General features: G+C 41.7%; 6 protein-coding genes, 7 long non-coding RNA genes and 3 pseudogenes across 23 annotated transcripts; 8 read left to right on the forward strand and 8 right to left on the reverse strand.

Annotated features, from left to right (window-relative positions):
* The first annotated feature begins 211 nt into the window (after positions 1 to 211).
* Positions 212 to 65,774, forward strand: UBL3 (ubiquitin like 3). The gene is made up of 5 exons (XM_032314469.1): positions 212 to 1,278; positions 54,798 to 54,906; positions 58,712 to 58,798; positions 62,407 to 62,484; positions 62,794 to 65,774. The coding sequence occupies exons 1-5, from the start codon at positions 1,252 to 1,254 to the stop codon at positions 62,844 to 62,846; spliced, it is 354 nt and encodes a 117-aa protein (XP_032170360.1). The 5' UTR covers positions 212 to 1,251; the 3' UTR covers positions 62,847 to 65,774.
* Positions 65,775 to 77,153: 11,379 nt separating this feature from the next.
* Positions 77,154 to 92,279, forward strand: LOC116574346. Its single transcript, XR_004279231.1, has 4 exons — positions 77,154 to 77,476; positions 78,602 to 78,736; positions 81,800 to 82,004; positions 92,015 to 92,279. It is a non-coding gene; the product is annotated as an uncharacterized LOC116574346 (long non-coding RNA).
* Positions 92,280 to 116,674: 24,395 nt separating this feature from the next.
* Positions 116,675 to 152,667, reverse strand: LOC116573978. Its single transcript, XR_004279084.1, has 4 exons — positions 152,498 to 152,667; positions 139,357 to 139,896; positions 127,286 to 127,424; positions 116,675 to 117,852 (listed from the first exon to the last, which is right to left on the reverse strand). It is a non-coding gene; the product is annotated as an uncharacterized LOC116573978 (long non-coding RNA).
* Positions 118,864 to 123,465, forward strand: LOC116573979. The gene is made up of 3 exons (XR_004279085.1): positions 118,864 to 118,894; positions 122,252 to 122,348; positions 123,086 to 123,465. It is a non-coding gene; the product is annotated as an uncharacterized LOC116573979 (long non-coding RNA).
* A 26,833-nt stretch (positions 152,668 to 179,500) lies between the features above and the next one.
* SLC7A1 (solute carrier family 7 member 1) lies at positions 179,501 to 258,429 on the forward strand. 6 transcript variants are annotated; one of them, XM_032314452.1, is made up of 13 exons: positions 179,501 to 179,842; positions 217,832 to 217,931; positions 232,195 to 232,578; positions 235,562 to 235,720; positions 237,737 to 237,911; positions 243,903 to 244,024; positions 244,654 to 244,876; positions 245,867 to 246,006; positions 248,568 to 248,670; positions 250,441 to 250,658; positions 250,919 to 251,085; positions 251,754 to 251,862; positions 253,374 to 258,429. In XM_032314452.1, the coding sequence occupies exons 3-13, from the start codon at positions 232,209 to 232,211 to the stop codon at positions 253,475 to 253,477; spliced, it is 1,890 nt and encodes a 629-aa protein (XP_032170343.1). In that variant the 5' UTR covers positions 179,501 to 179,842; positions 217,832 to 217,931; positions 232,195 to 232,208; the 3' UTR covers positions 253,478 to 258,429. The 6 variants fall into 6 exon arrangements, with proteins under 6 accessions (XP_032170343.1, XP_032170348.1, XP_032170346.1 ...); XM_032314455.1 differs by lacking the exon at positions 179,501 to 179,842 and adding an exon at positions 179,867 to 180,111; XM_032314456.1 differs by lacking the exon at positions 179,501 to 179,842 and adding an exon at positions 188,070 to 188,144 and having other exon boundaries at positions 232,192 to 232,578.
* Positions 208,203 to 208,957, reverse strand: LOC116573977 (annotated as a pseudogene).
* Positions 258,430 to 261,982: 3,553 nt separating the features above from the next.
* On the reverse strand, positions 261,983 to 838,523 carry MTUS2 (microtubule associated scaffold protein 2). Of its 3 annotated transcripts, none has more exons than XM_032314531.1 (16): positions 838,433 to 838,523; positions 817,164 to 817,236; positions 646,467 to 648,928; positions 640,666 to 640,906; positions 598,359 to 598,556; positions 451,841 to 452,002; positions 416,961 to 417,065; positions 400,487 to 400,698; positions 327,978 to 328,044; positions 289,874 to 290,088; positions 282,332 to 282,437; positions 276,361 to 276,434; positions 273,435 to 273,533; positions 272,249 to 272,368; positions 268,990 to 269,087; positions 261,983 to 264,923 (listed from the first exon to the last, which is right to left on the reverse strand). In XM_032314531.1, the coding sequence occupies exons 3-16, from the start codon at positions 648,684 to 648,686 to the stop codon at positions 264,710 to 264,712; spliced, it is 4,131 nt and encodes a 1,376-aa protein (XP_032170422.1). In that variant the 5' UTR covers positions 648,687 to 648,928; positions 817,164 to 817,236; positions 838,433 to 838,523; the 3' UTR covers positions 261,983 to 264,709. The 3 variants fall into 3 exon arrangements, with proteins under 3 accessions (XP_032170422.1, XP_032170423.1, XP_032170424.1); XM_032314532.1 differs by lacking the exon at positions 838,433 to 838,523 and adding an exon at positions 838,100 to 838,377; XM_032314533.1 differs by lacking the exons at positions 400,487 to 400,698; positions 416,961 to 417,065; positions 451,841 to 452,002; ... (3 more) ...; positions 817,164 to 817,236; positions 838,433 to 838,523 and adding an exon at positions 339,351 to 339,867.
* On the forward strand, positions 297,529 to 305,735 carry LOC116574025. 3 transcript variants are annotated; one of them, XR_004279105.1, is made up of 5 exons: positions 297,529 to 299,269; positions 299,942 to 300,125; positions 301,638 to 301,739; positions 302,217 to 303,349; positions 305,281 to 305,735. It is a non-coding gene; the product is annotated as an uncharacterized LOC116574025 (long non-coding RNA). The 3 variants fall into 3 exon arrangements; XR_004279104.1 differs by lacking the exon at positions 302,217 to 303,349; XR_004279106.1 differs by lacking the exon at positions 302,217 to 303,349 and having other exon boundaries at positions 297,529 to 297,682.
* LOC116574634 lies at positions 330,328 to 330,428 on the reverse strand (annotated as a pseudogene).
* Positions 761,047 to 761,640, forward strand: LOC116574024 (ATP synthase subunit d, mitochondrial-like). The gene has a single exon (XM_032314534.1). It carries the CDS (start codon positions 761,099 to 761,101, stop codon positions 761,582 to 761,584), a length of 486 nt encoding a protein of 161 aa, XP_032170425.1. The 5' UTR covers positions 761,047 to 761,098; the 3' UTR covers positions 761,585 to 761,640.
* Positions 838,524 to 912,759: 74,236 nt separating the features above from the next.
* SLC46A3 (solute carrier family 46 member 3) lies at positions 912,760 to 929,289 on the forward strand. Of its 2 annotated transcripts, XM_032314425.1 has the most exons (6): positions 912,760 to 913,309; positions 913,724 to 913,936; positions 919,834 to 920,704; positions 922,369 to 922,452; positions 925,432 to 925,588; positions 929,108 to 929,289. In XM_032314425.1, exons 2-6 carry the CDS (start codon positions 913,748 to 913,750, stop codon positions 929,190 to 929,192), a joined length of 1,386 nt encoding a protein of 461 aa, XP_032170316.1. In that variant the 5' UTR covers positions 912,760 to 913,309; positions 913,724 to 913,747; the 3' UTR covers positions 929,193 to 929,289. The 2 variants fall into 2 exon arrangements, with proteins under 2 accessions (XP_032170316.1, XP_032170317.1); XM_032314426.1 differs by lacking the exons at positions 912,760 to 913,309; positions 913,724 to 913,936 and adding an exon at positions 917,020 to 919,748.
* Positions 929,290 to 942,599: 13,310 nt separating this feature from the next.
* Positions 942,600 to 958,722, reverse strand: POMP (proteasome maturation protein). The gene is made up of 6 exons (XM_032314427.1): positions 958,617 to 958,722; positions 955,972 to 956,069; positions 953,845 to 953,905; positions 950,662 to 950,763; positions 946,852 to 946,945; positions 942,600 to 942,780 (listed from the first exon to the last, which is right to left on the reverse strand). The coding sequence occupies exons 1-6, from the start codon at positions 958,617 to 958,619 to the stop codon at positions 942,713 to 942,715; spliced, it is 426 nt and encodes a 141-aa protein (XP_032170318.1). The 5' UTR covers positions 958,620 to 958,722; the 3' UTR covers positions 942,600 to 942,712.
* LOC116573966 lies at positions 951,040 to 953,427 on the reverse strand. Its single transcript, XR_004279079.1, has 2 exons — positions 952,010 to 953,427; positions 951,040 to 951,432 (listed from the first exon to the last, which is right to left on the reverse strand). It is a non-coding gene; the product is annotated as an uncharacterized LOC116573966 (long non-coding RNA).
* An 8,431-nt stretch (positions 958,723 to 967,153) lies between the features above and the next one.
* Positions 967,154 to 981,981, forward strand: LOC116573967. The gene is made up of 3 exons (XR_004279080.1): positions 967,154 to 967,258; positions 977,783 to 977,787; positions 981,969 to 981,981. It is a non-coding gene; the product is annotated as an uncharacterized LOC116573967 (long non-coding RNA).
* Positions 981,982 to 1,062,065: 80,084 nt separating this feature from the next.
* On the reverse strand, positions 1,062,066 to 1,062,594 carry LOC116574102 (annotated as a pseudogene).
* Positions 1,062,595 to 1,071,026: 8,432 nt separating this feature from the next.
* Positions 1,071,027 to 1,080,993, reverse strand: LOC116574451. The gene is made up of 3 exons (XR_004279318.1): positions 1,080,581 to 1,080,993; positions 1,072,032 to 1,072,340; positions 1,071,027 to 1,071,179 (listed from the first exon to the last, which is right to left on the reverse strand). It is a non-coding gene; the product is annotated as an uncharacterized LOC116574451 (long non-coding RNA).
* Positions 1,080,994 to 1,109,035: the final 28,042 nt, after the last annotated feature.

Below are 1,109,035 nucleotides of genomic sequence, written 5' to 3' on the forward strand. Positions count from 1 at the left end.
AGCTCCTAGGTGGCAGCCTGGCTAAAGCAAGCTTTCCTTTCCTAGCAACTGTTGCTAAGAGGGGCGTGGCTAAGGAGTCCAGCTAGGACGCGTTAGGCCGCCCCCCCCAGCCACGACTACACTTCCCATCATGCTCGAGGGTGGTCTCCGTAGTGACGCACTGGGTGTCCGAGCAGTGGGGAGGAGAGGCGGGGGCGGTGGCGGCGGCAGCGAGGAGGGGCCGTGCTCTCCCCGTGTCCCCGACTTGCGCTCGCTCAGGCAGCTGCCGCTGCCGCCGCCATGTTGGCTTGAGAGGCGATGACAGGAGGCGGCTGCGGCGTTTGGGACTGAAAAGTGGAGGAGAAGGAGAGACAAAGCTCCGAGAGGAAACCATTCCCGGGCTGAGGAGAGGGAGGACCCGGCCTCTTCCGGGGACCAGCCGAAGTCGGCGTCGGAGGGGAGGGGAAGGTGGCGGCGGGTGGGAGGCGGAGGCAAGAGAGGAGCGCGGAGAAACCGGAGACGATGCGCCCGGAGACCCGACGCTGCCCGGAGGCGCCCGCGGCCTGAGCCCCAAGGGGCCGTGGGGTCTCCCACCCGGCCGAACGCCCCGCGCCCCGCGCTCGCCGCCCCGGGCTTTCGCTTCGGCTCCCAAGTAGTTAAATGCCCTTGAGCGCGGGTTTCCGCGGCCCGGCTCCCAGCCCCGGCAGCGCGAGTTGAGCTGTTTCCCCGCGCCGTCCGCCGGCTCCAGCGCGGCCGCCACTCACTGCTCACGCGTCCATGTGTAGCCACATAGTTATCTATGTACATCCACGCTGGGGCATTTTCCTCCTGCTTAATGAGGACTTGACTCGGGAGCAAGTGTGAATCACTGCCGGGCTGGGAAAGGAGGAAGGCGGATTTAACCCCCTCCCACCCCGCTCCATGTCCGTGTGTCACTCGGCTGGGTCTACCTGGTGCGGCCGGTCCTGGGGCTGCTGCTGCCGCTGACGACGACGGGGGCTGCTGCTGCTGCTGCCGCTGCTACCGTCCCGGGAGTTCTCTCCGGCTTCGGCCACGCAGCTCCTGGGGATTGTTCTCTACGCTCGGAACCTCGGTCAGGCCGGCAATTTGGCTCCGAAATAACTTATTTTTTGGAAGGCACATCACGAACCAATCAAGATCGTTAAGGTTGATTGCTGTACCTTGAAGAGTTCTCCTTTTTGTTTGTTGTTGCTTTTTTTGTTTTTGTTTTTGCCCCCGGTAAACATCTCTGGGTGTATATCAAACGGCAAGATGTCCAGTAATGTCCCGGCAGATATGGTAAGTGAAGGATAAGTTACGACATTCTTTGATTTAATTGTGGTTTCCAATCTTATTTAATCAGAAAAGATGCAGGCGTGGGGTGAAGGTTTGCAGGGGACTGTTGAAAAGCCACGGTGCTGGGAGATTTGGAGAAGTTGGAGGAGGTTCTGGTTCCACCTCTTAGGAAGTACAGCTTTTAATATGGCTTTTCTCATTTGGTTGTGTTTTCTAAATCATCAAAGACAATGGAGAAGTAGGGGAAATGTGGCAGTGTAGGTCGAAATGGAGAAAATATCTCCCTCTTTGCCAGAAATCTTTGAACATTTGTAAAGCTTCTGAAAACGTCAGTGACAGGAGGCAGAGCTGAGGACGGGTGTCCCTACTACATACAGAGGTAGGCAGGGAAACTGGAATCTTGTTCTTTGACACTGACGAGATCATTAATGCAGTAGAGACAAACTTGATATTTTCAAGAAAACGGACGTGAATGTCTTCAAGAAAAAGTCTGCTAGAATTTGCTGTGAGCTTTTTGAAATGTCTGGGTGAACAACTATGGCAACAGAAATACTGAGATGTTTTGGAATTTTCGGAAATCTAGACTGACCGTCTATTGGTACTTAAGATTTTCCAGGACTTTTAGAACCATTACATCATTGGACTTTTAAAAGCTAATAAAACACAGTATTGAGCCTTGATCTTTGAATGTTGAGAACTTGAAACAAAAAGTACTATTGTTTATTGATGCTTTTCTTTCTGTTTCTAAAGGTTAATGTTTGTTAATGTTCTGAGTCTGTTGGCTAACAGAACCCTGTAGGCTTACAGTGAGGGGAGGTGGTGGATTTGTGAGTTGAAATTACACTTTGCAGTCCTAGGGACAAACATAATGCAATTAACAGGAAGATCTCTGAAGAATTGAAGTTAACATTAGTATTTGAGTGTTCGTGTATTCCAGTGAAAAAACAAAATTGAACTTGACCGATTAAATTTTTAAACGTCAGATAATTTCTGTAGGAGCGAACCTCATTTACAGACTTAAAAACAAACCTAACTGGCTGTAAATGGCATATTTTGACCTTGGTTTAAAGCCGTTTTGCTTACGTTTGATTTGCCATTTGATGTACTATTTTAATGTATAGGAACCATGGTGTTCTGTTGTGTGGCCACACAGCAACTTACACTCTTCTTCCTGAGTCTTAAAACTCGTGAATTGTCCCTTTAGTTTTTCCCTTCCCTCCTGGTGTGCACATGGGAGAATAGTCTCCTGACCGACTGAGGATAAGCTGGACATGGTTTCCTCTACCCCACTCTTGAAGTTGCCTGGAAGGGTGTGTGGACTGAGTTGGAAAATGTTATTTCCCCTGTCTGATGAGTGTTTGGGGGGCTAATCGCTTACAGCACAGATTTGTTCTCTAAAGTCTCCGTTTTATATTGTCGGTGGTGCAAGATATGTTCACTCTATTCTGTCATAGAAATTGTAATGAAATAGATTTGTGTCTTTAAAACAGTGCCACTACTTTCTTTAGGCCCAGTGATGAAGAAAAGCTGGAATGTGCGTAGCATCAGTTACAAATTGAAATGATTTGGGGAATACTGTTTCCAAGTCAGAAGAAGGTTCGGAAGCTAATGTTCAGAACAGGGGAATGGGAAGTAGTGGCAAGATTATATTAATAGGTACAATTATAAAATATAACTATTTCTGTTTTAGACTGTATTTTAAGGCCTTGATTCGGTGGTGCTTTGAGATCCCTTGATTAAAGGTGATATGCAAGGGCAAAGCAGTATTATGTAATAAACATATAATGCCCTGATGATGCTGTTTCAGAGTATGTCTAATCTACAGCTCAGATTAGATTGTTCTGAGTATTTTTTATGTCTCATTTTCGAATTGCTCAACTTGTTGGAAGTCTTGAGGTTTTTTTCCTGTGTCACAACCTCTTAAGCCTTCATTTACTCTTAATTATATCGCATTTTTGCTTAAAAAGTACCTTTATTTGAGAAGTGCCTGCGATTCTCCACTTTTTGAAATATAACATTATATGGTTAAAAGTTGTTGATTAAATGCTTTTTGTTTTGTTAAAGTCTTCATATCAGTAATTGACAGTTTGTGTTTACATTTATGACTTAAAGTAAGAACCATTTCAGCACTTTGAATCTTGAACAACCTTAGCCTCCCTACCCCCACCTCCTTCCACAAGCTGACGTTTCTTTTGCAACGTAACTCCTAACTGATAAGGATATGTACTCTTGGAAGTATGAATGCATACATTTTTTCAATGTGCAGTAAAATGTTCAAGTTTCTAATGGTGACAGTCTGTGCTATGTAGAAACAAATGTTACGCCCTTTTACATGTTAATGGTGCTTGTCCTTGTATAGGAAAATCCTAGTTGGGAGATGAGGTGGGGCAGTGAAATTATAACCTCTGTCATTTTTTCATTAGAGATAATTCATTGTTGAGCTACAGTAATTGCTAAATCATTTGAAGTTTTTGGTAAAGTCTTCATATGGCAATGATTGTGACTGACTTTAAAACCAATTTTTTTAGCATCTTTTTTTGTTTTGTAAATACAACTCCCATTTCAAATTTGTTTCTAAACATTCAGTAAGTTCTTGTGTTTACCATAAGGAGTCTCTCTTTTTTTTTTTATAACCTGAATTCAGCAAGTTAATCTTTTTGGAGAGGAGTGGCACCCCTAGTGAATGGATTGCTATAGTCTTTAAAAAAATTTACAGTTGGTACTTTAGCAATTAACATTCTGTAAATATATACTATATATAAGTGTATTTACATAAAATATTGGTTTTTCTTTAGCTGTAAGTGATTGAGTTTGAACCAAAAGATATACTAGCATTCCAGTATAATAACTTACTTGTGGAAAAAAAAAAACCCTAAAAATACTGAAGAGAATATCATTGTAGTACATTGTATTTAAATGATTCATTTCCTTTATTTTTTTTTTCCAGCCCAAATCATAATTCATGATGGGGCAGTATTCATTGTTGATAATTGTAGGACGAATTATGCTAATGACTATAGGTTTTCTGAAAGAAAATGTTTACTCTTTCTGTTAATGGTAAGGCCTAAGCCTGGATAGATAAGGTGGTAATTTTGTTTTCTGGACTGGGAAAATTATCAAGAAATAAATTATTTATAGGAGTATTATAGAAAACATCTGAGCTACTGTTTAGAGTTTTGAACTAAAATTATATTTTATGATATTTATAAAATTGAAAGCCCCTACGTAAAAAAGAAATGGACAGTGTGAGAATATTAGCAAAGCAATTCTGGTATTTGAAACATTTTAATTCATAAAACAAAGAAAAGCCCTGTATCTTTTTAAGCTATTAATATAGAAATTGTAATAGATACAACAATTTTTAGTCTGGGGTTAAGTATAAATAATGAGAATTTGAGTTTTTTCGTTGGTTAATGATTATTTTTTTTGTAATGTTATATCTCTTTTATTTGTGGAGAAATGTGGGAGCCCTCTGGTGGACAGGAAATTACTAAAATGAATTTCCTTTCTAATTGAACTTTTATCATTTTTCCAAGTTAAAGTAAAGTGACAGATGTAGAGTATGCCAGGGGACGATGTCATGCTAGAAAAAGGTCCAGAGAAAAGAAAATTTTTAACTTTGAAGAAAGAATATATTAAGATCTAGTGCCCCAGATATTCTCTTTACTTATAGCTTCTTTTAATTTTTCTTTCTCTTGCTGGAGCTCTTATTTCAAATATAAGTGGGGAAGTTTTATGAAGCTAAAGGGTAGATAATATGTTTACCTATGTAAACTTGTGACAATGAACAGTTTAATAAATAATATAGCTCAAATGGCATGTTCTTCTAATTGTTTTTACTTGAATATATCTTACATTTTATGTTCTGAATTAGACGTTTTTCATTAAGAAAATAGAAGACAATTTACTTCAGCTTTGAATGCCTTTTGCTTTCTGGCTCTAAATCCTGTTCCAGCTCATGTCCCCCTCCTGTGAAGATCGCTTTTAGTTCATTTCTAGCCCTCGAGTGTGAACCATTTTGTCTCAGTGTGTTTGAGAGTCTTCTTATACAGTGTCAAATTTATATGGATATCTGTCTTATATTACAACTCCCATGATTTTTAAAACAGACATTTAAAAGCCAGTGAGTGAGTTTCTTAACTCATGGAGCATTACTCTCTTTATTGTAAAAAAGTAAATATTGTTTCCTATTACTATTACTGATTATATGAAGTGTATGATGCCTGCTTCTGTTACTACTTTGAATATGGAAAATGTATTTTTAATATTAAATCTTGAAATTCTTTTAAATTAGTGGTTGGTTACTGATGGCTCTAATTTTCTTAATATGGAACAGTAGATATATTGTAGGAAACTCAAGTATATGCTTCCTAAATATATTCTTTAAGAATTCTTCTCATTCTGGGGGAAAAGCTGAAAGTGACTATAGAATTCCTGGTAACTGGAATCCCTCAGGAGTATCATTCTGAAACAGTAAATTTTCTGATTTCATGAAGGTTATATTGGAAACACCCGAATCTAACAAATAGGACTACTATCCTATTTACTTGAGCATGATATACTGCACATAATTCACCTTATTTTCGATGACCTAGAGCCATCATTTGAGTAATATTGATTCAGTTCAATGTATGTTCTTCGTTGAGTACTTCTCTGTGTAACATATGATTATTCTATAAGCTACAATTTCAGATCCTGAGCACTTAATATGGATTGTGAAGCTTTATGCCCCTTTACTGGGTCAATAAATTTACAAAGTGACATGAGGCAAGTCAGTTGAGATGTGAGAATAAAAATATTAGAATTCCTATTTATTATTTTATGCTCCAAAAAGAGGAATTAAGCTTTTGTATTAATACATGGATTGGCTTTGAGGCTTTTCTGGGTCCACATTCAGATGGTTACAACAAGTGTGGTTTGCTGAGGGAACTTGTGTGAGTTCTGTAATGTGGAGGCCAACAGCAGCACATGACTTTCTCAAAGTTTTTGTGGTTTTTCTGTTAGAGTATATTATATAGTTACTTTAAAAAATGCTTTTTAAAAGAATCTGTGATACTTTGAATTGAGATAGGGTGCAGAGGTTCACTGTCAGTGTTTAAAAGATTTGCTAAAAAAAAACAAGTAAAACTCAAAGCTGAATTACACATTTTTATTTCACAAAAGAGGAATATTATAGACGCTGATATTTTCCATGATGACAAGAAGCTATCAATATTATGCTACCTAGCAGATATTGTTGAGAAAACAAACACTAAGTTGTCTCTATAAGGCAAAATTGACATTTTAATCGATAAGTGAGACAGTATCTGTTTTTCAGAAGAGACTAAGGTTATAGAGAGAACATTTTGAAAACATGTTTAGACATTTCCAGTCTGTTGAAAAATCTTACGGAGAATTTCAGTGGACTTTGGACCCATTTGTTAGAAACCTAGAAACACATTCTACCGAGCTTTCAAAAATATCTGACATCAGGAAAAATAAAATTTTCATAACACTGACATCTGGTAACTGACTTTTAACAAAAACTTGTGTATATTTGGTGATAGAATAGAAGAGTGATATAATTTAGTAAAACAGTAAGTGACATATTCTTCTGTAAAGATCGGTGCATCTTTGTGAACTAAGTTTTTCAGTTATGACTTAAACAACAGTTTTTAAAATATCAAAGTACGTTGAACTTCACAAATTAGGAAAGCAAGATTTTGAAAAAATAAAGAGACATATTGAATAATAGCGCTCTCACTTAAAACGTTAATAGCAGTAGCATTTTTAGTGATTTTAAGATCAAAACAAACGAGTATTTAACATAGTTAATAGTTAAAACAATATTAAAATCTTTTAATTTCTATTTTAGTATTTGTTTTACAATATATATAAAATATTTACAAATGAATATACATATATTGGAGGTATATACTCAAGTATTTTATAGTTGGTATGTTCAAAAAAAAAAAAAATTTAAGAGCACCTGGGTGGCTCAGTCAGTTAAGCGTCTGACTCTTGATTTCAGCGCAAGTCATGATCTTAGGGTCTTGAGATCAAAACCCATGTCAAGCTCCCCACTCAACCCAGTGTCTGCTTGGGACGCTCTTTCACTCTCCCTCTGTGCACCACCCCCCTACATATGTATTCTCTCTCCCTAAATTGTTTTATTATTAAAAAAAATAATAAAACAAAATTTAGAAGCCATTGTATAAGATGACTTCAGATTTTTGAGCATTTTAAGTTTTTGTGCTTGATATTTAGGTTTAATGTTTCCTGCCTTGTTGAACAGTTACATTTTTGTGTGGTCAGTATGCCTACCTATTCCTCTCTAGCTATTTATAGTTGCTAATTCTAATTTGCTGTGGGTGTGGAAGGCAGATTTTCAAAGTTTATTAAAGTATATTAAAAACATCAAATGGTGTCCAAGTAGGATTTTCAGGAGTTGCCCTATAGTAAAGTGCATAATCTTTGTTTCATGGACTTAAGCATGTCTGTTTTGGCTGCTTAGAGTTCTCTTTACTTGAAGGGCTTATTTTCTGGCTCTTAACTCTGTTTTGTTTTGCAGAAATGTAGGTTTTTGATAGTGAAGAACTAGGTAGATGATTTAGAAAATAAAATTAACATGTACAGCTTTATTTTGAGCACTTAGGAGAGAGAAGGTAGTATTTGTTGTGCACTTGCTGCTATACTAGGCAGCTGCTTGGCATTTTACACAATAACATTTTATTTAATCCTCACCATGACCCTGGATAAATACAGTTGGTATATAGGGAAAGAAGCTGCAAGTGCCTGTCAGGAGGGGACCACCAGGAATGCAGCGGTAGTGAAACAAAGAAGGTTAATGACTTGCTGTAGTGAGGAAGAGCACACGCCTGAGAAAACCTTGCCTAGCCTCAGTAACAGGAAATGCGAAAAGTTTGGGGTAGGGTTTGGGTTGTGCTGAATGATTCTAATGAGAAACCAGGCAAAGTAGAAACTAGCTCTGGATTGTGGACTATGGGCCATGAAGTGGAGGTGGGTTTAGTAATTGGATCTGTCAGTGCTCTTTGTTCAGGAGGCAGGAGAAATGAAGGGGGCTGGGGCAGATCTAAGTCATTTTGGAACTCTAGTGTGGTGATGGGAGAAATTTTTGTTGCCTGTTGGTCTTCTGTTGGCCTTGTCTGTGTCTTTTAGAAACACCACAGTGTGATTATCAGCAGAGGTGAGTTTTACTTTCTCACAGTCTAGGTTTAGAGGGGATAAGGAGGTCAAAGAAGCTAGTAAAAAGCAGAGCCAGGATAGGAATTTGGGTCTGATGGCAATAGTGATAAACATGGGAAGTTCTTTCCCCCTACCATACCTGAGCTAAATCCCTGAGGCAGAATACCTTAGATTCCTTGCCCCAGGCATTCACCACTGGCTGGTCTGAGCTAGCCTGGTAGAGTAGAGATGACACCTGTTTTGTATACCTTCCCCAACTACTATGTAATCTCTGGGTTGGAATGATTTTAATGAGCATGGATTGTCTTGTTGATTGCTAAAATAAGGGGAGTTTTCTTTAAATTTGTTGGAACTCTGAGTCTTATGTATATACAATAAAATACAGTACAATAGAATTTTTTCTATAAAGGTACCACTTTTAATGTAGAAACTATTATTGCTTTATATATCTAACACAGATTTTTAATGGATTCAGTGCTTTCAGAGTATTTTGTTTTTGTTTTTATACTCTAGCTACTTATGTATGGTGCAGATTTTTTATTTTTTGGTGCAGATTTTCTATTGACTGATTCAAACCCAGTAGCATTTTTTTATGGTCTAAATAAAACATATATGTGGGCAATTTTCTATGACGAGATTTTGAGAAGAAAATGTTCTTTCTGCTGATGAAAATTGTCTAAGTTAGGCATTATATCTTTTGTTTATGAACTTAAATTAAGATGGCAGTTCATTGTGTCTAGACAAAATGTTCTCATGATATATGTTCAGTTTTTTTCACTTTTATATGAAATTAGTGTTTTTGCCTTAGAAATATTCCTACTTCTATATGCTGCTTTTTTCATTTAGTTGTGTATTCATGAACAGCTATCCATACAAATAAGTATAGAACCATATTACAATTTTGAACTGATTCTGATAGATGTACATAAATTGTTTAGCTAATTCCATATCCATGGGCATTTAAAAGCTATTATAAGCAATGATATAATGCATATTTTATTTATTTATTTTTAAAAGATTTTATTTATTTATTTGACAGAGAGATCACAAGTAGGCAGAGGCAAGTGTAGAGAGAGGGGGAAGCAGACTCCCCACTGAGCAGGGAGCCCAATGTGGGGTTCAGTGATCCCAGGACCCTGAAACCATGACCCAAACCAAAGGCAGAGGCTTAACACACTGAGCCACCCAGGCCTTCCTATGTAATGCATATTTTAAAACATAACTCTATGCCTTGCTTGACTCTTCCTTTTTTTTTTTTTTTAAGATTTATTTATTTATTTGAGAGGGGGGTAGAGAGAGACAAGAGAGCGTGCTAGTATGAGCATATGCCCATTGGGGAGGGGCAGAGGAAGAGGGAGGGAATCCCAAGCAGACTTCCGGCTGAACTTGGAGCCCACAGTTCTGCTGGATCTTGCAACCCTGAGATCATGACCTGAGCAAAAACCAGGGATCCGACGCTTAACCCACTGAACTACCCAGGCACCCCTGATTATTTTCTTAGGATAAAATTCTTAGGAATTTTAGTTGCTCTCTGTTAAGTATGTGTTAAAATTTGGGGAAGAGGAGAGTTACATATTAATTAAGTTTAAAACATCCTTGAATTTCTGGATAACCTTAAATTGTTTTTTATGCATTATCCTATTAATACGTTGTATTACATTTCATTTACAATGTGTGCATTTTTGTTCATCAAAAAGATTGACTAGTAAAGATTTAGTTACCAAACTTATGATGTCTTCATAAAATAGGCTGGGAATTGTTTTTTGTTCTTTGTAATAAAGACTGTGAAGATTAATTTTATTTCATTCATAAATGTTTGAAAGAATTCACTGGTGAAGCTGTCTGGATTTTACTTGTGGGGATTGTTGAATCTATTTCATATATATATATGACTATTCACAGTTTCTATTACTTTTGTGTCGGTTTTGACAAGTTTTACTTTTCAGGAGATTTGTCTATTTTATCTAAATTTTCCAACTTGGTTTATGATTTTACATGCTTTGTATTTATTTATTTTGATGTTCATAGTATCTAGTGATACCTGCTTTTTAAATCTGCTTATTGATAATTTGTGCTTCCTCTTTATCTTGCTCAGTTTTCAGAGAGCCAATTTAATTTTCAAATTTAAAATGTTCTTTATTTTCTAATTGGTTCTGCTTTTAGCTTGCTTTCTTCTAGTTCATTTTTCTATTTTTTTTTTTTGAATTTGCTGTTCTTTTTCAAGTTTCTTGAGATGGATGCTCAAATCATTAACTATCTTCTTTTTTAAATGTATGTATTTAAGTCTATGAAATTTCCCTCTAAGCAACTTTTCCAACAACTTTAGCTGGATCTCACAAGTTTGATACATCGTATTTTTATTTATCACTCAACTCAGAATATTCTAGAATTACCTTTGTGGTTTCTTCTTTGATCCATGGGTTATCCAGTAATCTATTACATAATATCTAAACATTTGGGGATTTTTTTCTAGCTATATTTTTTGTTGTTGATAACCAGTTTAATACAACTGTGGTCTAGGATTATTCTGTGATTTTACTTGTGTGCAATTAATTGACACTTGGTTTATGGCCAAGTTTTAGAATATTTGAGTGTGCTGTGCTCAGTGTCACTTAAGTCAATTATATTAATCATGTTTAAATCCACTGTATTGCTACCTTTTTCTTTTTTTCACTCAATTGAGAGAAGTGCATTAAAATCTCCAACTGTGTCCTCTTCGTTCTCTGAAATTTTGCCTCATATATTTTGAGACTAAATTACTGACTGCAAATAAATACACAATTATATCTTCCTGTTACTGTCATTCTCTAGTAATAATCTTTGTCTTAAAACTTATTTTTTTGGATGTAGTGTGCTTTTCTTTTGGCTTTTTCCCATCTTTTTACTTAAAATCTTTCTTTGTCCTTAGAGATGAAGATGAATCTCTTCAAGTATCATATAGTTGGGTTTTGTTTTTTATTAAACTTGATAATCTGTTGTTCTACATTTAATTGCCTTAATACATTTTGGGGGCTTAAGTTGACCATTTTACAATTTGTTTTCTACTTGTACTGTCATTTGTTTTAACATCCTCCCTCATTTCTTGCTTTCTTTTGGATTAATCAAACTTTTTTCCCCCTCATATCCTGGCTCTTAGCTTGTTGTTATAAATTCTTTTATTATTTCCTTATGGGTAACCTTAAGTTTGCAATTTACATCTTTAGCTTGAATCTGCCATCAGTTACTTCCTTTACCTTTTCCAGGAAAATGCAAAGGCCTTAAATACTTGAATCCCATTTCTCTCTTCCATGCTTGGTTTTAGTTTAAACCTCCAAAGACGTCATTATGGTTGCTGTTGAGATAATAGTAACACTAGTAGTAGTAGTAGTAGTAGTAGTAGTAATAACAATGTTGTTATTAAAATAGCCATTACTCATTTCACTTTATCCTTACATTTACCGTTTTGGAAGCCTTCATTTCTTCCTGTTTTGTTTTGTTTTGTTTTTAATATTTTATTTATGTATTTATTTATTTGACAGAGAGAGAAGTCACAAGTAGGCAGAGAGGCAGACAGAGGGGGAGGGCGAAGCAGGCTCCCCGCTCAGGCTCCCCGCTGAGCAGAGAGCCCCACAGGGGACTCAGTCCCTGAACCCTGAGATCATGACCCGAGCTGAAGGCAGAGGCCTAACCCACTGAGCCAGCCAGGTGCCCCCATTTCTTCCTGTTTTACTGTATTTACTTCTGGGTCATTTTCCTTTGATATGAGGAACTTTAGTATTACTTTGAGTGCAGGTCTTCTGGTGATAAATTCTCTGTCTTCATATGCTTTAAAAATGTATTTATTTTACCTTCATTTTTAAGGGGTCTCTTCTTTCTGCACCTTCAAGTTATTTTATGACTTCTGGCTCCCACTGTTTCTGTTAAGTCAGCTTTTGGTTTTACTATTGCTTCTTTGAGGTTAACGTGTTTTCCTTTGGCTGTGTTTTAGATTTTATCTTTGTCTTTGGTTTTCAGCAATTTTACTATTGTATGCTTATGTATGACTTATTGTAATTATTTGTAGAGTTTGTAGAGCACTTTGAGTCTATGGCTTGTTTTCTTTTGTTTCTTTGGGCGTTTTCTTAGCTGGTATTCTTTAAATATTGTTTCTATCCAGTTCTCTCCTTTCCTTCTGAGACTATAGTTATATGTATGTTAGGTCATTTCATAGTTTCTACTCCCACCCCTACTCTGTGTTAGTTTGGATATTTTTTACTTATTTCAACTTAGCATATCTTCTCTGTCTAATGTCCAGTTATACCCAATTATTGAGTTCTTGATTTCAGATTTGTATTTTGTATTTCAGGCCCCAAATTGACAAAGGCTTAAGTTCTCACAACATTTTCATCAGTTTTCTTGAGTGTATTAATCATTGTAATGTTCCTGTTTGATGACTCTGATACCTAGATTACCTATGAGCCTATTTCTCTTGCCTGGTTTTTGATCATTTGATTCTTTTTTGTAGGACACCTGGTAATGTTTTATTAACATTGTGATGAAAAATTATAGAGGATCTGAATGATGTTATCTTTCTCCAGGTAGGCTTTAATATTCTCTGGCAGGCAGTTAGAAAAACATAGGTCACTTTGATTCATCAGTGTTTGATATGACATGAGGCCGAATTCCGGGCCTTCAGGAAATTCAAATAGTCTTGAAGTACATAGCCCTTCTATGGTCTCCCTTGAAAGTTTGGAGTAATTACCAAGATGCTTCTTTTTTGATTAGCCTTGGCAATTTTAGGTACAGTGCACCCTGGAACTACACAGGTTTGAGCTGCACAGTTCCATTTACACATATGTATTTTTTCTTCCTGTGATTTTCTTAATAACATTTATTTTCTCTGGCTTACTTTATTTGTTTGAATATGTACATAATACTGTTAACTTAAAAATTATTGGTAAAGCTTCTAGTGAACAGTAGGCTATTAGTAAAGGTTTTGGGAAGTCAGAAGTTATATATAGATTTTTGACTGCTCAGAGATCAGCACCCGACCCCCATGTTGTTCAAGGGTCTCCTGTATTGTGAGGCTGATGAAAGGCCTGCTTAAGTTTTTAGTCTCTTTTAGTCTTTTTGCAGGGTTTTCCTGTATTTTAGTCCATGTTGTTTATGATTCAGCACATTTCTGGGAGGCAAAAACTGAGCAGAATGTTGGGCTTGTTCTTTGAAATTCTGTTTTATCTGAGATTCTCAATTCCTGGCTACCTTGGAAGTACAGAATTCCAGTTTCTGTCTTCCTAGTCCACTGAAACTGATGCAGACTCCAGGATGTTGCTTTCTGCTTGGCCTTTATGCCCTGTACTGATAGTTGGCAAATAACCCAAGGGGAAAAAGTAGAGATCTCAGCGTGTTTTCCTTCTCTCTGGGCTCTTGGCTCCTAATGTCCTGGTTCTCTTGATTGTCTTTCTATGTCTTCAAATAGCTGGGTTTGCTTGTTTAGTATTTTGCTGTTTTTTATAGTTTTCAGTGGGCAATATGATTGATACTGCTGTTCCCTCATAGCTTGACTAATTGCTTTTTTTTCTTTTTGGGGGGAAATTTTGGCTATACACTCACCAGCTAGATCTCTCTTTTATTTAGAATAAAAGTGGCAAAGAATAGCTACAATTAATTAAATACTTAATGTATGTTACTTACTATGCCACCATCAGTCAAGCAGTTGCTTTAAGTCAGACATCTAAGAATCATCTTTGAATCCTCCCTTTCCCTTATCCTTAGATCTAGTCCATTACAAAATATATCTGGAATCCATCAACGCTCTTTGTCTCCATACCACTACTCTGGTGCAAGCGTCATCTCTTTGTCCTGGACTACAGCATTAGTCTTAGAATTCATTCTTCCATTTCTATTCACATTCCCCAAATACATTTCCAAAAATAGCTTGAGTGATGTTTATAAGACATAAATTGCATTATCTTTCCCCTCCGAAAAACAGAAAACTTCAGCGGCTTTCTATTGAAGAATAAATTCCCATAGAGTAAAGTCACAAAACCTTACCATGGTCCTTCAGAGTCATCATCTGGCTCTTTCTTGTCCCTGAGATCTTCTCTCATTTGGCTTATGAGGCTTCAGTAATACTGAGTTCCTCTCAGTTCCTCAAATAAGCTCCAGGCTTTTTTCCACAGCTAGGCTGAGTCTTTGTATATTTTAATCCCTGTGCTTGCAACACTTATTAGTATACTTCTGTGCCCTCTCTATATGGCTAATGCCTTCTTATTTTTTCTCTCCACAGAGATACTTCCTGACCGTATCTAAAGCTGAAGTCCCTTGCTCTCTGGGTTTATGCCTCTGGACTCATTAGTGTCCTCCATAGAACTTGTCACACTTTGTATTTATTTGTCTTTCCCAGTAGACCATAGATAGAGTCTGTGAGAGTAAATACGTTATCTTTCGTTTGTCACTGTAGCTATTATCTAGTATGATTCCTTTTATATAGTAAGTTCTTTGTGAATAGTTGTGTATTAAAGGAATACATGACTCTTATAGGCACTGTACAAAGCTTATTACTCGAGAGGTTTAATCCTCTAAGAAAATTCTCAGAACAAGCCCATTAGGTAGGTAGTGTTAGTGTTAATTTATTCATAAGGAAAGTGGGATTTAAGATTTTGCTAATTTTCCTGAAGCTACCAGCTAGGTGGGCTTTTTGTGTTCTTGGATTGTTTTTTACTTCTCTAACTTTTGGACCTTTATTACCTTACTTATAGCATATCCTCTTGACTATGTCTTAATGCTAATTTCTGTGATTATACAAATATTCTGGTATTTTAACTTCAGCTTCTTGCCTTTACTTAAGGAAGGATTTTTGCGGCTATCAAGTATGGTGAATGATTTTTCAAGCTATAAAATCTCTCATTTTATGACTGTAAATAGATGTTACAATCAATTACATATATTTAAATATATTATATATATTAAGCACATATTAAAAGAAAACATTTTGTCTTTTTTACTTAAAGGACTATTCAGTTATACGGATTTTTTTAAATGCTCAAAATAATAAAATTTCTGTGATAGGTATCATTTTATATCTATATTTATTAGTCTGATATAATAATCCCGCCCTTTTTATGTATTTGCATTATTCACTCAATCAGCAAGTATTTGTTGAGCAAATGCTATATGCCAGGCACTGTTTTAGGCTTTGGTGTACAGTGGTGAATGAAACAAAGTTCCTCTCCTAATGGAGCTTACATTTAAGTAGTAGGGAGACGACATTAAACAAGCAAGTAAAAAGTAGAATATAGTAGGTGTTGGTAAGTACTACAGAGAAAAATAAAGCAGGAAAGGGGGTTAGAGAATGCTAGGAGAATATGCCTGTCTTGGCCGGTTTTAAATATTGTGTTCAGGGAAGAGCTCACTAGGATAATGACATTTTTATATGGATCTGAAGGAGATGGGGAACAAGCCATTCATTTATCTTAAGAAGTCGTATTCCAGGCTGTGGGAATACTGCCTCATGATTTCTTTGTTATTTGTTTGTCTCACTGTTTCTTCTGCCAGTCTTTACCTTAAATTTTTGTGTTTCTTACAAAACAAAAAGTGGTTTTTGTTTATTTTCCTTCTGTGTGAGCTAAGTGATTATTACCTTCCTCACAACTTTTTTCTTGCAACAAACATTTATTGGAGTCCTTTGTGCCAGATAGATTCTGTCAGTAGTTAGAGCTGATCAATTTTATCTAGTGTATCCCAAGTCTGTTTCCTCTAAATTATCTCCCACCACCTTCAACCAAGTCTTCATTCAGACATTGGTCCCCTTTATCCACTGCTATCCACCTTTCACTCAGGTTTGTCTTTTGAAAATACAGATCTTGTCCTTGGACTATTCCTCTTACTAATGGCTGGCTGTCACTTACAGGCCAATCCTGGCCAGACTCCATAGGTGGTAGCATTAAGGCTCTTAGCAGTTGCCTTCCATCCATCCTCATCTCTTGCTTTTACCCCTTTGTGTTGTGATGAACCCCCTGCTTGACACAAATCTTTCTGTTAACTTTTATGTTTCCCTCTGAAACTTGCATAGACTTCTCTTTCTTTACCAAATGCACTGCCCCTCCTTTTTGCACCATTTGTACCTGAGACTTGTTCTCAATTGCAGGGCTAATTCTTTGGTAATATCTTAAAACTTTGTCAGCCACTCAGTCACCCTAAGTATAGCACATGCTGGAGGCTCCAAACCAAGTGACAGTTGAGGCAAAGCTGCCTTCTAGGAGGGACCGGGGAATTAGAGTAGCAGGACGGATTTTTTTCCATCAAGTGTTGTCGGCAGTGTAAAGCACCAAGTCCAGAGAGATGGAGCTTACATCCTGGTTAGGGCTTAGCATCTCTGGTTCTAAGCCCAGAGATTTCTAGGTACTGATGAGTCAGCATTTCTTGGAGAACCATCATACCAGCAGACGAACAAGGCCCAGTCTACAGAAGTGCTAGGTGAAAGCATTGGAATCCTAGTTAATTGGGCTGGAATTAATCTTATTACCTCTACGCTAGTACTTATAAATATTTTTAGCTGCTTCTTCTGCTAGATGGGTGATCTGCTTTTTGAGGGCCGAGAGGAGCCTTATCTTACTCATCTCTCTATATACTCCTGTACCTAGCACAGTGCCTGTTATATAGAGAATACTCAGTGAATGTTGAATTAGCACTGCAGCTTTGTCCAGTAGAACTTTCTGCATTGATCAAAATATTTATGCTGTCCAGTAAGGTTGCTACTGGCTCCATGTGGCTTTTGAGCACTTGCAAAGTGGCTGGTGTGACTCAGGAACTAAATTTTTTAATTTCATTTTAATTAACTTAAATGTAAATAGCTATGTGTGGCTAATGGGTACTGCATTGGACAGTGCAGTTATATATGGTTTACGTAATTAATTCTCTCAGTGGGTTAAAAAGATCACTGGGTTTTTCGCTTATCTTCCAAATGGTCCCAAATTACTGAGCGTTTGGTTTTATTTTTTGTGTGTGATTTTTCTGTTCTCTTGGTGTCAGCATTAATTTTTTGCTGTTCTCATTATGTATACTGTCATCAGCCTCTCTTTTAGCTTTTTGGATGTTAGTCTAAGTGGCATAGAAAGACATGTAATCAAGCTTATAGCATTCTCTTTAAAAAGAGCAAATAGTGTAGGAACCTAGGAGTTGTCTTTGACCTCTCTTTAACCCTAGTAAAAATGTGAAATTAGCCCTAAGGAAAGAAGAGAGGGCTGAAAATATAAATTAGTGTGCACATTCAACTGAAGAAAAAATCCTATCGATATGACATTACATGAATTCATCAAGGGGGAGGTGGGACAGCCCAAAAGTACAATGCCTCCATTTAGAGATAGGAGAATTTAAAAATGAGAACAGGAATAGAGTTAAAGGAAAATTTTTTTCTAAGTTTCATTATTATGAAAGCCATGCAAGGAAAAACTCAAAGAGGAATAGTGGTGGGCTACAGCAGATATTGCAAGGAGGTGAAGAATAAGGACTAATTGAAGTCCATTTGGGGTAATGTGGTGAAGGCTAAATGGATCTTAACTCATTGTCAAGTATTTTACTGTGGTTAAGATAGTGTTTTCCTTGTAATTCTTCCATATTGAAGTGCTAGGCTTAGAAGGATTCATTATGGTCACTCTTTTTGAAGTCAGTACTATTTTTTAGTTTCTGTGTCCCACAGCTACCTTTTCTCAACCTTTTCTGTCAAAATGTTTTGCTTTGCTAGTGTAGAATCTGGATAGGCATTAATAGTACTTTTTGCTCTAAAATTGATTCTTTTTAATCCTGTACAGGTGAATTTCTCCATTACCTAATAGTAGGGCTGTTGTTTCAGTAGTGATCATTCAGTTCATGCTTTGATGCAGGGTTTACTAAGAGATAGTGGTTAGTGGTTTTTTGTTGTTAATTTTCCATACCCAGAGAAAGACCGTTTTGCTAAAAATTGGGGCATCTTGCCTCTTAGGGGTGCTTTCACATTCCAGCTGGCATAGGAAGCAAGCAAATGGCTTTTTCATTTCCCAAAGTGTTGTCTGCATTACTCCTTTGAGACTTAGGACAGGTAACCAAGGGGAAAAAAATGAGGAAAATATTTTTCCTACATATCTTTATTCTAAAGTAAAGACGAAGTCACTCTTAGGTTGTGCATAGTGCAGATGTAAGCGTATTGTGTTTTTATTTTCAAGTTAGGCCAAGACATGAGTCATTTTTGAAGTCTTTGTTACTCAATTAGAACCACTACCTATACAGCTGAAGTCTTCTAGAATAGTTCAAGTAGCCATTCCTGTTGGACGCAGGGGAGAGTCTGCCCTGAAATTGTAAAACTGCTTTCTTGTTTCCCAGGTGACTTGACTAACTTATGTAAGTTAGAGTTACCTGGGAAATGCACCAGATATAGTCACAAGTGCAAAAGAGATGTCTGAGAATGGGTACATCAGATAGTAAAGTGGCAAGAAGAATAGTGTCCGCCACTTCCATTTTATTTGAAAACAGCACAGTATATTAATTTTAGCTAAAGAATAACTTTCCTAATTTGAACGTCCTTGTTTTGTTAGCATCTCTTTTTTTAAATAAACTATTTAGAAGGAAAGGTAATCATAATTATGCATTATCGAGTAGGTTAATGAGCTTGTCACTCAGTAGTAAATGAATATAACATCTTACATAGTAAAATGAAATGGTATTTATCCTTTCTGTGATCTCTTTTTTAATAAGATATATTTAATTATTTTAGAGAGAGAAAGTGCACGCATGCGCGCATAGGGGAGGAGTGGAGGTAGCGGGGAGAGAGAATCCCAAGCAGACTCCCTGCTGAGGGCACTGAGCACAACACAGAGCCCAATGCCAAGCTCTATCCCAGGACCTTGAGATCCTGATCTGAGCGGAAATCAAGAGTCTGACACTTAACTGACTGAGCCACCCAGGCACCCCCTTTCTGTGATCTCTTCATTTACCTGACCAGTATTTTCTAAAGAGAAGTATTTATCTGGTTTGTCTTATTTTGCCATTTTTTGGCCATAATCTGTTTATTTAGTGTGTTTTTATTTACAAATCTGAATTTCATTGTTTTATTATTGTCTTATTCTAATTTTATACCTAATTAGAAAGCAGGAGAATTATTGTAAAACATTTTAAAGAAAATAATGCCATTTATAAACCATTACTTAGTACGGATGCTTAATGTTTTTGCTTTCTACCCTCTAGCCTTTTGGCGTGTGGTATGTGTGTGTATGCAGTTGATGATTCATTTTAGAGTGTTCTGATTTGGAGAGGTCTTAAAGATCAAATTTAACTATGTGTAGGCAGTTTATATTGACTCGTTAAAAAACCTGTAAGTCTATGAGTTTGTACAAAGAATAAAGTAAGTTTCTTTTTAAAACATCATATGTATACCATTACTTTCTTTTAAGATGCAGTCTTTGTGGGCATTCTGTAGAGTCTAATATGAAAGTGTCAGAAAACATTTTGCTAATTTTAATTCAGTAATTTCTGTAACATCAAATCAAAGCAATACTTCACCTAAACCAGAGTACTTTAGTAGAATCAAAAGGAGGAGGAGTTCGAGTTTATTTATAGTTGAGATTTGCAGAAATGCTTATTTAATGGCTTTCTGATCTCACCAAAGGACTCAACTTTCTTTTCTTTCTTTCTTTCTTTTTTTAAACCCCCTCCAGTTAGTACTTTGCTTTATCCTATTTCTAGTTTGGAAATACATATATGGTATATGATAAGATCTATATATATATGTCTTTATAGTACACAAGATTTTTTTTTAAAGATTTTATTTATTTATTTGACAGTCAGAGATCACAAGTGGGCAGAAAGGCAGGCAAAGAGAGAGGAGGAAGCAGGCTCCCCGCTGAACAGAGAGCCCAATGTGGGGCTTGATCCCAGGACCCTGGGATCATGACCTGAGTCGAAGGCAGAGGCATTAACCCACTGAGCCACCCAGGCGCCCCTACACAAGATTTTTTTTAAAAAATCCTATACTTTGAATTTTGTTATAGTTTATTTACTCCCCTGTCCACTTGTCAAAAATAAAGTGAAAACAAATTCTAAATGTATGCTTTACAAAATTTATACATTGTGTTTACTTTTTAGAAATGACATTTGTGTAAAGATTATGACTTACTGAGTTTAGTTTCTGCCAGTTATGAGCTACTTTACTTGCCAGATATATTCAGCCAAGGCAGTGTATTCCAGTGGTGGAATTGTTAGATCAAAATCAGTAACATCAGCACTGTTTCTCAGTAGTTCTGAGTGAGGGATTTCTACATCTAACGGAAGTAATTTAGCAAAAGGCTTTAAAAAGACCAGTTGCAGTCACCTGGTGACTACTTATAAAATACTTTTGGTTACATCTAAATTCCTAAAGAGCATGTTTGTTAATGATTCTGTTTGGGGAATTTTTGTACAATCAGGTAATTCAGATTATGTATTTCTTTATTATGTCAGTACAGTACCATTAACCAAAAGCAAGTTTAAAGAAAGTTAAAGTTTTTGTGTGGCCTTGTACTAGAGAAATATTAAGGAAGTAAAATTGGCATACCAAACCTTACTATCTGTGGAATATATATTCAGGAAATAAAGGATACATTCAATGATTAAAGAATGAACAAGAAAGATGGTAGAAAATTCAAAGAAGTTAGCACATTCTTTTGGGAAGAACAGAACCTTTAAATTCTGGGTGAAATTTAAGATCTGCAAAGAAGTAGTAGCACAATATTTATTTGAAAGGTTTTAAAGTAGCACAATATTTATATGAAAGGTTTTAAAGTTAGGTCTACCTAATAAACTTGCAGAATGGCTTTCTAAGCAATTTGATTAGTTATCCAAAAACTGTAATTACTGTGAAATGGCATAGTAGAACTGTAAATAGTAAACATAAACTCAGTCCTGGTATGTGTGCAGCTTTGCTATTTCATGAGGAAAGTATTTTCTTTTTCTCTGTGATGAATTTAGTGTAATAAATCAGATACGTCATCTGCAAATAATAGGTTTAAAAAGCACACAGGCCTCAGATATGTTGAAACTTTGCTCAGATTTCAGTCTTTTGGAGCTTAAGTCATTAAGCCTTCTTGTCTGATTTATGTTATTTTCAATATGTAAAGATGGTTTAGATAAGCACATACTGAGTGGCCAGATGGGCACTGTTCTAAGTGCATCACACATGTATTAATTCAATAAAATTTCCCTAACAGTGTCATGAGCGGGGTATTGCTGTTACCCCCATTTTACAGGTAAGGAAACTGAAACATGGAGAAATTATGTAATTTGCTTGTATCTGGAGGAGTCAGGATTCAGACCCAGTCCTTCTGTTTCTAGAGCCTATTATGTAACAATGTAACATCTCTGGGTTTCTGGGAAGTTGTGTTATATTATTAAATACTACATATATTAGAAATGAAGCAGTTCATTTTATGTATGCATGTGGTAATATTACAGAGCAATATGGCAGCATTGATTCAGCGAATAATAGCAAAAAAGCTAGAGGATTGACTTTAATATCTGTAGTATGCAGTTAAATTTACAAAGCTAAAGGGCTGACTTTTATTATCTTTAGCATGCAGTTTACTGTTTTTAGCATGGTTGTAACCTAACATGTTGATTTGAACAATGTCCACAGTTGATTTTTTTAGGTTGGAAGAGCAAAAGTAGCTTGGAAAAAAATCAAGAAAAAACAACAACAACAAACCCTTTAATATAATGTTTTAAAATGTCTAATACCACTTCAAATATAGGAACCATGATTGTACAATAAACTCCAGGACTGCAAGGAATCTGGGAGTAGCCTAAAATTCATTTTATGTTACTATAAAAAGTCTGAGGACCTTTCAGATGCTGCTGGTCTCTGGTACATCTTTGTTGCTGAGTCCCTACACTAAAACGAGGATCTTTATTAAAGATGCTACTTCCATGTGTTTGAAGTACTGTAAGTTAAGAGACATTGTTAAGCTTATCCAAACACCATGAATCATTCTATTAAGTTTATTCGTCAGATCTTTCATATTTCTAAAGTGGTTGATATTTCATCCTTGCAGTTGTCTATAGGAAAATCTTGGGGGAAGGGGGTAGGGGAAGGGGATGATTGTCCTTCCTTGTAATGGAAGTCTCTGGCCTTTTGTTTAGTTTTAAGTCTCTGGTCTTTTAATTCGCCTTTAACATTAATAAATGTTGCTCCTTTTGAGGGGTTTGGATTCTTTCTAAATTGTTTCTCTCTAAATTGTTAATACATTTCTCTCCTAACTCCCCCCACCCCTTAAAGTGATGTCTGTTCTGGTGGAATGAAGAGCACATTTTACTTTAGAAAACTGCTCTAAAAAAAGAAATCTACTTAATTTGCAGTACCCTAGTATTTTAATTTATTATTATAAGTAAGCAGTAGGTATCCGGGATAGGTTACAGAAAATGTAATATTATATCAGGTCTTCTAATTCCATGAATAGGTGGCTTAATTTTTTCCAAATACTTGGTCCTATTAAAACCATCTCCTTGGTTTATGGACTTGGCAGAAACTTGTGTTCACAGGTGGCTGTGTTTCTTTTGAACTATAACCATGTTTCTTTATTCCAGGACTTCTGGAATGGATACATACTGCAACAAAATAGTTAGTCTTGTTTGGCCTTTCCTCTTCAATCTTACACTGACTGCACATTTTCTGTCCCAGAGCTAAGTGATCAGTTGTACAGTTTGACCCAACTCTTTAAGATTATAACGTTGAGAGAAATGGAGAGAATAGTATGATGAAACCACCTGTATCCATGTCCCAACTTCAACAATTAGCAGCTAATGGTCAATAATGTATCATCTGTAAACCTACTCTAGTTGCTCCTCCTGGATTATTTTGAAACAAATACCAAAATTATGTGTGATATTATATCATATATGATATGAGGATAATATAGGATAATGACTCTTTAGAAACTACCACAATACTCATCACAGGTTTAGAATTAGCAGTAATTACTAAATTATTAATATTACTAATATTACTATTACTAAATATTATCGATATAAAGGTAAGTTTTTATGCTACCTTTTACCTGAAAATGCTGAAAAATTAACATTGCAAAACGTGTTTAGCATTAAAGTGGTTTTTGTCTTATGAACATTGAGAAATAGAAAATCCATAGGAAAGTTCTTTTTAAATCCCACTTTAGACGATATTCTTAGAGTTCTCAGTTTTTCTCTCGTACATCAGAAAGAAGTAAAAAAAAAAGTATTTTGACTGTACTGTCAGAATATATACATTGGCCAGTAATGTCAAGCACATACAAATTTGTGATACACGTATTTTGTAAAGTAGGATTTTTTTTTTTTTTAAAGTAACAAGCTCTTTGAAAGGCTAAAGAAATTGCCACAAGATTTAGAAATAGTTCTGGAACAGAGAAATTTCTTTCTGATGATTGATTGGCTTTAGTTTGGGAAATCATTAGGTTGCTGTCTTCCTTTTTTATTGAGAGGAAAAGGAAGAAAATAAATAGTATTTTTACCTCTGGTCAAGTGACCTAAATAGTTTGTTCTCTTTTTCCTTTGCTCTCTAATAGATTAGTATTTATTTAAATAATTGATGTTAAGTGTCCCTGAATTCCTGTGGTTTGAAGGCTTTCCAGATACTATTAACTTTCTCTTCCTGAGTGGAGGATGAGCATGATAGTATCTTTTTTACTTTTGGTCAGTCTAAAATTAGACTTCTTAATCATGAATTAAAAAGCTTGTGAATGTATGTGAACTAGAGGTAAAATATGGCTGTATTCTTAATTCTTCACTTTTTCTGCTTAACTTCCTTTTTTCACTCTTTGATGCAGTTAAGGGTTAATGGAGAGCTAAATATAAATGTTTATAAACAGCTCAAATTAGAAGTTATTTTTTGTGTAACTTTAAACTGAATAAAAGCAAGTGTTTAAAAAATTCTCTGAATCAAATTTAATTTGGAATTCTTGGCTTACAGAGAAAGCAGTTCTTTATGTCTGGTTGCCATTTACCAGGCTCCTGCTTTCCCATCTCTCAAAACCTTGACCCATTTCTGGACTGGAGTAGGGATTGGCCACATGTACTTGTGAATTTAACAAAATTGATCTTCTGTTGACTAGAGATTATTTTTTTCTCTGATTACTTTCCGCTTTTAGAGTTGTACCACAGATTGATATTTAAAAAATTAAAAACCTCTAGAAACCTTATCCTAATACATTTGAACTGTATTGTTTATGGCCCCTTCTTGTGACTCCCTTGACTCTGTTCTCTCGTTCCCATCACTGCAACTAGCCTTTTCATCATAGCCCTATATCTCTACCCCCAAGGTGGGTAAGGGACTAAAGCAGTGACTGAAATGTGAGAACAAGCCCAAAATGGCTTAAGTCATATTTTTAAGAATTTAGGGTTTCTGCTCCCTCTACATGCCTGCCAGACAGGAAGCAAGGTAAACAGGGACACTGAAATTTAATTATTACAATTTATATTTTCATTCTAAGCATTTAGCATACTACTTTGGTAACTACTAATCTTTCCTTATTGACCTTCAAAATCTAAACTAGAAAATACTCTTGTTCCTTTATTCCAGAATTCATGCAGTATAGCAGACAGATTAAATTTATGTTTTCACCTTCTATTCATGATTTTAAAGATGGGAGTGGCTTAGCATTTGGCACGGTAGCTTGGAATCAAACAGTCCTCAGCACAGAATGTCCAAGGATAAAGAGGACACATCATAGCAGCATTACCACAGGCTTTGTCTTGCTCTTGAGGATGTTGCATGCCCTCTAGGTAACTTGTGTTCCATATCTTGAATCAAGAAATGATGCAACATAGGATAGATAATTCCTGATTTGCGTAGTGTTTATGTGTATAGCAATCCCCGCTACCTACAGCTTAGTCAGGACTAACAGAAGAGCAGCAGAGGTCTCCAAACAGCAAAAAAACCACACCAATTCTTGTAACATTGATGAAGTTTATTACTAGAAGATTTCAGACTTCAGCATTGATGGCACTCTTCTAGATCCTTTTAAGTCAGTGTTGGTACTTTCATTTTAGAAATAGCTTATAACTGATTACCTCAGTTTTAAGATTAAGATTTTGATTATCTTGATTATCATCAAGAGATCCACTCTCTAGGTAAGACAGAAATGCTGCCCAACAAGGCATCTTCTCTGAAAAAACTCCTTACTATATTATTCATTGGTTCCAAAAGTAAATTCCCTAAATTATATTATTATAGTCCCTAACCTAGTCAGTTTCTTCAGTACATTGCTTTAGCCAAGGGGAAGAAGGGAACTTATGCAAAATAACATAGTAACAGTAACATTAATATTAAGTAATACCAAAAAATTGTAGTATATTTACAGAGTACTTTACAATTTACAAAATGCTTTCATATTCTTTTTATTTTTATTTTTAAAGAAGATTTTATTTATTTATTTGACACAGAGAGAGAGATCACAAGTAGTCAGAGAGGCAGGCAGAGAGAGAGGAGGAAGCAGGCTCCTTGTGGAGCAGAGAGCCTGATGTGGGGCTCCATCCCAGGATCCTGAGATCATGACCTGAGCCGAAGGCAGAGGCTTAACCCATTGAGCCACCCAGGTGCCCCTATCTTCTTTTTAAAAATAGATTTGGATTTCTTCTGAGTCTGAGAAAGGAAATCCTAAAAAGTGGCAAAATTCCTAGCATAGTGCCCCTGCAGGTTTAGGAAAAATATCCCTGAACACCTTCTTAATTGGTCCAAAAGGCATCATTGTATGATAAATATATCTACAGTGGCTATGCAGACTGATTATTTGATAGTTATTGAAGGATGCTAAGCATATCTGCATTAGAAATGTGTAAATTATGCAGCTGTTCACAACTTGAATTGACTTCAGAAGATAAAGCTGGTATAGGAATGTATAGGTTGTTTTCTTCATTGCATTCGAGTTCTTCAGACATCTTCCACTGAGTGCTTTTCTGTTTGGATTGGAGTCCATTTGATCAACCTGTGAATCATAGTCAGTTGTTTGCCCATGCATCGAACCTAACTTAGAGATAGATCTCATTGTGGTTCAGGAAGCACAATTGAGAATTTCCACAAAATGCCAGTAATGTTGCCTGAAAAAAAAAATTTTTTTTTAAAGAGTGCGCATGCGCACGAGGGGGTTGGGAGGGACAGAGGGGGAGAGAGTCTTAAGGAAGCTTCATAGCCAGCACACAGCCTGAGATCGCAAGACCCTAAGCTCCTGACCTGAGCCAAAATGGAGAGTTGGACTTTCAACCAACTGAGCCACGCAGGCACCCCAACTGGAATTTTTGCCCTGTGGTTCTCATTTGAGAAGATAATTCATATTTGGGGCATTCAGAAGACTGAATATAAAGTTGTATTTTTAGTTTTGCTGTAGGTTGTGTATATTCCATGGCTTCTGGCCCTCTCACGTTTATTTGTTCAGGAAATTTCTAACTTAGTGAAGTAGTTTTAATGTTAATATCTTTTGATTTATGGCAGATTGGTAATTCATGGCAATTTTGTGGGGTATGTGTATTTATAATTGTATAACATTCAGACTTAGAGGATTTCAGAAGTTTGAAGCAGGTTTATTTTAAGAAGTATCCCAACCCATCTCTCTCCCACTGCCCACCCCAACCTACTTCCCACTTGACTGACTCCTATTCTAGGTCTCAGCTTAGGAGTCTCTTTCTCTGGGGTACTGTTTTAGACCCTTTTAAGTCTGTGTTGGTGCTTTTTCTGTGTGCCTGATGACGCAAGATTTCTGTTGTAGTGTTGAGCTACATTTCAGTTGCTACTTTTTTGCCCAGAGTTAGGCCAGTTTATGTGGATTGGGAACTAACAACATTCTTTAAATATTTGCCTAACATATATTTAATGGAAAAGGATAAATTTTTTGTAATGTTTTTGTATAGGAACAAATACCTTATTCATTTCTACTGGTTGAAGCAAGATCAATTTTATAAAAATACTTGGACAAAACATTTCGCAAATCTTGGTAGTTTTAATTTATGATTTTTCTGAACCAGACAACTTTCTAGAGGGCATTTAAAATTTAGAAAAAATCTCTAACTGTCCACTTGTGGAACTTGAGCTCACTGCAGCCAAATAATGGCTAGTATATTCCAATGTTGCCTTAGTGTCCCCTGTAGATCTGAATTCCTAGACAACAAACAGCCTACCTGGGCCATGCTTTCATCAGACTCTGGTCTCTCCAATGAGAGCATGGGACACATCCAGCTTAGAAAAGAGTGGGTATTCAGTAAATATGGGATTAACTGTTGAAAGAGTATTAGTTTTTCAGTTACCCTGTCCAAAATTTGGCTTGGAATTTCAGAAATAAAATTTTTACCGTTGTTTCTTATTACATATTAGTGTGTATCTCTGTATATTAAGTGATTTATTTATGTGAAGAATAGGAAAGTTAGAGCAAACTTTCAGGTTGTTATCAAGAGTTTCATTTCTGGATTAAGTTTTCTTTTTGGTTCAATAGGAATTTGTTCTTTCTTTTTCTTTTTCTTTTTTATTTTTTTTCTTTCTTTCTTTTTTAGATTTTATTTATTTGAGAGAGAGTGGAGAGAGAACACAAGTGGAAGGGAGGAGCAGGCTCCTCTCCATCCCAGGACCCTGGGATCATGACCTGAGTGGAAGGCTTACCCAACTGACCCAGATGCCCCAGAAATTTGTTTTCTTTGTAAGCCAAAAAGTGGGCTGTTTTAGTTAAGGACTGAAGAGTAAAATATGTGAATATGTAAAGATTTTGTTGCTATGTATGATACTTGAGGTAATTAGATCAACCGATTATTGGCTGTAAAATAAATAATTTCACAAACTCTATATCCAAATTACAGTACGTAATTTTTTCCCCCTGAAGCTTCTAAGTTAGACCCAAAACTCATCTTTCCTCTTAGATTGGTTGTATTCATTCAGAATAGGAATGAATTACCGTGAATAAATTGAGGAGCCTGATTTGGATTCTTTCTTTTGTTACGGTAAACATTATTTCATCAGATAGGCAGAACAGTGTCACTAATATTCACCCATGACACCTTTTCCTCCAAGGATTTTCATCTTATTTCAAAATGATTTTGGTTTTCCTTCTCCAAAATATATGAGTATTGTGGTACGTTGATTAAAGTTGCTTTATTTTCACTGAAATAAATGAACTATGCATAGTGCAATAGAAAACGAGAAATAAATGAGAAAGAGCATTTTGAAGCATTGAATACAATTTTTTATATTTTCCTTAACTGAGTTTGCCTTTGTCTTGAGTTGTTTTAGTGTTTATCCAGGCTTTGATTCTTATTCGAGGTTACTTCTGAACTCATGACAACAAAAAAAAGGTGTGTCTTTCAAAAAGAAGAATAAAATCTGAGCAAAGAAAAAGGGAGAATACTAAGTAAGGGTGGGTAGAGTCCTGTTCCTGTAGACTCTTTACAATTATTAAAGTTTGGCTTTTATTTGGCTCTGAGCTTCCTGTGGGCAAAGCAAAAATGGATACCTCTTTTATAGTAAGATTAAAATTGTAAAGCAGAACTTCACCAATTACTTAGGAAAAGGAAATTGTTTTTGTTGGCACTAAGTGTGAAATTTGTGACATAGGTCTTTATAAAACAGACATCAAGAAATGTAGTAAGTAGCTCTCTCCAAGTAGATACAATAGGGAGTTTTGAATATCATAAATCCTATTCACAATTTGTTTAAAAATGATTATTTAAAGAACAGCACTGTCAGCAAAAATATAATGTAACCAAATATATGTAATTTTAAATTTTCTGGTAGCTGCATTAAAAAGTGAATGGGTGAAATAATATTTTAAACCCAATATGTAAAATACTATTATTTCAACAGGTAATTAAAATAAAATTAATGGTATTTTACAGGTTTTTTTTAATACCAAGTCTTTGAAGTCTGTTTATAGCATATCTCAATTTAGATGTTAAATATTCATCAGAAATAACTCAATCTGTATTTAGATTTCATTACATTTACATTGATAATTATAGTTGAATATAATATGGGATATATTCAATATTATTAAGAAATGCAGCCCCCTACAGTAGAAAAAAAAGGAGGTTATTACAGTAAAGCCTAAAACTGCTTCATTGACACAGAAGCTACTGAATAAAGTATTACTAATCATAAAACAAAAAAATGAATTATGAGTATGCACATGTATCACTGAGTCAGGAGAGACGACAAAGCCAAGGACAATATATCTTTTCAGACAATGGCCATGTATATATAGAAGCAAATTTTAGAATGGAGTAAGTGTTTTTTAATACCTTTTTATATATAGTTTGTATTAAAGCTAAAGAACTCCTCACTTAGTATTTATAATGAAGCAAATATTTTGGTATAATTAAAAAAGGCATTAGACTGGGATCAGTAAATATATGGCACCCTTACATTTTAGCTTTGCCCACCCCTATGGTCCCCTAGCCATAAACTTTGTCTAGGATAGATGTGGGGTAATCAGTCACAACTCATGTTATACTGAGCCCAGAGATGGCTTCAGAATCCTTCTAAATAGAGCAGTTTTAGCATCTGCTATAAAGCAGTAGGAATTGGCAAGAGTTCTAAACCCTGTTTTCCAGCCTGGCGTTAGATATTTTCTGGTTATTTTCTTTTCTAAAGTAGACTAATGTAAAGATTAGTATGTCATCAATAACCATGAAAGAGGAAATAACAACCCACTAACTGAGTAAAAGGCTTTTTTCCCTCCATGACACAGTTTTATCTAATTGAATGACTTCCGTGTAATTTACTAACTTAGGATGCAAGATGCTACTTAGGATGCCCACCAATTCATTTGAGAAAGGGATTTCCACTGTCCCTAGTTTTTTGTAAACCCTTCATAGTTTTCTTTAAAAAGTAGACTTGCTTATTAAGAATGTATTTTTAAATCGAGCCTGTGTGTAATTTAATGTTGGATTAATTGAATGAAAATGGCATACAGCGAGTATTTAAAATCATGCCCTATCATTTCAACTTCTTGAATGTTGTGAGGGTTCAGACATTCATTCAGTACAAACTGTGGCAGGACAAATTATGTGGAAATTTAGTAACAATGGAATTCATAATATTTCTTTCAGTTGTATTTTCTCAGATTGAAAGGGACTAATTTCTATGAAAAGATGCAAAGCATTTGTAGCCATGTTTCTCAAAAAGAAGGCAGTATTTAAGGTCCCTTTTCAAAGTAGAAATGACCAGGATTTCATCCAAGAGGACACATGAGAATTTCTCAAGAGGGGGTCCAGCCTATAAATATAATTTGAAAAGTCTCCCTACATGATTTTAAATCTCTACTGCTCGAGGGACTCTTGAGATTTGGGAATTTAAAAAATCTAGCTGGAAAATTAAAATTTGAGTTTATTTTTCAGACAGAATTTTAAGGTGAGAATTACTGTGGAAAGCTGGTGGGCCATTTATTTAATTGTTCTGTTGTCATGAAATAGCAGAAATGTGTTTAGTTTGACACTTATGTTTTTCATAAATATTAGTGTTTCTGAGATTTTAAATATGCTTCAATCGTTTCTACTCTCTATGGAGTTTTTTGTTTTTGTTTTTGTTTAATTTTAATTGTTAGTTTAGTTTAATTAAAATTGTCCTGTGTTTCTGAATCAGTTGACAGTTTTCATATTTAACTTTCTGGTTCTTTTGAATTAATTCTGATGCTTGCAATACAAGATTATGTGTTATCAAGTTGTTATGTATGTACGTACATATATTTGTGGGGCCAGATACACTTATATTTTGTATGTCAGGTCAAAGCAATGTAGAATGATTGAATATATCTTAAACTCTGTTTTCATAATCTTTGTTGTTTATAAAAGTATGACCATGCTTATTTTAGAAGTTTGGGAAAATGCAGAAAGGATAAAGTAGAATTTCAAAATCACTAATTATCCTATCAAAGGTATCCATAGTCCACAAATATTCATAGTATCCCAGAAATAAGAGCTATTAATATTTTACATGTTCCCTTATTTATCTTTCTGTCATGCTATAAATACAGTTTCATGTTTTGCTTTTTAAAATCAGCATTTTGGAATGTTCATTTTTTTCAGGATACTAAAATTCTTTAAAAACACTATTGTTGAGCCTTACTTTCATAAAATATATATATATAAAATGTCTAGCATAGTGTTGACACGTTAATAAACATGAAACAAATATAAGTTCTCTTAGGGTTGGAAAGGTCTACAGGTTATTTTGAGTCTAGTTTAGTATTCTAGCTAGTACATCAAACAAGTAGTTACTGTCTTGCCCTCTGCAAGCATACTTATCAGGAAGGAAAACTCTTTTCTTTTTTTTTTTTTTTTTTTTAAGATTTTATTTATTTATTTGACAGATTACAAGTAGACAGAGGGGCAGGCAGAGAGAGAGAAAGGGAAGCAGGCTCCCTGGCTTGATCCGAAGATCCTGGGATCATGACCTGAGCTGAAGGCAGAGGCTTTAACCCACTGAGCCACCCTGGCGCCCCAGGGAAACTCATTTTTTCATAAGCTAGCCTGTTTCTTTTATTTCTGGCGCTGATGATTTGCTTTCCTATAATCACCTCCCATTGGTCCCAGGAATGCCCTGAGAACTACCAAGAATTAGTCCATATACATTCCTCAGTGACAGATGTTCAAGTCCCTCTGAAGGTAATTTTCATGTCTACTTTTCCCAGTTTTTGCATCTCTCTTTCCCCACCTTCTAACTTTACTTACTAATGTAATTTTTAAAAAAATCAGAGTAAGGTCAGTTAACTCAGTCTCCCCTTTTCCACACAGATCTTTTCTTTTATAGGTTCAGGTTATTCTTATATAATTTAAATCATAGCTTAATTTAATATTCTACTTGATCCCAATTCTGATAAGTTGTGGGGTTTCCCCTTCTACCATTCTTTCTGTGCAGAATACGTATTTTAAAAATCATAATTAAGTTTTACTTTATTTTGTTTTAAGATTTTATTTATTTATTTGAAGAGATCACAGGTAGGCAGAGAGGCAGGCAGAGAGAAAGAGGGGGAAGCAGGCTCCCTGCTGAGCAGAGAGCCGGATGTGGGACTTGATTCCAGGATCCCGAGATCATGACCTGAGCCGAAGGCAGAGGCTTAACCCACTGATCCACCCAGGTGCCCTTAACTTTTACTTTAAAAGATATAAGTGCTTAATATCAATAGGTGTTTATTAGCTTTTACTTTTAAAGAACTAATTAAAACATACCAGAATTCAACTTTTAATATGAATTTTGCAGTTTCAGCATTTTTTTTTTTTCTAATACCAGATGAATCTGAGACAGTTCTAGCCTTTTCATTCATGGAAAGTTAAAAAAATGTTTTCAACTCTTTCCCCCACCCCATATGGGAATAACTCATAATAATAAACTATTCACTGAATTTTTACATTCAAATTTTTAAAATCGTGCCACGTAGACATGAACAAGGTAACCATCCAGTTCAGGTGGCATTTGGTCACAGGTTTATTTAGGTTGATTTCTGACTGCTCATCTGTTAAAATTTCTAACACATGCTCATTACCCAGATAGCTAATGCCAGTTAACAATGGTCATAAGCTAAAGCAAAAAAAACTAAAGAGAAGCTTAGTTTTATAACTGAAATATGTCATATCATAGGATATATCATATAAAATAAATGATAATCTTTCTTTGGTAGTGGTTCTTTGGTGTCTGCCTAGAGACTGATGAGCTTTTTTCCCTCAGCCTCTCAGTGTGCTAATTAAGAGAACATCATTTATTTGAATGAACACGTGTCTGTAGGGCACTGTTGCTAAGTTAGTTGACAGACTGGCTTGTATTAGCATACCAAAAGATTGGCTTGACTTTTTCCATCTATATTTTCCCATGTTTTAGAAATTTTTAATGGCTGTATTATGTTCCATCAAGCTAGTTTGCCATATTTTTCTTTTATCTTTTTTTTGGATATATTAAACCCATACTTGCTTTTTCATTTTTAAGATTTTTTAGAGGTAAAGATTTTTATGTCTTAACTTTGTTTCTTCTGCTTTTGTTTCGTAATGCCTTATATCAAATGAATTTATAGGAGTGGAATCGATGAGTAAAAGAGGAAGAACATTTTTTACAGATTATGATATTAATCACCAAATGACTTTCCAGGAGTGTTTACACTGTCTGAGCTCCTCTCCTGAAATTCGTCCAACCATCAGCCATCGGAGCTCATTCATTCATGTGTCTAGAGTCAGAAGTGGAAATAAGCAGCTGAAATGTAAACCCCTTCTCATTCATGCAGTTAAAGTGAGAAGGGGAAATAAGCTGAAATTTAAACCTGTTAGTCGTAATATTTTTTTGGTATCTCTTGTCAAATATATAGGAGAAGAAGATTCCAAAACTAGTATTTCAAAGACATTTTTAAAATTGTTTGTGAAATTCAGGGCGTCTGGGTGGCTCAGTGGGTTAAGCGGCTGCCTTGGGCTCAGATTATGATCTCAGGGTCCTGAAATGAGTCCTGCATTGGACTCCCCGCTCAGCGAGGAGTGTGCTTCTCCCTCTGCGTGTTTGTACTCTCTCTCTGCTTGAACTCTCTCTCTCTCTCTCTGTGTCAAATAAATAAAATCTTTAAAAAAAATAAAATAAATTGTTTGTGAAATTCAGTGACTTATCTGTTTGAATTGACTGTATTTGGAGAAGTAAAACCCTTAGATGATCATAAATATAAACATGACAAGGAATGACTGCTCAGCAATTGGACTTTCAAATAAGCTCTTGAAACCATTGGATATTAGTATAGTGATTACTTCCCGTTCCCCTTCATCCCAGAATCATTTTAGGAAGTTTTATCCTCAATCCATTTATTCTGCCATTGTATTAAATACTTTTACTCTTTGGACTTTTTCTTTCAGTATCCATATTTGTGGCAAGCCTTGTCCTTTAAGATCTGGGTTCATTTTGAAAGCAAGCAAAAGTCATTCAAAACAAAGTCTGAAATAAAATGATGATGTTAAATGGTGTAATATTTCTCTAGGCTAAAAGAAAAAGAAACATAGGTAAAACAATAAGGCAAAATTTGTTTATGTATATGACATGGAAAGGAGGTGATAACAAAAAAAGAAAAGTAGTCCTTAACTGGTCTGAAAATACTTTCAAAATGCGAATTTTGATTCCCCCCCAACAATGGCAGCAATGGCCTATATTCTATCTAATGGGTTACCTGACACTCATCTGCATGTAAAAAGGATTTTTTTGTTTTTTGTTTTTTGTTACAGAGTCATAATTTTATGGTCTTTCTATATGGAGCAAAGAAAATAAAATACAATAGTGTAATTTGTTGAATTTAAATACCATTATAACATTTTTACTTAACCATAGAATATCTTCAGTTAGTATTTTTTTTCAGTTGATCTTATTTCAGATGATTTGAAATAGCCTTTTTTGCTGTGTAGTTTAAAAGATGAAGTTACTCCATTGCCCTGGATTTCTCCAAGAATGTGGTTTTGGTGATTCAGCAAGTTAAAGTGGTTAGTCAAGTGTTCCTTAACCAAAGTGATATTGCCCCCTAGGAGACATTTGGCAATGTCTGGGGACTCTTTTTGTATTGCCCTTACTTCAGGGAAGGCCAGGTCCCACTGGCATCTAGTAGGGAGAGACTAGTGGTAATACTACACAGCCTTTTATGCGCAGAACAGCCCCTCACAATAAAGAGTTCATTCTAAAATGCCATTCATGGTGAGTTTAAGAAATCCTGTCTTAGCCTAAGGTCTTGGGCTCAGAGGTAGTCAGAGCTGTATTCAGTCTTCCACTTCACATTGGCAAGGTGTTTAAGCTCAGTTAAACCTCGGTTTTCTCATCTGGAAAATAAAGCTAATAACATCTGTTTAATGTAATTGTAGTTAGCATGGTTTCTGACATATGGTAAGCAGTCAGTAAATCTTATAATTGTTATGAGCACCACCAACAGTAATATCAAACATGTCAAAAACTACTAAAATGGTAAATTTTGATGAGTATTCAATGAGGATTGCACAGTTCAATTTCTTTGCTGAATTCCCTCTTTTGAAAAGTAATTCATTTATATAATCTCTGTGTAATAGCTGTGCTATAGCATATTTAATAGTTTTTGTTTTCTGTGTATCTTATATGTGTTTCAAGCTACCTTATTCAGATTTAAATTTTCGGAATAACCATTGTTTAAAGATTGAAAGATTTATAGAATGATTGTAGATGTTCCAAGGACCTTGAGTCTTTGGAATAAGGATTGTTAGTAAGCATATGGACTGTAGCTGCTTCTTTTTAGAGCTACCTCTTCTGTGGTTGCAATAGAGACTGCATTGGTGATCATGGTAATCATGCTATTTTTCTCTTTCTCTCTAATGGCCCCCTGATGATTTTATTGACGTATGTTGGGGAAGATAATCAACTGGTTCAGTACTTGTACCATGCCTTCATTAAGGATATTTAATAGTGCTACCAGAAATACCCACTCTTTGAAACACTGACTAATGGAGAGAGGAAGTAGAAGGAAGTAAAGACACAAATGCAAGAGATGGGATTGTGATTCTTGCCCTTGAGAAGTTTATAATCTAATTGAGGTGATAGAACTTACTTACATGTTTAATTAATATTCAAAGGATTTATAGGCCTAAATGTATGTCAACCTCACTTAAAAGACAGGAAGTAACTGAGCAAGGTTAGGAAAAGGATAAATCAAGGGTTGCCATTTTATTTTATTGAAGCCGATTATTTCTTTTACATAAATATGAGTCTAACAGCACTTTAAGGTCTTAGAATTTACAGCAAGTGTTCATACTTATTTTATTCAATCTTTGCAGTAGACATAAAAGGTAAAGTAATAGTTCTTAAAGTACTTCCCTAATATGCATGTAATGTGAATGAAATTGTGGATTTGAACATGTATTGGGGAATGTCTCTGTGGAGTACAAGAGTAATAATGTGTTTCCAGCACTGCCCTGGCCAGTGGACATGTGTTAGGAGACCTTAAAGAAGATTAGCAGTGTTCACCAGGTAACTCTATCTTTTCTTTTCTTTTTTTTTTTAAGATTTATTTATTTGAGAGAGAGCATGCCTGAGCGTGAATGTGTAAGTAGGGGGAGGGGCAGAAGGAGAGGGAGAGAATCTCAAGCAGACTACTCTGAGCACAGAGCCAGAAGGGGGACCTGATCCCATACCCTGAGATCATGACCTGAGCCAAAACCAAGAGTCAGGCACTTAACTGACTGATTGATTTCAAAAACTAAAACCTAAGTAAACTTTTAAAAAGAATTTTCTGTGTATAAAAACTACCCCTGCCACAGAAACTACCTCTGAGGGTTCCAGAAGCAACTCAAATCTTTAGCCAAAAGGCTAAAGATCATGGCTGAATTTTTATCATCTAATTATTTCTATTAGGCCAGCTCTAACATGCCTCTTCCTTTGCAATGGGTTTTTTTAAGCTTTATCTTTTGTTTTCTGTTTTCTTCAGTAGTTAAGAATTGAACAACAGAACTAAATTATTTTTGATGTCATTGAAAATAAAGACTTTAAAAACAAAACAAAACCCAAACACCTACTACTACTACTGCAGTTTTAAAAATGGTCCTCAGTATTAATTTTATAGCTAAATGGAAACTTTGACTTGATAGAGAGCTTAGAGTTTTAGTTTAACTTGTGATTGACTCAATTACTTTGATTGGAGCAATATTGAATAGGTTCCATTTGACCCTTGAACAACACAGGTTTGAAGTGCACGCACGAGTCCACTTACATGCAGATTTTTAAGAAGTAAATATATTGAGGGTGATGGGTGGCTCAGTTGGTTAAGCATCTGCCTTCGACTCAGGTCATGATCTTAGGGTCCTAGGATCAAGCCCTGCATGGGTCGGGGTTCCCTGGTCAGTGGGGAGTATCTGCTTCTCCTCCTCCCTCTGCCCCTCTCCCTGCTTGCGTGCTCTCTATCTCTCAAATAAATACATAAAATCTTTTTTTAAAAAGTAAATATATTAGAAAACTTTTTTGGAGATTTGCGACAGTTTGAAAAAAGACGTGCAGATGAATTGCATAGCCTACAAATATTTTTAAAAATATGTTTTGCCATGAATATATAGAATATATATACATACTATTCTGTTTTATCACTTACTACCAGAAAATATACAAAAATCTATTATAAAAAGTTAAAATTTATCAAAACTTATGCACACAAATGCAGACCATATATAGTGCCATTCACAGTTAAGAGAAATGTAAACAATAAAGGAGCAGTATTAAATCATAACTATATAAAATTAACTATAGTACATACTGTGCTACTATAATAATTTTGTAGCCACTTCTGTTTCACATTATCTTTTCATTTTTGATATCTATTGTTAGTAATACATATAGCATCTATAGTGTTTTGTATCATATAAGATAGTAGTGATGTAGGTACTGACATGATTCATCATATAAATAGATGACATAAGCTTACAGTATTGAGAAATATAATACTGTATATCTATTTTTTCTTATGATTTTATTAATAACATTTTCTTTTCTCTAGCTTACTTTATCGTAAGAATACAGTAATACATATAACATGCAAAATATGTGTTAATTGTTTATGTTATTGGTAAGGCTCCTGGTCAACAGCAGGCTATTAGTAAAGTTTTGGGGACAGTCAAAAGTTATATATGGATTTTTGACCCTGTTGGGGTGAGGAGATGGGTGCCCCTAACCCCCTGCGTTGTTCAAGGATCACAACTGTATATACTTAAAAGAAGCAATTTCAAGAACACCAGCATGATTTCAAGGAATTACATACTGTTTTCAGATAGATTTGATTACTCTGAAGTCAAGTCTCAAGACAAGAGAGAAAGAGGCATTGTTCCTAATTTGAGGGTTCACATGGTGTGATCAGTCATGTGTCCACTTCTCTTCCACCTGGAGGGAAATTTCCCACTAGTCTGTTCACTTATACCTGGGTTGAGAACAGGACTTTTATTTCACACTTGTGTCCCCACACAAGGTGGCCCAGGGATCTAGGACTGTTGACCTCAATTGTCCATGAGTTATGAGACCAACAAATAGTCAGTACACCCCTCGTCTTTGAGTCAGCGATTTCTTTTCCCTCTCATTTGGGGACTCTGTCTCTTCATTTCTTTCTCTCTTGTTTGAATCATCACTCAGCTTTCTCTCCATTTTCCAGCCCTTCACACCTGCCCCAATCTTCTTGTCTTCATGGAAAAACTAGTCCAGAACCATCCCACATGCATTGTAATACATTTTTCTGATTTGAACCTATGTTAGTACTTTGTTTGAATCTCTGTTTCTTGGGGTGAGGAGATGATGCTACCAAGATTTGTATTACCAAAAGCAGTCAGTTTTGGAGGGAAATTTACAGAAAATGAACAAATGAAAATATGAAGCTATAACCCTACCTCCCGTAACTATAACATACAAAACAACACTAGAATTGGAATCAAATGTTAATTCAGTATATTTCTAGAGTGATTTTATAGAAGTTGTGGCAATATTTGTTTGCCCTTACCGTTAACTTCCTAACAGGTGTTTTGTTTTTAAAGCCAGAACAAGTCAGATTTATTTATTTAGGAAGCATATGTTTTGGAGATGAATGGGGCAATCCAAGAGCTTCAGCTTACCCAGAAGCTTTGACATAGAGTGATCCTGAAGTAAATTCTATATATATGTATGTGAGCAATTAAGTAAATAACAGTGAGGGAAGTAATAAAACCATTGAACTTCAGAAGATCCTGAAATATCAAATGAGTCATTTGAAGTAAAACCATGATGTACTCTAAAAAATTTGAATGCTCTGCAGGTTAAACTACTTAAAACTTTTTAATAGTTATAGGTAATTTAATGTAAGGGCTAAAAGCAGGGTTGAGTTGAAACCCAGTTCTGGTATTTCATAGCTCTTGGACCTTGGGCAGGCTCTTGAGTCTCTGCTTCAGTTTCCTCCTCTGTTAAACATGGGCATAATGATAGTTTTCCTGTAGGGTTGCCACGAAGAGTAAATGCTAGATTCAGGTAAAACATCTAGAAGAGGAGCAAGCACACGTAGTAAGTTATATGTGTTTGCGATTATTTTCACTGCATATTAGGTATATTTTAGTCATATTAGTAGATAAAATAGACTCTTAGGAATTCTCTGGGAAATTGACAATGCATATATAGACTTTTTTCTATAGAAATGTAATCTAGGTTACAAACAGTGGATTTACAAATGAAACCTTGGGACATAAAAGTTCATAAATTAGAATTGGTTAGGATCCAAATTATTTAGTATTTGCTAAATTAAAGCCATTAATAGTAGTTGTTCCCTGAAGGCACAAGGTCCTATATACATAAAAGCTTATGTAAAAGTGATCAAAATCACTAACTCCATTCATGAGCGAATAGCCTGAATACTTGGATGTGAAAAGAATTGTTTCTAGTATTCAAAGTTTAAGAGCGGCCAATAAGAAATTATTTTGGCTTCAATAGGCAAGAACTATAAACAGTAACTTTGGGTAGAATTGTGCCTTTGTTATTTTGTAGGCCCGATGCATTTAGTTTTCCCCCAAAACTGCTGTCAGAAAACATAATCAATGCATAAGCCAATTTCATGACCTTAGAAGCATAAACTAAAGTGTACCTGCTAAATTCTCTTGCTTTTGGAGGTCTTGAATATTTAAGGATACGCATAGTATGCCTGTGATAAGTGCCCAGTATATATTTGTTGTATGGATGAGTTCTCATACACAGTTAATCCTGTAAGCATGGGAGAAGGGGACATAGAATACCCAGGATGACCAATGAGTAGATAACTCGTGATAATGGTCCAAAGTAGGATGTTGATAGAGGGAATGGGGGCTCGGGATAGGGAAGGAATAGATGCAGTAAACACTGCAGAAGAAAAATTAATCAAACCTGGTAACTGAGTAGCTATGGAAAAAATAATTGTGATCAAAATAACATTTAAAATCATATTCACTAGCAGCCTCCTTTGTTGAGGCATCATATGTTCTTCATATCTTCTTCTAACTTCTTAGATTCATTATCATATTCTCTACATTAACCTTTACCTGAGTAGTTACTTTTCACCTAGCAAACAGAACTAAGCTAGACCAGGAAAGGTCAATATACACGTGGGCATGTGCGCGCACGTGTGTGTGTGTGTGTGTGTGTGTGAGAGAGAGAGAGAGAGAGAGAGAGAGATGGGGGGGGTTGGGGGAGTGGTGTTAATAGAGAGTGCCTCCTAGCATTGTTGAATTGCTTCTGCAGAAAATTGGGAAAAAATGATTTTATTATATTACCTAAGATAGCAGCTTTTATGCCAATAGTCATACTTTATACAACTTTGAAGATGAATTAAGGACAGTACCTTAGGGATTGATAATTATTCAAACATGAACGTCATGAATATTCTGAAAATAAAAGGAAATCTAATTTAGGAAATGAAAGTGATAGGAACACTGTCATTAGTTCTTATAATAAGAGGTCCAGAGACTCATTAAGTATCTTTCCCAGACTTTTATATCTGTTTTATGGTGTTAGTTACTCAGAGTTATTGTTGATATAAGTCAGCAACTCCTAAAATTTCTCCCATATTCTTGCAGATGGTGTTTAATAGACAGGAACATAGGCTATTTCACTCGTTAAAAAAAAAAGCCCCAAAACATTGCTCAGCATCTAGTCCAAGTCCGAGAGTTGTTGTACTTAACTGAACTACATCAATTGAAGATTTCTGTCTCCTGGTTTCTTCATAACCTTACACGAATCTTCTTTATCTCTGAACCTGAATTTCTAAATTTGCAAAAAATATAATGTGGTATTTTCAGCTCAGTGCCAGGAGTCCTTTAGTTCTTGAATTAATTCTCTAGCAAGGATACTTCCTGCTCTTTTCTTGTCCATGTATTCAGATAATTATCTAATCTGCTCATAACAATCTTTCCTGTTTATAAATATTTCTTCTCTTGCTGTTAGTCATTTACTTTTTCCCAGGAGCTCACCTGACCCTTTCTTAAACTATTTCTTTGTGAACATTTCCCTTTTAGTTGTAATTTGTACTTTATTACTCTGTAGTTCTCTTTTTCCCTTCTTTGAAACCATCTGCTGTCATATGTTTTGCTTTCTGTATTGTAATACTAAATATTTTTGATGTTGCTGGCTTTATATTTTATAACAACTTTTTATGAACTTTCAGGTTTTTCATGTGTGTGGGTTTTTTTTAAATGAATAGTATGCATTCACCTCTAATGATTAGCACTCAATGATTGTGTTAATTAACACTCTTAGATAGTATATCCTGCATAGATCTTATGCTGTATTTTTCTGATTATTGTATCTAATGTTATTTGCTGATATGGATGCATTTATCATACTCGCTTGTTTTGTCCCCTGTTTGTTATGTAGAGCTCTGCTGCTGAATAATTCATCAGCCTAATCCTAAGTAAATCGATACATTATTTGTTAAAATTTCAAAAATTAATAAATAAATAATTAAAGCACGCTTGTATTCAACTAAGAATCCATGAGTATTCCAGAGACATTAATTTATAAGGGAGAGCCTCCATATTAAGAGCACATGAGGTCATGGCTATCTGGGGCACCACTAAGTGACAGTATCACTAGTCACAGGTTGAAGCAAATTGTCTGTGCGGGCTGAATAGGACTGCAAAGCACAGGCAGCCTGAAACAATTGTTTTCTTCATGGGCAGACAAAATGTATTCTTCTTAAATAGGAGAGCCTGCTATCACTTTTGAATAATGAGTTGACTGACAAACATATTGTAAAGAATAGGATGATTTTTTAAATGTCTTTTTCTTTCTGCCCTCTTCAGAGCAACTGTTTTTCATTACCACTGTGGTCTGTTTCAGGGCTTATATTCCATAATAGTTGTATATGGAAAATGGTGAGTCTGTCATCACCTAACTGTGTAACAGTAAAAAATACTAAAGTAAATTTTTTCTTGGTAATTATTGGTAATCTGCTTGTAATCTTGGTAATCTGCTTCCTGGTTATACTGTTAAAGATACATTTTCAAAATATTTTAAGAATATTGTCTGTAGTCTGGCATATTCTGGTGCATTATTCATTCATCTTCCAGCATATTAAGTACCTACTATTTTTCAGGCAAAGTAAATCATATGAGGTTAACTCTATGAATTAATTTAATATGCATTTTTCTTCTTTTGATCTAAAATGAAGATTCAGTTGGGAAACAAAAAACAGCCAAAGGCGTCTCATTTCCACAACTGCTCTTGTTGATATCAGTTAACAACTTCTGAAGGAAGAAAACTATAAAGAAGTTTCAAGATTGATTTACCACCCTCAAAGACCATGATTTAATTGGAGAGTTAAGACACATTTATAAAATGTATCTTGTTACAATAAATGATATGTGTAGGATGACCTTATAATGTATTATGTAGGTTGAGATACTTTTGAGAGCAAAAGGGAGCACTGTTCATCAGAATAGTAATACCACAAGTGTAAATCAGAGTTGTCCCAGGCAGACATGGATATATAGGACTACTTCAGCACATGCCCATGATTGGATAGAAACACTGAGTGAGGAAGGGGCAGTGCAGGCTAGAGTGGTCACATAGGCTTCAGAAGGAGGCAGTAGAACTGAGTGAGCAGAATCAGGAATTCATTCCTGTGATTCTCTCTCAGCAGGATAGGATTTATAATGAATTTATCAATTTGGCTGGAATAGAAATTTGTTAAGGAAATAGTAGTTGGATTGGACTGAGAAGTTTGGACTATGAGCTATGAGATCTTAAGTTACTTAATATCAGCATCCCTGCTACAACAGGGAACTGGTAATACCTAGCTCCTAAGGTTGTATAACATAACTGTATACCTCATGCAAAGTACTATATACTTTTGACTGCTTTTGAGTGATCAGTAAGTGATCAGTAAATGTAAGTGTAAGTGATCAGTAAATGTTAGTTACCTGTAGCATAATGACAAAATTTTAAACTGTCAAAATTGTCCGGCAATGTGCAAGATGAAGTTTGGGGATGAGAAAGGCAGCACAGAGAACTTGAAAGAATCTAGTAACCCAGTAAAGGGGGAAAAAGAGTAAACGATGACGCTGAGCCTTCAGGCCTGAGTAACCGAGAGACCAGAATTTAGCAGAAATAAGTAAGTCAGGAGGGATACCTCTGATTTAGGAAGAAAGAATTTTAAACAGATCAATTTTGAAGGGACAGCCGGCAGTTGAAGAAATGAAATTTGTGCCCCATGGAGAATTGGTTTGGGAATGTTCCACATAGGTGGCCATTGAATGAAGGGGGTTAGATGGGATCTCTGATAGAGTGTTGGAGAAGAAAAGATTGATGAGGGAACCTTGGAAAGCCCATATGTGGAGTATAAGAGGAAAAAGAACAACTGAAAGAGGTCAAAAGCAGGAATAGTAGTATTCCCCAAAGCATGTTTTACCAAAACCTAGATCTGTGGGATAGTAACAGGTACTATGGGAAAGAAAAATTGGTTCTATGGTTAAATACTGCAACTGTGTTAAAATTAGATGAATTTGTTCACTGCAAGAATTCTCTGGGTTTTTAATATGTTAACATATATGGCAAATTTACAAAACAGGAATATATGAAGCAGTGTTTTACAAATTCACCTGACCACTGAACTGTTTTCTCTCCCAGAATACTTCATGGAGTGTAGTGTTTCAGAAAATACATTTGAGGAATTACAAAAACCTAATGAGGAAAGACTTTCAAGAAGGAAGGAATAAATTGTGTCAAATGTTACAGAGAGATTAAGGAAGATGAGAAAGGAGAAGAAGCTATTTCATGTCTTTTACTAGATGGTCGTAAGTGACCTTCAAGAGTATGGTTCAGTAAGTGTGGTTTCAATAGGCAGATTTATAGGGAATTAAATATCAGAGTTAGTGATGAGGAAATGAAGGCACTGGGCTATTAATTCAAATAAAAAATGACTGATTGGAATAACCTGGTCATTATTGATTGCTTATGTATTCTACACATTTTTTTTATCATATATAGTAGAATTGTTATATTTCTAAATAACATGCCTATTTTATATTAGAGCTGGAAGGGACTTTTAACAGTCATCTAGGACAGTCCCTCAGAGAACCATTAGTTTCACTTTTATAGGGCAAAGGCACACATTAAAATTATTTTGTTTTCTAGCCACAGCCATGGCATCAAGTCTAAGCCATTTTCCAAAAAAAGGTTATGGAAAAATAAGGCTTTCAAATGTGTGTTTTCAAGGTGTCCATCTTAATGTGAGTTTTAGTCAAATATTAAAGACCATCTCTGGAAATATCTTATCCTTTCATACAGCAGTGATGCAGGTATTTAATTCACAGTCATAACTACAAAAAAAAAAAGTCACTTTGGCATCCTCTAACAAAAGGTATAAATAGGTTATTTTAATTAAAACTGTTTTAACATTTTTTATGATAAAATATTATGCCATAAGACTGATGACTGATTTTTCATTACACTCAAATGAGGCTCCACATCAACATATTATGCCCAACAAATTTGAAATTCAGTAAAGAAACTTTTTCAGCGGCTGCCTGTGTTAGCCCCACTGCCTGCTGAGGCAGTTGAATGCTTTATAGCAAATTCTGTACTGATTTTGTTTTGGTCATCTTTTTTTCTTTTGAGGCATCTAGCATAGTACGTTGTTTATAGTAAACATTTGTGTATTCCATCATTTGAAGTGTCATCTGAAAGTAGAATCATAGGTCCTTCTTCCCCTTATAGATTCACAAAGTCATTTTGGCATATGAAACATTCTGAGAAGTTTTGCAGTGAAGAAACTTGGAATTTTTTTGTGAATAGTTTTTGGCTTTCAAATTGTAGTAAAATACACATAATATTTACCATCTTAACTATTTTTATACTTTGTATAAAGTGAAATACTTCATTATATCAGAATTACTTAAATGAGATTTCTCTCCAACTGTTTTATTATATTTCAGTAATTTAAAACATCAGAGGATCAAGATTAATTATTAATGGGGAATTATTTTTTCAACAAACCATTGTCTTTGTGATCCTAGCCATTTTTAAATGTACAGTTCAGTGTATATTTGTAATGCACAACCATCACTGCCGTCCCATTTCCAGAACTCTTTTCATCTGGCAAAACTGAAAGTCTGTAATCATTAAACATTAACTCTCCATTTCCCTTCCCCACAGCTCTTGGCAGACATCTTGTTTGAATTTTTTAACCTGTCATTTCCAGATTTATTTTACAGTATATAAGAATGCTTTTTTTCTCTTAACATTTACTTATATTCCCTAGAAGTTCTGTCACTCAGAAAAATAGAATTAGTTTTCAGCTAGTGTGTAGCAGATTAAGGAGTATTTTGTCTCAAAAGTTGTATGAATCCTAAGAGAAAAGCAAGACCTTCTGGAGTGGCTATTTGAATGAGACTTAAGTCCAGTATTTAGGAGGATGTAGGAGGAGCTTGGGAGGGTGTTTGGGGAGACACTGAAGTGTGCTAGAACAAACCCTGACCTCAGAGAGAAAACCTGGGCTGTACTCTTCTGCTTCACCCATAACTAGCTAGTCTCCTGGGGCCTCTTTTTTCCCTTGTCTATTCGCTATCTGCAAACTGGATGCATTCTGAGACTCCTTCTAGTCTTAAGTATTAAAAGTTGAATGAGTGAAGAAAATTGTAAAAGGCATGAGATTTAAAGTAGTACTGAGAATTTGATAATGGCATAGAAGAAGTATGAGTGAAAGAATCTGGGAATTGATACCCCCAGCAAAAGGGCAAGCACTCACCTTGAGGGGAATATGGTGCAAGGCTCAAATGAGGACAAGCCCAGACAAACACAAGAGATAAAGAAATCTAAAAGATTCTTCCTGTGTCCTACCCTGTTTTATCGTAGTTCTAGGTGATTAGAGGCAAGAGAAAGAACTATATAGTAGATACTAAAATAGGATGTGTGCTAGAACTACTCAGATGAGATACTATCTGTAAGGAAAACTTCTGGTGTATAGTTGATATTCAGTAAATACTAATATCCTTCCCCATGATTTTAGGCTTTAAGCCAAAAAATGTACACTGTCCTATTTCTACTAAGAACAGGAGATAGAGAAAAGAAAATTGTCATCCTTCTGAAATAATGTGAACATAATGTTATGAATATAGGAAAAGGTACTCTCTTCCTTCCCCAGTGTCCTCCTTATTGCTTTGCCTTTGCCAGTTCTCTTTCTCCTATCTATAATTTAATATCTTCGGTGCTTGGTTGATAGAAACAGTTGTACTGAACGAACTGTTGTTCTTAATTAAGTGAGTCATAAGACCTGAAAGTCTTTCTCAAAACAAAGGTTTCCCTAGATACAGATCCAGTGTCCCAGAGAGACTACTTTGGTTTCATTCAAATTCACTATTTAGTTGATAGTATGTATAGGAAATTAGACAACTATACTTGCGTATTGAAATCTGGTTAAAGCAGCTAGTTTGAATCCTATAGTCAGGTTTTAAAGTGATATAGAACTGTAATTCAATTTCAGAACCCACATGTTTTCTATTTACAGAATTTGGAACTTGAAAAATTGTAATTTTAAGAATAATTTGCAGGGTTTCTCAAGAAAATACATTGTTCAGCCTTCACATGAAATTTTAATTATAAAAAAGTCTCCCAAACTTATTTTAAAATAAATGTGTATTATAAAGTATTTAAAGAGAGAGCATTGTATTGTTGGTATAATGTGATCTACTTAACTAATGATGGTTATGACGATGACAATGATTGATAACTTATGATAATAGCTAATTAGGCACTGACTATGTGCCAGGCACCAAATGCCTTATAAATTTTGAGTTACATTATTTGATTCTGAACTGTACTTATAAGAACCCAGTGGTTTCTTTGTTTCTTCACTGATGAGGAAAAAAAATTAATCTACATTTTCTAGCTGGCAAGTAGGCTAATTTAATATTGTTGTTAATTCATTTGCATAACTCAGCAGTTTCTTGTTTGTGTTCAGTGCTCAAAAAATAATTTAATGAAGAAATAGTTGACAGGGTCATATAATTTAAAAAGCATTAAATGTTGCATTGGAATGTTGTTCTCTACCTGTATTTTAAAAATGAGTTAAATATTCTGGAAATTCACATGCCAACTAAAATGAGATGTCGTAAAAGTTTTACTTGGGAACTTAAACTGGAGAACTGTCTCGCCTCCCCTTTGCCTATTGTTCAGGTTAGGTAAGTGTTTTTACAAATAAAAAGGAATTCCACTGAGTTTTTACCTATAAAGATTTCATATTTCATGTATATTAGAATCAACATCATGCTGAGTACTAAAAAGAATATAGAAAAAGATCCTGTAGTTTCAATCCATTTAGCAAATCCCAGTGTACCTTAGTTTATGACTCCATAAACAAGTAAATTCATAGACAAGAATTCGGGTGTATTTTCTTAGAAGTTAAAATCTGTTTCCATGGATGCTTTATATAACTTCTTCATAAATAGGAATGCCGCTATTCCAGTGGGGAATAGGAATGCTTCTTAGCTTCTCTAATTCTATTTTGAAATTCTTTTTCCATTTCTTCAAAAATTTAGTTTCATTATTTCATCTAGGAGGATGAGGCTCAGGAGGATTTGTTCATGCTGTCCTGTCTCAAACACATGGGAGCCAGAGAGTGTGTGGATTGGGGTGGGGAGTGTGGGGCACCAAGCATTCCATGCACAAGAAACCACCTGTGTAAAGGCCTTAGGACAAGTAAGAACTTGGCACTTTCGAGCAACTGAGAGAAGGTACCTGTGGTTGGACCATAGTGAGGGCAAGAGTGGTTGAGATGTTGCTGGAGAATAATATGGAGACATTGGTAAGGAGTTTGCTGGGACCACCTGGTTCACTTGACCCGAGTGGTTAACATCAAATATTGTGTTGTTAGCACATTCAGGTTCAAATCTTAGCTTGTCCACTTACTAAAGTCTCTAAATTCATTCCTACAACTCTAAAATGGGGTAGTAATACCTGCTTCAGAAATGGGCTAGGTGAGTCGTAACTAAGGGCAATACCCGATGGACAGTAAAACCACACAATAAATGGCAAGTGTTAGCATTTCTCCTTCTTTGTTCACTGGGCCATATAGACCTTACTCTGGAATGTCAGACTCACAGGTCCTCCTTTTGTTGTTTTAAAAATTAATTCAGCTAATATTTATGAGCACTTAAAATTTTATATCCTAGCTACCCTCTCCCCCATAATTATGTTTTTATGTCTCTCTCACAGCTTCAAGGTTACAAAATCCTTAAGGCACCAAGCACAGTCTGTTTCAGAAAATGCTTGAATAAATGAACAACTAAAACAAAGTTATGAAATATATGATTACCGGGCGCCTGGGTGGCTCAGTGGGTTAAGCCGCTGCCTTCGGCTCAGGTCATGATCTCAGGGTCCTGGGATCGAGTCCCGCATCGGGCTCTCTGCTCAGCAGGAAGCCTGCTTCCCTCTCTCTCTCTCTGCCTGCCTCTCCATCTACTTGTGATTTCTCTCTGTCAAATAAATAAATAAAATCTTTAAAAAAAAAATAAAATATATGATTACCATATTTTAGCACTGTTGTTTGAATAATTTGTTTTAAAACAGTCCTATGTAAAAAAAAAAAAAAAAAAAAGCACATTTCTCCCTCATTCCATTTTTCTGTAATGTTTAGTAAAAATTCAAAATATGTCATTTACAAATCTGTAACTCTAGGAACAAGAAAACATGCTTATCTATTTTTAAATTTATACATTGTCTTAAAATAAGTCACTGGTAGACTTATATCCTTTTTTCTAGATCAAGTAGCTATTTTCATACAATGTAATTTTTTAAAAAGCATTATTCATCTTCAAATGCAAATAAGAATAAGACAGACATACAATACTACATAAATCTTCAGCCAGTGCCAGTTTTTAAAAACATCTTATTTGGAGATATTTATAGATTCACATGCACTTGTTACAAGAAACAGTACAGAGAAATCCCATATACCCTTCACCTGGGTTTCCTTGCTGGTACTGTCATCTTACATAACTGTAGTATAGTCTCAAAGTCCACAGATTCATTCAGATTTCTCCAGTTTTTCATGCACTTGTTTGTGTGTATGCATTTAGTTCTATGTAGTTTTATCATATGTGCAGATTCATATGACCACTCAACCACAGTAAGAGACAGAACAGTTCATCCCAAGTGTCCCTTGTGCTTCCCTTTTATAGATAGAGCCACCCCTCCCCCTTCCCCTCTTCCTAAAACCTCACTACCACTAACCTATTCTCCATTCCATAGTTTTGTCATTTCAAGAATATTATATATTTGGAGTTGTATAGTCTGTAACCTTTTGGGGTTAGCTTTATTTACTCTGTATAATCCCCTTGAGTTTTAAATTGAGAGCTTTTGAAAAGTGACTTGCAAATAAAGTCTAACATCTTTCCACTGGCCACTTGCGCTTGCCTTTTAGCAAAGAAAGGCAGGAATGAGCACTACAAAGGCAAAAATTTCTTCATTTGAATGTTGGGAATTCCTTCCCTCCTTCCTTCTTTTTAAGATTTTATTTATTTGATAGAATATACTAGGGGAGGGCGGAATTCCTTTTCTGATCAACCTGTTGATCTCTTGGTAGAAAACAGTCACTTTTCTTTTACAGGGCATGGTCTATCTCCATACTTGTCTGTTTCATTTCCAAGGACCACTCCAGTTCATCTTCCACTTTCCCTGTTTACTTCCTCTTTTTTCAGCCTGACAAGTTGAAAACAGATTGTTGTGTGAATCAAGTTCTAGAGATGTCTCTAGATTGTTATAGCCTGACAAATAGAGATAACAATTTGATCAAAAACTTCTTTTTTTTTTTTTTAACTGAAATACATGCATAGGAGAGTTTGTGTCATTTCATTGGCCTTACAGGAAATGATTAAGGTTGCTACCTCACTAAAAGTCTTGTTTGGATTTTTTTTTTGCCTCAAAAGTAACTATGAAATGTATCTTTCATTTGGATAATCTGAACACCATCCCTTGGAAATTTTATTACATAATAGAAGCTCCATCTCATATCAAGTAATTTGGAGTCTTGATTAACAGTTTTATTTTTGGACAAGTATGTACATGTAGTGTATCACATTTTAAGCTGTAAATAAGAGTTGTTTTTAATCCATTGTCAATGTGTCAAGAATTCTAGGACCCCACAAGCAAAAGTTCTTTTAAGGTATTTTATTGACTTAGCATGGCTTCAAAGAAGTAAAAAAAAAAAATTCATTAATATTTAAATAAATGGAACATAATCTTTTAAGGGAAACTAGCTCACATGTATAGGAATTGCCATACATTTACTGAGAGGAACTATAATTGACATTATTTATCTGAATAAGCTTGAGAAAGTTCTTACTATTATATAGTAGTAATTAAGTACTGACCATCCTGTGTATCCAGATGTTTATCTGGGTGATTGCTTTCAAGATTTTTTCTAAAGAAAGCATGGAAATTTAGTGTTTTCCTCCTTTGGTGTTAACAGCCCTAAGGTACACTTGCCTGTGTACTGGGGCAGATGTATACTTCTAGTCTCGGAGGAAGGTTGTCACCCAGACATAAACACAGGAACAAGTCCAGATTCATCCAGTAATCTTCCATATCAATAATCCTGTCTTTAGCTTCATTTAAAAATTAGGAATAATCAGAATTAATTTTGCTTTTGAAAATGCCTTACTAAATTATAGTATTTTATATAAACATGTTACTGACAATGAAGATCCAAAGCCTAACAAATTAAGCACTGAGGTGTTTACATGTTGGAACTATCCCTCTGTCCATACAACTACTAAAAAATGATTATTAACCATTCCCATTCTTTTTTTTTTTTTTTTTAAGATTTATTTTATTTATTATTTTAAGAGTGGGGGTTGGGAGAGGTAGAGAGAATCTCAAGCAAGAGTCCCTTCTGAGCTTGGAGCCTGATGCTGGGCTCTATCTCACCACCCCTGAATTAATGACCTGAGCTGAAATCAAGAGTCAGATCCTTAACCGACTGAGCCACCCAGGTGCCCCCTCCCATTCCCATTCCACATAACACAACATTTGATAAAATACCCAGAATGCTGAAACCTTCATTTGAATCTTAGTGCTGATCTTTCCAGTCTACATTTCCACTTGCTTATTGAAACGAAAGAAACTAAAATACTAGTCAACAAATACTGAACACCTACTATATATCACCCATTGTACTAGGCAGCAAAAGTGTTTCAGGCAATGTGTGACTTCACTCAGCAATTTAAGTTTGTGGGTTTATTGTTGTTATTTTCAATTTGGGACATAAACTTCCTTCCTGAAGCAGTCTTTAACTGTTACTGTCAGTTTTAGATTGTTTTAAATGTAATATTTAATGATTTCTTAGATTTATGTATTTATAGACTTAGAGTTTTCATATTTTCTTTTTTCCCTACCCAAAGGGGTAATTAAGTTCTCAGTAGATTTTGAAATCTTACCTTGCATCTTGTTTTGAATTTGTAGCCCAGAGCTCTACCATGAGTTACAAACTTTAATGTTTTCTGGGGCCAGGCAGGTATCATAAGTGTGCTATGAAGAAGGCCAGTGTGAGTAAGTAGGGCTCAGGAGGGTCTGTGTCAAACTAAAACGTTTATGTCCCCCTGTAAACTTTAAAAAAAAAAAAAAATGTTTTTAAATCTGTCAAACACAGCGAAGGGCCCAAAGTTTCCAACATTCTGAAAATCTAGATGCACATGAATTCTTTAGACCATTGATTTTGAAACACAAAAATGAAATAATCATTTTACTGGTAACAGTGATATATATTAGTTTTAAAATAAATGCTGGGAATTTTGCTGCATGAACCATTTATGGTGTGGGTGATGTGTATTATTTAGTTTAATATATTGTGGACACCTTTCCATGTCACATCATGTAGATCTATACCTCGTGTTGTTTAACAACTAGAGATTTCTATAGTAAGGATATACCATCAGCTATTTTTCCATTTCCGTATTGATGGATAATAGGGAAAGACTGAAGTATGCTTTGGCATTGTCTTTGCAGATTCTAAGAATTAAGTCCTTTTTCCTCCCCTTTTTCTTTGTTACTTTTAAACATTATAATTTGAATAAAAGCCCAATAGAGATTAGTTCTAAACTTAAAAGACGATTCTGAGAAAAAGTAGATTTATATCATTTACCTAACTCTTAGGAAGCTTGAATTTAATTATTTTTTTTTCTCGTTAAACACATGGCTGAACCATTATGAGGGGCATAATTTCTTGGACATTAATGGCTGAAGAACCCTTATATAATAGTTTGATTCCATTAAAAGATTCCATATAAATTCAAAGTATATAGTATATATTTATCAATATCACATATAAAGAGACAGCTATAAATAGTATATCTCTTGAGAACTGAAATTCATATTGTAGAGATCTTGCGTTCCTTGCTTTAAGAATCACTCATTACTTGTTTTTTTTATAAAATAAATAAGTGGTGCTTCCTTTTTTTTTTTTTTAAGATTTTTTTATTTACTTATTTGACAGACAAGAGATCACAAGTAAGCAGAGAGAGAGGAAATGGGCTCCCCGCTGAGCAGAGAGCCGGAAGCGGGGCCCAGGACCCTGGGATCATGACCTGAGCTGAAGGCAGAGGCTTTAACCCACTGAGCCACCCAGGCGCCCTAAGTGGTGCTTTCTTAAAATTTAATCATTCTTATAAACTTACTTGAATTTTGTTCAGATGGAACTTAAAAAAGTTTCTGGATTGTATTACTGTATTACTGATTGTATTACTTCCTGTATTACGCTTTGGTCTAATTTCAAATTTCATTCTGGTTTAAAAAGGCAGCAAGAAATTCTTACTGGACATATAGAAAGAGCTTTTCACCTGGAATATAGATTTCTTTTTCTGTTATCTTCTAAAAAACTTTTCATGGAAATAGAATGCACATACAGTTAGAATATAATTTCTAGTATAGAGTCTAGTTCTCCTCCATCTAATGTGGGATCCAGTCACATCCCAGTAAATGAGAAATTGTTTGTGCTTTTAGCACTTTTCTAGAGGAGATATTTTATAACTTTCAGTACATTTGAGGCATTGGGAATGGCATTGGCCATGTTGGTGGTAGATAGTAAATCAGTGACCTGGCCTCTAAATGACTCTGTGGTAGGCACCAATTTATTCATTGTAGACTTGGCCATCTTAAAGATCTTCTGGTATTTTTTTAGAAGGAAAAAGTATTGGTAACTGAAGAAGAGAGCTTGGCTAACCTGGGACCAGGCACAATTCAAACCGGTACAATGACATTCTCTGTTCTTTATATATAAAGAAGCTGGGCTAGTCCCAGGACTCAGCTCTGGACTAGACTCAACTTTTGGGAAGGCCTTATTTCCTCTCTTAACAGAGGCCCAGAAGTATAGAAAATCCCACTTGCATTTCTGTAACTTATAAGGAAATGAGTGATTTCACGGTTTTAAAAAATAAATCATATAATTATATAATTATGGATAGAGAAAAAAATTTAAAAATGAACATTTAGAAATGTTTTACAAAACATTTACAGACGTATTTACTTGGAAGTGTAAATTCACTGGACCACAAAAATTTTAATTCCATTATTTACCTTAGGTTATTCACTGAGGATGAATCTCTGTCCTTTGTCACTCATAGCTTCTTCTCTGCCCTCCCACAATAAATGATCGGGCGTTTGGATTTAACATATTATTGATTCCTCCTTTAACCATTGTAAAGTTCTTTACTGTTTCTGGTTAATTTGTTTACATTTGAATAATTTTTGTAGGATAAAAAGTTATATTGGGGCGCCTGGGTGGCTCAGTGGATTAAGCAGCTGCCTTCGGCTCAGGTCATGATCTCGGGGTCCTGGGATGGAGTCCCGCATCGGGCTCTCTGCTCAGCGGGGAGCCTGCTTCCCTCTCTCTCTCTGCCTGCCTCTCCCGTCTGCTTGTGATCTCTCTCTGTCAAATAAATAAATAAAATCTTTAAAAAAAAAAAAGTTATATTCATTATTTCCCCTTTATTTTTTCTAAGTAGATTATCAACTAAATTTTTCTTCTGTTTAGTGATGTGACCTGCAGCATCACCACTTTTGTTAGTTTTTCAGTGGAAAATATGTATGCTAAAGTAATAGTGATAACCTACAAAAGCCCAACTCTGAACATTGTTGGAGTAGTTAAAATATAAAAGCATAATGAATTTTGGTTTTCCTTTTATTTATTATGACAAACATATCTGCCCCCCCATATATTTAAACAATGGAAATGAAATCATATGCCAAATTGTCATTCTTTTAAAAAAAAAAAAAAAAGTCTTTACAGAATTTAAATAGATAAAACCAGAACATAGCATTAGTAATAGTTCAGAATGTGATTGAAATGAAAAACCTAGGAGTCATTTCTATTTAATTTCAAAATTTCAAGATTTGTATTAAAAGAATCCTTGTCTTCTTTCAGATAAATTTGCGCCTCATCTTGGTAAGCGGGAAAACAAAAGAGTTCCTGTTTTCTCCTAATGATTCTGCTTCTGACATTGCAAAGCATGTGTATGACAATTGGCCAATGGGTGAGTGGTGTTTTTCTCTTGAGAATGAATAATGTTAATTCTTTATGCCCTACCTCATTTCACAAACATTTTGAAAAAGTTATGAAGATTTTAAAAAAACCAGATAATTGAGAGATTAGTCTTGGAAGTTAAAGGGGAAGGAACACTGTTATTTGTCACTTTGTTCTTCAGCTACTTTATTGCAAAATGGGATGGAGCCGGTATGCAAAATCTGTTTTTGCCTTAGAACCATTTTAATATGAATGAAAATTGTTTTTTAAAAAAAAACACAAAGTAGCTAACAGATGCACATAACTTTCATATCAGTAAATCTGTTTATATCAAAACACAAAGTAAAAGATAATAAAAAATTATTTTTAACAAGTTAAACTATTTTCTCATTGGTCTATCCTATCTATAACTATAACCTATTTAAAATTGAGTTTGACATAAGTTAATCTCTAATTCATGTCACTTCGTGTGTCCTCTGAACGACAAGGGCAAGAAGGTATAAAATCCATTTATGCATTGCATTTTCAAGTCAGTATCCATGACAAACAAAATTTGAGGGAATCGGGGAGTGGTATTCTTACTTTCTCTGATTCTTTACCATGTGATAGGACTTTGCCTTGCCATCCTACAGTGAGTCTTTAGCTTGTTTTTTTCCTTCGAACTTGCCCTAAGTCAGCTTGGTCCTTTTTAGGGCATGTATTATAGTGATATCAATGTTTCAGCTGATTTAACTTAATTTTATTGGCCAAAGCAGTTTGGACTTTTAAGGGACAAGACTCATTTCAACAAAGAACACAGTGTATTCAAAATGAATCAATCAGATCAGTGTTTCTCAACCTTAAATAATATATGGAACTCCTTTAGAGGAAAAAATTCCTATAGATTCCCTAGTGCTGACTTAAATTATTTTTATTACAATTTTTTTTTAAGATAGAAACATAAAACCCATTTAAGATGCTTTATCCTTATTAACGCATTTACAACCACAAGACTAAAACAGATCTAAAAAGAGAATGCAAATATAATTCTAAAACCAATAATGTTTAAAGTAACAGCATTAATGATATATTTTTGCTAAAATCAACTCACTGCTTGTGCCATGAATATAGATAGTACTGTTGAGATTGGCATGCCTCTGCTCCTGCTTGCTCTACAAGGACCCAGTTCTCTGCAGATTCACCACAAAACCTTCATTTACAGTGTGCCCGATTGTCATTTAGCCTTCACTTAGCAAGAATGCATTGTTTATGTATTTAGTGAACCTCTGTTCTTTTCTTATTAGCCTCTTGACAATTAAAGAAGTATGCTTGGCACCATAAACTGCATATCTGGGCAATAAATCCAAAGACTGTAGTTGGTTATAAGATGATTATTTGAATTATCTAGATAATCTCTTCCAGATTATCATTAAAATGAAAACATGGTTTAAAACTTTTTGAGGAGGGCTTTCAGAACCATGCCTCTGTTGTTCTTGAACTCAGGATTCATAGACATACATTTAAGAAAAACTGATTTGGACAAATACTTTCAATTGACTGGATCTTTCTTCCCTTGATAATTAAGGGACTAGTCAATGTTAGTTCCTAAATCAGATTAGAGGTAAGAAAGGAATTCAGAAAAGCTGAAGTAGACTAAACTTGGGGCTCTTAGGATATGGGAATTTCCTCATAGCCAGGCACAACAGTAACTAGGAAAAGCATTTGTAAATACTTGTCTAATAGTGATGTTATACTAAATGTGATGTAGAAGATTACTTTTGTGATATGGGGAGGAGAGGGTAAAGATCAGTTTTGACATCTATGGTATTGTAGAAAAGATTACACAAGACAAAAAAGGGCAGTTCCTCTAAAAAATTCATGTTTAGGGAGCAGCATTATAACTTGTGGTTTAAAAAAAAGTACTTTTACCTTCATAATTGTTTGACTTAGATATTAGAATTCCTTAATTAGAATTCCTTAAGAATTCCTGCAGGACTCAAATGCAGGTGTTTGTCATAAATAGTGTCCTAAATCAGTGAGCCAGCCAACTCCCAGCATTGGAAATTGATTTTATCAATCCCACCTTACTTAGTTTCACCACACAAATTTTTGAGCCCGACCTTTCCTAAGTTTGCCACTTCACCCAGCAACTTTGGGCAATGCAGGGAAAACAATTTTTATTTTACCTAAAACATTTAAATTAACAATTTAGTTCTACATTTTATCTCATAATAGGTCAGCAAATGTAAATATTTGTTGGCTCTAATAATGAAAGTATAGTGAATATTAAATCTGGTAGAAGAAAACACTTGGTGCCATATAATTTGGAAAGAGTTTTTCTTGGTCTGCTCTTAGGCAGTTTAGTGGAATATAGTTAATAGGTAGAATAGCTCTTACCAGCTCAGAGGTCCAAAAAAAAAATCTGCTAAATATATGTTACCAGTTGCTGAAATGCCTCCTTAAAACATTGTCCTGTAGGTCTCTCTAAATTACAGATCCTCTGAGAGGAAAAGGTAGATAGCATATTAAACCCAATGAAGTATGTAGAAATCACAACACTCTGTATAAAATAGTGAAGTATGTAGCTTCAAGTTTTGCATCTCAAAAAAATACTTACAGATTTTTAGAGTATTTTTTTCTAATGAATTAGACACTGTCATTTGTCTTTATATGTATAGACACTTCAATCTTGACCTGGAATAGTCTGTTAAATGGTAATTTTGGGAGCAATGAATTCAGAGTAATCCATACTGAGGCTTAGTTGATCTTTCTTCTAGAAGAAGAGTTACTTGGGAGCCCTAGTGTCAGAAGGCAACAGAGGCATACAAGTTGGGGAGGAAGGACCAGAAGAAAAAGCACCCGGGGCGGGGGTTGGGGGGTGCTAGAGAAGAAAGGACTCTGATTGATTTCTCCTGTCCTATTTCTGTTGTTCTGAGTCAGTGGGAGGCACACTTTTATCAAATTCATATTTATCATTTTGAACACTCAGAAGGAAAAGTGCTCTACTTACCTCTATTCTGTCGCTTCCCTTCAGGATATTTTAAACTCATCCTTGTGTTGACAGCTCCTTCTTTAGGAAACAAACACATCATACAAGAATTCTTGAGAAAGATGATAATGGAATTCTCAAATCTTTGTCACAATCAGAGCTTAAATTATTACATCTACCAGCTAGTGAAATCACTAACCCTCTACCCTATCACAATATAAGTGTCCTTAACTCAGTATTTTAACAGAGTAGTATTCCATATTTCATTATAACAGAAGTTGTACACAAAATGAAATATTCTGCTACCCATCTGCTATTCTGCTACCCATATTCTACTCACCAGTTTGTTTTTTGATTTTCTTTATAAGCATATTTGTGTATACCTTGTAATATTTTTCAGTCTTCTTCTTCTGAATATTTTGGGTAAAGTGAACTTAGAGTAGTATCTTCTATAATGTTTATCATTTGGTTTCAGAAGACAGAATAATAAATCAATATTATCCAAAAGTAAACATTGTTAATTTTTTATTTTTAAAATTTGTGTTCTCTAGTTTTATTGAGGTACATTTTTTTGTTGTTACTCTATCAGTATATTAAAATCTTTGTTAAACTACTTGTCTCTAGCTTCAAATATATATTTTAACAGGTACAAAAATTGGAACATTATAGTATTTTCTGTTAATTACTGGTAATAGTAATTAATTTTCAAATGACATTTCTCTTTTCCTAGGATTAGATTTTCCCCAACTCATTCATTTTAATCTTTAAACTTCAGGACTATAAACAATGCAATAATACCTTAACACTGTCTCGAAATACACCTAACAAGTTCACTGCTTCTTTTCAGACTGGGAAGAAGAGCAGGTCAGCAGTCCAAATATTCTACGACTTATTTATCAAGGACGATTTCTGCATGGAAATGTCACATTAGGAGGTAATAGTCACCTTTGTAATGGGATTTAATGTCTGTCTCATGGCAGTGGCATTCATTTGTTTGTTTCAATGCTGTTGGCTGATTTTACAAAAAAAATTATTTCAAACTCATGAATTCTGCCTATTTTGGTAACTCTACTTCTTTACATTTTGCATTCTGTTGAATTTCATTTTAGCACTGTGAGAAGTGTTTACTCACTTATAAAATAAACTCTCTCTCCTTAGATGTAGGAATCCATACCTATTATTTTGTAATTTTATTGTACTTCTGGATACTATATGTTAGATGTAATAGTTTTAACTTAAAGCCAGACACACAGAGTAGGCAAAGTTTATGATAATGCGTTTTCAGTCTGACTCTGTTATAATTGCCCATTTAGCAGAAATGAAGGTAAATGAGTTTCGCTAGAGAGACCTTGTAGTGTGAGGATTCAAAGAATAGATTTAGAACCTGATTACTGGAGTTGTGCCTTGGCTCTGCTGCTTCCTGCTGTGGAATCTTGGGGAAGATACTTAGCTTTCTTCATTGATAAAATGGGCTAACAATATTGCCTACCTCCTAGGGTTAAATTATATATTCAAAGCACTTAAAACAGTACTTGGCACACAGTGAACACTTCTTTGGTATCACTGCTCTTTATATGTGATTGGAGACATATAGCTCAATAGTGCCCCCTTATGGGGTACATTCTCTACCATCAGCAGGTTTATTTTGTTTTTAGTTCCTGTTTTTCAAATATACTCTGATAATTAGAAATTTGTAGGTAAATGAAGTGATCCACTTTAATATTTTTGTGTAAATATAGTCTGACTTTTTTTCTCTAAACCTATCAATGAAATTGATCAATATAGCTGGGTGTTTGGTAAAGGTTGAATAACATCCAACTATGTGGTTTTTTTGGTCACAATTTTTCTTTTTAGTTTCCCTGTGTTCTTGAATGTGAATAATAAAGAAGAGAGTACACAGGGTCATGGTAATTATCTTCAAATACTGGAATGGCTGGTGTTGAAGAGTAGGCTAGCTTTGTATGGCTTGAGACTTGCTCTGTATAACCTTGAATTAGACTTAAGACCAACAGCTCGGGATCAAATGCAGACAGATACTATTCACTACAAAATAGAATTATTTGAGCATGTCAGGTTGCCTCAAGAAAGAATAGACCACTAAGGGAAAAGAGTGAATTCCTTGTTACTGGTTACATATAAGCAGTAGGTACAGCCGTGGGTGGGGTTCAGTCATTTTGTGGACAGTTAAACCAGGAGACCTGGGCATTCTTTGCCACTCTTGGGATTTTACGGTTCCAGTAAGTTTCAGATTTAATTTCTTTGTTACCAGTTTCTTAAAACATAGCTCTGAATCCCCTTTTTTTGAGATAAAACTTTTTAGTTCCATAGTATTTCAGTCTACTAAAGAAAAGGTGTGATAACAGTCTTACTAAGGATAAAGAAGATCAGCTACAAGTTTGACACTCAATACATTGCTGTTCATTCCTTCCCAAAATGTGATGGAGACTGTGGCATTCAGTCAGGAATCAACCAGGATACTTACTTAGAAATGCAGATTTCTACATGCTGGCTAGTTGGAGGAGAGCTCTCTCTGTCTCTGCCCCTTTCTTGTCCCCTCCCCTTTCCCCCATCGCCCAGTGTACTGCTGAACTGAAATCCTGGGTGATTTTTATGTGAGGCTGAAAACTCCTGTTCTGGGAGCACCTGGGTGGCTCAGTCGGTTAAGCCTCTGCCTTCTGTTCAGGTCATGATCCCAGGGTCCTGGGAGTCTGCTTCTCCCCTTCTCCCTCTGCCTGTCCCCTGCAACTCGTACTCTCTCTTGCTGTTTCTCTCTCAAATGAATAAATAAAATATATAAAAGAAAAAAAAAAGTCCAGTTTTAGATATTATACAGAGTCAGAGTAGAAGCAGAAACATCCACAGTGAAGGAAAGAGAAAACCTTTTAAATTCTTCCTTTCCCTTCTTTGAAACTGTTATCATCCATATCCACTAATTCCAGTTAAAATTCAAATGGAAAAGAAAAATAATAATCCCCATCAATCAAATCTGTAGCCTCAAATGGTAAGCCACTCAGCAGCTTCCCAGGCCTGTCCAAACTTCCCTAAATGTACCTCTCCTCTCACTTACCTGTTTTCTGAGATCTGTCCTCCTCGCTTTCTCAAAATGAAGGTGATGATGAGGGTAATATTGACTGCGTGCTTTCTTTGTCCAAAGCCCTGATCTACACAGTGGTCCTTGACTATTTCAGTTAGTCAATACAGCTGTAAAGGACAGGTGATAGAATTACTGTCTGTGTTTGGGTAGAGGAAACTGAGGCCAGGGGAGCAGGTAGATGACTCGCTCATGACTCATCTCACATTGGCAAGTATTGGAGATGTGATTTTCAACCCAGATCCAGCTTACTAGAGTCCAGAAGATGATAGGAGACTGATATGCAACTTGAAGTTCAGTCTTTCCCAGTACATTTGACGAAAAACTTTATAATCCAAAGCTCTATTATTTGCATGTCAATGTTAAATCAGCCCTAGGGGATGATCCAAAAAAGGCCTCCTCTTATTTCATCAAAGTGTGTATTTATGGACCATCATACTTCATTTGAACTTGAGAACTTAAGAGAATAGACTAAATAATGGCTGGCCAACTTTAAGTGAGCTAGAAACTCACCTTGATTATGAATAATATTGAAGATATTTAGGAGCCTTTTTCAATCTACATGTTAACCACCATCCTATGGAGCAAGACTTAAGAAGCAGGTAGCAGGAGGATGGTACTTGCTAAGTGATAATGGATGTCATAACTAAATCATCTCAACTATGGAAATAACTTTAAAAAAGTTAGATATACTGGCTGCTTCTAATTTTACACACAGAATAACAAAGCAATTCACAATGAAACTTAATGTCTGTATTTGCTTAAGTGGTTCGTGGATACATGGTGTGTGTTATATCATTCTATGTCTGAAGCATTTCATAATAAATTTTCTTTTTATGAATGAAAAAACCTTTTAAGTTAAGACTTGATTAGATAACAGCGATTATTAGTAATGCCAAGATAGTGGTTCTCTTAAATTAACTGTTTAAAGAAAATTGTTTTCTCATTGAAAAATATAGGGTTGATAATAAATATTTAAAATTGAGTTTGTTGCTTTTTCTATTTCTACATTATAGTGGCCTGTTCAGTGCAGTAATTTTATTAGGTGCTGCATATTAGACAGATAATTAGATTCAGAAACAAATGTCTCTTAATCTAAACTTTTCCCTAATCTAGAAAAGGTATTCTCAGAAACTTTTTTTTAGCTCCTTTTCTCCTCTGAAGGTTATCTCCAATATTAATTAATGACATATTTTCTCTCGTCCCCTTCCTTCAACAGTATGATTATTGGTGTCAAACTAAGGGCCATAGCTGGGCAGAATAATTTCTGAGTTGTTTCTGATAATATTAACCCAGTTTCATTTTCTAAGAGATGCTCTAACTGGTAAGAAGTTCAGTCTGCTGAGGAGGTCCTGCAAAGAGCGATCAGTTCTTTAAATGGTTTCAGTTCTGATTAGTGATTTCAGTAGGTCAGTATATATGTAACAGACTATCTTCTGTTTTTCCCATAGCATTAAAACTTCCTTTTGGCAAAACAACGGTGATGCATTTGGTGGCCAGAGAGACGTTGCCAGAGCCCAACTCTCAAGGTAATCCTCACACTGCAGAGGCTTCTCGCTCAAGCTGCCGAGACAGGCACTCAAAAATGATTCCGTGTTTTTGGACCTTCTGAGGGAAAGGAAGTTTTCATTGTTTATGATCAGAGCTTGTTAAGCAAATAACCAGACATCCTGGAAACGGGCTATAATTAAAACAGCTATAATTATCATTATAGCTTTTTAATTAAAAAAAATTGCAAACATTAAAAAAAACATTCTTACTATGTTTGGATGCCCCCCCTCCCCCCGCCCCCTAATTTGAGCATTTTTATAAATCAGGCTTTTCTGCATTTTCTCCAGGTCAGAGGAATCGTGAAAAGACTGGAGAGAGTAATTGCTGTGTAATCCTGTAAACACTGTCCGCTATGTGTGCTGTGATGTAGTCTTTGTCTTTCATGCTGCTGGGACGGAAGAGACCCAACATTGCTTCAGAATCCCTTAGGGAGAGTCTGCCTGTAAACACATGGAACTGAATGATCTCATGAACACTGTCATCTTCTCGCATCAGAGTAAAAAGAACCAAGAACATTTTTCACTACGATTTTTTATTTCTAGTATCTTTGTTTATGTTGAGCAGTTTTAAAATATGTTGGTTTATGAATGCTGTCAATCTCCGGGGGCAGAGTTAACAAGTTACCTTCCCTAGCGGAAGCCATTTTGCTGCCACAGAAACGTTCATCACCAGAACTAACAAATCAATATAGTTTGCACTAAAAAAGATTGACATTATTTTCTTCATCAGCAGAATTTGCAACATGGTTTATGGCACCTAGAAATTCTCAGAAATACAATATTCCACACTGGAAAACACTCAGCAATTAATGGAGTTAATTAGTGGGCCAACTGGAGAGGGAGAAATGGAAAAGAAACTGAAATGTCGGGGGCGTTCTATCAGAGTCAGCCCCGGTGGCTGCACTGGCACAGAACACACAACTGAGTGTGACTGTTTTCATCGCAACACATGGAAAAACAAAATGTGCCTGCTGTTTAAAGCACTCAGCGGAGAGCTGATGAAACAAATTGCTTTTCCTTTCACATACGCACTCCTCAGTCACGCGGTCACCGAGTGCTTGTCCACGCAGCACAAAAGGAGTGCGAGTGCGCTTCCTAGCCTTAACGTGGGAGGGTCAATTCCATACTCATAGACTTGCATTGCCGCGCAGAGATAATAGAAAACCTCATTTACTCATCAGTTTCATGTATTTGAAGATCGGCAAATTGAATTTTTCCATAATTATTGCTCGTCTGTAACTGTGTCCAGTGTCACACTCACTCATTAGAGTTCAAATGAATTCTTAAAATTAAAATAGTTCTCCATAGTAACTAATTTTGTTTCTTTATGTAGTTTGCATTTGGTATTAGTGCTTGCAATTGTATTAAAATCAAAAGCTGACTTTTAAGGCATCCTACATGATTGAGGATGCCATTCTTTTGTTTTGTACCAATAATTTAAAAATTGATATGCTAAACCAATTTGCACAGCACTAAAGCATGAGCTAGTTTCATCTAAACCTGTAAAAATATAAAAGATTTTATATTTTTTCACTGGGAAGAAATTCTTCCTGGATGAAATTACAAATATGTGTAGAATATATTTAATAAAAAACTTATAAAATACCTAACTATAGAACTTAAATATAGATTGGCGTGTAGTATATAGAACAATATTCCATATAAATAACTTTAGCCTTTATAAAAACGAAGTTGCAGGCTGACATTATGTTCTGTACTTAAGTAAGTGTCCATGACCCTTAAAAACATTCAGTGTAAATGGTTTCAAAAGGTCAGCTTTGTCTAAAGGTAATCAGGTTATTTTGTTCATTGTCAATGCTTTGATGAAAAGGCTTTATATGCAGTAGATCTACGAAAATACTGTTCATACTGATCAGAATTAAATTTGTATAGAGCAGAGTTTTAAAACGAATGTAAATAGCACCAAACATTTTCTTTCTGCAACCTGTACTTATAGATTCTTTCTGTAAACTAAAAAAAAAATATATATATCGTAGTGCATTTCAGTGCTAATTTTAAAGGTCTTGGTTAAGTCAGTTATTGTTTAAACACCGTCTCATCTATTGTTTAAACACCGTCTCATCCATGTTAAAATTTGTTTTCTACTTTTGTTTCTGAATCTTTAAGAAATTTGTTTAATATTCTCTTGTTAGTTTCAGGAGTATTCACAATGTATCTTTGATATTTAACCGGGTTAATTTGCACACAGAGCAACAATGGATAGCATTATGCAGTCTCTGTTATTACTAAAATGTTGTATTCGGATGTTAAATATTTATATGCTTTGTTGACTAGCTCAAATGTGAATTCAGTTAGTGTTGACTTAAGAGGAAACTGATAGTTACTTAATTGGGCAATTAAGCCATTTATGGCTCTATTCTTCTTTTGTAAAACAAACTACTGGTAATTATTTTTAATACCTATTTTAATTCTAATTACTCTTCTGTCTTTCCAAAGTTAAAGACTATTAGTTAATTATGATTGAATTTTTATGATGGTTTAAAAATAATTATCTTTTAGTTTTCAATATATTTTTCTGTGTGTTCTCATGTTATAAATTTCCCTTTTACAAGACCTCAATTTAAAGTTTGCAAAATGGATAAACCGGTTCATTAGTAGAGAAGGAATTATGTCACTTAATTCCTGATAACATTAACATTGTTGTGCAAAATGGAGAACAAAATAAAATAGCAGTAAAATTATATACTGAAAACACCAAAAATTTAGATGCCTTAATAGTATATCCATGAAAATACTCAACTATCCCTTTGAAAATAGTTCCTTGGACTGCCTGAGGTTAAAATATGATTAATCATATCCAAGGCTACTATTTGAAGATCCCTCTGCCAAAAATAACAGCTCACTTACCGAGAGGTAAAGGCTGCATAGATCCGTAATGTAAATAAAGCCTGAATTATGGGCCTGTGACCCTGCCCAGTGCTTGGTATCTAACTCACCTCTTTTACCTAAATTATCCTAGACTTTCTTAAGTGTTCTGGACAAGGCAAAGCTTTTCTTCTTTATTAAAACCTCAGCATGTCTCCTTGATCTGAATTATTTGCTTTCTGTTCAAGATAAGTTGTATCTTATCCTATCATGAAAAATAGAGTATCTAACATCGTCAGTCACATTAAATGAGGTTTTCTCATAACAAACATTTATCCTTAGTTTTATGTCATCTTGACCAATGTTGCAGTAATTTCTGTTAGCTGATTGTGGTAAACAATGTTTAATGTGAAAACAAATTAAAACTTTCTTCATCTGTTGTAGAATATTTTCTTCTTTTAAATGACTTCTATTTGCAATTTTGGTGTATTTCCCTGTTCTTTGTTTCTGTTGCTTTTCTCTTCAATTTATTTTTATTACATTCTCTAGTAAAATCACCCTGCACCAGCCTTTATTCTTTCATTTTAACCAAAATCAAAGAGAAGTGATCAATCAGAATTTAGCATGCCTTCACACCATCCTTATTGGTTATTGTCACAGGCATGTCTTCAGTTTCTTTCCATTACCATTTTGTAATACAGTCGCTTGTTAGCCGAGCAACAAACAGGTAGGAGGAGGGCTTGAGAGAAGAGTATATAACCTAGAATCGCGCCTGAAACAAGTGTAGGCAGCTGGCTGCTCAGTATGGTCTCCCTGGCCCCGGGGGCAGTGGGCTTCTTGGTCAGGACAACAGGTGACCACTGTGCCTGCTGCCCCCCACCCCCCAGCCTCCTGGTGCGCTTTCTTCCCAAGACTGCAGCACACATGAAGCTCTTTGAGGGACTTGGTGGGAGGGGCATGTCTTCTGGAAGAGTTCACCAGCAAAATTAATGAGAAACATACAATCCTTGGAGAGTCAAGTTTAAACCAGCACTAGAATATGAAAAACTTTCACTTACCATTTGGTGGTCTTTGACCATTCTATGTCAAATGTTCATCCTTTAATATTATTTTGTGTGTTCTGCCTCTTTTTCAAAATCACAACTTTCAAGAAATACTGCGTAGTGACACCTGGGTGGTTCAGTTGGTTAAGCATCTGTCTTCGGCTCCCCTCATGATCCCAGGGTTCTGGGATCAAGCTCCGCGTTGGGCTCTCAGCACAGTGGGGAGCCTGCTTCTCCGTCTCCCTCCGCCTGCTGCTTCCCCTGCTTGTGCTTTTTCTCTCTCTCTCTCTAATAAAGAAATAAAATAATCCAAAAAAAAAAAAAAAAGGCAGACAGTGAGGAGTGCTTCAACATACTCCCCTCTTGCACACTAGCTGGGTTCTGGTGTTTTTACACCATTTGACCCTACCCCTTCATGTGGCCCAGCGAAGTGTGTTCTTCTCCCATCACCAGGGCTTAAAAAAACCCATTCCCTTTGGTGCGGTGGGTTCAGGAGTGGGCATGGGACCAATCCTGGCAAATGAAACTTGAAGGGAACTCTGCTGATGGTTTCTGGAGAAAGTTCTCACACCCAAGGTGGCCTTCCAAGAGTCTTTTGCCTCTGGACATGATTCTGTCTGGGTGACCTGACTGAAGCCACTGTGGTTTGGGGGCAAAGCCGGTACCCTGAAGTTGCAGAGCAGAGGGAGAGAAAAACACCTGGTCCCAGAGGACATGGCAGAGCTGTGGGGTTTGCCCACTGTGGAGCCCGAGGCTGTCTCATAAATTTATTAGGGTTTTTCCCCACTTCCACTCATACATTCCTAATGATACATAGAAAGGAATACTAGACAGCAACATATACTCCAACTTTATGAAATTAGCTTGCAAAAGGAGAAAAATGTATCTGTGTTCACATCTCTCAAAAGTAAATCTCTGACTAGATAGTTGCCAATTATCCCGAAGGTGAAGGAAAACAGAATTCTTAAGACACAATCATGGCCACAGCCCAGCTCCACAATCATATTTTTTTAAACGGCACAAGCAGAAAATGAGAGTTTGGACATGAGATCAAGATGGAGATAGTAAGTGTCAAACACCCCTGTGCATTGTGTCAGAAAAGCCTGGAATGAACTGGCATTGACCAAAAATAATGAAAAATACATGTTCACTGTGCTTGAAAGAACAAAGCAGGAATACACCACTGCTTGTCACTGGCTGGGCCTTAGAACCATTGAGGGAATTTTCATATATATATATATATATATATATATATATATATACACACTTTTAAAAAATATTGATGTCCAGGCCTCTCACATCAGCCAAATTAAATCTGCCTACTTGTGGCTTGGAGCTGTCGCCTGAATTTCTGCTGATGACCAAAAACAGAACCACTTCAATACCAGGAATACGAGGGAACACAGCGGAGGGGTGGGAGTCAGTACATTTTAAGTGGGACTGGAAACCCAGTGAGATGGTAGACACAGGAAGCAGGGGCCAGCTACTGTAGGCTCAAGCCCCCAGACCCAGACCACTAGCATTTCCCAATTCTAAGGGAACATGGGCGAAGGCCAATCCTGTTCTGTTGTCAGGAGCAGAGGGGAAGCCCCAGACCCTCTCCACTCCTAATGGCCTTGGCACATGCTGGGACCACAAGAAGGCCCAGGCAGCCCTCTCAGTATCCTCACCGCGATCCCCAACCCCCATGTGCCTAGAATGCTGCTTTGTGTTCCCCACTTCCTCTCCTCATTCCAGAAACCCTGTTACCTGGCCCTGCGGAATCCAGAATCCAGCAAAAGCCTGCCATATTGCCGCAACCTGGAAGTTCTTGTTCATCTTTGAACCCTCCCTTGAGGGTAGGGTACTACCCCTCGCCTGTAGTCCTAGAAGTACTGTGCTTTCAAAAGTGGCCATTGACTGAGTGCTTGCTTGGTGACAAACACCACTCTATGCTCCTGACCCGGGCTCATGCAACAGGTGACAAAACAGGCCCAGAGAAGTATAGTTTGTTTTTTGAACATCAAGGTTCACTTTCCCGGGCAGAGACTGTTCCTGAAAATATTCTTTGTTGTTTTCTTTTGTTTCTAAAATTAATCTTTGCCCATTGCAGATCATCTCATGACTACGGATGAGTATGAGGTGAAAGAAACTAACCCCATCATACAGAACCAATTACTAGTATCTTGGTGAATTTCTTCTAGTCCTCTTTATTAATATGTACACATTAAAATAAAAACAACAGACACATTATAACAAATTTATATACTATATAACAGACTGTATACTGAGTTTATATACTATTTTTCTTCTTTGACATAAGTATATCCCCAGAATATTAAATCTCCTTTGATAGCTATGTAATACTCCATTTATAGGCATATCATTTTCATGTATGCATTTAATAAATGTATACTGTTAAAATTACATTGGAATAACACTACACCCTCATCAGAATGGCTAAGGTTAAAAGGAATGACCATATCAAGAGTTGGCAAGGATTTTAAGCAATGCTCATATATTCTTGGTGAGAATGTAATTTAGAGCAACTGTTATACAAAACTATTTTGAGGTATCTACCAAAGCTAAAAATATGTATATCTTGTGACCTAAAAATTCTACTCCTAGATGAATACCCAACAGAAAAGAACATATTTGTCCATAAAATACATGTACAAGGAACTTTATAGCCACTTCATACATAAACAAGAAGCAGCCCAAGTGTCCATCCACAGTAGAATGGATTTTTAAATTATGGAATATTCATACAATGAAATATTATTAAGCAGCATAAAACAACAAACCTCTGCTCCACTATGTGCAACATTATTAAAGGAAGAAGCCAGACATGAAAGAATACACGCTGTATGAGCTCATTTAGGGGAACCTGGGTGGCTCAGTTGGTTGGGCAGCTGCCTTCAGCTCAGGTCATGATCCTGGAATCCTGGGATCTCGTCCCTCATCAGGCTCCCAGCTCTGTGGGGAGTCTGCTTTTCCCTCAGACCTTCTCCCCTCCCATGCTCTCTCTCACTCGCAAATAAATAAATAAAATATTAAAAAAAAAAAAAGAAATATTGAACATGTACTGAAAACACTCACCCCAGGAAACACACAGGCCATTGGGGATAGAGGTACAGTTGGCCCAGGGCACCTCCAAGCTTCATGCCCCTCACCCAGGCTTCTAATTATGGACACATAGGCAATTTCAAACATTTCTACACATAACCCAATACAAGAAAATACGAAGAGGGTACCCAGATGGCTCAGTCGGTTAAGTGTCCAACTCTTGATTTCATCTCAGGTCATGATCTTCAGGTCCTGGGATCAAGCCCCATGTGGGGCTCCACCAGGCTCCACGCTTGGTGTGGAGTCTGCTTGAGATTCTCTCTCTCTCTTCCCCGTCCTTTGCCCCTCCCTGCAATACTCACATGCACTCTCTTTTTCTCAAACAAACAAAAAAAGAATAAAGAAAAAAGGAATTACTAAGAAAATGTCAAATGTTTGACTATATGAAGAACGAAAATTTTAAAAATTTCCCCAACTTTGTATTTGAAAAATTACAAAACCTGCAGAAAAGTTGCAAAAATGGTCCAGTGAAAATGTGTATATCCCTCATCAACGTATCCATCATTTGTTACCATTTTGCCACCTTTGTTTTTTCTACATATAACTGTATAGAGAAAGAGGTACTTGGAATACAAAGATACAAAGAATTAGGGGTGAGTGCTGAGTCTTTGAAAGTGCAGATCTTTTATCTCTTTACCTGGAAATCCTATGGTATCTATTTTCTAAAAAATATTCAAGAAATTCCTTTCATATTCAGGAAATTTAAAGTATATTACTTATAAGACAGCTGATATTGAAATTTCCACAATTGTCCCAGTAACATCCGTTAAGCTGCACCTCCCACTCCCTCCACCCGCGTCAATCAAGTATCACACATGTCATTTGTCACATCACCTGATCTTTGTCCCAGGGGAATTCCCTGTGCCTTTTGTCTTTCAAGACATTGGTATTATTGAAGGGTCCAGCTAGTTGTGCAGCCTCTCGAGAGACTTTGGAATGTTTTTACCCCTGCTCCCTGTCCCTCTTGCTCCTGAGAGACCACTGTCCCTCCCCAACTGTGACTCTCTTGCCATCAGGCAAGAGTATCCACTAGCCTTTCTCTGCAGTCCACAACCGCACTGCAGGGAAATGGACTTCTGCGCTCTGGAAGTGGAGAGAGCCGCTCAGAGGTCTTCAGTCTGCACTCACGGCTGTGAACACAGACCACCCATCACACTCAGGGGCTGGGACCCATAAGCACAGCTGCCTAGGAAAGTACATCTAAACATAAGAAACAGACTACCACGAGCACTATTATTGCTTTGAAATCTTATTCTGAGAACATTATATTCTAAAATTGAATTAAGCGAAACTGGAGAAAAGTGAGAAGAAAGTAAAGCCATGGAATGTAAGGACCCCAGTCTCTTGTATGGAGCCTGATTCATACATGTTTTCTTTCCAGATTCTTTTCCCATTGCTGGCTCCAGGCAGCAGGGTGCAGAACATCTGTGTTGTACAAATATACCGCAGTTAAAAATCCATCCTACTATTGATGAGCATTTGGGTTGCTTCTTGTTTATGAATAAAGAGGCCGTGAAGATTCCTGTATGTGTATTTTAAGGACAAACACATTGTTCTAATATATCCCTCTTTCACCCCCATGTTGGATCAGAAAATTGGGCACATGTATGACTTGGTAAGCTATGTGTGATGACTAATTTTGTGTGTCAACTTGACCAGACCGTGGGGTTACCAGATATTATGCTGGGTATTTCTGTGAGGATAGTTTTTGATGAGATTAACATTTAGATGAGTAGACTGAGTCAAGCAAATTTCTCTCTCTGATATGGGTGGGCCTGGTCCAATCAGTTGAAGGTCTTAATAGAAAAAAAGTTGCCTGTCCTCCGAGTGAGAGAGAATTCTTCCTGCCTGATGGCCTTCAAACTGCCTTTGGACTATGACTAAAAACCGTACTTCCTACATTTCAAATCTGCTGGCTTTTGGAGTGGAGCTATACCATTAGCTTTCTCTGAGTCTCCAGTTTGCCAACTTCTGATCTTAGGACTTGCCAACTTCCCTAACTGCATGAATCAGTTCCTTATAATAAATCCCTGTCTCTACATGTACATGCATCCTATTGGTTATAGCTCCTGGGAGAACTCCAACATACAATGCAGCTGATAATTCTTAAAGGGATAAAGATTCAGCCACGTGGGGGTGGGGCTGCTACCATAATAGCTCCCAGGGATGTGACATCTTTAGAGATTCCTATCTCACTATTTCTTTTTTGTTTAGCTCTTTATTTTTGTTGTCTGCTTTCCGTAGCAGGTTTGAACTCTGGTAGGTCTGCATGTTAGAATGTGTGGGATTCTTATATTCTCTGACCTCAGTGGTCCAGCTGTGTTACTGGAATATGCTGCAACCTTGGACAAGAAATCTCTTTCCTAAATATAATCAAGTGTTGCCTGTGTCCTAAGCATTTGGTAAGCCACCAGGGATCCTGAGTGGAATGGAATGACTACTGCTCTAAAGAAGCCAATAGAAAGATGCCGAACAGTACTTACATGTCAGCAATTGTGGTACAACTTGAGAGATACGAGGGTATAGGCACAAGATCTCATGAGGACACAATGAGCATGTACGATTCAGGGATGGCTCCTTGGGGGAAGATAATGTCCAAGTAGAATCTTTAAATGAGTAGGATTTGTACATCATTGTTCAGTGTTCAGCCTTGTTCACAATACCGCAAAGGTAGAAGCTATCCAGATGTCCATCAACAGAAGAATGGAAGAGCAAAAGTGGTACTCTGTCCAATGGAATACTACTCAGCCTTGCAAAGGAAGGACATTCTGACACATGCTATAGTGTGGATGAGCCTAGAAGGAAGGAAGTAGACACAGAAGGACAAATACTACATGATTCTGCTTACACGAACGACCTTGAGGAGGCAAATACGTGGAGATAAATAGTAGAACAAAGGTTGCCAGATGCTGAGGGGAGGGGGGAACAGGGAGTTAGTGCTTAGCGGGGACAGAAATTCAATTTGGAAAGATGGAAACCGCCCTGGTGATGGATGGTGGTGATGGTGGCACAGCGGTGGGAATGTACAGGATGCCCCTTAATGGCACACTTAAAAATGGTTAAAAAGATAAATTTCGCGTTCTTATAATTTTACCACCATATAAAATAATAACAAGGGATTTTCAAAAAGAGGAGTAAGCATAATATAGGAAAAGGAGCATGGCCGAGTGTACCCAAGAGGGAAGGTAGAAGGGTGTGCACAATCAGAAATGAAGAGGCCATGAGAGCGGGCCACCTGGCTGGGAAATTATGAGTGGCTCAATATGCCTTCAGCATGGAAGGCATGACCTTCATGGAGGAATGAAGAAAGTGAGGGGTGCAAAGGTCTGCAAGGAATGTGACCTGGGGAACCTGGGGAGACCTGCCAATGACTTTGGACCTTTCTGGAGATGGTTGCTCAATTAGGTATCATCCACACTTGCATCACCCGGAATGAACTCCGGTCATCATCTTGGCACAATTCCGCCAGCCTTTCCATCATAATAAATGATAAATTATTGCTTTTGCTTTAAAAATCTTATTATCCAATCTCAGACCTATAAATACAGAGAACAAATGGATGGTTGCCAGAAGGGAGGAGGGATGGGCAAAATGGGTGCAGGAGAGTGAGAGACACAGGCTTCCGGTTGTGGGATGAGTAAGACGGGGATGAAAGGCACCACACAGGGAATACAGTCAATGGTGTTGTGATGGCGCTGTGTGGTGACAGAGGGGAGCGAAGCCCAGCATCACACAAAGTTGTCCAATCACTCTGTTGTGCACCTGAAAGTAGCATTATGTGTCAACTCTATTCAAACTTAAAGATTTTAAAAACAAAATAAAACAAAATATGTTTTGTCATGAAGAATTCAAACAGTCCTAATGCAGAGACAACCTCAAGCCCATCATTCACAAAGAAGAACATGATCTGAGTATTTTCTATTTATACAGCTGGTGGAGATAGTTCATGGGCACAATCAGTTTTACACACTTGGGATCATATCACAGAAGCTGTCTTTAATTTTTCAGGTATTTAGTATCAGTTGATAATATAAACCAAAGTGAAGCTGAAAGGTCATATAAAAGTTTTTAGGTCATATAAAAGTTTTTCAGCACAAGAGGGCTCTTTCCCAAAGATCCCTAAAGGATTAAAAAGAAAGTGATTATGAAGGAGAAAGGAGAGGCTGGGTTATTGTTTATTTCTGTAACTTTCTGAATCAGTTTCAGATAATACTGATTGACTCCCTTCTCTAACAGATGAAAATGTTCATACTTCTTCCATTCAACAACCCCTGAATTTTGTAGGTTGTGTGATAATTTCAGTATTTTCCAGATTCCTAAGGCGTACCCTGTGCTCTATAATTACATGTTCTCATAATTATTTAGTTTTGACTCTATATTTAAGTGAATTCCATATTTACTTGTCAGTCTTTTATCAGAGCTTCCTTACCCTTGATGGCTTTTGTTTGTTTTGAAACCATGATTTATGTATCAGTTAGTAAGGTTTTCATGTAAATTCTTTAAAAGAAGACTCATGATACTGTCTAAAGATGTCTGTTGCCTTTACATTTGAATGGCATCTGGACAGGTTATAATAATCTTAGGTCACACTTTGTTTCAGAGCTTGGCAGACATTGGTCCATTGTGTTGAGGCTTTGACGGCTGTGAGGCATTCTGAGGTCAGTCTCATTTGTTTCTGTTATAGTTGATGGTGATCTTCTGGATGCCCAAAGTTTTCCTCATGTGTGCCTACAGTTCAAAAGCTTCTTCAGGGTAAGCCTTGGAATAGAGCCTAGAGTATGGAAATCTCCAGGAATGTGGAGTTTGCTTTTAACCTGCACAATCAGTTCTGTCTGGGAAGTTTTTCCATATCTTCAAGTACATTTTTTACTTCATTTGTCAATCCTGTAGTTCAGGGACACCAATTATTCTTATGTTGGATTATCTTCATGTCTGCGCCACAGCTATTCTCTTCCCTGTTTGCTTTAACATTTGTGTCTTCTCCGTTTACATGCACTGAGATTACTGCAAGACTTCCTTCTGTGTCAGCATTTTGATTTTCAGCTATGTCTGGTCCTTTGGTTTTTAAATGTATACCTTAGTTCTCTAATTATGATGCTCCGGAGTTTGGGGAAGGGGGCAAGGGGGGGGGGGATGGAAAGAAAGAAAACTCAGCTGCAGTGGTGTGCAGTCCCTGTGGAGAAGTTCTACCCTGCCCTCTCCACCGGCATGTCGCTGAGTGTCTGGAGTCAGGGTTCCCTCCATCTGGCTGGGGGCACTGTACACTTCCATTTGGGGCTACCCTCAGGGTTCAGGCTGCTCTCCCAATGTAGACATAGTCCTGAAATTCTCATTTCTGCTGCAGAATCAGCTCCATTGGTTACTTTCTCCTCTTTCTCCCCCCCTCAAGCTCCTCAGTCTCTCCCCTGACTCTTTGTAAAGTGCTCTTTCTGTTTGCTTCTCAGGCTACTAGAAACAAAGAGGGGATAAGAGCAGCACTGGCTGACTTATTGCTTCAAGTAGTTATTTGCTCATCTGCCTTCTGACAATCACATCCCATCTTTGACTTATCCTTCTTGTTCACTCATAAAGCATATATTGAACACCTACTACAAGCCACTCATTGGGAGAGACACTGAGAGTCAAGGACAGACGTTACAGTCTCTGTATGCAGTTTAGGAGTCACTTTGTTACCCATCTCGTCAGTCATCACACATTCTCAACCTGCTGTTAGTTACTACTCTCCTCCTCTCTACCCCCATCACTCCCACTCTGTGCCATCAATATCTTTGACTTTAGAATATTACAGCAACAATCTCCTGCACAGTACTTTCTACCCAAGACTTCTTGGAGACAAATCTAGTCTGAAGAATGTTTTTCGATAAGTCTTTTCAAAATCACTGGCTTCCTAAAATACAGATTCAAAAGGGTACAATGCATCCTGATGTTTATAGCAGCATTAGCAATAATAGTCGAAGTATGGAAAGAGCCTAACTGTACATCAACAAAAAAAATCCATGGCTAAAGAAGATGTGGTGTATTGTAGACACACACACACACACACACACACACACACACACATAAGAATATTACTCAGCCTTCAAAAAGAATGAAATCTTGCCATTTGTAACAGCATGGATAAAACTAGTATGTATTATGCTAAGTGAAATAAGTCAGTCAGAGAAAGACAAATATCACATGATTTCACTCATATGTGGAATTTAGGAAAGTAAACAGATGAACATATGGGAAGGGAGGAAACAAAAAAAGGAGAGAGGGAAACAAACCATAAGAGACTCTTAACGATAAAAAATAATCTGAGGGTTGATGGAGGGAGGTTGGTGGGGGATGGGTGATGCCATTAAGGAGGGCATTTGTTCTGATAAGCAGTGGGTGTTGTAAGTGATGAATCACTAAGTTCTGCTCCAGAAGTCAATATGGTTCTGTGTGTTCACTAACTAAAATTTAAATTTAAAAAAATCACCGTCTTCCTGACTTCCCTCTGGCCAAGAGCTCATCAGCGACCGCTGACTTTGGACCCCATAAACCCAAGCTCCTAGGAGCAGCTCTCTGTCCTGGGACTCCAGGCCCTCCGTCTGGAGTGAACACTGTGGACTGGCTTCTCCAACATCCATTCCAAACCCTCCTAGCGTTCCTCCCTCAGCTGAACGAGTGAAGGCTAAAACCACATTTTCCAGACTCCCACACAGCTGGGTTCCAGCTCTGATTTAGGTACCCCCTGTTGGAGGAGGAGGCACCCCAGGGATTTCCATGCAGAAGTGAGGTTCTGGTTCTGGTTTGGAAGCAGTGTGTGCTGGCTGTGTGGCAGCGTCTTGTCTGGCAGCTTTCTGATCCTGACAGAGACCTCAGCTCTCCTGGAGCCAAGTCGCCGCAAGGCTGCAGGAGTCATTCTCGAAAGCTCAACTCAGAAACAACGGGCTTCTCCTTTCCCATAAGTGGGACATGCGGCTGCATCCCCTCTGCTTACCCAGCTAGCATAGGCCCTGGCTTCTGTAGTCATCACCTCTGACCAACATACTCAGCTCGGCTTCTCCCTTCTCCTCAGGCTGGCCTCCACCCTGGACGGGGAACCACTCTATGTGCTCCTGCTCCATGCCTGGCGGCTAACCCTCTCCCCCGGGGCCTCCAATTCCAGATCCAGAGCTAGCCCTGTCTCCTCTGAAGCTTTGGCCCCTTTCCACCACCACCCCCCCCTTGCCCTGTTGGGCCCCACTGGTCTTCTTCACTGTTGGGGAGCACCCGACTGACACAGCAGGCTGCCGTGTCACCTCTTCTGTTCCAGTTGTGATCCCAGAAAAGCTAGTCCTCCCTCTCCTCGGCCGTGAAATGGAGGCCTGACCATGTGAGCAACGCCTTTTCTTCCAGTTCCAAAGTCGTTGAGACTCTGAACCTCGCAGAAAAGCCACTTCCCAAGTCAAGAGAGCCAAGCTGCTCTTAAACACATTTCATGTCAGATTCTGTGGCGTCTTGATTTCCCGACACCTCTTCCCCAGGTCGGCTGTGCACATGTGGGATTGTTTATTTTAATTGGCGGGACGAAATCCCTGCAGCTGGCAGAGCCAGGCACCCGAGGGATGAGGAGCAGCATTCTTCCTTAAGGCCATTTCCCCCTCAGCGCGGTCCGGGTGTCCTAGACAAAGTGAGCAGCGCGCATGCGTCCGGTTACCCAGCTAGTCCGCCCAGCTCCCCCGACCCCAGGCCGGGCGTGGCCAGGGAGGGTCCCGGACAAGCTCTCAGTACATGTTCCACGGGACACGGAAGACCAGGCCCAGACGACAGGCTCTGGCCACCGCGGCTCCGCGGAGATCAGCGCTGAGGAGCACCCCTGAGTGAGCTGGGGGGACCGACCTGGAGAGCCACGAGGCCAATGTGACGCCATCAGTCACCCTTCTGCTCCAGAAAAACAGGCTGCTCCGATTCCCTGGCTCCCGCAGGGCCTCGGCGGTCACCGGGAGCGTGGGCTGCCACAGAGGAATAATCTCGGAGACCGTCCGCAGGTACGTTCAGCAGGTGGTCCAAGGACACTGGACCCCGCACATGCGCAGCTGCTTCCACACCCGTTTGTCCCGGCTCTTTTTAGGCGGCTCTACACCTAGGAGCCACATCCCCTGACTCGCACCACCCGCAGGAAGGGCTTCCTAGAACTAGACTGGGGTAAAGTGATGTAAAAAGTGGCCAGTTGGAAAATGTCGATGCCTGCTTATTTATACGTCTTTATATATGTACCCCAAAGCGGCTACTTAAAATGAACAAAACACATAAGCAGATGACCATTGGGTCAGGGTTGACTCCAGATTTGCCCTGTTTTCATCTGCTTTGACTTTTCCAAGAACTTGTTCCTGGGTTTATGGGCGCCCATGCGCACAACTCGTGCCCCAGCCCCAAACCCACATGACTTGGAGACCCAGCGCCAGCCTGGTGGTTCTGATTCTGGCCTGGCATCGCCTTGGCACCCTGCTTCGGGGGTTGCCACCCACCTGCCTACACTGCCCACACTCCCTGGTCACCTCCCACAACTGAATCCACTCCATCATGGCCCCCACTTTATCAGGGAAGGAGATCAGACAGTTCCTGAGCGGTGGGGGATGTCGGACATAATTATATCAGCGCCATAATTACCAAAGATGTTGAGTGAATTTGTCTCTTTTTCTTAATGAATTGCTTTGGTCTATTTATCAGAGGAGAGCCCAGCAATCTGTTCTTTGGCTGCCTGGAAACTCTCAGCTCTGTTTTATACCCATTTACAGCAACGATCTCTAGCCTACTTTTCTCTCCTCCTTGTCTGCACGGCCGCCCAGCCTTTATGTAACCTGTTGGTGATGTGGAAAAGGCACAGGCCCCACCGTCAGGCAGATGCGGTTTTTGAATCCCTGGCTTACCATAAACGAGTCAAATGAATGTGGGCACGCAATTTAACTTCTCAAAACATCAATTTCAACATGCGAAAATAGAAATGCAATACCTAGTCTCCAAGTGGGTTTTATCTTTCTCGAGATTCAGTGAGCTAACGTCTGCACAGAAACCCACACCTGGTGCGTGCCCCAAAGATGTGAATTCCATTTCTGTTTTCTTTTTTAAATGAACCCATCCTAGCTGTGTTTTGCTTACGGGTGCATTTGCAGATACCTGTGAGGAATCCATTGTGATCAAAAAAATCACCATTAACATCGGGACTGTGTGGTGCCTGGCCCATAGCAGCTAGGATACCAGACTTGTAAGCAAGAGAACATTCAGAAGCTAGCCCTCAACCGGATGGGGTAAGTGCGTGAGCCACAAATGCAAATTGGGTCTCTAGCTCAGTTCCCCAAAACTGCTATGGGGATCCCCAAGGCCAGCTCCAAGGAAGAAATGTAGCTGTGGCTGCAAAGCATCCAGAATGGTCTCTGAGCTGATAAACAAGCTGATAAACAAGCATGAGAGCCAGTAGGACCCCAGCCTGGCCCAGGAACACATGCTGCGCTCTTTGAAAATCTGTGCCTGCAAGTAGGTCTGTGTGGCTAAGTTTGAGGTATAAAGTATGTGTCTCCTCATCTGAGGCCTTCTTTGGGTTAGGCATGACTTGGAGCAAACGACAACTTCAGCACTCAAACACAAATGTTGATTCCCCAGAGGTAGAACGAGGCATTCTGGGCGGTGCCAGAAATAGGCCTTTTTCCTGTCACCCAGAAGCCCGTACCATCTTGTCAGGAAGAGAGACAGCCCCGGGGGCACAAGCCACTGAAGAGAATCCCATTCAACAGTTACTTAGAGGAAGGGGAACCACGTAGCCCCAGGATGCCTGCTGCCTGAGGACACTTTCCGTAAGGCTTTTTTTTTTTTTTTCCATTCTGTTTATTGATACACACTGTGTCAGTTTCCCCGGGCTCCCAGAAAGTACTACAGACTGGGTGCCCTACACACAGAAACTGATTGTTTCCCAGTTCTGGGGGCCAGAAGTCCAAGATCAAGGCACTGGAAGGACTGGTTCCTTCTGAGGCAGTGAGGGAGAATTTATTCCATGCCTCTTTCCCAGCTTTTGGCGTTGGCTGGTCATCTTTGACACTCCATGGCTTATAGAAGGATTGTGCCGATGGAGGTCCTCATGGTCACGTGGGTTTCTCCCCATCTGCAGGCCTGGGTCCAAATCTTCCCTTTTTTTAAGGACACCAGTCATTTTGAATTAGGGGCCCCCTAAGTTGCATGTTAGTGAAGCTGAGGGGGACTGAAGTATCTGAGATTTTATTTACCAGAACACATGTTTAGAGTGCTCTTTGGCATAACTTCTGGCCTCTTTGTAGAGTAAAACTACACAGTCTCCATGAAAGCTGATAGGCTATGGAACCCACACAGTCCGGTCTGGAATTCAAAATGAAAATGCTGGAAGTTTCAAATAATCAGTCATGGTAAGAGTATTATTTTAGTTTAAATTGTTTTGGAAATGTCTTGAAGTAAGGCTGTAATCAGCGTTCAGATGTTCATGAAGGATTGCTCTCCTCATGAGGTTTATTAAAATTGTGTGGCATTTGATAGAAGCAGCCTGAATTCCCATAAAATAAATAAAATAAAATGAACATCCTCTGGTGCAGGGCTGAATGGTGTCCCTGTGCCAAATTCATCAGTTGAAGTCCTCACCCCTAGGGCCCCAGGACATGACTGTAGACAGATAGGATCTTCACAGAGGGGATTCAAGCTACAAGGTAGCCTATAGGCCGGGCCCTAGTCCCATAGGACTGGTGTTCTTGTAAGAGGAGATTAGCACTCACAGGGGGAGCCCCCGAGAAGAGCACCCACACAGAGAAAAGGCCACATGAAGACAAACAAAGGGAAGAAATGCCGCCAATGAGAGAGGCTCGGGAGAAACCAAGACTGCCCACACCCAGCTCTCTTGACTCCTAGCCTCCAGAACTGTGAGAAACCAAATCTCTATTTTTGAAGCCTCTGGCCACTATTTTGTTGGGGCAACCGTAGGGAACTACTACATTCTTTGCTAGTTTAGGAGCCCCAGGGTTCTTGTTTGCTTGTTGGTTTGCACTTGGTTTTGCTTTGCTTCATAATAGCTAACTTCAAAATAAAATCCGAATCCTCACCTTTGTGCCCTCTCCCCCCACCATTTCCTCTTCCTGTGAAGCCCTTGTTATAGTTTGGAGTCTGTGAATCTATGCATCTAGAAGATTCTTTTTTTTTTAATAAATCTTAGGGCATTGTATATATTGTTCTACACATTCTTTTACTTAATTATATGTCTCTGGGATATGTTGTATTTTGACATTTCCTTATTGATATATTTTTACATTGTTTCCAGTGTTTGCTAAGAAAGCCTTTGTTTAAAAAAAAAAATAGCTCTTTGGGTCTAGTTGGTAGTTTATACAGTCCGGTTTCTTTAAACTCTTAGTAAGGGAACAGGAACAGCATTATCAGCTCGAATAAGCGGTCATGCCTTTGACAAATGCAAACATAACCAAATGTCCAAACCAACCATAACCAAAGTCCTCAGTTTAAGAATTCAATAGGGCCATATTCTTTAGTGGTTTCAGTGATAAAAACCAAAAAACTGAAACTCCAGTAGAACAATGCTCCTTTTTTTCAGCACATACAACTTATACCCAAATCCAAACTGGTTTCTGGTTTATTGGTGCTTAATTCCTTAAAATGTTGATTGAGGATGGCCAGTCAGGCCCGTGGGACTCCACTTCTTTAGTCTTCAGCTACAATCTTGGAAAGGTACAAGGCCGGATGACCATTTGCATTTTATTGTAAGTTGGTGTGGAGCCGAATTGCTTTGCATTAGAATCAACTCCTAGGTTAAGAAAGGCTGATATCATTTATTTCAGACATCAAGTGACATACAAGGTGTGACAGCCCCTCTGATTTGCCTTTACCTTGGAGAGATTTAACTGTGTTTTACAACACTTTCAGTGCATACCATTGTTTTATTCTGTTTCCAAAGGGCTGTTACTTTAACGAGTCATGAATGTTTTGTCAATTATTATTTGCACATTCTACACGTTCAATTGAGCAGCAACTAGCTTTTAGTGGAAGCCTGCAACAAAAGCCAACACAGGAATCTGAAAGAACGGGTGCCGATTAAAACAAATCTATGAGTTTCTTTTTTTTTTAAATCAATCTGAGGCAAGCAGTGTATAGCAGGTCCTAGAGCAAGTTGGTAGTACATTCCTACTAGGTTGTAGTTAGAATACACGACTTCAACTAAATACAGTGATAATTTAGACTTAATTATTTTAAATATTTAGAGGATCAATGAAAATGTGACTTCTGTGGTGCTGAACACTGAAAGCAAGAAAAGCTTTCATTTTCGGTTGTCATCTACGCTCCCGTATCAGAGCTCTGTCCAAAGCGCCACCATGTTCTCAGCAGAGTCTGAATCTACCACGAAGCTGCAGTCAAAGACCATTGAGCCAGGCATCTGAAAACCTTCAGCAGTGGAAGCAGTGACAGTGATGTTAGCAGTAGGAGCAGGAGTACTCGTGACCCAACTTAACAACGGGAACATCTGCCATTAAAATTTTATGGGAATTTGAACTTGAGGTAAGCCTCTGTAGGTGTTCCCATAGATGAGGTTCTTGTCCCACCAACCAGTGGGTTAACTATCCTAGGAGGCAGACGTGAGAAGGAGCAGACCTTTCTCCATTTTTTACTGGGCTAAGAGCAAGCTGCAGATGGGAGGGTGCCTCGGCGGGGGTAACCAATTCCGTTGTTGAGATTACTCTTCTCCCTCTGCAGCTCAGGACTTGGCTCTGAAGTTCCATCATGGTTCTAGGACAACACAAAACCAATTTGGCCCTTTTTCCTTTTCTCTTAGAGAGGCTGGGGCTGTGTTCTTGCAAAAGCACAATTTTGGGTGATTCCTGCCATGAGCTAGGGAGGCAGAGCCAAAAAGGCTTCGATGCCAGACTAGCAGGGTCTCAGTTCCTGGTTCCTATACTCAGTAGCTGTGGGATCTTGGCGGAAACTACTTGACCTTCATAAGGCCCAGTGCCACCCACCACATAGGGTAATGTAGTGATTGAGACACCTGCCATATGTTGCATGAAGGTCTAGGCTCTTCCTCTGGTTGAAAAGTCACACGACCTCAGTTTCGATCAGACATTCCAACCCAGTCAAGATCAGAGCAGGTGAGCTATGACACCTTCATCCACAAGCCCGATCAAGGTCAGACTCCAATCAGGATGAAGTGTCATGTCATAAACAGGGTACCCAGTGGCTGGCCAGTCTCCACCTCTCACTGCTGTGGGCTGCTGGGGCCAGGCAAGAATAGTGATCACAGAACTGAAACAAAAGAACAATGTGGGCGTGTTGTCAATAACACTTTAGATTTATAATGAAGTATTAACATTAACACTGATAATATTTTAAAAGATTTTATTTATTTGAGATAGAGAGGGAGAGAGAGCACGAGGGCATGAGCAGGGGGAGGGGCAGAGTGAGGGGGAGAAGCCAACTCCCCACTGAGAAGGGAGCCCTACACAGGGCTCAATTCCTGGACCCTGAGGTCATGACCTGAGCCAAAGGTAGATGCTTAATCAACTGAGCCACTCTGATGCCCCAGCATTAACACTGATATTTTCATGACTGCAAAACTTATTAAATAAAAAAATCAGTGCAAACAAGTATTTTACATCTTACACACAGAGAAATTATAAACATATTACAAGTAGCAATAAAAGCACATATAATTGTTTTATTATTCAAACATTAAATTATTAGGCAATCTCAATGAACACTGAAGTGTTTAGAAATAAGCAAAAGCTGCATAAAAGGAAGAACACTTAATTATCAATAATTGTTCTTTCTTTTCAGAGCTCAGTCGTAAGAAACAAATGGTCTAATCATATCACTGTTGATGATGAACATATTTTTGTTGAAATTTTTGCAGCTACTAGGAAAGCTCAGTTTTCAACTTATGCTTATTCTAAGAAATTGTTAGAAGATAACTATGAACCAAATTCCATCTTCAAACAGTCTTGTCCCCTATTTGATAACTCCAAGGATTCTTTGAAAATAACTTTTTGGGTTTTGTTGGGAGGATGGCCATCAGCAACTGAAAGTTATTGCTGACAGCAAGTCGTAGTTTTATTCCCCCAAAGACCATCTTGGTTTTATCTTTACCCTTTTCCTTTTGTTGCCTGTAGAGATTCTAATTCAGTTTCCATATTAATTTCAAAGCTATTCCACAGATATGCTACTTACTAGAAACTTTTATTATTGGAGTATGAATCTTCCCATAGAAATGTTCCTGCTCTAATGTCTTCTACAGAACTGTAGCTTTGTTCTACTTGAAAATTAATCTGGCATGGAATTCTCTGAGTATATCTTAAGACAGTGCATGATCCCAATTCCAGACTATTTAAATATTTTCCAAAAAAGGTCCACCAACACAAGTATCTATAGTTCAGTAGTCAAAACTAGAGCCCCAAGTGACATACTATTAGCTACCATTAATGCTATTTTTATGCATTCATGCAAAAACCATTCCTTGAGCCCATATGATCCACCAGGTGTTCTGCTAGCCATTAAGGATAAGTGACAGATGTTATTATCCCTGTCCTTGTGATGCTTATGGTCTAATGTGAGGTGCAGTAAACAATTAAATGAACAAATAATTGCAAATAGTGATTTGTACATGAAGGAAACAACTGAGTGCTGGGGCAGAGGATAATGTGATCAGCAAAGGTCTTTCTGAGGACGTGACATTTTGGCTGAGTCACAACTCAAAGATAGCAACAAACGGGCAATAGAGGAAAGTGGTCCAGGCAGAGGGAAGAGTGAGTGCAAAGGCCCTGGGGCAGGAAAGAGCTTTGTGTATTCTAAGAGTTTAGGGATGGCCTGTGTGCCTGGAATGGAGTGAGTGAGCAAGAGGCAGGCAGGGATAAGATCATAAATTTAAGAGGAGATGCAAGAGGAAGCACCTGGGGGATTTGGAGATGATACTGACCTTATTTTCAATAGACAATCACTCAAGGATTTTAAGTTGTGAAGTGACATAATTTGCCTTTCAAAGAATACTCTGTGGAAAAGTGGTTGAAAGAGGCAAAAGAGGAAGTAGTGAGACCAGTCAGGAGGCCGCTCAATTAACCACAGGAGACATGACAGTAGCTTTGACCCAGATGGTTGTGGTGGAGACCACAGGGAGATAGGCTCATAGCAGATCTGTCTGAAGGACAGCCAGCAGGACTTGCTTTGGGGTTGGATAGAGAAGAATGGAAATGCAAGGGGTGAAGGATGGCCCCCAGAAACTTGGGGACATTAGTAGTCAGGTGGATGATGGCAGATGCTTCATCCTGAGGAGTGGGAAAGAGCCAGATGTAGACTGAGGGGGGTGCGTCAAGGGTTCTGTAGGCCTGTTTTATCCATTAAGTTTGAGATGCTGAGGAACAATCAAAGTGTTTGAGATTGGTAAAGAGAATCACTCAGAAAGCAAGCATGGGGCGATGGTGTCCATGATCAAAGGAGTGAGACTGAAACAAAGTGAAGGTCAAGTCAAGCTTTATTTCGTACCAGCACCGAGAATCAGACCGACCGGCCGGGGTTGTCTCCTACAGAGAGAGCCCTCACCCCCAGCCTCACAGACTAGCTTTTATAGAGCAAAGGCCATGTGGTTGAGCCTGGCCAATAAGATTGTAACACACAGAGCAAGTTGTATAGTCATGTTAGGTCACACACAGGTGGCCAGTTGAATTACAGTTTACCCTATAGTAGCTGTTTGAACTAGCCTATCACTCTGGTCAGAATTGGCACCCTAGTTTGGCGCCCAGAAGGCGGGGTTTACATTCTTTGGTGGTTAGGGAGATGTGTATGTGTGCTTTACTGATTGGATGTCTCGACCTGGCCTGACTCGTCCTTGCATTCTGGACTCTGTTATCTCCTCCTGACTGACCCGCCCAGACTTGCTTTTAAGTAAGTTCCCCTGGGGGGGCGGGCAGGGTCAGTTTAAGTTTTACTGAATAAGCAACAAAATGGCTGTTTAACCGAGATGGAGTCGCTCTGGCTAAGTAGGCCCCTACAGGGAAAGACTGAAAGAGGGCCCAGACCAAGCCTTGACAGAGTCCAATACTGAGGGAACAAAAGGAGGAGAGAAGCCAGCAGAAGGGAGCCACAGAAGGGTCAGTGCAGTGGAAGAAGAACGTGGACAGCGGGGCGCCCTCGATGCCAAGGGAATAGTGCTTCAAGAAGGAAGAGGTAGTCGAGTGTGTCCAATAGAGCGACACAAAGGCCAACAAGTACATTAGATTGGGCAAAATGGAGGTTGTCGGTAACCTATCGAAGTAGTTTCACAGTAAAGGCAGATATGGCCAGTGGCTAGAAACTCCGGGCAGTGGGTTGGTGCAGCCTGTGTGAACAGCTCTCTTGAAAGCTTGTCCTTCTTGCCAAGCAGGGGGGTCCGACACAGAGCCCTGTACCACTGGGCAAGAGGACAGTCATTTTCCCCAGTTAACCACTCTCAATCCTTTAGCCCAGACACCTCTCCCAAACACCAAAGCCTCTTTGTCCCCCTTCATTGCCATCATCCTCATAATTACACTGGTGAGGGCAGGAATGAGACGGAACCACTTGTTTTTGACCTCTAAGGTAGACATCTCTTGTTTTGTTGGTCCAGATCTCGTCTCGCAGTTTTTCTCACATTTTTCTTTTTCACATTGTGTTTTGTTAAACTAACCACATTACCAGAAATTGCCAGTGGAGGAATATTGATTTTTCAAAGCAACGCAAAGCCTTAGGAAGAGATGACATGCTGTTATCACCATCACAGAATGGCTTTACTTTGTGCCCTCTGTGGTGGCCTGGGGGAAAGGATGCATACTACATTTAAGAAAAGGGATGGAAGGAATTTCATTAAGGGTACAATGCTAGAACACGAAGATTCCAGCTCTTACGTAACTGAAGAAGGATAGAAATTGCCTTTCAGGAACAAAAGGAAAGAAATGAAATAAGATGTCACAAACTTAACTGATGCTTGTCACCAGCCAGTTAAACCCTCCTTTGCAGATCAGGCATCTTTTCTCTGTTTGCAGCAAAACTTCAAAGCCACAGGCTGGCATTCTGCCATGAGAGTCACTCAAACCACAATGATGACATTTCTTGGAGTTCAGCATCCAACCCTCATCCCTCTCTCTCCTCATCGTCCCCATCCTGTCACCAAAATGAAGAAAGATAGTAAAGGAGAAAGCTGTGTCATTTCCCCTTTTAAAGCTCCCTGGGCCTCCCAGGAATGTAATATATCCCCCAACTTTCCCTAAATCTCCAAGTCCCAACACTTCCAGGCAGTTATAAGCCATGAGAATCGGAAGACCCAGAAGAACATATGTCTTTTGCTTTAAAAGCTCTTGTGGAAAGTCCCCCCTATTCTACAGGGGGAGGAACACTGTATGCTTTGTTCATTTTCTGTTTCCAATGCCTAGTACAGTGCCAGCTCCAGGATCGACAACCGTGTTTCTTTAATGAATAAACAGGCAAATGAGCGAAGCTTTCTAAGTGGACATATTCAAATGCTAAACACTTGGTCTCTATGTCCATGTGCTTCCACTGGCTCCTAAAGAACTTTCCTCTATTTGCTTTTGTATCTTTATTCCTGGGGAGCAAGAGAATCAAAACAGCAAAATGACTTTTTGCTGGATCACAAAGCATGAAAGTAAAAGTGTCAGAGCTTGGCAGGTCTGTGAGACTGATGACAGCTTTGATGGGTTGACTTCTCTTCCAAGGTCTGGTTCGTAATCTCTCCATCCCTCCCCACCTCTCCACTTCTTTGACTCCCTGCTGCCCCGCACTCCCCCTGATCTCTGGGGCTCAGCTGTGAATCCAGCTGCCTAACGTATAGTTCATGAAGACTAAATTCTTTTAGGATTACGTGAATTTCCTAAAAGACTAGGAAGATAAAAGATAGAAGATCCTTGAGCTCAAAGGAATAACACTGAATGTGACAATTTCCAAAGAGTGGGAGCAGGTGATTCAGAAGGACTTGATTGTCCCACCTCAAATTATTCCAAAATGGTCTCTATATATTTTGGCCATTCATAAGGCCCAGTCTGCTCATTGATCACTCTGATGGACCAAATTGGGTTAGGACCCAGAGTTGCAAGATCATTTTTAAAAAGATTTATTCATTTATTTCAGAGAGGAGAAAGAGAGTGCATGAGAGGGAAGGGCAGAGGGAGAGAGAGAATCTCAAGCAGACTCCATGCTGAGCACAGACCCTCATGTGGGGCTTGATCCCAGAACCCTGAGATCATGACTTGAGTTGAAACCAGCTGACCACACCCCACCCAGGCACCCTGCAAGATCATCTTTAATGAATATCTACCATTCCTGAACCCATCCATTCATCCATTTATCTCATTCATTCATTCATTCATTCATCCATTCTCTGAAGGGCAGTGGCGAGAAAAACAAGGACATATCAGATCACTAGCAACTTACAGACTCGGGGAGAGAGAGAGTAACCAAATAACCCAGCAACTGAAAGAAGCCCCTCAGATAAAAGGGGTTTATACAGAAGAACCACAGAGGCTGGGTGGGTCTAGAGGTGCCTCCCAGAGGAAGGAGGAGTGGGAGTCAAGGGTGGGTAGAAGGAAGGCCTGATTGGAGAAGGAGCTCCTTGAAGGTAGAGAAAGCAGCTGGAGTGACTGCCATTCAGACTTCTGGGTATACAGTTAGCTGGAGATGAAGGCAGAAGCCAGGCCATTTAGGCTCTTGGGGACCATATTTAAGAGTGTATTCTTTATCTTCAGATCGATAGGAAGTTGCTGAAGGGTTTTAAGTGGGAGAACAGGGGCATCATCCTGCCTGGATACATTTTCAAATATATTCATGTGTTGCTGTGCTTTTCTTCTTTTGCATTTCTAAATCAGCACCTCTATTCCTGGGGAGAATTAAGACTGTGCTCTTCTGGATAGCAAAGACAAAGACAGTGTCAAGGTTCAGCCACTGACTTTCACTTCAGAGATAATAGGTGTAAAAGCCAAAGCTTTGATTTATAAGAGCAGAGCTTTTAGTGAATCCAAAGGCAATGTCCAGAAGAGATTGGGGGAGGGGATACAGTTTACTTAAATGAGTAGATAATAAACTGGACTCTCGGCGGGGGAGGAGGGGAGTGATGAGAAGCAGGAGGGCTGGGGCCAGAAGGCCTTCGTGGCCAGCAGAAACCGCACAGAGGGAAGTGTCAGCATGGAGACCCCGCCCCACATCTGCCCTGGCAAGCATCAGAGAGCCAGGTGGGAACCTAGCAACACCTGCCGACTGTCTACCTGTTGGAGAGAGAGCAAGGTCTGAAGGTGGCCGGGGACGAGGAGCTTTCTTTCCCGCTGCCTGCACTTCACTCATCATTAGCCCCACAGGAGTGATTATCACCTTTCGACTCACACAAACTCTCCCCACCGGCTCAACAGCTCATGACACACGTCGGTCCCCTGCCCTGAGAGAGAACAGTCAAACAGTAACCTAGCTCTCGTCAAATGGGGTACAGCAATGCTGTGGTTGGGAAAGCCCCCTCGTTATCTCTCCCGGGGTGAGAATAACAGAATCACTCAGATCGAGAGAGTGGTGAAACCCAGCCCTGTTATAAATGAGATTGGCCATTTTCAAAGGTTAACCTGGTTGCTGGCTGGAGAGCCGAGAGAAGCCATGCAAGGATGAATCGTGAACAAACAATTCTATCTACCTTAAGAATCAAGGAGGCATTCTAGGTCTCTGGCTTGCCCAGCTAGGTAGAGTGTGGTGCCCTTTCTTTAGAAAGGAAACACAGGAAATGGAAAAGGCTTGGGAGAGGCTATGTGCTCAGTCTTGGATACTTGGTTTGAGGTGTCCTTGCATACAAAAGCGGCAGGAGCTACAGAGAAGCCTGATCTGGAGGGATGCATTTGGGAGATGACAGCAAAGACTGCCATCTACTTACTCCCTCTTCTTTAGCATTAGAACATCTCATTTTAGCTGGAGCTGGGGTAGTCGCCTGGCTAAATTTTAGCCAGTGAAATATAGGAAGTGTCTACGACTTTCAGGAAGTATCCTAACAGGATAGGGTGTGTCTTTCCTCCTGCTGTATTTCTCGCTGCTGGCAGAAATGTGGTTGTGGTAGCTTAAACCCAAGATGCCATCTTGGAGCATGAGGTAAAAGTCCAATGTTGAGTGAAGATGGCAGAGCAATGAGACAGAAGGAGCCTAGTTCCCTGAAAAGAAATACACTTTAATAGTGTTTTGAGTTACTGTCACCTCTAGTCAAACCCCATCCTAACAATCATCCTAACAACTCGTGAGAGCAAGGAAGTGCTGGAAACCACTGAATTTAATATCAAGATTCCAAGAAAAGAGTATGGAATCAGAAGTGAGGAGAGCCTAGGATGGAACTTCTGGTAGCTCCAACATGTCACCACCAAGTAGAGGAGAGAAATACCTTTGACACAGACAGAAAGACGCAGACTGAGAGATAGAAGCAAAGGTGAGACTGGTTGTCATGAGCATGAAAGGATGAGAGTGTTTTGAGGAGGAAGGAGTTGAAAGTTGGAATCTAGCCGATAATTCAATGGCAGAGGGTATGAACAAAGTTCAGAATATGACAAGGACATGAAGGCATCATGGTCTTTGATCTAGAGAATAACCTCTGAAAGACTTAGGAGTAAAATAAGACTCTATTAGGGCTATTAAAACACAATTCCTAAAAGAAAAACAACAACAACACATAATTCTAAATATTCTTAAACCACCAACTGTCCAGAGTACTACTGTTCAGGGTATATTCAGATACCTTCTGAAAGAAGATGAGCAGAGGTGATGGGAAAAAATTGACGAGACTCAACATGACTGTTTTTCCTGATACATCAAGTTTTCCTCTCCACTCCCCACCTTTGCCCCCACCTCCGCCATCATTAGGCCTTCAAACAAGCTTCTACCTTGCCTACCCCTTGTCGTGGGCCCACACTGCTTCTCAGGTTATTGTCTTACGAAAGATACGAGAACTTCACTCTTTAGCTCAAAATCCTTCCAGGACTCTCCACTGACAATCTTGCAAAGTTTCAATTCCTTCATCAGCCATATTAATATTAGTCTTTCAAGATTCAACCCTGACTTTCTGCTCTCACCTCTCTTACACATGCTGCCTCGGTCACATCAGAATATGAACTCTACACATGAGAAAACCTCCAGGGAGTACTACTCTTCTGTGACTAGTCAGAATGAAAAAACGTAAAACAATGCCGCTTTAAGACACTAAGTTTTGGGATGGTTTGCTCCACAGAAGTAGATAATCAGAACAGAAATGGGTACCAGCAGGGGGATGTTGACATTAAAAACTTGAACCAGATGACATTGGCTTTGGAACGGGCCATGGCCTCTGGAGTTTCAGAAAGAAGTTTATTGGGGCCCATAAGAACAGTGAGAAAATTATTGGCAGTGAGAAAATCGTTATTGGAAACTGGAGAAAAGACCCGAGAGGTGTGGCGGCAGAAAGTTAGCAAGGCTGTCACCTGCAGTAATGTGGAAAAGGAAATATATAACTAATGGATAGTGAAACTGGCTAAGGAGATTTCAGGCAGGCTGATGAAAGTGTCAGCTGACTCTTCTCAGCCATGATTGATAAGGGGCAGATAGAAATGAACAAAAAGGGGAAATTGTTAGGTTTCAGATATAATTCAGAGTACATGAAGAGAATCCAGGACTTTCTAGGTTGTGTCTTTCTAGGTTCAAAATTAAACAGCTTGACATTTCCATCCTCCCCAGAGAGTAAGTTATTCACAAAGTAGGACAACTGAAGATCCTTTCAAGGATGTGGCTCTATTTTAAGACTTCAGAAATACTTAAGGGTGTGCCTCCTAGACCTCTCAGCTAGTCAAAAGATTTCTGAGAATTTTAACAGTGCCACACAGAATCCTAACTTTAAGCCCAAACCAGAGAGGGTCTTGTCCTCAAAAATATTTCTGAATGTGGGTTTTGTAAACGCCACACAATTCCTAGGAAACCCACAATGTGTTTGTGAGTTGAAACTAATGACGGCACCATCAGACTGGACCAGAAGGGGTAGAGATGATTGAAAAAATGAAAAGAAGCCTCTGGAGCCTCAAACTTATATGGACAGGAAGCAGGCTAAGGAAGCTCTTCAGTGGCAAACATGAGCCACTTCTTGTAGCAAAGAAAGGGTGATTCAGAGGACAGAATCATGGGAAGTAACTCACTGAAGGTAGGACATGACCCAAGATAGAATAAGAGGAATAGCCCTGCATTGGGCTCTCCGCTCGGCGGGGAGCCTGCTTCCTCCTCTCTCTCTGCCTGCCTCTCTGTCTGCTTGTGATCTCTCTCGCTGTCAAATAAATAAATAAAATCTTTAAAAAAAAAAAAAAGGACAGGAGGCATATATGTAGCTAGATTTCTGAATTACTACAGACCAGTGACTGCTATATGCCTCCCATTCCCCCTACTCTTTTTGAGCAAGAGTGTCTCCTAAGGGCTAAGGGTATCTTGTACACCTCATTGTTTATTGGTGTGTGTGTGTGTGTGTGTATAGGGGGCCCCCCCCCCCATAGCCAGTCTTTAACTCACAGTATTCCTGTTGACAGGAAACAATTTGAGGAACCCCACCCAAGGAGGGAGCCATTTGTGCCTGCATTGTATTTAGATGACAAGATCTGGACTTTCCCATCAGATCCTCCTGAGTTTTGGGAGCATTGCAAAAGGGTTTGGATATTTTTGCTTGTGGCAAGGATGTGAACTATTGTGCCCGGAGGGCAGCTGGGATTTTTCAAAGACAGTCACAATGGTATCTCCATCCCACAAACTGCACTGGGAACTCGCCACTCCCTCATGAAGGGATGAAGATTATTTCTCTCTGCCTGCTTCTACTAGGAAGGCCCTGGGTCAGCTTGACCAATGGAATGCGGCAGAAATGGTGCTGGGCCTCTTCTGGGCATGGCAGCTTCCATTCCCTCTTGGGATTCCCTGCCTGAACCCAGCCTCCATGCTGGCCCTCCGTGGGAGGGCCCACAGAGCCCTCCACAGAGGGGCCACAGCCAACAACCCGCATGAACTGTCAGCCACATGAATGCGCCATCTTGGATGTCCAGCTGTAGCCGACCCCTCCATGACTGTAGCCCCAGCTGACATCTGACCAAAACCATGTAAGGGATCCACATGAGAACAACTCACTGAGCCCAGTCAACCCGCGGAGCCAGGAGAGATAATAATAAATTGTTATTTTTACGTTACTAGGTCTTGCAGTGGTTTGTTCAGTCCTTAATACTTGTTCATTGAATTTCCCACACAATTCACTGCAGCTTGGAATTTCTGAAGCAAGTAATGAAACTGGGAACAAACACAAATAATTTATACCACGTGCCAACGTGCAAGTTTATCAGCTTTCTGGCTTTAGGTGATAGATGACCCACCTGTACATGGCTTAAATTAGGGTTGGCAGACATTTTTGTAAAGGGCTAGAAAGAAAGTATTTTAGGCTTTGTCTCTGTCACAGCTATGCAACTCCGCCATTGCAGCAAAGGCGGCTGTGGTCGGTAAGTGAAAGAAGTGTGCCTGTTGCCCAAGAAGATTTCACTCATAGAAACAGGCCATAGGTAATTTGCCCCATGGGCCATAGTTTGCTGACTCCTGCCTTTAAAAAGAATAGGGATTTATTATTTCGTAACAAGAATTGAGATTAGTTAATTCAAACAGATCAACAATATAAGCATGAACGTGGGTTCTCTCCACCTTTCTGCTCTGTCATCCCCGGTTTTGTGGGTTTAGTTCTCAGGCTGGTCCCCACAGGCGGTCATGAGGTGGCCGCTCCAAGTCCAGGCATCGCGTCCGAACACTCACATCCCCAGTGGGAAGAGAAGAAGGCTTCTCTGCGTCCTATTTAAGAACCACGACAACTTTCCCAGAGGTCCTCTGGCACACTTCCACGCCTCATTGGCCAGAAGCGCATGGCACATCCATCGGTTAATCAGGAGCTGCCATGGACTTAGCCTTAGACTGACTCCTCAGGCTTCACCCCATCGGAAGCCTTGCCTGATACACGAACAACGTGGGGTTCCCTCAGCAAGGAGTCTAGCTACGGGGTGGGGGGGGGGGGACCAGCAATGGCTGCCAGCCACTCAGCAGGGCAAGTAGGGAAGGAAGAGACACAGAAGTCATAGCAGGTTTCAGACAGAGCAGGGGCTGGAAGATAGAAGTACAACAAGCCTTGGGCAACCTGGAAAAGAAAACAGTGAAGCAAAATAAAAAGATTCACTTCTGGGCAAGCATCCAAAAAGAAAACCGCCCTGGTGTGGGCTATAGCTGGGTGGAGTGGAGGACTTCACCCCTGCACAGCCTCCCTTCCCTGGCTGGGGAACAGCCCCATGGAGCCCCAGGATGAACGGGGCTGGGGAAACATGCGGCTGACACAGAACACCACGTTTCCAGCTGCATGTGCCCAACCCAGCAGCCGGTCAATAAAAAATAAGCCACACCACCCTGGGGTTCTGAATGGGCCTGGCCATGTCCCTGGGAGACCCGCAGTTCAGCACCCCAGGCTCGCACTGGGGACCTTGGTCCACTGCAGAACCCCACCTGGTGGGGGGATCTGCAGGCGCTGGGAGTTTGAGGAGGGATGGCCTCTGTGGGACCTAGGAGAAGTTTCCTTGTTTACAGAAGGGCAGGGAGGGGCCTGGCATGTTTGACGCGAATTCCTCCAAGCGGCAGCCTATGGATTGCAGGGGGCAAGAGGCATGTGGTTCTCGGGGAAACCCGGGCAGACGGGCCCAGTCAAGGCCACATAGACAAAAAGCTCCAGCCCTTCGGTGATGGCAAACAGTGCCATGTGGGCTGCCTGAGGGGCACTCGAATCTCCACGCAGATTCTCCTGGGCCTTCCCTCCTTTGGTCCTGGCACCCTCAGCCCTGGGCCCCACACAGTGTGCCTTTGGCCTGCTTGTCTGTGCACTGCGCGCCAACCCCCCAAACCTGGGACTTCCTTATTTGGACTTTACCTAAGGCTGCAGCCATTCCCCGGCCACAGAAGGCTGTCATCCATGTGTCCACCAGGGGCAATGGGTGGCTGAGGACGTCAGCTCTGCCAATCCCCTGGGTCATTAGCGCCATGGATGTCATCTCTCCCTCACTCCCCTGTGCTGAGCTGTGGCCTCAAGCTCGCAGGTTCGTGCACGTGAGCTAGGGGCCCGTCAAGCTGAGAAATCCACGAAGCTTGTTTTCCCTTCAGTTCTGGCCAGATAGGAGCCTTGTAGGCAACGGTGGGCAGCAAACTTTTAGAAAAGTGGGGCCATGGGCTTGACCCTTCACTCTTACCACGTTCCTTCAGATGGGCCCTCGGCCTTGCAGGATGACTTTCTGGTGGAATGTCGCAAGTCCTCAGCCTCGTTCTGGGGTCCCTGGCACATGGGCACCTGTCACACTATATAGGCTGTGTGTGCTTTGTCTGTCTCTCCCACACCATGACCAGCTTTGTGAGGCTTGATGTGTGTTCAGGATCGTTTCTGAGCCTGGGAAGCACATGATAGATGTTTGACGAACAGACGAACAGATCAATGTCAGTGATTGTTTCTGTTACATACACACTCCCCCCCCCTTTTTAAAAAGATTTTATTTATTTGAGAGAGACAGAGAACAAGCAGTGGGGAGAGGCAGAGGTAGAGGGAGGCAGACTCCCCTTGGAGCAAGGAACCCACAGCAGAGCTCGATCCCAGCATGCTGTGGGGATGACAGGAGCCAAAGGCAGATGTCGAACCGACTGAGCCCACCCCTTCCCGGCAACACCTCCCCCACACATACACACACCCACATTTCAATGACCCCAGAATCAGGTGTGTTGGAGAATGCTGGTGCCTTTTTTCTTTAACTAGCTAACTCCCTAGCTCCTCTGCACAAAGCCAGGGAGCCACCGCCGCCGCCGGAGAGATTTGAACAGAGAGCCCTTGCCAGGGATCACCTGCTGACCTACCCCGGGGCCTCTGGGTTCCCCAGCAGCCATACCCAGGGCTCACCTGGCCAGGACCATGCTGATGTGTGCTGTCCTGGAGACGTGGTGGGACTCGGGGGAGGGGCCAACATAGAGCCACCCCTCCCTCACTCAGGGGTGGCCGCCCTCCTCCTGTATCCTCCAGCAACACAGGCAGAACCCGGGTCCAGGCAACCTACAAGTCCCAGAAATCCTGCGAGGTACAGAGCTTGTATCGTTGCACTTCACACACCAGCTGTGATGGGAGGGTTTCACCCAGGCCCTGTCATTGGAAGTGGGTCCCAGCCAGTCACCGTGCTCTTGTTCTGGCCACTTTCTTGTGCTCCTGGAAGGATGGCGTCTGTGAGGTCAGGCAGTTCACAGAGGCCAGCCCGAGCATGGGGGGCCTCAGGAGCCCGATCGTTGCCATGCCCCAGGTCATGAGCAAAGGGATGCCCAAGGCCACGGGAGGGCCCCTGCCTACGTCTTTAGACCCCCAGCCCTTCTTTGGGAGGAAAGTCTGACTGGAAGTACAACCAGACGTGCCTCCCCTTCTGCATCCACCTCGTCCTCCTCATCCTTGTATTCAGCCACGTCTGAGACTCCCGCCCCTGTGGCCCCCGTGGCCCAGCTGGGTGACTTGGCCCAGCGTCACACACAGTGCATGCCGGGACCAGCGAAGCACCCTCAGCTTCCACAGCAGCTTCTTCCTCTTTCCAGGGGTATCTGGGATGTAAACAGATCACAGGGGCCCTAAACAGTGCAGCTCTACACCTCATGGCGAAGAATCATGGCCAAGTTCCCTCAGCATCCGTCAGCCTCGTGTCTTCCTCTGAAAAGGATGAAAACAGCAGCTACTTTACCTGAGACTGTGGCAAAGACCAAATGACAGACAGCATGGAATGCACTTTGCCCACTGCCTGGCACTGGGGGAGACTGCCTTTCAGGGTCCCCACCGGGGAAGCACGCTCAGAGCGGTGTGCAGCGGTGAGAAACGGCAGGGCACCTCCCCTCTGCTGGCTCAGAGCCTCTGTGAGCTCAGTGTGTGAGTGCGGGTCTCCTTGGCAAGTGTGACCCTCCTCCCTCCTACTGCAGAGGCTACCTTAGCAAAGTGGTATTTCTCAGAGTCTCTGTGCATGGGGCTCTGCTTACCCACACAGAAATTCAGCTTCTGGTTCCAAGCCACATCTGTCCCCAGAGCATGGCCTTCAGGGAACAATCACATTTGAGCAGAAAAGTTCAGCAGGGCTTTACCACACAACAGTGCAAACACACCACAGCCTTTACTTGTGCCAACATCAGCCTCGGCCTCCCCATGCCCACCACATACAGGGACTGCACTAGACTGCCCGAAATGCGTAGTCAGACCCAGCTTCCCGGTCTCCCACCTTGAGCACCATCTGGGGGAATCCCGGGGGAATTCTGTTGTGCAAAAAATGTCAATCCCAAAAGGCAACGACCTCGTGATCGCATCGATTTAACACTATGGACACAAGCAAACAGAAACCAGGGTTGTGGTTTGCGGGGGTTAAGTAGTGAGTGAGGGCTGTGGAAAGACAACCTGGGCAACCCCCGTGGGGACTGAAATGTTCTGTGTCTTGACTGCATGGGTGTCAATATTCCGGTTGTGATTTGGTTTTTTAGAATACCACTGGGGAAAACTGAGTCATCTCTCTGAATTATTTCTTGCAGCTGCATGTGAACCTATAATTATCTAAAAATTAAAACTTTAATTTAAAAATACACATAATGGTTATCTAGTTGGATCTGAAGTTTATAAAACAGCAACCGTGTTTACTGATTGCTCGCATCTGTTTATCTGTTTTGCTCATTTACTCATGCAATGTACCAATTGACCTATTTTACAGATAATAAAACTAGGTACTGGAAAAATTAAGGCCATAAAATGGTAGAGAGTCACTGCACCCAGGTCACCTCTGATAAGGACATATGGCACATTCAGGATTTGAACCAAGTGGGGCTTACTCCTCAAACCAATTCTAGGTACACTTAGTTAAGTGCAAGAATCACTGGCCAAGAGAAGACTAATTCAAAATTATTATTTAGAATTCCTTTGGGGGATGATGACAATGTTCTGGATTAGATGGTTATGGTTGTACATATCTGAGGATGTATTAAAAACCATACACAGAATCGCACACATTAAAAAAGTAAATTTCATGGTTGTGTGAATTGTCTCTCAATTTTTAAAATCAACACCCTCAACAAAAAAGTTCTTACTGTCTGGAAATGAAGAAGCTGATCTTTGGTGGTAGTGGTGGTGGTAAGAAAATCTCCAAGAAAGAATTCACTTATTAATTAAAGTAGGAACCATGACAAAGACAAGAAGGCATCTGAGGTCCTGCCTCTGGTGACAGGAAGAAAGGGGAAGGAGGAAAAGGAGGTCACAGAAGGGTGTGGAACTTGAGATAACAGCAGAGGACCTCTAGTAGACCATCAGAAGCCCACATTCGGAAGCAAGGGCACAGAGGTTTGGAACCCAAAAGCAGGCGAAATATCTCAGGGAGAAAGGATCAAGATGGTAGAACATTTATTAGGGAGAGAGGGTGGAAGGCATTAATCTCCAACAGAAAAATAGAGCTCAGCAGTAAAATCTGTCATCTCTAACCACAACTGTTCTTTCCTCCTACAAAAGGCTAAACCAGATCCATTGAGAGAACAGGACTCAGAAAAGCAGAGTAAGAAAAATCACATTCACTGGGGAAGGACATCACCTGGTTTCCCTCATCTACCTTTGTTATTGGAACATTTTGGTTGTCCCAGAGGAGACTCTGAGCACAGAGAAGGCAGCTTCGGTGTGGAAAATTAATAGTCCTTTTTTTAAGTTAAAATATTCTAAAACCCAGATTTTCTTGAGCTTTCAAGTTAAACTTAACGAATCTTATTACTTTACTTACAAATCTATTTAAAGTCACTTGACTATTTACAAAAAGACTTCAGAGCATAGTTAATTAAATTCCCTTGACCATTATGGTGTATCTTTATAATCTAAATAGATTTAATTTTCCTTTAAAATACATCAACTGTCAAATAAAACTTTCCTAAATATTTCAATAATGCTTACAAAATGAGTAAGTCAATCTTTATACATATGGTGAGAATTAGCTTCTTCTTCTTCTTTTTTAAAAAGATTTTATTTATTTATTTGGCAGAGAGAGAGGGAAGCAGGCTCCCTGTTTAGAAGAGAGCCCAATGCAGGGCTTGATCCCAGGACCCTAAGGTCATGACCTGAGCCAAAGGCAGAGGCTTAACCCATTGAGCCATCCAGGCACCCTGAGAATTAACTTCTCTTAAAAAAGGGGCCACTGGCTGCCTCAGAGGACCCCACAGAGCCTAATAGCCTAGGAGCAGCCTGTCAGGAGCTACTTTTAGGAGAGGCTGGGCTCAGAAAGGCAGCTGTTCCTCATAAAAAGCAAGAGAACCGGCCTGGAGAGGACGTGGTACAAACCTGCCCACAGGAAAATCGAAAGTTGTCTCTAGAATTGGTCCTATGTTAGGCCACACCTTGCAACAGGAGAACTGAGCAGAATGACCTTCTTGTACCTGATTCACATGTCAGATTTAGAGTACCATCCCTCTCTCGCCCTCTGTTTCTGCCCACCACTCAGCACATAGTCCAGACTTGTGTCTTTGACTACCCAGGTCTCCAGGAATGGCTCCATCTCTGAACTTTGGTTTGTATACTCTCTCTCTCTTTCTCTCACTCTTCTTTAAATATTCCAGATGTAAATATCCTATCAACAAATTCACACAGTTCTTAAAGTAATTTTTATCATTTTTAAAAGTCCCACAGTGCTTGTCACAGAGCTAGCCACACAGTAGAAACAGTATTCAACCCACACTCATCAACTGATGGGAGCCATAGTAACCATTGGTGGGGTAGCTATAATTCACTTTATTTTTTTTTTTAAGATTTTTTATTTATTCATTTGACAGAGAGAGAGAGAGATCACAAGTAGGCAGAAAGGTAGGCAGAGAGAGGGGGAAGCAGGCTCCCCGCTGAGCAGAGAGCCTGATATGGGGCTCAATCCCAGGACCCTGAGACTATGATCTGAGACAAAGACAGGGGCTTAACCCACTGAGCCACCCAGGTGCCCCTATAATTCACTTTAAAACAGTTTGGTATAAACTGCAGGATATCATGCAGTTGTTGGTTAGTTCAAGCTTCAATTCTACGGAAATCAGTTTCATTTTTGGGAATTCACACTCCAGGAATATTGGATTGATCCTCAACCCAAGCTCTGATACCCAAATCTTGAGCAATATCTGAGGCTTTAGGAACATGTAGGGTGAATGTCTGAAAAGCGTATTATTAGAAAAATTAGTCCCTAACAAATTAACATCATGAATATGAGAATGAACTTGTTGATACATGTGATCCTAGCCAAAAGGTCCAGAAGCTATGGACCTCACTGATGCAAATAGAGGTGTTCAGAACTACAAGTTGGCAACAATATTTGAAGGACACACTCCCACCCTAAACAGAGGGTGTAAGTCTCGTGGTACCCATGGCCTGCGCTGTTCAGGACAACATTCAAGCCTTAATCTGTGAACAGCCCTGTGTCCAGCCATGGATTTAGGAGCATTCCTGGGCCTGATGCTGACCATGAATGAGACAGAGCCTGCATTAGAATGTTGTTGTGTCTGTGTGTGTTGGGGGGGTGGTCAGATGGGATAGGAGGTCAGAACACCGAAAATATGGAGACCTGGGTCACCTGCAAACTTAAAAATAGATTGGATGTACTATTTTGTAACTTTTGTTAATTTTTTTTTAATGACCGTGACTGCTTTTAATTATAAGCTGGTAGGAAGGTTGTGGGGAGGGCTCTCTCCCATCAACATCTACCAGAAAAGACCCCAAGAGCTGGGCCTGTGCATGGCCCAACAGGCTGCCCTCTCTTGTTTCCAGGAGCCCATTGTTGGGAGGGTCTGACCAATGAAGGGGGTTCTGTGTTAAAAAAAAAAAAAAAAAAAAAAGCTTGGCAGGAAAAAATTCCTCTTTATTTTCCGCAAGGGTCCTGGCATATCTCTGAGGGAGAGGAGGCTCAGCCTTGGGTTATGGTCCCCTCTAAATCCAGCAGAACTCCACATGAACACAAATGCCTTTTGGGTCAAACTGCCTTCAAATGGTACCCATTACACTGCTGTAGGAAACCAACTCTTGGTGACAGACTTCAAAACGGATTTCCCTTTTTCCACATTCGAATCAGTAGTAAATAGCAAGAGTTCAGATCCTAGGAACATTTACCAAATACCTGATATGCATAAGGCAGTTGCATTTATGGTTTCTCCTTTGCTCCTCAGAGAAGTCTTGTGAGAAACTTCATGTTGTCCCCAGTTTGCATCCGAGGAAACAGAGGACTGAACAAAGACATTTTCTTTGCAGCAATTTCCATGCCTGATGCCCATTTGATGACAAGCCTCTTCCCTCCCTGTCATCTCTGAGCAATGACGCAGAATATTCGTTTGTCTGGCAACCCAAGGAAACCCAGATGCAATCCCTCAAACATATACATTTGGCCGGAGCCACGGGACAGTGCTTGCGATCCAGTCCAGAGGGTTCTGTATTCTTGGGGGGAACAGCTGGGAGGTCAGGAGGAGGCCACCAGTGTGCGCAGATGGTCAAGGCCCAAAAGCAGCAGCTCCAAGGCCAACAGGGAACCCCTCTCCCCGCCAGCTCGCCACTCACACTTCCACCGATTATTCACGCTTAATTTGATCGCTATTCAGGGAGGTGCTCAAAACTCAGGCACACTTTATTCTGGGTGAAATGTTGGACCAGAAGTCTGGGAGACTGTCATCACAGCTCCGCTGATGACTGACTCCTGCGTGCTCGGCCCACGCCAGCCGTGACCCCCCAGCAGAAAGCTGCTGGCATTTAGAGCAGGGCACACAGCGCGGTCCATGAGCACTCCTGCTGTCTCTGGCCCTCCTCACAGACAAGGCCCTACCGGTAGTGTCAGCAAGTGCAGATCTTCTGGTTCTAGGGCTGGGGATCTGTGGGCACTGATTTAATAGAAGGATAGACTTGGCCATTTAAAAAATAGATCTCTAAGACTATACTTCATTGGATTCTTGCCACGAGGGGAAAAAGGAGCAAAGCCTAACTCCTGCTGTCAGCGGGCTGGCCGCCTTGGGGAGGACAGAAAGCTGGGACACTCAACACCTTCTCCCAGGGAGACCCGGAGGATGCAGGGAGCTGGAACAAAAGGATCGAGGCACACAGAATTAGAGATGCTGCATCTAGTGGGACAGGTCAGGGAGGTGGTAGGAGGCCCTGGGGTCAGTCTAGGAATGCCAGTCCCTGAGAAAGAGCCTCAGAGATTGCCCTTGAATAATTCCCTGAACCCTTGACGCCACTTCAGCCAAGTCCAGGCAGTGGGGGCAGAACCATCTTCCGTCCTGGCTTCTCCATTGTGGCCAAAGCCTGAAAGTACAGAGGCCCCTCCCAAGCAGCTCTTGGTAGGAAGCAGAGAAGTCTCTACGGTAAAGGCCGACAAACCTGAGATGTATATACTCTCCCAATGTGTGGAACATAGAGGGAACCAAAGGCTTGTGCCCCAAGACTTCGTTAGGAAGCAACGGCCGTGACTATGGGTCTAGTCCGGGTAGTAACGTGGATCAGGGAGTAGCTGAGGTCTTAAAGCCCTTTTATGAACATGAACACAGGCTGACTATTAGGGGTGAGAGGCTGAGCAGTGTGCCCATGATTTTTAAAGCCTTCCCTTGAGAGTCAGGGTGACTTGGCTAAAAGGACGTGAAGGCAATCCCTTCCGATTTGCTGGGACAGTCAGCGTTTGCTTGCAATAGCTTCCCCTTTCCGTTGGAGCCCAGGGATGCATGGTCACTCTGCCTGCAGGAATCACTTATTTGGAAGTCATTTATTAATAGGAATCTGCACTCATATCTTTAAAAGAAAAAAAAAAAAGGTGTGTGCAGATGCCCATGTATTTGTTCAGATGAAAACCGCAAAGGTATTACTAACGGCGAGATGCAGGCAAGTTATTTACCTTTTTGGAGCCTCTGTGAATACTAGCTTGCAGGGGCTTGATTGGATAGAGCAGGGCAGTGCCTCTCAATTTTTAATGCATTTACAAATCACCTGAGATCCGGGTAAAGTGCAGATTCTGTTCCAGGAGGTCTGGGGGCCTGAGAGTCTGCATTTCTAACACGCTCCCAGGTGATGCTGCCACTGCTTCTGGTCAGGGGACCGCACTCTGAGGAGCTGCCCTACTAGAACACCGTCCTATGCAGGGTCTTCCCAAATGCTGCTCCCTCCCACAGGAAGGATCCCCACCTGTGGCCTGAGTAAAGGTTCAATACATAGTATCAAATGGATTATATACATACATACATATATGAACTATAACATAGTTTAGGGTAATGTTGACAATTGATAAACGAGAGCTAGTTTTATTTCACCAATAGCACTGGGACAGGGTAATACTTGATTCTTCTCTTTTCCTTAGACCCTTGGGCTAGTGGCTCCCCTGTGACTTTGGTCAGGGTGAGACTGTTTCTCTGCCCTCAGATTTGATCAGGGACTTTTCAGGCAGCCTGCATGCTGCATAGGGAGTGCTCCCTCTGGATCCCATGTGCGATGACTCCTCCCGCTGCTCCAATCCCCTGAACTCTCACTAGACCCATCCCACCGGGGGGCCAGGTGGAACATTCGGCAGACAACTGTGGGGGGCCATGAAGAGCTCTGTTTGAAGCTAAGAATTCTGGGAGATAACACAAGGCAGTGCACCCTGCCATCGGTAACTCCCTGCCTCAAATTCACCTAGAGGCTCATTTAAAATGCCGATTCCTGGGCCTCACCTCAAACCCATCTAAATGAGGTTCCTGGAAGTCGACTGGAGGGTCCTTTGTATGCTGGATTCTGAGACTTGCTTCTCTGTCAGCATCCGGGTACGGGGCAGGGGTGCAGGAAGCATTTATGTGAGTTTGGGAGCTGTGGATGGTTCTCCTTGGAGTAAGGAATTCTGGAACATCTTTATGTTTTCTCCGGGGACATGAACACCAGTTCTGAGCCCATCTAAGGAATCCATTTCCTTCCCCGGTGGTACGGAGATAAAACTTTTTCTCCTTGGAATGCCACACCCATTTCAGGGCAAGCCCCTTCCTGGACCTTTAGGATGACACTGGAGATGTTGGTGTTATCTCACACATGCAAGTTCCCTTGGGAATATGGAGGAATCTGGACACGAGCAACAAAGTGGGGAACCTCGTGCTGACAAGAAACCCCAGCTTGCCAGCCTTGAGGGATCAGGTGGGCAATCGCTATGAGACCCCTCTGCAGGGACTTGCCTTCCCTAGCAGGTGTGGGCAAGGACTATCACACCAGGAAAGAAGAGCCCCCTGCTCTATGCCAGACCTGCTGGCTGTGTCAGAGGCTGGGTGCTCTGACCAAAAAACATTTAAGACGTTTTCCACACTCGTATGAAATTGATGCCTCCCCCCACCCCCATGAATGGATTTGGAGATTGTGCCAGAATCAGAAAAGTTTCTGTGGATTTCGCCTAGAATTTCAAGGGTCTGTAAATCCTACAGCTGGCTGGGAGCCTACTTTGATTATTTTTAATGCAGAAGAGGATGTTTTTGAGCATCTGGCCCCCAAATCGACTAAATCTGTCTATAGCGTTAATTGGTTCGGAAAGAGCTGGAAGACACATGGAGGCTGGTGGATGTAAACAGGAGAAAAGGTGGCAGAAGGGGAGCCAGATGGGTGAGCTCAGACGTAAAACACATACAAACAAAAGCTGCCCGAGAGAGCAGAGGGGCACATTTGCATCTGGGGTCCAGAGTGGACTGACATGCTGGGCTGCCCTGGCTCGGAAGCATCCAAACCCAACGTCTGGTTCCCAGAACAGAACCTGTGTCTGAAGAGCAGGAGTCAAGGTCAACTTCCATCCGGGGCCACCCTTGACCGCACAGGGACAGGGGTCCCACGGGGGCCTTGCTGGTGAATTCACAACACAAAAAATCAGATGAATCATTCGGTTCCTTAGAGAGCTTAGGCTCAAGGCTGAGGCAGGGGTGTGGTCGGAGCCAAAGATGAGGGGCAACGACTTTTTGGTGACTTTATGTAATTGTCCCTTTTATGTGGTGACATTCCGAAGCAGCATGTAGCAGAGCATCTTGCACGTGGTGGGACATCAGTGCGTATTCGAAGACAGCGATGCTTCTGTTCGGCGATAAAGAGACGTCCTTGTTCTATAAAGCCTTGTTGTGGCAAGGAGGGAATAGTAGTTAGAAACATATCCCCTGATCTGTATCCCCTGCTCATCTGTTGAGAGCCTATCGTCCAACAGACACAACTTCTAGCTCTACCCCACAGAGACTATAATTAAAAAATAAGACATTTTTTGTTTGCTTACAAACACTGAAAACCCTTTCCAGGAGGAGCAGGAAGAACCTGGGAGGGAGGGTGGAAGTGAGAGGTGACATTGAGCGAGGCACCCGGTTAGCAGCACCGGAAATAATGACAATGGCCCTTTCAGAGCCATGACCATGACCGAGCCCACGAAGCTCCCGCCAGCCCCATTCTGATACCCTCTAGTTCACGACAGCCCCTTCACGCTTGTCATAACATCATTGTTTTCTGAGGCTGCTCCTTTTGGAGCTCCCACTGCACGCAGGCAAATTTCATGCTTCCAGGATGAAAAATAAAAATGCCAGTTCTCATCTCTTTAGAGGAAATTAGTCTTATTTCTCCCATAAATCACAAGCATGCTTCAGCTGTAAACAGCATTAGCAATTGTAAATGAACTGCGGTTCCCGGGGAGACCCGAGGTTCCAGATGGATTTGGTAGTTTCGACTTAGGGAAGGGGTGAAGTGGGGTTATTTCACCACTCTCTACCGAAGGCGGGGTGCACGCCTCTGCCAGGACGGCCCTGGTTTATGCCTTTGCTGCAGTGTAGGGATAAAGGGCACCAATCCCTGCCCCCCACCATGGAAAAAGTCTCAGTTTGGTTGATAAATTATCACTCCAGGAAAGCACAGATGAAGTAAGGAGCAAAGCCTTGTTTTGTGCAAGCAGCCAGACACAGAAGGACTCATGTCACATGATTCCATGCATACGTGGACATTAATATGCATTCCCTGTGAATTGTGAGGTTAAGCAAATCCATACAGACGGAAAGGAATTTAGCAGCAGCCAGGGTTTGGGGGTGTTGGGAGAAATGGGGTGTGACTGCTAATGGGTAAGGAATTTCTTTTGGGGATGAGGAAAATGATCTCAAGCCGATGATGGTGATGGTTGCAAGGCTCTGGGAATAGACTAAAAACCACTGAATCGTACTCTTCCAATGGGAGAGCTATGCCATATATGAATTATATAGCTCAGTAAAGCTGCCATATTAAATGGAAAGTTAATAAAGAGTTAACCCATAGAAATGCTAGGAGGGAAGATAGAAAAAGCTTGTGCTCTGTCTTTCTGCCAGTGGGCAAGCACTCTGTCCTCAAGCGCCTGTGTTTCCACCAGAGAGGCCAGTCAGTCATTCTGAGAGATGTTGTGACTCTTGTTGGCCTCTGGAGGGCCCTTCACACACAACTCCTGCATTTTTATGAGGCTCATCGGAACCAGAAAAGGAGGGTGAGGTTCCCCACGGTTGGTCACTGCTGAGCAGCACAGTGTGTGGGTTGGCCTTGAAATGGTGGAAGATGTCAGTGGGGACCAGCATCCTGAAAGCAGAGATGAGCAGATACATTAAGAGTCTAGTAACAATGGGTGGCTAGAGGGCAAGTGGCAGAAGATTCTGACTGGGACTTACCCTTCTTCAGTCATGTCCCTTACCAGTGGGCTCCCACTGAGGAAGGGGGAAGGAGGAGTTACAGGTGATGGTGGAAGTAGGTATGGGGAGAGGAGTTTGTCTCTCCAGAAGAATTCAACCTAGTATTTCTTATGTAGCACAGAGTCAGAGTGGAGACAGATCTGCCCACTTTGGTCAGGAACTCTAGGAAGCAAAGGGCAGCAATGAAGAATCTACTTGGCAAGACGACCCTTCAGTCCCAGGTCCTTTGAAAGAGATTACAGGATCTAGAATACACCCAATTCCCAATCCATCTTCCAGAATGGAGATCCTCGTTCAAGGGGAGGAAGTTGAACTTGAAACCTGGAAGAAGACTGAAATTTTACCTTGTACTCTTCTCTATCCTCAATCCCTGGAGACAGCCTGGCACTTTGCAGTGGCTGTTTGGGTGTGGACGATGCACACAGGGTTCGTATGAGCAAAAACAGCTACCTAGGTCTAAGACCAGGGTGTTGGGTCGAGACCTCCAATAGAGGGTGCTATACGCCTGGGTATAAGCCTGGGTCCGGCGCGAGAAGCATGGCTGGCATGGACAGATGATGGAGCTCTTGGCTCAGCGCAGACCCGAAGTGGAGATGTGGCATTGAGCACAGAGCTGGGGCAGCCGGTGAACTAAGTGACCACACACACACGGGGCAGGGAGGAGACAGGCCCATTCTCCTGCCCGGGGCTTTCCTCAGCAGTAGGGAAGGAAAGCCAACCCTTTGGGTGGTGGAGAGGATCCACATGGGTTTTGTTCATCAGTCAATCCGCAAGTGTCCAGCGTGATGCCTGGTGCAGAGAAGGCACACAGTACATATCTCTCCAATGGACTGAATGAACACATGAGTTGGGAAAACGAATCTCGGCTGGACCATATTATTCTCAGACTAGATCTCCATAGGTTCTTCGGCTATACCTCTGGCCTTTGCCTTGTCTGTCTCAGAAACCAGAGTTACACCTACGCCTTCCCTAGGCCACCAGTGGGATCTGACCCTGGGCTGGTCTTTCCACTGGATAGAGCTGAGCCCTGACAAGACCAATGGCTTTGCAAAGAGGGACATTTCTGGGAGATCAATCCCTACTCACCCATCCTCCCCACTCCCCAAACCACATGCAAAAACACTGGGTGGCCAGACCAAGAAGGGGCAGCAGGGGAACGAGAGCAAAGCCCTCCCACTGGGGCCACAATGTCTTCAGGGGACGGTGTCCATCTGACGTTGGAGATGCACCCAGAAGGGAATCCAGGAACCACCGAGGTGGGGCTGAATATGTCTGCTAGAGAGTACCTCCCCTGTTGGCTCCTGCTTTTTCACAGTCTTGTCTGTTTTTGCCTTTGTTGCAAGTCCTTGATTTTCCAGTCTATCTTTGTCATGGTCAAGGACATCTGAAAGAAGTGTGCAGTCAGGATGGATGGGAGGGCTCCAGAATGAGGAAGCAGAGGCGCTACACCAGGCCACTCTCTTCCCACCCTGGGCCAGTGGCAAAGCACAGCCATCCCCAGGCATCACCCTCCTGGCCACAGTCTTGTCTCTGGGAAGGTCACTCAGGGACAAAGTTCCTGAAAACAAAACCGGTGAGTCCCTCATAGCCAGCACATTCTACCTGAAAGGGTTGGTTGCTGTGGACAGTGAGAAAGAGGATCCAAATGGTTTCTTTTTTCTTGCAGGTTTGGAGTTCTCTGTAAGCTTGAGTTGTAGAAAACTCCTGTGAACTCATTATTTCTTCTCTTAAATTCTCTTGGAATGAGCTCCACTGAATCTTTTTTTTTTTAAAGACTTTATTTATTTATTTGACAGACAGAGATCACAAGTAGGCAGAGTGGGGAGGGGGGAAAGCAGGCTCCCCTCTGAGCAGAGAGACCCATGTGGGCTCAATCCCAGGACCCTGAGATCATGACCTGAACCAGAGGCAAAGGCTTAACCCAGTGAGGCACCCAGGCACCCCTGAGCTCCACTGAATCTTAAGATGTTAGCACTAAAGAGGACAAAGAGTAAGACTTTCAAAGTCTCTCCCTTTATTTACAGTTAGAGAAAGCCAACAACTTTGGTGACCAGTGACTGACTCCCACCTCAGTGCACACAGATACACCGCCCCCCTTCTCTAGGGCACACGCACGCGCACACACACACACACACACACACGCATGAAAGGGGAAAAAAAGAAGAGTAAGAATGACTCTTCTGTATGTTAAACACCAACTAAAGATCATCATTTTGGCTCCTTGCTTATGGCTATCCTGCTCATATCAGGGCGCCCTGTTGTACGCCATGGTTTTACGCACAAGTGGAGCCCTGTTGGCCATCTTACCAATGAGTGTGGAGTCCCAGCCACCCGGTGCCTCCCCTATTCCTCGATAACTAGGAAATTGTTCTTAAGTGAAACTGGAAAGTCCCCCTGTAAAGGATGGGATTAGCCACCTGTGGAAATGGTTGGTGAACACGACCAAAGACATTGGAATCATCCAAAACTCAAGGTGACCCCAGGAGGAAAACTGGCCTGTGCTGATAATGCAGTAAGTGGGGTGCTGCTCATGCCCTGTTCAGAGGAGGGTGTTGAGCATCGCGGGAGTGACCCTGTGGGCCTAAGTGCAGCACAAAAAGAGGAAGTCAGTGAAGCCAAATTGATCATAACACCCCAGCAGAAAGGAAGTCTGCTGGCTAGACCTCTGCACCCTGCCTGGTAAGGCTGACCCCTCCCACCAGAGCTGGGCTGGGAGAAGGGGGCCCTCTCCCAAGGCCTAAGCTGGGAGGCCTTTCTTTCTAAAGATGAACTGCAGCCAGCCTTTGATGTTCTGCCTTGGGCTCTGCCTGTCTCTGTTGTAGTCCTCACCATATGTAGGTAACCCCTGATTCTCAGAGTGTGTGGGGATGGGGTGACTGGTGAATCAGGCCCCGAGACAAGGAACAGTAGTCTCCTATGTGAGTTTCCTAGGGATGGCTTCACAAATGGACAAAAACTTGGTGGCTTAAAACAATGGAAATGAATCCTCTCACACTTCTGGAAGCCAAGCGTCCAATATCAAGGTGTCAGCAAGGTCAGCACACCCTCTGAAGGTTCTCGAGGAAAATCCTTGTTCTCTTCTTCTGGCTTCTGGTGGTTCCAGGCGTTCCCTGCCTCGTGGCTGCCCCACTCCATCTCTGCATCTGTCTTCATGTAGCCCCCTCCCTTGTGTCTGTGTTTCGAACCTTCCTCTGCTTTTATTTTCTGAGAACATCCATTATTGGATTTATGACCTGCCTGAAATTCAAGGTGATTTCTTCTCAAGATCCTAATACTCGTTACATCTGCGAAGACACTTTTGCCAAATAAGGTCACACTCATGGGTTCTGGGAGTTAGGATTTGGGCATATCTTTTGGGGGACACAACTGAACCAATAACCACACCGATGCACACCAGGGACCCCTCCTCAGGCCTGTCAAGCAGTGCCAGACTCTGAAAGGCGCAGACTTTCTCAGGGAGAGCCAACTCATGGGACTGTCTGAGAGACAAACTGCTTTCACTGAGGATGACCATTAATGTTGTGTCTTGCCCTTACATTAAACTGATTTTGCCATTGGATCTGAAAACGCCATTTGTTAGGACCTGGCTGGCCCACGGCCTCTTCTTAGACCAAATATTCAGTCTTGAGGATCACATCACAGGAGACAGGACCTACTTTAATAAAAGGTGAGGCAAATTTTTTCCTCTGCAGTTAATTTCTCAGCAACTACCTAGAAAGAAGCTTCTAGAGAAAGCTGGGCATGGAGTCCACAAGAAGCCCAGTTAAACTCGTTCATAAAACACAATTTTCTCATCTTTTCCCCTTAGGGGGTCATAAAAAGAATTTGGGCTGGCTCTGCCAATCCTATGTTGTCCTTCTGCTTTGGCTGTCAGCCCTGACAGTGCAGCTCAGTGCCTCCAGGATGGTGGCTCCTGCTTAGACAGGCCCCAGCCTGAGAGCAGCTGCCAGGAGCAAGGAGAAGTACTGAGAGGACACGTACTGCCGCTGAGTGCCTGGGACAGACATGAAGGGGCACGGCCTTTACTTACAGGCCGTGGATAAGTCCCTAGTCTCCAGAATCAGTCTGGGTTTGAATCTGAGATCTGCCACTGATCAATAGCTAAGTGATCCTAGGCCAACTCCTCAGCGCCCCCAAGCTTCATCTGAAGAATGGGTGGTTGAGAACATTGTTAATTTTCCAGGTAGACTGCTCAAAGTGTGCCTAGCTCTCAGTGTGTGTGCTCAGTAAGGGCCTGTTGATATAGTTATGACTACTCAGAGGAAGGAAACTGGTCACACCCCTTTATCTGACCCCCCAAAGCTCAGGGCTAATGGATTGGAAACAGAACCAGGAACCAGTGCCCTCCACCCCACAAATCCCCACTTTCTAGCCTAATTGTCATTACAAATGTTTTTTCAAACACATAGAGACATTGAGACGTTCTCTTCATGATCAAATTTATGTAAAACACAAGGTTGGTTCTAGATAACAGGGAGCCAGGGAAAGGAAGTTTTTAGAAAATGCTCTGCCTTGTCTCCTGACCATTTGTCCTGGATATCTGGAAGAGTTTCTGCTGCCTTCTCAATCTGCAGCTCTCTCATTATGTTCTCTGAACAGGAACTAATTTCTCTCCAACAAAAGAGCCCAGCATGGCATGTGGAACATTTGACAGAAGGCCTGGCAAGTAGAACTCCGCTCTAGTCTGTGGAAGAAAGGACCAAATGCCTCCCACAGGCAGGGTCCCGACCACATAGCATGACAGGGCCCAAGACACACGGCACTTGGTCCTATGCCTGCTCCCCAGCTGGGAAGAAATCAGGATGAAACCTGCCTCTCCTCACTTCCCACACAACACTGCAGGTATTGACGTGTCCCACTCACTCCTCACTTACCACCCCCTAATCATGCTGCTTTTCTTTCTTTTCCTTAAATGCCCAAGTTGTTCTTGTCTCAGGGCCTTTCCATTGCTTGTGCCTCCTGCTAAATATACTCTTCCTGGGACCTTTGCAAGGCTGGCCCCACTTCATCAATTAGGTCTCAACTTAGAGGTTGAGTTGACGGCATCAGGCGATGCCATCTAAATGCCAAATGCCCAACAAATATCTGCCATCCTTCATTTGCAAGTCAAGAAGCTTGTTTTCTTTTTCTTCTGTTGGGGAGCAAGATTTTTCTCTCTCTTTGAAGGTCCCTCCAGCAGGATTAAGTATCAAACTGACATGAGACAGCTTAATAGGAGAAAATCAAATTTAATTTTGTACCTACAGGGAATCCCCGCAGACCTGGGAATTCCAAAGTCAGGCAGGCAAAATGAGGTATATGGGTCCTCCTGAACAAAGGAGAAGGGGGTAGGGGAGTTCAAGGGGAAGGAATGCAACTCACAGGGAGATGAAAAAGAACAAATGTTTGGTCAAGAAATGTTTGCTGGGCCACTCGGAAACAATGGGACAAAGAGGACTTTGATCAAACAGGCCTTTCCAGGTCCCTCCCTGTCCACCATACCTGGTTCACAGTATAATGTAGTTATCTATGGGGCTAGCTCTCTTCCTGGAGCAAGTCCTCTGTCTAAATTCTTTCGAGGTGCTTGTTAGGGAGGGCCCTGAACCTGCTGGGATTTGATTGCTTAATCTTCATGACAAAGTGGCCCATCTCAGGGTGGGCTGCCCTTGGCCCCTACACTTCATAGTGCTCTGTATTTTATGTTGTCTTTCTGTATATTTTCAAGTTTACTGTCTATCTTCACCTCTGTGGAGGGCAAGGATATATGTCCTGGCAAGTGGTATGTACTGTAGGGTTTCCTGCTTGCTGAGGGTAAAGAAGAAGCGGGGGATACAAGGACAATCTCATGGGTGTGGTAGTTACTGAACTGTGAATATCGTCTGGAGAGCTGAAGAAGAATGGAGCACCTTTCCAAGTGACGGCACCAGTAGAAGTGAGAGCTCTGAGTCTGGGATGATGGTGAAAGTTTTGTAAGCACAGTGGGTTCATACTGAGGTTTAGTGAACAACATCTACTGCTATTGCTCTAGAACAACAAGTGCTCCCCAGGGCCTGGATTGGAAGAACAGTGAGGAATGCACCCAGGAGGGTTTTGGTGGAGTCCTGGAAGCCAGAGGAGAGGCCAGGGAACAGTAGTGGCTGAGGAGCAGAGCAGGAGACACAGGACCCTGGGGTCCTCGCCGTGTGCTGGAGCAAGCCTGGGAGCAGGAAGTGAGTCACCAGAGGCCCCCAGGGCAAGGACAAGCGGCTCCTCCAAAGTGAGAGCCCACAGTCAAGCTACAAGCCCTGACTCTCACTGGGAGGGAGGCGTTCTTTAATAGCTATCTGCTGAGTGAATGGCGGGTGAGTCAATCAGAAAGGGTGGGAGAGGCGAGCTCTCGCAGTGCTGATCCCTGGCTCCTCTCATGGAGTGCATCTGCCTCTCTGCCAGGAACCAAGGTTGCTGCAGCTCAGCAACAAGTAGCCTGTGCTTCTCTTTCTCTTTGTGGGATTAAGCTGAACAGTTTACTCCCCACCTGTCTCTTAAGGAAACTGGGAGGATTATCTGGTTAATCTTTCCAAAGCTCTTTGTAGACCTTTCATACAGAATGTACCAAAGATTTCTGGAAGAGTGATACTGTGTTTTGGATTCATGTGGCTTTTTTCTTCAGGAAAACTTGGATGGCCTTATTGGTGATGGAGTGGGTTTTCTCACAGTATGGTTCCATTTCTGTTTCTTCACATCCAGAGACTTATAAGCTGAACCGTGTCTTTATGATCTTAATCAGGATCATTTACTCACTTATTGGATTGTAAGCCTTTTTTATTACTGTGTTGTAACAGTTCCTGCCATGTTCTAAATATAAACCCTTTGTCAGATATAGATATAGTAGAGATATGTAGTATAGATATAGCAATTTTCCCCCAAATCTATGGTTTACCAATTTTCTCAATGGTGTTTTTTCATGGGTAAACATTTTAATATTATCAAGTCCAATTTATTCATCTTTTCTTTTATGTTTAGTGTTCTCAGTGTCTTAGCTAAGTCATCTTTTCCTCCTCTGAACTTGCAAAGATAATCTCCTATGCCTACTTCTAGGAGCGTTATAGTTTTGGCTGTTACATTTAGGTTTATAATCTATCCAGAATTAATTTTGGGGTAGGGTTAAGTGGGGTCAAGATTGATTTTTTCTATATGGACATCCAACTGTTCCAGCACCATTTGTCAAAAATATTTTCCTTTTCTCCACTGAATTGCTTTGGCCATCGTATCAAATACAAACTGATGATTTAATTGTGGTTCTGTTTCTGGACTTCACTGATGTACAGATATATCCTTATGCCAATACCGTACTTTCTTGGTTAATGTACCTTTGTCGTGACTTTGAAATTTTATTTAAAATTGTTATTATTTTACCATTTATAGTTATTTTAGGTAACTTTTGAATCTTGTTCAAAATTGAGTATTCTAAGTCCTTTGTACTTGCTTATAAATTTTAGAATCAGCTGGCAAATTTCTACAGTAAAAGCCTTCTTGGATTTGATTGGGATTGCACTGGTCAATCTCTTTATTGACCAATAAAGAGAAAAACAACATAATAATGATATTGCTTTCCAAACTACATACATGACATACTTTCCTATTTATTTGGATCTTCCTTAATTTCTCTCAGAGGTGTTTGTATTTTCCAGTGTATACATCTTGAACATATATATATTTGTTAAATTTATCTCTAAATATCTTGTTTTTGGTATAATTGTAGTGTTGCTGTATTAAATTTCATTTTTAACTGTCCTTTTTCATATATAAAAATATATCTAATTTTCATATGTTAACTTTGTATCTTGCAACCTTACTAAATTTGCTTATTATTCCTAACATTTTTTCATGAGGTAGGGGGTAGATTCTTTGAGATTTTCTAAGTATGCAACCATGTCAAATGTGAACAAAGACATTTCTCCTCCTTTATGCTTTCCTTTATTGTATTGTACTGTTTAAGCCCTTCAGTACTATGTTGTACTGAAGTGGTAATAGTGGAAATCCTTGCTTTATCCCCTATTTTAAATGGAAACACTGAATTTTGCATCAATATGATGTTAGTTGTAAATTTTCACAGATGTCTTCTCTTAGGTTGTTATGAGCTGGACGGTGTTCGCATTAACACCCTGCGCCTCAGATGGGACCATACGGTATGGAAGGCCTCCAGAGTATTTGGAGACAGGGTCTTTACAGAAGTGATAAAGCTAAAATGAATCATTAGAGTGTACCCTAATTCAACAGGACTGGTGTCTCTGTAAAAAGAGGAAATTAGGACTCAGGTGGATAGAGTGAATACCACGTGAGGACATAGAGAGAAGGCCATTTACAAGCCAGAGAGAGGCCTCAGAAGAAACCAAACCTCGTGACACTTTCATCTTGGACTTCAGGCCTCCAGACTTGTGAGAAAATAAGTCTCTACTGAGGAGGCCACTCAGTCTGTGGTACTTGGTTGTGGCAGCTCGAGCAAATAGAGACATTGAGGAAGTATCTCTTATTCCGAGTTCACTGAGAATTTGTATTTTTTAAACTTACAATCAAGGGTTGGATTTTGTCAATGCTTTTTTTGTTTTGGCTTCAACTGAAATGATTCTTTAAAAAATTCTGTTAATGAGGCAAATTACACTGATTAATTAAAATAACTAATTTGCATTCATGGGATAAATTCTAATTGATCATGTTATACTGTTCTTTTATATACTGCTGAATTTGGCTTGCTAATGTTTTGTCAAGGATTTTTGTGTCTATGTTAATGAGGAATATTGGTCTGTAATTTACTTATTTTTGGTAGTATTGTGGTTTTTTTTTTTAGATTTTATTTATTTGACAAAGATCACAAGTAGGCAGAGAGGCAGGCAGAGAGAGGGGAGGAAGCAGGCTCCCTGCTGAGCAGAGAGCTCAATGCAGGCCTCACTCCCAGGACCCTGGGATCATGACCTGAGCCAAAGGCAGAGGTTTTAACCACTGAGTCACCCAGAAAACCCGTTTTCTGGTTTTGATGTCCGTATCATTCAAAGGTGGTTTTGGTATCAGCATCATTCAAGGTTGAATCAGAGAAACAGAACCAGTAGGAGATGCATTTAAGATTTATTGCGAGGAAGATGTGATTGTGGGGGCAGATGAGGCAAGTCTGAAATCCATAAGGCCAACAGGAAGGCAGGCTAGGACTCCAAGGCATGAACTGAAACTGCAGTCCACAGATAGAATTTCTTCTTCCAGGAAACAAAAGCTCTGATCTGAGGGTCTTTCAAGTGATCAGATCAGGCTCACCCAGAGTATCTGGAATAATCTTCCTTGCCTAAAGCCAACTGATTATGGACTTTACTCACATCTACAAAATATCTTTGTAGCAAACTTAGTGTTTCATTGAATGAACATGTCTAGTCAAGTTAGTGTATCAAAAATGCCATCATAGTGTTATGCTGGCCTCATTAAATGAGTTCAAAAGGATTTCCTCTTTCTTTACTTTTTTTTTTAGATATAATTCGTATACCACAAATTCACTATTGCAAAGTATACAATTCTGTGGTTTACTGAAGATTTACAGAAGATTATTCAATGATCACCACCATCTAGTTCCAGAAAAGAAACCCTGTGTTCATGAGCAGTCATGAGCATTTACTCCTTCCCTCAGCTCCTGGCAACCACTAAACTACTCTCTATCTCCAGGGATTTGCCTATTTGGGACATCTCATGTTAATGGAGTCATACAAATAGGTGGTCTTTTGTGCTGGGTTTCTTTCACTGAGAATAATATTTCCCAGGTTCATTCATGTTGCAGCAAGTATGAGTACTTCTTTCCTTTTTAAGTCTAAGCAATATTCCATTGTATGAATGTACCGCTTTTGTTTATTCATTCATCAGGTGGTGGACATTTGGGAGAGGGAGAGGGAGAAGCAGACTCCCTGATGAACAGGGAACCTAGGGACAGGGAATCATGGGTGTGATCCCAGGACCCTGAGATCATAACCTGAGCAGAAGGCAGACGTTTAACCAACTGAGCCACGCAGGTACCCCTAAAATGCAATTTATTTAAATTAAAAACAAAAACGTTTCACTAATTTCTCCCACCCCTCCACCCACCACCATCTCTGGCACACCAATCTGCTCTCTGTATCTACGAGCTTCATTTCTTGGATTCATTTGTAAGATTCCACATATAAGAGAGATCATACAGTATTTGTCTTTCTCTGACTTATTTAGCATAAGGCCCTTGAAGTCCATCCATGTTGTCACAAATTGCAAGATTTCATTCTTTTTTTTTTTTTTAAGATTTTATTTATTTATTTGACAGAGAGAAATCACAAGTAGATGGAGAGGCAGGCAGAGAGAGAGAGGGAAGCAGGCTCCCCGCTGAGCAGAGAGCCCGACGCGGGACCCGATCCCAGGACCCCGAGATCATGACCCGAGCCGAAGGCAGCGGCTTAACCCACTGAGCCACTCAGGCGGCCCGCAAGATTTCATTCTTGATGTTATATCTCTTCTCTTCCTCCTCCTGTTCCTCCCTCCCCTCCTCCTTCTTTTTTGCCTTTCCTGACTCTTGTGATTACCTCAGTATTTCTTGGTATTCAGTTTTTCTTCTTTTATTCTCATTTTAACTCTACTTTTTTGTTTCATTTTATTCATTTATTTGTAATATATTAATAGAGTAATTGATTCCTTCATTGGGAATCTATCTCTTGAATCTCACACCAGCCATTAAATTTCCTGAAGTGGCATGAGCAAAATTAGTACAGGGAAGTTCCCTAACTCTAGGGACCTGGACCACAATAAAATGAGAAGATTAGAGAAGAAAAAGAGATTAAAAGGTGAGCAGAGAGATGGAGGGGAGAGCCAGAGGAAAACAGGGCGTTGGCGGACAAGAGTTTCAAGAAAGAAGTGATGGTCAAGATGTGACTTGAATAGACAATTGTCCAAAAAAGACATACAAATGGCCAATAAGTACATGAACAGATATGTTCAACAACACTGATCATTAAGGAAATACAAATCAAAATCACAATAAGATACGAGGTCACACTAATTAGAATTGCTATTATCCATCCCTCTACCTCCAAAAAAAACCCCAGAAAGTAAATATTGGCAAGAATGTGGAGAAACTGGAAACTGTGCATTGTGGGTGGCAATAATAAAATGGTTCCACCACTGTGGAAGAGAATATGGCTATTCCCCTCAAAATTAAACACAAAGTTACCATATGATCCAACACCCCCACTTCCAGGTGTGTACCCCAAAGAACAGAAAGCAGCTGACTCAAACAGAAATTTAAACACCAACGCTCATAGCAGCATTATTCACAATAGCCAAAAGGTGGAAACAAATAAAAAAGGCCATTGTCAGAATACTGGATAAGCAGAATGTGGTATATACTGAGAATATTATTCAGCCTCAAAAAAGAATGAAATTTGGATACATGCTACAACACAGATGAACCCTGAAGACATGCTACGTTAAACAAGCTGGACCCAAAAGGACAAATATTGTACCTAGAGTAGTCGAATCCATGGAGACAGTGGAAGAGTGGTGAGCGGAGGCTAAGTGTCAGTCAGAGTGAGGGGTTCGTGTTGAGTGAATGCTGAGTCTCAGTTTAGGATAATGAGCAGGTTCTGGAGCTGAATGGTAGTGATGACTGCCACAGTGTGAATGCACTTAATACCTAAAAGTGGTTAAAATGGAAACTTTTATGTTATGTACATACAAAGGAAGAAGTGCCAGCAAAGGCACTGCTTTCCTTATTTTCCAGATAAAGGAAACAAAACAGAGACATGGAAGAAACTACTCAAAGTTGCACCAGGGAAGGGCAGAACTCAAATTTGCACACACAGAGTGAGTTTAAAGGCTGTGGTCTTGACAATTCACTCTATCGTTTCTTTTTAAGGCATTTACTATGGTAATGTCTATAATAGCAGAAATATGGAAACAACTTAAATGTCCACGAATACAGCTCAGTTGTGAACCATCCATTTAGTATGAGTTTATAAAACCCTTAAATTTATGTTTGTAAAGAATTTTCTAATGACATGGATATTTATTTACCCATTAAGTAGAGAAATGGTGGCACACTAAAATGAATTTACATTGTGAACCAAGTTATAGATTTTTAAATATCCACACTTAGTTTAAGGATGTTGAGCACAAAAAGAAGGAATCCTATCCAAGTTATGAGAAAGTTATTTTAAACTTGTAAGATTTGAAGTGATTTCTTTTCCATCCTTTCCCTAGTGTTTTTCGTATTAGTTACCCAACTGCTGTGTAACAAATTACCCCCAAACTCAGTAATTTGAATACACAATGAGTACGTATTTTCTCTCCCAGTTTTTTTGGGTCAAGAATTTGGGAGCAGCCTGACTGGGTAGTTTTGACTTGCAATTTCTCATTGGGATCAGTCAGAGGTCAGCAGATGCTGCGGTCACTTAAAGCTTGACTGGGTTTGGAGGATTTGCTTGCAATGTGCCTCATTGCCATGGCCGGCAAGTGGGCTCCTCTCCACAGTTATCCTTGAGTGTCTTCACAACGTAGCAGCTGACTTCCCCCAGAGTCTGGGCTACCCTTGAAATTCAGCAGAATGGCTGCAATGGCAATGCCTTTTATGACCTAGCCTCTGATGTCACACACGTTCCTTCTACAATATTCTATTAGCCATACAGACTCATTCTGAGTCCTGGAAGGGGACGACACAGGGGAATGAATTCCAGAAGGTGGGCATCATTTTGGAGGCTGGCTCCCCCAGGTTCACACTTTGTAAATGAAAGGATGGGAAACAGCTGGAGAGTCATGATTAGAGGTCTGGGTTCTGGAGCCACACTAGGTAGGGCACATCCTAACTCATCCACGTAAAATGGTTGAATAGAATATCAAAATGTAGGGGCGCCTGGGTGGCTCAGTGGGTTAAAGCCTCTGCCTTCAGCTCAGGTCGTGATCCCAGGGTCCTGGGATCGAGCCCCGCATCGGGCTCTCTGCTCAGCAGAGGGCCTGCTTCCTCCTCTCTCTCTCTCTCTGCCTGCCTCTCTGACTACTTGTGATCTCTCTGTCAAATAAATAAAAAAAATTAAAAAAAAAAAAAGAATATCAAAATGTATATAATCCGGAGCAAGATACTTAACCCACATGCTCCTCACTCTCTTCATCTGTAAAACGAGAATGAATATAGTAACCAGCTTACAGGACTGTTGTAAGGATTTAATGAGTTAATATATGTAAAGCCCTAGAATCCCACGTAACCCGTTGTAAGTGCTACGTAAGTATTGGCTATTATTATTATTACTATTATTTTTAAATGTATTTATTTATTTGAGAGAATTTGGGGGGAGGGAGAGAGAGAATCCTAAAACAGACCCCCTTCTGAACATGGAGCCCAGGAAGGGCTCAATCCCAGGCCCCTGAGATGGTGACCTAGCCAAAATCAAGAGCTGGCCACTTAACCAAGTAAGTTACCCAGGAGCCCCCTAGCTATTGTTATTTATTACTTTTAAAATCAGAAAATTGATTAATGAACAATCATTTTAAAGTTGTTTGTAGAGTATGATTCTAATCATGTAAAAAATCTATGTATGCATAAAATGGAACTTCACCATTATGTTAATGTTACCTGTCTCTAAGTTGTGGGATTATGCAGGAGGTATGACTTTTACTGTTTTTTCCCCCCACCTATGCGATATCTGTGTTTTCTACAGAGGGAATTATTATTTTTATAATGAGAAAAAAATATTTTATAAACATTCATATGACATTCAGCACTCATTCAATTGTTTCTTTGTTTATATCAACAAACATGGAATAGGTGCACTGGAAATGATCTAGTTAAAAATTACTAGTTTCCCTCAACCCAGACTTAAAGTCCCCAAAGCCAACATCAGCAAAAAGAGCTGAGCTTCCTATCCGCTTGGGATGTATTTTTTCTTCCCATCAAAGTAAGTGGCAACTCCGAACTGGTAATAGTAACATGAAGCCTAGCAACTGCTTCTATGAGCTAAGTACTGTGGTAAGTACTTGAAGGGACTAGGTCTTCGTGTTTGTTTTAATATTTACTAGCAGAAAGGAATCGGATATTGTGATTTTGTGATTCTCTATGCCTCTAGCTTTGTAGGCTCAACCCCAAAGAAGTTCTTGCACTTCCCCCAAAGCTGATTATACACCATAGCTAGCTGTCTATCCTTCAACAAAGCCATGTAGATTAACCACGTTTAAACAAGATTCTAGCCAAAGAGCTGGTAGGAAGCATGGGGCCAAGTGGTCAGGATCAGGCCCTGCCCGAAGCAGGTGGTTCTCCTTGGCACAGATGACTTACCTTTAAGTTTTCAACCTTATTATGGTGAAAAGAAGATTCCTCTTGATTGCTACCATAAATCCAAATGGATTTACCTTATTTTACCTTTATTACCAAATACTTACCTTATTTTAAAATGCACTTCTTTTTTAAAGAAACTTTTTATTTCAGAATCATGAGAGTTGCACAGAAAAATGACAAATACAGAGTTTCCAGATATCCTTCAGGTGCTTTCTTTCTACTAATGTTACATCTTTATCACAATGGTACATTTGTCAAAACTAAGAAATAAACATCGGTACAGTACCATCAATGGAACTCCTAGACACATCTGGATTTTATCCATTTTTTTCACTGATGTCATTTTTCTGTTCTGAGGTCTCACCCAGGATCCTGCTCTGCACTTAGCAGGTCTCTTCAGGCTCCTTTGATCTTTTATTTTTTTTTTAAGATTTTATTTATTTATTTGACAGAGAGAGAGAGATCACAAGTAGGCGGGGGGGGGGGATGTAGGCTCCCCGCTGAGCAGAGAGCCTGATGCAGGGTTCAATCCTAGGTCCCTGAGACCATGACCTGAGCCAAAGGCAGAGGCTTAACCCATTGAGCCACCCAAGCGCCCCAGGTTCCTTTGATCCTGAGAGTTTCTCCATCTTTCCTTGTTTATTCATGAATTCGAGAGTTTTGAAGAATTTTGTCCAGATATTTTATAAAATGTTGCTTTTTTTTTTTTTTTAAATAAGATGTATTTATTTGAGAGAGACAGGGTGTGCATGTGAGCAGGAGGAGGGGCAGAGAGCACAAAGCCTGATGCTGGGCTCGATCCCAGGACCCCAAGATCATGACCTGAGCCGGCTGCTTAACCAACTGAGGCAACCAGGTGTTCCTAGAAAATGTTGCATAATTTGGGTTTGAGTGATGTTTTCTCTTGATTAGAATAAGGCCACAGGTTTGAGGAAAAGTCCACAGAGGTAAAGTGCCTGAGGGGGAATTTATATTTTCCAAGATTATTCAAGACTTTAACACTAATGGGATGTTATGTACGAATTCTCAAGAGGGAAAGCTATTTCTTAGGGAATAAATTTCAAGGAAAAATACCAAAAGGTAACTTTCTCATGTCTCCTTTGTTTTCCTATATGTTTTCACCCAGGTCACATTTGCTCATCGGATGTCTGAGTTTTCCTCAATGTGTGAAAGCTGGCTCAGCAATAAGGGTCCTGTAGCTCCTTCCATACTGAGCATCTTCAGTTGGGTCAGCTATAGGGGAAGGGGCTGGAGTCAAAGATGATTAACATAGGTCCCCACCCATCAGCTCACCTTTAGTTGGAGAGACAAAGTGTTGCAAACTGATCTAAACCAATTTGGTTTCATGATCATCAAGTCCCTTTTGGGGGATGAGAGTAGCTTCCAATGATTAGGGTATAAGGAAGGATACAGCTGTCCACTGGCCCACCCCCTCCTTACCAGGTGCTATGTTAAAATGAGGTCACATCTTAGGTCACTTTCCTTTTTTTTTTTTTAAGATTTGATTTATTTATTTGACAGAGATCACAAGTAGGCAGAGAGGCAGGCAGAGAGAGAGTCGGAAGCAGGCTACCCACTGCACAGAGCCTGATGTGGGGCTCGATCAGGACCTGAGCTGAAGGCAGAAGCTTTAACCCACTGAGCCACCCAGGCGCCCTCTTAGGCCATTTTCCACAAGGTGAACCAACTTTTATTAGCAAGCAAGTAAAAAACAATCTCTTAACCTATTCTATAATTTTGGTGAAGTTATTGGTCTCTGTTATTTCAGACTCTCTGACACCTTGCATGAAAGTTCCACTAGAGACAAAGGCAACTGCATCCCGACAATAGATCAACTCCATCAAATCAGATGGCAGAAGCCTCCAGTAAGTGCAGGACCCAGGGCTGAGTGGCGTTTAGATTTCAGGTTCTCTCTGTTCTGCCCACAAGAGGACAACAGATGCTATACAGGTCCTTCTGGTCCACTGTATAACCTGACCACCACCCATTCTATAAGCTAAAAATTATTTCCACATCCTGTACTCAAAAAGCACGTCATCTGGTGCAGACCTAAATAAGAACATTTGAAGTTGGGCATCTTTTTAAAAGTTCACCTACCACCCTTGGTATATTAACAAAAAGCACCAGGTTGTGGATGAATATTAATTCAGACACATATATTTCACTGTTAAAAAATATAACACAAAAGTTGAAACAAGTTTACCATAGTGTGACAGGAAGAGACGAAGGTCTCTATAAAGTGGTGTGAAAGTCCAAGCATGGAGCTGGGAGGGGTCCTGGTGGGGGGCACAGTAGGAGTGTAGAAAAGTTTACTGAGGGGTAGTCTTAAGCTGATTGGCTTTTTATCAGGGGGCCCAGGAGAAAGGGATTCTGGATAGAGGGAGCCGCCAAGAAAGGGCACAGAGGCTAGACAGTGTTTGGTATAGGCATGATATAGGACTGCAGAGGGAGGATGGTGATAATGGGCGCTGGAAAGAAAAGGAAGGTCCAAGTTTTGAAAGTTCCCGCAAACTGAGGAATATGGATTTTATCCAATGAGTAACAGGGAGCCCTTAGATTTTAAGTAGGGTTTTTAAGTACATGACCATATTTCTATTTTCAGGACATACTTGAGGACAGTGGGAAGCAGAAGGAACTGGAATTACAGTGACCAGTTAGAACTTAGGGTAAAGGTTCTGGCAAGACACGCAGACAACACAGCCAGTAAGGGAGAAATCATAAAGCCCTGACTCTGAGCTGGGCCCTATTCCAAGTATTCGCCATATATTACATCATTTCAACCTCACAACCTGAAGAAGCTGGTACCATTCTCATCTCATCTGAGAAATAAAGAAAGTGAGGCCCAGATCATTTTGTCAGATAAAATACTAGATGCCCAATTTTATGGAACCTCAGATAAACAAGGAATCCTTCAGGATAACTAGGTCCACGCAATATTGGGTTTGTTAAAGCTGGCACTCCTGGGTGCAGAAAGGTGAAGTAAGTTGCTCAAGGAGTCACAGCTGCCAAGGGGCAGTGCCAGAGTTGGAATGGGGGGGGCAGGTGGGAGCACACGCTGGGCTGTGCCCTCCCCACCCCGCTGCCCCCGCAGGTAGAGGCAGCCCAGCTAGGCTGTTAGTCATCAGGCAGCCCTTCGTTTGCTCTTTCAATCTTCCTCAGAGGGCCTATTTTCTTAGAACAGGTCTACAAACCTCCCATAAGCCACCTTAATGCTTAGAGCAAAATCCGTGCCCTGTGACTAAGTATCTAAAATCCCCTGGATCTCCAAAGCTCTCTCTGCCCTAAGGGTTCTGAACCTTTTTAAAGGTTTCCAGTTCCTCTCTCCAGCTAAGCACCGTAATTAGGAACTTATTCAGACCGGATCTGTACACGATATGCATTTACAGCTCTACCTACCTGTTGTTACTGGCCTGGGATATAAAACACAGAAACATTTGAACAGATTTAATAAGGTTTCACCAGAGGTGCACTAGACAATTGTACTTTCAATGTTGGAATGTTTCAAGTATTCAGCAAGTGAATGCTGGGTGCTGGCAATGCAGTGAGGCCCCGGGACAGGATTACTGCCCTTAAGACATTACTTTTCAGAGATTCACAAAAAAAGACAGATATAAAAAACAGACCCAGCACAATGCAATGGATATTATGATAAGAGGACGCAGAGGAGGGGGCAGAAATCCACAGCTGGGAGCTTCAAGCTTGGCCCAAGAAAAAGATCTGGAGGGGCCTGGATACTCATACTGTGATCCTCAGACCTACACCACCATTGGCATCGCAATGGATGTTAGCAAGGGAGAGTGGGGACCCCACCTGAACCTACAGAATCAGAACCTGCATTTAAATAGGACCTAGAGCTGACTCCCAAGCACACTGAAGTTCGAGAAGCATTTCCTTGGCGAACACCAGAGATGGAGGAATACATGAAGCTGATCTGGAAGGATGAACAGTTTTCCATGTGGGGTCCAGAAGCAAAGACCTTAGAGGGAGGGAAGAGCATAAGCAAAAGCATACAGCTGTGACAAGTAAGATATTCAAGAAATGACGAGAAAACCGTGGTCTATCTAGAGCCCAGTAGTACATGGGAGTAATGGACAGGGAGACTGGAAAGACTGGCAGACAACCTCAGAGGGGGCAAGATTGGGGGATGGCTTTGTTGCCATGGTGAAAGGCTTGAGTTTTTAAATAGAGTTTTCCAATCATATAAAGATGTGTAACTAAAAAGTACAAAATTAAAGAATAAGTGTAAGGTATAACGAAGACATTATAGACACAGCCACCTGTCATTCTCACCCTCCTCCGTTTCATTCACTTCCGTCCTTCCTAGACCTAACTACTCTTCTGAGTTTGGTGCTTAGCATTTTCTGATACGTTTTTATAATTTTCATACATATGTTTGTATATGCAAAAACTATGTACTTGACTACAACTTGATTTTTTGCTTCAACGTTATGTTCATAGTTGAGGATTATCTGCATTGATACACAAGGCTCTGGTTAATTCATTGTTACCTATCATACAGTACTTGTTTGGATGACTATGTCACTATGTCTGTGTCTATGTCTGTGACTATGTCTTTGTCCAGTCTCATAATGATGGATACTTTGTTTCCACCACAAACACTGCTTGAATAAAGGTATTAGGGGTCTCTTTGCACACATGCCCGAGTTTCTCTAGGAAACATTTCCAGGAATGGAGCTGCAAGTCCTCGAGTATCCTCTCCAGCTTTGCTAGATATCATCAGATTCTTCTCTAAAATGCTTGTACCGGTTTACACTCCTACCAAGAAAGTATGAAGGTACCTTTTTCTCTACATCCTCTCCAACATTTTAAAACTGTCACATTTTGGGCGCCTGGGTGGCTCAGTGGGTTAAGCCGCTGCCTTCGGCTCAGGTCATGATCTCAGGGTCCTGGGATCGAGTCCCGCATCGGGCTCCCTGCTCAGCAGAGAGCCTGCTTCCCTCTCTCTCTCTCTGCCTGCCTCTCTGCCTACTTGTGATCTCTCTCTGTCAAATAAATAAATAAAATCTTAAAAAAAAAAAAAAAGCTTTAAAACTGTCACATTTTAAAACTGTGGCCACTTTGATGAGAGTGGGGTGGTATATCTCACTTTCCTTTATCTCACTTCTCAATAACCAGTGAAGAAGAACATGACATTTTAAGTTGTTGGTTGCTCAGGCTTTCTCTTTGGTGAATTGCCAGTCAATATCCAATGCCTGCTTACCTACTGGCTTGGTTGACTCATACTGATACGTAGGATTATTAACATATTCTGGATGCTCCCCCTTATTAGTTAACTGGACTTAAATTTTTTCTCCCAGACTTTGTTTACTTTCTCATGTTGCTTTTGGTGTCTTTGGCCGCACTCAAGTTTTTAAATTTTGGCATAGTCGAATGAATCTCTGTTTTCCTTTGTTGTGTGTGCAAATCTTCGACTTTATTTCCTTCCTTGATGTTAAAAGATAATTGTACTAGATTTTTCTTCTAAAAGTTTTAAGTTTTGCTTTTCACATCTGAGTCCAATTTTTATGTTTTTGCTTATTGATAATCATTTGTCTCATGGCCATTTACTGAGTCTTCCATCCTTTCCCTCTGAGTTGCGCTGTCCCTCTGTCATTGACCATAGTTACATGGGTGCACCATCAGCTGCTGTTCTGTCCACCAGCCTGTGTGTCTTTTCTTGCTCCCATGCCACATGGTCCTACTGACAGAGCCTCATAACAAGGGACGGCATCGGAGAGGCAAAATTTTCAATAGCCCCAGCAATTCCTTTTTTTAAAAAAAAAAATTTATTTACTTTCCAGAGAGACAGTGAGAGAGGGAGCACAGCAGGGAGAATGGGAGAGGGAGAAGCAGGCTTCCTGCTGAGCAGGGAGCCTGATGTGCGGCTTGATCCCAGGACCCTGGGATCATGACCTGTGCTGAAAGTAGATACCCAATGACCGAGCCACCCAGGCACCCCTCTTTTTTATTTTATTTATTTATTTATTTATTTATTTATTTTAATTTTTAATTTTTTATAAACATATATTTTTATCCCCAGGGGTACAGGTCTGTGAATCGCCAGGTTTACACACTTCACAGCACTCACCAAAGTACATACCCTCCCCAATGTCCATAACCCCACCCCCTTCTCCCAACTCTTTTTTATTTTTTAAGATTTAATTTATTTATTTGACAGAGAGAGAGTGATCATAAGTAGGCAAAGCAGCAGGCAGAGAGGGGGGGGAAGCAGACTCCCTGCTGAACAGAGAGCCCAGTGTGGGGCTCGATCCCAGGACCCTGAGGATCATGACCTGAGTCAGAGACAGAGGCTTAACCCACTGAGCCGCCCAGGCGTCCCAGCCCCAGTGATTCTTGACCCTTTGCTCTTACACATGTGCTTTAGAGTTACCTTGTTAAGTTCCACAAACTCAGATGTGGGCACAGATGGACACACACATGGAATCACTGAAGTGATGACTTATGGCACTGAGCTTATAGAATAATTTGGGCGAGATCTGGTGTCTTTGAGACAGTCATGCCATCCACAAACACGGAGTAGCTTTTCCTTTGTTAGGACTTGTTACATTTACTATATAATGTTTTATAATCTTGTATGTAAAGGTATTGCTCATCTTCCAATTTTTTAAAATGCCTTTTATTTTCTCTTGCTATTGTAAATGATTTATTTTAAATTATGCTTTCTAGTTTTTGTTACTTTTTTGATGGTCTGTGCTTTCAGAGCAAGTAACTTATAAATATGAATTGATCATTATACTTATAAATATAAGTGGATTATTACCAGGTCCTGTTGCTGACTTACCTGTCCAGTGTTCAACTACTGATACAACCCTCTTGTACAAACTCATTTGGTCGTCTGCCCATTTACAAATCCTTCATGTCCCAGTCCCACCGTGCCGCTGATGGCCTCTTCCATTCATGAGCAGTTTCATCTTCCATTCCTAGAAAAAGCAATATTATTTACTTGGCTCTGTGAGTTCTAGATATATCCAAGAGTCATCTGTAAGAGCAGTGTTAGTTCAGTTAACCTCTTCAAGCAGCAAGGACTAAAGGAACCATCCAGGTGGCTCTTTCCACCTTCCAGATCAGCTCACAGGTTGAAAGCACATTCTATGGAGCTGCCCTGAACCCCTAGAGTCATGTCATTAAAACAAAGAGTTTCAGAAGAGAATTTTTTGACCCTCTAGGTCTTCGACCTTCATTTTAACTCTCCTGAGAATGTAAAACACTAGAGGCAGGAAAACTGTGATCTGCCTTGCAGCCCTCCACCCTAAGGGATAACCTGGACCCCACATCTCTCAAAAGGAAAGTTTGTACTGGAATATCAAGTCCCCTCCTCTCCATCCATCCCCACACGGACACTGCCTCATTCCAGCTCCCCTTACCTGCTTTTGTGGACTAATTTCCTATTGTTGCTGTAAGGAATTGTCACAAACTCTACAGCTGAAAACACTGTAGAGCTATCTCACGGTTCTGGAGGTCAGAAGTCCTATGGATCTCACTGAGGAAAATGAATCAACAAGACTACCTTCTTTGAGGACCCCAGGGGAGAATCTTACTCCTTACCCTTTCTATGTTGGAGAGGAATACGTTGCTTGGCTCAGGGTCCCCTTCTTCAAAGCCAGCAATGGCCAGCTGTATTACTCTGTATTACTCTGACGCTGATTCCTTCAACATTCCTTTCTCTTCCCTTTTCCCCTCATAAAGACCCTTGTGGTCATGGTGAGCTCACCTGGATAATCCAGGCTAACCTCCCATCTCAGGATCCTCTATGTAATCGCTTCTGCTAAACCCCTCTTGCTATGTGAGGCCACATATTCCCCGGGTCTGGGGATTAGGATACAAACATTTTTGGGTGTTATTACTCTACCTGCATGTGCTTAGGCCCATGTTTTTTAAGCTAAAAGTTGTGACTCTTAATCCATTTCATGGTTTGGAAGCTGTCTTTTTTTTTTCCAGTTTCATTGAAAAATAATTGATATATATCACATAAAAGTTTAAAGCAACCAGTAAGCCAGTTTGATTTACATCTATTGTGAGTTGATTACTGCAATATGGAACCAGCATTTAATGAACAGAGTGCTTTGTTTCTAGTAAGGTTTCATATTGTTTCATATTGACTAAGGTTTTATATTGTTTCATGGACTTCGGGTTTCACATAGACACATGCATACATATACAACTGTGTTTATGTGTGTGTGTGTGTGTGTGTGTGTGTGTGTGTGTGTGTGTGTGTTACTTGGTCAGTATTATAAATATAAAACCTATTTCTCCTGGGAATTTTGATGTTTAAAAAAAAAAAGGAAAGCAACTCTGGAACTTACATAATAGCCTTCTAATTGGTCTTTCTGCCTCCAGGCTCTCCAATCCATCCTCCACACTGCTGCCAAAAAGTTGTTCCTACCAACTAATTGGACATGTCACTCTGCTGAAAAATCTCTAATGGCTCTCATAGCTGAGCTAGATACTCTCTGCTTCTGCTCCAGATCCACGCTATGCACTGTCTCCCGTAGGGCAGACCATTATCGACACCTTGGCTTTGACTTCCGTTGGGGTGTGGACAGGGGGAAGCACTGGAAAAGGTCAGAGGGTTGGAGGAGAGAAGTTTAGGGCACTCCTCCTCAGTTGCTTCTCTGCTGGGTAAGACCAGCTTCATGGGACCTGTATAGCTGCAGAGTTTAATGCTCTGCTGGCATCATCTTGGAATTCTTATTCATTTTTGAACAAGTGGTCTTTTTCTTTTTTTCATTTTGCACTGGGCGCTGCAAGTTACATCACCAGTTCTGCTTTCAGGCCACACACTGTGGAGACAATGTCCCTTTACTGCACTGCTCCTGTCTGAGACCCCTTTCCTATGAATACAACCACTGGGTTCCAGTACCTGCTTATCCACCTGCCTCAGCAGTACTGGAGGTGATGACAGCTTCCTGCAGTTGCTGGTCCAGGGGTCCGTGGCCATCCCATGTGTGTTCTCTTTAGCCCTGCCCACCCTGGACACAGTCTCTTCATTAAATTTACTACCTCGCTTTCAAGAGTGTTACCCGTTTCCTCTCGGGATCTTCACTGATGGGCTATAGGATTATATCCACCATCTTGGCATTACTAAGACTTCACGAAGTAGGCCCTCCATATCTTGTAACTGATCTACCAACTTATCTTATTCACATGGTGACCCAGCTCCTACCTTCTTGTGGTTTCCACAAGTATGTTATTCTTTCTTAGGTCTTTAGTGCTCTTCCATAGAATAAAATTTCAGCTGGGCACATAGCTACACAGATTAAGACAACCTATCTCAGCTTCTCTTGCAGTAAGTGTGACCATGGGACTAAATGCTGGTGAGTGTTATGTAAGTAGAAATTCTTGTGTGTGTGGCAGATTCCAGGAATCTTTCCTAACAGTCTCCTAGAATACTTCCCTGGCTGGTTCTTCTTTGTCCTTTCTTCCACCTTGAGGTCTGAAATGTTTATTTTTTTTACTTAGTCATTTAAAGATTGGGCAGACTAAAAAATAATTTTGGGGGCACCTAGTGACTCAGTTGGTTAAGCATCTGCCTTTGGCTCAGGTCATATCTCAGGGTCCAGGATGGAGCCCCACATTGGGCTCCCTGCTCAGTGGGGAGTTTGCATCTCCCTCTGCCTCTGCTGCTACTCCACTTGCCCATCTGCTCTCTCTCCACTTGCCCATATGCTTGCGTGCACACTCTCTCTCAAATAAATAAAGTCTTTATAAATAATAATAATTTTGGATATAAAAGATCTGACTATTTTTTAAATGACATAATGCAAATACTCTATACCATAAAACAGATTTTAAAGCTTTTGAAAGTACCCATGTGCTAGGTATATGAAAGGTTAGATAGAGGGTATATGGGAAATCTCTGTACCTTTCCCTCAATTTTGCTGTGAATCTAAAACTGCTATAAAAAAGAATTTTTTAAAAACTATTTTCTGCATATCTTCATAATATCTTCAAACTTTAAATACAAGAAATGCCTTAAGAAATATATAAAGTATATAAAATATAGAAGTATATAAAATATATAAAGTATATAAAGGCCTTAAGAAGTATATGAAAAACATGTTCAAATAACACAATCTAATCATTATATTTTAAAACTAGAAATCACTACCACAAAATATCTCTAATTCTCTTAAATAATACACACATACCCATATATACACATCATACATGTTTCTGGGGTTAAAGAGAAAACCAAAATTGCATCAACATAATATTAAGAATATAGTCATAAAGAGGGGTAACTGGATGGTTCAGCTGGTTAAGCATCCAACTCCTGATTTCAGTTCAGGTCATGATCTCAGGGTCATGGGATTGAGCCCTGCATCGGGCTCCTCCCTGAGTGGGGAGCCTGTTGGAGATTCTCTCTCTCCATCTCTCCCTCTGACTCTCTACTTCCCAACCCCACCCCGTGCACACATATTCTCACTCTCTCTCTCATAAATCTTTTTTAAAAAAGGAATATAATCATAAAGAGACCATTACAGATCAAGGGATGAGGATTCCAGTTCTGTTTAGACGTACCAAGCTACAAGAGAATGTTGCTTCCACCCCTAACAATAACAGAAAGGCTTGATGATCTATAAAATCCTAGCTCTCTCTGGGATCATTTGAGAGTTAAGGTTGGAAGGTAAAAAACTGAATTAAATTCCAGTGGGTTATAAGCCTTCCAAGGAAGATGGGACACATGGACCATTTCACCTTTGTCAGAGTACAGGAAGAAGAAAACAGCTCAAATGTAATGCATTCTTCAAGGCCAAAAGTAGACTAGACATGACAGTTTGGAGTCCCTGAGAGCCCTAATTGCAAGGCGCATTCAAACTTCCTCATCAACTCTTTTCTGTCGGTCTCTGTCAGATGTTCACAAAAAAGACTGGGGCAGAGCAGGGGACCTGAGGGTGTTCCCTCCAGTGACACGCAGGCACAAAATCCTGCCCACTTGCCTGACATTTCTTTCCTGCCCTAAAGACCAAAGAGAAGAATCAGGGTTTCTAAGGAAGGAATAGAAGTAAAAGCTGTCTGATGCTGGGGCTGGGGAAGAACTCTGTCCAGGCAGTTGATCTTGAAAACAGAAGCAGTAACTCACTGCTGTTGGAGGAGGGGTAGGAAACCCTCCAAGCCCATCCCAGACAAAGGTACTGAGGACTGAGTGGAAGTGAGAGCCAATTTCCCAGGGGAAGGGTCATAAAACTATTGAAGCTGGGGGGAGGGGGGTGGGAGAAGGGGGGGTGGGGTTATGGACATTGGGGAGGGTATGTGCTTTGGTGAGTGCTGTGAAGTGTGTAAACCTGGCGATTCACAGACCTGTAACTCTGGGGATAAAAATATATGTTTATAAAAAATAAAAAAAAATAATAAAAAAAAAAAACTATTGAAGCTAAGGTCTTGTATTGACACAAAGCAGAGGTCTGCTACCCCTGGGAGAGGGAGAGGGAGCTCTCACCCACCCAAGACCACCCACAAATACACTGCAAAGTTGTCTATCCTTGGGAATGGGTACAAGAATACTGAGAAAGCCCTACCTCCAAGGTTCAAGTGCATAGGGCCTTCCTAAGACTACAGATACACCTGGTAATCCAAGAACTTGCCCCTTTGCCTACCATTAACCTCACTGAGTAACAAGTGGCAGCCATGTATCCCTGAGGGAAGGGGAAGAGCATAGAGAGAGACTCCCTCTGTGGCTCAGGTGTGCAAAACACTGAAAGCAAACCTGGCAGCTCAGTCCCCACCCTACATGCAGGTGCTTTACCTGGGTACTCTGAAACACGTACAGTATTGTGGGTAACTACAGTAACAACAAAATAATATTTTTATAGTAGCAGAAGAACTGTCAACCCAGACTTTTATATCCAGTGAAGCCATCTTTTAGGAATGGAAGTAAAATTAACCCATTCTCAGATGAAGGGAAATTCAGGTAATTGTCAACAGATATTCTCTAAAAGAAATGCTAAAGTTCCTTAGGCTGAAGAAATGATACCAGCAAGGAAATGGAATCCAGGAATGAAGGAGAAACAACTGGAGTGATAAATATCTGGGCAAAAAATACAATAGGTGACTTTTCCCCTCCAAAGTTCTTTAAAATATTTATGACTGTTGAGGGGTGCCTGGGTGGCTCAACCAGTTAAGTGTCTGCCTTCAGCTCAGGTCATGATCCCGGGGTCCTGGGATCAAGGCTCACATTGGGCTCTCTGCTCAGTGGGGAGTCTGCTTCTTCCTCTTAGTCTCTAAAATAAAATAAAATATTTTTGACTGTTGAAAACAAAAATTTATACATTATGTAGGAGGGTAATTTCAGTATATGTAGATAGAATTCATACAACAACTATAAAACAGAGGGGAGAGAATAAAGGAATCAATTTTTGTAAGACTTCCACATTTTATTTGGAGTGCTAAAATTAGCTCTAAACTAAAAAGGTACATAAAAATCTTACAGCAATCATTAAGAATATAAAGAGAGAGGCGAGAGGCCAATAAATAAATTAAAACAGAGGCACCTGAGTGGTACAGCTGGTTAAACATCTGACTCTAGGTTTTGGCTCAGGTCATGATCATAGTTGTGAAACTGAGCTCTGTCAGGCTCTGTGCTCATTGTGGAGTCTGCTTCAGATTCTCTCTCCCTCTGCCCCTCCCACTCATGTTCTCTCTCTCTCTGTTTCTAAAATAAATAAATCTATGAAAAATTTAATTAATTAAAATAGAATACTAAAAAAGGTTTAGGTAATCCAGAATAAGACAGGGAAAAAAGGAACAGAGGAACAAGAATTTGAAGAGGCAAATAATAATATGGCCTATGTAAATCAAATTATATTAATACATTAAAATATTGAAGATAAGGCATCTAAGAATGCCAATTAAAAACTAGTGTCAAGTTGGATTAAAAACAACTGCATGCCATCTTATAAGAAATGCACTGTGAATATAATGATAATGACATTAAAAATAGAAAGATGGGAAGAGTTAGTCCATGTAAACACCATTATGAAATGTTGAAGTGACTGTATTAATATCAGACAAAAGAAACTCAGAACAATGAAAATTACCTAAGATAAAGAAGGACATTACAGGGGTACCTGGGTGGCTCAGTGTCTGCCTTTGGCTCAGGTCATGATCCCAGGATCCTGGGATGGAGCCCAGTGTCAGGCTCGCTGCTCAGTGGGGAGTCTGCTTCTCCCTCTGCCAATCCCCTTGCTTATGCTCTCTCTCTCTCTCTCTCTCTCTCAAACAAATAAATAAAATCTTCAAAAAGAGAGAGACATTACATAATAATAAATGTTAATTCTCTAAGGCAATGTAACAACCCCATATGTGTATGAACTAAAAAACACAGTTCCAAAATAAATGAGGCTTAAAGAAGAAATAGCCAGGTCTGCACTTAGAGTTAGAGACTCAATACTTTCCTTTGTTCTATTTGATAGAACAAACAGATAGACCATCAATATGCATAGAGAAGACGTGAACAATGAATGCAACCTATCTGACATTTCCAAGTACTACACCCCAAAACAGAACACATATACTTTGCGAGTTCACATGGAACTTTCACTGAGACAGACCACGTTCTGTGCTCCAAGACTTACCTTAAATTTAAAGAAATTGAAATTATTCAAAGTATGTTCTCTGACCATAATGTAATAAAACTAAAAATTAATAGCTGAAAAATCCCCACATATTTTGAAATTAAACAACATGCTGCTAAAAACAGAACATATAAATCAGGAATATATTTCAAGAGAATTTCAACAAATTTTTGAACCAAATGAAACTTAAAATACAACACATCAAAATTTGTGGGATACAGCCAAACCAGTGTTTAAAGAGAAATGTATAGCATTAAGTGCTCACATTAGAAAAGTCAAATTAAACCTATTCCTAGCATAAGAAAGGAATTAATAAAATGCAGAAATCAATGGAATTGAAAACAGAAAAATACTAGAGAAAATCAATGAAATAAGAAATGGATTCTCTGAAATAATATTAAAGTTGATAAATCCCTAGACACATTAAGAAAAAAAGGAAGATACAAATTACTGATCTCAGGAATGAAAGAGGTGACATCACTATGTGTCTTACAGATATTAAAAGAACAGTAACAAAATTAGGAACAATGTTATTCTAATACATTTCATGACTTATATGAAATGGACAAATTCCTTGAAAGACGTAAACTTTCAAAAGTCACTCAAGAAGAAACATCATTGAATAGCCCTATATCCAGTAAACAAATTAAATTTATAGTTCACATTCTTTTTAATTGACAGAGAGATACACCAGTAAGCAGAGCAGCAGCCAGAGGGAGAGAGAAGCAGACTCTCTACTGAGCAGAGAGCCCGATGCAGGGCTCAATCCCAGGACCCTGGAATCGTGACCTGAGCTGAAGGCAGCCGCTTAACCAACTGAGCCAACCAGGCACCCCTATAGTTCACCTTCTTCCTACAAAAACCATCCCAGACCCAGATAACTTCCCTGATAACTTCCACCAAATATTTAAGGAAGAAATAATACCAATTCTACACAAGTTCTTTCCTAAAGACAGAGGAGGAGGGATCACTTCTCAATTCATATAATGGCACTATTCTGATACCAAAACATGATAAGAGCATCACAAGGAAACTACAAACCAATATCCCTCATGAACACCGGTGCAAAAATCTTGAGTAAGACACTAGCAAATGAAATCCAGCAAGAGAGGATGTCTTACACTCTTACAGACAAGAAGTATTTTAAGACTACAGGAGACATTTGAAAAGGGCACAGGAAATGCCTTAAAAGAGTTCCCACTGGTCAAACTTGGGACAGGTTTGAACATCAAAAAGAATAATAACAGTAATGTTTTATTGTGTATGGAATAAGAAAGAACATGTGAGTTTAATACTGACACTCAAATAAAAGTACAGGAATAAAAGGGTTTCTTTACAAAAGCACACTAGGGGCGCCTGGGTGGCTCAGTGGGTTAAAGCCTCTGCCTTCGGCTCAGGTCATGATCCCAGGGTCCGGGGATGGAGCCCCGCATCGGGCTGTCTGCTCCGTGGAGAGCCTGCTTCCTCCTCTCTCTCTCTCTGCCTACTTCTGATCTCTGTCTGTCAAATAAATTTTAGAAAAAAAAAAAAAAAAAAAAAAAAAAAAAAAGCACACTAGCTGGTCAGTGTAGATGGAATCCCAGCAAGTCTCAGGAGATCATGAATGACTGCTGAAATAATTGAGCAAAATGTTCTTGGATACTGGATATTCACAGGGTGTTGAGGTATCATCCTGCAGATTAATTATAAATTACAAAGATTAAAAAGAATTTTTACATTGGAGAGTTCTGGCAGATGACAACACAAAACAAGTAACCAAATTTATCAGTCATTGCTTCCAAAATACTGTATCATGCACCATCCCTAAACTCAATGACTTACAAATGATAGTCATTTATTTTGCTAATTCACATATCTGTGAGTTGGCTGGCTTTTGGCTGATCTAGGCTGGGCTTGGCGAGGTGGTTCTGCTGATCTTGGCTGGGCTCATTCAATTATAGCAGAGCAGACAGGGAGCTCTGCTCTAGGCTTGGCTGAGGCAGTTCTGATCACACATGTCTTTTCCTACTCCTGGACCCAGCAGCCTGGTCCAGACATATTCTCATAGCAATAGCAGATGTACAAGAGAGCAGGCCCAACCACATTAACACTTCCAAAGTTTTTGTGTCATATCTGTTAACATCCCACTGGCCAGAGCAAGTCACATGGCTGAGCCTAGGAGCGGGAAATTAATTACACCTTACGTCTCCATGGGATGGTGCTGGAAAATTATGTTTGACTTTGGTTTAATTAAAAGTTGAGGGAAAAGGAGGGGATGGAATTCAGAGATGCTAAGATCTCTTTGGGAGCTGACATTTTAGGATTGAACCATATGGCTCTTTTCCCAGGAATGGGGCAAACAAGAAGGGAGATGGACATAGAGCATGGGTTTTTTGCCCGCTTCAGGTCACTGGGGTTGCTGGAATGGTCCTGTCAATAATGCATCAGAAGTGCCCCTACCTGAAGCCTTAATCTCACTTAAGTTATCAGAGAAAAAAATATTCATTACATTTTATAAATACATAACCACTCACAACATATTCACATATTCATTCAGTATGTCATTTACAATTCAGAGTAATCATAGTGGTGTATTTTAAATCAAGCAGAGGAAGATACATAATAAATGCATGTATTTTTAGAAGCCTGGTTCAGTTTCATGGAAAAAAAAAAAACATATAGCCGAGGGACATAATTGGAAAAGAGATGTAATTCAGTCGAGGCCAGAAAATTTAATTCATTCTAATATGTGTAAAAGAACAACACGGTGGCTAGAGATTTCTAACTTCATTTCACGTGATTCATAGGCTGACTCATTTCAGTGTGCTGGCCAACATCAGGGATGGATTCTGAGGTGGCAAGGTGCTGCCCCATAATATAAGAATGAATAAAAATTCACATCACAGGTTCTATTATGAGGCTGTTGGTCTCTGTGGAACTGCATACGCAACCTCAGAGGAGACATTTGGGCAGCGGGGAAGGGAGAAGTAGCCTGCTTAAAATGAAGCCTCACAGGGTTCCTGGGTGGCTCAGTGTGTTAAGCCTCTGCCTTCAGCTCAGGTCCTGATCTCAGGAATTGGGCTAAGCCCTGAATTTGGCTCTCTGCTTGGCGGGGAGCCTGCTTCCCTACCTCTCTGCCTACTTGCGATCTCTCTCTCTCTCTCTGTCAAACAAATAAATAAAATCTGAAAAAAAAAGTGAAGCCTCATGTGTCTGAAATGGAATATTACGAACTCTAAAAATAGGTGCTAAGTAACCACTCTGTCAGGAAATGATGTATCACAAAGTTAAGCTTTCCGCTTAGGGAATGTAAAAGGACTTTTCTTTTTCTCCGTTGTGTTCTGTCTTATGGGGGAAAAAGTGCCTCTCAGAAAGAGAACTCAAAATCTGTACACGGGGATTCTGTACCTTCTTCATTCATAGCATTTTATTATTATTTTTTTAATGAGATGTTTTCGGATCCTTGAGCCGACAGTAGAGTCTCTGTTATATTCTTGGACCAGGGTTCTGGGGACCGGATGCCTATGAAGCCAAGGCCTTCACAACAAAATACCCACACCCCATCTTCACCCTCACCTTCAACCGGTGCTTTTATCAGGTAAGTATTGCTGAATTATTCCTTTGAATTACAGATCATCCAAACGTAAGCCATGGCCAACGCTGACAGGAAAGGGAAGGAATGTGGGTAAAAAGGATTGGGCAAAGGGAAGCATTATGGACTGAATTACGTACCCTCCTCCCCAAAATGCGTATGTGACACCTTAAGCCCCCATTTGGCTGTAGTTGAAGATGGAGCCTTTAAAGAAGTAATTAAGGTTAAATGAGGTTTAAGAGTGGGGCCCTAACTCAACAGAATTGTTGTCCTTATAAGAAGAAGGGACACCAGGACACTGGGATAGAGAAGAGGTCATGTGAGGACTTAGCAAGAAGGTGCCATCTGTGAGCCAAGGAGAGAAGCCTCCAGAGAACCAAACCTACCAACATACGCAACATTTGGGAGACATTTGGGCAGCAGGGAAGGGAGAAGTAGCCTGCTTAAAATGAAGCCTCACAGGGTTCCTGGGTGGCTCAGTGTGTTAAGCCTCTGCCTTCAGCTCAGGTCCTGATCTCAGGAATTGGGCTAAGCCCTGAATTTGGCTCTCTGCTTGGCGGGGAGCCTGCTTCCCTACCTCTCTGACTACTTGATCTTGGATCTCCAACCTCAGAACTGGGAGAAAATACATGCCTGTGGTTTAAGCCCTCCAGTATGTGACAGTTTGCTATGGCAGCCAGAGCAGACTAACATAGGAAGTAGCACTTATTATTCATGCACTGGGTGGTGAACCCTAGGATAAACACTCAATACATGTCATTAACTTAATCCTTCCTTTAACAGGCCTGTGAGCTGGGTAAAAGTAGCTCAGAGGTCAGGAGCTTGCTCAAGGTCACAGAATGGCAGACTCTCTCTTGGACCTCATGTCTACTCGATTTCAAAGCTCAAACTGTTTTTACTGCGTTAGAGGTTCTCAAATATTGGTATGCTTCAGGATCATCTAGGGAGCTTGTTAAAAGTTCAGAGGCCTCTATCCCACCCAAGATTACTGAATGAGCTTGAGGCAGAGGACCCAGGCTTCTGTATTTTTAATAAGTTCCCCAGGGAAGGCTGGCACCACCCCACCCCCACCCCGCCCCACACCTAGTTCATGTGGCTATGTGAGGAAGAGTTTGCTGTCTGGTGGTTTTTCAATGCTGCATGGGGAGACCAGCAGCTGTCTAAGACCAATAAAGCTTGTTTAGCATCTTTCTCAACCTCTCAACTTCACAGGAACTCCAGAAGCTCTAATTTTCATGAGCTTTTATTGGGGGAGGGTTGGTTTCCAGCAATGTCAATTTAAAATGCAAAAATCCACTCTGAATTGACACATGACCTTGGGTAATCACCTCAACTGATGGTCCTTGATTTGCTGAGGTTGTCTTACTCTACAGTCTGGGCTATTCATGCTATGACTCAGAATTTTTAACATGGCCATTTCTGTGTTCTCTGACCTATTTGCTGCTATCAGCCACATCCACTGCAACAAAGTTTCAGCAGGACAAAAATGCCAAATTGTTTTGGAAAGCTAATAACTGCTCCTTAATTCTTAATGTTTTATGAATTTGGAATTCTGTTTACTGTATTCCCATAAAGTTTTGTGCACCCATGGTTATTTCAGGCCACTGAATTATTATTTTGTGCAGGGAACCAGACAAATACCAGATATTCCTTCCCTGACAAGGCTTCCTGAACTGTCTAATTAATTTCAAGGAGAAAGATACTCACTTGTACAAGCCAGCCCATTATTTTCTTAACATCAAGGAATATCCTTTCTCAGCATATGTCATCCCTGAAGCTGTGGATTTGCAGGGCTGTCTCACCATCAGACAGGAACATAATTTGCTTCTGCGTGGTATTTCCGAGGCCCGATTTCTTATTTCTTGTCCACTATTTTAAGAATGCGATGAATTCAGAAACTCAGTTTGGCTTCAAGGATTGTTAGCTATTTCCTAACTGTCCCTCTAGGGAAAGAGGAAGTAAGAAGAACGGAGAAGGCAAAAATCAATAGAGTCTGCGTGAATTAGCTCTCTCCCTCCATCAGACACCATGAACCTGAGTGAAGTGCAATCATGGTGTAGCAGAAGCCAGTGGGCATCAAAGTGCCAATCAAGCGCAGGTGGGAGGCTATGCGGGGGCTCGGGCAGAGGCAGCCACAGGGAAGAGCTGACTTTCCGCTTTCTCGAAGCTCTTCTTTGCCAGGAGGAAACAATTACAGGAAGAATGTTGCTCCTCCAAAGAGTCTCTACAGAGAACAGCCTGCAGCACCTGGAAGAAAAATGGGCTCTGTTAAAGGAATCTATGTTAAGGGCACGGAACTATGCACCTTAAAATGTTGAACGTTACGGTATGTAGATTATTATACCCCGTTTAAAAGAGAGGCTGTAACTGGGGTGCCTGGGTGGCTCAGTGGATTAAAGCCTCTGCCTTCAGCTCAGGTCATGATCCTAGGGTCCTGGGATCGAGCCCTACATCGGGATCTCTGCTCAGCAGGGAGCCTGCTTCCTCCTCTTTCTCTCTCTGTGCCTGCCTCTCTGCCTCTACACTAAGGGATTTTGTTTTATATACACAAAACAGGAAGAGAGAAGTGTGAGGGAAGAGTAAGGAGACAGACAGACAGACACACACACACACACGCATGAGCACGCACGCACAAAGAACCCGGAAGTGCCAGGAGACTGGACACCTGGCTCTCCACTCACTGTTTGCATATAGTATGTGTTTACATATCCCCTGTCACGTGTGGCAACTCTTACCTTATGTCAGGGTCCTATAGAGTCAAAGGACAAAGAGCTTTGTCCCAAAGGCAGCCACAAAATGACAGGCTCCAGGATTTGACTAGCATTATTTATTGATTTGTCTTATATTATCACTAATTTGACCTATATCTTCTGTTAGTACCCATAGGATAAAAGGGGACCCCTCCTTAGGCTGGATCATGGGACCACAGCCTTGCTCTCTTCCTCTGTGACCCATGCTTCCCTCAGCAGTGGCTCACCAAACTCATGACCCTTATGAAAAGCTACTTCACCTTAATTATAAACTATTCACATTCACAACATCTTTGGGCTCAGCTTCGGTCATAAAACCAGCGTCTTTGCTTAGCTTTGTCCTGTGTATGCCTAGGTCATTCAGGTTCCACTTCTCAGTCACCAGCCCTCGAGTCAAGGCATATGCTGGTCCTTCAGGCACAAGTGACCTAAAAGGTTCTAAGGACCCCATCTTGGGACCACTGCCTACCTTGTTCCCTCACTTTCAATGTCCTGGCAAATCTCTGGGCACACAGTCTATGGCAAGTTTAACCAGTCATGGTTCTCTTCAAATATTTTCCTACTAAGCTCATAGCTGTCTCTCTCTCTCTCATTCAAGTTTTCCTTGCAGACATTCCTGTCTCTTCTAACCCAGGGCATCAGTCTTTTCTTCTTGCTGAACATAAGTGATCAATGCCCAGGACATTACACTTAACATTAAATTACATTTATACATATGTAAATATATGCATATACATATGTATATGTACATATATGTAAATATATGCATATATATGTGTATATACATATATATATATGAAATGGTCTGGGAGGAGATACATAGAGCCAGAAAGAGAGAGTATCTCTGAGAAGGGGAGTGAAGCTAGAACAGGGGCCCAAGAGGAACTACTACTTGGTCTTTGCTATTTGTTTCTATGTGTATCTTTATAATTTTTAAATTAGCATGAAATGTTTGATGAGTGAAAAAAATTTTTAATTGCATGAAATAATTCTTGCCTGAAGCTAAGAAAAGGGGACACAGACATAAATAACTTAAGAGGATCAAATTAGCTCCCCAAGCCCTCATATTTGAGTCTACTTTTCCTAAAAATAATACACTGTGCAGTAGTAAGGATATGCAAAAAAAAAAATCATAAAGAAGGTAATGATCCCAAGTCCTCCTCATCTAACTTAAGAAAACAAAGACTGCCAATACCATGAAAGTGTCCACCCTACAACCTCTTCCTTGTCACCGCTACTCAACAATTCCAAGAGAAGCAAGAACTACTTGTCATTCCATGACCAACATAGTAACTGATGTAGGAGCTGGCCTAAGTTTTGCAGATGGGAATTCCAGAAAATGCCTCTCAGGAAGCAGAGAGAAGGGATTTGAGCAAAGCCCTGGGCTGATTTGTTATCGTTTTGTGTTATCTGCATAATGCTCTCTTCCTTTGGCAAGAAGATATTAGTTGGGAGGATGTCTGAATCAAAGTCAGCAACAAGCTCTGTGGGCAGCAGCCCCCGCACCATGACTGGCCCTGCTCCCTGGGAACATGTTTTCCATGATCACTGTGTCCGCTGTGCCCATGGTAATGAGGAGTTGGCTGTCATCCACTCATTTTGTGTGTACGTCACGGCAGGCCACCTAATCAACATTCCACCGGAAGGCGGCTCTGTGACCCTGCAGTTGAATGACACTGTTGCTTTCCAAAAACAGTAAATCAAAGGAAATAGAGATTGCTGGTGAATGAAAGCTTTTATGTTCTTTTTTATTACCACTTGAAGTTGGGTTTTCTCCAGTATCTTTTTATGGTCTGCAAGCTCAAGTGTGATGGATATGTCTTTGGAAATTTGTGACGTAATTAAAGACTCTGTCCCCTCTGGATCACCTGCTGGAGAACCACTTCTCCTAAGAGTGAAGATTCTGTTTTTGATCATTCTAACCATCACCCCCCCTATTTGGGGGGCCAGTTATTATTTCCAGCTTTCTTTGTTGTTCGTTTTCCTAAAAGAAATATAATTTAAATAATGCTAAGTACATTAATTTACAGCATGCAAGTGCCTGGTGATAAGGCTTTTAGTTCCCCTCAACTTTATAACTGTATCTAGGCCATAACATAAATTGCCTGAAAAGTACCTAGTGCTCTGCCAGTTGGCAGCATCGGCTTTACATGTCAATTTGAAAAGGTTTAGATGTAAAGCTATGACATACTCATACCAGAATGATCCTTGTTATGTTCCCATAATTAAAGAGAGGTGTTCACTAGGTCTGTCTTATCCATCCATCATGGAGTCAGAATGGGGAATGGAAGTGGTTCATTGATCAAAATATCAGAATTAGATTGATCTTGGTTCAGATCTCTTCCCTTAACACCATCCAGAGAGTTACTAACTTTGAAAATTAAAAAGACACACACAAAAATTAGGTGAACAACTGAAACATTATTCTTACTATCTATCATCTATCTATCTGTCTGTCTGTCTATCATCTATCTATCTCTATCTGGAATCATAATAATGACATGAATAATCATATACATCTTACTATGTAACTTACTAAAAGTTATGTAACTTACTAAAGTTATATAATTTACTAAATTTACTTAACTCACTTACTAAAAGTTAACTTAAATATAGCCAAATAACCAGATATACCACAATTTCAAATAACAGTTATGAAGAATGGTCCTGTCCCCCGCCTGCCCCTGTCCCTGGCGTAGGGAAGCCCTTGCCAGGGCACAAGACAATGGGGTCTGGCTGCAATAATCCTTTTCCTTCACCTTCCTAATTAAGTGTGTCTGATCCACTTCTTAGTCTCATCCAAATTTTATGCTGATGTGGTCATAACATTTGTCCTAACAAATCAGATAATATTAATGAGCTGTAATTATTTTACCCTCATTTTATAGACAAAAAATGAGGCCAGAGATGCTCTGACTTGCCCAAGATCCTGTTAGTCAGTGGTGAAGTCAGAGGTAGAATTCCAAATTCCTAGCCCCAGTGCACTATGCTTCACCCCAGAACACTCTTATCTTATAAGACTGAAAGATACTAATTAAGAAAACACTAATTAATGCTGCACTATGGGGAACTCCCAACAGTACATTAAGGAACATCAAGAGAAAACATATCCTTGAGTAGACCTCATCTTTGACATCACGGATCTTCTTTGAGACAGTAAAATCACAGTCTTAGGATGTTTTTAGTGAGGATCAACACTTGCTAAAAGACTGTTTCAGAGAATCGCAGAAACTCTGAAGTCCTGTGGATTTTGTACCATGTTTGGATTTGTCATCAATTTCTCAGTGACTGTGTTAGCATTTCAAGCCAGCTGGGGATAGGCCAGAAAATGAGAAAATTAGCTAGAAGCATCCAATGCCCTTGATTTAATAGCTGATTTCATGGAGCTAACATCAGGCTCGTTTTTGACCAGTCATGATTAATTCTTGCAATGATTCAGTTCTCTTTTGCCGCGGTTCTCTTTTGCCGCGGCTTGTCTAAAATACTTGGCTTGCATAATCATCTGTCAGAACTTTACTGGTGAAAAAAAAAAAAAAAAGACTAAGACAACTAACTAATATAAAGGAAACTTTGTAGCCACCTCCACAGAATGAAGTTAAGCTCAGGACCCCGCTTCACCTTCACCCTGAACTGGACTAGTGCTCATGAGGTTCAACTGTGTAAGCAGAGCAGACGTGTAATCCTATCCAACTGAAGCTAACTGTCCTTTTCCCGTTGAGAGACGGTACCCCAGAAGCAGTTACAGTAGGCTGAGCTGGCCATTGCTCCAGAGGCAATGGGTTGATTGAGCCCCATAACCAACAGATCCACAGCTCACACTTGGATAAATTCTCTCAGCCGCACTTTGCAAGACAGTTCATGAGAGGGAAAGGTTATACCTCTACTTAAACATAATAAGGTTTTCGATGGGATGGAGTGGGTATACCCTCTTTGGGTTTATTCTTACGGTGTCTAAAGCTGATCCTAATTCTATCTAGACTCCAGGGAGTGATCAGGGCTAGACCCCCTGTCTCTTGCAGGCTAACAGGGCTCTGGAAGATTCGTGAGGTGCCGCCTCCTGGGCTGCATAGCTGGGTCCCTGGGATACAGTGTGGAGGCGTGGTGTTGGCATTTTCCACGGCACTGAAGCCGAAGTCTACAGATCTTCTGAAGAGGACAGAGGGCTGACCAGAAAAGAGGGCTTAAGTTTACAGATTCCTATTCGAAGCCCACAGTCTTCCTGTAGATGAAGGGATTTAAATATACAGTGTGCATGAGACAGGCCATACTGTCCTGCGGCCTCAAAAATAAATCCAGCCATCTTCAACCTCCAAGAGATAGCTCCCTCTCACATTTCACGTGCATCCAAGGTTGGCTGCCATTCTGCTGCACTGGTCCTCCCCTGCAGATCCCAGCTGCCATGGGGGCCCCTTCTTATGACATTGCTGGTTATCAATGCAGAGGGTAAAGAGGACACAGAAAGTCACGCATTGGCTCTCTGCTTTTGCTTGCATTTCCTGGGCCAAACCAAGGCTCATGCCCATGCCTATATAAGCCTCCCCAAGGCAAGCTAGTGGATATTTATGAACAATAAAACAATCTGTAGTAATAATTAAAATGCTCGATTCATAGTTTTCAGCATCTTCCATTCACAGACCTTTTGGTAGACCAGAGACTGTCAAGCCTGCCCATTCTTAGCTGTCATCAAAGCCACAATCTACTTGGTGCTTGATGTCTTTTGAACTCTGCTTATCTAAACTTCTTTTTTCCTTTACCTTTATTTATATAAATACTATGCAAATACGTTCTTGTGAAATATTTAAGTGATAAAAATAAAACAAGACAGTATGGTGGTTCCTCAAAAAAATTAAAACTCGAACTATCAAATGGTTCTGTAATCCCACTTCTGGGTACATATTCAGAAGAAAAAAAAGAGCAGGGTCTCAAAAAGATATTTGTACATCTGTGTTCATAGCAGGACTATTCACAATAGTCAAAAGACAGAAGCCACCCAAGTGTCCATCTATAAACAAAGGAATACACAAAATGTGGTATGTACATACGATAGAATATGATTCAGCCTTAAAAAGGAAGGAAATTCTGACATGCGCTACAACATGGATGAACCTTGAAGACACGATGCTAAGTGAAATCAGCCAGTCACAAAAAGACAAAGACTTCATGATTTCTCCTACATGAGGTATCTAAAGTAGCCCAATTCATAGCAACAGAAAGCAAAATGTAGTTGCAGGGGGTGGGGGTAGGGGAAGTGCAGAGCTGATGTTTCCTGGGGACAGAGTTTCAACTTTGCAAGATGAAACACTTCTGGGGATGTTGTACAACAGCATGCATATGCTTCATTCACAATACTGAACTCTATACTTGAAAATGATTAGGATAATAAATTTTGCTATTTTCATTACAATGAAACTTTAAATATTAAAAATAAAAGTCTCTTGGATGACCACTTTCAATTTCATTCACCTCCTTCGAGGTGCCATCTGTTTATTAATTTGATGCAACTATTTTTCTATGTGTTTACATACACACTTACATAAATAAAAAGGAATAAACAATTTGTGTGGATTTTTAAATTTAACATATATTACATTGCATAGCATATATTTTCATCAATATGCTTTTTTCATAATGCTGGTATATATTGATCCAGCTTTTTTTTTTTTTTTAAATTGCTACACCAACCCACAGTGTAGGAGTATAATAATATATTTAACCACACTACTTTTAATGGACATTAATGGTTTCTAATTTTTGTACTGTAACAATATCTCTTTGAGCTTATGTGAGAATATTTCTCTATACTAGATAGCTAGAAATGCATTTTTGGATCACTGGGTATGTGTATTTAACATTTTAATTTATACCACTGTGTTGCTATCCAAAACAGCTGAACCATCCACAGTTCAGGAAAATCCATTTCCCCACTTCCTCATTAACGCTTGCTATTATCAGTCTCTCCAATTTTTGCCAAACTGATGGTTGGAAACAATAGCTCATTCCTGTTTGATTTTCGTTTTTCTGACTGCTATTGAAATTGAAGATTTTTTCATTTAGTTGTTGGTCATTTGTGTGTTTTTCTCGCAATTGTCTTCCCACATCCTTTGCCCACTGCCCATTTTTCTTTTGTGCTTTCTCTTACCAAGTTGTGCTTTCTCTTACCAATTACTCATATATTCATCTCTTGTCTTTTAGAATATGGGTTGCAGATACCTTGTGCACCATTTATTTTCCAACAACATTTATTGAATTTTTTTACTTAGTAAAAATATATCAAAATATCACCTTTGTCATTTACTAAACTCTTGTATATACATAGGTCTGATTCTGGACTCTGTCTTTCGGACTCTATATTTAAGAGATCTGTTTATCCCTCACCCTTATGTCACATTTTGAAAATTACTATAGCTTATAATGTACTTTGATGCCTTCAATACTCTTCTTTTTCTGGTCTGGTTCATACTCTCTTTCAAATGAATTTTTGAAAATATTTGAGATGGGCTGGAAGATTTGGGCTGGGAAAAGGAGTTTTGGCTGATATTGCAATGGATTTACAGGTTAATTTGGGGACAGCTGACATTTTAAATATATTGAGTCATCCAAACTAGGAACATGATTTAACTCTCCTTTTATTCAAATGCTCCTTTTGGTCATTTAATAAAATGTAACAAGTCTTATATTTTGCTTGCTGCGTTTATTCTTAAAAATTGTAGAAGCTTTGTTGGTGTTGTGAACGGAATTTTTTTTTCAAGTACATTTTCTAATTGCCTTTGGTTAGCATACAGGGAAGCTATTACTTTTGATATGCTGATTTTATATCCATCCACACAGATACATTTTTATTGGCTAAATGGGTTTTAATGTATTCTTTTGGATTTTATGAGTGTATAATCTGTCAAACTATGTCAAAGACATTTTTGTCTTCCCTTTCCAATATTTCTATTTCTTATCAAATTGGCTAAAGTCTTCCAGCACAATGAGTGGTACAGCAGCCTTTTGCTGTTGTTGTTCTTTTATACCTCTAATTTTTTACCATTTGATATGGCATTTGCAGTAGATCTCTGGCACATATGCCTATGCAGACAGACTTCTAATAAGAAATTAATGGCATTCTGAAATAGCATAATCTGAGAAGAATTTGTTTATGAAGGGAACAGAGTTAATCCTCATCATTCATGATTCCATATCTGCAAATTCCCCTGCTTGTTAAAATTTACTTGTAACTATAAAGTCAATACTTGTAGTGCTACCACACTAATTCAGACACGTGTAGAGTGGCAAAAAAAATTTGTAACTGACATGCACCCTCCCAGCTGAAGCAGAACAAGGCGGCATTCTTCATTCTTGTTTTTGCTCTCCTGCTGCAAACAAGTGTCTTTTCACAGTCAACTTGGTGACACCTTTTTTGGATGTCTGTACTTTTGTTGACAATTTTGCTCTTTAAAAGGGCCCCCAAGCATAGTGCTGAAGTGCCGTCTAGTGTCCCTAAACACAGAACAGCTGCAATGTGCTGAGAAAATGTGTGTGTTCATTCAGGCATGAGCTATAATGTTGTTAGCCATGAGCTCAATGTTCATAAACCAACAGCATATATTAAATAAGGTGTCTTTAAAAAGAAAACAGATGTAAAACATGGTTCTGTATTGATCAGCTGACAAAAATGTTGTGACCAAAGTTTTGCAGGACTCTACCCCTATATTTCCAGGGGGAGCAGTGGTTTAGTATTCCTAATTCAGTGTTCTCTGCAACTTTATAGAACAAGACTACTGTAAATAAAGAGAATCTGTATTTACAAAGATTTGGGTGCAAAGTACCCTAAAGGTTAGTGCAACAACCCAGGTCTTAGAAGCAGCGACATTTTCATCAACTCTAAGTCAAAGAAAGGATGGAGGCAATGATTACCAGAACCCGGAGGGTAAGAGTCCTGGGTAGTCAAATGTCCTGAGAGGTATAGTGACAGCTCAGGTGACCTTGCAGGAATGAAAAGAGAGGAACACATCCCTTGACCTCACTCCTCTCCTTCCCTCAGACTTCTTGCTGATGTTCCTATGAGTCAATTTCAGCAGGAAAGCAGCAGATGCAGCAAGAGACCAGAAGTGCTCATCTTATCTACACAGATGAGTGAGGGCTGGACTTTAGGGCACAGGAAATACAGCAGATGATGTATCAACTGAAAGTGAGATCCTTATTTCTTAATTGGCTGCTGAGCTTTAAAAAAAAAAAAAATTACAGGGTTACGTGGGCGGCACAATTGTTTAAGGGTCTGCCTTGAGTTCAGGTCATGATCCCAGAATCCTGGGATCAAGCCCTGCACTGGGGCTCCCAGCTCAGTGGGGAGTCTGCTTCTCTTTCCCTCTGCCCCTCCTCCCTGCTCCTGCTGTCTCTCTCTCTCAAATAAATAAAATCTCTAAAAAAAGTTTAGGATTACTGCTGAATTTTATCAAATTATTTTTCAGCAACTATAGTTTCTTCCATGACTCTGTTAAGGTTGTCAGTTATATTAACACATTTTCTAATGTTAAGCTACCTTGTGTTACTAGGATAATTCAACTTGATCATCTTGCCTTATCCTTTAAATATACTGATTCAATTTGCTAATGTTTTAGATTTTCGCATGAATAATCACTCTAATTTTCTTTTCAGTTTTGTTATCTTGGTAAATCTAGCCTCCAAAAATTAAATTGGAAGGTTTCTATTTTTCCTAGACTCTGCAGTAGCTTTTATTACATGGGAATTATCTCTTCCTTGAAGATTTTTTAGAACTCATAACATTTTCTGGGGGTTTTCTTCTTATAGCTTTATCGGTTTCTTCTTCCCACTTCACTTTCTTCCCTTGTTTTTCTTTCTAACATTATTCTTTAATTGCCAGAATACATGCGATTGCTATAACATGCACAAAATTTCACAATATGTCTTCAAAATGATGACGCTTCCCCAACTCTTGCTGTCATTATCACCCACTAAGATGAACATTATTGATTAATGTGGGTTTGTCCTATCCCATCCTCACAACACTCACAGATATACGGAAATAGTGTTTCTTCAAAAATAGAACACACTATTGCAACCTCCTTTATACCCCATAAAAATATATAATATATATCCCTTCAGCTAACAAAGTATAAGCCTCCTGTATATCTCATGAACTATATAAAATATATATCCCTCAGCTACCAGATAAAATATAACTCATTTTTAATGGATACATAATATTCCATTATACATATATAGCATGATTTGATCAAGCATTTCCCTCATTCCTTTACAGATGGAGAGTTAGGTTCTCCTCTTTATCCTTCCTCCCTTTTTTCTTCCACCACAAATATTGCTTCTATAAATATCTTTATAGGCCAGTACTTCAGTTTCTATAGAATAGATCCCCAAAAAGGGCAAAGTCAGAGAGAATATAAATTAACGAGATGTAAAACAGGACTCAGTTTTCATCAGAGGTCCCAAGAATCTGAGAAAAAGGTTTCACATTCCACATGCCAACGGATATGCTGGGCTTGCAAAGATGGTGGTGAAAGCTGGTTTGGAAGCCTTTTGGCCAACACCCCCACGTAAGAGTCAGAAGTCGGGGTAGGAGAGGCAGGGGCTGAGAGACAGTTTCTCTGGAGAGAGTTCTTGGACAGCAGTGGTACCATCCTTCTCGTCACCCCAAGGGAAGCAGTGCTGGCATGTCCTTCCCACTTCAAGCTAGTGATGGCTTTTGGGAGACCACTGTAAGGACTCTGTGTGTGTCCTCTGGACTATAACGTCATGATGAACTGGTTTCTGACACTTGACCCCAAATAATTCTGCAATGAAAAGGTTGCCTGCCATCTGCCCTGTGCCTTGTTTCCACTGATGGAGAGGACAAGAAAATGTGGGTGATTCCCGAGGACCAGATTTGGTGTTTGTAGGATAAGGGAAGCCTAGAGCATGTTTACACTCTGCTCAAAAGGTGCCTGTGAAGCCAGGGGAATCTGCAAACAGAATGTAGAAGGCACCAGTCAGGCTGAGGTAGATATTAAATATGGCCCACGCAAGTGGCCCTCTGCATATTGTAGAAGTAGTGACTGGAGGTTCCTGGTGGCCAAACCCTGAGAAAGTGCTCCGTGGGAACAGAAACGTCAGCTCTAAGGCTCTACCGAGTCCAAAGCGCATCCATCCCTCCTTTTTAACAGCAAGTACCTAGACCAGCAATACCTCTCCTGACCTCCCCATCCTTACCTCCCCTTCCCTAACTCCTGCCTGGGCCAGGAGTGGAGGCATGCAGGGAAGCAGAGGAGAAGCCGGCCCACCCTTCCTTTCCCTCTGCAACACCTGCTGGGTGCAGGGAGAAGCTTTGCACAAAATCCAGGGTTTTGACTTATCTGCAGGACTGAACATATTAAATATTCTTAATAAAAGTGACCAGAGAGGCTTTTTTTCTTTTCAAGCAGGAAAAAAAGTTATTATGTAAACTACCTAAAATTTTAACTAGAGAGAAGGAAAAAAAATCATAGCAGAGGTCTGAAGGGCCAAGGAGGGGAGAGAAACAAGTTTCTTTTTCTTGCTTCCTTTGGTGGCCTGCTTCTTTACTATTAGGGGCAGATGAGTGGAGGAGACATTGCCACACTGCATAAGTTGTAGCAAACCACACACCTAGTGGCAAATCATGAGAATACTTCTTTCCCTGAACCTTTGCCAAGGCTACTTGTCTCCTCTATCAAAACCTGGATGAAAAAAAATTCTGTTGTGTTAATTTGCTGCTCTCAGCTCACAGATAAGATCAAGTTCATCACAAAAGGACGGCATTTGGAGGCTGGCCTGGACGTTAGAAATCCCAAAACTGAGAGAGACAGAGGGCCTCTCAAAGACTCGAAGTGAATTGTCACTACCGTTTATGTAGTAGAAGAATTCTTAGCTCTGTGCCATTCACTAGACACAAGATTCTTCCTGAAAATTCACCTTTTAAAAGGAAAGATAATCTGCTATGACCCTAAAATTTCTGGCAATATGGTCTCATCATATCAAGATCACTGATTATAGTTACTGGTTCCCACAGGATGCATCTCAAATATTTGGTGCTTAGATGTGCACTAACGTCCAGATATATTTAATGAAATCTCACTGACTTCTTCTCATTTCACTTTTATTTTGTAGCTTTCTCTAATTTGAAACCTCAAATTGTTCACTCTGAGAATCAAGGTAGGACCGTTTGTGGTTGGACAGATGACAAGTGTGAGGGCAAAATGGTCCCCAACGCGCACAGCTTTGTATAAAAGCCAGTTGCATAAGAGGCTGCCATTACATACATATTTTCTGAAAAATGTATCTAGCTTAGTGAGTTTTATGACTTCATGGTGCATAATTTCAAAGCCATTCACCTGTGCCTAGAAGGCAGAAGGAGAAGACTTCCCCTACGACCTCCCACCCATGCCTTCCTCTTCCTGTGGATCAGAACATGCCAGCCAATTGGACCAGAAAAAGAACAACAACCAGGGAAGATTTTTGAAGAGTAAAACATATAATTATTTACTCTCACACAGAGGAAATAAGAACCGACACACCACAATACATAGCGTGGGTTTCTCCTTCTGCAAGAGCCTGACTCTTCTTAAGCCTGTGGTATATTACCTCTCTCTCCCCACAAACACAAATTCATCCCAGTGTAGCTGGTCTTAATTCAGCACACATTCTTAGGATTTCTTTATGTCTGACATCCAGGGAGACTGTATAGATTTTGTATGGATTTTAAAGATATTTTACGCAACGCCCATGTTTACTACGCAATCTTCTCAGGTCAGCCTCCTTCCAATTAATAGCATATTATTATCACAGTTGAATTTGTCACATACACATTTCTCTAATATTATCTACTCTGCCTATGGCCAAAAGTTAAATCCCAAGTCCTGTTGCAGGAATATAAAATAAATAAAGCGATCCAATTGCTTCTGAGGGTCGTTCATTATGAATCACATTAGCTGAGGCACAGGTGGCCCATGATGGGGTTCATGGACTTTTCTAACTGAAGGAAACCATTTTAGTTTTCACAGAAATACAATCACTGATAGAGCTTAAGAGTACACATCTACAAATGAGAACACCTTCCTCTCCCAGGGGTATTTATTCAATACCTGCTCCATGTTCTTCCAGCTGGAAGCCAACCTTTGTTTCCTCACAGCCCATCTCAAACACGCTCTGTCTCTTGGATGACGACCGTGCCCTCACTTCCGCCCCCCACTGTGGTAGGACACACACCGTACCTACAGCGCATGCCCCGCCAGCGCTCCCAGACACGGCTTGGGCGCCACGCACGTGCCTACGTGCCCACGTCTGCCCGCTCGTCATCCACGTCACCACGCTCTCTATCGCCTTGGCAGTCGCTGCTGCCTGCGCACGCTTTCCTGATCTTGATCTTGAAATCACCTCCTTGTCTTCCCAGCTTGAAGGCGACTACCCTTCTCTCCCCTTCGCTTTACTTGGTACGTCTTTACTCCATTTATTCGTTTGTTTTGTTTTGAATTTCAGCAATGTTGTACAGCTTGTAAAAACGTCCACCGGAACCGTGGCGTCTGTGTGCAAAGCCCTCCACTGCATCTCTTACCGCCCCCCCGTCTCTCCCAGGAGCCACTGCTAACAGTTGTGCATTCTTATCAGTCATACTATGCAAACAAACGTCTGCTTTTGTAGAGGTCTTTTACCCTGATGGGAACCTTTACACAGTTCTGTGGATTGCTTGTTTCTTTTTTGTTGTTGTTTTCAAATCATTCGAAAAATGGAAATAATATAGAAGCATATGCTATACAACATAAAAGCCTCCCTTGTGGTATTTCCCCATGAATCCGAGTTATGTCATCATTCTGGGTTACACACACACACAAAGTGATAGAGAAAAAAAGTTCATTATCCAAAAAAGCCCATAAAACTATTTGAATCTTTATTGAAGTCTCTTTTTTTTGTCTTTGCAACTCCTTCCCTCTTTACACATGTGTGTATCTGTGCACACGTGCCTCCCTGCCCGCCCCCCTCCCCCAGAGTATTGATGGACATTCAGGTTCCTAGCTGATGACTAGCAGCACTGCAATAAACAGCTTCATGAATATCCACCTTTGTGACATGTGACTACTCAGCAGCACAGATTTTCAGAAGTGAAAATGCTGTATTAGCATTTAAGTGACATGCATTTAAAATTATATTAGATCTTGCCAAATTGCTTCTCAAAACAATTTGGTATCTCACTAGCAGTGAAGGAGACTATCTTCACATCCACATGAACACGGTGCTACCAATCTTTGTGAAGTTTTTTCTTTCGCCAATCTCATACATTTAAAGTAGGATCCAGTTATTTAATTTGAATTTTTTCCTTCCTTTTTTTTTTTAAGGTTTTAATTTATTTGACAGATAGGTATCACAAGGAGGCAGAGCGACAGGCATAAGGAGAAGGAGAAGCAGGCTCTCCACTGAGCAGTGAGCCCAATGGGGGGCCTGATCTCAGGACCCTGGGATCATGACTTGAGCCAAAGGCAGCTGCTTACCCGACTGAGCCTCCCAGGTGCCCTTGAATTTTTTTTTCTTCTGTTCCATGTTTTACAAGTATTGTCAATCAGCCTATTGTTTACCTTTAATTTCACTTGTGATGCCCTTCACTGTAAGGAAGTGGTTAACTTTAATGTTGTCAAACTTGTCAAGATTTGCCTTTATGTTTTCTTGTTCTCCTTTTGTCCTAAAAAATTCCTTCCCCAGGCTAAGCTTACTAAATACCTTTATAATTTTATATAAATACTAATTTAAAATGTGCAAAATGGATGTGTGTGTGTGTGCATGTCTATGTATTTCTGGACTTTTTTCCCATAATGCTATGAATTTCAGCAACAATGCCACTGTATTGTAGTTACTATAGTTTTATAGTTTGTCTTGCTGTCTGATGTAGAAAAATTCCACTTTATTGCTCTTCTTGGCCAATTTCAGGGAACAACTTGTCAAAATCCATATTTAAAGTCCCAGAAATTTTTAGTTAAATCTCCTTGAATAAAAATTATTTAGAATCAAGTCGATAGGGAGGGCGGTGAACATCTCCTACATGTTTCTGTGAACCTAAAAGACTATGTGTACATGTAAAGTTGTGTGAATGCCTGGGGTTGTGCACACTCCCAGGAACACCTGAAAGAGCCATATGTTCCTTCCTCTGGCTGATCTTCAACCTCTGTGTAAACAAGAACTAGGGCAGAGTTCTTGCAGGAGCTTTGAAGATGTGTTTCCACACACACACACACACACACACACACACACACACAACCAAAGAATGAGAAACATATTGGGTTCAAGGCCTATTAGCTTTAAAGGCATAAAGGTTAAGGTAGCTTTCCCAGAAATCCAACCCAGAGACTTCCATTGAAATCCCAGTGATCTGATCTAGGTCTTAATGCCCACATTTAACTATAAAGACATCTGGGAGAGTGAATGTTTTAGATCCACACACTGCTGTTTCCCAGGATGTCAGTGTTCTGTGCATAGGAATGGTAGGCTTATCATTGGCAGGGCAAAAAGCAGTACCTCCACAATGTATTCAATTTCTACTTCTTGGAATTATCTTGTAAACCAACAAACAGATTTTTCTAAAGGTCTATGTGGTATGAGTTAGATGGTTACAGATTTTTTTAATGAGTCAATTAAAACAAGATTCTCAATAGTATATTTATGTTCTTGATTATTGTTATCAGAAGAGATGTGTGAGGGGTGCCTGAGTGGCTCAGTCATTTAAGCACCTGTCTTCACCTTGGGTTATGATCCCAGGGTTCTGAGATCAAGGCCCACATCCGCTCCTTGCTCACTGGGGAGTCTGATTCTCCCTTTGCCTCTGCCCATCCCTCCACCAGTGTGCACTTGCTTGTGTTCTCTCTCCCTCTCCCCGGCGAATAAATAGATAAATAAAAATTTTTTTAAACAAGAGGTGTTTTAGTCTCTTGTCATGATTGTGATTTTTAGCTGGCAATACAAGTCCCTTAGAATGCTTTTACTGAGCATCATAGTTAACACTCCTAAAACACTTGTTCTATATCAAGTACTGTTTTCAGTGGTTGACATACATATTAGCTAATTTAAGTATCACAATAGCCCTATGAGCTTGATACCGTTACTACCTTCATATTAAGGGACGTATAAAGACATACAGAGATGTTGTTTAAGTTGTCCAAAGCAAATTAGTAAGTACTAGATAATAAGTACCAGAGTCAAGATTGCAACCAAGGCAATCTGGCTCTGGTATCTGTTGACTAATCCACTAAGTACCCCTCAAACCTGACCACCCATCCAGTTGTTCAGTATTTTAGGTTCTAGTCTGTTACCTTCATCCCCAAATTAGACATTACTTTCTTTTATTGTATACCATCTATATTTATTTATATTTAGCAATATCTTTGCTCACAATTTCTGGTCTCAGACATTCTAATTCCATCTGGTGTATTTTCTCCATCTTTCCTTAGAAGTTTCCTTTGTGGGTACTTCTTAATTTTCTCTTAGTATATTGAAATTAATTCACTGACTGTGTTATTGTCACTGAAAAATAAGATTTTACTCTCAGGACAGTTCTTGGTACGTAATCTGTTTTTTTTCCTTGTTGTTTTCCAAGTCTTCTTTTTATCTTTTAAGACCTACAGTGTCTCTGTGTTTTATCTAGCAGTGGACTTTTTTTTTTTTTTTTTGACTACTTGAGGTTCATTTGGCTTCCTGTATTTGAGAATTTAGATCTAGAAATACGTAGAAAAAATCTTAGTCATATATCTTTGAAAAATTGTCTCTTTGTACACGCTAGAACTTACAACTGTCATTTCCTTTTTGTTTGGTAGAGTTTCATATTTTACATGTCTTTTATTTTTATTTTTTTAATTTTTTTATAAACATATAATGTATTATTAGCCCCAGGGGTACAGGTCTGTGAATTGCCAGGTTTACACACTTCACAGCACTCACCATATCATATACCCTCCCCAAAGTCCATAACCCCACCACCCTCTCCCTACCCCCCTCCCTGAAGCCACCCTGTTTGTTTTGTGACATTAAGAGTCTCTTATGGTTTGTCTCCCTCCTGATTGCATCTTGTTTCATTTATTCTTTTCCTACCCCCCAAACCTCCAACGTTGCATCTCCACTTCTTCATATCAGGGAGATCATATGATAGTTGTCTTTCTCTGATTGACTTATTTTGCTAAGCATAATATCCTCTTGTTCCATCCATGTCATCACAAATGGCAAGATTTCATTTCTTTTGATGGCTGCATAGTATTCCATTGTATATATACACCACCTCTTCTTGATCCATTCATCTGTTGATGGACATCTAGGTTTTTTCCATAGTTTGGCTATTGTGGACATTGCTGCTATAAACATTCGGGTGCACATGCCCCTTCGGATCACTACGTTTGTATCTTCAGGGTAAATACCCAGTAGTGCAATTTCTGGGTCATAAGGTAGCTCTATTTTCAACATTTTGAGGAACCTCCATGCTGTTTTCCAGAGTGGTTGCACCAGCTTGCCTTCCCACCAACAGCGTAGGAGGGTTCCCCTTTCTCCGCACTTCCTTGCCTGCATCTGTCATTTCCTGACTTGTTAATTTTAGCCATTCTGACTGGTGTGAGGTGGTATCTCATTGTGGTTTTGATTTGTATTTCCCTAATGTCGAGTGATGTGGAGCACTTTTCATGTGTCTGTTGGCCATCTGGATGTCTTCTTTGAAGAATGTCTCCTTATTTACATGTCTTTTAGATGATATTCCAAGTAATTCCTTTAGTTCACTAATTTTTTATTCAGCTGTATCTAACCTGCTCTTAAATCTTACTGCTTTGTGACACGTTTTTGTCAGTTGTATGTGTTGCAAATACCATCTTCCATTTTTTGGCTTCCATTTATGTTCCCTATCTTTTAGTTTAATAATATCATCCTAATCAGGAGACAGTGGTAAAGCTTCACAGAGATGATTCTCTCCCTTACTATGAGTGTAACTTCCAGAACAGGGAAGTAAGGACATCTGTAAATTTACTTCTCCAGAAAAACAATGAAGACACTGACAAAAACTGGCAAAAAATAACTTTTTTTTCCAAAACCCTGGGAAGTAAGATCTTCAGCAAATTTATGAGTGCTTATTCAAGAAAAACAGCTGACTCTCAGTAAATGCAGTGGACTTGTGACATTTCAAGTTGTGCTCATCTCATTCACATCTCCCTAGCTTTTCAGTGGCCTTGAAAACTAAATATAGTAGCTCTGAAAATCAGCAACCTAACAGATACCAGAGGGGACAAAATGAGTATGGAGCTCCCAAAAGGACCACCCCTAAGAATTGTCACTATTCGATCTGTCTCTCAGCCTGCTGAAAAGTTCAGCTCTCAGAACTTCTTTTTCTTTGTCTTGTTCCTGATCTTAGAAGAGAAGCTTTCAGCTTTTCATCATTTATGATGGTAGCTGTGGATTTGTCACTTATGCCCTTTATTATGTTGAAGTATGTTCCCTCTAAACCTGCTTTATTGAGAGTTTTTATCATAAACAGATGTTGAAATTTGTCAAATGATTTTTCTGCCTCTATTGAGATCATAAGATTTTCATTTTTCAATTTGTTAATATGTTTTATCCTGTTGATTGATTTGCATATATTGAACCATCCTTGCATCCCTGGAATAATCCCACTTGATTATGGCATATGGTCTTTTATGTATTTCTGAATTTGATTTGCTAATATTCTGTTGCAGATTTTTGCATCTATATTCATCAAGGATGTTGACCTGTAATTTTATTTTATTTATTTTATTGTGGTGTCTTTGTCTAGTCTTAGACAAACTGGTCCTGGACTTTTGTTTGTTGAGAGTTTTTTAAATTACTGATTCAATTTCATTGCTAATAATCAATCTGTTCAAATTGTCTTTCTTCCTGATTTAATCTTGGAAGGCTATGTTTCTAAGAATTCATCTATTTCTTGTAGGGTGTCCAATCCGTTGACATATAATTATTCATAGTAGTCTCTTAAGATCTTTTACATTTCTGCAGTATTGATTGTAACTTCTCTTTCATTTCTGATTTATTTACTTTGGCTCTCTCTCTTTCTTTCTTTTTTGGGATATAAAATTCTGATTTATTAACATAACACAATAAAAAAATAAAATTCTGATTTATTTATCATGCTGAAGATAATTTTTTTCTCATCTACTGTTCTTTTGATTAGAGGGTCATATACATGGTTTAACAGTTACAGATTATTTTTTCCTGATAAACAAGTTATAAAACAAATAGGTTTTAACAGAAATAATTTAAGGCTATTTTATCTACATAGCCCTTGAAAAAAATATAAATCATATTATATATTAAGTGCCACAAATAGGTTAAAAATAAAAGTCCCATATTTTCTTCCCAGGGTACAATGTAGCTCATTGCTTAAAAAAATAATAAAAAAATAAAGACTATTTCTTTTTTGTTTTTATTTTTAATTATTTTATTTGAATTCAGCTAGTTATTGTATAGTGCATTACTAGTTTCAGATGTAGAGCTCAGTCATTCATCTGTTGCATATCACACCCGATATTCATTACATTACATGCCCTCCTAGTGCCCATCACCCAATTACCTCATCCCCCCCACCTACCACCCCTCCAACAACCCTCAGTTTCTTTCTTATAGTTAGGAGTCTTTTATGGTATGTCTCCCTCTCTGATTTCATCTTATTTTATTTTTTCGTCTCTCCCCCTGTTTTGTTTCTTAAATTCTGCATATGAGTGAAACCCTGTGATAAATTGTCTTTCTCCGATTGACTTATTTCACACTAAAAGAAGAGAAAAAAGAGCAATGAAACGAAGAGTTATTTCTTCAGAAACAACTGTTTCTGATATTTCTTCAGAAACAACTGTTTCATATATTTCTATTTTGATCTTTTTTATTTCCTTCTTTCTACTGACTTAGTTCCTTTAGGTGTAAGGAACTTAGATCATTTGAGATGTTTCTTGTTTCTTGAGGTGAGTCTATATCACTATAAACTTCCCTCTTAGAGCTGCTTTTGCCAGGCCCCATAGCCTTTGAACTGTTGTGTTTTCATTTTCATTTGTCTAAAAGTATTTTTTGATTTCTTTTTTGATTTCTTCATTGACTTATTGGTTGTCTAGTATCAAATGTTTCTTCCTCTTTATGACTGATTGATATTCCACTGTATGGACATATTACATTTTATTTATCCATTTATCCATCAGTGGGCACTTGGGTTGTTCTCCTTTTAGCAACTGTTAATGGTACTGTTATGAATGTTGATGTATAAAAATGTGTTTGAGTTCCCATTTTTCATTTTTGGGGGATATATACCCAGAAATGAAATTGCTGGATCATACAGTAGTTCTGTCTCATTTTGAGGAATTGTCAATCTGTTTTCTAGAGCAGCTGCACCATTTTACCTTCCTACCAACAGTACGTAAGGGTTTCGATTTCTCTATCTTTGCCAACACTTGTTATTTTCTGCTTGTTTGTTCTTAAAAATAATCATCCTAATGGATACAATCAATTAATTTTTTAGTTTCAGTGATTATATTTTTCATTTGTATTCATGTTTTTCAAACTCCTATTTTATTTTATTAAGCAACACTAAATATAATTCTGAATGTTGTATTTCTCATTTGAAGTTTTTGTATATCAATTTCTATTGTCTTTTTTACTTCTCATTTCACTCATGGTGTGTGTTTCTTCTCTGTTTAGTTTTTAAATTATTATTATGAATTTCTCATTTCCTTATGCATTTATCTGTGGGAATTCTTTGAGCTTTTAGTTGAAGGTGAGTTCCTCCAAAAAGGCTTTGTTTTTACTTTTATCAGCACCTGGGAGGACTTGATAATTTGGGCCTATTTTAAATTTAATTCTGGCTTGAGGTTGTTTAGATTCATAAGTAATATAAACTTGTACTAAAATTTATGTGGGGAGCAGACTGAGATTATAAATTCTTGAGACTTTTACCCCTTCAATGAACAGCAAGGTCAAGCTTTCTCCATTGTTTCTTTCTGCATGTTAGTTTTTATTTTTTTTTTCACCCTAATAGAGAATATCACTCTTGTGTCCCATTTGAATGCAGGAAGGAGTGTCTCCTTTATATTTGCTATTTTAGAAGGCTTTCAGCATTTTTTCCCCCTTGCCTGAACCATAATTAAGATGAGAGATATTTTACATTCCTAGTGGTAAAATAAACCACAGCAAAGGTACAAATTCTTCTCAAATTATTTTGTACTTTAAAGGAAATTCCAGTCAACATTCCAGAGTTATGTGTGGCAGGAAAGAAATATTGTAAAAGAATTCTAAGAATAAATTCAAGTGAAGGGGAAGAACTTGAGAAAGAATAAATAGGAAGAGGGAAGAATTTCCCTACTTGATATTGAGCTATATCATAACGCTCTCCAAAGGAAATAGTGTAATACATAACTAATAATAAGTCAGCCTAGGGGCACCTGGGAGGCTCAGTCAGTTAAAGCAGCTGCCTTTGGCTCATGTCATAATCCCGGGTCCTGGAATCAAGCCCCATGTCTGCCTCCCTGCTCAGTGGAGAGTCTGTTTCTCCTTTTCCCTTTGCCTGCCCCTCCCATGCTTGTACACACTCTCTCTGTCAAACAAATAAAATTTTAAAGAAAAATCTAAAAAAAAACCAGCCTAAATAGCTTAGAAGTAGACCCCATAAAACATAAGCTTAATGTATAAAGGAGAACTTATCACAAGTCAATGAGAAAAAGGTAGATTATTCAACAGATGCTGTTGGTCAACAGGCTATGTGGTGGGGGAGGTCTATATCCTCACTTTATTGTACATATTAGATAAACTATAATTGACAAATATAATTGACTATAGAAGCAGCTATAAAGTCATATATTGTATGAGTGACTCAATCTCTGGTCAAGAGAAGTTTCTGAAAACAAAAGAAACTGGAGACATAACACAAGGAAAAATAACTAGATAAAAATAGAAAGTTTGTATGGCAAAAGTCATAGAATTAAAAAACTATCACCTAGGGAAAAATCTTCAACATATAAAAAAGCAAAAACAATTTCTCTGTCCTTATGACATGTGACATTGCTTTGTTAAACTAAAATATTTTAGTTTCTGCTTTTTCCCCCAAACTCACTTATTTTCCACTCAAAATGTTGCTTCCAGGTATCAAAAGTGTGTCGGCTAACCTGGTAAAAGAATTATGACGAGATGCTTTCTTTTACTTCCTGTAAATTCAAGTCTCAATTCATTATAATGTCCCTTCAGCCCAAAGAACATTTTTAGTTTTAGGAAACACTAGTGCCAATCTGCTGGCAACGAATTCTTTCAATTCTCATTTATTTGAAAGACCTTAAGATATTTTTTTTCCTGAGCACAAAATTATGGGTTCACTGTTTTTTGCATTTTGTTTATTTGTTTGTTTTCTAAAATGTCACAGTTTATGATCTGATCAGAATCCATATTTTTTTTCCCAATTGTGGTATGTTCCTGCACTCCCCCACCTTAAAGAATATCTCTGAATTTCTGCAGTTTGACTAGGTAGGGTGTTTTTACTTTGTATTTGTCCTGTTTCTAGTTTGCTGAGCTTCTTGGATCTATAAATAAGTACTTTTCCTCAAATCTGGATTTTTTTTGCCATTATTTCTTCAAATACCTTTTACTGCTAAGTGTGTGATTGCAGGCAGCAACAAGTTTATCTTAGGGCCGCATAGTGTGGTGAAGGGGCTGGGATTGGGCTGTGAGGCCCTTTGGACAAATCATTTAGACATTTAATTTCCTCTTCTCTAAGACAGAAAATTGTAATCTTCACCTTGTGGGATTTCTTTGAGACTTAAATAGAATGGTGCTTTATAGTGGCACTTTGAAGGTATGAGTAAATGATGTGCCTTATTCTGTTTAAAGCATTTCTCCAGGAGGAGAAATACACATATATCAATACACATATATCATTTACATATAATCAGTTATCTTCTATGAATATCCTAAAAGACTCATTTGTTGAGTTTCCTGGAAAAAAGCAAGGATTATATATACATATTCTGCGGTTTTCAGAGGGGGAAACACAGGAGTTCCCAGCATGGGCTCTAGAGCTCTGGGAGACTTTGCAAAGGCAAATGGGCATACACATTCCAGCTTGTGTTCATCAGCAACCTGCCTTTCCCCAGCTAGGAGAACTGGTCCATTCATCCTTGCTATCAAATATGTACTGCACATGAAGGAATGTGCAAAACCAGAGATGTCTGTATTGTAGTCTCTGCTACCACAAACAAAACAGTAGGACAGATTTACCGTCGGAATTAATGTCTTCCAGGTCTCTCAGTTATCATTGGTTTAATCTGACAGTTGTTTGCTTTAGACTTTGATGCTTTGTCTCTGTGTAATTTTCAGTACCAGAAAAACATCAGGGTTGTAACTGCAAGAGATATATAAGGTTTCTAAATTACCTATTTCACTTCTCTATGTTGCCTAGGATGCTAATGTCAGTTTGGAAAGTTTGGCTTATTGGGAGGGAATGTGTGTGTCTGTTGGAGGGGAGGGCTCCTAAATTGCTGTTTCCTGAGTGATTATTTGTGTTGGGCCGATGGAGAGCAATGCTAGAGATGAGTGGAACTGAATGAATTCTACCGGGAGGAAAGATGTGCAGATTAGGGGATAGTGATGACATGTGTTGGAAGGCAGGGGAAGAGAATTCATGTTAGGTGAGAAGGAGAATGGGAACCTGGCCACAACATGAGTCTGCATGCTCATTTGCTCATTCTGGGTGAACGAGTGTAAAAATGTATTGAAATGCTGCCCATGGTCTCTGCCAACATCGATTTGCATATTATTGTTCCTTTTGATTGGCAATATGTCCCATGAATGGGAAGAAAGTTTTGGTACAGACAGAAAGTCAGGCACCACTGCAAATATACTTGGGTCACTGTAGATTCAATTAAGATGTTTATCTTTCACTTGAAAAAAATTCTACCCACAGTCAATTAGTAAGTCAACACTTATATTGACTGTACATCAGTGTTTTACATACAGGGCTTTAAAAACTTAAGATTATTACATGGGAACTGAGATAAACAAATCGAAGCATCTGCCCCCAAAGAAAGAAAATTCTAAGTAGAGACATTTGTACTTTTTGGTTCTGTGACAACCAGTTAGAATAACCACTCAGCCAACCTGATAGATGATCAATGGTGGAGTAATAAGCTATTCAGGACAACTAACAAATAAATCTGTCTGGTGACACTTAAATAGGAAATCGATTCAGAATAAAATATTCTTCTGAAAATTCTTTAAAACAAAACAAGATGAAAATTGGGACACCAGGCTGGCTCATCCGATTGAGTGTCCAGCTCTTGATCCTTGTCTGGCTCAGGTCATGATCTCAGGGTCTTGGGATCGAGTCTTGAGTAGGGCTCTGCACTCAGCAAGGGGAGTTTGTTAGAGATTCTCTCTCTCGCTTTCCCTCTGCCTCTCCTTCTGCCCCACCCGCTTGCGTGCGTGCACACTCTTACGGGCTCTCTCTCTCTAAAATAAATAAATAAATCTTTAAAACAAACAAATAAAAAAAAAAAAAAAGAAAGGAAAAGAAAACCCAAAAGTACAGCAGTGATCTCAGCATTATGGTATGCTGAGTTACCCAGTTTGATCTAGTAGGAGTGTGGGGTTGGCCTGCCTGAAGCTTACTGGCATGAGAGACAAAGGAAGCTTCTAGAATGGCACCCAGCCTAAGGAGAGAGAGTTCACGTCCGCAAGTTTGGTTCAAAGCCAGTATGAAAGAAAGAGGATATTTCTCATAATAGCCAGGTTGCTCACATTGCATCCTTCAGCCTTGTTTCCAGGATTTCGTGGGAGAGGAGACTAATTAATAGAAGGGGTAAGACATAACAAGTCTCCAGGCAGTGGGAGCACAGAGCAGCACTGGAGTGTGGTTTGTGCAAGTGTGTATCAGGACTAGCACAACTGAATATCAGGCATATTTTCTCCACCTGGTATAAGCTTGGAGCACAGGACAGATGTGACTGGGGAGACCCCTGGGTCTCCCCAGATGGGAGAATGCCCATGCAGTCTATAGATCCTTGTGGGCACACTGGGAATGGTTTGGGACACATCTGAGCAAGTAGAGGAATGGGAATAGGTAGTGCACAGCACTTTCTATTTTGTCTGCTCACATTCCTTCCATTTGGGAACTACCCCTTCCTCTATTTCCATGATACTGGTGGAACCACCATTCAACCTAGTCCCCGCATTGCCACCATGTCCCACAGAGGTACACATGTGACCCAGGCTAGCCCACAAGAGAATTCCATTTTGCCGGAATCAGGGAAAGGTGCATGTCTTGGGCTTATGACCCAAGTAGAGCATATCACAGTGTTTCTGTGGGGTTGATATAGATCCCATGCTGCGCCTCAAGGAGCATCGTTTCTATCCCTGGAGAGATTTGGCAGAAAAATATAGCTTTTAGAAAAACTGTAAGATGGAAGAAACAAGACAGACTTTGAGGACCTGACTTAAGCCTTAAGGCAAATCCTAAACTTTTCAGTTATATAACAATGAAATTTCAAAATTTCCCTACAGTTGCCTAAATTAGGTGCTATCGAGTGATTCTTGACTAACACGGAAAAGTGATCATTTGTTTCTTGTTTTGACTATTTCAAACTATGGTCAGATGTGACCAACAAAAACATGAATCTCAAAGAAAGAGGTCAGGAACAGATTGTTTTTTCCTCAGTTTTGTGCCCAGTGTCTCCTAGGGAAATTGTTAGTGAGAACAGCACTAACATCCTGGGACACCTGGGTGGTTTAGTTGGTTAAGCTGCTGCCATCGGCTTGGGTCATGATCCCAGGGTCCTGGGACGGAGTCCCTCATCGGGCTCTTTGGTCAGTGGGGAGCCTGCTTCTCCCTCTGCCTGCTGCTCCCCCTGCTTGTGTCCTTGTGCAGTGTGCACACTCTCTCCCATGAACACATAAAACCTTAAAAAAAATGAACAGCAATATTTATCTTTGGGCTTTTTAAAAAAACTTAATGGTTTAATGTGATAATTGCTAAATATGATATGCCCAAGAATATTTCCTCTGAAGTATCCACATTTCCCCTTTCCTTAATAGAGTCTCATAACTTGGAAGTGGGGACACTGATCTCAAACAGACCACAATGTTCTCATTGCCTCTGTTTCCCTGAGAAATGGGGAGAAGGGTTAAAAAGAAGTGGAAGACGTCTTTGGGGGAGAATAAGATTTCTAATTTGTATTCAGCTGGAGAGGAGTTGAGGAAAGACAGTGGAGCTTTATCCTTTCCATCATTACATCGGATAGAATCTATGATTCTTATCTGAAATCCCCTCAAGTAATTCATCATTCATGACTTAACAAATGTTTACAAGCCTCTTCTGGGCAGGCACTCTGCTTAGCACACAGCCATGGACAGGTAGGACAGGGCCTTGCCTTTATGAAACTTCAGCTTAGCTGGGGGAAGATAGATAATTAAACAATTAATTTAAATGAAATGTAATGTGTGTTATGAATGGGGAAGTACGGCATGCTAATCAAAACCCTTAATAACAAGTGAGAGAAACCAAATTCAAGCTAGTGGAGGTAAATGACAGTGTAACAACCCTGGGTACCTCTGTCTTCAGGCTTGCCTGGATGCAGGGTCCCAACAGTGTAATCCAGTCTCTCTGTCCCCATTATCCTCATTCCCTTACCTCTATCGCTGTCTGACCTTTGCTTTCTTCTATATCTTCTTCATTCTCAGGCAGGCTTTCTTGCTGGCAGAGGTAGCCTTGGTTAACTCTAGAAAAACATCACCTTTAGTACCTGAGATCTCCTAAAAAGAGAAATCCTTTTTCTCCCAGTCCCCATAGCAATCTCCTCAATTATTCGAAAAGCTTTTTTGGGGGGATCTATGCTTACTACTGTGTCAATAATTGTGCCCCGAACTTTGAGGTTTTACTCCTGGCAGGTCCTGTTTGTGGGTCTATCTTGAGGCTGCTCTAAGAATCTGTGAGGTGTACTCTGGAACATTTTTTGGCAATCCCTGCAGAAAACATGTGTACCTGGTTAAGAGTATCAAGAAAGGTTTATTGGAGGAAACTGACATGGGAAGGATGAATAACAATTCTTGTAACAATAGCTAACATGTATTGCCGGCTTGCTGGGTGCCAGACACTGTGCCGAGCAATTTATGTATGTATTCCCATTAATATTCACCACAACTTCTGAAGTAGGAGCGATTATTTTGTCCATTTCAGAGAAAAGGAAATTGAGGCACAGGGAAGTTAAGTAACATCCTCAAAACCCCACAGATAGTAAATGAACAGAGCATTAGATAAGTGAATTGGGAGGGGGGACATTCCAGGTGGGGAGCTGCATGGGGGCAGACCCAGAAGCGCCTCTGAGAAGCAGGCTTGGTGATAGCTGTGAGCATACTGGGGACTTTAGCATCCCTGTTTCTCCACAGCCCTTCACTTTCTTTCAGAGCTTCGTTTCCAGAGACTGATAAGCCCATTCAAGGACTAAGGACCCGGATGATAAATGGCATTAATTTCCCTACCTATATCCAGAATCTTGGCGTAGTGTTCTTACCAAACACCATGCCTCTAACTAAATGGGTCTTTTTGGGAAGGTTCACCATGGTGGCCTGTTATTTCAGTGGTTTTTTTTTTTTTTTAATCTTTTTTTTAAATTTTTTATTTTTTTTTTAATTTTTTATTTTTTATAAACATATATTTTTATCCCCAGGGGTACAGGTCTGTGAATCACCAGGTTTACACACTTCACAGCACTCACCAAAGCACATACCCTCCCCAATGTCCATAATCCCACCCCCTTCTCCCAATCCCCCCAGCAACCTTCAGTTTATTTGTGAGATTAAGAGTCACTTATGGTTTGTCTCCCTCCCAATCCCATCTTGTTTCATTGATTCTTCTCCTACCCACTTAAGCCCCCATGTTGCATCACCACTTCCTCATATCAGGGAGATCATATGATAGCTTTCTCCGCTTGACTTATTTCGCTAAGCATGATACGCTCTAGTTCCATCCACGTCGTCGCAAATGGCAAGATTTCATTTCTTTTGATGGCTGCATAGTATTCCATTGTGTATATATACCACATCTTCTTGATCCATTCATCTGTTGATGGACATCTAGGTTCTTTCCATAGTTTGGCTATTGTGGACATTGCTGCTATAAACATTCGGGTGCACGTGCCCGTTGCAACAACTACGTGGTTGCCTATGGCAGTTGTGTGATTCTATTTGGTAGATGGGCTAATCTTAGAGAGTAACTCAACCTAATTAATCTTTAGTTTTTCCTTGGATCCTGAATTTGTTGGTACTGCCATTCCCCGGGTGTTCCCCCATCTCCCTTTCCCCATGTTGGAGAACTGTTCCAGACATGGATCAAAACTGGTAACCACATTTATGGATGTCTTTCATGTAATAGGTCCCCATCTCTACTGCAAGCACTCTGGGACCCAAAGTCTGAAACCATTATTTGGAGAAACATGGTATGCATGCATCACCCTAGAGCCTGATGATACGTCATCAGAAGTGGTATATTTCTATTTACAGAGACATTTGGAGAAGAGTCAGCTCTTAACACCTGTTCTGCACAAGTCCAGAACCAAGTAAGTAGCTTGTGGTCATCATTAAGGACAAGCAATCTGAAATACCATATTGTACCGTAATTGGGAAAGATGAGGAAGAAGGTAACAGTGAGTGAAAAGACCATATTGAGACATTGTTGGAAGCCTTTGAGGTGGAATGACAACCATCTGACTTTTAACCACCATGATATTCTTTGGATGAACTTCGCCTTCAGTACATGAACAACTAAGATCTGCTTTAACCTTGGCTTCTTGAGAGAAACCTCAGCCTAAGGTTCACTGTGATGCAGGAATTATATTAAGCATATTTACCAACCAGTACGGCACAGGCACCAATCCATTGGAACAGCTACGGGACCATAAACAGTGGTTCGGTTGGACCAGTGCCAGCCAGCTGAATCCCAGCCCCACCTGCGGTGATCACATATTCCCTTTTCACCTAAGAGACAGCACTCAGTACCAAATACAAGACAGTCAGATGCCCCTCAATGCCAGTGGCTCTTAAAGCGGGGGTGAAAAGGGGGTGATTTTGCCTTCCAGAGGCCGTTTGGCAATGTCTGGAAACATTTTTAGTTGTCGGAGGGTGCAGCCGTCACCTAGTGGTAGAGGCCAGGGATCCTGTTGACTTTCGTACAGTACACAAGGCAATGAAGAATTCTCTGGCCCCTGACATCAATAGTGGAAAGAGTAACAACCTCAGCTGGGTACTGTTACCTCAGCTGTTACCTCTGGGTAATAACCTCAGCTGCCCCACAGCTGCCCATGGCCTGCATAAGGACCAGTCTTCTGCAGACAGCCTTGTTGCTTTCTGCTTCTCAACTTGGGGATGTGCCCTTGGTTCACATTCAAAAGCACTTCGTAAATACTATGCCCCTGTGGCTTTTTTCTCCACTAAGCCTCTTAGCAGTCAGGGGATAAAATGATGAGGCATTAATGAAGGTATTCTGCTGCTATTTCCTTTTATGTGAAGCTTGCATTGACTGAAAAATATTGATGATAGTAATAATAATGATGGGTAGCCTTTATGGAGTCATTATTATTATGGTCCAGGCACTGCACACAGGGCCTTTCAGGCTTTTTCTCAACTCTTACAGCAGCTCATTAGCTCATTAGCTCATTAGCTCTCCTCTATTTTTTTAGATGAGGGAACAAAGGCCTGAAGAGGTCAGTTACCTACTGAAAGTCCCCCAAGTAACTGCCTCTACCACAAGTAACTGTTCTCAGCCACTGCATGGGACTTGTGGCCTTGATGGTCCATTCTCGTAGGAGGAATGTTCCGTGTAAGAAGCAAATGCAGAGACCTCATCCCAAGGCTGTGAGGTGAGCGTAGTCAAGGTAGGCATGGCTAGGGATATGGCCACACCGCTGAGAAACCCAAAATGTCTTTGCATAAAAGTTCTACTTTTGTTTTGCCAAGTAGAAACTTCTGGGATGTTTGTGTGAGCTGAGATCTCATACTTTTTTTTTTTTTTTAAATCTTAATGCAGCAAGAAAAGTTTTATGAGCAATGAACATTTCCAGAGTGCAGGAACCACTGTGCTAGGTTTGGCTGAAGTTGGTATCTCCCTGAAAGTGACATGTCTTTCTAGAAATCCAAAAAAAGAGATGGCTTCTCCAGATCAAATTACTGCAGAAATTAGCTAAACCCCACAAAGGGTGATGCTGGTGAGCTGCCTCCAGGGGCCACGCAGAACCCTAATGTCTATAGGCAGACCTTCCTTGGTGTAGTCAGGCAGGTGGAAAGGGCAGTGGAAGAGAGTTACAAGTCTGGGTGTCAGGGACCATGATGTATTCTTTGATTGCTGTTCTTAGTCAGAATGGGAGTAGGAGAAAGAGTAGGAGGATAGAGGAAAGAACACAGAGTAAGAGGAATCTAGTGTTTGTTGATACCTCCCCTTTCACACATTATCACATTTTATCCTCTCAACAATCAGTCAAGGGTAGAGAATGTTGCCCTCTTTCAAGGAGACCGTAAGAGGTTAAATAACTTGATCAAAATCACAAGCTGATGAGCAATGGAGTCCAGAGTCATGCCCATGTCTGATGCCAAAGTTTGCTCTTTTCCCCACTCTGCCACTCTGCTTGCAGTGCGAAGTCACAGCTTTTTGAGGCTCATAGCAGAGGGTGCCCATCAGCTGAGAGCAAGTGGGCTTCCCATTATGGCAGCACAGCTAGGAGACTGCAAATGCTATAGACAAGGAGGATGTGGAGAATCTCGAAGGTTCTCCTATCATCTGCACTGGGCACAGGCGTCGAGTGGAAGAGAGCAGCTGTAGGAAACACCTTTATGGCAACATATTGAGTGATCTGGTCTTAGGTGTCAAAGAGCCCCACACCGCCAGTCCGATGCCCTGACTGTGCCTCCACTTGGTCCTATGACCAGCATGGGCCCCGCCCCACCCTGATTCTGCACAACCAGAGGTTTGCGCTGCTGGTGCTTAGGTCCTGACATTTGCAGCCCTGACAGTCCTTTGAAAATAAGATTTCTACCATATATTAACTTGCTAGGGCTGCCATAATAAGGCGGGGGCCCTTAAACAGCAGAGATGTATTTTCTCCCAGTTTTGGAGTTAGGGAGTCTAAGATCAAGGTGCCAGCAGGCTTAGGTTCTTTTCTTTTTTTTCCCCCCCACACATTAGAATTTTATTCTTGTGTACACATTTGTCTAACAGTTAACAAATTTCTAGGCCAGGTTCAGGTGGCAGAAGAGCCTTTATAATTAGTTTATATTGTTTTGATCTGAGGTAGGCCGCAAACACAGTCTGGAGTGAAATGGGAAATAACATCTTTCTAAAGCCAGACTTAGAAATTCTGATGCAAAACTAAGCCAGACTTAGAATCTTCTGATGCAAAAGGTGAAGATCTTTCTTTCCTCTGGTCACAGGGCTAACTTATACCTGGCTACAAGGCCACCATTCACAGGTAGAGCCAAGAAAACAGGATACAGACCCCTCACAATAAGACCAATCAATCGACTCATATTATGGTACAGATTTCACAATTCCAATCACCCGTATTCAAAGGTAAACTTAACCAAACCCTTGTAGGATGCTTCTGCCGTCAAAACTGGGATCACTGCCATCGGTGAGCCCACAGCTGTGATCAGCCATACAAGCCTGTGTCCCCCCTAAAGAGGAGTTGAAAGAGACTGTTTGCTGTGAGACCACAGAAATAGCATTGAGTCTAATATAGGTTGACCCATGCTCAAGTAGATTCTTTCTGCTCTGGGGAGTTAGTTAATTTTTCTGGTTATGATATTGATAATTAAGTTTTCCTTCTTCTTGTTCATGATTTTCCATCTAAAGCCTTATGCTGTCCTCACAGCAGCTGGCGCCTCCAGCAGTCTTCCCCGGCCACGCTGGGGCTCACTCCAACCTTTGCTCAACTGGCCCGAGTTCGGCCATCTTGGGCTGACACACGACTGAGGTGAAAGCTTAGTTTCTTTCTGAAGCTTGCCGATGGCCATCTTCTCACTGTGTCCTCACATGGCTCCTCCTTTGGGCTCACACATCTCTGATATCTCTCCGTTTGGCCTAATCTCCTTTTCTTATAAAGATGCCAGTCATGTTAAATTAGGGCCTTATTTAATTTAATCACTTCTTTAAAGGCTCTATCTCCTGGGGCGCCTGGGTGGCTCAGTGGGTTAAAGCCTCTACCTTTGGCTTAGGTCATGATCCCAGGGTCCTGGCATTAAGCCCCCAGTCAGGCTCTCTGCTCAGCGGGGAGCCTGCTTCTTTCTTTCTCTCTCTCTGCCTGCCTCTCTGCCTACTTGTGATCTCTGTCAAATAAATAAACAAAATCTTTGAAAAAAAAAAAAAAAGAAAGGCTCTATCTCCAAATACAGTCACATTCTGAGTTCTGGGGATTAGGACTTCAACATTAGAGTTTTAGGGGGACACAATTCAGTCCTTAACACACTTTATAATCCAGAACATTCTCATGTGTTTTCTAAATTTATATGTCAATGGATATAGTATTTGTGTGTTAAAGGACACAGTAAAAGTATGGGAAATTAGGTAAAAACCTTTTCATGGAGCACAAAAAACACTTTGGGAACCCAATAGGAAATATGTACCATTGGCCTTCACATTTGAAGCAATTTTAAACTGGAAAGGTGAGTGGGGATGATTCCTCTGTCTGTGCTGACTCTTGCCAGGGCTCAAGTTAGAGCTAACTTATTCTTAGTACTGGAGGGCTGGCCTGGCAAAGCAAGTCCAAGTCCAGGGCTCTAGTTAAACAGGGGCTCCAAAAGGTTTTCATATGAAGAAAACATAATGTTAAAGAAAGAAAAACCATTGAGGGTGGGGCGCCTGGGTGGCTCAGTGGGTTAAAGCCTCTGCCTTTGGCTCGGGTCATGATCTCAGGATCTTGGGATCCAGCCCTGCATCGGGCTCTCTGCTCAGGGGAGAGCCTGCTTCCTCCTCTCTCTCTGCCTATTTGTGATCTCTGTCTGTCAAATAAATAAATAATTCTTAAAAAAAAAAATTGAAGGGAATTGGAGCAGCAGGGGAAAAAATGGAAATGGTTAAACTTATTTATATTTGTTTATATGTATGTATAGTTTAAAGAGAGCAGGCTTGTGGGGGGGTGCAGAGGGAGAGAATCTTAAGGAGACTTCACACACAGATGGCAGAGCCCAATGTGGAATTCAGTCTCAGGCCCCTAAGATCACCACCTGAGCCCAAATCACGAATTGGTCCTTTAAATGACTGAGCCACCTAGGCACCCTATTATTTTAATATTTCTGTGTGTATGCAGGAGACAGGATATCCTCAACTTCTCAGAGCTCATGCTCTGGGTCCCTGGTTATCTGGCACTAAATGCTTGAAAAGCTTGTCGATAGTTGAACAGCAGGCCTGAGCTTGTTTCTTGACAAACCACAAAGGCCAGTAAGAGTTAAGGATGAAGGCATCGGTATTCTTTTACTACATAGATTTTGGGGGGAGGTGGGGACTGGAGGCAGAATTTTATCTTTTGTTTAGACTACAATTCTGATTTTTAATAACATCTATTGAGTTTGTTGTAAATTTTCAATGTAGAATATTGAGGTGAGTATACAAAACAATTAAAACTCCTTCTAGGGACAACATTTTTATATTTCCATCTTGTTTGTACATATTGTGTGTATAGAATATCTGCTTATCTACGTGGATATAAGTGCATGTGTATATATAGAAAATTTTGCAGAATTAGCCCATTCTTATAATCTGAGTACTTCCCACAGCATTAAATATTATTTAAAAACAAGAAATGTAATGGCGGCTTAATATCCTTTTCCATTTTATGAATAGATCTGAATGTATTTAATCAACTCTTCATATTTGCACACTTATGAACTTTCCTCTTTTGCTATTACAAATAAATTCATGTGGACATAAATCTTTGTGGGCATCTCTCACATTTTCTTACAGCTATATATTCTAACAAAGATATACATTGTAAGAAAGGCCCTTCTACTCAAGGATAGGCACACTGTCTTTTTGGTGAAGAAAAAGCACTTTCTACCATAACACAGTCATGTATACAGCTGGCTTCAAAGGTCTCCTGAAAATCGGGCAGAGATCCGATTTCATTCTCTGTCAGTTAAAGAGAGTCTAATCCCCTAAACCCAAGGGCTGTACTTTTCAATGCTAATGGATGCCAGGCATGTCACTGTCTCTTCCAGAGGGGCGATGTTTTGTCAAGGTGTTTATAATTCTTCCCAATCTAGCCCAGGGGAGAAAGTCCCTAAGATAGAAAAGCTGTATTAATCAGGTTTCTTTTGGATATAATTGACAGAGACCCAACACGAATGGCTTTGGCAGAAAGGAGTATCTCTCTGACTCTTCCCCAGGTGGACAGCCTCAGTGAGCACTGGAATGGGGACTTGGGGACTATTAGCACTCTCTGCATCTCTCACCTTAGACTTCTATGTGTCCGCTTCATTCTCTCGGGCTGGCTGATTCTCCACAGCTGCGACTATGGCTACTGGTGGCACCTGGCTGACACCTGTCCAGTTCTGCAATCAGGGAGGAAGGAGACTTCTCTTCTTTCCAATATTTCCTGTAGCCAGGAAATAATTGGCTTGGATCAGGGGCCTTCCACCCCCAACAAAATTTCAATGCTGACAGTGATGGGGTTCTGTGACCTGATCGTTCCTGCTGAAGATGCAAGAGTAGGGGAGGTTGGGAGAGACAAGAGCAGAATCTCCCAAGAAAAGGGATAGTCCTGGTTCCAGCAGAACAGAAAGGAGCTGGCCAGGTAAAAGCAGAGGTCTTCTGAAGAATGCAGTGATAACTATGTTCTTTCCCTCCCCACCTGGACCCGCAGGGAATTAGGAAAGAGATGGTTTAACCACTCAGTCCTTACAGGGTCACGTACTGACAGCCTTTTCCTGCAAAGTTTCTGGTTTTAAGAACACTCCTTTATTATGAATGGTGAAATGCTCCAATTTAGCATTTGCATGACCCCACAAATCAGTCTAGTTGTTGAACATTAATAGTAATGTTCTCTGGGTATTTGTTATGGTTCCAGATAGGATGTTAAAGGCTTTCCATGAATATCGTCATTCATTCATCACCAGCACCATAATCCTCGTTTTAGAAATGAGGAGAGTGAAACTCGGAGGAAATGAGGTAATTTGTCTAACTATTTGTAGCTTAGCAGTAGCAAAGTCAGGATCTAAAGCCATATTCTTTAACTCCAGAGTCCACATGCTTAACCAATCCAGGAAGGACACAGTCTTCAAACTGCAGAAAATGAAGCAACTCTGTTTCTTTGATCTGCTTAATAACAACTACTGCCAAATGAATACTTTCAATATGTAGACCTATACCAAGTGCTTTACATATGTGTGTATACATATTCATTATGCACACACATATGCACAAGCATATACATATATACATATTCATTATATTACATATAAATGTAGATAATATAAAATAGTTGATCCTTCAGCAACATATATGTGGATTTTTTATATCCACATATATGTGGAAAACTGTAAAAAAACCACATATATGTGGATATCCACATATCCACATATATGTGTTTTTTTACAGTATAGCACTGTATATATGCACATATATGTGGATTTTTTTACAGTATAGCACTGTAAATGTATTTCTTCTTCTTTATGATTTTTAAGAACATTTTTTCTCTAGCTTACTTTATTATAGGAATGTAGTATATAATACATATAGCATACAAAATATATGTTAACTGACTGTTTATGTTACCCATAAGACCTCCAGTAAATTGTAGGCTATGAGTAGCTAAGTTTTGGGGGCACCAAAAGCTATACACAGATTTTTAACTGCCTGGGGGTGGGGTGGGTGGTGGTGGAAGGCATTTGGTCCTAGCCCCATTTTGTTCAAGGGTCAAATGGGTAGTCTAATTATATATATATACACATATATATGTGTATATATATATATTTTTAATATATAATAAGTAGTATATATGTCAATGTATTTTATATATACATGGTATATACTATATACTATACATACCACAGTTTTAGGTTTATAAAAAAAATCGAAGATTATATAAGGAGAGTTTCCATATACTCCCTTTGCTCCACTCAGTTTCCCTTATTATCAACATCTTGAATTAGTTTAGTACACTCGCTACAGTTGATGAGCCAACATTCAATCTTATTGTCTAAATTCTATAGTTTTTTTTTTTAAAGATTTTATTTATTTATTTGATGGAGAGAGATCACAAGAAGGCAGAGAGGCAGGCAGAGAGAGAGTGGAGGAAGCAGGCTCCCTGCCAAGCAGAGAGCCCCATGTGGGGCTCGATCCCAGGACCCTAGGATCATGACCTGAACCGAAGGCAGAGGCTTTAACCCACTGAGCCACCCAGGCGTCCCTAAATTCTATAGTTTTTTAAAAAGATTTTTATTTATTTATTCCTGAGAGAGAGAGAAAGAGAGAGGCAGAGGGAGAAACAGACTCCCTGATGTGGGACTTGATCCCAGGACCTCAGGATCACAACCTGAGCTGAAGGCAGATGCTTAACACACCGAGCCACCCAGGCACCCAATTCTATAGTTTATATTAAGGTTTACTCTTTGTGTTGTACACTCTGTCGGTTTTGACAAATATATAATAACATGTATGCACCATTACAGTATCATTTGAAGTAGTTTCACTGTCCTAAAAATACCCTATGCTCCACCTACTCATTCCTCCCTCCCCCCATAAACCTTTGGCAACTACTGATCTTTTTATTTCCCTATAATTTTGCTTTTTTCCAGAAGTTCAAATCATATAGTGTGTTGCTTCTTCAAACTGGCTTCTTTCACTTAGCAATATACATGTAACTTTCCTCCATGTCTTTTCATGGGTTGATAACTCCTTTTTTTTTTTTTTTTCATCAAGAAACAGTATTCCATTGACTGGATGTATTGCAGTTTATTTGTTCAGTCACTTATTGGAGGACATCCTGGTTGCTTCCAAGTTTTGGCAATTATGCATAAAGCTGCTATAAACATTCGCATATAAGTTTTTGTGTGGACACAGCTCATTTGGGTAAATACCAAGGAATGCAGTTGCTGGTCTCTATGGTAGGACTGTGTTTTGTTTTGTGAGAAATTGCCAAAGTGTTTTACAAAGTAGCCGTACTATTTTGCATTCCCATCGGCAATGAATGAGAGTTCCAGTTGCTTCATATCCTTGCCAGCATTTGGTGGTATGTGTGTTTTGGGTTTTAGCTATTCATTGGGTATGCAGTGGTATCTCACCGTTTTAATTTGCAGTTCCCTAATAACATATGATGTTAAATAACTTTTAATGTGCTTATTTGCCATCTGTATATCTTCTTCAGTGAGATGTCTGTTCAGGTCTTTTGCCCATTTAAAAAAACGTGTTTTTTTTTTTCTTCTTATTGTTGGGTTTTAAGAGTTCTTTGTATCTTTGTATATTTTCTCATTGTTGGGTTTTAAGTGTTCTTTGTACATTTGTATACCAATATTTTATCAGGTATGTGTTTTGTGAAGATTTTCTCCCAGTCCACAACTTGTCTCTTCATTCTCTTAACAGTATCTTTTATAGAGCAGAGGATTTTAATTTTAATGAAGTCTAACTTAATCAATTTTTTCTTTTGTACAATGTGCTTTTGGTGTTGTATTTTAGGAAAAGTCATCACTAAACCAAAAAATCACTTAGGTTTTCTCCTCTGTTATCAACTTCTGGCATTTTTTTTTCATTTTTATTTTATATTTAGGTCTATGACTTATTTCGAGTTAACTTTTGTGAAAGTTATAAGATCTGTGTCTAGATTTTTTTTTTTTGCACGTGGATGTTCAGTTGTTCCAGCACCATTTGTTGAAGAGACTATTGCTTTTTGCTCCTTTGTCAACGATCAGTTGGCTATTTTGTGGGTCTGTATCTGGTGTCTCTTTTTCTGTTACACCTTCACGCATCTTTTTCTCCTCAGCTTTACCAACTACATATTTTTTATTGTCACCATGAACTTATGCCCATCTACCAGGTGTTAAATCCTTATTTTGCAGATGAGCAAACTGAGGCTGAGAGAGGACAAACATAATTTCCCCAGGCCAGTGGCTAGACAGAAGTAGAGGCAAAGTTGAAAACCACGTCTGTCTGACTCTGATTCTCTGCACGTTTGTACTCCCCCATGCTGCCTGATGGTGCTAGGCTGGGACTTGGTGTGTCAAGCTTAACCTTACAAGGGGCTTTCCAGGGCCTGAATGCCAGAGTCTCCTTTCTGTACCGGTCTTTGAAATAATGCTTCATCTGCTCCTTGATTCTAATCAAGGTTGCCCTTTGCTCATGGTCCTTCAGGACCTGCCATGTGAATCCTAATCTGCCTGAAATTTAGCTTTATTAAAAATATTCAGCCAGTTTATTTTTTTGAACTTTCCCCCTAACTTTTTGCTGAGATCTTGACCATAATTGTTTTTTTCTCTGGCTCACACTGAATCCTTTTTGCTGTGAAGTTGCTTGCTTAAATTCCTTATCACTGAGGTTCTCCTAACATCTTCCCGAAGACAAAGCCTGCTGGATTGGACTGCTAAACTGAGCATATAGCTAAAAATCCTCTTGGTTAAGTTCTCCCTATATACCCATCAGCGCCTGGAACACTTGCTCTCAGAATTTACACATCAACTCTACATTCCCTCTCTGTGTTGCCCAAACAGGGCATCTCTACAACCTACTAAATTCTATTTGACTGCCAAGAGTCTTTTAAAAAAATCTCACAATCATATTTTAAACACTAAGGGATAGGCTTCTGATAAGAACACAAGGTTAAAAAAATAATAATACAAGGTTTATCACTCCCAAACAGAGATGAAATAGCTTGCAGAAGATAACACAGCAAATGAGATGGTGGAATTGAGATTCTAATCAAGATCTGGCGCAAAGGCAACGAGGATGGTCCTTGAATCACAGCAGGCTTCCTTCTGTGGATGGCTATGTCAGCAGGTGAAGGGGGCTGTGTGGGATTCAGGAAAAGCCCCAGAACAGGAGGCCTCCATAATGCAACTCGAGGGCATCATTTCACCACCTCACAATTGAAACTGTTTTAAAATAGCACATACCTAGTTGCTTATTATGACTCCAAACTGTTCATTTTGACACTGTTCAAAGTGCTTTACCAATATTAGCTCATTTCTCTGTGTTCATGAATATCTTTCTGAAGCCAACACCATGCAGCTATGTATTTTATAAACTGCTAGTGTAGTTCCAAGACAGTTTCGTATCCAGTAGCTGACAGTGAGTCCCAATTACTGACCAAGGACACTGTACCTGGGGGGTGGGGGAGGGAGGGGGTTTGATGGTGTGGCGAAGACTCTGAGGCCATGAACACTGTGCTGTCATTTTTCTGTGCTTTTTGTTTTGTTGTGTGTGTTTGTTATTCACAAAGTTAGAAGGAGGCTGGCAGGATTAATCTATGATCGCTCACGTCTCCCATGGTACAGATTACTGGATCTCTATAGGTCGTAGTTCTTGTGTGGGGTTTTTGCAGCAAAGAGAGACAACAAAGAGGCAGCTTGTGCAGTGAGCACTGTGGGATTCGGTTCTAAAGTTTTTGCCATCTAGGGGAGAGTAACTCTGGAAGTAAGCCGCTTTGACTAGCCAGCCGGTCAGGTGTGCTTGTGACACAGGCCGATTCAGGCTTCAGGGCCCTTCCTGATAAGGGGCAGGAGTAAGTTATTTATTAAAAACAAAGGAATAGCAATAATAAAATAATCCAATGACAAGTGAAGATTTACTTAAAAAAAAAAAAAAGAACTTTTGAAGTGCTTCCCAGATGTTTTATCTCTGGAAAAGGAGCACTGGTGGCGAGTTCGGTGTCAGCTCCCTGGGGCCCGCCGCTCTGGGCAGCACTGCCCTGCGCGCTAACCCGGACCCGCGAGGTTCCGGCTGTCAGAGGACCCGGGGATGCGGTCGCGCCGCGGGCTCGGATTGGCGGAAAAATGGCAACAAGAGGGCGGAGCCGAAGCGAAGGCGCGGGGAATAGCCGCGGGCCCGGGGAACCCCGGCGCGGACACGCCCCTCTCCGCCCCTCCGCCCCGCCCCGGCCACCGCCTCGGGCCTGCCGTCCCGCCGCGCCGCGCTCCCATTGGTACCCGGCGGCTGAAGCGCGCGATTGGACGGGGGGGCTGCCGGGGCCGCGGGGCGGGAGCGAGGGGGCGGGGGCCCGGCGCGCGGCTGATGAAACCCGGCGCCAGAGCCCGCCCGCTCTCCACGCTCCATTCAGTCGGCGCGGGCAGGTGAACTGCCGGGCGGGGCGCGAGGCCAGCCAGCGTCCGCTAACCGCAGCCGCAGCTCCCGCTCCCTGCGCGCCGCGCCTCCCTCCGAGCAGCCGTCCTTCCAGCGGCGCGTGCCGAGCCCCTCCGCGGACTAGTCCGCATCCCGCCGCCCGCCCGCCGCCTCGGTGAGTGCCCGGCCCCCGCCGGCGCTAGGGCAGCTGCTCGGCCCCGGGTCACCTTGGAGGGGCCCCTGGCGCCGCGTGGGGCCGCGGGAGGGCGGCTCGGGGAGCGGCGTGGGTCCGGCGCCGGGGATGCTGGCATCCTCCGGGGTGGGCAAGGGCAGGACGGGCGCGGGGCTGTGCGCGCGGGGCCGGTGCCCATGCGGCTGTCTCCTCCACTGGAGTCCATTTTGGTTCCCTGAAGGCGCGCGGCGTGGTGCATGATGCAACACCGAGTGAGTAAGCGTGGACGACCTGGCGCCGCCGTGATGCCCGCCGCGCGCGCCCGCCAGCGACCCCGCGCCGGGACCGTCCGGGTGGTCGCGGTGGGCTGGAGGCGGGACTGGCCGCATCAGTGGGCATGCGGGCCCGGCCGGGAGGCATCCGGAGGCCTGCCCTTACATGGCGCGGAGCAGAGCACCCCGCCCCGCCACGAGGTCTGCGATGTGTCATCGTCTTGGTGGGAGCCCGCCCTGTGGCCGCGGGGGTGGTCCCGCGGCAGGTGGCCGGCCTGGGCACAGCGGTGCACCCCCGCACCCTGCCTGCGGCGCCCACCTCTTATCCCTAGAGCTCGGGTCGCGCCCCGGCCCGCCTACACCTCTTGTCTGAGTTTCCAGGGTGATTTCGGGGAAGTTCCCCCCCTGGGTGGGCTTCCTTGTGACCCGATTTGACACATGAAGGCTGAGTTCTTCAAGCCTTCCAGATGGTTTGGAGGGAGAGGAAGTTATTCCGGCTTAATAAAGACAACCTTTTCCCAGTGTGTTCCTTTCTGCGTAGTAGAAAACTTCCCAAACTGGGCAGGTCGAGCAGGCATTCTAAACCCGTGTGTACACAGAGCAGCCCTTGTGCTGACTACTACTACGAAGTGCTATTTTAGCTCCTTCCCCTTTTCAGTGGGTGTGGGAAGCAGATACTGGTGGTGTTTGGTGAGATTAGGGTAGTAGAGACATGTGCCTCCAGGAAGAAAACTGCACCTCCCAATACACGTGGTGGGGCTCGCTCTCTCTCCAGGGAAGAAACCTAGACTTGTGTGTAGTTATGGGAGGAGAGGGTTGGGATTTCAGTCCCCGGTATATTTCCTTAAAAATGTGCTCTTTAGGGGCACCTGGGTGGCTCAGTGGGTTAAAGCCTCTGCCTTTGGCTCCAGTCATGGTCCCAGGTCCTGGGATCGAGCCCCACGTTGGGCTCTCCGCTCAGCGGGGAGCCTGCTTCCCTCTCTCTCTCTGCCTGCCTCTATGCCTACTTGTGATCTCTGTCTGTTAAATAAATAATTTTTTTTTAAAAAGTGCTCTTCAAAATTTGGTCAGTGGAGACTTTTTGTTGGCTTGTGGCTGAATTTTCTAATTGTCTTTAATTTGAATTATAATTTACTTGGGAGTTGATAGTAACATTTCTTGCCCTTTATGTTTGGTTCAGATAGTAGGAAACCATGATACATTTATTCCCCTGATATTTTTAGTTGGTCTCAGTGGAAATTATCATTATTTTTATATGAACACACCCTTCTGTCATTAAAACAAAAGGTCTTATTTAAGCCACACAATCAAAATAGACGTTAGGGGACAAAGTCAACAATGGATTAACATAGTTTTCAAAGGTTTAGCATATTACAATCATGTTAATCATTATAGATAAATTTAAAGAGTGTCAAAGGAGTTCTGACTAAGCAAACAGGACAAAACTTAATAGAGATCAGAAATATACGCAGTTGGTTGAATCTGGATTTGGGCCAAACGAGTGCTCTTATCTATATAATTATTTGCTTTAGAAGGAAAAAGGCTTGGAAGGCAAGATTGCCAACCCTGGGGAGCTTGTATTCTAAGACACATGTTAATTATATTTGGTATAAGTACATGCTTATTGATTGTTCTAGTCTGGAGCTTTTTTTCTACTAAGATCAGTAAAAATATGTAATTATGTTGGAGGGCCCAGTATTATGTCTAATTGGATTAATCCTTTTTCATTATTAACCATGTATTTGGAGGTATTGGTTTATTAATCCTATGGGGGAATTTGAAATAAGAACAAGTAATGGAGAGAAACATTTTTCTATATCCCAGATGCATCTTGTAGCTGTTTATCATTTTATCTGGTTCAGGTCCAAGCAGGACCTGTGGATGGGACCCTAGTGTTTTTCTGTATGATTGGTCTCTTCACGCCTGGGGCCCATCAGTATCACTGCCCTCTTCCAGTTGAGGGCAGATCGCATGAACCATGAGGACTTTGCTTTTACTTTGGATGAGCTGGAGAACCCTCTGAGGATTACTTTAAATGCTGCATGGAGATTATATGGAGGTGCGGGAAGTGGGCAGGTATAGAAGCAGGGAGAAATGTAACTTAAGTCTGGAATACAATCCAACTTCATGTTGTATGTGCACAAGAGAGAGTGACCATATGTCATTTCCTTGAGCGGTGATGGCTTGGGCTGGGGTGGTAATGGTAGAGATGGGGGTGGGGGTTGAGTTCTGCTCCACCTGTAGACTTAACTACTTGTTCCAACTGTAGATTTTAAAGGGAGACTCAACAGGCTTGGCCCGGGAAGTTCACGTGAGGTGTGAAAGGTCAAATACGATTCCAAGAAGTAGAGCTGCCATATGGTATTAACGAGATGGGAATATGGAAGAATGAGCATGTTGGGAAGGACTCTTCTAAAAGTCACAACTGACTTTTTTTTTTAGACATTTCTGTTCTCAAGGTTGAACTCTGTCTGCTCAGGGGCCCCTCTCAGGTACATGACTGCATTATAGCCACCGGCCCCAGTATCGTGGCTTCCTTCTTTTTCACCTAGCTGTCTTGCTTCCTTGAACCTAATGTAGGGATCTCTTGGTGCTTGCAGACTCCCTGTGCCCCTCTGCCACCTTCCAGTAAGCACCTTGGCTGTGGGTTTGTCCCATGACCAGGACGGGGACCCTCTGCCACACGAGGTATACCTCCTTTTTCATTCTTGGGCCTTCAGGGCACCTGCTTCCAGGGGTTTCTTGTGTCTTGGGGCAGTGGCATTGGTTCCCAGGCCAAGGTTGTATCCACCACAAGGATTCAGGTCTCTTCCAGCCACAGAATAGAAGCATACTATCTCCCATGGGAAATTAACAGCCCTGTAGTACACTTGAGGAACATCTCTCTCCTCTTTGTCCATAATCTTTCTCCCCTGACCCCAAAGCATCTTTGAAAAGAACCATCCCTGCAGTTGTTAATACTGCATTGGAATCTGTCTTGGAAGGTTTAGTGCGTTTGCCACCTGTGAGTCAGAAGAACAGGTGACAGATTGGTAAAACAGTTTGGAGGACTGCTAAATATGTTCATCCCACTCAAAAGGCATTCCTTCAGATCTGTGGCATTGGCAGAGCTGTGAGGAAGGCTGGTTACTTTACCCTTGGTCTGGAGTCCTTCCTTCTAGGGACACCAGCTCTAGGAAAGACATTTCTGGACACTGGAATCGATTCTGGCATAGGGTTGACCCATCCTGCCACACCCAGTCTTTCCTTTGGCTTTTTCCCTCTGTTGATTGTCAGTAAGGGTTCAGACTGCCAGATGGTACATTTGGTGACCGAATGGCGTGAATGAATTCGAGTCATGTGTGGTTAGGGGCCTTTCCAGCTTCAGTGCAGGCTGAGGTGAGGTGCCTTGAAAGGAAGGAAGCTGCTTTGGGAGCTGAGGACAGGTAGGAGGCATGCTGGGAACAGCGCCCCTGTAGGCTTATGGTGTCTGGCTTGGCCACTATGTGGGCAGCCCGCTAGAGTGGCATTCAGACTCTCAACCCCGTGGACTCACTCTATCCATAGATGGGGGAAGCCTTCCCTCTCAGCTTCCGGATAACGAAGCTCACAAACTGCGAATTCCATAGTATTCTTTGGATGAATAAAGGTCCCGGAATCAATATTGAGAATTCTTTCATGAAGTAAGTTCTTTCTGTTACCAGTCTACTGTTCTGACTATGGCAACCAGAAATCAAGCTCAGGGAAGCCTTCAAAGGCTGCTGCCAGGGGGTTGTATCCAAAGGTGGAAGAGAGGATGTCCCACAGCTTCCCTGGGCTTGTGCGTATTTCTCTGTCCTCTCTCCCTTTCTCCCGAATGGATCGTGAGCTTGTTCTTCCCTTTTCTGGAGGCACAGAGGGCATGGACAGCTTTGTTTCCTTAACATCCTGTATTTCTCCTCTAGTGCTTTCTCCGGAATGTTTGTTCAGATCACTTGACTGTGAGAACGAACACATCCTTTCCCATTTGTTCAGGAGTGGGTCCTACCCTCTCAGTGCTCCATGTGTCACGAATTCTCTATTGTAGTGACCAGCTCGAAGTACTGACTCTGGGCTGCCGGGGAGTGGCCTCTGCTCGGCGTGGCCAGCCTGAGTTCTCCAGGGATCATGGGCTGTGGGGGTCACAAGAGAGGCCAGGGCCCCTTGTGCAGAAGGGGCTGGGTCCCCAGGTGGGGTCTACTGACAGGGTCAGTGCCTTTTCTAATGTATTCTCACGTGTAACTTCTTCACCATATTGTTTGCCTAATAATCAGCTTCTCCTGCCTATCTTATAGGATTGAGAGGATTTAAGTGAGGTATAATCTATGTTATGTTCTTGACACAGCTTCTGGCACGTATCAACAGCTTAAAATAAGTGTTAACTATTGTACTGGAAAGAAAAGTCAGTTCTTTGGTTTAGATGTGGAGGAAATAATTCTTGTAACAAGTTTGTTTTGCTCTCCCATTCTGCCAAGGGGTTAAAATATAATCCCTTTTCCTTGGAATTAGATTGCTGGGGGTGGATGGAGTGCCAAGGTGTTGGGGGGACATTGAGCCTCTGAGGCATCTGCTGACCCAGGTCCAGGATCAGTGAATGTGACCTTAGTTCCTGTACCATTGTCCCCTCTAGCCCTCTGGGGCTCTGTTCACCACTGACCTTTTACATTTGGGGTCATGGGGAGCATTCTGTAGCCTTTTTGCCACAATGGTGAAGGGAGACATGAGAGAAAGAACTGTAGTCTCTGGGCCTCTGCTGGCTCTGACTGCCTTGATGACCTTGAAGCCTTAAACTCTTTGGGGACCAGGGACCTCCCTGGGTGTGTGGGGAGTCAGATTCCTTTCCGTCTCAGACCCATACACTTTGGGTTTAGTCACTCCTCTGGAAAGCTGAGCTCATGGCTCCATTCCTAGTGCTTGCTTGTCAGTGTGTGTCTGTGTGCGTGTGCATATAACACTGAGAAAGTGTGTGTGTGTGTGTGTGTGTGTGTGTGTGTGTGTGTGTTTGGGGGGGCTTATCTGCCCTCATCATAGTCATCCTGACACATTTTGTCCAAATTACCCTGATGGCTTTGGGTATAGAAACCAAATCCAAACACTTCCACCTCTGTTTTCCACCTTATTTCATCCCTTTCCTGGAGGTGACAACAGAAGGTCCCCTAGGGCCTTGGGGTAGGGGTGCTAGGCACCTCCCCTGGGGCAGCAGTGGGAACAAGGGAGCAAATCCACACTTACCCACTCTTGCTGTTGCTTCCTTACAGTGTTGTAACTGTTGTCTTCCTATCTTTAGGTCTCTTGGAAGTGTATCTTCTTATCGGTCAATGAAATGCCATTAACCAGAGTCTGTTGCATCAAATAGGAAGGAAGGGAGAGGCCCAGGACTGGGTATGATCAGGACTCACCAGTGCTTACTGAGTGCTCACTGTGTGCTTGGCACTTCATGTGTTCTGGTAATCCTCACAGCTGCCCAGTAAGGTTGGCAATACTGTTTGAGTGACGTGAAGCAGAAGCTCTGAGAAGTGACACAAGTTGCCCGTATGTATGCACTTGGGCAGTAAGTGGCAGAGCGAGGACTTGAACCCTAGGGGCCTGGCTCCGAGTCCCGACCATCAGTGTGCCTTGGGTGTGCGGGTGGCAGCCTGTGCCAGGTGCCCGCCTCCCCTGGGACTGTGTCCTGGCACGCCATGTGCAGCGGGTAGTGCCCGGCCGGAGATATAGCACGCACACTCGCCGCGGCTCGGTCCCTCGCTCCCCCTTGCTTCTGAGTGAGCCCTGGAGTCGCTCCGCTGGACAGCACCCTGCTTTCCTTCCGCTCCTGCCGGCCTGGAACGCAGCGCAGAGCTTTAGTGCCTATAGACAGCCATGCGGGGCGCCAGCCAGACCTGGAGCTGCTGGTGTGTGTGGCGGACACTGGCGGGGTGGCAGGCTTCCTGGGTCGCGGTCTGGCATCCTGGTCAGAGCGGAACTGGATGTGGTACTTGCTGCCCAGGCCACGGGGAAGCCCTGTTTCACTCCTGCATGTCGGGCCATCTGGGCTCCAGGAGAGCCCTCTGCAGGACGTCCTGCGGGAACTGGGAACTTCATAGGGGGGCAGTCAGCCTCCTTCTGGGGACCACATCTTGACTGCTGACTTCCTTAGTGTGCTGTGGTAAGCTGCCCCAGCCAGGGTAGCAGTCAGGGCCCTCAAGCTGGCAGGTGTTGCAGGGACAACTTTATTACTTCTCCTGCCTTTCTCTTCCTTTTCTCCTGGGCTATTCCTGCCTTGTTTGCAAACATTGCAAACTTAAAGAAAAGTGGCAGGAGCAGTGCAAGGAGCTTTAGTCTACCCTTTTCTCAAGTTCACCCCAGTAGTTGTATTTTGCTTCTTCTACCCTTTCTATGTAGGTATCTATGGCTCCATCCGTCTGTCTGTACACACCCATATGTGTTTTTTTCCTGAATGATTTGAGACAGAGCTGAAGACATCATGCCCTTTTATTTACCCCTATAGACTTCAGTGTGTATTTCCTAAGAATAAGGATGTTCTCTTGCATAACCAGAGTATGATACCCAAATGAGGAAGTTGAACATTGATTCACATTATTATCTAGTCCACGGTCTGTATTCGACTTTCAGTTGTCCAAATACTGTCCTTTATGGCCATATATATGCATAAATACAATTTTTGTGTGTTGGGGAGAGGATCTTTCAAAGGAACTATGGTCGAAATTTCTATCTCACAAGCCTCTTTAAGAAAAAATGTTTCTGAAAGTTTGAATGCTCATTGTGAAAAATTTGGAAACTACAGAAAAATGAGAGAAGGGGAGAATAAAAATAATGTGTAATTCCAGCACAGAGGCTTAGCGCCGGGCTGGGTGGAGGGCTTGCGGCAAGGTAGGTGTGGACGGCTTTTGCACAGGAGACCTACACCCCAGACACTCAGGGCAGGAGCCCATGGTGTCCTTGGGCTTTGGGGAGGAACAGGCTCCCTGTCTGGAGCAGAGCAGAGGGGAGTGTTTTTCCTGCTCCTGCCCACCTCTTGGGTGGTTGCCTACCTGAGCAGGTGAACTTAACCACCTCGGGGTAGGGGAGGGTGGAAATCATTAGTGAATACCCAGAACTTGTTCAAGATGTGAAAAGAAATGATGCATGTCCTGCCTTGTCCAGTATATACCCCTGACTTCCTAGACCTAGCAGAGGGGGGAAGATGGGCATGGGCTTCAATCCAGAGAAATGGCGCTACCCTCTTGGCAAATACCTGTGGTTTTTTAATGTGCTTGTTAGGCTCGCCTCTTGTTGAACCTCTTGGGCCTCTGTGAGCGGGCCAGTGGAGAAATAGGAGGTGAAGTTCTAAATGGTGAATTTTGCTCTTTGTCTGTGACTTTGCTCCCCAAAAGTTCTTGGGGGAAGGTTTCAAAACTTTTCTATGAAGTGTAGATCTTGCTCCTGCATTTCATTTATCCAGGCTGCCCTCTTTGTCATCACGAGTGATAACTGAAAGAGGCTCACTTCTTTGGGCCCTGGAAGGGGTCTTCACTGAGTAAATCTGGACTCTAGAATGGTTTTGCTCCAAGAAGCTGCTATCACCTTGTCCATGGCTCCCCATCCTTTTGTACCTCAGTTTCCCTGAGCTGTAAACCTGCATTATGTGTGAAAAAGGGCATCTGCAGGGCGGGATCAAAAGCCTCAAGTATTTTTCCATGTGTTTATTTTTTCTTCTCCTGCACCAGACCCTCTCCTTGAAGGAGCTGGCCTTGAGAGTGACAGGGTGGGCAGCCGCCCAGACTGTGGACACCCTGCTGAGGCCACGGAACTCCTAACCTGGATGGGCCAGGACTGGAGAGCTGCTCTTCAAAGAAACCCTTTGAAGTGCAAACATTTCCTTTCCTGAAAAGAAGGGAAATTGAAATGAAAACCTATTGTTCTGTGCAGACAATGTTCTCTTGGATCAAAGAGAGAATGAGGCTTATAAAGGGAGATTCACAAATTAGACCTTAATGTGGTGCATGGTGATGAAGATGTGACTGCATTGGTGTCCACTGCCCACGCTCTGTGAGTTGGTAAGATCGTGTTTTCCTCCCCTACCTAAGGTCCTAAATCTAGGTTTTTCATGCTGTATTTAACTGTCTCTTGTTTGTGCTTTTGTCTTGTGGTAAGCATTTAGAAATGTCTTTTCGTAAATTGACACCATCCAGGATGGAATATTATGTAGCCAATGAAAATGGCATTTTCTTTTTCTCCCCCACTTTTTTTTTAAAGATTCACTTTTTCATTTTAGGGGGGCTGAGGGGCAGAGGGTGAAGGAGACAATACCAAGCAAACTCCCTGCCGAGCATAGAGCCCAAGGTGGAACTTGATTCCACAACCCCGAGATCATGACCCAAGCTCCAAGAGTTAGACGCTTAATGGACCGAGCCACCCCGAAAATGGCATTTTCAAAGAATACTTGATCTTATGGGAAAAACTTTGCTGTTAAAAGTTAAAGTAAGGTCTGGATGCAGTACTGTGTGTTCATTATTATGTTATCTGAGATATATATTTGCACAGAAAGGAAACACTGTTAAAATTGGACTTCGGTTTGTTCACTGATCTGTGTGTTGCACTTAAAATAGTGCTCAACAAGTCCTTGTTGGGTGAATATTTACATAATTAGTAAAAATAATATTTTTTTACTTTTATTTTTTTTTTAGAGAGAGTGCGTGCTCTTGGGGAAGGGAAGGAGGAGCACGGGGAGAGGGAGAGAGAGAATCTTAAGCAGGCTCCATGTTCAGTATGGAACCTGACTTGGGGCTCCATCTCACAACCTTGAGATCAGGACATAGGCCAAAATCAAGAGTCAGACACTTAACCGACTGAGCCACCCAAACACCCCAATAAAACAGTATTTTAAAGGCAGAAGTTTTTGGACTAAATAGTAACATTTTGGCAGGTGGAAAGAACAATACATTATTTTAAGTTTGTTGTACTGCTGCCCTGACATTTCAATTTGGGGTTTATTTTGTTTTTCGGTACAAATATGTTCCACATTTTGTACTTTGGTACAAATCATACTGAGAATGAGTGACTCTGACATTTCTAGTTTTGGAATAATCATCTTCTGTTGAAATTAGACTATCAGAATGTTAAAGTTTTTCCTGGGTTGGCTATGAGGCACTTTCACAGATTGGGTAAAATCGTATGTTTTCATATACTCTATAGCTGATGTACCATTGGAGCAGCTTATCTTGTCCTGTTGTTTTTGCTGGGTTCGTCCAGGATGTCTTATTTTTGAGTATTAATATTACCATGAGACATTGGATGTACATTGGCCTGGTTTTGTTTATAAGTTCTTTAAAAAACACAGCATCTCACCTTTACCTGCAATGTGAGTTAGCTTTGAAAATGGCCCTAGTGTTGGTGGATTTTTGCAGGGCAGGTGAATGGTACAGCCACCCGTACCTGGCCTAGGTGAGACCATTTCATTCCTGTCGGAAGGACACAGGTTCTTAGTTTTCAGAGCTGCATTGGAAGCCTTTCCACCGGGCCGTCTGCACAGGGTTCTGGAAGCCTGGTCTTTGGGAAGTCTTCCTTGGGGCCGTTTGCGATAAACTGGTGGCATCCACACACTGGTTCTCCTGTGGGTGGCAGCTTTCAGACTCCTGCGGCTGCAGTCCATCATAACAAATCAGTTTACACCATGATCAAGTACACATATCGGGGCACACCATGTCTAGAGATTAAAATGAAAGTTTTCATGAAGCGTCCTGCATTGTTGTACCTGCCGTGCATCCTGATAATTTTCCTTTTCTATTGCATGTTTAAAAAAAAAAAATCCTGCTGGCAACTTGCAGTTTGCAAACTCTGTTAGGCTTGGGCATGCTAACCTGCAAACCCCCCTGCCCCCTGCCCCCCGCCCACTTGGTGGCCTGAGTTTCAGGTTTGCTGGGCTGGGGAATGGGAGGAATTATCAGTCCAGGCTGGTTTGGACAAAGGCATTCAGACGGTAGAGGTTTCCTTTCGTGGTGATTTGAGGGTTTCTAACTGAAGTGGATATTCTTTTTGGTGATGATTCCCAAGCAGGTGAACAGGGACACAGGGCAAGACCTGTGTGAGTTCCTGGTGTGGTTTCCTGCTGATGCAAACGGTGAGCTCGGTCTTTTGCTCCCCTCACGTGCTGGTGCTTTTGAAATTGGCCTGGTCAGGTTTTTTCATGTGTGGTTTTTTTAGAGATGGCCTGAATGTTTGTTAATTCTATCACTTTGAAAAGTCTTTTTTGAGTATATTTTATTTATTGTGATTTGAAGAAGAACGTATCTGAATGATAAGCCTTTCAGAGTTAAAGATTTATGGGAAGATGAGGGAGAAAAGATACTCCAATAGAAATACTGATTTTTGGACTTTTAAGTCTGGTGGATTAAAATTGAACAGAGCATTGAATATATAATATTAGTAATAGCGGTCATATCATTAAATAGTTTGCCTTGAAAACTTTGAATGGATTTTGCATAAACTTAAATCTTGCTTGAGAGTTGTTTGATTTATTTATTTTTATTTATTTTTTTTTGCTTAGAAAATAAATATTTTTAGGTAAGAAGTCTGTGTACATTATTTTATTTATTTATTTATTTATTTGGGGGAGTTAGTGATGATGGGCAGAGGGAGAGAATCTCAAGCAGACTCCCCGCTCAGTGTGGAGCCCCATTTAGGGCTCAGTCCCAGGACCTGTGAGATCATGGCCTGAACCAAAACCAAGAATTAGATGCTTAACTATCTGAGCCACCCAGGTGCCCCTGTGTATATAATTCTTAAAACAATTGTAAATCAAGGGAATTGATTCTGTGAACTAGAACACAGTAACAGAACAGAATTAGAACGAGATAAGTTGCCTGCTTTGTTGAAACATTGTACAAAAGTCTGTCCTTGTTTCTTGTAAACTTCTCTTATTTATTATGCTTCTCAATAATAATAAATTTATTGTAAGAATTCAGAATACTTAGTTTATAGTCTTTCAAAAGTTCATCTGTAAGAAACAAATATTACTACCGCTACTGATACTATTAGGGAAAAATCCTCATGAACTTAATTTTATGCTCTTATATATGTTAATATTATGTGACATATGGGATAATCTGTTATTGTATTTGCATAACACATCCCTCGTAAATCTATAACCCCAATTTGTAGCAGCTGGTTTTGTTAAAAAAGAAAAAAACAAAGCATTTTTGTCAGGAGACATTTCTTTCTTTCTAGAGAGCAATCTTGGGTGATATTTGGCAAGAACACTCATTAATTCTTTGAGTAGTCTGAATTAACTAGGAAGAATGTCTCACTAGTCTCAGAGTTGGATACCGTTGGAATTTTGGAAATTATTAGGTGTCGTTCGTGGCCGGATTCAGTCCTAATTACTGAAGGGCTCTCTCAGGTCTGGGCTGATGAGTCAGGCAAGGGAATTGCCACCCTGGATTTCTTGGGTGATTTTGAGTGAGGGCAAGAGGCTGGGGAGGAGAACATACTCTGCACAAAGACATTCCTGTTGCTTCTGCCTGGCTGTTAATTGTATTGCCTTGACAATCTGCAAGGGAGTTCTTGCTGAATCACCTCAGAGAGCCTGTGAGCTGGTGGGAGGTTTGTTTGGAGCCTCTTAGGGGGGTGTTGGCTCCCCAGCAGGGGTCTTTTTCCAGTGAGGTGTGTGACTCTGTGCATGAAGGAAATAATATTTGCCCTGGAGAAATGGTGGGAGCAAGGATAGAGAGAAGGGGGGTGATCCCTCCATCCTGACGCTTTGTAGGAACAAGCAGCACTGTCCCAAGTTCAAATGAGTAACGACTCAGAAACCGTCATTCTCTCCCTTTCTAGAATTGCTCCTGCCACTAGACAGAAGCTGCTCTTGAGCTAACAGGACTTTTTGGCTCACTTTATTCTGTGTGTGGGCATGGATATAGGCTCCTCTAAAATTCTGTGGCCTGAAACCATAGTCCTGCTAGGTCTGGACACCCACAGGAGGCCCGCACTTACAGATGCACTTGTACACTAATCAGATAAAAACTTAAACTTAGGGACGAGACTAACCGTGTCATATTTTGTAGCGCACAAAGCAAGAGACTTTGACTGTATTGTGTATGTTGGATGGATTTTGCAGTATGTCCCTTACTTACTACTTTATTCTTCCGTCACTGTCTAGAAATCATGAAGGTAGGCACACACGTGGATTAGGCAGTTGTAATAGAGCAGATGTTAAGGAGAGAGCAAAGGGATGCATTTCAATAAGTATGTAAGTTAAATAACTCGCATAATGAAATAGTGCTTTTCGTAGCCTTAAGGTCAAACTTTAGGAGGCTCTAAACTACCTAGACCAGTATACATGCATACAGGTCCTTCCCTGGAGATCTCCCTGAAATGCATATCTGATTCAGCAGGTCTGGGGTAGGCATTTCTAACTGACTCGTGGGACCTCTTGGATGAGCAGGCATCTGCCTACTGCTAGAGCCTGGAACTAATCAAGGAGACGTAAGCTCCCAAAGACAGTGCCTGGGCACATTTGTCTTTGTGGCTCCAGTACCTGGGGGAAGTGCTTGGTATTGAGTAGAGGCTCAAAAGGTAACCTTTTCAAGAGCTCAAGCAGTTGTTGTCCCAGAGCCCACAGGCTTCAGGGCCCCTAGGATGGGAAGGGTGTGGGGGCCCACTGGTATACTCATTTCTGACCAGCCCGATTATCTGTTTACAGCCAATTGTAGATAGGAAGTGGTAAGTCAGATCGTAGAGGTGGGGCTTCTAACCCTGGAGACAAGTGATAGCTGGGGCCCTAGCAGTAGAAAGGCAGCAGAACAACATAAAAGGAGATGCAAGAAGTAAATAACCAGTGTGGTTTGGGATACTTAAGCACAGCGGCCCTCAGCCCTCCCCATTTCAGGATGTCTATGTGCACAGTTTCCCTGTCTGAGAACGGGGGAAAGTTACAGTCTCTCACACTGTAGACTGTGTTGAGGTTTAAATACACCAAGTGAGTTGGTATTCCATAAATGTGAGCTATCTATTTTGTATCAGGGTTGATATAGAAAGGGCATAGAAAGGGTTAAGCCTCAGCCATCAGGGAGGTTTCTGCCAAGTGAGAAATCCGGTTCCAGAGGCTGCACATACATGTGTTATTACTTGGCTGGTGAAGGAGTAGGTGTAAATTAACATGTGAGGCGATTCCTCCAGAAGGCTGGGGAGTGGTGCAGTGGGCTCAGGAGAGGTTCCTGCTTGTTCTCTCTTAGTCAGGAAATTCTTCATGCAAGAGATGAATGTCAGGAACTTTCTAATTAAGGGGCAGGGGAGATGTGCCAAGGGATGGGGCATGGCGGTGCCAGAGTGGGTATGGGAGGCGAGGTTCCACAGCCTCTGCTCAGAAGATATTGAGCCAGGATGCCACTTAGCAAAGGAGGGCATGCATTTGAGTGGATGCTCAGGTATTTAATCTTGCATTTCCTTGTGGTTGATTCAGAGCATTTGCAGAGATGGATGGCTGAAGGTCAAAGGGGTGCTCAGGCAGAGATCCCATCCACCTCCCAGAGGCACTAGGCTTAGCCAAGGGGAGAGACTTGCCTTTGAATAGTCGGGGAAGAACTTGGCTGCTTTTGATAACCATTCAGTTAGAGGCTCTGTGCCTAGTACACATATTGGCATTGGGGCATTTGAAGTTTAAGAAAGAAGGCAAGGCAGAGCAGTTTCTTAAAAAGCTTTGATACAGTCCTGTTCCTCCATGTTTCACTGCAAATGCTGTGAAAATGTCCAGAAGTCTTCCAAAGTCCTTGATCTGAATGGTATTCTTGCACCTCTTCACAGGGTGGGAAAAAGGGTGGGGTGGGGGGGAGAAGCCATGGGAATGTTATTAAATTCAGTGTGTATGATTTTTATTTTTTATTTTATTTTATTTTTTTTAAAGATTTTATTTATTTATTTGATAGATCATAAGCAGGCAGAGAGGCCGGGGCGGGGGGAGCGGTGGGTGGGAAGCAGGCTCCCCACTGAGCAGAGAGCCTGACGTGGGGCTCGATCCCAGGACCCTGGGATCATGACCCGAGCCGAAGGCAGAGGCTTTAACCCACTGAGCCACCCAGGTGCCCCTGTGATTTTTATTTTTGCTGTATTTCCTGGGTTCCTTAATTCATATGCTTATGAGAAGTCTTTCTGTCAGACGGCATATAGAAACATCCTTTACATTTTTCTATGAAATTTGACACTCGACATCACTTCTGTAAACACTTGTGAGCCATGACTGGACCTTCTTGGGAGCTCTGGGGATGGCGGTGGTGACGGTGGGCTCAGTGTGTGGGATTGGGGACTGACCCATGCCCTGTACTCCATGCCCTTTGGTAGTTTCTGCCTCCTGCCTCCCATATGTGTTGCCATTATGATATTCCATGATGGCCTCTTTTCTTTGGGACTGTCGGATTTTATTTATGGCACCTCATACAGGAATGTGGAGGGTGGTTTGCAATCAGCCTTTTTATACTTTTCAGTCTCAAGAAACCTGCACATTCTTTATTTGTCTCACCAGGCAGTAAGATGAGCGACTTATATTGGGTGAAACTTTGCAATCTGGTCTGTGAATAATCACTTTGCTTTTTAGCACTCATCATGTTGGCAGAGATAGGTCTCTAGTTAAGCAGAGTGGCCAGGTAAGGAAATGAAGGCATGTGCTAAGGTGTAAAAAATGCCTTGTAAAGAAGAAGGTGCAAGTTCCACTCTTCATGCACATCTGCATATTGTCTGAACACCACGAGGGGTAACTTCTGGAGTAGGGGATGTTTTTATGAACGTGCAAGGAAGTCATGTGTGGTAGAGGGACAGCAGGTGCCCTCAACACAGCCTGGGGAAAGGTTAGCTCCTGGAGCCCTTTGTCCTTTGTTGCCTAGACACAAGGTCCTCCTTGGGACTCATCACATCATCCTCTCCAAGTGCCCCCTGGTTTGAGCTCCCCCGTCAGCTAGACATGGCCTAGGAGTCTGGAGACCTCCATGCCACTGGCCTAGCCATGGACTAGTGCGGTTCTGGGCAAGACTGAGCACTCAGGGCCCCATTTTCTGCTTTTGAATTTAGAAGAGATTGGGTTAGGATACTGTCTTTGGGGGTTCCCAGTCCTTAGCAAGAAGTTGGTGACATTGCACAATTATGGAGCCACTAAAAAGCTCCACGTGGTTTGATGTCTATACTATAAAAAGTAGGTGTGGAGTGGGAATGGTGGTGATCTGCTATAGCAGAAAACAGAAGGTGTGGTGTTAGGTTGGTGCGAAGATCTTGACTCAGAAGGGTCACCTTGCCTGTATTAGCTCAGAAACAATGAGCTAGGCTACTAGTGCAGCCAGGGGAGCACAGTGGCTCCTGTAAAAAAAAGAAAAAAAGTACCAGGTAACCAGTACCCACATGGTCCGCCCGACTCCCACTGGTTCCCCCTCGGGAATGCTCCAGAAGAACCATGCTGGTCACAATTGTGTGTTTCCTAAGCTCATTTCTGGAAAGAGTGAGCAGTCCTGGACGCATGTTCATGGTCCCCTGCCGGGCTGGTGGCTGTTTATCCGGAGACAAGGGCAAGAACTTCCTAGCAGGGGCGGCCAGTTGCTGGGGTCAGGTGCTTGGCAGCAGTGTCCAGTTGTGTGGGGCATCTCTCGCGGAGGTTTTGGAATGTCGGGATAGGCCATGAGAAGCTTTAGTCCCAAAGGATCTCCCTGGGGAAGGAGCTTGAGAGAGGTGATTTTTCAAAGGACAGCCAACCACACACATGAAGACAGACACAGGCCCCATCACAGGAGAAAGTAAGCAAGCTGGCCCATGTTAACCTGCCTGGCTTGAGTTGGGCATAGGCTCTCAGCAGCAGCAGCAGCAGCAGCAGCAGCAGCGAGAGTGGTCCTCTGCTGGAGGCTGGGTTTCTGGAAAACACTTGCCGGTGTTCTTGCTTCTGCTTCGCCACTACCTCCTCAGAGAGACCTGTTTCTCCTCAATGGAATGAAGAAAGAGGTCTGATAGAGAAGGTTCCTGCTACCAGGAACCGTGTGCAGAGAAAAGGGAATATGGGACTTTTTAAAGTTTGCTGCTTTTGATGGGTTGTGACAGAGAACCCGTGTGGGAAGTATTGAAGGGTCACTGCTTTGCCAGTGGTGGTGAATCTTCCCGGGGCATGGAGCGCCTGACTTCCAGGAGGAGGTGGCAGCTGAGAGCTGAGGGTCAGCTGAGAGCCTCACATTGGTCTCTGCTGGGAAGAAGCCTTCCCTTTGTCGCTGCTCCTCAGCCCTCGCCATGTCCTGGAGTAGACTAGCTTAGGGACAGATGGTGGGACACCTGGCTCCTTTCATGGGCTTAACTGCAAGGGCCCTCTTCTAACGGCGTTCTGCCCAAGGTCCTTTAGATTCACCTTAGTGGATGCGATCCGGCTGATGACGGAGCTTTCTCAGTTAGATGTGCAGATGTGTGTGTATAAAAATAACACACCGGTGGATTGAACAGCGTACACTCAGCTGTGCCACCGAGTTCACATAAGGTTCAGAGGAGGACAAAGGATGGCAGATAGTCAAGTTTGCAAAAAAGAAAAGACTTCGCTTGTACAGCTGAAGTTCAGATATCTTAAATATCTGCTCTCTGGACAGAAATCCGATAAGGGTTGTATTACAGAAGAAGGGAAATTTCTAGTGTGTAAGTCCCAAAGAAGGCTTTGCTTTTGTTTCAGAATGGAGGGGGAGTTTATAAGACGGTTTGCTGGAAGATTTGGGACTGCCCGGTGTGGCAATGCCAAGGGAAGGGAGTTTGATTAGCATCTGAAACTCCCTGCAGGCCACGGCCAGATGAGCCGCAGATTCCTCAGCCAGCTCTTGAAGTTAGGTTGTCCCTTGTCCAGACTTTCAAATGTCTTCGAATACAAAGCAAATCATGCTTTCTGCCTCTGGTAACAAATTGACAGAAGCAGAGGGAGTAGAGGCTAGAAGGGAAGTGGGCTCAAGAAGAATGTCGTTACTGATAGGTGGATGGAGCCAGGGGTGTCTGGAGTTTATCACCAATCTTTTGCAAATGCTATCATGGGACATGCCTGCTAACAAAGCAAGCTTTGTGGCCAAAGACAGGACTCTGGGCTGGAGTGCACCAAGTCTGACTGAGATGTTATGTCTTACGTTCTTGGCTCTCCAAAGCTGGGCTGCTTGACATTTCGGACAGGAGCAGGACAAACTCAGGGCCTAGGATGCCCATCCAAGTTGTCTTATTTACATTCTGTGGTCCTTATAAAGTGAGTTGCAGCTGCAAGATGGACACAGCCCCCTCTTGGAACTGAATACCTGCAGATTCCCCAACCCTTTCTGGGTGTTCCCTTCCACCCCTCCTCCCTTACGTGGGACCTGAGAGGGCTGTGCCCACACAAGCACGGCAGCCCTGACCTGGTCCTCACCTCTTCGGCCGCTCTGTGTCTTCCGCACCCGCTCCCACCCCCAGTGCAGTGCTTGTCATTGGCTTGTGCATTTGGCTGCAAACGTGGGAGCCCACTGAGCAAGTCTCCCTGCTCCGGCTGACCCTGACTGAGCTGGGTGGGAGTATGGAGTTAAGAGCTGGAGTCCAGCCAGATTGCTGGCCAGAGCTATGGAGAAAGCTCGGGATGCCATCAGGAGCAGTTCCCACTGGAGGGAAGGTGGCCTCAGAGAAGAGGCACAGGAAAGGAGAGCCTTTAGCCCCATCTGACTGTCAGGTTCACTGCCCCTTTAACCAAAGCAAACCCATATGCTATGTATAGAACTTTATTTGAATTCTAGAATTGACCTTGTGTTTCACTGTTGATAATTCATAAAGTTTCATACTGGCATTTAAATGTAGATCATTAATTTAAGAGCTCAGCAATAGACATGACAAGACAGGGCTAAGGCCTCCTCCAACTTAGAACTACCTGGATGGACTGTGGTGCCAGACAGGCCTGGGTTTTGGCTCTGGCTCCAGTGCTGACCTTGCACAGGGACCTGCTCCAAGCCTTGCTCCGCTCATCGTTCAGATAGATACAGGCTTTCGGGGCATTGGATAACCCAGGGAGCGGCCGACCGGTGCTCTCGGCTCACAGCTACATCCTTAGCTGTCAGGCAGTGGATGTTGGTTCCCTGTGTATATCACTCCCCAGTTTTCTGTTTACCTTCTAGTGGTGGTGGGGATGGTACATTTGTTGTCCAGAAACGCACACCACAATATATGCTCCTCGCCCAGGGTTCCTCAGCCAATGAAAGGTAAGAACCATCAGTGCAGGTCCAGCGGACAGCTCCCTTGCAGCTTGGGTATTCTGTAGGATACACATGAAGGCGTGTTGGTGTCAGCCATTGGAAAGAGGGGAGAGTTGGGGATGTTAAGAAACATGTCAGTTGCATTAGCTAATTCCTAACTGTGAGAAAACTGGTCAGTCTTACATATCTGAGGTAGCTAATGGTTATTTCTGTAGAATGCTTTTTATTTCTTGCCTCTGCCCGTCTCATGAGTTGATGGTCTTATTCACAGTAGCAGTAGGCAACATTAAGCATTAATGATGTTTGTTGTAGGTTAATAGTAGAAGGTGTATCTTCAGCTCTGCCTGAGGAACTGTTGAGCCTTTTTCTGGAAGTTGTAAGGCAGGCATGTGGCTCCTCCATGTCAGGACAGAGATCTTCCCTTTGGACCAGCTTTGAAAAAATTAGTACTAAGAACATAGACTCCATTTGGAATTTAAATCTTTCAGGCATTGGTATGAAAAACCTTTGATTTTAATTTGCACATAAACTCCCTTTCAGCTTAAGTCTTTTAACTCGGTCATAAAATACCTAGAAGTCTAGCGGAGGCATAGAGTGTTTGTTTTATGCCAAGAATTAGCATATCCATAAGCTAAATACAGCTTTCACTTTGTCCGGGCAGGAGTTTGTTTGTAATTTCTAAATTTGGGGCCTTGTAGCACAGTGGAAAGTTCCACAGTAGCAAAGCAAATAAAGGGTTGGTTCTTTTCAAAAATTCCAAATATACTGTGGACTTATCCTAAGTTAGAAGAAGTATACAGTACTCTTTATAAAAATATATGTCCCCCCTTCCTTTTTTTCTTTTTCTGAAGTTTATTGTTTTAAAGCGTCCCTGGGATTTCTTCCAGCACAGATCAAGGGAAATTGGTGCAGGGTTGAAAATACTTTTATGTTTAAATAAGAAAATTGTGTTGTTCTTAGATGTTTGTTTGATTAAGGGCTCCCATAACTAAGGAACAGTTACAACAGTTACATAAAGGAGCATAGGAAAAAAATGGCATTCTGAGCTAGATTCACTTTAGTTTGGAGGTGGTGGCCTTTCTTCTCTGCTTTATTCATGTGAATCTTAACATGTGCTTCATCAGGCAGCATTGCAGGTGTTTTTGTTTGTTTGGTTTAGGTTCTGCCCAGACACTTGTGATTCCTACCACAAACAATCCTCTACTGACAAACTAAAGAGCAAAGACTATTAGCTCCTGTGGTGATGGCCACAAAGTGTTAAGATTCACCCCAGGCTCGTGTTTTCAATAATCATTATGAGAATTCAGATTTTTAAAACAAACTCTTCAAGAAGTGTAGAATCCATTCATCCGTTGAGCAGATATTGCTTGTGTGTGGAAGGTGCCAGCCCTGTGTTACCAAAGTGCTTGCCCTTTATGGGGCGGAACTCCTGGGGTTCTCTGCAGATACCGCAAAGATGCAAGAAATTGGCTGAGAACCCTGTTTTGTTTTGTTTTTTAAATATCTGATAAATGGATTTTTAAATTTTTAAATTATTTTTAAATTTTATTTTAATTTTCAGTGTTCTGAGATTCATTGTTAGAACCCTGTTTTTTTAATGATGAAACCAAGGAGAGTAAATGCCGTGTTTGATCTGAAACCAACTTTGATCTGAAAACTAAGCTCTTACTACTGTCCTAAAACTGCTCACAGTTGCCTCTCTTTCTAATGTGATTCAGTGAACTGTTACCATTCCTCACCCCCATTATCTCTCGGAAATAGTTAATATGGTTGGTTCCCTTTTCCTGCAGACGCTCTCCTTTTCTGGGTCTGTGGCAGAAGGCTCCCTCCAGCCCGCGTGAGCGGGAGTCACCACTCAGCTGCTGGGACCAGGGAAGAGCCTTTGTGGAGAGGCAGTCAGGACATTGGGGCTGATGGCTGTGGGCAAGGAAGACATGTGGTGGGGCTGAGGTGGTCAGGCCTGAGCCATCAGCACCAAGCTAGGGTTATCAGATTTCGCAAATGGAAGTACTGGATGCCTCATTAAATTTTAAGTTATAGATAAGCAATGGTTGCTTTTCTAGCATAACTTTTTTTTTCTCTAAGAAAAGTATTTTTTGGCATGCTTAGGTCACAATTGTGATACATTGGAAAGATACTTACACTAAAGCTTTATTCTTTGCGTGAAATTCAGATTAATTAGGTTTCCTATATTTGGTCTGGTAGCTCTCTGCCAAGCTAGCACGAAGACCTTCCGAGTCGTGGCTCCTGGAACCTTCGAAGGGTGAGGGTGTGGCCGGCCAGGAGACACATGGAGCCACACTCCTTACTTCAGAGAGTCCATCTGCTTGTGGACTTTTCCTAGAGTTGCTCTCTTCCTCTCCACTCCCTTCTTAGCCTCCCAGAATGCAAATGTTCCCCATAGTCTCTTACCTGCCTTGCTGTCTCCCAGGGAGCTCTGTCCCGTGAGCACGCCCCTCTCTCCGGGAAGCCCTATCCGGAGCCGTCATGTCAGACTCTCACGCGCCCAGCTGCTCGTGGGCAGCCCCGGGAGCTCTGCTGGACACACCGTTTTGATCTGAGGATATTTTGACTATGTGAAGATACACGTTTTCTTAGCAATATCGTCACAGATAAATTGTTGATGAAACTATTTCCCTGAGTGAATTTCAGTTTTAAGTCAGTTAAGTTTTTTTGGAGCACCTCTTAAATTTTGTATTTTTTCCTGAAAGCGCTCTCATCAGGTTAGATTATGTTCCATTTACATTTTCAGGAAAGGTCTTCTGCATCTGTCAACCATTCTCTGTGGCCGACTCTACTCAGTGTAGCTTCTGCTGCTGTGTGTTGTGTGCCTCTTGTTCCTTCCAAGTCTGGTTTTATCCTGGATCACATTTTGCAGAGTTGGGTTTTTCATACTGAGTTGTCCTCTGTTGATTGTGTGTACGAGTTGATTGTCTCTAGATGGTCTGTTTGGTCTACCATGTTGCTCATTTTTTTCTCTCATAGGCTTCTAACCTGTCGGTGTATTATGAACGGACGCAGAGAGAGACTGGTGGGCTCAAACGGTCAGGGCCTCGGTACCTCGGGCTGGCCTCATTCTCACCTCAGTCCTGATGCTTCCAATCCCAGACTTAGGATTCGCCTCCCAAAGGTGTTTTTCTTGACATCACTTCTTAAGAAATCCTCTGTGTCCCTGTCAAGCGTACTTGAGGTTTTAGAGTTCACTTTGACTTGCTGTCATCCCCTGCCTCTAATGTCCAGTCATTTATTGCATCCTGCTGACCCTCCCATTCCCCACATGCCTCTTCCTTTCGAGTCCCACTCCTATGGCAGTGACCTCAGCAGTAGTAGCTTTTGGCTTCCCAGCCCTCCATCCTTCGGAAATCCTCCTGTGTGTTCTCTTGGTACGTTTTTCCATACTTCCTTTCTGCTCTGTAAAATGATAGGCCCCCCCGGGACAGGAACCCCGTAGCTTTCTCCACGCCCTGCAGTTCCTCACGGAGTGCACAAGCCGTGGAATGCTCAGGAAAGGCCTCCTAGATGAAGGATCGTGCGCTGCCAGAGGGCCTGGGGCTGGGCTTCAGGACAGGGCTTCTGAGGGCGTGGGTGTGCCCAGGCGTGAGAGCAAGCAGTCGGCTGTGGGCCTCCTCACCTGCCTTTGGCACCTTGTCACACTGCCCACAGGTAACCTCAGTGCTGGGAGCTGGTGCCTGCTTGGCCAGTGGCCATCTGGCATGCTTCCCAGCGACATTTCATTTGACCTTTCCTTTGAAGAAGGGTTTTGAAGCAACACTGTACATGTAAAGGTCAACAAAGAAGAGTGGATGATATGCCGACAAAATGTGAGTTAAAAGGCAGGAAATGAGGCTGCTTGATATGACCAGGTTGGAGGCGATGAGCGGAAAAAAATGCCCCCGAAATAATTCTTTAATCATTTGTCTTTAGAGACGTAAAGTGGGACATGGAAAACAAACATTTCCATTCAATGTATACACAGTTTGGCAAAACAAATAACTGGGCTTTGTGAGCGTCCAGACCTCCCGGCAGGAGGAAAGCGGCCTCTTGACTGGGCATTCTTTCCCCACCAGAGTTCAGGGTGGAAGAAGTCAGAGGAGTTGCCCCAGTGGTAGAGCAGGTAAAGCAGAGCATTTTATTTTTCTAAATGAGAGCGAAAACTTCCAGATTTGTCCCAAAAGCCAAACTAGTGAAGAGGTCTCTGGGTGGCTTGGTGTCGTCCAGGGGAAGGACCTGCTGCCTGTGCCACATGACCTGCTCATTTTTAAAGGAGTGCTTGCTGAGTGTTTCCTGGCGTCCGAATGACATGGGGAGGTCTAGGACGGCCGGCTGTGGTCCCTGCCAACCCCCAGCAATGCACACAGCAGAGGAGATGTGTCTCAGTGCTACAGAAACCAGGATGTTTCAGTCTTTTAAAATAAAAATCAGTGGCTAAAAACTCAGTTATTGTTAATTATACCATTTATATAAAATTCATATATCTTATCTTATCTTTTTGATAGTTTTAAGCCAACTTAAAGATTTCTGGGCAACAGCCCTGAAGTCTTTTACCATCTGAATAAGGGAAGATAGAAATAAATCAATCAACTTATTTTTATGTTTTCAGCTATGTATTTGAATAGTGCCTTGTCAATTACTGAATACCTTCGTATTATAAAAGTGCAGTTATTTTGAGTATGTGATCTTCACATTACTTCGCAGGCTGGCTGGTAGTTAGATCTTTTGTAAATTAAGAAGCTAATAAAAACAACAGCAAACATATAGCACTTACTGTGTGCCCGGTGCTCTTCAGTGCAAATGTTAATTCATTTGGACCTCTCCCAAACTCTGAAGTGTCACTTAGTACTATTGTCGTCATCTTGCAGAGGGAAAAAAAGGAATCTGGTCTTATCTGAGACTTTAATTTCTGTCTCCCCTCTCTGTTCCTTGGTTCTCGCAGACAGGAGAAGGCAGGGGTGGGCTGAGGTATAGGTGAGGTAAGTAGTATCCTTATCTCAGTTTTCAGGTGAAACAGAGAAGTCTGGTGACTTGACCGTGATCGCACACCCGGGGTCAGGCAGGGCTCCTGATTCCTCAGATCAGTGAGCAGGTATAAAATGGGACAGAGAAAAGACTTTTCCCTCTCAGTATGCCTTCAAGTCAATAACATAGCTTGCTGGGAGTTGCCAGGCCTTCCCACCCAGGCGCAGGGAGCTCTGATGTTCTCTCCCACGTCAGGCTCCTAGACAGAGAATGTTCACAAGAGGGACGACTGCCCGCAGCCGCCATTTCATTTTATGCCGTAAAGACATGGTGAATGCGCCTGCCTAGGGATTTGCACTCAGGCAGGAGGTACTGGGTAGTTGGCTTTGTTGGCTGGTCCAGGTGATGGGCTGATATGCAGGAGGCTGCGGGTCAGGAGGCCTTCTGCACCCGACCCTGGCCTTCTCCGTATCGTGGGACTGGGCCGGCTGTGGACAGACTTGAGGGTGGCCTTGCTGTGTTGGCGAGGGCGCCGTGGGGGTGGTATGGAGGGTGTTGCTGGCCAGCCACGGGTGACAGAGGGGGCTTCAGGTTGGGGGGAACCTGGCTGAGTAAAGAGCATTTGGGGTGACACTCACACATCTGCTTAGTGACTCCCACACAACCGCTTAGAGCTCCGACGAGCACCACAGCCCCTCTCCGAGGCTCAGTTTTCTCATTGTTGATTGGCTGTGCGTCTGAAACTCCGAGCACAGAGTCTGTGACATACCAACTGCTCAGATTTTATTAAGTTGAAGGCTTAGGAAAAAAAGCCTTTTTAAAATGCGGTGTCTTGTTAAAACTCATCACTTGACTCTCTCTGGGCATTTTTGAGACCACACTAGGTCTAGGGCAGCTTGGGGGCAGCTCACTTTGGAGGAAGAGGGTGAGTCATCAGGTGGTCCAAGCCCCATCCAGCTGTGCAGTTCTATAATAGAGGCATTGTGCTCCGAGTAGGCCCAGGCGGCCCACATTCCCAAGGTGGCAGAAGCAGCTGCAGACATCCAGAGCTTGCTGCCCCTAAGGCCGGAGTCATCAGGGCCCCCACAGGGAACAGATGGTGCTCTCAAGCTGGGTAATTGGTGGTGAATTTAGTAAAGCGACTGTTTACAAAGTCAAGGCCAAGGTTAGGGGTGGTCCTACCGTGTTAGTGGTGTGGGCTGGCCTTGCCAGGGGGCCCTCAGTGGCCCCCTACCCTAGGCCTGGAAAGACAGGGGAGGGTTTGGTGACCACAGCTGGCTGTGTTAGAGAGTGTCTTCCTTCACAGAGTCTCTCTCCTCCTGCTGGCCCTGGAGAGCTCAGGGTGCACACAGGTGGGCTCCCGGTATGTACTGGAGAAGGGTGGAGGGTCCCTGGCTCTGGGCACACAGAAGAGGAGGTGATTTCAGGTATTGGAGGACAAAGACCATTTAGGTGAGTTGTGTATCCTGACATTTTGGTTTGCTTTAAATAAGACTCAGTTCTTAAAATGTGGTTCAGATGGTTGGACAGAGGTTCATTTTGAAAACATTTAAACTGATGGCTTCTTTGGTAAAATTCCTTCAGTTACTTAGAATCCTTAAGACCTGCATGCAGGTGCTTCTCAGTCATTCAGTGTGTCTGGATTTGGGTTGTCTCACTGGTAAACTTAAAGGGATGGGTTAGGGCAGGGCTTAGCAAACTGGTCTATAAAGGGCAGGTAGCAAATGTGTTAGGCTTTGGGGGCCAGATGTTTTGAATGAGAATCTTTCTCTTCCTCTTTTTCATCCTCCTCCTTAAAAAAAAGAAAAAGGAAAGAAAATTTAACTGTGAAAACCACTTTTAACTTCTGGTCGGTAACAAAAGTGAGCCACACGCTATAGTTTGCCAACACACAGACCGGGTCTCTGTTTCCCTAAGTGCAGTGTGTGTGCCATGTGTGCAGTTTGAGGGAGGGCACAGACAAACATTTTTATCTTAATAGTATGCTAAGTAGCAATGGATGTTAGAAAAAATAGACATGTCTGTGCTAACTACCTGTACAACTGTAGTCATCAGGGTCCCTGCAGGAAACAGACGGTCCTTCTGCTGGGTAACGGAGCTGAGCTGAATGTTTGAGTTCAGATCATTTTGGCGGTATCCATTTGAGAGTAATACAAAGCTTTCTACAAAAAATATTTAAATTACGGAAGAGGTGGATACCTTTAAGGAAGGATATTATAAAGAACGGTATGCACGCTACAAAGATAACCGCAAAAACTCACGAAGGAGGTGTGAGAATAGATGGGTTTGGAATGTATTAAATTTTCTTGTGACTCTTTCCTGCCACTGGCGTTTCTTGATGATTTTTTATTTGGGAACTGTTTTACACAGATGAAAATGTTCTCAAGAAGTGCCTCAAGAAGAGATTTTGTGTAAGTTAATGGGAGAAAACAAGAGGACAAAGCCGTTTCTCAATTGAGTCCCGGCTGATACACATGGCAGGCGTGTCTGGTGCCCCGCCTGCCTTGCTCCCCTCTCTCCCAGGGAGAATGGTTCCCTGGGTGGGAGCCCTGTGGAGTCCTAAATCACATCCTGCCCCCTTAGGTTTCCCTAAGCATTCCTGTATAGAATTGCTCTAACACAGCCTGCTATTTCGCCCCAGGAGAACAAATTAAGTCTATCAAAGTACAGAAATTCAGAGGGCAAGGCTTGCAAGTGCTTGCTTAATTCCCTCTGGTAATCACTGGGCTGGCGCAGGCAGGCTCCTCTTTTCCTGGACCTGTGCCCCTCCCCTGGCCACATGCAAGACTCATTTGTCTCCATCGGTTTCTTTAGAGCTGCCGCAGGGTCGGGGACATGTCCGTGGGAGGGCAGGGGCGGGCTGACACCTGCCTGCGTTGAGTTGTACCCAGGGCTTGTAAATGCCCAGGAGAGTAGTATGAACTCACTTGTTGGGTGTGCCTGGGCAGACAAAGGGCTGCCTCCAAGCCTCCTGAGCATGCCAAACATTCAGTGCAGGAAGTATCCCGAAATTTGTTTCCCATACATTTTTCCTTCTAGCTCCCCAAGTTGGACATGTCTTTTCCCTGCCTCACTGGTGATTTATCTGTCTTGGTAGCGCACCTTGATGATCTTTGGAAATTCTGCGCTAGTGCGGAAGAGACCTTATTGGATTTTTTTTACTGCTTGATGATCTTTCACTTCTGATCAGCTATGAAAACCTTCTGATTTTCTCTGAGATCCAGGCCACATACGCACAGAGTCAGGGGTGTTTCCCTTGTATCCCGTTGGAACTCAAAGCTTAACAAAGTATATTATGTAATGGACTGTACTCTTCTTCAGTTTTATTATCCTGTGCCCTGTCACAACGAAGTATCTTGGCCATGTGTTAGGCCTGGAGCTCATGTTTGCGGTGAAACAGAATGAGAAAAGACCTAGTGCTTGCAGGGAAGGTGTATTACGCCAGAGATAATTGCCCATTGGTGAAACGCTCAAAGCAAAATGACTGTTACGTACCGTAAACGCCTTGTGTAGGGAGGTGGAGCTCCTCTTACCAACTGCAACCAGCACTGTAATTATTGATTTCTGGGTCAGGGGGTCAGAGGTAGAATTTTGACTTGGGGTGGAATTGAAGTACATGGAGAAAGTGCTGCTGTTGCATGGAACTTGCATGGAAATCCTGGGATCTGCCCAGGTGCCCTTCGTAGGAAACCATGCCGCTGTCTTTGGTGGATTGGGCTCCTCCTAGCTTTTATTATTTTTTTTAAACAACTTTATGGAATACAATTTAGTACCATAAAGTTAATCCATTTAAAGTATAAATTCAGTGTTTTTTTTTGCTATAGCCACAGTTAGGCAACTATTATCACAATTTTAGAACATTTCCATCACCCCTAAAAGGAAGCCTGTATGCACTAACAGTCACTCAGCATCCCTATTCCATCCCCTTCCCAGCCCTAGGCAACCATTAATCAACCTTCCGTCTTTATGAGACATTTCGTATAAACAGAGTAACACAATATGTGGCCTCTCGTGACTGGTGTCCTTCCCTTAGCGTGGTATTTTCAGGGTCCATCCACATGGTGGCTTTTGTGTCAGTGTTTCACTCCTTTGTAAGGCTGAATAATGCTTCATTGCATAGGTATTTTGTGTTTTATTTATTCATCATTTGATGGACATTAGGGTTATTTAACCACTTCTTGGCTATTCTCAGTCATGCTGCTGGGAACATTTGTGTACAGGTTTTTGTGTGGATACATGCTTTCGTTTATCTTGGTTGTATATCTAGGAGTAAATTGCTGGGTCATATGGTAATTTTTTTTTTTTTTTTTTTTTTTTTAGGAATTTTCTTAGTTTTTTTTTTTTTTTAAAGCAACTCTGTTTTTTGTTGTATATTTTGAAGTGTATATTTCAGTGGCATTAAGTACACTCGCATTGTTGTGCAGCCATTACTGTGTTCCTCCCCATAGGTTTTTTTTTTTAATAGTGATAAAATATACTTTTATTTACTTTGTTGAGTTAGAGGGTTGTAAAAAAAATTATTGCTAAAGTAGATATCAGGCAAACGGAAAGGTGCTTTAGAAAGTCCAGTTACCTTGGAGTTTATTTAAACTAAGAGGAAAAGGTCATAATGTTTTTATGCAATACATACTTGGTTCTTTAAATAACCATTGTGACAAATAACAGAAAGAATTATGGAATGCTGCACTTGTGAGCCATACAAAACACCAACATTTTGGATTGTACATAATTTAAAGAAACATCTCAAACACTTTTTGAAATACTGTAGTAGCCAATACACAGAGGCATGCCGTAGTTGGGCACAGGAATACAGTTTATAAAAGAAAGAGAAACATCACACCGGAACTACTCAATTTCTTCAAAATCACTGAGCAAGAAAAGCAACATTGAACTTCCATACCGATTTTATACAACTTTTATACAGTACCTTGACTTAAATCCAAGACTCTCCTCCTCTGTTTTTGGTAAACAACTGCATGGTAAACTTAGATGACTTTTCCCCCTGGATTTTACCTGGGAGTGGCCGTTTTAATTTTTTATTTAAAAGAGGGCAGGTTTGGCACTTTTATTCTGATGTCACCAATGTTAATATTTCTTGGGATCTCAGGAAAATTCATATTCTTTACAGCTGATACAGCATGGGCTGGAGCTCCCGCTAAGCCAGCCTCAGATTTCTCCAGCTTATTTTGTGCATCAATTTGAGTAACAATCTCATTCATGTTGGTCTCCAGTACCATTCCCCCCATCACCATTTCTGCAAGAATATTGTGAACCTTGTCTACGTGGAAAATTAAATCCAGTTCACAGACATTTTCAAAACACTTGTCTAATGTTTCCACAAATACTTGAATTAGATCTAAAATGCCAAGTGCACTTTCTGAAGAATCCACACAGAAGACAAAATATAATGTTGCATAATGTCAGTTTGTTATCAGATCAGTTTGTTATCAGATCCTCCAATTAACAATCCTCCTTCTAGGAAATTACAAACATTTTCATCTCCCTTAGATACCAAATGGAATGTCTCCCTGATGATTTGCTGTTGTGTATCTTCACTGTAGGGCTGGTAGAACTTGGAGAGCCGCGGCTTCCCCTGGTTGTTGAAGAGGAGGATCGCCTTGATCATGGCTGAGCTGGGCCGACAGGGTGGGCGCTGGGGGCCAGTGGGGGGGGCGGGCGCGTGAGCCTCGCCTCAGGATCACACCGGCGATCCTTCCCCCCTCCCCATAGGTTTTTATGAAACAATCAGCATGTCTCTTGGCCCCCAGAAAAGAGAGTAACTTTAACTTTGACTTGGCAAAGGGAAGGATTAATAAAATGCCAAGTCACTGCCTTTTGAGAGGTAGAACAGGTGAAGGGTCCTTGGCTCAAAACCATAGGATCTGTCTGTATGGATGCTACTGCTTTCTTTTTTCTTTCTTTTAAACATTTATTTATTTATTTATTTTAGAGAGAGTGTGTGTGGTGGGGAGGGGCAGAGAAAAAGAGAAACCCAAGCAGGGTCTGTGCTGAGCACAGAGTGCAATCTGGGGCTCTGTCCCACAACCCTGAGATCAGGACCTCAACTGAAACCAAGAATCAGAAGCTTGAGCGACTATGCCATCCAGGTGCCCCTGGTTTAAAAAAAAAAAAAAAATGTTGGTTAAGAGCAGCACTAGGGAGGATGTGGGTGACTTGAAGAGGCTGCCTGAGAACTGGGAGTAGGGGAACTAGAGAGGTGGCTACTGCCTGTATTCTCTGGGGGAGCCCACTGAGTGTCTTGGAGCGATGACGCTGTCCTTCCCAGGCACCTCTCCAGGGCACACAGCATGAGTTCAAGAGCCTTATTTTCCTGCCTGGGCCCTTACAGGTGGCCCAAGAGAATCCTGAATAGAAGGGATCATTTGTAGCATTTACTGAGTCTCAGGAGAATGTATCAGTGTAGGGCTAAAATACGTGTGTGTGTTTTTAGGGGAAACCAATATAGAGCTAGAAGAGATCTTGGAGAAGGTTTGCATGGACCATGGCCAGGAGAGCCTTGACTTCCTTCTGTCCATGCCTTGGTGGGCTGGCCCCTTTGCCCTCTCAGGACCCCCTTGTGTTTTCCCACACCTCCAGATTTCCATGCTGCTCAGCCCTGTCTGGGGAGTGCCTACCTTCTTCCCTCAGCCTCGCCAAACCTTCACCTTGGCCTCTGTCTCCCCTGACCACTCCGTCCTGGGTCTGTTGCTCTGAAATTCCCCCGTGTCTCCTTTCTCTGCTGCTCATTTGGAGAATACCCTGTGGTTTTTGTATTGTATGTGTATGTTTCGTGAGTACCTCTTTTTTTCAATAATATGTCACTTCCTTACTGGCAATGATTGTATTTTATTAAACTCTTTGGGTTCAGTTACTGGCAGAGAGAAACAGAGGGTAAGTGCCACAGTCTACCCCCGCAGCTTGTAGTGAGATAATACTTTTAAAATATTGACAAACCGTGTAATTAAGAACTGATTATTCACACATCAAACAATCGTTCCCTTCAACTGGAGAATTTCTTAAAATAGCAGCTTCCCCTGGCTGCATTTATCTATTTATATCGCTCATTAGCTATTTGGTGGAGAAATTTCAAAACGCCAAACAGGAGCCAGTGCATATGCAGAACGGGATGAAATGAAGGCAGAGTATTTCTGAGATGATATCACTTATTCAGGGACAGTCTCCCAGGAGTGTAAGTACTTTAAAAAATACAGATTATATTTATATGCATAATCTCAATTTATTACTGTTTTTAAACAATTCCATGAGCTGTGCAGTAGTTTCCTCTTTGGAGAAGTGAGGAAACAGTTTCAGAATAATTTGCCCGAGCTCACTGAGCCGGTCAGTGGTTGAGCAGAGTTTGAAACCAAAGTCACCTTGAAGACCTATCTTTGCCTCCTCGCTCCCTCGCATCTCATTGCATTTGCTAAGTGGGAAGATCCTCCTTATGTCTGATTAAAGTTTTACTGTAATTATATCATGGCCCACTGCCATGGGGGACCGATTATACATTCACGTAGATTTTCAGTAGCATTAAAGGTAATGGAGCGTCCAAGTGGCTTTGGAGTCAGGTGCGCGCAGGTTTGAACCAAGGCTCGGCTTTAAAACTACTTTACAGGGCTGGCTTGCCCTCAGTAAGATGGGCGCAACAGCTGTGTAAACGTCAAGGCCTGGTTTGAGTGTTAGATGAGGTCGTGTACATAGAGCGCCTTACATGGGGCTGGCACCTAATAGCCATTTCATTGGAATGTGAGCCATTCTTACTGTTTTTGCCTTGGGGGATATGGCTGGCTTCAGATGCGAATGCATTACTCCAGATGGAGGCAGAAGTCAGAGGCTGGTTGGTGAGAGCTCCGAAGGGGGAGGGAGGCAGGTGGCAGCTTGGAGAGTCACTTCTCTGTACCTGCCCCCCCCCGCAGCACCGGTCCTCCCTTCCTCCCTCCTGCCTCCCCTCTCTCTCCTGTCAAACCCATGACAGCCTGGGGGGACTTCTGCATTAGGTGGTGAGTTGGTTACTTCCAACTCTTTGAATTTATTATTTCGTTTTTCAGATCTCAGGCATTAAGAAATAGAGGTTCATGGCTCCTTGGCAGGCAGAAATCTCAGGGAGAGAAGTGGCCATCCTCCTATGCTGAACACTGCCTCATCTCTGTGCTTTCTCAGAGCTGCAGAGTAGAGATATCTTTCCACTCCAACACTGAACCCATGTTTTGCAGAACAAGAGGACTGTTTAATGAAGTGGCAGTGGGATCTTTCCGTCACAGTGGGGTCCTTCCCTGAGCTCCTGCACCTCACCTGTGAGGTGGGATGAGGCATTCTTTCTGCGGCCCTTGTGAGCACGTGGGGCTCAGCCTGCTGGTTCCTTTCTCTCTCAGGGGACTGCCCTGGCCATCCCAGCTCTTCCAGGTTTGACCTTCACCTTCCAAGCAGAGTCATGCAGAGTGCCTGGGTCTCCAGCCTTCTACAAGATACTAACTCGCCCTTAGGAATGAGAACTCATTAAAAAGTGAAGCATGGCTTAGTCACACCGTGTTTTTTAATTGTTTACTCTTCCCTGTCTTCTGCTTGCCTCTTCGTTATTCTCAGCCCTGGTTTCGGGACAGTGGAGGGTTCTTCAGCAATGTTGTGACGAGGTTTCACTTTCTTAGTGAATATGCTTGTTTGCAGATGTTATTGGAAGCTTTAAGAAAAAAAAATCTTAAACCATTTCACTTAAAAAAGTCCATAGAACACTTTGCAGCGGACAGTTTCACACAGTAAAAGTCACACTTTGTCTCCCTCAGTGCTCTGTTGGTACTTCTCTGCTGCGGACGCTGCCCCGAGCGCCATAGGATGTTGAGTGGCGTTCCTGGCCTCTGAGCACTAGATGACGACAACACCCCCCTGCTCCTGACTTGTGGCAACCACAGGTATCTCCAGGCATTGCCAGATGCCCTTTGGCGGGAGCATAAGCAACCTTGGTTGAGAACCGTTGCCCTGTAACCTTAGACCTGGCCCCTCGCAGCTTCTCTTGCCACCCTTCCTCTTCCCTTGGCATCACCAGGAGACATAGGCCAAGGGGGAAGAACGGCCTTCACTGGCCTGTTGCAGTACAAAGAAGATTTGGGAGGGCTTTTTGTGGAGTATTTTGCCTCTTGGAGGAAGGTTGAGTCATCAAATTGTGAGTCCAGTGACCTTTACCTTGGTGTAGAATGGCTGTAGTTTTAATTATTGAAGGATTGTGGGGAGGATAAATATCTTGCTGTTATTTCCTTGACCACATTTCCTTTACCATATGAAATTTTTTTCCCCTCATAAATTTTAGAGAACCACAGATGTCTATATGGAGTCTGTGGTCTTTCAAACAGCATTTAGGCTGTAGTGTTATTGCTGTCTCAGGGAGGGGACAGAAACTGGTGTAGGTCTCCAGTACAGGTAGGATTCGGGTGGGCATTGGAGATTGGAAAAAGAGGTAAGGCATTCACATTCTCAGGTGGACGCTGGAATCCAGTGTGTGAGTTTTCCTGGGAAACCACTGAGTAGCAGCTGTGAAGCCCATGGTCAGGGGTAAGCCCTTATCATTGAGAAGCCAGGAAGCAAGCACGTGTTAGGTGGTCATGGAGCTGTGGTAGTCCCAAATGTGGGTCCAACTGAAGCATAGGGGAACGTGATCTGTCAAAGTATTGTGGTTTCTGGCGCCCTGCAGGTCTGCTCCTTGGGAGTGAATTATTTCAGTTAATAAGGGTCTGGCCATTCTGGGTAGACCTAAAATGCGGTTTTAAGACTGGGAGGCTGGAGGAGAGAGCAGGGATGGCTCCCATGTTCCTGTGGTCCTCTCTGCAGGGTGCAGGCACAGCCGCTGGGGGGTTCCATGCTTGCTGTGGTTCCTGCAGTACCCGCACAGCAGGCTCCTCGTGGAGCAGGGGATGGAGTCTGAGAGTCTCTGGGCACAGGGTTGGATCCTTCCGGGAGGCCTGGAGGCCTGCCCCGCTGGCTCTGGGGACATTGCACGCTCCTTTCTGGACTTCAGGCTTTCGTTCCATTCTCCACTTCTTCCCTTGGACAGAAAACTGATGTCCGTTTAACTACTTGGCAGCCTCTTAGCCTATGCTCCCTTTTACTTTTTTAAAATTTTAATAAATTTTTCAAAGATTCTTTATTTATTTGACAGAGAGATAGCACAATTAGGCAGAGCAGCAGGCAGAAGGAGAGGGGGAAGCAGGCTCTCTGCTGAGCAGGGAGCCCGATGTGGGGCTCGATCCCAGGACTCTGAGATCATGACCTGAGTCGAAGGCAGCTGCTTACCGACTGAGCCACCCAGGCGCCCCTGTTCTCTTTTAACCACCAAATATCTTAGGCTGAAATTTGAAAACTATTCATGCCAAAGAAAAGAATTAATCAGGGTTTGCTTTTTTAAACTACAAATGCTCCCCTGCCAGGATTTGGACATCCTCCATGCCCACTCAGGGACTGGCTTGGCCCTTCCATAGGCACTCAGCCATTCTGAAGGAGCTCTGTTCTTGCCAGAGATCTTGGTTCAAGTCAGTAGACATGATAGAGATCGCCTAGTTGCCTTGAACTGTGCTCCCTGTAGCTTTGTTCCTTACCACAGCCCTAGCATCTGCCCTTCTTGTGGGGTGGAGCACATATTTGCGTCACTGGAGCGCCTGCTGTATCTGAAAATCTCATGGAATTGCTTTAGGAGAGCAGAAGCATGCCTCTTCCAGTTACTATTTCACCCGTTCTCATTTTTCAAAGAGGGGCTTCCAGTCACAGAACCTAAGCTCCAGGAAGTCAGGGGTTTGGGTCTGATCAGGCCCCTGTTGCATCTCTGGTCTCTAGAACCATATCTGGCATCCAGAACATTTGTGGAATGAAGAACAGCATAAAAACACACTCATAGGCAAAGCAGCTTTTAAGTTGCCAGAAAGTTGGGCATTATGTTTAAAAAATGGCCAAACATTTTTGGTGCTTCATCAGTGTACCTAATGAAAAGATCTGATTCCTTCTGATATCTAAACTGTTCCATAGAAATACGCCTCTGATATCTAAACTGTTCCATAGAAATACACCATAGAAAAACGTGCTGTTTTCATGTTGCTGTGCATACATACGCCCTGTCCAAGTGCCGGGTGCCCCCCATTACACAGAGCCCCGGTGTCACGGCCTCACCTTTCCAGCCCAGCTCGTCCGGTGTGCTTGCTGCTGGCTGTGTTTATGAAATACAGGAGATCAAATCCTTCAAGTGTGAAGTGTATGTAGCATTCTCATTACTCTGTTTTTTAAAAAAAGTGAGTTGTCAAATCTGCTGAAATAGAATAAATCAGCTAGAACATTCTTGGATTAAAGAAAAGCGGTACTAATGAATGTATTTGCTATGCATTCCAATCCTATTAATCCTGATGAGTTCAGCCTGGATTAATGTATGGCATGCTTTTCTTCAGGACCTCTGAGTTGGGCATTAACTGCTTGTATACCAGGACAGGAAAGTGTGAGCAGAGTTTTGTGACATGAGCTTGGATCCAGCGTGGCCATGTTCGTTTGACTGGACAGCCCAGAATGCAGCAGTTCTCAAACCGCTTGGTCTTGGAACCTCCCTGTGCTCTGTAATTGTAGACTGTGGAGGACTTGAAGGAGTTTTGCTTATGTGGGTTGTATGTATAAATGCTTATCATGTTACAAATTAGAATCTAGAACAACTTCAAGTGTTTATATACTAATCCATCTAAAAATAACAACAGTAAATCATTTTATGTTAGCATAACATTTTTATGGAAAATACCTAGTTTCCAGAACAACAACAACAACAACAGAAAATTAGTAAGAGTAGCGTCATTTTATATACTTAGCAATCTCTTTAATGTTCAGCTTAATTGAAGACAACTTGATTCTTATGTCTGGTTATGCATCAGTCAATTTTGATGTGTTGTTTTAGTTGTAATATATAAAGAAAATGTGACCTTGGATAGGTACTTGGAAAAGAAAGAGGACTGCAGGAGTCTTTTTATGGACAATTATGGGTATTCTTTTTTGATACTGCACGAAAACTTGAAAGGAGATAGTTGGTTCCACAGTAGAATCTGAATCCATACTGATAGGCTTTTTTTTTTTTTTACTGGAAAATGGGTCTGTTTTGTACATAAAAAAAAATCCATTTTCTCCTTTGAATCAGTCATTTTTCCATGTATGATTTTGTTTCAGTGAATTACTGTCTTACTGAATTACACAGATCTTCCAGAGGTGGACAGATTTTATCATGTAATTGTTTTCTAAAAATCACATTTGTTAGTATCACCACCAGTATCATCAGAAAATTCTCTAAGTTTTGAGAAACTTTCAAGTTCTGGGTGACGGATCCAAGTTTCCCAAAATTTTAAGTTGTTTGTTTGTTTGAAAGGTCAAATTTATCAATGGCAACCAACATTATCAGTTGTTTTTCTTCTAGATTCTGCTCCTTTTATTCCAGATAGAGATCCGATCATGGCTCTTGGCTCTCTCCCTTCCCCAGAGAACAAAGTGTAGTTTTCTTGGCTTGGCCATAAGGGCTTGCCCCCATCTCCCAGCGCTTTGACAGTTTCCAGCCTTGTTTCCAGCCTCCACAGTTTTTTGTTTTGTTTTCTCATTCACTTAAAACCATACACATTTATTGTCTTCCAGTTCTGGATGGAGATCAGAAGTCCGAAATAGGTCTCACCAGGCTCAGGTCCAGGTGTTGGCAGGGATGTGCTCCATTCCTAAGACTCTGGAGAGAATTTGGCTCCTTGTTCTTCCCAGCTTCCAGAGGCTGCCTGCCTGCCTTGACTCCTGGTCCCCTGACACATTCAGAACTAGGGTGGCTGATGGGGTCTCTCACATTGCATCCCTCTGACACTGACTCTCCTGCTTTCTCTCCCATCTTGTAGGGACCCTCACTGATTCTATCAGAAAATCCTCCTATCTCAAGGTCAGCTGATTAGCATCTTTATTCCTCTTGCAACCTTTATTCCTCCTTGCCATGTAACCTAACCTAGTCACAAGTTCCTGGAGTTGGGATTTGGACTTTTGGGGGGGTGGGCAGTATTCTTCTTGCTGTCACATTCAAGCCACTCTGTTTTTACATTCAGCTCCTGCTCTGTATGTGTTGGCTAGACTCATCTTCTAAACATTATGTCATCGCATAAGCCTCTTCTCAAATCTCCAGGTAGAGCCTGCGGAGGTGGAGACCCCCATGTGAGCCACACCATCTTGGTGCCCTTGTCGCGGAAATGTGTCTGTATGTCGGTCTCCCCTGCTGGACCGTGGCCCTCTCAGGGCCCTTGTGGTTCTTGGCGCATGAGAGGGAACAGCAGTGTGTTGTTTGTTCTGGGCTGTGTTTGAGATGCTACCGAATGAATATCTGTTTCTTTGGTATGATAATGGCATTACACTTCCGTAGAAGAGTGCCGTTCTCAGCTTACCAAAGTGCTTAGAGGTCAAGTGTCATGGTAGCTATCATAGCTCACTCTCAAGTGGCTTCTGAGAACAGTTTATATTTATATAAAGATAAAGCAGATAATAGCAAATGTTAAAATTGGTGAATGTAGGTGAAGACTCTGTAAATGTTCATTTAACTTTTCTGAGGGTTTGGACATTTTCAGAACAGAAGGGGAGGAGAATGGAGTATTGATGTGGAATGAGTGCAGGTGAGGATGGAGTCGGATCTGGGTTGTGGGAAATCCGTGTGCTGCTGCCGAGGTTCTGGAACTCTCCGCGTTGATTTGCATCTTCTTGTGCCTCTTTGGCATACTGATAATCCTCTCTGGGTTCACAGTGGTGCAGATTGTATTCAGGAGGCTTCATTAGACCCCTCCAGCTCCTGGACAAGCCCATGAGTGTGTAAAGTAGAAATGGTAAGATGGAGGAAATGAAGGACTATGTGCTACTCCTCGACAAGCCTCTTCCTAGGACTCCCCCTGTGAAGGTGACTGATCCCACTTGCAGACGGTGGTGACTCCAATCACTCGATCGCATTCGTTGTGGGACTGTAGGGCACTCCGCCAGCTTGTCACGAGAGCACACATCCTATGTTTAGAGCATCCCAGCCCATCCTGGTGTCTGCCGAGCAGGGCTACACTTGAGCCCATTGGGTAGCTGCTCCGGGAGAGTCTGCTGCAAAATGCCTTTCACGGATGGTGTCCCCCTGTTTCCTAAAGGACCCAGCTAAGGCTGTCTACCTCTGCTGGTCTCAGTGCTCAATGCCATTTTCAGAGGGGGGATTCACTCCCCTCACAGCTCCTGGCGAGGGCCTCAGAGCTTGTACTCACCTGCCCCTGTGTCCTAGATCTGTGGAGGTGGCCTGTCTGGCTGATGCTTTGATACCATCCTTGTTTGAGATAGGATCATCACTGATGGAGGTCACGTTGTAGGATCACTGGTTTGGAAGCCACCTTGTCCAGTTTCCTGTCTTGTTCCCCACCCAGTGGTGCTTCACTCCGACCCTCACCTTCTCAGTTACCATGCCATTCATCTTTGTAAGGTGGGGTGTCCTTCCTGCCGCTGAGCAGGATGGAGTCATCCCTCCTTGTCGCAGCCAAAGGTGTGGTGGGGCCAACCACCAACCTGATGGGGCCTAATGATTCTTCTTTACTTTCCAGGAGCAAGAAGCTCCCATCTCATCCCTCCTGAGACGTCTTTGCTCCAGGACCCAGGTGATCCTCAGGTGACGAGGTGACGAATTCTTACGTCCTATTTCAGGTACATTCTGCCCACCTGCACGTCCTGCAGGACCGTCTCTTGGGTGCTAGAATATATTGTCCTTTTAGTCCTTCTGTTGGCTGTTGACTTTATAGGTTAAGGGACAGCTATACTCTATGTCATCGTCTTTTAAAGCTTATGACTACTCTGCCTTTTCAGAGTCCTCTAGGTCTTCAGGCCCATCCACTCAACAGAAGACAGATGTTTCTCCTCGCTTTCATGGTTTTATTGAATTCCTGCATTTCCTTCAAACAGAACTCGAAATACCCTGCAGATGGCAAGGCTTCTGAACAGAGGCCACCAAGGCATGCTGTGAAGAGATCTGCCAGAGCCTGCCCCTCCATCCTGGTGTAGATGCTGGTGTGCGGCGTGGTGTGTGGGACTTGGTGGGACCTGCTCTGGGCCAGGGCCCCTGTGCAGTAGTCCTGATGCACTGTGCTGTGGTCCTGCCTTTGACTCTTGGAGCCTTTGCTTCGCAAGGTCAAGGGCTGGCTCCAGTTGCCTTCCTGCTCTCAAGCTTTTCCTCTTGCTTCTACCCCCTCATTCCTCAGATTTTCCCTCTTTTACTTAGGGATCTTCCTGTAGCTTGTTCTTGGGTTCAGGTGCTGTAGTGATCTGCCATAGGTCAGTGTATTTCAGGTGGGTCCTTGGAGCCCCAGAGTCCTGAGGAGGCCAAGGAGCCAGGCAGGGAAGGTGGGGGAAGGTCAGGGCTAGCCAGTGGGGCACAGTGTCTCCTGTCTGTCTGTGTCAGAGTGGTTCCAGTTTTATCTGATTCTCACAGTTGGGTTCAGCAGAGGAGGTGGTTTGGGAAAGAAGGGTTCTTCTATTAAAATAGTTAAAAGCTATCACTCTGGTTATTTTTTGATTGAAGTAACAAGTTCACCAAGTATGGGCACTTCATTGTTATTGTCACTATTTTGTGCATTTAAAAAAACGGAGGTAAAGTTTTTCAGGCATGTGTGCTTATAAAAGAACCTCACCTGATGTTTCTCTCTCTCTCTCACATTCTTACAGTCCTTTGGGCCATTCAGACTCTTAATTCCAAATATAGCTCTATCAAGAATGCACCTATAATCAAGGTCATCCTTCATCAGAGGGACTTTGCAGGGGATATGGCCCATGACCTTTGCCACAGGGAAGCATCTTCAAGCAAGTGGCCTTGAAATTAGGAGGGCTCCCCATGGCTTCTATGTCCTTGGGAGACTCCCCCCTTGTTAATGAGGCTATTGCAACTGGTCAATGTCAGAACGAAAGTGTAGGTTACCAGGTGCACTTTTGCGAAGACAGTCAGGAAAGCTGGATCCTTGCCAGCAGGGTCATGGGAGGCTATCCTGCGTTGTGCCAGAAGCCATTGTGGACCTCGGATGTCCTTTTCTTTCCTTCTCCTTTCAGGTCGTATTTAGTCAAAGTGCTTAGAGTGAGTTCATTCTGCACTCTTCCTCCTCTTCCTGCAATAGGCAGATGTGTCTGTGCTGTCTTAACAGACTATTTTAGAACCTCTTCCTGTTACCAAATACCAGAGCTTGGCCTGTGTGTGTGTGGAGGGGGGTGGTGCTGAGTGTTCACCTTGGGGTGAAAAGTCTACATCAGATCTGTTTCTCGGATCAGGACACTGCGACAGAATGCGTGGGGAAGCCATCCTTGGTTCTCAGGCCCTTGGGCTTATGTCGTGAACTGCACCTAAATCAGGGGAACTAGAAACCACCAGGAGGTAGGCCCTTCTTGAGTGAAGAGAGTCCTACCAGGTGCCAGATGGTGACAGAGGTGGTACGCCCCTGGAGGCTTTTTGGTCTCTGCCACACTTGTTTGTGCTCCTTGGTTTATCATAACCGTCTTCCTGCCCAGAGGGCAGGCCACCAGGTCGCTTGGTTCCCTTCCCTGGTGTTTCCTCAGCACCTAGAAGGGCGGGGAGGCATAGAGTAGGCCTAAGGCAAATATTTGCCGAATGCTTTGATGCTTGCTTTAGTCTTCCTTCCCAGACTGTGTGCACTCTGAGCCCAGGGACGGTGCATTGCTTACCTTTATCTCTCCTATAACTCCCAGGAGAGGGGCCACATTCTGTGAAAATGACATAATAGTCATTTAATGCATGCCATTTTTCCAGAGGAGGAAATGGCTTTCAGATCACTTAGACTTAAAGAAAAATAATTGCAATTCAAGGAAACGTTAACGCCACCATTAAAACAGAGAAAGTTAAAGAAATGTTGGGCTCTGGTTTTTAGCTTCTTGAGGATTTAAAGAGAGAACGGATGCAGACTCACTCCCTGCCTCATGACTGGACCACGGGAGAATAACAAACCACCAACCCAGAGGCCTGAAACAACACCCATCTGTTTCATTGTTCCTGTAGTTAGAAGTCAGGGCACAGCTTCGCTCACAAGCCTGGAGTCAAGGTGTTGACTACGGTTTGGTTCTCATCCGGAGGCGTGGCTGGGGTAGAAGCTGCTTCTAAGCTCCCTCAGGTTGTTGGGCAAATCCCTGTCCTCAAGGTTGTAGGACCCCAGAGCCCTGGCCTTTTGCTGGCTGACATTCATGGCCATGTGGCTTTTCCAAGTGTGGCTCCTTGGTTCGTTAAGCTGGCAAGGAGAGGCTGCTAGCAAGATAGAGCCTCATGTCATGTCACGTAATCACCGAGTGACGTCAGCACCGTTGCCATGTTCTGCTGACTAAAAGCAAGTCCCAGTTCCCCCACACACTCAGGGAAACACCAGGAGTGGATCGTGGGGCCGCCTTAGAGACTGCCGACCACAGATCACCTTTACTTGCTCCTTGAAAAGCGATTGCCATCTACTGTCCATTTTTGTGGAAAGTTATTTTAAAATGCTCCTTTGTTTTCTCCAAAATGACCCATGCTTTAAATCCTTTAAAGGATCACAACTCTATAGGGTCCATTCCTTCTTCTAACCCACTCGGATGTCCTCTGTGCCGTCCTGACCCTGCTGGGTGGGGGTTGCCCCCAGAGCGCTCCAGTCCACAGCAGGAATGTCAGGTGAAGTTGCTGTTTGTGGAACCTGGCTTTGGATTCCACAGTCCAAGCTGGTTTGGGACCTGGCTGTAGTTTGTCACAGTGTTTGTGTAGGGAAATGCGGTCCTGAGTCTCAAGTGTGACTTACTGGCTGTGAACTTTTAGAAGGCAAGACGCCCTCCCAGTAATAATTTTTTTCTGTGGCAGTGTCTATGTAGACAGCGTTATTTGGGGCGTAAGTTGTGATGTCTGTGGGTTACCCTTTAAAAATTCCTTAAAAATAACAGGAGTCTGTGCTGTGTCTCCTCATTCTCTGGAGATGTGGACCCTGATTGTTATAAAGCAGTCACCAAAGAATGGAGAGTTTCGTGAACGGCAGTCTGGATGATTGACTGTTGTTACATGGAGAGGCTGTGGGGTCACATTCAGGTAGCATTCTGTAGGGGACAGGGTGATTGGATTGCCCTGGAGTCTCCCATGAAACACAGCAGGTGGCGCTGCCTGGGACAGAGGATGCATCGGTGCTCCATCTCACACGCTGCAGGAGCCCCCGCACACTGAATGCTACTCTCTGGTCTGGTGCAAGGAGCGACACTTGTCCAACTTCCTGGGCTGCCTTGCCCATCTGATGGCAGCCTGACCCGCTGGTAGTCCTCCACCAGCATTTGGTGGTTTGCCCCAGCATTTTGTGGTTTGCCCCAGCATTTGGTGGTTTGCCCCAGCATTTTGTGGTGCACGGACCCCTGTGGAACTGGCCATTTTCTTCCGGGACTTCAGAGTCATTTCTCGCCCAGAGAACAGAGACCATTCTGGCCCCACATACCGGAGGTTTCCTCCCAATATATTCTGGAAGGTAGATGAGTGCAGCAGGTCATTGCCAGACTTCAACAAGGAAGGTAGCTGGCCGCACAAGGAGGCTGTGACATCTCTTTCAACATTTACATGCTTTTCTTTTTGGGATGAGGGCTTGCGATTTTGGCTACTGGTAAAGTGTCATTACAGGAAGACCAACCATAAAATGTGGCATTTCCTGCTGAGGGGTTATTCGCGCATGACATATGCCACATAGATAATTCCCATGGTAACTGTGGGTGTGTGGAGTCTGTGTATCTCGGGGCTCTTTGAGGAGAAAGCCCAGACAGGGAGCAAATGGCAGGTGAATGTGAAAGATTAGAGCCTTTGCTTGTGCAAAAGTGCTTTATTAGTCAGATTAAAATATCATGCTCAAAGGCAAACATAATTGATTTGCTCCCCAGAGAAAGAAGGCTGAGCCACGAACAGTCAGCTGTCCCGGTGCTGTTTCCCTCTCCACTCTGTGTTTCCTGACAAGACCAGAGCAATCCTTCTAAGAGAAGGTTTTTGAGATGGTCTTCCTTCGCTTAAAAATTTCACGTCTGAGTGTCAGTTTCTCAGCTTGCCATTCAAGACTCTAGTAAAAGGACGGTCCTGCCCCACCCACCTGTCCACCATCGTCACCCCACTTCACCTGGGTCGTCTGATATGTGTCACAGGCAGTTCAGTGGGCCTGTGCCTTCCCTCCCTGGTCACCTCAGCAGTGACATGTGACCCACAAGACGAACTCATGTCCCTCATGGGTACACAGAACATGCACAAAACACACATGCCTACGAGTGTCTCTCTTTCAGCCACTATAAGCTCTGAAGAACCTCTGAATCACTCCTTTTTTTCCCCCTTAAATCTCTTCATTGGAACCCATGTTGCCTTTTCTGGTTTCAGTATGCTTCCCCAAATTTGATACAGACTTCGGCTCAGAGGATGTGTAGGAACAAGACTGGTAAGAGGTACGACGAGGTCTGCCTGTGACAAACCCTTTACTCGTGGCTATTTTTCTAGGTTAAAAAAAATAGCTGAATATTGATAATTTCATATGGTTCAACCTAATCCTGTGTTAAAGACTATTTAATTAGACTCCATGGCTTATAGCACTGGGGGACTCTTCCGGTCCTGGAGGTAGGGGTTGATAAAGGTTGTGGAAGAATTTCTTCTTTGTTTTCTGGGTTAGCCCTGAGTGGGTTCCTTTCTTTTCACATTCACTTTTGGAAATTTCCAAACATGCACAAATGTAGGGAGAAAGCGTAATGAAATCCCACGTACTCAATTATTCACATCTCCCAGGTAGACTGTTGACATGGATTTAACTTGTCTTTGGACGCTTATGCCTTCCTTTTTTTCCACTTGTTTGTTTGTTGGTTTTATTAGAATATTTCCTTCCCCTTAACTCAGAAGCAGTCCACACTCATAGAAAAAATTATCCATATGCAGAAGATAAAAAATGTCCTTAATCACCTGTTGAAAGACAACTACTTCAGTTTCCCTTCCAGGCCATTCTTTATATAAACTCATATTCAGTATGTTATTATTATTTCCCAGAGGTGCTATTTCATGTTTCTCCCTCTCTCTCTCTGTTTTCTTTTTCTTTTTTCTTTTTTTTTTTTTTTGACACTTTCTCCCTGCTTTTTTAAGGGATATAGTATCTCCAACATAATATCTAATCCATCTGCTTTGGCCTGCTCTTTCTAACACATACTTTTCTAAGCCTTGCTGTCTGTATACTTTCCAGAACATTCCCTGAAGCCTTGGTTGGGCGCTGGAACCCAAAATTCCCACCTTTCCTCACTCCCAAATAAAGTTCCTATTGCCTCAAAGCCCATGGGTCTTGCCCAGCAGCTGGAGGGAAGTAGCTGGATTATGTTAATTTACTCCACCATTTGAATAACTAATTGACTTAATTTTTACAGAGGAGTTGTCATTCAAGAAGAGGGTGTCACTTAACCCTTGTGAATCTTTTATTTGTAGGATCAGGTGACCCATTAAGAATTGTCAGCAGCATGGAGAATAAGTTTGGTCGAAGTTGAGTCCGTTTGGCACCTGGCATAGATAGGGTTTCTGGAATCCAATGCATATATATATATATACATGCATATGCGCACGTGCATGTGCATAAACTGCCTTCTAAACTCCACTCTTACTCTCCTGAGAGGAGTAACAATGCTACTGTTGGTCTCTGGTGGGGATTAAATGAATTTGCAATGTGTTTCTTTTGAGGAGCTGGTGTAGAATGTTCCTTGTTTCCCAAGAACCCTAACCTCTTTGTGAGTCTGTTCTCCAGCTCAGTTCAAGGAGCTGGATCTGATTTTTCACAGCTGCTTTGTCTACCTTGGAACCAGTGCATTTCTAGAAATTCCAGGTTTTTTTTCACAGAGTTGCTTGTGACCATGGGAAGATGGGGAAGCGTGGAAATTTACTGGAGCTTGGTGTCTAAATCTGTGAACTGCCCGGGTTTGTTGAGTGAATGCGTTAGTAAATGTAAAAGTAATGGGACTGTGAGTGTGCGGTGAAAGATCAGTTTTGTGTGGAATCCTCTGCTTTGCTCCGGTCTAGATTCCAGGTCTCCTTGTGCTTTTTGTAAGAGGACAGTTCTGGAAGGAGCTACAGAAAACTCTTTCAGGATACCTTGGAGGCCTAGAGAATTAAAGAAGCAATGTTGAGTTAGTAAGTTTGAATTCTGATATTAGGGGAACTTTATTTAAGCATTGCTTTTCTACTTGAGAGACAAACATGTAACAGCTTTTAAGGCCCAAGTGAAGTGCTTAACAGTTCATGTAAAGCTGACTTAATGAAATCCCCCACTCTGCAGGACCAGGCTCCTGTTCAGTTCTGGTTAATCAGCATTGTACTAGAGATGCCCACAGAGTTTGTAGCTCACTTGGCTTCAGATTCCAGATACAGAACGTTTTTGTCACATACTGCAAAAGTAGGTATGATTAAAGGCATGTATTAGAGGAGCTCTGAGCTCCTGAGGAATGCGTGTTTTTGTCGTAATGCATTTCTGTACACGGGGCCAGGGCCTCTGTCCTGATAAAGGACAGCCTTCCCTAGTGAGGGAAATGCCATCCAGAGACATAACTACTGTCTAATCACATCCTGTCGGCTTGAAAAGGAGCATTTCTAGATTGTATCTGGGTATCTGGTTTTTGTGAAAATGTGCTTAGTAGTTCTTCCCCTGGCTTCTTGTTTTTTATATCATTCTTTAATTTGACTAGATAATATTGAAAAGATTTGACTATAGCTAAGTTGGGCAAGTATCTGTGTCAAAGCCTCGCTTAAAGACAGCCCTGACGGCGGGAACCCTTCACTGATGGGGATTACCTGCCTTCTGCTACCGGGAAGCAGAGACAGCTGACAGTTTGCAAATTGATGTTTTGAAGAAAGAAATGAGAATGAGGAATGGCACACCAGAATGCCGACTGGTGTGGCAATAATAGCAGCTCTTTGCATTGGAAGAATAATGGATTTGGTTTTTCAGTGAGCTCCTTAATGCGATGTCTCATTTGACCCTCATGTGTACCTGCAACAATGGGACAACAGTGCCGTCTCATCTTTAGATCTGGAAACTGAGGGGCACCTGGGTGGCTCAGTGGGTTAAGCCTCTGCCTTCAGGTCATAATCTCAGCATCCTGGGATCGAACCCACATCGGGTTCTCAGCTCAGCAGGAAGCCTGCTTTCCTCTCCCTCTCTGCCTTCCTCTCTGCCCACTTGTGCACTCTCTCTCTCTCTGCCAAATAAATAAACAAAACCTTTTAAAAAATCGTTAAAAAAGATAGATTTGGAAACTGAGAACCCCAAACGCTGACTTAAAGATAATGAATTACAAAAGCCTAGGCTGAGGGTGTGACAGGTACTCAAGCTGTCCCACTGTGGAGTGGAGCGGGGAAGCTGTCGTTCAAGGTGAGACAGGAGATGGGGATAGAGCACACCCCGTGACACTTCCCTGTGAGGAAAATGGGAATTGTTTCAAGGCTTCGTAGACAAGACTATGTTGCATAGGTTGGATTTGAACCCAGCTGACAACTTTTTACATTTTTGTTTGTTTGGAGAAACAGAAACATACTCTTTAGTAACTCAGACCATTAACTAGTCAGCTGACAACATCTCTTTTGATAGAGAGACCCTCCTGAGTTGTTGGAGAGTAATGGCAGTGATTACCTAAGATGACGGTCGGTTTCCTATCTGCTTCCTAACACCGAGTGTCTGCTCTGGGTGCTCTGTAGGATGTGGTCCTGTGAACACTGCTCCATGCATCCTGTGTGCTAGGGGATGGAGGAGCGCTTAGGCGCCACTCTCGTGGTGGGACACACAGAGACCTTTCCCTCCGCCAGTCAGCCCCGCTTCCTGTCCCTGCTTCTCTCCTGTACCAGCTCTCCACACCCTCCGTGCCTGTTCTTCAAACCTGCAGATCCTGCTTCAGAGGATGGGGCAAGTCTTTGGGGCAGAAAGACTTGGGCTTGAACCCTGATTCCATTGTTCACTGGCTACATGCTCTTCGGCAAGAGAGAAAGTCAAAGGAATGACTTCGTCTATGGTGGGCTGGGCATCATTCATTTAAAAAATCTTACCATGTGATTCTCTTGCACACCCAAGGTTGTGAATGACTGTGTTCTGGTAATGCTGGGTTTCCTTATTTCTGGAATGCAGAGTATTGCCAGATAGATAAAGTGGTGTGAAGATTAAATGAAATAATTTATCTAAGGGATCTTTCATTTGGCTGATGTTCCAAAATGTTAGTTGTTATTAACTAGTGTTATTTGTTTTCTGCTTTAGAAAGTTAACACATCTCATCACAGGCATTATGACAAATACAGAAACGAAGAAAACAACCTGTAATCTAAAAGATTATCTCAGTGTTTTGGTCCTTTACACACCCCTCCCCCTCACCTACGTGCTCACTGGGGTAATAAAATGGGCTTTTTTACTTGATATTTTCCCAGAACATTAAAGCTGTTGAAAACGCTTGTCTGCCTGCATACCATTTTGGCAACAGATTTGCCCATGACAGATCTTGTTCTAGTTCTTTGGTTAGTATGGCACTGTCCACTCTCAGCCCCTTGGGTGCATGATCTGCTTGGGTCTCTGTGCTTCGTGAGCTCATGGGACTGTGGCACCACTCACAGCTACCATGGAGCCTGGTTCCCTGCGCCTTTGTGTTCCTTGCCTGGCTGAGGGGCCCTCTCATGGTCAGTGTCTGCATTCCTGTTCGCCTTGCTCTTTGCCATTTCTGCTTTGGAAGCTCTCTTGAGTACTTTCCTTTTCCCTGGCTGACTTCCTGACCTGTGCCGGGAAGCTGTGCTGCCCTGGTGGGTGTGCACCCGAGGTGGGTCCTCATGGCCGCCTCCTGGCCTGTCCCCCTGTGGCTTGGAAGTCAAGACCGAGGGGCAACACCTCTACTTTGCTGCCTCCTCCTGCTTCCCTCCGTCCAGCAGCTCTGCTCCACTGTGCAGACAGACTCAGGGCTTATGGCCACGTGTCGGGCTGTCCACACTGCTGCTGATGGGACATCAGAAGCTTCCGGCAGCTTTCTGCATTTAGCCCTGTGGAATCAGTAGAAGGAGGCAAGCCATGGACGGCTGGGCTCCTGGGGCTTTTTCTGATATGGCCAGAGTGTTAAAGTCACCGAGATTTGGACGACGGGTGGGCGCTGTGAGGGCATGTGATCACATTGGATCTTGTGCCTGCCCATGCCAGTGAGAAGCCACGTTATCTGTGGCCTGTGATAGAAAAGCATAAAGCATCTTTATTACTGAGGCTTCTGATGGAAGCAAGGAAATGCACGGGTGGACTTACGGACTGTACGCCTCTGTCCTTGCCTAATGAAATCACGCGTCTTTTCCTCAGGAAAGGACAGGTGTCCCATACTCTTTAAAGATTTGCATTATGACACTCTGCTATTACAAAGTACTACTTGTTTTTTATTAACCGAAGGAAATCGGAAGATTTTCGCGTTTACAAAATAAAGTCAAAAAGCAAAAATGGCATTCAGCATTTGTTTTGCGGCGCCAGAGCTCTGAACTGTATCTGTGAGTAGCTCTGCTCTATCTCGATTTTCTTGGTGTATCCATTAGCAAGATGTGTCCTAAAGTGTCAGAAAAGACTAATGGACGTGATTTTTTGGGGGTCTGGGAACGCTCAACAAGTTTTCCATGTAATTAATGGTTGTTTCTTTGCTTTACACCGTTTCACTCATGAAGGGTTCCATAACAACACGCTACTTTCAGATGGCAAGGGGGGAGGCCTGAAGTGGCCTTTGAGATGGACAGTGAGACCTTCTCCTTTGGAGTTCCATCACCTGATGGGCCCAGCTTCTGGAGCTGTCATGTGTGCTTACCTCTTCCCACCCTGACACTCAGCTTCCTGGGGTGGGACCATGGGTTTATGCATTTCCATAAATCCTGGCTGTGTTGAGCTTAGGGCATCAAAATGGGGTGAGATTGGTGAGATGTGGTGGGATTTAGTGTAGCTGTTGATCATTGTACAGATTCCTCCCCACAAGAAAGGATGACCTAATCTTCAGATAACACTTTCAAAACCTCTGTGGCAACTTTCTGCATAAACCCCAGCAGCAAGAAGTTCATAACAACCCACCATTGTGGGAATTTGAACGATTAGATTAGGTTTATGCAGATGGGTGTTCTTTCGTCTCCCTGTTGGTTGAATGACCACCTTTGGGGTTTCAGCATGAATAGAAATAGTGGCATAATGTGTACAAAATCCTGACAGTTGATGCCACTCAGAGAATATAGTTTTATGCTTCTAGGGAGATGGAAAGGATATTCCTTAAACTTGAACCCAGGACATGGCAATTATCTCATTTTCAGCTACCCTGCTACTTGGAGACTCGTGCCTTCCCTGGGCCATCCACTCCGGTCCTCCCAGTGGCATTTGGCTGCATTGTTTTTCCAGCGTCTTCCAAGGGAACTGAGCTTGCCCTTACCCCCGATGGCAGGTAGTACTTCAGCAGTAACCAAGACACGAGCATCACTTGTATGCCAACTGCACGGCAGTAGTAAAAACTAAATAAGAAAAAAACAAAAAGAAAAGTAACCAAGGTAAAAATAGTGGGAAGTCTCCTGTCACAAGTCCATTCTGTGCTCCCCACGCCGTGTTCACAGAGCAGTTCCCCCGGGCTGCTGGGGGCAAGGAAGGGGCCCAGAACTGTCCCTAGAGAAGAGAGATGCTGTGTGCCCATTTAGGGGAATTGAATTGCGCCTGTCTAGTCACATTTTGTACTCAACAAAGACTTCCCTTTCCACATTACGCTTGAAAACCAGTATCTGTATCTAGTTATGCAATCCAGTAAACTGCCCCCTTAAGTCGAAGAGGGTACTGCACCCCCAGCATTAGGAAGTGAGTTCCTTGAGCAGGTTTCTGGCTGACAGGCGCGTGCCCACCTGTTGCTGGTGGTTCATGGGCATTTGTGCTCCCCCTGCCCCCACAGCTCTGCACGTCCTGGGGGCTCGTTTTGGCCTGGCACGATCATGGCACTCTTGTTTGCCTTCTGTTCTGAGGAAGCTCAGAAGTGTGTCCCCCACATATGTCTGGGCTCCAGTAGCTTTTGCTTCTGCTCCAGACAACAACGGACTTTGGAGAAAGGAGTATAAATTATGGACCAGCCCTTCCAGAGCCCAAGACAGAATGGGTCTTATCTTTTAGAAGATGGCCGATGGCTCATCCCACCTAACCGCCTGGGCCCCCGCTCACTCTGTGAAAGCCCAGGAAAGAGGATGCTGTTTAATTGCCCTGTCCTTGCCTTGCACTGGCTTTTATTGTTTGGGGGGTGGGGTGCACTTACTTTAGGCAGAGGACTTCTAGGAGGGGCAGTAGGCACTCTCTAAATGTCAGTGGCATTTACCAGTCAGGTCAAAACCGGTGTGCGTCATAAGGAGCTTCCCCTAATCCGCTTCTCTTCCCTATGAGATTCCTGTCTACCTACAACACTCCCCTCCTGCCAAAAAGGATGTCCAGGAATGATTTTACAGGGATTTTGCACATCCCCTAGTGCAGCCTCTTCTGCCAAGGGTTGTGTTGAAATGTGGCCTCTTTAACTCATTATTCAAGCCATTGTTTCCTGAGAGTTTTGTTAGGATTTACAATCTGACTTGAATAAATCCAGTTAATCCCCTAAAGAAGAAATGAAGAAAAGAAAAGGCAGTTCCAGGAGGAATTACACCCTGGGCTCTCTCACCAGTGCTGGTCCTTCCCCAGGCCCTGGGTCCCCAGCAGGTCTTGACTCTCTGGGAAACCTGCTCGCCCCAGGTATCCCTCGCAGCCTCGCCAGGGTGCCTCGGAAGCAGGCCAGCATGTGGTCTGCGGGGCTCTGCCCTTGTTCTTCCCTTGCTCACAACGCCTGCCCTTTTCTGCTCCTGTCACACCCTCGTGTCTGGGGTCTTCCTGCTGCACTACGCTCCACAAATAATGTCGTCTTTCCTCATTTCCTTCCCACTTCCTCCGCACCTTCCAGCACAGTGATATCATTTCCTTCCCACCTGGAATGCCAGGGCCCTCGATGAGCACTTGGGGCCCAGTGCCTTCCGAGCTCCATGACCTGGTTTGACCCTCGACTCTCAGAGTTATTTTTCCTCGTCTTTATAATGAGATCAGAACACATGACTGTTATTCCTAGCTGAAAACTTCGGGGTCTTGAAGAAGCTTTTTTTTTGGTCTTCTCTTGGCCAGTCAGATGAAGTAGAGAGAGGCCGGTTCCCATTCCTGTGTGACCACATGGAGCGCCATGGCCAGGGGCTGGGGGTGGGGGGGTGGTGCCAGACCACTCTGCGCCCGGTGGCTGAGGCCACAAGGTGTGGGCGAGCAGTCGGCTTGTGGGTGGTTAGGTATGGACTTTGCTAGATCTGTCAGTCGCCTGTTAGATTACTGTGTTTTCTGGTGTCTTGATTGTAGCAAGGTGAGGTCAGTACCCATCCATGGATGATCAAAATGAAAAAGCAATGATGTTTTTTTCCACCTCAGTAGCTAGATAGCTTCTCTCTGCACAAGCTGTTTTTTTTTTTTAATAAACTCTTTAGTTCAGCACAGTTTTCGATTTATAGAAAAATTGTGGCGCCAGTACAGAGTTCCCATACTCTTCGCACCAGCTTCCTCCATTGCTAGCACCCTACATTAACGTGTGCCCCGATCTAACTAATAACCCTACTTTATTTAGATTTCCGTAATTTTTCCCGAGATCCTTTTTCTGTTCCAGGACCCCATGCAGGACCCCACATGACATTCAGTGGTCATGTCTCCCCAGGCACCTCTTGCTTGTGACAGTTTCTCGGACTTCCCTTGTTCCTATGGCCCTGAGGGTTTTGAAGAGCACTGGTTAGGTGTTTCATAGGATGTCCTCCATCTGCCATTTGTCTGGTATTTTTCTCCTGATTAGATGGTTTGGGGAGGAAGATCACTGAGGTCAAGTGCCCTTCTTGGCACATCCCATAATCAAATGTTTGTCGTGGTTGACCATGGCCCTGTGGTCTAGGCAGTGTAGGTAGAAACCTAGTTCGGTTTCTCCACTCTTTTCTGCCCTTTTCAGACTGGCCTCTGTGGAAATAAGTCACATGTGCAGGCTACTTGAGGCTAGGGAGCTCTGTTCCATGTCTGTGAGGGTGGGCGCTGGCATCCTGGCCCCTTTGGGATGAGCTGCCCAGGCAGGATTGGCCTGTAAGTTAGCGGACGGGGAGTGGTATGTTGGCACAGGGTGCGGTCCGTGGTCTGCACTCATCCTGGGACGGGCGCTCGGCTTGTTCCGGGTGACACGAGTTGGCTGACAGCAGCTTTTGGTGAATGTGTGCCCTCTTGTGATTCCTGCTCAGAAGTGGATCCTCTAGCACATTCTCCTAACATTTTAGTCCAGAAGAAAAGGGCTTCCTTGGAGGAGTAACAGTTATTCCTAACTTACAATAATTCAGCATTTTTTCTGTTCTGGACCTGTATTAACCTGGTTCTTGCTCTCAGGGGATCCAAGGAAGGTCTAAAAAAGCATTGCCATTGCTATTCAAGGCATCTGGGTTTTAATAATTAAAATATGGTTGGGTTTGTCTTCCATAACCTCATATTTGGAATAACATCTTGCTTTTCCAGGGGAATTGCGAGATTATTGAGGACAAGAATTATGTCATTAATTTGTGTTTCTCATACTGTGCAATTTCTGCCTATAGAAGGCTCTCCCTTAAGAGCTGCAGTAAATGTGGAAGTTCAGAAACCTCAAAGTCAAGGCCGCTGGAGGAATTGGCCTCCTGGGCATTTCTGTCCATGCTGGTTAGGCCTGAGAGGGGTAGAAGTCATAGGTGGATGTTCCGATGACCAGTTGTGGAATTCTGAGATGTAAAATATTTTAGCCATCAGTGATGACAGAGGACATGGTGGCTGTCTGTGTTGCAATAGGAGGAGGTTAATGCATTGGATAAAAGGCAATAATAAACGCTTACATTCTTTTTCTCTAGCAGAATTGAACAACACGATGGGGTGCAAAGTTCTGCTCAACATCGGGCATCAGATGCTGCGGAGGAAGGTGGTGGACTGCAGCCGGGAGGAGAGCCGGCTGTCCCGCTGCTTGAACACTTTCGACCTGGTGGCTCTGGGGGTGGGCAGCACGCTGGGTGCCGGTGTGTATGTCCTGGCCGGAGCTGTGGCCCGTGAGGACGCGGGCCCCTCCATTGTCATCTCCTTCCTGATCGCAGCGCTGGCCTCAGTGCTGGCTGGCCTCTGCTACGGCGAGTTTGGCGCTCGGGTCCCCAAGACAGGCTCAGCCTACCTCTACAGCTACGTCACCGTCGGGGAGCTCTGGGCCTTCATCACTGGTTGGAACTTAATCCTCTCCTACATCATCGGTATGTCCCAGGAGGCCTGGAGCCTGCCCCCTTCCCTTTCTGCTGTTCTCACCTCCAGACCACAGCCATACTCTCCTCTGCTCCCTGAGTGGACCGAGACTAGCTCCTCTCTACGACTGCCCTCCTCCCTTAACTGTGGTACATGCTTCCTTTCCCCTTTGTTAGGGGGGCCTGCCTCGGGGGTATCGCTCCTCCTTCTGGTATGTGCATCGGACCTAGTGGAGATGAGCCAGGCCAGCAAGGAGGTCAGTCCTGTGAACACAAGAGATGGAGATTCAGTGGGATGTCCTTACTGCTTAAAAGGAGTGTAGTCCCTTTCAGTATTTTTGATTATTGATGACTAGAGTAAACATATCACTGATAAAGAAAAATTTAGGAAATACAGAAAAATGCAACACAGAAAGTAGACATCGCCGAATCTTACAACCCAGAGAAATTAATGGTTATTCATTCACTCCTTCTCTCAGCAGCTATTTCTTGAGCTCCTCCTCGGTGCCAGGCATTATGCTGGATGTTAGGAACACCATGGAAGGAGAAGACGATCTCTATTCAGAAGAGTTTAGGGATCTATTAATATTTCTGTCAACTTAAATTTTTTTTTGTCCAGTATGTCTCTTTATTTATAAAACAACATATAATAAACATTTCTCATGGTATTAATGGTTTTTCCATAGTAATATTCCAAATGATTGCATATCATTATGTAGTTTTATATATGTAGCATAATTTTTTAGGTGTTCTCCTAGAGTACTTAGATTGTTTCCAGTTGTGTAATTATTGTTAAAAATAGTTTAATGTCATTTAATGTCTTCCGGCACGGCCATGATTTTTTTCCTTTAAAATAGTCTAAGAAGCAAAATGTGTAGGTCAGTGGGCCCGTGTCTTTTAAGGCCCATGTTGCCTGCAATCCTCCAGACGGCCACAGGCTGTCTTCCTCACATTCTCGCTGACCCTGAGCACCAGCATTAAAAACAACCAACAAACAAAAACACTCAAAATACAAAGTCTTCTTAGTATGGTAGGTGAAAAGCTATTGTTTCTTTTGATGTTGTTTGTATTTTGGTTACAACCAAGGTTGAACACATCTTAAAAGACTTAAAAGAGACTTAAAAGAGACAAACACCTGAATGTAAGAATAAGCAAAGGATATGAATGGCCAATTCCTACAAGTAGAAGTATAAATAGGCTCTAAACATTCCATTTCTATTTCAGCAAACTTTTTGTAATATTTTCAAAACACAGTAAGACGTGGTAAGTGGATCCCAGTAGGCTCCTGTGTTCCCCACACTGGGAATGGCGTAAGGGTCTATGTGCTGCCTGCGGGGATGCGGGGCCCAGGGGCTGTGTGGGGCACCTGCTGCCGCTTGCACAGGCTGGCTGGCGGAGGGCTCCTGCCAGGCTCTCTGAGCAGCACCTTCCCTCTCTTTTCTGGAGCTCGTGGTACCTAATGACAGCCAGCATAGCTTATGCTTCTAAGTTTGAAAATACAACTCATAATTTTTTTTTTTCAGTACAGCACTAAAATTTATAATCACAAATGCTCCTGCAAGCTCAAGTGTCTGAGTGGGAATGTAGCTGTTTTAAATGGGTTGTTGTGTTCCCTTCGGACTTACCTGGGCATAAAACAAAACCTGAGCAGGAATCGCCCTCTGCTTCTATACCAACAAAGGAAAGACTCTTTGCCAGCATGCTGTTTGCTTGTGTGAAACTGACTCATGCATGTGCTACTGTGGGTCATTCTCGGCCTCAGCTTTTGGGAAGGGTAGTTTTTCTCAGCAGACGTGGGTTTTTTTAAAGCTATGTTTCAAAGATGGGGAGTGAAGGAGGCCAAGAAGGAAGGCCGGGTAGCCCCTCTCACCCCTCACAGTAGGTTTCGGAGCCTGGTCAGCTGTGGGCTGGCCTCAGTTGGGGAGAGGGGAAGACCATTTTTTTCCCTTGGACTGGCGATGAGCAGAACTCGTAACAGCCTGGATGCTGAGGATGAAGACACATGGTTAAATTTTTGAGTTGTCAGACACACACTCAATAAGAGACCCACTAGCAACATTGAATCTCGTCCCCCAGCCATATTCTGTGGGTGATCCAGACCACAGTCACCGGCGAGGCCCCTTTTGAAAGGAAAGGAAAGTGCTATATGTGAATATTGGAACTGTAGTGACGTTTCCTTGAAAAGCAGTGATTTGATTCAGGTTGAAAGAGCATGCAGTCAACAGCTGTTGGCATTTGGGGTGCTGTGTCCGTTTGTGATCCTCAGGGTGGGGACTGTGGGATGGAGAGGGGGAAGGCTGGGCTGTGGCTGTGGTCAGACACTTGGGGACCTGTGGGCAGGTAGTGGGAGCCCAGGTTTGGGCACAGAGCAGCAGAGGGGGCCGGCGCCAGCTCCGGGGTGAGCAGGTAACTGTTGCTGAGGGGGAGGGTCAGCACACGTGGATCTCCTTGTTCCATTCTTACTGGGAGAACAGCATTCCCTGGTGGGTGGGGACCCTCAGCTCTGCTGTCGGGAGGGTCTTAGAAGAGAAGCTTCCAGAGCCAGATGTCTGAGGCTGCCCACCATAGTCCCTGAGTAGATCACGAAATCAGCTTCATGGCTTGCCACCAGTATTTTTTTTAATAATGAAATAAAATAAGTAGAGTTGAAAAATACCACCAGCGTGCCCCTCAGGTGGTAAGGGTAAATAGCACTGTTCTGCAAACTGTTGATTATTCAGTTGTATATTGGAAACACAGTACCGTGAACATACTGGGTTGTGGTGGGAAGTGTGTTTCTCTCCGGGCCTGTGAGGCTTCCCCAGCCCCATCACTTTGCTGCAGGCACTAACTGAGCCTCACTTCTGAGCTAGCACAGACCGGGGTCTGCCTGCCGCCACTGGGTCCCAGCGCGTCATCCACGACCCCTGGCATGGTAGCTGTGAAGCGGAGCCTGATGACAAATGCTGTTCATTGTTTTCCATCAGTTTCCTCTGGTGCATCTGTTTCATGACAGGTACTTCAAGTGTAGCGAGAGCCTGGAGTGCGACGTTTGACGAGCTGATTGGCAAACCCATCGGGGAGTTCTCGCGGACGCACATGGCTCTGAATGCCCCTGGAGTGCTGGCCGAAAACCCAGACATATTTGCTGTGATCATCATTCTTATCTTAACAGGTAAAGCCACGCAGTGGGACACCTCGGTTGGGGTAAGGGGCCTGAAGTGCAGGGCAGGCTCCCATGAGGCCCCTTTCTAACTTTTCCTCATCCTCCTTTCCCCTCCTCTTGTTTCTTTCTGTGATGAATGCAGGCATCTTGTTGGTCTTAGCAGCTTCTTGTACACACAGGGTGGACCCATTGACTAGCTGTCGAAGCTGCTTGTCATTTAATTTTAAAAAAATCTCAGGTATTTGTATAGCTGTTTGTAGAGTGGGATTTTGTTAGTATGGTGGGCTTTATTGTTTAAGTGACCCAGGAATTCCCCTGACTTAGTGGAAAGCATTTGTAAAGGCAAGTGGCATTCTTCCTCGGGGAACAGAGAGGGGAAGAGGTCGGGCTGGGCACCAGTATGCGCCTTGGATGCTCGAGAAGTCTTGGATGGTTTTACACCTAACAGCCAACAAAATGCCCATTAAAGAAATGTTTCACGGGACATAGAGGTGGCTCAGCTGGTTGAGCGTCTGCCTTTTGCTCAGCTTATGATCCCAGGGTCCTGGGATTGAGTCCCGCATCGGGCTCCCTATTTGGCAAGGAACCTGCATCTCCCTCTGTGTCTGCCTGTGCTCCTCTGCTTGTGCGCTCTCTCTCTCTCTCTCTCTGTGTCAAATAAATGAGTAAAATCTTTAAAGAAAAATTTAATGGCAGAGTCACGGGTACAGAATTTTAAAATTACAGATAGTGCTTGAAGATGACTGAAGGCAGCTTCCTCTTAGTGATGCTTATCCGTGTCCCGGCCTCGAGGATGGGAATTTTTTTTCCATGTGGCACTTAACTGTATAAGCATTAAGCTGAATGCAGATAAATCCCCCTTTGAGACTAGAAGATCTTGGATGTGTTCTAAAAACAACATGCCTTATTTTACGCACCATGTAATTGAAATCATCTTGCATAGGACAGTCTCAGCAGTATTTCTGGTCCAGCTGGCAGGAACGTGTATCAGAAATTAAGTTTGCACTGGGAGATTTTCATAAACACGAGAGGGAGGGACGCCAGAGAGAAATAGAGCACAGCACGAGGAGGTGTTCCCTGTGATTAATTGCTCACTTCCCTTCTAGCACCTTCATTTCAGAATCAAATCTTCTATTGTGAAATGCATTTTTTTATTTTAAGTTTATAAAAGGTGCGCATGGCAGGGCAGCAGTCTCAAGTCATAAGTGGTGGTCACCTGTCACTTGGACACCTTTCCATGTCTCTTTTCTTTCCCAGCCAGGAGTTTAGCCACAGCAGTCCCCAAATGGTATGTGTACCCACAGGTGATGATGTGGCCTAAGTCTCCGAAACAGTGTTGTCATGTGGTTTCCATGTGTTTTTATCACTTGGGTCTTTTTACTTTTTTTATGTGAGTTTATGATCCATCCGTAACTTGTCTAGCTTAGACATTGTTTTACATGCACTGAATCTGATGACGAACTTTATGGTTTGTGGTGCCGCAATCACAGAAAGCTGCCATTGCTCATACTGCTAACGTTGCACGGTGAATCTGAGTAATTTTCCATTCTACCAGCAAACTCAGCCAGATGTCTCCTCCTTGGAGAAAAAAAAAAATCCCGCTGTGCCCTCAGGGGAGTCCCAGGAAGTTATGTCAGTGAGTGGAGAGGGTGCTAGGAGAGGGCCTTCTCTTCATCCCTGGGAGGGGGTTGTGCTCCAGGAGGGTGGGCTATGGTGTTCCCTATCGCTGCAGTCCTTGGGTGCCTGCCGGGTGGCACCCTTAGCTCCAGAGGGGGCCTGCGAGACCAACTTTGATGGCTTTGTGAACCACTGTGTGGACTTTGGTTAGTTTGATCCCTGCCTCTAGAAAGATGATTAATTCAGCCCCATTCCCAGAAGCTCACAGAAATCTTAGGAGGTTTGGTGTCACTTGGATTCTTCTTAACTCACCCTCTCGTCCCATCCCTGTCCCTGTCCCAGGAAGGACTCCTCAGGCACAGAGTTCACACCATCAGGCAAACTTTTCTTGTTTATGCGCTTTTTCAGGACTTTTAACTCTCGGTGTGAAAGAGTCGGCCATGGTCAACAAAATATTCACTTGTGTCAATGTTCTGGTCTTGGGCTTCATAATGGTGTCAGGATTTGTGAAAGGATCGATTAAAAACTGGCAGCTCACAGAGGAGGATTTCCAGAACATATCCAGTCATCGCTGCTTGAGCAAGTGAGTTGTTTCTCCTTCCTCTCAATATGTGACGTTGATTCGTACTTGGTACTTAAACAGACACGCACGTTGGGGGCATGTAATTGGCCAGAACACTACATGCCTTTTTTTAAAAAGTAATTTGAATTTGAATTAATTTTTTTTTGTGTAGTAAAATAGCTGAGGGTGTTTCTTTGGTTTGAAATTTTGTCAAGTTTCATTTCCCTGAACTCGACAGTGTATTGTCTGATAAAGGAAGATATTCAGGAAAACAAAATCTTCGTTCTAATTCTGAAATTGTACATAGTTGAAGATCATTGTCAGACTCACTAAGTAATCTATTCCTCAAATTCTGTTTCTTGACCAACCTCTGAATTTGGTTTCAGAAAAGCTTTTCTCGGCAAAGCCATGGTGCTATCCCTTGATTATGATTCCTTCCTATTAATAACATAGACAGAAGAAGAAACCTGGAGGACTCTTATCACAGGCTTTTATCAGAGGCTTTCAGAATTACTGATTTATGAAAATGTGATTATAATAGTCTTTCTCCCACCCTCAACTTGGGGTGTGTCAGCCCTGAAAACCCCAACACCCTTATATTCTCTGACTCAGAATAACCAGGATGAGGGGCAGGTGACAGGCCAGCTCTTAGACCTGTGCTTTTTTAGGACCCTCAGGGAAGCCTCATCGACAAGCTCCAACTATCTAGAAAATAAAAGCCAAGCAAATTAGGATGTATCTTTTGGATCTTTTTAGGTCAGATTTTTTCAGGGGAATCTTATGGTCCTAGGATAGAGAATGGGGAGTGAGATTTTTGTCTACGGTTCTGTTGTAATTACAACCAAGGGTTACACAGCTCTGATAAGGAGAGCTTCCTAAAATGCAGTGTCTTTAAAATGATGTCTCAGCCCCTGACATGAGTGGCCCAGGTTGACTGGCCCACGAGGCTGCACACAGGCTTGCAGGAATCCACCAGGTTGCTCCATCCCACCCTAGGATGGGGTCCTCCTCTGTGTGGTCAGAGCTGGGCTCTCCTCGAGGGAAAGAGGGTATAAGAGAGAGTGTGACCATGCTTTGGAGGGCAGATCCGGAAGACACACGTATGTCCCTTCTGCCAACATTCTGCTGGTGAGAATCCAGTAGGTGGCCACATCTAGCTGCAAGGGAGACTGAGAAATGAGGTCATCCCACACTGGGGATCTGAGTGGTCACACGTGAACTTGGTCTCTGGTTCAGGCCCAGATGTATCTTACATTGATCTGGTCACTGGACAGGCATTGATGTGTGATGAGTTCACTACTAGAACACAAGCAGGAAACTGTTGAATGTATGACATATTATATGGTTAACTATTCAAATAAAAAAGAGTCTTCCTTTTGGAGACTAAATGACTACAGAGAAATGAGGATTTAAAATTTTTTTTTTTTTAAGATTTTATTTATTTATTTGACAGGGAGAGAGAAAGTTCACAAGTAGGCAAAGAGGCAGGCAGAGAGAAAGGGGAAAGCAGGCTCCCCGCTAAGCAAGAGGCCCTGATGCGGGCCTTGATCCTAGGACCCTGTGATCATGACCTGAGCTGAAGGCAGAGGCTTAACCCACTGAGCCACCCAGGTGCCCCTTTAAATTTTCTTTTTAAAAGTAAGTTCTATGTCCAAGTGGGACTAGAACTCCCGACCCTAAGATCAAGGGTCACATGCTCTACTCACTGAGCCAGCTGGGCCCCGCTGAGAAATGAGGGTTTTTAATGTAGCATTCCTAAGCTTTCCTGAATCCTATGTATGCCAGATTTATTGGTGCTCAGTATCTCAGGGTAGAATAAAGCCAGTTCAAACTAAGCTTGGGAGTAACAGTAGATTTTGAAAACTTGGGACGACTCTCTTGCTGGTGATGGTTCACAGGTCACGAATTAAATCTAGATGGCGTGTCTTTTTTCCTGGTGGTCGATGGAGATTGAATATTATTGTTTTCATGAAGAGCTTGTTTGTGCCTGCTGATAGTCTTTCCTGTCTTGGGTAGTCCTCACACTCTGGTCCCGGTGACAAAGGACTGTGCTGCCCCCAGCCCCCAGAGCACTGCCCTGAGGTAGAAGGCTGCCAGTCTGGGGCACAGCTTGCTCTTTGATTTTGTCAAAACCTAGAAACTTCTTTCTTCCCCTTTATTTGCAGCCGTAGATTTGTATTTCTGAGCATGGCCACGTAGTCTTTCATGAAATTGCTTGTCTCTCTGAAATAATAGGGCATTTCCCAGCCAAACCATGCAGCTTGGAGAGCTTCAGCCACAGTTGGTGGCCGTTCTCACCCCACTGGGTTGTGATTTTGTGATCTGGTCTCCATGACTTGGCTGTGGACGCCCCCGTGAACCTGGAGTCTGTCTGTGGCTTGGCCTGGACTGGGAATATGACCCGACAGCCTGGTGGGTTCCTTGCCGCCTTCGTCTCCTGCTACTTCTGGCTTTCTTAGCCAGAGTCCTGCAGATGGGCCACAAGTGTAGCAAAGTGTAAAGCCACAGCACGACTTGGAACCCCGCTGGGAAGGTTATGTTGCATATGGTTTCTTGTCAGGGAGGATGGAAACCCAAAAATAACATTGGCTTCCACGAGATAAAGGTTTCGTTCTCTTAAGTCAACATCTGCAGGTGGTCAGTCCAGCGTATGGCTTCGGTGGGCCGGAAATCCAGTTCTTCCGTCTGACGGCTCTGTCCATGGCCCACATTCCCAGCGTCACTCCAGGGTCCAAGATGGCGCCCAGCAGCAGGAAGGAAATGAGAAAAGGAGAGGAGCAGCCTCCCTCTCCACTTCATTTCCCTGATGTTTCTCAGGAGATGCGTATCTCATGTCTGCTCAAATCAAGGGGCCACAGCTCGCAGCTGGAGTCGGAGAAACACACTGTCTTTATTCCTAGTGTTCCTGTGTCTAGCTAAAATAATGAAGTTCTATTACTGTGAGGAAGAAGAGGGTATGGCTTTTGGGAACAACTAGCAGTGTATGTCAGGGTGGCCGATGGAAGTCAGAAGAACAGAATCTTAGCGCAGGATGCTTTCCACGGATGCTGTGGGAAAAGGCCACGCGGGGGAGAGGACCTCCCGCATCCGCACCGTGGAGGCTGCCTGTCAAGACCTCACCCCAGGCTCGCAGATGTGGTGGCCACAAGACAGCTTTTCCTTCCTTCCTGTGCCAGTTCCCCTCTTTGCTATCCTGGGTGACTGGCTGGGTGGCAGGCGGAAGAGCTGGGCAGCCCAGCTGCAGGAGTCGGGGCACCGGGCTGAGGTCTGGCTTTAACCTGCTCTGCCAGCTGGTGTTGGCCGGGTGTGGGCCACGGCAGCCCCTGAGAGCTTGCTTCCCCGGGTCTTCGTGTGTTGGTGGCTAGATGCTGACTGGGTGCAGCCCCCACACGCGGAGAGCACGTCGATGATAGATTCACATAAAGAGCCTTCACAAAACATTTGTAAATGCTTTGGTTTGAGGCCATGTAGAACAGGTTCTGTGACTATTTCATAGCGAGCCGCTGTCCCGGGAGCAGAATACCCAAGTTAAACATCGAATTTAATTTTTTGAGTATGTAATGTTTTCTCCTGGTTCATTTGTCATGATGTTATGAAAAGGTTTGTTTCGAGAATTTCTGTTCCCATTCCTTTCTTCATCTGCCTCATCTCCCACCCAGCCATGGGTAGTCATTTTTATAATTTCTGTGTGTAAGCTTCCAGCTTTTATTTGTATAAATACAAGCAACTACAAGTATGTATTTCTATTTATTTTGTATATTATGTATATAACTTTCATACATAATTTATGTGTATAGTCCCTCTCTTCTTACATAAAAAGTAACATTCTGTCTCCACTCTTCTGCACCTTGCATGTTTCCCTTACTAGCACATTCCACAGGGCTTTTGTACGGGGACTGTGTCCTTTGTTGCGGTGCGTGGTGTCTGAGCACCACGGGGCGATGGAGGATCCGGAGGAGCACCCACAGCTGGTTTCACGGCTGGTGGCTGCGGGAGCTTACATAGGAACAGCCCTTTCCCTGTGCCTCCCCTTCCATGGGATTCCTTCCCTCATCTCTCTCTGAGGAGCCGGGAAGGATGCCCTTGTCTTGTTCCAGCTCTCCATAACTCCGTGCTTTCACCGTTACTCCTGCTTCCCCCGGCTGCACGACAGAGGCGTGTTCCAGCCCTGGTCGTCTCTCGCAGGGCCTCTTTCTGGGGTTGGACATGTGTAACAGCAGTCCCGACACTCATTTATTCTTCGTGGCTGGTCCGTAGCTCTTGGTGTTAGAGGGCTTGTGGAGGCAGGCGGGCATCCAGAGGGTTTCCGTACCTGTCTGTCTGTCTGTCTGTCCCGGCAGGGACAGGGGAGCTGGGCCCAATTCCAGGTCTTGGCAAAGACCTTCCCATGTTCTAGTTGGGGTCAGAAGTTGAAAGGGTCTGCCAGGAGCCCCTCTGATTAAGAGTCCCCCTCTTCTTTCATCTTCTTATCCCCCTCTCCTGAGCTATTTGACTGTCAACTGTTTTGTTTTAGGCTTTGGCCTCAAACTTTTTATTGTAGGAGTCAGCTCACCAGGGCATTCTGTGTTCTTTGTGATTTATGGATGTGGTGGGCACGTCCTGTGCCTTGCCAACTTACTTGTCCTGGGCCTCCATTTTTGTATTTTGGGTGTGGGTGACTTCCCTTTGAGTCTGGCAACAGTTTTTCCTACATCTCTCACTTGTGGGTTTCTTGGCGTTTCCCTCACGTTGCTACTTACTGAACTGCCATGAGTCCCAGATTGAGGACCTTACTCATGTTCTGACTTCCAGATTGTGAAATCAAGGATCCTCTAGAAATCAGTACAAGGGCTCAATCCCCATTACGCAATAATTGGGACCAAAGTGGCTGTCTGTTTTATTAGTCAGTTGATGAATCCCTCTGAAAGCAAATTGGGCCAATGAGTTGCTAACCCAATTGACATCTGTTTATAGGACTAGAATATTCTGTATGTCTCTTCTAATGTTAGGAAGCCAGGTGGTCTGGGGCAGGTTGCCCTGCAGAGCTGGGCTGTCATCAGCCTGCTGAATTAGGAGAGGCGATGGGAAGGTGGTGACCATTCTCTGGAAACTGCATCAGGACGTCTGTAGCCCTGTGGCCAGCAAAAGGCATGGCTGGTGAGGGAGGAGCCAGGCCATCCTCCTGGGGCTGGGAATTGGGCTGTTTTTCAGGTGGTGGCAGCGGACCAGGGTGTACACGGCTTAGAGCCACTTCGTGATGGGCAGGGCCTGGAGTGGCCATCCAGAGTGTGAGTGGTGGCAAGCTGCGAGCTCATGTGGCTCTTCTTGGCGTGGGGCACACTGTTTTGAGTCAAGGTTCCACTTTGCTGGAACTATTTTCTGAACCTTAAAGGATTTCTGGGGCTGACAACCTGTATATGGCTGTATATTCATTACTTTAGCAATTATGTCCTGAGCCCCATCCATGTGCTCTTGCCCATATTGAGCTCTAGTCCCCACCCATGTAGACATCCCTGTTTACTGTGTGCATGTGAGTGCTTGTGGGCAGGAACCATTCACTTTCCTTCACTGCAGTGTCTCTGAAAATGTTTGAGACTGCAGTTACTGGTAAATATCGGAGACTTTTTGCATTGTGTCCCTGGGGTGGGGGCCACACACCCATTTGGCAGCTCTGTGTTCCAGAGTATATGTTCTGCATTTGACAGTCCTGGGAGAGAGGCCTCACTTGCTGGTTTCTTCCCTCTTTCCTGTTGGACACCCTGTGTCACAGTCTCTCCCCTGTCCCCAAAGCCAATATTCAGGGATACTTCTGGAAAGAGTTCAGTGGGTGCCCTTGTGGCTCTGGGCTATGTAAAGGAGGGAGGCCTGTGGCCCGCGGGGTCTAGGGACAGCTGCTTCGGGGATCATTTACTAAGCGTCTGGAGGGCCCCAGGCCAGCAGTGGCCAGGGGTGGAGGGGACACACGACTGTTGGGAACAGCTTTTCTTCAGGACTGTGAAGTGGGTGTTATGATCTTTGGCTCTTTTTTCCTAGTGACACAAAACAAGGGACGCTTGGCGCTGGTGGATTCATGCCCTTCGGATTCTCCGGTGTCCTGTCTGGGGCAGCGACGTGCTTCTATGCCTTCGTGGGCTTTGACTGCATCGCCACGACAGGTACGGCTCCTCCCTGCCCGCTGGACGGGTCCTCCTCCCTCGTCAGACAGGCTGGGCTAATTTTACCCAGGGGTGCTCTTTTCCTTCCTGTGGGGCAATGCCGGCTGCTGCTCTTTCACATGTGAGTAACGTGTAGATCTGTAGCTTCCTGCTAATCTTTTCCCCCCTTTTATCACTTCCCCAAGTGGCAGTGCCTGGCAGGAAAGCCTGCATCACGAACGTGACTAACTGGTGTGCTGCTAGGACAGGATAATGACAGCGTCGCTCAGCCCGATTTCATATCTGGGCGTCATCCGGGAGAAACGAGGCCATTAAAAATATTGTTATCCGGGTGATTGAATAGGCCGGGCTCAGTCGGGCCTCCTGAATTTTCTCTGCCAAAGGAAACAATTCTTTTTTCCTTGGCTGAACCAGGGCCTAGAGGCCGAGAACACCCTCCCTGGGCACTATGGGTCCTCTGATCCATGCGCGGAGGGCCACCCATGGTTCCCAGAAGCCCGAAGACTCCGGTTCCCATGGGGCTGAGCACGTCAGGGGTGTCATTTGTGGGTGGCGCGGGCATCTTGTGGGGCTGGGGGGTTGCCCCTCACTGTCTTGCCCTCCTGGACCCGATTACTTGCTGCTTCTAGGTGAAGAGGTCAAGAATCCTCAGAAGGCGATCCCCGTGGGGATTGTCGCGTCCCTCCTCATTTGCTTCATCGCTTACTTCGGGGTGTCGGCTGCCCTCACACTCATGATGCCATACTTCTGCCTGGACAAGGACAGTCCCTTGCCCGACGCCTTCAAGTATGTGGGCTGGGAAGGTGCCAAGTACGCGGTGGCCGTCGGCTCGCTCTGCGCTCTTTCCACCAGGTGAGGCCTTCGGAGGTCAGGCTCTCGGGAGGGTGAGAGGTGGTGGGCTGTGTGCGGCCTGACACACAGGCATGCCGCTAATCTCGCTTTTTTCCCCCAAAGAGCCAGCACCCCAACCCTGATGAGGTGGTTTCTCCTCCTGCTGTTAGCAACCATCCCGCAAGTTGTTCTTGGTATTTTCACCCTGAAGACTCTGAGGCCTACTTTCTGACATCTACTCAGCAAGGGTCTGGCTTGCTGTCCCCAGCCTTGGCCCCTACAGCAGGCCACCTCTTTGAACACTGTATTTTGGCCCTTAGTTTTATCATAAAGCAGAGGCTGCCTTAAAAAAGGGAATTAATGTCATTTTTTTTTTTAAGATTTTATTTATTTATTTGAGAGAGGGACTAAGAGTGAGAAAGCACAAGCAGAGCGGGAGGGGCAGAAGGAGAAGGAGAAGCAGTCTCCCCACTGAGCGGGGAGCCCGAATTAGGGCTCAATCCCAGGACCCTGGGATCCTGACCTGAGCAAAGGCAGACGCTTAGCTGACTGAGCCCCCCAGACAGCCAAGATAAAGTGGCTTTTAATAAGAAACATTTTGCCCCTGATGTTTGCTATTAGCCTGTACATACAGGAAATGTTTGCTAATCGTTGATTTACCACAGAAAAATCCTCATGAGCCCAGTGAGGCTTTTATATTCTGTTTGATTTAGCTAGAAATACTGTGGGAATAAATACAAAATTTCTTTTTCCTAAGAACTATGAAGAAGATCCCATGCATGTTTGTTAGGTTAAGCTGTTCTTTCACTGAGCACATACAGTAAGTGCTTTTTCTGGGGTTGATGCGATGAATTTTGTCTGCCAGTCATGGGCTTCCCCTAGTTTGGAGGGTGGCATTTCTCGGTGAGGAGTTCAGGGCAGCATGGTTTACCACGTAATGATCACGTTAGGACGCCTCTCTTCCTGATGGGATAGTGTTACATGTGCTTTTTGCCTTTCCCTCCCATGCAGTCTTTTAGGTTCCATGTTTCCCATGCCTCGAGTCATCTATGCCATGGCTGAAGATGGACTGCTATTTAAATTTTTGGCCAAAATCAACGATAGGACCAAAACACCAATAATTGCCACATTGACCTCAGGTGCCATTGCTGGTAAGAACTGGAACTAATCCCACCTGCCAGTATTTTAACAGTGGAGTTACTGCTAGTTCCTAGGGAAATACCTTGAATTGTGCTGGTCTGTGAGAAGTTAGAGCTGGTCTTCTTAACTTTTGGTTTTCACCCTTGGAACCTGATTTCCTGCAAGATAGCCACCCTTTTGACTAAAGGCAGAGGCCAGTTTTACGGAGGATGTGATGGAATTCTCAAAAATGTTTGAATCCTTTTATTATGATTATCCTCTCATTGGACAGAGCTTAGAACACCCACTATCCCTACAGAGCCACTTGTGTTTCCCGTTTTCTGAATGTTCCTCAGTAGACTTTGGTGGGATGACGTCTTCTTGCATGGTAACAAGCCGGAAGACTGTTTAGTTAGTACTGGAAGTTCATTCTCCGTGTCTCTTAGCCTGTGGATCCTCAGGGTAATGAGAAGCCCTTAAGATCAATGTTTTAGGAAATGTGCTACCTGTTCTCCAGGAGATATCGGGGGTGTTGCTGGGGAGGCCGATTGCTATAAGTTTATAAATAATGGCAGGCTTAGAGAAGATTTATCTTATCAAGTATCAGGTTCCCCACCAAGAGGACGGGTTTGACAGCTGAAATCCAGACACAAAGAACCTTGGGGCTGTGTGATATTCCAGGGGCCTCTGATTAAGAAAAGGGGAGCATCTAAGGACTGTGCTATTGGTTTTCTATATTTTCTCCCCCAATAATTGCTTCTCCCAGCCCCAAGAGACAGCCATAATCCAGCCTGTTGTACAGAGAGGTTAACACCCAGGAGACCTGGCTCTCGGTTCCTGATTTGTTTTTATGCCAAAGTGGCTGGCTCCTTCCACGGTCTTTTTGGGATATTAGGACATACGATACCAGTTCACCCTCTGTACCGCAGGGACTAGTCAAATAGCCACTGGTAAGACATTTGACCATCTTAAATGAATGGATTGTTGTTAATAGTATCTACCCCTTTAGCAAAGTGTGTTTAGTATTGTGGATTAATGTCACATAATGAAAGAAAGCTAGTTTTTCATTATTTAACAAATTTGTTGTGTAATTGTACATTCTTGACCACGATCTCAATGTTCAGGTTACGGGACACCATATGTCAGAATATGACCAATATATTTAAGAGATGAAGAACGGGAACTAGTTAATGTTCTTTCAGGATTTACATGTAATTTGATCATATTAAAGACTGGCCTTTAATTCCCTTCCTGTGCTGATCAGGGGAGCTCAAACTATAATCTTTAAAGTGACTATAAAGTACGTGCATTCACCAAACCAGGATTTACTCTTTCTTTTCATTTGGCAGGAGTGGTCAATGGGTATTTGGTTTTCTGAAATCACCCCACATGGAAAAAGTCTGGCTGGAGTTTCTTTGTGGGTGGGGACATAGGCATCTGCAGCCTGCACAGCTGGACACTGTTCTGACTATCCAGAAGGCCCGGCATTGCTCTTTGATCCTCTTATCTACCCTCAATGTAAATTTGTTTTAGTTGGAGTAGTCTGTAGGGGCTTGAGAAATATTTGTGGAAAAGGAATGGTTTTGTGTTTCTGTTTTAACTTGTGTTGATTGCCTATGATTTGAAAATACCCCAAAGTAGATGTATCCAAGTTGTTTAAATGGGAAACCGGACAAGTGTACCCATATAAATAGAGAGACTCTCACAAAAATTACAAAAGATTTTCAAATAAGCATGCATGTTGTAGATTTTTATAAATGGGGTCATAGTAGAGGTACCAGTATTGTTTGGAGATAGCACTGCTTTCCATACTCAGCTGTCTGGGTTAGGAGCCCCTGTGGATCCTCCCAGAGCACTGGACTTGACCTCATCCACCTGCTCATCACTGTTGCCACTGCTCACACTGAAGCCTGTGTTGGATGATATACTCGGGGAAGCTGGAGACTCTCTGGTCTGCCCACTTTGATGGTGTACATTTTTGCTGGGGTGTGCTGACCAGCGTATTCTCAGTGCGTGCCAGATGGATGATGAATGAATGGGTGGGTGACGGCCGAATGGATGGATGGGCGATGGGTGATGGATGGACAGAGGATGGATTGATCCATGGATGACGGGTGGATGGTGTGTGGGTAGATGGATAGATAACATGTAACTGTCTATGCGTCTGCACAGTGCAGAGAAAGACACACTGGGCTCCGCCACAAGAACCTAGTTGAGATCCTGACTTTTCCACTTCCTAGCTGTGTGACCTTCGATAAGTCTTCCAACATGTCTGACTTCAGTTTCTCTATCATAGTGTAGTGATAGCTTGCAGAGTTGCCATGACGATCAAGAAAGGTCATGTTCATGGAAGTGCTCTTCATATAAATGTTAATTATTGTTACTATCTGCTGAGGACCGTTAACGTGATTTAATCCTGAGCATTTCTTCTCTTTAAGCAATGTCGTCACAGTGTCTTTCCATGGAAAGGGCTGGGGTGAGGAAGCAAGTAAAAGCAGCTCCCCCTGTATACCCTGGATCGTGGGTGGGTGGTGGTTCTGGCTATCTGTGATTGTGGGCCATCTATGGATCCTGATGCTTGTCTCCTCCTCAGCTGTGATGGCCTTTCTCTTTGACCTGAAGGACTTGGTGGACCTCATGTCGATTGGCACTCTCCTGGCTTACTCTTTGGTGGCTGCCTGTGTGTTGGTCTTACGGTATGTATGGCTTCTCCGGATTCCATGATAGATAGTGAAGATGTACCCTGTTAGCCTTTTAAAAGTTCAGGTTAATGATTTATAAGGTGTAATTTCAGGTTCTTGTTAGTTCCTTTGGGAACTGCCCTAGAGAGTGTGGGATTTGGTGGTTGAGAGTCTAGTCACAGAAAACATCATTGAAAAGAGTCAGGGGGCTCACCTTTCACTATCACGTGCCCTCATTTTTCTGGCGGGATGTTAGGAGGAGGGAGGTGACAGCTTCTCAGCCTAACTGTTGGGCCTGGTCCAGGGAACAGAATTTTTGAAGGCTTAGGGTAATGATTTCAGTTTGGTCCAGGGTCTTAGCTTGGAGGGTACTGGGGACTAATCCTGGTGGGAATTGGGAGAATCCTTGTATGATTCTTAGGGCAGTGCTGTCCTATAGCAACACCGCAAGCTGCCCCAAGAGGAGTCAGTCCCAGACATGGCACTGAGTGGCCGAGGTGAATGTTGAGCAAGACTTCCCAGGCTCTGGCCGTGTCAGCTTTGTGGACGCTGGGCCAGCCCCCTGGATGGCCGAGGTAAAGCAGTTCAGGGCCCAGGAGTGGTCCTGTGTTCTCAGCTCCCTCAGTGTACCCCCTTCCCAGGCACAGCCCAGGGCTCCAGCTGTCCTTCGCTCTGAAAGGACAGGGTTCTGCTTCCTCACTACCAGGAAAGGCTCAAGGGAACATTTATCCTGAGAATATGGAGTCATGGAGACTCAGTGTTGGTCACCAGGGAAAAGCCTCATTACTTCTTTTCGGGCATTTATACTGGCAAGGGCATTTACTCCATTTGTCCCATTTCAGGAATGCTTAGCACCTACTCTGTGTAAAACTTGGGCTGAACCTCAGCCGTGGCCATGTAGCATTGGCTAAAACTAGTTTGCTAGTTCCGTGACCGTTTATTCCATCCTAGGGCTCAGCCCTGGAGTCTTCTCTGAGGTTCTCCTTACACTCTCATTTGACCAAAGGGTGTTGACATAAGTGAATCAGTAAAAAATGGTTAAATATCTTTATGCTCACACTTAGATTAGATGCAAAATAATTCAGAAAGCACTCTGGTTTTCGTCGCTGGTAGAAAAGATTGGAGCTCTGTTCATTTTGGGTGGGAAGATAAGGAGCCTCGTTTAAAATGAATGCTTTACTTGCAGGAAGCTTATGTCTTGGAAATCATGCCACAGGCCCAGTCTTTCGGCCAGCTCTGTAAAGTTGCTTATTCTAAGCCATTTGGAGTTTTAAAAATAAATTGATGCAATTAAGTCTCACAAAGAGAATTTCTCAAATCCATCAGCTTGCTGACACATTTCTCTGGCTCTTGGCACCAAACAGGATCCTAATGTCACAGCTTCCTATTTCTGTTTGTACTTTTAGCTCCCTTCAGCTGTAGTTTTGTTGGAAGTGGCCAAATATTATAAGCATCCAAGGGCCAGTACTACTACTCAGAGCAAGGGAAACCATCTCAGGATATTCCTTTGGGCTAGTTCATGGGGAAGGTCAAGTTGCCTCAAATTGAGACCCCAAGGAGGAGGGTATTGCCCAGAAGCAGAAACAGAAAGAAGCCGAGGACTCAGGTCTCCTCCTCTGTATCTACTTTGCCAGAGAATGCATCGTTCTGACCATCTTCTTCCCATTTTATGCCTTGTGTCCTGGGCAGTTTACCTTTGAAAGCTTACTGAGAACTTGAGTCAATATGTATCCTTTTGCCCAATGAAAGCACATTTTGATGGTCACACAATACCTTTCTTTACAGGTATCAACCAGAACAACCTAACATGGTATACCAGATGGCCAGAACTACCGATGAGCTCGATCAAGTGGACCAGAATGAATTGGTGAGCACCAGTGATTCCCAGACAGGCTTTTTACCAGAAGCAGAACGGTTTTCTTTGAAAACCATACTCTCACCCAAAAATATGGAGCCTTCCAAATTCTCCGGGCTAATTGTGAACATTTCAACCAGCCTCATAGGTAAGAGCCTGCCCTTCCCTGTAAGGTGTTTGGGGTCCTGCTTGTTGGTATTGCAGGGTTTCTTGTCCCGGGTGGTGGAGGCAAGTGCTGGAAGGGATAGAGATAAGCATCTGTCTTGCTCCTGGACTGTGATGTCAGCTGCTCTGCCCTTACCGTAATTGGTGGCTGCAGAAATGGAGCCTCCCTCTCCGTGGGTTTTGGGGCTATCTGTGGGGATCTGAAAAAAGATTGAATTGCACCCCTCTCTCCCTCCTTCTTAGCAATTCTTATCCTCACCTTCTGCATTGTTGCCGTGCTCGGAAAGGAGGCTCTGACAAAAGCGGAGTTGTGGGCCATCTTTATGCTTGCTGGATCTGTCCTCCTTTGCTCCCTGGTTACCATCATCATCTGGAGGCAGCCTGAGAGCAAGACCAAGCTTTCATTTAAGGTGAGCAGCTCTGCCCACAGGGAACCTCCTGGTAGGCTCTGTGGTAGGTGCCCCAGATCCCAGGCCTCCTGCGCCCTGCGTGAGCTCTGCCAGGCCAGGCTGTGTGGAGCAGAGGGGCTGGCCGGCCAGCCCCAGGGACAACGGGTGGGGACCCGACCCTGGAAGAAGGCACCCCTCCCTGCTGTAGCTCTTAGGTGTCAGTGACGCAGTTCACTGCTGGGGTAGCTCACATGTGTCCATCTAATGTATGTGTCTGGCGCATCGTATTACTAAGCCTTGGAGGTGACCAAGGTGTCTGCATTTTAGCTTACACAGGTAATGAAGTAGTTCAGTGTTGGAGATAAGGAGAAGTCCCTCTTCTAGCCCCTTCTTAAACAGGAGATTAGCAAGAGGGGAAAATTAGAGTAGAGTGCACGTTGGCACTTGGTAGCCTAGAACCAAACCCCCACCTATTAGAGTTTGCCGGTACAGGGGTGCGGCTGTGCATATGTGTGTGGGTTGGGGTGCACTCACCTTCTCTTCCCCATATAAAGAGCGCAGTCCATCTGTTTCGGGGGTAGGGGCTTTTCTTAGGGCATTTTTGCTAAATGACTCAAAGGCAACGCCCCCTGCACTCCACCCCCTACAGACTTGACAATGCACCCCCCTCACCCCACTCTTCTTTGCAGGTGCCCTTCCTGCCGCTACTTCCCGTCCTGAGCATCTTTGTGAACGTCTATCTCATGATGCAGCTGGACCAAGGCACGTGGGTCCGGTTTGCAGTGTGGATGCTGATAGGTATGTGAGGTCAGGGTTTCACTGTGATGGCCTCTCTCGGAGGCCCCTCTGCCCCAGGCCCCGAACCTGTCTACACTCGTCATTTGTCTTTTCTACAACTTGTGCCTCTTGTCACTGAGCCTCTCTCATTTCCAATCTCAAAGCATAATGAAAACACATGTAGTCAGGGGTTTTCCCTCAGTGAGGAGCTCTTGTACATTGTGGGTCTCCCCTCCCTTTCAGATACTTTTCATTTTAATTGCTCTTGCCTGAGCTAGTTATGTCATGGCAAGAGTTGAAGGTAACAAGAACAAGGCAATGGTCTACTGTTGACAAAGCACCAGTCTATCTCCCTCGACCATGACCCTCCCCAGCCCAGCAAGCCCCTGCCCACTGGCCCATGTGGGAGATTTGGGGTCACCGTTTGGGTGCTGGCCCTGTTGTAGGTCGCCCGTGGCCTATCCCCTACCTGGGTATCCAACCCAGGAACTGCAGGAAATGGACTCAGGCTCCTTCCTCAGTACTGGTGACCAAGGAGTTTCCTCTCACCCTCAGTGTTGGTGACAAGAGCTGTAACGCCAGGACTTTGTTTCTGCCAAAGCCTCCGCCCTGGGTCACCACACTTGGGGGCAGATAGCTGCCGCCTGGAGATCCTTCTCTGCAGGCCTCACATTGTCTGCAAAGTGTGGCTTGCAGCTGGTTGGACAGACGTCCCCTGTAGAGCCTTCCTGTGGGAGAGCTGGTCAGTGTGTGCAGTCGTGTGTGATCGGTACACATTCCTCCACACCGCAGGATGAGGCACACATTCCCCCGCGACGGCGGACGACCCCTGTTTTAAGCGTACCAGACATGAGTCTTGGGCTCCAAGCCGTTAGCTTAGTTCCAGGGCTTTGAGGCCTGCCCTCCTTATGTCTCTGGCATGAAGGTTGCCTCAGGGCCAGACGACGGTAGTGCTTGAGCGGATGGTTAGAAGCTCAGATCTCTGGGCCCCACCGAGGGACCTCTGGAGTCCCGGACACCAGAACAGACTGAACTCCTGTGTTACACACGCTTTCAGACGACTTGAATGCCGCCTCCTATCTGACAGCCACATATGTAGAGAAAACAGAGACAGTGGGCCTCCGGAGGCCGTGCGAACAGCTTGGGGAGCCGTGATGCCCGTTGGAAATCCCACCCTGGCAGGGAGCAGCACGGGCCCATCAGTAGCTCCAGGGCACAAGCTGGGTGGTGAGCAGATGAAGCTGCGGGAGCAGCACTCGTCCCAGGGCCCCTAGCCTAGCTGCTCCCCCTGCTCAGGATCCAGCCCAGTGTGAGGCTCTCCAGAAGGGCATGTGCCCTTGCTGCATGTAGAGGTGGGAGAGCTGCTTTTGCAGATGTTAGTCAAAGTCGTGTCATTTCTCCGAGGGCAGAAAGTTTGCCCATGAGGGCTGCTTGTGCTGAGTCGGGCCCAGGACAGGCAGCGTGGAGAGGCTTTCCTGGGTGGGCTCCTCCACCAGCTGTGTTCACATGGGTGCTCTGCTCTCGGCCTGCAGGCTTCATCATCTATTTTGGTTATGGTTTGTGGCACAGCGAGGAGGCGTCGCTAGCCGCTGACCAAGCAAGGACTCCTGACGGCAATTTGGACCATTGCAAGTGACACGCAGCCCCTCCCTCAGAGGTGACCACAACCCCGAGGGATGCCCGCAGAGGTCCTGGGAGCACCTCACTCTGTCCACCAGTGCGTCAGGACCCACCCACATCTACACAGCCCCAGTGCAGCAGACGCTGCAGCTACCTGAAACGCAGCCTTAGCCCACAGCTCGTGTGTCCTGCTTAGACTCGCTCTGCAGCAGGTGCACAAGGGCCCGTCATCTCGGACAGCTCCCCAGCAGGGGCCGCTTGGCCACAGCTAGCCACCGCGGCTCCTAACACCCCTCTGAACATGGAAAGCGGCCCCGTCCTCTCCATCTCCGTGTGCATGCTGCTGTGTGCTCAGGCAGAATGGAGGTCACTGTTTCTCGTCACCTTGGGAATCCGGGCCTCCCTCCCTGGGGACCATTCTGGTATTAAACATTTGCACACTCCAGACTCTCCATAGCCATCTCCCCAGGTGGCCCCCAAGGCCGGCCACAGAGGCAAGGTGAGTACTCCAAAACATACGTCCCCAGAAGTCTTGCCCCTGGAGCCAAAGGACAGCAGTTTACCTTAAAAAGGAAAAGCAAGACTGGTTTCCTTCTCCCATTCCTGTTCCCTGCGTTGCTTCCAGAAGAGGCTGTGAGGACTGTAAGCTCTCTCCTCCTTCCCCTTCCAGTCAGGGGTTTTGCTGCTTCACCGGACAGCCCCGCACCCTCCAGTGGTGCTGAGGGCAGGCGTTTCCGTCACTGACCAGGAGGAAGGGAGCGCCGCTGTGGGGACGCGGCAGCAGGACCAAGGCAGGGCCGCCTCTCCTCCTGGTGCCCAAGTGTGGGGACCTCCCCCAGCCGCACTCTCTCGCTCCAGGCCCCAGGCCGGTTCTGGCTGCTTCTGGTATCTCTCGCCAACAGTTGTGTGTCCCAAGCAACTGGAGTGTGGCACTGCATTCCTGTGGGACTGGCCTTAGATTAGTAGAGCTTAGAACGCTGTATTCTGTGGGTCTTTGCCAATCACTAAATCCTGCCCTCTGATGCTTGTGGGTTAGCATCTCGAGTCTTGTAAGGTTCTCAAGGCAGGTGTCCACTCATTCTGAGGTGACAGTGGCCGGCCCCCCTCGCTGCTTCTGGTCCCAACATGATCTGTTTGGCCCCTCCTTAGATAGAATCAAACCGAGTACTCTGTTAGCATCTGCGAATCACTCCAAATTAAGTTGGCACTTAGTGTTAACTTGGAAAATGACCAAATATTTCCTTGGTGTGTTGTTGCAAGCATGGGGTCTGCACGTGAGAATGTGGGGGTCATACTGCTGTCCAAGCGTTGTGGATTTGTATCTGGATCGTAACCTGGCCCTGGACCCCCTGCCTCTGTCAGTCACAGAGCCAGCTTGGGTCCCTGCAGCTCCATGCTCCGTGCTCCCTCCTCGGACCCTGCAGCACCCCACACTCTCACCCACTCTGCGGAGAGGAGCCCAAGGAAACGAGAACACTGACGCAGTCTTCCTTCCCATGAGAACGTGACCTGGGAGACAGAAGGGCCTCACGTGAACTGGAGGGGAGGGAGGAAGGCATGTGGACACCCTAGAAAATGTAAATGCTGCTTTGAAGCTCAGACTCCCACTTCTTCCCTCTTGTCCGACCTTTGACACAAATCTGGTAGAAATAAGCCTGGTAAATTGACGGCACTTGTCTGATCTCCCTCAGTAGGTTCGGAGAGAATTGCAAGAATTTGTGGGCCAGCCAAATGGCAGGGTCGGTCAGTGGAGGGCTGGTGGGCCGGTGGCCAAGAGCTTGGCCTCTGCCCCAGGCCCTGATCACCTGCCTGGAAGCTTTATTCTAAATATCATTTGTGAATGTTATAGAGGGAGGAGCATAAGGGCTCAGAGCATGGGTTTCCAAAGAAAGGTATTTAAATTTATGTAGATTGGTGCTGTATAATATTTTGATAAATATTAACTTATTTCATGGGGTTTTGGTTGTCTGCTGTCTTCTTAGAATTTGTTAGCTATTTGTTTGCTTGATTTGTCTGTTACTTTCCCACATAGGCAAAGAGAACTTGAGGGAAAGGTAATATCTGAGAAAAGTGTAGGGGAGAGAGAGAAAAAAAAAATTTTTTTTTTACCTTAATATCTTTTTCTGGCTGAAGTTTCTGTGCAAGACAGCAGGCAATAGACTGTATACAGATGACATTTCAGCTGGCAACATGTCTCCTTCTGCCGACTGACAAGGTGTGTTCGCTGATGCCATCCCACGGAATGCGAAGCTCCTGGAGTGGGAGGGTCCTCCTTCCTCACCCCAAAGTGGGAAGTGCCTCCAGAAGCCTCGGAAAAGGACACCTGAAGGTCCCGCAGAGAAATAGTCGTCATGGTCACTGTGCTTTTATGGAGACTAACTTCCGTTCAGTTGCCAGGGGTTTTTTCTTCTGTGTATGAGGGTGGTAATGTAAGGAATCATGTTTGGGGTCAGTCTCCCCAGCGCTGTTAGGCTTTTTCTTATCCCATCCTTCATTCCTTCCCCAGAAATAAACACATACACGCGCCGGGGCATGCACACACACAGGCAAGAAATAACCACCAGAAATGCCCAACAATTGGCTTCCCTACCCCCCAAGCGAGAATATGATTATCAGTTTCATGGCTTGGCCAGTATTTTCTATACCATCAGAAATTCCACACTTCTAGAGACATGCCCTTTGGAAATGTTGTGTCTGCTTTTATCTGTGGCCCAGTTGCAAAAAGCCATATTGGTAAGACCCATTTGTGTCAAATAAGCACCCCTTCCTGCCTCCCGAAGTGCCCTCTGCCCTTCTGTTTTTGTGACCCCATGAAGACTCACAGAGAAGCCAACAGCAGGACCTCAGGACCTCTGCTGATGATTGAGGAGTGTGAGGGGTCTCCAGGGAAGCAGTCGGACCCTGTGGGCCAGTGAGGCCGAGCCTGCTTCCTGGAGGGGGCCTTGGGCAGGAGATAGGGCCTTTGCATTCTCCTCACCCCACCCCACCAGCTCACACCCCTTCCACCCAACTTGGGGCCTGATTTGTTTTTCCAAACCTGTAAGAGTAGATAGGGCCATTTTTCCTAGGGTGTTTTGGAAAGACTCTAAATCAATACTGTTGTCAGAACCTCTCCCTCTCCAGCTCCCCAACCTGTGGTTTGGTTCCACTGAGTCATCTCTCTTAAGAGATCGGCCTCCTGGTCCTGTGTGCTGTGGTTTGGCTATCACAGGCTGCCTGCCTGCCGTGTGTGCACTCTGGGGGCTTCAGCTGCCCCCAGCTCTCGAGGCTCTGGCACACCCCGTTCTGTACCTTTGGCACAGCCTGTGTGTGCCCCTGGCTGAGGCCCCTGGCCCTTGCTTGTTGGGCTTCGTCCATGGCAGTGGGCACGAACTGAATTGCATGCCCTCCTCGCAACACCCAGCGGGTGTTCAGAGCTGAGTGAGTTCTGCAGTCTGCCCGGGATGGTCTCTAGCCTAACACCAGCCACGGCTGTGAGTCCAGGGTCCAAGGGTGGGTTCCTTGGGTAAGTGTGGACATGCCTCGGAACGACCCCAGCCAGAGTATAGACGGACTCAGGCATTTTGGGGCCATCACCAGGAGAGGACACCTGCCAGCTCTGTGCCGGGACCGTCTTCTGATCTGCGTGTCTCACTTGTATACATCTCATCAAAGTCGATTGTCCTGTCAGCACCCAAAAGCCATGATCACCAAGATGGGAGTGAGGAATCTTCGTGCCAGGCCCCATCGCCGATGTGTTCTAGCACGGACAGAGATGTGTGTCTGCAGGCCTGTCTGCACTCTGCTGGCCATAGGTGTGCAACATTTGTGTGCCTGTGTGTGGAACTGTTACAAAGTTATTGGCAGATGGAACTAAATATATGCTATGTATGGTTGTTCTGTATAACTTCAGATATATGTTTGACATCATAATGAGAGTATTGTATGTAAGGCTCCTCAGGGAGTGAGATAGACATTTTGTCAGACTCCTATGGACTTTTTTTGGTAATGAAATGATTCATTGATCCAGTGCTGCAAGAAGCTACACTCCATATTTCATCATCATGGTTATGATGCCTGATGGGTTTTTATGGCAAAAGAAGAAAATGTCAACTGACTTTGATATTCATCACTATAATCCAGAGTCTTTCTGTGCCCGTTGCTTCATGGAGCAGCAGTGCTCTTTTGAGTGGGACACCGACCGGCCAAGGGCCTCAGGGCACAGTTATCAAGGAACCCCCTCCCCCTGACCCCGATGGCCCTGTAAGTGTGTGGAACTGCTGGCCTAAAAACCCCCATGAGATCAAGACCTTGGCTGTGAAGTCCAGCAATTGATCTTCTCAGGGTATGAGCAGGGTCAGGAAGCAGGGCTGGGAAGATGTGCTTTGACTGTTAATTAATTAACAAGGTATACGATGTTGTGTTTCTTGATGACAAACTTTTTAAAGTTTGGGACTTATTTTCGATTTGAGAAGTTGTAATATATATTTAAAGTAAGTTTCCCGCTTAAGTTGTGCCTTCCAGCATCGATGGGTCTAAAGCATGGGATGATGATCCCAGTGAGGGCTGGTTTATTATCAAACCCACAGAGCTGTGGTTTCTCCAGTAAACTTTTTCTTCTACTGAACATGGAGCCATTATTAAAAGAATTGTGTTTCTTATTATGTAAATTGTATAATATTTTTGCTTGTTTGATGTTCTATTTTTCTAATAGTTTTCTTATAGTTTCTTATAATTGTAATACTAGATTTAGAATCTGATGCCCACTGCAAACCAGGCTGTCTCTGCTGGTCTCTCCTGTTTTTATTTTAAGGACAAGCGTCCATGTCCACCCCTTAAAAAAATGTGAAATTCTGCTCTGTATCCCATTTTTGCTGACAACACTGTATGTTGACAACTTCCTACTATATGTTGTAAAATCAAATTATTTTGTGGTACAGTATCTCATGCTTCTGCCAACTCTAATAAATTCTATGGCTTTGGCATGCACAGTGTGATCTCAAGACTCCCCCCCCCCGGGTAGGGTCCCCAAGCTTGGCAGCGCCTCACAGAGAGTTCCAGATCCTGCCCTTCCCTTCTTTAGCATCCTCTGTTTCTCCACAGCCGGATGTTGTGATGTTTCATTGGCCTTGGGGCATTTGGTGCAAATGCTCATTCCAAAGTCCAGTCCCTCAACCAGGGAATCCCCCAGCCCTTAGTTTAGGATCCTCTCATGCCATCTCCCCACCTCCCACTCCTTCCAGACCTGGCTTGGGTTTGAGCGGGGCTGTCTGTGCACCAAGATTGCTGCCTCCCAGGGGCATAAAGCCGCTCATCCACCGAAGCCCTTGGGTGCCCATGCGCCAGCCGCCTCGCACCACGTACACCTCAGCCCTGCCCTGTCCTCTGTGCACACAGTCTGTGCAGGAGGATGGGGTGGGGGGAGGGTTGCAGCTGTCCCTGGGGCTGCATCTCTCCCGCATCCCCTCCACCCCCAGGGAAGGAAGCCTTTTCTTGGACAGGAGGCCGACTCTGTCCAGGGGTCCTAACTCTCAGACGCTACCAGGCAGCGATTCAATGACCACACGGAGAAGTTGGTTGCCTGCGGAAGGCAAGGCCCAACCTGGGCGTGTTCTCAGCGGACACCGGAGCCCTAGGAGAGCAGGGCAGGGGGAGCTGCGACCGGTTCACACCAGGTTTACACGAGAATCAGTCTGCAAGCCAACCCCCGGCCCCCACCAGCGCCATCCTCCGCTTGGCACCAGGCCTCAAAGCTCGGACTGTGTGCCGCCTCCCTGCTCCACAGCAGCCAGAGTGTGCCCTGTGGCCGGGGTCGCGGGCTGGCAGGAGGCGGACCCCCGCGAGCGATCGCTCGGTGAGAGGTCCTGCCGACAGCTTGCAGGCGCCGGTGAGCCGAGCGCAGGGTCCCCGGCCCCGGGGAGTGGCCACGCGGGCAGGTAGCGTCTGGCTCCCTGAGCCACCAGGCACCCAGAGCCCACCTCCCAGAACACCAGCCCTAGCTCGGTTCCCGCGGCGTCGCAGCGCCACCTAGTGGCCAGCGCGGGGTGGGCAGCCCGAGGAGCAGCCCCGCCCCCCGGCCCCATCTCAGCCGTCTCTTAGGGAGCCCTGAGCCCCGACTGGGGATTCCAGGCGGGAGGTCTGATGGGGAGCCACCTGGAGCAAGCTTTCCCTGGAAGTGTGGTTATGAAACACTTCTGGGGAGTCAAAAGCTGCCTCCAAACATCTGGGCATCGGCAGCACCGGAGGAATCCTCCCGAGCTCCTCACTAGGCTGCGTATTCCTGCCCAGCCTTGAAAACCACCAGACAGAGCCGGCAGGGAGGGTTGGGACGCCAACTGGGTAACCCTGTACGCCCTTCTTCAAAAGGGTACAGTTTAATTTTACCAAACTCTGGCTGCCCACTGAGCCGTAAACGCTGCTGTTGAATAAAATGCAATGTGAATAAAGGCTCAGCGAATAAAAACAGGTGCCTCCGTTGCTAATGAAGGCAGCTCTCTGGCCAATCCGTCAGCTCCGGATCCCCGTGGCTCGGGACTGAGTTGGGGAAGAGATACCTGCAGGTTAGACTTTCCCATGGATGCTTGGAGGTGTTGCTCCTTGAAACGACGAAGTTACTGAGTGCCTGCGCTTTACAGTGTGGCGGGGGGGGGGGGGGGGGGGGGGGCGATGGCAGCACGGCTCCACTACGTTAATTTGGGTGCAGTTAAAACAAGAACACACTGTGCGGACAGCAGCAGCTGTACGGGGGTCTGGGAGTGGGTGCCTCAGGCCTGCTACCCTGGGCTGGAGGCACAGAGCACCAGGCGGGGCCCTTGGTCCCATGCAGCAGGCTGGTCCCAACTCAGAGCTGCACACCATCTGATCCCCGCTCGGTGCTGGCACGGGTGAAACTGGGAGATGTGGTGAGTGAGGCAAAGGAGCCCGTCCCTCCTGAGTGCATCTTCCCTCCCCGCTGAGGGGGAGAACCCGAGCTTGGTGGGGTGCTCAGGACACCTTGGGTGGCCCTGTTTTTGTTTCAGGAAGTTAAAAGACATTTCGCCAATTTAAGTGAATGAACACCCAGGAAAGGCTCCCAGCCTTTGGTGGTGGCTTTCTTTTTTTAAGTCTGGGGGCCCAAACTCTCCAACGGGCAGGACTCTGACCCTTGAGGACCATGGACGTGATGACAGGGTGTGGTCCCCGAGTTGCCACTTGACAGCAGGATACGGATGCTGCATCATGGGCACCAGCCATGAGAACAGCTCTCAACTCCACTAGCAGGCGGCAAGTGTCCGGCTTTGAGGTATCGACCCACACTTAACTCCTCCACCACTCCCCTCCTGATGTGCCAGTCCATATTGCCCCTTCGGGGGTGGCGGGCACAGAGGAGGGCACTGAATGAGCTGTCTTCAAAGATCTCCTCTGCCTGCTGCAGGTTACCTAGGGGAGGGGCCGGGGTTCTCTACAGGCAGGAGGAAGCCAGCGCTGACCTCTTTTCCTACGTGTGCCAGCGGGCGAGTCACTTCACTTTGGTGAAGTGGAGGTGCTGCTGGGCACCTTGTTTCCCTCGTGTGTAGGGGGAAGGACAGTGAAAAGTAATGGCTATAAAAGTGGAAGGCACAAGACACCCCGAAAGAAAAAAAGAAACAGTTTGGGACAGGTTGACAAGGTTTGATAGGTTGATGACGATTAAGATCGTTAATCAACAGGTAGTCGGCATCAACCATCTGAAGGCGTGGGTGGTTCAGAGGGAAACCACGGTGGTCCTGTCACACCCTGAAGTGACTTGACATGATTTATCGCCTGTATGGGGTCCCTTGTTCGGCAGCTGTTCTGGAGGGCGGGCTTGCTGGGGTCTCTGTAGAGTAGCTGTTTCTCCCACATGCCTGCAAAACCCGGGGGTCTCCCTTGGAACCCCAGGAAGGGGCAGGCCCACGTGGACACTACAGGGTCAGCTGGCCAACCTGAGGCGGGGGAGGGGTGAGGGCAAGTGCTTTCGGGTAGAAAGAGGTGTCCCGCCCGCATTTGGGGGAACTACTCAAGAGCCCCCCAGGGTCCTGTGCTCCCCCCACCCCAGGCCCCAGCCCCTCGGCTTGGGGAAAGAGCTCATGATAAGGAACTGCATGACAGTGGCCGTTGTCACTGGAGAGACAGATCTGCGTTGATCCAGATAAAACTGACAGGCTTTAGGACACATCATACTCTCTTTGGGGCAGAACCATAGATCTATTTAGGTCTGATTTTGAAATCAGTGGTGAGGGGATCGTCCTCATTCTTTTGTGTCCTTTTCCAGCCCTGTTCCTGCGGGAACATGCCCCAGCCCATGAAGATGACCTTGCCAAGCAGAGCCTCTGAGCTTTTCCCGAGTACAGGGCAGGGCTGCTGGGGGGTCTTTGCTGGAAGACAGCTGCAGGGCCCCTGGACCTGCTGTGTCTGGGGAGAGGGGTTCTTGGTGACCCATCAGCTGACCCTGACACACGCAGAAAGGGAACGCAGCCTGCCAAACTTCTCCCTGCCTGGGATCCCAGCCTCAATTTCCTGGAGTCCAACAGGGCCAGGCTGACAGGTACATCAAGTGCATATCACAGAAGGTCCCTCAAGTTCATTTTAATATGCTTCAAACACAAATATGCAACACAGAAACTGCAGGGGCCAGATAAATAAGGTGTGACCCCATTCCAATAATCACCAAGTGGGCCAGCCCGTCAGCTCCCTCCCCTCCGCGGACATTCCCCCACTCTCGCCCCGGAACCTCATCCAGTGTGTGGAGGGCAGGGGTGGTTGCAGGGCTCAGACATGTCTCCCAAATACTAGGAAGAGGCTGGTGAGGGTTGGTGGGTCCTAGGCAGTGGGGAGGCTACAGCGTCCGTCTGTAGAAACCACTCCAGCCCAGGAGGGGAACAGCCGGGAGATTCCATGTTGAGAGAGGTCCGGGTCCTAATGGTGTGTGGGGCGGGGTGGGGGGCAGGGGTTGTGAGGATGGGACACAGCGTCTGCCGTGCCCCCATGTTTGAGGTTAAGAGCAACACGTGATGGGTGCCAACGACGAAGGAACGAAGCCAGGGCAATGTGGGAATTAGCTCAAGTACCGAAGGGCAGGGCTGGTGAGGGCAACACTTCAGTTCACCCAGTGAGGGGTTACTTAGTTCTAACATCACTATGACTTTGACTGCAATAGGCTAACACACGGTAGCACATTCTAACATAACACTGACTTCTGTATTGCTGTGTAACTGCGTTTAGCAGGTGTCCAAGTGGTTCCTCCCGGGCGGAGCCGAGCAACCGCCAAGCGACGTTTTCGAAGGCGGTGCCTGCTCATAGAATCAATAATTGTGTATTTAGTCAACGTGGCATGATCTACTCTAGTGGAATGCCCAACTCAACATCACAACACCATGCAGAGCTGCTAAAGGAAAAGAGACATGTTTCTTCAACGGGGATCTACTGTGTATGTCCCGAGGATGGGCAAAGACCCTTGGAGGTTTGCTAGAAATGAGATGTCCCTGAGGCCAGCAAGCCCAACCTTGACTCACAGGAGGAACACAGACCGGGCCTATCTTCCGGCGGGCCGCGTGCGAGCCGAGCAGGCGGGGCCCCGGGTAAGGTGGCCCCTCCCGTGGAGCCATTGCCTCCTGGCTCTGGGGCCCTGGCACAAAGGGCATCCCTGCATGAGTCTGCTTGCCTCAGGCAGGCTCGGAGGCAGCCCTGTGCTCGGGACCATTCTGAGGGGCCGTCTGGAGAAAGTGCAGGGTCTTTGTCGCAAACAGGAAACAAAGGCATCGTTATTGTCACCATATCAACTGTTAAAACTACGTCTTTCTCTGTGTGTCATGCTCCTACCATACCACAGCACTACGGGGAGAGCGTTCGTTCACATTCTACGTCTACCTTTTCAAAGACAAATGCCAGTCCAGGAGCCAGGGACCGCCGGCTGGCCTTTCCATCAGGTTCCTCTGTTGGGAAGAACCTCCTGGGCCTAAGAAGGGACCTCTGTCGGCTGTGGTACTGCTTGGTCATCAGGCAGAAAATATGCCTGGCTTGGTCGTGTGATGGTCGAGCACAGCTTGGAACGGATCCCAGGATGGAAGGGTCGGTGTTCTGGAAGCCCCTGCTAGAACCCCTGAGCCATCTCAGAGTACAGTGATAGGGTTGGGTTATGGAACCAAACTGATGGGAGGCTGGTTGCCTATGAAATGGGGGCCTGCGGGTCATCTTATGGTGGGATGACCATTTAGAGAATCACATCGGAGCACCCCGGGGGGGATCCCGGAGGATGCTTTCCTACTCTGTGCTCCGTCCGAATACAGATCCTATCAGCAATTTCCCTTCTGGAGGATGGAGCGCGGACGGTCTTGGCCAACTCCAAGGTCATCCTCACCCTCACTCCAGAAGGTCATGCTCCTCCATATTTTCCGGAGGGTGTAGTAGCTTCATGATGGATTCCAAGATGCCACTTAGGAAAAAAGCAAAACTTGTGTTTACAAGACTGGGTGATTCGCTGTCGTGAGTACCATCGGCAAAACTGCTAAACCCTTCAGGGCTTCCTGCTGCTGTCCTTTAGGCACTCACGACAGGAGTATTAATAATCAAAACTCGCGAATGGAATAGTAGTGACCTTACATCATGTTGACTAAGAAGCAGACTGTTCCAAAGGCAGTTACCGTTCACAAATCGCTGGTGTTTGTGTTAGAGTACCACTTCGTGGTAGGCGGAAAGGCGCTTCTTCTTTGTATCTTTTTTTTTTTCCTTTTTCTATTTTGGGTAGAAATATTCCTGGGAAGCTAGATAGAAATGCATTTTCATATCCCAATAATTCTTAGGCACAAGTTAGAAAACTGCTGACCTTCACCAAAATATGTCAGCACATCATCTTATAAAAAAATGCAATTCAGAACCGCTGCATGTGTATATACGTGTATCTCAATATACACACAGATCGGTGCAGTACACATGATTATTCAATGTATATTCAAAACTGAGCTATTTGTAACTAACCTGAAATTCTGCAGTGAGAGTTCATTGCTCGAGAACAGCTGGGAGTTTCTTTCTTTTGGCTCTAACTACGGTCAAACGTTTGCACACCAGACACTACTGTTTACGCTTTCCTAAGTGCCAACACCAGGGCAGTCTTATATGAGGATCAGAAGAGGACTTTGCTTAGGACGCAGCTGTGCAGCTACTGAGCATGCGCGCAGGGCCCGCCGCGGGCCGGCCCCGGGTCATGACTGCCTCGGGGTGGAAGCTCGGGGTTCGCTGGAGCTACGGCTCCCGCAGGCTGCGTGGTGCGGCGTCATCTGGGCGTCGTGCTGACTCTGGCGGGAGAGGAGGGCCCTGAGGAGGAGCCACGGTAAATGGGGGACGTGGGGGAGAGTTTCACTGGGCTCGTTGGGTCCCCCGTTTGGAGCTTCCAAAGCAGCTCTTCGTTAGTTCGGCTCAATCTCTTCTTCTCCTGGGTTTCTTTCTCGACGTATTCCTGGAGATTAGCATTTTCCTCCGACAGTTGTCTGCGTGAGGAGAACAAGAAACAGTCAGGTAGCAATCCCGCGGGGGGGAGGGGGGCGGCGAGGCGCTGATCGTGAGATTCACCAGGCTGGTGGGCTCGGGGCAAGGTAGGAGGCGGTAGGCACCTGCGGGAGGACAGGGGCAAGTGGGACTGCGGTGACCAAGAGCCATGGGCCGAAGCGTGGTTTCCACTTGTCCCAGGAACACATCTGCTCCCAGTAGACTCCCCATCCCTCTGCCCCATCAGGGGAGGCGCTAGCTGTCCACCGGACAGAGCAAATGCTGAAGGCAGAAGAGGAAAGTAGGGAGGTGGGGAGCTGGTGTGGGCGTGCCGCCAGGAGGCTGGGAGAGAGCGGCAGTCAACACGAGGACAGCACGGGCCGGTGCCGTTGGCCTCAGGGCCCCTCCCGGCCTCCCTGCCCCTGGTTGGGGTCTCCATGATAGCACTGCCTTCCCTGGCTGCAAAGGCTGATCTGTGCACCTGACCGCCTGCTGGACCGGGAGCGCAGGGGGACAGGGACCAGAGCTGCCTTCTTTGAATCCACAGCGTCCAGCCGGGTGTCTGGCACAGAACAGATGCTCAGTTGATGTTTGTTGAGAAAAGGATGTGCTAAATGAAAAACGAATCAAGGCATCCGTGCCATCGGTCGTGAAGTGTGAGTTGCTCGATTTGTCATATTTTTTTTTTAATAAATGACAGCACCTGTGAGGAACCGAGAGGGCGAAGCCCATTATGTATTTTGCAGCTGGGTGAACTTAGCCCGGGCAGCCAGCTCACTTGGATCAAGCCTGGACTGGCTCTTTGAACCAGGGTGCCTCTGTGATTTCCTGGGGAGGCACAGTGGCTCAGGTAGAGCAGTGGCTCAGGTAGAGCAGAGGCTCCGGCCCTCCTGCCAAAGTGGGGAGAAAGACCTGCTTCCTTTACATGGTCTCCCCTGTAACCCTCTGGGATGGGAATGTGCCGCCAACACCCCGAAGTCAGCTGTAGGGCAATGTGTGTGAATGTGTGAAAGCATATGCGTGGGACCTGGGAGGGGGGTACACAAAAGAGCGTGTGTGCATTCGAGGGAGCATGACCGTGCAAGTCTGAGAGCGTGCACACGAGTGTGCATGTGTGTGACAGGAAGCACAAGGATGTGTGTGAGTGTGTGCACAAGTGTGTGCTTCCCCCAGTGACCCACGTGGATCCAATAAGGAGTACAGTTGAGGAGTGGGCCAGGGCTTGGGCGTGGGGCTCGAGGAAAGGGCTCTGTCCTCCTGGACAAAATGCAGGCACACCTCATGGTACCAGGCTTCCCTTTACTGAAACTTGGCAGACACTGTGTTTTTTTCTAAGTTGAAGGTTTGTGGCAGCCCTCGGGAGAGCATGGCTGTCGGCGCCAAGCTTCCAGCAGCGCTGGCTCACTTCACGTCTCTTGAGTCATATTTTGGTAATTGTTGCAATATTTCAAACTTTTTCATTCTTGTTATATTTGTTAGGATCTGTGGCCAGTGATCTTTGAGGTTACTACTGTAATTGTTTCAGGGTGCCACGAACTGCACCTGTACAAGATCACAAACTTAACCAATGAATGTGTGTGTTCTGACCGCTTGGTCGACCAGGCTTTCCCCATGGCTCTCCCCTCTCCTTGGGTGTTGCCCTATTTCCCGAGACACAACAGTATTGAAGTTAAGCCAGCGAGTAACCTGACAGTGGCCTCTAAGGGTTCAAGTAAAAGGAAGAGTGGCATGTCTCTCCCTTTAAACCAGGGTTTAGTAAGGAAGGCATGTTGAGAGCATTGATGGGCTGAGAGCTGGGGCCTCTTGTGCCAAACAGGCAGCCCAGTCGGGAGTGCTAAGGAAAGGTTCTTGAAGGACATTAAAAGTGCCGCTTCAGTGAATACATAAATGATAAGAAAGTGAAACAGCCTTTCTGCTGATACGGAGAAAGTTCGAGTAGTCTGGAGAGAAGAGCAAACCAGCCCCAGCATTCCTTTAAGCCAAAGCCTGAGCCCGAGCATGGCCCTAGGTCTCTGTGATTCTGGGAGGGCTGAGAGAGGTGAGCAAGCTGCAGAGAGAAGTCTGAAGCTGCAGAGGCTGGTCCATGAGGTTGAAGGAAAGAACCAGCTCCGTAACAGAAGGTACACGGTGAAGCAGCAAGGGCTGGGGGAGAAGCTGCAGCGAGTTCTCCAGAAGGTCCAGCTACAACAGCGATGAAAGCGGCTACACTCCAGTGTAGACAAGACAGCCTTCTACTGGAAGAAGATGCCGTCGAGGACTTTCAGAGCTAGAGAGGAGAAGTCCGTGCCTGGCTCCACAGCTTCAGAGGACAGGCTGACTCTCACGTTAGGAGCTAATGCAGCTGGTGACTTCAGCTGAAGCCGGGGCTCACTGACCATTCCGAAAACTCTAGGGCCCTTCAGAATTACTCTAAACCTACTCTGCCCGTGCTCTAGAAATGGAACAATGAAGCCTGGGCGACAGCACGTCTGTTTACATGTTTTACCGAATATGTAGAGCCCCCTGTTGAGAGCTACTGCTGAGAAAAACGATTCCTATCAGAATGCGCCTGCTCACTGACAACGCAGCCGGTCATCTGAGAGCTCTGACGGGGACATACGAGATGAATGTTGTTGTCGTGCCCGCTGACACAACAGCCGTCCTGCAGCCCCTGGATCACGGAGTAACTTTGACTTTCAAGTCTTAGTCTCTAAGAAACACATTCTGTAAGCCTATAGCCATACACAGCGATTCCTCTGACGGATCTGGACAACTGAAAACCTTCTGGAAAGGATTCACCATTCGAGATGCCATTAAGAACATTCATGATTGATGGGAAGAGGTCAAAATATCCACATTCACCAGAGCTTGCGAGAGGCTGGTTCCCACTCTCCTGGAGGACTTGGAGGGGTTCAGGGCGTCCACGGAGGCAGTCACCGCAGAGGTGGTGGGAACAGCAAGAGAACTGGAGTTACAAGTGGGGCGGGAAGATGGGCCCGCACGGCTGCCGTCTCATGATCAGACTTGGACGGACGAGGAGCTGCTTCTCGTGGATGAGCCAGGAAAGTGGATTCTTGAGCTGGAATCTGCTCCTGGCAGAGACGCCGTGAAGACTGTTGCAGTGACCGCAAAGGATTTAGAATCTAACATCAACTTAGATGAGAAAGCAGCAGCAGGGTTTCAGAAATTGACCCCAGTTTAGAAAGAAGTTCTGCTGTGAGTTAAATGCTACCAAACAGCATCCCACGCTACAGAGGAATGGTCAGGCGATGTAGCAAACTTCACTGTTTTAAGAAATTGGCACAGACCCCTCCGCCCCCACAGCCTTCAGCAGCCCCCACTCTGATCAGTCAGCAGCCATCCTCAGTGAGCCAAGACCATCCACCTGCAAAAATGTGACAACTCACTGGAAGTGTAGATGACGGCTTGCCTTTTTTAGCAGTGAAGTATTTTTAAATGAAGGTGTGTCCATTGCTTCTTTCGACATAACGGTATTTCACACTTAGTAAACTCTAGGAGAGTGTAAATGTGACTGTTCGTTGTACCGAGAAACCATTCATTTGGGGGAAAAGTCACTGGATGGCTTCACTGAAATATTTGCTTAACTGCAGTGGTCTGGAACCGGAACCACAGAAGCTTTGAAGCCGGCCTGGAAGCTGCACCTGGCTGATCAAGCCCAGACTCTGCTTGACTTCGCTCTGACAGCGGAGGGGAGGACCCCCGCATCCTTCCTGGAAGGTTGCAGCCCCTCAGAGCAGGGGATGGAGATGGGAACGGGGTTACTCAGAGCAGCTTCATTCGGCTGCAGGCTTCGCTGGCTTGGTCACTCCTTGCCGTCCCCACTGCCATGACAAGGCTGCCCCAGGACCACAGCTCGGCAGCCGAGGCCCCGTGGTCCCCGCGGCGTGTTTTCTTCTTGTCTTCCTATTCAACATGCCAAGAGCCTGTGTGGGGGGAAGCCTCCCAGCTCAGAGGAACGAGACGCAGTGGATGCCGGAATAAACACAGAGCCCTCCCAGGAGCTCAAGAGCAAAGCCGTGTTGTAGGTGATATGTGCTTCGTTAAGCTCAGACACCCAGGCCCACCTACCTTGTGACAACGGTGTTCTGGTCAATCCTTGCTTTGAGGTCTTCATTCTGCTGCTGGAGAACTTGGATCTTTTCTTCTAAGATAATGTTCTTTTCTGCCTACAAAGAAAGCAGTATAAGAGGTTCTCAGCGAGGCCACGACAAAGATAAAAGACCAGTGCCCTTGACTTCTGACCATTGGAGGATTATCAAGAATAGTGCTTTGTGGGGCACCTGAGTGGCTCGGTAGGTTGGGTGTCCAGCTCTTGATTTTGGGTCAGGTCATGATCTTGGGGTCATGAGATGGAGCCACATGTCAGGCTCCCCGCTGAGCCAGAGTCTGCTTGCCCCTCCCCCTTCTCACACACTTACTCTCACTCTCTAATAAATAAATAAAATCTTCAAAAAAAAAAAAGGAACAGTGCTTTGCAAACTGCAGTTTGCAATGTATTAGTGGGTTGTAAAATCAAGTTAGAGAGACGGGAGTAGCATTTCTTTTTTAAGCAAAATAAAACAGAAAATATCAGAGTGCACTCTATATAGTAAAAGTATTTCTTATTCATATTTTAGCTATACATGTTTTTTACATATATGTGTGTGTGTATCCATCAGGTTCCTGTGTAGAATACATTTTTTTAGAGATTTTACTTATTTGAAAAAAAAGTGAGTGAGAGAGCACAAGTAGGGGGAGTGGCAGGCAGAGGGAAAGGGAAAAGCAGACTCCCCGCTGAGCAGGGTGCTCGATACGGGCCTCAATCCCAGGACCTTGGGATCATGACCTGAGCCGAAAGCAGACGCTTAACTGACTGAGCCACCCAGGTGCCCCTAGAATATATTTCTTACAGTGTGTGCTCCTGCAGTCAGAGACAAGTTGTCAGACGTGAGTGGACACCATCAGGACCTAGTGTGGCCGATGGCCTCTGGTTCTTCCTGATAGTCAACTGCACAGCATCGGCTTCCCTGGCCCCGGCGTGTATGCTCGATATGACATTCTGAATTAACGGAGGGATAGAAATATAAATAACATGGACACATTTTTTTCCTTCTGAGCGTATGGGCAGCCAGGAACCTGAAACGTGAGATGGGTTTGATATATGATCCAAAAATAACATTTTCCATGGCTATTATTCTCCTGCAATTTATGCCTTTTTCTCTGTCTGTGTGTCCCTTAGGGCCTTGTGGAAGTACAGTTCCATTCTAAGATAAATTCAGAAATAAATAATAAATAATTTATTTATTTTAAAGGTTTTATTTATTTATTAGAGAGAGAGAGAATGAGAGAGAGAGAGAGCACGAGAGGGGAGAGTTCAGAGGAAGAAGCAGACTCTCCACTGAGCAGGGAGCCTGGTGCGGGACTTGATCCCGGGACTCCAGGATCATGATCTGAGCCGAAGGCAGTTGCTTAGCCAACTAAGCCACCCAGCCACCCAGAAATAAATTATTTCTTGAAGATAAAATGACAAATTCACTGTTGGGTCTTAATCTTTGAGGAGAACTGTCGCCCTTCCAGGACCAGGACTAGGGGTCAGAGCCAAAGGGCTGGGCTCTGTCCCACAAACTTCCCTACAGCCTTCATCTTTGCTCTCAAGAAATGGGAAGTGATTACACTGCTTCTTGCTTTATGCCTAGAAAGGTTTCTGGAAGGAGAAGTCATGCATGGTTGTAGAATGCCTGGAACATTCTGGCAAAAACCAGCCAAATAAACCCTAAAGTTTGTGGGGGACTAGACAACTGAATGCGGACGGCTCAGCCTGGAGGGTCGTCAGTCCCTGTGTGGGCCTGGCTGGGAAGGACAGGGCTCGGACCTTGCTGGGAAGCTCTGGGCTGTTGGGAGGCACCACAGGGTCACCACAGCCCAGGATGCTGGTTAGTGACAGCCATACTGCTGTCTGCCCCCATCCTACCTGATAAGCACGTGCGGTATGAGACATCTGCAAGGAGCGGGGGTGCTAGATTAAAAGGGGACATGACGGGCGCCTGGGTGGCTCAGTGGGTTAAGCCGCTGCCTTCGGCTCAGGTCATGATCTCAGGGTCCTGGGATCGAGTCCCGCATCGGGCTCTCTGCTCAGCAGGGAGCCTGCTTCCCTTCCTCTCTCTCTGCCTGCCTCTCTACCTACTTGTGATCTCTCTCTGTCAAATAAATAAATAAAATCTTTAAAAAAAAAAAAAAAAAAAAAAAGGGGACATGACAACTAAATTCAACAGGTGCATCTAGACCGGCTCCAGGGTTGAGAAATCCAGCTTCAAGGGATATTTCAGACACAAGCAGGGAACTTTACAAAGTAGATGAGATGATCCGTGACTGAGATGGCAAGTAAGATCTGCTGGCTGGGAGAAAGCAGGATACAAAGTTCTCCCTGTGTGGGGCATGTCCACAGTACCAAGGAAAAGTTCTGGGAAGTACTAACAGCACTTGGAGATATATTCTAATTTTCTTGATTTTGTTTATCTTCTAATTTTCATAAGGTATGTCTTTTCTTTTTATAGCATCAACTTATATTTAAATATAACAGTAAAAAAGGGGAAAAAAGGTCTATCTGAGACCCTTAGGCCAACTTCCACATCAAGATAATGTCTCCTTGCAAGCTAGCTTCTCTGCTACCAACTTCGAAAGACTTGTCTCCAGCTCTAGCTTTTGCACCACCCTTGTGCCTGCCGTGGCGGGGGGGGGGAGTGAGCTCAGGGGGGCTCCATTTCCCCAAAGGGGCGCCTTTTCTAGTTCTGTGGAAGCCAGCTTGAAGGGGAGGCAGAGGGTTATGAGACCAGGCACCGGGGCCTGGGTCTGCACTCCCAACCTCTGGGTGAGATGCACCCTCTGCCTAGACCTCCATCTGCATCTGAATCTATGAAAGGAGACTTTGGATGGTACCTGTTGCAGTAGATTGCTGTCTGGGGTTAAAGAACAAAGACTTAAAGTGCTTTGTGCAGTGCCTGGCATACACCTCCGTGATGCTGCACTTACGCTGGCTTACCACCCGTCCCTCGCAGGGAGGAGGGAGGAAGCAGCAGTCCGCCAGGGGAGGAGGGATGGATGGGGAATGGAGGCTGCAGTTAGGAGGCCTGCCCAGTTGTGCAGTACAAGGCCACCTCGGATTCCTTATCAGAATTCCTCCCTTCCTAAGAAGGTTCTTGAGACTTGGCCATGACATTTTCTGCTCAGGTGTCAGGGATGGACAGGGAAGGGCCCAGCCTCTGCAGACAGTGAGTGAGGACGTCTGTGAGGCCCACACGGCATACCACTCAGGTTACTGGGGCTCTCCCAAGGAGGCAGGCTGACTCACCAGTTTTTCCAGCTCAATAATCTTCTTTTCCTGCTGGTGTATTTGCTGATTCTTCATCTCTAATACCTGCTTCAGACTCTTCATGTCTTCTTCCAAGTGCTGATAGGGAGCCAATGCGATCTACAACAGCGGAGAGCGAGAGCTATTTACCAGGGGGCCCAGCAAAAGCCCAGTATTCCCCAGTGCCATGAATTCAGCAAAATCTAGCCTTCTGTAGCAAGCTTCCCGGTAGGCACTGGAGTGTGAATGTGAGCCCACTCACAGCCTTCCCTGATAAAGATGCTCACTGGTTTCCCACTGGAGATGCTAGGAGAAATCCAGCTCCCTGGGGAATGAGAGAGGTAAAGCTATCATCCACCAAAAAGTCTGGATTCGGGGAGGGCTGGATGTTACCAGCCCATCCCCCAACGGGAGCCCCTGGGGTCAAAAGTCTAAATTCATCACTAGCTTTTAACATGGACCCAGACTGCTTGATTCACCAGACAAGTTGTGATTTGCAGGTCTCCCCTGGGCCCACGCAGAGTGGGGGTGGGGCATCCTTGTAGGGGAAAGGAGCAAAGTAGTTGAAAAAGCAGAAAAGGCACTTTAGAAAAAGAAATGCTACAGTGAGGTTGCTGGGTATAATGACAAGAACGACAACAACAAAATATAGGACATTGAGTCAAGAGTTCCCAACAAACCACCTTTTTTTTAAAGTTTAAATATTACATGGGATATACTTATACTAAAAAAATTCACCTCTTTATAATTCAAGATTAACTGGGTGTCACATATTTTATCTGGCAACCCTCCATCAGTGGGAGGGAGTTTTGCCAGCTTTTCCGGAAACCACTCCACTTCCCCCACTAAGGCAGGTGTGAGTGGTGCCCCCTGTACCAGTGCAACCAAAGCTGGGGGAGAATGGAGCGGAAGGGGGGGTCCCAGCTGGGGTGCAGAGCTCCCAGGAGCTCCGGGACAGCAGCTGGGGAGCAGTGTGCCATCTGGCAGAGATAACATGTCACTGGAGAAACCCACAGCTGTCTTCTGTGTCAGAAGAGACACAGACAGGGTACTGACAGGGACCTCTTCTGGCCGGCTGTCACTCCGGCCACAGATCCACACAGAGGTCCGCTCCAGGGGAGATTGCTGAGGGGACTCCCAGGGTGAAGCCCCCCTGGGAGCCAAGAGGCCTGGGGAGCATGACTACCTCCAGCTGTTCTTCCGTGTTCTTCCTCAGAGCCTCCTCAAAGCGTCTGGCTCGGTCCCGCAGAGACTGGCTCTGGAAGGTCAGCGTGTCTACCTGGTCCTGCAGGGAATGACAAGAAGCTCAGCTTAGTCCGCCACAGACACAGTGGCCTGGGCAGCTATGAGGGGAGGGCTACCCGGCCTGGTGCACTCTCTGCGGGGTCAAGAGATCAGAGGCTGCTTGGATCACCTGTCCCACGGGCGTCACCAAGAGGGCGTCGCGTGGCATTGAGGCTGCGCACGAAGCGTCCTGACCCTGGGGTGTGGGAGAACTCAGAGCAGGTGTCTCGACTTCAAGGTGCCTCCCAACATGAGTGTGCTGCCCTTCCTCTCCAAATCGGCAGCTTGTTGAAGGGAGGCAACACACCAGCCATGGGGCAGCTCTCTGTGTGCAGGCTGAGATGATGGTGAGTCCGAGGAGGAACCATTTCCTGCCCTGGCTGCTGGGCCAGGTGCAACTGCCCTCAGCCTCCCTTGCAACCCCAGCAACGCCTGATCACTGCCGCCAGCAAAGGATGCCAGGCAGTGGGCTTTCTCGCAATGCTAGATGGTGCCTCGATTGCACAGAGTATCCCAAAGTTCTCCACCCCACGGCACCGTTTCTGTGACATTAAAATGAAGGGACTTAGGGTCTCCCCAGGAACTCTTCTGACAACAGAAACGGCCTCATCTCCCTCATGTAATCCCACATAAAAACCTCGTCCTGGAGGAAGCCCTGGCTTGCCTGCTTTCTCTATCTCCCCAGAGGACCCTGTTCTGCCAACCATCTTTGGCAGGTGCTTTTTCCTCTTTTTTTCTTTTCCTTCTTTCTTTATTTCCTTTTTTTGTTTGTTTGTTTCCAGTTATTTCCAATTTCATTTTTAAGAAAAAGAAAAGCCCCTACAGTGTCATTAAACACAAAGTCTGGTGCATTAGGGCGACAGAGTTGTCATGGGTGGTCTGCACACACACGGGAGCTGGGGAATGTAAATCCCAGCCCAGTGCAACCCCGGCTGGGGTCTGGCGGTGCGGTCATCTTCTAGAACGGGACGACACACAGCTGTACCACTACCCAGCTCCCACACCAAACTTGTCCACGCTGTCAAAACAATGAAAGACGCATCTGGCCAACGCCTCCTGGAGATGGATCTAAAATGTCAAACTGTGTTTTTTCTGCCTTATTCACCAGGACTCAAAATAGATCCACAGGCACACAATGGTGCCCTCCAGCAATCAGGCAGAAGAGACTGTTTTTCAGCTTGGGGTGGCTCCTTTGAGTCCAGCGGAGAGGCAGAAAGTCCCAGCTGGTGACCCAGCATAGCAAGGGCCACTCAGGAATTAACCAGTGGCGTGACAGTAACAGCAGTAAATGTAACAGTGCTGAAACTATCATGACAGTGACAGCAGCTCCTTCCTAACAACTACTGTGAGCCAATCTAATGCTCTGTGCTTTACATCCGTTACTTCCCTTAATCTGCTCACACCTTGAGGAATGTACTGTTATCGCCCCCATTTTACAGATGAGTAGAGCAAGGTTTACAGAGCTTATGTGACTGTCCATGATTTCAAAGCTACTAAGAGGAGGCACACTGGGCATTTAAACTCAAAGCTCACATCGCTGATCCCCAGACCTGTTGCCCTAACCACCAGGAGCCCAGAAAGTTTGGCTTCAGCAATCTCATCCTCTCTGTACCAAACAGCCCAGATGAATTCTGCCCATGGAGCATTACAACCAAACTGTGTACAGTTCATGACAATTTAATGTTAGTGGCAGAGTGAAGACTCACATGTGATAGAAAACTCTCACTTCTTTTGGTTTTGGGACTGGAGGGGTTTGTTACATCATGATGTGGTCTTGGTTTATGTCCTGGCAAGGAGTGCATCTGATGGTATGGGATGTGGGGCACACGAAGGCTGTTTGGGGTTAGATGCTGCAGCTGAGCCATGTGATGACTGCATGGGCAGAAGCATCAGTGGACGGATGGATGGAGAGGTAGGGGATGGGGGGGGTCGGTGGGCTCACAGCAGGTGGTTGCCCATTTTAAACTTCTGCCTAGTACATTCAGTAGCTGTGACGCTGGTTAGCTCCACAATCCTGGGTTCTTTTCTTGGAGAGCAGGCTCTGTGCAATGAACATTGCCAGGGTAAAGTACACCCTCAAAGAAGCAAAATTCCTACCTTTGTCTTACAGTTTTAGTCATCACCTTCCATAATTTCCAGATGTGAGTGCTCCTAATAATTAACAAATAATCTTGTTATAATTGAGGCAACCTTAGTTGGGAATGGAAGCCAGGCCACAGACCTTGCCCTTGCTTCCCAGGCAGCTCCGTCCTATGGGTGGGGGTGGCCTGGGTCTCCAGAAGGAAGGAGGGAGAAGCACGTGACTGGGGAGAGCAATCATTCTCCCCGTAGAAGTCAGAAGGAAGCCAGGCAGCTCCCTGGCCTCTGAGACCCACATTTTCTGCAGGTGGGCAGTGGAAGGCAAAGAAGGTTCTTTCCATCTCACCCACCTCCAGGTGATTAAAGCCCCTTTTGTAATTCCCAGAACATATGCTATGAATGACCCCTCTATTCCCCCTGCCTGGAATGTTCTCCTCCTCAAGTCCTCCCTTTCGTTTGGACACAGCTCAGGTGCCCCTCTGAGCATGGCAAGTGGGGAGCAGTGTCTTGGAACTCCTGTGTGCTCACTAATGGTATCATTCATGGGGTGTACGTCTGTGTTACCTTTTGTGTTGTCTGTCACTGTTCAGGTCACAGCTGTCTGAGCAGACAGTAACTTCTCAAAGAGCAGGGAGTCTGTCCCATTTACCTCTATATTCCAGCGCTTAGTATGGAATCCAATACACAGCAGATGCTGGGTCAATGTTGGCATTTATCTAGATATCAGAGTTAAGAGAATGAATATTAACCTGTAAGGACAGCCGCAGCTTTTCAAAATTTTCTTCCAATTCTTTCTTTTCAAGCTCATGGGTAGACATCAGTTCTGGAGAGAAGAGATCAGATAGTCAAGTTGGTCTTTTGAAAAGGATCAAACAAGATTCTGCCAGACTTAGGATGTAGGTAAATAAGGGACACTGGCCGATAGCTCCATACTTGGAAATCAAATGCAAAGACTAGGACAAAGAAGGGAAAGAAGAAAGAAATGAGGGAGGGAAGCAGACAGAACACAATCGTGTAGGGGCACCTTGGTGGCTCAGTAGGTTAAGCATCCAACTCTTGATTTCCTCTCAGGTCATCACCTCAAGATCATGAGATCGAGACCCACATTGGGTTTTACGCTGAGCATGGAGCCTGCTTAAAATTCTCTCTCTCCCTCCACCCCTTACCCACTCCCTCTAAAAATAAAATAAAATAAAATAAAAGCCACAATCATGCTCACAAGCACATACACACCCGTTCTTTCAACCTGCTCTACCACCACTCCGTATCTATCTGTATCTATCTCCACGATACTTGTCATTCTCCAAGTTTTCCTCAGGTAGAACAGCTGGGTCATCAATGTTAAATCACTCCCCTTTCCACCATGATGCAGCAATCTGGGGCTGAAGAAGGTGGCCTTCCAGGGAGCGTGTTGCTGTGAGCGGCCATGCTGCCAGCCTGGGCTTGCTGGGGAATAGCTGTGTGAAGGGGGCCAGGGCTGCATCTGCAAGGACACCTTGGTGGCCTCTGAGCCACACTTTGGAAACAACAGATCTCAAAGATTTGCTTGAGCAAAGAATTGATATTAAGACACTCGGACAGAAGGAAGGACTAATTGGACTGGTTCCTCTTGGAGAGTTGGGAACAATTCTATGCTGTGAAAAGTGTCATTCCAGTAATAATTTGCAAGTTATGCAGAAAGAGATGTCATATAAGAGTTATTAGTGAGTGGATTCTATTTTCCTCCAGATGGAAAGAATCTTATTAGCTGGGTGAGGTGTATCTCATTCTAGCTACACAAGCAATTTGTTTTCATCTCATAACTGCATGGAGGAAAGGTCCCATTAATCAGCCAGGATCACATGCTTAGAACAGGAGAGCACTGGAGGCCAGCAATTATGATTCTGGCTGGCATGAGCTGCAATTAGGAAAGACTTTGTGGTTTCCACTGACCCAAATCTTTTAAGTAAGGATGGCAAAAGTCTCTAAGAAATCCAGTTGTTTATAGCTGAAATTTACATTTGGGGGGAAAAAAAAAGTTTGTGCTGATTTCACTGACATAAAACCATGTAGGCTTCTGGTCCACTTAGCTCTGTCTACATGGTTAGTTTTAATAGTCATCGATCATAGTAATAAACCTGATCATAGTAATAAACTTCTTATCTCTATCATTAAATATGCCTATGTTCCCTTGACATCGAAATGACTTGGATGTGGTATCTAAGTGAGATTTCATTCACCAGAAAACTCTACCAGGTCTATTTTTATGAAAATACAGAAGCAAAAGGCAGCAAACATTGCGGTTCATTGCACTATTTCCATTCATATTCCCTTTCCAGAATTTTCCTACAGTGCAGTGATGGATTTTAGGACACTTTCAGATGATCCCCAAAACTCAAGATAAAAGCTAGTACCTACTCTGGAGATGGTATAAACCATCACTAGTATCTATAATAAATTTCATTATTTTACGGTCATTACATTTTGTCCCATGCTTAATACTGTGCTCAAAGACAATGGTTCTCAAATTTGGCTGGATGTTAGAATCATCTTGGGTAATTTTAAAAATCCTGATGCCTAGCCTGCACCCCAAAGCAATTAAATTAGAATCTCTGAAGTGGGATTTACACATCAGTATTAAAAAAAAATCCCCAGGTAGTTCCAATGTACAGCCAAGAGTGGGGATTGGTACTCTAAGTGGGAGACATGCTCTCAGGACACAGGTAATACATTTAAGTAGTTCTCAGGGAAGTACTCTTCCTTGCCTCCAGCCTGGACTTTTTTTTTTTTTTTTTTAAGATTTCTTATTTATTTGACAGACAGAGATCACAAGTAGGCAGAGAGGCAGGCAGAGAGAGAGAGAGGAGGAAGCAGGCTCTCCGTGGAGCAGACAGCCCGATGTGGGGCTCGATCCCAGGACACTGGGATCATGACCTGAGCCAAAGGCAGAGAGGCCTTAACCCACTGAGCCACCCAGGTGCCCCCAGCCTGGACTTTTTCATGTACAAATAAATCCCAGAGATGGTAGGGCTGGTGCTTGAGGGAAGCAAAACATGGGTACTGATTGTCGCACAGTGGGCTTTGTGGTTTTCAAAGAACATTTAAAAAATAAATTTAAAAAAATCTGATGTTGGGGGCACCTGGGTGGCTCAGTGGGTTAAGCCACTGCCTTCAGCTCAGGTCATGATCTCAGGGTCCTGGGATCGAGTTCCGCATCTGGCTCTCTGCTCAGCAGGGAGCCTATTTCCCTCTCTCTCTCTCTGCCTACTTGTGATCTCTCTGTCAAATAAATAAATAAATAAAATCTTCAAAAAAAAAATCTGATGTTGGCCACAAATCAATCAATGTGATACAACACATTAATAAAAGAAAGAACAAGAACCATATGATACTCTCAATAGATGCTGAAAAAGCATTTGACAAAGTACAGCATCCCTTCCTGATCAAGACTCTTCAAAGTGTAGGGATAGGGCACATACCTCAATATTATCAAAGCCATCTATGAAAAACCCACTGCAAATATCATTCTCAATGGAGAAAAACTGTTTTCCGCTAAGGTCAGGAACATGGCAGGGATGTCCATTATCACCACTGCTATTCAACATAGTACTAGAAGTCCTAGCCTCAGCAATCAGACAACAAAAGGAAATTAAAGGCATCCAAATCAGCAAAGAAGAGGTCAAACTATCACTCTTAGCAGATGATATGATACTATATGTGGAAGACCCAAAAGACTCCACTCCAAAACTGCTAGAACTTGTACAGGAATTCAGTAAAGTGTCAGGATATAAAATCAATGCACAGAAATCAGTTGCATTTCTCTACACCAACAACAAGACAGAAGAAAGAGAAATCAAGGAGTCAATCCCATTTACAATTGCACCCAAAACTATAAGATACCTAGGAATAAACCTAACCAAAGAGGCTAAGAATCTATACTCAGAAAACTATAAAGTACTCATGAAAGAAATTGAGGAAGACACAAAGAAATGGAAAAATGTTGCATGCTCCTGGACTGGAAGAACAAATATTGTGAAAATGTCTATGCTACCTAAAGCAATCTACACATTTAATGTAATTCCTATCAAAATACCAACCATTTTTTTTCAAAGAAATGGAACAAATAATCCTAAAATTTATATGGAACCAGAAAAGACCTCAAATAGCCAAAGGAATATTGAAAAAGAAAGCCAAAGTTGGTGGCATCACAATTCCGGACTTCAAGCTCTATTACAAAACTGTCATCATCAAGACAGCATGGTACTGGCACAAAAACAGACACATAGATCAATGGAACAGAATAGAGGGCCCAGAAGTAGACCCTCAACTCTATGGCCAACCAATCTTTGACAAAGCAGGAAAGAATGTCCAATGGAAAAAAGACAGCCTCTTCAATAAATGGTGTTGGTTTTGGGAAAATTGGACAGCCACATGCAGAGAAATGAAATTGGACCATTTCCTTACACCACACACGAAAATAGACTCAAAATGGATGAAGGACCTCAATGTGAGAAAGGAATCCATCAAAATCCTTGAGGAGAACACAGGCAGCAACCTCTTCGACCTCAGCCGCAGCAACATCTTCCTAGGAACATTGCCAAAGACAAGGGAGCAAGGGCAAAGATGAACTATTGGGATTTCATCAAGATCAAAAGCTTTTGCACAGCAAAGGAAACAGTTAACAAAACCAAAAGACAACTCACAGAATGGGTGAAGATATTTGCAAACGACATATCAGATAAAGGGCTAGTGTCCAAAATCTATAAAGAACTTAGCAAACTCAACATCCAAAGAACAAATAATCTAATCAAGAAATGGGCAGAAGACATGAACAGACATTTCTGCAAAGAAGACATCCAGATGGCCAACAGACACATGAAAAAGTGCTCCATATCACTTGGCATCAGGGAAATACAAATCAAAACCACAATGAGATAACCTCACACCAGTCAGAATGGCTCAAATTAACAAGTCAGGAAATGACAGATGCTGGCGAGGATGCAGAGAAAGGGGAACCCTCCTAAACTGCTGGTGGGAATGCAAGCTGGTGCAACCAGTCTGGAAGACAGCATGGAGGTTCCTCAAAATGTTGAAAATAGAACTACCCTATGACCCAGCAATTGCAATACTGGGTATTTACCCTAAAGATACAAACGTAGTGATCCGAAGGGGCACATGCACCTGAATGTTTATAGCAGCAATGTCTACAATAGCCAAACTATGGAAAGAACCTAGATGTCCATCAACAGATGAATGGATAAAGAAGAGGTGGTATATATACACAATGGAATACTATGCAGCCATCAAAAGAAATCTTGCCATTTACGATGACGTGGATGGAACTAGAGGGTATCATGCTTAGCGAAATAAGTCCATCGGAGAAAGACATCTATCATATGATCTCCCTGATATGAAGAAGTGGAGATGCAACATGGGGGGTTAAGGAGGTAGGAGAAGAATAAATGAAACAAGATGGGATTGGGAGGGAGACAAACCATAAGTGACTCTTAATCTCACAAAACAAACTGAGGGTTGCTGGGGGGCAGGGGGTTGGGAGAGGGGGCTGGGGTTATGGACATTGGGGAGGGTATGTGCTATGGTGAGTGCTGTGAAGTGTGTAAACCTGGCAATTCATAGACCTGTACCCCTGGGGATAAAAATATATTATATGTTTATAAAAAATTAAAAATTAAAAAAGAAAAATCTGATGTTGGGCCACCGGGGTAGCGCAGTTGGTTAAGCATCTGACTTTTGTTTTGGCTCAGGTTGTGATCTCAGAGTTATGAGATAGATCCCTGCATCAGGTTCCGTGCTTAGTGTGGAGTCTGCTTGAGATCCTCTCTCCCTTTGCCTCTGTCCCTTCCCCTCATGCTCTCTCTCTTCCTAAAATAAATAAATACAACTTAAAAAAAAAAAAAACCTCCATGTTAACTTTCAAACTCTTAAAAATCATTAATCTATTTATTGAATTTCATTGCTTTTAATATGCTTTAACAACCAGTTAACTAGGGAAAAAGATGAGGTGGGGAGAGAAATTGAAAAATAAATCATATATACTAATGGAAATGCATGTCAAAGGTGTAAAAAAGCTTCTTTCACAAAGTAATAATCTTAGTAAGACATGGTAGATGTTGTTACTGTTGTCATGACCCACAAAAAACCTCTACATATTGAAAGATCATTCAAAGTTACAAAAAGTATAAAAAGAAAGATTTGGAACTCCATGGGGAATGTGGTGTCCGAGTATGAGGTATGGAGACCTAGATCCAGCTGGACTCTGCTGTGGCTCTGAACACACCACAAGTGTGGAAAAAGCCCACCCATCCCGGGGTCGCCATTTTGTTTTAAAAGGCTACAAGACAAGGTAAAACACAGGATTTCCAGGCCTACTTTGAAAGAGTGGTTCTCCAGCTTTGAAACACATTAGAATGATCTCAGGAAGCCCACAGAAGCTACATGGGATTCCCAGGTGGAACCCAGGCTGGTCCGTCCCCTGGCACAGCTCCTTGGGGTTCTCATATCCAGGCAAGTTTGACAGTAAATGCTTCTGAGGAAAGGAATAGTTACCTGGATGGATCCTGGATTTTTCATCTCTTCTTTCCATAAGAAGCAACACAAAAGACACACCAGGATGGAGAGGAAGGGGAAATGGGAAGAGGAGCAAGAGAGGAAGGGGGGCAGCAATGTCTTGGCTTGCATAGCCCACCACAAAAGGCTGCCCACATCGAGGCTGGTAGCTACCTTGGACTTTGTGGTGGTGGTCATCCTGTAGGATCGCAATGGCTACCGTGTGGTTATTTTCCATCTCTAGGAGAGCAGCCTCATGGCTGGCCGTGAGATCTTCTACCTGGAGGAGAACACAGCTATAGTTACACACAGAGATGGAGGAATGGGTGGCAGGAGTGTCCTCACTGCTTGGAGAACGCAGTTGGTATTCAACTAGTAGAGCGATCTGTGACCAAAAGGTCGAGGACAAGCCATTTCGCTGAGGTGACATCCATCTTGGTCTTGCACCAAGGCAGGGGAGCCAGGATTTGGTGATGATGTGGTAGCCCCCTAAGTCAGGGGGTGGTCACAGGGAAGTCACCGCCTCAGCCCAGCTGTCTGTAGGAGGCTGGCAGCTCCCAGTGGGGGACAGTTGCCTGAGCCAGCTCTTCACTGCCCAAGGCCTAGCTTCTGGCCCACCCCCTTCCCACTCCCATTCCTTCTACCAAGCCCATCATGGAGAAAATGGCAGATAAAGAAAAGAAGAGGGCCCTCTGCTGGATGGTTGGCTCTCTGTTGCCCAGTGGCAGGTGGACAAGACAAATGGAGGGAACTAATGGTCATTAAGCCACCTGCTATTGGTTCCTGCGCTTAACTCTCACAGTGACATCACGAAGTAGGTATTTTTATGCCCATTTTATAGACAAGGAGACCGAGGCTTAGAGGGGTTTGAAATGTTTTGCCAAGAGCTTGTAATAGGCAGAGCTGGCCATGCTGCCTAGGTCTGTCTGACCCCGCTGGGGAAACTCTCTCAAACACACCGTTGTTGTAGCCTACCCCAGCAAGACCCTCACCGGAGCTTCAGGATGCTCTCCCCAGCGCCAGGACTGGCCGGCAGATCTGTGTGTGCTCGGCGCCCCTGCTCCCGGTAACCTTACCCTCCAGATCGCAATTTGGACTCCCTCCACCCCCTGCCCTGGCAATGTGGAACTACACCTGTTTCTCTGGCTGAAGGCACATTTCTAGAATGTAATCACAGGCAGTGTGGCTGCTCCAGGATTTTTATTTTGACCCCTCCCGATCTCTGCAAACCGCCCCACCCCCAGTGTGTTTACTGTTTTTGTTATTGTGACTGTTGCTTTAACCTCCAATGGCTGACTTTAAGGAGTAATTTCAACACCACCCGCCCCCCCCCCCCCCCGCCGCCCCACAGTAGCAAACCAGAACAGCATTTTCCCAAAATTTTGTCAGTGAACCATTGTTATAAAACACCACCGTACCTTGCACTGTGCATGGGCACACACACAAAACCAAAGTTCCACGATACAGCCTGTTCCCTTCCTCCTTGAAATCACCTGGTCTTAAAATTTCTATCTCACTTTTTTTTCAAAATGCCGGTTGCAAGTCATGAAATGTATTTCACGGCCTACCAGTGTATCAAAGTCTGGCATTTGAGAAACACTGAACCAAAAAAAGGGCCCAGGGCCTGACGCTCTTGGACGGACACGTGAGAACACATTGCTCTGGCAGGTAATAGCCAGCCATCTCTTAGAGTCCTTCCTTTTTCTGGGGCTGACCTTTGACTCGAAGGGAGGAAGGGCACTCCCCAATAAAGAATGCCCACTAGGGGGGCGCCTGGGTGGCTCAGTGGTGTAAGCCTCTGCCTTCGGCTCAGGTCGTGATCTCAGGGTCCTGGGATCAAGCCCCACATCAAGCCCCACATGGGGCTCTCTGCTCAGCAGGGAGCCTGCTTCCCCCTCTCTCTCTGCCTGCCTCTCTGCCTACTTGTGATCTCTCTCTGTCTATCAAATAAATAAATAAAAATCTTAAAAAAAAAAAAAAGAATGCCCACTCGGGAAGTGGATGCATCAGAGTATTTTTATTTTAAAATGGGAAGGATTCCCATTCTGGATAGTGTAATTGCATAGGAGAATTTGTCGGACTTCTCTTTCCTATGGAAAATGAGAACTTTTCACTGGCAAAACCAACAATGAACTCTACCGTGTGAGGAAAGCTGCCCAATCATATGCAGACGGACATGGTATGCAATGATTTGCTTTTATTTGCCGGTCACTCTTGATTAAACAATCTTTTACTTGAGGCTCAGAGCTATGAATGTACTCGGCAGAAAGGCTGATTACCACAGTACTTAATTGTCCAATTCCTGTTTATATGAGGTTTTCATAGCATCTTTGTCCCGAGCCTTTTAGTCTCCTGGAAAAATAAATCACTGATTTAAAAAAATGAAAAAGATGGAGTATCTTTTCTTTCTGCTTTATTACTGATGTCAGTTAAGCCCATAGGACACTGTAGAAACAAGTAACTCCACATTATTTGGAGTTACGTTACCCAGTTTGGAATAAAGAAACATCTTTCATCAGTCCTTGGTATGGTTCTAATTTATTAGGCTCTTATGTAAATTGCCATAGTTGGTTTCAGGAAAGACAGATGAATGCAAAGGCTAGGTTCCAGAAGAGTCCCGTGTGCCCTCGGAGCTGAATATGCCTTGACTGGCAATTCTACGTTATGTTTGTGGCTAAACACATGCCCTTCTGGTTTGTTTGAAGGAGGGTCTTTCACTTACTGGTGATAAAATACTGCCCCCAATACGTGAAGGGCACGAGCTCTCTGTTACGGCCTCTCGGAGGTGCTTTTATGAATGAAATACTAAGTCCCTAACTCGGAAAGGGCATATGCAAGGAATGGAATGCCCAGTACCATTTCGAAGGTACTCCCAGTTTCGAAGGGAGCCAATAAGCCAAAATTTGGGCACAATAATCCTTACTCTTCAGTATTTAGTAATTTCAGTAAGTTCTATACATCTTTATGGTTTTTAAGGCATAGAGAAAAGAAGGGGCTGTCCACTCTTGGCATGCCCTTTCTCGTCATGGTATTAATCCCCACATTTCCCATGGCTCCTGGTTTCTTTCTGGAGCACAGGTTCCCCCTCCGAAGCAGCCAGTAAGGTCTCTCAGCTTGAGAAGACTGGAAACCTTTGGAAGGCAAGTGAGGAGATTCAGACAAGTTGAACCAAGGGAAATACAAGGTCATTTTGGGCATACAGATCACCCAGTCAGAGGCTAAAGGCACTAAATTAGCAGACTTACGCTGGGTGAAGCATCCTTCTTTTCCATCTAGAACCCTGGGTAGGGGTTCCTTGAACCATACCTGGGCCACCCTCCTCTCTCTAGCAGGCAGAGGGAGCTGTGGGCTGTGCCACAGAAGAGGCTATCGATGTGCCCTTGGAAGAGCCCTGGCGGGCCTTCCTTGAGGCAGCTGTTCCCTGAAGCTGGTTACACTCCCCCAGCTGCTTGCGTGGCTTAGCAGGGCTGAATTACAGCAGAGCAAAAGGTTGGAAAAACCACCCTCAGATGGGTAAGACTGCAGCTGTGGGGCCATTTGCAAAATACAGTTGTCTGAGGCTTTGGCAATTCACCTCGAAAAGACTGACCTTTAGAATGAGAAAGTCTCAGTTTCACTCATTAAACCCAAACCACATTCAACTCCCATCTGCACCCACCCCAGACTCTACATTCATAGCTGGTCAGACAGAGGGAGCCGGCCCATGTTTACTCTGCCCAGGGCTCTCTTGACATTCCTTTCTAGGTAAGGACAAGCACCTCCTTCCCTTCCGATCCTGGTACAGCCTCCCAGCCAGACTGCCCAGTGTGACTTCATCGCGTCCCTGGGGTCGCTGTCCCCATGCAGCCCAGCACGTGGGCAGCGCTGCCCGGAAGGCCCTATCTTCTCTGCACTGCCTCCCCACTGCATGCAGGGGCTCTGGTGCTGAAAGACAGCAGGCCCCCGGGGACGTCACTTGGTTTGATTAGGGACAGCGTGGTTTCTGCTGCTGGCCACTGAACACCAACCGCACATGACCGACGTAATGCAACATGATGGACAAAGTGGCCTCTGTTGGTCTTGATTAAGTGTTGGGAAGCTGAGCCTGCCAGCTAGTCTAAAAGGGTGATTTTTTTCCAGGAAAGGATAGAAAGTATGTCCTGGAGAGAAGGCTGGTGGGAACTCTGAAGAACCAGCACAGCCGCTCAAGAAAAGGCTCTGCTCAGACTTTACTGAGCAGAATCCATAATGCATCTAGGAACCCAGTGGTCCCCGGAGAAGAGTGACTTCAGGGCCAGGTCAGGGAATAAGACAAACTGACGAAGGGTCAGGAAGCACTGGGGTCAAAGGTCACAAATCTGGTCACTGACTACCAGGCTGTGTGGCTAAGTATCCATGGGGGACAGCCGCAGGCAGCCCGGAAGGGAGGGCGGCAAGCTGGACAGAGAAACCATGACGCTTGGGGTGCACAGGGAAAAGCATGTGCGTTGATTGTGAAAATCTGTCCTGCGTGCTCTATGTGCTTTGAGAAAGGAGAGCTTTGGCGATCTTTTATTAATGTGAAGCAAACTAGAAAATGAGAGCTGATTTTAATGACCTTTTAGTCCTGCTTTTAAAATCAAAGTCCTACTCTATCTTGGAGGTCACCGAGGAAAGCCAAGAGGCTTTCCCCATGCCCCCCGCTCGTGCCCCTAACCAGAGACTGCAGGACAGGGCCCTGCTTTTACAGACCAATGATGCCAGGCCCCCTCAGCAATTCTGATTTAACTCATGTGGGGTGAAGATGAGGAGGGGCGTTTTGTCAGAAGTTCAGGTGTAGGCAGAGACAGACAGTCTTTGCCCCTCCAGGCGAGCAGATGGCTGGATCTCTGCTACGGAGTGAAACTGCAGTGAACTCAGAGGTCAGCTTGCCCTAGCAGTGAATTCCTAAGTTGAGTTAAAGCCCCCCCAAATCCTACATGTTGAAATTGACACTGCCTCCCCATTGCCAGCCTGGGGCACTGGGGCACAAGGAGAAGCCAGATTGTTTAACTTGGTTTTTAAGGCTCCAGGAGCACAGACATGCTGCTACCTGCGGAGTTAGCATTGCCAAGTGTAGCTGTCCCTGATAAGGAAGACCCACAGGGTGTGGAAATCCCCACATGGGTAATTCACACCCCAGACCATCCAAATCTCCATGGTGGTCATGCCCTTGAGGCTTCTCCTGCACTAGACCAACGGGCATTGATTCTGTATGCAAACTGGGAATGCAGGACTGACATGCATTTCACCTTCCTCTCCACTGCCTGCGTGCTCTCTGCTGAAGAAGGGGAGGGTCAGGATAGCAACAGAACAATTCATAGATTTAAATCGCCATCCCTCACCCACCCCCAAACCAACAGGTTTCCATAGGTCAGGTTTACCCGCATAGAAAGTCTTCAGAAGCTATTTTCCTCATAAAGCTTTCCCCTCTCTTATAGCTGGAAGTAATCTAAATTCCTAAATGCGCCCTCTGTAATTCTCACCCAGTATTACGGTTCCTTGGGTCCTTGTCTCAGAACTGCCCCCGATCCCTAACCTGCAAGTCCACACGTTCTATATCTTGGTATCTCTCCCAGTCGCCTGCCATAATGCTTTGAGTGCAGTCGCATTTGCTAAATATTCTTTGCACTGATGAATGAATAAATGAACCTCTAGCTCTTATGAAGAATTGAGAAGAACAGAACTCAGAGCCTTCCTTAAGGTAAATCTTAAATGTGTGGCTTATGTAACTCATTCTCAAGGGGTTAAGTCAGGACCTTCTTTCTTTCCAATCCCTCCCAGTATTAAATCTCTACAAGGCTGCTGTGGCCCAGCCCAGAGGCCGGGTGAGAGCACATCTCCCAGCGAAACTCCGTGAGGCACCCCCACAGTGCCCCACCAGTGGACAGGCTCCACTCAGCTCTGGCTTCAGCTCTGTGGTTCCCATACACAGCAACCCGACATGACCTCTGCTCGGAGGACTCCCTCTAGGCATCTTCTCCTGCTGGTGACCACCTCCTTGCCTCCTGGCGTCTTCTCAACCAACCCCTAACTGCAGATCAAAAATCTTTTAGTGGCTACGGCAGAAAATACGTTCGTTCTGTGTAAAACGGGGAACGAACAGCCCAGGGATACAGAGGCACAGAACAAGTTGGTCTCTGCACGCATCTGAGAGGTACCGACGGGCCAGGAAATCAGGACGGCTGTGGACAGCAGCAGGTCAAACACCTGCTCAGGGGAGCGCTTCTCCGCAAACTTAGGAGGCAAGACGCTGGGGCGCAGTTTCTGATCTTTGCCGCAGTGGGTAGCCCTAGCTGCCAGCTGCTGTTTCCTGGGCTCAGGGTTTAATGCACCTCAAGCAGGCAGGTGTGTCTGGTTTCCACAGGCTTCTAGAAGAGGAGATCGCTAACCTGAGAAACCGAATAAAGGGCTGTCCAGTGAGAGATTTCAAATTACAATAGCAGTGCTTATTATTACTCTGAAATGATACTTGTGCCTTCTGCGTTCACAAGCCTCCGGGGACGGCCATCCAGGATGTCTGTCTGGAAGGTGTCCAAGGAGAGCAGCCCGGACACTCACTATAATGAAGGGCCGCTCAGCACACGCCCCAGCATACAAGAGCACTCTTCACAAATGCCAGTCTACTTCAGCGATGTCGCCTGCAGACGCCGTGAACTAACACACCTATTAGAAGCGGGCATTAGGGCATCAGAGCCTTGGAGGCTTGGAAGGAAGAGCAGAGGCAGGAGCTGAACTAGCTCTCAGGGGACCCATGTCTCGCTGCCCGAGCTGTAGTCCTGGAGGGGACCTGGCTTGAGGGGGTGGGCATGACCCCGGGAACCCTCCCCAGTTGCTCCAGGGTGCACTGCCCTCTCCAACAAGACTGGCCCGCTGAGGTTAACTAGAGGAAGTCATCCCTCATTCAGCAGGAGCGAGCTGAGGGCAGGCATGGCACAGGGCATGAGGCACCGATAGACCTGGCCGAGAATTCGAAGTTCGTGCTGGACAGCATGGGACCCCAGAGCCAAACTGAATTCCACCCTGACTTTTCTGTGCCCTGCCCTGTGAGTTCTGGCTGGTTATTTAACCTCTTGGTCTCGGTCTCCTCACCAGTAAGATGGGGGTGATCACGGTACCCACCTCGCAGGGCTGTTGCGAGGACTAGGTGAGTTAGTATATGAAGAGAGTTAAGAGCAGTCCCCTGGCGCATCACAAGTGCTAGGGGCATTTCCTTATGATAATCACTGCCCTCCGTGGAATATACAGATGAGAAACAGGGGACCTGAGTCAAATGCATAGTTTGTTCAACAGTGATACGCGGCTAGAGTAGGAAGGAGGCAGGAAAAGTGCGTATGTGGTGGGGGAGGAGCTGTAAGTTTCGAGAAACAAAGAGCCTCATGGAGAAAGTGACTTTGGAGAACAATCTGGATGAGAGGGAAAAAGGGAGCCATGGAATGTCTGGAGGGAGAGCATTCCAGGCAGAGGGAAAAGTACTCCCCCCCCCCCCCCCCCCCCGCCGCCCGCCACGCCCAGTGGGAGTGTGCCTGGGAAGTAGGGAGCTGGAGGCCAGGGTGTCTGTGGGGAGGAGAGGGGACAGCAGGAAGAAAGGAGGTCGGAGAGTGAACTTTCCAGAAGCTCACCTCCTGGAGCGGGGCTTCTTGCTAAAGCAGCGCTGGCTCCCCTCCACTTTGCACCCCTGTGTCCCGACAGCAGAGCCGGAGCCCCAGGCTGACTGACCTGCTCCTGGTGCTGACAGCGGACGTGCAGCAGCTGGGCGTGGTGCTCCTCCTGCAGCCGCACCATCTCCGCCTCAAACTGCAGCTGCAGCCGCTCCTCCAGGTCCTGCAGCTCCGCCTGCTGCTGCCAGCCCAGCTTCCGCACCTCCTCCTCGAACCGCCTCTCCAGGTCCTCCTTCTCCTTCTGTAGTTTCTCGCACTTGGCTGTGTGGAAGGCTGGGGGAGGAGGAGGGGAATAACCCCTTTAAACAATGGGTTACGGGACCAAAGGCATCACACCCAAGTGTCTTTAATCCCTACTGGTGGATCACCCCGGTCACCGTCACAACCTGTGCACATCCCCTGTGCAGGGGATGGGGACAACCAGGGCGAGCTCCTCTTACCCCTGCTTCTGGAGAGCTTCACTGTTTGCAAAACGCTTTGCCCTCTACCACATTTGATCCTTACAACAGATGCTGGGTGTTGAGGTCGAACCTGAGCCCCAGGGAGCTCATGGGACTTGCCCAAGTGTGCGGAGAGAGAGCTGCGAAGGCAAACTTGGGCTTTCTGACCGCAAGCCCTGTGTACCTGTACTACTGCAGGGCGTCTCCAAGAGCCCACAGACCACAGCCATCAAGATACAGGGTATTGGTTAAAAATGCCCGCTCCTAGGCATGCTCTGAGTGGGTCAGAGCCCCTGGGGCAGGAACTCAGGATTTACTTCTCACAAGGTCCATGGTGACTCATGTCCATTGAGGTTTGGGACCTGAGTGTCCCTGGAATCTGGGGACAGGATGGGGAGGGGGTGGGGAAGTGGGGACAGAGGGGAGGGAGGACGCGCAGATACTGAAGGCTGTTCCCTCGGGGCTGAAATGCCAGGCGGGACAATCTCAGAGAACGTGCAGGGACGTGGAGCTTCACAAAGCACCATTCTTCTCCGCCAGAAGGAACAACCGCTCAATACCCCTTGGCGTAGGCATGATACCCGGCAGAGCCGTGGTGGGTTTTCTGTGCAGGGGATGGGGACAGTGGCACAGCCCATACCCAGGCGCCCCAATCCTGCCCCTGCTCTGCTTAGCATTTGTGCTTCCCTAAGGCGGCAGGCAGGAGTGACGGCTTCTATTTTCAAGATCGCCGCCTCCACTGCTAACTGTTTTCAAGAAGGAGAAAAACAGCCTGACATCTATCTGCTCTGCTTAGGCCACCTGGAGCTGCTTACACCCAGCACACGCACACAGAAAGGTGCTCACACACAACATGTACGTTCCACAAACGCCCTCCGCTCTGCACGACCTGCTGGGGAAACACGGTCACGTACTTCGTAATGGTGTAAACGCCGGCTAAATGGGATCTGCACCGTGTGTGTGTGTGTGTGTGTGTGTGTGTGCAGGGGTGGGGGGGGTGGTCAGGAACACACCCCCAGGGGAAGCGAGACTGCATTTGAAACATCCTGATCAGAAGTCCCACCCTAAAGAGGCAGCTAGTTCAAAGACTCCTTTATCACGTTCTGCTCTAAAAACGTTCTTATTCAGCATAGGGATGTTTAAAAACATTCTTCCCCTGGTGAGATGAGTGGTGGATTGGCTGGACAGCACGCAGACCCGTTGCCCTATGAAAACAGTGTGTAAGCAGCAGGCCAGCCCAGTAGCCGAAGACCGACCCCAGCGGCCTTCCTGCTCTCCTGCTTCACCTGGCCTAGGGTCCCAGGTCCCGGCATCGGCTGGAGGATTCTGAAGCGTGGTCTGGAGAAGCAGTTTGCAGGATCTGCCAAGGTAATGGGGGGAGCCCAGGGTGGGACGGCGGGTGCTGTCCCCTCCAGGTGCGGGAAATCAGAAAGCATACCGTCTTAGAGAATTTAAAAGCAATAACCAAATAGACTTGGAGAACTCTCTGCCTTTTAAAATTACCTGGTACCAGCAATTTTGAAAAACGTTAGTGAAAAATAATCCTCCCCAACAAAAGTTGGCCTAAGTTCCAAACAATTACTATAGTTACTGTTGCGGTTTTTAAAAATAATTTTTGCGCTTCCAAAAAAATCACGGAGAAAACTTGTATGTACAGGACAAATGATTGTACACATGACATTTGTCCCCTGAACGATTTGAGAATAAGGTGCTACCTGTTGTCCCACTAACCTTGAATTCCTTAGTGTATATTCCCTGCAAACAAGGACATTCTCCCACACGACTACAATATATTCATTAAGATCAGGACATGGACCCCGATCCAGTAGTGCCATCCAATGCGCAGGCCCACTGAAATTTCACCAATTGTCCCAGTAATATCGTTTCTAGAGAAAGGATCCGGTTCTGAATCATCAAGTTGCTTTTAGGTGCATGGTGTCCTCACTCTCCTCCAGTCTGGGACAACACTTGGTCTGCTCTGGACTTTCTGGACCTTGGCACTTTTATTTTATTTTATTTTTTAAAAGATTTTATGTATTTATTTATTTGAAAGAGAGAGAGAGAGAAAACACACAAATAGGGGGAGCAGCAGAGGGAGAAGCAGGCTTCCCGCTGAGCAGAGAGCCTGATGTGGGGCTCGATCCCGGCACCCCAGGATCATAACCTGAGCAGAAGGCAGATGCTTAACTGACTGAGCCAGCCAGACACCCTGAACTTGGCACTTTTAAAGACTAAAGGCCATTATTCCAGAACATCTATCGATTTGGTGTGTCTGATGATTCCTCATTCCTAGGTTCGGGTCACGCGTGTTTGGCAGAAACGTCACAGAAGCAGCATTGCATTCTCATTTGAATGTTAACCAATAAAAATGAAATTTCTTTTTCAACTGGGTGTGTAGTGAGTTGGGAAGATAATGCTTATTACTGATTATTGCAAGGTTATACGGGAAGTGATCCATGGTATAAAGGAGCAATGTACGAATGATCCATCTGGAGCGTCACATACGCTAGGGATGTCCCTGAATATTGTTGTCACCTCCACTGACAGTCAATCTTTTGGGCAAGGTTTACCTAAGGGACAGGTTTCTGGGGCTGCTAACAAATACTAGCGTGAATAACAGACGCAGTCTGAGGCTTTCTGGTGCCTGGTAGTGAGGTTGTGGTGGAAAAGGTTGAGGGTTCTCCCTTACACCTGATTGCTGGAGGCTACGGTCCCTATAAAAGGACCTGACAGTAACTAACAGCCAAAGCGGCTCTGGTCTGGAAGTAGCAGTGGGGAAACACTTGCTCCCGGAAGTTCTGGCTCACTGGCTTTAACCTAGTTCTGGCTTTTCCCAAAGACCCTCCAGCCAGGGAAATTTATTAGCGGTTTCACCAGGGAATTTAGCTGGTAAAATAAATAAATAAATAAATAAAAAGGCTCTCAGGATCCAGGTAAGAGGTGTGTATATAAAGACAGGTTTATCCTGGGGTGACTGGATTTTATTTTTAAATTTAAAAAAATTTTTTAAAGGATTTTATTTATTTGAGAGAGAGCCAGAGGGCATGCGTAGAGAGGGGAGGGGCAGAGGGAGTGAAAGAGGGAGAAGTAGACTCTCTGATGACTGGGGAGCCTGACACAGGACTTGACCCCAGGACTCTGGGATCAGGACCTGAGCAGAAGGCAGACACTTAACTGACTGAGCCACCCAGTTGCCTCCTGGGGTGACTAGATTTTTTTAATAGCACAGAGCAAAGACCACAGAATGTGCATTTAAAAAATAGTGGTTGGAAAAAAAAATAGTGGTTGATGGACTGAGACAAAGTCGAATTGAACCAAACAGAGGGGTGCCTGGGTGGTTCAATTGGTTCAGAGTCGGGATCTAGATTTCATCTTGGGTCATGATCTCAGGGTTGTGAGATTGAGCCTCATATGAGGCTCTGTGCTCAGCACAGAGTCTGCTTGAGTTTCTCTCTCCCTCTGCCCTTCCCCCAGGTTGTGTGTGCTCTCTAAAATAAATAAATAAATCTTTAATTTAGTTATATTAATTATATTATTTTAATTTGGAGGCAAATAGAGGAGCTATAATTGTACCTACACTGGGGAAGGATGGGAGTAATCTGACAGAAGGAACAAGGACACCACTAGATGACAGCTGGGGACACACAGGTAGCCTCAGGGCAGTTTCTGGATTCCGGGGCCTGCTGGGAGGATGTTCTTTTTCCTGTAATTTGGGTGGACTAACTTCACTATGGTCTTTACCCCACGTAGCATGCACCAGTGGATGGGGACAAAGTAGTGACAATATGTTTGATTTTATTTAAAATAGGTCTACAAAGCACTGCATAGACAGGTGACAAAGATGGCCAAAAGGTCATGACGGTCAGCACCATTCCTGATTAAGCATATGCAAACCAAAGTAAGAAACGATCTTTCATCAATAAGTCTACAAAAGATGAAATATTCTGATAACACAGGGAAGATCTGAGAAAGTAGAATCTAATGGACCATTCGTGGGAATATGATGGATAAGCTGCTTCCGAGGGCAAGAACATCTTTCAACATTGACATGCGAGGGGGTGGGAGCCTTTGGGGTGTGACAGCTACAGAGCACGGGTTTTTTGGGGGGGTGATGAAAATGTTCTAAACAGATTGTGGTCACAGTTGCACAACTGCAGATACACTAAAAACCACAGAATTGTACACTTTAAATGGCATGATAGGGAAAATACCTCCGAGGATTAATGTAAATTTTTTTATGGAAGGAAAGGTCATATTCTGATTGGAAAACATCCGTATAACAAGGACGAGGATACATGCTGGCAAAATGAAACAGAAATGCAACCCCCACCCATTCACTGTCTTACACACACGCACACATACACCGATACCTGCGGAACATGACGGAACATGAGGGAAGGGCAGAGGGAGAGAGAAACTCAATTCTTATTGCCTCTGAACTAGAGCTAGAGCGAGCATATAAAGCTCAAATGAAAATAACAAAACATGCTAATCATGTATTTTGGTTTTGGTAAGTGCTATTTTGTATGGGAAAAATTTATTCATTATATAGTACTCCTATCAGTGTTGTTAATTCTAGGAAATTTAGGCAGTAAGTTGACGCTACAGATTGTGTAGTTGGAAAGAAGCAGGTAGAAAGGTAAAGAAACAAATGAAAACCAATCAGTTCACTGGAGAAAGAAATGACATGATGCATGCCCTTGAAGCCTACAATTTTGCAAGTGCACAAAGTAGCTCTCAGATGGTGACTGCAGCAGGATTTGCTTTGGGGAAGCAGTCTGGGCTAGTTATAGAAATGATCAGTGCAATATACATGTGGGACAAATCCTGTATATAAAGCGATATGGGTAACCAGCAAAAAAAAATTAGGTAAATCTTTTTGTGTCATTATGATATCTGTAACATATTATTAAACAAAAAAGGTACGATGCAGAAACAGTGTGATGATGTAATTCTATTGGAATGAAATATATCTGTATTTCCACTTCCCTTATTCAGGGGGTTTTGTGCTTAATTATAGGACTCCAGGTCCAATGAACACCTGCAACAACATACATTTAATTTAAAAAAACTATTATTTCTTTATGTTTCAAAAGTTAAAAAAAATTAAAAATTACTATCATAATTGGGACACCTGGGTGGCTCAGTGAGTTAAGGGTCTGCTTTCAGCTCAGGTCATGATTCCAGGGTCCTGGGATCGAGCCCCACATTGGGCTCTCTGCTCAATGGGGAGTCTGCTTCTCCCTCTCCCTCTGCCTGCTACTCCCCCTGCTTATGCGGTCCCCCTCTCTCTGACAGATAAATTTAAAAAAACCTTTTTTTTAAGAACTACTATCATAATGAAGAAGACAGGGTTTGAAAAGGTTATGGCATCCAGTGGTCAGAACTAACAAGACTCTTCTATCTTACTTGTTATTTTATTTATATTAGTGGCAGGATGATTCATGGGACTGGGAGTCAGAGACGATTGGTTTTCATCCAAGAGCTGTCCCTGAACTACACTGTTGCCTTAAGTAAATCATGAGCTGTGAAACCCCCCGTTTTGCTGTCTATAGGGTGGCAAAGTAATCATTTTTTTCACATAGAGCTCCAATCCCCAAATTCCCAGTTGCTATTAGGTACAAGTGAGGGGACACCTCTAATTTTCCCATGCCGCCCTGTTGTAAGCCCTGAGCCTGCAGAAGACACTAGATAGAAGAGCAGTTGGGACCCCAGGAGGACAGCTCCAATAAGGGAGTCCCCAGAGAAAGAAAAGTCACATCATGTCTTTCTTCTGGTCAATCTTCAAAAATATGTCTATTCGGACATTTTGTAGACAGATTAAGGCAGGCTAATTTAGTAGCCTTACACAACATCTGGAGTCTTACTTTCGTTCATTCTTTCTTTTTTTCTATTCTCGTGAAAGCATTTGGTACATTATAGTGAGAGACACACACCATGATAATACATCCTTAGAACCTAGGAAGCTGAGACAATAATTTTGAGAATAACAGGGTTTTGATTGGTTAAGAACATATAACACTTGTAATTCAGAAGCATGAGTTTGAAAAGCAAAAGCAGGATTAGAATCTGTGGTGCAGTTAAAGCCGAACACATAGGGTGGTATATGTAAGAAAGTATATGGTGGTGTGTATGTGTGCATATACACTATAAGACTATATAATATTATTAAAGCTGCATTTAGCACATCCCCAGATATACATAATACCACGATACCAACCCATCAGCTGGTGAGTGGGACACATGAAGATGTAGGGATCCTTGGGACACCGGCAGAGAAAACTGCTACGGCACCATTTGTAAAAAAAAAAAAAAAAAGTACTGTGTTGGGGTGCCTGGGTGGCTCAGTGGGTTAAGCCGCTGCCTTCAGCTCAGGTCATGATCTCAGGGTCCTGGAATCGAGTCCTGCATCAGGCTCTCTGCTCGGCAGGGAGCCTGCTTCCCTTTCTCTCTCTCTGCCTGCCTCTCTGCCTACTTGTGATCTCCCTCTGTCAAATAAATAAATAAATAAAATCTTAAAAAAAAAAAAAAGTACTGTGTTAACCACAGCTCATAAATCAACTGAAAGGAGTAGAATTCAGTGAGTAAGATCAATTTCCTGTAAACAAATGGCTGATGGTCTTTCAAATAATTACAACTTTTTATCAGTTTGCCCAAGAGGTAGCAAAGATAAAAAAAAGATAAAGGTAAATACCACGCAGGCTCTACCGCTCAGGACAAAGGTATAAGGAACGATATTACACTGCCTTCTGCATCATAGCAAGGGCTTTAGTGGACACAATTATAAAATCACCTAAATATAAAGAAAGGAGGGCCACCTGGGGGGCTTAGTGACTGCCTTGGACTCAGGTCAGGATCCCAGAGGAGTCTCTCATGGGGCTCCTTGCTCAGCAGGGAGCCTGCTTCTCCCTCTGCCCCTTCCCCTGCTTGTGTTCCATCTCTCTCTGACAAATAAATAAATAAATAAATAATGAGAGACGATACTCTGTTTATAAGTATTTGTACAGTATATAAGTATTATAATAGTATAAGTATTAATAGTAACCTTATTATTTACTAATATACTTAATAAGTATATAATAAGTATATAAATAATAAGCACCTAATAAGTATGTAAGAATCTAGTCTATTCTATGTCAGTATCTAAGTATTATAAGAGTCACTGAATTCCTACACTGAGCTGTTAACTCCCAGTACCTCAGGATGTGACCATGTTTGGAGACAGGATCCTCACAGAGGTAGTGAAGTTAAAAGGAGGGCATTAAGGTTGGCTCTAATCTAATCTGACTGGTGTCTTCACGGGACCCAGATGCCTGTGGAAGAAAGACGATGTGACAGAAGGGGTCCTTCTATAAAACCCAAGAGAGGCCCCAGAAGAATTAGCAACCTGCCAACACCTGGGTCTTGCACTGCCAGCCTCCACGACTGTGAGAAAATGGCTTTCTGTTGTTTAAGTCCCCCAGCCAGAGGGACATAGTTAAGAGCAGCCCTAGAAAACTGAAGGAGTCACCATCGTCACATACAGATGGAGCGAGATACCACAGTTACAGAGATGCTTCTTTGGGGAGGGGGGATGGTTAATTAAACAGACATAACAACTTTCAAGGAAAAAAATTAAAAATTAACCTTATTAATCTCCCTACATAGAAAAGATAAAATTTTCAATTGCAGGCTCCCTTCATAGCTGTTGCCGTGGTGTGAATTCTTAATATTCTATAAGGAAATGTCCTAATGCTTTTAGGAAGTATCCTGATGCTTAACATTTTCACGGCTTCCTTAGATTCCCCTGTTGATGTACCACAATTTATACTCCTTTATTGCTGGAAATATGGTCTATGTCACCCATATATTATTTTGCTTTTTCCATTAGGATAACTCCCCCGGAGTGGAAATTATACGGGGTTAAATTTTATGAGCGTCTTTACACTGTGAAGTTCTTCGTTTGGGTTTTTGTTTTGTTGTTTTGTTTTGTTTTTAATACGGTGATTTTGTAACCAACGAGTGCCCACTAGGGGGAGCCATACTGCCTGAAAAAATGCCCTCTGGTGGCGAATGCCTTTGTCTGCACTTGTCGGATCCCAGGGACAGGCAGAAGGCTAACAGGGTTGGTCTGCAAACAGGCTGCGTGAGTTCTGGCCACAGTGTCCTTCACAGCCCTACCCTCAGCTTCTCTGTAAGACCTTCGTTTTGATGAAAATGTCAAGGAGAGAGAAAAGGACATGAAAGTTCCATTATTGAGCAGAAAAGAGACAGAAGGAGTCAGGGAGAGTCCTTTACCTGCCTCTTTACCTGTCTGTGTTCCTACCAGTGGGACAGGGTCACACCCACAGGCAGGCCGACAGTCAGTAGACAGTGACTGAACTTACTGAGCACCTGCCCTGTGCCAGCCCCCCCGCAGCCCCCCATTCCATGGCACGGTGTGAATAAGACATACGTCATGGGTGTCACAAGTAAGTGAGCAAAACTTGTAAATAGCAATGTTTTAGCTAGCTAAAGCTTTTAATAACTACAGAGAAGTAAAAGAAGGATGACACTAACAAAGGACCAGTGAAAGGGCCGGTTAGGCTGAGGCGGGATGGACCAGGGAGGTCCCTCTGGGAAGGCAACAACCAGTTAGTTGTGAACGACAAGAGAGAGGCAGGGCACAGAGGGCTGGAGGCAGGGAGGCTCATGTGCAAGAAACAGCAAGTACAAAGGTCCTGAGCCCAGAATGTTTCGGGGTCCATAAGGAACAGAAAGACTTCCACGGGGCTTGAGTGTCTGTGACAGGGAGAGTAGAGGGAGGTGAAGTTCAAGAGACAGGCAGGGTCAGGTCGTGCAGAGCCCGAGGTGTCTGAGGAGGAGTTGGGGCTCTACTCTGGTATAGTGGGAAGCCCAGACAGTCTCACACGGGGGATAACAAGAGCTGAGTAAGCTTTTACAGGATCCCTCTAGCGGCTGCAGACTACAGGAGCCAAGGATGGGGACAAGAGCAGCAATGAGACGATGCGTGTGGAGCCCCGGCAGAGTTCATGGTGAGGGGAACTAAGTCTACAGCAGGCTGAGGGATGGATGAACGGGCGCTGTATTTGGGAGGCAAAGCCAAGGATTGGAGGAAAGAGATGAAGGAAGTCAGGCAGCATGAATCGGGTGACTGGTCTGAGCAGTGGGGGACAGGGGTGCCATTTGAGGAGATAGGAACATGGCGGAAGGAGTCCCACCAGAGGGAAACACCAGGCATTAGGCATCAGACAGAGCTCTCCTGGATTCATAGATGAATGCATACACACCAGAGGGCCCACAGTTCACAGAGGCTGGGGGGGTTCTCCTCTAGTCCATCGTACCTGGGAAGGGCTTTCCCTTCAGGATCTGAATTCTGACAAGCCACTTTAATGATGAATGAGGACAGGCTGTATTGCAGTGATTCGTAGGCTGTGGTCCATTTTATAAAAGTGTTGAGGTGTTCAAAGCCTGACCCCTCAGGAGAGATTCCAGTTAGTAAATCTCTCCCAGGGAAGCTAGGGCAGTTTGGCAGCCGTGTTTTCCTCCCTGTGGGGGTGGACATGGTTTCTGAAAGAATCCACAAGATCTGGCCGTGGCAAGAGAAAGAGCATTTTCCAGATGTTAGGAGTTTTGATAGCTATGGGACAGATACAGAAAGGTATCTTCCTGAGGTGTTTCACTCTGAACATTTCACTTACTTATAGGTCAAACTTTGGGAACACAGCCCCAAGAGTGGATGATGATATACAAGACACCTCAAGATTCCCGAACACACGTCATGATGCGCCGAAGCCCACTCCTCACCACTGACACGTTCACCCAGGACTGAGAGTGAACAAGTCTTCCTGTGCCCTGACCCTGAGAAGCACAGTCCCCACACACCAGAAGGTGAGGATGGTGGGTGCCCGGGGCGGGGGGCGGTGTTGTGGGGAGAAGGGCAAGTCCAAGGGGAAGGAGTTGGATGGCACCTAGGAAGGAGAGGGGACACAGGCAGCAAGCAGCCCGCAGGTGAGGCAAGGCAGGGGGGTAGGAGGGAAGGAATAGAGCTGGGCTCCAGCCTCTGCTGACACCGCTATGGGAGTTTTAGCACATCGTTCAGCCTCTCTGGGTTTCAACATTCTCATCTATAAAATGAGGAGGTAGGGCAGACACTATTCTGGTCTATGTCCCTGATCCCCCAGATGATATGTTGAAATCCTAACCCCCAGGACACCTCAGGATGTAACTGCTTTTGGAGATAGGGACCTTGAAGAGGTGATTAAGCGAAAATAAGGCCCTGATTTAGAGGGACAGCTGTCCTTCCAAGAAGAGGAAGAGACAGCAGAGATGTGCATGTTCAGAGGTCAGGTGAGGACCCAGGGAAAAGACATCCACCTACAAGCCAAGGAGAGGGGCCTCAGCAGAAAACAACCCAGGGGTGTCCAGCCTCCAGAAGCATGGGGAAAGAAATTTCTGTGGTTTAAGGCCCCCTGTCTGTGGTGTTTTGCTAGAGTAGTCCTCGCAGACTGATTCCTATGGGCACTTGGAGTGCTAAGCCCCCTTCCTCTCCTAGCCTTCTAGAATTCTATGGATATTATAATGGTGACCCAGATCCTCAAGAAGAGTCTTCCTTGAAGAAGACAGGGAAGAGTATATGAATTTTTGTTATGACCCTCCCCCAATGGTCCCCTAAAGAGATAAGTTTCATCTGCAGGGAAAATGTACACAATCACTCAACTCCATGACATGAGACATTAAGAGTGATAACAGTTCTTGGCATGTGTATGTATTTTCATTATAAAGTTCTTTAACACACAACACTACCTTGTTTAATCTTCCCAGCAAATTTCCAAGCTGGGCAAAGCAGCCATTTCTGCTTTGATTTTATAGAAGAGGAAACAGAGGCTCAGAAGGGTGAAGTCACTTGTCCAAGCTGACACAGCTAGAAAGGGACAGCCAGGATCTGATCCATGCGAATTTTGGAAGTGCTCTTTCCAGTAATAACCGGACTGCTATTCTGCCTTATATTTTGGAAGAAAGGAAACAAAGAGATATAAGGAAAAAAGATAGAGAAATCCCCATCAGTAAGGCTCTTTCACAGTAAGAAAAGCCTCGTGCCATTTTGATGTGTTCTTTAAGACAAAGGATGAGCATTTCAACAAATGGATAATGTCTAATCTCGTAGGTACAGATAATGTGCAATGCATATAGGTAATCTTCTTGGTCTGAGAGGAGAAAAACACAAGGATGATTTATGGAGGCAAAGAACGAAATGGAATTAAGAGGGTGGTTATGATCATGTGTTTTGAAAAGCAACACAATGCTGTCCACATGAGAACTAATAACATTACTGCCCATCAAGAGGAAATGGCTTGATGTGGAAAATGGTTTTGCACAGAGCTGGTTCTTCTTTTCCTCCAGGTTAATTTGGGCTTGTGGAGTTTTAAAGGCCTCTCCAGGGCACACGCTCATCTAACACACTCCACAGGGACCGTCCTGAAGGTCCAGCTTTAGATGGGACAGGTAATGGCTTCATGTGGTTGTCGGGAATATTTATTGCTTTTAATTTTTTTTTTCCCTTTGCAAAATGACATTGAAAAGAGGACCCTTTAATTTTATTTCAAATGAGTCCTTGTTACATAAATTGTACGAGTAATATCCTCTCTATGTAAAACATCCCTTTAGAAGAAAGTTTTAATAGTGTCCTGGAAAATGTTTAAACAGTATAAGCTGAAGTTCTGAGCTGCTCTTTATGATGGAGAAAACTTGCCCTACAGAGAGGTCTAGAAAATGAGCTCCCAGGACCCTATCATGTAAGAAGCCCCACAACTTGGAGTGACCCTATTCTAGAGCAAGTTGCTAACTTCAATCTTCTGTCCCAGAGTTTGGCTGGCCCCTGCCCCTTATTTGCTCCTAGATGAGTATGAGGATCAAATGTAGATAATACATTTTCATGCATTTGGTGGTAATCGGCTTAAATATATTCCTTCCTTCCTTCAGGTTGTCAGATACAGGCACCACCTGGCCTTGGGTATTCTGTGTTCTCCACGGGATTTGGGAGATGCCTCTTTGAGGTTTTCCCAGACCTGTGATCATCTTTATTTTCTGTCCAAGCCTTTACTGCCTTAATTTTTTCACAGGAATGGAAGATTAATGTTTTAAATCTTCAGGAGCTGATTTTTTTCAAACATGGTCATTCCCCTATGAACTCATCTCAGCCTCTCTTCATTACTACCAAATACAACAGATCAATTCTAAGCAATAAAATGCACCACCTCAAATTCTTCCTACCCACAAATTTTTAGATACAGATGCAGAAGGACCAGTTTTCACGCAGTCGGCCATAGCCCAAGAGTGTGTTTAGGATTAATGGAAACACCTGCCCGATGCCCTGGCTAGACCCATTGCCTTGACCAGTGGACTCCCACGCCACTTAGCAGAACACCAGGCTGCTCTCTGTAAACACATGCTTTCTGGAACAAGAGTGAGGGATCCCTCCCTGCTGAGTCAGTCGGTGCGGGAGAAGGCAGCATGGGAAGCTACTTCTCTTTCAGGAAGCCTGGAGTGTTCTCGCCTTCAGACTCCAGGTTATCCCAGTTCCTGGGCTGCTGTCTCTACGGTACGGGCAAACCCCATTTAATTGGCAACAGTGTCTCGGATAGAACAGCCACTTTACTGCATCCAAGGGAATCATGACCTCCTCGGTGGTGGCTTCCTGTCAACCTGCAGACTGTTCTAATTTATACGGTCACCAAAACTGAGGGAACATTCAGAAAAATGGCCTTCAACTAAAAAAATGAAGACAGCTGTACCTCACCGAACAGAGCCAGGATGAAATACAATCTGTGTGTGTGGAGCACCCGGCATGGTGTCTGGCTGGCTCAAGGCTCGCCCTCACTGGGCGGCGTGCTGATGACTTCCTGCTCCGAGTGTGGTCCCCTTACCTGCGCGCTTATTAGACATGCAGAAGCTCAGGCCCAGTCAGACGGACTGAATCAGAACCCGCATGTAACCAAGATTCTGGGAGATTCCCATGAGAAGCATTGTCTGAGGTCTATGGGATACCTGAGGGCAGGCGGGAGGTAAGATGTTACCTTTAGTGGCGGTCCTCTCTCTGAGCACACAGCTGCCAGGTAGGTAAGGAAATGGCTTCAAGACTGTTGATAAAGCAAAAATTCTCAGTCCTGAAAACCCACAAGTACGTCCTTTGGCCACAGTTCACATTTAGTGAGGACGTGTGGCACCAAAGCAGCCAGCCTAGACCAAGACCTGAACGGGGGCTGCAGGCGGCAGGGGGGTGGTGGCAGTCAGCATATAGGGTGGTGGTGGATCTGGCTTCATGAGCTGGTCAAGTAAGAGGAGGAGGGACTGATGAGCTTTAGAATACAAGCATGGAAAAAAAGGCAAGTTAGAGAAAATAAAATCTAAGAGAGACCAGATGATGAACCACACCAACCTCTTCTCTTGGTAGGAAATAGGGGCTGGGTGTGTGATCCCAAACAAAACCCAGCAATACCATGAAAAGGTTACAATGTTAAGGGTACCTTCCCGACAGTGAGGTATAAAGTATACAGAGACACCTGCCCCTGTGGCATTTCATAGAATACTGCAGAAAATACCAAGACAACTGTGTGTGACACAGTCCGAACATATGATGTGAAGGGGGGTACTTTTATTTTGGTTCTTTGCCTTGCCACCCTCTGCTGCTCAGAGATTGTGGAGAACCTTGGCTCACGAGCACAGGCCCTCCTGTTAGAGAAAGACAGAAGATTCCTTGATGGTGGAGGTGCGAAGGGCTTACTATCTCTGGCAATAAATAAGAAGTGGGTTAGGTGGTGGGTGGCCCATGCAGTGCCTACTATATCTGACAAATCTCAGTGGGATGCACTTGCTAGATGTAGGGGGTTCTTAAAGTTACTTCGAGCAAAGTCAAACTTAGAGAGCACTGGGAGAGATGAGAAATCTTAGCACACACTGACCTGGGGATGGACAGAAGGGAGCTTAGCACTAGGATCCCAGCTGGGTTGGAGGAGCCATCCAGCTGGCCTCAATAAGGGTATAGGTATCCTCAGTAGGGGACATCTGGAGATTCAGATCAAATCCACCTTGTAGCTCTTAAGGCAAGTTATGTTGTATTTGCAGTTAGGGAAGTTCCTCAGTTATTCGGTCATTCTTAGTTAATCCTGTTATTGTCTTTACACAGTGCTGGACTAGAGACCTCCTCCAAGTGCTGTGGCAGGAACATGGGCTGTAATGTCCAACAAATTTGGGCCTGAGTTTATTAGTTGATGCTTGTGTGAGGGGGATTAATCCACTGAGCCTCAGTTTCCTCTTCTGTAAAATGGGGTTCACACAGAGACTGCCTCTTAGTGTTAGTGTGAGGTTTACATGGAATAATTGAGTGTAGGTGCTTAGGATCTTGTTTGGTCTCTACTAATCACTGGATAAATGGTTAGTGATAAATATTAGCTGTTGATTATTTTGGGAGGGTCAAAGAATCGTTATAATCTTATAAATGGGAATATTTTCCACACTTCATGAATGTTTGGCTGGGACAAAGGATAAAAAAAACACACATTCCATGCACATATCTAGAGGGAGTGGGCCCAACTTGACCTCTGAAGGTAAGACTTGGGTACTCAATGAGGGTGTAGGAGGTCAGTGCTGCCCTAGCTAAAAATTATTTTCACAGTGTTTGTTATTATTGCTTTAGATTGCTGCACATCTGTACATACATATTGTTTGAGGACACAGTTACCAGTTAGGACCTGACAGCCCCATTCTGTGTCTCGTTAGAGGCTGGGGAGTGGCTGCCTGTATCAAAGCCAAAGCCTGAGATGACCATGTCCACCTTACCTAATGGACCTGAGGATGGTTGGAGGCAATCCTCATTAGCAGAGACCTGTGTGATAATTCTTAGAATCCCTGAGAAGATAAGTTCTCCATTTTGTTGGCTAGTTAAAATATTACATGTTTGTTTTAAAAAACCGAATCACAGAGAAGCAGGAGGGGCTTCTCAATCACATGAGGTCCCAGAAAATGCAAACATTTCTTTCTCTTCCAGTTTCCCAGAAAAAGGTCTCGGGTAGAAAGGAAGGAAAAGCACATCTGACCAGGAAAGGCACACCGTGGATGGCATCACAGCTAACAGGTACTGAGCCCTCTCCATGGGCTGGAGGCGCTCCTGAGTGCTCTACGTGGACAGGTTAACTGACCTTAACTGACCTGCTCAAAATCCCTACGAAGTGGGCAAGATCTCTACTCTGTGATCCTGTTTCATACAAGAGGAGCTGGAGCAGCAGAACCAAGTCAGTCCACATTTGTGGCAATCTCAAGTTCATGCTACTACAGGGTTTTGGCACCCAAAGCCAGAGGCTGTCAGACTTGAGTGGACATCAGAATCACACGCGAGGCTTGCGATTTAGTGGGTCTGGCGGGGAGCGGGGGGGCCGAGAACCTGCATTTCTAACGCGTTCCCAGGTGATACGTCACCTGCTGCTGGTCCAAGTAACACGTTGAGTTACATACCACCGGCTGGTGGAGGATGCTGCTGGTCTAGGGGCCACCCTTTGAGTAGAAAGGCCCTAGACCCAGTGCTCAGTACTCAGGCCTGTAGAGTGCTGCCTCTGCTGAGGGTTGTAGAAGACCCACAGCCTTGACCATCAGTCTGGTATCTATCCCAGGCTATAGAACCTGCTCATCGCTGCCATTCTGAGCCATCTATCTGTCTGACCACACACCTATCTGTTCTCTCTTACCTGGCCTGAGATTCCCTTGCTGACCTTGAGCCTGTGTGTTCAGACTTAGCTCTGAGGCTATGCCCTCTTAGATAGTTTGAGTCTAAGGATACTGACTTTCCTTCAAAGTTCCTGCCGGTGGCTTCCCATCTTCCTCCCCTCATAGGTGGAATCCTACAGTGACACCATAGCCCTCCCCACCATCATGCATCCTGGGCAGGATGGAGGCCGGTACGAGCTTGTAGCTTCCTCTCCACACCTATTTTCAGCCTCCCAGTATGTGCCTGTGACCACCCATGAATGGCCTGTCCAGGACCATGGCCTTCGGACTGTTCTCAGAGCTGGCAACCATAGACTTCACCAGCACTCCACAATGGTGGTCATTTCCATGCCCTTCCCTGGAGATGGCTCCAACTTAGCCTTCACCACCGCTCAATGTTGATCCCTTCAAATGCTCTCATTTCATTGCTCAGAAGCAGCTACTTGGAGAAGTGGTCAAGAGGGTGCGTTCTGGGGTCATACTGCCTTGGTTTGAACCCATTGTTGTGGTCTCAGGCAAGTTAGCTACCTCTCTGCTTGCTTCAGCTTCCTCGTCCATAAAGGACCCTCACCGGGCATGCAGCCTTGACTTCTACTTCACTGAGAAAACTGAAGTCAACAGGTGTGGAACCCTACAGTTTCCTATCGTGATACTTAAAAAATGAATCTTTACTCTGGAAGATTATGTCTTGTTGGAAGTAACCCTCCTTGTTGATTAGTTCTCCCACTCTCCTGTCTCCAACCCCTGCCTTCATTTCTTGCGGCTGCTGTAACAAACCTCTATAAAATTAATGGCTTAGGGCACTGGGTGGCTCAGAGGATTAAGCCACTGCCTTCAGCTCAGGTCATGATCTCAGGGTCCTGGGATCAAGTTCCACATCAGGCTCTCTGCTCAGCAGGGAGCCTGCTTCCTCCTCTCTGTTTCTGCCTGCTTCTCTGCCTACTTGTGATCTCTCTCTGTCAAATAAATAAATAAAGGATCTTTAAAAAATTCACTTAAAAAATTAATGGCTTAAAACAACTCAAATTTATTGTCTTAACAGTTCTGTGAATACAAGATGGGTCTCACCGGGATAACAACCAAGGTGTTGGTAGGGCTGGGTTCCTTTCTGGAGACTCCAGAGAGAATCCATGGCCTTGCCTCTCCCAGCTTCTTGAGGCTGCCTGCAGTCCTTGGCTCATGGCCCCTTCCTCTGTACCACTGAGTCTCAAGGTGGCAGCCAGAGAGAATCCTCGAAGACTGTATCAGCCCCTTGCTCTTCTGCATGAAGCCCTCACCTCACTCAGGGTAGAGGCCATGTCACCATGATGGCTTGGCAGGTCTGCCAGTATCTGGGCCCCATGGCCTTTGGACCTCGGCTCTCCTATCTCTCTGTTCACTCTGCTCCAGCTACACTTGCCTCTTTGCCACTCCTTGAATGCTTTGAGGACTGCGGTTCTCAAAGTATGATCCCCAGGCCAGCAACTTCAGCAGCACCCGATTACTTGTTGCAATGCTAATTCTTGGGCTCCACCCCCTAAGGGCTGACTCAGAAACTCTCAGTATGGGGGCTACAATCTGCTTCTCCAGCCCTCTTGGTGGTTCTGATGCTAGAGGGAGGACTGCAGGTCCAGGCACATTCCCACCCCAGGGCTTTTGCACTGACAGTTTCCTTTGCATGGAAACCTTTTCTCCCAGCTCCTCCCCAAACACCTGGCTCTCTCTCTTTGACCTGGCTCTCAGCCCAAGCTCCTCCTCCAACTCAGCGACCAGCACTCCCCAGCAGAGGTCTAAGGCTCAGCTCTGTGAAGGGCTTTAACCAATCTCTAAGGTTCAATCATTTTAACCTCAATCATTTCACCAGAGTACCTGCACCTTCTTCCTACACTTGCTACCTCCATGATACATCAGAGTGCTTGTTTTGCCTTTTGGTTGCCAATTTAACAATCATTTATGTTAAATTCTCACTGGTAAAATAACTGGCATGGCTTCTGCCTGCTGCCTGACCGGCCGTCTGGTGAACTCAGACTATAGGGAGAGTAAACACAATTGTCCTGCTCTCCCTATAGTGAACAGTGAGGGGAATGAAGGGAAAACCCCGTCATTCCAATAGGTCTCTGCCGAATGTGTTTTGATGTACACTTTCTTTATGTCTGGATGTGTGTGTGTGTGTGTGTGTGTGTGTGTGTACACTGTGGGGTTGTTTCCTTAGATTAAATGATTTATCTAAAATCAAGTCCTTTAAAATTCCCCCTATGAAGCCTTCTGAGTTAGAACATCACTGAAGAGAATAATCTTACAGAAAAGTAGGAAACTTTTCTCTGTACAGAAAACTTTCATCTTTTTTTTTTTTTCCAGATTGTTGACTTGGAGAAAAGGTAGTGGAATTACATTAAATATGATGAATGTTTTTGTGAACATTTTTTATGAAGAAAAAAATCAGTTTATCCCCTGATCTGACTAAATAAATGTCGAATAAATGTCAAGAGGGAGTCCCACACTTTTAGCTTTTTCTGGACACCAAGCATCTCCGTCTGTGGTCCCTCCGGTCCCTCCCCAACCCAAGTCCACCAAGATGTCACATCAGTGCAATAGGGGAAGCCTTTCATGAACTAACCCCTGCTGTGAAGAGCTGAAGAAGAAGAAACAGGGTTTGGGTAGAAAAGGGAAATAAAGCGGATGGCAGAGTAGGAGCAGAGCCTGTGCACAGAAGCTCTGATGGAAAGAAGAAAAGTAAACTCAGACCTAAATAGTGAGTGCACAGCCTGTTAGGGGCAGGGAGTGAGGCAGCAAGCCGTGGGAGCTGGTGCCTGTGTGTTTGGACTGTCTTAGAGTGAAGAGGTGCTCAGTCCTAACCTGGGAACCAATACATTTGAGTGGAGAGGCAGACAGTAAAACAGGACAAAAGCATTATGTCTGAACTGATGTGAGAGGTAGAACACTAAGGGAAAAGCAGGCATGGGTTTGGAGTCTGGGAACCCCAGTTCAAATCCCTGCGGTAGAACATATAACCCAGGGCAACTCGATGCTTGTTGCTCTGAGCCTCTGTGTTCTCATCTGTAAAGTGGGCGTACCTCGCAGGCTATTTTGATTATTAGAACCCATGCATTTACCCTCCTGGACATTTCACAGGCATACAATAAATGGCAGCTCTGATTATGTAGGGCGCAAGCCTTATCTGTAAGGATCTGCTGCAAATCACAGGGAAAGATAGCCTGGAGTGCCTCTGGTAAGAGATGCAAATGGGAATCAATGTAAATGTGCAGAATGGCATAAACATTATTCCACTGTACTATTTTATTTAGTGATGAGTTTTTCTTGTAAACTCCATCTCCCCGCATAATTTCCCCATGTGACCTTAAGCTCCTGGAATACCAGATCTCTTGTGCAAGGTATTCAGAAACTAAACACAGTGCTAAACACAGCCCCTTTCCTTGAGTGGCCCTGGTCTAGTGACAGGAAGTGAGAATCGGATGGATGGACGATCAGTGACAGCAATGTGACAGGAATACCATGTGCTATGGCCACAGAGAATTTGCCACTGAGGAGGAAGGCCCCGATAGGGCACTGTGGAGGTAATGGTTTCCCAGCAAGCCTGGGGAGGTTGGTGGGTGAGGAGAAGGAGACCAGTTCAGGAAGAAGCAACAGAAGCTGGCAGGACTGGGACGGGGAGTAGCAGGAGTTGTGTGTGGGAGGGCAGACAGCAATCCTGGTAGGCGTGCTACAAAGTCTGCATTCTATTTATTCTATCCAGGATATAAACCTACCAAAGGATCTTTCTGTATCATAGTGTTTCGATTTTCTGGATGAGACAAGAAAATTCAAATAACATGGAAGGAATATGGTGAAGAGTGATGGATCTTCTCACCCAGACGCCCTAGCTAGAGGCAACCATGTTCTTCTCACAGGCAAACGTGGTCCTGGTGACTGATGGATTTTAATCAGGAAAGGAAGAGAGAATGGACTCTAGGGGTAGGAAGGGAGGCAAGGGGACTTGTGAGGAGTTTTTTGCAAAAGGAGAGACTACATCATTATAGGAATTTGAATAAGGACATACTTGAAAAGTACAGTCAAGAGGAGCTAGTGATTTGAGTATCAAGTATGAGGAGTGGGAGAAACGATGAGGACTCCCAGCCTTCTGTGTTAGTGTATGCTATGAATACGCCGTCAAGAACAGGGACAAAAAGTTATGGTTGAGCATAACCGTCTCCTGTCTCCTTTTCTTTCTCTTATTCCCATACTTTCCAATTTTTTTTTTTTTTTTTTTTTTTTTTTTTTAATTGAAAGGGCTGCCGTGCCAGTCTCTCTGGTAGTTCTGTGTAGCCACGTGACTGCTTGGGCCAAAGGGATGTGAAGAAGTGATACAGCAATGTCTAGATCATATTTTTAGAAGGGAGCTCTTTGCCCTCTACTTTCTCTCCTTCATTTTCCCTCAGACCCAAATGCTCTCCTTCATGCATCAGCTCTAAACATTCAGAGACCATGGCTTTGAGGACAGTGGAGCACACTATCCGGATGCATGGCCACCCCTGGGTCTCTCCATCTTTAGACCGTTACATGAGAGAAAAATAGCCTTCCGTCTGAGGAGGGCTTGTTGAGTGTCTCACAAAATGGTACATCCATTCATGTGGGTGCCTCATTAGCTTAGCTTGTAACTGAATGAAATCAAGAACATAGAAGGAGAAGTAGAGATTTCATTTTGTTTTGCTTTGATGTGGGGAGTAGGGGTTGGGTGGAGATAAAACTATTTGACTATGAGGAGTGGTATTACCTGTGATTCACCAAGAGATGACCTCAAGAGAGACCACGGCTGGGGACCTGGACCGGGGAGGGAACAGCTTACATGGTTGTTGAAGCCATGGGAGTGGATGAGATCACTCCAGAGCTTGAAGAGACTAAAAAGGACAGAGGGCCTGGAAAAGCATCAGGAGCAAACAGATACTATAAGGAGAAAGCCACTTCTTTCCTTTTATGTTACAATCATCTGCTGCCATGCCTGTTTTCCCAACTGATTATAAACTCTTTGGGTTCATGGATTAAAACTTACTGATTGCTGAGTGAAACACCTAGAATACTTTTACACAGAGTAGGCATTCAAAATTATCTTAAGAACAGCACCTCAAAATGTTTTGTATCTTAGCAATAGATTTGCTTTCTATTTTTCCTATTCATGACTGTAGACCGTTCTGAGTCAGTCTGTAAGTGCTGCAATTTAGAAGACAGGTCACAAACACAAATGAGTGGGGCCCAAGGAAGGCTCTTGGCAACCTTGAGTCTGTGCGCCCAGGTGAAGGAGGTGGCAGGTGAAAGGGGTGGTGCCCAGGTGAAGGGGGTGGCAGCTGTCCAGTAAAAAGACAAAGAGCTCTCCAAAAAATGGGCAGCCAACACTTCACAAAAGACATTCAAATTGCCAGTTAGCACCTAAATGTGTGCCCAGGTGGAGAGGGTAGCAGCTGTCCAGTAAAAACACAAAGAACTCTCCAAAAAATGGGCAACCAACACTTCATAAAAGACATTCAAATGGCTATCTAGCACATAAAAAATCTTCAACATCACTAGTGAATAGGGAAATGCAAATAAAGACCACAATGAGATAGCATTCACACCCACTAGAATGGCTAAAACAGTAACAACAGAATTACTAACAATATCAAATGTTGACAGGACAAGGAGGAACTGGAACTCTCACTATTGAGTGTCTCACAAAATAGTACAAACATTTCGAGAACTGTTTGGCACTTTCTCCTAAAGTGGCGCACACATCTATCCTATGATCCAATAATTTATAATGTGGGAACTTAGCTGAGAGAAAGAAAACACAAGATTGTGCAAGGATATTCCTAACAGCCTTATTTATGAGAGCAAAAAAATAACAATCCAAATGTCCACCGCAGACACACAGACAGATTGATTTTGGTGTGCTCATGCAAATGCAACATACTAAGCAATAAAAAGGAACACACCACCGATTTACTCAGCTATGTGGATGAACCTCTCATGTGGAAGAAAAGCATCTAGGAACAGAAGAGTATAAAATATCTGATCCCATTTATAGGAGCTCCCAGAACAGGCAAAAACTGATCTATGTTGACAGAAATGAGAAAGTACTTGCTTTAGAGATGGGGGTGGGGGATGGAACTGACTGGAAAGAGGCATGAAGAAACTTTCTGGAGGGAGGTAAATGTCATAAATCTTATTTGGGGCCGTGATTACATAAATGTATTCACAGCAAGAGATGATCAAACTGAACATTTAAAAGTAAACAGATTAAGAACAACAAAACGAACAGACTTTTATATTTATCCACGTGTTTATCCTTTTGATAATCTAAATTTAGTCCTGTACATCCAAATTCTTACCATTTTCAAAGGATATTTTTCTCAGTATAGAATTCTGTGTTGATTTTTTTTTCTTTTCTGTTTCCTCAGCACTTTAAAAATGTCATTCCAGTGCCTTCTGGCCTGTTTTGTTTCTGATGAGGTTACCTGTCATTCATCTCCTTATTCCCCTGTATGTAATGTGTGTCTTTAACTAGTTGCCTTGAACATTTCCTTTTTATCTCTGGTTTTCAGTAGTTGACGAGAATGAGCTCATGTGTGATTTTTATGTTTGTATTTATCCTGTTTGAGGTTCATTAGCTTCTTGGGTCTGTGGATTGCTCTTTTACTTATTTTTTAAATTTTTTTAAAAAAGGTTTATTTTTCTATTTGAGAGAGAGAGAGATAGAGAGAATGGGGGGCAGAGGAAGAGGTAGAGAGAAACCCAAGCAGACTCTACACTGAGCGCACAGCCTGACATGGGGCTCAATCTCGCAACCCCAAGATCATGACCCCAGCCGAAACCAAGAGTCAGATGATCAACTGACTGTACCACCAAGGTGTCCCATGGGGGTTTCTCTTTTAAACCAAATTTAGGGCATCTATGCCCACCATTTTTCAAGTATTTTTTCTCTCCAATTTTTCTCTCTCCCTCCTCCTTTTGCCAATCCAATTACACACCTGCTACAATCCTTGATGGAGTCCCAAAGGTCACTGACACTCTGCTCATATTTTCAAACTTTCTCTCTATTCTTCTTTTTTTTTTTTAAGATTTTATTTATTTATTTGACAGACAGAGATCACCAGTAGACAGAGAGGCAGGCAGAGAGAGAGAGGAGGAAGCAGGCTCCCTGTGGAGCCGAGAGCCCGATGCGGGGCTTGATTCCAGGATCCTGAGATCATGACCTGAGCTGAAGGCAGAGGCTTTAACCCACTGAGCCACTCAGGTGCCCCTCTCTCTATTCTTCATACTGGATAATATTTGCTGATTCTCTCCAATTCACTGACCCTTTTTCCTGCAGTCTCCAGTCTGCTCTAAGACCTATCCAGCGGATTTTTCATTCAGAGCCTCTACTTTGTGGTTCTAATGTTTCCATTTGGCTCCTTTTTATAGTTTTCATTTCTCTCTTGTGCTTCCCTACCAGTTTACTCATTGTTTGCTTACTTTTCTAAAAGTGCTTGAATATGTTTATAATAGGTTTTACTATTATAAAATAATAAAAGTTCCAACATTGTGTTATTTCAATATGCATTTCTACCATCTTTTTCCTTGATTATGGGTCCTGCTTCTTTGTATGTCTAATTTTAAAAAATTATATGTTCAGCATAGTGGGTGATAGATCATGAGGAGTTTCCTTAATGAGAGTTGTGTTTTGCTTGCAGGCAGGTAAATTACTAGACTCCTTTGATTCTACCAGGCTTGGTTTCACTCTTTTTAGGGTGGGTCAGTTTCAGTCTGTCTTTAGGCTTAGAGAGAGGTCTTATTCCAACCAGGTCATGGCCCTTATTCCTAAAGCCTAGGCTTTCTCAGAGCTTGATAGATTGCTCAAGAGATCTCTCCACCTTGTCTGGGCTGGAATTCCAATGTCTTCCAGCATGATACAACCTCTGACACCACCATTCAGCTCCCAGCCCTGCAGCAGCCGCTCTCTGCCAGGCTTCCCAGTGCACACACAACCTACCCTTCATTGAAGAACACATGGGAAACCCCTATGCAAATTTCTGGGGCCCTCCTCTACTCAGCTCACTCCTTGCCAGGCTCAGTTCCACAATTTCTAGCCATTTTAATCAGCTCAAACTCTGCTATCTGCTTCTTCAGGTAAGTGAGATGGTGGTCACCATCTCTGAAGCCCTGCTCTGTGCCAGGGTCTGGGAAGTGGCCCCAGGCAGAAAGCTGGGGTGAACATGGGACTCACTTTGTATGTTTCCTTTTTCTCAAGGACAGTAGGTCTGTGGTGCTCCCAGTGCTTGGGAACAGGTATCTCATATATTTTGTCTGTTTTTATGGCTGTGTACAGTGGGAAGTTGAGTCCAGTACTGTACTGTGGCTGGAAGCAGAAGTCTGGACATGGGTATTTGGTAAAAGCCCCCAAGTGATGCTAATAGGCTTCTATTTCCTTCCGTGGGATCCCCGGCTAAGAACTGAGTCCTAGGAAAGAACACATCATGGAGATGACTGCCCAAGGCTATCTCAGCAAGATGCCATTATTATTTCCAGTAAATTTTTTACTTTGGTCCACTCAACAGTCTTTTTATTAGAATTTTAGCTTTCTAGAGAGACCTGCCTATGAGGGATATATTTGCCATTATAAACTAGTAAACTGTTATTTTTTGTTTTCACATCACTCTCTAGTGAACTTAGTAAAAAGTGTTTCCTTGAAAGTCAGAGTCCTTCCTGGTATACTTGCAAAAAAAAAAAAAAAAAAAAAAAAAAGCTGGATTACAGCAGACCCACGAAAGTAAATGCCCTGGACTCAGCTGCTGGCCTGGTCTCTCCACCGTCGTACCATCATTCTGATTAGCTGAACTCTGACCATATTTGTCATCATGAGCTTTTGGTTTATTTAATTTTGTTTTGTTTTGTTTTTAAGAACATAGTCATGCTAAGGAGCCCTGAGCTCATGATCAGGTTTGTTATTATTGAAACCTAGTAAGTCCTTACTTTGTTACTTGCAACACAGAAATAGTCTGTTTTTCATCTTCTTCATCAGAATTAACTGCCCCAAAACCTAGCTGAAGAAGTACAATTTTAATCAAAAGAGTGACCTGAATTACAAGCATATAATATACTGTAATTTATGGTACTTTGTCCAAATAAACTGCCAAATTAAGCATTAGATTAATAGTACTCTTGGACACCTGAATATGGCCCTGGTGATATTTGTAGCTATTTGAACGCATGAGAATAACTCATCATGTCATTAGACAAGAAAAATCAAATGTTAAAAAAAGTCTGTGAAAAGAGAATCATTGGAGTCTTATATCCCAAACACTGCAAATAATTTAAAGAGTTTCATAAACACAACTCATCTCATAAATCCAAACTCCTTCCTCTTCTTAGGAATAGCCACATGGAAAATCTGTCTTCACTGCTTTTCCCATTTCCCAGTGGAGAGACCAAATAAATGACATCATTAATGCTGGTTTTGTAATTGATCTGGTGGTATGGAAGAATCACTTCTTCATTCCTTCATTTCCTGTAAGCTCAGCTGTTTTACCCCAAAAAGCTTTTGCTGGATCCCTGTGTAGGTTACAACCCCTGCTCTGAGCTCCCAGACCTCTAGCCCCTTATTTAGTACACTGGATTTTAATTATCTGCTTATGTCTGTCTCTCCAATACATAAGGGTTCCACAAAATCAGAGATCACATCCCATTCCCCTTCCACTCCTGCAACACTGATGGGTACCTCTTCTGGGTTCAGTTAAGTTTATAAAGTGATGCAGTGAATGGTCCACATTCACGGCACTAAGCTCCGAGCCAGAGTACCCCACACAAAGAAAAACAAGGGGGCATCCACATATGAGAAATTCACAAGTGGGAAGCAATTATGCTTGCATAATTTGCATGTCATTTAAAATACATATTTTACAAAATGCTCTTCAGCAATTTTCAGGTTAAACTGATAGCATGTCATGTCTTTCTCTTGTTTTTTAAAATTATCTTCCTTTGCTATTAGTTGAGATCTTATAACACAAAGGCAGCATGCTATGGGCATGGTGGAATGAGAGAAGGACCCAGCCCTGTCATTCTTTACAGTTGCGTCACTGGGGGTGTGCTTCTACTTTTTATGGGCAACATTTACTCACTGTTAAAACAGTGGTGGCATTATCTATCTTACCTATCTCTTAGGGTTACTATTAGGATCAAATGAAATAATATAGGAAAGAGCTTTGTAAACCATACGCCACTTTAAATATCAGATTTATAAAGTCACAACTTTTATGGAAGCAGCTGCTTCTGAGTTTCAAAAAGTTACTTATCCTCAGGGTAATCCAGGGCAGCCCTCGGTATCTCGAGCTATTCTAGTCAGTCAATTCAGGTTAGTTAAGGATTAAACTGACAGAGTTAAAAATATTAACACGTATCAGAAGAGAAAATTATCATTATTTGTAGTATATATTTTAGGGAATTACCAAATGGACATCTCCACAAAAAATAACTAGGATGTTCTGTGTGTATTGACTTAAAAGTCCTTTATAACTATCAAAAAAACATGTTGCTGCCAATTGGAATAAATCATTGTCTCAGAGAAAGTAGCAGTTTGGTAAAATTGTAGCTGATCATGTATTTTCCATGGCAACCAAACCCAGCCTTTGGCATATTTAAGGGAGTCTGCAGTTTTGGTATTACTATGCACTGGTAAGCACCATTTGGGATAGAAACTAAAATGACTTTATAAAATTACATTTACTGGAATAAAATCTAATCATGTCAGTTGACATCACTGGTTTGAATTTTTCCCAGCTCAGAACTAATATAATTTCCCTATAGAGGGGAATGCATTTCCAGAACCTAGCCATGCTGAGTGGCTCATCTTGCAAAGAAAACAGTATATTTGAGGCTCTACTGTGATGCTCTGGTTTCTGACAGGAGACTAAACCTGTTAGATCAAACCCTCTTTCAAATAACACTGCTTACCTCCTTGTCAGAGAGCCTAGGTCAGTGATAGTACCTACTGGGTCTCTCCCACTTTGTTCAGCAAATTTAGTAAAAGATCAGCTTTGCAATTCAGAGAGAGTTTTGCATCCCAAGGATTTTGATAGATCATGTTTTTATTTTCATTCAGTTCAGTATATTTTCTAATTGACCTTGTGGTTTCCTCTTTGACCTGTGTGTTATTTAGAAGTCTGCTGTTTAATTTCTAAATGCTTGGAGTTTTCCCAGATATTTTCATGGTACGGATTTATCGTCTAGTTCTGTTATAGTCCAAAACATTTAGTATGATTTCAATTCTTTTATATTTGTTGAGGTTTTTTTATGGCCCAGAATATATTCTATGTTGCTTAATGTTCCATGTGTATTTGAAAAGAACGCGTGTTCTGCTTGTTGAATGGAATGTTGTATCAAGGTCAATTAGGTCAAGTTGGTTGATAGTGTTGTTCAGGTCTTCTGTACCTCTACTGATTTTCTTCCTGCTTGTCCTATCAATACTGAGAGAAGAGGAAAGTCTCCAAACTTAGTTGTGGATTTGTCTATTTCTCCTTTCAGTTCTATCCGTTTTTGTTGCATGTAATTTGAAACTCTATTGTTAATTACATCGGTATTAAGTACTGTTATGTCTTCTTGGTGAGCAGACTCTTCTGTCACTATCTTTCGGTAATTTACTGGTCTGACAGTTACTTTGCATGATATTAACACAGACACTCCAATTCTTGGTGTTAGCACAGCGTATCTTTTTCCCATCCTTTTAGTTTTAGGTTATTTATGTCTTTATATTTGAAATGTGTTTCTTTTAAGCAGCACATAGCTGTGCCTTACTTTTTTTTTTTTAAATCCAATCTGACAAAACTGTCTTTTAATTGGTGTGCTTAGAAGAGATATTTTTATAAATCAGAAAATGTGCATTATATTTTTGTGATCCCAAGATTCATTATTTTTTCTGAGATATCTTCTTGGTTTTGCATCTTGACTCAGGTTTTTTAAAGCTGTGAAAGGAAGGAAGACAGAATCCAATCTGACATTTAAGGGAATTATAGCACACTGAGCCCCCACTATTCTGCCAAACATTCTGCTAGATCCTTTGCTCTCAATCACCTGGTGCGACAGGACTGTTTCCTCCATCTCACTAATGGAGGCAATGGGGGCCCCCTAGCACAGGCTGATAACAGCCCCCAATACACATTCTCCCCTTCTTCTTAGTAACAAAATAATTCACCAAGGTCACCAAGAAAAAAAAGCACATTTCCCAGTCTGATGTGGCAAGGTTTGCCTTGGAACTTAGTTCTGGCCAATGAGATACAAACTGCAGTATAGATCCTGGAAACTTTCCCCCAAAGGCAGCTGACCCACGCTCTGTTTCTTTGTTCATTCCTTCCTCCATCCTATCACCTGGAATATAAATATAACGACTATAGCACCAACTGTCACACTGGGCCATGAGGAAAATGGGCACAGTCTTGGGGTGGTACAACAGTGAGCTGTAAAAAGACCTGGGTCCCCTGGGGACTTTGTAGTATAAAATCATACCTGCCCGTGGGAGCTTACCTCCTGATTTTTACATGAGAGTGAAGAAAAAAGAAAAACCATCTGTCTTGAGGAAGCTACCATTTTGGGAGGAGTCTGTTATTTGTCCTGAACTCAAGCTTAATGGATATAGCCTCAGGCTAATTACAATCACAGTGTTATATAATTACACTGTAATTCCTATTTTGACAGATTCATACTAACATCTCTTACAGTTTTGTGGGAAAGTTGTATAGAAGTGGGAGAAGCAGCTATTTTACTTTGTTTATTCGATTTTTCAATTTGCTAAATTAAAAATGACCAAAAACCAAAATGGTGGTGGGGGTGGGGAAGCCACGGTAAACTTAGAATTCCAGAACCTAACTCCGCCCAAACCAGCTGTATACACTTAGGGAAGTCACTTAATCCTTCTGAACCTCAAGTTCCTATAAAATAAAAATACCAACACCTACTTCCTTGAGTTGTCTGAAGAAGTAAATAAGACATATCATGAAAGTCAATTATCACATGGTTTCACGTATTTGTGAAACGTAAGGAATAACACAGAGGACATTAGGAGAACCAAGGGACAAATGAAGGCAGGGAATCGGAGGGGGAGACGAACCATGAGAGACTATGGACTCTGAGAAAAAAACTAAGGGTTTTAGAGAGGAGGGGGTGGGGGGATAGGTGAGCCGGGGTGACGGATATTAAGGAGGGAACGTATTACGGGAGCACTGGGTGTTAACATGCAAATAATGAATCTTGGAACACTACGTCAAAACTAATGATGTATGGTAGTGACTGACATAACAAAATAAAAAAAAAGTCTATTTGGGGGGCACCTGGGTGGCTCAGTGGTTTAAGCCTCTGCTTTCAGCTCAGGTCATGATCCCAGGGTGCTGGGATCGAGCCCCGCATCGAGCTCTCTGCTCAGCGGGGAACCTGCTTCCTCCCTCTCTCTGCCTGCCTCTCTGCCTACTTGTGACCTCTGTCTGTCAAATAAATAAATAAAATCTTTAAAAAAAAAAAGGTCCATTTTGTCCAATATACACAAACACACACACAAAAGACATATCATGTAATAGAGCTTGCTAAGTATAAGCACTACGTAAAGACAAGGTCTTGTGATCATAAAACCAGAAGACATTTCATACATAAAATCATCTCACAAATATACTTCCAGCGGTGGGTAGGTGTAGGTGTGTGTTGCTAGTTATAAATGAAAATAAACTGAAAAACCTCCTCTAGTTAGGAACTTAAGAGCATAATAAATAACACCTCAGTGCTTACTGCGACAAACTTAGATTTCTATATACCTTTATATCAAAACACTCACGACTCTTTAATATCTCCTTTTTTAAATCATAGAAAACATTTAAGTATTTTTTTGCTTTGTTTCAATAAGCTGACTTGAATCAAAATGTATTTAATAATTTAGCTTTCTCTATAATACCTTAGAAACTTAGCCAGAGTGATTGCTTTGTTAAACATTGCATGCTTTTTAAAATTTATTATTTATTTATTTATTTTAAAGAGTTTATTTATTTGACAGAGATCACAAGTAGGCAGAGAGCAGGCAGAGAGTGAGAGGGAAGCAGGCTCCCTGCTGAGCAGAGAGTCAGATGCTGGGCTGAGATCATGACCTGAGCCAAAGGCAGAGGCTTTAACTCATTGAGCCACCCAGGTGCCCTTGCATGCTTTTTTAAAAACTATATTTCATGTTAAGTGTTTTTAAAGTGTTCAAAAGAGATAAAAAGGCGAAGTCTATCTTAAGTCTGAAGCTGGCAGAAAAATAAAACCTGTGTGCCGGACTTGGGATGGGGACAGCTAGAACAGACCTTGTTTATAACAAGGTCAAGAGAGGAGGGTCTCATAGCTGGTGATGGAAGACGCACCGGAAGCAGAAGGTGGCTCTGTCCACCAGCATTAGGGCTTGGGGGCAGTGGCAGGTAAATAAAGCCAGAATGAGGGCTACTGGGGTGATCGAGAGCTTTGAAGACGAGAGGCAATTTCACACCAAATCAGAGAGTCCCAGCTTTGCGCAGACTGAGGCAGGAATCCGGGGGAAGGTGTACAGTGGGGTTAGTGTTGGTCCACCTCGAACCTGCAGGACTTCTGGCTGAGTGAGCATCAGTGCACCCGGGAGTGTGAGCCAGAAGGCTCAGTTTAAAGCCGGCTGTGCACGCATATGTTTTTTCTATCTGGTGGAGTTCATCTAATTCATAGATATGTTTTTAAGGAATTCATACTTTTCTTAAGGTTCAGGTTTCCTAATAAGGCAGCCTTGCTGGAGAAAGGACCATAAATACCCACCTGCCGGTGGTCAGTAACTTGAAGCACAAGATCTCAAAAGAAGATAATCTGTGTCTAAGAAGAACAGCTTATAAATCTATCTCAGCATTTACAAATATAAGTATGACCCTTCAATTATTCATTATTTGACTTCCCCATTTGGAGAGCACCACTTTATCTAAAAATCGAGGTTTATATTTTAAGAACTACATTTTCTGGGAATTTTAAAGAAGTGATTAAAAAATCAAATAGCTATTTCTAGCCTCTTTACTCTTTCTTCCCTGGATGTGGTGCTGGGTTCTGGTCCCCTGGAGATCTAAAATGCCCTTCATCCCACAATCACGACTGCTTGGCTCTTCCGAGGACAGCCCCAGTTAAGGTCAACTCCAAACACAAGAGAAGACCCCAAGTCCCTGAAGGGAGACTTGAGGATGAGAAGCTTTCAAGAGGAGGATGAGTGGAGAGCCTTGTCTCCACATCCACGGGAGACAGGACGTAACACAGCTGATAGCAATTTTAGCCACTCCGCAGGGACTCGACTCCTAGACCACAAAATGCGCCACCCCAAACTTCACCCTGGTACATAATCGGGGATTCCGGTTTCTTCTCAGGTGTGTGTGTGTGAGTGTGAGAGAGAGAGAGAGAGAGAGAGAGATTGGGGAGAGAAGAGACAGGGGGCGAGAGAGGAGAAGGAAAGGAGGGTGGGAGAGGGCGGAGAGAAATACTGATGGAAGTCCCTCTTCATAAGGCAACCTCGCTACTCGGAGACTAAATCCACCATAATCTTTTATCTTGGATTTATAGAAAAAATATCAGACAAACACAAAAACACTGGTGGAAGAAAAAGATGGGAGAGTGGTTATACTCAGTGTGGGCGAGGAAGGTTGTTTTGATTCTTCCTGGATGTATCTTGATATCTTTGTTAAAGGACTCAACTACCCTAAGATAAAGGGGGATTAAAAATTGGTTTACCTAAAAAAAAAAAAAAAAAAAAAATTGTTTTACCTATAGGGGTAGCATTGATTGGGGAAAGGGGATTACCTTAAAGTTTAACTCTATATGAATATTAGAAAATAAAAATAAAAAAGGAATAAACTAGACTAAACTAAAATTTAAAAAAAGAAATTTAAAAAATAGAAATGCAAAAGGAAAACACAGGTGTATGTATTAAAAAATTCAGGTTAGAAGGTTATTATGGAATTTGATGTACTGGACATCTCACTGTGATGGTAAATAGGTTAAAAAATTATCTATATAAAAAAAAAAATGAGCCAGAATAGTGGGAACAAATTAAAAACAAAAGTTGTCCTATGAAGTAGTGGTGGTTGTTCTCTTGTCTTTTTTTTTTTTCCTTTCCTGGTTGGTATTCTGGGAGAGGGGCCTGCCACTTGGGTTTTCAGTCAATGATGTTCTCTGAGTTAAGTCCTCCAGCGCCCCTCAAGGGGGTGGGCTCTGAGGAAACTGGTTTTTTCAGGCTTTTGTTCTCTGGAGGTTTTTATGTTTGTTCACTTTGGTTTTTCTCTCTCACCTTGACAGCTTTTGATGGTTTTTGTAGGTTTAGAGGAAAGCAAACTGCACCCTGATCTCCCTCTCAGAGAGAAGCCTCAGTCTGGCTGCAGAGCCCAAATAAATCCCCCCTTGGCCGCTGGCAGAGCAGGTTCCCAGTCGCGATCCCTGGGGACGCAGGATTTTTTGCTTGTACCCAAAACCATGGCAGAGGCGGCTGTTTGGGTAGCTCCAGACTGCCAGAGAAGTTCCAAGCAGCAATTGCACACTGAGATTTTCCCACTGGCCCCAGCTGGAGTCTGGGAGTACCTGGTCTTTCCGGTCTGAGAGCACCTCTCTCAGGGGAGGGCACGGGGCATGACTCGGACTCTGATGGCACTGCAGGGCACTCGAGTGGGGACAGCAAAAAGGCTGTGCCTCCGTTGGCTGGCGAGGCTCCCAGTCCCTCACGGGAGCCGGGCCCCAAGCACTCTCAGGCGCGCCGGTGGCTTGGGGACCAAGACCTGGTTTCTCCGCTGCACTCTCTATGGCTCTGCGCCAGGGGTGGCTGTCCTGGGTCTGGGGACTTAAGCCCCTGTCCCTAGAAGATGTGGTCCATATACACTATGGAGTATTACGCCTCCATCAGAAAGGATGAATACCCAACTTTTGTAGCAACATGGACAGGACTGGAAGAGATTATGCTGAGTGAAATAAGTCAAGCAGAAAGAGTCAATTATCATATGGTTTCCCTTATTTGTGGAGCATAACAAATAGCATGGAGGACAAGGGGAGATGGAGAGGAGAAGGGAGTTGGGGGAAATTGGAAGGGGAGGTGAACCATGAAAGACTATGGACTCTGAAAAACAATCTGAGGGTTTTGAAGGGGTGGGGGGTGGGAGGTTGGGGGAACCAGGTGGTGGGTATTAGAGCGGGCATGGATTGCATGGAGCACTGGGTGTAGTGCAACTGTTACGCTGAAAAAAAATAAATAAATTAACAAAACAAAGCAAAACAAAATATATCAAGGATCTGTCACATACAGATGAGTTTAGAACAAACGTGAAATCTATCCAAATGATTCGTCCACACTTTGAGACTATATTCCCAAGAAAATGACACGAGGACAACAGTAATTTGCATAACACTGCAAATAATAGCAAAAAATGGGGAAAATCTAAGGGCTTCAAGGAGAGATGTAACTTCTAGTTTGGCAGCATGATTAAATGTTTCATATAACTTTTAAATGGTAACTGTGGAAAGTCTTTCTCCTCCCTTTTTTTTTCGTTCTTTCATTCTTTCTTTCCATGAAAAGAGGGAACAAGTAGATTTTTTCTTTCCATAGGTGTGCAGAATGGGCCAGGCCTGTGCTCTGGTCATTCACTAGGGTAGCAGGTGCTCAGGAATTGTGCTCTTTCCTTTCTTACAGGCATCTATCCAGATCCTAGTCATCCTGCAAAGTCCATCTCAGACAGCCCCTCCTCCATGGAGCTTCAATTGTAAGCTACCTGAGGACACAAGTGAGTCTTGGTCACCACTGACCAGTATATAGTTCTAGGTCACAGCTAGCCCTCATGTTACCTTTGTGCAAATCCGAAAGAAGTGCTCCTTCCTCTGGTGGGAGTGGCCCCACGTCCGGGCACAGGGCTCGGTGAGTGGCTGAAATGTGGATGCATGTCATCCTCTACTAAGAGGGTGATGCCCCATTGCAGGGTACAAACGACCCTACCATCCATGGTGACCCTGCCTGGCCTGTGCTTTATCTATCCTAGGTGTTCAATAACCCAACTAGGGAGAAGGGAAGCTTGAGACTGGGTTATAAACACCCTTCCAGGCTGGCCAACGCATCAGGGAACCGGCAGAGTAAGCCATCTGGAGAAGACACAGAAGCTTCTGGACCCCCTAGCCCCAGGCCCCTACGTGACTGTGCAAGTCTTACATTTGGCTGTTCCTGAGTTGTGTCCTTTCTAATGCATGTAAATCAAGTGTTTTCCTGAGCTCCGTAAGTCATTCTGGTGAATTACTGGACCTGTGAAGGGGGTGGTGGAAACCCCTGGATTTGAAGCCAGTTGTTTAGAAGCACAGGTGGCCCCTGGAGCATGTGACCAACATGCAAAGTGGGGTGGGTCTTGTGAGAGTGGTCCTTAGCCTGTGGGGATGCCCTAACCCTGGACAGTTAGTGTTAGAATTGGATTCAGTTGTTGGACACCTAGTCAGTATGGAAAAAATCTCCCACACACTTCATGTCAGAAAACATCACACGTTAGGAGATGTTCTCGAAGTTTATGTAAATCAAGTGCCTACTTAAAAATCTATTATAATCAGGATTCTCCATCAGTGTGAGATAACATACATCAAAACCTCTGACTGAAGCACTAGTCAAAATATATACCTTCTAGACGATTCTGTGGTAGCTCCACCAGACAGGTCACAATTGAAAATGTATTGTTAAATATGAAGTGTGCCAGCAGACACACCAGGGATCCATTTCTGTGGTTGGTTCCTGAAAGCCCATCTAACGGAGCTGTGAGGGTCTCAGAGGCGGACAGCCCTAGCCTGACAGGCCAAGGCGAAGAAAGGGGGAGGATATTCTTTTCCTTTTTCTGGGACTCGGGCCAACTCGATGCATAATTTCAGAGCAGGTGGAATTTGTCCTCTGCATCTTCCCTTTCTGTACCTTTTCCGCTCCCACCTGGGCTTCTTTCCCTAGGCTCTCTAGCTGCCCAAAGCTCTCCACTGGGGGATCCCCACCCTCCCAGGACTACCCCATATTTCCTACAGCCCACTTCTTGTCTCTGATCAGAAATCCCCATTCCTTCAATGCAGTTCATTGGTTCTCAAATTTCACTGTACTTTATAAACAGCTGGGAATTAAAGGAAAACAAAACAAAAAAAACTCAAGCCCCATTCTCAAATATTTTGATTCTGTTGCTCTAGAGGTTTTGGGAACTGTTATTTTAAAAAGCATTGCAGGGGATTTTAATATGCCCCAGGGCTGAGACCCACCTCCTCCATCACCCCCTCCACCAGCTAAGGGGATTCTATCTAGATACCAAAACCCTTTGAATGCATTTATTCTTACCAAGGATGTAAACAACTGATGTGTACTTATGAGGAGAGGCTGGTGGAATTCAGGGTTCAAATACAACAGGTTTGAGTGGAATGTTTAGATCTGGGGCACAGGCCAGCCCTGTTCTGGGATCTGCAGTAAAGACTTCGAAACCATTTGGTTGGTTGCTGCTTCTTCCTCTTCCATGTCTGATTTCACAACACATGGAAATACCAGCTCCCCCCAGCCTCCCCGCTGCTGCCCCTCATGTCCCACTCCAGTGGCCCCATCTGATTCTGCTGACAGGGCTGCTGCTAAGGAGACAGGATTGCCCACCTCTAGATGGGCAGTCTCTAGACGACCATTCTAAAATCAACTTTATAAGCTTAGTTCCCTTTTCCCTTCGGGGATATGCCCTGCTGGCCAAGATCTGAGAACTCGCAGACTTTAGAGTTCACAGTAGCTCCCCACACTGCACTGTCTGTCTTCTCTCACGAATGCAGGCTCTGCATTGGCTAAGGAAGTTGCAGCCGAAGCATCCACTGGGCTGAGTGAGGGGTAGAACGGTCCAGGCCCTGCTGTTGCCAAGGCCTTCTGCACCCCCATCTCACCCCACCGTTGATTCATTTGGCAGATGATTTCTGGTTCTATTCTTAGCGCTAGGGCAGACATCAAATAAGACTGAAATACAAAAACTCAGTGTACTCCTTGCGTGGTTCCTGCTGACTTCAGAAGCTTCAGGAAAGGGCAGAGGGAAGCAGCACTGGATTGGACACATCCCATCTGGTAGGATCAGGATGCACATCCCAGAACCAAAGCTTATCCGTGGGGGTGCCGGCATCGTTCTGGGGAGAAATTCAGGTGACAGTGGAAGATTTTGTCCTCTATTTTCAGATTCAAGGTGCTCCACAACTAATAGGGAATCTCCTTTACAGACTGCTTCATCAGCATTACCCTCTTTAATCGACTTTCCTTTTTAGGAAGGGGAACCTGAGGGACAGAGAGATTAGCCAACTTGCTCGACCTGAACTTGGGTCATTGGCCTGCAAAGCCCATGCTCAGAACCACTAAGTCGCAGACAGTTTAAAAACTCCTGTGATAAACACACTCACTCGTGGCCCTGGGCTTCCCGGGAGCCCCTCTCACAAACTACCCTGCTCTGCAGGCCTTCCTTGGGAAACCTACTGTATAGGGGCTCAGGCACGGGGGCTCCTGGTCAGGGGATGGCCAGGGGCGGAGTCCCCTGCAGCTGGGTAGGGATCACACACAGGCGAGGCTAGGAAGGAGGAATGGTTCTTTATGGCTTTCCCACAGGGGCCTGCTCTCCCCAGAGGGGAGAAAAGCCCATCATTGACCTATCTCAATGACAAAAGAAGCAGGAAACTCACAGTGAAGTAGAAATCCTCAATTTAAAAAAAAAAAAAAAAAAAAAAAAAAAAAGGGAAAAAATAAAGGGGAGGGGAGAAGGGAAAACTGTGTCTGGAAATCACTGTGGGGTCCACTGCACATCTCAGGCCCACATTCCCCAGGGACGTCTGGGCTTCAGATTCAAGGCCTGTTTGCATGGCTGGCCTGAAGGAAAAGGTGCGATGCCACCTGCCAAGGGTGGCTGGGACCGTTCAGGTCCCTTCACTTGTGAAGGGAGCCACACCTGTGCTTGGTGGGCTGCCCGCACGACCACATGGGTTGCAGGTGAAGTGTTCTCTGGAAAGAGAAGAGAGCAGGCCAAGGGGGAAAGGCCACCCTAATTTCACCTTTGCTGACTGATTCCTGGGGAGACAGCCGAACACATCCCCAAGAGACACATGGGATCAAGAAATTGGAACACAGAGGGCTGCCTGGGTGGCTCAGTCAGTTAAGCAGCTGTCTTTGGCCCAGGTCATGATCCCAGAGTCCTGGGATTGAGTCCCGCATCTGGGCCCACCCCGCCTGCTCAGCAAGGAGTCTGCTTCTCCCTCTGCATGCTGCTCTGCCTACTTGTGCTTTCTTCTCTGTCAAATAAATAAATAGAATCTTGAGGAAAAAAAAATAAGAAATTGGAACATGGAAAATAGTTGGTCTGCTCTTTGGGTTAGAGGTGAAATCCCATCCATGTCTTGGACAGCCCCAGTCTGGGGACCATCCTGTCATCTGCAAGGTCTCTTCTGGTTCAGAGTGAGTATACCATAAACTAGCTAAAGACTAGGAGTTTCGACATGAACCCTAGCGTGTTTAATCCGTCCAGACTCATGTTTCCGATCTCGTTTTCTATCATAGCGTGTCTCATGGCTACGGTAGCAGGAAGCCTTGGGATATCCGCAGAGACAGACTGCAGAGAGCACCTCATGTTACCCAGCAAAGCTCTGCTGCTTCCTTTGGAGCTCTGCCTATGCCGGGGGTACCAAGACGCAGGGGTACTGCTCCCAGCACACCACACTGACAGATGTGTGTGCTGCCATCTGCAAAGAGTGCAGTCGAGGCCAGATTAGTTCCACCGTGAACTGTTTATGAAGCTGTCCTTGTAACAACAGAGACAAACAAATTACGGCTCCCTGCAAGGCTTCCCTAACCCACTGCTGTGCGGGAAAGATGCTTCATTTTTCCAGGCAGCCCTGCCCTGGCTGATCACAGGAGACATAATTGCTTTTGTTAACACACATTCACAGGTATCAGGAAAAGACAGTCTTTAGGCTCCTCATTGTCAATGCCCTACTTACCAACTTCATCCCTGATGTTTGCAAGCTCGATTGACAGCTCTTTTTCTTTCACAAGGACACTTTCATTCTGCGAAGACAAAATGGATACCGAGAGTCCCCTAGTTTTATGCTAGATAAGCATTTTCACATGTTTCATTAATGCATCATATTAAGCAAATATTTCTAAGTGTAGCCCATAAGGGGGGCAATTTTCTCATTATATGAGCATAGAAACAAATCACAAAGCAGAGTCTGACTCGTTCATTTGTATCACATTCAAATCGCAAAGCTTGCAATGTAATAATAATACCCCTGGTTGTGCTTTTCTCTGTATTGTTCTCTTGTCTACATCGTCCTACAATACTTTGTGAGCCTACGCCCCGCACAGTAATCACTTGGTAGGTGTTACGATACCCTGTTAATTGTTATCACTAGTAGGAGATTTTTGACCATGAAGACATCCATGCCGTACTTCTTGGAAGGGAAAATGCTTATTTTACCATCTATCCCCTTACACTTACCCTTTTGTCCATACATACATGGTCGGCTACCTAATAATGAACAGAAAACTTAACATGAAACAGTTTTCTTTGTAAGGAGCCCAACACCAGCATTCAAGGTTTCCAAGTTTTTTGTTGCATTTGTCTGCAGCACTAGAAGGAACAAAAGGAAAAGTCCCACTTAAATGCTCTTTAGTGCAAAGGGCGTCATATGTAATTAAATGACTGCTAAGTTGTTTTCAGATCATATGTATTCCCTGACATAAATCAGGAGTCCCTGAAGAAACGCTGAATTTGTAATCTGGGTTACGGAGCCACCAGAAATAGTGGCATGTGTTATACTTTCATGGTTACTAATAATAACGACGCAAGGTGAGCTATATAAATCCTCTTCACGTTAGAGATCCCAAAAATGTAGGCCTTGACAGAAAGTCTCTTCCTTCTGTAGAATGTACTCCCAGAGCAAACATTTCCCAAAAGGGAAGTGAAGCTAAAATGTGTACCATATATTTAGCATGAATATTATCAGGGTGTTTTTTTTTCTTAACCTCCTTTGACTCCGACCACAGCCCCTCCAAAGAACCGGTATCCAACGGAAATCAGCAGTGCGCACCATCTTATGTCTGTGGCTGTGGTGTCTACATCCAAGTAACATGTGCTACGTTGGGTCGATGGGATGGATGGTCCCAGGTTATCCAAAGGGTGTTTGCTATGCAATGTCATAACGTCACAATACCTAAGTAAAACTCTATTTGCATAATAAACTGAGAGCTATTATAGTTGCAGCCATCAATGATTCTTAGCTTATGTTTTCTTTTTTAAAGAATAATGTAGCAAAAATAAATCCTCTGAAGGACGGAGGACTTCCATTTTATTCATGAAGCCTCATTCCTTCCATCTCAGCCCACAGTATCTTTGTCTTTCCTGAATTTGAAAGCTAGCAAACACACTTGAGAGTAGATGTTTTCCTAATCACTAAACAATGCTGCCTCTATGTCATGCCCACCACACAGGGTCATTATGAGGGTTGAAGAAATTAATATGTGCAAAGTAGTTAGAAGGTTGTCTGACACTTAGCAAGCTCTATATAAATGTGAGTTGTTATTCTAACTCTGTTGTTTTCCCTTCATTTCATTTGCAACTGGATAATATCCTACAGATACTAGGGGCTTCTCCATATTTAGGATCTAAATGTGTTTAGAATGGGCATATTCTTATGTTCTGTTTTTGTTTTGTTTTGCTTTTTAAAATACCTTTTTGGGGGCACCTGGGTGGCTCAGTTGGTTGAGCGACTGCCTTCAGCTCAGGTCACGATCCTGGAGTCCTGGGATCGAGTCCCACATCCGACTCCCTGCGCAGCGGTGGGGTCTGCTTCTCCCTCTGACCTTCCCCCTCTCATGCTTACTCTCTCTCTCAAATAAATAAATAAAATCTCTAATACCTTCTTGGGGCGCCTTGGTGGCTCAGTTGGTTAAGCATCCGACTCTTGATTTCGGCTTAGGTCATGACCTCAGGGTCCTGGGATCAAGCCTTGTGTGGGGCTCTACACTCAGCACAGAGTCTGCTAATCCCTCTCCCTTTTGCTACTCCCCCAACTCATGCTCTCTGTCTCAAAAAAAAAACAAAAAAACAAAAAAACAAAAAAAACGCTTCTCGGCTCTGACCTGATTCTATTCTAAGTTTGAAGTCTGGTTAACAGGGAAAGAGTGAAAGAGTTCAATCAGGCAGATCACAGGGATTTTCTATGCTTGTTCTAACACAGCATAATGTGGCCAACTGATATTCAACTTGTTACTACAAATTAAGAAAATGTGGTATTCCAGAGAGGGTAAATTTCAGTATCTACCCTGAGATAATCTTTTTTTTTTTTTCCAAATATGGAATGGCTCATGGATTTGCATGTCATCCTTGCTCAGGAGCCATGCTAATCTTCTCTGTACCCGAAATAATCTTAAACTAGTGAAAAAATTAACTTGTTTCTACTATCAAGAATAATTTTTTGGGATGTCTAGATGGCTCAGTCAGTATAGCATGCGACTCTTGATCTTGGGGTTATGAGTTCGAGCCCCATGTTGGGTGAAGAATTACTTAAAAATAAAATCTTAAAAAAAAAAAAAAGAATAATTTTTGATCCTCAGTTCCTAAGCACAGCCAGAGAACAGAAATAAAGCTGACCATTGCACAACACAGGTTTGAACTTCCTCGTGATTTTTTAAATAGTATTTTCTTTTTCCCAATTTATTGTAAGAATACCATTATCTAATACATACAGCATACAAAATATGTGTTAATCAACCATTATCAGTAAGGCTTCTGGTCGACAGTGGGTTATTACTCATTAAGTTTTTGGGGAGTCAAAAGTTATACACAGATTTCTGGTTGTGCAGGGGGTCAGGGACCCTAATCCCCGTGTTCTTCAAGGGTTAACTGCACTATACTTATCAGTCCCAAAATAGCATTATTCAAGTATTCACAGTGAGACTGCCTAAAGATACAGACTTAGACGAGCTTAGGCAATGAACAACTAGAACTTGAAACACAACAAACCAACTCTAATTTCTAATGCTCTCATGTGGGCCAACACTTGCCTCAGCTCGAACAGCAGCACCGTCCCCCAATCTGGCCCCAGGGAAAGAAGCCCTGAGTGGATGTTAGCAGTGTCCTGTCCAGCCATCTCCCAAATGACCATAGATCCCTCTATACTTTCCAGTCACAGGAAAATAAGACATTTGAGGAAGGAGCGGCTTAGAGGTCCAGTAAGGAGGACAGGCCTCAGCGGGAGACAATGCTGATGATGGTAGAGCCTGCCGGTGACCTTCAGACTTGAACCACTTTGATGAAAAGCTGATGCCTATACTTCCCACCAGGCCTATCCCTCCCATCTTTGCTTTAGGAAAAACACGCCAAGAGAATATAAGAAGCAAAAAAAGAAAGGGAGTAGACGGGAAGAGAAGAGAGATGGAAGGGGAAATAGGCAGGGGCCAGGGAGACTACAGATCCAGCACCCTCTCCATTTTGGAAGGCAGCGAGGGGGAAGACTGAAGGAAGATAACCCGACCCCACCCGCCTCACCAAACGTTTGCAAGCATAGCCCGTAAGCCTGTAATACAACCAGTTTCAAACTAGAGTCCTCAAGTGGCGTACTAAAGAAGGACTGATCAGCTGTCAAAGACTAGCAACCAACCTGAAGATGTCAACGTCAAGGAGAACTAAACTCTCGTAAGGTCTGACGAGTTACTACACTTATATTAGTGTGAACCTTTCCAAACACTTCACTATGCAAGGCACAGAGCTGGGTAAGCCCTTGACCTCGCTTAGTCCTCCAAATGCTGTCAGGTGGGCCCTGGGTTCTATTTCCTAGTGGAGAGAATTGAACTGGGGCTCCATGGCTAAGCAACCAGCCCCTGCATGCCTGGTTAGGAAATGGTGAAGCCAGAGTCCATACTCTTTGCTGAACACTAACACACTGGGAGGGCCTCCTCCTCCCCATGCTTATACAGACACAGCATCAAGATCCAAATCACATGGATCCTCAGATGGGACCTGAGCACAGTTTCATACCTAACTCTGAGTGAGTCAGTGTCAGCTCCCGACTACTTAAAAAAAAAAAAAAATCCTTGGTTGGATTCACACCCATCCTACCCCTAGAACTACCATCCCATCTCCATGGTATTGATTTATGGGTCTCGTGCCAGTACCTGTCTGGTATAGCATACCAGGGCTGTATGACCTGCTAGGGTAGCTATTCTGTTTTCCCCATCAGCTGTCCCTAACCCCTTCTGGGGGCCCGCTAATTCATTCCTCCTGAAGATGCTGGCTCAGCCCAGCGCCGCTTGCTCAGGCCAGCCTGTGCGGATTGGCGAGAGTCCTTCCTTCTTAAGTGCTTGGTTTTGAAATGATACCAACTCTTCTAATTTATGAATTTTCTGCATCAGTGAAGTCACTTTTTGTTTCCTGCAGAATGACGTAAGGCTGCCCTGCGATGGAGTGAGTCAACAATGAGAACTGTAGGAACTCCCTTCCTTAAGGCAAGAAGGGAACCTCAAGGAACCTTCCGTTCTCTCCACCTGCCTCTAAGTTACCCTTCCACCCATCGTGGCTCAACAGATTCCAGCAGTGATCTTGCAAGACCCCTAGGTTCTGTTGAGTACCCAGGAGGAAGGCCGCCCCAAAGGCTCCCTTCAAAAGGATGTCATGCCACTGCTCCCCTTCGCTCCCCAACCTAAGCCAGTCCAGCGTGATGACATGGTGGGATGAAATTTGAGCAAGGCCTCCTCCGAGGGCCCAGTGTGAGATCAGTGCTTCCCTACATGGGGAATGAGTGGAAAATTCCTGACTGGTGCCAAGCACATGAGCTCCTGCTTTCACTCCAAAGGCCTAAAAATAGAACACAGTATTAACCATCCAAACTAGCTGGGTGATACTGTCCAGAAATCGCCAAGTCTAAAAGGCCATTCCTCTGCAAATACTGTTTACTCTAGGACAGGCTTAACTGGAAATGGACCCTTGGGGAACATTCATCTAAGCCCCATACAACAGCTGTGTCTTCTTAGCCACCTCTTTTATTTATTTGGTCACGCGCATACCCCTCTGTTGCACACTGAGTTCTCTATTCTCTTTAGCGTGATAGGCTGTATTCATAGATGGAATCTGAGAAGAGCTAGCCCCATAAAACATCCAACTCTCCCCCTCTACCTCTAGCCTGGAACAGACCACCGCAAGTCGGCTACAGCCGATAGCTACATTTCTTCTCATGTTTGGCTCTCCGTGCTAAGGTGCTCACAGACCTTGCGGGGGGAGGGTGGGCACTGCTTTCAATCTTTCCTGGCAAAGCATACAACCTGCTAATCATTCCACTAGCTTCAAGTAACTGGGTGCGTGGCCAAGCCCGAAGCTAGCCTGCCACATGCTGTTACTGTAATGTGCTCGGTCAACAGGAGTTATCTGTTCAGTTGGCCGATGTTACCCATGTGAACTTGGTGGTAACAGAAAGTGAAAACGTCCCTCCTTGTTAGCCTCACCCATGCGATTCTACCCTTGGGCATCTGCCACCTAAGCTCCTCCTTGAATCAGAAACCAACAGAACACTCCGCTTCTTATTAAAGCTGAACGTTGGGGGAACGGAGGTATCTTCACCCCCAACCCGTCAATCCAGAAATAGGGAATCCATACAAAACAGCACCGCTTTACTCAGTGCCTACTATGTGCCAGGCAGACATACCAGGCAGGATATTTCTGCCTTCAAGGAGTTGAAGAGTCTCCCAGAGAGTCAGTAAGTGAAAATACAATTATAAAACAATGCGTCAGAACTCAAGCCCGCGGGGCTGTCTCTGGAGAATTCCTGAGCGGAGGATGAACATGCAGGAGGAATGTTGGGAGCCCCCGGGTGAAAGCCGGGAGGATCCTGACACAAAACAGCACTGGAGGCTATTTCTGGGAACCTGTGTCACCTCTATCATACAGGTCCTTCTCTTTCTCTCCCCTGTTCCTGCCTCTGCTCTGTGATTCTCCATGAAGGAGTTCTTGATCAGCTACAAGGGGGCTGATGACAATTTCATAAAATTCACTACAATTCTGAGTGTTTTAACCAGCTATCCTCTACCCCAACCACACACACACATTAAAAATAGATACATGTTGGGGCATCTGGGTGGCTCAGTTTAGTTAAGCATCTGCCTTCAGCTCAGGTCATGATCCCAGGGTCCTGGGATCAAGACCCATATCAGGCTTTCTGCTCAGTGGAGAGCCTACGTCTCCCTCTCCTTCTGCCTGCTTCTCTGCCTGCTTATACACACTCTCACTCCCTCTCTCTCCCCACCCTCTGTCAAATAAATAAATAAAATCTTAAAAAAAATTAAATTAAATTAAAAATAAAAATAAAAATATATACATGTAAGCCCACAAACTCCCAACTATTATCTCATTTTTTTTCTGTCCTTTTACCCTGCCCCGGAGTCAATGCAGGTCAAACCAATTCAACTATGCAAGCTGGGCCACCTTCTCACAGGCTAAACACAAGAACCACACGAGGAATTAAATAAGACATCTATAGAATTATGCTGTTTGAAGAAACTTCCAGATCTTTTTTTATTGTGAATTTCTGAAGTTCAAAGTGGACATTCACACACATGAAGTTACAAAGAGGTTAAGTTTTTCATTCTTCCCAGAAACAATACTGCTTTTCACCCATGGCTCCATAAGCTCAGATTAGGCTTTAATTCTACGTGGCAGAACTTTGTCTTCCTAGGGAAATATTTTCTTTTGTATTTGAAAATGAACCAGTCACTAGGTGACATCAACAGAGCGCGTACGTCTTCAGTGTTGTTTTCGTACCACCTTTTGTGAATGCTGCATTCATTTTCAATATTAATACTAGGAAGATTGGCCAGATTCATAACATGGCTCTGTGGAAAATTCCTTTGGGAGGTGGACTGACCTTTTGTTTTTCATTTCAGTTATTATGGCTTTAAGGCAGCACCGATGCCCTGCTTTGACTCAGTCAATAAATATTATTTTTTCACCCATAATTAATATAAGGCACTGTATTTTTGTGTCTGCTTTTCTACTCTGCAATAAAATTTAATATAGACTGGTCAAGGGAAAGTATCCCTCACATTTAATATTCTTAATTACATGTCAGTGTCTACTTGTGTGCAAAATGAACAAAACCACATCTTGCTTTAAAAGAAATCAGAAAGACTAAACCTAGGGTGCCTCACCCAGGCTTTTTCCTGTGTATTGGTGATTACAAAATACCTAGCCTCCTAACATGCTGTACTTAATAAGGCAAGGCCATACCCCACCTGGATTACTAATCAACAACTAGAAAGGACAGACTCTTAGGGGCCGCAAGGTGAAGGAAAGAGAATCCACAGAAGTAATGCTGGGACATTCTGGATCTCAGGGAAAGCAAAAGAAAGGAAAATGAGCCAGTGCCATGATTTTTAATTCCTTTATGCACCCCTACAGAAATTTCTTGACCTTCCTGGATTTTATCTTATCACCTTCCCAAATTTATTACTGTCAGGTACTAGATGCCTGGGAAGAACAGTGAGGTGCCTTCTCCCAACCCACACCCCTCCCAACAGTGTAGAGAAAAGACCAGCCTTTGCCATTATAATCAACACATGTAAGATTAGGGTGGAGATATGCAAAGTAACCCCCAAGGGGATATAGCACAGTACCTAAGCCAGTAAGACAAGGTGATTTGTGGAGAGAGCAAAAGGAGCTTAGAAAAGGCCATCATCGGGGCGCCTGGGTGGCTCAGTGGGTTAAAGCCTCTGCCTTCGGCTCAGGTCTTGATCTCAGGGTCCTGGGATCGAACCCCGCATCGAGCCTGCTTCCTCCTCTCTCTCTGTCTGCCTGTCTGCCTACTTGTAGTCTCTGTCTGTCAAATAAATAAATAAAATCTTAAAAAAAAAAATCTGTATGTTAGTAAGTTTAAAAAAAAAAAAAAAAAAGGAAAGGCCATCATCAAGGCAGGTGACAATCACGTAGCCTTCTCAAGTACATTTCTGGCTGGAGGGGTGATGGAACATGGACACATAGGCTCTGAGGCCACTGAATGCCTAAAGACCGTAACTTGCTGGCTCAGATTCCATTCTCATCAAAGCTTCTTATGAAGCTGGACTTTTGACTCTAAAAAGAAATACATGTTTCTCAGGCTTGTTATCGTTTGTTTGCTTGTCAGTGACATTTCTTATTGTTAAAAAAAAAAAAAAAAAAACAAGTTGGCACTCTAGTTTACATCCTGTTTATCTGTCTCAATAACTCAATGCTCTTAAGAATGATCAGCTCTGGAAGGCTAAGGGTAAAGAGTTTCTGTGTGTGCAGGGGTGCTGGCTGGATCCTGCACCCAGACTTTGAAATCGATCTGTGTGTCCAATGGCCTTCCCTGGTCACACCTTTCCTTTCAAAATACCTATAGAAAGAGTCTTTCTATAGATTGCCTCTCTGTTCGAAATCCCAAGATGATTTCTACTGCTTATAACTCAAGTTTAAAAACTTGGGTCTGGCTTTCAGCCTGGAAAATATTTCCCCAACACTCCCTATGTGCCTGGGTTTCCCACTGGGTTTACTCTCATCTTTCATCAAACGGGGCTAACGCACCTTGACTCATGCACTCCTTGCTTAGAATTACATTCCTGTTCCTCACACAGTTCTTTAAAACTCCACCCCCTTCCTCAAAGTGTAGTTCATGTTGCATTTTTTCCAGGAAACCTTGCCTAAGATTCCAGCATGGGTTTCTCCTTTCCCTAGATTCCAGAAACAGGCATGGTCAGTATCACATGACTTTCATACTCCAGACTTCTACTCATGTATTAATTGGTCCACATGTGCTATTTTTGCCTCCCCAGCTTGTAATTTCTCTGGGCAAGATGGAAGTACGACCCACCAAACAACTGGTCAACTCCACAGGGCAGGCTGGGCCCTTCTGAGACTTCTTTGCAGCCCCCATAATAACTGGGCAATAAATCTTGTAGATACTGTAAACCAGTGATAAATATTGTCCATGAAGAGATTATTTGAAAAGCTGAAAATAAATAAAGCACAATCAGCTTTAAAAAACCACTTGTTCATTTAACACATTTTTATTTATTTTATACTTCAGGCAAGATTCTATACTTTCTCCCAGTAAATAAAGGCAAAAGCAGCATCTTCGGGTTTACATTTCTTAGACTCATCTCTGAAACTATTACTTTAAAGTATCTTTAATTGTCCCACAATCTTTATAGAACATATTGAAGCTACACTGTAATTAGAAATTGTTTTACCATTTCAAAAATTAAGTTCTCAAAATTAAGTTTTTTTATTTTGTGCCCATATAAAGTTCTGGGGAAATGTTTCTTTCTTTCTTTTTCTTTTTCTTTTTCTTTTTTTTTTTTTTTGTGGTTGATTAGGCTGGTCTAAAGGAAGCAAGATTTATCAATTATTTCATCAGGCCTCTTTGAAATGTTGATGCTGGGATTGTTAGAGCTAATGAACAGGCTGGTAGATTTTTTACCTTGGAATTTAAAGAAGCTGGAGACTGGAGAGGAATCCCGTAATACCCTCAGCATCCAATGCCTGGCCCTATAGGTAACCGCTGAAGAAACAAATGATTTTGGCATCCTTCCTGTGAAGGTATCCTTACGAGCAGTCAACTAAATAAAACAATGGCTTTTTTTAATTTTAAAAAAGAAAACCTCAATTCCTAAGATGAGCACCTATAACTATGTGGTTTCAAAACCTCCCTCCGATATGCTCCGAACTATGGCAAAGGAAAGTCAAGACATATGGTTTATACCTAATGAGAAAGTTGACAGATGGCAGTTTTTAAGTTTTCGTCCGGAAAGAATAATTTGGAATAAGTTTGAAGTTGCAAAGTAGAAACATTTAAAAGTTAACTTAAACATCATACTACTAAAGAGAAGACATACTATTTGACTTCCAAAATCTCCAAATTAAAGAATGACACAGGGATGATTATTTTCAAGAACTTGATTTGAAACCCAAAAGGAGGACGGAGTCACTTTAAACTGTATTTTCTCAAAGAAGGCCTGAGGATGTCAGCTTCTATTTCTAAAACCTTTGAACCATGACTTAGGAATCTGGACATTGTAATGCTGTTGTACATTCAACAAATTCTTCCCTTTTATTACAACTACCGTGATAAAGCTTCTTTCAACACCTTTTGATGACCACTTCTCTTGAAAAAGGGCTTAATAACTTCGATATCGGATTTGCAGATAATTGAGTGCAAATGTCTTTTATTTGTATTTGTTAAAAGCTCATGAATGTGTATATAAATATTTTAGTGCATACTCATGGTAATAAAAGCAAAACCCATTGAAATAGTTACCCCTACTGGAACAAAAGTACGGGTAACTTTTAAAATATCAGTGTAATTTTCCTAGGTCAAAGTTCATAAACAGAACTGATAACGAAGATGTTCCCAAGTGACCTCCTTGTAATGAGTTTTATATTAAGCTATTTATTTTCCTTCACCTGGTCACACACTATACCTCAAGCTATCTATAAAGCCAATGCCCATGTGGGTAGAGAAGAGGCAATTTCAGCCCTTTATTAGGTCCCATTTCATGCATCTTGGAGAAATCCAAATGTATGTGAGGAAAAAAAAAATCACAGAGACAAGATTTCGTGCTAACATAATTTCTAGTAATGAAATTAATAGCATCTCCCAACCTCTCTGTAAGCTCAGAAGCAAATGTCAAAAGCAAAGAAAGGCTTTGTGTTGGAATTGTCATACAGTTCTCACTTGCTCCTGCTCTATTCTCAGGTCCCTGGCTGTGAATTTTCCTTCCAGTGAAGACTCGAATACACCCTCGGACTCCGGGGCTGCTTAAGGTTTTGCCTCTATGTTATTCACCCCTGTGTGCTGCAAAGAGGTACAGTGAGGACAACAGCACCCTGCTTTCTTTTCTGAACTTAAGAATATAAATTACAAGGATGGATGTGGTTTATAAAAAAGAGTGGCAAACTTTCAAAGTTAGCAGTTGGCCAAAAGAAGCATGTCTAGCTCATCTAAATTCCCCACTGGAGCGTCTGGGGTTTCACAGGTACATTAAAATGCATTAGGAATATTCCAAGGATTTCTTGGCAGTCTGGATTTCAAGATGTTTGAGCGGAGCCCTGCTGTTTTGGGCAAATGCAACAGCTGCATTTAAGACTGTAGGGATAGAGAATTATGTAAGGCACTGCAGAGTAGGTGAGACCAAATGTTTCTGCAAAAGGCACTCACAATTCAGCACACTGGAACCCGTAAGGGCAGCCTTGGGCTCACCAACAAAGCGCACACACATAGGAGGGGAGAGAGACAGAGGTGGCTGGCTCAGGCTTTCTCTCTGCTCTTTCAAAGGAGGGAGGGGAGAGGAGGGAGGAGGAAGGCAAGTACCGTCTTGTCCAGGCACTGAAGGCAGTTATAAGGCTTGGAGCAGCAGTGGCCCATCCCGGCAGGCTGGCTGGCAAGGGGCCCTCCTTCATTCAGCGTGTCAGCGGGTAATTCCTAAGGCGAGGTAATGGCTCAGGCGAGAGGGGTGCGCCGCCGGGAGCTGTCACAACTTCCATGTGGTCCCCTCGGCTACCTTATTTCTCCTAATAACTTCAGGAATCCGGAGCCGGAGGAACGGGAGGAGGAGCGCAGCGCGGCGGCGGCGTTAGGCTCCTGCTGCTGGGAGGGGCAGGGCGGGAGCTGGGAAGGGAGGGACAGGCGGCTGGGAGGGTCACTTTGCCCCACGAATCCTCTGAAGGAGGCAAATCAATAGTCGCAGAACCAGCGAGCATTTCCCAGCGCCAGCTCCCTGGGAGGCCAGCCGCCTGCCCTTCCCGGGCGCCGCGGCCGCTCCCACCCTCCCCTGAGCGCGCAGATGCGCCTCTGCGCGCCGCAGACACGCCTGGAGAGGACGCAGGAAACACAAAAGAAGAGCCTGATCTTCCAGGGGAACTCTGGACTGAGCCCTGCGGAAGGCGCCGGGAGGGACTGGGCTCTGCTCAGATACAGACTTGCTGTGTTCCTGAGAAGTACAGAAACCTACAGGCGTGAAGTGTATGGTCTTTCCTCCATGGAGCTCCTCCTCTGAGTCCTGCTTGCTGCTGGGAACCACTCATTTTCAAATTTGCCTTATTTGATGGTATCTTTGTAATTGAGATATCAGTGTAGAATCGCTTGCGGAGGTAGACATGCACAGACCATTCAAGTGGTTTAACTAATTAAAACTGGGGTTGGGGGCAAATCTTTCTGCTGGGCATATTAGCATAAAAGCCCTAGAGGACTTGATCTTTCTAGGCGATGAGCAATTTTTCAAAACAGTTAAAAATCAGAAAGAGAAGGGGATGGAGGCAAAAGCCCCCCCCCCAAAGAGATGTGGAATTGAAAACATATATATTTATGTAATCTTAAAAATAAAAGAGGCAAATAAAAATAAAATAAAAGAGGAAAATGTTTACGAGGTCAACTTGGTAATTCCTGATAACTCAAAGAAGAAACCCTGCAATGTACCACATGAAGAAATGTACAATTACCCCTTGGCCCGCTAAATTTGTAAGATTATGAACAGACAATAGTTGTAAAAATTAGATAATTTTACTAACTTGAGATCTTCCAAGGAGGTTTGAATTAAGGAGTACAAGCTATTTCAATTTGCTTGGAGAGAGGACAAGGATATTTGGTGATCAAATAAATACAAACAGACTGAAAAGTGTGCCTTAAACTTGAAAAAATAAGTTCAAACCTTTCTTCAAAGCTCACCGGTAAACACTTGGGTAACAACTATACTCAAAAAAAACCAAAATAAAACAAAAACCTAACAGGTAACTTAGCACAGTTGTTTAGGAAGGAAACATGGCTGTATCCACCAAAATTGTATGTATGTATTTAAATTAAATTCCTATCAAAATTTTAAATGTATATCTCCTACATTAATACTCATGTAAATATGCAAGGATATATGCATAAGGATATTCCATTTAGCACTATTTCTAACAGCATAAAAATGGGAAACATCCTAGATATCCAGCACCTTTCCACCATATGGAAACATTGTTGAATGAGGAAATAAACTTTTATAAAACACAAAGCCAAACTATACACACAGACCCATTTGTAAATGTCCAAAAGAAAGCTTCTGGGAAAATGCACACTGTTCAGAGAAGAACATCTTACCCTTGGGAAATGGGAAATAGGAGTAAGGGAGCAAATTTCCACTTTTTTTTTTTTTTTTTTACCCTCTTGCCAGCGTGTGTGTGTGTGTGTGTGTGAGAGAGAGAGAGAGAGAGAGAGAGAGAGAGTTTTTAATAAATTAATTAATTAATTTTTATTGTTTCAAAATAGAGGACGCTGGTGGAAGACAGTGAGCACAGCCCAGGCTAGGTCATGTCAGAGGCAAAGCCTCCCTCCCTCTCACACAGGCTTGCTCTCTGAAGCAGGAAGCCTGGACACACCTCTCAGAGGGAGAGAAGCTCATGTCACCCTGAGCTGAAACCTGCACGGAGAGCTGTTCCTGGGACTTTTGAAACCTTGGGAGAAGACCTTTCTATTGCAAGAAGCAGTGCCTTGTTGCACCCAGGTTCACAGCAGTCCAAAGGCGGAACAACTCAAGTGTCCACTGACTGATGAATGGACAAGATGTGATTTATTCATACAGTGAAATATGATTCAGCCTTAAAAAGGAAGGGAATTCTTATGCATGCCTCTACGTGGATGTAACTTGGGGACATTAAGTGAAGTAAGCCAGTCATGAAAAGACAAAGAGACTGTATGATTCCACTTATAGAAGGTACCGGGAGCAGTCAAATCCATAGAGACAGAAAGTAGAATGGTGGTTGCTAGGGACTAGGGGGTGGGTATTTGCAAGATAAAAAGAATCCTAAAGATTGGTTGCATGAAATGCAAATGTGAGGCATGCCCCTGAGCTCAAGTCCACTGAAATGGTTAAAATGGTAAATTTTTTGTCATGTGTATTTTAACCACAGCTATCTATCTATCTATTTTAAAGTGGTGGTTTGCGTTCTACCTGGAGACAGACAGTCCTTGCACAAGAGGTACCTATCTGATCAAGTCACTGATAGAGCAAAGCCCCTGCTGTAGAAGTAACCAGCAGGACCTGGGGAGGTGCTAAGAAGAACCACCATAATGTACTTCTCCCCACAGTAATGTAAAGCATGATTTCTTTGGCACAATTGTCTTTCTGCACCTTAGGAAACTGTTTCTTTCTCCATTAGAATGTAGATTGCACCATACTAGAAAATTACTTCTTGTTCTTGGATGATGCATGGGAACGCTTGCCCACCCAATGGCCCATGGGAGATTAGGGGGGGATTCAGGAGGCTGCACAAGAAAGCCAGGATTCAGCTCCCCCCGCCCTTTAATTCACAGCTTATTATTTTTAACACTTACTAATAGGAGATATTTAAAACCACTGTACTTTTTAATTTGCATTTCTTTGCACAAGTAATTTGTTCCTTAGCAATACGCATTTTCTCTTTTGTGAATTATGTATCTATAGTCTTTGCCTGTTGGTATCCTAGGGTTTTTAAAGTTATTTCTGTAAAGCTGCCTGAATTTTCTTTTTTATCAGTTTCAGAGGTAGAATTTAGTGATTATCAGTTGCCTAAAACACCCAGTGCTCACGACATCAAGTGCCCTCCAGCTTCCCTTCTTGTGCAGAAGGCAGTAAGCGCAGTTGACTGGGGTGGCCCAGCCCATCCTACAGGGAGTTGCTGAGATCACAGGCATGGTAAGATCTCAGGGCAAATAACCGGGATTTTGAGAGATGCACTAATGTCCTAGAGTTGTGCCATGTTTCTTTCCTTATACGTTAAAAAGCTTGCAATCTACTCAAAAATGGAGAGATAAATACAAAGGACCTTCATATACCCATTTCTAGTTTCAACGGTGGCAGGCGAGAATTCTACCACTGAACCACCAATGCTCTGGTTTCAACAGTGGTCAAGATTTTGGCACATTTCCTCTATTCCCTTTTTTTCCTTTTTTTTTTTTTTTTCCATGCCTCCAACCCCCAGATTCAGCAATTACAGAGATTTTTCTTGCTTTATTTCCATGTGTCCCTTTGATTTTCTTAAAGTATTTTGAAGCAAAACCTGGCACACTTTATTATGCACTGGTAATAATTATGAACATTTTTATATAATCACAATGTCATTAAAACACCAAACAAACACCAAACAATACATCCTTGGCATCTAACGGCTACTTCATAACAAAATTTTCCTGATTTCTCAAATTATTTTACTGGTTTAGCTGATTTTCTTGAGAAACTAGGTCCACAAACTACACTTGGTGTTGTCTCTTAGACCTAGTTTGTTAACCCCAGTGCCCTCCCCCCGCCCTCCCTTTCTTTTTTTTTTTTTTTTTAAGATTTTATTTATTTATTTGACAGACAAAGATCACAAGTAGACAGAGAGGCAGGCAGAGAGAGAGGGAAGCAGGCTCCCCGCTGAGCAGAGAGCCTGATGCGGGGCTCGATCCCAGGACCCTGAGATCATGAACTGAGTTGAAGGCAGAGGCTTTAACCACTGAGCCACCCAGGTCCCCTACGCCCACCCCCCCTTCCTTTCTATCCAACTCCCAGCCCCGCCCCGGGAGCTGACTTGCTCAGAAACTGGGTTGACTGGCCTGTAGAATGTCCCACATTCTGGTTTTGCCTCTTTGCTTCCTTTGTCATGCCATTTCCCTTGTACCTACATCCCTGAAATGAAATGTTCTTGCGGCTGGATGAGATTCAGGTTTCATTTACTTGGGCAACAATATCTCAGCTGTGATGTTGTGTGCGTACAATATTATATCCCACCAGGAAGCACATGATATCTGGCTGGCCCATTTTTAGTGAGGCTACAGTGGATCAGATGTGACAGCTTCACCTCCTCTTTGTAAAATTCCCCATCAACATTTCCTCTGATGGTTTCATCTGTTAGTGATTATTCCTGAATCAATTATTTCACTGGGACTTAGAATAGGATGTTCTGATCCCATCACACTTCTGCATTTACTAGCTGGAATTTTTTACCTAAGAAAAAATTTTTCATCATCGACTAGAGTGACTTCAGTTCCCTGCAATACAGTTTATTACAGGAAAGATGGGATCAGTGCTCAATCCTTTCAAGTGCCAATTTTTTGAAGGAAGACTTGGTGTTGTGATGGTACCCAATGAGGTTGTTTTCTTTCTCTCATGCTTTCTTTCTCTCATGCTTTCATTTATAAACATATTTTTATGTTAATACACACAATGTGTCTTAGTCAGTTGCCTTTATTATCCTTTCTAGATGCTCAGTTGATTTCATCTCTGGCCAATGAGAGCACCTTCTTGTTGGTCCCTGTGCTCTTTTAACACAACTCTACACTCCTCGTCTTCTGTATCCTCGGCTCATCTCGGATATTTCCTGTTTAGATCTGGGAGCTGCCATGCCCTCCATGAGCCCTGGCTCCTTCTAGTTAGATATTAAAATCCAGTGCCTGTTTTTTGTCTTTTGAGGGCCACCTGGTAGGAGTAAGATTTTCCTTGCAGGAAGTGACCACTCCCCACCCACCGCCCCCAGACAAAACGTCCTTAGAAGAGGTCACTGAAGAAATCGGGATGGGGGCCCTGGGCTGGGGATAGGAAATGACAGCTCCTTCCCTTGGGCCTTTAGAAGTGGAAAAATGCTCAGTGAAACTTCCTTTGAGGGAGATAAACTGGACATGTAACATGGTAGCAAGCCCAGGGCTAGGGAGGGAGGTACCCTCCACCAAAAAAGGCTCACTAAGGAGTCTCCAAAGTGTTTGAATATCTGAAAAAAAAAGACTGAACTTCTTGAAGGCATACAGAATGGGGGTTTAGACTACTGTAATTTGGCATAAAAGGAAGCTATGACCTCATAGGCTGATGAAATCTGGGACATTTTAGTTCTCAATATTTTAAAAAGTTTGAGATGGTTTTAATTCTTTGCATATTTTCATACACTGGAACAGGAGTGAGCCTTTAGAAAAGTTAGAAAGTCTGTTGGCATATATCTTCAGAGAAAACCTTATAAATGCTCTATGTTTTAGAGCAATAACTAATTTATTTTAATTTTTAAATTGTATTTATTTTTATTTTTTATTTTTAACCAAAGATTTTTATTTAACTATATTGTTTCAATTTTGATAATAATCATACACTATCCTTAAAATTAAAAATAAATTTGAAAATTTTTGAAAAATATTGTCACTATGTACTATAAAAAAGCTATATAAAAACTGAGAAAATGTATGTTTTTCATTCATTTTTAAAGCTTTTGAAGTTTGAATTTTAATTTCTCTCTCTCTCTCTCTTTTTTTTTTTTTACCAATGATGAATATTCACTGATTATTAACAGATACCAAGCACTGTGCTCAGGGCTTGCAAAAACCCCTCCTGAAACCCTCACAAAACCGTATGAGATAAGCCCTATTATCCTCTGCATTTTGCAGACAAGAAAACGGAGGCTCAAAGATTGCACAACTTAACCTGCCAGGTGAACAATAGAGTGCAGTCTTCAACCCAGATCTGACTCCAAAGCTTACTCCCTCAGCTACTGTGTTTTACTTAACTGCATTGCACTTGTTGAGTTCAAGGCAGTTTTTTTCTTAAATCTGTAAGCCATATACAATTGCCAGTTTGTGTTATGTTTTAATCTAGATAAGGGATCTGAGCATATGAAAATATAAAAGGAAATTCAAACACATTTATGAAATAAATATTTTCAGAACTTGGAACAAGCGTCTCTACTGTAGTTTTTTTTTTTTTTTTTAACATACATCTACAAACCCATGCACAAATCACTTTAAATTGACATAGCAGAAACCATGTGTATGAGTCAGTGTTAAAATGTTCAATTTTATTTTTTCTGTTTGTCTTCCTTAAAGTTGGACTTCCTTACCCCTCTCCCACCCATGATCACCAGAGTAAGGTTCAAATCTCCTGCTCAGACTGGACTCCCCTGTCCCAGTCCAGCCACTTGCCCTCCTCTGCCCTGATCCTCCCATTTAGAGGGAATTTTCTCCTCTCTGTGACATCATGACATTCTGTAACCTTGCTCTTTCTTTTTTTTTTTTTTAAAGATTTTATTTATTTATTTGACAGAGAGAGATCACAAGCAGGCAGAGAGGCAGACAAAGAGAGAGGAGGAAGCAGGCTCCCGGCTGAGCAGAGAGCCCGATGCAGGGCTCGATCCCAGGACTCTGGGATCATGACCTGAGCCGAAGGCAGAGGCTTTAACCGACTGAGCCACCGAGGCGCCCCAACCTTGCTCTTTCTAATGACATTCTGCTTCATGTGGTAGTAATTGCTCCTATCTGTCTTCCCCTAAATATCACAGCCCCCTTGCCGTGTCTCACTTGTGTTCACACCCATCACACCCACAACACTAGCAAGCTGCCTGGACAACAGGTCCCAGAGACATTTCCTGGGTAATGTGGGATGGGACTTCCAAGAAATCAAACCAGATAAAGGTGGCTTTCCGGCAGAGGCATTTTCATATTTTGTGCAGTTTGTAAGCCATGGGGTCGCTTGCAGGAGGTTGACGAGGTAGAAACTGTATCACTGTCTCACTGTTTATTTCAAAAGAAAACCATGAAAAATCCTTATGAAAGAGCCTCTTACAGATTGTCAAGGCAACCATCTGTTTATTTTGGTTCCACAGTCTATGCCCCTCCTTTTCCCATGCATCTAAAGTACGAGCTGCAGTTCTCACACTGGATTATAGCAAAGGGGATCGCCAGGAAAATATGCGTATCTTTTACCAGACACAATCCATCTAGAGATTTAATGCAGTGGGACCGGGCCGAAAAGGGAAAATACAAAACAGAAATCTTGAACTGGAAATGATAGGGGCTTACGATCATCCGCATACAGACAAAAGATGCTCTCAATTACCTTTGATGTAATACCCAGGATTTAGAATATTAAAGCGATAATATGAAAAAAAAGAAACAAATGACACATGTACTGTTCTGTTCTTAGAGACTTGTAAAAACAGAGTCATAAAAATGGCATTTCTCTGTAATATCCAAGTAGGAAGGTTGCTACTTCTGTAGGACAATCTTTTTCCTAGTCTGCTGGTCTTTGGCAGTAACTATTATTTTTTTTTTTTCTGTTAAGTCAGTGAGCAGGGTGACTACAAGAGACGCATCCTCCTTAAGTTTCTGCATTATATTCAGAAGAACTGACAAGTCTTCGAAGAGCAGTGAAATTCAAAATGATCTTTACTAGCTGGATAAATAAGATGGACATGATTGGAAAACTGATGGGTAGAATCAGATACAGAGATGGGAAATAGCTGGCAGAGCCCCAACCTGCATCTGTTCATCTGAACCATATTAGATGAGAAGGCTGATCCCAGAGGACATAGAGCTGAACCAACAACCTAGCTGCCATTATTTAAAAAAAGGATGAAAGAATAGGGACATTTGAGTGGTATCTGTGACCGATCTAGTATCCATTCCAGCGCCCTCACCCTCCTTATTCTATTGTAGGGCAGCAGCAATTTCTCCAAGACTAGACTGGGGCCACTGTAGAAAGGGAGAAATGTGTCACTGATTTCAGCATATGGCTTCTTACCTTTGGTTAAGATTGTTCTTGACCCCTCAATGAGGTTAAGGTCCTCAGAGAAACCTCTATTTTTCCTTTGTAGCATTCCTCATTAAGGCAATTAAATAGTTATCCCATATGTTAAATGTCTGTCTTCCTAGTAGGTCACCAGCTTCATGAGAGTAGTGACCCCATCTGCCTATAAAGATATAACTATATCCTTAGCACTTAGCACAGTGCCAGAGACATAGTAAGTACCACTAAATGTTGAATAAATACATTAAAGGTTGAGCAGATTTACTCTAGTTAAGTTGAAGAACTTCAGGATAGCAAGACCTGCTGATATACAACAGCACAGCTATTGCTTTAACATCTGGAGGGTATTTAAAACCTTTGAAGAACCGTAATCCTCAGGTCCAATGGCCTTAAAGATAGATCAATAATCTGACCATCTCCTACTCCTCTGCTGTAAGTATCCTGGTCCAAGCCACCATCCTATCTCACTTGGATCATGGCAATAGTCTCCCAACTGGTGTTCCTGTACCTACGTCCAGTCTATTCTTAACAAATTTGACTAAAAGTCAAAGTGAAAGTCACTAGAAGTGAAAGTCAGAGTACGTCCCTCCCCTACCCTCTATCCTCTGATGTCTTCTCTTCCCTTCTCTTCTCACTCAGAATGAAACCCAAAATCTTTTCAATGGCCCTTCATAAATTGGCCTTCTTTTACCTCTCTGACCTCATTATCTAGCCTTCTCCCCATCAGTTAGCACAGGCCATGCTGTGCTAGCAGAAGGCCATGCTGGCCTTCTTACTGTACCAGCAACATAGCAAGTCTTTTCCCATGCTGGCATCTTGCTCCCATTGATCCTTATGCCTGGAAAACCCTTTCCCCAGATGCCCATATCTTGTTCCCTAACCATTGTCACCTTCTCAGTAAGCCTTTTCTTAACTACACATGTACATTTACAACATATCCTCATCTACTCCAGTACTCCCTACACCTTTTTCCCCTGATTTTCTTCTCCGTGGCACCTACCACAACATGTTTATTTGTTTGTTTCTGTTTACTTCTACTTTTGTTTAATTCACTGGGATTTTGGCAGTCTGTCACTGTTGTATTCACCACTTTGAATGCCTATTAGGTGTCTATTAGGAGTACTACCAAATAAATATTTATTGGGTTAATGAATAAATGAATAAAGGCTGAAAAGTGACTCAAGTTAAAGAGAAAAAAGGTAAAAGGTACAAATAATGTCTTTAAGAAAAAGGAGGAGGCACATTCTACTGATACGGTAAAGATACAAAAAAGAGAAAGAATAAAGACAATAGAGCTATGTCCATAGCTCCAAACATTTCTTCAAAATTGACAAGGCATAACAAAAAGGAAAAAATAGGATACATAAAAATCACATTCTCAACATAATTTATAATTTAATAATATTTATTTAAGAATATTTATTTAAGAATATAATTTAAGAATACAGAATGCTTAGATTCAAGTGTGGTCTAACAAGTAAAAACTTGTAGGCATGTATGATCTCAAGTGGCAGTCTTTGCAATGAAGAGCTGCTGGGAAAGCAGAAAGGCACAAATGAAAGGAGAAATACCTTACGGCAATTAGGTGGTGATGGGAAAAGAAATTTAGAGGGAAGTTTAGGGCCCTGCAAGATAAAGAACATTAAAAAATCAGAGGAGACAAATCCTTGGCTCCACTCGATGCCCCCAAACCATTTAAGAATCCGTACTTTGCTACACTGATGGAAGAGGGCATTACTACAAGAAGAGCCCAATCCTACAAAAATGGGCAGAAAGCAATGAATAAGCAAATACAGACTTCTTACAAATAATCCTAGTAAGATCAAAACTACCTCCACTGATTAAAATTCATGGAAAACAACCATGAAGCAGAAGAAAACTATAAAAGAACACTCAAAACTGAATTCAACATATAAAAAATAGCATTTGGAGACATGAAAGAAAAGATTTTACATGAGAAATACATGCACTAAGAGCACAAATGGACAAAACCAGGAAATAATAAAAAGATAGTGAGTTTCAAAATGGAAGAAAAGATAATTATCTCAGAAATGAAGATTAAATTACAAGGTGCCCAACAAAATAAAATTATTTAACAAAGATGCTTAGGTGGATCATTTGGTTAAGTGCTCAACTCTTGATTTTGGTTTAGGTCTTGATTTAAGAGTTATGAGATCCAGCCCAGTGTCAGGCTCCACACAGGGCTTGGAGCCTGCTTAAACTCTCTCTTTCTGTCTCTTTTCCTCTGCACCCACCTCCCCTGCACACACCTGCTAATGTGTGCCCATGACTCTGCTATCCTTTCCCTCTGTCTCAAAACTTATAAATAAATAAATAAGGAATAAATAAATAAGGAATAAATAAACACAAAACAACTTAATTTTTTAAAATGTGTAACAAGGATTTTCTACAAAGTCAAGCTATCCAAGTATCAAGGCCATAGGAAAAGTTGGGAACACATAGGACGTGAATCTTTTTTTAGGAATAACATAGAGCCTAGAGTATGAGGTTCATCAGACTAAGAGGTGACTGGAAAACTTGCAGCAGAAGAACTGATGTGAACATTTATAAAGAGGATTGTCTACCTAAGCCAAAAACAAATGTAAGAACAAGGGTAGAAGACTGATGTATAAATGCTATACATCATAACAAATAGAAATGATACAAATAAAAACTGGTAAGGGATGGAAGAGAGAATAAAGAAAGTAAAATAATCTTATTAGTTTTCATGTGGACAACAGGTGGGAGTTAAGGATCTAGTTTTAAATGACAAACCAGATGGTCAAACGTTACCTAAGAAACGAGGGACTTTGGACATTCTAAAAGGTGTAAGTATTAACATAACAATGTGAACAAAAATAAAATGCTCCTAAATTCTATTCTTTAAAATTATAGGACCATAGGGGCACCTGGGTGACTCAGTCAGTTAAGCATCAAACTCTTGGTTTCAGCACAGATAATAATCTTGGGGTCATGGGATGGGGCTCTGAGTTGGGCTCCATGCTCAGCATGGAGTCTGGTCGAGATTCTCTCTCCCTCTCCCATCTTCTTCCCCATCACCTGCTCACACAGTTGCATGCACTCCCTCGCTTAAATAAATAAATATCTTTAAAAAATTAAAGAAGCAACAACATGAATGGACCTTATGTTAAATGAAATAAGTCAGACAGAAAAGACAAATATTGTATGATTACACTTATATGTGGAATCTATAAAACAAAACAAAACAAAACAGAAATAGACTCAGAGTTACAGGAAACAAATTGGTGGTTACCAGAGAGTGGAGGGGTTGGGTGTGGGCTAGCCACACCCATTTACGAATGGTATAAACTTCCATTTACAAAATAAATAACCCATGGGGATGCAATGTATAGCATATGGGATATAGACAATAATATTAAAATAACTTTGTATGGTTATAGATGGCAACTAAACTAATTGTGAAGGCCATAAATTAAAGAGCAAAGAACACAAATTTTTAGAAAAAGCAGAAAATATAATATAATACATGCAATTATAAAATATAATAGAAACGAGATCTAACATATCAGCTATATTGATAAGTGTGAAGGACTAAATTTACCAATTAAAAGCAATAAGATCCTCAATTTTGCTTAAAATGTAAAACCCAATTATATGCTATATCCTCCAAATATATAAAACAAAATGATTCAGAAGAGCAAAATATAAGTAGATGGATAAAGGTATTCCAGGAAAATGGACACAATAACAAATAGTAGTAGCAATCCTGGTGTTCAACAAATAAGAATTCAAGCCTAAAAGTGTTAAAGATAATGAAGAAGGTAACTTTTATTGCTGAAATCCAAGTATACAATGAAGATATAATACTTATGAATATCTATGCTCCAAAGAACACGGCAACAAGATTTATGTAGGAAATTCACCATTCCTAGGTCAAGACAGATTAAGTGGACAAAGAAAACAAAACAAAACAAAATCAGTTAGGTAGGTCTTATAGATATATACTGCACTTTGTGTTTTGATAATGTAAGTAAACATACCTTTTTATCAAGGGCTTTTGAGCCATTCATAAAAACTGATCACTAGGAAAATATCTGAAGGTTCCATGAATCAAAAATATTACAAACAAAACTCTCTGATCACAATGTACTAAAGTAGAAATTATTTTTTTAAAGATTTTATTTATTTATTGGACACACAGAGAGAGAGATCACAAGTAGGCAGAGAGGCAGGCAGAGAGACTGGGAGGGAGAAGCAAGCTCCCGCTGAGCAGAGAGCCCAACTCAAGGCTCAATCCCAGGACCCTGAGATCATGACCTGAGCAGAAGACAGAGGCTTAACCCACTGAAGCCACCCAGGCGCCCCTAAAGTAGGAGTCCTTAACCAATGAAATAAAAACAGAAATCTTAAACAAAACTAAAAACAAAGAGGTCATCCATTTGAAAAATTTAAAAAGCCTCCTATGTGACCACTCTTACATAATAGTAAAAACACAAAGTGAAATCAGAGTTGTCTTTTTTAAGCACAAAAAACTAAAACACTAACACATAGGATACACTTAAAGCAGTTTTTGGAGAAAAACTCATAGTAGGAAATGCTTTCTTAAGTAAAAAATAAAAGGGTGTAAATAAAAGGATATAAATACTAAGCTGAAAAGAAACGAGCAAACAACAACAAAGTAGACCAAAGAACAAACTAAGAAGGAAATAGTAAAGACAAAAGCAGAAAGTAATGAAATAGAAAATAGGAAACCAGTAGACTTAATTGAAAAAACAAAACAGCAAACCACTAGCTAACCTGAACAATAAAAATAGAGGGAAAGCACAAATAAAATAAAAAATAACAAAGAGTGAATGGAGATAAGAATTCAAATCATAAGAGGCTTTATTGCAGACCTCTATACAAATATATTTGCAATTCTACCTTAAATCTATTATTTTTTTTAAAGATTTTATTTCAGAGAGAGAGGGAGAGAGAGCATAAGCAGAGGGAGTGGCAAGCAGAGGGAGAAGCAGGCTCCCTGCTGAGCAAAGAGCCTGATGCGGGACTTGATCCCAGGACTCTGGGATCATGACCTGAACCGAACACAGAGGCTTTAACTCACTGAGCCACCCAGGAGCCCCACCATGTAACTTTCATATAAACAAATGGTATCTAGAGAAAATATGGAAGAGAAACTCCAATTTACATTAACAACAAAGAAGATTGAATATATAGGAATAAAGTTACCAAAAATATATAAAACTTATAGGAAGAAAACTCAAAATTACTTTAGAAAGACATAAAAATAGGCAAATGGAAAAGCATCTCCCATGACTAAAGGGTGCTTCAGCATTCTAAAGATGCTGTAAAGATACAGCATTCTCAGTTAATTGATGCAATCCTATTAAAGATACCAACAAGCCTCCGTATTATGGAGTGAGACACATTGATACAAAAGATTATGCAGCAAAACAAACATGTAAGAATATTCAGGAAAATATTAAAAAAAGAAAATCTATGCCAGGGGACTAGACCTATCAGACATTGAAACATACTACAAATCTTGTAAAATTAAATAGTGTGGCATGGGCCTATGAATAGACCAGAGATCACAGAGCAGTAGGAGAGAACAGGAAGCCCAGAAATAGAAGTGAGGATGGATGGAAATTTAGTATAAAATAAAGATGGCATCTCAAATCATTGTGACCAAGATAAACTTTTAATAAAGGAGGTTGGGTAGCCATTTGGAAAAAGATACAATTAGATCTATACCTCATGTCATACCCAAGAATAAACTTCAGATGAATCAGAGGTCTAAATTTAAAAGAAAAGCCAACCACAAAAGTTCTGAAGAAAAAAAAAAATGAGTGGATTTCTCTGTAACAGTAGTGTGGGAAAGACTCTAACTATGACTAAAAATACAGAGGCAATAAAAAGTTTGTATAATTTTTTTTGTAAGTTTGAATGGTAAAAACTACCATACACATCATCAAAAAGCAACTATCAAACCAGAGGAAAATATTTGTGCATGTGTTACAGATAAAAGGTAATATTGCTAGTATATAAAGAACTCTTTGAAAATGCAGAATCATGGATCAAAAACCCAGAAGAAATAAAGGATGTCAATAATTTATAAAAAATAGAAAAATAGCCCTTAGACATAGGAAAATTGTTCAAAATTTCTTGTAATTAGAAGAATGCAAACTAAAACAACCTTGAGATACCATATTTTACCCACTGGATTGCTAAAATGAAAAATATGACAATATATTTCACTGGCAAAACTTTGGGAAATACTCTCTCACATTGCTGGTGGAAATACAAACTGGTACAAATCTTTCATGGGAGGGTTTGGTAAAATCTAACAAAACTATAGATGTTCTTACTTTTTGACCTAGAGATTGCACATCTGGGATTTTACTCAAGATAAATTTTTAACGACACACAACCTTGTTCATTACAACATTGTTTGTAGTCAAAACATACTAAAGAACAATCTAAATGCCCATTTATGGGAGAATGGTTTCCTAAGTTATGATACATTCATGCAATGGAGTTCTATGCAGTTTTTTTGTTTGTTTGTTTAAAATGGAATGAAGATTTATATACGCTTATTTAAAATGAGTTCTAAAAATGTTGCTAACTGGCAAAACAGAAACAAAAAACAAGGAGCAAAAGAATATCGATACTGGTAGTATGCTATCCTCCAAGTAAGAAAGAACAAAAGGAAATAAACATATATCTTTTCCTTTCTACCAAGGATAACGGACAAAACACTAATCTCACCCCTCTAGGGTGTTGATGGGAATGAAGTAGAAAGAATGAGGAAAGGGAGTAGGATAGAAGGGATGAAGAGAACAGCACCTCTCTAAGTATACTTTCTCATGTGTTCTGATGGTTCAAGTCATGTCAATACATCACATACTCATTAAAACAAAGAAAGAATGAAAATCAACAGGGATATGTGGGCAACTCAAAATGGAATACATTTTTGAATGTATGAATTATTATGAATGAATAACACGCCCACACTGAAGCAAAGGGGGAAGAAGAAAATACAGTAACTTTGGAACACATTATCTTGACTACATGTTATAAGGCTAAAAACAGCACTGTATACAAGTGGGTGAACAACTGAAACTACTTTGTGTTTATTCTAAGAAAGAGTGAAAAAAAATAAGTATATAGTAGACAATGAGAGCCATGTTTCTCACTGTTGAGGAGAGGCTAGAATAAACTCTAGAGTGCTGGGTTGGAATTGGAGGTCTCAGAACAAACCCATGTCTTAAATAAACCTAAGTACATAGAAACTTGGTAAACGACATTGATTTCATTACACACAAGTGAGAAAAGGATGGATTTTGGGGGAAGGATGGTGTACCATTTAGTTTTGTTCTTTCTAAGACACAACAAGGTACAAGCAATAAAGAAAAATGGTAAGTGGACTCCCATTAAAACTAGAAATTTGATCATCAAAAGACATTAAAGACAAGGTGACAATCAGGTCAGAAACTGGAAGAAAATTATTGTAATACATAAAAATTATAAATGATGAGTATTCAGAATATGTAAAAATTATATCTAATCAGTAAGAATAAGACAGCACAATGGAAAACAGAACAAAGAATCTGAAGAATCAATACTCAGAAGAGGAAACCCAAATGATTGGGAAATATAAAAAACATACTCAATCCATAAATAATCAATGAACACAAATAAAAACTACCATGAGATAACAATTCACACCAGCAGACAGATAAAAATTCGAGTCTGATATGTCTCTCTTGGTCAGGATGTGGAGTAAAGTGCACACTCATCATAGTTGGTAGAATAAATTAGTATAACACTTTGGACAACAATGTGATTGATTATATAAAAAAGTTGAAGATATACACACTTTGACTCAGTCATTTCACTTCTAAACATGTACCTTAGGGAGAAATTTTTGTACATGTACACAAGTTGACATGTTTAAGAATGTTTAGTTCATTCTTAACAGTGAAAAATGAAAAAAATATTAATTAAATACTGGATATCTTAATATGGTATAGTAACACAGTGGAATTCCATACAGCAGAGAAAACAGATGAATAAGATAACATGAATCAACATGGAAACATATCAAAATCATGAGTTTGTGTGTAGGATGATATATACAGTACAATGTTTCTGTAATCAAAAACATGCAAAAAACAATGTCACATATTGATTGTGTTATAAATATTTATGTGGTAAGAATATAAAAATCTTTTTGGAGTTGTAATACCAGCTTTCAAGATGGCCCCCAATGATTGTCCCTTCTGGTATTCATTGCATTGTGAAGTCCTGTCCCACACTGTATTAGGGTTGGTCTCTGTCATGAATAGTTCATGGCAGAAATGATGGTAAGTCACCTCCAAATCGGGTTATAAGAAACTGTGGCTTCCATCTTTAGCATCCCATTTTCAATTTCTCTCTGATATGTTGCTGGAGAGGGAAGCAAGTTTCCATGTTGTGAGCAGCCCCAGGGAAATGCCCACAGGGTGAGGACTGAAGTCTCCCACGAGCAAGGAACTGAGGCCTGCCCACGTGTGAATGAGCATGAGGAGTATTCTTAGCCCCAGCTGAACAGGGAGAAGTCTCAGACAACAGCCTGACAGCAACCCCATGAGAGAGCCTGAGCCAGAACCACCAGTCTCGACCAGCTAAGTCTCTCCTGCACTCCTGACACTCCTCCTTTGCTCCTCCCCACCTCCCACTCTCTCTCTGTCTCTATCTCTCTAAAATAAATAAAATCTTTAAAAAATTGTGATGCTTATAAACTTTCTAAAAAAGCCCTCATATCTGGATAATAAATACATCAAGAACAAGTTGTCAATATGCTTTAAAGCTGAAAATTTTTATATGGGTTCTGGTAAAATTATTTAATTAGGAAACAGATCAAAATACTTAAGCCATAGCTACTTAACATGATTATAAAGTGCTGATTATTCAAATGAAATCAATTAGTCACAAATTCCCCCAAGAACATAAAATTACTCCCTAGTGGCAGAAAAACTGGCAATTTACTCTTTCGTTAAATACATGCTGGGCTATTTTCTTTTCCTGAAAATATGGCAAGCAACTGAATATTTACTAATCAGTTTATACAGAAAGATCAGTTCTACAACCAATATAGGAAAGGTGAACCACAAGAAAAACTTCTTGGGGCCTTAATAACTCCATGTAGAATCTTTTTTAAACAGAAAAAACAAAACAAATGTCCTGTCATTAGTGAGATTGCCACCAGTGGCCCCTCACCTGGAGTTAAAGATTCCAGGAGAATGGGCTATCAGGAATGCAGAAGGAAAGCTGGCTTCCCTGCTTATTAGAAGTTTAGCTTAAAACCCCAATTTTGAGCATATCTACTTTTTGGTCATTGCCCAGCAATTTTTCCTTGCCTTCTGTTTTGTTACAAGCACAGGCACTAAAGGGAAGAGGAGAAAGCACATCTGGTCTCTACCCAATCTTCATCCTTTCTTTGTTATGTTCATAATCGAAGTCTACACTCCAGAAATGGTTCTGGAAGGCTGAGATGACAAGGGGATGACACAGGTGTTGGTGAAGAACTGAAACTCCCGGTTAGGTGGCCTCAGTCTGGGGAAAGTAAGCCATGAAAGCCTTCTGTGGTTCTAAGGGCAATGTTCAAATGGTGTCTCGGTAGAAAGAAATGAAGCTTGGATCTCAAGTCAAGTTGCTTGCCCTTTATTTTGCTGACACTCTGACCCTGGAGAGCATCTAGAAGATTTTTAATAGGGAAGGGACATAAGACTGGTGTTTTAGGTAGCTCCCTCTGTGAAGCAATCAAAACTTGAGACAGTTGACAAACTAGACAGTACATGGATGGTATGTCCTAAAAAGATAAATATAGATGTAAGAATATATATTTATGAGGAAAAAATTGGAGAGGAAAAAAGGCAAGGAGGGTTTATTAGTCCAGTATATGCAAACCAAGTTATGTATATAATGTATCATGTATAATTTTACAGAGTAAAAAATACTGTTCATGTAAAGAGATTTATTATGAGGAATTGGTTAATGAAAGCATGCATGTTGAAATGCCCCACAATCAGCTGTTTCCTAGCTGGAGACTCGAGAGGGCTGATCCTCTGGTTTTCATCTGAGCCTGGAGGCCTGAGAACCAGGAGGGCCAGTGTTTCCATGGAGCCCAAGGGCGGAAGAGGAGGGTGGACAGTGTCCCAGCTGAAGGCAGTTAGACAGAAGGAATTCTCTCTTATTCAGCCTTTTTTGAGTAAAAGGCTGTTTTGGATCAACTGACTGGGTGAGGCCCACCTACATTGGAAACCGCATTCTGTTTCAGGCAGTCAACTCTTTCAAGTGTTAACCTTATCCAGAAACATCCTCACACATACACCAGAATTATGTCAGAGCAAATATCTGCGTACTCAATGACCTAATCAGGTTGACATAAAATGAACCCTCACAGAAGGTTTTGATGACTATGGTGCCAAAATGAAACAGAATAAACAAGGTTAGGAGAATGGGGGCAGGAAACTGATGAGCGCTGTCTGGGATCTGAAACCACAGGAAAGATGGTGGATGTACAAAGTGGGATGGTCAGGGCTAGAGTTTGGGGTCACACATGTAGTGACCAGGACAGGATTACCCAGGGATGAAGTGAGAAAGAGTAAACCAATTAAAAAAGAGAGTGAGAGAAAAGGTAGAAAACAAGGAAAATCAGAAGAGTGTTGTATCAGAGGCTAAGGAAGTAGTTTCCACAATTCAGGGGTGACCACAGTGGTCAGCGAAGAGATTCAAGTTAGAGACTGAAAAATATCCTTCAGTTCTGGCAGTCAGGCTCTTGCTGAAGATGCCATCCTTCAGTGAAAGCAGTGCCCACAGGGAAGTGGGAATGGAAGCTGACAATGGGTGGAGGCAGAGGGGGGACGTGGAGTGCAAGCGCTGTATTTTTAGGAAGTAAGCATGTTTGGAACATGAGACCAGTTGGGGAGGAAGGAGAAGCTAAAGAAATAAGTGACCAGGGACGGTGAGTGGAACAGGGCCCCAAAGCAGTGGCCAGGGACTCTGATGAAGAGGACAAGCATGCATGTGGGGCCAAGGGGCAGGGGGAGAGGAATTAAATTAGAATCACAGGAATGTGCTACTCATCCTCTGAGACTGATGAGAAACAAACAAGAATTCATAGAGATGTATATGATTTTGTAGGGGAGCAAGGGTGGGAGAAACTGGGGGAGATCATGCTTAATAGTCCTATTCTTCATGAGGAGGCAGAGGGCAAGGCCTTTTTTGCTGAGAGAGAGGTGAGCCTTTCATTTAAGAGGGTGGGTGGAGGATATGTCTTTAACTCCCCTTCTTCCCTTCCAAAGTTCAGGTTTAAGTTTGTAAGTATTTATTGGAGGAAATACAGAGAAGTGAAAAGACAGTATCACAGACCAACTTCCCAGAGGACTGGAATATATAGAAGACTTAACAGCTCTGAATGGCTCAATAATATAAATTATTCAATAGGCTGTCCTGGCGATCTTATCATCCCTCAGTAACAGGTGTTCCTCCTCTTGCTACTGTGCTATACGAGCAATTCAGCATTTCCCTACACTTTCTATTTGTTTTCCTGCAACGGCTACATTTCCTTTCTCTTTCATGTTTTATACTTACTCATGAATTGCATTCCTTGCTGCTTTCTCTTTTTCAACTTTGGGTTCTACTATCATCTGCTGACTTGATTATTATACCTCAGAAACAAAGTCCTTATGAGGGAGGGTCCTTTGGTTCAAACAGACATTCTCTAGTACAGCACATGCCATTGGATAGAGTCCTTGTCTCAGGCAATGGTCAGATTTGTTGGGGCTTTGGGGTTGTTTCGGTACGAACCATGGTGACCTAATCAAAAGGCACTCAAATATCATAGGTAACCCTTACAGAGGTGGTTGTGAGCAGAATTTAAAAGGAGTAACAAATCCATGCTTGGATTTCATATTCAGAAATGTGCAGAACTAAATGAAAAAGATATGGATAATATCTGCAGTGCATATTATAGGTAAAATGCTAATATTTCTAATATGTTATTTATCATAAATCAAAAAAGCAAAAGACAGCCAGAAAGGGACAAAATGGAACAGAGGATGTGGACATGCCCTATCTCCTTTGAAAAATAGCAAAGAGCATAAGATTTGAAATTTTAAAAAGGTATAGCCATGCCTACTCTGCCAATGGACCATGTGTACCTCTAAATTACTAAGCATGCTATTTTCTGGGGAGAGAGTACGCTTAATACTCTCTTGATAGGAATGAATGCAGTTTAGCCTTAATCCTGGCTATTGTTGACAAAGGGACATCTTATGACCCCTCATTCAGTACATGAAAGAAAAAAAGGCCAGATTTCAGATTCCAGAGTAAATGATAATCTGCTCTGATTAGATATTGCTTTTTCAGTTTATTAAACAAATGTCACAGTAATAACGTCACAAGATCTACTCTTTCCCAAAACCTTGGGTCTTCACCTCTTCATAATTTCTGCGCTGTCCAGAGATATTCTTAAGGTCTCCAACACATTCATGAGTCCCTCAGATGCAAAGTCCACATCATTATGTCTTCTTTACTGCTGCCCTCTCCATTGTCTTACTGGAGTTTCCCATTCATACTTCATACTTGCTGATCACTTGCTCATATATACATCTATTTCCGGATACAGCATTCCTTCTTCCAAGTCAGACCTGCTTTCTGAGATTATTTTTTTCTCATTTGGAAGTTCATTTATTGACAGCCAGGAGATGGATGACATCTAAAGTTGTCTAAAAATGTCTTTTCCCCCCCAATTGTTGAAAGACAGTTTCACTTGGGAGTTCTGTAGCAGGCAGATGGGTAATTTTCCCCAGCATTGTTTATTCCACTGTTCTTTGATCTCCATCATCTCTAAGGAGATAACTCTCAGTCTGTGTTGCTCTTTTTTTAAATTAATTATTTATTTTTTTAAATTTCTTTTCAGTGTGCCAGAATTCATTGTTTATGTACCACACCCAGTGCTCCATGCAATACGTGCCCTCTATAATACCCACCACCAGGCTTACCCAACCTCCCACCCCCTGCCCCTTCAAAACCCTCATATTGTTTTTCAAAGTCTGTAGTCTTTCATGATTCATCTCCCCCTCCAATTTCCCCCAACTTCCTTCTCCTCTCCATCTCCCCATGTCCTCCATGGTATTTCTTATGCTCCACAAATAAGTGAAACCATATGATAAATGACTCTCTCTGCTTGACTTATTTCACTGAGCATAATCTCTTCCGGTCCCGTCCATGTTGATACAGAAGTTGGGTATTCATTCTTTCTGATGGAGGCACAATATTCCACAGTGTATATGGACCAAATATTCCTTATCCATTGGTCCGTTGAAGGGCATCTTGGTTCTTTCCACAGTTTGGTGACCGTGGCCATTGCTGCTATAAACATTGGGGTACAGATGGCCCTTCTTTTCACGACATCTGTATCTTTGGGGTAAATACCCAGTAGTGCAATTTCAGGTCTAGGGAAGCTCTATTTTTAATTTCTTAAGAAATCTCCACGCTGTTTTCCCAAAGTGGTTGCACCAATTTGCATTTCCCCCAACAGTGTAAGAGTGTTCCCCTTTCTCCACAACCTCTCCAGCACACATTGTTTACTGTCTTGTTAATTTTGGCCATTCTAACTGGTGTAAGGTGGTATCTCAATGTGGTTTTGATTTGAATCTCCCTGATGGTTAGTGATGATGAACATTTTTTCATGTGTCTGATAGCCATTTGTATGTCTTCCTTGGAGAAGGGTCTGTTTATGTCTTCTGCCCATTTTTTGACATGATTATCTGTTTTGTGTACGTTGAGTTTGAGAAGTTCTTTACATTGATGCAGAAAAAGCATTTGATAAAATCCAGCATTTGTTCCTGATTAAAATGCTTCAAAGTATAGGGATAGAGGGAACATTCCTCAACTTCATAAAGTCTATCTATGAAAAACCCACAGCAAATATCATCCTCAATGGGAAAAAGCTTACAGCCTTCCCATTGAGATCAGGAACATGACAAGGATGCCCACTCTCACCACTCTTGTTCAACATAGTATTAGAAGTCCTAGCAACAGCCATCAGACAACAAAGAGAAATAAAAAATATTCAAATTGGCAGGAAGAAGAAGAAGTCAAACTCCCTCTCTTCACAAATGACATGATACTTTATATGGGAAACCCAAAAGACTCCACCTTCAAACTATTAGAACTCATACAGCAATTCAGTAATGTGGCAGGATACAAAATCAATGTACAGAAATCAGTTGCTTCCTTATACACTAACAAAGAAAATACAGAAAGGGAAATTAGAAAATCAATTCCACTTACTATAGCTCAAAGAACCACAAGATACCTAGGAATAAACCTAACCAAAGAGGTAAAGGATCTGTACTCAAGGAACTACAGAACACTCATGAAAGAAATCGAAGAAGACACAAAAAGATGGAGGACCATTCCATGCTCATGGATTGGGAAAAAAAATTGTTAAAATGTCTATACTGTCTAGAGCAATCTATACTTTTAATGCCATTCTGATCAAAATTCCACTGGTATTTTTCAAAGAGCTGGAGCAAACAATCCTAAAATTTGTATAGAATCAGAAGAGACCCCGAATTGCTAAGGAAATGTTAAAAAAGAAAAGCAAAACTGGGGCATCACGATGCCTGATATTAAGCTTTACTACAAAGCTGTGATCACCAAGACAGCATGGTACTGGCATAAAAACAGACACATAGACCAGTGGAACAGAGTAGAGACCCAGATATGGTGATCAACCATATAATTACATGAATCAACTCTATGGTCAAATAATCTTTGACAAAGCAGGAAAAATATACAGTGGAAAAAAGTCTCTTCAATAAATGGTGCTGGGAAAATTGGACAGCTATGTGTAGAAGAATGAAACTTGACCATTCTCTTACACCATACACAAAGATAAACTCAAAATGGATAAAAGAGCTCAATGTAGGAGAACACAGGCAGCAACCTCTTTGACCTCAGCCACAGCAACATCTTCCTAGGAACATCACCAAAGGCAAGGGAAGCAAGGGCAAAAATGAACTATTGAGATTTCATCAAGATCAAAAGCTTTTGTACAGCAAAGGAAACAGTCAACAAAACCAAAAGACAACTGACAGAATGAGTGAAGATATTTGCAAACGACATATCAGATAAAGGGCTAGTGTCCAAAATCTATAAAGAACTTAGCAAACTCAACACCCAAAGAACAAATAATCCAATCAAGAAATGGGCAGAAGACATGAACAGACATTTCTGCAAAGAAGACATCCAGATGGCCAACAGACACATGAAAAAGTGCTCCACATCACTCAGCATCAGGGAAATACAAATCAAAACCACAATGAGATATCACCTCACACCAATTAGAATGGCTAAAATTAACAAGTCAGGAAATGACAGATGCTGATGAGGATGCGGAGAAAGAGGAACCCTCCTAAACTGTTGGTGGGAATGCAAGCTGGTGCAACCAGTCTGGAAAACAGCATGGAGGTTCCTCAAAATGTTGACAATAGAGCTACCTTACAACCCAGCAATTGCACTACTAGGTATTTACCCTAAAGATTCAAACGTAGTGATCCGAAGGGGCACATGCACCTGAATGTTTATAGCAGCAATGTCTACAATAGCCAAACTATGGAAAGAACCTAGATGTCCATCAACAGATGAATGGATAAAGAAGAGGTGGTATATATACACAATGGAATACTATGCAGCCATCAAAAGAAATGAAATCTTGCCATTTGCGATGACATGGATGGAACTAGAGGGTATCATGCTTAGCGAAATAAGTCAATCGGAGAAAGACAACCATCATATGATCTCCCTGATATGAGGAAGTGGAGATGCAAAATGGTGGGTTAAGGGGGTAGGAGAAGAATAAATGAAACAAGATGGGATTGGGAGGGAGACAAACCATAAGTGACTCTTAATCTCACACAACAAACTGAGGGTTGCTGGGGGGAGGGGGTTTGCGAGAGGGGGGTTATGGACATTGGGGAGGGTATGTGCTATGGTGAGTGCTGTGAAGTGTGTAAACCTGGCAATTCATAGACCTGTACCCCTGAGGATAAAAATATATTATATGTTTATAAAAAATAAAATATTTAAAAATAAACTAATAAAAAAAAAAGACCTCAATGTGTTGCTCTTTTCATAGATACTCTCCCCACTGCAATCCCCATGATTGCTAGAACAGTCTTCTGTTTGTTTTCTGTGTTCAGCAGTTACACCACACAGTACTTAGGGAGTGTATTTATTTTATTTACTTTGATTCTTTTTTTTTTCAGTCTGAGGATTCATGTCACTTATTAATTCTGAAAAATTCTTGGTTATTATCATTTTCAGTAATGCCTCTCCCAATTCCCTCTATTCCTTTTTTTTCTGGAATTCTCATGACATACATTGGTCTATTTCATTCTGTCTTCCAAGTCTCTTAATCTCATTGATATTTTCCATTTTTTTTTGTTCTTTTGCTACATCTTGTGTAATTTCTTCAAATCTGTAGTCCATGAATTATCTGTTCCAAAGAACTCCCCTATTAAGTTTCAATTATTATATTTTTAAGTTTGAGAATTTCTACTTGATTCTTTGATCACTTTTTACAGTCTCTAAATCATATTTTGGATTCTGTCTCTTTAAAAAACCCATAATATGCATACTTTTTTTGGAACACTGTTTATGATCATTTTAATATTGGAAATCTTCTGGACGTGGTTCTGTTGTTTGTTATTTCTGCTGACTTTAACATGAGACTTCTTGTGGATGTGTTTTGTGATTTTAAAAAATATTGTGTGCTCCTCATTTGGAACTCTATCCACAAGAATTCTTTGAGGCCTCATTTGAGGATGAATTCCTCTTGCGAGGTTTTGCTTTTCTCCAGACCCCAGGTCGTTTCAGATTTAAATTTTTGGCTTACAGTTTTTTAAGATTAGGCAAATAGTATAACGAGGAACATGTGGGCTGGCCAGTGGTCCAAAATTATTAGGAAAATTTTTCCAATTTTTCTTCGTACCAATGTGATCTTTAAATTTCATTTTAAAATTGTACAGTACAATGTATCCAATACGCAGAGAAGTATGGCAATTAATACAAGAGAGATGTGGACATATAATAATACTAAGATCAAATCAATGGTTTTTGTTTTATTTGTTCCACTTTTTTTTTCTTTCAAATTTAAAATTGTTTCACAATTCTCTTTCTTTCTTGGAAAAACATGTCAATTTGCATTAGCAAAATATAAAAATTGCGTTCAAAGAGATTGAATACATGAGCCAAGATAATGATTTTATTTGAATACATATTAACTCAGTTATTTATGAGTAGGATTAGGGATTTGCATTAGGGCTTGAAGGGAGTGGTACGCATTTGGAATACTTGAGGGGAAATGGAGGAGAGGATAAAAACAAATAAAAGGGTTGATAAGCAACAGCCCCGAGAGCACCACCGCCGTTGGAAGCTCACAAACAAGGACCCATGGGGCAATGTCCACATATGACTGTGGAGTTCTTGGTGTGTCTGGCAGAAGGACAAAGAGCTAGGGAACCCCTAAGTAGAGTTTCCAGAAGTGCTTCTCAGATTTAAGGTAAATACAAATCTGGGTATCTTGTTAAAATGTTGTATTTTGTAGAAAGGGAAATACCCAGACGTTCTGACAGAATTTGGATGCAAGGCCATGGTAGACACTGATACCCACTTTCCAGGTGCACCCCCTATTAGATTAGGAGCATATGGGAGTCAGATAATGGCATTGTGAACCAGGTTCAAATAAAAGTGGGTCCCCTGAGTCCTTGGACCTCCGTGATTATTTCCTTAATTCATAAACGTATGATCAGAATGTATGTACTTAGCAATTAACAGACCCCTCACATTGCTTCTTTTGCATGCAAAGTAAGAACTAGTGAAGGAGCAGTCCATAAATTGTCTCACCCTGAGTAAGGTAGCAAATTACAAACAGAATTGTATCCTAGAAGGAAGGGCAGAGGTTAGTGCCACTCTCAAAGACTTAAAGGATGCAAGGTCACTCTTCCTCATCATATCCCCTGTTTGTGTGTGTGTGTGTGTTTTAAGATTTTATTTATTTGTCAGAGAGAGAGAAAGTGCACAAGCAGGGGGAGCAGCAGGCAGAGGGAGAAGCAGACTCCCTGCTGAGCAAGGAGCCCAATGCGGGACTTGATCCCAGGACTCTGGGATCATGACCTGAGCTGAAGGCAGATGTTCAACTGATTGAGCCACCCAGGTGTCCCTCATGTGCCCCATTTAATTCATCAGTCTTGCCCCTGGGAGGGGGGGGTGGAACAGACGGATCATGGTGAAACACACTGCCCCACCATAAACCTAACCAAAGAACAGGCTGACTACACCTGGTGTAGTAATATTTACTAGAGTGGATGAACATAGATTCTGGTGTGTCATATGTGGCTGTTAAGTTAGTAAAGGCAGTCTTCATGCCAATCAGAGCAAAGCATCTGAAGCAGTTAACCTTCTATGGGATGAACAATATTACTGAGTAAAACCATGCCCCACCACCTTGATGGTTCTTCTGTTCACTGTCATAGTAAGGTCTGTGGACTTAGGCCATGGAAACATCTGCAGAATTGGGCCACTGAATTGATGAAATCATATTAATCCAACCAGATGGGCAAAAAGTGGCAAGTCTAGTGAAGTTCTTGTTAAGACACATGTGGTCCAGAAGGAAGTGATAAACTCTTCAACGATACAGGGGGTCAACACACTGATAATGTTTTGAGGGGCCCAGTGGTCTATGGCAAGGCCCAACATTTCCTCCAAAGTAAAGGATCCCTTATTGTACCTTGTACTTCCTAATGTTAGGAAAGAAATAAAATCCTTGGTAAGCTGCTTTGGGTTTTGGAGGCAGCATATTCCTCACCTGGAAATGCTGCTATGGCCCATTTACTAGGTGACATTCAAAGAATTCTGGAGTTGGTCTCAGCCATCAGAGCTCCTAAGAGCTCCACCATTTTGCTAGCTGGCTTTCCTTGCTCTCTTACTGGCTTTCTTGGCACACAATTCACTATAATTCATATGCTCTCAGATCTGTGTCTCAGACTGCTTTTGGAGCACTCAACCCAAGACCAGTTCATGGAAGGAATGAGGTAGTTACAGGTAGGTGGGGGAGGGCTGGGTTTTATTTGATGGTCAAGGAGTACAGCAATGAACACAAACCACTGTTATATGAAATTGGCCTCAAGTATCCTAACTGGATGCAGATCCTGGACAGGGGCTGCCTCACGGGCCTGGGTAAGGACTGCCTCCCAGTGAGCAAACAGTCTGAAAACCTCTTTCCGTTCCCTGGACGCCAGCTTGTCATCTCCCCAGTAGCATTTAGTTTTAGGAACTGCACACATGCCATACACATATTTGGAGAAAATAGTTCTGAACAGAGGTGCCTCAGTCCTTCCTGCAGTCCCGTGTGGCTGACTTGGATTTCTTCCTTGGATTCCACATAGGCACGATGGTAGCTACATAATAAATCCTTCTTGATTTAATTTCATTTAAAAACTCTATCTAGCATCAAGCACTGTGATAGTCACAATCTTCATTCCCAATATTACATTTTAAAAATATATGTTACAAATTGTGTGGTGTTTTGTAATAATTATTTTCATGTCATTAATTCATTCAACAAATATTACTCTATGTTTTCTATACATCAGGCACTATTCTAGGCTAAGCTAATAGTGACTCTGGGATTTTTGCCACACAGCATTTTACTATACAGATTTAAATGCCAGAGAACCGGAGTTATTATAGATTGATGGTATATTCTCTGTGTTTTTGTTTTTGAGTGTTTTGGGAGGTGGCACTCTTTCCTTCTTTAGATTATACGCTTCTAGATAATGCAAACCATGTGACTGTGCTTTTAAAAAGTCTTTCATCATGTCTGGCACTGTTCTGTCCCCAGTGGGTGACTGACTGACATCTTAACCACAACTGAGGACAAACACATAAAAATACAAGTTCCTGAGTCCGCAAACAATTAGGATTAGTTTCATGAGGCTTGTAGAAACAAGACCCCGAGACTGTCTCAGTGTAGTTGGGTGCCATTTAATCCATTTCAAATCTGACAGCATGAGAGACAGACAAGGACTTTTCTCTTCTCTTCTCAGCTTAAAACTGATGAATTTTGCAGGGCCCCAATTTTAAAAAGATCTGAATGACACCATATTTTGAAAGCACAACACAACAATATTTCCCCTACATAATGAATATATTAATGAATCCTGACAGAAAGAGTTATGTTCCTGTCTTCTTAAAAAAGCCATTTAAGCAAAACAAGTAGCATCCCCTGAAGGGTTTGTTAAGTTGCAGTACAGCAGAGCCTAGAGGCCTGATGATAAATATGGATTTCAGGCAATCTGATTAATAATCCTGGTCCTGCCATGCATAAACGCTGTGGATTTTCTTAATAAAGCAAAACTCAGCTGGGACTCCATAAGTACCTCTCCAGCGAGGACATCTTGCCTTCTCAAGTGGCCCCATCCCCCAGTTTTCTCGTCTCACTAAACAGCACCACAAATCACTCACCATCCAAACCAGGAACCAAGACGGTATCTCTGATTTCTCTCTTTGCCTTCACTTCCTCCCTGAAATCTAATCCACCCACACTGTTGGCTCCACCTTCACAATATATCCCAATTCACTTTTCATCCCCTGCACCGTCCTCCTGGTCTGACCCACCAGACCTCCTACTTGGGTTATGTTCCCCATCTCTAAACTGATCTCCCTGCTTCCCCTCTAGCCTCTCCCCCGTCGTCCTCCGCAAAGTGGCCTGGGTGTTCTCTCAAACACATAAATCAGTTCATGCGCTATCTATGTGAAAACCACCCAGCGGCACTTACCACAACAAATAAGCCACTTGATGGATGATCTGAGTCCTCCATAATGCTTGAGCTTTATTTGCTTCTATTTGCCCCCTTATTCCTGGCATGCCAACCACACCTTCTTGTTATTTCTCGAACACCTCAAACCCATTATTGTCTCAGGACCTGTGCATTTCATGCTTCCTCTGGCTGGAACATTCTTCCCTCCACGTTTTCACAAGGTTGACTCCTTCATAGCATTCAAATCACCTCTTCTCTGATTACGGCCAAGTAACCCACCTGACCCTCAGATACTCCTTATGCCATCACCCTGGCATTATTGTCTTGGTGGTATTTATAATCATATGAAATTACATTATATTGTACCTGTGTTTATGTCTTTCCCACTAGAATACAATGTCATGAGGACAGAAACTCCACCTTGGCTCTCCAGAGCCTAGAACAGTGCCTGGTATCTTGTAGGCATTCAGAAATATTTGTTGAATGAATTAATGATATGAAAGGAATCATTGTAAAATGATTTGTTGCATACTTTAAAAAATGTAACATTAAAAATAAGATTGTGGGGGCACCTGGGTGGCTCAGTGGGTTAAGCTGCTGCCTTCGGCTCAGGTCATGATCTCGGGGTCCTGGGATGGAGTCCTGCATCGGGCTCTCTGCTCGGCAGGGAGCCTGCTTCCCTTCCTCTCTCTCCGCCTGCCTCTCTGCCTACCTATGATCTCTCTCTGTCAAATAAATAAATAAAATCTTAAAAAAAAAAAAAAAAGATTGTGACTCTCACAGTGCTTAACAGAGACCTATTTTTTAAATTCTATTTAACTCAGGAAGGATTGGTGGCACAGTTACATGTGCTCATCACAGTACTGACCTTGTGGACAAAATCTAATGGGAAAACAACCTGAGTCCCATCTTCAGTGTCACCCAAGAACTGTGTCCTCAACCCAGGTAGGGTCTGGGTCTTGGTGACTGGTTGGCTACATGACAAGTGAGGGAAGAACTCGACATCTCACTGAGATTCTGCACATAGATCACAGGGAGATCTGCAGACCCACCAGTAATAATTAGGAAGTTAACGAGTTAATGGTGAGTATCCATTTTGGGGAGAGAAGGCTAAGCTAAAAATTTTCCAAGGTGATAGTTCCACTTGGTCTCCACAAAACACAGTAATAGGTTTGCTCAAGGTCATTCCAGGGATTACTGTCAGAAAAGGAAAAAACAGAGGGCTACGGCCTTTCGACTCTGTGCCACTTTCCAGATCGAAGTTTGCCAAGCTGGGCAATATTTTGGACAGGCCTAGGGATCACTAGAAACTGCAACATATCAAAACAATAATAAAGGAATCTAGAAGTTTTGGTTGACTACAAGTTGTTATCCTGCCTTCTTTGTGACTTTGCCTCCAGCTGGCCCTGGAAAGAAGACGTGTGTAGTTATATTACCTTCACTCACACTTCATTCCTGCAAATATATTATGTATGGATTTCTCCAATTCAGTACATGAAAAGGAACAGACAGTTTTTCTTTCTTTGCCTACAACCATTCTGGATTCTCGAATATCTACTGTCACTGAACAGGTGATACACTTAAAACCATTTTCAAGTGTACAGTTCGGTGGCACTAAGGACATTCATATTGTCATACAACCACCACCATCATCTCCAGAACTTTTTAGTCTTCCTGAAATGAAACTCTGTCCCAGTCACACACTAACTCCCCAGCTCCTGGCCACCACCAGCCTACTTTCTGTCTCTGTGAATGGGACTACTCCAGGTACCTCACACATACCCACTTCTCAGTTTTATCAACTGCTGAGCTAGGTATGTTTTAAAATGTTACTGCACCAAAACTCACATAAACGGGGGCACCTGGGTGGCTCAGTGGGTTAAGCCTCTGCCTTCGGCTCAGGTCATGGTCTCGGGGTCCTGGGATCGAGCCCTGCATTGGGCTCTCTGCTCAGCAGGGAGCCTGCTTCCTCCTCTCTCTCTGCCTGCCTCTCAGCCTACTTGTGCGCTCTCTCTCTCTCTCTCTCTCTCTCTCTCTGTCAAATAAATAAATAAATAAAAATCTTAAAAAACAAAAACTCACATAAATGTACAGCAAAAGTGTGAAATTTACGGTATGTAAAGGATTCCCCAATATATATACCTGACTTAATGAAAATTCTTGCTTAATTTCCCCAGGACCAGATTGGTCCAGAGAGGATGTGATGGGAGTTGACGACTCTTGTCTCAGCTGAATGTCCCTATGGTGTGGGGACTTGACTCTGTTTTCCCAGTGCTCTGCAGAGATCTTGAAGACCAAAAGTGCACATGTGACAACAAGGATGAACTTGGAGGACATCACGCTGAATGAAAAGTACCAGATGAAAAAGGACAAAGACTGTGTGACTGCACTCATCTGAGTATGAGCAGTAGTCAAATTCACAGGGACAAAGAGGAGAATGGTGGTTGCCAGTAGATGGGGGGAAGGGAAACTCGGAGTCAGAGTTTAATGGTAACACAGTTTCAGTTGGAGAAAATGAAACAGTTCTAGAGATGGATGGTGGTGAAGATTGCACAACAGTATACTTAACACAACTGAATTATATGCCTTAAAATGGTCAAAGGGTAAATTTTGTTTTATACTTTATTTTATTATTTTTATATTTATATTTCACAATTAAAAACTGAAAACATTTGAAAAAGAATGGAGAGTGTTATGAAGGTCCCTAAACCTCTCAAGGGTACTCCCAATCTAGGATATTCCGCCACTCCCAAAGCTGTCTAAAGATCAGACCTACCTAACTTAACCCTCCTGCGCACTACACACTGTATGTGACCACAGTAGAGTTCCTGTCACACCATCACCATAGCAGAGGACTGGGGAAGGAGTAACCCTGGTATTGTGACACTTGTTTCAGGTGTAACCAAAGCTCTTGGGGTTCCATTGAGCCTCAAACCAACCGTAACTATGAATAACTCTTCAGGGATTTCTCAAAAGTAATACCATCTGGTAGATGGTAGAACCATCTGTAGTGGCTCTGCTCCTAGCCAACACCTATTTCAGCCCAATAGGAACCCCAAAACATCTTTTCAGGCTCAGTGTGAGAGCAGCTCGCAAACCCACTGTTTGATCAATTGATTTCACTCACAAGCTATTCTTGATGCTCTCATAAACCCCTAACCCTACACATGATTCCCTATACTTTTTTCCTTCCAGAAGTTTGTATTTTAAAAAAAGGACTACTGTCAAAACAACCTTTGGCTTCTCCTTTCTATTGGTAAAAGGAAACTATGATTAAAGCTTAGATCAATTTCAATGAGAACAGAGGCATCGAGTATGTAACCATGTGCATGAGATCTTAATAAGCTTAATTTATAGGTTGTTACTGTTATGAGAAAAAAGGGGGTATGGAGATGCAGGTGGCCCTTTGTAACGGCAGTAAGAAATACTGCTGGGGGTGAGACAATAGCCTTGAGCAAGTTATGTACAGTAAGACATAAAAATGGATCTGTCTTTTTCAGTTCATATGGATACAAGAGCTGAGAATGTGTCCACCAAAAATCATACACCAATGGAGTCAAACTCAAATTCTACTCAGAGGTGATAATCCAATATAAGTCATTCATAAATCTAAATGTCCTAAGACATTTTCCTTATTTGCAATGCTGGAAAAGGTGGTTTAATTATTTTTCAGTTTTAAAATAAAATGACCTGTAATGGGAAAGTCAGAATTGACTTTAATGATTATAAAGAACAACCATTGGGAAAATGTCTATTCATGTCTTCTGCCCATTTTTTAATTGAAGTATTCATTTTTAGGGTGTTGAGTTTTATAACATCTTCATATGTTTTGCACACTAACCTTATATCAGATATGCTATTTGAAAATATCTTCTCCCATTCCATAGTTTGCCTTTTAGATTTATTGATTGCTTCCTTCACTGTGCAGAAGATTTTTTTTTTAATTTATTTTTTTTAATTTATTTCCAGCATAACAGTATTCATTATTTTTGCACCACACCCCGTGCTCCATGCAATCCGTGCCCTCTATAATACCCACCACCTGGTACCCCAACCTCCCACCCCCCGTCCCTTCAAAACCCTCAGATTGTTTTTCAGAGTCCATAGTCTCTCATGGTTCACCTCCCTTTCCAATTTCCCCCAACTACCTTCTCCACTCTAAGTCCCCATGTCCTCCATGCTATTTGTTATGTGCAGAAGATTTTAACTTGATGAAGTCTCATAGTTTATTTTTGCTTTTGTTTCCCTTGCCTCTGAAAACACATCTAGTCAGAAGTTGCTATGGTTGATGTCAAAGAGGTTACTGCCTATGTTGTCCTCTAAGATTTTAATGGTTTCCTGTCTCACATTTAGGTCAATTTTGCATTTATTTTTGTGTGTGGTGTAAGAAGCTGTCCAGATTCATTCTTCTGCATGCTGCTGTCCTGTTTTCCCCACACCATCTGCTGAAGAGACTGTCATTTTGCCATTACATTGTCTTTCTTCCTTTGTCAAAGATTAATTGACCACATAGCTGTGCGTTCATTTCTGGGTTTACTTATGGCTTTTCTATTCTGTTCCATTGACCCATGTGTCTCTTGTGCCAGTTCCATGCTGTTTTGACCACTACAGCTTTGTAATATAACTTGAAGTCTAGAATGTCTCCAGTTTTGCTTTGCCTTTTCTTTGCCTTGGCTATATGAGTTCTTTTGTGGCTCCATACAAATTTTAGGACTGTTTGTTCTGGCTCTGTAAAAAATGCTGTTGGTATTTTTTTAATTTAAATTCAATTAGCCAACATATAGTACATCATTAGTTTTTGATGTAGTGTTCAATGATTCATTAGCAGCTGTTGGTATTTTGATAGGGATTGCAATAAATGTGTAGATTGCTCTGGGAAGTATAGACATTTTAACAATATTTGTTCTTCCAATCTATGAGCATGGAATGTCTTTCCATTTGTTTGTGTCTTCTTCATTTCTTTCATCAGTGCTTTATAGTTTTCATGGTACAGGTCTTTTACCTCATGGTTAGGTTTATTCCTAGGTTATCTTATGGGTTTTGGTGCAATTGTAAAATGAGACTGATTCCTTAATTTCTCTTTCTCTGACTCATTATTGGTGTATAGAGATGCAAGATTTCTGTACATCGGTTTTGGAACCTGCGACTTTGCTGAATTCATCTGTCAGTTCTAGCAATATTTTATGAAACTGTTAAGAATTGCTAAACTGTACACCTGAAACTAATATTAACACTGTATGTTAACTAACTAGAATTTAAATAAACACTTAAAAAATAAACAAAAACCTCAGTTTTTGCTGTGTTGATAACTAAGAAGCCAAAATAAAATAAGAAACTCAAGCTCTGTGTGTGTAGACGGAGGCAGACTTTAGATCCTAGAGAACAAAGATTATTCTCAGTAATCTCTTTGCCTCAGTAGATTACCAAGGAAAGCAACTAGATGCCATTTTGTTGGCCTCCTATCTGTAGACATGATCTTCAGAGCCACAGGGCTGCAATTTCATAGGCCAGTATGACAAAGTTCTGTGCCCCCAGTAAATGCATGCACAGCGAAGCATCGGCACCATCATATGGATGTGACATGTATGCGCTATACATCTAGGTGTGACAGGTGAAGAGAGTTCTCGGTTTTTATATTAATAGGTGTAAATGTCAGTAACAGGATTTTAAAATGCTGACTGTGCTGATAGGACCTCAGTTCCCTAGACTGTGGAATGTACCATTTCAGTCTCAGTAAATGGCATCATCATCAGCCACCCAGCTAAGCAATCGGAAGCCAAGCTCTCCCTAAACACCTCTCCTAAGCAGCCCCAGTGCCAATGCTGCAACCAGTCCTACTGACTCCTACCACCCAGGTATCTCTTCATGTTATCTGCTTCTCCCCACTCCACCGTTATCCAGGGTGCTGTCATCTCTTGGATCCTCACTCTAACAGCCCCCTCCCCCACTGACCTCCCTGAATTCATTCTCTCGCTCTCCCTCCTAGGAGAGGTCAGCTCTGCTCTTATGTGTCCCCACTGTACCATGTGCCACTCCACGGGCCCACCCATTATAGTTCTGATCTTACACTTACCTGTAAATTCAATGAGTTGACTTATAACCTGTTACCCCCTCCCCACCAGCTCCATCCCCAGTGTCTACCATCCTGCCTAGCACACAGGAGGCTCTCAATAAATACCTGTGGAAAGGAGAAATGAAAAAGTCAAGATTCTGGGGATTTAAATGTTTAAATCCTTGGAGTGGAAGGTCTACCAAGACATGTGGCAAGACTTATTGGCAAAAAGAGCTGGTCCAGAGACACTTCCCTTGGTGTATGGGTGGGAATAGTCCTATCAGGGACAGTGAGACTGCTTTCCATATAGCTCTAAGCTCTGCCACACATTCAGGAAAGAGCTGCCATGACTTTTCTATTTCTAAAACCTTTATTTAGAATGCAGGCTTACTAGAGTTACTCTCTTCTGCGGGAGTAATTGGGGCAGCTGGACTCAGTTGCTGAAGTATATGATTATATGTACATATACCTGAAATGAATATAACACTGTATGTTAATTGTATTTGAATAAGAAAATGTAGAAAAAATTCAACTTCTCATTAAAACTTGCTGACAAACACAACATGACAAAAACTCTGTCCTTGACCAAACTTTAGTCCAGCTCTCATGAGTCCTCTTTATGACTAGGCTTCTGTGGACCTTCTTTTCAGCATGCCTAGTACCCTTTGGCCACCAAGAATCATACTTTATTAGTTTCCCAAGAATCCCCGCCTTCTCTGATATCTTATCAATCACCTTCCACATCTGATCAAATTGTTCATCACACCCTCGATACCTGATGGCCTTGGGCTGCCTTCAAGAAGAATCTAGTCAAGTCCTTTTAGCAAGAATCCTCCTGCCCTTGAGGTCTTCTCTTGGTAGTCTTCCATCTCCTCCTCCCTCACTCTGCTCCTAGACTGTAATTCCCAAGCTATCTTTGCTGTATTTGGAGTCAGTCCAGTCTCTTTCCTCTGTAGTGATAGTCATGACATCTGTCATGGAAGTCCTGAATAAAATCGTCCTTACCATTTTCACAAGTAGCAGAACAAGTGTTTTGTTTTGTTTTGTTTTCACAAAAGGAAAGCTTTACCTGGTGAGGGTCCTACACTTTGGTGTGTTCTCTCATTTGTTTATTCTACCCATTCGTTTATTCAAAGCATTCGAAGTAGGTAATTCTTTCATCCTTCTCACAATCAGTGAGGGCCTCTTGCAACAACAGGCTTCTTTTGCAATAAGCTCTATGTAGTGAAGCGGGGTGCCCTGTTTGAGACCTAGTCTACCTTTCCCAGTGTGGAAAAGTGCTGGGAAGGATTTGATCCAAAAGCTATATAACCGTGATTTTCTCTGAACTGGTGGGAGTCTCTCTTCTCTTCTGGCAAACCAGGAAATGCCTCACTTTGCTTCATGTCTGGATGAGATGTGGTTGGTGATTCTATCACTGACGGCTCTGGCACGCAGCAGCTCTGTCTTGTAGTCCGAGATGGTGTGAATGGACAGACCAGTAAAGGGAGGACTGCAGCAAAGGCCGGCAATAGGCAACCAGCCCTGAAGACTTGAGTACGGGGGATACTGGGACCCACTGCCAAGTGTGGCTGTGATGGGGTAGAGAGCTAAGGGAACTCTCTATCCCCCCTTTTCTGAAGGGTAGAGGAAGACAAATAAGGAAAGTCCTGGAGAAGGAAGAAACTGAAACCTTCTTGGTTATCCCTGACATCTGTACCTACTGCCCATTCTCTACCTGGGAACTTGGGCAACTAGATCCGGACAACTCAGTCATCTGGGAGTGTGGCATGTCCTGCACCCAGGGCTGTCCCACCATCATTACTCAGAGGACAGGATCAGGCCCATAGCGTTATCCTAGGGGCCAGAGGGACACTGAAACCAGAAATGATCTTCTGGTTGGATCATAAAAGAACATGTTTTGGGAAAGCATTCTGATAGAATGACCTTGTGTTTCTTAAAAAATGTTGACTTTATTTTCAGCCTGCCTTACGGGGCTCCTAAGACTTTATCTCATCTTGATAAACTGTACTCCGGAAGCTAGTCTGGTCTTGTTCCCTGTTAGACACTGCGGCCCCAACACCACGTCTGGCACACCTTTGACAAAGAAGAAGAAATTAAGGAATGGATGAATCTAATGGGTTGGGATTAAAATCCAGTCCCAAAACAGGTGTTACAAACTAATACAGTGGTTCCCCCTGCCCCCCAATCGTATTTTTAAAACTACACCTAAATGCTTTTAGGCCACTAGACTACTTAAACAGGAATTAGAATCTGTTTTCAGCTGGAAATAAGTAAGGTTAGATGGCTTCAATTAAGAAGGCTGGTCATAGGAGCAGGATCAGGAGCATTGCTGGCTGGGGTCCAAGCCTGGGGCTGCCATGTTTGACTGGTTTGCAAACTGAGCAGAGGAGGCTATGTCTTGTGGAGGCATTGGCTCTCTGCAGCATGTGTCCCTGGAGTGATGTCAGCAGCTGTGGCTGGACAGGCCTCACGTACCCAAGCTGTTGTCAGGACTGAGATAAGGGAAAATCCATAGAGAACATGATACTCAGCAATCACAAATGGCAGAGGCCTTGGTTTTCAAGCTGCAGCTCTCAAGGAACACAGACGAGTAATGGACATGGGAATTCTTCCGAGCTCTTCTCATCGACTCTTTGGATTCCCTCTCTCCGGACTGGAACAGTCCCCAGAGTGTGAATGCACACGCAAAATTCTGCATCCCAACCAGAACTTGGATTACAAAAATATGGTGCTTTTACTGAGTGTGGACGTAAATCATCGTTATATCAGAAAGGTCAGATAATATCAGGAGTCTGATGAACATAAGATTTCCCCTGGGCTTAGATAAGTAAATGGAACCCATCATTACTTTGTTTTGTTATTAAAAAAAAAAAAAAGTCTCTTCCAGGAGAAGAGATGATTATTCTTTTGGCTGTCACATTTCCCTTGTTGTTTTCCTCTCACAAAATATCTTCATGCAAAGAGATGTTTTATAAATACACACAGATGATTTTTCTCTCCTTCTTTGGGAATTTTGCTGTGGTGCACTGAAAAATATTCCTTAGCACAAATGCATTTTTCAAAATGCAACCCGTACTTGAGGTTTAATTATACACAATATAGGTCAACTTATTTTAAATGGGCCCCAAAGTGACTGTCCCTGAACTAGTTTTATGTTCCGCACCAGTAAGTTTCCCTATTACTGAGACAGAGTGGACAGTTAGAAATTAAAGACAAATGCTTCCTCTCTGCACGTGGCCTGTAGATGATTTCCAAGACAGTGTTAAGCTGAGGGAACCAGAAATGCTGATCTGCTGGGTGTTAGTCTCCTCTTCTAGCAGATTGGGAAGCAAGTCCTCCTTCAGCATAGACCATGACCACGGCTGCTGTCCCACTCTGTTCCCACATACATGCTTTCTGAGGGGCTCGAAACCCACAGGGGCCACACCGCTTCTGACCCCTGCAAGAGGGGACAAAGACAGCAGGGCCATGGGACAGGAGTGCAAAGCTGAGAGTCCCAGAATGAGAAATATTCTTTACACGGACATAATTTTTATTCAAATCAGAAGACATTTTTCCACATGTCTGAAAAATTTGAGAAGGGCTGCTATTCAGTCTTTCCTTAGAAGCACATTTCTGCCTTGGTTCTGTATGTTCCTTCACATGCAGGGTCTCCAGGTGAGATCACAGAGTCACCCCCAGCAGGCGCCCCCGTAGTCCCATAGATGGGACTGCGTGGAAATGGACATCATCTCCATTAGACCCTCACATCTATTTTAAAGTTTCATTTTTGCCAACTGCTTAAAGCCTTGCATGAGAAAAAATATATATATACATACATACACAGACTTAATTTTCATGTCATTTGGAACTTGTGTTTACCATTTTCAGTGAGTGACCTGTCCTTTCCCAAGACCAGAGGTCAATGAAATAGAAAGCCAATTCTAAGAATATACATCCTGTCTTCAGATACATCTCTGAGGCAAGAGGCTGGACTCTGTGACCCAAAGCCATCTCATGTCCACAGTGCCCATGGTTTTAAGAGTGCTGGTTCTATTTAGCCTACTTGACATCTTTGCCTGACGTCTCAGAGCCACTTCAGACTCTCTGTGTCTGACAACCCAATTTATGAACCTTTGCAAAGACCTCTTGTCTCTTCATTTCTACCTCAGCGAATGGCACCCCCATTCACCTGGCTCCCCAGCCAGACACCTAGACTTCAGCCCTGACAGCTACCTTTTCATGACCCTATTCCTTTTTTTAGAGTGGCAGGAAGGAGAGGCAGAGGGAGAGGGAGAGAGAGAATCTTAAGCATACTCCACACCCACCCAACACAGAGCCTGATGGAGGGCTCAATCTCACGACCCTGAGAGCATGACCTGAACCAAAATCAAGAGTTTGATGCTTAACAACTAAGCCACCCAGAAGCCACTACCCATATTCCAACTCATCACCACTCCCTACTCAACTTTCCTCCTAAACATCTCTCCAATCATCCATAAACTTCTGTCCCCACACCCGTCATGTTGGTCCCAGCCACCACTAGCCTCTCCCATCTAGACTACTTCCACAGCCTCGTGGTTGGTCTCCCTGCACATCTGTTCTCGAAATATGAGTCTTCTCAGATCACTATGTGGAGACTTCCTTTCATTTTTAGATAAGGACCAGGATCTCCATCATTGGTTAGACTCTGGACGATGTGGCCTGTCCACCACCTTCCCAGCCCCAGGCTCTATTGGCCAACACTCACCTCCTTCCACTCTATAAACCACCATATCCCCTCCCCCCTGGGGTGATTTTTGCACATAGCCACATCACCCCAACCCAATGTTGGCAATTTGTTCCCTGACCTCCTCCTTTATTCTCAGAGCCCACATCCCTGATCTCCCAGACTAGGTCATAGACACCACTACTGCTTTGTGTATTAATTACTGTGGCAACTTGACCCATCCTTCTACCAGAATCTGAGCTCTATGAGCACACAGACCTTGTCTGCTTTGTGCCCTGTTGTATTCTTCTGGGCACAGTTCTGGCCCAGAGCAGGTACTTGATGAGTATTGTTTGAGTAGACAGTCGTTGTCATGAAGTGGTAGCATATTTGAGCCACGTTCACATATACAGTCTCAATTCACCTTCATAAGAGTCTCATTTTACAGATGAGGAAACAGAGAGAAGTTCTATGAATCTCCCAAGTTACAGTGCTGATAAGGTTGGGGATGAGTCTGGTTTTCTGATCCCGAGTTCTGTGCTGTCTCTGCTGTGTTCTCTTACTTTCATCATACTAAGTGTCATGCTAAAGGTAAACTACTAGAGAGCAGCAGAAGGCAGCAATGAAAACGGGCTTTACCTTGAAAACTACCTTGCTCCAGATTTCAGCTCTGTCTTGACTTACTTATGTGACTTCATGCAAAGCAATTCACCTCTTGCTAATGACAGTGCCCACCACAAGGTTGGCGAAAGGACTAAACAGGACTATGGGCAGGGAGCCCATACCCAAGTGCTTGGCGCATGGTAAGCATAGAAGAATGTTAGCTAATGAGAATGACAGGGAAATAGTACAAGAGTCCCTCTTAGTTCTAATGCCTGTAAGTAATTCCTAGTATTCTGGCAGGTTATATTCCATCCTTAACTATGCTATATGCTATAAACTCTATAGCTTCTGATTACATAGTATCCAACCCCTTTGTTTCATTGCCCTAGAAATCTTAGCCGTTTTTCTTTGTTGGCCACAGTTGCAAACTTTCTCCTTGCTCAGTCTCGTCTACTTTATGTGCTCCAGATTTTTTTCCTGGCACAGAGCTTCCTCTCTGTTCCTCAACTCCAGCACCTCCTGCATCTGGGCAGAAGCCCAGAAATCCATCCCGTTAGGACCCTTGCTATAGATTTCTAGCAGCAGCAGAAAGGATTCTAGCCAGCTGCAGATTCTGATTTGTGCTGTTCCACTTCCACTTTCCTCACTATGTTCAATCCTCCTAAAGTCAAGGTAGATTTTCCTAGAAGGGAATGTGAAAGCAGGCAGTCACAGCTATCCCCAGCATGGGATTTATTCTGTAGCAGCGTAAACTGACCTCTGTTTCTTCTTTGCTGATAAAGGGGAGCGCCCCATAAGCCATCTTGAATCCATACTTGGATGCAAACTATTACAAGTAGAGGTTTATGGCACATCCAACACTCTACACCCCCCTGTTTATGCCAGAGAAATGAGTATGTTGGGGGAATCCCCCTTCCTCTTGGGAACTCTTCTCTTCAAAATCTGTTGTTTTTAAAGTTAAAGCAGATGTTAATATGTAATGTAATTTCATATTACAAAAACAGCTTCCTGGAATACCAATAAGGTCAAGGTTTGAGACTTTTCTCTAGTGTCAACTCAGACTTACAGCCGCCCAGTGGCAGGACGAGCTGGCCACACTGATGCCAGCATTACTGTGTCCTTCTCAGGCTCTCGACCTCCCCTGCTGTGGGATAGAGGTCCCATGAGAACTGGGTGACTGGTGATCTTCTTGCTGTGTGAGAGTGGTGTGGAACAGAGGGGAAGAACACAGGTTGAGGGCCAGGTGCCTTCAATTCCTGGCTCTGCTGGAAGCGTTGGCTAACTTAGCCTCTCTGAGCCCTGTTTTTCCAACTGTGGAAAGAGACTGCCTCATGTACATGGCTGTGGCTATAGCTCTGGGACCTCATCTGGCAGCTAGAATCTATTGCTGGGGCAAAAAGTCACTGAGGCCACCATTGTAACAGTTTTTTTTTTTTTTTAAGGTATGTTATAGATATGAACTTCAAGAATTCAAAAGTATTAAAAAAATTCTTACACTCTGCCCTTAATCTCTACCCTTGAGCCTCCATTTTCCCTCTGTATTGGGAAACATAATCTAGTTGCTTTTAGGTGAGAGTGAATCCCATTGTTTCTCAAGTTAGGTTTACATAACTCAGCCACTTTCTAGCTTAAAAACCCTCCTCCCAGGGGTGCCTGGGTGGCTCAGTCAGTTGGGTGTCTGCCTTGGGCTCAGGTCATGATCTTGGGGTCCTGGGATTGAGCCCTGAGTTGGGCTTCCTGCTCAGCAGGGAGTCTGCTTCTGCTTCTCCCTCTACCCCTTCTCCCCACCTCCCTGCTTGTGCTCTCTTCTTTTTCTTGTGCTCACTCTCTCAAATAAATAAAATAAAAAATTTAAAAATAAATAAACAAAAATAAAAACCCCCTCCTGTTTTTTTTTTTTTTTTTTTCCCCTCTCCACTCCATCCTGGGTTGATCCCAGGGGACTCATGACACTGATCTTGGTAAAGCAAGGACTTGCTGGCTTCTGGTTCTCCTTCCATCTCCTCTCTGGGCTGGCAACCTTTGAGCTATGACTCTTCTGGAATAATCCTGGGAGTGTGACCTTTCACATCATACCTGCTGCTGGGTAAAATTATACTTAAAGGTCTGTGGTCCCTGGCTCTGTCCTCACAGCATCCTAGAAGGGCTGAGGCCTCTATTTGTTGGGTTCATGCAGGTCTCCTTCTCTATCTTGTATTGGAAGATTCTCTATTTCCTGAAGCTTGCAGGATACTTGTTCTGCCCTTACTACCACTCTCTAGCAACCTCTGTTCCTACACTGTGGCTGCAGAGAAGTCAGTAAGGTTTGCAACTACCAGGAGTCCAAGTGGGATGAGCAAAGTAAAGGTCCCTACCACTCTGGGATCCCCTAAATTATGGTGGGGGTTCCACTGAGGTTTCAGTCCCTCCTCTAGGACTCAGCCCTGAGGCAGGTGCAAACAGACTAAGACTGAATCTTTAGATTCTTCTGGAACCTTATTTCTCCTTTCCAGCATGGATAATTGCACTCTAATTGAGGGAGAATGGGAAGCCAGATATTAATTTCAGCCCCTTGGAAGACTTCATGGTCTCTCAGGTTTTTCAGGATGAAGCTGTGAATATGTGTGCTCATTGAGCTCTGTGGCATGCTATGGGAAAGGTGCCTGTGGGCCCAGATGCCCAAATCAGGGGCAATAAATGCTTTGAATAGTACTTACCACAAATGAATACTTTACACCATGTCCTACTACAGATGCAACCTATTTCCATACAGAAGTGAAAAAATCACCCCCACCAAGCACCAACTACATTTGCCTTTCCTATAAGTTTCAACCGAGTAAGGCTTAAAGGACAATCAGAAAATGATGCAAATTGTTCTCTTTTTTCTTTTTTAAAAAAAATTTATTTTAAAAATTAACAGAGTAAAGCTGACTATGTTGTGTGTGCATATGTTGTGTGTGTGTGTGTGGTTCTATACATTTTAAAACATTTCTAGATTTATGAAACTACCATTGCAACCAGGACACAGAAGGTTCATCAGTCATAAAAAGTTTACTTTGCAACCCGCCCCCCAACTGACCCTTGGCAACTACTGATCTACCTTCTACCACTATAGTTTTATCTTTTAGAAAATGTCATATATATGGAATCAAACAACATGTAATTTTTTGAGACTCCCTTAGTTCACTCAGCAGAATGCCTCTGAGATTCATCTAAGTTGTCCATGTATTAATAACTTATTCCTTAAATATTTGTGGAGTCTGTGGGAATATCCCCTATTTCATTCCTAAAGCTGGTAAGTCTCTCTCTCTTTCTTTTCTTTCCTTCTCTTTGTTTCTTTCTTTCTTTTCTTTTTCTTACTTTCTTAGCCTCATGATAGGTTTATCAACTTTATTAACAGTCTCAACCAGTTTTTGGTTTTATTGAGTCTCTATTATTTTTCTGTTCCCAATTTCATTGATTTCTCTCCCTACCTTTATTATTTCCCTTAATTTGCTTACTTTGAAGAATTTTTGTGCTATAATTATGCTATATGCTATAAACATATATATTTTTTCATTCAGTGTCTTGAAGTGGAAACTTAGATTATTGATTTGAGAGCTTTCTTCTTTTCTGAGAATTTAGTGTTATAAATATCCTTCTAAGCACTATGTTAGCCATGTTCCACAAATATCTGAATGTTGTATTTTTATTTTTCCTCAATTTAAAATATTATCCAATTTCCCTACAAAAAAGACTGGGTTTTGGCCCATGGGTTATTTAGAAGTATGTTATTTAATTGCTAGATGTTTTAAGATTCTCCTGTTATCTTTCTCTTACTGATTTGTGTCTAACTTCATCAAAGTCAGACAACATACTTCACATCATTACAATTATTTTTAATTAACTCATTTTATGACCCAGAATATGGCCTATCCTTGGCAAATGTTCCTTTCTTATCCACTTGAAAAGAATGTGTATTCTGCTACTGTTGAGTAGAATATTTTATAAACAACAGTAATATCCTGTTGGTTGATGGTGTTATTCAGTTCTTCCATATCCATGTTAATTTTCTCTCTACTGCTTCTGTTTATCATTGAGAGAGGGATGTTAAAATCTCCAAACATAATTTTGGATTTCTCTTTTTTATTCTTTCAGTTTGCTCTATTTTTGCTTGATGTATTTCAAAGGTCTGTTGTTAGCTACACAGGCATTGAAGATTGTTATGTCTTCTTGGTGAGTTCACTTTTTTTATCATTATGTAAGAACACTTTCCACCCTGGTAATATTTCTCTGCTCTGTTGTCTACTTGTTATCAGTGTCTGATATCAATACAGCCACTCCAGTTTACTTCTGATCTGTGGTTCCATGTTATATCCTTTCACTATATGTGTGTGTGTGTGTGTGTGTGTGTGTGTGTGTGTCTGTCTTATTGACAGCATATAACTGGGTTATGTTTCCATACATACTCTGACCATCTTGATCTTTTAGTTGGCGTGTTTAGACCCAAGGTCAGTAAGCTTACTATAAAAGCCAGATAATAAATATTTTGGACCTTGTGGCCTTTATAGTCTGCTGGACTACTCAGCTCTGCTACTGAAGTGAGAAAGCAGCTGTAGTGAGTATAGAAAGGAGAGAGTTTGGCCATATTCCAAGAAAACCTTATTTATAAAAACAGATTTGGCCCATGGGCTGTTGTTTGCTGAAATCATTACATTATATTTAATAAAGTTATTGGCATGTTTAAATTCAGAGCTACCATTTTATTGCTTCTGTTTCTTCCTTCTGGTTTTGTTCTTCTTTTTCTACCTCCATGCCTTTTTAAAGATTATTTGAACATTTTTTGTACCCAATTTTAACTTATTCATTGAATTTTTGGCCACACCTCTTTGCATAATTTTTTAGTTGTTGATTTCAGAACTACAATACACAAATTTAACTTCTCACAGACCAGTTAAAATCAGTATTTTACTACCATGAGTGGAATAAAGAAAACTTACTGCCACATAGATCCCTCTGCCCAATTTCCTCTGTGTAGTAATCCTGTGAATCACATCTACGTATGCCAGAAACCCCATTAGATTATTTTTGTTTCCAGCTTTTACTGTATTTTATTTTTTAAATAAAATGTGAAATATTTCATTTATTTGAGAAAAAGAGAGAGAAAGAGAGAGCTTGAGCACAGGAGAGAGCCAGAGGGAGAAGCAGACTCCCCGCTGAATGGGGAGCCTCATGTGGAGCTTGATCCTCGAATTTTGGGATCATGAGCTGAGCCAAAGGCAGGTGCTTAACCAGCTGAACTAGCCAGGTGCCCTGATTTTACTACGTTTTAAAGAACTCAATAGGAAAAGTATAGTCCATTATACACCCAGCTATTTGTTATCTCTGTTGCTCCTCATTCCTATTGCTCTAATTCCTTCTGGAACTTGGATGGGTGTCATTTCCCATCTGTCTGGAGACTGGTCTTTTAGATTGGGTCTGCAGACAAAAAATTCCTTTAGGTGTCCTTCATCTAAGACTGTCTTTCTTTCACCTTATTTCTAAAGGATAGCTTCCCTGGCTACAGAATTCTCGGTTGATGGTTGTTTCTTCCAACATTATGAAATGTTCCACTGTCACCTGTCCTCCATGGTTTGTGATGAGAAGTCTGCAGTCATCTGAATTGCTGTTCCTTACAGGTAATATTCAATAAGGAATTTGAAATTCCTTACAGGTAATAATTTTTCTCTGATTGTTTTCAGTATTTTTTTTCTTTGTCTTTAATTTTCAGCAGTTTGATTATGGTATGTCTGGGCATGGATTTCTTTGAACCTGTTTGAGGTTTACAGAGCTTCTTGAATCCGTAGGTTTATGTCTTTCCCCATTTTGGGTGATTTGGGCCATTATTTCTTCAAAAATTTTTTTTCTGCACATACTCTGTCTCTTCCTCTGGTACTCCTATGACAGAAATACTAGGCCTTCTAATATTGTCTCACAGGTCCCCGAGTCCATTTTTAAAACCTGTTTTCTTTCTATTGTTCATGTTGGATGATTTCTAATGATCTACAATTTCACTGACTCTTTTTCCACTGTCTTCTCTATATACCAAGTTTTTTACTTTGGTTCTTGTATCTTTCAGTTCTAAAATTTCCATTTTATTCTTCTTTATATCTTCTATTTCTTTGATAAGACTTTCTATCTTTCAATTCATTTTGTGCATACTTGGCTTTACTTCTTGGAGCATTTTAAAAAGTGTTTGAATTTAATGTCTTTGACAAATAAATTCAATATCTGTATCATCCTGCCTATTGGCTGACTTTTCTCATACAAGTTGACATTTTCCTGGTTCTTTATATGTTGACTGATTTTAGATGGTGTCTTGGGCACTTTGAATATTATAATATATGACTCTGGGTCCTGTTTGAATCTTATGGAGACTTGATGGTAGGCAACTGAACAAGAAGAGTTCAGGCTACTAGTTTCATCCAGCCTTCTGTGGGTTGTGTTTCTAGAGCCAGTTTTGTGTTCAAAGCCTTTGAAGTGCCATTAGAATCCGCCTCGCTTGTGCACAAACAATGGCCAGTCTGGCAGGTGTGTAGTGGCCTATCCTGGAATCCAGTTCTCAAAGTCTATGTATGGTATTAGGGTGAGATTCACACATATATAACTCAGGGGTCAGCCCAGAGGTTTATAAACCAATGTTAAAGGGTCATTTTCCCAAGTTCCTTCTTCTTCCCAATGCCTCAGTTGTTTCCAGTTCTCTAGGGCTGCCCATTTTCATCCTGCATCCAGAAAACTGGGACTTTAATTATCCCACTGTGCTGTGTACCTCTCACCTTATGCTCATATCTGTGGCTAAATGACAGATGCGTAAAGAGGGAATAAAAGCAATGGGGATTTGCCTCACCCTCTTGGAATACAGTTCCTCCAAGCGGAGAGGAAAGCTCTCCAGCCTCAGGATCTGGCTTTGGCAGGTTCCTGCTGCCACCACTGCTGCAGTCATGACCACAGGCCATGTGTAGGTAAGGGGTAGGAGCAAATGAAGAAAGAATAATTTACTTAACTCTCCCTGAATACTAGGAGTTCTTTTGCTCACTTTTCTTGAAGCCCCCTCTGCTCATGTCCAGTCTATTTCCAGGTAGACTACACTGAGTGTAGTCCAGGAGATATTGGAGAGAAAAACTTGTAAACTCACACTAGTTCTGTGACACTTCAAATTCTGGTCTTCTTTCCAGTCTACCTGAACATATTACTTCTCAGAGTTCTCAAATAGTTACTCCATGCATTCTGTTCAGGTCATACAGCTGCATTCAGTGGGAGAGATGGGTTGGAATGTGAGTTCTCCATCTTGCTCAGAACCAGAACTCAATTTCGGATCTTTTGGATCACTTTCTTAGTCTTCCTATTGTGTTTTCACACAAGAAATGGTCATTCTGAAGGTTACTTATTGTCAAAATATAAATGAGGATCTGAATAAGAAAAAAATTCTGATCATTTATAAAAGAAAAATTTCTGAATATCTTAGGTCTGAAAAATTGCTCAGGTTTTTACTTTTGGGGGGAAATATAGCATCTCATGGATCTTATTTAATAGCCATCTGGGGCACCTGGGTGGCTCAGTGGTTAAGCCTCTGCCTTCGGCTCAGGTCTTGATCTCAGTGTCCTGGGATCAAGCCCCGCATCGGGTTCTCTGCTCGGTGGGGAGCCTGCTTCCCCCTCTCTCTCTGCCTGCTGCTCTGCCTACTTGTGATCTCTCTGTGTGTGTCAAATAAATAAATAAAATCTTAAAAAAAAATAGTCATCTGAATCTGTTTCATGACTTATCCTGGGCATGGCAGAAAGTCTTCCAAGGATGGGATGTCTCGAGGGGTGGAGCAGAGTCCCGATCCTCACAGTTAATCTCAGTATAGCCAACCTCACAGTTAATCTCAGTATAGCTACAGTTGTTACTTAATTTAGGTCAATAAGAAACCAGTAAGGTACAAGTGCTCCTTCACTCACCGTGCCAAATTACTGAATGAAGCATGTTTTATCATTGCAGCAACTGAACACTGTCCTTCATTGATTGTCAGAAGTGTGACATCCCAGCATGAAATCAAGATGCTCTTTTGCCCTGAGATTTTGTTCTGTTGGCATTGCCAGACATGCAGGGATAAGGAAAATCAAAGCAGAAATGCTCTCACCTCTGCCTGAGAAAAGGTTGTGTGTTAATACCCCAGTGGTATTGGGGAGAACTGTCACTTTCCATGCAGCCCTGGTCAGAGGCAAAGGCTGCATTAAATGTCCAACCTGGTTTCTTCTTATTGTAATGCTGGTCAGCAAAATGCCCTTCTGTGTTATTTTGACCATGGTAAATCAATTTGATGTTTTTGTCAATAAAATATCATGGTTAAAAAAGTGGAAGGAGCACGTAAATTGGAGGCAAGAGGCCTTAATTCTATCGCTTACTGGCCATCAGACCTTGGGCCAGAAACAACTTCTTTTTCTCTGTTTCTTTTTCTGGAAAATGGGAATACTCCCTTGAGCTCTCCCACCTGTCTTTCTGCTAAGAGAACAAAATGAGGTGCTGTGGAAACTCTGCTGTGGGATATCTGGGATTTTTAAAAAAGATTTTATTTATTTATTTGACAGACAGAGATCACAAACAGGCAGAGAGGCACATGGGGGGTGGGGGTGTGTGGGAAGCAGGCTCCCTGCTGAGCAGAGAGCCCAAGGTGGGGCTCAATTCCAGAACCTCAGACCATGACCTCAGCTGAAGGCAGAGGCTTAACCCAGTGAGCCACCCCAGTGCCCTGGGATATCTGGGATTTTCTTGAGGTGATACCCTGTATCATATCCCCTTCTTTATTCTGAGACTTTCCAGGTGTGTGTTAAATACTTGATGCATGAAATAAAAAGCAAAATGTTATGTGATCAAAGCAAGCTGAGTTATCTATAAAATGGGCATCAAAACATCTACATTAGAAGGTTAATGTGAAAATTAAATGAAACAATGTAAGATATATAAAGGTCCAAGCAGCACCCAGGATACATTTGATGTTTATTATTCCTATCCCCCACCCCCCCAAATCCTGAAAGCTTTACAGAAGATTTTTGAGACGAAAGCAACAAGGTTCTCAGGATTGCAACAAGTGAACATTATCTGAATGCAAAAGTCACTAGACCCAAACAGAGTCAGCCTAAAATACCAACAACTACCTTAATGCCTTCCTTGTCTTTGGAGAATTGACCCCTTCATCATTATAGTGCCCCTCATTATTGCCAATAAACTTCCTTGTTCTGAAGTCTGAGTCTCAAATTAGTATAGCTATTCCCTATTTCTTTTGATTAGTGTTAGCATGGTATATCTTTCTCTATTCCTTTACCTATAATCTGGGTCTTTATATGTAAATTGAGTTTCTTGTGAGTGGGTGAGCCTCAGTGGGCCAGTGGCCACCCCACACTCCTGCTGGCTACAAGCAAGCTCCTCAGAAGTGGGGGGAAGAGGGCAAGTGCTTTCATACCAGCCTCAGCCCCACTTAACATTCCTGGTCACCTGCTGGAAGGGACCTCCATACTGCCTAGCAATGCCCTGTTTCTTAGACCCCCCTGAAAGTCCTTCTGCCCCACTAGCTCTGCCCACTACCCCAACTCTGCACCGCATGGCCTGCCCACCTCAGCACACCTACAGGGGCCCCCTCACCATTGAAAAAGCAGAAACAGCAAGTGGTGCACCCCATCTTAGCCCCCTGCCATTAAATCCACAAACAGAAAAAAAAAAATAATAAATAAATTTAGGTTTCTTGTGGACACTTAAGTTTAAAAACATCATATATATATATATATAAATACATAATAAAAACATATAAAATAAATATAAAATATAAATTTAATATATAAAATATATTACTATTATATAATATCAATAATATAATATTATATAATTATAATAATATAATATTATATAATAATATATTTATATAAATATATAAAATTTAATATAAAAATATAAATATAAAATATATAAAAATATATTTTTAAAATGTATATATATATGTATATATACACACACACACACACATTTTGTTTTTAGAGGGAGAGAGCATGAGCAGGAGAGAGAGAATCTTAAGAAGGCACCACACCCACCATGGAGTCTGATGGAGGGCTCGATCTCACAACTGTGAGGTCATGATGTGAGCTGAAATCAAGAGTCAGACTCTTAACCAACTGAACCACCCAGGTGCCCCACTATCTCTGTCTTTTAACTGGTGTGTTTAGACCACTCATATTTGATGTGGTTATTGATAGACTTGGATTAATATCTAACCATCTTTTCCATTTGCTTTTCTAGGTACTTTTCTATTAATTGCATTTATTCTTTCTCCTCTCCCCCTTTTCTTGGGCCTCCTTTGTGCTTATAACATAAATATATCATTCTGTCTCTGTGTTACTTTTAAACAGAAACAAGGGGCAAAGTCAGTTAAGCATCTGACTCTTGATTTTAGCTCAGGTCCTGATCTTAAAGTGCTGAGACTGAGCCCCTTATCAGGCTCTGTGAGCAGCATGGAGCCTGCTTGAGAGTCTCCCTCTTCCTCTGCTCCTCCCCCTGTTTTCTCTCTCTTTCAAAAAAACATACATTTAAATTGAAACCAAAATTGGGGACATACTTTGAGCAGTTATATCACCTCCTATCTATTGTGTTAGTACAGACAGTATTTATGGTGATAAGTCTCTGTTTCCAAGACAACACTGTAATGTAATAAAGTCTCAACACTTTTGAATTTCAAATGTTTCTCTTTCTGTTCCTGGTAGAGCAAAAGTGGTGGGCTTTCTCTCTCCAGGAAGTAAATTACAGATACAGACTATTTGACTCTTGGGTTTGTGTGAAATATAATTGCTTTTATGAATTATCTCATAGGCAAACTGCTTGCAGTGTACAACATTTGTTTTAGTTTTGCAGTCTCAGTAATTTGATTGTCAGGAATAAAATGAAAAATAAAAGTGGTTGTGTGTTTTTAGTTTCAGACCCAGTTTTGATGAAGCTTGTGGAATAGACGGGTCTGTAGTTCACGTGTTCGTGAACAGGAGGAGGGCAGCGCTTGCTTTTTGTAAGATTTCCAGGAATTTACAGTAGTGTTTGGCATGTGCTCTTCTCTCTGGGCACAGACTTTCACTTCCAGACAATGCCTGTAGATGTCACCATTGCCACTTCTCCCAGGGTAAAGTGCTTGGCTTCAAGGTATTAAGGAAGAAAGCCCAAACTCTGAAACCAGATGATTGTGGAGAAACCAGGACAGTCTGGTTGTCCTTGCCTGTTCACAGGTTCTCCTCTGAAACTGTCAAACTCCTTCTGTATCACTTTCATCCTCTGTCTGGTACGGGGTATTATAAATCACTCTCCCCCTTGCACAAATTCCTCCCTCATTTGCCTTCTGTGAGGTGGGATTCTGCTGTGTTTACCACTCTTTTCTTTGTTTCCCTCTGGCCCTCACAGGAACGCTGTTGTCTTTGTCCCTCTGTATACACTCTCTTGTCACTCTCATTTCTTTCTATGTTGCTTCTATATAAACGGATCCCAAGTTTTCTAGAGCTTCTTTTTTTCTCTCTTGATATCTAAACCCATGTTTACCTCCCTAAGAAGACTCCAAGATCAGAAAACAGAAAGAATCTTGAAAATCAACCAAGGGGGGGGCAGGGGCTGTACCAGGCATGGAGGGAGGCAACATAGTCAGCACAGACAAAATGACAATCATCCTTAATTGAAGTAATTTAGAAGCAGAAATTCTGAACCATACTTAACTATATAAAAAATAGAAGCTTCTCCCACCAGAAATTCCTAAGAGAATAAGAGAGACCTAGGATGCTCCTGAAATGAGGAGTGGGACTCTAGACAACTTCTTCTGAACCTCAAAGAGACATGTGATATTTCAGTTAAAAGCATATTTTGGGGAAAAAATGCCCATCCCTAAGGGTCCTTTGGAGCTGGATCTTAAGAGTTCCTGGATACAGAGTATGCAGTTCCTAAGACACTTAAGAGAGAACCCATGATGTCTTTAAACATTTCTGAGTTATAAACACAGAATACCTCTAAAGTTCTTAACACTTTCCATGTCACAGTGTTGTGATTTTTGCTTGGGTGTTGTCGGCGTTGGGGTGGGGAGGGTTTATCAATCATCTTCTAGAACATCTTGTCCTGATTCAAGCCTCAACGAGCTCCCCAATTGGCTCACCACCTTCGTTCTTGGTCCTCTATCTACTCTCTCCTTCCCACCAGACCCCTGATCCTCATTCTGTCCCTCCTCACCTCTTGCCTGGATTATTAGCAATACTAGCAGAGCCTCCTAATTGTTTCCTTTCCCTGGATTTTTCTTTCTACCGTCCATCCCATATGCCGCTACCATAATGATCTTCCTAAAATTCAGCTTCAAACACTTTAGCCATCTGTCCAAAACTCTCAGTGCCTCCTGACTGCTCCAAAGAGAGTCCCCTCTCTTCACTTTGCTGTTCAAGTCCCCAAACCCTTCTGCCTCATTCCTGCATGTCATCAGTCCCAACTCCAAACTTTAGGCAAAAGACTCTCCCCCCTCTATAGAACTGTCCTGTCCTTTCCCAGGGCTGTACCACCTGCAGCATGGGATCCCTCCAGCTCCACCTGATGAAATCCTATTGCTGTTGGAGGCCACTTCATAAGCATCTGTCCTCTCTGAGGGACCCCAGTGACCCTGGCTGGAGGAATAGCTCCTTCCTGCGTCTCCCTTAGTGCCCTAAGACGTCCACGCATCATGATCTGAACAAGTGTATCTCCTCGGGAATTAGAAGTCAGGGTCTGGGGGCGCCTGGGTGGCTCAGTGGGTTAAAGCCTCTGCTTTCGGCTCGGGTCATGATCCCAGGGTCCTGGGATCAAGCCCCACATTGGGCTCTCTGCTCAGCAGGGAGCCTGCTTCCCCCTCTCTCCCTGCCTGCCTCTCTGCCCACTTGTGATCTCTGTCTGTCAAATAAATAATAAATAAAATCTTAAAAAAAAAGAAAAAAGAAGTCAGGGTCTGACACGTAGTTTTTAAATGTTCCATTTAACAAAGAGGTGTTAGGTAAAACAGTATGGTCAGGGTGGACAGGGAAGTGTCCTTGGAATGGGACATAATTTGGACTGTATAGGTTGAGGAAGAGGCAGAGTGCGAGCCATAGAGGGAGGCTCTCAGCATTATTCTCTGCAGGCAACAGGTGTCTCACGCAAGTCCATGCTCCCCACTCTTGCCCCTGGTGGAAAGGCACAGAACAATCCACCATGACACCTGCCCCTTTCAGGAAGCAGACAGATGTCAAAAGGAGGCAAGGAGAGGGCTCAGCCTCATTAGGCAGCTTTCTCTCTCTCCCAAGTAAATAAATAAACAAATCTCAAAACAATTAACAATCACTGAGATTTAGAAAAGTTAACAAACTCCTCTCTCACAGGAAAGAGTCTGGAGCTGAGGCACCCATATCTCCCATCTCCCAAGCCAGAATTGCTCCATTAAAGTTATCATTCCAGGGTGCCTGGGTGGCTCAGTCATTAAGCTAGCCTGCCTTCTGCTCAGGTCATGATCCCAGGGTCCTGGGATTGAGCCCTGCTCCCTGCTCAGCGGGAAGCCTGCTTCTCCTTTCCCTCCGCCTGCAGCTCCCCCTGCTCTCTTGCTGTCTCTGTCAAATAAATAAATAAAACCTTAAAAAAATAAAGTTATCATTCCTTTGACTTGCTTTTACTTGGAGGGATGCTTATAGCAATTCATTTATTTTAAAATAAATCTCCAGTGACACGGAAGCAGAGACCGTCAGAGGGCGTGGGTCTAGATCAGTTGAGTGGCATGGCCTTGTGACGTGCCATTTCCACCTGACTCTGCTGCCTCCCTGGCCTAGAGGAAAATGACACCAAATTCTGGATCTCAGCATATTTTAAAGGCATGCACTTTTACTACAGAACACTTTTAACCAGCTGCTGACCAGGCACTGGGGAAAACTTCTTCCTTTCAAAAGCAGCAAATGAAACTCATCTTTCTTCTCCCTTGGCATCCATCTGTATTCGAAAGGGGTATCATTTAATTTAAAAAAGGAAACTACTTATGACAAAGTATAAAAGATGAACTGAATGAGAACAAATTCTGCCTTAGTCAAATATCTATTGTTTCCTTATTTATTTATTTATTTACTTTTAATTCTGTTCAGTTAGTCAAGATATAGTACATCATTATTTTTGATGCAGTGTTCAACAATTCATTAGTTGGATATAACACCCTGTGCTCATCACAACACGTGCCCTCCTTAATACCCATTAGCCGGTTGCCCCACCACTCCAGCCCCCTCCCTTCTATAACCCTCAGGGAGAAAGGGGAGCCCTCTTACATTGTTGCTGGGAATGCAAGCTATTATTACCTTATTATGAAATTTATGATTTTATCAGTGAAGTATGATTTTATCAGTGAAGCTCTTATTAGGGACCAGTACTGGGTATCTTCCGAAAAAGCTGAGAAGACTTTGCAATTTTAAATTTTATTTTCTACCTACCATGATGTTTTCCATCATGGACATCTTATGCCAGGGGTTCTTATGACTTCAAAGAGCTACTTGGCTTGGTTGGGAGTTCTACTTTTTGATACTGGGAATATATTGAAGTTTGGGGGCTGTGCTAAGAATTTCCTTAGGCTAGAACCATAAAAGTAAAAGCAAATATTCACTGTTGTCCCAGGAAAGTACTGTAGCCACATTTACTTTGGTGACACATAACATTCTTCCAGAACAGCTATCACTGAACCGTCCATGTACTACTTTACTAGCATATCCCACTAGTTACGTGCTGAAGAATCATCAGAAGTGCTTGCAGTCTCTCTAAGCCTTCTTTAGTCAAGGTAAAATTAAGGGAAGAGAAGATAATCACAGAGCATTATCTGTAAGGAGAGGGACACCAAACACTATATTTAAATGGTCGTTTTTTTGGGATTTAGGGAGCAACAAAGAGCTTACTGCTTTCAATGCTGATTCAGCTCTGAGAGCTCCACTCAATGGAAAAGTCTCTAAAATACAAAATCCTTTGGCTGGAGGATATAATGGCTTCTCCCCTGTGTTTGGAGCTCTAGGGCAGACATTTATCCTGATAAATCCCGGGGTTTTAAAATCTGAATGTAGCAAATGGCCAAAGCCAGCAAGCATTTATTTTACGGAGGGATTCTCTGCCCGTCTTTTTCTCCTCCCCTTAGCCCACACCCTACTCTGACCAAACAAAAAAACCAGGTGCTCTGGAGCATAAAGATGAATCTGGGTGGTCTTCCTGATGAGGAGCTTTTGACCTGTTACAGAGTAATTACCGCATTTTGGAAACAATTCCTGAGTGCCTCGGTCCCTATTCATAAATCATTAATATACCTGGAGCTTAAAGAGAGGCAGGACAACAGACTTTGAGTGTCCCCTTCCCCCTTATGCATATGCTCTTCCGTCCTCTTTACTCACCTAGAATCCCACCCGTATCCATCCCGGCTCTTCCAAGTCCGCTTCTTAGACCACTCACAGTGGCCTTCCCATTCACAATAATTGGGCTTGCGCTTGTGCACATAACCCCCTTTTAATGGCAACAGGTTAAATATTGCCTTAGACAGTTTTCTGGTATCATCCTGTATAAGTGTTAACTTTGTGATAACTGTGTCACTTTCTGTTTCTTCTAATTATGTTTTTTTCTCCTTAATTACAATAAAGGCATCTTGAAGGTAAGAGAGGGAGAGGAAGAGATAGCACATAATCTTGTGGAAAAACATGGGTGTTGAATATGGAACAACCTGTCCTGGTATCGTGGCTCCCATCCCTTTCTAATTATGTGGTCTTTATTTATTTATTTATCTTTAAAGCTCTTATGTATTCATTTCACACAGCGAGAGAGGGAACACAAGTAGGGGGAGTGGGAGAGGAAGAAACAGGCTCTCTGCTGAGCAGGAAGCCCAATGCTGGGCCCGATCCCTGGACCCTGGGATCATGACCCATGCTGAAGGCAGACACTTAACAACTGAGCCACCCAGGGGCCCCTAATTATGTGGTCTTTGGAAGGGCTACATAATCTCCCTAGGCTCAGTTTCCTCACCTGTCATATCTAGACCAGGCAGGGTTGTTGTGAGGGTTATAATAATATAAATATTATAAATATTTATATAATATATATGATATAAATTATATAAATGTTATAAATATTTATATAATATAATGATATAAATATTATAAATATATTATATATAATTATATATCTTTTTTTCAGAAGATTTTATTTATTTATTTGACAGAGAGAGAAAAAGACCACAAGTATGGGGAATGGCAGGCAGAGGAAGAGGGAGAGGGAGAAGCAGACTCTCCACTGAGCAGGGAGCCTGATGCAGGTCTTGATCCCGGGACACAAAGGCAGACACTTGACTGACTGAGCCACCCAGGCACTTTTATGTCCTATGTATCTTATGTATACCATATTACATATATTGTCATATTTACAAAATATGCTATATTATGTATACATATATATACATATCAAATATATCTAAAGTGTGTAGGACATTGGAGATGGTCAATAACCAGGAGTGATATTCTTTTTAAGGAGTTCTGCCTTTTACTTTTTTTTTTTTTTTTTTAAGATTTATGTATTTGACAGAGAAAGACACAGTAAGAGAGGGAACACAAGCAGGGGGAGTGGAAGAGAGAGAGGCAGGCTACCTGCTGAGCAGGGAGTCGGATGCATGGCTCGATCACAGGACCTGAGGATCATCACCTGAGTCAAAGGCAGACGTTTAACAACTGAGCCACCCAGGTGCCCCTGCCTTTTACTTTGTTGAATCCTCCACGGATACATTGATACATTCATAGGGTAGAAACAGCGTTAATAAAAATCTACCAACAAAAGTGAGTTGAAATGCTGAAGTTGAAATATATAAACTATATTTAAAAATATACACCCTAACTAACAACAGAAACAAAGATGAAGTGAATAGTGAATATAGCAAAATGTTAATATGTATTAAATATAGATGATGGGTGTTCTGATGTTTTGCTTTCTACTCTTCTGAATTTAAAATTATTGTTTGATATAAGGTCAAACAGTAAAGGAAAAAGAAGGCTGATGCATTATGAGTTTTATTATAAGCTTATATAGTACACAAATGTTTGACATTAGTTTTCAACTCTTTTATGCCTAAACTATTTAATACTAAATTTAAAAAAAAAACAATTAAAACCCATCATCTACTATCACATTTATAAAGCCAAAGATAAAAATGATGCAAGTCAATGTGAAAAATACTGAAAAATATAATAAATCTTACTAAAAATAAGATAAATGCACCCTCAGATGTAACTTGTATAAAACCTGATGGTTACGTGGCAAGGCACACCACTTAACAAGGGACCGTCATCTGAATTATTTCCCGGATTGGCCACCAGGGGCTGCTAAAGAGTAGCATTCCCGGGAACCAGGCAGCAAGAAAAAGATAAAAATCATTCAACTTGACCCTAAGAAGTGCAGAGTCCGAGAGTGATGCTCATTACTACACCACCCGGAGGTCTGGCACCACAGATTTCAGCAGATCTGTCTGGCCTGTGGTGAGGACGATGCCTTGCCGCAGGGGCGGAGCTGCCTGGAACCAGAGCAAGCCTGAGGCTGCTGTTAGCACCTCAGTGTGGCAGCTTGGAATCCCTGGACACTGGGCTCAGGCTGTTCCCAGCTGACAATTTTCACAGCTGCTCTGCCAGGAGCTGTAAAGCATGGGGACGGAATGGAAGATTCTTATCTAGGCTTCTATCTCTTTTTTTCTAGGGACTTCACATACACTGAGACTTACTTTTTTCAATACTTCCTTACTGGTATCAGCACATTCTGGAAAAACATACATAGCAGCAGCTGAATAGCTAGACTTGAAAATTATTTCCATCCTAAAGTACACTCCAGGCCAAACTCTTTATGAACAAGTATAGCAAAAGAAGAAGAGCTTTGTAGGTCTAGTCTAGGTCTTATTCATCTCAACTGAGAGTAAAATATTTGAGGGCACAGTCTTGTCAGATTTCCTCATACTCAAAAAAGAAGGTTTTGCTCAATAATTATTTGAAGTAACTTCACTCACTCATTTATGACATTCTCACAATAACCTTGTGAAGCATTATTAACCGTATTTGAAGTTAAGGAAACATAGACTCAAGGATGACCAGTCAGAGGGGACTTGGCTAATGGAGCCGGAGCAAGGGCAAGAATATTACTCCTTTTGGTGATGTGATGAGGCTCAGAGAGGGGCAGTAACTTGCTCAAGGTCTCATCTGTAGACAGAGGCAAAGAGAGAGCTGACTCCTTGCTGGTCCCATGCCCTCTCTACCATGCCATGCTTTACAGACAGATCTGCTACGGTATAGAAATAATACAGGCGCAGACTTCCAAGACACATGGTTGAGCCTTCTAACCACAAAAGAAAAGAGATACTGCCTTTTCAAGCTGGCTATGGAGGTGTGCCTCTGTTTTCCTAGGTGCTCCCACCCCCACCTCCCACCTCCTGGTCTAATCTGGTACCACCGGGCAAACCTCAAATCAACCATCTTAACCATGTAGGACACATGGCAGCCTCTGTGGAAACCACTTCTGTTCAATTACAGACTTTTTTTTTTTTTTTAACACGCCCATTTTTAGTTCTGGGGTTTATCTGGGGAGAGACTTGAGATCAGAAAGACAGAAAAGCACACGAGGCTGTGTGGGAGGTGAAATGCCATGGTCGTTTGGGAGGCCTGTCTGGGGTTGCTGGTTGTGATTTACTGAAAAGAACATGAAATTCATGTCTGCCATCCGTCTTGCTGAAATGTCACGCTGAGTGCAACTCGAGTAGTAGGGAGGTCTGAAGGCGATGCCTACAAATCACCTGCTAGACCTTTGTGGTCTCTGATTTAAGAGCCATGTGTATTCTGTGGAGAAATAAAACTCTTGGTCCATGGGCCAACAAGGAATATTCCGGGTCATAGAACTACTTAACTATGGGGAACCAACCCTTGATTTCTGCCCAGGAACTCTCTTCTCTGCCATAATGCCATAAATGGGGTCCAAAAGTTCCAACTTGGGAACACAGCACATATTACCAATATGTTATATCAATGTCTGTTGATATGTCTAGCCATGGAAACATCTCTCAAGGATTGGTTACATGATGAATACTGGGTGATGTATGGAAGAACTGAATCATTATATTATACACCTGAAACTAATGTAACACTGTGTGTTAATTATAGTGGAATTAAAATTTTTAAAAAAAGGATTTGTTAAGACAAGTGTAGAAGTAACAGAAGAGCAGAGTAACGACATCAATGTTATCACTGACCCTTGATGGACAACCTCATTCTTTTCTCTTTATTAAAGTATTAAAGATGTGACAGTCAGAGGAAAATACATATCAAGCTAAAGAACAGAGATAGGCCTCTCTTTCTCTCATAAGAAAACTGCTCAATATGAACCATAGCAAGTCAGGCCCTTGGCCCCTCCAAAATGTGCCTGTAATTTTAATTCTTACAGGGTTGGGTGTAGAGTGACCTGAGCTTTTCAAGGCTGACACCCATGATATACCTGCTGGAAAGGAAGGTATGCAATTCAAAGTGGTCATTCATTGTGAACATTGTGGTTGGGAAAAATGCTGAAACTATGGATAAAACTGAATTCTGTTCTTCTTGTCTTTCACTACACCAACAAATTGCTAACTGGGTCTTTCTGCTGAAAGTCTCAAGCGAAACAGAAAACAACCACCACAACAAGGCAGGCTTCTGTACTGGGAGGGGTGGGTGGGGGTGCATAGGATGTCCTCCATACTTCAGTGTTCGGGTGGTAAACAACACCAGGGATGTAGGGCTATTTAACATTCTTCTGCTTTTCTTCTTTAAAGTAGCCAGACACTTAGCTAGCTCATTTTCTTATTTGGAGACAAGCATTTGCAAAGTATTTTTACTTCTTCCCATTTATAGTTACCAGAAGGTCCATATATGAAACTCAGAATGCCTTATGGGTTTTTAACATGCTGATTCATAATGTTTAAACCTCGAAGGTAAATGTTCATCTTCTCCCCCAAACATGCCTTGGCTATTTCTTGCTGGAACACAAATGCATTCCTTCAGACGCCAGGCTCCCCTTAACCTTTGTTCCACAACAACTAGCGGGAAAGCTGAGCTACATCATGGCTAATAACAGACTCAGTGTGTGGACGGCTCCAGGAGCCTCTGGACAACTTCTCTGCTGAGAAGGAATCAGCTCTCTGCATTTTCAGAGAAACCAAAAGAGCAGAGAGGGTGCCGTCCACCCCATGCTGCTCCGTGAACACCGTGAGCATGGCCCCAACTCCTCTGTCACGATGCCCCCAGACCTGGCACATCCCATCTCCTTCCAACAGCTATAGTGGAACAACACAGTGGTCCTGCCTCCCTTTTATTTGAAATGTGAGGAAATTTTAGAATTTGGCCGTTTCGTCCCTAAAATGACAATCTCATGTTCTGTTTTCTTCCAAGATCTCACCTTCAAAACATTCATTTATATCTTCTTTGTTGTTGTTGTTGTTGTTTTACAAAACTTTCCCTTTTGAAATCACGGTTACTCAGTCATTCTTCCCAGACCGATTTCTCTCACACATACGTATAAACTTGACTTCCAGGACGTTAGATACTGCTGCTGGAGATTTTGTATGACCTTCTGAAAATCAGATCGCTCTCTAACCCTAAACCCAAACTAAGACTCCCCCCTTTCACCCCCCACACAACTACCACCATCACCACCCTCTTCTCCAGCAAAAAGCCCCTCGACATTCCCCGAACATGGCCTCACCTTTCTGGAGAAATACTGAGTGGACACGGCGAGCGCCTGGAAGCCGCACACGGCTCTCCGCAGCTCCCCCTGCACGAAGCCCAGCTGCCGGGCCTGCTGCTGGCACCTCTCCTTTAGCCTCTGGACCAGCTGTCGCTCAGCTTCGCGGTTCTGCAGGTCTGGCTTGGGGGAAAACCCATTTCGGGGCGCGGTAGTCCTCTGTTTGGGGTATCCTGTAGAGAAAAAACAGAAACAAAAACAAAAACAGTTGCTTTGTGAAAAAACATTCATCCCAAATGTGACAAAAGCTCTCGGGTACAGAAGAGTTCCATTCAGAGCAAGTGGCTGAGAAGGTTGGTCATTTGGGTACTGACAAGAAAAAACAGAAATGGACTTCCAAAGTTTCCTCCATTTATGTGGTTCTCAGCTCAGAGTTTCACACTTAGGAAAAGATTAACAGACAAAACGGTCAGCTTCCTTCCAGCTCACTGCATTTCTTCTAGGTCTGCTTAGAGAGACGGAGGCAAGTTCTTGTTTTCTGTTCTTTGGGCTTTTGAGGTTTTTTGCTTTTTTCCTTCAAGGGGATTACTCTATAAAAATGTCTATGGGAAATAAGTCAGTCAATCCAGCTTGAAGTCCGAATTAGAACCTAGCGACCTTTGAATTGGGCATCCAGGAGTAATGCCCACGCGTCCCCCTTCCCTCGCTTGCTAGCATTGCTCTACAGACCCTCTCTTTGTTATGAGTCAAGCCATACCTCTCATAACCTCTGCTCCAGGGATTTCTACTTTAAATTCCTACAGCCTCAGTGTTCTCCAAGATATTCCCCCGACGTGTTCACTCACGCCACCCCAGGGCTAAAGGTCCAGTCCAAGCCCCCATAACCTCCAACTTCTACTGGGAAGCCCTGCTTCTTCTCATCTTTCCCTGCACCATAGTCAGAATGATCTTTATGAATAAGTACTGTATGGTGACTAACATAACATAATAAAAAAATTAATTAATTAAAGAAAAAAAAAAAACAAGGTTTAACCTTTCGTCAAAAGGAAAATAAATAAATAAAGCCATCCTTGACCTGTGTGTACCCCTCCCTGCTGTTGTGCTCCACTGAGGTAAAAACGAAGTGCTCCTTCCTTCCCATGGCCCACAAGTCCTCTGATGTCTGCCTCCTGCCAGGAAAACAGTAGGTGTGGGGAGGCCACAGAGGAAGGAACCAGAAACTCCACCTAGTACTGGGGATAGGGTAAGGGATGTTTTAAGGAGAATGACTATTAATTAGGTGGAAGGTTGGGGGGGCAGGTAAAGCAAGGCCCCTAGGAAGAGCTCACTGATACGCAGTGCAAAGGACAAATGGTCAAAGACTTGGGGGGTGAGCGAGAGTCTCTCTCAGAACCCCCGTGCTTCCGGTGTGAGGCTCAGACCCAGCCTGGCGCCCACAGAAAGCCTCGGTGGGGGACGGAGGACCTCTATTCCCCAAGAACATTCCTTCCTTTCCTCAAGTAGAGAACATAATGTGGTCACTGAGCACACAGTCATAAACAAACTTTAATATTTCAAAAGTTCTTTTGTCTCTCCAGTCCCTCCAAAATACCAGGAGTAACACAGAAAATAAATCAGACAATGGTCACTTGGGTACCTGATCTACTGAGAGACAAGGGTAGCAGGCTTAATCTATTGAACACGTAAGTGCCCTTATCTTTTAAGGGCAAAAAATGGTTAACTGATCTAAATACTTCTTCTGATTGTTAATTTAATGGCAACTGTGCTAATTTTAATTAAATCTTCCTCTTCTTAAGAAATCATCAGAGATTGTAAAAAGCAAGCTCACGTATGGCATATCTTCAACTATTATGGCTTAATGAAGTAGTAGAATGTGAAATTAATGCCTCTTTAAAATGATCTTTATGCCAGTGGAATACATAATAATCCAGAAAATTCACTTGCACGTTGCAGGCAAATGAATTTTAATATGTGCTCCATCCTGATATCCTCAATACTGATAACCAAAGAAAAATACTTATCAATGAAATGTGAGAGGTTTTACGGCTGCCTGCATTAAACTCAAAGACATAGCCTAAGACCCAAGGTAGATATTTTCATGATTACTGTTTTCCAGGTTACTGGTGGAGCTGATTTTATAAAACACTCCAGTGTTTTAATTAATGTGTTGGGGTACCAGGTGCCCTACACCATAATATGTATCTTATACATGTGTAATAGAAGGCATATCTTTTAGAAATCTAAAAGAGATAATGAAAGATACTTCTAGCTCAGTGAATTACAGCTAATTGCAATCTACAGCGTATAAAATCATCTCTGAATTTGTGCATATTGTAAGCACTCATTTTGTGTGGTTTTGGCTGTCAGATTTTTATCCTGTTATTATTATTATTATTACTATTCTTTTCATCATTATCCTTAGTATTAGGTTAGCAACGATATTCAGTGATGAATGGACAACATACAGAAGGATTTGGTGAACCCTATTCTTGGTGTTCACTGATACCAGTATTATTGTGATATTGCTTTAATTCCCACGTTCAAAAGTCCCGTGTTCTACTGAACGCCAGTACACTCAGTCCACATTCTACTCATGGGGCCACCAAATGAGCCAAGACAGATGTTCCCCTGAGAACATCAGCTTTTGGTATCAACATACCAAGTGTAAGATTTGCAGCTTTCTGACACCTTGTGAAACAAATCTTTGTTAGGGACTCCTGGCCAGCAGCACATTGACCGCCAATAGCACAGACTAAGACGCAGGCCCCGGCGCTAAGTCTTATTGGAAGGAAACCCAGAGACACAAGGTTGGTTGTGGAGTCGTCTGTAGCTTTAACTGAAAAGGGTCCTGCCATTTTCTAGATGGATTGGCAAGAAGTCTGTCTAGAACCAATAATCATTTCATTGTCAGTAGCACATTCTGGGGCCTCACCAGAACCAGTCTTCTTCCTTGTGCTGTCAAGGTGTGTTAAGTACTTCTATAGTTAACTCCCTGAAGTATTGTTCTGTCACTTACTTTCCTGTCCACCCACATGTCATACTGTTCCCAGGACGGTACGTGAGGACGGCTGCATGGCCTCATCGACCATCTTGGAGACAGAGAACTTATGTCGAAAGAAAAATGACTGACACACAGCCAGCTTCACCTGTTTCACTAAAGATTAAGGAGAATTTTGTTTGTTTCTACTGTCTTCTCCTAAAAGCCAGCACATAATGGAGCTACGATGCCAGTTGGCTTTGGAAGTGAGGCTTAGTTAAGGGAACATGACAGAAAACTTGCAGAGGGCAGTGGCCCCATGGAGTTCACGGAGCACATGCTCGGCCCTGTGATGGGATGTGCTAATGGTGCCTTACTTTACCTCCTACACCCATGTGTCTCTGGAAGAGCCAATGAAATGCTTTAACTGAGGGGTATGCTGTGCCACCTGAGCACACTTCAGGTGCTGGAAGGTTTTGTTATCATCTCCTTCAGTTCCTTGCAGTGTTTATATTACTTCCAGGGTGGCTGAAGTTTCGAAGTTTTGGAGGCACACCCCTGACCTCTCACCACAGTCAGACAGAGCCTATTCCCAGGTGTTTGGTCTCTTTCCCAAGAATTGGTCTCCTACAATAGCCTTCTGATTTCTACTCAGTTGAACAAGGAAGCTGATTTAATGAATATAGACCTTCCAAATAAAGCTTATTGATGGTTTTGGAGTCTTTAAATAAAGTGAAAAAGATTAGAAATAACCAGTTTTTTACTGACTGGTTCTGGTAGTCTTCCTAACTCTTCATGAGGCTTATCCCCTTAGCAACTCTTTGACATGAACTATATGAACAGAAACACCTAGACCAGTGTCTTGCCACGACCTACAAATGAGAGCTGATTTCATATGCACACTTCATATCTGTGTTTTGTGGGAAGCAAAATATTGGACTGCTTTTATTGAACACCTACTCTGTGGATGACCTGTGTAGTAAGCTCCAGGGGGAGGGCACAGCAATGAGGCCCCATCCCTGACCTGAAGTCATCCATGGTCAGAGGGGACCCTGCTGGGTCTGGATTCCACATTTCTAACTCCGTGCCCTCGGCTTTTCCCACGTCAGCACACTGTTGTCATCTCTGACAGATCTCGCAGGTTTGGGACATACTCTAAATCCAGAACATCCTCCCGTTATCTCAATCTCCCCACAATCCCAACTCCTCTTCAGAGATCCTACTGGCTGTATAACTCTGATTAGGGACAGATAGAATCTGTGATGATCCCAGCAGCAACTGGTAGCTCAGAGGAAAAAGCCAGTAACCTTAAATTCTCACAAAGGTGAATGCAAGCTGTTTGCGTGCAAAGGCAGAGCACTGGGGAGAACGCAGCCCTTGAAAATGGAAAGAGAATATTAAAAATTCATCCGCAGCCACCCGCTCACTATCTAGAGGATTCTAATGGATGGAAAAATGTGGTTTAATCTTAAAGCTGGAGGCTTAACTGACATGGCAAACAAACAGGCAGCACTGGAATCTGCCTATTTACAACATCTGAGAAGGCCCTTGACCTTAACCCTTGTAAATAAGAATGATAGGACGCAACTTGGATAGATGGCTTCCTGGCTTAAGGAAAAAGCACTTCATGAGTTTCGCCAACGTCCTAGCAGGAAGGAAATCTGATTCTTGCAAACTGGCACCAGCGGACCCCTTAGGAAGCACAGGTGCCCAGTTCTTCATGGTCTTGGACAGGCTTTATTTTTCTTAAATGGATCTAAATTTATTCCGGAAAATTTTGCCAGGTAGGACACTATTTTCCCACCTAGTTCTGACATTTGTTTCCCTGAGGTTGGCTAGTGGTGGGGGAGGTGGGCAGCAAATGGCGTGAGGGTAGGAATATTCCTTCCAGCCAGTCCTGAGCATGAGTGAGGGCAGGAATGACTAAAATGGGTATCAACCAGTAATGCTCTAGAAAGGAGACTTTCTCATTTCCCTTTCCACGGAAGGCGTAGATTCTTTGCTATACTGATGTATAAATGGACTAAAAAAAACCCCAGGAAGTTATAATCAGGGTTTCCAAAGCCAACTATGAAAACTTTGTCACTATCATCCACTCTCCAGGCAAAATAAAAATTGACATAAAAATATTCTCATTTTCAGGAAATTTCTTATTATTTATAAGAAGTACAAATATCATGGTAAATGTGAGTGTTTCTCCAAGGGTTAAAAATCATGGTTTAATAGTATTCTAACATTGCTAAAATTTTATATGAAAATAGAGAACTGCTTTTAGCCAAGACGGAGTGAGAAGGATCAAACTTAACCTCTGATCTGAAATTAACCCAAAAAAACCCTCAGTCAAAATAGATAAGACCGTGGTTTTCAAGGTATCAACATTAGGCAATGAAGCACAGGGATCCCTGAGCTGGAAAGCAAAGGAGATGATCAGCCAATTTCCTGGAGTGACTTTCAAGACCGGGGAATGAGGCTGGGACCTTGTGGTTTCCCTAACTTGAGAAAATGGAGTGGAGGGCTCACGGAGCCGAAGGTACAGAGGTGACAAGGCAGTATGGCAGGGAGAACATCAACACTGAGAGAGCACTGTGGACATGTGCAGAAGCTCCCCTTGAGTTTTCGGACAAGGGCATGACTGAGAAGGAAGTATACAAGGCCAGGGAAAAAAATTTCACAAAGGACTACAGGGAATAATTCCTGTGACCTTATGGTGGTCCAGAATCTGTTCCTGTTTTCATCAGCCAGAGTGGAAAACCTCATAATTCATGAGCAATAGGTTGAACACCTAGAAGGGTCTTGACTTGGTAGTTGGTAAAATTAGCTCTGGATTGATCCCTCATTGACCTGCCTAACAAAACTGACAAACAAAACTCCTTCCAAGTAACATAGTTTTATTTAAGAATAAAAGCTTAAGAATAGTTACAGGAATATAAAAAAAATCTACTAGCCAACAAGGAAAATTTTAGAATGTCTGGCATCTCAAAGAATTCTCAGGCATGCAAATAAGCAGGGATATATAACCCATAATAAGGAGAGATGTGATCAATTGAAGCCCACAAGAAATGACACAGATGATTAACAGTTATTTGTAACTACATTCCATATGTTCGTGAAGCTAGCAGAACTGCTGAATATGTCAAGTACAGACAAACCAGATTTTTTTAAAAAGGCCTAAATAAAAATTCTAGAGATTGAAAGCTCAAATGTCTAAGATGAAAAATACACAGAATGGGATTAAGAGTAGATGTAGACATGACATAAGGAAAGGTTTTAACATGAATGTTCAAAGCAGCATTACTCAGAGTAGCCCCAAACTGGACACTGCCCCAATGTCCATCCATTGATGAATGTAAACCAAATGTGATATACCCCCATAATGGAATGTTATTCAGCCCAAACCAGGAATAAAATACTGATTCGTGCTTTGACATGAATGAACATCAAAAACATTATGCAACATCAAAGAAATCAACATAAAAGGCCCCATGCTACACAACTCAATGTTTATGTAATGTCTAGAATAAACAAATCCACTAAACAGAAAGTAGAATAGTGGCTGTCAGGGGCCCTGTGAGCTGAAAATGGTTCCTAGCTGACAGCCAGCAAGGAGGCAGACACCTCGGTCCTTCAACTGTAATGAAGTGGTTCTATCAATAACCCAAATGCATTTGAGAGTGGATTTTTTCCCTAGAGCCTCCAGTCAAGAACTTAGCCCAAATGACATCATGATTTCACCCTTGTGATACTCTCAACAGAAAACCCACCCACACCAGATCTGGGTGTCTAATCTACAGAACTGTGACCAGTAGAAGAAACAAATGGGTGTTATTATTTCCAAAAAGAAGAAGGAAAAAAAAATTAGCAAGTATACCATAAGAAAAACTCTCCAAAATGAAACACACAGAGAAAAATGACTGAAAGAAATGAACAGTATTGGAGTGCCTGTCAGTTAAAGATCTGCCTTCAGCTCAGGTGGAGATCCCAGGGTCCTGGGATTGAGTGCCGTGTCAGGCTCCCTGCTCAGCAGGAAGCTGGCTTCTCCCTGTCTCTCTCTCCCCCTTCCCCTGGCTCATGCTCTCTCTCTTTCTCTGGGTTTCTCTCTCTCTCAAATAAATAAATTAATAAAACCTTAAAAATAAATGAACACTGTTATCTTCGGACAGAAGCTGTGGTCAACTTCAAGTGGCCTAAAGTTTGTACAACTGGAGTCCCTGAAGAGGGCTTAGGCCTGAACATTTCTGAAGTAATGATGGGCAACAATTTTCAAATTTTGTGAAAACTGTATATTCCAGCTCTAAGAATCACAACAAACCTCAAACACAAAACCAAGAAAAAGAAGATACCAAGGGGTAATGTAATCACATTGCTCAAACCAGTGATTAAGAGAACAGCTTCAGAAGAGCCCGAGTAGAAAAAGACAATTATGAACAGAGAAACAGTGATAAGGATAGCAGTGTGTTTTCACTGGACACCATTCAAACCAGGAGACAGCAAAACAACATCTTTAAATAGTTCGGGGCGGGGGGAGGCTAACCTGAATTCTGAACAAAGTGACAGTACTTATGAGAAATTAAGGTAAACAAAAACAGAAAGATTCCACCACCAGAAAAGATCCACCACCAAGAAAGACAAAGAAAATTCTTTAGGTAGAAGAAAAATGATACCAGATGGAAATCTGGATCTGCATAAAGGAACAAAAAGCACCAGAAATGAGAACTACGTGAGTAAATCTAAAATAACACTTTTCTTTTTCTTTTTTTGAACTTCCCCAGATGAAAACTTATTAAATAAAACAAATCTTACTTAAATTAGTAAGTAAAATAAATTAGTAATATAAATTTAATATGTATGTTAATCTGTTTCCTTTTGAGATACTTTTTTGTTATTGTTCTCTTTTTCATATTTAAAATTTAAACTTTATTTAACTATATCCAATTTCATTTTTTGTTTTTTTTCTGGATACTCTGATATTTTTTATTTGCTTTTAACTTGATCTAAGTGTTGCTTAACAAATTTTTAAAACTTTTTTTTTGCTGGAATATTTTTTTAAAATATTTCAGCTAGGGGGCGCCTGGGTGGCTCAGTGGGTTAAAGCCTCTGCCTTCGGCTCAGGTCATGATCTCGGGGTCCGGGGATCGAGCCCCCGCATAGGGCTCTCTACTCAAGTGGGGAGCCTGCTTCCTCCTCTTCCTCTCTGCCTGCCTCTCTGCCTACTTGTGATCTCTGTCTGTCAAATAAATAAATAAATAAATAATTTAAAAAAATATTTCAGCTATTAATTTCTACAAGTAGTGTACCATGGTTAAATAATCTCTACTATTTCTGTTTACGATAAATATTAAGTCCTTTTTTAGCTTGATAAGTAGCTATTTTTTCTTTTTTTTAAATAGCAATGGTTTATTAAAGTTACTAGTTAGACACATTTTTTTGTTCTTTTGAAATTTAGTTATGATTCTTTTACTTTTATTTTTATTTTATTTAAATTCAAGTTAGTTAACATATAGAGTATTATTAGTTTCAGAGGTAGAATTTCGTGATTCATTAGTTGCATATAACTCCAGTGCTCATGACTTCAAGTGCCCTCCTTGATGCCTATCACCAATTATCCCACCCTACCACCCATGTCCACCCCCCAGCAATCCTCAGTTTCTTCCCCAGAGTTAAGAGTCTCTGGGGAGCCTGCATGGCTCCGTCAGTTAAGCTTCAGCTCAGGTCATGATCTCAGAGTCCTGGGATCAAGCCCCGAGTTGGGTTCCCCACAGAGTGGGGAGTCTGCTTGTCCCTCTCCCACTCCCTCTGCCCCTACCCCCTGACTCATGCTTGTGCTCTCTCTCTCAAACAAATAAATAAGATTTTTTTAAAGCATCTCTTATGGTTTCCTCCAGCCCTGTTTCTATCTTATTTTATTTTTCCTTCCTTTCCCCTATATTCATCTGTTTTGTTTCTTAAATTCTGCATATGAGTGAAATTATATGGTATTTGTCTTTCTCTGACTTATTTCACTTAGCATTATACATTCTAGTTCCACCCGTGTCATTGTAAATAACAAGATTCCATTCTTTTTGTGGCTGAGTAGTATTCCATTGTATATATATATATACCACATCTTCTTTATCCATTCATCTGTCAATGGACATCTGGGCTATTTCCATATTTTAGCTATTGGGGTAATGGTTGCTATAAACATTGGGGAGCATGTGTCTCCTTGAATCACTATTTTTGTATCCTTTGGATAAATACCCAGGAGTGCAATTGCTGAGGCATAGGGTAGCTCTACTTTTAACTTTTTGAGGAAACCCCATACTGTTTTCCAGAGTGGCTGCACCAGTTTGCATTCCCACCAACAGTGTAAGAGGGTTCCCCTTTCTCCACATCCTCACCAATATCTGTTGTTTTCTGAGTTGTTAATTTTAGCCATTCTGACCTGTGTGAGGTGGTATCTCATTGTGGTTTTGATTTGTATTTTCCTGCTGATGAGTGATATTGAGCATTTTTTTGTGTGTCTCAGCCATTTGTATATCTTCTTTGGAAAAATGTTCATATCTTCTACTACTTTCTTGACTGAATTTTTTTTTGTTTTTTGGCTGTTGAGTTTGATGAGTTCTTTATAGATTTTGGATATTAGCTTTTTGTCTGATATGTCATTTGCAAATATCTTCTCCCATTTAGTAAGTTGCCTTTTAGTTTTGTTGATTATTTCCTTTGGTGTGCAGAAGGTTTTTATCTTGACGAAGTCCCAAAAATTCATTTCTGCTTTCATTTCCTTTGCCTCCAGTGATGTGTCTAGTAAGAAGTTGCTGTGGCTTAGATCAAAGAGGTTGCTGTCTGTGTTCTCCTATAGGATTTTGATGGAGTCCTGTCTCACATTTAGCTCTTTCATCCATTTTGAATTTATTTTTGTGTATGGTGTAAGAATGTGGTCCAGTTTCATTCTTCTGCATGCTGCTGTCCAGTTTTCCCAACATCATCTGTTGAAGGGACTCTTTTTTTCCCTGGGGTGTTTCCTGCTTTGTTGAAGATTAGTTGACCATAGAGTTGAAGGTCCATTTCTGGGCTCTCTACTCTGTTCCACTGATCTATGTGTCTGTTTTTGTGTCAGTACCATACTGACTTGATGATTACAGCTTTGTAATAAAGCTTGAAGTCAGGGATCGTGATGCCTCCAGGTTGGTTTTCTTTTTCAACACTACTTTGACTATTTGGGATCTTTTCTGGTTCTGTAAAAATTTTAGAGTTGTTTGTTCCAGCTCTGTGAAAAAATGCTGGTGTTATTTTGATAAGGATTGCAGTGAATGTGTAGACTTCTTCCGGTAGTATAGACATTTTAACAATATTTTTTTAAGATTTTTTTATTTATTTGACAGATAGAGATCACAAGTAGGCAGACAGGGAGGCAGAGAGAGGAGGAGGAGGAAGCAGGCTTCCTGCTGAGCGGGGCTCTATCCCAGGACCCTGGGATCATGACCTGAGCTGAAGGTAGAGGCTTTAACCCACTGAGCTATCCAGGTGCCCCAACAATATTTTTTCTTTCAATCCATGAGCATGGGATGTTTTTCCATTTCGTTGTGTCTTCCTCAATTCTTTCATAAGTGTTCTATAATTTTCAGAGTATAGATCTTTCACCTGTTTGGTTAGGTTTATTCCTAGGTATCTTACGGTTTTTGGTACAAATGTAAATGGAATTGATTCCTTAATTTCTCTTTCTGTTGATTCATTATTGGTGTAAAGAAATGCAACAGACTTTTGTGCATTGGTTTTATATCCTGCGACTTTGCTGGATTCTTATATCAGTTCCAGCAATTTTTTTAGAGGAGCCTTTTGGGTTTTCTACATAGAGTATCATGTCATCTGTGAAGACTGAAAGTGTGAGTTTTTCTTTGCCAATTTGGATGTCTTTTATTTCTTCTTGTTGTCTGATGGCTGAGACTAAGACTTCTAGTATTATGCTGAACAGCAGTGGTAAGAATGGACATCATATGGTTTCACTTACCTGTGGAGCATAAGGAATAACATGGAGGACATTAGGAGAAGGAAAGGAAAAGTGCATTGAAAGAAATCAGAGGGGGAGCTGAACCATAAGAGACTGTGGACTCTGAGAAACAAACTGAGGGTTTTGGAAGGGAGGGGGCTGGGGATGGGTGAGCCTGATGGTGGGTATTAAGGAGGGCACTTATTGCATGGAGCACTGGGTGTGGTGCATAAACAATGAGTCTTGGAACACTGGAAAAAAAAAAATTAAATTAAGATGTTAAAAAAAAAAAGATAAAAAGATAACTTTAAAAAAAAAAAAAAAAAAAGGAATGGACATCCCTGTCATGTTCTTGACCTTAGAGGAAAAACACTCAGTTTTTCTACACTGAGGATGATATTAGCTGAGGGTCTTTTGTATATGATCTTTATTACGTTGAGGTATATTCCCTCCACTTCAGCTTTGTTGAGGGTTTTTATTGTGTTAAGGATGCTGTATTTTCTCAAATGCTTCCTCTGCATCTATTGAGAGATCATCTGGTTCTTATCCTTTCTTCTAGTAATATAGTGTATCATGTTGATTGATTTGTGGATGTTGAACCACACCTGTAGCCCAGGAGTAAATCCCACTTGGTCATGGTGAATAATCTTTTTAAGGTACTATTGGATCCAATTAGCTAGTATCTTACTGAGAATTTTGCATCCATGTTCATCAAGGATATTGGTAAAAGACATTTTTCTTATTTAAATCTCCTTGAAAGAAAACAGCATTGATAACCAACAATGTAGTATAGGTTTATGGTGCATGTGGAAGGAAAGGGTTTGATAGCAGCACAGATGCCAGAAGGAGAGAGATGGAAGCATACAGTTGGAAGATTCTTAAAGTTGGCCCTTGAACAACATGGGGATTAGGGGTAATGATCCCACATGCAGTTGAAAATCCATATATAACTTCTGGTGATTCCCCCCAAATGGAACTACTAGTAGCCTAATGTTGACTAGAAGCCTAACCGATGACATTGATTAACACATATTTTGTAAGTTATACGTAGTAGATACTGTAATCTTACAATTAAGCAAGCTAGAGGAAAGAAAATGAAATTAAGAAAATCATAAGAAGGAGAAAATACATTTACAGTACTGTACTGTATTTACTGAAGAAAAGAAAATCGGCATATAAGTGGACCCATTCAGTTCAAGCCTATGTTGTTCAAGAGTCAACTGTACTATATGTGAAGAGATACAATATCACTTCAAGCCAGAATGTGAAAAGTTAAAGATAGAAACTATGAAGCCTAAAGCAACCATTAAAATAACCCAATAAGATACAGAGAGCTAATACATCAATAAAGGGAACAAATGGAGTAATAAATATTCAGTTAATATAAAAGAAGGCAGTAAAATAAGGGGAAAAAAAAAGAAAAAAGAACATGTGAATTGGATAGAAAATAATAGGAAGGTGGTAGACTTCCTCCCAATCAAATCAATAACATGATATGTACACCAAAGGCAGAGCTTTCAGATGGGAGAAAAAATAAAGGAGCCATTTACATGCTGTAAGAAACCACCCTAAATATAAAGAAAAAACAGATGAAAAGGAGAAGTATGGAAGAAGGTATGCCAAGCTGAACTAATGGAAAACTGGAGTGCACAACTAATACAGAATAAAGTAGATTTTAGGGAAAAAAATACTACCAGGAATAAAGAGCTTCATTTCCTAATGATAAAGGGGGCAATTCATCAAAATGATAAGCAATCCTCAATGTGTATGTACCTAGTAGCAGAGCTTCAGAACACAGGAGGCAGATAATGATAGAACCGAAATGAGAAACAGACAAGCCCACGATTACACTCTAAGATTTCAACAGCTTTTTTTAGATATGAATAGAACCTGTAGACAGAAAATCAGTAAGGATATAGAATACTTGAACTATGCCATCAGCCAACTTGACCTATGGCATCTGTAGAACACTTCACACAGATACAGCAGAATAGACATTTTTCTTAAGTCTGTATGAATCATTTACCAAGACAGACTTTGTTGTGAGTCATAAAACGTGTCTCAATAAATTTAAAAGGATTCAAGTCCTCCAAAGTATGTCCTCTAACCACAGTGGAATTAAATTAGAAATAAAATCACAAAGGTCTCTGCCAAGTCCCAGATATCTGCAAACACAATTCAAAATAATCATGAGCAAAGAAGAAATCATAAAAGAAAATTGGAAAACAGTTTGAATCCAATGAAGATGGAACCCAATATATCAAAGTTTGTGGACTATAGCTAAAGCAGTGAATAAAGGGAAATTTTTTTGTACTAAACGTACACATTAGAAAAGAAGAAAGATTTTGAACTAATGATAGCAGCTAGCTAAACCCAGCTGAAGCCCAGTAAAAGAAATCAGGAGCCCGATGTGGAGCTCGATCCCAGGATCATGAGATGGTAACCTGAGCTGAAGGCAGATGCTTAACTGACTGAGCCACCTAGGTGTCTCAACTTTAAATCTTTCAGAAAAAAATGTCGAAGAAAATCTTTGTGATCTAGGGTGACACAAAGATTTTTTAGATAACCTCAAAAACATGGTCTATAAAAGAAAAAAAATATCAGTTGGACTTCAGGAAACTTAAGAATGTGTACTCTTCAAAAGCACTGCTGGGAGAAGGCAAAACAAGTGTGGGGCAAGATTACAAATCATGTAGCTGAAAAAAATTGTATCCAAAACACATAAAAACTCAAAATTCAACACAATGGGAAAGCAGCCCAATAAAAATGCAAAATACTTGAATAGATATATATTTTTTAAGAGAGCAGGAGTGGAGGGGCTGGAGGGAGAGGGAGAGAGAGAATCCTAAGCAGGATCCTTGCCCAGCACAGTCTGAAGCAGGGCTCGATCTCACAACCCTGAGATCATGACCTGAGCTGATATCACTTAAGCAGACACTTAACTGACTGAGCCACCCAGATGCCCCTTGAATAGATATTTTATCCAAGAACATATACAGATGTCAAATAAACTAAAAAGATGTTCAACATCATAACACCATTAGTTATTAGGAAAATGCTGGTTAAAACCACAGGTAATATCACTTCATACCTATTACAATGCCTTTAATTAATTTGGCCATACCAAATACTCGCAAAAATGTGGAGGAACTAGATCTCTCACACACTACTATTGGGGATATAAAACGGTACAACCACCTTGGAAAACCTTTCAACATTTTTAAAAGTTTAAACAAATAACTGCCATATGACTTGGGCATTCCTCTCCTAGATGTTTACCAAGAGAAGAAAAAGCAGATGTCCCTATCAAGACTTGTACAAACAAGCAGAGCAGCTATATTTACAATACCCAAATCCTTGGGGTAGAAACCCAAAAGTGCCCTAATGGGTCAATGGATAAATTGTGGTATCTGCACACTGAAATTTTATTCACCAATAAAAAGGAATGGCCTACTGCAAGTAATCATGCTGAATAAAAGAAGCCAGAGAAAAGCAGAGCACATACTACATGATTCCACTTATAGGAAATTTTAGAAAATGTAAACTAATGTATAGAGATAGAATGCACCTCCCTTTATGGGGCGCAGAGGGATAGGAGGGCAGGATTACATAAGGACACAAGGATACGTTCTGGGATGACAGATATGTTTGCTATCTGGATTGTGGTGATGGTCTATGTACATTCGTGTCAAAATGTATCAAATTGTATGCTTTACAAATGTGTGGTTTATTAATTATACCACATGAAAGATTCTTTGAAACTGTAACACTGCACACTTCCCCTTGTTCAGTATTTACTTGGTATAAATATATTTCATGTTTAACCTTTCAATATTCTTCTATTTTAGGTGTGTACTTTGTAGGCAGTCTAAAGCTGGATTTCACAGCGTATACCGTGCATTTAATAAATACTTTTTGACTGTTCAATAAGTGAATGCAGGCTGGTAATCTAAATTTTTGATTTAGCCTAGAGAATTCAGTTCATAGACCTTCATTATGACCTCTCTAAATTCATTTCTAAGGTCTTACTCTATTCTTCCAACTTCTCCCCTCTCCCTTCCTTCCTTTTATCCTTCTTTTTTCTTTCTCCCCTTTTCGCCTTCACTCTCATTGACTGAAATATTTTTTTACCCCTCATTCTAACCTTTCCCTCTCTACTGGTTCAGAGCTCAATGCTCTCTTTTATTGATTATCCTAGAAATTTTAGCACATAGAGTTTGACTGAACAAAGTTAAAAATTACCCAATACCTTTACTCCCTTCCCCTGGAATTGAAGGACCTTACTCGGTGGCTTATTTCCTTGAGTGTATAATGATGTTTACATTTTATTCTGCTGTGTGCACACAAGAGCTACAGCGTGTTAAATTGAATTTTCAGACCACAGTGGCAGCATGGATTTCGGCTCTTAAGTTGAGGCAGGGCAGATTGGGGGTGAGGAATCCCTAATGGAGAACTTGTCTCTCTTCCTTACCTTCTCTCAGAGCCAAAGATACAAGAGGCTAGGCTCGTCCTATGGGTGAATTTTCTTTTTCTTCCTAATTCATCCAGTGAGGGTGTGGCCCTTTGGAAATTTCAGATGTATACACGGTCCTCCTCCCCGCCAACCTCTCACCCTATTTAGGCACACAGTTTTGTCTTCTGACCCTCTACCGTGGGGCTTGGCTTCTTTCCTGTACATTTTCAATTAACCGGAAATATTAGCTAGTTCTCTATTCTCCAGGCTTTCTGGTTAATAGAGTAGTGCCTAAGAATGCAGCTGTGGGATTCAGAGTGGCTGGAATCTAATTGAGTCTCTACTATTTCTTTCCTGTGGCTTTGGGCAAATTAATGAAAATCTCTGCACCTCCATTTCCTCGCATGTAAAAGGAGAGGCAATAATCATGCCTGTCCCAGGCCTTGCAAGCATGGAATAAATTAATACATTTAAAGAGCTTAGACCAGTACCCAGTGTCCTGGCTACAGTAAGAACTCAAACAGTAGCTGCTATTATTGCTACAATTTTTGTGCCTACAGAAAACATTCTGACGTTAGACTGCATTCTGTTCTGCAAAGGGGTAATGCCTCACGGTATGAATTTTCATGATATGAATGATTTTCAACTCTCAAATGATGTTACCTAGTTTATTCATCTCTAAAGGTAAATAAATGCTTTCCGTTGATGAAATCGCAAGTATTTGATATCTGTTGTTTCTCAATTTTTATTCTTTTTAGAAAATATGATTATATCTGGAGGTTAGATCTTCAGTCTGTTTTTCGATTATAAACTATTTCTACATGCTGTCGGAACAGCAGATACTCCTACACGAGAAGATTCTACCACTTAAAAGTAGCATGGTAACATTTCTTTTTTTTTCCAACGTGAACCAGATGATGATGCCAACAGCTGGTTCATTTCATCTCGAGTCAGAACACACCAGTGTAGTTACGTCAAGCTCTGGAATGTATCACACACATCACATGGGCTGGCACTGCTCTACTAATGACACGTGAACCAAAGAAATTACAAGTCCAAGCCTTCTCCCCAAATGGCACCGATCATATTGCTTAAATACCTGGTGAATGAAGCTTGGTGGCTGAAGTCACAGCTCTCTTAGGAGATGAAACAGCAGGTTTGTTAACATCTTGATCTTTCTGTCCTTCTTTCTTTGATCCTAGACCAAGTTGAAAGAGAGAAAAAGAAGGAAAAGAGCTAGTTATAATTAAAACGGTAACACAAGTTGTTTGTGGCAAGGGAGGCTTCACAAAAGGCAAAGGGAACAAAGTAATATTTGGCTGATTTGTTGCTATGGTCACCACCCCCTGTGCTCCAGGGAGGACATACGCAATTACAGCAAAGGGAATTTCCTTGCAGTGGTCAGGGGAATCAGCACACTGCTGCCGCTTCTGACTTGATGAAAAACACCCCTGTCTCTGGGGGTCACTGCACCCCAATGACTCTGACAAACTATCTGGGAATTAAACTTGTAGCGTCCTCAGCCACCAACTCAGTTTGTCCGCCTCTTCCTGCCCCAACACATTTTTCAGAAGACACAGATGGAAGCTGGAGCCAAACTCAGCTGCTAATGACTTCGGCATCCCTGAGACCCGAGCCACGGGGGACATGGTCTGCTTCTAATTAATTTCCACGCAGCTGGGCCACAGAGGTGACCTGGAAAGCCTCTGAGCTCTCTCGGCTGCAGCTGAGCCTTCGTGGGACCTGCTGGCAGAGCTGGCCCCGGCAGAATGGGGTAACCTGAGCACAAGCGATATAAGGACAGCATGTTCTTCTGTCCGGGAGCACAGCGCCGTTTCCCTGTGTATGCCGGCCACAGACCCTCACCTTCACATCATCTTCGTCAGAAAGGCCAAGGACCGTGGATGGAGGGGTAGAGAAATAACCCGGACCTGGACGTACCCAGACCTGCCTCCACTATTTATTATGTCATTTTAACAGTAAAGCTTGGGGATGGTTCCTGAGATACAGAACACATCCCAGTTCCCACTTCCCAAAGCCTGTGCTCTCATTCCTCTTCCACAGCTGTTGGTGGCGATTTGATGGCTATTCTTCCAGACCTCTTTTTAGGTACTTACAAATATTATCTACACAAATACAAACACAAGTGTTGGCTAGCTAAATGAATCATATATGGCAATTTCTTTTTACCCATCCACACTTTTAAAGATCTTTTTCCTATCAGTGTATTTATAGATCTTTTGAAAGTGCCACATATAAGTAGACCAAAAAATGCATTGTGATTTATTTCCCCACCATCCTACTGATGAACATTTCGATTGTTTGCAAGTTTTAGCTATTTAGATAGCGACATGTGCTGTAATACACATTCTTCTACTTGTTTCTTTGCACACAGAGACCAGTATCTTTACAGGAAAAATACATACAAGTGTTTTTGCTGGATTAAGAGTCTGCTCATTTGCTGTATTGCTAGACACAGTCCGGCTGTCTTCCACAAGGAGCTAGAAATTTATGCCCCAGCCAGGAGTGCATGAAGCTAACTCTTTCTGAATGCCTCAGACCCTACTGACATCAAAGCCTCAATCATTTTCACGTTTGCCGAACACTTAGAGTCTTTTCATATTGGTCATGTGCATTTCTTTGTTTGAAAATAGCCTAATTAAATCCTCTGCCTATTTTTCTTACTGATGTATTAGGAACCCTTCGTGTATTCTGGATATTAATCCTTTCTTTGTCTGCTATATAAATTATATTTTCTAGCCTTTCACTATTTGAAATTTATCTATAGTATATTTCATTGGACTGTGATTTTAAATTTTAATATGTTCAAATATATCAATTTTCCCCTTTCTATAAAAGCACCATTATAGCTGATTTATCTGTATGTGTGCATATGGATATATGATGGTGGGGAGAGATTATTCCAGGAGTTTGGAGAGAGGGGCAGGTATGTGGATCCAACCTCCCCATCTTTCATTCTTTTCTGGCCTGACTGGGCTCCCATTTCCCCCCACACCATCAGACCTGCCTCACTACCCCTTCATCCTTGCTCACCGGCTTTCTACTCATCCACGCACACACCTATCACCATCTCTGCTTTACTGCTTTTCAACAGACTCTTTTTGTCCCATTGATTGAACCCTTCTAAAGCCTGAATTCTCTCTTGTACTTCTCCCCCTTTGCTTTTTTCCTTCCTACTCTCAATATGCTTCACAGCATTTAGTTAACATACCCCCAGTCTTTCACATCACAGTAAGTGGCACCTTCATTCACTCACTGTGCTCAGGCCCCAACACTAGGAGTCATCTTGGTTTGTGACTTTTCTCCCTACCCCTCTTCAGCCCATTAGCAAAGCTCATTGTTTCTCCTCTGAGTACATCCCAGGGCTGCCCTCTTGCCTCCCCTCCCTGCCTCTGCAGAGCCCAATGCTACCACTTCCTTGTCCTCCCCCACAAGAGCCTCCTACCTGATTTACTGTTCCTACTCCTGTCCTCTGCAGCTTATTCTCCCACAGCAGCAGAATAATTATTTCAAATCTAAGTTAGCGCAAGTGATTCCCAATCTTGAAATCCTCCGATCACCTCCCAAGATACTCAGAATGAACTGTAAACTCCTTGTCACATCTATGAGGCCCTGGAGACTGCCTCTAGCCAACAGAAATAGAAAATGAGCAGCTTATATCATGTTAAATTTCCTAGTAACAACATTTAAAAAGTAAAAAGCGTAATGAAATTAACTGTAATAACATTTTTATTTCACCCAACATATTCAGTATCACTCTAACATCTGACACTGACCGCATTTTGAGTTCTCAACAATGGCCCATGAACCACCAGCCACCATACCGAGTAGCTCAGCCCCAGATGATATGGTCTCCTGCCTATGCCACAGACACTGTGGTAGCTAACTTTATGTGTCCACTGGACTGGGCCATAGGGACCAGATGTTTAGTCAAATGTTACTCTGGGTTCTAGATTAGATTAAATTTAAATGGTAGACTGAAAAAAGCAGACTGCCCTATCCAATGGGAGTGGGCATCCTATGATCCGCTGAAGGCCTGAGCAGAACAAAAGGCTGGCTAAGAAGGAACGCTGCATGCCTGACTGTTTGAGCTGGGACATCAGTCTTCTGCCCTCGGACTGGAACTTACACCACCAGCTGTCTCTGGGTGTCTGGCTTGCCCACTGCAGACCTGGGGACTTCTCAACCTCCATAAATATGTGAGCCAAAGCCTCATGAGAAATCTCTTTTTATATATAAAGTATTTACTTATAATAACAGATTTTTTATTACACGATACATAAATTATATATATTATAGCATACATATTTTCTATATAGTCTGTCTCTCTTTAAAATGTATCCCATGCACATGTATGCATATCCTACAGGTTCTGTTCTCTGGAGAGCTCTAACACACACTTGGCATCACTTTGCCCCTGCTCCCTCCCTCCGGCTATACTATAGTGCAGGCTGTGCTGAAGCCACGCCTCCTCCCATTCTCCATTCATCTCCGTTTAACTGGAGTTCCCTCTGCAGAGAATATGCTCCCCTGAGACCTTGAGCACAGTCCATGCATCCATTCATTCAGGTCTCTGCACAAATGATAATCCTCAGAGAGGCCATGCCTGATACTACAGGTTAAACAGCCCTCCTGCCACCTGCCACTCTTCCCTATACTTGCTTCATTATTCTTCATGACATGTATTGTACCCGTAACACATGATACCCTCCTCTGTTTGTTTATGGTCTGCCTTCCCCACTGGAACGTGAGTGTCAACCCTAGGACCACACTCGTCCTGGCCCAGTGTGGTCATTCAGTCAATTCTGCCTCCTGTCCCCTCCTTCCCACTGGGCTTCTTTCAAGATGTCCTGTCCAGGCACATGAGGGCTTACAGAAGGCAGGAACCTGGGTCCTGAAAGCCATCTCCTCACTCCACTGAAGCCAGCCCCACCCTTCAGAGGACCCCATCTATGGCTCACTTTACTCTTCGCATCCCGCCTTCTGCTCAGATTTTAGGTATCAACAAATATGGAAAACTAATGAGACTCATGGGAGTTGAAATGTTAAAAGCCAAAAGTATGCATTAAACACATTATTTCAAAAGAAAATTAAACATGAATATTTATTCAGTGTTTCAGTATTTTTTTTCATCCTTCATGGAGTGCAATTTGGCTGCTTCTATCAAAAATTTAAATACTGATATACTTGACCTAGCAATTCTGCTCCTAGAGATCTCTCTTTGGAACCTCTGAGTGTTACCTTCCATGGCTGTTGAGGTTTTGCTGCTGTGCTTAAGGGAAAAGGTTATGTGCAATGAGACTTCATACGTTATTCACAATAATAAAGGAGAGTAAATCATCAAAATGCACACTGGGAAATGGTTAAATAAATGGTGGTATATCCATACCATGTACTTATGCAGCCACTAAAAAGAATGAAGTAGTTCTATATTGTACCAGCATAGAAGATGTTCGTGATGAAGAAAAGAGCTAGCTGTGGTCCCATTTTTATAACACAAAATATTATCTGTATTATATTTTATATAAGAAGATTTGAAACAAAGGCACCAAATTGTTAATAATGGTTACCTCTGAGCAGCGGGATTGAGGAGATGTTACTTTTTATTTTGCCCTTTTTTATAATGACCACATGTTACTTTTATAATGAGAAATAAACAATAAAAGCAGTGAAACCAAAACCAAAATGAAAATAATCTGTCTGATCCATGAAAGGATGAGGAGAGAAAATGAACTTATGCAACTAATTCTGTAAGAACAACTTTGATGGAAGCTTTCACGGTCCCTCCTCCAGGAACACAGTGCTGCCTAGAAAATTCCTGCATGGTTCTGGGAATTCTTGATGGCACAGAAAATCACAGCAATTAGTCAATGCTTTCCGTACTTTTTCCAGTTTTCTTGCAATCCAGACTCAGCCTTAATGATTCTGAAGTGTACTGTGAGATTTCACCTAACTCAAAGATGGCTGAGCATCTAGGAATGCCAGAGTGGGTTGTGGTCTCGTGATTTTCCTCCTGTCCCTCTGGGCAGTCTCTCTTTTCTTCACTGCAGCTTCCACCTTTGCCTGTACTGGAGGAAAGCTGCCCCAGAGTCTCAGCTTTCTCCCATCCACTCCTCTGGATGTTCTCGACTGCTCAGCAGGCTTGCATCCCTAAGTTGCCTATGCTGTTGGACATCAACTCTGTCATTTCCAATCCAGATGGGCCCAGACATCTTTCCTGAGATCCAGACCTGTTTTTAGCTGCCAACTAGACATTACTACAAGCTACTAGAAGACCAGGTCACCATGCCCCACCTGGAACAAATTTTCTTCTTCTCAAATACTCCTCTTCCTAGATTTTGTTTCCTGGTCAGTCATTCCCCTGGTTACCGAAACCAGAAGCCAGCAAGTCCTCTTCTCTGTGCTCCATCAGCCATTACTTGTCTGTCCCATAAAGCAGCTCCTGAATCAGGCCTGGTCCCCATTCCCACTTTTTACCCTAGCTCAGTTCTCATCATTTCTCACTGGGACAGCTGGAAATATCTAAGTGATTCCTCAGTCCCCTCTCTCACCATCTTCATATTTACCTGGCTCATCCTTCTTACCAGTACCAGGAAGATCTTTCTCAATCATTACAGAGGCTACATGATTTTCCTTTTAAAGCCTTTCTAAAGCTTTCCATGGTCTTCACTAGAGAGTCCCAACTCAACGGCATGGGGTACGCAAGCTCCAGAGTTCTGCTTCCTCTGCCATGGGCCCCTGCAGTGACAGTAATTTCCATGGGACATCCTGTCTTCACCTGGGCTGTTGTCTCTGGCTGGAGCACCAGATCTCTCCTTTGTCAGCTTTGGCCCATTCCTGATCATCCTCAGATTCAGCTCACCTCTTTTCATTGAAGGCTTCTGTATTATTCCCTGTTGCCACTGGGACAGATGACCACAAACGAGTGGTTGAAAATAACACAAATGTCTTCTTTTACAGTTTATGGAGGCCAGAAGCATGCAGTCAGCCTCACTGGGCTAAAGTCAGTGCACCAGCAGAGCTGATTCTTTCTGGAAGTTTCAGGGATATATCTATTTCCTTGTATTTTTTAGCTTCCAGTGTTTCTTCATGTGTGGCCACCTCGACCATCAAGGCGTAGCACTCCGATCTCTGCTTCCGTCCTCACATCTCCTTCTCTAATGGCTCCCACCTTCTGCTTATCAGGACACCGGTGATTACAGTGAGTCCATCTAGCTAATTCAGGATGATCTCCCCATCTTAAGACACTTAACTTAAGCACAGTTGGAAAGCCCTAGTGGTCACGGAAGGTAATACTCAACGGTTCCAGTGACTAGGGCATTATTTAACCCATGATAATACCTTCTGTGTCTAACTGAATGAATAAATGAGGAAACTCTTTTTAACTCGCCAAAAGCACACTAATTTCTTGGTCCTTCCTAGTCTCCTGAGTCCCTATCACTTCTTTATGAAGCTTTCCTTATTTTCTCAACTCCTTTTGAGTATTTGTCTTTCCTTAAACCCTGTTCAGCCTTCCCTATTTTCTTTCCCCTAGTGCGGACTACATACCTCTAGTGGACATCTCCTGTTTGGCCTGATCAGCTTCTTTTAAAGCACCCATGCTCACATAAGGGGGACTAAATGGAGGGGGACTAACACTTCCCTCCTCATGGGCCATGTGAGGTATGTGTTGAGCGGGGGTGGGGGGCGTGCGCTGACACACCTGGATCTGGAGGGGGGCCTGTGACCCAGGCCTGCCCAGTCAGAGCTCTGCATCACATTGGCGTGATAGACCATCCTGGTTTGAGAAGGAAAACAAAACCCAGATTGAAATAATGAGAGCCTTTAATTTAGAAATTTTGCTGGAATTACTAGAAAAGGATTCTTTTTCTGATAGATGCCTGAACTGGTAGGATGGAAGCCTGAGCTTCCCTTGACTATCTCTGACTCTGTTTAGGAAGAGCCTTTGTGAGGCACCAGCCAAGAGAGGGGAACGTAGGGACAGTAGACAAAAAAAAACAACAAAAAACAATAACAAAAAAAATTCATGATGTCATTGTTTAAGGATCTGGGTACAGCCGTATCTCACATTAGTAATATCACCTGAACTTTTCAGTTATGTGATCCCAAATCCTTCTGACCTTTTGCATTCTTTTTTGGGTAAGCCAGTTTGATTAGGTTTTGGGGACTTGCAATCAGGCAAGGCCTGAGAAGGTCCACTGGAGAAAACAGCTCCTTAACAGATCTATATATGCTCATTTCTTATGGGTTCATAATTGGTCAAAGCTAATTCTTGTGTACCTCAGGCACCTGGAGACATAAGAGCTATATAAAAGAACATATGTATACAAAATCCAGAGCCCTCTCGTGCTTTTGGGGAGGAAGGAAGAAGGCGCCAGGAGGGGGAAGAAATGCCAGCCTCATTGGAATCAAAGGATGAGATCACAGTTTTGATTTGAAGCCCTGTTACTGCTCAGATCCACCCCAGACAATGACTGTACATTCAAATGGTCTTAAAGTATTAATGCCATACACAGAACGCAGCAAAAAGCCTCCCAAAGGTCTAAGTTGAAGGCTTCTGCCTGGCAATCCATATACAGTTGCTCAGGGGAAAAAAAAAGAAAAATAGTGTAAAAGCTCAGTTTCTCACGTGGACAAGACCCTCCACAGTGACATGAGTGACTATTGCAGCTGCGGGGAGAAGATCCATTTGGTGTTTTATTCCTGAGCTGGACATCATAAAAATAACTAACACCTCATTCATCATGGGTGCTTAAGGCAGAGACCACTAGTCAGGCTGCCTGGGAGTCACGAGAATATGAGGAAGGCTGCCCAGTGGAGAATGATGGGTTTGCTCTGAGAATGAGGTTGGTATCTTAGAAACAAAATATGATGGCAAATGACAGTGGGTCACTCAGAGCACCTTGAAATGGGGAAAAAAGAGATTTAAGATAATGGTTAGAAGAATGCTATATATGTTTTCATAAAACTCAATAAGCACGTTGAAAAAACTCAAAGGGGATTTTTACAGGCTCTGAACCTCACTCACAAGAGGCCACATGTGCGTGTGAGTCAATCTCAGTATAAGGAAGGAAAGACAGGAAACAAAAAAGGATAAAGAAATTTACACAGCAACAGACTTTATCTCCCACCTGTCTGACATGCACACACTATGCACTTGTCAAAGCTGACCCACTCCCAGATGAGGAACATGCAAAACCATGGAAGGAAGGTGGAGAGGAGCCAGAAGAAAACTGAAATGCGAATGTGGCAACAGCGCAAGCAATTATTATAGAGCCAGTGTAACCAAAAAGAGGTAAATAGGGAAAAAACGAAGGATGCAATCATGGAGCAGGGATTCTAATGTTACTCATGAGACAGATGGAATGTGGGAACATTTCAAGGGAAGATTTATAGAGTTTGAATAGAATCAAGCATAAAAACATTAGATAGGAATGTACCACATAATGTATTTCCCCGTCCCGTCCCCAACATAGGCTTACTCATTCATTATTAAGCACTAGATACACATCAGGCACTGTTCCAGTGAAAGTCAGTGGGATGAGCTGTCTTGGAGGTTATACTTTCGTTGAATGTACATATTCGTGTTTATAAATGCTGGGAACTAGCTTGCAGTTGCTTCTCGTATATTATTTCACTTTACCCCATTTCTAAACTCTGTTGCTGTTGCTGCCGGTATCATTACTTTGCAAACGAAGAAAGTGAAAGTATGGAGGTTGTAACCTGTCCCCATTTACCAGTCCATAGCTGAACCGAGCTCCGGACCTGTGACTTCCTGCTGTTATTTGATCCTGCAATTCCTTGCAATGGCCTCAGTGAGTCCTGAGACTTAAGGAATCCTATGGCCTGTCTGCCCACCTGTACTCAGAAGGACAACGAATCCGGTGAGTCTGACCCCATGTGAGAGGTAGGATAGGGTCCAGGTGAGAATATTCAGAGTGGAGTCAGGGGAGGGGGCAGGAGCATGTAGATGCTGAAAGTCTTCTATTTGGGGCAGGGACTAAGAGACCTAAGAACAGCTCAAGACATTTGCTTTCTAAAGCTAGAGGCCAATGAATCCCTACCTCCTTTCGACCCCATGACCCAGCCTGGGGTGGGTCTTTTTGTGTTCATAGTACTGGGCATGTGGTAGTTTTAGTCTACAAACCCTCATCTTCTGAGTTCTGGGAAATTTCTTGAAGTGGTACTCGGGCAATTTCCTCCCTTCTGACTTCTCTTGTTTCCCTTTTTATGGAACTCATATTATTTGTACTCCAAATTTATATCTGTCATTCAATCAATTGATAGAATTAAGTACACACACACACACACACACACACACACATCCATCCTATACATAAATGTCTCTTTTGGGTTCTCTCCCATGCACAGGACACTCAGTACACTCAAAATTGAACCTGTTACCTAACAAAATGTGTGTTTTAGGGTTAAACCAGAAACGTCGCTTTCATCCTCATATCCTCTCTTTTCCTCACTTCTTCGCATGTAATAAAATGCCAAGTCCTGTGAAATATAAGCACATCTCTCTCTTAAATTTAGTCCACTTCTGTTTTCATAGTTACCATAACTTCATTCAGACCGGTGTCACTTCTCTCGCAGAATTCTGGAGCAGCCTCCTTCAGCCTCTGGTCTCCAGTCAGCTCTGTTCCTCCTTATCCTTCAGATCTCGACCTAGAGGTCTCTAGATGCTGCTGTCATGCTCTGTGGCCACACGTTTCTAATACTCTAGACCTTCTACCTGTCTACATTCCCCATTAGACAACACATTACAGGAGAATTACCCACTCAGTAAACATTCATAGACAAATGAGTTGGTATTATTCCTAACTAATTATGTTCTTCCTCTGGGGGAAATGAAATCAACCTTCAGATCTGACGGATTCCTGACATTTTGAAATCTCTTATTTTCTTCTTATTTCTTCTCCTGTACTTCTCTCTCCCTACCTAATAAACAGGCATGTCCTAAGTGAGTTACGAGAAATCCCTTTACACACAGTTAGAAACAAAACGAGTGAAGCTCTGAATGTGACGGAAGGAAACAACCAGCTCTCCCGGGGCATCATGATACCACATGATCTCTTAGGTCCCGAAGAAATGTGAATAAGTCAGTTGTGGCGGGGAAAATGCTTTGTATTTTTGAAACTATACAAACAGAGATTAGGGTTTTTTACTCATTGTGGCACTTTCAGTGAGGTGAGGCTAAATGAAAGAAATGGTCTGGATTATTTGTCTCATTAGAACTTAAAGATTTACTTTCACATTAATTTGAAAGCATAATAAAATTGTGCTTTTCAGAGCTAACATTTTCTGTACATAAATAAAAGTCCCTATCATGGTCTACTTAGAATTAAATAAGTACCCTCATGTTAGTATTCTGCTGTTTTACTCCACAGGCTCCAGCAGCCCTTTCTCATTTTCTGAACTATTTATTCCTTAAAAGATCCTTCACTTTCCTTTACTCATTCATTCATCGTATATTTATTGGGTGGCCCCACTTTATATGGTACTGGCTGCTATAGATTCCAAGGTGAAAAGACAAAATCCTTTGTCTGAAAGTCCCCAATTAGTGGGACATGTAAATAAGTAATGACAAGAGAATGTAGCAAGTGCCAGCCTGGAGGCCTGAGTCAAGATTTCTCTCTGGGAGCTCCAAGGAGAAGCCGGGTAGGGTTTCCCCAACGAAAGTTACTCTTGAGCTGAGATGGAAGTATGCAGAAGAATTGCCAAGAAAGAAAGGGTACAGTCAGGATGGGGATCATGTACAAAGATACAAAAGGGTATGGGCCAGCCCACTCAGGGCCAGTAGGGTGGAGTCTGAGACTGGAAGCTTTAATTCTTGGGTCCAGCCTACCTTGTCTCTGGCCCTGCCAGCATCTCCCACTTCACTAGCAAGATGAATATTCTGTTTCCCTCCAGCATTTCTGAATTCCCCTGAAAATCCAATGCAAGGCTAAAAATTACCATGGCTGAGTTACATACTTAATATGCTACATATGTACTTGTGTCCTTTTTTATACATGTGAAATTATAAATGAGATTGAGGTTGCCAGTGAATGGAATGATGACTAATAAAAAAAAGAAAAAGGAAACAGGAAGTTGAACTGTGACTGGCTGCTGCTGCATGGAGTTTAAGTTTTCTGACTAAGGAGACAGATCAAGACTCAGTCGTCGCATGTCAATAAATATTTAAATACGTTACTTCCATTTTTATAAAATGTTACATGTTCATTGTAGAAAAATGAGCAAATACACTTTTTCTTCATTTCTGCCATTTCCTCACCTAACAACCGCCACTATGAACCCACTGAAATGCATTATTTCAGACCACTTATATGTGTATACATATATTTTTCTTAATATTATAATAGTTTCAAGCACTTTCTACTGTGAGACATACTACTTAGAACTTAGTCATACTGTTTAACAAGTAATTGAAAGCAACCATTCATGAAGTCGTCACACAGGTCAAGAACTGGAACATTCAGACATTACTGGCATCCAAAGCTCATCGTTTCTCAGGCTTCTTCCTTCTCACTCGAAGCCACTGTCATGCTGGTTTTGGTCATGATTCCTTGCTCTTCTTCATAGTTTTGCTACTCCACATGCAACCATAAACAATATCTTAAGTCTGCTAAGTCTTAAACTTTTTATCAGTGAGACCATACTGTAAATATTTTCCTGCTATTTGTACTGAACGTTGAACATTGAAACATTCATGCAGCCCTAGTCCATGGTCACTGCAAAACAGTGATCCGTGGTGTGCATATATCACAGGGTAGCTGTTTGTTCTGATGGAAATTTGAGTTATAAGCAGTGCTCCTTTGAACATACTTGCTGTGTCTTTTGATACGTGTGTGTGCACGCATCTCTCATAGACATACACACAGAATTCTTTTTTTTTTTTAATTTTACTTATTTATTTGACAGACAGAGATCACAAGTAGGCAGAGAGGCAGGCAGAGAGAGAGAGAGGAGGAAGCAGGCTCTCCGCGGAGCAGAGAGCCCGATGTGGGGCTCGATCCAAGGACACTGGGATCATGACCTGAGCCGATGGCAGAGGCTTTAACCCACTGAGCCACCCAGGCGCCCCATACACACAGAATTCTTAAGTCAGGTACAAACATTGTAGGGCAATGCCACAGTTTCCCAAAGTGGCTACGTCCATTTCCCTGTTTCCTGGCTAGACTGAAGAGGAGCTTGTCACATACTACATCTTCACCAACCCTAGGGAAGTTCAGATTTTAAAAGGTTGCTGTTCTGATGTGTGTACATCCCACTGTGATTTGAACTGCATCCTCCTGGTTACCGATGCAGTTCAACACCCTTTTCAGATATGTACAGGACATTTGTTTTTTTTTTCTTTCGTGGAATATTGGTCAACTCCTTTGTTCCTTTTTTGCCTGCTTTGTTTCGCACTGACTTGTACAAGTTCCAATATAATTTTGTGACCTTTTAAAAAGAACTTAATACGTTATGATCATCTTTCAATGAGAATACTCATCTACAATATTTTTCAAATGGAAGTTATTACTAATTTGGTAGCTTAACACAAAATTGAGAGGTAGACATTCTAAAACAAGGAAATGTGGTTAAAAATACCAATTATTTTAGGGGCACCTGGGTGGCTCAGTAGGTTAAGCCTCTGCCTTCAGCTTGAGTCATGATCTCAGGATCCTGGGGTCGAGCCCTGCATCAGGCTCTCTGTTCAGTGGGGAGCCTGCTTCCCCCTCCCTCTCTCTGCCTGCCTCTCTGTCTGCTTGTGATCTCTCTCTCTGTCAAATAAATGAAAAAATCTTAAAACAAATTATTGGAAATATTTAAGTTGGGAAAAAAAAAAGAAGTTGGAGTTGGAAGTAGGAAGAAGACATAATGGGGAGGAGGTTGTTTTTTACATTAGCATATCTGTTTAGGGCCCTGATGCTCAGCTCTATTGTTTGCTTAGTTGTGTGACCTCAGGCAAGTTTCTTAAACTCTCTGAGCCTTGTTTCCTCAGGTGTAAGATGGGAAATAATAACCATAGCCTCCAACACTAGGGAAGAATACAATGGTATAGTGCATTAAAAGTGTTTACCATGGGTCGCATGGGTGGCTCAGTGGGTTAAAGCCTCTGCCTTCGGCTCAGGTCATGTTCCCAGGGTCCTGGGATCAAGCCCCACATCAGGCTCTCTGCTCAGCAGGGAGCCTGCTTCCCTTCCTCTCTCTTTGCCTGCCTCTCTGCCTGCTTGTGATCTCTGTCTGTCAAATAAATAAATAAAATTAAAAAAAAAAAGTGTTTACCATAATGCTAGGCACTTTTAAGCATGCCAAAAAACAGTACTTACTAACAGTACTAACAAGTTAATAATTATTATAGGTATTTGTCTAGAATCTATAGATTATAAGCACTGTACTGGTGTATGAAATCATTAGTGAATGAGGTTGCTGTTATTCCCTTTTCTCCAGTGAGATATCCAAGGTCAGAAGGGTTCAATAATTAAGTCAAGGTCACATAGCTATTAGAAGTGTGACCACAACTGGAATCTGCATCTAACTTCAAAACGTATTCCCTAGTTCCTCTGCTATCCAAATTCTACATGATAGAAATTTACTGTAGTTTATTAATAAAGTTGTTCCACTCACTGGAAAAATTACATGGAGAAAGAAATGTCCAAGGTGGCTTTCATTTTTTTAAAACCTAAAGAGGTATAGCCAGTTTAAAAAAAAAAAAAAAAAGATCAAATTTTAAAATTTCAAATAAAGGTCCTAGAATTCTACCCACCCCCACCGTCCCGGTCATGTGCAAAAACGTGTTGCGTGCTGGCAGCCAGAGCAGGCTGGTCCTCTGGTGGATGGTGTTGGTCACAGCTGCCATGTGAGGGGGCTCACTCACTGTCCGAATTACCCAGAGCCAGGGCTACAAAATGGGCACCAGGTGCAAGTGAGAGCTTTGTAGTCTGCTGTCCAGGCTTGAATTCAACCCTGACCTCTGGTTTTGTTGCTTTGGGCAGATTACTTGATTTCTCTATTCCAGCTTTCTAATCTAGAAAATAGGATTAAGAAGAGTACCTATGTATCATGGGTTATATATGAGAAATGAGATGATGGGTATGCCTAAGTATACAGTAAGTACTCAACAAGTGCTGACGGTTATTATCATGGTTGCCCATCACTGAGCCTCACCTCGGTTTGACCTGTATGACATTGAACCCGTGGTCCCAGCTCAGATCCACAACATGACTTTGTGATGTTGGTTTAAGTTGCACATACTGAATAATCAGACATTCTACTCTATCCTTTCCCCAGCTTTCTCCTGCCATGTAGACTGCTCAAGAGGCAGAGTTTCTTCTGGGCCAGAGGACTCTGTATTTCAGAGTCCCATCTCCGGTGGCCATTACTGGCTTCTCACCTACAATATGGGGCCCAGGTAACCTCAGGGAAGCCACAAATAAATGAGATGACACATGGTTGCCAGCAAATTACTTTTCTTTATCTGACACAAGCATAGTTCTAACCACATTTAGGCTTCTTGGGGTCTCATCTTTCCTCTAAGCCCTTATATAACAAATATGGCTTCCTTCGTAAGAGGAATTCTACTTGATCTTCTTGTGATATTATATATTCTAAAGTCCTACATCTTAATCAACGTCATATTTAACCAACCAATCTTCCAATAGATAAATGAATGTAGGATGTTAGAAAAAGAAGAGGCTTTGGAGGGAGACCTCAACTAAAATCTTGAGTTGGCTACACAGTAACTCTGACATTGGGAAAGTCACCTTTCATCACTTTTAAGAAAAGAGGAAAGAGTTACTCCACAGTACTGCTCCTGTGTTTAGGAAGAGCATGAGTTTAAGGCAATTAGGGCAGAGTCTAGTACTTAATACTAGGCAAAAAATTGTAGAGATCATGTTCATGATGATGGTGGTGGTCATCAAGATGGTCAAGACTTAGGCTAGTGGAGGACTCATCATAACTAAGCAATCAATACATGGTCATCTTGAATGAGAATCAGATGTCTGGAAAGTGATTGGGAGAAGCAGTGCAAGGAGAAAGGCATCATAGAGAGAAAAGTTTGAATGAGGAAAAGCACAGAGACATAAAGTGCTTTGGCTTATTCAGGGAACCAGCAGTGTAATGTGGTGTCATGGAAGAAAGAAGGCTAAAGTGTTAGGCAGGCACACTCAGGAAGTGCCTGTGCCAGGACCAGTGACACCATACCCCACAGGGTTAATGAGTTTAAAATGGTCACCAGTAAGACCTCCATGGACCTCCCCCTTCTTCTTCAGAGGAACATTAACCCTATCTTTTAGAGGAATGGGAATGAAAGGGAAGAACTCTGGCTGGCCTAGACCCATGGCCTCAACCACTCGTGGCCAGATGGACCACAGGGTGTCTGACAGTTACCCCGCCTCATTATAATATTAAAATCTCCACCCAAGAAAGAGTATAAACCTTATTAACATAACATGATGCATGTATAGACGTGTTTCCTAAGTATGCATGTACCACCTTATGGCTACCTCTACATGCAAGAACAAGACTCCCTTTCTAAATATTTATCCTAACCCTAAACAAAAGAAACCCACTCACCCCACTTGGGGAGTCATGGCTTTGTAAGTTATTCCCCTCAACCTCATTTGCTGCAAGTAAAATTTACTCTGTGCCCCAACTCCACCTGGGGTAGTCTCTGCCTACAGCTCACCGAGGAGCAAAGTCAAGTTAGTTGGGTTACACACAGAGTCTGGATCTGTGCCTGGAAGTGGGCGTGGGGGGACCCACTCAAAGGTCCTAAGCAGGGGTGAAAGAGGATAAAATCTGTGTTTAGAAAGGTGAAAGCCTGCTGGTAGCAGTTGGGGAGAGTGACAGGGAGGGCATTAGATGCCCATGGGCTAGGCTGGTTGGGTGATTATTGATTAGTAAAGTGTGGGGTCCAAAGCAGTTACAAATATGCTGATTAATGCATTAAGAATAAAAGATCTGAACACTTTCTAATGTCCAAGAAGTAAGCCATTCTTCTTCAGTTATATTAGAAAATGGATGACTGGCATTTGTCTCTTTCTTATATTTGCATTTTTTTCTATTCCCCATGAAGATCATAATTAGTATGAGGCAGTTCACCAATGTAAGCTAGCCAGTAGAATACACAAATCTAGAGAGAAATGGAAAGTCTTAAACACTGACATGTAATTAAAAGTTCCACGTTCATCGTGCTAAGAGATCACACGACATCATGGTAGTGATTTGCATAACAACGCATTTAAAGCACCGAAGGCAGAGTTGTGAAACACATAAATGTCAGAAATCACAATGGAAAACGCAGCTCGGAAAGACCATTTGCATTCATTACTGCTGGGCCAGCTCCCGCAGCTCTTCGAGGCTGACAAGCAGAGTGGCCAAAATACCAGGTGCATAACCTTTTAGATACGTGCATATACTCTTAAACGAAAGTTGGGTTTTTGTGCCCTACTTTTGAGCATCCACCACAAAACAAAAGGTTTCACAACAGCCCACGGGGTGGCTTAATATCGAGGTGAATCATAGCATTTTATAAAGTCTCCTCTGGGACTATGGGTTGTCCCCTAATGCTTCCTAAATTGTCTATAATAGTCTTGTTGTTTTAATGAAGGAATTTGAAAGACAGCCAAGGAAGACAAATATTTCTTTCCCCTTATGGGATCATTCTATGGCATTTAATCAATTATAATTAGTAAATAACACTCTAGCCCACTAAACTGTCAACAGTGGATGAGGTCATCAAGAGTTCTAAAGCCAAGTGCCCTAACAACAACAACAACAACAACAACAATGAAACCATCCCAAGAACCTGTTTAAGGGACAATTTTTGCATAATGATTAAAACCAAGGTGGCCTCAGCAATAAAATCAGAGATGTTGAAGCAGTTACAAATTTGCTGCGTCATTTCTTCTTCATGTGGTCTTTTGACTATACCATAGCCAGCAAATTCCTCCATAAGAGGTGTGCAGGGGGGAAAGGTGTGTGAATAGCTTTTCAATTTCAGTTCTAATTGTTAACAGCCCTAGTCCATGATTTTGAGGGGAGTGCGCCTCAGGAACCCTAACACTGACAAAGATGAAATTGCTGTTTCACCTGCATGGAATGCTGTTCCCCACCACTGCTCTCCGGTACCTTCTACTGATCCTTTAGGTCTGTGTCTCTGTGTTTTCAGCACACTACGTTGTCTATATAATATGCCTTCATTGTACACTCATTCCCCTTTCACTGCATAAGTATAATTACATAATTTAGCATGGAAGTACACATTCTATGTTTTTCTCTTAACCCTCAGATCCACAGGGACAAAGACTGCCTGTCTCATATATATCATGATTTCCCCAAGTATCCAGCACAGCACTCAACTCAAAGAAAGGGCTCAGTCAATATTTGTTGAGAGAGCAGATGCTCAACAACCAAATTCGGCCTGTCCTCTCCCCACAGATGACTGTGAGTTGACACCAGTGTCAGAACTTGTGATTAACAGCACTTCTTGGCCTGCTGTGAGGGGCTAGGAACCACCCCACTGCCAGCCAGGAAGAGCAGCAAACAGTTCTTCTAGGACACCCAGCAATGATGAAGCAGACAGCTCCTCTTTCCAGACATTCCATGCATCATCCCAAGGTGTTTTTCTGTCTCTGTGACCTCATGCAAAGGAATGGTCTCAAATTTATTGTTTTTTTTTTTCTCCATTAAAGATTCTTTCTAAACACTTCGACTCTGCTCTACACTCCTCTATCCCCAACCTACTGCAGCTCCCCCGTTGGCTTCACAATGACAAATACATTGAAGCTGTGTTTGCAATGGAGACTCAGCCTCAGGCAGAACACAGTCAACACAATACAACAACACAGCTTAGCTGCTTTGAACTTGCCTCCTTCAGGGGCCACTCCAGGGAGGTTTCTGAACACTCCTGAGTCAACATGAGCTTCCATATTGTGAGGTGCCATGACTCATTCACTATCAGAATAACAACATGTTCTTGGAGCTACTTCTTTTAAAAGAGCATATATCACAGGCTACAGTAAGAACAATCTTCAAATCTTCTAGAACTAAGATTCCAGTAGCAGCTAAAGTGATCCTTTCACCTGCCCTGTTTTTTTCCTAAAGCGGAATATCTTATTTCATCAAGCTCTTCCTCAACCTCTTCATTTAAGACGTGCTCAGAAAGAGAAGGAATATTTGGCCAGACTAGAGGGATGGCGGGAGCACCCGGTGAGTAGCTCTCTCTGGCCCACACGCACGTCGAAGGCTCAGTAAACACACACTGTAAGACTGTGGACAAAATACTTAGATTTTTAAATGATAGTCTCCCTGGAAATACTTAAACTTGTGGAGTTTAATTCAGAAATAACAATCTGCTTTTAAAATCATAAAATGGAATTTTCATAATACAAGGGGAGTTTCTGTAGCTTGCAGAGTAACAGCCTCAGTATTCCCAGACCTTTTTTTTCCCTCAGACAACAAGCTACCAACTGTTCCTTTTCTATATAACAACAGGAAATCCTTCCATACCTTAGGCTGAATAAAGTAATTTTATTTTCTATAATATATCATGTCAACAACAGAATCAGAATGCATATTGACCAAGAAGTAATCGATCTTCAGATCAATATTTTCAACTGCAAGTATTTTCCTCTTTGCTACAACAGTTGCAAACCAGTTTGAAGAGTCAACGAGTGAAGTTATTGATGTAAAATTATAGGGATCAAGGCACTGTTGAGATTTTGTATTTGAAATAAACCACAGAAAAACTTTTCATGAGAATTTTGAGAAAAAAGGACTATTGAAAAACCAAGGCTACACTTCCAAAACTCTCAGGAACCTTCCTTTTGCACACCCATTGATAAGATACTCAGTATTTTTTTTTTAATGATGAGCATTCAATCTAAAACTTGCTGTTGTCATTGCACTGATGTCTATGAGGTAATGATCATGATTAACTTAACAGGAAGATAATATTATGGGAGTGGGTCATATTTTACAGCTCCAACCATATTTAGTACAGCTTAATAGCTCACAGCCTGTGTCTGAAAACCCAGGGAAGGAAGGGCATGGATAGACCATAGAATTATTGTAACAGGGTTGCCTAGGTGGCTCAGTTGTTAAGTGTCTGCCTTCAGTTCAGGTCATGATCCCAGGGTCCTCAGGTTGAGCCCCATATCGGGCTCCCTGCTCAACAGAAGCCCATTTCTCCCTCTCCCAATCCCCCTGCTTGTGTTCCATCTCTCGCTGTCTCTCTCTCTCTGTCAAATAAATAAAATCTAAAAAAAAAAAAAAAAAAAAAAAAAAAGAATTATTGTAGCAGGTCTGAGAAACTCTATGGGAGGTCACTAGCATTGTCCTACAAAGAAGAACTCAAGTCTCTAAGATGTAATTTTCAATGGTAGTTATTTCAATAAAATGTAATTAACTGGCCTCCACTGGAGTAAGACTATTTAAGGAGCATGGCACAGAGGTTAAGTATGCAGGTTTCAGAGTCAGACAGACCTAGCCTGATTCCCACTCTACTATACAGAAGCTATATGACCGTGGGTGGGAGGTGGTTATCTAATGTTTCAAACCTCCGTTCTAGAATTAAGTGAGGCAGAGTATTGAAGGAGCAGGAGGCTGGCTGAGGACAAAGCAAAGGCTGGCGCCTTGCACCACCCCCCTTCACCCGCTCCCCTCCATATGTGTAGCATTCCTCAGGCACCCCTGACTGCCATAAAACGATAAATAGTTAACTTGCAGAGATCACAGTCCTGCAAGGTAGGAGTCTCCCTTGGTTTGCAAATGTCCTTGAGATTTACAACAAAGAAGTTACCTTATCAATGGCCCAATTTCCAGGGACACAGAACTCAGTTCCTCAAGCCCTAATGTCACCCTCCCCTCCACGAAAACGGAAGGAGGCGGAGGTAGAAGGAAAAGTAAATAAAGTTCAATTTCTTCTAAACCTAAATCTCATTAACAAGGATGCTTGATAGCAGGAATGTAACATTCCACCAGGAGACTCCCAATTGTCTTTACTTGATAAGTAACCAGGCCTTCAATATCCTGGTAGTGCTTTTTTCGCATGCGTGGGCTAACCGGCCAGTTCTGCTTCTGTTAAGATTGCTTTGGCTGCTTTCGCGCGGGGTCCCCTGACCCAATCCACTGACGCCAAGTATGCCTGTTCAAACTATCAATCAATCAGCTCAGCCCCACCCGAAACTTGTTTGTATCTGTCTATAAAAATCCTGCACCAACCCAGCTCTGGACCTCTCGGCGTTATCGGCAACGAGCGCCGCAGAGGTCCAGGTTCGAACCTGCAATAAACGACCCTTGCTGATTGGCTTTGACTCACGTCTCTGGTGGTCTTTTAAGGTGGGGGTAATATTCAATTGGCATTACATTTGGAGGTTCCACCGAGATCTCCCCTTCAAGGCCACCAGACAACTGGTCAACGGGTCGCTGCAACCGATCGGTAAGAAAGCCGGCTTTGTCTTTTGTCTCTGTTGTTTGTATGCTTCGTTCTTATGTCCTGGTTGTGTGTTTTGTGTGTCTTGTCCTTTCTGTATTCCTGGGTTAGAGTCCCAGGGCGGTGACTGGCAAATACGCCCTGGCGGACGCGCTATAGGGTTGCCAGCGGGCCGACGGAGACGTCCCTCGTGCCCGGCGGGAACGGCTTCTCAGAGATCGTGGTTTCGAGTCCCACCTCGGGGGGCCAGCGGGGCCTCGCAGAGATCGTGGGTTCGAGTTCCACCTCGGAGGCCAACAATGTATGTCTTCATGTATGTCTCCATGTTATGTCTTTAAGTGTGGATATGTGTTCCTGGTACTGGTTATGAAGGTTACATTCTGTTTAAAGGGAGGGTGTCTAACCCGTTTGAATCTGAGGAATGCCTGACTGTATGAATGTGTTTGTGTGGCTCCACCGCTTCGGCTATGGAGTCTGAGTGGGCTGCACCCTGAGTCTCGCGGAGCGTCATACGGCATAACGGTCATCTACTCCATGGAGTAGCCTGGTCCGGGGTTTATATGGATAGACCTTAGCTAAGACGCTCCTAAGTTCCCGCGAGGGACGCAAGCAGGACAGCACCTGAAAGATCCCCCTCGCCTTGTCTGCAACATCGTAAATATGGGGAGGGAATATAAGAGATAGGTATTAAGAGCTAAAACCAGATTCAATGAGTCAGCTAGTAAATTTCCTCCTGACTTATTGGATGAAAATTACGTAAATAAGCCTTCTTCTAGTAAACCCAGGTTGCTGGGCCATCCCTAGCAAAGGGGACTCTGGCTTTATTTCTCTCTGTTTCTCCTAATAGATGTGGGAGCTTCTCCCTCACTCACTTCCCGTGTTAATGGCTGTAACTGGAGCCAACTGGGGTTGGTCTAACTCGAGACAGAGACTATAGGGAATATTCCCAAGCAGCTGCCGAAACTCTTTGTTTCAGGGAAGTTTCCCTGTGTTCTCTGGCCTGACTTGGACTGCCTAACCCCTCCCCACTGGCTGATGGGAAAGCATGGTGTCTGCTCCTCTGTTGGGCCTTATGAGCTCTAAAACCGGGAACCTTTTCTCTGCCTCCTGGCGGCACTTTGTTTCTTCTGTTTCACCCTTACGTGTTTCTGTACCAACGTGTGTGCAGCCTGCATGACTGGCCTCTAGATCATGCACCATAGCTCCTCTCTTCACTGTCAAGGAGCAAGAAGAGCAGCCCCTGGACCTAACACCCCCCCCACTCCAGATCTTCCCAACCATGTCTCAGGTAAACATTCATAGTGGAGTGGGTCCAGGTGGAACGTAAATCAGTGTTGGAACTAAGTTAAGTTTGTTGGTTTAATTAAGATAAGACCTGTCTTTTAAGTTATCAGCAGTAAATGTGAAACTTCAAAATTTACTGAAGGTCAAATAAGCTCATGTAATTTGTTAAAATTTGTTAGTAAAGAAATGACTAAACTGATGGTTAATTGTCTGTCTCAAAGTTTTAATGGGTAATTGCTGAAGTAGCTTTCAAAGTCTTTGGTAACCTGAAAGTTTTAAAGTTTTGCTTGGATGACAAATGGAATTAAATTGTGGACATCTGTATCTTAACCAAACAGGATAAAATGCTAAGTCATTAATTACTGGATGTAGGTTTGTGCTTTTGACTTCTTACTGCAAAGAAACTAAGAGTATTTAAATCTGCTGGTAAACTTGTTTTCCACTTAACTGATTCATAAATTTGCCACCTGAAGAATTCTGTTGTAGCAGTTCACAATTGGTTAATAACTAAAGGTGTTTCTAAGAATACAAAGTTCTGCTTAGTGTAACTAAGACTGATAGAAATAAAGGGAAACTGTATGTAGGAAAGTAGGAGATATGTAAGAAAGATTTAAGGAATGGGAATACATTTTGCTGAAGGTAAAGGAAGGTAATTTTGTCCTAAATGAGATGGTTGTTTGGAAGGAAATGGCTTGGGACAAAACCTGAATGCAAAGGAAAGTTGTAGAAGGTTTGTGAAGGGAAATCTTCAGAAAAGGAATTTTAGCTATGGTCAGGACGGACTAAGATGGACTAAATGAATGGGTTTTAAAGGTACATTGGTACAAGACTGAAATTGTCTCTGTTCAAAAGGACAATGTTTTCTTAGATCAATTGATCTGCTGTTAAGAAAATGTAAATGGTTTTCTCTTTGCCTGCCCAGAAAAACCAGTTTCTATGTTTTGTTTTATTAGGTGTTTAACATCCCTAATTATATTTAGGCATGTGCTTCAACACTTTCTAAGATTTTAGCAAATGTTGACAAGATTTAAATTGTAAATCTCTTTAACTCAGGCTTTTCCTTGGTATGTGAAGTTGCTCATGAAATACTACTGAACCAATGATAAACCTTGGATTACATTTGGGAAAATACTATAACTATTCTAGAGATTCTATGCACTTCCTAAAGTTTTAATCTTTTGAGAGATCACCGCTTGATACTGTAATTACAGAAATGTTATGTATCACAGAAATAACCTGATTTCCTTGCAGCTAAATTGTAAACTCCCATTTCTCTTTAGCTCTAACCATATCCATTCTGAGTTTTTGTCATTTATAATTGTTTTAATTCTCTTGTAAAATGAGTTTTATCTTCAAGGAGATTCCTATAAAGGACTTTCAGGACAAATACAGATATTTGATATGCTTGAAAATCCTAAAACTGAAATGGGTAAGAATTTCCAGAACTGACTAAAGCCGCATTCACCAGAATTAGTAACATGGGACTAAATGAACTATAAGATTATAGTGTTGTGTCTCTTACTTTAAACATTGCTGGTTCTCTCTAATGTTTGCTCTTCCAGACTAGGGTACTTCCTCCTAGTTATCTGTAACTTATAGAGATGTAAAAGTGCTCAAAGCATTCAAGCTTTTCTCTCTATATGAACCCTCTGAAACCAAAAGGTTTCAGTAAGCATTCTTCCATGGCAATCAGTCATTTGCATAAGTTCAATAAGAATCTGTTCTCCTTTAACAGGACACCATTGGAAACTGGTTATTTTACCAAGGCTTTGACTGGGATGTCATATTTGAAAAGACTCAGATATGACCAGACAGCTTTAAGGAACTAAGGTTGACTTTATGAAACCTGGAGCCATAAAGCCCCTTGGGACTGTTGGCCTGATACCTTGCTTACAGAGTTCCCAGCAGCCTCACCAGGTGAGTAAAGAATGTCACTCCTTGGTAGGTGCAGTCTCAGAAGAGGAATTCGCCCAAATCGACAGGTATTGCAGGCATGCCTGATGGCAAGTACAGGGCTTGGCTTCTGGCCCGGAGAGGCTACTAAAAGTTCAACCTAGAGATTCCTTATAAAAAGTTCCAGCAAAGCAGATGCTAAAAGATCTATTGATCACACTTAACTGTTCTTGCTGAGCTTATGGAAATAATGGGCCAAGTTTGTTAAAACTGGACTTGTTTCGCAAGTGAATTAGTCCTGATTTGGCTATCTCTGTAAATGAGGGTTATTTTAGAGAGAAAAAAAAAATTATGTTTTAGTAACACACCTTTATGGGTGTTAAATTCTAGATTTGATTGTCTTTAAATGTTGTTTACCTAAGCTAAACAATTTGAGGTAAACTTCAGAGAAGTTACACAATAGCTCATTTAGATGATCTTCTTTTTTTTTTATTTTTTGGGGATATTAGTAGAACCCCCTCACACATGATTAAACAACTGGAAAATGGGATTGATTTCCCTACAATTGTATAACTTAACTAACACCTTATGTGTGGCTGGGATAATGGAATTGCCTAAAAGCCAGCCTATTGCACTCCATAGGATTAACTATGGACTTGTGGAGACAATGGATGACCCCACTTTCTTTATGAGTGGATTGGATGATTCATGGGGGACTCCCCTTATCTCTTGACAGGTTTTCTCCCACTTGACAATGATTCTCTGTAATCAGGATATTGTTAAGGTTGGACCACTCAAAGGTCTTCTTATTGGTTTCATCCCTTAGTCATATTTATCCTAGAGGCCACCTCTGTTGAGGTGCAATTGCAAACAGATGCTTTAGCTAAGAATAGAACAGCCCTCATAAAAGTAGCCTCAAAGCTTACTATGGAACAGCCCTCCTCATAAAAGGAGCCTCAAAGCTCACTATGGAACAGTCCCTGACTGTAATGTTGTCACATCAGGTCCAGATTTAAGATGCCCCTGTTAAAAATACGAATGACAGTTGGTTTTCTGATGACAGTAGTTTTCATAGAAAAAAAAATAAGAAAAGCTAGGTGTGCCATAGTCACTAGCACTTTGCAATTGCCAAAGCCTAAGAATTAACATTTATACTGACTCCAAATATGCTTTCTTGGTACTACATGCCCATGAAGCTATTTGGAAGGAAAGGGGATTGCTGTCAAGCCATAACTCCCCAATCAAATATGGGTCTAAATTACAAGACCCTCCATATGGCTATACTAAGGATGGTGTATATCAAATCTAGGATGCATATTTGTGTTTCATACCCACACCCATTGGACAGCTCACTCAAAATGCAGTTTTATGCTGGGAACAAAAGAATCATACGAGTGGTACTTGGGCAAAGAACACACGACATCTGGGACGGCTATCACTATAAATGTGTTCCCAAGTAATAGTACTCCAGGCTACTGACTGGTTTGCTACTGACTGGGCAAGGCGACCTGGCATCAGATGGCCAGCTCCAAACGGAACCCACTGGATATGTGGAACCAACCTGTGGCCCTGGCTTCCTCCAGGGTGGATAGGTCACTGTACTTTAGGATTTGCCTGGATTCATGGGTGCATTATTAAAACCATTACAACCCCAGCTAATCTCCCCAACTTGAAACAAAGATGGACACGATCTGTTTTTAAATGGTATGATCACTTAGCATCCATTTTTGTTCCATCTGCGGGACTAGAGGATGTCATGTGGCATGTAGAAGCCCTTAATAAATATACTACAAAGGCGCTCAATGATTCCCTAAATAGCATCTCCCTGCTTAATACCAAAGTGTCACAGATACGCAAGGCAGTCCTACAAAATAGAATGGCCCTAGATGTCCTGACAGCAGCCCAGGGTGGCACATGTGCAGTCATCAAAACAGAATGTTGCGTGTACATCCCAGACTATCACAAAAATGTCACAGGACTAATAAAAGATATGAATGCCCAAATTAAGGCCCTACAAGATCCTTCTCTCTCTCTCAGCGAATGGTTAAGTTCCTGGTTTGAAGGAGGACTATGGCCAAATCTCCTTTTCGGGCTTCTCATTCTTATCGCCTTATTAACCTTAATATGTTGCTTTGTTCCATGTTTCTCTACTTGGTGCCGAGACTCCATTGCTACAATGACTACACCACGACAGATGATCCTTGTCGCGCGAGGACGGCTCTTCACTATCAGCGCTGGATTCAGCTGCCTCCACCTTTCGTAACTCCCTTATACACTCCTACCCTGATCAATATTGACCCCAGTAGGTAGGGACAGCTCTACGCCCCTATTCAGCACGAAGAAGTTATAGAAGATGAGACCTTCCACCTTCAACCCCCTTAAAGATTTAAGGGTCAAAATTGTTCAGGGGGGAATGAAGGAGCAGGAGGCTGGCTGAGGACAAAGCAAAGGCTGGCGCCTTGCACCACCCCCCTTCACCCGCTCCCCTCCATATGTGTAGCATTCCTCAGGCACCCCTGACTGCCATAAAACGATAAATAGTTAACTTGCAGAGATCACAGTCCTGCAAGGTAGGAGTCTCCCTTGGTTTGCAAATGTCCTTGAGATTTACAACAAAGAAGTTACCTTATCAATAGCCCAATTTCCAGGGACACAGAACTCAGTTCCTCAAGCCCTAATGTCACCCTCCCCTCCACGAAAACGGAAGGAGGCGGAGGTAGAAGGAAAAGTAAATAAAGTTCAATTTCTTCTAAACCTAAATCTCATTAACAAGGATGCTTGATAGCAGGAATGTAACATTCCACCAGGAGACTCCCAATTGTCTTTACTTGATAAGTAACCAGGCCTTCAATATCCTGGTAGTGCTTTTTTCGCATGCGTGGGCTAACCGGCCAGTTCTGCTTCTGTTAAGATTGCTTTGGCTGCTTTCGCGCGGGGTCCCCTGACCCAATCCACTGACGCCAAGTATGCCTGTTCAAACTATCAATCAATCAGCTCAGCCCCACCCGAAACTTGTTTGTATCTGTCTATAAAAATCCTGCACCAACCCAGCTCTGGACCTCTCGGCGTTATCGGCAACGAGCGCCGCAGAGGTCCAGGTTCGAACCTGCAATAAACGACCCTTGCTGATTGGCTTTGACTCACGTCTCTGGTGGTCTTTTAAGGTGGGCGTAATATTCAATTGGCATTACAAGTATATCAACTTCTAACCATCCTGCATGGTACATAGAGGATGCTTGATAAATAGATCTTTAAAAAGGAACAAAAGAACAGGAAAAAAAAAGGACTTAAAAAACAATTTTGTTACTTATATGCTTGGTATCTGAAACATTCTGCATCCTTCCAATCAGCAACAGAATACTGCACTTAAAACAAATTAATGTCAACTTCTTTGTCATCATAAATTAAACCGAGACAACTCTCCCTTGGGAGAGCCAGACTATGCATATGCTAACCATTTCCTTCTATGGCTTCTCCAAACTTTTGCTTATTGAGGAAGATTCCATAAAGGCACTCCTAGATCATATTATTTTAGTTTCAATTTTAAAAACCTCTTCAAACAATTTCTATTTAATATTGTATCATTGATTTAATTGACTTATGGCTATAAGAAATAGCTACTAGTCAAATTATGTCATGTGTAAAGCCATATTCCAGTGTGACCCAGTATTCCCATTTTTAGGAACCTATCATAAGAACACACATGCATGGGGATGGGTTCATGTAGTAGGCTTGGGCTGCTCAAACACTGCCCATTCTCAGGAAGGGCCTCTTTTAATAGACTGGCCCTTGGCCGGCTCCTGCAAGCTGAGACTTTGGAATGTTCTGACTGATAAAGTGTTCTCTAAGCCTTCATGAAGCCTTGAGTCACACTCCACCAGTTTGCCTAGATGGTTTGCACATTCAGTAGGTGGTACATCTCTGTGACTGACCCATAATAAAAACCCTGTACAATCAGGCTCGCATGCTATGCTATTACACATCACTGTGGGAGCAATTAAACACATCCGTGATATTCCACTGAAGGGATTCTTGGAAGCTTGTGTCTGGTTTCTTCTGAATTCTGCCCCATGAATTTTCTCCCTTTGCTTTTTCTTCTCTCCTCTCCCCTCCCCTGCCCTTCCCTCTTTTCTTTTCTTTCTTTCCTTCCTTCCTTTCTTTTTTCTTTCTTCTCTGGATCCTTTCACTGCTATAAATTGTAACAAGAAATATAGCAACCTCTGGGTCCAGTGAGTACTTCTAGGAAATCATCAAGCCCGTGGGGGTCCTGACAAACCCAACAAAATGTGCTTTTGCGAAATAAGTTTATTGCAATTAATTGTTTCATGATATTGAAACACTGAGAACAGTTTAAATGAACAGGAGATAAACAGTTCTACAAATTAGGGTAAATAGATATAAAGTTTTTGTAATATCACTAAAAGCAGCATTTTCATATATTTATCATGACATTGCAAAATGCTTGGGATATAAAGTTACCTGAAAAAAAGCAAGATCCAGAACTATATGTAAAGCTTCAATCTAAGTATGAAAAATTTCCCTACCTGTACAGAAAAAGACTAGAAGGAACTATGCTCATATATATTAGAGACTATTCATGGACAATGAAGTTATGAAATATTTTATTGCTTCCTTTTTTCTATATTCTTCATGCTTTCTCCTCAGAGCAAATTATTATCCCATTTTTACTGAGTTATTTTTATATATTTCAGTGCCAAATGAAAGATATGTATGGAAAAGTACTAACAATAGAGAAAGAAGATTAAAACCGAAAAATGAAAATTTTCTTCTTATTACAACTTCTCCTTTGTTGGATACCACTCTGCTAATAGCTGTTAACAACTTAAATGATACTTTCTACACTTTTTCTATAAATACGCAAAAAAGCATAGATGAAAAAGATCTTAGTTTGGGTTTAGCAAAAAAGAGATTTTCTGCAGCTTTTTTTCCTTTAACAACGTACTATGAACATCTTTCCATATAGAACTGTCTCATTCTGTTGAAAGATTACATAACAATCTAGTGAATTTATGTATCATAGCTTATTTAAATATTTTGATACTGACAAATATTTAGATTGTTTCCAATTTTTTAGTATTATAATCAATGTTGCAAAAAAAGTGCCTGTACTTACATCCTTGCTGCCTAAGCAAGAATTTTCATGTGAGAGATTCCCAGAAGTATAAACATTGGGTTACACATTATATACACTTAAATCTTCATGGATGACAAACTGCCCTCTAAAAGCTTATACAAATTTATATTCCTATTAATGCTACTATAGTGTTAATTTGCCATATTTTTACTAATGCTGGTTATAATAAACCTTTTTAATTTTTTCTAATCCAAATGAAAATGATGGTATGTCACTAAAAAAAAAAAAAAAAAACCACTGAATGTATTTAGTTACTAATGTTTTTGAACATCTTTTCATATGTTAATGGCTTTTATTTTGTACTTCTACTGTGTGAACTGCCCATTCATATCTTCTACCTATTTTTTCCAATTGGGTAGTATTTTTTGCCATTTGTTTTCATGTAACACTTTCTTGCAACATTTTCATTCAGTTTATCTTCTTAATTCCACGATGCCTTTCATTGTAGAAATAATTATTGAAATAATTATACAAACATAATTAAGTTTTTATATAGTTAAATCTATCAATTTTTAAACATTTCTAGGTTTCTTTTTTTTTTTTTTTAAGATTTTACTTATTTGTCAGAGAGAGAGTGTGTGTAGTGAGCACAAGTACGGGGAGCAGTGGGTAGAGGGAGAAGCAGCCTCCCCTCTGAGCAAGGAGCTCCATGAGGGACTTGATTCCAGGCCCCTGGGATCATGACCCGAGCCTAAGGCTGACACTTAACCAAATGAGCCACACAGGCCTCCCTCCAGGTTTCATATCATGTTTAGAAACGCTTTCCCTATTTCAAAATTTTAAAACTACGTTTTAATTATTTTATTGTCAGAATAGCTATGTTTAAGACAAAGTTGTCACTATGTTGTTCAACATACACATTTTTTAATTCACAGAAATAACTCTTAAAATCTTAAAAATTTGGACTAAGAAACAAGCTTCTCTATTCTGAAGAAGTGACATGATCCCTTACTCTGGTTTTTTTTTTTTTTTTCCATCCCAGATTGTTTCTTCTTTTGCTCTTGTCGTCAGGAAACTCTGGGCCTAGTTTTATCAGGGTTTTCTTTTTTTATTAATTGGAGTTTTATTCTTGAATCTGTGTTATTCTGTGCCCGTTACTGAATGCTACATTGGATCTTTTCTGAAGTTAGGAAAGAGTTAAATTTTAAATAAATTAGAAAAATGATTAAATAAATAACAAAGGGAAAGTGATTACATGAATAAATAATAAAAATCTATTATATTTAATTTAAACTTTTTCAGGTCATTGTTCTTAATCCACTTTACTATGAATTCTTGGTCTGCTAGAATTAACTGGAATCCTACTGATAAGATTATGATCTCTTGCTATCACTCTATTTATTAGTTCATAATTGTTTACCTTATTGTAAGCTTCTTAAAAACTAGAACCATTTTAATTATCCCTGAAGTCAAGTCACCCTATGGCTTAAAATAAGCACTTCGATGTTTCTTGTATGGAAGAACCAGAAAAAAGTCACTCACAAAAAGAAAGCTCACATCAGAAATCTAGTTTAAAGACTATAGCCAAAGTACTCTCCGGGTGTGTTCTATTGTGGGTATGTGTTGTATCTACAATTGTGGGTGACAGTAATTGAGCAGATGCCCTAAAGATACAAGAGTTCTGCCATCATTAGCCTAGACTCACCAAGGGAAAGAAACAAAACACTGTAGGTTAGAAATGTTTCCAATAACATGGGTTAAAACAAAGGTTGGCATTATCTAAGTAATTAAGAAACCCAAACCCCTTGCAGTCCCAAGAAATCCAATTATTTGGGATTTAATTGTAATCTGTATGCCTACCTCCTACTTTTTAAGTAGCAGATGACACAAGGCAATGTGAAAACTGATTTTGTTTCCAAAACTAGATTTTACTTAACTTAGACATCCAAACCAATGGAATAAATGCAAAGCTAAAATTCAGTGATAAAATTTTTCTTTTACCAATTTATTGTTTCATATCCTAAGCCTTGGTTTGCTTATCTGTAACTTGTAAAATAATACTTTTCTCCCTACCTCTCAGAGTTTTAAGACAAAATTAGATTTAGTACATTAAAATGTTTTTTTTTTTAAAGATTTTATTTATTTATTTATTTATTTTTAAAATTTGACCGACATAGATCACAAATAGGCAGGGGGGTACGGGGGAAGGAAGCAGTCTCCCTGCTGAGCAGGGAGCCCGATATGGGGCTCGATCCAGGACCCTGGGATCCTAACCTGAGCTGAAGACAGAAACTTTAACCCTCTGAGCCCCCCAGGTGCCCCTAAAGTGTATTTATAAGTAATACAAAGTAGAAGAGAATTCCTGTTATCAAGATCACATGGCTTTCAAAAATCTGTCATGTGGTTGAAACATTTAAAAAATTAATGAAATTTTATGGGCCTCAATACTGTCACTTCCTTTCTTTCTCTCCTCCACACCTGACGTATCTGATTTCCATTTAACTGGACTTCAACTAAAACAACCACTCTTTCAACACATTTTGCTCTATTATTACATAATACCTTCAGTATGTACTAGCGATGCTAGTCAAGCCAGTTTCATGTATTCTATTGATCAGCTTCAACAATGTGTAATATACAGTGTTGTTTCATGTTCTGTAAACACACTCACTCCACCTGCCATCATCCTGAGTTACTTCGAAGTAAATCTCAGAGAACCTATCATTTCAGGTGTGAATGTTTAAAATACGACTTTTTAAAAACATAACCACAATTACTACATCATGCTTAAAATACTAGCAGTAGATTTACATTTCCTCAGTTATCTTCAAACAAAGTTTTTTGGGCGTATTTATTTGAACTGGAATGCAAAATAAGATCCATATTTTGCAGTCCCCCTCCGTCTCTTTTTACCCCCCCAAATTGTTTCTTGCTTCTTGTTTTTTATCATTTTTGTTGTTGTGTAAATCAGTTGTTTTGTCCTATCACATTTCCCACCATCAGGGTCTGCTAATTCTATTTCCATGGCACTATTTAATATGCTTCTCTGCCCTCATGTTTCCAGTAAATTAGTAGTTAGATCTAGAAGCTAGTTCAGATACATTTTGCCCCCAAAACTAATTCACAGACAATGTACAGATTTTCATCAGTACAGTTTATAACACCCAATTGTATCTTTTATTACCTTCATCCCTGATTCACTAGCAGCTGTGAAAAGATATGCTATCCTATCTTGTTAACCAGAACACTTTTATAAGAGAAACTTCCCTTTATTAACCATTTGGTTGTCTTGAGGTACAGACCGAACAGAAGCTGAAATGTTCTATTATTTTCCCTATCTACCAGCTTTCAAAAATAACAGGTGGTTTCCAAGCATTCTCCAAAATGACTAGTTTCTGCCTATCTTTTGTATCATTATGCCCTTGTGGATATACATATATCTTGGTGAATATTAATCTGCTGCAGCTGTTATCTTATTGCTACTCAAACTTTTTTTTTTTTTTTTTAAACCAGTAGGAGCTTATTCGGTTTGATGCTTGAGTCCTTTTGATAGAACTCTAGCAGTCTTTGAATTCTTCTTGGCTTTCTGGAAAGGAAAGATGCTCTACAAGTCCCCGCAGAAGCAGGCATTTCTTCAAGGACCCCTGTCTCCCTCTACTGGAAATGTATTTAGATATCACAGTCTGGGCACTGTTTATGCCCTTTATTCTTCCTAGTCTACCTTTGGAAAAGATTCCTAGAAGTGGCACTGCTAAGTCAAAGAACAAAAATGCTCATGCGATTTTATTAGATAATGCCAAATTCCCTGCACAAGACGCGTCTTAGGTTGTATCCCACCCATGACGTATGAGGGTACCGCTTTCCCTGCAGCTTCCCAAAAACAGATGTTTTCAATCTTCTGGAATTTTGCCAATCTACTAGGTGACATATTATAGTCCATTGTAGATTTACTTTACATTGTTCTTATTATGAGTGAGGTAGATTACCTTTTCTTTCTTTTTTTTTTTTTTAAGTTTTATTTATTTGAGAGGAGAGAGAAAGAGCACAGGCAGGGGAAGGGGCAGGAGGGGTGGGAGAAGCAGACTTCCCGCTGAGCAGGGAGCCCGACATGGGGCTCGATCCCAGGACTCTGAGATCATGACCAGAGCGGAAGGCAGATGCTTAGCTGAGTGAGTCACCCAGGCATCCCTACATTATCTTTGCATGTGGCTTTTTCTAAGAACAACTGCCCAAATTCCTAGCCTATTTTTCCTACAACAGTGGTTCACAAAATATGACCCCTAGATCAGTAGGAGTAGCATCACCTGGGAATTCATTAGAAATGCAAATTCTCGGGCTCCATCCCAGGTCTACTGAATGGGAAGATGTGTACTACTAGAAGGTGATTTTGAGGGCCTATCATTACTTGATAAAAGCAAGGTAGAGAAAAGTATGTACAGTAGACTATCTTTTTCTTAAACAATAGGGACATTTTATACATGTAATATTAATAATTATTATTAATTACTGAATGAAATACTCTAGGGATAAGGCCCACTAATCCATGGTCTAACAAGCCTGACAGATGATTCTAATACCCGAAAATAGGAGAAACTTGCCTAAAGGGTTGACTCCACGCCTGTATTTTAACTTCCCTTAAACTTGCCTAATTATTTTCTATTGAAACTAAGGCCAAACGGTTAGTACACTGGAACTGAGAGAGTCAAACACCATGTGGCATTCATACATGCGTTGGTTGGTGTATCTATCCAACCTTGAATGAGTAGATGTTAAGGATCACTATAGATCACTGTGGCAGGCAGCGGGGATACCAGGCTAAAACAACACAGACATGGTCCCTGGCCCCCAGAAGATTTCCTTCCACTGGGAGAGAACAAAATAAGTAATTTAAGTCTTACCAAAGAGGGTTCCAAGGTGCTACTGCATCCTAGAGCAAGGGGCTCCTGCTAGTCTTGTGGTCAGGGAAATGCAAATTAAATGAACATTGAGGTAGTACTCTATTCCCATCAGATGGACAAAGGATCACACCTATTCCTTACAGGGATATGGGCGGACATGTAAACCACTACAACAACTCTGAGAAAGAATCGAGCATTACCTATCAATGCATCAAACACAGCCATCCATTCCCAGGAATCAGTCATGCAGAAAGAACGCCTCTCATTCAAGGCCATTTGCTGCAGCATTGTTCATAGGGGCAAAGCTAGTTACAGAGTGAATGTCCACAGTGGGGACATATGAAACATCATGTTATATCCACACCAGGCAGCCACTGAAAAGAATGAGCCACACCATGATTTGAAGGTGTTTCTATGATGTACTCTTTGAATAAAGAAAGCAACATGTAGAAAAGTGGGGATAATAAATCCTCAGTTTTAGAAACTCCCATAAGCCCATATGTGTATGCTGTACATGATTATTTGAGGATAGAAGAAAAATAAGGAAGACTAGATACCAATATGGATAAGCCTTCTACAGTGGATGAAGGCTCAACATACGTCTTCCCTTCTTCTTTGTGTACTTTCCTATCGTGCAAGAAGGTGGAAAGCTCAGAATTGCAAGCTCGGGCACCCCGCAGACAAACACATGTACTTGGGTGAGATGGGGGCCACATGTAGGCTGCCTCGACAAGCACCTTCATTTGTTACACCTTTGCACCAGCTGACAACCCTGCTTCAGGTCACTGGCTTCATGGGTGCAGAGGGGCAGGGCATCCCTTCTGCTGGCCTGGATCCAGCAGAAACAGCTTGGTTCTGGAGTCCTTCTCAGGTAGCTGCTACTCCTTGGATCCCAGCTTTGGAGGCATGAGCCTGGAGCCAGGGGTGTGGAACAGAACTCCCAGATCCCTGGCCAGCAGCTCGTGTGGGGTTCCATGACTCACCCCTGGAGGTGAAGTTGGAAGCTTGGTCCTATAGTCCTTCCAGTGATTTCATCAACATGGGGCTCCAGAACCAAATGCCAATCTGCCCTAAAATAGTTTGATTCTTTTTTTTTTTTTTCCTTGCAATCAAACTACATGATTCAATGGGTTACCAGCTGGGGGAGGAGTGACAGTTGTGAGAATTTAAACATACGAATATAAGAAAGTACCTTGAAAATAGTGGTATATTGTTGTTATTAATTTAAATGTCATTTAAAACTCATCTGTCATTCCATCTAAGTAACTGATGTACAAGGGGTGGGGGGGCTTTGAAAAGACTCTTTAATGTAGGAAAGGCACTCCACTGTGGGGTTTCTCCAGGGCACACAGTCTTACCAGCGGGTGTAGATGTGGATTTTGGTGCCGGAAGCAAACTCCTGCGGGGTGTTGTCACACTGGGGGTTGCTGGAGGGGCCGCCCGGCTGGCCCCCTTGGGTGTGTCTTTGGAAGGCAGAGCTGCCTTCAGAACCGGCTGGTCTTCATTCCCAAAGGTTGACCCTGTGGGAGGCAGACAGTGTGTTAATTATAACCTCATGAAAAATGGATGGACCCTTCTTGCCATGTGCAATTGCCAGCCAATCCCAACACCGTCATCTGCTTTAGAGCTTGATCTGACTCTTGGTGAGTGGCCTTGAAAAACGTTTCTCTGGGACCAGAAGTGGAGAAGAGCTCCCTTTAATCACCACAGCAAAGTCTGTCATTCAAATCCTCTGTGCAAGGGACACCACAAAAGACAAAAGCAGCCTCTGAAGATTTTATACATGTGTGTGTACGTACACACACGCACACATACTGACACACACACACACACAATTTGCTTATGTGGATGTGTAACTGTACATATGTACAATGTGCATTTATTTGATAACTCACAGAGGATGAGCAATCCTACTTTTGAAAACCAGTGTGTGTGACCCAGGAGAGGTGAGAGTAAGAAAAAAGACTCGTGCATGGGCTGCTGCTCCAAGAAGCTTATGGAGAACATCCTGACTTGCAAGTTATTTGACCTTCAGAACAAGAGGCTTGGGGTAAAGGTAGAAGGGTATGGAGCATGGGGACAGAGAATCTCTCTGACACCCATGAAGTTTTTTGCCTGAAAAGCTGAGGTGTCACCAAACTGTGAAGCCCTGAATTAGAGCCTAGCTTATTGCAAAGGCATACGATGCCTATTGATATTTCAGTTTACTATTCAGTATAGAAACAGACTCTATGTCTAAGGACAGTTTGTTTACAAAGGACTGCTCTGACACTCTGAACATACGGCATACTGGGATATGTGTCAGGTTTAAATGCACAAGGCCCCAAGTTTTCTTCCAGATCTTTCCAAACCTACTGTGGCTTATACGTCTGTCATCTCTTAAAGACAATGACACCATCATCTATTCCCTGTTAAAGGATCAGTCTTTTAAGTATACCTCTGAGTACAGCTGAAAGGCCTAACCCACAAAATTAAGCTTGAATGTATTGGAACCACGGCTTGTTTGGAATTAAACTATCCAGTTAGAAACGTGACCATCTACCGTGGAAAATATGCAATGACAGCTGGAAGAAGTATACAGAATTTTAGCAAAAGATTAAATTTTTTGTTTTCATCATTTTAAAAGGATAGGCATAACATTTTATTTAGATAGGGCCTGTATTAAATGATAACATTATTCAAATGGCTTTAATATTCAAAACATCCAGGAATTTTATTCAACCACTTAGTGTAAGAGATTACTGATTTCCTCCCTCTGAAGACCTGAAAGTCCATTTCAAATCGGTGAGATTTGTTTTGTTTCTGAAGAAAAGCATATTTACGAAAGAAAAAATAAAGAATGCCCTATTTCCCAGCACAGAGCCTATGTCCTACAGTTCTTTTCAGGTCTGTGCAAGCTTTTCCATAGTTCTAAACAGGGCTCAAGAATGCATTAGATCTATGCCAACAGAACAAATGCATCGAAACTTCATGGAAAGGATCTGCACTGTATCCTGAATGTCGAATACAGAAGTAAGCACCTGTTTGATTATAACCTCATGAAAAACTTCTTCAGGAAAATGGACACCATGAACCCGAAAAAAGTAAGTCTTAGCTTCTGAATCATTCAGAGGGCTCACTAGTCCAATCCCAGAATCTAGAGGCTCTCTGGAGGTTTGCAGGACATTACAGATGGAAGGAAGGGGCCACTGGATGGATTTCACATGGAACTCTGCACTGCTTAGCTAACCACTGACATACTGCTGGAATAATCTACTCACTAAAATATGTAGTGGAAGCTGAATTAAACATTAAAAAGTTTCATACAGAATCTTTCACTTAATTATTAAAGTTTCTTAAGAGGGAAATGTTTTGTATCATTTGTAAAGTTCAAATGCCCTTTTATCAAATCCTCTTGCACCTGGCGTCATCCTCGGAGGTGAAATTTATTATTCAGAGAACATGTCAATTTAGAGATTTGGCAGCTTTCCAGGCTGGGAAGGCAGCCTATTTGAAGTACGAAGTGTCAAGGAAGCTATGTGGGTGAGGTACGCTCCTCTGAGAGTGGTCTTGAATTAACAAAAAAGAAAAAAAAGTAAAATAAAATAAAATAAAACTCTATTCTTGTCTATCATTGTGGGACCCGACTGGCAGTTCACAGTATTGCTCTTTGAAAACCAGCTTAGGGCAGCTAGTAATTAAAGACTCATTATTTAGGAAATGGAAAGAACTCAGAGTGGCTGCTGAATTCTAGAACCGTTCTGGCTACTTCACAACCATGCAGGCAGCATTAAACCATTGCTTGATAAGAGGAAGAAAATAACTGGAAATAAACAACAATTTGTATGAGCCAGAAAAAGAGTGGCGGTGTCTCACAAGTCTAATCCAGTCCCCGAACCTGGCCTGAACGATCTAGGCTATCCCCTGGATGAAGGGTGGAGTCTGAGGAGAAGGACAGCCAGGGCTGTTTCTCCACCTCCCACCTCTCTGCCCCTGCATTTCTTCATCCGCAAGTGGGGACACTGGGCATGGACCTCACAGAACCATCGCGGGAAGTAAAAGAGTTAATACAAGTGGATTTTTAAGTGTCAAGGCAAGAGTTAGTGCAAGGAAAGGGTGGTGTCTGGTGCATAGTGAGCTCTTCTGTGTTAGTTACAAGCACACATGGGCTAGTTTTTAGTTCAGCAGTTGGTCATTACAGCAAATCAGTTTTTCGTGGGGAACTTGGAACAAATCCAGGGACTAATATCAGGTGGCGCTGCTCCAAGTGAAAAGAAAGGAAACACTAAAATAAATCTGACAGCAACTGCAGGATGTAAGGAAATATAGTATGATTGTCCTTAAAAACCTATGACGAGCTACTTGAGACACAGGAAAAGGGGAGAATCAGGACATAAGGGACCACCGGGCTTCAGAGTATTGGACGCTGCAGGTTCCACTCTGAGCGACACTGTTGGGACCCAGGGCATGAGCGTGGTATCAAAATGGCTGTCCGAACTGCCTGTCACAATTCGCACCCACCACAGGTACTGACTGTCAGACCTTAATGAATGAATGAAATTGGTTTTAATTTATACGTCTCTGACAGGCAGTGAGGTAGAACACTTTTTTTAAATTCAAGTTTTTTCTTCCATAAGATACCCACTCATAATCTATGCCCTTTTCCTACTAAAGTATTTTATTTTCCTAATTGACATATAGGAGGTGTTTTTGTTTTTGTTTTTTTTAATATTCTGGATATTGATCCTCTCTAGGTATATATTTCAAATATCCTCTCAGTCTTTGACTAGCCTCCACAGTGATGGTGCCTTTATTCAGAAGTCTTTCATTTTATTTATTTATTTATTTATTTATTTATTTATGCCTTTATTTACTTACTTGACACAGAGAGACAGCAAGAGAGGGAATACAAGCAGGGGGAGGGAGAGAGGGAGAAGCAGGCTTCCCGCTGAGCAGGGAGCCCTACTCGGGGCTCCGATCCCAGGACCATGAGATCATGACCTGAGCCAAAGGCAGATGCTTAACTGACTGAGCCACTCAGGCACCCCAGAGGTCTTTCCTTTTAATGTAGTTGATTTTTCTCAGTCTTTCCCCCACTTGATTTGTACCTTATGTGTCTTAGTTTTTCATTGTCTACCTCAGATAATAAAGATGTTCTCCTATGTATTCTTCTAAATGGTTTAAAACTTTGTTTTGCACATTAGATCACTAATTCACCTGGAACAGAGCGCGGAGTAGGGGCTGGATGTGTGGTTGCTATTTTCTATATAGACAGCCAATTATCTCGGCCCTGTACGTTGGACAGTCCATCTCTTCTGCAATATCTGTACTTCCTTCTGCTGTGTGTCAAGATTCATACAGGCCTGATTTTTAGTGCAAGCTAACAGCCGCCAAATTGAGGTAATCTAATAGGGTGCCTGGGTGGCTCAGTCAGTTAAGCATCTGCCTTTGGCTCTGGTCATGATCCCAGGATTCCATCCTGGAATGGATCCTCAGGATGGAGCTGAGCGGGGAGCCTGCTTCTCTCTCTTTCTGCCCCTCCCCACCCCCTTGCTCATTCTCTCAAATAAATAAATAAAATCTTTAAAATTTTTTTCAGTAAATCAACATAACAAAAGTTTCTCTCTCAATCATGAATCGTCTCACACAGGCAATCTGGATGACATGCCATCCTGGGGAGCTTTAATCCAGGCAGGAGCTCAGGGATTCTGGCTCCTTCCATCTTGTGTTTCTGCCCTACTCTGGGTTTCTCAAGAGACATTAATATGCACCTGGCATATGGGGAGGAAATGAATTATTCATGGAAGAATTTTGGGGGGTCAGGCCTGGAAGCAGAGTGTATCACTTCTGCCATGAGTCTAATGGCTGGGAAATGTCGCTTAGTTTATGCACAGGAGAAAAGGGGAATCATTGGGTAAACACCTAACCCATTCTGCCACATGAGGCTCCATTTCTGAACTCTATATTCTGTCTCATTGATCTCTTTCTCTATCACTATACCAATACCATAGCATATATATTTACTGTCATGCAAGACTCGTACTGGCATATTGAACCAGTATAAGACAAGTACCTCCAACTTGGTTCTTTTATTTTACAATTGTCTTGACCCAAATATTGGGTCATTGACCTTTCTCTTACATATAAATTCTAGTATCTACTTGTCAAGCTCTAGGAAAAGTGGCCAGAATTTCCAATTAGATACGATTACATCTTCTTTCTGAACTGCAACATGCTTGAAGGAAGAGCAAGCTCAGACCCCATGAAGAACAACAAACCTGTGCTGAGCGCCACTTATACTCTAGGAGCCATGTTAGATGAAAGAAATACAAAGAACATGGAGTTCCATGAAAAAGCAAACACCAAATAAGTTGTTCTATAAAGACGCAGCACTAAATGACACAATAAAATAATAATAACAAATAAATAAAATAAAAAGAGGCAGCACTGGTCCTTAAGGGATCAAAATCTGGGATACTTTGGGTTGAAGCAATATTGGCATCTAGTGGGTAGGGCTGTCAATACCTCTGTTGAGAAGACATGCAGAAATATAAGAGACCATGGAGAAAAGGGGCTAATAATTGTTAGCTGAAGGGTATAAGGACAGGGAGAAAAGATAACATTTTTTTGTAAACAGTCATATGTCATAAAGGGGAATTCTCTACACCATTCTTAACTCTGTGAGTTGCCAGCTTATTCTCCTTAATTCTTTCCTTGTAAATGCCAGTGGTGCACCCTGGACTTGTTACATTATCACCACTGAAATATGAAGGTATTCCTCTGATCATAGAAACTAAAGGACAATAGCCTCCTATTTCACTGCTGGACCCTGGCCATCTTTTTGTAAATACCCAAATCATCATATCATCAACTTACTGCTTGGAAGGTAAGCTCTCCTTCATTAGAGGTATATGTAAGGTATATGTTCTGCATGATTACAGACTCCAGCCAGGTCCATGTGAATATATAAACCAAATTGTGCTGTATTTTTCTCTTTAAACCACCAGGTTTGTTCAGCACTGAGAGTCCTAGGATCAAGTAATTTCTCTTTTCTCTTTCCAGTACCACTCCTAGAGTTCCTTCCCTGCAGTGCTTACATCCCTGAACTGATGGATCAATTCTATCAAAATCCCATGGAGTTGAACCCCTACCTCACACCATATGCAAAAACTAGGATCAAAGACCTGATGTAAGCACTAAAATTATAAAACTCTTAGAAGAAAACACAAATGTAAGTCTTAATGACACTGGGACTAGATAATCATTTCTTAGATATGACACCAAAAGCACAAATAACTGAAGAAAAAATAGATAAGTTAGACTTCATCAAAATAAAAGTCTCTGTGCTTCTGAGCATGCTATTAATAAAGTGAAAAGACAGCCTACAGAACTGAAGAAAATATTTCCAAATCACTTATCTGATAAAGGTCTAGTATCCAGAATATATAAAGAAGATTTATAACTCAACAATAGAGACAAGTAATTCAATAAAAAGTGAACATAGAATTTGAATAGACATTTTTCTGAAGAATATATACATATGGTCAATAAGCACATGAAAAGATGGCCAATGTCATCTTTTAGATGACAACAGGGAAATACAAATCAAAGAAACCATGGGAAACCCACTAGGATGGCTATAATAAAAAAGACAGACAATAGCAAGTTGTTGGTGGAGATGTGGAGAAACCAGAACTTCATACACACTGGTGGGACTATAAAGTGGTGCAGGTACCTCAGATGGCATAAGACAGAAAAAAAAAAATTCCTCCAACCCACTATTGCAGTCCATCCACTATAGCAAAACAGCAAGTTCAGACACGAGGAGTATGATACTCAACTCCTCCCTGAACCCCTTCACCCTCCTCATCTACTCTCACAAAATTAGGTGTAAGTCTGAGCTTCTCTGTCTGACACCACAGAGGGAGGAAGACACAGGCAAATTCAGGCCACAAAAGGTGGTCCTAGAGGCAGGCACTAGGGGGAGGATGTGTGAAGGTACAGGGTACCTAATATTCTCCTGCGAAGGAAGGAGAGATGTCTACTGCACCTTCTCAGACTGGTAATTCTGGCTATGACTGAGGTCAAGGAGAAAATTTGGGTTTTGTGATACATATTCCAATGTGCTCTTTCACTTCTTCATATATTGGAATGCCAAGAAATTCGCTTGATTCTTAGAAAGAAGAAAGAATGGCAATGAGAGACAGATGCTAACCAGACCAGAATGAAGTTCTTAAGAGGAAGGCTGTGGAAGAAAAGCAAAATTGTTATTAATAATATGAAGGCATTACAGCCAAACCTTAAGAAACATGTTTCATTGATTTTGAATATTTATACAGATTATAATGATTAAACTACTCTCTTCACTGATTTTTTTTTTTTTTTTTACAATTCTCGGCAATCAAGTTGTATAATGTTCTGGCTGCATGATTGCCTAATTGATGTATATCTCATTGATTTAGCAGTAGTTATCACTCAGTGGCAAAATTTAGTTTAATTATTAGAGTACCAACTGAATATTTCATTTCCCACCTTGTGCATATTTTAACCTAGGTGTTTTATTCTCACATTAAAGAGCTAAAGGGAACCCCCTATCTTAGCATTTCACCAAAGTTAGTTCTTTGTGAAAAATGAAGTAGACTAAGCGCCCTAGGTTCCAGGCTCTACACTAGGCAGGGAGCTCAGGGCAGACATGGTCCTGACCTCATACAATGTACCTTTTCCAAAAAGGGGACACCCAGACCACAAACAGGTACACAGACTGAAAGAAACACAGGGGGCAGAGCTAGAGGGAGACTCAAGGGTGAAGATCAAGTATTTGGAGAAGGCGTCCTAGAGGAGAGACACCTAAAGGAAATATTTCTCTCAGCTGCACGCTAGCACCGGGAACTCTTTTATTCTTTAATATTAATGATATCACCATCGTTCTAGAACCTTAGGATCAGAGTGCCAAAATCATCCTTGAATCTTTCTTTCCCTTTCTTCAACCAATGCAAGTCAATATGCTTCCATTTCCATGCCAGACTTCATATTTCTATTCCGGCTCTGCTCCTGTGGCTAGCCTCCAGGCAGTCCCTTGTCACCTCTTGCAGAGACAATGGTGTCCACTCCTCTCCTCCACCCACCCCACCCCATTCAGTTCAGCCTCTTCACTGTGCCCTGTTGTTCTTCCCAAATAGAAGTGGCTCAACATAGTCTTCCAAGTACCTCACAAACTGTTTTTTGCTGTTCAAACCTTCCCTTATGTGGTCCCAGCTGTCTTCCCTGCCTTACTTCCCGCTCCCACATCAAGGGCAGTATAAACTGGAGGCAGGATTCCCCTGGCACTTACTGCTCTGCTAGAATTAAGGCTCTGCTTGAGCCCTGCTGTAGGAACGAAGAAAGCAGTCAGTGCCACAGTGTCCTGGGGCAAGCGCTTCCTGTCACAGACACCTCTTTTTCTCAACTTCTGAGACCACGGGCTCTTGAAAAGCTTCGCATGTTCCCCAACTGCATCCGTGAATGTAGTCATGTGGAAGGAGCACAGCCAAGGTGGGCATTTGTTGTTTCAAAGGTGGGGATTGTCTGTGGTGAGGTACGGTGGGGTTTGCGCATTTGCGCACTTCTGAAGACAATAAACAGAAAGGCAAACATCAGCACTTAGGCAAAAATGGGTGAAGGGGAGAGGGAGGTAGAGGCTTCCAGGGGCAGAAAGAATAAGTCCTGGGGATGAAAGGCACATCCTAGGGGATAAGTCAGTGGTACTGTAGTGATGTGGTCTGGTGACAGAGGGGAGCTCCACTCCCAGGGAGCACGGCATAGCATATACACCTGTGGAGTCACTGTGCTGTACCCGAAGCTAATGTAACATTGTGTGTCCACCATATTCAAATAAAAATTTTTCTTTAATGTTCTTTGTCTTTCTGCCCAAGCACTATGATCTTTCTCCCCGAGAGGGTCCCATTTACCTAATCCTTTTCTTCCATTTCAAATTTTGCTTTGGTCTCATCTTAAGCATGAATCTCTGAGTTTTTTAAAGTTTGAAAGGCTAATAGGTAAGTGGTTAAATTGCCTGGGTTGCAACCCTGGAGCGACTTCTTACTAGTTGTCTGACCTGGACAGTTTGTTTAATTTCCCCGTGCCTATTTCATCATCTTCCAAGGGGGGGGGGGGGTAATAGCAGTACCTACCAGTTAGAGTTGTTGTATTGTAAAAGTTATTACATGTTCAGAATCAAGTGTTCAGAATAGCGAATGGCACACGTAAGTGCTCAGCAAATGGTAACATTGACATCTGTCCACTAACCCCACACGGAGCCTCATGTGAAGCCCATCAGCCCCATCAGCCTATCCCCTCCTCCCTCTTCTTCCAGCCCCCCATCTCTCATGGCTTTGTATCTTTCCAAGGCATTAACTGGGATCCCTTCTAGGGGTCTGGTTCTGAACAGGCAGCTCTAGGAAACTGTGGTTCTTTTGATAGCCACCTTTCCTCAGTAGCCTAAGTCCTCATGAAAGAAAGAGAAACATATTGTCTGTTTCGCTACTTCCTCTCGACCTAGAGCAAATGGTGACTTCTCACTAAGCCAGGAGAGGGCCTCACAGTCTTTCTTAACACACACTCCAGGAAGCCAATAAATGATCCCAGCCCTGGACCAGAGAACATACATATCTTCATACGGTATCTTCATATGCTTACCACCCTTACTGGGTGGGACTTATCCTCATACACTCAGCATTCTTACTAAGTAGCAGGGCATACTTCTCTAGGTCAGGGGCTGTGGGGGAGATGATTCCTGTAGGGCCAAACAAACTTCCTGGACTCCTGAGGCAAGACCTCAGCTCTTAAACTTTTCCGGCTGGGCTGTGACAGTAAGATTAACGGTAATAATAATAAAAGTACCATATAGCACAGTCATGAACACTAGAGGCTCTGTCCAAATTCAATGCCAGATTAGAAAGTTACTAGTAACATTTTCTTTAAAAAGAGCGTGTGTTGCGGTGAGCCTGGATGTTATGCACAACTAATGAATCGTTGAATGATACCTCAAAAAATAATGATATACTATATGTTTTTTTAAAAAGCTAATTAAGCCTCTTTTATGAAATGGCTTCTTAGGTACCCTCCATCTTTAGGTTACTCTAAAAATAAAAGGAGAAAGTGAGCATTAAGCACTTTTGCCGCATGTCTTATACTTGATAAATGGGAGCTCTCATCGGCAGTGGGAGCCCCGGCATCTGCAGGTAAAGCTCTCTTCTCAGCCGGTTTCTTCAAGCCCCCTGTCTATCCCAATGACACCAAATAGCACCACTGTTATGAGATCCTATTCCCTGCATCCCTGTGGAAGTACCCTCAAGACATCCCTAACCCCACTAGATCCCCAGCGGAAGTCGATGGTTCTAGCGAGTAGCGAAAGCCACCATCAACAGCACCTCCACCTTGGCAGATTCCTACCGCCCCAACAGGCAGTCTTCCCAGTGCCCCCTAGGCCAGGCATAATCCCCCATGTTTTCTTCTTTTGACCATGATCACAACTACAGCATCGCAGAAGAGAAAAATACCCCCAGTTGTCTATCCTCTCGCTGCCCCCAGGCACCCGAAAAAAGCTCCCACTTTTCCCTCCAGAGTCCATACTAATAGCAAAGAGGGTCTCTTTCCTATTTCTTTGCAGGAAATTGGGGGAATTGGGGTGCAGGTGAACTGATAAAGTGCGATTCAGAATGCAGGGACACAAATGTCAGAGGGAAAGCAGGCCTGGTGAATGGTCTCCCCGAGTCCCCCATCTGAGAGACCTGTCATATTCTGTCACTTGGGCAAGTCCATAAGGCCTTCACAGCCTGTTTGTTTGTTTGTTTATTAAAGATTTTATTTATTTGACAAAGAGAGAGAGCACAAGTGGGCAGAATGGCAGGCAGAGGGAGAGGGAGAAGCAGGCTCTCTGCTGAGCAGGGAGCCCAATGTGGGGCTCGATCCTAGGACCCCGGGATCGTGACCTGAGCCAAAGGCAGTGGCTTAGCCAACTGAGCCACCCAGGTACCTCCGTTCACAGTCTGTTTAAATGTCTCCTTCAGTATAGCATCTTCTCTCTGTTCCCTTCTAGGTAACAGAGCTAGTCTAAGGAAGACCCAGCTGGTTAACAAAGAAAGCAAAGGCCCAGGGTAATAAAAGCATCTCTCTTAAAACCCACAGACGTAGCCAAGGAAGATGAAAGCTGGCATCCCCCAGCCCAAGACTTCTGAACTCTCAGCACACAAATCACTTAAAACTTACTTTTAATTTGAGAAATTCTCTTTAATATTTACCGAGTCACATTTGCAAAGGAGAGGACGTAGTCAAATATTGATGGAGGTTAGTTACTTAAGAGACCGAGGGCTAATATGGCACATCAGGAGAATTTTGGGTAATTAAAAGCAACTTTTTACCATTCCCCTTTTATATCAATTAGACCAGTTGTAACAAATCCCTTTTCCCTATCTGAAGTGCTTAAAAGCTTGAGCCATCATCCATGAACACTCTGGTTCATCACTGTGTGAATCTTTTAGTAGTTAATACCTTGGGGAAAATATTTAAACTGGAGCATTTTAATTATACACTTAATATGGGAGTTGTTAAAAGATAAGAGCATCTGATTTGAACTCAATTTAAATTCTGCTAAAGTTATTAATATGGTATAAGAAATTATAGGAATGATCAAGGGCTTCTGTACTAGCTTTTATTAATAGAGCAACAAGAAAGTTTAGCTGTTCCATTTCTATAGCTCGGGTCTGGTGCTCTATTATCGTCTCCTTTTTTATGTCACAGATTTAATTAGCTGTTTCCAGGTACCTGGGGGACTCGTGGATTATTCCATGTCAAACATGGCTTTAGTGAGCCACAGTATGGCAGCAGACCAAGATCAAACCCTGAGAAAACAAGTCAAATGTTGAAAAGTGGCTCAGTGCAACTGAGCCCCAACCTCCTTTCCCATATATTTATCAACACTAGAGGGACTGCGAGAAGCAGTCAGATTGTACCATCTAGCAAGAAGTTGTGGCACTCTTAAAAAGAACCTTCCTACTTAGTAGTTTCTGGGGAATACGAAACTTTTAAGGAGCAGAGCCTCTTAGGAGATGACTAGCATATTGGCTTTAAGATGTGTGTCAACTTGTAAAGCAAAATAATATTCATCCCTTGGTCTCTACGAGTTTTCCGCTTAGCAACATCGCTGTTCTCTGTCCACTAGATACCACTAGCACTCTCTCCCTGCCCATCCCCAGATCGTGACAATCCAAAACTGTCTCCAGATGTTGCCAAATATCCTTTGGGGACAAAAACCTTTCCCAGTTGAGAACCACTGCTCAGGAAGAAAGACTAAAATATTTAGGCAAAATAGAGTATTTACTTGTCTTGGTGGAACATGAGACTAGTGATATCTAACATCTTGCTGGGTTGCCTTGATAACTAATTTTTTAATAATTCTCAATAGTGAATTTCTGGTTAACTCGTTGGATAAATGAGGACTATATAAATATGCTGCTTTGATATTTAATGATGTTTTAATAAAGCTCCCCTGCTTTTCCTATGTACACTCAGCTCCATCTCCGTGAAGACTGGGAAGCTGGGCTGCAATCTTCATATTTCTGGTGGCCTCAGTCCAAAACCTTGAACCCCCAGAAGCTGCACTAAAGTCCAAATTAAAATATCTTGAGAATATACATAGCAACTGATGTCAACTGAGATTGCATGGTGGGGGGGACCCCAAAAGGAGACAAATGGTGACACTCTTTGATGGGTTTAAATCATCATGGTTTAACAGAGAAGTGTCATTCCTTGGAAGCATCTCACTGAGAAATAAACAGTTTTTAAAGCACTAAGATTGGTGGACTTACAAGTCAAACCAAAAGCAAAACCCTTTGGTTTCCTTTGGCTGTCTATGTATTTCTGGCTATTGGCTCGGAGGAAAGAGGACCACGATCTTGGAACCCCATGAGAACGTGGTAGCCCTGAGACAACCATTTTTCACCCATGTCCCCAAAAGAAGCAAGCATGACTGGGATCAGCAGATCATGCATTTCGTATTTCATACCGGTAAGCACTAAATAAATCGTAGTCTCCCCTCTCCAGGGTTCTGAAAAACATTATGCTCATTTCTTAGCTTATGAACACAGTCCTCTCTTGAAAGCCTTTTCTAATACAAAGTTTCAAAAACTGAAAGTCCTATTTCCATTCTTTTTTATGGGCTTAGCTATGTCTGGGACGTGCTCTCCCCGCCATCATTCGTGTCAAATAAAATCTGCACTATTTAAAGGCTATCATAAAATCATTCAAGCATCATTCAAACTGTTTCTGCAAATTACGATAACCTAATAAATGGACTTTACAACCCCTTTAAAACTTTCCAGATTTGTGAGATATAAGCAAAGGCTCTAGTTGGCCACTTCACACAGGGTATTTCCTCAGGGAAGGTGCCAGCAGCCTCCACCTTAAGCCTAAGGCAGTGAAGCCAGGCCTGTCTCTTGCCTTCCAGATTTTATGAACCTCTGAAACCGAGCTTGTGCCCCACCTCCACCCGCCCCCCCGCCCCCCCCCCCCCGGGGAGCTTCGACTATTGTGCTCATTCCTCTCTCTCCCCGCATCCTGCAACAGAGCCAGTCTTGGGCCAGATAATGGTGAGGGGGCCACACCAGGCCCAGGCAAACACCTAGGTCTCCCCAAGTCTCTGATGGGCAGGGCATCCCACCATCTGTGCTGCATCTGGGAGTCACTATGCAATCATGCCTTCTCCCCATGTCAGCCCACAACCTGAGCAAGGACCAGCAGATGAGTTCCCTTAACCTTTTTGGTTTTGCTGTTAAAAAAAAAAAATCTAAAAGACTGGAGAATGTTTGTAAATAGAAAACAAGTATAAATATCTATTATTCATAGAGCTCAAAATTCATAAATCAAGGTTTATAAGAGGAAGTGTTTGAATTCAGAGTAAAATCTGGATTCTTCATTAGTCATAACATATGGCTGAAGAAAACAGAATCGTGAGAAAGCTTTGCCTTAATTAAGGGGCAGTAGCCGTGGGCCTGGTAGGTATGGGTAATAATGCCCAGAACCTTGTTGTGTTCCACCCTGAACAGTAACACCCCAAAGGCTGTGTGTGCAGAAAGGAAAGAATGGGAGAGTCTGTAGCCTTGGGGCTCAAGCAGTCTTGGAATAAATTGTTTCCTAAAATATGTATGAAATGCAGCACCTGCCAAGGTCTCCTTCCCTACGGAGGTTTCTGGTGATGTGGTAGACAGCAGATAGGAACAAAATGCTGGGCTACTCCAGCGAGGAAATTTTTTATTTTAAGTAGTGGCAAATTCTGACCATAAATGTGATCAAGGTGTGTGTGGTAAGCAGGATTTTAAGAGGTTTCTCAAGATGCCTGGTCCCTGGACTACATCCCTTGCATAATTCCCAGGGTGGTGAATATGATGGACACTACTCCCATGACTAGGTCATGTTACATAGGGCATTTGCCATCAAGAAATGGAGAATACCTGGGTGGGCCTGACCTAATCACATGTGTCCTTTAAAAGCACAGCATCTTCTCCAGTGGAAGGCAGGAAAGAAAGTCAGAGATTCGAAGCACCACAAGGACTCAATACACTGTTGATGTCCTGAAGATGGAACCAGTAACAAGGAAGGAGGGCAGACTCTGGTTGCTGAGGGTAGTTCCTGACTGATGGCTGGTAGGAAGAGGGGGAGCTGAGGCCTAGACCTGCAAAGAATAAATTCCGTCAACTGTATGAGCCGACAAGTAGATTCTTTCCCAGGTGTCGGCAGATGCTCTAGGGGCCCGGAGATCCGTCAACCGCAGAGCTTTGCAAAATGGCGCCTGGCGATTTGCCAGAAGGTGTGTCTAGAGTGACTGATCGTAAACAGGAAGTACTACCTATTGGCTGTTGAACTATTGCTATGCTATGGGTACTTGGTAACAAGCTTAAGGTTGGTGGATGCAGGGCGCCTGGGTGGCTCAGTGGGTTAAGCTGCTGCCTTCGGCTCAGGTCATGATCTCAGGGTCCTGGGATCGAGTCCCGCATCGGGCTCTCTGCCCAGCAGGGAGCCTGTTTCCTTCTCTCTCTCTGCCTGCCTCTCTGCCTACTTGTGATCTCTCTCTGTCAAATAAATAAATAAAATCTTTGGAAAAAAAAAAAAAGATTGGTGGATGCATATCGCTGTCTATACTAATTGGCTTAGCTCCCCTATATAAGTGATGGCCATATGAAATAAAGAGCCCACTTTTTTGGAAACCCAACGGGACAGAGGGTCGTTATTATCGCTGCTGGAAGGCGATACCCAGGGCCCTGGAGAAGAGATTTCAGCCCTCCTCAAACCTGGATTTCAGCCTTTGAGGTCTTAAGCAGTGAGTTCCATTCTGCCATATGCGAGCTAATAAGCAGGCGCTGTTTCAAGTGGCTAGATTGGGGGTGCCTCTGTTGGTTAAGTGTCTGTCTTCAGCTCAGGTCATGATCTCAGGGTCCTGGGATCAAGCCCCATGTTGGGCTCCCTGCTCTGCAGGGAGTCTCTCCCTCGCCTCTACCTCTCCCCTGGCTTGTGTGCTTTCCCACCACCTCCTTGAATAAATAAATAAAATCTTTTAAAAAGTTACCAGGTTGTGGTAAGGCAACAATAGCAAACCTCTGAAGGTTCCTAGTGTACTGGGCAGGCACACATGACCAGAGCTAGTCCAGCCTGGTAAGAGGAGAATGCGGTTCAGAGGAAGGCAGGGACAGACGGGGACCCATCCCGGCCACAGTGCCCCACGCGGACTTGTGGAGGCAACGCTGACCCCCTGAAGACGGCGACCCTAATAGAAAGTGCACCTATGCTACATAGTCTCAAAGAAACCTCTCAATCTTCCCGAATCCAAGCTTCCTCATCTGTAAAATGGGTTCTGGTACAGACTTAAAGAAATAAGCCAGATCAAGCCCCCAGCAGAGTTCCTGGGGCAGCAGATACTCACTGAAGGCTACCTTCTCTCTCGCTTCTAGTCTCTTTGCCATCCTTCTCGTTCTAAAACACAAAGTTGAAGTTGCCAACCATTCAATGATTCCTCACCTCTAATGTAGTAAAATCTAAGCTCCTCAGGAGCTCCGAGACCAACCCCCTCCTTGCATCTTATGGGCCAACCATACTGGACTAGTTACCATGCTGTGAATCAGTCAGATATTACAACTGAAGTCAACCGTTCTGAGAAGGTTGCAAACAATGGTCCTTCCACCATGCCTAAGTCCTCTGCACACTTATCTACATGTGGACTTGCCACATGGTTGTGTTACCAAGTTCAGGCTCAATCCTGAAGGAAACAGAAAGCCATTGAAGGGTTTATTCAAAGCAATGACATAGGTGCTCATTTGGGGAAGATCACCACAATCATGGAGTGGGAACATGGATCTGACTGGGATGGAACTGGAGACAAAGGAATCATCTGACGCTGTTTCATTACATTGGTGAGACAAAGTCAGGATCCAAATGAAGTAAGACCCATCGTAAAGAGTACGGAGGTACATTAACTGTTTTGGAATAATGACGGGAAGAAGACAACTTCAGGGAGGAAACATTTAGAAGCAGGTGAGAGGGGCCCACAGCTGTGCCCACATAGCATCAATGGTTTGAGAAGACCAGCTGGTCTAAGTCTTTAAGGGTCTACAATGTTTTCATGAGCCCTAATTTGGACCGGCTCCAAGCTGTGACAGGATCCTGAATGAGGCGTGAGGGAAGTTCATTTCCCTATAGAGAAAACCGGTTCAGGATCAATTAAGATAGGAGCAAATCATGGCAATTATAAATGACTTACTTGTCCTTCAGTAGAGGAGATGCTGTTTTCTTTTTGCAAAGTGTCACCCATTTTGAAACACTGGTATTAAGTCTCCTCTTTCTTTCCTTCTCTGTTTTTAGCAAATGAAATACCAATCTATTCTGTTCAAGATAGTCTCAGAGCCATATATACGTACAGATCTGATAAACACCTTGGTAGTGAGAATATAATGATGATGATCAAAGGCACCACCCTCTACACCCCCCTGCCCGGGCTCAGCCTGAGCCCCTCCCTGTGGCCCTTTGTGCCCTGAGCTGCTAGCACGGGGGCTCAGGCTCACCGACCTCCCCCCACAGGAGCTGGCACCAAGGCCCACTTCAATGCCTTAGTACGGAGCACTGTGCCTTCCTGGGGAGCTGGCTCAGGGCCAGATGTCCCAGCACTGGCCTCCAGATTCCTGCTCTGGAGTTGCTGTCTGGCAGATACAAAGACACAGCCCTATTATCAACTGGCTCTTCCTTGCTCTCCGCCCCCGACTGTCATTTTGATAAACTCTGCGCATAGCTGGGACACCCACCAAGTACCTTTCGTTTCTGATTTATTGCTTGATGCTACACTAATACTCCAGTCCCCTTCTAAGGGAAAGCCTGCCACTGCTCTGATGTCAAGGCCTGGGAGAAACAGGAGCCCGTACTGACCAAAAGGGCTAATGCTGGTCAAATATTTTTATTAAGCACCCATGTAGATAAACTCAATCTCTAATCTTCTGCTCATTTTGCAAAAACCGAAACTAAGGCCGGGTCATTTGAACCACACCAGGTTACAAAGGCAGTAAATGCAAACTTCATATTGAAATCTCTCTGACTCCAAAGTCCCAGTCCTTTCCACAATTCAAGCCAGCATGTCTGGAAACCAAAGGTGGCTGGGCCTGGTATCTATGAGTTCACCATCAAGACATCCCTCGCCCCAATCAAGAAATGGGCAGAGGACATGAACAGACATTTCTGCAAAGAAGACATCCAGATGGCCAACAGACACATGAAAAAGTGCTCCATATCACTTGGCATCAGGGAAATACAAATCAAAACCACAATGAGATATCACCTCACACCAGTCAGAATGGCTAAAATAAACAAGTCAGGAAATGACAGATGCTGGCGAGGATGTGGAGGAAGGGGAACCCTCCTACACTGTTGGTGGGAATGCAAGCTGGTGCAGCCACTCTGGAAAACAGCATGGAGGTTCCTCAAAATGTTGAAAATAGAACTGCCCTATGACCCAGCAATTGCACTATTGGGTATTTACCCTAAAGATACAAACGTAGTGATCCAAAGGGGCACGTGCACCCGAACGTTTATAGCAGCAATGTCCACAATAGCCAAACTATGGAAAGAACCTAGATGTCCATCAACAGATGAATGGATCAAGAAGATGTGGTATATATACACAATGGAATACTATGCAGCCATCAAAAGAAATGAAATCTTGCCATTTGCGACAACATGGATGGAACTAGAGCGTGTCATGCTTAGCGAAATAAGTCAAGCAGAGAAAGACAACTATCATATGATCTCCCTGATATGAGGAAGTGGTGATGCAACATGGGGGCTTAAGTGGGTAGGAGAAGAATAAATGAAACAAGATGGGATTGGGAGGGAGACAAACCATAAGTGACTCTTAATATCACAAAACAAACTAAGGGTTGCTGGGGGGAGGGGGTTTGGGAGAAGGGGGTGGGATTATGGACATTGGGGAGGGTCTGTGCTTTGGTGAGTGCTGTGAAGTGTGTAAACCTGGTGATTCACAGACCTGTACCCCTGGGGATAAAAACATGTTTATAAAAATAAAAAATTAAAAATCTCAAAAAAAAATAGATAAATAAATAAATAATGGTTAGGAAGTGAATGTAGATGTGCAGATGTTTTGTAGAATGCAAAAAAGATACTCTTAAATATGCCTAAGCATAGGGTATAAGAGAGATTTTAACCTTTTTAATAAACTCTTAAATTCAGCTAAAAAAAAAAAAAAAAGACATCCCTCGCCCCACATCCGGAGTTCCCACTGCCTCCGGCCAGCTCCCAGGCTGGGGCTGACAGCTACCACACAGCTCTGCCTCATGGACAAGAGTTTTGACCAGAGAACAGCGCTCTCCTGTCTTCTTCAAATCTCAAAAGCTGAATCCTAGGATTTTAAAGATTTGGTCCTTTGGAGAGGTTTTTAATTCCTCACAGTGTTACTTAGTCTTTGATTTGATCTTCGAGACAAATGTATCAGCATCACAGAACCACACCATCAAATGAACGGAGGAGAAATTTAGAACCGGTATTGAATATGGGTGAGTTCTTTTACCTTTGTGTGTAAACAGTCAGAATTTCAATTCTGGGATGACAGTTTGACAGATGGACCCCAGGGAGCTGCAAGCAATCAGCTCTCTAACACAGGAGGAAATCCTTACTTAAGCTTGTCTCAATGAAAAAGCCCCAGGATTAATCCCCAAAACAAAGGCCAAGGTTGATCCCCATCCTTGCCCTACCCCAACTCTTCATCTCCACTCCAGGGAGGCAGCTTCCCTTGCCAGTCTTGCTTACACCTGCCTCCAGCTCTGGGGGTGGGAGGGGGTGGGAGTGGGGGGTGAAATTAAAGTGGTGCATTCTGAGAGAGTATTAACCTAGGAAGAGCTTAATGTTGGGGCAACGTTGCACTGGGGGCAAAAATTATTTTGCTGGTAAGCTAGGGGATATTCAGAATTTGGCATCTCTCGGGGGGGGGGGAAATCAAAGAACACATTTGGTTCAAGTAAGCAATTCTGTGCGAGGAAAAAAAACCTTTTAAAGTGCTGGTATGGGTCTTATAACTTTAAAATGACTGAGCAGGGGAGAGAGGGGGAGAAGGAAGGAAGCAAGCGGCCTGTGAGTACCTGGGTTGACTCCTGGCTCAATGGGCCACTCTCTAGCTCGGGATCAACAGCACTGAAAGCGGAAAGCGCGCAGAAGGAGGTGAGGTGGAGGTAATCTGAGCTGGCAGTGTTTGCATATTCTGGGAAGTGCTACCCTATTTTCTTGTCACAAGGAAGGAAACACTGGGCCAAACACGAAAGATAAATGGATTGGAGGGTTAGAGGAGGTAAGAGGCACTTACTTTTAAACTGAGGTGGGAGTGGGAAAGTCATCTCAGAAGGGAAATCCCACTGCCTATGCCTGTAAAATGTGGAGAAGGCTTAAGGGTAAGCCTCTGTGAAGCTGCACCAATGGGTAAGTGCCTCCATCTTCCAGATAAGAAACCTCAGTGTCATGAAGCCTTAACTTGCATTGTACTCTAGGTCAAGGTCGCTAGACAGCCAAATTTGGCCGCCTGGTCCTGCCTTAAACAGTTCTCGAATCCATTCTTCCAATCCATCCCACAGCCTGGGTCTGGGTCCAGGCCATGCTATCTGTCTTCCTATCTGTTGTTTGTTTGTTCACTCATTTCACTTATTTATCTCATTCAATAGACCCCTTCTATGCCAGGGGAAGACCACAAAATGCAAGTCCCAGTGGAACCAAATACAGCACAAGGAAGACATTACACATGTAATAACACCAACAGCCCCCCTACCCCCGCCAACTTTGTCTCCACTCAGATTCCCTATTTGATTTAGTTCTTTTTTCTAGTTCTTGTCCACAGCTTTTCCTGGCTCACGTTTATTTATTTATTTTGAGGGGGTTTCACCCTGTTAGAATGGAAATCTGAGGGATGTTGTCTGTTTTGTTCACTGATACAGCTCAAGCACCTAGAACCTTGCCTGGTTTGTAGAAGACATCTGTTAAGTATCTCTCGAATGGATGAATGAACATGGTAAAGCCTATGGAGGAAAAGTATAAGAGATTTTGGGAAAGAGTAACTATAAATTCTAACCTAATCTGGGGATACGGAAGGTCTGGAAAGACTCTTCAAAAGTCACATGGAGACTGAAACCTGAAGGATGAAGTTAGCTAAGAAAATAGGGTGAGAAGCGTTCAGGGAGGTGGGGAGCATGTGCAAAGGCCCTGTGATGGGAAGGAAGGATGGCAATATCAGGAAATGGTGACACGAAGGATGGGGGGTGGTGATTCTGGGTGAACCTGAGTCTGGTAAGGCAGGGCCTAGACCACAGAGGCCTGTAGATTATGGTAACATATCTGGCTTTCAACCTAAGAGCTATGAGAAGCCACTGAAAGGTTCTCCCAGAGGAGTGACAATCTCATGTGCATTTTCCAATCATTTTTCACTCTGGTTTGGGGAGGAGACAGCAGGGCGGTTATGGAGAGAGAGGTACGTTTTTGTGGTAGTCCAGTCCTGACGTGAAAGTCATAATGGGAGAGACAGACAGGAGGACAGATTCAGGAAACATCCAGCAGGTAAAATGGACAGGAATTGGTCGTGAATGGATGTGGTGGAGGAGGAAGTTCTGGCAAATGTCTCCCAGGTGTTTGCCTTCAACAGCCTGTAGGATGGTCACATCACTTAGAAAACATGTCCTAGGGCAGCGGCCAATTGCTGGGAAAGAGGGCAAGTCATAGATTCAGCCTTGGGCGAACAGAGTTTCAGATGCTTGGCGTCATTCAGATAGAATTTTGAGAGAAATACTCCATTTCTGCTCAGACCTTCCACCTTCAGGGAAGTCTTCCTGAACCATCCTCAGAAACACCCTCCCCCAATTGTATGGAGCCTCTACTACCACGGCAGACCCCCCAGCAAGGACTGTATCTGCTTTGGTTGCTGCCATATCCGAGCATCTAGAACTGTGCCTGGAATACAGTGAGGACTCAGTAAAATGTATCAAATGAATAAAGGAGCTCATAAAGCTCATAAAGGAGCTCATAAAGGCAGAGGCTTAACCCACTGGTGCTCCACAATAAGTATTTTTTAAAAGACTATTTATATGAGAGAGATGGAGTAGGGGGAGGGCCAGAGGGAGAGGGAGAAGCAGACTCTCCGCTGAACACAGGATCCAAACTGGGGCCTGACCCCAGGAACTTGAAATCATGACCTGAGTCGAAATCAGATTCTTAACTACTAAGTCACCCAGGCACCCCATAAACAAATATTTCATGCTCCAACTAGAGCCATGCCTTGGAAGTACTTCTCCACCAATCTGGAGAAAAGTGCAAAACTAGTTTAGACAAGAGCTAAGGATGAATGGACAAACAAAATGTGATACTTACAGCCAATGGAATATTATTCTGCCTTAAAAAGGAATGAAATTCTGATCCATGCTACAACATGGATGAATTTTGAAGACATGCTAAGTGAAATAAGCCAGTTGTAAAACACAGATGCTCTATGATGCCACGTAGAGGAGGTACCAAGAGCAGCCAAATTCACTGAGACTGAAAGCGGGAAGCCTGGTGGCTGTCAGGGGCTGGGAGGGAGGGGAAAGGGGCAGGTAGTGTTTAATGGAGACAGAGTTTCAGTTTGGGAAGATGAAAGAGTTCTAGAGACAGATGGTGTTGATGGCTGTTGAACAGTGTGTGAACGTACTCAATTCTACTGAACTGTACATTGAAAAATGGCTAAAATGGCAGGTTTTATGTTATGCCTATTTTACTACAACTGAAAACATACAAGCAAGCAAACAAGCCAAAAACCTCATAACACTCCAGATGAGAGGCATTACTAGCCTGATTTCACAGGTAAGTAAGCCAAGGCTAAGTGATAATAAGAAACTCACCTGAGTTAGGTGCCGAGCTCTGGTGTTCATTTCATGGTGAATTATGTTGTTTGTACTAACTTGGCCAAGAGATCTGGTGTTCCCACTGCAATTTCTGACCAAGCATCATACACAGCTTTAAACTATAAAGCACATATAGTCACCTACTTCTTTTCCTTCACTTCGAAATGTCAGTGAAAACAGGGAGCATCTCATGAAATTTGACAGACCTGATGACTGAATGTCTGATGAACACTCGCCCCAAGACATAGGTTGATGCTATCGGCAGGGGAGTAGAGCTCCGTCGATATGGGCAGTCTGCTCAGGTCTATGGGGATCTCACACCTTCTCAGCACTGAACATTATTTTTTTTTCATGGGTAAGTGTTAAAATGGAATTTATGGACGATAAAAAAATTAGAATTTCTTGGTACTTAACTAAGAAATTTTCCAATGTATATTCAACTTGTAATTTTATCTGAAGAGACTAGAGAATGATGCCGGTCAACATTTTTTCAAACTGAGAAGATATATTTAAATGAAATTTAAACTCAAATTTCCAAAAGCCTAAAATCAACACCATTCCCTGCCCTCTGAAAATGAGGGCAAGGAGAGAAAAGTGAGCACTTCCACGTTCCGTGGACCCCAGTGTCTTCAGGCCCTCCCTCTAATGAGGCACAGTGCCTCCATGGGGAGTGGAACTCAGCGAGAAGCTCACAGGTGATCTCGGTGCAAAATTTGGCCATGCGGGAGAGAGAAAATAATTCTGTTGTTTCCAAAGACTTCATGGATGAAGACAATGGGGCAACTCTTAACTTTTCAAGTAAATGAGAAGCACATTGTTCTGAACAGCTGTGATCAATAGCCCTGTTCTGAGGCCTTTAGGAATGTGTGCTGGTAGTGAAGCTCATTGGTTTTCCTGTTCGAAATCATAGAGCCAAACTCTCTGGGATTTTGGTAACAGAATAAAATGCTCACTGGACAGGTCAGGAGTTTAAGAGTCAGTGCAATCACAACATAATCCAAACATTCTCCATAAGCATTTTTTTCCTCTTTCTCTGTTGAGAATACTATTTTGTCACCTGTTTGCCCCTACCCATTTCTATAAAAACCTCAATATTTCTCTTGCTTAATTTCATTGCTTACAAATCCAAGGGCCCTTCAGCAACAGTTAACTCAGAAACTTGTTCCTAATGGTGTGAGTGTTGGGAGGGAAGAAAGCCACAGCCAGGTGCTGGGTGGTTTCAGGACGGTGATGTCTGTGGTTGTCTCTCTCTTAAGAACCTTCATTAGTGACCACAAGAGCTGCTCACTCACTGCTTGGCAGCACACCCTGGAGAAGCCCTAGATTACCCGGCTCTTGCCTTGTCTCTGAGTTCCAAGTCTTGTGCACTGTGAGATCCAAGCCAAGGAGTTCTGGGAGCTTCTGGTTCTTGACATTCTTTTTGGGGGGACACTGGAGGATCTGGATTACCTAGGGCCAAGGAGGCTAGTCTCAGGGCACTCTCAGATAAGTCCTTTCTCTTCTCACACTTTCCATTCTCAGTCTCTGGCCCTGCCACCATATCTGTCTCCTTGCTTGCCAGAAATTTCACTGCATCTTGTCCTCTTAAACCATCCACTGGGTCAATACTTCCAAAAGCTCAGTCACTCCTGTACCACCAGTGCTATTTTTGCCGCGCAGCCATTATTTACTGAATATTCAGAAAATAAACTCATGTTGTAAAAACTTAAAATACATTTTTATAATGGGTCTTATATCACAGCATAAGCACACCACTATCATTTTCCATAAATGCAAGGTAACTATTCAGTGAGATGCTAACGAGACCATATCAAAGTCTAGCTCTATCCCTGAGGCTTATTCTCTCTTCTTCTCTGCTGGGGGAGGGGGGGAGACTATCTTGTGTTGGAGGGGGTCTTTAAGGAATGGCAGCAGAAATGAGGACTTTCTCCTTATTTAGCAGTAAGAATAGAAGGAAAACTGAAGCAGGAATCGAGTTCTTCCACTTAATGGTCCCTGTGACCTAATGCAGTTCTCATTTACTCAATGCCAAGCTGTGGGAATCACTTCCCTTCCACACCAGCTCTGCCTAGAATACACTGTGGACTTCCGTGCTTACCCAACACTGATCTCTTCGAAGGATTCCTTTTTCCTCTGCAGCCTTCTCCCACCCTCATTCCAATGCTCCCCTCATTCCAACCCAACCCATCAAGGAGCTGCCACCTTCTTGTGAAATTCTCCACTCACCTGAGGACCCACCTCTCCTCGTCTCAATAATCCTGTCCCGCTACGACAACTATTCAGTCTTATTCCTCAAAACAATGGCATCAGGCTCATCTTTTAACATCTCAAGTGAAGCCCCTAACAGGATACTTCCAAAATCCAAATAAATTATCCATCTAATACTCTAACCTAGTAGTTCTTTTACTTCTCTAATCCAACACACTTCTTACTTTTAATCCATCTCATTCAAACTTAACCACAGCCAAGCACCCCCACCTTGGACCTGATCCATATTAGACCGTAAATCCCAATATGCCACACCTGGAAGTTTCCATTCTTCCAGTGTTCCCTTGCCCCTAACCTCACAAACATTTTACTGGATGGAATCTCAGGGGCCCATTCAGTCTCCATACCCTCATGTTCTCCCAATCAGCCTCCTCCTGCTTTACTTGCTTCTCTGCTTATCCTAGATTCCGTGGCTGAAAACCGAACTGTTCCATCAGTAGGGTCTTTCACTTCACCGTCCCATCCTTACTGAGGCCCTTTTCGGCAAAATCAGGCCCTGGATTATGAATACTAAGTGTTTTCCCTCCTTGCTTTTGGGCAGCGGGAGGAAATGGCCCGCCCATGTCCATATATCTGTGTTAGAGCTGCAGTAACCCTTGTGTCTCTGACCGCAGAAGGGCTGCGAGCACCCGTGGGCCACCGCTTATCTGCCTGTCCACTCCCTTCAGCATGTATTTCAAAGTTTTGCCTCTTTTCCCAAGCCATCTAACCTCAACACCCCGCCCTGTGCGATTTGCCTCACCCTTCAGTTGACCAAGTGGAGGTAAATAGGCCCATACCTCTTCACCTTCCTACTTCTGCAACCATAAACCTGTCTGCGCACACAGCTCACCTCTGGTCTCAGATTCAGACACCCTCCTCTGAGTCGAGGCCGAACCCTCCACACTGTTATTAGTCCCATCTGCTACCATCTCCTTTAGAATATCATTCCATCAATTATCCCAGGGCTTTTCAACCCTGCTGCAAATTAGGATCACCTGGGGAGCTGCACAAAGTGTACGAACATCTGAGCCCTACTACCAGACCAGCTGCATGTGAGTTTCTGTTCTCCTTAAACAGCAAACCCCTTACTGCTCCCAGCCAAGTGGTTCCAATAGGCGGCTGGGGCTGAGAACGCCTCATCAGTCCTTCCCTCTTCTGTCTGCAACCCTCTTCCTTCCCTGGCTTCCTGCTTCAAGCTTATAAACACTCTCAAGTCGGTTATATTGAAAAGAAAATCTTTCCTTGATGTTCAGAGACTTCAAGACTTTAATCCATAAAGCTCTTGAAAGAGTGGCCCTTACTTGAGATCCTATCAATCACAACCCAGCAATTTCTAAAGCCACTACAAAATGGTTTCCCACATCTCAAAGCTCTGAAAACATGTGTAATCAATCGCCTCCACATTCCCATACCTAGGAGACATGTTTGGTCTCATCCTCCTGGTCTTTCCGTTGCGTTTGCTGCTGTCCCCCACCTTGACAGTCCGCCCAGGGGCTTCTGTGGCTCCCCTCTGAGGGACAGAAAAAATAATTCTTCGAAGGCAGGGATGATGACATATTCCTTTTTGCATCTGCAATACCTAGCACAAAGATGCTCAATATATGTTAATATGCACAGAAATAGAACCAGCAGGGCTTCCCAAGTGTTTTCTACCTTGGAAACCACCCGGGGGACAGGTTGGATGATAACCAGGGTAGTGAGGTAATTCAGAGAGGGAAAGGGACAATGAAATAAATATACACTGTTTTTGAAATATTTATTACCAAATAATCAGTTTTAAATTGTAATACAGTCCTATTCTTTTTTTTTTTTTAAGATTTTATTTATTTATTTGACAGAGATCGCAAGTAGGCAGAGAGACAGAGAGAGGGAGAAGCAGGCTCCCTGCTCAGCAGAGAGCCCAATGCGGGGCTCGATCCCAGGACCCTGGAATCATGACCTGAGCTGAAGGCAGAGGCTTTAACCCACTGAGCCACCCAGGCGCCCCTGTAATACAGTCCTATTAGCTGCATAGATAAAATGTGATATATCCATAAATTTGAATGCTACTTAGCAGAAAAAAAAAAAAAAAAAAGGAATGAACTACCAATACATATTATGACAAACCTCAAAAACATTATCCTTGGTGAAAGAAGTCAGACACAAGAGATGATATACAGCATGGTTTCACTAAGCTGAAATTTTCAGAAAAGGAAAACTTATAGAGATAAAAAGCAGATACCTGGCCGGCAGCATAAATGGGCATCAGGGATTTTATCAGGCAGGGTGATGAAAACGTGATAAAAGTGGATATGGTGTAAAACTGAGCAAATTTACTAAAAGATCATTGAACTGTGCACTTGAATTGGGGAATTTCATGATATGCAAAACATACCCTCATAAAGCTGTTAAAATTAGATACAAATTTTTTTCTATTTATAAAAAATAGAATCCAGTTTTAATAAAAACTACTTTCAAAAGTAAAATTACTTCTTAAATTTCAAAATAACACATATCTAAGATGACCACTAAACCGAATGGGACAATGAGGTGAGCAGAGGTGAACGACAGAACACCTCACAGACCAGCAACTCCCTGCCAGCAGAAACCGGCTGGTCTCTGGGATTAACGGGACAGAGCACCAGGGAATAAGTCAATTTACCTACTGTGTTAGCCCAACACCCACCATTTTTCCTTCACTTAAGAATTAAGCATCTGTTATATCCTAGCCATCATCCTAGATGTTAGGGATAGAAGATGAGTAAGGAAGGGTCCTTGCCCTACAGACACTTGATAGCTTACAGGACAAAAAAGACTTAAATGCAATCCAACGCAAGATGTGCTTTTTTAGAAATATGCACTGAGTAGGTAGGGGTTTGAAGATAGACCAAAGTGTCAATTCTACTTATGAGGAGGAGGAAGGCAGATTATAAGGCTTCCAAGGGGAGGTGACCCTGGAAGGAACAAGAGGGCAAGCTAGCATATGGCAGGCACTTTACAGGGCACCGGGCATGGAAATCCCTGTCCCTCTTAAGTGAAAAGGCAACAAATGAATACGCCTTTACAAAATGAGCTGATTGCTGAGAAAAGACAAGAGTAAGGTGTTGGGTGGCCTGATTTTCATTTAAAGTTGCTACAGGAGTATGTCAATTACAGAGTTAAGAAAAGAGAAACTGAGGGAAGTGGAGAGCTCTAGGTAACACAGAAGGTGGCAAAGCTCAGAGCTGAGAACAGCCTCTGGATAGTCTAACCCAGGTCTAGGGCGCTTTCTTGTTGAATGATCTCCTTTTCATAATTACAGATTAGGACAACTGCCTTTGATTTATGTTAAGTTTAAAATTATATTAACTTTTTTTTTCTCTTTTGTCAATATTATAATTTAAAAACAAATATTTTAACGTCTTTTAAAAAGCTAGCAAGAAAGAGAATGGAGGAATGAGGCATCTCTTGCCATTTAAAAAATATATATAATTTTTCTTTTCTGGAAGGTTCGCTTTTATGTATAAAAGTTCTCATGAAATTATCACACCTACTGACTCTTAACCAAAAACCAAAAAAAGCAAATCAAAGGTAAAAGGACAGATTAGAGGTAAAAACAAAAAGTTCATCGAAAATACTCTTTCTGAGATAAAAATCCCAAGGAAGGTAAAAATTGCATTTGTTTGCTGAGAATACTCATCCCATAATCAGAACCTCACCAGGTGGGAATTTTAATCACACAGGATCACTTGGCACTGAATCACTTACTGATGACAATACACTGAAATTTTTAGAGTGCACTGAGAATCCAATTAAAGAAAAAATTAATCTTTTATTTATTTTTGCCTTACACTGACAAAAGCTTAGCTCTTAGGGCTACAATTGTGATTCATGCCGTGCAAAGGCAATTAAATAACAGCAAAAGTGGGAGCAAACTTACTGGGCACTGGAAGCAAAGATCAGATATTCACTATCATGCTAAGATTCCTTCCATCATCATTACAATGGCATCAAGCTTGCAGATGGCTTCTACAGCAGCACATCAGGTAGTTGGGATTTCATAGGCTAGAATTCTTAGTGTTGACAAGAGTGCTAATTAGGCCAGAGTTGTCAGCACACTGCCTGTGGGGGTTGGGAGGGGGCTGGGTTTATAAACACCTCTGCGGTAGATAATGCTGGGGACCAGATTTAGACAGCGCTAGGAATAATAAAATGTATCTTGATGAAACACTGGTCATGTTGACTGCAATTCTCAAGGCACCCGTGGTGTCTGTTCACTGACTGGGCCGCTGAAACAAAATTATTTCTCTTTCCAGAAGGACTTGCAATCCAAACCTGACAGGTTTATCTTGCTTTGACTTCAGACTTTCCTAACCCTGAGAGGTCTAGAGAGGGGCTTCAGAAATCCAGAAACCATGTGCACATTGAGTATTTTCCTGAGAATCAGGTCCATAGGTTTTTGTTTGTTTGTTTTTTAAGATTTGCAAAGGAGTCTGGGAGCTCCCCAAAATTTGAGAATCTCTGGGAATGCACCCACATCTCTCTAGTTGGTGAGTTCAACCCCAAGAATCCCACAAATGGCCTGTGACCCCTAGTTACCCCAAGTAGCACAGAAAGAAATGCATACTCTGGGTATTCTAAACTCGCTCTGTCCCTCCCACTAGATCATGAATCCACTGGCGATGAAGCCTCCAATGCAGTAACAGCCCTGTGATGGGTTCTCAATAAGAATCAGTTAGATTTAACTGAAGCGAATTAGTAGAAGGAGCTATGTCATGTATAGATCATACAGCTATATATTTATAGAGGCCCCAACCCAAACCATTAACCATGGGATGAGTGTGATCATTAATCCAGGCTCCCAGACAAGGGTGTGCATGGGCCTAGAAAGTAGGGATGCTCTTCCCTTTGTTTCTCAAATGTGAAAAATGTGGATAAAATAGAGCAAAATAATTCTTAAGCCACATATTTGAGCTGAAACCAAGAAAGGGAAATTTCCAGCTATAAAACATCAAGAAAGAATCAATATCCCAGAAGCAAGCAGGAGTGGAAACCGAATGACTCAACTACCTACCATGCCTTTTGTGGGGTCCTGACAGCTCTGTGGGAGCAGAGTCCAAACCACAGACCACAGGAGCCTGGACTGAGCTACTCACCTAAAACAAGACATTCAAGGACCAGAGGATTCTACCTTCAACTTAGAGAATCAGCAAAGAAGCTTGCGGCTTGTATGAGGCCTGGGTAGCTGGGTCACCAGATTAATCAGAGCCCCTTGGCCTGAAGTGGGTTGGATACTGAGGCACAGGAAACCTGGACTGAGAAATGATCATAAAAATGGATCCAGAACTAGCCAAAGTCCCGGGGGGCCCTACTGGAGACACAAAATCATCTATAAGGGTATTTCTATGACCCAGAGCACACAGGACTGTTCTGGAAAGCCACTACACAGAACATGAGCTTACAGTCCATAAATTAAAAACTGTTAAAAAACTTTTAAATCACTTCCAATGTTCACTGTTTTATATAACTGGACATAAATACCTAAAAGAAAAGGGAACCAGATCTACTGGAAAGTTTTTATTTTTTACTTTTTAAAAATTGCCTTTTTTTTTTTTTTTAAAGATTTTATTTATTTATTTGACAGGGAGCGAGATCACAAGTAGGCAGAGAGGCAGGCAGAGAGAGGGGGGAAGCAGGCTCCCTGCTGAGCAGATTGCCTGATGCGGGGCTCTATCCCAGGATTATAACCTGAGCCATCATGACCTGAGCCAAAGGCAGAGGCTTTAACCCACTGAGCCACCCAGGCGCCCCATCTATTAGAAAGTTTTTAAATGGTTTTCAAAACAACTCTTAGATTAAGTAATCATCAAAACCACATGAAGACAGCAGACCTCTAGGAATAAACTATGCTTTTTTTTCTCTATTTATCTTTCTACCTATTTCCTGCTCTTCCCAATGCAGAATAAGAATTGGAGATTTTCTTGCTTGACAATACCTTTCTCTGTTTCTATTTCTCATAGTGCTGGGACTAGACTTTTCTAATATTGTATGGGATTTGGGTTTGCATTTTGAAAGGAGTAACATGGACCTTACTACTGCCATTTATTAGAAACTAGTTAAGTCTATTCTGGCTAGGAAAATTAGTGTTTTTTTACTGTTCATCCTAGCTTTCTGAGCACTTGAGTCCTCAGGAACCTTGTGGGAAAAGGTGATTGGCTGAAATTCAGGATTCTGTGTCTTTGTAGTTCTAGACAATAATATGATTAAATAGCACAATCTCACCCTAATTGTTTAATAAAACCTACAGAATACCCTCAAAGATGTATCCAGGATGAAATATACCTTCTGTGCTAAGAGAGAATGAAATAAATAAAGTAAACAATGAAGAGAAGAGGCTATAAAAAGTATAAGGAAATATGCCCCTGGAAAGCCAAAAGGCTGATTTAAAGACTTGAAGAAAGTAATTAACTAGGAAAAATGAAAACAAAAGATTGATTAATAAATTAGTTATTTTTTTGAGAAAACAACCTCATATGCACTACAAACCTCTAGTTAGCCAAAACAAACAAACAAACAAAAAAACAACCCCCCCCACGCACAAAACAAACAAACAAAAAAACCCCAAAACAAACAAATATAAAACATTGGCTATATGAAGGGAAGATGGAGAAAGAACTCTGTTCATGTGTTAGGGAATTTGAGCAAGGTGGGTAATTTTGTAGGAAAATGTGTTATAGAAATTAAGTGGGATACTTACATAGGCCAAAAAACAAAGGTGTAAAGTTTCGCAGGAGAGGTGAACCTAACACCAGGCAAGGTGGGCGCAAGGCAGTATTTATTAAAGGCACCCTCTGGCGAAGTTTCAGGGCTCAGGAGAAGGGGAGCCAGGAAAGTCGCATGGAGAGGAGGTGGGCACCCTCGGGCGAGGTTCTTCAACTCCGGAAAGGGGAGTGGGGGAAGTCGCACTGGGAGGGAGTTGGGGGGGTCTTTTATTGGGCCAAGGCAGGGCATGGGCTCACATCCATATTTGGTGATGGGAAGGTAGGAGTGAGGGCTCCTGATACTCCTGTCTCCTGCAGACGTGACCTGGGCGTACACCCTTTTGGAGGGAGAGTCTAGGGTTAAGGAAGGGGTGGGGGGGGACTGGAAGATGATGACCCCGGCGGTCATTCCTGTTATTCCTCCTGCATTCCCGAACCGCTGACCCAACAAAAGGAATCATTAAAGAGCTGGAAATTACTGATTTGTAATAAACTCCAGGCCAAGACAGTTTCACAAGTGAATTAGAAAGAAACAGTATGCCAATTGGTTCCTGAATACAGAGAAAAATAACTCAGTATTAGAAAAATCTTAAAAAAAAAAAAAATGGACTACATCAAAAATCAAGGAGAAAAATTACAGGAATCTGTTGATTATTGACCAAAGCAAATACCTGACAAAATTCAACATTTATTCCTGATTTAAAAAAAAAAAAAAGACTGAGTAAAAATGGAATAGGGATAATTGGTTAAAATGGCAAAAGTATGTATTTCTCACCATTAGCTTGAACCATTAAGATTTACACTAGAAGCATTCCCTAAAAGCCCAAAAATGTAATAAAAGTATTCATTTACCTCATTATTTAATATGACTTAAAAACTGCAGCCAAGTTTTGAATATTGGAAATGAAAATTAATTATTATTTGCACATGATATAACATACCTAGAGAGTCCAAAAACAACCAACTGAAAATATAATCAGCAAGCATTCAATTAAATGATGAGCTAAAAATTCAAATAACGTAGTTTTCTTAGTTTAGGGAAGAATGTAAAAGATCTCCTTCAAGCAATTTACAAATAAATTTTTAAAAATTATATACACATTTAAGAAAATGAGACTAATAATAAAAAGTACTAATTCCTCTTTTGGGGAGAAGTGACCTTGAAAAAGTGGTTGTGACAGCCCTTCTTGAAGAATAAATTTATGAGAGTAGCTGGGGGCATGCGGAATAGAAGAGGAAGAGTAGAGGGGGGTGTACCGCCACCAGGGATAAATGCTACAGTATTATATGGCGTGAAATAGAGAGAAAAATGGAGAGCCCAGAAGGAGAGCCCAGCAGGTGATAACAGTGGCATTACAAACTGATGAAATAAGGACCTATTCCCTAAATGTGTAATTGGCTGGTTATTTGACTCCAGATCAAGTTTGACCCCATTCTCAGGCTTTCCACCAAAACAAATTCTGGCTGAACCAAAGAGTTCTATTTTAAAGACTAGAAGGAAACTTGGCTGAGCAAAAACCAAGATCTGAACCAAAATAAATAACTGAATATTCCAGGAAAGGGAAAATCTTTGTTAGCAACATTAAACAACAACAAAAACAGAATTAAAGATGTATATATTTTACTACAAAAAAATAAAAACTTAAAACTCCTGCTGTGAATGAAATTAAAAATATAAACAATATATATGTAGGAAAAACATTTATAAAATATAAGATACACAGTTTTACTAATCCTAAAATAAACTTTCTATAAATTAATAGGAAAAAGATGAACATCCAAATAGAGAAATAGGTGAAATATACATAGGTAATTTATAAAAGAAGAAATACAAAAGGGCAATAAATGTGAAAAGACAGATTCATGGTTAATCAAGAACACACAGGTAAAATTATGTGATATCATTTTCTCCTCATCTGACTGGCAAAGATACAAAAGTCTGACAATAGTGAGTGAGTGTGTGGGTGTGTGAAAACAGGCAAACTTGTCCATGCTGGTGGAAGTATAGTGACCTTAGCATAAGGAAATTTGGTTAATTATATCAATTAGCATTTTGCATAATCCTTGATCAATTTAGAAGAATCAGTCTACAGAAGGCAACTGGTCATATACAAAGTTGAGGTATTGTTAATAACAGTGCAAAACGCCCCCAACAACCTCCCCCCTACACAAAATCAAAGACATGCATTAAACAGAGATTTCAGTTTCCAGTTCAGAATGTGAGGAACTTGGAAGTCATCACTCCCACCCACACAGCAAGAAAAAGCTGAACTTCAGATCAGCAATTCTTCTTAGATCCGTCAGAAAACCGAAGTCACAGGGCAAACAACTTCCCCCCAAACTGGAGAGTTGACAAGCAGATACAGAGAATCACAATGTCCCAGAGCAGAAGCCCGCAAGCAGGTATCTCTCTAGAAACCAGTGCAGTGGTATGAAGACCCATAATGTAATTGGGGGTGTTATTAGAAGCTTAGTGAGGACATGTTTGAAAGTTAAAAACTCCAGTGATATTCAGTCTTAAGGGAGCGCATATATTTCCTGTGAGTTTCATTTACCTCCAGGAGTCCTAGCAAGTTTTCACACTGATAATCAGAGGAAGAGCCCATGTCCTTCTGCCAGTGGGAGGGGCGAAGCAGGCATTTTAAAAATAAGCCCAGGGCCTTGTATTCTTCTTAACAAGGCCTGCCTGCAAGAGAAATACTTGACCAGAGCCTAACCAACTGATTGCTAGAAACATGGATGTTAAAGGCTCATCTGGGAGGTCTAAGATAGAAATGAGGAACATGTTACTGGAAACTAGGGGGAAAGTGATTGTTGTTATAAAGTGGCAGAGAACTTGGCTTAATTGTGTTATGCCATGTTGTGGAAAGTAGAGATTGTAAGTGACGCATCTGGATATTTAGCTGAGATGAGTTCGAAGCAGTGTTGAAGGGGAGGGCTGGTTTCTCTTTGCTGTTTATAGCAAACTACAAGAGGAGAGAGATATATTTAAGAAAGAAGTATTATGCAAAAAGGAACCAGAACTTGAAGATTTGGAACATTCTCAACCTATCTGTATTGCAAACAATGAGGAATCATGAGCCAGAGAGAACATGAAAGTGGCAGGTAGACAACCACTGGTTAAGGGCAGTAGGCATCCAAGTTGTGGGGCCAACCAAGCATCTGAGGAGAAGTCTATTAGTCTAAAAAATAGCAAAAGTAATTAAATAAATAAAAATTAATTCTAGAAACAATCTACATGTTTTCCAGTAGGAAACAATGGTAGAATCACACAACTGAACACTACGTTGTCATTAGAGTGTGATACATGGTTATATTCATCAGTAAACAATCTCCTGTCAGATCATATTATGTTACAAAACTGCTCATGTATTATGACACAATCTTGTACAAAATTAACTATCCTCCGGTTTATGTGCTTATGTCAATATAGAGCAAGGTCTGGAAGAACCAGGCAGTGGTCAGAGGGGGCAAGGACCATGCTTGTCTGTACATCACTGAATCCCCAACACCCAACCTGCACAGAGTAGGTACTCAATAGACGTGTCTGAAGGGAAAAATTGAAATAAATTCTTTTGTATAGTTGTGTATACTGTTTGACTTTTTTTTTTTTTTTTTTTTTTTTTAAACATGAAACCATACTATCACTGTAGTGGAACAGGGACTGGAAGCTATTTTCACTCTAGAAAAGTCAATCTACATACTTTAGAGCAAAACTGGTGATTGGCTCTTGACACTGTTTGAAATTCATTGAGTAACTGCTCAATTCCCTATTTTATCTTTGAATGTAGGTCCAGCCCTATGTAGCTTTTCTTTCCAGAAGCACCTTACAAAAATAATTGCCTATTACTTCTCTTCACCATGTGAGGTACAGCGGTGGCAATATTCCATTTCAACGGTTCAAATATCTTTTTTTCAGATGAGAATAACCTTCTGAAATGGGAACGACTAAAATGGCTTATTTTTTTTTTCCTTCCAAAGCATTCAAAGCAGTTGTATTCCTTCTTTTTCTGTCTATATCCTGGCGATATGGTAGATTTACCTCTCCCTTTCCAAATGATGGCAGAAATGTTTCCCTGGAAATAGCAACTTCTTAGAATTAAAAAGCTGAGATTGGATCACCACAAATACGGCATGTCTGTGTGCAACTGAAAATACAAAGTCACATTTCTGCCAGCACACACTTTGAATTACAGCTTGTCACGGCATCTCCAGCGGACTACTGTTCACCATTAGCGGTAATAAAATTGCTTATCTTTGTGCTTCAGCTTATTAAATTGATATAAAAAATCTATAATGACATCAACATTGACTACAATATTATCTACTTTACTTCTGGGAAAATTTACGTTGGGTGCATTGTCTGATTCAGTCCCAAGAAGCCAGTGGGGTCAGGGGTCACCATCTGCACTGGTGGCATCCTGTCTGTTCTCCCTTCAGGACTCTGCCTGGGCCAACTCCACCCCTTACGCACCTACTCCCCACCATGCCAGGCTCAGGATGCTTCCACATCACCAACAACTTTTTTTAAAAAGTGCAAAAACCAAAACCCTCGATAAATGGCACTGGGCAACAATAGTTGAATCATCTCCAGTCGGAAGGAACAGCGTGGAAAGAAAGGTTAAACTTTGTTTACCTAATTTCTAAAAAGGCTAACAGCAAGGCCAACATGATTGTGCATACACCTTTCCCGGGATATTTGTCAGCTCTGCTGTGAAACAACCTCAGAGTCAGTCCAGCCCAATGCCTTCATGTACCTCTGGAAAGGGCACTCTGAAAGTTTAGGACATTCTCTGTCAAGTCCGTCTGGGTTCAGCTGAACCACAACATTAAAAACAATAAAAACAAAAAGCAATTCTAAATTCAAACACCCTAACTCTTATGAGGAATGCTGTACTCCTAGAACAGGTCATGTGGACATTTCTCTTGGAATAGTGTTGTAAAGTAAGAAAAACAAAACAAAACAAAAACTAGCTACTTGAAAGAAAGCAAAAAGTGGGTGGTAATTATTCTGCTTAATTCTAGTTCTGATAATGTGGGAAACCCAGACAGTACTAACTCCCTCTTGTCTCCCACAGTCATATCACTTGGGGTAAAAATGAGAAAACATGGCTAGAACTCCTCAGTTAATTCAGGTAAAAAGCTGGGCATTTACAACCACCAATCACCAGACCTTGAACATTTTTGCTTTCACTATCTGGTTATAGCAGGTTTTTGCACTAATGGTACAGATCAAAAATATTTTCTACTAAACCTATAATGTCCTGAAATGGGAGTCAGGAGTCTAATTTCTGGTCTGAATTATTTCCCTCATCTGCTGTTTATTTTTGATAAGCCCTAAGGTTTCTTCCAGCTCCAACATTCTTAGAGTCTATGATCATTCAATACCAAGGTTCCAAAAGGACACCTGCAAGCCAGATCAGCCCAAAGACACGTTCTGTTTGGCCCACCCATTGTTTTTGGAAATTACAGAATTGATTAACAATATTCAAAATTGAGGGATTTCACCCCAAATCTGAATTTCTAGTTTTTCTTTTTGTTGTTGTTGTTTTAAATCACAAGATCTGGAAACACTAAATGATCCCCGGCTGGAGCTGGGCAATGGCTTCCATCCCTAAACAAGACACTGCCTCTTCAGTTTGCCACAGTCCCACTGCTCTCTACTGTCCACACAACTCAGAGGTCAAAGTCAGTTCTCATCAGTTGTCATGCTATGATGCTTCTCTTACACTTGAATGGAAAGAAGTGAAAAATTTCTTGTATCCATATTAAAAGCAGAAAAATGACAGATTCAAAGAGCTGAATGTGCCATAAAAAATGTGAGAAAGTAATATTCTTCACTTCCGCATAAAAATATGGTGGGTGTTTAATATGCAAATAAGCGTGTCTGCACTGGAAGAACACAACATAAACTGCCACTTTGAAATGAACCACAATAAATGCTGGCATTTGTGATGAAAATTAGTAAAATGAGAAAGCAACCTATTTTATTTGTTCCTATTAGACACCATGAGATGGGTTTCTGAAAGTGAAGGAAATGTCTGCCGCAACTCTGAAGGAATGGATTGGGTGAAAAAGTGTCTGGGCATTCAGCCTCTTAGGGGTGATGGGTTTACAAAAATGTCTATTGAGTGTAGTTATAGTTATGTATTCTGAACAGGCAGGAATGACCTTGTATAAATGTAAGTGCAATCTGAAACAGGTGTTCAGGATATTGACGAATTAATAGAAACTTACAAGCTACATGAAAAAGACAAATCACTTGAGATATTTTCTAGTGCGACTGATGAGAGCATCGTAAGCCACATTTATTTGTGGGGCAAAGACACTTTGGTGTGACTGAATTCTTAGACATGGTGCTCATGAAACGGCAGCAGGAAATTATTTTGGTAGGTTGAAAAAAATTTTAATGATTTTTTTTTTAAGAAGTTTAGCGTAGTAGGCATATCTAAAGATAATCTTTTTGTGGGTGGTAATTTCATATGTCATCAAACAACATATTCACGTTATGTTATGTAACATTCAACAATATTTTTTTTAAGATTTTATTTATTTATTTGAGAAAGAGGGGGAGAGAGAGAGAGCAGGGGAAGAAGCAAAGGGAGAGGGAGAAGCAGACTCTACAGTGAGCACGGGGCCAGACGTGAGGCTCAATTTCATGATCCTAAGATCATGACCTGAGCTGAAACCAACAGTCAGACACTAACTCAGAGGTATCCCTCAACAATATTTTGGAGAAAAATTTAAGTCACTTTATTGAATAACTCACCAAGAAAGGCTTTACCCTGAAGAGTTAAGAACAGAACATAATAAAATTCTAAGTTAGAAACAGTCCTATGGCTTGAACCATAGCAATTCAGTTCTTGGCTGGATGAACTGGATATATGATACAGTATTTAGCTGTGCTATATAAAGTCAGGTAGTAGTGCTGGATTTTTTTTTTCAGTGTTGAAAGGAATAAATTTATTTTCATCATGCAAGCAAAACTGTGAAGGTGAAAAAGTAGATCAAAGACGTGGCATTCTTGGTGATGCTACAACTCATCTAAAATACTTTGAATGCTCTTCTGTTTAGATACTCACAAGCAACACATGAATATAGGGATTGACGAGTAAAGTCATCCAATATGAATGATTCAGTTCATCTTCCTATTCTCTAATCAGTCTCCAGAAATTAAAATGAGGGCCTGAACTCTACTCCCCAAATTGTAAAGTTGAAAACAATTCCTCCAAGTTGTTATCTGACTTCAAAACTTATGAGAATAAATTACCAATGTGTAATTGACATTTTTCATTATTATATGTGTTCAGTCTGCTTCTAATTATGAAGGAGTAGCTTGTATCAGGTCAACTTTCCAAATGAAAATATCAACAACCATAAAAAATATACAAAATAAATAATTTAGCTTCTTGAAAGCATTAGAGAGCAATTAAAGTAGCCAGGATTTGAACAGACAACACACCAGCATGATGAAAAACACAGAAGATGTTTTTCTTAGATTTTTCCTGCTGCTTTCCCCTCTTGGAGCCTTTGCTGATCTGTAGTACAGAGCAGCAACCTAAGCTTCCAGCAGTCTCACAAGGTGATATTGTCTGTTTTTTTGTTTTTTGTTTTTTTGTTTTCCTTCTCAGATTTTGGTTATTTGGTCCTCTCTTCTGGAATTCCTGGTAATTTTTAAACATAATGCTACTCTTTATATATGAAACATCTTAGAGACAATGCTGTCTCATCAAGAAAGGATCTAGCTTTTCCTGGCTGCCAATAAGAGAATAGGCAGATAGACGATCAGATTTAGACAACATAAATAAAGAAGAAATGTACACAGATGAAAATGAGCCACCCCTGGAGATAGTAAGTTTCTTATGGTGATAGGCCAATGTCCAGAAATTTGACCAAGCACTCTGTGGAAGTGTTTCATAAAGGATTATGGTATGTGAAGTATGGCTGGATTAAATAATCCTTGAGATTCCCTTACAAAAATGATTCTATGGATTTTGGATGGCAAATAAACTAACATCCTAAAATGAGACAAAGTATAACCCAAACATCCAAATTCAGCTAGATTTCACGCTTCTAAAGCAACATAAAACAGGGAACAGATTCATCTATATCTCTGTTGTTAGCAATTATATAGCTGTTGTAGAAAGGTCAAGGGGAAAGGAAATTGGATTTAATATAGTACATATTAAAAGTATCCTTGATTCTGGATGGCATGGCAAAGCAGATCAAGAAGACAGGCTGTTCTTATTCATGATCAAGAAGAGAATAAAGGAAAAGATGAGACCAACGTGCTTTACAACAACAACAAAAGAATGGCTCAGATGCAAAAGTTACATAAAAGCTAGAGGTCAAGACATGATTAAAACCAATGACCAAGATGGAACTGAAGAAAAAACCAGGATTCACTGCCAAAAGCTAGAGGTCAAATCAAGTGATGCATCAAAGGTAGGAGAGCCATCAGAAACTGAGCCTCAGAACTAACGTACCGAAGTCTAGTGAGCCTTAAAAATGACCACAGCCGGGGCGCCTGGGTGGCTCAGTGGGTTAAGCCTCTGCCTTCGGCTCAGGTCATGAGCCTTTTACCTTTTACCTGGGATCGAGCCCCACGTTGGGTTCCCTGCTCAGCGAGGAGCCTGCTTCCTCCTCTCTCTCTGCCTGCCTCTTTGCCTACTTGTGATCTCTGTCAAAAAAAAAAAAAAAAAAAAAAATGACCATAGCCTACCTCCGTCAAGAAGCCCTTTTATGTTCATATCGTGGCAGAACCAAAAGAACTTCCCAAGAGTGCAGGTATGTTAGCAATTGGAGGCAGTGTAGTGGCTTATAGCCCTTACATCTTTACAGTATAGATGCTGCCATGCCCGTGTACAAGGCAATGTCCAACAGCTCATAGGGCCATGCTGTAATGGAGTAATGAAAATATGGGGCGCCTGGGTGGCTCAGTGGGTTAAAGCCTCTGCCTTCAGCTCAGGTCATGATCCCAGGGTCCTGGGATCGAGCCCCACATCGGGCTCTCTGCTCTGCAGGAAGCCTGCTTCCTCCTCTCTCTCTCTGCCTGCCTCTCTGCCTACTTGTGATCTCTGTCAAATAAATAAATAAAATCTTTAAAAAAAAAAAAAAAAAGAAAGAAAATGTAAAGCCACCTAGCATGAATTTTCCAAATTTGTAAGAAGGAAGACAATGTGTTTATTTAAAATTTGTATGACATATATATACCACATATACATTTCCAATTCCATGTAATTATATAAATGCAATATTTCCTTCTCTTTTTTGCCCTTTTTTTCTGTTTCCATGCCTCTCTCTCTATCTTTTTTTGCTTCTCTTGTCCTCTACTCTCGCTGCATCCTTTCTACTGCAGGCAGCCTGTTGATTTACTTACTTCCTCATGCAAATGTCATTATTTCTAAAACATACAGAAACATATAGGGTTATTTTGTCACCAGTCATTTTACATAAATGTCCTCTTATATGCACTTTTTTGCATTTTGCTTTACTCATAGATAGTCCTTCAAGTCATGTGGTAGAGTTCTAATTCATTCTCTCTTTTTTTTAAGGTTTGTTTATTTTAGAGAGAGTGTGAGTGATGGGAGGGGCAGAGGGAGGAAGGGAATCTTAAGCAGACTCCCCGCTGAGCATGGACCATGATGCAGGGCTCACTCCTACCATCCTGAGATCATGACTTGAGCTGAAAACAAGAGCTGGATGCTCAACAGACTGAACCACCCAGGCGCCCCAATTCACTCTCTTTAATAATCAAATTGGCAAAACTGATGATGAGGTGGCCCCATGATTAATAATGTATTCTATCACTTACTTGTTGAATGCCATTCATTAGTCCAATTTTCCCCATGTAGTAAATAGTGTTGGGTCGGTGGCTCCGGGAATGCAGGAGGAGCAAAAGAAATGACCGCTGGGGCCGCCATCTTCCAGCCCCCTCCCCCATCCCTTCCTCAACCCTTGACTCTCCAGCCAAAAGGATGTATGCCCAGTCACTTCCTCAACCCTTGACTCTCCAGCCAAAAGGATGTATGCCCAGGTCACGTCTCCATAGGTAACCCGATACCTATGCAGGCAACAGAAGTATCAGGACCCCCACCCCATACCCTCCGATCACCAAATACCCTACCATATATGGATGTGAGCCCATGCCCTGCCTTGGCCCAATAAAAGACCCCCGAGGACTCCCTCCGAGTGCGACTTCCCCGACTCCGCTTCCCAGAGTCGCAGAACCTCGCCCGAAGGTGCCCACCTCCTCCCGGCCCGACTTCCCTGGCTCCCCTTCTCCTGAGCCCTGAAACTTCGCTGGAGAGTGCCTTTAATAAATCCTGCCTTGCGCCTACCCGGCCTGGTGTTGTGTTTACCTTGCCTGCAAAACTTTACAAATACCATTATACATATATTTTACTTAGTAATGCTTCTACTTCTAGGAGGCAATTCCCAGGAGTAAGACTGCCAGGTGAAAGGGCACATATATTTTTAATGTTAACAGGTACTGCCAAATTGCTTACCAGAAGGGCTATAACAATTCACAAATGTAACAATGTAATTCTTTTAATATAAAACTGGATATATTTTGGAAAAAAATGCAAATTTCACATTATTTTTTTGGAAAACATATAAACCAACAATGAGTCATGGGACTTTGAGCCATCCACACCATAATATTCTCTAGAAAGTGGATTTTCCCTTCTCTGATATGTTTGAGAAGTCCCAGATTACATGAGAGAAACAGTGCGTTAACCTGTAGGAATGGTATGTAACTCTTGTTTGGTGGCGTGTACAACAGCAAGCCTGACACCATTCCACTTGGGGGACAAAATAACTTCTCTCTCAGAGATTAGAGTAATAGCAGCCCCTCCTGTAATTTTATCCTCCTGTCTTTCACAGAAGAGAAGACTCACAGCCCAAGTAGCACAAGTGTTACTCAAACTCTTCTCAGCATGATGGAGAGAAAGATGTCAAGGGACAACTTCTTAGCTCCTCCCTGGCTGGAAGAGAAGCCAAAAGGCTCCTGTCTCTCTATGCAGTCACGGGAAACAGGGCCTTAGGTCATCTGCCTTAACATTACAAATACATCCTCCGTGAGACAGGTTCAGCAGATGGCTGGATCTATTGAGATCTCCCTGTTTCCTGAGATAACAGGGACTTTTCCGTTGGCGATAGAGCCACCTCTGTTACCTCCAGATCAGGATCCCAGGACTAAGTGAAGAAAAGAAAGAACGCAAGGATTTCTGCTACCATTCAAAAAACTGTAACTGCTTGTCTTGAAAGAATTCTAAGATCAAACATTATCTTTACTATGGCTTAGTTTTAGCCTTGAAGTAAAGCTTTACAAGTCACAGCGCTTATCTCTGTGGTTGTTGATTTTCTCTATATATTCAAATGACTTTCTTTGGCTATGCAAAGACAGAGAGATCCCTTTTCCTCAGCAAAGATTTTAATATTAAAGAGGCCTCAGGTGTAAATAAAAGCAATTCAAGCTTTTAAGAATTTACTTCCACATTCTATGAACCCTGATGATCTCTACTGAATTCTACAGTCTTGGAAGCTTTGGAGGAAAAAAAATGTTTATTTCATGTTTAAAATTTAAAAAACATTAAAAAAAGAGAAAAGAATCTAGACCTTGTTTTGGGAATTCACAACGGAGCTACCTTGAAGTATCAAGTGATGGTGCGCTTTGACAGTGTGTCTAGCTCTCTGAATTCTTCATATGAAAAGCTTTGATATTTTAATATTAAAAATCTAGTGGTGTCATCTTTTCCTCTCCATGGTATAAATGAGAACATGAAAAGCAACTTAGAAGTTTAGCAGTTAACTTTGGCCATAATGTCAAATATTATTTGGCAGAACCCACAATAAATTATCCCCAAGTATTTTACACCATTTTCATCATTTAAAGGTGCAACTTTTCATTGAGCTAAAAGTGAACATAAATCTGAGAGATCTATGAAGAATCTGTAATGTTATCTTTTTTAATCTGAGAGGGGTTGTTTCATTAGCATATTCTAAGATAGGCTGACATGATGATGATGAGATACAGGCTAATATTAACTCAGCAAAACGCCATAAAAGTGCAGCCAGCACTAACTTAAATTTAATATAGCATTTCGGGAGACACATCCTTAATTCTAACAGACATACCAATTACAGGTTGATTCTATTGTTCCACTAGCATCGTGGAGTAATAAAAACAGAGTTTATTAAAGAGAAGCAAAACTTATCTACTTCGACTGTTGACAAATAGTTTAAAAACAATTACACAGGATTTAGTACATCCTGGATATGAATTACTCTTAATTATAAATGTCATCTTATTGTTCTTGTTCCAAAAGGCAAACCAGATATTTAGTAACAGAAAGTATTCTTTCCATCAGCAGATAACACGGTGATAATTTATCACCAGCAAAGCTGTTAGACTTTCTGACACCACCTTACCTAAACTGGTAAAAACACTTTGATGCTAATTTGGTAAGACAAGAGAACTAAAGAGAATTCATCTCAGTTATTTAAATCCTGTCACCGATGTCCATGCCTTATGGCCCAGATAAACTATTCAGATGTCTCTTTCTAATCGTGCTTCCTGAATTAATCTTTCAGCTGCTGGATCATGATATGATTCACTGAAAGAATGCCACCCTCCATTCTACGACCATAAAGACAGATGGAAGCAAGGGTTGAAAGGATACAGAATTGTACTGTGGTGATAGACAAATGTTAGGATAACACCAGACAACTTTGAAAATTATTATTTTTTTAAAATCAGGTTTGAGGACAAGTCGAGAAAGCAAAATATAATCACACTTTGATGTATATGCTCTGCTCCCAACATATGCCAACAACAGATTTAAAATATAAATAGAAGTAACCATGGTCATCTTCCAAATGAAGACAGAATTGTGAATCAGAATTTGAACAGAAAAGGAAGCTGTGGGAAGGACCCACAAGGCTCCCAGTCTGAAAGAAGGCTCCTATGGGACGAGGGACACACACACACGGCTGCACTGTCTGAGGCAGTCATCAGAGAAGAAGCTAGCCTTGTAAAGGATGCTGAACAAACCTGCTGCTCACTGCAGACCTACAGAAGTTGGAAGAAGCAGATAGAGCCTGATGACCGGGAACCAGCAGCCCCCTCACCTCCCATGATGTCCAGGTATGGTGACTGGATCAGAGATAATAGCATCATGGCACAGGGACTCAAATCCCCTGCCTGGGAAGACCTCATTCTGGATTGGAGAACCCAGAGTTCGGCAGGCAGATACAGCCATAAATAAGGAAGGTAAACATGGTGAGAAAAAGAAAAACCACTGTAACAACTAAATAAGTCTATAAACAAAAGCTGCAAAACACAGTAACACCTTTAATGCTAAGAAAGACAGCCACCAAAATCTACAGTTTACAGTGAATGAATTCATTTTACAGACTAGTCTGACAAAGGTTTAAAATAAGTATTTTCTGAGAAATAAGTTAAAACATACCCATTTTAAAAAAAAACAATTAACAATAAGACATTATGGGATGAGAAGAGGCAAAAATGAAACAACATATGGATACAGAAGGGAACTGATTGAAATTTTTGGACATGGAAAATTTAGCCATTTGAATAAATAAAGCCAGTCCATATGGGATTAACTCTAGTCTGGATAGTAGAAATGAGATCTGGTGAATCAGAAGAGTTCTGGGAAATCCATCACACTACAAAAAGACAAAGAGGTAAAGGGAATAGTTAAGCAATCTGAGATGAAATATAGGAGAAATATTTGAAGAGATAGCAGTTGGGAAATTATAAGTCACCCCAGAGAGTCATACAAAGGCTGTGAAGGACCTTTTTGAAGTAAATTACAAAATGTTACCAGGAGACATTAAAATACATTTGAATATAGGCAAGGATATACCATATTCAGGGAAAAGAAAACTTAATAGCATAAATATCAGTTCTCCTAAATCATTCTATTAGCTCGAAGAATGACTGGACAAAAAGCCTAATGCTTTTATTTTTTAGCTGAACAAGTTAATCCTGGATTTCACATGTGAGAACAAAGGTCCAAACATAGGCAAGATGGTAAGAAAGAGGAGTGAAAGAAATTTCCTTGTCAGACCTAAAAACTTAGCATAAAGCCACAGTAATTAGGACAGTGCAGCGTTGGCATAAGAATAAGGAGAATGCATCCAAGTAAAGGGCTCAGAAACAATCCTACACACATGTAAAAAGTGGTGATGTGGCAATGAAACACGGGCATGTATAAAGACAGACTCCTCAATAAATAGTTCCTGGATCACAGGCTATTTCAAAAGTGAGGGGCGCCTGGGTGCCTCAGTGTTTTAAAGCCTCTGCCTTCAGCCCAGGTCATGATCTCAGGGTCCTGGGATGAAGCCCTGCATCAGGCTCTCTGCTCAGCAGGGGGCGGGCTTCCTCCTCTCTCTGCCTGCCTCTCTGTCTCCTTGTGATCTCTCTCTCTCTCTGTCAAATAAATAAATAAAATCTTAAAAAAAAAAAAATAGACTATGTGTCCATCAGCAGGAGAATGGATATACATATTGGAGTATATACCAGGAACAACATAATGTCCATCAGGAAAAACTCAGCCTACATATCAATATGGATATATTTCACAAATATTGAAGAATTTTTAAAAAGCAAGCTGTGAATATTACATTTAGTCTGATACCACTGGTGTAAAAGTTTAACACATGTAAGAAATACATATTTTAAGTATAGGTACAAGTATGTGTGGCAAAATACGAAACGCAAGCGAGGGGCTGATAAGCAGCAAATTCACGACGGGAGAGGGGAGTGGGGTTGACAAGACGTTCACAGGAAAATCCAACTGAACTAAAATGTTTTATCTCCTTAAAAATCAAATTATGAAAAGTATTACTATCTGTTAAACCTTTCTGGTTGGAACATGGGTGTTTGTATTATTCTTTATACTCTTCCGCATGTTTAAAATAGCTCTTTACTTAAAAAAAAAAAAAAAAGATGAAAGAAATCCAAAAGTGTAAGTCTTCACATTTTCTGATCTGTCCCAGCTGCAATAGTTCAGTTTGTGTAATGTCGCCTTGATTATTCTGACAGCCTCTGTGATTCTGGGCTTGTAGCTCTCACATTCATCTTCCTCCCTTCCCTGTTGCCAGAGTGAGCTCTTTAAAACATAAATCTGATCACATTACACAGGTCAGCCTGCAGAGGAATGGTCTTTCTGATTCTCTGTAAGCACGCAGCCTTTGATGCAGCCCAGACATCCACGTCTAGCGTCATCTCCCAAGTTCCCCCTCACCTGGTGTTTCCAAAATGTCAATTTCTTTTAGTCCCTTTGAACACATTACACTGTTTTGCTACTGTCTTTTTGTTTCACTGTCCTGAAACACGGCTCTGCCTTTGCCTTCCTCAGCATGAACAGTTGATTGGTTCATGCTGGATTGGGTACCCTCCTCCTGCCTCCATGGAGCTTTTGACATGCCTCTCTTTTGGAATTTGACACTTTGTGTATCTTTCAACACCAGTCTGAAGGATGCTGACTTATTGGTTACTGTAGTTCTTCAGACTTATACAGTGCCTGGCCCAGAAGTACTTTTTTTTTTTTAATATTTTATTTATTTGACAGAGAGATCACAAGTAGGCAGAGAGGCAGGCAGAGAGAGATGGGGTAGGGGATGGGGAGCAGGCTCCCCACTGAGCAGAGAGCCCAATGCAGGGCTCAATCCCAGGATCCCAGGATCATGACCTGAGCCAAAAGCAGAGGCTTAACCCACTGAGCCATCCAGGCTCCCCTGGCCCAGAAGTACTTAACTGAATCGAACAGCGTGTTCTATATTTACTGCTACTTTGCTCTTTTCTGGTTCTCCCTGATTCAGTATGCTGTCTCAGTGCATAAGAAAACAAGAAATAAACTAAGGGACAGGGGTGGTCACTCTCCTATCAGCTCCTATATTGGTTAGAAACCAAAGAGAGACTGTCAAGGTATATTTTAATAGGATTTCTAAAGGTAGAAGACTGGAAATGACCCCTTTCCAGTGTTCTATTCATTGGCCTACAATGTAAACTTATGCTATTGACTCAGTCTCCCAAAGAGTTCATCTTGGAAGAAAATATGGAATGCGTTGTTTGATTAGATCCTCTCTTCCAGCACTTCCCCATAGCATCCTCCTCCCACCGCCTCCCTTCACACCCAGCGTGCCCTGCTGCCATTCTCTTACCTTTCAGTTGACCTTCCCTGCGCTTCTTCTACTCTGGTCCTTACATAATGAATTAAACTGCAGAGTGCTGTTTCCAGAGAGACCGTAGGCAGCTTGACAGACTATGGCCACAGAGATAATGTACCATTTAGGTTTAGAAATAAATGCCTGAAATGTGATGTATGGGAAATATGACATGCTTAGCATTTTTATGGGGCAGGTTTTGTGTCCTGAGCAGAATCACACACTGATTATTCTGTCTACTTACTAATCCAGATCTTTTCCAAAACAAATGTCTCACTAAATTGGACCAAAATATTTAAGATCTAGATGAAGTTTATGAGCATACACACAAACTTAATTACTTAATTTGACTGATTTACCACTCAATAAACTTTACCCAAGTACCATCAGTGCTATAATAAAATACTATGGCACAAAGTAAAATTTGAGATTTATGTTCATCCTTATGGACTTCGATGCTATTAACATCCTCTCCCAGCTTATTTACCACTTGGGAAATAACTCACTGCATTATGCTCACCGCTTTACTGACAAATATGTTTTTACAGAGGCCATGCACAGTCTTATTCTCCTTGTATTGGAGACTTCACTATGGTGAGAGGGAAGGTATAGAAATTGATGATAATGCAAGTTCATAGTCATGACCAGCTACCACACAACCACAGTCATTCAGAAAAAATCAGGGAAGACACTCAGGGAAAATATACCCTGGAGTATATCCATCCTTCTACGTCTTAATAGGAAGGTTCTTGTGAGCAGGGATAATTAGCTCCATCTCCAGAATTTCCCAGGCTTATCATCCGGTGAGAAGCCTGTGGGTTCAGCATCTCCTTGATCCAGCTGTGGTCTCTTGGGCATAACGGCCCAGTCATCCTATAGCCCTAACGCATCAACTGCACTCTAGGTAGCCTGCCTTCACAAGCGCTGCAAAAGAGTCTCCAGAAGCATAGAGAACACAGATATATGTCCCAGCTGCCAAGATATCAAAATCCCAGTTATGCTGATACCCAGGGAGATAGGCTTTAATTATCACCTTCTACCTTAACAACTACTGCTCATCACTGTTTTTAAACCTGTAATTCTGTTCCTCAATTAGATTCCCTGTGAGTCAATTATGTAAAAAAAAGACAAGAAAGAAAGAAAAACAAACATTTGTATATTGGAGATGTTAGTGGCGGCGATGGAATGCAAAGCCACTGAGACGCTGACATTCTTCCGCCATTTTCCCATTTTTCTACAGCTTATTGTTGTCTAAAGAGATGCCCTCAAACTCCAACTGGATTTCTGAACTCCCAACAACAGCGTGACTCATAATGAATACAACTTGGGCAAGCTGAAGCCCTAGGAAACTGTGGAAGGAATATTCCAGAATGTCTATGACCATGATCTTCTGGGCTTCTCCACTTGCAGCTGTGCAGCAGCTGTAAGGTGGTGCTACTGGCTTCTGCACAGGACTCCGGCAGCTCTTCCTGAGTGAGCACACCTACGTTGGCAAGCCAACAGTATGGAATCTTCTTAGGGTAAATCTCTTAAATTTGGTTGTCTGTATTAAAAGGGAAAAATGCGGAATGAAAGAAGTCTACTATGGTGATGATATAGATCACAGTAAATGTCCCCCTGCCAACCAGTAGTCAAGGTTTCACAGTCCAGGAATACCTGGAAAGCAGCCCTTTGCTGACACATTGCCACAACACTGTCTCCCTGGAATAACAATAAACTAAGTTATATATGTGCAATGCTCTGGCCTGTGAATGACAGTGTGGCAATTAGGAAAATAATGCCAAGGAAGTACACCTCTCTCCAGGCAGCACTGAACTGCTGCATCAGAAGCTAACATAGTGCATTTCCCTGTGCTCACCCATGCCCACCACCCACAGATGTCTCCAGGGAGTCACTGCCATGGCCATAGTGAGGCCAAACCAATTCCAAGACAGGCAAGTTTACCAATCAGCTCTTCGGCACAGACTTAGCAAAGGTGACAGAGCATGTGGACCATGAATTCTGGAGCTGTGTGACCTGGGTTTGAATCCCAGCACCACCACTTGCTAGCTTCATTAATCTGACAGGTTACTTAAGCTTAATTTACCTCAGTTTTTCCATCTGATTAATGGGTTTAAAATAGCCTGTAACCCATGGATGGCAGAGGGATTGAGTTAATATGTGAAAAGCACTTGGTATTAAAAGTGCCATGTAAGTGTCAGGTATCACTGTGTTATTTTTCTTGTGACTAGAACATATCAGAGCAGAGCAAACAGGTGGGTCTTTGAGGGCTAATCACTGAAGAAACTTTCTCCTCCCAGCACTATGAGCCTAACTGCCTAGGGTTCTACTCAGCTGTGAAATAGAGCCTACCAACTCAAAGAACAATAAATTATGGCTTCAGTAAAACAAAGTGAAACAAACCACAAGATATGTAGTTGAGCTACATAAAAGAGCAAAAGATTAGTCAAGTAAATTGGTAAATTAAATAATTAGAAGGGAAGTATCTCTTTTTTCTCCAGTGAATTCCTTTTTTAACTGCCCCCTTGCCAGGGCTAGAGAAAATTATTTTCATGTTAGGTGGATATTACCAGCTTTAATGGCTTAACTAAAACAAAGGTAGCTTTATAGTTTTATAGCCTTCATATTATGAGAACACAAAAAGTTATTATGACAGTTTAACTCATGGGACCATGGTATAACATAAATATTAAAAATCATAATTGTTTCTTTCCTGAGGAACAAAAAAGATCTCTAAGACAAAAAATTTACTTTTGGTTTTCTATCCTCTTTAGAAATTTCTAAAAGTTCCCAACAACGAATTCTGGGACCTAATGTTTTTGAAAATCCTGAACATTCTTTCCCATGGTCCTGTGAGCCACACCTTCTAGAGATGAGATAAACACATAATTATAGATGTAGCCCAACAGCCTAGGCTCTTGTGGGGGTTTCTGGGGACCTGCTGCATAGTGATCACCCACTGGTGTTTCTCATTTTGATGTTTTCTGACTTCCAGAATCTGTGCACGGTCTGTTTACCCCTATGGTGCCTTTGCAGGGGGTCGAGGAATTTCAGGGCTGAGCAAGAAGGAAGATGTGACATGAGGGGGGAGTAGCACACACATGCATTACTGAATGGTGCTCTGACAGCCTTGCATGCAGGGGAGGCTTCTCACAGCAGGAGACTGTCCAGAGGCTATTATACAGGGTTGCTACTTAAAAGGGAGAGAAGGCAAAGGAACTCCTTGGGAAGAGAGGGATGGGAGAGGGACCTTGTGTCAAGTTGCTCCGCGGCACATTAGAAGTCTTAGTGTCAGAGTGCTCTGCAGGGCAGCAGCTGCTTGGAGTCCTCACAGCCCACAGCTCATCTGTGGTTTGTAATGTTGGGCACAGTTTTGCTGGGTATGCGAAGCAGGCAGGCTCTAAATGGCTAAAAGTCTGCTTATTTTGGGTTTTCAAAACAATTAGATGTGTAAAAATTTATGTTTGGTTCTAGTGGGCTTTTGATCTAATAAGTCTCAGCCTGCTGTGAAGAAATAAACAGCTTGGGAGCCAAAATACAAAGGCCATTTTTGGCTCATTCACAGGACATACCTATTTGGCCAAAGGAACTACAAGACATATATCTTTGAAGATAATTGCAAATGACAGTACAGATAAAGGGCTATATAAAGAACTTCTTAAGCTCAACACCCAAAAAACAAATAATCAATTAAAAAAAAGAGAAGAAGACATGAACAGATACTTCTCCAAACATGACATATGAATGGTTAACAGACACATGAAAAAATATTCAACATCATTAGCCATCAGGGAAATTCAAATAAAAACCACATTGAAATACCACCTTACAGGGTACCTACGTAGCTCAGTTGTTAAGCGTCTGCCTTCTGCTCGGGTCATGATCCCAGGGCCCTGGGACTGAGCCCTGCATCGGGCTCTCTGCTCAGCGGGAAGCCTGCTTCTTCCTCTCCCACTCTCCCTGCTTGTTTTCCCTCTCTTGCTGTGTCTCTCTTTGTCAAATAAATAAAAATCTTTAAGAGAGAGAGAGAGAGAGAGAGAGAGATCACCTTACACCAGTTAGAATGGCAAAAATCAACAAGGCAGGAAGCAACAAATGTTGGAGTTGATGTGGAGAGAGGGGAACCCTCTTGAACTGTTGGGAATGCAAGTTGGTACAGCCACTTTGGAAAACAGTATGGAGGTTCCTCAAAAAGTTAAAATTAGAGCTACCTTATGACCCAGCAATTGCACTACTGGGTATTTACCCCAAAGATACAGATGTAGTGAAAAGAAGGGCTACATGCACCCCAATGTTCATAGCAGCAATGTCTACAATAGCCAAACTGTGGAAGGAGCTGAGATGCCCTTCAACAGAAGAATGGATAAAGAAGATGTGGTGCATATATACAATGGACTGTTACTTGGCTATCAGAAAGGATGAATACCCACCATTTGCATCAACAGGGATTGGGCTGGAGGCTTGAGGAGATTATGCTGAGTGAAATAAATCAAACAGAGAAAGTCAATTATCATATGGTTTCACTTATTTGTGGAGCATAAAGAATAGCAGGGAGGACATTAGGAGAACAAAGAGAAACATGAAGGAAGGAAACCAGAGGAGACAAACCGTGGGAGACTATGGACTCCAGGAAACAAACAGAGGGTGTTAGAGAGGAGGGGGTTGGGGGGATGGGTTAGCCCAGTAATGGATATTAAGGAGGGCACATACTGCATGGAGCATTGGGTGTTATATGCAAACAACGAAACATGGAACACTATCTCACAAACTCATGATGGTTACTAACATAACAATAATAATAATAATAATAATAATAATAATAAAAAGATATACATCTTCCTGACCAGTATAATTCATACTGAATGGCTAAGTCATTAAACCTAGGGACTTACTGGTAATTTCTGGTTCTTTTGCTATTCTAACACTTCACTTTTCTGAATAAAGCCATAGTTCCTGAGTGAGAAACTCATGTTTACTCCACTTCTCCTTGATGCCTTGCAGTTGAATCAAGTCTTAGAGAAGACCCATGGGAAGCACCTGAGTTCTTTGATAAAAATAAAGATTCTTGGATCCCAGCTGCCCAATCAAATCTGTATTCCTGGGAGGAGAAAAATCAGTAATCTCTAATTTTTTTAAGTTCTCCAGGTGATGGGAAGCCAGGCTGTAAGCCAAGATCCTAAGAACTTCCACGGGGAAATGCAAGATGTGATTTCTGCCCTGAAGCAATTTTCTTGTTGTTTTATTGAAGCAAGACAGATGCACTTTGGAAACAGAAGAGCAAGGGAAAATCTTCCATTTAGGCAACATAAAATCATGAATGAAACCACAGAAGTCAGCACAGAAAGTCACCACAGAATGGGCCATTGAGAAAAGCACCATAACCTCTATCAGAGGTGTGTATTGGGAGGTAATGAAATATTCAGGCTGGTAAGTAGGTTGGACTGGAGTCATACTATAAAGTTGGTCAGAAAAGAGAATACTAACCAAGTGTGGCAGGAATAAGAAAACATCAAAAGATAGGAGAGTGACATCAACAAAATACCAGTCTGAATAGAAAGCCTCTTGCCAAGACCAACGGGTGCACAGAAATGAAATGAAAGACTTGCTGGAACTTTGCTATTAGGAGAGGTTTCCTTTTGTCATGAAATGCATACTTTTTTTTTTTTTAAGATTTTATTTATTTATTTGACAGAGAGAAATCACAAGTAGATGGAGAGGCAGGCAGAGAGAGAGAGAGAGGGAAGCAGGCTCCTTGCTGAGCAGAGAACCCGATGCGGGACTCGATCCCAGGACCCTGAGATCATGACCTGAGCCGAAGGCAGCGGCTTAACCCACTGAGCCACCCAGGCGCCCCGAAATGCATACTTTTAAGATGCTGTACATTTGAAAGAAAAATAAAGAAAACCCCTATAGAAGCAATGTACTACGTGTATGATTAGAATAGAAACTGTATCTGAAATACTGGAAGTACATGTATAATAAGAAAACACATTGTTCAGTACTTGAAATGGGGCTAATCCAAACTGAGATGTGCTATGAGGGGAAAATACATAGTATGGAACAAAAAGATATATATAACATGTCATATTAATAATTTTTATATTGATCACATGTCACAATAATATTTTAGACCTACTGACTTACATAAAATGTATTACTAAATTAACTTCACCTGCTCCTTTTTACTTTTTTTAATGTGACTACCAGAAAATTAAAAATTACCTACGGGGCACACGTATGTCTACTAGGAAGTGCTATCCTAGAAGTTCTCCAGCTGGATTCTATGCCACCCCTGAGTATACTGGAAATTTCTTACTGAAACATCTTTTAGATGGTAAGACTATAAACCCAAAAATAAGATGTTGTGGTAGCAACTTTGGCTCACATAGTCTTACCTCTGGATATTTAGGAAACTTTAGGCATTGATGCTTCACTTGTCCCATTCACATTGTTACTGACTAGGCAATGCATATAGAATAATTAAGGAAATGGTGTAAGGGACCCACAGTGCATCAGCCTCCTATGTTCCCAGAAGCTATTATAATTATACTCTTCCTACCTGGATAGTATTCAAAACATACACAATTAAAAAATGTCTGTTACTGATGGCGGAGAAGTAGCAGGCTGAGACTGCTTCAGCTAGCCGGAGATCAGCTAGATAGCTTATCTAAAGATTGCAAACACCTGAAAATCCATCGGCAGATCGAAGAGAAGAAGAACAGCAATTCTGGAAACAGAAAAACAACCACTTTCTGAAAGGTAGGACCGGCGGAGAAGTGAATCCAAAGCGACGGGAAGATAGACCCCGGGGGGAGGGGCCGGCTCCCGGCAAGCGGCGGAGCAACGGCGCACAAAATCAGGACTTTTAAAAGTCTGTTCCGCTGAGGGACATCGCTCCAGAGGCTAAACCGGGGCGAAGCCCACGCGGGTTCAGCGTGGCCTCAGGTCCCGCAGGGTCACAGAAGGATCAGGGGTGTCTGAGTGTCGCAGACCTTGCGGGTATTGGAACGGGAAAGCCGGCTACAGAGACAGAGCCGACAGTAAGCTCACAGCTCGGTGTTACCTTGAACTGGTCGCAGGCTCGGAGAGCTCGGAGCGCGGCCGGAGGTCAAGCAGACGGGAGTAACTGGGCGCTGTTCTCTGAGGGCGCACTGAGGAGTGCGGCCCTGGGCTCTCGGCTCCTCCGGGCCAGAGACCAGGAGGCCGCCATTTGTATTCCCGTCCTCCGGAACTCTACGGAAAGCGCTCAGGGAACAAAAGCTCCTGAAAGCAAACCCGAGCGGATTACTCACCCCGGCCCCGGGTAAGGGCGGTGTAATTCCGCCTGGGGCAAAGACACTTGAGAATCACTACAACAGGCCCCTCCCCCAGAAGATCAACAAGAAATCCAGCCGAGACCAAGTTCACCTACGAAGGAGTGCGGTTTCAATACCAAGGAGAGCAACAGAATTCCAGAGGAGGAGAAAGCCAAGCACGGAACTCATGGCTTTTTCCCTGTGATTTTTTTTTAGTCTTGCAGTTAATTTAATTTTTTTTCTTTTTCATTTTTTGTTGTTTTTTTTTTTTTTTTTTTTTCCTCGCCTTCGGGTAAAATTTTTTTTTTTTTTTTAACTGTTACCTTTTTCTTTTTTAACGATTTTTTACTAGTTTAATATATATATTTTTTCTTTTTTACATTTTTCTTAGGTGTTTTCCTTTTTTTTTTTTAATTCTTTTTAATTCTTTTCTTTTCTTTTTTCTTTTTTCTTTTTTTTTCTTTCTTCCTTTTTGAACCTCTTTTTATCCCCTTTCTCCCCCCTCACGATTTTGGATCTCTTCTAATTTGGTTAAAGCATTTTTTCCTGGGGTTGTTGCCACCCTTTTAGTATTTTACTTGCCCCTTCATATACTCTTATCTGGACAAAATGACAAGACGGAAAAATTCAACACAAAAAAAAGAACAAGAGGCAGTACCGAAGGCTAGGGACCTAATCAATACAGACATTGGTAATATGTCAGATCTAGAGTTCAGAATGACAATTCTCAAGGTTCTAGCCGGGCTCGAAAAAGGCATGGAAGATATTAGAGAAACCCTCTCGAGAGATATAAAAGCCCTTTCTGGAGAAATAAAAGAACTAAAATCTAACCAAGTTGAAATAAAAAAAGCTATTAATGAAGTGCAATCAAAAATGGAGGCTCTCACTGCTAGGATAAATGAGGCAGAAGAAAGAATTAGTGATATAGAAGACCAAATGACAGAGAATAAAGAAGCTGAGCAAAAGAGGGACAAACAGCTACTGGACCATGAGGGGAGAATTCGAGAGATAAGTGACACCATAAGACGAAACAACATTAGAATAATTGGGATTCCAGAAGAAGAAGAAAGAGAGAGGGGAGCAGAAGGTATACTGGAGAGAATTATTGGGGAGAATTTCCCCAATATGGCAAAGGGAACGAGCATCAAAATTCAGGAGGTTCAGAGAACGCCCCTCAAAATCAATAGGAATAGGCCCACACCCCGTCACCTAATAGTAAAATTTACAAGTCTCAGTGACAAAGAGAAAATCCTGAAAGCAGCCCGGGAAAAGAAGTCTGTAACATACAATGGTAAAAATATTAGATTGGCAGCTGACTTATCCACAGAGACCTGGCAGGCCAGAAAGAGCTGGCATGATATTTTCAGAGCACTAAACGAGAAAAACATGCAGCCAAGAATACTCTATCCAGCTAGGCTATCATTGAAAATAGAAGGAGAGATTAAAAGCTTCCAGGACAAACAAAAACTGAAAGAATTTGCAAATACCAAACCAGCTCTACAGGAAATATTGAAAGGGGTCCTCTAAGCAAAGAGAGAGCCTACAAGTGGTAGGTAGATCAGAAAGGAACAGAGACCATATACAGTAACAGTCAACTAACAGGCAATACAATGGCACTAAATTCATATCTCTCAATAGTTACCCTGAATGTTAATGGGCTAAATGCCCCTGTCAAAAGACACAGGGTATCAGAATGGATAAAAAAACAAAACCCATCTATATGTTGCCTCCAAGAAACTCATTTTAAGCCCGAAGACACCTCCAGATTTAAAGTGAGGGGGTGGAAAAGAATTTACCATGCTAATGGACATCAGAAGAAAGCAGGAGTGGCAATCCTTATATCAGATCAATTAGATTTTAAGCCAAAGACTATAATAAGAGATGAGGAAGGACACTATATCATACTCAAAGGGTCTGTCCAACAAGAAGATTTAACAATTTTAAATATCTATGCTCCCAACGTGGGAGCAGCCAACTATATAAACCAATTAATAACAAAATCAAAGAAACACATCAACAATAATACAATAATAGTAGGGGACTTTAACACTCCCCTCACTGAAATGGACAGATCATCCAAGCAAAAGATCAGCAAGGAAATAAAGGCCTTAAACGACACACTGGACCAGATGGACATCACAGATATATTCAGAATATTCCATCCCAAAGCAACAGAATACACATTCTTCTCTAGTGCACATGGAACATTCTCCAGAATAGATCACATCCTTGGTCCTAAATCAGGACTCAACCGGTATCAAAAGATTGGGATCATTCCCTGCATATTTTCAGACCACAATGCTCTAAAGCTAGAACTCAACCACAAAAGGAAGTTTGGAAAGAACCCAAATACATGGAGACTAAACAGCATCCTTCTAAAGAATGAATGGGTCAACCGGGAAATTAAAGAAGAATTGAAAAAAATCATGGAAACAAATGATAATGAAAATACAACGGTTCAAAATCTGTGGGACACAACAAAGGCAGTCCTGAGAGGAAAATATATAGCGGTACAAGCCTTTCTCAAGAAACAAGAAAGGTCTCAGGTACACAACCTAACCCTACACCTAAAGGAGCTGGAGAAAGAACAAGAAAGAAACCCTAAGCCCAGCAGGAGAAGAGAAATCATAAAGATCAGAGCAGAAATCAATGAAATAGAAACCAAAAAAACAATAGAACAAATCAACGAAACTAGGAGCTGGTTCTTTGAAAGAATTAATAAAATTGATAAACCCCTGGCCCGACTTATCAAAAAGAAAAGAGAAAGGACCCAAATAAATAAAATCATGAATGAAAGAGGAGAGATCACAACTAACACCAAAGAAATACAAACTATTATAAGAACATACTATGAGCAACTCTACGCCAATAAATTTGACAATCTGGAAGAAATGGATGCATTCCTAGAAACATATAAACTACCACAACTGAACCAGGAAGAAATAGAAAGCCTGAACAGACCCATAACCAGTAAGGAGATTGAAACAGTCATTAAAAATCTCCAAACAAACAAAAGCCCAGGGCCAGACGGCTTCCCGGGGGAATTCTACCAAACATTTAAAGAAGAACTAATTCCTATTCTCCTGAAACTGTTCCAAAAAATAGAAATGGAAGGAAAACTTCCAAACTCATTTTATGAGGCCAGCATCACCTTGATCCTAAAACCAGACAAGGATCCCACCAAAAAAGAGAGCTATAGACCGATATCCTTGATGAACACAGATGCGAAAATACTCAACAAAATACTAGCCAATAGGATTCAACAGTACATTAAAAAGATTATTCACCACGACCAAGTGGGATTTATTCCAGGGCTGCAAGGTTGGTTCAACATCCGCAAATCAGTCAATGTGATACAACACATCAATAAAAGAAAGAACAAGAACCATATGATACTCTCAATAGATGCTGAAAAAGCATTTGACAAAGTACAGCATCCCTTCCTGATCAAAACTCTTCAAAGTGTAGGGATAGAGGGCACATACCTCAATATCATCAAAGCCATCTATGAAAAACCCACCGCAAATATCATTCTCAATGGAGAAAAACTGAAAGCTTTTCCGCTAAGGTCAGGAACACGGCAGGGATGTCCATTATCACCACTGCTATTCAACATAGTACTAGAGGTCCTAGCCTCAGCAATCAGACAACAAAAGGAAATTAAAGGCATCCAAATCGGCAAAGAAGAAGTCAAATTATCACTCTTCGCAGATGATATGATACTATATGTGGAAAACCCAAAAGACTCCACTCCAAAACTGCTAGAACTTATACAGGAATTCAGTAAAGTGTCAGGATATAAAATCAATGCACAGAAATCAGTTGCATTTCTCTACACCAACAGCAAGACAGAAGAAAGAGAAATTAAGGAGTCAATCCCATTTACAATTGCACCCAAAACCATAAGATACCTAGGAATAAACCTAACCAAAGAGACACAGAATCTATACTCAGAAAACTATAAAGTACTCATGAAAGAAATTGAGGAAGACACAAAGAAATGGAAAAATGTTCCATGCTCCTGGATTGGAAGAATAAATATTGTGAAAATGTCTATGCTACCTAAAGCAATCTACACATTTAATGCAATTCCTATCAAAGTACCATCCATCTTTTTCAAAGAAATGGAACAAATAATGCTAAAATTTATATGGAACCAGAAAAGACCTCGAATAGCCAAAGGGATATTGAAAAAGAAAGCCAACGTTGGTGGCATCACAATTCCGGATTTCAAGCTCTATTACAAAGCTGTTGTCATCAAGACAGCATGGTACTGGCACAAAAACAGACACATAGATCAATGGAACAGAATAGAGAGCCCAGAAATAGACCCTCAACTCTATGGTCAACTAATCTTCGACAAAGCAGGAAAGAATGTCCAATGGCAAAAAGACAGCCTCTTCAATAAATGGTGCTGGGAAAATTGGACAGCCACATGCAGAAAAATGAAATTGGACCATTTCCTTACACCACACACAAAAATAGACTCAAAATGGATGAAGGACCTCAATGTGCGAAAGGAATCCATCAAAATCCTTGAGGAGAACACAGGCAGCAACCTCTTTGACCTCAACCGCAGCAACATCTTCCTAGGAACAACGCAAAAGGCAAGGGAAGCAAGGGCAAAAATGAACTATTGGGATTTCATCAAGATCAAAAGCTTTTGCACAGCAAAGGAAACAGTTAACAAAATCAAAAGACAACTGACAGAATGGGAGAAGATATTTGCAAATGACATATCAGATAAAGGACTAGTGTCCAGAATCTATAAAGAACTTAGCAAACTCAACACCCAAAGAACAAATAATCCAATCAAGAAATGGGCAGAGGACATGAACAGACATTTCTGCAAAGAAGACATCCAGATGGCCAACAGACACATGAAAAAGTGCTCCATATCACTCGGCATCAGGGAAATACAAATCAAAACCACAATGAGATATCACCTCACACCAGTCAGAATGGCTAAAATCAACAAGTCAGGAAATGACAGATGCTGGCGAGGATGCGGAGAAAGGGGAACCCTCCTACACTGTTGGTGGGAATGCAAGCTGGTGCAGCCACTCTGGAAAACAGCATGGAGGTTCCTCAAAATGTTGAAAATAGAACTGCCCTATGACCCAGCAATTGCACTATTGGGTATTTACCCTAAGGATACAAACGTAGTGATCCAAAGGGGCACATGCACCCGAATGTTTATAGCAGCAATGTCCACAATAGCCAAACTATGGAAAGAACCTAGATGTCCATCAACAGATGAATGGATCAAGAAGATGTGGTATATATACACAATGGAATACTATGCAGCCATCAAAAGAAATGAAATCTTGCCATTTGCGACAACATGGATGGAACTAGAGCGTATCATGCTTAGCGAAATAAGTCAAGCAGAGAAAGACAACTATCATATGATCTCCCTGATATGAGGAAGTGGTGATGCAACATGGGGGCTTAAGTGGGTAGGAGAAGAATAAATGAAACAAGATGGGATTGGGAGGGAGACAAACCATAAGTGACTTTTAATCTCACAAAACAAACTGAGGGTTGCTGGGGGGAGGGGGTTTGGGAGAAGGGGGTGGGATTATGGACATTGGGGAGGGTATGTGCTTTGGTGAGTGCTGTGAAGTGTGTAAACCTGGTGATTCACAGACCTGTACCCCTGGGGATAGAGTATTATGCCTCCATCAGAAAGGATGAATACCCAACTTTTGTAGCAACATGGACGGGACTGGAAGAGATTATGCTGAGTGAAATAAGTCAAGCAGAGAGAGTCAATTATCATATGGTTTCACTTATTTGTGGAGCATAACAAATAGCATGGAGGACATGGGGACTTAGAGTGGAGAAGGGAGTTGGGGGAAATTCGAAGGGGAGGTGAACCATGAGAGACTATGGACTCTGAAAAACAATCTGAGGGTTTTGAAGGGACGGGGGGTGGGAGGTTGGGGTACCAGGTGGTGGGTATTATAGAGGGCACGGATTGCATGGAGCACGGGGTGTGGTGCAAAAATAATGAATACTGTTATGCTGGAAATAAAAAAAAAAAAAAAAAAAAAAAAAAAAAAAAAAAAAAAAATGTCTGTTACTGTTGTTTGGTGAATGCAAATAAGAATTATCTTTTAACATCTAGCAGCCAACTGGAGAGTGTTTTTCTTTTAAAACTAAGTTCTGCAAAATATATTATCAGTTTATATCTTAACAAATCATTGTTTGCGTGACTCCATTATTTTGCTTTTTCATCCTTGCTGCAAAAGATTTTTTTTAAAAATCACACTGAGTGAATGAAAAGTTCTCTCACTTTCTCAGAATGCCATAGTCAGCTTTCTTACTTTGCAATGCTTTGTTCAGTTGAGGATGTTATTTTTAAGGACAAAACACTTAATTCCAATTTTGTGTACTATATACACTCACGACTTCTAGTCAAATGTTAAAATAAAAGTTTAAACAGAAGCGTTACAGTATCTGGAGGATAGATGCTCTGAAATTCTTTTCTTACCCTTCGCCCACTGGAATAAGGAATTGCATTATTAAAGATACTGACCTACAATGAGTATCTAAATCTCTCTGAATAAACCTACATTACAAGGTCAAACTATTAACAAATAAGACATTTTAACATCTAAAAAGGGAATAATTATATCTTATATTGGCAGGGTACCTCAATTATTTCTAATATTTCATCTTTTCAAACCTTGTGAGGTAATTTAATTTTATTGATGAAGCATTAATTGATTTCCTTAAGGAAAGGAGGGAAATAAACACTTGTTGAAACTCTGTATGAGAATATGGATTAAGCACTTTCATAAAATTACTTCATTTAATCATATCTAATTCCAACAGCTTTGAGACAGGTGAAATTGACAATTTCTAGTTGACAATACAGAATCTCAGATGGCTAACAACATAATAGTGAGGAAGAAATTACAGATATCAACTCAGTTCTCTTTGTTCCAAATCCAGTATTATTTCCAGTGCTATGAAACTGAAAGCATACAAGAATTACATTAACTCTTTTTAATACAATGAAACTACTATGAAAAGGAAAGCAATCAAAGCTAGAAGACAGAAATGCACGAATTTGGAAATGAATCTATATAAGCATATCAGGGTTCTTAAAACCTTTTTTTGAGGGATAGCAGTAAGATTATTCATTCTGTGATTCAGTGGTTACTAAAGGAATAAAATGACAAGAAAAAAAAAAGAGAAACAGATGTGGCAGGAAAGCATAAAGAAGAAAAATGCATAATAAAACCTTGGAGGGGTGTCAATGCATTCAGAATAAGTCATACAGAAATGGGGACCATTTCTGTTCCAGTTTGTTCTAGCCCAGAAGGGAATTATACCAACAAGGTTGAGATGTCAACTGCAACCTTGAAATGGGGTAGAAGGAGGGAGCTAAGTTCTTGTTTCTTCTGGTTATTATAAGGCTGTCATTGAAGATTTTAGGGCAAAAGAATTTCAACATAGATTTTAAGTCTTTGTACAACCAGGTTCAGAAGTTAAACCAAATTAAATTAATTCTACTAACAGGTAAAGCAAACTGCAATGGGAACTGAAGTACCATCATGGGAATGTGTTGTGGCACGAAGACAGCTAGGAATGAGTAAGTTTCGGTGTAAAACTAGCTAACATTCATTTAGCAATAAGCATGGGCCAGTGCCTATAATAATAGCTTTATAAACATCTCATTTAATGCTCAAGGCAGTTTTCTTTCTAGGAATTTGTCCATTTTACCTACATGATCTAATTCTTGGTAAACCATTGGTTATAGGATGCCCTTATAATCCTTTTTATTTCTCTAAGGTTGGTAGTAATGTTACTCCCCTCTTCCATAGCTGATTTTAGTAACTTGAATCTTCTCTCTCTCTCTCTCTCTTTTTGCTGTTTGTCAGTTTTGTTTTCTTTTTTCTAAGAATCCACTTTTGGTTTCATTGATTTTCTCTATTTTTTCTGTACTCTGTTTCATTTACTTTGTCATTAAGGCTTAATTATGTCCTTCCTTACACTTGCTTTTTATCTTTGTCTGCTCCTCTTTTTCTAAGCATAGAAGGCTATAGATTTGAGATCTTTCTCATACTTTAATATAGGCATCCACAGCTACAACTTTCCATCTAATTATTGCTTTGGCTGTATGCCATAAGTTTTGGTTTGTTTTATTTCTATTCATCTCAAAGTATTTCCTAATTTTCCTTTGTGATCCCCCCCACTTTTTTTTTTAAACTCATTGGTTATTTAGGAGTGTTTGGTTTTTTAATTATCCAAATTTCTTTCAGTTATTTATTCCTAATATTATTCCATTGTGATTCAATAACATGCTTTGTTGTTTAATCAATTTGAAATTATACAAAACATTATTGAATGTTTCCATGGCCAAATTAATTTATGAAATAAGTTGAACCTTATAATTAAGAAAATTAATTTTAAATTGATTAAGGCTTGCTTTATAGCTAAACATATGGTTTGTCCTGAAGAATGTTCCAGTGCTCTTAAGAAAAATATATGTTTTACTGTTTATGAGAATGTCCTGCAGAAGTCTATTATGTCTAGATGATTTACAGTGTTAACAGTTTTCCATTTCCTTGTTGATCTCTCCAGGTGCTCCATCTATTATTGAAATATGAGTATTGACGTTTTCAACTATTATTGTTAAATTTTCTGTTTCTCTCTCCAATTCTGTAAGTTTTTGTTTCATGTTTTTCAGGGCTCACATTATTTGGTGCATATATGTTTATAATTGCTATTTCTCCTTGATAGATTGACCTTTTTTATCATTTTATTCTTCTCTCTAGTAACAACGTTTATCTTAAAGTCTGTTTTGTCTGATATTAGTGTAGACACTCCAGTTCTCTTTTAGATACTGTTTGTATATCTTTTTCCATCCTTTTATTTTCACCTATTTGTGCCAAAATTAAATGTCAAGTACTTCTTTTATAGATGACATACACTTGGATCACATTTTGTTTTGTTTTTAAATCCAGTGTTCAATTGCCTTGTAATTAGAGTGTTTAATCCATTTACATTTAGTATAATTATTGATAAGGCAGAATTTGTTTGCTGTTGCTATTTGTTTTCTATAAAATTATATCTTTTTTATTTCTCTCCTCCATTATTGATGGCTTTCTTTTGGGTTAAATAGGTATTTTCTAGTTTACCATATTGTTCCCTTTTCTTTTATTGAAGGACTCTTTTTAGTATTGCAGGGAAGGTATAAGAGTGACAAATTGAGTTTTTGTCAGTGTGGGAATATTTAGTTTCTCCTTTTTTATAGAACAGTAGTTTTGCTGGATTTTGGTTTATAGTTTTTTCTTTGAGCATTCTATTTCATCTACTGCCTTCTAGCTTCCATGGTTTTTGATGAGAAATGAGCTATTAATATATATGAGGATCCCTTGAACTTGTGATGAATTGTTTCTCCTTTTAAGATTTTTTCCCTTTGTTTTTTAAAAAATATTATTTATTTTAAAGAGAGAGGGGCAAGTGAGTACATGTGATGGGGGAGGGGCAGAAAGAGGGGGGTGAAAGAGAATCTCAAGCAGACCCCCACGAGCATGGTGCTTGACATGGGGCTTGATCTCATGACCCTGAGATCATAACCTGAGCTGAAATCAAGGGTTAGGAGGATATGGACACAGGGCAAGTAAAAATGCCATAAAACTCATTGGTCTTACTGAGATCTGGCTGTTTTCTTTCTTTTCTTTTTTCTTTTAAAAATATTTAATTTATTTATTTATTTGAGAGAAAAAGTGTGCATGAGCAAGGGTGGGGCATAGGGGCAGAGGGAGTCTCAGACAGGGCTCAATCCCAGGACCACGAGATCATGACCTGAGCTGAAGGCAGATACTTAACCAACTGAGCCATCCAGGTGCCCCGATTTGGTTGTTTTTCTTGAATCGACACTCCCAAGGTTGTTGTAAGCCTTTGGTCAATTTACAGAACTCTGAAAAGGTTGACTGTGATCATTTTTGCCAGTGTTTTCATTGCTTTTATGAAGGCGAATATTTTCAGTAATCTCTCTCCACTCTTTTTGCTAACATTACCCAGTCAAGTTTTCACAAAAGTACCAAAGCAATTCAATGAGAAAGGGAAAGCATTTCCAAATATATTATATTTGGCTAAGTTAATAAACTGGGTATTTCTTTTAAAAAATGAACCTTGGGGCACCTGGACTGGTTCAGATGGTTAAGCATCTGCCTTCAGCTCAGGTCATGATCCCAAGGTCCTGGGGCTGAGCCCCATATCAGGTTCTCTGCTCAGCAGGGAGCTTGCTTCCCCCCTCTCTCTGCCTGTCTCTCTGCCTACTTGTGATTTCTCTGTGTCAAATAAACAAATAAAATCTTTAGAAAGAAAGAACAAACCTTAACCCTTAATATTTACTATAGACAAAAATTAATTTTAAACTGAAAAGTTTAAAATATAAAATTTTTTAAAAGATTTTATTTATTTATTTGAATAAAGAGCAAGAGAGAGAGAGAGAGAGAGAGAGCACAAGCAGGGACAGTAGGAGAGGGAGAAGCAGGCTCCCTGCTGAGCAGGGAACCCTATGTGGGGCTTAATCCTAGGACCCTGGGATCATAACCCAAGCCAAAGGCAGCTAGTTAACTGACTGAGTCACCCAGGTGCCCCTAAAATACAAAGTTTATAAGGAAAACATTAAAGAATATCTTTACCACTGAAAATAGCACAGGTTTCTTTGACTCAATACAGAAAAGAAAACTATATGGGTTTCCCCATTAAAGAAAAAAGCATATATTTTAAGATAAAAGAAACCATAAAAGAAAAAAGCATATATTTCACTCAAAATTTTAAAATTCTCTCATCAAAAGACACTGGTCATAAAGTGAAGAGACAAACCACAGATTATGAGAAAATATTTGTAAAACATTTATCTGACAAAGAATTTGTATCTAGAATATATAAAGAGCTCTTACAACTCAGTAATAAAGACAAACAACCAAATAACATGGAAAAGTGTTCTGAACAGATATTTCACAAAGGACCATATATGAAAAGTCAATACACACAAGAAAAAGTGCTCAACATTAGCCACAGGGAAATGTAAACTGAAACTGCAAGAAAATAATAGAAACTCACCAAAATGGCCAGCACTGAAAAGACTGACAGCAACAAATGTTGGCAAGAGTCTGGAACTACCAGAACACTCATACATTGTCACTGTGAGTATAAGATGATACAATGACTTTGCAAAAAGTCGGAAAGTTTCTTCTAAATCTAAGTACATACCTATCTAGCAATTCTACTCTCATGGGTTTACTCAAAAGAGATGAAAACAAGGGTCTATCAAAAGGCTGAACATCCTTAAAACCACTAAATTCCAATGCGAAAGCAAGTAAACTAAGGACTTCTTGCCCCGAAGTCCTTTGTTTGGGGATTAAAAATAGTAACACTTTGCTTAGAAGAGCTATGGAGCACTGGCATTAAGACTCCACCTTCCTACAATTACAGTCTGCTCACATCAGGGCTGGGGTCCAATATGTTTAATGGGCAGACTCAGGGGTCTCTAGGAACTCAGGTGTTGATAAGGCACATGCAGCAGCTGGCCTCCCTGACCATCACATCATTCCAGCCAGGGTGTCAGTTTAGAGTGCCTGAAGAAAATTACACTTGTCCCCTATGGAAATGATGGACCTATCAGTGGGGCACTCTTTGCCACCTGGGGCTGACAAGACACACAGTTAGTAGTGAGGACCAACTTGCCGAAATGGTAACCACAGGGCTGGTCAGGAGAATGAGGTTGTGGTTGTCATGGCATCCATGCCTCACTCTCTGATGCTAGGTCTCCACAGTTTTTTGAAATGGTGAAAAGGGACAGAATTGCATGTTTGCTTTTTTGGGAAGATTTTAACACCTTTCAGATCTAGCCTACGAAAGAGAGGAGAGAGTGTTGTCACGGGTGAGATAAGGATTTTTTGAGGAGATACTAAAATGGGCAGACTTAAAATTGAGTGGATATACATAAAATCACTTTTCAATCAGGCTCTTAAGACTTACCATGAATATCTATGTAATAGAGGAGAACATATTTATGGAAAATTACCCTGTCATTAGAAGACACGGGCACAAGTATACTAATGAGGTCAGAAGGCCTACCTGGAGACATCCCCTCTTACTTGGCACTGTCCTACCATCAGTAGCCAAATCTGATAACACATGACCAACCCTGTCTCCTTGTTCGTAACAGACTGGACCAGAGGTGACCGCAGCACTCAAGGAAAGCCAGTCTGTAAGTTGGTCGGTGACCTGTGACCTGAAACTAAATGATGAGTTGGGATAATTGGAAGCTTGAAGAAAATAGACAATAGATCAGGACCACTGTGTCAAGTGCTGCAGATTTGTCTAAAGATATAAACATGTGTCCACAGATACCCATAAAAGTCCAGTCTCTCAGGAGAAAGATAAGGCACTTAGTTTCCAAAATTGTGAACTTAACTTATGATTTGCCAATGTAGGTCTGCAATTTAATTGAACCACAGCTTCTATCTTTGCCCTATATCCCATTTTTCCTTTTTTTATCCTAGGGATGTTTGCTTTTTTACAATAGTTGTGTTGGGCGATTAAAATCAATATTGTGTATATGTGTTCTGTGGCCTACTTCCTATGTGCTTGGAGGTCCTAGGGGTCAATGACCCACTAAGCATGTGCTTCATGAGGCATCTCATTGTGAGTGGAAAGATCAATCAGCCATGGCAAAGTGGTTATGAAAAGCCTTTGAGGAATAACTTCTCTCTCCAATATTAAAGATGCATAAATTATTCAACCCTATAGAAGAAGGTTTTACAGAGAAATATTCAAAGTTATTACAAATCACTTTTCCTTTTGAAAGAATATCTTCATTTGGAAACCAACCAAAGACAAAATAGTTAATCAACCAAACTTAGGACTGAAAAAGCTTTCTTGTCACTTAACACATTTTATGTTCTGATTTCTGGATAAAGTTTGTTCACCTCAAACGCCTACATGGTATTGATGCCTAAGAATACAGCAACTGTTACTAGTTTTTAAAGAATTTATTTATAGCTCATCTATAAAATTTCTCCTCAGTCTGAGAAAGAAATTCCAACTGATGTTTTTAAATGAAAGAACCTGTTTTTATACACCAAGTGACATAAACCAAAAAATGTGTAAATCTAAATAACCTGGTCAAAAACCGTAGGTCCAGAGGCGCCTGGATGGTTCACTTAGTTAAGCATCCTGGGATTGAGCCCTGTGTCCAGGGGGGTGTGGGGGGGGTCCCTGCTCAGCGGGGAGCCTGCTTTTTCCTCTCACTCTGCCCATCCCCATGTTCATTCTTTCTCTCTCTCAAAAAAAATAGGTAAAAATCTTAAAAAAAAAATCATAGGTACAAATTTTAAGCAACATTTTATCTACTGGAATCAAAGTGCAAATCAAAGGTATTTTCAGATTTTCCAAATAAATTAAATTTATATAATTATATATATTAGTATATATAATTATATTAGATAATTATATATTAGATAATTGTATATATTATATAAATTTAAAAAATCACTAATTTTTCAGTTTGTTTTTAATTGATTAAGAAAAATCTTTACTGTGGTGCCTGGGTGGCTCAGTTGGTTAAGTGTCTGTCTTCAGCTCAGGTCATGATTGCAGGGTACTGGGATCAAGTCCTACATCAGGCTTCCTGCTCAGCAGGGAGACTGCTTCTTTCTCTCTTTCTCCCTCTTCCCTACCCCACTGCTTGTTCTCTCTCTCTCTCAAATAAATAACTTTTTTAAATTAAAAAAAAAATTCACTTCCTTTTTTTCTAGAAAAACCCATGGGTTGACGATGCATAATGTCATTGTACAATATTTAGTTTGCTGAGACTAGGGATAGGAATTTCAGAGTCCCTAACTGAAAACCCCTCCTCAGTCATCCAGAGGGATGCTTTCCCTCTCTCCTCTAAGGAGAAAATTCTCCGTGGTTAGTATCATAGCTGCTGCTAAATATTTCCAATGTCATTGCCCCAAATAACTTTTTTTTTTTAAAAAAACAAAATTTGGTCCAGTAATCAGGACTAATCTGTTAAAATCTTAACTACCTTTATATTTAAGTTTGCTCATTTCTTTTCAGTCCCATACAACTACTTTGCATCAAACTACACTAATCCATGTTCATCAATCCCTTGTATGTGTTTAATGTAGAAGTAACCTTGGACAGTAATAAGAGGCTTATGCTTTCTAAATTCTTGGGCCTTTTCTTTCGGTTCATCAATACCCATGTGTTATTTCCCATTTTGACCTTTGGCCAATGTTCTATTAAACCAATGAATGCAAATAAAGTTATACTACAGAAATTTCAGAATGTGTGAGTAAAGATTCCCAGTCAATAGCACTGATCTCTGAAAAACAAAAAACAAGACAAAACCAAACCAAACCCAAAAAACACAGAAAACAGTGATGTAGGAAAGGCAAGGCAGACATCCACTTGGAGAGTTCACACATCTCTGGGTATGTATCACATCCAGCTCAGAATCCACTCTTGTGCCTGATACCCAATTTGTTTATATTCTGGTGCTCCTGCCTGATTTACCTAACCTTATTAAATCTTATTCCATGAGTATAAATCCCTACCACATAGTCCTAAGAGGCCACCAGATTTTCCTATATTATCATGTCAAATGTGATTTTGTCAATTAGACTCTCTAGTCCCCAGTGCTTCCCACATAGCAAGGAGAAGAAAAAGCATTTGAGAGACTTAAAATCTATACATATAAATGAGAATGTCTTAAGTATATCTCCTAGAGAGATTAGAAGTCCTTTATGTTCCATTAAACCAATGGTTTTCCATCAGAAATGATTTTGCCTTGCAAGGCAGTGCCTAGAGATATTGTCTATCATCACATCTGGGGTAAGGGTGACATTGGCACCTAGAGGGTGCCAGCCAGGGATGTTGCTAACCATCCTATAATGTACAGGACAACACCCCACAGAAATATGTTGGTAGTACTTGGTACTTTAGTACCAAGTAGTACGAAGTACTAAGGACTTCAGAAAGCTTGCTTTTACAGAATAATTCCTAACTCTATAGTTTTGCAATTCTTTGAGTATCTCTGAGCATTCAGGTATTTTTAATTTTTAAAACTAATTATAATTCATTTGAATTTGGAAAACAATATAAGCAATATGATCATCTGAGTAGGGCTCACCAAACAATGCTGGCAAGGCAACAAAACTTAACAAGTTTCAATTTCATGGATATAAATGTTTTAGCCAAATTAAACAATTAAAAAGATGCGATTAATGCTGCTCAGTATTCAATGTGGCTTGACTCATAAGCCAAATGTCCAATAGTTCACTGTGAAGTTCTATAAATAAAAAGTAATAAATATAAAGCAAATCAGGTGATTAGAATGAGCTCTCATGAAGGTTCACAGGCCAGTGTCTGGACTCTCCAGATAAGAATACAGTTCTAAGACTCAGACCTTTTATGTTTTGCCAAGACTCCCGGATCCTAGAGGGATTTACTGTCATCATATATTCAAGGCTTTGGATCTCTTTTATTCTCAGAAAGAATGGAAAGAAAGCAGTGTATAAGAGGACTTAAAAGATTCTGGGAGATAACGGTTGAAGGTCTCCTTATGTCTAGATTCCCCCAGTGATGTATCTCAGGGTCCTCTTCTGAGCACACTCTGGGGGTTCTCTCTGATGTCACAGGCAGTCCCATTGCCAGAGCTGTACTGACTCAGACTTAGAAGGACCCATTCCGGTCTGCAGATCATGGTTGGGTATTTTCAAGTGTTTTAGGACAGAATTCTCCAGGAAGGAAATGGGTTTACATTTTAATTTAAACCAATTGCTGTTCTTCCTACTCTAAAATCTATTTCAGAGTTGGCAAACAAGTTTCATTGTTAAGTGCCAATTTCAATCTGTTGAAAGCACTGTGTAGAGTAGTATATAAGATTTCAGGCCCTGGAGGAAAGAGTTCTGAGGTCAGTCAGTGAAGGTTGGACAAGGAGAAGTAGCTGCGCTTTTAGATCAATTTCCTGTAACTTTCAGGAATGAGAGTTTAACATCCCACCCAGCCCTACAGCCTATAATGATTTTCTTTAAGTTATGATTATTATGTATAGTAGCTTCTTCTCAGTTGTTTTCCTCCTTTAAATGAATTCATTTGTCTCTTCCCTTTTCTATCTACACTTAGTCTCCTTGTGATCTTATCCAGTCTCCTGGCTGGAAGGATGACTTAAAGCCTAATGACTTCTGAAATCTTATCTCCAGCCCAGACCTCTCCCCGCTAAACTCTAGACTTGTGTATTCAATTGTCTCCTCTACCCGTATGTATACTAGGCATCCCAAATGTAAGATGTTTAAAAGTAAACTTCTGATTTCCCCCTCAAACCTCTTCCCTTCTCCAACATGGTGGCCATAAGGAGAGTAAGGATGATATCTGGATAAATCATGGGATGAGACGACCCACAGCCAAATGCCCAAGTATTGGGGCATGGAAGAGGTCTGAAAATCTTTTCACAGTCTCTCTAAAGGAAACAGAAGACAGTTGAGGGTAAAAAGTCACCATGTCTGCTAACAGCCATGATATAGGGCATGGGAAGGGAGGGTCTCAGGGCAGCTGTGGTGCCAATGAAAGCCACGATATGGAGATGGCCCAGCTAACCCAGAGAGCTGGTTAAGCCCTGGGAGCAGTTCCATATGCCGCCTGCACCAAGAGAAGAGACAATGGAAACCACAGTGTTGCGGGTGCTGTGATCATAAACGCTGATATGAAAGGCCAACCAGGATGAGACCACTCACTGTGCTAGGACAGTATGTGAACCAGACATGTTTGTCCTTCACCATGATGTCACCTAACCTGCTCTCTGTAACTGACCAGTAGGGTAGGGGAAGGTGAAAGAAAAAATTCTAGAGGAAAAAGCAGTGTAGTTATAGAGTTTTAAATCTGTACTGCAAAATAAATAAATAAATATATAAATAAAAGGGAAAAAACCCTGAATGAATTGACTATTATCCAAAAGACATTTTTGACCCTCCAAAAAGAGCTATCTGAAGCAGCAAAACTGTATTATCTGTTATCAGCAGAAACGGCTCACGACTAAGTTGAGCTCAGCTATAGAGAAATGAAGGAAAATACGACTATCTTTATGACCAAGTTGGGACTGTAAATTTCAAACCCATTAAACATATAAAGAGAACATATAACTACACGTGGCTTTGGGTGAAAAGGCCAGTCTGTCTCTTCATACTTGTACTTCAATGTTTACAGAAGTTATAAATTGAAAAAATGTGTGAAATTTAAATAAATGCTCATCAGCCACCACAGGATGCAACCAAGTCTCTGTTCTAAGTTTTAAGAAAAAAGATACATAAAGCATGTTACTGAGAGACTGTATAATTGAGCTTTGTACTTCCAGAAAGCATTTGTTGACGTGCGCATGAAGCCAAAGGTCTATTTCTGTTAGTAATACCCTACTGTCTTGCTCAGAGGCAATCATTAGTGTGTTCAATACACCCAGTGATCTCACAAAACATGGGAAATATTGTAACCCTCTAATGCCACAATGCCTCCCCAAGTCATCAATGTCTGCACAAAGCAGCGAAGACAGATATCTACACAGGCTGCTTTCTTTGTTACCACCCTAAAGCAGCACCTTTGTTACCACCCTAATTTTTTTTCCAGCATACATATCAAGTGGAGACTATACATTGTCTAATGGTGATTGCAACAGAGCATTGTCATTTTCTCTTCTGTTAATGCCTGTGCAAGCTTCAAATGGAAATGGGCTATAATCATAAAAGGAGGGCCAACAAATCCACCTCCCTGGGGGAAGAGCAGAATCAAACCTCTCTCCTTTATAATTATCCATAAATATTTATGTTTTACTGCCCATTAATCTTTACATTCCAAAATAAGAGACATATTCTTATAATATGCCTTTCATTATTCAAAGAAAAAAATTAAGCTTCATGTTTGTAATGTACAAATAACATTGGATTTCAGCATCAATGTTTCTGTTTCAAATAATTTTCGGCTTGTAATAAAAGAAGGGGAATTTTCTAAAAATAGAATTAAACCAGGATATGGTAAGAATCTAAAAAATATGATTCTCAGGTCCTGGATATGTATAAGACTCGCATATTCCACCAAGATTCAAACTACCCATTTGATTTATGAACATGTTATTGGCTGAAAATATAACTGAGGCATAAAGAGGCTGAATGATTGTCAGCCAAAGGAATAGTGGGCTGTTCTAATTTAAGGGCTGTAAAGATGCTGGCCAGTCCCAGTGCAGCATTTTACATCTACTCTGCAAATAGTTAATCCTTATAAAACATAAATCTTAGGGAACTTAATTTTCATGAAACACTGGCCATAAATAATCATCATTGCCCCACTGAGACAAAGGAACGAGCCCTTCAATTTATTCCACCCAAGTTCTGTAATACTATGCAGAAGGGAAATTCTTGTCCACATCACCACTGAGTGTTAGAAGGAAACTATAATTTGCTGCAAACCAAATTAGGCAATAAAGTCCCTAATCAATGGAGGGCAAATATATTTATTAGGCAAATGTGGGGTAATTTTAGAATGCAGTACAGAATGAAGTTTGGCTGATCTTTGATTCACGGATCACTCATTTTTACAGTTCAAATCCAACCCTGTTTCCATGGAATAAAGTCTTCCTAAATTCCATAATTCAATGTGGACAACCATGACAAAACTAATGAACAGAGCCATGCAAGGTACTGTTCTTGTTCTGATGGCTCACTTTTTTTTTTTTTTTTTAATGTCAAGGCTTTAACAGTGTGAAGGATTTCTCAAGGGTAAAACAGTAAATAGAAATGTGCCAACTACCATGGGGCCTTCCTTCTTCTGTCATCAAGAAATTGGTTTCTTGATGATCTCAGAGGTAAACAGCATACATTAAGAGTGCACCCAAACAATATGTCCCATTATGCAAAATAAATGGGCTAGGCATATCGTTTCGTGTCCAGGTAGCACAGAAACATCTGGGATCAATGAAGCACAGTTTCCCATAAAGTAAAGAAAAGCTGATTTAAGGGGGAATGAGCATGAAATTACTATTAACTTATGGCATGTTGTTTCAAATTAATATGAAATCAAATGAAATCAGACCACCTTTGCTGATGCAGTCTGTATTCCCCGAAGAAAACCGGGAAATACTGTCTAAATACTCACACAGGAAGGTGAGACTAAAAATAATTAAAATCTGAGTTTAGGTCTAAGAGGCTATCAGAAGATAATATATATAAAAGATATGTTTTGCCATGTTAATTTCAGGAAATAAACAAAGGGGGGTCTTTTTAAAACAAAAGTTTATTTGAGGCACAAAATAAAAGTCAGAAGAGCAATATAATCTCTTTGAATGCAGTACCAATGCACTTATAATTTTCTAAGAAGGTTTCGAATAATTCATCATCTTGACCTTCCCTGGGTGGGAATCGATATGCTATTTCCATCCTACTCATTCATCCTGAGTTATATGTTTTTTTCCTAACGAAATGGGAGATGTTTAACACAGTACCAAAGGCCTCAATATCTCAGATTACTAAACTACATTTCCACTCATGGATGAAAAGTGCCGATAGCCACGAAGTAACCCAAAATCTGGAGATTTATAAGCCAATATATAAATTACAATGTGAGGTAGAACCAATTCTCAAATATTCAATGTCACACAGATTTCAGAAGTTTAGTTTATTTCCTTAAGACCATTAACATGGAGACCTAAAAAGAAAACAAAATGAACTCTAGAACTGAAGCAAGTTGCTGGAGAATTGAAACCAACAAGCCCTTTAGCCTTAGTTACTTAGTTCCTACTCTGGGATGTGAAATGGCCAAGTATCCCATCCTTTCTCATTTTCTATTTGCAAATCGAGAAACCTTCAGAGTGGAATGTCTCACTCCAAGAAGAGAAGATTGAGTATACAGAGATATTGATTTTAATCTCTTTTACCAAATATCAACAAAGAAAATTAAGCTACTGAAAAAGAATTGTAAAAAAAAAAAAAAAAAGAACAGGTGCGATTATTTTTAACCAAAACAAACAAGTCCCAGAGAAAGGAACTCTCTAGAAGGGTGCCTGGCACATACGAGGCAGGCAGAGACAGAACAGACGAATGGGAGAATGTCATTCAATGATTCCTATGCTCTGTAACTGTGATGTAATCTATAAGCTCCATCCCAAAATGAAAACACAAGCCCCCTTGTTTAAACATTATTGCCAATTTCAAGATGGTGAGAGCATAGCACTGAACCAAGCAGGGGGCTCTTCTGAATTCAGGGCTCAGTGTAGCTGCCAGGGGCAGCCAGGCTGGTCCTGTTCCTACCTGGATCATCTGAGCTGTCTCCTGGGGCTCTCTCATGCTTCCAGACCACCCTGGGTCTGAGTGCAGACACAGCTCTTTCCTCTTCCTTCCCCAAAGGTTCTAAACACACACACAGGGCTTCATCTTAATGTGCTCCTTTGGGTTTGGTCCTCAAATCTCCTGCCTTCCTTTCTCACTGCAGAATAGTACGATCATGCTATCTCCACTCTGTACCCCAGCCACCTCTCACCTACTCCCAGATAGCTTCTGCCCCCTCCGCAACTTTAACACCTTGCAATTTCTAAATCCAATGGACACTGTTTATTTCTTACTCATATTTATATACATTTGTTTACCACACATGCATTCATTTATTCAACATATACTCAGTAAGGGCTACTGTGACTCAGTTATGATGCTATATATTTGACAGTGTTGACAGTGGTCAAAAACAATAGTGCAGATGTGGGCAAACACACACAGACTGCTCCCAGTGGAGGGACTGTACCCTGACTTCCGTGAAGCATTCTTCTCCTGAATTCCCTCCTCCCTGTCAGCCCTCCTCAACTCCCTACATTAATTCTTCTCCCCCCTGAATGTTGCCATCATCCGGATTCCCCAGTCTATGCCCTCTTCCTGGGGCTCTGACATTCCCACCACTTACACACCAATAGTTTTTATGGCTACATATTTACTGAACTTGACCTAGTTCTCTGCCTACATATCCACTTGCCTGCTGTCTATTTTCATTTAGATGGCCCACATACACTCCAAACAGAGCCTGTCCTGATCTGAACTCATCTGTTTGAGCTTCGTTTTCCTTCTCTTTGTAGAAGAGATCTGCTGCATGGATCCCACCTTAATGCGATTCTGTGTGCTTGTCTGTGACCCCACACTAGCCTGGAAATGTCTCTTTGTCCCTAATACAGTGCCTGGGACTTGGTAGATGCTCTAATTTTTTTGTTGAGATAAACACTCTCCCTGCCTAGGGCTCTTTTTGTAATTTTATCTCCTTGAACGATTTCAAGCTTGAGTGTGCAATTGAATCTTATTATAATAAATTATAATGCTAATTTCAGTCAGAGCCAAGAATCCTAAATTGGAGAAGACACTGAACTGGGCATTGCCAACATTTAATTCCCCATGAAATATCAGGCCTGACTAATCCTTTAATTCATTACACCATTTTGTTCAGTTTATTAAATGCTTCAATTTACTGGGTGACCTTTTCTTTCACAGGCCAAAGTGCATTTACATGGACAATAGCAAGTCCTCGATGTATTGGATCCTAAATAAGTAAAACCATGAATTCTTTTGGTCCTGTTTTGATAAACCACTTTCAGGAGGAAAGAAGACGGTATGTTTGAGGGGGAAGTGACCTCAGAGATCATGGAGTTCTGCACCAATACTTTAAAAATGACAGGACTGGGGCTCAGTAAAGTGAAATGACCTGTCAGTGTCTCAGGGAGTTAGTAGCAAAGCAGTCATGAGATTCCAGACATAGATTCCTAATAGGAGGTGTTGTTTTCATGACCCGCATGACCCCCAAATCACCCTTTGTCTTCAAACCTGACGGCAGGGACTGCCGGCTCTTTCTCTATTTGCGCGTTCTCCTTTCACAGTGTAATATAACCCCATAATTTTAGTGTGGCACGTGGCCAGCTAGAAGAAAGAGAACACTTCTCAGCCTCCCCTGAAGTTAGGTAGGACCACATGGCTACATTCTGATCCAGGAAATGTTAAGTGGAATTGTGTTGAGCATCTTTCGGATACCACTACTCACTAGAATGCTGCCATAAGGATCAGAGTTCAGGCAGCCATCCTAGACCATGCGCTAGAGACACTGACCTGAAGCTGGCAGAGAAATATAATAGAAGGAGCTTGGCTCTCTAACGCCAAAACAGTAGAGTCTTCCAGATTCTCTAGGTCCCTTTCGCATTAGAGAAAAATGAATTTTATCTTGTTTAAGCCCTAATTATTATTATTTTTTTAAGATTTTATTTATTTGACAGACAGAGATCACAAGTAGGCAGAGAGGCAGACAGAGAGAGAGGAGGAAGCAGGCTCCCTGCTGAGCAGAGAGCCCAATGCGGGGCTCGATCCCAGGACCCTGGGATCATGACCTGAGCTGAAGGCAGAGGCTTTAACCCACTGAGCCACCCAGGCGCCCCTTAAGTCTTAATTGTTACGGATTTTGTGTTACAGGCAGACATCCCTAATCCTGACTGATAATAACCCACATGCCCTATCTTTTCCTCATTTCGCCTCCTCTACCTGTGGATCTCCCTTTTGCCACTACAATCAGGTCCATTTTATCTTCCTTACGGTTCCGAACAGCGTCATGTCTGCCCCTCCCACCACATAAATCTGTCACTGCTCACTCGAAAGAGGAAGTTGTCATACAGATTCTGTTTCAGCCTCATCACCTGTGCCTTCTACATCAACAGCACACGAAGTCTGCTGATGTTGAGAATCTTGCTCCTGCAAGATTCTTATTCACTAAATCAGGATTTAATTGTACTCAATATTCTATTTTTGTAGGACAAAGAGAACAATGAAACACTGCAGAAAGGTTTTTGACTAGAACCCAAATGAATAAAGATTCTTACCAGCTCTACATTAACTAGAAAGTCTAATTCACTAGAATCCCTCCCCGACCCCCACTCACCAAGCCTTCCAACAAAATCAAAATCCTGTATTTAAAAAAAAAAAAAAATTCTGTGTTTCCAAGTCATCCTGATTAAAATATGTACAATATCCACAGTTTACAGATGAAAAAGAGAAAAATGGAGAAGATATAGCATATTTCTAAAAGCCAAACCACCAGGCAGTGAACTTCTTATCTCTTCATGTAGACTGACAGAAAAGTGATTTTTGTTCCCTTTCAGTTCAAGCCTGGAACAGCTGCCACACTTTGGAAAGATGTTTTGTTTGTTTGTTTGTTTGTTTTTTAATCAATGGCCTCTCAATATAGAATTACTTTACTGCAACAGCAACAAAACAAGAGACACACACTTAATGAGGAAGAGAGCACCATCGTCATCTGGGGCTGGGGGTAAAACTGGGGTCCTTAGCATTTCTCCACGCTGCCTGTTAGCCCTAATGTGAGCTGAGAGCCTCACCAGATACACCAGAACCTGAGAGCAAATGCCCAGCCCCATTCAAGAGAGTAGGGGCAGTAGGGAAACCAGATAGGTGAGCTCTGTGGGATATGGACTTAAAATTACTAATACTTGTCCTCAGTTTTACAGACAAGGCATTTCTATATCCATCCTGTCACTTTCTTTTCTTTTCTTTAAGATTTTATTTATTTGAGAGACAAAGAGGGAGAGGGAGAAGCAGACTCCTTGTTGAGCAGGGAGCCCAACTCAGAACTCGGTCTTAGGACCCCAGGATCATGACCTGAACCAAAGGGAGACACTCAGCTGACTGAGCCACCCAGGCAGCCCTTGTCCTGTCACTTGATTAAAGAAATTCAGCCTCAGTGTTTCTTTCTGGAATGATGACTAGGAGCATAGGCTTGATGAACGGCAAGTAGAAATTGACCTCTAATGCGTAGTGCTCAATTTTGTGTAAGGGTGTCAGTTTCATGGGGAAAAGTTAATATAATAGTCACAGTGATAATAGTAAGAAGGTTACCGTGCAAGCTCCCTTGCATTTTGCAGGCACATGCTCTACCACTGAGCTATACCCCCGCTCCCTCACATTTTGGAAACCTATTATCCTATGTTTTTTGCTTCTCAGGTTGATTACATTCTTAGATGTTTTCCTCCACCTTTTCTAAATTAGTTGTTCTCCTCATACTTGAGCATCTTCCTGCCCAAGGCTATCTGTCTGTTTCAAAGTTCTCATTTCTACAGGTTATTCTATTAAGCTTTTCTGTATTTCTCCATGCTCTCACTAATCACTGCTGTGGCTCCTCTTTGAACATTTTTTAATGTATTGCCCCTTTGCAATGTTCCTTTGCAGTCAAGCGTCCAGGGGTCTCTTAACAGGGAAACACTCAAGAGTTGACCAGCTTAAAAGACGAGGTACTATGAAAGCCCATATACAAAATGTCCAGTCTTCCTTCTGGGAGTGTCTGCTCCTTGCTTAGCATTACCTTTACTTCCTACAGATTTGGCTGGATGTCCTTGTAATGGATGAGAGTGACCCATGAGGGCAGCAAGTGAGAAGTGGATGGAAATGTCCTCAACTGCTCATCAAAATGAAGTAGGCCAACAGAAAATTAAATATGTGTACAGTGAAGAAGTAGGTAAAATGAGGAATGTTTCTATATTGAGTGGAGCATACAGTCATACTTATATGTATAAAATATACACACATATCTAATTATCTATCAACCTACCTACCTAATCAATTTATAATTTGCCCCCGGCCCCAGCACAGTCCCCTGTATACAATGCAGATATCCCACTAATACTTCTGACATACATGCAAATTACAAGCCTGTCTCATCTGTCTCATCTTACTCCAGCAAATACTGTCTCTTATATTATTATTTTTTAAGATTTTATTTATTTATTTGACAGAGAGAGAGATAGGCAGAGAGGCAGGCAGAGAGGGGGGTGAAGCAGGCTCCCCGCTGAGCAGAGAGCCCGATGTGGGTCTTGATCCCAGGACCCTGAGATCATGACCTGTGCAGAAGGCAGAGGCTTAACCCACTGAGCCACCCAGGTGCACCGTGCCTCTCATATTCTAACATCCAATATAAAAGGATGAATCATATACTCCAGACCATTTGATTTCTAAACAACAATTTTTATTTTACATTTAAATGCTAAGAATGTATTACCTAGAGATCCACACCCTTTCTGTGTGCTTCGCTTTTGTTTCTGTGAAATAGAAGGACATTATACCAGCGGGCTTATGGAACATCCAATCCTGGGGTTAATTTTCCACTTTATGATCAAAGCTCACTTTGATGAAATGCCAGGCGATGATCTATCCTCTTGTCTTTGCCATCTCTGCAGTTTCAGGAGAATTAGCGAGGTCTACTTTGGATTTCATTTGCTGTTTTCCCCCCAACAAGCCCGGGGCACGGATATCAGAGCTGAGGCAGCTGTCTGTCAAAAGCGTTGGGCAGACAGATCACAAGCCTAACAGGAAAGTCACCTCTTTGGTGAGGACTCTCTACATATGATTGAGCTCCTGGTATCAGGGCCGGATTGACAAGCACATGACCTAGAAATGATAACAACGGTACATTTTTTTTTCACACACACACATGGATTAATCAAGTGAGAGGAGCCAAATGTGATGGTGTATGCAAAACATCAGCATTCTCCACCCCTGGGGGCAAAGCTTCAATGGCAGAATCAGGGTTTCCCAGCTTGAATTCTTCCTCCTGCTCTGAACTGTAATGAGTGATCCAGGAATAACAGGAATAAAGATGAAGGGAGGAATGAAGAAGGGGCAATTTGTTCACAAGCCTGGAAATAAAATATTTTGGCTGTCGGTCTTGTCACATTTGAATGCCTAGCCCAGCTTCCTGCCTGAAAATGAGGGCTTCCTTGTTTGTTCTGGAAATTACCAGATAAACGTGGGTAAAATTAAGTAAGCGAAGGTACAAGCAGAGATTTTTGAATTGTGAATTCTGACCCTGGCTTTCACACTGCCTAGGTATTGATAGGTTATTTAATCTCTTCAACTAGAAGATGAAAAGCGAAAGGCAATTGTGTTTCTTGAAAGAGTGCTGAGGGAGAGAATTCACAAAAGAACACTGGCTTGGACTGTCAAAGCCAAAGGTTTTGATAAGAACAGAGCATTATCTCATATTATTTACTGAGAGGCTGCAGAACGACGTGCTTTCCTAAGCACCCAGACGTGCAGCGCTCAGCTGAAGTCTAAAATGTCATCAACGTCCATAATAAGCACAAATCATATTCAAGGGCTGTGAGGTTTGGAAAGTCAGCAGTTTCTTGTTTAGTGGCCTAAAGTCAAAGGCAGTCATTTGCTTAACAAAAAATATTCAGATAATGTTCTGAATAAACTCTCCTCTTCATTTTCTGGGATTTAGTAGGTTGTTTTGGATTGTTTCAGTGTTAGCTCATTAATTTAAATATCAAATAAACTTGTCATAGTAGGTATACTATGTGTCAGCTGATGTAAATGAAAATGATAGTAGCCCAACAAAATAATTTTTTGCTATTTATTTTTATTTATTTTTTCAGTGTTCCAAGAGTCATTGTTTATACATCAACGCAGTGCTCTATGCAATATGTCCCCTCCTTAATACCCACCACCAGGCTCACCCATTCTCCCCACCCCCACCTCTCCAAAATAATATTTTTTACCATGTGCCTTTTGTTTTAATTGAAGTATAATTAACATATAATGTTGTATTAGTTTCAGCTGCACAATATAGTGATTCAACAATTCTATATATTTCTCAGGGCTCATCTTGATAAATGTTCTCTTAATCCCCTTTATCTATTTCACCATGCCTCCCCCACCTACCTTCCATCCCTCTGGTCATATTCAACTGGTATGTTCTCTGTATTTAGGAATCTGATTTTTTTCTTTTTCTTTGATTTGTGTTGTTTCTTAAATCCCACACATGAGTGAAATCACATGGTATTTGTCTTTCTCTGACTTATTTCACTTAACATTATACTCTCTAGATTCATCCATGTTGTTGTAAATGGCAAGATTTCATTTTTCATGGCTGAGTAATATTCCATTGCAAGTATATAGCACACCTCTTTATCCATTTATCTATCAATGGACCCTTGGGTTGCTTCCATATCTTGGCAATTGTAAATAGTGTTGCAATAAACATATGGTGCATGTATCCTTTTGAATCAGTATTTTCATTTTCTTTGGATAAACATCTGGTAATAGAATTATTGGATCACATGGCAATTCTATTTCTGATTTTTTGAGGAACCTTCATACTGTTTTCCACAGTGGCTGCACCAATTTGCATTCCCACCACCAATACAAGAGAGTTCCTTTTTTTTCCATATCCTTGCCAATACTTGTAATTTCCTGTGTTTTTGATTTTAGTCATTCTGATAGGATTGAAGTGATATCTTATTGTGTTTTTAATTTGCATCTCCCTGATAATTAGTGATGTTGAATATCTTTTCACATTTTTCTTTTGGCCATCTGTATGCCTTCTTTTAAAAAATGCCTGTTTAGGTCCTCTGCCCATTTTTAATTGAATTATTGGGGTTTTTGGTCTTGAATTGCATAAGTTCATTTTATGTTTTATATATTAACCCTTTATCAGATGTATCATTTGCAAATATCTTCTCCCATTCAGTAGGTTGCTTTTTTGTTTTGTTGATGGTTTCCTTCACTGTGCAAAACTTTTATTTTGGTGCTGTCTCAACAGTTTAATTTTGCTTTTGTTTTCTTTGCCTGAGGGGACGTATCTAGAAAAATGTTTCCATGGCTGGTGTCAAAGAAATTACTGCCTATGTTTTGTTCTAGGAGTTTCATGGTTTCGGGTCTCACATTTAGGTCTTTAATCCATTTGAGTTTATTTATGTGTATGGTGTAAGAAAGTGGCCCAGTTTCATTTTTTTGCATGTAGCTGTCCAGTTGTCCCAGCACTACTTATTAAAGTGACTATCTTTTCCCCATCATATATTCTTGCCTTTTTTGTCATAGATTAGTTGACCACAAATCACCATGTCCCTTTTGTACTTTGGTAAAAAGGACACAAAAGCAGTGGTTTTTGCTTCCCTCTTTTCTCTCTGTTCATATACCCCTTCTACTTCTTTTAGTATTATACATGCATGAATTTGAGAAGGTAAATGTAAAATTAGTTACACTCTTTATTGTGGTTTATTCTTAAAATATACTCTAATTTTAACTTGTCTGGTTGAAATAAGACAATTTAGAAGATTTAATTTTTTTTTAAAGATTTTATTTATTTATTTGACAGAGAGAGAGCACAAGTAGGCAGAGAGGCAGGCAGAGTGAGAGGGGAGAAGCAGGCTCGCCGCTGAGCAGAGAGCCCAACGAGGGCTCCATCCCAGGACCCTGGGATCATGACCTGAGCTGAAGGCAGAGGCTTTAATCCACTGAGCCACCCAGGCACCCCAGATTTAATTATTTTCTAATGGTCAAATTTAGAAGCCATGTAGATGTTCTTAGTTACCATATTGGGAGAAAATGCAGTACAATTCAACTTCCTTAAAGCACTAAGCTAGTTTCATTTAGAAAGCAGTTTCTTAAAAAGAGAGAGAGAGAGAGAGAGAGAGACTGCATTATTAGAAGTACTTTGTTTTATCCTAGAGGAGAACATAGATAGTAACCTCTTCAACATTGGCCACAACAACACATGTCTCCAAAGACAAAGGAAATAAAAGGAAAAAATGAACTTTTGGAACTTCATCAAGATCAAAAACTTCTGCACAACAAAGTCAACAAACAAAGAGGCAACTCACAGAATGGGAGAAGATATTCACAAATGACACTACAAAGGGCTGATATCTAAGATCTATAAAGAACTTGAACTCAACACACACAAAAGAGACAATCACATCAAAAAATGGGCAGAAGACTTGAACAGACATCTCTCCAAATGGCTAACAGACACATGAAAAAAATGTTCATCATCAATAGCCATCAGGGAAATTCAAATCAAAATCACATTGAGATACCACCTTACACTACTTACATTGGCCAAAATTAATAAGACAGTAAACAAGTGTTGGAGAGGATGTGGAGAAAGGGGAACCCTCTTAACTGTTAGTGGGAATGCAAGGTGGTGCAGCCACTTTGGAAACAGTGTGGAGAATCTTTAAGAAATTAAAAATAGAGGCTTCCCTATGAACCTGCAATTGCATTACTGGGTATTTACCACAAAGATACAAATGTAGTGAAAAGAAGGGCCATCTGTAACCCAATGTTCATAGCAGCAATGGCCACAGCTGCCAAACTGTGGAAAGAGTCAAGATGCCCTTCAACAGATGACTGGATAAAGAAGATATGGTCTATATATACTATGGAGTATTATGCCTCCATCAAAAAGGAAGAATACCCAACTTTTGTATCAACATGGACAAGACTGAAGGAGATTATGCTGAGTGAAACTTTCAAGCAGAGAGAGTCAATTATCATATGGTTTCACTTACTTGTGGAGCATAAGGAATAACATGGAGGACATTGGGAGAAGGAGAGGAGAACGGTGTTGGGGGAAATAGGAGGCAGGAGACAAACCATGAGATACTGTGGACTCTGAGAAATAAACTAAGGGTTTTGGAGGGGAGGGGGGTAGGAGGTTGGGTGAGCCTGGTGGTGGGTATTAAGGAGGACATGTATTGCCTGGAACACGGGGTGTGATGCATAAACAATACATCTTGGAACACTGAAAAAATAAAATTAAGTTAAAAAAAAGTACTTTGTTAAAAAAAAAAAAAAGTGTTCGGTAAAAGTTTTTGTTACCACTGCATCAACTTTGTGGAAATTCAATTTCTCATGGTACTTATCTTTTCCCTGCTGTCCTTAGTAGGAAAAAATAAAAGTGTGTAAGAGCAGTAGGAATAGCTTCTTAAATATTCTGCTTTCACCCAGAATTCAGTGTTGTTAATGTTGCATGGATAGCAGCCAATTTCTAATCCACAAAGTTGATGCAGTGGTGACAAAAACTTTTACTGAACACATTTTTTTATTTTTTTTATTTTTAAAATGAAACACTTATGTCAAGATACAGCTACTGGGGAAAACAGAATGCTGCCTTGACTGTCAAAAGAATGGCCTGGACACTCATCCTACTTAGAATAAGGATGCAGAGTTTTAAGTTTTGTGCAATATCTGTTTTTCTAGGACTAGGATTTTATGTTAAATAACGATACTTCTGGATTAGAAGCAGCCAGTGTAATTGGCAGCCAAATAAATAAAGAGAAGATTCTACAGTGAGAAGATGAGAGAGGGGCGCCTGGGTGGTTCAGCGGGTTGAAGGCTCTGCCTTCAGCTCCAGTCATGATCCTGGGGTCCTGGGATTGAGCCCCGCATCGGGCTCTCTGCTCAGCGGGGAGCCTGCTTCCTCCTCTCTCTCTGCCTGCCTCTCTGCCCACTTGTGATCTCTGTCTCTCAAATAAATAAAATCTTAAAAAAAAGTATTAAAAAAAAGATAAGAGAGACCTAATGCACAGCACAGTGATTATAGTCAACAATACTGTATTATGTACTTTAAGTTGGTAAGAGACTAGATCTTAAATGTTCTCACCGCAAAGAAGATAATTCTGTCACGTGCTCAAGGTGGTAGGTGTATTGAATTAACACACTGTATGCCTTAAACAGTCATGTTATGTGTCGGATAGATCTCAAAAAACTGTCTCTGCTACAGGGTCTTCTCATCAAAACACAAACCCTTTATCTGAAACATAGAAAGAATTCTAAAAGAAATTTCTTTATATCGATGAATTAGCCACTAAAAAAGGGACTGGGCTCACATTGATTGTCTTCACTTCCTTCCAAAATTTTTATTAAAGCGTCAGGATAGACAAAAGAGAGTATCATGATAAGCAGCTCTTAAATGACTCTTGGACTATATACAGGTTGAGAGAGATTATTAAACCATCTCAAATGTTCTAAAAGTGCAGCTCTGATAAAAGCTATGAAGGAAAGAATGCAAAGGGGATATCCTGTGTGTGGCTGGGGTTGTGCGTATGAGGGTTAATCTAGTGGAGAAGGTCAGGACAGGCTTTCCTGAGGATGAGATGCTTGATCTGAGATCTGTTAACTTTATGAAGAACGAAAAGAAACACATCTGGGGCTGGGAGCAGAATATGCAAAGGCCCTGGGTCAGCAGGGAGCATGTAAGCACCTGAAGAATGGTCAGGACTGCACTGGTGGGCAGAGTGAGGGCAACCTGGCACTAGAGAGCAGAGAGGAAGCAGAACTCATGGTACCTCAGAGATCCTGCTACTTGGAATAGTTCTTATTCTAAGAGCCATAGCAAGCCACCTAGGTTCAAGCTTTTCAAAGTTTTCCTGATTACAGAGAAATATTCAACTCTGTTCTTAAATATATAAACCTTTAAGAAGTTTTTCAGTACTTGTAATAATACATTTCTACCTCAAGTGAAACTTCTTTTCCATAATTTCAAGGGTTACATAGAAAAAAAAAATCTGTATGATTAATCTTTTCATTTATCTTACTAGTAGAGTAATAATTTTAAATTATGTTTACATAAGGTGGACAAAAATTATTTCCTACTTGAAATTGATTCATAAGGCTAATACATAATTATTTGTGGTGTTAGGATTTCCTCAGGGGAAAAATTTTTTTTTTCATGAAAGTACTATTTTAAATATTTAGTGAAAGAATCTTATCATTAGTCATTTTCTCTTTGCGATTATGTCACCAAAATGCTGTAAATTAAATTGTCATGCATATTACCCCTAGACGAAAGATGGGAATTCCTCAAACCATACGACGTGATAGATTGACACGAGAAAGGGTTTTCTCCAAAAACGCTATCAATAATCAATTTTAAGACCAACATCCTCGACTACTGCAGTAGTTTACACTCACTGAAATCATTAAGATTTATGTAAAACACCTGTCTTCCCACCATGGTTCACATTAGCCAAAATTGCTGTCAAAAGTGTAAGCTCAGTGCATAGTGCTGCTGAATTTAGGACAGAAATAACAACACAAACCATATGAGCAAATAAAATGCCACCAGGTAAAAACAGTGCTGAAGAAGCCTGGAAAGCAAAGGAAGAAGGGACCCTGCAGTTGAACGGGGGCACAGGGTCCCTTCTGGTTGGGATTCCCAGGGCAGTGTGTCTCGGGTGCTGTTAAATCCTGCTGTCCCGTTTCATCCTCCAGTCATCTTGCCTAAACACCCATAAGCAGGTTTGGGTAGATCTTGTGGTGTCAGGTAAGAGAAATGCCACATAACAATCCATTTATCTTCCCCTATTCTCTTGGGGATGGGGTCTGGGTGGGGGGGACCTGAACTACAGACTTGCTCTGGCTTCTCAGAGTTGTTTTCAGGGCAGTTAAGAAAGGGCAAGAACTGCAGGAATCAGCAATATTCAACAAAAGGGTGCTTGAGCTCTGGGCACAAGGATGTCCTCATCCACATAAGGATGGAGGACTCATGATTCCTGGTGTGGAGGGAAAGATCACAGAGATTATTCTCAAACCCTTTCCCTCATAGATATAACTGCCTTCATTGTGAATTCCAAACAAGTCACACATGTGGATTGCAATACCGGTTATAAGGAGCTATAGAGAATGGGCTGCACATCCCTATGTGGGCCTGCTTTGGACACCTGGACCACCTGGGGCCATCCAGGATGGACAGGCCCTTCTAGAGATGCTGAAATGAAGTCAAACCCTGGGGTTCCTCTTCATTTAATCTGCCCAACCTCCATGTAACCATTCAAAGAGGCCCCAGAGCCAAACCCAGAGGGGAAGTGAACACACAAACGCACGTATGGGCACACCCACAGGAGCATACATGTACACCAGTGTGCTGACCCATTTGCAGAGTGAGGCGAAAGGAAAACTGGGTGCTCCTTTAGAGCCTTAACTAAAACAGTCTCCTGTATTGTGAACCAAGTAGAAAAAGTTAATAAAAACTGACAACAAAAAAGTTAATAAAACTCGATACCCGCTTGCCTCAATCTGTTCCTACACAATTGTCAGCCTCATGAACCACCCCAAGGGGGGATGGAATGCCTGGCCACATGGACCAGGAACAGTTGGCTGTTTCCCATGCACAGTAATAGTGGGTCATAAACCAAACTAATGGCTTCTTTTAATTAAACATTTGGTATTGTTTGTTGTGATATTTTAAACATTATTATTTTTTTTTAATTTTTATTTTTTATAAACATATATTTTTATCCCCAGGGGTACAGGTCTGTGAATCACCAGGTTTACACACTTCACAGCACTCACCAAAGCACACACCCTCCCCAATGTCCATAATCCCACCCCCTTCTCCCAACCTCCCTCCCCCCAGCAACCCTCAGTTTGTTTTGTGAGATTAAGAGTCACTTATGGTTTGTCTCCCTCCCAATTCCATCTTGTTTCATTGATTCTTCTCCTACCCACTTAAGCCCCCATGTTGCATCACCACTTCCTCATATCAGGGAGATCATAAGATAGTTGTCTTTCTCTGCTTGACTTATTTCTCTAAGCATGCTGCATTACGAGATTACTTACTTGATTACCTCTGGTACCCAAGGTGAAGCCTTGCCCACCTTGCTCACAGTACACAAAGGCTGTACTGGACAAGATCTCACTTTTAGGGAGCGGGAGAGACAAGACACAAAGTATATTTTCCATGGCCTTCAGAATCCTTTTGGCTCTGCTCCTTCATAGCCCTCAGCAGACAAGAATAAGCTGTGTTAAGGACCAACAGCCAGCCTCAAGCACACTGGGTTTTATTGAGATCCTCCTGGGTTTGATGCACTCCAGTAACTCAACAGTCCACCAGAAAGCTGGACATGAGGAAGCTCTCATGTGCCATTTGCAACGGCGTGGATGGAACTAGACGTTATCATGCTAAGTGAAATAAGTCAATCCGAGAGACAATTATCATATGATCTCTCTGATAAGAGGAATTTGAAAGGCAGGGCGGGGAACCATGGGGGGTAGGGAGGGAGAAAATGAAACAAGATGGGATCAGGAGGGAGACAAACCATAAAAGACTCTTAATCTCATGAAACCAACTGAGGGTTGCTGGTGGGTAGTCATAGGGATAGGGTGGCTGCGTTATGGACATTGGGGAGGGTATGTGCTATGGTGAGTGCTGTGAAATGTGCAAGACTGGTGATTCACAGACCTGTATCCCTGGGGCAAATAGTACATTACATGTCAATTAAAAAAATAAAAATAAATAAAAATAAAAATTTAGGTTTAGAAAATAAATAAATAAATACAAATAAAAATCCTTTGCTCACCATACCTGTACACTCTCACTTAGATTTATGCTGTCCCTTATCACCAAGAACCTTATCAAGTTAACAGTGACATTTTCACTTTAAAAGAGCCAGAATAATATGATTTAGAAAACACAGTTTTTATTTTCAGTGGACAAATGAGGTCTCTGTTTGAACTTGATCACAGTGGTTTGTATTTGCCTATTTGTTCAATAAACATTGTCAAAGGAACTGACTGTCCACACACAGACCACCGCTGAAGGGTGTCAATAAGCTCCTTAAATTCATTATATGATATATGAAGGTGCTGTTTAATATGATTCTACTCTTTGCTAGGAACAGACAACCCCCTCCCCCGAATGTGGGATACATTCAGACCCAAGCAGAAAAAATTCCTGTCTCTAAGGAAATTAAATTCTGTTCCATGCAATAACAAAATAAATCAATTATAGAGTTATATGGTATGTGAACGGGTGGCATAGTGTCCTCCCAAAATTTATGACCATTGGGAAACTGTGAACATGACCTTATTTGGGTATAGGGTCTTGGCAGATGTAATCAAGTTATGTTGAGATCATACTGGCTCAGTGTGGACCCTAAGTCCAGTAAGACTGATATACATATGAGAAGAGGGAATTCTGTACACAGAGAAAGACATACAGAGGGAAGACAAATGATGCTGTTGGGCCTAAAGTGGTGGGGGTTATATTGACCTCATGTAGCTCACTGGTGGTTTCAGGATCCTTGGATAAAATCCTTATTAAAGTGGGTTCAAAAGAGAACGGAAGAAAATGGTACAATGAGTACAGACAACACTATCATAAAGTTTTGCTGAAAAGAGGAACAAATTATTAATGTTACCTTATAACAAAATACTGGAATATATCAAATTGGTCAAGTTCTTCAAGTGACCATATTAGTAATTAACCTATTTTTTATAAATACCAAGCCATAACAGAATACATATACTGTGTCATATATAAAAATAGATGCTAAATAATTATACAAATATATGCTACATCATTAATGCAAACATAAAAATTATGTAGCTTTTTAAATTGAGCTTTTTATTTTGCGATCACTGTGCACTCGCAAGCTGTCATAAGGAAGAATACAGAGAGATCCTGTATACCATACACACAGTTTCTCCCTGTGGTAATGTCTTGGAAAACTACAGTATAATATCACAACCAGGATATCACCATTGATACAACGGCCCAAAGTTCAAATTTCCCTAGTTTTACCAATATTCTCATTCATATGTGTATGTGTTTGTACACTAATTTTATCACCACCATAATTAAGATACAGAAGGATTGCTTTAGCTGTCCTGATAGGTGTGGGAAGTGACATTGTTGTTTTAATCTGCATTTTCCTAATAGCTAATGAACTTGAACGTTTTGTCACATGCTCATACACCATCTGTGTCTCTTCTTCAGTAAGATGGCTATTTGTGATTTTTGCTGGTGTTCTGTTTGGGTTTTTTTTACTGTGGAGTTGTAAGAGCTCTTTATGTATACTAGTCCCTTGTTAGATGTGTGGTTTGCATATATCTCCTACCAGTCTGTAGCGTGTCTTTTCATCCTCTTTCCAGTGTCTTTTGCAAAGTAAAAATTTTACATTTTGATGAGGTCTAATTTATCAATTTTTCCCTTCATAAATTGTTCTTCTGAAGTCCAATCTAAAAGTTATTTTCTTAGTCCTAGATCCTAAATATTTTTCCCCATTTTTTTCTTAAAAGTTTAATGGTTTTATGTTTTAAGTCTGGAGTATGTATGTGCACATGCATGTACATATGTATACACACATATGTATATATACATCATTAATGGGAGTCCAAAACTGATCATAAAACTACCCATTGTTTTTTGGCATATGTCCTTCTACTCTTGTATTTGTGTTATAAATTTTATACTTCTATGTTTTCTAAAAGTTTACACACACACATATTCATCAATGTATGTGTATGTAAACTTTAAAAACACAAAATTAAGATTATATCACCTGACTCTGTAAAGAAATTTTATTTATTTATTTATTTATTTACACAGCGTGAGCAGGGAGGAGGAACGGAGGGAGAGAGAGAATCTCAAGCAGACTCCACGGTGAGTGTGGAGCCCGACACAGGGCTCCATTTCATGACCCTGAGATCAAGACCTGAACCCAAATCAGGAGTTGCCACTTAACCAAGCCACCCACTCGCCCCTCACCTGATCTTTTCAATAACAATCATGAACATTCTCTGTAACAACGTTTTCAAAGCTTCACAGTGTCCCACCATACAACTGTTCCAATCCGTTTACTATATATTCCACGGTCAGTTTCCAAAGTGAGGTTGTTTCCAAAGTGCTGCTCTACCAAACTGAGCTTCTACATTTTCTACATTTTCTGGGCTCTGCTGATTTCTGCCAGGGTCTTCTGATGATATGCCTACTCTGGAGGTGGGAGCTTGGAGGACAGGCCAGGTGTGCTGAAGAAGAGACCCTGGTCTCTACCCTTGCTTCTCATTACTAACATCCTGGGACAATGGGTTCCCTGAGTATCTTGAAATTTAAAGAATTCAAAACTCCAGGGGGTAGTGAGGAAGGCTGGGGACAAGGACACCAGAGCGGATTTGGAAGCCAGCCAGCTGGAAGGAGTTGTTTTTCTTTTCCCCCCACACTTTGTCCCTTCTTGAGAGGTGGGCACAGTGTGTGGCTAAACCAGTGGACCGAGGCAGAAGTGACAGAAACATGTGTCCTCCTTATTTCTTTCAGACTTCCTGAATGTGACAAAAGCCAAGGAGGTGTTTCTTTTCTTCTGTGGCTTCCTTGTTTGACAGAAAATAGCTCTCCTGAATTGTTAGGCTTTTCTCTCCCAGTCCAGCCCTCTCTATACTCCTGGTACTGCCAAGATCTGAGAAAACAGCAGTGATTTCCAGCTTTCCAGACTAACCTGGGCTGAGCCCTGGATCTGCCATTTCCTACCTTCTAACTGGCAAAAATGAAGTAATAACTCACCTTATGGAATCATCCTGAGGATTAAATAAGAAAATAAGTGAAAAGAACCTAGTCCCCAGCATTTAGCAGGTCTTCTAGAATTGGCAATGTTTTGATCGATCTTGTTGGGGATTCCTCCCAGGAATCAAAGTATTCAGCCTCTTGGGGGCAGAGACACTTAGGGCCAGCCCCCATGAAAGGAAGCATTTTGATTGTGCCTGTGCAACTGCGTTTGCTGTAGTCACTAAGACTGTGATGTTAAAATCCACCATGAGGAGGCGCTCATGCCACGAGTCAGTGTTGAGTTTTAAAGCCCTTCAACCTGGTTTTCATGTTTCCTTAGAACTTCTATTTTTATTGTCTTTCAGAACGCTTTTAACAAACTTGTTACAATGTTAATTGGTGTTTTGTCCAACACCAACCTTTCCTACCTTGTTTTGAGAGCAGTGATTTACACGTGCTCACCTAAGTGTGAAGATTCACCTTCGGGATGTGTGTTGGAGATGCAGACTTCTGGCTTAGCGTTGCTGATTCTGACCAGTGGCCACACACAGTATTTCCTGTTTTGCTCCTGATTTAGGGAAGTAAGTCTCTCTAGGACAGAGCGAGATGTCTGAAGACTGTAGAGGTCGTGGTCAGGACAGGCAGTGTTGGAACTCAGTGTCATGGGTACTCTACCCCTTCAGGGTACGTACTGAGTTTGGTTACCATGGTTCAATGCTGAAACAAAAATATTACCATTTTCTACATTATGTAAAATCTGCATATTTATTTGTGGTTCCGTTTTTCATGTAAAGATATTGAAAAATCAAAACCACCAAGTGTGGGTGATTATGTGGAGAAACTGGAACTCCCATACACAGATGGAGGGAGTAGGGCGAATTGTCAGAGCTACTTAGAGAGCATTTTGCTAAATTAAGAAAGAGTGGAGATGTGGAGATGTGCAGGTGACCAAACAATTCCACTTCTAGACTCACAGAAACAGTCACACACACACAAGGAGATGAATGCAGGTAAGCTCATTAGAGCACAGTTTATAACAGCCCCACACTGGGATCAAACCTCAATGCCCACCAGAATGAGGTGAAATAGACACGAAGGAGTTTGTCGAGCGTCACTGCAGTAAGAAAAATTAGAGCTGTGGGTATGATGAACAGGAATGAGTATCACAAATGATGAACAAAGAACGGAATACAGACCCCTCTGATATCTCTATCTAGTATTTAAAGACAGGATACTCTATGTTATGCGATGATACACGTTATTTCCATGATGTGCCCAGGAAGTATACGCAGCAGTGTCAGACTCCAGGGTGCCTTGGGAAGGGGCTCTGGGGAGTGTGACTGGGAGAATCCAAGGGGCTTCCCCTCTGTCTGCACTGCTTTATGTATTTCAAAGGAGATTTCAAATAAATTTGGCAAAAGTTAAGATTTACTCACTGTGAGTGCCAAGTAGATGGATGTTTGCTATTCTTTAGTTTTCTGTGCTTGGAAAACCTTAGAATAGTTTTTAAAAGTGATCAATACAGATATTTTGCAATTCTAGGTACTACACTAGGTAGTGCAATTACCTAGGTAACCGCACTAGGTAATAATTCTTCTCATTCCAAAGGGCTAGGGAGCTTATGAGGCTCTCCACCGGGATTCTCAGGGTAGCCCTAAAGTAATCAAAGGGAAATGGCTCTCTTTGAAGCTCCAAGCAGCCAGTGACCCACTCTAGATCACACATCCAGCAAGAGGAAAGGCTAGGATTCAGACTCAGGTTCCAAACCTGCGCCTCTGCTCCCTCTTCATCCAACACCCTTCTAGACCCCTTTGTTAGTAATGAGCACTTCAGTGCCTTGTAGCGCATAATCTGAGATAACCTGAGAGTCTTCTGTCAATGGCAGGTAGAATTTTCATTTGATATATTCAAGCAATATATTCAGGGTCATATAGTAAAGCAGTGCTGGAACCTGTAACTGCCACCGATGAAACACTTTTGTGATTTATTCTTTTTTAACCACTGTCAACCTGTCAGTTTTTAGAACTAAAAACTAGGTTTATAAACATTTATAATCCAATTCTTAAAAATACTTTAACATAATTTGTTGGTTACAAGATTATTTGTGATCCTGAAAAATGGCAGCATCCTAGATTAATTAATAGTAGGGCAAGGGAAGGTAATGAACTGTGCCATTAACGTTTTAGTCATGGAAGTTGCAGCAATGGGTGAGAGTAGTAGTTAGCCAGTGTGCCTGTGCACTACTTACGGCTAGCATCCATTCTGATTAGTTCCTGCCCATTGCCTCCCAAGTCAGCATCTGTGGTCTACCAGTTGTTAAATATCTCAATATCACCCCACTGTGATGCAACACCAAGTGGGAAAAAAACAGAAGTCAAATTTTATTATGCTATGATTACAGTCATAGGACATATGTATACATATAAGAAATATCTGTACACACACAATTGAGTTAGGTGGTAAGAAAACTGGAATATGTGAAAAGAATGAAACTGCACCACTTTCTTATCCCATACACAAAAATAAACTGAAATGGATTAAAGGTCTAAACGTGAGCCCTGAAGCCATAAAACTCATAAAAGAAAATACAGGCAGTAATCTCTTGCAACATATTTATAGATATGGCTCCTCAGGCAAGGGAAACAAAAGTAAAAATAAACTACCGAGACTACACTAAAAAAAAAAAAAAAAAAAAAAAAAAAAAAAAAGCAAAAGCTTTTCCACAGCAAAGTTAAAGGTAAACCTACTGAAATGTGAAAAGGTATTTACAGGTGATATATCTGATAAGGACTCAATATCCAAGTTATATAAAAAGCTTATAAAACTCAACATCAAAAAAAGCACCCACGAAAACAAAAACAAAAAATCATCTGGTCAAAAAATAGACAGAAAACCTGAATAGACAATTCTCCAAAGAGGACATACAAAAGGCTAACAGACACATGAGAAAACAGTCAGCATCACTGATCATCAAGGAAATGCAAATCAATAGCACACTGAGACATCACCTTACACCTGTCAGAGTGGCTAGTACCAAAGAGACAAAAACAAGTGATGACAAAGACATGGAGAAATGGGAACCCTTGTGCACTACTGGTGGGAATGCAAACTGGTACAGCCATTGTGGAAAACAGCCATGGACTTTCCTCAAAAAATTAAATACAGAAATACCATATGATACAGTAATTTCACTAATAGATATTTGCCCCCCCAAAACACTAACTCAAAAAGGTACAGGCACCCCTATGCTTATTGAAGCATTATTTACCATGGTGAAGATAGAGGAGCAACCAAAGTGTCCATCAATAGATGAAGAGATAAAAAAAGATGTTTGATTTATATTTATTTATACTTTTAAATATATGTATGAAAAAATATGTGTGTGTGTGTGTGTGTGTGTGTGTCTGTGTAATATTACTCAGCCATAAAAAGAAAGAGATCTTGCCATTTGCAATAACATGGATGGACCTAGAGGGTACTATGTTAAGTGAAGTTAAGTCAAAGGAAAAAGAGAGGGGTGCCTGGGTGGGTTAAAGCCTCTGCCATCGGCTCAGGTCATGATCTCGGGGTCCTGGGATCGAGCCCTGCATCGGGATCTCTGCTCAGCGGGGAGCCTGCTTCTTCCTCTCTCTCTCTGCCTGCCTCTCTGCCTACTTGTAATCTCTGTCTGTCAAATAAATAAATAAAATCTTAAAAAAATAAAGAAGGAAAAGACAAATACCATATGATTTCACTTACATGTAGCATCTAAAAAATAAAACAAATGGACAAACAGACAGACTCATAAATAAGAGAAGTGGGGGTTGACAGAGGGTGAGGGATGCGTGAAGTAGTTGAAGGGGATTAAGAGGGACAAAATTTCAGTTATAAAATATGTAAGTCACAGAGAAGAAAAGTGCAGCATAGGGAATACGGTACATGATAGTGTAATAGTGTTGTATGGTGACAGATGGTGACGACACTTACTGTGATGAGCAGTGAGTACAGACTGTGTGGGATACCTGAAACATGCAACGTTGTATGTCAAATGTACTTCAATAAGAAAAAAGAGTAATGTTCTGAAAGAAAAATATGTCTACACACACAGTTGAGCTCGGGTGTTAGAATTCCTGGTGGTTTTCCCTCGACAATGCAAATTTTTTACAGTCTTACACTGATTTTGTAATTTGAAGATTAAATATTGGAATCCTTTTTTGGATGGTATCTAAGTTCTGAGTCTGCTGCTTTATGATCCTGTCCTTCCCTTTTCACTCCATTCTGCTTGTCCCGTGAGGGCACAGTGTGTGTGCTGAGGCACTGAAGCCTGGCGTGTCCCTGGAAGCTGGCAAACAATGGGTCTACTTTGTTTCCAGTGATAAGATCAAAGTCACTAGACTTACTTTATGTGTTTCTATTTTGCCAAGGGCACTACAAATTATATAGAGATATGGAAAGACCAAATGCTATCAGTCCCTTTTAATGAAATTCTGATCCTGTTAAGCTCCCCCCTTCACTCGAGTCTTATTTTCTTATTTTCCCTATTGGGGGGTGAAACTCACACAACTCTTCAAGACTAAAAAAGCACATGGAAGAAAATACAGTTTCATCCACTAAAGGTAAACCTTTCAAATCTTCTAAACCCTTGTGATGGTATTATATTTTATCTTGATCAACCTTCCTAACCATGAGAATGCATCCTTACAATTTGGAGAAATGAAATTGGAACTTTAAAGTATAGGTCCAGTTTTCTTGTTTCAGATCCCTATGTGTTTAGGATGCCTTGCTCATCTCATGGCATTTTATTCCATCAGCAGGAGCCGGCATCTGTGAAACTCACATTCTTTTTCACTTACAATGTTGATACAGGCTATTTTAATGTGACTTAATCTTTGTACCAATGATTTTTCTTCTCTTCTGGAAATAATCGGTTTCATAAAAATTATAGATTCCATATATACAGTTATGAATTGTTAATAGGTAATACATAAAACCCAATCTAGCCTCAGCCATATTAAATAATTTCAAGTGGGATAAATCTATCAGACAATTAACTATATAAGCAAAAGCTGTAGCATATGGCATAATGACAGGTCATTTGAATTCGTTTCATGCATTGCTTTTCCTGCAGAAGTATCTAGTAACGTCCCGGTACTTGGCCTTTTATCTGGCGTTCTAATATTAGCTGTGCAGAAATCCCATTCTAAACTATCACTGCAAAAGTATATTATTTATGAAATTGATTCCTGGCACATTGTGTTGGGAGAAGGTTAACGGTTAACTGATTTAGCCAGTGGAAGGATTTGCTATGTTTAATAATGCATAAGATGATGGCCTTTTAATTCACTTATATTTCTAGAAAGACCATAAACTTCCACAATGTTTTAAGAAAGATAAGTAAAATGATTATATAGATTAGTTCATGTTGCTTTTAAATATTTGAAAAGCATCTGCAAATTGAAGAGTAGCCAAACAAATGAATTCAGATATTAAACAATGATACAGGTCATGATGAAATTCCATAGTTTAAAACTTGTTTTCCCACAAATCTTAGATGTCCTCAATGAAGAACTTATTTTCTATTAAATTGGTCTACAAAACACAGTATTTGTGTGTAATTTTCATCCTTAGAACCAGTGAGTACTGTGACAGCAAAGTCACAGTTGGAACACCATCATAATGCACAGACCTCCAACATCTGAATACTTTAATTTGCCTCCCACCCTTCAAGACCTTTTGAATGAGGAATATTAGAATCCTTCAGGAGCCTACGGCTGGCTTTTCTTCCAGCCATGTGGCTACACTTTCGACTCTTAAAAAAAACCCTACAGCTCTATCTGTCTATGTTCCTTCCAACCAAATAAAACTCAGAGACTCTGAAATGCTACAAGATAAAATTCTACCTAATCCTTTTTCAACCAAAGTGAAACACTGTTAAATAAACTGCAAGGGGAGGAGAATTGGAGAGAATAAGGGAGGGGCATACCCTACTCACTCAGCAAGAGCCAAGCCAGAGAACAGGCAGAATGGGGTCAAGTCCATGGCATGCGGGCAGCCAGAAGCTGAGTTGGGTTGTCCCAGAGCAGGAGGCAATGCTGAGAAAGGGGGAGCCACCAAGTGTTGGGCACCCTTCTCTTCCAGGAGATGGAGGCACACAGTGGGAAAGTGTTATGGGCCAGGAGTCTCTGGGCAGCCTTTTCAAGCATTTGTAGTTTTAATACTAGATCAGGAGAGGTTCCCCATGATGGTAGAGAGATGTTGGCAGAGTGGCAGCCAGAATGTGTGTGTGAGGGTGGGTGGGGCAGAGTGGAATGGGCTAATTTGTTCTCGAAGGAAATAAAATATGTGTGCCTGAGGATGGTTAGTTAAAATTGATCTACCATGCAAAACTGGAAAATGTAAGTTTTTAAACTAGGTACTGAGATGTCTTTAGGCTCTTCATAGGTTAACAGTAATGACATGGCAATTATCCTGTCCTGTCTAACCAGAAAATTTAGCTTCTCTTTGAATGTACCACTACAGTTCACCCAAGTGTCAAGACCCACCAGCCAATTTAAAAAGAATTCTGGACCCTTAAGTGGAAAGCATTTATGGAATTCACCTGGAACAACTCAAATGTTGTGTGTGTAAACTTGAAATTCACAGGGTTAGGGGATTCTTCCAAGGTCACACAAAAGATCAGTCTCCTAAACCCATCAAGCTCTTTCCTTTCACACATTAAGCCTCCCAAATAAGAAAAATGAAAGCATCTCGATCATACTTTCAGGAAATTCCTCTCTATCCTAATGGCTCTTAAAATATTTATTATGGTGATTATTTAGTCCCATTCTTTAAAGAAAATTCATTGGAAACAATCGATTCAAAGTGAGTATTAGCATTGTGCATATAAAATCCTCTTTCACATGCTCTATGGTCTGGAATCCAGGAAGAATCTGGGTGCAGATTGGGACTCCGACAGACCTTTGGAACTACAGAAATCATACATGATCAGTTAGCTGATGGTTTCCATTTTATCAGCTACAGAAGTTTTCCAAGGAGAGGGTTGGTATGTGGATATCATAAGGTGCCAACCATGAATTTAACCTAAAGAATGTTCCTAGGCTCGTCAGATGAACATTACTTCCCCCTGAATGTACTTCACTGATGGTTAATGAGTGTGTCTTGAATCACCTGAGTAGCAGATTCTGCTTTGACCTCATGACATAGAGGCTGTATCTGAATTTCTTTTACAATGGGTATCATTACAACCACCTTGCTAAAGTTAACCAGAGTATCTGCATCCCTTGTGGCTACCTTTTAGTCCTTCCTTTGATAGCTCATTGGTGTTTCCATCCTGATTGGATGGACTGCCCCACAATAATAATTCCCCAAGGTATTTGTTCTTATTCATTCGTTCAACAAACATGTATTGCATACTTAATATATCCTACACTACACTAGGCATTCTGCACAAATTATCGTTCATCCTCAAAACAGTCCTGCAACATAGATTCCATTGTGCTTCCCATGTTAATGATGGGAGACCAACGAACTCAGGTCTGTGTACAACAGTGCACCCCAGTCTGCTTCACCAAGAAATGTGCAGATTACAAGCCAAATGTCATTAGTCTTCATACTGGCCCTCATTCACACTTGCATAGGTACGAAGCAGCCTTTCTTGTTGGATAATTTATTTATCCCAGTTGCCAAGCAAACATTTTACTCCTGGAGTGTTTACCCAACATTAAAAAGGAGGTCTGATGTGGAGTTCAGAGTGGCAAACACTGTGCAATTCTAACATAATGATGGCAGCTGCTAATTTGGTTGCGTGATTACCTAGAATATGAATTGTTTAGTAATTTTTGTTTTAAAAACATCTGTAAAGAGCTGACATCTTTGGATCAAGAAACAGGAGTGTAAATCTGTTTTAAATTATAGTAAGTGCTTCTCAAAGATTTAATTCCCAGATTCGTTCTTAAAATGATCTTGTTTCAAACTGAATAAGAAAACCAGGCATTGATAAGTATTAGCAATGAAATGCCTGATACCCCAGTTGCAAAAGTAGTAATATGTCAACAATATTTGCGTCTCATGTTGTGGTTGCGCACTTCGGCCAAGGCAAAGGGGAGACCCTCAGAGGTCATGATTCCCTCTTGATTACAAAGGTACTGGTATTCTTTGAGTAGGGGAAGGATTTATTTGACACTTTATTTTAACATGAATTTTTATGAAGTGAGTTAAGTAATGAAATGAGAGATCTAGAGACCAAAAACAACAATGAGGGTTTACAACAAATGCAGAGGCAACACTTCATAAGACAGTGGGAGACAGAGTAGGTTACGGCATCACTCCCCTGGGTCAGGTGGACCAGGCTGCCACTTAGGGACAGACGTTTTGCCCTGGTGTCTGAACCAACCATGTGAAGGTGTATATTTTGTGTAACCGTGGATTGGTTATGTTTGCTTTAAAATGATTTAGGTTGACCGTATTTACTATTGTAGCTGAAATACAAGTACACACAGAGAGATTTCTATGAAGACACTGAGTGTTTTGACAAAAATTACAGAGGTGAGTTCCCTAAAAATTTTATAGTATTCTTAGAAGACGATGAGAGGGCAGGGTGGGGGACAGTAGGCAATGTAACACTCTAGAAGCATTCTCTGCTGGGCTTACTTCAAACCTGTTTTTAAGAGCTGTTTGGCTGAAAAGAAAACTAAACTGAAACTTCACTTGTATCAAAGTTCATAAATAAAAGCAATGAGATTAAGTGGCAATAATAATTACCATAGTAATTGTTCTCATTGCTCTTATTTGTGAACTTTGATACAAGGTAACAGCAGAACAACAAAGTACAACATGAGGAAGACAGTCCTACCAGGTCCAACAATGAAGCCATCCAGTAACTTATATTTGAGGCTGTAACCAAAGTGCCAAAGAGGTAGATGAGTAACATATCTGATAACCTCCTGAATTTGTTTCTGATATACTCTTTATGGGGAAACCTCTAGTACATTACAGTGGCAGACAGACCCTAAGGTGTGACCATGCCTCGTAACTCTATCTCCACTGTTTACGAACTGTGTAGTCTCTTGATCTTGAACACAGGTAGGACCTGTGACTTGTTTATAAGGAATAAAATATGGCAAAGGCGAGGGAAGGTTGCCTGGAGATTAGTTATGCTATACAGTCAGTGTCTGTCTCAGATGGGAGCAAGAGTTTCTCCTTGCTGAGTCTGAGGAAGTAAGTGGTCATGCTCAGCAAGGCCATGTGGCAAGGAGCAGATAACTTTTAGGAACTGCAGGGGACCTCTAAGATTGCAGGTGGCTTCTAGGAGCCAAAGATGGCCTCTAGACACCAGCAAACAGCCCAAAACCTCAGTTACATAGCCTCAAGAAAGTAAATCCTGTCAAGGACCTAAGTCAGCATGCAAATGAATTCTCCAGTTGAGTGTCAGGTGAGGAAAGAGCCAGTCAACACCTTGACCACAGCCCTCTGAGACCCTAAGCAGGGAACCTGGCTGAGCTGTGCAGACACTCTTGACCTATGGAAATTGAGAAATAAGGTTGGTTGTTTGAAGCCACTAAGTTTGTGTAATTTGTTACACAGTAATAGAAAACTAATACGACTTACTCGAGGGGCGTATAGTCACATCTGTTTACTTTTCTATCCCTGTCACTGGACTATGAGCTATTTTTAAAAAAATAGGGGCTGTGTCTGGATTTACTTGTAGTCCTTACTCGCCTTGGTGTCTGACACACAGACAGTAGGCGTGTGCTGAATGAACAATCCAGTGAACAGGCGAATGGACGCATGAAGGAACGGCTACGGCGCTGTGGTGTTCCAGGGCATGTGCTGGCTACCATGACACACTGCTCTTCCCTCTCATATCTCTTGGTTAGTCAACATGCTGAGGAAACTGAGCCTATTTCCTTTTCTCAGCAAGTCATTTATCTTCATTAAAATGGAGTTGCTGTCCTATTTTCTGGTCATACTGTTTGATCAGATCCTTCTGGAATATTTTTGTAGAATTCTCTGTGGTTTTTCCCAGCCTACATAATTTGATGTCATCAGCTACTTCAATGAGCTAGCTACTTTCCTGCAACTAATTATTTCAAATGTTAGGCACCAATTCCTGAGGCACCCCATTAACTTCTTTCTATGAGGGGAATTTGCACAAATTTCCTTTCTCTGAACCAATTTAAATCCACATGAGAGCTTGATTTCTCATTCTGTCATTAGCAGTAATAATTGTATTCAGATTTTGGATGATGAAAATAACTTAAGCCAATTATTTTGTTTATTTGTGTCATACCCAGTGATAGCCTTGCTATGTAATCCCCATTTTTTAGATAAGACAAGAGAGACGGAAAATATTTTTGAAGTTAACGTGTAAGTCACGTATTTGTTCAACGAATAATTTAAACATTGACAATATGGAGCACCATACTTCGAAAGGAAGGAAGGAAGCCTGACAGATCTGTCCTGTCTGCCTTATTAAATTATAAGCTCTCCTGTTTTACTTGTGCTTTACCTGTGTCTTCAATTTTATTTTTTCTATTAATATTTCCACACAAAAAGCTAGACAGAAACCTTCATCACCTTATGCCTAGAAAAATACAACATCTTTCTGTTTGTCTTTGTGCTTCTAGTTTATCCTGGCCTTTGTTTATCCAACTCAGGACTTAGAGAATATCTTGCTAAGCCCAATTGTAATGCTTCTGAAGACCTTATAAGTGACTTTCTTAGGCCTATTATTCAAAACACAGGTATTTTGGTTCGTAAAAGACCCTTTCAGACATGTCATTCACCATTCCTTCCCAATCTAATATTCTCCATTAATTTTTTCCTTTATTTCATAACCAAGAATTCTCTAGGTCAGCCAAGATAACCAGCCTACTGCCTCTTGAAGCAAAACTCCTCATCTACTTGCATTCTGTGCCATCCCTTCAAGCTAACGTGGCCCCCCGGCTTGTGCTTAACAGTCTGACTTTTCTATCCTCCCCTAAAAGTAGGTACAACATTCACCTGTGATTCGCCTTTCCTACTCTCATTTGACCTTAACTCTTTTTCTCTCCTACATCTGAACTTTCAAAATGTGCCTGTATTTTTATCAGCGGTCCCTGGGCCAGCAGGACTAGCATCACCCAGGAACTTCTTACTGGAAACACAGCATTTTGGACTCCACTTCAAAAGCACTGAATCAGAAACACTAAGGGTAAGTCCCAGAAAATTGTTTTTACAAGCTCTCTACATGACACTGATGCACTTTAAAGTTTGAGGACCACGGACTGATACATGCATGTAAATATATAAGGAAAAATATCCACATGCACACATATGCATACACACACACATACAAATTCCAAATGGTTTGTCAATGTAAATAAAGCTAGATGCCCATTTATATTGTAAGCTGTTTCAGATGGCAGGAAACATAAAATTTAACTAGTATTATGATTGTTTTTTTGAATGCCCATTGCAGCTAGAACAGTTTCTTGCACAAATTCAATGCTCATTACATATTTGGCCAAATACCACTTGACTCTTTATCTTGGTTCATGAACATTTAAGCATCTTTGACCAAAAGGGCACACAGGAAAGAAAATAAATGAAGCACATTACTCCTATTAAGTATGTATTTGCAGCTCTGATTAAGGCTGGGAAGACCAAAATTCATCCTGCACACATAGCTCTTTGTCATGGGGTTCCTACACACTTGTGTAATTACATCTTCTTCCCAAGGCTCCTGTCACACTGAGCTGTTTGATACCTCCCCCAACAGCATCTCTAGGTATAACTTCTATCTGGAATGTCCCTCTCTTTTATTCCCTGTCTGCCTGGTAATTCCTCTGTACCCTCCACAGCCCATGTCAGGAAGTTTCTCTGCTCCCCATTCCATCAGAGTGAGGCACCCCTCCCTTGTGCTTCTGGAATACCCTCAATTTAGTCCTATTCAGTCACTAACCATACTCTGTTGTGAAAACATTTCCACCCATCTGCCTGTTCCACTACATCTCGAAGCCAGAGCTTCCACAGTCACACTCCAGGGTGTGTCATATAATTGGTGCTCCATATTTATGACTGAGAAAAAAACAAAACAAAACAAAACAACTGGTTAAGATTTATGTCAGGTGTAATTAAGTTGGCTACACTTTAATTTCCTCAAGAACCAAACATGAATATATTTCATTCTAGCAACAAATTTAGGTTCAGAATTAGAATGGAATTTATTTCCTTAGGTCCCTGAAGGGGCCGGGGAGACCCAAGGCTGTCTCTGTCCCACTCCTGATACCTAGTGCACGGGGACACTGACTCACTCCAGCAGGCAATACCAGTGGTCCAGAAGCATGACGTCAGACCTGGGATAAGCAAGTTCATAGAACTTCACTGTACTTTCAAGTACAAGCTGCCGCCACCATGGAGATGTTTGCATACAGCTGGCTCTCACGAGGAAACCCCTCTGACTGTCCACCACATGGGTTTTACTTAAAATTGTTCAGACCATGGGTCATCATGCCCAGCAGAGCATTCTCTATTGACTGGGAGTTTCTCATCCCCTCACAGGGCACGCAGGCGGGCAGAGGTGAAAGAACAAACGAAGACACCTTTGGGTGATCATCTCCCATACCAGGAAACTCTTGGTCTATCGCTTGGGACGGAGAACAAATTGTTCAGAACACCACCAGGCACTAGCGAGCCATTCCAAATTTAGCCGCAGCACTGAGGAGTAATTCCTGTTCTCCTTCACTGTCTCTGGCAGGCTGTCTGACAGGACACGGGACCGCAGAGAGGTCAACCTCACCGCGAAGTCATGTTTTCCTTGGCTCACCACGGTCTGTGAGCAGTGCCAGAAAACAAAGGGGCGCTTGGAGCAGCCCAGAGAGTCTCTGGGGCGGGTACCCCTGTGGGAAGTTTACCTTCACCTTCAGTGGGCACTGGTCTTTCTTCGCTTTTTCCTAAAAGTCTGAAGACTCCGAATGTAACGTTTTTCCTCATTTATTCTTTTTTTTTTTTTTAAGAATTTATTTATTTATTTGACAGAGAGAAATCACAAGTAGGCAGAGAGGCAGGCGGCGGGGTGGGGCAGGCTCCCTGCCTAGCAGAGATCCCGATGTGGGGCTTGATCTCAGGACCCTGAGATCATGACCTGAGCTGAAGGCAGAGGCTTTAACCCACTGAGCCACCCAGGCGTCCCTCCTCATTTATTCTTAAGTGAGGGTATTTTCCGCCTTTAAGAAACTGCTCATTTTGATGAAATCGGGAAAGATGTGATGCATGTATTCATAAATAAACTCCATCTCTATTTTGATAGGAAAGAGTTAAAACGAGTTTTTAAAATGGCCTCTGGTTAGCAGCCCCAGTGTTGTGTCTCATCCGTGAAAACTCAAAGAAAAAAGAAAACCCTCTACAAGGACAACCATGACTGCAGACAACCTAGCTTTTCAACCGAGTGTTTAGAAAAATAGTTGCTAATTACAGAGCAGGTGATGTGTGACAGAGAACATCCAGCCTGGGAAAGGCTGGCCGATGGACAGAGGGCCCAAGGTAAGGGGAGGAAAGTTACTCCTCTGCCTTCATCTACCCACTGTCTCAGACATCCACGACCTGCACTAGTCAGAGATGGAGGGGTGCAGGAATGAGGAAATCATGATGTATAAAATACCAGAGCTAAGTGTGGAAACCAATGCAAATAGATACGACTCTAAATAATTCGCAACATGGGACAGTTTTTCTTTAAATGTAATTGGTACCTAGATCTGAAGCCACAGAGGCCAAGAAGTGGAGTGAAGAGAAGAAAACAGAAGAGTACAAAACTCTGTCTCAACTAGGGCTGATTTGGTAAGAACAGGGCAGTCAGAGGGGAGGAGGGCAGGGGATGGGTGAAGCGGGGGATGGGAATTAAGGAGGCATGTGTCTGTGATGAGCACCTGGTGCCTATGGCAGTGCTGAGAAACTATACTGTACACCTGAAACTCATATTACACTGAATGTTAACTATCTGGAATGAAGATAAAAATAAAACAAACATTGCCACCTTATCTGGTAGTAAAATTCAAACTAAAATAAACACCATCAGGACTAATGTGAAATACAATATTAATAAAGTTACCAACTTTTTCCTGTTTCCAAGAAATAAAAAATATGTTAAAAAAAGGACCACCATTGGGCACCTGGGTGGCTCAGTGGGTTAAGCCGCTGCCTTCGGCTCAGGTCATGATCTCAGGGTCCTGGGATCGAGTCCCGCATCGGGCTCTCTGCTCAGCAGGGAGCCTGCTTCCCTCTCTCACTCTCTGCCTGCCTCTCTGCCTACTTGTGATCTCTCTCTGTCAAATAAATAAATAAAATCTTTAAAAAAAAAAAAAAAAAAGGACCACCATAGTCAATAAATATATATTAATTGATATAAGAATATAGTTATAACAATGGTAATACACATCTTGAATCAGTAGAGAAGAAAATGGATCATTCTACATGCTGTTTTAGAACCCCCCGCCCCCGGCCAATCATTTACTATAAATTAAAATTAGAGTCTTGCCCATACCCTCAAATTAATTCTAGAGAGCTTAAAATTTTAAATATAAAGCATGCAAAGTGCTAGAAGAGCACAGAAGTGAACGATGTAGAAAAGAGCTTTCTGAATATTACTCCACCATGAAATCCAAGAAAAAAAAATATTAATGTATAATCATGGGCCTCGTGTTTGGGTTTTCTTACCTGCAAGATGGGGTATAATAAAAGAACCTCTCTCCTCAGGGCTGTACACATGTGAACACATACAAGGATGCAGCTTACATGATGCAATACATGTTAGTACCAGCATAAGACCAGGCACAGAGGAGCTGCTCAATAAATACCAGCCAAAAAGTGGCAGGAAGAAATTGGATATGGCCTAAATATCCAGCTGGAATTTGGCTCCGTCTATTTGGTGAACATAATGCATCTGTTAAAAGTCGTGTGGTAGATATATATTTACTAATATGGACAAATATTTACTATGTATCACTGGGGATGGAAGGAAGGTGAAAATCCGTTTCCAAAACAGTAGGGTGACCCTTTTTCTATTTTAAAAAATTAACGCTATTTTAAAAATTGACACTTATTATCATCATCTTAATACCACTTTAATCTTCACTTTTTACATGACTTTGATAATTTTAATTCTTATTCCAAAGTATTATTCATGCGTTTTTGGCTTATTTGTAGCAAAACTGCTTACCCGTTTAGTTTTTAAGGGATTTGTGTTGACTTTGGCTGAGTTTTTGTGGTTTAAGATTTACTTATTTATTGAGAGAGAGAGAGAAAGAGTGTGTGGAGGGGAGAGAGGAAGGGAGAGAGAAACTCAAGCAGACTACTTGCTGAGTAGGGAGCCCTGCATGGGGCTTGACCTCACAACCCTGAGATCACAACCTGAGCTGAAACTAAGAGTAGGAGACAACCAACTCCACCACCCCATCGGTGTCCTGATTGGAGGATCTGTGCCCCTACCCTACTGTTTGAGCTCTACCAGCAGCCCTGCCCATATGACCCAGGTGTAACATCAACCCAGGGCAGGAGACACACAACATCCTGGTCAAAACTGGGCTTCTGATTCCATGTGACTTGGTTCAAAACCGTACTGTTATTTTCCAAAATGTATAGGCCTCAGCTTCCCTTATCAACAGCTACTTCCATGACTGGAAAGAACTTAGCTCAATGCCTGGAATGGAATAAGAAGCCAATGTTATCATTAATTATGCTGTTACTATTACTACTACTTAATCTATGAAATTCTTACCTGGGCCTCAAGGACTCCAAAACATCACCATGCTTTTCTGTTCATGGCATCCCCATGACACACACAAGGAATATCATAAAAGCAGATGGGTAACTGACATACTGAGTGCTTCACACATTCCATTCACCACCTACTTGGAGGCCTACTATGTGCCACGCACTGTTACAGGCACTTGGGATACATTGACGAAGAAAAGAGACAAAGACAATCAGTACACATGAAAAGAAGTAAATTAAAGGCTTATGCTAGATGGTGCAAAATGCTTGAGCTAAAGCAATGACAAGACATTAGGGTGTGCTGGGGGTGAAGGCTGTCATTAATGGGTGTTGATCGGAGCAGGCCTCATTGGGAATGGGCAATGTGACAAAGGGTAGAAAAGCAGACTTGAAGGTCTGGGGGAAGAAAGAGCTTGAGAGGCTTCAACCAGGAGTGAGCCTGCTGTGCGGCGGAGCAAACAGCAAGGAGGCTGCACTGGCCAGAGAGAGTGAGCGAGGGAGACATTCAGGGAGGAGGAGGGCCCCATAACATGGCAGCCATTTCAATAGGGTCTCTGGTTGCTGGAGGGGAGGTGGGCAGGGAGATGGGGTAACTGGGTGATGGGCATGGAGGAGGATACTTGAGGTCATGAGCGACTGATGAATCACTAAATCCTACCTCTGAAACTAATAATACATTATATGTTAATTAAATTGAATTTAAATTAAAAATTTAAAAAATGCAACTCTGGTGTGCCAGGCTGACTTGATCTTGGGGCTGTGAGTTCAAGTCCCATGTTGGGGGTAGAGATTACTTAAAAAAATAATAAAAATTTTAACATCTGCCCCCACCAAAAAAAGGATCCTGGCCTGACTCTGATGAAACTGGATATCTGAGAAAGGAGTAGAATTTGATCTGACTCAAATGTATTAAAAATGATCACTCTGGCTGCTATATTCCTCGCCTAAGAACTTTACATCTGCCTTTTTACTGAAAAACAAAACTGCAGCTTCTGCCCTAGCAGGGGACTATGATCTGTCTACTAACCGCAGCTATTCGGGGTTGAGAGACCATGGAAAAATTAACTACAGACAGACATGCTTCATTTTATTGCATCTTTAAAAAAAAATTGTGCTTTGCAGAATTTTTTTGCAAATTAAAGTTCTGTCATAACCCTGCACTGAGCAAGTCCATTGGTGCCATTTTTCCAAAGACATTTGCTCACTTTGTGTCTCCGTGTCACATTTTGGCAATTCTTGCAGTTTCAAACTTTTGTTATTATTTGTAATGGTGACTGGTGATTAGTAATCTTTGATGTTACTATAAGTGTTTTGGGGCACCAAAAAACACCAATATAAGATAGTGAAATTAAGCAATAAATGTTGTATGTATTCTGACTGCTCTATTGACTGACTGTTCCCCCATTCTCTCCTCCTTGGGCCTCCTATTCCCTGAGACACAATATTGAATTCAGAAATCAATAACCCTACAATGGCCTCTAAGTGTTCAAGTGAAAAAAAGAGTTGCAGGTCCCTCACTTTAAGTGAAAAGCTAGAAATGATTAAGCTTAGCGTTAAGAAAGTCCGGACAGGCCAAAAGCTGGACCTCTTGCACCAAACAGATAGTCAAGTTATAAATGGAAGAAAAAGTTACTGGAGGAAATTAAAAGTCCTACTCCAGTGAACACACAAATTAGAAAGTGAAATACCCTTACTGCTGATAAGGAGAAATTTCAAGTGGTCTGGAGAGAAGAGCAAACCAGCCCCAGCATTCCCTTAAGCCAAAGCCTGAGCAAGGCCCTAGGTCTGGGAGGGCTGAGAGAGGTGAGGAAGCTGCAGAGGAAAGTCTGAAGCTGCAGAGGAAATTCCGTTCAAGGTGAAGCAGCAAGGGCTGGGGGAGAAGCTGCAGCGAGTTCTCCAGAAGGTCCAGCTACAACAGCGATGAAAACAGCTACACACCACAGCAGGTTTCCAGTGTAGACAAGACAGCCTTCTACTGGAAGAAGATGCCATCGAGGACTTTCAGAGCTAGAGAGAAGTCAATGCTGGCTCCAAAGCTTCAGAGGACAGTCTGACTCTCACGTTAGGAGCTAATGCAGCTGGTGTCTTCAGCTGAAGCCGGGGCTCACTGACCATTCCGAAAATCCTAGGGCCCTTCAGAATTATGCTCAACCTACTCTGCCTGTGCTCTAGAAATGGAACAACGAAGCCTGGATGACAGCACGTCTGTTTACAACATGGTTTACCGAATATGTGACCCTCCCTGCTGAGAGCTACTGCTGAGAAAAACGATTCCTATCAGAATGCAACTGCTCACTGACAATGCAGCCGGTCATCCAAGAGCTCTGATGGGGATGTACAAGATGAACGTTGTTGTCATGCCCACTGACACAACAGCCATCTAGGAGTAACTTTGACTTTCAAGTCTTATTCTCTAAGGAACATTCTATAAGCCTATAGCTGCCATACACAGCGATTCCTCTGATGGATCTGGACAACTAAAAACCTTCTGGAAAGGATTCATTATTCGAGATGCCATTAAGAACATTCATGATTGATGGGAAGAGGTCAAAATATCCACATTCACCGGAGTTTGGGAGAGGTTGGTTCCCACCGTCCTGGAGGACTTGGAGGGGTTTAGGGCGTCCACGGAGACAGTCACCGCAGAGGTGGTGGGAACAGCAAGAGAACTGGAGTTAAAAGTGGGGCGGGAAGATGGGCCCGCACGGCTGCCGTCTCATGATCAGACTTGGACGGACGAGGAGCTGCTTCTCGTGGATGAGACAGGAAAGTGGATTCTTGAGCTGGAATCTGCTCCTGGCGGAGATGCCGTGAAGACTGTTGCAGTGACCACGAAGGATTTAAAATCTTACATCAACTTTGCTGAGAAAGCAGCAGCAGGGTTTGAGGGGATTGGCTCCAGTTCTGAAAGTTCTATTATGAGTGAAATGCTACCAAACAGCATCACAGGCTACAGAGAAATCATTCATGAGAGGAAGAGTTGATTGATGTGGCAAACTTCAGTGTTGTCTTATTTTAAGAAACTGGCGCAGCCACCCACCCTTCAGCAACCAACCCCCTGACCAGTCAGCAGCCATCGACATCAAGGTAGGACCCTCCACTGGCAAAAAGATTATGACTCACTGGAAGCTCAGATAATGGTTAGTATTTTTTAGCAAAAAAGTATTTTTTAATGATGGTTTGCACATTTTTTAGACATAATTGTATTTACTGCACACGTAATAGACCACCGTATCATGTAAACACAACTTTCAAATGCAATGGGAAGCCAACAAAATTCATCTCTTTTTTGTGATATTCGCTTGTTACAGAGCAAACCTGCAGTATCTTTGAGAGATGCCTGTATTCAAAATCTAAGTGTGTTCCTGCTCCCTTCAATAGCAGCTTCCAGGGAATGCTCAAATCCTGCTCTCCTCTTGGACGTTATCTTGCCCACCTTACGACAGGAGCAAACCCTATCTTGATCCTCCTGCTATGGCTAAGCAAAACTCATGGTCACAGAGCACTCTGAAAAGATGAATAGCCAAGTTTCCATGATAGCAGTGATTAACCAACAAGCTGAAGGGGCTACTCCAGTATTGACCAGTGTCCTGGGGTTTCATCTAAGTGTAAAAACCAACCCTCCTATGTAACAGGAGTACTGGCCCATGATTTCCCCTATTCCTGACCTCCATTTTCTTTCCTTTTCTAAAAATTACATGCCCAGAAGTTATTTTTAATTGGAATTTTATATACCCTTTGATCACTTTCACTCATTTTTCCATACCCTCTGCTCTGTCTCTGACAACTACACCAATCTATTGTTTCTACAAGCAATTTTTTTAAGATTCCACATATGAATGAGATCATACAGTATTTGTCTTTCTTGTCTGACTTATTTCACTTAAAACAATATTCATCTACATTGTCATAAATAGCAAGATTTCATTCTTTTTATGGCTGAATAATAATCCTCTGAGTGTGTGTGTGTGTGTATCTCATATTTTCTTTATTGATTCACCTATCAATGAATACTTAGGTTGCTTGCCTGTCTTGGCTACTTAAATAATTTTGAAATGAACAGGGGAGTGTAGATATCTTTCTGAGACAGTGATTTCATTTCCTTCATATTTATACCCAAAATGGAATTGCTGGATCATAGGGCAGTTCTATTTTACATTTTTTGAGGAACCTCCAAAGGTGGCTGTACTAATCTATATTCCCACTAAAAGTGCATTAGGGTTCCCTTTTCTCAGCATCCTCACCAACATGTTATCTCTTGTCTTTTTGATGAAAGTCATTTGAACAAGTATGAGGCGATTATCTCTTTGTTGTTTTGATGTGCCTTTCCCAAATGACTAGTGATGTTGGGCACCTTTTCATGTACCTGTTGGCTATTTGTATGTCTTCATTGGGAAAATGTCTATTCAATTCCTCTACCCATTTTTTAATCAAACTGTTGTTTTCTGTTGATGTGCTCTGTTGTATGTGTTCTTTACATACTTTGGGTATTAACCCCTTATCAGGTATATACTTCGCAAATATTTTCTCCCATTCTGTAGGATCCCTTTTCATTTTGTTGGTAGCTTACTTTGCTGCACAGCTTTTCAGTTTGATGTAGTCTTAATTTTTTTTCCCCCTTTTGTTGCCTTTGCTCTTAGCATCAAATTTAAAAACAAAATCATTGCCAAAACCAATGTGAAGGAGATTACCTCCTATATTTTCTTCCAGAAGTTTAATGGGTTCAGGTTTTATATTCAAGTCTTTTAATCCACTTTGGGTTGATTTTTTTGTGTGTGTGTAGTGCAAAACAGCATTCTTTTGCGTGTGACTATACAGTTTCCCCATCATTTATTAGATTATCATTTCCCCATTGTATATTCTTGGCTCCTTCATCATAATTTAAATGACCACATATAACTCCATCATGTTCTGAAGACAGTATTTCCTACTTCACAAAATTACCACCCCACACCAAACATAAGCAAAAGGGGCTGCCAAAACCATCATCCTAGGCACAGAATAACTTCCTTTACTAACCAGGGCTCATTTTGTCCTCCTGTCACTCACAGTCACCTTCCACCAGCTGCTGAAAGAGCATCCTTTCCCAACCAGGTGGAATCTCATTGTTTAAATAACGATGATATGCGGAACACCAGGAAAATGCATTCTAAATAGATGATCACCTGCATTCTGTTGCATAGGGAAGTCGGTCTTCAGAAAAGGTTGCCATCATGAACCAAAATTTTTGGCTTATAACTCCAATTGTGAAAAGAATAATAGGGTACTATCCTATAGAGTCTGGGCCCTGGTCCAATGACAGAAAAACAGAACTATAGTGTTCCCCAATAACACAGCTAAATGACAGTCAGTCCTTTCTGAATCTTAATGTCATTCCACATGAAAAAAAAGAATGCCAGAGAAAAATGGTTCCATGACAATCCCTGGGTTTATGAGTAACCACAGTACTAAATATTTACAAACCAGAGAAAGTGTACAGAGGGTCCATCATTCTGTAAAATCGTGCTTGCCACAACATTTGTAATAAAGAAATGCTCTACAAGGCCCCATGTTTAGGGCAATGATTTGAACAAAGCCTTTGTTTTATCATTTCCAATCTCCTTTCAAACTGGAGCCATCTTTTGATTTAGAATATAAAAGCATCAACAAGGAGACATTTCTTCTTTCTTCAATGTCTCATTTAATCATGAATATATATATATATATATATTTTTTTTAAGGTTTTATTTATTTATTTGACAGAGAGAGAGAGCACAAGCAGGGGGAGTGGCAGGCAGAGGCAGAATTCTGCAGGCTCCTCTCTGAGCAAGCAGTCTGACATGGGACTCAATCCAAGGACCCTGGGATCATGACCCGAGCTGAAGGGAGACCCTTAACTGACTGAGCCACCCATATGTCTCAATCACTGAATATATGTGTATGTGATCATTTTTACATATGAGTGAGACACAGGAGAATCAAAGCTGTAAATGGCCCTTTTTGATAAACAAAGATGAATGCAGTATGGCATTCTTTTTTATGTGTACTAATTGCACAAGTACTACAGGACTGTCATCAAAAGTTTTAAATAATGGTAAGAAAAAAAAGAAAAAATTAAAATTGCCACAGATTAAGAGATATTCACTATCTGATTTGGGGAAGTGACATTTATCTTCATCTTTGCTCATGCAGACATTGACAGGATTTTTCTTTCCTTTTTATTGAGATATAATTCACATTCCATAAGGTAGTGCTCTTTAAAAAAAACAGTATTGAGATTTCATCTATATTCAATGAAATCTATTTTTTATCCCTACATTCTAGGGTACTTTACAATTTAGAAAACGTGATAATCCCGAAGATCTCTTATACCCAGCCCTTCCTCCCCATCTGGCCACTGTCCGGTTATGGCCCCCGACACCTGTCCCTGGGCTACTTCCTGGTCTCCTCTCCTTTAGTTTCACCTTCCCCAATCCACTCTCTATACTGTCATTCATGTGGTCTTTTTAAATTCACCAATCTGAGTCATTCCTTACTGAACCTTCTTTCATAGGGTTCCGTCCACTGAATTGTTGCATTACCTCTAGTACTGAATGTCTTGCATGGCAGTGCACCTCTTAGGGTCTCATCCTTTTGGCTTCCCACACATCAGGCCTCTGTGAATTCACAGTGCTATTTTGTCTGTTCCATCTGAAAAATTCTGCTTTTCTTTCAAGCTAGTCTCGCCTCTTCCCCCACCTTTCCAATGTCCCAAGCAAACTACACACTTCTCCCATAGGCTCACTTTCTCAGTACACACTTCCCTTATAGCATCTTACAAACGTCTGCTTCATTGTTGCTCGCCCCAGCTGACTGCAGCTCTCATAAACTGGAGACGAGGTCTTTTCAGGTTGCTATATATAGCTGTACTAAGCATGTGGCATACAACAAAGAGCCGATAAAAGCGTTTGTTGAATAGATTAATGTTTTCTCTCCAGTTGTACTGAGGAGTAATTAACAAGTATAATTATATATATATATTTAAAGTGTACAACATGATGATTTGATATATGTATACATCGTGGAATGATTACCAAGGTCAAGATCATTAGCACAGCTGTTACCTCATACAGTTAACTCTTTTCTTTTTTGTGGTGAGAATGTTTAAGATCTAGTCTCAGCAACTTTCAAATATATAATACCATTAATAATAACTACAGTCACTATTAGATTCTCGGAACTTATTTTTCTTACAACTGATAATTTTTACCTTTTGGCCTACATCTTCCCATTTTGCCCCCATCCTCAGTTCCTAGCAACCACCATTCTCTTTGTTTTTATGAAACTGACAGCCCCCCCACTTAGATTCCACATATAAGTGAGATTATACAATATTTTCTTTCTCTGTATGGCTTATTTCACTTAGCATAATGCCAGCCAGGTTTACCTATATTGTCAAAAATGGCAGAATTTCTCTCTTTTTTATGGATAAAATGTTCTGGTGTGTGTGTGTGTGTGTGTGTGTGTGTGTGTGTGTATCACCTTTTCTTTATCCATTCATCTGTTCATGGACACTTATGTTGTTGTTTCCGTATCTTGGAATTTTCATATTACATCATATTATTTCATATTATTGTAAATAATGCTACAGTGAACATGGGAGTGCAGATATCTCTTGGATAGTCTGTTTTCCTTTCCTTTGGATATATATCCAGAAGTAGAATTGTTAAATCATATAATAGTTCTATTTTTCATTTCTTGAGGAACACCCCTACTTTTTCCTTAGTGGTTGTACCAGTTTACATTCCCAGCAAAAGATCACAGAGATCCCTTTTCTCCACATGTTCACCAGCATTTTTAATCTTATCTCTTGTCTTTTTGATAATAGCCATTCTAATAGGCATGAGGTGATACCTCACTGTGGTTTTGATTTGTATTTCCCAATTAATGATGTTGACGATCTTTTCATGTACCTGGTGGTTATATGTATGTTTTCTTTAGAAAAATATTTATTCAGATTTTTTGTCCATTTTTAAATTGAGTTATTTGTTTTTTTGTTTTGTTTTGTTTTTGCTTTTGGATTGTATGGATTCCATAAATATTTTGGATATTAACCTCTCATCAAACATGTGGTTGCAAATATCTTCCGTAGGCTACCTTTTCATTTTGTTGATACTTTTCCTCTGCTATGCAGAAGTGTTTTAGTTTGATGTAGAATGCCTTTTTTCTTTGTGTTGTCTTAAGTTTAAGACATAAAACTTACATCTTTAATCATTTTAAGTTTTGTGTATGGTGTAAGATAGGGGTTCAGTTTCTCCAACACCATTAACTGAATTTTCCCATTGTATATTCTTGGCTCCTACATCCTAAATAATTGATCATATACACATGAGTGTCTGTTATACGCCACTAACACACTGTTTTGATTAGTGCTATAGCTTAATACTATAGCTTGAAATAAGGAAGTGTAATGTCCTCACCTTTGTCCTTAGTTCTCAATATTGTTTTGGCTATTCAGGATATTTTGTGGTTCCATACAAATTTTAAGATAGTTTTTTCTACTTTGGACAAAATATCATTGAATTTTGATAGAAATTGGATTACATCTATAGATCATTTTGGGTAACATGTACATTTTCACAATATTAAATTCTTCCAATCCATGAGCATGGAATATCTTTCCATTTATTTGGGTATTCTTCAATTTTTTTCATCAGTGTCTTATAAGTTTTCAGTGTACAGGTCTTTCACCTCCTTGGTTAAATTTACAGTTAAATAAATCAGTTCAATTTCATTTAAAAAGTCTTTTATTGTTTCTATGGTGTTGTAAATGGGATTGTATTCTTAATTTCTCTTTGAGGAACAGTTCATTGCTAGAATATAAAAATGCAACATTTTTGCTTTTTTGTTTTTTAAAGTAGGCTCCACCTCCAGCCTAGAGCCTAATGTGGGGCTTAGAACTCATGACCCTGAAATCAAGAACTGAGCTGAGATCAAGTGATGCAGAACTGACTGAGCAATCCAGGCACTCCTGCAACCAATTTTTGTATGTTGATTTTGCATCGGCAATTTTACTAAATTCATTCGTTACTTCTAGCAATTTTTGGTGTAGTCTTCAGGGCTTTCTATACATAATATCATATCATTTGCAAACATATAATTATTTCTTCCTTTCTAATTTGGGTACCTTTCTTTTTCTTGCCTAATTATTATGATTAGAATTTTCAGTACTAAGTTGAATGGAAATAACAAGAGTGGTCATCCTTGCCTTGTTCGTGATCTTAAAGGAAAGGCTTTCAACTTTTCATCATTGAATATGAGATTAGCTCTGGACTTGCCAAACATGGCCTTTATTATGTTGAAGTACCTTCCTTCTATAATTTGTTGAGAATTTTTAATCATGAATGAATTTTTCAAATGCTTCATCTGCATCTACTGAAATAGTTTTATAATTTTTAATCCTTCATTATGTTAATGGCAGATCACATTTAATGATTTGGGTATGTTGAAAGATTTTTGCATCCCAGGGATTAATCTCACTTGATCTTGGTGTATGATCTTTTTAATATGCTCTTGAGTTCCATTTACTAGTATTTTGTTGAGGATTTTTGCATCTGACATCATCAGGGATATTGGCCTATAATTTTATCTTCTTGTGGTGCCCATCTTCTTTTCTTTTTTTATTCGGCTATAATTAACATAGTGTTATATTAGTTTCAGGTGTAGAATGCGCATCATGATAAATGTACTCTTAATCCTTTCACCTACTTCACCCATCCCCCCCAACCACCTCCCTGCTGACAACCACTAGGTTGTGCTCTATATTTAAATCTGGGTTTTTGTCTCTCTTTGTTTATTTATTTTATTTCTTAAATTCCACATATGAGTGAAATCATATGGCATTTTTCTTTCTCTGACAGACTTGTTTCACTTAGCATTATATTCTCTAGGTCCATTTACGTCATTACAAATGGCAAGATTTTATTCTTTTTATAGCTGAGCAATATTCCACTGTATATAAGTATATGTATATTGTATATATGATACTTTCTTTATCCATTTATCTATTGAGGGACCCTTGGGTTCCTTCCATATTTTAGCTATTATAAATAATGTTGCAATAAACATTGGGGTGATTTATCTTTTCAAATCAGTGTTTTGTTGTTGTTGCTTTTTACAATTATCTGGTGCACTTTATCAACTGTGGGAATTTATGTAGATAACTAACAATTTAACAAATGTTTAATATTTAACAAAACAGCCTTTATGTATATTTACTTTACTTTGTCCAACCAGCGGAAGCTTTCAAAGATAGTACCTTTGGAAAAAACCTTTTTATATTATTCTATTTTATGTCCATGAAAACTTGAGAACTCAAGTTTATAGAGTTTGGCAACATTTTAAAGACATATTTATCTCCTATTTTATTTTCTTTGGATAAATACATAGTACTGGAGTAACTGGCATATGGTAATTCTGTTTTTTATATTTTGAGAAACCTCCATACTGTTTTCCACAGTAGCTGTAAGAGCTTCATTCCCACCAACAGTACACAAGAGTTCCTTTTTTTTCCACAACCTAACACTTGTTCTTTCTTGTATTTCAGGTTTTGGCCATTCTGACAGGTGTGAGGTGATACCTCATTGTGACTTTGGCTTGCATCTGCCTGATGATTAGTGATGCTGATCATCTTTTCATGTGTTTGTTGGTTACCTGTATAACTTCCTTTGAAAAATGCCTACTCAAGTCCTCTACCCATTTTTTAGTTGGATTATTATTTGGTGTTGAGTTGTATAAGTTTTTTTTATATATTCTGGATATTAATCCTTACCAAATATATCATTTGCCAATATCTTCTCCCATTCAGTGGGTTGTCTTTTAGCTTTATTGATGATTTCTTCCACTGTACAAAGTTTTTCATTTTGGTATAGTCCCAAGAGTTTGATTTTGTAGTGCGCATCTTTAAAACCACACCATGTCACAGACAGGATGAAATTATTACTCCCATTTTCCACATGGAAAAACTAAAGTACAAGGTGATTTCATAACTTTTGTTTTACAAAGTTCTAAGTTCAAATTCTTTCTGTGGGACCAAAGCCGGCCTAAGCTGTTGTTAGGATGGGGAAACTCAACCTAATATCCTGGCTCTCTTCCAAGCTTTGTGTGGCAATTACATCTATGCCTTGTCAATCTGCATGGGGCCACCACATGCAAAGCTTGCATTCTGGTGGGGATAGCATTGCTTAATGTCCCATTAAATGACTAAAGTTCAAACCCAGATCACTTCCATATCCTAAGTCTCTCTTTGCCCTCATCTGTGTAGGTGGGGTGCCCTCACCCCGCCTCCTGCTTTCTCAGTCATCACGCTAAAGCTCTAATGATCCCCTTTGGTTCAGCCCCCTATACCTCTTTTTGGTGCTGAGCCCTTCCTTCTCTCTCAGGGCCAGAGGGGCACAAAGACTGGATAGGATCCTTGGAAGACACAAAACACTGGCCTCCACTGTCTGATCACACTGGCTTTCCCTTGGACTAGAACCAAAGACATTATTTCCCAAAAATCAGGAGGCAGAATGAATAGAGTTCCTTCCAAAAGGAGAAATGCCCAATACATTTCTCTCCCTGCGAAGTTATTTTTAGTTCTTCAAGTGTCTCTGAATCCAAACAGTTCAAGGAACTGCCCAAGTTCATAGTTTCAACACGTTCCAACTTTGACAAAATACATTACCTCATGCAGAAATAGATCCAACCAGTCCTAATTGTCTTGTGGACCCACAAAGCCAACTCAGAAATAGGATCTTTATCAGTCCTGGCAGTGTCTAACGATGATTTCTAAGTACTGGTGGCTCCCTCAGCAGTGAGTATCAGGACGAACAGCAGGGTTTGGCTTTGTACTAGATGGATAATCAATGAAGAAATAGCAGAAACAATTATCAGTGCAATACGACTTCCAAACAGAAAATAAAGATGGAACATTACAGAGAAATCTGAACCTTCAAGTAAGTACACATCACAAATCTACACAAGCATCCTCAAGAGCTTATCTGGCCTCAGCCTGGGTTTCAAAACAAACCTCCTGCCAAAATTTTCAAAGAATCCTATTATAGGAAGAGAAAAATTCTTATGAAGGATGAAGTAGGAAAAAGAGTCATCTGGCTTTTAACAGCTGTTTTATAAACTGTTCTCATCCAAAAGATACACATGTAGGAAAATTAAATAAGGGCTAAATCCCACCATGAGTCACAGAGAAGTGAAAAGGGTAAATCATGACCTCAGGTATCCCTGAAGCCAGTGGGCAAAGTGGAAGGCAAAGGTAACAACTTCAATGCCTAATGGCCAAGACCAGGAGTGAGAGAGAGACGGTTCTGCACGGACTCCATAGGTATGGGTAATGAGAAGTAATCTGACAATGAGGAGAGCTCCTCTCTATACATAATCCTTTTATTATGCTCAAGGATATGGAATTACACATTCTGACTTGCCTCAGCATTCATTTATTCAATATAAATTGAGTTGTGGGATTAGAAATGTGGAGGGACATAGCTCCTGCCTGCAGACAGCTGTCGGAGCAGAGGAGAGTCAAAAAACAGGGTACAATGCAGCATGTGCCTTCTAGGAGAGGCTGAATCAGCGAGCCCTCTCCCAGGGAACAGAACCAGTAGAAAATGAACACATGTATACATGTGTGTGCATGCATACACACATTTTCATACAAGTGCCTATATCTGTATCTACATATACACATACACACAGAGATACACACACACACATACAGAGAGAGAGATTTATTTCCAGGAGCTGACACAATCATGGGCTGGCAAGTCCAAAATTCCTACTGTAGGCCTGCAGAGCAGAAACTCTGAGGCAGGAGTCCACATTGTAGCCTTGGGGCAGAACTTCTTCTTCCTCAGGAAACCCTCAGTTTTGTTCTTATGGCTAGTAAAATTATTTGATGAGGCCCATCCAGATTTTAGGGGATGATTTCCTTTACCTAAAGTCAACCAATTATAGGTATTAACCACATCTATAAAATATGTCCACCGCAGCACCTGGAGCAGTGTTTTAGGGAATCACTGGTACCTAGCCATGTTGACGCAGAAAACTACCACAGGGTGGGGGGTGGTGGTCTGGGGAGCTACAGGAGAATAAGGATGAACTCTCACACTTGAACTGGTGTGTGTGTTGGGAGGGGATGTAAAAACAAGTAAGGCTTGTCTGAAGGAAGAGCTACTGGAGACTGAGAGGTTGGAAAGCCAGTAAAGTGGTGTGGGAAGGGCCAACTGCTAAAGTCATAGGCAGGAAGCAAGGGGGCATGTGAATGGGACCCCCAGGGGCCCAGAGCCAGCCCCAGAGGCAGAGAAGTGAAGGTGTTGGAGCTGTGCACCACAGTGTTGAACACAGATTGAGAACTATGTGCCAGACACCACTCAGTGTAGTTTACATGCATTCTTTCTTTGACTCCTCATAATATAGGAGGGAGGTACGCTACTAACCACCTTTTGCTGATGAGAAGCTGGTCTACAGAGAGGCCAGATAAATTCCCAAGGTCACATAGCATCTAAGCATATAGGTAGAATCCTAACCCAGGCCTTCTAATTAAGAGTCGCTGGGTTATAGAAGGAACTAGGTACAGATGGAGAAAGTGCTTTAGATTTGGATAGAAACAGGAAAGAAACAGCATCAAAGAGGCTTTCCAGAGAGTGGTGGAGGCTTAGAGTAGCCACTGTGGCTAAAATGGGGTGAGAGAGGAAAGGAGGGGAACTACAGCCACAGATAAGCATAGAGAGCAAAGATTTCAGAGGCCAGCCCCTTCCTGGTGTGCCCATAGGTGGGAGGTGTTAGTGTGGAATTGAAATTTACTGGAAGCACATAGGCAAGGAACCAAGAAGACAGGGACTGCATGGGTTGACCACCGGGGCTCCCAGGAAAGGGCAGAATTTAGGTTGAAGAAGTCCCAGTGCTATGACTTCCCACCAACCTGACTTTGGGCATTTAGAGAGGGGGGAAAAAAAAAAAAAGCAAGTGTCAACATTAGTCACATGCTTAACTATATCCGCACCACCCCCCCCCAGCAAAACACAGCTCTTGCTCTGAAAGGAAAAAGAATCCCCTTTCTTATTTAGGTATCCCTTTGCCAATCCAGTTGAGGGACATCAATGTTGTATATTTCCCACAGGCTCTATTTTTGTGGATCACAGGCATTAGTAAAGGAAATTTCGCTCATTTTAGTCTATTCTGTTACTCTGCATAGGAAGTACAATGAGTAATCTAAGTATTGTCTTCCCCGCCCCCCACCCCCCCCAAACCCCCCAACCCCTGCCTAAGCTTAACCAAAAAGAAGCCCTCTGGATTTAAAAATCCATCCTTAAAGAAGGTTTGCCATTTAGTGGCTTTATTTCGCTGGGTGATTTTAGAGCTTCTCATATAAAGCTATTAGTTCTCACAGTGTCAGTTCACATGTTACCTCCAGTCTCCTGAAAGCCCTAGTGTGCTTCAGCAGAGAAAACAAAACATGGAGCAACCTCATGAAACACTCTTCTTGTAGAAACAGCACAGCACTGTTCTCAACAATCCAAGTGTTTGTATTTTTAAATAGAGTAGGTAAAAATGAAAACATTTAGATTCAACATTTCTTCTAGCACCTTAAGAGCTATAAAATTAATGTCAGATTTGTTCTTCTTGTCAGCAGTGATACGTTGCTTGGCAACCCCAAGTGTTTCTTGGGTTGAAACGCAAACTACTGGAGCAGCTACTCATGTTTAAATCAATGAAGCTGCTCAAGAAGCTGAATGAGATGCTTATCACAGACCCACATCTCATATTAAACAGAATATTTATAGGTTAAGCTGCTCCCACTATTAGATGTAATAATGGTGCCCCAGTCACCCTACACACTCTTTCAAAGTCATCAAAATGACATACTGGCCCAGCTGATCAAGTTTTCTACATCCTCAGTAGCTACTATATCACTGGCTCTCCCAGATCATTTTGTTAATTGTGTTAAAATACACATAAAATTTACCATCTTAACCATTTTTTAAGGGAGATGTTCAGTGGTATTAAATACATGCACATTGTTACGCGACCATCACCATTATCCATGTGCAGAACTCTTCTCATCTTGCAAAACTGAAACGTTGTATCCCTTCAACAACCACTCCCTCAACCTCCTCCCCCAACCCCTGGCAGCCACCATTCTACTTTCTGTCTCCATGAATTTGACTACTTTAAGTACTTCATATATGTGGAATCACACAGTATCTGTCTTTTTTTTTTTTTTTTTTTGGTCTGACTTATTTTATTTAGTATTTCCTCAAGATTCACCCATGTTGTAGCATATTGCAGAATTTCCATCCTTTTGAAGGCTGAAAACTATTTCACTGTACATATATGCAACATTTTGTGCATCTCTTCCATCATCAATGGACATTTGGGTTGCTTCCACTTTTTGGGTACTATGAATAATGGTACTATGAGCAGAAATATACAAACATACAAATATCTATATATACAAGTATACATATATCTGCTTTCAGTTCTTTGGGATATATACCTGGAACTGGAATTACTGGATTATAGGGTAATTCTGTTATTATGGGGGGAACTGCCATATTGTTTTCCATAGTGGCTGCACCATTTGACATTCCTACCAGCAAAGCAGGAGGGTGCTAATCTTTCCACATCCTTACCAACACTTCTTTTCTGTTTATTTTTTTTCTTAAAGTAGCCGTCCTAATGGGCGGAAGGTGGCTACTGGATTTTATATATCCTTTATCTTTTCATTTCTCTACCTCTGCAGGCACTGTACTCTCTTGTAAGAATTCACATTAAGTGGAATATCTATCCCCTCCTCCACTAATCTATGACCTCCTCAATCACAGGAACCAAGTCATATTTATTCTAAATACCCCTCACTCAAAACAGAAAGCCAGCAATATGGAGGGAGGAGACAAGATGGTGGAGAAGTAGCAGGCAGAAAGCCAGCAATATAATATAAATTTCCTGAATATCTTCCCCACTGAAATATAAATTTCCTGAATATCTTCCCCATTGCTCATTACTAGTGGAACATAGTTTTCAATTATAAATTCACAGGATACTGAGAAAGATCTTGAATTCCAGGCTAAGATATTTACTCCATCAATAAGTACAAACAATTATTGTTATTTCTGCAAAAGTTTGCTATAATCAAACCATTGGGTGAAGTTGTGGTGACCAGAGCACCTAAAGTCAGAGTCTAAATACCTGGCTATGCAGTCACATCTCAGGTGGGGGCAGTGTGTGCCTGGACGTGGATGGCAGCTTAGAGAATGAAGCAGAAGCAACCAGGGGAGAACCAGGACTGTGTTCTGAGAAACTACAGTTTTATTCTGGAGGGGAAACGTCCAGTTTAACATAGAGGGTCTCAATTTATGATTCAAAAAATATATTTTTCCTATTTTTTAGTTTGTGAATATTAAAAGTAGAAATACTAATTTGGGATGTTAATAAATGATAAAACCTCAAAGTGAGAAGAAACAATGGAAATTGAAACTAAGCACGTGATGTATCACAATGCAGTTAAAAATCCATGAAAAACAAGAACATAGATTTGGTAAATGATACAAACAAGAAACAATCATTAAATATTAAGTCAGTGAAAGGAAACGAAAAAGATACTCATTAGAGAAACAAAATCAATGAATGCTGATTATAAACTTAAATGTTTCAAGTATTGATAGAATATTAACATAAAACAGGCATTAAACAACTGAGTCATATGAGAATCAAAGATAAAGAAAATAGGTCAGAAATGATCATTTTGATCCTTAACCACGTTTTTCTAAAATTACTTCCAATTTTTAAACATTTATGTAGCACCTAGAATACAGCAGGAATGGAATGAGCCACTGGGGACATTGCTGAGCCAGCAACTGGGAAGCTGACAGTCCAGCCAGAGGACCATCAAGTACTGGCCACAAAAGCTCCATGTGATCAAATCCCTGTGACAGAGCTTGAAGGGACTAATGGAAAGAAACAGCAATATGAGTGGGGACGTGAATTTGTTTTATCTCAACAAAGTGTCATCATTTAATTTCTTTTCTCTGTTTCTGATGGTTAGGCAGATGGAAGTTTCAACTCCTATCAGCATCTCCAAAGAGATAATTAAAGAGCTGTGTTTGAAGCCTGATTCTTTACTAACTTACCTATCTCCTTTCTTCAGCTAGGCACTGAGATTAATAGAAGTGGAAATACATGAAGTGGATTGTAGACATTATAAAAACATGATGTCTTGTTTCAATGAACAGATGCCACTGAGACGGGAAATAGAAGGAAGCTAGATCTTTCCAAAGTTGCTACAAATATGGATGTGAAAATTATGTCTTGCACTAAATAACAGGAAAACATATTCTCAGTTTAGTGATCAGCAAGTGAGAGGAAATGTGGCTGTAGGCGGTGACAACCCGGAAGGGTGAAGGCCAACTTGGACACCCTTCCTCACTAACTTCTCTGCCCATTCCGTCAATCCAAAGACCACTATCCTCTAAGACCAAGATAGCTTGGTGCCTTCTGCCTCCAAAAAGCCTCATCTGCTTAGCTAGGACAGTTGCTGCATTCTATTGAGTCTTTGCCCCCACAAGGCAAGGCCCCTTATCAGGGCAAGGACTCAATTCAGGGGAAACTGTGGCATCAAATGAGTACGAATCTATGCTCAGAATATATTTGTATAATTTAGTCATATTTGAACTACAATTTATAGCTTCTGCCCCCCAAAGATCCCCCAGTTCATGCTGTCCTTCCCACGACACAATGGAGAATGAGGTTTGGGCAGGTTTGTGGAGTGGGGTCTCCTCCATGGAAGTTCTGTGCTGTTTCCATGCTGCAGTATTAGCATGAACTACACCATGTGTGGAATCTAAGATTATTAGTACAATTCTTTATAAAATTTCCCATATTTACCTATATGACATGCCTGTACAAAATCAATCTATATATAATTCCTTACCTAAAATTAATTTTACACAAACAAGTCTTTTCTTAAAAAAAAAAATGCAACATAAATACAATCTCTTTAATACCTAGCCCTCAACTACTTGTATTTCTGCCCCATTACTCAAGGACCTAGCACAGGATGAAAGCAGTATTTAATATTTCTCAATATTTCTAGCGTTTTGTTTTGTTTTGTTTTTTTAATATGAGAGCAATCGGAGACATTTTCAGGGATCATGCCTGACAATATCTGAACCTGAACTGAGGTAGTTTTCTTAGGGATAAGTGCAAGTTATTTCTTATTGATGTCTCATAAAATATCTATATTGTTACCTCTTGAGAAGTAATAAGGAATTATGGGGAATTTTATCGTCACTGAAATAACATTCCCTTGAGAAATAGAGAAGGATGGGAAAACCTCAAATACTCTTACATTTCCTTAGGGAAGTGATGTGGTATTTTGTTCCATGCACTGTCTGTTCCAGAAGATGACATAACTTATAAAAGAGGCTTTTATCAAAGTCTTCTCTGAACATATGCAGCTTCTGCTTTTTTCTTGCTATATTAATTATTTTATACAGCCTGCTTTCATCTTTTAATTTTTTCAGAATGTTGTAGAGATTATTTCTGCCTCACTTTGATCTCTGCTGCCAGAAGCACCTGAATTCTATCATAGAAGGAATTATAATGCACAGCAGGCCCCTGGGGGGCATCAGGCCAACCTTAGGTGACAAACACCCCCTCACTTCACACTGAAATGTGAACTCCCTCTCAAGTCCCCAGCAATCCGGAGTCAGTTCACACGTTAGGGAAGGGGTTTTCTTTATGTCCTTCTTTTAAAGACGTGGTATATTTCTCTCTTATCTTCTCTTGTCTTTTTTTCTCTTCTCATTTCACTTGCCATGTTTAGAAAATACAAGTGAACAAACATTTTTAAAAGTTTCCAGTAATCCTATTAACATTAAAGTTGAAATGAATCCAGGCATTTACATTTTTTATTGAGATAGAATTGACATTAACATTGTATTCATTTTTGGTGTGTAACATACTGAATTCATAAATGGATGCATCAATAAATGGTCACCACAGTAAGCCTAGTTAACATCCATCACCTCACATAATGAAATTTTTTTCTTGCGATGACAACTTTTAACATTTACTCTTTTAGCAACCTGCAAATATACGACACAGTACTGTTAATTATCATCGCCATGCTTTATACTTACCTTTGTTTCATTAAAAAAAAAAGGTTCATGCATACATATTGATTTGATTTTTTCCACTTAAATTATCTTGGATATTTATGAATAAATATGTATTTATAACAACACTTTCAAAGTTTTCATGGTATTCAACGATAGGTATGTATATGCTTTGTTTAGCCAAATATTCTTTAGTTGTTATAATATTTTGCTGCTATAACAAGAATGAATGGATATGAAATACATAGATATATCTGTTGGACTACTTCCTTAAGATAAATGCCTTAAGTGGAATTGCTTGAAACAAGGTATTCATGATATTATTATTCATGATATTAAATATTTTAAATATTATGAAAGTACCTTTCTTAAATACTACACCAACTTGTGAATTCAATATCAGGGTATAAGGCACCCAGTTTCACAAACTTATTATTACTCATGTCATTCTTTTCAATCATTATCAGCCTAATAACAGGAAAATGATATTGTGTTTAACTAACTTATTTTATCATATCAAAAAATTAAAAGTTTGTTGGTTATTGGCTTCACTTTTTTATGAATGTCCACTTATGTTCCCTGCCCTCTTTGCTACTGAACATGATTTATTTATCTGTTTATTTATTACTAATTTACAAGAGTTCTTTAAATAGTAGGGATAATAATCATTCTTCACAATGGTTTATAAGTGTTTTCCACTTTACCGCTTGCCCCATAATATTTTTTATCATCTATAGAGGTTCTTAATTTTATTTGGACTAAAAAATTGAAAAGAACTCTCTTTTTATATAGATTGAAGTGACTCAAATGTTCTTTTAATCTTTTCCTGTATGGCTTCTGTTTTTGGTGTCATGATTGAAAGAACTTTCTCTACCCTTAGGATTACACAAGCATTTGCCTGTTCTCTTCTAGTGTTCTATTTTTGTTATGTTTATACTTAGGATTCATCTTGAAGTTATTTGTTGTGATATGATAGGTATAGAGATCTAACTTCTTTACCCAATTCTACTTATTCAAAAATCCACCTTTTCCATACTAAATATATAGCATATATAAGGGGTATAGATACTGTATATCTACTACATCTAACTGAAGAGACTGACTAACTGAGTGACTGATCTGGGTTTATTTCTGGATCTGCTATCCCACTCTTCCGAGATGACTATTTATATTTTAATAATTTCAAATCTTTCAAAACATTTTTTTATTTTTAAAAGATTTTATTTTATTTATTTATTTTAATTTGTTTATTTAATTTAAATTGTTTATTTAAAGTTATTTAAAGATTTTATTTATTTATGTGTTTATCGGACAGAGAGAGCACACGCAGGAGGAGGATCAGAGGGAGAGAGAGAAGCAGACTCCCCACTGAGCAGGGAGCCTGATGTGGGGCTTGATCCCGGGACCCTGGGATCATGACCTGAGCTGAAGGCAGCCGCTTAACCAACTGAGCCACCCAGGCGCCCCACCTTCAAAATATTTTGAAGATTTTACTTATTTATTTATTTTATTTAGAGAGAGAGAGAGAGAGCATGCAAGCAGGGGAGGGGCAGAGAGAGAGGGAGAGAATCTCAAGCAGACTCCACACTGAATGCAGAGCCTGATTGCAGGGCTGGATCAATCTCATGACCCCGAGATCATGATCTGACTCTTAACCGACTGAGCCAGCCAGGCAGCTCACTTTCAGAACACTTTAAACTGGAAGGGCAAGTGCATCTTCATTAATTTTCTGTTTTAAATATTTTCTGGTAATGTTCGTTCAGTTTTTCTTAGAGATGAATATTAGAATGCGTTTGTTCAGTCCTACAGGGAATTATCATTGCCACTGTGGGTAACACACCCCTTGGGTGAACAGAGGGGGAAGGTGTCCACAATCTTCTGACAGAACGAAGTTTTGCCATCCAGGAACAAGACATGAGCCTCCATTTATTCAAATCTTCTTTTCTATCTCTCAGCACCACTGTAGAATTTCCTTCACATATCCGATCGTTTAGTTTACTTTCTGGATTTTTGTCTCTTTGTTATGATAATTCAGAGCTCTTTTTTCCACCTTATACTTTTGGCAGTTACAGAAGAACTTTATTACTTTTTTTATCCTGAAGGCCGCAACTGGCCTCTTTACTAATCAGTTCCGAAAATGTTTCAGTTCCTTTGACTTTCCATGAACGAGATTATCATCACCAAAATGACTGTCTCCTCCTTTGCAGTATTTACATAATGTGACTTTTCTTTGACTAATTGGCTTTGGCCAACATTTTTAAAAACAATAGAAACTAACAGTGGTAATGGTAGATTTCCTTGCCTCACTCTTAACCTTCATAGGAATGATCTGGCCCTCTTCTGATATTTGCTAATTGCATATCTTTATGAAATTGTATCATCTCTTGGGGCTATAACTATAGACTGATACTTTGGATAAAATTTTACACAACCATATGCTTATAAACTAGACAACACACCACAGTGGCAAACATGAGGGTACTTTACAGTATCAGAGTCTGGCCAATCATCAGTCGCAGAGGCAAGTAAAAGCTTTCGAGGAGAGAACACTGAATTAGAAATAAGGAAAGTTCTTTTTGTTTCCGATTTTCCTACAGATTTTACTTAGCTTTTCACATTCACAAGATCATAATATAATTTCTATGTGTCAGACATGTAAGTTTATAAAACTTAATGAAGTAAAGTTTTAAAGTTCAGAAAAGATGTATTTTCAAAATACCACATAAAAGAATATATGAAAACTTTTTGTCATATGTGCTTCTGGAATTCAAATCTTACAACATTAGATCTGTAATTATATCACAGTATACACTAGACTATAGCCCCATACCTTTTTTTAATGAAATACATGTAAGATACAGCAAGAAAGAAAACTCTCAGTATAATCCTACCACTACTTAGATTTTTTTTTATGTTAGTTTTTAAGCTGTTTTTTCCTCAGTTAAAGTGGCTTACTGTATATTCATGCACTGAGACTTGGCACTTTATCCTCTAAGCAATGTTACTGAAAGAACTTAGGTTTTCTTATGTGGGAAAATGTAACATTAGTATTTTAGGGATATAGCTCTGTAATTATTAATTTTTACTGACAGCACTGTGTAGAGACAACACAACTTGTATGTTCTGAAAATGTGATAAAGGAAAACATATGGGAAACATCAAGGTTTTTCCTTACAGTTCTTGAATGAAAATGAGCAAAGGAACAAACTCATGTTCTAGGGGCATGGGAACCCCGAGAACCTTCTGCTCTGGGTCTTAGGGCCAGAGATGCAGAACCCATAAAGCATTTCAGAAACTATGTCCCAGCTCTCACTTTATAGGCAGGACACGGGGCACCAACATGGATCATGAGGTTTGTCCAAGGGGACAGTCCAGCTCCATTCTTACATCTGTGTTCTCCTAGTCACTGTTCCTTCCACCTCACTGCCTTCCCAGAAGTCCCTGAGGAGCACAGAGCCCCGATTTCTATACTTAGCTTTCTGTACACACTTAGATTTCTGTACACCTGCTCATACTCCCACCCTCACTGGCCTCTGGGAATTGCTCCCAGGGAACCACACTGTCAATAGGCTCCCATGCACTGGGGCCAGCTGCGCTCAGCTTCCTGTTGGTACTCGGCAAAGGAAACATCGCGGGAAAGGTAGACTCTAGTCACTGCCAATTCCTGTCATAGGACCTCAACGATGGCCTCTCCCAATTCTTAGACTCAAGTTACTCTTAGACCTAGTGCACCTTTCTCCAGAAGATCCCAGAGCAACATTTAGTGCCTTTTGCCCTCGTGTGCATCATGGGGGTAAGATTTCAGAGCTAATTCCCAGCCCTGGGTCCATGACTAACTCACCCTGGGATGGTGACAAAAGTCAGCTCTCTTCTCCTGACATTCGTCTTCTCCTCCAAATAGTGATAGTGATCACCTGGAGGATACCTAAGCTGCTAGTGTGGACATTCTGGGCTTCTGTGATGGTAAACAAGGAAGAGACAGCAGAGGACATGCGGAGAAGGGAGCCAGCGCTGTGTACTGAGGTGTGCCCAAGGGATATAAAGGACTACCTGGAAAGCATGTACATTCCCTGCAGAAGTAACCAGTCTCTAGCCACTGAGGACACCTTTCCTCGACTGCAGCAACTGCTGGAAACACTGCTTCTTGACCTCTGGCTTAATTAGCATATCTAGTCAGTGAAGCCCATCTGACAGGCTCCATCTGGGCTCGTTTGCCTCCCATAACAAATCTTACCAGTGGCAACGGACGTCTCCTATGTCAGCACCAACTTTAGAGGCCCACCTTGGGGCTGCCAGCTTCTGAGACGTGCTGGGGCTTTTCATTCTCTAATCAAAGGGGTCAGAGTAAATAGGTGTTGGCAGCTGACAGCTGAGGCTGTGTGTGGTGTCGACTCCTCGCCACACACGGTTTCTAATAAAGAGTGCTGGGAAAAAGATTTAAGCCTCAGATTTCTGTCACAGTGGCTGTGGTAAGAGATTCCGGGGTGGTCGCTTTCCCGTCACACTCACATGTGGCCAGGGCCAGAGGAGGGGTGGGGAGCCTTCACTGGGCCTTCGCGCAAACCCGCAGTGAGAATGTATGCATACACACAGACACACCTATATGTACAGGAATATGAGTGAGGATCCCCGGATTAGCGCTGTCACAGTTTTTGGTAGCCAACCTTAACCGGGGAGAGTGTGTCGGGGCGGGCACCTAATACTTAGCCACACCCCCATCCAGTCTCCTTAGCACACCAGCAGGGCAGTTACCTGGAAGGAGAGGAGAGAAAGGCAGCCCTTCCCTCCGCTCTTGGAGCTGCTGGTGGCCCCCCGCTGCCACACAGGGGTGCTTAAAGGGATGGGCCCTAGGCAGGCTCAGGCCAGGGAAGAGCAGGCTTACCCAGTAGTCCTCCTGACTGGCAGCAGGGAGATGTAAAATGCTGTGGCCACAGCCTCCACGTTTCTGTCAGACAAATCCATCCATCTTTACCTCAGACCCACATTAAGAAGCTACGTAAGGAAAAGGTTGTAAAATACTTCATTCTTTGCCCACAGAAATGTCAATACATGGAAAGAGGAAAAAACCACTCAAATTAGAGAAAACATCATGGGCACGGTAAAGAAATGCTTTCACGTGGAAAGGAAGAGGGGGATTTTCAGAACTTATTGGAGAAGTAACCCCCCTTAACAGTACTGCAACAGAACACTTTGCTTTGAGTCAACTTTGAATAGGTACATAAATAAACCATAGACCAGGGGCCCTGATACAAGAAACCAAAATTGCAATGTCTTAGCTATACTGGGAAAGGGATCTTACCAGTTCCTTGGGGAGGAAGAACTAGACATTTATATCAAAACCTACCACATATAATCTAAATCTATTGTATAAATTTAGGGTGAAGAGAATACATAGAAAATGCATCTAATCCAATCTTATACATTTAATTATTCTCAGCACATCTCAGTTAATCTTCACAAAGTTCTGAACTGCTTAAAAAGTGAGTATCAGAACTAAACCCCACAGAGCAGAGATGCTGGAGGTCGGCCAGCAGGTGTGGAAGCAGACTTATGGGAGGTTGGCTCACATTTCGTTTATGCCTTGATGTACTCTAAGTTCAAAATAGCACATTATTCACAGATATCCATACATTAAAACAGTAATGACTCATCAACGACGCTATAACACCCGCTTGAGCTGGTTGAGATCATATTCTGTTATGGCCTCACAACTATTCACTAGAATAAATACATACATCCTGTTGTTCAGCTTAACTTTATGAGACTTTTTTTTTTTTTAAGTCATTTAGAGAGGGGAATCTGGGTGGCTCAGTGGGTTAAAGCCTCTGCCTTCAGCTCAGGTCATGATCCCAGGGTCCTGGGATCGAGCCCTACATCGGGTTCTCTGCTCAGCAGGGAACCTGCTTCCTCCTCTCTCTCTGCCTGCCTCTCTGCCTACTTGTGATCTTTGTCTGTCACATAAATAAATTAAAAAATCTTAAAACAAACAAACGAACAAACAAAAGAGTCATTTGGAGAAAGGATTACATATCACCAAGCACAAATGCCTCGTCTGAAAAACCTGAGACCAAACAAGCGAAGTGGTTTGCATAAGGCCACAGAGCTCCTTAGTAAGAGAGCTGAGGTTAGGGCCCAGTGTCCCCAGGGACCCATTCGGGTCTTTTTACATATCACTACCTTGCTAATTAAAGGGGATGAGAAAATCACAGTGAAATGAATTTTCATATATAATTATGAAAGATGGATTTGATAGAAAGCTACCAAAGATACATTATCTTCAGTGTGTATAAAAACAATCTTTCCAACATTTCAACCAGTTTTCCTTTTGTGTGTGTGTGTGTGTGTGTGTGTCTGTGTGTGTGTGTCTGTGTGTGATTTTTGACAAGCCCAACTAAATTTAAAGGAAAACGAAGAACAATGCTAGGTCTTATGACTCTGGCTATTGGTTACCCCGAAGCATGTGGCTGGGAGGCATGCAGCCTGGTCAAAACCATCCTTACATAACAAAGTCAGGAAGGAACTTTCAATGCCAATGACAAATTCATAAGTGCATACACTGCACAATGACATTCAAACCCCAGCTGGTGAATCTATTTTACTGAAATCACCAAAGGAACCAAAGCTGTCTCATATAAAACCTACATATATGCAACTGTGTAAGAACATTCAACAAAATATGTCAGCTTAGCATCCAAAGTTATCACAGCCACCAGAGAGAAATTTTGATGTCTACTGGTTGAATAGACACATAATAACAGCAGTAATAGCATTAATGGGATCTAGACGCTCTTGATAATGTCTACAATATTCCATTTTAGTTGGTGGCACTTGCTAGCAGATAAAAAATCTATACTTCATTTACATGGTATGTTTCTCTCATATTCCGTCTTATTTTCTATTCAGGCTGCTCTTGTTCAAGAATGTACAATGCAAGGTGCCTAATGTGATTTAATAGTTCTATTATCTGCCCAGAAAATTCCACAGGGTGAGATCTGTATTTCACAGAAATGAAGTTCTCTTTTTAACTTTAAGCACCCACTTAAGAATTTTTTTCTGAACGGCTAAACAATATTTCATTACTAGTCCAGCATCTCTCTTACTTGAAAAATACAAATTTCTGCATCTCAAGAGATCCAAAAAGCTACCTGAACCCTGGGCTTTTGCTTTAGCTCTCATTGTGTCCCCACCTGGTGGGAAGGAAGGGCAGGGGAGCTGCTGAACCGGAAGTCTTCAAGACAACCAGAAAGAGATGGATGGGGCACTGACAGCTCCATATCCCTTTCTTGATTACTCCCCACCACAGATATATTAACTCTGCACCTCATTCCCCGCACTTTCATTCCTTCCTCTCCCCCTCCAGCTTTCTTTTGACCTAATATGTTATCTTTCCCATGCCCCTTTTCCCTTCTAGTTTGGATCCTATCTAACTTTTCCTAGATATAGTGGGATTAAGTTAATATATTTACATTCCATGAAGGTATTCTAAACAAAATGTTAAATTACACATACTCTGCTGTTTTTGTATGTTAAGACAATGACTCTGACCCCCATCATTATGGACGACTTATTCCATCTTCTATGACCTGGTTTTATGATCAGTGCTATAAACATATGAAACAATTAGTTAGGGGTACAGGTAGCATCTGTGGTTTCAGAAAGGTCTCCTCACCCCTAACTTCTACACAAGACTAAAGGGATCAAGTAAGAGATCTTTTATAGTCATTCCAAATCCCAAAGATGTTAGCATCAGAAATATTATTATATCTTTTAGAAAATCCAACGTGATTGGATGGCACTGTCCAATAGGATAGCCACTGGCCATGTGGCTATTTAAAGTCATTAAAATAAAAGGAAATTTAGAAGTCAGTTTCTCAGTTACCCCAGCCATATTTCAATGGCTCAGTAGTCCCATATGACAAGCAGTAGTCCCATATGACAAGTAGTCCCATATGACTGTACCAGGAGCACAGATACAGAGCACGTCATCTTCATAGAAAGCTCTACTAGGCAACAATATTCTAGAGACAGGTGAGGACCCTATTACAAACATGCAAGTATGAAAATCACTTTCTTGCAATAATAATTAGGATTTTTAATTTTAGAAGAAAATTTTACCCTTTTGACCATAGTAGAGAATTTTGTCTCCAGTTCTTGAGCCAACGGCACATTCTTGCCTTAAAACCAGGATTTCTGATGGTCATCCATAGAATCTCTCAGGGCTTGGTACAGCAAGACCAGACAGGGAAGGGGAGAGGCAGAGAGGGCTTGAGTTGCCCTACTACCCTTGTCAACCAGCATCTCTGTTTCCAAGGAGTTGTATTTAAATACCCATTTATGACTCAAAGCTCCTGAGAATCATTCTATATTCCCTCTGGAATTTGAATTGCTCTTACAGTATAACAGAGACAACACATGGGAGAGAAGTGTGATCCACCACATCACTGGAGACAGTCGTAAAATCTGATAGATTGTTTCCAGTACACAATCGCGTTCTCCAGCCTCAAGCTAGCCTTTCCCAGCCCCAAGATTCTCCCTCCACTTCTTATCGATGCACGATGCATACTATATTAATCCAGGTGACCATTACATGCCTTTCTACTTTATGAAATCCCAACTGCACCATGTTTGCTCTTTGCAAAAACCCTACTTTGTAATTACCTGGGACACATGAAGCTATCTCATGTGAAACTCCCTTGTGCTCTTTCCTCTTGTCCAGTTTTTCTCTCCATTCGTCTTTCATCCCTTTCTTTCTTTCTTTCTTTCTTTCTTAATGGTTACCTTTCTGAACTTGTATTTGATGTTATCCCCTCCTGTTTGCTCCAGGAATTACTCTATTCATCATCCTCACGGGCTTTTATCTTTCATGGCTTCTTCATCACTAGAGCCTTCCTCTTGGATCATAAACATTCTTATCTTTGCTTTTTAAAAACGAGGGGGAGGGTGAAACTAACCACAAAACAACTTTCTCTGCTCCTCCACTGGATCTTCATTTTTCTCCACCAAACATCCTAACATTCACATGTTTTCTCCATCCTCACCTGCCTTACCCCCTTGTAACCGGATTCCTGCCTTCATCTGTCTGTTCAAACTAACATCAAAGCTCCCAGTGACTCCTAATCACTAAATCTGCATTCCCACTCTTCTCCATGTTGAGAGGGTCAGTCTGTGCAGCACAGACTGCATTGACTGACCATCTCCTTTCCATGAATGTCTCTCCTCCCTGGGCTCTCCTGGTGCTCCCCCCCACTCGCTGACCATGCCTTCCCTGGTTGTTCCCTGCTCCTGATCTAGACGGTCATGCCCTGCATGTGTCCCATCCCTGTTCCCACCTGAGGGCAGTCACGGCTGCTCTCCTTAATGTCATTCCAGTGTGTATGTAAATCTGGATGAATTTATAGGAATGCTTTTCTGGGACCCTGACATGATGAGAGCCCCTCAGACCCCGCTCCCGAGCCCACAGTTCTGCAAGTGGTGCCCTCATCCTCATCCTTCCTGCCACTCACCCTCACAGTTGCTCTTGACCTGTCAGTTCTGACTCTCTCACATTCAGCCCTTTCTTTTCATCCCTACCACTGACCCCTATTTCGGGTTCCCACTAATCTTCTCCTCCCAACTGCTGCCTGTTATGGGACCAGAGAACCCACTGACATCATGAAATTTATTCTCTTTCTCACTGAAAGCAGAAGAAATTATCAATCTGTGACCCCTGTCTACCGCCTTGAGGAAGGTATTATTACAAGGATCTTTATGAACCTTCCCAGAAGACAGCCTGTGCGTGTTATGGCAATACAAGAAAGCATGTACTGTTGGCAAAGTTCCTGTAAGAAGTCAATATGAGTCTAAAAGTTATGCTCGATTGCTTTTTATTTCTCCTCTGTCACTGTCCCTAGTGGTGTTAAGTTGTGATGGAATGTTACCTCTGACCTATCCTTTCTGTGAAAGCTAAAAGCAATCAAGAGCATGAAAACCCCTGCCCCCACACTTCCCATCTCTTGTAGTCCTTGATGATTAATCCAAGAGGCGCCATATTAGGGAGAGTACAGGGGCAAAAAGGGGACTTCCAAGAACCTCACAGCCCTGCATCTCATAGATAAAAAGCAGGGCAGTAAAACCTTTGGGCTGCTGTTTGTTAGTGTTCTGAAATTTCTGTCTCATATGACAAGGAAAAAATAACAAAAGGAAGGTCTGGTCAGAAGGAAAGCATCCCTAATTTTGGCAGTGCTAAGACCACTCACACCCAGTCTCCCTTGTCCAAATGCCTTGGCTCACAATTATCACAGTAATTGTTCTCAAATACTCTTCTGATTATTCACCACTCAAGAATCGTAAATGGTTCCATAATTTTAACAGAGTGAAATCACAGGATCCTAGCTATTGAGAGCCAAAAGAGGCCAATTTGTTTAATTCAATCTCTTCTAAATTTATAATAAAAATTCTGAGTCCACTGAGGTTAACTGACTTTCCCCCAAATTATTCTATTATCATAAGTGCTGATTTGATGCATGTTATGTACATAAGTGTGGCATATTTCTTACCTTGACCACTTTTCCATAGTTCAAAGTATCCTCTTTTCATTAAATATCTTGAATAAGCTACAACATGTTAGACTACGGCACTTATAAACCTTTGAGGGACAATGTGACTTCTAACATTGTGGCTCACATATCTGAATCTAGGTGGATAAACTAGCAATAGCAATAAAGAAAATACTTTCACTCACAGGCAATGCTGCATAGAACTCAGAAGAACATCTTCCTGTGTAAATGAGTATGAAGGAAGAAAAGAAAGAAGAAAACTGAATGTGTGGGAAGAATCTGGAAAAATAACAGCAAGATTCAGTGAAAATGATTCTATTTTTTCCTTATAAAGAATACTTTAAATTACATAATTACAGATCCCAGGGAAATAGATATTTAAATCCATCAGTGACATGTGTTTGACTTCCTCATTTCCAGAAAAAATCAGAGGCTTATTTTGGTTTTTGTTCTCACTCTTCTCTTTTCCCCACCCACCTACACCAGACTGAGATCTCCGACAAAGTAAAACCCTAGTACAATAGAAATTAGACTCTAGCAAAATGAGAAGGTGAAGCTGCGTGAGGCTCTTTACACATGACAAAATCAAACGCTCCCACTTTTTCTTAGACATTAGAATGGCAAAGAAATAAAATCAGATCCAACTCTCAGTTTCTATTTCTAGCAGAGGTTCTAAATGCCATCAGCTTCAATTAATGGGCTATGTCTTAGTCACCTTGCATAAATATGTTTCATTTAAAGGGAACCCAAGTGAAGGTATTTCCTTAAATGATCACATGCTAAATAAGGGCTTGGCAGAACCCCTTTAGATAAAGAAAACAAAATGTGACTTTCTTTGCCCAAATTTATTAATTTCTGAACAGCCTGAAGCTTACAGCCCAAAAGAGACCCCCATGAAAATCGATTTCTAGAACTGTCACCTTCATGCCACATAAATGACAGATGTTTCATCTTAATGTTCAGAGACGTATTCACCATACATGGCAGACAGAGGGGAGTATAAAAATTTAGAAATGAAAAAGACGTCATCTCCCTGAATTCTATATACTCATTAACACGTTCTTTACCCCATGTCAGACACAGTTAATCCATCATGGTCATTTTTCCAACTGAGCTTTTAAAATCCTTCTCCACACAGAACTTTAGGCATGTGGCCAATGAATGGAAATGATGTTGAGCCACTGTCATTACGACTATACTAGGCTCTTTTCTGAACATGTGCATTCATTAATTCCATTTAATATTCCCAATCCTACAGTGTTTTGTTATACTTCCTTTTAATATTTTATAATGAGAAAACAGAGCAGGGAGAGATTAGGTAACTTGCCTGAAGTTACAGAGCTAGCAAATGGCAGAGGGGAGATGCAAACCCAGGTAGCCTACCTCCAGAGACGACATCCTTCACCACTATGCTACAAGGTTTCTTTTTTTTTTTTTTTAAAGATTTTATTTATTTATTTGACAGACAGAGATCACAAGTAGGCAGAGAGGCATGCAGTGGGGAGGAAGCAGGTTCGCCACTAAGCAGAGAGAGCCCGAAGCGGGACTCGATCCAGAACCCTGAGATCATGACCTGATCCGAAGGCAGAGGCTTTAACCCACTGAGCCACCCAGGCACCCCGCTACATGGTTTCTCAAGAAATGAAAGCCAATACAGAGGGAATATGGGATTTTAATCTTTTATGGAAATTTTCAAATATACAAAAAAAGTAATAGTACACGAAACCCTCATAGCTCCATCATCTAGCTTCAAGGATCATAAAAAATTTACCTATCTTTTTTCATCATTTTTGGGGGAGGAGATGGTGCCTGATTATTTTAGCAAAGCCAGAACACTGTCGTTACTTAAAATGTGGAATAATTAAGTCTGAAGATATAATGCAGTAGCGCTGAGATACCCAGGAGAGGATCTGAAGGGTGTGAGGACTTTCCTCACCCTCAACTCAGGAAGGTTAGGGCTCCCCTCTTCATATATCCCCTTCTTTTCCCACCCACCAAATGCTGTGCAATCTTCAGCCACAGCAATACTCACAGTTCCCTATATGGATTTCTTTTCATGCTTCTATCTCCCCATTGTATTCTAACTTTGCAGGAGTAAGATCTTGGTGTCCTGATCACAACAGCTGCAACACTGAGCTCTGTGCTTACCCTACAACAGATGTTGAAAGAGGGCTGGACTGGGGAAGGGAAATGGACAGTCCTGATAGTCACAAAACCAGATAGCCAAGAAAAATGAGGCAGTTCAACTAGACATGGTTTCTACCATAATCCCCCTACCATAACCCTACCTACCTATCACCCCCCAAATTTCACTTTATCTTACTTTAAACCAAAAATGGTCAATTTAAAAACAAAACAAAAGATATTCACATGCTAATCTCATCTCTGGGTGGACATGGACATGATCATCCGGAGTGTTTCAAAATGGAATGTACAATGTCAATGAGGCTGAAACTCAAATACGCAAGAGCGTCTCTGAAATCTGACCACACAGGTCCCTTTAGGTTCCTTTTATCATGAATAAGAAATGACTCCCTCTTTGCCAGCGGAACACGAGACAGATTAATGGTTGTTTTGGTAAGAGTTATTTATGATACTTCTTGCCAATCCTGAACTTACTTAAAATTCATGTTAGATACAGAAAAATCAAACGTATTATTTATGTAAATGTATTTTATGATATTCATGAGCATGAATGCTGAAGTTAACATTACAAAAAGCTTTCATATTAACCCTTATTTTCATTGATTAACCTTCTAAAAGGGCTAGTGATTTTCCATTTCAGATTATTATCCCTAGACCCCAAATCCTATTTGATAATTAAAAGAACATCTACTTACTTAAGTTTAAAATAAGAAATAAAACTCTAGGATTTAATTAAAATATCTAATCTCTTCAATTGAGAGGTCTGATTTTCACAACTCTGAAATTCTCTCATGAAAAGTCTCAATGGTAGGGTTTGGGGCCAATTCTCTGGGAGTAGCTAATTACAAGCAAGGAGATACATAGGTTATTAGATATATGTGAGACTATTAGGTCAATCTACATGATGATTCATCTCTAAATACACTTTAAATGGCCTATTATCTTTTCTACTCTTCGAGTAGCATAAAATATCTCTAAGTATACCACAGTCAAGAAAAGCAACATTTTAGAGATTCTAGAAAACTTTGACAGCCGCAATGATGATGAACTCCACCAACTATCAAGACCCATGAAGCTCTTAATTAAAGTGAAAATAAGTTCCCACTACAAAATATTTCTGAAAGCTGCTAAACTTACATTCAGGGGTCTCTCTTACGTAAGAGAAAATGTAAGAAAACTTCTATTGGGAAAGAATTTCTCCTGAAATTCTTCTACTGTAAAGGTCATTGTAGGTAGCATGAAGGATACTAAAATTATTAAAAGACATAGACCCTATCTTCAAAGAGCTTATGATCTGCAGGGTAGACAGCCCAGAGAAACAAATAAGTACAATGAAACAGCATGTGGTAATCCACAAAAGGGATGCAAGCAAGGAGCCATAGGAGTTCCCAGGAGAAAAGATGGCTTCAGGTTCACGGATGAAGGAAGATTTTTTTTTTTTTTTAAGAGGAAGTAGCATTTGAATTGCACATGAAAATGGCAGAATCTACAGAAAAATTTGGTTGGGTGAAGAGGGAGAGCATTCTGGAGATGGTTTACACCAACGCCACGAAGGCAGGAAAAGCACAAAGCCCTCAGAGAAAAAAGGGAACAATTCTGGTTGGGCAGTTGGGGGTGTACACGAGGGGATGATATATGGGAGAGGTAAGAAGGGAACCGGACAGGTCATAGAGGACCTGAAACATCCAACAAGGAATGGAAGTAAGCACAGGGGCACCATGGAGCCATCAAAACAGGGTGAAAGGAAAAATTGTTTAGGACCATGTGCCTTACAAATTACAGCATGACGATTTATGAGGAATGCTTTAGGTGAGAGGTACTATAGATTTAAACTAAGATAACGAGAAGAACAAGGATGGATTACATGACAGAATGAGACCTGACCAGATTTGATCGCTGAATAGAAAGGAAGGCAAAAAGAACGTGAAAAGCAATGCTGGTCCTAAAATTTCCAGGCTCAGTAGTTGAATCACAGATATAATTAACAGACAGAACAATGGTGAAAGGGGGTTCCAGTCTGTAAAAGATAACAAAATATTCATTTGGGGGAAATGTTCAGTTTGGGCAACCCGGGTCAGGCTGCTAAAGATGTCTGGCATCATATGAAATGGGGATGGGTAGTTCTAGAAAGAGGTCAGGGTGCAGATAGGGAGTTGGTAGTGTGGCCAAAGTGCTGAGAGCTGAAAGCATGGATAAGATGAGCAAGGGGAAGCCTAAAGAACTGGAAGAGGATGCACCATGAGAACAAACCTTGGGGAGCTCAAACATGTTGGCCTTGGTGTACAGAAGACGGGTGATGCTATGATGAACCGTCAGGTTGCACAAGAAATGGAAAGCCCTTTAATTCAGGAGGTTTTCTGGATGCACCAACAGCTCCCTTACAAAAGCTCTCTCAGAGCCCATCTGTACTTCCCAAAATGCAACCCCTCTAAGAAAGTCCCCGATCACCCTAATCAGAAACTAACCCTCTATCCCAACCCAGGAATGTTGATCCAGGTTTACATCATTTTAAAGCTGTGGACATATACCCTTGTGCCATGATCATTTATACAATGTCAGTCTCTCTGTCCCCCTCTCCAGCTGCATTTCTACCTCCCCCCACCACTCTACTACCTCCCTGCATCCAGGGTGGTAGAGGATGGATTCTACACGGCAGAGACTCAGGTCCGGGGGGCCCATGCTCTCTCCATAATCCACGTTCATTGTCACCCGCCCCCCAGGACCCAGGAAAACCAGAGAGAGAGAGTTGTAACTAAGCCAAAGTCATCCAAGAAACACTAAGTTCTTAAAGAATCACTGAAAAGTGTCCTAAATACAGCATGTTTCAGTCACTGTGAACACCGTTCAGACATTTCATACACACATGAGTATCTAAAAATATAAGCCATACACTTCCAAAGAGCTCCTTATTATAGTCATGCTTCAGATTTTGAGACACCTATTGTGCCACATTATAATTCCTAATGACTGTGGTATTCCTAAAATGAATCCTATGTGCATGTGTTGTTTGAAGAAAGGCCAATGTTCCAAGAAGGAAAAAGGAACCAATTCTGATATCATGCTAGCTGTTTTGATGACCTAAACCCACAAAGCTTTGCTCCTAGGGTTTGATTTCAGGACTTTCAGCTCTTTCAAAGGCTTCCTATTTTACTTAATCCTTATCATCAAAGCAGCATCTCTCCACTAAAAAACAGAAACAAAAATTTTTTTGACATTAAATCTAATAGCAAGTATAAGCAGAGTGTTAACAGTACTAAGATATCAATTCCAATAAATGAGAAGGTTTTCCATGGTCTATTGGTGAAGTACAAATTTTACATATAGTGAGGTGGTAAATAATTTCAAGTCAATTCTAATTTTTTTCTTTAAAATAGAATTCTGAATACATATTACCTTTATTTTTTTTCTTTTCAAATTTTTATTTAAGTTCTAATTAGTTAACATACACAGCAATATTGGTTTCTGGAGTAGAAGCCAATTCAGTAATTCATCACTTACATGCAATACCCAGTGCTCATCACAAGTGCCCTCCTTAATGCCCATCCCCCATCTAGCCCATCCCCCACCCACCTCCCTCCACCAGCCTTCAGTTTGTTTTCTATCATTAAGAACCTCTTACAGGCTTCCTCTCTCTCTTCCCCCCTCCCATATGTTCATCTGTTTTGTTTCTTAAATTCCACATATGAGTGAAATCATACAGTATCTATTGTCTTCTCTGACTGACTTACTTCTCTTATCATAATATACACTAACTCCATTCATATCTTGCAAATGGCAAGATTTTATTCTTTTTGATGGCTGAGTAGTATTTGTGTGAGAGTGTGTGTGTGTGTACATGTGCATGCGCCTGTATACCACATTTTCTTTATCCATTCTTCAGTTGATGGACATTTAGGTTCTCTCCATAGGTTGGCTATGGTTGATAATGTGGCCATAAACAGCAGGGTGCATGTGCCCCTTCAAATCTGTATTTTTTATTCTTTGGGAAAATACCTAGTAGTGGAGTCACTGGGTCAGAGGGTAGCTCTATTTTTAACCTTCTGAGGAACCTCCATACTGTTCTCCAGAGTAGCTGCACCAGTTTGTGTTCCCACCAACAGTGCAAGAACAACATTTCCCCTTTCTCCACATCCTCACCAACATCTGTTATTTCTTGTGTTCTTAATTTTAGCCATTCTGATGAGTGTGAGGTGGCATCTCATTGTGGTTTTGATTTATATTTCCCTGATGACGAGTGTTGTTGAGTATCTTTTCATGCGTCTTTCAGCCATCTGGATGTTTTCTTTGAAAATGGTCTATTCATTGTCTTCTGCCCATTTCCTAACCGGATTATTTGTTTTTTGGGTGTTGAGTTTGAGAAGTTCTTTATAGATTTGGGATACTAGGGTGCCTGTATTGGGGTGGCTCACTTGGTTGAGCCTGTCCTCGGCTCAGGTCATGATCCCAGGGTGCTAGGTTCCAGCCCCACAACCCCAGCTCAGCAGGGAGTCTGCTTCTCCCTCTGCCTCTCCCTTTGCGCGCTCCCCCTTGCTCATGTGCTCCTTCTCTCTCTCTCAAATAAATAAATAAAATCTTTAAAAAAAGATTTTGGATACTAACTCTTTATCAGATAAGTCATCTGCAAATATTTTCTCTCATTCTGTAGGCTGCCTTTTAGTTTTTTTATTGTTTCCTTTAGTGTGCAGAAGCTTTTCATCTTGAGGAAGTCCCAATAGTTCAGTTTTGTTTCTGTTTCCCTTGCCTCCAGAGACATGTCTAGTAAGAAGTTGCTATGGCTGAGGTCAAAGAGGTTGTTGCCTGTGTTATCCTCTAGGATTTTGATGGATTCCTGTCTCACATTTAAATCTCTTAACTATCTTGAATTTACTTTTGTGGATGGTGTAAGAAAGTGGTCCAGTTTCATCCTTCTGTATGTGGCTGTCCAATATTCCCAGCATTATTTGTTGAAGAGACTGTCTTTTTTTCATTGGATATTCTTTTCTGCTTTGTTAAAGATCAGTTCACCATATAGGCGAGGGTCCGTTTCTGGGTTTTCTATTCTGTTCCATTGATCTCTGTGTCTATTTTTGTGCCAGTACCATACTGTCTTGATAAGTAACAGCTTTGTAATGTAGCTTGAAGTCTGGAGCCATGTTGCCTCCAGCCTTGTCTTTTTTTCTTTTTTTAAAGATTTATTTATTTATTTTAGAGGGAACATGAGCACAGGGATGGGCAGAGAGAAGGGAATAGAAGCAGACCCTGCAACTGAGCACAGAGCCTGACATGGGGCTCAATCCCATAAGCCTGAGATCATAACCTGGCTGAAATCAAGAGTCAGATGCTTAACTGATTGTGCCCCCCAGGTGTCCCTCCTTTTCTTTTTCAAGATTGCTTTGGCTATTCGGGGTCTTTTGTGGTTCATACAAATTTTAGGATGTTTGCTCTAGCTCTGTGAAATATTCTGGTGGCATTTTGATAGGGATTGCATTAAAAGTATAGAATTGCTCTGGGTAGTATAGATATTTTAACAATGTTTGCTCTTCCAATCCCTGAGCACGGAATGCTTTTTCCAATTCTTTGTGTCCTCTTCAATTTCTTTCATAAGTGCTTTATAGTTTTCAGGGTACAGATCTTTTATGTCTTTGGTTAGGCTGATTCCTAAATATCTTACACATTTTTGGTGTGAATACGTATTACTTTTAATATGAAGTCTTTACAGTAGGAGTTGTTTTCCCTGGCACATTATGGCTCTTGTCTCTCAGGGTGCTCGGTATCCCTCTCTGGTGTCCTCTGAAGCAGAGGTGAGAGAAATGCCCTAAGTACACCTGGAATTATTCTGTCCACACCTGTCAGCTCTTCTTTAGCAAAAGCTGCTGCCATGGGAACAAAGCTCAATTCATCTTATCATTAATTTTTTAAGAAATCAAGATGTTAGCATCTTCCTTGGAAAGATATATACCATGTGAGGTTTTTCTGCTTGTTTGTTTGTTTTATTTTGTTTTAAATCCCTCATGGTCCCTCTAAAAGAGAAACATGCCACTGGGAATTTTACTACTAAAAACTATGACAGATAGTTGCTCCTCTATTTAAAAATTTTCAGACTGTCAATACACATACACACATCTAAAAATAGGAGTTCCATATTTGTAAAAAGTTCTTTATTGTAGTCACATTTCAGATTTGGAGACATCTACTGTGCCATGATGAAATCCATAATAACAAGGGTATTCCTAATGTGAATCCTGTGTGAAAGCAGGTCAGAGATGCAGCATACTGAGGAAACCAAGTGAGCAAAAAACCTCTCAGAAACTGCCTACAAACACATCCAGATATCATGTAATGTACTACTTTGAGGAATAACTAGGTAGACCAAAATTTAGAACTGTAGAAGTACAAATGTGGTGCACATCAGCTCTCTAAACCCAAGAAAGGCTAAAAAGCAAGCTCAGAGAAAGGAAATTAAAAAATCAACCTCACTCTCAAATTCTACCCTCACACCCCATCCTGCTCTCTGTCTCTTTCCATTACTACTTCAGCCTGATTCAACTACTGTAATCCCTCCCAAACAGCCCTGCACATGAAAACCTCTAAGACTTCCCCAGCCTTCCGGCAAGTTCTTGCTAACCAGCATCTGAGATGTCATGGCTTCAGATCCAATAACAATGACTTTGAAGTTGACAGGATGAGATGGGCTTTGGTCATCAAAGGCTCAGCTGAATGGGGCAGCCTCCAGATCTTTAGAAACAGTGGCTGTTTGTGATTTAGTCTGAGACTATTAATTCATATAACTTACAATATCAGTCTCAGGAACCAGGCCTAGAGTAGCATCTTTCAGCTAAAGGGCACCTTTCTGGGAACAGAGTGAAGAAGTTCAGCTGTGCCTTTTTAAAATTTTCAACATCATTTGGTTAACTTTTAGAAGTCCAGCCAAGTGTTCCACAAAATGAAGGCATTACAGGTAATCCCAGGTAACTAAAAGGATTCTCACCGCCACTAATTAATACCTGTTTCTTGTAACACCTGATTTGGATCTTTCTTTGACTTATGTAGAATCCATGGAGCAAAGGGCTCCTGGAATCAGTCCCTGGATAAGTCATTTTCTATATTTAAACGTTCTTTTCTAGCAGTCAACTCCTCCTAACTGAAAAAGGATAGGGCCAAACAGCCTTTTTTTCTTCAGTAGATTATTTTCTAAAATCCTAACAATGGTAGATTAAAATAGCTAAATCAAATCTTTCACACACAAAGAAATGAAACTATTACACCCGCATGCCAGTCCACCTGCCCCAGGACGGCCAGAGGGGCGTATCCCACTGGGGAGCAGCGCCCCGCCCACTTACGGTTGGCCAGCCGGCTCTGCTCAGGCTGTGCGCTGTCCACGGACTGGGTGCTGGAGACCGAAGACACGCTGGAGCTCCGCACAAAGCCAAACGCCGCCAGCTTGGCTGCAGGGAGACGTGAGTATCCGGGAGGACGAAGTCCAGATTTGGGTAGATTGGATTTTGCAGCATTTGAACCGGAGGCTTTCTTTAAATCCGCTATAGTGAAGGAAAACCAAGCCAAACAAACAAAATCAGTTGACAACAAGATAGAGAATACATGGACAGTCAATATTAAGATGGCTCTATCATAAACAGGCCACAATTAATCTTGTAGGATGTGCTTAAGCACATTCACAAACACACCTTTATGAAAAGGCCCCTCACAGTGGGAGCTTCACAGAACTCAAACAGAAGGAGAGGCAGCAGGCAGGTGAGACAAGAACAGACAGCTAGTCCTATGATATGACCATAAATAAATACAGTGCTTAGGAAGCTGAATGGAATGAACACTTACTGTTCCATGTTACCCAAGAATTGTGAAATTGACATACTTCTTGAAATCTGACATGCAGTGGGCAAAGAGCACCTTCGTGGCAAATATTCGTCAGGAATTTTAAACAGTATGTGATAATTCATGAAAGCATGTACAAAGAATCTTTTGCTAACATTCTGTTGGTTGTAGGAATGAGGTGGGCACAGACTGTAGAGCTGTTGGGGTTGAAATCCAGTCTTGTCATTTATTAGCCGCATAACCTTGGGGAGTTCACCCAACACTTTAGAACTACAGTTTCCTCCTACAGAAGGACTGGAGATGATAAAACTGGCCTCAAAGGTGAAATATAAATATTATTGCTTGTAACAGAACTTTATAGATGCTCCAATTAGTGTTAGTTTTTTTCTCTTTTCTCCATGATCTGTTTTTGTGTTAAACTAAAATTCAAAAAATAAGCTAAACTTCAAAATTAGTTCCCAGATATGTGCAAAGCCAGCTAATTTTGAAATAATAAAACATCATGCTATAAATCTACCATCTCAGCATAATGATATCCAAATTGGGCTCTGTTCATGGCCACTGCAATGATCATCTCCACTCTATAAGAAGTCTTTCAATATCAGACAGAACCAGGATGTTATCACACATAAATGCTCTTTAATATTCCTTAAAAGGAAAAAGAGTCAAACGTCCTAATATTCTGAAATAATTGTCCCAGTCAAGCCATTTAGCACCTTTCACCTGCACTATTTACTATGAGTGCTGATATACAGACCCTTCAGGAAATGTTCCTCATTCTTTATTATCTTCTGAAAGACTAACCAGGTTGCAGAATAATAATTAAAAAAAACACATTTCTTTTAAAAAATTGATTTCTAAAAATCAATGAGGAATCTACATTAGAAATAAATCTATGTATGGAAATCTGTGGAGAACCAACAGAGGCCAATCTGGTCCAATGGTGCCTCTTCCTCTACAGGAGTCCCCCTAGGAATGAGGCTGTAGCCAGTTGTATACCCAGATGAAAGCAGAATATGCACAACTATGGTGTCCTGACTTCTGGGTCAGGACTAGGAAGAGGAGGAATCAGATAAGTGCAGAGGGAAGAGGGAACAGGGATCTGGGGTTGCAAAATTCCCAATTCAGTTCTGTTCTTCTGCTTGGGAAAAATGTTCAAATATGATAAGAAATAACCACTGTTTATTTTATTTTTTTAAAGATTTTATTTATTTATTTGACAGAGAGAGAGATCACAAGTAGGCAGAGAGGCAGGCAGAGAGAGAGAGAGGAGGAAGCAGGCTCCCTGCTGAGCAGAGAGCCCGATGCGGGACTCGATTCTAGGACCCTGAGATCATGACCTGAGCTGAAGGCAGCGGCTTAGCCCACTGAGCCACCCAGGTGCCCATAATCACTGTTTAATAAGTAGTAATAGCCCTTCTGTAGCAGCCATTAAATGTCAGGTCAGTGTCTTCAATTGTTGTTCTACCATTTTGCATACTCTGAGATGATATCCCCAGGACAATGAAAGTGTCCCCATATATCAGATACATTTTTACAATAAATTTATACCAATGCAATTTTGGATTGCATTTGTATATCAGTAAAACATATGTTAAACAGTCACATGTGATTTCAATAATCATGTATAATAATCATTTCATCATGTTTTGATACTAATTTCAGTTATAGAGGAAAAGAGTATAACTTCTTTCCAAATCCAGTTAATCAATAACTGATTTAAAATGACACAAAATCAAGTGAGAAAAATATGAATAGATGTTTCTAGAAAACTCATATTTCAGAATGAAGGAAAGATCACAATTCCTAATAGGATACCTTGGCCTATAATACACATTCATTTACTATTTATTTAAGAATGAAAGCTAGACATTCCTGGGTGGCTCAGTCAGTTGAGCATCCACCTCTTGATTTTGGCTCAGGACATGATCTCAGGGATGTGGGATCAAGCTCTGCATAGGGCTCCATGCTCAGTCAGGATTCTGCTTAAGATTCTTTCCCTTTCCCTCTACCCTTACCCCAGCTTAGGCACTTGTACATGTGGAGTCTCTCTTATAAATAAACAAACAAATAAATAAATTCCTTAAAAAAATGAAAACCAAGATTATTAAATCATTACTTAAGACAATAAAGACACTGAAAATATTTGAAGAGGAATTTATTCTATCCTACCCTTACTTACATTTAATGATTGTTCATGTCATCGGTAGAAAGGTAGCCTGAGCATGTAGAGAGGATCTCAACACACAAGAACCCAAGTAGACATGAAGAAAGCAACTAAGGGAGTTCTGGGCTTTCACTTTCCCTAATCAATCTTTCCCTTTTATTTTTTAATTTATTATTTATTTGACACCCAGAGAGAGATCACAAGTAGACAAAGAGAAGGGGGTAAGCAGGCTCCCCGCTGAGCAGAGAGCCCAATGTGGGGCTCAATCCCAGGACCCTGAGATCATGACCCAAGCTGAAGGCAGAAGCTTAACCCACTGAGCCACCCAGGCACCCCCCCATCTTTCCCTTTTATTAAAGGCACATATTGTGTGTGTGTGTGTGTGTGTGTGTAGGTTACTTGTAGAAGTATGTCTTACCCCAACTGCCTACATAATTTTCCTAAATTTAATGTAATCCATACATCAAGTTACTATCCAGTGGCCTCTCATTCTACCAGATACATCTCACAAATAGTTTACATACCTTCAGGGTTTGGAAGAACAGGTCTCATTCTTTGGAAACCATCAGTGCCTAGCACAGTGGTTTTAACAAATTATTCAATCAAATTTAGCTAAATCTGCAGTAGCCAAGCTTGCATGACACTAATATAGCCTGTTGTGTCTCTCCTGAATGAGAACTATGCTGGAATGGGGCTCTAAACTTCACTTTCTAAACAAGCACCTCCATCATTCTCATTGAGGTAACCCACGGAGCACACTTAGGGGTGACAACATCAACAGAAGATGCCGTATCAGCCTGGGAGAGGTGCTTTTCATTACATATGGCTGCTCTGACTGAATGTGCCTTAATTTAATCTTAGTTTCTCAACAAAGGAATTTACTTATAAAAATGTGTACTTTACTATTTCTCAAGAGCAGCATGTCAGAAGAATATATTTTTTCAAGTATGTAGTGTCCTTGGACTATTTAAGAATACTGTCTTTGATGGAAATAGCATATCAAAGTGCAAAATAAGCCCTCAATAAACAAATGATAACAATTAATGTTAAAACTGAGCAGACACATAAGAGAGTCATCTTCCACGATGGTGACATGAGAAGCTGAGAAGCTTCATGGACACTTTCTTCAGTGAAACAACCATAATTAGTTAAAAAATTATTTTAAAAAAACCACCACCATTTAAAGGTTCTAGAAATTGTTCTAAGGGTATATAGCAAATAAAGAAATATTTATATATGAAAATATACTAAATCTCAGTATGGATGACCCTTGAGGCTGACCCACTCCTTTCCTCCTCTGTAACCTTGTCCATCTCAGCATGATGAAAGCTCTACTCTGGGTGGCTGGGACCAACGCAACAGCATTCCTCTCCCCCTGATTAAGAACTACCATGTCTCACTGGGAGAGGGAGGCCACCACCATTTCCCTTCCCTATGCCTTCCCACCAGGTCCAGGTTGCAGAGACTAAATGACATGAAAGCAAAAGGCTGAGGTTGGGGGCCCTTCCTTCACTCCAGCCCCAAGTAAAAGGACAGAGGCACAGCAACCCCAAAATACTGGGGCCCTAATCACTGTTGCCCTGGCTCACCTGCAGGCTAGGGGTTCAATATCAGGAGAGGTAAAGGGAGAAGGACAGAAGCTAGTGACCCAGCCTGGCACCCACCTGTAAATCAGGACTGACACTCCTACAGCAGCAGACCACTGTCCCCACCACACTCCCCCAGCAGAGACATAACTAAGTGATTTTCCCAAAGGCTGAGATAGGCCATAAGAGCAAAAATCACTGCAGCACTCTATAATGTCCATATTAAAAAAGAAGAAAGATGTCACATCAATAAAATAATCTTCCATCTATAGACACTGAAGAAAGAAGAGCAAACTAAATGTAAGCAGAAGGAAAGAAATAGTAAATATTACAATGGTAATAAACACAACAAAATAGAAAAGTAAAAGAGAAATTCAACAAAATCTAATTTGGCTTTTAGAATGATCAACAATGTTGACGAACTTTTAGTTACACCGATCAAGTAAAAAGGAAAGAAGACTCAACTTGTTAAATGAGGAATGAAAGAGGGTACATCACTACTAATCTTACAAAACTAAAAAGAATTATAAGGGAATATTATGAACAACCTAGCGAAATGAACATGCTCCAGAAAAAACACAAAGAAAAAAAAAGATACAGAAAATCTGAATATACTTACAGCAAAGAAATTGAATTACTAATCTAAAAACTTCCTCCAAAAAAAAAAAAAAATCCCAGACCCAAATGTATCAATAGAGAATTTTATCAAGCATTTAAGGAATTTGTACCTGTTCTTCACAAATTATTCCAGGGAGGATAGGAAAGGTAGAGAGAGAAACACTTCCAAACTCATTCTGAGACCACTGTTATTGATAACCAAATCAGACAAAAATATCATGAAAAAAAGAAAATGCTTACAGAAGCAAAATTCTCACCAAAATATAGCAAACTGAAATCAGTTACATATAAAAATCAGTTACATACCATAACCAAGTGAGATTTATCCCCAGAATGAAAGATTGGTTTAACATGGAAATCGGTATACTATGTCATATGAAGAGAACAAAGAAAAATCACGTTATCATCTCAATAGATGCAGACAAATCACTTGAAAAATTCCAAGAACATTTCATGACAAAATGTTTAACAAACTAGAAATAATAGAAAAATGTCCTCAACTAAATAAGGGGATGGAAAAAAAATCCACAGCTAATATAGTCAATGGAAAAAAAACAAATCCTTCCCCCATAGATCAGGAACAAGCCAAAGATGTCTGCTCTTATCCCTTCTACTCAGTATTTTATGGAAAGTTTTAATCAGGACAATGGCATGCAGGTTGGAAACAAGAAGCAAAACTTTATCTGTAGATCACACAATCTTGAATACAGAAAACCCTATGAAATCTACTAAAACCTTATAATAAATGAGTTCAATATACAAAAATCAATTGTATTTCTATGTATTGGCAATAACTAATCCAAAATGAAATTAATAAATTTTCATTTACAGTAGCATCAACTAAATAAAATATTTAGGAAATGTTGTAAAGGGTTGGACTCCGCCCCCCCCCCCCCCCCCCCCCCCCCGCTTTTTTAAAAATGTTTAACTGCTAAGGACTATCAGGTTTCAAACACCACACCCTTTTTACACTGCCCACCCCCTTCCAACCCGGTATCTAGAAAAGCTGATACAAAAGGCCAGGAGTGTCTCCTTTGGCTTTGGCAGGCAAGTCAAACTACACAAGCTCCTTCCCACATCCTTGAGAATTCTACCTTGATAACAATAAAGTAAGTTGAGTCAGTGTCCCTCCCTTGCTCTCTCAAAAGTCATTTCATATGTGTTTGAGAGGCCTGCACTGCTCGCTCCAGACACCTCAGTTATGTGAGTAAATAAAGTCCCTCTTGAGCCACTTTGTATATGGCATCATCGGTCTTGACATCCAAACCAAACGTTGGGTGGAGGTCCACCCTATCTCTTCAGGGTGACCACAACATCAGCTGGTATGACCAGGGTGCTGAGACAATGACCCCACCACCGGGAGCCTTTCTTCATGTTTTCTTGCTAGCTGACCCTGCTGCCTAATAGAAAACACACACTGGGCCACCTGGGTGGTGCAGTTGGTTAAGCTCCTGACACTCGGTTTTGACTCAGGTTGTGACCTCAGGGTCATGAGATCGAGTTACATATTGGGCTCTGTGCCGTGTGCAGAATCTGCTTGAGTTCTCTTTCCCTCTCCCTTTGCCCCTTCTACTTGTGTGGCTCTCTGTCTCTCTCTAAAATAAATTAATAAATCTAAAAAACAAAACAAACAAACAAAAACAAAAAGAGGAAAGAAAGCATGCACTTGGAGCTGCTGCTTGATGGCTAGCTTGTGATTTGAGCTGTGCTGCTCTGATCAGCATTGAGTCCTACAAAACCTCTGTCACAGATTAACCTGACCCTCGTTAGAAGTTTCAATAATTATTTGGTTTTTCAGAGACAGGAATATGATTGGGATGGGGTCCTTTGTGTGGCCTTGGGTCACGTATCTTGGCCTGCACCTGTGTTTTAGAATGCGGTTGTTAACTGATGGCAGGCTTGGGAGAAAGACTACCTTTTGCTGCATACAGGTCCCCTGGGCAATCACTCATGAAAAAGCAGTACTTGGAGGGAAAAACCACACACAAAAGAGAAAAAGCAGTTTGTGAAGTGCTGAGGTCTGCACTCCTGAAAGCAAATGGCTCCACAGGCCCCTTAATTACCTCTGTTGCTGCTGCTGCCTATGTGTCTGTCCCAACAAAAGTCCTGATCCTCGAGGTTAGAGAGAAAAACATCCAGGGCATCTCTGTAGTACAGGGTTAACTCAAATCCTCCTTAAGCTTGGGATCCTTAAATCCTATAAAATAACACTGTCATGGGAGAGGCCTCCAACCCTGATGATACCGATCAGAAGCTCCCGGCTGGGTGGGGTGGTGGTGGGGTTCTACAAATATAAGGGGAGTAGAGAGAACCCACAGTAAAAACAAGGGATAAAGGAATACAGGCGTGGAGGAAGGAGAAGGGAAGAAGCCTGGTTTTGGCAGACTTAAAAACAAAACAAAACTGAAGAAGATGTCTACATATGGACCCAATTGGAAATTGAAAATTTACTAAAAGAGTTTATACTCCAAAAGATAAAAGGGCACTGACTTTTGTACATCTTTTACATAGCTTCTGAATTAATCTTAATATCTCCTTAAATGTACTAATTGGCAAGACTATGACTTTAATCAATACTGGGGCTCAAACTATAGTTATACCTGGGGATCTCATTAAACTTAAATAATATATCCCCCATAATGTTTTATAATCTTAAGGGAGTTAATGAATCAGAAATAAAGGAAACATATATATGCTTCATCTTAACTATGAGAATTATCATCTTGCCTCAATTTCTCAGAGTCAGAGCATCCACTGCCCTAAAATATCCCATAGTGGGCATGAACACTCTGTGATTAATAAATTAAGAGAAAATTAAAGTTTTGACCCATAAAAACTTGGCTTGACAAAATGGAACCCTACAGACCATCAAGTTGAAGAAGTTGAAGAAGTTATTAGGACTTGCTATAAATTAAAGCAAGGCCTGCAAGAATTGAAACATGTTATATAAGACCCTACTGTTCATTTAACAAGACAGTCTGGCCCATTCTTAGTCCCTCAGTCCCAGTTTTCCTTCACTTCTGAAAGGACACAACATACCTTTACATAGTGGCTACCCCCACAGAACCTCCACAGTCTTGCCATTGCACACAATCTTTATGGGCTAGATCTTAACTGGATCCACCTTTCTCCAGGAGCATAGGTCTGATATTACAATGATGACATCTTCCTTTGAGGACATTTATATGACACTCTCATTCAAGACATATAAATACAAAGACACTTATCAAAAAGGGATAGGCCACTGTCTAACACTGTGTGCAAGGCCATGCCACCCTAATTAAATTCTTACAAATTATTTGGTAAACTGTGGGATACTCCATCCCTGACACTGTCATGAAACTGCTAGTGATTCTTTCAACACCCAAAATATTAAAAGAACTCTGGAGTCTTTTAGACTCCTTTGGGTTTGAGAGGTAAAATATTCTTCATTTGCAAATTTTACTTAAGCCCATTTACGCTGTTACTTGCAAAGTGGCTCACCTTTGGTGGGATCCCTTCCAACAGAAGGCTCTAGAATCTGTCCAAAGTGCAGTCAGTACATACTTTCATTAGTGCCCTCAGAGACACTTCCACTGTAGAGGCTTTAGCAAACTCCCTCATCCCTTTTAGAGTTCCTAGACACCAGTAATGGTCTTAAGTTGCTCATGGGTTTCTGGTCTAAGAAACTGACCTCCTTGGCCCTGCAATATAGAATATCAGAGTGGCACTGGCTGGGCACCTACTGGTCTCTCCTGAAAAGTAAAGCTCTCATCTGCCCTGAACTTGTAACCCTCCATACCAAGGTCCCCAACATGTCTTAGGTTATAAAAGTAGCATCCCATAAACTCAGCATAGGTAGCCTGTACTTCTTGCTACAGGATGGAACCAAACTTGGGCCCTATGGCATAGCCCACCTGCAGAAGGCAGTAGCCTCCCTATCCGTAGTCCCTTGCCTGATGTCATGGTGTTAGAGGACATCACTCTTCTCCCCAGACCCACTGGCTATCTGTAGAGCCTTTTAGAATCAACTGATGAACAGCAGTGGGAGTTGGTACACTTTATACAGGTGGAGCCCTAACTGTCACACATGACATGAGCTGCTGCTTTTCATCCTGTAACCAAGATGGTCCTGAAAAGGACTCAACCCAAGTGTACCACAATTAGACAAACTCGAAATCACCTAACACTGGATGCTCTGGTCAAAGTCAGACCCATCTGCACGTTTGTACACTCTTGGGCCATTGTCATTGGTCTGGCTGTTTGGTCCAGCCAGTGGCAGCAGCAATTCCTTATTCAGAGTTGTGCTCTTTAGGGTTAAAAAAATTTTAAATAAATGAGAATTTTTTATGTTACAGAGACCCAAACAATAAAATTGAGGTCACACATATTTCTACACTCCCTAGAGCCACAATGCAAGCTCTCACCATGACAGTCCTTATCCACTTCTGGAGTTCCAAAAATTACTGATAGTGAACAAGGCAATCATTTTGCTTCTCAGAATAATTAACACTGGGCTCTTGGACAAGACATTCAATGGACCTTTTACCTTCCTTAATGGCCTTAGACTGCAAGCCTCATAGAGCACTATAATGGCTTACTAAATAACTTCAAATTCAATTAAATACAGCACATTTCAATCACCAAACATCAGGGCTCTCTGGCTCCTTCCATCTGAGAAGGCTCACAGGCAAGCATGGTATTCCCCTCTTAGCACCTATGGGAAGTCAAACCACTCAAACACCGGCCTGGGTATGGTATACTCCAAATGCATCTCCTCTCTTTGCTCTCTTTCAAGCCATTTGGACCTCCTTGGAAGATGTGCTCTGCTCTCCCTGGAAACATGAATATGTACCTATGTTATATAGGTAATAAAGCTTTTCACATCCTCTTGAGGTATGTTTGTGGCATTACCAATCTCCACTGTGAAAGAGAAGCAAATGAGGGCATTCCAGCTCATTGTCTAAGGTAGCTATGCAATCGCTTCACTGGTAAAGTTCCAATTACAGTTGGACTTTAAACAGTACAGGTTTGAACTGTATGGGTCCACTTATACGTGTTTTCTTTTTTTTTTTTCAATAAATACAGTACAGTATTGCAAAAGTATTTTCTCCTTATGATTTTCTTAATAACATTTTCTTTTCTCTAGCTTATTCTATTGTAAGAATACAGTACATAACATGTATAAAATACAAAATATGTGTTAATCAACTGTATATTGGCTTCTGGTCAACATCTAACAGTAGTAAAGTATTGGAGGAGACAAAATTAACACACATATTTTTTATTGCACTGGGGAATTGGTGCTCCTAACCCCCACATTCTTGAAGGGTCAACTGTGTATGAGAACCAAGGTGGAGGTTTTTGGGGTTTTGGTCTGTATGAATTTTACTTATACCAGCAGGTTGAAAGTATGAAATGCACTGCTTCTACACTATAAATCTATTTAATGAAAAAGCTACTCTGTGAGATTTCATTTTGCTTTACTATAAATCAAAATTACCTGAGTATTTTCCTAATACTAAATGTGAATCTGAGCAAATGTGGGGGTTTATCTATATTTTTAAGGTGGCTACACCAGAAATAAACTTAACCAAGTGTAAAACAAATTCTCTGAAAACTAAAACATTATTAAAATAAATTAGAGAATACACAAACAGAAAACATTTTATGTCCATACATTAGAACATTCACTGTTGTTAAAATGGCACTACTCCCCAAACTGATCTACAGATCAATGCATTCTCTACCAAAATTCTAACTGGCTTCTTTGCATAAACTGAAAAGCTGATCCTAAAATTCATGTGGAAATTAAAAAAAAACACCAAATAGTCCAAATACTCTTGAAAAATAAAAACAAAGCTGGAGGGTTTATACATCTAATTTCCCAAAACTCAGTACAAAGCTAGAGTAATCAAGGCTGTATGGTACTAGCATAAGAACAGACACAGCTTAATTAAGAGAATTGAGTTTCTAAAAATAATCCAATATTTATGCATTTTTTGCATAATTTATTTTGCAATTTATATATATATAAAATAAGTTATATATATATAAATATTTGCAAAATTTTGCAATATTTATTGCATTTCGATAAGCTGCTGTGTCCATTCAAGGGAGAAAAGAACCGGTTTGTCAACAAATGGGTGCTGGAACAACTGGGTGTGCATATATGTAACAAGAACTGTAGACCACTACATCGTGTCATCTTAAAAACAACCTCAAAAATGGATTAGAAACTTCAACAGAGATGCTAAAACTATAAAACTCTTAGAACAAAACATAGTTATATATCTTCATGACCTCAAATTAGGCAATTTCTTATGTGTGACACAAAAAGCATAAGCAACAAAAGAAAAAAATAAACTGAATTTCAACCGAAGTAAAAGCTTTTAAAATTAAAAGCACCATGAGACAGCACCTCATGCCTGTTAGAATGGCCATCCCCGACAAGATAAGAGACAAATACCAGTGTGGAAGCAGGGATGAAGGAAACCTTGTGCACTGCACTGGTTTGGAAATTGGTACAGCAACTATGGAAAACAGCATAGAAAACTCGCAAAATGCTAAAATGATCCAGCAATTCCACTTCTGGGAATATACCCAAAGGCAAGGAACATTAAAAAAGATATCTGCACCCCCATGTTGATAGTAGTATCATTTACAATGGCCAAGACATGGAAACAACCTGTCAATAGATAAATGGATAAAGAAGTTATTTTACACAGACACACACACAGAGGAATATTATTCGGCCATTAAAAATGAGAAAATTTGTTGGGGCGCCTGGGTGGCTCAGTGGGTTAAGCCGCTGCCTTCGGCTCGGGTCATGGTCTCGGGGTCCTGGGATCAAGTCCCGCGTAGGGCTCTCTGCTCAGCAGGGAGCCTGCTTCCTCCTCTCTCTCTCTCTCTCTGCCTGCCTCTCTGCTTACTTGTGATCTCTCTCTGTCAAATAAATAAATAAAATCTTTAAAAAAAATTTTAAAATAAAAAAAATGAGAAAATTTGCAACAACGTGGATGGAATTTGAAGGCATTATGCTATTGAAATAAGTCAAGGAGAGAAAGACAAATACTGTATGATTTCACTTCAATTTTAAAACAAAACAACAACAACAAAAACACAAAATGAATTCACAGAAAAAAGATCAGACTTGTGGTTACCAGAAGCAGGAGGCTGCGAGAGGGGGAGCTGGAGAAAGATGGCCAAAAGGACAAACTTCCTGTTATATGATAAATAAGACCTGGGAGATGTCATGTACACCGTGAGGACTACAGCTAACACTGCTGCATGATATACAGAGAAATCACCTAGATCCTAAAAGTTCTTACCATAAGGAGATAATATTTCCCTTTATTCTTCTTTCTTTTTGTTGCATCTGTACAAGAAGATGGATGTTTAACTGAATCTCGTACAGCAACCATTTCATAATATATGTAAACCATACCATCATGCTGTATGTGTCAAAGTTGTACAGTAATATACATCAATTCTCAGTAAAACTGAGAAAAAAAATGTGGAAGTTTTATATTCAAAAGACACTATCCAAGAAGTGGGGGGTAAGGACCAACCTAAGAATGGGAGAAAATGTTTGCAAAATATATATCTGATGGATTTCTAGTACCCAAAATATATGAATAACTATGTAACTTGACCATGAAAAAAAATAACTGAATTTTAAAATGAGGTCATCATATGAGTAGATATTTCTCCAAAGAACATATACAGAGTGCCAATAAGCTTATGGCAAGATGCATAATATCCTTGGCCATCAGGAAAATGCAAATCAAAACTATAATGAGAAACCGCCTCATACTCACTAGAATAAATGTAATAAAAAAGACAGACATGCAGCCACTTTGGAGAACAGTGTGGAGATTCCTTAAGAAATTAAAAATAGAGCTTCCCTATGATCCTGCAATTACACTACTGGGTATTTACCCCAAAGATACAGATGTAGTGAAAAGAAGGGCCATATGTACCCCTATGTTTATAGCAGCAACGGCCATGGTCGCCAAACTGTGGAAAGAACCAAGATGCCCTTCAACGGACGAATGGATAAGGAAGATGTGGTCCATATACACTATGGAGTATTATGCCCCCATCAGAAAGGATGAACACCCAACTTTTCTGTCAACACGGACGGGACTGGAAGAGATTATGCTGAGTGAAATAAGTCAAGCAGAGAGAGTCAATTATCACATGGTTTCACTTATTTGAGGAGCATAACAAATAACATGGAGGACATGGGGAGATGGAGAGGAGAAGGGAGTCGAGGGAAATTGGAGGGGGAGATGAACCATGGGAGACTATGGATTCTGAGAAACAATCTTAGGGTTTTGAAGGGGCAGGGGGAGGGAGGTTGGGGGAGCCAGGTGGTGAGTATTATGGAGGGCACATATGACATGGAACACTGGGTGTGGTGCATAAACAATGAATTCTGTTACTCTGAAATTAATAAAAAAAAAAAGACAGACATTAACAAGTGTCGCAAGACTATGGAGAGAGTGAGACCTCATACACTGATGGCAGGAATGCAAAATGGTGCATCCTCTCTGGAAAACAATCTAGCAGTTCCTCAAAAAGTTAAACATACAGGTAGCATATGCTAGAACAATTCTACTTCCAGGTATATTCCTGAGAAAAATGAAAACACAAGTCCCCACAAAAGTTGCACATGAATATTTCATAGTGGCATTGTGCATAACAGACAAAAGGTAGAAAAATGCAAATGTACATCAACTAAGGGATGCATAACCAAAATGTGGAATGCCAATGCCAATATACTAAAATATCTTTCTTGCCATTAAAGGGAATTAAGTACTGATACATGCCATAGTACAGACGAGCTTGAAAACATTAATGAAAGCGAAAGCATCCAGACACAAAAGGCCACATATTGTATGATTCTATTATATGAAATGTCCAGAATAGGCAGATCTGTAGAGATAGAAAGATCAGTGGTTCAGGGGCTGGGGCTTGGGAAAATAAGGAGTACCTGATTATGGGTATAGGGTTTCTTTCTTTTGGCGTTCATGTAGATGTTCTAAAATTGATTGTGGTGATGGTTGCACAATTCTGTGGATATGCTAAAATCCACTGAACCATAACCTTTAAAAGGGTGTGTTCTATGTAGTATATGAGTATATCTCAATAAAGCTGTTTTACAAAACCAAAGTTGCTTTTTTTTTTTTTTAATGAAAAAACATCCTGTATTTATGGATTGGAAGACTTAATATTGTAAAGATGCCCAAACTACACAAAGTAATCTATAGATTCAATGCAATTTGTCAAAATCCTAAATGCACTACAAAACAAAAGTTTTTAAAGAATAGAGAATTCCTGCCTTTGGTTTAATGATAGGCTCACACTATGGTAGAGCAATGGCTATTCCAATCTCTACCAGTATCTTCCCTGTCAAAGGGCCTGTATCAGATAAAGAATTTGGCCTATCATTGTGAATCCTCCCCAGAAAAACGGGTAAGTGAATGTTATATTTGGAATAGCAGATCAGAAACCCTCCTAAATGAATATACCATTAACTGAGAAATTAATTAAAATGACTTCAAAATTCATAAACATCCAAAAAAGTCTTTTCTAGCATCCAATATCCAAATCCCATGCACAGAAGCCAAGGTATATTCACTTAGGTTTATCAAGGCTTTATATTCTTGCAATATTTTCTCAAGAGAAAGGATAAAAATTCCTGTTTGAACAACAAAAGAAGTTTTGCTGTCACTGAATGTTCAAATGACATGTTGCTCTTTCAAAGTAATACTGTTTTTCTTTAGAAAGATAAATCTTTGGAAGAATGCAAATCTTCACATTTCAATAACAACTGAAGCACTAGATTTGTTCTTACCTTTTTCCTTTTGTGATTCTACTCTGAGTATATATTTAAACAAATATCTCTGCAGAAATATCTTAATCAGCTAGAACCAGATTACAGCGCTTTTACGATTCAATATTTTATTGATAAACGTCCATCCATCCTTGTCCAGCATTCTTAATATCCCAGGCAGGAAAGCAGACTTTAAAAAAGTAAATGCATATTAATCCAATTCAATATGTATTCACAGACTCCTACCGGGAACAAGCACTTCACGAGGTGCTGGGGGAAATTCAGAAACAAAGAAGGAGTGCTCCTCAAGTGGGGCTTACAACCCTACTGATGCAGAGGCCCTGGCTCGCAAGTCCCCACAGCCTGAGAGAAAAGGGAGAGTGAGGCTGGAGCAGAGGTGGGCCCTAGTGCTACAGGAATGAAAGAACTAAACCAAGGTAAAATCAAGTAGAATGATTCAGGGTTTGTCTTCAAGGCCCATTTCTTCCTTATAATTTTATGTGGGAAAAATGCTTTTTTTTTTTTCCTGGCACATTAATAACCTATAATTAATATAGGGCAAGGTATTATTTGCACCAAACTATTTTATTTATTTTTTTTTTTTTAGATCTTATTAGATCTTCCTAGTTGCTTTGGTAAACAGCTTCTTTTTTTCTCAGATCTTCTGTAGAGAGGTGATTTGCTTAGTTCACAGGGCTGAGAAACAATTCCTCTCTCACCTTGCTGGGGACCAAGCACAAAGAGCAGCTGTTTTTACCAAGTCTCCTTCACAGGGGGAAGCTGTCAACAGAACTCTTTAGTATGAATTCTGCAACTCTCCCACAGGAGAAAAGAAGGACACAATTAAACAAAGCAAGGGAAGGGGCATATTTCAGGATTATACTCCAGATCTGGGTTTGATACAATTGCCCATCCAGTGTATAATCTCAGGCCAGCCTCAAACTCCTCAGTCCCCTCAGGATGGCTGTTCTCTATGATGATTTTCACCTCCTAGCATCCCTATCCTTATACAGTCCCCTTCCACAGTAAGTCTCCTCCTACTGACCTGTGTGACTCAGAGAACACTGAGGGCATGAAACTCCTTGGGCTATATTGTAAGCAGCTTGCTCCTCAGGTCTCTTGGGCTGCTCACCTTGTGGGAAGCCAACCACCATATCATAACCCTCAAGCAGCCTTGTGTAGAGACCCATATGGGGGGGAACTGAGACCTTCTGCCAGCAGCTAGCACCCACTTTCCAGCTGTGTGAGTGAGCCACCTTGGAAAAGGGTCCTCTAGCCTCCAGGTTACAGATGACTACAGATTAGCTGACATCTGACTCTCTGGATTTGAGGACATGGCTCAGCTCAGTGGAGCATTCTCTCTACCAGCTCAGGCATGTCTCAGCTTTACCCAGGGGTGGTCTCAGTTTTAGCTGTTAGAGTCCCAAATCTTGGGAAACCCCTGAACACCACCAGGCAGACCAGGATGGCTGATTGCCCTAGATTTATAGCTCCCAGGCTTAAGTAGCAACTTCAACATTCACAGCACAGCTGTGAATCCGGATATAAGTGGAAGCCCAGAGTGTGAAGAATGATGAAAATAAGGGAGATATGCCAATAAGAATGATATGGAATGAGCTGCCAGCCAGAGGGGAGGGCATATTCTCTGCTCTGACGATAATCTCCTCATCTCAGGAAAACCACTGTTAAATCATTAACACTGAAAAGAAGAGTGCCAGTGCTGGGAAAACTTATGAGTCACATACAAAAGGATGTAGCTGGACCCTCACTTCCCACCAAATGCAAAACTTAACTCAAAATGGATGACCGATCTAAATTTAAGAGACAAAACTCTAAAACTCTCAGAAGGAAAAACAGACCTAAATCTTCATGAACCTGAGTTAGGCAGGGCCTTCTTAGATATCATAACAAAGGCATAAGCAACAAAAAAAAAAAAAACAGAGAAACTGGACTTTATCAAGGATTAACAACCTTGATTAACAAACCTTGATTAACAACCTTGATTAACAAACCTTTTTTAATGACTTTTCTTGACTCCAAGAAAGTCAAAAGACACCCACAGAATGGGGGAAAATGTTGCAAGTCATATATATAAAAAAGAACTTGTACTGAAAATATGCAAAGAACTCTTGAAACTCAACCCAATTGAAAAATGGGCAAAGGTTCCAAGTAGACAATTCTCCAAAGAAGAAATACAAATAGGCAATACACATGTGAATTTTCCAACAAGCACATAATCCCATGCTCAACATCACTAGTCATTAGGGAAATGTAAGTGAAAACTGCAACGAGATATACTTCAAACCAAGAGGAGAGTTACAGTTTAAAAAGCTGAAGATAACAAATGTAGGAGATGCCGTAGAGAGATCAGAATCAGGCACTGACGATAGGAATGTGAAATGGTCCAACAGCTTTGGAAAACAGCCCAGCCATCCCTGAAAATGTTAAGTATGGAGTTACCTACAATAGCTCAGAAATCCTACTCTTAGCTACACACCCAAGAGAAGCAAAGACAAATATCTACACAAAAACTTGTATAGACACATTTACAGTGGCATTATTAATAACAGCCAAAAGTGGCTAAAAGAATTCAAACATCTATCAGCTAATGAGTTTACAGATAAACTGTGGCCTATTCATACAATGAAATATTATGCAGCAATGAAAAGGAATTGTTACGAATGGAATTGTGTTACCCCAAAATGCGTACATTGAAGCCCTAAAGCTCAGTGTGACTGCATTTGGAGACAGGCCTTTAAGGAGCTCAAATAAGGTTATAGGGATGGGGCTCCAATCCAATAGGACTGGTGTCCTTACACAAACAGGAAGAGACACTAGAGCTCTCTCTCTCTGTACATTTTTGCAGAGAGAAAAGACTGGGCAAGGACAGAGAGAGAAGGCAGCCATATGCAAACCAAGAAGAGAGGTATCACCAGAAACTAATCCTGCTGGCACCATGGTCTTGGACTTCCAGCCTCCCAAATTGTGAGAAAATAAATTTCTGCTGTTTAAGCCACCCAGTCAGTGATACTATGTTATGACAGCTGAAGCAGACCAATACAGGACTCACATACTTATATACGCTACAAATCAGATGAACCTTGAAAACATGAGGGCCAGTGAAAGAAACCAGACCACAAAAGGCCACATATTATAGACTCCATTATATGAAATGTCCAGAATAGACAGATCTACAGAGACAGAAGGCAGATTAATGGTTACCAGAGGCTGGAGTTTGGAGAAAAGTGAGGAGAACCTACTAATGAATATAGGGTTTCTTTCTTTTAAAAGTCACAAAAATGTTCTAAAATTGATTGCACAACTCTGTGAACAGACTTGAAACCACCGAATTTACAGTTTCAATGGGTGAATTGTATGGTATGTGAATTATATTGCAATAAAGCTGTTACTTAAGTTGTTATCAAGAGAAACAGAGAGACAGAGACAGATAGCATGAGAGCTAGCCAGCTAGTTAACTAGCTTCTGGAAAGGAGATTAAAAAGGCAAGACAGAGATACAGGAAATGAGGCAGAAGATGGATGACTAGATGAGACTTTTGCAACCCAAAGGAGAGATGAGTGACCAGAGGTATTTGTACCATCAGCCAGCAGCATGGACACTGGACACCAGCAGGAAGGGCCATGGAATGAAAATTGCCTCAAGGAGGGTAAAACTGGGGAAGTAGGAGTAAGAAGAGAAAGAGAAGAGAACTGTGCTGCCTCTGGCTTCACTCAGTGCAGCTGAGCTCCAGAAACACCCAATGAACCTACACCAGGTGTCCTGTGAGCTCTCGCAAAATAAAAATAAATAAATAAGATCTAGTCACCGCTCACATGGGCATATGACTCATATCAGAAAATCCCAATGAAATGTGCTCAGTGCAAGAGAAGCAGGAGCCCAGAACTGTGGGAGCACAAAGGGGACGAGGTGCTGAGCCCAGCCTGGGCCCACCAAGATCGAGCTGTTGGAAGAGAGAAGCTTGAGCCAGCTCACAAAGGGTACACAGGACCAAGCTGAGTGAGGTACAGGAAAAGGGAAGAGGGCGTTTCCGGGAGGAGGCTGCTGAGTAAGGCAGGGAGAGCCAGGTCTGATGGTGGAGAGGGAGGCTGGAGGAACATGACTGACCTTAAGGTGCTTGGGGCTTGGTCTCTCTCCTGACCAATCCTGAGCATTGCAGAGCCAGGAAAGTATTTTCAAGGAAGGAGAATGGGTTTGATCTGCTGTATGAAGGATGGGTTGGAGATGGGCAAAACTGGATATAGGAACTCAGCTGGGAGACAGTAGAGAAGGCCTGGCATTCTGAAGGCAGAAGGGAGTCGAGCAGATGTATTCAAGTTACAGACCCAGCAGGCTGTGGTGATAGATTAGCTGGGGGGCCGTGGGAGGGTGAGGAAAAAGTGATCGTCTCTGTTATAGGAACAAGAAAAGACCTACTACCTGCAAAATCTCGAAGGGAACCCTAGTAGTGAAGTCATGCCCCACTGAGATCATGCACACCTGAAAATATGGTAATTTATAGGACTTTAGGAAAATCCTTCTCACTTCAAAAAGAATTGAAGGGAGCTTTGGCCAGAAGAGTCCAATGGAAGGCTCTCCTACAGACTTGCTGGATAGCCCATGGGGTTCCGGCCTGTGCTCAGCCAGCAAACCCCAGAAAGATCCATAATGAAGAGCATGTGGACATGTGATGCCTGGACAGGCAAGGATGTGCACATATTGGTGGGGGGAAGGGGGGTCCGATCTTACACAAAAACTCTGTCTAGCCAGAGGTAAAGGGCAAAAATGCAAGAAGAGCTTTGGCTAACCTCATTACAGATCTGTCCATGATCTGAGAACAGTGAGAAGAAAAATGTAACTGATAGTGGTGACTCACTATATTATTGCTACTCAGGGCAGAAAATGCAATGACTCCAAGCTGCCTGGTCCAGGCGGGTTAATGTGTTTGGAGCTATGAGGAGATTGGTCAAAGGTGAAAACAGAACATTGTCCTAAATGAGCAATAGATCTGCAAAACCAAATGACCTATCCTAGTTATTCAGTGTGTCTTTAACTGAGGTCCAAATCTCAAGATTTAATATCTTATAATAATCTAAGAAGCCAGGACTAAGCATTTTTGGATGGTTCAGATAACCAGGATCTGAAGATCTGCATTTGCATTTGTCTAGATGCTGTTCAGTCATCTAAAGTGGCTGCATTTAAGAGAGTCACAAATATCCAGTGGCGTATTTTCCATTGCATTAGACTAAAACAGCCACTAGGGAGAGTTAACCTACGCATTTGGTCTGCGTATAAATGAATCAGAGTTTCCGCATAGGAAAAGGGACTCAGAAAGGGGTAGGGTCAGGAACAGGCATAAAAGAGTGCTGCAAGCAGGAAGGAAATCAGCAGAAGGGACAAGGAATGTAAATGCTACAAATGTCATACTTTTGATGCTGGACAGATCTGCTCATAAATAGAAGCTGTCTGAAAAGAAAGGTCAAACACCGATGACCTTGTACGAGGCACACCTTACGGAAGTAGAAGAATTCATTATGTTTAACTGATTGTAAATCTAATGCTCCTCAACTGCTGGGGGACACATGTGGATTGATAATGTCCTTGGATCCTGTTTCTGTGAGTGATTCTCAGGGAAATCAGCAGAGACTCAAAGCTAATTGAAAGGAACAATATTTTTATGAGCAAATGCTGTCGAATCATTGGTTTCTGACGAAAGGCTTTAGCATTTCAAAAATGAGGCAAATTTAAGCACTTGCTCTATCGGCTAAGGAAAAAAAACTCAGAAAATGATAACGTGATGACACAACATGTCTTTTCTATGGAGTGCATTTAAAAACACAGTTCTCATAAGACCTTTACCACCCTGAAGAAACAGATTCATTTTATGGTCCTGAACGGCACTCTGAGAGGGGCTGCTCGTCCACACTGACTAGATTTAAGAAGACTGCCAGCTTGGGGTGGTAGACAGAACACAGGAATGCTTACCCCCTTTAATCAAAGATGTCTTGCATTGATAGTCATTCAATTTTAAGAGGTACAAATAAGAAGAACAGCCAACATTTACTGCGTTCTTTCTACTGAGCACTTTACCTATTTCGACCTAGCATGACAGAGAGAGAAAAGAGAAATGTACTTACTAAGCCAGCTGTTTCAACAATTCTAGGACCCGGAGTGCAGATGGAGGCCCCTGGCTGCCTGGCCAAGGAGGAGAAGCAGAGCCTGCAGCAGACTAGAGAGCAGTGCTGCAGTGGAGGAAGCAGCCTGCTGACCTCCCAGCCGGGACTGCCAGGGGCACAGAGATGTACATCCCGGTGCGGGGTGGGGAGGTGAGGGGGGAGATCTTGGAAGTGAGTGAGGGAGCAGCCTCAGGGAGGCATGCAGTGTCCAAGACCCAGGTACTTAGTCCCCAACCCCCTCCTCCACCCCGACCCCCCACCCCAGCCCCAGAAGAAGAGGAAAAACACTTCTAAAGAGTTTGAGCAAATGAAATTCAAGTTCATCCAATTCCACAAGAGAATGATCACGAATAATTTCAGGAAAACTTCCAGCATAAAACCAACCACAAAAATTAAGAAAACAAAGAGAAAGAAATGGCCCTAAAGATAGAGAGAATTCAAGCAACAAAATCTATCTTTAAAGAAAGGTCTAATGAGTATCTTCAGAGAAATTTGGGAAGATATTACAACAATAAAACAAAGAACAATATACTATGAGAGCAGCAATCAGAAAAGCGTTCTTGGAAATTAGAAATACCAGAACAATTCAATAGCAGGATTAGAAAAGAAATCCAGAAAGGTTTTCTAAAATGAAGGACAGCATGAGGCAAGAGAAAACAGGTAAGGAAAAGCAGACACAAGTTATCACCTTGGGAGGTCCCCAGACTAAGTAGTAGAAAGTCTAGGAAGAAAGAGAAAACAGGGCTGTAGAAATCAACAACACAAGATGACTGCCCAAAGCTGAAGGGAGACCCAGGTCTTCTGACAGTTTAAGTACTTTGCAAGATAAATCAATCACTCCCTCTCTTTTCCCTCCCTTTCTCAGCCCCAGTCTCTCCATCTGTCCCTGTCTCGCTCCCCTACTCCTCCTCTCTGTGGACACATGAGCACACACATGTGCACACAGGCTTGAGCGCACACATGGAAATTTCTAAAACACTAAGGACAAAAGAAGACGCTAAATTTTTCAGAAAGGAAAAAAAAAAATCAGGCCTCCTACAAAAGAGTATTTCTCAGACTGGCATTAGGTTTCCTTTGAAACCTAAGCTCTGGGAGTCTTTACATTTTGAAAGAAAATCATTTTCTACCTAGAAAATAATTTTTAATCTAGCAAATGCAAACTAAAGATCATTTCAGAAATGCAAAAACTCAGCTAGTTTGCTTTCCGTCAACTTTCTTTTTGGATATCACTGAGGATGTATTCCAGCAAAACAAAAAAGGAAACCAAAGAGGTGGGGCACATGGATCTATCCAAGGAAAAACAAAAATGACAAGAAGTTCCAGAAGAACAACACATAGCTGAGAGGGCCAACAGAGCTGCAGGATTGAAAGTCCCAGAGAGGGGGACGAGGAGAAACAGAAAAAAACATTCTGAAATAGAAAGACCAGGACACAGTGGGTGTCCAGAAAATATTGATTACATGATTGCTTCTCTCACTCCAGTTTGAGATTCTACCCACACATACCACTCAATACTCTCCAACTTCGGAACCTGTGCTTTGAAGTCACGTTTTTATATGGGCTTGGACTAAAGAGAAGAATGTATAAAGATGTGGACATGGCCCCTTGCCATACTATATAAAATCTAGGAAGACAAACTTTGTGCTAGGGGCTCATACAAAATGATAAATCAGACACATGTCTTGAGATTCCACATCAACAAAGGTCAAAGGTGGTAGAACAATAAAATCTAGATCATGCGTCTTCATCTTCTCCATCATTTTAAAAAGCAAATAGTAATGGACCAAGAAATCACAAGGGCCATACCCTCAGCTGGGTCTCATTAGAATCAGTAGTGGATTTTTATGTCTGTACAGGTGGGCTATAGCTGGCATGCTCTTCCTTGATTTTTGTTCTTTAATTATTTCCCCTCCCAGTCTATTCTAGTGAGAAGTTCACTCACAGGTCATGAGTTAGTCAAATTCACCTCCTAAAACCCATCTACTACTCTCCAGCCCCCACGTACCACCGCCTGATAGGGGCTACCATTTCTGGTGCATCAGCTTCCTTAAATGGTCTCTCTAATACCTCTTAACCCACTCACCCCCCTTCCTGTCCCTCAATCCATTCTCCAAACCTCAGTCTAAGTGATATTTAAAAAAAAATTATATAGGGTCCTGTCAAGACATTGGTTAATACTCTTTATGGCACCATCCTGCTCTTAGGATGAAAAGCAAATTCCTTGGGCCACTTAGGTGGCTTCGTTAGTTAAGCATCTGACTCCTGATTTCCACTCAGGTCATGATCTCAGGGTTGTGAAGGGTTGTGAAATCAAGCCCTGTGTCTGGCTCCACACCCAGCATGGAACCTGCTTAAGATTTTCTCTCTCCCTCTAAAATAAATAAATAAATAAATAAAATAAAAGGGGCCCTGGGTGGCTCAGTTGGATAAGCATCTGACTCTTGGTTTCAGCTCAGGTCATGGTCTCAGTGTCATAGGATCCAGCCCTACATTGGGCTCCTTGCTCAGCAGGGAGTCTGCTCAAGGATTCTCTCTCTCTCCCCCTCTCGCTCTACCCTTCCCCCTGATCATGTATGCACAAACTCATGCTCTCTCTCTTGCTTTCTCTCAAATAAATAAATAAATAAATAAATAAAACTTTTAAAAAATTAAAAAAAAAAATTTTTTTTTAATTATTTAAAAAGACAAATTCCTTAACACAGCCTACCAGGTCTGCAACAACATCTTTTTTCTCATCTTTCCCTAATGTTCTACATTTCAGTCATACCCATCTTCACACATAACCATTCCTTCGGCCTCAAATATCCTCTCACTCCCACCATTGCCAGAGCCTCCCTCACTCCACACCTCAGGTCCTTCACCCTTTACACCTCACTACACTGAGCAACTTTCTTGGACCCACTCTAGGTTAGATTCCCCTCCCGCGTTCTAAGCTCCAACCATCATCAGCATTCATTCGCACTGTATCATAACTGCCTGAGGGATCTCTTCTGTCTTGTTCAGGGTTGTATCCTCAGTGCCTAAAACAACTTAACACACAATAAGTACTCAGTAAATGTTTATTAAATATACAAACAGTATTTGTCCAAGTAAATAGAAAAACACAGTTGTTATGCTGCAACCCACAACCACTGAAGTTGACCTCTAGGTCTGGGCTTTCTAGGTCTAGGTCTTGAATTTTGAATAAATGTCTCCAGGGCATGATCAGGCTTGCTGAGTTGCAATGAAAGTAAGCCAAAGCTAGGACAGCTTTGTTTGCTGAATGCACAATGAAAATACACCCACTGTCAACGTCCTTTCAATAGTAGGTAGAAATGGGTAATGTTGAGAGATATATGAAGACAAACAGCAGAACAAACTGAATGGTTCAAACCAAATTGGCTCTTCAGCAGTCTCCAAGATAAGTCCCAGGGCCATCCAGTGTCACTAAGACACCAAAGGAATTGTATTTAGGCGACATTCTCTTTTACCATCTCAGTAATTCACCAGTTTGTCTTGTGGGGGTGTTTTCCCATCTGACATAAACCTTCCTTGCTAAATTACAGTGCCTATGAAATTGAGTAAAGCCCGGTGATAACAATAGTGAAATGGCACTTAGGTGATGTTGATAAACTGTTCTAGTTCTTAACATGGGGATCAACACTTTGCCCACTCTGCTCTTCACCTATTCCTCTCCTTTGTCTTAGAAGAATCGATGTCCTACTTCTCTTCCAAGGTTTACCCATATGCATGAGACCTTGATCTCATTATTTACCACCTTCTGGGGATCCTGTTCTAACAGTTATCACCACCTCGCTCCAACTTCTCCCGATAGGCCACGCCCTTGCACTTCAAACCAGCTCCAATCTCTTCAACCACGCTCTAAAAAGTAAAACAAAACCCTCCCTGGCTTCCCCCTCCAGCTAGCTCCCATGGCTCTGTTATCCATCAGCACATTTTTAGAAACAGCAGAATCTATCCTCATTGCTTCCACTTCCTCAATTTTCATTCACTTCTCAGCCTACGAATAGGTGACTTCCACACCCACATTTTACTAAAATTGCTATTCAAAACTAGGTCACCAACTGCTTCCTAATTTCCAATCCCAACAGCCTCTTTGCATTTTTCCTAGCCTTCTTGTGTGAGACAGTTTTGACCATTTTCTCTTTAGGAAATTCCCTCTTCCTTAGATTCAAACACTACATTTTCCTGGAGTCTCCCTTTGACCTTTTCTTCATTTTACTTTCCCTTTCGGTTTCCCTGAATCTACACATCCACTGTCATAGCTTCAACTCATATCTAGAGGTAATGATCCCCAACGTTTACCTTTGTTCAGATTTCTCCCCAGTCCCAATTTATGCTTTTTGTAATTTTTGACCTAAGTATCCCCTAGAAACCTCAAACTCTGCATAGGTCAGATAACTAACTATCCATCACCACTCCTCATTCTATAAGATATCCCCTAGTGCTCCTTACTGAGTAACTGGTCCCTATAAGGGATCTGAATCACCCAAACTAGAACAGGTACACATACTATTTTTATCTCTTAGCCTGGCAACCTATTTTCCTTCACTCATCTCCTTTAGAAAATCTTTCCAGAGCCCCTATCTGCATGGGCAGAGTTGGGTACCCTTCCTCATGTGTATTCTGTATGTCTCCAAGTATTCCTCACCTCCTATTATAATTACAAATTCATCTCTCATCCCCACAAAGTCATGGACTATACCTTTAATCTCTGTAGCCTGATACACACCAGCAGTCCACATTCCATAATAGGTCCTCCAAAAAAAATCTTTGAATAATTGAATAGTTGAGTAAATAATATAGCGAATAAAGGAATGAATCTGATCATCTCAAAGATTGGCAGTTCTCTAGAACAGCTATCTATTGGTCAGCAAACTAGCCCACCACTACTACTACCATAGGCTAGTCATTTGTTTTTACAAAGAGTTTTATTGGAATATAGCTATGCTCATTCATTCACATATTGTCTGTGGTTGTTTTTGCATTACAAAGGCAGAATTCAGTACTAACAGAGACTGTATGGCATACAAAGCTTAAAATAGTGACTATCAACATTCTACTTCTATTAGTGCTGGAGTGCTAATGATACTGGAACATGTTTGCTCAATGAATTCATGCTTCACCAGGCCTCATTCTTTTTATTACTAACTCTGCTAGAATGAGAAGAGGCACAGAAGGTTCTGCTGTTCTCTGGGGTTATTTTGGATACTGGGGTATCCAAAGGACTTCACACCAATAATCCTTCACAGACGCTAAATTCGTTAAGAATTAAAATTAGTCTTCTAGCACAAATAAGAAGATTAAGAATTATTACGTTTTGGCACCAAAAAGGCAAAAGTCATAAGGGAAAAATAATGCCATGACCTTAGAATTCTTAACTTCAAAATACTGAGCATAAGCCTAAATTTTGCTAAATAACTGATATTACATGATGACCATGTAGACTTTTGAACAAATATTAACTGTGCTTGTGTTTTTAATTGCTCTGATCAAATTTACTTGCTCTTTAAGATATGTTATATTAGTTTCATTATCTGCATTTTAAAATGTGGCATGATTCATCCTGCCTTTAAAAAAATTAAAGACGGGGTACCTGGGTGGCTCAGTTGTTAAGAATCTGCCTTTAGCTCAGGTCATAATCCCAGGGTCCTGAGACTGAGCCCTGCATCAGGCTCCCTGCTCAGCAGGAAGCCTGCTTCTCCCTTTCCCATTCCCCCTGCTTGTATTCTCTCTCTCTCTCTCTGTCAAATAAATAAAAATCTTTTAAAAAAATTAAAGAGGAAAGCTTACACAGTATGTTAATTTCTAAAATAAAATTTCTTTTAATAAGCAGAATTCATAACAAAACTGTATGTAAGTTTGAGAAAACTTGCCCCAAGTTCTCTTATCTGATTGAACCCCTCTGGTTACTTACAGAATGGAGTAACATAAGAACAAGTCACCTTCTCAGCAACATCAGGTATATTTCTTTCCATGAGCACAAATTACATCCTGACATGCTGTACACTGTATAGGTTAACATATTTTACATAATGTTTTAGGTCATAAGAGAATTTTTTCTGGGAAAGAACATAAAATACATAGGTCTACTTAAAAGGCAGTGCAGAAAAGTACTGTCCTTTTAGTCCTTAGAAGTGAGGGACCTAATAACAAATTCTTTTATACATGATCTTGGGTTTTACTAACACAGATTTTATGTCCACCTGAAGGGAGATAAGAGTTCTGCTATATTCTGAGCACTAAAACAGCATGTTCAGTTTCGTACCCAGGCCTGATGACTAAAATTTCATAGACTTATGTATGACTGTGAAACCAGAAAGCACTGCATATAAAAACACAGAAATGATGTAAGAGGTAAGGAAGTGCTTAGGTTCATTTATCCCTCCATGGACGGTCATATCAAGATCTGTAAGACTAAAGAGTCTTAGGAAATAACATTAACTTAACGACATTGAAACTCTGGAAGAATCTGTAATGGGGGTAGTATGTACTTAATGCATGTCTCAATTCTTGGGCCCCTTTAAAGCCATGATGCACCTGATGGTACCCACTGAGTCAGCACAGGAGTGGAAACATCAGGAATTCTTCCTGAAGTCTAAGTCACAGCTTACTTGCCCGTTAAAGACCTATGAGTTTTCCTGAGAACTGAATAAATGTAAAATATGCAATTTCTGTATCAAACCAGGTCTTAGAATCCAGAATAAGGGAAACCACTTAAGTTTGGAAAAGTACAAATGCTGAATTACAGGGTGCAGCATAAGGGTTGTTTCTAGCTCTGGTTCTCATCTGCCAGTGTGATGATGAGTGACTATGTGAAATAAAGATATGAGAATAACCAAAGTAAGAATAACAAGGGAATCCTGACCTGTTGAATATGTGATTGAATATGTGATATCAGATAAGGACAAAATACAACCACATATAGACACATTTTAAAAGTATTCTTGAAATAGTAACAAAAAGAGCCCCAATAACCACTACATAAATAGCCTGGAACTGAAAGAGTAAACACAAAAAGAAAAAGGTTTTATTAGATAAAACAAACACTATCTGATGTTAACAATGTTTGAAGAATATGTAAAAAAACAGTTCCAACTGTGAAATTTTAATTGATACGGAAATTGCCATAAACAACTAGAAAACAAAACATATGCAACTAATGTTTTCAGAAATCATACAACAGCTGGCACAGGACTATGATCCCCTAGAAAAGAAAAACAATGAGGTGAGCCCCATCATTGCTGACCTTGCTGCTACGGAACACTTTCCACACCACAGCACAGGAAAGAGAGACTCAGAGAGTCCATCCACCACAGTGATTAAAGACACAGAGATCAAAGTTCAGAACCTCCAAGGCAGTGAAAATGTGCAGAGGGAAATAAGCAAACAAAATGTTCCAAAAATCTGCATTAGAGCCTCCCCTTGAGTTTTTGGATAATTATCAATCTGTGCATGTGTAAAGCCAAAATCCCATAAGACTAAGAACAAATTTTGAGGAAAGAACAATTATTAAGGAGCTATGTGAAAAACAATTCCCAGAATTTACACAGCTAGAAATTGTTCCACTTCCTTACAGGCAGAGTGGAGAGACCTTATTGAATGATGAGAACTCAACAGAGACTCCAGAAGTTAACTCAGATTAAAGATGACTTTATACCACCCAAAAAAATCTAAAACAAGCCTTCCTGGATCAAACTAATCAGTGAGTAACCAAACTGCCTGCCAGAAAAAGTTCAATACTCTAAGAAAATAGGACAAAATGCAGCATCAAACAAGGTAAGATCCAAATGTCCAGAATTACTAGAAATTGCTACAAATAATAAGATAGAAGTGTTACCCATAAACAAAAGAAAAACCCAATAGAAACAGACTTCAAAAAATGACAAAGATGATGGGATATTAGAAAAGGACATGCAAAGTTTTTAAAAACAGGCTCATATGATCAGAGAGGTAAATATAAAGCTGAACATCACAGGGGGGGAACTGAATTATATTTAAAAGACCTAGGGGTGCCTGGGTGGCTCAGTGGGTTAAAGCCTCTGCCTTCGGCTCAGGTCATGATCTCAGGGTCCTGGGATCGAGCCCCGCACTGGGCTCTCAGCTCAGCGGGGAACCTGCTTCCTCTTCTCTCTGCCTGCCTCTCTACCTACTTATAATCTCTATCTGTCAAATAAATAAATAAAATCTTAAAAAAAAAAGACCTAAATGGAATGTCTTAAGGAGAAATTTAAAAATATATGAAATGAAAAGAGAGACTGGAAGAAATCAGAGGCAGATTAGACACTGCAGAAGAAAAGTAAACTTGAAAACATAATAAAAACTATCAGAAATGAAGCACAGAGAGAAAAGGAATGACAAAAAATTAACAGAGCCTCAATGACTTATCAGGTCAACATATACATATATATGTATTTATATATATTTATATATACTATTTAGAAATACATACAGATATAAATATGCAAAGTACCTACATATATAAATAAATATATACACCTATATGTATCTACATATACCTACTATTTATCTATATATATCTACTTAGAAATACATATTTATATAAATATATAATATATATATAAAATACATAATATGTCTATACATGTGTGTATATATGCATTCTGTATAAATCTATAGAAATATACATACATGTGTATATACATATATACATATACATACATTGATACATATATAGTTATGTATATTGTGTATATATTATATATAGCTATATATTCAGAAATACATATACATCTGTATGTACAGACATATATATACACAGAAATAACACATACATAGACACATATATGGCTACATTTAAACATAAAATATAACGATATAGTATATAATATATAATATATTGTAACAGTATAAGATATGTAATATATCTAATATGTTTACACTATATATTTTATTTTATACATGTTATTATATATATTAGTACTTATGTATTTGTAATATTGTATATATTCACCATTTGATAACTAGAAATACACATATCAAAGAAACTTGATAAATGCTGAACAGAATAAACAAAGGAAACAAGCCAAATGCACATGCTAAGCAAACTGCTGGAAACCAGTGATAAAGAGAACCAGAGACAAAGAAATATAGAAGACTTCTTGTCTGAAACTATGAAAACCAAAAGACAACGGAAGAAAATCTTCAAAGTATTGGGAAAACATTTTCAATCTACATTTCAATACATAGTGACATGTTTTAAAAAAGAGAATGGAAAAAAAAGAAGAGGATGGAAGACTTCTATGGACTTATAAACAATGGAAGAACTAATCACCAGAAGCCCACATACGAACTTTAACAAGAAATGTTAAAGGAAGCTCTTAAGGTAGATAAAAAACGATACCAGATAGAAATATGGATCAAACAAAGAAATGAAAAGCAGCAGAGGGGTGCCTGAGTGGCTCAGTGAGTTATGCCTCTGCCTTCAGCTCTGGTCATGATCCCAGGGTCCTGGGATCTAGCCACACATCGGGCTCTCTTCTCAGCAGGGAGACTGCTTCCCCCTCCTTCTCTGCCTGCTGCTCTGCCTACTTGTGATCTCTCTCTCTGTCAAATGAATAAAGTCTTAAAAAAAAAGAAAAACAATAAAAATAGTAAAATATGTAGTTAAAAATAAATGATATTTTTCACATTTTGAAATCTTTTAAAATATAATAACTGTTTAAATCAAAATTAATAACAATAAATGTTAGGGATAATAATATAAGTAGAAACAAAATGTATGAAAATAGTAACAAAGAACAGGAAGGTTCAGAAATGGAAGTATATTGTATTGAGATTCTTATACTATCCATGAAATGGCATAATATAATTTAAAGGTAGACTATGGTAAGTCAAAGATGTATATCAAACTTGTAGAATATGGATTGATAAACTTTTTCTGTAAATGGCAAGGCTGTAAATATTTTAGGCTTTTTGAGTCAAACATCTGTGTTGCAACCACTAAAATCTGTCATTGTTGTATACAAACAACCATGGACAATATGCAAAGGAAAAAGCTTGGTTATGTTCCAAAAAATCTTTATTTACCAGAAAATAAAGCCCAATAACAAGTAACAAGGTAACAGGTAAACCGGTAGAAGCCTGACTTTTACCCATCAAACAGTATGTCGACCAGTGGCATAGGGCAGTCACTAAAAGAAAATAAGACAGAACTATGTCTAATAAGCCAATAATGGAGACAAAATGGAGTCTAAAGAATGGTTAATCTAAATGAAGGTAGTAAAAGAAGAAAAACCAAATGGTGAAGATATGGGTCAAATAAAAAACAAATAACAAGATGGTATATTTAAACACAACCATATTGATAATTTCAATAATTATAAGTGATCTAAAGACTCCAACTAAAGAGCAGAGATTAGTGCATTGGATTTTAAAAACCCACTTTAAATAAAAAATATAAATATATTAAAAGTAAAATAATGGGAAAAGATTTACCAGGTAAATACTAATCAAAAGAAACTAGAATGGTGCTATACTATTATCAGACAAAGTAGACTTCAGAACAAGGAATGTTACCCGGGATAAAGATGTATAATTCATAATGAAAGCAGTAATTTTAATAAAAAGCCATGAAAATTCCAAATGAGTTTATACAAATAATAACAGATCTTTAAAATATTAAGCAAAAATTAGTATAACTGAAATAATTTCTAAAATGCATGATTATCTTTATTAATTTCACCACTCCTAAGTAATTGATAGAATAAAATATAGTAAAAATAAAAGATCTTAAATAATACTACCAATCAACTAGACCTTCTTAACATTTATAGAAAATACACCAACATAAGCCTATTTTTGGTCATTAAAGTAACCTCAATGAGTTAATAAGGACTCAAATCAAATAAAGGATGCCCCCTGACCACAATGGAACTAAACCAATAATCAGTAAAAGGGTATCTGAAAAATGCCTAAATTTGGGGGAGTTAGCAACACAAACTAAAAAGTCACAAGAGAAATTAGAAAATCTTTTTAACTGAGTGATAACAAATACAAATACTCCAAAGCCACAGGATGTAGCTAGAAATTAAAACAATAAAAACAAAAACACCTTTAGCAATAATATAAAAGAACATAAAGTATATTGAGGTTTATACTTGGAGTAAAATGCACATGACATAAAATTTATCATCTTACCCATTTTTAAGTGTACAGTTTGTAGTGTTAAGTATATTCCCATTGTTGTGGCACCAATCTCCAGAAATTTTTAAACTTACAAAACTGAAACTCTATACCTAATGAACAACACCCCACTTCCTCCTTCTCCCCAGCCCCTGAGAACTACCATTTTACTTTCTGTCTCAATGAATTTGACTACTCTGGGTATCTCATGTAATTGGAATCATATGGTAATTTTCTTTTAATGATTGCCTTATTTTACTTGATGTAATTTCTTCAAGTCTCATTTATGTGTCAAAAATTACTTCATTTAAAAAAAACTCCTTCATTTTTAAGGTTGAATAATATTCTATTATATGCATATATCACATTTTGTTTATCCAGTCATACATGGTTACAGGGACACTGGTCTGCTTTTACTTCCTGGATATTGTGAATAATGTTGCTATGAATACACAGGAATTTTTTAAATGTCTGAAATGTTAATCAACTAAAAAGTCATGCTGAGAGAAATTAAAGAAGGTCCAAATAATTAAGAGCTAGACTATGTTCAAGGATTAGAAATCTTAAGGTTGTTAAAAATCTCAATTCTTCCCAAATCAATCTCTAGATCTTACACAGTCTCAATCAAAACCACAGCGTGTGTGTGTGTGTGTGTGTGCGCGTACACGTGTGCCTGTATACATACATATATAGATATGTATATGTATACACACACACATATATACCCCCACACACTTATTTATTTATTTATTTATTTAAGACATTGACAAGCTGACTCTAAATTATGACTGGAAACTTAGATAATCCACAATAGTCAAACAATTATTATGAAAAGAAATAACAAGTTGTGAGATTTATACAGCCTGATTTCAAGATTGCTTACAAATCCATAGTATCCAGAAGAGTGTGCTACTGGCATAAGGAGAGGCATGTAGATCAATGGAATAAAATGTAGGGTCTAGAAATAGACTTAAATTTACATGGCCAGTTTATTTCTCAATGAAAAAAAGGATAATACTTTTAAGGAATGGTGTTGGGAAAATTGAACATCTATATGACAAAACAATTAACCTTAATCCATATTTCACACCACACATAAAATTAACTCAAAATGGATCACAGCCCTAAAACTATGGAACTTCTATAATATACAGAAAAAAAAAAAAAACTTGGATACCTTGGGTTAGGCAAAATTAACTAGAAAAGAAACAAAAATCATAAATCACAGAAGAAAAATCTTAACTAGAATTTGTCAAAATTAAAAGACTATTTTTTAAAATGAAGAAAATAAAAAGAAGCAAATATTTTTGAAATACATATGTAAAAGAATATCTATATTTGGAATATATAAAGACCTTTTACAACTGAATAATAAGAAAAACAATCGGATTTTTTAAATGGTCACGGGATTTGAACAAATACTTCACCAAAAAAGATATATGAATGCAAATAAAGAGATAGAAGGATGGCCAACACCCTTAGCTTTAGTGAAATGCAAATTAAAACTAAACAGTCTTTGGGGTGCCTGGATGGCTCAGTGGGTTAAAGCCTCTGCCTTTGGCTCAGGTCATGATGCAGGGTCCTGGGATCGAGCCCCATATCAGGCTCTCTGCTCAGCGGGGAGGCTACTTCCCCCTCTCTCTCTGCCTGCCTCTCTGTCTACTTGTGATCTCTGTCTATTAAATAAATAAATAAATAATCTTTAAAAAAACCCAACAACTTAACAGTCTTTATAACTGATGCCCATTAGAATGGAAATATTAAAAAGACTAACAACACTAGATATTGGTGAGGATATGAAGCAACTGGAGCTCTGCAGACTCTTAATGGCTATGTAAGATAGGAAAGCCACTTTGGAAGATAGTTTGATATCATTTAAAATTGGACATATTATAAAAATCAGCAATTCCACTTCTAGGTATTTGCCCAAGAGAAATGAAACCCTATGTCCACAAAAAATCTGTATTTTCATCTGTTAACCAATAACTGACAAAGTCTATCAATAAGTGAAGAGATAATCGAATTGTGGCACCCCCATCCATTCAATACACAGTAATAAAAGGAATGAACTATGGAGAAAGGCAGCATCATGGGTGGATCTCAAAAATCTGAGCGACAGATGCAAAAACAGGACATACTATGTGACCTCACTTATTTGAAAATATAAAAATGTAATTTACAATAACAGAAAGCAGACCAGTATTTGTGTGGGGTGCGGCAGTAGGAGTGGGGATTATCTGGCAACGGGCAGAAGAGAAATTTCAGGAGGAGTAGAAAGACTCCTGTGTCATCTCTGTGGTTACAGAAGTACATAGAAGGTATAGAAAGGTATATTAACTTTGACAGGCAACCCTCTGAAAACTGGATCCTGGCATTTGCCCCTGGGGAAAGAGTGAAAGGGTTGTCTAGCTGCAGCTGAATGGCAAGGCTCTGTGATCCTGTGGATTTATAATGTGAACTGCTCACCATAAGATCTCTGTTTGGGTACAATTTCTCTGAATTATGAGATTTTGACTAGTAATGTTACTTTTTGACTAGATTTTGACTAGAATGTTACTTTATCACCTGAGTCGTATCTGTGGAACACAAAAAACAATGAAAAAAAAAATCACAGCAAGCAACCTCATAAGTTTATACACTAAATATTGTTTTATATAATAATCACTCTGCAGTTGTAATTATCATGCCTGTCATCATTATGCATAAGTTGTCAAAATAATTCTGTCTACAAGCTCAGCCTTAAAACAAGCCATTCCTCTCACTCTGCCATGACATGGTAACTTTTCTCCCCACAGTCTTGCACTAGGCATCTCTCCCTGCTCAGACAACAGCTTTCTTAACTTCTTTTTTTTAAGATATATTTTTATTTACTTGTCAGGGAGAGAGAGAGAGAGTGCGAGTGCGCACAAGCAGGGGCAGTGGAAGGGAGAGGGACAAACAGGCTCCCCACTGAGCAAAGAGCCCATTAGGGAACTCGATCCCAAGACCCTGGGACCATGACCTGAGCCAAAGGCAGACGCTTAACCGACTGAGCCACCCAGACATCCCACTTTCTTAACTTTCATTTATTTTCTGAAATGTTGTAGCAGTACGGCATTCAGATGCTTTATTCATTTGTGTGGACCATTTTCATTTAACCTTGTTATCTAGGCCGTCTTTTCCCAGCTATTTTGATTTTCTTAAAGCTGAGGAAACAGACCTTAGAAAATAACTCTAGGTGCTATTCAGTGTACTGACAGCAATAAAAGTATCAATTACCTGCAAAGTTAACGGATTTTTATTGTGACCCATAACACACTTGAGGTCAGCTGACAGTGTTGTCTCTGGGTCATATGCAACAGAGAAGCAGTTTCATGGGAAATTCTGTGCATTAGTGCACAGTCATTCCAAATTATCACAAATATTTTTCAGATGCTCTGAACAAAACAAAATCATTCTCGTTTCCTCAAATCTTGAAATAACTGCAAGTATCATCTAGCATTTCTGCTGTTTGCTTCTTACAGTCCATACACAGGAGTAGGCTACACTTGAGGGTCAACTTCCTTTTGTCTCTCCGGCTGAGCAGCCTTTTGTCCCCATGATTCCATTTACATCGCTCTTGTAAAGACAGTTAATGACTTCCACATCGCCTCCCTTTTCTGTCCTTTTACTACCCAATTCCTCAGTGGCTATCAAAATCTCTGACCATTCCTTGCTTCTTTGATATATTGCCTTCTCCTGGCTTTCAGGACAAAACATTCTCCTGGATTGCCACTTTCTACCCTGGCTGCTGATTCCCGGTCTTCTTTCCTAGAACTCTGTGACTCCCCGTTTCAACCGGTTTCTCTCCAGACAAAGATGGTTGTAGAGCTGCTTGTATTGTAGCGTCTCCTGACACCCAACCTTGCAGACTGATTGTAAAGATACCTATTTTCTCATTTAGCCCTGCCTCCCTGCTGTTCTGTGGTGAAAACTGGGGCCATGGACACTCCTGACTTCTGCACATGTATCCCACCCCATTGTTCCAAGCACAGATTCCCCACAGTGAGTCCCTGCTCTGTGGGCTCCACTGACCTGTCCCCAACCTGAAGCTAAAGGCATCCTCTTCAGGGGCTTTCCCCCTACTTGACAGCCCTTGCTCAATTATTGTGGTTTAGATACACAGATATTTCTACATTTGTTTAAGACAGCACCTACATTATCTTCCTGGTGTTTGAGGGAGAGACTTGTGAGAAAAGAAAATGGTGAAACTCCTTAACTCCACCATCTTAATTAAGGTCATCTCAAGAAAACTAGAGGTGTCAAAAAGAGATAGGAGAAGAAAGAAAGAGAGAAAGAAAGAAAGAAAGAAAGAAAGAAAGAAAGAAAGAAAGAAAAGAGAAGAGATGAGATAGGAGAATAGCCCTAGAGACTCTTCTAATGGTTCTTTCATTAGATTCTTTGCCAAGCATCTCCACCAAAGGATGTTTAAGACTGACATTTACACAGCTTTGATCCTGTGGCTCTCCAGAGGTGCATGAACTCCAGACTCTAAAGTTTACAGTCCCTGCAACCCCACTTTGCCTTTTTGGGGCCTCCCCAGAATCAGTACTCCACTATAGCCCCTGTTGCCTTGTGCAGGGTCAGCTAAATTCCCCAGGGAGAAAAAAAAATAAGCAAGCAAGCAAACAAACAAACAAAAAACAATGGATGTCCTTGGAAAATAGATTAATTTTTATTAAATGGATTACTAAAATTTAAATTCACCATGCCTCCCAGACATAGACTTCCATTGTGCCAAGAGTTTCAAAACCTTATAAACTTTTTCATATACTTCTTCAGTCTAAAGGGTATCACTGTAAATGGTAACTGATATTATAATTAGGCAGGTGTCGACAAACTTTTTTCTTAAAGGGCCAGAGAGTAAATATTTTAGGCTTCTGGGCAATATCTTATGTCTATTACAATGACTCAACTCCAAAGGCAGCCATAAGCAAAAGGAGAGAGAGTGGGTGAGGCTGTGTTCCATTAAAATGGATTTACAAAAATAGTTGTCTAGCCTAAGGACCGTGGTTTGCCAGAAAATCCATGAACACTGGTCTTATTCTTGTTTTATAAAGTAAAGATCCTGCAATGTAGTAAGATTTGACACAGGCAGTCTGATGATGTAGTCTAGCGTGGGGGTTAAGAACATGAACACAGAGACAGTCTTGAGTCAAACCTCTGCTCTAGTTTATAAGCTGCATGATTTAAGTTATTTCACCTAAATTCCTCTCCCTTCACTTCTAATACAAAAATAAGTCATACCTAGCTCAACCTAACATGTGTTGTATAACCCTCCAGCAGCACCCCTCTACCCCATTAACACTTCCACAGCAAGATGCACAGATATTCACACGAAGCAGTATGAATGAACATACAAAAATTGAGAATGGTTATGGTTATGGTCAGGTAATGCCAATGAATGAATGAAAGCCTTTTGTTTTCACAGTTTTAAATTTCAGAATTATGTATTTAGGATCTTTAAACTTGTGTTTATCGGTTATATCTTATTTTAAAACTCATTGTGGGTTTTTTTTTAAAAAGACTTATTTATTGGAGAGAGAGAGAGAGTACACACTTGCCCAAGCAGGGAGAGCGAATCCTGAAGCAGACTCCCCACTGAGCACGGAGCCTGACGCAGGGCTCCATCCCAGGACCTGAGATCTTGATATGAACCAAAACCAAGAGTTAGCCACCTAACAGACTGAGCTACCCAGGCACCCCTAAGTTCACTGGTTATGCCCTTTCATTGTCAGTCTATTGGAATCTTGATGTTTTTCTTCCTGATTTAATTGTATTGCTAAAGAGAAGTCAATTTTAATGTAGCCCAATCTGCCCACATTTACTTCTGTGATTTGGGCTAACTCACAGTAAATGTGCAATCAGGGATTACTGAGCAAAGGAATGAGTTTTTCTTTTCCTCCACAGCTCTGTGAATCCTAGCCTCTCCCCGGCTGGAAGATTTCTTTCAGGGAAGAAACAAAATGAGAGACTCCTTCCAGAGGTGGCCAAGAAGAGCACATGACAGGAGGTGATATTTCAGGCTGTTTTAACATGGAATCCTAGCTGTCTGGCTTTTCCTTGCCCTTTTTACTTCCTAAAGGGTGGTATGTAGCTATTTCCCTTCATTTCCTGGGAGAGTCAGAAAGTTAAGCCCTCCTACCTCTCAAGTTAAAAGACACCATTAGTAGTTTTTTGGCAGATAATGGCTGGTTCTGCATTTAATGGATCTTCATGAAACAATTTTTTTAAAAAAGATAATGTTGGAGGAGAAAGAGACTACCTCCTCAGAAAACATGAAGAAAAACAGAAGGATTTCTACAGAGAGAAAAGAGTTAAGTGAATCAAGCATATTGTCGGAGCAGGTCCTGGTAACCTGGGGGACTTGAGCAAAGTTGCCCAAGAAGGGAAAAGGCCTGCTGCCTGGAATACCCCAAGAAGACCAAGCAAAGGGCCACTGGCCTGGCTCCAGTGGGAGCACAGTCATCCACCCAAGCCCCCAGTCTCTGGAGTAAGAACTTCTCTGTCTCAGTTTCTAGTATCTGACAAGATCTTCTCTGTCTCAGAGCCTATGCCAGGTGATCCTTCCAACAGCAGGAAGAAAGGTTTTCACATTCTCAGTGTCCTGCAGGAGTGATACTCATCATCATCACAAGGCTTTGTTAGGTCCCTAACGATTATCCATGTAGACACATATGTCTCTAGGTATGTGAGATAGTTGGGAGTCTTGAAGGAGCAAGGGTGGAGGAGTCCCTTATATGCATACTTCTGGGGCTGAGCTGAACTCTGAAGCAGTGTCACCCTTAACACAAATGTGTGAACACAAATAAGTCATCCTCAGAAAGAGCTCAAGCTGCCCGTGTCTTCTGGGCAGTGGAATTTTTATGCAAATGGTATATACATAAAGACTTCTCATTTCCCAAAACTTGACTAGTATTAAATAAATCTCAACTAAGTGGGGTGCCTGGGTGGCTCAGTGGCTCAGAGGCTTAACCTCTGCCTTTGGCTCAGGTCATGATTTCAGGGTCCTGGGATCGAGCCCCACATTGGGCTCTCTGCTCAGCGGGGAGCCTGCTTCCCCCTCTCTCTCTGCCTACTTGTGATCTCTGTCAAATAAATAAATAAAAATTTCTTAAAAATCTCAACTAAGTTTATTTTTAAATTTTTCCAAATTTTATGCATAAAGTAAAACTATTAACCTTGGGTACATCATGCTATTTCAGAGCTCATAATCCAAACCCATATCAAATTTATCAGTTACTGGTGAAGGTGAAATCATGCTGGAGAGAATTGGTGGCCCAGTGGAGAGGAGCACCATAGCTTTAAAGACCAGCCATCTGCTGACAACTAATACTTTTGGATCTCCAGCCAGCCCTGTCCTCTCAACGCTGGCCTCCTAGATGCAATGCTTTATCCTATAGGATGGCTAAGGGCATTTCAATGGCAACATGTCCTGAGTTAGCTCCTATCCTCCCCTTCTAAACCAGCTTCTCTGCCTCTAAGTGGCAACTCCATTCCCAGGGAGTCATTTTCCACTGCCCTTTTTCTCTCAGAGCCCACATGCAGTCATTCAGGAGACCTGATGTGCTCTGCCTTCTCACTGTGTCCCATCACTGCCTGCGTGACCTCTTGCCTGCTCCTCCTGCTTCATGCTCTGTCCTCATAGACTCAGAGGGATCCTGTGTCCACAAAGGGCAGACCACGCTGTCCCAGGCCCAAAGCCTCCAGTGGTTTTCTCACTCAGAAAAAGTCAAATCCTTGGAACGGTTCTTGGGCCTTCTGTAATTCCCCCCTCCCTGACACACATGCACCCTGCCAACCTTCTCGTTTCCCACCTCCCCTACTCACTACCTACTATTCCCCTGCTCCAGCCTCCAGGCCTTTCTGCCACCTCAGGAGCTGTACCCAGGCTCCTCCCTCTGCCTGGACACTCCACCTCTGATAGGTATGTGGTTCCCTCCCCCACCTCCTCTGGGGACTGGTTTAAAAGTGAAGTCCCAAGCACCCCATTGAAAATTGTAATCTCCCTTCTTCCTTCCTAAACCCCCCCATATCCCTCCTCTATGTTTCGTTTCCTTCAATACTAGTTGCCTCTTCCAACACACCAGGTAATCTATCTGCTCATTAAAAAACAAAAAAGGCTGTCCCCATACTAAAATTCAAGCTCCACGGGGGCAGGGATTTTTGTCTGTTGTTACTGCTTTATCCCCCACACCTAGAACAGTGCTGACATGTAACAGTCCCTCAGTAATAATTCTTGAATGAGGGACTGAATCACATAATTAACTTACAGCACCTCTGATAATAAGAGGTAGGCCCATCACAATATACATATATCATGAGAACCATCAAAAATAATTTGATTTTTATGGAAGTGCTTGTCAAAAAAACCATTAAGAAAATCTACTTAAAAGTTATTCTCGGTCAATAATTACCTCAGTAAATGACAAATTTATGAAGTAATATAATGGAAAATAGGTTAAAAAAAGTTCCCTTCCACTGACAATAAAAGAAATGCAATAATAATAATAATAACAATAACAACAACAACAGAAGGAGGAGGAAGAGGAAAGGTGGAGGAGGGGTAATATTCAACACTGGCAAGGTATGCAAGAAGAACTTCCGAGAAACACTCGTATGAAAATAGTTGTTTCAAGTTTTCTAGAAAATTCCTTGGCCTTAAAAGAAGGTTTGGATATGTTTTTATCCAATCATTACACTTCAAATGACCGAGCCCAAGAAAACAATAGGAAAGAAGACAAATAAGTATATACAAAGACTCAAATCACAAAACTACTGAAAATAATGCAAAGTAAGCAGAACTCAAGTGCCAGTAATTGGGTAATGACTCAATCAATTTGGACACTATTCCCCAATTTCTCCCATTCTTCCCATTCCTCAAACAGGCTGCCCCTGCCTCCGTCCCATCTATATAATTCTTCTGGCTGTGATTTCTTAAAATACTGTGCTTTTTGCTTTCATATTTATAATTATATATCTATTTTTTGGCATTTTTGGTCTATTTTATCAATTAGACTATAAAACACATAAAAGCAGGGCTTCTCTGGTTTGTTCACTGCTGGAATGAACTTAATTTACCATTTCTGGCCCATCATAAGCACCCCAAATTTGTTGAATAAATGAACACAACAGAATATTATGCTGCCATTTAGTATTTTTGGAATACTGATGACCTAGGAAATGTCTACAATGTATTAATAGAAAAAAATACAAAATTCACATTCAGCATTATTTTAATTATAGAAAAATGCACAGAAAACAATCACACTGGAAGGAAAAACTCTGTAATAATAACTCTGGCTGGGTGCTAAAAATATGTTAAGTATTATTACTAACTTTGCCATATTTTTCTATGTTCAAAGTATTTTACATTGGGGATGTATTAGGTCTATAATAATACCTAAAGCCTAGAGGGAACCTCAGGAGAAGAAGACTGGAGACAGGCAACAAGTCAGTGCAGAGAGACTCAGGAGGGGACAATGGCCAGCCATGGTGGACGGAGCAGGAAGACAGGGCTGGGAGAGGCAGCAGAGCCTTTCTGTAAGTAATTAAGGAGCAGTCCAGATTTGTGAACAGATGAAGGGTGATAGGGTCAGTGCCGGGCTGTAGGAAGATCTCTCTGGCAAACTACAGCCCCCTCTCTGTTTCTGTGAATTAAGTTGTATTGAAACCCAGCTACACGCATTCGCTGATGGCTGTGGCTGTTTTTGTGTTCGGTAGTCACAACATTGACCATTATAGCCCAGAAAGCCTAAAATATTTACCATCTGACCCCTTACAGGCAAGCTCCACTGGCCCCTGGCCTACAGGCTGTATCAGAGAAAAAAGAAACCGCAGGAGGTGAGGAGGTGGTTGCAAAGGCCACCTTTTTTTTTTTTTTTAATGTATATTTTATTTATTTATTTGACAGACAGAGATCACAAGTAGGTAGAAAAGCAGACAGAGCAAGAGATGGGGAAGCAGGCTCCCTGCTGAGCAGAGAGCCTGATGTGGAGCTCAATCCCAGGACCCTGAGATCATGACCTGAGCTGAAGGCGGAAGCTTAACCCACTGAGCCACCCAGGCGCCCCCACAAAGGCCTCCTTTTTAAAGGTGATGTGGAGGATGACTGGTGCAGATGGATGAGTCTTGACAAGGTATCTGCATCAAGAGGCAGATGGAAGAGCAGAAAAGGGCTCGTCTCAGAAGGTGAGAGGCATTCGTAGATCAGATAGCTCCTGCCCTTTTAGAGAGTTACTATTTACAACTGCAGCTGGGAAAAGCAGTAATGGCTGGTTCACTTACCCGCAGAATCGGGGCTGTAGAGGCTGGCCGCTGCCGCGATGGGTCCCGGTGGGTGGATGGCACTCGCTGAGGACCTCTGACTCGCAATCAGGATCCTGCTTTTTGCAGATGGTAAACGGGACATTGCACCCAATCCCAACTGGGGCTTAAGGAGCATGGCTGACCGATAGAAAGTTGGCGGAACTTCATAATGAGTATAGGAAGGAGAGCAAAATTCTTCTTTTCCGGGCCGTTCTGTAACCTATGATAAATGAGCAGAAGCTTAATCAGAGAAGTTCCCATCCCAGGATGAGTATGGAACACGGTCCGGGGACCAAGGCGCCAGCAATGGCCACTCCACACCGCTGAGTTGCTCTGCCACTGATGACTTACCTTCTCTGGGCTCCGGGGTCTTCAGCTCTAAGTTAACAATACAACCGGATGATCTCGCAGCTCTCTTCCCATTCTAAAGCATTATGAATCCACATTTCACTGGGAAAACAACTCACTGTACATGATTTTTAAATCTGATTGCTACAAAATCATTGTGGTTTGGCCAAGTAGTCAGTCTATAAATACATAATTTCAGTGAAGCAAGGAAATAGTTCAGCCAATGTCCATAGATTATGAAAGTCTAAGGAGCAAGGGCACAATATTTACAGTAACCTACTCTTAAGAAAAGTAGCTGAAACTTACCAATTTCTGTTAGGTCTTTACCAGACTATTTAGGAAATAAAATATGCATTGTGAATGTGCGAGAAAAGGCTGCTTGGAAGAATAAAGCAGTTGATGGAAAAATATGTTTTCAGGCCTCTACAATTTGTTTACTAATTAAAAACGAGAGACTGTTAATCACCTCATCTGTCCTCCCTAGGAAGGTGGGGTGTCCACGAATGTTTGATAAGTTTCACTACAGTGGAAGTCCCAGGACAGAATCTTGTTGACTGCTAGAATGGTGCCTAGTACGTGAAGTTAATAAATACTTATTCAACAAAGGAATCATGTTTCCATTCTTACCTAAATTTAATAATGCAACAATCCCATTACATTTCCCTATAGTTAACAGTCTGGGCTAGAACACAACCTATATGCCTTTTATATGTATGTAATTCTGTATTAACAAAGACTGTTCATATTATCAGTCTTTCTTCATATTAAAAATGAAAAAAAATGAGGCAACTAAATAATTTTTATTTCCTTTAAGTTTAAAAAAATATAGTGCCAGAGGCTATGAACGAAAAGATAAATCTGTGAACTCTGCTCTATATCATAATACATTTCATGTGTCAAACGTTTATCCATTCAGGAACCACAAGCATTTAACAATATTCTTTAATAGGGGCTATAAAGCTTTGATCTAAGCTGCTGAAGAGAAAAACTCCTAATTTGATACTCTTTTAATGTTGAAACAGATACAAAGTTTTTCCCTAAAACCAACATTATTGAAACAAAAGATTAGACCTTTAAAGTTTTATCATAATCACAGTGTAACCCATGCACGATTGCTCTAGTAGATAGGCTGAATTCAGGCCACAGCAAATTATATTCCTGTGAAAGACATTCTATTTCTGCTCTCTGGTAAGACTTTCACCATTCCCTGCTTACCCTCTTACTATCAACCTTTGGCTTTTCTATTGTACTTTGTTCCTCTAATTTTTTTTGTTGTAGTTTCTAAAATTCTGGTGCCACTGCTCATTGCTTCTAGTACATTCTCTCAGGAAGAAAGGATCTCTATCCCACAGCTGTCAGGTTCCCAGGACTGCAATGTGCTGATGTCAGTAATTATTCAGTTCTTGGAAACTGGGGAGTAAAAAAACCATCATGCTGTGTCACTCAAAATGACCTTAATGATTTCAGCCACTTCATTGCCTGTCACTTTGTTGGGTAGTTTGTCTCTGATGAGATGTAACAAGTTCTTCATGAAGGTGAAAAGTATGCCTAATTTGTGTGTTTTTGACAAGACAAAGAAATCTACCAAAAACTTCACACTCGTTTCTTTCATCTTTATTGACAGAATATAACAGGTGTCACAGCATGCCTAGCGCTTCACCCCAAATGATTTTTTTCCCTCCTTCTCTAATGGAGTATTTTTAGAGAAATAATTTGAAAGCAAGCTAAAAGATCCTTGTAATTTCAAACTCCTAAAATCAATCAAGGTATACAAACAAGTTCTTAGCAGAACCAAGAACTTAGTTATTAGGCAGATTGAGTCCTTAGTAGATTGTCCTAGGTCATATGTGTCCTGTCCTGCTTTCAGTGTGTTCGGCTGGACTGGGCAGACACACGGTAAATGAGAAGGCTTATTTGAGAAGCCACAGAGAACCCATTGGGAGAGCTACTGGGAGAGAATTTGTGACAATCTGGCTAGGTCACGGTACGCAGATATTTGGTCAAAGATTATTCTAGATGTTTATGTTTTAAAGAAGAGATGAGCATTTATTTTTATATATATATTTTAAAAGATTTATTTATTTATTTGACAGAGAGAGAGAGAGATCATAAGCAGGCAGAGAGGCAGGCGGAGAGAGGGGGAAGCAGGCTCCCTGCTGAGCAAACAGCCTGATGTGGGGCTCAATCTCGCGATCCTGGAATTATGACCCGAGCTGAAGGCTTAACCCACTGAGCCATCCAGTTGCCCCGAGATGAGCATTTAAATCAGCAAGTCTTGAATAAAGCCAGTTATTCTTCATTATGTGGGTGGGTCTCACCTAATCAGCTGAATGCCTTAATGGAAAAAGACGGACCTCCCTTAAAGAAGACAGAAATCTGCCAGCAGGTGGCCTTTGAACTTGAACTGCACCTCTTCCCTACCCACCCTGCATACTTTGGACTGGCCAGCCTCCACAACTGCACAGGTCAATTCTTTCAAGTCTGGATAGATACTTACATGATACATACATATGTCCCTCTATTATGGGAGTAGGAAAGGAGATCAGCCCAATCAGATATCTGTATGTTGCAAGTAAATGACCTCACCCCTGACCTCTCACCCCTTCCCCCCTCTTCCTTACACCAAAAATGCAAAGGGATTATTGAAGGCATCAGTAGGAAAAAATGCCCCAGAGACTTCAGGATAGGTGCAAGCAGAAAACAGTCTAAACCAGGAAGACACCTCGCCTTCCCTGAGACACATATTTTATCATCCTGCCATGAGCAGATCCAAGACAATCTTCAAACCCACTTCTGGAAGCTCTAAATGCCTGTATTATTCCTGTCGATGAAGAAAGGACACCCTCTCTTAGAAGAGCCTTTCCTGGGGCACCTGGGTGGTTCAGTGGGTTAAAGCCTCTGCCTTCGGTTCAGATCATGATCCCAGGGTCCTGGGATCGAGCCCCGCATCGGGCTCTCTGCTCATTGGGAAGCCTGCTTCCTCCTCTCTCTCTCTGCCTGCCTCTCTGCCTACTTATGATCTGTCTGTCAAATAAATAAATAACAATCTTAAAAAAAAAAAAACAACAAAGCAATAAAAAAAGAAGAGCCTTTCTTCTGATTTCTTCATTTCTACTAATGCTAACCAGCAAGAATCCGTCAATAATGATGAAAGAGTCTGGAGCCGGTTTGGGTCTGTACTGTTAAGACTTTCTCATTTATTAAAAAGATACATGATTTCTACAATTAAAAAATACTTTCGTGGCAACTAATTAGAAATGTGTTCTTTCCCGTGAGACTGGGTGAAGACATCCTGTGGTAAGATGGGGTTCACTGGCAGGGAGGGTGGCTTTGGGATCTCCTGGCATCAAGCCTGAACACAGGAAGGGGACCCACTGGGTTTCCTCAAGTTACAGCTCTAGGAGCAACGGCCAAGGGCCAGTCTATTGATTGAAAGAGGATTACGACAGAAATTAGGTGGATAAGGTTTTAGAAATTTGAGAAAGACATTAACCAAGCTCAGAGACTGATGTATAAGAGCAGATGGAAATCTGTCCACTGCTGGTGAGAGACCATGGCCTAGGGCCAAACTCTTTATGTCCTTTGGCAAGAACATCCTCTCGCTACAGACCTCAGACCTCTGTGTGAGAAGTGCACCTAAAACAGGATAGCACACAGTCCTGAAGAGCAAAATGAGCCCTTGCTGCAAAGACTGGACCCCTAGTCTCTCTAACTGGCATTCCCTCTGCAGAGATGTGTGGAAGGAAGCCTCTCCAGCAGGCCCAGAGTCAGAAGACAGTGAGTGAGCTGTGCGATTCAGAGCTAGCAGCCTGCCCCAGGGCAGAACAGACGGTCAGCTGCTGGGACACCTGGTCAGTGCTAGCCTTGGTCAAGATCAGCTGCTTTAGAATAGATTCACCTCTTTTGTTGTGCTAGAGACAACTTCCACTCTGAGCTGTACATTTATAAATATGTCAATATACTCAGTCAACCTGAGGTCTAATTTTAGATTGAGACTTTCTATTTCTAAGAAGCTCTGATCAACTTTTGTTTGGACCCAACATACATGAGTTCATAATTCAGCCATTATTCAACATTTTCTGACCACATCATTATGTCAAGCAGTGTTCTAAATTCTGGGGATCCAGCAGAGAACAACAACAAAAAACCAAAATAAAACAAACAAAAAACCCCAGAAAGACATCCCTCTTCTCATGGATTTTACATTCTAGCTGATGCAGCAAAACCAGGAAAAGTATATATGCCTGATGGAGATAAGCACTAAGAAGAAACTAAACCAGAGAAAGGCATCTCAGGGAAGGCAAGGTGTCTCTCCAAGGAAGTGATATTTGAACAGAGAGAAAAAGTAAAGGAGTCAGCCACTGGGATGTCTGGAAGTAAAACTCCAGGCAGAGGGAGGTGCAAAGACCCCGAGGCACCAGAGGAAGAGAGGGTGAGCGGAGGAAGGAGAAGAGGTTGGGGAGGTTAGGAGACAGACTGAGTCCATCTTAAAAGCGGAGCCAGTCTACATACTTAAGCCTGTGTTCTGAGCTGGCCTGGGCAGACCTGAAGGATGTTAGGGAGAGAAGTGATCTGACCCAGCTTTTACCTGATCACTCTGGCTGCCATGAGGAGATTGGTTCAGGAGGCAAATGTGCTTTCTGAGCTCTGAGAGGAACTCACCATTGCACACAGAAATGGGGATAGCACAGTGACAGAACTGGGAGGGCGAGAAGAGCACCTCAGCACTGCCCTTCTTTTCTGTGGCTTTAGCTGAGTTACTCAAATCCCTCCAAAACTGCTTCTTCATGTATACAACGACAAAAACTGTAATCCTAACCTCCAGAAAATCACTCTAAGGACTAGTGAAGATTGATAAAGATGAAATGTTATGTTATGTAGGCTCAAGGCATAGTAGGTACTCAACTAAATGTTAGTTATAATCATCATTTTGACTCAAAACAAAGAGCCCAGGCCTAACTCAGTATTTGCTATTCACTGTGGTTTTCCCATGTACAAAAATGTGAGATTCTCCCATAAGGAAAATATTCCCCCTGAGAGGATGAAGTCAGACCAATTTGAACAATATATTTATTTTGGCCTTGTCCTCCCCTTGATCTGGCTTATAAAAGACTTATGCTGACTTGTTTAAACATGGAAGCCAATTGAAATGCACACTTATCTAACCTCTCATGTATTATGCTGAGTGGAATTCAAATGAGTCTCCTTAGATGTTAGCTACATCCCATCATGACCGTCAAGCTCTTCTGGTAAAAAATGCCCACTTGGCTACAAACTCTTCTAGTTAAGACATCCAGTTCTGTGCACGTGTGTCCATCAAAATCCGCAATTTGCCAAGAGAGGATATTCTGTTTTCACAGTTCACACTGAAAATGTATAACAAACTTTACAGTGTTTGACTGAAAGGTCACATCACAATGACATTCTCTTACCTCCTGCAAAAACTTTTCACTCATTTGACTGAAATGGTGTCCTGGGGGCTTGATCCCGGACACCATCAACCCAGAACTGAAGACCCGCGGCTTTTGCAAGTCTGGCTTGTACTTCTCGTAGAGGCTGGCAGGTGGCTTCAGCTCACTGCCTGCCACCTTCTCCTCTTTGGGAAGAGGCATGGTACATGTGGGCGGAGCGTAAGGAAGCCCCACCGGGAGCAGCGAGGTGTCCACCTGGCCAAGGGCCTGAGGACTCCTCCTGATGTAGGTGATGATCTTGGGCCTCACGTGCTTGGGCTTAGGCAGAACGACGGGCTTGGGTTCTGTCCTTTCTTCTGTTTTTTCACCCTGGTGGTTCTCCATCCCTTCCCGTGAGGAAGGGGTGTCCTCAGAATGTGGGAACACAGGCTCGGGGATCCCAGGGGCGCAGGTGCTCTTGTCAGGCACTTTTGGGGAGGTGTCCAACAACCGCGCATTATCGGTGGGGGGCGCGGCCGCCGAGGGTGACCGGGCATCTGCACCTAATGCGCCTGAGTCCTCAACACTGCTACTAGGTGGTGGAGGCTGGTGGGTCACATTCACAGTTGTCTCTGGGTGGAGGGGTGCCGAGCCACTGAGAAGAGCACCTGCTCCCCCTGGGGTACTTTCAGTCTTTGCTGCATTTTCTAGGAGGTTCCTATCTTCTGCAACAGATGTAGTGGTCTCTTTGCTGCCCCCTACTTCCGAGCTGCTGCTCTGAGGGCTGAGGGGTTCAGGGACCCCCGTGTTGCTCTGTCCAATGGAAGGATGGGAGGTACAAACCGCTGTGCTGTCCATGTCCCCACTGACCAGTGCGCCATCCTCACTGACGCCTGGGGGCCTGCTGTCAGGTGGCTCATAAGGAATAAAAGGTACACGCGCATCACCTGCTGAAATGCCAGCAGATGCCACTTCGCCCAACTTCCTAGCTGCACCTGATGACATTTTGCCAGTGGGCTGCTTCTCGGCTCCCCAGGAAGCAGGGCCTTGTGCAGGGGTGGTCGGAAGAGAAGCCTCCTCGCCTACGTGGATGGCTCTCTTGTCCTGCTCGCTGCTGCCTCTTCCCACACCAGTGTGGTGGCCACTGCCCTGGGACAGGACAAGGGCCCTGGGGACGGCCTCCTGCTGTGCTTTCCCAGTTGGCTCCTTCCTCTCGAGGGGTAACATGCTCCCTTCCTTGGGGCATCCCAGACTGGCCTGGATTGACTTGAGCTCCTGCCCAGCCTTGGGTGGGACCAATTTCAGCTCTGGCTTGAGCTCTCCCTTTCCTGGACCTAACTGTGCTTCTGGCTTACTCAAGACTCCCTTCAGGGCTGAAGCTGAATCTGGCCGGGGCTCTGGAGGGGCGGAATGTGATGTGCTCCCGTTGCTAACTTCTGGTCCATGCCCCCCCACCATCTGGGTCTCTGAGAGGGCAGTCTCCTTGGTTGCTGAGGTAGATGGTTTAGGATGACGTATGCTCTTTCCCTCCGAGGTGCTGTCTACTCGAAGAACAGTTGCCCCTGGAGAGGGGGCGATGCACATCCTCTGCGGCCCCTCCCCGCTCCTGGGCTCAGGACGTGGGGCTTCAGGGGAGTCGAGGGGCATGGGCTGCAGACGCTGCCAGGCCACACTCCCGCCACGCTCCCTCGTGGACCCGTCCATGACCATAGCAGGGCTGCCTGCTCTTTCCAAAGAATGCCTTCGCAATTCCTCATTGTCAAGGGTCTTTGCCAACTTATCCTTAGGAGCATGGCGGGGAAGGTCAGTGTCCCTTGTAGCCAAAACCTCAGGACTGGCCTCTGCCATAACGTTCCTCCAACTTGACAGACTTGGTCCCTGAACACTGCGAGGGGTCTGTAGGATATCTGCACCTCTCTCCACTGTGTGCTCTTCATTGAGTCCTCCATGGACAGTCGAGGAATATTTAAAGTCTTTCAGGCTGGCAGGGCCAGCCTGCGATCCTTTCCCAAAGCCCTGAATTTGGTGGAATTCCTTATTGAAATGGGTACTGTTCTCTGGCTCGCTTGAATTTGCATTTCCAATTTCATCTGCCCGGTCATGTGTCTCAGACTCATCATGAGAGGAACTGACCTCCAACATGATTTGATTGGCATTTGTATCTCCCAGACTTAGGATACTCTCATTATTATTTTTCACTCCATTTCTGTTGTCCCGCAACTGAGCATAACATGATTTCTTTGGAGCCACTGGGACGCTCATTTTCAGCCCTTCAGTGGGGGCTGCTGGCCATGCAGTCCTACTTAATGGAAAGGGGCTTCCTTCAAGCTGCTATTTGATTAACAGGAAATTGTCAAGCTGCTTGTTGCCTCCTGACAATGTCACGTTGCCATACTACTTTAATCATTTTCAGAGCGGTCTTAAAACCAAGCATTGTCTTGACATACAGGGGATGACTTATCTGTTAGGTTCCTGCCGAATGAGAGCCAATTAGTCCATACGACCTAGAGAGAAATAAAAATAAAATCGCGTTGTTGGCACTGACAAATAGAGATTCTCAGGAGAAAAAAAACATGGAAAATACAGATTTATTCATCACTTTCATATTATTATTTCACTCACTCAGCCCATAAATTTCTCAAAAACCTTTCCAATCAGGTGCCTGCTGGCCAAATATAGGGAAATTAAAACATAAAAATGATTAATGTCAGAAATGTGTTATAAAACATATTAAATCTTAAATTCAAATTTTAAAAATCCACAGGTTCATACTGAGACTGATCAAAAAGGCTGGAGGAGAAGAAAAAGCCCTTCTTCACAGAATAATACCAACTAACATGAGAAAAACCATATAGTTAATGAAAAAAAAATCACCATTTTGCAATCACCAAAGTAATCATTATCTTGCAACCAATGGTCGCTAAAAAACATCATGTGAAAGATGGTTGGGGAATAGCATATTCACAGAACCTTAAGGTACCATTCTCCAGATTGTTTTTATTTATTTTTGAGAGAGAGAAAGAGTGTGGGTGCATGTGAGCTGGGGGTGGGGAGAAGCAGAGGAAGTGGGAGAGAGAGAATCGGAAGCAGGCTCTAAGCTCACCATGCAGCCCAATGCAGGGCTCAATCCTATGACACCAAGATCATGACCTAAGCCAAAACTAAGAGTCAGACACTCAAGTGACTGAGCCATCCAGGCACCCCAAGGTTACTTTATTTCTTACAAAAAGATAATGTTATCTTTATAATGGAGAAATCTGGTAGATCCCTCCCTTAACCAAGTGATCAAGTTTAACACCCTTGACGGAAACTGATCTCATGTGCTCCTGATTTTAGGTAGTTCTCAGGGCCTCACAACACCTATCTGGTATTCTTGCTATAAACATTCAACCTCAATTTAATCAGAGGAAATAATCAGGCAAATTTAAATTGATGGACATTTTACAAAATAACTGGCCTAAACCTACCTGCAAAATGCCAGTGTGTATCTGCATATAATGTGTGCTCCCTGACTGGATCTTAGATTTAAAAAAAAAAAAAAAAGAGTTAGGAGTGCCTGGGTAGCTTAGTCAGTTAAACATCCAACTCTTGACTCTGGCTCAGGTCATGATCTTGGGGTGGTGAGAGCAAGTCCTGCATCGGGCTCCACACTCAGTATGGAAATCTTAAGATTCTCTGTCTTCCTCTCCCTTTGCCTTCCCCACTCCACCCCCACTCTCTTTCCCTGTCTCTCTCTCTCTCTCTCAAAAAAAAAAATAGTTAGCAAAGGACATGATTGGGACAATTAGAGATTTAATATGTATTGTATATTAGGTTAAGGTATTTGATCAGTGTTAACTTTCTTAGATGTATAACAGTATTGTGAATGTATCAGAGATCTTCTTTGACCTTGGAAGAGACATGCTTTTAAATACGACATGCCTTTAGACATGGCACATGGTAAATTACTCTCCAATGGTTCAGCAAAGAGAAAAGTGTGTGTGTGTGTGTGTGTGTGTGTGTGTGTGTGTGAGAGAGAGAGAGAGAGAGAGAGGGAGAGAGAATGGAACTGTGCCAAAAAATTTGCAAACTTAGGCACCCCACTCTACAAAACCTGTAACTGTTCTACAGGTTTGAAAATGTTCAAAGTAAGAATTTGCAGGAAATCTGATCCTAGCCTTCAGGGCCTGCATGATCCAGACCCTATACATCTTCCCAGCCGCACCCCCTACTACTCATTTTCTTACTCTACAGGCTACAGGTACACTGTCTTCATCCTTCACATTACCGGGCACCTCCCTTCCATTTCTTCCATACTCTCCCATCTACACAGAATGGGGACTCTTCTCCCAACATTATCTAACTCCTTTGTGGTCTTAAGTTTACAGTATGAATACCTCTTCCTCCAGGAAGCCTTCCTGACCCACTAGAACAGATTAGGTCCTTCTATGACAAACTGTCACAACATCCTATATTTTTACTTAAAAAAAACCAAAAAACTTCTAAATGTGTTAGACACTGAAGAAAATATTGTTCAGCCCCTAGCATATGCATTAGGTACTTCATATGTATTTGTAGCATGAATGAATGAATATATGAATGAGTGATGAAGATCAAGGTTATTTCTGCCCTCAAAGAGCTTCAAATCTAATAAGAGTATTTCAGTTTTGATCAAAGTAGATTCATGGATCATCAGTAAATCACTCAATTCAAGGCTAACATGGGTCTATGTATCACTGTAAGTGCCTTTTATTAGGCACTGGGGATGGGAGAGTTGAAAAGTAACAAGGTTCTGCTCCATCCCCAATTCCCCCAGGGGGGATTCAAATTAAAGTCTCCCATACCTTCCTCTTCATCCATAAAAACACACATGAATACATATGTACACACTACCTGGAAGATGGCTGTTATGTTTCTGCTGAATTAGGTTACATGGCAACCCACCTGTCTCCCTTCATCACTGTTTACTATGTAACTTCATCTATTCAAAAGATTACATGTGCATGCATACAAACATACATATTCATGTATATACAGACACATACATACATACGAATGGATGCGACCCAGAGAATGACATCACAAACCCGAGAACAGGACTGAAAAATCACAATATGCAGCTCCTTCCATGCTATTCTCCAGCCCAGCCCCCTCATCTCCTAATGTGATCTTTCATTTGACACCCTACCATTGGCATCCCCCAGAACCTCAGCTGATAAAGCGTTTTCTTTCATTTCTTTTGCATCTACTATATAAGCATGTACTTTTGACATAAATGAGATCATTTCCTACAAGCTGGGGTTTTGTGTGTTTTATATGCCCCCTTCCCCTCTCACCCCAAGACACATTAACATCCTGATGTGGATTTTTCTATTCTCTTCCCCACATCCGTCTAATCCTTCCCAAACACACACACCCACACACACACGAAGGCGTTTTTGTTGCCTGCCATACTGCTCCTCTGTTCCTTTCCTGTGGCACTGTCTCCATCCTCCCTCCTCTGCCTTCATCCCTGTCTCTCACATTCCTCTTGTCCTTCTCTGGCTTCTTCCAGGCCTATCTTCAGTAAGCCAGGGGTGCCCTGGGTCCAGCCCCACCACGATACAGCCCTCCGGCCTAACAAAGATGCTCATACTCTGATTGCGGCCTCAGTTCTCCGACACAGAAGGGATTCTCCGTGAACCTATCTTTATTTCTTTATTCAAGTTAAAAAGTGTTTTCCTTGAAGATACACATATCCTCTGGGCACAGATATAAAAAGCATGCAGGCAAATCAATAAGACAGCAGTTTAAAAGTATGCTCTCTGGATCAGAAAGCAGGTATCCCAGGAAGCCAGGGAGAGCAAGAAATCCCACAAACATGGGCCATCCTCAGAAAGGTAGTGTCTCTCATTCTCTGTGGGCGGAATTATAAGCATGAGACCAAGAGCCCTCAGGTTTGAATTATCAAGGCTGGGGGAAAAAAAAGAAATGAATTCTTCTCAACAATGATAAACAAAACCAGAGTATGGTACACAGCAATCCACAACGTGATTGTTAGATAATAACAAATAGGTGTCAAATCCCTGTCTTGCTAGAAAGAGCTGTATTTTAATTTTTAAGGAATTACATAATAGATACTTTTTTGTCAGTGAGCAGCAAACGTTACTGAATGGTAAGGGAGTGGAAAGCTAGAACCGCCTAGGGGCCAAGTATTGTTCTCAGTTAGAATATATATTTGTAAATTTTTTTTTTTTTTTTTTTTTTAAGATTTTTTATTTATTTATTTGACAGAGAGAAATTACAAGTATACTGAGAGGCAGGCAGAGAGAGAGAGAGAAGGAAGCAGGCTCCCTGCTGAGCAGAGAGCCCGATGCGGGACTCGATCCCAGGACCCTGAGATCATGACCTGAGCCGAAGGCAGCGGCTTAACCCACTGAGCCACCCAGGCGCCCCTATATTTGTAAATTTTAATTTAAATTTTAAATTATAATTTTATTTAGTCTTTAATTTTAAGGTAGACTATTTAATCTTTGTAATGGCCTCCAGAGACAGACCTTAACATTCCCTTGCTTTTTCCTTTCTTTCTGGGTAAGGACATGAAAGCAAAGAGAGGATAACATTTCCAAGGTCACTGAGCCAAGAAATGGCAGGACAGGGACTGAGACAGGAAAAGTAAAATCCATGCAGAAAGTGGAAGCTTTAAAAGGAAAAGCTGGGGCACCTGGGTGGCTCAGTGGGTTAAAGCCTCTGCCTTTGGCTCAGGTCATGATCCCAGAGTCCTGGGATTGAGCCTCATATAGAGCCCCACATCAGGCTCTCTGCTCAGCAGGGAGCCTGCTTCCTCCTTTCTCTCTCTCTGCCTGACTCTCTGCCTACTTTTGATCTCTGTCAAATAAATAAATAAAGTATTTAAAAAAAAAAAAAAGAAACAACCATTCAGGTATCTGTAAAGAGCTACTATGTTCCCTTCCTCCTCCAAACTGATTCTCCTTATTAAAGAACTTAGATTCTTCCAACTGTTGGAGCAGGTTTAAGAGACTCCCACCATCTAAATGTACACCTTCCAAAGCCTAGATACTCACAGCTGCATACAGTACTCCAGCTCTAGGGGAAAAGTCCAGGGTCTTGGGAAAGCAAGATCTTCGCTCACCTGGTCATACCTCTAACCACATGATCTAAGAGTGGCCTTTCCATGGAAAGGCCACATGAATCACCCTGTTAATTCCATATCATCAGTTAAAATGCCAAAGTACCATATGAGTCACCAATAAACTACAGAGACTCAATCCTAGAAATCTGTAACTGGCTTTATGGAGGACCATGAATTTATGGAATTTCATCTTGTTGGTCCAGGTTCACTGTTCTATCCTATTTAAAATTTGGGGGGCCCATCCTTAATTTTTGATCCAAAATATGTGCTATCCATTCTGTTTTCAGACTCTGAAGAAGTCCTGGTGCCCTCCTGATTATCATTCATTTCACTGATACCAATGTCAGCAAAATAGGGCAGGGGACAAAGCAGCAACACCTGGCACCAGGGAGAAGTCATTCCGTGATGGTCCTCATCTGCTGATAAGCATTCAAGGGGCACGTTCACACAGGCACCATTCCACCCACTGGGCCTGGCAGTTACTACCCATTCCCACGTTGCCCATGAGATGTTCTAAGAGGAGAAACTTCTAATGTGTTGTTGAAATAACTATAATGTTGCCTCTCCTCCAACAGAGAAGGAGAATAGACACAAGTGAAGAAATCTACTGCAGGGTGTTCTACACATTATTCAGTGTTCTCCCTGAGGATCACTGTTCATTTTTCTCGGTACTCATAACTCAACAGTTACCAGTGCTCTTTAAAATCCAACATGAGCTCCCCATCAGGTTCACCAGGATGTAGTTTCAGCACTACATTGTCCCATTGCCAACAAACAAAATGAATTTTTCCGTCTTTATCAATCAGTCATGGTTGTAGCTCTCCCCAGCTCACAGTCTCCCCTGATGGGTTTGACCATCTCATCCAGAACTCATTCGGTTGATGCATTTACATTTCTGAATCATTAAGTGAACTAAAACATTGTCATGCTCCTATGCAATCTCTTCATCCAGCTTGCACTTCAATTTCCTGTTACCATGTTTGTTCTGCCCAGCACAGCAGGAAAGGCATTCTCAGATAAAGAGAAACTCAGTAGACCTCTGTGCCACCCACTAACACGATCAGGAGTGGCTGAATGACAAACTTCCCAGCCTGACATTCAAGGTCTGATGACTGCTGGGCCCATATATGCTTCCAGACTTAATCCCCCTTGCTCTTCTACTTAAAATTACACCCCCTACCCAAGAGCTTCACCTTCTGAGCTCAAAGACCACCTTCTCTGTGAAAACTTTCCTAAATTTTCCCTCTCCCCTCCTAAGAAGGTCAAGAGGCTAGGTACTGTGTCTCCATGCCATGAATCCCCAGATCTTTCCTTTTAGCACTATGAAACTATGCTTTTTAAATGATAGTTATATATACCCTATTTTTTTTATAGTTAAGTATGTCTTTTTATTAGATACATGTGACTTATTTTTATTATAGTTACATATGTATTACTAATTTCTTTATTAAGCTACGAGCTCACCAGCTGGGAGGTTAACAGCTCAGACACTTCTGCTTCCCGTGGGGTGTCTGGGACAGGCACACAGGACTCAGGCATTCGGGATGAAGCAATCTCTTCTCAACCAGAGCTCATGTTTAAATCACTTTCAGGAAAGCACAGGCTCTATTTTTTTTCCTTTTCAGTCTTCTAAGATGAAGATTCTAAGGCCACCCTTCCCAGCAAGTAACTGATTAGGTGCCCTCACCCCAGGAGGATGGTACCAGAATATTCAAGGGAGATTATGTAGAAAAATATACTCTGATCATCATTATCTGATTCATATTTGCTATAATATTTAATTTGAAAATAAAGTTTCAAAGGGGATTTTCGTGGTATTAAAAAGGGAGCTGGGTTTTAAAAGACTGTAAAACAGTGTTGCACAGCCTCCTTTAGCTGCCAGGTCTGCCACAGAATTCTGTATCAGTGTATGAATTTTCATATAAATATTCAAGTGCTGTGCCTCTGAATATAAATGCAATTCCATCCAACTTAATAAAATGTATCTGCCAAAGAAGCTCCAGCTGCAACTCCTACCATGTGATAAATTATCCTTCAGAACTTCAGGATACTGGAAAATATATTAAGATAGGGACCCAATATTTAACAGTAAATATAACAACAAGGCAAAATAGTCGAATTCCCAAATTTCAAATTTCAGTTGACATTTTTTATGGACCAGAGATTTGGGGTCTATAATGTTCCACCCACATTTAGTAGGTAATTTTATGTGAAATTACTTGCGAATACTTACAAAGTCAATGTATTCATCTGCTTTAGAAAGTTCATCTGCCTTTTCTGCAACTGTAATTGCTTAACAACAGCCAGGTTCTTGGTCCTATCATAAGGCTGTGTTTATTTTCAACAGGCACAGTATAGACATCCTAAAAGGTGATGCACAGCCGACCAAATGTGTTACAAATTGTTTCACTACAATGTGGTTACAGGTTGAATTACTGGTTGAGGAATGGTAAATATGTGTTTGGGGATGTTGTAGCTATCTGTGGTGCTGAATTCTGTGAAAGCACGCGGAATCATGTAACAATATAATAGCTCTCTGGAGCCTACTTTATTCTCCTTATCGATGTACATCACATGAGTAGTACATCACATTTTATTCTAATACAGAAACAAGACTATGCTCAGAAAGAATATGTATGTATTGGGGGGGGGTGTGTGGTAGCAGAGGCTATTTTATTTTTATTTTATTTCAGTAAAAAAAGAGTGAAGAAGAAAATACATATAAATGAATTGCTGCTATGTGCCCCTTTATAGAGATCCAAGAAAAGGGGCAACTTGACTTTTTGTAGGTTAGATCAATCATATATTTAAGCAAAACATTAAACTGATACCTAAGGATTCTCCAATAAAAACACTGCATCTTTCTCTACAATAAGCCTCATTTGCATCTGCCAACAAAAAGTATTCTTTTTTCCCCTTAAAAAATGAATTCTTCCCCTGCAGGACAGAATTTCACTCAGAAAATATAGGGTGTTCATTTCTTGCCTATTATGCTTAATAATTATTTCACTTTTTTTTTCCTTAGATGACATTTTTTCCAAAATGGAAAATGCTTACATTGCCAGTTATCAAAAAAATGGACCTTATATTAAAAAAGAAGTTAAATATATCAAAGTCCCTTACTCCCACTCTAAGAACAGAGTTTCTCATTCAGTACCCCAGATTTTTTTTAATACTCAGGGAATGAGTTCTATAACTCCAATTTTTCACTTTGCATGTCATGGATAACATCTTCACATAAATACATATACTAAATATTCTTTATCATTTTTTAAAATGGTCACTTTTGGGGCACCTGGGTGGCTCAGTGGGTTAGGCCTCTGCCTTCAACTCAAGTCATGATCTCAGGGTTCTGGGATTGAGCCCCACAGCGGGCTCTCTGCTCAGTGGGGAGCCTGCTTCCCCTTCTCTCTCTGCTTGCTTCTCTGCCTACTTGTGATCTCTCACTCTGTCAAATAAATAAATAAAATCTTTTTTTAAAATGGTGACTTTTACCATAATTTACAAGCAATCTCCCTGTTGTTTAGACTTTATTTTCACCTTTGCCTTTTAAAATAGTTTTTCACAGAAAATTAGTAAATGCTTATGTCTATTGAATCCCTTATTTTCCTAAGATCTATTCCTTTTCTTAATTTTTAAAATTCAATTAGCCAACACATAGTACAGCATTCATACAGTATTTTAATACACAACTCTGAGCTCCCTGAGGGGTTTTGTTCTGTTTACAGGTACATGTCCCGTGCCTAGATTATATGCCAGGGCCTGGCACTTATGGATGCCCTGTAATAAAATGAAGACATACGGCTCTCAAGAAAAAACGTCTCTGGGCGCCTGGGTGGCTCAGTGGGTTAAGCCGCTGCCTTCGGCTCAGGTCATGATCTCAGGGTCCTGGGATCGAGTCCCGCATCGGGCTCTCTGCTCAGCAGGGAGCCTGCTTCCTCCTCTCTCTCTCTCTGCCTGCCTCTCTGCCTACTTGTGATGTCTCTCTGTCAAATAAATAAATAAAATCTTTAAAAAAAATAAAAAAGAAAAAGAAAAAACGTCTCAGTGTTCAGTCTATCCCTCCCTTCCTATTTCCTGTTCCATCTCCTCTCTCTAAAAACTTTGTAACTACAATGACCAGATCACTTACCATTCAAATAGGGGCAATTTTTTCTTGCTTATGAATTTTTTCTTTTTTTTTAAAATTAAAATATTATTTATAAAAAGTGAAGTTCACTCTTCTTACCACACAGTTCTGCAATTTTGGCCAACGTATATCGTCCTGTGACCGCTACCAGCACAATCTGCGAGCTCTTAAAAACTCCCAAAGCCCTTGTGCAAGTCAACCATTCCATGATCCCCAGCCCCTGGCAACCAGTCAACTGATTTCTGTTCCTACGGTTTTCCTCTTCCAGAATGTCATTTAAACATAACTACACAGTATGCAGACTTTGTGTCTAGCTTCATCCGTGCATCTGAGATTCAACACGGAGCCTCGTCTGTCAGCAGTCGGTTCCTTTTCAGGGCTAAATAAGTTTCCATGCTCTGTACCACAGTTGGATAATCTGTTCTCCAGCTGAGGGACATCTGGATTATTTCCAGGTTTGGGCAACTACAAATAAAGATACTAGAGCATTCACATACAAGTGTTGGTGTGACACTGGACCCCTTTGGAGAACTCAAACATGCCAAACCACATAGAATGCCGTGACACCAACCGTAAGCCAGACACATAGTCGCCCTGTGGAGAACACACCTCTTGCCACCCAAGATTACCTGACCCTTGTGTTTATCTGTCTGTTTATTATCTGCCTCCCCTCATCCCATATAAGCTCTGGGAGAGCAGGCCCCTGCTCCTCTGTTCTCCACTCTACTCTAAAGCCTAGAGCAGTGGCTGGCACACAGGAAGGATTCAAAAGCATTTTTTAATTGGATATCGTTTGCTTAACATTTTCAACACTTGAACACCATTTACTGCTACCAGGTGCTGTTCTCAATGCTTTGTTGCATTTAGTCCAGAAAAAATCCTCTAACTAGATATCATCACCTCATTTTACTGATGGGGAAACTGAGGCAGGCGGAGGTGATATAACTTCTGAAAGTAAGTGGAAGGCTTGGGATCTGAAGCCCCGTCCATGTTCTTAAGCCACCATGCCACGCTTCTGTGGAATCATCAATTTTTGAAGTTGAAAGGCTAAAAAGAAAAGCCTTGTCATTTTATTACTTTACCTCTGGGAAGGTTACATTTCATATGCCATTTGCATTTCTTCTCTCACACTACATCTCTCCAGAGTGAAATTATTACAATTTTTCAAAGAAGATTCCATGTCCAGTGTGGAGCCCAATGTGGGGCCCAAACCCATGACCCTGGAATCAAGACCTGAGCTGAGATCAAGAGTTGGAAGCTTCACTGACTGAGCCACCCGGGCATCCTGAAGTGAAATTATTTTTAACAGTAAACGTGGGAGACAAGCTCTTTCCAGAATTCAGAATTCTAGAAATTCTCTCTAAAGAGAGAACAAGGTATTCATGTTTAAGGATCCGTTCCAGGGAATGAGGGCCACACAAAAGACCTCCTGGCCACCCCCTGCCTCCCAGTGCCCATCCCCAGCCCTCCCAAGCACTCCCCTTTCTGGATTATTAATGCCATCATCTACCTCCTTGCCAAAGATGGAAATCTAAAAGCTTCCTTGCCTGTTTCCCTTCACTCACACACCACCCATCACTGAGGGCTATCGGATAGACTTCCCAAGGTCTTTACCAACCCATCCACTTTTCTCTCTCTCTGCCACCACATCATCTCCTGCATCTGCCACTTACAAATCTCCTACCAGATCTCCTGGTTTCCAGTCTTGCTTCTCTAATGAGCCATTTCGCCTTCACAAGGCATCCAGAGTGATATGCTGGCATGTGAATGCTCATTTCACTGCCACAAAGCCCTCCCATGTCGTCCTCGCTTGGACTTGTGTGGCCCTGCATGGTCCTATGAAACCTACCCTCTCCCCACATTTCTGCCCGGCAGCCTGTCCGCAGCCTCTGCATGGCTCTTCCCTGCTTACACACTCCATGTCTGGCCCTCCACATGGCTGGACCCTTCTTATGTGTCAGGCTGGTCCTAAATGTGCCTCCCCAGACAGGCTTTCCATAAGATTCATCCTCTGCCCCCAGTTATAGTCCCTGCTTCTTCCACAGCCCACCTTAGTTATTCTACATGTTTCTTTGTTCAGTGTCTTCCTCTCCCAACAGGACATAAGCTCCATGCAATAAGGATCATATCCACCCTGCTCACCACGGATCCGCAACAACCAGGACAGTGTCCAACACACCGTAGGCACTCAACAAACACTGTTTGGTTATTAATATGATACCATAATGGAATCTTTTCTAACTTACTTAGCTCCCTGGGTGATGCCTTGCTGAGCATGTATCCATCACAGAATATCACTGAGTATTTGAGATGGAAAGAAACAGAGACATTAATTAGTTCAAACCTCTCGTTTTTACATGAGGAAGCTGCAGCCCAGAGAGACTTAGTCCAAGTCCACCAGTTGAGGCCTGTCACAGCCGTGTGGGGGCCAGGCTCCCCACGTCCACGCTAGCACTCGGCCCCCTTCTACAAACTGCAGCTTCCCCGAAACACGGGAGAGGAAGGTGAGAGAAAAAAGGCAACAGGGACAAGGATTCAAAGGGCTTTGAGACACATCCAACTGACTGAGCATCAGTTGATAAAAAACACAGGACAGGGAACAACAGGAAATAAAAGATAAGTAAAAGAAAGGTCCTAATCCTCAGAGAAACTGCGATCTTCTGAGGGAAAGGGGATACAATGTATACACAGCTAATAACAGTGCTATTAAAAGCAACGCAGGGTGTAATAAAATATGCTGTTAAAGACAAAACAAATTCTAAGCACCACGTAACAGCAAGAAGAAAGCAAAAATTTATAATGAGGGGCTGGAGAAAATTAGGTATTTGCCCCTTCTTCCAATTTATGAATGTATGCATGTGGGGTGTGTGTGTGTGTGTATGTGTGCGCGCGCACGCACGTGTGTAGATGGTTTGACAAAGACTCCAGCCAGCCACCAGACACACACATACACCAGAAGTGTTGTAGCATTCAAGGCCTGGGTTTTGGATGTGTAGATGATGCTGTAGATGATCCTCCAGTGACCCAGTTCTTTACCATCTCTTAACAGGTTTTCCCCCACTGGTGAAGAGCCAAGAAAAGGAAAGTTTCCAGCAATTGCACTACTAGGTATTTATCCAAAGGATACAAACATAGTGGTTCGAAAGGGCACCCTCACCCCAATGTTCATAGCAGCAATGTCCACAACAACTAACCTATGGAAAGAGTCCGGATCTCCATCATCAGGTAAATGGATAAAAAAGATGTGGGATGTGTGTGTGTGTGTGTGTGTGTGTGTGTGTGTAATTTTATGCAGCCATCAAAAAAATGAAATCTTGCCATTTGTAATGACATGATGGAACTACAGGGTATCACACTAAGTGAAATAAGATAATCAAAGAAAGACAATTATGTGATCTCACTCATATGTAAAAATTAAGAAACAAAACAGAGGGTCATAGGGGAAGGGAGGAAAAGATAAAATAAGATGAAATTGGGAGGGGGGGAGACAAACCACAAGAGACTCTTAACCATAGGAAATGAACTAAGGGTTGCAGGAGGGGAGGGTAAGAGAGAATGGGATGGGGCAACTGGGTGATGGGCATTAAGGAGGGCATGTGGTGTAATAAGCACTGGGTGTGATATGCAACTGCTCAATCACTGACCTCTACCTCTAAAACTAGTAATATACCATATGTTAATTAACTTAATTTAAATAAAATAAAATAAAAATAAAAATAAAAGAATTCCAAGTCTAAAGAAAAAGAAAGAAAAGAAAAGGCTTCTATGAAACTCCAATCTGGTTGCTCCAGAAAGGATTTCATGAGGAAAGGGGACAGAACAATAGCTGAAATGAAGCCAGGGGATTATCTATGGCTCTCCTATCTGCTTACTAGAAAAACAAGCTTATCTGTTCTGGTGAAGGAAGAAAATGCTGTCATCTAGTTTAAAAAACTGGCAGCTTCAAAAGGTAGCAAGAACAACTGAATCTGACTGTCAAGAGCTGGTGATAAATTCTCCCCTGTTCTTTGAGACTGCTGAGAAAAGCTGATATCCTGAAGACTAATATTCTATCTACAAAATACTAGATAGGTTCCAAATTCCTGCAATAACATTATTAGGTGCTTGTGTTTATTAATAGGAGACTAAAAAGAGACAGAGACATTAAATCTAGACATTAAATCAAATACTTTTGATTTAAGAAAATGGGAATATATTTGCATATAAGCATTTCCACTGGCATCCCAAGGGCTCAGTCAGACGAGGGTTTTTGTTATAGTCTTGCTGGAGGAATGTTTCAAATATCGAGTTCAAGTATACGCTTTCAGGGAATATGCTTTCTCCTCCAGTGGCTAATTGGCCTTTTAACACACACCTGGCTGCTTCACTGCCTGGCACCGGAAGGCAACTGAGGACCTACTCTTAGAGGATCTCTTCTTACTTACCTGCCCAAGTACTCGTGTAACACTCTGGTATTCCTTAATATATTTCTTGCTTCATTTCTAACCACAAATACCTTATGTGACTATTCTCCACAAACCCACTCCCTTCTTTCTTTCCTGCCACTAAATTTTATGGCCCAGTCTTCTTCTACAAGGTGGATGATGGGCCACTGACTTACAGGAGAATCCTTAAATCTACCTGAGCAGGTAGGATGAGAAGCTGATTCCTGGCAGGGTGTCGGGAGTATGGTTTGGCTTCATGGACTCTGAGAGGGCATGCAGCTACTTCCTCAAAATCCTCTGCTAGGTCCCACTCAAACCAGCATCTCCAAATGGGTTTATTTCAGATCAGTAAGCATGCTTGAGCTGTACATCCTAGACTCTCTCCTGCGTGTGTGGGTAGGCCCTGAGAACGGACATCAACATTCCTGACAGTGATGGTACATGACCCTCATTTATGTGCAGGACCGCAGCCTATATGCCTCGGATTGTCCGCTATCTGAAAGGAAGTGAGAAATCTAACTTCATCAGGGATAAAGTGAGAATCACCTCCAGCTCAAAAGCCCGCACCGGGTCACTGAAGATGGGGCTCTTTCAAATCATTTTCTTTCTGGAAAATGAATTTCTTCTTTCATCAGAAGCACATAACCCATCTTCTGTCATATGAACTAGATAGTTAGAAGGATAAGGCTAAAAACTTAACACCCTGATGCAGCCCAAGCAAAAGAAGTCTGCAAACAACCGGAGAGCAGATAAATGAACAGCATGGTGACCTGCAAAAAACTCCAACTGCACGAAAAGGTATTTACTTTCATGCTCCAGGGCTTTTTGTTCCATGTCTCTGTATTTTCATTAATTACGCTATGTAACAACAAGGCATTTTGGATCGCCATGCTCGGAATGTCTTTATCTTTAAAGCAGAGATAAAGAAATGAAGATAAGCAGAAAAGGAAAGAGTATATCACTTAGTTTGGAACCAATTTGGCCTAGAAATATGCAAGAGCAATGAATGATATGTGCAGGGAAGAATGAGTAGCTTTCCTATACAACTGAGATAAAGGAATGATATTGCTTTAGTTGACGTGATGGAATCCTCCATTTAGCAGAACTTGAAGAAAAATAGTAAAAAACAAAAACAAACCAAAAAACCCCACAAAAACAAGCAAACCCTTATATTCCCAACAAAATTCAAGATAGCTTTCTTTCAGAGTAACATGTCCATGTGTATTCAAACAGACCCAAACTATAATCCCAGGGTGGAAAATTGCCTTGCTGGCACTTCCGGGGTAAGGCACAGGCTTCATGCATCCTAAGGATCAAAACAGATAAATTTCATAAGCAACAAAAATCAAACATTCCCAGAAAGAACAAACTTGAATAAGCAGAATTTTAATGGGCATGTTTTTAAGATCTAAAGTCACAGTTTAGAAATTCACTGTTAAATAACATGAGATACGCCCAACTCTATTTCAATCCAAGACTTTCAAAGAAATGCCATTAAGTCTCATGCTTATCTTTCAAATAAAACTGCCAAGAAGCTACTCATTGATTCACAGTCACATCCTCTTCTATGTATGATCTGTGTGGCATGGAAAAGGGAGCAAAGTGTTAAAATGCCTTCCCTGATGCATGGTTCTGACAGCTTCCAGAAAAGTCCCTGGCCCAGTGTCCCTGGGCACTTCTCCTCTGACCTGGGCATCTCTCCAAGGCTGCAAAAGCAACCCAGACAGTCCTCCATCCAATTTCTGGGACTAGCATATTTACACACGGACTAGTCTCCTCCTGAACAGAGAAATTTGTTCCAGTTTTACTAGTAGGGGCCCTTCCTAAACTAAAGTTTGGAGAGATCTCTAAAGGGCAGGAGAGAACAAGAAATTGTTTGACACTGCTCTCGATGGGAGTACTCTCTGACCTCAACAGGAGTCGTGGTGCCGTGAGCAAATCAGAAGAAAACCCCTCCCCAGCAGCTTCCTGACCACGCAGACCATCTGGGCACAGGGCTCCTGAGAGGGGGTAGTGGTGACCGGCTGGACTGCAGGAGAAGGAAGTTAGAGTGGCACTAGCCTGAGGAAGTAAAGCTCTGCAGTTTGAGATCCTGTCGGGGAAGAGGGAAGGAGAGTGGTAGCCCTCTACAACAGGTCCTCTCATTAATGAGAAAAGAACAAAATAATACTGGACAATTGATACAAATTTGCCATTCCCTGCCAAGAGCCAGATTTTGAGTCCAAGGAGGCCAGGGGAGAAAAGAGAAGAGAAAAGAAAAGGAAAACTCAAAGAACAATGAAGGCGAAAATGAAAATTTAGGGAGCAGGGATTCCCTACGTCTTTGCTTGGAATCCCAAGTGTGTCTGTGTGTGTGCATGCATACACGCATACACACTTGTAAATATTTTATAACTTTATAACCGTTCATCCCCATGCTTTCAACACCCCAGCAACAGCAAGGGCATACAACACAGAGTGCGTGGCTCCAGATGTCTATCTCATTCCTAAATATGAATGAGCAGCTAAGAATTCCCAAACATGTAAGAAAGCCTCTAATAAAAAAGACAAGGCATTTAAAAAATTCCAAAACAGAAGAAAACCTTCTAAAAACTCGTTTTAATTTATATAAACAAAATCCACTTTTGGGGTATAGTTCTGAGTTTTGACACCTGCAGAGTAGCCATCAACACAATCAAAATACATTACAGTTGTACCACCCCAAAATTCTCTCATGTCACCCCTTTACATTCAGCCTCTCCATTGAGAATAGATCAATACTGATCTATTCTCCATCCTGGTAGCTTTGCCTTTTCCAAAATCTTATACAAAGGTAGTCATAAAGCATGTAGCCTTTGAAGTGTGGCTTCCTCACTTTTAATATAGACAAAGGTAGATAATAGCATCATTACTAATAGTGTTAGTTAATAATAGTGTTTTGCTGTTAATAATAATGTTTTATATGAATATTATATGATTGTATGAATATTATATGGTTATATGAATATTAATGTGATTATATGAATATATGAATGTGATTATATGAATTATATGATTATATGAATATTAATATTCATACAGAATACATACTGCATTCTAGATCTATCCACATTATTATATGTATTAATAGTTTGTTCCTTTTTATTACTGAGTGGTAGTCCCCTGTATGACTATACCACAGTTTATTTATCCATTCGCAAGGTGGAGAACAAAAGAGAACATTTCAAAGTTCTAGTTAATTCCCTTAGAGATACGAGTGTCTATAAAACAAGAAAGGGACAGAGAAAAAAATCAGAGCTCATAAAAATGAAAAATAAATTAAAGTGTAAAAGTCAATAGAAGGCTTTAAAGATAAAATCTAGAAAATCTCTCAGAAATTAGAACCCAAAAAGGAAAGACTAACAAAAACAGAATAGTTAGTGCACCAAAGTAGAAGCTCTAAATTCTAATAGAAATGCAGAAATAAAGGAAAAAGAAGAAAACACAGGGTGAAAATTACCAAAGAAACAGAACAAATTTAGCACCAAATTCTTGGCACCAAAGATCACAAGTTTAGAAAGGCCACCAATAGTCTAGAAAATAAAAATTGTCATTTGGCAAGTCACAGTACCATGTAATTTTAGTGCCCCAGGAATAAAGAGAAGTTCCAGAGAGATAAGCTAGATCACAGATAAAAGGAATTACACTGGCAACAGATTTCCAAACAGTAATAACAAATACCTAAAGTCAGGGGAGTGGTTAACACTTTAAGAAATAATAATTCTACTTCGAATTCTATATCTTGCTAAACTAACAAATCAAGTGTGAGTACTGAATAAATTCATTTTCAAATATGCAGTAATTCAAATGCATGTATTTTCCAAACTTCTAAAGTATATATTTCTGGAAAATGAATATATATGTGAAGAAGTCAGGGGATCCAGGAGAGGGGAACCAAAAGAAAGCCACAAGAAGACAAGGGCACCCAGGTCCAGAGATAAACCCATTTGGACTGGGGCAGAAGGGTGTGGGCAGCAGATCATGTGAGAAAAATGCAGCTGGTGGCCCTGTTGTGTTTGGATATTTGTGTTTACTAAGCATTCTGCAAGTTCTTCGAACTCTTTTCTCCAGCTGACAGGGGAGGCTGCTGCTTGGACCTCAGAACAAAATCAGGCTCTAGCCAGCAAGGAAGAAGAGGAGATGGTTGTTGTACAGCAACTGGCTAAGCCCCCATGGGGCTGGTATTAATCTGAAGGAGCCAAAGTGACATGAGAAAAGAAAGGAATTATCATAGTATACTAATGGGCTCATCAGTCAATTATATGTAATCATGTACAGAGTTACTGCTGACTTACCCAAATTTTGGAAGACTGGGGAAAGGGAAAGCATGGGAGTCTTCAGTAGGGGAGGTGAACTCCCCACTGCTGTGAGGAGAAACCAATGGATGGTACCCAAGAGAAGATCCAGAAGGAGATCATATTTGGACAACGGAGATCATATTTGGACAACGGTGGGGCCGGAGATCAGAAGAACCACAAAATGATTTGAAGTCTGTTGCCTCTTTGGAGTAGGGTTTGAAATAGAGAAGGCAGGCAGAGGACTGCCCTTTCTTGTTATAAGCTTTTTATCACTATAATAAAAGTTTAAAAATTTTAAACCACAGATTCCTTATGGAATATTTAAAGAAAACGGAAGCCAAGTGTGAAGATTTAGAACATTTTAATAAAGAACTAAAGTTACACACTCATTAAAAAGACCCACAGAGTGACTTTCCAGTTTTCATCTAAATTTAAAATTAAGTGATCTAAGGCGATCGCTCTACTGGATGCCCAAAAACCCACAGATTGGCTGTTCTTACCGAAACAACAAGACAGCTGAAGCTGAAGCTGAGTCAGCAGGAGGAAAAACACTCAAAATTCTGGTTTGCTCAGAGAATAGCAGACCGTAGATTCACTAGTGACCTGAACAGGTGAATTGAGATTGCGCTCCTTCTGTCCCTGAGCTCAGTGGGTGGATTTTGAAGGAACGCTCAGCTTATTTAAGGAAGTCACAATTTCAGAAGAGAGTCATAGATTTGGATCCACCTACATCAAATTTTAACACTTTCCAGCTGCCTGGAGTGGAGTGGCAACTCTTAATTACCAGCCTGGTCTATCAGATGTCATGCTACCCAGAAGACCCCTGTATCATCACTTAGAAAGAGAATAAATATCTGCCTATTGTCAGAACGCCATGTGACCAACACGAACATAAACTCCAGCCCTCTGGAAGCAGGAATAAGGTCCTCTCGAGTATGGCACCCTGTGCTTTGGATCGGCTGCTGTCATCCTCAGGCTATGCCATTGCTTGCCAATCTCAGCCTGTTTCCTCAACTGCATTTTAATGTAGACTAAAATAGCAGCTAGTAGTAGCACGTTCTGGGGAGGATGGAAGTAAGACATGTAACACATGGGGTGGGGATTAAATAAATGATGCTATTACTGCACCGCGTGAGAAAAATATGTACAGCCTCATGGCTGATGGTTGACTAGGCAACAGAAAAGGTAACACCCACAGGTACAAGAGCAAGTTCAGGTCCTGTGTATCCTTGCTTGTTCCTATCAGCATCTGAGCAAAGCGCCCTGGATTCACACCTAACTTTTGCAGCATCCTCCCTTTGCCCCTTGCTCTTCCCTCTCTGGGCCCATTCCCAGCCTCAGCTCTAGAGCTGCACTTGCCACCAGCTCCCCTCTGCCTATGTTGTCACTCTGCCCCATCCTAGAACTTACAAAGCCCATCGACACAGGACGAACATTTAGTTTCGGTTCCAGAGATGAGCTCTCCTGAACAGTGAGGCACTGGTGAATGTGTCCCTCAGGCAGAATCTCATCTTTGAAATGATGGGCTATAATCAGAGAAGACAAGAACTGGCACCATGGGCCATCTGCCAGGACAGAGAAATAGTTTCATTTTGAAAGAACGGATTTTATAATACTGTTCCTTTTCAACATTCTCTCCACGGCACATGTTTCCTGGAGAGCAGATGCTGTGCCTAGCAGAGTCTTAGTACCTGCAAACACTCTGATGAATACTAGGTACTCAGTACTAGGTTAATTTTGGTTAGGGAGAAACAGGGTGCCAACTGTAACATGGAGACCATAATAAGCCCTGTGTGCTCCTGCCAAAGCCAAGTTCCCCCACTTGATTGTGGCCAGAGACCAAGGGCCTACACTTTGCGGCTATGCCTTGCTCACGGCACTTACTCTCTTCGGTCCTGACTGTGCATAGTTATTTCTGTGTGTGCCTGACCTTCCACACCTCCCCACCCTGCTTTGTTCTCAAGACCTGGTTGTTTGGTGAGGCAGCATCCTTGCCTTTCAGCATCTAGAAATCCCTTTATCAGACCTTTCCAGGAATAGGCATTCCATTAATCTCTGTTGAATCACAGATAAAACTTGTGATTTCTAATGGGGGTGGGGATGGGCAAGCACTGCCCTCCAGGCTCTGACTGCTGGGCTTGGTACTCCCCCTCTCCTGTCCCCCAAACTTCCACATCCCTCTCAGCCTCCACAGGGGCTTGGACCAACCAAAGATGGAAATCCTCACTGCAGGAATGCCCTTCCCCCTCCCTGGTCTGTAAGTCTGTGGCAGCCCCATGACCTCATCAGTCACACCAAGGTGCACACCAGGTGACAGGGAAATCCCTCTCCCACGCGCTGAACTCCAACTCCTTTGTGCCTCAGAACCTCTATCAAGAACCAGGCACCCAAGTTCCTCAGAATTCCTAAGCATTTTCTTTGTTCCTTTCTCATGGTCCAGACTGCTTTCTGCCTGGTACAACTATTTTCTACATCCTTGTCTCTTTTCTCTACTAGAGTTTCATCGTCTTGAGACCAAGGGCCCTGCCCAGTTCATCTCTGTCCCCCTCAAACACTGGCAAACGGCCTCATCCAGGGCAGGTTCCCAGTCATATTTGGTGAAATGAATATTGCTGTTTAATAGGCATGAGAAATTAAAACCCTGCTACTTACTAGCAATGGTCCTGGATTTAAACTTTCCTACAGAGCATACAAACAAACATTCTGAACTATGATATTGGCTACTTTTTAAAAAATATTTTATTTATTTATTTGACAGATGGAGATCACAAGTAGACAGGGAGGCAGGTAGAGAGAGAGTGGGGGAAGCAGGCTTCCTGCTGAGCAGGAAGCCCAATAAGGGGCTTGATCCCAGGACCCTGAGATCATGACCTGTGCTGAAGGCAGAGGCTTTAACCCACTGAGCCTCCCAGGCGCCCCTATTGGTTACTTTCTGCTGATACAATTGGATTTCTGTTTGGAAACCACAAAGTGTTATCTTTCCATTACACAACAGATGCATACTTTCTTCTTTTTTGTCTATTTTGGTGTCAAGGCAGTAAGTATCATTCTTCCTAGATCTACTTGACAGTCATTTAAAGAGCAGAGTTGTAAAAAAGGTCTTGTACATAAGTAAGCATTTTGTGCATAAAGCTACTCATTGTAAGTATTCTGAATATACTGCACAGAAAACAGGGTAGGGCAAGATTTTCAAAGTGAAGTCAATGTAGTAAGTCATGACCCACATTTTAAAAAATGAGAATGTAATAGCCATGGGTAAATATTGTTTCCTGGATACTTTTTCAGCTAAGACTATGTGTGTATGTGTGTGTATACGCATATCCTTTCTGGGCTGCAGACGAAAATGTTTGAGCAACACTGATGCAGGGATATTTGTCGTCATTTCTGCCTGCTGGGAACCAGACAAACTTCTTATTTTTGGGTAATTCTCAGTGCTGTCCGTCTTGGTGGAGGTAGGGAATCTCCATCCCATTCAAGAGGCAAAAGGAGGGAACTCCCCATCCTGCTTCCTCCAGGAAAGCGAGCCAGCCCTGGTCAAATGGATGCTCTCGCATGGGGCTCTTGAATCTCAGCAGGATACACAAAGACAGAGATGACTGCGAGGTCAAATGTGAGACAGCCCCGTGAGAAGCTGCGCAGGAGCAGAGGTGGTGCCTGGGACAACAGCAGGGGCAGAATGAACAGTTGGTGCAGACCAGGCAGAGGACAGGGATTTGAATTAGGACAAAGGGCGTTAACGACCAATCCCATGAACACCTTCCATGTGGACTTAGGGCAGAAGCAAAGGAGACAGGCAATCCAAAAGCGAGCTGAAAAGGTACAGCAAGGCCAGCCCAGAGCAAGGTTAAGAGCAGGAACTCTGGAACAAGGCTCTCTGGATGTGAAGCTAGACTGACCGACTGGGTGAACTGAGTTACTTAATCTCTCTGTGCCTCGGTTCTGCCTTCTGTAAAATGGGAACAATGGTAGTACCTAACTCAGAGTTGCTGTTATGAGAATTAAATTAGCAGATCTATGCAAAGGCCTTTAAAAAAAATGCCAGGTACCCAGTAAGCAGAATAGGATTGTTTGTTGTAGAAATTCAAAGAAAAAAAAAAAAAATCCTGTCCAACCCAACTGCTACAGCAAAGCTGTTGCTTTGGGTCTAATTTGGGGAATGAACTCCTAGTATGCTGTTCTTCTTGGGCTACCTTCACTCTACTTTGAGTTCTTTGAAATTCTGTAGGGAAAGGCTTTCACAGTAGGATCTATGCACAATTTAGAAACTAATATTCAAATATCTCACTCACATTATCATTTGTGAATTTAATCCAGAGCCAAAGTTCAGTGACCCTTATACCTGGCATCACTGGGAAACTTAGGTGTTTCACATAAGTTAATTTTCTAGCAATTGAAGCACATCTAAAAGCCAATGCCCATAAAAGTTTGAATTATGTTAATAGCTATATTGTATAATTTCCTACTTTCTTCAAGTAGTACATCAAAACTAATCTTGTTTTTCCATGTGGATTTTAGTTGATCATTTTTTTTAATTTTTTAATTTTTTTATAAACATATAATGTATTATTAGCCCCAGGGGTACAGGTTTGTGAATTGCCAGGTTTACACACTTCACAGCACTCACCATAGCACATACCCTCCCCAATGTCCATAACCCCACCACCCTCTCCCTCCCCCTCCTCCCCCCAGCAGCCCTCAGTTTGTTTTGTGAGATTAAGAGTCTCCTATGGTTTATCTCCCTCCTGATCCCATTTGTCTCATTTATTCTTTTCCTACCCCCCCAAACCCCCCATGTTGCATCTCTACTTCCTCATATCAGGGAGATCATATGATAGTTGTCTTTCTCCGATTGACTTATTTTGCTAAGCATAATACCCTCTAGTTCCATCCACGTCATCGCAAATGGCAAGATTTCATTTCTTTTGATGGCTGCATAGTATTCCTGTGTATGTGTGTGTATACCACTTCTTTATCCATTCATCTGTTGATGGACATCTAGGTTCTTTCCATAGTTTGGCTATTGTGGACATTGCTGCTATAAACATTCGGATGCACGTGCCCCTTCAGATCACTACATTTGTATCTTTAGGATAAATACCCAGTAGTGCAATTGCTGGGTGGTAGGGTAGCTCTATTTTCAAATTTTTGAGGAAACTCCATGCTGTTTTCCCGAGTGGTTGCACCAGCTTGCATTCCCACCAACAGTGTAGGAGGGTTCCCCTTTCTCCGCATCCTTGCCAGCATCTGTCATTTCCTGTCAGTCGATCATTTCAAAAGAACATCAGTCATTGGGCAAATGGTGTATTACAGTGATGGTGTTAAGGAATAAGCACTGTGGTGTAAAGATCTGTTTGTCCCTGAACTATTATCTCAAATACAACTGTCTCTTTCACTTCAATTATTTTCTGCATCTTTCCCTGCTAGGACTTAAGAATTATGCCTTGCAGCTCTCACTACTCCTGCCTCATAACATAGCTTTTCCTAGTTTTCTACAATCTGCAACCACATTGCAACAGATATGAAAGTTATGTATTAAGCAAAATGGGTCCACTGTCCATTGACTCTGGTGTGGGCATGAGACTCCAGCGATAAGCAGGAAGCTTACACTGCACATTGTGTCGAATCTATTTAGCCTACTTGCTAAAAACCGCACCTGGATTTTTACTGTTCAGGACAGCCAAGGATGCTGAAAGGGCACATGGTTTTGACTAGTGATGAGTGGCAGTTGAAGGTGAGGAAGGCAAGCATCCTCAAGCCCCAGATGCTTATAGAAGGCTGCCTACTCCACATCTCCACTGTCATAATTTCATATTGCTTCTGAAGCAAAAGACCATAACTTAACGACTTAAAGCAACACAAATTTATTACCCTGCAGTTGTAGAGGTCAGGTTCCTAGAGGCTAAAATCAAAGTGTTGACAGAGCCATGCTCCTTCTGGAGACTCCAGCAGAGAATCTACTTCCCTGCCTTCTCCCTCTAGAATTCCCAGCTAGAAGCTGGGAAAATGGATTTCAGAGAATGCACAAAGGTCACCCACAGTGCTTGGCTTGTGGCACCTTCTTCCACCTTCAAAGCACTTCCCTGATCTCTGCTTTGATCATCAGAGCTCCTTCCCTGACTTTGCCGTGCCTGCCTCCCTCCTATAAGTACCCTTGTGATGACACTGGGCCCACCTGCCTCACCCAGGATAGCTTCCCCGCCTCAACATTCTTGACTTAATCACATCTGCAAAGTACCTTTTGACACAGGCATCCCCAAAGCCATTATTCTGCCTGACACACCATACAGGCATTGAACACATACCCCATGCAGCACACAGGAAGTTAAGTTGCTGCTCTTCCCATCCAACCCCACCACCTCTGCCCACATCTGCTCCATCCACAGGCTGCCTGCATTTTTGTTGACAGCATGCTCATTCAACCAGCTGGCTCAGGACAGATAACTTGAAGTTAGCGTCATCAAGTTCTGCCAATTATTCTTTCAAAAAAACAGCTCCAGCATCTGACCTCCTCTCCTCACTTCCACGGCCGCCATCTTCTCTCAATGAGATCCCTGAAACAGCCTCGCACAGAGTCTCCCAAATCCTGCCCTACAGTCTAATTTCAATCCTGCAAGCAGAGGGAGACTTTTAAAATACAAATTAGTCATGTCATGCCTCACTTCAAACCCCTCCAGTGGCTCTTCATCCCACTCAGAGGAAAAGCCGAAGTCCTTATGACAAGTATCCCATGGACAAAGGCTCAGAGGTGAGAAAGCGCAGTTTTCCAGGAACTGAACACAGTTTAGTGCCCTGAGCAAAGACGAGACAGGGAATGAGAGATGAAGGTGTGCATCTGGGCACAGATCTGGTCCCCACGTTAAGCGGCCTGACTCTACACTAAGGGCATGGGAAGCTGGTGATGGGTGTTCAGCAGAGCCCGGGCACACCCAGCTCTGCCATTTGGGAAGGCAGCTCTGGCTGCAGCTTGAGGTGCGATGGGATGACAAGGAGGGAGGCTTTGGGGTGAGCCTGGCCAGAGGACAGTGACGGCAGAGGAAAGGGGGCAGGGCCAGCTTCCTGGCCATTTAGGAGGTCAAAGGTCAAACACTGGTGAAGCTCAGATCTGAGGTCAGAGATGACCTGTGAGTCTTGACACAACTGAATGGGTATCCAAGATGGCAGTGTTCGTCAGCCTGATGGGAAAATCAGCAGCTGCACTGACTGGGTAGGACATGAGGAGACCACGTGTGGGAGATATTCATGTCAACAAGCTGGAAGGTAAACGACCATATGGAATCTGGTGATAAGAAATGCTGGCTGGAAATGTGCATTTGGAGGTCTCTGGTTTGCAGCGGGTTATTTAAATACGGACATAGATAAAACGATCCCAGATGGGCCTACAGAAGGAAAAAAGAAGAGGACTCAGGACTGAACTCTTGAAGGGGAAGAGAAGTCCACAAGGGAGACTGAGAAAGAACAGCTGGAGGATTACAGGGGAGATAGCAGAAGCTGGTGTCGCAGGCTGTGTGCAAAGGAAATCAGCACTTGTAAGCGGAGCCTTCACCAGTGTCACATACTGCCCGCAAGCTTAGGAAAAAAGTCCTGGAAGTGTTCTGCTGGACTCAGCATCAAGGATGTTGTTAGAGACCCTGACAAAAGCAGTTTTCGCAGAGTTCAAGCCAGACTGCGAGATGGAAGGAGAAGGGAAGAAAGCACGAAAGAACTCGTGCACCAGGCATGGCCTGGAGGAGATAGGGAGCATCAGACAATGTCAAGGAAGAATGGGTCTTGGGGGTGGGCACAAGGGGCCGTCCAAGGAGGTTTTTACTTCCTCCATCTTCTTTCTTGCCTTCCTCTCTTCCTTACCTGCTTTTGAGATGTCAGTGCTACTCGTGGTTACATTCTGATGGAAGGAAGCTATCAAGGAGACAAACAGGAGATCATCGATGTGTGAGGTCTCTGAGGAGGGAGATGGGACCCAGAACACAGGCAGGAAAAGTCACCTTCAGGCCCCTACCCAAGTGCCACCTTGTCAGAAAGCCATTTGCTGACACTGTGAAAGAGCCCACCCATCTCTGTGCAAGGCACTGGGTATAAAATGGATAACAAGATGCACCCCCACCCCACTTTCAAGGAGCTTCCAGCCGTTAAGGGGAGTGGAGGCCGCTTAACCAAGTAATGCTGACATGTCACACACAGTGTGGTAAGTGCTCTGCTGGGGCAGCAGGAGTGTGATAAAAGCAGCCAGGCTAGAGTCTTCCAAAGGCCCAGAGGGGTGCGGGTGGATGTGGGGCTGACAGCTAGACAGAGTCCTGGGACCATCCAGGCACAAGCCAAGCTATCAGGGTGGCTATGAACTACCGAAAATACAAATACGAAAGAAATATCCATTAGCACCTTCCTGGAAATGTGACAGGCATAGAATCTGTTTACAGCTTTCAACACCACTAACATCCAGTTCTCATAACTCCCTGCATATGAGGGAGGCTGTGCCAAGGCCTGCATTCCTCTCCTGTCTCCCATGGGAGTTCACAGCCTGTTCTCACCCTCAAGGAGAGAACAGGGCAGCACACACAGTGAGGAACACTGTCCTTCAGAGCTGGGCATCCCTCTCCCAGAAGCCCTGTGGGGCAGGGAGTGGGGCAGGGGAGGAAATCTCCTTAGTGGGGCAGGCAGCCCTGGACACCAGCACTCCTAATGAGCAACCATGCCCAAGACCAAATCTTCTCTGCATTCCTGTCCCTGAAGAGCAGGTGGAGACCATCTCGTTTCCCCTCTGCCCGTGCCGCTCGCCTCCCCTTCCACCGGCTGGCAAGGGCTGCTCAGCCAGGCAGGTCCCGGATCCCCCTCCCTCCTCTCCCCCAGTTCTCACATCTGCTCCCTTTTGGATCTGAAGCCAAATGGTTACATCCATGTGTCAAAGAAAATAAAACAGTCAAAATTTAGCATTTCTTTCCTTGGGTGTCCCTTTCTCTGCCTGCCTCCCTTGGGCAGATCACTGGCTCTATCCTTCCCAAGCCCAGGAGAGGTCTGGGACTCAGAAGGAGGAGGGCAGGTGCTGCCTGTAAGACACTTCCCTTCCTGGTTTCTGTTTCCAAATCCTAAATCCACGGGGACAAGAAGGTTTCAGGCAGAGGAGAAGCCTCCAGTGAGAACTACAGCCAAGTGTGTGTATGGGGCGGTGGGGGCAGTGTGTGTGTGTGTGTGTGTGTGTGTGTGTATGTGTGTGTGTGCGCGCACGCATGTGTGTGTCTGAACGATTTCCCCAAAGTAAATTTCTCAAGCCTAAGAAGGAAAGAGGGCTGGATTCCTGGAAGAGGCTGGGCTCTGTGCGGGCCTTGGTCCAAAGCCAGCAGAGCCCGGGAAAGGAGGGCTTTGACAGAGCCGAGGCTGGGCCCACCTGTTGACAGGCTCCTGGTGCAGAAGACAGTGAGCAGAATGGCTAACCCCAAGGGACTCTGCACCATCTCAGAGGTGACTGCTGTGAACCCTAATACCCATGACTAGAGAGATGTCCCTCCTGCCCGGGCGCTGCCTCCAAACCCAAGACATCTGCACAGAGAGGAAGGAGGGAAGAATATGTTTAAAAAAAAAAAAAAAAAAAAAGCTACGATTGAATCTCTGGCTAGCCAGAGCAAGAAAGGTGCTCAGAGTCAAAATAAAATTATGGAGAATGAAGAACCATAGCTGCGTTTCGTAACTGGTATAGCACCCGGAAGGATAAAAGCAGAGAAAACATACTGAGACGTCAAGTCCAACACCTGCCTGGCTTGTGCTGGTCAGCACAGGCAAGTCTGGCTCACACACGAGGCTCTGCTCTATTCCTGACGTCCTGTCCTGTGTGACCACCGGCCCCCCAGAAACCAACGGTGTGTCTGTAAGTCGAGCCCTTATAGTGAGCATGCTCCAGCCCACCTGCTGCCAGCCAGGCCTTGGGTCTCATCTGGCTCCTCCTTCTAGCACCAGCCAGAGGCTTCTTTCAAATACGTGACTGTGATCATGTCACTTGTCTGTGGAAGGCTCACTCTTGCCCATACAGCACAACCCAAACCATAAAGCCCTTCCCTCTCAAGCCACAACTGACCTTGCAATATCATTCTCCTCCTCCCCACTTCCATTCTCCCATTTGGATTTTCTCTTATTACATAGAAACATGCCACTCTAGGAACATACCAGCTCCTTCCAAGGCCCTAGAACTCTAAAGTCTCCCTGCCTGGAATCCACATGCCTCCAGCCCACCTTGTGGCTGGCACAGGACAGTTAGTCAACAAATGTTGAATGAATGAATCACGCAGCGAACCCCCAAACCACCAGACATCTCCCAGTATGTCTCATAGGCAGTGCCTCATGGGTAGAAGATTCTGGTGTCCTCCTTCCACACAAGCCCCTAGTCAAGAAGCAGTCCACGGGCATAGGGTGCAGACCATGGGTCAGTTCTGTCCTAAAGAGGCGTCTTGACACTCCCAGTGGAATGATATAAACTTATTATCAACAAACATGAATCAGGGAATTCTCCATATATCTCCATAAATCACCTAGATTCCTGACTTACTGGAAATGAGGCAACAGGGCACAGATGGCCCAGTGACCCTGCATAGTGTTCCCCCCAGCAACCCCCCCACCCTCACCCTCACACTCTCCCCCAACAGAAGGTGCAAAGTGGCAACCGCCCAGCCTCATCCTCCCAGCTAGAATCCGGCACGTAGACCCTGTATGGCCCCTGCAGGCACCCACAGATGCCTCTGGAGCAGGCAACCCAATCCTTATCACTTGCTGACTCTGATTAACTGACTTCTTCCATTCTCATCACCCATAGCCAAATCTAAGCCTCATCCACATCTTAGAGTTTGCTGGGGGGCTCTTTTCCTGGGTGTGGGAAACTGGTGATGGACTTGACCACGAGGCCTTTTTTTTTTTTTTTAATTTCTTAGCTGTATATCTGAACTGTATGTGTTTGCCTAATATTCCTGCCTACATTTATCCCTTTTCTAAAAGGGTGCTACTATCTTGGCTTCATTTCCATAAGCTTCTTTCCCTGGTTGGGTCTGGGGCAAGATGAGAAATCATCCCCAGGGACCCTGATTATCAAGCAAGGATTTTCCTTTGCTGCCGAGAGTCCCGGACTCCTCAAACCAGCAGCCAACCCCACCCGCAAAATCCCAGCTCTCCGCGCTCTCTGGACCTCGGGAATTTTATAATGCATGCCTGACAAAGCATCTTAAATTACAGGGAATCAATATAAGTCTCCCTCACAGACACGTCTAAGCCGATGAAACTGTTGACAAGAAAGCATTTGCATCCCTTGATTAGAATCTGGTCCAAAACCAATTGAATCAAAGCCCTGCAAAGCTGTTCCACAAACAATTGCTTCTGATTACAAGGCAAGTGGAATGAGCAACAGCTTCATGCTGTAAAGGGACTTGCGTCTCACATTAAACTAGTATTTCAGGCATGAGCTTACATCAAAACTACATTCCATTCAGGGGGTAAATGCAACTCCATCCCCCCGAATTACCCACAACCATCTCTAATTTTTAGTATACATAAATATACTCCCCTTTAATAAAAATGCTTTCTCTGAGGAACACCTCGGGTCTTTGTCTATTCCTAATGCATCTCTTTGAATGTGTGATCATTAGTGGACAGTTAACATTCTCATACTTAAAGTGATAATTACATTTTTTGAAATAACTGTCCAAATTCAGTGAATATTTTGGACTTGTTCCATTCACTAAGAGCTCCGTTAGTGGCTATGTTTAGACTTTAATCTTTTTCCTGATTCATCTCTTTGCTCACAAATGCTTTTCTCGAATTTTCTGTTTTCTCCAAAAGGGATTTGTAGTTGCTTTTTGGTGGGGCCAATAGACAAGAGACTCCTAGAATTTTGCTGTCCAGAGCTGGGACACTTGGGCTTTACAACACATTTGTCCAGAGTCCATTTCTGAGGTAGCAGAGGACTTGAAGCAGGACTTGTAGCAGGACTTGTAGCAGGAACATGAAGACATGGGGTGTTGGGGCTGGGCAGGGACCTCTCTCCTCCTGCTCTGCTGGAGAAGTGAAGCACGAGCTGAATGCCCACTGTGGACACAGTGGAAGTCTCTGGGTTCTTACGGCAAGAGCCTCTGGCTACTAATCTTACACATGAAGTGCACACGTCCTCACTTTTGTCCCTGCAGTCCCAGAAGCTGAGCGGTCCCTCTCCCTGTGCTCTTAAGCTGTCCCTTCCAGTCTCTTCAGGGTCTTTATCCTCCAATTATTTCAGCTTCTATGCCAGAGACTCTCAAAGATGGTTATACACAGAAACCACCTGTTTATTTGAAATAAGGCTGATGCCCGGGTCCCATCCTGAGATGTTCTGACTTACCTGTCCCAGGGTATGGCCCTGGGCTTGGGGATTCTATTGTTCAGCCAAGATACAGAGGCACCGCTCTCCAATGACCTATCCCCCTAGCTCCAAAGTCACAAACTCCAGCCTATGTGTCAAAATGGCCTAGGGACATGGTGGTGGGGGGGGGGGGGTGCGGTGGAGGAAGGGGGAGATGTAAAATTCACAGAACAAAAACTGGCGATTTTAACCATTTTTAGGTATGCAGGTCTGGGTCATTAAGTACATGCACGTTTCTTGGCAATGGGATATATTTTTTATGGAAAAAATTATTATCACATTTTTATGTGCTTATAATTAGAGATGCCGCACATAAAAATCCAGATATCTGGAATCTGGCAGCAGAAAGCTACTACAGCCTCCCGGCTATAGTCACCTGGGATAGTGTGACTGCTGCCCCTACAGACACGGCATGTGTCCCAGGGTTGCTAGTGACCTCACTGATCCCCTTGAAACTACTCCTACCTTGGCTCCTACTGACAGGCTCTACTTTGGTCTATCAATAGAGTCAGACCTTCTAGGCCCTAAAATGCCCTGTGTCCTTTGACCCCAAGTCTCTCTCCGGCGACCCCTGCCTCTTGCCCCTCTCTCCTTTACCTCCCATTCATCTCTCAGGGCCCTGAGATCCAGCTTGTTTCCCTTCCACTTCAATGAGCCCACCCTGGCAAAGATCAATGATCTCACGTCACCAAACCCCAGGACACTGCCGTCGTCCCTAATTCCCTGTGCTGCGCTGGACAGTCTCAGATACTGCATCCTTCTGGAACTCCTGTGTCCTTCTCCCTTTCCCTCCCCTCTTCTCTACATTGTCACCCAGGCTTCCATCCTTGGCCCACAGCAAAGGAAGACTCCTCGCATGCTTGTAGTTCACCGCAACCCACAGGACAAAGAATCCAAACACAGTGGATTACTTAGGGGCTCCGGGAGAGTCTGACACCAGGGGTGAGTTCCCAGCTCTGTCACTTCTGAGCTGTCACTTTGGGACAGTTATTCAGCTCAAGCCCCAAGCAAAACAAAACAAAACAAAAACCCCAGCGAGGATAATAATTCCCACACCAGAACACATGAAAGAATGTGTACAAAGCTCCAGATTAGAACCATGATTGTCCAAAAGAACTTTCTGTGATGATGGAAATGTTCCTTATCTATGTTGTCCAGCATGGAAGCCACCTGCTACATGCGTCTACTGAACACTGGAAATGTGGACAATGTAGCTGAGGAATTAAATTTTATGTAGTGTGAAATTTTATGTAGCTTTAATTTTATGTAGTGTGAATTCATTTTAAATCCCATAGTTCCCTGGGGCTGGCGGTTTCCTATTGGACAGTGCGACTCCGTAGTGATGAACACCAAACAGGCATCAGTAAGCACAGCTATTATTATTGCCGCTATTAACAAAGGGAAAGATGATAGTAAAGGTCTCCACTCAGCCCTCCCAGCCTGAGCATCCGCCTCTGCAGGAAAAGACCTCAGGCCACTTGAGGCTAGTTCTGTTTGAGGAGCCTACGCTCCCGTGACCGACATTCATCAGGGGCCACAGTAAACATGCAGGAATTGTTCTGTCCTGGTTATTCCCATCTGGTGAAGAGGGAGGCTTGTGAACACAGTCTCCAGGACCCTTGGGACGGCATCTTCACTACAACCCACCAGGAAGGGGCCCCAGCAGCTGGGCTCCCCTCTGGGGCCAGAGGCAGGTGACTGGCTCTGCCCATGTGGCATGTGCAAGAGGGGCTATGCTCTATGCAGCAGAGGAAGGTTCCAGGTCCTGTGTCAATTAACATCGCTTTGTGACTCCCCATCACCCTGTGATAACCACAATCTAGGTGTCCTTTGGATACCTCCCTGGGTATGCCCCTCAGGCCAGCACTAGCTCTAAACTGAGCCCAGAGTTTCTGTCCCCTGGCCAAGGCCCACTCCCTCTCCTGATCCAACCTCCCAAGCTGATGGCCTGAGCCATCTTGGCACTTTCTGAACACCAAACCCAGATGCGTTAGATCCAAATATGTTGTAGCATTATTAAAGGAAATCTTGGAGTTCATCTTCTATCCTTTGACTGTGCAAATTAAGAACCCAAATGAGGTTAAGAGAGGGTGTATTTATCAGGGTTCTCTTGAGAAACTGAACCAACAGGACAATGGGGTGCATGGGTGTGTGCTTGTGCAGAGGGAGACAGGTGGAGAAGGACAGCAAGAGAGATTGTGGATTGATTTTAATGAACTGGTTCATGCATTGATGGAGGCTCGTTAAGTCCAAATCTGCAGGGTAGGCCAGCAGGCTGGAGACCCCGGGGAAGAGGCAGTGTTGCAACAGAAGTCCAAAAGTCAGCTGCTAGAATTCCGTCTTGCCAGGGCTAGGAGTGTTAGGGCTGGGGCGGGGGGGTGGGGGTGGGGGTGGGGGGTGGATGCAAGGTAGGGCAGGGATGAGACAGAGCAGTCTTTTGTTCTATCCAGGTCTTCATCTGACTGAATGAGGCCCACTCATATTAGGGAAGGCAATCTGCTTCACTCCAAGTCCACTAATTTAAATGTTAACCTCATCCCAAAGACACCCTCCCAGAAACATCCAGAATGATGTCTGACCAAGTATTTGGGCACCACAGCTCAGCCAAGTTGGCACATAAAATTAACCATCATTTATGCTGACCCATAAAATTATCAAGGTCACGGAGTTAAAATCCAGGGAAAATCTAAGATAAGCTTTAAGAAATACAAGAATATAATTTCCTCCTCACTAAAAGTCTTCTAAAACATAAGAAGCAAAATCTGATAAAAAATAATCTGATTTGTCGGAGAAAGACAACTATCATATGATCTCTCTGATATGAGGAAGTGGAGATGCAATGTGCGGGGGTTGGGGGTAGGAAAAGAATAAATGAAACAAGACGGGATTGGGAGGGAGACAAACCATCAGTGACAAACCACCAGAAAATAAATAAATTTATTTATTTATTTTCAGCATAACAGTATTTATTGTTTTTGCACCACACCCAGTGCTCCATGCAATCCATGCCCTCTCCAATACCCACCACCTGGTTCCTCCAACCTCCCACCTCTCGCTGCTTCAAACCCCTCTGACTGTAGCAAGGGGAGTTAGAGAGGAGAAGGGAGTTGGGGGAAATTGGAAGGGGAGGTGAACCATGAGAGACTATGAACTCGGAAAAACAATCTGAAAAAACATTAGTGACTCTTAATCTCACAAAACAAACTGAGGGTTGCTGGGGGGAGGGAGGCCGGGAGAGGGGGTGGGGTTATGGACACTGGGGAGGGTATGTGCTATGGTGAGTGCTGTGAAGTGTGTAAACCTGGTGACTCACAGACCTGTACCCCGGGGGATAAAAATAAGAAGAAACAGTATAACTTATGAACATCATTACAATAGTAACAAAATAATACACAGTTACCATTTACTGAGTTACTAAGGACCACACACTTTACACACAGTGGATGATATTCAATCATCACAGCAAACCTGTAACATCGTTGTGTGTTTTTGTACTAACTCTGGGTTACATTTTCCTAGAAATAAAACTTTGCATAGCATGCATGTCTAGCCAGATTCAAGGATGCATTCAAGTGATTTTTTTTTCTGTCTAAAAATGGAAACCTCAACATTCGTCACTGATATCTAAGAACGTCCATATATCCTTCTGCACACTAAAATACGCATCCTTAGGTTGCTGGCATCAGTATCAACCACTAAATGCTGCCATATGCCTCAGCTCTTTGGAATCCCCTCCCAATCGAGGGCATTCCTCAACCATTCCAAAATAAACCAAAGCTGTACATTGCTAATCTGAGTATATTCCATTATTTCAGACAACACAGTCACTACCAAAGTCCACAATCCCTTATCCGCAATCCTGAACACCAAGGGATCGGAAAACTGAAATGTTTTTATAAATCATTTGAAGGCAAAACATTACCTAAACTGATAGGAAGCTATATATAGTCTTTTCTTCAATCCCACTTAGTGAAGATGTCCAGAGTTTTTATCTCAGAACTATTAATGCATCTGATTGCAGGATGTTGCCTGAGGCCTTACTGGAATGTCAGGTCCTATATAGCAGAGACACAATCCAGAAATCTGAAAAAATACAAATTCGAGGACATATTTGGCCACAAGGATTTTATACAAAGTATTAGGGACCCACATTATCCCTATTTCACAAATGAGACCACCAAGGTTCAAAAAGAGCCCAAATGGAACTTCCTTAGAGATCAAAGGCAGTCCCGGCATTCTTAACACCACTGTATCCTACCTATGATGACCTTCTACATACGACCCAGAAGTGAGCTGCAAGCTGTGTGCCGCACTGGAAACCACTGCATCTGTTTGGGGGACTGGGAGTTAAAAGCACTGAAACGGTAAATGATTTGCTCAAATACATGTGGTCTCATCAAAACCGGATACAGAACACTCATGAACACCGCTTTTATTGGGAAGAAACCAAATTTTCCCCACTAGAAACAAAGGGAGGGAGGAACATTTTGGTTGGGGAGGGGTCTGATTTTCCCCAAGAGACCCAACTACGTAAGATTTCAGTAATCACTGCAGACTCCTATCCTTCCCCTGAGATCTCGAAAGTCTTCTCTTCTCTCCGTCCGAGTGGAAGGAAGGCACCATTCAGAATCCACCAAATTCCCATGATTCCTCAACAATCATTAACTCAAGGGCATCAAGTAGCAGCAAGAGCCAGGGAGGCGTGGAAGGACTGTCTCGGGGGACAATGAAAAGGGAAAGCCAGACTCTGTCATCAAGTTCCCCTGAACACGGGGCTGGATACAGAAAAGAAACAAAGTGGGTCAGAGGCCAGATGGGTAAAAGAGCAGAGAGAGAGCCCAAAGCAAAGCAGGAAGAGTCCAAGCCACAGCTGCCATTCTAGGGACGGTCGTCTGGCTCACCCTGGAATGAGCTGTGATTCAAGGTCAATGTGTTTAGCAGCACTGATAAAGCAGTCACCCCCTTACAGTAGTTCCACAAACACCTCAGCATCCATTCACTGACCGGGGTTGGCTCTTCCTTCTTACCTCCTTCTATCGTAAATGCTTTCGGTAAAACAGCTGGTGACCTAGGAAAGCACTGAGAGAGAGTGGCTTCAGAACCAAAGATCCCAAACGTGCACCTGAATCACCGGGTTAGTGAAGCTCAGCTTCCTGGGCCCCACCGCATGGTTTGATTGCCTGGGCCTGGCGCGGGGCAGAAGAATCTTTCTCCAGATGCCGCTGCTGCTCTAGAAAAAATGCCGACCAATGAAATAACTGTGAGCCATGCACGTAATTTTAGATTTTCTAGTAGCCACATTTGGAAGAGTAAAATCCAACCAGAGAAATGAATTTTAAGAGAAATGTATTTTACTTCACCCAATATGCCCCAAATGCTATCCTTTCAACATATTAGATAAAATAATAAAGGAGGCATTTTATATGCTGTTTTTCATAGTAAGTCTTCAAAATCTGGTACGCATTTTATATCTGCAGCAAACTTCATTTGGACTAGCCACCTTTAAAGTACTCGACAACCACACGTGGCTTCTGGCTATAGGTAATGGACAGCACAGAATATGGACACTGTATGGGAATAACAATGGACACAGTGGGGGGATTAGCTTGAGCCCAGGTAACAGTCACACGATGTATGAGAGACATTAGACATCTGGGAAGGGCTGGAGAGGTAGACAGGATCTCCTGGGGAAATATATCCTAAAGGACACAAGAGTGGGGGTCCTCACACTTCACTCAGCAAGACAGGAGGAGACACCCTGGGTCCTCATGAAGTCTACAACACAGAGTGTTCTCTAGCCCAACCAGGGCCTCTGCCTAAGTCCTAGGTGGAAAGAGCCTAATGCTAGAGAGTGAGTAAACCCTTGAACAGTGGCTTTGTCAAATACAGCAGTAGGAGTTCAAGGAAGCCCCTTGAGGTAATCCATGAGTGGCCCAACCCTGCTGCTGCCTCCTCCCTCCCAATGAAGTTAAGAGGGATGTCCTGCACTAGATGGCTCTGGGGTAGGCCTGGAGGTCCTCCCCTGCACTTCCAGCCTTAGACCAGAGAGAGTGCATAGGTGGTAGGACCCAGGCCACCACCAGCCAGGACCAGCCTGAACACGAGCAGGAAAGCCCCGAGAACCATCTGCAATTCATAAGACCCTCCCTGGGAGGGCGCAGGCTTAGGAGGGTTTGAGAAGGACCAGTGACCACTCACTCACGGCTCTCTAGAGAACCAGGAAAGGACAGAGGTAGGAGCAGACACTGACCGCTGAGCCTGGCCTCCGGCTCCAGTTCTCTCAGCACACTGGCTTTACCTTCACTCCTAGGACAGCTCGCAGGGCACGAAGGACACCCAGCTTCACAGAACCACAGTGCATTTGCCTTTAGTGACCAAGACTCTCTATGAACAAGAAGTGAGCGATGATCCTCACAGGTGTGGAACTGGCCCTCATCACTGCGCTGGTGGCCTCCTGGAGACCACCTGAGAGAGGCTGCAGGCCCACCTGCTTCAGCTTCCTTCTCTAGGCCCTGTTTCTCTAAGATTCTCTTTATGGGAAAATACACATAACATAAAACTTAACATTTGAAGCATTTTTAAGTGTACAACTCAGTGGTATTGAATACACACACATCGTTATACAACCATCACCGCAATCCATCTCTAGAACTTTCTCATCTTCCCAAGTGGAGATCCTGTCCCCACGACGTATTGACTCCTAACTCCTCATTCCCCTCTTCCACCCTGACCATCAATGGGCATCCTCTGTGTCAGCCTAGACTGACCCACAGCACAAGAATCCTTTCCCAACACCAAGAAGAAATGAGATAGAATCCTCAGATCATTGGGGGGCGGGGGAGGCTGAGCACTGGAAAGGAGTCCTTTGACTTCCTCCTTCCTTCCAGATAGAGTAGAGAACAAGACCTGTTAGTACCCATGTGAGCCTCGCAATGGCACTCTCCCGGGCCAGGCCAGTCCTAGACTCCCGACACTGGCATCTGCGAGCCCTGAGAAGGCCAGACAAATCTGCACAGAGCCAGGCTTTCTTAAGGCTGCAGGACCACCACCAACCAGAAGAATGCAAGTAACACAAGTGGCCACTGGGCAAGAGGCCCAGTGACAAATGGCACTCAGGTCACGCTACCCTTGCCCAGAAAAGAATGCCCAAATCGGGCGTGACATCTTTGCCAGATCTCAAGGGACACAATACTGAGTAGCTTTACTTTTTAAATTCCATTTCTTTTTTCCATTTGTTTTTATTAAGGTATAATTTGCATACAGTAAAATGTACCCCTTTGAGCATACGGTGGAGTGGTTTTGGCAAACACGTACACAGCATACATGTGATGATTACTACCATTAAGATATGGAACAGTTCCATCACCCTTCAAGATTCACCTCTTTATAGTCAAAGATCCTTGTGCCCCCAGCTCCTGGGAACGACTGGTCTATTTTCTGTTTCTAGTGTTTCACATTTTCCAGAATATCTTAGGAGTCAAATCATATGACAGGTAGCCTTTTGAAGCTGCCTTCTTTCATTATGCATAATTGCTCAAGTTTGACCCATGTGGCTTCATGAATCAGTATCTTTTAAATTTGTATTGTTTTACTGCAGTAAAATATACATAGCATGTATATTCCATTCCACATTTAAGTGCACAGTTCAATGGCATGTTGCCCAGCCACCACTGGTAACTTTACTTTTAAAGGCTGGTCTCAATAAATGATTATTTTTGAATTTTAATTCCATCCAAGGTCCCTGGAGAAAAATGTGAAAGTTTCATAGCACATTCTGTTGGCAACACTATGAGTAAGTCAAGATATGTCCCAGGTGGCCAGAGAAGTCCTGGCTCATGCCTGTTGGCCCAGTGTGATTATTAATAGAGTCACTTTCACTATTAAAAGTTTGGATGATAAGCTACATGGCCAGACAGGCCACAGGGAAATAATTTCTCCCAGACATTCCTGGTAAGAGACTAAAAGAAAAAAATTTAAATGACAATGTTATAGTCCATCAAATTACAACTGTCAAAATTACAAATACATTTACCTTCAATCCAACGATCACATTCCTGAGATTTTATCCTATAGACACGCATGCAGTATTATAGGAGTGTTTGTAATGAAAAACACTGAAAATGATCCAAGTAGCCATCCATAGAAAGCTGATCACATTAACTATGGCAAATCTACCCCAACCCCAGAAGAATTACTATACAAAATGAAGAAATGCTCTATGCTCTCATCCGGGAAGAGCTCTAGAATATACCCTTACATGAGGATGTAAGGAAGAACAGTGTGTATAGTGTGCTACCTGCAGTGTGAAGAGGAAGGTTGGAAATATGTTTGTATGTGTTTGCATACACATAAAGAAATCCCCCTAAAGATACTGGGAGTATAAACAAACAGACACTGGCCCAGCTACCTACAGGACGGAGTGCACAAACAGGATACACGTGGCAGTAAGTCTCCTAATATCTCTTTAGATTTTTTCCAATTCTAAGTATAGTATTCGTTTAAATGATTAAAAGGAAAAATGCTGAAAAAAAAAAAAAGAGGGTCAATTGTCCCTTAGGAAAAGAACTAAATTTGATGGCCTACACTGGTTATTATAATCAATGCATATCCAATATTCACAAAATTAGTAAGTTGACCTGTTAAACACTGAATGTACCCCCCAAAGCCTCAAAGAACCTAAAAAATGACGTCCTTTTCAAAATCCATCATGTAGTTGAGCTAAACACAAGAAATTTCCTTCCGATGGTATGCTTGAAATTTAAACACGTCCCCCCAAAAGAAAAAGTATGTCTCCCTAATTTTCTTCTGGATGCCATGTTCAATTCTTTTGAGGGAACAATGTTTCTTGACATTGGAATCAATGTAAAGCCTCTCAACAAGTTCCAAACTTAAAAACATTTCCTTAATTTGTTTCAGTTTGTGCATTAAATGTTATCATGAAAACAATCTGTAGCATCACGAATGTTCTATGAAGTGATGAGTAAAAAAGATTGCTTGGTATTTGGTAAGACCTAAACTAATTTTTAAGTATGCTTGGGTGTAAAACATAAATGTATGAATTTTCTATGGATATTTTAACAACAAACCCCCGCCCCAAACTTAGAAACTTAAGAACACACAGACACACACACAGACACACACACACACACACACACACACACACACTTATTATCTCACAGTTCTGTAGGACTGTGTACTGACTAAAGTCCACATATACCATGGTCCAAAGAGATCCTCTGCTTAGAATCTCACAAAGCCTAAATAAAGGGCTGAGTTCCTTAATGGTAACCCTGGAGAAGAATTAGTTTCCATGTCCATCTGCTTGATTACCGGCCAAACTAAGCTCCTTACAGTTATAGGACTGAGGTCCTGTTTCCTTGCTGGCTCTCAGCAGGTGGTTGGTTTCTGCTCCAACATGCTGCTCATACTCCTCCTCATCTTTTCCATGTGGCGGGCCTGTCCCTCGTTTGCATTAAGTCTCTGATTTCTCTTCCTTCTGCATCTCTGAACCCACCCACAGGAAGTTTTCTGCTTTTAAGAGTTTATGTGATTGTCCTGGGCCCACCTTGATAATCTCCCTAATTTAAGGTCCATAATCTACATCACACCTGCAAACTCCTTGTGCCATGTAGCATAGAAAGCTCACAGGTACCTCTCTGAGGGGCCATGCCACTTCCCACAAAGATTTTTTTGAAATGCAAATGTGATGAAAACCTGTAAATATAATAAATAATAGAAGGCAGGACATAGGTTGTCACTAGTGCACCCTAAATGTGTGTGGCATATACGCGTGTTAACCATATATAAATGGGTAGAGACATACATGTGAATACTTCTATACAGTTTATACTTTTTTCAAGCATCTGGTATTTTGTCAAAACCATCTGGCAACTCTACACGTGATGCCAGCTCAGCAGAAAGAACTGAAGAAGAGACTTCACAAACCAAGCTAACCCAAGTCAACTGGTCTAGACAGTAGTTATGGGATACAAATGAATGCCAAGAGATAAGTCACCATGATTATCTACCATAAAAGTAGGTCAAGGGAATCAAGAAAAGAATTGCAAAATTGAAGCCAAAATTGAAGCCCCCAGTTCAAAACCCACCTACTGACAAGGCCACTGGAAGACATCATTGTGTCCAACAGGCCTCTCATCTTTCTGGCAGTTATGCTACCGGGTATCTTGAGAAACTGGGCATTTCCCAAGGTACTAAACTCAGAGCCTTACCTAAGCCTGCTACTCTTCCAGATTCTTTTTCCATTTTGAATCCAGGAAATCACTTTGGACCCAATAGAGCCGACCCTAAGATCACCACAAAAAACTAAACTGATGGTGACTATGTGTTTTACCATTAGACTCTTCTCTTAACTTCCCAATTTTATTTCTAAATCTTATCCTCAAGACAATAGAACTAAATGTTCTTTCAAAAAAAATTAAAGGACTGTTTCCTTAGAAGAAACAATATACCTTTAAAAATCCAGTGTATTATTTAATTTTCATAATTTATTCTTTAAAATGGAGAGGGCCTGATAGTGTTTTCAGGACAAAAAGACACCATTAATTTTCGATGATAAGTCTTGCTTATAACAGTGATTTTTGGAAAAGGACAGGGCAACTCTAATTAGACAGATTTCTGGTTGAATCTGTAAAAATAAATATAAGCCAATAACAACATGGCCATGGAAGTCATACTTCTCAATTTAGAGTACTTAACAAAGTTTTTAAGCCCTCAACTATGGTTAGTCATGCTACCTACCTAAAAAAAGTCTCTCTCAATTAAGCTGTAAGTTTTTTTCATTATGTTCAACTAGCCAACGTACAGTACATCATTAGTTTTTGAGGTAGAGTTCAACGATTCATTAGCTGCATATAACATCTCTAACCTAAGTTCTTAGGATCTGGAGTCATCCTAAATGCCCACTGGTACTCTTGGCAAAGTCTGATCCAGCATCTACAGAAGCTCTGGGGAGCAGGGGAAGAAGGGACTTGCCACCTTTCTGAATGATTCCTGGACTAATGAGCAGGTTGCTTTCCACAGCCCAAAGGAAAAGCAGTCACATTGGAAAGGTCATATTGAGGCGGTAGATCCCAGAAACACTGCCACCCTGGCTGGCTGGCCTCCAGTGATCTCAGCTGTCAGAGCCTAACAGATTTTGCTAGTGTCCCTGGCAAAGACTTTGGCAGATGGTGCAGAGTCCATGTGGCCAGCCATGGGGTGTGGGAGGGGGGCTTCGGGTAAACAAGGCTGGAGAACCAGGAATGGAGCCCATTAGGTCACTGGGGCCAGAGGATGTGCTGCTGTCTTACAACAAAAGGATACTATCATGAGTAATTACACTCTGCAGGACATACATTCCTATAATGAATCTGAGTTTCCATTTTAAAATAGACTGTAATCATAGCCTTCCTGTCACAGTAATTTCCAACAGGCGAGAGTGATCATTCTCCATCAAGTTCCAAAGTAAGAAATTCATTGCTGATGAAAGCAGACAAGAATGCCATAAGGATCCATACAAGCCCAGGAATATCATTTCTACATTTTAAGAAAGAAACAGAGGCATAAATTATGCTCCCCTTCCCATTCTTTCTTCCTGCAAACAATGTTAAGCTCTTTGTTTTATGTTGCTTAATCCCATAGTCAAAGCTTGTACTCCTCAGTCTGCTTTCCTGGATATTCTACTTCGTTATTAATCAAACTGTGTCTACAAAGCAAGGGGTCAGGGCTCAGTCTAGATCATCTTTGTCCAAACTGTTTTGTGGAACTAGGAAAGTCCTCTTTTCCCTAGTACATTAGCTAAGACATTTGCCTATTTCACTAAACTTTCTATGTTCTTAATATACTCTAATGAATGTCAAGTGTTGGAGGAATGCTTAAAGAAAGGAAGAGCAGATGTGGGAAGAGAAATGCAGTAGAGAAAATACAGTTCTTGAATTTGGCAAAGAAATTCTACATTATGAAGGAATGTCCCCATGCTTTGTGTAGTGTTGTGGTTCAGAAGTCATCTTTCTACCAGCATGTCCACTGCTCACTCAAGAATCTCTCAGAGAGCACATGGCAGCCCTGGAAAGAGGTAGCAGACCTATTATGACTGGCATCCAAGTTGTGATGCTGAGAGGTTAGGTTTATAAATTAGTATTTGTAAATGAAGAACAGTACACAAAGATGATACTTTTCTGGATGTGTAATGTTTGAATTTACCATTAATAAGAAAAAAATGCATCGTGAACTTCACCCACTCATCAACTGAATCAGCAAAGTAAGTGTTCTAATGATCTTTTTCTCTATCTGCAACCCAATGAAGGAATATAAGCATTTATTTATCATTTTGATTGTAGTAAATGTTTTCATTTCCACCTGATACGATAGCAAAATAACCTTAACGATGAATGATGTTCATGTGAAGCTATGAAAGGTCTGTAAATAGCTGTTATTCACAAAATCTGTTAAGTCAAGTAAACACTTAACAGAAATCAGGTAAAGATAGTCACCATCTTGCCAAATAGGTTATACTCTAAAATTTGGGGTAGAAGATGTTAGGAACTAAGAAAATGATCTCCCATAAAAAACAGAAGAGATGGTGTTTAGGTTTCCAGGTTAACTTCCCAGAGTCAATTTAACTCATTAAAAGCTGATTGATGGTAACGACTGTTTGAGTTCCGGTCATTAAGATTTTCCTTCTCTTCTCCTAAAAAGTATTAACCTTGGACAAAATTTTTAGAAACGCATCAGGTGTCTTTGCTTTCCTCTGAGCTCACTTTTAAGTACCCCTCCTCATCCCCCATTCCTGGCATTGTCCTCCACCACCCACGGCGGCCCTCCCACTGATGGCAGTCCAACTTCCCTAAACTGGTCCATGAGGCAAATGGCGCATTTCTCAAACTTCTTGATCCCAACCTCAGGAGCCTGATTCACAGAACCCTGGAGCTGGGGGCACATAGAGAACCTCTGATCCAGTCTTTCCCCCAAACTTACTCCCCTGGAAGTAATCCACACCAGTGTAAGCATGTCTAATCAATTCATAATCTATCCGAAGACAGCTGCATTTTTTTTTTTAAAAATTGATTATTAACCTAAAGGATTATGGAATTCCTGGAAGTATAAGCAACAAAACATAAAAACATCTAAGCCATCTACAGTGAGACATTTTGAACTCCAAAAATCCAAAACAGCAGGATGCCCCAGCATCAGCTCTTCTCAAAAAGCACCATTTCTCACTCCTACTACCCCTCTCCACCTGTGAACTCACAGAGCAGCTAAGAACTTCCACAGGTTCCACAAGAGCTGACAAGGAGGCACACAACCTCTGGAAGGAGGGGGTGAAAGAGGGAAGATGGGGAGAGGGGCTTCTAATTCTGGAGTTTACAAGGGGGTAGGGGAGGAGAGGGGAGGGGAAGACGCTGGTTCTGTTACTGCGGCTGAACGAGCAGCCGTCCTAGCTGTCTTCTGTCCTGCAAGAAAAGGAATCTCACTTAACTAAAACGCCTACTTTCCTAAAACTGGTGTGACTCAAGGTCAACCTATTGGGCTGAAATAGCTGAAAACAGTACATTGCATGATTTTCAATGAAAAAGACACAGTAGTGAGATGTTTTTTATCATAAATTTCTTAAACCTAGTGGGTGACTCACTGCCTCCTCACCCCTCCTCCACCCGCAACCCAACCTTACAATAAACCTGCTTCCTTACCTGCATTCAGGAACCCAGGATCGTTTTTAACTTCTTCCTCTCTCTCTCACGTCTCAGACCCCATTCACAACTAGAGATTTGCTAAGAATAGGAAATCTAGGGGCACCTGTGTGGCTCAGTCAGATAAGCATCTGACTTCGGCTCAGGTCATGACCTCAGGGTCCTGGGATGGAGCCTGTTTGGTGTCCCTGCTCATTGGGGAGTCTGCTTCTCCTTCTTCCTCTCGCTCTGCCCCAACACTAATTGTGCTCTATCAAATAAATACACTCTTTAAAAAAAAAAAAAAAAAGAATAGGAAATCTATACCCATGGCACAAAATTTAAAACATGGGAGGATCTACCAGGCATTGATGAAATCCAAGTCCCCTTCCTCCTTCCCTTCCCCCAACCATGTATTTGTCCTGAAAGAGTCAGGTTCTTCCTTCCAGAGTTAGTCCATGCATACTCTTTCTACACAATCAGGAGTAGCATAGTATGCACATAGTTTTTGTATCTTTCTCTTCATACCCTCTTCCACTCTCTTGGAAGCTGGTCTGTCCCAGTCCAGGTAAAGCTGCCTTTTTCTTCGTAACAGCCTTTGTAAGCCATTGTGGATATGTAACATAATCTCACCACTCGTTCACCAATAATCATTCTGATTATTTCCAATAATGTGCTGGTGTTATTAACATGCCCTTCAGACTTTAACTTTTAAATGTTTCTCATAACCACTCTTTCTTGTATCATCTTACCAGGTGTATTTCCACTGACTTTATTCGTACCTCACCAATCCCCTGCCCTCACCCCGCTATGACAACCATGTCACTGATGCCCCGATTCTTACCTTCCCCAGCCACCATTGCTTCTCCAAAATGAACTACAAGCCGCTGAACTACAGTGCTGTGTATTTCTGTCCCAAGCTTTAGATTCTTCAACAGTCATCGCTATATACTCGGTGAAGACCCAGCTAATCAGCCCTGTCCTCTGTCCCAACCACCATAGTCATATCAACTTAGTAACACCAGACTGTTTCTGATACATACAACATCCAACATCAGGCTGCTTCACACTCCCTGCCTTTGCCTGTTCTGTGCCCTCATCCTGGAACACGCTCCCATCTTATCTCATGAACCTTCAAGACCGCACTTGCACCACCTCTCACGAATACATCTCTGAACAGTCAGAATGGCTGATGAGCTTCCGTAGCTGCCTGCACCATCCTCGGTCTTCTGCTGCGTGACGTCACAGTGAAATCACTGCCCAACTACCTTTTCTTCCACTGTCCAATGCAGGAAGGAAGGAACCCTGCACCTTAACACTGAACAGCAACAGGCGCTGAAACGTCTACTGCAATGAGTTGGTAGGGAAACAAGAGAAGCTGAGTTTCAAGATGGCAGAGGTGATCAAGATGTCACTGAGCCTCAGTTTTCTCACTGCAACAACTGGAGATAATGACATTTTCCACAAAGAGTAGTGATAGAGATTAAAGAAAGTAATACTCATCAAGCCCTCGGAAGAGTCCCTGGCATACTGAAAGCCCTTGACAGATGTGGTTTGGTGTCAAGAAGAAGGAGGACGATTGGAAAAAGACCTTTGTGTTGGTTGGCCAAACTGTGACCATGGTCCTCTGAAGAATTTTCCCAGCCTAAAGCAAGCCTGCAGGGATGGCCATGGTTCTGGGCACATGACTGGGAACTCCTGCTGTGCAACGGCTTTTAGAAATCACCACGGAGCTTCAGGGAAGGAGCCAGGAGGAGACCGACAGGATGGCTGCACAGTGATGGCAAGGGTCCCGCTGGACACGTGGGTGCCTCTGTGACCCAGGCCAACAGGGAATTGAGTTAACAGGAGGAGCAGCTGGAGGCTGCAGCAGAGGAAGGTCAGGTCCTGGCGGGGGAGGGAAGGGCGCCGACAGGAGGAGGGGGAACCAGGGAATGGGGAGGAAAAGAACTATAAATGGCTCTGAATTCATTTTAGAATCAGGACACTTGCATGTTACATTTTGGTGCCTCTCACTGCTAGGGTTTGGAAAGGGCTGTGGTGAAAACTCCAAACTCAACACTAACAATTTCAGTGACATTCTGCTGCCACCAATCCAGTTGGGCTGCCTACTGAGTTAAGTGCGGAAGAGTGTTAATTGTTCTAGAATTTCCTCAGCACTGCAATTTCCTGGGCTTGATCAAATGCCCCATATGGAACCTCATTTTCTTCTTTTATGACTGAAGGATTATCACTCAGGCCTCTCGTTTCCCCCAGGGAAGCAAAGGCTCCAGATGGGCCAACCCCCGTTATATGATTTTCCAAGAGCTATGCATATTTTCTTTGTATACAAAGCTTTGCCATTTATTATTCATTCTACTGACTATCTAATCTATTAATGTGCTGAGCTTTCTTTATAAATCATGAATTAGCTATGTGGCATTTTGGTGAACAGTAAAACTGTCAGGGTGTGACATGTGGAGAGTCTTATGTAGCAGAAATTTCCCTTTGCTGTTAGACCTCAGAAAACAACACAAAACTGAAAAACAGTGACTACATCTTCTTCTAACTCTAAGATCATCAGTTTTAAGAGAACATAGGAGCTGCTTGTTTTCATTATTCATGTATTCATTCATTCAACAAACATTTATGACAAACCTACTAGAAGAAGATTGTGTTAGCTGTTAAAGAACAAAAATAAAAGTAATTCAGTATTACACACATCTTTCAACACCCATTTACCCAGCTACAAACAAGGAAAATGACAAATTAGGCCATAAGCAATCAACCTTCCTTTTCATGATTTTTTTTTAAAAAAAATTTTTTTTTATTTCTTTTCAGCATAACAGAATTCATTGTTTATGAAACACACCCAGTGCTCCATGCAACACGTGCCCTCCAGAATACCCACCACCTGGCTCCCCCAACTTCCCACCCCCCACCCCTTCAAAACCCTCAGATTGTTTTTCAGAGTCCATAGTCTCTCATGGTTCATCTCCCCTTCCAATTTCCCTCAACTCCCTTCTCCTCTCCATCTTCCTATGTCCTCCATGTTATTTGTTATGCTCCACAAATAAGTGAAACCATATGATAATTGACTCTCTCTGCTTGACTTATTTCACTCAGCATAATCTCTTCCAGTCCCATCCATGTTGATATAAAAGTTGGGTATTCATCCTTTCTGATGGAGGCATAATACTCCATAGTGTATATGGACCACATCTTCCTTATCCATTCATCTGTTGAAGGGCATCTTGGTTCTTTCCACAGTTTGGTGACCATGGCCATTGCTGCTATAAACATTTGGGTACAGATGACCCTTCTTTTCACTCCATCTTTATCTTTGGGGTAAATACCCAGTAGCGCAATTGCAGGGTCATAGGGAAGCTCTATTTTTAACTTCTTAAGGAATCTCCACACTGTTCTCTAAAGTGGTTGCACCAGCTTGCATTCCCATCAACAGTGTAGGAGGGTTCCCCTTTCTCCACATCCTCTCCAACACATGTTGTTTCCTGTCTTGCTAATTTTGGCCATTCTAACTGGTGTCAGGTGGTATCTCAATGTGGTTTTAATTTGAATCTCCCTGATGGCTAGTGATGATGAACATTTTTTCATGTGTCTGATAGCCATTTTAATGTCTTCATTGGAGAAGTGTCTGTTTATGTCTTCTGCTCATTTTTTGACATGATTATCTGTTTTATGTGTTGAGTTTGAGAAGTTCTTTTTAGATCCTGAATACCAGCCCTTTGTCTGTAAATTTTAAGCCATTTCACAATTCTGCTCACCTAACACAGAAACTGCAAATCAGTAACCCACAGACTAAATTCAGATAGAGTCTGGTTGGCCTAATTTTTTAAAACTTGGGTCAGCACGGACACCTGGGTGACTGAGTCAGGGAAGGACCCAACTCTTGATTTCAGCTCAGGTCATGATCTCAGAGTCATGAGATCGAGCCTGAATTTGGTCTCCATGCTCAACAGAGTCTACTCAAGATTCTCTCCCTTTCCCCCTCCAAAACTCTCTCTCTCGCTGGAGATTAGATAGATAGATAGATAGATACACATACATACATATACACACATACATATATGTATGTATACATACAGATAGACAGACATTGGTGTGTGTATATATATATGTATATATATATATACACATACACACACACACACACACACAGTGGAGATATATATATATCCATTCCAACCACATACACACACACACATATCCATTCCAACCAAAACAAAAATATATACGTCAGTATTTTAAAATCAAAATCAAGATATTTCACAAGATCCTTAAAAATATTTCCACTTTCGAGGAATTTGAGAGACAGAGTAGGGGGTTGGGGGAGTAGGGAGGAAAAATTAAAACAAGTTGGGATTGGGAGGGAGACAAACTATGAGAGACTTTTAATCTCGCAGAGCAAACCAAGGGTTGCTGGGGGGAGGGGGTAGGGAGAGGGTGGTTGGGTTATGGACACTGGGGAGGATATGTGCTATGGTGAGTGCTGTGAAATGTGTAAGCCTGATGATTCACAGACCTGTACCCCTGGGGCAAATAATACATTATATGTTAATAAAAATAATTAATAATAAAAAATATCTCCACTTTCTCTTAGAAACACATGAAAAGATCTAGTAACACTGGGTACACGTGGCCATAAAACAAGAATCCCCTCCCAGACACAGAGCCGTCCCTTTGGGTCCCACTACCCTCTCCAGAACCCACCACTGCCCATCACCTCTGAGTCAGGGAACCTGTCAGCCACCATTTACCACCCCTGCTAGTTCTCTGCATTCACACAGGTATCACAGGTGGAAATAAAGCATAGACAGAGAGAGCAGTCTGACTCAAGGAAACTGAATCACTTCACTTTCCATCGGTGAAGAACTGTCCTACATGTAATATGTATAAATACACCCAGCACACTTCACTCAGTTATTCAGAACTATAGGCTCCTGACAGCATCTATTTTCAGCAAGGATAACCAGGCTTATAAAACCAGTCCCATCAGATGCTAGACAGCAGCGAGCACCACAATTCTCATCCTTTTCTAAGACTAAAGTCCTTCACATCAGATAAAATATTAGATATTCCTCACCTTCCTTCTTCCCTATCAAACTAGTAAGGACCCCAACCACCACTTTGCACTTGCCTTGATTATTTTTCCCATGGGTATCCAATACTGGGCTAAGATAAAAAATATACACCTGCTCCCTGTTCACTTCCAACACTCAGAAACAACTTGTCCTCAGTCTCACTGGTAATCAGGAAAAGCAAGCTAAAATTACAATTAGAAACCCAGGTCACAAAAATCCAGGGGTAGAATGTGGTAAAACACAAAGGAACACTGAAAATGAAATATAGTCACTTTCAAGAGTAATTTGGCAACAATCAGTAAAGTTGAAAATACATACACCCCATGACCCTGCACTGGGACTGGTCCCGCACGCCTGAGAATGGTGGGTTTCAACCTTCTCTTACCATTGTGCTCAGTAAAAAATACAACTGACATCATAACCTAGTGCACCTGCATACATACACACCTGCCCCCAAATTTAATCAGACAACTTACCCTTATAATAATATATAGTGAAATTTTATTTTATGTAATATATAATTTATATCTCACCTTTCTTGTTATTACTATTCAATGTTGGTTGCAATCCATTCCATTGATTTCATGACCCCTTAATATCCTTAACATATGTTAGTTTGAAAAAGACTGGCCTAAAGGCCCCCTATCAGAAATGTCCATGGAAATCCTATGTTTATCAGAAATCCTGTCATATTATTTTTGCTAAAAGTGAAAAATTAGTTTCAGTGTTCATCAGAGCAGATAGGAAAAATAAAATTCCATATTCATATCATATTCACATCACAGAGCAGTGGAAATGAATACACTACATCCAGGTATCCACTTCAATAACCCTTCAAATTAGTATTAGGTTTTCTTCTGAAAAAAAGAAAGACAGACAGACAGACAGACAGACAAATTACCTAATGCAAAGTGCAGTTTGACTTAATAATTTTATTTTTCTCAAAGATTTTTTTAATTTATTGGACAGAGAGAGAGATCACAAGTAGGCAAAGAGGCAGGCAGAGAGAGAGGGGGAAGCAGGCTCCCTGCTGAGCAGAGAGCCTGATGCAGGAGTTGATCCCAGGACCCCGAGATCATGACCTGAGCCCAAGGCAGAGGCTTAACCCACTGAGCCACCCAGGTGCCAACAGACTGACTTTTTTTTTTTTTTTCCAACAGACTGACTTTAAACACAAAAATGAGAGTATTTCTTTGGATACATGTGTATCAGTAAAAGGATAAACCCGTTCATGGAAAGGATTCATACCTACTTCTGAATAGCAATTTTCATGTGGAGGGGGGTGTAGGGAAGGGATTAAAGTAAGAATTTGAGAATGTAGCTATATCTGAAACATTTCTTTTAAAACCTTCAGCAGATGCAACCACAACAAAAATCCAGCAGCTCTTAAATTTAGGGGTGCATACAAGAGGAATTATTGTCTTTATTAATAGGTGTTTAAAATCTTTCATAAAATAAAATTTAAAAAATAAGTTTTAAAGAATTACCTTTTCAAGGTACATATGTCTCCCATAAGACAGGAGGCAAACCTCAAAGGATGAGAAGGTCATCCTCTAACACACTGCAGTGTTCAAAACTTGGGACGTCAATAAAATTTGGGACCTTTAAGATTTAGGTCCGACTGCATCATGAACAAGAAGGTGTAACTAAACAACATCGTTGTGCTTTTAGAATTATTTACAATTAGACCCTGCAAGCCTAAGATCATTTGGGAGTTTTGAACATTAAAGGGTTCCACTCCCAAATGCACGCTGCTTATTCTGAGGCTTCGATGGTTGAAATGCTGCCTGGTGCTGAATAGGCATGATTTTAGCTGACTCCTCGCAAGGCCACCTGCTGAAATAATGTAGAAGGACTTTGTGGGGGACCGGTTACTTTGTAGATTAATAATGCTGACTGTTTTCTGTGGTGGAGGGTCACTTGATCGCAGAAGCCATCCGTGACTGTACCTGTGACTGCTGTGATCCCAAGGGCGGGCATCTCCTTGCACATCCTCACCTGCAGACAACATTCCCCTGCCCTCTGAAGACAGCTTTGTCTGTGCAGATCTAAGATGCTGAGCGTTATTCAAAATCGGTTTGATCGAAGCAAAGATTTCTTTCTTCCCAATAGTCGGTCTGTTTGTAAAGTCTTAATATCCCATATCCCTCCCCCAGACTCAACCCTATCTTCATCTTGTGAAATTTAGAAGTTCTAAATATTAAAATCACAATTCATACGTTGGACTTGACCTTGGCTATTAACACTTGGGATCAAGCATTACCATGAATTATTTGGCATAGCTGCTTGCATGCGGCGCATGAATTTCATCCATGACTTTATTTACAAAGGAAGCTTTGGTATCACAGAAAGAATGTGAAAAATGGGATAAGAACACCTAAATGCCTGTCCTGTTTTGGTTGTACGGAGGCTTTCTGACTTTGGTCAGTCCCTTCATTGTTTAGGACCTCAGTTTCTTTGTCTACATTTTCTTGCATGTTTAATGAGAGCTAAATGAGCCCATCTGTATGGGGGAAGTCCTGGGGAAAATAGAAAGCGTTATAAAAACATAAGGTGGCATTCTTATTAGTGCTAACAGCAGTATATGTAATGTCTGTACTCCATTATATAATGCAAATAAACATCTGAGATTGCTGTATTTACACATAATGGCTCATTCAATTTTTCTAAAGTTCCTCTTGCTAAAATGCTAATGGGTTTAACATTTCTCTCAACTATTAATTTGAATTTATTAAAATTTCTTTTTCAGCTAGCAAATGAGAACATGCACTCAGTTTATTTCTTAAAACAAAACTCTGAGGATTCCTTTGCATGTTTCTATGTTCCTTGACAGCAAAGATGATGCATAGAGTTCCATGCCAAAATCATGGGGCTAGTTTTCCTCAAGAAACAGCTTATTCTGGTGTGTTTCAGTTGCCCTGTGCCATGTGTCTGGCAATATTCACCAATATTAAAGAAAAAGGACTACAGATAATGAGTCAGTATAATGTTATTACTTAAAAAAAGAACCCTAAATCCAGATAGCTTTAAAATGTTTTTGAATGATCAAAACAATGGCCACAGTTGCCAAACTGGAAAAAACCAAGATGCCCTTCAATGGACAAATGGATAAAGAAGACGTGGTCCATATACACTATGGAGTATTATGCTTCCATCAGAAAGGATGAATACCCAACTTTTGTATCAACATGGACGGGGCTGGAAGAGATTATGCTGAGTGAAATAAGTCAAGCAGAGAGAGTCAATTATCACATGGTTTCACTTACTTGTGGAGCATAAGGAATAACAGGGAGGAGATGGGAGACAGGAGAAGTGAGTTGGGGGAAATGGGAGGGGGAGACAAACCATGAGAGACTGTGGACTCTGAGAAACAAACTGAGGGTTTTGGAGAGGGAGGGAAGGAGGGTGGGTGAGGTGGGTGAGTCTGATGGTGGGTATTATGGAGGGAAAATATTGCATGGAGCACTGGGTGTGGTGCATAAACAATGAATTTTGGAACACTGGAAAGAAATAAAATAAAATGAAAAAAAAAAAAAGATCGAAACAAAATTCTACCAAAGCATTTTTAAAATTCTAAATCCAACACTAATCTCTACTTTTGCGGGGCAGGGGGAACAGGTGTGGTAAGGAATATGCGGCTACCCTTGCTAATCACAGATCCGGCATGATAAAATGCCTCACAGGTGCTGTCACTCTGGGTCCTGCCCACAGCACGAGCACAGGGGGACCCATAACTGTAGCATCTCCCAGTCACTAACACCCGTCAGGACCCAGAGAAACGTGTGTGGCCTCATCTCTGGCCTCATGGCCTCAAATAAAAAGCGCCAGAATGCAGTCAAATTTGGGGGCTATACTGCCCAGCTGGGACTAGGTGCTGTGTCAGAGAGTAGGGACATGTCCAAGGCAGGGACACTGAGGTAGAGCAAAGACTCTGTTTTCAAATCTTTTCTCTGAGGTAACACAAACAGAATCATTCCATGAAGAAAAGATTTCCCAGTGGGGTCAAGCCTCCAGTGTCTTGCGTCTCTTCCCGTTCTAATTCATTGTGCTGGAGCAGAGGCAGGCAAATCATCCCGGAAAGTATGGATAGTCGAGTCCTATTTTATAGTAATATATTTACTTAGAATAAGTATTGTAGGTTTTGCAGGCCACCTGGTCTCTGTCATGACTGCTGCTTTAGGGAAGAATAATTTTATTGGCAAATTTGATTTCGTGAACTACACTCTCCAGTGTTTTTTTCTCCCAACCCAGCTTTACTGAACCACAGCTGGCACATGCTATTGTGTAAGTTTAAGGTGTACCATAGGGTGACTTGATACACCAGTGTACTGCGAAACAATTACAATAAGGTTAAAGTGAATATCTTGTGAATTAACGTGAATTATCATTAATGTGAATTACCTTGGGGTATGTGTGTATGTGGGCACGTGTGTAGTTAAGAACATTTAAGATCTACTTTCTCAGCAACTTGCAAGTACATAACGCAGTATTAACTATAATCACCCCTGCTGTACATTAGATCCCGCAAACTTGTATCATTTGACCAACATCTCCCCATTTCCCGCAGCCCAACCTCAGCCCCTGGCAACCACCGCTCAACTCTGTTTCTGTAAGTTTGGCTTTTTTAGAATCCACATGTAAGTGAGAACATACAGTATTTGTCTTTGTCCCACTTATTTCATTTAGCATAATATTCTCAAGGTCCATGGATGTTGTCACAAATACAAGATTTCTTTCCTCCTCATAGCTGATTAATTTTCAGATACACCACACTTTCCTGATCCAGTCATGCACAGATGAGAATTTAGGTAGCCTTCTTCAATAGTGAAAAACGCTGCAATGAACAGGGTGGCGCAGATACCTCCTTGAGATAGTGATTTCATTTCCTTTATTTATTTTTAAAGATTTTATTTATTTGGCAGAGAGAGTGAGCACAAGCAGGGAGAGTGGCAGGCAGAGGGAGAGGGAGCAGCAGGCTTCCCACTGAGCAGAGAATCCATTGCGGGGGCTCAATCCCAGGACTCTGGGATCATGACCTGAGCCAAAGACAGATGCCTAACGAACTAAGCCACCCAGGCACCCCGTGATTTCATTTCCTTTAGATGTAGTCCTAGAAATGAGGTTGCTGGATCACATGGTAGTTCTATTTTTAATCTTTTGAGGAATCTCTGTACTGTTTTCCATAGGGCAGCACCAATTTACATTCCCACCAACAGTGCACAAGGGCTTCTTTTCTGTACATTTTCTTCAACTCTTGTTTTCTCTAGTCTTTTTCGGTAAGAGCCATTCAAATAGGTATGATATCTCATTGTGGTTTTGATTTGCATTTCGATGATGTTAAGCCTTTTAGCATGTACCTGTTGACCATCTGTATGTCTTCTTCGGAAAAATGTCTGTTTAGATTGTCTGCCCATTTATAATTGAATTATTATTATTATTTTGCTACTGAGTTATAGGAATCCCTTATATATTTTGGATATTAATCCCTTCTCAGATATATGGCTTGCAAATATTTTCTCCCATTCTGTAGGTTGCCTTTTCATTTTGTTTCTTTTGCTATGTAGAAGTTATTAGTTTGATATAATTCCACTTTTCTCTTTTTGCTTTTTCTTGTTTGTGATTTCTAATTTTACTGCATAATTTGAATCTTTTAGAAGAGAAGGTAATTTTAAAAAATTTTAATTTAGAATTTTTACATTTACTTTTTTTAAAATTTCAGGTTTTATTTTAAAATTATGAAAGTGACATAATAACATACCAGAAAGCTTTTGAAAAGAGACATAGTATACAAAGCCAATGACTGGTATCATTTGTGTTTCACTCTTTTCAGTCTCTTTATTTTCATATGATGCAGTCATGCAGATGGAATACATGGCCTGATTTTTTGCATGTAAAGTTAATTAATTGGCATCTTCTGTATTTTTTTATTAATTTCTTTTCAGCATAACAGAATTCATTGTTTATGCAACACACCCAGTGCTCCATGCCATACGTGCCCTCCATAATACCCACCACCTGGCTCCCCCAACCTCCCAACCCCTGCCCCTTCAAAACCCTCAGATTGTTTTTCAGTGTCCATAGTCTCTCATGGTTCATCTCCCCTTTATTTACCTTTTGATGAAATATATTTACATTTCCCATGCTTTGGATGCAATTACATTTTATTTTTTAATCCTTTAGATGATTGGTAATGGGAATAAGTGAAGAGTGTTTTAGGAACAAATCTTCAAAGTAAAATTCAGAGAAGAAAAAGATTAAAAAATTAATTCTTCAAAGAAAGAATCTGTCTAAAGTTTTTAAATGTTAAAACATAGTGACTTGGCTTCTAGAAGTACATTACTCACATAAAATTCATGAATAGCTCATTACAAATTCTTTATTTAGTGAAAATCTAAAGTCTGAGTTCTGAACTGGTAAGAAGAAATCTCAGGAACTTTATGTTCTTTATTAAATCAAGATTTAATTCAATCACTGGCCCATTATTCTGCATGTACTAGTAATAGTACAAAATAATAAATTCAGTCAAATTTGATATTTTTCTGACATTCATTCATGTAAAAAATCATAATGTTATACGTCTTTATTTTGTCATTGCAACAACATATTTGTCAAAGTAGGGCAGAAAAACATATTTTATTTAACAGGTTATTACCTCAAATTTTAAATAAGTAAATGGTATGAATTCTCCATGTGTACTTTGTCCCAGCCTCATGGTATAAAACATACCTTGGTTCACCTAAATAATGAAAAATATATAAATGTTAAAGGTTAATTTTTGAATACCATTTTTTGCAGAGAAAGATATTTGAGATGCAATGTTAGCTAAACATGTTAAGAATCACACTCTAGAAACTTTACATGTAACTAGGCCACAAGAAGATACTTGAAGAGACTTGAAAGAATTACGCCTTAAATGTTATTAGCAAGGATATTCTTGTGTGGTAGCATCATCATTAACTTTTATTTACCGCATATTCCAGTTGTATAAACAATAAGCCATTGTTTAGATAACCAAAAAAAGCAACACATTTTATTAAAATAAGTAACAAAGCTTAGCTCTTCCCATATCTTCAACATTATCATGTTCATACATGTTTTTATATAATGTTGTATCCTTAGAGTAAAGTAAGCTAAAAAAGGAAAATGTTATTAAGAAAATCATAGGAAGAGAAAATATATTTATAATACTACATGGTATTTATCAAAAAATTCTGCATATAAGCAGAACTGAGCATTTCAAACCTGTGTTGCTCAAGGATCAACTGTACTTCCTTTGCAACAAATTGCTTTCTCCATATACATAGATTCCTGATTTCCAGAACATGTGCTGAGATACTCTTTCCAGGGATGATTGAAGTTTTGCACAGACATGTCATCTGGGTGTCAAGGGAAAATGTGTGTGAAATGGGTAGCTTGGGCAAAGGGAAATGAAAATGTCCTCAGGGCTCTAACTCAAGATCCCACCTCCATTTTCACCAATTTTCAATGCTATGAGCCAACTAACTAGCCACGGTAGTGCTTTAGGTGAAGAAGAGCTAGAATGTCACTCAAAACACTGTGAGAAGCTTTTTCATGATAATGACAGAGATGATGACAAGGATGACATAAACAGTGATGCTTTGATTCCTCCAGCCTGCCTTCCATTGGGTAAAATCAAGAGTTCCTTAATAGACCAGCAGGACTACGAAGATAAAAGTGGGGTAGAGTACACACAATAAACCATAATTATACAACACGTTGCTTTAACCTTCCTGGAAGCTTCCTGATTATGAATAGACAATTTCAGCTAATGCCTCCCCTGCCCCATTCTAAACAGGAGCATGCTGAAGATGTGGTATTAATATAGTAATCAGGCGCAGGGGGTGTTACATGTTGAAAGCAACAGAAGCTAAACTTTTTTGTATAACAATCATCTTAACGACTAATGACACTACTGATTCCTGCCCGTGATAGGATTAATACAGTAGTAACTTACTTGAACTATATTATCCACACATTGCAAATATAGTGCCTGGTATGTCTTACACGGAGTTTCATGACACAGTTAATGATTTGTAGCATACAGAACTGCTATTCAATGCTACTGCTGCCAACCCATGGTAGTAAGTATTCAGGATTTACTTATATTTACCACATCTAATCAAGGGGAATTTTGTCACTGTTCTCAATAAATTCAGCTTGTTTAGGTTTCCCCTAAGGAAGATTACCCCCACATCAAGAAACACTGCATAATTTGTAAGCCTCTAAAATATTTCAGAATGGGTATTATTTCCATAGGGTATAGCAGGTTTGTGATGACAAGCACTGAGCAACTTCTAAGTTTGGGAAATGTTTAAAACAGGGTAATCAATTATTGAGTTAAGGTGGTGGGTACTAAGGAGGGCACGTATTGCATGGAACACTGAGTGTGGTGCATAAACAATGACTCTTGGAACACTGAAAAAAATTAAATTTTAAAAAAGAATTAATTAAGACACCAAAACCAGTATTATCTAAAAGGTTTATTTTTAATCTAGTAATTTCCAAATCAAAGATGTGGAGGTAAACTGAACATCTTCAAGCAAGCCTCTCAAATAAGAGTTTGTGACCATTAGAATCCACTCTTCTAAGCACCTACAGAATTTTCAAGGAATTAATAACTTTTTGCTATTTTGGTGAGGTCATCTCCTTAATTGACTAAGTACTACTTGCAGGTTATCATAATATAACTAAATGACTAAAGGATCTTGTTTTTAATTATTACCTTACTTCATTATTATTATTTGGTTAACAATGCTAGGATAAGTATAAACCTTTTGTTTTTACCAAACATACTAGAATTCTCTTTGTAATTATACCAACTTTGGTCACTGTCTGGTTAGCCCGTGTAATGGTTAATTTTATGTGTCAAATAGGCTGGGTTATGGTACCCACATTTGGTCAAATACTAGTCTAGATGTTTCTATAAAGATATTTTTAGATGAGATTAATCCTGAAATCATTGAAAGTTGAGTAAAACAGATTATCCTCCCTAATGTGGTGAGCCTCATCCAATCAGTTGAAAGCCTTTAGGGAAGAGACTGAGGCTTCCTGGGGAAGACATTATTCTATCCCTAGTCTGCCTTCAGAATCACGCTGCAACATCAACTCTTCCTTGTGTCTCCAGCCTGCTGGCCTGCCTGTGGATTTTAGACTTGTTCACCTATGGAGATGAGCCAATTCTCCTTTATCCCTCCCTCTGCCCGCCATATATATATACCCATATATATATATATATAGTATGTGTGTGTGTGTATGTATGTGTGTATATATATATAGATAGAATGTATACTATCTATATACAGAATCATCAATAGGATGTGTGTATGAATGTATATATGTGTGTGTGTGTATGTATGTGTTTGTGTATATATAGATAGTACACATACTATTCATATACATTCATACACACATCCTATATATATATATGTGTGTGTATGTATATATAGATAGTAGTATTAGTTGGGTTTCCAGAAAAACAGAATCAATAGGATGTGTGTGCACTATCTATCTATCTATATATACACACACATACACGCACACACACACACACATATATACATTCATACACACATCCTATTGATTCTGTTTTTCTGGAAACCCAACTAATACTACTAATCACAAAGGCATGGAATCACAGAGGCATTGAATTGTGGACATTCAATGCAAAGAAGCTTCCAAGTGTCCTCTTTCATAACCAATGTATGACCCGTTACACACCACAGATGGGAATCACTGCACACGTAAGACAGGTGGACAGGAGCAGAAACTCACTTTAAAGTCCAAACATGGAGATTCAAGATCCAAGCCCATAGATTACAAATGACAGAACATGAACAAGTGATTTCACTGCTACATCAGTTTCCTCGTGCACTGAATGGGGCACCTGCTACCACTCCTGTCTACCTCTGGAGGCTCTAAAGAAGATTAGGTTTACTAAAAGAACTTTGTAAACTCTAAGGAAATGTAACATTGACAGGAAGTGCTAGAAGAATACAGATGATAAATCACAACCACCCCTTGAACCTCATTACGATGATGTGGTTATAACAAGAGACTCTTCCCACTTTGTTACTAAAATGGAAAGTGACACACATATGCCATAGGGTGACTGTAATTGCTTTGCTGTTCATCAGCTAAAGGGAGCAATCACACACAGACCACATGTTTCTAAAATGGGAGCCACATCAAAACTGAGAGAACATATGGGACTATCAGATATACATGCACAGCACGAGACCCTGCCAAGATGAAGTGAGTTTGAGCTTAGGGATATAGTGATTCTGATCAGATATGTACAATCAAGAAAAGCCAGCCATTATTACAAGGTATGGGCCTTTGGTCACTTGGGTTCTTGCACCCCCCAAACAGGTGTTAAAAACACTTAAAACCTTCCTATACATGACTAAATCTCAGACAGACTAGAATACTAACCCTATTCACTTGGGGTCCCCCAAAGCAATGCACAGAAAGTGGCAACAGAATTATTTCTCTTCAATAACAACTGTAACTCTGTAGACAAACCTGTAGTGACTGTCCTTTATAATTCATTTGAAAACTATTTGAGTACCTCCTAGATGTCAAGAATGGCTTAAGGACTATAGCCTCAACAGTGACAAGACAAAACTGGTAGGTTCGAGGACATTTCCCCAAAGATAAACAAAACACCAACAGACATGGGGAAAATTGCTCATCACTAATCATCAGGGAAATTCAAATCAAAACCACAATGAGGTTATCACCTCACACCTGTTAAGATGGATATTATTGGGGGAAAAAAAAGAGAGAGAGAAGTATTGGCAAGGATGTAGCAAAACTGGAACATTTGTACATTATTGGTAAGATTGTAAAATCATGCAACCACCATGGAAAACAGTACAGAGGCTCCTCCAAAAATTCAAAATAGAACTTCCATATGATCCAACAAGCCCACTTCTTGGTATTTACCAAAAAAACTAGAAGCAGGATCTCGCAGAGCTATCTGTTCTCTGATGTTAACTGCATGGCTATGCACAATAACCAAGGTATAGAAGCAACTAAATGTCCACCAGTGGACGGGTGGTTAAAGAACATGTGGTATATACATGCAATGAAATGTTTTTCAGCCTTTAAGAGAAAGGACATCCTGCCATATGTGACAACACAGAGGAACCTTAAGGACATATTGCTAAGTGAAATAAGCCAGTCACAGAAAGATAAATACTACATGATCCCATTTATACTAGATATCTAAAAATAGACAAACTCAAAGAAGCAGAGAGTAGAGCTGTGATATCCAGGGTTGGGGGAAATAAGAAATGAGAAGTTTCTTATCAATGGGTACAAAATTTCAGTTAGGGACTTCAGTTTCTGGTTCGATATGTAAGGAGCTTGGAAGTCCCCACTCTATCCTAACAATAAGTAAAACTGAACAGACTGAAACATCCACAACTCTTCTTGGATCCAAGACTGGAGAGGACCCAGGGAAAACCTAAGCCCCCAAGAATGGATAGATAGGCAAACACCACTTTCCTGAGCAGGGATTCAAGAGCAGAAACTGCCTCAGGAACAAGTGCTTGGGTAGGAAAACCTGGTAGCTGATGGCTGCTGGAGGCTCAATGGAGACAACTCTAAGAGTTAAAGACTATAGGAGGACCCAGTCCTCGGGGGGGCCCCCCAAATACTGTGAGATTTACCTCCAGGAACTCGACCAGGTTCCCACAGAAAACATCAGAAAAACAAAACAAAACAAAACAAAACAAAACAAAACAAAACCCTCTTGTTTCTGGCAGGGGGAGGGGAAAAGCCTGAGTACTCTGTTCTTAACAAGACTTGTCCTCAGGGGGTATGTTAACTAGTTTCTGGGGGAAACTATTAACTGGAGCCTAATCTGTTGTGGCATTCTAGGGGTTGAACCGACCTGGGGGAAGGGACGTACCCAACCCCAGCCAACCTGTCCCCTCTAAGAGGGTAAAATAACTTAAGAAACTCTTGTAAAGCTCACAGTGCACAGGGACAGGCTTGCTAAGAGACTGAGACCTAAGGACGGGATGACAGAACGCTTCCCCTCCCCCATACCTCACCACCATATCACCAGAGGCCTATTTACAGCAGAACATCAAGCCTGGCTGTGAAGAAAAAATCACAAGGCACACCAAAAGGCAAAAAAGACAATTTGAAGAAACAGAGCAAGCATCAGAACCAGACACGGCAAGGATGTTGGAATGATCCCACCAGGCATTTGAAACAACTATGATTAATATGCTAAGGGCTCTACGGATAAAGCTGCAGCATGCAAGAACAGATGGGCATCGTATAAGCCGAGAGATGGAAATCCGAAAGGAAAAAAAAAAAAAACGAAAAGAAATGCTAGAGATCAAAAACACTGGAACAGAAATGAAGGATGCCTTTGATGGGCTCATTAGTAGACTGGACACGGCTGAGGAAAGAATCCCCGAGCTTAACATCTCAATCAGTAAGTTCAAAAACTAAAAAGCAAAGAGAAAAAGTTTCAGTGACACAAGATGAATAAATTCTAGAGATGCGCTGTAGGACATTGCACCTATTGTAGACAATGATGGGTTGTATGCTGGATTCCTTTGGGTTGATCTTATTTCGGATTCACTCAGCTTCTTGAATCTGTACATTTATGTCTTTTGACAAATTCACAATGTTTTCAGCCATTATTTCTTTAAGTGCTTTTTCAGTCATTCTTTTTTCTCCTGTTTTTGGAACTCCAGAGACATGAATATTACATCTTTTGTTAAGAGTACCACAGGTCCCTGAGCCTCAGCTAATTTATGTATTTTCTCTCTGTTGTTTGATTGGATAATTCCCATTATTCTATCTTCCAAATTTACTGGTTTTTTTTTTTTCTTTCTCTCTGTCACCTCCATTCTTTTGTTGAGCCCATCCATTGAGTTTTTGGTTTTTTTTTTAACTTCAGGTATATTTTTCAGTTCTAAAACCTCCATCTGGTTCTTCTTTATAGCTTTTGTTTCTTTTTTTTTTCTTTCTATTTTTTCTTTTTTTTTTCATTTAAGTATGTTTGTAATTGTTCTTTGAAACACTGTGTTTACTGAGATTTAATTCACACACCATAAAATTCACCCTTTTAAAGTAGAAAAATCGGTAGTTCTACTATGTTCACCGAGTTGTGCAACCATCACTACTACCTAATTCCAGAACATTTGTATCACTCCAAAATGAAACTTCATACCCATTAGCAACCATTCCTCTTTCCCTTCTTTCTCTTGTCTCCAGAAATTATTAACCTACTTTCTGTCTCTACAGATTTGCCTATTCTATACAGTTCATGTAAACAGAATCGAAGAATGTGTGGATTCTGTGATGGGTTTATTTCACTTAGCTTAATGTTTTCAAAGTTCATCCATGTTGTAGCATGTATCAGTAGCTTTTGCAATTTTATGGCTGATAATTTTCTATTATATGGATATATGACACTGTTTATGCATGCACAGTGTTTCTAAATATGTAGCCAAATTCTTTCAATTTTTGGCTATTATGAATAATGCTGAATATCCATGTACAATTTTACGTGTGGACATTATGTTCTCAAATCTCTTGGGTACATACCTATGAGTGGCATTACTGGGTCATATAGTAACTGTTCCACTTTTTGAAGAACTGCCAAACTGCTTTCCAAATTCCTACCAGCAATGCGTGAGGGTTCTAATCTCTTTACATCCATGCCAACAATTCTTACTGTCTTTTTGACTACTGCAATCTCAGTGGGTATGAAGGCATAAATCAAACTGCAGTTTTGATTTACCTTCCCCTAATAGTATTGAACACCTTTTTATGTGTTGTTGAGGTATTTTTTTATTGGCCTCTTTAAAGTCTTTCTCAGAAAATTCTAGCATTGTTCTCATCTTGATAGTGACATCTACTGTTTCTCTCAGTTTGAGATCTTCCTCGTTCTTGATGGGACAAGAGCTTTTTATTGAAACCTGGACATTCAGAGTTTTATGTTATGAGAACCCTTTATTTAAAAACCTACTGACAGTGCTCTGGCAGAAGAAAGTGAGGGTGAGGATACTTGTTACTTTACTGATAGGATGGGCTGTAAGTCAGACTTCCCATGTGGCCTCCAATGAACCATGCAAGGATGTGTGGCCTCACTATCGCTAGGAGGTCTGGACTTTCCACTACATCTTCATTGACACCACCGTAGTTGGGAAGCAAACATGGGACTTATTATTGGCAGGTGGGGTGGAACTCTAGGCTCCTTCCAGAGTCTTCTCCGACACCCTGGCAATGTTGGGGAATACCACTGCGGCCCTACCAAGGGTGAAAATCTAAGCTCCCCATTGGGCCTTTGCCTGTATGGATGGGTGGAGGACACACTTTCCTCTGTGGCATCTGACTTGAGTACAAGGGGTTATTGTCTAATGGTTTTCCATCTTGCTGATGTACTCTTTTCCTGGCCCATGGCTAGAGAAAGCAGGCTTTTTCAAGACTTTTTAATCTGTGTCCACTGACCATTGGGATATAGGAGTAAATTAAGAAAACCCAGGAAACTCACTGTCTCCTTCTTCAATGCCCATAGCTGACTTGCTGCTTTCTCCCCACCTCTGACACCCTTCTCCTGTTTGTTTTTTATACAAAGCACAGTTTTTAGTTGTGTTTGGGAAGAACATGGAAAAGTAAGCCTATGACATCTTTTCAGAGTCAGAAGTCTTTTAAAAGTTTCAGCCTATCTTTTTAAATCAAATTTTTAAAAAAAAATAGGGGGGGCTAAATCTTAAACACAGACATAGCTTTAAAGTGAACTATGTATTCTTTTATCCTTTTGCAACACAGGCCACTAAAATTAATTTAACCTTCCTGACAAGGCTCAACAACACAAATATCCATGACCATATATTTATTCCTCTAGACCCGCTTTAAGTTTACTGTGCAATAAGCACTTTTCTGTCACATTAAATAGGACCTGTTGACCCAATTTTCGAAGTTCCTGTGATTGCTTGTTCCTTTTTCTATTTCTCGCTCTCGTCAGTGTGACTGCCTCCAGAGAATCCCCACACCTTTTAATCTGCTACTTCTAACAGTGTGCAGGCTGAGAAACCAGACAGCCAAATCTTTTAGAGATATTTTTAAACAATAGTAAACAGACGAAGAATATCAGACTCCCCCCGCCCATGCACATATTTCCCAACATCTATTTGGGCTACTCTGATGTCCTTTTGGTTTATCTACAGCTACCTCATTATATCTCAGTGAACTGAAGTCAGACAATAAATTATTCCAAATAACATGAAGTGCTATGGTATGGAGAGCTTCAGGTCACCTTCATCAAGATCAGACCATCACACAGTAAGCTTTGGAAAACCAGGACACCCATGTCAACTACAGACTGCTGGGGAAAGGTTCTCCTGGTGCCATCACCCTGGGCAGGTGGCCTGAGAGCATAGACAAACTGGAAACTGGGGATTCTAAACTACTATGCTAATCAAGCAGGAGGAACAAGTCATATGCGGGTCTCTAATAAGCACTTGAATATTTTTGTTCTTCCTTTATTACTGTTAGAGCATAACCAAAGCTGACAATTCCAGCACAATGGGTCAGAGGGCCTGTTAGTTTCCAGAAATGTGCTCTTCTCAGAAAACATGTCCCAGAGGCACATTTTTTCAGGCTTAAATGCTGAAAGTATGGTTTAGCCTCATGCCTTGTACCACATGCATATCACTAAGCATAACACTATGTTTCTGAGTTCCACAACACACACATTCAGTTCCTGACATCAGACTGCAGACAACATGCCCAGCCACACTCCTGTGAGAGAATATTAGGTCACAAAGAGAGTGTGAGGGCTAAAGTCAGAGGTCAACATTCACCTCTTAGCCCTAGCAAGTTATCTAATATAAGGAAAATACCCCAGTTTTACTGAGCTTTGGTGAACTTTAAGGATGTCCACTCTCACCACTTTTATTCAACACAGTACTGGAAGTCCTAGCTACAGAAATCAGACAAGAAAAAGAAATAAAAAGCATCCAAATTGGTAAGGAAGAAGTAAAACTTCCTCTATTTGCAGACAACATGATCCTATACATATAGAATACCCTACAGATTTTACCAAAAAACTACAAGAGCTGATATATAAACTCAGTAAAGTTGCAGATACAAAAACTATGTACAGAAATCTGTTGCATTTCTATACACTAATAATGAAGTAACAGAAAAACAAATTAAGAAATCCTTTTCTTAAAATAAGATTTTTGTTTATTTATTTGACAGAGAGAGAGAGCCCAAGCAGTGGGAGCAGCAAGCAGAGAGAGAGAGAGAGAGAGGGAGATACAGGCTCCCCTCTGAGCAAAGAGCCTGACATGGGGTTGGATCCCAGGACCCTGGGATGGTGACCTGAGCCGAAAGCAGATGCTCAACCCACTGAGCCACCCAGGCACCTCAGAAATTAAGAAATCTTATGTATAACTGCACCAAAAAGAATAAAATACTGAGGAATAAATTTAACCAAAGAGGAAAAAAACCTGTTCTCTGAAAAGTCCACACTGATGGAAGAAATTGAAGATGAAACAAATAAACGGAAAGTTACTCTCTGCTCAAGGATTAGAAGAACCAATATCTCTTAAATGCCCACACTACCCAAAGCAATCTATATATTTAATGCAATCCCTATCAAAATACCAAAAACATTTTTCATAAAACGAGAACAAAAAATTCCTAAAAATGATGTGGAACCGTGAAAGACCCAAATAGCCAAAGTAATCTTGAAAAAGAACAAAACTAGAGATATCACAATCCCAGATTTCAAAGCTATAGTAATCAAAACAGTATGGTACTAGCACAAAAACAGACACATAGATCAACATAACAGAGAGCCCAGAAATAAACCCATGCTTTTATGATCAATTAATCTATGACAAAAGAGGCAAGAATATACAATGGGAATAAGTCTCCTCAACAAATGGTATTAGGAAAACTGAACAGGTATATACAAAAGAATGAGACTGGACCACTTTTCTATACCATACACAAAAATAAACTAAAAACAGATTAGAGATCTAAATGTGAGACTTGAAACCAGAAAATTCCTGGAAGAAAACAAAGGCAGTAATTTCTTTGACATCACTGTATAATCATTTTTCTAGATATGTCTCCTCTGGCAAGGGAAACAAAAGCAAAATTAAACTATTAGGACTACAACAAAATTAAAAGTTTTTGCACAATGAAGGAAACCCTCAACAAAATAGAAAGGCAACATACTGAATGGGAGGAGATACTTGCAAAGCATATACTCAAGAAAGGGTTAGTATCCAAAATATATAAAGAACTTAACTGGCACACAAAAATAATCCTATCATAAATGGGCAGAGGTTTTAATTTGTATTTCCCTGATGACTAGTGATGTTGAACATTTTTCATGTACTATACGTTAGCCAATTGAACATAATAATTTAAAAAAATGGGCAGAGGACCTGAATAGACATTTTTCCAAAGAAGACATATAGATGGCCAACAGACACACTGAAAAAAGATGGTCAACATCATCATCATCATCATGGTGATGCAAACTAAAACCACAATGAGATATCACTTCACACCTGTCAGAACAGCTGAAATCAAACACAAGAAATAACAAATGTTAGAACGTTGTGGAGAAAAGGGAACCCTTGTGCACTGTTGGTAAGAATGTAAATTGGTACAGTCACTGTATAAAACAGAATGGAGGTTCCCCAAAAAATTAAAAATAGAATTACCATAGGATCCAGTAATTCTACTATTGGGTATTTACCCAAAGAAAATGAAAACACTAATTTGAAGAAATAGATATAGATACTGATAATGTGTATATATATATAATGATATATACACATACATACATACATACCTATACACACCCCTATGTTTATTGTAGCATTATTTACAACAGGCAAGATATGGAAGCAGCCCAAGTGCCATTGACAGGAAGAGATAAAGAAGGTGTGATATATACATACAATGGAACATAACTCAGCCATCAAAAGGAATTCGATTTTGCCATTTGCAACAACATGGACGGACCTAGAGGGTATAACACTGAGTGAGATAAGTCAGTTGGAGAAAGATACCATATAGTTTCACTCATGTGTGAAATTTAAGAAACAAGGAAAACAAAGAAAAAAAAAAACCCCAGATTCTTAAGGAGAGAGAACTGATGGTTACCAGAGGGGAGGTGAGAGGGGGGATGGGTAAAATACATCGATGGGATGAAGAGTACACTTATCTCAACGAGCACCGGGAAATGTACAGAACTGCTGAATCATTATATCGTACACCTGAAACTGATATAACACTGTAGATTATACTTGAATTTTTTTTTTTTTTTTAGAACAAAGCAAGATGTCCAGGTTCCCATGACTGGCAGAACGGAGAGGGAGCATGTCATAAAGGTCTGCGGGAGTCCTCTTACAGGCAACCGACTGGGCGCTGGCAGGCACTTCTCTTCCTGTGCCGGGTCAAGTGGGTGCTGGAATTGTGGCTGAGATGTGAGAGAGTGAGTGTCAACTATAACCTCACCACAGATGAGGGCAAAAAAGAATGATGGAGACAGTGGAGTCTGAAGGGAGGTGTAGGTAAGAAATGACAGGCATGGAAGTTAAGCCTTCATTCCAGCAGTGAAACCCATCTCCTCCATAAGTATTAGTTTTCCCAGACATGGACACCCAGAAAACCTCATAAATATGGGTCACTCTGAGCTCCTCAGTTACATCAGAATCTTTTTATGGCAGCACCATTAAGCTATTTCTAGGGAACAATTAAAGATAGCCTAAGTGGGCCACCACATTGCTATCTGGCTGGCTCTGGCCCGTGTTAGTGTAACACTAACAAGACAAATGCCTTCCTTAAATGCCATGCTACATGAAAGCCTACTCGGCATACTTCTAAATCTGTCTTTAATTTGTATTTATATTTTTAAGTCAATTTAATTGTTCATGGGCTGTGTTATCCATGAGGTAAGCTACATTACGTGAAACTTCACGAAAACCATTCAAAGCCAGGCAGCTGGCGAGCATGCAGAGGTAACACATGCAGGGGATGGTGTGGGAGGGCACAAAGGGCACAGCCTTTGGACCTGAGCAGACCAGTCTGAATCCTACCTCTGCAAATAAACATGACACTAGGAGAACCACTCTCTCGAACTTCCATTTCCTCACATGTAAAACTAGGACTTATTCATTGACTTTCCAGACCTTTTGTATATAAAATGCCTAATGAATTTTGGCAGCTGGCCTTGCTCAGTGAATGACAGCTGTTTTAGAAACAATCAGCAGAGCACATGACAAATGAAGTCAGGATTATGAAGGATTTCTGGATATATTCCTCTTCCACTACCCTCAAGGTGAACTTTCAGAAATGAATTCAGGGGCATCTGGGTGGCTCAATGGGTTAAGCCTCTGCTTTTGGCTCAGGTCATGATCTCAGAGTCCTGGGATCGAGCCCCGCATTGGGCTCTCTGCTCAGCGGGGAGCTTGCCTCCCCCACTCTCTCTGTCTGCCTCTCTTCCTACTTGTGATCTCTCTCTCCTTCTGTCAAATAATTAAATAAAATTAAAAAAAAAAAAAAAAGAAATGAACTCAGCCTCATGGATGAGTCCCCAACTCTGACCACTTCTTCTTAACCTGATCACTCCCTCCCTCTCCTCATGCACCTGATAACACCCAATGATCCCACATACACACCTGCTTCCAACATTCATGTTCCTGGAAGGGTGCTTTCCCTCATGCTCCAAATTATTACCAGCTCAAAATCAGACCTGTGCTTCATGGACCCACTCAGATGAGATCTACAAGGAGAGGCCCACCAAGATACCCTCACAACCCAGAAACTCAGAAGTGACCACACCCTCCAGAGTGGTCACTAGGAATACATTAATAAACGAATGAATCATTCCTCTTTTCAAATTTAGTCTAATTGTGCTCACTTAGAATATACTACCAGAGGCTCTGGGAGCACGGCATAAGAGGTGGAGAAACTAATGGAAGCTGACAATTTTGTTTTGTTTTTAGCACGGAAAACTTGAGCAGTCTGTATCATCTGCAACACTTTGAAATTAAGAAGTGACACAATGGGATCTTAACTCAGACTTATCAGCACTCATGGTGTGAAGCCAGATTCTCTCTATCAAATTCCCTGACATACACTTAAGCCACTGAGAATTTCTTGAGAAAGATTCTATATTTTTCTGTGGAACTTATTGGAAATGACATAAACATTTATCTGCATAATTAGTAAAAATGAAGGTACTTTGAAAACCCTTTTTTCCCTGAAATTTTAAGGTAATGGGTAAAACCTAAATATAACACTCTCTACCAATAGAATTTAAATATCACTTTGTCATATATTAAAATTTTATTCATACTGGTATATCTCAGGAGTCTCCATTCTGTCCCACTGATAGATTTGCCTATTATATTGATTTTATTATAATAGTCTTTATAGTATGTTTTAATATCTGATTAGAGAAGTCTCAACTTTCCTTTCAGTATTTTTTTTTTTTTGGACTTTAATAAATGGTGCTGGCACTTTCAACTGTCTATTTGGAACAAAATAAATTTCTTACACCACATGTAAAAATAAATCATAGATAAAGGAAAGGCTAGCTGCCAAAAATGAAGCAATAAACTCTTAAAAGAAAATCTAGGAGACTGTGTATATAACCTAAAGATACATGGAGATCTTTTTATTAAGAAAATAAAGAAATATAAAACAAGAGATATATTTTACTACATAAAAATTTAAAATTCCTGTTTAGCAAAAGTTATCACAAGCAAGGTCAAGGTACAAACAATAGGTTTGGGGGAAAATAGTTGCAATAAACATTTTAAATGTTACTATCAATAACATATAAAGCCCTCCTAGAAAGAGATACAAAAAAGAAAAATAACCCAATAGAAAAATGTGCAAAAAGATATGAATAGGCAATTTGCAGAGAAGCAAAGATCTAAAAGACCAAATATATGGAAAACCACTCAGATTTTTTCCACCCAGACTAGCAAAAATTACAAGGAAGATTTAACACCTACTGCTAACAGAAATGTCAAGGAAAGGACATACTCCTAAATTGCTGGTGGCAGTATAAATTGCTACAGAACTCTTTGAAACAATCTGGCAGTATCTGGGGCTAAAAATACACTTTGATGAGATTCCAACTACTGTATCATTTTCTTAAAAATAAAAACAGTAGAAAAGAATAGATACACAAATAATGTTTACTGTACCATGATTCCTAATGCCAAAAGAAGAAAACAAAAGGAATGTTTATTAATAGGGTAAAAAATAAGTAATTTTGGTTCTGTACCATGGAGTATTATACAGCCATAAAAGAATGAATTAGAGCTATACTAGTTAAATTGGAGGTACTTCTATAAAGTTTTGTTAAATAAGAAAATGAAGATACAGAAAAGTATGTCAAATATGATACCAGTTAATAAAGGAAGTAATTATTCCCAAATCCTCAGATATTTACAGGTTTTAATGTTCATTTGTGGTTATCTGGACATAGAGGAGAGCACAGGAGGATACATACCAGGTAATTAACAAGGTTACCTAGGGTGATGGAGGGAAAGTAAGTGCAAACAGAAAAAAAAAAAGCCAACAAACACCTAATGCATCTATGATCATATGTACATATACACATACAAGCTGTTCTCATAATCTAAAAAATCTTTTGAACATATACATCCTACTACCTATATCTGTGCTCTTTTATAGCCTATAAAATCCACGCATGCATGTGCGCACACACACACACACACACACACACACACACACACACTGCAAGGTAAAAGAAAACTGAAGCTCAGAGATATTAAGCAGCTTCTAAGATTTACAAGTTAGTAGCCCAACAAGGTAGTGGGGAGCAGCCCAACCTGTACTTGGGTTCTGCACTGATCTTATTATATATACATGCTCCAATGAGGGTAGTGGGGAGTGGACATCTGTTACAATAGAGAGAGCTGTGTGCGGGTCCAGGAAAAGTTGGTTCCTTTCCTCCCCCCAACACCTGTGAAACGAGCAGCAGCTGACATTATCATAATGAAAGCTATGTGTTACATGTCCAGCACAGTGCTCTAAAGTATGTCGCCAACAAAGTTATAAAGCCTGTTCTGACATTTAAACAGATTGGAAGTAGTGATTTTATGAGATTTATAGAAATAAGCAATATTGAAATGAGGAAAAAACCCTTAGAAGCCAACAAGACTAATTTTCTACCTAATAGTGAATCCCGCCCACAGATTCTCTGGCAGGTAGATGCCTGCCATCTGCTTGAGCACTTCCAATCGAAGGGAATGTCACTGTCTAACAAGACAGCCCCTTCTGTCGTTGAACAGCCCTGAAGAGTTATAAAGTTCCCTCCTCTATAGAAACAAAAATTGCTTCCCTGTGACTACCACCTCGTGACCTCAGCCTTATCTTCTTAAAACAGAGCTATTATTTAAAACGATTCGGGTTATTTAGAATCATTTGAAAACACTTCTATCCACCACGAGGTAACATTATTTGCTTGGAGGTTATGCGTTAGTCACACGAATCAGTAAACAGTCTTTTAGTGAAGTAGCTGGGCACGAAGTTCCCACTCTGAAGGAGGTCAGAGTCCAGGAAAATTAGTTTGCTAATGAAAAGGAGTTAACATCATGCTCAATAATTTTGACTGCGTTTTGACTGCATTAGCCTTTTCACAGGCTAACTGTGAAAATGAACCGTTATCTCTGAACAAGAAAAAGACAGTCTGTAAATTCGGTTTGAATTTCTTTTTTTTCAGATGTTATTTATTTCAGGGAGAGTGAGGAAGAGAGAGAACACAAGCAGGGCCAGAGGGAGAGGGAGGAACAGACTCACTGCTGAGCAGGAAGCCCGATACAGGACTTGATCCCAGGACCCTGGGACCATGACCTGAGCTGAAGGCAGATGCTTAACTGACTGGCAGAGCCATCCAGACGTCAGTCAGTTTGATTTCTAAAGAAAATCTCCCTGAAGGTATAAACAATATCGTATAACAAATTATAGTTTCAATGGGCTCACTGAAATGTACAACTGCCAAGAATAATAAATTGTTTCTTTCTCCCACTATCCCCCAGAAATTACCATTGGGAAGGTGTCTTTAACTCCTGTGTGAAAATTTAACCATGTAACCAATTCCTTCCCATTTCTTAAAAAAGATTTAGAAAGTTCCTACCAAATCCTTTCTCAAAGAAAAAGTGGCATACAATTATTATCATTTTCCTTTCTGTTGGAAGATACAAAAAAGGAAAACTAAACAAAAAATGGGCTCCTCAAGGGGTTCCTTAAATACCACATTTTCAGTGTCCATTAAAGAGCACCGCCAGGACCAGAGGGGTGATGGTGCAAGTGCTATGGGGCTGGATTCCTTACCCACTAAGCGTGTACTTCAAAAAATGCTTTTTGTTCAAGGACTGCTTTGGGCCACAGCAAGAGCTCACGTGTCACTTGGATCCATTAATAGTTACAAAGTTGTTTGGGGGTTTTACTTTGTTTTTCGTTTTGTTTTGTTTTTGTTTTTGTTTTGTTTTGTTTGCAAAACCTGAAAGATCTCATGTAACTTTGGTGGATACTTTGGAGATTCCTTTTTTAAATGACTAAATCACTCACAAACATGTTGGATATGCACTTTTTTGGTGCTTTATCAAAATAAAATTATAAACATATATATATATAATTTTTTTTCTTCAGCGGTACCTTTCCATAAAATCAACACTAGCTACAGTGTGTTCCAAAGCGACGGTCCAGCCCCCATCTTTCATTCCTTTTCAGATTGTGTAACCATCACATGGCACCCAGGAGCAGAATGCCAGGCCTTCAACACACTCCATGCATTCAAGAAGCAGATATTCCTTTCAGCTGCATTGCTTAATACCCAAAACACTAAATTGTGGCAAAATTTTAATTACCAAATTCAAGACTCACATTAGGATGCTCATATAAAGTAATGTTAAGCCATATGTAAGCCATGGAGATGAGAGTGAACTTAATCACAATAAAGAAACATATTTAGTTAAGTATTTTAATTATTGTTTATTCAGAGGTGCACACACGTGGCATCAAAGGCAATTAAAATTCTCCATAAATGGAAAAATGGCCCTAGCATATTTCTTCACTTACCATCCTATAGCCTCCAATTAATTTTAATTCCCCAAATACCTGCTCACAACCTACTCGCATACGTTTTGCTCCCTCTTGAAAGAAGTCTGCTCCTCTGGCTGTACTAACATCCCAGGAAAAACGGACCAAGTGAGCACACTGTGCAAGAGTATCAGATGTGCACACTTGATACAAGACTCCATCCAGGAGCCTATTCATAATGCAGACCCGTAGGCTCCCCCCCAGACTTCATGAATCAAAATCTGCATTTTAATAAGATCGCCAAGTGGTTCCCAAGCATGTTAAAGTTTCAAAAGCACCTGCTTTGGACCAGTAGGTCTCAGAGGGTGGTCCCAGGACCACCACCAGCAGCAACAACATCATCACCATGGAATTGTTAAAAATGCAAATTTTTGAGCCCCGCCCTACTGAATTAAAATCTCTGGCCCATCTTGGGTGTTTTGACAGACTCTCCAGGTGACCCTGGTGTACTGGAAGGTTTCTAAGAAGCACTGCTTCTTAGAAAGACAAAGAAAATTTATATTTCCTTAGACAAAGAAAAAACTATTTCTGTGACCCACCACATAGTAAATTTAGAACTGAATGATGTGGTTATAGCACGAAAGCAGGACTAGACAATATGTAAGCAAATGGCTTTAGCTGGGTTCCAATAAAGCTTTACTTAGAGACACAGGAACTCAAACTGTATATAATTTTCATGTGTCATGAAATAATGCTTTTGATTTTTTTTTCCAATCATTTCCAAATGTAAAAACCATTGTTAGTCAACAGGGCACACAGAGACCAGGGGTTAGCCAGACTGGCCTGTGGGCCCTAGGTCATCTATCCTTGCTGTAGACCATGGGATGATTGTCCCTAGTTCCCACTGACCAAAGTACTTAGGTCATCCCACAAGGTGGATGCAAAGCAGGACAGTAAAGCAACCTTGCTTCTCAGCAAAACATTAACATTTAACACACACACACACACACACACACACACACACATTAAATTAAATTAAAAATATAAAATAAAACACATTCTGTGATTTGGTGGAAACCTTGCTGAGAACATTATCCCAATTCCCCCATACTAATAATGCTCAGGAAATAAAGTGAGAGTCCGTTGAGAAAGTGTAATAATACTTGTGAGCTTTTCAAAACTTAATTATAAATGTTCACAGGGCTAAAAAAGCAAATGAAAGAACCCAACTGATTCAGATGATCTGAGTTCAGCCCATCTTTCTAATCTCATCTCTATATCTTAAGCTCCAATTGAAGGCAAACCTCTTAACCCAAACCCACAGTCCAAGTAGGCCCACGGATCTCTCCAGCCCCTGCTTCCATCTGAAAAGTGCTGCTCCCCTAGCCCCATGGCCAAGTCCTAATCCTACTCATTCCTTAATGTCTGGCATCAATTCAGCTCCTCCATGAAGCTCTCCCAATCCCCCAGCTAAAAAATAATCCCTCTATAGTCTTGTATCTCTATGATTCTGATTACCATATCCTATGCTTTATTTGTAGGCTTTATTTATTCACTAAATTATAAGCTCCCTGAGGGCAGGGATATCAAATTCATCTTATATTTCATTAAGCACATTAGGCCCCTAGCAGAGACACACAGTAGTTGCTTACATATTTACTGACATGGTGGGTATTTAGCGGAAGTGTTAAAAATTATCACAGAAACAACAGCACCAGCTACTCTCATTGTATCCCCACACCTGACACTTTATCTCCAAATTGTAAAAATAACTTCCTTGTAAGGTGGGAAGTTGTGTGCATACCCACAAAGCTGACACTTGCAAACTGAGAGCTTAGGTAGGCTGCCCAGTTCAGAAGGTCTCAAGGCTCCAACCCCTGCAGAGCATCAGCTGGAAACTAGCCAGGAATACAATTCACAAAGCCCACACCCCACTCAGGTGTTTCTTTTTACTTAGAGAAGGATACTGAACTTGGAAAGTTCTTACCATGGCCTTTGAGTGAAAATACAGATAGATGATTCTTTGATGTTGTTTCTTTCAGATACTCTATGGTTCCACTAATCCTTCTAAGATTTTGAGTTTACCCAGTGCTTACCCCTCACCCCAACTCAACCTGACTAACCAAGCACAGGCTCACAGCACATGTGAGCAATCCAGCTACTTCCATCAGGTAAATGGTTGGAATGAGTGTGGGCGTTCTGGAAGCATCTAATTATCTCAGAAGGCCATGATGGAACGAAATGTCTGTAATGTACAGAAGGCAAAAAGAAAAGACAAAAAGATCACAGAATTATTGATTCCAGCTGGTACTAGCTGAGCAGCCATTATTTGGGAGAGCAGAAGTATTTCCTAAGTCCTGCTTGGGGGAGGGGTTTAATTAGGCTAAGAGTAAAATGGCAGGCTTGAAAATCAAAAAGATTTTCACTACAAAACTATTCAACTGGGGTGGGCTGTTCTGCCACATTGGGGAGGGGCGATGTTTACTGTGTATTTATTAGACTTGCTTTGTTTCCTGCTTGTTATAATGAGACTAAGCTAACTTATGCCCAACAGAAAATGCTAGTAAGAAAAATAAGAATTTCCTTCTGATAAAGAAGTTCTGGTATATATATACAATGGAATACTATGCAGCCATCAAAAGAAATGAAATTTTGCCATTTGCGACGATGTGGATGGAACTAGAGGGTATTATGCTTAGCAAAATAAGTCAATCAGAGAAATACAATTATCACATAATCTCCCTGATATGAGGAAGTTGAGAGGCAATGTAGGGGCTTTGGGGAGTAGGAAAGGAAAAAATGATACAAGATGGGATCGGGAGGGAGACAAACCATAAGAGACTCTTAATCTCACAAAACAAACTGAGGGTTGCTGGGGGGGGCAGGGGGAAAGGGAGAGGGTGGCTGGGTTATGGACATTGGGGAGGGTATGTGCTATGGTGAGTGCTATGAAGTGTGTAAACCTGGCAATTCACAGACCTGTACCCCTGGGGCTAATAATACATTATATGTTAATAACAAATGTAAAAATATTTAAAAAAAAAAAAGCATTTCCTTCTGAGAGAAATTTTACCATGTGTTTTGATTCTTTCCCTTTGCCATGCATTTTCCTTCACAGTGGTGTGAGTGTGTATTTCAAGTTAACTTTAAGAATTGTCTAAACTATTTAAGTCGATGTTTACCAAAGATATGAAAGAAACATGTCCACATTCATGGACTCTGAGAGATCTCAACTGAGACTGACTTTGCAAAGTCCAAAAAAAAGTCTACCATTACACAAGAGCATCAAAGAGGAAACTCTGGCACCAAGAGGAGCACTCATGCAAGCCACATACTGAATGCAGCCCCACTAAGGAGAAATTCAGTGAGAATTGTTAATACCAAGTGGTGAGAGCCTGAAATCTTCTAAAAGTGGAAAATGGAGCAGTCTGATCTACAAAATCATGTGTTCCCTTTAGTGCAACTGATTCAAATGGGCACAGGGTTCCTCTTCCACGGCCCCCTGTAATAACAGATGACCTAACCCATGGACCGACAGCACTAGGAAAGATATATATGGCAAACTCACAGTCTGGCCCCAGGATGGAACCTAAGGGAAAGATCATCAATATAAATAAAATGTCTGAAGTAATCTTCACTACAGTTGTATATTTGTAATGCATTTATAATAATAATTAATTAAAATAAATATGCTCCTCAAAAGAGCAATTTTAAATACAGATAAATCACCAATGTTTATAAACAGGAATAATACCAACAGATGGATCACCATTATAATTGCAGTGATTCTGCTTGTTTTCATCTTATAGAAAACCATGAGGAATAGCTCTGGGAGAACTCTGACAAATCTGAGACACATGGTAGTGAGAAAGGGACATCACTCTTGCTTGGGGATGCTTCTTACTCTTTCTAAACCTGGGTTTCCTCATTTGTAAAAGGTAGTGAATTTTAATACCTAGCTCACAGGTATGTTGCAAGCATCAAATGGGTTAGGAGATGAGAAAAGTGCTCTGAGAACGCTAAAGCTCTCTAAGAATGAGCAATTTCCACATGGGCATAGTTCATGTCAAATGAATGAGGGGCAACAATTAAAAACAGTTGACTAATTTCTGTAACTGCTATTCCATTGAAACGAAGTGATAATATCTGAATTTCTAATTGAAAAAATAGCTAATTATTCTTAATAGCAACCTCCAAAACACTGAACATTTTCTAGTTATATAAACAATCTGCCCAAAGGCAAAGAGCAGACATGTGATACAACACAGATGCTGCTATTGGCCATATTTAAAGTATGCTTAAAATGCTGATCAAGCAATCTCCCTCAAGACACAGGCCCTGACACCCTTAGAATCTACTGAAGAGTTACATTGGTGAATTTCACAGCTTACAGCAGTCCTATTCCTCTGCACCCCTGAATGCCACTCCTTAGTGTGCACTTATGTGCACACCCCTGTACCCACGTGCACATATGCACACAAGCACACCAACACACACACATGTACCAGGGAAAGTAAAAGCAAGCTGACAACTCTAGCTGGGTTAGTTAATTCAAAGCATCCTCCACTGCCGGTTGTTTTTAACTGAGTCTTCCAATCGATAAACTGTCAATAACAGAACTTATTCTGCATAGCAGATACTTTGGCTCAACCTGGCAATATTAAACAATAAAAACATGAATCTCAAAGGAGGACCTGCTACAGAAGATCCCTTTCACTTTCTGTTCCTGGGCACTAAATAAACACATGACTAAATGAATCACCATCCATAAGCCACCAGCCAACTGTGTCTCATGAAACCAGCACATACATTTTTTTTTTTTTAAAGACAGAGATATTGTATGTAAACACAGTTTTTAGTAAATACCATTCCAGCCTGGATTTCAGTAACAAGCTGTAGGATTTAGCCAGCTCAGACCATTCAAAGGACAATGTAATCAGGAGTTTCAATTTTCTTATTTTTACTGAGGTATAATTGACATAAAATATTAGTTGCAGGTGTCCAACACAGTGATTTGACATTTATACACATTACAGAATGAGCACTATATATCTAGTTACCATCTGTCACCACACAAAGTTAATCTACTGTCCAAAATCTATTGTGTATTACATCCCCGTGGCTTATTTATATAACTGAAAGTTTGTGCCTCTTGATCCCCTTTACCTATTTTGCCCACCCCTCACCCCACCTCTCCTCTGACAATCATCAACCTGTTCTCTGAATCAATGAGTCTGGTTTTATTTTTTTTGGTTCTTCTGTTTTTTAGGCTCCACATGAGTGAAATCATCTGGCATTTCTTTTTCTATAATCTATTTCATTTAACAAAAGAGCCTCAAGGTCCATCCTGCTGTCGCAAATGACAAGAGTTCATTTTTTATGGCTGAGTAATATTCCGTTGTGCATAGAGATAAAATGTATACATACCACACCTGTGTTCTCCATTCACCTATCAATGGACACTTAAGCTACTTCCATATCTTGTAAACAATTGTAAATAATGTTGTGATAAATGAGATGCATACATCTTTACAAGTTAGTGTTTCTGTTTTCTTCAGATAAATATCCCAAAGTAGAATTACTGATCATACAGTAGCTCTATTTTTAATTTTTTGAAGAACTTTCATATTATTTTCCATAGTGGCCATACCAATCTACATCCCCACTAACAGTGCACAATGGTTCCTTTTTCTCCACACCCTCACCAGCACTTACTTCTTGTGTTTTTTACTTAAGCCATTCTGACAGGAGTGAGGCGACACCTCATCATAGTTTTGATTCGCATTTCCCTGACGACTAATTTTTTAAAGATTTTATTTATTCATTTAAGAGAGATAGAGACACAGAGAGAGCATAAACGGTGGGGGTGGTGGAGGCGGAGAGGCAGAGGGAGCCCAGCCTGGGGCTCAATGTGGGGCTAGACGTGGGGCTTGATTCCAGGAATCACCAATAACCACCTTAACCTTCTGAGCTGTTAGGTGCCTATCCCTGATGATTGTTAATGCTGAGCACCTTTTCATGTGTCTGTTGGTCATCTGTATGTCTTCTTTGGAAAAATGTCTATTCAGATCTTGTGCCCATTTTTTAACTGGATTATTTGTTGTTTTGTTATTGATTTGTATGAGCCCTTTATATATTTTCAATATTAGCCCCTTATCAGATACATGATATGCAAATATTTCCTCCCATTCAGTAGGCTGCCTCTTCATTTTACTGACAGTTTCCCTTGCTGTGCAAAAGCTCTTTAATTTGATGTAGTGCCATTTGTTTATCTGTGCATTTGTTGCCTTTGCCTGGGAGACTGGTCCAAAAAAATACTACTAAAACCCATGTCAAGAACTTACTACCTATGTATTCTTCTAAGAGTTTTATTGTTTCAGTTCTTACATTCAAGTCTTTAATGCATTTGAGATAAGTTTTAATTTTCAAACAAAGAAAGAGAAACTAAATAATCATGATTTTTCATTTATACCCACAGTTACTTAATAAATTTTGTGGCATTAACAATGTTACATTGACACAAGAAAGAGTAATAGAACAGAATAACTCAGAAATAAACCTCATTATATATAAAAATGTAATATGTGACAAAGAATCTATCACCAGGAAGGGAAACATTGTTTAATAAATGGTTTAGGGAGTACTAGCTAGCAATTTGTGTTTTATATATATATGTATGTCTATAAAATTCAGGCACCCCGTTCCAGATATACAAAATTAATCTGATGCCATTTCATATTTAAAACCATAAAAATAAAACCATAGGAAAACAAAAATAAAACACAATTAAAAATATCTCAGCCTCTAGAGGTGATACTTTCTTTGCTTAGAAACTGCAGAGAAAAAGCAGCACAGACTTGCCTACATAAAAATTTACCACCACTATGTTTTTTAAAAAAGCAAAAAAAGACTACAAAAAGTAACTTTATTAAATAAGACAGTTTTATTTTTGTTAGATAAACTGATTTTTAAAAAAAAAAAAAAGCATTTACCCTCAAGAGTTAAGTAAAGGATAAAAAGCACTCTGATGTGTCCTGTAGAAAAAAGCTCCTTAATTGGGCCCCCATCTTTCAGAAATCAAGCTCTACCTTCCCATCCTATCATATCTCTAGCCTCCAAACCCTGCATTCTGTGTTCCTGACACACTAAACTACCTGTGGTCTCCAGATCAGTCAAAGGTCTCTCAAAGCCCTGCCTTTGCGTGTTCACTGTACGGAGTGGCCATTTCCCATTCCTGCATCTAAAAATCTTCTTTCAAAACAGCTCATCTTGGGGCACCTGGGTGGCTCAGTCCGTTGAACGTACAGCTCTTGATTTCAGCTCAGGACATGATACCGGGAACATGCGACTAGAGCCCTGAGTCGAGCTCCATGCTCAGTGGGGAACCTGCTTAAGATTTTCTCTCGCCTTCTCTAAAAAAATAAAAAATAGCTCAACTCACCTCTACCAGAACACCTGTCAGTATCCAGCCCTATCACCACACATAACCTGTCCTGCCCAATACCATTCAGAAGCACTTTCTGTGATGGTGGAAATGTTCCTATCTGTGCTGTCTAATATGGCAGCCACAAGCCACATGTGGCTATGAAGCACTTGAAATATAGCTAGTGCAAGTAAGAAACTGATCTTTTAATTTAATTTGAACTGCCATATGTGAATAGTCACTCCCACACTAGACAGCACGTATATCTAGACTGAGGTCTTCAGGAGTTCCCTGACTTTGTCTTTTTATCTCTGTGTCCCCATCACTAGACAAATGTCAGGCATACAAGTGAGAAGGTGGCCCTCTCCAAGAAGAGAGCCCTCACCAGGGAAATGAAACTACTGGCACATTCATCTTAGACTTCTTAACCACCGGACTGTGGGAAAATAGATATTTATTTTTTAGGCCACCCAGTCTTTGGTATTTTGTTGTGACAGCCCAAGCTAAAACAAGCAACATGCCCCAGATTATACAGCTAGTAAAAGTTTGGGAAGGGATTCTAAACAATATCCCAAAAGAATGTAGGTATCATGTTTAACTATCTTTGTAAGCTTTTAGTGATATGCATACGGTTAAATTTCTAATTTATGCTTCTTTCCTAACAATGTATCTTTACATTGTTAACAATAATAGGACAATAATATAATAGGACAATAACAACAATAATAGGACAATAAGATAAAAAGATAAAATAAAAATATTTTATTAAAGTATAACACAAAAAAATCAATAAACAATTGTCAACCCAAAGAGAACATCCCAATGCAACTACAATCCAAATCATAAAATCAAATATTCCCAGCACTAGAGAAGTCTCCTTATGCACCTTCCCACACTCTTTCCCAACTCTTACACTGCCTTCCTTATAAGCAACCACTATTCTGACATGTTACACAGTGTTATTGGCTTTGCTTATTTTTGACCTTCATAAACAGTGAACTCATACATTATGTACTCTTGTGTGCCTGGCTTTATTCACTCAACACTGCTCTTGAGATATATCCATATCATTGTATCTAACAATAGTTCTGATTGCTATAAGATTCCACTGTAAGAATATCCCACAGATTGCTGCTGGTTTATTCTCTTACTGAAGGACATCTGAGTTGTTTCCAGTTTGGAGCTGATAGGAATAATGGTGCCATGAACGTTCTTGTATATGTCTTTTGATGCACAAACAGGAGTCCCCCACCTTACCCACAGTTTCACTTTCCACAATTTCAGTTTCCCTTGGTCAATCACTGCCTGGAAGCAGATGGTCCTCCTTCTGACATATGGTCAGAAGGCCAGGAGTAGCCTAACACTGTTATGATGCTTGTGTCATTCACCTCACTTCATCTCATAACATAAGCATCTCACAAGAAGGGTGAATACAGTAAAATATTTTGAAAGACCATGTTCACATAATTTTTATTATGATATATTATAATTGTCCTATTATTGTTATTAAGATCTTACTGTGCCTAATTTATGAATTAAACTTTATCATAGATATATAGGTATAAGAAAAACGTAGCATACATAGGGCTCAGTCCCATCTGCAGGTTCAAGCATCCACTGAAGATCTGGAACATATCCCCCAGGGATAAGCAGGTGCAATGCTATATATGACACATTTCTCTTGGCTATATTTCTAGGAATGAAACTGCTGGACTAAAGGGGATTCAAATATTCAGCTTCTAGAAGTTTTACATATTGGTATACCAATTTATACTCCCATCAGCAAAGTATAAGAGTTCTAATATTCTCTCGTGCTATCAGTATTGATATTTTCATCTTTATAACTCTAGGAATTCTGGTGTGTGTGTGTGTGTGTGTGTGTGTGTGTATCTCATTGTGGTTTTGCTGCATTGTCCTGATGACTAATGAAGTTGAGCATCTTTTCTTTCTTTACTGGTCATTGGGATATTCTATTTTGTGAAGTATGTGTCAAATCTTTTGCCTACATTTCTATTGAGTTGTTGGTGTTATAAAAGGAGTTTTTTAAAATCATGAATATTATATCTTTCTCAGTTGCATGTATTACAAATATCTTCTCCTCCTGGCTTTCCATTTCGAACTCAATGATCTTTTTCTGATAAATAGAATTTCCTCATTTTAATGCAGTCCAGTTATTTCCTGATGAGACTGTTGGTAGTGAAAGTGTCAATATTTGAAAGCTCTGCATGATTCAGTGGATATTCCCCCAAGTAACCAAATGCAAGACATTAAAAAATCATGCATGAATAAAATAATATTCAAAATATAAGATGAATGAATTTTAACATAATATATTATGAACGGTTCACTGAAATGATTTCACATTCCACTCTCCAACAAAGGTTTACCATTTGTCAATGTGGTATGTATAAGAATACTCACAATTATGGGAAAAGCCATTAAAATAGTCCTCCCTTTCCCAACTATATATTTTTATGAAGCTGGATTTTCTTTATATAGTTCAGCTAAAACAACATATCAAAGCTATCAGATATGTTGTCTTTTGTTTCTGTATCTTCTGTTCATCTATGAAGCCAGACATTAATACAATTTATAAAAATATAAAATAATGATACTCTTCACATTAAATTTTTGCTTGAAAAATAGTTATTTTCCATAAAATTGTGTTATTTGTATGAACATGCATTTTGCTTATTGTTGTTTTAAATATATTTATATATGTTCATAAATACTTTAAATGTTTTAATTTCTATAATACATACCCATACACATTATAATACTGTAAAATACAGTAAATATTCAAAATATAACCCACATAAACAAAAGCTTTTTGGAGTTCTCAATAATTTTTAAGAATGTAAAAGGTACCTAAGGTACCGAAATATTGGGGAAGTGCTGGTATAGCTGTTCTGTCAATTATTGAGAGAGAGATGTTAAAATTTTCAACTGTGATGATGTATTTATCAACTTCTTCTTCTAATTCTGATTTTTTTCTTTATAACTATCTATTAGTTACCTGTTTATTTACAATAACTATCATTCTTTTTTGATCTCCAGCAATGATCCTTATCTTAAAGTTTATTTAGATGACAGTAGTTTAGTTATACTAGCTTTCTTTTCCCTCTCTATGATTTTAGCCATTATTGTTCAAATATTGTGCATCCCTCTCTCTCTTTCTCTCTCTCTCCCCCTTCCTTTCTCCCTCCCTCTCCCCCTTCATTTTCCAGGACTACAGATACATCTATAAGGGATCTTTTTACCATGTTCTATATGTCACTTATGCTCTTTTCTGTTTGGTACTTTTTCCCCCTAATTCTTTTTCATCTCCATGCTTTAGCCTGTACATTATTTTTATCTGTTTTGCAATGTACCATTTCTCTCTTCAGTTGTATCTAACCTGTACTTAAGCCCACTGCTGAGTTGTTAATTTAATTTATTTAAACCCAGATTTTACACTTTCAATTTCCAGTTCTATTCTCTGATAGTCTTAGTTCTAGTCCAATTTTCCATCTTATTTAATTGCCTGGATATGGTAATCATAGTTAAAGCCTGGGTTTGATAAAACCAGTAACAGTGTAACCCCCAAATAGGGTCTGTTTCTTTTATCTGTTTTATCTCTCAGTTTTCAGTCAATTCTTATGTTTTCCATACTTAATTATTTTTTTATTGAAGGCTAGAAATTGTGCATGAAAACTGGTAAGGATAATCTGAGACTCTGAAGAACTATTATATTTCCCAGAGGGGAATTTACCTTTGCTTCTGGCAGGCAATCAGGGGAGAGAAGATTGCTGGATTGAATAAAGGATTGTGCTAGGCTTCTGTTCTTGCAAGGTTTGGCCTATTTTCTGCTCACCCATACTTCTAGATTATAATCTTTTAGGGCCCCATATAAATGCATGTATTTATCAGAACCTCTCATTTTTGGTGGGCTCTGAATTGTCTTTTTGTGCCCTGCCACCCATGAATCTTCTAGAAGCTTTATTGAGTTTAAAAGGAATATGCCCCACAAGGAAACATGGTGCCAGTAATCAAGCTCGCTCCTCTGGGATCTTGACTCCACTGCCCTTATTACACTGCTAGCTCTCCAGTGCACTTCAAAAAAGCATTGTTTCTTTAAATTATTACTGAGGTAAAATTCAATAAAATGAACCATTTTAAATAAACAACTTAGTGATATATAGTACATTCATAATGTAAAACTACCACTTCTATGAGTTCCAAAATATTTCTTTCACTGCAAAAGGAAACCTCATACTTAAACAGTTACCTCTTAGTACCCCCTCTCCTCAGCTCCTGAAAACATCAATCTGCTGCCTCTATGGATTTACCTATTATGACTATTTCATATAAATGAAATCACACAACATGTGACCTCTTATGTGTCTGGCTTCTTTCACTTAGCAGAATGTTTCCGAGGTTCACCCCCACTGTAGTATGTATCAGTACTTCATTCCTTTTCATGGCTGAGTAATATTCCGTATTGTGTGGATGTGTGTATGTGCATGTGTGTGTATACATATATACACACATGTGTATGTGTGCATATATATCACAATTTGTTTATCCTTTCATGCACTGAGGAACATTTGAATTGTTTTGACCTTTTGGCTACTGTTTAATAGCACCATGAACATGGATATACAAACATATGTTTTATTTAAATTTGGCCTATATTTTTTTAGCTTCTCTAGTTCTCAGCAGGTGAATTAGTTTGCAGCAAATCAGACTGCCATTGACAGAAGCATAAATCAGATTTAAATCTTATTTTGAATAGTTACAATATAAAAAAATTGATCTCCAACTAGTCATTAATAAAAAGGCATTCTTTGGAGTATAAAACAAATACTCAATTTTAAATAATTTGATAAACATTTGGAAAATGCTTTGTTGATGGTTTTTTTTTTTTTATTTCCAGCATAACAGTATTCATTATTTTGGCACCACACCCCGTGCTCCATGCAATCCGTGCCCTCTATAATACCCACCACCTGGTACCCCAACCACCCACCCCCCGTCCCTTCAAAACCCTCAGATTTTGAGGACTATCTAAACTTTCCTTAAACCTAAATACAGAAACGATTCGTAGTGTAAAAAGCATTCAGCCCCAGAGACATAAGCTACATGAATTAAAATACAAAAATGCCCTTTCATACAAAAAAAAGATATCCTTGCGTATTTCACCTTTTATCTCTCAAGTTAAAAAAAAAAAAAAAACAGATGAACAGCGGGAGGAGGGAAAAAGAAAGGGAAGCAAACCATTTAGACTCATAACTACAGAGAACAAACTGAGGGCTGCTGGAGGGTGGTATTTGGGGGAGGGGGATAAACAGATGTTGGAGATTAAGGAAAGCACTTGTGATGAGCCCTGGGTGTTACATGTAAGGGATGAGTCACTAAATTCTACGCCTGAAACCAATAGTATACTACATGTTAACTAGCTAGAATTTAAATACAAACTTGAAACAAACAAAAAGAAAGTAAAAACAAAACAAATAAGAAATTTCCAACTATCTCTTGCTCCCACACGAAAAAAGTAAAACAGTGGCTACAAGATACTGACATTTAAAAATTTAACATTTGACAGAAAAGAAATGATGGGATAACATACAGAACAGTAACTGGACACGAGCAAGCCAGACTCTCAGCCCAGCTGAGAAGAGTAGGTTTCAAGACAGAGAAAGCCAAAGGTACAGGGTGAGACACTTTGAGGGTTGCGAGGAAGATAAAATGCAAATACAGAAACAGACTTGCTTGACAAAGAAGACAGAGATGGGTAAGTGCTGTCCCTGATTACTTTGGTTAGTTCCTCATGAGTCTAGAAATGTCAAATAGAAGGAAAAAAATCACAAGTGTAGAAACCTGATTTCATGCTTTCTCTCTTATTACTGTATACCTACACTATTGAAATAAATGAAGGGTTAATTTGACAAGCACAGCATTAAACTAAGGGTTCACTTTTAGGATTCCCATTTTATTTTTTTTTTCATTTACATATTTTATTAACTAGTTTATAAAATTAAAAATAAATGGATAATAAAAAGTCTAATTTTATTCAATGGTAAACAATGAAAAGTAAGCACCTTCCCATTCCCATAGGATTCCCATTTTAAAATAAATAAAATTATCTCACTTGTCTTTCAATGTCCAAAAGGAAAGTCCTAGTAGCCCAAAGCACTTAGCCCATTGGTCTCTGGTGATATAGGTGACTGGTACAGTTAAACAAAAATACTTGGACTTTTTGTGGTTTTCTGCACCTCAATTTCCCCAATAACAAAATCCTTTCTATTTCTAGAACCGAAGATCCCATGTAGGATGTTTGGGAGAATCTCATAGTTCTGTACCCTATATGCTAGTAAAAAAAGAAAATGAGGAAAAGTATTTTTAATATAAATTTTTTAATGTTTTTATTTCCTCCAGATTACAACCCCTCTAAACTCTAACCCTCTTTGTGATAAAGAGGGCAAGAAAACATTCTCACTTTACCATAATAATCAAAAGAATAGAGAAATCCTTCTCTTGCTAAATTCTTTAGGGAAACACAATATATTTTTAATGAATTCAGTCATGTTTAACAGCAAATTAAACTTTAATTTTCCTATTTTTAGTGGTCTCCATGCCCACGGGGTTGGATTAGGGAAAGATCTTTATTCCTGGGCATATAAAACCGGTGGATAAACGGGGAGATTTGGGTCAGTGGTTGGCCATCTACAAAAGTTGCCCTTCTTATAAAAGGATTCGGGTGGCTGAGGTCCCTGGTCTATTCCCAACCTGGTGTATTCTCCCCCAAAATATATTCCAAGCCCCTGCCTTTTGTCCTAGTGATTAGCAGTCCCAAATACTGGAATCTGGAATCTCTGGTCACAGCAGAGATTGACTGCCCAACTCAGAAACCATATCCTGCAGCCACAGGGAAAGCAATTGGCTCCTGCACCCACGGTCACTCTAGGCCATGCTCCCAGGGCACACACAGGAATCCACCTTCCCTGGCCCAAAACAGCCAGAAAATGTGGCTTAGTGCCAGGATGATGTCAGCGGTGGAGAGTTAGGGAATCTATCTCATGGCTTTCTTCTCCTGAGTACCCACTTGATTTTTTTTACCTAAAATCATAAAAAACTACTCCCTTCAATTCTTCGACTGAAACTATTCCTTCCACAACTGTAACAGCTTCCTTAAGGAGAAAAAAACTGCCTCAGACATAGAAACTCATGTCATATTCTTATAGCACATAGGGACAAAGTAGAACTACCAAGAAAGTGAAGTTAATAACATTAGAAAATATTAACAGATGCGCTCCCCTTGTCCTCCGCTACCCACACTTCCAGTGCAGTCCCACTCAAACATCCAGGCATTCTGCACCATCTCGTCAGGATCCACACCTCAGAAGAAAATAGAGATAGCCCAATCCATTCTTGGTCTTTGGGTTTGCAAAGCCTCAGGTGACAGAAGAGAACACCTGCTGAGGAAGAGACTGGCTTACCCCACCCACATACTCCTTCTACCAATGCTGCAAGACTGGAGAGATTCTCTGTGCTGAGTGAGTCAGAGGGGAGACCAAAAGAGGGGTATATACCTAGTTCCTGAGGAAAGTGCTCTGCACACTTCCTCCCCACAGTCTACACTGGACACATGAGGCCTCCAGCAAATGAGGTGACAGAAGGCCCAAGTGCATGAAGAAAGGAAAAGTCCTCAGCACCACCCCTCCTTAGTTGTGAGCTACAGACATACCTAAAGACTCCTGGCAACAGGCGCAATTGGAGGCAAAAAGTAGGTCAGAAGAAAAATTAGAGAAATCATTTTTATCTCCGAGTAATATATGCAGCCAAGGGAGACTTGCATTACAATAATAAAAAGCAAAAAAGTTACAAATCAAGTGAACTTGCAGACTTGTCAGAGGGGCTGGGGCTGGGGAAGGTGTCAGAAGGTTGGTGCGCTCCCCCTACTTCCCTGTTAACATCTCAGACCCCCGTGAGCATCACCACATCTCGCAAAATCTCTGTAGGGACTGCAAAGGAGCACAGTGGGAAGTAAGGTCAAGTCAGAGTCACTCTCTTTATTTCCCTAATACAAAATCTGGCCTAAAAAAAAAAAGTCAAGTCTGGTCTTGGGGCATTTTCCAGAAACCAAGCAAAGGCAATGATAAGCACTTAACGCCACCTCAGCATCCAAACGTTTGGAACATTACAGGAGAAGATCGTCAGAAAGCAATCTGCGGAAACTTAAGGAAAGGGCTTGCCAGGAACAGCATAAACCTCAAGAACTTAATCAGAAGGGGACAGCATGTGATAATTATTCTGTCAGTAAGGGTAACTTCTACAACTCCATAAATGTCTTCAAGAGAACTTATCTACAGAATTTTTAAACCCAGTCGAAAACAAGTGTTGGGGAGGATGCTGAACTACTTAAAACTATCACACAGTGCTGATGAGGGTATAAATTGGAATAACCACTTTCAAGAACAGTTTGTCAGTATCTCCTAAAACAAAACATATGTGCACCCTACAACTGAGCCTTCTCAATCCTGAGTGTATTCAAAGAGATGTTAGTACTTACATTCACCAAAAAAAATACGTACGAAAATGTTTATAATGCATTATGCAAAACAGCCAAAAGACTGGAAACAATCCAAATGTCCCTCAACAGCAGAATAGATAAAGTGCAGACTATTCATACTTCACAGTAATGAAGAAAAAAAAATGCCATATGCTGCCAACACAATGTTCAGCAAAAGAAGCCAGACACGTAAGACCATATACTCTATGATTCCACTAGCATGAAGTTCAAGCACAGGGAAGACAATTCTATAGCAATAGAATAGTGGTTACCTTGAAGTGGGGAAAGGATGGGCACCGGGGAGCTGCTGGAGTGCTGGAAATATTGTGTAACTTGATGTGGATACTAGTTACACAGATTTATGCATATGTCAAAATTCTATGCCATTCCTTCAAGCTCCGTGCCATTTATTGTATGCTCTGTTTAATCATATGCTTTTTTAACACCCAACACAAAAGTAAACTTTTAAAAATGTCAATTACATAACATATTCACCACTAAGATGGCCTGCTATCAGCAATATTAAACAGTACCTGTGACCTAACAGTATGATGGTGAGGGAATCAGAAAGGGCCCTTCTCTCTAGAAATACAAACTAGAAAACAGACACAAACATGAACATGCAAAACCACTTAAGGAGTACACAAGAGGGAGAGAACATGTGAAAACAGGATGCAATGGAGGGGATAAAATTTTAGCAATCAATATATCTCCATTATGTACATTGGGCTGACTTTCGTACCACAGTGCACAATTAATCTATTGTTTACAGGCATGTGTAACAGATTTATTTCATTTTATGGCAAGAACCTTAACTTAATTATGGTATATGGTAGAAGAATGAGGTCTAGTTCTGTTAACTCCACTCCTGGGAAATGTCATCTGATAACATAAAATGCACGCACATAAAAGCCTTCAGCATTTGTTGCATTTAAAATTTATATCAATAATTTCCCATTTCATTAATCTAATTGACTAACAGCTACCCAGGCATGAAGTCAAGACATCATGAGTCAATTTCTGCCCCCAAATCCCATATAAACTGCATCTCACAGAACAGCGGTCACCATCATCTGGGAAACATTTACCTGAAGGCGCAGCACAGGGAGTAGAGATCATAAAAAGATCTCTTGATCAGACAAGTGTGTGGCCTCAGTGAAATGACTTATTACCCTGAACCTTGGTTTTCTTGTTTGTTAAACGGTGGGAAATAAGACACATCTTTAAAGTGTTACTGTACAAACGAAACAAGGTAGCAGTCCCAGGACTCTAAACTCCATGCCAGCAGGCCCCAGGTCTGTTTTGCTTCACCTCGGTGTGTCCAGTTCAGTCACACAGTAGAAATCCCATAAACGTGCGTCACAACGGTTAATTTTGTGTGTCAACCTGGCTAGGCTATGGCACCCTGTTGTTTGGTCAAACACCAGTCTAGATGTGGCTGTGAAAGAATGTTTTTTGGTATGGTTAATGTCTGTGATCAGTTGAGTTAAGGAAAGCAGCTTACCCATAATGTGGGTGGGCTTTCTCCAATCACTTGAAGGCCTTAAGGGGGCAAAGAGAGGTTTCTCAGCACGGAAGGGATTCCATCCCCTGACTGCAAGAGAAACCCCACCCTACAGATTGCAGATGTGCCAGTCCCCATGGTCCAGAGCCAATTTCTTAAAACAAATAAACCCGAGGAGAGAGGCAAGATGGCAGAGGGGTAGGGAACCTCGTTGCCACTGGCCCCCTGAATTGAGATGGATATCTACAAAACCATCCTGAACATCCACGAAATCAGCATGAGATTGGCAGCTTCCGATGCTCCAGATTTTCCTTGGGTTTATCTTGCCTGAGTCGTGGTTGATATTTTGGACTTTGTACATTCCCTCAACCATCCCTCAAGAGAATGACTAGGAGGAGGAACTCCCAACAAAGGAAAGAACCAGAGAATGACTAGGAGGAGGAACTCCCAACAAAGGAAAGAACCAGAGACAATGGCCTCTGCCATAGACTTAATGGATATGGATCTAAGGAAGATGTCAGAAAAAGATTTCAGAGTAACATTTATAAAGTTGCTATTAAGGTTGAGAAAAGTATTAGCAACAGTATAGAATCTCTAAGGGCAGAATGTAGAGCTGCTGTAGCCAAATTAAAAATGCTGTGAAGGAGAGGCCATCTAAACTGGATACTCTGGGGGCACCCGGGTGGCTCAGTTGGTTAAGCGGCTGCCTTCGGCTTGGGTCATGATTCCAGGGTCCTGGGATCGAGCCCCGCATCAGGCTCTCAGCAGAGAGCCTGCTTCTCTCTCTCCCCATCTCCCTGCCACTCTGTTTACTTGTGCTCTCTCTCTAGCTGTCAAATAAACAAATAAAATATTTAAAAAATAATAATAATAAATAAACTGGATACTCTGAATGCCAGGGTAAATGAGAAAGAAGAACAAATTAGTGATCTAGAAGACAAGCTGATAGAAAGGAAGGAAGTCAAGAATGATAGAGATAAACAACTAAAACTCATGAGATCAGAAGTAGAGAGATCAATGACACCATGAAACATTTAAAGTCAGAATTATTGGGATCCCTGAGGGGATGGAGAGAGAGGATAAGAACATATACTTGAGCAGACCATGGCTGAGAACTTATGTAACTGGGGAAGAAAAGAAGGATCGGTGTCCAAGAGGCAGAGACGACCCCTCCCAAGATAAATAAAAACAGACCAACTCCCCAGTATGTAATAGTAAAACTTGCTAATCTTAGAGCCAAGGCAGCTATCCTGAGAGCAGCTAGGGGGAAGAGATGCCTTACCTATGGAGTGAGGAACATCAGAATAACACTAAACCTGGGGCGCCTGGGTGGCTCAGTGGATTAAGCCACTGCCTTCGGCTCAGGTCATGATCTCAGGGTCCTGGGATCGAGTCCCGCATCGGGCTCTCTGCTCAGCGGGGAGCCTGCTTCCCTCTCTCTCTCTGCCTGCCTCTCTGTCTACTGTGATCTCTCTCTGTCAAATGAACAAATAAAATCTTTAAAAAAAAAAAAAAAAAAAAAAAAGAATAACACTAAACCTGTCCATAGAGACCTGGCAAGCCAGAAGGGGCTGGCAAGATATAATCAGAGTACTAAGTGAGATGAACATGCAACTAAGAATACTTTATCGAGCAGGGCTGTCATTCAGAATGGATGGAGAGACAAAGAACTTCCAGGACAGGCAGAAAGAGAAAGGCTATGTGACCACCCAAGCCAGCTGGGAGGGGAGGGGGTTCTATAGAAGACAAAGACCCCAAGAGTAATACAGACTGGAAATTAACAGAGATAATCTACAGAAACAGGGACTTCACAGGCAATATGATGTCACTAGATTCATACCTTTCAATAATTACTCTCAACGTGAACAGCCTGAAAAATGAAATGGTACAGGGTTTCAGATTGGATAAAAAGACAGGACCCATCCATATGCTGCCTACAAGAGACTCATTCTGAACCTAAAGACACCTCCAGATTGAAAGGAAGGGGATGGAGAACCATTTATCATGCAAATGGACCTCAAAAGAAACCTGGGGAAGCAATTCTCATATCAGACAAATTGGATTTTTAAACCAAAGACTGTAGTAAAAGATGTAAAGGAACACTATTATCATACTTCAAGGGTCTATCCCACAGGAAAATCTAACAATTTTAAGTATCTATGCCCCAACATGATAGCAGGCAACTACATAAGCCAACTGTTAACCAAAATAAAGAATCATATTGATAATAATACATTAATAGTAGGAGACCTCTCAGCAATGGACAGGTCATCTAAGCAAAAGATTAACAAAGAAACAAGAGCTTTGAATGACACACTGGACCAGATGGACTTTGTAGATATAAAACATTCCACCCTAAAACAACATAATACTCACTCTTCTTGAATGCACATGGAACTTCCTCCAGAACAGATAACATACTTGGTCACAAATCAGGTCTCAACCAATACCAAAAGATTGAGATTATTCCCTGCATGTTATCAGAGCAAAATGCCTTGAAACTGGAACTCAATCACAAGAAAAATTTGGAAGGAATTCAAACACGTGGAAGTTAAAGAACATCCTACTAAAGAATGACTGGGTCAACCACGAAATTAAGGAAGATCTTGAACAAATCATGGAAACTAATGAGAATGAAAGCATTCTCTCCAGAACCTATGGAATACTGCAAAGGCTGTCCTTTCAACAATGTGGCAGGATACAAATCAAAACCACAATGAGATATCACCTTACACCAGTTAAAATGGCAAAAATTAACAAGACAGGAAACAACAAGTGGTGGAGAGGATGTGGAGAAAGGGGAGACCTCTTACGTTGTTGGTGGGAATGCAAGCTGGTACAGCCACTCCAGAAAACAGGATGGAGGTTCCTCAAGACATTAAAAAGAGAGCTACCACATGACCCAGGAATTGTACTACTAGGTATTTACCCTAAAGATACAGGTGTAGTGAGAAGGAGCGCATGCACTCCAGTGTTCATAGCAGCAATGTCCACAATAACCAAACTGTGGAAATAGCTGAGAGACCCTTCAACAGATGAATGGATAAAAAGAAAATGTGATTCATATATACAATGGAATATTACTCAGCCATCACAAAGGATGAATACCTACCATTTGCATCGACATGGATGGAACTGGAGGAGATTATGCTAAGTCAAATAAGTCAAGCAGAGAAACAATTACATGGTTTCACTTATATGTGGACTATAAGGAATAGTGTAGAGAACTATAGGGGAAGGGATGGAAAACTGAAAGGGGAGAAATCGGAGAGGGAGATGAACAATGAGAGACTATGGACTCTAGGAAACAAACTGAAGATTTCGGCGGGGGGGTGGGGGGATGGGGCCACCGGGTGATGGGCACTAAGGAAGGCACATTTTGTGATTAACACTGGGTGTTATACACAACTAGTGAATCACTGAACACTACATCAAAAACTAATGATGTACTATACAGTGGTTAACTGAACATAATAAAAAATGAACAATTAAAAAAAATAAACCAATTAATCAATCATGAGAGAGAGAAAGGGGAGATACTGCTATCTCTTATCGACTCTGCTTCTCTAAAGAACCATGACCAAGACACACACTGAATGAACATAAAGCATCTAGAACCAAAGTGAGTCTGCAGCATAAAAACAATACAATGTTAGAACCTTACCTTTCTACCACTTCACTGGGTTAATTCTCCACTGTGCAGAACGTGTGCCCTTATTTTGCATGTGTATCTCATGTTTTAATTATTAAAAACAGCTGTAATGTATTGATTGCCCACTGATGAGGAGGTGAGCACTGTACTGTCAAGATTGTTTTATTTTGGGCACAGAACAACAGTGTGAAAAGCAGGTAATTCTAGTCTTGTTTTACAGACGCGGACACAAGCATGGAATATTAGCTCTCAACTGCCACAGTAATACTATAGCATATAGTATAGATCTCAGTGGCTTAGGACCTCCATTTATTTTCTTATCCATGTGCCCATGGCTGCAGTAGCTCCTGCAGGCCCCAGGTTCAGTGGGTGAGTCCACTGAATTTCTCATCCCACGCCACGTTCTTCTCAGCACTCATCACCCGAACACGAGCCCAGGCACACAAGTGCATTCAATCTCTATCTGCTTTCCACTTGCTGATGCTTCACTAGCCAAGGCAAGTCATGTTGGCTGAGCCCAAGGTCAAGGACAACGGAGGGCTATTTCCAACAACACACAGCCACAGTCCAAAAGTATAATGCAGCAACAGCAGGTGAAATGTTGGGCTCAATTATCCCAACTACCATCATTACCTTGTCCAAAGTCATAGGGCAGCCAGTTAAAAAGGACACTGGTCCATCAGACTCTAGATCTGCCTACCTGATAGTTGTAGTTCTTCTAGGACAAATGGCTCTAAAAAGGCCGTGATTCTCAACCTCACTAACAGGAGCTGTTGCAATTACCTGTATATGGTTTTCAGCCAGCAATGGCCCATCAGCCATCCTCCATCCACAATCCCATGGGTGCCTTATGGTCATTAATAGGTGTGCCATCCCTCAAGTGTGCTGGCAGTAATACTAACCACCATTAACTGTACCCAACCAATTAAAAACGTTCACACTCTACTCTACTCCAGTCCATGATCCAGGTAGAATTCTACTCGGGAAACAAGGCAGGTAGTCAAAAAATCAATGACTGCTCTAAACTAAAGGTCCCTGGTCTTATTCAAAATATCAGTGCCCCAGGGGCGCCTGGGTGGCTTAGTGGGTTAAGCCGCTGCCTTCGGCTCAGGTCATGATCTCAGGGTCCTGGGATCGAGTCCCGTGTCGGGCTCTCTGCTCAGCAGGGAGCCTGCTTCCTCCTCTCTCTCTCTCTCTCTCTGCCTGCCTCTCTGCTTACTTGTAATCTCTGTCTGTCAAATAAAATAAATAAAAAATCTTTAAAAAAAAAAAAATCAGTGCCCCAAGAGGTTTTAAAAAAATCCCTTAGATACATATTACGTTCCTCTTCATCAAGTGAACAGCCGTTTCCCTATACACTTCTTCCATAGTAACCTTCAGTTCATACCCAAACAGAAGGACCCCAGACTCTGAATCTGCCCAGTTAGGACACAGAAGCACTATGGAAGATCATGACTTGCTTTCATTCCTGGCCCCAAAAAGAGAGAGCAAGGCACGCAGGGCTCTACCTCACCACACAATACCATGTTCCCAGGCCAACCCCAGGATAACAACCCATGGATCCCACCCGGCTTCCGGGGAAGGCCCTCAGTCTACCTACAGGATTAATGACAAGAAAATCGATGCTGTAACTGTTCAGTCGTGCCCAGACAACCACATTTTAGTGGATAAAACACAATACCGGTTTTCTCAAAGACAATCTTCTCTTTAACAGATGATGTGTTACAAACACACCTACTTTTACTACATCAGACTAAAAAGAAGTTATCCCGAAGAAGGGGAAAATTGAAGACCACAGCTCACAAACCTTTTTTTTCCTGGAAAGTTTCTCATATAAAAAAGAGAGGACTCATGACTGACATAGACCTTCCAGAACTCAGTGCCATCTGGGATTATGCTCTCTCCCCTCCACTCCCTGCCCTGCCCCCCCATCCCTTCATCACAAACCTCTTGTTCTATGCTCCCTGCCTCTCTTCCCTCCTCATCCATCCACCATTCCCCTTCCCAGCTTACCAGACCTTTCATCATGAAGCCCTATCCAGATCATGAAACTGTCACCCTCAAAAGCACAGGATGGCTCCCTAATCCTTACACAGGCCTCCCTCTAGACCCTGTGTTTTTCCAGAATCAGCTGCCCAAAGAGTAGGGGTTGTGTCCACCGTGACCACCACCATGGCCCACACAGCCAGCACATACACCACACCCAGAAGGTGATGAGAAGTGTTACAGTGACCAAGCCTGGGTTTCCAGACGCAGTTCCTACTAAATAAAGCTCCCTCTCATACACCCTGTATTATAACCAAGTTCTGCTGCTCCCTAAATGTGGCACACCCCCACCTCTTTGCTCACCCTGGGCACTCAGCCTAGAAGGATATTTCGACCTATTTTCTATGCATCAAAATCCTTATTTCAGGTCAAGCTCAGATGTCAAGTTTCTGGGCTTCTCAGATTTTTCCACTGAAATCATTTTATCTCTGTCTGGAACTAATCTCTTAGTGTTTTGTATTATTGTTTATCTGCCTGCCTTTTCCATTATAGAGAACTTAAAAGCAGCACTTTAAAAAAAAAAATACATCTTTGTATCTTCCTTGTTTTTAGCACAGCAATTCAAAGACAGTAACACATACAAAATTTTATTAAATCTTAGGCTGCTGCAAAACTCATAAATTATGCTTCTATGTACATCAACCAAGAAATATTCATATGCTATACATGCTGTACGTTTAAGTTAGAGAAAAATTCATGACTATAAACACCATAACACCTAGTTATATCCCACAAGTATAATAAAATCTTGATTATCTGGTATCTCCTAGTCCCCAATATCCTAGTAAAACAAGAATCTAATGAACTAACAAAGATCAGAATCCCATTTATTCCCACACTGCAACAACAAACAAATGAACAACAATACACATAAAACTAAAAAAGCTCAAATGGTCTACAGAAATCATATTCTAGAATAAATTACACTATTGTTACTTCAGCAACTGAACAATTTCACTATTACAAATCTCTTACATCAGATTTCACATTTTGCATTGCAAATTACACCATAAAATTTTCAGTACATTTTCATAAAGATGATTTGTGGGGATTTCTTAACAAAATTTTGAATATTTAATAGATGACTGAGAAAAACTGTTTTCATTAAAGAGGTTAATTCAGAATGCATAATCAAGTACAAAATTAATTCTATATTTTTAAAAATAACTTAGAAAAAGAAACCACCATTAGACAATAAAATGGCTGGCTGCTAGCTTCTACACCATCCGTGACTAAGCTTATGGGATTAAAACGTGAAGGGGAATTTACCTAATTAAAATTAAGTACAACTTGTCTTATTTGATTAGCTCTCTCCTTCACACTCTTGGGCCCCATAACTAAATGCCCTGGTGATGGCTCTTATACACAGCTGTCATTTTAATGGAAATATACTTCAGTAAATTCAGCATATTTCTGTCCACTTCCAATTGTTAATCCATGTCAATCTCATTTAACAACCAGAAAAGCCATTATGAACTTGTCAGCACTTTAATTTCCCTAAATGAATTTAATTGATTTTTATTACTCATTTGGCATTAACATCATCTTCTCCGAATAATGAAGTACAACAAAATCAGCTGTCATAAATGCCCACTATGTTTAAACCATACCTTTTAGAAACACATTAGATGGGGATTTGTGTTTTCAACAACTTGCCTCCAACTTGACTATTAGGACGAAGAACATAATGATGAGAATCTGAGAATGCCTGCCCTTGGGAAGGAAGCAGGAAGGCAGGGTATCAGATGTGGGAAAGACAGCAACCAAAGCAAGGCACTGTCAACTCAGGCAGGACAACATGGCAACAAGCTAAATATTAGTACGCAGCATTTGTATAGCTCATCCAGAGTATCAAGATCTTGGTGATGAATAACAATGCCAAGGTGGCTTTCTCTTCATTTTAATTCCCACAATCATATCTACTTTCTTTTGGTTTCATAATACTAATAACCATGCACCACAAGAAAAACACCTAGTATATGTTTGCTATTAACAACATAATGTTCTAAGTGCTTTGCACACATTGTTGCATTTCATGCTCTTAACACATTTATATATTTCTGCAATGAATATACAGAAAAGTGAGGAATCAGAGGTGAAGTACCTTGCCCAAGGCCTGAAATTTAACAGTGGAACCAGGATTCAATGCCATGCCATGGACTCAGACCTGGGTCCTTAACAGCAAAGTACAACGGCCTTCACCAGTGTAAGAAGTCCTTGGCGTGGGGAGAACAAGACCCACCACAGAGAGATGGAGTCCCACGAAGCTGCCCAGATGGCCATTAGGGTTTAGAAAACATAGTACTAAGTATTTCATAAATGTGTGTAAATACCTTAATAGTAGCCTATAACTAGTATTTCTTCCTAAAGTACAATTAACTGTCACTTCTTAAATTATTTTAAATGGCATTATATGTTCAAATACATTAGCATCAAACTCATTTTCATTTATTCAATGAAAATATCAGTCTTACATAAAACAGAAAATACAGGACCTTAATCCAGAATTCATCAACTGTTCCGTCGTTAAATAAGTAGAGGCAGAATCAATGTATTTCAAATTCTCTTCTTGAGGGAATTTCAATCCTATTGACTTCTGCAGAGTTAGGAATGGTCAACAGCTTTCTGTGTCAGAATAATTAAGCACAACATTCTGATTCTGGGTAAAAAGCAAAACTGATCCAGAATTGCCTTGTTTGACCAAATCGTGCTGACCGAAATGCAGCCGAGGCGTCTCTCATCTCCTTCTTATCTCAGCATTAGAAGGAAGATCTAAGGTAAGTAACAGAAATAAAATCCTTTCCTTTGAATTAAAGTGTATAATGAAATCAATCTTACTAATGGAGCACATCTTGCCTAACAAGACAAATTTGATGCTGGTTTATCTTTCCAAGTAGCAGGCAATGTATGAGCCCTTTTTTACAGGAAAAATGGCCATCAGGTAAAGATCTCATCTGCTCCTCTACTAATTCCGACTAATCTTAAAGTGATTTCTATACTTTTTCCACTCCTTTTCAGCGCCCAAAGTACAAGAATTACCTCAAAATAATCTAAAGATTCTCCCTTGACAGAGGGCTACTGGGCACTGCTTCAAGTGACTGAAACTGGGAGACCAGATGGCCACCATACTCCCCTTCAGCCAGGACAAGCACTGACCACAAGCACGGTGCCAGAGAGGAAAGGGCAGTGCCAACCTAGCCCACCATCCCCACAGAGGGGCAGCAGACCTCCCTCTCCTTTATTCCCAATACATATGGACTTAAACTTTTGTTTTTATATTTTTATAATGAAGTGACTACGCCAGCAAAATAAATTTAGTCTACTGGAGCTGTCACCTTGGTCAAATACAGCCAGGGTCCGTAAGTTTGCATCCAGGAACAAGAGGATACTGTTTGACGGCAGAATTGCTCTCAGTTTTCCAAACAAAAAGAGGGAAAAACAAAACGGAAAAAAAATGAAAACTAAACAAAAAAAAATACAAGATAAAAAAATACAAGTCTGGACAAGATGGCACAGTCTCATTTCTCCTTGCCCCTCCCCATTAAATATGAGCCATGTTTGTAAGGACTTAACAATTCCCAAGAATTAAAAAAGGGGAAAAAATTCCATTTGATCAACTTAATTCCTTTTCCTGATCTTCCCTCCCTTGCTCCCTTTCCTTTCCACCCTCTTTTCCAAGCTGTTTTGCTTTGCAGTGTGTTACTGGTAATAAACCCTGGAAATGAAGCAAACGTCACCCAAAGCAGAATGTTGAAAGGTGTACAAAAGGAGGTAGATGCTTAGGACTGAAGGACTTAGACCCTAGGACTGAAGGAACAACAGAGCGGCAGAGTGCCTTAGGATCCCCCATCCAAAAGCAGAAGGCAGCCCAGACTTGGCATTTCCTGATTTTCAATCTAGCAACCGAGGGCAACCCATGTAGATTTATTCCTCCCTTGAATCACAAGGGAATCCTACTGACAACACCATGTGAGTCAGGCAAGGGGGACAGATAGAAACCCCTGCAGACAGTAAATGGCCAGGGGAAGCATTCTTCTCCCAGTTAGGCAAGAATATAACCTCCACTGAGGAACATGGGGGGGATGGGGTGATACCTTCAATAACGATGATTCTATTATAGAAGGTGCCTAGGAAGCATCCTTTCCCCTGAGGGCCTAAGATTCCCCTCTCCCCCTAGAGGGACAGGGAGCCAGGAACCATGGGCAAGAAGGATCCCTCCACAACAATATCAAGCCTGGGAAGTACTCTAAATCCCCACAGGCAGGGGATCCAACCACTACCAGTCATCTAGCATGAAAGGTTACTTGTTCCCATGGGCTAGAGACTCCCTTCCCTGCTGAGAGACACCGTGCATCTGGAAAGCACCAGTAAAAGGGATCTCAAGACAATAAACAGCCAGGCAGAGGAAACATCACTGTCCCCATGAACCAGAAACACTCTTCTTCCATCTAGAGGCACAAAGTGGGCTGATCTAAGCAACTTCCACCTCCTCAGGCAGCACCAGCAGGGACCAGTGGGAGACCCAGTGGCACTACATACACCAAGCACGCTTAAGAATTAAATTACAGAGCCCACAGAAGTAGGCCAGGATCTGTGTACTAAACCTAAAAAGCATGACTGCCTTCCAAAATAAAATATTTAAATAGAATTGAGAGAGTTTTAACAAAATAGCCCAAACATCCAAAATACAATTGAAAATCACTCATCACTCCAAGAATCAGCAAAATTGCAACTTGATTTGAGAAAATACAACCAACTGGCATAAGCATTGAGATAAATAATATGTTGGAATTATCTGTCAAGGATTATAAAGCAGCTATGATAAAAATGCTTCTAGCTATTACATATTTTCTTTAAAAGAAATGAAAAAATAGAATTGAAAAATGTAATAACAGAAATAAAAAACCCAGTGGATGGGCTCAATAATAAAGTGGGATGACAGAGAAAAGAAACAGCGAACTTGAGGATGAACCAAAAAGTCTATCCAGTCATAACATAGAGAAAGTAATCTGAAAAAAAAAAAAAAATTAGCAGAGCCTCGGACACCTGTGGGACAATAAGAAAAGATCTACCAATCCTATCTTTTGGAGTTCCAGAAGGAAAAGAGAAAGAGAGCAGACTGAAAGAGAATTTAAAGAAATAATGACTAACAACATCCCACATTTGGAATCTACAGGATTAAAGAAGCTGATGAATTCCAAACAGGGTAAACACAAAGGAATCACCAAAACACATCACAAATTTCTCAAAACTAAATACAAAGAAAAATCTTGAAAGCAACCAGAGATAAACAATAGAGTACCTTTGGGGAAATACCAATTCAGTTTTATTCATCTGAAACCACAGAGGTCAGAAGGAAATGGCACAATGTTTTCAAGTGCTGAAAGAAAGAAACAGTCAATAACAAATTCTTTACCCAGAAAAACTCTCCTTCAGGAATGAAAGATAAATAGACATTCTCACATGAAGGAAAATTAAAACAATTCATTGCTAAAAGACCTACCCTTAAAGGATAGCTAAAGGAGGTTCTTCATACAAAGGAAATCATAAGGTCATAAAAGAAGATATCTTAGATGAAATGGACCCAGTTTCCAAAAACCACAAACTACCACAACTCACTCAATATGAAAGAGATTATTTGGGGGAATGCTATAACTATTGAAGGGTTTAATTCATAATGATAAGACCTCCCAAAAAGGAATCATCAGGCCCAGGTGGTTTCATTGGAGAATTCTATCAAATGTTTAAAGAATTAACACCAATTTTATACAATCTCTTTCAGAAAGTAGAAAATAAGAGAATACTTTCTAGCTCATTTTAAGAAACCAGTCTTTCCTGATATCAAAACCAGACAGTACAAAAGAAAAAAAGAAAAAAAAAAAGCAAACAAACCCCAAAACTATAGACCAATATCTCTCATAAATATAATTATAAGACTCCTCAACAAAATGCTGGCAAATTTAATCCAGTATACAAAAGAATTCACACCATGACAAAGCTGGATTTATTCCAAGCATGAAAAGCTCACTGAACATCTGAAAAATCAATCAATGTAATCCACTACATATACAGCCTAAGGAAGAAAAGCCATACCAATTGATGTAAAAAAAAAAAAAAGCATTTGACAAAGTCCATTCATGATAAAAGCTCTCAGCAAATTAGGAGTAAGGGGCACTTCCACAACTTGATAATAAGAATGTACAAAAAACCTAGAGCAAATATGCTTAACAGTAAAAGTCTGAATGCTTTCTTCCTAAGATCAGGAGGAAGTCAAGGCAGTCCATTCTTCTCACCACTTTTATTCAGCACAATTCTTGAAGTTCTAGCCAGTATAATATGACAAGAAAAAGAAATAAATTTGGATGGAAAAAGAAGCAACAAAACTACCCAAATTTGCATATGACATGATTTACTACATAGAAATTCCCAAGGAAACTACAAAAAAAACCCTCTTGGAAATAATAAATGAATTCAGCAAAATTGCAAGCATAAGATCAACAGATAAGTATAAATTTTATACCTATATACTAACAAAAAGCATGTAGTAATTAAAATTAAAAATACAATACTATTTATAATCTTTCCAGAATAAATGAAACACTTAGGTATGCACTTAACAAAACATATACGGGATCTTTTTGGTGAACACTATAAAATGCCGATGAAAGAAATCAAAGAAGATCTAAGCAAGTAGAGAGACATATCATTTTCATGAATTTGCAGAATCAGCATGGTAAAGATGTCAATTCTCCCCAAATTGATCTGCTGCAATTACTATCAAAATCTTAGTAGGGTTTTATTTTTTTGTAGACATAAAAAAGCTTATTCTAAAATTATACAAAAAGTCATAGGCGCTAACCATAGTTAAAACAATCTTGGGGGGAAAAATATAATAGAAGGAATTGCACTACCCATTACCAAGATTTACTATGCTGTTACAATAACCAAGACATTTTCATACTAGCAGAACAGACACATTGGTCAATGGAACAGACCAGAGAACCCAGAAACAGACATGAAAATATGTCCAATACATACTTGACAATGGGGCAAAAGCAACTTGATGGAGGAAGAATAGCCTTTCAACAAACGATACTGGAACACTTGCACATCCACAGCCAGATTTAACCTCAAACTAAAGCCCACATCTTATACCAAAAATTAAGTCAATATGGACCATAGAGGTAAATGTTAAAAAAAAAAAAAACTGTAAAATTTTAATTTAAAAAACACAGAAGAAAATCTTTGGGGATCTGAGGCTAGATAGACCTTTTAGGCTTGAACCAAAAGCACAATCACATAAAAGAAAAAACTGATAAATTGAACTTCATCACAATTTAAATATCTGTTCTGTGAAAGATCTTGTTAAGAGGATGAAAAGACAAGCTACACATCTGTGACTTGCAAACCACATATTTGAAAAGGAATTCATATATAGAATACATAAAGGACTCTCAAAAGTCAACAGCAAGAAAACAATCTCCAATTCAAAAATGGGCAAAGACAGGAACAGACTTTTCTCCAAAGAGTATATACAGATGGCAAATAAGCACATGAAAAGAAGTTCAACATCACTCACCAAAAGAGAAATGCAAGTTAAATCTGCAATGAGATATCATTACACATTTGTCACAATGACTAAAATAATAAAATGCTGCTGTGTATGCAGAGAAACCAGATCACTCATCCATTGCTGGTGGGAATGTAAACCAGTTTAACCACTCTGTGTCACTCCTTGGCAGCTTAAAACAATAAAAACAACCACAACACTAAACTTGCAAATACCATACAGTCCAGCAATTGTACTCTTGGGCATTTATTTGAGCAAAATAAAAATGATATTCACAGAAAAACCATACATGAATGTTATGGGCTGAACTGAGTTCTCCCTACCTCCAAATTCATATGTTGAGTTTGCTAACCTCCAATATCTTAGTATGTGACTATATTTGGAAACAGTGTCTGTAGAGAGCTAATAAAGGTTCCGTGAGGTCATTGGGGTGGACTCCATCTAATGTTTTTATAAGAAAAGAAACTTGGACACAGGCACGCATGATGACACAGGCAGCTGGTGACCATCTATAAGCCAAGCAGAGAGCCCTCAGAAGAAACCAAGCCTACCAACACCTTGATCTTGGACTTCTAACTGCCAAAAGTGTAAGAAAATACATTTCTGTTGGTTAAGACATTCAATCTGTGGTACTCTGGTACAGTAGCCTAGCAATCTGATCCAATGAATGTTCGTTTTTATTTGTAATAACCCCCAAAAGGAAACTACCTAGGTAACTTTTAAACAAATGTGGTACATCCATACCATGGGATACTGCTCAGTGATACAAGAAGAAAATTATCAATACACACAACAATGTAGATTAATAATCAGAGAATTAAGCTGAGAAAAAAAAGAGACAATCCTAAAAGATTACTTAGTGTAGGACTATAATTATTTTGTCTTCTTTTTTTAAGATTTTATTTCTTTATTTTAGAGAGAGAGAGAGAGAGAGAACAAGCAGAGAGAGCAGCAGAGGGAGAGAGAGAAGCAGACTCTCTGCTAATTTGGGAGCCCAATGAGAGGCTCGATCCCAGGAACCTGGGATCATGACCTGAACTGAAGGCAGAGGCTCAATCCACCAAGTCATTCAGGTGTCCCAACAATTACTTTGTCTTTAAATAACACAATTATGGACATGAAGAACATGTAAGAGGTTGCCAGGGGTTACAGATAATGGGGGAGATATTTTAGTGAGTGTGGTTATAACATGAGGGATCCCTGTGGTGATGGGACTTCCAAATCTTGATGATTGCAGTTGCGTGTGAACCTATATAGCTGATAAAATTACAAAGAATTAAACATAAGGACATGAATGAATACAGGCAAAACTGTAGAAATCTGAATAACTGGTGGCTGTATCAATGCTAATACCCTGTTTGTGATCATGTACCACAGTTCTGCAAGATACTATCATTGAGGAAAACTAGGTGAAGGATAATATGCTATATGTCTATTACTTCTTATAACTGTGTCTAAATGTGCAATTATCTCAAAATAAAAAGTTAAATAATGCCACGGGGAAATGTGTTTATTGCCTAAAGAAGTAAAACTGAGACACCACCTTTGCTGGGCCAGAGTGGATGTGGTAGACTCTGAAGAAAAGGAATAAAGAGGAATAAAGAGAATCTGAATTCTTTGCTAAATAAAAGGTTTACATCTTCGTCAAGTCTGCATTATTCTAGTATTCTCCTTAACTACCCAGAGAGTAGGCAAATATTTGAACTCATCATTACTTCACAGGGAAAGGCTACGCACTGACAGATGAGACATTCAACCAAAGATGACACCACACATCACAGCTCATGCAAAGTCAGACTCGAGTGCCCAGAACTTCCAGTCTACTGCATATATTATTTTTTAAGTATGTCTAAAATAAAAATATGTTGCCTCCACAGTGATTTCTATTTTGCTTTTTATACTTGAAGTGATACATTGCTTTGAGGCATTTAAACCTAAAAGGGAAGTTTTGGTACAACTGTCACCTAACTCCCTAATGGGTGCCAAGTCCCAGCTAGCAGGGCAGTAAGCTGGTTCTTTCTAGACACCATCATTCATCTTCTTTGAAGAGATAATGTTTGCAATCAGTAGTAGAAAGGAAGGGGTTGGTCATGTAGCTATGCTTTTCATCGTGTCCAAAATAATAACACTGTCTTTAGTGTCGTGCTCAGGATGGGAGGAGGAACCATTGGGTGAAGAGAAGGGCTCTGGCTTCAACAACCCCTGAGGAATATTCCACACCGTGGGATGGCAAAGCTGAGACAAAGAGAAGTTTTAAGCTCTAACAGAGCTTCTGGTAACATTTCTAAATACTCACCTGTGGAGCTCATTAGAGCCTCATCAGCTCAGCTTATTCACCCTCCCTCAATCCAGGGCCAGCTTCGCAGGCAGGCATCCTATCCCAGCGCCCCATGTGTGGCCTAATGCACTGCTGTCACAGTCTGGGCATTCTTCATAATTTTTTTTAAAGACACTTATTTCTTTAGGGGCACCTGGGTGACTCAGTGGTTTAAAGCCTCTGCCTTCAGCTCAGGTCATGATCCCAGGGTCCTGCTCTGGCAGGACCTGAGCTCTCTGCTCAGCAGAAAGCCTGCTTCCTTCTCTCTTTCTGCCTGCCTCTCTGCCTACTTGTGATCTCTGTCTGTCAAATAAATAAATGAATAAAATCTTTTTAAAAATGGGTTAAAGATACTATTTATTTATTTATTTATTTGACCAAGAGAGCAAGAGAGCACATGCAGGGGGAGCAGCAGAGAGAGAGGGAGAAGCAGGCTTCCTGCTGAGCAGGGAGCCAGATGCAGGACTCCAGGATCCTGGATGCAGATTCCAGGATCCTGGGATCATGACCTGAGCCGAAGGCAGGTGCTCCACCAACTGGGCCACCCAAGTGCCTCTGGAAATTCTTTTTTTTTTTTTTTTTAAAGATTTTATTTAATTATTTGACAGAGAGAGCAAGAGAGCACAAGCAGAGGGGTAGCAGAGGGAGAGGGAAAAGCAGGCTCCCCACCAAGCAGAGAGCTTGATGTGGGGCTCAATGTCAGGACCCTGAGATCATCACCTGGGCTGAAGGCAGAGGCTTAATCCACTGAGCCACGCAGGCACCCCTGGAAATTCTTGATAAGTTTTTTACAAGACAATCCCACATATTCATTCTGCCCTTAGTCCTACAAAGTATACAACTGTTACTGCCTCAAACACATCTTAGAGTGTCACCCCTTGCCCCTTTCCCACAAAACTTCCAATCCATTCTCCTAGAATGCCTTCCACTTCACTGCTTGCCAGAATCTAACCTCTTCCTTTAACCTCCAATAAAAATCCCAACTCTTCCCTGACCACCTCTGCCTCATGTCCTGTATTATATATTACCTGTAAAATTACTTCAATAATCAATCACAGCCTACACCAAGACATGCCTGATAAAACGTTAATTACATTTTCTTTTGTCGTCTCCTTTTCACACTTTTTTTTGGTCCCGGATCTCAACTCGATTAAAATTCAGTGAAGGCAGAGAAAATCGTCTCGCACAGCACTGTCAGAACTTACTGAGACAATGAGAAATGTTCCCTACCCCCGCTGTCTCTGAGAGCTGAGCTACTACACCAAATGAAGACTTGAAATGTGTGTGGTGCAACTAAGCAACAGAATTTTGTTACTTCAGTTCATTTTAATGAATTAAGCTTAAATTTACATGTGCACTAGTGGCTAGTGTCTTGGATAGCACAGGTCTGATGCTTCTCTGTAGCTTCTCTAAGGCCAGGTGCAGAGATGTGCGCAGAGGGAATGCCTCAGCCATTCTGATTTGATTTCTCAAGAACTTAACACTCACTATCATGAAAAGTATATAAAAGTTTTTCAGGAAACAAGTGTTCAGTAAGTTATATTCTAATCTTCCTATGGCTTTAAATACTCCTGGTAGTTATAGACTATCTATTAACATTAGTTAATCTAAAAAATGAATTCAACTCTCTAACTTACTCAAGTTAATACTGGGGAATTGTGTGGCTTCAAATTAAGGATACCTAATGTACCTTTTCTTTTGATTACAGAATTCCTCAAAATATCATCCTATATCCTAAAATTCCAAAAGAAGCCCAGCTCATTATTGCACAAATTAAAAAAAAAAAAGTCAAATAAAACTCATGAAATACTGCCTAGTCCTTTAAGAGCCTAGGACAGTGAAAGGCTGATGATACATTCTCTTCCAACAGGGCTGCAGCCTCAGAGATCTGTGAAACCACTGCCTAAAGACTCCCCCTGTATTTCACATCTGTGAGGTACAAGAACCCAGCTAGGACCCCCTCCACATACTTCCTCCTTTCCCCTTTGTTGTGCTACACAGAACTTGGCACACACGAGGCTGGCCTTCAGACACGGAACGGATGATTTTTTAGGAGAGCTAAAACTGACAGGTGGATTTCCATCTTTTTGAAATGCTTTCATGCTTCTCTTGACCTTTACTGTCTCAAATTGTTTTATCTTAGGTAGTTCTCCTATTGCTCCAGGACCTCCAACACTGATAATAATCAGAAAATAACCAATTCATTAGTCTTCTGGTATATCCAAGAACTTTTGTATTTAAACATTATGCCAGTTAAGTTGGTTAAGTAAAAAGTTAAATTAGTTAAATACCCAAAAGGCTGGAAGTTTCCATACCTAAGGCAGATAGTGCCCCAGGTTCCAAGGACTTTTTTTTATTATTATTATTTTTAAGCAAAGTATCTTCTCTCTTTTACTAGAATTTGTCTCACACACAGACCCCAGTTTTTGCCTCAGCCTGTCTCTGATATTTATATGCCAAAAATGCATTATTAACACAACCTCAAAAAGAAATGGTGGAACATTTCTATGTGCTAAACCCATGATTTCTAACCTTCCATTGTACTTTTTGCAAGTCCTGCTTGTGGTGGGACCATGTTCATCAGTTCAGGGTGCCGTAACAAAATATCCACAGAAAGACGGGCTTAAACATCAGAAATGTATTTTCTCACAATTCTGGAGGCTGGAAGTCCAAGCCCAAGGTGCCAGCTGCTCTGATTTCTGGCAAGAACTCTCATCCTGACTTGCAGATGACTTCCGTCTCCCTGTGTCCTCATGTGGCACACAGAGCAAGAGGAAACTCTGCTGCCTCCTGTTATAAGGGCACTGATCCCATCATAAGGGCCCCATCCCCATGACCTCATCTAAACCTAAGCACCTCTAAAAGGCTCCATTTCCAAATGCCATCCACTGGGAGGCTGGGGCTTCAATTGATGAATTGGGAGATACGATTCAGCCCACAGGAAGGACAGTAATGAGGACAAAAGTTAAACACTAAGTAGTGACCTTCCCCAAAATAAATGATACAATCCTAAAAGTTCTCAACATCTTATTCTATGTGCCTTTTGCCCATCTCAGAAAAAGAAAGTGTGACTTGCTGTACATGCAAAATCCCAAGTCTTTAACAAACGCAAAATGATGTGTGCCTGGATCCTAGCTCTACTATATATTTCTTTGAGTCATAAAAATTTGCAAATCTGCACATGGCAGAAACTAAGCCTCATAACTCAAGGATATAAATAATTATAATCATGTTCTATTCATATGGAAAGCCTGTTTAACCTGTCTTCTCATTCAGCCAGCTGTAGCTTTAAAAGCCATTTGGAGGGTATCTCAATACTCATGCAATCTCTCTTGGATGTTTCTGAAATATGAGCTCCTCCAAGGAACCAACAAGACTCAGTATCTTGGGAACCCCTGTGCTTCATGGGGGGTACTCTTATATTTCAGAAAGAGTCTCAGAACTACTTGTTATCCAAACCACAGAAAAATTACCAGGCATAGTGAACCTACAAGAGATGTATATAATGATTCAACCCACACCCGGCAGCAATAAGACTCTTCTAACCACAGAGCAGATCAGTGGACCAACGGCTTTGCCTTTAGGTCTTAGGAAACGATTACCATTCTTATTGTTGTCTTGGTCCTTTCCCATCAATACCTGCCCTGTGCCACTTTCTACATTGAACTGGGCACAGAAAGAATCCTGAAAGATCTCGAAGCATTGTGTGGTCAGGACTAACTTCCATCCTGCCTCTCTGGGTTCTTACCTCATGTCAGTTCACTTACTGAGCATCTTTCCAAAGTAGTTTTGTTTCTGGTTTTTGGTTTTGGGTTTTTTTTTTTTTCTAGTTAAGATACTTGACTCTGACTATAGCTCTGATACAGCAAAGGCATGCTAAATGTCTGCAGTGGCTTCCCACTGCCTGAAGAAGAAAGTGCAAACTTCATTCAAGAACCTCATACCAGATAGGTGGCTCAGTGGGTTAAAGCCTCTGCCTTCGGCTCAGGTCATGATCCCAGGGTCCTGGGATCAAGCCCCACATCGGGCTCTCTGCTCAGTGGGGAGCCTGCTTCCTCCTCTCTCTCTCTCTGCCTGCCTCTCTGCCTACTTGTGGTCTGTCAAATAAATAAATAAAAATCTTAAAAAAAAAAAAAACCTTGTACTACCCATTATTTAACTCTCCAAGGTTATTTGCTCCTACTCACTCTCTTGTCCAGCCACACAGAATGCTGTTGGTTCTTCATGACATTCCAGGCTATCCTGCCTTCAGACACTGGCTTATGCTGTTCCCTGTCCTGGGAATGCCCACCACCCTCACCCACCTACTTCCCAACCATCAACATCACTACACACCCACCTAAACTCCACATGTGGAATAAAAATGATCCTCGCCCTGGAGCCATCTCTGGTTTCCTCCACATGGAAGTTCTCCCCACTATGAATCCTCCTAGAACCAAGCAAGTGTTCTCCTGCAGATTTCAGCACCCTCTGCATTGCAGTCCTGTACATGAGGTTCATCTCCAGACCCTAAGCTCCTTAGCTGAGTCCCCCAAATATCTGGACAATGTCTCTGCACAGCAGGATCTTAGAGAAACAAGGAGAGAAAGAGAAAAGGAAAGTGAGAAAGAGGGAAAGAGGTGGGTCAGGAAGGAGAAAATGCCCAACCCCATGAATCTCTTATCCATAAACATCAGACAATTCAAAATGTAACTGCAAATACATGAACTAAAGAATGAACTCAGAGTAAGACATTAGGTATGTTCTGCAAAAAAGATATGTTTCTGTCTGGTTTGGGGATCAGGGTAATGCTGTCTTCATAAAAAGAGTCTGGAAGTTTTCCTTCTGCTTCAGTTTTTTGAAAGAGCTTCAGGAGAATAGGTGTTATTTCTTCTTTGGAAGTTTGGTAGAATTCCCCAGGGAATCCATCAGGTCCGAGGCTCTTGTTCTTCAGGAGGTTTTGATCACTGCTTCAATCTCGTTACTAGATATTGGTCTATTCAGGTTGTCAATTTCTTCCTGATTCAGTTTTGGAAGCTTATAGGTTTCCAGGAATGCATCATTTCATCTAGGTTGCTTAATTTATTGGCATATAACTGTTGATAAGAATTTCTGATGATTGTTTCTATTTCCCTGGTGTTAGTCATGATCTCTCTCTTTTCATTCATAATTTTATTAATTTGGGCCCTCTCTTTCTTTTGGATTAGTTTGGCCAATGGTTTATCAATCTTATTGATTCTTTCAAAATACCAGCTTCTGGTTTCATTGATACATTCTACTGTATCTCTAGTCTCTGTGTCATTGATCTCTGCTCTAATCTTGATTATTTCCCTTCTTATGTGTGGGATTGGCTTAATTTGTTGTTGATTCTCCAGTTCTTTAAGGTGTAAAGAGAGCTGGTGTATTCTGGATTTTTCAATTTTTTGTGAGGGAGGCTTGAAGGGTTATGTATTTTCCCTTAGGACTGTCTTTGCTGCAACACATAGGTTTTGGACCAAAGTGTCTTCATTCTCATTGGTTTCCATGAATTGTTGAAGTTCTTCTTTGATTTCCTGGTTAATCCAAAGCCCACCAAAAAGGAGAATTTCAGACCAATATCCCTAATGAACATGGATGCTAAGATTCTCAACAAGATTCTAGCTTATAAGATCCAACAGTACATTAAAAAGATTATCCACCATGACCAGGTGGGATGTATCCCTGGGAGGAGGTTCAACATTCGCAAATCAATCAATGTAACATAACAAATCACTAAGAGAAGAGAGAAGAACCACATGGTCCTCTCAATTGATGCAGAAAAAGCATTTGACAAGATACAGCCTCCATTCCTGATTAAAATGCTTCAAGGTATAGGGATAGAGGGAACATTCCTCAACTTCATAAAATCTATCTATGAAAAACCCACAGCGAATATCATCCTCAATGGGGAAAGGCTGACAGCCTTCCCTTTGAGATCAGGAACACAACAAGGATGCCCACTCTCACCACTCTTGTTCAACATAGTATTAGAAGTCCTAGCAACAGCCATCAGACAACAAAGAGAAATAAAAGGTATTCAAATTGGTAGTGAAGAAGTCAAACTGTCTCTCTCTTCACAGATGATATGATACTTTATATGGAAAACCCAAAAGATTCCACCCCCCCCCAACTACTAGAACTCATACAGCAATTCAGTCATGTGGCAGGATACTAAAATCAATGTACAGAAATCAGTTGCTTTCTTACACACTAACAATGAAAATACAGAAAGGGAAATTAGAGAATTGATTCCATTTATTACAGCACCAAGAACCATAAGATACCTGGGAATAAACTTAACCAAAGAGGTAAAGGATCTGTACTCAAGGAACTACAAAACACTCATAAAAGAAACTGAAGAAGAGAGTTCCGTTCCTTGCTGCTGTGGACTCTGGGCAGCCGGGGTCGGTGAAGGATCTCAAGATGGCTGGGCGAAAACTTGCTCTAAAAACCATTGACTGGGTAGCTTTTGGGGAGATCATACCCCGAAACCAGAAGGCCATTGCTAACTCCCTGAAATCTTGGAATGAGACACTTACCTCCAAGTTGGCTACTCTCCCTGAGAAACCCCCTGCTATCGGCTGGGCTTACTACAAGGCCAATGTGGCGAAGGCTGGCTTGGTAGATGACTTTGAGAAGAAGTTCAATGCCCTGAAGATTCCTGTGCCAGAGGATAAATACACTGTTCAGGTGGACGCTGAAGAAAAAGAAGATGTGAAAAGTTGTGCTGAGTTTTTGTCTCTCTCCAAGGCCAGGATTGTGGAATACGAAAAACAGCTGGAGAAGCTAAGGAACATAATTCCGTTCGATCAGATGACCATTGAGGACCTGAATGAAGCCTTCCCAGAAACCAAATTAGACAAGAAGAAGTATCTCTATTGGCCTCACAAGCCAATCGAAAACTTATAAACTTGAGGTGGGGAAAGAGCTCTGGCCCTCGTATTATAAACGCTGGACATTAAAAATAATGGATATGGAAAAAAAAAAAAAAAAAAAAAAAGAAAGAAAGAAAGAAAGAAAGAAAAGAAACTGAAGAAGAAACAAAAAGATGGAATACCATTCCATGCTCATGGATCAGAAGAATAAACATTGTTAAAATGTCTATACTGCCTAAAGCATTCTACACTTTCAGTGCCATTCTGATAAAAATTCCACCAGCATTTTTCAAAGAGCTGGAGCAAACAATCCTGAAATTTGTACAGAACTAGAAGAGACCCCTAATTGCTAAGGAAATGTTGAAAAAGAAAAACAAAACTGGGGGCATCACGTTGCTGGAGAGGATGTGGAGAAAGGGGGACCCTCTTACACTACTGGTGGGAATGCAAGTTAATGCAGCCACTTTGGAAAACAGTGTGGAGATTCCTTAAGAAATTAAAAATAGAGCTTCCCTATGACCCTGCAATTGCACCACTAGGTATTTACCTCAAAGATACAGATGTAGTGAAAAGAAGAGCCATCTGTACCTCAATGTTCATAGCAGCAATGGCCACAGTCACCAAACTGTGGAAAGAACCAAGATGCACTTCAACGGATGAATGGATAAAGAGATGTGGTCCATATACACAATGGAGTAGTATGCCTCCATCAGAAAGGATGAATACCCGACTTTTGCATCAACACGGATGGGACTGGAAGAGATTATGCTCAGTGAAACACATCCAAGCAGAGAGACTCAATTATCATATGGTTTCACTTATTTGCAGAGCATAAGGAATAACACAGAGGACGTGGGGAGACGAGGAGAAGTGAATTGAGGGAAATCAGAGGGGGAGACAAACCATGAGAGATAGTGGACTCTGAGAAACAATCTGAGGGCTTTGGAGGGGAGGAGGGTTGGGGGTTGGGTAAGCCTGGTGGTAGGTATTATGGAGGGCACCTGTTGCATGGAGCACAGGGTGTGGCACATAAACAATGAATCTGGAACACTGAAAAGAAATTTTTAAAAGATGATATGTTTGGGGTTAAAATACATTTTTTTAGAGTTGGTGGTTGTTCTAAAATAGTAACCTCAGCCATGCCTCAGGGCCCTTGCCTTTGCCTAGAGGGTTGCCCCTTTCCTCTCAGCTTGGCATATGTTCATTGAGACCTCCAAATGACTCAAGCACCAGCTTCCCCATGAAGCCTTCACAATACATTATATGACAGCCTCAAACTCTACCCTGCCGAATGTACTCATTCATCAATGAATATCCCATGCATTCTTTATGCTGGGCAACATATGGATTATGGTAGATATTAGGTAGTTCCTGGGAACAGAAATACTAATGAGACAGACGCTGCCTCAAGGAGTTTGGGGTAAAGAGTTTGAGGGGTAGAGATGATTATAACAGGCTACGATTCATCAATCTGGAAGTCCATACAGGATGCTCAGGAAAAAGGATGGGAAAACTTGGCCCCAGCCTGGTGGAAATGGTCAGTGGTTAAGGAAGGCTTTCCAGCGGAAAATAACACCTAAGCTGGATCTTAAAGAAAAATTAAGACTCTGACAGACACGATGGGATATGTGGGTGGTGGAGGGAGGGTAGCTGCTAGAGATGAGACTTTGTTGTTATTTTTATTTGTTTTCTCCTTTCAGAAGGGCTGTTCATATTACATTTTTGTTCCCTTAGTCAGGAGCTTAGCCTTTGCAAAACACCTTTATATCATTTTTTCAAGATACTTCCCAGGCTAATAGTCTATGATTCTGCTCTTTCATACGTGCACATGAGGTTTTTTAATAGGTAACACACTGGATCTATAATGCTGGGAAGATGAAAGAGTTTACAGTACAAGGTAAGTTGGCCAGCCCAGCCCTTCACAGAGGCACCACAGGTACAGTTTTCCACGACTTCTTTAAATTCATGTGCCTGCCTTGTAATGGAAACATTGGCTCCTTCCACTTCTCACCTGCAACTCTGGCATCTGAAAAAGCACTGGAGGCTTCCAGGCACCAGGTGCTCACAAAATTTACAAACACTAATTAGTACCAGCAAAATGTGTGCCAGGTGTCCTAGGACAAATCTCTGCTCCCACAGCTTCTTCGCATGTAAAGGGATAGCGTTGCACAGAGCAAGTCAGGGCGAGTTCAGAGGAAAAGCTGACAGTTTGTAGGAATGAGAAAGAGAATGCTCCAAGAGATGGGGCAGCGTCCTCCAATTATGTATGAGACTATACTGGAGAAGAGAGATTAGAGTTGGTCCCCACGACGTCAAAAGATAAACTGGAGAGGAGCGGAGGCAGCTATGGGGCCCCATGGAGGCTCAGATGGGGTGGAATCCCCAAGTGGTCCTGTTCCATGGTCACAAGGGAGAGAATCAAGCACAAAAAATAATGTATGAGACCGGATCACAAGATCAGTGCTTCTCAAAGCAAAATACATATCCCACTATTAGAGCATGATCTAATTCTAGTAGGTACAAAAGTGATTTTTTTAAAAAATATTTTCATGGTTGTTACAAAAACACAGAATAATAATAGCTAGGATTGTATGCACTTAATATGTGCAAGGTACTATGGTAACTGCTCTACATCCTTATTTTTTTCACTGAATCTTCACAAAAACCCAATAAAACCAATCATATTATTATCCCCGTTTTACACTTGGGAAGCAGAGACACTAAAAGATGGAGCCACTTGCTCCAAGTCAGTATGACCGGACAGAGGTGGAGTGAGAATTTGGGCCTGGGCAGCCCAGCTCCAGAGTGCAAGCAGCAGCAGCACCAAATCCAGGTATCATGCTTAGGATGAAACTAAGCCAAACATAGGATACAATCTAGAGGAAAAACTATTAAGTAACTAATAGTGCAAGTAGTTCTCAGAAGTAACAAGAATCGTGCAGGTAGTCTCATCACCGATGTCGGAAATGCACTTATCTAGATGTTTCGATAAGGTCCCTTCCTATCCATCGTCTAGAATTATAACATAACCACTAAAAACTCATAATTTAGGCCATTCTGTGGTTACAGAATGCAAATCCTTAGACGTGAAGCTGCGTGGTAGAAACAGACGCTGCTCCAGGGACACTACTAGACTTTAGCGTCCAGTAAAAAGTCACTACATCATGCACAAACAGTCCTACTAAGCTCTCCGCTGGAATGCAGATAGGGCCCCTAGCCAAGGGTCATTGGAGAATCCCTAGCATTCTGCATCCACTCACCCCAGCCTCACACAACCCCCACTACTATATATGGAACATACATGCCCTCTCATGTTCGAACTCTACTTAAGAGCAGAAAACACACACACACACACACACACACACACACACACACACTAAAGGGGGAGCTTTAATGAGTTCATGCCAGGTTTCCACTTGCTACTCTTTGAGATGGACCCATTTTGCTACTGGTTATGGATACACTTAGAATGACAAATTTGAGCCTTTTTGAGTATGATGCTTTTCCCATGACTCCCCAGGCATGAGTACCATTCTCTCCAAGAGGGGTCAAAGAAGCCTCACCCTTTCTTTTGAAATACAAATCCCAGTGCACAGCATAAAGCACTGCTCTGTGTTTAACATATGTTTGCAAGACATACATACACAGGAAAAACATGGAAGCCTTGAAAACAAGACACAACAATATTCAACGCACATTTCTGCTTCATTGCAACTTCATATGCCCTGCAACAGAGTGAGAGTAATTATCTAATAACTAGGCAGCTCACCCAAATCTGTGATGACTTGGCTATAATTAGAAAGTCAGAAATAATGATCAAGTACCTGCAAGCCCAATGCAAGCACAGAGGAGAAAACACCGGTGTGCGAATGAGTCTAAGTTCTCCAGGGTAGGAAATGCATGTGTTAATTCAATCATCTCCTCCAGTCAAGTGAAGCCCTAAGTGCCCCTTTTCCCCCACCTGAATGGAACACCACCAACACGAGATCCTTTCTGTTTTTCCTGAAGCCTGTCCCGGAATGGGGAGCATGTGAGAAGCTACCCTCCTGGGAAGGGCTGAGAACAAGTGAACAATGAGCCTGTCACCTCCATTATCACAAAGATTTAAAAGGAAATTAAAATAAATGGATTACATGATGCACCCTCCATAAACACTAATTACTTCCAAGTAGATTCTTGGTTATCAGAGTTCACGATCAATTACTATTTTTATTGGGGAGGGGCAGTCAATCCAGCACATAATTTTATTTTTTTCTTTAATGAACCTTTTCATATGAAGCAGTTTATCCCTTACCCTTTGCCCTAGACATTGACAACACAATCTTAAATGTAAAGGATGAGACCCAGAGGTTGATTGTAATATCTCAATGGACCAATTTTCTCTTGAAATATCTCTTGCTTTTCAGATGTCATAAGATCTATGCAGGGCCTCCAACCAGAGTATCAACAACATCTCTGATTAAGATGCCATAGGGGAAACGAGATGGGTTTTCTTCATCTGATATGCTCTCATTCTGTATCAGGCACCACTCTTGCCTTTTTCTCTGCTTTCACTGTCCTATTTAGAGCATTTTCATCAGTGTTTCAATATCTATTTTTGTTCTGCTCATAAAAGTCATTTAGTACAATGATACATCCAAATATCCTGCAAGCACCAGGGAATTAAGCTCTAGAAAGACTCAATCCACTCAGAGCACAAACACACAATGGTCAATAGTACAAACCAATGGGGTTAACAGAGAAATGGACTGTGTTTTGTAGGGTCACAGGATTAATTTGTTCTGCCACAGAAGACAGGGGTAGAATTAAATGGGTAGGGAAGGTTTTGCAGAAGAGGAGCACATGCGCTGTGTTTTGGCAGGAAAGAGAGGGTGGAAAGTTTTGTAGGACCAGAAGAAAAACATGAAGATAAGCAGAGCCCCAATGTATATATTGTCCTAGAGAAAAAGCCAAGTAAGCAGATACTTCACAGAGTTTGGGACATGCTAGATTAATCATGCCTTTAGCATATGCAGGTTGGGGGTCTGAGGGGGAAGTCTGGAGGTTATGGGAGAAGGAAGAGGTAGAAATCACTGCCCAGATGACAGCCCTGAGAGGGAGTGCCATGAGACAAGAGGTCAAGAACAGACCACACTTCTGTGGTCACACTGGACATTGTTTCCTCTCCTAGTGCATGAAGGCTCATTCCCATCACGGGGCCTTGGCACACACACCCTTGGTCTAGATTGCTTCCCCCTTCCTTTCACCCAATATTGCTCAGGTCTCACGAGGCCTACTCTGAACCCTCTTCTCATTGCTCTGTAGCTTTCCTTCACAGGGCTTAACAGACTTGAAATTATGGAGTTGTGTGTGGGATTATTTATTTCCTGTCTGTTCCCCACTACACCTGCCTGGCTTTGTCTTCAATGTCCAGCATGAGCTCAGGCACACAGCAGGTGCTCAATAAATATTTCTTTTTTTTTTTTAAGATTTTATTTATTTATCAGAGAGAGAGAGGGGGAGAGAGCAAGCACAGGCAGACAGAATGGCAGGCAGAGGCAGAGGGAGAAGCAGGCTCCCTGCTGAGCAAGGAGCCCGATGTGGGACTCGATCCCAGGACGCTGGGATCATGACCTGAGCCGAAGGCAGCTGCTTAACCAACTGAGCCACCCAGGCGTCCCTCAATAAATATTTCTTGAGTAAAAGAGAAAAGAACTGTGGTCAGAGAGACTGGAGGTAAATCAGGAATTAGTAGCCTCCAGGGGGCAAGAGGGGACCATGTATCAGGAAGAAGATAGTCAACAATGAGGAAGTTACCCAGAGAATAAGCATGGTTAAAACAACAAAGAGGTTTACCTTTAGAAAACCTAATGGGCATGATTAAATTTCCCAAGACAATAATCCAACCATAAATCAAATCCCTTCAGTCATGGCATATTATCTATAAAATTAAGGCCAAACTCCGTAGCGGGAACCCAAGGCCTTTCTCAACCCACCAACCTCCGACTCAAACCTTCATGTTGGCCAACATGAGTTATTCCCCGGCTCAAACATTCTGACTTCTGTCCTTAGGCCCCCTGGCTCTCTGACCTGCCAAATCCTGCAGAGATTTCAAAGCCATGGGAAATGCCAGTTTCTCACCTAAGCTAGCCTACTCCTCAACTGTTCTAGCCCATCATGATCATGCATCTAAAATCCTAAAACAGCTTTGGTCTATATCACTCGCATACTTTATATATTTTTTAAGTCTGTACATGCTTTATCTCTGGGCAAGTTCCCTGAGCAAGAACCTCTTCTTGCTAGAACTCACTTCTATCTGCTCAAAAGTGCCACATTGAGGATCTGCACACAGGTTACACTTCCCTGTGGAAGGTCACCCCAAACTGAGCTCCCCCTCTGTCCGCCCCACCACTCTGTCCCATCTCAGCCAAGGACATCCACAGCTCCATCTCTTTCCCTTTTGGAGTCTTTTTTGATACCTCTCATTCTCGTCCACCTTGTCTCTAATCCATCAGAAAGTCCTGTGGGCCCAGTGTGGAAATATATGACCAGAACCTGAGCACTCACCACAGCCAGCACCAGCACCCTGAGCTAACCCTCTGTAATCTCCTGCCTGCATTACTGCCACAGCCTTCTACCCAGCTCCCTGCTCCCTTCCCAGGTCCCTTCAGCCTCTTCTCCACAAAGCCCCCAGTGATTTTTTCCAAATTAAATCAGATGATAATTCTTCTCTACTTGAAACCCTCTAATCTCCTCTAACCTTAAGCAGTCAAGCAAAAATTCTAACAACAGCTTACAAGGTCCTTCCAATGTGGCCTCTATATTCTTGTGACCTCATTACTGACTGCTTCCAGTCTCTACTCAGTCACTGTGCTCCAGATGCACTGGCTGCTTAGATGTTCCATGCACACAGCCCATCTCTGGGCTGAAGACCTGTCGTTCCCTCTGTCTGGAATGCCCTTCCTCAACACGTCTGCAAGCCTCACTCTTCACCACATTCAGATGACTCTATGAGGCTCTCTTTAGTGACCTGATTCAAAACACCAACCTGTCCCAACACATCCTATCACCTATCCCTTCTAAATGTTGTTGTAACCCTTATTAGTATCTAGCAAACATATAGTTTACTTATTTTCCTTGATTTTGGTCTGGTTTATCCACAGCTATATCCCCACTGCCCAAAATATAGCCTGAGACCAATTAAGAACTAAAAAAATATTTATTGAATTTGTATCGAATCAATATTCATCTGCTCTCTGAAATACAGTATTTACTATTCATCTTTAAGACAGATCCATGTAAATATGTACTGTACATACTTCCTGCTTATAAATCAGGGCTGTCCAGAGCTAAAGAGGAGTAAAGATGATGAAGACTGTCCTACTCCTAAGCTTGACCCAAAGCCTACTCATAGCGCACACTTTGCTACCTCTCCCAAACACACCTGGATCCTAGTTCAGGTGTGTATCGGCTGTCTAGCCTTGGGAAAAGCATTACATGTGCCTGGGCCTCAATTTCTTCTTTTGGAGGACACTTAACCCCCAGGAACAGGGCATGTATAACAGTATCTGGCACAGTAGCTAGATTACAGGCTTCAATATAATGTTGACAGTCAGTGTTAGCTCCTCATTATCCCCTTTATCCACAGAGGTAAATACTATAAATATTCTCATTGTTAGCCTCATGGCATCATTCAGTTGCCAAGAACGTTTTTCAATCTAGTTGAACACAAAAGTCTGTATTCTCATCAAATTTTCTCACTAATATTTACCAGATGAGATGTGTGTGTGTGTGTGTGTGTGTGTGTGTGTGTGTGTAGTCATTGCAAAACAAAATGTGAGGGGCACCTGGGTGGCTCAGTGGGTTAAGCCTCTGCCTTCAGCTCAGGTCATGATCTCAGGGTCCTGGAATCGAGCCCCACATTGGACTCTCTGTTCACCAGGGAGCCTGCTTCCTTCCTCTCTCTGTCTCTGCATCTCTGCCTACTTGTGATCTCTCTCTCTGTCAAATAAATAAATAAAATCTTTTTTAAAAATGTGAATGATGTTTTTATTAAAACACACCTGTATAGCTGTACTCTTTCACATTCTGAACCCTAGGCAATCACTAATCTATTCTCCATCTCCATACTTTTATTAAGAATGTAATATTAATACAGTGGCTAACTGAGCATAATTTTAAAAAAAAGAATGTTGTATTAATGGAATATTTAACCTCTGGAGATCCTGCTAAGTTGTTGCATGTATTAAGCATTTGTTCCTTTTTATTGCTGTGTAGTAGTCCATGGTGTGGTCATACTACTATGCAGTCCACCCACAGAAAGGACATCTGGGCAGTTTTCACTTTTTTGCTATTCTGAATAAAACTACCGTTAACATATGTGGACAGGTTTATGTGTGAGTGTAAGATTTCATTTTTCTAGGATAAATACCCAATAGCACAATCACTGGGCTGTACTATGAACAATGAACACATGTTGTGCTACAGGAAACTGTCAAAATGGATTCTGGAGTGGCTACACCAATTTACATTGCTACTAGGAATATATCTGTGACCCAGTTTTTGTGCATTCTCAGAAGCATTTGATATTGTTACTATGTTTGTTTTAGGAATTCCGATAGGTGTATAGAGATGTCTCATTGTAGTTTTAATGTGCACTTCCCTCATGGCTAATGATTTGAACATCTTTTCATGTGCTTATTTGCCATCTGTATATCCTCTTCAATGAAATGTCTATACAGTCTGTTCAGGTATTTGTCCTTTGCCCATTTTCAAACTGGATTATGTGTTCATTATTGTTGAGTTTTGAGAGTTCTTTATATATTCTAGACATTGCCCATTTTTTGGTATGTTTAGAAATATTTTTTCTCCTAGTCTGGAGTTTGTCTTTTTATCCTCTTAAAAAATATATTTTGTTGAGCAAAAGATTTTTATTGTGGTTTGTCTTTTCATTTTCTCATGCTGTCTTTTGAAAAGGAGAAGCTTTTAATTTCAGTGAAGTCTGATATATTAATGTTTTCTTTTATGGGTTATACATTTTATGTAGTATCTAAGAAGCCTTTTCTAGTGCAAGGTCATACATAAAAGGAAATTTCTAGGAGCTTCACAGCTTTAACTCTTACATTTAGATCCGTGATTCACCCTGAGATAATTTATGTGTTTGGTATAAGGTACAAGTCTAAGTTCCCTGTTTTGCATATAGATATCCAATTGTTCAAGCAATGTTTATTGAAAAGATTTTCTTCCCTCATTGAAATACTCTGGCCCTCTGTCAAAACTCAATTGACCACAAATGTATAAGCTTATCTCTAGACTGTATTTTTCTCTTCCATAGATCTTTACTTCCATCCTTAAGCCAATACCAAATTTGGTAGTATAAGTTCTTACACTGTATTCTTCTTCAAAATCAACTTGGCTATTCTAGATCCTTTCCTTTTCCATAAGCACTCCATTTTTATAGACTTAGTTTCACCAAAAATATTTAATCATAAAAATAAATATGTAACTATACTCTATTCTAGAACTCAACCTTTTTTCGTAAGATTTCTCTCAACAATAAACCATACTGTACTATTAACTATGTGAAACTGTCATCCTTCCTTAAACTGTCCACCTACATTTTCAAGTAATACAAATGGCTGAAACTTAATGATACTAGTTCCATAATAAAAGGGGGGAAAATCTATGCACAGAAAAACAGAAACTATAATGAAATACTCAAAGCATAATCTGATTACTGTTGAGTAGTATAACCAATGGCAACTTGTTTTTCTTTTCCTTTTTATATATTTTCCCAAATATGCATATGTTATATTAAAGTTTTTTTATCATAAAATACATAGATCTTTAATATTTAATTTTCCTTTTCTTCTAACCTTTGCTTTTTGGTGGATAAATACAGTGTTAACCTCTGAGCTGTTAGCATGAATATGTTGGAGTGTTTACTGTGAGTCCTGGACTTTGCTTTATCATTTCATAAAATCTAAGATAGGACAACCAACTTTATTAATTCTCTACTCTATTCATTTACTGCTGTGTTCCATAAATATTCAGGGATCATCATTGCTAGATTTATTCTGATCTTGATAAAATATGTTTTATATTTTCTCATTAGCCTAGAGTAATATGCAAATAGGAAATAATAACAAGCAGAAAGGAGGGAAACAAGACTTCCATTTCCCCTATGATAAGTGCTTTTTTCTTATTTTTCAGAGTTGGTATGAATTAAACACAATGAATATGGATTTAAGCACAATGAATTAAACACAGTGAATACAGATTTCTTCCTTAACTCATATTATTAGCCAAAATGTGTTCAACAAAAATGTTAAGACCAAATGTTGGTGAAATAAAATTTCAGCAAAAGGTGCCTGTCTGATGAAAATGGTGGAGTCTTTCGGTAGCTGAATATCTCTCTCTTCTTTCAGTATATCCTATCCCTCCTAACTTCATTTGTCTGCCTTAACCCCATAATCTATCACTATCACTTCAGATGTTATTAGTACAAATATCTTCACCTTGCCCCCTGTCTCTCTCACCTGTATCAATTCATCCACCTCTACCTTCTCTGTCTTCCTCTCATGGGTTTTTGAGCCTTGACTCTGAAAACCACATAGCTCTGCCAGCGGTGCCTAAATACATCCCTACTGTCAATGGCCCTTGGGCACTCAACACTAAAAGGAAAGTCTTTCATTTCACTTCAAAGAGTTCTCAATCCAATCAATTTTCAACATCTGCTAGATCATTAGGGGCTCTATTATTCAATGAAGATCGCTGAAAACTCTCTTAAAGCATACAGGACAATATACCCTGTCTAGAAGACATCCATTCTCTTGGATTTGCAGCAACATTTCAAGAATGTATCCAAATACAGAGAGCCCCCAAGTCAAGTTTTCAACATCAAGGTTTCATATCACTGTACATGAAATAACATCCAGGAGAAGTCTAATGGCAACCAATGAAACATGCATTCTGAGAAGTAAAATGATACCTCATAGACTCTGCCCCAACTTTTTTAAAAGATTTTATTTATTCACTTGAGAGAGAGAGAGCACATGTTGGGGACACAGGGAGAGGGAAAAGTAGAATCCCCACTGGAAAGGGAGCCCGGTGCAGGGCTCGGTCAAAGGACCCTGAGATCATATCCTGAGCCAAAGACAAAGACACTTAACTGACTGAGCCACCCAGGTACCCAGACCCTGCCCCACCTTTAACACTATATACGACCCTACATTTAGGTTCTAAAGTTTGAACATCCTTGTTGGAATTAACAATACAGAGGAACATCAAAGTTGGGGGAAGAAAAGTAGGTTTTAAATAGTAACTAAACTTTATTTCCCACTGGTTCCAGAGGTAATCTGGGGAAAAGGTCATCCCACCTAAGTTTTCCTTTCTGCCACCAGGGACATCAAGAAAATGTATTATTTTTCAAGCCACAACCTCAATGTTTGAAAATGTTCTGGGCCATTATGCAAAAGGCCACTAGAAAGTAGGGTTGATCCTCACATTTATCAATTAAATTCTTTCGGACCAACAAAGCATGCACCCTAATCCACCAGCCATTTCTAGAAGGATCAAGTGCAAATCCTACACCATAACCAGAGAATACACAGAGGCCATGGTCTATACTCAGAGGGCCAGTAGTTTCATTTGCAAATGCAAGGGAAACACAGTTTGACAGTGGTGAAACAGAAAAGCCAGCACCTCTTAGGCCTGTGCTGCCTGCAAAAAATCTACTATCTGAATATATTTATTTTAAGTAACCCAACAATGGCATTAGCAGTATTAGAATTTAATCATAGTTTATGACATTGGAAAGTAAAATGTGCATGTGCCCAATATTACCACAGATCTGTGGGAAGTTTCCGTGTCTCTTCTTATAGATTCGTTTAACTAAAGCAACCTCATCACTACATTAGTTACAGGATTTACAGTAAACTCACACTAAATTCACTGCTTTTAACTGAGCAAGTGTCGACAAGTGATGTGAGATTTTATGGTTCCTGCCACATGCCATCATTATAATATGACATTCTCTGTTATACTTCCACTGACTTACAAATTATAAATGATGGATCTGGTTCGCTTTCTTAGTTTTACTAAAAATAAGCCCTTAGTCTGGGATATGCTAGTCAAATTATCTAAACACTTACCTATCAAATTGTTTTAATCATGTTATTTTTAATGATTCTATTAATTATGAAATAACAACAGTCTATTTTTTCAAATGTTTTTAAAATAGCATTTAAAAGTAAGAGGATGGGGAGACAGAGGAACCCTCTTACACTGCTTGTGGGAATGCAAGTTGGTGCAGCCACTTTGGAAAACAGTGTGGAGATTCCTCAAAAAATTAAAAATACAGCTACCTTATGACCTGGGAATTGCACTACCAGCATTTACCACAAAGATACAGATGTAGTGAAAAGAAGAGCCATATCCACCCCAATGTTCATAGCAGTAATGTCCACAATAGCCAAACTGTGGAAAGAGCCAAGACGCCCTTCAACAGACCAATGGATAAAGATGTGGTCCGTATATACAATAGAATATTACTTAGCCATCAGAAAGGATGAATAACGACTTTTGTATCAACATGGAGGGGACTGGAGGGGATTATGCTGAGTGAAATAAGTCAAGCAGAGAAAGCCAATTATCATATGGTTTCGCTTACTTGTGGAACATAAGAAATAGCATGGAGGACATTAGAAGAAGGAAGGGGAAAATGAGGGGGAAAGTCAGAGGTGGAGACAAACCATGAGAGACTGTAGACTCCAAGAAACAAACTGAGGGTTTTAGAAGGGAGGGGGTGGGGGGATAGGTTCACCTGGTGATGGATATTTTTTTTTAAGATTTTTTTTAAATTTATTTATTTGACAGAGAGAGATCACAAGCAGGCAGAGAGGCAGGCAGAGAGAGAGAGAGAGGGGGAAGCAGGCTCCCTGCTGAGCAGAGAGCCCAATGCGGGACTCGATCCCAGGACCCTGAGATCATGACCTGAGCCAAAGGCAGCGGCTTAACCCACTGAGCCACCCAGGTGTCCCTGGTGATGGATATTAAGGAGGGCACACATTGCATGGAGCACTGGGTGTTATATGTAAACAATGAATCTTGGAATACTACATCAAAAACTAATGATGTACAGTGTGGTGACTAATGACATCACAAAAAATAAAATAAAAATTAAAAAGATAAGACAGTAACAAGCAATGTATAACTGTTTATACAGGAAACAAAAGCAAATATATGTGTCAAATATACTTCAATAAAGAATTAATTAATATGATATTAATTAGCTTTATTTTTTTAAGATTTTTTTAAATTTTATTTACTTGACAGACAGAGAACACAAGTAGGCAGAGAGGCAGATGGAGAGAAAGTGGGGGAAGCAGGCTCCCCGCTGAGCAGAGAGTCCGATGTGGGACTCGATCCCAGGACCCTGAGATCATGACCCAATCCGAAGGCAGAAGCTTTAACCCACTGAGCCACCCAGGCGCACAATATTAATTAGTTTTTAAAAAGCAAATATAGAGTTTGAGAGATAAAACCAGAAGATAAAAGCAAATTCATTTAATAAATGTTGATTAACAACCTATTATGTGCCAGGCACTGTTTCAGGTACTGGGGACATAACAGGAAGTGTAGGGCATACTGTTTTGGTCATTCACCTCTTTCCTAATAAAACCTTGATTTGTTCCATGCATCTCCTTCAGAAGCTGGCCCCACTCCAATTTCCCCTGGTGGTCCTGACTGACCCAAAGATAATCCCACTTCTATCACCAAAGATGGGTTCAGGAATGAACCTGTGACTCAACCTAGACCAAAGACACACAGAGAGTACTTTCCTGGGAATTTCTGAAAAAGACTCTCCTTGATCTTGTGGAGCCTCCAAGAAGTAACTCTCTTTTCATCTGGACAATATGTTGAAATAAGAGGCTGGGAACCGCTGCAGCCATCCCTAGGATGGCTAGAAGATCTGGAGGATATCCACATGACAACGTGGCTGGAACCTCTAGATGATGTCACACTCAATCCTACCCTACCTTTAGGCTGCCATATTTATGTGGGCTAATAAATCTCATTATTTAACTAATCTGAACTAGATGTTCTTATGAATGCATATGAAAGCAAATCTTGAAAGGAAGACATAGCCTCTTTGCTTCAGAATGTATAATCTAGGGGAGAACACAGACACTGTCCAATATTCAAAATTGGGCTCCTTAATTCTGAAGGAAGGCAGGGATGGGGGCAAAAGATAAGAAGTGCGAAAATCCTCCTGAGAGAGAGAGTCATGTTTCAGCTGTTAGCTTAAAGATTTCAATACAGCATCTCAGAATAACAGTACACAGGCAGCTGTAGGAACTGGGGCCTTTCTGGCATTCTGCCACCCACCCAAGTCTCATCAATTTTTAAATTAAAAAACATTTTAAACAGGTTTTAGTAGGCAAAACAAGTGATGAATAAAACATTCTAGAACATTACAATAAACAAACCTACAAAATAATCACTTAAAAAATAACTGTAAATCCTTACTGGTATATTCTTAGTCTCAATAAACAGAAACCTATTTTTTTAATTTAAAGATACAGTTTTATCTTTCTTACTAACCCCAAGTTGTTGAAATTGTCACCAGTATTCTTGAGTCACACCAAGTGATCAATTACAGAGTTCAGCTGAACAATTTTCTCCCAGGGAAGATGCTAAATCCATTATCAATCCAAGAGCACATATTTACCTACAGCATATATTTTCCTTCCACAGTAGCACAGACTAAGTTAATCCTTTAAAAATTAAAACAGTAACATGAATACAGAACACTCAGCACATAAGCTTAGTAGAACCGCAATGAAAGGGCATACCCTGGATACTAAAAACAAAACAAAAACTGAATCTATTTAATCTAAGTTTTGAGTTCCTCCAACAAAGAACAAGTTCAACTGGACTCATGTATTCATTTATTTAATACATTTTTACTGAGCACCTATTATGTGCTAGGTATTGTGTTACTTTGCTGGTTGGCAGGGGTACGCTGAATCCTTCCTTCATAAAACAATGTCTTGAGGGGGTAGATAATAAAATTATGACATAAACACATGTAAATTACAAATATGATAAGAATTTCTACAAAAGAACAGTTTGGGAGTCCCTATTTATCTCAGAATAATTGATACCAAACCAAGAGGCTTTAGAGTGAATCCACTTACAACAAAGTTCTCACAGTAAGTTGAAAAAAGAGAGGATAATTTATGTGATATCCAATGCCTGGAATTGCCTACAAGGACCTATGACTCCTAGCATTCTTGTCCTTATAGGTTTCCACTCCACAGAGAACAAGAGTTGGTCTCATGGAAGTGACAGTTTGGGGACTTTTGATGTTTGGTCATAAAAGGCACTGTACTTCTGCTTTGGCTTCTTAGAACACTTGCTCTTGAGAGGGCTGGGCACTGTGCCATGAAAACATTCAAGGACCCTCACAGAAGGACCCATCTGGGAGCAACTGAGGCCTGAGATAAATAGCCAGGAATACAAATGAACCATTCCAGCCTATTCATGGCTACAGATGACTGCAGCCTCAGCTAATATAGGACCACAGCTATCTAAGAGACTCCAAATAAGAACCACCTAGCCAAGCCCTTCCTTAATTTGAACGGAGTAAATATTCCCTGGTAGCATGTTCAAGCATCTCAAAGATGTGTCATTGAAATATATAGTGTTCCTCCCTCTACCTCCATTCCTTCATTTTGGTCTGCTGGCAATGCATTTTCTAAAATTTTCATTCATCCAAAAATGTCTTCATTTTGTCTTTGAAGGTTGTTTTCATTAGATCTAGAATTTTAGGTTGGCATTTATATCCCTTTAGTTTTTTAAGCACATCAATGCATTTTCTTCTGGCTTTTATTGAGTCTCTCAAAGTCACATGTCAGTTTCACTTCTACTTGTCAAAGGGGAAAGTATATTTGGGGTTTTGGGGGTTTATGGAGTCTCTTGAATCTATGATGTCTTTCATCAGACTTAGAAAATTCACAGCCATTAACTCTTCAAGTATTGCTTACACCCCTCAAGTCTTCTGTTGGATGGCTAACATGGATCTCAAACTTAACATATTCAAAACAAAACTTTTGGTTTTCTCTCCAAAACCTACTATTCTCCAAATCTTCCCCAACCAAGTCAAGATTGTCACTTCTACACCACCACTCAGGACAAAAAACTAATTATGCTCCTCAATTCCTCTTTTTCCTCTAACCTCTCCCCACCCCTTGAATCCACCAACACACATCTCTCAAAACATATTTTAAACTTACCCAGTCTCCCTCAGCTGCCGGCCATCACCCATCTCACATTAGACTTTGTCCAAGGGCCTCCTCACTGGACTTTCTTAGTCCACTGTCCACACATAACCAAGGTCGTCTTTCTAGAGCATGAATCAGGTCACATCCTCCTTCCTTGCCTTCCAGACAGTCCCCATGTCTTGTCCCCCTACAATCTCTCTCATGGGCTGCCCGGACAAACTCCTATATCTTTCTAGGCACTGTCCTTGACCAACTGCAAATTAAACCAAATTGGATAAATCCCAACTAACCGACAACTGAATCACTACCAGAGGCATGATTACCGATAACTGAGGATCACCTATGCAAGGAGATGGTGAAGAGCGCAGCAGGGAGCTTGAGTGGAGAAGGGGCCAGATGCTGTGATGTGCAGTTCCACTCTAGCGGGCCTTCTTTCCTCCTCCCACATTTGTCATCTGTCTGCTTCTCCCAGGGAGGCCATTTGTCCAACCATTTGGATAATGGAAGTAATTTCAAGACTTTTTATTACTCAAACAATGACAAGATTTGGATTCTTCTTTAAGACCAAAGTTTCTTTTTAAAGTCAAAATTTCAATCTAATAATATTCCACATACCATTTTACTACTGTATAAAGAAATCAGAGTCCACATTGGCCCACAAGTGAACATTTGAAAGTAATTCAGATACCTGAAGTAATCGACAGTTCCTATGTTGTATAGAAAACAGTCAAATAAAATACAGGGATCTGCTCTGTTCATTTTTGGTTTTACTACTGCGTTTTAACAAAACCCTGTGAATATTACTGAAAGAGAAAAGAGTCCTTCTTAAAGCTAATAACTGACTTACAAATGGACCAATGAATGTCTGGTGATTGTAAAAGCACGTTAAGGACCAATTAACATGAACTGGAATTTAAAAGCTTTGTAAGGGCCCTATGAGCAAGGCCAATTTGAAGTCATCTGAAGAATGAGCTATCAAACTACTCAGTGGAAGTTAGGAGAATCAGCTTTAATTACTTAGCTTTGACAACTGAAAAACCTGGAGCAAATTAAGAGAGTGAGGTCCAACTGGGGTAAGAGTTGGAGCCAGGGTCAAGATTCTGAAGAGCTCTTGAAGAGCTCTAAATGTGCCTTTCCTTGGAGGAGGATTTGCAACTGATTTGTAGACAATCAAATCAACCTTGTGTAAACATGACATCTGTGTGGTTTTGAAAGAGGGGTTTCTCATGAGAGACTGTGGACTCTGAGAAACAAACTGAGGGTTTTGGAAGGGAAGGGGGAGGGGGTTGGGTGAGCCTGGTGGTGGGTATTAAGAAGGGCACTTATTGCATGGAGCACTGGGTGTGGTACATAAACAATGAATCTTGAAACACTGAAAAATAAAATTAAAATAAAAAAAAAAGAGGGCTCTCTGGCAATAGTCCTGTACTGCACTTATATTCGCCAACTTTCTCTTTCCTGCCTGCACCACCCAGGAACTAACAGAGACCAAGAGCATCCAGAACACATGGACACCACTGAGAGGAGTCTGAGAGATCATGCTGCCCAATTCTTCCTGAACTCTGGTCTGAAATAAAGTATTTATTAATCAGCCTATGGTTATTTAAAAAAAAAAAAAAAGACATGCTGTGAACTCCTTCTAAACCTCCATCTCTTCAGGACTGACAGTCTGGGATTACAGCTTTCCTACTTTTCTGAGGTTAAAATGTCCTTTCTTTTATGAACTCTCCACAGGCAATAAAAGCAAGGAGACCATGACCATAGTGATGGTGGTGGATGAGGAGGAGTCTTTTTTTTTTTTTTTTTTTTTTTAAAGAGAGGTTATTGGCAAAAGAAACCCTGGACCATCCAGTCCCTAAAATAAAATAAAATTTTTTTAAAAAGTTAAAGATGCACTGAACTATTCCAATCTTCCATCTCTAAGGTCTGAGTCCTACTAATGAATGGAAGTCTAGCACCAGGAATGATATAAGCAATAGCAAACCATAGCAAACTAAATGGAAGGAACACCCTAGGCAGATGGAACCCAGGGCCAACAGCATAACAACTGGGGGTGAGTCACCCTGTTCTTCCCCCTGCAGATCCAAGTCCAAAAGATGAGAGAAGAGCTTACTAGATCTCCAGCATAAGTGAAGAAGAAAACTGTCAGTGCTGTCATTGATTATGGTATCTCTTGATGACCTGGGTGAACGTTAAACCACCACAGAAATGTAAGTTCCAATGAAAGAAACAGACGAATCTGTCATACAAGATAACATGGCTATAAGCTAATAAGTTACCCATTATCATAGTACAGTGTGAATTTCCACCTGAGTAAGCTAAAATGAACATCTAAAACTGACTAGGTTCTTAATTTGGGAGAAAACACTGTTTTTCTGGCATCCATTTTTTGACATCCTCCTTTTTTCCTTAAAGTAGCCCTGGGGTCCCTTCATCTCTTTTAGAGGCAACGATGAACAATATAAATAGAAAGTTCTTTGAATTTCTGAGGAGTATGTACAAAAACTATGCAGTTGACCATGTGTGCTGGTGTTTCTGGGATGTCCTTCCAAGGATCATAACTGTCCCAGGACATCAAACCACCAGGGCCCTGGTGTCTGAGCCAACAGCATCTATCATGGTGACGACAGTTGTGCAGAAAAGGCTTGGCACTTCCAATTGCTACCCTGGGCCCTTCTACTAGAATTTCAGGAAAAAGAAAAGAAGTCGATCACTGTGACGAAACAGTAAACATGGGACGTAGGTATGATGGTGGCCTACATCCTCATGACAGCTGAACAGACCCGCTCTGCTAGAATCACAGCCATTGGCTTGTGAGAAAACCACACTCCCTGCCCCACACAGTAACTTCCAATATTCTTCACCTCATTATTGAAGGAAACCCACACACATGGAGTAAGAGCTATAAGAGAATTTAAATATCATAGAACTGAAAGAAAACATGAGTATTCTAGTATGAAAAACACTAACACTTCCTCCCACTGGATTTTTCATAAGCAATACAAAGTGATTCTCTGGCAGAAAAGATAAGAAAATCATTGGTGAAACTTTCTCTAAGAGATTTATTAAAGTTCTGAATGAGACTTCTCCTTCTCCAGAAGCACCTGGCTACATTTAGCAGGTCTAGAACTTTCACTTTGTATTGTGGGTCAATGTGGTGCCTCCCCTTTTTTTTTTCTTATAACTGTCTCTTAAACTTTTAAATCCATGGTAAATCAAATATAAAGGGGCAAGTAGAAAGAAAAGGACAAGAGCTTCAGTTACATACCTTAAAGGGTTTGAGACATAAGCAAGTTTTATTTAGTAGTAGCAAAGATACACATCATTGCCTAATATAAAGAACAAAGGTCTTTTAGAAGCTAAACATCTGGCCATTCCTGGTAACTGCCTTACAGGAGATCATACTGACATATTCTCTCACTACCCATCTGCCCTCCTCCACGGACCGTCTGCCACTAAAGTACAATAGGCATGATTTAAGACTTTTACCTATGTTTCCTGGGCTTACAGGGATTTAGGGATAATTTACGTAACTTGAACATTCACTCAGATAGCAGGTATAAGATACTGCATTTTCATTCATTCCTGATCCTGTTACTATCCTTAAAAATTTTACTAGCATTTAAAAATTCGTTCTATAATTTCAATAAACTGTACATATGTTTTAAAAGGAGGATGTAGAAACTTTCTATTGCAGCCATGGAAGTCATAGACAAGAAGATAGCCAATAAAACTTCTATCAATCCTTGTGTCAATTAATACAAGACAGAAAAACATGTCTAGCACTCAACCAAAAATAAAGCCTAAATTAAAACCATAAGTTAAAATGAAAATTACACAGTTTGTCCAAAAACATTCTCTGTGGCCCTTCTCTCAATCTTATAATAAAAAACTCTCTTTAGAATGAAAAATACGTGAAGAGAGTTTAAAACTAAGTGGCTCCTACAAACCATTTAAAAATTAAATTTAAAACTGAGCAGCTGAGAACTAGAATAATTTTAGTATTTTAATACAGCACATTTCCAAGCCCTAGTTTCTAGCAGTCAAGAAGCATGGAGGCCACGGGGAATCCATAATCAAACCCAGAACAAGTCCTGTGCCAAGAAGCAGGAGGCAGCACACCGCTCTTTGTTCCTATCACGCCCTTACCTGCCACTGCGATAATCATTTGTGCTTCCCAACTGTTCGAAGTTCAGGAAGATGATGCTCCAAACATCTGAACTGCAGCAGCAGCAGAAGGAAAAAAAGGTCACTTGCCTTAAGATGAGCTGTGGTCAGATTCACATTTAAGCTCAAAGGAGATCAAAACAGGAACTGGAGCTGTAAATGGCACCAGGGACAGCAGCCACCCTCTCATCCACAGGCACAAAATGCCGAGCACACATGTGCACACATGGGCTCCCGTGCAGATAGTGAGCATCTTCTCGCTAATTAGCATCAGAACCACCTAGCTGGGGAAGCACTAAAATGCAGTCCTCATGAAAAATTAAACGTGCCGTCAGTGGATGCCCGTCCCCCTGCATTTATACTTGTAAGAAACAAGGACAACAACAACAACAACAACAACAACACACATTTTACTGGCTTTTGAAATGAAGAAAAGTGAGAATCCAAACTCCAAGCAGAATTTCTCCAACAACCTCCGATGGTTTGTTCCCAGTTTTGTTTTCAAGAAAACAGTCTGTCTCATTTGTCAAGGAAATCACGAGAGAAAAATCATTAGGAAGAGCTGCAGCAGATGAGCTCCTAAGAGACCATCGCTCTAGTGCACCCTGTCCTCTCTAGAATGTCACCCTGGGGAAAACCCGAGGGGCTGTTCCCGTTGACACTGCTCTTTCTGTGCCAGCGCAGTCAATGGGCTCCTTTGGAGTGCAGTACCCTCGAAATACCACGGCACAGTCCCTCTCATGGTACAGAAGATCCCACCATGGGCCACAGTCTTGAATATTACATAGCAGAGGTTACATTTCTCCCCATTGAAAATGTGCAGCCCGCGGTGGCCACTTCGTGCTAAAACATTAGGCTCAGCCGCTCATTATCAAGCACTTACAGAGGCATCATAAAGTCACGCCTGGAAGCAAAAACGGCTGAGTGCTACATGCCAGTCTGCCAACTTAATACAAAGATCTCGTATTTTCTGAGAGTTTCATCGCTTTAATTTGGTTCTGATGCATGAGTGAGATTCTCACCCAGTGGACTGGCGAAAGGGCTAGAACCAGAATGAAAATCAAAGGGACTCTGTTAGTTCAGCGTTCAAGGCTCTAAAGCAATGTCTCTTTAAATCAGGGGCCTTCGTGTCACCTGCAGCCCAATCTTTAACAGTAGTTATTAGAAATGTAGATTCCTGGACCCCAACCTGCAGCTATTAAAACCAGAGTCTCAGCAGACAGACCCTGGAAGCTGTACTTATATTTCTTATGCACATTCAGATTTGTTCCATGAATGACCAACTGCTTCAGAGACAGTGTGAGCTCCTGAACACACACACACACACACACACACACGTGCATGCACACATGTTCACTCCCTTGCAACTTTGCAGTTATATTCGCTTGAAAGAATTTTATATTTTATTTCAAACTTGAAGTCAAGTGAACAAATAGTGTTTCATATTCTTTTTTTTTTTAAGATTTTATTCATTTATTTGATAGACAGAGGTCACAAGTAGGCAGAGAGGCAGACACAGAAGGGGGGAGGGGGAAGCAGGCTCCCTGCTAAGCAGAGAGCCCGGTGCGGGGCTCGATTCCAGGACCTGAGATCATGACCTGAGCTGAAGGCAGAGACTTAACCCACTGAGCCACCCAGGCGCCCCGTGAGTTTCATATTCTTTATAAGAGAGACAGAGATAGCAAGAGAGCAGGAGCAGGGAACAGAGGGAGAGGCAGAAGCAGGCTCCCTGCTAAGCACGGAGCCCAATGTGGGGCTCAATCCCAGGACCCTGAGATCATGACCTGAGCCAAAGGCAGAAGCATAACTGACTGAGTCATCCAGGTGTCCCTGGTCTCATATTCTTAAAGAGTTGCTGTGTCTAGACCAACCAAAAAGTTCGATTATTGGCAGCTGTAAACTATGTGCATGGGGCAAAAAAAAAAAAAAAAAGTAATAATAATAAAAGAACTGTACAATGAAAAGACACAGAATCAGCCAATTGCTTCCCCCAGGGGAAGACTACAGTGAAAATGCCTGACAGAGAAGTAACCGGCAAACCCCTCAGGTGGGAGCAATCTAAGTGCGGTATTCTTGTTCATTGTTTTTAAAATCCCACAAACCTTTCACCACCACCCCCCCACCCCGTACTTGGTTTTTTTCCCATTTTCTTTTATTTCTTTTCAATGTTCCAAAATGCATTGTTTATGCACCACACCCAGTGCTCCATGCAACAGGTGCCCTCCATAATACCCACCACCAGGCTCACCCAACCCTCCCCCAAAATCCTCAGTTTGTTTCTCAGAGTCCACTCTCTCATGGTTTGTCTCCCCCTCCGATTTCCCCCATCTCACTTCTCCTCTCCATCTCCCCATGTCCTCCGTGTTATTCCTTATGCTCCACAAGTAAGTGAAACCATATGACAACTGACTTCCTCTGCTTGACTTATTTCACTCAGCAAAATCTCTTCTAGTCAAGTCCCTGTTGATACAAAAGTTGGGTATTCATCCTTTCTGATGGAGGCATAATACTCCATTGTATATTTGGACCATATTTTCTTTATCCATTCGTCCATTGAAGGGCCACAACTCTTGATCAAGCACAATTTCAGACCCACGCCTTTGAAATCTTTTCATTTAATTTGGCCATTACCACTACCATCACTGGTTTTTGAAATTCATGGTCCTTAGCTATTGATTTAATGAATATTAACTTTTGTTTTATCAGTTTAGGACCTGTTTGACATATATTCAGTGGGAAAAAAATAAACCAGAAAAGCCTTTTGAAAGTTTTTGTTTGGTTGGTGTTTCTCCACAGCTCATTATAAAGCATTTCACATACCACTGAGAAGGAAAGTCCCCTAATTCTTTACAGGTAACAAATAAACTGGATTATAGATTATGGAACAGTCCAAGCTTTATTCAAAGAAACTGGATTCAGGATTCCACACAGCAAATCCTAAAACAGGATCCTCCCCTCTCCCCCACTAGAACTTTCTCACCTCCTCTTCTTTGCCCAAACTCTTCCTAGAAACCTACAGGACATAGTATGCTCATTCTGACACACTTACATCCTGAAATTGTCATCTTCGGTATTCATTTATTTTTATCTATCTCATTCCAAAATGGGAACGGAGACAGTCTATATAAGATCATTACAAATACTGTCGCTTCAAATAGACAATCGGTGCAAATAATGCCCAGAGATCTCACATTTATTTTGACTCAAAATATTTTATTGAACCCCTAAAATATTCTGCTCCTTCTAATTCTTGTCCTCCTACACATACACGGCATCGCAGGAAACAGGGTTTTATTTTTAGAAGTTATTTTAAAAAGAAATGAACACATTTCCCCATGTCCTTTTCTGTTCTGAAGACCTCTGCTGTGTTGATGGTTGGCAGTCTCAAGTTGTTTTGTTGGGTTCTGAGGATATGACAAAGGACTGAGTACTCCTTTCAATGCTTTCATGGAACACTCCATAAGGAAGTTTGGCTTTCAATCACTCAGATGATAAATTCTTACAGAAATGAACCCAACAGAACATAAAGCCCTTACTCCATTATATTATTCTGAAATGGAATACTAAATCAAGTGGCTACCCTTCTTGGCCAAAAAAAAAGAAAAAAAAAAAAGTACCAGAAACATCACATACATCACATATACCATCCGGAGATGGTGATGAATTGAATTCAGCCACCCACAGTCTAACTTGGGCCTCTTGGTGACCAACAGTATGCAATGGTAAGACATCTAGCTGGAGTTCGGGGTACTGCCTGGGAGCGTGTCACTCCCAGTGTTTTTAAAATGGTCCATATGAGGACTGGATATAGTTCCAAGTCAACCAATACCCCTGTTTAATTAATTGGGTTGGCCTTTTATAGCTAGGTTCAAGACGTTGACAAGTAAACACAAGGTCAGTGATGACAAATAACGGGAACTCAGTAAAAGTGTGAAATGAAGAAATGAAGGAAGTCAGTGTCTCAGAGACCTGAGGATCCTTCAATTACCTCCTGTCCCCCCATCTATCCACTCAGTTTTTCGGGTGCTGGGTAGGACCTTGTTAGCAGTGACAAGTGTAGAAACCTGGTAAGTTACAACAGATGCTCCTCACCTCACCTACCTGAACAGCCTGATGAGCCTGGGAAGTCCAATAGCTACAGGTCTCACACACTTGCTGTGATACCTTCTTAAAGCACGGACTCTCCTGTCTAGATGTGAGGATAGCTCAAATTTTGACTTAGGTGGGTAAATCTGATAAAATCTGAAATCAGGTTAACCTTTCTTTCCCCATAAAATACTGTAGAAAACAACCCCTGTCCTTTTCCCCTTCATGGACCCTTATACTTGTGGTGGTTACTAGACAGCTAGCAATTGTTCTGTAGCGAGCTCTTAATTGGTATATGTGCAGGGAGCTTCTTCCATTTGTGAATATATGGGGAGGTGAGGATGATTTGAGACTCACCTAAACAAATCTTTATAGACTCTCTAAAGTGGACAACAAAATAGCAGAAGATGAAAACCAGAGTCATGAGCATAAAATTAGTGATTCCTAACCCATGACTTCTGAACTCCAGAGAAGGAACTGTATGGGGGCTAGAAGCTGAAAATCAACTTTATATTAAAACACATCTGTTTTCAGCACAGCCAACAAAGCCTGTGGCACCTGCAGAACATCCTTCTGTTAAAATGAGTGTTCTTTCCCTCCCTGGAAAGCCTACTCCAGGCAAGCAGAAGCAGGTGCACAAACGTCTTGCTGGACCCACCGCAGAGGAGCAGAAATGGCTGCCTGTTAATATTAACCTTTTTTCTGTCCAAGGTCAAAGTCCCTCTGGCTATGCTGGAACACTTGCAAGGCTGGGTACTAGAATGCCTGAAGTAATGCCTCCGAGGGTTTCTTAGTGATGGCTCATGGAGGGAACCTCGGCTCAAGCATGATTTGTGTCCATCTCACCAGTTTTCCAGTGGGCTGGCTGTGTCCCTCAGACCAACGCACTGTATGAGTGGGAGGCTGCAGATGACCAGAACCTTGCGAATCAGGGAAGGGAATGAATTTTAATAAATTATCTGCCTGTCTGTGATACAAAGCAGCCAGCAGGACAGCTCCTGAAAGAAGAAGCCAACTTCTCAGGAGACAGAGGAAGGATGGAAAAGGAGGAAGAAGAGCAAAAAGTTGAATGCGTTGAGCTCAGGACCCCTCTCGCTGGATAAAGATGAAGCTTTGTGACCAGAGTGCTCTCTTGCACAATACTGAATTGTTTAGGAACAGAGAGGAGACAGCATGTGAAAGACAGTTTTTATATGTCTGTCTTTTCTGTAATTTCTTCTTTCTGATTTCCCTTGGTAATGATAATCACCTAAATACATGCCATTTGAAATTATGAAACAAATAACAAAATGTTAGCATCATCCCTCTAATACAAATATTTATCATTATGTATTTCTTTTTTATTCATGACATTTAGCTGAAGTCATTTTGTATATAAGATTTTTACTCCTAGTTTTCAGTTCATAGCACATGAAATTTTTCCACATTACAATGCTGTTCAAAATCACTTTCAATGACATCATATTCATCTAGGGGATGTGTTCCACTCCCTTAGCTTTTAAGATATTTCCAATTTCCCACTGTTACAAATTAAACTACAACAAACATCCTGTGGGTAGATGGGTTTCCTTTCTGGGACCAGCTCTTTAGACAAATTCCCAGAAGTGAGACACCAAATCACTAGATATTCACACACTGACTGATCTAGGGATTGCCTGTCAAACCACTTTCCAAAAGTTTTACACTAACTTAAGGTGCAACCAAGAAACGTACAGGAGTTTGTCTTTGCCAGCCCAAATATTGTTTTCATTGATTTTTTTCAAGTTGAGTACATAAAAATAGTAGCTTCTCTCTAGTTGCATTTATTTGACCCTACTGAGACTGACCTACTTATCAGACATTTATCAGCTCCACTTCTTCCAAACTGCCTATTCTCTTTTTTTGCCATTTATCTATTTATCAACTTGGATAAGCTCTTTGCATAAGAGACATATTAATAATTGATCATATTGGCTGCAAATATGTTTTCTACTCTGGCCACTTTGTTTTCACATGAGATTATTTTATGTGCTCCATCCCTTGGTCTCTCCTGGTCCTTGAAAGTCATCTGTTCTCCAGGGAGTTCATAAATATTACATTCTATTTTCTTCTAGTCTTTCTAGTGTTGAGTGTGTTGTTGTTTTTCCTTATTACTTAAGCACATGGAATTTGGGTATATTCTATCAGGTGTCACCCTCGATAAGTATTTTGCAAATTTCAAACCAGCTAGGTCACCAATATTGTTGAATAATCCAGTTCAGACTGATTTCTGTTCAGACTGATTGGTCAGACTGATTTATGAAGTCCCCTTTCATACACATAGATTAAAATCATGTGTGGGGTGAGGAGGGTGCATGTGTGTGTGTGTGTTGGGGTCTATTTCTGATGAAGTTCTTTTGGAAATATTAGCTTCTCCTATGTTAAGAACAAAAATAAAAAGAGTTTTGTTTACCACATAGTTTTGGAAGTTGGGTGTATATGGGGAGGAGAGTTGCAGCAAAAATCTAAACCTAGAGAACCTATGGGGAGTTCTCTGGGAATCTCCAGGAGCTAGGTTCGGGAAAACAAGGCCGGGGCTTTCCAAATGGCCACACCTCCTTTCAAACCACTAGAGCCATTCCCTTCCAAACATGTGTTCCTCAGGTTACTGATGGGGAGAATATTTGCCTTCTAAGTTTCCCCTAATCCTTCCATTCACCAGTAAGTGCCAAGTGTCTACTACGTGCCAGGCACTGTTCTAGGCTCAGCAAAAACTCCTGATTTGTGAAGAGTATTCCCAAAGTTCGTATTTTGGGCTTAATACAATAGCAGACACTGCCCACTGATTGTCTATTAAGTGCTATTATAAATGCACACAATCATCTCATTTAATCTTGAAAGCAACTCTTGGGCTGCTTGTTCTCACCAATTTAGATAAAAGAAACTGAGCCTTGGAAGAGCCAAATGCCTACACAGAACTAGGAAGCAAAGGAACTGTACCCACACCCGGCCTCCCAGCCTCCCAGCTACATGCAGAACACTAACTGTGCAGGGCTCCGTGTGGATGGGGAGGCTACCTGCAGTTAGTTCTCTGACACGATGCTGGCAATCACTTATTAAGCAGGCAATTAATCTACAGAATCTCACATGAATATTTTAAAAGTACAAATGCACTCTGCTCCACCACATATCACTTCCCATTTTATGCCTCATCCTCGCTCCTGGGGAATACTTGCTCTGCTTATGCTGGGCACTAAGAAGACATGCCCCTGTAAAGGCTGAAAGAGACACTCCCCAGCATGGAGCACGGCCCTTGACTGGTCCTGGCCCCGAATAGCAGAGGTTCCCCAGACTGTACCTCCCCGGCTCTCTGAGACTGATAAGGTTCTTTAACAGACTGCTCATCTGGTAAGAGCAGCATTTGTTACTGGTGGAACTAGCAAGGGACCATCTGCGTGCCACTGGCGGGAGGACTCCTAGAACCCAGCCACGCTACGGCTGTCCAGCAGAGCCACCACGGGCATGACAGCTTACACGAGATGTGCAGGCTGCAGCACCATCCCATCTCTCCCCATAGGGAACAAAAATGTCTGCAAAGACTGTGTCCAGGATGCGATTTCACAGGCCCATGAGAAGCTCTCCCTGAAAGCAGTACAAGAATGGCCTGTCCCAATTCCTCCAGGATCTGCACACACAGAGAAACATGGAGGAGCGTGGAGGGAGCTAGCAGACTCCAGCAGCAACTTAGGGCTAAAGGAATGAGCCTACAGCTGTCTGGGTGGCTCAGTCCATTAAGTGGTTAAAAAAATGTCCGACTCTTGATTTTGGCTCAGGTCCTCCTGGTCCCGGGGTCATGGGATCGAGCCCCATGTCGGGCTCCGAGCTCCAGACTTATCTGCTTCTCTCCCACTGCTCCTCTCCTCACCCCCCCCTTCCACTCATGTGCTCTCTCTCTCTCTCTCTCTCTCTCTCAAAGAAATAAATAAAATCTTTTAAAAAATAAAAATAAAGGGATCAGCCTAGCACACACCCCATTTTATGCCAAAATGAGCAACACACAGTAATGTTTTATTAAGATGCTCTCTACCCCTTGCTTTCTCCTTAGGACTGAAGGCAACAAAGCCCATCCCCAGTCAGGGTTTCCACGCTCCAACAATTACTCTGGTTCCTCCACTGGTCTCATGTGGCGTGTCTGAAATTGTCAAGACCTGGGTCCCCATTCCAAATCTCTCCTTCTAGCCTCTCAGCTGAAATGATGATCCATACATCCACAAGTGTTCCCTGCTCTTATCTTCTCAGACACAATCTTTTTAGAAGGAAGAAAGTCAAATGCCCTGATTCCCGTGCAAAGCTGGCAAGAGGGTGACTGCTAGGAGTGCTGACTCAGTTCTCTTCCAACAAATGAGGTGTCTGCTTGTTTTCACGGAAAATGAAAAGAGTTACCTGGAAAGCAGCAACCGTGCTTGCTTAAGGGAGGAGGACCCTCAGTAAAACCTAGAGATATTACTTTGATGATCTCTCCAAACGGAAGCTTTCCATAAGGATAGCAGAACACCCCAGCAAATAGCATTGAAACCAATTCTAAACGCATCTTGTCAAAGACCTCTACCACTTTGCCTAACTGATCACAGCTAAATGCAAGCTAAACCCCTCCCCCTGACTCAGCCTTCCCCAGGCTCAAGGTTTTGCAGCACAAACAGGCAGAATGGAGTTTATTGATCAGCAAGATTCATTCTGAAATAAAAGCCAGCAGTCTGCCTCTTACTGAGCTTCAAGCGATCTGAGCTTTGGGGGAAACATGTTACAAGAAAGGCTTGTGTCCCTCTCCCCACGTGATCAGCAGGCTATGGCCACGAATCTTGATCATCCCACAGAAACATTTTCTTGAAGCAACATACACATTGTCCACACTATGTCTTTTCTCTCTGTGTTCTGGTTATCTGTGTGCTCCTTAAGTAAACACAGTCTTTCTTAAATCAGTTACAGGATGATTACCCCATGCCTTTAAAAATTCAGGAAGTTTTACCTCAGTAGTTAAGTTTAATAGTAGCTACTTGTGCTCCACATTACATTTGAGTGTTGCTAACTCATAAAAGCCTTAATTACTAGAGTTTAGAAAGCTGGCAGACATCCACACGCATCGGGCCTCCAGAAGCCAGCATATGCCTAATGAACACCAAGTCCTAGAAAGCAAAACACCACCCAGACAGGCCCAGCTTACAAATGGGTCTGTAAACACGTTTCTCCATAGAAATGACTAGATTGGAGGAATGAAGTCCCCTAGCAGTCCCCAATGTGTGTTTGTTCATGATGTCTGCGAAGAATCCAGCCATGCTAAAAAACTGTGGGGACTTCTGCAGACATAACCCAGGACAGCGCCAGCAGCAGCTCATGGTCCTCACACACCGTACCCTGGCCTGAGGTGCAGATGACCCCTCGGGGCACTGCAGGGTGAGGTCTTACTGGTGTCCAACCCCTTGGCTCAGTTTCTTGGTAAAATGGAGGCAGCAACACCTGATTCAGAGCTACAATGGGCATGACACCAAACATGAGATGCACGGACTGCGTCACTGTCCCATCTTTCCCCGTGTGGGACAACAGTGTCCGCAAAGAACCGTGCCCAGGACGAGACTTCCAAGGTTCACCTTGTGAATAGCAAATGTGATGACCACACAGGGCTTAGCTCTGCACCTAGGCTTGAGAAAGGCTCCAAGAATGACAACTTACAAATCACATACCATCTATGTTCCTCCTTTCCCCAAAAGGCAACCTCTTGATATCAGCTTAAAGCCCTCTTGCTTCCTGGTTTCCTCCTCTACGTGTGGTGGTCTTTACCTTCTCCCCCCTTCTCCCCTGCCCCTGCCCACCTGAATGCAGCCTGATTCAGGAAATGAGCACAGAAGACAGATCAGAAGATCTTTCCCACCTCCTCATCCAGCAAATCTTACCCAGTCCGAGCTTGCCCCCCTCCCATCCTGCCCATTTTCCAACTAAATCTTAAACATTTTTCAAAATTCTGCAGAAAGCCGCCCCCACCACATGCACACACATTCTGAGTTAGGGCCTCCTACCTCATACTCTGATGACCCTCATGCATGGCTCAAGAGAAATTAACATCTTATATTTGAAAGTATTGTTCCCCCCTCTATAGGTGGTGGGCACACATTATAATCTGGTTTCTCATGTCTAATGCATCAAAGTACTCAAAATGCATTTTTATAATAATGCATAGTGATAATAATAATAATGGCTAATGGTAATGTATTATGATAAATAATGGATAATGGTAATATTGTCCTGCTTGTCCTACCTCCCTGGGATACCTAGGGTGGATATACACATTGGAATAACTACATGAAAGTGGTTGGCTAACTATTAATTGCTCTGTAAATGTTAGTGTTGATATTATTTTATACAACAGGTCAGTGAAAAAGAAAATTTGCAATTCAGTGTTCCTGCCTTTGGCCACAACCGTAGTATAACTGACCTGTTATAAATATAGTAGGGGAATATGATGTGAGGCAGAAAAGCCTTTGGATCCCTGCACAACTTCATTCAAGAATCCTTCCTATAAGAGAGCTCCAACCTCAGGGCAGATGTACACTTCCTTACACTCCTAAACAAATGAGGACCTTGCCTCCCAGGGAAATGGCATACCCTCACCCACTGGCTTCTTTCTTCTCATTCTTTGATTAGCTGGATCCCCCCATCACCCATCCAGAGCACCACTCAGTGCTGCTGTGACAGCAAACTGGCTCCTGTCATGGGATTAGAACAGCATGGGCCACGAGTGGCTTTGTGTGCCTTAGTGCCCAGCCCAGGGCCTGGCACACAGCAGGGTCTCAAAGGTATTTATGGAAAAAAATGGGTAGACAGGTGCTCTACTAACACTGCAAGTACCAAAGTGAAACTCTAAGGTTAAAATCTGGACAGAAGCAAACTTGGACTTGAGTAGGCCTCTCCCCTGAACTTCATGTGTCTTTGTTCTCTCATTCCATACATACTTTACCTACTGATCATCAAAGTTCCACTAACAAGATCTTCACACTTGTTACTTTCACAGCACTGTATCAAATGTATTTTTGCTCCTTTTTTATTTGTTTAAAAAAAATTGAAAAGGGCAGCTCTGTAGTTTGACTTTCAAAACTAATATCTATTTCCCTCTTTCCCCAAAAGACAGCCCTGGTACTTGCCACCTCCTGGTGTTAGTTTAAAACCTTCTTGCTTCCTCTTTACCCTACTCCATCCGTTTGATATCTTTACCTTCTCTTTAAGAGCCAACTTTGTTCCTGTCCAGTCACTACTCCAGTTCCCCCATGACCTCTTCCTGAAAACTAATCTCTGATCTTTAGTCCCACCAGAAAGCTCACAGACGGTATGACTTCAATCTTTTGGATTTTTAAAAAGGATCATTAGCTGGAAAGTGAAATTTCTAAGTTGCAGAAGCTTGTCTTTGTCATTCAGAGCTATTATCCTCCCAAATTTTCTCACTGATTCAACACTCCCTGGGAGAAAGCCCCAATTTTCTGCCAAAGGTGGCTCTCTTTCACAGTATTAATTGCTATAAATTAAAGTTAACCTTGCCTCAATACATCCAACACCAAGGTCATACCCTCCCAGCTGAGCCAAGCAAATGGGTGACCAGCCTCCGCGGCAACATCAATACCTCCTGAAAGAGTCAGTGGCGAGGGGCACCTGGGTGGCTCAGTCGGTTAAGCATCTGGCTCTTGATCTCAGCTCAGGTCTTAATCTCAAGGTCATGAGTTTAAGCCCCATGATGGGTTCCACACTGGGCATGGAGCCTACTAATTAACACATATGAGTGAACTCATATGATATGGTTTTGATTTAGTGGGTGAGAAGTTGTGTTCTGACCTGTCGAAATGGCTAAAATTAACAACCTGGGAAACAACAGATGTTGGCAAGGATGTGGAGAAAGAAGAACCCTTTTATGCTGTCGGTGGGAATGCAAACTGGTGCGACCACTCTGGAAAACAGTATGGGGGTTCCTCAAAAAGTTAAAAATAGAGCTACCCTAGGATCTAGCAATTGCACTACTAGACATTTATTCAAAAGATAAAATCTTAGTAATTCAAAGAGGCACATGGACTCCCAGTATTTATAGCAGCAAAGTCCACCATAGCCAACATATGGAAAGAGCCCAGATACCTACCAACAGATGAATGGATAAAGAAGACGTGGAGTGTGTATACACACACACACACACACACACACGCTAGAATATTACTCGGCCATCAGAAAGAATGAAATCTTGCCATTTTCAACAACGTGGATGAAACTAGAGGATATTATGCAAAACAAAATAAGTCTGTCAAAGAAAGACAAACTCCCTATGACTTCACTCTTACGTGGAATTTAAGAAACAAAACAGATAAACATAGGGGAACAAAAGAAAAATAAAATAAGATGAAAATTGAAAGGGAGGCAAACCCTAAGAGACACAACTCTAGGAAACAAACTGAGGGTTGCTGGGGAAGAGGGGCTGGGGGATGGAGGAACTGAGTGATGGGCATTAAGGAAGGCACTTGATGTAATGAGCATTGGGTGTGATATGTAACTGATGAGTCCCTGAATTCCACCTCTGAAACTACAACAAATAACAAGCAAACAAACAAAAAGAAGTTGTGTTCTGGAGCCAGGTGGCCTGGCTGAATGACAGGTAGGCCTCCTATGGCTGTGTGGTTAAGCAAGTTTACACGAGTCTCAGCTTCCCCGTCAGCAAAATGAACTCAGTAACAACATCCACAGGATAAATTCATGGTGAGAATTAAGTGTGCTGGAGAACATGGCACTGGGCACATTACCCAGCCTGCCCTGGCCCAGCCCAGCCAGCTCTCCAGAAATGACAGGAGTCTCCTTCTGCACAAGTGTTGTTTGGGCTTGGGGTCTGTTTTGTTTTGTTCTCTTCATCTATTTTGTGTTGTTTGGGTATTTTAAACTCCCATGTTCTGCTTCAGTAGGGATTAAAGTTCAGGATATGTGTGCAACCTAACAAAACCGCAGAGAAAGCAATCAAAGATGCTCTGTGGTACTCCTCATAGGGAGGAACTCTGTTCTCTGAGTAATGAAAGTAGTCCTTTTATAAATCCTCCTCAGGCTATTTTCAGATTAGTCAGCTAGCCAATAAATGCACAATTTGATATTCTGTAAACAAATTTGTCAAAGAGATTTCCCCAGATCAGCGGTAGAGCTCCAAAGGCAGGCGCAGATGCACACAAGTGCAAACATCAGCAGGGGCCGGCTGCTGGCGGAGTGCAGAGAGCAGCTGCCTGAAGCCGATGGACGTTAGCGCTCGCCCAGCCTACCCGCCGCCAGCTCTTCTGTGGCTGGACCTGCTCTGCCAGCTGCCGGCCCTGGGAGATGCCCTGTCCAGGAGCCAGGAGCTACCGCCCTGAGATGCCACTGATTCGGTACACATCCCACTTAGCTGGGTTTTCCAGATGTACACAGTCACCCATGTACTCAAACAGTGTCATGTATGCCAGCTAGATGCAACGAGTCTGACTTGGCAATGCAGCATTTTCCAAACTGGGGCTCACGATGACTTCTCAAGGATACTCACTGAGAAGGCATTGGTTCATACATCCTTATCTTCTCTTTGCACTTTTCCCCCAAATTGTACTGCCTGGGGCCATCTTTCCTCCACACAAGCGCCCTTGTTCTGTTTTTGTTTTTGATTTTTTTAAGAGTTTATTTATTTATTTGACAGACAGACATCAGAGGCAGAGAGGCAGGCAGAGAAAGGGGGAAACAGGCTCCCACTGAGCAAAGAGCCCGATGTGGGGCTCTATCCCAGGACCCTGAGATCATGACCTGAGCCCAAGTCAGAGGTTTAACCCACTGAGCCACCATGGGCCCCTTGTTTTTGTTTTATAAAGAAAAGCACACCCATCACACACCCTGAATCTTTCTACAGTGCACTGATTTGGGCTTTAAAATCCTCCAGGGACAAGGGGACAATTCCAAATACTGGCCTATCAATAAAGACTGGAGTATCAGCCCCAGGAAAACAGAATACACTTGAAGTATCTGCAGCAGAGGGAATCAACTCAGGGAACTGGTCACACAGATACAGGAGTGACTAAGGGAACTGTGGGGCAGGATGGGGAAGCCACTGTGGGGAGCCGCCACCAGCCATCGGACCACAGCCTGGGGCCAGCACCCCCAGGAGGGAGCCAGGACCGTGAGGCCGTTCAGTGGGAGAAAGAACCACCAGGGGATGCCACCAAAGTCTGTGAGGGAGAGAAGCAGAGTGATGGCGGGAGCTGAGGGGCAGGAAGGAAGGAGAAGAAATGAACTCTGGCTCTTCCCATTCACCAACCCCCAGTGAGAATCTACCAAATTACCTGGCAATTTTATTCCAGGAGCTAGATTAAGAAGAGTAAAAGTGACGTAACCAGTTTTATTTTAAAACATCAATATTTACAAGAACCTAGGGATTTCATTGCAACTTTTTAAACTTATGATCAAATTTCCTCATATTCACTTTTTTAAAAATTTAAATTCAAGTAGCCAGCATACAGTACAACATTAGTTTCAGACATAGTGTTCAGGGAGTCATCAGTTGTGTGTAACACCCAGTGCTTATCACATTTAAAAATGTGAGGGTATATGTGATTTTTCCAAGTTCTTTAAGGAGGTACGTGAGCAAGAAGTTTATAAAGACCTCTGTGCTACAAAATATAAAGATAAGCTTTCCCTCCTTCAGTGGGTTCCCAGACTAAGGAGAAGGAGGAGAGGGAGGAGGGACTGAAGCAATCCTAACTGGGCTCCTCCTCTCCACATCTCCTCTCCCCGCGATCCTGACAAATACCTAAGAGGCCACATCTACTTTACAGACCGGGACACAGGGCCTCAGAGGTTCAATCAGCTGCCTAAAGTCACACTTGTATGTGAGAGAACAAAGATTAAAACCAGACTGTGGGCTATCACTCATCATCAGGAACATGCACATCAAAACCACAATGAGACAGTCGCTCAGTTCTGTTAGAGTAGCTATTATCAAAAAGACACAAAAATAACAAGTGTTGGTGAGGACATGGAGAAAAAGGAACCCTCACGTACCGGTGGTGGTGCAGCCACTACAGAACAGTATGGAAGTTCCTCCAACAGTTTTATTTTTTAATTATTTTTTGTTATGTTAAGTTAGTCACCATACAGTACATCATTAGTTTTTGATGTAGTGTTCCAGGATTCATTGTTTACATAGAACACCCAGTGCTCCATGCAATACCTGCCCTCCTTAATACCCACCACCAAGCCAACCCATCAGAGTCAGCTGTACCTCATTCTTTAAAAAAGAGAAATTAAAAATAGAACTACCATATGATCTAGCGATTCCATTTCTGGGTATTTAAACAAAGGAAACAAAAACATTAAACCCAGAAAGATTAATGAGCCTCCATGCTCACTGCAACATTATTTACAAGAGCCAAAACATGGAAGTTCCTAAGTGTCCACCAATGGGAGTAATGGATAAAGGAGATGTGACATGAGGATGCCTGGGTGGTTAAGCTGGTCAAGCATCAGATTCTTGATTTAGGCTCAGGTCATGATCTTAGGGTCATGAGATCAAGCCCTGCATCAGGCTTCATACTCAGCAGGGAGTGTGCTTAAGACTCTCTCTCTCCTTGTACCCCTCCCCCACACTCACACATGCACACAGGTGCACGTGTACTCTCTCTCTCAAATGAATAAATCTTAAAAAAAAAAAAAGACACACACACCGAAATGATTTTCAGCCATTAAAAAAGAAGGAAATCTTGCTATCTGCAACAACATGGGCAAATCTTGAGAACATTAGGCTAAGTGAAGTAAGTCAGAGAAAGACAATTATCATATGATCTCACTTACACAGGGAATGTTTTCAAAAGCTTCACAAATACAGAGAACATACTGGTGGTCGCTAGAAGCAAGGATAGGGGAGGTAGGCAAAATGGGTAAAGATGGTCAAAAGTTACAAACTTCCAGTTAAGTAAGTCTTGGTAATGTAATGTATAGCATAATGACTATAGCTAATAACACTGTGTTATATATTGAAAATTTCTAAGACAAATCTTAAAAGTTCTGATCAACAGCATGATACTGGCACAAAAACAGACACATACACCAATGGAACAGAGTAGGGAGTCCAGATATGGACCTGCAACTCTATGGTCAAATAATCTTCGACAAAGCAGGAAAAAATATCCAGTGGAAAAAAGACAGTCTCTTCAATAAATGGTGCTGGGAAAATTGGACAGCTACATACAGAAGAACGAAACTCGACCATTCTCTCATACCATACACTAAGATAAACTCAAAAGGGATGAAAGAGCTCAATGTGAGACAGGAATCCATCAAAATCCTAGTGGAAAAATGTAGGCAGTAACCTCTTTGCATCGGCCACAGTAACTTCTTTCAAGACAAATCTCCACAGGCAAGGAAAACAAAAGTGAAAATGAACTTTCGGGACTTCATCAAGATAAAAGCTTCTGCACGGCAAAGGATAGGTGAGCCTGGTGGTGGGTAGTAAGGAGGGCACATACTGCATAGAGCACGGGGTATTATACATAAACAATGAATCTTGGAACACTACATCAAAAACTAATGATGTATTGTATGGTACAAATATAACACAATAAAAAAAAATTCTATTTTGGAGCACCTGGCTGGCTCAGTCTTTAACAGTCTGCCTTTGGCTCAGGTCATGATCCTGGGATCCTGGGATCAAGCCCTGCAACAGGCTCCCTGCTTGGTGGGAAGCCTGCTTCTCCCTCTCCTGCTCCCCCTGCTTGTGTTCCCTCTCTCGCTGTATTTCTCTCTGCCAAATAAATAAATAAAATCTTTTTTAAAATTCTATTCACACATTTTTAAAAAGTTCTGATTACAAGGAAAAAAATTGTAATTATGTGTGATGATGGATATTAAACAGACTTGTTGTGGTGATCATTTCACAACATATATAAATATGAAATCATTATGTTATACACCTGAAAGCAATATAATGTTATATGTTAATTATATCTCAATTTTAAAAAAAACAGACTTTCCTAATTCTACAGTTACTTATGTGGGGGGAAATCACTCCCTGATTTCAAAAGCACAGAAGGAGTATGATATAAAATATGCCATTAACCAGCATTTCCCAAACTATAATGTGTACACAAATCACCTAAGAATCTTGTTGAAATGCCTATTCTCATTCCGGAGGTCTGATATGGAATTCTAAGATTCTGCATTTCTAAAATGTTCCCACGTTTGGGGACCACACTTTAAATAGCGCACCCCTTGAACTGTGGGCAGGAAGTTTTCTTGGGTAGAGACCCCTAACAGAAAGATACTTTGAGCATGCATCCTGCAACAGTGTATACTTATTTATAAAGTGCATGTATATATACATACATATGTAATTATATACATGTATAAATTGTATACATGTTTTCTGACCTGTAACTAAAATGACAAGACATACTATCCAATTGGGACAAGCAGGCTACATTGCTGCAATAACAGCCATAAATCCTCATCTGAATAATCTTCTTGAGGATTTTGAATTTTTGGCAAGTCTTGTCCAATAGGATTAGGTTTTCATTACTTCTTAGTTGGTTAAGCAAATGCTCAGGCAAGGAATAGAAACAGTGTCAGTTCTGCCATTTCTTGATGTTCATTTCCACTTTCACTTGTTAGTATCATGGTATATTTCTATTCTTAAAGCCACTTACCTATTTTGTGAAGGTTAATTTAATTAAAACTAGATAATGTAATTTGTAAATCTACTTAACCCTGCACACACAGTCTGCAAAAGGGACAAGGATCTGCAAAAGCGACAAGGATGTCTCTTCCAGACAGACATGACCTCCCAGCTGCTCCCCCTGCATATCTCAGTTCAGAACATTACAGATGACCAAGTGAAGCTGTGTGTGTCCACCCTTAAAGCAAAATATAAAGAAATTTAGTTTCTATTTCATCCTCCATCCCCAAAGGAATTTTACGGCCTCCGCATGGCACCCACTCTGGACCCAGCCCACAAGAGATGAGGCTCTGTGTATTCCTCCAAGAACACAAAAAATGAGATCATTTTCACAGTCAGTGTGCTGCTGCCTTCATGATCAAATGCATGTTCAACAGTTTAACAAATGCATAATTAGTAGAAAATATTTCATATGGAATTTTTCTTTAGGCACCTGCATTTTTTAATTTTTTAATTATTTTTTGTTATGTTAAGTTAGTCACCATACAGTACATCATTAGTTTTTGATGTAGTGTTCCAGGATTCATTGTTTACATAGAACACCCAGTGCTCCATGCAATACCTGCCCTCCTTAATACCCACCACCAAGCCAACCCATCAAAATCATGCTCCACACTTACACACACACTTTGAACCTCTCCTTACCTCTCCTACTTTTAAAACTTCCAACTAAATCCAAAGTATTTGAAACAACAAAACATTTTATTTAAGTGTTAATTCCAACACAAAATCAGATCTACTTCAGATAATCTGCCACTCCCCGTCCACAGATATCTGGCAAGGAAATTTTTTCCAAAGAATTTAGAAATCTTCTAAATTTATATTGCTGGGAAACAAATATACTTAGAGCCTTTTAAAATACTTGGAAGCCCACATTTTAATTTCATTTTTCACAAGCCATTGAAGACAAACCTCCCAACTACCATCCCCAAACCATGTTTTCCCCTTAACCTCATTCACTTTGTCATCTAACAGATATTCATTCTCTCCTGTGAGCCAGATCCCACGCTAGGTGCTGGAAACAGAGCAGAGGACAAGACTTGCTTCTAGAGCTTACACTGCAGTTGAGGCAGATGAACAAAGGGCTCAGTAATGGAGGAACAGTGTTCAGAGGAGAAGTTAGACTACAGAGGGCAGAGAATATGGGGGTGCTACAGATCAGGGCTCTTCCGAGACCCCCCCCCTTCAAAACCGCTGCATACTATACATGGGCAAGGGATCCTGCAGGCAGAGGGGACCACACAGGCAAACGAAGACAGGATGTGACTGTTACGCTTGAAGAACATCAAGGAGGCCAGTAGGTGGCCCATTCGGAGCATAAGGGTGAAGCCCTGGGTAGCTGCGAAGCCAGTGAAGAGTTGTAAGCAGAGCAATGATGTCTGAATGAAGTTCCAAAGTCTCACTCTGGCTTCAGTGTGGAGAAGACACTTAGAGGAGCAGAGTACAAATGACAGACACCTGCAGTTTGGCTCCTCGGGGAAGCAAGGCCCATAGCTCTAAGACAGGCACAAGGTCCTCTGCAAGAGCTTTCAAGGGGAAGCATCAGGGGCTCCTCACCTGTACACGCCCCTTCCAAATAAACATGCATTTCTCTACCAAATCCTCTTCCTGTGATGTACAATTTTAAGAAGCATCCCCAGAATTAAATACACTTCAGGTCCCTGGTTAGAGCCCTTTTTCACCTGTACCATAGTTGCTGCTCCTTATATCTCCTCCTAGACTCTAAGCTCCTGGAAGGCAAGGACCATATCACCTAAACATATTTACATTTGTATCCAGGACATACACATAGTACCCAATACAAAATAATCAATAAATATTTTCCAAATTATTGTTTTAAGATTTTATTTATTTTTTTGACAGGGAGAGAGCGAACACAAGTGGGTAAGGGGCAGAAGGACAAGCAGGCTCCCTGCTGAGCAGGGAGCCCAACACAGGGCTCTATCCCAGGACTCTGGAATCATGATCCAAGCCAAAGGCAGACACTTAACCAAATGAGCCACCCAAGTGCTCCAATATTTTCAAAACTATTTAACACACACAAAACACACATGTGGCGGCTGGGGGTGGGGGGCGGAGGGCTGTTAACAATGTTTTCAAAACAAGTAGTCTGATTTCCCTTCTTGTAAGTCAGAATCAGCCCAAGGCCTTCCAGTACACTTGGTTATCTAAGATGAATTCCATCAATATCAGTATCGAAATGCATGTGTTTGCATGATGGTATTTAAATATACAGTTTAGAATCTTTCAGAATCACTAGTCCTGCAGGTAAATTACACAAGCATTGTGCATTTATTTCTCATAGGTCCACTCCAGATACATTTCCTCACCTTTCTCTACTTCCTACACCAACATAAATAAAGGTTTTTGCTGGAACAGGAATATACTTTACTGCTAAGAAACAGGAAAAAAGACAGCATTGAAACAGCCCTCAGAGACACCTCGCAGCTCTTACAGAACAAACAAGCTTCAGGCAAGAATAAGCTTTCATCCTTTTCAGAATATGTTTTAACTTGCAAATAAATGATCATTGAATTTAATAGTGATATTTCTCTCCTCTTTGGCAACTGAGAGATACACTCAGCTGCACACAAAAAGGGGAAATTTACATCCAGAAATAAACGAAACCATGGTAAATGGGCAACTGAATATTCTGAATACAAAAATCAAGGTAAATTTTCTCTACCCAGTGGTCTCATATGAATGGAAAACAAGTACTTGTAATAAGGACAGGTTTGATAATGAAATTTTAACACCCAGCATGAGGCTTAATTTTAATGTATCTGTCTAAGATTTTGCTGTAAAATGAATCAACTGTCTAAAGACCGACCTCGGGGATGGTTTAGACATCCCTAAGAAATGCTGCACAAAGAATGAAAGTTCTCTGTAGCAAAATTAAACTTCATTTTTACAAGTCTCTTCTTCCTACTACTGCTTCACATTTTAATGTTAAGCATACCCTCTGGGCAATTTATGTTTTTAATATCGCTCTTCTAAATAGAGGTGATCAAACCCATTGCCGTTGGGAATTTTTTCCAATATCACTAAATTCCCAGCTAAATTTGCTGGGGAGAGAGGGTCCCTGGTGATTCTGACAGGAGTACTGAGCCCAGTGGGGTTGGCTCCGGCCAATTAGCAAAGCGTGGCCTCACTGCCTGAGCTTATACCAAGACCGGGGCAGAGAAGGAGCTGTTCCTGCCTTCCATGTTGTACATGGACCCTGAGGAAACAAGGACTGGCTGATCTCTACCTGTACCCAAAAGCTAGAATGTGGTCCTGTCAATAGGGGAGATTACCTCTGCCTAATATTAGGATAGCATTTACATTTCTGTCTGGGGTTTGCAAGAAAAGCTAAAGCACTTGGCACCCCTTCTTTGTCCAGGTAGGTTCTGTCAAAATCAGATCTTAAGCCAGCGGGCAGGGTGCTGAGCATGGACTCTGGCTAAAAGTCTCTTGCCTGGCAGGCATTCATCCAATGGCTCCCTGCTGGACAGAAGGGCAATGCTTTCCTGTTCTTACTGCCTGCTTCAGTGATCATAACAAGATGACTTTCTCTCCAGTTAATGTTTTTCTAAACACCTGAGGTTTCTATAGAATGGCGTCCTCCTGATGCTCTCCTTATCTCTACCCACCTCCTTGCTCTGGGATTCACATCCCACATGCAATGTACTGGCAACTGTCCCCTGTAAGTCCTGATCACAAACAATGACTGCAATGTTATTGCCTGAATTCAGAGAAATGAAGGGATATATGACCCACTTTAACTCAAATGGTTAAAAATTTCTGATGCAGACAAACTAAGAAAGGATTTCATAAAAGACATAGAACTTCGGCTGAGTCTTGGAAAAAAATAAAGGATGGGGGGCATGAAAGTGGCATTCTGGACCGAAGAACGTGGTGAGCAAAATCAGGTAGAGGCAGCATGAAGCATGTTTGGACAGTGAGCAGGGAATTCTGGCTGGAGCAGAGGGTTCCTTTAGGAAAACAAGCAAGAGAGACACTTGGAAAAAGCTTTTCCCAGCAGAACCAGCACAGATGGCAGCCATGAGGCAGGGCTCGGATCCTCTGAGCTTGCTCTCATTTGATCGGTCTGCGTCCCTGGCCGACAGTAGCACTACCATTAAGCTGAGTTTCTATTTCCTCCAGGGATTCTGTATTATGCCCACTTGTTTTCCTACCATAAGTCTCTGTTGAGTTAGCTTTTTGGTACAGCTGTTTACTTGTACCATACATATTCCTCTGTGGCTCCATACCGAATGGGCTTTTGTGAACTTCGGCTGTGCTTTCTGCCTGTTCAGCTTTCCAAACAAGCTGATATTACAGTCAGTGACTTTCTAGCTTCTCCCTTTGTGAGAGCCAGGTGTCTTATTTTACTGACTTAACATTCGCTTCGAATCTTTGAAATGACTTTGTCAACCTTGGCAGCACACTTTTCATTTTGCTACCTATGAAAGTACAAAAAGAGTATTTGGGAAACAAATAAAATGCTATTATCTCTAGGAATATATGCAATAATGCATTCATACATTCATCCAACAAATGCATATTAGTTGTGTACTATGTTACAGGGTCTGTGCTAGACACTAGAGATATATTTCTAATGTTCTCCAGAACATGCTAAGCAATAAACAATGTATCTTATGAACTAATATAATAAAAGCAAGCTTGTTAAGGCCTTAAATGACACATCAGAACAGATGGACAGAATAGACAGCATAATATTCCATCCTAAAGCAGCAAAATACACATTCTTCTCAAGTGCACATGGGATATTCTCCAGGATAGATCATGTTAGGCCACAAAACAAGTCTCAACAAATTCAAGAATAATGAAATCATATAAAGCTTCTTTACTAGCCACATGGTATGGAACTAGAAATCGGTTACAAGAAAAACTGGAAAAACTATGAATACATGGAAATTAAGCAACATGTTACAGAACAACTACTGGATCACAGAATAGACCAAAGAAGAGACACTCCCTGAAGTGCCAGGCCCTGGGCACTATGTGACCTCTTCATAAAGCCATTACTTTCAATAGTAGGAGACATACTAGCTTTTCTAACATAGAGAAATAGGGAGAGACTTAGACAAAATGCCAAGATAGAGGAATTTATCCCAAATGAAAGAACAAGTTAAGGCTATGCCCAGAAATCTAAGCAATAAGAATATAAGTAACATGCCTGATGGAGAAATTAAAGCAACAATCATAAGGATAATTCACTGGGCTTGAGAAAAGAATAGAAGACATTGGTGAGACTCTTACAACAGAAATAAAAGAGTTAAAAAAGAATCAACCTGAGATGAAGAATATAATAAATGAGATTGGAAACAGGCTCAATGCAATGAACAGCAGGCCAGAAGAAACAGAGGAATGAATTAGTGACCCAGAAGACAAAATGGAAAATAAAGAAGCTGAACAAAAGAGAGAAAGAATTATGAAACATGAGAATAGAGTAGAGAATTCAGTGACTCCAACAACCATAATAACATTTGTATTATAGGAGTCCCAGGAAAAGAAGAGAGAAAAATGGGGCAGAAAATTTATTTCAAGGGCGCCTAGGTGGCTCAGATAGTTAAGCCTCTGTCTTTAGCTCAGGCCATGGTCTCAGGGTCCTGGGATTGAACCCTGGGTGCCTCAGATGGTTAAGCCACTGCTTTCAATTCAGGTCACAGTCTCAGGGTCCTGGGATTGAACCCCATATTGGGCTCTCTTCTCAGCAGGAAGCCTGTTTCCACCTCTCTCTGCCTGCCTCTCTGCCTACTTGTGACAAATAAATAAAATCTTGGGGAAAAAAAAGAAAATTTATTTCAAGAAACAATGGCAGAAAACTTCCCTAATCTGGGGAAGCAAACAGATATCCAGATCCAGGAGGCACAGAGAACTCCAATAAAAGTCAACAAAAGCAAACCAATGCCAAGACATATTGTTATTAAATTTGCAAACTATAGTGATGAAGATAAAATCATAAAAACTGCAAGACAAAAGAAGTCCGTAACTTACAAGGGAAACACATAAGGCTAGCTGGAGATTTCTCAACAGAAACTTGGCAAGCCAGAAGCATGATATATTCAACATGCTGAATCGGAAAAATCTGTAGTCAAGAATACTCTATCCAGCAATCTATCTCCTATTCAGAATAGGAGAGATAAAGAGTTTCCCAGGCAAACAAAGACTAAAGGAGCTCATGACCACCAACCCAGCCCTGCAAAAAATACCAAAGGGAATTCTTGAAGTGCAAAAGAGAGACCAAACTTTACAAAGACAAGAAAGGATCAGAGATAATCTCCAAAAAACAAAGCAACAGAACAGTAATAAAGTGGCAATAAATACATATCTATCAATAATTACTTTGAATGTAATGGACTAAATACTCCAATCAAAAGCAATACTTATATCGGATAAACTAGATTTTATTGTTCTTATTTTGTTTTTATCCTGCTTTGGTATCAGAGTAGTACTGGTCCCATGGAATGATTTTGAATGTGTTCCCTCCATTCCATTATTTGTAACATTTTGATAAAGACTGTTATTTATTTTTTTAAATGTCTGGTAGAATTCACCAGTGAAATCTTGTGGTCTTGTGCTTTTCTGCGCTGGGAGATTGACTCCTAATTAAATTTTCATTCTCATTATTGATCTAAGATTTCCTATTTCTTGGATTCAAGATTCATGATGCAATCATGGTAACTTGCATGTTTTTAGGGAATATGTGGATATTTTTCCTAAGTCATCTGATTTGTTAGCATATGATTGTTTATAGGAATCTGCTATCACACTGTGTATTTCTGTGGTTATCTATTTTATATTATTTTCTCTTCCATTTTTCATTTTGGTTTTTGAGTCTTTTCTCTTTTTTTCTTAGTTAATGTAGTTAAAGCATTGCCAATTTTGTTTATCTTTGGAAAAACTGGTCATTACCTTCAATGTTACGTTATTGTTTATTCTGGTCTTTATTTTATATATGTCTGATTTTCTCTGTTATTTCCATCCTCTACTAAATTTCAGCCAAGTGTCTTCTTTTTCTATTCCTTGCAATTTAATATTGCTTTTTTGAACTTTTTTTCTTAAAACAAGTATTTATTGGATAAATTTCATTCTAACGCCCACTTTTGCTACATCCCATAGGTTTTAGAATATTGTATTTTTTTCTTTTGTTTTGAGACATATTTTGATTTGCTGTTTGATTTCATATTTGGCCCACTGCTTGTGCAGCACTGTGTTATTTAATAGTTACATATTAAACATTTAATATTTACCAAAAAATGTGAGTTGATGCAGCTATTATGGAGAATGGTGTGGAAGTTCCTCACAAAATTAAAAATATAACTGCCATATGATCCAGCAACACCACTACTGGGTGTCTATCTAAAGAAAATGAGAACACCAATTCAAAAAGATATATGCTCCCCTATGTCCACTGCAGCATTATTTATTAAAGCCAAGACCTGGAGATAACCCAAATGTCCATAAATAGATGAAAAGATAAAGAAGGTATGGTATATATACAATGGAATACTACTCAGCCATAAAAAGAATGAAATCTTGCCATTTGTAACAACATGGATGGACCGTGAGGAAATTATACTAAGTGAAATAAGTCAGAGAAAGACAAATACCATATGATTTCATTTATACATGGAATCTAAAAAACAAAACAAAATGCAGACTCCTAGACATAGGGAACAGACTGGTTATTGCCAGAGGGGAAGGAGGTTAGTGGAGGGATACAAAATAAATGAAAGGGATCAAGAAGCACAAACTTTCAGTTATAAAATAAGTAAGTCATGGAGATTAATGTACAGCACGGAGAATATGGTCAATAAATGTGTTAACTTGGTAGGGTGACAGGTGTTAACTAGACTTATCAGGGTGATCATTTTGCAATGTATACAATATCAAATCACCATGTAGCACACCTGAAACTCATAAATTATTATGTCAATTATGCCCCAATTTTTAAGAAAGAAAAAAAGCACCAAAAAATAAGGGAGGTCACCAGTGAAAAACTGCTACTAATCATCCTACATGCAGTGTTGCCTCCAACCCCCTTTTGTTCAAAATAATCTTTTTAAATATTTTCATGGGAACACTTGATGTGGGATCTTGTAAAATTCTATAGTGAGTATGAGCAATATAGTCTATTCATTCAGACCAAAATTTTGCCACATTGGCACAACTGATATTTTGGGTCAGAAAATCCTTTGTGGGTGACTGTCCTTTGTGTTATAGAATGATGAGCAGCCTTCCTGGCATGCCCAGTCATGACAACCAAACATGTCTCCAGACATTGCCAATTGTCCAATGAGAGAGACAGCAAAAGTACCCCTATTGAGATCTAGATCATTCAGGCCAAAAATATTCTTTAGTCAATAGCAGAGAGATTGATGGAGGAAAAAGGCTTAGAATATTGTCAAGTGATCATTAATGCAAAGCTTACCAAAAGACTCTTCTATTCAATTTTCTTTAAACTCAACAATCACACCCTCTTTTATTGAAAATATTCCAAAATATAGTTGATCCTTGAACAACATGGGTCTGAACAAGTCTATTATATGTGGATTTTTTTTTTTACAGCACAGAACTGTAAATGCATTTTCCTTATGATTTCCTCAGTAACACTTTCTTAATTTATTTTATTTTTATATTTTATTTTTAGTATATTTATATTTTTATATTTATATTATATTTATAATATAAAAATATATATTATATTTATATTTTATTATTATTATATTTATAAGAATATAGCATATAACATATATAACACAAAATATAAGTCAATCAACTATTTATGTTACCAGTAAAGCTTCGGGTCAGTAGCAGACTATTAGTAGTTAGGTTTAGGAAAATCAGAAGTTACATGTTAGGCTTTCAAGTGCACAGGGGGAGACCCTTCTCTAACCCCCACATGTTCAAGGATCAACTGTGTTAGTCTCTTGTCCTGCCCCACTAGACACCGCTGTGAATAATTTATTTCTTTTGACTCTTCTAGCTCTTATAGTAGCTAAAATTATTTTTCAGGACAGCAACTACTGTCATACAGTAGTACAGATATAAAACACCAATATCAAATCAATACTGATTGATCCCCAAACATACTAACTGTAAGAGGCTTAGAATGAATGGAGGAGAGGTGACCTGTCAGTCTCAGTGCCATGCTTCTCCTTTAAACCATTGTTTACATACTGGTCTACCCCATCAGACTGTAAATTCTTAGAAAACGGAAACTGAATTTTATTTCTCTCATGTTTTGAGTATCTAGCATAGTAAGTATCACAAAACAGACATTCAATAAATATTTATATACCTGAACTACAGAAAGAGTAGGGAGCAGGAAATATAGATAAAACATGAGTGTGCAGAAGGCCTTACATTTCTGCTGAGGATTTTGACAATACCCTGTAGGTCTACATATGGGGTGGTCAGATATGAGGGCTGAGCCCCACCAAGGGAGAAGGCTCAGGTAAGTAAATGACAGTGTCTGCCATGGAAGAAGGCCTAGCTGCACTTCTCATGCCCACTCTCCCCGCAAGGCTGAGTTTTGCAGACAGTGGACACCCAAATGCTGGAGTGATACGGATCCCACCTGGCATTAGAGAGTACAACTCCAAAGTGGCATCGATCTTCAGGGAAGCTTCCTGGTTTTTTCAAACGGTGCAGATGGAGGAATTAGGCCAGGAAGGGAAAGAAATGAGGCCTTCCCAGCAAAACCACCCTCCCAACTCCTCACTGATACCCTAGCATTTGCCAGAGCAATAACAAGACAGAAGACACAGTACAAATAACAAACAAGAAAGATGGTGACAAATTCAAAAGAGTCTTAAAAGTCTCAAAAGTCACCTTTAATGTCTTTTGGAATCTACTCTAGGCCTGATAACCTGAATCCACCTCCTGACTCCTTCCCGACCCAGGTCCTTTTCCCTTTTCTCTTGGACCAGTCACTGTCCTTATTCCCTTGCAGGGCTCCCATGCTCCCATTTCTTCCCTCTGAGAGGCAAAACTGTAAATTCCACACTCATCCCCACCTTCTTCTCTGCACTAGATCCAACCAGGAGAATAAAGATGCCATCAAAAAATTCAAATGAGGGGCGCCTGGGTGGCTCAGTGGGTTAAGCCTCTGCCTTCGGCTCAGGTCATGATCTCAGGGTCCTGGGATCAAGCCCCACATCGGGCTCTCTGCTCGGCAGGGAGCCTGCTTCCTCCTCTATCTATGCCTGCCTCTCTGCCTACTTGTGATCTCTCTCTCTCTGTCAAATAAATAAAATATTTAAAAAAAATTCAAATGACGTTGACTCTATTTACAGAGACTCCAAACAGTTCATGCCTGTTTCAGCATATCCCCACTTACTCAAGAACATTACCTAAGCTGAGTTGCTGGCAGACTTCTCTTACCATCCTAAATACAGGCCACTGCATTGGCTCACCCAGGATCTATGGACATCAACTCTTCCACACCATTTCCATCTTAAATGATGAAAACCACAAACAATGAATCCAGCCCTCTGTGCCTTGCTCAGTGTTTTCATCCACCAAATATTTACTAAGGCCCATTATGCGCAAGGCATTGTGTAAATAAAACTGGAGTGAATGAGACGTGGACCATGCCAGTGAAGAGGCATAGTGTCCAGTAAGGAAATCACATATCTGTGAATAACTACATTATGGGGTAGAAGGATACATCCCACACAAGACACTGATGAGGTGTTACAGAGCTGGGAGCTTCACAGACTGCCATTTCTGTCATGTCTGACTTTTAGGAAGAGGATGAGTCTTAATACCCTTTTCCTACTAAAATTCATTGGTTTTTTTAAGTGTGCATTTTCTTAATAAATGAAAGACTGCTTTGTCTTCTGAATGCACAACAAGAACTGCTTCTACATGAAGTGGAAGAAAACACAAGTTCTTCTGACAAGCAGTCTATTAAAAAGCCACCGTTAAGTGGCATATTGTTTGCACATTTATAATAGTCTGTGAGGATGAACCTGCTCAGATAATTTAATTTCTTTTAAAGAGGAAAAAAAAGAGAGTACAGAACTAAAATATTGCAAGGACACATACAGCTTTTGACTTGATGGACTCAGAAGTATATCTGTACATTCTGGCTGATGTTAAAATGCTCCAATGAACTGAAATATCTCTTAGAATTTACAATTGGCCAAGTGTTTCCAATCTAATTCTTTCATGCTTTTTAGTTATTACAGAAAATTGTTATTCTTCTAAATTAAACTCTGAGGAGAAAAACGCCCTGGATTGGAGACCTCAAAACTTAGTTTAGATTTCCCCATGGTTTGTTCTCACGTGGCTTCTACTGGCTTTGACGTTTAAGAATGTTGGTTCATTAACAAACTAATTCAGCACAGTTATATAAATGTATAAACAGGCTCCTTGGTGACAAGTCATAAATTGAACAGCCCTCCTCCTGTATAAGACTCTTTAATATATCTTATTTTGAGAAAGGAGCTGGGGAAAAATATATTTTTTTTAAAATATAAGTTTAGCAAGTCTAGTAATGTCAGCTTCTCAAAGGAGACTTTTAAACATGATCTTACTTGGAAGGGAACGTACCATTTCCTTTGTGCCCAGCACTGTAACATTACTAGATGCTCTCACTTGTTAACTCATTGGATCCTTCCAGAACTACAGGACAGGTGGTAGCCCATTTTAAGGGAAGAATGCAAGTCAAATCAAATGCTATGATACAACCCAGAATGTCACCAAACTCCACAGCATCCTTCGTCATGGCTTGCCCATGACCAGTCTAGTTCCAAGTGACAAACACAACAAGCAGTCTCTATGTAAAAAAGTGGGAAGAGGAATCCAACTTATCAGGGACCCTCTTGCAAAGCCAGTACTTGAACTGAGTAAGTTCTATGCCATGAATAAAGGATTGTTTCTCTCCAGTTTCTTAAATGAAGCTTAGGTATTGCCTTGATCTCTCACTAGATCTCTGCTGCAGAAAGAATCAGAGGACTATGTGCATCTTTAGTTGAGATGGAAGAAAAAGGACCTCACTTCCCAGAGCCACCAGCCTCCAGCCTGTCTTACTCATTGTACAAACATTCATTGAATGCCCAGCATGTGTCAGGCATCAGTGGTGGAGGTATCAGGAAAACAGCAGTGAAAAAGCAAACATCAGCCCCGCATCAAGTTTACATTCCAGTGATGAGCAGGGTCTATAGGAGCAAGATCAGAAAATGCCGGAGACCCCTGCTCTCTCCACCACCCAGAGGCCAAGGCTGCTCCCCAAGCTACGCTGGTCAACAATCACTTCTGAAAAGGTCATTCTGCCTATCCTGACATCTAAGGGGAATACCCTCATCCTAGCAGCTGAACATTACACACAGACACACACACACACACACAAACACGGCATTTTAAAAGATCAGGATGCTAAGCACAAGGAATAATAACCATAAAAATATGATGAAAAGTCAAATACAAAATTCTTTTTAGACAAAGGCAAATCTTAAAAAGCCATTAAAAAAAAAAGTCATTTAATTCATTCTCTGATTGTTAGATAGAACCAAACTCAACCTTCAAAAGAAGGACAAGGAAATGATCTCCAGCTGATCTCTCTACCCAAGATCCCAAGCTGCTGCCCCCAGGAAATCCCTGCCAAATGGCTGATGTCAGCTCAGTTTCTCAGTGTTTCCAAGAGGAAAGGGGTAGGAGGAACCCACATTGTACTAAAATGTACTAGAAGTAACTCATAAAACATGTGAATAACCCAACCATTTTAAATTCTCCTGTAATTCTGTGATAATTTTAAATACAATGAACTCATCTGACAGAACATGAGTATCACAGGAACTCTTCCAGGAACCCCATTGTAAATCATCATTAACTGGACACGTGTTCCCGTATCACCCAGCTCCCTATTATCTGCCTCGAATAGCAGGAGGGAAGCCATTCCGTTTGCCTACTGGCGCGCTTACCCATTTAATTACCAAAGATGCCACAATGCCAGTGTGATCCAGGCCCCCGTGTGTGTGTGCCCTGATGACCTACTTTAATAAAATCTGGCCTCGCCTCAAACAGAACACAGGTTTAATTCCCAGCTAGAGAGGCCAGATAACAGTGTGTATCTTAACAGTATGAGCAAGCAGTGCGCGGAAAATTGTGCAGTCTTGTGCACATATAAAAACAGACAACAAAGAAACCTATGTGGTTTCTATCATCTTAACAGGACCAACCAGGTAACGTTTATTGACTCTGCCTCTCCTCGCCCCAACAATCAATTCCCGAAAATTCTGGGCTCTGGATCTATGAACTTAAATATTAAAAATGTGTCTGGCCTTCTCTTCTCCTGTGTTTTCTTTTTTAAGATTTTATTTATTTGAGAGACAGAGACCACAAGTAGGCAGAGAGGCAGGCAGAGAGAGAAAGGAGGAAGCAGGCCTGCTGCTGAGCAGGGAACCTGATGCGGGGCTCGATCCCAAGACCCTGGGATCATGACCCGAGCCGAAGGCAGAGGCCTTAACCTACTGAGCCACCCAGGCGCCCCTCTCCTGTGTTTTCTAAGAAAAAGATGGATATGGGAAAAATACTAACCCCACCTTCCCTGAAATAAGGGACTTTAAGACCCTGGAGCTTCTAATCTATCCTCAAAATAATGCTAAAGCAGAAAATAAGACACACAAACTGCTGAGTTTCTTCATATCCTCAAACATCTGAGGATATTTCAGTCCTAGTTGACATTTTGATATTTTAGAATCACAGGACCTTCTTTGGTGGGGGGGAAAAAGCGCCAACATATTCTTTAAAAACCTCTGAGGCCTCTGGGAAACAAATTGCAACCGACAATTCCCTCACATCTCATTATGTGGTGCAAATTTATTTTTAGGCTTCCTCTGGCCTTGTTCAGCTGGTGCCCTCTAATGATAGAACTGTTTGCTCAGTTTTAAAGTAATTCTGTGTATGAAGCTATCAGGCTCCATATTATGAGGGCCGAGACAGGCTGATCTGAAACACATGGAATCTGAGAAAGGGAAAACCCTTTCAGGAGTCTCCTGGATCTCATCCAGAATCCAAAGGGGCAGCGCAGCAAACGTCATGGTGAAGGGCATGGCTGGCTGCACACACCACAGCTGGAAAATGAGGGCGATGGCATCCTCACAGGGTGTTTAAGGAGAAAATGAGGAAAACAAGTGTGAAGGGCTCTGCACAGCACCAGAGCAAGTGAGTGCTCGCTGTGTGTCACATATTATTAGCATTTAAACACTGTCAAGTGATTTCACTCCATTAAGCAGCCATTAAGTACATGGCGTTAGATACCTAATAAAACCACCTCCATCACATGAGAACCTGTTAACATTCCTTTTTAAAGAGCTACTCTTTATGTCTAAATCTCTCTCACAGCAGAGTATGTACATCTTTGTATCATCAACATAAAGAATCTCTGATTTAAAATAATCGAGACAATCATTTGGGTCATGTAGTGACAACTGTTTTAATCCAAAAATTATGGAGATTAATGACAATGAGAATGCTGCATTGTTGTTAAATATGTTATTCTGTGTCATTTTAACATTAGTTAGGCTAGTGCTTTCACAAAGACTTCTTTAGCATTTTCTAACAGCAAGTGTCATTTTCCCTACTGAAGGGTAAGGAAAAAGGAACAATGAATTTATTAGCTTAATATCACAGGTGCCAACTATTAGACCCCAAAACATCTTCCTATTCTCACTCTTCCCTTGGTATTCTAAAGGCAAAGGAAAAAAACAGACATAAAATCCAGACACCTAAGCAATTACCTGGAGGAGGAGGAGGATACTGATTCATAAAAGCCTCCTAACCCACTCACCCATTTTCTCTGCTCCCTCCAGTCATTAAAAAAAAAATCTACATCATATCTTTCTTCAAAACACAGATCATATATGTATGATGGGGTAGAAAAGAAAGGTTTCAGATGTAAATAATAACAGGGCTCCTTCCCCTATAAATGGTTCTCTGAATGATCATGTGTTCCTCTACTTCTGTATTCAGAGCATCAACCCCCACCACACACACAGACACACACACACAGAGGAAAGAAAGGTGGGCTGTGAGCAGGGGGATGGGAAATAAATGTTGACGTTCACTGGAATTACAACAATTCTCTGAAGTCTCTTTATTGTTATCCTTAATGTAAGCCATGTCCTTTGGGGGAAGAAGGGATAGGTAGATGATAAAATAAGAAAACTAGCTTAGCATTCCACAAAAGGGAGCTCCTTGAATTTCCCTTTACTCAATTCTTGCATCAACACCAAGGAAGCAAAAGCTTCTTCTCAGGCCCTGTTGGTTTTTCCATGACCTGGCATCTTCTCCACCTTCCGTTTCCTCCTTCAGAGGAGTCAACATGATGGCAGCCCCCACCGTCCCTCCACCAGATCCCTTGCAGCTGCCACCACCACCCTGAACATTCCCACAACCATTTCCATCTATCCATATCACATTAAGTTTTTTCCCCTATCTGTTCTTCTTGTCCTCAAGAGCACACAAGTTATCAACCACCTTCTCCACCTGTCACCCCATCTCTCACCCTAAAATACTGCTGCACCCTCCTTACCCTGTATTTGTCAATCAATATCTACCCATTAACATCAACTTAACAGTTTTTTGTCTCATCAGAAGATTAATTTAAAACTCTGTTAAAGGGACACCTGGGTGGCTCAGTGTGTTAAGAGTCTGCCTTCAGCTCAGGTCCTGTTCCCAGGGACTTGCACTGGCCCCTTGCTCAGCAGGGAGCCTGCTTCTACCTCTGCCTGCTGCTCTCCCTGCTTGTGTGCGCACTCTGTCTCTCTCTCTCTGACAAATAAATATATCTGAGGTGCGATTATTGCTAATTGAAAAAATAAATAAATAAATAAATAATAAAAATCTGTTAAGTACGGAAGACCCATCCATTCTGAACACCCTCAACATTTTGAAACAAATTCCTTTAACTGGGGAGAAAAAAAAAACACTCAAGTTTAAATAGTTTTTGAGAACACGACCACCACAGAAATGGTAATCTACAGAATAAAGCCCACTTGAGTAATGCTGGGACTCAGAAAGTACATATTCTATAGCACTAAATCACAGGAACTCAGTCCTAAATTTGATATAAACATACAAGTTTAGGTTTTCATTTCCTAGTTTTACCCCTAGAAATCTCAGGCTACCAAAACCACAGAAGCTGCTGTCCCTCTAAGCTTCTTCCATGTCACCCAAGTGTCCAGTGAAAGCCATACCCCACACTGTTGTTTCTCTCCTCTGTCCTCAATGACCACACTTAATAACAAGCTTCCCTTCCTTAGAGTCTACCCTGAACTGAATCCCAACAAAGCAAAGCCAGCCTGGTGGTTGTTCAAGTTGTACACTGTGCAAGTCCACCACATTTAAGGGGCCACTAATCACATCATTAGCATCTCTACTCTTTCAAAAACTATATATCTTTGTTACAACATTGAGGATTTAAATATGGATAATTTGATTATTTATATTATAATTTTCCAGCATATGGCAAGAAAGTGTCTTGTTCTAAAAATCAGTATAGTTCAATGATTTTCCATCAGATGGAAGGAAAACGTCTGTGGAAGGGGTGCCTTTGTCTAATTTGCACAAAATGCCATATGGGCCAGCAGCAGCCCTCGGAAAAGCTTCTCTCAAACATTTTAAACTTTCTGCGGTCTTGGCTGTTCACTAAAGCGTCTGCTCTTGGTTTCATAAACTCTGTTTGCACTGCATTAACTACCCCCCTCCCACCAATCTGGGCTTTCTCTCTCAATAACTTCAGCTATCAACCACATCCTCTCCTCAAAGCAAGCCCCTAAGTACTAACTGCATCTTCTTGTCCTATTTCTGTCAACTGATATTACTAAACACATGTTAACAATAAAATGATAACCTTTTGTCCCAGATTAATTACCGCTAGGAAAGAGATATCCATTATAGACACATTCCACAAATTTAACATCATTAACAACCATGTTGCTTGAACTTGAATTTCATCAATATCTGAATAGATTCCTTACATTTTTTAAAGATTTTATTTAGAGAGAGAGAGAGAGAGCACGCATGTGTGTGTGAGCAGGACGTGGAGAAGAGGGAGAGGCAGAGAGAGAATCTCAAGCAGACTCCAGGCCCAGCACCGAGCCTGACACGGGGCTCAATCTCACGACCCTGACATCATGACCTGAGCCAAAATCAAGAGTCAGATGCTTGATTGACTGAGCTATCCAGATGCCCCAGATTCCTCACATTTTTTTAAAAAGCAGAATTAAAGTAAGTTTCCATATCAGAATTTATTTTAATTGACTTTTCTCATTGATAATATTTATCCAAAATTTACCACCAGCTATTTCCTTTGCATGCCAGGGACCCAAGTCAAATGAAATAACAATAGCGAGCCACGTACTCACCTTGACCCCCAGAAAAGGAGTTTCACTGCCATTGGTGACAACTTGCCCTAGTTGACAGTCCAGGTGTGGAAACCTTAAAAAGGCAAAAGACAGAGGAAAACTTAGAAGAAAGGAGACAGATTTAGGAAAACATAACCAGTTACTTCATGGTAATAATGCTTCTCCCTGAAAAAATAAAGTTAGTTCAGGAATGCTCTCATCTCTGCAGTAATTGTACCACAAACAAACTCTCCATAAGTGCTCTTCATAAGTGAAGTTATTTCACAAACTCACCATTTTTCCATTAGCTGCCTCTGGGATTTCAGAGATTCTTCATCTTATTTTCAGATTAATCCTCAATGAATACATGACTTCAATTTTCTTTCTTTCTTAATCCCTCAAGTAGTTAATGACCTGAAAGCTGATTCTTAAATACACCATATAACTGAAGCATCTTAAGAACTTAAGACTTGGCTCTTGTCAGGGGAAGAATAACTCTGATGCATGAATAATTTTGTGTGTTTGGTAGTTCCTAATTTTCTTAAAGGGCACCAAATTTATACTTTGTTATACTTCTTATTTTCTTCTTATTCAGAAAAAAATAAAGAACTAGAAGAACTATGAGTCCCATAATATTTTTTTTAAATGGCTCCATACCCAGCACAGAGCCCTTTGCAGGACTTGAACTCATGAGCCTGAGATCAAGACCCAAACCAAGACCAAGAGTCAGATGTCTAACCGACAGCGCCACCCAGGCAACCCACAAGTTCCACAATCTTAACTATAGTAATATTAATTAAGTCTATAATAAAATTGTATTTTAAAAAACAGCAAAAATTACATTCCTCTCTAACTTGTCAAGCAACTTTAGTTTTAGGTAGTAGAAAAAACACAAATTTTCCTCCAAGATGCTACTGCAGTAGATGTCACAGAATGTCTGCTATTATTAACGAAAGTCATATAAAATTTGTGATATCCAACCATCGTTTACCTCAAAACCTGATAATTTCATCACTTTTCCAAGCCAAAATAAACAAACAACAACAACAAACAAAAACAAAAATAAAAAACAATAGGATTGGACAACAACTTAATCTTCAAAACACCTATTGCTCAGCACATGTCATTTTCCTATGCGCATCAGTGGTTTGGGCATTAACAGCTTCCATTAGAACCTAGCATCTTCATCGTACGTGAAATGTAACAAGTAAATTGCCTCTGGCATTTGGAAGGGCCTGAGCATATCTCCTCAATTCTTTTTTCCAATTCAGTCTATTTACTGCCAACTCCCTCTCAGCTTCCTCCTTACAACATTAAGAGCCTTTTCCAAGACTCTTAATGTGGCAGAGAGAACAGCTGAGGGCTAGAAGGCAAAAGGTGATGGTAAGAATGCATCTCTATAAGAAGGGAAGGCCAAATGGAAAGCATGTCATAGTGAGTGAGGAACAAGGAGCATGGGGAGGAAAGCAGAAGGGCTGCCCACTCACTAATGCAGTCCTTACACGGTGGTGAGCATCACACCACACTGGGGAAATTAAACAGGTCCAAGTCCAGATGGGAAGAAGGGAAAGTTTACTTCTGTCTAACATATTTGGTAACCCATCTTATCTTAGGAGCTACAACAACCAGAACTTCCAGGCCATCCCACCACTGCTATGAACACCTCCACCACCACATGACCCTCACAGCCACCCTCACCACTACAGATGCAATGCAGACATGCACAATACTATTGAAACTAACAGAATAGAGGCCATGTGAATGCCCTAGATACAAAAATGTACCTCTTTACACAATTTATTTTCTTCTGAGATGGAGTAGAAACCATCCTAATGATTTCCCTCCTACCAGGAAACCCATTAAATGAGAAGCCTACATGAGCTGCTTTGTTTTTTGTTGTGTTTTGTTGCAAAAATAAGCAGCCAATTGCAAAATAAACTTTTTGAACTCTTCTTAGTACCATTTATCTAGTTCATGTTCCCTATTTTTTATATATTAATTTTTTATTTTTTTAATTTCTTCTCAAGGTACCAGAATTCATTGTTTATGCACCACACCCAGTACTCCCTATTTTTGAAAATTAATTATCTGAAGAAAAGTTGTGGGGTCAAAATCTGCATTTTGACTGCAGAGCCCCAGCTGACATGCTAGGTGCAACCTATTGTTTGTTCATATCCAATCAGAATTTTAAAACACATAGGACCAGGAAAGGAAATGCACGAATAGTAAATCCTACCTTCAGCGGCACTCTTGACTGTTCTAGTACCACCCTTCCCTTTAAAACAGAGGTATTACGATAAAATGTGCATCACTATAATGCAGAAGATATATGTGTTAATGATGGAAATAGCTAAATGATAGCACTAATAATAACAGAGAATAGAAATCATTATTATTATGATAGGTATGCCAAAATAAAAGAGCTACTACAAATATAAGAGCCTGTAATTAACGGACCAGTTGGAATTGCACCACCCATTGTGAAAGAGTTAGAAACTGACATTATGTTAATACAGTGATGGACTAAGAGTATGAACATAGTTAAGGAGTGTTAGCTAAGGTATGTGAAGACACATGCATGCATGTGTGGAAGCTACCAGGTAATAACTAAGAAAAGCCACTCTGTGAAGAGCCAGGGGCTGCCTAAGAACCAACTGGTCAACCTCTTATGGAAGAGCCCTGGATCACTGGTAATTATTACTGAGATTAGAACAGGGTCAGGACGCCTGGGTGGCTCAGTTGGTTAAGCCGCTGCCTTCGACTCAGGTCATGATCCCAGGGTCCTGGGATCAAGTCCCGCATCGGACTCCTTGCTTGGCAGGGAGCCTGCTTCTCTTGCTGCCTCTGCCTGCCTCTCTGCCTGCTTGTGTGTACTCTCTCTCTCTCTCTCTGGCAAATAAATAAAATCTTAAAAAAAAAAAAAAAAGATTTTCTCCATTAAAAAAGAAAAAAAAGAACAGGGTCTGCAGAACATCAGCAGGCAACAAAACAGGGAAGCTGACATAAAAGACAAGGAAAGCAGGTGTTACCTAATGCCTTGGAGTCCTATATAAAAAGACTATATAACTCAACACCAAAAACAAAAACAAAAAACAATGAATAATCCAATCAAAAAATGGGCAGAAGACATGAATAGACATTTTTCCAAAAAGACATATGGATGGCTAAAAGACACGTAAAGATGCTTAATCACCAGGGAAATGCAAATCAAAGCCACAATGAGATATCACCTAACACATGTCAGAATGACTAACATTAAAAACACAAGAAACAATGAGTGTTGGTGAGGATGTGGAAAAAAAAAAACCCTCATGCCCTGCTGGTGAGAATCCGAACTGGTGCAGCCATTGTGGTTAACAGTATGGAGGTTCTCCAAAAATTTTTAAAAAGAATTACCATCTGATCCAGGAACTCTACTACTGGATATTTATCCAAGAATATTGGAACACTAATTTGAAAAGACATATGCACCCCAATATTTACTACAACATTATTAACAATAGCCAAGATATGGAAGCAACCCAAGGGTCCATTGATAGATGAATGGATAAAGAAGATGTGATACACACACACACAAACACACACACACAGATTACTCAGCCATAAAAAGGAATAAAATCTTGCTACTGGCAACAACATGGGTGGAACCAGAGGGTATAATGCTAAGTGAAATCTGTCAAACAGAGAAAGAAATACCACATGATTTCATTCATGTGTGGAATTTAAGAAACAAAACAAATGAAAATTTTAGAAAAGAGACCAAAAAAAAAAAAAAGACAACGACAACAACAACAAAAAACCCACTAATACAGAGACTCTTAATACAGAGAACAAACTGGTGGTTGCCAGAGGGGAGGCAGGTGGACAGATGGGTGAAACAGTTGAACAGGATTAAGAGTACATTCATCTTGATAAGTACTGAGAAATGTATAGAATTGTTGAATCAATAAATTGTACACTTGCAACTAATATAACACTGTTAATTATACTTGAATAATAATTTTTAAAAAGAGGGAAAGCTAAATTTAGTTAAAATGGTAGGTAAGTTTAATGACTATTTTTTGAATTCATATAAAAGGACAAAATGAACAGAGAAATTGCAAACAACCATATCTTCCCCACACAGAATGGTTCATTTTTGAAGTGAGCAAAAAACACAAAACCCTAAAGCATAATTTTCAAATTCAGAAATTACATCAATCTGATCTTGGTTTTGAGCTACCGACAATATTTTCAAACAACAGGACATAAAGTCAGGGAATTGGTATGCAGCTCTCTTAGCAGACTGCTTATAAGTTTGGTTTGGTTTGAGATCAGGAACAAGATAAGGATGCCCACTTTCACCACTCTTGTTCAACATAGTATTAGAAGTCCTAGCAACAGCAATCAGACAACAAAGAGAAATAAAAGGTATCCAAATTGGCAATGAAGAAGTCAAACTCTCTCTATTCGCAGATGACATGATTCTTTATATGGAAAACCCAAAATACTCCACCCCCAAACTACTAGAACTCATACAGCAATTCAGCAACGTGGCAGGATACAAAGTCAATGTGCAGAAATCAGTGGCTTTCTTAAACACTAACAATGAAAATACAGAAAGGGAAATTAGAGAATCGATTCCATTTATGATAGCACCAAGAACCATAAGATACCTGGGAATAAACCTAAACAAAGAGGTAAAGGATCTGTGCTTGAGGAACTACAGAACACTCATGAAAAAAATTGAAGAAAACACAAAAAGATGAAAGACCATTGCATGCTCTTGGATCGGAAGAATAAACATTGTTAAAATGACTATACTGCCTAGAGCCTCTATACTTTTAATGCCATTCCTATCAAAATTCCACCGGTATTCTTCAAAGAGCTGGAGCAAATAATCCTAAAATGTGTATGGAATTAGAAGAGACCCCGAATCGCTAAGGAAATGTTGAAAAACAAAAATAAAGCTGGGGGCATACATTACCTGATTTCAAGCTTTATTACAAAGCTGTGATCACCAAGACAGCATGGTACTGGCATTAAAACAGACACATAGACCAGTGGAACAGAGTAGAAAGCCCAGATATGGACCCTCAACTCTATGGTCAATTAATCTTCGACAAAACAGGGGAAAATATACAGTGGAAAAAAGATAGTCTCTTCAATAAATGGTGCTGGGAAAACTGGACAGCTATATGTAGAAGAATGAAACTCGACCACTCTCTTACACCGTACACAAAGATAAACTCAAAATGGATAAAAGACCTCAACGTGAGACAGGAATCCATCAGAATCCTAGAGGAGAACATAGGCAGTAATCTCTTCGATATCAGCCACAGCAACTTCTTTCAAGATATGTCTCCAAAGGCAAAGGAAACTAAAGCGAAAATAAACTTCTGGGACTTCATCAAAATCAGAGGCTTCTTCACAGCAAAGGAAACAGTCAAGAAAACAAAGAGACAACCCACGGAATGGGAGAAGATATTTGCAAATGACAGTACAGACAAAAGGTTGATATCCAGGATCTATAATGAATCCTCAAACTCAACACACATGAAACAGGCAAACATATCAAAAAATGGGCAGAAGATATGAACAGACACTTCTCCAATCAAGACATACAAATGGCTATCAGACACATGAAAAAATGTTCATCATCACTAGCCCTCAGGGAGATTCAAATTAAAACCACATTGAGATATCACCTTACACCAATTAGAATGGCCAAAATTAACAAAACAGGAAACAATGTATGTTGGAGAGGATGTGGAGAAAGGAGAACCCTCTTACACTGTTGGTGGGAATGCAAGATGGTGCAGCCTCTTTGGAGAACAGTGTGGAGATTCCTCAAGAAATTAAAAATAGAACTTCCCTATGACCGTGACTTACTTCTTAAGAGTTGGTGCAGCCACTTTGGAAAAGAGTGTGGAGATTCCTTAAGAAATTAAAAATAGAGCTTCCCTATGACCCTGCAACTGCACCACTGGGTATTTACCCCAAAGACAGAGGTGTCGTGAAATAAGGGCCATCTGTACCCCAATGTTCATAGCAGCAATGGCCACAGTCACCAAACTGTGGAAAGAACCAAGATGCCCTTCAACGGATGAATGGATAAAGAAGATGTGATCCATATACACAATGGAGTAGTATGCCTCCATCAGAAAGGATGAATACCCAACTTTTGTATCAACATGAATGGGACTGGAAGGGATTATGCTGAGTGAAATAAGTCAAGCAGAGAGAGTCATTGTCATATACTTGTGTAGCATAAAGAATAACATGGAGGACATTGGGAGAAGGAGAGGAGAATTAAGTTGGGGGAAATCAGAGGGGGGAGATGAACCATGAGAGATTGTGGACTCTGAGAAACTGAAGGTTTTGGAGGGGAGGGAGTAGGGGGTTGGGTGAGCCTGGTGGTGAGTATTAAGGAGGGCACGTTTTGCATGGAGCACTGTGTGTGGTGCATAAACAATGAATGCTGGAACACAGAAAAGAAATAAAATAAAATAAAAATAAATAAATTAACACAAAAATGAACCACATATACATGTAAACATCGTAAATCTATTTTAGAGCAAGGAAAAATAGATAGCAAATTTCAAAGTTATTACATTAAAAAAAAAAGAGTTCTTTAGTGTTGCCCACTGCCTAATATGTAATATATTCTAAACTCCTTTGCAGGTACCCTCCAAAAACATGGCTCCCGACCCTACTTCAACCACACCACTCCTTCAGCCACCCATTCATAACCATACTCTGGCTAAACCAACCTTCTAAGCAATTTCCTGGGCAGGACTAGCTTAAGCCTCCCTTATTTTACCTTTGTCCTTTACCTACCTCGTGTTCCAGGGTGGAGCTCAAACTTCTCTTTTTTATGAAGCCCTTCCTGACCACTACTGGTCCCTACCCAGTTAGAACTCACCACTTCCTCTGATGGACACTATAGTAGTTAGAACAATAAAGTAGGACTTTACTTGTCTCCATTATTACCTGTCTGTTCATAGATATGGGCTATATAAATTTTGAGAACAGATATCAGCAAATGTTTTCAAAATAAATGCAGTGTTAGAGCCAAAACCAGAACCTGAACCTGGATCCAACTTAAAACCAGTGTACTACGCTGTGTCTCTTGAATCTGATTTTATAAAAATAATTCCATAACCATCAATACAGTAGCCACTTAGCCACGTATCTCTACGGGATGCTTGGGATGTGGCTAGACTGAACTGGAATGCACTGTAAGTTTAAAATACACACTTTGAAGATTCAGTATGACAAAAGGAATATAAAAGATTTCAATGTGGGGGCGCCTGGGTGGCTCAGTGGGTTAAGCCGCTGCCTTCGGCTCAGGTCATGGTCTCAGGGTCCTGGGATCGAGTCCCGCATCGGGCTCTCTGCTCAGCGGGGAGCCTGCTTCCCTCTATCTCTCTCTCTGCCTGCCTCTCCGTCTGCTTGTGATCTCTCTCTGTCAGATAAATAAATAAAATCTTAAAAAAAAAAAAAGATTTCAATGTGTTAAAATGATAATATTTTGGATATGTTTGGGTAAGTAAAATGTGTTAAAATTAATGTGTTTCTTTTTGTCTTCTTTATTTGGCTACTAGAAAAACAATACACGTGTGGCTCACGTTATATTTCCATTGAATGGTGTTACTCTATGAAGTATGACTTTTCTCACTGATAAATCCGTTAGGATGATGCTAACTTTTCCTAAAGATTACAGACCACAGACATCCAACTGCGCCACTGTGTCACGTGGCATGGCCCTGCTAGATATACAGAGTTTGTGCCTACATTCCAAACTCACAGAATATTGCTTTCAGAGTTCTGTCAGCTCGCTGGGGTTCTTCTCCACCATCAGCTGTTGGTTCTTCCACACGTAACTCCTAAGGTTTCTAATTCTCCAATATAGTTATCTTATGAATTCTGAGGCAAAGGCCAGTAGAAAAAAGCAAGGCCAGGACTACGGAGAGGCCAACCACTTGCCTCAGGCACAAAATTTATTTACTTTTAAGATTTTATTTGTCATAGAGAGAGAGAGAGAGCATGAGTGAGTTCATGAGTGGGGGTCAGGGGCAGAGGGAGAAGCAGGCTCCACATTGAACAAGGAGCCCAATGTAGGACTCAGTCCCAGGACCCTGGGATCATAACTGAGCCAAAGTGAGATGCCTAACTGACTGAGCCACCCAGGCATCCCTCAGGCACGAAATTTAAAGGAAACCAAAAACTCAGGAATAGAGAAAAACACAGGAATCAAGATGAATAATAATAACAGCACTGTCATGTAATTCACCTACCGTAAAATTCACCATTTGAAAGGGTACAATCCAGTAGTTTAATACATTCACAATGTTGTTTAACTATTGCCAGTATCAAATTCCAGAACATTTGCATTATCCCCAAAGAAACCCATCTCAATTAGCAGACACTCTACCGCTCTCTCTCTGCCCACCCCAGGCAACCACTAATCTGTTTTCCATATAATTTTGCCTATTACGGACATTTGATATAAATGGAATCACATAATATGTGGTCGTTCAGGTTTGTCTTCTGTCAGTTAAAATGTTTTCAAAGTTCACCTATGTTATACCATGAGTCAATATTTCATTCCTTTTTATGGATGATAATAGTCTATGAATATACTACATTTTGTTTATTCATTCATAAGTTAATGGGTACTGGAATTGTTTCCAGTTTGGAGCTATTAGGCACACATTGGTGTACATAAATTTTCAATTCTCTTGGGTATAAACTTAGTAATGAAATTGCTGGGTTATCTTGTAACTCTATGTTGATAATTTGAGAAACTAGTAACTGTTTTCTAAAGTGGCAGCACCATTTCATGGTCCCACCAACAGTATATAGGGTACCAAGGTTTCCATATCTTTACCAATACTTATTATCTTCATTTTTTATGTTAGCCAGCTTAGTGAGTATGTTAGTAGTATTTCATTGTGCTTTTGTTTTCTTTGTTCTTAACAACCAATAATGTTGACTGCCTTTGCATATGCCTTGGCCATTGGTATGACTTCTTTTGAGAAATGTCATCTCAAGTCCTTTGTTCAATTTTTTAGTCATTTGTCTTTATATATTGAGTCATAAACATTCTTAAATATTTCGAGTATAGGTTCCTTATTTGATACATGATTTGTGAAAAATTTTTTCCAATTCTATGGGTTGTCTTTTCTCTTTCTTGATGATATTCTCTAAAGCACAAAAGCTTTTAATTTTTATGAAGTCCAATTTATTTATTTTTTTCTTTCATCTCTTGTGTTTTTGATGTCCTATCCAAGAAATTGCCTGATCCAAGACTGAGAAGATTTACTCCTGTTTTCTTTTAGTTCCTGCCTTAAAGTCAATGATCCATTTTGGATGAACTTTTGTTTATAGTGTAAAGTAAGGCTCAGCTTCATTCTTTTGCATGCAGAGTCTAGTTATTCCAGCACCATTTGTTAAAAGGACGATTCTTTTTCTACCAGATTGCCTGGTTACCCTTGCTGGTAATCAATGATCATAAATGTAAGGGTTTATTTCTGGACTCTTACTTTTATGCCAAAGATCCTTAAGACTCTATTTATGCCAGTACCACACTATCTTTATCACTGTAGCTCTGTAGTAACTTTTGAAACGAGGAAGTTCAAGTCCTTCAACTTTGTTTTGGTTTCTCAGGATTGCTCTGGCTATTCTGAGTCCCTTGCATTTCCATAAACATTTCAGGATCAGCTTGTCAATTTCTGCCCAAAAGGGAGCTAGAATTTAGATATGAACTGCATGGACTCTGTAGATGGAGAGCACTGCCATCTTGACAATATTGTCCTCCAATCCATGAGGAGGGAATGTCTTTCCACTTATTTAGGTTAACTTTAATTTCTTTTGTGATATTTTATAGTGATATTTTAGTGATAAATATAAATATATTTAAATATAAATATAAATATATAAATATATTAATATTTTATAGTTTTTGGTGTACAATCTTATGTGTTTTTGCTAAATTTGTTCCTAAGTATTTTATTCTTTTTGATGCTACTATGAATGTAATTTTGTTTCATTTGCAAATTATTTGCTATAAACATACAGAATTGATTTTTTGTTTATTGATCTTATATACTACAATCTTGCTAAATTTATTAGTTCTGAGTGTGTAGCCCTTAAGATTATCTACATATAAGATCATGTCATCTGCAAACTGAAATAGTTTTACCTCTTCCTTTCTAATCTGAATGTCTTTTATTTCTTTTTCTTGCCAAATTGCCTTGGCTAGAATCTCTGATACAACACTGCATAAATATGAAAAAATCAGGCATCCTCATCTTTTCCTTATCTCAAGGGGAATGCATTCAGTCTTTCACCAGTAAGTATTACATTAGTTACAGGGTTTTAGAAAATGCCCTTCATTGGCTCAAGGAAGTTTCCTTCTATTCCTAGTTTTGTAAATGCATTTATCAGGAAGTGCTGCTGCAATATGTCAGGTGCTTTTCCTATGCCTATTGAGATGATTATGCAGTTTTTGTACCTTATTCTATTAATAAGGTATATTCCAGTGATTTTCATATGTTAAGCCAATCTTGCATTCTGCAGATAAATCCCACTTGGTCATAGTTTAGAAAACTTTCCCTATGTTGCTGGCTTCAGTTGACAAGTATTCTGCTACAGGTTTTTGCTTTTATATTCGTATCAGTTTATAAAGTTGACCCTTGAACAACAGGGGTTTGAACTGTGTGGGTCCACTTACATACAATTTCTTTCAATAAATAGAGTACTGTAAATGTATTTTCCTTATGATTTTCATAATAACATTTTCTTTTCTCTAGCTTACTTTATTATATATAACAAGTATGTATAATACATATGACATACAAAATACATGTTTGACTGTTATCAGTAAGGCTGCTAGCCAATGGTAAGCTATTAGTTAAGTTTTGGGAGAGTCAAAAGTTACTCGTGGATTTTCAACTGCATGGGAGGTTGGTGCCCTTCACCCTTGCATTGTTCCAGGTTCAACTGTACTTTTCTTGTGATCACTTTGTATGGTTTTGTTACACTGGCCTCAAACAATGATTTGGGAAATGGCCCTTCCTTTTCCATTTTCTATATGAGATTGTGCTATACTATTGTTAAGGCTTCTTTACACATTTGGTAGAATTTATCAGTGGAGCCATCTGAGCCTGGGCTTGGCCCTGTGGGAGTTTTTTCATAATAGTTCACTTCAAAGTTTCTATTTCTTCTTGAGTAGTATGGTCGTCTATGTCTTCATAGGACTTTGTCCATTTCATCTAGGTTATCCTAATTTGTTGACGTAAAATTATTCATAATTTGATCCTTTTTATTTCTCCAAGGTGGATAGTGTTGCTCCTTTTTATTTCTGATTTCAGTAATTGAGTCTTTTCCGTTTTTCTATTGGTCAGCCAGATAATGGTTTGTCAATTTCATTGGTTTTTTTCCAAGGGACTAATTTTGGGGTTCACTGATTTTTTTCTATTGTTTTCTATTCTCCATTTTATTTATTTCTGCTCTAGTCTTTATTATTTCCTCCTTCTACTTTTTTGGTTTTCATTTGCTCTTCTTTTTCTACTTCCTCAAGGTAAAAGGTTAAGTTTGATTTGTGATCTCCCCTCTTTTGTTTTTGGGTTTTTCTCCCCCAGTTTAAGTTACAACTGACATATAGCATTCCATAAGTTTAAGGTGTACAACATAATTACTTACAATATATTGACTTACATATATTGTGAATTATCACAGCAAGTTTAGTTAACATCCATCATCTCATATAGATAAAAAAAAAGGTTTTTTCTATCTGATAAGAACTCTTAAGATTTACTCTATTAAGAATTTCATATACTATGTTAACTATAGTCATCATATTGCACATTACATCTGCAATATTTATTTATCTTATAACTGGAAGTGTATCTATTCTGTATATTTTGGCCACCTTCATCCAATTCTTCCACCCCTCACCACCACACTACCTCCAAAAATCACAAACCTAATCTCTTTTTCTATGAGTTCGGGTGATTTGGGCTTGGTTTGTTTGTTTGTTTGTTTGTTTTTAGGTTCTACACATAAGTGAGATCATATAGCATTTTTCTTTCTCTGACTTATTTCATGCATTATAATTCCCTCAAGGTCCATCCCTGTTGTTGTCAATGGCAGGATGTCCTTCTTTTTAAGCTGAATAATATTCCTGTGTATCACAGCTTCTTTATCCATTTATTCTGACTAATGGGCACTTGACGTTGTTTCCACGTCTTAGATACTACATATAATGATGTTATGAACATGGAGGTGCAGATATCTCTTCAATATAGTGTTTTCATTTTCTTTGGAATTCTTTCTTTTGGATATACTCCCAGGAGTGGAATCACTAAATCATGTGGTAGTTCTATTTTTAATTTTGGGGGTAACCCCCTACTGGCTTTCATAATGGCTATACCAAGATACATTCCCATCAACAGAGCACATGTGTTCCCTTTTCTCCACATTCTTGTGTGTGTGTATTCTTGTATATAACCCCTTGGCAGATATATGGTTTCTAAATATTTTTCCCATTCCATCGGTTGTCTTTTCATTTTTCTTACTTTTTTCTTTTGTTAGTATAGGCATTCACAGATATAAATTTCCCTCTAAGCACCAATTTAGGAACCCATAAGTTCTAGTATGTTATGTTTTTGTTTTCATTCACCTCAAAGTATATTCTAATTTCCCTTATGATTTCTTCTCTTACCCACTGGCTATTTAAGAGTGTGTTAATTTCCACATTTTGTGTATTTCTGAATTCCCTTCTACCACTGATTTTTAGTATCATTCCACCATGATCAGAAAACACTTTGTATAATTTCAATATTTTTAAATTCACTGAAACTTGTTCAGTCACCTTATATGACCTACAGTCTATTCTGGAGAATTTCTATATGCAGTTAAGAACAATGTGTATTTTGCTGTGCTTATCTGTAGTGTTCATTAATGTTTGTTAGTTCTAGTTTATAATGTTGTTCAAATCTTCTACTCTTTGTTGAACTTCTGCATTGTTTCAATCCATTATTCAAAGTGGGAAATTAAAATCTCCAACTGTTATTGCTGAATTTTCTATTTCTCCCTTCAATTCTTTCAGTTTTTGATTCATATATTTTGGAATCTGTTGCTATTTACACATTTATTTGTAAATGTAATGTCTTCCTGATAAATTGACCTTTCTATCAATATGTAATGACTTTCTTTATCCTTTGTAATAATCACTTACTTAAAGTAAATTTCTCTAATATTAGGATAGCCACTACAGCTCTCTTTTGGTTACTGTTTGCATGGTATAGCTTATTCTATCCTTTTACTTTCAAACTATTTGTGTTTAAATATAAAGTGATCTGTCATAGGGAGATTGTAGTTAGATCATGCTTATTTAATTTGTTCTGCCAATCTTGGCCTTTTTATTGGAGGGTTTAGTCCATTTACACATAATATAAAAAAATTTAAATCAGCTATATCATTATATTTTCTATATGTCTTGTGCCCTTTTGTTCCTCTATTCCTCCATTACTGCCTTCTTTTAAGTTAAATATTTTAGTATACCATTTTAAATCCCCTGTTGTTTTTTTGATTATGTGTTTTTTAGTTATTTTCTCAATGGCTTATACTATCTTTTATGTTTTTTTATGTACTTACCTTTACTTACATTTTTATATTTCTTCTATGAATTTGGGTTATTGCCTAAGTTTCTTTTGTTACAACTAAAAAGATTCACTTTCATATTTTTTGTAGGGAAGTCTGCTAGTGACAAATTATCTCATTTTTCTGAGATGTCTTAATTTTTTGTTTTGAAGGATATTTTTGCTGCATATAGAATTCTTGATTGGTCCTTCTTTCAGAACTTTGACTATGTCATCCTATTACCTTCTGGCCTCTGTGATTTCAGATAAAAGCTAGCTATTAATCTTATTGAGACTCCCTTGTACACAATGATTCACTTCTTTCTCACTACTTTATTTTCTTAGCTTTTGACAAGTTTGACTGACTAAGTATAGATCACTGTGTTTATCCTCCTTGGAATACATGGAGATTCCTGGGTTTGCAGATTAATGTTTTAAATGAAATTTGGCAAGTTTTTGGCCATTGTTTCTTCAAGGATTCTGTCTCTTTCTCACTCTTCCTTCTGGGACTTACATTATGCAAAAAACAAAAACAAAACTGTATAATTTCCATCAATTTACTTCCAAGTTCACTAATTCTTAGTTCTGCCTATTTAAATCTGTTGTTGAGCCCATCTAGTCATTTTTTGTCATTCCAGTCATTGTACTTTTCAACCTCAGAATTTGTTTTGTTTTTAGTAACTCTTCTTTTTATTAATATTCCCTATTAGGTAAGACATCATTTTCATACTTTAATTCTTTAGACATGAATTCCTTTCACTCTTTGAATACATTTATATTCACTAACTTAAAATATTTGTCTAACAAGTCCAATATCTGGGCTCTCTCAGGGACACATCTGGCTTTTTTCCCTGTATGTGGACTATATTTTCCTGTTTCACTGTATGTGTTACGTGTTTTTAAATAATATGGCAATTCTGAAAATCAGATTCCATTCTCCATGAAAGGTTTATCATTAGTGTTTGTTGATTTGTTAATGACGATGCTGTTTGTCCATTTCCTGGAATAATTCTATAAAGTCTGTTCATCACATGGAGCTGCTTAAGTCTCTGCTCAGTCTGCTTTAGTGATCAGCTAATAATAAAACAGAAATTTCTTTAAATGCTTTGAACTGATGTTTCACAGCCTTTGTTGTGGAGTTCTATGTATGTTTTCACACATGCTTTCTATGCTCTGATACACAGTTTACAACTCTGCCTTAGCTTTTTCTTCTTGTTTGTTTTAGAGCCTCAGTGTCAGCCAGAGGTAACAGATTAGGGCTTTCTCGAGACTTTCTCGAGACTTTTTTGATGGCATTAAAATATCATTTCTTTTTATTGCTCAGTTTTTTGATAACTCTTTAAATTTTGCACCAGAGGTAAGTGTCTGACTAGCCTCTCTCTAGTCCCAAACTTAGAGAAAGGCAATTTTCAGACATCTCTGCTTTTAAAAAAAAAAATCTCCAAACTGAGATATTAGCTTTAATTCACTTTTATATTCCATTACAATATCCTGGGCTGTCATCAAAATAATAACCCCAAAATCTAGCAGAAAAATTTCAGTGCAAAGTAGGAGTAGAGGACAAAGTAGTTATATTTAAACTATTTTCTTAAATCTTATAGTAGAAGCATATTATCTCACTCCATATAAAGCTCATTAGTAGTTACCAGTAAAACTAAAACAATGTGGATTCTTTTTAAAGAAATACTTGTTGGAGTCTGTAGAATTTATAAGTAATGTTTGGTGTATCTGCCATACATATTTCGTAAGATATTAATGCAACACTAACATAAAAATGCATCAGGCTTACAAATACCAATTTCAACCAAAGTATTCCTTTATATAATTTCAGTTCTCAAATTGGCATCCCCAGAAAATAATTAATGGAGATATAAGCATTAGGGACAAAAAACATGTTTGGCTTAATATGTGGCAACATTTCCAACCTGAGAAGACAATTGTTTGTGGAGAAAGACTGCCTGTCTTGACAAGCTATTCTGAGTGAGTAATTTCAAACAACATAATACAAAATAATTAATTCTGAATGATTTGAGATTACTTCCCCTACACTGGCATTTAAGAGATAGTGTTCATATTAGGTTTTTAGGTTAGTACTCTGCTGTAATAGTCTGGTTAAGTGTGGAAATTTAACTTCCCTATTAAGTGTTCATTATTTGCTTCTGCCGTTTTGTTATTTCTTGTAATCCGTGACTCCATGCTCCATTTTTTCCACTGTGCTTTTGTAAAGCATTTAAAATCACTATATCAATACTAGCCTATTTCTGGACAAATTTATTTACCTTATTATGGTCTTTAGAGATGCTAATACACCATGTTGGCGTTTCATTTCTGGGGGTGAGTCAAAGTTCCCCAAATCAATCAATATCAACCTGTCATTAATACTGGCTTGGTCCTAATCACATACACCACTGACAGCTTTAATGACTGTGTGTACACAATGTGTTTTGGTTACTAGCTATCAGGCAGTCATCTGGGCATGCAAGAGCCTCATCAGCCAAAGAGCAATTTCCCCTCCTCAAAACCTAACCCCAGCTGCCTTTAGGCCACAGGGTTCTCTCCAGCTCAGTTTCACCTCAGAAGTTGCTCTAGGTTCTCAGCATCCCCACATTCCCCAAGAAAGAGTAATGTGGTTCCCTTTGTCAATATCCTTATTCAGGACAGTTCTACTTGCTCCTAGGGAACTTCAGGGAGCCTAGGAAGAAATGCAACTTTCCTGCTGGTCCCTTTCCTGCAACAAGCCAATGGGAACCATCAATGAAGACAAACAACCTCCCTCCAACTCCCAGTTCATGTAATGGTGTAGACTGGATTCCAAGTCCCTGAGAGGCCCTCAGTTAGAACCAATGCCAAGCCACCACACCACCCAGAGTCCCCAGAGCAACACCGCCACTCTCCTGACACAGCCTTGGGCTGCTGAAGATGAGTGTCCAAGGGTAGGCCCAAGACACCACCACAACATAATTATAGAGATGGGCTGCTGTTATGGGGAGGCACTGGCCATCAGCAGTAGAGTCTCCCACAGCTGTCCGCAGCACCAGACCTCCCTGCTGCTCCTCCCATGTGCCAGGGGAGTTTTGGTCTGAGGGCCATATACAAGCTGTTCCCCAAAGAGCAAAACGCTCCCCCTCATATGGCCATATGGCTCATTCTTCCATCTCCTTCAGGGCTCCACTCTATATCCCTTCTCAGAGACGCCTTCCCTGACCACCCTCCTCAACCACAGCAATTCCCTGCCCTATAGTCCTTTCATGATTTAGTTTACTCTGAAGCACTATCCCTACCTGATACACTGAATATTTATTTAAATTTACCCATTACACTGTGAATTCCTCGGGGGCACAGTTTTCATCTGTTTTGTTCACCGCTCTGTAATACCTAATGCCTAGAATAGCACCAGACCCATACAGACACTCTAGACCATGTGGTGGATGCTATTATAGAAGAACAAAGCTGTGGGGCACCTGAGTGGCTCAGTCGGTTAGTCATCTGCCTTCTGCTCAGGTCCTGGGATCGAGACCCACATTGGGCTCCCTGCTCTGTGGGAAATCTGAGTCTCCCTCTCCCTCTGCCTGCTGCTCCCCCTCCTTGTATTCTCACTCTCTCTGTCTGTCAAATAAATAAAATCTTTAAAAAAAAAAAAAGTAAAGAAAAGAAAAACAAAGCTGGACACTAAGGGCAGTAAAGGCAGATTTTATTCAGCATATACTGCAAAGGGGGAAAGAGACTTCAGTACAGAACTGAGCTTACCTTCCATCCAGGTAGAGGTGACTGGGTGTTTTAAAAGAAGAATGGGGGAATAAAGGGGAACAAGCAAAATATATAAGCAGAGTCAAAAAGCAGGGTAGTCAAGGAGTCAGAGTCAAGGCAATTAGGCCATCTGCTCCTGCTAACTGGCACTTGTCAAAGTTAGGCTCCCATAGAGACTGGGAGACAGAGGCCCCATTCTCCCTAATGATTACAATTCAAAGGAATGGCGTTTAGGTCTTTGAGAAAGACACTCCTGATTTGTAGGAGATACATCTACATCTCAAAGGGGCAGAGAAAGGATTATGGTTGTGTTTTTCCTATAAATACTCAATGAAAGGGAAGTCAAGGGCCCACATTCAAGTGTTGGCTGGTACAAAGGGTAAATTCTTTTGGCAGCCTTGGGTTTTTTCAAACAGCAACTCAAGGCGGGGGATGGGTCATCCCAGGGACATGTCTTAGGCTGCTAGAAGCCATGTTAGGAGTTTTTCAGGTGTCTTAGTGTGTGTATGGCGTGGGGTGTGGGAGGAGTGGGCTACAAGTTGCAGTTCTTACAGGCCAACGCTGGGGTCAAGAGGGGTCCTCGAAGGAGCCTCACTAAAGTTTAGTCAAGGAGAGCGTCTTTGTGCAGGGGAGTGAGGAATGGATGGATGGGGTTTAAGGGCTGGTGCAAAAGGGATCAAAAAGACAAGACACGAAGGCATCTGAATAGGAAGTAGAAATCATGTCAGAGAAAAAGGAACAATCCTCCCCTCTTCTCAACAAGTCCCTTTCAAACATTCCAGCAGTGGACATAATCAGGTTGCTAATGGGGCACATCAACAGTGCATGTGAGTTCTCCTGACATGCACTTGTTTCCCACAGAATATTCTCCATCCCTGAGTTTGCTCCCTATTTAAAATTCATATTAGCGACAGATCCTGAGGAGTTTACAAAAAGATCTCCTAATGGAGATGATGTTATCTCTTTCTATTAACATTTTATTAATGAAGCTTCTTGTGGTAATTTCTTACTCTTTCCCCTTGGCAGCCTGCCTCTGAGACGTGGAAAGGCTTTAACCCACTTCCTCCCTTCCCCACTCCTGTCCCAGCTTTTCTCCTCTTCCAACTCACACCCAGATCCAAAAAAGCCCCATTTGTGCAAAACCATGAGGCAAAGGTTTGGTTCTCCAGGTAACCAGCCCCCAGCCCTGGGTTATAGCACTTCTCTCTTTTTTAGCAGGTCAACTACAACATTGACCAGATTTCGGTTTTTGTCTTTGTATAAGACTGTAGATGGTTAAAATAAGAAAAAGCATTTTTATAAGTTAACTTAACATTCAAACATAATTGAGAGCCAGAACAGATTCTGAGTTTGCAGAGCATTACATTTATATGATGGGAGGTAGGGGGGCGGGGAGAGCATCGTTCTTATTTAAAAAGCATCCAAAATGCAAATATAAAATTAAGTATGACCGTGTGAACACATTGCTTGTAGCCTTCCCAAGGGGCTCAGAAGAAGCCTGCATGAGGGGCCCTGAAGCTTAAGATTCATTAGCTTTCTGGTAAATCCGCCTCTATTGGGAGAAATAAAAGACTACAGTGGTTTATACCGCAGCATTAAAATCTCTAGAAAACCGCGAAGCATAACAGCATTCTATTACATCAGTCCTCTAGATGCTATTCTTATCTCTCTTTCACAAACCTCCATCCCTGCCGTTCCCACTAATTTGGCAGCAGCAATTCATTATAAAAGTACATGGGCTGGGTTGGGGTTGTGCATCCTTCCCCTATTTGGGCTCTAACAATCTAGTACTGTGTCAATTATGTAATAGCCAAAACAGGGAGTTTCACAGAGTAGAAAAAGCATAGTCGTAGTTCTTACATAAGCGTTCATAAACCATCCATAAGAACTGAATATTTGGAATTACATAAATAGACAGAAAGCACTGAGTCAGGTCTATTACCAACCTTAAAAACAATAAAAAGCTTTTTGCACTTCATTTACTAGTCTACATTAAGTTTTTAATTAGTTGTTTTGTTTTGTTTTGTTTTAGTAAGACTTGATTATCTTTTCGTGCACACAGAAGGAATACCTTGACACTACTTCTCAACTTCACTCTTACCTTGGCGCAAGGAAATGTCCCACCTAGGGTTTCTTTATGTATTTTACATGAAATTATAGGTCCCTGACAAACAACAATGATTTCTGCAGGTTTAAAAAAATCATCGAGGAAGACCTTTGGATAAAACACAAAAGCGTACATACTATAATTCTTTCCAATACCATTTTCCTCTCCCCCAATTTTCAACCACTTTTTTTTTTTTTTTAATTTACCTTACACCCCTGTAGCCACGCGCTGGGCTACAAAGCGACAAATTAAAAGAGACAGTGCTACCCCATGGATCTCAGCCCCGGATGCATAGGAGAATCACCAAGAGAGCGAACATTACATATGCCTCAGCATCAACCCAAACCATGATATATAAGTTGAAAACAGAAAGGAATAGGAGGTGGGGGCACAAGAGAGGGGTGCCTAGACATCGGAATTTCTGATGTTTTCTACTTTTATCTTCTTCTTCCCTGAAGAAAAAAAAAAAAGCCATAAATACGAGTAGAGATTTTATTGAGGGGGGGATCTTTAAAAACTGAGAGCTTACAATTACTAAGTTTCCATCAGATACTAAAAGAAAAATCATTCAATAGTTTGAAAGCCATAAAGGATATCCGTGGGATCTTTTTTTTTTTCATCTTTATCAATCAGTAGTCAAAAATTTTCACCAAGTTTCTTAATGGCCTTTACAGAATCTATTTTACTTTTTAATGTTTGGCAATTCTGTCAATTAAGTTCAGCGAAAAGGCCCTATATTATCTTAAGGGAACCTCAAGCTAAGATCGTGCTTCTCTTCAAGCAAAGTTTTGGTCTGAAAATACAGTTCTGACTTATCTTCAACCCTTCTCCTCAGATGCTCTGGTAATCACTTTTATAACTTTACCAATGAGCAAATATTTTTTAAAGCACTTACATAACAGAGAGTACAGGCGTCTTTGGTACCCTGCCAAGAGTACTTCTTTCCATGTTTGTATTTAAAATAGAATGGTAGTAACATCACTTGTGTGCCTGAAATTCCTTCTGTGCACAGGCTCAGAATGGAAAAAAAAAAAAAGAAAGAAAGAAAGAAAGAAGAAAGGAAAAGAGAAAATGGATGTAGCAAACCGCTTCACTGCTTTACCATCATAAAGCTCAGAGGAAATAACACATTCATACTAAATTAAGACGAAGACACAGAACAAATTATCCCAAGCTGGAGGTGGGGGGGAAGGACTCGACTCAACTAACCTACCACCCCTCCTGAAACAGAGGATGTTTAACCTGGCAGCGGCGAAGGCGCCCCATGAGCCGCAATCCCTCCGCCCAAGCAGGTGTGTGGGCAGGAAAGAAGAAGTGCTAGGAGGACAGAAAAGCCGAAAAAATACTGCGCTTGCCCTGAGCCCGGCTGCAACCGCTCCCTAACTCCATGCACCTGCCTGCCGGCGCGATCCAGAAGACAGGCTTGCCGACCCAGCCCGACCCCCGCTGGACCGCGCGGGAGAGGATTCGCTCACCTGGCTGGGAAAGAGCCAAGCAAGATGTGCAAGGAGCCGCCACTGCCCTAAATGGGACTCTCATTCGGGACCCGGTTCCCACACGCTTCCGCCGCCGCCGCCGCCTCCTCCTCCAGCTCGAGTTTTCTACGGACCGACAGGTCTGGACTGCCCGGACCGGCCACGGAGGTCCGAAAAGGGAGGGGACGCCCGACAAACTTGCCAAGAGGAGCCCGCGGAGGCGGCGCAGCCAGGGACGCCTCCGCACCTGCGGCGCGCCCGCCGGCGCCGTCACCCCGGCCGCCCACGCCCGCCGCCGCGCCCGCAGCGCCCGCTCCGCGCCCCCGCACTCACCTCGCGCAGGCACCGCCCAGGCCGCCGCCCCCGCTCCGGGCGCTCCGAGGCCACCGGCGCCCGCGGCCGGGGCCCGCCGACAGCCCGCCCGGGCGCGCCCCGGCTCGGCCGCCGCGGCTGCCGCTCCTCGGGCCGCCTCGCCCGGACAAAGACGAGCGACGAGGCGGGCGGCGGCGAAGCCCGAGCCTCGGAGCGCGGCGCGCAAGCCGGGTGCCTCGCTCGCAAGGTGCGGTCCGCGGTGACAGCCGCCGGGCGGCGAGCGGGCCCGCGCTGGAGGGCGGTGCGGGGCGGCAGAAGCGCGCACCCTCTCCCGGCCGCCCTGAGACGCACACGCCGGGGCCCGGGCACCTCCTCCCGGCCCGGCGCCCCGCCGAGCGCAGCCGCAGCGCCCTCTGCCGGCCGCCGGGCCTCCGTGCGCGCGCCGTCCCGCTCCAGCTCCGGGCAGGCCCCTGGGCCCGACGCAGTCCCAAAGCCTCGGCAGCCCCCAGGGAAGGAAGGAGTAAGACAGAGGGGTCGGGGGCTGCGGGGAAGGAGGCTTCGAAGAACGGGATCTGCTGGTTTTCTTTTAGGACGGAAGAGGGAGGATCTTCGAATTCTGTGCAGCTGGGGTAATTTGGGGTCAGCAGTGGGAAAAACCTGGAGGGCAGTAGGAGTCCTGATTCACAAGAAGCCCGAAGTTCATCTTTAGAAACGGCTGCAGAAAAAGCAGGCGTTTGCTTCTAGAATCAGGTTTTTCTGTGCCTGACACTGTTCCTGGGGTTCAAGAGAACTTGGCCACTCTTATGAATAAACATTGATGTTCCAAAGACCCTGAAATGTTCCCCGTTTCCCTAAGTAGTGCACCTAGAAGATTTGAAAAGGCGATCGAGATCAGAGAACTTCTCCCTCTGTGGAGGGAGTGGAATAAACCGCAATGGAATAAACATTTACCACTATGAAAATGAAACGGTGATGCTGGCCCTCGTACTATTTAGGCGGTAAGAGGAGGTCTTTTTCCAAACTACCATGCTAAGCAGTGTTTTATACAAGTTAACTCTTAAACAAGCAGAACTACTTGGTAAGGGAAAATCATGCACTCGCACCTTTTTTCCAGTCTTTTGAAATCATTCTATCAGATCTCCCTTTCCCCCTGGAAGAATCTAGGACAGTTTTCATAGCTTTTCTTGTCACTGTTAGGTGTTATTAAACAGACTGATTCGCCAGTATTAAAAAGTCCAGTCCAATCCAAATCAAAACGTAGTCTCACTCACTTAAACCTTCCTCCTTCCTCTCCCAGCAACCACCAGCTGGGCGTGACCCAAGCTGAGAAGCCTGCATTGGGAAGGTAACATCTTCTTTGTTCTACATCCTTCCAGCCAGCTCTGTGAAGGCTGGTTCCACCAGGACGGCATGGTAGGGAAACCCTCCAGGTCGGCTTTTGCTCTGGTGGCCCACCTCACCCAGACATTCTATGTCTTCTAGTCCCTGTGCTCGTCAGGCTGACCTAGCTAGCTAGTTTCCACCGTGCCCATGCTGACCCACAGAAAACATCTGGCATTTTTTTGCCCCATCAGACTAGAAGCACAGATCACTGCCCTGCAGTACACCCCCCTCTTTCTCTGGTGGTAAGCTCTGATGAGTCTCTCTCTGTGAAGATTCGAAGGTATGATTCAAGCAGCCATCTCTGGGTTCAGGCATAGTCCCGACCCCCAAATGAAACACACTAAGTTCTCCAATTAGTTCTCCAGGAGCATACCTTTTTTTGCATCAAGTGGCTGAGTACTTCCGCCTCGTCCCCAACAGCAACCTGTAATTCTCATTGCCAACTTTCGCCTGGATCACTGTCCCCTTTCCTTATATTTGGACCAAAAACAACAGAACCTATACTCAGTAAATCCTACAAGGATGGTCTGATGCCTCTATTTAAAACGTGGAGGATGCCTGCGAGGCTCAGTCGATTAAGCATCTGCCTTTAGTTCCTCATGATCTCCAGGTCCTAGGATGGAGCCCCACGTGGGACTCCCTGCTCAGTGAGGAGTCAGCTTGTCCCTCTCTCTCTCTGCCCCTCCCCCCATCTGTGTCGGCCATGGAGGCATGACACCCCTATCTTCAGAGTATAACTGACAGCCTTCAGCTATTACACCTTTTGATCTACCAGAGCGCTCACGCCAAGGTCATACAACCCCCTGGACACTTGGCTGAGCACGGTGGGAACACCAGCACCAGGCCATTTCTGCCCAATGGAAGACTGATCTAATGCGTAGCTTCTGTTCCAGAATCCCCATCACCCTGGCTCTCTCAGGATAGCACAACACTCTGAAGCTCCTCCCACCTAATCTTTCCCCCTTCTCTCTCTCCTGCATCTCCAGCCTTGCATGACAGTCTGAAGGCTGTCCTCACTTATATGCCAACCTCCTCCTCCATCCTGCGCAACCCTAGACAGGTATTTTCTCAACATCTGTTTGCACGTCTACTCCTTCTTGGCATCTGCCCCCTCAGAGGTCCCAAACTGGGACAGTTCCCAGCAGTTTACTCCAAATAAGTCCCGTTTTAATATCTGGTTATGCTTACATTGAGGAACTATGAAGGGGCGCCTGCGTGGCTCAGTTGGCTGGCTGACTCTTGGTTTCAGCTCAGGTCATGATCTCCGGGTCCTGGGATGGAGCCCTGTGTGGGGCTCCCTGCTCAGTGGCGAGACTGCTTCTCTCCTTCTCCCTCTCCCACCACCCTTTCCCAACACATGTGCATGCCGTCGAGCTCGCTCGTGCGCGCTCTCTCTCTCTCTCTCTCTCAAATAAATCAATCTTTAAAACAAAAAAAATCTGTGAGCAGAAGAATAGACAGTTCTTTTCAGGAAAAAATATCATCAGCAGCTATCTTAGTATAGGTTTTTTCTGCCCCTCCCCCAAAGAAGAACCTGATAGAAGGACTTGGATGCAGGGAGATTGTTTTGGTAAGTGAGCCAAGGAAGCAGGAGTGTCAACACTGAAACACTGAGACAGGGAAGTATGAAGAGTCAATTTGAAGGTGTCTCTTCAAGGCCACTGCTATAGACAACAATGCTCAATATCAATGAAATCTCCGAGAAGCTTGCACAGTTCTCCAGGAACAGTCACTCTAAAGACATGGGGCTGAGCATCTACCATCCGGCTCCTGTTCTTTGTGAATTGGAACTCTTTGGGGGGCTTTAACTCTCACATATGACCAGGCACCCAGGACGTTAGCAGCGGCTCTGAGGCAGAAATACAGAGTGACTCGTGGCAGCATCTTGGAGGTGGGACACTGTCACCTTGAGTCCCAGTTCATAACTGGGGCCATCAGAACTGTGGGTCAGGGTGGCCAAGGAGATGTGGGACAGGGCGTCATAGATGTCTGCTCTAGCGGGTCTCAGGAGTACTTTCCCACTGCCTTACCAGACTGGGGAGCATGTAGGTTAGACTAAAGGCAACTGCCTTGTGCAATTCCAAATGACAAAAATGCCAGTGGGAAAACACAGAAAAGGGGTAGAGTCGTGTCTGCAAATCATGAATGACACTTCACCAGATCCAGGTGTCTTAGTCCGTCCAGGCTATTATTACAAAAATACTAGACACTGGGTAGCTTACATACAACACGCATTTCTTCCTCACAGTTCTGGAGGCTAGGGAGCTCAAGACCAAGGTGACAACAGATTGGATGTCTGGTGAGGGTCTGCTTTCTAAAGAGCTGTCCTTCTGCTGTCACTTCACAGGACAGGAGGATAAGGGAGCTCCCTGGAGTCTGTTTCATAAGGTCTCCCAGAATTCCTAACAATGGAACCATTTGAGCTTGCAAGCTAGTACACGCAGGCTCTAGCTCGTCACTCTGTATGCGGTCCAGAGTTCTACCCTCATGACCTAACCACCTCCCAGGGGCTCCACCTCCAAATACAATTACGTTCGGGGTTGGGTTTTAACACATGAATGGAGGGGAACATGACCACGGTAACCAGTCTGCCATAGGACAGGACATTATTAGGGGTCAGTGCCTATAAAAAGGAAAGGGATCCAGGATTGGACAAGGAGAGTAATCAGATTATGACTCAAGCCCAACACAGCCTCCGCCAGACCCTGGGGGAGCTCCGGAGCGCCTGAGCACGAACTGGTCCATTTCTAGGAATTCTGTGAACCAGTTATTACACACAGCCACTATAAGAGATTAAATTATAGGGGCGCTTGAATGGCTCAGTTGTTTAAGCCTCTGACTTAATTTCAGCTCAGGTCATGATCTCAGGGACCTGAGATCCAGCCCCGCAGCGGGCTCTGTGCTGAGCCTGGAGCCTGCTTGGGATTCTCTCTCTCCTCCTTCTGCCCCTTCCCACTCTGCCCGCGCCTTTGTCTCTCCTCTCAAAAAAAAAAAAAAAAAGAAAGAAAGAAAGAAAGAAAGAAGGAAGAAAGGAAAAGAAAAGGAAGAGAAGAGAAGAGAAAAGGAAAGGAAAGGAAAGGAAAAAAGAAAAGAAATGAAATTATATAAACTTACAGGAGCACCTGGGTGACTGAGTCAGTTAAGTGTCTACCTCCTGATTTTGGCTGGGATCATGAGATCAAGCCCACACCAGGCTCCGTGCTCAGTGGGAAGTTGGCTTGTCCCTCTCCCTCTGCTGCCTCCCACTCCCACCCCCCATTCATGCTCTATCTATATTAAAAGATAAAAAATTATCTAAACTTACAATTTTATATATACAATATTAAAAGCAGAGTTAATAAATGCTCATCACTTCCATGACTTTGCCACCTGTATACCACTCCTGAGTTTACTTACAGCTAGCCTATCTGTAGAGTGGCCACACTGGGCTGTGACAGTGGGCTCTCTTTCCAACTTTGCATTTAGTGGAGCTTGAAATCATTGAAGGGGACATTCACAGCACAGAAATCAGCAAATAGATCTGGGTTTCCTGCATACCCCCAAGAAGCCGAGTGTTAAACATTGAAGAGCACGCAGCTGCATAAATGACAGGGTCAGAGCTGTCCGAGAGTAGGCTACCTGGCTGGACCTTCATGTCCCCCACTTGTGTCAGTCACTGGAGAAGGTGGGCTTTTGGACCAGAGGGCTCTGTGCAGGCTCCCAGGGAGCCAGCAGGAGGCAGGCAATCATGGCAGCCCCAGCAGCTGATGCAACAGGCCCCTCACGGAAGGCGATCGGGGACCAACCATCTCTGTATTCTCCACAACTGACATAAGGTCAGTTAGCCAACTTTCTTATTAATTTTAAACACTTGCTACTTCTGTAGTTGCATCCATTTTGTTTCCAATGTTGTGTCAGTGTGCCTTTTTTTCTTAGTTCACTCTGCCCAAGCTCGGCCTCCGTTTTGTCTTTTTCAAGACACCTTTTGACTTTGTTGATTCTACTGGATTTTATTTTAAAAATTGTATTAATTTCTGCTCTGATGATTACTACTTCCTCTGCTCTGTGTTCTCTGGGTTTATTCTCTTGCTCTTTTCCTAGCTTCTCAAGCTGAAAGCTTCATTCATTGATATTTTCAGTCTTTTCTTTTTCAAATAAATTCCCCACACATTTTTCTATGCGGTGCTTCTGAGATCAAGTTGTAAGTTCTCTGTTTCCACTTGCATTGCTTTCTTGACCCTGAATTATCGAGAAATGTCTTTTTACTTTCCAAATACATGAAGTTTTTCTAGATATCTTTTTCTTATTCATTTCTAACTGACTTGCATTGTGGTCAGAAAACATGCTCTCTTTGATACTGCCTCTTTGGAATTGATGTAGACCTGATTTGTAACCTTTCCATAAAGACTTGATGTTCTTCAGATAAATGCCTAGTTTCTAATTTTTAGGTTCAGGGTTCTATGTGTGTTCACTGGGTCAAGCTCTTAAATTTTGGGTCCAGATATTTTATATATTTTTCCAATATTTTGTCTCCAAGAGCTCTGCATCTCCAAGAGCTCTCAATCACTGAAGGGGAGTGTTAAAATCCCCTGCTATGATGGTGAATTTGTCCATTTCCCTCTACAATCCCATCAGCTGCTGCTTTACATATGCTAAAGCTATGTTATTAGGGGCAAACAAGTTTCAAAACATTAGACAGCCCCAGTAAATCATAGATTTTAACAGTATGAAGTGGCTTTCTTTCTCCCTAATACTTTTTACCTTAAAATATATTTTTTCTGATATAAATAGTCTTCTGATGCAAATATTGCTATAGTCGCTTCCTCTGGATTAATAATAGCCATATATCTTTTTCTGTCTTTTAAACCTTTCTGTGTTGTTTTGGCTGTGTTTCCTATAAATTTGCAATTTCTGGTTATTTCTAGTCAATCTGATGACATCTTTCTTTTTATTTGTAAATACACCTCATTTAAATAATTATTATGCAATTATATCATTATTTATATAATTGAAACTATTTCTGCCAAAAATTTGTGCTTTGCATTGATCTTGCTTTTCTTTTCTTTTCTTTTTTTCTTTCATCTCTTTTTTTCCTGCCTCCTTAGATTGATAGAGGGAAATTTTGCACTGGTTTATATTTCCTGTTACAGAAATTATACACTCTATTTGTTTTCTTCCAGTAATTATCCTTAAATTTATAACATGTATAGCTAACTGGAAATTCTAATTTTTTTAAGATTTTATTTATTTATTTGACAGAGATCACAAGTAGGCAGAGAGGCAGGCAGAGAGAGAGGAAGAGAAGCAGGCTCCCCGCTGAGCAGAGAGCCCAATGCGGGGCTCCATCCCAGGACCCTGGGATCATGACCTGAGCCGAAGATAGACGCTTTAACCCATTGAGCCACCCAGGCTCCCCTGGAAATTCTAATATTTTACATCTCTGTGCTTCTCCTGAACAATAAAGGACTTTTGAGCACTTAAACTCCATTTATTCCCTGCCCATATGATATCATGCAATATTTCAGTGGACTTTTTACAATGCAAATTAGACAATATTATAATTATTTTATAGTTAGAGTTTGCTTACCAGTCCTTCTCTAATCTCAGATGTTCCTTCTGGGATCAATTTCCTTCTTTCTGGAGTACGTCACCAAGAATTCCTTTGTGAATGCTTACTGGCAATAAACACTTCGCAGTCTGGTTTCCTAAAGACATCTTCATCTCATTTCCATCATTGCACAGTTGTTATCCATGTCTAGGATTCTAGGTTAACAATTACCTTCTCTCTGGGCTTCTCTTGCTGCTGTAGGGAAATCGGCTACCCCTCCAGTTGTTACTTCTTTGAACATGACCTATCTTCTCTTCATCTACCTTTAACATCTTCCCATCGTCTTCGTTGTTCTGTTGCTTCTTCATGTCTAGGTGTTGCTTTTGTATTATTCTTCTTGTTTGTGATTCACTGTAAGTCCTACATGTAAGAATTCTTGTCTTTTACTAATTTTGGAAAATTCCACAATACTATCTTCTAATATGATTTTCCCTATTCTGTCCTTCTAGAATTCCAACTGAATGCATGTTATGCTTTCTTATTCTAGCGTCTTTTAGTCTGTTTTTCTTACTACCCATTTCTTTTCCTCTCTGCTGTCTCTTGTTAATTCTTTACAATTCCCTCACACCTCTACTCCAGTTTGCCAATTTCTCATCAGTAGTGTCTGTTCATTAGTTTCATTCTTTAAAATTTTCTTAGTGGTCTCTTTGATTCTTTTTCATTTCTTAATGTTTCTGTTTACATTTCTTCAAATCCTAGTCAGTTCTTTTTTAAATGTGTGTGTTTATTTTATAATCTTTTATTCTTTTCTCATATTTTCAATTCTCTGCTTATTTTTAGTAAACCTGTTAAGAATATGTCAATATTTTTTTACATTTGATTATTCCAAGACCTGAAGTCCTCAGGGATCTAATAATATTATTTGCTTCTTCTGCTCATTCTCACTGATTGTGGGTGATTTCCTCCTATATTTGATAGTTTTTTATTTAGAAATTGTATTTGCTTTCCTTCTGGATTTCTTTTATTCTTGGGTGGGTCTTTTTACAATGAGGTAGCCCTCGGAGGCTTTATGCAAGTGGTCTTAGCTCCAGCATCTCCTCCTGTCTGAAAAAAACCTACCCTACCCATTCCAAAGGAGTCCAAACCCTAGTTTTCAGACAGCCTACTCACTTGCTTCTCACTGAGTACGTGCTTACCATTCTGGCTTCGGTCTGTCTTTTTCCCTGAGTCCCTGGTCTATTTCTCTTACTCTCTTATGAGCTTAACTGTGCACTAAGTTATATTATTATGGCCCAGGTTCTCCTAAACACAGGACATGAGAGTCTTATGCGCAGGTAGTTTATTTGGGAAGTGATGCCAGGGGACAGCAACAAAGAGACCAAGGAAGGAAGAAAACCAGCATTAAAGCTCAATATTAGACAATATCAACAACACCACCAACAACAAAATTGCTCATAGAACAGATTGTGGTTGCCAGGGGTAGATGGTGGTGGGTCAGGGGAAATGAGGAAAGGGATCAAAAGTTACAAACTTCCAGTCATAAAATAAATTAGTCCTGGGCATGTAATGCATAACACGATGACTACAGTCAATAATACTGCATTGAATATTTGGAAGCTGCTAAGAAAGTAGATCTTAAAAGTTCTCATCACAAGAAAAATAAATTGTGTAACTATGTGGTGATGGACGTTGGTAGACTTATTGTGGTGATCATTTCACAATATACACAAGTATTGAATTTTTAAAAAGACTTTATTTATTTTTTTTTTGACAGAGAGACAGCAAGAGAGGGAACACAAGCAGGGCGAGTGGGAGAGGGAGAAGCAGGCTTCCCACTGAGCAGGGAGCCCCATGCAGGACTCAATCCCAGGACCCTGGGATCATGACCTGAGCCAAAGGCAGACACTTAACAACTGAGCCACCCACAAATATTGAATTTTAAGAGACTCATTACAGAGTTAGTCACTGCCCCAGAGGACTTCTGTTCAATCTTTCTGGGGTGTTACAGAATGCATCTGAGCTACATCTCTTGGCACCACTCATATCTCAAATGCTTTCCACTAAGTCCAGTCGATTACAGCATTCCCTTCATGGTGGTGGCTGGTAGTAATCTCTATGAAGACTTAATACAAGTCAGTTAGTGGCACAGTCTGTGGTCTCTTCTGTTGCACCCATTTCCTAGAAGGTCACTGATAATTAGCATCTTTGTCCTCCAATTCCTATTCCAGATTTTCTTTCCCCCTGCTCAGACTTTGACCAGGCTAGGTTGCTTAGATGGTAGGGTAAACCTGACCTTCCTCCCTAAAGGGCCTGACCCTTAGTTTGCTCTGCCTGTGTGAAGCCATGACTGCTCAAGTTGCCCACTTGCTGTTATTGCTGGGCATGGATGCACCAAAGGATGCCCAGTCAATCTCCTGCCTCCCAGGCATACTCCCTTGTGCAGCAACAGTTGCTCCCTGGGCAGCAACAGTTCTAGTTCCTCTTGATAACCATGATCAGCATCTCCTTCCCTTGACTGCTGATCTATTGCCATGGGAATCTCAAAGTGACAAGATGGTAGTTGTAGCTTCAAGTACAGTGACACCATTGCAGTGAATCAGAGCCTCTAATCCTGCAAAGTTCAAGGTTTCACAGGAAGCATGAATGATGAGTGGGTCATGGGGAGTGTTGGTAAGAGGGTCTAGTTCTACTTTTACCATGTGGTTCCTGGACCAATGCGCTCTGGCTAGTGATCACGTACTACCACCCATAAACCAATCATTTAGCACATGTACCACTGTGAAAAACCACAAAACAAATGTTTGTGTGTGTGAGTGTGTGTGTGAGTCTGTGTGTGTAAGCTATTTTTCTGTTCCGGCTGAGCTGAGAGCTGACTTTGGAAACCAGCCTGGGGCAGCAGAGAGATGGTGTGAGTGGATCTTAAGAAGCCCAGCATAGTTCTGTGAGGCCTTTGCCCTAGGTGAAACTTTTACAGGCAATCAAGTAAGCAGAAACTTCTGTCCTCCAGCAAGAGTGAGGGGGCTGCTTCTACCAATCCAGATGGTTCCAGGAAGTCTGGACATTCAAAAGACAATCTTGCCCATGCAAATATCTCTATCTGTGGCCTAAGACCCCACTTGTTTCTCAGCAGGGTCTACCTGACATGAGAGGCCAGTTGAGGCTATGCCTTTAGTTTCCTCTGTCACTCTGCCATAGTTCTGTTCATAGTTATTTTTGCTCCAAACTGCTAAACACATAGCCCATGCTTATCCACTGCTGGACAGAACCCTAATTGTGTTCATTCTATGGCATGCCAGGATTGTCATTCTCAATTTAGACTAGCAATGGAGTCCTTACTGCTCTCTGATGAAATAGTGACCCAGCCCAAATCCCATCCTAAGGATCTGCTCATTTCTAGAATTGCATGGAACACCCTGAAAGCAGAGCCTGGGGGAGGCGGGGAGGGAAGCTAGCGTCCAGAGAGTTTACTGGGTAAGTGATTCTATGAGTTATATGGAGGAGAACTGTAGAACACGAAAGGAGAGGAAACTAATAATGAATGCATTACTGAGTTGGCCAAAAGGTGAATGGTATTAGGTCTTGCCAAATCTTTCTAAAGAACCTTTTATGGAATGTATCTCAGAAATGTCCTCCTGGAAGAAGGACTTTATTGACTGACTGGTTGATTGATAGGCTTCCATTGATTTGTTGGCTTCATTTCCTTTTGGCCAAAGGTGGTCCCATGAGTTTTAACTCACCCGCTCTTCCAGAGTACACATGTGTGACAGATGCAATGTTCCTATGGGTACCCAGGCCATAATGTGGGCTGTTCCTTCAGGGAGGAAAACAAGAAATGCCCAGGGAAGAACCAAGGTGAGGTGGTGTCTGGTTGTATTGAAGTAGAGCTGGTCTAAGCCTCGTGAAGTTGGTTACTGCAATAGCAGCTGGAGCAAATGGTGAGACCAAGAGGATCCATGGAGGTCCACAGCAAATATCAATTCTGTATTTCACAGCAATTTTAAGTGTCTGAGCCAGTCTTCCCATATATCTGGAAGGGGGAAAATCCAACTTATCTCTGTGAATGCATCTATGGAGGGAGCTAGAGAATTTCCACACTGTGATGGGAAAAGCACTGAATGTGTCAAAAATCTGAAGGTGTTGTATCCAGTCCAATGTTGACTATGCAACCTAAGCAGGTCACTTAGTTTCCAGGCGCCCGTTTCTCCATCTAAAAAGGGGAAAAACAACACATGCACAATCCCCTTACAGCCCAGGAATCAAAGAGATTATGAGTATGAAATCATTTTATATTTGGCAAAGTGCAATATAATAGCAATATAATTAATGATGAGTATAAATATTAAGGCTTATTCTTAGTGGCCTGATTGATCCCTGCACCCATCCCCCCAAACCATAACTATGCTGAGTCCTGAATTTTCAATAAGAAGAAATTGACATAGGATAAATGCTTGAGAGAAGGAAAGAAAAAATAATAAAGCAGCTATGATGGTACTCTTCAAAATGAAGCAGATATGTTGCAGTGGTGTCCTCTGTCACATAAAATGTAAGCAGGGGCTAGGATGTGGGAAAATTGGAACCTTGGGCACTGTTGGTGAGAATGTAAAATGCAGCAGCTGCTCTAGAAAATAGTATGGTAGTTCCTCAAGAAGAAAAAAAAATGAATTACCATATGATTTACCATATGATTCAGCAATGCTCCTTCCAGGGATATACCCAAAGAATTGAAAGCAGAGACTAGAAGAGGTATTTGTACATCCCTGTTCATAGCAACAAGATTCAAAGAAGCAAAAAGGTAAAAACAAACAAACAAACAACAAAACCCCAAGGCTGAATTGACAAATGAATAAACAAAATGTAGTACATACATATCGTAGAGTAGTATCCAGGCTTTTAAAAAGGAAGGAGTTTCTGATACATGTCATAGCATGGGAAAAACTGGAAAATATTATAAGTAAAAGAAATTGGTCACAAAAGGACAAATATTATAAGGACAAATACCGTATACCACTTACAGGAGGCACCTGGAATATCACGGGGACAGAGAGTAGAAAGGGGGCGGCCCGGGGCTGGAGTGGGGAAGCGAGGGTTGTTATTTAGCGGGGACAGAGTTTCAGTTTTGCAAGATGAAAAGAATTCCGGAGGTGGATGGTAGTGATGGTCGGATAACAAAGTGAATGTACTTCGTGCCATAAAACTGTACACTTGAAAATGGTTATGATGGCAAATTCTATGTTATGTATATTTTGCCACCTTTCTTTAATGTAACCAATGAATGGAAGAAGCAAAGGGATGGTTTTCATAACAAGAGCACCCACTGCATCAAGAATCAAGGGGATCCTCCCTGCCTCCTTCCCTGGCCAGGTGACCTAAGGTCTGCTAGGCATTGGGGCCTGGTCCTGCGTTAGGCGTAGGCTGTGCGTGCAGACCCTGCCCCATCAGGGACAGGAAGCCCTACCTCCCATTCTGAACATGGCCTCTGGCTCTTAAGCCAGTGGACCGCACAGAGCCTACGGGCAGGCTTCCCATCACTCCGGGTCGTCGCACAAGAGGCTCTGGACCTCCTGGCTGTTCCTCATCCCTCCGCCACCTGTTCTGCAATTCCAGCCTGGCTCTGGGAAGAATGGAAAAGCTTTCACTCAGAGCACAAGAAACAGAGCTGGAGACTAGAGGCAGACTTCTCAGTCTTCTAACAGTCTCCTGAAGTTGGCCTTAACTGTCCATCTTTCTCTTCCTTATTAGCATGGTTCATTCATCCCTGACTACAGTTTATAAACACTTATCAACACCACCTCCCGTCGGTATAGATCCCCTAGTTGGCCGCCATTCTCGAAACTTGCCTTGATTCATACTTGGCTGTAAAATCCAAGAGTTCAAAGACTTCTCGCTTCCTTCTAAAAATCTGATTAGACTTTACACTCCTGCAGGTAATAGCCTAAAAGACAGGGCACAACTGGGTTGACTGGGTTTTGCTCCAACTACGCACCTTCTCTTCTTGTGTTTTCCCTGAGAGTCTGTCTGTCGTCCAATCTGAGACTGCTTAAATGATACAAATGGGACAAAAATAGTAATTTCTGTCCCTAGACTCAAGAGAAATTCCCCCGGGGCAGTTATATTTGGAATGGCTAAAACAGCAGTAAAATAAGAATGGTTGCAATCCAGTTAATGCTATGTGGATTTCTAAAGCATTATGAGTCTCTTGAGGATCTAGAGAGAATAAGCAACTTCATGATCTTGAGCACTACCCTCCAAAAACACATCATTCCATTTTCTTGGGTGTTCTTGAACGTCTTCCAGTAAGCTCTTACAATATTCTGAATATGGATCTCAAACACATTTTGCTAGAGTTATTCTTCACGTGGCATGTCACCCATTGCCTCCAAAACATTGCCTCCTCCTCTTCCTGGGCATAGAGCTGTCCAACGAGTCTATTCATTCCGGAGTAATGGTGCAGCTTCCTGGTAGCTCCTGCTTAAAGAAACATTGCTTATCCCAGACTCAGCTTTTCTTCACATTGTACTGACCACAACAGTGATGTGGGAGTGGCCCAGCTTTGATCATTCAGACGAGTACACGGCTCTCTGAAGGACCTGACCACGAAGTAGAAGGACCGTAGATCTCTAGGTGACCTGTTGCATCAGTGCTGTCCCACTAGCCTAGATGAGCCTCACATAAAAACCTCTCTTATTAAACCATGCTATTTGGGTATTTATTATGGTGTGCTATCTTTCTTATACATTGTTAGATTCTGTTTAGAATATTTTATTTAGGATTTTTACATCTATGCTTAAAAATGAGAACTATAATTTCCCTTCATTCTAGTGTTCTTTTCTTATTTTGATGCCATTGAATACATTAAGACTGTTTCCACTCTTCCCATCCTCTGGAAGAATTTACATCAGATAGAATGATCTGTTTCTGGAAAATTTAGTTGAACTCATCTTTAAAATCATCTGGATCTCATGTTGCTCTTGTTGGGAAGAATTTTTACTATCGAGTAATTGGATTTATTTAATATTTTTCTTGTTAATAAATAAAAAGTGCTATTTCAATGCAGTTTTAATTTCTGTTTTTTTGTTACTCAAGAGGTTAATCATCTTCTGGTATTTTGTTAATTGCAGGTTTCCTATTTCATGGTTTACCAGTTCATTGCCTTTTCCCATTGTGATCATTTAGATTAATTTTATTTTCCCTCTCACTGTGGATAGAATACCATTCCCTACCCCAACGATGTTGTGCTTGGCCATATGACTTGCTTTGCCCAACACAGTGTTAGCGGACATAACATAAGCAAAAGGCTTTATGGCTCAGTTGGGATAGCATGCAACTCTTGATCTCAGGATCATGAGTGTGAGTCCCATGTTGGGTGTAGAGATAACTAAAAAACTAAAATAAATAAACTTCCAAAAATAAAAATTAAAAAAATACAGGATGAAACGTAAAACTTAAAAGGGGGCTTGGTGTTAATAAAAACAGAAGATGTAAACCACAACAACAACAACAACAAAACAAGGACTCAATTTCAAAAGGTTTTAACTGTGCTTGCTCAGACTGGCTAATAATCTTGCACTTTTATCATCATCATCATCAGAACCCGTCCTGAGAAATCATTGATCTTAGAGTGATGACAGACACTTGGAATAGACCTGTACCCCTACGGCATCCTGGAGCCAAACCCCACAAACTTGCACCCTGAAGCAGAGTCACCTAGCGTCATCCAACCTAAACCAGTCAAACCAGAGTCTGACTTAGGCTAGCAGACTTATGTGAGAATAAATGTATCATTAGCCGCTGAGTTTTTTTTTTTTTTAAGATTTTACTTGTTTATTTGACAGAGAGAGACAGAGAGGTCACAAGTAGGCAGAGAGAGAGAGGGAGAAGCAGGCTCCCCGCCAAGGAGAGAGCCCGATGTTGGGCTCGATCCCAGGACCCTGGGATCATGACCTGGGCCGAAGGCAGAGGCTTAACCCACTGAGCCACCCAGGCGCCCCTAGCCGCTGAGTTTTAAGGGGATTTGTTATGTGGTGTTATTGCAGTAACAGCTGACTGACACATCTATTTATTGGGATGTCAGAGAATCTCTTATCAATTTTCTGTAATTATTACCTTATGTAATCTTTATATACAATTATAATTAACTTTATATAATTACTAGTTTAACGCTATAACTATTCCCCCTGTGTTTGGTATTTTGATGGTGTTTCTTTATTTTACATAAGGAAACTCTCATTTTTAATTAAATTTGTACATCTTTTCCTCTGCTGGCTTATACTACTTTTGAACCTAAACAGTCTTTCCCAATTCCGAGATTTAATAAATAATCAATTCCATTTTCTGTTCTTCTAAAACTTAAAAGATAGATACATAATTCTGTAATCTATCTAATTCCAGATGTAATCTATCACTAATTCCAGTGAGGTATATTAATCATTCCTAGATCCTCTTATTTTTTTTTCCTTGAGTTCAATGGAATGTATCTGAGAGTCTAAAATTAATCCTATTTTGAGTTGGAAAAAATGTTCAAATTAAAAACTCATTAAGATTATAACACAGTCACCCTTTCAGCTAACACATTTGTTTTTGCCTTAAATTTTTAATTAAATTAGCATACCAATTTAACGACTCCAATTACTCTGTGCTTAACCACGCTGAAATTAAGCTTTCATTTGCTGTTCAATCCCTCTAGACAATTTAAATTCACCACAATGTTCTAATAATCCACATCGCTGTTCCTTACTAACCAAAATAATTCAACGTCTTCCCCAAAATTTTTACAAGTAAATGTTGGTTGACTGATCAACAGACTGGAAGATTGTACGGCGTGACACGAACAAGACAGTGGGCTGCCTGTTTGATTAGCTTCTTGTCTCTTTCCTTTCTCAGTTAGGCCACGACCCAGATTTAATTCATTCAAAATCTTGTACCAGGTCATTTTGTATCTCTCATTCTAGGTAGTTCCTAGAGGGCCCAAATACCACCACCTAAGAGATAGGAAAGTGGGAATAAAATATATTATCCCCAGTTTCTAAACAAAGTTATTCCAGCATTGTGATAAGACAAAGAGCACTGAACTAGGGCTAAGAGGACTCGGGGTCTAAGTCCAGTTCTCCTGCGCACCCAGCTTGCAGCTGGTCACTTTATTCCTCAGGGCTGTAATTTTGCTCTCCGTAACTTGTAACATGCCATTGCATTACACAATCGTTACGTCCTTCCTGGTAGTCTACTGCAAAATTAATCAGGATTAGAGTCATTTCTTAGGCAGCCACATTGCATAGCAATGGACACGGGGCTTTGGAGTCAGACAGATCTGGCACGGAGTCCAAACTGTCAGTTACTAGGTTAATAATCTTGGGTAGGTTATTGAACCCCAGGGATGCTCAGTTTTCTGTGGGAAGTCTAATGCCTCTCTTGCAAAATTGCAGCGAACTTTAAATGAGAGGAGTCAGATGGAATTTGTGCTACAGTGTTGCATGGAAGAGTCTAGGTGAGGCCCTCAGTTGTGTTGAGGACACCCAGCCTTACACACAGGACACAGAGGGTGACCACCATGCATTTATGCTCCACATACATCTCCCCCCCACCCTCTCTCTCTCACACACACACACACACACACACAGTAAAATAACTGAAGACAACAGGGGTCCACCAATTTTTTTTTCAATTTTTTTTTTTTTATTGGGAGGGTCCACCAATTTTAACAGCGTTCTTTCTTACGGTTTTGGTACCATCATTGCCAAAAAGACAGTCTATCTTAGAAGCGATGATTTAATGGCTAAATATTAAATTCTTGGTGTATTGCAAACATTACAGAAATATTCCCTAGGTAATTCTCCCTATAGCCAATGAAATGAAAAATTGCCAGATATGCCAAACTTGGAAATTGGAGTGATTTGGTCCTTTAAATTCTGAAAAATGGTACTATTAATGCGTAGGTCCATTCCAATATTTTTTAATTGTAAGGAACATTTCATACACATTAAGTAATATTACGTGACAGCACAATAAAACAGAATCACCCACAGTTCAAAATGCGGTTTCTGCTGTACTTCACATCACACACCAGGAAATTAAGGTTTTGTGATAGCTCCTTTCCAAACGAAACTCACCTACCTACAAGCATCTTATTTAGGAACTGGCTATTCAAACCTACAACAGCCTTCAAAAGCCTGGAGGGAGAACATTAATGATTATTTCAATTGTAGTTTCGAAGGGGTTTTGAATTTCTGGATTGGAAGCATTTTCTTCAAGATTTTGAGGTAGCGGTAATGCCTAGTTCGCCCAGCAGAGGGCAGCAGGACCCACAGGAACGCGGTAAGATGTTCACTGGGTTTTAAAACAAGGTCCTAGCCTAGCGGGATGACACTGTTCCTGACCAAGGAGGGCACCAGGGGTCACTGCAAAATGAAAATAGGGATCCTTTGTTCAAAGACCAAGAAGAAAGCTTGTCTTTCTTCTGTAGTCTCTCTACCTGTCATGTGTTTTGTTATTTAATATCAGCTCCCTCAGGCCTGGGGATCTTCCCGCCCTTACCCCAACCTGTGACAGGCAGAGGGTGCGGTCTGACCCCTACTGGCCCTTCTACCACCGGACTGGACCCCAGGTGGGGATAGCTGGGTGACCCAGCACGCAGCCTAGGGGCAAGAGGCAGCAAGAGGTAGAACCCCACATGAACAGAGGCTCTAAGCCCCTGGCACAGGTACCACTGGCCCGTGGGACTTTGCTCAAAGACCACAAACACAAAGGTAAAACTATTTAGCATTTCAAGATGACTACCAGGGAGCCTTAAAGCCAAGTGGGGGCCCCTTTGGAGTGTGTGGCCCTGTGGACTGCCCTGGCCTGGAGCACCATCCACTCTCTGAGTCCAGCCAATGCTAACCACCTAGGAACCCCTAAATCCACAGTGTGCTGTTACCTGTGTGCTTTCCAGCAAAGGGGCAACAGCTCTCCCATGATCCTTCCACCGTCAGAACAGGAACCACCACCACTGCTCAATCTCTTGGCCTCTTCATGCCAGCCCCACTGGTCTCCTTGATGTTTCTTGAACACCCCAAGCTGCCTCTCAGAAACCTTTGTCCTTAACTTCCACTCTCCCCTCCCCCGCAGACTGTTCTTGCCCCAGACTGGGGACACCCTCCCCACTTCATGCAGAATTCAATTCAGATGTCACCTTATCAGGGAAGGCTTCCCAGCTAAAAGAGCAATCCCCTTCCCAGCTGGGTCTGATCGCTTAACCAACTTTATTTTTCCTTAGAGCACAGTCATCAATACCTGATGTATTATATATTGTCCGACTGTAATGTCCCCAGGAGCAGGATTTCTGTGGGATTTTTGGTCCACGACTGTATCTCCAGCTGCCAGCACAGTGCCTCCCATATGCATAAACACTCAAATATTGAAATGAGAATAAATGTCTTGACAACCCACTGTCTGCTGGCAGCAACGCCCACCCATGAGACAAAAGTAAAGACCAAAGAGCAACCAGGGCAGGTCCTGCGGGTGTACCTGTCAGATCAGCAGATGGGATGGGAAAGAAGATCCCTGCACCTGTGTGCAGAGTTGCTCGGAAAAAACAATGCCGACTTTGTGTTGTACATTTGTATTTTCCCATCGCCAAATCTTGACATCTGTACGACGCCCTTGGAGAGCGACTGCTTCATTCCATTTACAGGCGAAATAAAAATAGCCCAGAGAAGTAAAGAATCTTACTTAAAGTCACACAACTCTGTAGTGGCAGAGTCAAATCTAGAGACCAGAACCCAGAACTCTTGACTTTTATTCTTGGGCTCTTTTCCGACCTCAAGCTGTCCTATACCTGAGCTTTTCATTTCTATCCCAGAGTCAAGAGGCTAGACTTGCTGCCCCCAAGAACTCTACTCATGGCCCACAGCATCTTGGGGAGCTTCCTCAGCCTGTTTGCAGAGAATGGTCAGCTTGGCCTTGGATTCAGTTCAGGGTTAACATATGAACAATTCTTTTTTTTTTTTTTTAAGATTTTATTTATTTATTTGACAGACAGAGATCACAAGTAGGCAGAGAGGCAGGCGGGGGGTTGGGGGGGAGCAGGCTCCCCACCAAGCAGAGAGCTCAATGCGGGGCTCAATCCCAGGACTCTGGGATCATGACCTGAGCCGAAGGCAGAGGCTTTAACACACTGAGCCACCCAGGTGGCTCAACAATCCTTCATCAGCAAGCCCAAGCATATGATGTTTCCAAGCAACTACAAATCTAATGTCAAGAGAAAATACAGGGAGTGCATTATGTGTTGTGAAATATTGCAAGAGACAGGCATAACCTAGGTTTTGTGATTCTAAGTCTTTGCTTTCTAAATGATCACTGATTTCTGGGCCCTGGGGAGGTCATTGTCTAGCCCTGAGCAGGGCACTTGTTCCAGCCTCATATACTTCAGCTAATTAGCCACAACTACATTTCACACGAGGGTTCCCTTTGTGGTGATAGTTAATATTCGGCAGGAGAATAGACACTCTTTATTCCTTTAATTGTGTTTTCCTAATTAAATTGCAAATAGTAATTGCTTCTTACTCTTGAATGAGAGATCTTAGATTTCATTATTGGGTTCCTATGCTCACACTTTATCTTAACTATTTTTAAAATCTTGACACAACTAAGTAATCAAATAAACTTTATGTCATAAACATATTTTGGATAAATGTAAAATTTCCTATTTGACAATAATCCTCACAACATGGTTATCAAATAGTGTTTGATGTATGATTATTATAAAAGGGGTAAGAATAATACTCTTCAATGTAACTATACAAAATGAAATGTACCATACCCTTATCTTTGAACCGCTGTTTCTTGTTTCCTAATCTTTAAAAGGGAAGAAATTTCGTCTATTCCTCTCTACTTAAAGAAAGATGATGTTTAATTTAACCCTCTTGGAATAAACAAAAATATTATAGAATAAATTCTGGCAAATAAAGGTATCATATTAATAATATAATTATTTACAAGGTAGCTATCTCATAACAGATCAGTCAAGATGATGAGATTTGTAGCATGTGGAATTTTTAAAATGGAAGAGACCCCAAAGGTGGTCTGGCTCAAATTCATTTAATAGAGGGATAAGCAAAAGTGCAGGAGTAACAGATTATACCTATTTTAAAGTTTTTCTTTGATAGACTAAGATTTTTTTGTTTTGTTGCTTTTTTATGCTCAGAGTTTTATTTAAATTTTAGTTAATGTAGGGCCACCTGGGTGGCTCAGATGGCTAAGAGTCTGCCTTCATCTCAAGTCATGATCTCAGGATCCTGGGACGAGTCTCATGTCAACCCCCCACTCAGAGGGGAGTCTGCTTCTACCTCTGCCTCTCCCCACTGTTTGTGCTTGCTCTCTCTCTCTCTCTCTCTCTCAAATGAATAAAAAAAAATTCTAGTTAATGTATAGTGAAATATTAGTTTCAGGTGTAGGACAAGTATCCTCCTTAATGCCCAGCCCGCCCCAGCCCGCCCCCCCATCAACCCTCAATTTGTTCTCTGTAGTTAAGAATCTTACGGTTTGCCTCCCTTTCTTTTGTTTTCTTTCCTCTCAGTTCATCTGTTTCTTTTCTTAAATTCCACATATGAGTATAATCATATGGTATTTGTTTTTCTCTGACTGACTTACTGTGTCTTCTTTATCCACTGCTCAGTTGATGGACACTTGGGCTCTTTCTATAGTTTGGCTATTGTCGATAATGCTGCTGTAAACATCAAAGTGCAGGTGCCCCTTCAAATCCATATTTTTGTCTCCTCTGGGTAAATATCTAGTAGTACAATTGCTGGGTCATAGGGTAGCTCAATTTCTAACTTTTGAGGTGCCTCCATACCGTTTTCCAGAGTGGCTGTACCGGTTTGCACTCCCAATAGACTAAGATTTTATAACAAAGTACCATTAAAGAGAGAATATTATTCAACTCATTTAGAACACATCACAAGGGTGAGACAACTAACATCTTTTATAGAGGCTCCAGATTGTTACAGAAGCTTCTTTAAGTATTCTTCATAGATCAGTTTTTCCAGATCCTTTGCCATCCTGATTGCCCTTAATAAAATCTTAATTGTCAGTATCCTTCTCAAAATCCTAAATTCTCAGTCCCATTTTCACCACTACGGGGATGGTGGGGTTGGTGAACCTTTGAAACCTAAGCGGATCTAAGTAATGCAAACCGAAAGTACATCTGTTTTTGGAACCCCGGCACGAGCTAAAACCCCAGGCCTCAGCTAGGTAAACTGCTTTACAACAAGGGGTGTCTCTTCTTTTTGTCTGCACGTGTCCATCTCTCCTACTTCTGCAACAGCACCCCAGTTTCCCTTGGGGGAGTTACCGTGTCATCATTGGAGAGAACCCTGGAGGGACAGTCAAGCCAGATGGCCCTCCCTCCCCTGACCAAGACGTGGGCATGGGACTCACGCTGGCCCAGACAGCCACCTTCTCTCTGGCATTTTGACCAGAGCCGACTGTCTTGAGTGGGGATGCGGAAAAGACACTTATGGTGTGCGAGATCCTCCAAGTGATTCTGGTTTGGGAGCTCCCAAACCCTGGTTCTTCAGCCTCTCCTTTCATTCTTTGAGTATACCACGCGTTCCCAATAAAATCCTTCTTTTTGCCTTCCGTTAAAACAAAGTCGTTTTCTGTGGCAACCAACCAAGATCTCCACATGGCACCGCTGGCCTCTGGGCTACTTTCTGCTTGGTTTCCCTTTGTGTTTTCTGCCCTTCATCCTCTCCCATCAGAGAAGGGACTGTGTCTGCGCTGCTCACCGCCAGAGCTCCAGAACGGAGAATTGTGTCCGTAACATGGGACGCTCTCAAGAAATAGATGTTAGATGCATGACTGACAAACCATTCCCTAAATAATCCTGTTGTTTTGACAACTTTGTCAACATACTTTGACAAGCAGCTTGGGATAAGAAACCAAAGAAACAGGATTTTTTTTAAGATAGTCTGTTTCTTTATAAACATGAATTCATGAAGGAAAGGAAGGACAGAGTATTAAGGGTCCGTGAGAGAGCATTTAAGAGCTGGTCCTCACTAACTAAATGCAGGTCCTGTTTTCCACCAGATTAGCCTCAGATCCGAGCACTGGGCAAAGGATGGAGCAGACCTTGGGACTGAGTGGGTGGTCCAGCTCATTGCGCCTTGAAGGAACTGGGCCCCTGGGTGGGGGGGGTGGGGGGGCAGAACGGCAGCCTTTGTGGCCACAAGCATCCTCCCCCAATCCCAACAAGCCAGGGTGAAAGTGGTTCAGCAGAAATGATCCATATAGAAATGGCTTTGTGTTTCTGAGCTTGCTTTGTAACCCATGGTGATTTTACTATGGGCCTAAAGCCAGTCGTGGTTTAAGATGAATGAGGAGAAACAGAAAGAAGCGAAAGAGACATACGGATGGGATGGTGATGGCGGGTGCTTGCGGACAAAGATAATTAGATAGATACAGAAGATGCAGGCACAGTAAGGAGATGCTCACAGGCTTCCCAGCCCCTGATATGACGCACACAAAATGGGAATCAGTAGCATGGCGGAGGCCTTTAAAGGACTATCGGGAGGATATAGAGTAAAAGCCCTATATTAAAGAAGAAGCCTCAATGAGCTCTTAGGCCTCGCAGAGACCTCACCAGAGATGCCCATTGATCATGACTAATGTGAAGTGAATGTCTGTCGTGTCCCGGACTTGAACTATGCTGGGGAATTTGCATGCGTTTTCTTATGTGCCTGCACAGTCTTCTGGGATGGATACCACCACAACCTCCCATTTTGCAAGTTGGGGAAAGTTTAGAGAGGTGCTCAAGGCCACACAGCTAGCAAGATTTCAAGTGGATAGAAAGAGATGCTAGTCTGGAGAAACGGATAAAGGAGAGAGGCTAGTAAGTCCATTTATCAGTCCACATTATGACTGTGAAGGAGAAATTTCTGGAAAAGATTATGCAAGGAGAAGACCAGCGTGGAGTCTAATAGGATTCAAACTGCCCAGCTTTAGTGGGGACATGGATGTGTCCTGAGCCCTCGCAAGGGGCTCATTTACCACCTCTTCCCCTCTCTGTCGGTTGCTTTCAAACCATTCCCCATCTACCCTCAACCAATAACACCTGCCATTCTTCTGTAGTGGCTTACTATAAGAAACTGCCATGAGTTCTGTGGGTGTTTCACTAAAAAAGAACAAGAAGTGTTTATTTCAACCTGTTCTCGGAAAGCAATCATGTCTCCGAGTCTTGGAAACTTGACTTTACCCTTGACCCGGAGAAGCAAGAACAGGTCTTTGGAGGAGCCCTAAGTTTTCAGGAAGAGAGGGCATGACCCTGTAATACCAAGAAGATCCTCTAAAGAGAGAGTCTCTCAAAATGCTGTCCCTTAGAAAAAATAATTATTTTGACCCTTTCAAGTGGTTCCAGGAGGTCAAATCTATTTTCATAATAGTATGATGTTCTTTTTCACTTTCAAGCTCTTGATCAACAATGTACATGGAGCTGTCCAGAGGCTACCTCCTGCAGGAAATCACAACACAAAAGCAGAGACAGATATCAGAATCTAGATATTAAGGTGATTTACAAAAAGGTAAAAAAAAATTCTTTTTAGTAAGCTTTTTTGCCTTTGGAAAATATTAATTTTACGTACAAAAAAACTGTTACTTATTTGAATATATAATGGGCTTGTTAATATTTTTTAATAAATTAATAAAAATTTTGAAACTTTCTCAGTTTTCATTTCTGGCATAGTAAATATTGACCGCCATAACCTCCACGACAAGAGCTCTTGGGAGTGCTCCGTAACCTGTAAAGCAGATGTGATGATTTCCATGAGGGCTGGAAGCCTGAGCCCTGCTTCCATGAGTCCTGTTGTGGCTGGACCCCCATCAGGGTCAATGGATGTGGAGGCTGGAGTGTAAATCCACAAGGCTCGGGGTCACCAGTGAATGTCTGCCATGGTTATACAGTCACCAGTGGGGAGGCCGAGCGGGTACCATGGGCACCACTCCAGCCCACCTGGGCAGCCAGCTGGACTGGACATCCACATTGTACAATGGAAGCACAATCTGGGATAATGATAACCAGTAATCTACACCTCTGAGACCATGTAAACCCTGGAATTCTGTCAGACAACTCAATACAGGAGGGTTCCATGAGTCCCAGTAATTACCAACACCGGCTATGCCACCAACCAGGAAGTGGAGACTTGGAGCCAGATTTGGTGTGTCATAAAACAAAAAAGCCATGTTTCGTGCACCCGAACATGATGAAACAAATCCCTACCTACTGCACACTTTCTTTCCACATTGCTGTCATCTTCCAAACTTCCTGTCTTGCTCCATCATTTATTGAAGACTCCGCGTTCTGGCTCAGTCTTCCTTTCTGCTTCTAGGCTGAGGAAATGAAACATCTTTTAGAATGACCACAAAAACCTAAGTCTTCTATTGTCTTGACCTCCTATCAGCAGCAACCTTCTCCTTGGTGGCCTTTCCACTCCTTCCCTCGGCCATGACCTGGACCTTCCCATCGCCTGGACCTACCCGTCCCCTAGAATCCTAGCTCCAGCATCCATGTTATGACCACACCCTCATCCTCCTGGCTGGATGACCCAGTTATTTTCTCAGCATCAGTTCTTTCCCTTTGTCTGGCCCTCTAGCCCCTTCACCCTTCTCCCTCACCCCTATCTACCTCTCCTGTCAACACTCCCTTCCTAGCTTAGACCCAACATTTCACCCTGTCAAACATCTCTTGGCATTCTCAACAAGCTCACATCATCGTCTCTCCATCACAGCCACCTGATAAAACCCAAGCCCTGCATCACTCCCAACTATTGGTCTTCTTGATGCTCTTAAGCGCTGAGGAAGAAAACCACACACCCTTGCAGACTGTGGTGTCTGACCCAAACAGGGCTCACAGCCTTTCCAGCCAATTCTGCCAAGTTGCTTTCGTTGATTCTCCTTCTCCTCTTCCACGCTGACTACCTCAATCTCCCTCCTATTTCCTCAAAGCACTAACTCCACCACTGTCCTCTTCACTCTTGGGTGATGATCTGGCCTCTCACTTTTCAAAGAAAATAAAAGATAATGGAAATGAATCTCATAAACTTTCTGCATCACTCCCACAGACTTAGTTCCAATCATATCCACCTCCTTCCCTCAGTTACAGTAGAGAAGACCATCTCTTGTTCAAAATCCCATCTCTTCTTTCCTCACAGACACATATCTATCAGTCACCCCCACTCTGTGCTGTATCTTCAGCTTCTACCTCCAGCAACACATAAATCTCAGTATCTGAAAATAAAGGGAAAGGAAACCTCTCCCAAGCCACACCCTCCTCCAGCCATTTTACCATATTTCCCTTTGTCACTTGTCTGTACTCCTCCTCTGATACTATACTCACAATCTGGCTGAAAGTCAGCAGATGTGTATATCAATTACAAGTCTTTATGTTCAAGTAAGAGAACTCTAACTGCCTTAGGCCAACAAGGAATCATTAAGAAAGAAATAGAGCAGGAATCATCAAGAATCTGCATGACCAGGGTCAAAAGAAATGCAGAAACCAGGACAGCCCTAGCGGGTTGGTAGCAACAACTATTCAACAGCCTGGTCAGAGCCCCACTTTTGAAGTGAACGAACTTTGGACACATTTCCCATTCTTGTATCTCTGCTTTGAGATCCAAAGTCCCAGGAGACTACCCAGAATGCACACAATGGTGAAGGAAGTTGTCTAAAAGAAAATGAAATTGCTATAATAAAACTATAAATATTTATTTATAAATAAAACGAAAGGATAGTGGGTGGCAAAAATAAAAAGCAAATGTCCACTTCAACAATATTCAAGCTTTTTTAGCTGACATCTTTGCAGTAGCGAACACTGCTTATTTGTGGTTAGGAGACTAAATGTGAGCTCCATGAGGACAGCATCTCCAGAATCTTGGACAGAACTTACTACATAGAATGTGCTTAATAAATTCTTGTTGAATGTCGACCTCTCATCCTCTTGAAATCCTTTCTTCCTTGGCTTCCATGATATCATGCTTTCCTGACTTTTCTGAGTTAGTCTCCTAGATCTGGTATAACAAATTACCACAAACCAGGTGACTTTAAACAACAGAGATTTATTCTCTCACTGTCTGGAAGTCAGAAATCTGAAATCAAGGTTCATCAGGGTCACGCTCCCTCTGGGCCCTAGGGAAGAATCTATTCCTGGCCTCATTCAGCTTCTCGTGGCTCCACGCTTTCCTTGGTTTGTGGCCACATCACTCCCTTCTCTTCCCCCATCTTCACGTCATCTTCTATGCATATATAATCTCCCTCTGCCTTTATCTTATAAGGACACTTGCAATGGCATTTTTCCCTCATGCAGAAAGTCCAGAATAATCTCAGCTCAAAATCCTTAACACCCTCCTACCTATCTGGCCATTCCTCACCCTTGTTTCCAAGCTTCTTTGCCTGGACCTGAAATTTTGGTTCTCCCCAGAATTCTGTTGAGCCCCATTTTTTCTCATTCCACACATTCTTTCTCATTCCCCACCCACCAAGATCTCAATTACCAACTACACATTGATAATTTTTAAATCAATATCTTTAGATCAGAACTTTCTCCTGAAAACTAAACCCATTTAACCAACTATTAGAAAATTCGGCTTGGATCTTGGGTGTCTCAAAGAAACTCTAAATGTAAACATCCAAAAATGAGCCCATTGTCTTCCCCCAAAACTATCCTGTTCCTGTGTTCCTATGTCAGTTAATGGGACCAATTATTTAAGCCTGAACCTTGATGTCTCCCTCACCTTCAAATCTCTCATACAGTCAGTCCTAACTCTTGGTAATTGCACCTGTGAAATATCTTTCCAATCTGCCCAGATTCCACACTATCATCTTCATTCAGGACAACCTCCTACCAATCTCTCTGGTTCTAGTCTTAGCTTATTTCAACTAATTCTATCACTATGGCCAGAACGATCTTTCCAAATCAAGAGTCTGATCCTATTACTCTCCTTGCTTAAAAGCTTTCAATGATCCCCCAGGGCAGACTGTATTTTCCAAAGACGGTTACGGTATCTTCCATCCCACATGATCATTAGTAATATCACCCTCTCCCTCATCAAGTGGTAGAAGCTACTTCCTCTCCACCTAGAACTGGGCTGGTCTGCGGGACTTGCCTGTAACCCATGGAATGCAGCCGAAGGGATGCCCCAAAATTAGAGTAGAAGGAGCTTGCAGCCACTGTTCCTGTCAGAACTGCTGACTCACAGAATCTCTGCACATAACAAAACGGTCATTGTTTTAAGCCACTAAATTTAGGGTGCTTTGTTACACAGAGCTAGATAACTGAGACATCCTCCAATATCTCCAAGGTAAAATCCGAACTTACTGATCTGTCCTTCATGACTCCCCCACCTCCTCCAACTGCAGCTCTTGCCATTTGCCCACTGCAGTGCACCCTCCAACTCTACCGACCTCCATGAATCTGTGAATTCTCTGAACAAGCCATGTGCCCCCACCTGCGAGTTTTGTATGCTTACAGCCACCCTGATCGGCTGATGCATCCCCTCGCGGTCTCTCTCTTCCATTTCCACTACAAAAGCCAGAGTAGAAAACACCTTCACCCAGCCTTCTTGGCAGCCAGAGGTGGTCATGTGTGACCCTGTCTGACTCATGGATAATGAGCCATCGTCTGCGGGGAGCCTCTAGGAAGGCTTCTGCTTTCCTGATGGAAAGGACAGACATTGCTAATGACACTTCCTCATTTGTTGTGCCTTCTAACACAGAAATGACACTAGGGTGGCCACAGTGATCTTGCAATTGTGAGGAAATGCCAAGAGAATGGCAGAGACGTGCAGAGATCCTCAAGATGCAGAACCAACGCCAGCAGCTAACTATGCCAATGCCTTGGGATGTGACAAGAAATCAACTTCCGCTGCTTCAAGTCAGTCTTAATCAGCCCCTCCTCCTTGAAACAAAAATCATTCCTAACTGACAGCATGTGATTCCTTCTGCCTGGATACTCTACCCCTTCCCTTTATGTCTTTTCCATGCTTCCTGTCCAAGCCAAGGTTTTGGCTCCTCCAGGCAGCCTTCCCTGTCTGCACCCACACCTGATTGCTGTCCCAGGAACTTCCCCACAGCATCTTGTATTTCCCTTGCTCTAGCATTTATCATATAATTTTCCTTCCTTCCTTCCTTCCTTCCTTTCTTTCTTTCTTTCTTTTTTTGTGTGTATCCCACTATGTTATAGGCTGAATTGTATCTCCCCTCCCCACCCCGAATTCATATGTTGACATTCTAAGCCCTAGAACCTTAGAATGTGACTGTATTTGGAGATGGGGCCTCTAAAGAGGTATTTAAGGTTAAATGAAGTCATGTTGGTGGGCCTTAATCCAATATGACTAGTGTCCTTAAAGAAGGAGAAATTTGGACGCAGACACAGAAAAAGAAAAGAGGTTGTGAAAATGCCTTAAGAGAATGACTACCAGCCAAGGAAAGAGGCTGCAGAAGAAACCAACCCTGCTGACACCTTGATCTTGGATTTCAAAATCCATGGGGAGGAAATTAATTTTTGTTATTTAAGCCACCTAGTCTGTGATACTTTATTATGGAAACCCTAGTAAACTAATAGACTGGCCAATATGGCCAAGTTGATGGGACATCACTGCCCTGATTCGATTATGTTATGTAAGACTCCATCAGAGCTTCAGAGAGTCTCCTGGCCTCTAAGACACAAACAGCCATGTTGTGGAGAAAACCAGATGACAAGGAACTACAAGGACCTCTAGCAACTGAAGGTAGCCTCCAACCAAATGCGAGTAAGAAACCAGGGCCCTCAACTCTATAACCAAGAGGAAGTGAATTCTACCAATGGCCATGAAAGCCTGGAATACAACTTTGAGCTCCCAATGAGAACAATGCCTGGTTGATTCCTTGATCACAACCTTGGGGGAAAGAAGACCCCACTAAGACATGTGTGGACTCCTGACCCATGAAGAAGGTGAGATAATAAATGAGTATTAATTATGGGGCACCTGGGTGGTTCAGGTGGTTAGGAATCCAATTTTTTATTTCAGTTCAGGTCATCTCAGGGTCGTGAGATAGAGCCCAGCCTCAGGTTCAGCAATCAGTGGGGAGTCTGCTAGAGATTCTCTCTCTCCCTCTCCCTCTGCTCATAAGCTCTCTCAATCTCTCTCAAATAAATAAATAAATCTTTAAAAATAAATAAATAAGTGTCTAAGTTTGTGGTAATTTGTTATGCAGCAAAGAAAATGAAAAGGTGTCTGATGATGAGATTTCCATTTCCTGGTAGGGGAGATGGGGACCTGGTGGTATCCATATGACTCCATGCTAGGAATGTTTCACTAGAAACTCAAGAATCACATCGAGACCAAGAGGAGAAAGGAGAATGAGAAATATAGTGCAACTCTCTACCACCCCAAAATATGTTTTCTTCTCAAGGTTTGATGGGTAACTAACCAGTATAATATAATTTGGGGAATACTAACAAGCTATCAGCCCCTAAATTTTTGCCCCCACCTACCTGTCCTGACTTCTAAGATATCCATCTGCAAGGCAAGGAAATCTTTATGCAATAAGAAGCATTCTGAGTCCTTGTTTAAAATGCACAAGCCTGGGCGCCTGGGTGGCTCAGTGGGTTAGGCCTCTGCCTTCGGCTCAGGCCATGATCTCAGGGTCCTGGGATCGAGCCCCACATTGGGCTCTCTGCTCAGCAGGGAACCTGCTTCTCCCTCTCTTTCTGCCTACTTGTGATATCTCTCTCTCTGTCAAATAAGTAAATAAAATCTAAAAAAAAAAAAAAAAAGCACAAGCCTGAGCCCCAGCCCACTTCCAAATCTAAGTCTACATTTTTAACCAAGTGTATCATCTGATGGTACCCCTAATATTTGCATCTAGGAGCTATCCTTTGAGGAACACTGCCTTATACACCTTTAGGAGACATGCACATTGCAATTGGAATGATATGGTCAGTCTCTTGGACACGTAGTTTTTTAAAAGATTTTATTTATTTATTTGAGAGAGAAAGAGAGAACACAGGTTGGGGGAGGGTCGGGCCAGAGGGAGAGGAAAGGAGAGAATCTCAAGCAGAACCACATTGAGCACAGAGCCATCTCCAGGCTCCATCCCAGGTCCCTAAGATCATGGCCTGAGCCGAAATCAAAAGCTGGATGCTCAGCTGACTGAGTCACCCAGGCGCCCCTCTAGGACACGTAATTTATTTGAACTGTCTTGAGGAGAAAGCTACCCTCCCTACTCTGTCTCAGAGCTCAGATGGGAGCTGCTTCTCGCTCTACGACGTCCCCGGTCGGGACTTACTGCCAGGTTTTCTGGCTGCCAAGGACTTCAGAGGAGTGTTGCTGATTCACTCCATCCACAGTCCACCTCCTCTTGCCCTCACCTTCCCTGCTGTACCTGGATTTCAGATGTCTGACCAGTGGAGCCGAAGGACTTCCAAAGGGCAGCTGTCCCTTATGTTTCAAACTAAATACGAGAAATGCCATCAACGCCCTCTGGCAAATTGAACCAGCCTGGGCTGAAAATTGTGTAGGCACTTGCTCACAAGTCTGTTCTGCTTTTCACCCAGAAAACTTGAAACTGCTTCCTCCAAATATCATGACCTGGGATTAATCAGCATTTTGGGGAGAGTCCAAACATCTCACTGAAAGACTTTTTTCCCTTGGTTTGAGCTACTTTGTGTAATAATATATGTAGAGTCTCAGGGAAAATGATGTTTGAAAACAGTGGCGGTGAGGGGCACCTGGGTGGCTCTGTTGGTTAAACATCTGCCTTCAGGCTCAGGTCACAATCCCAGGATCCTGGGGATTGAGCCCCTGTGGGGCTCCCTGCTCAGCCCGGGGTCTGCTTCTTCCTCTCCCTCTGCCCCTCCTCCTGTTTGTGCTCTCTCTCTTGCCCACTCTCTCTCAAATTAAGGAAGGAAGGAAGAAAGAAAGAAAGAAAGAAAGAAAGAAAGAAAGAAAGAGAGAGAGAGAGGGAGAGAGAAAGAAAGAAAGAAAGAGAGGGAGAGAGAGAAAGAAAGAAAGAAGAGAAAAAAACAGTGGCTATGAGATGGGCTATAGGCTGAGCTTGGTCTCTCCCTGACCCCTAAGGATAGAATTAATTGTGTGCTAAGAGGAAAGGAAGTTTTTTGTCTCTGAAAATTAATTTACATCTTGGACAAATATTAATTTTGCCAATTATGAGACCAAACCATATGGAAAACTTTGTGCTTCTGCCAGTGACTTAAGAAAAAAAAAAATAACTTAAACCTTCGCATTTTATAATTAGAACCAGAGAGTTTTTTCTATATGAAATCACCACTGAAATCATAAATTACATAGGACATGTAATTCTCATTTATTGCAAAATCCAGGTCTATAGACTATTCTGTACTAACAATAAAAGCAACAGCCATCTTACATTTTTGTTTAACTCTAGAGTTCACAAACCCATTTTACGTAACCTCATGGTTATCCAGTGAGGCAGACAAGGAAGAGAACAAATGAAAAAGAGCCTCAAATTTAGACCTCTCTGCTTGCCCCACGTACTTCCACTCTTTTATATCTATTCTTAGGCTCCTGGAAATGACCCTGACGATAGTTTCATCTGGCCCTAACTTTATTTTGTTACAGGAAGAGAAAACAATTTTGAGACAAATCAACACATTAACCTTCAGAAGGAGAATTATTTGCATTCATGTCTTTTTCCAAAAAGGCATTTAATTTATGACTAAGTTACCCTGTTTGTGTTGTTGCTACTTTGTTTTGCTTTGGTCTCTTTTCCTTCCTTCTGAGTCTCCCCAACCCTGCAATCCACAGTACTCTGGGACAGAATGGATCAGTGACATAAAGGTGTCAGGCCACCAGTGAGCAGTTGTAGTTAACAACTGCCCCCCAAGTCAGGAAACTTATTAATTAGTAAGGGTTAACAATATGTTTTATCTTCAAGTATCTCAAAGATCACTGCCCATCCACTTCATGGCTCATGTAGAATCCCATGGCTCATGTAGATCAGGGTATGATGCTAAGCAAAATAAGTCAGACAAAGAAAGACAAATACCATATGATTTCACTCATATGTAAAATTTAATCTACATGATTACATTCTTCTAGATTGAGAGAAAATTTATGAATAAAGTCCATGGCTCAGTCAGCCTTTGGTCCCACAAGGTCTAGTGAAGTACATGGCTACTCAGTTAATGTGTGGTAAATCTGATTGGATTGGATTGCAAAATTCTAAGTCCTGCCAATGCAGCAATAACCAAGGAGACCAGATGTGGTATGACATATCGCTAAGTCAACCAAACATCCGTGGCTGGTTGGTTCTTCTCATGGACTCCCAGTCAATTCCTTTGCCTATGGTACTCGTGCAACTGCACTGCCCTATATACTTCTCTCTTTCCCTGACCAGACTATGAGAAGATAGGAGGCCAGAGAGGGGATGAAAATACCCAAAGAGACTTCCTTGCACTTAAAATGGCTCATCCTGGCCTATTTGTATCCAGAACTGGCTTTCTGGTATCCAGAACTGAATATTCTTCAGTGACCGTCTATCATTTATAAGTATCAAGGTGCATACAACCATCTTACAGAAAAACAATCTATGTATCTAAAATGCTTCTATTTCTGGTCAATATTGAAACCTGAATTTTTATACAGCTATAATCAATGATTTATACTATACATTATGAGTGGGTTCATTTTTTACTGACTATAATCTATATACTTGTGACATTAATGGTTACACAGAACTTTATTATATTGATGTATCATTGTTTGCTTAACATTTGCTACGCACTGCTTACTTAGGCTGCTCCAAATTTCACTGGCATAAATTATGCTATGATAAACATATTTGTGTAAACTGTCTTCTTTGTATTTTAGTTTTCCTTAGATTTATTTCTGCAGACTATATTCCTAGTAATAAGATTAACAGGGCCAAGAAATGAAAGGGCAGGCACACACATACATATAGCCATGTTGTTTTACAGAGGTTGAGAACAAATTTTTGGTTTGTATTTGGCATCTTTTTTAAGGCAAGACTTTTATTTTTTTTTCAAAGATTTTATTTATTTATTTGAAGAGAGAGACCAAGTAGGCAGAGAGGCAGGCAGAGAGAGAGAGAGGAAGAAGCAGGCTCCCTGCCAAGCAGAGAGCCCAGTGCAGGACTTGATCCCGGGACCCTGAGATCATGACCTGAGCCAAAGGCAGAGGCTTAACCCATTGAGCCACCCAGATGTCCCAAGGCAAGACTTCTAAAAATCTTACTTTAAAAAAGGTCATGGAGATTCCTCAAAAAGTTAAATAGAACTACCCTATGACATGTCAATTGTACTACTATTTATCTATCCAAAGGATACAAAAATTGTGATTCAAGGGGGCACATGCACCCCAATGTCTATAGCAGCGAGGTCCACAATAGCCAAACTATGGAAAGAGCCCAGATGTCCATCAACAGATAAATGGATAAAGAGGATGTGGGGCGTGCGCGCGCGCGCGCGCGCGCACACACACACACACACACACACACACAGGAATATTACTCAGCCATCAAAAAGAATAAAATCTTGCTAATTGCAATGAGGTGGTTGGAACTAGAGAGTATGATGCTAAGCAAAATAAGTCAGTCAGAGAAAGAAATACCATATGATTTCACTCATATGTAGAATTTAAGAAACAAAACAGATGAACATAGAGGGAGGGAAGGAAAAATATAAAAACAGAGAGGCAAACACCATAAGATACTCTTAACTATAGGAAACAAATTGAGAGTTACTAGAAGGGAGGTGGGTGGGAGATAGGGTTACTGGGTGATGGGCATTAAGGAGGGCACTTGATGTAATGAGCACTGGGTGTTACGTGCACTTTATGAATAACTAAATTCTATCCCTGAAACTAATAATATGCTGTATGTTAACTAAATTGAATTTAAATAAATTTTTTTAATTTAATAATTAAAAAGTTGAGGTCTTTAGGGTGCCTGGTTGGCTCAGTTGGTTGAGCATCCAACTCTTAATCTCAGTTGAGGTCTTGATCTCAAGGTTGTGGGTTCAAGCCCTGCACTGAGCTCTATGCTGGACATGAAGATTATTTTTTAAAAATTGAGATATTAGAATTTAAGGATTGGAATGGAAGACTTTTAAGAGGTCATTTATACCAGCTCCCCCAAGAATTAAAAAAGATGCCTTCTTCATCACAATTTTATGTTGTCACAATCTGTTGTGATATGTAGTTTAGGTTGAAGTATATGAAGAAAATCTAAACACACAAGTATATAATTATAAAAATATAAGTATTTTAATCATCTTTTTATATAACTTTTGGTGATACTACAAGAAATTATGACAAATGATTAGTTGCAGTGTAGAGTTTGAATCTATATCAGTGAAATTTTCATTCTCTATTGTGTTAAAATTAATTGATCTGTCTTGCACTTTGAATGATACTTTTACTTTTACTTGATTTTGAAACATCATAAATAGGTCAATTGGAAAATTTTGGTTCACTAGTAATAAGAGATCCTTCAAATGTAAACATATTTTTTCTATAATTAAAAAATCACACTGGCCCAGGACAAGATGGCTTCACTGGAGAAATCTATCAAACATTTAAAGAAAAGTTAAAACCAATCCTTTTCAAACTCTTCCAAAAAAAATGGAAAAGGAGAGGACACTTTCAAAACTAATTTTATGAGGCCAGAATTACAATCATAACAAGATCTGACAAAGATATTACTATAAAAGTAAACTATGGATCAATATCTATGAATAGATATTGATGCAAAAATCCTCAACAAAATACTCAAAAAGCATATTCAACACACATTCAAAAGATCATATACTATGACCAAATGGTATTTATTCCTGGAATCAAGGATAGTAAAATCAATCACTGTAACACACATTAACAGAATGAAGGACAAAACCACACAATCATCTTAATCAGTGCAGAAAAATCATATGGCAAAATTCAATAGCCTTTCATCATAAAAACACTCAATAAACTAGGAAAAGAGGAAATTAACCCAACATAATAAAGGCCACTCTATAAAAATCCCATAGATAATGTCATACTCAATGGTGAAAAACTGAAAGCTTTCTCTCTAAGATAAGGAACAAAGCAAGGATGTGCATTCTTGCCACTTCTATACAACACAATACTAGATGTCCTTGCCAGAGCAATTAGACAAGAAAAAGAAGTAAAATCACCTAAATTAGAAAGGAAGACGTGAATCATCTGTGTTTGCAGATAATATGACCTTAGGAAACCCTGAAGATTACACACATGCACACACACACTCACACACACACACACCTGTAAAACTAATAAACAGATTCAGCAAAGTTGTAGGATACCAAATCAACATGCATAAATCAGTTGCATTTCTATTAATTTGTATACACTAATGAACAAGTGAAAAAGAAATTAAGAAAACATCCCATTTACAATAGCATCAAAAATTAAATATTTAGGAGTAATTTTTTTAGGATTTTATTTCTTTTTTTATTTTTAAAAAAATTTTATTTATTTTTTAAATTTCTTTTCAGTGTTCCAGAATTCATTGTTTATGCCCCACAACCAGTGCTCCATGCAATACATGCCCTCCATAATACCAGCCACCAGGCTCACCCAACCTCCCACCCCCTACCTCTCCAAAACCCTCAGATTGTTTTTCAGAGTCCACAGTCTCTCATGGTTTGTCTTCCCCTCCAATTTCCCCCAACTCCCTTCTCCTCTCCATCTCCCCATGCCCTCCATGTTATTTCATATGCTCCACAAATAAGCAAAACCATATGATACTTGAGTCTCTCTGCTTGACTTCACTCAGCATAATCTCTTCCAGTCCCGTCCATGTTGACACAAAAGTTGTGTGTTCATCCTTTCTGATGGAGACATAATACTCCATAGTATATATGGACCACATCTTCCTTATCCATTCATTATTTAGGAGTAATTTAACCAAGGAGGTAAAAGACTTGTACACTAAAAACTAAAAACAAAATAATGAAAATTTCAATGTAAAAAGAAAATTTTAAAGACACAAATAAATGGAAAGACATTCCATGTTCATGGATTGGACAACTTCTTATTGTTATAATGTCTGTGCTACCCAAAACAATATATATCTCACTGCAATCCTCATCAAAATCTAAATGGCATTTTTTGCAGAAGCAGAAAAAAAATCCCTAAAATTCATATGGAATCTCAAAGGACCTCAAATAGCAAAAACAATCTTGAGGGAGAAAAAGAGCAGGAGGCCTCACACTTCCTGATTTCAAAATATTACAAAGATATGGTAATCAAGATATGGTATTGACATAAAGACAGACCTATAGACCAATGGAATAGAATAGAGAGAGCCCAGAAACAAACCCTCACATATCTGATCTTAAATGATGGGGAAAGGATAGTATCTTCAGCTAAATGTATTGAGAAAACTGGACACTCTCATGCAAAAAAAAAAAAAAAAAAGAAAGAAAGAAAGAAAAGAAGTTGTTGAATCCTTATCTTATACCATCTGCAAAAATTAACTCAAGATTGATTAAAGAGCTAAATGTAAGCCCTGAAACTATAAAACACCTAGAAGAAAACATAGGAGGAAAACCTCATGACATTGGACTTGGATATGAAACCAAAAGCATAGGCAATAAAAGCAAAAAATAGGTAAATAGGACTACATCAAACTTTAAAACTTCTGTGTGTCCAAGGTAACAATCAATAATCAATAGAGTGGAAAGACAACCTGTAGAGTGGGAGAAAATATTTGCAAACCATATGCCTGATAAGGGGTTAACAACTAGAATACATAAAGAACTCCTACAACTCAACAGTAGAAAAACAAAAAATCAAAATTTTAAAATGTGCAAAGGACTTGAGTAGATATTTCTCCAAAGATGATATACAAATGCCCAACAAGCATATGAAAAAATATTGAACATCAGGGAAACGCAAATCAAAACCACAATGAGATATTATCTCATACCCATTAGGATGGCTACTATCAAAAGAATAAATGGAAGACAAGTGTTGGCAAGAATGTGAAGACACTAGGACACTCATGTACTCTGGCAGGAATGTAAATGGTGCCACTGTTCTGTGGCTCCTCAAGAAATTAAAAATAGAATTACCATGGGATCCAGCACTTCAATTCTAGGTATATATCCAAAAGAATTGAAAATAAGATTTTTGAAAGATAGGTGTTCATCCCAACACCATTCACACTGCAAGTCCTGTCACTTGTGTGCTTTGAAATGACAGGGTCATGTCATTCCTTCTCAAGAATACGAAATACTCAGGTATTCAATTTGACTGCTAAGCATTCTTTAAATAAAACTGGTGCCCCACAGGAAAAACAAAGCAGCTAGTGGAGTTCACATGGCAAACAACCGAAGCACTCATCCATCATATGTCAGTGTACAGAAGTGCTTTCAGTGCATTTCCATTTCACCACAGAAAATACTAAAAAAACATGTAGTCAAGGGTTGATGTTTAATAAACTCAGTTTTTACTGCTTCATCGAGGATGTTCTTAAGTGAAATGCATTTTTTTGAACCAGGAGTCCACGGTAGTGAAGAATACAGTGGCTACTGGTATGGCTTGGGGCCACTGCCTCATTTCAGAGGTAATCATCACTGTACCACAACAGCTATGGTAATCACCATAGCCCTTTAGAATTTACAAAGCCAATTTTTCTATGACTCCCATTTAATACTGACCATAACACTTATCATCATTCATCCTTAACAGATCAGGGATCCAGAGCTTGAGAAATTTCCCTCCAAGTCTTCAAGGCTATCAACTGGCAGAGCCAGCTCTTCTGACATAAAATCCCACCATGTTTTCACTAGGGAACATCACCTCTTATCCCATGACGTGGCCCCTCAGAGCCACACACGGTACAACGTTGTGAAGGAAGGTCGTCTGTCTCAGGGCCTCTTCAGTTCTCTTTCCCCTTTCTTGAGACGGGACGTGCTCCTGCTTCCAGACGTTTGTCCCGCCCCTCCACCCGTCTTCATTCTCCTCTCCTGAAGCCTTCTTTCCTCTGCCTCCCTCAGTAGAGACATTTGTTCCATGCATGTGAGTTTGATAAAGCATGTCCTCATTGATCATCTCCTTTGAATTTTTTAAAATGGTATTAAGTTTTTTATTTGAATTCCAGGGGCATTAACTTTTTTTTTTTTTTTCCATCTCCTCTGGATTTTGATCTTCAAACTACTTGTGAAACAGTTTCCCATTCCAACTTCCCACAAGGAAAAGGTACTCTGAGGGGGTCATTTGCCCAAGTTCTTATAGCTCATCTTTCTAGGGTCTAAGGAAAGGGTTCCTTAAGATTGTTCCAATCTCTAATAGACTAATTTATAAGGAGGTTTCAAGGATGGATAACTCCTTGACATGTTCCTTCCAAGAACGTGTATTAGCTCTACAAAAGAGAGGTTTAAACAAACAAACAAACAAACAAAACATTTGTGTCTATGAAATAACTTTCCAATCTTAAGAGTCTTGCCTAACCTTAGCATTTATGCCTCTCCAGGAGAATAACTACACGGACATCTGAGGCTGAACCACGGAGAAATACAAATGATCATAAATTTGCAAGTAACGCTTTCATGACTATACATTTTTGCAAATTTAAATAAAGAAATCTAAATATTTACACTTAAAAGGGACAATATCATCCACTGCCTACCTTCTGCCTCACGATGACATCTGAACGAGGCATGTGTCCTCCTCAGAGGCTCCAACCCCCAAGAATAATACAGTATGTAAGTTTGGTCAGATACCTGCGAGAGCATTGACAGAAACTGGTTGAAGAGAATTTAACAAACACGTTCCTTTAATCGCCACAGAACATTCTGCAGGATAGCTAAATGCCCAAACTAAACCAAGAAGAGTTCAAAGAAAAAAGCCGAGGAGCCTAAACCTGGAAGGCCAAGCCTTTGAAGTTCTTTTACAAGGCTGTGGCCCGGGGAAGGAGTCCTTTAAACTGAGGAAACAGGAAGTACCTAGATTAAAAAGTTTGTGACATTTCCTAGAGGGGGGGGTGATCTTTCTGGAAGCGCTCTTCCAGGAAACCGGTCCTTTCCCACCTAGATGCTGAGGTTTCCTGAGAAAAAGTAAATAACCTCTCCTTGCCACCGTGTGGAGGATCAGCTAGTCAGTGAAAAGCTGAAGGAGAGCTTGCCCCCTTCTAGATGTTATCGGCACAGAGGAAGGGGAGGGGCAACTTTGAAGGAAGGGCGAGGGGAGAGAAGGGCGGCCTGAAGAAGGTGGGAGAGCCGGCCACAGATGCCCGAAAGCGGGCCGGTAGCTGAAGGCACTGCAGCACGTGCGCCCCTCGGGGCCGGGCTCCACTCTCCCGAGGAGAGCCGAACTGGGCCCAACGCACTCCGCAGGAGATGCCTCCCTCGGGGCCTGGGGCGGGACATCCAGTTAAGACACACACTGGGGTAGGGGCGCCTGGGTGGCTCAGTGGGTTAAAGCCTCTGCCTTCCGCTCGGGTCATGGTCCCAGGGTTCTGGGATCGAGCCCCACATCGGGCTCTCTGTTCGGCGGGGAACCTGCATCCCCCTCCCTCTCTCTCTGCCTGCCTCTCTGCCTACTTGTGATCTCTGTCTGTCAAATAAATAAATACAATATTAAAAAAAAAAAAAAGGACACACACTGGGGGACTGAGCCCTGGAAACTAAGCCATTCTCATAGGACTCCAACTGGCTCCTAGACGCACCGAAGCACCCCGGCCAGAGGGCAGCGATTTTGCGTGGACCACAGGTGTCCCCTGGTGGAGGCGTGCTTGAACAGCAACCCTTTGGGCGGGGGACTGGGCAAGCCGGGCGGGGCGGGGGGGGGGGGGGGGAGTATACCTCCAAGATAGGATGCGACTTGTTTTACACGTAGCCTTAGTCCATCTTCCCAAATATCAGCTTACTTAGTTAAAATATGCTAGCTGCATATATATATATATATATATATACATATATATATATATACACATATACATATATATACACACACACACATATATATACACACATATATATATACACACACATATATACACACACGAGAGTACACATATATATGTATACATATATATATGTACACACACACACACTCTGCTTCCCTTTTAAAGATTACTTCCCCCACTCATGTTCCGCTAAAGCAGACTTCCCATGGCATTTAACCAGTTCCACCCTTCCCCTGGATGTAGATCACTCGGAGGTCTCTCTTTCTCCATATTTTACCCTTCATGCTCCTTAGATACCCCTTCTCCAGCTTCTCCAGCTTTGTCTGTCCCCTGAAGCCCCAGCATGCTTCTCCTATTCTTATCGGGTATAAACCCAGCTTGGCTGATACCTCCTCTTCCCAGGCCCCTTCTGGTCAATCCTGCCAGGCCTGGGACAGAGGCAATGTCAAGCGGGGAACACATCAAGATTTCTTAGTGTTGTTTATATTTGCCCAAAGCTTCAGATACATTGCTGGTATGTCCAAAGGGCCCTCTTTAGTCACAGGTGAGGCCGTGAATGCTCAGAGGGTCCGTCTGCATGGCTTATAAACTTACAAACTGATATGACTCTCTTAAAACTCAGGCCATATGAGGACAGCCAGGCAATGGCTCAGACGTCCCAAAAGTGGAAAAGCCGATGAGAACAAGGGAGCAAACACGTTTCCATGCAGGGTGTTTGTTTCTGAATATATGAGATTCACAAATCAATAAATATATGAGATTCAGCATCATTTCTGAATAAACTGAATAGACGGTATTTTTAGAGAAGCAATGTTAGTACTTGCCTTAAACCAAGAAATCTGATTTTACGTTTGTAATAGTTAAGAGATAAAAAGAGACGCTATTTTCCTCGTAGTAAGTCTATTTCCATACCTATAGTTATTTTTAGGGACCTTTTCCATAGAGAACTGAGATAAATGTGGAGTTTCTCAGAAGTGTGAAGAACAGTTAATAATGTCTGCTGAATCCTGAAACATTTGGAGGTCTCACAAAAGAAGCCTTGTACTATTCTTTTTTTTTTTTTTAAGAAGCAGATTTTATTTATTTATTGAATAGAGAGAGAGATCACAAGTAGGCAGAGCAGCAGGCAGAGTGGGGGAAGCAGGCTCCCTATTGAGCAGAGAGCCCAATATGGGGCTTGATCTCAGGACCCTGAGATCATGACCTGAGCCCAAGGCAGAGGCTTAACTCACTGAGCCACCCAGGCACCCCAAGCCTTGTACTATTCTTTTGATAATTAGAAAAGCAAGTAGGAAATAGAACTGAATAAATATATATAAGATAGGAAAAACTAGTCACTGTAAATTTAAGAAACAAGGTAATTCTTTTAAACTTCCACTGTAAAATACATCTCAGACCAAAAAAAAGGTACTGAATTTAACCCAAAAAATTCTCATCTTAGATATCAGAGGCATGCCCCTTCTGGCAGAGGGTCAGGGCATGCAGGAAAATGTGGGCATCTGAAAGATGGGTTATAACATGTATTAAAGAACTAATGCAAGCCTCAAATTTATTTGGCCCCCAGAAAAAATGTTTGTTTCTTGGAGAATTTCTGGGAAATGACATTAGATCATTCTAAAAAATAATCCCTGGGCGTTGCCTTGTTGACAGCCAGCATAAACACTGCATCCCCCTGGATCAAAGCAACGACCCCATCAAAGAAAAATTAGGCAACACCAGGAATTCAATCTTTCAAGTTATTAGGTAAATGCCACAGAAAGGAGAGGCAAGCATAGGATTCTAGGAAGAAGGTGGTAAATTTGTTTCTAAAGCTGAGAATTAAAAACACATTTTTTAAGTTTTTTTGTTTGCTTGTTTCGTTTTGTTTTTGAGAGAGGGAGAGACAGCAAGGGAACACAGGCAGAGGGTGTGGGAGAGGAAGAAGCAGGCTTCCGGCTGAGCAGGGAGCCCAATGCAGGGGTCAACCCCAGGACCCTGGGATTATGATCTGAGCCGAAGGCAGATGCTTAACACCTGAGCCATCCAGACACCCCTTAAAAAGAAATTTTTTTAAATAATCACAATAATAGTAGTAAACTAGTCTTTATTGAGCATTTTGGAGGTCCCAGCACTAGCAGCTACAACCTTCACACATACTATCTCATTTTTGCCTCACAGAAGTCCTCCTGTAAGGCAGGTACTAACATTAGCTGCACTTGATAGCTGAGGAAGTGGACACACAGAGAAGTCGGAAGGCCACAGAGGCAGTCTGCTCCACGGTCTGACACTCGGCTGGGCTACGTTGCCTCCTTTTTGGGCTGCTGAGGATGCTGACACTTCTAAGTATTTGCTAAGTAAGAAGCACTCTTCCAAGTATTTTCCAGGTATTAACTCACTAAATACTCACAGTAGCCAAGGAAAGATACACTGTTGTAAGCCCGTATTACAGATGGGACATGGGGGCCCAGAGAGACTCAGGACCTCACATCGAGCTAAGTGCCGCACTGGAATTCAGACCCAGGAGATCTGAGCTCCAAAGCCAAAATCTCAGTCACTTCCTAACACTACTGCTCATGTAGAACAAGAAATCGGTTTCAGTGTCCACGATTTGGTTTCTGAACGGCACCCTACAGAAGTAAGTCAACAATTGAAAGCAAGAGGAAGAAAGTTTTCTTTATGCACATTCATTTCAAACCCAGGAAGGACTGGAGAAAAATGTGGCAGGGAAGGGCCACAAGATGACTAGATTTTACATTATCAGCTACTGGTGATGTCAGCAGATGGGACATGGTGAGTGGAAGATTTTGGAGCGGGATTGGTTGGTCACGGAGTCGAAGACGCGGCAGGCCATGACAAGGAGGCAGCAAAGCAGGACCTGAGATTCTGGGCCGACCACAGGGATCCAAAATTAATTACTAAATGGGACATAAACAATAAAATAACCAAGTTGTTGTACTACTTAATTCCTACCCCACCAAAAAAAAAAAAAAAAGAAGAAGAAGAAGAAGAAGAAGAAAGAAAGAAAAAATGCCTACTTCAGTGCACTTGAGTTAATTCTCCTTCTAAAGAAGAGTGTATGTGACCCTATGGTTTACCACATCTGTTTAACAGCTGCACCCAGTACAGGTGTGACCTTGAGAGAGGTGATGGAAGCATGAACAGGAATGCATTATAGACATTTAAAATTAATTTTGTTAATAAATATGTTTGAAGTCCTTACAATGTACGAGAACTAATTTCAGCTCTTAACTGAACTAGGAGCCAGCCGTTTGAGATGAGGAAGTGATTCCTAGTGGTGGCTATAACAACTGTTTCCTTCTACTTGAAAGAACTTGCCCCTCCTTCCCACCCCCTACCTCACAACAGAAAATGAAGACCATACCAAACAGACCCAAAAGTTGTTTTCCTAGCAGTTTTGGGCTTGTGGACGATGGATTACACCATCAGCTGAATGCCAGTGGACCAGTCAGCAGAAAACAGGTTAGGCTGTGGGAGCAATCCCCCCAACCACAACACACACACACACACACACACACACACACACACAACTCTCAATGGCTTAACACAACAAAAGTTTATTGTAGTTCATACTACATGTGCAGTGTGGATTACAAGATGTGGTGATGAGGGCACTCTTCTTATTGGCACCATCCAGGGTCCCCGGCTGCTGGCTGCTGGGGAACCCCCCCACCCCACCCCACCCCAGGGAAATGCTTCCATGATACTAGAGGGATGGGAAGAGAACTGTGGATGAGCTCTTAAGGTTGCCTCCTGGAATAGCATAAAAGTCCCACCCACATGAGTGGCCAACAGAAGTCACATGAGATACCTAACTTTAAAAGAGATGACAAATTACAAAGTTAGCAGGTGCCCAGAAAAGGAGAGAACTGGACTGTTTAATTAGGCACAGCCCAAATGATTATGAGGTTGAGTAAGGGCAATTTGATGTCAGAATCAGGACCTTTTGATTATCAGAAAGGGCCGGCCCCCTTTGTGGATCTCAAACTAAAGGCCCGTGTAAAGAGTAATTTGAGAGGATAATAGGTAATGTTTCCATAGAGTGGTTTCTATACAGGGAATAAACCCAGTGGAGCTGGTAGTTGTCAGTGAATAGAGAGACAAGAACAACAGAAACCCATTGCTGAAGAACTTGCAACTGAATCCTGAAGTTGCCAGATGCCCGTGGACCGGCGGTCTCAGAGGGAGGGGCATATACGGATGTTAGGTAGAGGAGACATCTGAATCTATTTTGCAAGCAATCCTCTGACACTGAATAAAATATGATTCTTTAAAAATTAAAAATTTAAAAAAAAAACGCAAAAACAGGAGTCTTAATGAAAGCAATCAGGTAAAGGGCAAAAACTCTACTCTGGCAGAATTTGGCACGTGGCCGCAACCTCTCCACCCAGGACTTTATGACTTTGACCTTGATCTTTGACTCACTGAATTTCCAAAATCCCTGGTGATATCGATGCCAGAATACGAAGGCAGAATGAACTTTCATTCCTGATAAAATGTAACTAACACCTGGGGCGCCTGGGTGGCTCAGTGGGTTAAAGCCTCTGCCTTCGGGTCAGGTCATGATCCCAGGGTCCTGGGATCGAGCCCCGCATTGGGCTCTCTGCTCCGTGGAGAGCCTGCTTCCTCCTGTCTCTCTGCCTGTCTCTCTGCCTGCCTCTCTGCCTACTTGTCATCTCTGTCTATCAAATAAATAAATAAAATCTTTAAAAAAATATATGTAACTAACACCTTTTGTGAAATACAAAATTCCTGGCAGGCCACGAATATGGGAAGAAAAGAGAGCTCATCATGAGAGGGACGTGTTCATTGTGCTGTCGATTCCCCCACCCCCCAGAGGAGGTTGTTACCTGTAAGGCCCGGATTTCTCTGTAAATTGGGAGCACTGTTGTCTTAGACGAAGCTGTTGAGTTACCCACCATCTATGCCGTCCCACTGCTTTCTATAATCCCACTAGAAAGCATAAAGCACATTTTTAAATCTCAAAACAAGGATTCAGCTTGACTGATAACAGAGCAAACAGGTGGACGGCTGAGAGGGTGAGGTTATTAGGTAGGGCCCTCGTCCTGCCCCAGCGTAGGGCTTTCTGATCTCAGGCTAGTTGGGAACGCAAAGCACCAGTTTACCTCTCCTGCTCTAACGCGGACTACACGCCGCTCCCCCCCTGCCCCGCCCCGTGAGGAATCAGCCTCACCTCTGAATTTCATCCAAGCTGAGTCCCAGGCTCCGCCCCAGACATGCTAAATGGCAACCTGCAGTTTAACAATTCCCCAGGTGATACGTAAGCGCTCTGAGGTTTGTGAAGCTTTGTTCTCCAGAGTTTTAAGCCACTCCTGAAAGAAGCTCTCTATCGAACAGAAGAAGAAGGAAGAGGGGCCAACTTTTTCCCGCCCTGCCTCCCTTCCCATCTTGCTGTCAAACAGTCAAATTAACACCAAACACCCAGCTAATAATTCTCCTGCCTCAGAGCCTTTTAAAAAACAGTGAAAGACAAATGCCATATGATTTCCCTTATATGTGGAATCTAAAAAAATAAATAAATAAATAAATAAATAAACAAATGAAAAGCAGAAGCAGACCTATAAATATAGAAAACAAACAGTTGCCAGAGGGAGAGGGACAAAACGGGTGATGGGGAGAGTGGGAGATGAAGGCTTCCAGTATGGAAGGAGTAAGTCACCGGGATAAAAGGTTCAGCACAAGGAATCTAGTTAATGATATTGTAACAGCATTATATGGTGGGGTGAGGGTGAAGATACTTACCAGCATAGTATAATGTATACAGTGGATGAATCTCTGTGGTGTATGCCTGAAACCAATGTAACGTTACGTGTGAACTATAATCAAATTAAAAAAAAAAAAAAAAAAAGGCTTCTACTTGCATGAATGGAACTATACCTACCACAGACAGTTCCATTTCAGTATGTCCCTGTAGAAACTAAAAGTATAACTTTTTTCCCAACGCTTGGCTCCACATACATAAAATCACCTCTCCCAGACGATTCATTAGGCACACACATCTGACCGTCTTATGTCTAACTTTATTCTTCCCTCCACCACCATTTGCCAAGTACAAACAAGGATCAATGACAGAGTACATACCTAACATGTATTTCTATTTACAGGGATTCAATGGAATGTTGTCTTTTTTTTTTAATTGCTTTGTTTGTTTTGCTTGCGACTAGCTGGGCAGTCTGGACTGTGTCCTGCTTCACTGTACCCATCTGGTCTGGTCTTGTATCCATGTCTGAATGCCGAGAGACGCCGCTGGGGAAGAAAGCTCAAGTGACCTAGTCTCCTTTTTAAAAGTTATGAGCTGTCACGTTTTACTTTAAAATATTAATGCTTGGTGTCAGAGCAGTTTCGTTTGAAAATAAGGTTTTGTTGTGCTATGGAAAATGCTATCATAATGTCCGTGTCCATTACATCTCCACCTGCTTTGGGAATTTTTTTTTTTAAGATTTTTATTTATTTATTTGACAGACTGAGATCACAAGTAGGCAGAGAGGCAGGCAGAGAGAGAGAGGAGGAAGCAGGCTCCCTGCTTAAGCAGAGAGCCTGATTCGGGGCTCGATCCCAGGACTCTGAGATCATGACCTGAGCTGAAGGCAGAGGCTTTAACCCACTGAGCCACCCAGGTGCCCCCTGCTTTGGGAATTTAAATGAGGCAAGAGAAGTAGATGTTATACTCAAGGAGCCTCAGTTTAAAAAGATATTTTTGTTTCACTGTCATTTGCTTCTAGATGCAAGACTCCATTTTCTGCCTTCAGAAGCTGAAGTTGGTACCGTCAGTGCACATGTGTATTTCAGTAGGTGGCAACCCAGAAACTGTGTTCTCTGGAAGATTTCCATGACATACTGTTCTCAAAAGCCTTTAAATAATCCCTAGTAAAACTGAGAGACTACTTCCAGGTGACAATAGGACTGGAAGCGATATGACGTTTGTACGTGATGAGCTACTCATTTTTCTGAAATAAAGAATCTTGTGAAAAGAGGAATTATGACTCGTATTTACAACAACTTTTCGTAAACATCCCCAAATTCCAGGCACAAGACAAAAGGCATGACTCATATCACAGTAGGCATTACAGCCAGGGAAGTGGCCCTCATGAAGATTGCTTCCCTAACGCCTGAGAATGGCTCTGAGGAGATCTGTAGGAAGCTGATAATAGGTACTTCATCGAGGATCCCCAGTTGAAATCTGGTTTTTGATCAAGAGCATTTCCTTAGCTAAAAATGTCCCGTTTCCAGACCTTAATTTGATTTTTTTTAGTGGATGATGACTGAGCAGACCAAAACATTGGGGCGGGGGAGGCGGAAACAGTATGAATGACTGTAATTCTTTAACTTGGGTGGTCATTTGAATCCTCTTGAGGAGATAATCTTGCCGGGTCTAGCTTGAGTTGTCCCACATGCTGGGGTTTTTCAGGGGGCTGGACGGTGCTCTCCCTCTCAGATCTCCTCAAAGTCTCGTCAGCTAGCCCACCACCTCGCCTGCAGGAGGCATTCCTATGAATGTAGGTGGCAGCTTACACAGAAGCTCGCTTAAAAAGGTCGCATTCAGAGGGCCCATTCTGTCTGAGTGGGGTGAGGAGTCTCCATTTTTACAGACATTCCAGATGGTTCTGAGGAGGTGATCCTCCTATAAGTTTAGAGAAACATGGGCTACTACCTAGTTAATTAATTCCTCATCTTTTAAAAAACTTTACACCAAAACTGAGAAAGTAAGTGTTGACAAGAATGCAGAGAAACTGGAATACGTCAAATAGCACAAGTGCTACGGAAAACAGTACAACGGTTCCTCAAAAAGTGGAACATAAAATCACCATATGATCCAGCAATCCCACTTCTGGGTACAGACCTGAGGAACTGAAAGCAGGGTCTCTTAGATATCTGTACACCCATGTTCATAGCATTATTTGCAACAGCCAAGAGGAGGAAGCTACCCAAGTACCCATGGGCAGACGAATGAATAAACAAAATATCACATACACACAGGCAGACTGGAATTTTTATTCAGCTTGTAAGAGTTAGGCAATTCTGATCCGTGTGGCACCACAGATGAACCTTAAGGGCATTCTGCTCAATGAAATAAGCCAGACACAAGAGGACAAATACTATAGGATTCTGCTCATATAGGTCCCTGGAGTAGTCAAATTCAGAGACAGAAAGTAGAATGGGGGTTTCCAGGGACTGGGGGAGGACAGGGGAAATTAGGAATTATTGTTTAACTGGGTACAGAGTTTCAGTTTTGCCAAATGGGTGGTGGTAATGCTTGGACAACAATGTGGATGGACTTATTACCACGCAACTGTATACCTGTCGTGGTTAAGATGATAAACTTAATGGGGTACGTGTTTTACCATAATTAAATACTGTAATTAAAAATATTCCAAGCCCCTGAAAGGGAAAGAACATTATGCAAATAACAACTGATGGGCTCTTGCATTTGCATTTCAGGTAGGTCAAAGTGTCCTTAAGGAATCCAGGATCCACAGAGCATGAAGTAACTTGTTCCAGGTCAGCCAGCTAGTACTGGCAGAGCCAGGATCTGAATCCTCTGTGCCCATCTGGAAGTCTCCACGCCCATGCCCTCTGCCCTCTCTGGCTCATTTCTGTTTGGGTATCAAGGAGGATAAGATAAGAGTCATCTTTGGGACCTATGTCTGAGGCCTGTGTTGGGGCTACTGGAAGACAAGGCATTAGCTGTAAAAGTGGATACGGGGAGGAGGATGTTATGGGGCAGAGGGTTGTTGGAAATGTTGGCACGGCATTGGAGAGGGTGGATTTGGAAACTGTTGTTGGGCTAATTAGTAAAAGTGCAAAACAGAAAGTAGATAAGAGAGAGAAGAAGGAAAAAGGCAGGGGGCACCTGGGTGGCTCAGTGGGTTAAGTCTCTGCCTTCAGCTCAGGTCATGGTCTCAGGGTCCTGGGATCAAGTGCTGCATTGGGTTCTCTGCTCAGCAGGGAGCCTGATTCCCCACCCCCCCCGCCTGCCTCTCTACCTACTTGTGATCTCTCTCTGTCAAATAAATAAATGAAATCTTTAAAAAAAAAAAAAAAAAAAAAAGCAGAAGTGGGGAGAGTGAGAGAAGCCAAGAATCAGAGCTAGAACCTGTGGAAATGCCCATTCTGTGTTTAGGGAGCAGACTAGGAAGCAGGGTGCAGTGATGGGGAGAGAAAAAAGGTAGGGGGAGCTTCACAGCCAGGCTCTTCCACGGCAAACCACAACTCAGGGGTTAGTCGTGCAAATTAATATGTGTACAGATACCCCAGGCTCCGCACAGAGGAAATCTTCAGGAGAGCTCTGTGAGGTCAAGTAGAGGATGCCATTGTGTTCATTTTATAGACAAGCAAAGTGAACCACAACAGTACTGGCCAGTTTCTCAAGGTCATGCACCAACACTCAAGTCCAAATCTTCCACGTTCAGATGCCCTTTCCTTTCCATTACCAAGGGGGCACAGGAGCCACAGCCAGCTCCTGGTCATAAGGCGATGCATCACTGTAGGGACAAAAATGTTAATCAATAAAACAAACTATAGATCAGTCTGCTTTTTACATCAACACGCACTGACATTTCTACACACGATTCACCTCTGTAAAAAATCTTTCCGTGGGATAGCACAAACAACTGCTGTGGTTATCGGTGAATTTTACTAACATAAAGAAGCTTCCCACAAGCACACCTCAATTACTAATCCTTCCATAACAATGTATTCTATAAGGAAGTTAATGTGGAGAATCCCTAATTATTCTGACTTACATGGATTCATCTACAAGCAGCCATTTGGACGATACCTTGAAAAGGGTATAGCTTCACTCAAGTTCACTTTGGACCCATTTCTGGTCTCCAACCCTGTAATACAGCATACTACTGTGTTCCAACTGCAGATTCAAAATAAGCAATGACAGGATTGTGATGATACAAATGAAAAAACAACTTACTTACTAGGATGTTATTTTACATAACCATGCAGAATTCTTTTGTGTGTTTGAAATGTAAGAGTGATACCGTGTGGCAAAGTGCAATATTTTTGTCTGATACATGCAGATTTTAGTTCATATCTAAACTAGCTTACTAAATTTGGATCACCTTCCCACCCTCCCCAGCCTCCTGCTGCCCAGGACCTGTATCCACACCTTGAGAAGGGTCAGGGGGATGCCTGGCTGCACAGAGAGGTGGGGGCCACTGCCAGGTTCCACCCCTTTTCCCTCTGCTCCTCTATTTGGCCTGCAAAGACACCCCCCGCCCCCAGCAAGGAGAGCCTCCAGCTGCCAGAGCTCCCAGGCTTCTGCCGTGGCATATCAGGATTTTCTCTGTCACCTCTCCCCCTTTACCTGAAGAACAGAGTGCAGAAGGCTTTGGGAAGTGCAAAACAGCTTCTCTCAAACAGGCTAGAGCTCCATATTCTAGAATGGTTAAAAATAATCTCAAGGTCTAGGGGAAGAAGTGGATCCCAGGAAAGCATTTGTCCCAGGGAGCTCACACAAATAGCAGTCCATTTCCTCAAATGTACCTTAAAATAGAAATTGAGCAAGCTAAGCATTTTAAATTCATCATTAAAAGATTTCCATATTCTGTCACAAACACATTTTTTTTTGGTCTTGGACAAAATTGACATGTGTGTTCCCATACTCAAGTTTTATGGTTACATATAGCTCACAAACTTTTATGTATCCTCACTCATGTACATATATACATCCACATAAACAAAATTAATACTACATCATTCACATATATAAACATGTATTTAATAACTATATCTTTCTTTTTTCTTTTTTTTTTTTTTAAGATTTTATTTATTTGAAAGAGAGAGACAAACGGAGATAGTGAGATAGAGCACAAGCAGAGAGAGGAAGAACCAGGCTCTTGCCGGGCAGAGAGCCTGATATGGTACTTGAGCCCAAGACCCTGGGATCATGACCTGAACCAAGGCAGATGCTTAACCGACTGAGCCACCCAGGCACCTCAATAACTATATCTTTCTATGTGCATATTAGTCTGGTCTCATGTGTATCTACATACATGTCTATTTATGTCTACAAAAATCAAGCAGATGCTGGTTGGGAGTAGTATTTGGAAGAAAATCTGACATAGGAATGCAATGTATTTTCAAGACACATCATTAGATGAATAGATTGTATGCATTCTTCCTCATAGAACTTACTGCAAAATGCAGAAAAGGGTTCAGTTTCCTCTAAAAGTTTAAAAAAAAAAAAGTTTACTTCTCCCCCCCAAAAAATTAAAAGAAAATAATTCCTAATAAAAGAAGACTTACAGATGAATGTAAATCATGAAAAAGAACTGTATGAAATTATCTTCAACTGAGTATTAAACTGTCAAGGGTCTGAGGTAAGTACAATTAAGCAAAATCCAAATACTACCCCTAGGGAGTGCTCTAGTAGTGCTCATGGATTAAAAGGCTCTAAATAAGTACTGCATGCCCAAGGAGGGCTCTGAACCTGGTAATACCTGACCCACCAGCCAGTCTTGGGGTTTCAGGACAAATCTAGTTTAGACTTTGAATCCCCAGACTTTGAATCAGGATTGGAGTTGCTTCAGAAAATCCTTGAGAGAAGGCAATTTAATTTCTGTGGAATCTCTTTATGTTTTTATATTGATTTCTAAGCATATATCCCAACTCTACCCAAATCTGCCCTGGTCCCCATCAGAAGCCCCCAGTGGACATCTAGAACCTCCCCATGTCCCAAAGCCTTGAACCTTCACCGAAATCAGAGAATATGGTAGTGGGTCCTGGCAGCCTGGTCCTGAGAGAGTTCCAGAGCACTGGCTTCAGAGCAATCTCAGAATTCATGTCAAGGCTCTTTCACTGGACTTAGTACCAAGGTCTGTAGGATCCTTCATTCTTCGTGACATCTTCGTGCAGATAATCCCAGCAAAGGTGAAGGAAAATGCACACTCTTCTGCTGGGGCTCCAGTGTGAGGTGACAGAAGACAGGGGATGCATCTAATAGTGAAATTCTGCTGCATTTTCCCGCATTCTGAAAAGGTTTTCCTCTAAATCTTTGAGTTTCCTGTGCCTATTACGTAGGTTACGTATTTGGCTCAATGTGATTTTTTTTCTTAGGCACATATATAGGACTCCTAGAGGAAACAGGACAGACATAAATATACTAACTTCTTGTTGAGGCTATAGGTTCTGTGAACAATAGCAGCTGCCAGTATGAACAGAACAACTGAGAAATGTTACTCTTTTTGTATTAATATTACAAGCATAATGGTTATGTTTACTCCATAGCTGTTTCCAAAGAGTTCAAAAGACTTTTCAGATAATTTGCAAGAGGTTCTCAAACTGCTGGTTGTACTAAGATCAGTTTGGGAAACCCTGGTCCTGGGCAACTGAAGATTTAGTCCCCTGCATCTGCCTCCAAGGTCACTATTTTGCAGAGTAAGGACAATTAAGCATAAATCTTTAACTGGTGCCTGTTGAAAGGTATGCTGCATTTAATGACCAGTTAACAGAGATAAATAGATTCCCATGGCTGGGGTGACCCGTGGTAGCAGGACCTAGATTTCCCCTGATTTCTGGGAGCAAGGCCTCCATCACCAGGTCCTCCCTAATGTGATCAATGGCCTCCTTCCCGGACACTCTCCCATGGTAAGTTTCAATCTGAATATAACTTCTGCATATCACTTCTCCATCTGCTTCGTAGCAACTTTAGAGCCAGATTTTTTTTCCTTTACTTCTTTCCTCTTCCCCATGGTAGAGTGCTCTACTTAGAACAGATGTTCAATAAAGAGTACAGTCTCGATTAAATTCACTCCCTTGTAATTTTTCATTGCTGTGATTTTGATGACCTGAAATCCTTTCTTGGTTTGTACAAGGGTAGGCAGAGAGAAAGTGAAACTGTATTGGATCTCTGGGAGCTGCGGCAAGGAGCTAACTGTGGCCTAAGAACAGCAAAATCAAGCACATGATGTGTAACTTTCACTTTTATTTGAGCCCCTGCACCCTTTGACTATGTCAGGTAACAATGTATTAGTCCAGGCAAGTCCTATAAAAGGGACCTCAGAGACCACCTAGTGAAACTATTTACCTCCACTGAAGCCCCTCCGCAGTAAGTTCTGTTAAGTGTAGAACTCTATGCATTTTGAGAAAGCTTTACTTAAAGATCACTTGTTAGGCCACAAAACAATCTCAACAAATTCAGGAAGATTAAAATCATATCAAGCATCTTTTCTGACCACAGTGGCATGGAACCAGAAATTAATTTTAAGAAGAAAACTGGAAAAACACAAATATGTGGAAACTGAACAACATGCTACTGAACAATCAATGGGTAAATAAAGAAATCAAACAGGAAATCAAAAAATAACTTGAGACAAATGAAAATGGAAACACAATTTTCCAAAATCTATGGGACATGACAAAAGCAGTTCTAAGAGTAAAGTTCAAAGTGGTACAGGCCTACCTCAAAAAACAAGAAAAATCCAAATAAACAATTTAACTTTGCACCTAAAGGAACTACAAGAAGAACAAATAAAGCCCAAAGTTAGTAGAAGGAAGGAAATAATAAAGATAAGAACGGAAATAAATGAAATAGAAACCAAAAACAAAAAAAGAAAGCCCAACAATAGACAAGATCAATGAATCTAAAAACTGGTTCTTAAAAAGATAAACAAAATTGATAAACCTCTGCCCAGACTCATAAAAAGAGAGAGAGGCCAAATAAAACCAGAAGTTAGAAGAAGTTATAACTGAAACCACAGAAATACAAAGGATCATAAGAGACTATTATGAATAATGCATACCAAAAAATTAGAAAACCTAGAAGGGATAAATTCCTGGAAAATACAACCTTCCAAGACTGAGTCATGAAGAAATAGAAAATTTAAAGAGACTGGTTGTAAGTAATAAAATTGAATTCATTTTAATTTTTAAATTCCCCTAAAACAACAGTCCAGGACCAGACAGCTTCACAGATTAATTCTACCAAACATTTAAAGAAGAGTTAACACTTATCTTTCTCAAATTATTCCAAAAAACTGAAGAGGAACGGACATTTTGAAACTCATTTTATAAGGCCAGCATTACCCTCATATCAAAAGCAGACAGACAGCACACAGAAAAAAAAAAAAAATTAAAGGCCAAACTGTTGATAAACAGAGATGCAAAAATCCTCAACAAAATATTAACCAAATTTAACAATACATTAAAAGAATCATACACCATGATCAATTGGGATTTGTTCCAGGGAAGCAAGAATGGTTCAATATCTGCAAATCAATCAACATGATACATTAACAAAATGAAGGATAAAAATAATATGATCACCTCAATAGATGCAGAAAAAGCATTTGACAAAATTCAACATCCATTTATGATAAAAACTCTCAACAAAGTATACACAGAAGGAACATACCTCATCATAATGAAGGCTTTATGTGACAAGCCCACAGCTAACATCATACTCAACAGTAAAAAGCTGAAATCTTTTCCTCTAAAATCAGGAACAAACAAGGGTTTCCACTCTCACCACTTTTATTTAACATAGTACCGGAATTTCTAGCCACACCAATTAGGCAAGAAGAAGAAATAGAAATCATTCAAATCAGAAAAGAAGTAGTAAAACTGTCATTATTTGCAGATGCATAATATTATCCATAGAAAACCCTAAGGACCTCACCAAAAACTGTTAGAACTAATAAATGAATTCAATAAAATCACAAGATGCAAAATTAACATAGAGAAATAGTCGTTTTTCTATATACTTATAATGAGCTATCAGAAAGAAAAATCAAGGCAATAATCCCATTTACTATTGCATCAAAAAGAACAAAATACCTAGGAATAAACGTAACCAAGATGAAAGACCTGTACTATGAAAACTATAAGACACTGATGAAAGAAATTGAGAATGACACAAATAAATGGAAAGATATTCCACACTCATGGATTGAAAGAATTAGTATTGTTAACATGTCCATACTACCCAAAGAAATCTACAGATTCCATGCAATCCTCAATCAAAATTCCAATGGCATTTTTCACAGAACTAGAACAAAGAATCCTAAAATTTGTACAGAAACACAAAAGACCCCAAGTGAGCCAAAACAATCTTGAAAAAGAACAAAGCTGAAGGTATCATTCTCCCTGATTTCAAACTATACTACAAAGCTGTAACAATCAAAACTGTATGGTTCTGGCATGAAAACAGACATACAGGTCAGTGGAATAGAACAGAGTGCCCAGAGATATATATATATATCTGGTCATATATATATATATATATATATATATATATATGACCAATTAATCTATAACAAGAGGCAAAAATACACAGTGGAGAAAGGCAGTCTTTTCAATGAATGGTATGGGGAAAACTGGACATGCAAAATAATGAAACTGGAACAGTATTTTGCACAATATACAAAAATAAATTCAAAGTGGATTAAAGACTTGACGTAAGACCTGAAACCATAAAACTCCAGAAGAAAAATAAGTTCTTTGACATCCATCTTAGCAATATTTTCTTGGACCAGTCTCCTCAGACAAGAGCAACAAAAGCTAAAATAAATGAATAACATTCCATCAAACTAAAAAGTTTTGCACAACAAAGGAAACCATCAACAAATTGAAAAGGCACACATCTGATAAAAGGTTAATGATCAGAATATATTTAAAAAACTTATATAACTCTTACTCTATATATATATAGATATAGATATATAGATATATATCTTACCCATTAAAATAAATGAAATCTTTCCATTTGCAACACCATGGATGGACCTAGAGGATATTATGCTAAGTCAAAAAAGCCAGACAGAGAAAGACAAATACCATATGATTTTGCTTATATATGGAGTCTAAAAAACAAAACAAATGAATAAACAAAACAAAACAGAAGCAGATTTGTAGATACAAGTAACAGACTATTGACTACAGAAGGGGTAGTGGTTGGAGGCAGGCAAAATAGGTGAAGCAGATTAAGAGGTACAAACTTCCAGTTATAAAGTATGTCAGTCATGGGGATATAACGTACAGCATAGAGAACAATAACATTGTGATAACTTTGTATGGTGATATATGGTAGCTAGACTTATTGTGGGAATTCATATTATAATATATAAAAATATCAAATCACTATGATATTCACCTGAAATTAATAGGATACTGTATGTCAATTATACTCTGTAGGATGCCTGGCTGGCTCCGGGTCATGAGTTCAGGCATCACGTTGGTGGGCCTATTTAATTAAAATAAAAAATTATACTCCGATTAATAAAAGAAATTCCTCACAAAACTGAAAGGAGGACTTGAACTCTCTCCATTCTGACCTATCTGTATTTTCTAACTAAGCTCTCCTTTCCAGTTTATCGCAACTCAGGCAAAAGACACCACAAGTAAAGCATCTTGTGACGGGAACTGAAACGCCCCCTCAAGCAGTAAGGACTGCCCTGAGCCAGCAAGACCCTGTGTGATTAACTCCAGGACAACGACTGACCCAACTTTACTGGCCGCCTGCGCACACCCACTGACTTTTGTACCACCCTTTCTTTACAGAAACCTGGAAGCATTTTCAGCACTTTGGAGACAGTCTTTAAGATGCTAGTCCACTGTCTTCCCAGTGTTGGCCTCACTGAACTAAATTCCTTCATTGTGTCACCACCACTAGCCTCCACCCTTGCATTTTGTCAGCAGTGCCTGGCTGAACCTGGCCTGTTTAGCCCTCCAGAGCCAGGGGCTCTTGCCTGTTTTAAAACAACAACTAGAACAGAAGCTATGTGAGAGCCTGGCCCCCGTCTCTCCATTTCCCACACTGCTGCATCCCTAAGGCCTGGCACAGTTCTCAGCACAAAGTAGGGGCTCAATAAATACTTAAAAAAAAAAAAAAGGGCAGAAAAAGAGACTCCAGGGATGGGCAATTAGAGAAAAGGCCATGTGAGGACACAGGGAGAAGACATCCATCTACAAGCCATAAACATAGGTCTCAGAAGAAACCAACCCCACTGGCACCTTGATCTTGGATTTCCAGCCTCAAAACTGTGAGAAAATAAATGTCTGTTGTTTAAGCCTCCCAGTTTGTAGTATTTTGTTAGGGCCACGGAACAAACTATACACACCCTCCAGGCCATTTTTTGGATATGTCAGTTGTGAGTTGTCCTCGGGGATAGGGACATCCTGACGGGTGAGGCAGTTCCCCTCATCTGAGGCACTGATTTCCCAGGCAAGGTCTGGATCAGCTGCTGAGAGAACAAGGCTGGGTCCTTGCGGGGTCTGGGCTGTACCCCACGGCACCCTCTGCAGCAAAGCGCCCCAAGAGGGCGATGAGCCAGGAGGACTGAGATGGTTATAAGGAAAATACAACAAGGATGAGGAGAGCATTATAGGAATCAATTCAGTGATTTGCCATCAAAGCCAGGCTTCACTATCTTAAATAGATCTGCATTCACAAAGCAGCATGTCAGAATCTGGAGGAATCTTAAAGACCATCTCAGCACACCCCTTATTTAAAAGCTGGGGGCAAAGAGGCTCAGAGAAGTTGAGATTCTCTCACGACCCAGAAGGAACATGAAAATCAAGGTGGACCCAAGATTCCGGCTTCCCAAGGTTCTCTCCAAGATACCCTGTCTAGCTAAACCTGATTTGGCAGTCACCACACCACACTGGCTGTAAATACAATTTAAAGTTTCCGGCTTAAAAACAAAGCCAAATATAAACTGCACTCTGTGTAAATTTGGCGGAGTTAGTCATATGACTCTGTCCCGGTGAGGAAAATTCGCAAGAGCTCAGTATTCATTTCACAACATGCGTTGACTGACCCAAAAGAGCAGAAAACGTGGAGCGAGCTATTTTTTGTGAATTTGTTCCAGGTGGAAACAAGATAGAACAGATCTCTCTCTCTCTCTCTCTCTGCCTTCTCTCACCTGGTTTCCTCTCCCTTCCCCGTCCCCCTACTCCTCCTTCCCTCCCCCTTCCCTTTGCTGTCCCTCCCTATTCTGTCACATTATCCGGACATCTTAGGTAACAGAATCTCATTGTTTAATACAAGCGGACAGAGTTTCAGTTCAGAGGAGATTAAAAGCTACAGAGCCGAATAGCTACCAGCCCTCAGTAAATGTTAATTTTCTTTTTTGCTGTAATATTTGTGCAACATCTGCTTTATAAATCATTTTTTTCCCTCTTATATAGATTTTCCCAGAATAACTATGAAGTCCTTACTGAATCAGTGCATTGCAGATCCTACTATTAAAGGCTTCAGACTTCTTTCAGACGCCCTGACAGAATTCTCTCCAGAATGGGACAGGGTATCAACAGCTGACTCAGTTGCCTGAAAGTTGCAAAAACCCCAGACACAAGTGACTTCAACAGTAATGAATGTATTTTCTCACATAAAAATAACTGCCGAAGGAGAGTAACCCTCTCAGTGAAAACAGCATTTTGCTAGATGTAGTATGAAGGACATTGGCTGAAAAACGAGAGAACTCGTAAGTTGGCAGCAAATGCTCAGACCAAAGTGGAGAGAAAGTCCGAATCCAGAAAGGGAAGGGAATCCTCAGTCACTCTGCCCCAGGACCTTTGCTGCATTAAGCACAACAAGGACTTCTCAGATTTGTGTTCTGAGGCCTTCCTTCTCTGAGGGAGAAATCAATGCCCAGGCAGGAGTCTGACTGAAGTGCCTCCTATAGGCTGATACTCCAAAAGGTCCCCAGTCAAGGTAAGTGTGAACCAGAACAAACCTTCCCTTTCCCCCAAGATCCTTGGGGACCTCGCAGAAAGTTGCTGGACACTGATTCAACTAGAAGAAAAAGAAGAAAGAGAAAAAGAATGGTCCTGCCTAGAGGGATCTTGACTGCAGCCCCACCCTCACTGCCTTGAGCAGATTTGCAGGCCTAGTTTCTTTCTGGAATTTCAAGCCAGGTATTTGGTTTAAAGAGTCACTGACCAGTAGACCCCCTGGACATCTGGCAGAGGCAAAAGCAAATCCTTTGTGGAGAAAGCACCTCTATCCTGGCCTAGATATTTTTCTAGGGCCATGGCCTCTGCATAAAGATAAATGGCAAATCAGGAAACAAGGCTCCATGAGAAAAAGCCAGCAAAAACAAGAAAGAGCAGGGGTGCCTGGGTGGCTCAAATGGTTAAGCGTCTGCCTTTGGCTCAGGTCATGATCTCTGGTTCCTGGGAAGATCTCCTGGTCCTGGGATGGAGCCCTTCATTGGGCTCCCTGCTCAACAGGGAGTCTGTTTCTCCCTCTGCCTCTCCCCCACAGCTGGTGCTCTTTCTCTCTCCCTATCTCTGTATCAGATGAATAAATAAAATCTTCAGAAACAAAAACGAGCAGAAATAGACCTACACAAACTTTTAGAAGTGTATCAGACACAAATTGTAAAGCAACTATTTTGCTGTGTTTCAAGAAATAAACAAAGTCCACAGGAAAGGTTGTACCACTGTTGCACAGTTCAGCAACTCAATAATTCATTCAGGTGTCTACTTCTTACCTTTCTACGTTGGCTGCCATCCTCAGCCACTTGTTTTTCCTCCACTAGTTCTCCTCATGGTCACAAGATGGATGCAGCTGCTCCAGGTTTCACAACCACAGAACTTGCAGAGGCAATAAAAGAGAGGGTATGTTTCCACAAAGCCTCTTTTAATAGTGAAGCATCCTAGCTGACTGGGAATACTTCATGGGCCAGGATTATATCCCATGGCCATGGCTAAGTTATTTACAGAGGAGGGAAATGTTTGAATGAGATCAATAATGATTCAGCTGCTGGGACTCGGACGGTGGTCCTACCCTAGGGCATCTGTGGAAGAGGATAAATATATAAACAAAACTCAAGCTGTAACAGCAAGGTTAAAAAAAAAATGTATATGGGATGGGGACAGAAGGAGGAACTCCTCTGAAGCAGCCTCCCTTTCCCAGGTTTTCAGTTGCTGATAACATTTTCTAACACTATGACCTTTGGCCTCCCCTCCTCTGACAGTTGCTTCCGGTTGAGTTTTACCTCTGTTATCCCCTGCCAAGGAAGCTATTTCAACACCTGTGGGATGAGCCTGTGGCTTTTGTTACTCTTGTGCTGATTATTAACAGTTAACAGGAGGGGTGCCTAGGGGGTCTCAGTCAGCCGAGTGTGTGACTCTTGATCTCCGGGTCATGAATTCGAGCCCCGTGTTGGGTGTAGAGATTATTTTTAAAAAATTAAAATTAAAATTTTAATAAAAATTAAAACTAAAAAAGTTAAACATTTAATATGATAGTCTTCCAGTTCTGTTTTCCGGGTTCTCTTTTATGGCTTGCGAGGAATGACACTTTGTATAATCTACTTTCAAGGCACAGAATTTGCTGACAAGTTTCAGTTCTACATGAATCGATAGTAAGACTGAATTTTGATTACTGAACGGTTCAAATATACACCTGAAAGCTTGGGAAGAATTAAAACTCAGTGTGTGGAACTTGGAGGAGGGGAATGGGTACTGGTGGCCTCTCTGGGGCTGCCAGAGTAATACAGAGACCGACCTTTCAAGGGTGTGTCTCATTAACTTCCGCCCCCTCTGAGCCCCAGCGTGGCCCAGGAGAAGGATGGTGGAATTCCACGAAGAATCTTACTTCTCAGAGGTCAGGAGGATGATACATCCCCAGGGCCCACACACAGGCTTATTCACTGAGCTGTCCCTGGCAATAACGCCATAAATATCAGAGTGACCCTACATCCTGGTTTCCTGGTACGCACCTGTTGTCTTGGCGCAGTTACTATGAGCAACCTTGTCACTCTAAGAAATGTCCATGTCTGGAAGAGAAAAATATGTGGTCACCTTCCCCAGAGTTAAGAAATTGTCCATATCCTATGACTCTGCTCATTCAGCTCCTGACCCACCCCTCAACTACTGAATTACCCCACACACTTCCTATGGGTGGGGGGCATCTTCCCCAGGAAGCCAGGGTATAGGCTTTAGACAGCCCCCAAGATCCTGGCCCCAAACTCGGGGCTATGCTTACCTTTCTTGGCCCTGCTTTTAACGTGTTGTCATTTCTGCTTCTATTGTTGCTTCATCCCTTCATTACTACAGGTAAATTTTGTCTTGGAATTTTAATATTCTTGCCTAAACAGCCCCCCGGCTCCTCTTCCTGTACTTTGATCTATGTTTCAGACTTGCCAACCAGAAAAATTCAGTTCCCCAGTCAACTAATAACTGTTTGCCAGGGATTTTGACTTTAAGAGAAAATTAAATTTGAGTACTTCTAATAACCCATTTAACTCCAAAATGTTATGGCATTAAATGCCTAAAAGAACACAAGGAAATATGACAGTTAGGGACCGAATTGTGTACCCCCCAAATTTATACTGTGAAGCCCTAACCCCAAATGTGACTACTGGGGGATAGGGCCTTTAAGGGATAATTATGGTTAAGCAAAGTCATGAGGATGGGGCCCTAATCCGTAGGACTGGTGTCCTTGTAAGAAGAGGAAGAGACACTAACGATGCTGCCACTCAGAGGAAAGACCACGTGAGGACACAATGAGGAGATGGTATCTACAAGCCACGGAGAAGGGTCTTAGCAGAAACTAAACCCACCGACACCTTGATCTTGGACTTGCAGCCTTCAGAACTGCGGGAAAATGAACGTCTGCCGTGTGATCCTCCCAGTCTGTAGTATTTTGTTATGGCAGCCCGAGCAGACAAGTGTAAGATCCACTTCTTTCTAATTGTTTACCATCCACTCATGGTTTTCAGACACAGGGGGAAAAAAAAAATGGTATCCAGGAAATACTCTGGGCCTTTTGTAGCTTTCTTGGTGCATGACTTTCACCTTCTTTAATGTCATCTTTAGTCCCTGTCTTGGACCGATCTATGCAATACTGCTGTATGTCAATTTTGTGTGTGTTCTGTTGCTATTGGTCAACCAAGAGCCTTGGAATTACATGGACAGCTCCCAATATGCTAACCTAGGATTCCCCGTTAATTCCCTGTCTACATGAAATCACTCAAGCCCCACAAATCCCGCTCTGTGGGGGCTGCCGAGAGTCCTGCCCAGGGCCCCTGCAGGTCTGAAGTTCTCGTTCCCCAGCTGCTGGCATATTGGCAGCCTCACTCAAGGTACACCCCACGCCAAGGGCAGCCTCTGCTCCCTTCTCCTTCTCCTCCTACAGTCTCCATGTCTCCGCTGCAACAGGCTAGGGACACATCCACGCAGGGCCTTGTCTTAGCTGGTCCCTCCGTGGGAATGTTCTCCAGCTACCTACATGGCAAACTTCCTCCCTTCCCCCAAGTCTCTGCTCCCATCTCTCTTCTGAGTGAGACCGTCCCCAACTACCAGCACAATCCTATAACCTGCCCCACTCCACTTTACCCCAGTGCGCCTGGCTCTCCTTCCTCCCCCATTATTTCTAATCTACTATGTAGTTTTCATGCTTGCTGTCTCGCTCTACTAGCAAGGCAAGAGTCTGTTTTGTTCATAGACGTCTTCCAAGCACACAGTGGGTACACAAGAAACCGTTGTTGAATTTGTGTGACAAATTTTTCATCAGCTTAAGCAGGGATATGACTTCATTCTTCATAGGATCTAACTCCCTAACATCAGAAAAAGCCATGAAGAAGAATATGCTGTCTTCTTTACACATTGGAGACCTTATGCTACCTCAGAAAATTCTGAGTCTCAAGGTCAAATGCCATAAAAGCAGCGCCATACTTCCTAGCATATTCGACAACTATGACAAGTCGTTTTTTTCATACTCCCTTAACTATAAATAACAAAATTATTTTCAGTAATTACCAAAACTAATTCCATGTTTGTACTTAATTTTGTATTCGTCTGCTTGATTCCTTCTTTAGTTTTAAAACAATAAAAAAAATAAATTTTCATTTAAAGATAGAATTCAAACTCTGTGAATACATCATGTGGGAACCAAACAAAAACATTAAGTCCAGCCCACACTCAGGAGGAAGAAAGTGGGATCCACATATTGAAGGGAGGACTATTGAAGAATTTGTGGACATATCTTTGCCACATATGGAAATTATTTAGAAGCAACACACAGATTCTGGAGAGAGAAATATTTTATCACTGATGTTGTTTAGAACTGCTGGCCGATGGGATGCCTGGGTGGCTCAGTTGGTTAAGCCGCTGCCTTCGGCTCAAGTCGTGATCCCAGGGTCCTGGGATCCAGTCCTGCATCGGGCTCCTTGCTCGGCGGGGAGCCTGCTTCTCTCACTGCCTCTGCCTGCCTCTCTGCCTGCTGTGTGTACTCTCTCTCTCTATCTCTGGCAAATAAACAAAATCTTAAAAAAAAAAAAAAAAGAACTGCTGGCCGAAGTGGGTAACAAAAGGCAACCATCTTTTATTCATTTTTATTATGTTTTCACCTCACATCCTTCACAATCGACCCCTTGCCTTTACTCAGGCAGAAGACACCCCCTTCGCTGCTGTTGGCAAACCATGGAATAGAAGGAAAACATGGATGTAGAAGATGTAAGATGTTATGGGTTGAACTGTGTCCTCCTCCAAAAAGGCATGTTGAAATCCTAACACTCAGTACCTCAGAATGTAACCTTATTTGGAAACAGGGTCATTGCAGAAGTAGTAAGTTAAGACAAGGTCATGTTGGAGTAGATGGCTCCCTAACCCAATATGCCTGGTGTCCCTGCAAGAAGAGACGACACAGAAACACAGACACGTAGGGGGCGCACTCCTTGGTGTTCTTACAATGATGCATCTGGAGGCCCAGTGATACCAAGAATTGCCAGTGACCACCAGAAACCAAGAGAAGGGCATTTTTCAAAAGAAACCAACCCTGCCAACACCTTGATTTCCGACTTCTAGCCTCCAGAATTGTGAGGTTAAATAATTTTCTGTTAGTGTAAGTCATCCAGTTTGTAGTCCTTTGTTATGACAGCCCTAGCTTTGCTATGACATGTAGCTTTCCAGGAAAATCTGCAGTCGCCATTTTGTCACTTGTGCTACTCAGCATGGGAACACCATTCCTATGAAACTGAAGAGAAGCTATTCCCTTTTCCCATCCCCAAAAGCTGCATTACAGACACCTCACCCAAGTGTGACAAGTCAGATTCTCCCTCTGAGACTCTGAATCTTGAAAGAGGTACTAAGTCATCAATTTGTGATTGTTGGCAGTGGCTGTGCCAGTAGAGGAACACTGCAGCCAATGTGCCAAGACAGCTACGCCAGCCTCAGTTCTCAGCGGACCATGCCTGTGCCAAGTTCTTGGCTTTGTCTTTTCCATGACTCTGCAGGCTTCCTATTGAGTCTGTGAGCTCATAGCCCTCTAGAAAATTCCATCTCTGTTTAAGTGAACCGGAGTCAACTTGTATTATCTGTAACCAGGAATCCTCACTAAAACACCCGGGAAGTGGGTTTTTAAGCCAAATGCCTATTGTAGTTTGGTTTCTTGTATTTATCTATTTCTTTCCTGCTGTAAAACCTTCTGCATTCATTCATTCATCCATCAGATGTTTACTGGTTGCCTTTATAGCCCCAAATAGTAGGTGTTTGGAAAACATGGCCTATTAAGACATGACCCCTATCCTTAAAGAACTACAGCCTAGTCCAGGGTAGAACAGTCAAGAAAACAGAGGATTATGATACAGAGTGGTTAAGTGCTACGGTAAATAGAAAAGGTACCTAACTGATACATGGGGAGAGGAAGGAAGATTTCGTTGTGGCCACTGATTCCTGAACTGAATCTTGAAGGATAAATGAGATGCCTTGGCGAAGCAGAAAAGGGAAGAGGAGGGACATTCTACTAAGTGGAGGGAACTTGGCAGATCAGAACATTAAATACATGAAACTCTAGGTATGGAGTGGTAAAAGTTGAAGCTGTATTTGGACTTTATCCCAACAGCAACCTACAACCACTACATTACAGAGAAAGCAGCCAGTTTTATATCTGAGATTGATTTTTTTCTGGCGATAGGGCCAAGAATTAATAGGAATAGAGCAGGACTGAAAGGTAAGAAGACCAAATGTGAAAGTCCAAGTCATGTGGGAGATTTCAAAAAGGCAAAGGCCACAATGGGGAGGGCAGCAGATGGCAAAGATGGGAAGAATAGGACAGACTCGAGATGAAAGGAGGTATTCTGAACTCTCTGCTTGCAGTAAGCAGGGCACCTCTAGAAGGACACAGGCCACTTGTCTTGTTCATCACTGCCCAACGCAGTGTCTAACACACAGAGGCAATCAGTACATTTGGATCTGCCTTTAAGTGCAATGGTTCTTTTCTTGGCCATGTTCAGTCTATTGTGGAGTCCATCAAAGGCACTCTTCATTTCTGTTACAGTGTTTTTTATTTCTAGCATTTTCTTCCAGTGCTTTCTTAGAGTTTCCATCTTGCTGCTTTCCTGACTCAACTGTTCTTGCAAGTTGTCTACTTTTCCCCAAATAGCTCTTAAAATACTTATCATAAGTATTTTAAATTGCTGGCCCAATAATTCCAAAATCTCTGCCATACTTGCATCTGGTTCTGATGTGCTTCAGATTGTGTTTTTGCTTGCAATTTTTTTTGCTGAAAATCATATGTGATGTGTTAGGTAATAGGAACTGACATCAACAGGCCTTTGGTAAGAGCTCTTCTGTTAATCCAGCGAGGGTTTTAGGCGGTCTTTAATCTCTGTTATAGCTGCAGGTGCCAGAAGCCTTACAGCTGTGCCTTACAGCTCTTTCAGTTACGATCCACTTCTGTTTTACTGGAGCTCTGCTGGTGCTGGTCAAGTGTGGGCAAAGGGAAATGTTCTTATGTAATCTTGCAATTAAATATCATCAGTCCTTAAGTGGACCTGTGTTCCTAGGCTGTGACCATCGCAAGTATTAATTTTTTTTTTTTTTGGTTCCCTCAGGTGAGACAGGAAGGCCAGAGGGGGCTGGAGGCGGGGAAATGCCCTTCTCCAGGGAGGACAATCCCTTCCCTTATAAGGTAGGCCTTTGTTATAAGAATACTCTGGACATATATATTTTTTAAATTTATGCATTTGAGAGAGAGAAAGAGAGCACTAGTGGAGGGAGGAACAGAGGAAAAGGTAAAAGGAGAGGGAGAAGCAGACTCCCTGCTGAGTGTGCTCATGCTGGGCTCTGATCCCAGGAGCCAGGAGCTGAAATCGGGCACTTAACGACTGAGCCACTCAAGTGCCCCTAGGCATAATTTTAAATGGTAAATACTCCCCTTCCTCTGCCAGAGCCATATGGGGATCATTTTTGGCTCTTCATCCTGAAAACCTGGTGAGGTTTTTGGAGATAACCACCCCCCTCCCCCAAATGAGGCCAGACTATACCAGGCCTCCAGGAATTTATCTGAACAGTCAGTTAAGTGTTCCCACCAGTTTATGGCTCTAGTGTCTTCCTTACAGACAAGATCTTGGTTGCAACTCTGGATTGGCCTGTCTCTCCAGACTGTGGGATGTAGCTCCGCCCTCTGACCTCCAGCTCTGCTGGGTTCAAGAGAAGACATTTTCAGCTTGTTCAGCCGTTTTTGCTCTAAGGATGGGAGTGATGACTTGCAGCCTCTTTACACATTGGAGCTGAAACCAGAACTCCCTCAGTACATTCCTCTTGAATGAATAAGCACAGTAAAATGTGTGAATAAGCATTTGTGGAGGGAATGTATTAAAGAGAGGATGAAGCCTGCGTCTGGCTGGTGTGAGAAGTGGAACACTAGATAGGGAATATAGTGGGGTAGCAGATATTTGCGAAAGGGAAATTAAAAAACAAAAACAAAACCCTTAACAGAGATTTCTGCAGAGCGCCTAGGTGGCTCAGTCGGTTAAGCGTCTGACTTGGGCTCAGGTTATGATCCCCAAGTCCCCAGTTGGAGCCCTGGCCCACATTGGGCTTCCTGCTCAGTGGGAAATCTGCTTCTCCCTCTCCCTCTGCTCTTTCTCCCTGCCACCCCTGCTCATGCTCTCGCTCTCTCTCTCCCTCCCTCTAATAAATAAATACAATCTTAAAGAACAACAACAGAGAGTTCTGCTTAGTTCTGAATACTTGCTCTGGTTATCTTTCTGCACTTTACAAATCTATTATCAGAGTTATGGGGGGGAAGAAATAAAGTAAACCATAATCCAGGAGCTCAGGATTGGTGTGAATGCTGGCAAGACAACTTTTTTATATCTCCTTTCATTTGAAGATACCCATGGGTGCGCCCCCCCCCAATCAGTGTCAGCCAAGGTGGTGTGACTGCCCTGTTTTTGTAACCTCTGGAGTGCAGCGGCCTGGAGGCCACCGTGGTAAGATCTGAGGGACCTGGGAGCAGCCTCGGACTGGAAAGATAAGACAGTACACTTTACCTCCTGGGGCACAGGCATGGGTGGGAGGCTCTCCTGCTGGCAGCTCCTTCTTAAACTTCTTAACTGCCTTCTACACTCCTCCTTAAAAACTCCATTCATTTTCTGTTTAAAAAAATAATGGAGGAAGGACCTTCAGCAGCAGGGTGGGAATTCCCAGAAGGATCCTTCCCACCTCTCTGTGAGCACAGCACTACCAAACAGCAAACACAGTGTGGGAAGAATAACACAGTCACTCACTTGGGCTTCAGTTGTCTTACAGGTAGACTTAAAAGTGTGGACTAGTGGGGCGCCTGGGTGGCTCAGTGGGTTAAGCCTCTGCCTTCGGCTCAGGTCATGATCCCAGGGTTCTGGGATCGAGCCCCACATCGGGCTCTCCGCTCTGCAGGGAGCCTGCTTCCTCCTCTCTCTCTGCCTGCCTCTCTGCCTACTTGTGATCTCTGTCAGATAAATAAAGAAAAAATCTTAAAAAAAAAAAAAAAGTGTGGACTAGAGGGTTTCACATTCTTGGAGTCTCCACTGTTGTGTGCTTCTGGTTTTCAAGAGGTTGACCTAGGCAACCTGAAAGTTCACCCTGGCTGCTCCATTCATTTCACAATAGGTAGTTCTCATTCTCGAGGAACTTTTCTGGAGAAAGAACTCTTGATTGCCTGTCAGGAGTTGGCTTCCATCCTGTCTTATCTTGGGTCACCTGCGACAGGCCTGGGATGTCAGTTTGCCCTGTGGTTGCTGATTCAACTCTGAAGCTATAGTACTTCTTGGAAACGAATCAACTTTTGAGAGTTCTGAGGGCTTTTTTTTCATAAAGCTTTGTAACAAATGTAGGTGATTTTTGCATGTTTTGTTTTTTTAGAATAATTTCCCTCTCATTTCTTTTTCAATAAATTCTTAAAAAAATAAATTCTGATTACAAAAGAGTACGTGCTCATTGTTGAAAATGTGGAGAATGCAGAAAATTACACCATCTGTGATACTGAATACATAATAAAAATTGTTAGTAAGCCTATCATTCAGAGATAATTGCTATAAACACTTGGTGTGTTATGTTATGGGCTTTTTTCTCTACATTTACATGTATACTTACATTTTTTATGGAAAATTGTAATATACTCCTTTTAATTTCCTTTTTGTCTCAATGCTATAGTATAAAAAATTTTCCATGTAATTAAATATGTATAAATATAAATATATATCCCATGTAAATAAATATAAATAATATAAATATAAATTATATTTATATGTGTAATAAATATATTAAATATATATATACTTATACACATACATATGTATACACACTGTACTAGCCTTTCTATATACACCATTATATATATGCACTATTCCTCTATTATTTTATTCAAACAACATAGTAATAGTTGCATAGTGTTATATATTTGGGACTTTTCAAATTATGAACAACCTTGTAAAAATCCAAGAAGCTAAATTTCTCTATCAATTTATTATTATTTTATGAATAGAACTTGCTGGGCAGATAATGTGGATCTAAAACATTAAGGATTTCAGTGCATTTTGTTAAATGATTTTTCTGGAAAAAAAAAAGAACTTTAGCCATTGACTTTTCACCAACAGTGTACAACAGTGTGTTCCTTTTGCCTCAGACTGGTTAGATGAATTTTATCTTAAAAATAAAATCTTTGCCTATTTTGAATGTGGAAGATGACATTTTAATTATCCTAAGATGAGTATATTTGATTACTAGTGGAAATGAACATTTTCCCCCCTCTTTTTCTGGTAAAGAATAACATTTAAGATAGAATTACAATTAGTTTTGAAGTTACACATTTTAGACTGGTTTTATGAATAAAACCTTTTCATTTCTGTCATAATTACATAATATGCTTGAATATTGTTTGTAACCACAGTTTGCTGAGTACTCTGGTACATATTTCTTTTAAGTGATTCAGCAAGAAAGCATGCAGTCATAAACTCAGTCCCTTAGAAAAATAAATATATCAGATAATTATTCTCTGTGGTTCACAAGGGCAGATTCTGTGTACAGTTCCACAACTTGGGAACACTGAACAAAATCATCTCATTTCATTCATTTGACAAATCATCTCATTTCATTCATTTTACTGAGTTCCCACCACTGCTGTAGATGTGGACAGTCTTGCATGAGTCAGTCATGGTTCTGTGCTTGCAATTCTAGTGCAAGGAATAGATGACCAAAAAAAAAAAGGGGGGGAAACATACAAATAAATATTTACTTATATTATATTATATTTTTAATATAATAAATAAGTAATATAATAAATATATAGTATATTTATTATATAATATATATATTTATTATATCATAATACAGAATGTGAAGTCTTAAACAAGAATCTGTTGAATTGGAGCATAGCAGAAGAGAATACACTTTACTAGTTGGGAAGGATGCTCAGAGGACTTCCCTAGGATGACATTCAAGTTAACACCTAAAGGAGACGTGTGATAACCCTGATGGTAGGAAGAAGTTCAAGGGCACAGAGATGGATAGTGGCCAGATCATTTGGGGCCTTGCAGGGTACAACAAGGAGGGTAAGCTTTGTTCAGAATTCAATGGGGAAGCCACTGAAGAGTTTCAGGCAAGAATATGGTGTAATCCTTCATCTATCTTAAGATGACCGTGCTTTGTTGCTGTGTGTAGAATAGAGTAGAGATGGAGTGCTTGAGTAAGAATCTGTTGCAGCAATGTAGATGAGAAACTATGGGGGCCTGAGGAAAGAAGCTGGACACAGGAGGAGGAATAATCCTAGAAACATGGAGTCACACATGCATGAATTTAACTGACTCTGCTGACTCCAAATCCTTCCCATATCCAACCTCACTAAAAATGGGACTCCTCTTAAGAGAGGAAGATGGCAGTTGCTCTGTGGGGTCGCAAAAGGAAATGCCAACTGGAAGCAGTCACCGGGTTCTTCCCTATAATTTCTCAAACATGGTAATATGTGTGTCTTATTAAACAAGGTTTAGATTCAAATCCAAACATCACTGAACACCCACCATCAGACTGTGTTCTAGAAGCTTTCATATATACCCTATTTCACCTGCTATGACTGAAAAATAAAGCCATGCTTAAGTTACCACATAAATAAAGGAAATTTGATTTACAAGAAACCTATTCATTATTCTCTGAGCACTCCCTTCCTTGGAAAGTAAGACCTCTTGCATGCATACTTTATCCAAATGAGTCAGTCTTGTTTACTTCTGTTATGCTGAAAAAAAAAAAAAATTGAGAAGTCTGATCTGACTGCCTAAGTTTCTCACTTCTGTTTTTGTGAGGCTGGTACAGAAAACAGTACAACCAGCTGTCACACCTAAGGACCTCCAGCCACTGCACAGACCCAATTACAACTAAAGTGACAAATATTTTAATTAACAGAAAAATAACCATTTTTCTTAAGGAACCCCAAGGTCCAAGATGGTGAGTGAGAACAGGATATAACACCATTACTTTGTTCTCAATTGACCTTCCCCTAAGATCAGACAGGCCCTGGCATTGCCCTGGCTTTCCAGCCCATCCCTTTCCCTCCACCTCTACCAACACTATCACCATTGAGGGCCATTATTGTCCATTTCTAACACTTAGCTTCTTCTGAACCATCCCAACACATCAAAAGGGTTACCATAACTTGAAACACCAAAGGGAAAGAGCCAGGATTTCTGACTGATTAGGGAAATCTTTAGTCCCTTTGTTAAGATTTTCAAGAAGAGAATATCTGTTTTGGACATTTAAATCTATGCAGTGGCTCTTTAAAATAGCAGGTGGAAACTCTGGGTGTCAAGTTCAAGAGCAGCAGATGAGCTTGAGATTTGGCGGTGATGGCTGTCTTGGTAGTTGAGTCACAAGTGAGGATGTGATGAATGCAGAGAAGATCTGAGGAACTGGACGTATAGTACAGTTTGAAAAGCAAGCCCACCAAGGAAGCTGGAAGAAGCTCTTAGGGTGGTAGAAAGATACAAATGTGTCATGGACCCCAAAAGGAGAAAAGATTTCAAGAAGGAATTTGTTCTACAGCATCTGAGATAACAGAGGTCAAGAAGCCAAGGACTGAAGTCAGGTTATAAATTTCTCGGATATATAAAACTTATTCAGGTCTGTTTTGGCATGTTATTGATCAAGGTTATATGATTGGATTATGTTCTCTTTCAACAATTTGTGCTTGGAGTTGTATAATTAGACTTTTATCAGCACAGTACTGACAATCACCTGCTAAGTAGTAATCGGTAAAATGAAGGTCATTTCATCACATCTTACTCTGCTGATTTTACCAGAAGTGAAAAAGCTACTTTCCACTTAAAATATTCTGTTTTGGTTTTGCCACTTTTCTATGGCACTGCTGTACAGCATGGGTTCTTCTGAGTTCAGTATATCTATTCACATATCAGGTAATGACCCAATTCTCCCACACTTTTTCCCAGAATACTATGAAAACATTTTGAACAACATGATAGGACATAGTCTGGTCTCTACTTAGCTTGGGCATATCATTTATATATTTAGTTCACTTCTTTTCTCTTGAGTCTGACATTATTAACGTACTTCTTGTTGGACCCAATGTGATCATAAGCAGAAATACAAATGCACATGATTTCAAGTGTCAATTTCAGAATATGCTTACATTAAAATTTCTTTGGTTCACTGAACTGAAAACACAAAAATTCAAAATCCTCCTGGAGACCAGGTGACTTGTGTTTCAGAACACGGCCAGGGAGATTATGCCCAATCCATGGACACTCCTCCTTTCATGCCTAGACCTTATTTTTGATTTCTGTCTTTAAGAGAAGAAGGCTTGAGTGGGAACCCATGAGGGGCAACAACAGCAGTAGGTGAATAACAATTACTGGTCTGTGATGATATCCATAGACTTCGTTTTGAATCATTTTTACTCCTTTCATATATTTTCATCTTTCCTAAAAAATAAATGAGCATTTCTTTGGTAATTAACTAGGGTGTGTTAACTTTTTTTGTTTCATCCTCAGCACCTAGTAGAGTGACAGATTCCAACTGAGAGTTGGTAAAGGTTTTTTAGCTTAATACACACTCAAGCACTTTATATTATTTGGGGGGGAGGAGGAAAAAGGCTCACATAACGAAAATTATCACGCAGTGGAGAGTAAATTAAGAAGGCCTGGCTCTCTCCATGTGTAAGGGCAGGGAAAGCAAAGTCTGGAAGTACATTGACTGCTAATTGTTCCTGCCCATAAGACAGAGTATCTCTTAAATGCCTTTTCCTTTCTCTTGATTTTCATGAGAAATCACAGCCTTGGGGACAAGGACTGCATTTAGAGCTAATTGCTGACATTACTTCCTCTTTCTGAGTCTATGATAGGTTTTCACTTTTTCACATGGCCCTGTGGCTTGCTTGGGCCAATCAAATGTGAGCAGAAGTGGTATGTATCATTTCCAGGGGGAAATCTGTAAAAGCTGGTATCAGATTCACCATATTCTGTTTTCTCTGCCTTGATGCCAGTGATGATGTTAAGATGATGGCTTCATCAATCTGTGTCCATGAGTAAAAGTGATAAGGAGTAAAGTTTTCCAGTGACTGAAGATGGACAGGAAGATCAAGAGATATACCTTTGCTGTTTTAAGATACTGAGATTTGGGGCATGACCTTGACCTGCTTGATTTTATAGGCCAATCACCTGAAGTGGTCATTTTCCTCCTATTTCAACAAGAGGGTCTAAGTGGGCTAAAACCATTAGGAAGTGGATATGGCTAGCATGAAAAATAGATATTTTAGTGGGAGAATGAGATTATGCTGTGCTTTACAATTCTGAAAAGCATTTCTGCATAGGTTATTTCATTTCTTCTCTCTTGTGATCTTGGAAAGTCATCAGATCTCTACCTCTCCCTTCTGGACCAACACTCCTTGGTCAGTCGGCTGCTCTCCCTGCCCATCCCACTTCTACTGTGCCCCTAATTTAGCTCTTAGTACAGTGTACTGCAATTTTAAAATATAATCTATCTTCCTAGGTAACTGTGTCCTCTTCATTTTTGTGTACCTTCTCTCCAACCAACACCCATGCCTCCCTGTTTCACACTCATGACAAGAGCTTCATAAATGCTCACTTGAAGAAGCTGAGAAGTGGCAGGTCCAAAGTTACAAGTAGCAATCAGGATTCAAATCTAAGACTTCCTACTCAACATTCTAGTGACTTAACTAGCATTTACTTAGCATGAAGGAAGAGAGCTCTGACCTCTGGATACTGACCTTGATGTTGCTATGAGCTCCTCCGGACCACCACGTTCTGTGTACTAAAAAAAGATTTCAGAGAATAACATCAAAGCCATTCAATCACCATGGTCAAGAAAAAAACAAAACCACTCCACAATCTTGTCTGAACACAGACCAGGAATATTGCTTAAACTACAAAAATGACCCAAACTGTCTACTACAAGCTGCTTCTTCATCAGTTATGGCTTTAACCTCCAACTAGCGTTCACTACTTCCTACTAAGGATTAAAGATACCCAATCATAGAATCATCCCCAGTTCTTGACAGCATCCAATACAGTGCCAGGCTTCGCCTTCTTGAACGCTTTCCACAGTCGCACAAGCCCAAATTCCGTAACCAATTCTAACACCGTTACTGAGATACCCCATTGTTCCCCCATTATGCCTGTCTCCTCCTCACCAGAACTAATCGAACTTCAGGTGTGTTCTGGTGGGCTTGTTGGAAGACATGCCCAGTCCCTCCTTTGCTCCAGGGCTATGCTGTACACACACATGTTGAGGGTTTCATCAGAAACCCTCATTAGGTGTGGGATTGTGACGCCCACTTGATAAAGAAATGGAGGTCCAAGGACATGAAATAATTTGCGCCAGCTCACACCACCCGGAAGAGCCAGAGACCATATTTCAGACCCTTTGCGAGGAGCACTCTCTTTCCCCCACCCTCCATGGAAGCTCCCCATCTTCGGCGTTTCTTAGGGTACTTGCCCTGCGACCCGGATGCTACGGGGAACTGCACCCCAAACTTGTTACTTTTGCAACTGGTCTATGTGAAAAACGATATCCCGGCCCAGAGACGTTTTCCCATTGCAGAGCCCTGCAGGGAGCCGCTGGAGCTGCCCAGGTGCCAGCAGCCGGGAGCCGGCAGCCTGGAGACCCAGGATCAGCCTGGGCTTCTGGGGGCGGGCTCACGAGAGTGACGTTGAGCGGACCAATCCCCGCGAGGGCGCCAGTCACGGGGCCCAATAGCAGGAGAGCCTGGCGGGACAGTGACAGCAACGCCGGCGGCAACGCCGGCACCCCAGCGGCCCCGCCTTCACGGCGGGCGGTGGTGGTCGGCGGGCGGGGGCAAGTCTTTACCGCGCACAGGACCGGCTGTGGACCCACAGACCCACCCGCCGGCCCCCGGACAGACTACGGACGGCGCAGAGCAGCCGCCGGTGCCTCCCGCAGCTCCCTGGGACCGAGTCCGCAGGGCCACCGAGGAGCTGAGCGACGGCTGCGCAGAGAACTGTCGCCGAGGCCACTCTGGACGCAGGAGTGCGCTTTCAGTGGTTTGCTTTAGAATGTGAGCTTGAGTTTCCCCGACAGGTGCATTTGGTCGAATTCAACGGAAATTCCCCTCCCCGTCCCTGCGCGGCGGTGCCGATCCGGCGCCCCACCCAGACGGCGGTCAGTGTCCCCGGGGCGTCCCGGGCTGCCTCGGCCTCGGGAGCATTTGCTGCTGGGGGGTGCCCTGGGAGCACAGAACACCCCCCAAAGAGAAGACAGCCCCCCCGAGAGCCCGGCCCCCAAAATGACCGGACCTGCTTCTAACCTGGCAGGAAGACTGTAACCGTGGGGTGAGTTTAAACGAGAGAAAAAAAATCCCTTTACGATTGAGAGCTGCTTTTTAAAGGCCCCCTTCCTGTCCTGTTAACGAGCCGCAAAATAACAATAACAGTTGCGCAACTGTCGTGATCTCAGAGGAACCTCGCTGTTTCCCTTATGAAAACCGGCTGGCAGTATACAGTGTGGGGACTGTAGTGAGATTATTCCAAACGAAAATGAGTGACAACTTATTAAAACTATTTTAAGGTGGCATGAGTCCTAAAAGGTCCTAACTCTTAAAAATAGTAAGTACGACAGTCTGAGGTTTACTGCTACCCTATTCCAAAGTAAAAATTAATCTCTTAGGAAGTGCTTACTGCTTTCTACTCCCTAGTTTGCCTGTTTACTCCACAAAATTCCTCTAACATCCCCGTTCTTTTTCATAGAATTCAGCTACCTACCCAGGCAATATGAAGATTTTCTTTGTAGAACCTGCCATTTGCCTTAGTGCATTTGCTATGACTTTGACCTCTCCACTGACAACACAGTATGTGTATAGGAGAATATGGGAAGATACAGGCAACTACAGTTTTGTATCTGATAGCAATACTTCTGAGTGTGGAAAAAACAAAAGCAGCCCCATTTTCGCATTCCAGGAGGTAAGAAATTAAGCTATCCCTGAAGTGTAATAAAAGGGGAATGTGTAATGGGGTTTTCAGTGAAAGAAGGCATTGTGCTCATCATTCGTTGATCTCTCAAGAGTCATCTCAAAACTCTAAAATCCCAAGTCAAGAACCTTTATTCAGTTCTCCTGTTTGAAGTTTCATGACACCTTGGATCTGCTTCTCCTAAGTAAAACCCCCTTCTTCTGTGACATTGGCTGTTTTCTGAGAAAATTTCATCCTAATCTCATCTCCCCAGTGGCTGTCCCCTTTCTCCCTCCACCACCCCCCCCCAGCCCCCGAAAAGCCTGAAGGTTGGACCAAGGCCAGCTGGAAGGAATACTGGGTGGCCTCAGTGGAGTCAAACAGGGTGCTTCTGCCTTTCCTCTTTACATGACCCAGTTTTCAATGACCCTCGGAATGTAGCCTATCACTGAGCACTGTGGGCCCTGGGGCCAGTGTCCATCATGGGCTGGTCAGAAGGCAGCATATGTCATTCCTCATTTACTCTTACCAGATCAGCTCTGACTCTCAAATGTTGAGGACAAGGTTATCTGTGGAGGAGAGCACTCACTTTGGTGCTGAGGGTACTGAAAATGTTTAGCCAGACATTACAGAGCCTTTCCTTCTGTCTCTCTAGCCTCCTCCCCCAAATTTTTATTTAAAACAGGAGGTACATCGCCATTCTCCTGCTCCCTCAGACAGTTTTTATCAAAGTCTGCCAGTGTCCAGATGCAAAGGTGATGCATTCAGATTTGGAATTTCCCCCCCAGCCCAGAAAGCCTTAAAAGCAAACCACACTTACAAACGTTGAACTGTTCCCCTAGAGGATATTTAGTAATGGCAAAAGAGAGCCTTCCCAAATCAAAGAACAAGAATTTAAGGGAATTCAGATCACCTGCCAGCTGGCCCCAAGATTTTCTCCTCAGCAGAAGAGAATTCAGGTGTGACTGGAAGGTGAGTCTGAGGCCTGGAAAAAGTGGCAAAGGGCCTAGAAGGAAGGCTCTAGCATTTCCGGAGGTGTTCCCCAAGGTGTCAGGTATAACCTCACTGGACTGAGGCCTGGCTGTTTGGCACAGCTTCTGCTGTTCCTCATTTTCTCTTTTCCATGGGAGAAATTTTCTTGGAACTGATAATTACTGGGAAGCCATGCAGACATCAAGGTTCTGGCCTAAAGTGAGGTCATAGAAATAGAAGGGCCAAGGGTCTTACCTCATGGTTTTGTCTCCTGACTTCAAGAATGTTTATCATTCCCAGGGAGTGAAAAGGTTCAAAAGTCTCATCAGTTTCTATATTGCATTCTGTGCTTTCCTTCAACAGATACCCAGGAGCAATGGGAGGGACAAAGGGGAAGAGGACATGAATGTCTGGAAAAAATCTCCCATCCTTGCCCTCCTAGAGTAAAGGGAGACAGGCTGTGGTTCAGTCACCTTGGTGGCCTCTGTGACTGTGCAGGTCACATGACTATTGGGCCCTGCTGGCCTTACCTAGTTGCTGAGAGCCCCCCCACAGCCCAGAGCAGTGGTCTCATCTTAAAGATTTTTGCTGAACGTTTAAGTTGATTGTTATTTTATTAATTGTTTTTTAATTAGGCTAGTATTCAAGAGAACATACTGCTCTAGATCCCCTCCCTTAAAGTCAGTGCTCTAGAGCTACAAGTGCTTTTTCTTAGACTGGGGAACTAGAAAGCACCACCGTCTCCACCCATAACCAAGACAGGTCAGGTGGGCCACTCACCATTAGCTCCTCAGGAAGGAGGAACACTTCTGCTTCCCAGGAGGCACCACCATCACCTTCAGCAGTTCCTTCTGGCCTCTTTTCTGGACTCTGCTCCTGCTCAGTATAAGAATATTCTCTTACCTCAGGCGGCTGGGTGGCTCGGTTAGTTAAGCATCTGCTTTGGGCTCAGGTCATGATCTCAGGGTCCTGGGATCCAGCCCTTGCTCAGCGGGAAGTCTGCTTCTCCCTCTCCCTCTGCCCCCCACTTGTGTTCTCTCTCTCTCAAATTAATAAAAGCTTAAAAAAAGAAAAGGTTATTCTTTTACCTTTAAATCCAAGGACAAATGCTCCCTGTTTTATGAGTGTCCTTCTCAATTCCCAGCTCTCCTTGGTGGGTGCTGACCACTTGCTGACTAAAAGAAGTATAGGAGTTTGAGAACTGTTCTTATAACCCTAAAAACAAAATTTCATAATATAGGGTCAGGCCCTAATAAAATAAATGATTTTGGGGGGGGTTCAGGTTTTTCTTTGCCACTCCCCCAAAAGACCAATTACTTATAAGAAGAGTGCATAACACAATAATGTATTGAACTTCTTACTGTTATACTGTTATTTATTTATCCTTCTATAAAACAAATATACACATGGGCACATGTATTGGAATGCAAGATAATAATATACATTTCAGGGTTCAGATATGAAGAATAAACTGGGCTATTTCACTTAACATTTTGAAAGTCTGTATGAATAGAAGTTTTATTTTTCAATCCATTGGGAATGAGATATAGATAGATAGATAGATATACTCACACACATACATGTCCCTATAAATATTGATCTAATCTATTTTTCAAAACTTTGAGTTTTCTGAGTCTTGCGACTATAAAGTACACCCACATACTTCTCTTGGGTAAGATTAGTCTCTAAAGGATGTCTTAACAAAATGGCAAGTCTCTGGGAAGGAAATTCTTGGCTGAGGGAGAAGAGGTAGGGATTCTAGGCATGTTTGTTGACTTTTGCAGAGGAAGGAAATTTTAAGCCCCTTCCCAGATTAACTGACTGGTTTTGAGGTATTAAACTGACCATTGTGGTCTGTTCCCTTCAGGTACTCTCAAGATAGGGACCCTGCTGTTTGAGGGGACAAGTTGGCATTAACCAGATCATGAAGTTGTTCTTGTTCAGTAATTTATTTATAAACCTTTTTTTTTTTTAAGAATTTTTTTCAAAGATTTTATTTATTTATTTGACAGATAGAGATCACAAGTAGGCAGAGAAGCAGGCAGAGAGAGAAGAGGAAGCAGGCTCCCCGCTGAGCAGAGAGCCTGATGCGGGGCTCAATCCCAGGACCCTGGGATCATGACATGAGCCGAAGGCAGAGGCTTTAACCCACAGAGCCACCCAGGCACCCCTATTTATAAACCTTTTAATAAATAACACTATCCCTTATTACCAGCAGATAGGGACTATTTTCTACCTAATTGTAATTACACATTTTAGCCTATGAAATTGTGACTTTTTAAAACTGATACTCCTTTCCTTAAGTTATACCTGTCTCTATCTTGTCATTCCGTTCAATCTTGACAGGAAATAGCACTTCTTACTCTGATTTCTCTCATCTACCCTTATCTAATATATAATTATTGTTCTCCAGAGTGTAAGAGGTATAGTTTGCACACAGGAGACAGAAGCCAGGATGTGGGGGAGGGGTGGAAATGGGAGGAGGAATCCCAAACTGGAACATCTTATTGACAAGTTGATTAAAAGATAACCGTTTCATTTACTTCTTTATTCAGTAAGTATTTACTTGCTGGCTTTTATATCCATAGACACAGAGATGTGCTCAGGAAGCCTGACCTAGTAAAAATGAAAACAGTCGAAGTTGATGAAGCACTAATGTGCAACAGATCTGGGCCATGTGCCTTATATTGACAGAGTGACTCGAAGTGTAACTCTCAGGAGAGCCTGCAAGATAGGGACTCTGGCTACCCCTCTTGTCAGATGAAGCTATCGGGATGAATGATTTGGTCAAGATCACACACAGCTAGCGAATCGCAAGGCCCATTTTACTTGCTTATTCATGTATCCATGCACCTAGTATCTAGGGCGCGCTCTGTGAAGCACTGTTGTTGGAATGGTGATACTGTGGTGAAGAAGACAGGGTTCCAGCCCTCCTGGAGCTTAGATTGTAGTGGAAAGGGCACCCAGTGTGCAGTTCAATCAAAGGAATCCATCCTGTTGAGGGGTGGCAAGTCTCTAAAGAAAATATAGCCAGACAAGCTCACAGAGCGCTGGGTGAGGGTTAGTGTGGTTGCTCTGAATTGTGTGATTAGTCAGAAGGCTTCTGAGGAGGTGGCATTTGAATTGAAGAAGTGAGCTGTGTGACCAGCAGGCAGAGGGAACAGCAGGCACAAAGGCGAATAGCATGGGAGGTTTGAGGGATGGCACGTGGCTCAGGGGAGCGAGGAAGTGGAGATGAAATCAGAGAAGTCATGATGCTGGCCACCCACACCATGGCAAGGAATTCGGATTTATTTTTGCATAAGGAAAGCCACTGGGGGATTTTGAGCAGAGGAGTGACATGGGCTGATTGTTTTTAAGGATCACTCTAATGTGATCTATGTGAAGAACTGATGACATCTGAATCTAGATTGATCTGACTCCAGAGCTCTTAATCCTTACACCAAAGAGTGTAACTGGGAAACGGTAATTGCCATCCGAGAAGGTTCAACAGAAGGAGAGATTACATCTGTTTGGGCATTTCAGGGAAATCTGAGTGGGACTTGACTATGGACTATGCCTGTAACATAGGGTACTGGGGGAGTGAGTGGAGATAATGCAAAAGAGTGGGGTTGGACTGCATTTCGGTGGTCTCACGTAACAGACGAGGAATGTGAACTTTCTCCAGCAGGCTGTGGGCTGAGCAGCTCAGAGACATGCTGCTGGTGTGTTTTGGCAAGACGCTCCCACCATTAGCGTGTATGATGTGCGAAGTGAGGAGGCTGGCATCATAAACTGCACTGAGGAGAGAGCCAGCTAGATGCTGGGGCAGTCCAGGTGTAAACTATAAACCCTGTCCTCCCAGGGGCAGCTCTCAGACTGTGAAGAGGTAAAGGACATGAGAAGCACTGGGTGTTGGTGGCCCTGGTTGAAGGGAAAGGCTAGAAACAATGATGACTGAAGTTTTGAGTCTGAGTGACAGAACATTCCCTGACCATATGAAATTGCTTGCATTGTTTGACTATATAAAAATAAACGCAGGCTCACTCTTTTAAAAAAAAAAAAAAATTAATTTCAGTATTTGATATCTTTGTGGTTCATCAGCTATTTTAGGGTGCTTTCTAAATATTACATGAATCTATTTTTAAAAATGAGTTTAGTAATCCCTAGTAGAAAAATGACATACTCTTTATATAAAATTTGGAAGATACAGAGAAAAGTGGCAAACAGGACATGCTTTTAAACCACCCAAAACTCTTCCCACCAAATAACTAGCATAATGATTATAATGTCTTTCAGTCTGTGTGTGTAGCTGGTGGCTTTGGTCTTTGGCAGAGTCAGGTTTATTTTACTCCTCAGTTCGGTCATGGCATGCTACCATCTTTAGTCAGTGCAAAGCTGCTCTTTGGGTTTTATCTTATTTTTTAGTCAGTAAAGAAATAGATTAGAAGAAACTTATTTGTGGATACACATAAGAACAAAGCAACCGAGTGCTTCCTAAATAAAGGTCTATCAAATATGATATTTATATGTGACACTCATTCGCCTTTAAGTAGACAGAAAAATCTATCACAGGAAAGGGTATTGTTCTTGCTTTCAGCAGTGGGCATGATCTCAGTGCTAAGCTGTTTAGAGAAGACAGAAAAATCATTATATGACTAGTTCTGGATGTATTAGGTCTGTGGATCTCTATATAAGACAGACACACACCAGTACACAATTTTCTGTTTGTGAGTTCAAGTCCCCACCATGGTACTTGCATATGACACCTGAGCTTTGATTACTGTACTGCCTCTTGATATTTGCTTTGTGAACTGGATGAAGATTCAGGCTGTATCAAACCCACGTTCCTTATTGGTGACCTACTAGAAAGGTAAAGAAAAATATGCACTGGAATATTTCTGTGAATTTGTCTATATTTCTGTAAACACATCGTCTTCTTTTTTGTCTCTTTGCAGGAAGTTCAGAAGAAAGTGTCTCTTTTCAATCTGCAGATGGACATAAGTGGATTACTTCCTGGTCTGGTGTCTACGTTCATACTTCTGTCTCATAGTGATCATCGAGGACGAAAATTCCCTTTGATTTTGTCTTCTGTTGGTGCTCTCGCAACCAGTATTTGGCTCTGTTTGCTTTCCTATTTTGCTTTTCCATTCCAGCTTCTGATTGCATCTACCTTCATTGGTGCCCTTTGTGGCAATTATACCACATTTTTAGGAGCCTGTTTTGCCTACATAGTTGATCAATGTACAGAACAGAAACAAAGAACAATTCGAATAGCTATAATCGACTTCATACTTGGACTTGTCACTGGATTGACAGGACTGTCTTCTGGGTATTTTATCAGAGAATTGGGTTTCGTGTGGTCCTTTTTAATCATTGCTATGGCTCTTACTGTTAACTTGATTTACATTTCATTTTTTCTTGGTGATTCAGTGAAAGAATCTTCATCTCAGAATGTTTCCATGTCATGTAGCGAAGGCTTTAAAAACCTATTTTACCGAACTTCCATGCTTTTTAAAAATGCTTCCGGTAAGCGACGGTATTTTCTCTGTTTGTTACTTTTTACAATGATGACTTACTTTTTTGTGGTAATTGGCGTTTCCCCCATCTTTATCCTTTATGAATTGGATTCACCACTCTGCTGGAATGAAGTTTTTATAGGTTATGGATCAGCTTTGGGTAGCGTCACATTTTTTAGTAGTTTCCTAGGAATATGGCTTTTTTCTTACTGTATGGAAGACATCCACATGACCTTCATTGGAATCTTTACCACCATGGGAGGAATGGTTATGACTGCTTTTGCCAAAACAACGCTGATGATGTTTCTAGGTAAGTCACAAATGTAGCCTTAGAACTTACCATGTATTTATGTTTATACCAAATGAATTTAATCTGTTGGGTGATACACTTTCAATATAAAATTCTCTAACACATTCTAGTTCAAGTAAGGCATTTTGTTAAAAGCCACTTTGCCTGAAAGTGAAAGCCAATTTGCTTTTTAAAAAAGCAATTCACTGAATAACCACAATTTCCCAAATTTGCATACTTGCCAAAAAATTGTTTTTGAGGAACATTCTTCTTGTGAGTCAATTCTTTAAAAGAGCTTTCGCCAACTTGAATATTTCTTGAAATGCTGAAGGTTGGGGCACTTGGGCGGCTCAGATGGTTAAGCATCCAACTCTTGACTTTGGCCCAGGTCATGATCTCAGATTCATGAGATGGAGCCCAGCATCAGGCTGTCCGCTTGTCCGCTAAGCAGGGAGTCTGCTTGAAATTCTCTCTCTCCCTCCCCACACCCGCCCCTCTCCCTCTCTTAAAAAAAAAAAAAAGCTGCTAAAAAAGCTACTTTCCATAAAAATTTGAAAAAGCATTATCTAAAGTAGATTCAAAAGATTTGTAAAATTCATGTGTATTGAATATATTCAAGAAAATTCTTTAAAGACAAGATTTTGCAAATTGATCCTTTCATGAATTGGCTTTTGATAAATCCCTTTTTGCCAAATTAGGCTTCTTCCTTAACTAACTGTTCCAGAAGTGGCCTCTGTAGGCCTTGAGTGAGATGCTGCATTTGAAAGAACTAGGGGATCTATAAAGTGGGACGTAGAGAAAGGTCCAATTCCATCTTTTTCTACAAAGGCACTATCAACCTCTGACTACCTTGCAGGGAAGCAGGGTGACCAAAGAGAATTGGGCTTAATATCCATTTATAGTACCAGGTGATCTGGGCAAGTTACTTAACTACTCCAGGCCCTCATTTACTCATCTGTAATATGGGCACAGTAACACAGAATTCACCAGGTTATAATGAATATTAGAAGAGATCACTATAAAACACTTAGCACAATGCCTTGTATTCAGTAAATGTCAGTTCTCCCTGTCTCCCTTAGAGTTTCCAAGACCAAGTAAGTTGATCTATGTGAAAGCACATTGAAAATTATAGAGTCATCAGCAAAAATAATATATTGCTATTTTAGCATATAACTAGAGATATTATTGACTATTAGGGGCCCATAAGGTAGGAGGAGAAGCAATCTGTGTTCATGAAATTATTCCACATAAAGATGAAGAAGCAGAAAGATAAAGAACAAATTTATCAATACGTGCATCAAACTAATAAAAGAATGTGGAGGAATGCCAAGTCTGAAAAAGGAGAAACAGAAAACTAATGTGAAAAACTAAGTCACACCTCGCTAAATGAGAGTTTGCTACAATAATCAGGGAAATAGTAGATCAGTCCCAGCTGGCAGATTATATAGATTTGGACCTCAAACCTCCCTGAACTCTTGTTCTGAGCACTGAAATAAGAGGGTAAACAAAACTTGAACTGGTCTGTCTACAGGCTACCTGTGTATTCATTAAACAGAAGTCTGTAATTAGTTACTTCAGTCCTTAGGTGCAGTGAGTTAGGATGCTTAGAGAGAAAACATTTCACATTGAAAATTGACCACAGGTTTTTGGATTTAGCCTGTGATTTCCCACCATTTCTCTTACAGTGAGGCTGCCGTTCCTTTTCACTATCGTGCCACTCTCTGTTCTACGCTCCATGGTATCGAAAGCAGTTCGTTCCACTGAACAAGGTGAGTTTAATCTGCCGAAGGAAAATCATGAATTTACAATCTGTACCGACTCAAATCTATATATGACCTTTGTTTGGTTCTTCAGAATATTCTACAGCCCTTTTCCTGCTCAGAACTTCTTTAGAACTAAGTGGTAAGTTCTGTGTTTGGAAGAGGTTTATATTAAGGCAAGGCTGCCCCTGGCCCAGGTCTCCTGCTTTGGAGGGCTTGCTGTGGCCAGACCCTGCCCCAAGAAGAGAGGAGTGCTCAGAGCTAGGCAGATGCTGACTGGGAGCCCACCATACCTACCCCTTCTAGACTACGTTTTGGGTACCAGGACCCCTGTAATTCTCAGCCAGATAGCTCTGGGTTCATGTCCGTGAGGGCCTGGATGGTGTTCTTCCTGACTCTTTTGCCTAAAGGTGGAGTGACCCCATTGTGCTCCCCCTTTAGACCATAGGGTTTGCCTCTATGGGTTTGCTCAATCCCAGGACCCTGTGAGATTATGACCTGGATTGAAGGCAAAGGCTTAACCCACTGAGCCACCTAGGCGCTCCTCAAAATGGGATATTTTCGTGAAATGTTATACACTTTCAAGTAATCAGAGAGGGGAAATACTGCATAGGGTTTCACTAGCCTTTCACTATCCCTATTACCTTGAATAAGAAAGGAGAGAAAACTAGATTTGGGTAATTATTTTGCAGTCTCTGTGCTCTGTACAGCTGTGAAGCTCCCAGCTAAAGCCACCCCAGATGACCTCTTATCTGGTCACTAGCTGCACACTCCTTGTGATTATAAATTGGAACACCATAAAAACAGACTTGACTTTAGAAGTCTATTGAATTTTTTAAAATAAACTAACCTGCACTTATTATTTAATCCAGTTTATCTATGGCGACTGTTAGACAAGTTGAACTGCTTGTAGAAGTTAAGCAACAAGCAAACCCTACTTTGTAATAGTGTGGCTGTTTATGCCAGACAGACATACCGCATGACCAACTTCTGTCAAGAATGGATTTAAGCCATTGCATAATAGGACTAGAACAATCCAGTCTGTCTTCCATGGCACTGTGCCTAGCTGTAGCAAGGGATCAGAAATATAAGAAAATAATAACACAGTTAGATAGGGAGGAGTATTTCCTCCCAATTAAACTGAACTTCATGTCTTATCATAAAACATGGAGATAGTATTGTCTTTATGCTACTTGCTGATTGGTAACTGGGCTCTTGAATTAAGCTTTTATTCATTCACTTGACAAATATGGATTAAATAGATCTACCATGTGCCAGGACAGATTGTTTACTGCTGTGTACAACAGTAAACACAGTAGATGCACACTTGACATGAACAGAGCTTTCGTTTTAGTTAAAAGAAGACACATATATGAAAATACAGTATTCTTCAGAGCTATGTTTATGTTTTTTGAACATGTGACCTGTCATTCAATGAAGAATGAGAAACAACCTATGAGAATATATACTAGGGTAAAAAAAAGCTTAAACAGATAAAAATCAACACACAGCACAGCTACTAGACTAAGACCAGGGGGAAAATGAGAACATAGACATATGAACCATAATCCAGTTATGAAAGGTGATCCTCAAGCTTGCCTTTCCCTTCTCTGTCCAATCAAATACAAGTATTTACGTGATTTGCATTGTTTGTAAGAAAAATACATTACCATTTACCATGGAGAAGTAAACTTGGCAAAGTGAGGAAGAAGCACAATGGCTTAATCCAAGAGCCTGCAGAAGCTCCACAGGAACGTATCCTGGGGACATCATGAAGAGTGGAAAACTGTCACAGAACTTTGTATCTGGTGATGCTAAATTTCACAAAGAGGAAGAAAGGTATATCCTGTCTAGAGGTTTAATTGCTTGGTCAATGTGGTCTTGGATTCCAGACAAAACTAAAAATCGGTAGAATGAATGAGCCCTTTTCCATGATTATGAGCCTGGACTAACCATGCAGCCACATTGTGCTTCTCGAATAATGTTCCAGGGCCTACTGCCCTCTCCCAAACGTGGGAAGAGCAAGCGTGACAGACAGCAGCAGTCTCCCCACTCAGTCTTGCCAGCCACTTCTGAATGGAGGCGGTTTCAAGCAGGGAAGGCAGAAAAGAATCACGCAGCATCAAACCATGGCATAATGAGAACACAGAAACTTACTTAAAGAGTCATGCAGAGGAATCTTGTGGACTGGATTTGTTGTCACTTTCAGGGGAGGGCTCAAATTCAAACTGCAGAACCTATATGCAATCATCTGTCTTTCTCTGCAGCTGTCACTTTTGCCAGATCTGAGAAGCAGATGAAAAGAATTGCTTTAACTTTCAAAAGGCCCCAGGGTGGGACCTTTGCTGGTGGGAGCCACCTGAGCATATCTATATGGAGCGTGTCACAGATGTCCCCAGCTTAGGGATAGAGTGGGAGATAATCTTGACGAACAATGGTAGCTGTGGCTATGTGTGCGGCTGTGTAGGGAGAGGAGACTGTGGATTTCAAATGGGTCAGCTGCTGTTGCCTCTTAACTATGCCCTACTGACTCCAAACTGTTGTGTTTTCAATATCCTCACATCCTCATATTAGGTCAAGGAGTACTGGTGACCTCAGTTTCTTCACCTGCAAAATGGTTACCGGCTTCTCGGAGATTTAGAAAGTATAGCTTTAGCTCCCCAAGCAGTGCCCCACGTTTGCTTTCTTCAAGGAGGAACATTTTTTTTCTTTTTTTTTTTTTTTTAAGGTTTTATTTATCTGACAGTCAGAGATCACAAGTAGGCAGAGAGAGAGGCTGAGAGAGAGGATGCAGGCCCCTGCTGAGCAGAGAGCCCAATGTGGGGCTCAATCCCAGGACCCTGGGATCATGACCTGAGCCAAAGACAGAGGCTTTAACCCACTGAGCCACCCAGGTGCCCCAAGGAGGAACAATTTCTCCCTCGTTTTGTTTATTGTTTTGTTACTCAGTCATTTCCTTTTCTCCCTCCACACCCCAACTCCAAACAGGCACCCTGTTTGCTTGCATTGCTTTCTTGGAAACACTTGGTGGAGTTGCTGCAGTTTCTACTTTTAATGGAATTTATTCAGCCACCGTTGCTTGGTACCCAGGCTTCACCTTTCTGCTGTCTGCTGTTCTGTTACTAATTCCAGCCATCAGTCTATGGTATGTAATTATTTCTAATCATTTTATCAAAGGATAGGCAGATTAAGTGAATTCCCTAACCTCAAATTACATAAACTGTTAAAGTTGTTAAAAAACAAAATTCAACTGAGTAACTTTTTTTTTTTTTTAATTTATTTTTGTTTTAGAGAAAGAGTGAGTGGATGGGGAGGGCCAGAGGGAGACAGAGCCTTAAGCAGGTTCCATGCTCAACGTGGAGCCAGATGTGGGGCTGACTCTCACAACCCTGAGATCATGACCCGAGCAAGAACAAGGGTTGGATGCTTAACCAACTGAGCCAGCCAGGCACTCCTCAACTGAGTGACTTTTAAAGATCTAATTGGCTCTACTAATTGATTGATGAATTAGGCAGCATCCCATTTAGCAAGCAGAGGGGAGCTCTGCAGAGCTGTGCTGAGCAGAAGGTTTTCACAGAATGGAGGGTGGATCAAGAAGTTATTAGCCAAAGAGCAGAAACAATTGTTTCAGGCAAAGTCACCTTCCCTTAAGGAGAAGAGCAGGGGGTCTTATCGGGTGGATGACCCTGTCTTCCTCTGGGGGATGGAAAGGGCTTATATGGCAGGGCCACTGGTACTGATCAGAAAACTCTTGCCTGAGTCGTGAAGATTCTGCTTCTGGGAGAGGCTGGAACTGCAGTTAAGTTACATTTTCAGTCCAGGTTTGGTAACTTGGCCTACCTGATGCCATTTTGGGCCTGTGGTTTTCTTTTTAACAAAGTTTTACCTCAGAATGTACTTTTCTCAATAACTTTTAGACATGAAGACATCTATTGATAATGTTGGAAACCTAAGAAGAAAGAGACAAATGACAAGGCTGACCAGAACTAGGAGAAAGAAAGACTGGGTCAAACTATAAATAGCTACCCCATCTCTTTAAATATGAACAACTGATTAAATTAGCAATGAAGAATACATACATGTATATATAGAGAGAGAAAGATTCAAACTATGATTTCCTAGAGTATAATATCCTCTGAGGGTCAAAGATTACTATAAGACAGACTTTAATATGAAGTCTTGGGTTGATGACAAGAGCAAGTAGTGTACACTGAATATCAGGAATTTTCTTTCTAGAGAGTTGGCTTATTTAATGATCCCTTTTTAAAGGTAAATACCCAAATAAATACAAAATACTAAATTCTATTTGTGAATAGTACACAGAATAAGAAGACCAAAGTCATACACGTAAGAGAAATACTTATATCTCCCTTTGCCTTTTGGTTAATGAGAAGTATGATCTAACTAGGTTAAGTGTTTGCTAAAATGCCCAGGCATCAGAGTCAGCACATTCTGTGGGGCCAGCACATTGAGCTGAGAGTACACTACCTTTTCTTCGCTGGGCTTTGCCCATTCCACTTGGCTAAGAGCATAGTGCAGTGATGGGAGTCAGTAGCAAGTGGGGCACAAAAGGCATCTCTGCTTTCTCCTGAGCACTGGGGTGGGCTGGGGTGGGGTGAATAAGGGTGAAAAGTACCAATGTACTCAGGCCTTACATATTCTGCCAAGACTGTGAACTCCTTAAAGGACTGCCCTACATTTACTCATAGTAGGACCGCAATATGTATTATCTCTACTGAATTTTGACCCCTAGATCTGTGTAAGAGTATAATAGTATTTACAATTCCTCTGTAATTTTGATGAAAAGTTATTTTTACTAGGTATCTTTTTAAAAAAAAGACTATTCACCTATTGAACTGGCAAAATTTAAAATACTTGTTGTGCTAATGAGTACACAATGAGACAATCTTACACATTGCTGGTAGTGGTATTATTTGGCACTATCATTTTTGGAAGGCAATTCATAAATGTATATCAAAAGCTTTTTTAAAAGTTCAAAGTATTTGACCCAGTGATTCCTTTTAGAAACATATCCTAAGGGAATGGTCAGCAATGTCAAAAACTTATATACAGTTGACCCCTGAACAACAATGCAGGTCTGAACTGCATGGATTCACTTGACATGCAGATTTTTTTCAACATATATAGTACTGTAATGGATTTTTCTCTTACAATTTTCTTAATAACATTATAAAAATATTATTATAAAAATAATATTATAAAAATACAGCAATATATATATGTTATATGTATTACTACATATATATAGAGAGAGAGACATATCATATATGTATATATATAGACATACCAAATACATGTTAATAGACTGCATTATGTTACTGGTAAAGCTCCCAGTCAATAGTAGGCTATTAGTAGTTAAGTTTTTAGGGAGTCAACAGTGATATGAACTGCATGGTCACCCCAACCCCTGCATTGTGCCAGCGTCAACTGGTGTAAAGATGTTCATTAAGACAAAAAAAATTTTTTTTAATGACCAAAATGAGAATGATTAAATAAATGATGGTGCATTCATAGCATGAAAAAACTTTAGTAAGAATTGGGGAGTAGAAAAATGGGTAATTTTAATTTTATTCTTCATATATTTATATGTATCTGTTATGAACACATATGCAGCTAGCTAAAAGATAGTTATCCTTTTAATACTGTTTCTAATGTAAATGTAGATGGTCTTCTGAGATTTTTTTTAACCCAATACTGTTCAATATATTTTTTTAAGATTTTATTTATTTATTTGACAGACAGAGATCACAAGTAGGCAGAGAAGCAGGCAGAGAGAGAGGGGGAAGCAGGCTCCCTGCTGAGCAGAGAGCCCGATGCGGAGCTCGATCCCAGAACCCCAGGATCATGACCTGAGCCAAAGGCAGAGGCTTTAACCCACTGAGCCACCCAGGCACCCCTGTTCAATATTTTTAAAAATAAAACGACACGCAGGGCGCCTGGGTGGCTCAGTCAGTTGGGCATCTGTCTTCAGCTCTAGTCATGATCTCAGGAGATCAAGCCCTGCATCAGGCTCCTCACTCAGCAGGAAGTTGCCTTGTCCCTTTGCCCGTTCAGCCCCCTGCTCACGCTTTCTCGCAAATAAAATCTTTAAAATAAAACTACATTCTTTTTTTTTTTTTTTTTTTTTTTTAAGATTTTACTTATTTACTTGAGGGGTAGGGAGGACAGAGGGACAGGGAGAGAGAATCCTAAGCAGGCTCTGCACTGAGCACCAAGGCCCGACACAGGGCTCCATCTCACCACCCTTCGATCATGACCAAGATCACAACCTAAGTCAACCAAGAGTCAGTCGCTTAACTGAGTCACCCATTCTAGATGTCTTCTTGTCCCAGCTCAGTTACAGGTACTGAATATGAATTTCAGCCATATCTATAGTCATAACTACTTTTTGTGGACTATAGGATAAACAATGGGACAGATGGACATTTTAGGTACCTGAAAGAGAAAAAAAACTGTATATTTTTTATTTTCAGAATGCTATGCATAGTGAAGTCAGCTAGACTCAAAATGCCATTACGTTCCGTCTACATATAATTTGCATAATTTATTGGAACCCATATAATCAGGGGAAAGATAGAGTATAGGTTATTTATTTATGTACTGCCTTCATCACAATTTTAAAATGTCTTGTTTGCTTTTGCAGTGTGGTCAAATGCACCAGCTGGAATGAAGGAAGCTATGTACTTCTTACAGAAGAGGAATCCAGTGAAGACACTTCAGAGAGATGATTGTGATAAAAAAAAAAAAAATAACTGAAAGTACACATCATATACTCTGACTTCTGAGGAATGTAAACTGGTTCCATAATCAATATTTCATGACTAATCAATGTTACATGTCCTTTCTTCTAAGCTGAACAGTGAGAGAACTAGCTCTTGGCTCTAGCTTCTTACAGTATCATGCACTTTGAGCACTCTATGAGTATCATGTGATAGATTTCCATAGACAGAAGAACAAATCTCAAAACACTTCCCATTTTTGGATTTAGGAAAGAAACTGAAACTTCACAGTATAAAGAGGGATTAAGAAACTTGACATAATCAAAAGCAATAATCTCCTGACATACTCCAGTCTCATGCTGGGACCAAGGAAGGAGAACTAACTCTATACCTCAGTTTCTTCATCTGCAAAATGGGTTTGTGACCTCTTGAAGATTTCAAAGGCTTAACTGTTCAAAATTATGATGAATGATTCACTGACAGGAAAATAATGATAAAACATTCAAATATTTCTAGTACAATCGTACCTCTGCTTGGATAATGCTTTGTTTTCTAGAGCCCATGAGGTTGACAGTGAAAGCATGTAATGGATTCAAAAACCTTAAAATGGAATCACTTTAAATGACACATATTTTCACTTTCCCTAATATGTTTCATCAGCGACACGCATGATAATAATTACATAGGTAACACGGGGTCACTGGAAAAAAAATCATAAAAAATTGTTTATAAAGAAATGTAAAAGCTGAGCAAACAATCAATCAGGAACTAATATTACAGAGCCAATATTCATTCCTTACTTTTTATCAAAGAATAGCCATTTCTTACTGCCTTAAACTCATCCTGAGACCCACCCTAGTCCCTGAAAACACATTCTTTCATGCCTTCTGTCTTTCTATATGCTGTTCATTTGCCCTTCCTCCCTTGGGACAATGAAACTTGATTCTCAGCCAAAACACTGCTTCCTCTGCATAGTCTTCTTGACACTTCTTCCCTACTCCTGTAGTCCCCCCAATCCCTGCAGGGTGCCCACAGCACTTTCTGTATACTTCATCCTAGCATCTTCCATTGTCTTCTAATATTTGTCTTCTCTACTTGAAATGAGCACCTTGAGGACAGGGACAATCTTTGATTCCTCATTTTATTTTTCTCCTCAATAAATGTTTGTTGAACTAAATACAAAATTTTGTTTTTACTTGTAAAAATAATTTAAAACTCCATATTTAGTAATGTGTCGTATGACACTTTTAATAATGTGTCATGAGAGTAGCCACTGGTATCATGCCACAGCCATTAAGCCAGCCTGAAAAATATGCTAGCCTATACACTTTTTAAATTGTTTTTTTTTACCAGTCCCTCAATGTCTTTTATGTTTTAAGTTACCATATATAGTAATGCAAATGCCTTGAAGTACAACTAGATGATTCTTCCTAATTTCTCTTGACCATGGATAGAGTTTTCCATTCGACAGCACTGCTTACACCTTTTCCTGTAGGGTAATCATGATTGCTGGACTAACCAAGAGCACTCAGTGTAAAATATTATAAATGTTTATTTCCAAGACTATCCCTTTTAAGTCTACCTAATGTCTCTTGGAAGCCCAGGTAAGAACTGAGTGCTTTCTATATATATATGTATTTTTTTCTCCATTCCAATGCTCTTTCCACACCAAAAAATATTTTATGGCTTGCAAAGTGTTCCTCTGTATCAACTTACTATATACTCTCTTAATAACTCTGACAAAGTAGATATTCATTTTCCTCATTTTACAGACAAGGCAGGTAAGTCTCCGAGAGACCTGGCCAGTTATTCAACTACTACTAAGCAGGAGCATCACTCAGAGATGGTCTTGGCCCTGCTGAGATTCTTCATAGCTAAGGTATACATGTTACAGATTGTAAATCCAAAGGAAGGCGGAATATGAAGTGCCCCCCAACACATCAGCACTACTGTACCCAACTAAACTGCCTACGATATTGCCTTTTTTGTGGTTAGACATGATGGTCTATAAAGTCCCTTTCAGCTCAACCTTCCATGATTTTATACTCTTCATCTAAACTGAAGAGATTATGGATGGTGTTATTTCATATAGTTAAGAGATAAAGAGATGGGTTTGTATTTGGGCAAAAACTATTTGAAATGTGGTAAATCAGGGCATTGGACTGAGATGGCCCAGGGTAAAAATAGAGCATGAAGGAGTTTAGTCATTTCCAAAATACATATCCTAAGATACGGTTTCGTAAATGTGATGAAGACTAGAGAAACACATAAGCTGATCAGGGTATATAATCAAGCCAGAAATGAAAAAGAAAAAAATGCCACCACCTAATCTCCCATAATGTGACCTAATTACCTGATTATCTGAAGGAAGAATTAATTAAATGATTTGTCTCTGTAGAGTCCATATAAAGGGAACAAAGAGGAAATTCATGTTCCTTTTTATCCAGCTCTGTACAAGGGGGGTTAGATCTACCATATCTAAGAGAAATGAGTACTCCTATCACTACAGAGGGAGTATTTCTATGAGGTTAGACTATTCAATAGGTTCATTTATACCCCGCATTGCACAGCGTCAAGAAATCCCTTTTCTCTTAAGGAATCAATCCCATTTACAATTGCACCCAAAAAATTGTAAGATACCTAGGAATACACCTAACCAAAAGGTAGAGGATCTGTGCTCTAAAAACTACAGAACACTTACAAAAGAAATGTGTCTTAACGACACAAAGAAATGGAAAAATGTTCCATGCACATGGACTGTAAGAACAAATATTGTTAAAATGTCTATGCTACCCAGAACATTCTACATAATCAATGCAATCCCTATCAAAATACCATCAACATTTTTCACAAAGCTGGAACAAATTATCCTAAAATTTACACGGAACCAGAAAAGGCCCTGAATAGCCAGAGGAATGCTGGGGAAAACAACAACAACAAAAAAAAACCAAAAACTGGTGGCATCACAATTCCAGACTTTAAGCTTTATTACAAAGCTGTAATAATCAGGACAGTATGGTACTGGCACTAAAACAGACACATAGATCAATGGAACAGAACAGAGAACTCAGAAATGGACCCTCAACTCTATGGGCAACTAATCTTCGACAAAGCAGGAAAGAATATCCAACGGAAAATTGGACAACCACATGTAGAAGAATGAAACTGGACCATTTTCTCACACCATACAAAAAGATAAACACACAATGGATGAAAGACCTCAATGTGAAACAGGAATCCATCAAAATCCTACAGAACACAGGCAGCAACCTCTGGGACCTCAGCTGCATTAAATTCTTGCTAGACATGTCTCTGAAGGCAAGGGAAACAAAAGCAAAAAGGAACTATTGGGACTTCAACAAGATAAAAAGCTTTTGCATAGCAAAGAAAACAGTTAACAAAACTAAAAGGCAACCTACAGAAAGGGAGAAGATATATGCAAATGACATATCAGATAAAAGGTTGGTATCCAAGATATATAAAAAACTTATCAAACTCAACACCCAAAAGACAAATAATCCAATCAAGAAATGGACAGAAGACATGAACAGACATTTCGCCAAAGAAGACACAAAATGGCCGACACATGAAAAAGTGCTCAACATCGCTTGGCACCAGGGAGATACAAATCAAAACCACAATAAGATACCACCTCACACCAATCAGAATGGCCAAAATTAACAGGTCAGAAAACAACAAATGTTGTTGAGGATCCAGAGAAAGGGGAACCCTCTTCCACTGTTGGTGGGAAGGCAAGCTGGCGTAGCCACTCTGGAAAACAACATGGAGGCTCCTCAAAAAGTTGAAAATAGAGCTACCTTATGACCCAGCAATTACTCTACTGGGTATTTACCCCAAAGATATAAAAGTAGTGATCTGAGGGGGCATCAGCACCCCAATGTTTACAGCAGGAATGTCCACAATAGCCAAACTATGGAAAGAGCCCAGATATCCATCTACAGATGAATGGATACAGAAGATGTACATGTACACATACACACACACACACACACACACACACACACACACACACCCCACTGGAATATTACTCAGCCATCAAAAAAATGAAATCTTGCCATTTACATTGACATGGATGGAATTAGAGAGTACTGTATTGAGCCAAATAAGTCAATCAGAGAAAATAATTATCATATGGTTTCACTCACATGTGGAATCTAAGAAATAGTGCAGAGATGAAAAGAGGATGGGAGGGAAAACTGAATGGGAAGAAATCAGAGAGGGAGACAAACCACGAGAGACCATAAGAAACAAACTGATGGTTCCTAGAGAGGAGGTGCATGGAAGGATGGGCATTAAGGAGGGCATGGGATGTGATAAGCACTAGGTGTGATATGCAACTGATGAATTACTGAACTCTACATCTGAAACTAATGATGTACTATATGTTGGCTAATTGAATTTAAATTTAATCCTCTGGTTATTCAACTTCCAAAAATCCTGCTGATGAGAAGAGGGTATCCTAGGTTCAATTCTCTTTTAATGAAATGCCTGCATTATCAGAATCACCCCAAGGATTTTTTGTTGTTGTTTTTTAAATCCCTAGATATTCTGATTCAGTCCGTCTGGAGTGAGGTCTTAGAATCTATTTTAAAAATTGTGCCAGATGGGGCGCCTGGGTGGCTCGGTGCGTTAAGCCGCTGTCTTCGGCTCAGGTCATGATCTCAGGGTCCTGCGATCAAGTCCGGGCTCTCTGCTCAGCAGGGAGCCTGCTTCCTCCTCTCTCTCTCTCTGCCTGCCTCTCTGCCTACTTGTGATCTCTCTCTGTCAAATAAATAAATAAATAAAATCTTAAAAAAAAAAAAAATAGTGCCGGCGACTGATACACATCCAGATCTGGAAACTACTGCCCTAAATGAGTGCTGCTCAGCCCTATTCTAAATGTACATTAGAATAATTAATGTGGAATGGGCAGTAAAATAAATACAAGTAACAACCCTTTTCAGGGACCAGTGGTTTTCAGTCTTGGCTGCCACAGAGAATCACCTAGGGAGGTTTTAATACTGCCAGTGCCCAGATCCCAGTCCAGGGCAACTAAACTGGAATTTCTAGAAGTGGAGGGAAGACATCAGTATTTTTTCAAATGTTATCCATGTGATTCCAAGATGCGGCCAGGGTTGAGAATCATTGCTTTAGATGAAGGGTCAGCACACTTTTCATGTAAATGGCCAGAGAACAGAGAATAAGTATTTTAGGTTTTATGGGTTATACAGTCCATCACATTACCTACCTGCCACTGTAGCACAAAGCAACCACAGACCATACATTAATGAATGTGCATAGCTGTACTCCAGTAAACAAAATAAGCAGCCTACTGAACTGGGCAGTCGTTTGCAGAATCTCTGTTCTAGATGGAGAACATATTCTGGTTACTGGAAACTGGACAGATATGTCCTTCACTGTAAATATTGGCATTTGAAATCACAGAATGAATAAAATAAATATGTATCTCTTGGTAAAGTTCTGACTCAACAGGGGCTTGAAAAAGCAGTCTCATTTGATTAGTTCAAGACAGTCCCATGATCCAGATGGATTCTGGCTGTTCTGACAGAATAAGTTTGTGGACGTACATAGCCTCAAATCATTACTTAGGGACTGCTTTCTTGGGGATGATATGTAGCTAGAATATGATCAAGATGGGACCTAGCCCAAGTGGTTTCACTGCCAAACATTTAAGGAATAAACAAAGCAATTCTACACAAGCATTTCCAGAAAACAGACGCAAGGAACACTTCCCAACTCATTTTATGAGGTCAACATTATCCTGATGCAAAACCAGACAAAGAAATTACAGAACTTCCTTGACTTATGATAGGGTTATATCCCAAGGAAGCCATCATAAGTTGAAAATACCCTAAGTCAAAAATGCATTTAATACACCTAACCTAAAATTATAGTTTAGCCTAGTCTACTTAACCATTCTCAGAACTCCTATATTAACTTAGAGTCGGACAAAATCATCTAACACAAAGCCTATTTTACAATAAAGTGTTGAATATCTCACGTAATGTATTGAATACTGTACTAAAAGTGAAAAACAGAATGGCTATCAGTGTGCTGGTTGTTTACTCTTATATTCACATGGCTGACTGGGAGCTACTGCTGCCCTGCATGGTGACAGGATCCTACCATGTATTGCTAGTCTGGGAAAAGATCAAAATTCCCAAAAACCAAGTGCAGTTTCTACTGAATATGTGTCCCTTTCACATTAGCGTAAAGTCAAAAAATCATTAAGTCTAACATTCTAAGCTGAGGGCTGTCTGAACATGAAAAGTGAACTATTGTTAAAAGAATAAAGAAGTCAGGTTAGGTGACAAAACTTTAACACTCTGTGAAGGTAGGTCTCCATCTGGAGAGTGACAAAACAGTGTGGAAGGCAGAAAGGTTTTACAGAAAAAAAAGTAAGAAATGAGGAAATAAATAGAGAGCCCAGAGTCAGCTTGGGGATTGGCTGCCTGGATATACAGCATTTCCGATCAAGCAGGGCATTTACAGAGATACATTTCAATACTACAGACTAGTAGTATCTCCCATGAACATAAACAAAAAATTCACAACAAAATATTAACAGATCAAGCAATATATGAAAAAGATAATACATCTGACCAAGTGGAATTTATTTGGAAAATATAAGGCTGGCTCAACCTTTGAAAATCACTTAATGCACCATACTAACAGACTAAAGGGAATTAAAAAAAAAAAATACCCACAACTGTATCAATAGATGCAAACTTTTTAAAAATTCACAGTCCATTCATGATAAAATTTTTAAGAAACTAGGATCAAGCTGATAAGGGGCATTAACAGTAAAAAGACTGGACGCTTCTTCCATAAGATTGGGAATAAGGCAAGGATATCTATCAATTTTATGTAAATTATACCTCAATAACCTTAAATTAAAAAGCCTAAATTGATACCTTGAAGCCGGCACTAATATATGTTTGATGCCCTTGGTAAAGATATCATTCATTACCTAACTTATCTTGGGAAAGCCAGTTAGGTAGCCAGTGAACAGGGAATTTACATAAGGAAACCAAAAAATCCAAAGTTTCTGTCTCTCAAAGTATTTGACTTCCTCCCTCTATACCAGCTGTTCTCAGAGTGTGGTCCCTGGATTAGCAACATCACCAACACCTAAGAATTTGTTAGAGATGCAAATTCTCAGGCTTCAACTCAAACCTCCTGAATCACAAGCTCTGGTAGGGGGAGGGGGGCTCAATCTGTGTTTTTAAAAGCCCACCCATGATTCTGATGCACAGAACGTTTGAGAACCACTGTTCTACATGATACTAAGGACCTCTGGCATCTCAGCTTTATTTAGTGTGACCTGTGTTGAATCCAATTTTGCAAAGTATTAAAACTACATCTATCTTCTTGAGTTAAATGTATCTAAAATGACCTTGTATAAGGGGATCATACTGATATTCAAAAAACACATTCGAAAATCCATTCTTTCACCTGTTCTGGAAATTTCCGAAGATGTAAATTAACAGTCTCGGGAATTCTTCCTACATGTTATATTTCTTCGGATTTGGCCTCCAGGGGGCATGCTGGGCTCTTAACCGTAGATATGGGTTTAGGAATACAGTGCCATAGAGTGCTGTGGCAAGAGTAATTGTTTTTTTCTGGTAAACGGACACCCTCAGGTGAAAATTTCTTAAAAAAGAAACACCCTCCTTCTAAGTGAAGAAATTGCTTCCTTCCTCAATCATATACCCACTAAATTCTCAGGGTCCTAATCTGTGCTCCAATTTTCATACACCTGATCCTGAAAGGCAGTGATTTCAACAGCTGTGCTAATTCTGGAGCCTCAGATTTGTTTTGACTAAGTACTATACCTATAAGAAATGGCATTCTTTAGGCTTCTGTAGGTTTTGCTATGTGGATTTGAAATTGTTACTTACTTACTCCAAACTTTCCAATACTGCCAGAAGCAGCCACTCCGCCATCCTGACTTTTTCACATTCTTGTTGCCTAGAACCTTGCTGTAAATTGGGCATATGATTTCATGTGGCCAGACAGCATAGCTATTTTACAACTGCCAGCTGAAGATAGCTAGATTTCCCACCTAGATTCACTGCCTAATCTAGCTTGGATAACCAATTCCTACTTCCCACAATTCTCTGGGGATGTGTTCCCCGTAACTTCAACTATCTGATGCCTATTACTGTAGCATTCAGAGATCCTGACCAGAAGCAACAAAATGTACTGTTTATCTTAAGCACATTGGATTCACTGGCATGCCAGCACAGGCTCACAGCTTTAATGAAAAGCCAAAGAACAGGTAAGAAGGCAATCAGGAGCCAAAGAAAGCTACAGAGATAAAGCAACAGCAACACAGCAGTAATCAAGCAGCACAAAAGGGCACTGCTTCTGCCAGGGATGACTCACCTCACCATCTTCTCCTCATGCCCTTGTGGAGTCCAAGTCCAAGAAAGGAGTTTGACTGGGCGACTCAGGTCACATACCTGGTCCACAGGGCACCAGACGCAGAAAGGCATGCCCTCTTAGAATTCTAGAGAAGGAGGCACATGCAGGACCTTCCTCAAGACAATGCGCAGTGGAGGAAAGGTAATTCACCTCAATAACTGGGATATACAGAACTAATGAATTGTTGAATACTACATCAGAAGCTAATGATGTACTATATGCTGGCTAACTGAACATAATTTAAAAAAATAAACAAAAACAAACATACACACACACACACACACACAAAGATCTCAGAGTGTTCAGAAAGTGAGTGTGAATAGACAAATGAATTCTACAAAATGGAAGATGAAATAAAGGGTATTGGAATGCGGAATAAAGCAAGCCTTGCCTATCTTTCCTCAAAGCTAAACCGTTACAGAATATTTAAAAAACCAAGAAAGTCACCTTATTTTCAAAATGGCTAAAAAAACAAAGAAAGTGTTATTTTTCCTGTCTATCCTGTATCATATAAATCTACTCCTAGGTAACCAAATGGTAGATGGCAGTAAGTTTCCTTCTAAGTAAATATTTTGGCTAAAAAAGCGAAGAAGGAATGACAGATTCAGAATCACCATTTTGCAATCCCTAATAAAGAAATGGATGTATGCACTGGGCATGGCTGCCCTTGCATGTCCGGATCTCGTGACTTTCTCATGTGATCAGGCAAAACATCAGTAGTATCAAGTTCAGCAGTGTTTCTTTCCCCTTGTAACTAACATATTTCTTTGATCATAACTTCTTTGATAACTATGATTACGGTAACTCTGATAACTAAAGTATCTTAAGTCTATTCAATACCCTATGAAATAACAAATTAGGAATGCTAAAAATTACATCTAGTACTATAATCCCCATGTAATTTTCTTTTCAAATTAAAGGTCTGTGTATTCATCAAAATGGTTAGGTTTAGGGGCACCTGGGTGGCAGTTGGTTAAGTGTCTGACTCTTGATTTTGGCTCAGGTTGTGATCTTGGGGTCCTGAGACTGAGCCCCACACAGGGCTCCGTGCCAAGTGCAGAGTCTGCTAAAGTTTCTCTTCCCTCTCCCTCTGCCCCTCCCCACCTCGTGCACTCTCTCTAAAATAAATAAAATCTTTTTTTTTTTTAAGATTTTATTTATTCTTCTGACAGAGAGAGAGAGATCACAAATCCGCAGAGAGACAGGCAGAGAGAGGGGGAAGCAGGCTCCTTGCTGAGCAGAGAGCCCGATGCAGGGCTTGATCCCAGGACCCTGAGACCACGACCTGAGGCTTAACCTACTGAGCCACCCAAGCACCCCAATAAATAAAATCTTTTTAAAAAATGGTTCCATTTAGGGCATCAAAGAGTAATGACAGATAGGGGTTATAAACCTTTGGAATCTCCTCCATAAAGACAGAAAGATAAATGGGGGGAAACTTGGTTTTAGAAAAACTTGTCAGTCCATAAATCTAGACGAAATAATGACAGTTTTTCAAGACTCCTGTCCCCCAAAATCAGATTAAGTAATTGAGGCAAAGATTTTTCACAGATGCTCAAACCCTGGATGAGAGGTTCTACACAAGGTCCCAAATTACTATTTCACCGATTATTTATTAATTGTAAAAAGGAAAACTGTACTCATACAATAGAAAGTTCCGGCAGCCACCACCTGTTAACCAAGCGATCATACTGAACAACAGCAATCAATGAGACAACCTAACATTTTATGGCTCCTGATGTGATGCAGTTTTAAGTACCTATCACTATCTTTGTAGACTGCTTCTATTATAGACTGAATCTATACAGGAGAAAATAAGGCAATCTGATAATAGGTGAATCTCCATGATTATGTTGGATGTTTTGTATTATTTGTTCAGTTTTTCTCTAAGTTGCTGGTGAGAATATAAGTTATGTTTGTAACATTTCCATATAAATACAGAAAACAAACAAAAAGGGTGGTGTAAGTCTTGGGTTGAAATCAATCCATCTCTCCAAAAGTAAAAAAGCCCAGGCAGAGTTGAACCAGAATTCTGCCTGGTCCTTCAATGACCCAGAGCCATATCCTCTGTGACCTCTATTTTGTCACAGAGATGAACAATATAGCTTTTTCCTGTCTCCACTAGGTCAAGACACTGAAAAGAAGCAAAAACACAAAGTACAACTGACAAAGCACGTCTACCAGCTCCAGAAATAAATTCGAGATCTGGAAGCAAACTCTAAATTTTCAAAACTTGATTTATCTTTAAAAGAAAAAACATGTTAAAGTTTCTTTTACTTTTTCAATCAGGAAATAAAACAAACCCTGCTGAAATCTGATTCAAAAACTAATGAATGGTATTTCATATTCTTTAATATGACTTTAAGGATCTACAATAAAATAAACGAAGTATAGGTTTAAGTAAGCATTTATTGCACATGAAGGAATCTAAATTTGTTTTGAAATCATGAGCTAAATTCTAAGTTTCATTAAGTGTCACACCATTTTTGTTTTCTTTTAATTGAAATAGCAAGTCAAAATTTAGTTAATATATACTTGGATTTTATGTGTTTGATAAAAAAACATTTAACCACTTATAAATTCCAGTGGAAGATTATACACAACATAGTGTTTTTCAAAAATAATCTACTTGTTCAGATCATATTTAACATTCTTGAAATGTCTGCACTCAAAGGAATAACAAAATACAGGGAAGCTCTGGGTTATACTTACGTGTACTCCTGAAAGAGGCTTAACACTCAATGTAAAAGACAAAATTAGGAAGAATGCTCACCCTTTTATCTTTATTTTGTACAAATGGTAGAAATGAAAAGGTCTGTTCATAGTGAAAGCTATCCCACAGTGTGTATGCCAAACAGTGCTTACTTTTTTGCCAGCTCCCCAATACTTCCAGACAATAAAATCTACAAATTCCTTTATTCTCATACGTACTGGAAGGATTAATACAGAATTAGATTGCATCCTCATTAGGTATGTTTCTATCCTTTAGTGTGAATTTTGTCATTTTAATCTTAATAAAATGAATTTTAACCAGCCACCAATCTATGAAGCTCCTCATGAACCCAAAGCTGTTTTGCATTCAAAACAGAAACAAGGAAAATAGTAAACTAATTCTTCAATAAAACCACAGCATCTAAAAGAAAAAAAATGCCTAGAGTTTGACACCTAGGCAAGTAACTCAGATCTGTAGCTCTTACAAAGGAACCCAAATAACACCAACTTCAAGCACACAAAGACTGAAGAGATTAAGAAATAGCAAACTTTTCAGCATAGAAATTAACTGATGCTAATGACTATTGCTAATACAGAGGCAAAAGCAAGCAAAGAGGAAAGCAAGCATTAAGAATCAAAGGTTCTGAGGCCTGGAAAGCTTTTCAAAAGTACACTTCCTGGGATCCACCCCAGACCACTCCTGTTGGAATTTCCAGGATTCAGACCCAATACCAAAATTTTTTCATAAGACTCCCAGGTGATTTTTTATGAATCCAGCGGTAAGGGTCACTGGTATAAATACAAAGAAGGTATAAAAGAGAAAAAGGAAAGAAAAAGCAAAAAGACCTTCAGAAAGCACTAATCACAATAACCAACTTCTGTTTAAAGGACCAGCTTTTCCATTTAAAGCATGCTCATTAATTTCACAGTACCCTCTACTCATCAGGAAGGATACGTAGTATTCTTAAAACTATGGTACAGGAGAAATTTCCCACTTTATTGATTAGTTGAAAGAATAGATCTAGAAGCAATTAGTGAACCTTCATTACTTAGTTTCTCATAACAAGTGTAAAATGGTTTGGCAAATACTGTAGTAGCAAAAATGTTTTAAACTTAATCTCAATACTTAGAACCAATTTTTAAAAATGTGTCATATGATTTCTCTCAAGGTTTGTCATCCTTGACACTACCGACATTTGGAAGCAAATGATTTTTGGTTGCACGGAGCAAACTCTGAAAATTCAGTAATAAATTTCTTGACATAGAAGACTGTTTCAATATAAATTATGAGTTTCTAAAATGATCTTCCTTTAGTACTTTTGTTACATGGCCATTAACTCTGTCTTTTCTGTTGCAGGATATTTTGCAGCATCCCTGGCCTCTACTAATGTGAGTAGCAGCCCTTCTTCAAAGTTGTGAAAACCAAAAACATCCCTACATATTGTTAGATGCCCCCCACCAACCCCCAAAAGGGGAGGGGCAATATGGCCTTCAGCTGCAAATCAGTGAACTACCCAATTCAGATGTTCCCAAAAAATTGATAATCAAAAGATATTTTTTAATTAGTGAAAGATGACTCACTTACTAATTAAATCTAAAATTCATGATTTTTTGTATACCAGGTTCACAAAGAATATCTCATGAGAAACAGAGTGAAGATTTATTTTTAAACAATAATGGAATTTGTGTGTACAAGAATATTCTAATTTTCTTCAATCTAATCATCTTGTGATATATAAATCTATGCAGTACAACAGCTTAATCACTGGTTGCTTTAATTTTTCACTTTAAAGATTAGACTAAATCAAAACCTTTGAACTTAGTATACTTTTCAACCTGAAAGAACCAAAGAATAGCTACAATTTTAAAAGCAACAATAAATCCAATATTATTCTGATGAGTATCAATGGGCTATACTGAAACAAGGTGAAATATAAATATCTTACTTTGTACTTAATTTGAAGTGTTGCCACTGAAATCAATTACAGATGTTTATTCTGAAAGATGCTACTATGAAGGTTGCAGACTCAAATGCTGATAATGGTACTTCAAAATTAAATTTATGAAACACCCAGAAAACAGGCTGCATTGGAACCTGTAGACAGTTTTAAAATACTCTTTTCCAACAATTTTTTGAAGACACAGAAGGCTGTTGTTTTCTGTAATTGGGAGTTTTAAAATCATCTCCCTTTAGTGCTTTCCATTGTCACATGGCCATAAACCAAAGACCAAATAATTTCAAATGATCAGATAATATTTAGACAAAAATTCATGTGTCAGTACTTTTAATGTTGTGTACATCAAGTTATAGTAAAAAGATGACTATAAACAACATGCAGCCCCTCTATTTTCATGAACAGCACAACACATTACAATAAACCGAGTTTATATTCCACCATCAAGTGTGGTTCTCCCATTAGTTCACTTTGTGACGGGTCTGAAAACAAACAAAAACAAACATATTAAAGATTCTCAAAAAAAAAGATAAATTCAATGATACTACCCACATGAAAATCTAGAATAGGCAAAACTGACAGAAAAGAGACTAGTGGCTGCCTAGTGGGGTCAAAGGTAGGGAAGTGACTGCAAAGGGACCAAGGAAACTTTCTGGGGTGATAAGCATTTTATATCTTTACTGGGGGAACACTTACACAGCAGTACACATTTGCTAATATTCACAGAACCATACACTTAAAATGAGTACATTCTATTATACGTCAATTATATCTCAATACAGTTGTTAAAAAAAAAAAAAAGCCAGATTGAAAAAATTCTCCTTTTTCAAAATTCAAGCCTTCCAGTGGCTTCCCAGATGACTCTAGGAAACAATCTCTAATTAAAAGACTGGGCAAGTCTCTTAATCTAGTTTGCAAAAACATTTTATTTCTATTGTTTTGTGCTCTGTTACATATTATATACACATACACAAACATAAATCAGAATTCAAGACCAAGAAAATCTTTAAAATCTTCACTATCCTGTTTTTAGAGAGCAATCAGAAAAAGTCTTATTCTAACCGAACAGTACACATAAGGGAGCTTTTAAAATTAATGGCAACAGTAAGCTTCCAAAAAACAAATAAAGCCTTTTCCTGTTTCTGCCCCCTATTCGGATAAAAACCCAATGAACTATAAAATTAGTTTGTAAAAATAAATAACCATCCATATTAAAAATTACAGGTCTGGATGATTCCTCACTGATCTCCTCAGAGACTAGAGATTCTTGTGTCACATCAGTTCAGCAATCTATACACTCACTCTCTACACTCATCACACATCAAAGTAGCCTCAGCAACAACTACCGCTGCTATCCTCATTAATAGCAGAGTAACTGCTATATAAAAGGCATTCAACATCTAAACTTATTTTTAAAAAATGTCTCTACCATGAGTACAAAGAATAGGCAAAGATGTTTGCTTACAGCACTGTTTTGTGTTAAATGAAAACAGACAGGCACCTGAGTGGCTCAGTTGGTTGGGCGTCCAATTCTTGATCTAGTTCAGGTCATGACCTCAGGGTCATGAGACTGAGCCCTGCATCAGTCTCCGCACAGAGCCTGCTTAAGATTCTTTCCCTCTCCCTTCCCCAACCCCACTCACACATACCTCTTTCAAAAATTAAATTAAAAAAAATAAAAGTGAAAAAAGCGTCCAGCAATAAATGCACTGATGTATCATACATACTTTAAGATATACACAGTATACCAGTCGTGTTAAAAAAAAAAAAACAAAAAAAAAAACACTTAGCAATGCCGAATATTTCTGACTATATATATTAGTATAAAAACACACAGAAAAAAGTCTGGAAGGAAATATACTAAATGAAAACAGCAAGTAACTGAAGAATAGGGAAGAGAAATGGGTGTGGGGAGAATCACGGAAGACCCGAGTTTCAGATGTAATGTTTTAAAGTGTTAAACAATACATTAATTCTTATGACAACTTTCTTTTAAACTCTACTTTAAGCTCTGACTTTAATGAAGTGCATGTTTATTAAAGAAATCACTTACACCAGAAAACAACATACCACATGAGCAAGGTAATGGCCTGTGGTTCCAGCACCTGCTCTGCTACTACCTTGCTGTGAGAGACTGAGAGGGAGGACTGAGCCTCTCCATCAGTCTGTTTAACCACCTTAAAGTGAGGGAACTCAAGTAAACAGAAGACCCCTTCCAGCATTAAATGTCTAGTTTTGATTTTACTATTGTCCCTTCTCCTTATAAAATGTGCAGATTTTTCTTGGTCAAGTACTTCCCTGATGAGTAAGCAAAACCCTATCACTTCCAACACTTACCTCAAAACCCTCCTGCCATATGGGCCTTCTTAACACACTCTTGTGTGTGTTGGGAGACAATTCTCTATGGGTCTCTCAAAATTCTCTTAGATACACTGCCTGCCTTTGTTCTAGACTCTCTCTCCAAAGTTGCTTCTAAAATGAACACCCTCAGAAGACAAATATCATGACTCTTCTGGAAGACAAAGATCATGACTCTTCTGGAGCACAGAACAGAAAGACTTAATGCCTATTATAAAAGATTCAGATGTCCTGATCTGGGGGCTCCTCTACCTGTAATAAAATACACCATATATGTGGTATCACCTGATCCTCTTCTTGTTACTCTTTGGGAGCTGGAGCTCAGGGAACCAACAGGAAAGCTGATACCCCAGCTACTGCTGCTGCTGTGAGTAATAAACTGTCCTTTGACTCTAGGAGTCTTGTCTTCTGCCAGGATCTATGAAACCAAGGCAAGCTAACCAGTTAGCTTATAGATAAGAAAACATCTTAAAACCCTTCAGAGTTCTTCAGCTGTTCTTTCAGGTTACAGACCTTTAACATATGGATTGCTTCTTCTGCCTAAAATAGTCTTCCCTTTACTTTTTGATTAACTAATTCACACATTTTTTAGGAAATCAAGTTATCTGTCATATTCGCAGAAGTGCCTGTGTCTCCCATCCAACAATAAACTACACCACTATCCCTTTTTATTCCTAGAATTTATCAAAATTCGTAATTATATGTTTGCATTTATCTGTTTAGTGTTTACCTCCCCACGTAGAAAGCAGTTTGTCTTGTCACGATTGTATATTTAGAGCTTAGTCCAGTGCCTGACACATAATAAATGCTTGACTGAGTAAATACTTAACAAACACCTTTCGCTTTCTTTATACAAAATTACACGAGTTGATTTTTAAATGAATTTATTTTTGTAACTAATTTAAAGACAAAAATATAGTGACAAGAACTATCACCTTGGTAATTTAAAATGAAGTGTAAGTTCAATGTAAAAAGTTTAGGAATTCCAGATTTCTCTGCATTCAAAAAGCTCCCTCAGGAACGATTTTCAAAGAGGAGGCTCCCCAGACTTCTGCCGTATCTAAGCATTTCCTTACCGGACACCAGCAGCCAAGCAAAGCTACTATAATTTAATCCTGTTGGGTTTTTCTGTTTCTCCTGAACTGCTGGGGCATAATGAACAGATGCAATACTTAACAGAGTTATATTTGTTTATCTTCCCCAGAACCAGAAAAAACAGAGGATGCTGTTTGGATTGTTCGTACTTAAAAAGTATTTATCTCATATATAGTAAGTTTTTTTTGTTTTTTTGGTTTTTTTTTTGACAGACAGAGATCACAAGCAGGAAGAGAGGCAGGCAGAGAGAGGAAGAAAGAGAGCAGAGAGCTGAGCAGAGAGCCCGATGTGGGGCTCGATCCCAGAACCCTGGGATCATGACCTGAGCCGAAAGCAGAGGCTTTTAACCCACTGAGCCACCCAGGCGCCCCTCTCATATATAATAAAATTATTCAAGGAATTTTGTTAAAAATGACAGATTCTGGGTGCCTGGGTGGCTCAGGGGGTTAAGCCTCTGTCTTCGGCTCAGGTCATGGTCTCAGGGTCCTAGGCTCGAGCCCCGTATCGGGCTCTCTGCTCTGCGGGGAGTCTGCTTCCCCCTCTCTCTCTGCCTGCCTCTCTGCCTACTTGTGATCTCTCTCTCTGTGTCATATAAATAAATAAAATCTTTTTTAAAAAACAATTAAAAAAAAAAAGACGACAGATTCTTCTTTCCTGTTCACCAGCTACAGAAGCACAAAAACTCTCTGAGGGTGGGAGTTATTTTTTAAAGAAAACGTTTCTGACTTTTTCTAGTCATTTTAAAAACTCGTCATATCCCATAAATATTTTGAATACTGAAACAAAAATCATTGTTTAATCTACCCTTGTAATACTAAATTAGATTCACACATCAGACTATAATTGCAGGACATGAAATGAAGGACTATCATCAACTGACTGATAATGACTACAACCTCGAAACTCCATAAATTTCTCCTTTAAAACCAGTTAAAGAACAGTTATTACCATTAAATATTGTCTTACAGCAATGAATAAACATAAGCGAATCAATCCAATGAGCTCTAAGTTCCATAAGGATGAGGATGCTACAGGTTTTGTTTGCTTCCATTGCCTTGTACGTTATTAGGACTCCATAAAAGGTACTGAATGACACTTACCATTAAGAATATCTTCAAATCCAATAGTCTCATCATTACCCCTCAAAATATCCAGTGAAAGGTTTGAGCTTGGAAGAAATGGAAGACGCTGAACCTTCACGAAAAATATGAAAGGGCAAAATAAGAGAAAACCAAGGGGAGAAAGAAAACAATATATAATCTAATTTCATCCTCCTCGTTCTTTACGTGTAAAATTCACAAAGCTACAAATAAAACACCAATATAACCAGTGGCAAAAACACCAATTCATATTTTAGACCCAAATCAATTTTTTAAAATTCCTTAAAACTTTATTCAAAATATATAAAGACACTGAAAATTAGTTTATTAACACTTAATAATCCCATCGACTTTGCATATATTTTGGGACTTGGCTTCTGTCCCAAGAAAACCACAGTATACACGTGATGAAATGCAAAACCCCAGATCTAACATCATATCTATTTCATAATAAAAGTGGGATAATCAAACTCCTGAAGAAATTCGAACTCGGTAAGAGCATTATTCTACTTAGTAAACTGATCACTTCACTTTGTATGTTGTTTTGTATTGCTCATTATAAAAAATGTAAGTTAGGATCCTTAAAACAGTTCGGCTAACCAGAAAGGAAGACCAAAGTCACCTGTGGGGCCTTTAAAAAACACAATACCATCCTGAACTAGCGTTATTTACCTTTCTCAAGAGTTAAATATAAACAGTGCAGACTGAAATGTAAGTACACAGTGAAGCAAGCATGGGCTGCAGAGTCAGAGACCTGGAATCAAACTGTTCTACTACTTACAATACTAGTTACCTGATCTGTCTCACCGTCAGCTTCCTCACCTGTGAAACAGGGTAATACCATCTTCCTCTCAAACATGCCAGATGATATGGTGTAAAGGATGTTTATAGTATAGTCACTGGCATATACTTGGTATTCAATCAACTTTTATACAGCCAAACCAAATTCTCAGTTTGTGTGTTGTTAGTTGTCTAGCAGTCATAATCAGAAACAATGCAGATTACTTTGGATATTGACAAAAGAATGCCAAGAGTAACAGGTGGTCCGTACTACCAGATACTAGTATTTTAAAATAATCATAACTCTAAAATCGAAGGGTGCTGTTAAGATAATTTCCCCCAAGAAAATATATCCAGACTAAAAATATTTTTAATTACTAATGGCCTATAGTGTTTGGGATGAAAAAAATTCTCTAGTTTGTCAAAATTAGAAAACTATACCTATTACTTAAAATATACATATGTTTTTATGTATTTCTTTCTTTCTTTCTTTAAAAGGAAAGTAGGGATGACAGAGGAAGAAACAAAAATGAAGCTTTTAAGTTAATCCAAAGAGTAAGGGCCTGGCAGGTACAGTTTGATCAGATATAGCCCTGAGAAAGGACCAAAAGCAGGGATGAGCAGACAGCTATTATACATCCCCATAAGCAAGAACTGCAGTAGTACACGGATAAGAGGGAAAAGGGAGGGAGCAGAATTTTGGGCAAAGATTTCTGAATTCAATGGGATTAAAATGTTAGGGCTGATATATGAGCCATATGTAGCTGGAATGTGAGCAGCAGGAAAATCAAAGCGAAGCTAGCGAATCTGTGCCATGTTTGTGTTATTTCAATCTTCAGAAGAACCCTAATAACCACACACTGTTGTTATGGTTAACTCCATCTCACATTAAAAACAAACAAATGGGGGCACCTGGGTGGCTCAGTGGGTTTAAGCCTCTGCCTTCGGCTCAGGTCATGATCTCAGGATCCTGGGATCAAGCCCCAAATCAGGCTCTCTGCTCAGCAGGGAGCCTGCTTCCTCCTCTCTCTCTGCCTGTCTCTCTGCCTACTTATGATCTCTGCCAAATAAATAAAATCTTAAAACAAACAAACAAACAAAAAACAACAAACAAACAAATGACCTGAGGCTCAGAACGGTCTCTAACTTATTTAAGTTCTTAAGAGTAGTAGATGGTGGAGCCAAGATTCACATCTAGATTATTCTGACTTAGAGCCAGACACACTCTTTTAGAACTTGATCACTGGAAAAAAGTCTTGAAATAGCTTCCACAATGACTTAGCTAACATAGTTGATGGCACTAGTAGAATTTACTGAAAAAGACACAGTAGTAGGAAGAACATTTATAAAAGCCAAAAGGTGAGAGAAAAACTGAATCAGGACATGCAAGTAGTTTTAGGAGGCTATGAAGTATGGTGGAGAACAAGGAGAGGCCAGTTCATGGACAAAGCCATGTTAAGGAGCTGAGTTTTAATTTAAGGGCAAAGTGAGGGGAGTGACATGGTCAAATCTGTATTTTATAAAGATTATTGTGACTAGAGCATGTACAATGGTGGAAGGACAGCAGTGATTCAGACAAAACACAGTAGGCAATCAAAACCAATGCAGTAGCAGTGGTGAGAATATGTAATTGACTAGATGGTGGGAGGCTTGGGTGGAGGGTAGGGATGTGGTGCAGGGTGAGATAACCACAGCTCATACTCTAATCTCTGCCTTAGGAAGTGACCTATTCATACATGACACATGTGAGTATGTGAGAAATAGGGAGTTGTTCTGTACTTAGACATGTTTACAGCTCATGATAATTAAAACTTGGGGGTCATCGGGGCGCCTGGGTGGCTCAGAGGGTTAAAGCCACTGCCTTCGGCTCGGGTCATGATCTCAGGGTCCTGGGACAGAGCCCCACATGGGGCTCTCTGCTCAGCAGGGAGCCTGCTTTCTTTCCTCTCTGTCTGCCTGCCTCTCTGCCTACTTGTGATCTCTGTCACATAAATAAATAAAATCTTAAAAAAATAATAAAATAAAATAAAAATAAAAACTTGGGGGTCATCAACATATAAATGATACTTGAAGTTATAGGTATAGACAGGAAATAACAGGATGAAAATAGGACTAGAGATGGGAACTAAAAAAACAGAATTTCAGGGTACAGAAAAAAGCAAAAGGAATCTATGTGGCAACACCAGAGTACAAGGTTTCAGAGATAAAGGCAGTATCAGCAAAGTGTGGTATCCTAAAAGCCAAGGGAAGGAGTCACTGGTGTAACATACCACAGGGAGATCAAACAAAAGGGCATACAGATATCCACATTGTTTAGGAGCAGCTTCACTGGTGTGATGGGAGCCAGAAACCAGTGGGTTGAGTGAAATAGTAGGTAAAGGAGTAGACAAATGGAGGCAACTTTAAGGCGCTCAACCTGCAAAAGCACACTTAGTGAGAGAAAAGGTGCTATAAAGGGACTGACAGAAATAGGACACATTGTTTAGGCACATTGTTTTAAGAGACAAAAAAGGTTAGAATGAATGTAAACACTGCTGATGAGTCTGAGCAAGTAGAGAAAGAGGATGAAGCTATCAGCTATAGGAGAATCCATGAAAGGGGAGTTCCCTGATGTAGTGTGAGATGACGGAATCCAGAGCACAGGTCAAGGCAGGTCTTACACGCTTGGAAGGACATTTTTGAAGATCTTATTCCTGAGCAACAGGTGCACTCGGCTACCTACAAACTGCCTACATATAAACGTACAACCACATGCATATTCCTAGAGGTATTTCAAATTCAATGTAGCCCTCCCAAAAAGAGAAAACCATGAAAGTAGATGCAGAGAAGTTTTGGCACAGAGCTCATAATCTGAAGTTTTCCATGTAATGTCTTCTTTTTTCTCTATAAAGTAGAAATCGAGGTCATATCCTGAAAAGGAGCAAAGTAGAATGGATTGCAGAGAAGGTAAGGGTTATGGGGCTAGTCCTAGAGAAGAATCCTTCCAATCCACAGCAACACACATGTCATAAGTGATATCCATCAACTCACCTGCTGCACTGCCTTGAATTCCATTTGCAATTTTAGTGGAGCAAACAGACCCTGGATGTTTCTTAGTGTAGAAAAATTCATTTTATCTTGGTTGAGCTGAAACTATGAAGGCAAACAATGTAATTTCAAATGTTACACACAACATTCTGCTTTCCAAACAGCACAAATACGTATGTAGCACAACACTTTAAGAATTTTAATATCCATAACTGAAATTAAAACTAAGTTCTTTTATTAATTTTGTCAATAAATTTTAGAACATAAATGTCTGTTTTATCCAGCGTGCACGTGTACTTCACCAATGTAAAATTATCACTTAAAATTTGGATTTACAGAACTGATAAATGAAGGAATGTCTTTCACATTGAAAAAAACGTATTTACAAAATATTTCAGTGTTTTTTATTAGAATTACCACAAAACTGTAAAACAAAGGAAAGGTATAAATGAGAAACAGTTACACACAAGTGACAAAAACAGTGAATTTCTAAGTATGCAAGTATGTAATTCAAAAGATTTCACAAAGGAAATAGTCTAACCCATGATACCACCCTGTTAATTAAGTACAATGTTTAAACTCCACTTGTTGGGGTAATAGATTCCCAGGTGGCAGGGAAACCCAAAACTCTAAAGTTTGTCCAGTTTGTATTGGGTGCTAATAAGCAATTTTTTCCCCTAGAATCATACTTCTACTAAACACTAATATTACTTCTAAAAAACTGATTGTAATCTAATGTACTTTAGGCAAAATGAATCAACTTGACCCATAATCCTAATCTAGTTTCCCAAAATGGGTAGTGGATATGATTTGCAGACTACTACAAAGGTTTGTCCAAGTTAAAGTACTTACAATAAGATAAAGTGACCTCTGATCAATTTTTATTATACTACATTCTCTTGGTAAGATTTTTAGGTCATGGGCATGGGGAATAATTTTGATCAAAAACCTACTGAGAGATTAGTGCCCACTTAAGACAAGACCAGAGGCCATATACATTAAGTCTAAGATAAGGTACCCAGTGACATGGTTTTTAATTACTTTAGCTAGAGTATAAAATTTTAACCCTTATTATGGGTATATAATCTGAAATTCTCACTGAAGGATTTCTGTTAAATACTGAGCTATCCTCCTAAGTAAATACAGTTTTATGTAAAAAATTCTATTTTATAAACTTTGATGAATATGTCCATCTTTTAATATGATGTCAAACTATAATTATCAATCAACATGTATTTAATTATTAGCAACCACAGGCAAAATGAGGATTTAAAAAACTGATTGTAATCTAATGTACTTTAGGCAAAATGAATCAACCTGACCCATAATCCTAATCTAGGTGGCAACAAACCACAAAACAGTCTGCCATGGAGGAGGTTATATAATCGAACAGGGAAGACATTACATATAGATCCGGGCTTCTCAACCCTTGGCACTACTGACAGGGTGGGCTACGCAATTATTTGTTGCGGTGGATGGGGACTGTCCTTTACATTGCAGGATGTTTAGCAGTGTCCCTGGCCTCCACCCGATTGATGCCAGGACCAAAGACCCTTCTCTCCCAATACTACTTGTGACAGTCAGACATTCCAAATGTTCCCTGGAGGAGGTAAAATCATCCCTAGCTGAGAACCACTGGTATAAATAAGGATGGTCATCTTCCATCACCGTCACTACTACAGCTCCCGATCATGGAGAGCTACTGTAAGCCAGCATATGCCAAGGCATGGGCTATTACTAACTCCATTTTACAGATGAGGAAATGAAGACTTAAAAAGAGATTAAGGAATTTGCCCAAGTTCACGTAGCTGCTAAGTATGGTGTCAAGAATCTAAACTTAACATAGCTCAATTACACAACCCATGCCAAAGGACTTATAATAGTTAATCAGTGGCACAGAATTTCAAGAGGCTGCCATTAGCTGATTAAGTGGTTAAGGAGACTACACAGAAGCAGCTGATGTAAACTGAGTCTCAAATGATCTATGCAATTTTTAAACTCTTCATCACCATTTGGGCCAGTGTCACTCTGATTTGTCAATGTCTCTCTCAACATGTATTTCTCAGAACTAAATCAATATTCCAAATCTAATGGCCAGGCTAATACTTGAGAAAGTGAGAATGTAATCTCCCTTGATTTGAGCCCCATCTTCCTGAAGTAGTAAGATACCTCTTTCTTCCTGCTCTGAACGTGTATTTATAAAGTCTCTGTCTTTAGAACATGTATACAGGATATATCCTCTTCAGGCGTGACCCTTCCCTATCTATTAACCTGGTTAATACTGGTCCACAGCTATTCAAATGTCTACTCCTCTACAAAGACTCCCAGCAGCCCTCTGCACAGGTGGCTGCTCCATCTTAGTCCTCTATACCATTTTATGAAGCCCCTACCCACTGCTTGTCCTCCCATTAAATTTTCAGCCCCTCAAGGATGGGGATTATGTCACACTCATCTGTGTACCTACTGTGCCTAGCAAGAGAATACGACCCTCAGTAACTTGGAGATGCAGGGCTTGAGAAAGAGGTCAAAGCTAGAGATTGGACTGGCAGTCAATAGCAAAAATGGCAGAGAAAATTATAAAGGAAAACAGGGTCATCAAATGAGGAAATATGAGAGGAATGGAAAGGGGGATTGGTCTTGAGAAATGTCCATACAGGGGCATATTGACTGGCTCAGTTGGTAGAGCATGGGACTCTAAATCTCAAGGTCTTGAGTTTAATCCCCATGTTGGGAATAGGGCCTAGTTAAAACAGTCCATAAAAAAGACTAAAGAAGGGCGCCTGGGTGGCTCAGTGGCTTAAGCCGCTGCCTTCGGCTCAGGTCATGATCTCAGGGTCCTGGGATCGAGTCCCGCATCGGGCTCTCTGCTCGGCAGGGAGCCTGCTTCCCTCTCTCTCTCTGCCTGCCTCTCCATCTACTTGTGATTTCTCTCTGTCAAATAAATAAATAAAATCTTAAAAAAAAAAAAAAAAAAAGACTAAAGAAGAATGTGTAGAAAAAAAGTTTTAGTGAAGCAGTTTAATGATAATTCAAAGCCTGCTCTATAAGGATATTGAAAGTAAGTCCTCATATTCTTCATGGTCAAATGCTCAACATTAAAATTATCTTAATAAATGAAACTATGTATTACTAAAAGTATATTCTTCTACTAGAGGATAAAAATAGAAACATGGATAACATACTTACATTTTTTTCTGATAATTCAAGAGGATGACTAGGCAAAAGTTCATTTTTCACACAAGGTAGGCTGAAAAAAAATATTTAAAAGCGAGATTATAAATCACTCAATTGCATCTATCAACAGGTATAACTGGTATATCAACAGGTATAAAGGAATGGCAAAAGGGAGTTTTTAGGAACAATGACACTTCTGTATCTTGATTATGGTAATGGTTGCAGGGATTGATATATTTATTAAAATTCATAATACTGTGAATTATAACATAATGAATTATATAACACTTTTAAAAAGGTCAAATTTACTATATATGATAAATGTTTTAAAACATATCAATTAGGGACACATGAGTGGCTCAGCTGATGAAGTGTCTGCCTTCAGCTTAGGTCAGGATCCCAGAGTACTGGGATCAAATCCAGAAACAGGATCCTTGCTCAGCAGGGAGCCTGCATCTCCCTCTGCTTGTGCTCTCTCTCTGACAAATAAATAAAATCTTTCAAAAAAGCAGCAATTATAGATACTAGTGGTCAATTCAGTAAGGTGAACCCTTCAAAAAACAGTGTTAAATGATGCCCTACGTCTGGAAGAAATTTAACAAACTATGTTTAAAATTACTATTATTTGATGACATGCTTCCTATATTATATAAAAAAAATCCAGGGGCACCTGGATGGCTCAGTTCAGTTGAGTGTCCAACTCTTGGTTTTAGCTCAGGTCATGATCTCGGGGTCGTGGGATTGTGCCCCGCATCAGGCTCCGCACTCAGTGAGGAGTCTACTTGAGGATTTGCTCCCATCCTCCGTCCTTCCCCCTACACACACGCCCCACCCTCGAATAAATAAATGAATCTTAAAAACAACTACACCTCTTCTGTTCAGGTCTATGCATATTCAATATTTAATGTATTTTTAATAAATACATGCTGAATAGTATATTTGACATTTACTAAATACCTACTATATAAGGTCATACATTATTAGAAACAGGCCACTGGTCTTTAACACTCTAGATACATAAAGAGGACTATGCTTATTGCCAAAATGGGATTTGAGAGCTGAAAAGAACCTGCAACAATCATTCACTGCATATTGTCTTTGTACAGAACATTATCCTAGAAGCAGAATTTGAAAATGGCTGTGTTCACAGCAATCTTAAAGTCTAACCGGGAAGAAAAAGAAACATTTTAGGCGGAAAAAAATAAATACATAAGAAATCATCAGAACCTGGTTACCGGCTAGTTTTATGAATTTGATTATACCATACCATAAATCAAATTATATCTCCAATTCCAAAGACTATAAACTGCATCTTTCACTAGAAAATGGAAAGACAATAATGAAGCATTAGGTCTATCCCCAGACACCACCATTAGAATGACATTTTATTATAGTAAGACCAAAATACCTTAAAGTTACAGATAAAATTCAAAAATTCACAACAGATGTTTACAGGGGTAGGAAACCTGTCAATAAGTACCAGAAATTGAGACCTAAACATATAGAAACATGGAGGAAATCAAAGGAAGGGGTACAACTGTGTGCTGAAGCTAGAAAAGTAAAGTAACAGCAACTAACACTTACTGAGGGCTAACTAATGTCAGGTACTGTTCTAAATATTTTTCATGTATGAACTCTTTTATTTCTCAAAATGAAATTTTATTACTATTAACAGCCCTATTTTACAGATATAGATATTAAGACATAGAGCAATTAAGTTACCTGCCTGAAGTCACACATCTAGTAAAGAGCAGAGCCAGAATCAAAACCCAGGCATCCTACTCCTGAGTAGGCTCTTAACTGCTGTGTTCTAGTTTCTCCCAGAGAATTACTCCAGTAGTTAATAAGGACACAAATGGCTCTCCAAGTTAGCAGTAGCAAAAAGAAGAACAGTACCAAGTCATGCCACTGGGTAACAGCTCCTTGAAGGATGCCCTATCCAATCCTACTACTGTTAAGACTTCCTGTATTACAAAAAACATCCACTCCCACCCTCCCCACGTCTAAGGTATACTATTTGCTATGTCCCAAATTAAATATATATTTATGGTCTATCAAAATAGTTTAAGAATACTGTGAAAAAGAATTCACAGAAACATTTTATTGTAACAAAGTCAAAGTCACAATTCCCCCATATACCCTTTTCGAAGAAGATCATGACTTTCAAAAGGTCCACTTGCTGAAAGTTCAGTAACCGGAATACTGTCCTTTAACTGAGATCCAAGTCCTCTGGCATTCTACAACACAAATAAAAACACTATTAAATACAAAAAATGTTTTAAAACTCACACTGAACATCTACATAATAAACACTGTATACGCACTAGACCAAAAAAATAAAGTCTCTGCCCTCAAAGGGCCCACAGTCCGACAATTATGATGAGCCTTTACATTATGGTAGAATGATTATACATGGCACATTAAATAATATCAAATTTGGGGGTAGGAAGGATTCCTGATTGATCTCTGAATACTGTCATACTGAAAGGCATTCCAGGAAAAAAGAACATGGGTAAAGGTACAAAAATATAAATAAACAAGCTATAAGCAGTTTAACATGACCAGCTAACTACATATCAAGTAAACCAAAGCTGGCAAAATGAAAAAAACAAAAAGGCTTAAACATGCAAAGAAATTCAGGTTTTATTCTGAAATTGAGAGAGAGCCTCTGAGGGTTATGACAGGATCAGATTTACTCTCATTGGAAAGATCCCTTGCTTAGGTTGGAATGATTAGCACAGAATGAGAATAGTCCAGGACAGACTCCTGGGAAATACAATTCCTTAATGATGAACAAGAGAGTTGGATTAAGAACAGGCTAGCTAGAAGAAGGTGGTCACAGAAGCCAAGGGAAAAAAAGAGAGACATTCAGAAAGTATTTGGTACTTTACCAAGTATAGGGTACTCCCTATGAAAAATCAATCTAATCGTACATTATAAACAAAACCAAACAAGAACAAAGACTCCCAGTATATCTGGTATTGGTTTATTATCACCCTACACATCTATACCATAAAAATTTGATCACCAAATATTTATTAAACATCTACTATGTGGCAGGTACTCCGGTAGATGCTGAAGATATACACCTACCTTCCAGGGTTTAGTCTAATGAAGATAAATTAAACAAGCAAATAAATGCAATAAACATTACAACAGATAAAACACAAAAGCTGACTTCTAATCACTTGTTGCTCAAGTACAATATTGCTGTAATTCTGCAGAAAAATGTAAAACGGCTACAGGTAGTTTGGTATCCCCTTACACTATTCTAGGAGAAACTACTCTGAGAAACCCGCATTTTAAATTGATTTCTTAATTTATCTGTGTGTATTTTATATTGTCAGGTACTTTATCCTGTTCAGAGTTTCTTCAATCTACCATTCTACTTCAGGATCTCACACCTGGGTAACTTTAACAGCACCTGACTGGGTCTTGCTGTCTCCAGACTTTTCCATTTCCACTTCCGCAAATCAAGGTTTTCCTAAAACGTACAATATCTACCACCATGCTGTTACAAAACCTTTCACTGATTTGCCAATGTCTTCTTTGAAAAATAAGTCCAACATCCTTAGCCTGGAACTCAAGAACCTACAAAACAGGCCTCCCTCCAGAGAAGTCAAGGTTGATCCGGAAAAGAATCTTGAACCTAGTGCAACTGTCTCTAACCTACTATGTGACTACGATCAAGGCACACAATCTCTCTGGCCCCTTTTACTCATCCCTCCTGGTGCCTGAACTCTTTCCTCATCTAGAGTTATATGACTGTGCCTTTCCAAATGCATCTCCTGGTACTTCCACACATAAACATTCTCCTGCTCTCAGACTGCTTTATTATAAAGCAAGAGAAGAAAAGTTTCTTCTACACACAAAGAAAAGAAAAATTCGGATTTCTGGGCTTTACTGTCATGATTTCACCCAATTTCCTTCTGTAAAATATCAGGATTGGTACCTGATGTTTCTATTAAAGCAGCAGAGAAAAACAAATCTATGAGAAGTTAAGTACCACTAGACCTCAAAGTGTTTATAAGACCTCTTCACAATGATCAGCAGTATTTCCAACAGAAACTTTCTAGAGTTAGATGGCCTCGTATCAGAGTCAGAGGCCGCAGCCCTTTAGGAATCTTTCCCAAGCATCCCAATTTTAAAGTTAGAAAGACAGAAAGTGGATGGTAGTGGGGAGGATGCACTAACAATACTGACAAACGGGGAGTAACCAACGTCTCGATTTTTTCCCCCTCCAACTTCTGGCATACTACAGGTTCCCCCAAAATGTCTGTAAAGGTGAGAGAGAAAAAGGAGACTTTATAGCTGGGTTTGTTAGCAAAGCCGTTCCGCGGCCTGGGGTGAGTGAGGAATTCGAGGGCTTTGGGCCCCCAAGGTTTGCCCCTCAGGGGGAGGGTAGTCAGTCGGCGGCGCCGCAGCACACACCACAGAACAACGTTGCACTTTCGGATTTGTCCTTGCCAGCTTTTCGCCAACTATGGGGAGAGGGCCGGGGCGTGCTGGGGGTCTCCAGGTTGAGACGGCGCACATCGAGAGAAACAAGTGAAGGAAATGAAGCCGAAGCGCTGCTCGCGGGACTGGTGCCGGAGCCCAGCCCGGGCGACAGCCACGAAACCCCCAACCCCGTGACTCGACAGATCATGGCGCCCGAGGCCGGCCTCATCCTCCCGCCGCCGCCGCCGCCGCACCCCGGGACGAGATAGGAGGGGGCGGCCCATTTCTCCCGGGCCAGGATCCCGAGCCCGCCGGGAACTCAGGTCGCCCAGGGTCTCACTCACCATCTTCACTTGCTCTGTGAACAGCCTCTCAGCCCCGTTACCGTCAGTCGACCCCGCCGCTCACTTCCGTTTCCGGGGTCCCCCCCCATCCGCCGGAAGTGCGTCCGTCCGGGCAAGGAAGGAAGGAGGGCGCGGGGCGCCGGGAGGGAGCCGCGCGGGGCCGGGGCTCCCACGCTTGAAGTCCCGAGGGACCGGGGGCCAAGGGCGCAGTAAGGGTGTGGGCTGGGTGGAAGGCGGGGTCGGGACGAGACGTGCCGGAGGGGAGGGAAGACGAGGACCTCCGCTTGATTAATAAACATCTGCCATGGGTACAGTATTTGAAGGTGGGCAATGTGCTTTGGTAGATGTGTCCCGTTATTTAATACAAAAGCTCGTTAAAGTGGGTACTACATTTTTCGTGAGGGTAAACGAAGCATAGGTGGGATGAATAATTTGCAGTCTTTGAGCTAGTAAGGCAAACGGAGAACACGAGGCTTTGCCAGTTTATTTATACAGATCATATATCAAAGACCTGCTATGTTCAAAATCCTGTCCCAAGGCCAAGAATACAGAAATGAATTTGGCTAATGTGGTTCCTGGGCTAGAGAAGCAGCGAAGTGGTTGGGGTGGGGGGGAAGGGTGACATAGAATGAGGTATGGTTGATAATTACAGACATATATTGGGCTTTTACTTATAGCAACACAATTCTAAGTGCTTTACATGAACTATCTCCTTTAATCCCTTCAATATCTTATGAGGTGTGTACCACTGTTGTCTCAATTTTATGGTCAAGGAAAGCAGGACAAAAGAGGTTAAATATACCGAAGAACCCATAATCCATTATCATAATATCACACTGTGTTGCCTTCCAAATATAATGTGATAAAATGGACTCATACTCTGTCACCGTATAATGGAGGTGACTTAAGGAATCCTCGGGCTGATAGTGAAAGGATAGAATGAACTCGTTTGAGGTAGGAGAATATATGAAAGAAAATCACTGGCATTTGCTTAGGTAAAAAAAAAAAAAAAAAAAAAAAGGTAGGGAAGAAGGTATGTAAGGCTGAAGTTCAGAAAGTAAGGTAGAGTAGTGGGAGATGAGGCTGTAAGTAGATGGAGGCAAGTTTATTATGGAGGCCTCTGTGCCAGTTAAGGATGAGGCTTTCAGAAGCCACTGAAGGTTTTCTAAGGAAACATATCTAAGGTCAGATATGTTCTGTGTAGCTACAACCATGGTCCTACAACCTTGAAGTTCCAGGGTAGTCCAGACTTCAAATATTCTGCACTGTTGTCCTTATCTTCTGACTCTCCATATCTACCTTGAGATGTGAGTTTGAATGTCTTATTTGCATCTTATTCCTTACACTTAGTTCCACCTAAGGAGAAATTTTAAAACTGCAGCTCTTAAAAAGAAATCACTTTAATGTTGATTATTCACAATTGAGTTATTAAATTTTTGTTGAGCTTATGATTCTGGAGCTAAAGAGAAGAAAAAGCCATTTCCCTATACTTGGGATGCTTTTATTTTCCTTAGGGAATAGACATGGTAAATTAATGTGGTAAATGCTTAATAGAGAAAGGGAGTTGGATCAGGAAGTGGTTGGGAACAGGGAAAACAGGCTTTTGAGGAAGAGGAAATGTGGAAAGGCAGAGATTTGCCAAACAGTATGTTGTAATATGGACAATGAAGTTTTCCACGTGTTTGGAGTTCTGGGTGAGTAGGAGAACAAGATGAAATGAGATTGGGGGGGATTGGGGAGGTAAAATAAAGGGCCTGTATAGTGTGCTGAAGTTTGGGGCTTTTTCTTTTTCTTTTTTTTCTTTTTCTTTTTCTTTTTTTTTTTTTTTTTTTTTTTGAGAAAATAGGCAGTAATGGAGGTCTTTTCACAAACATTTAACATTAAAAAAAATTCTGGTGGCAGCATGAAGAATATACTGGAATTGGGAGAAACTAGGAACCAGGATACAATTTAGAGTATTGCAGTAGTCCACAGAAGAGATAGGATAGAAAGGTATCATAGCACATTGCAGAGACTTTGAGAAGCAGTGAAAAGTAGTGATGGACCTTAAGAAATACTGGAATTCATGAGGCGACCATTGGAAGGAGATCCTGCTGTGGAGACAAAAAAGAGATGGTCAGAGAGGTAGAAGGAAAATCAAAGTGCCACCAAAGAATCCAAAGGGGAAGAGAGTGTTGAGAGGTTGAAAAGTAGTTCAAAAGAGAGGTTAGAAAGTAGTTTTAAAATAGCTTTAAAAAGGGACACCTGGGGGCACCTGGGTGGCTCAGTGGGTTGAGCCACTGCCTTCGGCTCAGGTCATGATCTCGAGTTCCCGGGATCGAGTCCCGCATCGGGCTCTCTGCTCAGCAGGGAGCCTGCTTCCTCCTCTCTCTCTCTGCCTGCCTCTCTGCCTACTTGTGATCTCTCTCTGTCAAATAAATAAATAAAATCTTTAAAAAAAAAAAAAAAAAAAAAAAAAAAAAAAGGGACACCTGGGTGGCTAAGTGGTAAAGCCTCTGCCTTTGTCTCAGGTCATGATCCCAGGGTCCTGAGGATCGAGCCCCGCATCAGGCTCTCTCCCTGCTCGGGAGGGAGTCCACTTCCCTTCCTCTCTCTCTGCCTGCCTCTCTGCCTACTTGTGATCTCTGTCTGTCAAATAAATAAATAAAGTCTTTAAAAATAAAATAGCTTTAAAAAGCTCATGAAGTCCCGAAAATAGATCTTTAGTGACTGATGTGAAGGTAATTTCAGTAGAAAAGCAAGGAGAAAAATTGCCTTCTTTTGAGCCATATACACACACCCATGTTTATATCCTTCTAAAAAGGTTTATTATAGCATTAACTAATACAAGTCAGTGTTGAGTGTGCTAGTTTAAAGAATTAAATTAGATTGGATATTAGAATGGTTTAATATGTTTGCTTAGGCTCTATGGAGAATAGACTATTAGTAATTGTTAACATCTGCTATATGTCAAGCCCTATTCTTAGTTCTTGACATACTTCATTTCACTTAATCTTCGATTACTCTATGAGGTAGGTACTACTATCATCCACATTTTACGTAAGAAGCAAGCTCATGTGCATTGTAGCCCAACAAGTACTCTATTTTACTTTACTTTTTGTTGTCTTCCTTGACTTGACTCTTAAGCTCTTCTGACAAAAATATTTGTTGAATGCATGTTGTTGAACATAGCAGAAGAAACCCATCTAGAATGCAGGGTGAGAACAGGTGAAGGAAGACAGCAAGGCAACAGCTCAGGCTGATGTAAAAGCATGCTGATTTGAAAAATGCCCATGGCATTGGTTGAGTTTTCATCCCTTCAAAAGTGAAGAAAGGGTGGGGTAAAGCAAATGTATGCATTTCATTGTTTTAAAAGAGTTTACTTATTTATTGAGAGAGCCTGAGCAGGGGAATGAGGGAGGGAACCCAGTGTGGGGTCTGATTCCAGGACCCTGAGATCATGACCTGAGCCAAAGGCAGATGCTTAACTGATTGGGCCGCCTAGGTACCCCACCAATGCATGCATTTCAAAGTAGAGGTAGTTGAGTGATAAATGATCAAGCAGTAAAGTGGGGAGCAAGAAGTTGTGTTGACATTTTTCTTGCTCTGTAAATTAGGGAAATTTTAAGATTTGTCCTACTTTGGGCAAAAGAGGAGACACCACTGGACAGGCTTTTGAGGAAAGTAGCATCGTTTATGAGAAACCTAGCTTTCTTAGTTAGGGCTGAGATGTGGGAAGAGAACTTGTGGCAAATTAAAAAACAATACTGGGAAATCTAGTTGAATGATCCAGGGGACTTAGTGGCGGGCTTTCTGAAAGGAAGACCAGTGAGCAGCAGGTTCAAGGGATGAGCATTTAATGGTACCAGAGAAGTACAGGGAGTAGAGAAGTCAAGGTCCTCTCCTTTATGCACTTGATGTGACCCGTACACTACCATAATCTTTAGCACCTAGTTGTATTGATCTATTTCCACATCTATTTCTTTTCAAAAAGCTTCTGCACTCAGGGGCTATGCCTTACATATTATTGTATCTATCTGGCACACAAAGAACCAGTAAATGTTTATTGAATGAAAAATGGGGGAAAGAGCAGATAAATGGATAGTTGTGGCTAATAGGCAAGACTAGGCTGGCTCATATGGTTGGGAAATAGGTTGAGGTAGACATGGGTGATCCAAGAAAACTTATTTGAAGAACTTTCCAGAAGCATCTTCCTAGGCCTGGAGCCCAACATTAAAGCTCAGCACTATAAGCTAAGGCCCTAAATCCTTATCTGGTTCCAATTATCCCCTTTCCCTCAGGGCTAGACTCAACAAAAACTGGCACCTTACCAAAAAGTCTACAATTCTGACATCCACTAGCAGTAAGAGCCACAGATGTGTGTGTGTGATGTCCCCCCGCGCTTTCCTCTCCCCCTCCCAGCTACAAATTCTGGCCAGTCCTGCTTGGTCTTTTTTCTTCCTGGTCTCTGACAGTTCTTAGCCAGATGGATTCTTTTGAGCTCTGAAAGCAGGATGGGGGGATTTGGAGAGGGTCAGGTGACAAGGGTTGGTGACAATGGTTTTCCCTCAAGAATTTGGTATAAAAGGATGAGCGCTCCATTTTTTTAGAAAGATGGAAGGGAGAATTAATTGGTGTAAAAACTTTGTAAAATATACTCTCTAAGGTACCTATTGTAAGGCTGTGTAAGTTTCAGATACTATGTTCCCTTATGAGGTTGCGGAGGGAATTTTTGTGAAGAGGTGGTACAAATCTCAACTAATAAGAAAATTACTATGTCTCAGAGGACCAGAAAAGAATATATGAATTATAAATAGTACACCCAACCCTTCTTTAAATGATCTAAATTCTTATAGTGTTGGGGAAGGCTCAATGTGCTTAATTTCAGATAAATCATATTTACACATCTGTCTTTGCAAGTCCCTTTATAAGTGTTAAGGGATGGAGAAATACTTTACACCCAGTTTATTTGACAGACCCTTTTCTTTAACCCTAAGAGATGAGTGTTTCATATTTCTCTTGAAATACTTGCTGACTATGATTTCAGATGGAGTTGCTTTTAAAAGAGTGTCCTCTGAATATGAAAAGCTGGGTTTTGAGAATAAGTGCTAAAGTAGACTCTTGAATCCAGGTGTTTTGTTTTACTATTTTACATCTGCATTGCATCAGACACAGCAGAGGTTAGCATTCCATTTTCCCTGCTTTTGTAGCCCCATTTCAGGTCTGTGCTTTTGAACACGTGGTTTATACTTTCATCATAAAGAGTCTTTATTTATTCATCTGTAGAGCATACAATTTTAGATTATATGCAACAAAATTTAAATTTGAGCCCCATTTTTATTACCCTTCATTTACCAGCAGCCCACGTGTAGAAGCATAGAGTCATGTTAATACTAGCTAAAGAAAAATCTACTTCGGAAGGCAGATCTGTGAAAAACATCATATAGTTGCATATAGAGCCAAGTATAATATATGTGTACACTGGATATTTTCGGTTCAGATGCTGTTTTGGGATACTACGGTCAATCTTCTCCACTGGCATGAGTAATTGAGGGGAAGCTTTTGTATTTTTGAAAATTCAAAATTTTGTTCCTTGAAGACAGTTAAAAACTGGAGGAGAGAAAGTTTACCTATGTTCAAAGCATACTTTTGAGGAGGTTACCTCAAAAACAGCTTACACTAACCTTTTTCAGAATCAGAAAGCTGATTTAGAATCTAAAAGCTAAGAAAGACAGCCTGAATCATTCTGATTGTATGGTTGGTCTATTTGAGGGTTTCTTGTTTGTTTGTTTGTTTGTTTTTCCTCATGGGAGCAATACATGCTCATTGTAGAAAATTAGAAAACACCAAAGGGCAAAAAGAATGAAATCCAGAGCAGAAAGAACCACTGGGAATGGTGGCTTGGAGATGTCCTTTTATATGACAGAATATATTTGTTTCTTAAAAAAAAAAAAAAAAATAGATTGACTCTGCTTTCTAAGTGAGTTGGGAAGTTTTTTCTTGGCTTTTTTCATGACCATGTTTTTATTTAATGAAATATGTCATTCTGCAGCCTTAGAAAACATCCTTCCTTTACTCCTTCAAGAATGGTGAATTACACGTAGGCTATTTACTTGATATTTTTCATTCTGTCAGCATGGTAGGATGCCAAATGGCTGTTCCGAATAATTTTCAAAGGTATGTTTTTTTGATACTTTGCCAGGGAAATCATAACTCTTAAGTGCCCTGTAACCCTAGCCACACAATTGGATTTATGGATAGATATTATGTTCCCTGTTTTGTTGTTTTCTCACTATTTTAGTATCAGGGATTGATGCCAGAGGCTAGTCAGCCTCACTCCATCTATTAAATTGGAATGTACAACTAAGTGTACGCAGTAGAGTATAGAAGAAAAAAAGAAGACCTGCTTGTTTATTGTTCTAGTTAGGTGTTTTTACATCAGCAAGAAACAAAAGTATTACTTCTCAAATATTTAAGTGAAATTGCCTGACAAATAGTGTATCATAGTTAACAGAATAATTGCCTGACGCCTGGGTCATTAGGAAGAACTCCCTGCCTTATTCCAAACCATCTTCCATAGTGCTACCAAAGATGTTTTGGCCCCTAAAATTCAAATCTATTACTTAAAACTCTTCAATAGTTTCTTATTGCCCACCCTACAGGGTTAATTTCAGATTCTTTAGAATAGCAAGCAGGCCTTTTGTGATCTAATTGCCAACTTCATCTCATTCTTAAATCCTTTACTCTGCTCATATTAAATCCCTTGGAATTCTTTGAAAATGTTGTGAATTTCACCTACCTGTAGATTTACTCCTGTCCTCCCCTTTTTCCTGGAAGGCTCTAGTAGCAGTGTCTTGGGGCAGGCATCACTTTCTCTAACAAAGCCTTCCCTGGCTTCCTCTACAGTCCTGCTTTTCCCCTTCCAGGGAGATGAGATTTGTGCCCCATTGCATATATAATACAGAAATCCTATCACAGCATCTATAACACATTGTTGCCCTTCTTGGTTTCACATATGCCTCTCCTTGTTAGACTTGTAAAACTTGTAAACTCGATACACCATCTTTGTTGGAGCTGATTGTATCCTTTGGTAGCTCTCATCTTTCATTAGGAACATTGTAATATAGCCTTTCAGCTGGCCTGCCTGCCTCTCCTGGCTCACCTGTTCCCTAATCCATTCAACACATCATCACCTCATTCGTAGACTCAATGAACAATGGCTGCATGTTTCAAAGGTCTGGTGGTTGAGACTGGGTGAAATTAGCCCAGGGCATAGCTAGCACTGGGTCTGATTTGTTTCCTACAGTAAGTATGAAGATTGCCTTGGTCCTAGCACCCTGCTGAGAGATTTCAGAAAGCAGTGGGGGAAGAGTCAGGAGTTAGGTAGGAAAGTACCTGTGAGAAACTAATGAAGAATCATGCAAGTCATAGATCCAAAAAGGTAATAAAGTGTAAAAAAACAAAAACACAGTCCAGGGGATGGAGGAGCGAAGAGTGGTTAACTAGGTTATGAGAGTACACTTGTCATGATGAGCACAGGGTGGTATACAGAAGTGTTGAATTACTAGATTGTAAACCTAAGATGAATATAACACTATGTTAACTAACGGGAATTAAAAATTAAAAACAAAAACACTAAAAACACTGTCCAGTGACCTTAAGGAATTGCAAAATTCTTTGGAGCTCAGAGGGACCAACAGTGTGAAGATACAAAGAGCAACAGAAGTCAAAGTCTTGTCAAAATACATTCCATGAGAACCTGAAATTACAAAATAGTGTGATTTGTGTATGACTAAGTACAATACAAAATAATTTCTTCCTTTACCACTATATTTATTAAAGGATTGTTCTGAGACATCCTCTTCTTAAATAGATGAAAAAAGTGATTCAGAATGTGTAAATGCACATTTCTATCAACAATTAATTTTTTTTTAATCTGATGAGTGAGAAGTGATGGCTTATTGTTACTTCACTGTGATTCTTCCTGATTGCTGGTAAGATAAAATAGCTTTTCATATTTATTTATTGTTAAGATTTGCGTTCCTGGAAATGCCTATTCACACATCCTTTGCTCATTTTTCTTTTTCTTTTTTTCTTTTTTTGAAGATTTTATTTATTTATTTGACAGGCAGAGATTACAAGTAGACAGAGAGGCAGGCAGAGAGAGAGAGAAGAAGAAGCAGGCTCCCCGCTGAGCAGAGAGCCCGATGCGGGGCTTGATCCCAGGACTCTGGGATCATGACCTGAGCCAAAGGCAGAGGCTTTAACCCACTGAGCCACCCAGGCGCCCCCCTTTGCTCAGTTTTCTATGGAAAATCTTCCTCCTATAAATTTTCCTCCTATAAATTTTCATCTTTCTCCTGTAAATTTGTAGGTGCTCATATACTATAAATGTTAACCTTTGTCTTATGCATCTCAAATATTTTTCATAATCTGCTATAGTATTTTTCTTTCAGTTTGGTATATTCCAGCTATACTTTTTTTTTTTAAGATTAATTTATTTATTTGTGAGAGAGAGGGTATGTGTGCAAGCATGAGTGGGAGGGGCCAAGAGAGAGGAAGAGAGAGAATCTCAAGCAGACTCCCTGCTGAGCTTGGAGCACAATGAGGGCTCAATCCTGTGACATTGAGATCAGGACATGAGCCAAAACCAAGAGTCAGATGTTTAATAGCCTATGCTACCCAGGTGCCCCATACATTTTTTAATAAATGTTTCTTGTCCTTTACAACTTCCTGGCTAACTTCCAGTTGAAAATACTTCCCTAACTCCTAGTGTGCGAATTTATTCTCGAATTTTATTGTAAAATACTATTTTTCAAACTTTGTTTTTAATTCATATGGAATTTATTTTTCAATATGGATTAAGAGAGGAGTCTGACTTTATTTTCCTCCAGAGGCTATATTAAAACCCTATTTACACTAAGAGACATTTTGAGATTCTCCATGCTAATGATCTAAAGAGTTTTCCAAACAACAAAAGTAGCTTACACTTATTATGCCCGTCTGTGCCAAATACTGTCCTAAGCACTTTACATATTTTAGCCCATTTAATCTTGGCAGCAACATCATAGGTCAATTCTGTTATTCCACATGAACTTTAAAATGCTTTTACCAAATTAAAAAGAAACCATTAGGATTATGATTGGGATTACGTAAAATTTAATACATCGATTTGGGGAACATTCACAAGCTATCTATCCTTCAACAATATTTTATAATTTTCTTCATATGTCTTAAACCTGCCTTGTCAAATTAAGCCTTAAATATTCTGTACTTTTACCACTGTAACAAATGGAATATATGTCTTTCCATTTTTATTTCTGTCTGGCTACTCCTATCAGCATTCTTAGGGGTGCCATAAGGATGGTGGGCATATTAGTTGCGTTAGGGTAAATTATGCTGCAGTGGCAACCTGAAGGTCTCAGTGGCTTGTGATGACAGTCTCCTCAAATTGCATGTCCATCACAAGCTGACAGCAGTTTGACTTCACACCATCTTCACTCTGGGACCCAGGCTAATGGAGTAACTGCTCAGCACGTTGCAACCTTGTAGTAGAGGGAAGGAAGTCAAGGTACAGCATCTCCTGGCTCTTAAAGCTTCTACAAAGAAGTGTGCCACATCCCCTACCCTCACATTCATGAGCCAAAGCAAGACATATATATGCTCATATCTGATATTGAAATGTCAGAGACCCAGAATCCTTTTACAGGAGAGGCCCCTTCAAGTCACAATGCCAGTGGGATGGAAATAATATTCCAGAAGGGAGGACAGCGAATATTTTTGATCAGTAATACAGACCATCACAGTGTTTAGTTTTTAAGTTAGCAAGATTGAGAAATCCTAGAAAATAATTGTGTGATAGACATCACTGTTCAATAATCATCTCCTCTCTACTTCTAAGTATGTAAAAAGATTACCCTTTCTTATCTCTTAAAATTAGATAGAGCTGTGTGACTAATCCTGGACAATGAAAATGTGAGCTGAGGTGATATTTTTCATTTCTGCATGGGAACATTAAGGAGCTGGAGCATGATTCTTCAAATATCTTCCTTGTCTTGGTAGTTATGGAAGTTTGTGTTGGTATGGAAGTACCAAAAGACCAAAGTAGCAAGAATGCTGGGTCGTAATGTAGAAGATAGTTGTCCCGGGTGCTATCCAGATGAAGGGCCTTTGTTGTTTCTAAATCACTGAGATTTAAGGGTTTGGGGGGGGGTTGGGTTTTGTTTTGGTTTTGGTTTTGGTTTTACTTCAGCATAACCTAACCTATCCTGACAAATAAAGCATATGGATTTTAAACATTTTAACATATATCATATATATATATGTATATACACACACACATTTATGCATATTGTTATATAGGACAAAGTCCTTTGTTTAAGTAAGGGTCCACTGCTTTCAAATACCATGATATTTTTCTTGCATAAACCACATTCATAATGCATCCTATATTGGATGCCTGGGTAGCTCAGTTTGGTAAGCATCTGCTTTGGGCCCAGTTCATGATCAAGTGCCAAGTTGGGCCCCCTGCCCAGCAAGAAGTTGGCTTCTTCCTCTCCTTCTGCCCCTCCCTGCTTGTGTTCTCTCTCTCTCTCAAATAAATAAATAAAATCTTTTTTTAAAAAATATAATGCATCCTATACAATTTGCAGTTTAGATTTCTCTACCATGGGTCAAGAACTATACTTGGAGTAAAATGTAAATACAGAATATTACAACTTCTCCCTCCTGTTTTATAATTTCACACCCAAAACAACAGCATTGTTTGTAACTTGCCTTTATTGGCCCTTTCTAAAGTTTTTTTTTAAATATTTATTTATTAGAGAGTACAAGGTAGGGCAGGAGAGGGAGAGGGAGAGGGAAAGAGAATACTAAGCAGACTCCATGCTAAGTGCAACACCTGATGTGGGACTTGAACTCAAGACCCTGAGATCAGGACCTGAGCCAAAACCGAGTTGGATGCTTAGGTGACTGTGCCACCCAGGCACCCCTTGAATCTTTCTAAAGCAGACAACTTAGTTTTCATAAAAACAATTCATTCTTTTCACATTATTGTTTGTTGGATTCAGTAATATTTATTTAAATTACTTAGTTTTAATAGTAGTACACCTGTCCTAAAAAAAATTTAGGAGAATACACAACTGGGTATTAGTAAGCATACGGCTCAACTAGTGAAGTGGAATACATGTTTATCTCACAAGGTGAGGGCGTTTTTCCTGCCATAGGTGATAGTCTGCAAGTTCTACAAATGAAACTGAGAACTTGTGTAAATCACACATTTGTGCAGACGTGAATCAAGAGAGCTTCTACCATAGAGAGAACAATGCACACACACACATTTGTATGCATATTTGTATATGTATATCTCTATTATATTTATCTTGTTTCTAGCTACATTACTCAATTATCTTGTTAATTCTAGTAGGCCCTTTTTGAAAGCATATCTTGGGAGTTATAAATATGTAATTACATTAGCAACAAAAAGATATTTAATTTCTTCTTTACCAAATTAATATTATTTCCCTTCCTTATCTCACTGCACTTGCTATAACCTCCAAAATAATTTTGAATAAACAATAGTGATAGTGGGTCTGCCTTTTTCTTGATTCAGTAAATATAATACTCTACATGAACTTTCTTAAATATTTTTGTTAGATTTATTAATACACATTTTGTGCTATTGTAACAGGTATCCTTTATAACTTTCATTTATTGATCCTATAGCTTTATCTTGATAAATTTTTCTATTATAATTTGTGGTAGATTCTTTGAGTTTTTTACATAGTTATTTAATTTGTAACTAATGACAATTTAGTCTCTTTCTCTCCAATTCTTATACCCCTTTGCTATTTTTCTTGATGCTCTGCAATGGCTAAAACTCCAGGATAGAGGAATTGGGAATGATAATAGTTTATCTCCTTGTCTTTGGCTTTATTTTGAAAGGAAATGCTTTTAACTTTTTTACTGTGGAGTAGTATACTTGCTGGAGTTTTTGCAGATACCTTTTATTAGGTAAGCTAAGGATTTTCTTTTCTATTCCTTTTTGGCTACAAGTTTTTTGTTTGTTTTTATTATAAATGGCTTGTGAAATTTTTTAAAAATGTTTTTCTATCTCTTTTGAAATGACTGTATGATATTTCTCTTTTAATCTTTTAATAGGGTAAATTGCATTAATAAAACTCTAATAGTACAACAATCATCTACTCCTGGAGTAGACTCAATTGGTCATTATCTTTGTGTGTGTGTGTGTGTGTGTGTGTGTGTGTGTGTATCACTTGATACATTTACTTATATTTTGTTAAAGATTTTTGCATCCATGATGAAGAGTGAGATTGGATTGTGAATTTTTTCTTGTCTGGTTTTGTGTATATAGTTATACTAGCCTCATAAAGTCAGTTAGGGGATGGATGCTCATCCTTTTGTATGCCCTAAAAAATTGAAGATTAGAATGATCTCTTTCTTGAATCTTGGTAAACTTGCTTATAAAACTGCATGGATCTGGTGTTTTCTTTGTGGGAAAATTTTTGTTAATGGTTATAGTTTGGGGGATAACCAAATTATTGAAAAATCTATTATAATGGTCACACTAATAATCAGAACTGACCCTGGCCCTAACCAAACAGTATAGCTGTATGACTACATACAAACTAAATATAAGACTTGTTTACAACTTCAAATTTCTTTATATATATATATATATATATATATATATTTTTTTTTTTTTTTTGACAGAGAGAGACACAGCAAGAGAGGGAACACAAGCAGAGGGAGTGGGAGAGGGAGAAGCAGGCTTCCCGCTGAGCAGGGAGCCCAATGAGGGCATGGGATCTGGGGACCTGGGATCATGGGATCATGACCTGATCATGACCTCAGCTGAAGGCAGGTGCTTAATAGCTGAACCACCCAGGAGCCCCTATAATTTTAAATTTCTTAAGTCAGCTTTGTAAATTTGTATTTTCAGAACTTTGCTTTAAATTTACTTGTTTTTAAATTTATTTTTAAAATTGCTTGTAATATTTTACCTGTATAATTGCTATTGTATTTGCGATTTTCTTTTCCATTCTTTCTTTTTTAGAGATTTTATTTATTTATTGGATCGGCAGAGAGGTAGTCAGAGAGAGAGGAGGAGGCAGGCTCCCCGCAGAGCAGAGAACCAGATGTGGGGCTCGATCCCAGGACCCTGGGATCATGACCTGAGCTGAAGGCAGAGGCTTTAACCCACTGAGCCACCCAGGTGCCCCCCTTTTCCATTCTTAAACTTGTATCTGTTCTCTCTCTTTCTTCATCAGTTTGCTAAGGGTTTGTCAATTTTATTCATTTCTTTTCAATGAATACACATTTTCATTATTGATCCTTTCTATTGAATATTTAATTTCATTAATTTTTGCTCTTATTATTTCCTTTATTCTGTTTTTTATTCTTTTTGTAATCTCAACTTTTCCTTTTTTTTAATTTTATTTTTTTATTTTTTATAAACATATATTTTTATTTTTATTTTTATTTTTTTTTTCAACTTTTCCTTTTTTATTACTATAAGTATTATAAGGCTATCACTTCCTCCATCTACCACTTTAGCTGTTTCTCACAGGCTTTCCTATAGAATTGCTATTGTTGGTTCTAATTTTCTTATTTCATTTTGCTTTTTTTTTTTTGACCCATGAACAATTTAGAATTATACTTTTATATTTCCAAAATTGGGGGATTATTTTTTGTTATTAATTTCATTGTGGTCAGAGAATGTATTCTACATGATAGTGATTTTTTTTGGCCTTGTTGAGACTTACTTTATAAGCTAGTACCTAGTCAATTTTTATAACTGTTCCTGGGAACAGAAAGTGTAAACTCCAGTTTATTGGATATAGACATCTATATACGTTTATTAGATCTGGTTTGTTTATTGTAATGGTCAAATCATCCCTATTAATGCAGATATTTTTATCTTGTCAATTTCTGGCAAAGATTTATTAATGTTTACCTCCATCATAGTGTATTTGTCAATTTCTTTTTCTTGTTTTGTACTCTTTTACTTAAAGTTTTTTGAAGCTATCTTATTAGAAGTATGTGAGTTTAGAATTGCTTACATTTTTCTAAAGAATTTGACATCCTTAGTAGGTAACAAACCTCTATCGTTAGTAATGTTGTTTACTTTTATTTTTTTTTAAAGATTTTATTTATTTATTTGACAGACCGAGATCACAAGTAGGCAGAGAAGCAGGCAGAGAGAGAGAGAGGAGGAAGCAGGTTCCCCGCTGAGCAGAGAGTCCGATGCGGGGCTCGATCCCAGGACCCTGGGACCATGACCTGAGCCGAAGGCAGAGGCTTTAACCCACTGAGCCACCCAGGCACCCCATAATGTTGTTTACTTTTTTTTTTTTTAAGATTTTATTTATTTATTTGACAGAGAGAAATCACAAGTAGACGGAGAGGCAGGCAGAGATAGAGAGAGGGAAGCAGGCTTCCTGCCGAGCAGAGAGCCCGATGAGGGACTCGATCCCAGGACCCTGAGATCATGACCTGAGCCGGAGGCAGCGGCTTAACCCACTGAGCCACCCAGGCACCCAACGTTGTTTACTTTTACTTGTAACTTTTCTGTGAACTTGTTTTACGGTGTCTCATGTAAACCACATGTAGCAAGATTTTGCTTTCTATTAATCTGATAAAAAGTTTGGCTCACTTACCTTTATTATTATTTTAATTATATGAATTTCATTTCTACTGTTTTATTTTATGAATTCTATTATTCTGCCTTCCCTATATTCTTTTTTCATTTTCTTGGCTTTTGGGGGGGGTGTTGTTTTGTGTTTTGGCTTTTTTCTTAATCTATTTTCCCCTTTATTAGTTTGGAACTTATACCTTTGTTTCTTAATATTTTACAAAGTGTTCTATAATTTTAACATACATATGTATATGTGTAATTTAATAAAGTATGTAACTAGTAAAGTGTGTAATTTAATAAGTTTTGAAATTAGTGTTTTACCCTCCTGACCAAGTACAGAGCTTTGAATGACTTATTCCTGATTATCTCCTCCCAATTTACATGCTGTTTTTACTAGCATTTTAGTTGTGTATAATTTTTTTAACCTTATAATTAAGACATTACTGTTGTTGTTTACTGAACTGATTGTCTAGATATACCCATGTGTTTATTATTTTCTTTGCTATCTGCTTTGGATCTGAGACCTTCTTTCTGGGATGAGTTTTCTTCATCCTGGAGTATATCCTGCAGAAATTCCTCTACTGAGTGATAATAAACTTTCATTTTGTGTTTGTTGGAAAATGTTTTTATTTTGCCTTCATAGAAGATAGTTTCAATGGCTATAGAAAGCTAGCCTGTCAATTATTTTCTCTCTGCATTTTGAAAATATTGTTCCACTGCCTTCTGGCATCCATTGTTGCTGTTGATAAGTATACCATAAGTCTATTTTTCCCTTGTGGGTAATCTATATTTTTCTCCCTGACTGCTTTAAGATTTTCTTTTTATCTGCATTTGTCCACAATGTGTCCTGGTGGGAATGCCTTTTTATTTCTCCTGCCTTGAATTTTTGGGGCACATGGTAAATTTCATGATAAAATAGGAGGTCCACTCTAAAATGGTCATGTTTTACCCTTGCCTATCCTTAACCCCCTACACCACCACCTGCTTTAAATGCAATTGTGAGTTCATGAAATGACAAAAACAATCATGGAGAAATGGAACCCATGTCCTTGATAACCGCACTGAACACAGATTGCCTACCTCTAGACTTCATGCTAGAGGAGAAAAATAATTGTCTTTTTTGCTTAATGTCTACTCTTTAGTCTGATAATCTGTGGCCCAAAAATAATCTTAAAACATAATGATTTATTTTTCCTGTGAAATGCAACAGAACATTGTTAACAGAGTAAGTACTCAATAATGATTTTCAAATAATCACTGATCATTTTGTATCATGTACTTGAAGAAATCTGTTTTGTTTCTATGCATATGTATGCCTAAATTAATGACTAGTAAGAAAAGATTAATCATGTATTAAAAACAGCTTGTAGGGTTTCTCCTTCCATTGAAAATTTATTTGGAAATCTGTGTATATTGAGATTACTTTTTAAACTTAGTGTTGTGACTCATGTTGTCATTTAAACAGAAGTCTTAGGTCTTACAAGTAAAAGGAGGATCATTTTAAAGTTATTTCTGCTGTTGTTATTTCCATATCATGCCATTCTTAAGGAGATTTGTTTTAAGTGGGGAACACTGAAAATATATTTGTCTCGTTAGAACAAAAGTCATGCAAGTGCAGGAAAATAATTTTATTAGTTAAAATAAATGAAGAGTCTGGTTTATGGGTATGTATAAAAACTGCTCTTTTGTTTGAATGCCCTGGTATAGCAACCTTTAAAAGATTGGAAATTCTGGGTTGCCTGGGTGGCTCAGTCTGCTAAGCGTCTGCCTTTGGCTCAGGCCATGATTCCAGAGTCCTGGGATTGAGTCTCGCATCGGCCTTCTTGCTCAGTGAGGAGGGTGCTTCTCCCTCTGCCTGATGCTCCCCCTGCTTGTACGCACACTTTCTCTCTCTCTGACAAATAAATAAATAAAACCTTTAAAAAATTGGAAATTCTGTTAAAAGATCTAAGTGCTTAACTCCAAATACTTTTTTGCCTTTTGTCTTTATAAATCTGCACATTATATTTCAAATAATCATCACTTGATGTTTGAAAGATAACATCCCAACTAACTACTCCAAACAGAATTTAATAATTGAATAGTTTAGAATCCCAAAATTCTTCCATGTGTATTAACTTGTTGTTATTGGTGGTATTTATCCATACTTCCCATTCTTTTGCCAGTGAATAACTATTTCATTAATTCACCAAATATTTATTTATTAAAGTGTCTACTGTTAAAGTAACTACTGGCAGGGGGCGCCTGGGTGGCTCACTTGGTTAAGCAGCTGCCTTTGGCTCAGGTCATGATCCCAGGGTCCTGAGATCGAGTCCCACATTGGGCTTCCTGCTCAATGGACAGCCTGCTTCTCCCTCTACCTCTGCCTGCTGCTCTGCCTACTTGTGCTCTCTATCTCTCTGTCAGATAAATACGTAAAATATTTTTTAAAAATTATGGAGTCATAATGCCTGCCAGATATGATTCTGGTCCTCATGGAATTTCAGCCTTGGAGGGAAGCCCCTATGAATCAAATAATCAAATAAACCAAAACATGTGGCTTCAGCAAGTGCCACAAAAGAGAAATAAGTGGTTCTAATAAAGGATATTTGAACTAGTCAGCAAGGTCAGAAAAGCCTTCCTGGGTCTGATGAGTAGAAGTTCGCTGAGTGAAGCAAGGAGAAAGTGAAAATAGACATAGGCAGGTACTGTGAGAAAAGACGTAAGAGGAAATAAGAGAAGGCCAGTGTGGCTAGAGCAGATGTGAAGCAGTTACAGGTGGGTACAGGCAGGAAAATGCAGGGTCTCACACATAGAGAGGGCACAATAGGATGTGGAGTTATGACGCTAAAACAAAGGGTGAGAGAGTAGCTTGAAGATGAAGGGAAGGTGTATTTGAGAGCTATTTAGAAGTCAATAATTACAAATTTGAGTGGTTGTAGGAAATAAGGCAGCAGCAGATGTCAAGAATGACACAAGTTACCAACTTCTACAACTTAATGGATGTAGCAGTAGCATTTACTCAGATATGGAACATTGGAAAGGTACCAGGTTTGGGGGGAAATTCATGAGTCCCTCATTAGACATGTTGGGTTTGAGATACCCAGAAGGAAATCCCAAGTAGACACCTGGATATACAGGCTTTTAGAGCCCAGGAGAGATATCTAAATGAGAGAGAGAGAGAGATCTGCATGTAAGTGGTAGTTTAAGCCTAGGGCCCAGGGGAGAACTTTCAAGGAGATAACACTTTAAGATCAGGAAAAGAAACAGGAGTTAAAGGGAGAGCACCTACCACCTGAAAGGACTTCTCGGAGCTCTCCACTGAAGAACTTTTAAAAGCAGAAGAAACTGAATATGAATAAGAAGTAATCTGTGGTCAAGACCCAAAACTGTTGGTGGCCAGTGTGAAATTTGGGCACACTTGACATTTCAGGAGTATCTAATACATCTTTGGTTTCATGTAAAAATAGAAAACAAAACTTTTGGGTTTTACCCTGAAGTGAAATTGATAACTCTGGAAAGGTATTTCTCTCTGGCTATGTACATCCTCTGATACAATCCTTAACTCCTCTGTCTGGATGGCCCATTTCAAGAATCATGAAAGTACAATTCCTTTTTAGAAAGCCAGGAAATTGTAAACCCAGAGAGGATGGGAGACTGTCAAAGGTTATACATCAAATTAGTAGCAGAATGCTGACAGAGCCTGGCTCTCATGATTCTTAACCATTGTTCAACCCATCAGCAAATATCAAATGTCAAACAAAAACTAAGTTATCAAACACTTTCTGAGATCGAGGTAGTGTTCTTTCCACTACACCATAACCATGGCAGACTTTGCTGTCATATTAGGACCCAGCAACACAGGCTTGTGATGTGAAATACACAACCCTTGTGTCATTAAGCTTGATCTGTACTCAGAGACTAATCGTTCATTTAGGGAGAAGGAGACAAAACAGATGAAAATCAAGATGAACTGGATGATCTGGCTTGAGGGGGTTGTAGATGTAAGTGGGAAGAGAAGGGGAGAGTGGGATAGAAGGAGAGAGAGAAAGAAAATACAAAATGGGAAGGAGATTAAAATAATCAGTCCTCATTATTCTTTTTCTTCTCTCCCCCAGTCAGCTCCAACATCTTTTTGAAAGTAGTCATATCTTTCTAAGAAGGACCAATCTGCAAGTGAGCTCAGAGGCAGACATGCCTCTGGTCGACCTGTGGGAAACCCTCATGGTCATCCAATGCTAACTGCATTCTGGGAATACCAAATGCAGTTCTCGAGGTGAGTCTGTGGGGACAGAATGTGATTGTGTCCTGCAGTGGGACATATAGTGCCAGCATGCCAGGGAAACCCTGAACTCATATTAACCTCCTTCTTTCCCTAATACGTAGACATAAGAAATTAAGGAGCTGGGCTACTGCAGGGGGTTTCTAAAGCCAAAATATACTTGAGAAGTTTGTTTCACTGCTGGATTTTCCCCCTCGTTCGGTGTAGGAAATCCAACTTTAAGTTTCTGCATAAACAGAAATGTTCCAAGGGCCAGGGCAGTCAGTGAAGACTCAGTAGTGTTACTATAACAGACACATGGAACTAGAGAAACATGCAGTCTTGCCTGGGCTTTAAAAGCTGATTCTAGGGGCACCTGGGTGGCTCAGTGGGTTAAGCCGCTGCCTTCAGCTCAGGTCATGATCTCAGGGTCCTGGGATCGAGTCCTGCATCGGGCTCCCTGCTCAGCAGGGAGCCTGCTTCCCTCTCTCTCTCTCTGCCTGCCTCTCTGTCTACTGTGATCTCTCTCTGTCAAATAAATAAATAAATAAAATCTTTTTAAAAAAATAAAAAATAAAAATAAAAGCTGATTCTACCATTGACCAGGTTCCTACAATCCCCATGACGAACGTGCAAGTAAGAGGATTCCACTGGTCCATGTACTTCATGATCCTTGATTGATGTAGTCCAGCCTCCTCATGGGGTCAAAAGGTCACACACATTTTTAAACAATTAAAGCCATCATATCTTAAAATAGGAGAAGCAGGAGGCTCGTTGAACATTCCCCCAGCAGCCATTTCTGTCATGAGGAAGATTGCAGCTTGACCTGCCGGTGAGGAGAATGGCTGCAGTGGGGAGTTTGGATTTCCTTCTCTTTCCACTATGTCCCTGATCATTAAAATGGGGGATCTCCACAGAGTTAAAGGTTATTTTACACAGGAAGCACATTCAGTATTAGTACAACAAATGTTTTCCTTTCTCCAGCTATGGAAGAGCTCCACTCACAGAGTCGTGATAAAGGAGAGCATCAGCCCTTTCCGCTAGGATGCCAATAAGTCTTGCACTTCAAAATTGCTGACCTAAAAAGGATACTTGAGAAGGAGCAGATCTTTTTTTTTTTCTTTTAAAGAAAGCAACACCAGAAGCAGTCCGATTTCCTTGTACACTGAGATGCGTACAAAAAAGAAAAGTGAGTCACTCTGAGTTTCTAACTTTAGTTTATAGAAACAAAGCACTGAATCATGTAACTTGTCAAAGAGGACCAGATATAGTTTTATCTAGATAACACTCATATTAAAAGAACCTGAAAATCTATTTTGGTAGCAGAGTTATGGGATTGCAACTACAACGGTCTTCTCACTATCAATTTTGCAGATCAGGATGTTGCTATAAAGAAACTTCCAATAGAGGTATTATGGGACCATCTTATAGCAGAGCCTATATTCATTCAGAATCAGCCATCATCAGGTCTAAACTTCCTCACATCCAGAACTGAAACCAGATATGAAATTGACATTGGGAAAAACATTGTAGACTCAGTCCCAATACTAATGTTAATCATGCTGTGGGTGTAGTAAAGGGTTTTTAAAACTCACTTATTCAGTCGATTGAAAAGTAAATAAAAACATATATGAGAGGGGCCCGGATGGCTCAGTTGGTTATGCATCTGACTTCAGCTCAGGTCATGATCTCAGGGTCCTGGGATTGAGCCTGGAGGTTGGGTTCTGGGCTCAAGGGGGAATCTGCTTCTCCCTCTTCCTCAGCCCTTCCCCCTGCTCATGCTCTCACTCTCTCTTTCTCTCTCTCTCAAATAAATAAATAAATAAATATTTTTATTATTAATCTTTATTTATTAAAAAATGTGGACGTAAATATATTGAATAGATATAATCCAAACTCAAGTCTTTCTGCAAACCAGAACAACTCTCTTAGACACCTGAAATAACAGAATTAGTCTACTCAAAATAGTCTTATTTCCCAAATCCTTCCTTATAAAACTCATCCCCTATCATATCTTTGATACTTTTAAACTTCCTTTTATTATCTCTAATACATATGAAGTGCCATTCTAGTCCTTCTAATGGGTATATAATTATAAAATGTCAGCCAACAATCACAAGCAATTATTGATAACAATATTGTGAAATAATATGTAAAATAGTGATAGCAGTGGAGTTGCCTCATTTCACCACTCTGCCCTACTGCCTCCCATTAACGTACACTTAGCAAAACAAAGTAAATTTGCTGATTCAATGCATTCCAAAGCCACGATTTAGGGAGTACCTGGTGTTTGGAATATTTGCATTACTGTCCTCCCAACCATGAGAGGTTTTTTTGCTGTTTGTTTTCTGTAAGATTTCCTGAAGTCATGGTATATCATTTATCACACACATCGCAATTAAATCCAGTCCCATGTAGAGATTTTAAAAATGACTGGTTCAACAAAACCCTTTTCAGCATGACTTCTGTCATGTCTATGTTTATCAGGGTCACTCTCCTTGCTTTGTGACCATACTCCTCACAACAGGAGCCTGTAGACTGCCTACAGATGAGCATTCTGCTAAGAACTTCAATACCATTCCATGATATTATCACAGAAAAGAACCGAAGTCAAGGGAGAGGTAGTATTAGACTTCCCTCAACTACTGCCTAACATCTATTCGGTTCTTTGTAACTGATTTAAGGTCTTGGACATATGTCCTTACTTATCATAAGAAGAGTTGCCACTTACTGCCAGGTCCTGTGCTGAGCTTGTTTCGTTACCTGTGTTCAATCCCCACAACAACTTTTGAGGTTAAATACTATTACTACTTGCCATTTTGCAAATTAGCAAATTTGGTGACTTGCCATTGACTTGCCCAGATCTTGCCAAGTGAGTGACAGAATCCCTGTGTCAGAATCTAGAGTTCAAGCTCTTAGCCATTTTACTATGCTAACTGGGTGGAAAATTCAGCAACACTTTCATAAAAACAGAGAAATCACCGTGTAGCCACACACAAAATAAATACTTGTTGAGAGCTTTCATAAAAATTAGCAAATGTATTTTGAAGCTGTTTGCCGGCAACGCATACAGGATAAAGAAAAAGAATCATTGTTTCTCCTTGAACAGCATTTTTGTAGCACTTGATAGGGCCCCTAAGATAGCTGTAGATGGGGGAGGACCAGATATTGCACTATCCAAAAGTGCTTTGGCTGATTACAATGGTCCCATAAAGAAAGGGACCACCACTCTTCAGACTCCTGTTTTATAAGCCATCACAAACTCAACTGAGAATTTATTTCTACCTTGTCCTATTCTGACATGTTAGCCCATAACTGACTTAACTAATCAGACTTAAAGAACCCCAAATCTGTGGGTACTTAGAGTAAAAAGGTTTTCTTTCTTGAAAAGCCCATATCTTCCCTTCTTTATCAAAGGTCGCCCAGAAATCAGCTCAACATGAAAAGTGAATGGAATTTAGAAACATTTACATACAATGAGACAGCAACCCATTCAATTTAGTTCCCCACCCCCCTGCACTGATTACTGACTTCCCATACACAAAATAAGGCAAGCCCAAGGTATTGTCACTCTCTCCCCCATAATTTTAAATATGATTGAAAGCATGCTCAAGAAAGCCATTGGCTTGATCCATGTTCTGTCTTCCATCAAATCTCAAAATCCCACTCTAAACACCCAGTGTACCTATTTTAGTGTCAATAAATATTCAACACTGTAAATATGGGGGGCAGGAAACCTTTGTCTTGGTGGGGGTGGGGAATACAAGCCTTTCCTCCCCTCCTTCCTTACCCATCAGAATCCCTTAAAGTGAAAGTACTTGTTATTTGTCTTTAGCAAATAAAACAAACAACAGTCCTTTGATTCCTAGGAAGCTCTTTCTTGTTAAGGTAACATTTTGTCTGACTTTTATGTTTCAGCATTCATTGTATATTTAATTATTTTTAAAAAGTTTTGTTTTAAACTGTTACACTTTTTTCATAACTTAAGATAAACATGGGCAGGCTTTGTTAAGGATTAAAAATAAATTTCACACAAAACTGCAAAATGTGACAAAGATAATACCACGTGGGGTCTGTGTGTTCCAAAACATGATTCTCAGGGGGCCCCTCTAAACACGCTGCTTCATTAGAATTCTTGTTCTGAAAAGTTTCAGGAAGCCCCTGACTCCAACCCACCCTTTCCTGAAACTGGTGAAAGTATTAAAAAAAAAAAAAATTACCACTGAAGTGAAAGAAAAAAAAAAGGCAGAATTTCAACACATCAGGGAGGCTCTTTTTTTTTTTTTTTTAAGGTTTTATTTATTTGAAAGAGAGAGAGTGAGAGAGAGAGCACTTGGATGGGTGGGGATTTGGAGGGGTAGGTGAGGAGCAGAGGGAAAGGGAGATGCAGGCTCCCCTCTGAGCAGGGAGCCCTACACAGCTCTCTGATCCCCAGACCTTGGGAACATGACCTCAGCCAAAAGCAGACGCCTAACAGACTGAGCCACCCAGGCGCCCAGGGAGTCATGTTTTGTCTCTTTCTAGGCTGTTAACCGTGTTCAAAAATGCATTGATTCTAACTCTGTAATAGCCGTCAAACAGAGAACACACTAGGATAACAATTATAAAAAGAAATATATTTATATCTCTGAAAAGAAATTTTATCAAACGACTGATATTAATTCAACTTGAGAATAATTAGTCGATCATATTACTACATGGAAAACGACATCAGTCTTCAATATTTTGGAGTTTGGTTGTAATGTTGTATAAATAAGTCTTCCCTTTTGGAAATATCAAGGAGAACCAGGTTTCCCTCTGTGCCTTATTTTTCAGGATTATTCTCCAGAAACTGTGAATTTTCTTTTCTTTCTTTCTTTTTTTTTTTTTTTAACATTTTATTTATTTATTAGAGAGCAAGAACACAAGCAGGGGAAGTGACAGGCAGAAGGAGAAGCAGGCACCCTGCTGAGCAAGGAGCCTGATGCTGGTGGGACTCTATCCCAGGATCCTGGGATCATGACTCAAGCCAAAGGCAGACACTTAACCAACTGCGTCCAAGAATCTGTGAAATTTCACTTGCTCTTTTATTTTATCCTTTCTCTCTATAGCAGTACATTTCCCCCTTCTGCCATTGGGAGAGCCATCTCTCCTCTTGGATTTGGGACTGGGATGTCTAAAATAGGAATGCAGTTTTTGGAGCTGTACCTGGATGGCTCAGGAAGTGGAGCACCCCATACTTGATTCCAGCTCAGGTCATGATCTCAGGGACCTGGGATCCTCTCTCTCTCTCTCTCTCTCTCTCTCTCTCTCTCTCTCTCGTAAATAAATCTTAAAAACAAGGAAAAACCTAATGCAGTTCTTGGAACAGACAGTAGGTGGAGTTGAAAAGCCATGCCTCTTAGCCAGCCTTCATTTCTGGAAGTCCCAAGACAAAAGTGTGAGAACTCTGATGTAATGGGATAGGAGAGAAGAGAAGCCCAGGAGAGAGCAGGAGACAGACTGGAATCAGAACACACGGCTGTCTCCTCCTCCCTTAAGTACCCATGTGTATGAATAGGACCCAGCTTCCTTACTTCCAAATGGAAAACAACTCGACCCCAATTTAGGAATTCTACCCCAGCTAAAGCAATTCAGTATTTTAGACCCAACTGACATTTTGCACAAGGATTTTACATACTAATGCCAATGATATTACAACACCTAATACACCAGTGTCATTTGCTAAAACGAAGCAAAGATGTACACATGTGAATTCAATAAAGTATAGAAAGTGTTGTTTTGTTTTGTTTTTAAAGTTCACAATTACAAGTCCTTTTACAGATTGTCTCCTTAGCCTCGGGTTCCTGGAAAGAAATATTTTCCATGGGGAATAGTGAAATAGAAAGGTTTTCTAGGGTTTGCCCAAGAGAACGGTTAGAAAACAGACTGCCCAAAGATGTGAAAATGGAACTGTTAACTATGGTACTTGGCTCAGAATGGAATGTGATAGGCCATCGGGAAGGAATGCTATCTGTGCTCCCTGGAATGAAGTGGGATTTATTAGTTACTCTTTCCCAGGACGAAAAAATTGACAATTGGTTGGCCTAAATGAAATTGTCACTGTTTGGACAGAGTTGTGGGAATTCAAAAAAAGATGTAGAAAGTTACAAGTTTAAACACATTGTGGTTCTGGCATCAGGCCACTGCAGTCCGTGAAAAGTAGGACCCAAAGCAAATTAATTCAGGGTGAAATCTTCATAAAAACTGGAATTATATAATCTTGGAATTGGAGATCACATGTTCCGACCTCCCTCCAAAAGCAAAAATCCCCAGAAGGACATCTCTGAAAGATGACCCTCAAGATATTTTCTGGGACACGTTGAGGAAAAAGCTCTCACAACTTTTCAGAATGCCTCATTCCATTCTCGAACCCCTGATTTCAGCATTTCTTAAACCATGGTGGGGAACCTGGCACACACAGACATATTCCTGGAGGTCTAAGAGTTGTATAAAAGACTGATAAATTTTGTCTTTTCATTTGTACAATGAACTAGAAAGAACACATACGTAAGCATGTTATGGTGACCCCTTTTTTAAAACGAGACTTTTGTTGTTTTGAGCAGTTTCAGGTTTATAGAGAAATTGAGCAAAAAGTATAGAGTTTCCGTATACCCTTGACCACCATACCTCTAATCTCCCTGTTATTAATGACTTATATTAATGGGGTACTTTTGTTACAATTGATGAGCCAATATTGATCAATTATTGCTACATTTTTAAAGTTACTTATTTATTTATCTAAATAATCTCTACACCCAATGTGGGGTTCAAACTCACGAGCCCACGATCAGGGTCGCATACACAGCTGACTGAGCCAGCCAGGTGCTCCTCTATATACTACTCTTAACTTAAGTTCAGACTTTACATTAAGGTTCACTCTTTGTGTTGTACATTCTATGCTCTTCGACAAATGTATTGATATCTTTTTATCTGAGGACCACCAGAATGTATTTGTCAGTGCTTACTTTTGTTCGTGGGTTATAAGAGTAATTCTACTTATCTGGGAATAAGAAGAAAAGAACAGTGTTGAAATCAATAGGCAACAAATGGTGTCAGTTTTAGTGAAAGAAAGTGACATCACAGCATGCCTCCTAAATGAAGGTTTCTCTGTCTAGAAAAAGAAACAGGTTTGGGTTATCACAATTTACGTGGTACTCTGCACCTGCCCGAGACAAAAGCCACTGGTACCATAGTCAGGTTCTGAATGGTGACTTTGTTTCAGCAAAACAAAATAATATATCACGTTAAAAATAAGATTATTTAAATATTATTGCCATTGCTTTGTTGACTTTTTAAATTTATAAATTGCAGATGTAGTTTGTACCTTTAATTTGTAAATTTTTGTAACTGTAAGCAGAAGGACTTTCTACCTAGTTGTATGCCTATAATTAAGAAACACCATAGGAAAAAATGTTTGTAAATCTTTGGGATTTGCAAGAGTATTTTTTCTCTGTCAGGAGGTCTGTATATGACTCAGATTTAAGAAACTCCGTTCTAAGCATTAGTTTTTCCCTATATGGAGTGCAGAGCTGCCTCCCTGTGATCCACACACGCTTATCCAAGTTTTGACCCCTGTAGTCTAATGCTTCCTCCACTTCCAGCCCTCTAAGTACTGAAGTGGAACAGTTGATCAGTTTGTATCTTTCTCTTTTACAGTGCAAGTGGCTGCAACAGATTAGTATAGAATGAATATATATTATCATTCCCGGAAGGCAAATTATAACCCTAATCCACCCCCTTCCATGGATTGTTATACACCAAGGTATTAGAGCTGAGGCTAAGATCTGCTTCTCTCATTTACCAGCTCTCTTGAAAGTGAAAACAAGCTCAGTCTGGCCCGATTTGTTCTTAATGAGTTCATATCAACTCTTGGGATGCTTCCTTTTCTGAATGCTCATGGTCATGTCCAACTGAAGGGTTATTGTTTCTGTAATCCAGCCTTCGTCCATTTGAAAACCGGGACAATGTTTTTCTATAACTAGTGTTCTGAGAACTCTGATTCTATATAATTTCCCAAAGAGAACTGGGAGTGGTTCTCTAAGCAAGATCTCATGTTATTTTTTTCCCACTACTGTTATAATTACCTGGAATGAAGGATGAGCAGAGCTGGCTGGAGAGTACTGAATCGCTGATAACCAAAAGCATTAAGAAGTTACTGCCTGGAGTCTTTAAAGCTTTAGTTAAAGTTGCAACTTTGGGTTTGGGGTCAAGGTAAGCGGGACCTAAAGACTTTGTGGAATTGGAAGAGGTATTAGCTGGTTGCTAAAACAAAATAAGGACTTTGAGAAGAATCCATTCTTCTTCTAGCATGAAAGATGACAGTGTGTCTCCTGTCAAAAAGAGAGCCAACAGAAAAACCAAAGAAAAACTAGAAGTCAGTGACCTTAAGAGTTGAGAGCAGGTTGGCATGAGGTAGGAGGAAAGGTTTCCTACATAGGAAGTTGACAAATGAGCACATAGGAGAGCATATCCTGAAGTACCATGTATGGGGATGCCCATATGAAAGGGGTGTGTGTGTGTGTGTGTGTGTGTGTGTGTATGTGCGTGTGCCCACATGCACGTGCACGTGCATATGTGTGTGACCCAGAGCAGAACTGGAGGGGAGGCAATTTTGCAAGCATTACACAACCTAACCTTCGAAGAATAGGAGAAAGAACATTCTTACCAGCTACCTTTCAGTAATGTGATTTTGACTAATGTTTGCATTTAATTAGGGACCTTTAAGAGGAAACTACAAATTTAATCATTCAGAGACAGGAGGTAACTCCTGTTGGAATCAATATTGATGAGAAAGACTATATAGGACAGCCAATGTCTCCCAAGGCCAACTCTTGCTAATTCAGGTATACTGCTTGGATATACTCTTGGTTACATAAAGGCAAGCCTGGGTATTCTGCATGTAACCAAGGAGCATAGATCGTGAAGACAGATAAGTCTACATAAGGTTCCTTGCTCCACCATTTACTAAACTTATGATCTGAGCAAATTTGCTTAACTTCTCTCCTGCACATTTGATCCTTGGTAAAATGGAATAATAATAATATGCTTGGCTCCCAGGCTTGTGGAGAGAATGAAGTGAGTTAAGGGAAACATGAAATACTTAACGAGTAGCTCATGGTACACATGTCATAATGTGTAAGAACTATTATTTGACCTTGGCCTTCTTTACAAAGGAAGCTGGGAACATGGGTATGTGGCTAACATAAAGGAAGTACTGCAAGTGACTTAAAGCAATCCTGATTATCCCCTGGTGGTGTCACTGGGCTGCTTTCCCTGGGAACAGGGATTCCTCACCTGGCAGCTACATAAAATCTGAGCTGTGTCAGCAAGGACAAAGATGGAAGGTGGTCATGGCAGTTGGAGAAGTTGTCGACTGTGTTTGCCACACACTTTGATGTACAGGTGAGGCACAGAGAAGCACGAACCCTCCCCAAGGGTCACAGCTCTTTGGAAGTAAACCATGGCAAAATCCAGGGCTCTTGTTTCAATATTACTTTTTGGTACAAAACATGTTTCTGAACTATCATGGTCCTGGTATAGTTTTGATATAAAAAATGTGCAGATCCTACAACTTTGGAAGAACAAAATACAGGTCTCCCATGAACATGCACCAGCCACTTGAGTGTCACTCAAAATAACAATGCAACCCACTCGGACCATTTCCTGCATAGGCTACATGGTCATGATTCCCAGGGTGTCTTCTTCTGAGATGTTCTGCTTGACTTGTTTGCACAGACATCTTCCAATATCTTTAAGAACATATGACACTTCTATTCCTGGGTATCTGCTCCCTGCTTTTAGAGTTCAGACAGAAATGACTTAGCTACTTGTTGCCAACCCACTCATTCCATTTCGAAGCAAAGTACATAGCCAATAGTAGAGGGATAGTTCAATTTTGATTCCATTGGGAAATATGCGGAAATTTATCTCATCACTCTAAAGGCTGTGTAGCAACAAGGAAGTGTTGGTGTTGTAATTAATGTTAAGTAAACAGAGCAAGATAGCAGATACTCTGGGTCCGCCCTTGTCACTCAGGACTCTCAGTCGTCCCAGCCAAGTTCCAGCAGCCAGACTGAGCATCTCTGAACCTGGGGGCTCTTTCCCGACCACCCCAACTTGGGGACACACACCAGCTGAGGAATTAGCTCCCCTTTCCATCCCCTCCCCCCAGCCATCCTCAAACAATAACTGTTCATCACCCTGAAATAGAATTATTCTGAGGTATGTGTTTTGCATCAAGTCCCACATTTTCTTGGGGAACAAGCTTCTGTCACTTCCCAAGTACACTTGTCCTTGGCTGCTTCTCCTCCCTATAGTGCTTCCCCACTACCCTAGCAGCATTGCCTGTATTTCCCACAGAAATTACTGTTTCTCAGCGTCTGTTTCTGGGCAAATCCAAACCAAGACCTGCAGACTAGGGACGGGAAGGCTAGCTCTCTTTGCCACAGTAGCTGATGCAGGCCAGGATGAATAGAAAATACACAATGGTGGAAATACACAATGGTGGGCATTAAATGGGGATGGTGAGAGCACGTTAGATTTTATCCCCTTGATCTTCTCAACTTTGGGGGGTGGTTGTTAGATGAGTTTTTAAATTGTTGTTTTCTATTTTTAAAGAGCAATGAAAACATCTTCATGTCCCAAATTCACATGCCCAGAAAGCTGGAAACAGACGTGAGCAATAGCTATGGACGAAGTGGGCTGCCCCCAGAATGGGCTGCTGTAAGGAGAACAGGTGAGAACACAGGAGGCACTGAGGTTTGGGAGCAGGTCAAGGGTGGAAAGATATAACCTTGTAGAAACCAGACCTCCATCTGGTCCATATCTAACATCTACCTAAACTCAAAGTTTACATGGTTTAGTACCCAGCGTACAGAAATGTCTCTCTCTCTCTCTCTTTTTTTTTTTTCAAAGAATAAACTACAAATACAAACACATACTGCATTCATTTCTGGTTTGTTTGTTTGTTTGTTTGTTTTCAAAATTCTAAATAATTAAACTTTTCTGGGGGGGAAATTCCTTGGTAAGTAAGTGAAATCATTTCTGTTTTAAAATTTTGATCTACATCACATACGATCAGGGCTTCTTTCATTTTACTGAGTTAGTTCCCATGTATAGCCTATTTTTTAAATTTATTTGACAGAGATCACAAGTAGGCAGAGAGGCAGGTGGGAGGGGTGGGGAACAGGCTCTCCGCTGAGCAGAGAGCCCAATATGAGGATCGATCCCAGGACCCTAAGATTATGACCTGAGCCAAAGGCAGAGGCTTAACCCACTGAGCCAACCCGGGCACCCCTGTATATCTTATTTTTAATCTGAACAGGTGAATTTAATTATCTTGCTTCTAGAAAGATTATAACAGGCTGTAGAAACTAACGTATTTCTTAATTTTTTCATCATTGTCTTCTGTAAAGCATTTGATTTAAAAATACACACATACACACACATACACACACACACACAATTGATTCAATTGCAAAGGGTATTTTGGTCCCAACCCAAGAGCTAAACAGATGACAGGTGCAGAGCCAAAGTATTTGAACGTGTGGTATCTGAGAAAATATTGTACCCAACAGTATCACTTTGAAATGGAAAGGAGTAGATAGATTGCCTCCAAGAGAGTGATTTTATTTGAATGGCTAATTAACCCAACTTACAAGTTTTTCTTCTGCTATAGACAAAGAGAAGGTGGGGCAACCTTCTACCAGTAAAAAAGGAAGGAAAATGTGCTCTTTACCTCCTATTATCTTTATCTCATGGGAAGACTGATAAAGGCTTCAATAAAGTGCTGAAAACCCTGTGTTTCAGAGATGTAGGTTCAAATCCTGATTCAGCCATTCATTGACCGGGAGACCTTGAAGAAGTTTCTTAACTTCTCAGGTCCTCAGTTTTTTTCCTCTTTAAAATCCACATTACAAGGGCGCCTGAGTGGCTGAGTGGGTTAAGCCTCTGCCTTCGGCTCAGGTCATGATCTCAGGGTCCTGGAATCGAGTCCCGCATCGGGCTCTCTGCTCAGCAGGGAGCCTGCTTCCCCCTCTCTCTCTCTCTCTGCCTGCCTCTCTGCCTACTTGGGATCTCTGTCAAATAAATAAATAAAATCTTTAAAAAAAAATCCGCATTACACCCAACAGAGACAGACTCATCAAAACAAAACCAGAAAGCAACTGCATTGCCCGTAAGTAGGAGAATGTGAGGGGAAAGGACACAGGAGAGAAGGGAAAGGAACCACGACACCTTGTGAAAACATCAGTGAATGTAAGGAACACGATGCTGACTGAAGAAAGGTGTGCCACTGCTTTCATAACGTCCAAAAATAATGAAAACTCAGCCATAAAGTATCAGGCAAACAATAGAAAGAGAAATGCAGAATTCTGGATAGTGGTTATGTGTGGGGAGCGCAAAGAAGACGGGAGGAGCACAGAGATGAACGTTTTAAGTCAACGTTAATGTTCTTGTTTTGGGGTCGGGCAGGAAGTTCATTGGCAAGTTCATTTTATTCCTTAAAATATAAGTGAAGGTTTTGAGAGAACACGGAAGTTCCTTGAGATTATTATGTTAGACAAAATAAGTCAGACTGAGAAAGACAAAACCATCCCAGTTCACTCCTAAGTGGAATCTAAAAAATAAAAATTAAAAAAAACCCAAAACACAGAACAAACGAATCAACAAACAAAAAGCAGTGTCAGATCCCCAAATACAGAGAACAAACTGATGGTTGCCAGAGGGGAAGGGGATGGAGGGATCAGCAAATTGGGCAGAGGGAGCAGGAGCCACAGGCTTCCAGTTATGGAAAGAATAAGTCACAAGAAAGAATGCACAGCATAGGAGATAAAGCCAATAGGATTGTCATCGTGCTGTGCGGTGACAGGTGGGAGCCCCGCTTGCAGTGACCATAACATAATGTATAAGCTTGTTCAATCACTACGTTGTACATCTGAAACTGATGCAATGTTGCATGTCAACTTTATTCAAAAAATAGATGAATAAATGAAAAAAAGATGAATGAAAAAGGGGTCATGCCTGGAACAATGACAGAGCACTCTGAACTAAGGATTGCAATTAGCCCAATGTTGTGTGAGTGCATCTGAATTGAAAAAAACAAAATAGACCAAACCGTACCTACTTCCTAGAGTTGCTATAAGAAATAAATGAGAAAGTGCATGTCAAAGGCTTAACGGATTACCCAGAAACTAGTACATCTTTAATAGATGATATCTCAAGTTGCTCTTCTGCAAAACCATAGTTTCTAGACTCTTTCAGGCATTAGAAACGTCTCATATATTTAGCATATGTCAATTTCAAACAAGCGATATTAAAAATAAGACCATGTTGTCAGGTAGGTTCTGCAGGAGTATCACAGAAGAATAGAACAGAGAGATCCCTGCATTCAGCCATTGCTCTTCTAGGGCTTACAATATGCTAGGTATTGTTCTGGGTCCTGAAGACAGTGGTGAGCATAGAAGATCTAGTCTTCACCATCATGGGTGCCCAGGGTGTTGAAGAAGAAAACAATCATGCGGCTGTTTGGGTGACCGGGGCTAGGAAGGAGAAGCACCCCGGGTCAGCTGTGAGTGTGCACGGCTGGTCCTCAAAGAAGCAGCATGGCATAGGGTCTGGAGCATGGTCTAGACCACTAAAGGGTCTACGGTCCCCACTCCAGCTCCTTGGGCGAGTGATCAGCCTCAGTATTGTTATGAGGGGCAAACAAGTTATCCTGAGTTGAGCATTTAGAAGAGTGCCTGGCACCGAGTAAGTATTGTGTTGGTATTAGAAATAAAACAAAGCGGGTCACTGAGGTGGCTCAGTCAGTTAAGCGACTGCCTGAGACTTAGCTTGTGATCCCAGCATCCTGGGATCAAGCCCTGCATCCGGCTCCCTGCTTGGCCAGGAACATGCGTCTCCATCTCCCCTCCCTGCTTGTGTTCTCTTGCTCGCATGGTCTCTCGCTCTCTCAACGAAATAAAATCTTTAAAACAAATAAAAAGAAATAAATAACACAAAGCAAGTGTGTATCCTTAAGACTTCAGCTCCCTCCTTCCAGGCTTATGCAATGCATGCAAAGGTCTCTCATCCATAGAAAGGGATTGCCTTATCCATTCAGGCTGCTACAGGAAATTGCCACAGGGATGGATGGCTTATAAACAGCAGAAACTTATTTCTCAGAGATCTCCAGGCCACGCAGTCCAAGAGCAAGGCACCAACAGACTCAGGTCTGGTGAGAGCCTGTTTCCTGGTTCACAGACAGCACCTTCAAGCTGTGACCTCACATGATGGAAGTGGGGAGGGAGCTCTTCGGGGTCTCTTTTATCAGGGCAATAATCCCATTTATGGGAGCTCTAGCCTAACGATCTAATCACCTTTCAAAGGCCCCATCTCCTCATACCATCACCTTAGGGATTAGGTTGCAATATATAAATTTGGGACAGACACAAAATTCAGTCCGTAGCAGTGGACCATCATACCTCCTCCCTCCTATGGTATTTAGAAGCATTGAATTAGATAGTGTGTGTGAAAGGCTAAGCACGGCTGTGTCATTCACAAGGTCATTACATAACTGTTACCTTTTTTTTTTTTTTTTAAGAATTTATTTATTTATTTCACAGACAGAAATCATAAGTAGGCAGAGGCAGGCACAGAGAGGGGGAGGCAGGCTCCCTGTCAAGCAGAGAGCCCGTGATGCGGGGCTCCATCCCAGGACCCTGCGATCACAGCTTGAGCCGAAGACAGAGGCTTTAACACGCTGAGCCACCCAGGCACCTCCCGTAACTGTTACCTTTGACTCTTGCACAAAAAAATCTTGGAGAACGATCAGCTATTCTTTAACAGGCAATGCAAGGGTACGGTTCCAGGTACCCTCATCGGCTGCAAGGTCACATCACCTGGTGGGGGTGGGGGTGAGTTGTGAGCGGAAAGGACAGCAAACCTCCACCTTGGCTCTTTTGTCCTCAGCCTCATGCGTGAGTCTGAGTGCAGACCCCTTCCATGCTCCCAGGGCCTGACAGCTCAGGATTCATTTTTGACTATTTATTGTGGATGGACATAAACATGGGCTTAAGATCATTCCACAGCCGAAGGCCCCAAGGGTCTCCCTCACCTTCCTTCCTTTCTCCCCACTCCCTAAAGGTCAGCAAGAAACAATTTGACTGGGTAAATGAGGTTCACAAACTGGAAAACCTGCCTTATCATATAAGAACAATAACACACTGGATAAAAAGGTCAGATGGGGGGTGCCTGGGTGGCTCAGTGGGTTAAAGCCTCTGCCTTCGGCTCAGGTCATGACCCCAGGGTCCTGGGATCGAGCCCTGCATCGGGCTCTCTTCCCAGCAGGGAGCCTGCCTCTCTCTCTCTCTTTGCCTGCCTCTCTGCCTGCTTGTGATCTCTGCCTACTTGCGATCTCTGTCTGTCAATTAATAAATAAATAATACTCTTAAAAAAAAAAAGGTCAGATGGGCTTAATATAATAAGCCTTGACATATTCCATCCAATGAAATTGATAGTGACATTTGCCTGGAATCACTGAGACAGTTTTCATTCAGTAAGTCTTTCTTAAAACATCGCCGTGCTTATCGAGACACTATATAAATATGTATTTGCTTTCACTTACTTGGAATAAGTGTACTCCTAATAAGCTTATGAGATTACTCATAATAAGATTTTAAACACATTTCTCTGCTTCTGTGCTACACACACCTGTTTGCATGGGGGAAAGGAAGCATGAGCACAGGGAAGATGAATTCTTAATCATCGGAGAGTGAAGATCTGTGACTCCTTAATCCAACACTAACATATTCTATTCTTGGCTTGGATGCCAAGAAGGAGGTGGGCCAGGTCTGTACGCTCACGTAAGTTAAGAACAAGTTGGGTTTGCATCTTCTCTGTAACTCTGAAAAAAGGTTAGATAATTATGACAGTGGGTATACATTTTTGGAAAACACTCTCCCTATAGAAGGTAAAGTAAATTCTGTTGAGCAAGGCATGATGGGAGTTTAACTCACTAGATGCAGAAATGCCCAGCAAGGGACCTGCCACTTGGAGCCTCTTGAGATGATGGCTCTACGTACCTCACCTCTGACCCCAAGTCAGCCAGGCCCAGGGCCTGGTAAGACAGGAAGCTGCCTTAGCCTTCCCACTCAGATTCCGATCTAAAATAAAAGAAAAGAGAGGGACGCCTGGGTGGCTCAGTGGGTTAAGCCGCTGCCTTCGGCTCAGGTCATGATCTCAGGGTCCTTGGATCGAGTCCCGCATCGGGCTCTCTGCTCAGCAGGGAGCCTGCTTCCTCCTCTCTCTCTCTGCCTGCCTCTCTGCCTGCTTGTAATCTCTCTCTGTCAAATAAATAAATAAAATCTTTAAAAAAAAAAAAAAGAAAAGAGAAAAACAGAATCTCTTTACTCTCTAAATTCCACATTCCTGATATATACACAGGCAATATGATACTTGAGATTATTGAATCCTTTCATTTAAATCTCTACTGTCCTGTTAAGCATGATTTGTCTTCTCTGTTCCTGTCACCGTGGCTTCTCCTGCATTGAAGAATGAACAGAGCCCAGCAGGCAGTGAGGGAGGTGGGATGGGCTGGCCCCAGAGGCAGGGGCACCGGCATGGGCACATCCCTGCTACTCCTTGCATCCTGGGTTCTTGTCATGAAAGTGGTGGGCTCCACCTTGGCAGGGGCTCTCGTCACCTCCAGAGCCCCTGCCAACCCCAGAGAACCTAATTCACGAGTCCTACATTTCTGGGGCTCTTTGCTAGGTGCACAATGTATATAGAGGAGAGGAATTCCACAGACTGTGATGAAGGCAGCTCTGCTCCTCAGCCCGGTCTCCTCACCGCATTGGAAGCCTGGATCTGGCCAATTTGAGTAACCCAGTCACTTTGCTTTAAGCTCTGTCACCTTGGGCTAATCCCTCAGTGTGTCCAGGATCCAACCTTTTGATTTTTTGTTTCCTCCTCTTGGGATAGGATCTGGCTTAGGAAGTCTTAGTTAACATTTCGTCATGTCTGTGATGGGGTAGGGGACAAGAGCAAGTTCTGACACTTCTGAGGTTGTCTTTGGCTTCCAGTGAGCTGGGATTAGCCTCTCGGGTCCAGAGTATGGCCCTCGGTCCCTGCTGATGGTGAGTCTTACCCTGGTTGTGATGTCCCGCCCATGGCATCTTTCTTCCTTTGGCCCTTCTTTGTAACTTGAACTGGGGGCAGATGGTATTGGGGGACCTATAAAATGCTGCCCAGGTGTCATGCTAAAGTTGGGGGGTGGGGCTTGTGCACATTGCTCCTGGCTTTGGAGCCAAACGTGAGCCGACATCTCCATCTTATGAGGGACCTCTCTCAGGGCTTGTTTTGCTAAAAAAATGCTGCCCCTTTTTTGGGAGCCCATCCACGCCTGGACCCAAGCCTCATTTCCTCCAGTTCTCCATCACTGACCCAATTAAACTCATCTTGGCTGGAAAAACAGCTCTTGGGTTATGTTGACTCCCCTCCCCCCTGATGTTTATGGTATAATTTATTTATGGTATAATATGGGCTGTGAGAGTGAGGGAGCCATTTGGGCATATGAACAGCAGGCCTGGCTAATCCTCAAAGGAACTTAGGTGAGAAGATATATATCCATATACCATTCTAGATATATATAAATCTCCATATCAATTTTAAAATGTGTATAAAGAAACATTAATTATATTGAAATCTGAGAAAGGTCAGAAATGACCAATGACACAACAGGGGTGGAATTCATCTGAATTGCAAACAGCAATCCAAAGAGAGGGAAGGAGAAGAGAGCGGGGGTTCCCTTCAGCAATGGAAGAGAAAGGAGCCCCAGGTCTGGAGGGGGCTCAAGTGAACATCCACAGGTTAGAGGTGAATGTGGAGTGCACAGGTTGGGGTAGAGATGGGGCCAGGAAATACTCTTGATCAGAACAGAGCTGACAAGGAGAGTCTAGGTGAAGATGGAGAAAGTAGGCAAGCAGTGGGGGAAGGTTTGAGCAGGACGGTGTGGAGTCTAGTTTGATGAGATGCTAGGGAGGAGGCCAGTGCAGAAGATCAACCTGTGGGAGGAATGAGGAGGTTGTTCAAGACTGCTGGGGTGGGGGAGGGGGTGAGGAGGGCAGTGGTGGGTTGAGGTGGGTGGGAATGTGCAGGGAGTGGATAGGAAGAGCCATGTTGCAGCTGCAGGGACAACAGGGCCCGGGTCAAGGCACTCGGAGGGGACTGTGGAGAAGGGAAAGATTTGAGGGGCTGCGAGGTGGGCTGCAGAGAGGGAAGCCGCCACCCTTGGCAGCTGCAGGTGAGTGCTGAGACTGGAGAGGCGGCCAAGATGACTGAGGTGTCGGACTTGCAGGAGCAGCAGGACACTGACACAGCCCAGAGGACGAGGTTGGGCAACAGGGAAGGCTGGGTGAGGAAGGGTGGGGAGTTTGAGGTCTCAGGGATGTTTACATTGAGCTGCAGACGTCCTGGAGCCCTCGGTACGTGACTTAGGGAAGGAGAAAGACCAGGGTGTGTGCTGGGGTAGGAGGGTGGTGGGAGGCAGTAATGAGTGGTGCCAAGTGAGCAGAGGAGTGGGGCGCTGGACTCTCTCTGGTGAGAAAGACGGGCATTTCGGTGTGTATGGCAGTGAAGGGCCCTGTCAGCCCTCTGTCCCTCCATCTCCGAGCTCAGAAGACTAAGAACCAGAGCCAGGACACTACCATCTCATTTCACTTCTGTTTCACATGTAAGGTGAAGTTTGCTGTTCTCTTGAACTTATAGCGCTGACATGGTAACTCACAAGGCAAGAGCATGGGACTTGGAGCCTCACAAGCCTTGGATTAAAATCCTAGCTCTGGGGGGCGCCTGGGTGGCTCAGTGGGTTGGGCCGCTGCCTTCGGCTCAGGTCATGATCCCAGGGTCCTAGGATCGAGCCCCGCATCAGGCTCTCTGCTCAGCCGGGAGCCTGCTTCCTTCTCTCTCTCTCTCTGCCTGCCTCTCTGCCTGCTTGTGATCTCTCTCTGTCAAATAAATAAATAAAATCTTAAAAAAAAAAAAAATCCTAGCTCTGGAAGTCAATGTAGTATAAACATATAATGGAATATTAGTGAGCCTTAAAGAAAGAAAAGAATTCTGACACGTGCTACAACTTGGAAGCAGCTTGAAGACATCATGCTCAGTGAAAGAAGCCAGTCACGAGAAAAGAAATGCCATAGGATTCTACTTACATGATGGACCTAGACTAGTCAGCTCATAGAAACAGAAAGTAGAATGGTGGTTGGCAGGGGCTGGAGGGAGGATGGGTGGGAAGTTCTTGTTCAATGGGTATAGAGTTACAGTTTTACAAGATGAAAGATTTCTAGAGATCTGTTGCACAATGTGCTATATATAGTTCAAGTATAGTTAACACTATGGTACTATAACCTTAAAAATGATTAAGGTGAAAAATTTTTTGTGCTTTTTACCACCATTACCATTGGGGGAAAAAATCCCATATGATGGGCATAGAATATGCACTTCATAGAGATATTCTAAAGATTAAATGAAAGCAAGTATGTGAAGTTCCTAACACACCGCTAGCCCATAAGAGGTAGTCACATTTTAGTTAAATGAAATACATGCAATTTAGTTCCCTATTATTCATACCCGAATGGTTTTCTTTTTCTTTTTCTTTTTTTAAGATTTTATTTATTTATTTGACAAAGAAAGAGAGAGAGCACAAGCAGGGGGAGTGGCAGGCAGAGGAAAAGGGAAAAGCAGGCTCCCTGCTGAGCAGGGAGTCCAATGTGGGGTTTGATCCTGGGACCCTGGGACCATGACCTGAGCCAAAGGCAGACACTTAACCAACTGAGCCACCGAGGTGCCCCATGAATGGTTTTCTTTTAAGGATCTAGACCTATTTCAGCCTTTAGCAGCCTGTCACAGTGCAGCCCACACAAGAGTGAGGACGAAACAGTTAATAGCAACACCCCTGAGCTCCTATACCCAAAAGAATTTGTAATGGAATTAAACAAGAAGATCTCAGCATCTCTGTTTTTGATCTGAGGAGGGTCCCAAATAAAGATGTCACTATTACCACCAAAAAAACCTGAATGTAATCACTTCCGACTACATATGGGCAGAATTTAAATGCAACTGGCCAGAACACCAGTTTACAGACTTGCAAGGCCTTGAAAACATAGAGAAGCCCTTTGCAAAGCAGAAGTGATGAGCAACAGGCATTTGGGTGAGTCTATGGGAGAGAACAAACCTCTTTAGGAATTTTACTACTACATATTTAGGGTGTAATGTATAATTTGAACAAGTCCCAATGTAGAGACCAGATTTCACTGGAGATCTGTGACAAGATCAATGTAGAATATTCTCAGGAGAATCACCAGAACTTGGAAACCCAAGACCTAGAGGAATTCAGAGCAGACTGGAACATTCTCTTAGCCACCCCTGGTTAAGCCTTTTTCTAACTCCTTAGAAGGATTTGGAAGTTGACACCAAAGTGCCTTTCTGTATCACCTGCAGCTTGCTGCGTGAGATTTTAAGTTAACCGGAAGTAACTGGATTGGCCTTATTTTGCACCATGAGTTCAAGCTCTCTCGATACCTCCTTTTGTCATCTTCTTTAAGTCCTGGGTTACAGACAGCCACCAGCTATTATTATAGCTAGATACCTGCACAGGGTGGACCCCTTCTGACTCTTACAGTTAAAATCCCGGTGCCCGGAGTTTCCAGGTAAGCAGCAACCCTCACACAATGTTGTCTGGGTGTGCGGCCTGTAACAATAGTGTACCACACCCAGAAAGACAATATGCCAAAATATTAAAATATCCTACTCAGGCACTATGTCACGTAGAACACGCATGGCCCAGGACAGGTCAATACCTCCTAAGATGTCAGGGCTCTTGAGAGGGTCAGTCAGACTATATGTGATACTTGCTTATTGCTCTCGCCTTTCTTAGGTTTGTTTGTTTGTTTTTTGAAGGTATTCTGTGGTCTGTCCCACCTTGAATGACAAGATGGTCGAAGGGATGGAGCAAAGGGCTTTGCTAGCAGGCGGGAACGAGTTGACATCTCCTCTCCACTCCTGTAGTGGCTATGCGAGCTGATCATGTTACTTAATTGTCTGAGCCTCGGGATTCCTGGCCATAGAGGAGAATCCTAGAAGCCCCCTCAAGTCCAGGGAAGAAGAGAGGTGATGCAGCTGAAGGGTCTGGTACACTGCCTGAGCCACAGGAGCTGCTCCCTAAGTGTCACTTGCTGTCCCAACCCCTCCCTGCGCTACCTTCTCATTTCCCCTGATTCTGAGTCTTGCTTCATTCTTTCTAATCCCAAGAACCTGCTCTTAGGCCTTGACCTCTTTCTTTGATGAGTACTTGCGTTCTTGGGCACTCCCGTTCTCACACACACTCACAGACTCTGATAAACAACCTCTTCTGTTCCTGCAAATTTCACCTTCCTTGCTTTGCACAAGCTCCCCTCGCCCCCCACCCCCCAATCCATTATTTTCCCCTGGTTAAGAGAAGAGCTGCAGGCCCCTTGGTTTCACAGCTGTCCCAAATGCCTTGAGGGCATGTGCCTGGCCGGCTGCTACTTCAGCGTTTTCCCATCTTGCTCCTGTTGGGACACAGATCTCTTCCCCTTATGCTTCCTACCATTAATGGATCTGGGTTCCACGGAAGGATCATTTGTTTTGTGTCCCCGTCCTCTGCGTGTGTGTGTGTGAGAGGGAAAGCACGTTGTGTTTTCCCAAACGCGGCTGTGTTTCCCTCTTGAATGCCAGAACCAGTTTTTAATCTAGACCCCTGCCTCCCATTTGTCGTCAGAGACCCAGCAGGACCGTGCAGCCCTGCGTGCTCTGGTGGGCCCCTCCTTCCACCTCCGTATCCTGCTCCGGAACTTTCTCCTCGTAGGCACGGTTAATTAACTCGGACTGAAGCCCCGTGTCCGCAGCTACGTGTTCAAATGAAAGGGCAACGGAGACACGGAGGATCCCCCTGCTTCCTGCGGGGAGAGAAGGTCAATCTCCCCTTCCCCTTGACCTCCAGCCCACTTCCTCCCGGAAGTCAGCAGCGCCGTTCCATGGGGGGCTTTTAATCTGAGGAGCCGAAGGGTTTCCACAAGCCTTCCAGAGCGGGTACTCTTCCTTCACCCCTGCCCGTAAAATTAACGTCTGGCTCCTGGAGGTCCTCTTCATGTAAAGCGTATCCGTGTTCCAGAAACCACGACCGCACTGCGTGCGAGCTACCTAACATTTTATGAGGGCTGCCCTGACATTTAGACACGGGCTGTGGGTCCCCGCAGTGAGCTCCAGTAGGACAGGGGGCTGGAGAAGAGGGCTGGGAGAGGAGATTTGATAAAACCTGGGGCTTGGCCCCCTGCAGCTCCTAGAGCTCGTACGCGCGTGCGCGTGGAGGCAGCCGCTGTGAGGACAGGCAGCTTGTTTGTGTTCAGCTCTTCCCCGGAACGCTCTCAGGACACACAGGGTGGCTGTTTTTGTTTTGACTAATTTTGATTTATTATTTTTAATGCCCTCATGCTTAAAAGAAAAAACAAATCTTTAAGATGATCTCATGTTTGTCCAATGTTGCTTCATGGGAAATCACCAACCTCCAGGGAGCGCGGAGTCCAAGCGGGCCCGGCGCGGAGGGGAGGCTGGGCTGGGAATTCGCGACCTTCGGAGCTGGGTCGAACAGCCGTTCAAGTACCGTGTGAGTCGGGACCTCGTTCTCCGGGTGCAAAACCGAGAGTTCCCGTGTGTTGGCTGCCAGGTTGAAACACGGAAGAAATTTCACAGTACTTGTGGGAAGAGGATAGAGAATGATCGAGGCAATGATTATTACAATGATACTAGGTAATATAATAGAGGTACGGTGTCCATGATATTCCTTTTCATTCTCAAGCGCCCCCCACCCCAAGTACTGTTATTACTCTCACTTGACCGAGGAGGGGCCAGACTTTTAAGGAGCACAAGCCAGGGCGGATGGCAACGCCGCCCCCTCAGTCAGGCTCTAGTGGTTTTGCCCTTCAGCACCCACACTACTGTGGTGGTTACCTCAGCGTTGACTTTTGTAAATAAATGATCAATCACAAATATAATTCATGTTCATTGTGAAAAAATCCGAACAACAGGAACACTGAAAGTAGTTACAGCAAAAAGGGATAGGATCGCCTCCTCAGACAGGGTTTGGCGTTTGAGGGACATCCGCTCGGGCCTTTTCCCAGAACGCACCCTGAGGGCTGTGTGTCTGCTTTAACACAAATTGGATCACACTCTGTGCCTTATTCTGCGTGACATTATGTCCTTGCGGGGGGGAGTGGGGCAGAGAGGCCGACAGAGAGAGAGCGGGAAGAAGCAGGCCCCCCGCTGAGCAGAAGCCGATGCTGGGCTGGATCCCAGGACCCTGAGATCATGACCTGAGCTGAAGGCAGAGGCTTAACCCACGGAACCACCCAGGCGCCCCGACATTATATCTTTATTTGCCAACGGAAGTAATGTGGGTTAGAGATCAGTATAGGGCTGATCTACTGGCTGTGTGTTCTGGGGCAAATTACATAACTTCTTTGAGTTTCACCCTTAAAATGGGTATCACAGGGGTGCCTCGGTGGCTCAGTGGGTTAAAGCCTCTGCCTTGCCTCAGGTCATGATCTCAGGGTCTTGGAATCGAGCCCCTTCTCGGGCTCTCTGCTCAGCAGGGAGCCTGCTTCCTCCTCTCTCTCTCTGTCGACTTGAGATCTCTGCCTATCAAATAAATAAATAAATCTTAAAAAAAAATGGGTATCACGCTACTTCTCTTTGAGAGCTCTTATGAAGATGAGAGGCGAAATATGTAAAATGCCAGACACGTTAAATAGTGGGAATCATTACTAAGTCTAATGAACTATTTAAATTCTAGAATATTTTTTATTTTTGAGCTGCAAAAATACTATATTTTTCTCTTGATTCGAACAAGATGGATTGTAATTTATACAGTCTTCAATGCTTTATTCTGATACATTCCCAATGGGATTTGTTCCTGTTTTCTTTTTTTAATACATTTATGTATATATTTTCTTTTATTTAAATTCAATCAGGCAACATATACTACATCATTAGTTTTTGGTGTGCTGTGTTCCTGTTTTCTTTGTTTAAATCAGATTTTTTAACCTTTGATACGCCTTGGAATTACTTGGGAAGCTTGTAAAAACCCCAAAGCAGGCCAAACGGCAGTCCAATTATAGCACAGTCTCTGTAGTTGGAAAGGAAGCTCCAGTTTTCTACAAAAGATCTGCAGGTGATCCCAGTATCTGGGCAAGGCAGAGAATCATCACTTCATAGGATGCTATGTGTGTTCTCAAGAAATGAGCATACAATCAGGGAAATACAAATCAAAACCACAAGATACCACCTCATACCAGTCAGAATGGCTAAAATGAACAAGTCAGGAAATGACAGATGCTGGCAAGGATGTGGAGAAAGGGGAACCTTCCTACACTGTTGGTGGGAATGCAAACTGGTGCAACCACTCTGGAAAACAGCATGGAGGTTCCTCAAAATGTTGAAAATAGAGCTCCCCTATGACCCAGCAATTGCACTACTAGGTATTTACCCTAAAGTTACAAACGTAGTGATCCGAAGGGGCACGTGCACCCGAATGTTTATAGCAGCAATGTCCACAGTAGCAGCAATGTCCACAATAGCCAAACTATGGAAAGAACGTAGATGTCCATCAACAGATGAATGGATGAAGAAGATGTGGTATATATATATATAATGAAATACTATGCAGCCATCAAAAGAAATGAAATCTTGCCATTTGCGACGACATAGATGTAACTAGAGGGTATTATGCTGAGCGAAATAAGTCAATGCGAGAAAGACAACTATCATATGATCTCTCTGATATGAGGAAGTGGAGAGGCAACATGGGGGGTTTGGGGGGTAGGAAAAGAATAAATGAAACAAGATGGGATTGGGAGGGAGACAAACCATAAGAGACTCTTAATGTCGCAAAACAAACTGAGGGGAGCCCTGTACCCCTATGGCTAATAATACATTATATGTTAATAAAAAAAAAAGGAAATGAGCATATAGGCAAGAATGAAATTGGATTTCATTTGTTCAGTGTATTTATACTAATGGAAGAGCTTACTGCCTTTCCTTTTCAATGTTATTAGTGTATTAAATATTATTAATTACCCAATACTCAGTATTTAAGTACACATGTGGGCTGAATGCCAGAAAAAGACAATGAGATCCAATAGCGTATCATAAATTGTAAGGTACACATATTTTAATTATAAAGCATGTTAAAGAGTGTTTAAAAAAATAGAAAAAAAAGAAAGAAAACAATTACTAATAGTCTCACCACCTTCCTATCTATCAGTTTCTGCTGGTATACTAGAATTAGTATATATATTCTTTCTATCAATATACTTTAAAATACCTAACTATCCTATCACATGTCCTTTTTAAATTATTATTATGTTACGTTAGTCAACATACAGTACATCATTAAGGTTTTTTTTAATTTCTAATTTTTTTTTCTAAAGATTTATTTATTTGACAGACAGATCACAAGTAGGCAGAGAGGCAGGCAGAGAGAGAGGGGGAAGCAGGCTCTCCACTGAGCAGAGAGCCCGATATGGGGCTTGATCCCTGGACCCCAGGACCATGACCCGAGCCGAAGGCAGAGGCTTTAACCCACTAAGCCACCCAGGCGCCCCTAATTTTTAAATTTTTTTATAAACATATAATGTATTATTAGCCCCAGGGGTACAGGTTTACACACTTCACAGCACTCACCATAGCACATACCCTCCCCAATATCCATAACCCCACCACTCTCTCCCTCGCCCCCCAGTCCCCCTCAGTTTGTTTTGCGACATTAAGAGTCTCTTATGGTTTGTCTCCCTCCCAATCCCATCTCGTTTCATTTATTCTTTTCCTACCCCCCAAGCCCCCCATGTTGCCTCTCCACTTCCTCATATCAGAGAGATCATATGATAGTTGTCTTTCTCGCATTGACTTATTTCGCTCAGCATAATACCCTTTAGTTCCATCCATGTCGTCGCAAATGGCAAGATTTCATTTCTTTTGATGGCTGCATAGTATTTCATTATATATATATATACCACATCTTCTTCATCCATTCATCTGTTGATGGACATCTACGTTCTTTCCATAGTTTGGCTATTGTGGACATTGCTGCTACTGTGGACATTGCTGCTATAAACATTCGGGTGCACGTGCCCCTTCGGATCACTACGTTTGTAACTTTAGGGTAAATACCCAGTAGTGCAATTGCTGGGTCATAGGGGAGCTCTATTTTCAACATTTTGAGGAACCTCCATGCTGTTTTCCAGAGTGGTTGCACCAGTTTACACTCCCACCAACAGTGTAGGAAGGTTCCCCTTTCTCCACATCCTTGCCAGCATCTGTCATTTCCTGACTTGTTCATTTTAGCCATTCTGACTGGTATGAGGTGGTATCTTGTGGTTTTGATTTGTATTCCCCTGATGCCGAGTGAGTACATCATTAGTTTTTGATGTAGTATTCCATGATTCATTACTGGCACATGTTATAACTCTAAACATTTGTGATTAGTGAACAATGGCATTGTAGGGCCAGTGGCTTCAGGCTAAGAGCTGGGCAGCAAGGAGAGCCCCACCCACCTGGCTGAGCACAGCTCCTCACTAATGTCGCCCACAGTGACCAATCTACATTCATTAAAACCCTTTTGGTGACTTTAATTCATTTTCTCTTTCAAGGTGTAATCCCTCAATGAGAATGTTGGAGAGGTACCAGGGATGGGCTGAGAGCAGGCAGGAAGGCCAGACAGTCATTTCCACATGTAACCAAAGCTGGATTCTAGTAATTAGTTCTCCATAGAGAAACCTCACTTATTAAGAGGCTATTCATGAAACCTCTGGAAGGATGGACAGGTCACAAGCAACAGTGGCTACCTGGAGAGGGGAAATGTATGAATTTGCCCTACACGCTTTCATATCATATTCATATATTCCTTCTCTAAAATGGTAAATAGAGTTTTAATCTATTCTTCTATTCTTCTATTCTTCTGTACCAGTAAGTATTTTCTGTTGTCCCTTCTATTCTTCTATTCTTCTATTCTTCTGTACCAGTAAGTATTTTCTGTTGTCCCTTCTCTGGGACAGGTGCTGTATTTTCCCATTTGCTTTATTTATACATCTACTTTGTGATAATAATTGTGCAAATAAATGGACAATTCTTGACCTCTGGAGGCTTACTGATAAGCTTGCCCATAGGTATTCAGAGGAACCCAAGGACAAACAGCAGACAATTCACTCAATGTCAACCACAAGGCAGGTGTATTTGAGGGAACAGGTCGTGGGAGGAACATACTTGGACAGGGTGGAGTGAAAGGGAAAGAACCTTTCTTACAGAAGAGAGATTCCGGGGAAGGAAGGAAAATTTCAGAGGTGGTTTCAGTGGCAGAAGAGAGGTTTGTGCAGTGCGGGGGAGGAAGCCCATTCCAGAGACAGGTGCAGCCTTGGATGTAACCTAACCAGAGCAACACCACAACTCATGAGGGGGCCCGTTTATCTTGGGGTACCATGATTGATAACTTCTTCATTGTAAAATGATGTGTGGGAATTTTAAGATGAGCTTAGAACAGTGCAGGCTCTCAGTAAATGGGTGTTAGCTAACTGCATTTATCTAACCCCAGGAGAGGGGAGCCCCCTCATTTTAGAGGGCCCTCTCCCCTGCATTGCACAGTCTGGGAAGATAGCACATTTAAACCTATTCTCCTAAGTGAACTGAAGACAAAGGAACAGAGACACTGAAAAGTAGGCTGGGACAGTTTAGGCAGCCCAGAGCTGCCCAGTGAAAGGCCTGGAGACAGAAGGAGAGGCTCTTGGCATCTTTTGGAAGAAGAATGGTCAGTGATTAGATGGAAGGGAGGAGAAGTTTTAGAGTAAAATGAATGTCCCCCAAATGAAGTACTGATGATGATTCTCTGGTCAGGTCTTCACCGAAGAATTTCTAGGTAATTGTCATCAGCCCCAGGGAAGAAGACAAGAGAGGCACAACCTTGACCATTTTCATGGCCCCCTCGACCAACATTCACTACACAACTTGTCATCTTTAATTAAGTGTACCTTTCACCAGATTCATATCGTTTTGCTGCAAGTAGGTGCCCTCAGTCTTCAGATTTTATTACAACTTGCAGTGATTTTAACTCTTTGTCTGTTTTCTTTGTTTTTTTTTTTTTCTTTTATTCCCTGGACAATGAGCTCTGTGCGGGTGGGAAGTAGGACATATGTCCAGGTTAATCATCCCTGTGACTTGCACAGTGACTGACACATAGTAGGCACTTAATGAATATTTAATGCATTAAAAGAACAAATGAATATTAAAGAAGAAATGAGCAAATGAAATTTATTAACTTAGTCTAACACAAGATTAAACTACTAATCACTCTCCTGTTTTTTCCTGTTTCATTCCATTCTAGCTTAGACCCATGGCTTCTATGCTAATCCCAACACTTCAGGGCACTACTCAATTGTTTTTTATCTGCTTCAACTGCCAAGAGAGACTGATATGGCAGGTAATATTCCAGAACTAGAAAATTTACCCCTTCATCTCTGCATGATCTGGTCCCTCCAGCTTCACTTCTCATCCCTTTGTGACATGTTCCAACTGACCCAAAGACCTTTCAGACTCTTGAGTGCACTATGTTCACTCTCTTTTGCCTCCAGGTGTTTGCACATCTGTTTCTTCTATCTTCCTTCCTGCCCCTACCTTTGACGCCCACATCTGAGTTTAGCACGCTTCACCTAGGCTCCTATCCTGTATATCTCTGATTTCATCCTTAGCTCATTAACCTGGAATTGCATTTTTAAGTAATGTTTTCATTTGCTCATTCATCAGTAAATATTTATTGTGCATCCATGATATCTCAGGCACCGCTTCGGGTACCAGGGACCCAGTAGTGAACAAAACAGGCAAAATCTCTGTCCTCTGATACTTACTTACCTTTTGGTGGAAAGAGATGAGCAATTATCAAGTAGAGACACAGCTATATAATAGGTCACATGTTAAGTGCTCTAAAGAAGCAGGGAAGACAGAGGGAAATAAGACAAAGGGAAATAGAAGATTATTTTAGGTGAAGTGGTCCAGAAGGGCATCCTGATAAAAGAACATTTTATCATCAGCTCACAGGAATCAGGAGAATAAGCCATGAAGATGTCTGGGGACATGTGTTCCAGAAACAGAGCAAAGGCACTGAGGCAAGAATGTGATTGACATATTCAGAACATTGAAGAAGCAGGAAGTGATGCAGCTAGAACAGAGTGACCATGTCTGCCTCTAGCCCAAGCTGTAAGCTCCATATGGTGAGAGATCATGTCTGCCTAGCACAGTGTTATATTCTCCAGTATCTCTCACGGAAACTGGCACATTCTTTCAAGGTACTGTATGAACTCATCTTCTTGGAACAGCTTCCCCATTTGTCTGGCTTCACCCATCTGGTCCTGAATGGGATACACAGGGAGGAGGATGTTGAGCTTTGACAAGGGCAGGTATGTACGATAGAGGAACTTTATAAATAAAAAAGAACAAGAAAGGGTTGAGGGACTGAGAACCAACTTGAGGGTTCTGCTTCATGCTCCAGGGATCAAAGTGGACCATAGGACAGTGCTTTGGAAATGGCCTCTTGTACCATATCACATCATTAAAGCTGTACTCTTTAAGTCACAAGTAACTTCGTATTGATTCAATCCAGTATCCTCTCCTTACTACATGTTTGATACTGCACTGAATATTTTCCCTGGATTAGTTTAGCATGACTGTTAATGGAGATTATTTGAGATGATATCTCCATTTTACAGATGAACAAACTGACATTTGGAGAGTCAAGTAACCTGCCCACCAACCTACAACTGATGGCAGAGACAAGCAATGAACTCAGGTGACAGGATTCCAAAGGCTTCACTCTTAACCCCTGTACTGCAAATACCTCTCTCTTCCTCCTGCCCATTCATGGTGAAATGATCTTGTTATTGTGGTTTATTTAGACTTGCAGCTAAATGAAGGGACAGAAAGTAAACAGATCTGAGTTACACTTGATCCCAAATCAGTGTATTTCCAAATCATATGATAGCAGTTACCCCATGGTTTTGTTTGTTTGTTTGTTTTGTTTTCTGGATTGAGGTCAAGCCTATAGGGATGAGTTCAAGAACCAACCACAGTGAAAGAGAAGGCTTTGACAAGGAATCTGTGTCAATCTTTGACAAGCTTCAAATTGTCTGACGACAGCACACCTCACGAGGAGGGAGCCTGGTGGTAAAAGCCAGTTTTCCTAATAAGAGAAAGTCTGGAGATTTTCATAAAAAATGGCAGTGCAGTTCTGGAAAAACCCTGTCATGCTCTATCTCTCCAAGATACAGATGAGATGTGTGGTGCTCCCACTGGGACAAGAACTGACAGGAATTCTGGTTCTAGGAAGGACAGCAGCACCCACCATAGGGATCAAGATATGCCTCCAAAAACAACAGCTAATGATTCATTCGCTTATAATGGAAAGGACACAATGGAGATGTTTTGGCTGTTGATGCTGAGCCTCACTATACAGGTCCCACAATGTGAAGTAGGAAGGAAATGGTTGAGTGGAAGTTCATTAGATTTCTCTAAGTAACCTCTAACACCACCGCAACCCAATTCAAAGAGACTGTGGAATTCAGGATGACTGACTCAAGCCCTGCTAAGAGTGGTGAGTTCCCCAAGAAAACCTTTAAAGGAGCGGTATGGGTTTTCCCATCTCTATCTGCTTCCCTCTTGAGATTCTCTAAAGAAGAAATCAAAGAGACTAAAGCCAGGAAGTGGCCTTTATCCTGTGATCTCACTACATCCCACTTGGTGTTACAGTACCCAAAGGGGGGCCTCTTCCTTGAAGCGATAAGAAGAGCTGCTTGCTTGAAGATATCAGTGGTCGTTGGAGCCTATGGTTGACTTAACAGAACAAGCGGCCTAAGTCATAATCTCTAGGAATCTCCTGTGGCTAAAACTGTGAAGAGAGTTGGCATGTGGGCAAAACAATGGGTGAATCCATCCTCCAGATTGGAGGAAAGTGAGCAGACACAAGAAAGATTCTTAGGCCAGGCCCTTACATCTCAAAAGAATTCAGAACACCAGATCAAATGTCCTTCCTGTCCTTTAACATTCTGGGCTTTCAGTGAGAACACTGATGTCGTTATCAAAGAAGAGGGAGGCATGAGCACCATTGCTCAAAAAAGAGAGAGCCTGTTAAAACCCATCAGGATTAAGACAGAACACACCAGACCAAGCTATCATGGGGAAAACTACAACATCTGCTTCTAACTGGTCTAAAGGCCATGTGGTTAGTGCAGCACGTGGCCCTGTAATTTGGAGCCGACTGCCAGGAATCCAGTCACTAGTCTCTGTGAACCACAGCGTGAATTCTGTGTATTTGAGGACACGACGTTGGTTTTTATAATTGTAAATATGTTCAGTCAGAAATTGAGTGGCAGTTGTTAAAAGGAAGCCAGATCTCGTTTCCAAACACAACACAATTTTGTTTTGTTTTGTTTGTGAATGAGGTTCCACTGGTGCTCGGCAGCAGAGAGAGCATCTGGCAAAGGGTTAGGAAACCTGGAGTGGGGGGGGGGGGGCTGTGGTTCTGCCACTAATTGGGTGACCGCTGGCATTTCAAATCATTCAGGATTTTAGAGCCTACAGGGTGCAGTTCCTTGGGTTTACCACAAGGAGAGAGAGAAAGATGAATAATCCAAGGCATCAGTCCTGCCTGAACTGGCGTCCATGTGGAAGAGAGAAAAAATCTGAGAGCAGAAGAGAGGGCATGATGGGTGCTATAATAAAAGTACAAAGTTTAAAGAAGAGATCAATTTCAACTGGGCAAAATATTAAATAAGCATATACAGGGGCATTCTAGGTAGAGGAAAGAGCATAAGAAAAACCCCACCATGAGATATCATCTCATGCCCATTACAATGACTACTACAAAAAAAAAAAATTGCAGAAAATAACACGAGTTGGTGAGCACGTGAAAAACTGGAGCCCTCATGTACTCTTTGGGGAATGGAAAATGGGGGAGCTGCTTTGGAAAACCATCTGCCAGTTCCTTAAAGAAATTAAACATAGAATTCCCATGTGATCCAGCAACTCCACTTCTGGGTACCTGAAAACAGCAACTTGAGCAGACATTTGTACATTCTCATTCAGAGCAACATTATTCACAAAAGTCAGAAGGCGGAAGCAACCCAAGCATCCACTGATGGATGAATAGATAAACAGAATGCAGTCTCTGCATACAATGGCATTTTATCTAGCCTAAAAAAGGTAGGAAATCCTGATCCATGCTCCAATATGGATAAATCTTGAGGACATTATGCTAAGTGAAATTAGCCAATCACAAAAAGACAATTTCTGCGTGATTCAAATTAGATACATGGAGTTGAAGTCATCAGAGCCACAGATATAGGAAGTAGAATGGTGGTTGCCTTGGGGCTAGGGGTCACAGATAGGGGTTTATTGCTCAGTGGGGACAGTTCCAGTTTTGCAAGATGCAAAGAGTTGGATGGATCATGGCGATGGTTGCACAACAGGGTGAATGTAGTTGACGCCATTGAGCTGCACACTTCAAAATGGTCATAAGGTGGTAAGTTTTTTTTTTTTTTTGTGGGGGAGAGGACACAGAGAGAATCTTAAGCAGCTTCCATGCCCAGCACAGCCCTTTACTAAGACATGGGTGGGGGAATCTCAAAAAATAGAGCAGAATCTAAAGGGAGTAGTAGGGACTGTTTCCATTCCTAGACCTGTAGGGTAAAGGGAGGAAGCAGTTACTGGTTCAAAAAGGAATGAGTCCTGTGGCTCAGAGGCTCTCCTGAGAGTTACAGTGACCTTTGATGCAGGGACACTTGCAGTGGTAGACAACCCCACAGGAAGGTGACCTGGGGAGAGGGAGGGTGAGGAAATGCCCTCACTCCCTCCTCCGTCTTTCTGGGATCTCCTGCCAGGATTCCCACTGGCCAAGGCCCAGCTGAAGCCAGAGGTTTAAGGAACCAGTCCATGTTATCCCGTGTCTCCTTGAGTGAACATCAGCCTCACCTGGAAGACTCCGTCAAACACAGTATCCTGGAGCCCCGCCTCCAAGTTTCTGATTCAGTAGGTCTGGGGGATGGAGCGGAGAATTTCCTTGTTTAACAAGTTCCCAGGTGATGCTGATGTTGCTGGTCTGGGGACCACATCTTGAGATGCAATTCATGTTTGGTCAGCCTCGCACAACAAACAGGAAGACAGATGGAGAGGAGACCTGGAAAGGCAAACAGGCTTTAATGAAAGGTATTGCTGGACTCACGTTAATGTCACAACCTTGGCAGGCCTCAGTTTCTTACCTATGAAATGAGAGAGATCTGCAAGGTTCCTCCTAGTGGAAGTACAGAATCTAAAGTCATATCTTTGAGTGAGCACAAAGGTGACACTTCTTAAAGGTAAGGCAATTCTTACCGCTATCGACTGTCTGCAGTGGATAGTAGTTCATGGAATTGGGCATGAAGTTATGTGGATCGATTCGTATGTCTGTTTTCTGGTTGTTTTTCGTATTGGGTGTAGAGCTATTTGGGAAAAGGATATAAACAGTTGACTTCTCCATCTTATTTCTCTACAATGAAAGGAGGCATTCACTGCATCAGATAAGCTATGTTCCAAAATTGGGGTGGGGGGCACTTCGATTTGTGTAAAATCAGTCATCAAGGATATACCACAGGAGGATATATCTAATTAACAAAAGCCCAGTCAGTTTATACGAATGATGCCTATAGAATCATTATTTGGCATGACTTAAGAGATACTTTTCTCTTTTCAAGAGCTCATTTGTTAAAACCAGAAGAAATCAGTCATTTTTCTGGGAATCCGTGGCTGTGCACATCTGTTAGCCCGTGTTTGGGCACAGAGTGTTTATGCATCCCTTGCCGTGTGTTTGTCCTTGTGTGCCGTATTATTTACAGCAATGCAGATGATGTAGAAGCATAGCTGAAAGCCTTTGGAAAATTCCCATCTGTTCCTTGGTTCCCCTTTGTCTTCGTTCTATTTTGTAAAAAAATTTTAAAAAAATTAAAAAAAAAAAAAGGAAGAAGAAGGAAAAAAAAATTCTTAAATTTTTATGCAATGTCTGGCTAAAAATAGTCTCCCTTGCAGCAGTCATCACAGGCAACTTCCAGGAATCTTAAAACATCTTTTGCACAATCCTTCTGCTTTCTCTTCAGGGTATTTCTGACCCAGAAATTGAAGCTGCTTGTAAATTACTAATTCATGTATTCATTCATTCAACTGTGACTACGAAGGCAATTCATGGCTGAAGGACATGTTAGTTAAGTCAGGGGGAAGACGGCAGTTGGGAATTTGTGTCCCGATTCTGAGAGACGGAAGAGTTTCAGCTTTCTTTAGGGTAGATTTTCATGAGAAGCTTTCAGAGGCCTGGGCCTATGGAATAGTCAGGGCTCTACAGAACTGGTTCATTTGTTGGACAGGTTTTATTGAGTAACCATGGCGGCTGAGGACCGGTGCTGGTGTCCTGTATGAGCTCCTGGTGTCCCGGATACAGCCATGTGCAGGAGGAGCCATAACAAGGTGATGAATTCTTCCACCACATTTCTAAGGTCCTTGAGGACAGAGACTGAGTTGGGCATTTTGTGACTGTAGCTCTAGTAGTCTAGCACATAATGGGTGCTCGGTACGTACTTGCCAGCTGCGTGCCATAATGGAAAAATAAGCAAAAATCTGTGGCTGCACAGAGGAGGTGCTGTCGAGTCCTTCAGGGGTGGGGGAGGAATCCCAGCCCACTAGGGGAAGACGGAAGAAGAACACCCTTACCCCTGCCTTCCTCGGAGGCCCTGGGCAGCCCACATTCGATCCTAAAAGGTTCTATTCGTTTCGACAAACAAAGAAAAGAGACCAGCCAAACAAGCCCGGATTCTGTTCTAAACACATTACCTTGAGCTGTCAGACTGAAAATGCCTGTAGCATTTTCCATGTAAATTCCATTCTGATGGGTTTCACTGGACTCTAGGGTGGAGGGTGGTTGACTCAGGTCAAATATCTTCTGACTTTGAAATTGACTCATTGTGAACAGAAGAGACTTGAACATTACCTTTCCAAAGAGTGTGGCGAAGGCATTTCACCTACTGCGGTCCCAACCTGCCTCCTTCTAGTTCCCTTATTTCTGGGAGCATGGGCAGGATATTAGGTGGGGGTGTAGGTGAATATGGTCAAAGCTGGAAATCTTATTTAAATACGAAGAAAAAGAAAACTCCCAATTGATTTACACTTTTCCAGGAGCTGTCTGATCCTGAGTTAGGCAGGGCATGAGTTAGGCAGGGATTCCTGCTTTGTTAACAGTGGGGGCTGGCAGGGTTAGGAGGTGAGAGGGGAAACTTTGACCACCTGTCTCTCTCTTCCTCTGACCAGCCACAGACTGAGACACATGAAGGAACCAGTGGTTGGTGGAGCCAACTGGATCAGTTCTTGAGAGCCAGTTATTATATTTTTGGAAATTTTGCCAAGCTTACCATTTAATAAACTATATGTTTATAGAAGGTATTGAATGATTGAAACTCTTCGCTTCCTAATTATTTTACTGTATCTTGCTATTGCTTATACTTTTAAGGTTATTTAGGTCTATTGTATTGGAATGGTAGAAATACTATATGATTGTATATTACCACATTTCTTGTCTCCATTTTATATCTTGTATCCATTCAGCAATACCATGTTGGCAGCTTAAAATTGTCCACAGTGGGAATTTCTACACCAGGGAAATTGGCAGTGCTAGAAATAGTATATATGTTTTCCCAACAGCGAGTCAGTTATTAAACATTTACTAGCACACCACCATAAGGGACCTTCCTCAGATTTCTTAGATACAGACTTGATTAAGTTTCCATAGACTTTGGGGTGCTATGTATAGCCCAACTTGGTGAACTCTGAGAATAAGACAGAGATCCTGAGCAATGTTGGCTGGACCATAATATTGGGTCTATTCCTAGCAGGCTGGTTGTTCTGTACTGGGCTAAAACCTCATTCTGTAGTTGAAAATATATAATTATATGATAGAATATAAGTCATATACCACTTATCTGTGCAGTTCAATGATTTTTAGTATATTCACAGAGTTGAGCGCATCAATTTTAGACCATATTCACCACTCCCAAAGAGATCCTGTGCCCATTAGGAGTCAGTCCTCACTTCCCCCAGTCTCCTCTTTCCCCTCCAAACCCTAGGCAACCACCAATTTCTGTTCTTTCTCTATAGATTTGTTTATCTGGTCATTTCATATAAATGGCATCATATACAAGGTAGTCTTTCTTGACTGGCTTCGTCCACAAAACATAATGTTTTCAAGGTTTAGCCATGCTGTGCCATGTGTCAATCCTTCATTCCTGAGTAATATGCTATTGTGGGGACATACTACATAAATATACCCTCCCATCAGCAGATGGATATTTGGGTTGTTTTCACTTTCTGGCTACTATGAATAAGGCTGCTATGTACATTCATGTGTAAGATTTTCTGTGGATATATGCTTTCAATTCTCTCCTGTGTTCCTTTTTTTTTTTTTTTTTAAGATTTATTTGTTTGAGAGAGAGTGAGAGCAGGTGAAGGAGTAGAGGGAGACTCCCTCCCAAGCACAGAGCCCAACGTAGGGCCCAATCACAGGACCCTGAGATCATGATCCCGAGATCATGACCTGATCTGAAACCAAGAGTGACCAGTCAACTGGCTGAGCCATCCAGGTACCCCTTATATGTTTTCAGTTCTCATGCATATACACATACCAAGCAGTGGAATTTCTGAGTCACATGGAGACTCCATGTTTAACCATTTGAGGGACTGTTGAACTTTTTCCAAAGTGGCTGCCCCAGGATGTTCTACTCTCCATATCCTTGATAACACACTATTGTCTTTTTAAAAAGATTTTATTTGTTTGTGAGAGAGAGCACAAGCAGGGGGCTGGAGGGGAAGAGGGAGAAGCAGACCCCCTGCATAGCAGGGAGCTCAATCATGGCGCTCAATTCCAGGACCAGGGGATCATGACTTGAGCCGAAGGTAGATGCTTAACCCATTGAATCACCCAGGCACCCATGTCTGTTTTTTTTATTTTAGTCATCCTAGTGGATGAGAAATGGTATCTCACTGTCGTTTTGATTTGCATTTCCTTGACTAATGGTTTTGAACATATTTTCATTGCTTATTGGCCATTTGTATATCTTCTTTAGAGAAGTTTTTGTTCAGGAGTCTTTTAAAAAATGAATTTTAAGTCTCTCTTAAACCATCTGCTGTCCAAATTAACTAGTTCCCAATCTCTTTGGCTTTTTCTCATGAGGGCTTCAACCCCTACCCTCTTTGGAATGGCTCCAAGTTCCTGCACTTCACTCTAATTGAGCCAATGCCCATGGAAATTTTTTTGTGCATTTCTGAAAGACTCACTTTTGCTGCCAACTTTGCAGAAGCTTCACCCAAAGATCCTACCTGTCTTTCATTATAGACCAGTGATTTAGTCCTTCCTTACCTATTCTGAATAATGTTGGCTGTAGTTGGTATCTCCTCTCTTCTGTAGTGAGACCCTCTCTGTCTGTCCTTGGAACTCTCTCTTAGGCCACACCCTGTACCTGAAACACTATTTCATGGCTAGCTCAAAAACCTCCTTCTTCTGATATTCCAATAATCCTAAAATCAGACTTTTCTCACAAAGCCTTTCCCAATAAGCTGGACCAAGATGGTGACTTCCTACCCTTTTCCACTCCCCACTAAAATCCATCTTGTCTGAACTTGTCATCCACACAACCACACCAAAAATTCTTGCACCATTCCTATATTCATTTCATTTCACTAACTAACACATTTGTTATTTGTCTGGGGCTGGTTTGCCCAGTCATAGCTGTTAGTCTGAATCAGTGAGTTCCACCTTACATTGAGGAACTTCTAGAAGAAAGAAGCTTTTCATCCTTGGTTACAGCTGCTAATGAGAATGTTCTGCTTTCTGGGTGCCTAGGTGGCTCAGTCGGTTAAGCATCCCACTCCTGATTTCGGTTCAGGTCATCATCTCAGAGTCATGAGATCAAGCCCTACATTGGGCTCTGTGCCTAGCTTGGAGCCTGCTTGAGATTCTCTCTCTCCTTCTACCTCTGCCCTTCCCCCTGTTCATGCTCATAAAATAAAATAAAATAAAATAAAATGAAATGAAATGAAATAAAATATTCTGTTTTCAGACCAGAGAGATTTGATTCAGGTTTTTGTCTGTGGTCACTAGAGATACAGAACTGAAGTGATACTGTTTGTTCCCATAGCACACATGTTAACTAGAGGAAAGGAAAGCAAAGCTGAATGAGACCAACATTCATTAAGACCCTTTTTCATGTGCCCTGCCCTGTGTTTGGTGCTTTAAACACAGCACCTTATGGATTCTCACCTGAACCCAATGAGGAAAGTATCATCATTGCCACTCAAATGAGTGCCACTCAAAGCTCAAAGAGGTTAAAGAATGCACCTGAAATCAAACCACAAGTTCAGTCCATAAGTTCAGTCCATAAGTTCAATCCGTAAGTTCTGGAACCAATATGCAAATTTATGTCTATACAAATTTCTCTGTTTTCTGTGGTTTCCCTAAGCATATATGGGAGGTAGTACTATTCACCATACTTTTTTAAAATATGGAGCCTCAGAGCTTTCTCAGTGCATACATTGATCACAAGGGATGGAAGATAGCAGTGAAAATCCATCTGGTCTACAAAATTTATTCAGTTTATATATTGTACTAATGATGGTTGAGTAGTTTGATGTAGGCACAAGGAAGAAAAAATACAATGAAGTATGATGGTTCTAAGTAATATTTTCATAGAGAAAAGCCATATGGATCATAAGAATTAGTTTTTGACCCAATTCTTTCCTGCATGATGGTAAGAATAGATTGAAAGATAATAGGCTACTATGTATGGACTAAAAACCCTTTAAAGGGTCCCTTTCTCTGTACATTTCTGGGTTTGTAAAGTTTTTTGCTGTCTATAGCAGTGGGCCAGTTATTATCCAGTTGAGTGGAAAGGGTTTTAGGAAAGATTCCATTAAAGCCACAGTGAAAGTCTTTCTTACCCCCTAATTATGAGCAACTATTATGAGAGCACCATCTGGGCTTGTAGGTGGAGTATAGTTTATTCCAGATGAGACTGTGTCTCTCATCTATCTCGCCTTTTCCTCTCAGGCCTGTTTCCCTCTCAACCACTACTTGGAGAGTGGAGAGGTGAAGGGTAGGACAGGGAGGAGAAAACAAAACAACCCTTTTGACCTATTCCTGACGATTTCGCCATTGGATCTTCACACTTTTATACATCTATTTTTTATTTTTAAATGAAAATTATATGAAACATTAAAGCTGCCATCGAATTTTACAAGCAGTGTGATTGAATTTAGACTATTTCTTGAGAGCATGTTTTGACAGACCAGCAGGATGGGGCCAGGGACAGGACTGTATAATACGTATATGTGTGGGGGGTGGGGGGGATAGAGATGGTGGAGCTGAAGTTTAGAAAGTAGCCTTGAGGTCTGGAGCTTCTGTTTCTCTTGATTTGTGGGGACAGAACTTGACGCAGAATGATGGCAGTGGTTGAAATTTCTCCCAGTCACCAGGAAGGACTGGGAGAAAATCCAATGAACTTTACCAATGAACACACCATGTGAGCCATAAATATAAACCTTGTATGTAATTTTAAGTTTTCTAGGAGCCATATTTTAAAAACATTTTTAACATTGTTAAAAAGAAACAGGTGAGACTAAATTTAATAATATACTTTAGTTAGGGACACCTGAGTGGCACAGTTGGTTAAGCGTCTGCCTTTGGCTGAGGTCATGATCTCAGGGTCCTGGGTCTGAGCCTTGCCTCAGGCTCCTTGTTCAGTGGGGAGTCTGCTTCTCCTTCTCCCTCTGCCCCTCCCCTTTGCTCATGCTCTCTCTCAAATCAATAAATAAAATCTTTAAAAAATAATAATAATATACTTTATTAACCCGCTATATTTCAAATATTATCATTTTGACATGTAATCAATTTTACCTCCTATACTTCTACACATAGTGAAGGAAGAATCTCCTGGGGTATAAAAGGTCAAGTCCCAATGTATTTTTGCTTTCATATCATTACTTGCATCACATTGCCAACATCCCTTTGACCCAAGTAAGTTGTATGGCCAACCTTAGTGTCAGTGTGAAAGGGAACTATGCAATGGCATAGATTTAGGGAGTTGTGATTCTTTAGACTATTTCTATAACAATCTACCATACCATACTTTATAGAATATATGCTATTTGTGTTTCATGCTCCCCACATGAGCAACTTTTTATTTTGGAAATATTGGTTCTTAGAGTGTCTTGTTTTCTGTTGTAGCCAGTCTGGAAGATGGTCTCCAATGATGCTTCCTACCTGGTTTTTACATCCCTAGGTACTACCCTCCCATGTTGAATAGGGTGACCTGTGTAACCAATAGGTTACTGTGAAAATGACAGGGTATGACTTCAGAGGCAAGGTCATAAAGGACATTACAGCTTTTGCCCTGCTTACTTGGACCCCTTGCTTTGGGAAAGTCAGCCACCATGTTTGAGGACACTTGATCAGCTATATAAAGAGACACACATGATGAGGCATAGAGGCCTCCTACCAATAGCCAATATTGACTTATCAGTCACATGAGTGAGTCACCTTAGAAGCAGACCCTTCAGCCTCACTCAAGCTTCAGATGCAACTATAACCACAGCCAACTTCTTGACTGCAACCCGATGAGAGACCCTGAACCAGAGCCACCCCTGAAGCCATTCCCAAATTCCTGACCCATAGCAAGTCTGAGATAGTAAATACTTATTATTGTTTTAAGCCACTGAGCTTTAATATAATGTGTATTGCGACAGTAGGAAACTAATACAATTGCCTACTAACTTCATTTAGAAAAGAGATCAAAGGCCTGAATTAATCTATGTCATATTTTGGTTACATAGAGAAATAAAATATATTTGTCTTAGATACTAAATCTAAATGTTTTCCCCAGAGGTGAAATGTAATTTGCCTTTTATATAAAAATGTATTTTTCTTTTTTTAAAGACTTTATTTATTTATTTGAGATTAAAGGTGGGTGAGCAAGAGAGAGAGTGTGCGTGCAAGCACAAGCGGTAGGGGTGGGGGAGTGGGAGAGGGAGAAGCAAGCTCTCCACTGAGCAGAGAGTCTGATGCAGGGCTCAATCCGAGGATGCTGGATAGTCACCTGAGCCAAAGGCAGACACTTAAATGACTTAGCCACCCAGCCGCCACTATATAAACATATTAAAATAAAAAATAAAAAATGAATAACAAAATTTCATATCTTGAGCCAAACATATCCAGCACCATGAAATGTATATTTCCATGTAACAAATGAAACTAACAAATCTTTACTTTGATTTTTATACAAAAAAGATATATTTTTTAAACATTTTGGAGTATAGTGAGCTAAGGAATTTAGCTAAACAGCATGTCCATGGGGACTTCTAAATTTTCTTCAAACAAATCCTAGATACAAAAATGGTTTGTGGAGATTCCCTTGGGAACTCCCCTAAATCCTGCTTTACTGCTTGGTACATTATGTGCTCTCAGTAAATAGCATTGAGTCATTCAAGATTTAGGCAATACAGTGTTGTGTTGCTTTTCCTTCCACTTCTTTCTGCCTTCTTTTATAATGTCAGGAAATGCATATAAATGCAAATGGCCTTCAGAATGATAAAATCTGCCCATATATTAAAAATTCAGGCTTTCAAAGCTAATGGTCACAGCTATTACAACACAGCCTAACCCCACATACCCACATCCTAACCCTCAATTTGAGAAACTGAGTTCCTGAACTCGTGACAAGTTGAGAAGCAGCCTAGTTATTGTGGAGAAGACCCCAAACATTTAATAATTGGTAATATTTCTGAAAATGGTTGTGGAGGTAGAAATAAAAGCATAAGGAACAATTGATTATCTATTTAAACAGTATTTAGGGTTCCAAATACCCTCCTTACCTCCGTAGAGCAGATGGTTGCTGTGTCTATTTTCACCCTAGCAGAAGTTTGGGGTTTTATTCTCTGGAGAGGTCTCTGAACTGCAGAATATCAAGCACATACCCTCACCCCACCCCTAACCCTAACTCTAGATTTGAGAAGAAAAGAAAGAAGATGTGGTGTATATAGACAAAGGAATATTACTCAGCCATCAAAAAGAATGAAATCATGCCATTTATAACAATATGGATGGATTTGAGAGTATTATGCTGAGCAAAATAAGTCATAGAAAGACAAATACCATATGATTCCACCCATATTTGAAATTTAAGGAAGAAACCAAATGAACAAAGTGGGAAAAAAGGAAAGAGAGAAGCAAAACAATAAACAGACTCTTAACTATAGAAAACAAACTGATGGTTATCAGAGAGGAGGTGGGTGGGGGGGATGGATGAAATAGGTGATGGGAATTAAGGAGGGCACTTGTGATGAGTACCAGGTGTTATATGTAAGTGCTGAATCATTATATTGTACACTTGAAGCTGATATTACACTATATGTTAACTAACTGCAATTTAAACAAAAACAAAACAAAAAATAGCCTAACCTTGGAGTGTATGTCAATTGCCAGCAATAGAATTTATACCACAGACTTATTTTGATAGTACTCTTAATTGTATAACCTCTTCTCTTATTTTGTTTCTTTTCTGTTTTTTTTTATGCTTCCTTTTTGCTTTCCAGAGGTTTCCATGTTTTATAACCAGCATCCTGTTTCCTCTTTAGTAAAAACTTTTAAATCTTGAAAAATTAAAAATCCAGTCAAGACATTTGTGGTTATGTAATGAATGGAATGTAACCTTGTTTATCCAATCCTAACCTTAGAGTCGTCCTACCTTTGTTTTCTTTGGGTACTTCTGAAGCTTCTTTTTAAAAATTGTTTTTCTGGGCCCTTTTCTTGACTTTTAATCTGGGAGCTAGGAATTCTGCATTTTCAAAGCTATTTCTCTTCCTCCTTTTCCATTCTGACTTCAGGGAAGCTAGCTACTTCAACTCCTTCCCATTTTTGTTTTTGCTCTGAGGATGCATTTTGGGGTTCAGCTATTTCTACTTCGGAGTCCTTAGACGTGGTCCTGGGCCTTTGCGTCTTGTAGGTGCTCTGGCAGCTTGTGTCCCTATTCAGCGCTTTGACCCCAGCGTATGCGTCGTTCATTCATATTCCTCCTCGCTCAGGCTTTCTTCTTCCTCTTTTTCTTTTCTCCTGTAACAATGCTATCACGAGTTTCCTTTCACTGCAGATACATCTGCTTTAATATTAAATAAACAACTCACCAGCTACTCTTCGGGCAGGAAACAGTTGATTTTTACTGTCTCAGGGACTATATCAGGTTTTCTCCGTGCCTCTTATGGTGGATAATGTAACTGACTTGGTTGCCAAAATGTTTCTTACAGTTTTTAACATTTGCTAAATTTTTTTTTCTTTTTAGAAATTGGGCTTACCTCAATAGGTTTTGCTACTTGTTCCTTTGCTTCAGATTCCACAAAGGCAGATCCCACTGGATCTCCAGGAGTTCTACAAAATAGTACACTGCTGTAAACAACATTGTCACATTTCCTAAATGCTCTTTCAGTGCAGCTGCAACTAACATTTTTTTGGAAAGTAACTTCCATGATCATTTAGAAGCAGCGTTAAATATGTAAGGATTTAATAACTATATAGATTAAGTTTTTCAGAAATCCTCTTAGAAGGTCAATGAACTTTACCTTGAATATAAAATATGTATAATCTATAGCTATCTATATCATATCCTATCTTATCATATCATATCTATCTATCTAATCTAATATCTAATATCTAATCTAATATCTAATATTTTTAGTGTTTTATTATAAGTAGTACATGGAGGTTACGGACTCAACTTTTATTTTTTTATTTTATTTTTTTTTTTTAAGATTTTTATTTATTTATTTATTTGACAGGCAGAGATCACAAGTAGGCAGAGAAGCAGGCAGAGAGAGAGTGGGAAGCAGGCTCCCCGCTGAGCAGAGAGCCTGACGCGGGGCTCGATCCCATGACTCTGGGATCATGACCTGAGCCGAAGGCAGAGGCTTTAACCCACTGAGCCACCCAGGCGCCCCCGGACTCAACTTTTAGAGTCAAATGGAGCTGGAGTTGAATCCTGGCTCCATGATTCATTAAAGTAATTTCTGAGCTTTGGCTGCCTCATCTCTCCATGGAGATAATAATGGGTATCATGTGGGGATTATATGAAGTAGCATATATAAAGTACTTAGCATTGGACTTATGCAAATCAGTGGGATCTGCTATTATTATCTGCTTTGTTGGGCTATGCTCTATGTGTTTCTTGACTCTTCCATATCATACATTTGTTTTGTGCCAAGGAGTATGTTTCCTTAGTGGAAAAATTTATTCAATATTGTACTTATTGCCCTGATGGTCTAACATTAACTTTCTGTTCGTAGGTGTGATTATAGTTCTTTCTATCTGTGAAATAAACCCAAAAGAAGTTGAGATATTCAATTAATTAATAGAGAGTCTCACCTAAGACACAGGGTCATTAAAAAAAAAATCAATGAGCTTATGCCAATTGCCAATTCTCTATGTCACATGAAATCCAGACTCTTCCCTATTTGGAATACTTGGGCTGGTAGAACTTAATGGTAGGCTTAATCTGGCCATATTTTACTTGAAGTTTCATTCAATAAATGAAAGAGAAAGACCCACATAATAATCAATTATAAAGAGTGAATGGGCCAAATCCAACCCTAATCCCAGTCTCAGTTCTGTCTTTTGTCTACAAGTTGCCTACACTTTATCTGATGCCACCCCGGATGTGGAAAAAGGAGTGAAAGAAAAGACAAGAGAAGATGGACCACTTGGGCAGCCAGGGTCACCTCCTTTGACATGGAAAGGACATATGGATCTCCTGTGGTTTTGGATACAGTTCAGAAAATGGCTGGGCTTTAGCTATCTTCAGGTACCCCACCCAGAGATGGGTCCTCCAGGCTAGGGTAACCCTAGAAGCTGTGTTGGGACTGTGGGTAGAAAGAGCTCAAACTTGAACTTGAGCCAGACCTCCATGCCAAGGAACTACACAGCAGAGAAGGCCGTCTGAATACTCAACCAGGGAACCCACAGATGTGTTCCAGCAGAGATCCAGCATGCAGTTCCTACCATACGAAAGTCAGTCTGTGTGAACAGGCGATGGCAATTCAGAGAAAAAGTATTGCCTTTCATTCAGGACTGCCCAGCAAGGAGCTGCTCCCCCTCCTGCCTGCCCACTGAATAGGCCAAGTCACTGGATGAGGGAAAGTGTTTGCAGACCACCCTCCCTTCCCTTATGCTGAACTGCTGGGGAAGAAGAGAAAGGCTTGGAGTGGAATATAAAGTTAATATTTTGTGAAGAAAACACTTAATTGTGCAAAATAGCAAATGTAAAGATAGGAAGAATAATTCAGTAGCTTCTACCAATCAGCATCAGTAATTAGGAACTCAGCCAAGCACATTTCATTTATGCCCTCCAACTTCCTCAGCCCCAATTATGTATGAAGCAAGTCCTAGATATTTTACTATTCTACCCACAAATATTTTAGTATAAGTCTCTAGAAGATAAGAACTTAAAAACAACCATTAGATTCCTGAATGTTATCACCTGTTCCCTGAGTGTGTCATACCTTTTAATGGCTTGTTTGAATCAGGACCCAAATAATTCCACACACTGCAATTGGTTTTTATTTCTTTTAAGACATTTACTCTATGGTTTCCTCCTACTACTACTTTTTTCTCTTGCAACTTATTTATTGAAGAAACTCTGTTGTTTTCCTGTAGTTTCCCACAGTTTGGATTTTGCTGATTGCTTCCATGTGATGTTGTTGAACAAGTTCCTCTGTCCCTGCATTTTCTGTAAATTGGTAGTTAGATCCAGTGGCTTGATCAAGTTTAAATTGTTGTGACTTTTTTTTGGCAAGACTGTTTTGTAGGTGATGCTATATTCCTTCCTGGGAAGACTGTAATAGCCAATTGTCCTGACCTCTCTCTTTTTTAATTGTGGCAAAAGCATATATATATGTATATATAACTTCCCATCTTAGCCATTTTTAGGTGTACAGTTTAGTAGGGTTAGGCACATTCACATTGCTGTGTAGCCAATATTTGAAGTTTTTCATTTTATAAAACCGGAAGTCTATGCCCATTAAACACCAGCTCCCCACTTCTCCCTTCCCTCCAGCTCTCAATAATTCTCTCTATAAATCTGACCACTCTATATAAATGGAATCATACCATATTTGTCTTTTTGTGACTGTTTTATTTCAATTAGCCTCATGTCTTAAAGTTTCATCCATGTTGTAGCACGTATGCAAATTTCCTTCCTTTTTTAGGTTGAATAATATTCCATTATACACATTTTGTTTATCCATTCACCTGTCAATCGACATTTAAATTGCTCCTACCTTTTGGCTACTGGGAAAAGTGCTGCTATGAACATGTGTATACAAATAACAATTTGTGACCCTGCTTTCAATTCTTTTTGATATATGCCCAAAGGAGGAATTGTTGGATCATATGGATATTCAATTTTTTTTTTAATTTTTATTTATTTGTTGGACACACAGAGAGAGAGACCACAAGTAGGCAGAGAGGCAGGCAGAGAGAGAGGGGGAAGTGGGCTCCCTGCTGAGCAGAGAGCCCGATGTGGGGCTTGATCCCAGGACCCTGAGATCATGACCCGAGCCGAAGGCAGAGGCTTGACCCCCTGAGCCACCCAGGCACCCCTGGATATTCAATTTTTAATTTTATTTTGGGAACTGCCATACCATTATCCATAGTGGCTACCCTATTTTACATTCCCACCAACAGGGCAGAAGGGTTCCAAAGTCTCCATATCCTTACCAACACTTGCCATTTTCTGGTGGGTTTTTTTTTTTCCTTTTCTTTCATTCTCCTCCTCTTCCTCATTTTTCTCCTCTTCCTCCTCCTCCTTTTTATTATTATTACTTTTGGCTGTAGTCATTCTAATGTAATGGGTGTGTAGTGATATCTCGTTGTTTTGATTTGCATTACCCTAATTTAGTGATGTTGAACATCCTTCCAAGTGTTTGTTGGCCATCTGTATATCATCTTTCAATGTCTATTCAAGTCTGGTCAGAGATATGATTTATAAATATTCCCCCCCATTCCCTAATTTGTCCTTTCACTCTGTTTATTGTGTCCTTTGATGCACAGAGGTGTTTGATTTTGACGTAGTCCAATTTATTTTTACCTTCGTTGCCTGTGCATTTTGTCTTATCCAAGAAATCCTTGCCAAATCCGTTGCACAGCTTTTCCCCATTTTCTTCTTTCTTTTAGTCATCATTGATGATCATAGCCAAAATAACTATTTCATCAGAAGTTCCAATATTCCATTTCTGTTCTTCTTCATTTATCAGCTGGAATGTTTCTATGAAAAGAAGTTTCTTGGGGCACCTGAGTGGCTCAGTGGGTTAAAGCCTCTGCCTTCAGCTCAGGTCATGGTCTCAGGGTCCTGGGATTGAGCCCCACATCGGGCTCTCTGCTCAGCAGGGAGCCTGCTTCCTCCCTCTCTCTCTGCCTCCTTGTGATCTCTCTGTCAAATAAATAAATAAAATCTTTTAAAAAAAATAGAAAAGAAAAGAAGTTTCTTCTCATCAACTACTTTATTACCCCGAGCTTCATTTTAAACACAAAAATGCATACTTTATCTCTAATTACAAGTTATCAAAATGATGTCTTAGTTCCCTAGCATCCTCAAAATGAGACAAATGAGTTGAGGGTTTTTTTTTTAAGTTTCATTATCAACTAACAGACTTAATAATTTATGTGTTTAATTCACTGCAGTTATTATTTTTTTTTATGATTGATCAAATGTTTCCACCTTTAGACTCTTTAAGTTGACTCCCAAATTATTTTGGCAGGGCCCCAGAATTCTTCAATTGATTCCTTGATTTCTGGTGTCCTAAGATTTTTGAGGCCTATCTTCCACATTTTCTGCCCCAGACCTGAATTGACCATTGAGATTGTATTTAAGATGGGCAGTACTGAGATTTTAAAATCTAGCATGAGACAGCTTTATTAAGCTCAATATTGTACAGTTGGACCGAACCATCCCAAGATTCTTGAAGAACAGCATAATTGGGCAGCCATGGGAAAACATAAAATGATCTCATGTTTATACCCTCCAACGAATTGAAAATTCTCAATAAATGTATAGACTCCAAGTGGAGTGGTCAAGGAGGCAGCTGGAGACATAAGTTTTGAGCTTAGGGAGAAAATCCAGGCTGAATGCACAAATTTGGGAGTTATCCACAGAGACTTGTAAGTAAATCTTAAAATGTTTAGCAAATTAGGAGGAAACCAAGATACTAAAGTAGTTTTGAAACTAAGAGGAGAGTATTTCAAGGAGGTCAGTTGTGTTAAAGAGAAAGGTTAAGAGAGAAAAGGACCAAAAAGTGACCCTTGGATTTGGCATAGTGAAAATCATTGTGACATTGACAAGGAGTGTGGCTGGGGATTGATGGGGATGGAGGCATCCATGGAGTGGACTGAGGAGATGGACTGTGTCCTCATGCACATTGCAGAATAGTGGGTTCCAGCTGTGCCACCAAACGAGAGGTCAAGGAGTCTCATTACCAAAGGCCAGACCTCCAAACAAGAAAGCAGAGGACCATGTTTGAGTGGACAGCTTGGAGCTAGAAGAGGATAGCAAACTAGGGGCACACCAGACTCACAGCTTGTCTGCTTATTTTTTTAAATTGTGGTCTAAAAAAATGCACAGCTTCTTAGTCATTTTGAAGCATACAATTCAGTGGTATTAATTGTATGCACACTGTTGTGCAACAGATTTCCAGAATTATTTCATCTTGCAAAACTAAAACTCTGTCCCTTGTAAACAACAACTCTCCATTCCTCCCTCCTCCCGGCCCCTGGAAGCCACCATTCTATCTTCTGTCCCTATGAATTTGACTACTCTAGATATCGCCTATCAGCTACATGCTTGCTTAAGAAGGCTCAACTCAGATCCCAGAGAGCTATGTGGGAAGGTCCCTACAGAAAACTATTCGGATGATAGTTGCAAGCACAGACTGGCAAGTCCCAGAAGAGGGAAAGTGCAGCTAAACAAAAGCAGCATTTTGGGAATCCAGGGATAAAAGAGAGACCACTGAGTGGGTGGGATATTTCCACAGCCTGCAGCTGCCTGAGGAATGAGCCAGGGTGAGCTAAGGATGGACAGGGAGAGGAGTAAGATTCCAATGGCCCACGTGGAGAGAAGCAGCAGACGATGGCTGTTGTGACACTATTAGGAAGGGGAGAGAAGCAGGATGGCTTCAGCAACAGCTGCACAGAGGCTCAGCTGTGAGGACTTTGCCCAATCTGTTCCTCCTCTCAATGGACCAAATGGTGGAAGAGCAGGGTAAGGTCCATAACCAATGTTTCTACCTATTCTCACTTCGAGCAGGCTCCAGCCAGTCCCTCGGCTTGGGAAGAAGGACTCAGTCCTCCTACAGCACTCTGCCCAGGGAGGCAGGGCTAGGAGGCTGCTTCAAGAGACAGAATGCACCCAGCACACTTAGCCCATTCAAAAGGCTTGAAGATGATCTGAAGTCAAGGTGCCAAATGTTGCAACCAAAGTCTCAGATTTTCCAGTCCTGGTGCCGTAACATGGGATGACATAGGCTGAGTCCCTTCCTTAGTTACTTCCTGAGAAGCCTATACTAGGGGGAGGCAGTGACAGATGAGTTCACTTGTTCATTCAGTGTGCTCATGTGGTAATGGCACTGTATGAATTTTAACCATCATACCAGCAGCCTGACATTTAGTGTTGTAGACTGTTGTTTAGCTTGCTTCCTGGTAAATTACCCAGAACCCAGGGGCCCCTGCTTCTTTTCCCAATCATGCCACCTACTAGCTGTACGACCACGGCCAAGTCGTTCAACAACTCTGAGCCTCTGTAGCAGGTGTATGATGAGAATAAATAATACCTGCCCCACAGAATTGTTTCATTAAATAAAAACCTGTCTATGAAGTTAATTTATTAACTGTATATTACCTAACACTTACATCTAATTTTTTATCCTTTAAAAGATACAACTTGTCAAATTGTCAATAAATTGAACTCTTCCCATGATTTCCCATTGCCATGGAATAAAACTCAAGCTCCTTACCAGGCATTAGAGTCCATATGATTTCGTCCCTGCCTAATTCTCTGACCTCATTTCTTAAGGTCCTCTTGCTCTCTTTCATGCAGATTCTTATCACATTGAAGTCTGTTCCTTAAGCATTCCAATGCTGTTCCCACTTCAGGGCCTTTGTAATTGTTCTCTCTCCTGCCTGTAATGCTTTGCAGTTGACTCAAAACTTCACCCACACTGGTCCCAGCTGAAATATAATTCAGATTGGTTATCATAGCTAATGTGTTCCCTGAACCGTTGATAATCTCTATTACAGTAACCGATTTTATTTTTCTTTATGAAATTATCGCTCTTAAGTATGTTTTGCTTATTGTCTATGTTCCCTACCAAAAGGAACATAAAGAATAGAATTTTGTCTTAAATATCTCCGTCTCTCTCACCTAAAATGGTGCCTGGCTCGTAAGAGGAGTTTAATAAATATTTGTAGAAACTATTTACTGCTAAGGAGATTCTTTGTGTTAGATTTTTAAGGAGCTATATTCATGGAAGCAAAATAAATTGGAAACAACAATTTTATATCACAAAGAATATGGTTTTTTTAAATATATCTCTAGTTTTTATATACAACATTATGTTAGATTCAGGTGCACAACAGAGTGGTTGGACAATTCTGTCAGGCTCCTCCCGAGCAGAGCTCCCCTCTGTCACCACACAGCGCTCTCCCAACACCACTGACTGTATTCCCTGTGCTGTGCCTTTCATCCCTATGACTTACTCATTCTATAACTGGGATGAATTGTACCTCCCACTCCCCTTCAGCCGTTTTGCCCATCCCTCCACCCTCTTCCCTCTGTCAGCCATCAGTTTGTTCTCTGTATTTATGAGTCTGTTTCTCTTTTTGTTCATTTATTTATTCATTTGTTTTATTTTTTAGATTCCACATATAAGTAAAATCATAGGGTATTTGTGTTTATCTGTCTGCCTTATTTCACTTATCATTACCATCTAGGTTTATCCATGCTGTCACCAATGACAAGGTCTCCTCTCTTTATATGGCTGAGTAACATACATAATTTTACGTACACACCACCTCTTCTTTATCCGTTCATCTATGGATAGACATTTGGATTGCTTCCGTATCTTGGCTATTGTAAATAATGCTGCAATAAGTATAGGGGTATGTATGTCTTTTTATATTAGTGTTTTCATTTCCTTTGAGCAAATAGCCAGTAGGGGAATTCCTGGGTCATATGATATTTTTAATTTTAATTTTTTGAGGGACCACCATACTGTTTTCCACTGTGGCTGCACCAATTTACAGTCCTACAGACAGTATACCAAGGATCACTCTTCTCCACATCCTCATTGTTCCTGGAAGAAAAATAAATTTCAAACTTAATAATTTTATATAACTGTAAAATAACTATGATTTATATAATATTTTCATTTTATTAGAATGATAATTTTATGTAAATTTTATAAGTCAGTTTATGTGCTCAATAATTATATCACAAAGAATCTGGTTCTTCGTGCCTATGTATTTTTTAATCAAAAATTAAGTTTGTATTGAATGTTATTTTGTAATCTACTCTTTCATCTGTGACCCTGATGTTTCTCCTACAACTTTTTTAATGGTGACATGTGGATGAACCATATTCTATTTAGCTAATTTCCTGTGGTGCATGTACTAAGGAATGCTGGGTCCTGATAAATATGCCAAATTTCCCTCCAGAAGGGCTGTGCCAATTCACATTCCTACCAACAGTGTAAAAGAGGTACATTTTCCTGAACCCTACCAATACTGAATTTTATCACTCATAGAGCAAAACAAATTTTTTTTTGCTAATGTGAGAAGTGAGAAACTATCTCTTTGCTTTATTTTGTGTTACTTTATCTGCTTGTAAGTATGAACTGTTTTTCTTTGCTTTTCCATCATGTTGTATTTCTTCCCTTAGGAACGTTCTCTTCATTTTTCCATTGGGTCTGTTTGGTTTTGTTGCTGATCTTCTATTGTAGTATATTCATCTTTTATTGATTTTTCAAGAGCTCTTTTTATAGTAAGGTGATTGACCTTTGTCACAAATTGCAAATATTTTCCCAATAATGTTGTTTGCTTTTTATTTTGGTTTTGGACCTGAGGTCCTGTAAGTCTCTAGCCAGGCTCTAGCTTGGAACCTAAGCCTGCCAGGAGGGAAAGTTCAGCACAAGGAAATCTAAGTCCCAGCAACAGCAGCAGGCCTGGGGCCCTGGATAGTACAAGTTCAGGGCAGGGTGTATGAGATGTTTAAATAATTCAGAGCTAAAGAATCCTAAGATAACCTCTAGAACAACAAGTTACTCTTTACTTACTGATGGACCTATGGAATACCCTTCACTTCTGATCCAATTTTGTTTAAATTTTAAATAGGAACTTGAGAGATACAAAGGAGTGAAGCTATAATGATGAAATGATAGGTATTAGAAATCTTTTTAAATGATTTTACATACTTTCTTTCAAAAAGCAGTCTTCCTCTGCCTTTTCAGAAGGCCAGCATGCAATCATGGCTAGACCTATGAAGAAAGATTCTCAGTGAGAAATATTTAGTGTGTGTGTGTGTGTGTGTGTGTGTGTGCGCACATGTGTGTGTGTACGTGTGTGTGATCAAGGAGGAAGGGGAGTACATCATATTACCTTCCATGTCCAAGTGATCATTTTTGATAAAATGCTTTTTGAGTAAATACATGAGTGGATATCCTCAAAGAGGTGAGGCTGCTTTTCAGTGTGACATGAGTTAGAACCCATGACTCATCTTTTGCCAAAGACTTCTGGAAGATGGGCGAAACTTTCCTTGGTCGACTCTAACTCCACTTGGAATGTAAACCTACCCTTCTTGTCCCATACCAGTGGAAAATGCTCCCTGAGTCCTATCATCAACCCTTAGGACTGTTACTAAATATCGCTCCCCTGTCCCACGTTGGGACTTCAATATGGCTGCTGCTCCTCTGGCCTCTCTGCCTAGCAGAGGGCTTATTTCCCAAACCTTCCCTCAGCCTATTTCATCGGTAACTTTCTATTCATTTCTGCTGGCTCTGCTTTGTGTCAAAAGTGTCAGAGAAGAAGGAAGATGATGAGTTATAAGGTGGTGGGCAGGAAGAATGTGAAAATAAACAGCTAAGGCCCCAGGAGCAATGATCCCACTGGGTCAGAGTCCAGTTTTCTCCTGCTCCCTGAAGCCCTTGCTGACATCCCACGGAATCCCCTGGTGCCCCGAGGGGGCCTTTCCATGGCCAGAAAACCTTAGGTATCAGCAACATGGAGTCTAGGTGGTGAGGAACCATGGCGTTTTCTAGCTGTATGAAAAGCACAGTGTCTCGTGCTAAATACGGTTCCCTTCATGAAGCACGTGACAAGAATCATCAAAGAGCTTCATAAACATAGTGGGACAAAAATACTCGATATGAACATTTTAATCAGAACATGTGTTTCGACAGAGGTGGAAGTTCCATGTGCCAAATATTCCTACATAAATCCCCCACCCACACTACTCCGTTAACATTACTAGCGCATCCAAATATTGCAGGCTTTTACAGGATTTGCATGTGTGTCTACAAAGCTTTAACAGACCTTCAGAAAGCCAAACTTTGTAATTACAAAGGCCTACCTTTCCTAAACCACAAGAGTTATTTAAAAAGCAGATATTCTTCACTGCCCGCGTCCCATTCCGACCTCTTAACTCACTATTTCCTATAGACCCAGGTTCATCATCCCTTGTTTATTAGGCATAAATATGTTTCCATCTGTGTCCTGTGGTTCACTGGTATTTGCTCCTTTATGGTCTGTCACTTGTGTCCTGCAGCATGAAGGCCTTTTTTTTTTTTTTCCCTTAAGGTAAAAGAGCAAAGTTTTGTCTGCACATCTTTCTGTTTTAGCAGGCAGGTAGCAAGCAGGATGCCTGGAAGAGATACACAATGACCCGCCAGAATCTCTCCATCATGAAACTCTTCAGATCCTAGAGAACTGGTCCTCACATTGCGTCAGGTAACCATCTTGAAAGTAAAACTAATCTTACTCTCCATCCTAGGAAACACAGTTTAGTGTGGCCACAAGTGACCATACATGTCTTTAATCATTTCAAAGGTATTTTATTGAGAAACTACTGTGTGCTGATCATTAGTTGAGATTTGGAGGAATCTCAGTAGAGATTGAGATTAGTAGAAATGGGCAGGAAAGGAAAAACCCTTTTCTGATGTTAATCCTTCTTTAGACTGGCAAATCCTACCTTTCCAAGTTCTTTAGAATAGGAATAGTCTCACAAGGGGGAAACCCACAAATATTTCCCCAACCAGCCTGTTCAATGTCCTAGATGTCTCATACAACCCTGTCATCTTTAGGGTCTGTCAAGGACAGGGTAAAGAATGAAGCCAAGAGGAAGAAGGGCCTCAGGAACAGGACAGAGCCCCACTCCACCAAAACCTCAACCAGTTCCCAATTTTGACTCGCCTTTCTTCATTTCTCTCACACATTCTTTCCTAATCTCGAGTGTGTTTTCCACCCCACAGCATTTCCAACAATTCCAACTTTCTCCCCAGCTAATAACATCCTTGGTATTTATAAAGTTTGCTGGTAATGCCACCAGTGAAATTAGATTATAACAACATCTATTCAACAAACCAAGAGATCTCTAAACCCTACGCAGCCAGACTCTCTCATTGGAAGTCATCTTTGTTATGATGCATTTTATCATCTCCTCAAGTTTGTAGTATTGTGATTTGAATCATCATAGCCCTGGGATGTGGCATCAGGTCCCATTTTATCTTGTAAATTCCAGAAAACTGAAGACCACAATATATGGTTTTGGTGGCCTCCTTGGAAGACTGGCATGGGTCCTTACATGCTGACTACATGCTATTTGGGGACACTGTCCATGGGAAATTGACTTAGATAAACTTCATTCACACATCTCTTGAAACCATGTAGGGTAAAAGTATTTAGATTCATTTGTTAACATATTCAGTATGTGCTGACTGTGGGGTTTTTCTTTGTTATACTCCATACATAAAGAACACTTGCAGATGGAGGGCAATCTGTAGGTGTTAAATGGGAACCAGTCAAAATGGCCTGGTCTCTGCACTCAGGGCACCTGGTCCAGTATGGATGGAGTCTATCGCAGGTGCTGGGACACCACAGTGCCAGGCAGAATGTGTCTGGTGGAATGAGAAGCATGAGTGTGACCGGTGGTAGGGAGTTCAGGGCAGGAGAGGCCCCCTTCGGCTGGGGCGAGGAAGCCAGCTCTGCAGAGCACAGGCATGTTACCCGGCAGAGTGGAACAGGGAGCGAAGCCACCAGGAGCCCACAGCTGCCTGCTGTCCCATTGGGAATGGAATGGAATGGAGAAGAAGGGAAAAGAAAGGAGAGGAAGAGAGAAGAAGGAAAAGGAAGGGAGAGGAAGAGAAGGGAGAAGACAGAAGACAGAGAAGGAAGATTACATAGGACTTGTCTAGGATCTGGTACAGAATGAGAAGAGGCAGGGGGCAAAACTCACTCACGTGGCTTTCAATAAAATAATTGTCATAACAATAGCCATTGGTTGAACATTTAATATGTACCAGGCACTTGGCTTTTCACACATTAATTCTAAGGAACCCCCTACACACACACACACACACACACACACACACACACACACACACACATTGGCCTGGTTTACAGATTAGGACATTGAGGCCCAGCTACTGCCTGTCAGAACTGGGGTTTGACTGGGCATGTCTGACCCAAGGCCATGTTTTCTTCCCTCCATTGTGTTGCCAACTGACTGCTAGAACGGTGATTTCTGAGGGTTTTACAGAGCTGCTGTGGTACCATATCTGTTTATTTGCATGGCTAGTCTGTTCGTTCTTTTATGCAATCTCCTCAGTATTTTGGTTTCCTCCGTGTTGCTGGGCCGCAAAGTCTGGGTCCTCCAGATTGCCTGGCCAGCGGATCTGAGTGTTGAACAGCTTCCCCCGCACTACCCCCCCCCCAACCCCTATGACAAGACAGTGTTTACTTAACTGGAAGTGCTGGATACCACGTGTCCCTGTGCACACTGACAATCCCTGGGGAGTGTCAGTCCACAAAACCTTTCCTTCTTTTCCCAAGCAAGTGTGTGAGGCCTTGAGGTGCCCTGGATTCTGCACTCACTGAACTTCCCACAGTTGATGAGCGCTGGATTGTGGTCGAACATTCTCTCTAGTCTAGCCCCTCGGGCTGCTTCAGGCTGTGATTCCTTCATTTGCTGCCCACAGAGCAGACAGCCCGGGCCTGCCGCCAGACATCCTGGGCACTCACCACCCATGCAGGCCCTCTGATGTGGCAGAGGCCCTCAGCACCTGGGGTGCCGTGTTTTCCCCTGGATTGCTTTTCCTCCACTTCTCAGGCAGTGCCTGGCCTGCTCCATCCCCCAGGCACCTGGAATGTAGCACATCCCATATCACCCACATTGCATAATTCGACTCTGCCCCTGGAGTCGAGCCCCTTGAGGGTCGAACTGTTTCTAATTCAGCTGAAAACGGTGGGACCCCCCCACCTTCATGCGCGCAGGATTTGGCACTTCGCTACATTCCATACATATTTGCTAGAAAAACAAATACAGAGTGTTCAGTGAGGTAAGGGCAAGCCCTCCAAGGGGACATGCCTGCAGGCTGTTTGGATCTGGGCCACTAGAACTTTGGAGAAAACGCGGGTCTAGGGATAGAACTTTGCAAACACAAATATGAAGAGGATATCTGATCTACTGAAGGAAAAACCAATGAGAAAAAAAACTGGGCCATCCCAGAGCAGAGCAGAGGGAAAGGCGCACACCAGACATCTCTTTCAGTTTTTCAGTTCAGAAGATATTGAGTAGATTATATCATGAAAACGGCAATGCAAGGTGAGGCTTCCTTTTCCAGCGAAAGAGTGCTTTGTGCTACGCTAAATGCGTTTGCTGGAGATCTAGAAATACGAAATGAATTTGAACCCAGGTCTCTCAGCCCTGGGGAGAAGAAATAGTATATATGGAGTTCCTATTCTGTCCTTTACCACTTTTGTCATCATCCCAGCAACTTGGTGAGGTGGTTCGGTCCCAGCTTTTGAGGACATTTAGTCTTGGAGAAATTAAACAATGACCCAGCATCCCTCGAATGGGAAGTCTGGTCTCTCTGACTTCAAAGAGCTCAATCTGCTCCGTTTTCAGCTTTAAGGCAGGCCCTCCCCTTGGCGTCAGACCTTCTGTAGCTTGCTGCTGGAGAAATCCCAGCTCAGTTCAGCCGCAGGAAAGAGACCAAACTTCAAAGTCCCCTGGGGATGTTACCTCATCTGCTCTGAGGTCAAATACTTTCTTTTCACTGTCATTCACTTGTGAGTCCATTTTTCCAGCCCCAGCTGACATCTCTATCTATGAACCGGGACCGGGACCCAGACAAGGGGACTGAGGTTGCACCTTCCCCCACTGCCCTGAGATTCCTGGACTCCGTGAGCCTCCCCTCGGCCCATCCTGCTGCTTATCTTGTGCTCTTAACAAGTGGCCCCTGGACCTTTCCCCATTTTGCTTGTGTCTTGAGACGGAAGCTCTTAAAAAACAAACAAACCAACAGTAATTTGAGGTTATGTTAAAAACCTGTTAGAGGAAACCAACTGCCCTTGATGAGTCATCTTACATAAAAAAGGGAATGAATTTTATGGCATAATGAGCACTCACATGCTAGCTAGGGGATAATGGTGGTAATCAGGCACACGGTCTCAACCCTGCTGCGCCTGGGGAAGGGACTATAGCAGAGAAGCCTGCCAACCCCGCTGGTGGGGAGGAAGGAATGTGGGGCTCCCCTTGCCCTGCTCCTCACTGGCTCAGCACTTTGGACCAGACTGTAACCTCACAGAATTTACAAGATATAGAGGGAGGGCTCTTTGTAAATGTTAACACTTTTTTTTTTTTACCTTCCCATTGTTGTTTCTATCCCAATCCACAGGGCCTCTCTAGCTTCTCATTGGTGATTTCAGTATATTTGCATGTATTTTGGTAACTGATCTATTTTGGACTTATTTCTACTACCCCATTTTTGTTTTCTATTTGCCCTGCTTCCTTCCTGCCTCTGTCTCTCTTTCTGCTTTTAATTAATGGATAATTTTTAATAATTTGTTTGTCTAACTCAGGAAAGCTGTTATACTCACAGTTACGGTCTTTGCAGAGAAAAGATACAGATTAAAATCAGCAGTGGCCAAAGGCACATGTGTGGAGTCCAGGAGGACCAAGCATGAGCCTCCAGCTGTCTTCTCCCAGAGGATTCAGGCACACGGCATTCTGTTCTCCCAGCAACAATGGGTGACACACGCAGAGACTAACTCTGCTAACTAGGAAAGCTCTCATGAGTCTTGGTGTCCAGGGTTTATGATGGGGGTAAGTCACTGCGACACTTTCGCTATGTGGTTCTTCGGTGTCATAATCAACAAATCACTGCCAAACCCGATACTGTGAAGCTTTCGCCTTACGTTTTCTTCCAAGAGTTTTAGATCTTACATTTAGGTCCTTGATCCTTCGTGAGTTAATTTTTGCATAGGGTGTTACGTAAGAGTCCAGCTTCATTCTTTTGCATGGATGGATGGATATCCAATTTTCCCAGCACCATTTGTTGAAAAGACCATCTTTTCCCACATTGAACGGTCTTGACACTCTTGTCAAAAATTATTTGACTGTATATATACACAGGCTTTTTTCTGGGCTCTCTCCGCCTTTAATATTTTATCCCCACTTTTTACCTCTGCAACTTTGGAAACACAATATTCTACTTCTAATTCTTTAGTGGTTCTCCAACTTGATTGTGCACCAGAATCTCCTGTAAGACTTCCCAACACAGACCACTGGACTCCTCATCCCATGATTCTGATTTAGCAGATCTGAGATGGGGCCTGAGAATTTGTATTTCCCTTCCTTCTTTCCTTCCTTCCTTCTTTCCTTTCTCTCCCTCTGTCTTCCTTCTTCCCTCCCTCCCTCCCTACCTTCCTTCCTTTTTTAGAGAGAGAGAGAGAGAGAGAGAGAAAGAGAACCTCAAGCAGGTTCCACACCCAGTGTGGAGTCCAATGCAGGGCTGGATCTCACGACCCTGACATCATGACCTGAGCCGAAATCAAGAGTCGGATGCTTAACTAACTGAGCTATACAGGAGCCCCACAATCTTTTTATGACAAGAAAACTGAAGCACAGAGAGATAAAATAATTCTCCCATGGTCGTAATGCTAATGGCTGTGATTGTTGACATTTGAACCCCGGCACTCGCCTTCCATCCCTTGTTCTGTGCAGTGTCTTCTATGGAAACAATAGATATAATGGTAATTAGAATTGCAACCAGAAAATATGTCAATATTTGTGTCAATTGCCTCACTCAAATTTAGCTAAGGAGACCCAAGGCAAATGAAATCGTATTCTGACTGTTGCTAGATTTAGTTTGCTTTTTCCTACCTTCTTCCTGTCTTCCCAGTAACAGACTAGGAATAAGATGGTGGCCCTATGAAAGTGGGGTCACAGGGATCATGTCACACAGTGGGAAGAAGGTCAGTTTTGCCATCAGCTCGCTGACCTGCTACTCCTGATCAGGGTATCTTGGCAGTGGCAGACCCTGGAGAACACATCCTCAGAGGTCATTTGATGTTGATTTTATGACTTCACTCCCCTGAAATTTCCTAGGAAATGTTGGCTGTCCTATTACCATCACAGCTGAAGGGTCTCTTGGTATTTCTCTACTGTGGTTCATTAACCACAGGGCAGGGCTGGTGAAAGGGAGGTACATCTGGATGGATTATGACTCAAGACCAGTGTTTTATCCTATTTTAGTTTCTATATATTACCAGTTTATTTAGGAATCTAAACTCATGCCTTTAAAACAGAAAATGTTCAAAATTGTTTTCTAATAATTTTGTCCAATCAGTCTTGTCAAACTTTACCAACAAGTAGCTCATGCATTATTCATACTTTTGTCAAATTTTGTAATTCTTAGGTATTCTTGAATTAGAACAGTCTCATTTTGATATTTAAGGTTCATTCACTCCTGTTCATTTCCAAACTTCTACCTCAAAAATCATTCCAAGCTTTCCCTGCCTCATCTACCTAATACCAAGTAGACCTGCCTTGGTTCATGGGGCTTATGAGGTTAAATGTGGTTTGTACAAGTGGAATTGAAAGCAGGTTTGATTCCCCTGACAAGATCAGATTTGATTTAGTAGGCAACATTCCAGACCACATGGCTCTGTAAGTTATGCTAGCTTCTCCTCACCCGCCCTTCTCCCTGTCCCTGTCCATACCAAAGATGCTCCATCTCATACCTCTTGATCCTGGGATTACCCTTTCCTTCAGGTTAACTGTCTTTGATCCAGTATCAGCAATGTGACCCAAGCCTAGTTCTTTTCACTGGAGTCTGTTGGACCTCTTAGAAACATGCACATCTTTGTCTAGGCAGATGGTGAGTGTGGCTGTTCCACTGCAGAGACCTCTCTCCATCCTGCCATCATCCTGAAGTTTCTCTTCCTCTTGCTCAGCTAAGAGGGGCAGAGTAGAACCTCTACTAGATCAGCTGATGTTCAACCAGGGAATAAAATACAACTCTCCCCTCTTGCAGTCTTCCCTAACCTTTAGAGCTGATTCTCTCTTGGGGCCTTACCCTTGGTTTTAGAGAATGGAAGGAAATAGCTTCTCATAAACACTGTATTAGTGAAAAACCCGAGGACTACTTTATCTCTTAAATTTTTTCTTATGGTCACTGGGTTTAGGGTGGGGTGGGAAAATAGGATTGGCTCTGAACTGGTGCCTTTCATAGGTTCTGAGGTGAAGAGATAACCCCAACTGTTGGCAACTCTCTCAATGTGGGGTACTTAATGCCTCTGGTTAATTCTAGGACACTGGAAAAATGTCACTTAATGTTCTGTTACATATAATGGCATGTCTTAATAGTTTTGAGCAGAATTTATCCATATTATTTTTCAGCAATAAAAGCCCAACTTACTAAGATCTGTGTGCTTAGTATGAGGTCCAACATCCATTTTTCCTATCCTCTTTGCTAGCAGAACCATGATTTTGTTCATGAAGAAATCCTCTTCTCTCTCCTGTCTCTCTCTTCCATTATTTTTCTGGATCATTAAAGAGATCATTTAATATAGCGACTACAGGATCATTAAACTCCAACCATCCAAGTACACATCCTATGCAACTGCACTGGCCCCATCTGTCCCTGATGCCAGCTCTTCCTGCTGGTGTTTCAACATGGTTTTTCATCATTCCTAAATATTTCAGTGCATATTGTCTCAACTCAAGGAATTTTCTTATAAAACCACAGGACAATTATCTAAACCATCAAACTAACATTGATTAAAATATTATTCTCTAATCTATAAACCATATTTTGTCAGTTAATCCAATAATATATGTTTCAGAAAAAGAAAAACCAAGACATTTAATTGTCACATTTTTTAGTCTCCTTTTAATCTACAACTGCTCCTGAGTCTGACCTTATATTTCATGACATCAATCTTTTTTAGGCGTATAGGCCAATGGGTTTATAGACTGTCCCCAGTTTGAGTTTGGCTGGTGTTTTGGGGAGATCAGATTCAAGAATTCACTTTAAGAATGACCTGTTGATTATGCCCATTGGGCAGAGAATTCAATTTCTTTTTATTTTTTTAAGATTTATTTTTGAGAAGAAGAGAGAGAGAGCAGTGGGGAGGACAGACAGAGAGGGAAAGAGAGAGACTCTCAAGTGGCCTCCCCATTGAGCAAGAAGCCCAATGTGGAGCTTGATCCCTCGACACTGAGATCATGAACTGAGCTGAAATCAAAAGTCAGATGCTTAACTGACCGAGGCACAGAGGGGTCCCAAGAATCTGCCTTTCTAATAAAGTCTCCAAATGTTGCTGAAGACACTCTTGTAGGGACCACAGTTTAAGAACCACTGTTTCAGAAAAGATTTGTTAACTTTGGGGTAAAAGCTACTTTCAATTTCTGATAAAAAAAAATGATCATCTCCTTCCCCAAACTATAATAGTACCTATAAAATTTTACATTCAATCTTCAGGATCGACACTCCTTCTACCCAGGCTAATTCATGTATGCTCTGGGTATTCCTAAGGATCTTTAGAGGCTGGTTGTATTACTTGGGGAAACTCAAGTATTAAAATGCAGGATTTTCCATCTTAGGATGCTACAGTAAACTGAGGGTGCATATTCAGTTCTTTCATTCATTGCTTTAGCCAGAAAATATTTCCCAAGCTCTTAGCAGGTCCCAAGCATTATGTGAGGCAATGAGAATAAAATCCCAACCTCCACAGAGGTTACATGAGGCAACCTCCACAGAGGTCACACATGTGACTTGGACCTATAGGCAATTGTACCCTTCATGATAAGTACAATCTCAAGGAAAGGAACAGGTTAATAATGGCAGAATCATAAAGCCTTCCACCCCAGACCCTGCCAAGTCAAAGAGGCAACCCCACCCATTTTTAAGTCAAGGCCTATAGTCCCATTTCCAAGTGTGTGCTTATTTCAATCCTTGTTCTGTGACATGGGTGACTGGTGTTTCCATGTGAAATTCTTCTGTGTTTGGTCCTGGTGCTGTGAGGTCAAACGAATGAAGCTCTTAAACAAGAGGGTCGTGGAAAGTTTCAGAGAGAAAGTGGTGTTAAAACTACAATCTCAGTGAAGAACAAGACTTACTTATGCCAAGGAACATAGGAATGGGGTAAATGTGTTCCAAATACTGAGCATGGTATATCAGAAAGCCTAATGCTAAAATTCAGGTTGAAGCATTTGGACTTTTTTTCCTTATTTAAAAAAGAAAGAAAGACAGACAGACAAAGGAATGTGAGCTACTGAAGGATTTTAAGGAGAGCAGGAAGAGCTGGCATCAGGGACAGGTGGGGCCAGTGCAGTTGCATAGGATGTATACTTGGATGGTTGGAGTTTAATGATCCTGTAGTCGCTATATTAAAATTCTTTTTTTTAAAGATATTTTTGGTAGCTTTCTTTTTTTTTTTTCTTTTTTTTTTTAAAGATTTTATATTAAAATTCTTAAGAATTCTCTCTTTGAATGTGTCTTTTGTAGGTGAATTTGAATGGGACAGTGGAGCATGTCAGGAACTTGGATCCTCTGCTCATACGTGGTCCCAACTCTTGATACTTTATTACTTCCTAGAATATATGCTTAGCCACCTATTTCCTATGCCCTGGTGCCTGGCCCTGCCTAACTCTCTCTGCTGACTCTTGCCATACTATGGCTTCTGCCCTCCACCCAGGGAAAGGGAAGCAGGAGGAGTCCCATGCTCTGCTATTACCTTCCATTCTTGGGAGGGGTCCAGGTGCACACATGTGGAAGGTTGGATATAATAGCCTCATGGCATCTTGGGGCAGAGCAAGGCAGTGGGCCTCCCCACCCCAAATTGGCAGCCCCATGGCACACCCAGTGGGCAACCCAAGCAACACAGGGTACCAAGTACATCCCAGTGTGGAGGTTGCAGCCCCTTGGGAGGTCACCATTGGCCATGGGTTGGGAGAGCGGAGCCTGTGAAGAAAGGAGATTAATTTCCTTGTCCCAAGCTAGGTCCCCATATTTCGCTGGTCCTGGCAAGAGCTTTTAATTTCCTAAAGATGAACACAGCTGTGATGTCAATGATATGAACATAGGTAGCAGTGGGAGTGAGATGGGAGAACAGGAGGGGAGTTAGGACATTTATGAATGTGAGTGACCACACTCTGAAGAAAGTGTCAGAGAAGAGGTAGAGGGCTGGATGAACTTGACAGAGCTGGCTGAAAACCAGAGGATTTGGAGATGAAGGAGTCAGATGATTGCACATTTCCAACCTGAGCAATGAGGAAATAGTGCTATAATTCTCTATTACAAGGAAGAAACATAAAAGGTTATGAGTATGGGGAAGGGGACATCCCAGGGAAGGTGGGAGTTCGGTTTTGGACACGAGTGTCTGAGTTTTCCATGAACATGCAGGTAAAGATGGCCAGCTGCCATTTGGGTGTGCGACTCCCAGAAGCCTGGATCTGGAAATCCAGCATATAGAAGAAACTGAAGGATATGCATAATGTCTTCTTGAGAAGAACCTTTCTCTAGGGTTTATCAAAAGGAGTTGGTTGTTCTTTCCTCTTCTCAAGGGGACACTGTTCATTCCCAACCCTTCCCTTTACTGTGGGCCCAGGAGAAGAGGTAAATGCATGAGAATGTTCTTATCTTCCTCTTGTCATTTCAGGCCGCCATCCTCTACCTCCCTATGCAGAGGTTAATGCCCCACAGGTGAACCAACCCCCAACCCTACCTGTTGTCATCTCCCTTCCCATTCACTTTCACACTCATGATTGATAGTTTGGGTTCTGAGCTCTCAGCATGCCCTCCACCCCTGTGTTCTTGTAAATGATTCAATTAATCCTCCAGCCTTGTAATTTCTTGATTATTCATTATTTCAAAGACCTTCATGATCACAGTACTTGAGCTACCACACCCAGGACCAGCTCACCATAACCCTGAACAACTGTGCCACAGAACACATGGACCTCCTGATCTTTCCCCTACACCCCCTAATCCTTCCATTGGTCTCACTCTCTTGTTCCCAATATACCTCTGCCTTGACTGAAGTGAAACTGCACCCTACTGTCTACTCTATTTTCTGAAAACCATTGGCTTCTTTTTATTTCCTTTTCTCTCCAGCCAATACCATGTGACTGACATACCATTTCAATCCCTCTCTCACTCATTACATCAGACCTTCTCCCTTGGCTCTCTGCTTCACCCACCCTGTTCACCTCCAGTCTACCCATTTAAGTTGCTGGTGAGCAGAGTGTTCAGTGTGCCTTCTTCACTTAGCTACCGAGCACTGCTAAATACATATTCCACTACAGCCCTTGACATATGGCTTCAACTTAGCTGAATCCCACTGCGTCCAGCTAACATTCTACATGTCTACATGTCCGCTCCTCTTGTTCTCGTTAGTGGCGAGATGAGGGAGTCCTTAGTGTTGCTCACTTATAATGCTGCAGGTGAGCCTGGGGTGCTTGAGAACAGATGTGAGAGAGAGAGAACCCCATGAACTCAATCTGAGCAGAGCAGAGAGATCTAGGGATGGGCCGGGAGGAGGAGCTGAGAGAGTGAAGGCTAGAGAGGAGCTCAGAGATCCAGTTAGATGTCCCACCCAGGAGTCCAGACTTTATCCAGAAAGTTATCAGAGCCACCTCGTGACGTTCAGCTGAAGAGTTACATGATTAGATTTGTGTTGTTAAAAGATGCCTCCATTTCAGGGGTACCTGGGTGGCTCAGTGGGTTAAGCCTCTGCCTTCTGCTCAGGTCATGATCTCAGGGTCCTGGGATCAAGCCCCACATCCGGCTTTCTGCTCAACGGGGAGTCTGCTTCCCCCCCCCGCCCCGCCTTTCTCTCTGCCTACTTGTGATCTCTCTCTCTCTCTCTGTGTGTGTGTGTGTGTGTGTGTGTGTGTGTGTTAAATAAATAAATAAAATATCTTTAAAAAAAAAAAAAAGCCTCAGTTTCATATGAAAGTTGAGTCACCAGGCTTGAAAAGACTGGATGAAGGTGAGAGGTGGTGTGCAGAATGGGGGAGGTGTCAAGAGATCCTAAGGAACTAGAGTCAACAGGACTTAGTCACTGCCCAATCTATGACGGGAAGAAGCCAGGAGTCAGATGAAGACCGTTCAGTTTCAGTGGGGCTCTTCGCCATGACAGGGGTGAATGAGTTCAGCATCGGGAGGAATAAGCTCAGTTTGGGGGAAGACCCTAGCTTCACTTTCTTATCAGCTGTTCCTCAGTTGACTGCATATGGCTTTTATCTCAACCACTGAACATGCTGTTAGTAAGGTTCCCAGTAATTGTCCAGTTGACAAGCCCAATGACGAGCTCAAGCCTGTATTTTACTTCTCAGAGGCATCGAATATTAAGGATCACTCTGATACTAGACAAACCCACCTGGGTGTCTGGCACCACAACAAAATTATCAGTCGCACCCCCCACCCAACTCATCATCTGCCTCCTTGAACCCTCTGTTGTCTTGTATTCCCCTTGGGACGGTGCACCCACTCGGGCACTCCCTTCCAGCCAGAGCTCTGCAAGTCCCTCTTGTTCACCTTCCTTGTCTCACGGGCTATAAAATTCATTTCCCCACATATGTCTTCAGTCTGAACATGCTCTTCCTTCACGAAGCCCCAGTCTTGGTTCAGGCTCTCATCACTTCTCACCGGGTTCCTTCACGTGTCACTTCCCTGGTCTCCCTTGTCCCTTTCTCCTTTCCTTGTCTTCCACCCTGTGACCTGAGTTATTTTTTTCAGAGGAGAATCTGATTCTGTCCTATCTCTGGTTAGATTCTTTCAATGATCTTTGTAATTTTCAAGACCAAAGTCGAAAGCCTTAGCGCACAGGTCTCTTTCTGACTTGACTCTTCTTACCTCTTCAGCATCATCTCCTGACACTTCCCCAGAGAATGCTCTCCCACCTCCTCATGCATTTCTCACCTCTAGGGGAAAAGAGAGCTGTTCCTGTTCTCCTGGCTTGGAAGTGCTTCCCTCATTTCTTCATCTAGAACTTAAATCCTAGTTAACACTTATTTGTCCTTCCAAATGTGACTCATTTCAACAACCCAAAAGTCTTCTCTGAGTCCTTATTCTGAATTCAGTGTCTCTCTTCTGGACCTCTATATCACTGAGGTAGTCCTCTGTCATACAGCTTACCAACAATGCTGTGTAATAGTCACTTACCTCTCTGCTTTTCTCTTAAACTAGATTTTGCCCCTCCCCCCCATTGAGTATAGTGTCTGGCATATAATAGATATTCCATAATCAACTGTGTAGCAGGGCTGCTAATTCATGCATGGTATCCTTTGATGCGTAGACAAAAAAATAGTGACTTTGGTCTTTAAATAACCTTATCATTTTCTCATGCTACTGGGAAATTTTTAAGTAAATGTCTCATCTCGTGTAAAGCTTAATCTATCTGGTAATTGACATTTTTCTTCAGGTAGCATTTTGCTTCTCTTATATAATTGTTCATTCTCTCACACAGGAGGCCTCATTCCCCCTGCTGCTTTCCCCAAGATGGTACCCGATGTTTGGGGAAGAGACATCTAGCTTATTTGTCCTGTGGTAGTGAAGGAAGAGAGGTTCCCTGAACTTCTGCAGGCCCTAAGGTCCATACTCTGTGCTATCTGCTGGCCTTTGGTGTAAAGACCCTCTCTGCCTGATTGTCCCTTGCCCAGCTTATCCTGAGTCTGTGGCTGGTGAGTTTATAATCTGCCTTTCTGCCATGGGGAGAAATCATAGTGCCTCCAGCTGGCTCCACCTCCCCTTATTTCTAACGGATTGCGAAATGAGATTTCACTTCATCCTCCACAGGACAAAATCAATTATTGCATTTTTCAAGACTCAGTTATTAAGTTTTCTGTCAATGCTGCCCCATGCTGCGTTCTCACTCAGAGTCTCTCCTAAGTTCTCACCATGGGAAACATTTTGTCCAGGCTTACCTTCTGTGGATTTGGACTATCAAAACAGTATTAATGTGAAATATGCCCTCCCCCAGAAACATTGCTCTGCTGACCCTAATTGAGCATCCATGATAGAAAATCAGCCCACCAATAGTGTGTGTGATAGCATGCCCCCAGTGGTGTTTCACCTACACAGGAAACACCAAAAACTTCCTGTTCCCAGGGGAAAGGATTTCTCCTAACATTCCCAATAAAAGCTAGTAAACAGAGGTGTGACTCATTTCATTGAGTCCTCTGAAGAAAGAGTCAATGAGTAAAGACTCTTTTATGAGTCATTTGGTTATACTATTCAACAAGAACCATCTCAAAGCAGTCACCACAGAGGCAATCTGAGAGATGTGTTAAACATTTCCTCTTCCTCCACAACACGTGTTAGAGGAAGTCTATGCCCTGGGTATACACGACACTATGGTTAAACATTTGCTGCTGGGCCCACACTGCATCTTCAGCTTTGGGTTCCTTTTCTCACTGTGGGTCCAGAATCACCTCAACAAGGGCTCCAAGCAGAACTGGAACTCAATGCCAACAAGTTGGAAGAAGGAGACCAGGATGTTGGAAATGTGGAGAACTGAGGAATACAACAAAAAACCAAAGGGACAGTAGGTGAAGTGAGGTGAAGTGAAGGGGATTGTTGGGAGCATCATTTATTCTTTGACTCTTTCCTGTCCCTCCAAGTAAGACCAGATAATCAATCACCTCACACCCACCTCCCACGGGCCCACTTCTTCACACTTTGTGACCCTTGCCTTCGGACTTGACAATGAAAATCCAATTAAAATGAAAATCCTTAGGATGCCTGGGTGGCTCATTTGGTTAAGTGTCTGCCTTCAGCTCAAGTCATGATCCCAGGGTCCTGGGATCGAGTCTGCATCGGGCTCCCTGTTCAGTGTGGAGCCTGCTTCTCCCCCTGCTTGTGCATAAGCTCTCTCACTCACTCACTCTCTCTCTTTCTTTGAAAAATAAATAAATAAAATCTTAAGAAAATAAAATAAAATAAAATTTGGCACCAAAAAGAGGAAGACTTGGAGGTGCAAGTTTAAAAGTTTAAAAGACCCGTATGGACGTGACCCTAGAGGTAATCTTGGAATAGGCTTTAGATTTGTATCCTGATATTGAATAGGCCATACCTAGAAGTATCAAAATGCAGGATGTAACAAGAAAAGAAAGCTGAGGTGGGGGTGGGGGTGGAGGGAGAGTCAGACAGACAGACAGACAGACAGACAGAGGTGTTACTCAAGATAGGAGGAGAATGCACTGGGACAAGGATAACTGAGTCAGAGCCCAGAAAAGAAGCAGAAGCAGAGCTCAGGGTGTACAGTAAAGAACAGAATGTGTCCAGTGTCTTTCAAAGCTATTTGTGTATCTATGTGGGTACAGGGCTGACTTGATGGGCAGGCAAACTACCTTTCCCAGAGCCCTGCACTCAGAAGGACCCACACTTGGGTTAATGCTGTGCGGTCACCCTCTTGAAATGCTTAATCCTTTGTGAACAAGGGGCTTCTCACTTTCACTTCACCCTGGACCCCACAAATAACCCAGTCAGTCCTGGGTGAAGGAGGAGAGGGCTCTGTCTGCACATGCCGGAGCAAAGAGCCCTTGACTCATGACAGACCGATGTCCCTGGTTCGTCCAGCGAGTCAGGAAAGGGGGTTTCCTCAGCTGTTGGCTTTCAAGCAATTGCCAAGGCCCTCATACACATTCAGTTAGCAAACAAGAAGCTTAAGAAAGATGCGTCTTCTGTTTTATATGACATCAAAAGCCTTCTGGCAATAAAGATGATAGAAGCTGTCTTTCATCTAGATTTGAATGTGCTCATTTCTAAGAATTCCCAATAAGTGCATCCTTTGAAGAAAAATCCTCCAAAGAAATATCTGTAAGGTTGCTTTTAGTGTTTGGCTTTATATACTTGATAAATGAATATAAAAGCATATATACTTATGCTCTACTTATTTTTCTGTGCTTTTGGTTATTAAATGTTGGCATTTTTATGGTACGAGCTCTTTTTCCAAGAATTTATTCTCTATAACATTACAAGCATAAGACGGAGATAAAAGCATTGTTCAAGGTAACGTGAAATTTCAATAAGTGATATTAGTATTTTCATACTATAGGTGTAGAAAATAGATGTAAAAACACCCAGAAAGACCCACTAATTTTTTGTACCTTCAGTGTCTCACACACATATGTACAAGCACACACGCAAACATGCACACACACGCAGACACATAACCACATATGCAAAAACACATGCAAATGCACACACAAACATGCATACAAACACACACAACCACACACACTAATATACACAGGCAAACAGACACACACACACACACACACACACACATTTCTATCAACCTAAACCAAATAGGCATATTTCATTTTTCTTCCAAAGCAATCTAGTTAAACAAGGGTGCCCATATTTTCACCATACAGGAAAAAAAAAAACAGTGTATCTGTCTTGTTCATTTCAGTACCTCTGTTGCCCAGCACAGTGTTAAATCAGACTGTTTTTGTTGAATACATGAATGGAAACATCTGACTGAAAATGTCGTAGGTTTTTCCGCAGTTCCAATGCCAAACATTGGCATGGTTTCGAAGGATCACTTACCATCGTGTACTATTGAAATAGTGTTGGTATGCCTATGGGTACATAGAGGAATATCCTACAAGCACTCACCAACAAGAGAAGTGCTAGCTGAGAGACAGATGGGCAGGGAGGATGTTAGGAAAAAATTGGAAAGAAGAAAGTTTTTTCTTTGGTATCTTCAGCCTCATCTTTTTGCTTCATTTTTCCTTTAACCCACCTTCCCCTCTTAACAGCCTCCACTGCTTGGGGCCCCTGCTCTTATCTCCTTCTTTGCCAGTGACTTCTATAAATGGAGTATCTGATAAACTCATTCATACTAAAATATAAATGGCTGCTACCATTTTTTCAATGAGCTTTCTGAATGAGTGTATTTATATTTTAATAGACGATAAAGGAATGAGTTACAACCTGGGGTACCTCCAGAATTAAGGGATGCCATAAAAATGTAAGGAGCTGGGGAAGGGGCTATAAGTTAAGTAGAATTAATCCTGTTTAACAACAACAAAAACAACAAGAATTTTTCCTTTTGAAATAGAGTAACTGCCCAAGTTGGGGCATTCTCATAGAACTCCCATACTTTGCCTCCTATTTATATGCCCCAAAGGAGCTCAATGTACATTGAGAGAGAAATAGAAAAAGAGAGGCAGAAAGAAAGAGGAGCAAGAAATATAAGAATCTGAGCCCACTGATCCAAATGAAAAATCATGTCTGAATGTCAAATCCTCAGTGGGGGCTCTGCTCTCTTCTTGGAGGAGTAAGCAGCCAGTCTCAAGTGAGTCAAGGCAGGACAAGCCCTCTTGGCTGGCTGACCACAGGGCAGGACTCTCTTCTGCCAGGCTCAGTCCATTTTGCCCCACCTTGGTCTGCTCGGACAGCCAGATCTACATTTTCAATTAGTCTTTGTCTTGTCCTTTATCTTCAGAGTCTGAACTGCCAAGACAAATCATCCTCTTGGTTTTGAAGGTAATTGCCTGGTCCAACTGGCCATCAGCCAGCTACACAACGTTTATGGAACCCCCTTCTACCCAGGGTCCCAGGACAGGGTCCGTGAGGTACGCAAAGATAAAGGAAAGGAGCTCGCAGTTCGGCTCGGAAATGAAGATCTAAGCACTTTAAAGGTAACCAATAAAGAACAACAGAATCAGGGGACTCCAGCCTCTGGTGAGAAAGAGATCCCATCACCATTTTTAGAACAGGATACAAAGCAATTGCTTCAGGGGTTATGCAAACCAGGTTAAAGAGAAAAGAATCCAGAATTCCAGTCATCCCCAACTCCGATTTTGCAAGTCACTTCAGGATGGGCCACAGTTTGCTTTCAAATTACCCAGACAAGTAAATCACTTTAATGCACAATACAACATATATGCACATTGTGTGTGTGTGTGTGTGTGTGTGTGTGTGTTTATGTATGTATAAACCCATAAGAAATACCTTTCTACCTTCATCAAGAATTTTTTTTGCTGGGGCACCTGGGTGGCTCAGTCGTTAAGCATCTGCCTTTGGCTCAGGTCACGATCCCAGGGTTCTGGGATCGAGCCCCACATCAGGCTCCCTGCTCAGTCACAGGCCTGCTTCTCCTGCTCCCACTCCTCCTGCTTGCGTTCCCTCTCTCGCTATTTCTCTCTCCATCAAGTAAATAGATAAAATCTTTTTAAAAAGAAAAAAAAATTTTTTTTTGCTGACATTATCTCTTAAGACATTAAGAATCTTTCACTGCATAATTGTTGATTTTGTCATCCATACTTTTATCTACATTTCTCTTGAATATATATACATACACATACACACATGCCTAGTGCAGAGCAATTATTTTTCAATAGGGACAATGATCCTTTTTTTAAATTATTTTATGTTTTCCTCCTTTTTCACCGAGAGGGGAACGATCTCCCCTTAACAAAATGTAGCACTGTAGTAAAACCACTCACCGCAACACCTATGAAGAGTTGAAGTGACATCTCCCTATTTTCTTCCTATTCCTGCTTCTGTTTCTATCGCTCCACCCTTTCTCCCCTGGTGTCCTAGCTGTCTCCCCCGATCTCATATGGATGTCTGTTCTTTAGATCCTTTAACTGGGATGGGAACAAGAAGAAGGAGAAGATGTGCATGAAGAGGGGAGGAGTGGGAGCCTGGGGGCAGAGACAGGACTTGGAAAGCTGCCCCCTAATTCTGGCTTTGTGACTTGGTGTTGGAACTTGCTGGCAGCCTCCACATCAGCTGTAGGGCTCATTTCACCCTTTATTTTCTCAAGGTCATCAGCTGTCCCAGGGGCATCCAGCGAGCATTGAATGGGAGTTTCAGTTCGACGAGGGAGTTACGTGCAGATGAAGTTAAAGTGTATCAGTCAGTGGTATTTGGCAACACATAGTGTCACGAGCAAAACCCCTGCGTCCCGCCAGGAGGTCGCAACGTGTAAAGAAGAGATAGAGAGATGGTTATGATGTAACTCACTTGATCTTTATTGGGACAAGGTCCGCACCACTATCGTGGCCGGGTCACGGTCCGCTGACGTTGTCAAGGAGACGTCGCCTCACAATCTAGACAGAGAGGTCACCGCAGAAGTTGAGACTGAGAACCAGCGAGTGGTCGGCAACGAAACTGCCGGGGCGTCGGTAGCACCGGCGATGATGTTCTCCCGACAGGGAACTCGCTGCACCTCAGTCCAACCCGATGCCTCTTTATATACTGTGCTAAGTCTCCTTCATAAACATATTACATCACTTGTTTTTCTTATGCTTACACACCAAAAACATACACACGTCGTAAACATGTTTTGGTTTACGATATTTCGCACAAGTTAAAATATTTACACTTGTTACTCCGCGCTAATCTTATCACTACACCCATGTGGTCTAGGCTTATTTGCTTTGTGGTTAGTTTGTATTTTGTTCCTTTTGCCTGTTTTTCATTTAGTAGGGGTTTGCACTTACTACATATTATTTATTTATTTATTCATTTATTTATTACACTTTATTTATTAAAGGTTCGGACTCACTACACATAGGGTTTCTTTCCCTCTGCGTGATCCTAGTCCTCTCCCAACTTAATCTCAAGGACTCTCTAGTCCTTCCACCTCTCTAGCTCTCTTCTTTCCCAAACCTGCATTAGTCACTGCATTTCCCGTAAGCTATCCTGTGACAACAGTCAACCAAGGGGGGATAAGCCCTTCCCTCTTCAATTATTGTTGGACGAACAGGCACTGAGGGTTTCAACCTCCGTGTTCAGTAAAGCCAAACAACAGGAGCAGCCGGGCGATGGACGCTCTCCCCCACGTCCTTTTGGACAGTCACTCCATTGTTGAGGAACTGTGAAATGGGGACAAGGAACAAGCTCTCTGGTCCCCAGGTGTGTTCCCTACAGTGCAAGGGTTGGAATACTTTGCACCTGTCCTCCCTTGGAGTTCTCACGAACTTATCCTCACGGTCAGTGGCACGTGAGTTTGTTCTGTTGGAAACCAAAAGATGGGGCTGTGTCCTGGGGGATGTGAGCTTGAGAGCCCTGGGTGGGAAACAATGCCTGTCTTGGGATGTGTGTGAAAAACCCAGGCAAGGAGACCCAGGACCTAAAGTATGTCTAAAGCTGGCAGTCGGACTGTGAGGGAAGCAAAAGATGAGGAAGGTCATGAAGGAGAAGTAGATCTATGGAGAGTATTGCCCACGGAGTGGGGGCAGGAACCACACACTGGAAGGGGAAAGAACCATGTGAAACAAAGGTTCTGGCTTGGGAGTTTGACGGTAGAAACCAGTGCTGATGGGGCCTGAAGTGTCCTTTCTGTCGGCTTTAGAAAGACTCCAGCTGAAGAGTGATGAGGAATAAGCCTTGTGGTCTGCACTTCACGCTGGAAAAGGAGAGACTGGCTGATGGGGGTGGACAGGGGAGTGGATCAGGCTGAGCCAGGGAACGAAGCAGAAAGGACTGAGCTTCCTTGGTGCTGGGGGACCAAGAGAAGGCTCTGGTGTGGACTTTGTGTAAAAGAAGGGGCAGCCTGAAGGGACACTGGATGAGGACTGGATGCAGGATACAGGCGGTGCAACAGACATTGAAAAATGATGACCAAGGGGCACCTGGGTGGCTCAGTGGGTTAAAGCCTCTGCCTTTGGCTCAGGTCATGATCCCAGAATCCTGGAATCGAGCCTCACATCAGGCTCTCCGCTCAGCGGGAAGCCTGCTTCTCTTCCTCTCTGTCTGCCTGTCTCTCTGCCTACTTGTGATCTCTGTCTGTTAAATTTAAAAGAAAGAAAGAAAGAAAGAAAGAAAGAAAGAAAGAAAGAAAGAAAGAAAGGAAGGAAGGAAGGAAGGAAGGAAGGAAGGAAGAAAAATGATGATGACCAAGTGTCATCATTTGGATTGGGCCTCTGGGCCACCAGTAAGGCCACCAGCTGGCTAATTTGAGCCACAGCTAGGCAACTGGTCCCTAACACTATAAAGTTCAGGCTCCAGGAGATGTTCTTGGGCCTGGCAATTCTCTCTCTCTCTCTCTCTCTCTCTCTCATTCTCAGCTCAAGTTCCTTCTGCATTGGCTTCACCCTCAGACCCTCTCTGCAAGGTGGCCACATTCCCCAGTGGGGCAGTCCCAGCCAAAAGAGGCCTCTTCTCCCCGCTGTTTCAGAAGAAGCTCTAGGAAGGGGATGTAATGGGCCAAGCTGACTCTCATACTGTCCCTGGGCCAGTCATGATGCAGTGGCCTATGTTCATCAACCTGAGTGATCATACTCAGCCCTGGAGCTGGGGGCAGGAGGGAGCAGGGATGAGACAGAACTGACCCCACCAGTTCTCAGCTAGAATGAGAATGGTAAAATGGCTCCCCACAGGACAACCAAGGAGCTGTGATCAGAAGGGAGGTTTGGGTGCTGGGCAGGAGAAGCACACTGACCCAGCGTATACCCACAACTAGACTTATTTGCAAGTAGCAAACATCCAGGAATTTCTGTCCAGAGAAATAACTTTACAGTCACTGGCTCGATCCCTATTGTATGGATGACTCATTATGAACGCACAACTTTCCAGGAGAAGCAAAAGGAAAAGGTGGACATCAGAAAAGGGAGTGGTAGAAGTACTCAAGAGACAGAATTCAAAGGCAACTTCTGCTAAATCTATTCTATTTCAAAGTCATAAAACCTCCCAGAATGATTTGCGTGTCTACACTAAAAGTCAGCTTCAGGGGGGCACAGTCCCCTTGTTATCCTACTGTCCTGTTGTTTAAAACCTTTTTTATTTTTTACCCCCTGGGGATACAGATCCTAATCCTTATCACCATCTACCAGGTCCAGCCTCATCTTGGGCCACACTCCACATTATTCTTAGCGTGTCAGCCATCCTGGCCCCTTTCAGTCCTTCAAATAAACCATGCTGCCTCAAACCACAGGACCTTTGCATATGTTATTCTTTTGCTTGAAATGCCCTACTCCCTACAGCTCTTCCCTCCCCCAGCTTTACCTGGTTTACACTTTATGTTTCTTCAAACTCAGCCAGTCTTAACCTCCTCAAAGTGACCTCTCTGGCTATAATTATGAATTCTCATAACACCAGGTCCCTCTTCCAGGTACCAGGCATCACAGTTATAATTTTGGTTTGTTTGTTTTGATTGAGGTAACAGTTGTTATTTAACATTTATTTTAGGATTCTTAAATTATATCTACTACTAGACTATAAGGCCCATGATGGCAGAAACTGTTTTTTTTTTCTTTTCACCATGAAGTTGCTAGCATAGTTCCTGGTATTTGGAAGGAATTTAGATATTTATTGAATGAATAAATGAATGAAAATATAATGGAAATGAGACATACTGATTATAAAAACAGTGGCTATGCCCATTAGGAGGCATTCAATTTCAGGGTAATTTCAAAATATTTAATAACTAGTACAGCAAAATCATCAACCACTCAGAACATATACTGGTATGGCTGTCCCTGTGTGTGCCAGTGGAGGGTCAACCCTGACTTAGATGATGTGGGAAAGTGCTTTGAACCATCCATGGATGAGAAAACAATGTACTTTAGTGGTTACAAATCTTGATCCATGAAACTCAGAGATGCAAAAACTACATCCCCCCCTTTTTTAATTTTTATTTATTTATTTTTAAAGATTTTGTGTATTTATTTGACAGAGAGGGATTACAAGTAGGCAGAGAGGCAGACACAGAGAGAGAGAGGAGGAAGCAGGCTCTCCGTTGAGCAGAGAGACTGATGTAGGGCTCTATCCTAGGACCCTGGGACCATGACCTGAGCCAAAGGCAGAGGCTTTAACCCTTGAGCCACCCAGGCACCCCCCACACTTTTTTTTTAACCGATTTTTTTCTTGAACCTCATGCCATTGGTGGTAAGAACCTAACCACTTCAGAACAAACTCAGTCAAGATATTCTTGATTGATTTTGAGTTTTCTCTCCCTGCCCATGCACCTGGGGGTAAGTCCAGGTTCTAAAATGTTAACATGCTACCCTTTCAAGGGATCAGAACAGTTCCCTGTCATCATCTGTCCATTCTGGCATCGGCCAAGATGCTCCCTCTCCCTACATTGGCATTGGCTGGAATGATCACGTTTCTTCTGGTCTGTTGTTGAATCCATATGGCTCATGCTTAATCCTTCTTTGCAGGTTTATTGACTGCCTCTCAATAGGGGAAGGAAAGACGGTAAACTTTTGGATGCTTTACAAGGGGATGTCTCAGCCATTCCCCGTGTAGGTTGGCCAGGCTGCCATTTTCATCTTCCTGCTGCTCTACTCCACCACCATGAGTGAGACTTGCCCCCAAATCAGTCTCCTCTTATATGGAAGCAAAGTTCTCCTCTACAATACCCTGCATCCCGCTAATGTCTTCTCCTCTGCCCTCCCTATTTGGTCTGGATGACAAGAGAGTGCAAAATCCCATTCTCATCTGATCATTCATTCTCCTAACTATGTTGTTTATGGTACAACTTCTATGCCCTAAGTCCCTTTAAAACCCTGTTTTTGGTCTCAAAACCTTTCTCTTTTATCTTATCTCCACTATGAGACTCAAAATCTATTTTTTTAAATATTTTATTTATTGGAGAAAGAGAAGGATGGAGAGAGAGAGCAAGAGAGCAGGGGTGGGGAGAGGCAGAGAGAGAGAGGGAGAAGCAAGCTCCCCCACTGACCAGGGAGCACAATTTGGGGCTCAGTTCCAGGACCCCAAGACCATGACCTGAGCTGAAAGCAGATGTTTAACCGACTGAGCCACCCAGGTACCCCTCAAGTCTATTTTGAAATCCAAAACCAAGGGTAGCTTTATTCTCTCTACATTTCTGCTCTAACCTCCCAAATACAAAGGCAGTGAAAACAGAACATCTTACTGCTTTCTGGTTGGACTGGGGATCACAAAAAACACCAGGAAGAGAAAAACACAGATAAACCCATTGAACAAGATGGTACTACCGCAGTGCGAAGATGTCGATAGCTGCTTGCCACATGAATATATAAAGAATGCTAACCAAAAAGGAAACATCTAGATTAATCTACAATGGTCAGCAGTGCTTTGAAGCAATGTTTACAGAAAAGTCTTATTTTATTGGTCTGTACTAAATGCAAGAGTTTCCACATGTTTTCTCCTTTAATCTCTCTTTTTTTTAATCTTTTTTTTTTTTAGGATTTTATTTATTTGACAGAGAGAGAGAAATCACAAGTAGGCAGAGAGGCAGGCAGAGAGAGAGAGGAGGAAGCAGGCTCCCTGCGGAGCAGAGAGCCCGACGTGGGGCTCGATCCCAGGACCCTGGGATCATGACCTGAGCTGAAGGCAGAGGCTCTAACCCACTGAGCCACCCAGGCTCCCCTTTTAATCTCTTTTTTAATCTGATATTTTTTAGATTGAGAAAACTGAACCCCAGAGAAGTTAAGCAACCTGTCCAGGCAGCATTGCTGGTAAGGGGCACAATGAGACCAAGGAGCAGACTTCCTGGCTTCCCATCCAGAACCCTTCCCATGACATTGCACAACTGGAGAGGGGCAGGAGAAAAGACAGGTTGGAGTTGAAAGTGATTACGTTGGAGCAATTCACTTAGGAAAGGCCCAGAGAAGCAGTGAGGATCAAGTCATCTTTCTGTATTTTGGCTGTTGGGTCATCCATATCTGTCTGGGTCTTTGGGACCACTGTCACGTAGCAATGCCATTTCTTTAGCAGAGCTCGGACTCTAATTGAGCCATGTCTGAATTCCAATTCACATCAAAATGAAGGTTCATGGATGGGAAAGTATGAAGTTACAGAAGATTTAGCTGGGTGGCCAGACTCCCAGAAGACCGTCCTGGGGCTGCCAACCTCCTTTATACTGTCCCAGCCAAGAGCAATCAACCAACCACGTTTGGTAGGCAAGTCCTCTGAGCTGCTGGGTCCAGAAAGAAATTCGAGATCTCATTCAGTCCTAAACTTAACTTCTTGGATTGTCTACTAAAATTAGCTCTTTCTGTGATCCTCCAGCTGGCCAGAAATCCACTCATCTCCTCACAGGCTCAGCCACGTCTCGGAGGGTAGAGAGAACAAGACAGAAGAGTCTTTCTCTGTCAAACTTGAATCTGAGCCGGGGGCAATTTGGAGATTCTTGGAGTTGCTCTAGCCCCATGCTGGTGTAGCCCCAAACCTTACTGCTGACCCTAGGATAGCCCTATTTACCTTAAATTCCTGCTAAAAGACCAAAGTGTGTCTTCTGTCAGGGCAAACCACAGAGAAAAGCAGATGTGCTGAGATATTTAATCTAAATCTGCCAGCCCCAGGCAGAACTGACCCCAAATAGGGTCCACACAGGACAGACAGGCCAGCTGGAAGCATGATTTAAGATAGCGGGTTAGCGGCATCTTAGCTGGGATGGGGTGTCTTGCACGAGGAAGGGAAGAACGTGTTTGCCTGGAGGCTAAGTGATTCCATCAAGAAAGCTTTCAGTTGGAGTGGAGGAAAGAGAAGAATGCTCAGAAAAACTGGTGGAACCAGTTACTGTGGAATATGGCAGGAGTGATTTGAGCGGGGTGAAGAATGAACGTGCAGGAGGTGCCTGGTGATTCCCAGGGGAAGGGAGCCAGAACCTCACCTTGGAGCCTCAGCTGAGGCTCTGCCAATGCCCTGAGCAAGCAAGAGAAACAAAATGGATTCCAGACCACAGCACTGGATGGCCCCTGCAATCTCATGGGTATCACTGGCAATGGCAAGAGAGTGGCATTCTGGCAGGACTGGTGTCCGATTCAATGAACCATGGAGGGGCCAACCATAGCAGGACAAATGCTCCCATCACAGGCACTTCAAAATGCACCTGGCCATCCTCTTCCCCCATCTCCTTACAATCCCTATCTTGAGAATAGCACCAACATGGACTTAGTCACTAAGCCAGAAATCAGCCTTCCCTTTCCCCCCATCCCCAAAGCTGATCCATCATTATGATCTATTGAGATCCCTTTAATCTCCCTCTTCTCTACAATCCCCACAGCCAATGTTCTTATTGAAAGATCTCGCCATCTCTTGCCTGACCATTGTCCCAGCCTCCCAGCGGGCCCTCCAGCCCCAGTTCTCCACACTATTGCTAGAGAAATCTTGCCAAAATATAAAATCATGTCACTCCCCACTTAAAATCTTTCAGAAACTTTTCGTTGCCTTGAGGGGGAAATACAAAAAGGCCTGCTTATCCCCCCAGCCTCACTCCCTACCCCTCTGCTACAGACGCTTTGTGCTCCAGTCATTCTGAAGGACATGCCATGTCCTCCTCTGCCTCTGCATTTCCCTTCACCGCTGCCTGGAGCGTCCTACCACCCCTGCCCTACCCCTCAAAGTCCTGGGCCTCCAGAACTCAGTTCATGTACCCTATCTCACAATCTGTGCTGGGAACACCTGCTCTGGGCTCCCTAGCCTCCTGGCCTACCTCCCTGGGCACCTGTACACTGTACACAAGACCCTTGGCCTTGAAAACTCTGGGGAATGTGAGAATATTGGCATGGATACCCAACTTTTCCCATGTCATGTGTTTTCAGTGTAGATCTCCCCAGTATAAGCTAAATTCTACTGGACTATTTTTCATAGGGAGAAATATCTTTTCTCATTCCCAGCTTTTTTGCTGTGACAACAAGCCCAATTATGGCAGGTCCTGGGCTCTTGGCCTCAGGAGCTGAGTGGCCAGTAGGACTTCCAGGAAAGCAGTGAATTAGCCAGACTTTCCCCACACCCTAGCAAACTACCCCCACCCTGGGAGAAGAACCAGGAAACTCACTGCTTGGCCTACTGGGTTTCTTCTTCCAAATCACCAACCATCTGATAAGCCACATAATGTATTCCTAGTAGTGAGCAGGAGACAGAGAGAAGGTGACCTGACTCCTCCTTCATTTCCTTCCTAGGAAACATAAGAAGTGGGAGATAAGTGTGTGCCCACATCACCTAGGCCTAACTTTAACCCCCTTCATCTCTGGATCCCTGGGGTTCATCACAGCACCTAGCACATAGTAGTTGCTTAAGAAACATTTGCTGAATAATGTAATACAGGAACATCCTATTACATGTGCAGTAGTTGGGAATGCAGGATTCTGAAATCAGATTGCCCGGATTCAAATTCAGACTCCGTCACTTACTGTGTGACCTAGAGCAAATTGCTTAACCTCTCTGGGATCTCTTTCTTCATCTGAAAAATAAATATAGTAAGAGTACCCACTTTTTACAGTTTTGGGAATTAAATGACTTAATACATGTAAAGTAATTAGACAAGTGCTTGGCATGTAATAATGCTCAATGAGCATCCGATTCTTGGAAGGAGCATTGCAGATAGGACCAAGTCATTTCCAAAACCAGGCAGTCCAAGAATTTTTCTTAGTAAAAAGGAAAAAAGGAACATGATGATAACTGTATATATACATAAGTATGTGTATATGTACATATGTCAGATGTTCAGTACTCTGAGATTACGTTCTTTCTGCTCTCCTGATAGAAAATGTCCTCTACTTCATGAACTGATCATGATAGTAAATGGTTAGTGTTGTACTTATTATCTTGACCAATCAAAGTATATATTGCTCCTCCAAGTGCTTTTTTAACTATTGCTGGTCTGTGAATAAGAAGCCTTGGAAAGTGTCGGTTATTGGTGTGGAGACCTCCAGGGAGTCCCTCACTCATGAGGTTATATCATCGAGGACAGTGGTTCCCAAGCTTGGCTGCATTTTAGTATCACCTGCGGAGCTTACCAAACAAACAAACAACAACAACAACAACAAAACACAAAAAAACCCCTGATGCCTGGGTCTGACCCCCTGAGGTTCCAGTGTAATAGGTCTGGATATAGGACATGAAATTTGGCCAAGGGGAGATAGGTAAGTGATCTGGAACAAGGAACCAGATAGTGGTCATTTATTTTACTTTTTTAGTTCAATTTCAATACAAGCTCCTCTCTCTTCATTATTCCCAGAGCAGAAAATGAACCAAATAAAAACAAACAGGAGTAGAGAAGGGCCAGGAATGGGAAAAATAGACAAAACACTTATTTTATAATTAACTAGCATTTTGAAACACTATCTCATCAAACTAACCTTTCTCTTTATAACATTTAAGTTCAGGAATCCCTTGATTCCTAATTATATTTGATAAAGTCTCATTCTCTTATTTGATTTCAAAATGACTTTTCCTAAAAATAGTAACATGACATAAGGAAAAGAATTTCTCAAAATCTTCTAAAGAGCCTTTGGTATTCCTCTTCATGCCATTATTGTGACATCATCTCAAATATTTAGTCACCCAGAAATGTTCTTCCTCTCAGCTTTTAAAATTCCTTATATATTAAGATACATTTCTAATTAAATTTCAAATAAGAACCAGATGTTTTGAACACTTTACTTCGAGACCTCTTCCTGAATCTTGTTTAAAAACTATTAGGTGGGGGTGGCATTTTGGCTTACTCTTCCCCTGCTCTCTCTGTATATTTCCCAAAGATTTAACATTCTCAGAGCTTTTGCCTGGGAATGCAGGAGTTTGCCTCTAACAGAAAATTGTTTATAGCATTTGACTTTTCACAAGGCTCGACTGTGTGTTAAGCAAAGTGAAGGGTTAATTTTGCAGGTCATGGTATTACCAGAGTTTTCTGTAACATTCTTAGAATTAAAAAGTTGCTCATTTAGCTGGTTACTCCCTTCCCTTTATCAATCCACAGTCTTCACCTTTCTTGTAAATGGAACAAGCACGCTTTGTTTTAACACCTCACTTTAACTCATGCTGTATCTTGCCTCAAGCATGCTTACAGCTCCTGTAATAAGGAAGTGCAAAATAATACGGGAACAATTAGCCATAACTTAGAATACAAATTTCTTTTCCTCCTGAGATCTTGCCAAATCGCTATTGGTTGGAGATCACATGTGAACCTAGATTAAGTTCCCACATCTTGAACTGTATGGAACACAAAACCCTCACTCCTCCTGGGTGGCGATGGCTGGGGTGTGGGTGTGAAAAATAGAAATAGAGACTTCCATGTTTTCAAAGGTCAAGACCACGGCTATGCTTCTTACTCCAAACCAAGGTTCCTGAAGAAGAAGAGCGATCAAAGGGACGGGAACGCTGCAAAGCTGACTCCAGTGGCCAATTACTCAATCCAAAGGTGGCTTCACTGGGAGTTGGGTCTGGAAAACACACCTTTAGTTTGGTCTTTTTCATTCACTTCTGGGAGCCCCCCATGTAGAAAGAGAAGGTAAGGTAAGACTCAAGACCATTTGGTCCTCTGGCTGATATACAGAGTGGAGTTAACTATTTAAGTCCTGGACTATTTGACTCCTAGAATATGCCAGTACAAAGTCAAGTCTGGCCTCCAGCTTCTACACCAACTTCATCTTCTGCCTTGCTCGCTCTTCCCTCCACCTCCTGCTATGCTTGGGATAATGCCCTTCCAGGCCTCCCTCCACAGGCTTTCCTCCTCTTCTGGACCTAGTGAATTCACAGTCAACACTTGAGATGCAGGTCCAGTGTCATGTCTCCAGCACAGCCCTCCCAGGGACTCCTCCCAGGGGTCCCCCACTCAGCCAGTCGTGGCCACCGTTATGTACCCATAACTATTTTAGCATGTCTCTCTTTGCATTTCCTCTTGTTGTAATATAAAGCTTGGGTCACAGCTGTGACCCTCACTAGGCTGTGGACCCTTCAAGGATGAGGACAGTGCCGTTGTGTCCCCGGGCCCCACAGTGACAGCTCCTAGGAGAGAGAACATATTTGCTCCGGGAGGGAGGGGGAGGGTGGCAAATACGGGGAGTCCTAGCGATTCTGCCTGTCGCTGAGTGACCGCAAACACAGTGCTCTCACTCTCATTTGCTGTGACCCTTGGAAGATGTGAGTGCTTTTCTTCAGTGTGAGTTTACGTCATGGACCGCAAGCATACAGCAACCGTGCCTTCTCGTGTCAAGTGAAGTCATGGTGATCCCTTCCAAGGCTGGAGGCAAGACTGGCTGCTAGGCTAAGAGAATAGACTGCTATCATTTATGGGCAACTTAAAAGACTTTCTAGCATAGTTCTGCCCATAAATGAGTCTGACCTTGCATGTTACCTCAGGAATCCAAATCCATTATAGTCATTGAAAGCCTTTTTTGCCTTTTTAGATTTTTTTTTTAAATATTTTACTTATTTATTTGACAGACAGAGATCACAAGTAGGCAGAGAGGCAGGCAGAGAGAGAGAGAGGAGGAAGCAGGCTCCCCGCCAAGCAGAGAGCCTGATGCGGGGCTTGATCCCAGAACCCTGGGATCATGATCTGAGCCGAAGGCAGAGGCTTTAACCCACTGAGCCACCCAGGCACCCCACCTTTTTAGATTTGATGAGCTGCTAGTAGGTGGAAGTAAAGGGACAGACCAGAGAACTTTTTAGCACCCTCTTTCTCTAGGAGGAAAACACCAGGAAAAAAATAAATACTCTAAATACACAAACATGGTTTAGTTAAAACAAAAAACACTGCATAGTGTGGCATTTTCCCAGAGGAAGGAGGGTGTGGCCCTGATTAAAGTGATCAGAAAACATCCTTGCTGCCTCCCAATAGGAGTCTTCCCAAAAAACCCCACATTTTTAAAAAACATTTTATTTATTTATTTGTCAGAGAGCGAGCAAGAGCACACATAAGGGGGTGCAGCAGCCAGAAGGAGAAGCAGGTTACCCTCTGAGCAGGGAGCCTGATGCAGGACTCAGTCCCAGGACCCTGGGATCATGACCTTAGCTGAAGGCATACACTTAACTGACTTAGCCACCCAGGCATTCATTAATTTTTTTATTTTTAAAAATGCTGCCTGAGGCTGACCATTACATATAGCAGAGGACACAAGCCCCACATAGCAGCCCATGATCACACCAGTCCTCCCGTCCTCACACTGGCAGACAGAGGCCTCTGCTCTAGAGTCTTCGTGGAGAAATGGGCAGATTTGGGAGCCTCAGCTGGAGCTGGAGCTGGAGCTGGTGCCAGAGCCACAGGCTGGACCATGGTTTGAGCCTTGCGCTTGGACTTTGCTGGAGAGCCTGAGACCATGGTGATGCACACAAGAGCACATTTCCGGAGTTTGGGGTGGGCAGTGTAGGTAAGGAGACTGAGTTTATGAATGACACTGTGGGATCTTAGGCCTGATCTCCTTGGGCTGTAGAACAGCCTGGATAGCCTTGATAGTGCATATTCCTCAGGACCTTGGGGTCCACCCCTAAGAGATTCATATCTTTGTGACTGGGGTTTCTCGATGCTTTCTGTGCCATTTTCGGGACTGGTTGTGCGTGGTGTGGTTCTCGAACTTGGCCATGTGTGCACTAAAATCCAAGGCTCCCAAAGTGCCTGGGACCTGAAGAGAAAGAGGGAGGCCACCAGGAGATCTTCAGTCTTGGAGCAAGTTTTGTTCTATGAACTTGTGAGTTAGTGGCTGCACTGAGAGGACTTCAGGTATGCCCCCAGAATCGATCATTTCCAACTTCCTAAAGATGCTAAATTAAGAAGAGTAGGGATTGTGTCAGAACATTTCCCCCCAAATAAGGCTTTGCCAAACTATCTTTTGCCCCAAACAAACTTGTTTCCTTTGACTGTTTCCTTTTCTTCATGTGTAGTCTTTCCATTCTTCGGTCCAACCAATGTTTACTAAACACATAATGTGTACTGTGCTTGGCTCTGCGTATGCGATTGTAAATGAGTCCACCATAATTCTGGGATGGGGGAAGAACCTTAAACCAATGATTACAAGGAAGAATGCTGAAGGTGTTGTGAGGAAGACAGGGTCTTCTACAGGGTCTTCTACAGGGTCTCCTACAGGGTCATATGGAGCCCACCTTCTCTGTTGGTGGGGATGCAAGCTGGTGCAGCCACTCTGGAAAACAGCATGGAGGTTCCTCAAAAAGTTGAAAATAGAGCTACCCTACAACCCAACAATCACACTACTGAGTATTTACCCTAAAGATACAAATGTAGTGATCTGAAGGGGCACATGCACCCGAATGTTTAGAGCAGTAGTGTCCGCAATAGCCAAATTACAGAAAGAATCTTGATGTCCATCAACAGATGAATGGATAAAGAAGATGTGATATATATATATATATATATATATATATATATATATATACACACACACAATGGAATACTATGCAGCCTTCAAAAGAAATGAAGTCTTGCCATTTGCAATGACATGGATAAAACTGGAAGGTATTATCCTTAGTGAAATAAGTCAATCAGAGAAAGACAACTATCATATGATCTCCTTGATATGAGGAAGATGGAGATGCAACATGGGGGGTTTGGGGGGTGGGAAAAGAATAAATGAAACAAGATGGGATTGGGAGGGAGACAAACCATAAGGGACTCTTAATCTCATAAAACAAACTGAGGGTCACCAGGGGGAAGAAGTTAGGGAGAGGGTGGTATGGTTATAGACATTGGGGAGGGTATGTGTTATGGTGAGTGCTGTAAATTGTGTAAGCCTGACGATTCACAGAACTGTACCCTTGGGGCAAATAATACATTATATGTTAATAAAAATAATTTTTTTTTAAAAAAGCCTGTTTCTTTCATCCTGTAGGCATAGCGGATTTTACCTTATAGAATTTAATGGTTTTTAGTACTTTTTTTTAAAGCTCAGTGAGTGTAAAGTATCTAATAAGTACCACCCGATTGTACTATTATTTAAAAGCCAGGTTTTTTAAAGCTTTTTATCTATTGACAACTTGAAAAGAAAATAGTGTAAACCTTTGTAATGTGTAGTTCTGTCAGCTGCCAATAAATTAATGCACTAATTTATTGCAATTTAATGCAATAATTTAATGCACTAAATGCTTCTCAGAAAATAGGCCTACTGACTTCCTTCTCTCTTCTGATTGATTAAGTAATTAACAGCCTGCTAGGGGAAAATACCTGACAGGACCCTTGATTCTCCGTGCCTCTGCTGAAGGAGTCATAATGTTCTGCCGCAAACAAGTGTATGGAGACATTCGTCTTGAGTGACCAGAATGACCCTCCAGCCAGGTCACCTCCCAGATGCTGCGATGACCAGCCAGGCTGTTGGGAATCAGGTTCCAAAGGAAGGACACCAACCCCACACCTCCAGGCCAGGTGTGGTGCCCATTGTTTCGGAGGATTGCATTATTTAACCTCACGGAGTCCATTCAGTATGGTGGGGCGTGGCCACACGGTTCACTCTTTAGCTGTCAAATCCTGTCAGTTATCAAGGCTTTCTCCCAACTTCCAAATTCCCTGACTGCTGCAAACTTGAATGGGGGAAGTGGGGAATGTAGTGTCCGTTGTTCTCCTCTTCACACCAAGGAAGATAGATTTTCCAGTGGACTTTTAGTGAGTGTGTGCCTTTAGACCGGGAACCTCACCCAGGCTTCCTGTTTTTCTCTCCTCCTTTAGGTGGGAGAGCACAGCTAGAGGGGGCTGACATTGGGTACTTGTCTTCTCGTGGTCAGTTAGGCTTTAATAAAACCACAGCAGATGAGGGGCTGGTTAACTAATTTCCCCCAAGGGCAGACCTTGTTAAGAAGAACCCAGTGCTCTGGGGTGTTTCAAAATGGTTTCTTTTCCCCTCCTCCTGTCAGAAGCATGAAGGGATTTTTTTTTTTTTTTTTTTTTTTTAAGCTGAGAGTCACTGAAAACCCAATAGAGCACCAGGAGCTAAAATTACCCAAAGTGAAGTGGCCGCCTGATGACTGGGTGTCCTTGGAGTTTTTAATCTCTCAGATATGTCCACACTGAGCCTCCAGCAACTCATCCATTCAGGTTTTCCTATCCCGCCCTGGTTCCCCAGCTTCCTGCTTTGGTAAGTTGTGACTATCTGCCTGTGTGTCTTTCCAGTTTGGTAGGGGAGGGGGGTGCGGTTTGTCCTGTGTCTTCACTTCTCTTACAGATTTAACAAGAGTTGTTGTTGACTTTTCAGTTTGTTCCGTTTTGTTTTTACTCGTTAGCTCAGAGTATCAGCTTCGAAGTTTATGGGCTCGACCCAAAACCAAGTCCCCAGTGTATTTTTCTTCTACCTATCCACAGAGCACTCTGAATAGGTATGAGAATTTGCATAACTGAAGCTCTGGTCATTGATTTCAGATAGTCTGTGATCTTCATAGTTCAGGAGAACTTTCTAGAAACAGTTAATTATGTATTTGGAAAGGAGCTAAGTTCTCCACGGTGTTGGCAGAGTTGAGATCTCAGATCATGGGGTGGGAAGGCTTGCTTCTGGTGGAGACTTACTCTCATGCTCATAGTTTAATTCCAACTTGGTGTGATTAGGGTGCTTTATGTCCAGTCCCCCAGGGTGAGGACAGGTGCAAGGATTTTCCCTCCCACCCCTCTGGTCCATCATAACCCAAATTCAAGGCCTCTGGGACTAGTTTCATCCTCAGGACAAAAGCAGCTCAGGACTCACTTAACTCTCTGGCCTCCTACCATCCACCCACCCCCCACCCCGGTGATCTCAACCTAGTAAATTCCTTATTATTGTATCTGAGCCTTTAAGGTGTATGTGTGTGTTTTTAATGTAATTTACATAGCATTTTTAGTGATTTTCAGTGGGAGGGCTGTTCCAAATAACCTACCCCTACCCAAACCTGATCGTGGAAAGGAAAAGATACTCTATTTTCTTAATAGAATTTGTAAATCTGAAATTTCCCTCCTTACTCTGCTTATTATCTGACAAGTCCAATGAGATTATACACTCCATTACCTTCTGTCTTGATCATTTGTGTATCCACAAGTCTTGACTAGTGCCTGGCACATGGTAGGTATCTAATAAGTGGTCATGACAGTAATAATAATAATAATAATAATAGTGAAATCGTAACAGTAAAACATTTTTTTTAATGTAATCTCTACCCTCAACATAGGGCTGGACTCACAACCCCAGGATGTAAAGTCATGTGCTCCACGGACTAAGCCAGCTGGGCACCCCTAACAGTAGAGGATTTTAAACATGGGACACATCTAGTGTCTTAGCCGACAGCTCTACTCCAGTCCCCTCTTCTCCAAGCCATCCTACCTGTGGTGGGAGATATAACTTTGGAGAGCACATGCTCTCAATTTCAGTAGCGCCCCACTGCCTTTCCCATAAAGACCATATTTCTTAGCTTGGTAACCACACAAGTCTGGCCATAAAGTGATTTTATATTCTTTTTGCATCACATGTTCTCCCCAAAAACCAGTCTATTTGGCATTTTCCAAACATGCAATGCAACTTTGCGCTCACTAATTCCCCTGCCTTGGCTGTTCTTCCCATTACTTTGTCGTTCTGTTCCAAACCTCCTATTCCTTTGACACACCACTCAAACTCCACTTCTACAATTCCTTCTCTCATCTCCTGGCAAGAATTGATTCTCCTTTCTTTAAACTCCCAGAGTGTTTTGGGCTTCCTTATATATCTCTTATCACATGTGCTTTGCATTATAAGTATTTCTTTACATGGATTAATGCTTCCCCCAAACACTTGACAGTGCTTTGCACATTGCAGACACTCAACAAATACGAATAGAAAAATGGATAATCAAAACAGGCTTAGCTTGTGAACCTCCAATAATACCAAACAAGGGGCAGCTGGGTGACTCTGTAGGTTAAGGCTCAGGTCATGATCCCAAGGTTCCTGGGATTGAGCCCCACATCGGGCTCTCTGCCCAGCAGGGAGTCTGCTTCCCCTTCTCTCTCTCTGCCTGCCTCTCCGCCTACTTGTGATCTCTGTCTGTCAAATAAATAAAATCTTAAAAACAAACAAACAAACAAGAGGATGTTTGTCTATTAGAGCCAGAAATACCTGATCTTTCAGGCTCCTGGAGATTTCTGAATATAGTAGGGTCAAGCTATGGCCATGCCAATGGACGCTTACTTATTTTTATTTAAAATTATCATTTAAGGGGTGCCAGGGTAGCTCAGTCAGTTAAGCTTCTGCCTTCAGAATAGGCCATGATCTCAGGGTCCTGGGATTGACCCCTGCATCAGGCTCCCTGCGGAGCACGGACCCTGCTTCCCCCTCTGCCTGCTATTTCCCCTGCATGTTCTCTCTCTTCCTCTCTCTCTCAATCTCTGTCAAATAATAATAAATAAATCTTTAAAAAATAAAAATAAATAATAAAATTATTTAAAATAATAATTTTAAATTGTGACATTATCACAATTGCGTGACATTGTCAAACAATGTCAATTGTTTGACACCTTTTACAAAATGGTTGGAGCCCATTGTTTTTTTCATTTCTTTTTCTCTTTAAAATTTTAAAGCACATGGAGAATTTCATCAGAGGACTCCCTTAGAGAATCTAGAACTAAAAGTTAATTCTAGCAACACCCACACCAAGTTGAGTCTGACTCACATTTTCTATCAGCAGTTCCTGTAACCTTGTTGAATTTCTCATTTGTACTATTACTTCACTGAATGCCACAACCCCGAAAAAGAGAAACCCAAGATAGCATTTCTCTTGTTTCCAGAGGCCACGTTCTACAGGTGGAAAATTCCCAAGTTATAAAATTGAGCATTTGGGGTGCCTAGGTGGCTCAGTGGGTTAGGGCCTCTGCCTTTGGCTCAGGTCATGACCCCAGGGTACTGGGATCAAGCCCTGCATCGGGCTCTCTGCTCAGCAGGAAGCCTGCTTCCTTCCCTCTCTCTCTCTCTGCCTGTCTCTCTGCCTGCTTGTGATCTCTGCCTGCCAAATAAATAAATAAAATCTTTAGAAAAAAAAAATTGAGCATTTGAAATCCTGTGCCTTCAGCATAATAGGGTGGGGTTTTTTATGTAAAATAGGAATTGGTAGCTGTTATCAGTTAATTACTGCAACAGATTTCATTATCGCATGCTGTTGACTACTAAGAATCTTCAAAGTTCTGCAGAAAAGTACTTGAGGTCGACGTATTCCCTCTGATTCTCTTTCAAAGGACTGACAGGGAGGAGTACTATTACTGGATGTATGACCACTAACACTATTCTTACATGAATCAAGGCAATTTACGTGGGTCTGTATTAATGTTTTTGCACCTCCCTGTTGATCAGGAGAAAAGTTCGAGTAATCAAAGAAAAGGCTCTAAGAAGTAGTATGTTTGAATTAACCTGAAACTAAGGGAAAACAAATCCTATTGAAGAAACACATTTGCAGATCATACATGGATAGCTTAGGAGGAGAAAAATAAAAGAGGACATACAAAGGATAGATGTAATTAAATTTCAGAGAGAAAAACTCTCTAAGGAGGGAATGTCAGGGGCCAGGAAGTCTACATTGGATGCCAGAAATCTGGACAAGAACCCAAGAGGTCCTAACTGAAGGAAGGGGTCAGGGGTAGGGGATGCCAAATGATGCTTGGTAGACTTTCAGCCTGCTTAGAGGTTACATCAGGTAATGTCTCGTAGGATCTCAAATCTGACATCTTGTTGATAATGTTGGAGGCATATTGGTGTGGAATGTGTTGTATCCCAACAAGCTTATATGCTTCAAATCCATCCTTGCCAGAAATCCAAATTTCTCTGTTCACCCCAAGTTATACCCCGATAATACTGTCTGGATCCCCAGTTGGACCCCATCCCCAGCCTAACCCCTCCTCCAACCCACTACCACTCCTCCAACTGGAGCCTTCACTTTGCAATCGCAAAACCCTCCAACACATCTCCATTTCTTCACAAGCACCCAGCTAACGCTGAGAAGTCTTCACTGCAGCCCAAGCAAGTGTGCTGCTTCTCTCTCACACACATCTTAGAGCTCAGGACCAGAAGCAAAAGCCATCTTTCCTGGGCTGCCATTACCCTTTGCAGGCCATGTCTCTCTTCCTCTCTGTTGCACAAACCCCCACTTTTTGAGACTCCTACCCTTCACATGCCACCTTCATGCACAGAACACACCAGAACATACCCTCCGCATGTCACATACACACACTCCCCTTGTATGCTCAAGGCTTTGGCTCCTGGCTGCCTTTCCACCCCAGCTCCTGCAGGATTTTCAGCTTTTTCTATGTATGTAGTGGTGACACAACCACCATGCTCACCTCTTAGACCCTTGACCATACAACAGTCTTGAAAGCAGCCACCCCCACCCAGGTGGACATGTGGATTAGGTCATCATATATATAGTCCCCCAATCTCTAATCCCACACCTCTCTCACCCACCACACCTTCCCAACCTTCCGCCACTCCTATTCAAATACTTCCACCACACAGTCCTTCAACTACGTGCGGCTGTCATCCACTAAAAGCCATGCTCTGACAGCCTTGTCTCCCAAGACAAGAGAGAATGGGGGCTTTGGAGGGGAGCCTCCCTGCTCTTCCCATCCCCAAACTGGCAGACCTTTTAGCACGTACACCTGGTTCCTTCCCATCTTACCTGTCTTGTGTATGCTGTCCTAACACAGTGCTCTCTCTTGTTCCCCAGGATCGTTCCAATAGCTTGGTGATCTGTTTTAGTGTCTACATTCTGAGAAGGAGCGTCTCTCTGATGCACTGGTAGGCTGCAGTTGGGTCATGCTGACTCTGAAGAGTCGATTGTTAGATTTTCAGGAATCTTGCCAGCTCTTGGGCATTATGTTGGTGACTCAGAATGGGCTGTGCTGAGAGTGTTTATACCGCTGCAAAGGAAGCCTCTGGTTTTCCAAAGGGCGGTTTGTTAAACATCTAGGGCACATTCCTGTCTTACTGTCATCCTCCTGCTGCTACCGACTGGTTCTCTGAGGTTCCTCCCACCTTTATCCCTAATGATGCAGATCTTCGCAGGAGCTGTCCCAGGGTTGAGTTCCAGTTACCTGTTCCCTCCCCAAGCCCACTCCGGTCTAGCTTCTGTCCCCGTCAAAGCCACTGAGCACCTCCTCATTCACTGCTGCCCTGCCTAATAAAGCCTCCACAAAACAGCTAGAGGAAACTGTTAAAAAAGAAAATCCCGGAAATTAAAATGGCTTTTAAAAACTCTGAAGGGCACCTGGGTGGTTCAGTCAGCTAAGTGTCTGCCTTTGGTTCAGGTCATGATCCCAGGGTCCTGGAATTGAGTCCCGCATCTCATTTGAAGAAACAATTACACTGCAGTTACAATTATATTAATTAAGGCTTTGAAATAATAGCTGCCATTTTGTTTTGTTTTTATCTATTTAAGATTTTATTTTTAAGTTACCCCTGTACCCAACATGGGGCTAAAACACAACGCCGAGATCAAGAGTCACAAGTCCCACCAACAGAGCCAGCCAGTCACCCCTGAAACGGTAGCTCTCCCTTTAAAAACAGTAATACATGCAAACAGAATTTTAAATTCAAAGGTGTGGGGGGTAGGGCGCCTGGGTGGCTCAGTGGGTTAAGCCACTGCCTTCAGCTCAGGTCATGATCTCAGGGTCCTGGGATCGAGTCCCGCATCGGGTTCTCTGCTCCGCGGGGAGCCTGCTTCCTCCTCTCTCTCTCTCTGCCTGCCTCTCTGCCTACTTGTGATCTCTCTGTGTCAAATGAATAAATAAAATCTTTAAAAAAAAAAAAAAAGGTGTGGGGGGTCAAGAAGGCACTTATCTTAGTGGGCACGGAGTAATATATGGAATTGGTGAATCACTCTGCTGTATACCTGAAACTAACACTGTTAACTATGCTGGAATTAGAATAAAACAGAAAAAAAAAAAATGGAAAGTTTAACAACATCTTTGCAAATGATCACTAAAGCCTTTTGCATTTAAGCTACCAAAATGAAGCTCCTGAATGTAAAATCTGCCTGAAATTATCTAATCAAATAAAAATTACTCAACTCATGTTCATCCTTTGCTATGGTATAAGAAGGAAATTTAAAATTTTACAAAGTTTCCACATACCTATAGATTTTTGTCAATTTACTTTTTAAAACAAATCAGCTCCCACCCCCCCAACCTTTCCTGTACTAGACTGGAAAGTAAAATGGCTTTTAACAATTTCAAGGACATATGGAAAAGCAATTCTCTTACCCTTGAAATTGGTAATTTTTCTTTGGAAATTATAGACGTTTTCCGATTAATCCAGAGACTCTACGGTCAGGTCACCTTTTTAAACGGAAAACAGATCGTTTTTAACACACTGCTTAAAACCTTCCCAATGACGCCTGGGTGGCTTGGTTGGTTAAGCAGCTGCCTTCGGCTCAGGTCATGATCCCGGCGTCCTGGGATAGAGTCCCACATCGGGCTCCTTGCTCGGCAGGGCGCCTGCTTCTCCCTCTGCCTCTGCCTGCCATTCTGTCTGCCTGTGCTTGCTCTCTCCCCCTCTCTCTCTCTGATAAATAAATAAAATCTTAAAAAAAAAAAAAAAAAAAAACCCTTCCCAATGCGTCTCAGATAAGATCCACATGCCTTTCCTCCAGGGCCCTGCATCTTACAGCAATTCCCTTTCTTTCAGCTTTTTCCTGTCCTCCTTTTTCTCTAATTCTGCCAGCATCAGGTACACTGGCTTCCTCTCAGTCCCTGGGACACCTTCTTCCTTTACGGTTAGTGGTGCTGGTGGAAGTGGTGAGGGTTGTTTTGTTTTGCTTTCTTTCAGGGCCTTTGCTCAAGCTCTTCCCTCTGTCCAGAGGCACTTTCCCTTCTCCTTTCTGTGGACTTCATCTCATCTTTCAGAGCTTATTTTGACTATCACCTTCCCAAAAAAGCCAAGCAGGCAGGGGGTTCTTGTAAAGCAGTATGGATAAATTAGGTCAGCAAGTTCCTTCTCTCTCTCTCTCTTTTTTAGAGGGAGGGGAGGGGAGGGCGAGAGAGAATCTTAAGCAGGCTCCCCTTGGGCCCAGAGGGGCTCAATCTTACAACCTTGGGATCATAACCTGAACTGAAATCAAGAGTCACACACTTAACAGACTGAGGCACCCAGATGCCCCTCATGTCTCTTTAAAGTAAGTAAATTAATACCTTAAATTTACTATCTGGTTGATCAAGTAACACTGACTTGAATTCATTGTCTCTTCATCATTTTCTTGAGGGATGGTTTTGGCCGAGCACCCTGGGGCCGGAAGTCAATGGCAGAGAAACTCCATGGGGCAGACCCATGTTCTTCCAGCTGCCAGGGGCTTAGGAGGGACTGGTTGGTCTTTCCAAGCTCTGCTTTCTCCGTTCACAAATGTCAGCCAGCCCCACGCTGTGGGTCAGTTCCCCAGAAGTAGAGCTGAGGTGGGGATTCTTGTACACGTGGTATATCGGAAATGTGCCCTCAGGAGGAATCTGTAGAGAGAGGGGAGAATCAGGAAAGGGATGGGGGCAGCTAACAGAAGATGTGGTGTCGGCTAAAGTCTAGCCTCAGCCCTGATCCACATGAACTGTTCCTCTTTGAAGCAGAGGGTCTGGGCTTTTGTATCCTCACTCTAGTCAGTCATTGGCTAAAGGCACTTCAGTAGTGGGGAATACAGTAACCTCACAGATCCTGAGGTAGCTCCTTCTTTGCAGGAGGCAGTGGTGAGCCCTTAATAGCCAACACTCAGCAGTCCTGTGCATCCTCCAGGTAAAAGGGACCTGAGTGGGGAACCAAAAGCTATGGATCATTTTAGGGAAGGATAATTCATCCTTGGTACTATTCACATTTTGGGCTGGATAATTCTTTGCGGGGAGCAAAGGGCAGCTGTTCTGTGCATTGTAGTACACTTACCAACATTCCCTGGTCCCTACTCGCTAGATGCCAGTAGCACACCCCCACCCCAGTGTCCAGACATTGCCAGAAGTCTCCTTGAGTACAGAATGGCCTTCTCCTCCCCAGCTATCCTGGTATTCTGTGGTGTCCTGAGCCAGTCCTCTGAGGGAGCTCCTAGCCATCGTACTGTCTGGTCACCAGGATACAGGGTCTCATACACACATTCCATTCTGTGTGTGTGTGTGTGTGTGTGTGCACACGTATGCAGTGGGAAGCCTAAGCTTCTCTGAATATGACTGGCTAATGAAGACTGGGTCAAGCCAGAGGGAAAAGAAGGATCAGTGCAATGTAGCTATTTAGCAAAGAGCATGAACAGCTAAATGACTGATTGACCATGGGTGTTAAGGGAGAGGCTGGCTCCTAGGTTTCTGGCTTTGGCAAATGCAGACAGGGCAAAGAGAACAAGTTCTGGGAAGGAACAGACTGAGTGAGATTTCAGACACTCGGAGTTTGACATGCTGGAGCTCCCTTGCAGACAGGCACCTGTGGAAGGCACGCACAGACCTGAGTCGGGCTGCTGCCCTCAATCTGAGAGTCATCACCTGCAAAATCAAGGACTCAATCACAGTTGTCTAGGGAGGAGGTATTTGGTGAGAAAGGAAGGGGGCTGAGGGCAGCCTTCACATTTAGGGGAGAGAGGAGATGGTCCTAAAGGGCACAAAGAAGGTACAGCAAGAGAGCGAGAAGGAGAAGCAGGAAGCAGCAGGAGAGAAGCCATAAATCACAGAGACAGGTAAGAGAAACAATTGTTCTAAAAAGAAAGATACAGTCCCTTCACCGGTCATGAGGCTCCGTTCCTCCAGGATGTTAGGGTTTTATGAACACCTCCAGAGTGGAGTCAAATGAAAGTGACATTCAGGCAATTTGTTGACCTGTATTTGTTCCATATTAGGCATTCCCATGCAAGAAAAACAAAAGACCTCACTTTTAATGAACATATTTTGTAAAGTGAGTGGTAAACATAACACACAAACTGCCCATAGAGCAAACAAATCTCCTACAAAGATATTCCAGAGACCCCAGCATGGTGGGAGTAGCAAGAACTGGGAACAAGGCCTTTGTGTCGAAGCTCTTGCTCTGTGCCTGCTCTGGGGAGTCCGATTTAGTTTGTTGATCATAAAAATAGGTGCTTGGACAAAGTGACCTCCTGGTGTTCCTTCTACTTAAACATCCTAAGGCTCTAACCAAATCCACACACATTTATTACTTAATATGTCAACGGAAGTTCCATCCGACTGTATGTGCATCAGAAGAGTGGTGCAAAAGGCCTGCATCAGAATAACCCAGGGAGCTTGTTGAGTCCAGGTTCCCACACAGAGGATGCTGTTGCCTAAAAGAATCCCACAATACCACCCACTGAATGGAAGGAAATTTTTGCAGATCATATACATGACAAGGGGTTAGCATCCAGAATATACACAGAACTTCTACAACTTGACCACACCAACAAAACACAACCTGATTTTAAAATGAACAAAGGACTTGAATAGATATTTCTCCAAAGAAGATCTACAAATGGCCGAGAAGCGCAGGACAAGATGCTCAACATCACTCATCATTAGGGAAATGCAAATCAAAACCCCCATAAGACACCACCTCACACCCAATCAGATGATTACGATTAAACAACAACAACAAATGAAAATAGCAAGTTTTGGGAGGGACATGGAGAAATAGAAACTCTTGTGCACTCTCGCTGGGAATGTAAAATGGCGAAAATACTGTGCAAATAAGAGTCTGTCAAATAATTAGAAATAGTATTACCATATGCTCGAACCGGTCCACTTCTGGATATCTGGATAAATATGTATATCTCAAATAATTGGAAATAGGGCCCTAAAGTGGTATTTATACAAGGATATTTATAGCAGTAGCATTCACAATAGCCAAAAAGTAGAAGCAACCCAAATGTCCACTGATGGACAAATGTATAAAAAAAAGTGTGGTATAGAGGCTTCTGGGTGGCTCAGTCAGTTAAGCGTCTGACTCTTGTGATTTCGGCTCAGGTCATGATCTCAGGCTCCTAGGACCAAGCCCTGTGAGAGAGATTCTCTCTCCTGGGGCTCCTGGGTGGCTCAGTGGGTTAAAGCCTCTGCTTTCAGCTCAGGTCATGATCCCAGGGTCCTGGGATCAGCCCCGCATCGGGCTCTCTGCTCAGCAGGGAGCCTGCTTTCCTTCCTATCGCTCGCTCTGCCTGCCTCTCTGTCTACTTGTGATCTCTGTCTGTCTAGTAAATTTAAAAAAAAAAAAAAAAAAGATTCTCTCTCCTCGGGATGCCTGGGTGGCTCAGTTGGTTAAGCAGCTGCCTTTGGCTCAGGTCATGACCCAGTGTCCTGGGATCGAGTCCCGCATCGGGCTCTTTGCTCGGCAGGGAGCCTGCTTCTCCCTCTGCCTCAGCCTGCTACTCTGCCTGCTTGTGCATGCTCTCTCTCTCTCTGACAAATAAATTAAAAAAAAAAAATTCTCTCTTCTCTCTCTCCCTCTGCCCCTCACCACCTCCCCCCATGATCGCTTGTGTGCATGCTCTGTTTCTCTCTCTCTCTCAAAAAAGAAAATGCGGCAGATACATACAGTTAAATATTATTGAGCCTTAAAAGTTAAGGAAATTCTGACACATGCCATAACATGGGTGAACCTTGAGGACATTATGCTCAGTGGAATGAACCAGCTGCAAAAAAACAAATATTGCATAATCCCACTTATATGAGGTATCTGCAAGAGTCAAATTCATAGAGACAGAAAGTGGGATGGTGGTTGCCAGGGGCTGGGACAAGAGAGGAATGGGGAGTTGCTTAATGAAGATGGAGTTTTAGTTTTGCAAGATGAACTGAGTTCTGGAGATTAGTTGCATAACCATATGAATGTACTTAACACTACTGAACTGTACACTTAAAATGGTTTAAATGATTTTTTTTTTTTAATTTCTATGAGGGGCGCCTGGGTGGCTCAGTGGGTTAAAGCCTCTGCTTTCGGTTCAGGTCATGATCCCAGGGTCCTGGGATCCAGCCCTGCATCGGGCTCTCTGCTCCGAGGGGAGCCTGCTTCCTCCACTCTCTCTGCCTGCCTCTCTGCCTACTTGTGATCTTTGTCTGTCGAATAAATAGACAAAATCTTAAAAAAAAAAAATTTCTATGATGACTATCAAAAAGTGACATAATAAAAGTAAAGTAACAGTTCTATAAATTCAAAATAGTATATATTCATATCGTCCTAAAACCCAGCTATACTCTTAGAGTAATTAGTAATAATATATTACTTAAATTTGTTGGTGGGGTGTTTTAAGACCTCTTTGTTTTATAATCAATTTCCAAAGACAACTGTTAGATTAGAAACCTGGAAAGTGATATCGATCCTGTGGAGTGACACTTTTCATTTAGAATGCCCTGTTCCTCTAGGATGGGAATTTCTCCTGCCTGCGTGTCCCCAGCCAGTCCTCGCCATTGCAGACCCCCAGACAACATCCACATGTCTCATCCACATGTCTGCTGGGTATTTCCTGGATGAAGTTCCCAATTCCAGATGAATAAGACTTCCTCAGAAAACTGACTTGATGATCAGGGTGATGCCTCTTCCCAGAAAAAGGATGTCCTCCCACACAACCTCCGTGTCATGAGGGATGATGGAAAAGGCGGGTCCCTCAGACAGAAGACAGAGCATGTTTGTAAGCTTTGACTTCGCGGAGAAGCAAAACTTCCACACAGATTCATTCATTCGTTCTGCAAATATTTCTTGTGTACCAATATTATGCAGTTCACCAGAAAAAAAATCACTTATTAATTATTATTAATTATCAATTATTTAAAATGCAGGCAGAGTTTTACTAAGGCCATTTTTTTAAAAAGATTTTATTTATTTATTTGACAGACAGAGATCACAAGTAGGCAGAGAGGCAGGCAGAGAGAGAGAGAGAGGGAGAGAGGAGGAAGCAGGCTCCCTGCTGAGCAGAGAGCCCGATGCGAGGCTCGATCCCAGGACCCTGGGATCATGACCTGAGCCGAAGGCAGAGGCTTTAACCCACTGAGCCACCCAGGCGCCCCTAAGGCCATTTTCTTGAAGCATAATTTACATAAAACAAAGTTCAGCCTTTCAGGTATATGGTCCAGGAGTTGACGATGTATATTGTATAACCACCACCAAAATCAAGATACAGAATATTTCTATCACCCTGGAGATGTTCTCTTGTGCCCCTTTGTTGACAGGCCCTCCCCTTTCCCCCAGCCCCTGGCAACCACTAATCTGAGTTTTGTCCCTATAGTTCTGCCTTTTCCAAATATCAAATAAACAAAAATCACACAGTATGGTAGCTTTGGTGTCTGGCGGGTTTCACTTAGCATAACCCTGTTGCGATTCCTCCACGTTGTTGCCCAAATCAGCAATTCATTCCTTTTCATTAGTGCGTAGTATTCCATTGCATGGAATTTATTTGCCCATTCACTGGCTGATGAGCATCAGGTTGTTTCCAGTTTTCAGCATTATGAATAAAGCTGCTACAAACATTAGTCTATGGGTCGTTGTATGGATATAAGTTTTCATTGTTCTTGGAGTATTATCTGGGGTGGCATCGCTGGATCATTTAGAGAGTATATGTCTAAATTAATAAGAAACTGCCTGATTGTTTTCTAAAATGACTCTACCTTCTTGCATGCCTACCAGTAATATATACAAGTTCCCCTTGTTCTGGATCTTCTCCAGGCAGACAAAGCTCTTCACAAATATTGGCCTCTTATTTAATTTCAAACCTGTAGGGGCACTTGGGTGGCTCAGTGGGTTAAAGCCTGTGCCTTCGGGTCAGGTCATGATCTCAGGGTCCTAGGATCGAGCCCTGCCTCGGTCTCTCTGCTCAGCAGGGAGCCTGCTTCCTCCACTCTCTCTGCCTGTGTCTCTGCCTACTTGTGATCTCTGTGGGTCAAATAAATAAATAAAATCTTAATTTCAAACCTGTAGTAATCATGGTCATAATATCATCGGCAATACATGGTTTTATCTTGAAGCTTCTCACTCTATAAACGAGGGCCCCCAAATATGCACTGTTTGGTTGTTTCCACATGTACATTTTTCTTTATGAAACAGTAATATGGAAGTGCCTTAAAGATCTCATTAAGTTTAAGAAACTATAGCAAGGCAGAGTTAACCCTTAGCAGATGAGAAATGGACATAGAATAGTATTTGCTTAGTGGTAGAAGGAATCCTAAAAGCCCTCTCTGTCCCAGCCCCAAGCGATGCTTAAATCCCATCTTACTATGGCCCTGGTGAGGGTTCATCCAGGTTATGCTCTGGTCATTTCTGTTTTGGGGATCTCATTTCCGCCTGAGGCAGGGTAACTAAAAGGTACAGTCATCAGGAACACTGCCAACTGTGGACAGTCACTCTCATTTCAGGGTTCACTGGTTCTCCTCTGGAGCATGGGGGTCCACATAATTCCAATCCCTATTTTTATTTAACATCTCTTTAAATATCTGAAAGCAGGGGCCCCTGGGTGGCTCAGTGGGTTAAACCTCTGCCTTCGGCTCGGGTCATGATCTCAGGGTTCTGGGATCCAGTCCCGCAAGGGGCTCTCTGCTCAGCAGAGAGCCTGCTTCCCCCTCTCTCTCTGCCCGCCTCTCTGCCTACTTGTGACCTCTCTCTCTGTCAAATAGATAAATAAAAGCTTTTTAAATATATATATATATCTGAAAGCAGCTCTCCTGTCTCCTAAAGTCCTTTCTCTCTCCTGGACTAAACTTCACTAGTTCTCTTGACCATCCTCACCCAACATGATTTTGAGTATTTCTCCATCCTGCCCCCCTCCATTTAACAGATACAGCTATATCTAATCTCTTCCCATATTGAGGAGCTCAGTACCGATCCCAGAACTCATACGTCTAGGACACGTGGAGTAGATTTTGATCCAGGGCCTCAGTCACTTTTTTGACAGAGGTCTGTGATGCCCACATGGAACTTTCCCTTAGCCATTATTATTGTTAGGCTGGCTACTTAGTTGATCTTCCCCAATCTGTATTTGCAGAGTTAAATTTTGGGAGACTCAAGAGAAGGACCTAAAATATTCTCATTATAGGGGCATCAGGGTGGCTCAGTTGGTGAAGCATCTGCCTTTGGCTCAGGTCATGATCTCAAGGTCCTGGGATCAAGCCCCACATGTGCTCCAGCCCCACATGTACTCCCTGCTCAGTGGGGAGTCTGCTTCTCCCTCTGTCTCTCTCCCTCTGCTGCCCCCCAACTTGTGCTTTTGCTCAAATAAATAAATGTTTTTTAAAAATGTTCTCATTATAGATTCATCTAATACTCCAATCTGCTAGGGCTTTGGGTGACTCTGATTTTATAATCATGTTTACCATCTCAACTTTGTGTCACCTCCAAATTTAATAAGCAGACCTACAAAATCATTGTTCAGCAATACATACTGGTTGAGTACCCACAATGTCGTAGGCAGTTGGGCAGGCACTGTGAATACAAAGACAAATGGGGCTGTTTCTGGAGAGGCTCACAGCAGATGAGTGGGTTGTGAACCACACTGAAAACTTCCCATAGGATTCTGTGAGTGTAACCATCAGAACTAGAACTCTGGCTAAGTCAGGAACTCACCTACTTGCACTAGCATCCAGTCCAGATGTCCCCATGTTGCCCGCATGACTGGCATGAGAAAGCCTGAAGAACATCTAGAAATCTGGGTACGCTATGTCTGTACGTGACCACTGAGGGACCGGTCAGAATATTCAGAGGGATGAGGACCACAGTCTGCTGTGAATTGTGTTTAGTAAGAGGCCAGCCCACACTCTCACCACATCCTCACTGTCCTCATCCATTTTCCCTAATCTCAAAACAATTACCTAAACTTACTCACATGGACATAAGGATTACTGAGAAGCTACATCGCTATGAAATAGACAATGCGCTCCTGGAGTAGCCCAGTTTACAGGAACAGGTAAATAACACCTGCGTGCTTGAGTAATGAACGGATATCCTTTCGGGGAAACTGCATCCTGGGCTGTAGCCTTATTTCAGAGTAATAGATCTCGTGTAGTGCAATTTTGGCAGTGTCCAAGAGGCTGTTGCACCTCCCACGAGGTACTTCTTGGGCTGGGGAGATTGGCAGTCTAGGAACTAAGTGAGTTTTTGCAGAAGAGGAGGAGAGAGGAGGCCGGGAAAGTGCCTTGCTCCCTCACAGAAGGGGAAAGACTGCTTTGGGCACTCAAACTCCCTCGGGAGAAAGGTAAACCCTTCCGGTGTGCATATTTGATCTGCCCCACGGAGCATCTCCAGTTCCCTGGTTTGGATTTTGTTCCCTCTTACCTTTCCCCGCGGGCCACCCCCTCCCCCAGGGGCATAGCCTTTACATAGGTGAGGAGGTTTCCTTGAACATTAAGAAATCCCCATAGAACCACAGATTCCTGAAGGTGGTTTAGGTCCCTGACAACTCTGAGCCCAAGCAGCAAACCTTGGGAAGAATGTGGCTTCCTCAGGAAATTCTTCCTTAGCCTCCCCTTCCAGAAAACCCCCTCCATCTCAACCCCTGCTCCAGAAAGGTTTCCTCCAACGCCCAGGAAACAGGCTTCGCATCCAGAACGTGACAAGCGTCGGTCAGTGTAAAGGACAAAGTCTGAACCGTGTGCGGTTTGTTTTGTGTTGTTTTCCCCCTCATTTCCCCTGGAAGAACACCCCCTCCTCAGGCCTCACCCGCCTCTCGTGAGAGCCCGGACGGGGGAGCGGGGGCCACCGCGTCTGATTCTCTCTGCCGCCAAGGCTCGGTGAACTCTCTCCGGTTCTGTTGTTTACTCACTTCTCGCCGAGTTTCTGTTCGGCCGGGGAAGCTGCGCCGCGGCTCCTCAGATGTTATTTATCTTTTCCTGCGAGGGACTTGTGACAGTCCAGGGTGTCGTGTATCCTGTGCGATTGTTTATCCCCCGGCCCCGCCGGGGCCGCGAGCGGCCTCCTCGCCAGCACTCCGCGTCCCGAAACCCGGGACTACGTGAGCGAGCGAAGGGCGGGGAGGTTACACTTGGGCGCTGGGATGAACCCGCGTCCCCTGGAGCCCGCGGCAACGTGTCCTCAGGCAGAGGCGGTGACCCCGGGCGCCCAGGTGAACCCGGGCGGACAGCTGCGCGCTGCTCCCGCGCCCCCGCCTGCTCCGCGGAAGTCCCCGCCGAGCGCCCCCAACTCAGACGCTCGTCCGGGCGCGGGCGGGGCGGGGGCGACCCCCCACCCCATCCCCCCGCCCCCCCGCAGCCGGTCCCGGCCCGGCCCCGGCGCCACCGCCGCCAGGCGGGGATCGGGGCGCACCGGGCGCTCTCTGGGCCGAGTCACCAGCGGGTCAGCCCTGCCCGGCGGCTGGGCTCTCGAGGGACTCCTACGTGAGCCGCTGCCCCTCGGCCTCCCTCCTTCCCTCCCTGCGGCGACGACGCGCGGCTGCGCTCCCGGCGAGTCCAGCCACAGTCCCGGCCACTCGCACCGCGTGGGCTCGCCCTCGGCTCCGGGTGGGCGGAGGAGCGGGCTTGGCACCCGGGCGGGGGTGGGGTGGGAGACCTTCCGATTCTGCCTCGGACCCGGGCCGATGGAGGATTTGTAATGAACCCATGGGGTGGGGGAGACTTTGGGGTGAGTCTTGTCTTTTTCCTTCTTTTTTCCTTTCCTTTCTTTCCATTTCCATGCCTTCTTCTGGGTTTTCCTGCCCTTCCCATTTTCCTTGTGTCTTGTGGACGCTTTAGAGAGTCAGGTCTCCCCGGGCATCTTCAGGAGCGTGCCCGGGGAGCGACGGCAGGACGGAAAGGGGCTGTGCCCTGACTCTACCAGCCCATCCTAACGCCACACAGGCACACACACACAGGCACACTCACACACTTATGAGGAAAGATCAAACGCTCACGGCGGCCCGAGGTCTGTTTTCTCAGGCGTCCTTCCCCCATCACCGCATTGTTAGCGGGACAATGGGCTCCTGTGTCAGTCTTGTTGGCACCAGTTTTGTACGATGCAGGAAACAGCATTTCCTCTCGGCGCTGGAAAATTAACTTGGATCGTGCTTTTCCCTTTTTATTGAGAATCCGCACACACCCCGGGAAACCCGAGCTCCCGGAGAGGGGAAGGAGCGGCAGCAATAGACATCCCAAAGTCCTGCCCCAGCCCGTCCCCTTCCCGCTCAGCTCAGGGCTCCAGGTCTCTGCCAAAGGAGGAAACTCCCGGCGCTGAACAATAAGATGGGGCTGGGTGTCTCAGCAGTGACCCTCCCACTGGGGCCACCAGGGCGGACTGTGCCAAGTGGCAGTCAGAGCCCTCTTGCAGCCCGTTTTATTTGGAAGAGGAACTTGGCAGAAGGAGCCCCCAGCTCCCCAAAGACCCTCCCCACCGTCTGCCTGGCCACTGGAGGTACCAGTGGGGTGCTCCAAGTTGGCTAACTTTGGACACTGGGAGGAGTTGCCTGGGCGGTCCCAAAATGTACAGATATGAACAGCTGTTAGGTCTACAAAATTGCTGGTAAATATTATCCTACTCCCCTTAGCACTTCTATTTTGGTATTGTGGCTCCCTTTGCTCTGTCTCTTGTCTCTTGGACTAACACTTGATTGCCAAATCATAGAGACAGACAGGAGTCTTCTCTGTCTGCAGTTATCGTTCTGAATGTTTACTAAAAATGGAGACATTGGTGCCTATCCTAGATAGCCCTACTGCCATCTCGTACTGTTCACATTTGTAGGTGGGGTATACTGCCAGCTGACTGCAGAAAATACTCACAAAATTTATACATGTGTCATTTACATGCTATTCTCTATACATGGGGGGAGGCAGACTCCTACCACACACATACTACACTGTATGTTAATGACTGAAATACCTGTACCATCCCCATCTCCTCTACCTGCCTTGATGACCGTGCAGAGAGGAAGACAGAGGCTCCATCTCAAATCTATTATAGGCATACCTCCCCCTTCTCATTAATCTTTTGCAACAAATTCGACAAACATTTTATAGGAATTTAATTGTTGAAAATGTTATTTACCATCAAATTGTAAACTCCCCACACTTTTGGTAGGCTTTATTTTTTAGAGCACTTGTGGCTTTGCAGGAAAATTGAGCAGAAGGTACAGATTTCACATATAACTCTCTCCCCAAATATGTGGAGCCTCTGCCATGGTCAACATTCCCCACTAGAGAGGCATGTTTGTTAAAATCCATGAACTACATGGACACGCCATTATCACCCACGTCCATAGTTTACATTAGGGTTCCCTTATGGTGTACATCCCATGGTTTAGATACATGTATAATGACATGGGTCCACTATTATAGTATCATACAGAGTAGTTTCCCTGCCCTAAAAATCCCGTGTTCCATCTGGTCATTCCTCTAAATGCTCAGTTTTTGAGTTTATCTACAAGCCTAACTGATGTTAAGATCAAAACAGGGAATGTCAACAATGTACGTTGAGGACTTTTATCCTATATGAGTGAGATAAATCAGTGACAGGGATCAGTGGTCTATTGTTGACACTGGCTTCTGACATTTCAGGTTTAGATCTACTTTTTTCCCCCCTGACCATCCACATTTATCCCTTCTTCCTCTTCCAGCTGCAAGAGTTAAGGTCTGCAAAGCAACACTTAAATATTTAAATCCCCTAGGGAAGCACTAAAAGGAACCCTTTGTAATGTGAAAACCATCCCCAGTTGCTGGAGTTCTGAGTCCTGAACCCGGTAAAGGCCAAGGCTGCTTAAAGCTTTGAATGAATGGATGATTGATCATATTATATTGTGTATTTACGTATTGTTTTATTTGTAAGCTTAGAGAAGAGATTACAGCTTTGTGGTCCATAGAAATAAATTTGGGGAGAAACAGATGGAGCGATCTCTAAGAAGGCATAAATTGGTTGCATCCTAATGGTTCAACAAATATTTTGTAATAATGAAAATGTTGGCTGGTTCTTATGGTTAGTCTTGATGCAGTGAGACTTGTCCAGCAGAGTGTGCAAAAAACCCTATATGGCACTGTGAGTTTGCTCCTTAAGAGGTCCTCGCTGCTTTTGCAAAATACTGTCCCTGAAAACATTGTTGATCTTATCTCACCATGGCTTTTTCAGAGTGCATGCAAGTCTGATTTGAATTTACCCCAGGTTTCATGTATTTGTTTCAGCGGGACAATGAGCGCCTTAGAAGATCACTTTGGATCTGCTGCTCAATCATCATTTCCTTCACCTGGAAATAGATCAATGAATGTCTGATGGTGGTAATAGGGATAAACTAGCAAGTAACCTGGAGATATGAATGCAGAGGTCAAAAAGTCATCATGTAGTAAATTAAATGATGTCTAATGCCCTCCAGTGGCAGCTTTCCAATGGTATTACATGGGTGGCTTCAAGGGACCAGTGGAGAAAAACCTTCTACTAGAGTGACTTTTGTATTTGTGGTCCTACGGTTTAGGACCATTTTGCAAACATCTATCTCAGGTGAATGACAACAACAGGCAAACGCAGATTGCTATCCCAAAGCTATTCATAGGGGAAAATATTTAAAATTGAACTTTCCCTGTCACTAATCCTCAAAAAACAGCTTTCTGAACATGATCTATGAACTAGAAGAAAGAAGAAAACTTTTCAGAAAAGAAATGCTCAGAGCTGGGGAAAATGACGAAGGGTTTGAATCTTCTGTTCTCTTCAATGGAAATAGTTGTCTGCACCCAGATTCCTAAGGTTCCATCTGTCCACACATCTTCCTGGTGTTTCCACCTACTTTGTTGCTGCCAATGTTCTAGAGGCAGGCTCTTCCCCCATAGACTTCTCACCAAAGGATTAGCCCAAATTTAAGCTAAATAAGTCAGGGGCTTAATGAGCTCTGGAGCTTCTTTGATAACCTTCAGTTAGGAGGATTTCAGGGCTCCCTAGCAGCTGGCAAATGCAGAATAGTCATATTTCAGCTTGCTTTCCAATGGACTGTTCATGTTGGCTTAACTTGTGTGGGTGACTAGAGATGAATCTTTTATGTTCCTCGTGGGTTGCTGAAACATATCGGTAAAGCTGTTCCTTGGCTCTGTTCAGTAGAAGTCTATATGAAAGAAATTCATTCAGGGAGCTAATAACACACCCCGTCTTACTATTTGAGGTATCCTACCACTGGCCTCCATTTCCTTTTCTATTCCTGGGCCACTGATCTGGTTCTTCCCCAGCCCCTACCCTTCATCTTCCTACCCTGGTTTCCTCCCTAGTAATCTTTTCCTTCTAGAACGGTTGCTAGGTCTCTTTTCTAGAACTCTGGTGCTGAGACTGAGACCTGGTGGAGAACCCTATCAGACACCCTTTGCCTCCGCCCTCCCTGAGAAGTGTGCCCACCCTGACATCTTACTGTGCTGTTCTGCCTGTATTTTCCAGTGTCCAGTTACTTCATCTTTGGCTCCTTTCCCCACTGCTGATTAATTTCTTGGACCTGGCCTAAAGATTCTGATAATCCGTGGGCACCTACCTCTGACACAAACATCCTCAGCATTGGCGAATTCTCTCAGTTTCTGTTTTTCTCCTTTCTGGAGCTTGACTTTCCTTTGTGGGCATCAGCTTATCGTGAGTATCTGACCATTTCCCCACTGGACCCGATGACAGCTCGAAACCTTTCTGAAAAGGAGGCAGGTTTAAATTAAAAAAATAATAATACTAATAAAAATAAATACATAAATATATAGATGTAGATATAGATATAGATATATATCTCAACTGAGGGTCATAGTTACAGCCCTGAAAAAAGAGAAACATGTGAGTCACGACAAGACTTGAAATACCCTGTGATGTTTGCAAGCACCTTTCAGGTTTTAGTCTGCAAGGCCAGATTCCAAGTCTGCTTCTTTTCTCCTGGGTAATCTGCTCACATTTTAGGCAAGCTGCCATCTGGAGAGCAGTGATAACTTAGGTTTTCCAATGGCTAGTTTCCCTGACAAGTTTGACTCACTGAGTCAAAGAATGACTCAGTCTTAAAAGCCACATGCCTTTCATGAATTACACGTATAAAAAAAGAGTCCTCGAATATAGAAACGCTTGGTGTATGAAACATTCTTCAAAAATCTTAAGCATAAAAAAAAATCTAAAGCATGAATATTAAAGAGGAGTATGCAGCCCTCCTAATGTCAATAGTCTATAATATTTAAAACTTTCATCTTGGGGCATCTGGGTGGCTCAGTGGGTTAAAGCCTCTGCCTTTGGCTCAGGTCATGATCTCAGGGTCCTGGAGCCCCACATCAGTCTCTCTGCTCAGCAGGGAGCCTGCTTCCTCCTCTCTCTCTGCCTGCCTCTCTGCCTACTTGTGATCGCTGTCAAATAAATAAATAAAATCTTAACAACAACAACAACAAAACTTTTATCTAAATAGCTCTACCCTTTCCTCGGTAGTTTATGTTCTATAAATGAATTCAAACTTATTTTATTACTTAGAACATGGTTTAATTAAAACACCTGGAGAAAAGATAGTAAAAATGAAATTACTTGACTTTGTTTCCCTTCTCCAGCTATGTTGTCCCTGGTCCTACATGTATGTATTTGAGGGGGAAACAACTTTTTAACTCACTTCTAGCTTTTCAGTCCTATAACACCTCCCCCACCAGCTCTTTGCCTGCATTAACTCTGGGTTCATACTAACAGAAAGGCTCTCCTTTACCCATGTATATGGAGCCTTTTTATAAAGATGCCTGTTCTGCCTCTCTCTTGCCCTCTTTGTTTCCCTCCCAAGGGCTCTGAATGGAGAAAAGTGAAATGACAGGTCCAGGCCAGCAACAGGAGCACTGTGGTAGCCTTCTTCCTTATCAGAAGAAGAATTTACATCTGGCCGTCTTTCTTAACATGGTTCTTTGCCATTTGAAGTCGGAGTTCACGTTCAAGCATCAGACATGCCTGCACCCGTCTCCAGTCAGGTGCACGCACACATACATACACACTCTCACAGTCACACATGCACATCTATGCACACACACCTGGTCACTCTGTCTGATGCAAACCCATCCACACGACTGACAGGGCCATCAAGACTCAAGCGCTTGGAAATTTAAATCATTAAGAAAGACAGGCGGGGCGCTGGGTGGTTCTGTTGGCTAAGTGCCTGACTTGGCTCAGATCATGATCCTAGGATGCTGGGATTGGGTCCCATATCCATCAGGCTCCCCGCTCAGTGGGGAGTCTGCTTCTCCCCCTCCCTCGACCTGACCCCTCTGCTGGTATTCTCTCTCTCTCTCTGATAATAAATAAATAAACAAATCTTTAAAAAAAAAAAAAAGGAAAGAAAGAAAGAAAGAAAAGAAAAGGAAGGAAGGAATACAGGCAGAGTGAGTAGGTTGACAGATGAATCATTTTAACGGGGAAGCCTTACTGAGCACCTACAATGGGCGGAGGGTGTTAAGCACCCACATGCCTTTTCCTTGCAATACCCCTACGAGGTATGTGCTGTTTTTAAAGATTTTATTTATTTATTTGACAGATAGCGATCACAAGTAGGCAGAGAGGCAGGCAGAGAGAGGAGGAAGCAGGCTCCCTGCTGAGCGGAGAGCCCAATGCAGGGCTTGATCCCAGGACCCCCGGATCATGATCTGAGCCAAAAGCAGAGGCTTTAACCCACTGAACCACCCAGGCACCCCGAGGTATGTGCTGTTTTTATATCTTAATCTAAATCCCTACCACCCAGACCTCCTCTACCGCTTCTTTTTAAAAATATTTATTTATTTGAGAGAGAGAGAGAGAGAGAGAATACACGTGTGCAAGTGTGGCGGGGAGGGGCTGAGGGAAAGGGAGAAAGAGAATCTCAAACAGATTCTCAACAGGGGACTTGATCTCACGACCCTGAAAGCATGACCTGACCCGAAACCAAGAGTCAGGTGCTCAACTGACTGAGCCACCCAAGCATCCCTGCAATTTAAAATTTTTTTTCTTCTTATTTTATTTTTTTACCTGACTGAGCTGTTTCAGTCAACATTTGGGCTCTAAGAACACTTCAGAGCGATCGAGGAAAACCTGCAGCCTACTCTGTCTCAAGAACTAAAAATTCGTTTACGCTCTCCTAAATATATAGATCAATATATTAAGGCAAATTAAGGAAAGAAGCTTGTGAAAAGAAGGAGACTAGGTAAAGAAAACTCCCAAGGTGAATAAGAAGGTAACTATTGCTAAATATTATGAATCAGGATTACTTCCGTGTTACAGTAAGCATAGTCTACAAATAGTGAAAACTGAATGCATAGTGTAGTTTTCCTTAAATTGCTAAATTAATCACCTCTTTAAGGTGAAAGTTTTTCTGTTTCCGTTCATAGGACTTGCCACTTTTTGTTTTTAATGTATGTTTTCTTTTCATTCTTTTTTAACAACATAATAGCATTATGTACATTTTATGGTACTAATATGTAGTTGTCCCTGTTGGGCAGACCCTGGGAAAGAGTGAACAAAATTAAGCTTCAGATTTCGGTGACTGCTAAAAATAGTGAAGAGTCAAGTTTACAAATTACCCACAAATTAGGGAATCAAGATCCTGAAGATTCATTTTTTAAAAATAGGTTAAAAATTTTGGGGGCGCCTGGGTGGTTCAGTGAGTTAAAGCCTCTCCCTTGGGCTCAGGTCGTGATCCCAGGGTCCTGGGGTCGAGCCCCATGTTGGGCTCTCTGCTCAGCAGGGAGCCTGCTTCCTCCTCTCTCTCTGCGTACTTGTGATCTCTGTCAAATAAATAAATAAAAATCTTTTTAAAAAATAGGTTAAAAATTTTTAATAGAATTTGGTATTTTTTAATCCTTTAATTGGAGTAGAGTTGACAATGTTAACATTAGTTTCAGATATACAGCACAGTGATTCAGCAAGTTTATACATTGTACTGTGCCCACCACAAGTGTAGCCACCTTCTGTCATCTGACAACACTATTACATATCATAGATTATATTCCCTTTGCTGTACCTTTCATCCTGTGACTTACTCACTCCAGAACTGGAAATCTATATCTCCTACTCTTGACCCATTTTTGTCTATCCCTACCCCTCCCCTTTGGCAACCATCAGTTTGTTCTCCACTATTATGGGTCTGACTCTGCTTTTTATTTATTTGTTTGTCTTATTTTTAGATTCCATGTATAAGTGAAACTATATGGTATTTTCTTCCTACATCTGACTTATTTCATTTAGCTTAATACCTTCTAGGTCTATCCATGCTGTCAAAAGTGGCAAGATCTCATCCTTTCTTAGGGCTGAGTAATAGTACACTGTGTGTGTGTGTGTGTATGTGTCATCTTCTTTATCCATTCATCCATCTATGACACTTAGGTTGCTTCCATATCCTGGTTATTGTAAACAATGTTGCAATAAACATATGCATTAGGGAGCATATATCTTTTTGAGTTAGTGTTTTCTTTTTGGGGAGACAAAATACCCAGTAGTGGAATTACTGAGTCATATGGCATTTCTATATTTAATTTCTTGAGGAAACTCCATACTTTTTTCCATAGTTGTTGTACCAATTTGTATTCCCACCAACAGTATCTGAGCATTCTTTTTCCTACATATCCTTGTCAACACTTGTTATTTCTTTTTTTTTTTTTTTATTCTAGCCATTCCGACAGAGCTGACGTCTCATTGTGGTTTTGATTTGCATTTCCCTGATGATGAGAGATATTGAGCATATTTTCATGTATCTGTTGGCCACCTGTATGTCTTTTCTGGAAAAATGTATATTTGGGTCCTCTACTTGTTTTTAAATTGGATTATTTTTATTTTGGTGTTGAGGTCTATAAGTTCTTTAAATAATTTGAATATTAACGCCTTATCAGATATATCATTTGCAAATATCTTCTCCCATTCAGTAGGTTGCCTTTTCACTTTGCTAATGATTTCTTTTGTTGTGTAAAAGCTACTTATTTTGGTGTCCTAATAGTTTATTTTTGATTTTGTGTCCCTTGCCTAAAGAGACATAGCTAGGAAAATATTTTTATGGCTAATGTCAGAGGCATCAATGGGTATGCTTTTTTCTAGTAGTTTTATGGTTTCATGTCTCACATTTAGGTCTTTAATCCATTCTATGTTTATTTTGTGTATGGCAAAAGAAAGTGGTTCAGTTTCATTCTTTTATATGGAGCTGTTTAGTATTCCCAGTGCCATTTATTGAAGAGACTGTCTTTTTCCCCTCGTATTTTCTTACCTCCTTTGTTGTAGGTTAATTGACCATATAATCGTGAGTTTATTTCTGGGCTCTATTCTTTCTATTGATCTATACATCTGTTTTTCTGCCAATGTTGTTCTATTTTGATTCCTATAGTTTTGTAGTATATCTTGAAATCCAGAATTTTGTGCTACGTCTAGCTTTGTTCTTCTTTCTCAAGATTACTTTGACCATTTGGGTTTTTGAGTGTGTGTGTGTGTTTTCAGACACATTTTAGTGTTATTTATTATAGTTCTGTGAAAAAATGCTGTTGGTATTTTGCTAGGGATTGCATTGAATCTGTAGATTGCTTTGGATAGTGTGGACATTTTAACAATATTAATTCTTCCAGTGGTGGAATGTGGAATGTCTTTCAATATATGTTGTCTTCAATTTCTTTTGATCAATATTTTATATTTTTCAGAATCCAGGGTTTCATTTCCTTTGTTAAGTTTATTCCCAGTCATTTTATCCTTTTTGGTATAATTATAAGTGGGATTGTTCCCTTAATTTCTCTTTCTTGTACTTTGTTATTAGTGTATAGAAACATAACCAATTTCTGTGTATTAATTTTGTATCCTGTAACTTTACTGAGTTCATTTATTACTTTTAATAGTTTTTTTTTAACTATATAGTGACAGTTGAACTTCTTCTCTACCCATATGAATGCCTTTTATTTCTTTCTCTTCTCTGACTGTGTGGCTAGGACTTCCAGTACTATGTTGAATAAAACTGAAACTGGAAACCTTTGTCTTTTTCCTGATCTTAGAGGAAAAACCCTAACAGACTTTATTTTTAGGAGCAGTTTTAGATTCACAGCAAACTTGGACAGCAATTATAGAGAGTTCCCATACATCCCCTGACATGTGTGGTCATGCCCCTCACATACACACAGCATCTTCTACTATCCACATCCCCTACCAGAGCGATATATTTGTTATAACTGATGAACGTACATTGACACACTGTGATTATCCAAAACCCATAGTGTACAATAGGGCTTACCCTGGTGTTGTACATATCGTGGGTTTGGACATATGGATAAGGATATGCCACCACAGTTATGGTATATGCTGGGTAGTGTCACTGCCCCAGAATCCTCTCTTCTTTGCTATTCATCCCTCCCTCCCAGCACTAACATTAGCATCCACTGATCTTCTTACTGTCTCCATAGTTTCACCTTTTCCAGAATGTCATACAGTTGGAAACAGAGTTTCTAGCCTTTTCGAAATGACTTCTTTCGCTTAGTAAATGTTGACTTATTTATTTATTTATTTATTTATTTATTTATTTATTTATTTGACAGACAGAGATCACAAGTGGGCAGAGAGGCAGGCAGTGGTGGGGGGCGGTGGTGTTGGAAGCAGGCTCCCTGCTGAGCAGACAGCCCAATGCGGGGCTTGATACCAGCACTCTGAGATCATGACCTGAGCCAAAGGCAGAGGCTTTTTAACCCACTGAGCCACCCAGGTGCCCAAATGTTGACTTTTTAAACCAGCAAAGGATTCTCTTCATATCAAACTTCTATCTTTGTATTTTACCTTAAAACTTGTTCTGGTTGCTTTCTTCTGCCCTCTGATGGCTAGATATACATTCCCATGTCACTCTTTGTGTCCCTGAGACATTACCTCAGAGCTTTGAAATGTCACAACTTTCTGTCTTTAATTACATGAAAGACAATGGAACATTTCTTTTTTTTTTTTTAAATCTTTTTTCTTATTTATTTATTTATTTATTTGACAGAGAGAGATCACAAGTAGGCAAAGGCAGGCAGAGAGAGAGAGAGGAGGAAGCAGGCTCCCTGCTGAGCAGAGAGCCCGATGCGGGACTCGATCCCAGGACCCTGAGATCATGACCTGAGCCGAAGGCAGCGGCTTAACCCACTGAGCCACCCAGGCGCCCCAATGGAACATTTCTAATCAAAACATTCTTGCCTCCACTTATCAACTAAGGGTGACATGGACCCATTGGTGGGGTAGGGGACACATTTGGAATACATGTCTGGGGCCAGAGTATAGCAGTCTTAACTATTGCCATTTAAGAATCATGAACATCTTATAAAAATAGTTCTAACTAAGGTACAAAAAGAGCATGTCCTAAAAAACATTGTCTATGTTCTCTAGATTCATTTAGTTAGAAAATATTTTATTAATGTTATTGCACTGAAAGAAAAACTACTATAAAATTTGTGTTTTTATAGATCTCAGTCTCGAAGATTCCAAGTAATTCTCCCCTATAATAACCAAAGGCTGTTACCCCAGGTCATCTTAAGACTTCATTATTTAGTAGGATTGTAAAGCTACAGGGGGTCCAGAGCCTCTGTATCCAAATAGCTGGACCTTCCAAACAGGGACTCTCAGGCTTATAAAGATAGAGGAGCCTCTGCCTATTGTGGAGTTCTTGGAAGAGTACCATGAATAACATGTTAAAATTAAGACAATAAATTCAATAATGATGATGGTGATCGTAACAATAGCTATCATTTATTGAGTGTTATTTACTGTGTGTTCCTACACTACTTGCTTTGCTATTATCTCATATAATTACTCACAATGAGGTTAATACTATCATACCGTGATTATCCTCATTTTACAGAAGAGTAAACTGATATTCAGAGGAGGTAAGTACTTTACACCAAACAGAGGCAGATCTGGTTTTGTGTGCCAGATGCGTATGCAATTTTAGAGGCTACTGTTAAGAAAAGGAACTCAAACCCATGAAAACAAATTGAGTGAGGACCTTGCATGAAGGGTCCAGAAGCTTAAGTTTCCTGTGTCATTGGCCTCTAGTCTAGGACCACTCAACAAGGAGATGAGAGACCTTGAGTTGAGTTCAGGCAGTCTGGCTTCAAAGATCAGGACTTCACAGAATTTTCTGGCAAAATTGTATGCCATCTCAGCCTAGCTTGTTGTATAAACAGGTGGAAGGAGGTATCAAAGTTATGAGAAATAGTTGATAAAATATTTTAAATAGAAAAAAATTAATAGAGGAAAAGTTTCCATTAATTTGGTGTTTTTGGGAAAATTTCTGCTCAAAACTTCAGTACAGTTCCTGAATACCGGAGTTTCACAAAAATATGGTTAATAACTGTTGCCTGAAACTACTCAAGAAAAAAAAATCTTCCTACTTGTTTTGTTTTTTTAATGTCCAATTACTACATAATTTTAGGGTTATACTCTTATATTGAAAAATATTTTTAGGGATGCCTGGGTGGCTCAGTAGGTTGAGCATCTGCCTTTGGGTCAGGGCATGAGCCCGAGGTCCTGAGATTGAGTCTCAAGGGGGCTCCCTGGTCAGTGGGGAGTCTGCTCCTCCTTCTGCTTGGTGCTCCCCCTCCTTGTGTTCTGTATCTCTCTCTCTCTCTCTAACAAATAAATAACATCTTTTTAAAAAATATAGGCCCAAAGTATAAAAGTGGAAGTCTTTTTTTTTTTTTTACTGTTTTATTTACTCACTAAGTTTTTAGTTTTAATTGCAGTATAGTTAACATACAGTGTTATATTAGTTTCAGGTGTGCAGTAGAGTTATCCAATTCTATTCATTGCTCAGTGCTCATCATGATAAGTGTACCCTTAATCCCTTTATCTATTTCAGCTATCCCTCCCTCCCTTCTGGTAACCATTGGTTTGTTCTCTATAGTTAAGATCTGTTTCTTGGTTTGTTTCTCTCTCTGGCTCTCTTTTCTTCCCATGATTATTTGTTCTGTTATATGAGTGAAATCATACGGTATTTGTCTTTCTCTGACTTACTTATTTCACTTAGGATTATACTCTCTAGCTCTATATGTTGTTGCAAATGGCAAGATTCCATTCTTTTTAGGGCTGAATAATATTCCATTTTATATACCACATCTTCTTCACCCGTTCATCTATTGATAAACACTGGGCTGCTTCCACAATTTGGCTATTGTAAATAATGCTGCAGTGAACACAGGGGTGCATGTATCCTTTTGAATTAGGATTTTTTTATGCTTTGAGTAAATACCAAGTAGTATAACTGCTGAATCATAGGGTAGCTCTATTTTAAACGTTTTGAAGAACCTCCATACTGTTTTCCACAATGGCTGCACCAGTTTGCATTCCCACCGTCAGAGACAAGGCTTCCTTTCTCTCCACATCCTTGCCAACACTTATTGTTTCTTATGTTTTTGATTTTAGCCATTCTGACAAGTGTAAGGTGATAGCTCATTGTGGTTTTGATTTCATTTCCCTGATGTTGAGTGATGTTGAGCATTTTCATGTGTAAAAATGAAAGGTTTTTTTTAAACCTACTCCAAACCTCACCATTAAGAAAAAACCATCATGAACTAGATCAATATTTATTCCAGACAATTCTTAATGCATTCATACAAAAAAATGCAATAGAAAGACTGATGAATGATGGATGAATGGTTATTTATAAATACTATTTTTAGAAAGATAAATAGGCATAGTTACAAATTTGTTCATTTTATTTGAATTTTTTCAAGAAAAAAGAGGTTAAAGTGAAAGTAAATTACAGATAAGAGAGATAATTCCTTTAAAATTTTCCTGTAGGTTAAGAAGAAAAAAAAAATTTTAAACATTAAGGTATTATATCCATTGTGCTTTTTTTAACTGTCTTTTTAAATTTTTTTAAGATTTTATTTATTTATTTGACAGAGAGTGAGAGAGAGCACAAGCCGGGGCTGGGGGGGGGCGGGCAGCAGGCAGGAGGAAATGGAGAAGCAGGCTCCCCACTGAACAGGGAGCCCAGTGTAGGGTGATCCACTGGAGGACCTGAATCTTGACCTGAGCCAAAGGAAGATGCTTAACTGACTAAGCAACTCAGGTGCCCTCATTGTGATTTTAATTATCTTTTTTTTTTTTTTTTCAAATTTTAGACAGTATCAGTTGACTCTCTGACATGAAAATATTTTATTTCCTCCTGTTTTTCCTCCCCTCCTGATCTTTGCCCCAATTTGCAATATTTACATTCTAGTAAGTAATGTGTTTCCTGAAGCTGTCTACTATGTTCGTATGAATGTATGCATGTCTTCAAATGGTGTTCACTTTAAATCCTTTACCACAGTTTCCTCATTCCTGAGTTCTTCTATTTGATTAATTTTTTTAATTGGCTGGAACTTGTTGTCAAGTCATCTAGCTTTCCCCATGAAGTGTCATAGGACTGTATTCCCTGAATTCCACCATTTTCGAGAAATGTCTGCCCTTGCCTTTCTCCCTGAATGACACCCATTGGCCTTATCCAATATCCCTTCCCTTAGATCTTTGAAGGGAGTACCCTGCTGTCTTCTGCCCCCCAAGGTCATGAGGAGAGCCCTGTGGCCAGCCTAATTTCTGTTTCTTGGAAGTAATTGGCCTTTCTGCCCAAAAACCTGATAAATTATTTCTTTATCCTTAAAGTTCAATAGTTACATTAGAATGTATCTCTTTGGTGTTATACAGTATTAAATTTTCCTGAAAAACGATTTGTCCTCTTGATGTGTGGGTCAGGTTTTTATTTTATAAAAATTTTCTTACATAATTCGAATAAATATTCTCTTTAATTTTTAAAGATTCTTTAATTTTGTAATTTTTCACCCATTCTTTACTTCAGGGACATCCGTTGTCTTAAGTTGAAGTAAACTAATCTTGTCTTAAGTTGAAGTAAACGAATCTTTCTTTACTTCTTTGAGTTCTCATTAGTTTCCGTTATATGGTTGCCTTTTTTGCATATATTATTTCAAATGTTTTAAGACTTTCCTTTATGTTAATAATCAGGTTTTCAGTGGTACCTGTCTGTTCTCTTTGTTCCTAATTTATATACCTGTCATATAATGATGTTGTTTGGCTACCAATTGGTTTTTTTGTGCCTGTAGATTCTTTTTACACTTCATTTTGTTGTTTCAAGATAGTAGGGTGAGCTCAGTTATGCTACAGTAACTAATTAGCCTCAACTTCTCAGGGGTTTATCACTTATGGTTTTATTTCTTTCTCATGCAAAGTGTTCCAGGGTAGTTCCTGTCCTGAGATAACTCAGAGCCCAAGATATTTGCATCTCAGAAGTCTTGTCACAGGCTAAATTGCCTTGGCTGGAGAAATTTCAGCATGAAGAATTCATATCTGCTGACCTCAAATTGGTTGAAGTTGGCCTGGAATTGATGCAGGCCGTGCCCTCTACGTTTATTACCAGAATGCATGCTCTTTGCCCAGAATGGTCATAGTAACTACAAGAACAAAGAAATGCAAAATATCTGTGTGCTGGGAGGAAGGAAATTACCCAAGCTTTGGTGAACATATAGCATTATCTTCTCCACATTTGCCATACCATCGTTAAGTTCTTGTTTTATTGTTTCATGGGTTTAAAAAGGAATTATTCTCTAGCGTAAAGAGATCAGAAGGAGTTTTCTTCTTTTATTTGAGTGAAGTGTTCTCCTAAGTTAAGTCTTTGCTGGTCTTGTGCTTGCTTGTTCCCTCTCTTCCCCTGGCTTCTTTTCTTTCATTCCCGCATACAGCATATTTGCATAGTTGTCATGCTGGTTTTTTTCTTTATCTTGAGCAATTCTGTCCAGACCTTGTATTTTCTCTGTTACCAAGTAGGTGACTTTTTTTTTTTTTTTTACTCCTTTTCCACTGTATCTAAAAATAGCTTTTCTCCTCCAAATTATAGTTTGAGGGTTAAGCTGTGCATATTGTATTTTTTTAAATAGGACTGAGAGGAGAGTGGGAAGGGGAGAGTTTAGGGGCTGAGCAGTATTTGCCAGGCTATGTGATTGCTTTCTCTCTTCTGAGATCTTGTTAAAATGCTAGAACCAGGAATCCCAATGCCCATGGAGAGAATATTCTCAGATTTGAGACGGTTTCTTGTGATATGCTCACTTGTTTCTCTGTTGTTGCTGTTTGTCAGACAGAAAGGGGAAAAAAGTGAAGCCATTTGAATAGCTTGTCCCTCCCCAGTGTATTCATGGGGGTCATCAGTAAGAATTCTTTTGGTTTTGGGGCGCCTGGGTGGCTCAGTGGGTTAAGCCGCTGCCTTCGGCTTGGGTCATGATCTCGGGGTCCTGGGATCGAGTTCCGCATCGGGCTCTCTGCTCAGCGGGGAGCCTGCTTCCCTCTATCTCCCTCTCTGCCTGCCTCTCCACCTGCTTGTGATCTCTGTCAAATAAATAAATAAAATCTTAAAAAAAAAAAAAAAAAAAGAATTCTTTTGGTTTTGGGTGAAGGGGTGAAATTAGAAGTCTAGCCTTTCTATGCCTCTCAGTTCTGCTCCAGAAGGTCCTGTCTGTCCTTGGCTATTGATATTTGAAGTGTATTTCATTAAGCTGTAATTCTATCCTTGCCTCTAGATTGCTGTTACCATATATTTGGAGTATTTTCATGTTTTTTATTTTTCTTTTAGGTATTAAGGAAAGGTTATTATTTGGTATAACTCTCATCTCTTATTTTATTTTATTTTATTTTATTTTTTAAAAAAGATTTTATTTATTTATTTGACAGACGGAGATCACAAGTAGGCAGAGAGGTAGGCAGAGAGAGAGGGGGAAGCAGGCTCCCTGCTGAGCAGAGAGCAGAGAGCAATGCATATAGCAGGGACCCTGGGATCATGACCTGAGCTGAAGCAGAGGCTTTAACCCACTAAGCCACCCAGGTGTCCCTCATCTCTCATTTTAACCAAGACATCTCTTCAGTCTAATTTTGTATTTTTTCCCCCAAATTCACTTAAGCTATCAAAATGATTTGCATACCATGGTCCAGCGTTTTCTTATGATTTTTTTAAAAACACCACACTGTACCTGTAGATTTAGCCACTTTGTTGCTTGGCTCCTTTGTCGTTATTACTACTGTGTGTGTGTGTGTGTGTGTGTGTGTGTGTGTGTGTGTATTTATCTATATATCTATATCTATCTATCTATCTATATATAGATAGATATATATATACATATATTTGTTTTCTTCCTTTTTTTTTTTTTTCCTTACCAGTTCTGCTAAAAGACTGTCTAGCTTTTGGTTTCAAAATTACAATAGCAATAGAACTTCCTACAAAAGTTTAAGGTATGTTCCCTACCCTTAGTGAAATTTTTAAAAAGGTGTGAGGAGGAGAAGATTTAAGCTGTGTGTTTTCAACTAGAAGATAAAATTGTAGTTTTAAGAATTAAGAGAGCAGTCAGGTAGAAGTAGCTTATTAGTCTGGTAGGACCACTGTAACAAAGTAATACAGATTGGGTGGCTTAAACAACAGACATTCATCTTCTCACAGTTCTGGAGGCCACAAGTCCAAGATCAAGGTTTTGGTAGGTTTGGTTTCTTCTTCTCTCATTGGCTTATAGTTGGCCATCTTTTTTTCCCGTGTCTTTGCATGGTCTTCCATCTCTGTCCAATTTTTTTTTCTTATAAGGATACCAGTTATATTTGTCACTAGTTATATTAATCCCCCCACCATGAACTCATTTAACTTTAGTTACCTCTTATAGGAACTTATCTCCAAATATAGTCATATTCTGAGGTACTGGAAGTTAGGATTTCAACGTGCATTTTGATGCAATGCCATTCGGCCCATAACAAGTAATCAGGAGAGACTTAGAGTAGTGCATAGGCTAAGGGATTAAAAAATACAGTGTCTCAAAAAAAGACAAAAAGGTATATTATTTTTTTTTCTCATGAAACAATCTAGAAGAAATAGGTGGTATAGGGTTTCCTCTGTGTCATCCAGAGACCCAAGTCCCTCTTGGTTCTGATTCTACCATTTTCTAGAGAATTGCTGTCATCTAATGCCTAGAACTTGACAGGCATTCAATGATGCTTGTGGAAAGAAAGAAAGAAAGAAAGAAAGAGAGAAAGAGAGAAAGAAAGAAGGAAAGACGGACGTAGTGTGTTCTGAGGCAATGAATGGGCTAGCATAAAGGAAGTAAGAATCTTAATAGAAATAACTAAGCAGGAAATATGATTAAATATATATGTCTGGCCAGATTTGAGGAAGCCTTGAAAGTCAAAAGGGACTCACAGGGGACTGGAACTGAAAGAGATGAATCGACTCCAATTCACTATTTTAAACAAATGAGGAAATTGAGGCTCAAGAAAGTGAATTAATTTATCCACATAACTAGTAAGTCATGCTATCCAGCACACTAAATCAATTCCTCTGATCCCACGTTAAGGTCACTGCTTCTCTACCGTAATAAGCAAAAGTTGGTTACAGTCGGCAGTTTTCCATGTGGGAAGTGACATGATGTATGCCATATTTTAGGAAAGTCGATTTTTATGGCTCTTACATATCGTATATCAGTGACTATCCATATTTTCACTGCAGCTGACACTGATGCTTATATAAACTATGATGTGTCTTTCTTTTGGTTGTTAGGAGACCCCTTCATCCCCCCCACCCCCCACCACAACGTTGGTCTAGTTGGTGGGAGCTGAAAGGAGATCCTTTATTTTAGGAGACAGAGCATCCTGCCCAGTATGTGTGTGGCAGGCAGGCGTGAGAATGAGAACTAATCCTGACTGGCTGAAGCCAGTCAAGTTAAATCTACTCCCCCCTGCCAATGATTGGTCTAAAGGTTGACATGTGACCCATTTCTAGCCAATGAGACATAAAGGGGAGTCTGCTGGGTAGCTCCTGGGAGATTCTCACTTAATAGGTAAGAGCCAGCTAGGAGCAGACCTCTTTGCCCCACTGCCTACTTTGAATATAGTTGCACAAGTCAACTTGAGACCACAAGCAACATCGGAGATGGCAGAGCAGAAAGACTGAGACAGGTTGCTTGGGTACTTTGTAACATTGTGGGATTATCGCTTATCCATCCAACCTGGAACTGCCTTCCCCAGACTCCTTGCTATATGAGATAATTACATTTTGTCTTTATTGTTTGTTCATTTCAGTCAGGTATTACTGTTACTTGCAACCGAAGCATGCCTAACCAGGATATGCATTATATTTGCTTTTTAAACAAGCATTTAACTGCCTAAAGACGTCCCTTTGCAGTTCCCTATAGTTTCTAAATAAGACAGTACAAGATAAAAATTCAGAGCTCTGCATTCTAGGGGAGTGCAAGGGAGAGAGGGATCGGGCTGACCAGAGTGCTCAGGAAAGTCTTCACAGTGCATATGGTACTTGGACCAGGACTTGGACTGTGGGTAAGAGAAGAACAGACGGATGGAAATTGTCAGTGTACATCACATGCTGGCGGAAGGAAATTGTCAAGGCACATCACAGGCAGGCAGAAGGTCCAGTATAAGCAAATGACAGCCAGTCCTTTGGATACCGTAAAGGACTTGGATTTCCAGTCTGTAATTAAATTCTGAGTGTTACAGGTCTCATGGATCCCACAGAAACCTTGTTCTTTCAGTCTTCCAGCACTCCCTGAGGACGATTGCAGGGAGCAACACATCAACGGTCCTCATGGACTCCAAATCTAGGCTGTGGTGTGTGCCTTTGCTCTTTGTTGGGTGGGTTCCCTGGGTTCCTAATTTACCTTCTTCCTGAGACTGAGAAACTCTGTCCTCCTTCGTGGTCAGAGGTGGTCTTCATTTTGGTGTCAAGGGACCAGGCCAACATTCTGGAAATTTCCTTCATGGTCCTAGAGGGTTCCTCTAAGCCAATGGTACTCCTGGTAGCCTGTGGCAAATTTTCCGACTTCTAGGTGTGGTCAGACTCCTTAAATTGCCTAACACTATTGCTGATGAAAAGTGCCGTACATGACAAAATACTGTGTTTTTAAGTTACTCTTCAACTGCAAAGCCAGACGCCGTGGCCAGAGAAGAAAATCTGGTTTCTCATACTGCCCTACCACTGAGAGTTATGTAGCCTTCATAGGATAGATCACTTCATATTTTGGGACTTCATTTTCTTCATTTATAAGAGATGAGTCACTGGGGCTTTTCTAAACTAAAATCATCCTTGAAGTGGTTGTTTATCATTGCTGCTCTTTCTAGATACTGAAATCACAGGATTTCTACCTTTTTTCTCCAACACTACCATTTTTTTTTTTAAAGATTTTATTTATTTTTCAGAGACAGAGGGAGAGAGCGCGAGCGAGCACAGGCAGACAGAGAGGCAGGCAGAGGCAGAGGGAGAAGCAGGCTCCCTGCCGAGCAAGGAGCCCGATGTGGGACTCGATCCCAGGACCCCGGGATCATGACCCGAGCCGAAGGCAGCTGCTTAACCAACTGAGCCACCCAGGCGTCCCGACCATTTTTTTTTTTAAAGCTGGAAAACAATTCAAGCACAGGGAACCAAATAAGCAAAAGCAAGTCACAGCTTGCCCAGCGAGGCAGGAGGAACTGTGGCCACAGGAGGTCCCCGGCTAGTCAACTGCCTGTCACCTTCTGCCTCCTCTAGGTTTTTTACTGTAGTCCCTTATCTGTGGATTCTTCCTGAGCCCAGAGCTCAATCCGATCATGTGGAGTCATTGAAGAGGCACAGGAAGAAAACATCCCTCGGGCTCTGGAGAGACAGGAGTCATCCTCTGCTGATCTGTCGGAGCCTTTGGTAGGGTCCTGATGTTGACTGTAGTCAGTTTCAGCTCTGCTGAAGGAAGTTAAAGGGAGCTTTGATCCACACACGCAATGTGGGGCAGGGGCAACTCCATGGGGACAGTGGCGATTAGTGGGAAACTCAAGGAAAGGAGATCTCTTTAGGAGAGGAGAATGGGGAGGCCTTCTCCCAGGTGAGATTCTCCCATCGCTATCCACCTTGGTGGATTATGGTTTTTGCTTATCAAAGGAGCTGATGGGTTTTCTTACAGAAAGCGGGGAACTTTGTGCTAAAACTTCAGTAATAGGGACCCATGGAGAGCAAGAATGGGCAGCTGGACCAGGGCAGAATGGAAAGGAAAGGAAACAGGAAAACATGACAGTATGACCTGGTCCCCATAGGGGATGGCTAGGAAATGCAGCAGCTACTCAGGGTCAGGTTCCAGCAGACAGACAGCGGAGGGCTCCTAGTCCAGAGGATGGGGTCAGCAACTGGCGGCTTTAAACATCAGGGAACACCTGAAGTCCAAGAGGAGACAGGGTCTCCAGCACTGCCTAAAGTAAGGATAAGAGGGTCTACCCTATAGGGACAAAGCTAGGAAGGATAGACAATTGGTTAGGCCATGCAAGGCCCAGTCCCAAGGGAGATCTGGAATTTGAGGGCAGGAAAGTCAACCCCACTGCAGGTGTGGGAAGATTAGTGAGGGAACCTGCAGAAGGGCATTGCTAAGGTAGTAACAGCTAACATTTATTCATTGTTCATTTCAATCCAGGTACTATGATAAATTCTTTTCTGGATTCCTCTTTTAATCTTCCCAGCAACCATATTATTTGCTCTAAAGCATAAGGGCCGGACCCAGGGATGTGAAGTGGTTTGCTCAAGGTCACATACCCAGCAAGGGGCAGGGAGGGCTGGAAGCTGCCCCATACCAGGAGGGGCTCTTTGCTCTCTACTTAGTTTTATGTTGCTTTCTGGGTTCAGGTGACCTTCTACCCAAAGGTGGTGACCTTCATCTGACTGCGATATGAACTGACTTGCAGGCAGAACCATCCTTCCTTCCCGTGACTGATTAGATCATCCCACACTGACCCAGTGGATGAAGTTTGGGGCTACAGGAACCAGCTCTTTCCTTCTGTCTGCTAGGCTTGGGTTTAAGAGACCAGAAGGGAAGGAGTTGGGAGGGAACATGAGGGGGTTGCTGGGGAGGGGTGGGGGGGGACTGCTCACGGGTGAGTCCAAGCATATGGCCTCTATGCCTCTTTTCCGCCATCAGATCAGGTGGTTAAGTAAGTCATCTCCAAAGTCCATTTGTACGCTAACATTTTATAATTTTACCTTTTATCTCCACCAGTCAGTCTTGTGGAATCTCTTTCTTTCTCTAACCATTGGAACCTCTCTTTTTCATATGTTCTAGAAAAAATGGTCAATTATCTTGCAATATTGTCTTCCTGTTTCTAAAATTGTCTCTGATGCTTTCCAAAAAATCTCTTTCTTTAAAAACACAGTTTTTAATAAATAATATTACCATGTACCATATTTAATAAATTTTAATCCATATCATGAAGAAGACGGATTTTCAAAACTGGTGCATTTTTCTTTTCTTTGTCATTAGATAGTATTTTCCTAAGAGATTTTCCTATTTTCTTTTCTTCTTTTTCATTTTTTTAAAAGATTTATTTATTTATTTATTTATTTATTTGACAGACAGAGATCACAAGTAGGCAGAGAAGCAGGCAGAGAGAGAGAGAGGGAAGCAGGCTCCCTGCTGAGCAGAGACCCGACTAGGGGCTGGATCCCAGGACCCTGGGATCATGACCCGAGCCGAAGGCAGCGGCTTAACCCACTGAGCCACCCAGGCGCCCCTCTTCTTTTTCATTTTTGATCTTGTTTCTGCTTATCTGGGTTACTTCTCAACACAGCTGTAGTTTTCAAATCAAGAGGATTTTTAAAACTGTAAGCTGTCTCCTCTGTGATTGCTTTACATTTATTCATACCTCTTTATCAGCGAACTTTGAATTTGTTGGAAACTCAAGCCAAGGACACATTTCCTCACGACTATCCATGACACCAAAGTTCTGGTCAGCGTCCCTCTTTTCCCTCTAGTTTTTTCTATGCTCAGATCCTAAAACTTAGTTTGAGCTGATAGTTTGTGTGTTCTTGTCTTTCTTTCTTTCTTTCTTTTTTTAAGATTTTATCTATTTATTTGAAAGAGAGCATGAGAGAGAGAGAGAGGGAGAGAGAGAATGTGTGCAGAAGCAGAGGGAGAAGCAAATGTGGGACTCAGTCCCACCTGAGCCAAAGGCAGATGCTTAACCAAGTGAGCCACCCAGGTGCCTGATAGTTTGTGTTTTCAATTTCAGATGAGGAAAAAAAAAGTGTTTTTATTAAGAAAACACTTTAAATATATACATAAGAGGGGGGTCTGGCTGGCTTAGTCAGTACAGCATGCAACTCTTGATCTCAGGATTGTGAGTTTGAGCCCCACATTGGGCATAGAGATTACTTAAAAAATAATAGTAAAAATCTTTTAAAAAACACATAAGAAAAAAAGAAGTGTATATAAATTATATGCCCATGACTCAGCTTCACATTATCAATATATGTCCTATCGTGCTTCATCTTTACTCCTCTTGGATAAGTTTTTTTTAAGATTATATTTATTTATTTGAGAGAGAGAGAGCATGAGAGGGGGGAGGGTCAGAGAGAGAAGCACACTCCCCACCAAGCAGGGAGCCCAAAGCCGGACTCAATCCCTGGACTCTAGGATCAGGACCTGAGCTGAAGCAGTTGCTTAACCAACTGAGCCACCCAGGTTTCCTCTTCTTGGATAATTTTGAAGCAAATCTCAGATGTTCTACTGTCATCTGTGATTACATTAGTCAGTGATACAAGATAATTTTATTTAACAATATTTTAATTTTAATAAATTAAAATTTTAATAAGTTTTTAAAAAAGATTTTATTTATTTATTTGACAGACAGAAATCACAAGTAGGCATAGAGGCAGGCAGAGAGAGAGGAAGGGAAGCAGGCTCCCTGCTGAGCAGAGAGCCCGAAGCGGGACTCGATCCCAGGACCCTGAGATCATGACCTGAGCCGAAGGCAGTGGCTTAAGCCACTGAGCCACCCAGGCGCCCCAATAAGTTTTATTAAATAATAAACTTATTTAGCTGGGATTTACATTTCAGCAAGAAATGTAAATATTTCACACTAATATTTTAGTTGATGCTTTGGACATTGATACGATTTTTGTCAAAACCAAGATTTGTCTGTCATATCTTGACCCTAACTTTTTTTCTCTTATGTTGATAAGCAGGAGTTGTACTCTGAACTACAGAAGCAGTGATCCTGAGGAAATTTTCATTATAAAAGTTTAGACACAACGTTATCTAACAGTCTAAAAATTGGCAGAACGCAGTTTACAATGTGTCTTTCAAGTGCTAATTGGAAGCTGTGCTCTCCGTTTAGCTAGAACTCGGTTTTATGGAATATCCGTTTTTCAACAGAAAAAGACCTAAAGCCACATGGGATATTCAGTTTTTCCATTCACCATAGGGTTAGGTGAAATTGCGGGGCGGGGAGGTGGGGTCCGACAGGGGGAGGGGTCTCACTTTCCTACAGATGGCAGATTTGCCAGTTTCACATCGGCTGATGACTTAGAATATTGCCGCCCCCGCCGCGCCCCCCGTGTTTCTGCATTCCCGCTGACTTCTGGTTCAGATGGGTCCCTGGGCTTGGGCAGAGTGGCCCTGGTTTCTCCGTGACTTCTGCAGCAGCTGAGACAGAAGTACGTCTGGGAGGAGCCTGGAAGAGAGGCAGGAAGGAAAGGGATGGTCTTCCACTGAAGCTGCCAGCAGACCTGCCCTGAGGCTGTGCCTGGGGTTAGGAGAACTTTTGAAAAAGGAAGGTCGAAGATGGATAGCTCTGCTGGTCACCCCTACTTACTCAAGTGGAAGTTAGGTCCATGGCTTTTAATAAACCTCCTAGTCATCGCCCGGCCATTACACAAAACTCAGACATTACATTTAGATGTATAAGATTTTTGCCCAGTGTTAGGGTATGCCAATCTGATGATTATCACTTCAAACCCTGCCTTGGTTCAAGAGGCAATAAAGTGGGTTGCTTTTATTTATTAATTAATTTATTTTTATAAAGATTTTTATTTATTTATTTGACAGAGAGAGATCACAAGTAGGCAGAGAGGCAGGCAGAGAGAGGAAGGGAAGCAGGCTCCCCGCTGAGCAGAGAGCCTGATGCGGGGCTCGATCCCAGGACCCCGAGATCGTGACCTGAGCTGAAGGCAGAGGCTTTAACAAGTGGGTTGCTTTTTTTTAAAGATTTTATTTATTTATTTGTCAGAGAGAGAGAGTGAGAGCGAGCACAGGCAGACAGAGTGGAAGGCAGAGGCAGAGGGAGAAGCAGGCTCCATGCGGAGCAAGGAGCCCGATGTGGGACTCGATCCCAGGACGCTGGGATCATGACCTGAGCCGAAGGGAGCTGCTTAACCAACTGAGCCACCCAGGCGTCCCAAGTGGGTTGCTTTTAATTGCCCACTTCCCTCAGCCTGCCTGAAGCCAAGTCCTTCGTACCCCTCCCCTTCTTCCCCTTCCTTGCTCACTTCCCCAGCTCGTATTCCCTCCCCCTCCTCTTCTTCTGCCTCCCCTTTCTCTCCTCCATCCCCAGTTCCTCTTCAGCTCCCCTTCTACCCTTTCCCCCTTTTCTTCTTTCCCCCTCCCTCTCCCTCACCCCCTCTCTTGCTCTCCCTCCCCTTCTCATTCATCCCTGCCCTCTCTACTTTACCCCCCCTCCCTTCTCTTCCTCCCCTTCTCTCCCTTACCCACCCCTTCCCTCCTCTTCCCTCATCCTCCCTCCCCTCTTCTGCCCTCTACCCTCCCCTCCTTTTCCTCTCCCCTTCTCCCCTCTACCCTCACCCTTCCTCACCTTTCTTCTCCCCTTTACCCTCACCCCTCCCCTCCTTGCTCTCCCTCCTTCCCCCCTCCTTAGCACCCTCCCAATGTCCCCATCCTGGGAACGCTTACTATCTTCAAGTCCTCCTTGGGTCCCTGGAGTTCTCTTGGGCCCCTCCCTCTTTCTCCACTCCACCCCTGTTAATTTCCCTGGACATACCTTCTCCGAACTGCGAACCAGCCTCAAAAAGAAGCCCAAACCCTGAATAAACCCAAGCGAGATAAACAGCAGCAGCACCAACTTATGGGAAGAGCAGGTGGCCAGGGAGAGAGAGAAGCCCGCGGAACAGAAAGGAGAAGAGTAAGGATGTTGGCAGCCAATGTCCCCTCTGGAACTGGAGCAGAGCGTAGCAGCATCTGTCAGATCAAACGCTGAGTGCGCCTGCCTGGTGAGCTCAGCAGGGTTCCCTACAGGCTTCTTTGACCAGGTTAACTCTTGAATGAAGAAGCATGGGCAGGTGGGGGGTTTTCATATAACACAGAGGGTTTATAAGATCATTTGGTTCTGTAACCAGCCATACACATTTATGCTCCGTGGTGTGTAGCCGCAGAGTATCATTTGTCTTTGCGCTGAAGCTGCCTCACTCAGGTGAGGGTGAAATTCCTGATAGAGCCCCGGTTCTGAGAAGCTGAGTCGCTCCACTCTTGGTCCTCTGTAGGAAGGTGAGGCCTTGGCTTCCCTCCTGTCTCTCCCACTGGTGCTTCCACACTATTCTTCAGTCTTGAATATTAAAGCTGTCGGTCTAACCAACACTGAGCCTCTGAATGGGGACCAGAAAGAATCCTCAAGAGAATGTTTGTAGCTGATAACAAGAGAGAGTGTCTGGTTTTGCAGGAGATGAAATGTTCTTTTGTATGCGAGCAGGAAGCAAGTAGATAGTCTACTTCAATAGCTTTTTATACCCACCAGGCATGCTGAAATTGATCTTTTCCATCACGATTATCTATAAAACCGCTTTGGTTAATGGTTCAGTTAGAAGAGTGCCAATAACCCATTCTCATTCAAAGGCATTATCTCTTTGGAGGGAGGGGAGCCGAGAGCCAAACCTTTATTCCCCATAATTTTGCTTAGATATTCGCTTAACTAAATACTAAAATTTAAGCTAAAAATAAAATCATGAACAAAACCTTGCAACAATTTGTAGGATCTTGAATTCTTTGTGAGGAGGCTAACACGGCTGCCAAAATAAGAAGCAGGAAGCAAACTGCTGACTATAATTAAAAGCTTGCAACTTTCCAGAAGGAGAGTTGAGGAATTTGAGGAGGATCACTCTTAATGCTGAAAAATTTCGGCATAAATGAAGTTAGATTGATTTGACCGTGACTTTTTTAGCTTTATTTATTTACTCGTTTCTCTTTTAAATTCAAGTAATTGAACAACATATTAGCACTGTGGGGTGGCAACTTAAAATTATGAAGGCTGTTTCAGTTGTCCATCAAATACTTGTGGCTTTACAAATAAACTCAACGCAGAGTAGATAATCTATATGTACTGATGTAATTAATATACAGCAGGTATATAAGGTGCTTGTCTCTCTGGCTGTTTACAAAATCAAATGACATTTTTAAAGTTCAATTACATGTTCGTAGGTTGTACTATGGGCTACTTTCCTCTGGAGTCAGCTAAGTGCCTGTCCCCGAGAAGCCCTCCTGATCTCCCAGGGCAGATCACCTCTTCTCTGCACCCATGAGGACTCAAACCCCTCTCCACACCGTGGTCCGTGCCCGTATTGTCATGGCCTCTTTACCTGTCAACCTCCTCTCCAGATTCTAAGCTCCTTAGAAGGCAGAGGTGGTGTCTTCCCATCCCAATGCTTTTAGCCCCAACACACTGCCTGGCCCCTGGGAGGTGTTGCAGAAAGCCAATGCTGAGGGCTTCTCCTTGGGAGGGAGCCTGGGAGTGACAAGCAGCTCTGAGGTGAGGCAGAGGGACACAGCTTTTCCCGCGATCCTGGATGGTGTTTGAGAAGGATCAGCTGTCAGCTTCCAATAATTTATAATTACTATTTGCTCATGGGTCCACGATCGAGGTTTGGGGGAGGCAGAGAAAAGGAGCCAGGGAGAATGGTGAGGTATGTTGGAAACACAGAGAAGGCTAGTGAAGCTGGCAGGGAGCCATGACTCCACGCGGTTGTCCTTTCTTCCCAACCACCAGCGGTGAGGGTCTGCGACTTAGGCTCCAAGGCACCAGGTGTGGGTTTGCAAGTTGCCTGCATGGGGCAGCGGGTGGCGGGGACCTGTCTTCCCTTGCTCGGGCAGCCTATAGGTGTGGCAACTTCGGGTTGCCCAACCTTCCCAGGCAGGGAGGTAGTCCAGTCCTACAGGAAGAGTCGCTGGTCCCGTTTAGGAGCCATCACAGTCTCTTTTATCAAGACCAACCATCTGGCAGATGAATAGAACTATTCCAATAGAACTATTTTTCAAACCAGCGGTATTTATAAAGACAAGACTGGGCTGCTCAGTGGAGTCTAGGACGATTTCAGCCTTTGAGGTAATGGAGACATAACTGAGGAACAACGTGGAATTAGTGTCATCGCAAGTGATCTAGTGCCTCAAGTCAACTTCATCGGGTTTTGTTCGAAGAGCAGCAGTCACTCATCTTGCGTAGAAGATGCCAGCCGAAAGATTTCTCCCCCCCCCCACCCCTGAAGACTTTAGGAACTAAAGCTCAAGTTGCAGGAGCAGTTTCACGCCTCAGCTTTTTAAAAGGTATCTTG

The sequence above is a fragment of the Mustela erminea genome, chromosome 15 (assembly GCF_009829155.1).
Source record: "Mustela erminea isolate mMusErm1 chromosome 15, mMusErm1.Pri, whole genome shotgun sequence".
In the NCBI taxonomy this organism is placed as follows: Eukaryota; Metazoa; Chordata; class Mammalia; order Carnivora; family Mustelidae; genus Mustela; species Mustela erminea.

Excerpts from the sequence above, each read along its gene's own strand:
- UBL3 (XM_032314469.1), top strand. The coding sequence starts at position 1,252 with ATGTCCAGTAATGTCCCGGCAGATATG. Across the intron at positions 54,907-58,711 it reads GTATGACAATTGGCCAATGG|ACTGGGAAGAAGAGCAGGTC; the intron begins GTGAGTGGTGTT and ends GCTTCTTTTCAG. Across the intron at positions 58,799-62,406 it reads TGGAAATGTCACATTAGGAG|CATTAAAACTTCCTTTTGGC; the intron begins GTAATAGTCACC and ends TTTTTCCCATAG.
- SLC7A1 (XM_032314452.1), top strand. The coding sequence starts at position 232,209 with ATGGGGTGCAAAGTTCTGCTCAACATCGGGCATCAGATGCTGCGGAGG. Across the intron at positions 235,721-237,736 it reads CATCATTCTTATCTTAACAG|GACTTTTAACTCTCGGTGTG; the intron begins GTAAAGCCACGC and ends GCGCTTTTTCAG. Across the intron at positions 250,659-250,918 it reads CATTTCAACCAGCCTCATAG|CAATTCTTATCCTCACCTTC; the intron begins GTAAGAGCCTGC and ends CCTCCTTCTTAG.
- MTUS2 (XM_032314531.1), bottom strand. The coding sequence starts at position 648,686 with ATGAGCGTCCCAGTGGCTCCAAAGAAATCATGTTATGCTCAGTTGCGG. Across the intron at positions 400,699-416,960 it reads CACCAAGCTTCATTCACCAG|GATACCCCAAACAGAGGACT; the intron begins GTATTTAAGCAA and ends TTTTCTCTACAG. Across the intron at positions 290,089-327,977 it reads AAACATCAGGGATGAAGTTG|CCTTCCACACAGCCAAGTGC; the intron begins GTAAGTAGGGCA and ends CTCCTCCCCCAG.
- LOC116574024 (XM_032314534.1), top strand. The coding sequence starts at position 761,099 with ATGGCTGGGCGAAAACTTGCTCTAAAAACCATTGACTGGGTAGCTTTT.
- SLC46A3 (XM_032314425.1), top strand. The coding sequence starts at position 913,748 with ATGAAGATTTTCTTTGTAGAACCTGCCATTTGCCTTAGTGCATTTGCT. Across the intron at positions 913,937-919,833 it reads CCATTTTCGCATTCCAGGAG|GAAGTTCAGAAGAAAGTGTC; the intron begins GTAAGAAATTAA and ends GTCTCTTTGCAG. Across the intron at positions 925,589-929,107 it reads ATTCCAGCCATCAGTCTATG|TGTGGTCAAATGCACCAGCT; the intron begins GTATGTAATTAT and ends TTGCTTTTGCAG.
- POMP (XM_032314427.1), bottom strand. Across the intron at positions 950,764-953,844 it reads TTGAATTATCAGAAAAAAAT|TTTCAGCTCAACCAAGATAA; the intron begins GTAAGTATGTTA and ends TTGCCTTCATAG. Across the intron at positions 946,946-950,661 it reads AATTCAAGGCAGTGCAGCAG|GTTCAGCGTCTTCCATTTCT; the intron begins GTGAGTTGATGG and ends TTTTTCGTGAAG.